Source organism: Venturia canescens, chromosome 5 (genome assembly GCF_019457755.1).
Source record: "Venturia canescens isolate UGA chromosome 5, ASM1945775v1, whole genome shotgun sequence".
Classification (NCBI taxonomy): Eukaryota; Metazoa; Arthropoda; class Insecta; order Hymenoptera; family Ichneumonidae; genus Venturia; species Venturia canescens.
The window spans coordinates 6,040,371-7,006,649 of NC_057425.1; the positions used below are offsets into that span (position 1 = coordinate 6,040,371).

The following is a 966,279-nucleotide window of genomic DNA, read 5'->3' on the forward strand; positions in this document are numbered from 1 at the left end:
TTCGTCCCTTCCGATAAAATCGAAATCATCGTCGAGGCATTTATTGGCAGGCCCTTTGGCGCGCTTCCCCGCTATCCATTTTCCCTCCCCCGCCCCGCGAGACTCTCCGCGCAGGACTCTCTCCAAATCCTTGAATCCCTGCGGCCCGGTTAATAGGAAAGTCCTGCAGAAGCGGCTCGAGACTCGAAAACTTCAATATTCGCCCTCATCGCTATCCTAAAGAGATAATGATCGTTTTTACGAGGGTACAGATCGACGTGGAATCTTCTATGTACAGCAGAGAACACGAGGAACATGATACGAGACCCGGTTCCCTTGGGATGGAGCGGTGACGAGAGAGCTTCTCTGTCCAATAATCTCCCTCAATCTCAGGAACAAAGAGATTTTTTCTTGCCTTTTTATTACTTTTCCTCACGCTCATCCGACGGAGAAACCATTTTTCTTGCCTCTATTTACTCTTTTAACAATTATGCTCGGGCGATCAGGGTCATCGATATTTTCGGACTGGTGCCACTGTCGAGGGTCCAACGATTTTGTATTTTATTTTTTCTCCCTCTTGCAGTTTAAGTTTGAAAATATTTGAGGCAGATCTTCGAGACAAAAGGCTTTTTAATGCATTTTCTTTAAATTTTCATTCGGTTTTACATTTCTTTGATTTTATGTTGGAAAAAGGATCGAGAACTCGAAATCATTTTGCCTCGTAACTCGTTTTTCATTTCGCAACGTTTTTCATCGACACTTTGACTAGACTGTGAGAATAAACTGAAAAATGGGACAGTTTTTGAGCCTCCGCACCCCTTTTTAAACTTTGGTCCCGATTGAATTGAGATTCGATGGAAAAAACATTCTCGACCCACCGACGGGTCATTTCGAGACATTTTGTTTTGTGGTCGTGCGCGGTCACGAGGAAACATTTGTATGAAAATCACAATGGAGCAGTGCATCGAATGATGAAGGATCGCGACGATCGGAGTGAAAGATAAAAAATGAGTGGCTCGCCTGCTGGTCTGCCGGGGCGCAGTGACTCGCTTTCCACGCGGCCTCATAAATGAGAAACAATCGTGCGCTCGCACAGACACTGAGCCCCGCATTTCATACATTTTTAATGCATGAATGCAGGGACGACGAGGATAAAGAGCGGATATAATGGTAATGGGAGTATCCTCGGCTAAACCGGGACGTAATGCATCAGATTAGAATCTTTTCGGTCATTGTACAAGCCCCACGGACACACGCGATCTTCAGTTTGGACTGCAAATCAACTTCGATACAATCACAGTTAACATTCGTGCTTTTGTCAGCTTTATTTTTTCGTGATAAAAGAGAAGTTACGAGCGTCGAATAATCGCACCTGCTATTTGAGTTTTTATTTACTTTTTGTTTTCGTTGAGAAACTTTTCGATGTAAAACGCCATTCGTGAATTCATTTCGAATCCAAAAGCATGACGCTCTTGTGATCGTCGTCAAAATTTTGACAGGATCGTCCGCTCTGTTTGTCAAGAAGATTATTTTATTGTACGATCCTGAAAATTCTTGATACTTTCGAATTTTTCCGTTCGTTCGCGTCAATGTGGAGCCTGAAATTCCGAAAGTGCTTAATTCTTTGTGGATTTGTATATCTTTACTGCTTTTTTCATCTCCTGTCATTCGTACTTGAAATCCTGATCTACCGATGGCCAAATCCAATATTTGAGGAGCGTACGACGCGTGTGTGTTCAGTGGCGAGGTAATTTCATCGAGAACGTGGCACAATTTTAGTCCAGTGGGGGTGGACCGAGCCGTTGGGAGGATCGACGGATATGGCCCGGGGCGTATCACGTGGTGGCAAACATTCGCCCTGATCCGTCAGCTCGTCGGACGAACTGCGGCCTCAAATATCCCGGGGCTGGAGCAGCCTTTCGATGGCCTTCACAAAAGAGATTCGCGCGCGGACCAGAGAAAATTAATTTCTTTGTGGATAAAGTTTGCGGAGGAAAAGTAAAACTTTGAATTTGATTATCTTTTGTCCAGCGTGCACCTGCGCGGGCATTTCGATTTCTCGCTTGCGCAAACCGGGACTCAAGCGCGCCCCGCGACTCGGTTTACTTTCTCTCGTCACGAGCATTGAAAATACCATTTTTATGAGCGTTCCACTCAATTTTATCGCTTCTAGGCTCCGTGCGAACGATCGAGGAGCAAAAAACCCACGCGAAATGCAACGCAAACGAAAAATTCTCCAAAAATGTACTCGCAGACGGTGCAAATTCAACGGAATTCAGTTAACGAGGAAAACCACGACCGTTGCGAAGCAGCTCAATCGAATTAACAAGCGATTTCGACGCCCAATGATATCTCAATTACCACCGAATCGTATCAAATAGAATCTCGCTGGTGTGAAGATCGCCGAACACGAGTTTGGTCGCGTGCAGCGAACAGATCGATTTCCCTGCTAGGGCGATACCGCCGCACGTGCCGAATCATTGCCAACACCATTATCGTGCACCAGACTCGCTCTTTCCCATACGACGATGATACCGGACCTCGGATCTCCGCGCACGTGTTTGCGGGTGTGATTCGTTAATTCGGTGCACGCGTTGCCTCGACGCCGCACTATAAAAAGCCAATGGAAAAACCATCCGAGCGAGTTGACCCAATGCACGATCCTCGGGCGTGAAATCCTCGAGCAAATCGCTTTATCTGATAACTCGGACACAATTTCATGGGAAATGGATACAAATTGAGCAGATAATGACAGTGGAAGTGACGTTTCAGGCTTTACATATGCCAGAATTTTCAAAAAATCGATTTTTTTACAGATTATTGTTCTCTATAGTTTTAGGGGTATTTTTGTGAAAGTCGATTGTAAAAGTTGCCTATAGATCGAAAGTTATTATAGAAAACGCGACTGCCCAAGGATGGGCACTTGAAACTTCAAATGCGTTTTCTCAAAACTACTTTTTCTGACACGGCCTGCGTGATAAGTCGTAAAATTTTTAATATTTTTGATGCTTTTTTTTAGTATTCGAAATTGTTTTTTCTGTAGTCTGCCGAATGGATTTTTCAAATTGCGATTAAAAAATGTTATGAACATAATTAAAGTGTGACGTTCACGACACAAAATGCACGCTTTTTCAAACTGCCGTAAATTCCTAGATTTGACGAATTTCAAAAATCCGGCTCGACAGACTATGACTACAACTTTATTTAACGAGAATTTTTTTACGTTTTGCTGATCTATCGACACTTCAAGAAGAAATTATGCAGACCGTGGAGCAACTTTTTTTTCATAGTGCTTCGGAAACGGCGATTTGTTATGTTGTAATGAAAAAAAATGAATTTTTTTTACAAAGTTTAAATACTAATAAACAATGAATATATGAAATATATTTGAATAGCTTTGAAATAGTTTTCGGTTCTCTAAATTTTGTTCAACGATCGACGCAGTAATCCAGAGAGCAATTTGAGGATTCTGGAAAACTCGAAATGCTCTTAAATGATCCGGTGGAAAAAATGTTCGTTTTTATCGTACTTTTGGTGGGAATTATTTCTGTTTTTCTTCGCTGGGAAAACTTCGATGGGAAAACGTACCGCACAAAACTCGGAGCCGTTTGACGTAATTGGAAACGTGAAACTAAACACGTTCCTCTCGCTCCCACGTGTGGTCGAAAAAATAGCGGGTGTTGGCTGAAGCGACAGCATTTACGTAGCTCAAGAGTATCTTTTTAGAGAGACAAAGTGATGAAAAAATTTCTTATCCTTGCGGCATTGTCGACGGATTTATTCGCAGCTCCGCATTCTCGAGATGGCACGCGACCAGGAAAAACCTTTTTTCTTATCGCGCCTATAATTGGATTATATTATTTTATGATATTTTTACTGTGCGGAAGAGCGAGTTAAAAGGGTTCTGAAAAAATGGAGGGTGGCAGAGCATTAAAGCTGTTATCGTTTCGTGGGTGAGTGCGATCCCGAGGACGGTGTTGCTCCCCCCGTTGAACCCCAAGCTATCGAATTTTGTTGACGCGTCTTGCTCCAGAAGATAAAAAATTCTCTGCGAACACACGACACGAAGCAACGAAAGTAAAAGAGGCTCGGAAATTCACACGATCTTTACGCGAACTCAACGACATCGACGCCCCTTCGATTGTCCGGAAAAAAGATACCAAGCCCCGTGCCAAAGTTACGCAAACTCGCGTGTCCCGCCACGTGGCCGACACGTGGCTCCGCAGCCGCCGAAGCATCATCGGGCGTATCGCGACGCCTGTCCACCACCGCATCTCGATTCACCGCTGCTCCATCCTCTCACTTTACTAACACTCAAATACAAGCAATTGGCGGTAAACGAGGATCATACGAAACTCCTCGAAGCGTGTAACCGCTACTTACATCTCCATCGACCAGGACTCGACGTCATCGATGATACCGCACGAATCCGACGATCCATCAAAATATAAATAAATATTCTTACGCGCCCTCGTTGAATGAATCGTCTGCTGGGAAAATAAATTTTTTGGTTCGAGTCATTTTCCAGTTGGATCAAATCCTGGGGAATTAAATGAAATTCTTTCGTATTAACATTTTTGGAAAACTCACGTTTTTCAACAGATTTCTTGTTTTGGAAAATTTACGTTTGAGGTAACAACGATGCTGCTACTTCAACGAGGTTTTTCCTCGGGATCCTATGGAATTTCGTTCAAATTTACTCTATTTAATCAATGAACAATATTCAATTGATGTGCTCACGGAGAAGCACCATGTCAATGTAACATAACGTCAAAGTAACGTCGGTAAAAAAACAAGTGTCAAGACAACACAAGAAAAAATGACACAGCACCAATATAACATATCAAAAATGATATGATGTCAAAATAACATTCATTTTATCACCATTATTGATATCATCGTAATCAATATTATAGCTCCATTTTCCTGTTCAACAATCGATGAAAATGAAATCGATACACACACTCGATCGCCCGTGTGTTTGCAACACTTTCGATGTATGTGCGCGGAATCGTTCGGAATTTGGAACACTATCGGATATTTTGCTCCGGTCTCCCCCATAAACGTGTTGTTATTGCTCCTTGTTAATTTTGTTCTAAAAAAATGTAGTTCTTCCCAAAAATGATTTTGTTCCCTCAAATAAACATTTCTCACTCCATCGAGAGGATCGATGGACCGAAAAATTTGAGTTGAATAAAGAAATTTCGCTTGTTCCCCATGATTTTTGAATCGAACCAAGAATTTCGGGGGCCCGGTAAATTTTTTTTCTCGGCTTAAATCAAACGATACAAGTTTCGGAACATTCTCGATGCAAGATTGCTTCGGTTTTGATAACAACGAACGTTCCTCGGCCATGCTCGTTGTCTTGGATAATCGATAAATACACAAATACAATGATAATCGTACGCGTAGCACGCGGGACATTTTTTTTCGTATTTCAGTGATTTATCACTTTTCGGTAGTCCGAAAATTGCTCCCATTATATGCAGATACGAACGTTGAATTCTCGTTGGACGGCTCACCGTCGCCCAACACGAACGGGGCGAGAATGAGTTCCCGGACGAAGAATGGGGGAAGCGCGTTTTTCCGGCTACAATTAGGCGAACATAATATTCCGTTAAATGGCTTAAGTAGCTTGAAATTGGAGAATCCGTGTGTGGTATTGCGGGAAAGCGGGACATCGAAGTAGCGAGAAAGGTGGAGGGTGCGAAGATCGAGGCCGACGAGTCCGATCGATTCGTCGCGCTGCTTCGGCGGCGGTGCTGCGAGTACACTTTTATCCCAGGGTGCCGAATCTAGTCAAACAGTTGGAGAGTCCTAGGAAAAAATTCTCACCCCTCGGCGTAATTTCTCGTGCACACAACGATCCTATCAATCTCACATAAGTGAGAACCGACTAATCGTCTGCGATAGGAAAAAATGGAAGATTCCAGGAGGCCGTCGCAAGCTGAGGGTTCTCGCTCCGAGCGATCGATGCGCCTTCGTTCCTTATCGACATCCGGATCCGGTGGAACGAAACTTTCGAGAGGGAAGCGAACTTCTCGGGGAGTTTCTCGGTGCTTTGTATCGACGGTACGCGCACGCGGTTCCCTCCGCGAGTCTCGCTCCTGCGTCGACACAATGTTATACTTTTTTCCATGAAATATTAACCTGGAACGAGGAAACGCGAGAGTTTCGAAAATTGGGGATTCGACAGCGGCGATTCACGGATGGGGAAAAACGTTGGGAGAATCTCAAAAGTCCGTGAATCCTTCGTTCAATAAAAATATCGAATCTTGGAACGAAGGCAAGAAAAAATCGCCCCGGAAACGAGCCCTCGAGCCTCCGCATCGGAAAGTTTCATCGGTGCACTTACAAAGATCGTTGCTCGAGAGTTCAAGAGCGCGAAAATCCTTGCCTCGAGTTCTCTCCTCCGATGCGGACGGACCACAAGCGGCCCGCAAGTGGCGAGTGGGACTCAAAGAAGCCGCGCTCGGAGGCGGCCCGCCCCCGCGCTCGCGATCCTCCCCCTCGCCCGTATCTCCCAGAGTCTTTTCCAGAGGCCCACCCGCCGCTTCTTCTTTTCCCCCTCCCCGTTAAAATACGAGTGTCAAACTAAGAGAGCGCGCAGTAAATCAAACGCAAGCACGTTCTCGGGGCTCGCGAAGCAGAATCTTCGTAGATTTTCCACGAGGGTGGTCCGCGGACAAATTCGGCGTGAAAATGTCCGAAAATTATAACCGCGCGCGTTCGCTCGCACTTTGTTCTCGAGAACTCGAAATCCGAGACTCGTGTGAAGTCTCCGAAGGGGATCGAAGAAACTTCGTTGATAAGCGAACATCTCAGACCCAAAAAACCGATCGAAATCCCATGAAATTTGCAACGGAAACGAGGCCGCTCTCGCGCGTCCTGCAAAAGTCCTGGGAGCTCGTAGACACGCGCGAGAGAGAGAATTGACAGGCATTCTCGGCGTATAAATGCACTGGCGAGTATATAATACACTGAGCATGTAGCATCGGCTGGTGTAAGCGGGTAAAACGAAACACGAAACACACACAGCATGAACAGATGGCAGGGGCTCGTGCCCCGATCCCCCGTCCGAGTCTATTCGCGCGACCACCGCGCTCCTGACAAACGTACGAAAATACACGGACGAGCGTCGTCGATTTGAGAAGCAGAAGGGCGGCGTTCCAGGATCTCGGGCCGAAAGGTCGCTCTTTTAAGGGCCTTTTCGGAGCTCGATTTTCACTCGAGTGCGAAATGTGTGTTCCGCGGCATAATAAGTGTGCCGCGGACTCGATCGTTTCCGAGCGACGAAGAGGCGCGACCGAAGCGACCCCAATCGCTCACGTTACGCCCTTCCGTCGCTCAGCTCCCATTTCTAGGACACGAACACACACTCACGAGTATTCGGCAGAGAAACGAGACAAAAAGCTGAAGGTACCAGCTCCCCCTTGTCCGTGTACGCACACACACGAGCTCAGAGTTCGAGCTCGCGAACGAGTCGACGTCGCTAAACAATAGTTAAATCAGGGTGTGTGGGTCGTTCGAGGGGTGCCGTGGGTGTTTAATGAGCTGCCTGTGCGCCACTGTGACTGAGGGAGCGCCCCCGATGATTTTTCCTTCGTGAAAGGCTCCCTGACATGCAGCTCCTGAGCAAGCCTCACGAGGCTTTGTGTACTCGCGGAGAGTATTGCTGACGAGCATAAAGGCGCGTGTCTCGCTCCCCGGACCGACGAACCGGCTCGTTCTTCGAGCCCGTGGGCCCTTTTCGGACTTCGCAGATGCCATCGCGCGCTGTGTGTGCGTAGGGAACAGCGAATTTGAAATAGCAGGGCACGCCATCAACGTCGCACCCACTTGACTGTTTGTCCAAGAACGTTCGTGCAGCGTGTAAAGTGTTGGAATAACACATTGCATATTCAGTGGTTAACGCTCTCTCGGCGACCGGGGCTTTCACATGGGCAAACGAAACTGATACCTGCTCGTTACTTCCTGACGCGGGATCGAACCAACTTTATTTCTTTCGATTCTTCACTTGTTTTCGTAATTTGAATATCTTCGGGTCGTCGAGACCCTCGGGGAGCACTTTGAGCTGAGGCGTTGTTTTTCCACGCGCCACTTTTGTTGGGACTCTCACGAATACGAGCTCGTACGCAAGACATTGAATCGTTCACGAAAGTAACGGGCCCGTGAAATGTCGAGACCGAACAATGCGCAGATAGTGCCGGATTCCCGTCGACCGTTATGCGCGCTCACTTGCATCCACGAATATATTGGGTTACAAGGAGGCCAATGAGGATTCGTCTTTTATTAAAATTCAGTTTTCTCCACTCACCTGCTTCCGTCAGTGGGGATCAAGCTCGGAGATAAATCGTTGCAAATCGAAGTGCACAACTCCCTGGGAAATCCGATCGTGCTCGTTGCTTCGTCCAATTTTACAATTGACTATATTGAAAATCGATATTTCTCTAAAACTGTTATTTTACGAAGCGAAATATCGATTTACCGTGTCTCGTTCCGTGCAACTCGAACGAACTTGTGAATCGAAAGTTTTTCTCCATGGAATTTCGAGATGTAGGACCGCACGAGCGAATCATCATTGCCCTAATGCCGTTTTACTTTGTTAGCTAAAATAACGTGGCCTCTGCAGTCCCGTTGTAGAATCGCGAGGGATCGCAATTCCGGGTCAAATCCACTCGTCCTACCCTAATCCCGGCTTAAGTTCTCGCCCCGACGCCCCACCAGCGCGCCGCTCTGCTGCGCCGATGAGAAAAAGCGCCCTGAAATACGAGCCGAATCAACGATTTGTACTTCGAGTCTTTTACTTCGCTATTCTCCACGTTTAATCCCAGTTTTACATGCGATTGTGACGTGTCGAGTCTTTAAATGCTCGGCGCGTTATTGCCAGCTGCTTATCGTTCGAACTTTCGAACGAGGTGGATCCACTTGCGATCTTGATCAGTTATTGTCCGGAAAAAAATTCGTTTTCATCCTATTGATCAGTGGCTCGTGTAGCGCTGGAACGAAAACTGCATAAAAAGCACCTTTTTCAATGAAAAATTTATTTTACCGATTAAAATTGTGCTGTTTTCCCAGCTGCGCAGAAGCGAACCCCTTAAGTTGGCCGAGGATTCGGATTAATGGCTCTTGACACTCAATTATTTTCTGTCTCTTCCTCGCAATTAGTTTTTCACCCACAATAATTAAATGTCAGAGCATCGAACGGTGGAAATTTGATACCGAGATGAAAATCTGAGTGCGCGGAGTGAGCTCCGATCCAATTGGGAGGCTGAACGTTTTGTAAGGAATTTCTGCATGAAGGAATCGAGGACGGAGTGCACTAAATGCACTTTAATAATGGAGGATCGCTCGGATTTCTGCGCGGATCGTTTCCGATCTGGAAGGCACGTCATTCCGGGTCGGCCCGATGAATGCACGAGGAGAGCATTCGGTCGGCAGAGCGCGCGGGGTTTCACCCCGCGCGCGGGCATTCTTCAAGTAAATTATAGTCTTGAATGGCGAACGCGACGGGGGGTTGGTGGCACGCTTATATACGAGGCTACACACACGCACCTGCCCCCCGTAGACATCTGTCCCAGCACCGAAGTCTCCGATCCTCGTCCTCGTTCTCCTCTTCGTCCTCGCATCCTCGGCAGGCTCATCGTCCGGGAGAAAGAGAGAGAGAGAAGGGACGGAAGCATCCTCGTGGTGATAGAGTCAAACCGGAGTGTTCCAAACAGCTCGGGAGAGACGCTGTCTGCACAAAGCCTCCAGGAAAAAAGAGCACCGGGGGATGATTTTCAATTGTTTCCCTACTTTTTCTCGTCCTCGCAGAAAAAATATGCTCATCGTTATTATTTTCGAATCGAATTCGAAAGCCTCGTATCGAAGGCTCAATATTTCGAAGGGATAAATGAGGTTTCAATCGTTTTTTTATTGTTCTCTCGCATTCGGATGCACGCGAATTGATTTTTTGCTCCGGATCTCCCGAAACCACTAAAAATCGCTTGATCGATTGGAGTCCTCGGGAAATTTGATTTTTACTATGAAAAAAGATGGTTTCCCATACAGGATTATTTGATAATCGATATTCGGGTAACGAGTCCCTTCCAAGGCAAACAACGAGGTTGATCCCTATTTGGTATTGCAATCGGACCGATCTTCGGGGTAAACAAGCTTTCCATATCGGAGCGAAGGGCCTGCTTTGAGGGCAAATACGAATTTGCGGAAGATCCACCGGTCGCGTTCGGGGGCGCAGGGAATGAAAATTCGTCTCGTTTATACACGCAGAAATGTACACCCCACGCGTAGCTTCTCCTAACAAGCCGAGTGTCTCTATTTATCCGACAGTTCGCATTGGCACATACGATCTTACAGTCTTGCCCGAAGCTTTTGTTCGCGGTTTACCACAAAGGCCTGCAAATGCCAACTTACAATGAGGAGCCGTCGAGCACCCCTGGCACATGGAGCGTAAAAGATATTTTGGGGACCTTCCGTGCGGCCAGCGCGTCGCTTACTCTTTTCCACTCTCGTTCTCTCTGCTTAAAGCAGATGCTGAAATACGAGGAAAAAGATGTTTGTAAGTTTCTCCTTCAGCTTTTCTCCTGCCAAACACGTTCTTTGGTTTCACAGACACTTGTTCCTCCCGCTTTTTATCCACTGGCTCAAATACGCTTTTCTTCCTGTCACCGTCTCCCTCGTTAGCCTTTTTACGAATCTTGACGCAAACAGACCCAGCGGGATCCCAACAATTTCTCCACTTCTCAGTTAAGATTTTATCTCCCTACATAACACACGATTTTACGCGAACCATCGATCGATCCCTCCGCGGACGTGAAATCCAACCTTCGATTTTCTGTTCGTCGTCACTCCTCAATTCCCAATCCACGAACGAGAAACAAAACGCAAAAACTATAGCGCTGCACCGATAGAAACTGGACAATCTTCGATGCACGGAGAAAACGAGAATTCTACAGTAATAAGAAACGTTCTATCTGTTCATAGTAAAAAGACCAATACTCATACCTTTTATTCAAAAGACTCAAGCCTGTTTTTCTCTGTAAGCATAGTCAAAAATCTTTTCGCAGTCACTTCGAATATTTATAGGGCAAAGTATGCTCGAACAACCCCGAAAAAAAACTATTTATATGGTAAAATGTCACACGTATTCGGTGCATATTCGTGTATTTATCATAGAATTTATTACTACGTTTTGACAGTGAAAATTTGTGATTTACGATAAATTTCCACTTATCAGCAAGTGTTAGTCTGACACGATGAATAAGACTCGAAAACAAAACGAAATATAGTTCTCGCGTGCATCACTTTTTGCCATGGACATAAAGCTGTTTAGAATTGAAGTAACGAAAAAATAGGAAAATTCAAAAAATACTGTGCCCTTTGTAATCGGTGCCTAATGAAAATTCTTGAAAAATCCTTACGAAAGTGTGACAAAACGTTTAATGAAAATTTAAAAAATTATAAAACGAAGCATTTTACTTTAGTTTTACAAAAATGTACGCTCTTCACTGTAAAAATTTTGAAGCTCGCGTACCAGATTTCACGCAACTGACATGAATTTCGTTTTTCCAATTTCCCTCCCCTCAAAAATCTATATTTGACAATCGCATGTAGCGAATATCGCAGCAGTGCTTACACAGAATTTAGAACCTCCGTTCCAAGGGCGAGGCAGCACGCCGATATATTTCGTATCGTCAAAAGTTTCGTACGAGCGTAATAGTCATTAATCATCGATTAAGTTCTCGACAATTGGTCACGGGTGATTTTCCGAATTTTCCTGAATTAGGGAAACTTTGAAAGAGTCGTACAGAGGCCCTTGCACACACACACACACACAGGGACACGCGCACGTACGTTTAGGGCACGCGGGAGCCCCTCGAGTACGATCCGAAGCCACCCTCTCCGTCGCAGAGCCCCGGAGAAAAAAGAGGGTGAATGCACCTATGTTTGTACGAATCGACGCTGCGTATGAGTCTCTCGCACTCGCTCCGCTTGTACGAGCACTGCCGAGCCACCAGTTTGTCACCGTTCAGACCAGCGCCCCAGCACAATGACAGAAAAACCGAGCGAGAGAGAGAGAGAGAGAGGGGCACGATGAAATTACGTTCGTCTGCAGTGTGTGCGCTATAAAATCGATATGTGCACTCGACGGAAACGAGTCGAACCGAGCGTCAGCGCGGGCAGACTTGAATCAAAGTTACCGCATTGTTGAATTCGTGTACTGAAATTTATGTGCCATTTTGAAAAATATTTCGATCTTTTGGCTAAAAGTTTCGTCCCGGATTACGAGCTCGAACGGTTAGAACAAGTTTTTACGTTTCGTTTTTCACGAGGGACATGGAACGAGTGAAAAAACTGTAGGGAAATTCGATTTTCGTTGGACTTTTCAAAAGGAGGGTCGACTTTTTTTCAGACTCGCGATTGGAATCCGATAGAGCGAAGAAAAAGTTTGTAGCGGTGATGCGGAAAGAAATTTTTTGTTTTATGGATACTTCCCTGTGAATAAATGATTTAAGGGAGCTTCCAGCCCCGAGAAAAACTGTCGAAAGACCCCAAAATCCAACACCTCCGTGCTCGATTGGGGTCCCCCCCGGCCATCTCATTGTGTACACGGTGATATAATGTACAGCTCGCCGGTACAATGCTTTCGGCGAGGCATTAACGTCATTGCCGAGATTTTGAGGAAAAAAATAGCGACGAGAGCCGTGCTAACGGATTCGTTGCAGCTTGCCATCGTTGTTTGCAAATAGGCTTCGTAGTATGCATTCGTGATCGGTGATTCGTGGGCTAAATCGACGTGGCGAATCGCTCCTGATCGATCTATCGGAAAATTAGTCGAAGCACATTGCCATTTTGGAAAAAAATATTTCCCTTATTTACCGAACTCCAGCAATTTATTTCACCGAATTTCAGCGAAGTTCGATAACGGAATCGCTGACGTCGATTCTCACAAAAATCATTAAAATTCTCGACGAATGGCCGCGCCACTTTTATCGCGTAGCTGACGTTGCAAGGGGACAAAAATATTTTCCACTCCCGAGTCGAGTTTCCCGATAATATTTGGATAGATCGAGTGGTTTTTCTCCGGGGGAGGAGCTCGTCGCTGAAACGCCGGATTGTTTATTGTTGCAGGCACTCACCGGCACAGGCCGCAGAGCGTTTTGTCACCGCGGAAAGAAAAAGGACGAGCGCAACCCCACAGAGAGCAGGGATGATCCTCGTTATGGAAATTCTCTTTTCCGCATTGAGCTCGCGCTGCTCAATTCATCGCTGCGATTCTTCACCTCGTAAATATTAAATGTAATATTGCTTTTCCCTTTTTTATGGTGAATCGGAGAGGAAATTGAAAAGAATGAAACACCGCCGATGTAAGCCGACGGATTAGGTCGAAACGATTTGTGATACATCTGTTCCGTTCGATGTACGAGAGACTGAGGCGCCTGCTTTTTCCACAATGGACACGTGCCGTGGGGCGCGTGCCTCGTACCTTTTCACCGAGCGATTCTCATTCCTGTAAAGTGGATCGAGCTCTCCGATTCCATGGACGAAAGCATCGACGCCGGGACCGAGCCACGTCGAGGAGGTTTTGGGGGTCGGCGCGATCTTTGGAAAAGAAAATAAATACGCTCGATTTCTTGCTCGTGTGTTTTTATAAAATATATTTTATTGGTTAATCTAGCATAAGTTCTGTACAATAATATTCACCGCTTGAACCTACGCGGCTTCGCAGGTCGAAGAGTTTCATTTGTTATTTATAAACAAAATCGTGGGAATACACAAAACATATGGGATTGCGGAATAAACTTAATCGTCCTCGTCGGGACGCTACGAAGTGAGATCGTTTCGTCGACCCTCCGGATCGACGCGCAGGCTAAATAAAAATTAATGAATCTCGTTGACTAGAATCGCGAGGAACACTGTCGTTGTCGAAAAGCAAATGAAAAACTCGCCAAATTACCTTCGAACATTGCTGCTGAGCTACATTATTATTGGTCTTCTACGATCGTCTCTCCAATCGCTTTCGCATTCGAATAAAACATTCTCTTACAAAGTAGATAACGATAAATTGCCGATTTTTTTTACAGGCGGTAGCCTTGACAGGCGAGAGTTACGCGCGGGGTCTCCCTGACCCGGACACCCTGGACCGGGGGTAAAGGCTTAATTTTAAGTCGATCGAAGCTTTAGATTTTGGATGATTTCTCGTTGCACTCCGTTTTAACGGCCCCGGAATTCCTCTCTTTCGAAATACTCGCCGAACGCTATTTTTGACGTCTCATGTTTATATTGCGTTTAATCAGAAAATATTGATTCTTCCAACAAGTGGCACGAACTCGATGAACTCGGGACACGAAATCGAGTTGAGGGGATCGAGTTTTTGGAACCTGGGTAAACATGCTTTTGGATTTTTCGACTTTGGTAACGAAGGTCGTCGCACCGACTCGCGGCCCGAAATCGCCTCGAGCAAAAGCGTCGATTCACGGTTCCGGAATTTTCACTCGAACACCAAAATGCGACACTCGATCCGGCGATCTCGGATCGAGATCGTGGCGTGGAAAAAAAATATCGAAAAACATTGAATTCACACCGGAAGAAATTCGTCGACGTTTTCGTCGTGGAATCCCGAGCCGTTGGATTATTCCCAGACGAAGAAAATTCGCGGTCTGATTGAAATCAGAGTTCAAGATCGAAAGAGTCAGAGACGAAGGACTCGCGCGATCGGTTCTCGAGATAATCACTGGAGGCACTGGTACATGTTGTTGTGATGTCCGAGAAGATGAGCCGGAGATGCGATCGGATGCTGGGACAAGGGATGCTGATGATGGTGATGATTGTGGTGGTGGTTCGCGTACATTCTTTGGTCGTAGCAGCTGATGGGGGAGGGAGTTTGATATTGTTGATGAATGGGTGGGCTGACGCTCTGGTCGCTGTAGCAATCGTACTCTTGCCATTCGGGCATGAATCGTTCCTGAGGATAAGGAAACGCGGAGTGAGCAGGCCCGAGTCTCTTTTGAGCTGCGACCGCGCAGCTTCCGGTCGACGACGTTATCATGTTTCCACTGTCGCTTATGCTGACGGTTACGTTACCAACGTTCACCGTTATTTCGCCACTTTCCTTGTTCCCAAGGGTTTGTGAAAGGGCCCAAATGTAGTTGTGGGCGAAACGGAGAGTCTCGATTTTCGTGAGTTTCGTGTCCTCCGGAAAGGTCGGCAGGGCCATCCGCAGCCGCTCGAGGGCGTCGTTCAGCGTGTGCATTCTGTGACGCTCACGATCGTTCGCTTTTATTCGTCGATTCCTTTTTATTTTCAGTACCTGAAACGCGATGTTTTTTTTTTTTTTTTATTTCGTCACGTTACACAAAAGACTGAGGAAATCGACGCCCCGATCGCTCGGGCTTTCAACCTTTTTTTACTACAACCAACAAATTCTCACCTGCGTCGGACTCTTGCATCGCGTGCTCCTCGATTTTTTACGCTTCTCTTCCTTCCCAACGGCGAAGAGCGTGTCCCCGCTCAAATCGTGCTTCGGCGACTCGAAACTCACGTCGAATCCCGAGTCCGACGAACTTGAGAGCTCGTCGAAACCGCCCTCGCTGCAGAACGAATACTCCGAGGACATTTCCGATTTCATCAGTGCCAAATTCCCTGCTGGAAACGATCTGAAGAAAGAGAAAACGGTTTGCTTCGTGCTGCTTCAAAACCACTCGAGTTAATCGACCTTCCGCAGACTTTGATAGCCAACGTTAAACCGGAATACAATAAATTCTCGACTCCGGTTCACGACCGACCGGAAACTCACCTCTTTCGAATTTACACGAAAATAAAATCCAACTAATGCACACAAAATTCAATCGCTTCGAAACGCTTCTCGCCACTCCACTGACTTTTCAATCCGAAATACAAATTTTCTACCAACTTTCTCCTTCCATTTTGGACTTGTGAATTTTCTTATTTTTTCGAATCGATCCCTCAAAATTCTACCGTTCAATTCGGGGTACGATTTCGTACTGTGCATACGAGAAGGGGCTCCCTGGGCATATATACCATCCTCGGGGTATTTTTCGAACCACCTCCTCCCCACTCCTCTCGCGTTTTTACACATATGACGAGTACTTGTGCACCAGACGGGGCACCCTCCAGAACTCACCCCGCAATCGGCAGCGTGCCGAGGGGTACGCGGAGGCCCCGCCTCCTACTATTTGATTTCTCTCTCTTTTGGCCTCTCTTTCTCTGGCCCTTCCCGGCTCCCTTTGCAGTCCGAAAGCACGTTGCCCTTCTGGAGGATCAACGACGACGCGTGCCGCCCGAGAGAATCTACTTTTGATGCCTCGTTTTCGGATTAGAGGTTTCTGGCACCATTGCACACGTTTCCGCGCAACGAGCGCGCCAATGTTTACGGAAATATTCCGCTCTCCGGATCCCGCAAATTGTATCGGAATTTTTTCTTCGCAATGAGAAAAGAAAATTTTTATCGAACACGATTCGTCCATCCGACAAAATATCTCTGTCATTTTTATCGTCAAATCAACGAATCGTGGCAACTTTGAGAGTAAAAGAACGCTCGATTAAACGAAACTTTTGTTAATGCAACGATGCAAACTCGAATTACGCTCGCGATTTGTTTGTTTTTCCTGACGAAAGTGTCGCCCAAACAACGATTTTCTATTCGAGCCTTCGCGAAAATTCAACAAATGCAAATAGCGATCGAATTTTCCCCTTTGCAAAATGATTTGAGGCATTCGGCAGAGTTTTCTACCATCAGAACCAAGAATATTTCGATATTGCCTAATCCCCGGTGTTCACAATCTCTAAAAATAGGACCGGAAAGTCCATGCAAGAGCTGAGAGTGCCCGCACTCTCCAGCAGCCCCTACGGGGAGCAGTTCGGCCCGGAAGAGGGACAGGACGCGTCGCTCGAGAGACGCAACCCTCGTGTGAGTTTTTTTACCATTCGTTGCTGCCTCGATCCTTCGGTGTAACGATTGCACGAGAGGAAACAGAAATTAGCGTTGCTTCTCGCGGCAAACGATTCGTCGTACCCTGAGGTGAGACTAATGAGCCAGCGACGTTATTAGAGGGCTCTGTGCACGCGTAAAACGGAGACAAAAAACGACCTTCTACGTCAACTTTCAAGAGGCACCGTCCCTCGATCGGATTTACATTCGCTTTGCGAGAATTTCAAAGAATCCACGCACCTTTTGTATTTTCTTTTCCAACCGTGTGAAGCTGCAACGATTGAAAAAATGCGCTCGAATTTAGTAAGAAAAAGAAAAACGTTATTTGACGCGATCACCGAGCAAAATATCAACGAAACTTATTCTCCCGCGCCTGTCGACACCGAAATGAGCCGCAATCGCGTCACCGCGACCAAATGAAAGCGGAATAAAATCCATAATCTAATAAAGCAAACGGTGGCCATATGTCACTCTTGCTAATCAACTGATAATACCACGAAATCTCTATAGAAACCGATCAATTCAACACCGCGCGTTGTGCAACAGAGAAGCGTCAAGAAAATTAGAAAAAACGTAGCCACGGCTCAAAATGCGCGCATGTCGATGACACCTGAAAAGATTTCGTAGCTGAAATGCACCGTAATCGAGGGGAACTGAAAATATCAGGGGCACGTGGCCGCTGTTTGCTCACCGATTCGTTATCGTCTTCGCTCGCGCACCTGCATTGTCAATAGTTTCTTCCTCAGAATCAAGAAAAATAAGCGCGCGCCATGGACTCTCAGTTACGTTCAAAAGTGTTTCAATTTTTTACTCACCTTTCCTCCGAAATCAATTACGGAGAAAAGATTTCTTTTTTTCGTAGTTTTACAAAGTTTTGAAAGTTTACAAAGAATTAGAAAAATCGACCCGCGAGTGAATTATTGTCAGATAAAACGTCGATGCTGCCCGGCACAATAGTTACGGAATCGAGACTTTTCCAACTCCCTCGCTCTCTTACTCTCGGTTGCGTTTCGTCTCGCGCTCCCTGACACACTTAGCAACGAAGCCCCGTTTCGAGGAGATCATCGCGGCATCGACGTGGCATACATCTTCGGTGTGGCGTCATTAGCATAACGGTATCTGCGATAGGATGAGAGAGGGAGAGGCGGCGACGCGTTTGCACTACGATTTGCTCTGCCTTCGGATCTGTGTAGGCTAATGGACCGCACGGTGGCCTCATAAATATCAAAACGCTCGCTGCTCTCGAGGACTAGAGACATGTGTACGGAGCGGTGTAAACAGAGCTTCGGTGCAAAAGTCTCCGTGACGAATTGGCTCGAGCTGATGAGCCGGAAAATAAAAAATGGTTTTATACGCGGCTCCGTGGAGGTGTTGCGACTTTTTGACGTGATTACGTCGAACGTGTGGTCCCACGGGGGGTTTGTGAGCTGTCACGCCCACTTATGACCTCGCGAGTCGCGCACGGTAAGCCGGGAAATTTAGCAATACTGGTAAAATCCTTTTGTTGCGTAATTGTTAACGCGCGGACAAGAATTTCGCGCGGTTGAGCTCGCGACTTTCTCTAGTTGAGGAAAAAAGGAACGGAAAAGTTGCGGGAGCCCGAATGCGGGCGCGCTTCGCCGCTGTGGTTCGGAACGCCGATTCGAATTTGCATGAAGGATTTTCGGGGCGAAAGCATCGGGATGAATCGCAACGGAGCTACGAGGATCGCGGACTGCCTCGAGGAATGGGACGGAAAGGGGGACCAACGCCGCGCGTCGCCAGGTTCCACCCTTCCGAACCCTTTTTTCACGCGAATTCGTGAAAAAGCAAGCGATAAATAAAACGGTCCGGCACATCCGTGAAATCGACGATGTTAACACATGTTCGAAGGACAACGAGCCCGTAGAACGGGCTCGAAAGAAAATATATATTGGAAATTACACGAAAGATTGGCTCCCGGGGCGTGAAAAATTGAAAATCAAATAGGAAAAAAGGGTGCTGTTTTGCGGGCTCGAAATGTGATTTTTTTCTATCGACAGCTCACGGGAATAGCTCCACGCTTCAAAGGGGTTCCCTCTCCAGCTCTTTCTCATTTTTTCATTCCTCCAACGATTCGCTCCGATCCGATAATGTATTGATAGCTTTTTGCACTGTGGCGATATCGGTTAATTGATTGGTAACACGGACAAATGTGTCGCGCAGATGCTCCTCCTAATTTTTACGCTGCCAAACATCAGACCAGGAAACGGGGCTCTAAAATGATCGAATCAGAAAACTTACATAATTTTTTACTCGAATTTCCCATTTTTCTTTCTCTTTTCAACAAAATAGTAAAAAAAAACGCATTTTCTTCGGATTTTTACAAGTTTTCTCCCTTAATTATTGACCGATCGACTCGTTTCGGCGCTCATTCTCACCGCATTTTCATTCTCTACATTTTATTCCTGAGACTAATTTCCATATCTCCATTACTTCCCGTTTTATAAGCAAAAAACCAAAAAAATGCGTTTTTTTCACTAATACGTATAAGTAAAAGTCAAGAAAATGCGAAACTCGAGTGAAAAACTGTACACCCGACGACAAAATTGCCATACGATTCCGCTAAAATCCGACTGAATTTCGTCTCGAGAAGTAACACTGCTCGGCGAAATGAACTGTAGTTTGTTAGTGTACTTTTCAGTTGGTATCTTTAGCTGAGAAAAAGAAAGGAATTCGAAGTTGTAAAAATGTGTATTATATCATGAAATTACGAGCGAAATAGCACATTACGCGATACAATGGACGCTTTTTAAATGATAGATCGAGGGAAAAGGCTCCTCGATGAAAAGAGAGTCGTACACATCGTGAGAAGTGGGTTACACATCGTTTATTACAGGTGCAGTGGAGTACAGTTCGTCCGGGCTGTTTTCTCGCTTACGTTAATGTTAGCATGTGCGCTGCATACGTGCGTGTGTTATTTACGGTTCTGCGAGGAGAGTTCTAGGCGAGAGCGCGCCTCTATTCTGGCTTATTTTATTTTTTTCTCAGACTCGCGGCGCGTTACGCCGGGGTGAACTTAAAGTCCGATGAGCTCCGCGAGCTCTTTCACGTGCGGATGGAAAAACTTGGAGTTTCGTCTCGAAAGCTGCTCGCGCTGGGATCTCTTCGGCTGTTTCAACCGCGCATGAATATTACACAATCCTTAAAACCGCACCGTCGATATTTAGGAAGTCTTCACGCGGAAGCGAGGGGAGAAAAATTCATCAAGTGTGAGCCCCAAAAATCGATGTCTTCGATCAACGAAAAAAAAGCCAAAAAACGCGCAAACATTTTGTTGCAAAGTTTTTTGAGTGACAGAATCGAGTGAATTCCCTCAAAACCTAATCGTCACCGTCCCCAATTAGGAGTACGATTTTCTCGCGAGCCCACAAGTTGCCTTCATAAATTCTCCGACTTGTGGCACTTCTGAGAAAAGTTCAAACTCGAACGGTCTTGCGCAGCACTATCGTTCGCCAACGTCGGTGGATTCGCGATGCAGCGGGGAACGCCGCGACCTTTATAGCGCGCCTGTGAGTGCACGTGTTAACGCCTCTCATTGGGTCAACAATCAAACGGGATTGTGCCAATGAAAGCCGCTTGTTTACCTTTTCATAGCTCAAACAGCTGTCATCGATCGATCGATTATTCCAACGTTTTTTAACGCGAATGATACAAAATTTTGTTTTTCGTGAAAGAATAAGGATTTTCCATTCTCAGTGCGGAATCCACGAAAGTGAGAATATAAAATAGTGAAAATAATTTTTCAACTTGCGCGTTTTATTCAGCAAACTTCTTTTCGCAGTTATGAAAAAACTCCGGAGTAAAATAGCTCCGTAAATTCTTACGCTTTGCATTCGTCGCTCTCGCTATGTATCATTTCATCTCGTAAGTGTTATTAAGGCGGAGAGCGCGTCTGGGGGCTCCGAAAGAGCCCATTGAGCCGGAGTTAGCGTGAATGTACCTTTCGAGTCGCTCCTTGCAGGAACAGTCGTCTCCTTCTCCTCTCTCTCTCTCTCTCTCTTTCTCTCCGTTCCTTCCAATCTCCGTGAGCGGAGGCCGCATACCTTCTTAGCGCGATGCAGTGTTCGTCTGGCCATTGCCTCGCCGACAGCATCGCTTTACTTTTCTAAGCTGCGTCAGGCTTCTTGAGTTATTCAACGACACGTCCTGGTGGCTCGAGTTAAATAAAAACTAGAAAAAAGAGAATTCATCGGACGGGGGGCGGCGCGGTGCTCGGGAGATTCTGTCCCGTGTGATGCTGGACCGAGTGAGGAGAAAACTTGCCATTTTTTAGTGCCAATAATGAGGTGATTTTTCTGCCTTCTTCGCATGTGTGTGTGTGCGCGCGCGCGTGTGCGTTGGTGCTCGAAAACTTAAAGGATTAAGGATTGACCTATGAGTTGGTGAGTCACCGAGATCAGACTTTTCACGTTTTTCTCGCCTCGAGCAACGAGTTTGTTTTAACAAAAACCCCTCGACGAACGTTGCTGTCAATAAAGTTGAGGGTCGAACGTAATTATGGAATTGCGATCAACAAATTTGAATCGTAGAAATGTGTCTTTTTCAATAGAGACTCGAAGACGGCAAGAGGGAAAGAAGGGAAACGAAAAAACGCTCGAAAAGGGGGCCATTCACCGTTGTCGGAGCGCGTATAGGAAATTCCATGCGCGTAACGTAACGCACGTAGAACTCGTGGCTGTAACGGTTTTTTTCTCATTTTTATTCCGTCGCGCGGCCGCGAGAGCCTTGTCCAATCGAACAGGGAGCCGAGATTGTTGTTGCTCGGATCGAGGATTTTTCTCGCCACGGATTTCTCCAGGTCGACTCTCTAGCCCCGGGCGACGACAGCCGTCATCGAGCAAACGATTGCAAATAAAATTTCTCGTCGTCCTCGCTATTTATTTTGTTATCGATCGCCGAAGAAAGAGCCCGCTTGTCTTCCTCCGGGGATCATACTCGGCGAGATGTTTTTGCGACGGGCAATAAACGCCGTGGCTCCGTCTACCTTTCTTATACCCCTCCGCGATCTGGCCGAAAAATCCCCGAGGAAAGCGAGACGCACTGAGAAACGAGAGAGACGCGCGCGGACTCGCTCTCGCGCACGAGCTCGGCGATTTCAATGCCCGACCGAGAAACGAGGAGGCTTCCGAGGGCCAACGTACGCTCGAACGCCCTCGCGATCCCTTGCTCACTTACCTACGACACTTCCTTATCGTCCGTTGCAATAATTCTCGCTTTTCCTGTACACCAATTTGGAGAATCGATCGAACCGGAAATTCATTTCGTCACGTTCGTTTTCATTTACACGAAAAGTGAAAATTACAACATTTCTTGCCCAAAAGTATCATTTCTTTACGAATTTTCAATCCTCCGAGTTTATATTCTCTGTGCGATTCGAAAGAGCGTAGCTGCAATGAAAGCACGAGCCTCCTCGCGTGAGCGAGTCCAACGGATGTCCCATTCAGCCGATCAAACATTTGAGAATCGTCGTCACGTATTAATCACAGGAAATTATGTGGAAATACGTGTGCGGCTTAGAGGACTCGATAAAAAACAAAAATTTCGAGAACTCTTGTCCCATTTGAAAACGTTTTTTTCAGTGCTGCTACTCAGAAACGTTTCGTTACTGATCTCCTTGCCCATTAATTTTCTACACGAGCATTGTATTCCAGCAGTTTTCGTCTTTGTTGCACGCCACTGAGGCTTTCAACTACCATTGAAACTGCAGTCGCCTCGTATATACTGAAATGCACACGCTCGATAACGAGAGAGCAAAATGTAGAAAGAGCCACCTCGTTTGGTCTTGAATTCTCAGTACCAGTTCTTCGAGCCAGAAAACAGGATGCAAATGCTGGTAGGGCACACACTCGAACTAGTGTACGGTCTTTACACTCGCATTCCGGCGTTCGACTCACGAGAGTCCGGTTGAACGTGACTCGAATTCCCTCTTTAAGAGTATCTATGAATAGGTGGAGAAAAGAATTTCGTGTGTGGAAGACGAGAGAAAAATGAAACTGAACTTTGACGGTTCAGTGACTCGAATCTCAATAAAGCACATAAATGGGCATTTTTAGTTATTGAAATTGGAGTATCGAAGTCGATTTTAGTGCTTTCCTCGATATATCTCGATGGAGCCAAATATTTGGAGGGAAACGATTCATTTTACGATCCTTAGCAGTTATCGAATGGAAAAATCCAACTTTCGTTGCTCTTCGCGATTCGTCACTATACTTGATTTAATTTTCGGCGATTGAATTTTTTCGAAATATCTAAAATTCGATTTCCAGCATCAAAACCTTTGAAATTCAGTTTTTTTCGGTATTTCGAAAACGCAATTTTATTCGAAACACCTGAAATCGTACGTCTTTGAAAACCTTTCGAAATCGATTCCTCCTTTAAAGTTCAATATTTTCAAACTTCCTATAATTCGATTCTTTCGAACTCCTTCAAATCCAAGTTTTTATCAGAAACTCCAAGATTTAATATTTTGGAGAAAATTTTCAATTCCTGTCATTCCATCCTTGTTCATTTTCACGGGTCCATTAAAATGACCAAATGCCTTGACCGATCACGCGTTTATCCAATTTTCTAAAAATCATCTCAAAGCAAACGAAGACGACTTGGGTTTCGGAATGCGGAAGTCCAGCTGATTGTAAAGCCTGAGCTTATGTACGTGCCGCCGTAATGTGTGGTTGCACGCACGAGAGATTTGTTAAAATGTTGGTACGTTAGCCCGCCCGACGATAGGCGATATTCTGCGGCCTCGTTAATTCGCGCTTAATCCCGATAGCGTTTATTCAAGAGCCGCCAGAGCGTGGCACTGTGTACAGAAAAAATGTGTGCAAATTAGTCGGTTTCGTATACCACGCTGCTCGCGCCGCTCTCGTTTCCTCGTCGCGCATATTCGTCCCATTTTGTTTCACTGATTCATTTCGTTGCGAATTTTGTACGCAATTTGCCAGCAAAAATCAAAAGCGTGTGGGAAAACGCGTGAGGAAACCCTCGACTAGGAACGGGACGAGAAATTTTTGCAAAAGCGTGAAAAAAATGTACGAAATTGAACGAAAACGATTTTCCGACGCGTACGAAAGTGCTGCTTCGAGTCAACCAATCGCGTGGTCGTCCGACGTATTCGCGAAGAGCGGGGTGGAGAGAACGAGATGAAGAAAATGAGGAGAATGTATTTTAGTTTACGAAAGTGCTGAGCGTCTTTTCCATTCTTACGAGCTTACACCGCCAACAGCGGGACAATTGAGTTACGCAATGCGGCGAGAGAGCTCGGCGTCGAGCGAGAAACCCCGGCCTGAGACTCGCTGTTCCCTTTTCGGTATTTCAGAGCCCGGCACAATGCGGTAGCGCCTTTTTATCTCTCGCCGAGAGCTCTGAATGTAGAAAGTCCTGCGCGCTTTTTATAGTATTCTTATACAAGAATCTCACTTCTGTTGTACGATAATCGACCAGTTTTGTTGTCGCCAGCGCTTTGGAGCTCTTAAATCCTCGCACGAGCATCGTGACGCTCAAGTTTGCAACGCTCGAGTCCAACGAAAGGATTTTAAAAACCCCTGCAATGATTCCAGTAATTCTCCAATTTCGTTTCCCGCTGCCACATTTGCGCTGTTTCCCTCCAACCCCAAGCTGTGATCGGCCAAATGAAGAGTGTTTGAAATTCGGAAGAAAATATGAAGGCGACGAGGCAGAGGAGGGAAAGCCTCTCGAGAGGTTCGTCACTGGGTCAGTAGACAATTCCGACTTGCCATCGACTCTTGCTCTCGACCGCGGCGTCATATTTCGCGGAGTTCAAAGTTCCCTGCTCGCTCGGAAACGAGCAGCAAGCGGAGGGAACAAAGATGTCCGAGGAGGCGCGCACCGTGAAAGAGCGAACGGTCAGCATCCTCTTCACCTTTCGCGTTCGTCCTCCCCCCGCGCCCCTTCGCCGCGATCCAGAAATGGAATCTGATTTCTAACGGCTTTTCACTGCGACCGTAAGGCTACCGTGTCATTAAAGACACACACATGCGGCCACGGATACCGGTAGCTCCGCACTCAACGCGCGCTCTCGCACTTCTTTTCCCCTCTTTTTACCTCGGCGATAAATCCGACCGCAGGATACCTCGGAGTGGCTCGAAGTACAACCGGCTATTATTGTCGTTATCGCGGTGTATCTTAAATTACCGGTTTCTATATATAAAACGTGAAGCAAGATCGTAAAATGCTGCCACCCGGAAGAGGAGCGACGTTAACCGTTTTTTATCTTCTCGCGCTCTCCTCGCTCAGGAGAAATTGCTACATTGTTATTGAATGAATGATCCGCGGCGCAAACGCAGCCGATCGTCGTTGTTTTTAATTATTGAAAGGGGAAATTCGATCCTGAGGAAAGTCAATGGCACACGGAAAAAACGAGCTCGAAACGATAGGTTTTGAAGAAAAATCGTAAAACGGAGCTCATTAAGGGTTTTCAAGTCCTCAAAATATTTGTAAATGCGCAGATGAAGATGCGGCTCGTGTTGCTGTTCCTGGTGACCACCTGCGCCCTGTCCCGGGCCCAGGTGATCAACAGAGCGCCGCATTTCATCCAGAACGGAGACATGGCGAGGCTGGCCGTCCCGGAGAGCACTCCGCCGGGTTCGCCGGTTTACACGCTCCGGGGGGAGGACCCCGAGGGTTCCCGGCTGCACTACTCGATCAGCGGTGAATATTTCACCGTTAACCGGGACACCGGATTAGTAGTTTTGCGGCGGCCGCTCGACCGAGAAACGCAGGATCTGATCGAGGTCATTATCAGTATAACCGGTAAGTTTGTTCATTTATATCGGTGGAAACGCAAGAATTCTGGTAGCCAGGAACGGCGGAGTGGAAAGAAAAGCGAGGGGATTAAAATTGAAAAATCTTTTGATGACAGACGAAGGAATCGCCGGTTCCGAGCCCAACACCGTTTCCCTGAGGAGAGAAATCGCTGTCCTCGACGAGAACGACAATCCTCCGGTTTATCACGGTCGTCCGTACGCCACCAGAGTCCCGGAAAGCGCCAAGATCGGAGGCCTCCTCTTGCCCGAGGGGACGATCGTCGTGACCGATCTCGATGGCGGCGTGAACGCCGACATCGACGTCAAATGCGTTTCCACCTCGCAGGACGACGACACTTGCTCGACTTTCGATGTTGCCACCGAACAGGTCAGTTGCCAGCGTCGTAAACGCGCTGCCACTTTCTTCCGCAGGCAGTAAATGAAGCGGTACGATTTATTGGGTTTTCTCGACAGATCGCCGAAGGAAAATACGACGTGAGAATCAGCATTGCTCAGCCTCTCAATTACGAGAGGAGAAACTCTTACTTGATCAGCCTGTTGGCCGTCGATGGAGCGATCGATCCGGGCAAGAGACTTCAGGCCCGGGCGACCGTCGCCGTCGACGTTCTCGACGTCCAGGTATTCGATTCGGAGCCCCCTTTTCGGCGAGCAAATTCGTTTGCTCCTTGGATTTTTGTCGATCAAAAAGGATGATTTTTTCAGGACCAGCCACCGAGTTTTTTGAACGCTCCGTACAGCGCGGCGATAGCAGAAAATACGCCGAAGGGTCACACGGTCCTGACGGTGAGAGCGCGCGACGGGGACACCGGTGAGTCGAGACCCCTGCTGTTGAGTCTCGAGGACGAGGATCTCGGGCATTTCGAGCTCGTCACGTCCCGCGACGGCGACATTGCGATCGGCACCCTGGTAACGAGCGACGTCCCGCTGGACCGCGAAAATTCTCGGATTCTTCGGGACGGTGGAATTTACAGTTTCCGGGTGCGGGCGACGGAGCTAATAAACGAGGAAATCCCAGCGGACACGGAAACTTCGATCGTGACGATCGTCATCACCGACGTCGACGACTTGTCCCCGAGGTTCAACGAGAAGTACTTCAACATCAAAGTCTTCGAGGACATCGGCGTCGACACTCCCCTCCCGGGACTCAACATGGTCGTCAGCGACGAGGACGTCGGCGAGAACGCCAGATTCGTTCTCGCCCTCAGAGACTCTCCAAACTACCCAGGAATCAGCGGAGCCTTCACCGTCAGCCCGGAAAACGGTCAAGGTCGCGTGCCCGTTGTCATCAGGGCCAAGGACACGAGCGTGTTGGATTACGACGTCGAGGACCCTGCCAAGAGGGAGCTGGAGTTCGACGTCGTGGCTCTCGTCGGTGGGAGAGAAGTGAGTAAACGTTTTTTTCGAAAGTACTTGAAAAAATTTGTAGCGGAAGGTAATTTTTTCTTTGTCAATCCACGCCAATAATTGTTTTCTCCAGGCTGCTTCCTCGAGAGTCCACGTCAAGTTGATGGACGCGAACGACCACGCCCCGGAGTTTTCACAAGCGGTTTACAAGCTGTCGATCCCCGAGGACGCGGAGCCGGGTACGAACTTCGGGAACATCGTCGCCGAGGACTCGGACAGCGGAGCCTTCGGTCGGCTGACGTACACGCTCCGAGGTTTCGGAGCCGACAAGTTCCGCACGGACGCGAAAAACGGGGGAATATCGTTGGCGAAGCGACTCGATTACGAGACCCAGAAATCCTACTCGCTGACGATGGAGGCGAAGGACGGCGGCGGCAGAGTTTCCACGGTCAACATCCTCATCGAGCTCGAGGACGTCAACGACAACGTGCCGATATTCGAGCAGCAAGAGTACTCGCGGACGGTGCGCGAAGGCAGCACGAGCTTCGACCCCCAAATGTTCGTGCGAGCCACCGACATTGACGGCCCGAGTCACGCAAACGGGAAAGTCACTTATTCGATCATTCGGCAAAACGGCCTGACCGACGACGTCTTCAAGGTCAATCCCGACAGCGGCGAAGTGACGATGCTCCGACCCGCGAGGTCCGGCGACACCGAACGGGGCCTCTACGAGCTCGAAATCCGCGCCACCGACGCTGGAGTACCGGCTCTCTACTCGGACGCCAAACTCATCATCCGCGTCGGCGTGCCCGGCAACCAGAAACCCGTTTTCAGGGGCAACTACAAAGCGACTTCACCCGGTCCGAACGCGTACCGAGCAAGACTCCTGGAAAACGCTACTCCCGGCACGGAGGTCATCAAGGTCGTCGCCAACGATCCCGACGGAAGGGACAGCCTCTTGCAGTACTACATCGCATCCGGCGCCAAGGACAACTTCGTCATCGACTCGAGGTCCGATTCCCCACGAAATCCCACGAATTTCATTCTATTTCACTGAAAATTCGAATCTCCGCTCTTGACGAACGATGAAAAAACATTTTTTTCAGTTCGGGAATCATGACCGTTTCCCCGGACGCCCGCCTCGACCTGGAGACCGGAGGCGACAAGTACGAGGTCATAGTTTACGCGGTCGACTCCGGGAGCCCCGTCAGAGAAACTGCGACGACCACGGTCACCGTCAGCATTCTCGACGTCAACAACAAACCGCCGGTCTTCAAGAAACCAACGTACCTCGTTTACGTTTCCGAAAGAGCAGCGATCGGTAAGCAGGCTTTCGAGTATTATTCACGCGAGCCAACGAGTCGAAGGGTGTGCGAGCCTAACGATTTTTCCTCAGGTGAATCCGTGCTGAAGGTCGCCGCAACGGATCCGGACTCGGATTCGAAAATCGAGTATTCCCTGATCGAGCCCATCAAAGCGGTCGACAAGACGGGCGTGGCCCTCAAGAGCACGACGCCGTACGACTACAAAACGGCCTTCCGGATCAACTCGACGACGGGAGCGATAACGGTGAACCGAGTGCTCGATTATCAGATCGCGGCGGTCGTCATACTGACGGTGCGAGCCAGGGACCTTAACGGGTTCGTCGAGGAGGAAAAGCAGTTTGCCGACGTCGAGGTAACGATTTACATCCAGGCGTACAGCGACGACAACCCGAGTTTCACGAATCCCGGTTGGTCGCCGAACAATCCAACGATCCGGGTGGTCGTGCCGGAGGAACAACCGCTCGGGACGACTCTGATAATGCTCGCCGCGAAAGAGCCCGTCACCGGGTGGCCCGTCCAACGATTCGAGCTCGTTCGGAGCCTCGAGGACGACGGGGACGGGGACGAGAGCTACGTCAACGTTGGAGTTCAGAGTGGCAACGTCGTGCTCAGCAAGAGACTCGATTACGAGACCTTGAACGAGAAGGTGAGCAAATTTTTTCCGCGTTCCAAAGTCCTCGAAGCGCTCGCGCGAGCCTTCAAAGTTTTTCCAATATTTCCCGCGAGTCCATTGACCGATTAACGAAAGACGACTCGACGATTGCAGTCCATCCGCTTCAAAGTCCGCGCCCTGGCGCGCGACTACGACATCACGCGAAAAATGTCCGAAGCGATTGTGATCGTCGAGGTTCAAGACGCGAACGACAACAGCCCGATCTTCGCTCATCCCGACTACAAAATATCGGTCCTCGAGTCATCGAAGCCTTCGAAAATAGTTTTGAACGTAAGAGCCACGGACGCTGACAGTTCGAACACGGAACATGAAATGAAGCGAGGCTACGGCATAGTGAGGTACTCGCTGACCGGTGAAAACGCGAATCTCTTCGAGATCGATCCGGTAAGCGGGAATATAGAGATCGGCGAGAACGTCACTCTCGATCGAGAGAGACAATCCGTGCTGAGGTTCTATGTCGTCGCTTCGGACATGCCGCAAGGCGGTGCCGAGCAGAGGACCACGAGGGCCCTCGTCACCGTCGACGTCCTCGACGTCAACGACAACGCGCCCAGCTTCCCACAGGATTCCTACACCGCCGTAATCCCGGAGAACGCGCCGAAAGGCGTGAGCGTGGTGAACATCACGGCTACCGATCCGGACGAGGGCAAAGGCGGGATCGTTCATTTCGACATAATCGACGAGGGCGAGGCCAACGGTAGAGCAAGCTCGCCATTTCTCGTCGTTCAAATTCACCCGGTAAACTTTTACAATTACAAAAGATTTTTTATCCTCAGGACTGTTCACGATAAACCACGAAACCGGGGAGATATCCTCGGCGAAGAAGCTCACCGGAAAGGGTCGCACGGAACCTTACAACATGAGGGTGAGAGCTCAGGATTCCGGGAGCCCGAGTCTCTACGAGGACGTGCTGCTGAGCCTGTACATCGGCGACGTGGTCAGCAACGACGGGGTGCCACTCTTCATCCGTCCGACGCTCGAGGAGATCGCTCACGTGTCGGAGAACTCGACGATCGGCAGCCCCGTCTTCCAGGTCGTTGCGTCCGACCCGGACGACCCGAACTTGCCCAACGGTCGTATCACCTTCAAGTTCCTTGAGGACGGTAACTTCGGAAACGACGCGAGCGCCTTTAGAATCAACGGGGAGACGGGTTTGATAACGACGAGGAAGCTGCTCGATCGCGAGGTCAAGGACAGCTACACGCTCGTCCTCGTGGCCCAAGACCTGGGCGAGCCGGCGCAGCAGGCGACCCGAGTCCTCCAGGTTATCGTCAACGACATCGACGACCACAAACCCCACTTCAAACGCAACTTGGACAGCGCTCCGATCGAGCTCAGCGTCCTCGAGGAAGTGCCGCTCGGCACCAAGGTCGGCGTCATCGAAGCCGTCGACGAGGACATCAACGAAAACGGGATGATCGATTACGCCATCATTTACGGCAGCGAGCCCGGCCTCTTCGCCATCGAACGCCTCGACAACAACTCAGCGATCGTCAGGACCGCCGGACGCTTGGATCGGGAAAGCAGCGATCGCCACTTGCTCACGGTCAAGTGCTTCAAGTATCCGATGAGCAAATCCGAAGTCGTACCGAAACCCTACAATCGGCAGGACCCTTCGGAGCGACAAGTCCTCGTGAGGGTCCTCGACATCGACGACAATAAGCCAAAGTTCCGCAAGGCCAACATCACCCTCGGCGTCAGGCTGAACGTCCCCATCGACACGAGCCTCATCACCCTCGAGGCTTACGACGAGGACGCCGATTCCCTGCCGATAAACTACCTCATGGGCAACGTCTCCTTCACCTCGCTCGGAGAGCCTTCGATGTCGAAACGAGAAATTCGATCTTATTTAGCCCTCAATCCCGAGACCGGAGAGCTCCGGACGACCGGATCGTTGGCCGCGTACGCCGACGGCTTCATGAAAATACCGATAACAGCCAACAATTCCAAAGACCCTGAGCGAAGGACGAACCTGACCCTCAGAATTTTCCTCCTCCGCGACAGGGACATGCTTAAATTTGTTTTCTCCAAACCCCCCGTCGAAGTTCGTAAAATTCTCGAGGACTTCGAGATCGCCCTCCAACAAGCTCTCTCCTTGCCCATTTCCGTCAACGTCTACGACACGCAATTCTACTCGAAGGACGACAACTCCCTCGACTTCTCATCCACGAGCTCCTGCTTCCAGATGGTCGGACGCGAAGCCTACGATCTCGAAGAAATGAAAGCTCTTTTGCGGGACCCGAAGAACGAGGAACTCAAAAAAGTCTATGACAAGTATCACGTCGAAAAGGTTCAACATTGCGCCGCCGTCGTCGCACGCGCCGATGCATCCGTCACCCAAATGTGGGTCCTCGCGATCGCTGCTCTCGTCGGCGTCGCCACGCTCGTCTCCAGTTGTGCATTGTGCTGCATGCACTCCAAGTTAAGATCTCTCCAAACTTTCGTCTCTCTCTCCCAGCCTCGTTTCACCTCCGTAAACTTTATTTTCACGATTCGTTTTCCAGGTACAAGAAACAAGTGAAGCACGCTCGTCTCCGAGAGCAAACGAGGCCCCCGCTGAGCTTCGTGTCTTCTGGCCCAGGCATGGTCAACGCCCAATCGCACACGACGCTCGGATCCCTCGGGCCTGGAACCATGGTGACCTTGGGACCTCACGAAGGCCCCTACGAATGGGGAGCCGACACGACGCTCTACCATCCGAGCACCCTGTCGAGAGGGTAAACCCGGAACAACCGGGCAATGATGCCCGGTTGTTCCGAGTGTCGAATGGCTGGAAGTGATTCTCCAAGAAAATCATTTCCAGTGATTTTTTCCCCGGGGCTCATAAGAGTAATAATTAGATTCCTAAAACTGGAATTCTTGGTGCTGAGTGTTGAAAGTTTTGTGTTATTCACGAACAGTGATTCCGGATCGAGTGAATTGCGCAATCGATATTCTTCTCTGGACGTTTCTCGATGTCAACGAGATCGTCATTGAACGCGGCTGCTCTTTCGAAACGGATAGTGAGCGAGCACACGATTCGATGGAACGAGGCTGGAGAGGGAGTGCTTTTGTATCATAAATTGTATTTAAGTATCGTGGAATAAAGACGCATGTACATTTTACAAGTGTTCGTATATTTAGAATAAAAGCAGCAAAAAAAAATCAGTCCACGAATGGAGGGGGAAGGACGAGGTTTCCCAAGATAAAAATTTTCGGTGAATTATTCATAGGACGATTCAATTTTATGCAATCGAAGAATCGTCGTCGAATCGCCACATTTTCAAATGTCAAGGCCACGCTCCTCCGAATTTCATATCTTTGGAATTCTCGGTTTTTCGAGCTCGACGCGGACGAGCCTGGCTGGGACTCGCGAGGGCGATAAAGAGGGGAAAGATTGAACGCATGCGCTCGTGGGACCATGAACCAGCTTTTGTGCTCATCGCTCGCGAGGCAATTACGATAATTGGAGGAGAGAAATTCTCATCGGGGATACTTTCACTTTTTTTAAATCAGTTGATTATTGATATGAGGAGAAAAAATACGAAAAAATCTCCGCACTTGCTTACGGTCGGCGCTTTCGACTCGTTGCAACATCGAAGTAATATTTTCTCTGTGATTTTAATTAATCGCTGGACAACAGCCCATCGGCGAAGGCCTGAAAACCCTCGGGCGTGTCGATCTCTGGACTCAAACTCGACCACTTTTTATTATTCTTCGTCTTTGGTGAGCTGCCACAATTCTTACATTCTGATTCATTCGGAAAATCAGTGTTGATGCTCGGAGTTGTTTCCTTCTCGGTGGTACTCAGTTCGGGGGAATTCTCCGGTTCTTCCTGGTGCCAAACGTCCGGAGTACTGGCCTCAGGACTCTTCTCGCTCCCGGTGCTCGACTGCAGTCTCTCGCTCTTCTCACTGCCGACTTCAGTCCAATCGGGAACGTTCTCGGTGATCGGGGGATCACTCGTTTCCGGGAGCTCGGATTCCTCGTACTTGGATTCCTCGATCGCCGAATGGTCGGTCAGGTGCTTCGCTATCGCGTCGAAGGGTGACATGACGCTGTGCATGAATTTTTCGTGATCCTCCGGCCTCATCGATTCTGATCTCTGAATTATGTCGTGTCTGAAAATATAATTTTACGATAAAATCCCAAAGTTGAATTTTAAAAAAAAGTAGAATTTTGAAGAAGCTCAAACGTTTCGTTAAAAACGACCGGATTATTTGGAATTCGGAAGATTTTTTTTACACGGATTCAACAAAAGTTTTGGTTCGAGCGACTGAATTTCTAGTATTTTAACGAAGCTTCTAGACTGGAAGAAAACTTCCCTGAGACTTCCAAAAACTTCGTTCCAGTGAAAAAAATCTTTATTCCTCAATTTTTCTCTCTAAAAATCTCAGTCGCTGTACCTTATTTAAAATTCAACGAACCTGCTGTGTTTATTTTTCTTCCTGGGATACAAATTGAGATGAAAAATCATCTGCTGTCTTTCTTCCTCCTCGGAGAGACCGGGCTGTCCGGCTGGGATAGCGACGAGCGGAATGGCGGGTCCCTTGTTGGCCGGTGGGAAGCGTTGTCCGCGTGTGTAAACGAGGGGTCTTCTGGGGTCGTATTCGTCGATCGATACCGGAGGGAGCCTCGGTCTGGAGACCTTGTTGGTTGGCTGATCGTTGAGATCGGTGATCGGATAGATATCGAGCATGACGCTGAACGGTTTTGGTTTTTTCTTTTTTCCATAATTTCCGCTCGAGTAGGCAGCCGCGGTGTCAACGTATTGCGGAGCTTCCGGCATCGGTTTTACGTAAGTCAACGGCGGTCTTTGGAAAAATGGATCGTGATAGGGATTGTACCGGTGGGTTCCCGATGGAGAAAATCTGCTCGTGGATCAAATCGTTAGTTGCCGAAGCGAATGTTATCCTTTAAGATAGTTCATGCACGAAACGATTTTATTAAAATAGACTGACACGCATATCAAATTTTAAAGGGTTCCTCTCATCGGTTATCGAGATAAACGTGCTTAAATATGAAGATAAACACACGGGGGTATAGGGACTCTGCGTAAAAAATCGTTTATCTTTCCATGCAACAACGAATGAACGCTTCTTAACGAAAAAGTACACAATAACGATTAAGCATATAATGAAGGTCTGGGAAAAAATTCGAGACGATTGTCTTACTAGTAAGAAAAGATCTATCGCGTTAAAGATTGAGCGAAACTGGTGATGAGCACTCGTATAACTTCACATTTGCTTACTTCCGAATTTTGCTTCTTCTTGGCTTGACCCATTTCTGTCCTTTGCTCTGCCTAGTGCGATTTTTTGCATAAAAAACTACAGCATTTTTGCCAGGGACGAATGAAATTTCGGGTTCATTTTTTCCGATTAATTAATGGCTTGTCATTATTAAATTCGCCAAAAGATGAGTTGAATAAATGTATATTTACAATTTCGAGTTAATAACTTTGACATTAATTCAAAGAGATGATACCTTCAATTAGGGAGTGAAATAGAGACCCATAAAATACGATCCTTCGGGCATGATCTACCTTGACTAGAACATTTGGCTCGAATAATCGCGGGGATAAAAAACTGACCTGACGTTCGACGGGGCGAGGAGATTGACGTCCGTCGGATGTTTTGGTTTGTAGAGGAAAAACGGATCTCCGTTGCTGCCAACGGTGGCGTATCTCGAGCTCTCCGAGAAATCGTCGTTCTCCGTGTCCTCGTACTCCTCTTCGTCCTGAGCTCCCCCGTCCGCCTGGTACTCGTTTCGATCGCTGTTCGCCACGAGCTCTCCAGCTTCCGGAAAAACGTCGTATTTCTTCGGGTTTACGTACACGCCCGTGAACTTGATCCCGCGATTTGGAAGGTTCGGATCGTTCGTCAGATATTTTATGATGTCTTGGATGTTTCGAGACGCGTGAGGATATCGGTACTGGCTGAGCTGAGGGAACTTCAAACGTTGCTTGTTGAACGAGGCCGGCTGGGGACCTTTGAACTCGAAGTGAAACGGCGCCGGACGCGATTCTTCCTCGTTCACTTCGTCCTCGGGATCCGGATATTGGAATCTAAACATTTTGTCGCACCGTTAACGAAATCCATTTCAATATTTTCGCTTTTCCTCATCAATCCCGCCCCGAGAATTGATTTTCGATTAAATCATTTTAAGGAATCGGGATCGTTACCTTTGCCTCACTCGATACACGACCGCGTGGTTGTTCAACAGTTGTTTTCCCTCGAGCCCTGGAATCTCATCGTTTTTGTCGACAGCCTCGACGAGCTTTTTCCGGTGCTTAAAATTCTCCAAGCTCTGACTCCTCGTCTCCGGCCTCCCGTCGACCGTTCTCGGGCTCCTCGGTTCCTTATTTATCTCAGAAACTTGGCCATTGGCGAGCACGTAAGCGAGCTCTCGGGGATCGGCGTCGTCCGAACGATCCTGTGCCGAGCCGCTTTTGTTCGCGTAGAACTCGGGCCCGAGCGTTGTACTCGTTGGTTGCCTTTTCGACACGCCACTCGTCGGCTTCTTCAATGAATTCTGCAGAATGTATATGCGCTTTGTCTCTTGACTTACTTTGCTCGTCGCCGAGGCACCCGAGGCGAAGTCGTAGATGAATATCGCCGCCTACAAACATTTCGAGGCTCATTCAGGCTTCGAACTACCTTAAAATCCGAAGACGTCAACTTTTCACGCGAATTTTCTTCAGTCCCGCAAACGTGACTCGCACTAATACCATGAAACTATCAATAATAAGACGAGAGCAGAGAGCCCAGAGGATAAATGAAAAACTAATTATCCCATAATAAACTTCGGAGCTTTGCTGCGCACTTGTCCATTGTTCCAGCGGATATACAAAAGCGCCGAGAAACGTTGAACCCTGTCACAGCAATTTGGCGAAGGTGACAATTACTCGAATCTCAGAGGCGTGAATAGCCGAGTTTTCTCATGCACGCCTCGATCAATTTCGACGCTGCAATTAGGCCTCTCTTTATGGCCTTTCTGCATAAAGGAGAGTAGAGTAGCTTAATCCGTGTCAAAGCACTGTTAACGCCCTATATGTGAAGACATGCAGAAATCTCTTTTACTCTCCCGCGAGTGCACGCGCGGGCGTGCGTGTCGTCACGCTTCCTCAATTTACGAACCTATATGCACGAGCGTATACGAATCCGATCGCACACACATGCCTCTCCGTTGTACGTGTCGGCTAACTCGACGACGGCTACATGCTCTGATGAATTTCTCGAGGAGAAAATAAATGCATAATTAACAATATTATTTGTATCTTTCTACTCGTCTCGCACCGAATAACTCGTGTTCTTCGTCCCTGCCAGCATCATTACAGTTGCTCAGATATCAACCGAGTGCCAAAAACGAGAGTGCTAATTGCGGAAAATCTGACAACTGGGAATAAAAGCGTTTGAGATTCTGGTCCGGATTTGAGGGGGCAAGATGCTCACAAAAATTGCAGAATATCTACGTGTGATTTTCGACGAAAGTTGCTCGACAATTGGGAGAAAGAAATGGCAGATATTTTGCTGCTTTAAAAATCGCTGGTTTTTCGGGAACTAGGACAATGTGATTTGCCGGAGTTCTCAATGCCTCGTCGCAAGAGCTGCAATGACAGAACTCATCTTTCGTAGGCCGATTCGATTGGAAGCGAGAACCGAGAACGCTTCGCTGCTAATTTTTCTACTTAATTAGCGTGACGAGATAGGCACGATGATTAATTTAAGATGCGCAAGAGTTTCGCGTATTTTTCTCCCATTCTCGTCGCAGTGAATGGCCATTGATGCGTTTGTTTTATTTTTATTCTAATTAGCCGAGCCGATCCATTGAGAAAGGCCGTTACGAAAGCGCGAGCCTACCAAGTCACGTGGCTGAAGAAAAATGATTTCATCGATTTTTTCGATGACTCTCGTTACTGAAAGAATCGCGGGCGATGATACTCACTAAAATGACTGCAACGACGGCCATCACGACGATTACGAACTTCCGGACGATCGGCCCGTACTTGCTTCGATTGTAACGATCCCCCCGATCAGAGTAAAGTCCGAGCTCCGAAGTGCTGATTGCGGATCTTCGACCGGTTTCAAACATTTCTCGCACCGAGTGCCCGAATTAAGATGCAGATTCGTCGCACGAGCACTCACAGTCTATCGCGTTTGGAGGAACGCATTCGAGGCCGATTATCCGTTGAATCTCGGTCCCCGTTCTTCCATGTTAGACTAAACCGGGACGCCGCTCACAGGTGCTTGAGTAAAGATCGAGCAAAAACTACACGCATTGAGGCAACAATGCGAGTTGAGTATTTTCGATCCTCTTCTCACGACGACTTCGCGCAGACTAGAAAAGCCCCGACGACATTCGCCACTTTTCACAAACAATCGCTCCGTTATACTCGTGCGCGGTGTAAAATGAAAAATTTCTTTCTCCTCGCTGAGAAGGGGCGCCTGCGAGAACTCCTACTCGCTGCTTTCTGGTAGAAACGAACGTTTTACGGGCTACTTACTTTCCGAGGCGGGAGGGACGGACCCTCGCACGAAACGCGAGCACGAAATCATCGACTGTTGAATCTCCGTGAATCTATGAATTGCAAATGTTACGTGCGAGGGAGAAAAGTCGCAACGGAGCCATCAGCATCGATTCCGATTCCAGTGAATATTTGTGAGGACGGCAAGGATTTATGGAAAAACCGTTTTTTTTATTATCAGTTTCTCATGCTAATTACATTGCATCTCCATTCGGTAAGTAGAAAAACGAAATGAAATAAAAAAGAAGAACTGTGTTGAAAATCAGTGGAGAACGAGAGCGAAGAGAAGAGTTGAAAATGCGAAAGCGAATTGGGTGAGAAAAAGTATTTTTGTCGTTTCAAAACGCCTGTGATTCATGACTGTACAAATGAAAGGCTTTTTTCTCAACTTTTATCTTCCCCGTCAACAACCTCCGATTCGTTTCCCGATGACGATGAAATCGGTATTTTTCGTAGCGCTTATTGGTTCTAAGTAAAAAAATGGAGGAACGAGACACACGCGGCCGGATCGTTCCAAATGCCACGTCGCATCGTTATATGCGTAGTACACAAAGTACTGCGGCAGGACTCGGACGAATGAGTCGATAAGTGTGTATCGCACTAAGAAAACGAGGTGTGTCCGATTCGGAGAGTTTAAGAGAGCAGACGTATGGGGGCGCCGATGAAAGAAAACGTGAAAAATCAACTGCGTAGTGCTCGTGACGCAAGCTTCGGGGATCAGCGCTTGCGGGTTTCGAATGAAATATCGGGAATTGGATAGTGGTAGCCTACGGGGACGTGGGTCGTCGTAGACGGAAGAGTCGGCACGGGCCCGGGTCTTCCGGTTGGCGGTGACCAAGTATAAGTGGATACAGTCGGGTCGTATTTTATCGTTGGATAAGGCGGTGGGGTAACCGTTACGTAAGTCGGTCTCTTGGTCGTCGGAGGAAGATAAGTGGGTGGATAAGTGGGTGGCAAATAAGTGCTTCCGAGAGTGGTTGTAGGTGTGGTGAGGCGTACCAGTTGAGTCGTTGTTCTTTGAGTTGTCGTCGTAGTTCGCGGGGGACGCGTGCTCGTTTCTGGGGGAATATAGGTAACCGGTGGTTTAGTTGGTCGTGGGGTTGTCGTTGTTCTTCGAGTTGTCGTCGTAGTTCGCGGGGGACGCGTGCTCGTTTCTGGGGGAATGTAGGTAACCGGTGGTTTAGTTGGTCGTGGGGTTGTCGTTGTTCTTCGAGTTGTCGTTGTAGTTTGCGGGGTACGCGTGTCTGGTGGAAGATACGTCGATGGTGGTCGAGTTGGCCGGTGCGTTGTTGTTGTTGTTGTTGTTGTCGTTGGTCTTCGTGTGGTTGTTGTCGTCGGTGGTGGAACGTACTTCGGTGCGGTTGGTTGCGGTGTTGTTCTGCGAGTTGTCGTTGTGTACGGTGTCGTTCTGCGAGTTGTCGTTGTGTACGGTGTTGTTCTGCGAGTTGTCGTTGTTGAGGGGGGTAATGTCGAGGAACGCGGTTCCGATGGTTGATCCGTGAGTGGTGGAAGGTACGTCGGCGGCGTTGCCCGTGTCGTTGTGTACGGTGTCGTTCTCCTAGTTGTCGGAGGCTCGTATCTTGTAGTGGGTTTGCTCGTTACTGGAGGAAGGTAACCCGTGCTCGGTCGCCTGGTGGTCGTTGTTGTTGGACGTGGATAATCGTAGCCTGTGCTCGGCGGAGTGTACGGTCTGAAAACAAATGGTGAAATAGAGTTGGTGGAGTAAAGATTTCTTCGTTCGGGGATGACGGTCGACTTTTTTTTACGACGGATATTATTAATAAATCTTACCGTCGAGTCACCGTTTGGGGAATGGTGTCCTGGGGTGTCCGCGGTGGAGGAGGCCTGGTTGGTGGCGGTGGAGGCCTGGTTGGCGGCGGCGGCGGTGGCGGTGGACGCCTGGTTGGCGGGGGCGGCGGTGGGGGTGGACGCCTGGTTGGCGGGGGCGGCGGTGGCGGTGGACGCCTGGTTGGCGGGGGCGGCGGCGGCGGTGGACGCCTGGTTGGCGGGGGCGGTGGTGGCGGTGGAGGCCTGGTTGGCGGGGGCGGTGGTGGCGGCGGACGCCTGGTTGGCGGTGGTGGCGGCCTGGTTGGTGGTGGCGGTGGAGGTGGGGGAGGAACCCTTCTTGGCGTTGGTAGCGTAAAAGGTGTGTTTGGAGTTGGGTAGTTGTAACCTTGGACCCCTGTAGTTGGGGGTCTTTAACCGACATTTCGAATTAGAATCAAGTTCTCGTTACATCGATTCCGTTTATCTACTATGATCAAAATAGAGTTTTACACGTACCGTATTGTCGTTGGTACATTCTTAGTATCTATGGGTGTATGCGGCGGCGGAGTCGGACGCGGCGGCGTCGGGCGCGGTGTCGTTGGACGCGGTGGAGTCTGACGCGGCGGCGTCGGGCGCGGTGTCGTTGGACGCGGTGGCGTCTGACGCGGCGGCGTCGGGCGCGGTGTCGTTGGACGCGGTGGAGTCTGACGCGGCGGCGTCGGGCGCGGTGTCGTTGGACGCGGTGGAGTCTGACGCGGCGGCGTCGTCGTCGTCGGGCTGTTTGGCAACAAAGTTAAGATTACACGATCGATTAAATTCGCCTGATACTTCATCGGGCAATCGGCCCATTATTCCTATTTTACGAGCCATCATTCTGTTTCAAAGGAAACTGACTTACCCTGGCGGGAAAGTCAACCGCGATACCGGAGGCGGATAATCGTAACCCTGGGTTTTTCTCGGCGGCGGAGGTGGTCTCGTCGTAGGCGGGGGAGGTGGTCTCGTTGTGGGCGGGGGAGGGGATCCCCTTGTCGCAGGCGGAGGGGTCGGTCTCCTTGTCGTGGCCGGTGGCACCGCAGTCCTGCAATTGAAAAGTTCAGTTCATATTTTTGCAAGGGGAAGCGCGTGGCATCCTGCAGGCAAGCCTAAAAACATCCGCATTGTCAGAACGTTTTCTGAATCGAGGATCATTGCGAGCGTTAAGGGTTCATACGGAGCTGGATGGAACGGAGTTGGAGAAATGCGGGCTCCTCTGGTTGGAGGGATGCAATAAAACCTTCTAAAATCGTTCATCTCAATTTTGAGCTCTCTAATGAAGTCTCCTTACGTGACTGGCCTATCTTCGAAAGGAATACGGGGCTTGTCGTAACGGTAGCCTTCGAATTGCTCCTGGCGTTGAGCATAATTGTCTATCGCCCTTTTGCTCTTAGCGTGGACATCGCTGGTGCAGATCACCGCCAACAGGGTGGCGGCCCATAAGAGCTTCAACTGAAATCACACCAAACGAATTTCATCATCAGCATATCAAGCTTTCAAATCAATAAATACTCGAAGGAAACAATCGTCGTAACGCGATGGTCAAGCGACATTGCACTGCACAGAATAAAACACTATCACACCACGATATAAAAGCTTTTACTTTCCGTGGGATATTCTCACGCCTCGCCCACAACCGAACGGGCGGCTGCGCTTCTCCTCTTATGTAAACTCGCACGGCGATTTATACTGTGATACACCGCACGGTGATCGTGAAAGGTTCCCGCTTTACCTCTGGCTCTCCCTCGCTCTCGGGCATTCTGCTATATCGAAGCAAATATCAGCGACGTCACTCTTCTCTTCATTCATCCCGAATCGCTCGCTAATCGTGGAGATAATTTAGCCTCGTTCTTAAAAATATATATGATCGATCATCTTCCAACGGAATTTTTCTGTTTTGTTCCACGACCTTTCTTCCCCGGCCCCTCTCGAGCCTCGTGCTCTTGAGTCCAAATTCATTTTGTTTTTATTGCTTTCAGGATCCACCGCGATCGATCCGAGTGGCCCCGACGCTTCTATCGCGAAGAAAACGTCCAGTGACCTTTAACTGGGCATTATTTATCTGGAAGATGTTCCCGTCTTTCCTCGACTCGGTGCACTACGGAGGAAAATATATCGTCTCATCCCCGCAGGTCGCTTTGCCCATGGACGCTTCTCTCTCTCTCTCTCTCTCGTTCTCTCCGGAGCACGTGAAAGGTTCGCTGTTTTTATAACGCGGAGCATATCCTATCTGCAAAATGTGCTTTACCACTTGGATGCAACCGCGCGAGCGCGGAGCCGAGGGTTCAACTTGGCTGCGACTCGACTCTCGAGGCTTGGGATTAAGGAGGTTCGTCGTTGCTGGTAAATCAGAGTTTTTGCGGGGCTGCGATGAACGAGATCTTTCTGTGAATAAAACTCTTAGAGTTGGACGGATCGCCAACAAACTCAAACATCGCGAGCCTCCTACGAAGAAAACTTTCATCGGTAATAACGTTCGATGTGTAACACGTCGCTGGAGATAACGAAAAGTCACGCGACCCTAGACAATTATGAGTCGCTCGAGTGTTGAAAGATATTCGAGCAGAACGAACATTTTCGATGGCCGTTGACATCCGCGACTCTTCCAACCTCGTTCGAAGTTGCCGAGTGTGTACGAGCGAGTCGTCCGGACCGAGAGGTCGGATCTCCCACGTAGCTCAGGATTCGTTTTACGCCTTTCTCGCTTCAATCCCGCCAAGACATTTAAGTCTTCGGCGCTCGTAGGCCCCGGCCGTCTCTCAACTCATCCTCTGATATATAAATCAGTAGGTTATTTCATAACATCGTGCATCATTCGGCCGCTCAACGTCGCTTCTCGACGTCGAAGGCCTCGGAGAGCGCTGAGGGGAAGAAAAATAATAAAAATTATTGCCAGCCGCGCGCGCCCGCACACACTCGAGACCGCTATTACCGCGAGTGAATTTTCTCAACGCGCCTTCCTCTCCCCGCTAAATTTCCCGGTTAATTGCAGTCCTGTCGAGTCCTCCGGACGCTCCCCTTCGGTTAATAAATACAAATATTTTTTTAATTCAGCCAACCTCCCCGAGAATAAGGCGGGGAAAACGGACTCGTTTTGTATAACGAAAAATACGTTATTTTTCAAGAATTTTCAAAGTATTTAGACACCGATTGCAAAGAGCACAGTATTTTTTTAATTGTCCTATTTCTCGACCCTTGAATTCTACACAGCAAAAAGTGATGCTCGTGAGAACTATATTTCGTTTTGTTTTCGAGTCTTATTCCTCGTGTCAGACCAGCATTTACTGATAAGTGAAAATGTAGCGTAAATTACAAATTTTCACTGTCGCAGCATAGTAAATTCCGCGATAAATACGCGAATATGCACCGAATACGTGTGACATTTTACCATAAATATAGTTTTTTTTAACAGTTGCCCGAGCGTACTTTGCAATATAAGCATTCGAAGTGAGTGAAAAGATTTTTTACCATGCTTGCAGAGAAAAACAGTCTTGAGTCTTTTGAATAAAAGCCATGGGCATTGGTCTTTTTACCATGGTGGATAGAACAATTCTTATTGCTGCTCTTCGAATTAATGCTGCAATCGGCGAGATACTAATAATCCCTACACTGAGAAAAAAAGTTATTGGAACAACGAAATGTGGCATTGCGGGGTGCCAATGAAATCATCAGAAGGTTAAACATAATTGAACGAATAAAATAGTTTGAGACGAAACTGCAGGTTCATTCTCTCCGAAAACAGTGCAGTTAAATGAATGAAACTCTTGCAATAACATCGATTGCTATATTGAATCAAAAGTTCTTTGTTCTCAGTGTAGTACTTTTCTCTAAAATGTTCGGCCTCGTTTTCTCCGTGTACGTGTTAAGGGTGCTGCTGTTGAACTGCAAGTTTTTCATCTCATCACCATTTTGATCGATCCGCAGTTTCGTTCCTCCTCTACGCTCGCTGCTTTGCGCTTGTCCGTGTTCTTCAACTCGAAGAAAATCGACGCGGTTATACAGATTATTAAATAATAATATTTATTGATCAATGATTCTCGACAGTCTCTTCCGAAATCTCCGTTAGATAACCGAATGTCAACAGCGCCGCCGTTCCAACGAGCTCGTTGGAAGACCGAGACGCTAAAATAGTGAGTTTTCGAGCGACAATTTTCCCGGAGTTTTCATCTCGGCCCCCGAGCCACTGGTCGCGCGTCGAGCGTCCGGCAATGCAATAATCGACGCTAGTGAAACGGCACTCATCAGCGTTACGTGAAAAATGGGACGAGAGTCGAGCTCGAGGGGAAGGGAAAAGGGAAGAGGAAAATGGAAAGAAAAGAGAAGAAGCTGCGGCGGGCCTCGTCGGTGGCATCTTCATCGCGGAGAAAGCGCGACGAAGTTGCGTGTGTCTGTGACCGGGCGCGCGATGAGAGAAGGGAGACGACGAGCGCGATGATTCTTGACGATAGTGGGCAAACGATACCTCTCTCGATGGCCTTTATAAAATCGCGCGCTTTGCCTGAGATTACACACGAGCCGGTGGCTGCTTCTGCTTTCGCAGATTGCGATTATGCCCGCTTGGACCGAGTTCGATCGTATAAGGCGAGATCGACACTTTGCGATCCTCGAAATTGCGTCATTTCACAGCGCGCCTCAGACCCTCGTCCCATCTTTCCTCCCACTTTCATACGTAACGATCATAAAGTCTGTTTAGATTTTGAAATAACGATCCGTCATCGGCAGCATCCCAATTCCATTTTAACGAGGATTTTTTTCCAGACTCCGCATCACGAGAGCTCTTGGAATTGTCTTTTTCTGACCGGCGTCCCGGATCGCTGGATCCAAAGTTCTCCGGAGAGAACTTCAACCAAGTGGGAAAATAATGTTCTTTCGACGGGAGCCGCGCACTTCTGACGACGCTTTCAGGGGTCAGGAGCCATCGAACGAGAATGAAACGGCACAGGGAACAGCGAATGAGGCTAAATTCGAGTCGACTTAACGACTCCGGAGAAAGTAGATCGCGAGTGTCGTTTAGCGAGCCACATGTTGCGCGACGATGAATTATTTCGCCGAGACTCGCTGCCTCGGCCGCACAAAGGGGTTCGATTCGCGCTTGCCTCGTCGTTTTTCGCTCCTTTTCATTCGATAACTCGAAGCGAATTGAGGAAAACGGCTTTGTAGCGAGGGTTCTTTGAAGTCGAGTCTGAAAAGCTCGGACCGTTGCGTTCTTGCGTAAGGAAAATGGATTCCTGCTGCTCTTTCGTCGCAAGGACTAAGGTTTTCGCTCAGAGTGCGAACGTCAATAAAAGCGAAACTTCCGAGGCGTCGCGCGACGCTTTTTCTAGTTTTATACTCGCGCCGGACACGCGACGAAGAGATGAGAGGCGCGCCGAAATCTCGAGTCCGAACGTCGCGACGAAAACTAATAAAGTTTGCTGCCACGAGGGAGCGAGAAGATACGAAAAAACGAAACGGAAGAAAATCGTTTTTCGATGGCGGAGGTTTACGACCCGGAGCACGGGATGGCTCCAGGCCACCGGGGGAAGTGGAACACACCGCGCGCCATACGAGACAATATTTGAGACGCGAGCATTTATCATTCGCGGTTGCGAAATACCCGATGGCCCTCGCGACCGGTCCTCCCGAATGGATCCACCGATTCAGCCGCCCGCCGGTGCTCCTGCTCACTACGAAATTATGCAATCGTTGAATAATCCGAGTTCTGTTGATCTTTTCGTGTACGTCTACCAAAAGGCTTGGATCTCTCGATACGCGGTTGCGACTTAATCCCGAAGGCGAAGATACCAAAACTCATCCTCGGCCTAGAATCTTCTCTGAATATATCAAACCGAGTTCCTCGTTTTTTTTTCTCCATTTTTCCTTCAGTCTACCCACGCGTGCGTGAGTACTCGAGTAAAGGCTGTCCGCGAATGGTTTCACGCGGCAAGAAACACGAGATGATCGATCGTGGGATTTCGTTCGATCGCGACGACACCTCGGGACGATAATCGACGTCGATAACGAGTGACAAATTTGTTCGTGAACCCTCGAGCTTGCTCACGAACCGTTGGATCTTATCGGAACGTTCCCCCCCGACTCCGTCCTCTAGCAACACGGTAGCATGCACCAAAAAGAGGGATTTTTATGCAAATTGGGAGATACGTTCGAATATGTGTAAAATATTTGCTCGCGAAATTTCAACGGATTCGACCATAGCGTTTCTGAGAAAATTGAATTACTTTTTTACCTTGGATCTTATGGAAAAGCGTAAAAGAGGGGGAAAAATATTGAAAAAATACTGCTGCGAAAGGCTCTTTTTGATGAAACGAACTCTAGCATATGAACCAACTGTCAAAATAATTCTCGCGAAATTTTCGCTGATTTTACCTTACCGTTTATCTGCAATGTGCAAAAGAAAATTAATAAACGAAGTTTGTCTCTCTTCCGAGTTCTCTCGAGCTTGAGCAGGGCAGCCAACAGTGAAAAACTGAAGCGGTCAGAGCAAATGTTCGATATTTTGAAATATAAAGCAAGAAGCTTTTTTCGCCAAGATTGGGAACATTGTGGTTGAAATAGTTATTTTTTCATCTAAAAGTAAACAATTATGATTTTTTCATGTTAATTGAAGAGCAGAAACTAAATTCACGTGCAGTTGGTAAGCCTCGTCACGAGACTTTCGTCTTTGCTGTTCACCGCTTCTTCGGACTCGGCAGTATTCAGATTCAACGATTTTTTGTGCTCCGTAGCAGCTCGTGGGTTCTCCATAAAAATTTGGAATTGTGAAATAATCGGATGATGGGCCAAACGACCTTGATCCTGCGTAGGGAAGCCGCGATTGGGCGCTCGTGGGACGAGAGCCAGCTGCGCGTCTCATCGCGACGTTAAATTTAATTTTGTTCGATTGACCTTTACCTTTTCGCATAAATTCACCGAGCTGCTGAATTAACATCGAAGAAGTATTTCCCCGGGACGATGGGAGCGAAAAAGGCGGTGGAATTTAGCGTTGCCGCATTAGAGAAAAAGACCAGACAAGTTTTGATTTATTCCTGTGGATGACGTCAGTAGTTTTGGCAATAAATTCCGTGTCCCGAAAACCTGTTGTTTTATAATACGCGCCTCGACGAACCGAAGAATTCGAAAACTGAAATAAAAAAACGAGTCGCAAGTTGCGCTCGGAGCTACGACATTCCGGGGGAAAACACACGCGCCGGGTCGGCCCTCGTGCCCGACTCCGCGAAGAGCCCGAGACAGCGGTGGCTGCAGCGAAAAGAGACTGCAAGCGACGTTCGATCCTCTTGCGCAATCGAGAGAGGTCAAAAAGCGAAAAGTAAACTGCGAGCCTCGAATCAACCGAACGAGGAACAGTGCTAAACTTTTGCCTTCTTCCCGGATTGTGCAACTTAATTCAATCACGTCGCGTTAGCGGGGTCTTTGTTAGCGTAGCGCAACTGCGAACCGGCGCTAATCACTGTCAATGGACCCTCGAGGGTAGGCTTTTGTAATCGAGCTCCGGTGCTCGCGGAGCGCCGAACATTGCGATCGCACTTACGCCTGTTTTCTCCACTGTGCAATTATCGAAAAACCGATATGAACTTTCCCCACCCTCCCCCCGTTCGCGAATATCATTATTATGCATTCCGATCGAAGTAACTCTCGAGATATTTGCACCTGTCGACGGACGATTCTCCTCGCCTCGATCGATCGACGCCTGATTATCACTCGTTCTTGTAACTTTCGTGAAAGTCACTAGAAAAGGGATCGAGTCGGAGATGGTCGATGGGAAAAAAAACATGAGATTTTCGTCAGTTTTACAAACATTTCGATTCGCGGCTTGCTTTGACTACTTTTTTAACGAAGTTGTCGCAAGCCGCGTACCAATCGGTGAGCGCCGGGGGCGCGGAATTTCGAGGAAAACGAGAAAATCGAGAGTCGCGTTGCCAGAGAAGGCGATTCTTCGGGTAGCGATTATTCATGCGGTTTTTATTTCTTCAACGATTCATACAAAGTCATTCCTGCGTGGTCGCCTCTAATGAATCGTCGATGGGAGACCGTTTCATTAACTCTCTTTCAGGCTCATCGGTAAAACGCCACGTTTCGCTGTCGATACGCGCACGTGGATGGTAAAAGTGTTGCGTTGCGTTCATTTACGCGAGAAATGCCGAGCGTAACGAGAAGGTTTTATTCGCGGCCTCCTCGCGATCCCGCCTCCTCCCCGCCGGCATGCCGCACGTCCACAAACGTCTCGGTTTTTTTTCCGCCGAGACTAACAACGAATGAGTATTCTCCCGGTCGGCCAGAGCCTACGGTAAATGTTAATGACAATTTTTCTCGAAGTTGCCGATCGTGCGAGAAGCGCAAAGTTTATGCAGCCATCGATTGAATTCCACGGCGGATACGCACTCCTCACAATCCCAGTGGAAGTTGAGCGCTCGGGGTTCGCAAATTTTGAAAAACCCGTTACAAAAAGCCGCAGAAATTCTCGAATTTGAGCCACCGAGGGCAGATTTTCATCGAAAAAACGCGGGAGACTCCCGAAAGTTCGACGACCGCGTTTAAAATTCAGCAACGAAACAAATTTTTCTTCATTATTCGTGATTTTAAAACGGGACGATCGTGAGCGTGAACGTTATTGGACGAAGGAGCATTCCATTGGCGTTACACCTGCACGCGGCACACGAGATTGAGCGGCTGTCGCGACTGCCAGGATTTTCCATCGTTCCCCACGATCTTTTTTATACAACCATAAAGCATTTATCGACCCCGTGACCGTCGCGATCCCCGAAAGCAAGCAGGAGGAAAGAGCCGATTCCACTTTTCCCAGAAGGGCTTTGTCCGCGGCTACCGGTGAAGCTTATCACAACGGAGTGCGCTCACAATCGTGATTGACGCGTCGTATACTTGAGGCGATTCGGGGATCGCGACACCCTCGCGGAGAAAACGAAAATCCCAGTGCTTTCGTCTGTCGCGCTGTACGCCGATTGTCCTCAGTCACTGGTCACACGTGGATCGACGATGAATGTTCTCAATTGAGGTTAAACGAAAGAGGAGAAAAAAAAACAAATACAAAATCACCGAGTGCACTCTCTACTTACCATTTTGGTATAAAAACGCGCTCAAGCGAGCGCTTCCCGATAAAATGAGTGGACGATATGGAATGGCAAATGCGTGTGTGTGTGTGTGTGTCCAACCGATCGGAGAATTCACTCAAACTCGACACATGTCTCAAGGGAGCCGGTGTCCCGAGAGTAAACTTCTTCCAGATGAAGTTACGTTGGCCATTTATAGAGGATTCACCGGTTGTTCCCAGTGGAAGGGGGAGCATCGGGTGCCACCGCCCCCGATATTTTCCCTCCTCGAGCCTCCGGTCCAGCACTCGATATTCTCGCAAACGACTGTTGCTCTCCCCAGTGGATGCTGCTCGATTCGTCGCTCTCTCTCGCTCCGTTTCCCTCGCTTTTTCTCCCGTTTGTCCTCATCTTCGGATGTCACAGAGTGGGAGAGCCTCGGTTATTACAGACCGAGCGAGCAGGCGAGGGGAGAGGAAAGACCGAGAGCGAGAGTGAAGGTGAGAGTGGTCCATGGTCTCGGGATGAAGAGAGAGGGAGAGAGAAGAATGCGAGATGAGTTTAAACGTGTGCCGAGGTTTGTCCACGAGTAAGACGAGCTGTAACGTCCGTTAATGACGTCGATGGTGGTTGGAGAGGGCCGTGGCGCTCGAGGTCTCAAAATATTCAAAAATATTCGATTATTTTAGTGAAATGTATCGCGCGACACTGTTCGCGACTTCGAAGAAACGAATGGAGTTTAAAAAATTGTATATTTTTGTGGAAAGTAGTTCCAGTCGTCCCTGGACGACTCAGCGACCTGCTCGGGAGCCAACAGCGAGGCGCACCGAAATGAGGAAATCGAAAAAAGATTGTCACTCCGGTGTTTCGTGACTCGAGCGTGCACACGAGACTTTCCCGCTCCTCGACGACGCCCAGCCCTTCGTTTCTTTCCTGCAACGAAATCCTCCGCCAGACGAAATCACACTTTTCTTTGACGCTCCTCCGCGGATTGAGACCCACGAGGACTCGAGCTACCGGGTCATGCTCTGCGGCACGACACGTCTCGTGCCACAGCTCCGCCACCGCGAGGTCTGTAGATCGCTAAATAAATAACGCGAGCCCGCGAGATGCTGCAGCCAGGGATCAGCATACGGTAGGAGCTACGCTAACACGCTCTCCGTGTACGTTGCCTGCGCTTAATGACGTCATTATTCCCACGGAAATCGAAATCTCTGTTATTATCAGCAGCGTTTATGCACCTTCGAGCTTCAACACTGTCGTTATAGTGTCACTATTAATGTTTTCCTCATTTTTCTATCAGCGACAGCGTTCTAATGGCGCTTTTAATGCAATTTTTATTTTAGTGCACGGAGAAAATGGATTTTCAAAGTTCAATGCTCTTCAAGAATTTTCAAAGTATTTAGACACCGATTACAAAAAGAGTACAGTATCTTTTGAATTTTCCTATTTTTCGACCCTCGAATTCTACACTTTATTTTCTACTTCTTATTATGATGGATAAAACAATTCTTATTACTGCTCTTCGAATTAAGGTAGATCATGCCCGCGAAGGATCGTATTTTATGGGTGTTAAAGTTATTAATTCGAAATTATAAATACATTTATTCAACTTATCTCTTGACGAATGAAATTGCAAGCCATTAATTAATCGGGAAAACTGAACCCGAAATTTCATTCGTCCCTGGCTAAAATACCACAGTTTTTATGCAAAAAATCGCTTTAGAGAGCGCAGAGGGAAAACACAAGGGAAAATGGATCAAGAAAAAGTATATTAATAAAAAGACAGAAGGCTATGATAGAAATTACCTAAGCCAAGAGGAAAGAAAATTCCGAAATAAGCAAATGCGAGGTTATACGAGTGCTCGTTACCAATTTCGTTCAATCTTTAATGTAATTCGTCTTTATTACTAGCAAGACAATCGTCTCGAATTGCACGAAGTGCACGTTTTTCACAAACTTCGTAAGAAGCGTTCATTCGTTATATGGAAAGATGAACGATTTTTTATCTGTATTTTTCTTCATATTTAATCACGTTTATCTCAATAACTGATAAAACGAACCCTTTAAAATTGAATATACGTGTCAATCGACCAGCCATTTAAACTCTGTGTAAATTTCAAAACTTTCTTAGAAATCCGCTAGAATTTTTGGCCTCGTTTATCTCCGAGTAGAAAAACGTAATTTTACAGAATTTCTAAAGGGCTCCTCTCGTCGGGAGGTTCATCGTCGTGCGATCGTTTCTACAACAGCATCGTCGATGCGTCAAGATTATTTACAATTTCGCACAATCTTTGTGCTCCCCCTTGCCAAAGAGCATTTGACGTTTGAATATATATTCAATTAAAGGCTAATTAATAAATATTATTCTTGCTCTTTTGCGATAAGGAGAGAGAGAGAGGCGAGCATCGTATCGAAGATCGTTGAAGTCGATGCGGTGAGCAGGCGGTTTCAGTCCCATGGAAAACATGGGTTGGGCGAGCATCGTCGACACTTGATTCTCCATAATCCGACGAGGGTATCTCGAGACGAGTGACCATGACTCGTTCGCTACACCAATCGTGTGTCGCTTCAATCGGCTCCATTATAAATTCATGGCGGAATGAATGCGGCGATCGTTAAAATGATGCGCGAAAAAATCACGTTTGAGAGTCTCGAGCGTTCGATATATTTCAGCGACTCCGCGAAGATCCGCTCGAGATCGAAAGTCTTCGGATCTCAGGATTCCGTTGGTTGGCCGAGAGGAACGAGGAAGGCGATCGGCAACGGTAAGAAAGAAGCTTCGAAGACGTGGGAAAATGCATCGGTCGTGTGCGATCGCAATGTCAATAGCATTCTGCCTCGATTTGCGAGGTGCGCGCGTCCTTGGAGCGTTTCCAGGTCGTTGGCAGCGGAGGTGCTCGCTCCGGGATTCCCAGGATATTTTTCATTGTGAAGTAATATTCGAATCGGTTAATTTATGCGAAAAGGTTGGAACGCCGGTAAAGGACGAGGGAGCGACCGCGCCACGTGGCCTCCTCATCTCGCCCGAGCAGAATGTTCCGTCAAAACGCGGATGTCACCGATGGAAAACAACATTTAACATTTCTCTCAATCATTCTCCTTCATAACGAAATTAATCGTCAAGATCGTCGGCCCATAAACGTGTCATTTGCCCTCGGTTTTTTGCTGTTTCTAACGACGTGGCCGGGCGATCCGGAGTCGAGGCTCGTAACGATCGCTTCTATAGTGAAAGCGGATCTCTTCGCGAAGACGAACACTGAGACGATATTTTCATAATTTCAAGGTGAGCCCCGAACAGAGGCCGACACATTAAAGCGGTCGAGTTTTTCTTCAGTATTTTAACAAACCTCCAGGTAGAATATCTCCAGGTACAAATTTTCATCGGTATTTATCTCTCGGAGAATTTCTTCGAGGATTTTTGCGGTTGAAGAGCTTCCAGAATCATCCTCCGTTAGATTCCAACCCTTTCTACGTTCTCTTCCGAATTCGGCATTGACATTTTGGCAAAGTTACGAAATCGAGAAGATCCGTGGAGCGAGCTGAAAAAAAGCCCCTCATTTCAGCCGCTCCGTTTGTCGCTTCTAACGCAACTTTGATCACAGCGAGATCTCAGGTCAAAAGATCCCCGAGGCGTTAAACTGCCGAGCAGATTCTCCTCTCGATCGCCCTCCGTTGCTTTCTCGCGCGCGCGCGCCTCTTCGTCGCGGCTCGATTCTGCTCCCGTCGACGACGCGATTATTCGACCAAGCGTTTCCGGCTCTGGACGCCTGTGAGCTCAAACTGCGTCCGAGGCGCCGCTCCAGGGCGCAATTTTTGGAGCAATTTTTCTCGGAGCAACGAGATCCGCTGACAACTGACGCTTCTCTCGACTCGAGCTCTTCGCCCATTCGGCGATTCACGCGAGTCGCTTCTCCCCCTTTTTTATCGCTCCCTCGGTATTTTTCTTTGAGTAACACACTTGTACCCGTGGAGGAAGCGAAGGTCGATGCGCGTCCCAGCCTTTTATCGTTTCACCGTTCACTCGACGTTTTACAAACACAGGCGCGCGCGCGCTCGCACACATACGTTCGAGCACTTTACTTGCTGGCTGCGTGTACGAACGAGCCTTTATCCTTTCATAAAAAAATAATCAATACAGTTATGACGATACAGGCGTTGTGACGGAGGATAAAGGTCGCGAGCAGATTTAATTTGGCTCGCAAATCTTTCGAGTTGCCGTGAAAAAAATGGCCGATTGCGGAGAGCGAAGCTTGTTATCTTGACCGGCGATTTATTTGACTAGGAATCAAGAAATTTGATCGGGCCCCGAGATAAGGGATTCGAATTGCGTCGAAAAGTGCGTGGATTTGTATTCAGGTGCTGCGCATTTGTGTCATCGGATTCCAGTTTTTTCGCATTAAAATCTCGCGACGAATAAATTTATCGATACTTTTCGGAGCCGTAGTTTCATTCGCCAGTCATTTCGTCATAGTTTTTACCATCAGACAGCGTCAGGTGTCATTCGAATTAGAAATCCTACGGGAATCCTCGGAGCTGAGTGCGTGTTTCAAAATTCGAGCCTCTCGTTCCTGCCGATTCCCGAGAACCGTTCGAATCGACTCGAATGTGACTCAATCTGTCAACAGCTCTTTTCTTCTCGCCAATTAATACCTCGTTCAATTAACGGATTATAAAAGTAAACAAACATCGCTCGACTCTTCGGAGTCGATCAGGAATCAATTTAACGAACTTCGACGCTCTTCTTTACGATCGAACGAGTCGCCGGCATTGAGACCGCGCCGTTTCGAACCTCCTTCAATCCTATCCGAACGCTCACTCGCACGTACGAAAACGCCCAAGGCGCTCTGGTGTAACATCTCTCCCATGGAATTTCGATCATCGTCCTCAAACGGTGCGCTTGGCTCAACGCTCGTGCCAGCAGGCTGCGAGGCCTGTTGAGTGCTCTTGTCTCAGCAGCAAGCTATTTTTATTCCCTCGCTGGCGTGTTTCACGTTCGACAAAGTAACATTTTGGGCTCCACAATTCGATGATTTTCGGAAAGAAAATTATCAGTTTCGTCGGGTCCAAAATTTATGAATACGAGCAATAAAAGTCCGAAGAAATTCGACTGCCTTTCGGCAGGCCCGGAACATATCGAACATCGAAATAATTCGAGTACAACGACCTCAGATGTGGGCTAATGCAGAGAGAACGTTTTGTTCTCGAGTCGACGTATTCGTTTCATTCAACTTAGCAGAGGAAAAGGGACCTTGATCTGACAGGAAATGGGGCAAGAAGTGATAAAAAAAAAAACAGAAAAACAGAGCGGGAGAGATTTTTTTAAATGTTGCGAATCAATCGATCTTTCTATCGCGTTTTATCCTACGATAAATGACGTATTTTGGAAAAGAATTTTTGTCACCCACCGACCAAGTAGCAATCCGGCAGCAGAGAGTATGGAGAAGCAATAAAAATGAAATCGCTCATGGGAGGAAAAAGTCAGAGTGTCCCGAGCACACCGTGTCCTTGGCTGTCGCACGAAAGGAAATACGAATAAAGTTTAAAGAGCAATAAAGGTTGCGAGCAGGTGTTTTGACGAATGGCGTACACGAATATTTCGGATGAATACATAGAAAAATTTGCTATCTTTTGTAGCAGCGCTGTCCTATGTCGCCACTCTGTTACATTTCACCAAAGTGCGTTGTAATTTTGATGCCGAAAGCAGCAGTTCTCTCAAATTTTTCTATGTACGACAGGCAATATTGAGGTCTGTAAAATTCTTACAACGAATTCTTTCGTTCTTACGAACGATCAATCGATATCCGAATGGCACTCGTGTCTTGGGGTGAAATATTAAAAATTGGTGAATTGGACTGGACAAATTGGCGAAATGTCGAAAATATTTGTATCGTCGAGTCGCACCGTCCGAAAAGAAGTAAATTTTCTTTTCGACAAAGATTCACTTGACAAAGTCCGCTTGTGAACGAAGCGATTGCTTGAAATTTTGATTTTCATGTTTATACTCGCAACGCCTCATGTATTTGGTGGGCGCATGAATTTGCTACGTTATTGAGCGAAATTTTACATTATTTGACACACTTTGTAGCGATTATTATTACAATATCGATACAAAGTGGTCCGACGTTACCATAAAAACATAGTAATTTTTGCTATAAAGTCTCTCCGTGTGCGTCATTATGGAAATTATGGAATCGGAGCCCGCAAGGTCAGAGGAGTTGAATTTTGATTTTTTCAGCACGAAAAAAGGGGCTCCGCCGAGTCGTCGGTGTCCCAGGATCGACGCTGGCAAGATTAATGTCGTTAAAATAGTGAATATCGAGTAGCCAGTCTCGATCTCGTTAATCTGAGATGGCCGCGTTGAAAAAATTTGCTTAATCACGGCAAGATAAGCGATGAAAAAAGATTTTTTGTGCCCCGCTGCGTCGAGACTCGGAAAAAAGAGTTCTCCGCTCTCCGAAGATTCTCTCTTCGTTATCCCGTAAAAAAAAGTATTATTTCATAATTTGGGAGTACGAGACGAGGGGGGAGAAAAAACCGCGTGCGCGAAAGTGACCGGCGTGGTCTGCGCCGGGACGACCTTGGATCCGGAGTTTCTATACACGAGCAAGGCCGGCGAGGATCTTCTCCGCGTGATGCAAATGTGTCGAAAACAGTGTGAAACTGCGCGCAGGAGGGAGAGATCGAGCTCTTCCCGAGGCGGTCGCGAAAAGGTTTCATCGATTCGGGTCCTCCGCGCGTGAAAAAACCACTTCGAGTCTTGGCTCCTTGCGAGTCTTTTTTTTATTGAGCTCTCCGATCGTGTGTGACATAAGATTCAACTAAAATCGTATAAAACTAGGAATGAAAATTAAAAAAAAAAAAAAGAAAAAAGAAAAAAAAAAGCAAAAGCAAAAACACACAAACACAACGGTCCGGTCGAGAAGCTGGGATAGAATGGAGAAATGCACTGCCGTCAACGCGTCTCCGTCCGTCTCACGTCACGAGATTCCCTCTCACTCCGTGTCCTGCTCTTCCTCTCCGATGAATCCTCGAGTCGCTTCGCCTCCGTTCATATTAAAGGTAGTGACCGTAGCCGAAACCGAAGCCGTGGCCGAAGTAGGGGTAACCTGTGTTTGCGATGCGGAATCAGGTCTTTGCGATAGAAATGAAATTCACATACGTTAACCGTATGCAAAGGGCGGATCTACGAGGACGAGGAAGCGAATGCGGAGTCTCACCGTAGTGGCCGTAGCCGCCGTAGCCGCCGTAGAGCCCGTAACCGCCGTAGCCGCCGTAGAGGCCGTAGCCGCCGTAGTAGGGATAGCCGTAACCGTACAGACCGTGGTGACCGTAGCCGTAGCCGAGTCCGTATCCGCCCAGGTATCCGGGACGGGCGAGGGCGGTGCCGATCATCGCGAAGAGGAGGACGAGAAACTGGGGAAAAAAAGCGCACGGCACCGGGGGTTTGAGCGACAAGGGAGGCGAAACATCCGGAAGGTGGGAATCGCAAACTTTTGCTCGAGTCTCTTAATCCGGGGGATATTTTTGAATTCTACTACTCCGGTATGTGCTTAAAGCGATGAAACTCACGATCTTTGAACTGGCCATACTGTCGATGGTTCGGATTCGGAAATGTTATCGCGTGCGCTGTCAACTCAGCTTACTCCTCAAAGACAGCTCTTCTTGTAATGTCGAGGTTGCTCCTGCGCGGAGCTTCTTTTATAATAAAATGCTTCCGGTGGAGCCTGCCCCACCCGCCATTATTTTGTATTCCTATCATCTTCGCCGTTCCTTTCGTCCACCCCTCCCCCCTCGTCAGTGTGTCTTCTTCTCTATTTTTATTTCATTCTTCATTTCTATTGCACATTCGTCATTCGGCGTCTCCTTGAGCTCTGGTTAAACGCGGCGACAACAAACCACACTTGCATACACGCGATAATAACAGTCTTCATTGTCCCGTGGCTCCCTGCCTCCCCCCCGTCCCGTGGGAGACCCGCTCGTGCCTGCCTCGCGCACGCTAACGTACTCTAATACGCAATAATCCGATCGCTCGTGCAACGCTTTTCCGTCGCGCGTGTTGACCGACAGGAAACTCGAGGTAAATATGCTCGCGCGCCGCAGTTCGATGCCTTGACATCGCCAAGACGAATCGTAAAAACAAAACTCTCTTCCCACAGAGCCCGAGATAACGGGGATTACAGGTGGAAATTAAATCGATTAGCCGTGCAAAAAATTGTATATTTCCCCCCCGCACCTCGCCGCGACTCTTCCTTTATTCTTATTTCAGGTCGTTATTAAAATGTAGTTAATTAGACACCGATCTCGATGGACAATGCTGCGTACCGAGTAACAACGATTCGTTACGTTGGGAACCTCGCAAAGGAAGAAAATAAGCAGGAAAAGTGTCCTCAATGGCTTGATTACGATACTTTGAAAAGAACGTTTTTGACTCTCCGCTTTTCGATGGAAATCCGGGGCCTTGGAATCCTCCAACACTCTTCGTGGGCTTCGCAAAATCTCTCGCGATTACAGTGATTCGACGATTGATTTGACGACGGAAGGAGCACCGAGAGAGAGAGAGAGAGAGAGAGGCGCGCATCGATTTAGCTTCGAACGTTCGCTGCGCAGAGTTCAACGACGCTCGTGATAAAGTGACATAACAATGGCGCGGGAATTACGAGTCGAGAATAAAGTTATCGAGGAACTCTGACGGCGTTATTCCACGGCGCATCCGCGCGACCTCTTACCTCGAGGCCACGAAATTTATTAGAATTTTAGCAGCGACATGCCGCGCCTCGCACACGACGTCGCCGTTCCCTCTGCTCGCGGTATTGCGCGGCGGCAATGGCTTCACTCATCTCGAATGTCGACGCGTGGAACGAATATTTCGAGGCGAGGATTCGGAGACCAACTCGGAGCGTGACCCGATGGATTTTCTCGAAAATCAAAGCCGATTTGAGATTCTGTCGAGAATCCGAGAAACGTTTTTTCCCAAGTTTTATAAATCTGGAAGAATATTCGCGAGCTTCCAACGAATGGATTTCTCGTTGCTGGGGAAACACGAAAAATCATTCTAGCGCGATGAAAGACGAAATTCGGGCGCCCTCAGCGGCGACTCGAGTTTATCTCTCCCCGGAGAATTGAAGGCTCGCATCTTCCTTTGAATTTCGGCCACATTTTCACGTCAGTCGTCGCGAAACGGAGGATCGAACCGTCGAGCGGATAGAAACGCGTTCAGGAAAGGGTGCTGGGAAACTCGGATATTTGAGGCTCGGAAGCATCGCTCGGTATCGTGTCGAAGAAAAAAGCTTTATTCAGCGTACAAAACGACAATATCTTACATGAATAAAAGTCTCGTTAGTTGTTAAGTAAGAATATTTGGTTATCGAGATTGTTAAAAAACGGGTATTGAACGGCGAGGCCTCAAGATCGAGCTAAACGTCGTTGGCGGTCGACTGGCCGGTGGTGCTCGGAGTGTCAGTATTGTTTTTGTCCTCAGCCGAGAACAAATACTCCCTGAAATCGTCAGGGCGGAATCTCAAGTCGTCGTAGTCGTCGAGGCTCGGTAAAAGCAGTCGGCCGAAGCGTACGCGGCCCTGGACGCTGAGAATTTCGGGCGGCTTCGAGGTCACGGGGGCAGCGGTGGAGTTGACGACGGTGGCGTCCTTGAGGAGGTCGGCTTTGGGGCTGATGCGGCTGGTCGAAGCTTCCCCTCGGCTTTTGGCCGGGCGGTCGGTGCTCGGGACCGAGGGAACCAAGTTTTCGGAGTCTCCGACCTCCGCGAGGAAGGGGGCGGCGGGATGGAAGAGGGGAAAGTTCGGGCCGCGCTGCAGGCTCCTCGGGAAGCCGTCGAAGGGGCTCTGGAAGCGCTGGCCGGAGAAGTCGAAGTTGTTCGAGCGGAATCCCTGCTGGCGGGGCCCGAACGAATCCCCGGAGGGCTGGAACCCGTTCCGGGGGTAGTTCCCGGCGACGAGGTTTTGGTAGCTCGGATTGTTGGCGAAGTTCGGGTTGGCTCGGAGGCTCGGAGCGAACCCGTCGGCCAGCGGCTGCCCGAAGCGGCCCTCTTGACGCTGCGACGAGAACGAAGGGCCCGGGAAATTAGGGAAGCCGCCCAAGTACTGACTGCCGAAAGGAAAACGGTCGAAGCTCCGGAAGCGCTCGGGGCTCGCCGACGGCTCGAGGGAGTCGGGCGAGCGCCCTGGCTGCCCGTCGCCGATCGTCTCCACCGGAGAAACCCCTCCGACGCTTTCACCCCGCTGCGAATTCCCCGGCTCCGGGGACGTTTGTCCTGGAAAGCCTCGATAAAAATCAGGATTGAAGTAGCCTGGGCCGCCGGGGCTCCCGGCGAACGGCCCCGAAGGGTACGCCTCCGGGCGAGCGGCCAGCCCTTGCCCGTTCAGCCCCGGATAGTTGTAGCGGTAATTGCTCTCCTCGAAATTGAACGGAAAGTTGCCGTTCCCCGGGCGGACCTCCGACTGGGTCTGCGCACTCCTGACCGTGTCGGCCTCGAGGCTCGACGACTTGGTCGGCTCCGTCGTCGCCTCCGACTCCTCCGCGGACTCCGTCCTCGTCGAAACGGGGAAAGCTATCGTCGCGTTCACCGCCGTGCGGTTCGGACGTCCGTCGTGGAGCTCGCCGACGAGGGTCGGCGACAGTACCGTTGCCACGTTCTTAGCCAGCACCGACAAGAATTCGCCTGCTAAAACATACGCGACGAAACGACATACCTTTAGCCAAATCATTCGAAACTCTCTCGATTTTAAAAGCACTCCTCCCGACCCGGCCGGGCTGCTCCGAGCAGCGAATCGTGGGGAACGAAACCGAGACTCCCGCGGGGAGCCCCGGCGAGCCGAGGGCCCGAGCGAAGCGAATTTTCGCTTCCTCCGCGTCCGCCGAAAAAATCGAGCTCGCTCGACCCCCGGTTCGCTGGGCCGAGAGAGTCGCGCCGAGCCTTCGTGACCTCCCCCGAAACGCTCCCGTCGACGAGCCTCCCTCGGGTCGACGAATCCTCCGGGCTGTGGGATTACTCACTGGCGATGGAGGGCTTGTTCTCGGCGCTCGTTGTCCCGAGGACTGCCAGCCCGGTGAGCAGAATCATCCGGAAAGTCTGTGAATGAGAAGAGAGTCGTGAGGAAACGAGAAAAAAAATTTTCCAGTCGAGCCGAGCGTGCGCCGCGAATATTTCGTCGGGCCAAAGTTCACCGGCGTGTCATTACGAGGGAGAGAGAAAAAAATAGAGAATACGCGGCGTCGAGTGTCTCGGGGGGTAGCGTGACTGACGCACTCTCGGGCGAGGCGTGTACGTCGATGCTTCTGTCATTGCTCAACGCGCACTGGCGCAATGCGCGATGCTGCCGGTGCATAATTATCCGCAAGTGCGTAATATCCGAGCGCGTGCGTACGCGGCGAATCGCGGGAGATCGTCGAACCCGTGGACGCGAGTGCGTCGCGTCACGTTGGAGCTTTGATTTTTTTTCGTCTCAATAATCCGGGGCATCGTCGTCGGCGCGATATCTGCGAGCGTTTGAACATTCGAGCGCGGAGACGCGGGGGAATGAGCTTGCTCGACGATCTCGAGAACTCTTGGCCGATAAATCCATCATATTTTACCCGAATCGCATTTTTAAGAGGTTTTATCCTGCGCGCTATTAAGGAGTTTCGGTACAAAGTCTAAATGTTAAGAAATTGATCAAATTTGGTGATAATGTTCTTCAACATCAAGTGCAAAAACACAAATTTTTTCAAAATTTTCTTCTACTTAGTTATCGAGTAATTACGCATTAAAGCAGATTTCTTATGCCCGGAATGTATACCTATATATATGGAAACGCTATGCTTACACACGTGAACTTTAGTGATCAATTACTCGATAACTGTGTAGAAGAAAAATGTTAAAAAATTTGTATAGTCAAATTTGGCACTAAAGAATATGTTCACCAAATTTTATAAAATTCTGAACTTTTTGAATTTTTAAATTTTTTTAGCATGGATTAGCATGGCAAGATTGTATCGCCTGTACCGAAACTCCTTAAGGAGGGTGGCTACGTTCGTCAAATTGATAATAAATTGATCAAATTTGGTGATAATGTTCTTCAACATCAAGCGCGAAGACACAATTTTTTTTCAAAATTTTCTTCTGCTTAGTTATCGAGTAATTACGGATTAAAGCAGATTTCTTATGCCCGGAATGTATACCTATATATATGGAAACGCTATGCTTATACACTTGAACTTTAGTGATCAATTACTCGATAACTGTACAGAAGAAAAATCTTAAAAAATGTGTACTGTCAAATTTGGCCCTAAAGAATATGTTAACCAAATTTTATTAAATTCTTATCATTTTGAAATTTTTAATGTATTTAACATGGTTTAGCATGGCAACATTGTATCGTCGGTAGCCACCCTCCTTAATACGAGGGATTATTCTCAATGAAAAGGTCCTACGGGAGGTGACGCGTCGATTTTTCACTCGCTACTACCGCACGGAAGCTTTTTACACGGAGAAACCCCGCGCGAAGCTCGTAGGAGTGACGCGAATCGCGGAATCCGTTGAATAAATTCACCAACCGGGGACGCATACTCACGTGCGTGGAGCGCTGCATCGTGCGTGTCTACCAGTGCCGACTAAAGGGTCCCACTCGACCACCTCGTCATATATACTTTCCCTGATCCTTACAAATGTGCACTCACTCCCGACTACATTTTGTCTAACGCCACGCAAGCCGCGTCGCCTTTTCTCCGGCTTTGGCCAACCCCCGACCGGACGTCAAGTTCCCATTGTTTCATATATCCGCGCCGCTGCGCACCCATCAATCGGAAAATCGAGCCTCTTGCGCGGCGAATAATCGATGATTTGCTGCGCGGGGAACACCTCATTATACAGGAGTCGACGATCATCGGCGTCTCAACATTCCCGATTATGTTGCTGGGGCCCGAAAACTTTTCGAGTCTGCCGAATATTCGCCGGGTCGTCGACCACTCAACTCCACTCGCGATCCAAAGATTTGAGCTGCTTCAAACGGCTTCGGGAACGCAGCTAAATGCGGGAGCGAATAATCGCTTTTTGTCTGACCGCAATTCGTTCGATTGCGACCGAACCGTATCGTGTTCGTTTTGCTCGACAGTATCTTCTTAGGGCCTCTTGCAATTGGCGAAATCGTGGAAAAAAGAATTTTTCTGTCAAAGATCTTGCAAAGAAAAAATCTTCTGGAAAGACCATTTTTACTATTTATTTTCGGCGAATGTTTTTTTTAAACTCGCTCTGAATTGATATTGTTTTTATAACAATTGTTGAATGTGTGAACAGTTTTTTGGATTGAAAAGAAAAAGAATCGTGCGCGTTGAAAAGTGAGGTTATGAGCTGTCATCGAGCAGATTCTGCTTTTTATTTCTGTGGCATTCTTAGGTCGTTCAATATGCTGAGAAATCGAGGAGTGTCGATGATTATTATTTGAGAAATCATTATAACTCTACGTTATTTTCCAGCTTCGAATAATCCTCGAAGAGTCAGATTTATGAAAATAAATGTCATGGACAAAAAATCAATTGGCGATGGGGACGGAAGAGGTTAGGAAAAAAAATGGATTCGAAGTCAAGAAATGCGAGGGCAAAGAGAAATTTGGGTAAAAAACGGCGTTGCGCGAATTATTCCCCGCTGAGTTTTATTAGACAACTTCACACTGCTTAATTCGGTTCTGTGTGGTTCTCGTGCCACCTGCAGATTTTATTCGATATTCAACTGGAAGTTTTGGACATCGAATATCGATAAATACGCTGTTTCCGCAATCTCAAAAACTCGTTTATTAATATTATTCGCAAAACCGGGCTCGGCCTCATATGGCGACCTCGATGCACAGAAAAATCCTTCAATCAAAAAACATTTTGGTTTGAGAGGCAAAAAAACGTCGTTGGATTGTACTCTTGAATCGGTATTTATCACGCACGAACGATGGAACGAATCCCACGCTCATTCGTCCGCGATCCCATGACGCCGCTGTACACTTGCCTCAAACATGCTATATACAAGCTAATTAATGAATTTATCAAGTTGAGTGTAGGTCGACAGGGAATACACAATAACGATATAAGAAAACGCTCGTCGCGTCGTATCCCGACGGACGTTTTCAGCCTGTCCGAAGAGCTATTTGCTCTTTGGATACATCGTAAATATACTTTACGATGATTCTTCTCCAATCGACGCGCTAGCGAAATTAAAATGGCTGTCGACTTACCCTTATAACAGATCTTACTATACCGAGGAGCAGATAAAAATGAAGAAACTTCAGAAACGACCACGGTTTATTAATAAACGAATCACATTTGCCACATTTCTACCATCTCGGAAGAATTATCATCATAAAATCACAAGAAAATGCCATAAAAGCGCCGCAGAATAACGTTGATAATCCAATACATAACCTCTAAACAAGAAAATGTCACAAAAGCGCTGCTGAAATACGTCGTGTCAAAAAACCTCTAAGTATGGCACGGGCGTTCGTCGCTATTGTCAAACAAAAATAGTCTCTGAATTATGATGATGAGTTTTTAGTTGGACTTTTACTCGTTTACAGCGCGCGAGAGCGTATTGGCTCAGCGTGTTTTCGAGAAAAAATTTGCCGTTTAAAAAAACATGCGTGTATATAATACATTTTGGGTTTAAGCGTAAATCATGAGTATTTTGAAATTGAGAAGACTTTACGTTGATAAATTAGCCAAAATTTCATTTCTTGTGTTATAGCATCGAAGTTATGTGCGTCACTCGATGCGACGGTGGTATTACGGCATAGCGTTTTTTTTCTTTCCTTTTTTTCTACATCTTCCATACATATTAATAGCCGATCTGACTGAATCGTCCAACAATCCCAGGTGCTACGACTCCGGGAAGATTATAAATTTGAACCGGACCTTGCTGGCGCTCGACTATCCCAGCTGCTCTCAGATTCGGCGTCACTATCACCCGCGAAGTTGCGTAGGAGGGACCCGCTTGAGGCTGCACTCCTCTGTAATATTGTTGAGGGCCTAAAGCCCCCTGATTCACACTTCTGGCCAACATTCCTGTCACACTGCCGTACGGAATTCCGCCTGAAAATGTTCGTCTCGTATTTAATAATTTATAAAAAATTTCACGCTCTATTAAAAACGTAATGGAGGTTAGGTAACGTTTGTTTCGTGATTCAATCGCTCTCTCAATATATTCACGGATTCGACCACGACACGCAAAACGAGAAATGATATGGAGAGCCTTTTCGTCATTACTTAATAGCTGTTACAGCGCTAATCAAATTACGACTGCACGATACAAAATTTAGAAAATTTTCGTACGACGACAGTTGTAATCGACCGATTATGTCATTACTGATTTCGTAATATTTGTTTACTAGTCGCGTTGCTTCATCCCATCTCATAATACATTAAAAATAAATAAAATGGTAAACGATCCCGTGTCCTAGTCCCCAGAGTGTTAGACTCGCCGAGGTTTCATTCGGGTCTGAAGTATCCGATCTGACCAATGCGAAAAAGTGAAAGGTACAACGTATTTTTATGTGGCTAAGAGCTTATAAAATCATTTTGCGAGAAGGAGGAAGTTGGTGGTGCTGCGATCTCTCGGAAAGGACTTGGAGTTTGACGGAAAAAATGTCGCTGCTCCTCATCCTATTTAACCGACGATCGATCTTTTTTTAACAGTTCGATACATACAGCGTTGAGATTTTTTTTCACAGTAGTTTTCTCCATTTTTTGAAAGCACATTCGCGCACTGTACATGAAATATCAAAGTCTAAAATCCGTCGTAAAAAAGCCACCGTCATTTGAAAAAAAATTGCGATTTTCAATGCTCACCGTACGCAAGTCCGTTAACCATCTCAACAATGCCAGCACTGTCGGGCGTCGCAGTTGACAGGTTCAAAAGAGCCGCCACACCGACAAGGGTTGCGATCTGGTCGTTGAAAGGAAAAGAATCTTCACGATCGTCGAAAAAATTTAAGATCGAGCAGCACGATTTTTCAATTTTATATCAGTTCCCATTACCAATAAAACCGTTGAAATTATTTATTTAATTCGTCAATTGATTCAACGTATAATTAGCCAAACTCACCTTCGCTGCGATCATGTCTCTTGAGGGAACGATGTTTCGCGACTATTAAGTCAATCGGAGGCCAGATCGCGAATGATCGAATTATATATCTGTATAGAACCCGTAGCCCGGCGTTAGGATTGTCCAATGAAAATCGAGTATTCCCTTTCGAGATCAACTATCCTGCTGCTGCGACTAGATATATTCTCACCTATGAGAAATCGATAATACATGCGAGCTAACAATCGCGTACGTGTCTAACGTATTACTCGAGATACCTTAACCTTGGGAGTGCACAATACCTTCACACAGCGTTGTGGTGTTTTTAGTGCGTAGTGTTTGTTTATGTCGCTGCCCGACCACCTCTCACGTACCCACATGACGTATGCTTTGTTCAATAACGACCAAGGATTTTATTCGTTCGTTTTTCTTCGCGATTTATCGTTCGTTTAGTTATTCTAAATTGAGTACAAATGTGATCTCTGTTATTGTAAACAAAGGACTTATTCGATCGAGTTGCGTTAACAAAGTTTGAGACGTCGCGATTCGTCGAGTCTTCTTAGGTGACAACATTTTTATTCCAGTGACAATTCTGCAAAGATCTAATCGAACTCGTACGCAGCTGGGAGAAACTTTCAATTTTTTACCTAATAAATATCATCTCAGTCCCACCGCAGTTTTCGAGTTGCGTAACAAAATTTATCAGATCGCGTGGGCTCATTTTTCGGTCGTTGCCACTTTTATGAAACTCGATCTGCATCTACGCTCGCGCGTACGAATAGCTCGACTCTATATCCTACGTAACGAGATACCTCGCTCAATATCCTCAATACTTTTTTTTGGTGTTGTCAAGCGATTCGACTGCCTGCGCCAGAGGCTGTGGGGGAGTGAGAGAGCAAGAGAAAGGAGGAGCAGTTGAGATATTCATGTGGGCTTCGTTGCACTTTTGTAAAAACTTGTAGGATTTGTTTTTCGAACAGTAATGAGGAGTCGTTTAACATTCGTTGACGATAATTCATCGATCTCCCGAACCTCGTCAACTCGTTAACGTCAGTGACCGCACAATGAAATTTTTTCCACACTTTTTTTACGAAGATTGTGCAAAAATTCATTCCACTGTATGAATAGAATTGAAATATTCACAAAAAGTGCCAAAAATATCCGTGACTGATTCTCTAAAAAATTCCGCGTGGAAGGAATCAATGTCAATTATCGAGTATACACAAATTCGTAATTATAATTATGAACATTATTATTGTGAAAAAAAAAAAATTTACAAAGATCGATCTAACTGTAAATCCTACGTAACGAAATACGTCTCGGAATATTCTCATGTTTGTTTTTTATCGAATGATCCAACTGCCGGAGACAGAGGTTATGGGGGAGTGAGGGTGAGAGCGAGAACGCCAAAGAGGGAAAAAACTTCACGATGGATTGTGTTTTGATTTTTCGAATACGAATAGGGAGGCTGCTTTGCCAATCGTGCTCATAAAAATAGGTCGAGGATGTCTGGTTTAGCAGATTATTGAATCTGCACAATTGTTTCCAGTTCAAGGGCAGCTTCGTCACTCTAGACACTTTTACTTTACGAGTTTAATAAGCTTTTTTGTTTTATTCATTTCAAGTAACTTGATCTTGAATAATAGCGATCTTGGAATAAGCATGGGAAGCATAAATCATGCACCATTTACAATGCTGAAAAAAGTGCTCAATTATCGTATTTAGCTCTTTATTAAGGAGGAAAAGTTCTTTACAGTGGTACTCTTGTTTCGAGTCGCAGGTGCCAATAATAAAATGAATAGACAAAGGTCGCTGGAAAAGTACCAGGTCAAGAATTTACACAGCAATTGTAACTGGTGAAACCTCAAAAATCTTTCTAAAAATCGTAAAAACAACGTTCCTATAACAGTTCCAGTTTGTAGTTCATAAAGGAACAAATTCCAGCAATAATTTTATGTCCCGGCCGGATATACCGAATCGAGTCCGATGACAGCGACGTCTCTCGACAACACCCATAACCTGCACCAATAATATAGAACTTTTCCTACTTCCCCGCCGCCGCCACTTACGCTGTTATTTTTCAGTTGGATGAATCAACCCAAATCGAGATTCACTCATTCGCACTAGTCAAAAAGTTATTTATTGTCAGTAGCGTTTAATCATAATTAAGATGCCGGCAACAGCAACGCATAAATTCATCACGTTTCTCGGATTCATATCAATATTACACGCGGCATATTCCGCAGCTCAACGTGAGTTCACAAAATAATGATATATACTTTGAAGTACTCGAAGTGACACTGGAAAATTATTTACTTGTCGTTAACGCATTCTTTTATTGACTGCAGTTTCGAAAAAACATGCGAATGAAATTTAAATACTTGCCCGATTCATAGTTCTCTGAATTCCATTTTTCGCACACTTGGTTTGTAAAATTCAAGAAACTTGATTTTCAAACATTGCTATACTACATAACCTTATCCTTTGATTAATTTGTTTATCCGAATACTTACTATAAATAAAATGCTCATACTTATGCGTATATGTAATAAATCCAAATTATTTGATAACAAACTCGATATTTGTTCACTCTGAGGACCAAGAATTCTTAATGAAAGATTTATTTTCAGATCGAGCATATCTTCGAATCACTGAGCAGGAGTTCACGACTCTCCCCATCGATGTGAGTGATTTTCTTCTACTTTTCTCATTTTCCTAAACAGTGTCGAGCTGTTTATTATATTTTATTGAAATTCAAAAAATTGCTTCAATTTCTTTGAAATTTTCTATTAAAGTTAAAAATAAATATATTTGAAAAGCTTTGTTTGAAGGTGCTTTCTCGAATGTTACCAATATTGGAAGTTTTGGACTAGTAAAATGAATTAGAAATATTTTGTTCCCAAGAATTCTTGAAATGATGAACATGGTTCAAAATATTTTAGTCTCATTTATTGTTTTTCAGATAATGATCCAAGGAGTCGTCAGTCTGTTCATCGTAATGTATGGAGCAATTTACATTGCTGGTGATTTCAAAGAAATCCGAGCAGTCGTTGACTTAGAAAATAAATCGTGGGAGACATTACGCAATTTGCCATCTTTCCAAATCTTCAACCATCGAGGACGATCTTTATCACCTGAATACTATCCTTCGCTTGAGATCAATGAATAATTTTTTCATAAGTTCACAGTTATGGATAAATGTCTTATACAATTAAATACACATGGATTTTATTTAATTCAGAAAAATCGTTATTCCCTCATTTTATACATAATAGTAGGTAAATGTTAATTTCGAATAAAAATTCAACCACAACACTGAATAAAAAATTGATTGGAAGATTTGCTAAAAAAAATGAGATTCTCAAAGGTTTTCAAATGTTGCATAAAAATCGAGAAAAAATATTGAAATCTGACATCTGTGGAGTATAAACTGAACACGATAGAAAAGGAAAAAATTATTCTGCAAATCAAAATCATTAGTGAATGAGCTTTCATAAATTTCAAATAATTTATTGAAACAGTTTATTAATCAGCAAAAAAACATTGTAGAATTAATATCTCTTGATCATCATTCACCAGTGATCTTGTTGTACCGCAGTGAACCTATTCTTAGGACGCAAAACACCTGTATTTTCATTATAATCGTTCGTTTATTTGATGCGAAACATTAAAAAAAGTCCTTTTTATCGCTAGATCACTTCTTTTGTTTCTTCTTCTCCGCCTCGACTTCCTTCTCCTTTTCAATTTCTGTTACGTATTCACCTATCGTGTCCGTATCGAGCATCTGAAAAAGGTCATTTGAAAATAAAATTACTGCTTATTATTTTGTCGCGTTGTTATCAAATATATGATCATCAATTATGCATTGGGTTTTGAGTCATGATTTGGCTGAAATAGTGAAACGAGCTTTTCGTTTGAATTCTCCTTCATCGCATGATCAAAGTGGACAGAGAACAATAAATCTGACAACCTGCACTACAAAAACGAGATTGGGTTTTCACCTGCAGTGGCTGACCACGACGCATCACTGCTATTTCTAAATTTTTCTGACCGGATTGCACCACTTCTAGTAACGCTCTTATAGCCAATTTGATAGAGCCTCGTTCTGTTGCCACTTCTTCCGGTGTGTAGTACTTTTCTAAAAACTCCCGAACTGTTTTGGCGCTGCGGCCTGTTGCGTTTGCCTATGGGAATGATATAAAAAGTCATTAAATTATTATTGGATTTTCGAAAAAATTGTAGTACCAAAAAAGGTGGATAATCGTTTTATAAATTCTACGAGAAGTTTGGAAAAATAATATTTTTGGAAAGCAAATGGAGTTGCTTTTTTCAGTAACTTACTTTCCACTCGTAATAAATGCCCGAAGGTTCAGTCTGATAAAGATGAGGTACCCCATCATAATCGAATCCAGCTAAAAGACAAGATATTCCGAAGGGTCTTCTGCCATTGCTTTGGGTGTATTTTTGCTTCAACCCTGATAATAAAATTATCCATGAAATCAAACTTATTTCACTAAAATTGAATAATGATGGAACTACAAAGCCTTCGATTACCTGCTATGTAGCGAGTTATGTACTCCAATGTAACTGGATCTTCAACGGTCAGTTTGTGACTTTGACATTCAATCTGAGCACGATTAATCAGAACTCTGGCATCAGCAGTCAATCCTGAAAAGAATTACCCAAAGTTACTAAAGTTCATTATAGAAATTATAGGAAATTATAGGAAATAATTTTGTAACTGTCGGATGAACAGTAGATACAAATTTGTAACACGGTGCAAGCAGAAAATGGTGGTTTAATTACCTGCAAATGCCATGACTACGTGATCGTCGAGAAGACAAATTTTTCGCACTGTACGCTCTTCTTGAAGTTTTGCAACAGATTTTTTTTCGACGCCAAGTACGACAACGTCATTGCCGCGAACGCCGACCTAAAAGGTTCAAAAATATACATGACTATATCGAGGAGGAAAAATAAAGTTTTCCGGAAGTCATGAAACGTTCGAAAAATGTGAAAATTCGATTGTGTTTAATAGAGCAACAAAATCTTGGAACTGTTGTGAATTATAGGTTAGAAAAATAGTGTGTTAAAAACGTACCGCTGTGGATCCTTTACGCACAGCTTCCTGGGCATATTCAACTTGGAGCAAGTGTCCGTCTGGTGAAAATACAGTGATCGCACGATCGTAACGGGCTGCCATTGTATATGTTTTTTAATGAAACAACGAAGAATGATGTACCGGAGTAAAGTAGCTAAATGACTTGACCGTTTCCCGGCGCGACGTCGATAACTTCACGTTAAACTGTGATGTCTACCAGCCATGTTAGCAAACTCCTCGTGATAAAACAACATTGCACGGTAATGACATTTCATTTTTATCAAGTTTACCAACCTGTTTGAATTTCGCTCAGTGGCTCAGTTCAGTTTTTTCTTTGAATCTCTGTACGTGCTCTGTACTATCCGTAGTGGAATGCAGGAGCTATTTTTCACCGTAAATACATTCGATCATTTACTACACAATTTCCTTATATGATATATGCGATTATTCATCATTCTTTTTCCTACTGTTGCTTTACAGAAAATGAGTAGAAATAGTCAAGGCTAAACGCGGTAATAAAGAATCGACGATTTCAATAGAAAAATAATGATATGTGATCAACGTTCGAACAACATTTATAATAATTGTGATTTCAAAAATGCCAGCGTACAAGACTTGGATATCGTTCTCTCTATCCTTGAGATGACTACAGGAGCTACCAGAAAATCGAAATTTTCTAAAGTTTAATTTCTTGAAGATTTATATTATATATATAGTTAGAAATATACATTTTTGGAATTGTATGTTTCTAACCACAGAAATCCTTCATCAAATTGTTCCATCATTTTTGAAGACTAAAGTGAATGTGTGTAGTCCTCTCTTATAACGATTATTCATAGGACTTTGAATTTCGCAAGAAAAAACTAGTTTTAGGCAAAATGTATACGTTCAAAAAAAAATAAATAGTCCTGACTAATAAAAAATAGTCGCATTTGTTCAATGGCTAACTTCGGATCCCTCGAAGATCCTTTTCCTCGAGTGGTGTGATGATGACAGTGCGACTCGCCTTATTTTGGCAAATGAAGAAACAATGAGAAGAAGAAGAAGACGACGGAGGATCGTGCTCCTACGAGCACGCATACGAGAGGAAGGATTTTTTGAAACTGTGAGAATACGGTATATAGTAACGAATTAAGAATGGCACGGTGCACACGAATGTTCGCACGTTTACACTTGCACATGTATACACAATCATCTGCTTATATAAGCGTGAACACAGTGATTCAGAAGCGAAATCTAATCGCCGTGAGGTTTACAAATTAATGGAAACAAATTTTTCTGTCTGAGCCACACGAGAGATTCAGACTGATAAAAAAAAAATCTTTCCGGATTAAAACACGCAACTCCATGAGCACTCAGGATTGAGATATCATACTTTGTATCAAATGGTTCAAACCACACACCATTATCTCTTATCAAGACCAACCAATTCATAGGATCAAACGAGGATGATGGTTACACGTGATACACGAATGAACATTTTTATAACGCTTTCGATCTTTATGTCACTTACTTAAACAACAATTTTCCAATTACACACGGAAATTAAAAGACTGTCAATCCTTTATCAGAAGGGATTTTAACGATGTGGGAAAATGACTGACAATCTGCTTTTTGTACGTGCGCGTATAGCGTGTCAAATTGTAGGTTACAAAAAGTTGAATTTGATATAATTTATTATCCGATTAGCAAACAAGTATAATTTTTACAACAGATTAACAAAAGATAAACATCAAAATCATCCGTAAGTACTGAAATAGGCAGAGCGCCCATTCTTGTTTTCGTGTTTTCGAGTTTTTTCGATCCCATCACACTTTCTTGTTCTATAGTCTCCCGTTCAACATATCGCTTACGCGAGCAGATATAGCTAATGCGGTCACCCATCCGAGTATCATCACTCAACCATTTGAAATGAATAACCGACTATTTTAAACAAAATAATTGATTGAACGCGGTCCAATACCGCGTCGATCATTTAGAATACTTTCGAATGAAAATTCGAAAGAAAAAATAGAATTTTCTTTGTACACGTGGAAGAATATGGAAAAACACCTTATAGACACGATGATCGATTCTTCCAAAACCGATAACTCGTCTACGACCAACGATATTTTCTAATGACCCAAACAACTGTGTTGTCACTGCCGCGATCGACGTTCCAACGACGAAGTAATATGCCGCAGAAGTTCTAACGACGATGAAATGAAAATTATAGGTTATTAGGAAGAGAACCCTCGATTTGAATAATGAGAAAAGTCTTCTCTTCAGACACTGAGAAAAATAAAACAAAATTGCACACGCCTCTTAGATTTCGAGAAAAAAAATGGTGTGTTGCTAAACGAGAGATATAAACATCGTCAAACCGTACGACGAAGGCTAGAAGCAGTGGTCAACGAGGAGGCGAGAAGGACACTCCTGATTGAACGGAGATATACTGTAAATTTGACGATTCTTCGAGAGAGCGAAAGAGCGAGATGGGCGGATAGAGGTGATTGGAGGGGGGTCCCGAGTATGGGAGATATATCATTTCAGCGAGAGTGTAGTCTCTGCAGTAACGTTACCAAAGTCAACCGATTGATTGTTGTGAAATGCTCAGTCGTGCGTAGACAGCAGCAGAGCACGAGTAAAGCCTGCCCGATAAATTCCTGTTGTTTACCGGTATTCTACTCTTGCAAAATGCTCACTTGGTATGTAATACAAACGCCATCGATGCCCTGCGTGCTCGTTTTCCTTCGTGAGCTTGAACATATCACTGGCATTATTACATTTTAATATATAGCCGATCGTTATCGTGTACTGTTCAACACCGACTATGTTAAAGCCTATTACTCTGGCACTAAAAACAAGACATTTTTATTCTCAATGGATCATAAAAATATTTTTTCGCGTTAACAAATCGACGCTGTAAATGAACGCGGACATTTATTTCCCAGTTAGTGTTAAAATCGACAAGTATTTTTCGTCGTTCGCGAAGTGAATTGGAAAGTAAGAAAAACATTTTTGCATCAACAAATTTTGTTGCTGGCTCGAACAAATACTGCTCGCTATTTTTTCTAGAGATTTTTCGCTAGAAACTTGACTCGAAATATTATTGTAACGTTCGAGTCTAAATTTTTGATCGCGGTGAATTCGATCAGGGAAAAATTGGACGAGAATGTGCTGTGAAAAAGTGCTAAAAATAAGCACGAAACTATTTTTGAAGGCTTATTTATTTAGGCATGAGGATAGGATTAGAAAATGAAAAATGGTGCGATGCGAGTGTGCAATTCGTGTTTTACGTAACGCCATTTCAAAAATACAAAACGTCCAAACGGTATCCTTCATATTTTCGGAAATTATTTCGTCCTCCGATAAGATCCGCGTAGGATTTCCGGTGGTTCAAAAAATGTTCTGCGGACGTTGTGATTGTTTCACTTAATTGTAAGTGCACCGACTAAAACGATGCTTCATTTACGTGAAATTGCGCGTGAAACGATGTGATTCGGCGCTTGATCCGCGTTATCATTAATTTCAACGTTGCGAAAGAGTGTCAAATTGTGCAAACATTGCTCAAGTTGTACCAATTGCAGGATGAGTCGTAGATATTTTTGATCATTCTCATGTTGACATTGAACGAATGTCAAGTTTGATAGAAAAATATTGACGATTTTATAAAACTGCTGGTCCTGACATTCCGGTATCTCCACCATTTTTTCGCTCGCCAATAAAGCACTTACTTCGATCCAGACGAAAATGAGCTCACTTTTCGAATTTATTTATTCCTTCGAAATAACGACCTGTGAAGAAAATCAAGAGCATTCGCTGTTCTCTCGTAGAATTATTAACGAACAACGCTTCAATCTCACCGGCCAATTTTATTTCTCCTTTACTCGAGACTCTGGCTCTCAGAGCTTGATAAATTTTAACGAGCCAGCACATCTCGTAGCGTGAGAATAAGAGGTGAGCATCATTTTTCGAAGCGTTTACGCAGCAATAAATTGTTAGCTAATCTCTCCCGTACACACTTCTCATGTTTCATGAAAGATCACACTTCAGATATTTTATTGAATTTTTTACGTCCTTGTTGGCTGTATTTTATTTTTTAATTCTATCGTGAAATCGCAGAGACTCGAGAGGTTTTTTTCAACAGTAGAAAATTTAGAGCGCTGGACCGTTCGACGATCTGGAGCTGCAATTCCAACGATTTTTCGCATCGATTTGCAACGACACTTGATTTTCGACTAGGCCGTCATAATTCGTGGAAAAAACTACGAATCGTATTGAAAAAATGAATTGTCGAATGGTATGAAATATCGAAAAGATCGTCGAAATAGATAAAGAAATGAATATTCACCTAACCTCTTTTGAATTTCGTAACATCTTCGTATCTTATTCAATTCCAAAACGATGAAAAGTAAAAAAAATCAGTTCGGTTTTTTTGAGTACGATAAAAGCTATATACTTCGAAGTTTCTAAACAAAACGTGCAATTGACACGAGGATTTAAGTCTCGCGAGGAGAATTACAATTTCTCTTTCGTTGACCTTCATTAAATAAGTGTGACAATAACAATAGTCATAATAATGGCGCGATTGAACAGCGGTCGGTGTGCTTTTGATCGCTCGCGAAGCCAGTTAACCCGTGAAAAAGGGTGCATCTAAATAACGCGGGAATACTAAAAAATAATTCTACAACAGATACGATCGCAATTACGATCGTAAGTGAGAACGGAACAATGACTTCTTGGAATGTTTTTTTTCTCTTCTAGTGTCCACAGGAAAAAAATTCTAATAGGAGGAGGAGTGACGGTGATATTATTGGCGATACTAATCACCGTCCTCGTTCTGACGATTCGACGAATCAGCGATCTCGACGTGACGGAATCGTGGGGCCCAAAATTCACGAGTCAGTCCCAATTAGGCGTTTACGAAAAGGTTTGTGAAACACTCAACTAATGTCGGTCCGAAAAAATATTCTTTTCGAATCCGAATATTAAAAAATTATTTTTCATCCCAGGCTGCTGTATCCTCGAACGGTGGACCATGCTCAAAAATAGGAGTAGACATGTTGAGGGACGGTGGATCTGCTGTCGATGCTGCGATCGCGGCGCTACTGTGCGAGGGCGTCGCATCGTTGCACAGGTTCGTCTTTTTTTTGCCATTTTTGCTGAGCACCAGTGTAGTGAAATGAAACATTTTTTTACAGAACATTTATTGTTATTGATAGAATTTTTTTGTCTAGAAATTTATTGATCCTCGAGCACATTTTTCATTTTTATTAAAAACTAGCAAATTTATATTCTCGCATTTTAAGTTCAGTGCAATTGAATCTGTCAGTAAACTGAATTCATCAACTTGAATGTCCAGCTTTTTTAGTTTCGTTCATTCGTCAACTTTCATTCATTTTAGTCAAACAAAATATCGTTCTTTATTTAATTTTATGGGTTTTTTACGATTTTTTTTTACTCGACTTTTTTAAAATAATTCAGCTGAAGAAACAACGTTGCTTGATTTGCGTGAAAAAAAAAAACTCAATCATCTTTCATGCAACGAAGTTGATCCAGACCCGGTTGAACTCGATATGAAATACTATTTTAATATTTTTTCGAACTTTCGTCAGTGCTGGACTCGGGGGAGGATTTCTAATGACTATATGGGATCCGAGTAACGGAGGTGAAGCAACGTTCCTCGATGCAAGGGAATCGGCGCCCTCGAAAGCTCACAGAGACATGTTCAATGGGGACGGAAGCGCAGCCATGTACGGTCAGTCTTTGGAACAAATTTCGAAATTGTCAATTTCCAATTATTTTCCATGCGGAGATATTGAAATGAAAAATTGATGAAAAAAACGTCAATAAATTAAAATTCGTGAGTTTAAAAAAATTTCATAGCAAACTGGATTCTGAAAACTGTTTATTCAACTGTCATTAAAATCGTTTCATGATTTCTCAAATCTTTTATTTTTATATTAAACACAAGGCAAAACATTTGCAGGTGGTAAAGCGATCGCCGTGCCTGGAGAGTTGTTGGGTTATTGGAAAGCTCACAAAAGGTACGGAAAACTGGAGTGGTCCAAGCTGTTCAAACCGACCATAAAACTGTGTAAAGAAGGAGTCGTGGTGAACGATTATTTGGCTGAATCACTCCTGAAGAAAGTGTCACTCATACGGAACGAGCCGAGCTTAGCAGAAATTCTCATTAATCCGATAACGAATTCAACTTGGGCTGTGGGTATTTTGACTTCAGCTCAATGTTTTTTTCCCCTTTTCTCTTGCGCGAATAAACACACGGAAAATGTTGGGTTTATTTGCTCCTGACATACTGACGAGGAATTTTTCACCCACAGGCTGGTGAAAAAATATTCAGGCCCGTCTTGGCACAGACTCTGCACGATCTCTCAGTCGCTACTGATCCGGTACGACTATTCTACAATGGCACGATGGGCGAAAAAATCATCGAGGAAATTCAAGGATTTGGAGGAATCATGGTCGTCGAAGATCTGCAGAAATACGAGTACACAGTCGCTCTTTCGTTTTTATTCTTTTCCTGGATCTGTGAACTCGTTATCAGCAGGAAATGTCGTGAATCTTTCATCAAGATAAATCAGTCCTTCAGACAGATAAATAAAGTAGAAATCTCCTCTTTCTTCGCCTTTGCATATTTTCTGACGTTTTCTCAAGGATTACGGGCTTTCGAGCCAATTTTATGCATTTTTCGTCAAAATTTTGATGAAATAACTGAAATTTACTTCACCTTTATGCAGTTGTTTTGGAATGTGGCGAAAATTACTATATTGTTTTTATTTTTCAGGGTCCATTGGCGAAAACCGATAGTGAGTAAGCGAAACAAGTTAACGATGTACACCGCACCTCCGCCGGGTTCAGGAGTCATTCTCAGTTTCATCATGAATCTTCTTCGCGAGCTTGTACCTACGACGAACGAGACGATATTCTGGCAGCGAATAACCGAAAGTTTCAAATGGGCATATGCCAGACGAACGGAACTCGGTGACCCGGATTTTGAAAATATAGGTCAGTGCTGAAGCTGACGTTGTCCAAGTTTCAGTTCAAGTGTCACGACCATTTTTGGAGTTTACTCTCACGATGTACTATCCTGAACGTGAATCTTACGACGCGGTCGGGAACGAGCTCAAACTTCTCTTCAGCCTAAAGTGTTCCTCGTGGATCGAAGTGACGTTAAATTATACAGCAGCTTCGTCGCTTCCTCCAAACGAAGAAAATGGTGGATAGAGAATTACGCACGATGAAGTTCCATTTAGTGAACTCTCGATGAAAGAAATCTCACAAAACCACGAAAGACCGAGAAATTGCGAAAAATTCCAAGTCCACGGACAACGATTATAAATTCGATTCGTATTTTTCGAAAACACGAGGAATTTTCAGATCTAATAGATTTTCGTTTCAGTGTGCGAACTTTAGATACCGATGATGCTATCAGTATAATCACTTTAAAATTAATCTGATTTTACTCTTCAGACAGTCTGTTGGCTAATCTAACATCGCCATCGTACGCCGATGAGATAAAGAAAATGATTGATGACAATTGGACGAGCGATGATCCAAAACACTACGGAGTAACGAGTGCCACTCCGACAGACTCAGGCACAGCGCACGTTTCTGTACTGGCTCCTGATGGCTCTGCAGTTTCCGTCACGTCTACTATCAATCAAGTGTAAGTGGCCAGAGATTATAATCGCAGATTCAAGCGGAGTAAATGATTAAATTTCAGAACGTCACGGCGATAAGAGATCAAAATTCACACGTCCGATTTCATTCCTAATTGTCATTTACAAATTTCCATCATTTTTTATCCGATTATTTGAATTTTAAGAAAAAAATCATTTCGTAAAATGAAAATTTCAGTTTTTCTTTTTAATTTATTTATGGAAAAAACCTTTTTTCATGCTTCGTTATTCATGCAGTTTAGGTTCAATGAGACGCTCGAGAAGTACAGGCATAATATTCAACGATGAGATGGACGACTTCAGTTCACCTAACATTACAAACGGTTTCGAGTTGCCACCGTCACCTTCGAACTTTATTAAACCTGGAAAACGACCACTGAGTTCAATGACCCCAACAATAATCGTAAGTAACTTCAGTCATTTTGTTTGTCCGTCTATAACTTTTGACAATCGTTGTCACCTAATCGATGTTCTTTGTCAAAAGGTTGATGAAAACAACAAAGTTCGTTTAGTAATTGGGGCGGCTGGTGGAACTAAAATAACCACGGCCATTGCTACGACAATGATTTTAAATTTGTGGTCAGGCTACAACATCAAACAAGCTGTGGACGCGCGAAGGCTTCACCATCAGGTAATTCACTGCAATTTTTTGACATTCGACATCGTTATGAACAAGATTTGTACTAACTTTTTTTTTTATTAAACTCGATCGTGCAAGATGAATCGGTGCCCCACCAAATAATGAAACGACGATTTTTGTGTTAGGATGAAAGAAATTTTTTAATCGTAGATACTAATAAACCACGTTCTTCCACAGTTGGTACCGATGACGATTCACTACGAGCCTCATTTCAATGAAACAATTCTGTCCAATTTGAGATCGATGGGACACGTAGCATCGCCTTATTCAGGAATCGGAAGTGCAATGACTGCCATAGAACAAAATAATGGAAAAGTATTAGCGAATTCGGATTATCGTCGGCAAGGAACCGTCGATGGTTTTTAATTGAAATGCTGGAGACAAAGATCGGTGAAGGATGCTTCACCATATTTTTCTACCCTCAGTATTGTATTTAGTATGCATTCGAACGAGAAAATGAAGAGTGTATGGGAATTGAAATTCCACTTCGTAGTTCGCCGAATAATTATGTTGTTTTGAGTGTTGTGCCCTCTGGGCTTTATGTTACATTTTTATATAAAGATTACTAAATAAAAACTTGCGCATTTTACGAGTTTACACAGCCAATTAAAAAGTTCTATATTTTGAGCACTTCATCCTTTCGGCATTTACGTGGCCTACAAACGTTCGTACTCCATATTTTCATTATCCAAAAGAATTTTTTCTACTCACACTTTTATTGTATAAAAATATACTAAAGTTCAGAAAAGAATGATTCAATCTACGAATCACCCGAAATCTTCAAAAGCTCAAACATCAACATGATAATTCGCTATTACAAATCTAAATTACAAATTTTTATACTTCTCACTGGACTCGAGTCAATTTTTCGATTAATCACCGACCTGCTATACATTATTGGATAACTAATCCAATTAAGGAATTAATAGAAAATTTTTTTCGCTACGACTGAGAATGACTAAAGGAATTTACGAGCTGTCACTACTCTCGGAGAGGTTCGCTTCTTTCGTAACAACCGTCGTCGATCGTCTCTGTTTTTTCGTTCGGCCTGATGTTTTCTTCGATTTTTTGAAAACCTCGATAGCACGAAGTTTTTTCTTCTGCGCAATAGCTCGATCCTTCTCACGCTGAGGAATAAATTCATCGACGTTTGCGCCGTTGGGTATCCTCGTGATTTTCGTTTTATCTTTAGCCTCGTTGACATTCTGCGTAACTTCGTCGTTGGCCGAAGCAGCTGTGGAATTTTTCGAATCATCAGCATCTTCGCTCTTTTTCGCACGTTTGCGTCGTGGTTTTTTTTCTTTAGTTCTTGTGGATGTTTCTGGCTCTTGAAAATCTTCTTCTACTTCATCCACGTTAGCCAGTCTTCGAACGGCTTTCTGAACCCTCTTGCTCATCGTCGTTTCGATCGATTTAGGCACCGTGTCTACTTTGAAGTACGATCCTATTCCGAGTTGACTTTTTACCTCGGTCAATTTTTTTACCACTGGACCAATCGTCTCCTCGAACTTGAGCTTCGTCCAGCCGAATTTTTGTCTCGTGTAATCTGCGAGAAGCGTCAAATTCGGCTTACTCCAAGTGAATTTTTCCTTCGACTCGTCCACAGTTGGGAATAGATAAGCCTGGACGACAGCTTGGCTTGGAAATCCTGAAAACCCAGGAAACAATACAATTAACATTTTCAGTGATCACCAAATTTTTATGATTTTGCACGAGCATAATCCACGAACCTTTTTCAATCTCTACATTGCGGAGTTTGTTACGCAGAGTAGCTCGGCGGGGGCCAACCGATCTTCCGGTTTTCAGCCACGTGCAAAAGTTCGCCAAACCCCGAAGTAAATCATCACCTTCGGTGGGAAAAGCGGCGAGTATTTCGAGGGCGGTTACCGGACCAATACCCGGAACTCCAACAGTATAATCGCTGCCGACCAAAAGAGCTAATTGAATCATTTGCTGCCTTGACAATTCTGTTGAAAATGAAAAAAAAACCGTCATTTGATATCCATTCTGAACTAGCAAAATAATAATTGAAAAGAAACCGTGTTTAGACCCTCTTACTGAAATGATGTTCTATGTCGCTCGATTTATATTGCATAACGCGTTTGTTGTTATTGAAAAAATTCTTGTAAACGCATCTCCCGCCAAACAGCCAAATATCAGAATCGTCCGTAACCGTGCCGTCTGTCAAATCTATACTTTCCAAGTAAGCACACTGTGCCTCAGCCTCCATGGGGGCAACTACATATGGGATTCCAAACAAACGTAAAAGATCCTAGAAGTAAAAGTAAAATTGAGTATTACAGTAATTTTAATATCTTATAATGAGCTCTTGGTGACTTTTAAAATGAAAATGCGAACCTGAGCTTCCATACGCATTTGATCGGTTACGGCTGTAGCTTGTCTCTCCAATTTTCCAATATTTCCTGCAAGGTCATTGTGTTCGCTCTCCAATTCGACCTGAACGAATGAAAATTTATCGAATTATCAAATTGGAATTTCTTCGTGTAATATAATTTTGTCCAAGTTTCTAACAGTGGCAAGTACCTGCATCGAGACAAGTTTATCATGATTAGCTTGTAACAGTTCAGGCTTAAATTTGGCGATTTGATCGGTCGACTCTTGAGTTCCCGAGGTTGAAGGAATCGATTGAACGTCCATTGATTCGGCCACCGGAGGATCAATCACTGGTTTACTGACTCCAGTTTCATCAATCTTGGATTCATCAACATCAGATTTATCAGGTTTCGCCTCAATGAACTTTTCTTCCGAGCTATTAGGTTCCGCTGACTTCACTAGTGGCGTCGTAACTTTCGTTTCTTGTGTCGAGATTTCTTCGATAATTTTCGAATCATTAAGAATGGAAACTTCCTCGTGAGAATTGCTCGCAACTTTCGTTTCTTGTGTCGAGATTTTTTCGATAATTTTCGAATCATTAAGAATGGAAACTTCCTCGTGAGTATTGCTCGTATCGTGTGAACTGACTTCGGAGACTTCCTGCGAATTGCTGTTGAATACATCTGCAAACAAATCATCATTGGGAATCTCATCGGATTTGACTAAAATTTCTAAACTGTTTCCTTTCTCTGGTATCGGAACATCAGGAATTTCAACGAGATCGGAATCCGTATCGGAATCGGATATCAGAGTTTTCGAAGTTCCAGCTACTTCCAGTGGCGAATTCTTCATTTTTTCTACGTCTGACGTCAAATCAACGGTTTTAATATCACAAATTTCTGGAATTCCGATAATGGCCTTATCAATGTCAGATTCGGAGGTTTTGACTTTCGTTTCCTCCGTTTCCTTGGGTTTCTTTTCCGGGTTATGAAAAACAGCTGATTTTTTAGCGGGAGTTTTGTTTTCTTCCTTTAACTCCTTTTCCACTTTAACAGAGAACTTTTTTTGGTCCTCGATAAGAGCGAAAATTTGTTCTTGCGGGAGTCCTACATGTTCGAGCATGTAAGCAAGAGCAGGATTTATGCTCCGTTTGCCAAAATACTTTTTCGGTAAATTCGGGGACGGTTGCACAACCTTCTTGGAAATCCAAGACTCGTCATCGGATTCCCAATCGCTATCGAGATCATACTCGTTGATATCAGCAATAAAAGATTCTTTCATTTCCTCATTCTCTACAACATTGTTTTCTGAATTAACTGAGAACTTGGGGTCGTTGGATTCACTCATTTGGCTCGAACTTCCTTCAACGGTTTCCTCGCTTTCAGAATTTTTTTTCATCTTCGCAGGATCGTTTATGTAAATCAATCGTGTTCTACTGTCCGCGGCGATTCGAAATGTTTTATCCTCTCGACCAGTTTCTATGCCCTGCTCGGACATAATACGTTCCAATTCTTCAAGAGTCAGCGTCTTTCCACCCATTTCTTTTTCTGCCGATTCCAACGACTCCTGAACTCGTCGCCTCTTCAATAAACGTTGCATCTGAAAACTGGAGAATTCGTGAGAAACTTCAGGCATTTCGTGTAAACGTCCCCAGGAATTCTGTTTTCTCGTTTCTTTGAGATCCGTAAGAACATCGTAACGCACGTCAGCCGGCAGAGCCTTGAAATCGTCGCTCGTTACATCCACATTGTGAATATTTCCTTTCCATCTAGATTGTTTTCGCGGACTCAATTCCACCGATGTCTCAGAGTCGTAATCTTCGTTATCATCCAGTTGATCGTCCGAAAAACTTTCATTTTGACTTGGAATACTCGGCAGTTTGAACATATCTGGAGCAGAATCCGAGCTTTTAGAAATTGAAGACCCTTGCGAGGAATTTGTTTGCTTATCTCCGTTTCCAAGAGCCAATACTCCTTTCACTGCTGCATGCTTTATCAGATTTTGGATCAAGTCGTGCTTCATCTGTTCGGCTTTTGTAGCTGCAATTGCTTTCTGTTTCTTGCGAGATGCCTATGAACAAAATTTGATTTGTTCAGTTGTAACAGATTGTAAATTCCCTCAACCTTGTCAATTTGAGCAATTAAAGTTCAATTCTCACATATCAAATATGAGTCGGAACAACTTAGAGATTATTTGGAATTTTGGGACTAGAAACACTAGAAAAAACAATTGCTTCACTTAGAAAAGATAAAAATGAATAAGCATTACAATGGTATTTTTCTTGAGCATGGGAACACCGCCATCAAAAACAAAAATGGGTTTTATTTTGAAGTACAGCAGTTTGCAGATCCTGTGGAAAAGACCAAGCAAATGAGCGTTTGGTATCGCACTTCCTTTGCGGTCTTGATAACCTTGCAACACCTGATGAATCCATATTGATACATCTATTATTATGTCTCAGGAAATCGATAGGTAAAAGTACAACATCAATAATAACTTTAGTTTAGACAGGGGACAACTGTGTAATGGAAAAACTCTTTATTGGATGCAGTTATTTTAGTAGCAGTAAAACCTCATTGTCAACGTGTGGAACAAACTAATATTATCAAATGGAAAAAATAAAAAATTCTGATCATTGTATTTCTGTGATTATAGTATTTTTTTATGTAGATGCAGCCCCGCGGTTTTTATAGGTTAAAAAAGGATACCGATAGCCAGAACTTTGCCTTCGAGAGTTTCCAGTGGCACTGGTTTGCCAGAAGCATCCAGCAATCTCCACAATCCATGCACTCCCATGGTTAAACGGGTATTCAATTGTTTTCAAATTTTTCCAGTGTTTGTTTATTGACGTTTACTTAACCTCAACTAATCGCCTTGGTGGACTGACAGCGGAAATCATATTGAATTTTCGACTGGCACGCATGCATAATATTACCAAAATATCTAAATATTGAAAATTTATTATCGGTATAATATTGTTTCACTAATTACAGAATTGTTATTAACCCAAATAGGAACTATTCAACAATAACAAAAAAAATGAAAGAGAACTGGAAGTTCGAAATTTGACGCAAGCGCAGGCGTGAATCAAAAGTTGACTCGCACGCCGTCTGTTGGTGGGAAGAAAAGCTTTGAGCGCGGAAACAACTCAAATTACAGTGTGTATACATAAATCATTATTTCATCTACCCGTTTGGGTTGGTTCCTCTTGAAAAAAAAAACTAAAAACTGTGAGACGAAAATTCTTATATCGAATGGCATTTATCAGTGAGTAAATTGAATTGTCATTATTTATAGATCTAATTTGCTCGGTATTCGGTTGAAATCGATCGAGATTCAAATAAAATACTACCATTTTTCCTTCCTTACATTCAAATAAACTAAAAGATCAATCGCACCCGTTGCGCGATTGAAGACGTTCCATATATGCGTGTTATTTTTATCAATTAACATCCACTAAGAAGGTTATAGGAGTTGAATAAGGTATTTCCTGAACAAAACACAACGTTGATTTCAATTCACTTATTTTCTTATAATTTTCAATAGGATTTTCTGAGCAGTAGGGGTGTGTACATCCATGTCGAATTGCGACGCGCGAGCGGAAAGGGGCACAATGATGAATTGATGAGAAGGCGAGGAATGACAAAAGGAAGTACATAGCCTAATAAAAGCTTGTACATAAAAAAATAGGCCCACGGCGATACGGTGTGTACATACACGAAGATATATACGTATAGGAAGCATCGTAGCATCGACGTAATTTCCCGTAAATAATCGATATAAAATAGAAAAAAATATGCTGGAATTTTGTTATTAATCGAAAACACTTTACGACTCTAACAATAAATAAATAAATGAAAGGGTAAACAGCACACAAAAAAAACTCAGTTGCCGTCCTTTTTAGCGTGGAGTCACTAATATTATGAACACGCATTCAGTAAGTGTGTAAAATGTTAGAAATAACGTAGAAAAAATATAGAGGGTATCACTGTCCTCTATTTTGCCCTGTGTGAACGCTGTGGGACTTCATGATAGTTGTATTGCGTGGCTAGCAGCAGTATACATAATATGATATGTATGACTGGGAATGGGGATATATTGCGTACACATGTACAGTCCCAACCTCGTACGTATTGTAGTAAGTTTGGACGCACACATATGCGAATGTATGCTTTATTAAATACAGACAGTAATAGTGTAGAGATTATTCAGTATGCATATATAATATATATATATATATATATGCATATAATACGCGAGCAGTATACATGTACGTCGTGATGATCGCGCGCGCAGAAGTGGAGTGAGGTAGAGGCCACCCACTCTTTCCCACAGCAGGTTTTTCCCACGCCCCCCATGGTAACCCCAACATCCTTTTGCGGCAGCAATTCCACGCGTCGCGAGGAAGAGAGAGGGAAGTCAAAGTGTACTGCTGTGGCCGTCGGCGTCGTGTGTACGAGAGGCAACGCTCGCGGTTCACAGTGAAGCAGGGCAATCTGCCGAGTACTCGGAGTCCCGAAGCGGGCTAGAGAAAAAAAGAGACAGAAAAAGAGATAGATGTAGAAGAACGAGAGGTTACGAGAGGGAGAAGGAGATTGAAACAGTGAGAAAACGCGGCGAGAGGGTGGAGGCGCTAGGGTCGAATCGCGGGGACCATTGTACAGCAGTAAAACAATAGAAACTGCAGCCACTTAACCGGCAGTAATAACTCCGACGTTGAGAGCGGTACATGCGGGAACATCGACGAACGACTTTTATTCCGTCAGGGAATCCGTGGAAGAAGCGTACTTTCGCATCGCTCATCTGTCAAGAAAAAAACGTGTTTCAACTCGATCTATTTCGATATAATTTGTGTTGGAAAGTTAAAAAACTCCGACGGTAACTTGTTGGTAGGAGAACATCGATGTCGTGAACGCGAAATTGTATCAAGTATTCACGTGTTTTATTCGAATCGAACATGATTAAACGATTAAACGGTGACGAAAAATGAACTGAAAGTTGCGCCGTTTTGCACGTTCGAATTTTCGCGGGCTATCAGATATCCTGAGTTTTGGGGTGCATATTTAAGTTGGCAAGATTGTTCGGAAAATTAGGAAAGTGAACAGGTGTTTTTTGAATGGTTTAGCGTGTCTATGTAGACGAAGGTTTTCTGATACGAAAGTTCTATGAGACTTCGGTATATCTTGTAGTTTTTGTTTTGTTTTGTTTTTTTTTGTTTTACGTTCAGAGCGTAATGCGGTGATCGCGGTGCGGCTGCTGCTGCTACTCAATTATCACGAAAAAGTATCGTGCGCGTGTTTGTTTTTCTTGTTGCTCTTCATCATGAGGACCGTGGGAAAATTTGACGCTCGAGCAGTGTGGTGAGTGCGCGTTATTTCATCACGACGCTTTTTTTTTAAATTGGGATGTATATTTTTCTACTGCTCACTTAACCCGTTTGAGCATCTCATATTGCATGTAAATATAAACACTTTTTATAAATTCGTTTTTCTTTAATTCAGAAATGACGTAAATATAATGATACTCCTGAAAACTCTCCCAGTCCAAAAATTTGTTCACCTCAAATGTTTCAAATCCTCACTTCGAACATCTATATTTGTCTCTTTGTATACACTCAAAAAAAACAAATTCCTAACCAACTCCGTTCTAATAACAAGGTTACTCGTATATTTCGCGAAATTGACAGCCCAGACGTTTTTAACTCGATACTCGTGTTTACGAACCACATTTCTGCAACGAGGTTAATTTTCATTCAGAAACTTGAGGTTGAATGTTATTGGAAAGATGCTCCATAACCTTCCACATAGATGGAGTGAAAATATTTTCATGACTCGTTATGTACGAGAACTTTTGAACTTTTGTAACTGAAACGCTTTGCTGTTAATTCAAGCTGCGGATTAAATTTTTTTGTTGCATAATAGTGATCATAAAAGTACACGGACGTGGAAAGAGTCAACTGTGTCACAGTAAAGTTAGAAGAACTATCTGCGACTAGCAATTAATTTATTAACATGAATATGCATTGGCTTTGACGTAGTTCGAAGCCTCCCGATGAACTTTGACATACCGGGTAATGCAATTGATACTCTCTGATTATTCTTGGTAAACTTTTAATTTCAACGCCAAAAGTATTTAATAATTAAAAAAAAACATGTTTTATGCTTCCTGTGACGAATAAGCCAATCTCTGAAGAATTTTCAAGATTTAACACAATTCTTTACAGTTGAAAGGAAAGACCTTAGCTCCATTCCCATAGCTCGGCATTTCCTCTTCCCTGAAATACAGTACAAACCATTCCCAGCCTGATGCAAGATTTCATGCATTAATTATCATTTGTGGAAGAAAAAAATTCCCACGGATTTGGAGCCTGATAGAACAAGCTTTTCAACATATAATTATACAAGATTATTAATTCCAGTATGTTTGAGGATCTTGAACGTGTGCATCTTGTTGTTGTCAAACTCATTCAATGTATAGCAACATTTATTTATTTGCAGAATTAATTTTGAACCCTTTTCAATGAAATTTGAAGAATTAATTCTACAATTGGAACACCAACTGAATCCCCACCTTAAACAAAACTTTTTCATTGATCTGTTCCTATTTTTTCTCAATATTAATAAATAATAGAAATAGAGAATAAAAACGATACTTTTATCCCTCTGAACTCATATAGTATTGTTGCACAAATTTCAGATGATAATGCGAGGGGCCTCGGAATAACTTGGAAGACCGGTGTTATGAAGCGGTGACACATAAAAATCGTTGCCGCTGGAAGTGATAGAAAAGAACAGAAGCCGAAAAGCAAGGAGTACGAGATAAAGAAGTACGGAGAGATTTTGAAAAACTGGAAAAATGCCTCATCAGTTTGGATTGCCAGCGATGGCGCATGGCATGCAATCGCCACCCTCACCGACCGGTGGTGTGATGTCGACTTATCCCAGATTCGCGACTGGAGTTTATCGATCGGATCATCAGGATCAACGATTAACGAGAGAAGCAATGGAGCGTTATTTACGAGACCGAAGTGACATGGTGATCGTAATATTGCACGCGAAAGTGGCGCAGAAATCTTATGGTAATGAGAAGCGTTTTTTCTGTCCTCCGCCATGTATATATCTCTTCGGAGATGGCTGGAGGATGCGACAGGAGCAAATGTTGCGCGAGGGTGAGTCGGAGCAATCGGCTCAACTGTGCGCTTTCATTGGTATCGGAAATTCGGATCAGGATATGCAACAATTGGATCTGAACAACGGTAAACAATATTGTGCGGCAAAAACGCTTTACATATCCGATTCGGACAAGAGAAAACACTTTATGCTCTCGGTTAAAATGTTTTACGGGAGTGGCCACGACATCGGGGTATTCCACAGTAAAAGAATAAAAGTTATCTCGAAGCCATCGAAGAAAAAGCAATCGTTGAAAAACGCCGATCTCTGTATAGCGAGCGGAACTAAAGTCGCCCTTTTCAATCGTTTGCGTTCCCAGACTGTGAGCACGCGTTATCTGCACGTTGAAAACGGCAATTTTCATGCAAGTTCGACACAGTGGGGAGCATTTACGATACATTTGTTGGACGACAACGAAAGCGAATCGGAAGAATTTCAAGTTCGAGACGGCTACGTTCACTACGGTAGCACCGTGAAGCTCGTGTGTTCGGTAACGGGTATGGCTTTGCCGAGATTGGTTATTCGAAAGGTTGACAAGCAAATGGCGAGCCTCGAGGCCGATGATCCTGTATCCCAATTGCATAAATGTGCATTTTACATGAAAGACACTGATCATATGTATTTGTGTTTGTCCCAGGAAAGAATAATACAGTTTCAAGCAACGCCTTGTCCCAAAGAGGCTAACAAAGAAATGATCAACGACGGTGCATGTTGGACGATAATAAGCACTGACAAAGCGGAGTATCAGTTCTTCGAAGGCATGGGACCCGTCAGGTCGCCCGTAACGCCTGTACCTTTGGTGCACAGTTTGCATCTAAACGGCGGTGGTGACGTTGCCATGCTCGAGCTCAAAGGCGACAATTTCACTCCCAATCTACAAGTCTGGTTCGGCGATGTCGAAGCTGAAACGATGTATCGATGTCAGGAAATAATGTTGTGCGTTGTTCCTGACATTTCACTATTCAGGGGCGAATGGCTTTGGGTACGACAACCGACTCAAGTGCCCGTTTCGCTGGTACGCAACGACGGTATTATTTACGCCACTGGTTTGACCTTCACTTACACACCCGAGCCAGGACCAAGACCTCATTGTCCTCCCGCTGACGAAGTCATGAGAGCTCCAAGATCCATACACAATCAAGCGAGTATGCCACCTTCGATAGCTGATGTACCATGGAACACGCATCAGCCGCCTCAATCAGGTCTATGATATTTCGCTGATCATCAGAATCCCAACCAAAGCTTCCGTGCTAACTTCCCACAACAGCAACATCAACAAGAGATCGTAGCCACCTCGAGCGTCTTACTATACGAGAGAAACAACGACAGCGGCTCCTACTTCGCCGATGACGAAAGGGCCTCCAACTGTCATCACGAAAACAGCTCGATCATTGATTCCGATTATTCCGATTCTTAACGTTAACGATCCAAACTCAACGCATACTCATTGTTGTACGTACCCGGTTCGTCCTACGTCAATTCCATTTTGTTGAATGGAATAATTCCAGTTATTTATCCCATGATAAATCAATATCATTTTCTTTCGAGGCTGTGTGAAATACCGGATCCAATAACGAAAGTCGACGCTACATTCGAAGTACGGATTTGGTGGTTATTAGATATCAAGATTTTCAAAATCATGTTCAACATTTTCAATATTTAAATCATTTTTTTTATCAGTATTTCCCGTAATTGCAACGACATAATATCTCCGATTGAGGTATGAAAAATCCGAGCAAAGTTAAGACAAGAAGAAAAATGAAACAACACAATTTTTTCGTTATTGTCAACGGTATTTCATGTTACCTACGCGTAGCTGAAGATAAAGCTGATCAAATGATTTTAAAATAATGAAAAAAAAAAAATTATTTTACTCACTGTTACACAAGTGGAAACCACAATACGATTCGAACAGCAGCTTTTTCCGTTTAGACAGCACCATTTGAGACGAATTCCTAGAGAAATGTCGAGGTCAAGAACACGCTGCAGTTCGGGCAGATTTTTATCCATCAATTGATAAAACATGAGAAAAACAATTTTGAAGATTGAGCAGTCGTTTAACTACCGTGGGACATTTGTGTAGCTATACAAATTACCATCTTGATCGTACTTCGAATGTTTGTGAGTCGTTATAAGAAGAAAAGAATAAGAGGAAGGAAAGAAAGAACACTAAAAACTTTATCTATATTATATTAATTTATGGCGGTGTGAAAAACGGTACCGTTGTTCCTCAACGATTATCGACATAATGTGCAACGACTAAATACGAGAAGCAAAAACAGAATTCTCATAACGAAAAGAACTATTGGAAGTGTGTATTTATCGCGTCATTTCCATTTTCATCCCCGCGATGTGGAAGAGAAGATATTTTATAAAAAAATATAAAGAAAAAACGAAAGAAAGAAAAAAGGGAGGGAATGGATAGTCTGTAAGATCACTGAATGATTTTATCGGCAACCTTCCTGGTGCCAGTGATTCGTATGTGTGTGCATGTTTATGTCGCGTGTGTGCGTTTGTTGAATGAGCGTGTGATTTAAAGGTAAATTTTAATGAAGAAAAATCTGCTATTACGAGAGACGAAACAATGGACTAAAATTGCACTATAAGAAATAATATTCATTGGCATAATTATATAGCGAGGGAAGATCATGATCCTCTTCCCTCATGATTGTTCTCAATTCTTATATATATTTTTTTTTCTCTAAAGAATGAGCTCAAACATTGACACGGAAAGTCCTGTGAAAAATGGAGTGTAAATAGCGTGGTAAATAGGTTTGATCAAGATTTTATGTCAATAGCTCTCGTATCGCGTGTAAGCTTTCAATTTAACGAACAAACAAATAATAAACAACAAAACAAAACCAGAATTATCAATTACGACGACTATAAATAGCGTAAAAGATCGCGTATTTGATCTTAATGAGCATAAGGGAATTTATATTTTCAAACAGAATTGTACATATATATAAAAAGAAAAAGAAAAAAAAAACAAGATTCAAACAGCGCAAGCCACGTGCAGTGAAAACGTATGGAAAAAAAAAAACGAAATAAAAATAATATTCCGAGTAACTTATCTTTTTTCAACAATTGCGTGTAAAATTGTGGAAAATAGTTTTTTTTGTACTCCGAGGTAAATAGTAAAAAACCCACGTACAAAGATGATAATAGAAAAAAAAGATGACTAATTGACTATAAAAGGAACGAAGGTACGAGCTTACCTTAAAATACGAATAATAAACGAAGACACAAACGAAAACTCTGTATATTCTCGCATAATTTCTAGTAGTAGATGAAAAGGTGAAAATATTCATAATAATCCTTCATCGAAGAAGGTATATCAATTCACGAGGGTCATAGAAATGTAACGCAGAATTTATTATCTCGAGATTAATCGAATATTCAACGATAATGAAAGGAACGTTTGTAACGAGCTTGGAAAAACGGATAAACGAAGAAAATTGACAGAATATCAGAGAAATAAAAGAATAGCGAATTTTTTGTTAAAATCATTCTGTTTTCATTCATTTAGTTGATTATTATTTGGAGTGCGAATAATAATTCGCATCGAGTGTTTCAATGACATCTGAAAAAGTGCAATTAAATCGAGCAACGCGAAAGAGCATCACAAGAGTTAATGAAAATATGTAAAATAATATATCAGAAACCGTTTGAAAATTGTAATTGGAAAATAAGATTTAGCCCATTTAAGGTGCGAGTTCTTCCAGGATGTCTGTGTGTCGCTAAATCTCGAGCACAACACCTTCATCCTCTGGAACCTCGGGGATGGGGGGAACATAAAAAAATCTCCGAGGCTCGGAAACATTCGTCCCAAGACGATGAGAGTCCGGGTACGTGATTGAAGAAAAAAAATATAGCACACACGCGTCTCAAGAGGAAACGAGATTACCATCGGCTCGTCGTTGAGTACCTCACTTCCCTAAGGAGGGGTAATATCTCCTTATTGTTACGATGGAATTCTTTCGAGTCGAGTGAAGAAGGAGGGGGCAAAGGGGAAAATGTTTCGTGGGAATTTACCCACAATTAACATTTCGTATTGTGTCGATGGTGACCATGGTTATCTTTATAATTCTCAACAGTAAAACAGTACCTCTAATAATAATTACATTCTTACGAAGAATTGGACGGATACAATGTTTGGACAATGGAAGATTTACCCACGGACTTGCTACTTGCATACAGAGACGTCTGTATATGATTCTCGCTCTTATTTATCTTGTTTTTTTCGTTCTCTATTTTTCAAATCTCGTCCATGCGTTTTGACAAGAACCCGCAGAGTTTTGAGATTCGACGATTGAAATTTAAGCAGCTTTAACATCGTAGATATATTATTTTACAGATTTTTTGTAGCAAAAAATATATAATCCTAATCGTTGAATTCATGTACAAGTTTTTGGGATTTACTAATCTCTCTCTCTCTCTCTCGCTCTCTTTCTCTCTTTTTTTACGTACGCATACGTGAATTATTACAAAAAAATCGCACATTTTAACGACGTATCATATTCACCAATTTCCAGACTGTTTATATATGTAGCAATTACATAACAATATGAGCAACTTTAACAAAAGCTTAGACTTGCCTCGAGTTTGATAAAAAAAAATTTTTTTCGCTGCAAAACTTGTTTTCTTCACAGCATAATAATAATAATAATGTTCTAATGCCTACGTTGTTTCGTTTCGCGCCTTCCAATTTCACTAAGCATCGTTTTTCTTATTTTATCCTTATCGTACGTTGTTTATTTAGATTCGTTAGCATCAACGATATGTATGACGTCAGTAGATCGTCCATTTTATAACCAAGAGAAGTTTCGCACAGGAGCTTCGAGCCACGCACCAGATTTCCTATCATCATATGAAAATACGTGTTGCCCGATGACCAATTTGAGATTCGAGTGAAGGGATGTGTCACCAATATATCCTGCAAATTATCATGAACAAAATTGTTTTAAATAATTTGGTTGAATCTCAAATACAAAAATTACTTCAAATTTTTTCATTATTCTCTTTTGATAATTGTCAAATTTCATTGCAATTAAAAACGCCGTACGATTTGAAATATTTATGTATGCATTACCGTGTATAGAATGTCAAAGAATATTTTATCGAAGAGAAATATATATTGAGAGAAAAAAAATATTATTTCCCTTAATGCTTGTTACGTGATAACAATTACAGTGTGAATTAAATTAGCGCACCGCTTCCTTATAATTGACGGAAGATCGACCGAGGTGATAACTCAATTTACACGCTTCTCACCTTGCTTTGGGGATGTATGAGGCTCACACCGTGTTTGTTAATGGCAATGAGTAACAATTCGGGATAATTCGGTTCAGTCGATTGTTTTATCTCAAAGAAAGCTGAACCGAAAGTTGGCCAGCGATAGACGATTTTGAGGAAAGTTATCTTAGCGTCTTCGGGACTCATTCCTGGAAACAATTGGAATGTATGGTTAAACAAAAAAGTAAAAAAAAGTAGGAATGAACGCGATAAAAAGAAGTAGAACAGTGAGGATTTTGTAGTCGAATAAAATTACCAGCGTCTTGATTATAGGCAGCGATAATGGATCTCTTCCAGTCATTAGCACTTTGTATCTTCATTAAATCACTGGGTATGAGTTCTCGGAGCATTTGCCTAGTAATGGTAAAAAAATACACATTTTTTGTACGAATATCGTGCACCGAGTAACAAACAAACGCGAAAAATTTGAATACTAACGGAATTGCTTGGAGTTCTTGTTTGCTTTCACCAAAACGAACTCGGTAAACAAGGGCGGCTAGTCTCGATGCTTCTTCTTTCGTGCATTTGTGATACCCTACGAAAAGAAACATATTTCTAAAAACTGTATGTTTTAAATAACCTTATCTGGCCGCAACAACGTAGTTTTTGAAAACCGAAGCGATCGAACTCACATTAAATCTATTAAATTTTCTCTCCCCGTTCGTAAACTCACCTCTTAAAAGTTTCGGTAGTTCCTGGTGGAAATGGAATATAAGATCGGCGTTTCTATCTTTTCCTGGTACGGTATTCGTCCACAATTTCTTCATGAAGAAAACCTGGTAAGTGAACTGCGGAGGTACACCTGTGCACAAAAAAACGTTCGTTATGGCACAAAGAAATTCCATACTTTTTATACAGAAGTTGCGCGTTTCAACGCAATCAGCTGACTCTAGAGAAGACCTGCAGGTGTAATTAAATGGATAATTGGCGTCATAACACGAATGGGGTTGATTATATTCAACTTGCCATCTCTGGATGGTCGAGCTTTTCGTATCCAATCAGTCAAATGCCTGACGAAATCGAAAAAGAAATCTCCCTCAGGAACGGATATAACTTTATCAGCAATTTTGACGAACAAACTGAATCCTTCGGCCGAACGTAAGTTCAATCTTTGAGCGATATTTTGACAGAAATCCTTCGCTCTCGTGGATGAATCGACTTCGAAGGCCTGTGCAACATTGAAATCACGACATTAATGAATGGACATTTGAGACTAATGATAGCGAGTTACGTCTACAAGAAGAGCAATCGATACTTCATTTTAAATAAATTTATGATAAACTTGAATTCTCACTAATGAAAAGAATGTTGTTTTCCCACCAATTAAAAGAATTGTGAATGAAATATTTTAATTTGTTTAATTCCATATTCGCAAGCGTTCTATTGCCACATACCTCGTCAGTGTCATCAGGGAAATAGACTTTGTGAAATATTTGTGTAGTTTTGTGCTGTATAGCTTCAACCTCGACTTGATGAGGTGGATACTTTCGTTGACCGTTGCGTAACGTTTTTTGTAGCCTCTGAAGCGAGTCTTGGGAAATCGGATGTCGGCGTGTGCGGAGAAAAAGCGTCAACTCCTACGAAATCACAAAAGAATTACCGGATAATCAAATTCTCGCGAGTGCAACAGAACGGGGTTAAAAATGATGGTAATGCAAAAAACATCGTGTGTGTGTACCTTGAGCAGACTTTGGCTGCAGGTGAACAGACCAGTCGCGAGCCACATGAGTTCCCAGCCGCGTTCTTCACTGAGTCGATTACGATTATCAGTGAGTTGTTTCATTATCTGACAGTAAATTTCATCCCGTAAGATTTCGTTTTTGAGCGGTCCGTCGAATATGAGATCCGTGTATTCATTGCCTGTACGTGGTCGTTTCGTCGGTAAGTCGCCCATGTACTTAAGGATTGCGTTGAAGGCGAAACAAGCTTCCTCGGCGAGTTCTTCTTTAGAGACGAGCTTTTTCAGCAAAGGTTGCTTTATGGGATCACGAGAATGACGCCATAATTCGTCGCTGTGACCCCTGCGAGCGGTCGTCAGGGTCAGGGCCTTCGACATTGTTCTTTTGGGCGGTGTGCGGAAATGATCGATGGCATATTCGAGAAGAGTATGAGGTTTGTCACGAGGCTCGACACCGTTCATTTGCTGGGGATACAATCTGCGACCATTTTCCGTTCCCTCGATGCTAAATAGTGCCAAAATATCGTTTGGCGGTTTCGACAGAGAGGGCAAAACGTAAACAGTCTCAGCCGGAAAATCTCCCTTGTCGTTAGTTCTCTCGCAAGTTCCAACACACCAGCCCGAATTTAATACAGTCTCGCCAGTACTCTCGTCCTCCAGTACGATCAGATCTCCCTTTTGAAAGTTTAAAAAAGACGAGCCTTCGCCCGGGGCCTTGTAATCTTGCAAGGCAATTACGAATTTACTTCTCTTCTTCAAACCCTCCAAAAAATAAACCACCAAATCTCTGATGTCCTCGGCGTTCGGGCTCTGAAACGTAAACTCTTCTCCACGCACCGTCGACAAACTGAACGTTTGCGTAAACATTTTGTTTGTTTTTTGACTAGACACGGTGGTTATCTCGGGGAAAGATAGTTCCAGTAGTACTTGTTCCTGATCGTCAACGACGTAAACCCCGGTCCAATTGACGGCTATGATAACATCGTTTTTGGGTAAATTCGGCCCGGAATTACGATAGGCCTCGTAAAAACGTGAAAACAGAAGAGGCCATTTAAACTTGGCGTATCCTACGATATCTTCTTTGACGCGTAGGGCTGGTACTTTTTCCTTGAGATAATAACTCTTTTTGTAAGCCTGAAGAACAAGATGTCCCCAACGATCTATAGCTTTGTCGATACCGGAGAAACAATAATCCGGTATATAATTTGGCAAAAGAGCGAAAAGTCTGTCGACGTTCATGTCGGTATGATACTCGATGTAATATTGCTGAGCGGCGATCATCGCCAAATCTTCTTCCTTGTCGCACCGATATTCACCGAATTTGACTCCCCGTACGACTTGTTGATAGATCAGATTAGTCGCAACTTGATCTTCGGTGGGTTCGTGCCATGGCGCGAATATTTCTTTTCTGAAGAACAAACGCCAAGGGGCGTTTCGTTCCTGAGCACCTTGTTCTTTCGCGTACTGTTCGCATTGCGAAATTGCGTCCATAACGTGATCTCCGCCACTTCCGAGAGATGAAACTTTGTCGAAGAGAGCGATGTAGAGGGAAAAACCGAATTGATCGCGGAGCGATATTTTGTCGGACAATTGATTGCACAATTCCCGGGCCGTCGTTGCTGAATCAGCTAGCAAAGTTTTCGTATTGCCGTCCATAAATGTAATCGGAAGCATTATCGGCTTTTTTGATTTTGTTGCTTGGAGCTCCAACCAACTGGGTGGTTGATTTCTCGTGCCGTTGTTGAACGTTCGCTTCAGACGATCCTCGCAGTATGGCGCGTATCCTGGCGGTCCTTCGCGGATAAAAGCACGAAGGTAATTGACGAATTTCTCCGATGGAGCGAAACAGCCGACGCACAGTGATAACAAAATCCAGCCACGTGCGTGCGACGATTTCGATGGATTGTTCGTCAACTGTTTGCAAATTTGACAATATATTTCGTCGCGCAATTCAGCTCGCAATATTCCATGACCGATTATAAAGTGCAATTTTTCCAGATTCGACGTTGGTCGCGCTTCCAGCCACGATTGATAACTGTCCGCCGTATATTCGTCCTCCTGGAGCTTTCTTCTGACATCTTCGCCCAATTTGTTCTTTCGCTTCAGAGTTAGCGAGACTAATTTGTGTCTTATCGAACGTGCCGGCTTAGGCTGCTTCAAAAATGTATCCTACAGTTCAAAAAATACACAGACGATCAAATATACGTGAAAGAATGTTTGAAAAATATGAATTTTTAGAGTCGCGATTACTTCTATCGTACGTACGGGATCCATTCCCATCAATTGGGCCTCTTGAAACTCTTTGCTACGAATGAAATTCCGACCCAGAGTCGCTGTCACTTTCGACATTACCGATGTCGTGTCTCTGTCCATCGTGTGATAACGCGGCTCCGGCAAATCACCGGTGAATCGAAGTATCGTTATCCAGAGCGCTTGAGCCGCCTGGAAATAGAATTTTCAAATTACGAACGGTGCTAGAAAAGCAATATATTTGATAGAACTTTCCCAAACAGAAGAATCGTAAAGTAGAACGAATCGCTAGCAAAGGAAAAATTCTACTTACCAATTGATCGCCTTGAGTGTGAAGAGGCAAAAGAGGATGTTTCAAGGGCTTCCTTGAATACTGATGTGTAATATTGCCCTGGAAATAAGTAGCAGCGAATTTTTGAAACTTGAATTCCGACAGATCTTCCTCGTCTTCCGATGCTGTCTGCATAGGACTTATGATTTCTTGTTGATCTGTTTTCGGTGCTGGTAAATCCTGAAATCATTATATAAACATGAATCATGAATCATTTTTTGAAAATGATCTCAACTTTAAATCCTTCAAAATTCAATATGAGCGCTATCATATTTACGTTGAAAACGGATGTTTCTCTCGCGGGAGTTGGAGCTTCGCTGCTAGAGTCTGGGAGAAAGTCGAACATCGCTTCAACGAGTTTGCTGTCATCGACCGGCTCGTCTTGCTTTTTAGCGGCATCGTTTATCAGATTCTTCTTTATTTCCATTCTGCGTCTATCCTCGATTTCCATTTCCATTTCTTTCCTTTCCAATTCTTGCATCCGTTCCTGTGTAAAGAAAAAAATTGTTTCAAACGAGTTAATCACCGCATGCAATTGAACAGAAATAACATGCAAATTTGATTTAAACGAAAAATCAATTACAAATTTGATAAACAACTATCATTATCTCGGAGCACAAATTTAGACGTACGATAAAGTGATGAAAAAAAATGAAATAGAAATATACTATTGAAGATAAAGCGGAAAGATTATTGGGCAATTACTCTGTAGTTTTGTTCAGCAATTTCCTTTGCACGCTTGTTGCCTTGATCTTTGAGTTCGCGTTCTTCTTTTTTTCGCAAGCGTAACGCCTCGACATGGAGCCTGTACTCGTATTGTATTTTTTTGTAACGCCTCTGAGCAATCAAACGTCTAACGTGAGCTTGAATTTTGACAATGGCCCACATTTTCTTTCGATACATTCGTCGAACGAGATGGCCGCGTGCTCGAGCTTGCAGGGCAACGATGTGACCTCGCAAATGTCTGAATCGATGTGACAAAACTCTCGATCGTATAAGAGCCTGAAGCCTCATGTAACCGATTCTCATGCTCTTGTACCGCTTTCGTTGAGCGTAACCACGCCAATTTTTCTGCATTATTATGGCCGCCGCTCGCATTCTCAAAAATCGTCGACGATAAACCCAACCGCGTATGTTACGTTGAAGTATGAGAATTTTCCGAGTCAAAACTCTGTCGCGTTCTTGCTCCAGAAACAGATCGTGTGCGTCCTTGAGAAAAACTTTTGTGTGACCCAACTGATAATCTGATCTGCCAAGTACGACGTGACAAATTCTTGCTGTAGCAGCTCTGCAATCAGTCTGGAAAAAAATCATCCCGTTTATTTACACAAGAGCTTCTCGAGGAACGAATTTTCAACAATTGAAATTTCACTGAAGCATGAGAATCTTTCTCTTTTTTCATAAAATCAAATTTACCTTGTGTGATGGCGGTATTCCCGAGATGAGGAAACGGTATCTTTCAACGAATTCGGGAAAGGAATGTCGAATCGGGTATCCTGCTCTACGAATCCTAATGGTCTCCATCATTCCCGAATATCTTAATTGGCGGCAACAAAGACCTCGATCGAACATCTGTATTGTCAGAAGTAAAATCAATTAGTGACTTGTCATTTGGTGATTCAAAGGGCATTGAAAAAATAAGTACCATCGGTTTTTTGTACTCGTTGGGCTTAATACACCTGATGAAAAAAGGTTGACAAGTGCTGAGTGTCCTCATCAAGCAATCTAACGATTTTTTAAATTGCGTCGATAGGGTCGGAGCTCTTTTCCGGGTTTCCGATCCCATACCAATATCCTCGGCGAAACATGTCTGAAGAAATTTGTTGGACGATATGTGAATCAGTTGTAGAAGATCAGCACTGAACGTATCTCGATTCTTTTCCAGGAAAGTCCTCGTATCGTAAAACACAACCCCCGCAAAATGATTCAGGCCGAACGATGTATTTATATCGGATTTCGGCTTCAAATAATTCCTGTGGGTTCCGTGAGTCTTGTGAATCTTGGCAAGCATGGTTTGGTCAGTACCCTGTTGAAACAAAAAGTTGCAATCAAATAAAAAGTTCAGTTTTCACAGGAATATGGGCTTTGAGTCGTGTGAATGAACAGACCTTTGGAAATTTGGATTCTTCGTCGATGAGAGCCATAATGTTAAGTTGCTTTATGGCGATGAGATCGAGAGCATCCTGATTATCGACAAACTCGATGTGTTGCCAATTTATACCCTCGTGATTATATTCCTCCTGTTCGAGTTTGAAAATATGTCGTACGAAAAACTGTTGAAGATTTTCATTGGCGTAATTGATGCAAAATTGTTCGAAACTATTGTGATTGAAATTTTCAAAGCCAAAAATGTCGAGAACACCGATGGCGCTTCGAGACACGTGTTTCGGTCGAAAAATCGCTTCGTTTATTTTTTTGACTATGTGAACGAACAATCGCCCGTAAATTCCCTTGACGAAGGCGTCTCTTATGTCGACCGATTGATCGCGGGAAAGGGTTGAAACGACTGTTTCTCCATGCGCGAAAATAGTTCTTCTCGTCAAAGCATCGATGAGCGATTGCACCGGGACTCCCAATAATTGTGCGACTCTTTTGACGTTCGTTTGCTCCGGAATTTCAGTCGCGTCTAAATTGTCGACTACAGTAGCTCTGTACTTGATATTTCCCATGTGCAAAAGAGCCGCTAGTAACCTGAGGATTTCCCAAATTTCTGGATCCGTAAACAACAAAACTTTCATCGCTGACCGAATGTCCGCGAATTCTGCAGCATCGTCACGACCCTCGCACGTTATACTGCCACCCTGGAAATCAAAATATTTTCTAATGAACTTGACTCTTGAACCGAAAAAAATCGAAGCACTCGATAAACCTTTGTATCAACATTTTTTCTGTTGTAACTGCTCTGGATGTGATTGACTTTTTAAACATATTTACCCCAGTAAGATATTTGTACGACGAGGCGTCCTCCAATTCCAATTTTTTCTTTTCCTCGCTCGATAAGCCAGCGAGCATACAATAGAAAACGTGATAATTTCTCTCGTCCAAATTCTGCGAAACTATACGAGATTTCTCCAAAAGATATTGTTCTATTTTCGCACCCTCGATGACTCCTTGATCGTTGAAATGGATATCGATGTATTTACCAAATCTCGAAGAATTGTCATTCCTCACAGTCTTTGCGTTTCCGAATGCTAGAAAAATGTAAATTTTTCTTTACATTTGAAGCATTTGATTATATCAAATATTTTAGAAAACAAAAATTACCTTCTAGAATTGGATTTGCTTCAAGAATTTGCTGTTCTATCCACGAGTGTTTACCACTGATGGCAGCGAGATACTGAAGTATTAATTTCGTGCTTTCGGTTTTACCAGCTCCACTTTCACCACTGAAAAAAAAAAAACCCAACATTGTCCACGTAAATCAGCAGCTTCAACCTTCTCATCGTGGATTGATCAATTTAATAGAAAAGCTTCAATTTTTTCTATTCCAGTCTAAATCATCATTGATGCTCTTCGTTTTCAAATTGTCTCCAGATTACTCAACATTCCATTGTATTTAACGACGTTATTTTTAATTTCCGGTGAATTTTTAAACTTCCTCGTAAAGAAACGATATTCAAAGTACGTTTTGTTTTTTTTTTCGTACAACTCGATAGGCTCACAGATTCGCATAGCAGGTTTTCCAAGCCTATTTCGAGAAAAATATATTTTTCAGCCCTCCGGGCGGAAAGTGGCAACTTTCGGCCCGCTGCGCGGGCCGAAGTTGCCGCATTCCGCCTGCGTCGGACAGAAAAATCGTATACACTCCACGGGAGTGAAATTAGACCACCTCAAACCGCGTGCTTATCACCCTCGCCTTCGGCTCGGGTGACAATTCTGCCCGCGGTTTGAAGTAGTCTATTTTCCCTCCCTAGGTGTGTAATATACTATTCTGATGTGAAATCTTATGAACCGACGTAACCGGAAATCTCGCTAGGAGTAATCTGTGGACTTTGAGTTGCACGCGATTCATTTCCAACAAATGATGAATTATTTTAAAAAATGATTTTTCATTGAATTACGTAACTGACCTTATAACAATACACTGATCCTGACCGTATCGATTCATGTGAGCATAGCTGTTGTCACCAATGGCGAAAATGTGGGGTGGCAATTCGCCGATTTTCCGATCCTTGTAAAGTTTTATTTGCTCGGCCGTGTAGATCGGTAAGATTTGATAAGGATTTACGGCGACGAGGATGGAGCCGGTGTACGTCTGTTGATCATTCATCGAGTCGATATCTCAGCACTTTTTTTTTCATTATATTTTCAAAATATTTTTTCCTCCATAAAAACAGGAATTGAGAGCGAGCATGAGTACTCACGTAGATGAGATTCTCGTTGTATCTTATTAGCAAATTCCGTAGGATGCCAGCCTCGTGGAGGTCGCCGAGGCTTATCATGTCTTCGACGCCCTGGACGGAGGTCGCGTGCATAGCTTTTATCCTTCTCTCGGGAGTCAGCCATTGTTCCTGCTCGAAAATCACCAAAAACGTCAGACCAAAAAAATAGAATCAATACAAAAGAGGAAAAAATTTTTAAAATCGAGGATCAAAGAAATCGTTAAAAAACCACGAAAACCAAAGTGAAAAATTCCAAACTAAAAAATTTATAAGCGACCCAACGAATTTATAGAATTCGAAGCAACAAAATTTCCAGGTTAATAAAAGAAAATCTTTCAACCAACCCCGTGTCCGATAAATTCCAAAAATACTCCAAAAAATGATTATCCATTTTTCAAATATCGAAAGAAAATCGTTACGGAACAGCGTTCTTAAAAATTACCTTGTTATCGTCGTCCTTAACTTGAATTCTTCTGCCCTCCGCCGAAATCACCCGTGCTCCGATAGCGACGTCGAATTCCCTCCCCGATATAGGTTCGATCCATATGTAATCGCCCTGAAAAAAAGAAACGTTTTAATGAGAATTAATCGAAGCGACATTTGTACTGCTCTACGTCAGAGGGAGGGGGGGGGGGGGGGGCGAAGATGAAAATCGATCGACTTCGTAGATCGTTTACCCACCGAATGTCTACTGTACATACAGACATAAGTGCTGCTGTAAGCCCAACTATAAAACATTGATATGAAAAGTGGTTAGAAGCACTTGGATATATATTTCGAGGGATTTTCGGTTGTTCGTATTCGAAGGCTCTGGATGAAGAATAGCCTTGGATAGGCGAGCAGGCGACGAAAAATAATGATGATGTTGGAGCACATAAGCTCGGGAGTTAACTGACGTGTTATTACTGCAAGGAGTGACCGTTTGCGGGTTCAAAGTAGCGAGAAAGAGGAAAAATTGAACGGGGCTGCTCGCTCTCGCGTACGGTCAAGTGCAAGCTTCCGCGCGCGCGGCAAGGAGCATCGTAGCTGTATATTTTTCAGGATCCGAGCTCTTTCTCTAGCTGCTTCGATGTATCAGTCCATAAAATGCGTTTTTATACGTATATACGCGCGTACGTGCACGCCGGTCTGTCTAAGCATTTGAAAATGTGTATAGAGACGAATAAAATCGCTTGCACACACGAGACAAAGAGAAAGATCGAAGTTAGGAGGGGGCGGGGGGCGCGACGCGAGGGGCATCTCTCAGGCGGTTTGCTCAACACGCAGACTCGACTGGCGCGCGGATATTTGTACGTCCTAATTGTTCACTTACCGGAACATATCGGGAGAGCTCTTCCGCTCTTTCCAACGCCGCAGCGAATCGCGGGAGGGCGCTCCTCCACTGTTTCCTACTATTTTAACCGCTCCCTCGTGCACGTATTACAAGAGTTATCGCGGCCTCATAACATTCCCGATAATCGTTTTCTTCGTTTTTTTTCTATCATCCGTTACGTCACCGATCGCTAGTGTTTTTAACGCTTCATCCATTGAAGGAACTATCCCCGGTGCTTCGCTGTTTTCGCTTCCGACTTCGCGATCCGGAACTTCGTTATTTGAGGTTATGAAAGCTCATGAAAATCGCTCGAATCGCAGTAGAAATTCGAATCTTATTTACACAAATTTTTTATTCTTGGACAATAAACACTCAGTTTTTGTTTAAACGTTTTCGTTACTCATCGCTCCTTCCTTCCTCAACTTTCTCGTTTTATATCGTAACATTATTTATTATGCGCAATTGACTCAAATACAAATTTAACCCTGTTCCATTGTTATTCTCCCTCGCATCGTACCACTCGACGACCACTTTATTCCACAAAACTCCATATAATCTCTCGCTTCCGCTCCCAGCGACGTATCCTAACCTATAAAAATGAAGGGTCTTTACAGGCTCGACCGGCAACCGTTTTGAAAAATTTGAAGTGCACGCCTCTCGATCGGTGACCCGTTTTTTCTCGAATGTGCGATGAATATTTCGAAGGTACTTTTTTCTAATTCAGACTAAAATGGCCACAATTTGCTTTCACTCGAAAATATAAAATTCAAGTAAAAATTGTTAATTTCCCGAAAAAATGACTTTTCAAGGGCATTTTTATCATTTTTTTTTCTTTTTCATTTTCACGTACGTGAACATATTCCGCTCGTTCGAAATTTCGGCCCATTCGAGTTCGTCGCATCGGACCAAAGTCCTTAAAAAAAAGAGTTTTTATCATTGGTGCAGCCGAAAGGAGCGGTTGCCGTTGGGAAAAAATGTTTTGCTTGAAAGGTAAAAGAAAAAAGTTTGAGAAATCTGAGTGAAGTATTACGAAAATTGGTGCCGATTTTTCTTCTGGATTTTGACACTTTCGAGCGGAGATTATTTCGAAGGGCAAAAGCTTCGGGCTCGTTTCGCTTTGTTTTCGCATTGGGACATCGCTCGTGCCATTTTTTCGAGGGTTTTTATGACGTACAAATACTCATTAGACTCGACGGGACTCCTCGCAAACGAATAACGAGACTCATCGTCTCCGAGCATTTTGTAGACATTTTCACTCCGTGTCACAGATTCCTACTGACCGAGTAAATTCGGGAAAGCGTCGAGCGCGGATCGAGACCGCTGAAGTATCGATACGAGCTGACGCCAGATGTCGTACAATTTCGTTCGCATCGACGTCGTTGAATCGCGAGAAAACCTCGTTCCACGCTTCCAAATATCCGAAATAACACGTTTATTGTGGGAAAAGAGTAAAAAAAAGCTGCGAAAAAAATCGATGAAATTCAACGCTTTTCGATAAAAACAAACGTAATTTCTCTTCCTTCCAATACCCACGTTATTCGAAGTGCTGACTCGTCACAAAAAAAAGGGTAAACATCGTTTCGAAATCGACGATAAAACTTACGAGAAAAGTTTTAAAAAATATTCTGTTCTCTGGCCAAATGTATTTGATTACAATGATGGAGGAATAGAAATTCGTTGCGTTTTACCAAACGTCAAATCGGTTCTATAAAGTGAAAGAAACCATTGGAAAAATATATCGACGAATAAAAATACTCACTCGGGTAACGATGACCATCTCTCAAAGCGCGGTCGCTGGCCCGCCACCTGTAAAAAACCAAGAAAACGATAAATTTTAAGTTCGCGTCACCGTGAACGTAGTTTTGTGCTCAGTCGCCTCAGATTTCAACAATTATCAAGAAAAAAAACTAAAAAACAAAATATTCCCATTTTGGAGAGTTTCGGAGACGTAAGTGTTAAGAAAACGAAAAAATCCGCTGATTATGAGTCCATTTTTATAAATCTCGAAGTCGAGATGAACCGAGAGCAATTCTGCAATGTTTGAGCCCAGATAAACGAGGTTTTCACAGGAATAAAATTGACTCGTGCGAATGGTAGCGTCCCTTAAAAATACGAGATTATTGCTGGTGTGAAAATTCGTAATAAATCGCGTTGTTTGGTAATTAATCATTTAATTACATTGAAATAAATCATTTCCGGTGGTGGGTGAGTATGAAACGTTGCGCACTTTCGAATAGCTGTTCCATTGTAGGCAGAGTGCGAGTTCTATTTATGTATGGAAATATGCGATAAACACACGTACGGGTATCGCACACGCCAGCTTCATTCCCAAGCGCCATTTTGCATATTTGCACACGCAGTTGAAAAGAATCGACGTCTGGAGAGCACGATCTATGGAACCTTCGTACGTAAATATATCCAATTAATTGACTGAGATAAACGATAACAAAGGCAGTTCACGGATAAGAGATTCGGGTAGATAAATTCGATGGAAGCAGGAATTCCGTTTGGGAAAATATTCGATTTAGCATCACAAATGTATACACATAGATATGAATATTTGTTTGAATAACGTGTATTGGTATGATGCAGGCCCCAATCACCGTTAGCGAGTAGAGAAGCTACAGCCCGTAAACCTGTTCGCAAAGTGGGTTAGCGACCACAGCATCAGAAGCAGCAACGAGGCAACCGAGACTCGTGGCAGAAGACTTCAACCTCCGGCCTCGTTCGGATATCTCATCGTCGATGATCATTCTCTCTGCCCATTTCTTTCTTCTCACACTTTTATTTCAAGACGATTTAAGGATTTTTTCGATTAAAATTCCGTTATTGTTTTTATTTATTTGCTTAATTTCACTTCTGAAGGCTTCACCGTTCGATGTTTCGTAATTATATTCTGCGAGGGTTATGAAGATTTTCGAAATTGAAAATCGAGTGTGAATTCTCGGGGTGGAATCAACCGATACACTTGTATCATGTTTTCTCGCCATTTTTCTGTTCGAAAATATGTTGGAAGTATCCACTTCAGTAGCGAACGTAGCCGAGACTCGGGAGCATGTACCGGAAAAAAACAAGCGCACGATACACGCGCCACATCTCGGATTCTCAGCGAAGACTCGGGGGGAAAAAAAGCACAAGAGACACAAAAATAGGCGGAAAGGAATCGACCGTTACGCAACACTCAACTTCGTCAATTATCCAATTATCGCAGTCGCGTTTTCGAAGCTAACACAAAGGGGACCTATGAGGAAAAAAAACTGTTTACGATTTTCACCTCGAGGCGTCGTTCACACTACGATATTGCAAAACGGTAACACAATTCTCCGTCCAATTATTCTTCATTTTTTTGAAAATTTATTCCTTTTGAGAACACGATAACGCGCTAATTTTTCTCGTCTTTTGGGACAATCACTTCGATAAAACTGCTCAAGTATACGAAAAATTTGACTAATTCGGTGCTCGAAAGGTTGTTACTGAGAAAAGTCGCCGCTCGATGGCGCTGCGGCATCGCATGATTTGAATTTGTTGTTCGCACTTCGTCCGCTCGGCCAACGAAGCGGGTTTCTCAGTTTCTACGAGTGTCAGCCACGGCCAACCGCCAAAAATTCCGTTAAATCTCGCAAAGAAGAGAGCAGTCAGTGCTTTTTTTCAAACGGAAAGTAAACAAAGTTTCAATTTCTTTTCACGCTTGGAAAAACTGAATAAAAACAAATGTCGAGGCAATTGTCAAAAATCCGAGGTCCAACCGCGTCTACGATGTTTTTTTGGATTTAATAATATTCACCTTTATAAATAATAATAACAGTGAAGTTCCTGGAAAATTGCTGAAAAACTGTGCTCGCGCATGAGCGTAGCGCGATTGCTCTCGAGAGACTTCAATGCATGGAACGTTTGTATAACTGACGAGCGGATGTTCGTGTGGGTGTAAATACGTGTGTGCATCTCGTTCATGAAATGGGGGACCTTGACGGTCGCGTAGTGTCCCTCTGGGTAAACACGAGAAATTCCGTTCCGATCTTAATCGAGCGTGGCCCCCTTAACGTTATTCTCCAAAAACAACACAGCGGATATACCGCTGTGTTCAGGCCCCTTTTTCGATTCAAAAGAATGTTGCTTTGAAGTTTCCGTTAGAATTTTATACGCACCATAAAAAATAGGCTTTTCGATACTCTATGAAAATGCACTAACGAATTCGAAAATATTGCACGATGAAATATTGTCACTTCCCCAAAAGTACTCATTTGAATCGAAAATTAATGAAATTAGTGACGAATCAAAATTCCGTTGTCCTTTCATTCATTTTATTTGAGCATAAATACCAGAAATCAATTTTTTCGGACTCTCTTCCAGTCAAACGAACAATTATCCAGAGTCAGCTGTTCGGATGACGCAGTAAAAGATCCTCGCGACATGAACAAAATTGGAGAGATTTAACGCTGCAGAATGTTCATAAATCACAAGACTTCGCACGATCTTCGGTAGGCAGGATATTCTTGCCTACAAATTCCTGTCCTTATGTTTTATTCAGAAATCCAGCCGGTGTACTAACGATCGATGCAAATGCGAGATTATTGGCTATGGAAATTCCTCATCGTTAATTATCCCACAAAATTACACGCGAACGTGGACGTACGACCTTAACTCAATATGGTAAAGGTCGAGGATGTTCAAGCTCGCATGGGAGAGAGCAGGCTTCGCGCTTGCAGATGTGTTTGTCCACAGATGCAAATAGCGAGGAATTCGAAAGACTCTTATACAAAACCGTTACATGTATGCAAGAGCTCGTAGTATTGGGCTGGTGTAACACAACATTTTTATTTCCTTTCCGTCATGCACGTGCTGGTCTCCTCTTACAGTACGAACACTGATTCCCGATCATTGACGGGCTGGGGGGAAACAATACTCGCTACGCGCTCGAAGAAAAACGTTTTTTTGAGGTTAGGGAATCGATTCGTGCTTTCCACTGTGTACGAGGATCAAAATTCTTTTCTATTTTGATGATCCTGAAGATACGCGACGTCGAGTGATTGTTCAGAGGCTCGTGAAGCGGGATAAGAAGTATATCGGAACCGTGGATAAGGTGTAGGGAAATAAAATGGTGGTGGTGAAACGTATGTGTCAACGGCGAAATCGAAAATATAGAAAAATTTGGTAATTTTTTTTCGACTTCGCACCGTCTGTGACTCGAACATCATCTGTATTGAAAGTTAACGAAAAGAAATTTTCTTCACCGCGAAGAAGACTCGGACGAAAAATCTAACGTGAAAAGTCTACGTAGGCGCCCCCTCTTGCGTCAGAGAGCAAGCCGCTGGAACAACGTCGCTCATCTGTAGATCCGCACCTGATACTTATCGCTCGAGTATATACACGAGTGCGCATATATACGTGTCCATACGGAGAAAATAGAAGGGAAAAAGACGTTCCTAAAGGGCTTCTTCCACTGGCAAATGGCTCGCGATGTCGTCCGCACGATAAACCGTTTCGTGTCAAAATGCCAACGTAATTGAAGAAAATCGGATTACGCGAGAACTCGCTCCGTCTCGCTCACTCATCCGGCAGAAGACGAGACTCGAGAGTTCTGGGAATATAACGCGCCTAACGTTTTGTATTTCAAATGTATGTTTATGTATATACGTTTGTGTACAGACACGAAAGAGGCAGAGAGAAAAAGAGAGAGAGAGAGAGAGAGAGAGAGAGAGAGCAACGGTGCTCGCGAGTTCGAAACGCGCCCCCGAGCGAACTTCGAAGATCTAACCGTGATATTTATGCATTGGGACCGAGAAGTGGGAGAAATTGAGGCGCGACGAACCCAGTGGCGAATCTCGGTACTACGAGTCGCCGTGAAAGCAAACGAGACAAAAAAACACTTCGCGACCTGTCGTCTGCTAACAAACTATAAATCTAAACTAATAAATTGGCAAATTCGCGATATAATCCTCAAGTCTGCACACCTCGATGGGTATAACGTGAGTGAAAAATCGCTGCATTTCACGATTAGCCTTGACTTTTGCCGATTCGAATACCGGTTTGTCGCCATTTTTTTTTCTAATGACATTATTATTAATTAGAACAATTATTTCACGCACACCGTAATTTCAATATTTTTGTGAACATTTTTTATTATTAGAATTACTTGAGGGTAAGTAAAATGCGTCATTAAGATTATGCTTGGAAAAATAGTAATCTGGTTTTGGTAAACAAGGAGTCAATGTGTTTTTCGAAATCATTTCCATCGCAAGATTTGTCTCAGGCTTTAAAATTTTCGATATCATTATCACGGAGAGATAAACTGTTGGATGTGATCGATTAGGAAAATTTGATCGAAAGATTGTATCGTTAGAAACCACTGCGGAGGAAAATATTCGTGGTAAATGCTAGGATTTGGAAATAGCAAGTAAAATTACGATAAAATCTCGAAATTTACCGGACGATTATTTTATTCTAAGACCCAACCGAGCGATAGTCATCACTCGTAATTTATTGTAATTGAAAGTTTAAAAAAATTATTCAACTCGAAATAAATGGATGCGAGAATGGAATTTTGACTCGATGTTCTCGTCGTTTTTGAAGATACTCTCGCTTGTCATTACGAGCGCGGAACGCTAACAGCCTTCATCAGAACAAACATTTTTCAGGTGCTAACTGGATAGCGAAGCACGCTTCGAGATGTGGAAAAGCGCTTATTCAGTAATTTTAAAAATTCCAATTCCACGTGTAATAATTCCAAAGACTCACACAAACGAAAAAAAAAGGGAAGGAAAAAAGTTCATGAACGAAAGCTGACAGAGCAGCGTTAATGTATCGACAGGTGGCTGGACGCTTTATTTTTCGTTTCTAACGTCAACTCACGTGTGTCATCATATTTCATAAATTTTTTGTCCTTTATTACTAATAACAAAGAATTTGGATAAGACATAATGAGAATAAAGAACTTGCCTTGTGCGAGTGAGGAGAAACAGGACTGCGAGGTTGTGAACTTTTGACACGTCGTCGCTATATTTATCTATATACACAGAAATTCCTATATATGTGTAACACTTTGATCCTTGTAGCACTGACACGCGCGTGTATACATACGAAGTAAAAAAAATGCACTTTAGAATTTAGTCGTTTGTATCGCCATTGATCGTTATTTATTTATCCTCGGACAGGACAAAAAACTCTTGGAGGCGACGTCAAAAACAGTGCGAGGACGCGACGACGTATCTCATAACGTAACTACACGTTTGATACACAATCGTATCTATATGTATAAATATACATATGTATATATCGATGTGTTATCGGGATGATTGGAAGTTGAGAAGTTGTCTTGATCGTCTCGCACGAATCAAGAGCGAAAAAGCTTGATGTGATTCGAATAAATATATTTCACGTGTTTAAAAAAACTGGAGGCGTTTGATTGGATTTGGAAGAAAGATAAAAAAGTTTCGGAGGGTAATCGTGAGGCTGTTGGTGAGCCGAGGCATGCCACGGTGACCGGCACATTAACACGTCCTCGCTCGGAAAGATTCGGCTCGGCTCGGGCGTGCCAGGTGTAAGAGGTGGAAAATACCGAGCGTTTGTCCGAAACCGCACGATATATAAGTTTGCACTATATCTTTCACGTTAGAAAAATACACATGGAGGAAGGAAAAATTGTCGACGAATAAATGTTTTAGCGGAACACTCGTTGGTTGTTTTCCATACGATTATTCTTTTTATGTCCCTCGAACGAATGCGGGTTTTTACACAAACCCGCGCGACCGATTCCTACGTGTTACACCGTTCTGATAAAGCGATGTCAGGCGACTGACCGAACGCGAAGAAGGAGTTTCCCGCGGCTGTCGTCGTGTCGCTGCGCACCTTGCTCGTACGCATACCTATATACACATGTATGTGTATATTTTTTTACGGTACTTTGTACTTATAACATTTTTTATGGCTTTGAAAAAAATTTGATGGTATTTACTTTTCGAAGAACAATGTTTCATTCCGAACCTGGGACATCGCATGAAGTATATATATTTGGTATTTTCGTTTAATGTGAATATAACAAAATGCATGCATTCGCGAGAATCTCTCTGATGTTTATCATTCAATAAAGAATTTTAACCCTTGATTTATTTTCCACGTTCCAAACCGCTGCATACGATAACCGACAGAAAACGAATGAACTCGGAACGTGAGCAGCGTTTTGAAAACTACATGCTGGGGAAAGCTATAATTTGAAAAGAAAAAAAACGTTACATCCTCGCGTAATTGGGAGCGCTACAATCGTCCTTAGAGTTCGCTTGGAAAGGTTTACTTCTCGAGGGTCGGAAAAAACAAGTGTACCTGTCAAGGTTGAATATCGGAATGCAGCTTGTGTATATAATATGTGACACATAGCAACTGTCATTAAAACGACCTTGAACCGCGGTTCACGAGTTGAAATCTGAAAATGTATAGATCCAAGTTTGTTGAAATGTCACAATAAATAACACTTCGTAAAATCGTTGCATAACCAAAAAACAAAGAATTTTTTCAACATTCTTTAATAAAATTTAGGTATAAATATTTTTGTAAATTCTGATGGTTGATTAGAATAAATTATTTAGTGAAATTTGTAATTTATTTATGGTCCCTTTTTTAAGGTGAAGAGATTTGAACAAAATCTTACTTTTCGTTCCTCGTGGATCGATTTTTGAAGAGTTTCATTTTGTTGTCTCTAACAAACCTGTTTTGGCGTTTCTCGTTCTCTATACGAATGTTCTTGTCCATCGACAATTGCATCGTCTGCTTCATTTCCGCCACGGTAAGAAATTCCACTGAGAGGTTTTTCTGCTCGCGTTCGATCGTCACGGTAAACTGGATCGGTAGATTTGTGTCAATTACTCAGTTGATCTGTAGACACAACCAACGACACGACACTGACCGTCCTGTAGTTGACCCAAAAAGGTCACGTATTTTTCTTCTCCACGCGGGCTACACGAAAGTCATCGATCTCTCGTGCTCAAAAATACACCACTTTCTGTAGACATATTTACCTACATATTTCACACACGTACAAGTGTTTCTGTGCCGAATCGACGAAATTTATATTTTATTCCTGATTTTATTGTTCATTCAACATGGTGCTATAACCGAAAAATTCTCAATTCTCATAAATTTGGGCTGTAAGAACCGGAAATTCAATTTTTTCCAACGAACTTTGACTCTGTGAGTGAAAATAAAAAAAAATCGACATTTTTTATCAAAAATATGTTCAGCCTTACAACTTTCCACCGGAAAACATGGATTGAGGTTAGGTCAACGAAAAATCTACGGAGGACTAATAAATTTTCTTGTTCCAACGAAATTTCATTATTAAATTAAACGAAAATTTGAATAAACCAAGAATAAAGGATAACATTTTGAATGATGCATGGTGAGAGTGTAACGCATGAAAACAACGTTGTAAGTGATAACGTGCTGTATATATATTTTGATCAGTTTTTATACATGACTGACTGCTTAGTTTACGATTAACGAGTACAGAGCTCGTTGTCCAGACTTCGTACACGATAATAAACAAATACATTAATGCTTATTCGGCAAATTTATCATTTCGTCGTACAATGAGTGAATGAATAAATCGGATGAAAACCGAATGATTAATTAAGCGTTGCGAAAGTTCATTATTATACTATTGTAATAAACATCGCAATAAAATAAACACTCGCGTTCATTCACTCTCGTATAATATTTTGTTACAGTGAAGCTTTGTTAATTTTTATATTCATGTTTTTGTATATTTAAAATTTTTTTTTCATATTCTCGTACTTACGGAAATATTTATTTCTATATGGAAGCGCGCGTTGTCACTATCAATTACGAAAAATGTGTTGACCAATTGAATAAAGAATAATCGTTCAACGAATCATGGTTTGATCATAATCCACATTTTTCGATTTTTATTCGTCAATTCATCGATTCTGAGAGCACCCCATTTTTTAATATTTGTTGACATTCAGCCAGCATTCCGCAAACGGTATAATGTAATTATTTTACTTTCGAATCTCACTCGCGAGCCACGTTTTGTTATTTTTCATTTTTTCCACACGTTTTTGACATACAACGATGAAAACCCAATAGATTTCGGCCTCGGAATCACGCACCAATTGATGATTTCTCCAAATCTAAGCGACGACTTGACGTTCTTATGTTTTTGAATTTATTTTTTAAGAAATTACGAACATTCGACAAAGTGACAGCGCCTAAAAGTGAGAAAAGCTTTTTTAGTTTTCTTTTTTTTAATGTTAGCAAGATAAATGATGAAATTTTGGTTTGCAGATCTTTGGAATGACTGACATAAAGAATGAATAACTTGCATCAATCGGTGCACGAATGAATTACGATTAATGGATTTTCGTGTAATTTAGTAAAAATTGCAATTTTCCAATGATATTTCTGTTATTTCGTTCAAGTTTGGGGAGAGTCAAAAATGTTTTTTGTCGACACGACACCACTATTGTTATCGAAAAGAATTATCGTTATTTCTCAAAACAATGAAAACAACTCGTGACGTCATGAAACTTCGGACACGAGCAGTCTTCAGGGCGAAAAATTATTTGAACGATGAAAAAATTTCGAAATAACTAGCCATTGAATCGCGACGGAAAACCGCAGTGGTAATAACAATTTTAATATCGAGTACACGTACGGGAATAAGATCCTTTGGAATTACGATGAAAAATGGACTCAAGAAGAATCGCTTCGATTCTAATTCGTTCGGTATCTAAATACAAAAACCGAAGAATTTTCAAATTTTCGCGTCTTTTTTTGTTGTTTCTTCAAGCAGTACAAACTTTGGAGTAATCCATCGAGGATTACGCTATGTATATACAGTGGAGATACATAATTACTTTAGCAAAGTAGGAATCGTTGGTAATTGTTGTTCGGCAGTCAGAGCCTGATTTGACAACGAAATAAAATATCTTCCATCGACTGTTTTCTTATTCGTTCATGTTGTTCTGACCCAGTTTTCACGTTCAAGTTTTGTCGTTTCAAAGTCTAAAAAAATACTCCAATCACACGAATGTTGTTTGAAAAACGAGGGAGCTGCGCTTTTTTCTATTTTTTTTTTTTTTTTAATCCGGGTACGAAGAAAATATGTGTAGAGTTCATATATCCCTTGACGATAACACCATTTACAAATATACACTTATGGCATAATACCCAATGAATGAGGAACAGTCTGTAGAGAATTCGATTCTGCGATAAACTACCTGAATTTTGCTAGCTACTACAATCGTACTTTTGCAATTTTCGTTTATCGCTTCGTCGCTTTATATCAGCGAATACTTTCTCACAGAATGTAGTTTTAGGATGTTACCAAGCGAATAATTAGCCTGCGATCCGATTTATTCGCGATCGCACGCGCATAGGCTCAAAGCCAGATGTGGCTTGTTTAAGTTACTCTCGATTTTTACGTAATTTTTATATCTTCGTTTTGTATCTTCCCATTTAGCGTTGTATTTGATTTGTCGTTGGTTCTGGTTCGTACTCGTTTCCTTCAACTCGGTTCTTACAATTTTGTGTATTCTCCATCACAAAATATAGCGATTTATATTCTTATTTATTGGAGAAGAGCTGTAATGTCCCAAATCTTAATGACTCTGTCCTGGCCCACTGTCAATAATTTTCGTTGCGATACGTCCAGATCCATCGCACTTACACTGTGCTTTGCATCGTGGAATGATGCCAGCGGTGCTTGTCTGTTGAGAAAACGAGAAAAGCATGAAATTCTTTGTTTTTTTTATAGCCTGCAATAAACTTACGTAATTCTATTGTAAATGCGTGTTTTTAAGCCTCAAAATTCAATGCTTTAAGTCGCATGTGTGTTAAAATATCTAGAACGATTCGTTGGTAGAAAAATATTGAAATTCCAAATAAAATACGAATTGCTGGATAAATAAGATTCAATGGAAACTCACTCGCTGGCTTTAAGTTGAATGTGACACTGATCGCAAACACGAACTTCAAATTCGAAGCCCATTGATGGTATAGGTAACCGCTGCGTCGTGCAACGACCACATAAAGCTCGGCCGCAATGACGACAGTGATGTTGCCTAAGTCCCATTTGACGCTGATCCATCATGGCTCTCATGTTCCAGAAAAATGGTCGTCCACAAGTCTAGAAAATACGACAAAATCCATATTGTTAATGAAATTGATCTTGTATCAATCCCTTAATCATCTCTAGCTTTTTAAAAGCTTTTTATTTGCTGTATCAATGAATGTTCGGTCGACTTCGAAAGGCGAGTTAAATTGTACGAAATTTCTAGAGTAGTAAGAAAAAAGTCATCACATTTGACTAATTTGTTAGCAGTTGACTAGTTTTTTTTACTAGCGTAAATAAGTTGTCTCACTTGACAAGTATCGGAATCATCCCAGACCGCAGCTTCTCGCCTAGGAGCGGCCATGTTCCAGCAGACTATGACCCCGTCCTCGCCACCGGACAGCAGAACTCGTTCGGCACTCGCGTAACAAAGTGCTGTCACTTTATTCCTGCAATTTTGAGAGTTTTTTTTAATGATTCTTAATCACAGAATGAACCAGGACTATTATGACAACTGTTGAAGATTTTTTTCGAATTCGATAATTTTACGTGAAAAAAAAACAAATTTCCAAGTTTTCAGATGCTACTAAATTCATCGTAGAAAGAAAATTCGCGGATATACAACGTCGATTCGCTGCTCCGATAGTCAACAATTGTTCATTGTTACTCTTGTAACTATTATGTTTAAGGTTTCCGTACTTGTTCACCACTTTTTGTATTGTTTGGAGAAAAAAAGCTCACCGGTGTCCATGAAGCTCATAAGCAACACCTTCGCGACCACCGATGTCCCAAACTCGAATGTTTTGATCAAAGCTTCCTGAAAACAAGAGTTGTTTCTCTGTGTCCCAGGCCAAAGTCCTTATGCTTCCGGTGTGAGCTGAGAGTAACGTGACTAAAGCGATCTTCGCAGCTTCGACTTTGAGCATCGTTATTTCCCCGCCGAAATCACCGATGAAAGCGTGTTTTGATTGCTCGTCAAATCTTTGAAAGTCAAGTTCGTTTATAGCGTATTATTTTCGAAACAAATGAAATTTAATGGAATTATAACTTGAAGAAAAAGGATACTGCAGAGCCGTGTACCAAACGCTGTCCAAATAGCCATAACGATTGCTCGCTTTACCGTAAGAACCGAGTTTGCGACCTGTCTCTGTACAATGGAGCTGAAATTGTTGATCACGACCAATGCTAAGAACCCATTCGTAACAGGGAGCGTATATTACACCCGACACACGTGCCTGATGAGCCGGATATTCTCGCATCGCTGTCATACGATTGTAATCTTGTTCCAGTAGAAATTCCTGTCAAACCAAAGTTAATTAGAATTCATTAACCAAAGATTAATCATCCTTGTGAACTTCATAAACGATAAACTACGAAGAATGAACAATTGATAAGAGCTGCATAAACATCATTTTCAAGCGGCATACAGAACAAATCTTTCTCATTCAATGGCTGTTTTTGTCAATATTCGGGGACTTTTGTAAGCCTTAAATTCTATGATGGATTTACCATACCTTATCATACTGAAAAAGCATTGTTTGTTCATGATTCATTGCAACAATCACATTAATTTATCGTCTTAATTGTCCTATCGACAAAGAAATTATACACGATTGCACAATTGACTAAAGAATGAAAATTATACACGGCTCACTGTATAAAGTCATTTCTTTTCTACGAATCTATAATTTCACATGGTTCATCCCGAATTTATAAACTAAAAAATAAACTCAAATGGGTAAGAGAAAATTCTATTCAGGACGAAAGAACAGATTGTTTCTGAAAATCGATCAAAATCTTATTACAAATTTGTAGTAATACGAATCAACGAAGTAGGTATATGGAAAATCTTACATTTATGCTCCCATTTTCAAGTCCGACAAATAGCTGCCTTGATTCGACATAATAATGCATTGCTGTGGCACCTGCCGGCATATATTGGCAGATGCTGGGCCAATATTGGCCGGATTCTCTTTTCAGCCATACTCTGACAGTTCTGTAAAAGAGAGAACGAAAAATGCGAAATTCCATTGTTCAGAGCAAAACCAGAAATGTTGATCCAACAATTCATCATTATCCATGACGTCGTATTATTAAACGTCATTGAAGTTATAAAACACGAAATATCGAGGGAAAAGCTTCACAATAACAATAGTTTTGTTTTGAAAAGTAATTCCATGAAACTAATGTGCTTTGTAATGGGAGTGGCTTTTTAATATATTGCGATTGAAATAAAAAAAGGGGAAAATTGAACTTACCTGTCATCGCAGACACTTATAACTCCGTCTTCCCGTGGGATTATTATCGCCGCGTTGACATCGTCGTGGCAGCCCTCAAATTTCGACAAAAGTATCGGCTTACGGCTTGTACTGAATTTGTCATTATTTACACCCGGTGCAGGTTTTATTTCCGCTGCCATTACAACGTTTCAGGCTCAACGATCCTTTCTTCGTAATTGTGTTCTCTATTGTCATTTGACAGTTGTCGGACTTCGATGTGTTCGTTCTGTTTCCTCCGGTTCTGGAGAACAAGTTAATTTTATATAGCTCCGATACATACTGATTATTTTTTGGCGGAGGTGAAAAGCGCCAACGGGAAAAGTTGGAACTAACGACAGAAATTGGCACACCTGTTTCTTTTAAATTACTACAATATTTATTTGGTGTCATGTTACACATCATGTTAAACTTCTGTTGCTCAAATATTTATTTCAATAAAATAATTTTCATGCTCAACTTGTAATTGAAAGTAAAATGTATATTCGGTATGTGTTCAAATACGTTGCTGTTTGCGTCTTTGCCTCTTTGCGCAGCAGTTCCATCAATACCACCTTAAAAAAAATATCAAGAAGAAATACTCCGTCGGTCAGTTTAGCAATTTCATAACTCAAATCACATCTGACTGATTGTTCTGTTTATACATTATACGCGCGTATATATTTTGTTGTTGTATAGCAGGGCGTAATAGTTCACACCGTTCACACACTCAAATTGTTCCCACTTCATATTTCAGTGATTCGATCAGTGATCGGCCCCATACAGAGCGACAGTGACATAGTGTTTGTACACCATTCGCGTGTGTGTTGTTATTTCGGGAGTGGTACGATACAAAAACACGGTAGTCCAGAACTGTCATCGGGAAAATTGCAGCTGTCGGAGTATATTAAAGAATCAACTTGCGCATTGTGCCCTGAAAAAACTCTACTAGTCAATAAATGTCAATGACATGTCTTCCAGAGGCACGACTTCAACTTCCAAGGTATAAACATTGAATAAATATACATGTCAAAGAAGTAAGAAGGCGATTTACATTTGATTTTAATTCGGAATCAAATAAGATAAGATAATCTGATAAGAACTGTTGGGATTTTACGAAGACCGTATCTTTTCATCAAGGTCGAAACTGACTTAGCTGAGGATGGCCTCAAAAGACAGGGCTCTTTTAGAAAACTTTTACCTGCGAGCTCGAACGGCGATTCTCAATTAAGTATGTCAATTAAAATGATCGACAGGCCAAACGTGCCACAGAACACCAAAGAATATATCGTTTTTCTACAAGAGTATAATATACTGTCTGAATAGTAAGTAAAATAAATACAAAAATCAAAACAACAATATTGTTTTATTATTTTGTCTCTGTAATTATTTTATTTTATTCAATTGTTCCCAATTATTTCAGCAATATATTGAGAACTCGTGACCTAAAAGGCATTTATGTTATTCCTTCGGCTCAAAATTCTTCTTGTAAGTCCGGTGTTGGCAGTCATTCAAGTCTTAATATTAAATTCTTTTTGCCACCAATTTGATTGGTGGCTTTTTGACGCCAATTTGATTTCCAGTATGGTTCGGAGTGCAATTCATTCGTCAGGGAATTTACCAAGGCGGAGTCTTCAGATTTACCATAACGTTGCCTCAGAATTTCCCAGATGGGGGATGTCCGGTAATTCGATATTAAATGTTAAATAGTTTCAACTATTTTCATCGAGCTGGGCAGCACTGAAGAGGAAAGTATAAAATTGTTGCAATTTTCAGAAAGTTGTGTTCCAAAGTAACGTATTCCATCCCCTGATTCATCCGGAAACTGGAGAATTGTTGAGCACTTGGGGTTTTCCGGAATGGAAAAAAACCAATAGAATTTGGCAACTTATACAATATATAACAAAAGTATTAACAAAAATTGATCCAAAAATGCCAGGAATCAACGAAGAAGCTTCCACGCTGTGAGTACACCAATGATTAAAAAGAGATTTTCAAATGAACCATTAATTTATTCATTTTGTTACAAATGGAGATTGAAATATATTAGAAAACCATTTGATTAAGCGGACTGAGTTTTAAATTCAGCAAAATAGATTATTATTTTCCCCTGCTTAATGACATTTTTGTAAGTAGATAATTAAAAATTTTAGATACGAAAATAATATGGATGGATTTCGAGAAAGAGCTAAAAAGTGTGTGAAAGAAAGTTTAAGCCAGGTTTACAATCCACCTCTAACAGAAGATCCACATTACATAACTTTTAGTCCATACAACAGTGAGATTCACGAGCCAGTCCGACAAAAAATTTATGAGCCTGAGGTAAAGGATGAAAAAATATTTATTGAGATCACAAAACATGGATAATTCAAAGTAAAAAACTAATTTGAACACATTTTCACAGACTTCGGAAGAGAAGAAAAAGGCAGGATTCTCATGGGTTCAACCAGGATCCCTTCAGCCTTTTTCCAAACCAGAAGCCAGATAACGTTTGGTCACTCGGAGCCTAAGAACAAAATCTTGCACTTGGCTGTAATTCGCATTCGAATAATAGCGTTTTTACTTTCGAGTGTCGACTGTTTTCCACACTGTTGCGCAGTCACATCGAACGAAACAAACACAAATATTTTTATATAGTAAAAAATGAGTCGAAAAGAAAACAAAATGTCGAACAAAAATCATAGTAATAATCATGGTAGTTTTTGCCACTGAAAATCGTTGAGATTGAACCATTAATGGTTGTCGTAAGTGTATATTCGAACGTATCAAAGTTCCAATAAACCATTTTTTGGACTTTTTTTTACAATGCAGTTTCTTGTGTAGTGAGCTGCTCTTATTATTTTAATCTTATCGATCTTTAATTTGTTACCTTTTAAATAATTTGATATTTGTCATACGCGCACAGTTCCTTTTTATATTGACGAGTGTTCCGATTGTATCATCGTCGATTTTCATTTTCTTTGCGGCATTTTTAGTTTACTTTTTGAAAAGCCTATGTCACATTGAAGCATTCTCAATTACCTAAAAACACTTCAAGAGGAAACCGAGTCCCCGGTCTCGGACCGCAAATTACGCGTTGTTTCCGTTTATTATTCCGTTGTTTCCGTTACATTCAAAGGGGGGCTATTCTACCCAGCCTCGACCGATACTTTGTCGACAATTTTATACTCGCATGCACTCGTATGGTAACCGATCTATTTGCGGTCGGAAATGAAGATATTTATAGCGTCAAGAGATTTAAAAGTCTGCAATACCGACTCTCACGAGTGCCAATCTCTGTGTCAGTTGATTAAAAATTTTCAAGCAGTACCTGTCTAACACAAATGATACTCGAGATGTCGCTGGAGTGTGAAATAAAATCCTTTTGTAGCTGACGAAAAAAACAGGTATTTCTATTGTAATTGTGTGATAATTATAATTCCGCTGGGAATGGGATACAGAGCATCGTAGTCAATTTTAAGAATTTGTACATGAGCAGTCGCTGCGACGTCGAGAAAACACTATTATTATAATTTTCGTGTAACTACGAAAAATTGGAAACAAACGTGCACACGTTCCGATCGCAATTTTTCAGGTTTAAGATAATTTTTGTACTGCTTTTCGTCGACTAAATTCCCCGTAAATCATAACCTTATCGATTTTATCACGATGAAAAGTACTTGAAAGGGAGGCAAAGGAGTAGAGCGAAAAAGAAGTGAAATAAAATCGTATATCTCCCGAGAAATTTGGATCTCAGTGTGGTGCTTTCCTTTCTATACGTATAGCTCGTAATTATGAGGTTGCAGCGTGTAAACGTTAGTTACAACTAATAAATAATAATTGCGATCCTTCGGATAGATCCGACAGATTGAAGTTTGCCGCGATCTATTGGGCCGATGGGTTATTAAGGGTAATTATAAAATACGAAATACGTATACACAGTACATATACGTTTGATTTTCGTGTGGAAAGGAGAGGATCGTATTAATTCCCGGAAAGAAAGGAGCTCCCACGAGGGGTTGCACTAAACACCATTGGCTCAATACTATTGTCAAGATCGATATCGTAATCGAATACGTGCGGTCGAGCAATAATTTTACCCGTGGACAGTTTCGTAAAACTTAGTAAGTACATGTATACAAATAATTGTATAAATTGAATTGCCAATGCTGTTAAAGCTGTGTTTTATTTTAATTGCTAAAATTTCGTACGAAAGATACAGAAATATCTTTTATCTTTTGAACCACGTTCGTTCTCATTGCCCTCGAACGACGGTGAAAAGAAAACAAACTTCGTGCTTCAGGCCGAAGCGCGGCGCAGCTGTGTACGAAGGTGACCGCGTAATGGAAGGGGCGAACGGTAGAAAACAACAGAAATAAAAGTTTTAAACGATAACGTACAGAAAAACCAAATAAGGCTTACAAGTCTCGCACCAACACGGAGAATAATTATTGGAATACAATTATAATAATTACGTCAATAACAATTGATAATGTTGTAATTTGTTAATAGAAAGAATAATAATAAAAATCGACATCTTGACATGACTTTTTCCAATTTTATTCGACTGACTTCATTAGCTTTGGTATCACACTTTGAAAGATTTACCATATATTATGAACATTTCTATCTTTATTCGACCGAGTCACTTAGTTCTTGAGAAAGTGTAATGATAATTTTAAAATTGACGGAAAAGATAAATGGAAGATTAATTGCACATATTTACCTGAACTACTGCACAGACAAGCAGTGCTCCAAACATCATTTTGAGGATCATCACGATACCGTCAAATAAACTCGACGATGCTGAAAAGTGGAGTGTTCAGGTTCAGAACACGAGTTACGAGAGACGTATCTTTGCCTACAGCGGATATCACATTTCGATCTATCTACGTATATTTTATCTAAAGTCACGTTTGCATTCCAAGACACGTATATCCGCATAAAAAAATAATATCGAAAAAATATCAGCGATATACTTTTATATAAAATTTCCCAAGAGCTTTGAAGTTCCCACGCTTTTTCTTCGTATATACTTTGATGATTGAGGTTCGAATGCATCACCTAAGTTCCAAAACGGGGCCACCGAGGACGATCGACAGACTCGACGCGTCTCTCAACAGCCTCGGTTTATATGACAATTGATAAAGAATTTAGAGAATGTATTTTGTATAAATCGTTCAAACTAATTTATTATCAATAAAATTATTTCGATCCGAACTTATCTTCGAGCCACTCGAAATGAATCTGCACAACGTTACTGACGAGAAATAATCGAATCATATAGCAGCTTTTATAGACCAACAAACGTCGCAGTTGGCGTCGAATATACTAAGGTGATACGCTATCGAATTCATATTTGTGCAAACATTTTTTAGCGGTTCAAACCACTTGTTCGTTAGAAATGCGTCTTGCCTGTTTACCACACGAATTTAAATTTTTGCTGGGAGAAACACTCTTTGAAACGAAGTAAGAACTTCTTGATCGACGTTATCTTTGCCTTGTTGACACAAATGTCTTACCTGTATTTTAGGCGATCTTCGATATCTTGTCGCGTAGTAAAGCTCGACATTCGATGGCACATTTTCTAGAATGTTGAAGAGCCATAGAGGAAAAAAGAAGAACAAAGCTGGATAAATTAAGAACTAATTATTTCGAAAATTTGAGAAAAATTGAAGAAACCATTTCGGTAATTTGACATTCGGTAACTTCGGTACATTGACAGCCCTGTCGTCTACTGGCCCGAGGCTCGCCGAGACTATGGTATCCGAGACGTTTTATTCAATTACCAAGCTCAGGAGATATTTTTCAACCTTACAAAACCGTACGTAATAATATCAGCGATTTCGTCGAAAATAAATAAGTATTATACCAAACACACGCACTAATATGGACAACTAATCATCCTAATTCGAATAACAATGTTTTGCAAAATTGGCTAATTGTGTTTGTGATGATGAATTTCCACTCTACATTTTTTCGTACTCTCGTTTTATATTTTTTCACAGTTTTACTACATTTGAATTATTATTCTTTAAGGAAGTTGAGGCTGTACAGTCATTTTTTTTTACCCAAACGTTATGACCTGTACCTTTCAAAAGTTAGGCCAGTTTACAGTTAGTCAATGTTGCATACACTTTAAAGAAGAGTTGGGGAAAAGAAGACGAAAAACTGGTGAAAGCTCAGTCGAAAACACGAACGGTGACGATCCTAGCCTCAAAAAACTGCACGGGAAACAGATTATTATTAATATAATCTCAGCAAATCTCCTAATAAATCTGAAAAAAATTGACATTATTCAGCAGGCCTTGCTCATGTTGCCCAAAAAATTTCATATTTTTAGCATCATTTTTAACGGAGATATCACCGAATGTGTTTTGACTTCCACAAGATTACAACATGTTATTTGGGCCGAATTGTTATCGATTTTTCTCAGCAACGACGCTCCTAAAGTGTCTGAAAATAACTGATTTTTTTCTACACTTCACTTTATAAGAAGATTTACAAACAGAAGTGCTCGACTGCTCCATGGTATTGTGTCATTAACGCCATTTTTCTTCGCTTTCGAACGTAACTCTCCGTTTAATCTGAACATAAGGAAAAAGAAGCTCAAGTATTAAAAGGTCGCGAACTTATCTCTAACGATATTTCTACTCGAAATAGTTGATATCATTTTTAAATAAAAATTACATTCATGCATAATTTTCAATTATTTCGTTTCGTTAAAAAATAAAAAAACCTCAACGAGGTTCGGGTGACGTTTTCTTCGAAAATTCATAATTAGCGTTTGTTCTTCTTAGAGTGTCGCATTAAATATTTATATCCATGGGATTTCCGTTGGCACAATAGACACCAAGGGCATTTGGAGATCGTGAGTAGAGAGATTCACGCGAGTCGATACAGAACGTGATTGATTATTGGTTTGTTGTGACACGTCACTTCGGGGAGACCTAAAACTATATAAAACTACTTTCTCGTCTAACGTCGAGCGCGTTACACGTGTCTCTTCCTTTTTTCTTGTTTTTTTTTTTTTTCTTTCCACCAGCCTTCTTGTCGTATCGAGAGTCGTTTTGCGTTTGCCATTCGTTGACTTTGTGCTTCGATATTTCTCGCGATATATTTTATTTTTGAAAGATTATCATTCATTTTTGATAATACGTTGTTTTTTTTGACTTATTCGAATAAATATTTTATTGAATCGATCCCCGATCGCGAGTGACATTTTAACCTATAACGACATGCCGAGTGACAAAGGAAACGGCTCGACCAAACATTGGACGCCGGCGGTTCCTGTGAAACATGCCGACAACATTATTTCCTCCGATTATGCTCGAACGAAACATATTTTTATTCCCTCGTACGAAAGGTACGCTCGAATGATTATTTTAAAATGTAACGCTTTGCTTCTCGCGGGGCTTTCACATTGTAAATAAAAATCTGTAACTTGAAAAAATGCAAATTTACAAATGTGTAATGTGAAAAATTTTACCGTAACTCGCGTAAAGGCTCTGCGATTAATTCTCAATCGGGTTAGCCTTCGATCGCACGATTTTTCGAAGCAAATCTTTTCTGTGGCATTAAATGCTCCTCGCGCACGCTAACAAGCTTTAATTGTATATCATTTTCTTCGTTTTTTCGTAACGAAGAGAAGGGTGAATGCTAAATAGCGTTTCGTGGGTTCACGAGGCTCGAGTAAAAAGTAATGCTTGAGGAAAATTGGTTCGAGAAAGACAATTGACATTTTCGTCGAGCATCGCGGAATGCTGAAATAATTTTTGCAACGAGATTAAATTCGTTAAATTCATTCGAATAATTTGGACTCGAACGAGCTGCTCAGACGCAATGATGAACTTGGCGTTTGACCAGGGAGTGCAGACCGTGCATGAACCAATTGATAGCGAACGAATACCAACGAATCTGGTTGGAGGAGAGAGACGCATGGGCGAAAAGTCATCCGGAGAAGAGCGCGACTAAAAAATCTCGCCGTAAATCGGAGAGGCACGGGCGAAAAGTTGGTTCATTTGTTGTTTAATATTTTACATAAAATTATTGAAAACAAATCGAGATATGAAGTGTCGTAAAAAGTTGCTCGTCGCCGCGGCATTTTTCTTTCGTTTTACCTCCATTTTGCAGAACACCGCAGAAAGGTCTGCAAAGTCTGGTGGGAAGAAAGAAAAGGGGAAAAAAGTCAAAGAAGTCTCGACGAAAGGAGAGAAAGATTCTGAGCCTGAGAAGAAGGTCAAGGCTTGAGATTGTTATCGATCTTTTTCTGCTTTTCAACATCCCAAAAAATGTTTTGTACCACAATAACTATTTTTTAACGGTTCTGCCTGTAAGGAAGTCATTACAGGTGCGTGATAAAAAATAAACAAAACTCGAGCAGCCACGCCTCGGTTTCGATACGCGGTAGAACGGCTCGCGATTAATCCAACAACTCGGAGCTGTCTCGTTCGCTGGAAGAGCCGAGAAGTTTACGAGACCATTTTCGCCGTTACGATGCCTGCGCGCGCGGGCACATTTTTTCTCAACCCTCGCATAATACGAAATGAAATGTACACGCGTCTATAAATATATGGAACGATGACAATGACTTCGATTAGCATAACGAAATCGAAACTGTCATTTAAATATTAAATTTCGGCTCGCACTCGAATGTGCATCGGCCCAGATCCGTATCGAAATTCGGGCGATCTTGATGGAGCCTAAAAAATTCACTTTTGTCTCTGACACTCGAGAGCGAGAAAGTCAAACGTCGAAGGATTTTAAAATCATTTAAATGCTAAACATTTCACGGAGCCAATTTATCAAAAATTTTGTACAGACGAGGAGGAAAAATGAGCTCTGTTAAGCTGCTCATTCTCATGTTTGCGTCGATGCTTTTTCGAGTTTTTTTTTTTTTTTTTTTTTGACAACGCGAAGGTCAGTCGAGGCTACAGGAAGTTTCGTAAGCATTTGCAGCGTCGAATGATTCCGCATCGACTTGGCTCTTCAGTCTGAAAATTCTGGTCAATTTTTTTCTATAAAATCGGAAAAATTGTCGAAAAAAATTCTTTTTTTTCTTCAGTTGAGCCTGCAACATCGAAATTGATCGACGTCGCTGCCCAGTGCTTCCTGAGACTTTTTGAATCGTTTCAAAGAGCGAAGGTTTTTCGTCGCTCTCTTATTCGAGTTTGAGTGGGCAAATCGAGATCGACGTCATTCTTCATAACCGAAATCGGCGTGGGCGTGAGGATTTCGCGAGCGTTGACAACGCTCGCAACTCCTGCGACGGGTTTCTGCGCGTCCGGAATTGGGATTGGGCGGGTTCGCGGCTCCTCTCAGCGCCCGAACTGATCTGACCGTTTTTACTCGGTGGTCACGTTTCTCTTCGAAATCGCGGAAAAAACGGTACTCGCGAGCGACAAAAAAACGATAATGTTTATCCGACAGCCGCGCAGCTCACGCACGTCGGCTGACCGAGCCTCATCGGACTCCGCCGGTTCTTCATTTCGCCAATAATCGTTAGAAAACGTGAGCTTTTTTTGCAGAAAAACTTGTGCATCCTAACAAAACTGTACGTCGGAAGAATGGAATAATTTTTTTCTCAAATTTCCTGAAATCCCTGAGAAACCGAACAAATTTGCGATCCCCAGAGTCTCTGACCTCAAAATCTCCGGTTCTTGCTGGGTCAACATTTAACGAATATTGTAACAATCGAAAAGCTTCCGAATACACGCTGAGAAAAAAGATTCAACAGCGTTAGATGCTAGCGGACACAATTTCATTGACGTAAACGCAGCTTTTCCACTCAGGACGCATCGGTGCAGGAAAACGTTAATATTTTTAATACCTTTCGATCTAAGAAGCGTCTTCCTGACTCGCAATCGAAGAAAACTTGAAACTTGCAAGTCTGAATAAAATTCGAGAACGCTGTCGCGTTTAAATTGAAAATAAAGAGTTGAAAAACCGGTGAAATCGGGAGCAGAATAAAACGCTTTGGAAATACGTTTCTGCTGAGCACATTTGTCCTACGAACAGAAAACTCGTGACGAGTCACCTTCCAAAATGTACAGTTGGTGTGAAATGAGCCCCGGGTGAATTTACGTGCTAATGGGGCTCGGTGATAACTGTATCCTCGGTGAGGTCGCGGTGGGAAACGAATTTCGTGCGTTTTGCGGCGTCCGCCACGCATGGAGAAGAGGCGAGTGTGCGAAGAGGTGACAAAAATGCAAATAAGAAAAGCTACTTGTTTAGAAAATAAAGAAAATGAGCCCGAAGAGAGAGAGAGCAAGAAAAAGGGAGAAGGAGCGCGGCTCAATGGCCACGTAATGGCCGTACGTGAAGTGAGTGAACAAGGAGAACGCCCGAAAGGAGAACGATTATGAATACTCGTCGCATTTAGGCGGAGTCCGAGGCGCGTGTGCGCTTATTAAAAACGAAGCTTTTAAACCTCGATGAATAAAATGAGCATCTTTTTCTTCGAGGCGGAGAACTGATGCGCGTTTGTGTACTCGTCGCTCAACACTTTACTCACCTCGTAATGTACTCGATACTGACTACCGTGTAATTTGCGTGCTCACAAACTCACGGGTGGTAAAATTCATCTCACGAAAGTGACAAATTTTGCTGTTCGTCTTAAAGCTCATTTCATGATTTTCCGGTTAATTATGCACAAAAACGAAGAAAAAAGTTTGCTTTGTATTTTCATGTTTTCATAAGAAATTTAATTCATTTTTGTACATTCAAAAATAACCCGGGATAAAAGTGGGGTTCTTGCATTGACACTGGTCTCCAGATGGCACTCGAGTGGTAAATAACAATCAGGTGTTTTGTATAAAGCAGAGAACACGGACAGGGTCGCAAGTTTGCGAGCTAATTTGACAGTTGAAATTAATAAAAATAGCATGCATTTATATTTGTGTGGTTTTGTACGATGCTGAAGTTTGCAACGTTGAAGTTGCAACGAATAATTGACGAAAATAATATTTGCAATTCACCTATTTTTTATTTCACGAATCGTTGATGAAGAATGGAAAACTACGAATTGCGAATTGGTCAGGTAACAGAATTAGATAATTACTGGAATTGTTGAGGAGTTCTTTCAGATCGTTTCGTTGGACAGGGACGTTGCAAACTTCGGTGTCATGGTTTTATTATAAAATAAACATTGAAGTGATTTTAAAAAATGTCGTTCAAACGTTCTCCTGAATACAAAAGCAAAAGTTTTTTATGCCAGGTCATTTATTTTCGTTCAAATATCATGCGATCTACCAAAATTTCATACTTAAATGTCAATGTCAAATTTCGTGTGGACCCGTAGGGTCGGCATTTTTCCTTCGTTTTATGCTTTTACCGAATGAGCGAAAAAAGCCGATTTGTATAAAAATGAGCGGATCTCAGTTCCCTCTGACTCTCCAGAAATCCTGTCAGTTTTCGATCAATCCCAAACGATTTTCGAACCGTTTCGTCAGTTTCAACTTCGCACTCGCAGCGAGCCAGAAGAAAGGAAAATTCCAGGGCAAGCATGGGAGATCGGCCGAGAGGGATTTTGACTCGCGCACAGTTACTCGCTTCCCGGGCAAAAGGTCCTGGTGCGGGAAGCAGGCTGCCGCTAAACTGTGACAGCAGAGCGATCCTATTGAAATGCCTCAAACCACAGGATCGTTCGAACAGGTTTTCGCGACGAGTGTTCGCGGATAAACAAACGAACGCGCAGACTGGAAGTGACCGCAGCACTCGGATTCGATTACATCGCAATTACGTTCGTGTCACATTCCCTGGGCCGTCGATTGATCGACGGCTCATAATTTATCGGACAAAAGAGGAAGCCTCGCCCGGGCAAGTAATTGGAAACATTGTCAGAGGCTGGATTGAGTTTTCCTCCGAGATCGTCGCGTCGAGGGTGCTCCAGAGGCGTCATCGCCTCGAAGATTCTTCGAGACGTTCGAATTGCATTAACGCGAGTTAACGTCGCCGGGAACTCCCGTTCGAATGTTGACTCTGCGACGATCGGCGTGGTCCTGACGGAGAGAGAAGAATCGAGTTGATACGAAATATGAGAGCCGGAGGAGGGCGGAAGAGAAAAACGGGAGGAAGCGGGCCGAAGGGTTACGTGTGCGTCTTCGGCGAGTGTGTATCGGCTCTGCGCTCCTCGACGCGGCACCGCCAGACAGCGAGAAGCGAGAGAGCCAGAGAGGGAGGGAGGCATTGAGAAAAGGAGACGGAGAACGGAGAGGAGCTATGCAAGGTGGCACAGCAGCCTTGCGGAGCACAGCGGAGAGGTTTGCTCTGATGAGGGAAGGTGTTCAGGTGGCAGTCGACCTGCGAGAGTCGTATACGGTCGAGCGGACGCAACCGGTCAGATCGTCGAGAGTTAAACGCCCGCGAGCACGATTGGGATCCAAATATTCTCGATCCCAACGGTACGAAACAAACGAAGACAAAATCATCGAGGTTAAAATTGCTCGAAAAACTCGAGCGCGCGGTGTGGAAAAACAAAACTTATTTCAACACATCGCGTTTTGCCGAATTCGCAATTCAGTGATTCACCTCAACCGCGAGCCTCGATCGAAAAGGTCCCCGCACGAACGCTGATAAAACTACTAAAAATTATTGATTCGCCGATCCGGAGAAATGTCGTAGCCAACAGAGATCGAGATGGGACCACGTGCATCCAGTGTACACGAGAATCGTCGCTCCTCGGACCCCCTCTCTGTTGACTCCGGGCTCAGTTAACCTGACGAAGAACATGCTAACTTGTAGACGCATACCGAGATCCGAATCGGTGTCGATAGATCGCGAATAATCGCGTGGCCAACCGCTCGTAGCATGCAGTGCTCCTCCAACGTCTATGTATATTTATGAATTGCATACATTATTTATGCGCGAGTGTCTCCATGTTCCTACGTATATATGCATATCCCAGTTTAATGATCGTGCAGTTAGCATGATGGGCGAAGTGATAAGAGTATCGGGACGAGCTCCGGATGTCGGTGACCTTCTCAGAGAGGCCATGCTCTCCCAGAGATTCGCAGACGTAGCTCTATGCTGCTCTGGCGGACAGAGGTTTTTGGCTCATCGACTCGTTCTCTCAGCCGCCAGTCCTTATTTACAGGTAAACTTATAAAGATCCTTTCCATTTGGTCGATTAAGGCGACGGGTTTTGTGCGACGGGGGCCTCCGGGGAACTCCATTTTTTCAGCGCTCGTTCCTCCGTTGGGATTTCTTGTTTAGAGGAAATGTTAAGAGGAGCAACTTTTGGGAGGGAAAATATGAACGTTTTGGTTAGAAACGGTGCAGGCCTTCGGGACTGGGGTCTCGGCATGGTTCGTTTGACGAAAATAAATATTAACGAAGTTCGATGAATCTCTGTGGGAAAGAAACATTAAAATGATGCTGGGAACGACTCGGCAACTTTTTTCTAAGCTTCTTCGTTCGGGTTTGAGCGACTGAAATTGGACGAACTTTTGGGAGGGGAAAAATACAAAGTTCACTGAGAGGCTTTGAGAGGTTTTTGGTAGAAATTAGGCCAAAGTATGGATTTTCGTCTGATGGAATTCCGCGTCTTCGACCGCTTCTAATTCAACGCAGTCAAAAAATGGCTCCGGAGCGAGACCCTCGACGGCTACTCGGGCCGTGTTTTCGCAGCTCCACGCAACGTGAGCCATAAAATAACTAACTCTTTTACTGCTACGGACTACACGACAAATGGAAATGCTTGAACGCGCGCCCCGATTCAGGATTTTCGGGAGCAGAGATCAAGACACGCCAAAATCGAAGGTTTTCTATTCGCGTTTCGAACCTACGATCGAATCTCCGTTCAGACGAACTGAATTCCTCGTTCGAGTCGTGAGAGATTTTCCCATCGACGGTTACTGCAGCGGACGAACTGCTCGGAAGCTCATGGGAACGCGCCCACGACATTAGCTGCAACGAATCAAAGTACTTGCGAGCTCTTACGCGAGTCTACGAGAATATGTACGCAAGAAAAACGAAGATTCAGCGAATGGAGAGAGCCGAGGGAAACCGATTTTATGAGATTCGTGAGGAAGTCGATGATCCGTGAGACGAGAAGAGATTCGATCGATCGGGAATCGTTTGTGGAGATTCGTGTCGTTTCGCGAAGAGCCATCGAGCTCGGGCAGCTTTTCAGTTGAAGGCGGTAACGGATGTGATAATGATAACGGTTTAGGAGAGCTCTGCAGATGCTATTATCGCAATGGGATTTCGCTACGAGCGTTCATCGGAATAAAAGCATCGTGCGATCGCACGAAGAATCATTCGGCTGCGTGTACGCTTCTAATTTGATATCGAACGAAATAATAATTGGAGAAAATCGTCCCTGGGGCGATGCGAAGTTAGTAGATTCAGCGGAGTTTTCCAGTCGGGAATTGTGAGCGTGGAATCGGGGGCGAGGCTCTCGTCGAAGCGCCTCTGAACCGATACTTTGCACATCTTCCAATACGATGACGAGTTGGTATTCGAGTATAACGTGCAAACGGAAAAAATGGGGATAAACAATCGTGCGCGGTGCCGCGGAGCTTGAACGTAAATTCTGCTTTCGATATCGCGTGTGCAGGCGTTTGAATCTCGCTCCAAACGCAGGCATGTACCCTCGCAGGAAACGCGTCCCCGCGGCTCCGAATCGAACGAGGAGCGAATGTAGCGTAGACACGCGATGAAAAAGCCTCTCAATCTCTCCCACTCACTCTCTCTCTCTCTTTCTCACGTTTCCACAGAAAAAAATACTCCGCAGGGCCAGAAAATGGGAGGAAACGGAATGAAGAAACTTTTGAGCTTTTACCAGGGCGATTAAGAAAGCCACTCCTTGACTAGTCATAAAAATATTAGACCATCGTTCATGTGTGTTCAAAAACAGATCTTATGTCACTGACAGTTCGTCAGCTGCGTGGAATACAATCTCAAGAAAAAGACTTTGCGTTTATACGAAAATGTGGATGGAAATAAAAGAGTGCTTCTCAATTTGTGTTTTAATTTATTAAGTCATTCTCACTCGTATCCTTTTATCAAAAAATGTTTTCGAACGCGTTTGCCAGTATACATAAATTCAAATTTCAAACTAGTGTTATGCCTTACTTTAGTAATTATTCCTGTCACGAGGGAACTTCGATAAGTTTGAAGGTATTCCTTCCGCACGAGCGTGTTTTTTGGTGGCCCGAACTAGGGCACTCGAGCTTTGGACTGACTCCAAACCTCTGACAAGTCGCAAAGCTTCTGCTTCTGCCGTTTTTCCAACTTTTATCGTACATTTTTTTCTATCAGTGAGACAGTTTGTGGCAGGTATTTAGAATTATTCAGTATATGAATTATTGAACAGAAATGTGGTGATGATGGAATTTCCATAAGCTCCCGTATAAATATCACGATTTTTGGAGTTTCAATTCCCCATCGAGTGTTCGATAACCTGAACTGAAATTTCGCCAATCTATTCGCGCGCACTTTTACTTTATTGTAACTTAAAATCAGTTGTTTGTAGAACGCTCGGTTTCGTGAGAGGAATACCTTGACGGATCAATAACGGAGATGCGGGGAAAAATGCACAGCAACTCCGTAATTTTTCACAAGAGACGACGTTAACGCGCGGCTTTTGTCGAAGCAGAAAACATTACAGATATTTCGCGTTACAACCCACGACGGAGCTTGAAAATTTGTACGTGCGACTTTTACATGAAATTTAAGATTCTGCAAAGTTTCATATTTTTCTGTCCATTAATACTAGTTCCTGCTCAACTTGCTTAAACGAAGAGCGACCGACTGGCAGCGAAGGGTCGCGAAGTTCCGAGACAAAACGTTCCGTTGCTCGCGACTCTGCGCCGCTTTCGTCGAGCGCGTACCTTGTTCGCGATCTCGTCGAGTTTTTCATTCGTTGTGCGCTGCGCGAACGAGATTTTGCTCTCGTTAGCATTGACGTTAGTGCGGGATGCTCGTTTTTCACCCTCGCCATCGCCGTTTCGTGTATCCTCCAACGTAATCGCATTAACGAGCGCTAATTTCCGCCTGGTTTTATGCTGCGAGCGGACTTTCTTGACACCGACAGCGATCGCGCTTCTTACATTCGGTAATTAACTTCTTGAGGAGCGCGAACTTTTTCCGGGCAAAATTCCTCTGATGTACGATCTTATCTTGCAGAAGAGGGTTTCGGGGTCGCGGTCAGCATCCGAACAAGAACTCGGGGGAGAAAATCCTCTCGCGGAAAAAGCGCTCGTAGCTTCACGCTGATATTTATTCGATCGCTGAATCGTGGCGAACGAAGTTCGTTTGTTCAGAAAAGCTTTTAGAATCGAATCGTGATGCAAAAACCGAAGCGAACGCGAATCATTTTGTTACCGCAGTATATTGAAGCTGCAGCGGAAAGCTCGAAGGATAATTATGGAATTCGGAGAGTGCTGAAAGGAGGCTGGAACTTGGGACACAAACATTAATAAACGTGCTGGCGAAAGATCGTGACTGAGAATCGACTGGGCGTGAAGAACGAAAGCTTCAAGCTCTTTTCTTTATCGCGGCAATTGATATGCAGAAAAAAATGTCCGAAGGGAGGTGCGCGGGAGAGGGAAAGAAACATGTTTGGCTTTTATGTTCGCCACACTTCATTTTGCACCTCGTCATTTTCATTGTTGGCGCGTACGACGCGATAATAGCTCGACCACGAAGTCTCTTAACTCGGCTCACGGCTGTTCTGTGTGCCTCGCGACGTCGGTGTATACACGCTGCTCGTGATTGTATGTGCAGCACTGGACGGAGTCACGAGTGGAGCGGAGTCGGGAGAAAAAAGAAAGAGCAATAACTGTGGCTTGTAGGACGACATTATACGGGCGGGATTGCGCGTTTAACGTTGGCAGAAAAAGAAAAAAAAACAATAACATCGAGGCTCAGTCCTCGGGAGGCAATAATTCGCGAAATGGAGCTCGAAGCACTGCTTCTTACCTGCTCCTTTTTCCTTTATTTTCGGACTTTCAATAGAGAATCGCTCGCGCCCGCAAATATTCACGATTTATAAATCCCGCTGGACTTTTAAACACGGAAGTTGTTTGCGAAGTGATTCATTAACACGATCGCGTGTGTTTCGCGCTCTCTTGAGATTGCTCTCCCGGAGAATCCGCAGCGCTCGAGCCCCGCAGCTGGCGAGCGAGTTTATAGAGTCGTTTTTGCGAGATTTATGATTCCTCAGCGCTCGTGTTCCCTAATTGATCGTCCGGTTTATTCGACCGTACGAATACTCCCGTTTTTTCAATTGCCCATCATTGAATGCGCGGGCTGCGCAAGTGTCACGCCTGATTAACGTTCCCCCCTTGCCGTCTTTTGTCGAGCGGGCCTCCGCGCGACGTTCTCGTTTCCCGGCGTTTTTCCACTTTTTCCCCTCGACAAACCTACTCGAGGTCAAGTTCAACTGGCCTTTTACGCGGCTCGCGTCGTCGCCTAAAGAGAATGCAATAAGTGCGCACGCATGTGCTGCGTATCGGCAACTTTTCATCATTCGCTCGTGTGTGCCACGAGCCCGAAGGTCAAGAGCGATAAATTACCTTCCATTGCTTCGGCGTCTCGTGGGCTCGTTCGTCTCCGAAGAAAATACTTTCGAGCCGCCACCACCGCGATCCGGACCTTCCTCGCACCGGCTTTCCCGACCACGAGCCAGAGAAAAGTCACTCTTCAAAGCTCACGGGAACGAGAAAAAATTCAAAGCAACAATTTGCCAACGGCGAACCGGTCCCCGCCACCGCCGCGCGAATCCCAATTAGACTAATGTCCCGACGTTCGCCGAGAGCCCGTCGAGTTCTCGCTGATCTATGGGACCATCCTTCACGCATATCCATTGCCCATTTCCCCATCGCGATTCATCTTATTAATTCAATAAGCTAAGCAGTTACGCCTCCGCCTGATAACGGTTATGATCACCTGTGCATGTGCACCTCGAATCCACGTTCCTTTCGATCTTGAGACCGATCGATCCTGCATTTTCGATTTAAATGATTTATCATCTCGAGAATGGTTGATTCGTGCCGCGATATCCACCGCGCGATCATTCGTCTCACGGGCAGTGAACGAGAATAACAAAACGGGGATCGCTCAATCGTTTCGTCGTGGCATCCGTCAACGGCTCGACCATAATCCAAAATGGATCGAAACTCTTCTGTCAAATAGCGGAGATTCCGAGTAAACGGAGCCACGAGCCAGCCACCACAGAGGAGTGAAAAAAATTGGGAAATTTGATTATTTCACTCGGCACGTCTGCTTGAGACTCATTGCGAAATAAAATCTCCAAATTTGGACACTCAGCGAAGCGTGAGCGTTAGGGAAGTGATATTTAGTGTGGATATTGTGTATTTTTAAGGGGAAAATAAAATAGTGTATTTTCTCGTTGAAAAGATGAAAAATTTGACCACGCATTTGGGGCGTGATTTAATTTTCATTAAATTTGCATTAAAGTTGTATTGACGGAGAAAAAAACAATTCAATTTCGAAGAAAATTGTTTGGTGCATCGAATACCGCGAGTGCCGAACGCGCACGTTCTCAGTCGATTGACAAAATTTGCAAATTTTCGGCGGAAAAAACGCAATAAATTTTCGCAAGGTTGTTGCGCTCCGCGCAGGTGCGTTCCGCTTTCCCCGCGATTCTCCCCCGACGAAATAATAAAAGAGAAAAAAGGTTCTCATGGTGCACAAGAATGCCGAGAACCGTTGAACCATCCGCGCGAATGTCAAAACTGCGGAGTTTGCGTTGGGAGAAAAGGAAGAATGAAAATAAACGGTGATTCTGGGATTTGTGTAGAAGCGTGAGCCGAAACGGCTCTGGAAAACATGAGCTTGAGCTTCTCCGACTAACGATCTATCGTTCGAGATAAACGAAACGAGATAAACACCGCGCGCGCTTGTCTTTATCGACTCGATGTGAAAGCAAATAGGTTTATCGAGCATTTGCAAGTTAATTGTATATTTTCGCACTGATTGAGGCTTGGACTCTAATGTCACGAGACAGTTGTTGGAAGGCGCAGATTAGATTTTCCCTCAGCTGGGATACCAGCAGCTCCCAGCAACATCTCTGTTTACTTCTCACACTTTTTACTATGCTCATCCATAAAACTCGGTCTATTCAAATATTACTCCGATGCGGGATCGAGCATCGGTGATCGTACGAGTCGATCGACTCATTGAAAATCTTCACGGTAAATAGTGCACTAAAATCTCGCGAATTAACCTCATTTGCATCTCATTCTCGTATCTCCGGGAGGCCAATTTATCGCTCCATCAAAAATACGTTAAAATTATCGCGCATATTATTTATGTGCGAAAAACTTGAGTGCTTTCGAAGGACTCCGATGTTCTTTTTTCATTTCGTAGTTGACGAGCTTCTCGTGGAAACTTTGCAACAGAGATTATTCGATCGATCACCGAGAACATAATGCTTTCAAAGCAAGTTATTCATAAAAGTGTTGCACCCACTCTGGCCTGGTCCAACGGAACACCATTTTTTTCTGCCAACAACATTTTATTCCCGATCGTTGCGTGAGCTTCGCTCAATTTTTTATGTTTCGGGGAATTTGGGGTAACCGACAATTTTACGGATTCGGGGGTTTTGTCTACTCTTTATTTTATGAGGACGAAATTAGATGAAAATGTACGAAATTTTATGATCGACTTTACTTCGGAGAAAATAAATTCACGTCTCGAACAATGCGAGTACACTAAACGTCGATATTGCGTCCGGAATTAGTCCACTCTCTCCTAGTGGGAGGAATTTTTATGCCGAATGAGAATGGAAATTGTTCGTTGGACCAGTAAGACTGGGCTGGAGCTCCAAAAAGTATGGTACCATCCTCGCAGAGCGTTGAGCAAAGTGTATTGGCTGTTTCAGGACGTTCTGTTGGCCCACGGAAAAGCAGCGGGTTGCGGCGAGCCGATAACGATTATTCTGGCGGAGGTTGAGGGTCCGGAGTTATCGGCGATCCTGGGCTTCGTGTACACGGGAAGTGCGACGATCCCGAAGTCTCGTTTGGAGGCGTTTACGCGTGCTGCCGAAACGCTGCACGTGAGGATACCGAGTTTCGGACCGTCGTTGAGGTTGGACGTGGGTGGCTACGAAGTTTTGTCGTCGTCGTGCGACCTCGAGGACGACTGCAAGTTCGAGGGTGTCAAAGTGGAGGAAACTACGAGACTGAAGGACGGAAGGTATCTTCGCTGTGAGCAGTATCCGTCCTGGGGAGGCTGGTTGAGTTCCTCGGATTGGGATCGTCCCAGGGGGTGTCCGAAGCGTGACTTCCGGGCTGAGGATTGGCTCCTGGGGAGGCGAGACGATGGAGGGCCCCGGAGACTGCGAGTCGGGGGCGAAGCATCTTTCCCCGAGAATTCCGAGGCGACGAGGAGGAAGGATTCGCCCGGAGGAAGCTTCGAGAAGTTTTGTTGCGCGGAGAGAACGTGCGAGAAGAATCTGCAGGACCTTGAGACTCCGAGGGGCGATCGTTGCCTCGCGAGACAAAAGTCCCCGTGGATCGAGCGCCATCGCTCGATCCCTCATCCCCTCCTCGATTCCTCGGCCATACCGGAAGCTCGTAAAGACTCCGAAAATTATGAGTTTCCCCCTCATCCTCACTCGCCGCTCGAAAACTTGGCCGCCTCGCAATCTAAGCCCCTCGATCTTTTCTGCACCACTGATAACTCCGGCTCGAGGACGAGCCTCGAATCCGCTTGCCGAGTCTACGAGCCGAGAATCGAGAAAATTCCCCGCGACACCGAAGATTTCCACCCTCGATCGCACCCCACCTTCCTCAAGTACGATTACGAAAACTCTGCGCAATTCTCACCGAGGATCCCAACCGCCCAGTCGCCCAGTTTCCACCTCGGGACGAGAACGCTCTCCGAAACTACCGTTTCGTCGAGCCTCGCCAACCCGACGATTCCATTGAAAAACTCGAACTTGTGCAGCAGCGACTACTGCTGCACGTGGAGAACACCCAAGAAACACGTGGCCAATCGCGTTCCGGCTTCACCTTGGTGCCAACTCGCTCGACCGGCTCATCATTCCCCGAAAACACGGGCCATCCTCCCACGCCATCCGGTAAATATTTCTTTCAACTACACATTACGAGCCATTGCAGATTAAGTAACGGAGCAACTTTTCTCGTTTCGCATGAAATTTTATTCCCTTCGACACTCCTTTTTTCCCTCGCCTTCGTCGATCTATTCTCATTCTAATTCGCCCCCCTCACAAGTAGCATTTTTCCCCTCGACATTTATTTTTGATTCCCCCCCCCCCCCTCCCCCCCGATTTTTTGCTCGCATGTTCCTGAAATTTGCTGACGCACACCGAGACCACGAGTGCGGGTTTTTTTCCAAGCTCCCGATTTTCTCTCGTGCCTTCCCCGCACTCTCCCATCATCTTTTCCATCATTTTTTAAAACTCGTCACATCAACACAAAAGGCAGAACAATGAGAATAAATCGCAGGGAGAATAAAGTTTAGGAAAGAATTCATTCGAATGCTTGTTCCTCGATAATCCAAGTGCATTCCTCGGATGCAAACGCTCATCCAAATCCCGTAAATCACATCGCATAATATTATCGTACGTCCTGTAGCTGCTTCGAGCTCGAGTACAATACCAGAAGTATTTACAGTCTCGGAGGCAGGTACATAATGGCGCACTCGTATCGAGCCACTACCTCGTCTGTTAATGCTCTTCGGTACACGGCTACGAGGATCGCTGAAAAGTGCGTGCACACAAATCAGATGAGCCAAGAGCGTGCGAAAGAATTAGCCAAAGTGACTCTCGAGCGTCCGAGCTATTGGACAAAGCTCTTCATGCTATTATTCATGAGCACTCAACACTAGCGATACTTCACACTAATTTTCCTATTTTATTATTTTCATTGATAAACACACTTGAAAAGAGAAACTTTGAGTTTGGAGGATTCGCTCGCGGCGAAGGAATGACGAGAACGTCGAATTTCGAAGCTTGAAGACTTTATGAAACAGTTTGACGCACCGATGGACAAGAATTTTTATAATTCTGCTCTAATCTCACGTTTTCAGATCTTTCCTCGTTCGAATCATCTTTACAGCGGTTTCAGCCTCAATCAGATTTAAGCTTCTCAATATCCCGCTCCCAAATGATTTTTCGCTTGACTTTCCATCTTCTCGAGGTTCGTTTGAATGGGTCATTTTTTTAAAAGTAGCAGAAATAAGAGAACGAAGCTCGGGACTTGAAGCTTCGTACTCGAACGGAGGCTTTTTCGTGAGAGTGTCAAAGCACACTTATCGAGACCTGATTTTTCCGATTGGATCGAATCGCTCAGGCGCTCGAGGCAGACTAATGGACGGTAAACAAGTTTTACGATGGGCTGGGCGGCAGATGGGTGAAAATCGAACACAGTAAATTGCAATCGAATTGGCATTTCGGGGAAATGAAGCGAGATGATGGTTCTCCGGATGCCGTAATCCGGAGAGTTTCCTCCGTTCGCAAATGGAGAGTGCGAGACGAAGGGAAAGTTTTTATCGGATGTTTCGACTGCAGCGGTAAATCGAGGGCTCGGAAGTGCCGCGACGAGTCGCAAATCATTCTGAATTTACGAGTGTTTGATGCACGATTTGTGATAATCGATTTTCAATTACTCGATTGACGGGAACTCAATCGAGCTCCGAGGTATTTCGCGATAAATGTTTGCATTCACTTTGAGGGGGGAAACCGCATCAGGAGGCTGTTTGAAACCGATTTTTTGGGATTTTTTTCAGGTGGGAAGAATTAATTAGAATCTAATCAAATTTTGACATCATTTCATTCATATTTCCAACGCAGTTTTTGTCCATTTTTTTTTAATAATTCCAGCCAAAAATAACAAAGTTGCGCTGTGATGTTCGCTGAAGGCTGCGAGTATAGTTCTCCGATCGCGTGCAGCATAGCCATTCCGATTTTCATCTGAAATCAAAAAGATTTTGATTTTACATTAATGACTTATTTTTTAAGAATACGAACCTCAATGCAGGTGAAAATAATGAAAATTATACATTTTTTCAAAGATTTTCACGATTTCTTTCTCTAATTGTGCAAAGAAAAATAGCCGCAAAATCATGACAATCATCTCGAAAGTTAGTTCATATAATTCGTAATTTTATAAAGAATCGTATCATCAATTTTCATAATCATCGGTTCCATAATTTTTCAGTTGACTACCCACGCAAATGTGAAAAAAGTCATTTCGAGATAAACGCGTTTGAAAAATAAATTATCGGAAACTAGAAATTTAAGGAAGTTAAAAATAACGTAAAATGCTTCTTCTTCCTGCGTACTCGATCTGCGTACTCGATGTGCCCTAGGTTCTGTGTTCAAAAATCAAAACGAATGCGAGTTTCACTCTGAAACTTTGACAGCGTTTTCGGCCAGTTAAGCCAACGATTTTCTGCATTTTAAAAAATCTCACTTTTTGAACCTCCTAACGTGCTTGCCTCATAAAATAAACTTAGTTTCACTCCCATTTCTTTAAGGGTTGACGCATTAGTAACGTTTCAGAAATGAATCCAGATGCCTGGGTAGGGTAGGAAGAAAAATTGGAAAATCGAGTAGAAATTGGTGTTTTCGAATCGCATCGATTAGCCTCGAATCGAGTAAAATTCAGTCGCCTTTCTCATTTTCATTCTAATCTCCGTCCTCCAAGTACTCGGACTCCGAGTCTAACAAGCTCGAGGAAAAGTTTGTTCCTCGCTTGATTGTTCAACTCAGTTACCGAGTCTCGAGTCGTCCCTTCACCAATTTACAGAGAGACACAGAATCGGAAGAGGAATAATCATTGTGCGATAAAATAAGGTGGAAAGCAAGTTTTTTCGGTGTCAGAGTCCGAACCGAGGCACGTAAAGTACGAATTTAAGGATTCGGAAAAACCGTGAATTGGGTCCCCGCTGATATTTTGCTGGGAGAGCAAGCAGCACCGTTCGAGCGCAACGCGAATCGTGCTGCGCGAAGGTACCAGAGTTATGGGACGTCAAGCTGCTGTGAGGCCTCACACGAGTATTTTCATTCTCGGTACTCGTTAAAAAAATTCGAATATTATGAAAAAAGGCCGACGAGCGGTGCGAGGCGTTAAAAAATATTTGGACTAAATGAATCCTTGTCATGCCGTGTGCGTTGATTTGTCATCGAGTTGTTTACGAAGAAGAAGGCTCGTTGACATTTTTCAGGGTATCCGGGCAACTGCATATTCGGCCTGTCAGCCAGCGGGGCAGGTTTCATTGAGCTTATAACTATGCAAAATATATGCGACGATGATCCCGGTTACGAGAGGAAAAGAGAGAGGGAGCTGGAAGGCGAGGAGCCCTCGCTCCGTTATTTCCACATTTTCGTTACTCCGGAGTTGCCCGCACGCTCGGGAAGGTCGAGAGAAAGAGAGTGGATGAGATTTCGGGCTCGAGATTTTAATCAGTTTATACGAACAAGTTGCCCGCACGCGGGAGACGGACGCGTTAATTTATTTTTACCGTTTCTCCATTATTCCAATCTCTTTTTCATTGGGAATTATTGGCACTCTTTCGTTCAATATGAGAGGGGAAAAAATCTCCGTTAAGAGTAGCAATTGAAGCTCTGTAGGTGGCGAGATCGCGCGCCTGCTTGCATTATTAATTCGCCACTTTTAGTGCCCGAGCGTCCGTTCGTGCGTCGAGGATATTTTTCAACATTGTTATCGAAACGAGCGAAGAACGGCCGGCTGAGAATAAACGGCGTCGATATGGAACTACGAATGTTCCTTAAAGTAGTTCGGCCGTTCAATAAAGTACGGCGAAGCTCCACTTTTCGTTGCGCCAAATGATAGTTTAAGGTCCACTGATAACGAAAGCACAGTTCCGGGGCCTCTTGCGGGCCAAAATTTCGAATTATGTCATTCACAATTCTGAGTTTTTAACACGGTACCTTATGGGAGAACTCACAATAATATTAATTGTGAAAAAATTGCACGGTGTTGGAGCTCCGGAAAAGTTTATGCCGCGAAGGAAATTTATCACAGATTCCGTTCCTTTGAAAAAAAAAAAAACATTACCTCACGGGACTTTTAAGAAAGAAAACATGAAAAAACTTGAGTTTTCGACGTGTCGAAAGCGGATGTCAGTCGTTACGTTGGACTGCCGGTAACAGCTGTTCGAACTTCGGTCAAATTCGTGAATCGTGGGAATTTCATCAAATTTATTTTTGAACCTGACTCACGTGCTTCGTCTACTAGCTTCGCTTTATTCGATGAACTGACCATTCCTTTTTCTCGGTGGCATTACACCGACATAAACTTTCTTTCGCACAATAAAAATGTTGCCTACGTTATGTGTATTTCAAGTGTCACCGCGCGGTATCGACTCAATCATCACCTGGTCAAGTTGGAGTATAAATTTGATCGTAAATGATATTTTAAAAGTATTTTATTACATTCTTGTGAAAAAAATATTCTCAATGCAAGTGTTTATCAATTTTATAAATAATTGAGACTTGAAACGAATAAACGGAAAGTCGTTGCGAACTCGACTAGCCATAGAACGGCCGAACTACTTTAATCACTCGCCCTTCAAACACTCCGAATGAATAATCAATCAAGAGATAATAAAAGTTGACTGCGAAAGAAAACAGTAGACACATTGATATAATGCCAGAGTTTATGCACACTCGCGCGCAGCCGTACCGTTGCAACAAAATGATAAAAGACCCGAGATTGCTTTCATTAAGAAGGGTACAATTATGGCTCCGGGGTTAGATATGTTATTCGTGCTCGGGAACGCGCGAGCAGAGAAAATCATACGAAGAGTAGACGAAGATGATTTACAAGAGAGCGAGAGAATGAAACCACGGAATAAGAGAAAAGGAAGGATACGGAGAGTTAGAGGATCTGATGCTGGTAACGGTGGCAGAGTGCAGCCCATAAATAAGCTACAGAGAGTCTCAAAAACCGTGCCCCTCGAGTGCGCATCGTTGGCGGAGCAGGACTCCAATCCTCTCGAGGAGAAATGCTTCCTCCTGCTACGATTTAGCGAGAAGCATTGTACGGTGAAAGCTGCTGATATGGAATCGCAGTGCGCAAAGTGCCTGACGAAATGGAACAAAAGTCCGTGGACGATGGAGCCGCCGGGGAGCATTTTCCTTCTTATCATTCGGGCATGTGATCGATAACGACTCATTTACCTCTGGCAAGTGCTTGAAGACTATTATCTTTGGAGGCACGCTATCCATTCGAGACTATTTGTGGCCGGGGTGACTCGCAGAATCGACGATCCAACGCTGATCTATGAATCAGCTAGTTTTTATCTTTCCGGATTTTCTCAGCGGCATGCTCCGCAATGAACTCTTGAACTTTAACTCGAAATTCGAGAAAGTTTGTGCGAATTTAAGAAAAAATTTCACATTCGAGGCTCTGAAAATAGAGAAAATTGAACGGTTCCTTTATCATTGGAATTATTTTACGATATACGAAACATTTTTCTACATTTCCAAATTCGAAGCCTCAAAATTGACATTTTGACTCAACTCCTTTCGCACCAAACGATTTTCTTAAGAAAGTCTTGAAATTTACAGAGTTCAAATGTCTAGTCGACTCACACGCATATCTAATTTTAAAGGGTTCGTCTTCCCGCTTATTGAGACAAACGTGTTTGAAGACGAAGAAAAATGCACAGGCTTACAGGGACTGTGCGTGAAAAATCGTTCATCTTTTCATTTAACGAAAACTTCTTGCGAAGTTTATGAAAAGTACACAATGACAATGAAGTGTGTAACGAAGGTTTGGGCAAAAATTCAAGGAGATTGTCTTACTAGTAATAAAAATATATGACGTTAAAGATTGAACGAAATTGGTAACGAGCACTCGTGTGACCTCACATTTGCTTACTTCATCATTTCGTTTCTTCTTGGCTTGGCCCATTTCTGTCATAGCCTTCTGTCTTTTTATCAATACTTTTTTCTTTATCCATTTCCCTTTGTATTTACCCTTTGCCCTCCCTAATGCGATTTTTCCATAAAAAACTATAGTATTTTCGCCAGGAACGAATGAAATTTCGGATTAAATAATGGCTTGTAATTTCATTGGCCATGCATGAGACAAGTTGAATAAATGTATTCACAATTTCAAATTAATAACTCTGACATGAATGTAAAGTGATTACATCTTTAATTAGGGAGTAAAAATCGATCCAATTTAGACCCCCATAAAATACAATTCCTCGGACACGATCTTTACCATTTTCCTACTATTTTGCACACTGGATTTCGATCGTCGTTGACCAACTTCCATTTTACGCGTCCAAGGAGCAACTCGAAGACTTTTGCCTTCGAAAGTGCCAGATCGACGCTGATTTTTAAATATTCGTAAAAATTCCAAGACTTTTGCGTCGGCCTGTAGCCTAAAATTCATAGAATAACATAACCGTTGTTATACGAGAATTTATAGTAGTGTATAACTTAAAGGGGGATCTCGGCGAGGAGAGCGGTATTTCATTTCGTAGAAGACGGGAACCGTTGAAGCGAGAGAGAGAGAGAGAGAGAGAGAGAGAGAGAGAGAGAGAGAGAGAGAGAGAGAGAGAGAGAGGGAGAGTGCAGCGAGAGGATCCACCTGCTCCGACGAGCTTCCATCCTGCTCGCAGACAATGTACAATACTTTTGATCTGTATGAATATTTGAGTATATATTCTCGAGAGGCCAGCGGGAATTACCACACGGAATCGCTCCCCGGGAAAAGGCTCTTGGAATCTCCGTTCTATATTCCCCATTCCTCTTTCTGTTGAGCTCGCTTCTCGCCATGTATATTTGTCTAATTGCCGCTCTTCGAGATTCTTTCATTAGAAAAAGGAATTGAAAGCGGCTTAGTACACCGGGACGCTGTTTCGAGGCTGGTAATCGCTACCGCCGACAATTTATTGCTGCGTTGAACATCGTCATCTTTCACTAAAGACGCGCGAGCGGCTCGCGCTCGTTTCACGATAAATTCGGTAGTTCGAAGCGTTTTCGCGAGGATTTTCCCTCGCGAAATGTGCGATTTTTCAGACTTTTTTCTGCGGCGGTCCGAGGATCTTTATTTTCGCGGGGATGGAAAAATGCTCCGTTATCGAGGGCACGATGCGGAAAATGCTCGAAGAATCGCGGAAGAATCAGAAACCGAATTCCGACGTGATGCGCTACGCGACCCAAGAGACACGGAGCGGAGAAAATGATCGCCGCGCGGTTTCGAAAGAAGCGTCGACTCCCTTTGTTCGGAGAGTGTCCGCTCGTAAAGTTTATATTCCGTATCATTATCTATAATTCGTTGTGAAGAGTTGAGTATTTATGCATCGAGCAATCACAGTATTTGCCCTCCAGCGGCATCTGCCCGAGTCCACGAAGTTTCCAGCTTTCGTTTGCGACGTCGAAAACTGGATCGCGCTCGCTCCAAGTTTTTTCTCCCGTTTCTCCTCTCTTTCTAAACCCTTTTTCTCTCTCTCAAAACTACACTCACGACGGCTCGGAAAGAGCCACAAAACCGTTATCTTCGCTCTGCTCCATTGTGTATCTTCGCGCCCGAGCGAAATACGACGATAGAACGAAAGAGTTTCCTCGAACGATCCTATTTCCAAAGAATGGTACATGCGCGGGCGCGCCGGATAAAACAACCGGCACTTTTGCACCGGAGAAACTTCGCCCGCGATCGCACAACAGAGGCGAATATTCGAGGTTCGAATTTGCGCGCGCACGCGTCGCCAAAAGTTTGCTTTTGCTTTGCACCCGCGTCGGGAAATCACGAGACTCGAAATAAAACCGATTAATTGGCATGCTCAATTTCATCGCTCGAAAGTAAATCAGCAAAAGCACTTTGGACGCTCGTGTTTCATCAAATTTCAAATAAACGAAAGAGAATTCCACCTCGTGGCGCAATATGTCAAAATAAATAATCCAACTCCAGAGTCACGTGTAGGCTAAATGACTCTCGGAGCTCCGAATTAGTAGCATCGCGGCTCGGTAATAATACCTCGACATTTGGCTCAATGGTTTCTCGTCACGCGACGAGAGGGCCCTCTGACCGGAGCGTCTAATAAACAACCACCTGCTGTCAATGCAGCCAGGAATTTCGATCACAGCCTCCGAGCAATTTCCGTTAGGAACGCCTCGCACTTTCCTCTTTTCATCTCTTCTCTAGCGGGCGCGAAATGTCGTGCTGAAAAAATGGTCCAACAAATAGAGATCGTACGGTGCTCGAGCACTTCTCAAACTCGGTTCGAAGGATAATTTTATTTTGCAGGGAATAGGGAGGGACCGCATCGCGAGATCCGAGCATCGAGCTGATGCTACCGTTACTTTCCACAGAGCTCATTAGCACCGAATATTTCGACACGAACAAGTGCTGCTCTCTGTCCATTTTGCCTCTGATAAGCCAACGCTGATTCTAACGTTAATAAAGCCCCAAATATTTAGAGAGCCTTAAAATTAGTGCTGGAAATCACGAATCCGATTCGGTTTCAGGCCGGTTTGCAGCTCGGGGGCAGGTTTTTCGTCGAATGAAATTTCGTCGTGACAAAAGTCAATTGTAGCGAGAACGTTGGAGGATATTTCATATGAAAACTTTTGACGTTCGTCTTGTTTCAGAACGAGAGGATCGAGCCTCCGCCTCGTCCAGAATGGGGCGACGCGATCCCGCCGAACGAAAGGCACTCTGGAACGTTTTCGCCGACGAGGCTAACTTACGCGGAGGACCGGCTCGAAGGTGGATCTTCGCATGGTCGTTCGGAGGGGCACGCAGGGGCGGATTGTGCAGGGGGAATTTATGGTTTTCAAGTTCCTAAAATAGCGCAAGTCTTTAGCTCGAGTCCCGACGAAAGTATCAACTGCTCGAAGCGAGGGCGCAGTCCGAGTTTCTACGATGAAAAGTCCTCGAGAAATTCGTCGATGGTTTCTCCAGCGACGAACTTCTCCGTGGAATCATTGACGTCGAGAGCGATTCCGAGCGAGGCTCCGCGACCGATCGAAAAGTCCCCGAGTACGCTCGTCGATATTCTTCAGGATCAAGCGCCTCCCCGTCCGAACAAGGAGGCTTCGAACGTCACCGGGAATCACGAACGCGTCGGAACAGCCCAGCACGCGATCTCACCCAAGGCTGCGAATCCTAGCAAGCAAATAATCAACGATCCTCCAACGCGCAATCTTCAAACGTCGAAGAGGATCGAGCTCTCTCACCCGATAAGTCGCCTCTGCGATTCCATCCGCAACGTCGACGATTCCATCCCCCGGGAAGCATTTTTCGCCGATAAAAACACTCCGGAATCTCCCTCACTGGGGCTCCGGGAAATCGAACCGAAACTCGAGCGCAAAACGATCTTCCCCGTTTCCTACCCAACGGCGCAAAGCGACGACAACAACAACGAGCCCGGAATCAATGACTCGCTCGCCGATAATCCAACGAACGTGGATCTTCGTCTCGGCAGAGACGGGACTGAAAGAAATTCCTTGGACGATGCGACCGGAGGCGGCGAGGACCACAAGTGCGATCAATGCGGAAAAACTTTTGTCACTCGAGCTTCCCTCAAGGTACACTTTCATCATTTGTTTTTACAACCCCCCCGAAATTGATGACGCGCAAAGTTACTTTTGCTCTTATTCGACAATAATTTCGACGAAATTTTATCCCCGGAATTATTTCAAACTCGCGGCTGCTGAGCTGATAATTGAATTCGCATTAAAAATTCGATTTTAATTCTCATTTACTACTCGCAGTTGCGAATGAAATTGCAAGTTTTTTCGTTATTTCCTTGAACTATTATCGGAGACGTTCCAAACTGCTTCGTCGAAATAAATAAAAAATGCGGATACCGGTAGAAAGTCGAGAGTACTCACGGAATGACAAAAGTAGTGAATCAACGATTTTTTGTAATTCAATGATTCGCTACCAGCATTCATCGAAGCTGCGACGATGCGGCGAGGAAAAAGATACAATTTCGTATTCCCAACCGCGTATGCACCTTAATAATAGTCGAAATGTGTTCGAACGCCAAACAGGTTTCGTGTAAAAGGTTTGAAAACACGAAAATTCCACAGGTCGAGCGTCCCATATTCAACGCTGGAGTTTACACGTCCAAAATGTTTAGAGCCAAAATACTGTACTTTTTCCATTCGCCGAGGGCAATGACGTCTCGAGGGTCACGCGTCGTACATTACGATCGCGTCGCGGCGTGCTCCGAGTTTTCAAACACTCCAGACTCTCCGGGAATTTAAAAAGACTCAAGATTCGACGATCCGCGCGCAGTAGAATCTCACATTTTATCTTCAAACGCGTACGATTCTTTTCCATTTTCAAGCCAATTTTCCGAGTTATCGAAGTACTCGAAGAACGAATTCGTAGCGAGCAAAAAAATCGGTTTCGTGCCCCCAGCGAGCCTCCGGCTCCCCCCACAATAATTACCGCGCGAATAAGGATATAATTTGTGTGTTTATTTGTTATGATCGAAAGGTCCACGGTCGTACACATTCGGGTGAGAAGCCATTTCGTTGTACGGACTGCGGGAAGGAATTTTCGCAGCTGCGGAATTACAAGTACCATCGGAGCGTGCACGAGGGGACGAGAGAATTTGCGGCAACATGTCCCGAATGCGGCAAGTACTTCAACGACCGTGGTTATTTGAGTTCTCACATGAAGATTCATCGTAATCGTAAAGAGTACGGGTGTTCGGAATGCGGCAAGAGTTTCAATCAGCGAGTCGCTTATAACATGCACGTGCGTATTCACACCGGTGTTAAGCCCCACCAGTGTGACCAGTGCGGCAAGGCATTTTCGCGGAAGATGTTATTGAAGCAGCATTTGCGGACGCACTCGGGTGAGCGTCCGTACCAATGTCAAATCTGTCACAAGGCGTTTGCCGACCGATCGAACATGACGCTGCACACGCGGCTGCATTCGGGTTTGAAGCCTTATCAGTGCACTTTGTGTTCCAAGGCGTTTACGAAGAAGCATCACTTGAAAACGCATTTGAATTACCACACTGGCACCAAACCGTATTCCTGTCCGAACTGTTCATTGAGGTTTTCCCAGAGCAGTAACATGAGAACGCATTACAAAAAGTGTTGCTCGGTCGCCGGTATCGAAGCGTTTGATCGGCAAGAGGCGACGACCGGGGCGAACGCCGAAAAGAGGAGACCCCCGGCGCTCCCGTCGACGGACGGTCCGCCGCTCGTCGCATCCGGACTCGAAGCGCCCTCTGTGCCTGGCCGAACGAGCGCTTTGACGCCACCGAATTCCGACCAGGAATTCACCAGTCAAACACCCACGAAAACCAACGAACCGGTTACTCTCCGCTCGAATTCTCGTCCCAAGAACATTAGCGTCGATTCCCTCATCGATACATGACCCATCCGTCCTCTAGACACACTTCCCCATGTGCTTTTACAGCTTTACCCTACTCCGTGGCTTCACGATTTCGGGACTGATCCTCGATACGAAGAAAAGCTCGACTCTCTTCGCAGTTACTACTATCATTTAATATATTCATGTCAGATTTTTTATCTCACAATAAAATTTATTACCGATACAAATCATGTGATTTTTCTTCCCTGTTAGATCCCTCCATTTTTACAAACTTTCCCTCCCGATCTAGCCTCCGAAAGAAACTGAGCTATCGACGATTTATGCTTCAACATCAAACGCCGTAACGAGCCATATTTTATCTGACCATGTTCTACTTATTCATTAGTCGAAACTAGATCTTCTCAGGATCTTTTTAAATCTCCTCCTTCATCCGCAAACATCGCGGGGCGAGCATCAGGGTCATTGAGATTTTTCATTTTTCACGTCCGGTTCAGCTGGAACGGCAGCACATTTAAAAAACGAGGGATTTTTACGCAAATTGGCTGATACGTTCGAATGTTTATAAATCGAATTACTTTTTTACCTTGGATCTTACGGAAAGGCGTAAAAAAAGGGAAAAATCGCGAAATTTTCACTCATTTCACCGTACCGTTTATCTGCAATGTGCAAAAGAAAATGAATAAACAAAGTTTGTCTCTCTCTCTTCCGAGTTCTCTCGAGCTCGAGCAGGGCAGCCAGCAGTGAAAAACCGAAGCCCTGCATCGCTGCGGTCGAAGCAAATGTTTGATATTTTGAAATATAAAGAAAGAAGCTTTTTTTCGCCAAAATTAGGAAGATTATCGTTGAAATAATGATTTTTCCATCTAAAAGTAAGCAATTATCATTTTATATGTAAATCGAAAATGAGAAACTCAATTCGCGTGCAATTAAGACGAGAGAGGCTTCCCATGTTGAAGCGAAGGAGTGCCCCCCTCTCATCGCCTCAATCCCGATTCACTTGATTTTCTGACTTCCTCGTTCAATCGATGACAAAAAGGCATTCCGAACGCTCTTATTTGCAGGCTTTTCTCGTGTCAGCGATTTTGGACCAAACCAAAAGCTCCAACTCCTCGTACAAACGTCAACTTTCACTAGCGTGATAAAAAAACGAGTTAAAGGATGATGTCGAGACGTTTTTGGCGCGTTCCCATTTCCCCATCGTTTGTACAATCGCCTAACGGCTGTTAACTTGCTATTATCAACGGCGTTTCGAAACGCTCGCTAAAATATTTCGTACGAGAAAGATCGAAGGGAAAGAAGAGCAGCGAGAAAGGCTCGCGTAGATTCCACTTTTTCATCTCTTTTTCCGTGCACAAGATTGTATATGAACTCGCCTGTGGTTATCTATACGTTGTTCAACAGATCTCGCGCGCGATGTACAATCTTTGATAATCGAGTGCGCTCTCTCTCTCTCTCTCTCTCGTAACGTCAGATTATATTGGTACTAGCGAGAGATCACCAGAGGGCAGCGTGTTTGTTATATACATTTATGTACCTACGCCGTATGCATTTGCTCTGTATAAAGCTCTCTCTTTGTCCGTGTACAACTCCGCCCATTTCTCATGGCTCAATATCGAATTACGGAAATGTTTCGTGAACGATGAGACGCTCGACTTTACACTGCTGTATTCCTCGGCTTCGAGAATCGCGTTGCAGCATCCGAACGAATATGTAGTTCGATTATTACGTAGGAAGGAGTAGAGAAATGGACAGGTACGCGGAGCTAGCTCCTTTCATTCATTCTTTTTATCGATTCCAACGAGATTGTACGATGCCGGGATTGAGGTACGACGGCGATCCTCCGAGTTCCCTCCATTCAGACTTTTCTGTAATTTTGCTATTTTTGCCATTGCTCTTCCGCAGTCCTTCGATAACGAACATTGTCGAATGTAATTACAATTTTTTATAATAAGTAGAAAACTTTCGACAAATTTTCGTAATCTGACGTCGGAGTCGCCGATCGAATCTGCTTCCGGAATCGAAACTTCCGCCTACCGTCGAATCTCGATCTGGCAGATTTGCATGTCATTCGAAAAGGCTCGAATTGAGCGAATTCAACTCCAGCAGCATCTGTAGTCAGGACGTTCTTCGGTGGTCCTGTTTTCACGAATTTTTTTGACCGGTATAAATTATAAATATGGATATTAAAAAGTGTTAGGCCTTAAAAATACACTCGTAAAATACAATTTTTTTTTAATACTTCTTTTACTCAACTTTGATCGGAGAAAAAATATAAAAATGGTTTTAGATTCAATAGGTAAATGGCTATAGGGCGTGTCATACGATTTTTGATTTTCTCAAAAACGACAAAATCCCGGCAATTTTTTAAAAAACCACGAAAAAGCACGCTTTTTTTCATCGTTAGTTAGCAAACGTCGCTCAAAAGTGCACTTGGACTGCTCAGATCTTTACAAACCTCTCAAAATGCAATAAAAAAATCGATATTTTGAAAATTCTAATGAGAGCTGGACCCCTTAATCCAGTCCATTGCAAAACGAGATAAACGAGCATTCCCTGAATCTGCAAGAATTTTCTTCTCCGTAAATTTTCACCCGCTTCATCGTACTCAAGAAATAAAAACCTTGATGATCGGGGCTGAAAATGCAAGAAATGTTTGGCTACTTCGAACGAACATAAACGGGGGAAAAGCTTCCTCGAAATGTTCCAGGTGACGACCCCTGGGGCTCTCCGGATCGCGACGAAATCCCTCCGCGAATAGACTGGAGAAAACGATCAGTGAGAATCTGCCCCGTGTGCTCCGCAGGTTCTCCTCAAACGCCGGGGGAAACCGCGCGCAATTACAGCGGCAGGATCCCGCGCGCGGTTCGCGTTGCTTTTGTACCAGAAAGAGCGGAACTGCGCGAGCTAATCAGTCGTATCTCACTCGAGTATCGTAATGTTCGTTGTTACGATTGACGCACGTACGTACGCTCGGTGTTTTTTGCAGGGATCCTTCAGCCACTTACAAAACCTCGCGGCACATTACAGAGAGATCGAGAGAGCGAATTACAGGCGCACCTCTCACTCGCGGCGAGAGTAATATAAGACGGCAATATAATATCGGAGACCCTTATCTCCGTAATGAACATTCGCGCGCTAATTGTCGGTCCCGATTGGCAATCGAGTGCGGCGACGTCTATCAGGATCGATTAACTGCACACGATGTTATACGACGTTCTAAGCACACATGTACGTCGACATCGGGAGCGATTTAACGTTCGCGATTCCACACTTTTGATTCATAACGTTCGCCAACCAGGCGAACGTTTCTCATGATTTATCCCATAAATCGAGGCGCGTGCACGCTTTATCGTGCGAATTGCTCCGGCCGATTATGAATTCTTTGGCTGACCGACGCCTCGTCCCCGCACTGTGGGATCGAATTCGTACTGGCTGGGATCGCGACGCAGGAACGTTGAATTAAATCATTAGCGTCAATCGTCAACGAGAATTGTTACTTTTTCAGATTGGAATTAAACGCGTCTGACGGAAAAGGCTGTCGAGGCGTTGCTTTCACGGTGGAAGATCGTTTTTTCGGATTCGCTTTGTTGCCTCGTTCCTCGGGATGCTAAGGTGGAAGTTAATTCGAGACTCTGCAGCTCCGAAATTGGTCGCCGAATGGAATCGATTGTTTATCGGGAACGAGAGGAAGCTGCGGAGCAGCCGCGCGACTTTCTATGTGTGCCAAAATTCTCGGTTAAGGAGAGGAAGTTGTTCGTGGAAAGTAGCCGAGGAAGGAGCAGCGACGGGTTGAATTCTCGGGTTCCTGCGAGCGCCGTTTCCATTCCCGGAGGTCAGGTGTCCCGCGCGGTCTCTCGGGACGCATTTACGCAAGTTCCCCCGAGCATTCGCGTTCTCTGTGACCCGAATTCGACGTGGATGTTGTTTCGTTCGGAGTCTCGCGGGGAATCTAATTCGCGTATCGCGCAGTAGGATCTTCCGAGCGTGCAGCGTGCCTCGGTATCTTCCGTTGCGACAGCCGCTCGCTCAACGCATTTTACGCGCAGTCCAATGAGAAGGGACTCTTTGCCCCCGAGCTCACCGGTAAACGCACGCGAGCTCAATGAACCTCTGCGACTTCTCGCAGCGACTCGAGCCCCTTGGAGCATCTCGATATCCGGTCCCGCGAGATCGCAAAGACGCTTGCCAACTTATCCGGGTCATGGCGATCTATGCGAAGTCACAGAAGGACGAGTGTTAATTAACGAGGACGAACGTCGAGTCTGCGGCAATGACTGGACGAAAGTCTTCTACTGGAACAACAGATAGTGTAACGGAAGACCAACTCGGGGTCAACATGTCCGGTGATTTCGCAAACGGTGATTTTCTTAGGAATCTCTCGAAATTTAGAGAGTTTAAGGAAGCTGAGGCTGTACAGTCATTTTTTTCCAAAAGTTATGATCTGTACCTTTCAAAAGTTGGGCCAGTTTACAGTTTGGCAATGTTGCATACACTTTAAAGAAAAGTTGGGGAAAAAAAGAGGAAAAACTGGTGAAAGCTCAGTCGAAAACACGAACGGTGACGATCCTAGCCTCAAAAAACTGCACGGGAAACAGATTATTATTAATATAAACTCAGCAAATCTCCTAATAAATCTGAAAAAAATTGACATTATTCGGCAAGCCTCGTTCATGTTGTCCAAAAAATTTCATATTTTCAGCATCATTTATAACGGAGATATCACCGAATGTGTCTTGACTTCCATAAGATTACATGTTATTTGGCTCAAATTGTTATTGATTTTTCTCAGCAACGACGCTCCTAAAGTGTCTGAAAATTTGACTGATTTTTTTTTACACTTCACTTTATAAGATGCACTCGGTTTAAAAGCGATGACATCATTTTCATTCTAATGCCTCAACTTCCTTAAATGCGTAGTCGACTGCTCACACGCATATCAAATTTTAAAGAACTCGTCTTGTTATTAAGACAAATGTGTTTGAAGATGAAGAAAAATACACAGGGTTATAGGGACTGTGCGTAAAAAATCGTTTATCTTTTCATTTAACGAATACTTCTTACAAAGTTTATGAAAAGTACACAATTACAATGAAGTATGTAACGAGAAGGTTTGGGAAAAAATTCTAGGAGATTGTCTTACTAGTAATAAAAATATATGACGTTAAAGATTGAACGAAATTGGTAATGAGCACTCGTATGACCGCACATTTGCTTATTTCGGCATTTTCTTTCCTCTTGGCTTGGCCCATCCCTGTCATGGCCTTCTGTCTTTTAATTAATACTTTTTTCTTCATCCTTTTCCCTTTGTATTTACTCTTTGCGCTCTCTTAATTAATTAATGGCTTGTAATTTCATTCGTCATGAGACGAGCTGAAAAAATGTATTTACAATTTGAAGTGATTGCATCGTTAAGGAAGTTGAGGCTGTACAGTCATTTTTTTTACCCAAAAGTTGTGACCTGTACCTTTCAAAAGTTAGGCCATTTTACAGTTTGGCAATGTTGCATACACTTTAAAGAAAAGTTGGGGAAAAAAGACGAAAAACATAGCCTCAAAAAACAGCACGGGAAACAGATTATTATTAATATAAGCTCAGCAAATCTATCAATAAATCTGAAAAAATTGACATTAGTCAGCAAGCCTTGCTCGTGTTGCCCAAAAAATTTCATATTTTTATCACCATTTTTAACGGAGATATCACCGAATGTGTCTTGACTTCCATAAGATTACATGTTATTTGGCCCAAATTGCTATTGATTTTTCTCAGCAACGACGCTCCTAAACTGTCTGAAAATTTAACTGATTTTTTTTTTACACTTCACTTTATAAGATGCAATCGGTTTAAAAGCGATGACATATAATTTTCATTCTAATGCCTCAACTTCCTTAATCATGGAGTAAAAATCGATCCAATTTAGACACCTGTAAAATACGATCCTTCGGGCATGCGATCTGCCTTGAGTGAGGTTTGAACGAGACTGCGAATCGAAGAGGCCTCAAACTTTCAGTCCTGAATTTCGCATTTTCAGTATTCAATATAAGATAAAACTTGGCACGAGAGAAAATAAATAAAATTGTTCTAGTTTCGGTCCGTTAGAAAGTCCCAAACGCCGGAACGGCTCGGTAACTCGCGCTACAAAAATTCAGCATTCGGTAAGTTCGATCGGGACTAGAATTGGCAGATCTGGAGCGCAGCTTGATGCCGAAGTTTCGTTATTTTCTCAACGTTCTAACCCCTTCCAGCTTAAGTGGTTTTAGGCCAAAGAAAATCGTCACATATTTTATTTGCCACATGAATTTCGTTACAGCGACGAATTGCGTTGCATTCGAGCAATAAATTGTTCATCCTTTCTCCACGAAATAAAGATCGTCAAAAGCGAGTACACGAATGAGAAAAGCTTTCGTGATCCTGACAGCGAGGCTCGTCCCAGTGTCCATCGATATCGAATATTCATTCCAAGAAATTCCACTCCCTCATTCAGCATGATAATTTAATTTTTATTGTTGACATTGCACAGAAGAAGCTGACTGCATTCGCGTTAAAATATTAGTTTTGCTACGAGACAACTCCCGGAGAAAAGTTGATCGTAAACTCCCATAAATATTGTCCCAAGCATTATTGTTGCAGTTGACATTAGGAGACGCGCATAAATAAGCATCTTACGGTATTTTCTCGACGCGGCGTTCGCAATCAGCGACATCGATCTTGAAAGTTTAGTATCGCGAGGTGTCCGATCTCGCGATGCTTATTAATAACCTTTCTCACGTTTGGATCGCATCTTTGGTGTAAAACACGGATCGATAATGAAGTGAGTAAAGGCGTGGACGTGAGGTTGACAGATAGCACGTGCACCTGTGTACAGACGCTGGGACAGAGAGCCCACCTGACGTTTATAGCAGCTTAGAGGCGAGTCTCTTTCCTTTTTCTTTGGGAATAATTTTTTTTTCTCCTGGGTGATCTCCCCCGTCGTGCTCTTTCTCATTTTTCCTCTCTTTCCCCCTCGCCTCATGAACGTTTCGTCTCCTTCGTCCTCCCCCCTTTTTCGAGATCCTTCCAAGAGCGAGGAGAGATTTATAAGCGGTTTGCGTTGCACACGGCGCGGAGATCCTGCCCGACCAGTATTTCCGGTTCGATGACAAGACGTACGAGCCAGATAAATTAGATTTCAATTACATTCCAGTGAAAAAGTAACTCGTCAACGATATTACGAAAAAACATGCGCGACGGCAAACTGAGCTCGGTACTTGGACAGATTATTCCATAGCTCCGAGAATATCATCGGTTTTACATGCTTGTTAAACCTTTTTTTCTCCCTCCGCGGAATCGTCGCTCAAATAATCGTCCGAACCGAATTTCGCGACTTTGTTACGATCCCGTTGGTTTGACAGGAGCGAGGGAATCCCTTGGAAATCCTTTCTCGACGAATCGTGCCCCGTTCCCATCCCAGGCAATGGCAGGGTCGCTTCGCAGCAAAAAAACGAGAATCGAATCGAAGAAAGACGCATCGCGAACCCAGCAAAAGTGTCTCCGTTGAATTCGGGTACGGAAGTGCGTGCTCGGATGTGCATGAATTTGGAGTTTTGTCGCCGGTCGAACGGCCCTGGACACCTCGTTAGCTCAATTCCTCGGCAGGGTACGCGAGCAGGTAGAGCGAGTGCTCGAATCGGGCGGTTGCTGGAACGTGTGCGAAAAAGGCAGGCTCGAAGCACCTGGGAATCTCGCTGGAGCACTTAATCTGAATTCTGGAGCGAGTGCGTCGAGGGGAGCCGAGTGTGCGAAAGTATTGTCAGCGATTGGCATTTTCTCGTGGACATAAATGTTATTTCCCATGGGAGGAAGATTGCGTTAACCTCCAGGAATCGAGTCCCAGCGCCCCCACGGAGTATTTTTCCAACGAGCGCGGATGCTGCGCTCCACCTCGCTCGATCGCGCGGCTGCTCCTTCGTGAGAAACGGGGCGAGGGGGGAGGCCAATTAATGAGAGCAATTATTACATTATTTCTGAGAAATAGCTCGGCTCTATACGGTCAAGTGTATGCGGCATTTGGATAGTAATACGAGGCACTCTCGATTTGGCATTGAGCGAGGAGAAAGAGCGAGAAGGAGAGAGTGTCGGAGTGGCTTATTTCTGGTGCTCGCGGGAGATCTCGACATCGCGCGGTAAAGAGAGTAAAACGAGCGAGAGGGGACTCGAGAGTTCTTCGCGCAAAAGTTACTGCCTCCTCGCGGCGTCGCTTGTTCCCCCGAGCGTCACGTGAGCATTTTTTTCACCGCGGCTGACATATTTGCAGCGGGTTTGGTCTCGAATTGTCCTTAACACTCGCGTGTCGCGACTGCTGCCTCGGAGAGAGCGAGAGGACCGAACGACGGTGAGGTTTAATTGGCATGCGAGTGCCCCGCAATTGTCCTTTTTTGCTCTCAATTCCAACGACGTAACTAATGAGACTGTACGAGGAACGAGCAGTTTTTAAAGAAACTTGTGCGCTTTTGGAGGCGAACCGCTTCGCCGGAAGGCGGCCGACTCCTCGGCCCGAGCTACTCTTTTCCTGGGCGAATCATCTCCACGAAAATCAGTCGAACGAGCCCCTGCACGCTGTCGCAAACGCCTCGCCCACGCGCCGCGGCTCTGACAGTTCTGACACACGTGGCAAACGTCGCGCAAACGTCGCGTGGCGCTCTGATCTCTGTCTGCTGCGACGAGCTGCAACTTTCGAAGGGTATTCACGAGGAAACTCGTGTCTTGCAGGCAAAAAATCGATTTTCGACTGATTTTCCGTACCTTCGACCCAGTCTTTCATCAATTTCGCCAACAAAATCTCAATTATGTTTGAGATCACGTTGAAATATCGAGAAAGTAGTGTAACGGAAGAGCCTTAACCCCTGGCACGATTTCTGCTTTCACAGAAGTCTGTCGGAGGGCTACGGATGAAGCGGTCTCGCCTCAGCGGCCTCACTAACAAATAATTTAAACTCATTATATTAATAATTCCGAGAATAAATTTTCATCGTTTCTTTGATCGTGAAAAAAAACGTTCAACTGCCTTTTCGAATGACAAGAATCGCACGATTTTCCTTAATTCGCGACGTGCGAATTAAGACGTTCGACTGTCTCGTGATTTCCTGAGAAAAGCCCGGAGTTTGATAGCAAAAGAGCGGATTTCGCGGCCATAAAGAGTATCGTAAAGCGTTTAACGTTGCCATAAGCGACTGCTCGGTGCGATTTGGCCGCGGAGACGCGCGAGATCGTTATTTCGTGAGCACACACACATGCACACACACAGTGGCGAATGCGTACTAACGAATAACACGAGGAATTGTGTGCACTGTTAAACGGTTATGAGCGTTGGTCATTAGCGAGAGCTTAATTAGAGGGAGCCTGAGGCTCGCTCGAGGTGCGTAGAAACGGTGGGACGCGCGCGTGTATCAAGCGCAAGAGAAATCATTTTCCGGACGGTTTGGTGACGCACGGATCAGAGGAGATTCTCCCATATGTTGGTAGCCCGAGACCCCGGGACGGGGTCGTCCAACCTCGCTCTCGCTCGCGAGATAAATGATCTCGGGAATGAGGCGGCTGCGAGCAAACTCCGACTAGGTGTGCGATATTTTTTCGACTCTTTTTATTCCCCTTCGCCGAGGACGTTTGCGCCTCGCCAAAAGTAACGCTCGTCCCGGGCTCAATTAAAACTCCGAGTTTATTTCATACTCGGGATAAGCGCGGATGCGGAGCGCGCCAACATCTGTTCCTCTTACACGAGAGCTACGCTCATTCCGCCACGGTAAACAACGAGCCACGAACGCGACTCGCAACCCTTTCCCATGATCCTTGGCTACATTTCTTCAAGTCCCATCTTATCTTACGACCAACACTTTTATCCGATTTCGCCTCTTTTTTATCCTCAATTAAACACGAACTCAATCCTCCGTCGGGTCCTTCCTCGCTTCACCTTTTCGACAAAATCTCTTTCGTAGCATCACATTTTTTTCTCAGTGTGCGACCTCGAACCTCTTCGATTATCTTTTTCGTTTTATGATCCGAGATTGGATATAATAAATTATCTGTTTTCAAATTCTAAACGATGAATAACAATATTTTTTTAAACTACTTCGTCCTTCGAAGTTCGCGAACAAAAACTGTCACTTCTCTTCATACTTTCTTCACTTTCGATCCACTCCGAATACGTCTTCTCATTCGTATTTCGTTCCCACAGAAGCAAACTCCATTTATTTCGTTCCAATACCAAACGATCTAGCTCGTAGCGAAACAAATTTTCGAATCCACGCAATCTCTCGTTCGATCGTGAACAAAAATTTCTTCAACGAACATTTATCTCAGTGCTGCAGAACGCGAAACGCTTGCAAAGCGATGGAATTCCGCAGTTTTCGAAGCTCTCCACAAGAAGGCGCTTCGATAAAAAAACTCATTTTTTTCGTCTCAGCCAAAGATCTTTAAAACTCCCTCAGCGAAGCAGCATCACAACGAAAGCTTGACATTTGTCCAAAGAGATTTGAGTCCCGTCTGGAGAATGCGAGAAAAGTTCAAATCAGATAATTTCTTTTGTTCGGGTGTGCATACAAAAGAGAGAGAGAGAGAGAGTGAGTGCACAAAAGTGGGGAATCGGCCACACGTATCGTCCATTATTTTCAATGGAATCCGCGTGGGTACCGGATTTCTAGTACCGGGGGCTTCGATACTAAAAAAAAGTCTTTTCCTCTCTCACTCTCCGCGGTTCTGCCACCTGGGGGCTCCTCCGTTTCTCCGGCATGCTCGCAATGCCGAGAAATAATAATTATTAATGCGTGCGCGAGTGCGCACGATATCGCCCATGTGTATATGCACCGACTCTGCAAATGATGGGCATAAAGGAGCCGAGGCGATGCTCTCGCAGTTTTGTTGCGTCTCCTTTCACTCGTGCACCGCGCGCGCGCGAGAGGGAGAGATGCCTTGACATTTCGCGATCGCACCAGACTCCAATATGCACAAACATTGTGTGTGCGCGTGCTTACACTGTACTTATAAATTCATACTTGTATGTGTTATTACTCATATATATTATGTTACGATAATACGATCCGTGGGTTATGTATTTATATACTCGGTGTCCGAGGAATGCGAGCCCGGAGGAAGGAGCTTCTGGAGTTCCAGAGAGAAAAGTTCTCGGTGGAACGTTCCATCGAATTTTTCTTCGAACTGTCAAAAGCGCGACGGAATACTCGAGCTGTGGAGTTTGGAAGGTTTTTCTTCGGGAGTGAAGACTCGAGCTTTCAGTATTTGGAGTAACAAAGTTTGATTCCGAGTTCGAAAAATTTGGGTATGGAAACACACCGAGGGATGGAGTTTCGGAGATTGGCGAGGATTCAGCTTGAGTTCGGATATGAATTTTTCCTGCTCGAAACTCCACTTCGATAAGGAAACCAATGAAAGAGGATGAGGAGGTTGGAAAAGATCGAGGAAAAGGATTGGAGGACGGGAAGGCCGAAGGATCAATGGAAATTGCTGGACACCGTGTATGCACGAGTCTCGCTTCGCGTGTGCCGATCATTTCGAAGGAAAGAGAGCGAGAGGGAATATAGTGGCACGCACGCAATCGTATTACTCTCGTAATAAAAGTCGACTTAACGTTAGGGAAACTGAGCTGAAAAGAGATAGTAAAGTTACCCGAGACGTGGAACAATGCATCGTGATCTCTTCTACGATGATGAGTCGTGTGCCCACGGGCTAAAACCATTTTATGAGTTTGCTCTTTTGTTGGTGTTTTTTTTATTTAATTAATCGTATTATAACTAATCGCACAACTAATAACGTCTGCATAGGTCACTCGTAATTGACACTCATTACACACGGTGGTCCTAACTCTGCCCCGAAGCTCCTGCGAATCTCATACGTAAAAATACATTATTAAACCTTTGTAACAACGAGACGCAAAGTAATCAAGTCTTCTGTCATGACCTTTTCTACGCTTTCGAACATTATTTAATGCCAGGTCGTTGCAACTCTTTCATCTTATTTTCAGTCCCGTTTCGTACACGTTTTTTTCACTTCGTTTCTGTAACGCAGCTTTGCCCGGTTGGCACGCGGGCCCGGGGAAGCTGCAAAAGTGTCCTCGGTTGCTCGTTCCGTAAGTTTTGTCGGAGAACTTAATTCTGTAATAGGAATAACGAAGATTGTCGGGTTTTTCGAGAGCAGCGATTATTCGATGAGAAAATGAGGATTCCCTGCTCGAAGTGGATCATTTGAATGAGAAAGTTCGACTTTTTAATTCGCTCCGAGTCCATCGTCGGCCGACCGAACCGGGGTTGCCTGCATTTTAACCGCCGGGAATCGCGATCTCGATTGAACGGCCGGTATCACCAGCAAAGCCGCGTTTCATCCCCGAGATGCGATTCCTTGCAACAGCTTCGGACGCTATTCCAGAGCTGGGTCTATGACTCGTGTTATTGCGAGTGTCGAGAAAGCCTGCTCGCGGAGCTATCGCGAGGAATCGCCTTCGCCGCTGACAATATCGCGATGCGGAGTATAATGATCGAGGCGCGACGCGATGATCGTGACATTCCTCGGGAAAGGCGATACGCCGGGGCGCGAGAGCTCCTCGCCGTAACTATACGAACGTCGAATTTTTATTGTGCTGAGAAAGAGAACGAGAGGCGAGAGAGAAACGCGGGATAACGATCGCTATCGCGAGCCTAATTTCTCGAGACGGTATCGCAACGATCGGACAATGTTACGCGACGGAATTCGCTCTCAGGGACTGACACAGGCTCGGGGTGATACACGGATGAGAATAGCCGCTCTTCCGTATCAGGGATCGCTGCGAATTAATAAGAGCCGAGGCACAGTCGACGGGTCAACGGAGCCCGATCATCTGACAACTTTTCAAATCCTCGGCTCTTCTCCGCGGCACGCGGTTCAACTCTTCTCAACGAATACGCCGCTCAACTTTCGGCCCAATATCTCGTCCGAGAGCAGCTCGAGAAGCCTCGCGACGAGGAGCCGGCGCGGCGGAGGTAAACGGGCATTAAAAAATGCTGGGAACTGAAATTCCCAAATTGCTTCCTCAAAGCTTACTCTACGAGGTGCTAGATTTTTCATTTTGGCTTCCTCAGAGAGGAAGCTTTGAGCATCGTGCATCTTGACCGTCTTGAGGGAGCAATTTGCAAATTTCAATTTGCAGCATTTTTTTTATACTAGGAAATAATGTATTTTCTCTACCTTCTTTTACGAACTTTAATTTATCTCTTTGTTCAAATCCATAATACAAAACTGAATGACGAGCCATCAGAAAAAACAGTTTTCAACTTTCAATTTTCATCAACTTTCTATTTACACTGAAATTGAATAATTCTGACAACTTTGCTGGAAAGTATAGAGGAAGTACAGACTTGTACACAGTATCTTAGAAAATTTCTAAAAATTAAAACGGTTAGACGATTTTTTCAAAAACTCATATTTTCGTAAAATTCAAAAAATCGTAAAACTTGAACCGCTCGATCGCGATATTCCCCAAATTCAATACCAACCTTCCTATTATGATAGTCTAATTATAAAAAAAAATGACTAATAAATCTTAAAATTTTCGAAAGTTAGAGCGTCGACATACTTTTTATTCAAAGGTTTTTTATTTCAAAAGGTCGTAGGATTCGTAATTTTTTACAAATTCTTACAAAATTGTCAGAGAATGAGGAGCTTGTATAGATTAAAATCTGTGCAAAACGGTAGCCCTGTATCTCAAACCGTTTCCGAGTTATAAGCGTTTTAATTTTGCAGTGCCATAACGCACACACACACACACACACACACACACACACACACACACACACACACACATCCATTTTTTCTAGATATGATTTTTCGATGTTTTGGGACATTTTGAGGACATTGACATTGAAAATTCGCTCCCTCGAAATCCGGTGAGCCGTTCACTTTATCTCGTACCCAAAATAGTTCCGTTTGGCTATTCCTGCGGATCCCGAATAAAAATATTTCGTCGCACGGAATCATCCGGATTTCAAAGCTTCGGGATTTCTCAAACCGAGAAATCTCCGAACTTCGCAATCCGTAGAAACGCGGGAGCGGCTCGATTTTTCCGAGTGCCCGACTCCCGCCACCAGAAAATACCCCGTGCCAAAGGAATGGCTCAATATTTCAGCCGAACAGTCGACAAAGCGTCTTGAGGTCTCACAGAAATAAATAAACCTCGAGCTCATGAGTCATCAAAAAATTGAACTCTAAGAACAGCCCTCGCGGCTGCGCATCCTCAAAAAAAAACTCATATAAAAATTCCACATACGAACGCGAGCCACAAGCAGTCCAAGTTAGAAACTCCAAAGAGAAGACTCGAAACAGCGCGTTTATGAACGAAGGAGTCTTATTATGTTGCGATTTCTTACGCACGCGACGATGCGAAGTTGTCCGTGAATTGATATATCGCGAGAAAATACAGCGCGACTGTAAAAAGCCTACTTTCCGAGAGGAGTTCATTTACGACGGGATTATTATTCACTTGGCCATATAAACATAGGGATACAGCGATCCGCGGAGCGCGCACGGTAACGTATGTATTTTCGTAATTTCCTTTGCCTCGGGGGACATCTGTATGCATATAAAATGCACGTGCCCCGTCGCAGGATATTTTCTTTCGTTCGTTCGGTTATTCATAGTTTTGTCGTTGGCCTTGTCCACTTCTCGTCATGAGTAATTCCATAACGGGGTTTTGCGGCGTCTAAGGTCGCGAGCGGAGTCGTTGCGAGTCTCGTTTAGCGAATTACTGGGGATCCTTGTCGTTTAGTCGTTGAAGTTTGTCAAATTGGGAGGTCAGTTATGATTTTTCTTGAGGGAATTCGTCGTGCCGAATTCGAGCGGAGTTGCGAGTGCAAAATCGCTATGAAATATTTATCTCGAACGAAAAGAAACGGGGGCATCGGATTGTTGGTCGAAAAACGTGACGGGACGGAAATTCTCCGCAGAGGGAACGAGGGAAAATGCGAGAATGGGAAGTGACTGGAGAGCTGAAAAAGCCTGAAAAAAGGAACGAAATGCGCGCGAGGCGAACGCATATAGACGCGTACATTATTAAAATCCGAACGTGTGTGCTCACCTCTTTAGCGATCCTCGAGATGGGCATTTTCTCTCGGAGCGTCGCGCATATTTCGTACCGAAACGGCCGGGGGGTCGGACGAAACGTTTGCTCAACGGTGCTGCCGGAGGCTCGTGTGTCTTATTAAACGCAGTAATAAGGAGCCCACTTTAAAGTCGTTCCTTCGAGGTCATCGCCGTCGAACGTTTGGTTCGTTAGGTTTGGCCTCTCATCAATTTTCGTCGTTGGAAAAAAGAACGAAGAGTCCGGGCGTTTGTGCTCGCATTTTGTGCGATCAGATCGAGCGTGACGAGAGTCACGACGAAAAAGCGTCGAGGCAAACTTCAGGGAGGCTCGGAACAGAAGTTTTTCCTCATTTTCCGCAACTCCGGAAGAACAAAAACGTTTCCACCTCGCAGAGTTCCCTTATCTCACGGGAGCCGGAGAATCGAGCTCACAGAATACGTAACACGGTCGAGGCATCTTTGATAAAGGGACTAGAGGTTATCTGAGCTAACAAATGACTGGAGTGATGGAAGCCTCCGCGAGAGGGCTGCGTGGATCTCTACAAGCCTCGCGGAACGTACGGAGGCGCATGCGCACACCTGGAGGTTATGTCTCGCGAGCCTCGCGCGCGATTGACGCATAGATATACAATTTCGCGTAAAGGACAAGCACTACAAGCAGTCTCTCTGCCTCCGTGTGCATCACGCGAGATTGAAACGAGCTACGGAAGTTTTCTCGTACAGAAGATAAAAAGGAGAAAATAGAGAAAGAGCAGAAGCAAAATAAAAGACGCGAGAGACGAGAGCGCGCGGCGAGCCGAGCTGTATCTCCAATCGGCACTCTATTATCTGCGCGCGCACCAGCTGCAGCAAAACTCTCCATCGATAAGTACAAAGTACAAAGCTACATAGTAAGCTTGATGGCTGCGAGTGAGGATGGACAGGCTCGTGTACAAACACGGGGACAAAACACCGGGATAATAGAGCTTCGATGTTCGTTAGTCGGTTGTCATTACAATCGAGATTATTTGTAGTGCCTTCTCATCGTTTTATCGGGGAAAGTCCTCGTTGACTTTGACAGGTTGATTCTCGAGGTAAAATCAAAGTGGCTGGGAGAACATTGTTTGAGAAGTCGGTGTACTTCCCGGTCGTATGCGGGAAAACACGGGACTACTTTATCGGCGAGAAAAATTCGCGGGGCTCATAAGCATCGCGGGACTCGAGCAGGAGAGCCAAGTCGGGCTCGAATAATCTCGTGAGAACGAGAGAAAAGCTTCTTCGATGTTCCTCCGCGCACGTGTGTCTCGTACGTGTGGATTTTAATATGGAATATTACTCGGGCCAACATCTTCGTTTTACTTGCTCGTGATAAATTCGCAGGCTGCTGCTCCGACTCGCGAGCCCTCCGGCGAGCCTGAGACCCCGTCGCTTCGTGCGCGGATTCGTTTTTGTCGAGTGTATATGTTACAATTTTTTGAAAAAATCCTCGGAACAGCGAAGTTCCATTCACCGCGCTCTATGCATCGAGTCCGCCGCGTGCTGGCCGCAGACGTCCAAAGATTAACTCCGCAGCGCTCTCTCGCTGCCTCTTTCTGCACTGTGTTCGCCTCATCGATTCTCGCGCCTCGCGGCGCGCTTCATTGTAGGTGACCGTGCCACTCTTCTGACGTCACTTCGCTTCAATTCGTTCTCATCGCAAACTCTCCGGTCGTACGACGCACGATCCCGCACCAGCCCGCACGCCTGATGACTGCCCGCTCGAGACTCATTTTCTCGTCATTCGAAGAGCTCTCTCTTATTTCTGTTTACCGTCATCATTAGATCTCATTATTTCCACAATATTACTTCTCTTTGAGCCAACACTTATGAGAGTTTGAGCGTCGTGCGAGTGACACGCAGGCTGAGATTGCGAAAGCGAATCTACTTTCCGGGGCTCGGTCAAACAAAATTCTTCAACGCTCAGCCATTTTTTCGAAGACTGCGAAAAACGTTGCGGTCGAAGCGACAAAAGTTGGCTCGAATCCCGCCGAAATTTTTTTCCCAAGTGCATTATTCTAGTGAGTTTCGACAGTGTTTCGACAAAACGTGCAAACTGCCAAGAAAAGTGACTTTTCATGATGCCCTCGCACCGCTCCTCCGTGCAAGTCTTCCGAATCCCGAGATTCGCAGGAAAACCGCGCTGAGCTCGAACACGAGGACGAGCCTCCCGAACCGTTGCTCCTCTTTCGGTCCGCGATTCGACAGCAGCCGAAGAGAAGAGCGAAACGCGATCGGTTCGAATCCTCGTTTTTTTTCACCGTTCGCCGGGTCCGCGGTGCACACCGCGGAGAGGAGATTGCCCTGACGGGGCATTACGTAACCGTGATGAGAGCTCCGCGAGAGCCCGGGCGCGATCGGACGTGAGTATTAGACACGGTAGAGTTCCAAACGATGCTCGCATACCGCGATATGCAACGGCCGAAGGCAGCAGGATTATTTAATAGTAGAGTATTCGCGCGAATAGACACGGGCGCATACACCTTCGTTGAAAAGCCTCAACGAGTGTGTGTTTGTGCACGCGTCTGTGTTTAGCGTCGATGCGCTCGACGTTTTAACAACCCCTCTGGCATGCCAGATACTCGGTTTCTGCGCTCCAGCATATTTTAACCGATGTACTAACACGGTATCGCATCGCCGAGACTCGCAGCGTTGTACATACTCATTGAAAATATGAATTGGTGGCTAATCGCATGAATAGTTGCGCCGGCTATTGGCAAATCGTTGGAGAAAATGGACGCTCGACTTAAACTTCGATGTTTTATCGTTCATTTTATTGCTGCTCTTCAAAAACGCTCGTTTTAATGTTCAAATGATAATTAAAATAATTAGGTTTCCGAGGAAAGGGAGGAGAAGAGCGAGCTTGAATAGTCGTTGTTCGAATCGCTCCTCGCTTTTTATTAATTCCAGTGGCTGCTGAGCCTCTCGAAGCTTTTCGGAGACAAAAATTTATTTTCCAACTCGCTGACTCGAGTTTTTACATTGTTGTCGATTTCACCGGGAATTATGACTGCGAGCTCGAGTCATCGGTGGTTTATCGAGTTGCGAGTTATTTTAATGGGTTCGCCCCCTCAAAGCGAGGCACCGAGTGCACGAAGGATTCGAATCCGCGGAGAGCGAGATTGCGTGCGCTTAATCACGACAGCGTACCAACTCCAGGCTTGTTTTCATGCCTTTTCCGCAGCTCTGCGGCGAGCCATAGGAAATTCGTCGAACGGGTGAACCCCGGGAGTCGCTACGCCGCTGACACGTCACATAGAGTTGTGGAATTCTTGAACGCTCGTAAATGTCGAGGTCGAGGGGCTACCGACAATAATATCGACCAAATTATCGTATTTTCGCAACTCTCGATGCCGCGTGCGCGCCTTTTCACGCAACGAGTAGAGCGGGAGTTCGCTTTTCGTAATTTTTCGAGTGCTGTTCGGAGTGAGCTCTGCCCCCGGGCTTCTGATTCGAGTTTTCGGGCTTTCCGAAGACGGGCTCAAAGCTCGAAGGGAACTGAGATCATTTTTCGGGATAGCTCGAAGCATCGAATCTTTTTAAGGTACATCACGCCCGAAGGATCGTATTTTACACGGAGAGAAAAAAAAATAGTAAGAATTTACTATGCTGCCTTCTTTATTTGGGCTTCTATATCGCCCATTTTCGAGGTTTTTACCAAAAACATTTTCTAATTTCTAAGTAAATTCTGAATGAAAATTTTTAAATTGCGCATTTTGCTGTGACAAAGATTTAAACTGTGCTATTTTTTCCTAACATTGTTCACCAAGGAAACGTTGTAAAATTAATGTTGACTCGATGATGAACTGTCAAGTAGAATTATTATGCCGTTTTGCTATACTTGGTACTGTTTTCACAATTGAAATTTACCGTTGAACATGGTAAAATTTGAGGAGCTCGAACACAAGCATCGATCATACGCCAAACTGTTTAGAAATTTACTACGGTAAATAAGAGAATTTCATTCGCGATTGTACGATAATATACCGATATACAACGACGCTGAAGTTTCCAACGTTGGAGTCCAACGAAATGAAGGAAAAAAACGTTTGTAATTCACCAATTTTTTATTTCACGAATCGTTGGTGCAGCTTGAAAAACTACGAATCGCAAATTTGGCAGGGAACAAAATCGGAGAATTACTGGAATTATTGGAGAGTTTTTTTCGATCATTTCGTTGGACTCCAACGTTGGGAACTTCAGCGTCATGATATACAAACGTACCGATGTATTTGTTTTCACATCACTCATCAATATCCATCGAGTCGCTTCGCAAACCCTACTGCTATGCCACCATAGTAGTTTTTAGTGAAATTTTCTCTCCGCGTGTAGGGTGTCTAAATTGGATCGATTTTAACTCCTTAATTAAAGATGTAATCACTTCAAATTAATGTCAGAGTTATTTATTCGAAATTGTAAGCAAATTTTTCCAACTTGTCTCATGGCGAATGAAATTACGAGCCATTAAGGAGGAACATCAGCTTGAGATAAATGGTGACAGCTTGATGAAACTTTTAGAATACATTTTTCGATTTATTTTTTATATCCTCTCTAGTTTTTAATCCATTTGATTAAGCCATTTTTTAGTAAATCATTTCGAAACTTGGAATATTCAACATCCACGCATAGGAAATAACTCAACAGGTCCCATCTCGTTCCGTACTCAAAAACAAACAAAAAATGGTGATAGGTTAGAAAAAAAAGTACTATTCCACAGTTTAAACTCTAAGAAACCTGTGTGCAAAATTGGAGGTCGTTTCATTCTACCATTTTATAATATTTCACATAAATTCCACCCAAAAATGACGTATTTTTGGGGTTTAATCCCTTACAAACAAAGCAAACAGTGTTTACCAAATCCGTATTTACATAACCTCACTTTACGCGAAGCTGATGTTCCTCCTTAATTGATCGGGGATCCATCACTGTGCGAACCCCAAATTTCATTCGTCCCTGCCGAAAGTACTATAGTTTTTTATGGAAAAAATCGCATTGGATGAAGAAAAATGAAAGCCATTTATTTAAGGAGGGTGGCTAGGGACGATACAATGTGTTACCATGCTAAACCATGTAAATTACATAAAAAATTTCAAAATTATAAGAATTTAATAAAATTTGGTGAACATATTCTTTAGAGTTAAATTTGAAAATACAAATTTTTAAAGATTTTTCTTCTGTACAGTTATCGAGTAATTGATCACTAAAGTTGACGTGTATAAGCATAACGTTTCCATGTATATTCCGGGCATAAGAAATCTGCTTTAATGCGTAATTACTCAATAACTAAGCAGAAGAAAATTTTGAAAAAAATTGTGTCTCCGCACTTGATGTTGAAGAACATTATCACCAAATTTGATCAAATTCTTATCAATTTGACGAACGTAGCCACACCCTCCTTAAATAACCATTGAGACGAAGCCTTGAAAATTGGATAAGCGCGTGAGTCGACTAGCGATTTAAACTTTGAGTTTATTTCAAGACTTTCTTAAGAAAATCGTTCCGTGCATAGTAAACTAGCTTAAATAGAAAGAAACCTCGAAAGTAATTCAGCAGCAAAATAAAAATTCGAAGCTCCTCGGAACGATCGTTCACTCCAAGTCGTCGACGAATTCATTTTTTCACGCGATCACTAAACATTTTTAAAAAGTAGGCTTCGAGCGGTTGATCGATGAATTTTATGGACTTGGATTCCGAGCTATAACTCAGCCCAAGAGCATAAAATTCGAAGCTTAAATAGTATAAATAATGCAGAAAAAGGGCACGAAAGTGACGGCGAGCCTTTCGGTCATAAGCGCTCATTATTATGAATATTTTTCATCACCGCGCAAAAAGGTCGGACCCCGGCTCGTCCGGTGGCGAGAGACTACTAATTAGCCTCCGGACATAAAGTCAACGACGCAGGGAACGAAGAGCACGCGCGCAGAGCTTCGGGAACGCCCAGATACCCAATGAAATGTTTAGCCGTAAAAAACGGATGAAAAATCCGTCATAAACGCGGTGTTACAAAGCACCGTTTTGTTGACAAGTTAATACTGAAGTTGAGAATTGACATTAGGAGAATAAAAAGCCACGAAGCCTCGTTGAACCGTTAGACTCTCCTCGCCTTTGTTTTTCCCAGCGAAATAAGTGCGAGACGTTTTTATATGAGCGTGCGCCATAACAAGGAATAAAAAAGGACAACGCGTGCTCGACCCCGGGCGTTAGAAGCGCCAAATTTGCTTCGCGATTCTCAAACGAATCGTCGGACCCTCGACGAGCGAAGAGCAGCGAAACGAGCTCAGGAATCGGTCCAGGAAGTGCGGAGAGAAGGAGCGAAAGGGACGAAGCGCGTTGGCCAACTCCGGAGAAGTCTCCGGCGAAAGTAACTCGGAGATCAGAGCCATCTCGGTCCCCCGAGCTGAGCAGTCGATCGACTCGTAATCTCGCACTCGTCGCTGTCCCAACGCAGCCGCGTTTCGACACGGCGAAGCTCGAGCTCCGCTCCGCTGGCAGGGAATGAAGACGCTCACCTCGCGCTCGCGGGGATCGAACGAAAGTGTAGCAACGACAACGGATGCGTAGCTCGGGTAACGAGCGTCGATATTATTCGCGGCGATGTCCACTTCGCGCTTCTCTCTCTCTCTTTCTCAATATCGAAACCGCCGGGATAGCTGAATGAGAAGAGCGCGCTCTCTCGCGCATCCGCAATCGGATTCCTCGCTCGTAAAACTGTCGCTCGGGTCAATCGCGAGGGAGACGAGGGAAAAGGCACGGCGAGAAACGACCTCGAGCAGAGGCGCAACGCGAGTCTTTCGAAGTCGAAAGTGAGAGATGAGTCGAGTCTGCGGTACACGGTGCTCCAAAAGTCGCGCCCGATTCACCGGAAGAACCTCGGACGCTAAAACTCCCACGAAAGCTTCCCTCCGATCCGGAGCTCTCGGGCTCCTCGATCTTTCCGAATTCCCAGTTCTCCACTCGAAATAAACTCATCGTTTTTCCCCCGAATCAACACTCGCTCCATTCCATTATCGAGGTGTTCACCGAGGCGAGTGAAGAGTCATCGAACACCGTCAAAACTCCGTTAGCGTTTCTCGTCGAAAGAAAAAAGCAGGAAATTTGTGCTCGACGCAGTCGTACGATGGGAGATCCCCGAGGGGAGCCAGTTTTTAAATAAACGACGCTCGAGTTTCCAACGTTGGAGTCCAACGAAATTAATGAAAATAAAATGATTTATCCATCAGTTTTTTAATTCACGAATCATAATTGTGTAGATTGAAAAACTACAAAGTACAAATTCGACAGGAAATAAATTGGAGAATTACTGGGGAATTATTGGACAGTTTTTTAGATCATTTCGTTGGACTCCAACGTTGGAAGCTTCGGCATCGTTTAAATAATCTGTAGGCTCGAACGAGTGGGAGTCTTCTGGACTCGCTCGTCTGTGCAAAATGTGTGCTCGTGCAATCTCGTTCCTTTCTAAACTGGATCGCATCGACGTAACTCGGATCCTCCGCAGCGCCATCTCATTATGATACGTGCCCGATGCCTGTGGACTGTGCTCGTGAGTTGTTGCCCCAACTGCGTGATGCGCTCAAACGATTTCGCTATCGCACGGCTGGTGAAACCGTCTCCGAGAGGATTCGCTCGTTCTCCTGTCTTTTCCTTTTCCCTTTTTTTCCACGGTACTCCGTCGCCTCGAGAACGGAACAGGTATTACGCCAGTGGAGCAGCGAAGCGCTCGGATCCACTCACAATTTCGTTCGATCATTCCCCATGATAAACCGCACATTTTCCATATTTTCGCGCAGTTCCCCTTCGCGCCGAATACTAATTATTTATCCGTTATGAAAGTCCTCGCGATTGCGCAATCGGCGCGAGAGATTATGACAGCCGATCCGGGATGCTCGCATCCGTTTCTCCTCGAATTTTCATAAACTCACGATCCACTTTGTGATTTCTCAATCGGCTGTCCTCGGACGAGGATTTTCAAAAGGGAGGCGTGAGCAAACGTGACAAGCTGAAAAAAAAACACACAAGTTCAATATTCCGTTTCGTTCGATTAGCGTAACATTTTATCGAAATCAGGCGAGAGACTCTGAGCACGAGTTACCTGCACGGAGAAAACGAGGCCGAAAATTCTAGAGAAAATTACTAAGAATATAGTATCTCGGGGACAGTATAGAACTGGATTCCAGCATTACTTCAAAGAGCAGTAATTAGAACTGTTCTATCCACCATAATAAAAAGACCAATACTCATCCCTTTTATTCAAAAGACTTAAGAGTGTTTTTCTCTATGAGCATAGTAAAAAATCTTTTCAGTCACTTCAAATGTTTATATTGTAAAGTATGCTCGGGCAAGCCTGAAAAAAAAAACGATATGTATGGTAAAATGTCACACGTATTCGATTTATATTCGTGTATTTATCATATAATTTACTATGCTGACAGTGAAAATTTGTGATTTACAATACATTTCCACTTATCGGTAAGTGCTAGTCTGACGTGATGAATAACACTCGAAAACAAAACGAAATATATAATTATCGCGCGTGCATCACTTTTTGCTATTCACATAAAGCTGTTTAGAATTGAAGGGATGAAAAATTGTAAAATTCAAAAAGTACTATGCTGTTTGTAACCGATGCCTAAATACTTTTAAAATTCTTTAAAAACCATGTATTCCTCACTATAGAAAACGAATTCGTTTTCTCCGTGTGGCGATGCTACCCTGCAATGCGCCATCCGCGCCACGTTTTTCCTCAACGTCGATCAAACTTGGTTCATCTTTTTCCATGTAGTTTCGACACGGACTCGCGAGTGAGCTCGAATCGGCCCGCAGGCACTCGGAGGAAGCCTGAACGTCGGTGACCTTAAAAACAGAATAGTGTTGAAGGATTATTCAATAATTTGGACGAATTTGTCATGGTCAATTGATCTTTGGTTATGAATTCAGTCGCAGCTGAATGCTCGGCGAACACACTCGGGCAGGTCGAACGGATTTTTCTGTCATTTATTTGATTTTTTTTCCTTCTTTATTTCTTTCTCTCTCTCTCTCTCTCTCGAGTTTCTTCACTCGAATCTCGCACCAAAGATCGTGTACTCGGTATTTACAATCGTAATAAGTTATAAGCTGGGGAGAGTGCGAGAAAATACGGGAATGATCTATGTTCCGATGGCGTGGTGAAACAGCCGTTGAATTATTATTATTATTATTATTATTATTATTATTATTATTATTATTATTAGAGGGATCGTTATTACAAGCGCAGCGCAAGCTTCGCCGCGATGTATTTAGCATCGATCCCATTTATTTACGAGCCATTTCAATCGCATCTTTCTGCCTACCGCGCGCCATCTTATTCGTAAGAAACTGGACCACGTTCCTCCGAAGGCGTGGCTCCGCGGTTACTTTTATTACTGCACGAAAACGAGCCCATGCAACGATGATCTAATCTCGCCACCGCTTTTCGCCTCCAGTTTATCGGAGTTCACTCCCAGCTCGACTAATAGGCTCGCATTTCGCTGCTTGTATCCTCCTGAAATCTCAATTTTTTTTATCATTTCTCACTCGCTCGAATACTCTCCGTGGAGCGCGAACGAAAAAACGGTACGCTCGGTTCGTCGAAATTGACTCGCGGCACTTGAATTTTCGCGAGGCCGCAAGGGAGGAAATAAACTTGGCTCCGAGACAGGAGAATTTTGCAGGAAATGATTTTTGAACGTTTCCGAAGTGCCTCCAACGAAAATTGGCTTATAAAAAAAAAGGAAATCAAATAATTCAATCGCCGCAGGTAAAAAGCGTGTTCGAATTATTGCGTACTGAAATGGAAATATTCTGGAAGCGGATAGCGGATGCAATGTGGAACGAAAGCATAAAGTTGGAAATTCGTTAAGATCGGAATAAAATGTAGGTCGAGTAGGCGTAAAACACATCGAGTTTACGAAGAGAAAAAAATTAAATAAACAACCGGTAAAATGCACTGAACAGTGCATTTGCATACGTGCACGTCTTATCCAGAGCATTATCTAGAAATCCGATTAGCCGCGATGCCACATATTAAATGGTGAGTGCGCAGTCGCACGGAGGACAAGAGAATCCAGCATTTCTTCTGCGAGCGCGTAACGTAAGTATATTCTACACAAGACTAATATTCGTAACGCTGCTGCTATAATTCACAGTCCTTTCCGCACCGTGATCTACGGCCTCTAGTCTCGAGCTCCGCACTGTAAGCTATTTTTGTAACAAAACTTCACTTCTTTCGTCTACCGATGCACTCACTTTAGCGGCGATTCGCGCAGTCATAATTCGGAATTTGTTCCGAAAACACTCGCGAGATTTTCATCAACTTTGTTTCACACGATAAATTTTACCGTAGGGATTTAAATAAGGGAAACATTTGCCGCGAGCTTCGAGCACCTGTCACTTTTTTTTATCGTTCATTGAAAAATATTATTATTTCCATGAATCCATCCAATTTGAACGAAAATAATGCATTTGTATATCTGTATGAAAGGCTATTAAAACGAAAACACGGAAAAAAATTTATACGAGTATTTTAATTACCATGTGAAATTACACCTGAACATGTTACTCTTCTCTTCTCGTCCTCAGTAAGATGTAATTTAACGTACATTTTATGTGACCGCAGCAACTATCTTATCACGGTTTGAAAAAGTTAATTAATAAGTTACGATAGGAATTTCAATGTACGCTCTTTGCTCTCGTCTCGCGTAGGTCAGGAAACTTCTAATTTACTGGGTATTAATAATAACGGAACATTTGCACTTATTAATAATCCGGTGAATAAATGCTGATGCGAAATGGCGATGAGGTTAGGAAACATAATCATTCTTCATTTTCATGCTTTTTTCTTTAGTTAAACAAACGAGTTTGCACGATAATGGCGCAGCTGCGCGTTTATTTGAGGTTATATTCACTTTTGTTTTCTCTTCGTGTTATTGTTCGATTTCTACTGTTCGATGGAACAACGTTTATTTTCCATCACTTTCGAATGTGGTAGGGGAAGAAGTCGCGAGAGAGGTCTGTATTCAATTTTGTGTTTACATTCGCGTAAGAAGAGTGGAGAAAGAGCGTGGGGAGAAAAAATATCTCATTTCTCATTTATTTGTTCGAACGGTTTCGTTCAGCAGCAGCAGCAGTCGACCTTCGTTTCTATCGTGGTATCTCACTCACCGTAAATGGATTCACAGTCAGGAAATTAGCATAATCTCCCATGAATACGGGCGAATCTGTCTCGAGGAATATTGTCCGGAACGAAACTGGGCCGAGAGCCGTCGAGGGATACAGTATCAAAATCGAGATTCTTTCGCGCGTTTACAATTCTTTTCGGACGCCCAAATGTCTTGTTCGTATTACGGGATCAAGCGTTCCGAAAAGCCGAGTTTCTTTATTTTTTTAACGTTGCTTTTAATTCCTTCAAGTTTTATCATGTTTATATCACGAGAAATTTACAACTTGATGAATGAGTGTTTTCGATCTTTTTCTAGTCAAAATTTTCCGTTTACATTCTTAACCTCAAAAAAATCTTGAATAGATATTTTTTTACAACCTGCTGCTTTATTCCATTAGACTATGGCGTTTTTTTTAATTGGCGAAAAAGTTGGAAAGTCCTGTAGTAAAAACGTAAAGCCGAGATCCGATATTGCGAGCTCGGAGAGTTGCTAAAACCGAGCAATTAAAAATTCGACCCCGAATCGCGTGCTCTCGAATCTGACAAGCCCGCAAACGATCAAAATCGAGAGTAATCGCCCCCTTGAAATATTTTTACGGAGGGAGTGAGCAAAAAAAAATAAACAGGAGTGGCGTTATTCTCACTTATGCAAATTTATTCGCTTGTCGATCGACCTGCGATACTCGAATTTCTCGACTGAACGCCATGGAAAGACATCGCGGAACAACAGTACGAAAATCGAACGCCGTTTTTACTAGCTCGCATTTTAAATGACGAATTGTGTGTCGCGCCGTTCAAAAATAGAACATAAAATAAATTTTTAACCTTCCATGCGAAAATCCCGGAGCGATTTAATCGATAGTGCGTGACAATACATACTACGAAACAGTTTTCATCCCGAGTTACATTTAGACATCTCTAAAAAAAAACCCATTCGAAACTCAAAGGAAAAGTATAGACACAATTATTTCGTCATCGATTCTAGACTGCCGGGAATTCAATATTACACGGTAGTGCGTCTAGTCTCGCTTCGCGATTATACTAATTTCCGATCGGCATGACGTGTGACATTTGATATTTTACAGCGTCCCCGCGTGTACGTAACATCCACGAACGTGTGTAGGACGAGAAATTGACGAGGGGACGGTGAATTCCGTTCGTATAATTAGATAAACAGTCGGTTAAATACAGACAATAAATTTCGATAAACCGAATTTCGAACTGGACTTTTGAGTTGTAAAAACCGTTACGAATCCACGCGGCATACAGGAATTAACCAAAAACACAATTCCAGCATCGAAAACTTGAAAAGTTTCAACGCCACGAGCATCAACTGCTGAAAAGAGTGGTTAAGTAATCCGATCTCTTTTGATGTATTTCAGGTGCGCGTTATTAGTGGTCCGACAAGCTCTCACACAAAATTCGTCCGATCATAAGTGAGCGAAATAGATCCTACGGACGAGAGATTTTAATCGAGATTCAATGTGGAACTTTCATTTTCGTGTAGCATTATTAAATGTCTAACAGAATATTAAACACATCGCAGAAACATGATGCGAGCAGAGCTTGTAACGTTCTAATGTAAAACCATTTAGAAGATAGAAAATACCTCATTGGATCCGCAACGGACGTTCGTAACTGCGAAACTGGGGAACTAAGTGAGACAGAAGAGAGGGCGAGAGGGCAAAAGGGAGAAGAGTGAGATAAAAAATTATTCTATCTACCAAACAACTTCATACGATATCCCTAGGATATGGAGATATAACGTTACGTATTAATGCTCCTGTATATCACTCGTTTCTATCTCACTTTGATTCGCGATTCGCGGAGAATATTCCATTTCTTTGATTCCAAGTTACAAAACTACGTACGGTGTTCCCTTACATGTGTAATGCTAGGCAGTGCGACGTGTTACGCCTGTTATTATCCGAAAGACAATATTTCGTTGAAGAATCGTCAGGTCTATTGGAAAATTTATGATTGTTTTTAAGAGAGCAATTTTACGTTGTTTTAAAGTTAGATATTTATCACGAGGGTCTAATAAAAATATTGAATCGGAATTCTCAAAAGTTATTAGCTCATCGAGATGCAAGCTTCGATTTTTCACGAGCGCCACTGTTGGTGTTTTGTTTTTCAACGTTTGTTTATACTTTAACGTCAGCGTCATGGCGTACAGCGTGAAAACTATCCGCGAAAATCTTCGAAAGAAAACTTCAAGCAAAGAAGTCAAAGGATGTTTTCGCGATTACAAGTTGGAGGATACAGTTGAGGCGTTAAAAAATTACTATGGCTTACGCGACCGCTTCGATCTGGTGGAAGAGAATCGTAGGTTACAACGCGAAAGGAAAAAAGTGGACACGAGTGGAGTGAGATTGATGAGTTGAAAGAAAAAAAACAGGCACAAAATGAATAATGTCGAATTACCAAGATTCCTCGTAACTTTGTTGCAAAGGTCAAGGAATGCTTGCGTCCACCAGTGCCATCAACTTTTCAAACTGTCATACACGATCTGAGGGACACTGTTAGAAGTGCTTACTGGAACAAGGAAATCGGCAAAACTATTTATCTGCCACCTCATCTCCCGGCTGGCTGCGATCCGGTCGAAACAACTTTCGGAAAAGTTCTCACTCGCGACGGTTTGTTTAATTATTCATTTTCGTTAGAATTTATTTTTGCAATGAAAATAAGTATTTTAATATGAAATATTGAAAAATTATTCATTTTTCGAAGGTAAGAGGTGTTTGTAGGATTGGCAATAAAATATTATTCTTGTTCTTGTTATCAACCACGATAAAATTCATCCAATCGTTTTATTATCCACCTGTATAAGGGAACGAATATTTTGCTATTCTTGTCATGAATATTATTATCTTTGTTTGTAGCATTTTCATCTAGTGCATGTATTTGAGGTTTGAGAATTCAGAGATTTTTGTAGAGTGTGGAGTTTCCGAGTTAATAAATCCAAAAGATGCAGTCAGCGAACATGATCCTGAAGTTCATAAATTGTACCGAAAGACTCACAATGATTATTATCCTTGCGAACAACTTGAAAGGAAGTATGCATAAAATATTAAAAAGTGACAAAATAACAATAAGATAGAGAATATGAATTAATTCAATGAAATGATAAATTGATTTTAATTAGTTAATTGGGATTGATCGATCCCCATCTTTTCAATTGTAAAAATTCTTTGTTATAATTTGAAAATTTGTACACATTTAGCTATGATCCACCTTTTTGCAAATATTCCTCATTTGGAGAGGCACAAAAGAGGTGTGATTCATCAGGGAAAAAAGTAGCAAATTGTTTGCAATGGTGTACTCAAAACCACATGACTGTGGTGGACTCAAGGCTCGCAGATTTTCTTCATCGTATTCAATCTCCAGTGGGAGAAATGAAAAATCGTGACGAGTCGCTCGTTCATCTAACGTTTGGGAAAAATGTTCATGGATCCTCGGAGAGCGTTGCAGATGTTTTGATCGAATCTGCCCTTTCACCCGATCATGCATACTGCTCCGATTATGCTGAAAATTATTCCAAGTCCTGTGTCTCGTCGGATGGTATTTTTTGGAAAAATGAGACAAACGCTGTAAATTGCTTTGTTTTCTGAAACAATTTTCGTTTAACAGCGGTTGTTAAACGCACGGCCGGAATTCCGAGTGAAAGAAAGGATTTGCCTTGGCCCGTTATACCCAAAAATGGTGCAAAAGCGGATAGAGAACATTTGGGTGACGAAACTTCTGTACCGGCGCTCGTATCTCCCAGCGTTTTTACGCAACTCGGGCTCAGTCATTATGATTTCTTTAAGGTACTCTTCCAATACACGATACTTTGAAAAAAAATTTCAACTCGTTCCGAAGGTTCGTTTTTCTTCTCCTATTTTCAATCTTTTGAAATTTTTGTGAATTTTTCATCCTAGATTCGCGAATACAACGAAATGCGATCTATATTTGAAAACATAGGAGTCGTGTTCCCGAACAATAGTTTCGATGTCATTTGGAACGAAGGCTTGAAAAAAGATGGCACTGGTGGTGTGTGCGTTGAAACGTTTCGAAATCTTCTCGCAAGACTCGCCTTTGAAAATTTCAACAACAAATTATTATAAAAACAATTCATTTCTGGTTCTTAGAAAGGCAGAGAAAACAGAACTTGAGCAATTTTATAGCGTAACTCGGTCGATAAAGTCGGAATTGTCTTATTTCGTTTACCAATTTTTTTTTTTCCAAATTTTCAAAATAAACAGACGAAACTTAGTTGACAGTCAAAATCGCTCGTGCAATTTTTTCGTGTTTGTGTGAAATGACAAATATTCACGAACATTTATAGAATTTATTTCGAAAAATGTGAATTCGAACGTCCGGCAGGAAACACAGATAATTCTTGTATTTGAGGGACGTGGAAAACTCTCGGAGCGAGATTCGTACACCGATTTGAAAATCCCATGGTCTTCCGATGGCACAAGTCGTTGGTCCTTTCAAATTTTTTCATTTGTCCTTCTATCACAGCGAAGTTTCGCAGATAGTTTTATTTGCTTTCTCCCATCTTTAGTATTCCATTAATCAATAACACTTGTGCTTTGGCGGTTAATCTATTTTTCTGGATCCTCTAGCTTTCCAGGCTACAAGGAGTTTCCAAGAGAATAGTAGCGAGAAAAAGTGGACCTGGAAAGCTAGCAGAATGAACCCGTACCACAAAAGACCGTATGGCATATTCTGTAAAAATGCAAAGTTTCAATTAAACCGAATACCTAGAATTCTTATAAAACTCCAATATCATACGGAAACAAAAAAAATATTCTCACCTGCCACATGTGGATGTCCTCCGTTACACCCACGCTCAAGTAAGTCCATACGTCACTCGCATAATAGATGGTAGAGTAAAACAGCGGCCCAAATCCCAAAACAACGATGCCGATCATGTATCGTTGCAAAGTCTTTATTTTGTTTTTTTTAATAGCTGATAAACCCAGAAAAGACAACAGCAAACTCACACACCATATGTATTCCCACCATAGTGGCTAAAATCATTCAAATAATTGATCTCATCAAAATCAAACATGCTTGATCAGTTGCATATTGCTATTCTTCAAATTGTTCAAATTAAAGTCATTGTTACCTGAGGTATCTGTAGTTCTTCAATTTCCAAAATAAATATATCCAAACGGTCCAATATATCCGCTGATAATTTTGCTAGCATTACGAAAAACAGTACGTAGTGAAAAAATATACAGCAATTCAGTCTTGACTTGTTCATTGCGCTGAAACAAAAGTAATGTTTTTTTAATGATTCTGCGATTTTCTAAAAAAGTGTAAAAAAGAAAATCTCAAAATTGTCACCCGATAAAACTAGATGACTGAAAAAAATCAGATTTTTGTTAATCAGAAAAATAAAATTTTAAAAACAAAGGTCTGTGAATAATGGCAAATTCTTTATTGATGAAAAAACAGATGCACGTAAAGTGTTAAACAACATTTGACAAGATAAGTAAACATCATTGCATTCCGATGCAGATTTCAACATTCTAAGGAATATGTAAGGTTTGTGTTATAAAACCGAGGTAGAAATCATTGAATCAGAGATAATTTGACAATGCGGTAATAACGTGAGAGGGGCAGACAAGAAGGGAAGATTGTCAAAAAAAACATATTGTAGAGTGAGACAAATAAAAAGGCTCATTCATCGTTTTGGCGCTGTTAGTTGGCAGCGTTGGCCAGTGTGACACACGTATAGTTATGATGGTCGAAAAAAGGATTGATTCGTGATGATTGATCAGTATGAACTACAAAGTGTAATTTTTTATTTGCTCACCTAATTTGATATTGCGTTGCGATTTTTTGTCTGTGATTATAATCGCTACCATCTGTACCTAAGGCTTGTGCCAAAGTCACTCTCGAAGCCATATTTTCCTCGTTTACTCGATTTTCTAATATTTTTACAGACACGAAAGTAAAAAAAAAGAAAAAAATTGGAAATAAATAAGTAAATCGTTTTGTTGACCACCCGCGTAACGGGCTAAATCGTCGAGGTTGTGCGGGTGCTGAAAACTCACTTATACGGAGACTACACAGACTACACTGAGAGAGCACGACACTCCAACGCACACAGCTCAATATGGGTTATCCACCTATTTTTAAACACGAGCTCTTTCGTTTGTGTGAAAGTCTCTCCTTTATATCTCGTTTTTTTCACATGTAGTATTCTTCATTTTTCAAACGACCCGATCAGATTTTAAGGATTATGATCATGACAGTATATATATTGAGTTTTACACACGACGAATGACAATGATTACTGATAATATCAAGAAATTCAAGTCCAATCGTTAGCCGGGGATTGTTTGGCATAGCAGAGACCTGTGGCGCTTCTTGTTTTCTTTTTTCATTTTTTTCTTGCACTTCGAGAGAAAGCCTCGTTCATTGGTCAATTTCTCATCTCCCTTTTTTTTACCTCGTCTCCACATCCATCAACCTATTGGCCACGATCGCTCGAAATTTCGAGCCACGTGGAGTTGATCGATGCCACGTGATTTTACTCAATTAACAAAAAGTTAGGTTAGGACCAATTGGAAAACTGTACGTTTTGAAAATTGTCTCTTTTCGATGAGACAAACAATGCATACATGGCATACATAAAAAATGTTGCAGATTGATTGTTTACGATGTAGAAATACCAATTAAAATTTCCCTGATTGATACAAATGTACGAAAATTCTTTTATAAGAATAAGGCTAAATGTTGGAATAGTAATAATAATGAACAATACAACATTTGATCTCTCCGCATCAACGTACTTCGAAATTTGATATTTAACAATTTTTTTATGTTAAAAGTGGAAGAAATGATCAAAATTAAAGAATACAAAACATCCGGGAGGAAATAAAATTCAATTTATTGAGACTATTATCATGGATCACTGATTTTAAAAAAATTTTCCTTGTAATACTGTAATTCCTTAATACTCTCTCTGATATCATCGATTGCCCGATGTTTGAAACTCTTTTTCGGAGCATTTTTGTAGACTTGATAATTCCATCGCCTGGAAAAAAGTAAAGGTTTGAATGAAGAAATTTGTCATTGTCAAAATTTGTGAATGAAGTTTGGAAGTCGAAAAAATTAGTAGGCTTTTTTTACCTGTTTAGTTCCTTTATACTTGAAATATCGATGATCCTATAATGTAAATATTGATCAACCGTGGGCATGTATTTGGCTAGAAACATCCGATCCATATAAACTGAATTTCCAGCTAGCGGACATTTTTTCTCCGGTACATAAGTTTTAACAAATTTGAGCAAATCTGTTTCTGCACTCTTGAGTGATATTTTGCTTTTTCTAGAAGCTTCGGTTAATCCAGCCTGTCACAAAAAAATGATACTTCATTTACATTGAAAGGAAAAAAGCAAGTCTTTTTTCTTTTTATAAAAAATCGACTGACGAAAAAAGGAACTTTTTTTACTTTGAACATTTTGTAATGAATTTGTGTTCCAGATGAATATTGGACTGTTAATTTACATAGGAACTAGAATGAGGCGTTAATGTTCTTGCTTTTAGATTCATTTGCCATTAAATAAATATCAAGAAATCTTTTTGGGTTTGAATAGTAATTAAGAAAATTGTATGGACTTATGATGATTTCGAGTAAAGTATATGTACTCAGATTTTGGTATACTTTTTCATGTTGTTCCCTGCACCATTTTCCCATACAGGCTAGCACATCGTCTGGTTGATGAATCACCGTGCTAAACTCATCGCTAATAACATTTAGCTTTGAGTCGGTAACCAAACAAGCGACTTCCAGAATATGACACGTGTCCAACTCTAATCCGGTCATCTGTTTGATACAAGGACAAGAGAATTATGAGTAAAAATTCCTATTGCAAAAAAAGTGTGTTGCATTAATGATTACTACATGAATTTGTACCTTGGAACACCACTTTCAATGAGGAATCTTATCTCGCTTAACAGTCACTGTTGTTTCAGCCCAATTTCAATCATCACATGCATTGTGAGTGTCATTATATTTGGAAATGTTTTTCAGTAAATTGTTTTGGGAATTCATGAAATTGGAAATTCATCTAAAGCTTAAGATGTAGAACAAGCTAGTGGAATATTCTAAATATGTTAATCGAAAGGGTAAACCGGAAAAATCAACCTTGAGATCCCATTGGGAAAGCCACAGTCAAGTGTGACATATTTGAGAAAACTGTGTCAGGATTCATGTAACGGTGAAGTGTGAATGTACGTTAGTCAATGTTTGTTTCAGTTGGCATAAATTTTTTCTGAAAAATAAGAAAAAACTTACTTCCATATCCATCCAAACAATTTTATCGTCAAAATGATCAGACATATTGTTAGCGACCGTTCCTGTAATCAGAGCAGAATCTTCTAGATCAACATTGCGAAAATTCTCGCATTTTAAAAATTCCACGTGATATCAAGAAGGCGTGGGAAAATTGAGCTTGATCGATCTTTCGATGGATTAATAAATCGTAAAATTCACCATAATTTAGAGGCTTTTTCCAACAAGGATTGAAAATCTTCTTAAATATCTTGGCACTCCGATGGATCATAGCCATCGCTTATTTTCATCACCCTATTATGTGCACGAAATTATATTGCAAACCTGTGATTTAGCAGACGAAACTTCAAAAAACATAACAACAATGAATACCTGATAACGTGGTCGTAAGAAGATGAGTGTTACAAGACTAAAACTCACATTTACAGATGATCACCCCAATGCCCAATGATTCGTCCGCACTTTTTTAGCTTGCTGTATGATACGTTTACGAATACAAACAATGTTTTCTATTGGTTCATTATTATCTCGAGTTCAATAAGCTATCTGAAGATTCATAAGATGTATCGAGCTCTAAAAATCAGGCAATTTGATTTGCTGAGAGGGCTGAGAGAATATTTTTCACGGGATCTGTTGATGAGGAAAAAAAATTGACCTGAATAATAATGAGTCCCTCAGTTTTCAATCTCAATGTGAAAAGGTCCCAGGTAAAAAATATTTAGAAACTAAGAACCTCCGGATACACAGTTCTTGCGAATCCTAACCTCACTTATCGTTGTTCGATTTCCTTAAATTCGACAAAAAATCAATAAATTCATAAAGAATGAGAAATATTGACAAAACTTTTTTCAATTTTTGACTCGGTTGTACCAAATTTTTTATAAAAAATATTTATAATCATTTCGTTTCGATTAATGCCATATTTCTGAACCGCCAAATTTCAAACGCGTTGTCCAGACATAGCCAGTAGCCAAGCGCCGTGAGGTTATATTCTCTGAGAAATTGCAACAACTCTTCCGTTAGTCGAAATTTATAAGTGAGCGTTTTGGATTGGTCGAAAATTCTCGAAATCTCAGAGATACGGAAGGACCAATGAGAACGTTGGGTAGGGAAGGAGACTGCGTCGTAGCATGGAAACTGGAGCCGTTGATATTTTTGCTTCACAAGTGTCCGCTGGTGAGCGGCGGAGCCTGTTGCCAGTTATTGATCTGGCACGATTAAACAACACTGCATTGCTGTCATCTCTACCAAAACAGGCTGTGCCAGAGCGGCGGAGTGAGCTTCGTATGTGCGGGAGAACTGAGTCGTGATTATTTGTCTCGTTACGGATTGGCGGGGGGCGCGAGGAGAGACGTTATAAAATATATTCTAATGTCACGTTCGCATGGCCATACGTTTTGTAACTGCGAGCTGACGTAAACACTTCGATAACAAGCAAAATGTAGACGGACGTTTATTATTTTTTTTGTTCGTCGATCGCCCGAGCGTGTTATTCTCGTTCTCTCTCTTCCTTCTACTTTGGCGCTTCATAATCATAAATAATACAGAAAAAAAAAATAGAGAGAAAAAGAGAGAGAGGAAGAAAAAAGTGACGTTTGTCACGATCGCGTGGGGCGCGGGGGGGTGGGGGGGCGGGCGGGGGAGGGGGAAGAAGAAATGTGCGAACATGTCAGCGGGAAATTTTTTCTGTGCGTGACAAACGCGTTTTTTCGTCGTACATCATCGTAAAACCAATACCGTACGTGTTACCGAACCGAATATATTACCTATAACAACACAAAAGAAAAAAACGTGTGCCCCACAAAAAGTATAGTCAGGTTCGGCGCGTACATTCGCTAGTCAAAAATTCTAGTTGAAAAAAACCTTTTTCGTGCGACACACACATCGCCTCGTTTGATTTGACTTGGCAGCAGAAGAAAAATAAATCGAATAATAGATAAAACAAAGGAATAAATAACTACTCGCAGGCGCGTATGCGGGAAAAAAGAAGCGCGCGCAGCGAGAAATAATATACTTAAAAAAATATTGTACGTTATATGTGAATTTTTCGAATAAAGTGCGATCAAATCGAGACATAAAGCGAGATGAAGAAGTTCACGATCAAGGGTGTTCTCGACGGTTTTCGATCCTCGGTCGCTCAACAGGTTAAACCCGACCAAGAGATCGTTGAGACACTGAGATCAGAAAATTTTCAAGTTAAAAAGGTCAGTATTTCGAAAAATTACGTTATCCCCCCTCCTTCATAGACACATACGTTTTCGCATCGTACTACAGTAATCTACGCTTAAATCGCGACCTAAAACGCAATGCCCTACTGAAAAAACTATGCTCGTGCCTCGATTAGCGATAACGAAAGGAAAATCGTTCTCTTTTCCCTTTGACAGTCGATGATTAATGTGCGTTTGTTTACCGCGTGTCGTCGAAAAGCGGCGAGAGTGAGGAAATACGAAAAATCAGATAAACGAATGCAGCAAGCGTGAAACGGATTTACTAGCTTCGCTCGTACGAACGCGGAACTCACATGCGCGCCGTAAACCGCATGAGAATATACTAATCGCGGCTAAATCACCCGCGTCAAAAGATCATCCCGAGAAAAAAATGAGCGCCTTTATTGATCTCATCCCCTTAACTCGAGCCAAATTATAGCTCCGAAGAAAAAAATCGACTCTGAATATTCGTCCGTACAAAACACTGAAATCTCGTCTTTTTCCATGTCCCTTTCGACCCAAATGTGTGCACTCGGACTACTAGCAAATGTTTTTGTGCCTCGATCCCAAAATAAATATAGTTCCATTTCACCAACTTTTATCCCGACACACGAACGCGTTTTGAAAGATTTTTTTTCACAATAAAAACTGAACTCGATCAAAAAAAAACATCGAAACTCGATCCATCGACGTTTCTACGAATTTTGAAGTCAATAGAAAAATACGAATAACCCAAGTAGCAAATTTCCTCAGATTTTTAACCGCTGATTCGACAACGGCCCCCCATTTTCGTGACGCTCGTCACAGAGCTCTTATTGCTCTAATGACGAATCATCGAAATTATTTAATCCGTCAAAAACAAAGCGGACGGGAATAATTGGAAAGGCCAATTTGTGAAACGTCCAAACGATGAAATATTGCATCGCAGAAAATGTCGTTTTACGAAGTGAACGCACACGGCCTCAAATTTTATATCTCGAGCGTGAATATAACAACCAACGAAATAAATGTCGCGCTCGCATACGCCGCTAACAATCACTGGTTACTATTAAATATAGCTTTGCAACTTTCCAATACGAGAAAGTAATTAAATATCTCGCGGAAATACTCGAATTAATTAAACTCCGTAACAAGCACACCAGTTTGTGACTCGCAGTTGTAGTACAATATTACGCACGAAAATAATAACAAGGAATACCGGAAACATACTCGTTCCAACGCTCGCTACCATTATCAATCATCCACAAAAGGAAGTCATCGATATTATTATCGCGAATAATATTTTCAATGTTAAATTAAACTTAAACTAAAGTTAAATCATTAAACGCCCTCGAACATGCCAGTTTTCATGGATTCTCATAACAATTGAATTTTTCTTCTATTTCTCGTGTTGCAGACATTTAGACATGGATTTCCACATCAACCCACCGCACTGGCTTTTGATCCGATTCAAAAACTCCTCGCTATCGGCACTAAGTCGGGGTCTCTCAGAATGTATCCTTTTAATCGACGAAAAATGTCATTTTCTTCCTTTTTTTTTACAGTTTTCTTGTTTTCCGTTATTTTTGGTGAATCTGTCATTCTCGCGATCGAGATTTTAAGGGGGTTTCTCGAGTTCTCGTAACTTCGTCGTTTGGGTTCGCAGAAATTCGGATTTTTTGGCAAATTCCTCAACTTTTTTCCTCCCAATTCGAAATTTATTATAAAATCGTTATTCTTTATAGAAATTTCGAGTTTCTCGTAAACCGATGACTCATCTTTGTCGAAGCGTGCAGTTTTTCGCAAGCCTATGTTATTTTTCTTGACGGTGAATTCGAATGAAAAAGTTTGGGAAGACCGGGCGTAGACGTGAACATAAAACACGACGGCGGCGCGGCTGTCATACAATTGCAATTTCTCATAAACGAGGGAGGATTGTTGTCAGCGACAGCGGACGATACTCTCCATCTCTGGAACTTTAGACAAAAAATACCGCAGGTTGTGCAGAGCCTCAAATTCCAACGCGAAAGGTTTGTAAATTTGGTCAAACGTTTGTTCGCGAGGCTCGAAAAAAGTGGAAATGTCCCGCTTCCAAAAACTTCATTTCCTGCCTCGTCGTTCGGGGTCCCGAGATTTTTCAGCCCCCCGAATTCCCATTTTTCGTTGCACCACTTTTACTTCTGGTCACGTTCGCGCGCACGATGAGTTGCCGAGAATGTTTTTCCCTCCCCAAATCCTGTAGCTCTCCGGTATTTTCGTTTCTCGATAATTCGTATCACAGGTCGTACATATCCCCGGAAGAACGGTAACGAATAAACCTCGAGAAAGCCAATATTACGAGCGGGGCTTGGCGATTTTTGTCTCCTGAGATTACACGGCTCGTTCCGCCTCGCAGACACGTTCCCCGCGGCGACATATTTTTCTCGTTCGATCAGCCAATTTCTGTATCAACACCGATCAGTGGAGACCGCGGCTTCGGAGGAAGCGTAGAAACTTTTTTGGTCCAACTTTTCTCGTGGTTCGCGAAAAATTCTTCATTTTTCCACCGGAGAGCGAGATTCCTGGGAGAAGATTCTCGGAGGGTTTCGACGACGAAAATCATTCGCGGAGCGACATTCCCATCGATTTGCGAGGCTGCACGCGAATCCTCGAAACATGCGAGAGGGAACGTTTTTCTTTGGAAATCCATGGGGAAGCTGATTCGGGAGCAATTGACTGAAAAATGTGAGAGCCGAGGCACGTGTTTGGCAAGCGAAGGTAGAAAAAAATGTGTCAAAACGCATAGCATCGAGGCGGTAAGCACAAAGTGAGAAGATGTCGAGTTCGTTGAAAATATTCGATGGGGAACGAAGCCAGAAGAATGTTAAAGCCGCGTCAGAATACACGACCCCGGGACGAATGCGAAATGAGAGAAAACGCGGAAACTTCGTCGTCAAAGTGCGCGATTCGGGATCGAGGAGAAGCACGATTACCGGGGAGGAAAATCCTCCGTGAAAATGGTGAAAAATCCGGGAAAAGGGGCTGCGGAACCCGGCAGGAGTGAAGCGTGCTCCCGAGCTCTGGAAAAGCCCGTGGGCACATAAATTCATTCGGTTTTAGGAGGTTACGGAAATGGGCAGCTCGCCGATACGTGCGGTTGCAGCGAAGTCTGAGCAATATCGGTTTTATCCACTGGCTGCGACAAGGGCCCGTGTGTACGAGCAGCGTCGACCGTAACTCCTGGCTGGTTGGCCCGCGGAGTGTCCTCCGCAGGCCCGTGCCCACTTCTCTCTGTCGCTGTCTCTCGCTTTCTCGTTCTCTCTGTACCGTTGACCCAGACCGCGAAACTGTCGTGGAATTCTCTCGGTCCACGTGTTACGTGTACTGCTCTTTGAGGCGCACACGCCCACGTGAACTAATGCACGAACACGAACGACCGTAATAGCTCATGGACGAAAGATATTTCGCGATGGTAAATGTGGTAAAAGCAAATTCCACGGGATTCTCGTGTTCGCTGCAAAGTCCGATGAACATTTCTTGAGAAATTAAATTCCTTTATTCTTGTAACATTGGTTTGAGGGGGACGATTTTTTGGAGGAAGCTGACGCGAATCTAGTGGGGAAATTGATAATCGCAAGTTTGGGAGTTTCAGTTTGAAAATATGCTGAATTGAGTATTACACATTTATTTGAAAACTCTTTTAAAATCATCCTGAGATCGTAATAAACCAGTAGAATTTTTATTTCTATTTTACAAGACCGATAAGTGTCTGGAAAACTGTTTTTTATTTATAATAATTTTGAATTTTCACGCGGAAAGGCTAGCCGCCGTGTTGTTTCGGTTTGTCAAGTCACTCCGTTAGTAAACAATTCGATTGCGAAATAGGGAGTGACGAGATTTGTGAAAATAATTAGTTGTGATGGTATGTCATTGGTGTCTCGTGTCTGTATGCAATAATACGAGTGTAAAAATGCCACTAAAATTGTGGATCCATCGGCACCATCGACGTATTTATCATTGGTAGATTTGTACTTTCTGCTTTCACAGAAGCCTCTTCGCGGTGATGCGATTTTAATAAAGTTAATGATAAAAGTCCACAAACGTGCATAATAACGTGTAAAATTTCAAAATAACGCAGAGCGCGCGATAAGAATCTAGATTGTTTACTATCGGAGTGACGTCGCGTTGGAATCCAGTATGGCCGATGGCGTTTTAGACATTTGAAAGGCAGATGAAAAAGGGCGATTTTTCAAATTGAATTGTAAAATTTACATCGCATTTTTATGAACGAATATTGACGTTTCTCGTTTACTTTTTACACGACGTTGAAGTTTGCAACGTTCGAGTTCAACGAAATGAACGAAAAAAAGATGTATAATTAATTATTTTTTTATTTCACGAATTATTGATGTGGCTTAAAAAATAACGAATTGGAAATTCGGCAGGGAAGAAAATTGGAGATTTACTGGAATTATTGGAGAGTTTTTTTAGATCATTTCGTTGGACTCCAACGTTGCAAACTTCAGCGTCGTCTTTTTACGAAATCTATCATAAACATGCATTTTTATATGTTTTTTTACATGCTGTAAAATACCCTATAAAATCACATTTTTTGAAGGGTTATACACCGGCTCTTGGGGCAGGCACACTCCCTGTGCGATGATTTGGATTTAATGAAAAATAGGGCCCTTCCAACTTTGGGGTCTACCCCAACTAGGCTGGCAAAAAAAATATTTTCACGAATTTTTTTGACCGGTATAAATCCTAAATATGGATACAAAAAGTGTTGAGCCTAAAAAATCGACTCTTGAAGTACACAAAAATTTTTTTTCTATATTCATTGTACTCGGTTTTCGTACAGAAAAATGGAGGAGAAGACAAGTCCTAAAAAAAGATGGGTGTGCGCTGTTGGTAAAATCTCCGGAATGGATGATCGGAGAAAAAAAACGTTGGTTTTAGATTCAATAAAATGGCATGTGATACGATTATTGATTTTTTCAAAAATGACAAAATGACGGCCATTTTTAAAAAAACTATGAAAAAGCACGTTTTTTTCATCGTTTTTTGCAACAAAAAAATAGTTCCGCCCAAAATTTCAAAACACACGTAGTAAAATTTTGGTAAGGTTGAATAGTTTTGAAGATTTTTATAAAATTTTACTGTTATGTATACTTTCGAAAAATACAATAAACAAAAGAATCGATTTTTTGAAATTTCTAATTAGGGCAGCCCCTTTGGAGAGTCAAAAAGGAGAATAAGAAAATAGAATGCTTTTTGACATCGATGATGGCTTGAGAAACCCCCTTCTCCCTCGTGAAAATCACCTGGGAATGGAAAAAGAAAAACACTTGTTTTAACGAGTAACAACGACGTAAACGGTGGAAGGTTTGACAACACCACGAGCCAGCTGGTTTAAAATGTAGATATGCATACGCATATAAATGGAAAATGGCTGTTGTCACATTTTGCTCGACGATTTTACTACACGGAGATAAAATTTCACTAAAAACTACTATGCTGCCATAGAAGTAGGGTTCTGTATCGTAATATCTATTAATTCTTACGAACATATTATTATCGTACAATCGCGAATGAAATTCTGTTATTCACCATAGTAAATTTCTAAACAGTTTGGCGTATGATCGATGCTTGTGTTCGAGCTCCTCAAATTTGACCATGTTCAACTGTAAATTTCAATTGTGAAAACAGTACCAAGCACAGCAAAACGGTATAATAATTCTACTTGACGCAATTCTAGTTGACGAGTCAACATAAATTTTACAACGTTTCCTTGGTCAACTATGTAGGAAATAAAAATAGCACAGTTTAAACCTTCGTCACAGAAAAATGCGCAATTTAAAAATTTTCGTTCACAATTTACTTGGAAATTAGAATGTTTTTGGTAAAAATCTCCAAAATGGGGGCGATATAGAAGCCCAAATAAAGAAGGCGGCATGGTAATTCTTACTATTTATTTCTCTCCGTGTACGAAAGTATTTCAACCGTTATCAAGACATTAAAAATAGATCAATCTCAACAAATGAGTTACACATCATTTTAATAATTGCGAGAATACATTTCCGTCCTTTCTTTCATCACGAGCAAAAAAGTTGACTTGCTTTTTCGAATCAGCACGACCTTTCTTAACCCCCTCGGAGCGGATGTTGCTCCTACGCAACACGCGCTTCCAAGCCCCACAAAACTGCACCGGTCAGTAAAGTCGGGGTTCTAGCCGCCTAGTTCCATCAAGCAAGGTTAGATTGCACCATAGGTACTCCTAAACCAGGAGACAAACTGCTTCAACCCATCGAAATATCAATACGAAGCCGGCGTTTCCTGTTGAGTTGGTACTGCTTTAGTTGTCGCAAAAAAAAAGTGAACAAGCCCTCGTTTTTCGTGCTCCAAACATTACATTATTTCAAAGAGAAGTTGGTACGATGTATTCGAGGTGTCGGGTGCTAGATTCGTTGAAAAATTTTCCTGATTTCACGCCCCAAAGTAGCCGAGCACAGTCAACATTAAAAAATTCTTATTTCCCAGTAAAAAACTAAAATGTCACAATAAAATCGTGAACAAGAAGTAGTTATTTTGTGACGAAATTACGAAGACAATAATTTCAAATATTTCGGAGCATCAATCGTCGCAGTTCGTTTGTCTCGTTCGTCGTCGATTTGTTCCCCGTTAGTCGTCTTTTTCATCGGATTTTAGAAGCTCGCTACGGTGTTTTTGATTATCGCTAAAAAAAGTAGCAGCAACGGAGTTTCATGCGTTCGAATTGAACAGCGAGCGCGCGATAAACGAGTCGTAAACCGAGAGAGCTTGATTATTGCGTAGAACGTTTACGATTGATCGGAGCTTTCAGCGGTTCGTGTAACCGTTTATACCGAATTCGAGCATAAAATTCGCGGACGTTTGCAACCCATCGTCGCTCGCGCATTTGCGTAGTTGGGGCGAATCAGTTAAGGTCAATGTTGCAGTTTAACCGTGATAGTATTCGATGTAGGCTTCGAGCCATTAATCCTCGCGGTTTTTGGCACAAGAGCTCGGCCCTCGAATGGGGAGTGAAAGAGGAATTGAGCGGTTGCGGGAAAGCTCGTTGGAAAAAATCGGCAAGGACTGCTGCATGCACGAGGCGAGGGTGGCGGGAAGCGGAGAGGGATGGGGGGAGGCGGGGGCGTGCGGAGGAAAAGTAACGAAGGGAGTTGGCCGAGTTGGAATAGTGCCGAAAATCACGAGAGGTTATAATCCAACGGGCAAACACACATCCGCGCACTCGGAGATATGCACACTTCTCAAATTCCCTTAGCAAACAAGCCAACCTCTCGGGACCGTAAAAAGCCCAAAATTTTCTACCCGGACCCGGAAATATCGGTCCCGCTAATTGGCGAAGCTTCGAGAGACCGGGACGAGGTTTAAGGAGGGACGAAATGACAATGGGTTCCAGCGTTTAACGGCGCGGAGCTTGATAGAATCAGGAGAGAGAGAGAGAGAGAGAGAGGAACAAGGAAAAGATAAGAAAGGGGGAAGCGGGGCCGAGGGGAGGAAGGTCCGGAGTTTACACAGTCGGGGCCGAGGGTGCTCGCCGGGCGATGCGATAATATCGGGTTCCATCGTCTGGCCAGTGCTCGACTCGGCCCCTCGCCTCCTCCGCAGTGTGTTTTCCTCCTCCTCCTCCCCCCCCCCCCCCCCCCCCTCGCTGCTTTTCATCCGCGCAAGCAACTTTGCTGCGTAAAAGTGAGACGTTAAATTCTCGGAGAAAACCGATGGACCGGGCTGGCGGGACCGGGGGGGGGGGGGGGGGGGAGGCGAACGGAAAAAAATGAAAGAGAGAGAAAGGAGAATTGACAGGGAAGGTGCACCGTGAGAAACGGCGATTGGACGAAACCGTCGAGGCGGCGGTCGAAGGGGCAGGAAGAAAATGTAGAGAGCGCGAGGACTGCAGGGGTGGGTGGGGCGAGGGAGCGTTACCACCGACGGTTGCTACAGAGCAAGGTTTCTCGTGGATGGACCAGTCCACATCTGCATTGATTGCAGCTACGCTCTCATCGGCAAGCAACTAGTAGTTGATACTGAAACGAATTTCGTTTCTGTTTGCCCCTCCCCCCCCCCGCCCCTCCCCCCTTGGACTCTTTTTTTTTACTCTTTCAGCCTCGCTTCAAGACTCTCTCCTCGGTCTCGCACTCGAAAAACCTCGGTGTCTATATTAAACCACAAGAAGAGCACTTTTCCTCTTCCGAGACACTTTTACCTCGCATTTTTCCATTTTTTTATTTCCCTCTACTTTTTCGGGACAGACGTTTTCAGGGACACAAAGCTCTCCGGATTTTTGTGAGGCGGTGTGAATATTTATCGTGGTGTAATTTCTTGCTTTTAGCCCATTTCCCACTTTCTCGCTTCCTCCTCTCTTTTATTTTTGTCTCTCGCCTTCCACCACCCTCGTACTCAGCTCCACTATAGTTATTTACTTTTCTTTATTTTTACAGGATAACGTGCATGCATCTACCTCTTCAAAGCAAATGGCTTTACGTTGGCACGGAGAGAGGTAACATCCACGTGCTTCACGTCGAGACCTTCGTCTTATCTGGCTACATAATCAACTGGAACAAAGCGATAGAAGTGTGAGTTTATAAACGTACGAATACACGGAGAGGGGGCGCTGCATCCACGTATATAACTTTATACGTACGATTATATGTAAATGTCTCTCTATATACGTCAACGTATGCATCAATAGCCCATTTCCGACAAGTACATACGCCGTTATATGTATATGCGAATATAAATCTAATATAACTATAGCTGAGTAGCCGTAGCTTCCGCCCGCGCGTGAACTAATCGTAAGTAGGACACGTTCGGAGCGGCGGCGGCGACGGCGACGGCGAGAGCTTCTTGATATTCGCAACTGGCAAATTTTCCGCTCGCCGCGATTAAATCGTGGGAAGAAAAATATCGTTCTCGTTTCTCCTTTATTTTTTCTCTTTCGACGAGCCGCCCTTCCCCGCAAGGAGTTCGAGCCTCCTCGCGAGGGAGCTTCGGCGGCGCGGAGGGTCGGCGGGGAGTAATGAATAAGAACTCTCGAAGCAGCGAGAAGCATTTTAATCGAGGAGATAAGCTCGAGGGAGGAATATTTAAATCGGAGGGAAGGGCGTGGAGACGGGGGCGACGACGGGATCGTCGCGCGGGCGAGGGACGCGCGAATATGCTCCTCTCGATCCGCTCCCCCAGCGTCGCGGGGCAAAATATTTTTTTGCCCCACTCGCTCTTCTCTCCTGCTTCGCTTTCTTTTTTCACGTTTCTCTGTTGTAGCGCTTTATCGAAGGCCGTGCCGTTTCGTGCGTGCGTCTCTGTGTGTCTGTGTGCTCGTGTGCACATTTAACTCGGAGATGAAGCGGCCAGGGGGACTCGTCGATGACCTCTCGGTCCCTCTCGACGGTCCATACGGATCTACAATGGGCTTTTCAACGCTATAAAATTCTGCGCAGGCTTTTTATGCCTCTATCGAGCCGATTTCGACGAACGAGCTTTCCTTCTGCCCCCATTTTTTTCCTATTTTTCTTTATTCTTATTTTTCCATCGTCTTCACGAGTTTTGCCACTTTCAATTGCAGATGCAGCATCTCCTCAGGGCCTCTTTCGCTTTGCCACTCAACTCCGCAGTTTCATTTTTGACACGAATACAAAGGAGTCTATATGTTTATATATTTATATGAATGGGGGAGCGAGAGTGGAACTAAATGAGAAACGCTTGTCGATCCTTTCTCGCACTCTCCGGTTACCGCTGCTGCTGCTGCTGCTGCAACATCCTTTGATGATTCACAGTTGATATCCGTGATGGAATTTGGTATCGCGCGCGTGGCTCTCGTGCGCCGAATGACAAGCAGCAACCTCGCTCTATTCAACCAGCGGGCTCATCTCCCTCGGCCTTGTACCTAACAAAGCACCAAAAGCAACAGAGACGAAGAGAGACAACGGAGGACCGCGGGGACGGAGACCGAGAGGGGGAGGATAGTTGTATGTCAACGGAGCGGTTATTTTCGTGCTTCAAGGGACATCCACTCATGGGCCACTGATCTCAAACAATCCTTTGCTGATTTGACGTGACTGCACTTTGGTAGCGGTGCCCTCGGCTTCCTCCTTCTCTTTCTCTCTCCACCACCCAGTTTTCCTCTCTGGCCAACTCGACAGCTCGCTTTTTCCTCGCACAACGAGAAAAATACAACAAAGAACGTCACGAATGATCTTTATCAAGGACTCCGAATAATGAAAAACTGGCTCTCGTGTTACGGACGTGTACGTGTATATTGCTTTTCACATGGAGGCGAACGGCAGTTTCATACAGGGGAGGAAAATGTGGGGAGCTGCGAGAGGAGAAATTTAAAAAATGATGCTCGCGCCCGCCTCGACTCACCGAGATAATAAACATCGCTGCGAGCTCCTGCTTCTGCTGCTACTACGCGAGGACGAAACGTCATAACAATTATTGAAACTGAACTCGCTCGGGCGAAAAGAGAAGAAAAATTGATGGAGACGGCCCCTCGCCCGAGAATAAATTCAATGAAAATTCCATCCGCTCGGTCAAACACCAAAAATTATCGGAAGAATTTCATCTACGGCAATTAACTCGAATTCCAAAGTCCTTGGCTAACGAGACGAACTAAATTAATGAGCAGGGGGAGAATATATAAAATAACGGAATTGGAAGTCCGTTCTTTGCTGGGAATTTCCATGGTATTCGTTCAAATACGAAGAATTTTACTGACGCATATTTTCGTCTCAATTTCAGGAGAAAAAAACACCTTCCAACAAAATAACCAATATTCATTATCGAATAACCACGGTTCGATACCTCGGCACGAGACAACTTTGGGCAGGAACTTCATTGTAAATACTCCATAAAGAGAAACAGAGAGAGAGAGAGAGGGATACGCGTCGCGGGAAATGGAGCACCGAAAAAGTACCAGCCTCGGTGAATCATCATTTGCAAACGCATAAATAACACTTTTCCCCGGAATAAATCACAAGAACAAAGCTCATAGTTACAGACTGGAAAAAGTTTGTAAAAGGGGGCGCATCCGCTTCATCGGAGTTACGGAGATAGTGAAAACAACGTTCGGGTACAAACACGCAAATAAATCATCGATGAAATCGATCCTGGCTAAAGGAGTAAAAAATTGTGGCGCGATCGGGAGCAGCCACGAATCCGCTACTTCGGAGCCGCCACAAATCTCGGCAAAAGTTTTCCAGGAATTCGAGCGTCCCGGATGAGAGAGCTGGCAACCTGCTTATCACAGAGAGCGATATATAAACTCAACAAATCGTGTATCGCACCGAGTTTCCACGACTGCGTCTGCTATAAGTTGAGCAAAGTATAGACCGTTTTTCCGTTCAACGATATCGCTCCAGTTTCTCTCTCTCTCTCTCTCTCTTCCTTTCTTCACTTCTCTCCTTCTTTCCACACCTTTCTCCTGCTCTATCGCTCCTTCCGTTGTTCTCCCTACGAGGCAGCAGCTATTTTCACCTCCTGGTGGTCTCGACACTTTTCGCGATTGCTTTACTTTTCGTTGGCGCGCTCGGCTATTCAATTTATTATCAATACGGGAAAGCGTTCCCACGCGCGGCTTCCAACCGCTCCCCTGGCTCTGCCTTCCCTTGCAGACGGCCCCCGAGTTCCGCACCCGGCTTTGTTCCCACACCTGATCTAGTTTACAACTCGGTTAGTTTCCTGCAAAGCGTCTCGCTCGCTTCCTTTCCACCTTTCCACCTTTTCTCTATTTATCTTGCCCCAAAGATTTCAACATTTTTGTGTGTACATCGTCGTCGTACGCGTGACGAGACACTTATTTCGGGCATGAAAAAATTCTCTAGATTTTATTCTCAACGAGTTCCCAGTTGGGGATAAAGCTTTTGTGTTTTCGTATCGAGAAAACAGCGTGGCAGCACCAACGGCGGAGCATAATCAGCAACCCTCTTGTCTCTTTACATAATAATGCTCGGATGAGAATTCCATTTTCCACCCAGCAGCCAATGAGACTCGTCGATAACCTTTTCATAAGAAAATAACACGCGTTTCCACCCCCCCCCCCCCCCCCCACGTTTGCCCGTTTGTTACACACTCGCCAGGCATCGAGACCATAATTCTTTTCGTTCCTCGTTGCACTTCCTCATTTTCTCTTATTTTCGTACCCCTTCGGATCTCTCGCCCTCGGGTTTCGATATTGGAAAGGGAATCGTTGATTGTGCTCCAGCTACGTTTCCACCCTAATGCATAGCCATCTAACTAGAAACCCAACCCTCGTTTTTCCTCCCCTCGTCACTCTCCTCTGCGCTCGCTCTTCCTCCGTGTCTTTCTTTATTGGGAGTTCTCGTTAGGTTTCGAGGTCACGAAAAAGCCCGAGCGTGCGGGGTCCTCCTGTTTCAAAGCGTTCGACCGGCAGCACACACACCGCAGCGAATTTTCCTCAACCACACGCGATACCGACACAATGAGTGGAGCAGCACGAAAAAAGGAGGCGCAAAAACGTCGTGCTCTTTGAAGCTCTCGGCTTGAATTTCCTCGCTCCCTCCTCGCACCCCCGAGGCTCGACCTTCTAATCATTGTTTCGGAAAAAAAGGCTCTATCAAAGCTTTCGATCGATGTGTAATTAATGATTAATAAATGAGACCGGAAAAGGATGAGGAGACAAAACTTACTGATGGAAGAGTATCGGAGATATTTCTCTTTTATTTAACCAGAAAATCTCGTCCTCCGCACAGGCGAGTCGCTGAAATTTTAGCCTTCCCCGCAGCTCTTCCACTCGTGATGAAAGAACTCTCGCCAAATGATCCATGTAAATAATATACCTCTGCGCAGTACACCACGAGAATATCTTACCTCGCGTATCCGTTCTTCTCTCTTTCTGTTTCTGCTCGGAACGGCGTGCTGCAATTTTACAGATTGCGCACCGTACCCAGCGGCGTATAACGCATACGATTCTCTCTCATTCACATTCTCTTGCTCTCTCTCTCTCTCTCTCCGTTGCTTTTTGTTTCGGACCCTTTTGTCCCAGAGTTGCACTTTCAGGTTGCATTATCGGTAACGGGTATACACACGTGCCTTTGAGAATATATAAAACGCGTGTGCGGACGCCCGCCGGGGTCATGCTCACCGTAATATCACCAACCTCCCGCCGCCCTTCTTCACCCCCGGATCAATAAACACTGGATATAGCGTGTACCGTAAGCTCGGAATATTTTGGCGGGGCTCATCATGCGTTAAACGTTAACCGATATTTCACACAGCGATTACAAAACTTTTGGGAAATTCTCCTCCCATCTTTTTCCCGATTCCCTAGCCCCTCGGACCTCGGAGAATCGACATTCTGCTGACTCTGATTAAGCCAACCGTAAGCTCGAGCACGTTGCAAATTTAGAGCTACTTTTATCAAATTACGTGGAATACGCTCTTTCGGGCACACTCAAATTTAATGTACTCCACGCTCCGTACGAGTTTTGTTCTCGGTATTCGATCCTCGGCGTTCAAATGTCAAACTCGATGGAATTTACGAAGAATCGGGCGCTTCGATTTTCATGGTTTTGGCCCACTCGACGTGATTTCGCTCCCAGTTTCCATGGTTCTCTCATTTTCAAAAAAATTCTTTTACATCCCCACATTTTTGTGTTTTCCATGGTCAAACATCGAGGGCTTTGGGCAAAAAACGTTGTTGGGAAAGTTGGAAGCAGGAGGATGACCGGACTTTGGAAGAGAATTTTTCGAATTTGTTTGTTCACGAAGTGAAAAATTTGTAAAAATCTTTGCGAACAATTGGGGTTTCACTGATTTTTATCAAGTTACCAAGAACGATAATTGATAAACAATAATCGAATGTTTCAGATCGAGGAAAACTCATCCCGGAGCAGTGATACATCTCAGCGACAACCCCTTAGATTTGAGCAAGGTGAGTGTCGAGAGCCGAACCAAAGCGTGGCGATACGCTCCAGTGACGAGAATTATGATAAAAAAAGTCAATCACAGACTTATACATACCCGCGGGAAATCAACGCGTTTAAATTCGTCGCTGAAACGCGCGGCGTTGCGGCTTGATTGCAATTCGTGCAGATACAATGACTCACTGTCTTTTATGTCGCCTCAAGTAATCTATTAATTTCCCCCGAGTAAACGAGAGAACACACCAAGAACCAAAGTTTATTCGACTCGCTTTGATCCACCGTCGAGTATTTTTTTCAATATATAAATGTCGATTCGACTCTTTTAATAGATTTTCAATTTTCTCTTAGATAAATCAATTTTCCTTATTCATCAATGTTGGGAAGCATTTTATAATTTATAAAAAAAAAAAGAAAATCATTTCGATGTGTGAGTGAAAAATGAACGAATTTAGGTCTGTGGAATCAACATCATTTATTTTTCACTCCGCAGTACCAATACGATGAAATTTCTTAAAATTTTTAAAAGTTTAATGTTGGGAAAGGTATAATGAAAAAAAAAGAATATTGAAATGTTCTAACATGTGATGTTTCCCTTTGAAAAATGATTGTTACAGATTCTGATTGGATACGAGTCCGGGCAGGTAGTTTTGTGGGATTTGAAATTGAAATGTGCCGAGTGGAGATGTCAGACCGACGAGCCATTACGCTCGATATCTTGGCATCACGAGGGCAAACAATTTATGTGCAGTCACACCGATGGATCACTCTCGACTTGGGTATTACGTACGGTCAAACCTCTTAACGTGAATCACCCGCATGGTAAGAAGTAGCTTTTTTTCAGCGAGTTTGAAATATCGTTTACCATCCATAAGACCGCGTTTGGGGGACATTCCCCGTAATTAATGCGAGCGACATAAATCCTTTCTCCCTCGTCCTGTGTATTCTTTTTACTATTCTTCATCAAGATAAAAAAGTTTTCCAGTCTATCTTGTGGCTCTAAGACACCTTGTGATTCATTGAACATGGGGCGGGGGGATCGTTTGAACGTTGCAGCTAAAACCACCAAGGATGGCGAACCTGAGCCTTGCAAACCCATCCAGAAAGTCGAGTGGAAGTTATCGAGGAACGGGTAAGTTTCATTCGGGATCGTTTCAACTCGAGTGGAACGTTTTTTCCCTCCTCCGGTCAGCGAATTTCCTCATTTTCGGCGAGTAAATAAAGCGTGAAAATTTTAGAGCTTCGACGGATTAAATTTATTGGTCAAAATTTAGGTCACGCTCCATTTTTTACTTCATTTTTCTCCATCATTAAACTCCGATGAACCATTGGATCCGAGTCGAAGGTTGCATCCATCACGAAAAATTTCACTGGATACGTTGATTCAGGAAATGATGCTTCGACGCTTCTTAACCCTGGAAATAAAAATTGTTCGTTCGAACAAAACCAGCGTCAACGCTCCAATATTTTTCTCATACGATTTCGAATAGTCAAGTTTTTTCTCACTCGCCCGACCAAATAAAATAATAGATTGGCGCCGAGAATCCTCGATGAAGCTCTTCCTATGGAGGATTTTAATATGAATAAAATATTGAATCCCCGGGCGCGTGGACTATCGGACAAAAAAAATCGTGCATAACTTTTTAATTGCTTCAACAGTTTGGAAGCCACTGGGGATTTCAATGAAATATCCATTTCCAATGAATTTGCTAGTCCATACTTTTTCCATTTCACTCATCGATATGTGAATAATTCTCATTATTTCTTTGGTAGAGTAAAGGTAAGGCACGAATTTCAATGAAATCACGAAGAATGAGATTCCTCAATTAGTGGTCACGGAATACGAGAAAAAAAGCATTTTTTTCGTTGCAGATAAAAGAAAGTGAAAAAAATCGTTCCACTCGACGTTCGATGCAGCGTACAACATTTTTTTTCACGTACAACTCGAGGGTGAGAAGAAAATGATAAAAAATGTGTGTTTGTTTGTTGGTGGCAGAGAGGCATACGTCATATTTTCCGGAGGTTTGGCTTACGACACCACAGGACGAACGCCAAGTATCACGGTTATTCAAGGAAAAACGACAACGGTCCTGGAAATGGAACACAACGTTGTTGACTTTATAACTCTGTGCGAGAGCCCGTGGACCAGCGGTACGTCGAAACACACGAGAAGAGAAAAACGAACGAGCGCGGTCTGCTGCCCTTTCCACGATTGATTTTTCCCACGATAGATTCCATTGGGAAATTGAATGTTTTGCTCCCTCGATCACCAGCAGCTTTGTTTTTCAATGGGCCACTTTTTTTCGCGCGGATTATTTATGCCAAAGTGCAAAACCTAGTCGTAAAATCCCATCGGAACTAAAATCCTTGAACGGCCGTTTCTATATTTGATGAGGCGTTATTTCGGGAACGATCTGTTTTCGTAACAAATAAAGCGAAAAAGAAATAGCAAACAGCATCTCTGAGATTCCGTTCAATCTCTGTTTTCGAGCTGAAGTACACGATAAAAGTGGGAATTCGAAATGTTGGTAAAGAACGACCTAGAAATGTTTCATCATTGAAATACATTCTCTAAACTCACGTTTTCATTTTGCAGTTTTATGAGTAATCGAGGGTTTTAAAAATGGGAATAAACAGTTTGAAATAATAGGCACGAGGAAATTGTTTTTCTAACGCGCTTTTTTCGAATTTTTCAGACTTTCAGGATCCTTACGCAGTCGTAGTTTTGCTACAGAATGATCTAGTGGTGATAGATTTATTAACAGCTGGTTTTCCATGCTTCGAGAATCCATACCCGATGGATTTGCACGAATCGGCGGTAACCTGCTGCGCGTATTTTGCCGACTGTCCGTCGGACCTCGTACCTGCGTTCTACTCGGTTGGCTCAAAATCCCAAAAGAAAACGGGCTTCAGTGAAAAAGAGTGGCCAATATCGGGCGGCGAGTGGAGTCCGAATTCGAGCAGTTACAATGAAATTATTCTTACTGGGTTCGTAGTGACTTTTTAAAGCTTTAAAAATCATTTGTTTCGTACGAAACTTTAAGGGTACGGAATTTGTCACAATTGGAAAGTGTAATTTACGTAGGCCAGTCGAACGGACCGTTTAATTGCTTATTTTCCAAAGTGACAAGAACTTTCAATTTTATTTGTCGGTTTATGGAGGAGCCTCAACAAAGTTGGATTAATTTGTACTACACTTTGGAAAATTCAAACAGCGTAAACGATGAAATTTCGCAGTTTAAACTTTGAAGCATCAAGCCTCATGTTTTCACAGACACGCCGACGGCAGTATTAAATTTTGGGACGCATCGGCTGGTTCACTCCAAGTTCTTTATAAATTAAAGACAGCAAAGTTGTTCGAGAAAAGCAGAACTCGTAGCATAGACACGGAAGAGGATCCTCTCGCCATACAGCTAATGTTCCTCTGCCCGGAAAGTCGGAAGTTAGCGATTGCCGGTGCTGGTCGACATGTTGTTTTATTCAAATTCAAGAAGGTCGAGAGCACATCGGAAGTTGTGGTGAGTCTCGCCAGAATCCGCTGCGCAGAGTACAAAATCCATCAGCTTTTCAAATCCTCTTTCTGTCCCTTTCTACTGCACTCTTCCCTCATTATTTATTCGGAATGGATATGAATCTGCGATTAAGCTGGCTATTCGAATATGGACTGCTCGATTGAGCGATAGTATTCCTGGCATTCAAATACATAAATAAGTGGCTTTGAAAAAAGCCAGGATTGAGTCGAGCGCCAACCATTGGTTTTCCATTCCAACGATTTCTCCATTTCTTTTTGCATCAATATTGGTTCAGTGAGCAAGAAAAAAATATTTCATTTTTTTCCGGACAACAGAAAAATTTGAATGACGACTGAGAGCTTTCCGCATCAATATTTTTGTCCGAAATTCTGCAATTCAATACGATACTTCGTTGAACAAGGAAAAACATTGTTTCGACACAATGGAAAAAATTCGAGGACGACAAACGGTAGTAAAAATGTAGAAAAATTCAAACTAGTAAACTCAATTTTTGCTTTCGTCCGTGGAGAAAAATGAGTTTCTCTAAAGAAAAAAACAAAAAAAGAAAAAAAACATCTTTCGCTGGCTGATTTCAACGTAAAAACGAAAGAGGAAAAGAAAGGAGTAAAAAACGATGCTCGTATATAAGAATAAAAGTGGTTGAACATGAATTTTTTCAGACTCTGGACATATCGATAACTTCAGACGGTGGAAAGGAGACCGATGCTTCACCCGATCGTGATTCTCAGCCATGTATTCCGGGTACGGAGGAATCGAAGAATCACCCAAACGAGAGTAACCATCCGTTGAAGGTCCGTGGGGGTTTGCAAAAGAGAGCGGCGGGCTTCCAAGCGACATTAATTTGTTTGACGTCAGGGGCGAACGGTGAACAGTGTGAGAATATAACGGCGCTCAGCTTAAATTCATCCTATGGCCTGTGAGTTTTATATTCCGTCGTACTCGTTGATGAAAAATATGAAGAATTTTGATGAGAATACCAGCGATTCGTTTCGTCATACTCGATGAGCAACCCTTTATTTTTATCTCTCTTCAGATTAGCTTATGGAAATGAATCCGGTCTAGTTATTGTGGATATTGTACAAAAAGTAACGCTGCTCGTAATGAGCTCCGGAGATCTCGGAGGCTCGGCCGATCCGTATCAACGTGCTCTGAGAAGTCCCAAAAAGCAGGAGGATTCCAAACGAGAGAACGACGACAAGGCGAGAAGTCCGAGCATAGATCAGGTAAATTTTTCATCATTCGACTCTGAGGGCTTTCACATATGTTAAATCCTATCTCTGTATTATCCCTTTTTGCTAGTCCGTGTTTGACCTTTCAATATTGATATATCGATATATACGTATACGTATATACATATTCCTCAAAGAAATATATGTATATATCAACCTACCTTGGATCAGTCGCTAATATTATTATTTTTTTTATTTTTTTATAGACATCTCGAAATATTTGTTATTATAGCATTGACCGTCGAGCTTTTCTCCTCACGATGTCAATAGGTTATTTAGGATTAACGTTCCGAATCCACAGAAATTCGGATGCGATATCACCACTTAGATCGATTGATTTCTAGAAGAGTTCCTTAGCTACGTTTTTTGTTTTTTTTTTTTTTTTATTTATTTATGATGATCCAAATGAACAAATAGCGTTTCTACACTTATCTAGGGACATTGTTGTCTCGTTAGATCGAATGTCAACGTGTCTGTAGATTCCACAGTCTGCATACTTCGGAGCTGTTATTACAAAATAATCAACAGACTAAACAAATGACAGAATACAAATATGAAAACTAAGCAGAATTACGGAAAAATGGTGAATGTCGTTGAACGTTTAAGGGGAATATGCTTTTCGAATATTGTACGAATATGTACGAAATATCGTAGGCACTCTCGTCGGTCCTATTTATATGCTGCATGAGAAAGTAATCGACAACAATTGGTTACACTTGTCATTTTCCATGTTCAAAGGGACTGCGGTTTTTCGATTGATTTATCTAATTTTTGCACTTTTCCCTGCGATATTCTCGATTGTTTTTTTAACGTCGCGCGCACTCGCTGTCGCTTTGGGATTCAAGGAATACTTGTGAATGAGGACGTGAGGTTATTGGGTATTATTCAAATTTGTTTTGGTTGTATTTTTTTTTTATTTTTTTTTTTTTTTATCAACGCATATAACTCCAGTTAATGAAACTGGCTTTGCATAACGATTCATGGTTTTGAGTGGAGGAAACTAATTGCGGAATTTGTCTGTGCTCACTTTGCTGCTTGAATTATGTGGTCACAGCTTTTTGTGTGCATGTCGCGGTGGGAATCTCGAATGAAGATCTCCGCCAATTTGCTTTGACTTGATAATCTGTTTTTTTTTTTTTCGCGGGGCCGTTCTGTATGATGCTCCGTTCTTAAAGTGTGTCAGAAACATTAATTTCTCTCTGTCAAATGGACTTTTTCATGACTCTTTTTTCTAACTTTAGAATAATCGAAATAACAACAGCTTCGTAGCTGAAAAATAAGTGAATCTCAAGATTTTCTAGGACTTTGGAAATCGTACTCGGAAGCCTCTGGAACGCAGGGAAAATAACCTGCTCCTTCGGTTTTCCACATTGGCGGAAAATATTGAAATTCGAACAAATCTCTCTCCGTTACTTTTCTCTTCCGATTAACTTTTCATGGTATAAAAACGTAATGATCTGCCGAGGCCGGACGAACGCGAACGACAAAATTTCCAGCGCTGTAATTTTTTGGGATTTTCGCTGCGGTTTGCTCGGAAAGTTTACTATTGTTTGGTACTGTGATACGAAATTTAGGGCGGTCACAAAAATTTTTTGTAAAATCAAACAATCAAGCGCTGTTTTTGAAATTTCATAAGAATTTATAAATCGGGCGATAAGGGAAGCTAATTAAAGCTGAAAAATTCTCTCCCCTGTGGTAATTGGAGCTTAAAAAAGCTCATTCTCTCCCGGAGTAAAAAGAGCTCGGGAAGAATTTTTTTTCATCGTATTCGAATTCTCGTTGAGCGAGCGTTTTCTCGTGTGTCCATTAATTTTTATCGATATTCTTCGGAGCTATGTAAAGTGTCCCAGAATATTTGCAGACTTGGTGTTCCCAATCCCAAAGACGTTGATTCAGTTAAGCAGAATGATAGCGATAGAGGAAAGCGTTTCCCCGTTCGGAATAGAACGGTAGTGCACCAAACGACAAAAGATGCGGGGACGTTTTTTTTTTTTTTTAGAAAAAGTAGAAGCAGCATCGTGTGTCAGAAGCAATGTTTCGCACAACAATAGAGATAAAACACATTCACGAGCTTGACTCAAATACAAAAAAGTAGAGGAAAAAAAAGAGTTTCGAAACCTCATGAAAATACCGCTTTACGAAAAAATATCTCGAGATATTGTCTCCACTCATGAGAACCGTATATTTTGTATGCCTTCCCATTTGCAACCTCGATGTATATCGATGAGCCACACCGAAACGTAATGTCTCGGAAATTTGCAAATAAGAAAAAATACACTTGTTCAGTCGTTCGAAAAGCTTTGTACGTTGCACTCGCATTGTTATTATTATTTTTATTACAAAGAGTACACGTATTTGAACACGTGCATGGCCGACATTCGAAAAATCTCGTTGAAAAACTTTTCATCAGGGGCTAAAGAAAGAAAAAAGAAAACGAGCTGCATTTATGAGATATTAAACTCACCGGCGGGAAATGCGGACTCGAGATGAGAACGGACCGATAACACCTTCGTTATATTCGCGAATACGAAAAAAAAAAAAAACACTCCCGACTGAAAACAAAATCCTCGATCTTACGAATGACGCGATTCTGTGTGGCATTTTTTCATCCCTTTAAACTTCAAAAAGAATGCTCTCTTTTAACGAGCATTCTCTTGTTTCTCCGCGCTACTCGTACGACTCAAATGGAAAAAAATACAAATAAATATAAAAACGTCATAACGAAGAAAACAAACTGTTTAACGGAAAATCCATTTTCTACGTTAGATAAATAAATTTACAGCGAGAACATCGACGATGGTAAAAGGTGACGACAACAGGCATTTTTTTAGCATCACTGCATGATCGTGGCTAAATATTATTTCCATTGCTCTTTATACATGTTCGTTGCTGCTTTCGATCGTCCATGAGAATTCATTGAATTTTCATTCTCCTCGTAAACCCACACACACACACACACACACACACAATCGAAAATTCATGCTTTCGTTCGGAAATTCGATTCGATTTTTAACCTTTTTTTGTTCCCCCAATATAATTTCTCAATCTACTCCACGTTGTAAGTCGTTTTTTCCGATAAAATTGACTACTGAAATGGGATGAGAGAAGCCCCCAAAATAAATGGGAACTCATTGAAGTACTTTTCGTCGATTCATCACAAAATTTTTCACGCCGGCTCGAATTGTAAAATAAATCAAAATCTTTGACAGCGAAGAAAGAAGCATGCATTTTCGAAAGGAGAATTTGACAAGTCGATGAATAATGGAAGTGCGTATCTCGAGTGCTCGATAAGTGTGTTAGAGCATGAATAATCTTAGTAAATGATTCGCTGTGTCCTGTTGATGTTGGTAGAAAATATTCGAGTGCGTGTATTATTTGGAGAAAGAAAGCTGAGCGCGTTGATAAAAGGGGAGCGAAGACCTCACGGGAAAGAGGAGCCGAATGGAGAGCTGGGGAGAAGTGTTTGATGCTTACCAAAGAAAATATATGAATATATAGCGTGGGAAAATTAGAGTCAGGTACGAAGTAGACACCCTCAAAAAATGCGTAGGTCGAAGAAGGTACAGACGAGTGAAACAATAAGATGAATTCGATAGCTTTATTTGTTTGTGTATTTTTATCGAAATGAATTTCCATAGAGTCTCGAAGAATCTTTATATTACCATGAACAAGAATTTCTATGAGCATCTTAGGTCAGTGAATTTCAATGGCTCTGGCACGCAAGAAAGAAGGAACGAAAAGATATGAACGTTTGTCATGACTCTGTTTACGACGAGTTGTCTGCACTCTTCTTGGAGCAATGTCGAGAGGGAAAAAGGAGGAAGAGGAGGAAAGAATGATATAGCGATTTTAAAGGTGAAATAATAATCGAGCAAAGACGTTTGGGAAGTGACAAGTGACCATGTGATTTCGATATTTCTCATAACAAGAGTAGTCGCGTAACGAAGAAATCTCAAGGGTGCGAATGCTTGAGGCTTCGTAGACGAAGGGATAGAAGCGTTTGTTGGCGAGAGAGAGAGAGAGAGAGAGAGAGAGAGAGAGAGAGAGAGAGCGAAAGAGAGAGAGAGAGCGAGACGATAAAGAAACGTAGTCGAACGAGAATAAATTAGGCAATTGACGAATCTATATTACTGACCTATGTCTTAGCCCCACTTTGAACTGATTGACTGTGCACACGTGTGTGTACTGTACATGCTAGATCAACCAGACCCAACGAGATACGACGTCAGAAAGCGAGTCTGTGTTAACGACGTTAGGGGATAAGCCAACGTCCAATCAGCAGAATCAGCAAGTTTGGTTAAATCAGCAAACAGCTTTAAACGAAGAGAGTCTATTTGGCACGAGCGATAATCGTGATAGCAACGAAGATTCTACCAGGGAAAATCGTAAAAGTCCTTATCAAATTACGAATAACGAAGAAACTGAGATAACACGTAAGACTTCACCGTGGAAGAGACAATTCAAGAGACAACTTAGCAGAGTCGATTTGAAAATCAAGCACACCTTCACACCTTCCGCATCCGCCGCCGCCGCAGCCGCAGCCGCAGCCGCAACGTCTTCGGCCAACAATGGGGTACTTGTATGATTTTATGTCAACAGCTTAAAAAAAAAAAACAAAACAAAACAAATAACAATAATCAAACAAATCCAGCACTACCAGCCTTACGATTTTATGTGTCGAGAGCTTATACCAAATCATTTGTCAATATTTCGGATTTCAATTTATCGAGACGATCACAGACGAACGAGCTTACGACGCGTTTCGCCTGTACTGACCACCACTTGACTCATCTCTTATTTGCGCGATACCATCGCTGCTGCTGTTGCTGCTGCTACAACGATAATAATGTCAAGCAAATACTAACACACACTGAGGGTGCACAAGAAAGTTTTTTTTTTTTTTTTTTTTTTTTTATTATTTTTTCCAGCATGAATCGGAAGCCGAGCTACGAATGCGTGCTTATAACTTCATTTACTTTTCATTCATTTACCTGCGAGGTTGTCCCAGCACACTGGTCGCGAGGGGGCTTTCATTTTTAAACGGTCTCTCGATTGATTTTCTTCAAGCTTTGTTAATGGAATTGCAGTAGAATTCATTCAAATGACAAATCCTCTGCAGCATTTTAACCCGAGAATTAACACTTGGATTTCGTTTTACATTGCAGCATGTCAGGCTAAAGACTATAATTATTCCACCCCTGCCAAGTTATTTCTTCAAATATTCCAGTGGAGGCATTCGTTTTCATTTATTTCCAATCACCAAATCTTCAATTATTTTCCTCCTCAATTACATCCCATTTCAATGAAACGAGTCTCTTTTCATCATTCTTATGACGCTGTTTCAAAATAACTCTTCAGAATACACGAAAGCCATTCGAGTCTTATGATCTTCGCAGCCCTTGAATATTCAGCCGATTGCTTTTATCTTTCAAATTATCATGTTAATTTCATATCTTCTAATTAGACTTTTTTTTTAAGGGTTAAATATGCATAAACGCTTTAGTGCTTCTTCCATTAGGGAGTTAATGTTCCGGTAGTTACTGACATACGGTATAGTAGACCTTTGAAGATGGCTTTGGAGATTCTCTCTGGAAGGGCTGTAGGAAAAATGTTTTTTTTTTCGTTGAGGTGCATGCGGAGTAAAGTTTAGTGAGAAGAGATAACCGAGGCAACTTGTCACGAAATTGTTCGGCTTTTGCAATGGTTATTTGATAGGAGAAAAAAATTTTCTCGACTTACCTTTTGTTTGTTCATCATATACTTTTCGTAGTTCAAACTTAGTGATTACGTTATAATTATAGTTTTCCATTGAAACACAAAAACCCGTAAATTCCACTCCAATAAATTGCTCAATTCTTCAGATATCGCGTATGAAAATGTTTATAAAAAAACGCGTATGATCAGCTATGTAAAAATAGACGAACGTCAGCCTCGGCTCTGTACTCGTTCGAACGAAGATTCATCAGCGTCAGGGACTCGTAGGAAAAGGGAGCGAAGTTTGAAGGAAAGATTGAAGGGTTTTGAAAATTTAGCCCTTAAACCTTAAACTCGGGAGCCGGAAAAGTATTTTTCTATAATTTTATCGAATTTTGATGTAAAACATAAAAATGTTAAAAAAAAAAATTAAAAACGTTGCACAAGTAAGTTGAAAAACGCCCCTTTTTTCGAGCCCCATTTTTAAGGTTTAATCGACGACTACGCGGTGCTGTAACGATCTCAATGAACTCGACGACAACCGCGAAAAGCTTTTGAGGATGTAATCGGGGCAGCGAGTGGCGAGGAAATGACGTATCACGGGGAGAGAGAAAAAAAGGGGGTTGAGGAAAAGGAGGAGGAGGAGGAGGAGGAGAAGGGCGGAGGGCAGAGGGAGAAAAGAAAGAAAAAAGTGGCACGAATGTGGGATGCTAGGGTAAACGTGAATTTAATTGAGATAAATAAGTAAGAATATACATAACGGGATTGCACAAAAAACAGGCGAGCAACAATCCCCAGCAGAAGCAAGCATCGTCGACGTTTTACTGCAACACATCGGAAGTACCGGAAACGTCGAGAGCGAACGAAGGAAGAGCGGAAACGGATACGTGCTCGTCGGCGGGACAGGCTTTTTCAGCGCAGCCGGAAAAAACGAGTCCCGAGAAGACTGGAACGGGAGCGACAGGGGGAGTCTCGTTGGTGGGATCGAGCGCAAACAGTAGTGGCGATAACGATAAGAGGAGAGCAGGAGGAGCAGGAGAAACGGAGGCTGTTTCGAGCCGATCGAACAGTAGCAATTACGACGTATCGGCAGTGCGACCGATCGATTTACCGTTGTTCGATGACGCCGACAAAATCACGGAAATGAAGAAAGTCGCTAAAGCCAAAGGCACCAAGACGCGTTTGTTGTCAGTGCCGAATATTAAGTATCAAAAGAACGAGGGACCTTTAAGTACGACGAGAAACGAGGATAACGCGGGGGTCGAGTCTTTTGCCGGAAATCTAATGAGGCGAATCAGTAAGTTTTTTCAAATCCAATGTAGCCAATTAGCAGAGTGTATTCAAACAAATGTACTTTTTCTTTTTCCATTTTTTTTTTACATGTTCTTTTTTCTTTACTTTTTCGTTTTTCGTTTTCGTTTTTTTTTTTTTTTTTTTTTTCAATTAGTAATATGCATAAATTACGTGTCATGTTAATCTTCCGTTGTTCTACTATTCTGCGCTCTTTTGTTCGTTCTGTTTTATCTGGATTAACATGCGAAAGTTTTAATGGAATAGAGCTCGTGTCTCTCGGAACTAAATAGACGTGGGATGTGTGCGAGTGAATATATACTAGTGCGTTATCGTTCTTATTAACAATGATGATGTTTTCGTTACTTTTCTTCTTCCTCTTCTTACTTCTGTCTGTCATAAGCATACGTGTATATGTACGTGTGGTATGTGAAATATTTAGTCTGATGTTTGCTCATTAAACTGACTCATTGATCGACCGGTAACGGTTTTTCGGGAGGGAAAGATCGAAGCTGCTACTCGCTGGTGTGTGTACCAGCGCGCGAGTATTTTCGAGCTCATTTTTTCTTTTTACCTTTCGTTTTAGTTTGCCTCAGGGGGGTGGGAGGGGTGGGAGGGGGCGAAAAATGTTGAGAAGAAAACTGTTGCGATGAGAGGGGAGGAAAAAATGACATTTACATTGCACAGCATCTCATCACTTGTTTGTCGTCGACAGAGCATGCGGCTGTGAAAATGTGTGTCTTTTTATTTAATCATCGTCACACTCGGCCCTTGGCCTCCCCCCGCCCACGTGGGAAGTACCTTAAACGCTCTCAGAAAATTCCGCTCCTCGGGGGGAAAGAACGGGGAGGGGGGGATTCGGAAGGGCGACTCGGATTGACAGCGGCCTCGGCTCGATATCCGACGAAAAAAGGGCCTAGGATGCTCGTAGATATTTTTCTTCGTGGAAAAATAAAAGCTCGAGATCCGGAGCGACGATTGGATGGCGAAAGAGAGGCGAAACGTGGAGAAGGAAAAATGTTGTGCGAGACGAGTGTGTAGAGTCTTAAATGAATAGTCAGTCAATCAGTTCGCTCGCCGGGAGTTCAACTGAAACGTGGGCCTCTCGAGTACTCGAACAAAAAGTATTTACGGGCCGGATTAAATCGATTTTAGTTCGAATCGTAAGATTAAGTTGCGAGTTAAATAACCGTGTTTGCCTGAGTTCCGAGCCGGCGAGGGCAGCCCGATTCTTGCTGCAGCTTCACTTTTTTTCTTCTCCGCTGGCGCAGCGAATAAGAGCAGCTCACAAATAATAGCGAAGCTGGACGAAGGCAAAGGTAAAACCGTATCGATTCGCCCGAGAGGCTTGGCCAAATCCTGTAATAACGAGGTCCGCCGAAGGAACGAAATTCTGATAAAGAGATGAAAGAGCGAGAGAGAGAGAGATAGAGAGAGAGAGAGAGAGAGAGAGAGAAACTGGGGGAGAGAAAGAAGCGCAGACGAGATGAAAGTCGATCGTGATTCTACAAATATCTTCTTTTTTACAGATATATGAAAAAATGGTCCGATTGTCTAGGAGAATCACGTTATGTTTGCAAAACTGGTACACGTTTATAAAGGTAAATTCGTAAAGAAGAATTACATTGAAAAGAGAAAAAAGCAGCAGGAAAAAAAAGCGCTAAAAACATAATAATAATTGAGCTCGTTACCAATTGATAATGCATCAGATTGCAGTGGTCGAAATTATCATGATAAACTATATGATTAATGAGCTAGGAGCTTTTACAAGTCTGCGTTTAGTTTAGCGTACCCTGTCCTGCCCCCTTAAAAAGCCTTTGATACACACGAACCCCACAGAGCCCCCTCACAATTTTCTGTGTTTTGCCAGGTTTGATGATGATGACCTTTTTGTTTGTTTTTTTTTTTTTTTTTTTTTTTTTTTCCTTAGGAGATGAACACACGATCTCGTTCATTTGATTGAATGTAACGCGAGTGGTCAATGATAGAGAAGAGTGCAGACATAATATGTGCGATCATGCGATTCAATATTATTCAATCTCGATTACGTACATATTTGTGTGACCGTTTTTTTGTTTTGTTTTTTTTTGTTTTTGTTTTTTTTTTTTAATTTATATTTTTTTCTCGATAGATCATGACCAAGATCAGAAGGCAAGAGTAGTGGATAGGCGATAATGCTAATAAGTGTGTAGAGGGTGCCTACTAACGTAGAAAAGTAGAAATTTGCTATGCAGCGTACGTAGTTTTTACATACTGATACATATACACCGTTACGACAAAGCTTTTGCTCCCCAAATATATCGACTGGATATATTCATTATTAACAATGAAATTATGAATCGCGATCTCCATTGTTTCTGTGAGGACGATACACTGAAAAAAAGGATTATATCTCGATAAGAATAACGAGAAATGAATCTGTCAAGTATCGCTTCTTTTCGACGAGATCATATAAATAAACATTCTGCATGCATTTACATACGTGAGTAGTTTTTTTATAATTCATTATTTTAGAGGTTTCATTTTTAATTATGCTCAAGTATTATCCACTTTTTCACATTATGACGTTCCAGTACACGTAGATTTATACTTTCATTGCTTTTGCAGCCTTCTCTCTTCTTTCATATCGTGTAAAGCCTTATCTCAGACTTTTATCGTTTTTTTACTTGAAAAATATAACTATTTTATATCTACGTAACATTGATAATATGCTGTGATTTTAATAACATTTATGATGGATAACGTTACACAGAGAACAGATTGTTTCAATATACCGACGGACAAAACTGTGTGATCTTCGTTTTTCTTGTGACCCCGCATCTTACATGATTGTTTTTCATTTTTTTTTTTTTTTGGAATTTTTCCTCTTTTTTTCTCCAACCACCAAATACAAGACCGTGAGGATATTGTACTAAAACACTTTTTCAGGTTCAAATCAATTTCGCGGTCTTCCCTGACAGCAAGTTTGATTCAGGTAAAATTAAGGTTTCACGAATTTTTCCGTTCACCGCCGAGAGAGAGAGAGAGAGAGAGAGAGAGAGAGAGAGCGAGTGTGTGAGAAAGAAATGAAGAGAGAGAATTTTTGGATAATTATACGTGGCAATGAGCGCTCTTTTCTGTTGATAAATTTAATTTTTTTCATTATTATTATTATTATTACTATTATTATTGGTATTATTCAATATTGAATAGGCCCGTGGAGCAAAAAACAAAAAAGCATCAGTGACGATACGAAAAATAATGGTGTGCTCGAGATTCCCCAGGTTTATCGAACTCCCAAATATTCGAAAGCATCACTGAGGCTTTTTGTATATTCCTGTCGCTGAATTGCATCAAGTTTCGATATACACATCGAACCAGTTACACAGCGCAATACCACGTTGCTTGTAGGATAATTTAGCTTAGAAATTTTGCTTACTCGATCTATTTTGTAATCCAGTTATATACTACCATCATGTTTATCGAAAAATTTATCACATTTTTATATTTCTTCGCCTTATTTTTTATATTTACATATATTCATTCGTACGTGTACTCCTGCATACCGAATAATCGTTGTGCTATTATGAAAAGCACTGTTGCACAGCAACGTTTTATTCGTTTTATCCAATGATCTATTAATTTCGTAAAACTTTTTATACATTTATCGTTATATTACTGTGTTTACAATACTGTTGGGTCTATGAAATTTCGAACTTTGGATACACGACACTCACACACATGGACACACTCTTATCGAGAGCTTGCTTCGGTATTAATTTATTAACGTTTGCCTCCTATGTATACACATATATGTACGAATGTAAATATACTAAATAATGCGTAGCTGGCAGTAAATGTTATCCATGGAATATGAAAATAAGCCAACACTCGTTACTCGTATTCGGTGTAGCATCATTGATGCGGCATACATATACGATGTGTATGTTAATGCATTTTACGTACATGTCCCAAGTTTATGGTGGGTAAAAGGTTGCCCTTCAAAGCTTTTTCGAATCGTTCCAAGTTGCTTGCACGTTATGACAATGCTAATGATAATAACAATAACAATAATGATAATAATAATAATAATAGTTGGAAGATTGTAATAGAGTTTCAAAGAAAATTGAGCAATCGGGTGGAATCGTTGATTTTTTTTTTCGAAGAGTCCATTCGCTTTTGTTTGTTTGTTTGTTTGTTTTTTTATCTCACGATCGATCACACACTTCAGTTACGAATGAAGATACTTTATTTTTCTACGTTGAAATTCGTCCCTTTCGCACCTCGGTATTGACTGACTGATATTCAAGACTCTGCAGCTCCATTATTTAGCGTAACTTTGGTGCAGGCAACGAAGATAATCGGTGAAAATCTCAAACTTTTCACCAAATGTACGAAGCCATTGTTATTACTGCTATCGGCCACTCGGACGTCGTGTAATTTACCCCTCGAAAGCACCTTTGGTTTAATAAGTTATTGCTATGACCCAGAACGAGATCGTGCGCCGCACGAGATCGATTATTCACGAGGCCCACTTTGCCTCTGTGCTTCGACCCTCAATTGTGTAATGAGATATTCGTCTCGTCGCTCTGCCATACAATTTATTAAATTCCGCTATATTTACTCGAATTTATCGTCGGGCCATCGATCAGGACGCGTATTTATTTCATGGAATTTTTCCTCCCTTTTAGGCAGCAATCCCGGCTCACTGCGGCACCACTTTTTACTCTTCGACCCCTTTTTACAGTCGTCTGGAGCAGTGAGGTTTTTACTTTTTACGATTCTCTCCGCTTCCGGGTTAATGGCTAAGCGATGCGCGAACTGCAGTCCTTGATCGTTACTCGGAAAAAAGGGAACAGCACTCTTGTTCGCTCCATTTTATATCGTGATCGTGCGATTCCTCGTTTACAGTTGTCTACCATTTTATTCGACTCCCTCTTACCGTGAATTCGCACAGTCGTATTTTTCTAAACGAGACAAATACTTTTCAGTCCATACGATCTATTCGTACCGCTTTCCAGGTGACTCTCCGTCTGAAACCCCAACGTGAAATAATCATTTAACAGATAAAAATAGCATCATGCAAAAAGACGTCCCGTGAAAGGAAATTTTCAACTCATCGACTCGTGAAAATAATATTGAAAAAAATCGCATTATCGGATCTTTGAAGTAGCAAAATTTCTCGTTTGAGATAAAAGTCCAAACGAAAAAAAAAAAAAACCAAACCAAAAACGTCAATTTCGATTCGAGAGAAAAATGACAACGAAAATAAAAATTCAAGAAAATTTGGTATTTTTTCATATTAAAAGATGTTCGATTTGAGGTTAAACGTGAAAAAAAAAAAAAACCCCGAAATGTGTAGAGAAAAGCGATGCTATATTTGACATTTGAAATGATTTGTAGATGAACGGGATGTGCGTATCGCCAACGGCCGGAAGGAGTGTGATGAGCGTTAGTGGTGGTGGTGGTATAGTTGGTGGTGGTGTTGGTGGTGAAAAAAGTGATGACGGGGATAGTAATGACGGGAATATAGTCGGGTCACGTGGGAGTGGCGACGGTGGTCTTTGCGGCGATGGTAGTGGTGGTGGTGGAGGAAACGTAATGCTGCGGCATGTGTCAAGAAATGCGAGTAACAATCAGAGCGATAACCATTACGTTGGGAATACATCGGGGAGCAATTACGATGATGGGATGACAGTTGGTGGTAGCGTATCTTACCGCAAGGCTGCCACGGATTCTGGACTGCGTCACTCGCGGCCTCACGGTATTCGAAAATTACAAAAATGCCTGAGCACCACAATCAGCAACTACGAAGGAGAAGGTTCGAGCTCTGGCAGCTTTTCGGCAAGCCACGTATTCCATCCCCAAAGCAGTCTCGATATTCGCAACCTCACTACGACCACTCCCCAGGCTTCTTTGACCTCCCAGTCGATCCTCACCAGCGTCAGACAGTATAGCAGCTTTGGTAGTACAACATGCCAAAATTACTTTCAAAAAGAACCACTCAATCTGCAACGAGGTCAAATTAACTTGAAAAAAAAAAAAAAAAAAAATCAAGAATTATACAAAAAAAAAATATTCTTCTGTGTGCTATCTCTACTTTCTCTATGAATCGTAGAAACTCTCTTCACCGGATGCGTCTTAGCTTTTTTTGCTCTCTTCAATCACCATCTTCTCCTCTCTTATCTATCGCCTTCCACTCTTTGACAGAGCAAATTCTCTATCACGAATAATAATACTGTTAAAACGTGTGTGTTCTCGAGTCAGCGAATCATCGTCGTCGTTTTTCTCTTCGTTTACATTATTTCGTAATTTTTTATTACTCGTCGCGACGACCTCATTTTTAACACTCTTTTCAGCAAATCTCTCCGCCGGGCAATGAGAAAAGACATCGATATTGCAATCTCAACTCGATTTTTTATCGGCTCGTTTTTTCATACAGTTTGGGACTACCGATCGAACGTGCATCTCATTTGACATCAATTTTTCGAAAACTTGCCTCCCGAACGCATTTTTTTGTGGTCACAACGAATTTTGAAGTTGCAGCAAACCAACGAGAATTATGACCTTTCAGTCACACTATTTTCGAGTTAAATTTTGAAAAAGAGAAAATTTGTTGTCATTGTGCCGGAATATATTTCAACTCGAAAGAATTTTTCAGTTTTGAAAAACTTCGAGTATCATTCGAATCTAATGTCGTTTTTTTTTTTTTTTTAAATCAAGTTTTCCACTGAAATGGAAATCAGTGTGAGATTTTCGTTTGAACATTTCGAGTTAAATCACACACGCAGCAGCACCACGAAATTACAAAAAATATGAGAAATCCGATGATGAATAGTAAAAAAACACGACAGTTCGCACTCGTTTATCTACATTGTTGACATTGTTCCTCTTTGTCTGTCTCTATCCTTCTCTCTCTTCTGTGACTTATTGCGTGGAAACTGGCACAATTTGAGGCTCGAAGTTCTAGTTGTAATATCAAAGCACAGCATTTGAGGTGATGATTTCTCGATATGTCTTCGTTTCTCTTCTCTATCTCTCTCTCTCTCTCTCTCACACACACCCATTTTCTTTCTCTCTCTCTCTCTATTTCTATCTTTGCTCTGCCTGTCTAATAGCAGCATATATTTCGCTCTCGCTATGAATCTCGATCGGATCCACAGCCACACTTTCACAATAGAACGAAATACAAAGCAGCAAACGCTCGCGTTAAAAACGAGTCCGACGCGAAATAGCGCGTGCCAGGAGCAATCCGTCGCAATGTCAACGAGCTTTTGTCCAAACAAAGAAAAAATACAACATGGTTAGGTTAACCCGCGTTTTTGTTCTCATTAAGATCTCCAACCTTCACAATTCTAGCTGCGCGACGTTGTACTTCTACAAATAACAAAAAAAAAGAAACTCGTCATACTCACGAACGAAAAAAACGACAAAACACGAACTCGAGAACAAATAAAAAATTGAGCATGTGCATGCACCAGTGTTCTAGAGTGACAACAATCGCCCTGACATATCACTGCGCATATATTTTTTAGTTCACCAAATACCCACCAAGCCACACTCGTTACAAGGGACGCTGCAAACATGGCTACGAGTCAACGTATATATTTTGTTCTCTCTTCGCGCATATATACAGCATTCAAGAAACAAAGCATCAGCATTGTTTGGAAAACAACACGATTAAACGTTTTAGGCCCTGACGGAGCGTCGAAGGACGAATAACAAAGATGCTTTACACCGTTCAAAGACGAATCAAAATTATATTCACCGCCACTGACAAACAAAAGAAAATACTTTCATATGTCAACCGTTTTTCACTATTCAAAGCACACACATCAAAGAATTCCAAAGACTTTTATATCTGATCGAGTGAATGCGAATGTTACGAAACGAAATAATTTTAAACAAGATAAAATCATAACACATTATTATTATTATTGTTGTTGTCGTTGTTGTTGTTATTTGTGTTTTTGATGTTCTTCTTTCTCCTCGTTCTTGTTGTGACTGTGCTATTTACTATACTAACTGTAATCGTACTGAAATTCTTGTCAAGCAATAATGATCTCTCTCTCTCCAAAAAAGTTTTGAAAAAAAGAAAAACGAAACAAAGAAAAAAAAAAAAACAACGGAATCATAATAAACTGTTGAGAGATGCATCTGAAATTGTCTCACGCATGCTTCGTAGACGAATACACTTTGGCGATGAATCGCACCACGATATTTAATCTTTTTTTATTACTTTCCAAAATGCTGGCCGGATAGACAAACTCGAGAGCTCGTTTCAACGATCTCGGAGCTCGAGTATGTCCTCACTCGAAAATATTGCCACTGAAACCATCAGCTGCCTTACATTTGCCGATTCCTACACGAAGAAAAGTGGTACTTTATTGTTTACGAATTTCACTCTATCATTCGAAATATTCGGAAATATCGTCAAATAATAATAATAATAATAATAATAATAATAATAATAACATCGCCTCTTCTTTCAGACGCCAACACTTTACCAACTCTGTGGATTGGCGGGTCTGTGGGTTCGATAAAAACTATCGTGTTTAACCCCCCTGCGCCTGAGGAACGTACCGTTCAGCCTGTGATTATTTCTACATGTAGTGAGTACTGAATTTATCGAAATTGTTTAATCCTCCACTCGAAAGGCTCGTTGGGATAATTGGCAAAAAAAATCGTTTTCACAGATGGATCATCGTTTAAGTTGAAAGGAAGCATTTTGACCATGTCTTTCTTGGATTGTAACGGAGCCCTCGTCCCATATTCTTACGAATCCTGGAAGGACGAGAATTCTGATAGTAAAGACCGTAGCCGTACGTTGGATTTTAAAACTTGTTATTACGATTGTTGACAATTGACAAACGCACGTCGATCGAAAGACGAGCTTTATCAAATTTCGAAATCTCAACGTTATTTTTATTGGAATTTCTTTTTCGGATTAACTGCGAACGAATTTGCTTCTTTTCACAATATCAATCGAGATGAAAAAAAAAACGTGAATTAATACAAGCACAGAAATAATATTTTTGACAAAACTTAATCATTTTCGCACGAAGCGTGTTTTTAACTGACGCTTAATGTGTGTCTGGTCGAAGGGAGCCAAGGAAAGATTGGAAACAGCAGAATGTCTCCGCTGCTGAACGCTCAGGTTTCAAGTGGCGATGGTTTTGAGGATCGCCAATTTGTTGTACTGACATCGGAAAAGCAGGCCAGAGTTGTCGCTCTACCTTCACAAAACTGTGTCTACAGGCAACAGCTGGCCGAGACACATATCGTGATTAAAGCTGAAATCACATCACTCAAAGGTAGCGCAGAAAAGGACGTCAATTTATCGACTCTCCGAACAACAGATGAGCCATCGAAAAAGTCGTTCGTTCGACCGACATTTTCATTTTCACACTCTCTGAGGGATTTCTTATTTCGTTTTAATTTCATTTCATTTTCTTCATCACTGTTAAAAGACACGAGAAAAAACGAGGATTGAACAGTTCGTTCAATTGGTCATTTTTTATATTTCAGATAGCGTTTGTCTCGTGTGCTATATTTCGAACGGTCATATAGCGATATACAGTCTACCTAGTCTCAGGCCATTGATAGACGTTGATTTTCTACCACTGTTAGATCTAAGGTAAGCAAAAGCTTCGTTCTCTCGATTCGTTACTTTTTATCTCTCGTTCAATAAACTTTAGCCTTATGTGTACATAAACATAACGAACTTCCATAGAGAAAAATAAATCTTTTAAGCGATTAAAACGTTATTCGCACTATATTGGTACGGAGTATATTGCACTTTGAAAATTTACGATTCATAGAACGCTTCGAATAAAATGAACATTATGTTTCTATTTATATAAATATATACATATATAAATAATACCAAGGTTAAACCATACATGAACAAATCATTTGTAAAATACATAAAACATTTGGCATAAGGCCTCGATACAATTAGTTATCTTTTTCTAATATTGCTGGCTTGTTATTATCGATTTTCAGCCAAAGCGATTTTAAGGGCATGTGAAACTTTATATTCTCTTCTCTACTACACATAATGCACACTACTCGTTAACCCTTAATACGCTCGCCAGGCATGCCGATCATGTAGAATATTTATTACTACTCGAGCACCGTTTATGTCGCACAGAATATTTTTCTGCGCTACTTTCATTCGTCTCTCATCAGAGATTAAAGTAATGAAAAATTGAATATTACTTTCATCGATTACCGTTCACGGTCGTTCTCAATTCTTACGCAAAACATTAACAATACTAAAAAACATGAACAAACATGGCTTCGCCTTCGGTTTAGCTTCGTTTCATAATTAATAACATTCTTTCTTGAATTGCGGTAGTTCCAACTTTACGTAATACTTGAATAAATCTATTTTTATTTTGAAGTTTTTTATCTTTGTGCAGTTAAATTGAGTCTTGTGTGAAAAAATTTTGACAATTTTCATCGTAGGGCGATAATAAAATGTAGTTGGCAGTTTAGAAAATTGTTGGTACGGAAATATACAAGGTAAAATGACAATTTTTCCATTTCGAATATATTTCTTCAACAAATCTTTCGTGTTTTTCTGGAAAAATGATTTTCTACTTTTCTGTTTATTGGAAAAAGTACGTTATATTAAAAACGACTTTAATTCGTATTACTTCGTTGATGATACAGTGCGAAATGACAATGCTGCTTCCACCGTGATGACTAAAGGGTCTTAAGGGTTAACACGAAGCTTAAATAATAGTGAAAAAAAAGAAAATTGAAAAATACTATCCAGTCTAAACCTTGCGAACGGGTAAATACGCTTCTTTCTACTTTTTCTGTGATTTCTAACAGTTTTCAGACTACAAAACACGGCATTGTAGACCCCATGTTGTCCATATGGGGTCATCAACTCTTTGTAAATGGCGATACCGATCAGTAAGTCATATGAATAAAAGCTCACTCGTTGTTCCTAAGCAACTCCTAATAATCACGATTTTACTCATTTTTTTATCATTTTTTTATCATCTTTTCGTCGCCGCAGCTTCAATCAAAACTGCTATTTACTGAGTGTCTTCTTTCCAACTGTTACAACTCTTTTTTCCTTTTTTTTCTCTCCACATACCTCGCTTTCATCTGTTTTTCTTCAATAAGATTTTTCTATCTCTTTTCTTCTTCTTCTTCTTCTGCTTCTAAATCTTCTAAATCTTTATTCTTATTCTTCTCAGTCTTATTTATCCAAAACCGATGCATTCGTTGACTCGAAATGGGAAAGACACTAACACCCAATTGACGAATAAATCATTGATAATTGATTGTAAATAAATGTTTTATTTGAAAATAATGTTGAAACGATCGAAAGGTGGATGTGACCGGAAGGTGAGTGTGTCCGCAAGAATAAAAGGTTTTATTCGCTCTCTTACATCGGGCAATCAACGACGTATAAAACGCTTCGAATTCGTGGAAATGAAAAAATAATACATTTATAGGGATTATCTTAGACGCACAACTTTTTAGGCAATAACTGAAGTTTTGCTCGGCACTGCAACCTGGACGAATGCATGGAAACGAAAAATTAAATCACCCACATCACAGCTCTCGTGACTCAATGATTGCACTCTGAAAAAAATTCGAATTTTTTATCCTTCCAATCTCGCAATTATCTCGTTACAGAGCTCAGCTGATTATGCTTAACTTTCTGCGTTTCTCAGCAAATTTAACACTGTACAAATAAAATCCACTTTTAACTTGAATCCACTCGACAACTGTACTCAGCGCGTTAATTCACATTTTTTTGATGTGCGCTGAGGAAGCAGTGAACCGAAGAATGGGTGTCAGGTCTATCCCGTTCTCGTGTACCGATTGTTTTGACGAATTTCGTTGATTAAATTAGCAAGCTAAAAATGTCTGCACAGGTATGAAACGGAGAATAATTGTTCTGGGAATAAATGAAAATATTTTTTTTTACAGAATCGCGAAGACGATTTGCTTGAGCAATCGAGGTCACGCTTTGTATCTCTCTTCGCCTACGGAGATCCAAAAATTCACGGTCTCCACAGAATTTTGGTGAGTGCTGCTGCTTCCCTGCAATTTTCCTCTTCGCGTTCCTCCCATTTTCCAGTGGCTTTTACTCCGGAAAGGAAAATGAAATTTTCACTCGATCTCTCACATTTCTATCGGATATTTCATTTCGTTATTATTTTAGCTCCGAACTGACGGAAATGATGGGAGATTTGTTCGTTGCTCATGACATGCCAGAACCCCCCAAAGAGAGTTTCTTCAAAGGGCTCTTTGGCGGTGGAGCTCGAAGTTTGGACAGAGAAGAATTGTGTAAGTACACGTCGAGTTTCATCGTCAACGGGAAATTCCGCTTTGGGAGCCCCGACTTCTATACAGTTGTTCTCGTGAATTCGTTTCAACCTAGCGATTTGCAACGAGCCTGTAAGAAATTTGCTCAACTTTCGAGTTTCCCGACTGTGCAACGTTAAAATAATACTAATCAAAAGTCAGTAGACTCAATTGTCAGAAATAATCGTGCGACGGATCGTCGGACGTCAACTTCCAGTGGTACGAAATAAATTCGTTTTGTCTTCAGAATTTTTTCAATTACAATGAATTTCATTATTTTATTTATCATTAAATTTCCAACTCGTTAGAGGCAAAATAGGAAGAAGAAAAACTGTTGATTCAATCAGTTATAACGAAGAGAATAATTATTTGCCAGCTTGTTGACCAATCGCAAATTCTAACATTGTGGAACAGGAAAATTAGTTCGATCGACTGAAATGTTTGTTCGCGGTTTCCATTACGATTCGCTGCTTTCGCGTGTCTCGTGTTTCGCCATTAGACTCTCAAATGGCGGCAACTAGGAAGGTGAATCAATAGCGCTATTAATCATTGACTAACAAATTGATGTAAATGAATGATGATGTTTCGCAGTCGGTGAATCGAGCGGTCGAGCTTCGCGTACGGTAGCGAAGCACATACCAGGACCGGATGCCCAAACGCAAGCGTTGCGTGAGCGAGTTTCAACGGCTACGGGTGACGTAGCGATGGCGCATCAGATGGTGATGGAAAGGGGTGACAAATTATCCCAGCTGGAGGAGAGAACGGCTCGTATGATGTCGGAAGCAGAGAATTTTTCGGGTTCTGCACACGGGCTCATGCTCAAATATAAGGATAAAAAGTGGTACCAGCTATGAGGATGTCATCCGTGCGATTATTATCAGTGGAATGATAATAGAATGAGAATTATTGTAACTTAGCATATTCGCGACGAACCCACACATACACACGCAATTACACATACACACATACACACACACACACACACACACACAAAACACAAACTCGTGAATAATATCGTATAAATTACAAATAGTTACGAAACCTCGAGGTTTCAACACGAACGTGCATTTTACCCGCGCAGACCCCAAGACTCTATAACTCTATACAACACTATACGCACATGAATTTAACGAAACGAAAAGCAAAAAAATTAACAAAACGAAAGAAACGATGGAAAAACGAAAAAAAAAAAACCCAAAAAAAGAAAAAAAAACAAATAAGCAAAAACAAAAAAAAATAATAAAAATGAAACAAAATTGCATCAGAGTAGAGTAAAACGAGATGAAAAACAAACAAAAATGTTGTATACTTCGATGAGAAACTCGGCGCGGGTGCTATCGTGGTTGTTATTAGTTATTGTCACTATTACAATGATGAAAGAATGCCGATGATGACTACTATTATTATTATTATCAATACTATCATTATCATTATTATAACTATGTTTACCGATTAATTATCATTGCTATGAAGATTCTATGATTATCATTGAATAATCTTACCAATATATATTATATATACATATGTATGTATATGAGTACATACATATTGTATATACACATATGTATATATGTATATAGTCGCACGCACACAGCTACGCAAAATGAAAGATGAAGATTAATTAGCGAACGAGAGAGAGAGAGAGAGAGTAAAAGGTGGAAAGAGCGAGGAGGGGAGGGGGGCAAGGAAACATACAAAACACACGATACACACGCGTAACCACGTTTGATTTGACGGTTTAACGAGCATACTATTACATATATACACGAGGTTAAGAAAAGGAAAAGAATTGGGTATGAAAAGATTTTTGAGGAGCGGGATAATGTAATTTCAATGTACGAGATGTAAAAGTCAATATAAGACGAGTTTGATGACTTTTTTTTCTTTCATCATTTCTAATGACGCTCGTCGTTGATTAATTCGGACGTCCTGTGACTCAAACACTAACTAATAGTATTAAAAGATGAGGAAGAAAAAATGAGGGAAGATAAATGAAGAAGAAAAAAAATTATTATTCGTCTTGCGGGTCTCAGCCGATTAGCGGCGTCGTGAGAAGGCGCGAAAAGATGAAGCGAAAAAGATAAAAAACAGAACAAAAAAAATTTTACAAAAAGGGAACTTTTATTCATTGTTATCTCAACTGGATTGAGATCAGAGTTTAATTGATTAACTTGGTTTTCCAATGACCAACTTAAATGATGAGAAAGAAAAACACAAAGCTGAAGAAGAGAAAGAGGGTGGAAACAAAGTTTTTAAATATAAACGAGAACGTAGGGGAAAAAACTGAGAGCACCTCTTCGTTTACTCGCAAATGGGGAAATAAATAAATAAATAAATTTAACAACAGAGAAGGGTGGAAACAAACAGGAAGCACAACAACCGCAAAGACGCTGTTCCGAATGCATTGACAATAAAAAATGTAGTCTTCGTAGTCGATGAAACACAAAATAATTGGCAATGATATACCAACTCTACATTTTAACAGCTCGTTTTGAAAAAAAAAAACTTGAAAATTTAACAAACTAAACAAACAAAAGCCGACGGCGCGTCAATGCAACAATACAGAAACAATTTTATGCGAATTGAGGGAGAGCAAACGGAGTATCGAAGAGAGTTGTAGTCTATAAGAAACGTAGTAATCGCTAGACGTGTTATGTATATAACAATGTCAAAATGGTAGTAAACAAAAAAAACTGTACGTTATGGGAAAAAGAAAGAAAAATATGAAAACGAGAACAAAAAAAACAAAAAAAAACCAAAAAAACCTTGAAAACAGCAACAGAACGTTAATTTGAGATGTCTTGTGAGCTAAACGCTAATCCTGGTATAAGTGACGAATTTAACTGAATTTATAGTGCACGCAATATAAAGGGCAAACTATTGTACTTGTACTATATGCATAAAATAGATTACGTAATGACAATATATAATAAATTCGATTGAATTAAATCGAGGCTCTGAATCATGGTACTTCTTCCATAGCAATAAATGTATAGTCGATGTTGATGATATAAAGAAGAAAAAAACAAGAGATTTACGCACCAACACACATACACATGAAAACACTGACACACGCAGAGACACGAAAAAACGTACCAAAACAGCACTCGTTGTAAACACGTGATCGAAATGGCAAAACATGCTTTTCCGAGCTGCAGTGGAAAAAGAAAAAAATTCAGATGGAAAAAAGCGTTTTCAAAGTTACTTAAAAAGATAGCATACATTTTTCTTGGACAATATTCAATTATTCAATATACTTAGTGTGTCAATTGTGTATAGTAGAGGATTTTTCAGTTCCAATAATAGTACAAACTTACAGCGTTAAAAAGAATAAAACAAAATTAATATTGAATCGTTGTAACGAGAAAAGGGGTATCGTGAAAAACAACATAAAAAAAACACTGAGCTTCATTCGTTAGTTTTTGTACGAGACAATGAAAAAAAGAATAATTGGCCAGCGCGATAACACAGAAAGCAAATGATAATTCTATGTTTTTTCGATTATTTGTTCGTCACGAGGATGTATACCTCATGGATAAGTGGAAAAAAAAGCAACATAATGATTAACTCAATATCAATTTATCTACGAATTAGCAGACATCGCTATAGTTATCGGTAGATGATAATGAAAAATAAAATGAAAACAATAAATGCTTCCTCAAAGTGCATTCGTAACGCTTTTTTTTCTTTACTTATTTCAATAATTTGATGGCGCCCAAATTCCTAAGGATTGAGAAAAAAGGAACGCTAGTACACGGAATTCATGAAAATATGATTTTTATGTCGAAACCCCTCGGGCGTTTATAAAAATACATAACTTATGAGCTACACGTAATCGGTGGTAAAAAATCGTTTTTTTTTTAATTTAAAATTCTTGACGATGTCAATCTGAACTACCGCGGTGTGTAACGCCTGACGCAATTTCCACAACAAAAGTACATATCGAAGTGTGTATATGACGAGTTTAGTGAAGAGGTAACAGCTGCTGCCACTTGGTGAACATTCATTTCCATCAATCGTCGTACGTATGATTCAAAACAGGCCTTTCCACACGGACAGAATTTTGCACCATCCAAATATTCTACCAGAGTCAAAGGAACGGTGCTACTGTCATAACTGATTCTGCACAGAAAATTTTTTTTATTTTTCACCAATATGCATGTTGAAATTCATGTGTTACGCAATTTCACCTCAGATTTACTACTGAACGCGCTGCAATTTCAGTCAATTTAGGAACACCCTCGATATGATTTTCGTTCAGCCGCGGTTGCCAACCAAAAGGGTTCGATGATAGGTTGAAGTCTTCCACATGTAAATTCAACATGCTCCCAGGCAAACAGTCCAACAAGTTCCTCTTGACATTCAAGAACTTCAAGGACATCAAATTTCCCATGCTTTGCGGTAAGGTTCTCAATAAATTATCAGTCATTTTTAGGGTCACCAGCGAACGCAATCGTCCTATTTGACTCGGCAGGTGAGATATCTATTGAAAATTCCAAAGAAATATAATATAGATTTTTTTCTAGGAACAATAGCACATTGTAGCTTGGTCATTTTATCATATTAAAAATTAAGATTCCTCTAGTCATCTTGCAACATTTTTTTTCCTTGGAATATTTTAGTTAATGTAAACTTGAACATTTCAACTCATGCAATCCAACTGATTTGAGAAGTAATAAAAGCTTGTTGGTCTGTTCATCAAAAGGTTTCTCCAATCTTTCGTTCATGTCATTGTACTGGCATCCCATAACTTCGAGTTGCGGAATGGCTTAAAATGGAAATTTTTTTTTAAACTGAACTTGATTTAATCCAAATTTGTATTTTTTTTCCAAAGGGTTCTGGTTTGCAAAATGATGAAAGACAATGAGTATGTCTTTAGAGAAAAAAACCATAGGATTGGATAGCTTACCTCGTTAGAACTGATGTCCAACAATTTTAAGTTTTTACGAATGTTTGTCCCATCCAGCCAAGTGGATTTGGATGACAAATCAAATTTCAAACGGTTAGAAGCAAGATGCAATTCTGTCAAGTTTGGTAGAGTGCCAAGTTCATTGGGTAGACTAGATAATTGATTTTCACTAAGATCCAATATCTTTAAGCTTTGTAACCTAAGAATTTGTCGGTCAAATGATTTTCTTTCCAATTTAGCCAAATGCAGAATTTCAGTTGTTCTAGGAAACCCTTCTAAAACAGGATAGTCTGCTTTTTTGGTTATTACTACTTTAGTCTTTTGGGTGGTAAAAGTTTTTGGATTCATGTTGGAGACGGAGAGAACAGCAGGATCAAGTTTTTTCAGTAAGCCAAGTTTGAGTACATGAAGAAAGCTTTTCAATTGTACAACGTCACTCTGAATAATTAAATCATGAGGCGGTTCTTTTAATCTGATTGTTGCTTTCCCATCATTGACGAATTTCGTAAAAATTTTTTCGATGTTGTCGTCGATCTGAAAGTTTAGCACTGCAATAAATACAAAATGTTTTCTTTGTATTTAAATAATCATTATTGGACCTTAATTTGTTTTTACCTTGTACTTTGTTCCTAATTTATTTGTCATTGTCTGCAAGAACAAAACAAGCTCATTGTTTTTTACAGTGGGTCTCGCAATTGTTAAACACCCACGTTGACCTTTTTTCCTCGAACGAATATTAATCGTAGTGAGCAGTCGACAATGAACCTCGACATTACACATAAGTTTCATTTTGAATTAGAAACTCTACACAATTACTGTAGAACACCATTAAATGTTTGAACAATTTTTACGTCTGTTTACATTTATTCACGAATCACCGAATACTGAAATGTTTGGTTTTGGACAACGAACATGGATCCTCATAGAAGTGTACTTCTTACGGACTGCTTGGCCCCACTTTTTTAGTGGCTAGCGCGGCCGAGTAATGTCGCTACTATCGACCGGTTTTAAGGGCGGGTTGTTCCAACTTCTAGGTAAGCCTATTTGACAGTTAAAGGTTTACAAGTCAATGCTTTTACCCGCCAGATAAACTACCTAGAAGTTGGAACAACCCGCCCTTAAATGATAAACCACGAGACAGGTAATACTTGCTAATTATATTTATTCTGTCGTTATTAATAGTTCTTAATTGCCAGAAGGTAAGAGACAAAAGAAAAGGTGGCTGGTGCGCGCCAAAACCGCACGCTAATTCCTTGCCACTGCTACAACTGTATAGCGGCTAAGAAAGGCGAGAAATTCTTCGTGGCGAAATGTCTTAGTTCTCCGCACTGCCGTGGCGGCGTGAGCGAGGCTACCGCCTCGCGCGCAAGCTGGGTGGTCTGGGTACATTCGACTTGGATGCTGACAGCGTTAGGCCTGCTACACACGGGGCGGGTTGTTCCAACTTCTAGGTAAGCCTATCTGACAGTTAAAGGTCTACAAGTCAATGCTTTTACTCGCCAGATAAGCTACCTAGAAGTTGGAACAACCCGCCCTTACGGTCAATAATATTGCGCAATATAGGTGATTGCACACTATTATTGAATGTGTAGATGTAGTATGGAAACATTGCGCAATCATTGAACAGAAGTTTGAGAATATTATTAACCGTGTGTAGCGGGCCTTAAAGCTCTAGGAGCGCAGATCCGAGCCAACCACAAACAGAAAAGAAGTTGAATTTCCTTGTCACATCATTTGGCCTCGAATGCGATCATTGTTGATCGGTTTTTGTATACAAAATGTTCATTGTTTTCGGTAGTTAAATTTTTTCACTACGTACGAAAAGCGTGTGTATGATGTAAAAAACGTTAAAGTAAAATTTTAATGCGTATAAAAGTTTGCCAAACAATTGAAACACCTGACGTGATATGAAGAATAAAAAAAATATATAAACAAAAATTAAAGACATGTGTGTTGTGTAAATAGTCACACGATGTCAGGTTCGTAATCGTTTGAAATAAAAATATATTCATTTCAAAATAATTATTCGTTGACTATGCAAAGTCAACGAACGAGGTTGGCTTTATAGAAGGAAAACTCATTGAAACTTATTTACTAAAATTCCAGGTATAAATTATTCAAAAGATCAAATAGAGCAAAAAAGGTTATTGGCCTTGCAGCGTAAAGCTGAGAAAGATGCAAAGAAGACTGCAACAAACAACTCATTCAACCAGTACAATTCAACCCCTGGTAAATCGGGTCTCAATTTAAATTCTCCTGAACATAATAAAGCACTGAGTTTAATTCAGTATGCATACAAAAAAGATTCATGCGGCGCTATGAGATCACCAAAAAGTTATAACAACAGACCAACTCCTATTGATGCTAAAAAATTTTTTGCTCCTGTCACTGTCCTAATGGGCACTTGTACTATGATTACCGAAAACCGCTTCATGGTTGATGTTGAATATCATCAAAAACTTATTGATGTGTTCAAAACAATTCCTAGCAAATTATATGGTAAGCAAAGTTTAAAAGAAATATGTGTTTTCTTAATCGATCAGATTTCCTGCAAATTTCATCCAAAATTTCATGCAGATACCATGGAGCATTTCTTTGCATATATTTTTTAAATCTATTAAGATAGCAAATTTAGTACCAAAGTTAATTGAAAAGTACTAAGCTTGGTCAAAAAAATCAATTATTTTATTTATTCAATTGTTATTACAGTAATTTTTCAGGTTGAAACTAAGGTTTTTTAGGACAACTTTGACAATGTTACGCAAAATGGAACTGCAACAATTTATGGAATGATAAAATTATTGACTCGAAAATTGTAATGGGAATTGAATTTGAATTTTAGATCAAAAAACTCGTCGTTGGAGTTTCCACATCTCGGACTATGAGAAATTGACTTCAAAGTGTAACGCACTAAGGCCAGAAGTGGTTTTAGCAGGAATCCCGAGTTATGTGATGAAAGTAAGACTTGATTCTTTTCAATTCTTGGTAAAGTATGAGAATATCTTTTATCTCCAATTTGTTTTTTTTTTTTTTTTCAGGTATTCAAGAAGAGCCTAACCAAACAGACTGAAGTAGAATTAATAGATCTGTCGCCGATTGACAGTAAACTAACCGAGAGCCTAATGCCTTTTCAACAAGAAGGAATTAGGTAACTGTTTGAAAAGATTATTTTACTTGCTGTTTTCAATACCGAAACTATATTATTTCTTTTATTCTTGCAGATATGGAATATCAAAAAGAGGTCGATGTTTTATAGCCGATGATATGGGACTTGGAAAAACCATACAAGCTCTAGGTTTGGCACATTATTATCGAGAAAATTGGCCTCTTTTGATAGTCACTCCTTCTTCAGTGAGGTAATAATTTCAGTGAAAAAAATGATACGAAAATTGGGTTTGATACTATCATAAACAATTGAAACTTTCTAATTTTTCATTGCGTTGTGTTTATTCCGGTGGAAATACGTAATTGAAAATCTAAAGGTCATTCGAATGCACAGTCTCGAGCTTTGACTTTAAAAAATCGATAACTCCAGTTAAAATTCGTTTTTCAACTTCTTCCAATCTATGCTATTTCAAATTTATAGGTACCAATGGTCTGAAGCAATTTTCACTTTCCTTCCGAGTGTGCCAGTTCAGAGCGTCCACCATTTTACCAGTGGTAAAGATTACATTGGAAATAGTCAAATAACGATAGTCTCGTACGATTTGCTGGTCAGATCGATCGAAGTGTTTAAACGCCGGACTTATGGATTCGTGATACTTGTAAGTAATCAAGATTCACGAGTTGAAATTGTAGAATGAAAAATCATGTTGTATTCATAATTTTATTCAGTATCATTACAATTCATTTTGCAAAATCATTCGCATTGTTATTCAAAATTTAGTTTTTTTTTCGTTTTAAAAACCTATTGTTTTTTATCCTGAAACTTACAAACGTAAGAAAAAAAAAATATCACTCATCACAATCATTGATGCAAACTTTAATATTGCTGAATGCACAAAGTTCCAAATAAATTTTACACGAAAAGTTATTCCTGTTACAATTTTAGGACGAATCTCATACGGTGAAAAGTGGAAAAACCGCGAGGTCGAAAGCGGTACAAGTAATAACAACGAACGCTTTTCACGTTGTGCTTCTTAGCGGAACACCAGCGTTGTCACGACCAGTGGAGCTTTACTCACAAATCAGTCTTATCATGGGGCACTCTTTTATGGGGTAAATTATTAGAAATTGAAATAATATACAAATATATTACTGGTTCAGAAGAGCATAGCCTTGTGCGAGTTTTCTTTTTTAATTTCATAATTTCTGTTAAGAATTCTTTCTGAATCTTCAAGCATATATAAAATCAATTTTGATCTCCACATCGGAACCGGAAAATGGATTATTCCCTCACATCAAAAATTTTTTGTATAAACAAAAACTGACAAAACATTGTAATTATGTATTGAATTTTCAGATTTCACGATTACGGAATTCGTTATTGCGCAGGGGAGAAGAAATCTTTTGGTTGGGATTATTCGGGCTCTTCGAACATGCAAGAGTTACAGTTGTTGTTGAGAGCATGTTGTTTAATCAGACGGTTGAAATCTGACGTACTGAAGCAATTACCCGATAAAATCAGGTAAATTTCATCTACTTACAATAAAATTGGAATACAAGTAAAATATTTGCACAAAGCATCATCATGGATAACACTATGATTGAATTTCAGGCAAGTTGTTATACTAGATCCGACACTGATTAAAAAAGCATCAGAAGAAGCAAAAAAGATCGCTGCAAAACTGGGAAGCTCGGGATTGGGACATCGAGACAGGGAAAACGCTATATTAGAATATTATCACGAATCGAGTGATCAGCGAGTCTTGGCCGTATGGTTAGTCTCATTTTTTTATATGTATATATTTTTGGAGTATATTAATGACCATAAATTACGTAATTACGTTTTTTTCAGCAATTACGTTGCCGATCTTCTCGAACGTGGACAAAAGTTCCTCATTTACGCTCATCATCAACTTGTTCTTGACTCAATCTGTCAGCTTTTACATTCCAAAGACGTCCAGTACGTTATTGAAACATTCAAATAATTGAATTAAAGTTTGCTTTGCTAGAATTCGACAAAATGTTGGCGGGCTCTTTTTTTTTCCGTAGAATGAAACATATTGTGACTTTCCTTGTTTTAAACTTTCAGATTTATACGAATCGACGGTAAAACTCTTCCGGATCAGAGAAAAGCCTCAGTTGATTTGTTTCAAGAGTCAGATTCATGTTTGGTTGCAGTTTTATCGATAACTGCAGCTAATGCCGGTATCACCTTGACCGCCGCTCAGCTTGTGGTGTTCGCTGAACTTTTCTGGAACCCTGGGGTAGGTGGACGAGCTCCTTGCTTTGACTCTCATTTTTTTCACTCTGCAGTTCTTGGGCGTAAAATTGCTGGCATGCAGATTGAATTAACAACTCTTCTGTGTTTCAAAAACGATTGAATTGCAGTTTAAGAAAAATTCCTATGAACGAGGAAACAGAAAACCGTCGAATACCTTTATTTTTGAAAAAATAGTTATGGCTTCAGACCTGAACAAATCTTTCATATTATGATGATGCATGTTTTAAGTTTTAACTATATGTGAACTTGAGAATAGTTTGAAATTTGAGAAATATTCTGTTATTTCATTCCACTCGAAATTATTCAATATTGTTTGATGAGAGAATTTCAATTTCTTTGTAACTTCAAGTTCACAAGATAGGAAAAATAGACCAATTTCGAGTAATGATATGCTGCACATCTTCCCCAGCCTCTTGAAACTTTATTTTTAACACTTGGCGTCAAGACGTCGCCATGTCTCTAGATATTGGAAACTTATACGATAAATCAAAATGTTATTTATCCAATTCCAGATTTTGTGTCAAGCTGAGGACAGAGTTCATAGAATCGGTCAGAGCGGGAGTGTGACAATTCAATATCTCGTAGGAAAGAACACAGTGGACGATTATCTGTGGCCTCTGATTCAACACAAAATTAGTGTTCTGACGAAGGTTGGCTTGGATCAGAACTTTTGCTTGAAAAATGCGGAGGTTTCGGAACAAAAGATGAACGAAGAAAACTCACTGTCGAAGTCTCCAATTGAAAAGCAGACTTCGATGGACTCGTTTGTAAGTAAATGCTCGCCGAACACGAGTCAAGAAAGTGGTCTCAGTATGAATAAAGAAAAAAGTACCGACGAGGCTTGTGAGAATTTCGGAAACTTATTAGATCTTGATGAAGCTGACTTTGCCGACATCGATTTCGACGATGTTTCGTGATAATTAAAAAAAATAAGAGAGACAATGGACAAAAGATTGTACAGTTGTGTCGAAGGAGTTGTTACCTCGAATTTCCACGTTAAAGATAGGAATTATTTTTATGTATTCAATATATTTTCGTCGCCATTATTTTGTGATACGAACGATCAATTTTGAGGCAATTAAAGGTCATTCTATATGCAATATCTTGTTTTACCTTAATACCTTGAGAAACCTCAAAAATTCCCCTAGGGAAAAAAAACTCGAAGAAAATTTCTCAAATTATGGAAAAACATATAAAAAACGTTCTGGTTGTATATATGTGTGCACGGTCGTATCAGTAGCAGCCGCTCTAGCCTCACGGATAAAAGTGAGTTTAGCCCAAAAATATGAAGAAGAAGAAGACAATTAGGTTGTCGTCGTCGCCACAGCAGCAGCAATAGCAGCGGCGCCGCCGGCCTTTTGGAGACAAGCAGCCTAGTTAAAAAAAAAATAATAAATAACATCTGTGGATTTGCGGCCTGTGCAGGGCCTGTTTTTTTCTTTGGTTATGTGTTTCTAATCGTTTCGTCGTAAAAAAAAAACAAATTGTGTGACAGTTAAACAAAGTTTTGAAATCGTTTCAACGAAAATGCGCGTACGTATAGTAATACGAAAAAAATAATAAATAAAACTCAAAGTTGAGAACGCGGCCGAATTAATTTTTTCTACGAATTACAGGTGTGAGCATATAAAAGATGGGTATCAGCCGCGTGCACGAGCAGAGTCTTCTGCTGGTCCATTGTCTATTCACTTGTGTTTATTTCCCTGGAATTCTGATACTCCTGAAATATAATGAGAGCCTTTACACCGTGGGATCTTTCAAATTTCTACCAATTTTGACAATTCTTATGTTTGCCGAAGTGGTGAAATTGGTATTTTCAACGACGCAGAAACAACAGCAGTTTTTCTTAGGGAGAGCAGACGTAAAGCCAAATGCTCGTTCAAAAAAATCATGGTTAAAAGCAATTAAAGATTTGTTTAAATTTTCTATAGTCATGTTAATATTGTTTGCAGTTTATTATATTATGGTAGTGTTGTTCGGTGCTGCTTTGTTCAGTCATTTAGAAGAGACGAGTGTGCTTAGTCTCACACTGGCAACCTTGACTTTTGTTCCAGGGGCTATACATTTAGGCATAGATATGGCACTTCTTGTTTTAACAAGCCCTAACACTTATGATATTGGTCCAATCGGACAAGCCATTAGCTTTCATATAAAAACTACTGTACTGGGAGCTTGGTTGGGGGCAATAGCGATCCCTCTAGATTGGGACAGACCCTGGCAGGTTTGGCCAATTCCCTGCGTCCTCGGTGCCCTTGTTGGATACATGCTTGGACACTTGTACACACTAATTAAAACCTTGACTTTTCTGCGGAGTAACCGAAAAGCTCAGAGATGATGCCTGCCTTCAAAAGATAGGTTTGACTCGGATAGTCAAATACTGCGAGTATTGGAATAAATTTTTACACTGTTTCTTTTTTGTACATTTTTTATCTAAAACTGTAATTTTGCATTAATTCAACGCGTTTTCCAAATGAACTATTATACACTTCGACTATGAAGGTTCCAGTATTTGAATTAAGAATAGATTCGTCAGCAATTGATTTTATGTACAAGCAACCCAAAGGCATAGCGACTGTACGGAGGAACAAATGATAATTGAAAAATGTTTTCCTTTTAAACACAAAATGTAAGTTTTGTTACACTAGAAGGACATTTTGAAATTATTTTAATTAAAAGAAAGTAGGACCTTATTTCAATCAATTTCTTACTTTTAATAGGAATCGAATTGAATAATTCAAATTGAATAATAGGAATAATTAGGTTTAATATGGAAAAGTAGAGGAAAATGTACGAAAAAACACGTTTTTTATGAAAATAAAAAGATCATCAAATAAACTGTTATTAAAAAAAATCTATGAAGACCATTCAATAAAACAAATTTGTTATATTTATTTTTCCAAAATTTGACTGAGATACCCAACAGAATTGATAATTTTCGGATATTGTCGCAAGTTGAAGCTAGAAATTTTCATGTCATTCAAAAATGTGCCTCTAATGACTTTTTGTTGCATTCTTTTCAATTCATGTTACCATATGCAAATTTTCAAAGTTTGCACATAGCTGACAAGATTCAACCGGAAAAAAAAAAGTATAAAGCTTGTCAAAATCAACAGACTTGTTTTTCAATGCATACTACATTGCATCCTGAAACCAGAAATTCTGATGCCATCAAAAAATGAGCCACCAACGACTTTTTGTAGCATTTTCTGAAATCCATATTACCATGATACCATGATAGGTAGTGTCTCGTATGGGTGCCATCGTTTTACGTATGCCGAGCTCATTTTTCTGAGTCCTTGAAAACCCATGATCGAACCTGCATGGCTTCAGAAAAAAAACAGGTTAGTCTGAGGGGTTGAAAAAAATAAAACTTTTGGCTGTGTCCTGAACACGAACGACACGGATGGCTGAGTCGGGCCGGTCTCGTCGTCACGACAACGCGAACCTAACACACGCCTTTTAATGGTACAAAAGAAATGTCGACCCTCGATGTTTTTACGTGCCCAGTAGTTTACAAATACAAAACAAGATTATTTTCTTGTAGTGTTTTTCTCGTAATTATTCTAATCATTGCTACAATAATTTGCCCGTTAATTATCGTTTATCAGACAGGAGGTAAAAAAAATTGATTTGCCTCAATTTTATGTTTTTTGGATACGTGATTCGTATTTTTTTTTCAAACAGGTTTTTGGCTTCGAAATCGAATTCACGTCGAAACTCCTCTAGTCAATTTTGCACACAAATATTTTCTTGTTGGTGACAAAGATTTTCGTGCCAATCCCATTGTTTGCTCGACTTTTTTGAATTATAAAGAAAATCCTATAAACGATGACTGTACAATCGTTAAAGTGAGTATTATGATGTTCATTTAACAAATATCACATAGATTGTGGAGTTTGAGTATTTATTTTTTTACAGGTGCATGAAATTGATGCTAACAAGGATAGGAGGACCGATGTTCTCAAGTTTGAGGCACAATTCTATAGTGAACAACCATTGAGAACTCTAAGGCTTCTATTATTCTTCCATATCGAATTACAGGTTTGTACTTTTTTCAAATATTGAAGTGAAAAATCAACTTAGAAAAATTTTTTTTACAGAATATCGATGCTCGCTAAAATTGATTAGAATTTTCCTTTAGCATGATGACAAAAACAAATGAATATAGTAGGTACTATAAATTTCATTTCTCAGATGTAATTTTTAATACGACATGTGAAAAAATGTTTCAGGAATTAATAGAGGCGTTAATTGGAACAATAGCAGTCTTTGATTACACTCTGGACGATAATGTACAGAAGGTCCATTTTATCAGTGATTTGAGATTACATCAGAAAAGTCTTTTGCGGATCGACAGTTTTCCTGAAGTCTATAATTCTAGTATTGATTTCGAAGACAAAACACTGGTTGATGTATTGTCAGAAAATGCAAGAAAAAAATGTGAGTAGAAAAAATCTATCGATTATTCTTAAAAACATTTTTTGATAATTTAATGCAATTAGAAAACATCTTTTTCAGTATCCGCGCAACTCATGAATACTCGAGTGACACAAGAAACAGGATTCTCTAGCGATGAGCCAATTATTGTTTCGGGAGAAATCCTTTATTCTGAAGAATTGATACATTATCAGCCCGGGTTGTGGGAAGAACTGAAATGGGCATGGATTCAATATTTGTCTATTTTTCTTATCTTTGCATATCTCAGCACAAAATTGTTGCAATTTTTGTTTAGTAATAGACATCTCAAGAGCTACATCATTGTACCTTGGAAAATTGAATAAAGTACTTTTCAAAAAATGGTGTTTTTATTTGATCAAAATAAAAGATAGAAGTTTAGGAAAACTTTCCGAGTGTTACTTCAGGAAACAAAAATCTTTTTATCGTTTTGTCTATGTATTCTATTTAAAGTGTTCTACTCTTTTTACAGAACAGTTTTTGATCAAAGAAACCCCTCACTATTAAAATAGAATGAACCCATACTCAATTTATAAATTCATTGATAAAGTAAAATAGTGAATCTTGTTCGAAAATATAGAAAAATGGTAGAATTATCCTCGATTCTTTACTCCGATTTGGGCTCGATGAATTATAGTGAGGTTATGTAACACGTTACTTCAATTTGAGGATCGATTAGAAAATTATTATATTTGCATGCAGTTAATATACAATCTTTTACTTTTTATAAACAGTGAAACAAGTTTGTACAGTCAATAGTGACGTTTTTTTAGTTTTTCGGTACTATTTATTTGAGGACCGGGGCCTGCGGACTCGTAACTCGATTTGTTCTAAGCCGACCGCGGCGCTGCGGATAAACTCGTCGTTACGATTCGTATCGCTGCGCTGACATTCCAGGAAATCACGTTCTCGGTCCTTATTACTCCAGTCTCCATGGTTTTGACATTAGTGTAAGATGGCGGTATGTTTCAGTGGACGTGCGTGAACGGGTTATCGCGATATTTCGTTGACTTTTGTTTTTTTCGTGAACATTTTTGTAAATAACGTGAGTGTTAAAAGGATAAATAATGGAGGCTGGTGCAAGTGCCGGTGCTCGCACCTCGCGTTTCATGATGGAGGGGGTCGGTGCTCGTGTTATTCGTGGGCCCGAATGGAAATGGGGCAAACAGGTTAGGAACATACACACAACATTGAGCAATGTCAAAATTTCACCGTGTTTTTTGTAACGAAAACATTTACTTTAACATTATACAAAAATTACAGCTTGCATATTACTAAACAGTATTAATTTTCGCAATGACAATGGCTTATAGAAAGAATGTTGACATTCCTTCAATCTCTGGGAAAAAATTGACATTTGTTTTTTTTTTTTCGAACGTCTATTAATTTTTTAGTACTGTCATTTTTTATTTCTTGACGATTTGACTAGTCGTCAATCTAGCAGCAAATTGATTCATAATTTCCTATTTCCAAAAATTTATGCAGCTTTTTGAAATCAAACGTTTGCATGATAGACGAATTATTAATAGCAGATGGTATCACTTAATATTTCTCTAGATAAACAATGAGAAAACTAGATTCAGATAGTTTAACATTCTTAGCATGTAATATTCAATTGTTAGGAACAATGAATCAGAATAAAAAGTTCAGTGAAGAGGCTGTAACAAAGACTCAGTATAAAATAAACATCATTGTATATACATAGATCATAGTGAAATTTGATACTCTTACAAGGGGTTCTCTTATTTAGAAGTCAATAGAAAAAAAATAATGACAGTTATGGAATAGAAATGATCATGAAAATTAGAATGAAACAAAATATAAAATAAAATATACAATCAATTCATTTATTATTTCCATTATAACTGCATGATAAAAATTATAAAAATATGATATACTTACTATTGTTTCCAAAAAACCATGAAAGATTATAAATTTTTAGAAAAAGAATATTAAAATTTTCTAGCCAGCCATTACATGAAATTTTTGTGCTTTGCCCAAGGGAATAGAAGCTTTGCTTTGTATACTAATGATATAAATATTAACGTGGTAAATATTATAGGCCACAAGTATCATTTGGTTCATGAAATATTCAAAAGTAGTATAGATATCGAGCCAGTGATTTATTTGAATCAGAATAGAATTAACATCATGTATCAACATTCATCCATCAACAAATATTAATAGTAATGATGAATTTTGTATAATAATTTGAACGTTCCCAACAGGATGGCGGAGAAGGACACGTTGGAACTGTGCGAAATTTTGAATCCCCTGAGGAAGTAGTTGTAGTGTGGGACAATGGAACCGCAGCTAATTATCGATGCTCTGGAGCATTCGACCTTCGTATCCTCGATTCAGCAACCACAGGTGTTAAACACGATGGCACAATGTGTGACACTTGCAGACAGCAGCCGATATTTGGTATTCGTTGGAAATGTGCAGAATGCAGCAATTATGATCTCTGTTCTATCTGTTATCATGGTGATAAACATCATTTGAGACATAGATTTTATCGTATTGCGACTCCTGGCAGTGAGCGGGTCATGCTGGAACCTAGAAGGAAAAGCAAAAAGGTATGCATACAAAGAATACATGGGAACAAGGTTCACATTACTGGGAGGCATGAGACGTCTTTTCTTTTTTAGCCCATGAATTTTCAATATTTTCTAAGAAAGTTTTATCTATGGGACTCTCATGTAATTAGTAGATAAATTTGGCTTTTCTAAAAAATTGTGATAATCAATTACTCCTATTCACAGATCGCGATCAGAGGCATTTTCCCTGGTGCCAGAGTCGTTCGTGGTGTTGATTGGCAGTGGGAAGATCAAGACGGAGGTAATGGTCGAAGAGGAAAAGTGAATGAGATACAGGATTGGTCAGCTGCTAGTCCGCGTTCTGCAGCTTATGTTATTTGGGACAATGGCTCAAAAAATTTGTATCGAGTCGGATTTGAGGGAATGGTAAGAGTTGTCGAAAGTTCATTTTATTTTTCAGTCGTTCAAAAACGTTGCACACTTACATTGTAAGTCTAGTCATGAAGTCTTAACGTTGTACTTATTCGCTACACCTGGGACAAAACATGATTTTTTTTTTCAAGTCAGTAACTATTTATATTTGGCTCAAAAGGGGATTTTAAATCGACGTTTTGGTGTGAAAAGTTTTTGAGAATTTTAGAATGAAAAATAACCAGGCTGTAAAATTAATAAATTTTTTTTTTCACAGGCTGATTTAAAAGTAGTGAGCGATGCAAAGGGGCAAACGGTTTATCGTGATCATTTGCCTCTGTTGGGTGAACAAGGCCCCGGGCGCACAGGGCCTCACGGTCTCCAGATCGGTGATCAAGTAAACGTTGATCTCGAGCTTGAAATAGTTCAGTCTCTTCAGCACGGTCATGGTAGCTGGACGGACGGAATGTTTGAATGCCTTGGAACGACCGGAATCGTCGTCAGCATCGACGAGGATCACGACATTGTAGTTTCGTATCCAAGTGGCAATCGTTGGACTTTCAATCCTGCTGTACTTTCCAAAGTTCAAGTTCCAGTCACGGTGACGAACTCGAGTTCTGACAATCAAAGATTCGCTGTTGGCGATTTAGTTCAGATATGCAATGATTTGGAGAAAATAAAATTGCTTCAGAGGGGCCATGGCGAGTGGGCCGAAGCTATGGCACCGGTACATTTTATGATTTTTAGATAATTCATTTGAGAATAGCTATCGATTAGTGGTTTTTCAATTGCAAAGAAAAATCGCAATGCAGTTTCCGATTTTGTGTTTCGATCCTATAAACTGATTAATTAAGAATTGGATGTGACAATCGATTGATTTATTCTCTTGACAAAATGGTTTTTCCCCATTTTTAAATCTGCTTAGCATGCTCATCAATGTACTTTTAGCACAAAATTTAGGATAGAATTTTTCTTTTGAGAAGACTTGTTAGATTAAGGTCTTCTTGGCTAGTAAATGGAATTATTCAAACTCAGAAATATTGTTGAAGCTCAAACTGATGCACATGCAAATATTGATTCAATGATATTGAATCTCTATATTCAAGTAACAAAGTATAAAGTAAACATCATTGCAACAAGAAGGATATTCAAGTGCAGGCCGGTAAATCCTTCATTTGCTTGTTTCCAGACTCTGGGAAAAATTGGTCGTGTTCAACAAATTTATCACGACGGTGACCTCAAGGTCGAAGTTTGTAGCACTTCTTGGACTTATAATCCTCAGGCTGTTATAAAAGTTGCGAGTAGCGATGGCAGTACTCCAGGCATTAGCAGCGGTGGTAAGATTCGTTCTTATTCTTAGTTCGATTACTACGATTAACATCGTCTCTATTGCGAACGATCTTAGCTTAAGGTTGTATTTAAAAAATATCGCGGCAATATTTTATAATCGGTTTCTTTTAGACTCTTTCTATTTTTTATAATTGGTTATTATACATTTTGATTCTGAATCCATCACTCTATGCATGCGAACATAAACTCTACAATGGATTCGTAAACTAGGCTGATCTTTTTATTATAAAATTTGACATCGTTTTCATTTCATTGCAGGCGTCTAGTATTAATTTCGGCAATGCTACATAAATTTGACAATGAATTGTCGAATTCATTATTCAAGGAAAAATTATTCATTTTATTTTCAGAACGATTGTCAGCAATGTTGAAAAAGTTATTTGAAACTCACGTGTCGAGTGACATAAACGAAGAACTTGTGAAAAATTCTGCCACCGGCGATGCTGCGAAGTGCGAGGAATGTCTGAAACGACCGGACGCCGATGTCAACGGCTCGTTTGCCGGTCACACAGCGCTACAAGCTGCCAGTCACAAGGGCCATCTTGAAGTGATCAAAATTTTATTGCGCTTTAAAGCAGATGTTGAAATTGAGGTATGAGAAATTTGAAAATCTTTTCGTAAATGACACCTCGTTGACGAATCTTTAGTGACCACTTAAAAACCGGCATAAATCTCTTTGTAAAACTGCGTAAAATGATTTGAAAATTAGATGATATTTTTATTCCGGCATTCTTTTCATTGAGACTCGATTTTCTAATCAGATTTTTCGCTCTGGTTGCATAGTTCATTTTTTAGATTCTACAAAAAATAACCAAAATTGAATAAATTCAAATAAAATCAATGGACAGTTGATAGTTATTATTCGACTTCAAGATTTGTCAAATATCGTCATCGCGATTATCATATTGAGTTTCGAAGTTCGAAGTTCCTTCATTTTAGTCCGTCAATATTCACACAGCTTAGTTTTTTTCTTACAAATATTTGACAAAAAATCGTTCATTTTTGCAGAGTTAAAAGAATTTATTGCATTCCAACGATGACGTAATTCTCATAATCGTGTTTGAACGACAAATATAAATTCGAAAACCATTCTGTTAGAAACGCGATCGATCTTTGACCGAAATCTTGAAACGATATTAAATGGCTGATATGTTCAACAGGATGAGGATGGCGATCGCGCTGTACATCATGCAGCATTTGGTGACGAGCCTGGAGTGATGGCGCTTGTCGCAGGTGCTGGAGCTGATTTGAACGCTCGCAATAAAAGACGTCAGACAGCTCTGCACATTGCGGTCAACAAAGGTCATGCTGGCGTGGTTCGTACTCTCCTCGAATTAGGCTGTCATCCGAGTCTGCAGGTAAGATCTTATTACATATTCCTGTTGCAAAATAATGGTCGTGTGGGAATCGAACGAAATTCCGTGTCTGAAATTCTCGCTCAGGAAATGAAGAAAATAAAAAATAATTGAAGTACATTTGACCATGGTACGAAATACATTCGTAGGAATTTGGGAATATTAAATAAGTGTCGATTCGTTGGTCGAAATGATAAAAAATATTGCTTTTGAGTTGCAATTCTTGTAAGTTGGATTTGAGAATTTCGGTAAAATTTACGTGTCAAATAACTTTTGAACATTTGAACAAGTAAAATTCTGAGTTTCAGTGAATATGATAATGCAAAGTTGGCACCCTGCAAGATTTTCTCGTGAATTTTTCGCGCAACGATGAGTCTTGCGTGAGAGTGACTTTCCCACGTTTCTTTTGCGTTCACGTATCCCAAAGAAGATTCGGATTCATGGATGCGAAGCGTGAGCTTCTTAAACCTTGTGAAATATAGCTTTCGTGTTGCGGTTAGATGAACGCCGGCTTGTCGAGGGGCAGCGAAATTTCGAATACGTATATTTATACGAATATTCGTTCATAATGTATCTGAGCTTGGAGAGAAATTCAAGGATGTTGGTTGCCTCGTTTATTTCATCCTCAATGCGTCCAGCTATGATCTACAACTTTGTGCCTTTGGAGCGTGATTTATTCAACGGAAATAAGGAAACTGACAATTTATTTCTATCATTCGTGCTTCGATTCGTCCTGGAAAATGATGAGATTTAAAAAATTTTCATTTTCTTTTCTTCTTAAACAAAATGAGATTCGTCCCGGAAGGAAAGTAGATAATTTTAGGGGTAAAACAGGGAAATTAATGAAGTTGCAAATACTCGAGAACGAGAAAACCCGAAATAACAGGGTTAATTTGATTTTCTCAGGAGGTCTCGTGCGCGGATAGCGATATCTCCTCATTTGCAGGAGTCTCAATTAATCCACTTATATGGACGAGGAAACCTCGAATTCCAGACTTGGCAACTCTCGAGAATTTCCTCGTTGCGGAGGCCTCCGGTGATTGTGTTGCGCGAATACGTGTCATGCATAATCGCCCATGCCGTCGAGCGAAATCCACGTATTTTCGTGTATATGAATTTAGACCCAAATTCGGTCAAATTTTCCCTCCAAAGTAACACGTGTGAATTCCATTTTCGTAAACGCCAACGATTCGTTCGCTGGTCTCAGCGCTCGTTTATTCATTTGTGGTAATTCAATCGCGGTTATAAATTTCCTTCCTCTGAAATTCAGTTCTCCGGAACTAGGACTCTGAAACCGTGCTCTCTTCAAATCCTTGTGTTTTCTGGAGCTTCCAATATCGTATGTGAGCTTAAAAACGTTGCCATTTTTACGAAAAGGAAAACTATCGGCCAAATTTTCCAAAAGAAATGAAGAATTATAGATGCAATCTCAACATCAATAGAAAAAAGTCCTAACTTATATGGCTTTAAGAATTCCTTTCGAAATATCGTTAAATCGATGCAATTTTTTTTCCTCGATTGAAACAAATTTCCTTTCTCTCAAACACAATATTTAGTCTGATAGGACAACTAAATATTTCTCGGCAAAAAAAAATTATTAAACGATTACCGTTTAGTTCATTTGACGATAAGAAGTCGGGTATTTGATTTCGCAGTTCGATAGTATAAAATTTGAAGTAAAAGCTTCGTGAATTTATATTATTGACTCACGGATACACGGATTGTTCAACCGAAATTTATTAGCATACATAAAATAAGCAGTGAACACCCGAGAAACGTCTACCTCCCTTAAAACCAACATTGATATATGTTTACTGTTAATTTATACAATTTTCACGGTTATTATGAAAATTCGAAGAACCACCCTCTTCCTTATGCCGTTGCTGGTATAGCCAACTTCCTTAATGACTTTTCCGTTGCATCCGAGAGCCCCCGATTCTTTCTTCTACTTTCTCGAACTCCCGGCTGACTCTCAAACTACTACCCTCGTAATTCCAATAATAATTCATAAGAATTGCTCCTTTTCCTTTACTTTCAATGGAATTTCTCGTTTCGAAACCGCGCTTTCATAGATCGAGAATGAAAAAAAGTCTCATCGCGTCGTCGGCACTTGAGCGTTATACGTTCGATAAGGAAATTCTACGAGAATGTTGACTAAACTTTCTTAAAATGAGTAGAGCATGATATCCAGCTTTTTGCTCCACCATCGATTTTAAAAGTTCACTACAAACTTTGGCTCAAAATAATGGCAAAAGAGATTTAAGACAGTCGACAAAGTGAGGGAGGGTAATTCTCAATGTTCCAAACACTTTTATTATTCCATTTCTAAAAGCTTCGACAAAGATACAACTACGCAGTAGTGCATTTCATCTTTTACAACCCACATTTTGGTTAGTTTCATCTTTCAAAAAATCCTCCGGAAATACAGTTTACGGTAAAATGCTTTAATCTTATTTTTTTCAGGTCGAATGAGAATAAAGCGATTAACACTCGAAAGAGGTTTTTCTAGTTTCACGCGTCGTCGAACCCTTCCGTCGTCGCTGACGTCGTGTTTTCTACAGAAAGCTGTGCAACACCCTTTCGCGAATATAGGTTTATTCTTCGAGGGGAGTCCCAGGCTATTTTTATCTCGGCCCTCAATTGTGGTTGCCCATCGTTCTGCAGTACTTAAACTTAGCTTAGCAAAACGGTGCTCCAGATCTTATTTATCATGTTTATCATCCATTTCGATCTTTTTCGTTCACTCGAAGCTTTCGTCGTTTCCGAGACGCTTGGAGTCCACAAACTCATTTCTTGTCATAGAGGTTTCAGTGACATCTAACACACTTGGAAGATACAAGTGACGAAACTGATTGAAGCAATTCGAACGGCTCTCGGATAAGGAATTTGAACGAATAAAACAATTCCACGAGCTTCTGAAATACTTTGAATAATTGTAGCTTGCCATTTTGAAGATGATTCAATGCTGACATTATTATTGAGAATAGAGGAGAAAAATTGCTGATCTTATTGGTTGACACTGAAAAATGTAGCCTCATCCATAAAATCTAAAAAGTTATCAGTTCGTAAAATTTGCGTTCGTTTTAGTATACGTGTAACCCTTGAAAAAGTTATCTCGCTGCTTGCTTGGATTGGCTGAAACGACGAGTATTCGAAGATCGCCGGTATAACAGGCACATTGGAAGTCTTTGTGAGCAAGGCATCACGCTCCTATAAAACATATTTGCTGACAGGGACAATATTCCCCTCGTTGGTTGTCGCGTTTGGCCTTTTCTTTCTCTCTCTCTCTCTCATCTGCAGACTCGACAAAAGAAACCTCCAACTTACCCTATCTTTTGCAAGAGTTTTTGGACCAAGGGATTGATGATATGTAAACTGATTTGGCGTACAATTTTTTCAAACATATATTACGTAAGAAGGTCGAAAGCTAGAAAAAATCCCATCATTCAGTAAAGTCAGTTTTTTTTTTCATATGATTTATTTAACAAAAAATTTCCACGATTTTGGACGAGTGGACGAATTTAAAAAAAAATACACCAATGCAATTACGATACTTAGAATAAATATTGAAATCGGAATCAAATAATCGTTTCCATTCACTCAGTTAACTTTTACGAGTTGTTATTTTAAGGAGTTTCACCGGGGCTACGAAACTTTTTGATCGTATGATGATAAATTCAAAAATTTTCAAGTAATACTGAAATTGTGAGCACCCGAAAAAATAGTGAGCATCGTGCACGAGAAGTTGGATAAATTTGTGTTCTATTTATAGTTTGACGAGTGTTCACGTCGAACGATGATTAAAAATCTTGCAACGAAAGGAACTTTGATCAAGGCGATGATTCGTTACGATTCTTTTTTATTCGGATTTTCGGATTTGTTTTTGCACATCAATATTTCGTTCACGGATAGGATTTTCTGCTGTCAATGTCTTTGGAAAATGTAATTTAGAAAGCAAATTTAAGCATAGAAAGCAAATTTAACAAAAAAATATTTATCCACGAAGGTTTTACTTTTACTTTTACAACATCGATGATCGACGATTAATCTATGAATATGAACGAGAAGTTCGCGACCAATCGTTTGACACAAGCGTCACAAGCTTCCTGTGAAACTTCCAAATTTTCGAATGGAACTTCGTATTGCAATAATCGATAAAGTATTTTCGATTTTCACCAAAGTGTGTTTAATGCTGGAGCACGGTTTGAGAGCCACAGTTTAGGCTACTGATAGATTTTCCTTCGAGCGCATCTAAGCTCTCGTTCAAAGTTAGGATTGAGTTGGAATTCTCGTCGTTGGAACTTCCGAGGTATTGCTTTGATACGTTTTTGACCTCGGATTTCGATCTCCACGAGCTCACTCACCTGGATCGAATGATTTGAACTTTGAGGACCCACGTTTTGTCAACTTTCGAACTTCCGATGCTTCTCTCGATACTGTTGCTCCTTTTCTCTCGCTTCCCTCCGCATTTTGGCCCCGGAGATTCGTGCGGAGTGAGTTAACTCAAGCGGATCGAACTTGAAGCCTCCACTCGCTGCTCTCGCTGTACGGCTGATCACTTATCGTGAGCGATCGATATTTGTGGCTACCGAGTTGCCATTTCGAGCATTCACCGATCGGATTCGTAACGTGTGCGTTTACGGTGTCCAATCTGAGAATCTTCATCCAGATAACATTTGCTCTCTGGTAGAAACGTCGGAAAAGCGCAACTCTCCGACTGTCGAAAATCAGAGCTGAACTTTACAACCGCATCTCGATGTCTCTGTGCGAAGCGAGCAAAGTCCTGCGCCGTTTGGAGCAAGCTTCATTCCGCGTTATCGCAAATGGGATCGTTCACTAAATTTCTTATCGAATCCGAGCAATCGAACGGAATTGAATCGAGAGTAGAAGAGCTTACTAAGTTTTGGCATTTTTAAATGCCAGCAGCTCTCTTCGGAACTCTCATTTATTCATATTTCACGAGAAAATGATGTAACCGAAATTGTTAAGAAAGAGAAACCTCCCTGTGGCCGGGAGAAACAAAAATATGTAATAACCGCAGTACCTCTCGTTGGATCCGAGCGTCGGTGGAGTAAATCTTTCAACGGAGCTTGAACGTACGTTTCGGAGTAATAAGCGGCTCGAAGTTATATCCGGGCTCCGGATTCGAGGCGCAATTCGTCCTATCTTTATCGCTCGTTTTCACAAGATTGTAAAACTTGATGCATAACTGGATGAACCCAAAGGGAGGAATAAACAAGTGGGTAAGTGGGGGGGATCGTATAACCGGAGACTAAAGCGAGAGAGAGAGAGCTTCGTTCGAGGATGGAGAAGTGCGAAGGAAAAAGGGGCAAACTTATCAGATGTGTACTCGCTGCTTTGTTCTCTCGATCGTTTTCGCTGTAAAGACTGGTAAAAAGTGTGTATTCGTTGAGTTCGTGTGTGGCTCGATGCAGGAGTACAAAGATGGGGGATCGTTTGGGAGAAGTATCTGTTCGGAATGTTCCAGAGGTTGCTGGTACCACAGTAAAGTGTTGTAATCTTCTATACGCCGTCGTATTTACCGAGGATCTCTTTGCGAGTACAGAAATGGGATGTAAGGGCACGTGAAGAGGGAATATCGTAAACCGGCGATGATATTACGTCGCTGCTAGTTGGAGCAGCGGCAAAGCAGCAGGTTCGCAGTATAATTTCAGGTTTAACAAACCCGACGAGGCCGGGGAGGGAAGAACACACGTTGATTATTTTTACAGTTACGATCCCGTTTGCTTTCCACGTATATACGACTGCCAGACAATGGGACGACGATCCATTCGTAAAGAAGCTTTAGTGCAGCTTCGGCTCCGCGAGATCAGACTCGCCTTTCGACGTTTTCGCAGAAACTCGCTCTCCCTCTTGGACTCGTACTTCGGGGAGTCGAAAAAGGGACTGCTTTCTGACCAGTTAAAAGCTTAAGAAGCTATTTTCCTTCGGTTGCAACTTTCCACCCTCTTTTCAGCGATGCGCGTCGCTCATGACTCGAATACATTATCCCTCGGCGTAGAAATACACTCGAGTGCGCTCTTATAAATAAAAAAGGATTCTCAATATCAACGCGGAATCTCGCGAGACAAGTTTTATGATTTTTACTCTATTGCTCCGTGGGCTTGAGCCGTGCGCTCAAGCCCACGAAATATGGGGGCTGGCTGCTGCGCTCGTACGTGTTTCTCAGAATATTTCAGCGTTTGGTTCGCCAATGAAAACGCCCGGACCGTCGATATCGGCCAGGAAAATACTCGCTTTTTATTCCACGTTATTTCTCAACGCGAGGTATCAAAGCTGTTTGGGCTTTTAAATTCGTGGCCATTAATTTTCTACTCCGGACGAATCCCTCCTCAGATTCCAATGAGCAGCATCGTCGCGCCGTCTCATCTTTTCTAATCGGTAGTGACGTGAATTGCGTCATTGAGATCCGCCCTGCTCGCCCTCCGCTACATGTCCTCAGGGTACTTCGTTGCAGAGCGACGTCCATGTGACCGTTATCGCGCGAGAGCACGTATCACTGGCTCACGTTTCGACACGTGCGCGTGACCAATATTCCAGCCGAATATTTCTTGTGGCAGCCTCGCGTGTGCCTTCCTTCCCACTCGATAACGATCCCTTTGCCCTTTGGCTTGGAAGCTCTCGGCAAATTGTATCGGTTCGATGGTTTTTGAAGGAGAGGTTTTGCAGTTCGGGCAAGTAATCGATTCGAGGCTCATCCTCTTCGGGAATGAGAATGGATTCAACAGAGCTACCGAAATCGGATGCCGGTTCCCGGTGTAAAAAGGGCGAAATCTGCTGACACTTAATTTTCGATTAGGGCGCTCGACGAGGTTTTTTGCTAGTGTTGCAAGTGCACGGCTGCAAGCACATCGCGTGGCCAACGTTTGCCAGACTCCGCCAGACTCTCAAACTTTTTGTTGCCCTCGCGTACAAGAACGAGCGCGAGGAACTTTCTCGAGTCTCAAGTCCCCGCGACGAAGGAACAATTAACGAGAAAAAGAATATGAAAAAGCTTGTCGCAGTTGGGGCTGTAACTAATATTGTCTGGGATGAGAAAACGAGCCTGGAATGTTGGCTGAAACGAGAGTAAACAAGAGCGGCTTTGCTCTCAAGTTAGAGCGGGATGAAACGCCGAGTTTAAAAGGGGAGGAGCACAGCGAAATGGAATTGCTGAAGAGGTTACCGTCTGGAAGTCACACCCGCGATTATGAGACGCCCGCGAACCATTCTCCGAGTGTAACTAAGTTTAGTTACGCAGGCAAACGAAGCTTTGCACGGTTACGGAAGTGGCGGGTGTGCGAAGTAAGAAAGAGCAACAAACTCGAGCGGACGTTTCTCGCCCGCGAGAATGTGAACTCCTCGCGCTCAACTACTTCCCAGCAGGCAGGATAAGAAATCGGCGCTTCAACGTTGTTCTTTCTTCCCGGGAACGCGATGGTATTCCCCGCTAGAATTAGGGATTCCGAGGCTTCCAACGATCTCTTCGCTTCGAAGGATCTCGTTCAAAAAGCATTCGATTGAACGAGGAGGTCACCGAGGTTGGCTAGCGACGAAGATTTGAAGGATCCTCGCTAATTTCCCGTTAAGAATACCAAGTTTTGGGAGAATCCATGACTCCGACCTCCTTCCCGCGACGCAGTTTGTGACTAGAATTATTACAAGTGCTTCCGCGGTAGAGAATAATTTATCGCATTATATATGGCCCCATGAACTGCCAAGAGTTGAGCGGCGAGGCCGGCGACCGCGAGTCTCATGGTCCCGGTGATTCGGTTCCCAGCTTCCGGCTTCTCGGGCAATTGAGATATTCTCTCTCGTTATTATTCGGATAATCAATATAAGAGAATGGGCGATGAAGAAGGAGACAACGAAGACGAACAAAGCTCGGCGTGCTCGTAGAGCTCGTTGGCGCGAAGCGAGTCGAAAGCTCGATCTTCTTCGCAAAGTGAGAACTTTTCGAGCTGTACGCCAAGGACGAAAGTTTCGTTGATGATGCTTCCGAGCTCTCGGCCTCTCGCAGGAATCAATGTTCGATATTCCGATAGTCGTAAATTCAACGTCAGCCCAATATACCCGCTATTTCCAAGTCCCAGCTCGAACTACCCGCAGTTCCCTCGAATCCTGTTACGCACACAAATGCTCTCTTACACGTAGACATTGAGTCCGGGTGTTCTGCCGATTATCCGCCCTCGTTTTAGGTGCGGCTGTGCTAGCGTGATTGTAACGTTGCTGATACTGCTGCTGCTGCTGCTGCTGCTGCTACTGCTTGACGCTAACTCAATGGTAGACGCGCAATAGTTGAACCAGGAGGCTGATAGAGACCGAGACAGAAGGGGGAGAGAGAAAGAGGAAACTTGGCCCGTAAATTCGCACCGCGCACTCCACCATGAAATTTATACACGGGATATTAGAAGCTAACACGATCGGGACACGTACCAGGGATTACGCTTATCTCTCTCCTTCTCCTCGGCCTTTTCTTAGAGCTATAATCGTCTTGGACTTCTTAGTTTTACCCAGAGCCAGTTAGCAGTTGCGTTCCAATTGGAAATTCATTCGGGCACGTAGAAAAGTTGTGGGTGATACTTGGCCATTTGGAATCGCAGCATCCTCCTTCTTTCTTTTGGATCAAAATAGAGTGATGAAAAAATGCTTTGCTCACTTTGATTCACTGTGAGATGTCAAAAAAAATATTGCCATCGAAGTCAAACTGATGATTCTACGTCACACCGTGCTTTTTTATATTTTGTATAGATATTGGTAATAATTACATATTTTTTTCATGTTCTCGTTATTACAAAGTTGATTTATATCATGCCCGTTCCATCAGGCTAGCCAATGAACTGTCCAGCGGTTAATGTTTCTACTTTATACTTAAAGCCGAACATTCCTCTGAAAGTAACGCTCTTACGATGTAGGAACTGTTGCCCCTGCGCTTCACTAAAGTCCCAAATGAACGAACGAACAAGAACCTGTGTAATTACTCTCAACCGGCGATTTAACGCATCAGCTTCTCCAGCCAGATCGCCATTCCTACGTGCATGGGACTTTCCACGCTAACGCATCGGATCAATAGACTCGAACACGTCGGTTGTGCTAAATGATTTTTAGAATATAGGCCACAATAAATGACGCTTTTTTTTATGGATTTCTTCGTCGTTTGCGATTTTTTTTTCAGCCGACAATGAAATATTTCATGCTGCACAGAACACGTTTTTATGTACGAATAATTATTAGAAACGTCATTTTTAGTCCCGAGAACGTTCGTTTGTTTTATCCAATCGTTTGCTGTCGATACTCATTTCGAAAGTGTGGAGGCTTTACAGAGAGTTTGATCCAGTGAAATAGTATAGAAAACATGGTAAAATAGTGAAATAAAACGAACAGAGTGGTTAGGAAACGTGTACATGGAATTGCCCGTGTAGACTGCTACGGTATTGCAGCATCATTTGTATCAGCATCGTCCGTATTCGATTTCGCGTTTTTCCTCGTTCTCGGAGTTTTTGCACGTATAGCAAGGTTGCACCTCCGGTTGATCGATGCTTCAACAAATTTGCGTAGATTCCTCACACTCGGGGCTCGCGGAGACACAGAGAGTAACTTTCGAATTTCCCTTGGGCTTTAGTCGCACTATGTGTGTTCACTGATGCAGTTTACTTTCCTCGTTTACTCCCTTCCGCTCTCTCGACTTTCCTGATCCTCGGACGGGCAAACGCGAATTTTTTTCTCATACTTCTTTTTCCATCATCGTCGTATCCCATCAAAGTATTGTTCTTTAGATGTTTACTTTTATCTTCCTCGTTCATTGTGCTTTCTTCTTTTTTACCGAAACTAATAAAATCTTGATTGTATAAACGGAAAAAAAAGAACAAATTTTGTAGATGAGTTCATTCCATTTCAATGCATCCAATGATTTTCTAACATTTATTAAGAAGGGTATGCTTATGCACGCTGGTCCAAGCTTATTACCAACTGCTGAGACCTCGATAAACATATTTTAATTCATTTGTATATGACTTGTGGAAACGCGGCAACGTCGAAATTCATTTTCTAATGTTGCTAGCACTGTTTTTATCAGCTGTGTGTCCTCCACATCTTAAGTATAGTACGCGACGAATTGAGAGATTTTTATCCAATTCAGATCCCGCGCGGCGTTGTCACATTTCTTACGACATGAAAATGCAGGCATCAAGTTTTGCATTTTATCGATAGTTTTATTTCCCAATAACTATGAGCTGGGGGAAGATAAATCGAGCATCAAATCATTTTTAAAAGTACATTCCTTCCTATGCTAAATTTTGAACGAACATCTTTTATTGTTTTTTTATTCCATTCTTCTGAAATATGAGCGATCGTGTTGCGGTTGCCATAAGAGCTAACACTTGATTGCGAAATTTCTACAATTTGTTACTGAAAAACTGCGAGGTCTAAAACGTCCGAAAATTTGCACAAGTCTTTTGCTATTATTCGTGAAGATATTTTTTTCAGCCCATTCTTATTATTTTTACCTCCGTTGCAACTTTCGGAGTTGAGCAATGGATTTTCAATTGTTTTTGAAAAAACGCACGTCAGGAAAAAACAATGTATAATTAAATATTTAAAATAACCATTAAAATATGAGCGATCGTCAATAAAATTTCGACACATTCATTATTTTTGTGTTTTTTAAAGGTGATTCAAAAAATAGTTAACGAAGTTCTACGTACGATTATTATTTTGCACGGACTGTAAGAAAACGAGCGAATTTGAGTGAAGATGTTTATACTATATTTAAATTTCCGGTCTCGATAAGCTATCTTTTCAGAACTGCATCAATTATCCAAACAAAAAAACGTAACAAATGTGTATTATGAGAATTGATCAACGCCTCGCATCACTATTACGTTCTACCTCGCGATTTAAATGTGTGCTCGAGAATGTTTGGAGGTAAAATTAGCTAGTGTCGAAATGGTATTCTGGAAAACAGGTGGTTAGAAGCAACGTCAATTATTTATAGAAAAACCCATACTGGGCGGTATTAAACACCCTGAATTGTACGAATACCGAAGGTATAGCGTTATCGAGAGAGCTCTTCGGAGCGGTGCTCGCGTCTCGCACAAATCGTAATCGAGGGTCGGTATAATGACTCTCCAATAGGAATTTGTACGATAATCCCGTTCTGGGAAACTCGTACACTCGCATACGGCATGAAAATAAAAGATTGGATGATGGAATTCGTTGTTGGAATATAATATGTTGCTATGAGGGATGAAGCCGGACCGTGTTTTCGAGAATTCTGTAGAGGAGGCTTACATCTGCAGTGGTTTACACGCTTGTGCGGATACATTATACGCACTTGATAAATGCAAACCGTAATGGGGATTCCTTCAGATTTCGAACTTTCTTCTCAAGCTTTCCTCATTGCTATATGGAAATATGCGAATGTAGGGGAACATTGATGCGTCTCTGCGAAGACGGGACTGCAGCGCGCGAGAAGGAAGGCTTGGAAAATCCAAATTTCACCGCTGAAAATTCAACGCTTCACGCTCGAGCTATTCTCGCGTTCTCGATTCTGGACCACTTCCCTCAGAATATACAGTTTGCAAATACCATTCGTTGGGATTTTCACTCCTCTCCCTCTCGCTCGCTCTTGCTCCCGCTCTCTTTCTTTCTTCCTCCCTTGTAGAGTACCGCTCTCGAATACCACACGAGAGCCAACGGCATTGCTATCAGGCTCTCAGTACGCGACATTTTTCCAACGATTTAAAACCGGATGTTCCGATCGATCGGATCTCGCCACCCTCTCCCTCCGCTTCCTCTCTCACGTTCGCCGATTTCATCGCCCGAGATATATGCTGTATTAATCATTCTGGCTTTTCTCCGATGCCTACACGCTCCGCTTGCGATATAAATACTCAACGGTACAATTTATTCGATGCTAGTCGCACCGTGTCCTTTTCTCCCTTCTCCACTTCTCTTTCCCTCCTTCTCTCTTTATATTTCGCTTCTGTTATCCGATTTCGTACTGTTTTTCCCCTTTTTTTCGCTGCGATCGTAATGTCGGACGGGCAATTTACATTTACGATGAAAATTCTCGGACTGAAATATTATCAGAAAGGTTGATGACGTTGTTGTTCAATACCGCAAAATAAAAACGACGTTTAAAATAACGAGCAATTTCACGGCGATACCAGCAAATGTGACGCGACGCAAATCTTTCTTTTTGCCACTTTCATTCACATACTCTGGTGAATGTTCCAAGTAAAACATCGATTTTTAATAATCGGTCTTTCCATTTTGGAGACCAAATACACGGGACGAGTGTGCAAATGAATACTCGCTGAATTGTTAAACTATGCACGTCGTAATCAATTGGGCGATATTCAGGGAATTTTACGATTCTAATTGTAATAATAATGGCGAAGTACGATTTATCCCCGCAATCGTGTTTTTGAATTCGAAATTCAGGTAGAAAATTCACCCTCGAACGGCGAATGGAACTTGAACATTATTTCAAATTTATTTACATTTGAATAAACCGATTTTCTTGCTCGTTATTATTTTCGACAAATTTCCATTTTCATTTTCTATGTGTACCAGAAAAGCTCGCTGTGCATGCTCGTTGTGCGGTTCTGTGTGCGAGTAAACCTTGAAAGATATCATGACAAAAGTGAAAAAGGAATAATGGATGATATAATTGTCGTCCGGGACAAAAGTACGTGAGTAGAAAGGGCGCCGGGGTAGAAGTGTTGGCGCAAGGGTTACCCCCTTTCAAATCTTTACAATACCATTCATATTATTACGTTTTCAAGAGCCTCGCTTGGCCAACCAATCTACAGCCCTTTTCCTTATTCTTCTCTCTATTGTGAGAAAACCGCAAAGGTTCGTGACAGACTGTCAGAGGCCGCGGCAGCTCTGGCTGACGCGAAGAGAAAATCTCGCTCGACGCTTCGAAGTGATGAAGTCGCGCCTCGACGTCATTTCCTCGTCGCGAAGATACTTCTTTTCGAATGTAAAAAGGATCATTTCAATGGCCTCTTCTCTAGTGCCAAACGGATTTTGGATCTTCGACAAATTAATATTGTGAGGCTTCACGAGGGAATTTCGTTGAAAGATTTTCTGAAAAATCTTATCTCCATAAATCTCGATTTTTCCCGATCCCAAAATCTACACACCGTCAACAATGAAACCTCGTTTCACTTCATTCATTTAATCCCCGAACCGCTGTTGACCGAGATTTTCTTCATTCCGGAGCGAATGTATAAGCAGCAAATTCCTATACCACAGAGTACAAGCGAGAAAAACAGAGATTTTTCGCCCGAAGTTAATTGCCGCGCGCCGTATTATTTTTCCTGTTTTGCAAAGCCGGCAGCGTTATCGGTCGGAGCTTTATCGCTAAACTTCGGTAAATTTAACGCGAATAGTGCCATAACTCTCGGAGCGCTCGACGTCGATGGAAAAAGCTCGGGGAGCGCAAAAATCGAGAAAAACTTTACCGCCCACGTCTCCTTCAAAGTATATACAGTCTCAGTTCTGTTTTGTCTCGGAGTTTGTCCCTTCTCTCCGCTATCTACGTACTCGATTTTTTTGCAGTGCGAGAACTAGCGAGACAAACCGCAAGACGCTTTTTCTTGTACGGCAAGTGTCGTCTCCCCAAGAGGCGTCGCAGCCGGGGAAGGGGAATTTTTAAATTACCTGGCTTCTCCGCTGGGAGTTGATACTGCATATTAAGAATCGACTGGGGAAAGAAAATGCCATTTTACATGTATATATATCTCTATCACTGTACTTTTCACTACACCTTTACTTTCTTATCCTCCTTGTTGAACCACCTATCGAAACTTCCATATTTTTCCTCAAGATGCTTCCCTGTTCCAACTACGATAAGTATGAGCCGATCCTGGACCAGAGTAACATCGACTTTACCAACTTTTTCCTCCCCGTCAACGAAGTTGAAAGATTATGAGACTTTGAGGATACTTCGTTATTTGTAGAGCTCCGTATATGACGTACACGTACGTGACAGCTACTCTGTACATATCCCAAAGTCCTCCGGAAAGATCGTCTCCAAGGGGAATATAGAAAAAAACGATCGGCAAGATTTTTATTACTTTGAGGATCGACGATTATCGTTCTGGTACAAAATTTGTCTGCTTCGAATCGATTCCCGCACGATTCTCGTCCAGTTTCTCGAACATTTGTTAGGAGGTTAATACTAGAAAAGTTACGAAAATCTTTCCTGGAGTATCTCGTTATTGAATGGGGACAGGTTTCTTTATATCGTGGGATACCGATGCGTCGAATAGTGGAATGAAGAATACTCGCGATGATGGAAAACTCTCGAAACTAGTTTTGCAGACATTAAAAAGAACTCGCGGGGGTAGCATTTAGTATAAAATAGTGGAAAAGTGACGTATGAATTTAGGAGCGAGTTGTATACAGTTCTTTTGAAACTAGATACAGAACAATGCAGCAGCGTGGTACTTTGGAAAGTGGCAGATCGGTGTGTAAAAAAAGGTCCATTCACGAATATGCATCGGGAAGAGAATAGGATGAAGAAAGACAATCGATATTCGAAAATGTACGAGTCACTAGAGCGACTGCACACGTCATATGGATATTTGAAATTTCAGGGGACGATTCACCAGGAAATGCTCATCGCAATATTTATAGCCCGACACATGCACGCGCAGTCTCGTGCAAAGGCACGCACACTCCCCGCCGGAGTACACACAAATATATTGCATTCTCTTTTCGCTTGGGTTATACTTCTGTCTCTGACGTTTCCTCCCTCTGTCCTAAATTCTGATATAAACTGCGCCAAAATCGTAGAACAAAAATTCGACTTTGCTGTATAGAATTGTGCATGTGTGTACACCACCATCGTGTCTGGCAACATACCATGTACACGAAAAATACTCGCCGATGTTACGAAAGGGAGAGGGCGAGAGGAAGTGAAATTTACGGTCAATCGCGGTGACGTTTTTGTCCTTCGCCGATCGTTTTGAAATATGCATTTTTCAAGCATCGACTGTACACCACCGGGTGCGAATAAAGCACAGTAGTCACTTTGCCGCGCGCACCTCCGACTTCCTGATCAATGATAATTCACTACTTTTTCCTTTCTCTCTTCCTCTTCTTTTTTTTCGTTCACCCGTTTATTTGAGACGGCTCAATATTTATGGGACAAAATACAGTGAGCGAAGTCAGGCTTAATAAATCACTGGGAATTTATGCGTTTTCGACGATATCGTTATGTCGATTGGGATAGAAAAATTGCTTGTGCTGTTCGTCAAAAAATAGGGTGACGTAATTAGTTTGGATTTCAATCGGCGAATCCGGGGAGAGCAATTTTAGAAAACGCCCTTCTTGCTTGGAAAAATCGTGGCTTCCAGAATATCCGAAAAAAAGCATTTTTTGTCTACGAACACAATTGAATTCGCTAACTGGACAAAGATTCACTCGATTGAAATACTCGATTTGTTCACTCGCATGAATATTTCTCACTGCGACAAGAACGTTGTTCGATCGACAAAGCTTCGTTGAATCAACAAAGTCATGACGTTCGCCATAATTTATTGATCCGATAAAAGGTTTGGAATGATTTAAAAATTTCTTTATTTCTCAGTGCACTTTGTCTAATTCCTTCGCGAATATTTGGCAGAGTTTTACCATAGAAAACACCGTAGCGCAGCCGTTCTTTTTTGAGCATTCTCCTCTCTCGCGAGTGTGAACAAAATAAATTTTATATCCGCACATAAGCAGAGTTCTTTTCAGCTACGAACGAGCTAACCGTGCCAGATTTGATGTCCGTATACGTATATGAATAGCCCGTTGTGTAGCGCTGAAAACTTAGTGCCATCGGAAAGAAGATAACGTTGAGGAGAGAACGTAAAACTGAGACAGTCGGAGATCTCACTGTCGAGTTGTTTAAATCCGTTTAAACACCCAGTCGAGGAAGAATTCTTCCTCTTTCGCATTTTACGAATGCAAAAATCTTCTTCGGAAACATAACAAAATAGTGAAAGAGTGGCACAAGAACAAATCAATTGACGCCCGTCATTTATCACCGATCACACTGAAAGGATAAAGCTCGTTAAATAAAACGTATTGAGCAGAAGACTTATTTGGAAGGAGAGTGGGCGCAGCTACTCATAACCATTCGGAATAGTGATGGAGAAGGAGTTTGCTGGAAGCAGGAGTATCTCAAAACTCCGGAGCTCCAGGGCTTGCCATTTAATCTGTTTCGTCCCAATTCTCTAACGTCTTTTGCTCGGTGGTTTCACAGGCATAATTTCCGAGCAATGCTTCTAGTCACACGTTGGAACTTGATGTTTTGCTGCGGTAATTGCATTTGTCCCAAACTCCTTACGGATGAGACAATCGTGAGACAAACGAGAGAGACAAGAAGTGACGAATCGGAGGACAAACGTATAAAGTTGCAGGAAGAAAGGGAGAAGCATTTAGATGTATATATATGGAGTAATTTTCAAGTCCACGAGCGGTTTCTCCTCAGGAGTGCAAGAAATATGGTCCACCCATTTGTCTACATGATGTATCCACCTGCGAACCCAAAGTCACCATCCTCTTCCACGAGTAATGTCTACCTTAGGGAAGCCTCTGGCCAGCTATCCTTTTTACCCGCACTCCTCTCGAAATCAGGACCCGACAAAAACTCATATACCTGAGCATTGGTAGTTATGTAAGGGTTGGAGGATACAAAAAGCTGAATCATGGGGGCCAAGCCTCGCGGGCCGAAATCCAACGGTTTTTTTCGTCTTCTGTTAGGAAAGAATGGTAGATGTGCACGCGTATGGGGAAAGAAGTGATATCACGATAGTTTCCCTTCTCTCGTGCTGTTTCAGTTAGGCACTTAGGAAAGTGAGTGCACGAATGGTAGTTGCATCGATTCGTCATGATTTTGGCTTCAATAAAATTTGGCATGACAATTCAATTTAAATGATAATTCTTATGCTGCCGCGTCGACATTTTGGACATCTTTTTGAGACGTTGGAAGTTTCGAATCGTGGCAGTGAGTGCAGAAATAATCTTCGAGTTCGTTACATCGATGAGCCTTGACCGAAGGGCTCGATGTAAAAGCTCCGGTCCGGGACGTCACGTTGGAGAATGAAGATATAGAGGATAAGTAGGAAACCAATAGTCCGCTGTTTGCCTACTCTCCTTCCCGCATTAAAACGTCGACAAATCTTGTTTATCTCTTGTTTCGACTGTGTTTATGCTGCGGGGAAGAAGCGAAGTGCCTAATGTTGTTTTACGCCCTGAATTCTGGAGTTACGAAAGAGAGAATGCGGAATGACGTTGAAACAGTGTCTCTTAACGTTGTTCCCGAGCGATGTATAGAGCACTTTACGAGACTTTGATGGCTGTAGCGTTTTAGGGTCCATTGACAAATGGTCGTAAGTGTAAGTAGGAGAATCTTTAACGAATTGCAGTTCCGTCCTAAATTTCGTGCCCTTTTTTGGCTGCCACGAGAGTCCTAACTTGACGATTTAGTATCATCAAAAGCATCGTCGTACCGCAAACGTTCCGATTTGAGCGTCTGGAAAATCCGAATCTTCGTCGCTCCACAGAATAGAGTCTTTCGTGCCAGGGCACTCGAAAATACGGTGCTGTTATGTTTGTACACGAAACCGTTTTCCGATCTGTGCTTGACACTTTTCCGTTGGCCAGGTGATGGTGCGGAAATGTCACAGCGTTCCTTCCCGTTTCTTCCTTCTCTCCTGCACCTTCTTTCTCGTATCTTCTGTGGAGGGTTACGTTCTACCTCGGATCGTTAGTTGCCAAGCGCACAGAAATATGGGAGTGCAAAATTTCTCGACTGCGAATTTCCGGATGCTCTACGAATTTTATTCGCGTGTCATGAACATGCGTCGAGTGGATTTTAAGGCGAGAGATCCGGAGCTCTGCGCGTATATTCAGAAGCCTCAGATCTGTTTTATACTCTCCCTTTTTATCTACACTAAGCACCGTCAATTCGCCAAGATTACGATATCTTCCGGGCTTCGATTTGACGCTTGATTCCGAATATTCAGAATCGTAATTATACTGAATTTCTCGCTATTTCAAACCTCTAACCAGATGCATTGAAACGTACTCATGATTTTTTGTAATCCACAATTGTGTCAATTGAACTTTTGGTTTTTGTCTTTCATTCCCGAATAAAAATGTCAATGTCATTTGAGGAGAAAAGCGAATAACAATATGCAAGAAATGCTCGAATTTTATTCAAGTGCGTTCCACTAAATTGGTTTCTCTATTAAAATTTTACGAAGACTGTTATAAACTTCTTGAAGAAATTCCTCGAATCGGTTTAGTGAGCCTCATCAGTTCACTCCAGAAATAAATGTAGTGCAATTTGCGTGCAATAACTCGATTTTCGTCTTTACCATGCAAAAGAGCTTCCTGTCAAAATCAATGATGAATTACGAATGATTGTGATTGAATCAGCATGTAAATAACTCACGTCTAATTTTGGCTAGGTTCGAGTTGTAGAATGAACTTATTTGTCTTTGTATTTTTTATTTCCGATTGGAATTGTCTCGATCGCGATATAATGTATGCAGTATTATACGAGTAAGGCATCCTCAATATTATTTAGTACACGAGCCAAGTGCTTCCCCGAAGCGGTACGAGATATTTGACTGTAGTTTATTGAAAATGTCTGCAACGTCGCGTTAATATTTCATTCGCTAATGGGAATCACCGGTCTCTCGTGGATACGGTTTCACGCCACTCTCTTCTCGTGCCAGGCTTCTACCAACACTGCGATGCTTTTCCCATCCACTTTCATTCCCACGAGCCCTCAAGCGGAAGCATTGAAGTTGATGGCTGGGTGACCCTTTCCGCATATTTCAGGGTTCGCTCCTCGCAGATTTTTCCATTCGTTGTGTCGTTATTTACTCAATATTTCCACCTATTACAGATTTTGAAACGGACCAAAGGTAACCATCAAAAGATTGTGCTCTCTCGGAGCGTACGTTGCTTCTACGCAGCACGCGCTTCCAGACCCCATAAAACTGCATCGGTCAGTAAAGTCGGGGTTCTAACTGCCTGGTTCCATCCAGCAAAGTTAGATTCCACGCTGGATGCTCCTAAACCAAGAGATAAACTGCTGCAACTCATCGAAATATCAATAAGAAGCCGGCGTTTCGCGTTGAGTCGGTGCTGTGTGAAAACATGCTTTAGTTATCGCAAGAGAAAAGTACACCCTTGTTTCTCGTACTCTAAACGTTATATCCTTTCGAATGGAAGCTGATATATGATGTATTTAAGGCGTTGGGTGCTAGATTCATTCGTAAATTTATCTCGTTTTACCCCCAAGTACCTGGTGCTGCACCCAACATTAAAAAATTCGTATTTCCCAAAAAATGAACTGAAATATCACAATGGAATCGTAAACTAGAAAGTATTTTGAGATGAAATAATGAAGGGCCCGATTTTCCTTGAACGTGAAATAGACCTCGGTCTGAGAGGCTTAATCGAAAGGTCAGAAGCGTAATTTCCAGTCAGAACAAAACTGAGTCCAGCTTTGAAAGTCCAGGTGCGAATAATAAAGGATTTTCCTAGGAAACGAGTTGAAAAATGTGTTTTTGTCCAATGATCATCAACAATGCGTGCTAATGTTGACGGATGTTTCGTTCAAGCGCGGGGTCTTTGTCGGGAGCGCGAAAGGATGTAACGCGCAAGTTAGCAGTTGGAAACTAGAGAACATTAAAAGTATATACGTAGGCAATATCTACAGGCATATCGTGAGCCGCAGACAATCATTTAACCGTGACTTAAGGTGGATTAATGCGTCTCTTATGGGAGTCGTAGCACGACGGCGTAAACGATTCCCTCGCGGCCTCTTATTCGCCAGGATTCGTAGTTACTCGTCTTTCCTTTCCTCCTGCGTGTTCGCTCTCCCTTGCACATTCCCTCTCGCCCTTCCTTACTTCCTTCCTCGTTTTCGGACTCGACTTCGTCTCGGGGGCGCCTCTCACGCGAACACACGCGTCGCACGGTGTAAATTTCGTAACTTTGTCCCAGTTGAGATTTACAGCACTGTTGGGACGCGTGTCCAGCAGCGTCGTATCCAACACACAGATAAAAAGAGATCTACCGATTTTTCGAGCAGTTACCAGAGTCGGACGTGTCGTTTACGAGCAAAGGGACGGGATCGGTATCCTTCCGAGCGTCAAATGGCATCACTTACGACCTTTCATTCCACCGGAATTCGATAAATTTGTATCGAGTGTATTGCGCTGGAAATTGAGGCTCTTTGCGAGAGCAAGAAGGGGAGCGGGGAAGGGAAAATGGACCCAGATACGCGAATATATATGCGATGTCATAGCTATATATTCGAAGTGCTCAAGGTTTCGGATGGTTCGATGTTTTTCGTCGAGCGAAGTTTTCTGTTCTCTTTCGTGGTTGTGTACTCTTAGCTCGTGTGCGAGACTTCCTTCTTGGATCTCGTTCGGGCGGAACTGATGCGAGTTTCATTTGGTGGACCATCCGAATGGTCACTCATACTGTTCTTTTTTGTCATCTCTTTCCATTGGTTTCTTCCTTCTTCTTTCCTTTGCCGTACCTCGTATCTTTCTATCTCTCGCAAGAATTTCTTCTTGTTCCTCTTCGGTATTTCACTCGGTTCATATCATTGTCTCGATGTCCATTGTCGGCTATTCGAAGCTTACAGCGCACTGCTCTCTGTAAAATACCAACCAACATTCTCATTGGCTCAACTCGAAATTGTCTCTGGTTAGTATTATTCTCCGACTTTCTTGTTTGCCTGGCCCGGCTTGTTTACTCTCCTCGTTTTTCCCCAAAAATAATAGATCGATCGAAATTTCGGGCACGTTCTACGTTTCCCCATTGAATAATGGGCTTAGCTTCTCCGTTCGATACTGAAGAATTAATCTTTTTCCTTCTTATCCCGGAAGCTTACCGGATGATCAATCATCTTCGAAAGTATAGATTTTCAGGAATTTGTTTTTGTAACAAAATGTACGAATCGTTTCGTCCAGTCGGTCGACGATCAAGTGGAATAAATGTTCAGCTTGAAAAGAGTCGAATTTCTGGTTCACGTGCTGCATTTCGGCTTCTGGCAAGAACGAGGAAACATTCTTGATTAGCCTATATCTAATGGTAATGATCGTAGTCATCATTTTGAAAAACATTCCAAGCGTGTATGCGCTCTTGCTTCCGAGGGCAACTCATTCGTAGCATTGTTCCCGGAAATAACACGAATTTTCGAGTCTAGTCGAGGGAATTTAAGCGCAATGTAATTAGCGCGGGAGTATGTGCCTGAAATCGAGAGAAAGCGATGATCAATGGGAAACAAGCATTGGGCTTGCGAAAGGAACTTACTGGGACAAATTCAAACCTCAAATTGAACGTGAATTTAATCGGTAATGGCTTAATCGTGCTGTGGCGATTACAAGCGAATCGGAAAAGCATTTTTTCAAAAAACGAGCTTGTAATCTTCTCGATCGATGCAGTACGAAAATAAAATCCCTAAATACGCTTTAAAACCAGATTTCGATTCAATTATATTATTATTCATGCTTGAATTTTATTTCTATTTTAATAATACGCACAACTATTTTATTTACATTGTTTATTTACCGTTAATGTAACGTTTTTTTCGACAAATGTAAATTCTGCCAAACTTTTGTTGTAACCCATGAAATTGCACAAGCTCGATCATATAATCGACGCGACACTGTAATAAAACCAACGCTGAATCACACTTTTCGAACGACCCTCTTCATACTCTCATTTGTAAACGAATTGTGTATGGAGAGACCACAGCGTTATATAATGGAAGAGTGGACAATGTACTGGAGTGGGTGCTTCGCTGACGTACTATTTTTATGACTTTTCACACTATCGAGAGAGAAATAAAAAACATCGGGGAAGTTCAGCTTTATGTTTTACGCTGTTTCGGGAGATCGTAAAATACATTTTTTTCCGATATAAACGGGCTTTAATACGGTTGCGCGTCAAACATATTCTAGTACAGTTTCGATCGAGATATTTATGCAGTTAAAATCTTGCAAGTGTTTCATCGTTGTTCCAATAATTACAATTTCGGGAAAAGATTTTTTTCACTCAAATTTTTCAAGTATTGTATTTTTTCAATAATCAAATTCCACGAGCTCAACTGCATCGGTCTTCCTCTTTTGTCTCCTGGTAGCCGTACATGTTAATATTTATTTCGGACGAGGGATTGTCAACGAAATAGAGAAGAAAATCCTAAGCTCTTGCCGATGCACCGTTCCATGAATCTCAACTTTTATTGCTTCTCTTTCTCTCCCTTCCTTCCCCCCCCATTTCGCAATCTTGATATCAAGTGTCCTGGGAAAATCGCCAGGGTCACGTCTGTCCATTGGAAATAGAAGAACATCATTTGCGGAGCGGTCTCAGATCCATTGGATATTTTCAACCGAGCTCATACCTCTGGCGATCAGCGAGTAACAAAGAGAAGACCATCGATGGTCTTCTCTTCCCTTCCTTTTGCCACTGCACTAATTCCCTCTGTAACTGCTTCTCTCATCTGATAAATAAAAGTAGATACAATGAGGAAAAGAGACTGAGAGCTCTGACAATCTTGATCTCAAACAATTGATCCCCTCGAGCGAGATTTTTTCTCGTGAAAAATACAGTTACACGTAACAAGAGAAATAAGGGATATCCATTGGAACCCACCGCTCATTCTTACGCTCGTAACGCATTGTTTTTTTACGATGGCTGTTTCGGATGTGACTATGAATATCAGAAAATTATACTTGCTCTTGCTTTTAAAAAAAGTTGGGTTATAATTGGCGCTTTTATAATTGGCTTGACACATAAAAAGTTAATGATTTTTCGGTCATCGTCCTGACGGTAACATGAATGGATATATTCGAAATAGAATATGCTCTTAAAGCACCTGAATCTAAAATAAATATCTATTTTTCCAATATGTCTTCCTTATTCTCGCATCCACCTTCAGGACAATTGCCCTAGACAGTATACATGTGTGCATTAAGAAAATGATTTTTCTCTCGAGACAAGATTATTTCTCGTTGTTATTGGGATAATGGAACAATACACATTTTTAGTACGATCTATTTTCTCCGGGAAACGACCTATTTTGTTGGCGAACGTACACACGTTCTTTTACGATCTCACGCGGAAGAGTGCAACCGGTATATAGACGAGGAGGAAGATAGCCCTCGTAATAACATCGAGAATATAATACACTCGTGTGGGCAAGTTGGAATTTTTGCTGACATCACTCTGTACCAAGGAATAATATGATGGCAGATGATACGACGGTGGATATTGTATGTATAAATTTGTCTTCGTATACAGTGAGGATTTTACAGGAAGCAGCCCTTGGCTCTCCAAAGCGAAGGTCCTTCGAGTCCTTTCCTGATTATGCGGTTCCTTCTTTCTTTTTCGCCTCTTTATTGAGCCCTCACTTTCGAGATGTACCGAAATAATTTGCTGTCTTTAATGATGTGGGTTTCATGCAATTTGGCAAAGGATACTGTTGGCAAGTAACTGTAGAAAAGCGTCAAGTTACTCTTGCGTTATATTGATTCTCATTTTATTTTTATTGTCAAAGTATTTATACTGAAAGCCTCACTTTTTTTGGAATTTAAAAAAGACGTGGGAAAATGTAGCTTGCTCTCGAATCCTTTTGTATTAAAATTATAAAAATGCATGGAGAATATGAAAGGGACAATGGAGGATCGTGGTCCTCTTGTAATAAGCGTGATAGTGTTCTACTGATAATACAGCGAGGACTTGTCATGCATATAGCGTATAAAATGTAAATGTATACATATATTTAATAACCCGTGCTGGACCAATCCTCTTCCGTTCTTCTACCACTGCTAAGCTCTCTCTCCCGTTTTTATATCCGAGAGAGGTTTATGCCGCCACTTATAATTCCACAAAAATTGAAATACTTTCGAATGCTAAGCCGCTCTCCCTACTGGTCTCTCTTCCTCTTGCGTGGCGAGGTGCTTTATTTCCATTTTTCGCTTATTATTATCTCATCTTCATGGAATTACGATAATACGTGCCGGGAGAGCTTGTTTTTTTTTGTTTACATTTATTTTTCCTTTTTTCTTCGAGATGTTAGCAATTTTTATGAAACATTTTCATTTCTTCGTGGGTTATATTTCTTGTTGCAATGATATACACCGTGCGTTTACTTTTAATCCCATGGTTCCTTTTCATTCTGTAGAATTTTTTTCGTCAACTTTGAATCTGTTCTAACGCGTATTGAACTTTTGTTTTCGTTTATTGTCGCCGTTTATAGCCGAGGAGATAAACTCACTGGGTGCACACTTGAACGTTTCCATCCCTCGACGGATTTCGTGAAGAAATATGTTCCTCGGGAATTAAACATAAGAAGTAAGAATACGTCGTAGAAGATTTTTATTCCGTCCGTTGTTTATCCACCCTTTTATAAGGGATACACCGTTTTTACAGTGAGGACAGAAAAATTATCTTCTACATTTTCTTGCATTTCTCCGATCATTCATTTTCTTCCTGCTTTGTTAACTTTAGCATTCACCTAGGCTTTCAACACTTCAGAAAATATTTTACTCTTATTTCTTCTTCCGTACACGTATTTACACTCGTCATTTTCTGTTTAATTTTATTTAGCTATCCCAGAGGAATAAGTATATGAAAAAATTACCATTCTTCCTTCATTGCATTTTATCTTTTCATTATTTCGTGAACTATTTTGCTAAATATGTCAAACGCGTTCAACTTTTTCAACGATCAGGTTAGTGTTTTTTGTAGTTTTATCGTGTCCCTTTTTCGAATGATATTACATCATTCCAAGTTTGAGAGTAAAGAAGTCCTCAGAAGCCGGTATTTCTTTGTCATAGGCGTACTAATTAACGAGAAAACTCTCAGGATGGTGTACGAGTGAAAGAACGAGAAGCAGGACCATTGAGTCTTTTGCTTTGTGGCGCTCTCTCTTAGCAATTAAGTGTTAGTAAGGACAGGAAATTGCCAACGCACTGGTAACTCGAAGCACTGGTAACTTATGCACGCTCGCTTATTATCCAGCACAAATTGCATTTATTCTAGACTTATTTTTGTTTGTTCTGCTTTGAGCTTTAATCCTCATATTATTTTTTTAAAGCCCCAGTGAAGTCCAGTGAAGTTCCAGTGAAGGATTATTGCAATCAGGATCATGATCGTAAAAATTCGTCGAGCCGTCCTGAAATAAAATGCGAGAATAGAAGATAGAATGCTTAATGCAATAAGACGAAAATCCATCTGCAATTGTTGACAATTTCACCATCTTCCACCGACGCACCGTGAATAAGTCTCGTTTTTCCTCTTTTATTTTCTCTCGGTCCTTCTTTATCATTTTGATGGAAATCATGTTACGAAACTTTCAATTGTGGCGTTAACGAGACCACAATAGCTACCTTACCCGTACTCTCCTCCCTAGTTGCGTCTTATTACACGTCTTATGCATACATACATACCCGTTCCATGTCTATACGGATGTACTATTGTGCTGAGTAAAGGTTAGCCGCGAGGGAACCAGAAGGAAATGAAGGTGCAGTTTCTCTGCACCTAATTTGGTCAGAAATTTGAGTTTGTTCCATTACAGACAATTTCAAGCCTTCAATAACTCATAGCGTAACAAAATCTACGGGATTCTTCTCTTAGTATCTCTTACATATTATGTAGATGAACTTGAATATTTCCTTTAATATTTCCAAATCGTGTTCACAATATATTTAGACAATTTGAATAGCTTTGTTTTGTCCGGGTAGTTTTAAGGACTGGATAATAAATCACCGACTCTCGTTGCGTTTGCGAGAATCGATCTATATATCCAGTGATGATACTGTGTCGAAAAGTCTTGAACGAATGCCGTGTTCACCTACGGAATTCACGTTCTTCTGCTTCTCGGCTTTTGCAGCGTCAGCATTGCTCCTTTTTTGGATGGTCAGAGCAGCAGAAGAACTCTTCCTCTTTTCCTGTTCACTCGTTTTTCTCAAGCATATCCGTTACGCGTAGGTTCAGCCAGAATAAATGAAAAATATAGAGAGAGCAGAGAATAAGGGAGCAAGGGAGAGAAGGAGAAAGGTAGAGAACGACGGTCAGAAAAGTAGTGAGAAATGAAACGTGGTCCGGTTCCGGTTCGTTGGTCAACTCGGCGAGCACAGAGTCACGTACGAGTCCACCAGCAGAAATGGGGCAAAGCTACTACCCCTCTGTCCTCTCGCCTAAAATAGTTTCTCCGTCCTACGTTTTGGATTATCCACGAAAGAACCCGATCGGTACTTGAGTACAGCGGTTACCCACTACGTAAATTATGATCGCGACGTTGTTGGACCAGCGGCCAACTTTTGCTTCGACTGCGAAGGGGAACAATCTTTCTCCTCCGAACTTGATTGTTGACCTGAGAAAACTTGGTTGCAAAGATGTTGAGCTCAGCATCTTGTGAAAATCACTTCAATAATATTTTCACTCTAATAAATAAAAACTAACGACAGTTGCATACTGACAATGAGTTCCCGTGCAAACGAACTGGGTCGCTCGTAGCAACATTGTATGTCCAAAAATTGAATGTTTCTCGTCTCCGAATACAAATCCTAAAGGGTCCTGTACCGATCTGTCATAGTACTTGTGACATCTAACAACGCTACTGCGCAGACACGTATTTCTGCAATTTTCACGGAGTGAGTCACTCTGAAAGACTATCCCACTTTCAGATACATAGTCGAAGGCAATAAAAAATATGGTAACCCAGCGAATTATGGGAGGGTATACGGAGATGTAGCATCAAGGTGGCCGCAGGCTGGTCAGGATTTGCTATCAGCGTCCCAGGCACATTTGTATGTAGTCCCAAGTCTCGCTGACCCATTCCATACTCAAGGTTCCCACCGGGTAGACTTTGATTTAGCGGGTGCTCTTGGGTCTTGCTCGCCGGTGTGTGGGGCGATTGGGAGTGCTTCTCTTTATCTTAATACTGGCGAAGCGTACAGTAGCTGCTTTCGGTACTGCTGATGTTACGCTGACTGCTTGCGGCTATATCTATGTGCGTCGTCAGATACCCCGGCGTACTATACTTTGCTATCCCATATTGCTCAGGACAGCGTACCGGACGGTAACGGGTAAAGGGCCGGGTAGTGTGTAGTACGAGCCTTTGGTCGTCCTGGGCAGGGAATCGTCCATTGTTGCGAGGGAACAAATAGCTGCCTGATGTTCCGATCCATTCAGCTTAGCCCAGATCGCCTCAATGGAGTACTCTCGACTCTCTCAATCCCGACGAACTTTCTACCTGTACCTTGTCCCGGTAGTTGACTATCTCTTTTCCGCTTGTCTTTTCGGTCTTCTGCTTCAACCAATCATGTCCTGTAACACCGGAATGTTCTCATTATACGAATTGCTTACTGCATTCACAGGAATTGAATGCCCACCTCTTATTGTTACCTCCATACGTACGTGTATATGGTAAAATCGAACTTTAGTAGCTGGGAAGTTACGCAGTAGTCGAACGTACTGAATGGGCAAAGCTCTGACAAAAGCTGGTGAGATCATCCGTTAACTGCCAGGGAGTTAACAATGACCTGTCCGGTAACCGTTTATTTGGATCAATCTCAGGATCATGCGATCAAGTGTAACGTTAATGATTAGTATTATCGAATTCTCGGAAACTTGAAGTTAGTTTGGGGTAGTTACAGAGAATAGAACATTTTTATGTGCTGTTGGCAAGTGTTCCATCAGATAATATATGTCCAAAGCTCCCTGATGGCTTAGCGAGATGGATCAACCGCTGGTTTTTTTTGTCTTCATCTCCGACGAAGTGTCAAGTCTGTATCAGTGGACGAGTAGGAGCTAGTTGGTCGCAACTGGACGGCCAGTGCTTCATCGTCCGCAATATACGTGGGCGAATTGATGGAAGCCACCAGAAAAGTGGTTAGGTTTTTACTAGTATAGAAAGTATGGCCGCGTGCTTCGGGGGCTGTATACGTATGTGGCTATTTCCTAACTGCCATCGTCTAACCCACCTGACTATAGTACAAAATGTACGTGCAGCCCAGAACCAGAGGTAGATTTTCCAGGTCTCCGAAGCTCCAGTCACGTGGAGGTTTAATCCCAGGCAATAAACTGCCCCGTCGCTTCTAACCTTCCAACTACACCCCGTGAACCCCGCTCGGTAACTGCGTCACTACCCGTTACGTTGGCCGTTCCATCAAGCAGTTTCTCCTCACAGTGCGAGAGACCTCTTCTTTTGCAATGAGGGACACAGAGCTCACGCTCCAGCACATGTCGGGAATCTTGCTTCCTATTTCCTTCCTTACGTTTGCTCCACCAGATCTCTACCATCTTTGGCTGTCTGCCTCGTAACAGAACCTACCTTCTGGTGTCCTCTTTGGCGACACTACTATGCCATGCTGCGTTGAGCAGGAAGTAACATTCCCTTTTTCCGTCATGAGTCTTGCACTTCGAGTACCAACGTGTTCCCACGAGTCAACGTCTTCTCGTAGGTGAATGGTCCGCTCTTTCCTCTCCCTCTTTTCTTCGCGCTTACTCTCTTCGAACGTTGCCCGCCACTTTACCACGACGCTCTCGTCACTTAACACTTTCTCGGGTGTGTGACAGTGTAAAAAGGGTCGGAGATTCGCTCTTTTCCTGTTTTTTCTTCGCTTCTCGCTTCCTTTCTCTCCTCAAGAGTGAGAAAAATTGGAGGGGACTTTTCTACGTGACACAAAGGCAAAGCTTTCGCGTTTCCTCGTATAATGCGCTATATAAACTCTACATGGTTTCAGTGCTTTTACGAGACTATGTAAGTCCTGTGGGATTCAAGTTGTCGAGTTTTAACACATCATCCTGTTGCGTTAGGTTTTTATTCTCCTTTCATCATAAGATTCATATACATTTACACAAGAGCCATTCTCGTAAGGACACTTGAAAATAGAATTGCAGTTGAAACAATATCAAAGATAAAATATCAAGTTATACTTATCAAGTATCTACTCACGTTTTCTCTCATGATGTCAGCATTGAATGATGTAAATCTCATAAAACCAATGTTGAATTTTCTTGCTCCACATAAAGTTAGATCTATCGGCAACTTTTGTAGATGGAACACACGATATCACTCTCATTTTTTGTCTCCTGTGCTTGGGTTTGTTGTCAAGCTCAAGGAGCTTGGGGCTGTTTATCAAGACGTGCTGGGACAATGAAAACGTTGTCATAAGAAGGGTAAGAAGGTACTGACACTTTCTCATCGCACCTGGCTTGGTTTCCCGTTTTGGGCTATCATCTCTCCGATTCCTCAGCAAGTCGTTCGTGTTAGTTCTGTTATCACTGTAGTTGTGGTTACACCAAATAAAATTCGTGTAGCGACAGCTCCACAACGTCATTGTAATGATACTTTAACAGAGCTTTTTTGTGGTCAATGCGCGTTTTTTATTTGCTTATCTGATATTGGTTTTCCAAATTTGTACTGTTTTCCAGCTCGTTCTTCCCCTTTTTTCTTGTTCTTTCGATCGATAGTCCCATTTTTCGAGCACACCCGCACGTTGTTTGTATATTCCAGAGTTTTTAGATTCAATACGATCGGTTCGTCATCCCGTCTCGAGCCTCACGTCCTTCCGTAGCTCAGAATCTGCGGGGTATCCTTGTGAAGCGACTCTGTGGGAGAAACGAGACGAACGTATCTAATTTCCAAGGAATGTCAGCGTCGCTATCGTTTGTCACGTCACCTTTCTCTCTGGCATGCCTTAATTCACCGGATACTGACGTGTCATCTCTTACCAGAGTCTCGCTAAAGTTCACACTACCCCTTGATCACTCTCGTCTTCGTGCTCCACCTTTCTAGCGCGCATTCTTTCTCTTTCTCTTCGTTTTCTTCCTCTTTTCCTCTCTTTTTCGTTTACCCTGTCCCTGTCCTAACGCAGAAGTAAAATAATGAAAGCTTTTATTTCATTTCATTTCTCTTGCCAGGCTTTCATTTCGCGGGATGCTGTTTTCGCGCGCAATGCTTACCGGATATTGCGACGAGAAGCTTAGTCGAGCATTATTAATATACGCCAATGCCTATACTTTTCACTATACTTTTTCCAATTTGATAGAATATGATACATCGCTTTAGCGGAGCACCTTACTCCGCGGTAATCGCTAAAAGTTATCGGGCTCTGTTCCTCGATTGGTGCTTCTTTGCAGAATGTAGCTTTTTTTTTTTTTCAGGCCAAGATAATTAGCAACAACGATCGAGTAAACAAAAATATTTCTACGCTCCTTCATAGTCGCATGGAGAATTATAATTTATGAATAATTTTCAAAATTTCCAAACGATTTCCAGCTTTTCCCAACGTACACAAAATTTGAAACTCGTCGAATTGTTGCACTCTGCGAAATATGATTTCTAATCGTATACATTTTATGCTCTCTGCTTGAAGAGCTCCAGAAGCGCTTCTTCTTTTTTGCATTCTCCGTTTATTGGCGACTCAGGACATGATTTTGTACGAGAGAGCTGAGCTACCTGGCTCAGCATATCCTTATATATGAGTGACAAAGTATGCATACTATATCTTCTTCACCTGGTGAACTCGTTGGATCGTATCCTCAAGATTTGCAAGACGTATATGTCCAGATGTATACATATATAATGCTCCATAGTTGAAAGACGTTGTCTGGACCACTTACGATCACGAGTTTATGCCCGTCGAAGAGCCGCGGGCCACCAAATTTTCCAGATAAGCGCCCATGGCTCTCAGCTTCTCTCTGTGCTCTCTTCTGTCTCCTTCCCTTCATCTCTAAGACCCTCTCGTAAAATTTCAATTTGCCAGAAATTTGAGATCCTCCTCGTACACTCGCCTCTTGCCTGCCTCACCCTCTTCGCCTCTCTCTTTGGATATGGTCCTCCAGAGTTTCATAGCGGTTACATACCTACGTTTGATTACATTTATATATATGTGTGTACTTAGGTACGTACGTTGTACATCTCTCTATTTCCTGTAGTATCGCGTCAGAAATTCCTTGCAGTTTGTCTATTCTGGCACAGAAGGTAGTTAAAGTCTCGTTACCGACTGTGAAAAGCCATTTGTACATCCCTGAACTTGCGTACGAGACAAATGTAAGCGGTGTTCATGTACTCGTGTTTATCCTTTGCACGATAATTCATGCGGATAATTTGATTCCTCGAGGTGGGTAATAATATGAGCGAGATTTTTAGCCTCTCTTTGATTTTTATATGTTTTTTGGCAATCTCGTTTGGACACTTTTCCACCAACTTTATGATGCACCAAAATAATTGACATTTTGTATTCGGAGCTCCCGGAACTTCGATCGGTTCAAAAACTACAAGTGCGTTCGCGTCTCTGTATCGTTTTTATTTCAAAGTTTATGGCTGTTTTGTAAAGTACCGAAGAATTTCACGACCGGAAGATTATCGGGTTCAGAGTGCACGAAAAAGTACAGGGTTACAGAGAATTCGTCCACGCACATAGAATTCCGGAAAAATAGCTGTAGCAAATGAGAAATAGAAAAATAAAAGACGAACAGAAATCGGGAGGAAGTTGAGGATCGTGTCGCTATTGGGTACCAAAAACTTTTCGACATGGTCGTTTTATTTGGATTTTATGGCCAGTTTTATATCCCTAATATACCCAGGGATTGGTTCCACTTTTTTATCTTCGTAGAGATAACAACGGTGTATAATAATTGTAGTCAAAACCTTTTCTATATCTGTATCTGTCTTTATATTAGAGACCCTATTACGTTTTTGGACTAGTCGACGACCGTTTGCCGGCCACTCTACGAAGTTACGATTCGACGTGCCGTAATTTGAACAGAAACAATTCTATGACTATCTGTCGATAAATTTTTCGAATTTCAATGACCGAGAATACATCTTTTTGATGCTTCCTCGTAAGTTGGAGCATTCTTCCTTCTCGTAATTCCGGCAACTCTTTTGGCATCGCTTCCAATTGGATCACAAGACGCAATCTTCAGTCGTAATCACTAAAATCTATCGTTCTCTTTACAAACTCGCCTTCCACATTTGCCATACTCACTCGCGCTCGTAAACACGGCTCCGTTCAATTCTTATACCTTAAGAATAATGATTTTATTCGTGAAATGTATCGGACGCACCAAATGCCATCGAATTATTAATTAATCACAGAACTGCCGAAAGCTCCTTCACCAAGTGATATCTCCAACGTAATTAGAGATAGGGTCACATGCTAATCACGATTCTCGATGTAATTTACATGTCTCTGACAGCACGTGTGTCGTCGTCATCAAGGCTACGTGTCACGCAGTCTTTGTGGTGTTATTTGGATCTCATTGTGTATACTGGATCTTTCGCAATTCGCGTTCTCAAGAAATTTTCAAGCAGAAGATCGCGGTATTCGAAAGCAGAAAGTTTTTCCTCGTTTTTCTTTCTCAGCACAGACATTTTTCTGTTCATTCATATTCTCGTATTCATATTTGAGATTGTAAAAAGCAAAGAAAATGGATAAGAGTTTTTCTCCGAAAAATTGTACTTTGTCTACACGAGGAAGCTCAGGTTCGATTGTCGGAGCACGCTGTGAAATTAAACGATATAGAACCATGCTGAGAGTTTGAACGTTATGAATCATAGGATCGAGTAATGCGGACGTGACGGGAGTGCTGCAGACCCCCGTTGAGACGTCACACTCTCTCACGCCTCCTTTGAGAAATCGATTGGTCTTCCAATTAGTACGTGGTGTGATTCGCCATAGTGGGATACCACACCTCGCATTCAACCACCGTGTATAAATGTAGAAAGCCATGAGTGCTCCGAAATACTTTTAGTTAAACTGATGTTCGATTGACGTATTCATAATTTTCTCCATCTCTTGAAGTTTCCATCCGACACATATATCCTGCATTCCGTCGAACTTTATCTTTAAACTTGATCATACTTCAGTACAATTGCATGGCGTTTTATTGAAACAAAATAAAATAATCGTTGATTAAACAGCAATCCATGATTTTGGAAGAATTTTCTTGATTCAGTGTTTCCACTCAGAACATATCCGCAGTTTGATCTGAGTCACGCTTATCTTTTCAATAAATAATTGATCATCTTCAGACGAACATTCATAGAAATGGAAAATTAGAAATACTAACGATGAACATTGCAGCTTTTTAAATGGAAAGTCTAATAAAATAAGGGTATGCGATCGTGGACGCGAACAAAGCGGAATGGTCGCTGCTTTAATTCGGTAACTCAATCTTTGTCAAGCAAATCAATTTATCGTATCGGTGTGTGGGGTCGCGTCAGTTTGCCGCACCATCGCACTTTGCCTTCCCTTTTACCCTTTCGATCGTTTGTACCGAGCGTAGCGCTCTTTCCCCGTGTGACCTCATCCTTGTCCGGTTGAACCTCCTCGCACCCTTAAAGCTTCGTCCCAATGGTTCCCTCATTCAACTCTTCAGGCTTTTCTCCTCTTCTTTCTCGCGCCGTTCGTCATTCTCTCTCGTGTATCCATGATCCCATCAGAGGCCCGGAAGACCACAACCACAGAAAGAGAGGCACGTGTAGTTTTCGAGCGGTATTAGCCATTGGTAATCCGCCTCTAATCAGACCTGGATCTATACATTGCACGAGACCCACCGTGTATTTCTTGATCATTCAATCCTTCACGTCCTCTCCATCTCTCTTGTCCGCATCGATCCTATAAATTTATAATTTTTTTAGTTATTTGAATTTGTAACATAAGCTTGAGCCATGTTTGAGGAATGGCAACAAACGCTGAAAATAAGCATCAATGATAACTTCTATCCGATTCCTATTCGTATTTTCAACGTAAAAAATGAATGAAATTATTAACTAGATTGATGAAGATAAGTCAATTCTAATAACTTGTAATATCGTTGTAGTTGCTTTAATTGTTTTTCATGGGAAAGAAGCTCAACATTTTTCAAGGAAGGAGGCAAGTTCTGAGACTTGTGGGATTCCCGATCTTTTTGCAGAAGATTGAGATCGTAGTTAAGGAGGCGGGCACTGGGCTGACAAGCTCTCCAGCGTCTATATGAAAAGGGCACTATATTATTGTACCATATTTGAGTTATAACCGTAGACTGAAGGGATATACAATTTATACAGGGTGTCTTACTCAACCTCACAAATAATATTAGTTAAGATTTGTCGATCTACCTTAAAAGTCGATTTGACAGCAGTGGTTTCTCTGGTAACTGAAAATTACGTTGATATCACATTTTTTCCTCGACTTTCTGGTTTCGAGAGACGAAAGTAGCGAGAAATCAAATTTCTAAGCACGATTCGAATAAGTATGTTGTTACGATTATTCGCAAAATATTATCTCGCCATTCTCGAACAAATATGAAAAACGTTTTCCTTGTGCACCGGAAATTTTGAGTTTTCTTATGTTTCATTGAAATCGGTACACCCTGTGAATTTAGCGAGTGCAGTGTATATCAGAGACGAGGATGAGGAAGCACGGAATGATTTACGAGGTTGAAAATTAACGAGGCAATCTTCGACGAAGGAAATGAAAGAAGGTGCTTTGCCTCTTCTCGTGTCTCGGTGAAGTAGTCAGGAAGCGGCTTGTAATCGTCGTGACGCAGCGTCTTTTAAAATTTTCAAGCTCTACCCAAGAACCTTTCACTGCTTAACGTAAATACATCGTATACTCGACATTTCATATTTTGCTTCTCAACGATGCATCATCGAACTGTTCTCAACGAGAAGCTTTCTTGCTTCAGCTTACAAGAAAACAACAAGAAGAGAAATAATGCGTGCAACGATCTATGGAACTCAAGATACGTACTCGTATGATTATTACCCACAGTAAACTTCTTGATTCTCACGCACTCCGAATAGAACGTTTTTTAAAAAAATTATTTACTAAAAAATGTAGAGGTTATACATTTCTGGGATACAGAGGCGTTGAAAGTCTCGAAAGACGTTGGCAGAGGTTTCTTCCATGGTAATAGATCAAGAAAAAGATTGGAGTTTATCATATGCGCTTCGAATAATGCTTCTTCAATTGAAAGAAAATTTGACGACTAATCCATTCATAATATTATAAATAATTAGATATAGATCCGAAAGAGACACTTCGATTTGAAAACTCAGCTTCGCATATATAAAAAGGAAGTTAAAACAAGATCACACTGAAAATTTCAACCTTGGCAAATCGATATTTGAATTTTAATCATCATTTTTGTGTGGTGGTAGCGAACTAGCGAAGACGCGCACAGAACGGAGATTAAATCGTGAAGGATTAAAAAAAAGAACGGTCATCGTAGCAACAAGGGGTGTGATTGTTTATGGAAACGAAAAATTGTTGGTAAATATTGAGTATCGCGGCATCAGCTGCAATCGCCTTGCAAGTTATTTTATGGCTTCTCTATGGCCTGAAAAACATAACTAATCATGTTACGTTGGCGCATGATCTTTTTTTGAATAAAATTTTTTTTTCTGAACAAAATTTTATAAATTTGGGAATATACTTCTTGGCGTTTACTGGACATCGAAACAGATGACTATGATGATAAAAACACTTTCTATTTGTGTGTGTGTGTGTGTGTGTGTGTGGGTGTGGAATGGTTGGGTAGGTTTGGAGCACCTTCGATGAAATTAATTATCTTGCTACGTTGATACATAAAGGTATGGAAATTCGCTCGGATAAACATTGTAAAAATGATTTGCCGCGGTTGAAATATTAGGTGTGATCTTGTTTTAACGACCTTTTCATATGTGCGAAAGCTGGTACTCGGATCGAAATGCCCCTTTCGAAACTACAGCCAAATAATAAATCAATCTCGTAGTCTAGAAAAAAAAACATATTTTACAGTTAACTTATTTAATGGGGCTCATATTGAAAATCGTCTGTCATAGAGTGCTGTGGAGAAATCGATTCCACGCAGGCTGTCGTTTCATTGCGATACAGAGTCGAATGAGGCTCTTCCTTGTTCTCTTTCTTCATCCCTCTCTCTCTCTCTCTCCTTCTCCCCTACTTGGTCACCCTTGTATGTGAGTTGACGCTAGGGGATAAGCCCCGGGCAATTACGACAGTTAACTCGCAAAAGCGGCCGAGACCGCCGCACCCCAATAAGCTCGTTGATTGTCTCGAGTTATCCCGGTTACTCCCGCAGGAGTTCCGCGGTGGGTACGCGACACAAGAGGGAGAAATATAGACAGAGGAAGAAAAAAGGAAGGAGCGAGAGGAGGGGGGAGTGGGAAGGCTTATCAATTTTTACGACTGGCCGAACATGTACGTAACGCTAACCGAACGTCCTTCGTTCGCTACCCCCGGAGAATTTCGTACAGCAGTCCGAAAACGCTCTTTTCTTTGATACGCTATTGTCTGCTATTGCGTAACAGGTTTGCCCAGGGGAACACCTGAGTTCACGTTTTCCGTTTATCCTCGGACGCTTCTCGTCCTCTTATCGTTTTTATGAAAAACAATATCTGTTGTGTACATGTAATGCAATAAAAAAAAAAAAAAAAAAAAAAACAATATAATACGGGAAAATTTTTGCGAGGCGCAATCCGGTACCACAATTCCCTTAAATCTATTTCCTTTATTGAATTCATTCAATTCAACATTATAGAATGTTATAAAAACAAAGTAATCTTCAACACAGCAATTGCATAATTCTTTATATTAATTGAAGATATTTTTCTATAAATCGTATCATATCAGGTTTCTTCCAGTGGAGAGTTCAATTCACATTGAGCTGCCCAGTTAGAAAAATTGCTGTAAATATACGAAGAACTAACCTTCTTTCATTGTTTCGTATAAACAATTAAAATTATTTGTGCGAAATCGTCTTTCATCAAGCTTCCCTTGCACTGAAACTTGAAGGAAGATGCGCGCCGCGACCTCTAGTGGTAGTGTGCAGTAGCTCCTAGCGAGTTCTGCAGTATCATGAAAACGGGGGGAGGGCGCCCGATCATTCCGTCAACTGATCCAGGTATGAAAGAAACGTGATGACGCGAAATTGAATTTTAGAAAATGTTGACGAGACAAATTTTCATCGCTCGTTTCAAAATGTGAATATTGAAAATTCAAAGAATATTTGGTGATCCAAGAGTGAATGAATTTTATACAAGAATGAATTTATTTGATAGATTATCGCGTTGTAGCCCAAAATTCGTCCCGCGGCCTTTCGATTATGAAAAATTAACACTAATTATAATTAACTCTGCTTTGGGCTTATTGCTTGCAAATTGAATTTAGAAATAACAACAAAAATTGTGTACAAAAAACTCCCCTGTTTCCGGCAAGCGTAGATAAGAAAAAATAATAATGAGAGCGTGTCAGGCTGCGGGCTCCAAACGTTGCCGAATTTCGGCGAACCCCTCCGCCGCGCAGGTAAGGAAGTAAACCCCAGGCTACGGGATCGAAATGCCGCCGAATCTCTTCAGTACCCTGAGCATTTACGAGGACAGGTAATTTATTGAGCACGGGCTACGAGATTGAAACGTCACCGAATCGCAGATCGGAGTAGGAAAGAATGGACCCTGAACTGCGGGATGAGAACGTCACCGAACCCCTCTAATATCCCAGAAATCTACGAAAAATTAGGATAGGTTATAAAGTTTGCTAGAAACCGAGAGTAAATTTGAGGTCAGTTTTATATTTGCTCCGAGTCAGGGAACAGGAAGAACTGGAGAGCGGTCGCTTGCCGCCTTTTTATACCCCTTATTTTCGGCGTTTGAGAGCCAAGCGCCTAAATTCAAACTTGAACTCCTTTCTGCGCACATTTCATTATTTCCTCGCTTCCGGTTGGCTCTGCGGTTACGTTCACGTTATCTCATTGGTTCCCCGTTTTTATGTAATTTCTCCCGAGAGATGCGGAAAAATCTATTTTCATGATTTTCCCAGTTTATAATGAAACAACCAAAATTAATTATCGTTAATTATTCATTTAATTAAAAAAAAAAGTTCAATTTTACAACAAAATTTTGCTTGCTCCTGGCCTCTGTAGATTTTCACGATATCTGGAGGTTCAAAAATCCGAACATCGAACAGAATTTCCCCCCCTATATCACAATCACGATAATCTCATTTCCGCCATCTTGTCTTACATTAACGATATCCCACAATATATTCTTGCAATATGCCGATAAAGCATGTTCAAAACATAATGTGTATCTGCAGAATTATTGTGCACGGGTGTGCGCATGTTGTATATAAGCACGGAGAATTTCGTGCTACAGAAAAGTAATTTTCGTCGCTTTAATGACCGCGTTACTTATACTCGACGCTTGATTGCCCCCTGGACCAGGATACGAGCAGCAATCCTAGTCTCAAATCTCTTCCTCTCTCTTGCTTCCTTTCGTTTCTCCTTCACTATTATCCTCCCTCGACTTTAGATTGCACCCCTCTAAGGCTAGGCGATCGACCGGAAGACATACAATTATTCTTTTCAGACGATTTCTCTTTTCCCTTTTTCTACGCTTCGCCTTTTGCGCTATCAAATCCGTTACGGCTATAATAGGTATTACCGACTGTATATACACACAATATATACTTTTCTTCTTTCAATACTCATGTTTCTATGTATTTATCAATATCGACATATATATGTAGAGGGAGAGGGAGAGAGAGAAGTATAATAGACCGCATTATGGTACGATTACCGTAAATCCAACGAGCTCATCGATTTACCAATAATACGATAACACACATCATTGTTTCGCTATGAACGTCTGTTTTCACATCGGAACGGGGAAATTATAACGGAATAGATTTTTTTCCGATGCTACGATCAACACTCGCTTCATTTCCTTTTATTTATTACGATGAAAGTCCTTAACGATGGGGGAACACTGGATATTCTGTTTCGAGTTTCTTTTCATTATTCTGTTTGGAAAAATATCTTCAATCACAGGTCAATGTTGGGTGATTATTTGTTTGTCGAATTAAATGAGAAGGAAGTTATTAAATTCGAGGTGAATTAATAAATCTTTATTTGTAGGATGTGAAACCGAGGGTAAAACACATCGATTTTGTTCCGGGTGACATAGATAAAAATAAATTCGAGAAGTGTGGAGTAATATATATGTCCATTACTTCAGTCGTATCGATAAGGATGTTAAAGTCCTGAGCCATTTTTTGTTCATTTAGAATTGGAAGATCGTGTAAAAACGAGAAACGACATTGTTCCGCGGTGGGGTCTCCCGCGTACACGCTCCTTTTCGTTTTGGTGCGATCAGCTACGAGACCGTTTTGTCGGGCTCTGCTTTCGTTTCTGGCATCCTCGCGTGCGGCTGTGGGGTCTCTCTTGGGTCTCAACGTGTCATAAATTACGCAAGCTGAAAACCGGGAATGCGGGAAAGAGAGTGGGAGCGAAAAAGAAAGAGAGAGCTCGCAGCAAAGAGGTAAAGTTATCCTCTCGCACAGGTTGCGAACGGGTCACAGGATTCGAGACATATATCGTATAGAGGAAGAGTGGAGGCGTTCCAGAAATTATTCAACTGTCTCTACGGGTTTACCCGCAAAAATACAAAGGCATGATTTATATTCGATCGGGTGCTTCTTATGCATTGAATGTTTGTGAGGCCGAGCACGTACTATACGCCATGAGTGTACGCTCTGCGAGCTCGGATAGAAATGAAAAGAGCTCGCCCGTCCCCCGCCCCTCGCATCTCCTCTTCTATTTCCCCCACGAGCGATTTTCTTTCTTTCTATATATACGCATTACGGCTGCTTTTGTACGTGCAATTCGACGACAATATCTCGTCTCAGCCCTTTTTCCCTTCCGCTCGTTCACATCGTCGAATTTCTTTTTTTTAACCTCCCTCCGACGATTTTTCTCTTATGAAGAATTTCACCGATGCTTATCGCCACTTTTGCCTCTTGGGAAGGTAGAGCAATCCAGAAGATCCGAAGGTTCCCTTCCAGGATCATCTCATGTTATGTCACGAACATTTTGGATCGATATCTATACGGATATTCCATTTTCAGCCGCAACTTTCAGCGGCTGACCGCTGTTATACATCCATCTCTTTTCTCGTTAATTTTATAACACGATGAGTTCATTAAAACGCACAGGCAGTTATGACATTCTGCAGCCTATTCGTAATAGCTCCAATCCTTTTTTTTTTCTTTTTTTTTTTTTCAAAATTCAGATATTCAATGTAAAATAACGAAGATAAAACAGTAGAGGATGAGACGATAATGATTTTTTGAATCGGGGAATTGGGTTAAATCGTGCGCCGGATGTAAGGATGTGCAAATAAGCCACGTGGGAGATTTACACTTTGTTGAGAGGGAAACAACCGGATAAGAGCCGTTGAGATGGGCACTAATCGAGCCAAGAGTCCCGGAATTACGAGAGCAAAGTGGTTCTCTTATTCTTCACTTTCGTTCCACTAGTTATCTCCTCTCTGTCTCTCTCTCTCTTTTCCACACTACATCCCTTATCCCAACGCAGACTTTCTGCAAGTGTACTCGTCTTACATTCAGATTTGTTGCATTTTATGCACTGTAATACTTTTGCTCGTCCATAAAATGTTCACCGTGCGGAAAGACAGTCGGGAAGATTGTCATGCTTATAATGTAGTTATTCTTCTTCGTTTTTTCGTTCTCCCATCTTCGCCCTTCTCTTTCTCGCTTTTTCCTTACTCGCTTCGTATAGGCATATATATATTTCTTTCTACTCTGCAAAACTCACTTTCTCTCGGTTTTTTTACTACCGGCCATTGTTCCGCCTCATGAAAGCTACATTCTGGAATCTCATTATTTACTTACACTGAACAACTTGCTTTTTACATTCTTATTCTCCCGTTTCCCCAACGCTTTGGCCCTCTCTCTCTCTCTCGATTTATTTCTGTAACAATTCTTACTTCCTTTCTATTTATTATAAATCGTTGGGAAAAAAAAATATGTCCTTGGCTACTGTAGTTTGGGATCATGACGAATCTTGCATTGACGATGCTATTTTCATCTGAAAATGAAGGGATTAGAAGTTTGAGGTTAAACATTTTTAAGGACGATTGTATCTAGTTTTTATTTGGTGAATCAATTTTTTGCCATTTCGTTTCAATGCGTTTTTACTTGCTCGGCTCTTCGATTGTATCTGCTCGTTCATTAACCGTTTGCCAGTTCTTCGTTGCTTCGCCAGAATTATCTCAGTCTCTTTTTCCTTTCGAACCTTTTTGAACCGCACTTGGAGGCTTTCGAAACCTCTTTTCTCAACGTCATGCTAAAAGCTACCGCTTCAATTAGTGAAATTAAAAGTTCCAGAGCCAGCGAAGGAAAAGCGGATGAACGGGGAATATATTTCTCGTTTCGATTTTTCCCACGAGATCTATATTTATATACGTACCGTTTTGGCTCAAAAGGGGGAAGAGGAAAACCTTCTTTTTCTCTCTTTCTTTGACACAACTCCAGCTGACAGTTTGCTCACTCACCCAGTGAACACGCTACACTTTTCTCTTTAGCAGCAGCCGTTGCTGCTTTAAAGTTCAACTCTCGTTGTACACTCGTCGCCTCTCCATCTCGTCGTTCTCGACGCTGCGACTCGTTAGTCGATATCCGATTTGTTCCCTTTTATTTCGAACTGCCAGCGCAAGTCCTGATTCTCCGCCACGATCTTCTTTCTCTTATCTATACAGGCGCGTTTAAAAACGTCAACTGACGTTTATTAAATGCTTTCCAGACGGTCAATATCGGTTTGAAACGTAGCCTGATAATTGTAGGTGTCTTTCCGCAGTTATCCATGAAACCTCGTTGCGTTATCAATGAAAAAACTTCAATATTTTTTACCTTCTATTAAGATTCATCTTGATTCCATCATTTCTGAATCAACCTGTACACGTACATATATGCTTTTCAATGACACGTACGGAACGAATGAGCGAACTGTGCGAACTCATCCGACTTCGCTCCGCGTTCGTGGCTCGAGCACGTCAAATGACCCTGAAGAATCGTTTCTGTAATTTCGAAAGGTTTTTACTGTGTAACAGCCGCCCCCGCCCCTGTTTTTTTTATTTTTTCCCGCTGTCATCCCTTTTGCTCTCTCATTGCTGCTCCATTTTACTCGCGATCGTTTCGTTCTTTAGATTTTTCGAACGGGGTATTAGTCGGGACTCTGAAAGCAAAACTTTCCGAGTTTTGCACGACATTTATTCTCCAAATTTCGAAACTTCCATGTTACCGGAACAAGTTTTTCAGTCTTTTTCACGATACACTTTTCGGGAATGGCCGAAATTTTATAGAAGACTTTCGACGGATGTTATGCGTCGGGGAATTTCGAACCCGAAGACCAATCCCTCCAACTGATTTATTTAAACGCATCGCCCTTGAATATGCTTCTCACTTTCTTCGTTCTTTTTATTTTCTATTTCTTGAAGATTCGACGGCGCAGAGCACCGGCTTACGTAACACGCTTTCTTTACCTTTCCTACTACTCGCCAGTCTGTGGTTATAACGAGCGACACGCGGTGTTTGTACAAACTAAGGATCGAAATCCTGCCAGGCAGGAGGTTTTCCACATTATAGTTTCGTCCTCGTGGAAATAGTAGATAGAAAAAGAAAACGCTGCGGGAGAAAAAAATTGGAAGTAACGGAAGAATTTCTGGAACGTCTCTGCAAATATCGCTTAACAGTGCGAGCACGCAGGCAGCACCGGTGCTTTTCTTCTGCGCTTCTTGACTTATATTAATCTTTTCCTTTCTTCTCGCCTCGTCTCCTCCCCCCACATCCACCCCTCAGATATTTTTTCACGGAGATTATTTGAAGCCTTCTCTGACGCCGAAGCAGCACATCACCGAACAGGGCATATGGAAACAATAATAAATATTGTGTTGAAAGCATTCAGAAATTGGAACTTCTTGCGTGTATCATACTAGCTGTCAACTGTCCATCGAGAGCTCTCCGACCCGCGATAAATAGAGAGCGTGGATTACTCTCATAATTCATCTACCTGTCATGACTCCGTTTTTTCTTCGCTTTTATCAATTTGTCTCGTTCTCCAATGTTTTTACCCTTTTTGTGGCTCTGCATGAAACAGGTTCTTCTAGGTACAGTAACTTTTGAGAAAATGATTCTGTTGGTTTGAAATTTAAGCGGGTTAGTAAATGGGAATAGAAGGAATTCAAGGCAAGATCAAAGAAAAAAGTCACTCTAGTAAAATGGAATGAAAAAGTTAGAACGATTCAACAAAGATCGAGAACTTTTCGTATGTGGAGTTGTGAGGAATTATCGGTGGGTAAATGATGGGGAATGTCTCGAGAAAAAACCAGTTTCATTATATGTTTCCATTATCTGATGTCTCGAAATGGATTTCGAGGCGGACGTCATCTCCCGGGTAGTAAAGAAACAAGTGAATATCTTCTGGAAAACATTTGTGCGTCGGTCAACGTGAGCTAACCAACAATCATTATTAACAGTAGGATGGGTTGTGGTCACAGGTTCTCTCCGACGTTGCAAGTTATTCCGAAAGCCAAGTATGAACGTGCAGATAAGGTTTTTGCTCGTATAAAATCGTTTAGCAAAGGTCCAAATACTGTGTTAGAGTATCGGAGCGTTAACGCTTCTCGCATAAGTTATCATAAACACAACCCCGGCAACCTGCTAACTCGGCTGGAACATTACTTCGTTCGCGCTTACTCGTATTATTAAGCAACGTCTGCGATACACAACTCCACCTGCATTTTCAACCCTTTTAACAAAATACACGTAGCCACAAGCATGAAGGCACAATGAATGTGGGCGTGCACGGAATTATCGTATACGTACATCACAGGAGCCACTAGAGGCCATGACGACCAAACTTTTCACCAACCGAGTTATAGTCGCTTTTAGTTTAACTATGCACGAGTATTAATGACAAATTATTCCCAACCGCATTACGAGATCGCGGATAAGCGTCTACCACGTGCGCATATTCGAGAACATTTACATTTGTCATGCTTACTTCTGTTTCGTATATTGTATTTATGCCATGGGAGATATTGCTGTAAGCTTGGTCATTCACACAACGATATTCGCGTTTACGCGGAGTCCTCTTGACAGTGCGGCGCGCTCATTGCTGCGAGCCTCGGTTAATTATCTAATGATAGACCTCCCGCGAGCCTCTATCTTGTACTAGTCGATTACTAGCTGTCCCCTAGGTGTGATATTTGCGAATTTCTGGTGATTGATGCAAATTTCGGAAGTAGAATTCTCCGATACGGTTCGACCGAGTGTAATATGAGGCAGAATTAAGGCCCTGTGAGTCGATTTTTACTACACGGAGATACTTTTATACGAATATTTCGGATGAATACATAGAAAAATTTGCTATGTTTTATAACAGCGCTGTTCTATATCGCCATTCTATTACATTTCACCAAAGTGCATAGTAATTTTTATACCGAAAGCAGGTGTCTCAAATTTTACTATGCACGACAGACGAAATTTAGGTCTGCGACATCTTACGTCGAACGATGTATCGATATCCGAACGTCACTCGTGTCTTTGGCGAAATGTTAAAAATTGGTGAATCGGACTGGACAAATTGCTTGAAATTTTACTGTGTGCCACTGGTTAATTTTCATGTTTATACGGAGCAACGCCTCGTATAATTGGGGGGCGTATGAATTTTGCTATGTTATTGAGCAAAATTCAGTGCGGTAAAAGGGAAAATACGAAACCAAGCAATTTTTCGTATAGCACAGAGAAACGACTGCTGTGTTATCTCCTAAATTTTCATCGAATCATTTCATTGTTTACTATGTTTTTGATCAAAATTCGCTCGGTGTTCGTTTTTGATATAGTACAGCGCGTTATTTACTATGAACTGTGGTAATCGTTCCCCAAACTTTTGCATTATTTGACACACTCTGTAGCGATTATTATTATAATATCGATGTGGTTCGACGTTACTATAAAAACAGTAATTTTTGCTATAAAAGTCTCTCCGTGTATCGTCTCGTGAATTGAAATATCTCGAGAATTCGAGGCAAGGTTAGGCTGCTGATAGGTACCGTGTTAATTTATAACGATTGAATTGTTACACATGTTCTGGCTTAGAATCTTTACAAGCTTTATCGAAAATTTGTACAGTTCAATGAGCACGCGGGTGTGCTTAATCGTAGTGGGTCTCGCGCTACTTGCAAACTCGATCGAGAACATTCGAATTGATGCTATTTAACTCAGTTGGCCGTAACGATGAGTTTGCCAATCGTCGAGCCATGTAAACCGTTTGGCCAGCTTACCGCGGCAGGATGATCCTTGTGCAAACTTTGCGGATTCTCTTGCTCTCTTGCTCCTTTTCGATTCATCTACACTCACCTTGGAAAGCCTTGTTCTATCGTGTCTAGCAGTGCCATTAGCATTGGGGGTCATCGTGTGTGGCGCGTTGGGTATATTATCGTTAACTGTAATTTCCGGGTGTGTATAAACGATCAATGTTGCCACTGATACGCTGATGCTAGTTCACCATCACCTCGGACCACTATTGTATCCGAAGCCGTTGAATAGCCATCAGCAAGATAATGTAGCCGACGATTCAGTTACGCGTTTAACCTCTCCACGCCGTTCAAACGTTGAACATTGTCAATTAGCCAGTCCAACAGAGCCGCCAACCGAGATGGAGAATTATACAAAGAGGAAGTGTGAAAAGGAGACAGAACAATGGAGTTGTTCTCGTCGAGATCAAAGGACTCGATGGATGTCCGAGTACAATTCTGTTTTCACGCGCACACATTCGCGCACTTACTCTCCTCGTGTTCCGAGCTTCTGCAGCGTCGCTTCGCCTTTTCGATTCGCCTTCCACGCTTTTCCTTTCCTCTCTTCGCATTTCCGAACACTTTTGTTTCTTCTCAACAGTAGATTCGTGCATTGTGAATGGGAAACTCAAAAAGTTTATTCAACACTGCGTATCTATTACGAATGCGAACTCTAATCCCTGTACGAGAAAAATTTAGTCATGTTGGAAGTTACAATTAATTGTCAGAACATTGAATATAGATCGGGTCGCACATTGTTTATTGCCTTCAGAAAGGGATCGTCTAATTCTATATTGACAGTCCGTTTCACTTTGACAACGTTACAAATGTATAAATTATGAGGTTTTTCGTTTTAACAATGTGTTCGGAAAAGTTGATCTAAACCTGTTCTTCACATGCGACTGACAAACTTTCTTGCATTTATCTCGTCGTGGCTTCGGCTCGAAACGTTTCATAGAACGAGGAATAGCTATATAAAGGAAATAAGAAAAAGCAGGCTCCTCAAAAGTACGTCATTTGGGAAGTTTAATAGTCTTATGCGAGCCAAACGCTCCGATTCCTTTAGCTTTACACAGGATATTCTACATAAAAAATCGATCCTCAGTTCTGGTCTAAATTTTAAGTTGACAATTGATATAAAAGAGAGAACTGTTTTTTTCCACGAATTGACTTATTGTTGGTGAAGTTAGAGGTGATTAAGTCGAATGATGTATTTGCCATTCGAAGCTGCAGTCTTATCAATCGTCGTTATTTTACCGAAAAAATACAAAATCCGTTGTCTGATTGTCAACTGACTATAACTACTCGAAGTTCTTTCTGGGGATGACCCGACACATCATTCTATTTGTACACTTATGCTCTGACGCCTATCACGTATTCGCAGCATCTTTTAATTCTTGACAACTTCCCAATGGTTAAAATAAAAATTTCGACGAAAAGATTAGTTTACGAATAATATTCGTATGATGCTTCGTGGACGAAAAACTTTCATTTGAATTAAAATTCTGCGCTTCCTTTCGAAGAGAAAGATGGATGAAAATGAAAAAAAAAACATCACATACTCGAATCGCATATAAGCATAGAGTTTACATATATACAGTTATACATCTCGTGCACAAAAAGTTCGATTTAACGCTCAATTATTCGATAACCATGTGGTAAAAAAATTTGAAAAAAATAGCATTTGTACACTCGATGTCAAAGAATGTTATGACAAAATTTGATCAAATTCTGATTATTTTGATTTCGTGATCCACCCTCCTCAAAATACGTACCGTATTAAAGTCGTCCGTGAGTGGAGAGCTGCCCTCGAATGTTCTGAGATACGGAAATATACTTAGGGAGTTGAAACGACAAATATTGCGAGCGGTATGAGAAAACGTGGGAGCGCTGTAAGATAGGGATTGGCGAGGGAGAAAAGGGAATGACAAAACTGTAAAATGGAGAGAAAGTAGAGACTACTGGAAGAAGGATAGCTACTAGGAAATATATAACAATTGCAAGATCTGCAATCTCCGTGAAAAGAAAGAGACGGAGAATGGGCGACGAGGAAGAAGAGGAGCTGACTCTATCGTGATCTTAGGAATTATAAGACACACGCGAGACTGAGATTGTCCCCGGTCTCATTTATCGTACAAGTAGCAGACGAGGACGCACGTGCAAGAGCAGTATCGAACTAAAGTAACTACGTCGTAAAAGCGTAAAGGGAAGTTATCATCGGTGCTTCTGGAATATTTAATGACTCTTCAGCGTAACATCTCTCTAACAATTTTCTGCGAACAGAGTAATTTCCTACATCTGAGATCCGAGGAACTTGAAAAACAAGAACAATCGATTTTCGAAAATGTTCAAACGCCATGAGTACCAACGTATAACGTTTGTTTTTGTTTTTGTTTTTTTTTTTTTTCATTTTCCATGACAATAAAATGGTCTGTATTTTCTGTCATTTTTATGCAAAATTTTCTACGTAGCTAAAAAATAGTATTAAAAAATTGTGCTGTAAACAATGATCATCAACAAGTGGAAGAAAATATCATTCTAGGCAAACAACATAGCGTTTATATAGAGAATAATAATAATAAATATACAAGAGTTTCAAGAACATATGTACAGTAAACGTTGTGTATATGCGACGAACGATACCAGAGTACCCTTAATCTTAGGTAATTTACAACAGCCACGAGAAGTTAATGCAATGAAATATTCATAAGTATCTTTTACGAGGGGAGGTTAGCGGGCTCACGTGGATGCGCTAGTGGCGTGTACGGTTTTATTACCTCGGAGTGGACGGTCACAGGGGTTGGTGTTTACGTTCAAATATACACATAGGCATCTATCGCCGTTCTTTGTTCTCTTCCCCTTTGTTTTCTCATATACTCGCTGTACCATTCTTACGATCGCATCTCGTTTGTTTTATATTCTAATTTGTCAATTCATCATCATCGCCATTCGCACTGTTCCCCATTTCCATATTGACATTCCAGAAATTCGTAAGAAAACGAGAGACTTTTTGTTTCCTGGGTTCCGTCATTGCCGAGTTTACGATTAGTGTCGAGCAGTGCAGAATTTTTCAATAGCATGATTGAATAAACGTTTTTAAGAATATTGACCAGTTGACGTTCTAAATTGACGTGAATCATTATTAATCATCATAAGCGAGTGAATAATATGAAACCTCTGTTATCGTCTAAACATTTTTATTCGACAACTCAATGGGGCCTTGTGACACTTTCGATTATAAATAGAATGATGATTAAATAGTGGAAAAAATGTTATGACTTTTAAAAAATCCAGTCGTCCTTGAGGATTATGCCGAAAGTTTGAAACAACTGTAGTCCGAAGGGAGAAGTAAAGAAGAAAAACATACAAGAGTGTATATAGTTTGATAGAAGCAAATGCTGTATAGCGAACGATAAAAGATCGAGTGATGTTGAGAACTGCGGTCGAGGGCGGGATACAGTACTATTCTTCAAGTAGTAGTAGCCTGGATGGTGTCAGACAGAGGAGAACGCGTACGTAGTCCGATGGTTGCTGCTCTCTGGCACCGGGCTTATATATTGGGCGAGGGTTCACAGATATAGAGGTTGATAAGCGGGGATGAGCAGGGACGTCAGTTGAGGCGAGGGAAAAGAGGAGGTTTCCGAGGATGAAACAGCGTGGTCCGACGTCAATGTAAAATAGTATTAGTGATGGTATAAGGGAACTGGTGTGTGCGAGAGGGTCCAGTTAGGTGCTACTTTACGGGCAGTTACTGCCGCCGTAAACATAGCGAGCACACGCCATGCAAGAGCGTTGTAACTATAGAGGTATGGCGAACCAGAGAAAGAGAAAATGCGCGCGCTCTCTCCTTCTCTCTCCGCCCTCACTTTTCCAAGTATTTTCTACTCCCTATTTTTCCACCACACCTCGAATGTGATCTCGTATAGTACACTCGTTCCAAACCTCTGCCACTTTTATTTTTATCGCCTCGTGCACCGCGAATTTCTAATCGCCATAGATATATGAACCACGTGATCTCGATATACGCGCTCATATGTATATACGGATGTAGATATACACGTAATAGGCGCACGCTTGTATATGGACTTGCGGAGGTAGAGCCATTTGCGAACGTACGTAGAGGGAGATTTCTCGTGCTACATGTGCTGTGCCTCGCATCGAATAAATTCAATGACTTAACGATCGAGTTGGCTTTTTTTTCGTTCCTTCTTTATTCCTGAGCTTCGACTCAAATTCTCGTTAATTCAAGATAAACCAATGGTTTTCTAGGATTCGAGTTATCTCGTGGACGATTATCGTTCGTAGTTGTTGAGTCGCGAGTGTATTGCGTTCGTGTGGAAAACCAGGTAATTAATGGAACTCAATTTTAATGGACTCAATTTATGTCAGGTTGGAACAATCGTGTTATGTTATCGCATTTCCTGTTATTCGTGGACTCGAGAGGATATAAATCTGTCGAAGGCAGCGAAGAGATTGTTCTTCCTATGCATTTCCTATGGGAAATAATAACAGGCCACCCAACATTGTATTATGTTGACAAATTTGTAGAGGATTCTTTATGTACCTTATACGATAGATTTCTTATTCGGATGACCTAAAGATGGCTTTACGACGTCGTTTGACCACTCGTGCAAACAGAGTCATATAACCTTAAAATTGTTGTTTTCGTTTTCTTGTCTCTTGAAACTGCTATGCTTAAACTTGCCTTTTTCATCTCGCCTTATCATAGGTGCTCCGGACTCGTTGTCCTTTAGGTAGGATGCCGTTTGAAGGAGGAATTCCGGATGGAATTATCCCTGAAGTATCTAGTGCATAAATCAGAAGGCGAGGATTACAAAGCTAAGGCGGTGGAAGTAAGAGGGATCAGGGCGCATAGAGAAATTGCGTCAGCGATGTTCTATACGCGGGTGGATCTCGTTCTGCAAATAGGAAAATGCTACCCTCTCCTGTAGAGACGCGTAATTTTCGCTTCGCGAAGCATAACGCTAACTTCCGGACTCGTATTTATATTCAGGTCGACCATCTGCGCCTCTTCATTCGTCATGATATCGGAACAAATTTTTGTTTGATAACCAAAATAACAGAAGAGAATCGTCGAAAAAATCGAAGCGTAAATCGCTGTTTTTAATCGGTAAATAATTACATGGTCGACACGAAGAATCAACACTATGGCAATTGCGTTCATAAATCGAAGCCAGGTGTCAATAACTTACCGGATTGTATTCCAAGCTCTTTGCGCTCTCGGGCTGAAACGATCGACAACGGCGAAACCTCCGTATAACTTTTAGACTCCCTTTTTCCTCCAATTGTCCTTTATTCTAACCATGTCGATCTTTGATGGCCCATTCTTTTTCGATCTCAGAAAAAGTAGTCGTCTCGGTAGCCGACGCAACGGGTTCGACGAAAAGTGGATTACGATTGTTTGGAAGAGCACCAAGAACGAGGATGAACATACATAACAGTGCTTCCTTCGCGTTGTGGTTGGCTACGCACCGAATGGTGCGGCGGTTCGGTAAATTCATCCCAAAGACCGTTTCTTTTATTCCTCCACCTCTTTTGAATCAGGAATAAAATGTTGCGTTGTCGACCCGTGCTCAGATTAGAGCTTGAATTTTAGTATCGCAACTTGTATGAAAAATATATTGCGTGGGGTGTGAGCACACCCCACGCGAACTTCAAACTACGCTCCCGTCCTAACAAGCGACATTATCGACTGATTATCGACGGTTTTTTTTATAAATAAATTCAATTGAAATTAGTTTTATCGTACATCATTCTTTTCGTTATAAAAAAACGAAGAAAATGGTGTAGGATAAAGTCAGTTTAGCATCGTAGGACCGGATTTATAAGCAGAAAAAGAGTGGGGTGCGTTCAAACCCCGGTCATGAGGTTGAGGGTATGAAAAAAGGCACATGATGTGTAGGGTTAATTCTTAGTCGACGGAACTAACCATCGGTTCCGCGACTAAACAGATTCAGACTTTTCCCACTGAGAAAGTGTCAATTTCATAGTTTTACATCGTTGCCTAGAATGAAGAGAAAAAAATCTTCAATACTGACGTTGCCAAATACTTTACTCGAGCGATCAACACACCTACCTTTTCCACCTCTCCTACTTCGACCAACCAACTGCTCATATCTTCCTTCTTTTCTCTTCCTTTCTTCTCGTACTTATCCTGCTACTCGCAGAGCTAGTACTTGGCTATACGTATACGTAAGTATATTTTCATATTCCTTTTCTGAGGCTTTCTCGCTCATTCTATTCTTCTCTCTTCCACTTTTGGAGTTGCTAGAGCTTCTGCTTTATGAATTGTCTGGGGGAAGTTATGGCTGCCTCAGGAACCGTAAACTGCTGGGAGCACCTTCGACGCCAGGCCAGAGAGCTCCTGGTTTTCCAAAGCAGGAGAGCACCTCGTGCATACTCGTGACTGTAGGTGACGTGGCATTACGTCCTCCACAAGATATCCTTTCTCTAACTCTCATACTCTCCGCTATTCTATCCGGTATATTATCGCGGGCGGCAACCATAAACGTTACTAACCCTCGAGAGCTTGGTTTCCAGTGGGCAACTCGTGGATTTTCCATCGTCCTCGTATCTCTTCTTGGTTTATACGTTTTCTACTCTCTCGCTCACTATAAAGCGACCAGAAGTTTTTTGTTTTTTTTTCCCCCACAAATTCTTCGATTCCTTCTGGTCTTCGATACTCTCCTCTTTTGGAAAAAATATCATTTCTCTTTTTTATTCCGTTAAAGTAATAGTCCACCTATAGGAGTTGTATCACATGCGCGTATACTTGCTGAGATCTTGACGGCGGTGTCCGATAGTCAAGAGGTCCGCGGTTCTTGGAAAACCCATTGTAACCTCGTATTTCACAAACACGCAACGAACCTTTACACGTCTGCTGCCTTGAGGAAAATGCTTTCGAGTGCCCTTCACTTTTCGATACTTGGATAGTTTTTGCCATTGTCAGCAACTTTAGTGATTGGATGTTGTTTTTTCACTACAGAGAATTCCAACGTAACTTCGAGAAGGCTTAAGAAAAATTGATTTTCTATTGTTGTCGGCAAGCTTGTCGTCTTTTAATGGCTTCCTCAGCCGTTAATTTTTCTTCGAATCAAGGTAATTTGTTTGCCTTGGGTAGCTTACCATTGTATAATCGGAGTCCACGTAATAGGCCGCATAAATTTGACGGTACCCATGCTCATTTGCAGTTCTGATCTCTGCTTACTCATGTACGGATCTCTTTCACACAACTGGTCTAAGTAGTATGGGAAATATTTGACAAATTTTTTACGCCAACGACGCTACAATTACTCCTGGAGGATGATTCATTTTCAATAAATCGCAATTATAACGTTTGATAGACAACGGGAGAATAGTCGGAGGCCCACCGAAAAAAAGCGTGAGACGAAAAGAGAAACAGTATCGCGAATCATATGCGCATGAGGGTTTGACGATGCTCCTTTGATGGATGATTATGCTTTGAGGCGATGGACCGCGGGCTGATACTCGACGACGATGCTGGTTTGATGACATGATCAACGTCGACGACCCGCCGACGTCAAGGACGCTGTCGAGGACGCTTCAAAGCGTTATTTCCATCCTGAAGCTATCCCCAATCGATCTGTTCTGTCCGTTCATGCAGTGGAAGACGCAACAGAGACATTACGATGCCGGAGAGAACGTTTTGGGTGAGGGTTTTCCTCACTATGTATCGTCGCGTCCATGGGATATTCCTTGATGGATGATCTCTCGCGTCGCTCCTGACGTTCCGACGATTTCATCCCACTCTGACCCCGCGAACATCCGTCGGTTCCTTTCGATTCCTCGTGATTGTCGCCCAATAAAAACCTCGAGAAAAGTTTTGATTGAACGTTTTACTGCGAGCATTCGGCGAACTTCCATTTACCCCTACTTCTTAATGCGCAAATAAAGTAAAAAGTTTTTTTATCTTTGCAGATCCATGAGTTCTCCGAGTTGATTTTTCTACTCGACATCACGAATTTTTCACAAGAACTCCAGAAGAAACAGAATTTTGTATAATTTATAACAATACGCGGATTTTTAGGTTAGTTTAAACGGTAGCGTCGCACCTCGTTCACTTGCACTCTTCGATATTAATCTGCATTCAAATCTCAGTAGATTTAAAAAATGTTGGCTCTTTAAAAGGCGGTTCAAGCGACTAACGGATAATGAGAAACGTTCTAGGTGATTGGCAGAAACGGTTCTGATTTCAGGGAGCATGTTTCACTCTTGAACGTTCTCAAACGTGTTCAGGTGCAAGACAATCCTTGTAAACGGCCATTTATATTAATTAACGTGGCCTCGGGCTCTTTGTATTCATCGTAAATTAGCATCGCTAATGATGAATGTCAGGTATAAATGCAACATTATGGCCTCACGTACATCGACGCTCCGGCGAAATTTAATGTGTGTACATGGTTAGGCAGAATGGTCGCGGGTATGTTCGTGGGGACAAACCCAGACAGAGAGAAACTCTCGAGCTTAACAGGGAACGGAGAAGTCGTCGGAAGAAGTTGGAGCGACCTGGAACGTCCTCGAGTTGGTGTGTACATGACTCGCTGTGTGTAATTCGAATGCATGTGACGCAGAAATATACCTATTTAAGTTCCTATACGTAAACACATACTCACATGTAGAGCTAACATGACGCGTGTCCGACCGTTGCAGTGGTTACCCAGACGCGTCAGAACTCGTAAAGTCCCTCAAGACCCACTCGGAACACTGTGTCCGATCGTAACGAACTCCTATCCTCGCCACTCATTCTCTTGCATTTCCGTTTATGTGTGTGGATTTTTGGTATGCGATAGTTAGTGATCTGTGAGCACTAGTTATTCGAGTACACGATGGCTTCGCCGTGAACGATCCTCTTTCCAATGGATGGCCGGTAGTGTTCTGTGTTCTGTGCATCGGCTTCCGTATTCAAAGTCATAAACTCGGTGGAGTTGTACTTTTCAATTTTATGTGCTGATTTCATTGTTGCTTATCAGCATTGACTTGATGAAGAGTTTAGATATATTGGATTGACGATCAATTCGTACAGTTGCGATCATGTAAATTTCTCTGGCTAGTGAATGTCATACGCTCCATGACATGATTTCCTAGATGTCTATGCACCGCATGCATCGAGTAAATAATTTTTCCGTTTCTCCTAACTCTACCAAAGTTTGAATAGTCATGAGATTTGGCCAACTACGAATGCATATGTGCTCTGGCACTGACCGTACGGATATTGGATTTAATGCGAATAGTTTCTATGTATATGCGGCTTTCAGTTTAGCTGGATGTTAATTGACATCAATTATTAATTTGCATGTTTATTTTGAGTGCGTGTCGTTTGGCCCGTCTGCTTCTACCAATGCCCACGTCAAATACATCGTTCCGTTACAGTGACTTGCTTACCGAATCACCCTGCCGTGATTATAGCGTTGCCTCGTCGCTCGCCAGTCAACACGATTTGTGACGTTAGCATGTACCGTTGCCGAGTAAAACGAAAGGGAAGAGAGGCCGACAATTCACTCGCTCCGGTTCCTCCTCATTTACGACATTCCTTCAGCGCGGAACTGCAATTATTTTAGGCTTCGCTTCATACATAAATTGTCGTAGCTTCGTATGATTGTCTCTATCCGATTTTGTTGACACAGTTTTTCCGATATAACGCAACATGTGAGTAATTTTAACAATCAATAAAACTCGACCCAATACATCGAACCATTTCAGCTTCGCATTCATTTCATTCATTTCAGCTCAAAACTGCATTCATCTTTAGTAGATAATTTTAATGCTCGGTAAAGATCGCGGTAACTACGAGATTCCACCAACACTTGAGTAACTCCATGAATCGCTTGATTTTCAATACTTGATCGGTTTTCGTTTGGCTTATTTGGAATTTGTCGGCCAATTTTGTTGACAGATGGATGCATGCGATGAAGAGAGCTTGGGGGGGATAAAAAATCCAGTGTGAAACACACGAAGTCACCCTCCCTATTTCCCCATCCGCTTTCTTCTATTTCCTGTTCTTTTGCTCTTTTTCGCCTTTTTCCTTTCTACGTCTTTGTGGAGTTCTACCGTTTTTACAGATCTTCTGACAACCCGTACCAAACGATTTTACAGAGCCGAGACGACTCCGTACACGACCCGCATACCGGTGGTGTACCTTTCTTTTGTAGCCCATCCATACCACTGTTCTCCAAAAGAGCAGTCTCTCGTTTCGATCCCGCAAGCAACCAAGATGTGTTTTCCTTTTCTTTCTTTCTCATACCCTTTTCCGGTGAGTGGAGACTCGTTATCCACCCGTACCTCGTGACCTCTACGGCACGTCAAGCAAAAGGTTTCTGATTCCAGTTCAACACTGTCGAGTCTTCCCTTCGGAATCGTGGAAACTCGAGACTTTCTTCTCTCTCGTCGCTTCTCCCTCGTTGCAACCCTCGCACTTATATAGCGTTACACTTGCAATAGAGAAAGCTTACAACCATGGACAGACACACTTTTACATTTATATTTATATACACCGATTTTTCTTCTGTTCTTTCTTATTTTTCATCTTGTTTCTTTTTTTAGATTCTCCAGTTGATCTAGACCCGCCCCGGCAATCTCTATCAGACGCATCTTTCGGCTCAAAAGGTTTTCATCCTCCTCTTTATTCGTTAGAACGGCGATGAAAATTTGTCGATCCCAATACTCGTGTACAGAGACAACCCCAGCGTTGAATATCTCTTAGTAAATCGCGTTGCTCCAACCGTCTTCGTGACGTCTTAAAGCCCTCATTAGTACGGAGTTCGTCACCTTGGATGGGCTTGTCTGAGTTCAACGAGAGCGAGTTGGGAGACCGAAGAGAGAATTAGCCACGTCAATATTTGCGGTGCAATCAGCAAGCTTTCGATCCCGTTGAGACTTCCTTTAAGCCCGCACGTCTCTTTACTTCGTCTGGTAGAGTCGTACAAGTCGTCACGGCTCTGCCGACTCTGCAGTATCCTAGCAGCATTAGACCCCATTCTAGATCCTATTCCAGGTATCGGCACTAAGTCTTATCTTCAAAAACCCTTTCGCTTCGCATTCCTTCACTCTTCCAAGACTGATTGTCTTTCACACTTTCAACGTGACTCATTCTTCGTTGGATTGTTGTTGTTGTTGTTGTTGCTTTTTCAGCTTTACTGATTTCTGTTCAGTGGAAATCTTTCACTTCATAACTTATCTGCTTAGCAATTTTGCTATCGTCTCTTCTCATTTCTATTTGCGCGTCCACTTGGAGTTACCTTTCGCTTGAATTATCCTCCAAGCTTCGCATCTTCGAGGTACCTTGTGCTATTGCCTTGTTGTCTTATTCAATTCATTGAATATACCGGTTGGATCAGCTATCATGGAATTTAATATTCGTGCCATATCAAATAATATTCGGTAAAAACAAACTTTCGTTGCCACTGTAACGACATAGTAGGAGTTGTAGACTTATAGATATAGATGAAGAAAATGTTATCAAAGTTCTCTCACAAGAGGATATTCAAGGGACGAGCTAAACGTAACGTCCGCGAAAAAGATGGTCATTCTCGGATGGTAGATTGCAAGTTTTGCGGCTACCGGAAAAGACCAACGGTGGAGTAACCGTCTGTAGAGGGAGATCAGTGACAGCCGCGTAATCTTTGTAGAGTACATGGGACAGCCATATTTGTCATTCTTCAATTGGTTTCAAAATGACATTTGGGGTTTTTGTAGTTTTTCCAATATTTTTCCATGGAAAATAAAAAAAATTTAAAACCTAAATGAAATGGTATATTTTAAAAAATCTAATCTAACTAAGTTGAAATATCTTAATTATTCGAGAAGCCATCAGAGTTTTAGTGTAGTTAGAATTTTTCTTAAACGACTTCATACTTTCGGCCAGCAGTGTATGCTCATCTGTATCACACTCTAGAAGTGTGCTGAGGAACTGCAGAAAACCTTGCCATTGTGACACTGATTGGATAACAGTGCTCGTCTGCAACGTCCATGCTGTAAATATTCTTCAGTTTCCAGTTGGTTCAATAAAATCCAATAATGATTTGATTGTCGAATCCTTGATGATGATATCGAAATGTTAGTTATCATTACATTTCTCCCTGGATCGTCTCCAGACTTTTTCTCGACCACGACTCTACTTCTCCAGTAATTCTCATTTATTCTATTACCGAATGCTTTGGATAACGTGCTTCGATGCTCCAAGCTCGGGCAATATCGTACCGCGCGAAAGCGAGTGACACATTGCCACCTTTTACAGCACGTGATAGGAGCCACCTGCCTTGGCCAGGCCTGAACCGAACTTCCATTTCGTGCTCCTTTCTCATTTAATACCTAGGCTCATAGGAAATGTACATATATACACATGTGTCCGTGTGGGTTTGTTAAAATCTTCACATACACGGGTCTAAAAGCTTTTGCTGGGCTCGCTGGGAGCCAAAGAGGTCCCTAGATTTATCTCCCACGGTTATTGGAGTTATACAAAGGATTTTTCGAACTGGACCCATAAAGTATCTGTGCTTGATGCCTCCATTATTTGTCCAGTTGGGTTGGAAAACTCTCGCCATTAGAGACCATTCGCTCGGTGATGTTGACTTGGATGGGTTTGCCGGAGGGCGGTGCGGCCGGGGAAGGGGACAGTTCTTGATTACTTCGCACTCGTTGCTTTCTGCATGCTTCTAGTCCATTACTGATGGTAATTGATCCATTTTCTATTCATCGCACTATGACAAAGAGCATTGATTGAATACTGATGGGGACAGTTGAGATAATAAATACTATAACGAATGCAACGTGGACATTAATACCGTCGATATTCACAACTCGTTATTTCCAATGAAACGAAGTGTAGATAACTCTAAGATATGTTTTTACGGTGTTTCCAAAATATTTTTAAGGCAGTTCTGTATGCACACGTACGAGCTAAAAGTTTGGGCCGCGGTGTACAATAAAATCCGATGCTTACGATGCTGCCGGTTACGCGGTTTTGTCAAAGCTTGTACATTCTGGCTGTTCTACACAATCACGCCTCATGCACAAGTAGGTCCTCTGCACATATGGAAAGTGGGGCTGTAATCGTGGCAACAATACCATTCTCCAGTATTACTATAGCGTCGAGCGTCAAAATGTCAGTGTTTCCTTAAAGCTTATTTATTCGTCGCAAAAGAAGTTGAAAAGTGTTCGAATGGCAATTCGATCGAGAAAAATCGTCGAACATTTGAGAAAAAAGCTTTCATATTGCTTTGTATTGCGCTCATCAGTTCGCTGCACCGTACACTGTTGCCACGTCGTCACGGCTGGTCATGCGCTCGTTCCGCGTCACGTAAAATTAACACAGTTCGTTAGTCGAAACTGGATTGTCAAAAATTTCCATTTTTTAAATACTCAAAATAGTACTGAATATACGATTCGTTTTATTTTAGTCGTAAGGTCCGTTTAGCGTCGGTAATAAAAAAAGTAATTCGATTTGGAATTTCGACAGTCGGTCCATGAAGGCTATTATTACACCATATTTAAATTTTAGTCGGCTCTTAAGGTTTCAACAAAAGTCAGCAAAGACTTAGGCAAAAACTTTTCCTAAGTCGGAAAAGTTAAGAAATAATTCTACTGCTAGTAGTTATTGCCTCTACTATTATTATATTTTTGCCCTGTATATCAGAAAAATCGATAATATGAAAAAAAAACAATGATTAAAATTACGATGATGTAAGGTTGTAAGAATCTGTTGTTTTTTCGGTTCGTAGGACGCCGAAGGAGACACTCCTCTTCACGATGCAATATCTAAGAAACGGGACGACATGCTGGCTCTTTTGTTGGACCATGGAGCAGACATCACCCGCACCAACAACACTGGCTTCAACGCTCTTCACCACGCAGCTCTACGTGGAAATCCAAGGTGAGTACTTTAACCACCCAACCAACATTTTGCTACGACCCTTTTAACGGGAATATTTTAGGCGCTTTTTTGCCTCTCATTTTCAGTGTAATTTTGAACATGCGTTTTATTATTTTTTTATTTATTTAATTTAATTCGTTTTATAGAGCGTAGCTGATTTGATAAGGCAGACTAGGGCTAAGGACGTTTGTACACGATAGATGTAGACACACGATATTTTTTATTTCAGTCAAAGTTACCTGGATGGAAGGAAAGTGATAAAAATAACAGTCCAAAAGAAGTGTGGTCGCAAAATGTTTTAATTAATTTTCAGTATAGTGGTTCTACACAAAAAGAAAAAAAATGGTAGACAAAAATCTCATACAAAGACAGCTTTGTTGGAAAAAAAACCGGGCAGCATATTTAGTGAATTCGCGACCATGAGCGATACTTCGTCCGGGCACTTCGTGCGAATTATATTTTCAACTAAATTTTTTCATCTTTACCAGAATTGTTTTTTTCATTCTTACCTTGTTGTTTAGAACAACTGTTTAAGGGTGATGAATGATGAAAATTTTGTTCTACAGCGTTTGTAGTGTTTTTAGTAGTTTTTTTTTCTCATGAAGATTAAACTAATTCATGCGTACGGAAAAAGTATCATGATTTTGTTGATCTGACTGTATTTGTCAATTTCATGGAAGATTGTTCGTGAACTTTTGTAGTGAGTGGTTTGTTTGAGAGTTTATAGAGTTTTGATTTTTCTGAGCGTTTTTTGTGAAGTTTTTTTTTTATATGAGATGACATTCGAGCGGATGAGAAAGGTTTTTCATCGCACGGAAGCATTTTAGAATATTTTCAACCGATACAAAAAACCATTTATGAACTTTCGAAGATGACGAAATCTAGGAACGGAAATATTTCATTTCAATTTAGCAGCTATTTATATTCACACAACTGTTGTGTATAGTCGAACGTTGAAAACAAATCACGATCGCTAAATGTTTTTAATCTCACATCACACCGCACTTTAAATTGCTCTTGAAATGACTTTGACACTGAACTGATACGGGCAAACTGGCTGTGGATTCGGATCAAGCGACCCCAAAACCCTATATTTCAAGATTCGGGTATTTTCAAGGTTCCATGGTTTTAGCAGGTCAGGCCTCAGCGGTTCGAAATACTTTGGGACATGACTGTATTATCCCCGAACCCGAAAATCGATTTTTATTCGTGTGGCTGGGTTATTAATCTCTGATTTTCTTAATTTCCAAAATTTGGGGTTTCCTATGAATGAATTGTACGAAATTGCCTAACATTTGACAATGTCAAAAGGGAATATGATCTCGGATTTTTTACAGTCGAATGATTATGCGAATTGGAGTATTTTACGTTATTTATCACTTTTGAATTTGTTAATTCATGATTACGTTCACACGTTCGTTTTTTCACTCGTTCCTTAACCCGCGTTTGTGTAATATTAGCAAAGTATAATAGTTGGGAACATCGACTATACGTTGAAACATTAAACAGTATCCCTCCAGAAATCTTAAACTTTTCAAACCACAATGGCTGTCAAAGTCCCAAAATTACTATGACAAAGTTGTTATTATTTTATACTTCGTCAGGCTCCTCGTCATTTGTTGCTTTTTCACTTCATATCCAGCATCGACCGAAATTTACTCCGTAGAAAGTGGCTTTGTACTGCGTCAGTCTCCTTTTCAGGCGACATAGTGAAAACTAGTAAGCGTTTATGGCTGATCGACCATACATTCGCTGGCATTCACTAAAAGTGGTCTTAACGTGTGGCTTCAGTTCAGCTATAATTTCGAATTGTATAGAAACGGTAGCTGAATCGTAGAGGCTCATTCATGAAATCGGAAATGGACAGCATCGCTATACTGCGCTCGTGTTTCTGCGGTAGTCAAGTCTTTCGCAGTATATATCAACTCTGTTGATACCCGAATCACTCTTTAGATTGCACCGGTTGAGTCCGGACTCAAGATAATTTCGATATTTTCATTCAATGACGATCATCTTGTGAGGAGGGAAAACGAGGATCGTTTTTAGACGATTTCTCTGTCAATAACCGCGATAAAAGTGCCAAATGTTCACATCTCCGGTACAATTTTCTCTTGATATCCTCATCGTCTCTCGCAGGTATCCCGGTTTACCGAATGACGAAATAGAAAATTTCACGAGCGCTCTTGTCGTTCTTCGAACCGTTTACCTTGCTTTCATTTCCAATTCTCGAAGAATGGTCCTCACCGTCGTTTGATGTATGTGTGCCCTGTGTGCGCGTGTGTGGGCTTCAAAATCGCCGGATTTAAACTCTGACGCTGAGGCTCTTGGAAAAAGGTGAATGAGAGTGACCCAACCACACATGAATTTAACCTAAAGAATCGAACGCGAGCTCGAGAAGCAATCTTCCTCATCGACCATCCATGAAGCGTCGCAGCTTCTCTCCTTCCATCCTACTGAAATTGGTTATTCTCGAGAGCTATACTGATTTCGAGTCAATTTTATGGGGATGCTTACTATCGGCGTGCTCCCATTGCCAGGGTAACCCTTGGGGAATCAAATAGGATGCCAGGAATGCCTGCGATCTCTTTGGATTTTTCTTATTGCTTTCTTCTCTCAAATACTCCCGGATTCTAGTAAGTACGAATTGCGTGATCCTCCGAAGGATTACCCCGAGAAAAAATGAAATTGCTCGATTGTAGAATAAAATCGGAAGAAGATCGATGATCGTTTCTATGTTAATTTTATGTTGCTTCGTTACTACGAGGCTGAAAAAATCATAATCCACCTTTTAAGAAAGCAGGCTAGAGGGCTAGGCCTTCAGTGCCTTGCAACTCATCAACAAAGGTTCAAAGATTCACTTTGCTTCGGAGGACTGTCAATCTAATTCTGTGATTCAGGCATCTAAATGAAAAAGTAAGAACTTTCGAATCTCTCGATACTTCAACGTTCGAATCATCGATACTTCATGGATTTTCAGAAGGATTGTATAAGACACGCCTTTCTCTGAATACGTCCTGGAAAAGGATTCTGAAAATTTGACCAGAGATAGTTTAGTTCGTCAATTGGTTTGGTACTTTAAGTAGATATATTTTACGTGCAAATTTATTACATTCAGACTGACTGATGTGAGTTATTTCAGTTCGAAAACGCTTTGTAACATTTAAAAAAAGTTAAGCCCTCCTTGTCTCCCGTCCGTTCCCTGTTTCTTGTACAAACTGTTGCGAAAGCACCTCACTAAAGCTTCTAACAATCGTTGTGTTCTGAAGCCGAACAAACGGATGTCCGGGGACGTAATTTCCTGCCTTTAGGCTCCGCACCATCATACTCGGATCCACCGCATGCCAGTTCTCCTTTAGATTTTCTCTTAACGCTTTGTCGCCAACGTTCCTCGGGGTGTGCGAGGTTAACGTTGATGTCGAAACTTCCTTTGTTTTCCAATGGTACAGTACCGTGTGCACACAGATCCAGGAGACAAAGTCGTGGCTATTTCCAAAATGAATCTCACATTAGACAAATGGACTCATTGCCAGAATTGCGAGTTAAACACGTCATCCCGGATTTCATCTCCTATTTTTTAAACCTGTCTATCAAGAGTGAAAAACATGATCTTGTAATGGTATTGTTTTGCAAAATAATCACGACGCCGCGGCACGTTGTCATGAAAAATTCAACAGTGGAAATTCAGCAGCGCAAATGAGTGGAGCCACAGGACATGGAATGAAGCTAAATAACTGACGTGAAAACAAAGTTGTCCGTGGCTGCAAACCTATTTTACCTCGGGCTCGTGGTTCTTGTGCATTAAGTTGGAACAGCATACGCCATAGTCGAGCTTTCCACAATGTTATAGATGTATACTCGTCGATGCTGCAAGCTCTCGGATGAGCAAAACTGACCACACATCTTCGTGTACAAAGTATCATTGTGTAGACCTTATCACTGCATGTGTACATATATAGACGCGGGGATAACCCAACTACTGGCAACGAGGTACGACGAGAGACTGGTGGTAGTCGACTCTCGCTTTGATCCCACCACGTAGAGACGACCACTCTGATTGTCACGCCAAGCGAGGCGTGCAGGACTGGAGAGTGAAAGAGCCCCTTGTCAGTTCTCTCTTCTCATCATCTTTCAGCTTTCATACGGTCCCTTCACTTCCGCTAACTCTCCCTTGAATCTCTCGAAGCTTCCCTCCCTCTTCCATCATTTCTTTGCCTCTGTTTCGCTTTATCTCTCAATCTCTTCCTCGCTCAATTTAGCCCTCTTCTCATTATCGTTATTCCTGACGCTTCCGTCTTCATTTTGTTCGAACCGACGACGCGGTCAACTTCTTGCGTTTCTGAAGCACCTATGGTACCGTGATCAATATTTAATTGTCACTTAGTGATTGGTCGAGCGGTCCATCGCACAAGAATGTTCCGTTGTTTTAGTAGACAATTTCTTGCTTCTTCAGATACATTGAAGTTGATGACGCATCGTTACGAATTGCCGTATTAACGTAGAAATAATTCGAAAAAAACTTGAGGTGAAAGGTTCTTACATTTATTTAGAAAATTTGGCGTTTCACTCAGCACCACGTCTTGAACTCGAATGGAACTTTTGATGAAAATTCGAAGTTCTCCAAGGAATTTCATTGACCCTACGTAGATCGACGAGTATAAACTTTTGCAATAATTTTGATTAATTAGCTTCGAGCTCCCAATGGGGATGCTTTTCATTCCATTGGAGAATAATTGTTTGAATGGACGAAGTATTGAAGGGTTATAGGAGGTTAAAACACGCTGACGTTTACCCGAGTTTCTCGTTCCACGTGGCGAGTTATCTAAAGAAATGGCAAACTCTTTGCCATCGATTGTGTCAATTTTGCGTCTGGCGGAACAATTCAAATTATTGAAATCCCTCTGATGTAGTTCCAACGGATAGGACGCTTTGAAAAATATCTATTTCAGATCACCTTGAAAAATGAACATTTCAAAATCACAATGAGGAAATATTCGTCATAACATTTTTTCATAGTATATGGCGGTAAAATAGTGTTTTGAATAACAGAAAAACATCTTTGCATCGGAAAACAAGATTAGTGCAAGCGTGGGAACCGACCGGAAGGGAGTGAAAAAAAAGAAGCGATGAAGACGAGAAGAAATAGAAACCGTGGAACGAATCTAAGTTATCGACCGTGATAAAAAAAATGATATAAAAATGAAAACGAATGAAAAGATGAAACCATTTCATGCCACGACGCGCACATATTTTAATGCTTGATTTGAATATGCTATGAGCAAGCGGGGCTCGTGGGTTCCTACTGCATGCGAAATGAAACAGAAATAATTGCGTGGTCTTGCGCTCCGTTTAGCGACAGTAAAGAAAGAAAGAACTATAGGGAATTCCTACAGGTGTGACGATGGGAAGATCTAAAAATCTACGTAATTCCATGCGTGGCTTATGTATTTTTCATTATACTATGCAGACTCCCCGTTGAATGTGTACAGTCTCCGTTCTTCGCTCGCCGAGGGAACGTGCAATGCAGAGTGCGAGATGCACTTTCTCAGTCGAGCCTCTCACACCACCAATCTCTGCTCGTGTGCCACTTTCCCATTTCTATCGCGTGAATATGCACGAGCCCTTAATACTTCAGACCTGGGTGTTCACTATTTTAAAGAATCGTGACGTCAGTGTAATATTTAAAAAAAAAAAACGTAACAGGCTTCATTGAGAATTCAAAATGACAAAAATAACAAACTTCTCAATACCCATTTTTATTCTATAATAAAAAATTCATTTTCATTAGACGAAAACAACAGTAGTAAAGCTTTCCCCAGAAGGTTTCGGTTGGCAGTGTCCTCACATATTGAACTGTCGAAACGAATGTACAAACATCTCACTTATTGTGATAATCGTGTTTCTTCTTGAGATATGTAAATCTTCCTGGACCTAAGGAATATGGACTTATTTTCACGTAGAGTTCGTCGTGGTTTCAATTTAATATTTTGAAATGTTTTCAAACAATAAATTCACAGTGAAGGAAAATTTTTATTATTTTCTTCCCCACGCTCTACGTCGTTTAAAAAATGGCTTTACATTGCTTCCAGGTTATCATACGTAACTCTATTCGTACGAGTCCCTTTTTCTCTCGGTCTCACGTGGTTTTAGCGGAAGACTCGAGGGAAAAGGAGCGGCAGGCTGGCGTTATCTAAAATGACGTCGGAAGCGGTAATGCCAATTCGATATTCACCGGGGTTGGCGCGAAAGGGCGGCCGTACCCTCTCTTCAGAGTTCTCTATGGCTTAAACTATATAATGGAGGGTGTTTTCATATAGATATATCCACGCATAGATTTCGAAGTAGTGTGCTACGCAGAGTTTCGCATCACATAATAACGCAGGAGCTGAATAGGAGTGGGGAAAAGGAGGCAAGTTTCGCCTGGTGGCAATGGCGATGGGAGATCTGTGAGGACCCTTGCCTAGAGGTGCTCACCGTCACTACCGAAGTCACATCTAAGCCCATACTCGTTTCATTATATATAAATATATGTATATAGAGTTATAATAGCTCTCGTGTTAAATCGCATGAGAGCGAAATCGCTTGGAACTAACACCGAACGCTAGAGTACCGCTAACACCACTAACACCCTTATATAACCAATGTACTTTAGGTTCTCTCTCTCTCTCGCTCCGTCACCCCTTCCCTTATGAAATAAAAAGTATTGAAACGTTAAATAGCTTTAAAAGAATTTTAAAAGAATATGTGAGAGCTAATGTGCATGCTCTTCCGATGAGTAAATAAAAATGAGTATAAATAAAAAGCAAGGGATGTTGAGAGTGTAAATTGGAATGTGGAAAAGAAACGTAAATTAATTGAGTAGATGTAAAGCTCTTGTGGTAAGGAAATGTAGTAGTTGAGCTATAAAAATGAACAACCAATGAATCAATCCCCCTCCCCCTCCTTGGACATTGCTCTCTGTAATGACGATATAAAGCTCAAGCCATTCGTTAGGCATTGTGAGCAATCGATTACTCGTGCGATTGATTCGAGATCACGGGTATAAAATTGTTTTGATTTTCATCAATATATTTTCAAGAAATTAATACTGAATCTTCACAATGATCTTGGTTTGCAGAGATGCTTATCACCATCGTTTCAATTGTTTACGAAGGACGCAGTTGCACCGACGAACAAATGTAATACGATAAAATTCCGTTGTGAATGAACTCCAAGTGAAAAAATTAAATTGCTTACCCTCATTGTAAAATTTCAATAAAGGGTTGCAAAAGTTATTAAAGTATGCAACGAACAGAATGGAGACCTTGAGAACAGTCCGATGAAGAAAATGATCGTAATTACAGTGAATTATAGTAATTTTGTTTGTAGTAGTTTTCTTCCAACCTCGCATGTTGATTGAACAAAGAAACTGCCAGAAAAAGTAGGATTGGTAGTTACTCCGTATTTTCATTGGACGGTGGGTACATAAATCTACGTCCAAAAAAGAACTTTTCCTCGGAGTCGGGTGAACGAGTGCTCCCTGAATAATTATTAGAGTTCTGTGTTCATTGTGAAAATACGTAGAAATAGGAACGATAGAGAAAGAGGTGCTACGAAAGAGGATTTAAGAATCGCTTGGTTCCAGTGTTAGGTCGGAAGAAACACTGTGGGCGTTCCACACGCCTTCATCCACTATGCCCGTTGGGAAGCACTTAAAATTGCCCAGGCACGTAGTTAGTTCGCACAGAGCAAACACCGAGCAGTTCACACGGTATGAAATATCCGGTACGAAACTACCACACTACCTCGAATGCAATCCACGTTTTTATGCATTGTGGAGAAGCTTCGCAAAAAACTCCAACGTCCGAAAGTACTTTTCTTTCGAACCTGAATTGACTCGTTTCTCGAATCAAAATAACAGTGCTAGCAATAAGAACAGAAAAAAAGAAACGTGCTCACTTCGAGAGTTGGTTTGTTAAATTTTTTCTTTACTTCGTTAAAGAAAGTCTTGATTTTTATTCCCACTGTTTCTATATACACCTTGTGAAGTTTGACGAACACATTCCCTTCTTTCACCTCAGCTTTTCTCTACTCAACTTATTTTTAAATGCTTAACTATCGTGTCACTGATAAACCTCCATGTGGGAATTTATTTACAAGAACTAGGTAGTCCTGAGTATTCTACATCTGTTGAAAATCCAGTCGATGCAGGCAGCTTTGTTTTGTCCGAATTTCAATTGATTAGCACTATTCGCAACTCGGATAAACTCCCAGTAAGGCGGACGTCAAGATCGAAGGGGAAGTTACGTCATAAAAATTCGTCAAATTTTATTTTCCAAAGTTTTTCATTGGACGATGGGACAGTTTCAGAAGACTTTCTATCGACCATATTGATGTAAAAGTCATGTAATCTGATCACTGTGTCACTGGGCTTTGTTTCAGATTTTCTAGTCAACTCTGTAGCAAGGTTGGTCCCCGAGATATCGGCTCTTGAATGAAAAGTTACATTTTCGCATCTTCTCGTACTGTTGCTTTCGATGATGTTGATGATGACCGTACAAAATCAATTTAAAAATATTTGAATTCAATATATTGATTAATAGATTTTTTTCCAGATTCCATGAGTATTTAATATATTAATATATTCGCGGAGTAAAAAAGTTTGACAAAAAACCACAATAAAGTTCATAGAGCAGGCAGATAAATGACGAAATTTTCCAAGACCGCGGAGAATTTGGAACAGAGAAAAAATATATTGAATGAATTTTTCTCTCGTAATTGCTGAATTGAATACAATAGTTTGGAGAGATAAACATCCACAGGGGTTCAGTGTTGAAAGAAGACTCCCACTAGCGAAAGGGAAAAAGGATTGACGCTATGTGGCTGGGCTACTACGAAGTGAGGAATATCCTTGCGTCCTTAAGGAGTTTCGGTACAGGCGATACAATGTTGCCATGCTAAACCATGCTAAAAGCATAAAAAATTTCAAAAAGTTCAGAATTTTATAAAATTTGGTCAACATATTCTTTAGTGACAAATTTGACAATACTAATTTTTTAAGATTTTTCTTCTACACAGTTATCGAGTAATTGATCACTAAAGTTGACGTGTATAAGCATAGCGTTTCCATATATATATGTATACATTCCGGGCATAAGAAATCTGCTTTAATGCATAATTACTCGATAACTAAGTAGAAGAAAATTTTGAAAAAATTTGTGTTTTCGCACTTGATGTTGAAGAACATTATCACCAAATTTGATCAATTTCTTAATATTTAGACTTTTTTACCGAAACTCCTTAATTTACTGACCCTTTACTATTCATAAATCCGTCAATACTTTCGACATAGTAGAAAAATGTTTCGTGGGTAAGAATTTAGTAATGGACAGGGGCATCGCGTTCTTAGCTGGTAATTCTAACATGCCTTCCCATACAAAGCTCACCTGGCTAACCACAAAAATTCATGGTGTTTCTGCCCGACGTTCCAGAATGATTGGTTCCGATGCAGGCTGGAATCCTCTTCGTGGTATCTCGATGGTTTCTTACGCGTTGTAACAGAATGAGAAACGCGTGGAGGGGAGTGTGCTCGATTCTGGATTTTCACGTCCATTCATCGATTCTATACGTCTACATAGAGTTTATACTACACGCCTTGTACGGTTGTACTTCGGCGCCCAGAAGATGTTACGGTACAAGAAGATCGTTCCAACTGGGGAATCGGGATTCTCTCTCGTTGGAATTCCTCGAGCTCGCTAGACTGCGACAAGAGCTTTGTCAGCTCTCGGTCTCTCGGCGTCTGAGATGAACGGTAGTAGTAGCATTAATACCACCCCTCCTACCCTCTATCTCATCGTTTTGCCCCTCATCACTCGAGAACATCTATTCTCTCTTCTTATGGAGTGCCTCCCCTATTCGACCAGCCCTTTACCTTTAGCAACGTTCACAACGTACCACCTCTGTTTTCTCTCCCCTTTCAACCTGTACGCTTTCTTACTTTTCCTCTCTTGCTCTTATCCGAGTACTCGTTCCCTCCGTTAATATCGAATTCTTCGGAGCAATTTACGACGGAACGCTGCGAATTCAACGTCGGACCTCGTTTAATCCCGAACCAACGAAGACGATGCCTCTTCTATCTTTTAGATACACGGGACATTCGCAGTTAAATCGATCACTATTCGATATTTTTTACCTGTTCAGAATCTTAGAGGCGACATCAAGTCGTGCACACGTATACTGATCTATGAATTTTTGTTTTTCCGGGATGAAAGAGTTAAGACAATATAGAAGGAAAATAACAATATTCCGGAGTTCGCCAATGTAGGGGGTAAAAATTTACATATGTGATAGATTTGTTGTACTGAAAAATTTGCAATTCGTGGGATATTGGATGCCTCGTTGCAGTGACACAGAAAATACGTTCCGATTAAACAACCCCTTCTCAGTCAAAATAGCGGAATGAATACGGCGGACTCAAATTTTAAAAATAGTTTTCTCCGACCATCCTAAGATTTCCAAAGTCTCTGAATTCAAATATGAAATTGGATTTTCAATATTCTAAATGGCAGATCCGACATGGTGGATACGGATTTGAAAAATAGTGTTTCCAATGAAACTACGTATTTTAAGATTTTCGGGGTCGCTGAATCCGAAGCAGAAATCGTATTCCAATAATTTGAAATAGCAGACCCACTCCGACAGAAGAGATTTTCATTTTTCATTCAATTAAGTTGATTTCAACTGGAGCGCCCGAATGCGGGAAATAATCTGACATAACATAAATGAATTCTTAACAATCTTAACCTGAACTTAAGTTTTATGCATGTAACAAAGTAATTAATAGACAAAAGGTACGGTTTTTTATGTTTCCGGATGTACTGAAACAAAATCTGGACTTAAAATAGCTGATTTTTGATCCTCAAATTAAATATGGCGGTTATTTTACAAAAACTTCGTTATTTACAATATTTATCATTCTTTTCCATTCTAAAATGTACCAAAGTATGGATTTATTTCAACCGTCGGTGCATGAAATTATTGAAGCTAAACAGTAAGTTCTTACATTTCCATATCGACAATTTTTTTTTTTTTTATTTCGTGGCTAAAATTCAAAAATCCACTGAAAATCTGCGGTTTTCATTATTCTTCTATGTCTATCCCATTGTCCGAAGATTATAATGACTTGTAATAATAAGTTTTTAGATTTTGAATCATTGTCAACCGATCGTTCAATTTTCAAAACGCTGCATCCAATATAACCCAAAAAAGCTAAAATTCGACTATTCTCTTCATTTTCAAAGGGCTGTTCACTCCTATGAACATATTTCACGAGTACGAATCATACTATTGAACGAAATTGGTATCCAAGATGACGCATTCAGTATGGCGATCATGATGCAGCAGGAATATATGCACTCTTTCTCAGGTTAATCATCAGGTACATTCTGATTCAACGTTTTTCAGTTTCAATTTTTCATTTTATAATTTGCCTTGTTGTGTGCAATGTCACGTTTCATTTTGACATAATTCTTTATAAGAAAGCACATTTTGACCAGAAAATCGATGTATGGGAATTTATGCGATGTCTGCTTATGGAAGCTTGATGCTAATCGAAGTGCAATGCTAGGGAAATACATGGAATGAAAAATGGCATGATGGCATGATGTCAGCATTTATCAAATCTTTTAAAGATTTAGCTCAATGGAAGTCAAGAACGAGCTAAAAATAGTGGAAGCAGAAAAGCGAGAGAAACAGAGTGAGGAAAAGAGGGCGAAAGATAAATGAGAGAGAGAGAGAGAGAGAAGGGTGAGTTCGAAGAGTTTCTGGTTCGCTGGACCACTAAGCTGAAATCCTCCGTTTCCCGTTTCTCCATCCTTCATCCCTTTCTCCTTCATTTTCTATTTTTTCATATATATATCCGTCCGCTTTCATCCTCGATTTTTCGTCTTCTTCTTTGTCTTTTCGCTTACATAGGCACACGGTCGCACTTACGTGAGTCTTGTCTATATATATAGACCGATCCACTCGGAACGTTCTCACGATTCATTCCATCTTGTCTCTCTCCTTTCTCGATCGTCCTGCGCACGTATATCCACCGAAGCGATCCTCCTCGTCGTTTCCTCGGAAATTGGATAGTTGCTTCCAATTCTTTGCCGAGAAGCATGGAAAGGGGGCAGCAGTGTCGTATATACTCACACATAGAGTATGTACAGGGACACGCACAGTGAACTATGTACAAAAATCGCTCTACAACCGCTTGCATTCCTTTGTTTCTTCTACTTTCGTCTTGTATCTCTCGTCGCCGAGTTGAAACTTTTACGTTCATTCCTGGGCGCAAGTTTCTTGCGTCTCTTTTTCTTTACTTTCTTTCTCTTCCCACCTGTCCCACGTTCTGCTTCACTACTCTCCCTGAACCTTGAGCGCACTTCTTCCCTTTTCTCTGTGTATTCTCCACCCCTGCGAACAGCAACGGGTATACACTGGGGGTGCAGAACAAAGTAGTATAGTCGTAGACAAACCGACCCCGTCAAGTATTTTCTTGACGGTGCGGAAAACCTTCACGAAATTGTTTTGCACCTTCTCTCTTTCTTCTTTTCTCTTCTTCGAGACTTGGCTGTAGCGGTGAATGCGCAGTGGAAATCTGATTGGATGGAATAAAAGCGAACGATTTTTAATCGTTTACTCCTTTCTTCGTTTTACCTCGAGATAAGAAAAAGGAATGTTTGGAAAATTGATCGATAGATTTTTAAAATGCCCCGGCACATCGCAAGGCAAATTCTCACACCGCAGCGATTTTTTAAATTTACTTTTACAATTGATCACTAAAGTAACGCTTTTTCCAGGTATAGCACGACGATAAATATAGCCGCATGAATAAAATAATATTCCAAATTCGGGCGATGAATAAATCACGCAATCTCGAGTACAGATTGCTGTATACACTTTCTGGGCTAGTCGAATTTTTTTTTTCATAATCCTCGGCGTCAAAATGCTGCCGCATCTTAGATAACGTCTGTGAGAAATTTCGCTCGTGCAAATGATTATGATTATTCAAACGTTATTCAATGTGGCGAGCCTTTAAAATGTTGAGCTCGACGTTTTAATGAAGTCGGAATGAAATTCACTCAGCACACATAAAATAGCGGAAGAACGGGATGATGTTATTATTTTATGGACAAATCTTCCGATTCTGATAGTTTTTTTGCACATTAATTGAGAATTCTTTCTTACCAGTAAACAAGCAGAGAGAATGAGGAAAATCATAAGAGATGAAAACGTGTTTTGTGGCTTAAATCCATCTCGTACATATACATATAACCTTCCCTCGAGGGCCTTTCGACGTATTACATGCCCTATGCTATACGAGTTCCTTCCGAAGTAAGACAGAGAGGGAGAAAGAGAGGAGGAAATAGCGAGAGAGAAAAAGAGATGCCAGGCTCTTATTTCACAAGGCCCGTTGGTACCGTAGTATGTTCGTCCGTTGGGGATCGTAACTCCCCTTCTACTTTCTTCGCTAACCTCTCCCTCGTCACCCCCGTTCTTTCTTTTTTCTCTCGTGGATAAGTGATTTCATTTAAAATTCTGCGACTGTACCGCTAATTAGTTTAACTCTACTCGGAAAATTTATTAAGAAAGGAAGGCGAGCACGGAATAAGGCACATCTCCTTGGACTCTCGTTGTTTCTCTTTCTCTTTTTCTCATCGTATTCGTCTTTTTTTGCGAATCCCTCTCAGTCTCTCTCTCTGCGTCATGAGCTCCGACTGCTTACGGCCTCTACTTTACTCTTCTCGTTTCTTTCCCTCACATCTTCCGCTTTAGTTGTTGTACGTGCTGGAAGATTTACTCCGATACATTCTTTTCCACTCTGCGACCACATTTTTTCTGCTTTAACCACAAGTCTTGACGATGAACCGTATAAAATATCAAGCCAGCGATGACAATCTATGGTTTTGAGGAAAATTACATTTTGATTTTATTTCCATCACCCACTTATGTCTTTTCGACTTGAAGAATAAGGTGAGCAATTTTATTGTTTAAACTACAGCAAGTAATATGGGAATCATTTGAAAGGACTTGAAGGTGCGATTGACCCAAATTTGGAACTTTTCCATACGGCGTCGAAGATAATAGAATGTCTTTTAAATAATCGGAGAGTTCATTTATGCGCTCTCGTTCACTGTTAAGGCGAAGAGCTTTACTGCTTTCAGCCCTCCATCTGTGATAGCGGGAATCCGAATGCTCCTATCGTTATTTCCTGACGCTCTAAAACGTGTATCTCCGTATTAAGTATTCGTATCACTGTATGGGGTGTTCGATGCCGAATCGGACAGTTTGGAAATTTTTTATTTTTCATTTCCTCAATATTTTGATATATTGGTACCCCTTAAAATAGTCCTCCCTGTTGAATTTTGCGTTATTTTTAATATCTTGTTCAAAAAAATATCGAATTTGTTAGCAAAATCTTTTTTTATTTAATTTTTTTTTTTTCATAACTGTCCTTCTAATGGTCCAAATTAAAGCTTTTTTCAAAATTTTTTGTTTTTAGATGGCCTTCACAGAAAAAAAATTCAAAAGGAATAGTCAGAGTGTTTTTGATTAAGATATTCAAGTTTAGTATATTAAATGCTTTTTCTGAAAGCGAGTGAATTGTGTTAATATCTGACCTATTTTCTCTCGAATGCCTCGATTTCGTTACTGTAGAGCCATCCAGTGATGATTGATAAAGTCGATCAAAAATTCATCGAAAAGTAATGGACTTGCCCATGTATAAATTAAGCAAATAAAAAATTTTCCAAATTGTCGAATTTGACGTGGAATGCCCCATATATTAGAGGACGAGATCTCGATTTATGGGATGGCGATAAAGAGTCTTCAATGGAAAGCGATTCTTTGAGCATTAACGACTGATTGCGAAATTGCAGATTATGCAGAAACTGCGTCTTTTCATGAGATTACTGGCTTTTCTGAAAAATGAGGCGCCTCTTCTTTCACAAGGGGTAAAATTTCTATTCCATCTACAAATCAAAATTGGAGATGAAACGAAATCAGTACTAAGGTAGGTCTCTCAAACGTTCCATCGCTTGATACTTCACATATACAGGGTATTCCATCTAACTTGACCACCTCAAATATCTCGGCAATTATCGACGCTACAAAAAATATTTCATACGAAAGTTGTACGGTGTAAAGAGGGTCATCAAATGTGACTATTTTTTTTTCATTTCAGTGGAGGCGTTGCCACACAATGAAGGTCACCTCCAATTTTTAATGGAACGGTACTTTTTTTTCAACCATCTTACAGAGCATCACAAACTCCATAAAAAATACTAGGGGTCAAAGTTTTCTAAGGTCATTTAAGATCAGTATCGATGAAAATCGTAACGATACGAAAAATATTTTTCAAATATACATTTGATTCTAATAGATTTTCAAAATGTGCACCATTAACCTCGATAAATTTCTGAAGGCGATCAATAAATTCTTGTTTTACATTTTTAAGTTGTCCTGTAGTAACTGATTTATATTCGCGTAGAATCTTTTGTCGTACATTTTCTGGTGTTGGGAGAACATTGATACTAATATTAAATGACCTTGAACAACTTTGACCCTTATATTGGTCACTGACGAGACAGTACTGAGGATTCTTATTATTTTTCATGTCATTTTCTCTTATTCTTGTAGAACATCGCTTTTTTTTTCTCAGGTGAATTGGCAGCGCCTTCCTCGTGCGTTAATTTAATGCTCGCACAAGCTCAAACTTCCATAGTAATTTCTTCGAGCAGTCTTAAATAATGCTTTCAACACCCTGTTCGGCAACTCACAAAAGTTTGTTCCCTCCATCTCTTCTTTACGAAATTATCTTTTCATATCGAAACGTTAAGAATGAGTCGCGGCTGTGTACCACGCAGAATATATATACGAAAAATGAGCGCTATCCACTACTTTATTCGTGAAGTGTCTCCTTTTGTATTTCTTCAAACGATGTTCCCCATGATATAAGCTCGGTTCCGATCGCTTTTCTACGATGTTTTAGCCTCTGGGAGTTTGGGAAGGGACTTTTCATAAGCGGGAAGGAATCTCTTGGAGCAGGGCTCGGCGGGGACTCTCGTTCGGGGAAAAGGTCATTACAGTCCGGTGCATTTAACGCGCGCCGACGGCGGCGAGCGTCGACAAAGTCGAAGCAAACTTACGGCTAGGAACAATAATAATAAAAACCGAATTGGGAAAATCATTCAAAAATGGTGTTGTGCGGAAAAATAAGAAAAATGTAACGATTTTGACGTTGCGAAAAGAGAGTGATCGGTGTCGTGTGTATCAAAAAATTCTACAATTAGTGTAGAATTTATTGAGTTTGGAGCTCCCGGTGAATTTCAACTCATTTTGGGCAACGCTCCGAATAAAATGTTCATACATGCATAATGAAGTTAGTTTTAGAGGGTCACGTCACGCTGCGTCGCATTCGCACGCTTTCTTACAATAGACAATAGATATTGAGGATGGCATCGATGATTTTGACTTTTGACAAAGGCATGTGTCAAGGAGTGTGAGAAATGAAACAAGGAGGTAAAGCGACGAAGGTGCCCGAGTTTAGAGGAGAATATAAATGAGATGTGCGGTGAGGGGTACAGTCCACGGACGAACTGGGTAGACGAGAGAGCTTTTGAGAAAATAGTGCATGTCGTGAACCTCGCTAGATGCAAAATGGAGCATTCTATCAAGAGCGTTCTTCAGGAAACTGAAATTTGTCTAACGTTTTGCTTTCACCTCTTTCCTCTGAATCATGCTCTATTCACTGGCAACCCAACGAATTCTACCCAGCAGAGCGCCAGTGACGATGGTGTTGCACCGAGCATGAAAAAAGTAACAAAGTGCTGCAATTTCAACTTGTGAGAAAAAAAATAGATCGTAAACAAAAGCCTTAGGGAGAGAGAAAGAAGGTGAGGAGGGATCGAATAAATGAATGATTTTTTATGTCTTGGAATGTATCTTCGAGAGAAATTGACAAAATACGATTTAGAAAATTCAAATAATTTATTTTCAAGGCGCAATATAAGATACTAATTCAGGATGATATTAAGGTGGTTCCTCCACGAGACAGTTAAATTAGGAAATTATTTAAATTTGGCATACGTATTGTTTAACATATGAACAACACCTCTATAAAATTTTAACAAGTTTCACCATCTCGAGCCCGAGATATATGTAATTGAAGTTGACTCAATTAACACGTAACATATGGATATGGACCATGCATAAGCAAACGGCACATTATGAATTCTGCCGCTAGTACTAAAATTAGGAAGTTTATAAAAAATGAGGAGGAGCTAGAGCAGGATATCACAGATATTGTGAAAAAAAATCAAGGTGATTGACCATCTAGTTTGACAGATATAGCCTCGGGAAGTACGAAGGTTTAGGCTGCATACGATATATTTTGCAAGCGAACAAGCGAATGTCGTCTGTATAGACAACCTTTTCTGTGTGTTGAAGCGTAACCTGGATAGTTCCGTCAAAAAATTTACTCACGATGTCGGATCAAAAATACTTTTAGAATAAATTTTACGAAAGCAAATGATATTTGTACTATATCTGCTGGCACCGAGTACGTATATAGGGTCTTTACAAAGTTATTGATTACGATCCGAACGAATTATCAAGCCTTTTAATATGCAGAAAGTACATAACTTTTGGTTGGGGCTGTCGCAGAGGATCAACCTTAACAATTGAATAATTTTCTCTAGAGAGAGGGGGGGGGGAAGAGAGAAACTAGTCGCGATAGCATTACCATTACACGTGCTTTTGGGTTATTTTTTTAAATCCCTGGTCAAAGTGAGAATTGTCAGAATCAAGGGAATACTAAGGGGATAGAGAAATGAAGGAGAGAGGAGAGTGGCTAGGACTTCAATTGAGGGGAGCTTAGGGGAATGCAAAAAAGTTTATGAAATCGCAGTTTTCAACTTTTTCCGGGAACTTTCGCAGTACTGAGAGAAGCTTGATATACGATTGACTACAACGTCACCGAAAAGTAGTCCTTCGCGTCTTTATGAAGTATAATCGGTTCGAATTTAAAAAATATTCGGTTTACGGAGTTGCCAATCAATCGCGTTGCCAATTTTTGTTTGGCTCTCAGCAGTCTCGTTCTTTTGAGTTAAAATTATCAATTTATCGTAGACAGATTATAACGGAAAATTTCTGCCGAGTTACTTCATACGATCCTATAATTTGTACAAATCGTTGAATATTGTTAGCTTTTGTACGATCAGCGCACTCGAATCTTCCTTCATTGGCAAAGTACGTATAGCGTGAAACGAAGAGCGGGTTTCAGGCGGATTCAGTACAAGTCTCTGCTTGAATAGGGATTTAGAGAATTTATCACTTGAATTCTCTGTAAAGGATTAGAGGAAATTCCCTCGTTCCTGAGTCGTCGCTTTCTCCTAGAAGGTTTCCGTTTTCTCTTGAAATTCATCGCTTCATAGGGAATCGTGCTTCATCGTACAGACTTCGTTGAGTTTCGTGAAGTGCAAGCCGCGGTCCTTTCGGCTTATACACGGAGCGTAGCAGTAATTTTCGCCATTTATTACGGGTTGAACAGAAGAAACCGAACGGTGAAATATGCTTTAAGATCAAAAAGTTCGAAAAACTCATCGCTCTTTTCTTCTCCCGGCGCTGTGATCACAGTTTTGAAGAGTGAAATTCTAGCGATTCATCTATTACGTACTGAATGTCATTGTAGTCTGTCACTGATGCGCAAAATCGGAATAGCAGAGCGTGTCCAACATCGACTTAATCTAAGAGTGATGCGCGACCATTTTGTTCCTTTTTTTCATCCGTTGTTAATAAATGAATTGTTTGAAAACAAAAATTAATCTAGTTCGCCAAAGGCAGGTGAGATTTCATCACAATTATACAAGCATCACAATCGAAGATGATTATCCTGCGAAAGTTTCGAGTGTAGTAAACTTTACGTATTTTTAGAAATTTGATTTTCATTTTTTCTACTAGCTACCGTGGCGCTACTCTCACGGCATATTTTTTTGTATGTTGGGTGAGATTGTAGTTATTTTCTATAGAGATGCTCGCATAATTTTGATCCAACGTCGTTGTGTTTTGCACTGTATGGCGCGAATTCGTTCGCATTTACTGCGACAGGTAACGAATTTTGTTTTATTTCGATAAAAAAGTCTGGTGCCCTAAAAAATCTACAGTTTTTATGTAATAAAATGAAAACTTTCCATTGAAAAATCTAACAGTTTTACCCTCAACTCTCGATTTCCACCTCTTTTAAGGTAAGCGAGGTACAAATTAAGTTCAGAAATGGAATCAGTGACCCTAAAGTCCGTTGTATACCAATTTTCTATTCACAATCGCAAATGCGGAGGTCTGACTACTTTGCTGTTTTACCAGCGTTAAGAAGTGTATTTTACTATTCGTTACATATATCCATCTGATATACATTTTTAACATTCGGAATCAATGTAACATGGAAAAAAGCAATGAAGCTTTATGATGTCAACCTCAACTTTTCGTTTGCCGCCAAAATAAAGACTGGAATGAAATAAATTAAGAACGAAAATAACTAAAGCATATAATACCATTTTATACTCTTCATTTTCATCCTCTAGAGACGCATAAATGTTTACTGCAGTGCGGAAAAGCTGCTAGCACGTGTGTTCCGTGGGGAAAAAATATTGAACCAATTTTTGTCGACGAACGTTCTGCCGATTGAAACTTTACTGCCGGTACGTTCGAAGAATCATATATCACATTGGAAGTCTTGATGAATGCCACCTAATTCGATGAGACAACCAGAATTTTACGACTGTAACATGCTCTGCAAATCCAAAACTTTCGTTCGCACATTCTGTGTATTAAAAATGCAAAGAACATTTTTTCTCATGTAGTTATACATTTTTATAGATGACTTGAAGTTTGTATATGAAAAAATTCGAATTCCTTCGAACCGTCAGTGATCAAAAAAGTTTACGGCGAGTGCTAACCACTGAGAATTAATTTGAAAATAGTTCGATTGGTTTGATACTATCTAATGTTGTGTTGACACTGTACTATTATTCTTCAACTCGACGAAATTCTTCCGTAACTACGATTAGCCTGAGATCAAATGCATAGAAATTTATCACTCGGAAATTTAATTTCAAATTTCTATCGGGCTGACGGTTGTCGTACATATTTTATATCATATACATACCGAAGATCAAATACAATGGGACAATGTTATAATAGACTTGGTACTCAGTAGCTGACAGGGTTTCCCTACTGGCACTTAAAAAAGTAATAGAGTATGCATTAAACATCGATTTCATTTCGAAAGACTTTCAAGCATTTTTAATATAAGTTAAAGCAACTACACTTGGATTACACCTTCGTAGAAGTCGTTTTTCATATGGAAAAGTCCTCAAAGCAGTTTGAGGTAGTTGCTTCTTTGAAATAATACCTAATCGTTCATAATTACTTGTTGTTTTCTCAAGCTCGAGACTTGCGTCAACGAATTTAGCATGTAGTAACACGAAACATTAATCTGATTGGACGACCTAAATGTGCTTCAACTTTTTAAAATAAACGGGCAGTTTCTTTTTTGTTAAATTAACCCCAACGATCGACAAATATTTCGAAATTTAATATTTCTTTTCTTGTCATTTTTTATTTCTCATAGACTGAGTATTTTCTGCAATCATATTTGGTTCGTGTGTAAACTTTACGTGTCTACCTTCAGTGGAGTCCTTAAAATGTCTTTTCTTTTTTCAAATGCCACGTTTCTATTCGCATTCTGAACAACCATTTCGCGTACCTACTATTTCAAGCTTTTGTCGTCATCAGATTTCCGAGAATTTCCATTGTGAGAAAACTTCTATTGCCAGTGTGAGGGAAAAAGTGGGAGATTTCAAGGTGTACCATGTTCTGGATGTTCCCAATGTCATTTTCTTCATGGCAGCACGTTCGTAGTCGAACAGACGTGTCACAATACGAGAAAGAGAGCAATGCTCCTTTCAACAAAGTTCCTGATTTAGTACAACTGCAACATGAGTATTTCGCACAGTGGAAAAGTGTCACTATTCAGAGGATTATGGAACAGTCAGGGGTATAGTAATAAAACAATTTAAAAAATCCAAGCCCATCATCAAATTTGAAATCTACGATTTGTTGCATACGTCATTGTCTATACACATGACACAGCCAGAGCCTCGGGCCAGCAGACGACAGAGCTGTTACTGTACTTGTCCCGAGACTCTACGGAACTTCTTGATAAATACGAAATACTTGGGCGTTCAGCTTGAAACTAGGAAAAAAAGCGTTTGGATTGGTATAACAGAGTGTAAAAGATAGACGTGCTTAATGAAAAAGCGTAAGAACGATACAAGATCCTTGAAATTTTATTCGAGTAAACCAGTATATATACAACCTGAGAAACCGATGTCGAAAGTTTGTAAAGCAAAGAGGCTCCAGTTTGAGCTCGCAGTTGAATCAAAAAACATTGGATAACACTCAACTTAACTATTTATAGAGCAACTACATTGCTTGAAGCAGATAGAGTGAGGAAGGCAGCATTGCAGACGAATTCCCAATGGCCTATAGATAGTTTAGTCAACAACTTTTTGAGTTTCGCTACTATGCTTACAGTCGTTCCTCAGTCCCAGTCGTATCTATTCTGTCAACAGAAATCGCATCTTCAGTATTGAAGTGATTAAACTTTTGTAGATTCGACTAGTTCTATATATTTGTTACTGAAGTTACTGTTGATATTATCAAAGTTGATCACGGGCATAGAATATATTTAAAACGACATTCTTTTACGTTGATTTATCTCTTTTGTTCCAGCAGCAATTACTGGAATATCATGTTTCTAAGTTACCAAAATATCAAGTCAAGGAAGAATGTTAAATGACTTTTGAAGTGAGTCATTATTTTAAAGACAAAGATTACTGTTTTAAAAAAACTGACCACAGTTTATTTGAAGTTGATATTTAAACGAGCGACAAAATTTTGACAGAAAATCTTGCCTTCTTCATAATGACGTCAATGTTTGCACCGCTAGAGTGTGCAATGATTCGTGAAAAAAATAATTGTACAAATACTAATGTTTTGTTTTGTTCATTCCATTGGACTCCAACGTTGCAAACTTCAGTGTCATTTCTCCACTAGCTATTACAGTTTTTTTTTTTTTTTTTCATTATTCCTTCTCAAGCTTGTCTCTTATCTTGGCTCTTTTTTCCCTATTTTTCATCTATCCATTCCCTCCGTATAATCGACGCTCCTCGCAGAGCCCTCACAGGCAAGGTTTTTCTGGTTCGTCAGTTCACAAGTCTGAAAGAGCTTGATGTTCCATGTACGGAGTTCTTGTATTACATAGCGCTAAGGGAAAGCATTTCCGTGCTTTGTCTTGACTACAACTGTTCTCTACTACATATCAAAATTCATATCCATATCGCTGTGCACATCACATAAGAATTCCTTGTGTGCGTCGAACTACGTATACGTTAGAGTTGAATAACTTTTTCGAACAACTTCGTTGCGACATGATCGTGTGAAAGAGAAGGCAAGAAGTTTTCGAGGAGACACAAGTGAGCCTGTATATATGTATATTTATGTACCCTAGAATTTTGTATGAAAAGTATTATTTTCTATTGCATGAGGTGGAATTACGCGAAAATGGTAAAACAGTATGAGGCAAGGACTCTGTCGATGATCGGTGATAAAGTTCATGAATCGATGAAAAGTCAATATCTCTTTCTTTCCTTATATTTCTCTAACTCTCAGACCCTATTCTTCTCTCTTTAATATTCTTGCATTAAAAGCTTTGGCAACGAATAGTTCCTACCTAAAAAAGCATTTTTTGCAAATTCAACTCGGGAACACGTTTACTGCAGATTTTAATGAGTATATTCTGACATTTGCAACGAGTTAGACTAGTTTCAAAGCAGCTCCACCTTCTGATGGAATATTTGCTGGAATCGGATGGAATATGTGTAATATTCTGACGGAATCGTGTCTATTCCTCATCAAAGCTTTTTCTGTTCCATTGTCTTTATATTTAGAAGCCTTTTATCCAGCTGATTGACCTTTCCGTGGACCCGAAGCTTAATTCGAACAAGCACGTAGTTAATATTTATACGTTTTGTAAGTTCCATCGAATGTGGTTGATGCCAACGTGGATGAGATTTCGCCCTGATTCATCTTCCTATTCCTCGTCTCTAATCTCGCAAGAGTCTACATACGCGAGGATGAAGATAAATAGAAATGTGCTGAGTGAGTGTGGCAAAGGGACCGGAAGCGTGGACTTAGATGTAAACAATTCGTGTGCTTGGGCGAGATCTACAGATAAATAAATGTACATGAGGAGTGAGATGTAGTCTACACGCTTTTGTATGAGATTTCTGTATACGTACATTCACATACATGTGTATCTTTCCTGCAGATGTATGTGTGCGTAAATATCGAGTTTACCCTCGAGGGGAAATGGAAATGTCGATTATTTATTGCGTCGCCTCTAAATCCGTGTCAGCGAATGTCGCTGTTTCAACCTCCGTTCGTTCGGAACTTGTATCAATGTCTGTCTAGCGTGTTCGGATTTAAACAGTATGAGGACCCTCTGTAATGGGATTGCTGTAGATCCGATTGCACTACGTTCGATTTTGTAGTATTTAAATTCTATTTCACTGTTACATTAACAATCGACACTTTTGAATATTAAAGAGTTATTCCACTAGATAACACAGTCACAGAAAAAAAAGTGGTGAGTACCTTGAAACGGACCTATCCGGAAAATTGCAATTAAAAGCATGATAAAAGTTGTCTTCGACCTTAATCGGATGTGTTTCCAGGGATTGTTTCCAGTATTTGGGAGAAATGTTTCCCGCGATGAGTGATGCAGGATACTGTTACGTGTGAAAAGTAACGGCTGCAAAACCCGGAGCGAATGAAATTGCCAGTGGTTTTCGGAAATTTATTGAGCTAATGTATGAAGAGGGAACTACCAAAATCATTTTTTATAACGACAATTGTGGAGACCAAAGCCAATCTTATGTGAGTTTGGAATAAAAGGCAACGGATTGAGTCTCCTGATCGGATCACTGACCATCTAGAGGGAAGTTGCTATTTGATAATAGGAAGTGAAGAAGCGTCGGTCAAATTAATGAAATGGATCGAAAGTTATTAGGATATGATGGACTCATAGATTGGCTGCAATGAATAACTAAAGTGGATGGGGTTAATGGAGTTCAATGAATCGATAGAATGAGTGCGATGGGTGAATGGGTACTTTCATTCGCTATGTTTGCATTTGAACAAAATGCTTCTTTCCTGAACTTTTTTTTAACCATGTACGCCTATGTTTGTATTGTATTGTTTTTGCAATCAACTAAAGTTGGAGTATACTGTAAGAATAAATACGTTCTTAACTATATTGAAGAATTGTGATTTAAATTCTTTTTTCAAAGTAAAGAAAGGTCCTGCTATCTGAAAACAGCGATATCTTTGGTTCGGATCGAAGGTCATTTATCCTAAAAATATAGTGATATGTACCAAATCGAATCGCAAAATTTGGGTTTTTTTAAATCTAGTTACTTTGGGAAAATTAGAGAGAAATTATGCAAGTTAGTGATAGATACTATTTTGAAAATCATTTTCAGGATGATTAAAAGTAGTCGGATCGTGGTTGAGCCAAACGGCGTACAATGGCTTGTATATTCATTGTCGGTATAGGAAGTGTGCAAAAGAATATGGTAACTTGGAGTTATGATACGATTTTTCGCTCGAATGAGAAAGATAAAGAGAAAGTTTGTTGATATTTACTTGTGGATCTTGGGTTATTAGGCATTCACGTGCCGAGTTTTAGATGAGATATCAAATTTCTGGTTTTTCTCAATTCAAAAAGCCAATCTGTGTTATAAATGCGTTGCTCAAGCCGATTTTTACATATCCGTTAAAAACTACATACAAGAATAAAAGCTCAAAGTTTCTCGAGTTTGCGGACATGGGAATGTTTACCGTCTAGTGTAGTCCTGGTTCTATCATGTCATAGTGCGTGGGAACCATGACTGGAAAACGTTAAAACGTGAATAGCCAGACCAGCCGTGAAATACACATATACAGTCGGTACAGTTGCGGTTGGGGGCATTAAGGGTTTAAGGGAGGAGGGTGAAGATTGAGAGTGCGGGGAGATACTGAAACGCTTCAGGCCTCCGAGAGTGTCTCTCCTCGGTGCTAGGGTTTGGCAAGTTCGTTGAACATCGGAAGCGGTATGGGATTTCGGTTGAACGAAGCTGGACTAAGCGAGAGGTAGCACTGTTCATGGCGATTAATTCATTGCCACTTACCGCATCCCACCACAAACCACCACCTCCACCATTGCTTTCGACGATGTTCCATGCAATTCTGTTTCGACATCGGCTCCTTCGCGTTATACGATTATGGTTGCACGGATACAGTTTCGTATTTCCTTTGGTTACTCTTGTCAAGAACGCAGGATGCCTTGAAGGTAGATTTGGTAACACAAGACGGCAAGTGAGGCTATTTTAAGTTTGTTCCTCAGTGCTATGGATCGTACTACATGATGAATGTCAAATGTGACTTGATGCTACGTATACTTGGACTGGCGTTACTGTTAATCTGGAAGAAACACCCTGTAAGTTCGCCGAACTATTTCATTGAAAGTAAAAGTTATTCTCGACCATTGACATAACTAGGAACTACCAATCGCACAGGAATGTGCAACTATTCACACGTACGCACGAAGAACAACATTGGGGTAATCTTAAAGTTCCAGGGCAAAATAAACACGGAGGTTACGTTTGATGTAAATTCCCTCGAGATTGAATGAAGGAGTAGGTAAGTCACAGTATTTTTACTGCGGTAACCCAAACATGCGTTTACTTGAAATCGACGAGTGATGGTCAGTAGATTGGAAGAAATTGAAAAGAGAGAAGGAGCTCTGAGGTTCTATATCCGGATAACTGTTTTCATAATAGTTGGTTGTCTTTCTAGAGAGTTGATTTTCGGCTTTCGGTGGAAGGATGGCATCTACTGTGAGTTGACTTCTGATTTGGCTCGTGTGAAAGGGATAAAGGGTTCAGTGGCTATATCGTTGTTGGCTGGTTGAGTTTCACGCGTCAAAGAAGCGCACCTCTCTCGCTCCCGTGGTAACTCGGGAATCAACGGGAATTAACCTTCCAGCCAATTTCGTGTCAGCTCGCCGTAAATTTGGTCGGCGTGACCGATTGCGCGGCAACGCCATTAATTACTTCTCTTGTTAGGGGATGAGGCTTCATTCACTCACATTCGTTAACTCGTACCGCGAGGCTACGCTCACAGCAAAATCATCTGATTTCCTGACTTTTAACTCCCGTAGAATACCGTACGGAAGCGATTCCAGAATTCAGCGACTTTCGAATGATATCTTCAGTTAAGTTATCGATAGATTCATATTCGTTTGGGATTGTCGATTGACGCTTATCAGTTCATCTAAACATTTCCATGAATGAACTTTCCATACATAAGTTGGATTTTTGTTGTTCATGGGTTTGAGTAATATCCTGGAATAGGACGCGATTGCTGCTATTTTACACTAGATACAACTCAGTTCAGGAGTTTGGGAATCGGAACGTATGAAAAGGGAAACACGCGTTGCAATAAAAGGGAAGGGTGTGTGATCAACCGAAACAACAATGAAAGCTCCGACTGTCCTATTCGCTGTAAACGATATTGCGTTGGGGACTTCAATCGCTGCAGACCCAGTATGAATACCGAAAGTCCGTGCTATTTGTGAACGTTGTATTGAGACCGCGCAGCGAAATCGGCCCGTGAAAGTTTTCCAAAGATGAGAATATGATTTTTTCCAAATTTATCATTTGACTTTCCGTTCCGATCGTTCCGTTTCGACCTTGCTCTGGATAAGAAGGAATGATAACATCCACCGATTATCGAAGCTACAAGAACGATTTAGAAAATCGTAGGTTCGACCTGTTTTATATGTTTACATGTGCGAATAAATTCACCTGTCTATGCTGCTTTTTTCGTTGTATTGTATTCCCATACGCTTCAATGCTCGTTATAATTGCGCCCTCAGTTTGTATTCCGCTTGGACGAGGCTATTCGATTAAACACTCTTATGTGAAAAGTTCAACGGGCAGCAACGTCGTAATCAGCTCGATAACGAAAAATAGATTATTCACGGTGCGGATAAGTGGGAGTGATGCGACCTGGGATAGTATGACTGGGATCAGGTTCAGCCACGTTAAAAATCGCTTTTCTCTATTACAAACCATTCGTTTGTTAACAACCATTCATGTCCCATGGTTTGTGACAACCATGTTTGACTGGATGGCGGTGATCGTGGCAGTCATCACCAAACATGTTTTCGAAACAATGAACATTTTTAACTCGTTTCTAATGTAATTATATTGTAACGAGATATTAAACGAGGTAAATTTAGGGATAGTATTTGGAGCTTGTCGTGAAAAAGTAAATAGGAATAAGAATCATTAACTAGTTGATGAAAAGCCACTTTTTCACTGATGCAGTCAAAGCGTAAATTGTTTTGTGGAACCAGTTGCGAGAATATTCAAAGTAGTACCTGCGTTATAAGGTGCCAGTTAACATTGATAAATAAATATGTGTATGTGTGTATCTGCATGCGCGTGCCAACGGTGTCGGATTGCAAAACTCGACACAAAGCGTACTACAGAATGACGCCCACTCTCTCGTTGCCCAGAGATAAGTTAATATTATAAATTATTCGGATCCATTTGGGGAGTCTGACGCGTTGCAGCAGCGGCAGACTCGGAGCCCTGGAACGAGCCGAGTATACGATGAAAGTAAGAGGAATGAATATTTGGAAAGGGTAAGCGAAAGCTGCAGATACATGAGAAAGAGAGAAAGCGGAACCGAAGAGTGCTAGGAAAACTGGGGAGGATAGGAGTTATGACGCGAAATGGTATAATAACTGGGAAACGACGGGAACCCTCCATCACATCTTGCCATCTCGAATTTGTTGAAAATTTATCTCGTCGTCGAGGACACTGTCATTTCATCTCGTATTACATATCCGCATGTGTACGATAGCGAGAATCCACCGAAGAGGGGAATACGAGAGTATTTTCGTCACTCTTTCCATACGAATATACATAGAAGAGACACGGTGGTAATACGGGGTACATAAGGAAATATTTAACTTTTCCGAAGTTTGAAGAGTCCTATCTATTTCTTATTCCTAAAAACCAAGAAATGTACTGAATTTTTTTCAATTCAAAAAACAAATCCAAAACGGGGTACCCCTCAAACTTTTGATAATTTTTTTTTCTACTACTACCTCAGATTAATGCACCTTAGATGCATTTTTCGCGTGTAATCGAGTGCGCTTGACTTGCATGCAAAAAATAAGAAAACAATCTAATAGAATAACAACTGTTACCGGTGTCTCATCTCCTTCCTGAAATTTGGTTATAGATAAAAAAACATTATGGTATTTGTTAAGCCTATTGCTCACTGCTCTAGTTCTGTCATTCCATCTTGGAGAATCAGCTTTTCGAGTATTTCAGACAATTCGTTAGACTCCTAAGACTCGTTAGAACCTTAGACTCCTAAGGTTCGATGAAAGATCTGGGTTGTTCCGGTTTAAAGCTTAATTTTATAGAATTGGTCTTAACAAAATGATCTCAAAACTATTTGTTTACCCCGATCCGTTTAGAATCACCACAGGAAACCGTCGAAAACGAATAGGCTGAGGAAAATGTTCCTTGAAAGAAGCATGACCGAACAACAGATCTTTCAAGCTCTCCTTATTATCAAGCATTGATAGAACAGCAAAATGAATTGAGAGAAAAACTGAACGACACAAAAGATATAAGTCGATAGAGAAAAAGAACGACTAGCTATACGGATAATGACGAAGATTGCCGATGTTTATTGTGTAACAATAAAATCCTTTTCCACTTTGGAAATTATATGAAAAATAAAATAAGACTTTAAAAAAGAAGTTTTGAAAAAATTCGTTTTTTGTTTATTTTTTGACAAATATAAAAATTGAAAAAGAGGAGACAAAAAGATTTCCCTAATTTTTCGAGTACTCTGCTTTCCTCTCGTACCCCGTTTTGCCCCAGTGTCTTCTGTTTAAATTGTGCAAATATTCGTGCTGAAATACTTCTTCACTTGTGTTCCGAATATCGTGCGAAGTTTTCCAATTTAGTGAACTTGACTATGAGCAATTAGTATGTGACGCGAAAAGAGATAAGAATCATACTTGGTAGTCGAATTATTTTAAGAGAACATAAGAGTCCGAATTATTTCTTATTTAATGTTTTTCTCACTTAAAAATTTTGCAGCATTTGACTTATTCTCTCTTATACTTCTCCAGTTAAATAAAAACTGACACTTTGACGTATTTGTTGAAGACGCGACTCGCTTATTGCTCTAATTGATAAGTAGTTCTGTCTATGGTTGAATGATGGCTGGATGCCACTGCGTCTTGTTGCCCAGTCAGACAAGTCCCTAAGGGTATTAGATTGTCGTTACAGCGTCGAGGCTAGATTCTGCGGTTGTGGCGCATTGAATGTTGCTCGATTAACCCTCGTGGCACCAAAACCGCCGTACCACCTCACATGCTTCCATAGGACATTCGAGAGCTATAGGGGATAAGTCCAACAAGATTTCGTGGAGTCAGTGGAGAGGAGAAGGGAGAGCTGGAGAGATTCTGTGCGGGATGGTCCTTAGACCAAAAGGGAACAGCCCACCACTACCGCAACACTATAGGGCTCAAGTTGGATCGGTCGCATGGGGATTTAAGGTTTAGCGTTGGTCAGGTTGCATCAACAAGCCTCGAGGTCTTATCTCGAGTATCACAGGGGTTTCCTCAACTAAGGGACTGAGTCCGAGACCTCTGGATACACATTGAGTCAGGACCAGTGCTCTTCCGCCTGTTTCCGTTTCGGTGAGTTTTGACATTGGGTTTGTAATTCCCAATTCTCTGAACTTGATTTCACCAACATTTCAAGATCTGTTATGCAGTCATTATTCTTTGCTATGGCGAGGACCAAAGTTTTATAACTGTAGCAATCAAACTTCAGTTTTGATTAGGAACGTTTGATGACATATCATTAACTTACGATATTTCAACGCAGGACTTTCTTATGGGAGCCAACAATTCAGAATGTTTCTCTACTTCGAAGTTACGGCATATTTGACATTTTAAATGAATGCTATAATCCTACCGTAGCCCAGTAAGTTTTTTCTAGTGGATTTGTACGATGTGGCAAACGGCTGATTAAGCACCACTATGTTCTTTCTGTTTGGGGTAATTAAAGACTCGAGCCAGGTATATACCGAAGAAAGTTGAGAAAAGAGAACGGTAAAGAGAGATTGTGGAATCTTTAACTGTCTGGCGGACGGCCCGAATAAACTTTCAAGTGAATACATATATTTCTGTGTGCGTCTTCCGTATCTTGGTATATACGTGCTAGTACGTATGTGTGAGAAGTTTGGCAAGAGAACCGAAGGTAGAAATCTAGCCATTGCTGTTGCTTGTGGTATCATCTACCCAAGAGAAACTCCTTCTCCTTTTTTGGCTATAGCTTTCACTCATTCACTTCCACCAATACCAACGGCAACAGAGAAGGTGCGCCGAAGTTGGATTAGATAAGTTTCCCGTTTAGCTGGCTCTGCGAATGGTCTCGGCTTAGCTGATTTCCAGTTGCAGTGAAGCAAAGCTCGGTTCAGTTTCAGTTTGGTTTTAGGTTTTCTCGGCACGCGCGCTCCAGCACTAGCAATTTCTCTGCTTGTTTCTCTCCATTTTTTTTCTCAGTCTCGGAGAATCGACGAGTCCGAGAAACATTCGGCATTAAGGGGTAGCTTGGATTGGATAAAGTGGCAACCAAGTGCCCCTGATACTTGTAACTGCGGGAGCACCCAAGTATGCACTTCATTCGGAGAGTCTTATTTTCGATTCATTCGTCCAACTTGTTTCTCAATCCGTGAGAAAGAGCCTTCTAACTAAGATTTCTTTATCAAAGTGTACAAACTGTTGTCCCTGTCAATATCGATGTTCGTTTCGTATCTCCTCCACGTCCTTGGATCAATAATATCGAAAGCTCCTATTCATTAAAATAATTCCACTTCAAAGCTATGTCGTACAATCTGTCTCGACTTATATTGCTTCTCAATTTTTCCCTTATTTTTTAAACTCTTCCCTTTCAGGTTCAACCCTTTTTTTATTCAAGCTCAAGAAATTAACGGATCTACAGATCCTATTGACTTCTTCATTTAACATCGACAGTGCCATACCGAAATTGCACGAACGAGAGAAGTCTTTTTTGGATACTGTCGGAATCAGATGACGGTATCACAAACGTTGGGAAGCATGGGAGCTTCTAAATGAATTGAGAAGTTATCCGTGAACATTCGTGTCCACGTATTTCGAAGAGTCTCCCTACTCCTTCTTGAATTGTAATTCCTCGAATCCTTTGAAAGGAATTACAAATTTTAATTTGACTCGGACTCGTTTGTTTCCAACTTTGAATTTAATAATTATTCCCAAGAAAATTTACAAAATTACGATTTAATTTACAAGAAAAATCTTTCCTGATTCTAGCAAGTGAAAAAGAAAAATAATTTTTTAAAATCCGTTAGGTTTAAGTAAATAAACTCCGGGTTATGGGATCAAAACATCGCCAAATTTTGCCGATACTATGGGATTGAAACGTCGCCGAATCGCTCCGATACCGCGTGCAACAAATGAATCGGAATTTTGAGGTTAAGTGTTGACTCTGGACTATGGGATGAGAACGTCGTCGAACCCCTCTGATACTCGAGGTATCCAGGAAAATTTAGGAAAGGTCATATTGTTTGCTAGTATCAGGGAAAAGGTTTGAGGTCAGCCTTATGAGTTCCGAGTCAAAAAATTAAGGAAGGACTGCCTCCCGAATCAGTCACGCACGGCCTTTTATATCTCTCTCGGTCGCGAGTTTCGGCGTTTGAGGAGTCGAGCGCCGAATTTTAATTTCTAACCCCGTCCTGTGCATGTTCCATTATTTTCTTAAATTTGACTGGTTTAGTGCCCGCGTTCACGCAATTTGATTTGTTCGCCGCTATTTTGTATTCTTGATAATAATAAATAATAAATTATATATGTGTTTCTACAGCTCTTATTTTTTTGTATCTGGAAACGCGACACTAAAAAAATTTAATTTATACTCCTTGTTCTTTCGACCTTGTGCATCCAGTTCATTCTCCATCGCATTCAGATTTCAAATCGGTTCTTGAACAGAAAAAAAGAGCAAAGATTGTTAAAATGTCTTAATTCAGAGAAAAGTTAGCGGTTCATTTCGCAAGTAAAAGAATTTTAATATTCCTAAGCCCGTTCGATTATACTTTGTGCACTTTTAAGTTTCCTCTACAATTTGAAAAAATTCACTGACCCGTCGATTCTAGAGATTGTGTGTTTGATGCATATTATAGTTTTATAGTCGTGCTTCTCTTTTTCCTCATCGTTTTTCTTTACAAGGAAAGTGCTACTAAAAAATAGCGTGATAAAGTACATCCACAATATATCCGAAACGTTTTCTCTTAGAGATTTTCACATTCGCGCCAAAGTATATTCGTGGTTTCACGTGTACGAAAGAACAGTTTGGCCTGATGCCCATTTGGCAGAAAACACATATTTCGCTCGTTGTTCAGGGGCATCGCACCATGGACGAAAGTTGCTCACTATCAGATACTTTATTTCGTATATCTACATTGTAGTGATTGCAAGGGTAACATGAAGAACACTACCCACACCAATGAGATACCCCCTCGCAGTGTGCTTGTGCAATATAAAATAAAATAATAAAAGTGTACAATTCAAGGCGTACAAATAGATGAAATTGTAAAATGTGCAAGAGACGTGGTAAAAAGCAATATGTTGATTGGCACGAGCAAATAATTGCAATAGTTGTCTGATATTGTATACGTTTGCGTTATCCCCGTTATCACCGCATATTCAGATTTTTTTTCGTATTTTTCTGCCTTTATATGTTTTAATCCACTGTGTTAACGAAAATAATAGTGTGTCGAAGTCACAGTGGACTTTGCGAAGATGTCGAGACTTAATTTCTCGGTCCCTTGTGTAATTTGTTCCGGATAGCGAGGGCATTAAGTAGATGTAGACCCATCTAGGCCCCCATGACGGTTCTCTGTCGGCAATCCGCTGTTATCCCCTTACCTCATCCCTGATCTCGAGGAATCCATCGTTTCTCATCCTCCTGCTTTCTTTTCCATCCGCGTTATTCTCTCCCTTAGCTCTTCACCGCGTGGCAGACCTTCTCGGAGCGAATGTCCTCCACGAGAACGGCCAGAAGTAATTTTACGGAGAGCGAGCAGCCCACCCCGCTGTGACCTCTTTCCACGTGCACACTTATTCCCCTCACCCTCTGGTAGCACGGCGTCTACCAGTTCTCTTCTTTTTCTCATCTGTATCTTTCCTTTTCCTTCACTCGCCCTCTCTATTTTCTCCTTTCACTTGATTTAATTCTTCTCCCTTCAGTCCACTCTCCGTCGTTCCCCGACTAAAGTACCAACTATACGTTCTTGCAGCATCACCACCTCTTGAGCCCTTTTTCTAGAATCCTGCATGCCAGACTTAAATGGTTATTTCTTCCTCAAAATATGAGACTTTCCCAGGGCAGAATACGATGACTGAAGTGAAGAGAATTTTTCTAACATTTCTCGTGTCTATTGTCCCTTTCTTTTTTTCGCAAGCTCTAAACACGTTACTGTAATGATCGAGAGCCATCAGTTCTTTCAAGTCCATGGGGTTTGTGAATTAAATATTTTTTATAGTTCACAGAATTCAAACGCTCGCTCAATATTATATTTGGCCTATATATTTTTCGTTTTTAATTCTGATAATTCATTATCTTAAAAGCATGACTAGTAGATACAGCGGATCTCTACATTTTTATGTCTATATTTATGGTTTTGTGTTAATGTATACATGGGAAGAAGTGGCTTATCGAAAACGTATATGTGAAATAAAGTTCTTATCGATGTTTTGCGATCGCGTATACATTAGTTCACGGCTTTACGATGGAAGATTATGGGTGTACAGAAAGGGCCTAAGGGAAAGAGTTTGTACTATCAAGTATGTGTATACCGAGTACTTGGCAGCTTTTATACAACTATATTATGAGAAGATTGTAGGAAGTTGCAGCTCTCATATTCAGCGAACTTTCAAAGCTCATTCCTTCGAGGTGCCTGTCCGAGTGACCCTTTTGCAATGGGTTGGTCAATTTCTAGAAACACGTCACTCGTGCTGACTTTAATGGCGCGAAAGGTAGCGCTCGGTTACGTTTCATAGCAATCTCGTGCACGCGGGAGAAAAAATTCACTCTTCTAGAGCTGTTAATAGTCAACGACACGCCAGACCTCTGGCTTTTTTTCAATAGTAGTATTCAAAGATTTCTGCCTCGGCATTTCAATCTCTCCATATTACGAGCTTACATTCTTTTCGTTTTTTTCCTCCCGTAATTTCTATTGGTTTTATTTCCCGAGTACATAACGAGGTTGTACACCTGCATGCAAGGTCCCAACTTTCATTGATTACTGTAACTGAATTCGATAAGGATAACGATTGCATAGAAAATATTTTTCTCGAAAACCGTCCCGACTTCACTCACGCAACAGATAAATGATGGATAATTCGGGGTCTACCAGTTGAAAAATAAAATTTTCATCTACAAGGGAGCATGAAAAAGAAAATTTAAATGACCCTCGTGCGTAACACAGACCGACAAAAAAATTCTTAAGTCCGGGTCTGACTCGCAGATACGCTGCCATTTTTCAAGGGTTCAAATATTCTCTTTCCTTCCCAGATACATGATGATGATGAAGTTACAATAAAAAAATGAATGGGGTAGGTATCAGAGGGTTGTGTACTTTGTCAAAATAACTCAGATTTTGGTAGAGGAAAAGATCCCTTGGTGGTTCTATGTTGAACATGTAATCTGATTTATTGTTCGTATAAATGTCTTCAGGAGTACTATTTTCTCATTTACGTAAGAACAACGCTGTGGTAAGACATGATATTGTTTGAATGGAAATTTTGACGTTTGAGTACTGATACAACTGAAAACAACACTCAATGCTATCTCGTAAGGCGAGAGGTTTTGGTGACGTCGTCACCAGCACTTGAGATGCCTGAGGACACATTGCCTCGTTCGGGGAGTACAATGAAGCCCTATGTCCAAGGGCAAGGGATTCGGATCTTGTCGAGAAGGGCTGGTGCAGATTTGGACGAGATGCGAAGTGAAACGCACCACTCCACTACACACTCCACTAATATCACTGTGCAATAGTTCTGTTAATAGAATAAAGTCAGAAACTTAATCAACTAGCTTTTCCAAGATTTCTTACACAAAGAAAGCATGATACCTGCCAGAATCACGAAAACAAACATTTTAAGGTAGTTCTGTACTTTTGTAGAAATCTTAAGTACTTTAATAGCCTTCATGGACCAACTGTCAAAATTTCAAATCGGATCATCATTTAGTTTTCGAGATATTCACGATTACAAATGGGTCATTTTGTACGCGATAATATACCTAATAATATATCACTGGATAGCACTTTGTTTACATTTTTTATTACCGACGCTAAACGGATCTTATGATATTGAAATAAAACCAGTTGTGTATTTAGTACTATTGTGGAATTGGTCTAAAAAAATGGGAATTTTTGACGTACCTCTTTGCGCGCAAAAACGTCCTAGTGTCAAAAAGTCCCCGCGTCAAAACGTCCCCGCGTCCAAACGGCCGCGTCAAAACGGTGGCTTCCTTAGTGGACAGTTTTCTTTAAGGTTGTTAGCTTATTCAGCTGTGAGTAAGGAGGTCATTTATTATGTACACAAAGAAAGGAAGTAGGTAATAGACGTGGATGTGGTGAGAGGAATTGCACCCAGAGGCGAGAGCCATGTCTAGACAAAATGCCTACGACTAAAATGCCGTCGAGAATCCAGCTTTACCCGGTCTTCCGTATTAACATGGCTTCGCAGGTGAACGTTAATAATTACTTAGCAGGCTTTAAACTTGCAATGTACAAGGTCGTAGGAGCTTAGTTTTGTTTTAGATTTATGGTTGTCGCACTGTGGGCGCTGGCTTTGGCACGAATGCTTCATATATTTTCCTGTTACGATATAGTATATTTGTAACCTTCTCGGAAAACGCATATCTGCGTATACCTTTCCTTGCTGGAGAATCACCATCAGCTCTTCATGCAACCATATCGACGCATATTAACTCACTGGTTTATGTAATTCTCGTTTGATGTTTCGATGAAATTTATAAAGCTTAAATATATTCTAATTACTAACTTTCGAAGATTTTTTATGGCAAGATGTGAAAACAACTCGGCATCCGTTTCGTGTTGTCAGTTTTCTTATTTCAGCCTGCAAACTTCTCTATATCTTCCAAATCTTTCGAATATGCTAAGAGAGAACGACATGATGCATTGTCGGACAGGTTGGAAGTACGATATGGAACATTATTGCATATCCGGACACCTTACTTTTATTTTTCCTCAATGGTGTAGCTATTCCTCCCTTACCTACATTTTTATTCTAGTCACCATCTTCTTTCTCATTTTTGTTTTTCATCACTTTCAACATTATGTTGTTCGGCTCATGTATATAGTGTTTGTCAGGTTTAATATTTTAATACATACTCAACTATTTTTTTTGCGTGAGAACGACACTTTCATGAAAATGTATAAGAAAAATAACCCTTTGTGGAAGAAAAATGTCGAAGCTTCGACAATCTAAATTCGATGGAAGAAATCAACGAAGATGGTTCCTCATAGAAGTGTAGCTCTTACAGACTGTTCGCCCCACATTGTTAGTAGTTGGTGTAGCTGACTGATGGCGCTACTATAGACTGATCGACATTTCCCCTCCGCCGAGCTCGGAGTGGGGAACACATTGTATTTTACTTTTTCTTCCTCGCAGATTCACGAGTTCAATTCTTTATGATGGCAGTTTTTTTTTTATTATGCTTATGGACTTTGTATATTTTTTTAAATATACAGCCGATATCAACGGGGAAAGAAATTTGTGAAAGAATTTTCAAAAAATTCAAATCGAAAAATAAATAATGTTCCTCCATTGAAATCTTACCGGGAACTTTTTAGCTCTCGAGTAAAAAGAAAAAACTCCGTTCCATTGGATTTGAATGTTGGACCTTTGATTTACGGATCAACATCGAACCCATCCAGCTATACTACAAGATGTCATCTTTGCCCCCATAATAGTATTTAAGTTGTGAGTCGTTTTTTTGGTTTTATATCATTTCACAATGTAGAAACAAAATAGTTATGTATCTTGGGTTAGACTTTAAGATAACAGACTAAAGTTTCGAATTCTAAAAGCATTAAGAAAACGTCTAATTTATCGGAAAAAAATGTAATATTGCCGGTACATGCGTCTTATGTTTTCCTCACCACGTGACCATTATTGGTCGAGCAAGCGAGGTCTGATCATAGAGCGAGAAAGACATAACGATCACCCTAGCTCAGTAGTGACACAGCTGATACCCCAACCCATGGACATTCTTGCTTGTGTAGCAGTATTGCGTACGTGAGCACACATGAGCAAAGACGACGCTGCGCTTTACTCTTCTATGAGGATACATCTTGGTTGAAAAAATTCGCTGTGACGCATGTATTTTTTTTCAAGTAATTGCAAGAAAAATGTATAATACATTGAGATGTATCACACAGTTTTATCAACACTTGATTTGGTGCGCGTGATTGTTGACATCGGTGCAGCCACGTTGAAATTGTCAAAAGAGATGCAGTGGCGCTAGTGCAGTAGCGCTGGTGAAACGCGTACGTCAGCGTCTATTGATTATTTTTCAAACTAAATAGATTCCGAAAGCAAACTCCTTATTTTAAACTGAAATATTCTTTTTCTGAATGGAATAATTAATAAGGTCAAGAGATAATTTGTTTACGAATAATTAGGTGGAAATTCCGATATGAATATTCAGGGAATTCAATTTATTTAAATACTTCAAAAAGGAGTAACATCGGCGCATGCGTGACAACGCGATCGACAAATCAGGGCTCTTAGAAACGAAGCACCAATGAACGGATTTAGACGGGGAATCCCGGGTGCGAGATTAAAACTGCGGAATAAACCGGAAATTAGATCGCTCCGAGTAGAATTATTATTGTTCTTTTTTTGTTTAAACGCGTATTAAAGACCGAGCGCGGAAGTTTCGCGAGGCAGTCTTGTCTCGAAATTCTAACACACAACTTACGTACGCAAAAACTACTCAGAAGGCAATTAACATAAAATAACAGCTTACCGATCCTTCTCACACTAGAAGGGCCTGCCTCATCCAAATTCGTTTGAGTCCAAAATTTTTGATGTGAGATCACATCTTTATGGTATTCAAGAGGGCTGTGGTCATTCGATTTCGTTTGGTCTCAAGTTTTTTGTTTAGAATTCCTTTTATTTCATATCAGGAGTTCGAGTTCGTTCTATTTCTAGATTCCTTGTGTAAATAATTTCCGTATCATTTTCTTATGATTTTCTGAGTGAGAATTTGATATTTCGTTTTAACGATTTCATTTGATAATTAAATTCACGATTGGTTCTTTTTATTTTCGAGACAAGAACGAAGAAAAGTCTCATTTATCATGAAATTCATCAAAGCTAGAAATTAATATCGAGTAAAAAAAAATGATTTATGTTTTTCAAATAAGTGATCGGGAAATTATTGAATAAGAAAAATACTTGAAAATTAGGAAATTTGAAAAGTAATGAAACTACGCGATTTATAGCAGAATTTTCTTTATAAAAGAATTTTCTTATTTAAAAACGCCGCGTTTTGGTTTTTCTCTCGTGCCCGCTTTGTATTTCATTGAAAAGCTCGAACTTACACGTTGTGGCGTGCTCACAAGTACAAACGTTTCATTATATCAACACGTAGGGAAAAAACTTTAGATGCAAGTATTACGCGATGCTTTTAACATTGTGCCGAAACTACTGTTATATGTAAAGAAGGCTCTGCTTGAATGACCCTCCATCACAGTCTGAACGGCCTCAGGAGGTGGTGCTGGTGGTGGTTAACGGTGGGAAAGTATGTGATCATTCCGGAATACTCTGCGAAGGTATATGCGCTCGTAGCCTACGGGATGGAAATACGTAAGTGAAGGAGGACACGAGAGCGATTTTGATAACGCGCTTAACTAAGCGACTAAATGGATGTAAATCTATGCAGATTGTCTGATGACAAAAATCTCGAGTCCCCGAGCAGTCTGCGTTCGCTGGTTGGGAGAGTTTTCCTGGATGGCTCTCGTTGGCGTTAACTTCACATTGATGGTACAATCGTTGGCAGTATAACAGTGAATGACCATTCTGAAACAATGAATACAGGTTTAGAATGAGTTCTCACAGTTAATCGGCCAATCATTGTAACCCGTACCACACTAGTCTGAACTTTGGTAAGAATAAGTTGACATTTCAAATTCGTGTAGAGAAGAAGTTTCTGTAAAGCACCCGGGGGATGGATTAGGCCTTTGATGGCGTGCTTCTAGCTCTCGCTCATCCACAAACGAGCCTTTTCGTTTTTCTTTTATACTTTCCTCTGTATAATCTATTTCAGTTTGCAGTGCGCTGCGAGGTTTAAGTTTTTCTGGAAAGCTGTCATTTGTCTCTGCCCCGAAGTACTTTTGGAAAATTATTATCCCCAGGACAATCGAATCTGCTTTATTATAAATCGAGATGCACTTTAACGTAAATAGAGGATAATCGTGAAAATAGGAAATGCCATGTGGGACCATACGGGTCTTCATAAAATTGACTAGAATTTGCACGGAATGTGGAATCTCCTCCACGTTGGATGACATGCCAATGAGCAAGAGTTAGCAATAGATTTTCTGGTATGTTGTTCTAAAAATGTGATAAAATGTGCGGTATTCAGTGATCTTAAAATAGAAATACGGCTTGTTGTAATTTAATTGTTTATCCGAATAGATCAATGACCAAAGAGTAAGAGATCTTCTATCCATAACTTGTACCATTGCCTCCTTGGTATTGTTTGTACTGAGCTCGAATATGCGTAATCCGACGACAAGTAATATGTGTAATATCCACATCCGTGAAAATCATCGCATTTCGTATCATCGCCAGAACTATATCTGGAACGTGTACACTGCGGATAATTGAAACGCGTTGGCCACGTATAATAGGCTGGATTGTTTAGTATCCGATAAACGTGTACGTAGATACGGCAACTAATAGATCATTGTAGGTATTCGTGTCACAATGAATGTAACGCACCAGCCAGAGATTCGAAATTTTCTCGCACATGCGTATCGAAGCATCGCTCTGAACATAAATTGTCCTTATATATACGTGTAATTTAGGTATAGGAATGGTACAGTGAGTGTTATTAGTGCTCGGGTCGTTACGACGTCAGTGAACAGGCAGTATAAATCAGGCTCCGGGTCACCGACAGGAGGGAAGTGTAATTACGCAAGGGGGTGATTATACCTTGCGAGAAAGGCAAAGGTAGCGTTGTTGGAGTATGAGAGAGGAGGTGTTGCTGAAGAACGAGAAAGACGAGTAAACGACCTAAAAGAGAGAAGGAACTTACCGGACGAGCTAGAAGGAAGAAGCGACGATGCTAGCGTCGTCGTCGCGGCCTGCAAAGATAAGTAGAAAGGTATGAGGCTTCCGTGATTAGTATGGACGCAGAAATTATTAGTGTAAAAGAGAGGGATGAAACTAGAAGCACGCTGATGCTCCTCTGCTCGAATGCGCACACAGTCGCCCTGGCAAAAAGACCGACCAATCTACATACATTTACATTACGCGGGTTTTGTTGCTGGCGAGCACCAATGTTCCGCGTTACTACTGTACCATCGACATCCTTTTTTCTTGCTCCTCAACCAACCATCGTTTTCTCTTTCCAGCCTATCAACCGGATCATTTGCACATCGTGTTTAATCTCACACTTCACAGCTTCAACTCCAAGTGTTACCTTCCTTTGAGTATTCAGTTGTATCAGTTGAGTATTTCTATATATTTGGTACTGGCGTTCCCGGAGTATATTTTACCGATGGCCATCCAAGAATACTATTCCATAAAATGCCAGGTTACTTTCTATCTTCACTGCATTCGATTTCCGAAAACGATGATTAGTATTTGAAAAAATATCGGAGATAACTGCTTAAAATGAACAGATTTTTTGAAGCTGATGACGGTAACATTGCCTGTTTATGCTCTCACTGGTGTTTCAAGAAAAATCAAATGGATTATATTGCACATTTTTTTTGAATGCGATGAAATTAAATGGAAAATAGTAAGGGATATTTGGCATTGATAGAGAATCGATTGAACGTTTGCAACTTCAGCAATGTTTTCAATTAAAGGCGTACTAATTCTGTGCTTCATCGAGTTAACGAGTGCCTCAATAGCGTCCAGGGTACAGAAATTGGTCGTCCGAAAATTGGAATATCCAAAGAAACGGAGAAGAAAGAGTACACGAGGTAGATAGAAATAACTAACCGAGGCAGAGTTCTCGAAGTACGCTGGGCTAACCAACGAATTACTTGCCTTTTTCGTTGCCTTCGTTCTACACTGGCTGGAGCAGCATGAAGTAGGCTGTATCGATTTTTTCGGAATGAAAGGACTAACGAGCATTGTACGTGACATGAAAATAAGTCAGATCTCCCAGTTTTATTCGGTGTTCATTTTTTTTGCTCCTCGTTTGAGAAACCAAATTGGAAAACGAACAAAACTTCATTTAAACAGACCACCAGTTGATTGTAAATTCGCACTCTTAAAAGGTAGATAACTTTTTTGATGGAACATGAAATTAAAGAGATGGTAGCGATACATTAATGAGAGCATAAATTACCATGCTTCCATAAGAAACGAATAAACAGGAGAGCTTACTAAATTGTCATTGAATAAATCGTCGACATCACTGGAACGCGTACTACCTTATCTAATGTTAAAGGCCAATGGCTTAATTTATCATTGATACCGGACGACGGTATATTAATGGGTCTGCTGGAAAACTGGGCTGGGACTATACGTGGCTATGGTTAAGCCAGCACATCACGAGAAAAACCGCTGCCGAAGAATCGAGCCATGTTCGTGCTATCGTGATAATAATGAAGTAAGTGGTTTGGCACACCATCGCCGCGACTTTTTTTTTGCTTTGTCCCATTCTCCCTCACCCTCTGTCTCTCTTTCTCTGCTCTCTTCGGTCGAATCATTAATCATGGATTACCCAGACTGGATGGAGATTTTCTCCTGTTAAGACTCCACGTTCCGCCGTCTTTCTACGATGGCTAACAAAAGTAGAAGAATGAGATAGATAATGAGCTTTCGTGACAACTTTGCCTGGCAAACTTCAACTTTTCTAAGCGTTCTCTGGCCCTTTTCACATTCCCAGAGAAAAAAATATGACTCAATTTATCGTAGTGGGTTATTTTAAAGTTTTACTAACAATTACAGGGTCGCAACTAATGAGAACACATTTTGCTATCAATTCTCGATGTTGAAGTTGATACAGTTTTCCTGGAGTGCCAAATAATCTTGATGGAATTTTTTTTGTGAGTAGGGTGGTCTCATGGTTCATCATGGTCGTCTTAGACTTTTCGTGTACTTCATTGAAGCTTCGTAAGTTGCTAAAAAAATCTTTAAAACAATAGAAAATCTGAAATATTAATGTTTTATCATTTTATCTCAAATGTACTACATTTATTCCATTTCCATTGTCTATTTATTCCAATCTTCAGTAAACTCTGTCGAGAAATGTTACTGCTAAAGAACAGTAAACAACATCATATTTCCATAATGGTTTTTTATTTTGATCCCCGCATGATCGCTAGAGGCAATTCCAATGTGCCCATTTGTCGTAAGGTGGTAGACACCAGAGACAGGTTCAAAATGAGAGTGGTGAGATACGTACGTGTTTGCGTAATGGCATTACCGCATCACCAACAGCTGGAACTCTCAAGCTCGCGAATCTTCCCGTAGTTCTATATGCTCATCTCTTCGCGTAGCAACGTCGCCCATTTCAGTCTGGGTTCTTGCACTCGGCACCTTCAACATAGCGCGTTTTCTACTCACAATATACCTCGTACGCGAGCTTCTAGAAATCTTGTGCTTCACTTCCACACGCCGTTTCCACATCACTCTACCAAGTCCCTCTCGTTCATTTCTCTTGCGAGTGCTCCTTCAGCTTCCTTATAGCTCTGCTATCCAGATGTACGACCTACAGAGATTACCAGCTCTTCTGTCACTTCTGATTTAACCTCAGAACAATCTACCAATGGCACGGAAATGCAATCTGGTTCAAGGAAACTCTATCAATCAAGTACAACCCAAACACCTCACGGATGTCGTCCATGGCATTCTCTTGTTTTATGTCGCACGTTTTTCTGGACTTGAAGATATAAAAGAAAAATGGTTTTTGGCCAAATGAATAACTCTTGTTACGGTATGTTGAGTGCTGGCTCTGGCCCTGTCATGTAGTAAGTTAGGTTCAATGCGATTCACTGAAGTATTTTACGTTCTGCCTTATGGTTGGGGAGCCCTCTTCAGAACTTTTTTTCTGCATTGTGTGTTAATTATGCACTCGTGTTTAGTTCTTCTTTTAGATGAATTGTGAGCGATTGTGTCCACGTAAAACATCACATTCATTTTTCGAGTCCTTTTTCGTTATGTCAAAGCATTTTTTTTAACCCAAGTTACGAGTCATCCCTTGCGTGACAGAAATGATGCGTATATGTCTGAAAAAGAAATATCTTCCTCACCGGGAGGACCACTTTTTCTTCAACCACATATTCCGGCTTATTCTACTTTTCCTCTTCGAAGTTATAAGCACGGAGAAACTTTGCTATCCGAATCCTAAAAGCTGTAAGTCATTTCTCCCTGTGAAAGCGGAGCAAGTGTTTGCCACTTTAAAGTGTACCGCGTTACATAAACGTACGATTAATGAAAGAACGTTTTGATGTTAAGTCAAAAATGGCGTTCATTTTGTCTCACGTAGTTTTAATCAATACCACGCTAGTCGTGTTATAACAACAGTGATAAACAGGAGGAAACTTGTTGGGACTTGAATCATAATAACCTTGGTGACGTTGAAAAACCAAGATTTTGAAAAAAGCTTCAATGTGGACCATTATTAAGAAAGTTATGAACAAAAAACCAAAAAAAGAGCGATTATTTTGAAAATTGGATATTCTTTGAACAAGTAATAAAAAAATCTCAAAATCCAATAGGGAAACTCTTTTGAGGGGTACTAAAATATATTTAAACAATTGCGGGACTCGAAAATAAAAATTTTTCAAACGGTCCGATTTGGCGTGAAACGTCCCATGTATATATTGGAATTTTTCATATCAAATATCGTTTTACTGAAAATTTTGTTGAAAGATTATTAATTCATTTGATTTTGTACTCAATTGGATAAGTTGAACGTTAGTGTTTGATGCAATCAGTAGATGGTAGATGAAAAATGACGATAACATGAAAACCACTATAATCTTTACAACAGAGCCATTTTCGAGCTTAATTTTCCTTGTTTTCTGATACTCAAGCATCGTAAATTCGAGACGGACGTTTTATAGCTTTGCAGTGAAAATGATGAGGACGATGTAGAGTCGGAGATTATAGTAGCGAAGCACGTACACTTCTTTTACCTATTTGCCAAGTTCTATTGTTCATATTCAGTAGAACCGCTTTCTGTGCTTCCTGAGATATAAGCCATGAGGTACTTTTCCAACCACCATCCACAAAAGTGACTCTCCACCAACGGATAAAGATTCTCAAATGTGTCTATACCACGTGCATGCACGTACGAATGTCGTTTTTAGCTTCAGGCTTCTGTGTCCTGTGGAATGAATATTACATGATGGGTAATGACAGTTTTAATTATCTTTGATAGGAAAGTGAAAGCGGTTTAAGCTATTTTTTTGTTAAAATTACATAGACTTGTCGATTGATTTACAAACCTTAAGATGCTCTTGAAAGTTGAGTGGAGACTTTCATTTTAGAAAGTAAACGAGCGAATAAAAGTTTCAATAGGATGAAAATAATTGAATGAGCTATGAAAGAAAATGAAATTGAATTCTGAAGTAGATACAATGAGGCTGACGGAGTAATATGAGAACAGGGACGAATCTCGTTAATTCAATCAAATAAATCATTCACTTGGTCCGCGCACTGACTTTATAATCTGCAAAGTCTTTCTTTGACACGATTTCCTCCTTAGCGACACTCGATTTAGCACAGAGATCCTCCTCTTTGTTTTCCTACCACCTCCTCACTCGAGCTTCTCCTTTCTTGCATTACTGTTTTCTTCGCTCCGGCTTTTTATCGTAGTCAAACCTTACGGTGGCTCGCCCTCGGGACACAAAATTATCCTTTGAGTCGTTTTCGAGAGCGGGCGCGACTTGCTAAGTACCGGTGCAAAGGGTGTGAGAAATGGATGAAGAAAAGCTGCCGCGTCAGAGGGAGGTAAGAAACAAAAAAATTGAGAGGATTCCCTCGAAAAATACACAATATCCATAAAAGTGAACGTTGCTAAAAATAGAAAAGAGGCCCGCGATTGGTAAATAAGAAAAAAGTCTTCAAAGTTCAGTTTCTTTCGATTTTTATTGAACATATCAAATCTCTCAATTGGAAAATGTTTTCATTGTTCTTAAAAAAGACAGTGTATATTAAACAAAAATATTACTAACCGACGAATGTCACAAAACATTATTTCCGTCGAAATTCCTACAAATTTTGATGATTGTTTGTTGGATTTATGGAAGAGTCTTGACTCTGATATTCAGGATTTTTTTTCCGTGAGAAATAAGCGTCTCTTCAATCTGATCTATTTTCTATGTGATAACAATCAAATACGTCGTGTTACTAGCGGAAAAAACCGAAGATTTTATATTCTCAAAAAATCCTGCTGTTTTTTCGTCGTTGATACGACCCAGACATGAAAAAACATGAAGCACTTGACAACAGACTCATTTGCCATCGAACGGAAGCGGATTTTTTCGAAACGAATAAACGGATGCTGAAAGTAAAAGAAAAAGACGAATCATGCATTTGTTAAAATTCTATAATGTCAGGTCATCCTCCATAAATTGATGGATTGAAATAAACAGAAGTTAAGAAATGATCGATGCTCTGTAGATTGCAATACAAGAAAAAAAAATGGGAACAACTTCAAAAAAGAGGGTTATTTCTAGTATTTTATAGCCACGTGCAAAACGTCACTGTTATGAACGTCGAACGCTCCATCTTGAATGGTTACGGCACGCGATAAAGGAAAACTGCTACACAATTTAAACTTGATTCGTTCACATCGAGCTTCTATTCCTCCCCTTTTCACACGACGCAATATAAGACAAACTTTTCTCTCGTCTCTAAGCTACTTTCGTGAAACTCTTATGGCAACGCATAAATATAGTACTTGACCGTGGTTACTTTATTCTTATGTTATATTTGCACATTTAATCGTTACGGCAGTCAGTATATTTTTCTTAACATTCATTCAATTTTTAAAGTTTATTTTTCCAATAAAACCTTTCCTCTTTCTTTTAATATTTTCCGAAAATATATTCGAAAAATCGTAAATACATATCTTTGTAGATTTATATAAAAATACACAACGATTTGGGGCAAACAAATTAATCTTCTAATGGTAGAAAGATCGTTTTACGAAAAATCACCGTTAATACTTGAACGAACTTCTGAACAACGATAGCAAATAAATCAATAGTAATTCTCTTCGAATTCGAAACCGGAACAATGGCGAACTAACACGGATTAAAACTATAGCAGCTATATGAATCTAAATCAGAAGAGTGAGAATATCAATGTTTATTAGGGTGATCCTTATTTGAGATTCAATTTTTTTTTTTTCAAATTTCCCCCTGATTCGATTCCAAATCACCAAAAAAGACATCGCGAAAAGGCTGGGGCCAGTGGGATGATGGGAAATGGTGTCGGCGAGCCCGATCATCGTTTCTACTTCAATGAAATTTGTGTTTTCTTTATCTTTGGCTGCTATTCTTTTTCTATCTACGAATCGCGTCGAGCCTTTCAAGTGGATTGGAAACCCTTGTTAATTGTCATTAAGAACAACCATTCAGGTATTTATGCAACATATAGTCGTTTAAAATTGAAACTACGTTATGCGCATTGCCAAATTCTCCAATTGTTTCAACTGATTGTCTTTGTCTGTGATGCATTATTTTATCGTATGTCCAGAAGTTAATCATCAAGTGATTTTTTATTCTTTGCTTGTGCATTTCGATAATAAACAACTTTTCTATTATTTTTCTATTTGTGGAGAAAATTATATTTTCTAAAATTTCTAGGTCATTACTTTCTCTGATATTTTCTTCATGACCTGGATGAAAAACGGTGCTATTACATGCCACTACTGAATTTATATGTTTGTCGTTTATTCCGGGATCCACTGCTAAACAATGGTCTTTTTCAGCGCCAATGAAATGAAATAATTTTGTTTCTTAGGCTTATGTCAGCTTGTCGAGAATAATGAAAGAGATATATCGAGGAAACAACAACCTCAAGAGCATATCTTTGCTCTTATTAAATACGGAACTCGACGTACTTTGTTATCATCATCGATTGAAGAGAGTTCGATGTATAGGTGTTTCGATGTGAATTTTTATATCTGAGGAATTCTTTGATAATGTGATAGTCAGACGCTATGTTGAGAGACACGGAATAAAATAATTGTTTTGAGAACTTGCTCAAAAGATAGTCAAACGCAATGCCAAAAGATTTTTGATGAATAATTCGCAATAACATGCAATTCCTGAACCATCGAGTGTTCTATGTCGGCATTTCATATGAAAGTTATTAAAGAATTAAGTTTATTTAAGGAGATTGATATTTGAAGATAGAATTTGTAATTAAGGGGGCTTGGGCTATGCCGAGGGAACTTATAAAATATTAGGTATCGTGTTAGTTGGACGCTGTGCCAGGAGACGCAATGTTCGGAACGGGGTGGGCTTTCCCAAGAAAGTGTGATACTTGAACTTTATGCCGCAGAGATTGTAATAGGAAAACATGCAGAAATTATAATAGGAAGAAGGGTTGTAATAAAATAATAGGTGACCGACCTTCAATATAAAATGCCTTTTTTAAATCCATTTAGAGTTGTAAAACAAAATTTCAACCTCAAATAAGGACCACCTTAATGTCTATATGCGAAACAGAACGCGACACGTGACTTATGCAAAGCTATTCGTCATTTTCATTCGTTTAAATAAGTTGTTGAGTTTGTTGTAACGTTTGTTTTAATTACGTTTTAATGATAATTTATCAAGTAATTGGTTAAATAGAAGGCTACAAGGTTATGTAAAATTCTCTACAATTTATAGTCGAGTTGTGAACAGGAGGGTGAATTAGCCAGTGATACAAGAATTCAAACTCTCACCGAGTACAAATGAACACGTAATACATTTTCACCCTTCTAATTCCATCCCTAATTTTCTGTCCCAATCTCTAATTTTTTCCTTCTTCAACCGTTTCGTCGTTCACGTTGCGAAATTCTGACATTACATTCACCAACAAAATATTCTGTGATTTTCAGATGGCTCACACATTTCGTTGAGTAAACAGAACTTTCGACGCTCGACTTTTCTTGGCGCTGCCGGATAAAGCATAGCTCTCACCATTTCCCGCGTTAATCCTCTCATTTTATTTAAGTTGTTTATTTCTATAATTCTTTAGAGCTCCGCTGCTTACATTTTCTTCTCACTGTTTGTACTCATTGTGAATCTGTCTAGATTTAATCTTCCAGAATTTGCGTAATACAGTTAAACAAAATGTCTGTTACCCATCGTATCGTATTGATTAGTTTAGTAACTGAGAAACGAAAACAGACAATAGAAAAAAAAACAAAAATTTGGAAGAGGAAGAGGAATCGTTTTGTCAATTAAAAAAAAAGTTAAGAGGCCCATCGAGAATGATTTGGAAGCATACATAAATGACGAATTTACAGTAAAACTTTCAAATGAAAAAAATTATTTTTGTGCGAGTTATCTGCACAGGGCACAAAAAAGTCCTTCACTGCTGCAGTGATTGCAGCTTTCCCCGTGACTGGAAAAAAACCAAGAAGACCCTTAAACTAGAAGTTATTGCTCGTACAATGACCCACGATTGTAATAAAAAATTTAAATTAGCCAAAATAGCAGAGTTTAAAAAGAAAATGTCGAATTTTGCTCGAAAATTGAATGGTTTTTGGCCCGCTAAATTTACATTTTTCATGCAATTGAAAAACTAGAGTGTCAATGTACAGAGGAACATATACCTACAAAAAAAGTTAGAAAAAATCGGATGATTTGTCTTTGAGTTACAACCGCAGCAAATTCGAAAAATATAGTTTTGAGAAAGAAGGAGTTGAAGATAACCGCTGAGCGACTACTCTTTAGAAGGCTGTAACTCATAAACTATTTGAAATATTCATTAGAAATTTTAATAACTCAGGTGGGCCCCGTAGCAGACGTAACTCTAACCGCTCAGCAGCTACTCTTTAAAAAGCCATAATTCAAAAACCATTTGAGATATTTATTTGAAACTTTAGTATGTTATTTTTGAGGGTATCGACTATCGAAACGTGCAAAAAAAAAATTTATTTTACTCCCAGTGGGTTCCTTGAATAACTTTTTCATCGTGTTTCGAAGTTTAATTTGTTGATTTTTGTATATAAACATACACTTATACAGTCTGCTAAATATTCAAATGAACAGAATACTTATTTACGTATCGATGTTCAAGATTGATGAAAGAGTAAATAAAATCTTTTATAAAGCAATAGGTTAGTATTTCGTAATTTCCTTCGCTTATTTCTCGAAATAAATTAAATAAATTAAGTTACTTCGTTAGCTCTTCGGGCTTTGAGAACCTTTCGGAATAAAAACAGATCTCTATTTACCGGTCCCTTCAACCATCTTCGACTCAAAATTTAATATATTTCTAAATTAGATGTCGAAGATTAAAAACATTACTTATATGATATATGAATCTGATGGTGCGTTAAAAAAGGGGGGTCAGTGGCCATCTGAATTAGAAACATTGAGTTGAAGGCGACAAATGGTTACAGAATCTTGAAATTTTGCAGGCCTATACGCCACTTATCATATATAGCACAACTTATATCATTGTCAATGAAAGTGACAGCTGTGCTTATAAGGATTATTTATGGTGTGATCTCTGGTCTGATCTGTCAATTGATTATGTTCAATGTTATCAAACTTTTCCTTTTTGCAATGTACTATCGAATCGTATGAAAAAATCGGAATGAAATATGTTTTGCAACGAACTCAACTTAAACATTATTTACGATGAACGACCGAGGTAGTTCCTTTAACAAAATATGGAAAGACTGTCAACTGACTAGTACGATGCACATCTACATCTTTAACCATCCCAGCCTCCTACGGTAGGAATGGAGTAATATGCGTGTTGCGTCTGAGGTTAAAAATATATTGAATATGTGAATTTTGCAGTACCTCTAGTTTGTGATTAAGCTGAGAGAGGGAGATAATCCAAATACAAATCTTCGTGGTAGGTTGAAGGCAGAACTCGGTAGACTTGGGTATTAAATTATGTCATAGTAGGGATTGGATACGAGGTACGGGAAGTTAAGTTGTTTATATTTATCCTTGGGCTCGGATATGCTCGCAACCTCTTCCATCTTTTTCCTCGCGATCTTGCAGCCGCGTTCTAACCCTGTTACAACACGAACTTGGCCACCTCGTTGCACTTGTGCGACGGATTTTCTTCTGTTGTACTCTCCTATTTCTTCTCCGCCGTTCCCCTTCTTTTCTTTCTCATTCTCCTCTTTTCTTTTTCTTTCCTTTTCTCGACTTTTCTATCTTTCTCGCTCAGTCTTCGGGGGTGAGTCGACGTACAACAACGAAGACTTTCCAAGTTGGCGATTTTTCCACTCCCCCACAGCGCGAAGCTTCGCCTCGTAGACGCTTACAAACTTTCTACTTAGTACTTTTTACCGAGTTGCAATTTTTAGTATTTGTCGCGAGCTTCCGTATATTATCCGGACATCAGAGTTACCTATATATGTATACACATAAATGTGCGGCACTATAGAAAAAGACGATCGTGGTTCTCACCGTTCCACTTACAGCGAGCGTTGCCCGAGTTTCGGTATAATACACCTACCCCTTTTTATTTCTTCCCCTCTCTTTTTTTCTGCTCTCTTTCCCACAACTTTTAATCTCATCCAGTTTCTTTACTCTGACGTTTTTCTTATTCTTCCAAGCGATATAAATAGATTATACTTTTTCATCGACGAATCAAACTGTATACACGATAAACCATGTAAGGAAAACATCATTTACAAGAACTCAGCGACGCGCGTCGACTATTCAAATATGTTCCGATGTAAATTGTCGACATTATATGTGAGGATCCATTTACTTTATTAGCGGTTGGCTAATCACTGGTTATAGAGATTAATAGAAAAAACCAACTCTCAAGTGAGGAGTAAATCGGGACGGTGGTCTTGGACTCGGAACATGAATCACTGAATTATCAATAAATGTGTATTTGGTCCCCATGGAAGAATCGTTACCGAAAGCCTGTATACAGCCGGACAAAACCACGATAACTGAAATTTTAACCTTTTGACCTATGATCTATTTTTCTATGTTAAGTCCGGAGTTGGTATCACATGATCGAATTTATCATCATATCTGATACGCAGTACGAGTAGCAATATATCAATTGGAAAGAATCAGTCAGTTATTTTTATTTTTCAGTTAAAGTCCAGTTAATATCAGTTTTTTTTTGACTGACAAATCGGAAGAAGGGTATGATATTTTCGAGACACAGATCGAACTCCAGTGCTTTAAAGAATCGGTGTTACATGGTTAAAATATGTGCATTAATCGACATCAATTAGTATTGTCGATGAATACGTGGAATGGAATGAAGAAAGAGTAAAAAATTTGTTTAAATTATTGGAAATTCGAGTGGCATACGTACTTGGTTATCAAAATGTTGGAATCTCGAAACTAGCTCCCTTAATGTTGAGTTTGCCAGTCAAAATACGGTTTTAACGGGGGGGAAATGTGAAACTCGAATATTGAGGGAAATATAAATCCAAAGTATTGAGACTGGGTTTCTACCGTTTGTGCGGAATTGCGACAATTTTGTTGTACAGCGCTGCCCTCCATATTTCCCCATTATTTTGCATTGTCGAGAACCTTCTTTATGAAGGCTCATCTGTATGCGCGTCGCCTCCATTGAACCTACACATAACAATGTGCACTGTGAAGGCTATTAAATCTTGTTTTTAGCGCAATTATTATTTGCTCCCAACGCTAGTCCTGCGTCGTTTGCCACCCATGTAATGGAAATTCGTTATTTTGGTTCAATATTTGCTCACTGCTTCGAGCGGATGAGAATTGAAGACAGAAAAAATATAATCAATCTCCACCCTCGCACTCTTTGTGTGAGTAACGTTGAAATTCTACCAGGAAATCTGACTTGTTTGCCAATCAGCCTTCGTCGGCATACCTGGTTACTCATTATCTCACGATTTATGCGTTTAATATCATTATATCCGCGCATTTAACCAAAATACTGAGTGAATTCGTCCAATACGATCCTCTCGTTCGATTGCGGTTTCATTTGCACCCAGATTTACATGGACCGTTCGTTTTCCACTCCCAGAGAGGATTGTCGTTTTCGTATTCTCTGTTTCCTTGTTATACCGACGTATCGCCAATTTTTCATTCTACAGGGTTACCCAAAGTCATTTTGTACTTTACTATCAACTAGTCCACTAAATTTGATTACAGTTTAGTTATATAGTTATTCAGACTTACATTAAATTGTATAAATCTTCGAAAATTTTTGACAAAGTTGTAATAAAAAAGTCTATTGTGTAAACTCGCTAAAAACAGCCTGCACATTTTTTTGTAGATCGATAGAACCTTAATTTTGAATCGACCAGTCCAAATGCCTCGCCAGTATGGCGATTTCTCACCGTGTGGGGAATAACTGGCTCCATGTGTGTTTGCGCAGTCCCCGAGAATAATGTACACACAGAGGCGTTAATGAGATTTAAAAATAATGTTGATTACCTGCATTACTCAAGCTCCTGTGGTCCTCTGGAAATATCCGCATCTGTGTGCCTTTATACATGTATCTTTCATCCGCGAAAATTCATGCTGCGTATTGCCATATTTGTCATTTCAAACTGTCCATATACTTTTGGATGACTTCGTACAAACACGCACAAATGATTACAGGTTTTTACATCCTATACGTTGATAAGATGATTTTCTATATGAACTATTATTAAAAAAACGTCGTGTGCCAAATGATTTGGTATTTCCATTGAAAATGGAAAATGGAAAATCAAATGAATGTTTTAAACGAATTCGTATGTAATCCTGTGAATGGATTAATTGTGTATTTATCTCTTCATGTATTCCTGAATTTCTCTCGCCCTACGAATTTTCATTGAATAATCAGTTGAATAAACGACGGAGGTGAAAAGTAGAAATTCAAAACTAGAACAGCTGTTTTTTATGGTTCACTTGAGCCACTCACAATTTGCCGAGAATTTTGCATCGTCTTGAGCTGCGTGAGCGAGGAAAGTGTTTGAGATGAGGTTAATAATTACTCAAAGTCGCTATAACGAGAAAATAAAGCATTCCTTGAAGTGGCCATGCTTTTCTCATACTTTGCGTTGACATTGGGCACGTACTCGGGTATAAGTAGTCTCATCCAGAACTCAACGAACTAGGGTCCGGCAGCGTCGAGTGTTCTTTTTTTACTCTCGCTCTTTCAAAAGACTTCAAGATGTTTACTCTAAAAAACAAAAAAAAGTATGTTCCAACAATTGTTCGTCCAGCAATGATATTAAAGCAGAACCTGCCTGTTTAAGTTCTGCCATTGTTCCAATGGAGATGCAGTTTTCTCTAAAATAATTTCTACTCTACAACAGTTCATATACAATCCCATCTTTTTTTTGGTCTGCTAATTCATCCATGTAGATCGGACTTAAAACTTTTGATTGTGATTATGGGAAAACTAATTGTCTGACGCCTAGTTTTCGCACACAAAAAATATCTACTGATATCTACTGTCTTGCAAAAAATCACCGTTGTAACTTTTTGAATAGCGACGATATGAATTTCTCAAAAAAGCGCAATTTGTTTAAGTTTTTTTAGCTTTCTCCCTTAAAAATTAATCGATTGGGAAACCATCACTGGATGAAACAATAATCGATCATTTTAAACGGGGAAAAAAATATGGGAACGTGTACGTGGTGAATTGCCTATATAAATTCACAAGTGCAAATGCATGTGACAGATAATAGCGTCTAAACTTTGTGCGAATTAGCGGTTGAGCTATTCAAGGTGTGCTCCTCTTATTTTGACGTCCTTCTGTTTATAACTAATGGGTCTCTTTGAAATTCCAATACCATGCGATATGTGTGAGGCGTAACACGTTGGCCATTTGCTTATTGTGTATCTCGGTGATGAGAGTTACGAAAGCGCACCCCGGTTGTGCTCGTAGTAGCTTTGCGATACACTCAGAAATTGAAACACGGATTTAGTAGTCGTCTTTCCTATTTCCTTTTCTTGTCCTCTCTGTGTAACCAAATCCGCATTTCCTTTGATATATGATCCTTGGGAACGAGAGAACTTGAACCCTGGTGTACGTTATTATGACCATAATTCATAGACTTTCGGACACTTCTTCAGAAAAATATTGATCCTTGTCTATATGAGGACAAATACAAACGGAGACAAGAGTGAGAAGTGGAGAAGAAAAAGAGGGAGAAAGCGAGGGAGAGAAAAGAGAACAGAAAATTCAAATGAACACTGAAGTCTCCCTTCGCTCGAAAGTAATTCAGCCGTACATCAAAAAATGAAAGAATGCGAAGCACGTATTTTTTCCAATTTAATATATCTGGATCTCGTTCCTGTGATAGTACATGAAATTCCAGTTACTCATGTATTTTGTCAACCCCATGCATCATACGGTTTAATACCTTTTAATGACAGATTTATTACCAAGAAAAAATATTTCATTTCCTCCATGTCGCTCTATTGTGATATTACAAGTCGGTAAATCAATGGGGAAAGTTATTTCCATTTGATACAATAACCTCTGGTACTTTTCCAAGTTTTAAAAAATTCGAACAATTTTGTCCTGCCAGACAAATTGATAGTGACAATATTGTATCGCATATTTTGATTATAAATGCCCACAATAATTATTGTTTCCACTGGAATTTTGGTAAACATCTTTTGCACGGAAAACCTCCATACGAAGTTGTGTCACGTGCACGAGCTTTTTTTTTGTTCTCGTTATCTTTCACTCCCCGAATAACGGAAGAAAATCTATAAAATAAGATTGAGATCGATTTTCCGTTTTAAATGTACAATGCGAAGGTTCAAATCCAGTGTATCCTTTAGGATCGGTAAATGACGCGCGTTGTTGGCCCCTGTTGCAATTCCAGAGCTGTATGAGATCGATTCAGTATTCAAATCGAAGGTTGGACCTCCGAAGTAGTATCCTCGAACGTCTTAGACGTTGAGTTGGTCTGAGTCCTCTTACATGTATGTAAAGATTTATATGAATATATATATATATATGACAAGGATAGGATTATACTTTGCTCTCCTTGCCCTCGACGGTATTCACGTTAAGTGTACACAGGAGCGCAAAAGGAGAGAGCGTGCGGAGGTGAAGGAAGTCTCTGCGTGATACACGGATACCAATATAACAAGGCTGGCGGGTGGGAAATGGGCTTTGGACGGCAAGCTTGGGAGAATAGAGAAGAATGTAAGAACGTAAGCAAGTGAGAGCGAAAGAGCGAGTCGGAGAGAAAGAGAACTTCAGCTTTCCATGTTCTCCGAGAGCACAGGCATGAAATGGGGCACGGGGAATAGGGGATATAGCCAGCAGTACCGTTTTATGCATACTGAATGCATACCAGCACATTCTGATGCATCGCATGCATGGACAATTGATTTATAGCCGAAATAAACCGTCCTCCTTTTCGATAAATAGAAAACTCTCCTGGTGCTCTCGACTTGAAACTCCACCCCTTTTCTCCTCTTTCCTGTACACGTTTTTTCCGAACGTTTGCGTGTACGTTGCTCTCCCTCTCCTTTGCTCTCTTCGTGCGTCCTCTTTGCAGAACCCATTCATCTACGTGAACGCAGCTGGAGACCTCGCTTCTCACCTCGGCCAACATAATTCTTTTCCCCTCGCGAATTGGCCGTGGGTCCAATCTTTCAACTGCAATCTCGTTACATTTGAACCACGATTTTACGTCTCCTTATATATTTTTGTTTCTTCTCGTTTCAGGTACGTCACTATCGTTTCATCGCCCAATCATCTTCAATTTAGTAAATGAGTGAGTTTCACCAAAATTGTGTTTGCATTGAAAGATTTATTAATTACGTTTCGGATATCTTTCTATTTCTTTCATCAGCACTTCACGTCTCATTTCACGGCGACTATTCCAAGCGGCATTACACCCGCTTGCGTGCATGATTCGAATGATTTTTCACTTTTTCTTCTCTCTCTCTTTCTCTCTCTTTTTTTTTTTTATCTTGTCAATAGATGAAGAGTTCTCAGGGAGTTGCTGGGCACAGGTCGAGGTTTAACTGGTAAATGGGTAGCTAAAGCTTCGAGAGCAAAAGTTGGTTCGATGGTGTAGGTGGCGCGGGGCAGCGATTGTAACGTATATTAAAATTCCAATATCCAGACTTTGCCGGATAACTTCTACCATATATCACGAGAGGGCTGCCGTGCTATACGCTTTTCTACTGCAACCTCTTCTACTAACTGCAGCTATATCTATCACTACATTATTCCCTGTACGTAGACCCTATGAGCTTCTCAGTGCAAACACCCTTCGACGTCCCTCGAGCTACTCTCGGCTTGGCAAGCTCTGTTCCTCTAACGTATACGCATAATATACAGGGTGCTCGATTTTATAAAATATCTCGATAATATTATGAAAGTTTCTCTAAAAACTTGAACGTTTCTAGCGCAAATGTCACGCGGTTAAACTTGTTTCTCCATGAGGAAAGTCGACGACGACGTTTAAGAACACAGTTAGGATTTGATCTCGTTGAAAAATAACAAAAGCTGAAAAAACAATGTCCTGTAAGTTCATGATTGGATGAACTGTAAGAAAATTATTTTATTACCAGTATTTTAAACTTGTTTTTTTGTGTTCGATTCAGACTCAATATTAACTCAAGCAGAGTTTTGTGGTATTGGAATGGTTTAATTTTTATAAAAACTGTTTTATTAAACTTATAAAAAACACTTCGTGGTTGGCATATTTCCTAATACATTATTGAGGCTGTCCAATTTTATTCATTTGTTGTACATAGTGAATTAGTCTCCATAAGGAAATTTTCAGCAAGGTGTCGTTATTCAACAATATGCTACAAATGTCTATTTATATATTGAAACATATACCTACACGTGTATATCACTGTAGCGGAGCTGATAGGATGCTCGATCTTTGTGAAGAAAGTGCTTTGTTTTGTCGATAAAGATTTTCCTTAGATCGAAATTGATTTTCTTCGCCTTCCTTTCTCGCTTTTTCGGCATCGCACACATATGTTACCTTTGAATAGCGTTGCTATCGTTTCTACCGTATTATTTCGACGAGATGCTGTTCTCATAAATCTTATTGGACTGCAATCGCTCGCTACGACGTTATTGAAAACGAGAATTCTCATCGACTCGATTTTTCATTTCTCTCTTTTCATCCTTCCTGTGTCTCGTTGATTAAACAACATTGTTAATTCAGAATTCAAAAAGGTTATATATATGTAGGCAATGATATAAAGAGAAGCGAGAAAGGAATCGATTGATGCAGTGTTCCAACTTACCCATTTGCTATCTCACTTCATCGGCAAACTCATCGTTTGGTCAGTGTTGAATTGAATTAAGGGCTAAGGGATAACAAAGGCGTCCGCGCTCATACCCCGAGAGATATTTATATATGTGTAGAGCATGGTGTGCGGTGAAAATCTACTGCTTCCTAGTCTCCTATGCCATTCCATTCGCTTGATACACAATTCGGATTTTCACAATAGATATTAGATAGCCAGAGCTCTTTCGCGTTCTTTCTTCAACGAATCCGCAAGAGTGTCTCGTCGGTAGATTTATCGTGGTCTATTCCCTTGGCCCTGCTCTAACAGAGTGTCTGCTTCGCCATATACTTGCGTTTTTCTCGATATCTGTCTAATCTGTACTGTACTCAACCTCTATTTCTCGATTTCTCTTATTCCTCGATGTTTTCCCCTCTTACCACTGGATTTTTCCGCTCAGCCCACGGTCAATCCCTTCCCTTTTGAAAATCTTCCACAAAAATTCGTCTCTCCCCTTCTCCGCATCTTGTTCTTTCTTTTCCTTCGCTTTTGGACTCCTCGATTCTGCAAATCCAAGAGCTTTCCTCCCCACGGTCAAGAACTCGCTGTAAAAGAAGAGACATCAATAGAATTGACAACTTGCAGCTTTTCTTAAGGTCCCTTTTTTCACCCTTCCCACTTATACGGACTTTAGTCGTGCTTTCTTAGCAACCCTTAAGGGCCAAATACTGACACAGAAAACGACAGAGAGAGGGGAGGGAGCGATAAATCGGAGCTAAACATGAAAGTGACTCAATTCTTGTCTGCTGCTTTGTACCATACTCGTCTTGATTTATTTCTAAAGTTCATCTCGTACGGATGAACACAGTCAAATCTGACGCAACGGTATCAAATTAGAATCTATTTGATATGAAATAGAGATAGGGCGAGAGGGAGAGAAAAAGAAATTAGGATTCTTTCCCGGGAGCTTTATTGTTTTTTTGTTCGATATCTGTACAAGTAACAGAGCTTTAAAAAAAAGTCATGAATGGAGAGATTGACTTGTTGACAATATTAACAAGTAATCATTGGTTCGATAACACAGATTCGCAGGGAAATAAAATATTTGCATGAACCAAGATCTGTAAGCACTTCTACGTAACCCATTTCGTAGTGCGTTTGATAAAATCTAACACACACACACACACATGGGTAGACTCAAGCCCATTCGAGCGTGTGTCATGCTGCACTATTCTAATACGAGCTACATTTTCATTTATTACATGCCACCAGTATTTTAATTGCTTATTAATTTAATGACGATGAGAATACGACGGAATAGACAGTCATAAGTGATATTTTGTTCATGGTATTTCATCCAAAACATCATAAAGTAATATGCATGTGGCGTTTTTGTGTGGGGGCTGGAATTTAATTGGCGTTTGTTGTTCTTGGAAAAAACATTAATAAAATAACTGAATACTTTTCCAGTGGATAACGCGCCCATTTTAAGCCTTGGTTTTATTACGCAGACGAATCTAGAAGGCGTGAACTCATGGTTTACAATTCAACACTGAAATTAATGAGACACTCGTGGCACCATACCTGCAGAGAGCACTCGTTCTCTCGTGTTTGTGTCCACGAGTCTGCGTTCGAATGTTTATGTGCAAAACTACTGATAGTAAAAAGCACAGTGATATGGATGCACATTATTTTTGCATCTTTCATTCCTATGTCAACAGGTGACTTGGCCAACTTTTCGAGTGGCTCCCACTTTTCTTGTACTCTTTTTTCCAACGCCTACCCCTCCAAATTCTTTTTTCACCAACATTGACGCTTTCAGCCTGCGTCTACGACCGCGAGAACCTTTTTGCGCCCTTAAAACTCTCCTGTTTTCCTCCCTCTCTCAAAGCGTTTCACCCTTAGCGGCTCGTCGTCTTTGACTTTCTCCATACTAGTATTTCTCTCTTCTCTTTTTCTCTCTCTCTCTCTCTCTCTCTCTCTCTCTCTCTCTCTCTCTCTCTCTCTCTCTCTTCCACTCTCATCTACCTGGCATAATATTCTTTACATTTTTTTAGCTCTCGTTTCCGCAATTAACATTTCACATAGCGTCGTCACGTCCAGAGACTCATAATTACTCGTACACGTTCATCTCCAAAATTAAGATGACCGTGGGTGTGACGCAATTTCGAAAGTGGAAAGAATAATTGGGCACCTACCAAAAAGTGCCCTTAGAATATGACGTGGATAACAATAAAATTGGTAAAATACTAATTGTTTTTTTCGTTCATTTGGTTGAACTCCAACGTTGCGCGTGAACTTTAACGTGATCCTATAATTATCGCTGTAATAACAAAGAACCGGATGAAAGCTCTCTCAAAAACTTGAAGTCATATACTGTTGAAAAATCAGGCACAAACCCCAAGAAAAATTCGAATCTACAATCTATTTTGAAAAAACTAAAAGGTTATTCAATTTTGTATTTGAATAACTAAAATCTACTTATAGCATTGGCAGCTTTGTAATAAAAAAAATTGTCTGCGCTTTCGAAATGATCGTACATACTTTATCCGTGATCCAAGTATCTGTCCGAGCTAAAAACTACGAATATACCATTCAAAATGATTAAAAAATGCACACAAAAAGCACCAACTAAAAATAGAACCGGAAGAAATGTCGACGTCATGTCGGAGTTGTGTAACACGCTGCGTTGGAAGCTTTGTGCGTGGCGAATTTTCCCTGCACGTCATCGTGTCCACCTGGAATTACTGAACGAGGACATTTATCATATTTACAAAAGGGAGTTTGACGGAAAAACCTCATTCTCGAGTAGCTCATCCCGTGCACCGCTACAACCTTACGTCTTGATGGACGATATCAGCATCCCATCTCACATTCCTTTGTCACTTTACACGCGAAAAAATACATATCACCGTTACCTACGCAAAAAAAATGTACAATGACTTTTTCTCTCACGCTACACGCTAAAAACGATTTTCCATGTCGGTGCTTTTCCCTTTCTCTCCACGCGTTTGACCACTCTTGTCTCGAGTAGTCTCAAATTTCCACAAAATTCATCGAAGCTCTGCCAGCTCAGTTGAGATAGCGCACCTTCGTCAAGTTTTGGGAATTCTCGTTGTCGTTGATTCACTCATAGTACCGCTTATAAACCCTTCAATTCGTCATTGTTTCCTTTCCATTGCCACCTATTTCCAGTGCTCCATTCCTTTGATCTTTCTCATTTCCTTGGTCACCATTTCAAGTTGATATTCCCGAGTGGAAGCTTCCGGTACACTAACTGTAGATGTATCTTACTCTCTTATGGGAAACTCCTTTCCGCGCTTCTTAATTACTCGTACGCCACATGCCACGGAAATATTGTTGGGGTACGTTGGACCTCTCAACAAATTTACAAAAAAATATATACTCACAAACACAGATACACATATACATTATTCATTGCAACAACAAGAACAGCAGCGTTCATTGTCTCGGGGCGAGAACGTCGTTTCCGATGCCTCATTCCGATCTTCCTCTTCATACGGTGCTCCTCTCATCTTATCATGAATGTGTGTTTACGTGTATTCCACCGAAGCAGTTCCGGCTGCGTTTAATCAACTGAGGATCCCATCCCCCAAATGTGCGGCTTTTGAACCTCTCTACTCGCTACGCTTTCAAAGGGTGGGCGCAACGTAAGGATAAGGATGAAACTATTCACTGTATAATAATATAATGCACAACACGTGTCAGTTATATCATTCTCCTCGTGTTTTCTTCACCGACTGTCCCACTACGAATACGCTCTCTGACTCTCTCAAGATGCCGCCGTTTTAACTGTATCGTAAAATGATCGTTTCGCCTGTTATACGCCGCCACCGCATTTTCCACCCTCGACCGAGATGGATTAATCTTTCAGCATGTGTACAGGCGAACATCCACACATCTCGATTGCTACACGAGCCAAAACTATATAAAGGAACCGTACAGTAATTCCAGAAAATACCTCTGCGTAGCTTGCTCCTATTGTCTAACAATCGATGCACTCGCTTTTTTCACTCACTGAATTTTCTGACGCATATATTTGGGCGTTCAAACAGAGCACTGTAATTACGTACGTGAATGAGAAATCCACGAATTAATTACGCGAGCGAAAACAGCCGTTTGTCGTCGGCACCATTGTTCAAAATACGTATTTGCTCGAATTCCTTTACAATACTGATGCTTGTCACAGTTAGTCTGCTTTGCGATATTGCGCATGGGAAGCTACCACAGTATTACTATGACTCTGCTCGTTGGATGTCTATTTTTTCAGAGGTTGTACTATTTAGCGAACGAAATGAAAAATTAGTTAGTTTCATAAATGGGAGAAACGGTTTTACAAATTTATATCTTTGGTAATGTCATCAATTCGTTCATCAAACCTCTCTGCTCCACATCTCTCACCTCCCACTCATGCATATACTTGATGAGTTATGATTTCAGTCGTACTGTTATATATACAATATTTCTCTACGAACTGTAAAATCAATAATTCTATGATATTCGGCTTTTTTCTTCAATAAAATACGAAATCTCCATCCAGGCTCTAGCTATTATTATAATAAATAAGTGGTATAAATCAGGTATGCATCGGATTGATAGTTTTTTAGTAATCGTGTCCACCGCAAAGGTACTTTAAAATAAACGTGATTCTGAGATAATCGCGTTTAACAATTCAAGTATTAGACGACCGCACGCACCGTGTGACCAGTTGAAATGCCCATAGATACGAATCTAATGCTCTGATCTTTATGAAATTTGGTGAGAATATTTTTCCGACATCGTACATGTAGAATATGTAATAAAAAAAAAATTCGATTTTTCGGCCCACGACAAGTGTCCCTGTGAAGCTCTTAAAGAAAAGTTGAGGCTCCAGCATTGACAGCGAATTTCAACGCAGCATGTTGATTTCAAAAGAGGAATTTTTTAGTTTGTTTTTTCGTTTGATTTCGGTGGTACTTTTATCGCGATCTCAAAACAAATGTACATTATTGGACTCTTTGTCTTGTACATTTTCCCTGGTTTTCTGATGGACGCGGCATGGCCATTTGCATTTTTAATTATTGGTCGTTCGAGACCCCGGGAACAATGGTGTCTGCTCAAAGTCAGGCCAATCTGCTTCCCACTTTTTGCTTCGACGTCCGGATTAGATATTTTTGTTGTTATTTTCGACTCTTATTCGAGAAAAAAAACAGTATTTGTCCTTTCAGTTCATTATTTCTTATGGGAAAGTACACGATGTACGTGGATTTCTTGACACGGTAAGGCTATTTTCACGTCACTTTTCAGGATGAGCATATCTAATCAGCGAGATCTCAAATCTCGATGCGAGTCTTATTCGATTTTTTTCAATCGATATATGTTTGGTGAATTTGAACTCCAGCTCATATTTAAGATACGATATTCGCATTTAACCAGTATGCAATGAATCGTTCAATTTTTAGTTTTTCGTATATTTTTAGTAGAAAAATTAATGGAAAATGAACAGACCTCAAATACCGAATCCGGGGATTGCGGGCGGACTTCGCAGCTATCGGATCCGCATCCCTGTGCTGGCTCGATGACACGATCATGCGAACTGGCATGGTCGCCACACCGAGTGATGTCCCTGAATATTAAGATGAATTTTTGGGTATTGTGCATTAAGGCCCTCGGATTGCGGGCGAGCTTCGCAGCTTCCGGACCCGAATCCCTGTGCTGAGTTGATGATAGCACAATTTTGGGAAGTAGGAAAAGGGAAATTCAAGGTGAGTCCTAGGAAGGACTGTGAAGGAACCTGTGGGATTCGCAGTCCGAAAGATTTTGCGCTGGTCGGAACGTCCCCCAGCGGTCTTAGAATGCTCGCTTGGAGAAGTCAAAAGTAACGATGAGGCGAAGTCGATACGACGGACGTTAGAAAGTAGATTTATTTAACAGAAGATGAGTTGGACAGCGGTTGGTTTCCGGAGGCACCTGCTCGATGCTCGCTCCGTCAAAAAATGACATTCCAGCTGTGCGAGAGGCCTCTACTTATACCCGGCCGTGAAACTGCAGTGAAACCTGATTGGTCGGTGGTCGCGTGGTGGGAAGCGCGAAACGGAGGTGATGCCTAAGTAGTGGGGCGTGTAGTGGGGGTACGAAGTGAAGGGGAAGCTCAATTGGCGCGCTCATGCTAACGCGTTAATGTTTTCTTAATACTACGTATTTTTTATGATTCGACTTATTAGTTTTGGGGGTTTCTCAGGTTTAGTTTTTGTATTTTATGAGAGAAAGACAGAAAATTAAATATTAGCGGCTAAAAGAGCACGCTGATAAAACATGCGTGTAACAAATTTATAAAATGAAAATTAAAATCATTTTCTTCAGTGCAATTGCAAAGAAACTTTTACCCAGCAGTTCTTGATATTTATCTATTTTGGTAAATTTTTACTCGTAGTTGATTTTTGAGCTTCTGAATCAGTTGATGAAATGTATAACAGATGTTAAATAGGTTCCTCTAATTGAAATAGGAGGATATCGTCCATATTTCCATTGAAATGAATAAAACATGATAGGATTCAAATTAAATCTGTTAATAAAATACTAGTCAGGAGATGGAATTAAGAAGATTGCATATCGTGGTAATTCTGTGGAGAAATGGGAGGGAATTTCTTGAGAATTAACTTCAATTCCATTTGAAGTGGAATAATAATTAGGTAGAGCTAAAGTTCGCATAACTTCGAATGTCAATCACAGCGCAATGCGTGACTAATCGATCGAGAAAAAAATGTTTATAGAGCTAGAGACCCCATTAGAAGGGTGCGATAACTTTGTTACCTCTTTCCTTGGTGCTGTCCCTATAGTCCGTCGCCATGGAACCTCTCCATTTTTTCATTCCGTTTAGCTCAGATGGAGTGAATAAGAACGTTGAGGAAGAGAAGAAGAGAGTGAGTAGTGATGGTCCACAAGTGGGATCACACAGGTGGTGGTCACAGAGGGATGGCGTGGCATCACTCAGCAGATCGTTGGCCTCCTTCATCTCTCCCCATTCCACTTCGCTTTTCTTTGACCCCTTGCTCGTTTTGACGGGAGCTGAAAGTAATGACTTCGTTCTCACGATATTATATCCACAAATTTTTATTCCTGTTAATAATTTTTTGATTCGAGTATATATTTGTAAAATGCACTTGTGCTTTTTTCACTGCCATAAATCGTTAAAGTTGGTAAGGAAGAAGAATTTTGGAAAGAAAAAGTAAATGAACACGGAAGACTGAAGATTGAGTTTTGTCAACATGAATTTTTTTCAATATTGGTTCTTTCTAGCAGCTCGTATTTGAATACAGAAAACCCGGAAATGTTTATCGTCTTTTTTGAAATATTCTTTCGTCATTGGCGTCGAAATTTTTAATGCTACGGTCATAGAGGCCGTGGAATCTCACACCCGCATTCAGCACACCACCAGCTCAGTCAGACTCTTGTTAACCCCAGCTGCTGTTACTGGGGATATTGAAGTATTGATTTTGTTCCTGTTCTCGCTTTGCCAGAAAGTTTATGTGCCCCTATAACGGATTCCATGCCTCACATTTTTTTCTTTCACTCTCCCCTCCTTCACTCTCTTTCTCTTCCTCGCTTTCCATTTTCCTCATTCTTTTTCGTTTTCTACTGTTCTTTTTTTTCAGTTCTCCTCTACTAACAGACACGTATATAGATTGGCTCTATCACTCGATACCCTTTTTCCCTCTTTCCCTATATTTTCCACTCTCCACTGTCAGGACTATATAACCATCCCTGTCTTGCTTCATTCTCTCAGTTTTTCATCCTCTCTACATACCTATATTACCTTTCTCGCTCTCGCTATTCCTACGAAAGTATTTGCATTTCACTCCGTTGATTAAAATCTATAATTATAGTTAAGGGCATTGGAGGAGCGAACTAAAAGCAAATCTAGAGTTTCGTTTCTCGACTTTTTTGTCTATGTTCCGATTTTTTCTTTTTTATTTATATAGAGTATAAATTAGTTCTAGGTTCAAACAATATGACATGATTCCGCAGAAAGTAATTAAAAAGTGAAGACAACAATGCCAAAATACTGATTATCAATCGTTTGAACAATTTGATGATTAAAGTTTATTTCTGAAAATATAATACCGAACGTATACACAAGAATGCAAAGGTTCAAAAACACAATCATACTGTGGAAGCATCTAAACAAGTAAACTTCATTTATGATTGTGAATACAGTTCAATTACCATGAAATCTTGGAGCGCACACTCTTTTATGAATATACTTGTCTCGAATAACAAGCGCGAATTTGCATAATCTTTTCCACGTCGTGTAATGAATGTTTTATACGACTCACTGAATGTTTCAGCTGATGAAAACACTATATCTGTGCGCAGATATCACGCTTGAATTCTTATCGAAATGGCATGACTTGGAAGGTCGACATTTGAATTTGAACTCGGACAGCATAACACATTCGTCGGTATCGATGAACTTAACGTGTACTCGACACCACACGATCATCAGCCGAAATAGCTCAGTTGGGAGAGCGTTAGACTGAAGATCTAAATGTCCCCGGTTCAATCCCGGGTTTCGGCAATTTTGCTCAAACTTTTTCCTGCATTTTTCGGATTGTTTCATGCAGATTGAATAATTGTATATTGAGTTGATGAGTATTTGTTTTCTAATATAATTCGTTGTATGAATTACGTCTCAAATTAGACAGATTTGTTCGGGGTATTCAAAATTTTTGAATACATCGATATTATTCTTGTACATTTCTTCGATGTATTGGAAAAGGGAAAAATTTAAGAAAAGCTCTCAACTCTAATTTGTCGATAAAACATAGAACCGTTTGGTTAGAGCACTATTATACCTGCACGATCTCTGAACCCGTGAAATAAAACTTGTTCATTTTGTTCCCAAATAGACGCTTCCATTTAGTGTAGAACTTTGAAGCATTTGATGCTGAAGATAAAGGACGCAAAAGATAACGGGCGTTGCGTAAAAAGAGTAAATGGATCGGGAACTGGTTAGAATCGAATTAAAATAATATAAATCATAAAAATGATAAAATTGTCGGTGTAAATGGTGACCAATAGTACAGACGGGGAATATGAAAGAGTCGCGAATGGCGGTACAAAAATTTCTGTCAAGGCTCTGGCTGTAATATTATGTTGAGTGTAGACACAGACAGTAGACCGAATGAATGAGCATCAATGCCGATTATCAGGAAGAAAATTCTACTTGAAGAAATTGAGAGAAAATGTCGATCGATCATTTTTATGTGGTGATCAAAAAGTGTCGATAAAATTTGTGGCATGCAGAGAAAAAAAGCGATAAAGTGGAATAAAGTGTTTAGCAATAAAATAAAAAAAAATATTTAAAAAATATAAAACGACAATAATAATTGAAAGAAAGTATTGGAATGAGTTGTCTTTCGAGTTTCTTCGATTTTCAAATCTTCCGAATAGCCATTTCGATTTAATCAAATGGAAAAATGTCAAGGACCCAAAACTCATTGCTTCCGATTGCTCTGTCGTCCAGTTAATGGATGTTTAATTTTTTGACAGTCTTAAGCATAAAAATGTTACACGAGTCGTCTGGACTTTTGCTCGTTTAATAGAAGACAAGCTTGTCTTGTACCAATTCTGGAAATATATTGAAATATACGAGGGTTGTGTCTTCGTCACCTTTTCTCTCGTACTCATCCGTACTTCTCTCTTTCAGCCCTCGGAAGATTTTCTCTTGAATTCATACGGATTGTATTAATACGAATGGGAAAGTTGGCGCAGAGATCTTCTGTCGTAGTGACGTCATTTGATTGTACATATATATGCATACACAGTAATACATGGAGTCTATATATAGACTATAATAGCGGTACTAAAAGAGGTTCGAAAAAGTGTGCAGCGGAGGATAAACGTAGCCTGCCCGAGGAAATTGCATTCCCCGCATCAATCTCTGTCGGGACGCGAATGGTGCGGAGAGTTGCGATGCCTTCCAGTAGGAAAGCTCCCTCGTCTTTGCTTTCCTTTTCCTTGGTGCCAATGTTCATAGCTATGGTTGGTTGCGTTCCCGCTTACGTTCGTTCGTGCTTTGGAATTTTTCAATATACCTATGCCACTCGCGCGTCCTTACGAACGAGATCGAAGTGAGAAAAAGAGAAGAAACGGGAAGGAAGACAAGATTTACAAATAACGCGCAATGCACGCTTCAGTAATTACGAGCGACGACGCAGACCTCTTTTTAAAAACGACAGAGAGAGACGGAGAGAGAAAGAGATGATGATGATGATGACAGTGTTTATTTGCCTTGGAAACCCATTTGACGATTTATTGTAATCGCGCCCGGTTACAATAAATCTGGGCTGAGGATTTTCGCGATACAATAAAACAATAAGTATAACAACTAAAACTAACTTAAAAACGAAGAATAAAATAATAATAAATTGAATCAATTATTATGATGAAGCAAAATTAAGAAGCATTGTAATAGTGCACAAACTTAGAGACGTAACAGTGGCATTACACTATAGCATAGTAGGCATTGGTTATGTGATTGGTTCAATATTGAAGCGTATGCCGAAAGTTTATGGTTGATAAGAGAAATGAATTCTCGAAGGTAGCAGTACGACGCACTGGTACCTGGAAAGTGTTAGGGTGCAATTGACGCGATGGACGATTCGATGACTGCACGTGAGAAAAGTTCGCATAGATAGAAATGATGGTATTTAAGTTGGACAAGCGCAAAATGGTCTCGAGCCGAAAGATGGTTGACACGCCACAATAAATTCGCAGACATAATCACTCTGAGGTTTCTAGCGTCCCTGACATAAGACATAGAGTAATGTCATTGACTGTAATAGTTGGGAGTGCATCGAAGTCAATTTAATTAATAAATGCGCCACTGCCCAATGGTAAGACGCTGGACTTCTTGAGATTCAGGTTGAGTCCATTTCGGGTAGCAAGCTCAGAGACGATGTTAACGTCAGTGGTGATATTAGCTAAGCCTTCTCCTAGATTAAAGGGTTTGCAGCTTAGATAAATTTGTAGATCATTGGCACAAATGAGATGTTGGGAGAATTCAAATTCATTAGAAACATCATTGACAAATAAAGAGAAAAGTAACGGACCAAGGACGCAGCCTTGAGAGACACCGAAAGTTATCGACCACCACTCGGGACGAGAGCCGTCTCCAGAAACTACAGCTTGAGTCCTTCCCGTTGAGTATGAATGAAATCATTAAAGCGCTGACCCTTCGATGCCACTGATAAACAGTTTTTCTAGTAATTGTTTGGGGGAATAGTATCGAAGGCTTTACTGAAATCAAAAAGCACCTGAATTGTCACTTTTCTTTGGTCAATTGCTTGGCATATATCGTCATTTACACGTAGTAATTCTTTTTGTATGCTGTAACCTTTTCGGTAGCCAGATTTACGAGAGTCTATTTATTTGTCGTTATGTATATAAAAGAATTCAGATCGGTGAGCACGTGTCGTTCTAGTATTTTCAAGAATTCGTACAAGTTGGAGATGAGTCGACAGTCAGAAGGAGAGCAACTGGGAAAAGTCCAGATTCAAGGGAACGATTGAAAAGATTGTAAGAGGTTGACGGATTTTGGGGAAAAAGAGGGGGAGGGAGAAAGAGAGAGCTTGAGTAAAGCAACGGATATAAATAATGAACGCTTTCTAGAAAGAAAAATCACGAATCACGATTTCGCTGATGCGTGATATCGAAAATATAATTTGTACTCCCAAGAGTTCCATACGATCTTTCCCTTGTCGTGTGAATTCATCCACGATCAATCAGTCATCGTTTGACTAGACACGCTCATCGTCTGAGATCACTGGGTTAAAGAATTCGTTAGCATTTTCACGAAATTGAAAGCAACATTTCTTTGTACTTATAAATTTCGATAGTCAAGCACCGTTGATCACTGGAAAACCGGATAAAAATTTTCTTACAATAAAACCACTCTCTACTGAAATGTGTAATACGAATCGGTTAAATTCCTGAAGCGTTCCACTAGAATAACAGGTAAAATAATAAAATTGATTAATGAAGTGGTACACAGGCGTACATGAACTACTTTATACAAATCTGTATACATCTATGCACATATGTGTGTAAACAAATACAGATACGTGCAAAGTTGGAATTATGGAGAAGAAGAACGGGGAAGGATGAAAAGAAGAAAAAAAAGGCAAAAGAATCTCGAGTGAGCGGGACAACGAAAGGTGGAAAAGTGAGGAAAAATAAAAAATTCGAATGCATTACGCGAAAAGCGATGAGGAATTAATTGTTGGGAAGGTTGCCTCACGCGAAGCGTGCTCGCAATATACAGGAACGAAAAGTGGGAAATTAAAACAGTATATACATCCGTGAATAGGAAAACGTGCATACGCGCACGATACATCGCCTTTCCATGGACGTTTCCGTGTCCTAATGAACAAAAATATAGGCCAGATAGGCTATCTGGCCTGTATCAGTCCTGAAAGAATTCGTATGCTTTTATTCATTAAGAAGGCTCGGTCGCGAACGTTCGCGCGCCAGAAAAAACTAATTTTTGAGTATCTTATAGTTGAATTACCAATATTCACGTATATTGACGATATTGACTGTTAAAATGTCCAGAAACTCTTAATTCCGGGAGACTTGTGGCTATGAGGACGATTTGAGAGTGTCACAAAAATCAGATGTTCAGAACAATGCTGAGGCGCATGCGCATCATTTGCAGCACTGTCAACTCAGGTGATTCGGGGCTTACGAATGCTATGGATCATGGTGCTTTGGAGTTCAACAATTCTCATGGCATCTAGAAATGCTTTTGCAAGTGTCTCATTTAAAGCTGGCCAACTCAACAGTGCTGGTTCCTTCCCGATATGTTATTTTTATTCGCAAATCTTAAGAGGATGGATCAGTTGGTATATCGCAACCGTGAGTGCGAGAGAGATACTTGCAAATTTCGAAATCGAAATTCTTTGACACAGTTTGAACGATTAAAAAAAGGCTCTGTCAGTCGATTTTTGCCATCGTTCTGCGTAGGCTGACAGAGCCTTTTTTAATCGATCAAACTGTATCAAAGAATTTCGATTTCGAAAATATCAAGTGAGGTTAGTCGACTGATCCATACTCTTAAATAGCAGACAGACTTCGTTCTGTTTGCCAACAAGATATCCAAGTAAACTTAGAATATGCCATACCCGTATTTACGTATATACCTGTAGATTTGGATGCATACGATAGGCCGCGTACACAAGTGCCCGCATTTTGTGTGAGTATGTATTGAGCGATAGAAAGTGTACAAACTCATCGTCGGCTGGAACGAAAGTGCGCTATGGAGTGGATTTTCACAATATGCCTTGTGGATTTTGTGCGCGTGTGTGTGACACGTAACCTAAACCGGTGGATATAAGTATTCATCGATGTATATGTTTACCTACGTATAAATCAAAGTGAGAAGCATGAATCTGTAAAATACAGGCGCAACAAAGATCGAGATGCATTAGCTGAAAAGGAAGAAAGCGAAATTAGAGGAGGAAAAAATATAAGGGCGAAAGACTGAGTTCAATATCGGCACATATACTACTTTGTTCTTGTCGTAAGGTGTCGCTACGTTTATTGAACAGCACTCGAAAGCCAAGGTCTGAGAGGGAAGAAATACTGCTTTTCTTCTTTTCTACTGACACGAATATAGAAAACATGGGAAAAAAGAGCGCAAAGGGGGAAAAGAGACGAAGACAGATAAGGCCGAGAGTACTGTAGAAATCTTCGAATGCTGAAATGAATGAGGGAAAAGAAAATTGTTTGGGGGTCCATAGTCTTTCCAATCTGTACATCCACGTTTATTTATAGATATACAGGAAGGAGGAGCAGACCGGGAGTTATTGCCTGTGTTTCTTCTTAACGCCATCCAATATCAAAGTTAATATTGCCGCCAACTACTTCTTGAGCCTGCTCCGTATGATTCGCGTGGTCAACATGCCCCTTTTTCCATCTGGCTTACAGGGATGTTTTCTCTGTTGTTTTTGCCATTTTTCTGTCTCTCCATTGGCATGGTATATCGTCGTCTAGATTACATTTCATCTCGTCATCTTGTCCATTTTCCTTATTTACCTGATCACAATTTTAACTCGTTTAATCACTCGCGTACACGCCGCATCTCCGTCAAATCCCGGGAAATACACGGGGGGTCTAATGGCCTCGTTCATTATCTTCAATATTGTCACTCTTTTATTTGCGACTCGAATGACAGGAATAAAGATAACTGTTTTATTTTTATTTATTTTTTCAATTCAATTCATGATTGTTTGATAACGCTCTCGACAAATTATGCTTTGAGCTTAAGCATCGTCGACCACAAAAACAGAGATGTAAACAGTCTCGATGTATGTGAGCTCAAAATACACCCAATTTCACTAATAACCGACAAACATTGAATGAAAAGCGTACTCACTGTACGGTATCCTCAAATTCCACAAACGGAATCTTGTAGTCTCGAAAAATATTTTTATAATATAAATACGTAAGTATGAGGAACGGTCTCGTAGATCTCGTTCGGTGTACATTTTGATGCTGAAGTCTCTTGCAGCTTCGTAGCTACGTACGTATGTAGTACCCTGAAACCGTCCCAGAAGAGAAAAGCCCGAAAGCTTCTTTTCAAAAGCTCTGCCTGCTGATTTTGCGAAAAGGTATCAGGATGCTTTCGTACGTGGAAGGTTACTCTACTCTATACTCTCCTCGGTGCAATTTTATATACATGAGTACATATATATATGGGCCTTTGAAACTAGGAACTTCCTGTTATATGATGTGCCACGTATACATATCAAGAAAAGTCTTTTCTCGTTTTTTTCTTTACCACGTACACGTATGTAAATTTTGCAATGTAAAATCAATACATAGATATTATGATCGTTTTATATCTATATACAAAATATATACGTTACTTAGATACAGAATGCGTCTCAAAGTTGCACGCTCGTAGACCGTGAAGCCTCGCACATTTCTCCAAAGTCGAGCCGGATGAGGGTTAGTTTCTTTTGGCCAAGCCGGAACTTCGTTACCTCTTGGACAACGTCCAACTGTTCGATCGACTTTTCACTCTTCTTTGCTCCATTCACTGGCCATACTTGAAACATTTTTGTATTTCCACTCGAATTGAATCTACTCAATTTATCTGTATTTTAATCAATTTTATAGTACGAATAACTAGTTTTCATCTAAAATGTAGTTGAAGAATCTTGTTTTTCCTTACGTGCACATAAGAATTCGATATATTTTATTTTTTTTTGTATTGCCCCTAATATTAAGCAGAACATTATTTATTATAATGAAGAGTGCTTGATGGAAGAGGAAACGGTAGCAATATAAGTATCGTCACCTGAACAAGGGAAAGGCTCGTTCGAAGGGTCGACATGCACAATTACCGATTTTCGACCACTGGGAATCCAGCTGTCGGACGTGGGCGAAGAATAGCCGATCGTCAATTCGATCTCGAAGAAAAACTTCAGTCTAACACTTTACTTCAGTTCAGTCTACCATTTTATAGACTGCGGTCTAAAATGTCGTAGAATCTGGTCCTTATTTTTGTACCATTATCTATTAATCAATTGAATTGTGATCTCGTCGGAAAAGATCGTTATTAGGCCACTGCTGTCTAGTGGAATTTTTTCAACCCTGGAGAAGTTTTAATAAATCTCTTTTCGTTGTTAGTAATATTTTATCGCAATTGTGTTTATCTATTGAATGAACCCTTATTTTGTCTTATATATCAAGTTTTATATACCAGACATACCTATACTAGGTGACTTCTATTCCATCCTTTCCTTCCTCGTTTCTGTGGTTCTCTCTCTCTCTCTCTCTCTCTCTCTCTCTTTCTCTCTTTCTCGCTTTCTCTCTACCTATCTAACCAATCCTTGTCGATCTTTCGATTGTACGAAAACAGGATATGTGTGGCGGGTTTTCTGGCGCCGTTGTACCGCGCTGACCTACTTCCTCCACCGCACCCCTGATTTACTTTGCCAGCTTTTACGAATTATGTACTCTTTTCTATTCGTAGTTTCATACGTATATATACGTGACCGTATTCGCAAAGCTTTCGATGTACGACGCACCCTCAAAACTCTTAACTTCTAGGAGATTAGTCGCAAGCTTACGTTTCAGACTCGTATGAGAGGTGGAGAGGGAGGGAGGGAGGGGGGGGGGGGTGGATTGTGAAAAAGTTTCGGGATATTATACGTTCTCGATTCTCAAGTGGTTTGGTTCTTGAAACTCCACTTTTTGTTTCGCGCCTCGTTCCGTGCATTAGCTCCGAAACTTCACCATATATTTTATATATCCTCTACTTCCAACCATTGCACGCGGGGAATCTTACTTCACTTTATTTTTCGCACGGGATTCTTCGGGAATAAAACGAAGAAATAGTTTGTTGTCAGAAAATAAAAGAGTCACAAATTTTCCAGTCAAATTGTCGTACCGGGAATATAAACTTTTCAACATTGGCACCTTATCGCATTCAAGTTTTTTTTGTTTAGACCGCAGAACTTCAAGTATTTAACAAGTACGTTAGTCCCTATTGTTAACAAGTATTATTAGTCCCTATTTTCTAGTGAAATAGATTCTTCTATGTTTCTTCTCCGTTGGTACATCCTTGTTGGAATAAACGTTCTAAATATCAGTGAATCATCTTCATCGTGGATCGATACGTAAAGAATAGAGAAAATGTTCAAAGCTGCTCAAGAGGAGGGGGAGGTAATGCCAATTCAGTGAAAAAACATAATTGACCCGGTATCTACGAGAGAATTTTTTTCAATTTTAAAAATTTTTTGTGATACTTAGAAGTGAAAACACCGATTTTTCGTTTAAAAAATAAGCCTATTCGTTATTATAAAATTATTAATTATGAAAAATTGAAAAAAATCTTACGTAAATATCTAGTCAATTATGTAAGGAACTGGTATGCCAAATTTCAAGAGAAACGGTGGAGTAGATTTCGATTTATGCTGTTCACCGGTAGGCAACTTTTTTCCGAAGTGCCTCTGCTACCATCGAGTTAATTATTGATATTTGAGTTTCGAAAATTCAGAAAATATTGTTCATATATTGTATTATGATGTCATAACCAACAAAATAAATTTGTATTATCTGTAGCATTGAAAAAAAATTCTCATCATTTTTTTCAATTAATCGACGTCCCCCCCCCCCTCCCTCCTTAAATTTTTAAAGAAAAATGATGTTATCAGGAATAAATGGAAAAAAAAGGCATTCCATTCGAACTGAATTCCCGTACGTTGAAGCCCATTCCTGTTTCTGCACAAATGTATGGCACTATTATTACTATATAGTAATTTGAGAAGAAAGTTGCAAGAAGATTCTTTGTCGGCATAACACCCTCACTGAGTTACTGGGCAATTATGCTGCTGCGCCGGTGTAATATTCGTAGATCAGCCGTTAACAGAGTGGGCAAGGAAAAATCCCTTCATAAGCTTCGTTATCATTTCTTCTCTGGTTTCTTTCATGAGTTTTTCCGTCTCGCTCTCCCCCCTTCCCTCATTTTTTTCCTTTCCGCGTAAGCCTTTCCTTCATTCAACAGCTCGAGTGTAATATTTATATTCCATTCTCGTTTTTTCATAATCTTTTCTCCTCTCCTTATTTCCGCTTCAGTATTTTCAGGTCTTCGAAATCCCTTCGAAGATCTTTTTTTTACTTTCCTTTATATTTCTGTTTTTTTATTTGTTGATTTCATTTCCGTTTTATCCCTTTCATTTTATACTGCATGGCAGTATCCGCATAGCTTGTTCACCCGTTAAAAGGGAAACTCAAAGTGATACGTCACGATCTTCGCCTAATGAATAAATCATCAGACCCCTCAGACTTTTCCTATCCGATGGATCAAAGAGCGGTGCGCTGCTTTTTGCCCAACGTCTTCGCGTCGAAAGCTCTTTGCAACATTTTTGTCTCAACTGAAAGGATATAATCGAGAGTAAATCTTACGTCCTGCCGGTTGCCCCCCCCCCCCCCCCACCCTCCCCGTTTCATTATAGAAACAATTGAATCACCGGCCAAAAACAAATTACAGTAATCAAAATTGAAAAAAAAATACCAAAGCTTTTGATTCATTGACTGTTTTCAATGAACCGCTCTGTCGTTCGAAACAGCATTCAAACAGGGCGAACAGCATTCCTTGAAAACGGAAAGAGAAACGTTTTCAATACTCCAGAGACGACCTACAGCATACCTAGAAGGATTTAGAACCAAAATTAAACGTATTTGTAGGTGAGCATACGTAAACAATCGTAAATATGTAAACTGAAATAGGTAAGTATGGAAGAAAAGAAACGTATTCTACTACCTCGATCCATTGTTTTCTTCGATAAGAAAGTTTCTCCGCATTCATTACTAGCTTATCAGCGGCTTTGTCTGTCTTCCGAGCGAGTTTTCTTGGATAGCAAAACCTGACATAAAAACTCCTCTCATTTTTCTCGAGATAGAAACAATTCTTGAGCTCGGAAAGACGATTTTGAAAAATTTCTTGCCAAGTCTTCCAAGCCATTTCTTTATTTTGTCGAAAAGAAATCTCCTGAACATATAATCAAGTAATTATCACGAGTCGAAATTTTCAGCCTATTTTAATGCTTTTCTGGTAGGAGCTAAAGACGCTTTAGTAGGGCATAAAATAATGTAAAATGAACTCTTACTTGAAGCCCAATACGGGGACAAATTTCCCTTTTCTCCTCTTCCAGGTGCTAAATAGGATGTGGATGTGCTGGTCTTATCGGATGTCGCGTTTACACGCACGCATTGATGTATGCATGCTCATAGACAGCACGCATCAATGGAGCCATTTATTACTAATTCTTTTTATGACGACCGTTGAATTTTAAAATATATAATCTCGAACTCGACCTCTAAGAACAGAAACTCTCGTCCGGTTTGTAAGCAACTAGTACTCAACATTTATTTATCGTAACGCAATCGGGCGAGGCTTCACAAAAGCGTACTTCGATAAAAGAAATATTTTTGATTTTTGAGGAGTAATTTATGTGCTCCTTCAAAAATAAGGAGAAAGAGATTAGAAACATTGAGAGGCTCATAGGCAGTACTGCGCTGGCGTGAAAGCGCTTCATCCGTAGCCCTCTGACTGATTTTTGCCACACCAAAAATCGTGCTAGGAAATAAACTTTAAATGTTGTGTATATAAGAGAACATACATGCGTTCTATAGATTTAAATGCAATCAAAATAGAACCTAGGGCTATTCAAACTGGGCCAGAGGAGAATGAGGTTTTGTACAGGAGGTAGGCCTTGCTGTAATATAGTCGAGGAGGAGGAGAAGTCGATTCAGGCGACACTTTTAAGCGCATAGAAAGACTAGTATCATCAACTGACCTCATATGAGGCTTAAATGAAGTAAAATGCCTTTAAAATAGCCTCAACATTTTGATTCAGGATCGGGATAGTCTCATCATCACAGAAGTTAAATGTTAATTCTGAGTTTTCTTTTCTCCATGATAATGTATTCTATAGAATGGCACTTTGGCCATTCGAGAACGAGATTATCTGACGACATACGAGTTTTGCTATAGGGAAGGATTTCAGGGTCCTCTAGAATCGCTCTTTTCACTCCCACTCTTTTTTCAGTGGCTCGGTCACATCTCAAGGGTATAGAAACCACCTGGAAAGATCACTCTTACGTATCGCGATCCTGATACTTGCTTTACCGTTGACTTACTATCTAAAACCTACTTGGGACTGTTCCGAGTAGGTTCCACGTGCACTTGTGTATGCGTATATGTTTGAATATATGTAGACGTGAATGTGTGCAAGGAGACTTGTAGAACGTTCACGTTCGTAAGTTGTTATCGTTATCAGACTCAGATAATTCGTTGGCAGTGCATTCGAGTGACATAGACGAAAAAGTCCAAGAAGGTTTTCCAAGTTAGTGACTTGAAGAACCAGTAGTGATTCATCACCCCAGTTCTGCTTCACTGTTTAGATAAACCTCTTATTCTTACACCTTTTCTTCTTCTTTCTTTCTTTCTTTCTTTCTTTCTTTCTTTCCTCCCTCTTTATCGCAATTATTTTCTCTTGCTCAGACGTTCCCCGGAATATGCTCTTTTTTTTTCTTCTAATACTTCCTTCCTTTTGCACTTTAGCAGTGAAGCATAGTATGCACGCTCGATCTTTTCTCTAGATTTTTATTTTTTTCTTTAACTTAAGTATTCACGATTTCTCGCGTTTTCTCCAACGGAAATCTAGCAACGAAAGGGTACGAGCTTCTTTCAGAACGTCATCAGTCCGCGACATCTCTTACAGCGTTTTTATCGCGTTTTGCATTTGACTTTTCTCCCTCCAACATCATCTCCCGTTTCTTTAGTTTGTTCTTTTTTTCTCGATTCTCCGTTACAACAAGCGCCTTCCCTTGTTCTTTTCACACCATCCACTTTTTCTCTTCCCTTCATCTCAAGAGATTCGTTGCTCAGCTTTTCAGCCAGATGACTCGAGAAACTTCTTGAAGTAAACGCGTTAACCACACTCTTATCGTTCTTGGGTACCAGAGACATTTCTACCAGCTCGTTTACCATTTTGGAATTCAGGCTTGTCTCACCTCTTGGCGTTCTGTGATTTTGAAAGATAAAACCGTGAAGACAGAGTTTCAAAAAATATGAATTATAAAGCTTCACACTTTATCATTTTATTTAAATAACATGTATATCTAATAAGCGTCAGAGCCCACATTATTTTGTTTGTTTCTCCATTTGAGAACTTATTATATTCAGTATCCATATGAAAAAAAAAAAACAGTGCTTTTTTATCTTTCTTTTCTGCTCTTCGGCCGCTTTTTAATCCTGACGATTGCGTATTAGACTTCACACTATTTCAGGCTTCCATCTTCCGCATTTTCATGACCTTTTTCATTTCGAAGTTCTTGATTCTTCGTCTCAGGTCGCTTTGTTACACTGCGCGACCGCTTCCTTGTATTTTTCTTAATCAACTTCTAGCGAGTCGGAGACTCAGCAGTATGACGTTTGAAAGGAGTCTTCCCATTCATGAAAGTTTTCTTGACGGAAAACCCGTACCGTGTTAACAAGACGTAATAAAAAAAGGATATTGAAAACAATGCACCAGATTCGACCGAACGACGGAAGATTCTTTCCACAGGCACCCGAAAAAAATACCTTATTGAGACGAGATGTTTAATCAGCCTCCGCTTTGCAGTATCGAGTCCTTCGATCTTAGCGATGGTGCCATGTCGAAGAGTCGAGGGATTAATTTAAAATTCTCAATCTAACTACTTCTCGTCCTGATGGAAATGCCACAGCATCTGCAGCTGCGCAGTAAAGAAAAAGTCACAGAGGCAAGAGAAAATGTAGAAAAAGCAGAAGGCTAAAAAATACAAGAAAAGTTTAGGGGCGTCTGATCGCCAAGTAATTAGTGATCCGAGTCTCGTAGACGAAATGCAGAGCAGAAATGAAAGGATAATCAGAAAAGAAAGTATGAGAGAAGGCTGTAAGAACGAGAAATCTTCCGGTTCCGCTTTCGAGAGGACGATAGATTTTCCTGTACCTCAGAAAAAGAGATAGGAAGAGAGAGAGAGAAGAAAGAGAGCGAAGGAGAGAGGGAGGAAGGGAGAGAGACAGAGGCTATCGCTCGAGAGGACGAAGAAAAAATTATCCTTGTAATGGGGTAAAACGGGCGCGACACCGGCAGATGCAGGAACGACTTCTCAAGGCAGAAGACAGATGTCAAGCCGTTACGTGAGGTTCCGCTAACTACGTAATTACATCATCCCGTTCGCTGGACCTCGTTGAATCAGACGCCTCTGTTTTAGGTCTTTGTCTCTCATATCTCACTAAACTCATTTTCTGGCTCGCTCTCTTTTTCTCTCTCTGTTTCTCTGATTGTGAGTATATAATTTACTGGCAGGCTTCTCTGTCCTCTTCTATTATTTATCTCTAAATCTGGCTTCCTCTATTCCGCACCCTCCTCCCCCCGCCCCGATCATTGTTTATCTGGCATGTGAAAATGATCGAATATCAGATACTGAATTGCTGATGTATCCGCTTGTTTCCGTGAGTTTTCATGTGAACTGACCAGTCTATGATCCATTCCCAGGACACCGAGCATCCTCGAATATCTGGCGAGGATACGAGTGTATTCGACTCTCTAGCTATCACTTGCAGCGAGGGACCCTGCTACTGTTGATTGTGTTCATTTGAAAGCTTGCATTGTTTGACAATTCAATAAAGGGCGCTTCGTAATAGTGGAAAGGAAAGAGGAACAGGGAACGAGAGAGAGAGAGAGAAAGAGCACGCTGCAATATTGCTTACTAGGAATTTTTAAGGACTTTTTAGTTGTTTAGAAGAAAAACTACACTGTTTGTACTTGCATTATCTGCAATGTGTGCTTTATTCTGATTCGCATTTCGATTAATCTCGGCCGGTATATTAATCGTATAGTTGAATCATAAAGTATAAAACAAATTATAGTCAATTGCCTTATGCATCGCATCTCCGTCGATATCATGCTAAGAGTGAAGAGGAGACTACTCATATCCGGATGAACTCTACATCCAATATACCTGACTACTGACCAGGCCACTTTGGCCAGCCCATTACCATAGATCATTAGCATAATTAGTGGGGACAGACGGTAGTTGACTGTGTTATCATCAATAATTATTGCTCGCATAATTATAACCAACATCAACAACTTGATACCAAAAACCTTTCGTTAATAAATGAATTGAAAATTAATAAAACTTTAAGAATTGAAAACGATTATTTTTGAATAAAAGAAACATACGTACGATGAACGAGAAACGCAATAAAGTACGACCCTGTGAATAATTTCGTTGACAACTGTAATTCATTGACAGGACGCACAGTCAATTCATCGAAATGGGAGAACAATTAGCATCCCACCGATATAGTTATGGAGAGATGAATGGTTGCGAGACTATTGGAGAACTGATAGAAACCATCCCTCACGTGAACCGTTTCCCGGAACATAGTAGAGCAAGTAAGCGAGGCAGAGTGACTTGTAAATTAATTAATTAGGAAATCTCAGTCGGATAACAGTTTGGTAGTGAGGACAGATAGAGCAAGAAAGAGGCATTCAGAGGAATATACGTCGGCGTTGCAAGAAGAGTCTCCTGACATATGCGGAAACCAACCTGACATTCCGCGTTATCACTCATTCGAAATCAATTACCGGAAATGCTCCTCTATATTTAATCGTTTATCTTCCTTTCTCATTTCAATCACTTCCCTATTGAAACTAAGCTCCTATTCCGATTGCGTCTTTTGTCCAATTATATCACTCTCGTTCGTTATCAATTCTCAATCGATTATATTATACATATATATCGATTGTTATATAGTTGATGAAAAAGCATTGAATATACATTTAGAATCAATATTCACCTTCAGTTCTGAGGAATTGAATCCCCATTAATATTATTTTGAGAGCTTCTCACCTTGCGATTCCCGTGGACTAGTCACGAAGGATAAACCTGCGCGACATCTGAGCGGTTGGAATAGTCACAGCTGAAACTAATTCCACGATGAGGAAGGTTTCATGTACAATCCTCGCACAGTTGACACGAGCGTGTATTATTGGTGTGGATTTTCGCAAGGACGCGATCACGACTTCGCGATGACTGTAAAGTTAGACACGAGGAAGTCCGTAAGCTGAACACTAAGGCTGTAACGGTACGACATTGGTGGAGAGAGAATGGAGAGTGTCTGTAGAGGAATGTAGCTAGAAGCGATGTAGGAGAGAATGGTTGCATGGGCATAGAGCGTTGGAACGTAGATTGAACTAGTATAGAGGGCGCATAAGGGGTCTCGGACGGGTGAGGAGTAATTAGGCAGGCTAATCATCCTCCGGCCACGTTATCTTAATGGCTCCCCGTTATACCGTGACACCACAACTACTGTCCTCTCCCGCCCTTCAGCTTCTCTCTGTCCTTGCTGTACGTTTAGGTTCTAGTCGTTTAATTGCTCCGATAGGTTCGTGCTCGATGGAACCATAGTGTTTACATCGAGAAGGTCGAAGGACTTGACTGGATGGCAATATTCAGGTTGGCCAATGTTGATAGTGAGAGTTTAGTGGAGCAGACACATGTGCGCAAGAGAATGCGTCTCGTCCGGCACTTGTATCGGCCAATCTGTAAAATACAACGTATACGTACAGAGGTTCACCTAATGAGCAATAAAATTTACGGAGAAGATTCTATGCTCATATCTTTGCAATACGGCCAACGGTTATAACGAGCAGAGGAAGCATGGGAGAAGCTGAACGAGAGATACCTGCTTATCGTGAACGCACGATATTTCCTTGGCCCAAAAGCATAGTGACAATAGTAAATGCGTGCCAAGGTGATGCCGAGTTAATCTGTCGAACGTAAACACGTCACCATCCATGTGTTGCCATCGTAATTGTTGCTGATTGTATTCTCGTGGATGAAAGAACGTTATGCTTAATCTTTCGTTCTACTGAGACTTGTACCCATCCAGAATGCACAATTTTCAATGTCGCAAGATTATTATGAAAAATGAACGCTGGGAAAGAATTGAAAATCTCACTGGCATCTTGAAGTCGTGAATGCGTCAAATGGACTCACAGACAGCAGAAGGTTCTCTCACTTCGATATCTGTTCACATTTATCTTCTGCTTTTTCTTTTTGCCCTTGCGGCGTGGGTCCCCAGAAAGCAAGGATGGCGGTGCCGTTAGGACCATAGAGCCCGCGGGACAGAAAAGCGATGCTTGGGTTTCTCCGGGTACCACCCGACAGTCTCGGCTCTGCATCCAATTCCATTTCCCATTTCAACTTTTCTCATCTCTAAGAGAGCGGGATAGGGAGAGGGACTCTTGGAGCAGCGGCGTAGTAGCAGCAGCTCTTGAAGTGTAGCGCTCAACGTCCGCTCTCCGAGGTAGAAGTTAAATACCGTTACCGTAATGTTCAATCATTATTTCAGCCATTAAAATAACTCAAAGGAGATCTCGGAAAAGGAAAAGCGCTGCAGAAAACGAACAAGACGGAAACGCGCAGACTCAGCACCCAGAAGCTTCCTCTTTTTCCCTCACTTTCTCGACTGTGCTCTCGACACAATCCTCCTCTCATGCTGGATTCATTTCGTTTCGTAAAAGAAAGAATAAGGTTCACTGGAGTGGTTAAAGGGCCTTTTCCATATATCAAGAGCTGCTGCAGGTGATTTCATTCAGCTTTTTGTATACACTTTGGATCAGCCAAAGCCCTATGTCAATTTTCATTGTGATTGCTAGAATTCACTTATCTCGTGCCAAAATTGCCATTTTTTTCCTGGACTTAGATACCTATTTTTGTAGGTAGTTAAGTAAAAGTTGAAATTAATTTATCAACCCGCGATATACGTTGGATTTAGGGGAATTTGGGCATGCTTTAGGGAACGAATGACTAGAAGAAAGGTTCGTAAACTCTCCAGTTGCCCGAACATAAAGTTTGCTACAGTCAATTGTACTGTGCAGATTGAAGTGCGCTCAGGAGAGATAGGCTCACGATAAGGGTGTAAATCGTGCTCGTGCCATGTCAAATGTAAGGCACAATCAGTGTACATACCTCAATTCTGCCTTAACCACGTATATTTATATATGTATGTATGTATAAATGTAACTTGACATGTTCGACGAAACTGCATGTGCAAGTCTGCCTCTCTGGTACTCGAAGAGATGGTAAAAGTGTGAACTCAACTCCTTTCTCGTGATTTTCTTACCTCCTCCTTCTCTCTTCCTTCTCTTTCCCTCTCTAACTCTTTTTTTTCTTCACTCTCACTCTCTGCTTTCACTTGCAGCTAGTAATCTATATATGTCTGTCGTTCCACCCTGGCAAAAGCTCGTATTTGCCAGCGACATAGAATAACAACTCTTAGGTCCCCGATGTGAGCCGGAGGGCCCAATCATTTTCCTTTCGTGATTTCAATTTTCTCGTCACTCCCAGTTACGTCAAAATATATCACATAAAAAAAATAACGAGAAAGAGAGAGAATCGGAAAGCAGAGAAGGAAAGAGAGAAAATATCAGGGGAGAATATTTTGTCAGCTTTCCATCAGCATCAACGTGCAACCGGGAGCCCCCAAAAGTTCATTGAATCGTTGGTACAGGGAAATATAAGTTCTGTATTATGGTCAACCCGCAACAAGCTGAAGTTGTTTGTTTCTATGTATATGAATTTGGCTGTGGAGATCGTTGCTGAATTGCAGAATCTCTGTACAACGGTCAACTTTCAACCAACTGCAGAGGTTTATGGATGTATTATTCACTAATATATACATATTTTAAAATGCAAAAAAGAACGGAAAAGGTAAAAGTTTTTCGTTCCTCTATGAAACATAGTTACAGCTAGGAAATTCCGATTTTTCACGGAGGTAAAACGAAACAAAAAATTTATAATGTACAAAGTAGAACGATGAGAAAGAGAAAAATAAATAGGCAACAAAAATCCAGTCTGAGTTTGTGGGTACGAGCTGCCGCGATCTAGACCCGCCTGTGGCCTCTGTTAATATTCATATGAAATGGCCTCTCCGGCACAAGCCATTACGCACACACACACACACACACACACACACACACATATGGAAACGAAATGCACATATTTTTAAATTATATACACAGCATTTGTAAGGTGCGTGTGATCCTATGGCGGCCGAGTTCCATGGAGCACAAAGTTGCAGATACTATGGAAATTAAACCGTTAGCTGTAAATTTCATAGAGTTATTGTAAGGCAACGGGAGCTCGCAAAAAAACTTGTCGTTTCTTCGTGTTTTCCCTCGAAATATTTGACCCTCTGATGAATAATATCCAATGTTGGATGATGCTTTAATGATTATGCTTAAAATACTTCAGAGTTTTTCGGATTCGCTAGAGTATATCAGAATAGTCGCATTAACAGATTTTCGCGTGCGACAATTTGACGTTTTAAATACGTCAAGCATATACGCTGACGATGTAGTTCAGATAAAACGGTATTTCGCCCCGCGACGATGAAGTTTAATTGAACTCCTACCGCGTGTAAAGGTTTTACTTGCTAGAGTTTTTATCAAATACAAATAAATTGAAGGCTTATATCGCACGGTTGTCCCAGAGCACACTTCACCGCAATATTAGAGAACACATTTTCCTCATTATTCAGAATGTCTTTTTGAGTTATCAAATATTACCTCGAATGCTTTGGACATGTGGTAGAATAATAATGAAACAAAATTCTTCATATAGTATTCGCAAACTCATTATAAACTCCGTGAGTTAAACGCTTTCATATATTGCTTCTGAATTACTGTACAACCACGAAAACGCTTGGATAAATGAGAATGAATGAAAATTCCACTTTTTCATAAGAAGAAAGTTTTTTGAATAGAATAAATTAAGAAAGTTCCGCTGTGGCGCAGGATACGGTCCCTGAAGTGTTATACAATGTCTACAAAAGAGTGACGAACCGCTTTTAATCTGAATGTTTCGCAACGTCACAATCGTGAAAGCTACAAAAATTGCAATTTTCCAACCATTCTTCAATTTTTTTAGTATCGAGTATAGATACACGGCCCGTCCTAACTTGCTTTGCCAAAATATTTCTTCATAATACTTGGCGTCAAGACGCGGCCGTATCTCTAAACTAATATCTCCGCCGTATTATTAATATCTCCGTCGAACATCCGTCCCGCCTAGAAATTTGTTAAGCACCCAACTTTTTGGTTAAGTATTTGAAAAATTGCAGGAAAAAACAAAAATGCTGTGAACAAAAACTGGAGCTTCGAAAGCATTAAACATCGAATACATTGAAGCCCACTATCGATAAATCTCTCAATTAACGATCGTTACATTTGCACTAAAGTATACTTGTTTTGACCAAAATGCAAACAAATCCCGAATCAGAAAAAGAATTCACACGGTAAATATTTAGTTCGCAAAAATATTTGGACAATATGCTTAGCGTGACCCATGAGTGATAGGTACGCATTCATAAAATTAAGCAAGTACTTTTACTAATAGTAATACTTTACTATTCTATAGCGTCGAGCGTCAAAATGTCAGTGTTTCCCGAAATCTTATTTTTTTGTCGCGAAAGAAGTTAAAAAGTGTTCAAATGGCAATTCAATCGAGAAAGGTGGTCGAACATTAAGAAAAAAGCTTTCATATTGAATTGTATTGAGCCTATCAGTTCGCCGCACCGTACAATGTTGTCACAGCTGGTCATACGCCAGTTCCGCGTCACGTAAAATTAACACAGTTCATTAGTCGATATCTTTGAAACTACATGGTCGAAAATTCCTATTTTTCTTAAATATTAGTCCCACGATAGTATTGAATACACGACTAGTTTTATTTTAATATGCTAAGATCCGTTTGGTGTCGTAATAAAAAATGTAAATAAAGTGCTATCCAGTAACGTGTTAAGTACAGACATCGCGTACAAAATGACCCATTTTTAATCTCGAATATCTCGAAAACTAAATGGTGATCTAATTTGAAGTTTTGACAGTCGGTCCATGAAGGCTATTATTACATAATATTTAAATTTCTTAAGATTAAATCATATTTAAAGTACTTGAGATTTCTACAAAAGTACAGAACTACCTTAAAATGTTTGTTTTCGTGATTCTTGGAGGTATCATGCTTTCTTTATGTAAGAAATCCTGGAAAAGCTAGTTGATTAAGTTTCTGACTTTATTCTATTAACAGAACTATTGCACAGTGATATTAGTGGAGTGGTGCGTTTCACTTCGCGAATGTCTCGAAAACTAGATAGAAATCGATTTGAAATTTTGACAGTCGACCCGTGAAGGCTATCTTTACACCATATTCAAATTTCAATCCATTCGTGAGATTTCAACAAAATTACAGAACTACCTTAAAAAAGACTTTGATTTTGAATAATTCAACGAGTACCCGTGACGAAATCCGTTGTAAACTTGGGCAGAGCTTCGTTTATTTCTGTTATTTGCATGTGACAGTGAAGTCCGAATACGGTAGATGAATGAGCCATCATGAAATCTTCGAGTTACACGGCCATTCGGAGATAGAAGCTGTGTCCGTTCTCGAATGAGCGCTCACAGTTATGTTGGTTCCAACCGAGAGAAGCTTAACGATCGTTCTTACGAGAGAACTTGGACACGAGAACGAAAGAGAACATGGAGAGGGCTAGAAGGGCCAGGAGAAAATGTGGGCTGTATTAGTGTTGCATGTGCAAGACCAAACGACACATAGCTGTACCAAGCTGCATTTCCTCCTCTCAGCCTTACACACAGCTATCCAGGCACTTTACTTACCAATACCATTTAATGTACTCTCTGGCACGTTGTGTTCGCCCTCCTTTCTATTTCCTTAGCACAACCTCTTCCCCCACCTCTTTCACTCGATTTCTGAAACTTAATTGCATTTACTTGTAAGCTCCCTCCGTATCCCCCGTTTCTCCACGACTCGAGACACAGTCGGGCAATATCAAGATTGTTTTTTGGTTGGAAGACAAATTATTAGAATGTTCTTATCGGCAAACCACATGAGATCAAGAATTATAGGTGATTCTAATTTGGCTTGGGTAAAGTACTTCCCCATCCTCGCATCGTCTCTTTGCTACGACTCTGTGTCAACTTTTGCCCAATCAAATTTCATAGTGAAATTCGAAAATGTGCACTAAGCACTAAACATTAGTACACTAAACGAGCATCACAAATGAAGTTGGAACAATCGAAACAATTGAAAATGCTTAAATTAATAGTTATATTTTTCATTTGATTAACTTTTCTGAAGTGAATTAGTTTTTTTTTTTAACATCCAACCTTATTAAGTTCGTTCAATAGTCTCATTAATAACTAAGTTGTCGACAAAATTAGAATAAAATCAATAAAATACGTGTTTACAGTCCTCAATTCTTCGTTGCGCAGTACAGTTTTTACCATCTTTTCGACTGCTTCAATTCCATATTTTAGGTTTTAATGCATTGTAAAATATACAAATATGAGTGTTTTACAATCATGTAATCGAGTATTGAGAGTATCTCAATATCTTGATTAACGCAGTAAAATCTATCAACAGTGAAAGTAAATCCAAAATTAGTAAAATCCAAAACTTTATTTGGATTCATCAGCCATGTCATCGCAGTTATTTATTTCCACACAATATCAGGTTTCAACATTAATTACTGGGAAACAGTTGACTTTGATGAGCGCTGACTCCGATGAAGACATTTTTTGACGGGAATTTAATTCTATTTAAAATCCTATCAAGAGTGAACCGTAAAATATTATTAGACTTAAGAGGATTTAAAATAATGGAAAAAAATTTAATCAAATAATCTTCGGTAATAAGTAAGATTGAAATTTTTAAAAATCGCCCCTAAACGACACACCCCGATATCTATACAGATATGTGGATGTGAAATCGAGTCAAGATTAACGAATTCCTCAGGTTTCCTGTAGATATTTCCAAGGGAAATCGGCGACTAAGTGAATTCACGGAATTGTTTTCATTCCAACGTCAAGTCTTGCGCTCGCGTTGGTGATACTTGAGCGTGAATTCGTGGTGATGTTATGTACGATGGCGTAATTGGATTTCACCATTTGACATACTCATTCTAATATACACAAAAATAAAGGGGTAGTCAGAGTCCTTATGCATACGAATTCTTCCAAGATCGAACGTCCAAATCCATAATAAACTCAAAAACGCCGCCAAAGATGGGTCACTTCAATCTCGTCTCAAGGTATACTCTTAATTATATTGAACTTCTTCGGATTCAATTTTTCTTTAATTTTTATCTCGCAATGGTAATTGTGATAGATACGTAAAGATTCGTGGTTGGGGCAAAGACTTTATGGTTATTTTAAAAGAATAGTAAAAGTGAAATTCTAACTATTCATGAATCTATTTCTTGATAAAAATCCGTTACATACATAAATCTCATTACAAAGCTGTTCATAAAATACGAAAGCGTGTATCAGCAGCTGATAGGGAAATTCTTTGGAAACTGCTCGCGTGCACCCCGCGTTGAACATATATAGAAGAACGATGAATACTTAATCCTTTACAACGAATCATTTTCCGCTCCCTCATCTTCTTTCTTTACCAAAAGGGTGACGTCGTCTAAGTAACTTCGAAATTCGTGAGAAACTTCTGTTCATTAAGTCCACCATTTGTGGGGAAGTCTTCGGGATTAAGATGGAACGAATTTCGCGAAATAGCGAGACTATTAAGCTCTCATCAGTTATACCGATAAGTATGCAAAATGTGTGCACGATACAACCGCGAAGGGTTGCGATATTTTAGCTGACTCCTCCATGAATTTATATCTAATAGTGAAAGTTGAACATCGGCGTGCGCTAAATTAACTTTATGCTCGGTACATTATACACGAAAATCGTTTAGAAGCTTGTATCGCGAACACCCTATACATATTAATTAAAGATCATTAGCTTCTCGTAGATCTTTACCCTCCAACGTTGACAAAATTTTCCAGGCTCTTGCCTTGTGTTTCTCATATTACATAACGATATCTATACGATATTTAGACCCCAAAGTTTAAATGTGCCCACAGTTGAGAACACCATCCTCGAGTCATCATCCAAGTCCAGTTAAGCGACGTTATGGAGTATTTAACGTGGAGCAATGGTATTCGTATTCAAGGCCTAATCTCAGCAACCCTAACCAAATGATCGCGTCAATCCCTTTTTAGTCTTAATCTATACGGTTGGATCGACCTTAAGTCCCGTTTTCATTATCATAGTCATGCTCTATTATCATTCTCTCTACAGTCTCAGATTAAGTGGATTTTCTCAGAAATGAAATCCAAATTTGTTACTCCTCAGTTATACTTAATTTTCGTCTCAAATTCATTCTTTTTTATCATACTGAATCGACTTTTTAGCTTCATTAGATTAAATCTTTGGCTTAAATACTCAAGAAGCTCATTTAGTGCTTCGACAATTAGAAATTTCTTATGAATACATTCATCTTCGAATAAAGAATAAGCTAAAACAACATTAAGCCCTGAATTATTGAGTAAAATTATCCATTATGAAATTTGCAGCGAAATTATGTTACAATTTTCATTTGGAAGCGCAAAAGTGAAGTTGTGCGATTCTACTCATTCCAACATTGCCTTATTTTAAGAGTACATAACCCGATAATATATACGAAATAGGAAATATTCAATTGGAGGTCTTCAGGTTGTTTAATTATAGAAAAGTATTGGAACATTAAGTCGAAAATTTCAACTAGCAGCGTTTTCATATTCTCGTTGATTTCCAATTATCTTCCGAGCTTGCTCATATTTTCCTATCGGCTTAATACCCTCCTAATGGAAAAGTCCTTTCGGTGAGAGAAACACTAATGCACACACTGCTGTTCACGTGTTACACCGAACTCTGCCATTCTCAACAGGAATATCCTTTCGTTTTCAATTTCTGTCTCTCCCAGAAAACAGGGGAGAGGTTTAGAACACCGACTGTAAATTTTCGGAAATTCAAGATATCCTTATATACAGAGAAACGTAAATATTCGACCTCCATAATCTATACAGTTATATTTACATATACGAAACACATATAAATGTTATTTTATACGCCAATAAAGTTGCGAGATGATAAATCCTATTGATGATGGATGTAAGCTGCACTTGGAAACCTCCTGACTTTTTCAAATTCCAGTGGAACAAAATATTTTCGCTTCTGATATTGTTTGTGATCGAGATACTCATTAGAGTCTTGGGACAGTGCACTAACATCCCTGTCGTCTGCTGGCCCAAGGCTTGCCGAGACTCTGATGGTATTATGTCCAGATAAAACGAGTGGGGCTACTAAAATTGGTGTGTCATTTCGTTCAATTACGGAGCTCAGGAGGAATTTTGGAACTTAAAATTTAACTTCTAGCCAACTACAAAATTTTCTTTTGATTGCACCCAAAATCAGCATGATCGGTGATGTACTCGCTGAGAAATAATCTTTGCACGGGCTTAAATTGTGCAAAAGTTACTAACACATCGAGGATTTGACATGTGTGTATAGGCGGGTGCGACAATACAAGCGATGGCGATTTTTTGTTTTTCAACATTCTGATTGGCTTCGAACCCGTCTCGCTTCATTTCAGACCGAAGTGAAGAAAAGTCCTCTGCCTACAAAATTTTTCATTTTAACACTCCGCCCAATCGATCACAGCGAAATTATGTGGGTTCGAGAGTTTTCTTGCCTTTTAGGGTGCATTTTTTAGTGTAAGTATCCAACCAAAAATATCGAGTTTTGATTGTTTTCTCACTAATATCTTGAACGGAAAATTATTATTATCATGCTGAAAAAACGAGTCGGATCATCTCGCATTAACGTAGAATCTGGCTGCCCCAGATTCTACGTTAATATGCGACCGAGAATAAACTTTTTATTTGTTTCAACAAAAAACGCAGTGTAGAAACGCTGAGAGAAAACGAAAGTAATAAAAGTATAAGCTAAAACATATTTCTCTATATTTGTGAAGGGGAACTGGGCATACGTTATTAACTAAGTATAAAAATTTATGCTTTACTTACTAGAAAATCGTAGGGTTTAAGCATAACTCCGATCGGGGCTCGCAAAAAAGAGAGTTTTGAGCACGAAAAGAATGCGAGAGATCCCCGGATATAACAATCTCAGGGGATAATGGACTTTTTCCACAAGGAAGTCATGTGCCACAGAACCGTGAACGCGTTTGTCGTCACTGTTATGGTGGCTTTGAGCCATAGCTTTTTTGTGCTGTAATCGGACAGCCTTACCCTCTGGCACGATTTCTGGTTTCACAGAAGTCTGTCAGAGGGCTACGGACGGAGCGCTCTTGCGTCAGCGGAGCACCGCCCGTATGACAATAAGGCTCCCAATTTTTCCTGCTTCCTCTTCTTTGTTCCTACCAAAATTGTATCAAACAAAGAAATAATGGGGCATATTATTCCTCGGTATGCGAGAAGATTACTTATCGTATTATGCTTTAGCGAGACTATGCCCGATCGCGTTCTTGAAGGTCGAGTTCGAGCAAAGCTCCTCGGATTGCGAGATGGAGAAAACGGACGGCTTCACCCACTCCAGGCAAAGTCCGCTGGCCAGTGCACGAATCTGCACATTGACACCTCACCTACGTGAGAGAAGAGGATCTAAAAAATTCTAGGTTCCGGGATTGGGGAAATTGACCATCTCCTGAATATCAAAAACGTTTTTTCAGTACATTATTATTCAATAGATGATTTCTGCAAATATTATGATTGGCCACTAGAATGAAAATATGAAGATTTTGATATTTTGGTTTTATAATTTCTCCCATTTTGGCTTATGTATATATCTTGGGAAACTGGTGAAATTTGAAAAAACGATGGACAATAATTTTAGTTTTGAAACGATAAAACGATGTTTCTGGCAGTTTAAAATTCATTGAGTCTCTATCCCACCCTTTTATCAGGGATACGAAGAGCGGCGTGAACTTCTGCGACATATTCCGTTGGTTTTCCGGTCTCAATGCTACTGTCGGTTGGCACATGTGAGACCTCCTTTTGTCCAAGCCTGAAGAAAAAAGTGAAAGTGGATGAAAGGTTACGTTAGGTGATCGAGTTTGGCGACGAAGAGAGTAATAAGAAATTCATAGTGTACAAGGAAGCGGGAGGAGAAAAAGTGTAGGAAATGGAAGAAAAAAACGAAACATCTCTTTCCTTCACCATAGTTGGGTTGTTTTCGCGTCAAGAAAAGACGATGGCTTTATACGCTTTTCCTAAACAACGAATATCTTTTTCGTCGTTTCTTTTTATCCCAGTGTTCCCCGTCGTCCAGCTTTCGTTCATACACCTCCTTCTCCTTGTGCTTCTTCCTCAGTCTTTTTTACTTTCAAGTTTCCGTATTGACCAAACTGCCACTATACGTGTACCCCATATACGTCCTCTACATGCGGACGCACTTTCCCGGAAGCCCATAAACCTTCGGCTTTAAGTACTTTGTGCTTGCTTTTCCATTTATGTACATCTATACATAGACATAGACTTATACATATTAGTGGATGGGTTTCTTGGTGAATTCGTGAAGAACTTCTCCGCGAGGGTGACCTTCGTATTTTCGACTTAGTGCAAGAGTACAGGCTTCAACTTTATCCGTCGACAATGGCAGGACAGCAAAAATGTATGTGTATCATCATTTTTTCCCTCTTATATATCTTACTCTCGTATACTCACACTTAAACTGTTCCTCTGGTGTAAACTCACTCGAGCTTGCTGTGCTGCAATTTTTCTTTTCTATTCCGAAAAAACAAAATCTCCGACCCCCTGAATCCTTCTTTCTCAGGTTATTATTTTCTCGTGTTTCTTGTGCATTAAAATTTTCCGCTTTTGTAGAACTTAAAGCGACGTGTCAGGTTATATGAGCAGGGATGCATTTGCAATTGTAAATTATGTCAAAGAGCAATAAATAAATGAACTTCGATAAAATTTCCGGCGAATTTCTGTATCGTGTCACCGCTTACAATAAGCTTGATATCTTTTCAGGCTGCATTAAACCATGAAGAAAATATTACAATAGCTAGCCATGTTCTGTTGGTCTTAAAAATTGCAGCGCATTTCCTCACTACAATTACTGAATGTTAAATTTCGAAGTTCGATTTTCGCCACGTTGTATACGGAGAAGAACAAAAAGAACGTACTTTTTGTTGATAATATTGAATTAACTACCAAATCGTTTCATCAAATCTCACGTCTGCTTTTCAGCAGCATTACCGGGTGAATATTTGCTAACAATCGAGTTAAAAACAACTTTGGCATTCGTACATTTTCTTGAGAAATCTGCAGAAAATTTTTTGCAAGAAAGTACGTAAGAACAAGATCTTACTCCCTGACTGACTTTTCCCCAGCACGACTGCTCTCAACAGAGTGAAGATACATAAATTCTTCTATCTTCACGCTCATTACAATTTTATCTATGCGCTGTTTGATTTATTTCAAAAGTTCAGCAACTTTGGGTACAACTCCGTTTTTCCGTCTTTCTTCATACTACTTTTTCTTTTTCTTGTACCATGAAAGATTGCATTAAACACGTCCCATAGGTATAAGGAATCCGCGTTCCTCGCAGGTAAAAGAAAAAAAACATGGAGACTTGGAAGAACAGCTTAGAGCTGAGGAATCATGGAGGGGCGAATATAAGGAACAATAGCATAGAACCAACTCCAAAGCCGAATCAAAATGCTTAAAATATTTTTAGCAAAAAAAAAAAAAAACAGTAAAAATAAAAAATAAAACACGACGAAAAATATGAAAGTAAAAAATCGAGATTATTGACGCGTGAATTTAAAAAGTTTCGTTTAACACACACACAAAATTTATACAGTTCAAGAGAATACTCATCCCACGGCGTAAATAATATTTATATACGGAGACCTGAAAAGCGAATTTCTCGCTGGATAGAAAGGCGGTGGAGGAGGAGGGCAATATGATTTCGTGCCTACGCAAAGTTTTCCAGTTAAAACTGTTCTGATTTCAACGTCGACGAGAGAGTGAAAAACTACGAGGGAGGAGAGATTGCCAGAGAAAACGAGAGGATGGAAGGGGAAGGGATAACAAAGAACTTTCCATCATGCACTGGAAATAACCGGCTAGTCCATTTATATAGCTCCACTTCCATTTCTCTTTTATATTCATTCGACGAATCGACCAGCAACTCGAACGATAAGAATGTGAACTCTGCTTCAAACGTAACATTTTGTATATTGTTTATATATTATCAGTGATTAGATTCAAACGTAAATTACAAAATAATTATCACATTTAAAATGGATCCTTTGAATTAATCATCGCATTTGATTGTATGCATTCCGTTAGTACCGTTACGTACATGGAACAGGTCATACCCATGTTTACTGAAAGAGGAAACTTGTCCATACCATAGATTGCCAATAGTTTAAAATCACGTTGAATGGGGATGGGAAGCATCGTGAAAATAGCTCTATTGTCACGGTTCCGTTACACGTAGATATCTGTTGATAAATCGATAGAGAGGCGATCGAAGGACGTAAAGACTGTGCCTGAGATTGATATCTATGCCTTTCTGATGCACTTGCGGTGTTCCCGTTCTTTCTCTCCCTCTCTCTCTCTCTTGCGTTCTATCTTTGGTTCCCTCTGTTCCATGGCATCGGCCAACGAAGTAAGCCCATTAACGAAATCCTCTAATACCCCAGCGTTATATCCCCGGGGATATGTTTCAGCTCCCCCGATAGAACCTTCAGACCTTTCTCTCTGTTTCACTTCTATTATCGCTCGATTCGAGGCAGAATCGGTCTAAATCATGCAACCGACTATTGCGACCCGTTAATAAACCCTCGTAATAGTAACCCACCTTGAGTACTAAATCATTTATATACAAAAAATGGAAGTTGACCTTCCAACCGGGGCAAAAACATAAGCCCCGATAGCATTTCTATCCAGATTCTATAATATTTCCTCCGTTGATAAATGTGCATGGTAATGAACACCTTAATTTTTTTCCCATGAGCAATTTAGAAATCAATTGAAGAGGAATATTTTGTTAATGAATCGTGGGTGCAGTAATAGAATTTTTGCGAATTTAGTATCTATTTTTATTGCAAAATTTAGATCGAGCATTTATTTCCTCATATATCTTCGTGCAGTAGTTTGATAAAAATCACAATATTATAGGGTAATGCGATCTGCCTAAGGATTGGTCAACGTTTTTCAGCGCCAGCTATCCCTGTCCCTTCTGATTTTTTTCCTACTATTCCCATTTCTTTTCATCTTTTTTTCGTTTCATTTCTCGTCTTCTCTTTACGTTTTCTCTCCCTGATGCGTTGTTTTGCCATTTCAGTGATTATTTTGCGCTCCGCCGTAGCGCTTCAGATAATTAACTCCGTCTGCCCTCGTAAATCTGACGTGCTTCCCCGAGCTCACTGTCTCTTTTCCTTGGTTCTTTCTGTCTTTCTTTTTCTCCTTATAACCGTTGCCTCGTTCTTCCCTTTCCGAAGGCTCTTTTTCTCTCCACGATTTGCCACTAGAAAAAATCCTTTTTTCTTACTTCTTGCGGAGGAGGGTCACTATTCGTCTTCTCATCTTGGTCTCTAACCCTCTCGATGAATTGCTCCGGTTACATGCCACGTGCACAACGTGCCACATGCCATTTAACTTCGCATTTTTAAGACGCACGAAAAATCAGTTAACGAGCCGTGCATCACCTTTGTCCTGTAACTCTGTCTATTGCGGGTAATTAGGCAGAATGAACTAAAAGGAATCGAAGTTAGTAGAAAAACGGAAATGTACCGACGCAGTAACAACCGAATTTCCGAGTAAAAAAAAAAAGGCAAAATGAACCGCATCATTCATTAAAAATGTCGTGATGATGAATCAATCCTTTCTTGGAATGCGACAACCCTTTACCACGAAATATCCATAATCTTCCGCAGTGAAAGAAGAAAAGAACCAAAAATGGAGTATGCATCTGCTGAGACATCAAGAAGTTTCTATTCGCACGCGGCATGACGCAGCTGAATTTTTATCACATCTTGAGTAAGATTCAGCACATATGTAGCAAAGATTCAAATGGCCATCGAAGGGCATGTTGGAGAGAAAGGGAAGGCAAAAGAGCTACTAGTACATCCGTGGACGCGAGTGTGAGAGAAAGAGAGAAAAATAAGTTTTCCGTCACATCGTAAAAGTGCACGAGACCACCAACCGGAAAAGAGGCAAAAGCGCTCAACGAGATGACACAGTCGGCTGATACCGATGGTCCACCTCACTTTCTGCTCTTCTCGTGTACACGCACACATATAAAGAAAGAGTGAATCTTCGCACAATAAAACTCGCGCCCCATTTCGCGGCTTTTTTCCCTCGCCGTACATCTTCAATCCACTATTTCAGCTCGCAAAGAAATCTGAGAGAATAAACAATAAGATTCGAAAGAAGAATTTCCCACTTGTAACGAATACGAAAAGACAAGCGATCAAAGACGATTCGTGCAGTGAGTCGAAATTTATAAAACGCTACTGCCCGAACTTGATTTCAGGCAAAACCATATACGTTTTATGAGACTAACACGTCGTTAGCATCTATACATGCCCGAAAAAACTACGTTTACCTCCTCGAACTTTCCAACTGGAAATCCCCATTCTGTGCAGGCTAAAACAAACTTTTCCCAAAATCAGGGTCCCTTGGTAACGACGCTCGTGGATAAATTTCTTTCGAGACTCACCCACTTATTCAATTATAAAGCAAAGACGTCACCGATTTACCCTCTAATCGAATATGGTTCCTAACAAAAATCTAGATAGACTTTTCTTTCGATGTATCATTGATCTACAGATCCTGAAAATGTTTCAAGCATTATTCGGCATATCCTGTATACATATATCTGTGTACAGATGGGTCCATTTGAATCCGTATATACAAGCGAGCACGCAGCAAAGAGCAGAACGAAGGTTTATCGTTAGCTCATACGTGTGAGCGTACACGCATGCATATGGGTGCGAACGAAAACGTATATAGAGACCTATGTAGCGACATGAGCACACGGGGATCAAATGTATCGGAACGATTTATGCACCTGGCTCGACGCCGTTCTCGTCCGACCACTTCACGCATGACCACCCCTGTAACCCGTTTCCTCTCTTCGGTTCACGCGTTCGACCAACGGTATGAGATCTTCGCGCGTATATACAATACACGAAGAATGTCTGAATTAGGAATGGACGTAACTCTCGGCTTGAAGAGAATAGCGATACGTCCTTGCAATTTTGAACGAGTGAACCGTGTATTCATATTTATCGATATTTCTGTATTTTTGTCTAGAAGGCAGGATGTACGAATATATGGGTTTATATAGGTTAAATCGTTTCAAACGTATACGCAGTCACTCGGGCCTATGCCTCCGAAAGCCATTTTCGCGGGACCCCTCGAAAACGACAAACAAAATTGTTACGGAGTATACAACGAACCGCTATGAAGTTAACGACGCGACGCGCTACCGCACCGAAAACGATCGTTTAGATGATTTGTCACCGAACGAAGAACTTTTTCTTTTATGCCTTCTGATCTCTTCATTCTTATATACTTTTTATAAGCTGAAGCGAATGTACTTTCCAGATCGAGTTGTAACGGTTACATTGATTTATCGACAATACATTGCGTCGCGTTTATAATGTTGTGTCCGCGAAGACCGTCGCGAAGGGACGAGTTATCAAGGACGAGTATTTAAGGGATTTAGGCCAAAAGAGCTGAACTCCAACTCGATACTTTTACAACAAGTTAACAATAAGTTTATTTAAGAAGTTACAAATTCGAGGTTTTATTGCCTCGAGACCAATCGTTACAATTCTCGTCAAAGACTGTCGAATTTTGGTTAGTTGGTAAATTTATAGACTTGGAGTTCAGCTCTTTTGGCCTAAATCCCTTAAATACTCGTCCTTGATAACTCGTCCCTTCGCGACGGTCTTCGCGGAGACAACATTGGTGGCAGCGGTGGGATCTTTCCAATCCTCCGTTTGATTGCGGATGATATGCGGTCGTTTGAATTTTCTTTTGATTTTCGTTTGATGCGTAATAATTTGCACGTTTCTTTAAAAACGTCGCTCAGAAAATTCGTTCCTTAACGGATTTAAATGTTTCAAAATCTGGAATAATTTTTTTTTTTTTTTTCGATTAAATTAGTAATTGATCGGAAAGAATGGTTTGGGGAGGTCCATGTTGTAAAAGTATCGAGTTGGAGTTCAGCTCTTTTGGCCTAAATCCCTTAAATACTCGTCCTTGATAACTCGTCCCTTCGCGACGGTCTTCGCTGACACAACATTGGTTAGGTTGCGTCCGCGAAGACCGTCGCGAAGGGACGAGTTATCAAGGACGCAACAATAATGTAAAATTAATATTTTCAAAAAATGTCATTACATTTACGACAGTTATCATTTATTTGACACTTTAATCGAAACGAGGATACTGTAATTTCGAAATTTTCGTTGAAACCAATTGTTTTTGAGAATATCATCTTGAAAGTGGGATAATAATTTTGAACTCAAAAGAAGAAATGAAGTGATTCATGAATTCGGGAAAGTTCTTGAATTGTGAGTTTTACACGAGTATTCTGGAGATACGATTCGATACGATTCGCTCCCGGTGAGATCGCAAATCACAGAGGATCTTCGAATAACGGGGAGTGCTAGATAGCGCCTAGCCTTTGCGAGACTCTCAATGCGCGTCCATCGAATGAAATTGGTCGAACAGCCATTGAGATAAGGAAGATGAACCGCCTTGACCGTAGTCCTCGAAAACGTGCGGGATTTTTTATCCTCCTCCCAGAGATTTCGTTCGTAAAAAAACTTACCTTCCTGAGAACTCTGGGTTGGACGTAGCCACTCTATATATAAATATGCATATGTATCTCTTTAAGACAAACGGGCGTATATTCCAACACTTCTCTGCGAGGAACGTGCTGTGATACACCTTGCTGGATCTCCGTGTTAATATATGTAGGCAGAGAGACGAAGGAGCTTTGAGAACTTGAGGCCCTTGCGGTCTCAGGAACTAACTCTTTCCCCAAAATTAGGGTCTCCACTTTCTTCCAGCCTTTTTCAACCACATCTCTTTTCCTGTACCAACTCCGTCTTATTTTTCCTTTCGAACTGTCTCTCTCTTTCCCCCTTCCAATCTCTGTCTCGTTCGGTCCCTTCCTCTCTTTCACTCTATCAACTCGAACCTTTCAACGCGAATTCCTTCTTTTGATCCGCCACCGAGACGCGCTTCACATTATCACCCAAATCGATCTCCCTCCACCTCCTCTCCTCGCTCTCTCTTTCTGTTTTTTTTTCCGCGAACATACCCCTCCGTAGTTTCTTTCGTGGCACGAACTTATCCGCGGTAGCATCTCAGCTAGGTGTGAATAAGACGAGGTGTGAAAATCCAGACGAAGAGATTCGAAGAAAAAAGAAGAAATGCAGCGTGAAAAAAAATGGCGACGGAAAAGCTTTTCGATATCTTTTAGTACACATCTCAGGGCTGTGTGACAAATTCATTCCATCTCGTGAAGAAGGATTTGACAGGTGGAATCGTAAATTCTCGAGCACCAGCTCGAGCCGTGCAATTATTCGTGATATCGAAATAGAACATGGTGTAAGAAGAGGAAGAAAAATTTATGCAGCAAATAATTGTTATTTGTGCATTCTCTATTAGCGTGGGGGATAAAACTTGAATTTTCCAACCGGAGACTTATTTTTAAATTAAGTAATACGTTTGCGTGTTGCACGGGAAAGTGAAGTTATGAGGATTAATCTAATTACTACTTAATTCGATGATTTGTCATGCATTAACTTTCAGAACACGAGTTTGTTAGTTTTGTATCGTCGAGTGTAATCACCATCAACGCGAAAACTGCAAGAGCCACGAAACTGAATTGTTGTACAATGAACTTTGTAACTCCGTCCTTTTATTGTAGAATAATCGTTTTGTCATATTTTTTTCCCAGTGTATGGAACATAATATGAACACGCGACCAGTTGAAACGAAAAGTTATTCAACTGCTCTGAATTTACACACCTTTTGCCTATTTATATTTCGCATTGTTACACTTTGCTATAGCGTATTGCCTTAAACCGTAATTCTACGTTGTAGTACACTTATTTGGCCTAAGAACCGTGACCCGTGCAACGTTGTTGCACGCTGCTATTGTTTTTTTATCATTTTTTTCTTGCACCGGGTTACACTCTCATTATTCCTTAACGACACGCTATACAACAAAACGACACTCAACCCTCGGCATAAACGAGCTCTGCTTCATATTTTTTCCTTCCCCACTTTAAACAGACTTTCTCGGGAGTGTATATTGCACGTTTTGAAAACTTTATTCACCGTGCGTGAAAAATCGTCCCATGCGTTATCCCTCCCCCACTAATATGGCCACTATAAACTTTTCAGGCATATTCAGACAATTGTATGGACATGCCTCACACGTATTTTTTATTTGATACCAAGCAAATATAACAGCTCTCATACAAAGTTTATTATTACGAATGTACAACTTTGCGCAATAACCCGACTGTTGTTACGAGATTTTGAGTTCGGCTTCCCCACTCCCATAACTCTCCCGTGGCTCTCGTCATAACGGCAGGAAGCTTGGCACAGTTTTTCAAATTACTTGGCCTCGACTCTTGGATTAGATTTAATGCTAGGCGTTCGGATCGATACGGCGCCTGGTAACTCGTGTCTGTCTAATTGTAACCGTATCCTACTACTTTAGGCCCTCTGACTTTTTTTCATATCACTTGAGACGAATCTTGACACGATTAACACTCGCGCGATGATGAATTTTCGGAGATTAATTCGGTTAAACGGGTGGATGGTGAGATTACGAAGTAATATCACGTTCTATTTTATGATTCGTATGAATCTGCTCAAATTTTGCAAAAAAATTACGTACGATGAACGTCATATAAATGGTCAACTGAATTTTACAGCAGGGTTGTCCTGAAAATATAATTGCCATGAAATCGTCGAATGGAAAATTTCAGCTCAGAATACATCAAAACAAAAACATTGATTACTCTCATTCGAATTCAGAGTTGGTTCACAACAAAAACCTACAAATGATCACTAGTCCTATGATAAACCCTTCGCATCTCGTACGAAGCGTATAATCGTTTAAAACCTACATCACATGCACAGCATTGCGGTTGTAAACTTAATCCTTTAGGAAAATAACTGTATAACGCTCAGAGCTTTTCTGCACTGGTGCACAATTACTCTCGTGGAAATTCGCTCGCTATATGGAACATGCGTATAAATCTCTCTCTCTCTTTCTCTGTCTCTCTCTTACACCCTCACTGTTTGTAAAGAGAGTCTAGTGAAGTTGGATGCGAATGCAGCACGTTGAAATCGATGGTGAGTACAGAAATGAGAAGCAGAGAGGTCAGAGAAGCGCTCTAATATAAGCAGACCCAGAGCCATGGCCTTCCGTCTCATCTATCATCCTAGAAATCTGAAAACCATGCACGTGAAAATTGCACTGCAATTACTCTATTCAAACAAATTTGAAGCGCTATGACGTCCATCGTGCTCTTACAGAAACGTACATGTCCAGCGCCCTTGCACATATATGCATATCAACGCGTTTATCAACACGTTCTTGATGAGCTTGAATTACTACGAGCTTCGAGTTAACAAGAGAATTCTGATCGATAGTACTGTTCTCTTTCTCAGAGCGATTAAAGTGTTCGAGACGCAAACACATCTACACGCCTAGGGACCTTTCAACTCTACCACGTTTCCAACGCTATTCACGCTGACACTAAAATAATTTTATTATGACGATTTCACAATTATAACTGGGCTTCCGGAATAATTTGTTCTTCCCCAGTTTGCGGACAAACGCTGCTCATGATAGGGGTTGAAACGTTTTCTCGGATAATCGCACCGAGATTTGCGATCCAACTCCCTTACTCGTGGCTCTCTTTCCCTTGTGCTTTCTCATTTTGTTCATGCTGCTTTCCTATCAGTAAGTCTCTTAGTCGTGTCGTTTCTCTTTTCTCGTTTCCCTCGTATCAGCAATTCGCCAAATTGTTATCTCTCGAAGCGCAGTTTCATACCACTGCGATATGACACGTACACCCTCGTATCCCTCATCCATCTTTATGTAATCCTATTTCGACTCTGCTATATACTTATTGCCACCGTTTCAGCTTCATACAGTTTTGTAATTGTCTTTGCGATCAGATCTAGCTCAGGATGAAACCCAATCAATTTTTCCTCACAACGTCTTCTACGATTTCTTCATTTTTTTATTATTTGATATCCAACCATTCTATAAATCTAGGAAGCACAATCACAAAAGATATAACGCGTGACTGTTACAGTCCTAACGTGTATTAATTAAGTTGTCAAATTTAAGAGTGCTGCAATATAATAAACGTGCGTAACAGGAGCGATTAGGTTGTCACAGAAAGTCGTTCCACTTCACGACAGATCGTGTGATCGGGATTGCTAGAATTTGTGGCTGCCCCAGTATTCGATGTCCTGCTTTCAGTCGTTGCAACCTTCATCGCTCGGTATGACCTCCTTGTGGTTCTACGTAAGGATTAATGCAATGAAATTGCTCATACTGTATCTGACTGCGAGCATTGGATCTATGTATGCCCGAGTATCCCTGGATATAACTATTCCATCCTCGGTGAACATATAACTGCAGTTGGACGGTAAGGTTCGGGCAGTTTCAACGTTACTACGGTTGTATATCAGAGAGCTCAACGCAGACCACGTTCTCGGCTGTTCCTCCAGCTCCGTACAATAAGGCATTGTTGTCCATCCGACGCGTTACCGTTTCCCCCAGTTAGTGTCCGTACCCAGCTCCGTCTCAACGTTGGAGACAAAGCTACTCTAGCGTGCGTGGCAACGAGCTTCTTGTTCGAACCAATGTGGATACACATGGACCAGCCATAAGAGCTGCTACATTCACCGACGATCTCTTGTATACCTACATCTCTGTACATACAACAAAGTAGATAGCTCATAATGCTTGTGTTCTGTAACGATGACGTCCTCAATGCTATCCTGGTATGTGTGGACGTGCTTCACAGATTCACCAAAATATCCATCCGCTTCATGGTCTTGCGTGATAATGGCCCTTGCGCTCCAAGAAGGTACACGTCTTGCCCAAATATCAGCTTCCTATTGTCCCGAAATCACACTTGTTGCAACCGCTCGTAATTTACTTCGACTACCTCAACATTCCTACTAGCTAGTTTTCACTGGTGACCCTTATTCTTGAACGCCTTTATATAAACTTTCATGGGGATGCTTTGTTTTCGACTTTCCATGCATAATCACTGAGACATGATAGTTTGATCTCGGTGAGTTATGAACGTTCTTGGAGAGGAGTGTATCCACGTTGAGGAAGTTGAATCAAAGGGTGTGTTTGGTGAATCTGGAGTGACAGCAAGCTGCACTTGCTTCGGTCAACGAATCCCTCGGCCTGTTAATAATTACAGCCACCACGGCTACGTCCGCGTTGATTCTCCGTTTACTCACGTTACTCACGTTACAAACGTTGATTTAAACAAGCGTTTACGTGACTGAAACCTCCTCTCTTCCTTTCTTAGTGGCTTTGTACTGACTGTTTTTATCAAAAAATGATGCCTTGGTTAACAGACTTTAATGCCATTAACAACAACGATGAGGCGTAACAGCTTTTCAATCATTATAGAAATCCTTTTTTGTGTTTCAGGTAAGAAGTTCGAAAAATGGGTCTTACGGTTAACAATAATGAATGACAGTAAATCCAGTTAGTGCGTAAGTGATTCATTTTATTCATTCCCACTCTTTGTAAGATAAATAATTTGGAGTTTGTCAAAAAAAAAAATATTAATTTAATGACTATCGGAAATATTAGTAGCCGATGAGTGAGATACGAAGTGATAAAAAGGAAAAGAATTTTTAATTAAAGCGAACGTGGGTTCGTATCGAATCGATTATATTTAAAAAAAAAAAAAATATTTCAGAGAACAATTCGCAGTGATCATCGCGCGCATTGATAGGCAAGAAGCATGGAATATAACAAAAAGAAAAAGATTTGTTTCCGATACATTTAAGTCATTCGCTACACATGCACTCATTCACACACATACCGTAATTTCGGCCCGAGAAATTCGAACCACGCGTCGGAAAAAGATAACTTTTCGTTGTCCAACGATTGTTGAGAAATAAGACGAGATTTGACTTAGCTGAATATTCTTCTAATCCCTCGGTGGCTCTGTGCTCCGGAACCTGAGAGGATTCGATGAATTGATTTAAAGCTGGACGTGCACAGATTCCAGATCGACTTTTGAGAAATATTGGGGTGGCCAGACCCAATGTACTTCGATCCTGACGAAATGGACGTGATAATTGACTTCGAGGTTACAATGCTTCTTCGCTGACGAAATATGAAAATAGTGTGGATGCCAACAACTGCAACACAGAGATTCTTTAGCACTTTTGGCTTCTGATCTTTTAGTAAATTTTATCCTACAGCCAAGTGTTCTATTTCACAATGATCTCGTGAAAATGGTATGCGCCTGAGGATTATTGCAATGGAGGAAAATAGGTATAAATATATGTCTTCCGGGAGGAGAGAAGATAGTACACTATCGAGGCAATGTGCACTGATGCTGCTGCGTTTTAGGAGACAAAGTTCAAACTATAAATGGCGAAAGTCTTTCACGAGCAGACTTATACAGAGTTTTTATAGCACTTCTTCGAACAAAACTCGGCATAACTTTTGACGTGGTGGATATGGCTAAAATTTTCTAAATAATAAAAAATTCTCATATTGTCTAAAATTATATACTTCTACTGATAATAACAATAAAAGTATAAAAGAAGAGAACTCGAGAATCCTATTTTTCTATTGCCCCGTTGCCTGACTCACTGAAATTCGGTTCAAGTGGGTAACGACTGTACGGAATAGAACATCACGACATTTCAACGATAACGTACACACATATGTCCACTTGTAGAAAATAAAACGTTATAACTTACACGCTTGAGTATTTACAATGCTGTGAATATCAAATTTTTTGAAACACGAAGTTATCCTTTTACCCCGATCTTCTTTCTTCCGGGACCAATTCCGATCAATTCGTAGCAAATACGCGAATCTATAATCAAGTAATACAGTAGTGCCGTAAATGCTATAGATTAGCTCATTAGTAAAGCACTTGTTTCGTAATGCAATTAATTCGTGGATTATATATATAGTTGTACGTGTTTATACGATGAGATGGTGCTGGGGTGTGGCACCACCTCTTGCGTGTACCCATTACTCGTCCTTTCCGTACTCTGGGTGAATAGTTGATCGGTTTGCCGATTCTCCAAGATGAAGAGATAGAGAAACACAGCTGGAAAGGTGAGCGACTGCACTGTGCTAAATATATATGTACGACCGAGTCACGACACATATAGGGGAGACCGGGACAAAATGAAAGTGATATTTGTTGCATTCTTGGAATTTCGTATATTTTTCCAGTAAAGTAAAAGTATATGAAAAGGAATCTTTTTTAAAGAAGTCATTTCGATATATCGACGTGTGAAGCCTCTATTCGTTGGGCTGGTTCTGTTTATTCGTTGCCAAGCATCATTATTAGCTAGTTTTTTGTCACCAAAGTGGACGCTACGCGCCCGCGCTGTTGCTAGAACTTTCGAAATATTCAAAAAAGGCTTCAAAATCGAAGAAAAAGAAGAGATTTTAAAAAAATGGAAACTGTAAAAGAGGTAAAATTTTGAAGCAATTTTAATTGCAAAAAGTAACAGCAGGTTTTTCGCTGTTTGAGAGTAAACAACGCTGAAGCTTCTCGAACTTATAAAAAGCAGGATTTTCCGGTCGGTATCCCGTTTTGTCCGAGTCACTCGTATATTAAATTATTTTTCTTTTACACTCTCGTTTTTTTTTTAATACTTGGCGTCGAGCCGCTACCGCGTCTCTTGATACGAGAGAAAAATTTTCGTTTTTCACCGAGCGTGTGAGAACTGGAGCGCGACAGAGGGTGGGAGTAAACTCGAGAAAAGAGGAAGAGGCTTCGGAAAGCCCACGAATTCTCGGCAATACTCGAAATCGGTTGCTCTAAAAGTCATCTACTAGTTCGAATAAGAGGAAGAATACGGTGATTGTCCATCTTAGACTTTTACGTACGTTGTAGACATTGGCACAATTGGATCGTTCTAGGCCCCAATGAGCGCTAAAATTGGCCATTCGATATACCTGTTGGGAAGAGGCTAACATCGCGAAACGGATTATGTCCTATATCCTTGCGTATGGAGTGGGAGAACCGAGCCGATGAAGTAGAATCGTCGCGGAGCGGTTAGTCGATAATCGCTTTAGCTAATCTATGGGAGATTTTGCTCCGTTCTCGACTACCCGAGCCCGCGTCGTTCTCTCCCATTGGGAATTGTGCCGTGTGCCTCCTCGTACACCCGAGCATTGAAAGAGCGAGAGACAGAGACGAGCTAAAACTAACTTCCTCTTCCCTCTCACGTTCGTATTCGCAACTCGAATCACCACCCCGTCGCCAGCCCTCTTCCTCCTCCCTCTGCACCCTTCTTCGCCATCATCCCTATTTCCAACTTCAAGGGGCCATGCGATGTGCTTTATCAACCCGATTTCCTCTCGAATGTTTTCCTGCGACTTCCACCAAGGATAATGGATAAAATAAATTTTCAGGGAAGGCAATCAGGGATCTATTCCTACTTTCTCTACCGAACTCTTTCTATACCGTACTCCCTATAGATATAAAGATGTTATTTATGTGTTGGTCCTTTAAAATTGCGAGAACCTTTTACGATCGCAATCTTTGTCGGTTCTCCGAAATACACACCATATTTTTTTTCTCAATCGGAAAAATGTTGCTATATACTTTTTATATTGTTTACTAATAAAAATAACGTTCATTCGACTGTCCATAGAAGCGGGAGAGGAATGAAATATACGCTATACTGAAATATAGAAATAGAAACTCTGGTATAAAAAAATACGAGGTAGTGTTTGCAGCTTCAATGAAATTATGCGCTATCCATCGAGCATTTGTTTTTTTTCGAGCCGCTTATTCCATCGCTATCCTTGTTGCATGAAATCCATGTTGGCACGGATGGGTCGTCCATGCTTTCCAATGTTGGACACAGAAAACTACTCTGATGCATGTTCTGCCGGACCTTCGGAAGTGTCAAAAATATCAGACAGTGTGAGTATACCTCGCCTGTCCACTTTGTAAGCTTTTAATACGTTTTTTCTATCACTTTGTACTTTTTTGATTCTCATAACTGTTATTGAAACTAAAACACGAGATAAAAAATATTATTAGCCTAGTTCATTTCTGCATAGGATAATGCAACCGTTCTGTCGAGGTTTCCAGAGTCTCGGAAGAAAATCAACGGAGAAAACGAGAGATTAGAGCGCGGGAAGAGGGAATGAAGGTTGGCCAGGAATGTAATTAAGTGCAGTCTAAGATTTAGTACCCTTTCTTCCACGTTGTAGCGGTAGAACTCAAGTGCAGGATGCAGCATGCCGTCCAACTCCACGTTTCCTACCCGCCAGTCTCAAAGTTTATGAAATATACAGCTGGGCCCAAATTACAGAGAAGCTTTTCGAAAGAGGGATACTAAAGATACGTGATGAGAAAACAAGCTGGAGGGTTGGATATTAAAATCGTTTGCATTATTAAAATTGCTCATCAAGTACCATTTGATCATGGTAAAGGCAAACATTAATGGAATTTGAAGAACGATAAGATAATTGTAAGTCATACAATTATCATAATGTTTATTGATCACACCAGCAGAAAACCATTTCGATTTTAAGGCGATAATTAACCAGTTCCCAAAATACAACGTTCATTTTAGACTCGCGTGCGAGATCATTTTCGTGACCCTCAGCGAAAAACATCCGAACATATCTCGTATGGGTTTTGGGCATTACCAGAGAAATTGACGCGGTCCTTTAACAAGTGAATACTTTTCTACTGGTAACAAAAGCACAAGAGGTGATAGTTCGGAACATTCGCGCCCTTCCAGGCGAGTTAAGAGGAAGGAACTGTGCAGCCTATAACCGTTACACCGTTATTGTTCACGGGTCTTCCGAGACCCGGTATAGAAAGTGAAAAGAAGAAAGAACATGCTCTCTCACCTTTGCTTCCTTTGTTTCAACGAGCCAGTCACGTGGCGAACTCCCCTGCTTTCCCATCTCCAGAATAATTTTCGCAATCCTATCCTTTAGGTCTCTCCAGGTAATGGCGCTATTCGCCATTAGTTGCCCTTGCGTTTCCTATGAACATCGGGGCTAAAACTATTCAACTCAGCTACCTTCTGAAAAGGAACTTTCGTACTGGATAATTTTCTCACTTCTCCGCTCATTGCCGCGTGCGATATCTGCACCACTCTATTCCTATATAGAAATTCGTTAGGGGTTTGTTAGCGCTCCACTGACTTCATGAATGAACAAAATATCCTTCCCGATGAAGGACAAGAATTTTCCTCTTGCGAGTCTTCCCTTAGGTGAGCCTTGAGCTTTCATTGCTGAAAGCTCCCGTAGGTATGATTCCATATTGATAAGATAATTTGACCGTTTTCTGGATATTATGAAGCTGGCAAACCTAGAGAAACGTGATTAGTAAGAGTCGATTGGAAACTCGCGGAACTAGTGCGTGCCTTGATCTGCCGCACGACCGTGCACTTCTCAAGTATAATGGAGCAAGATAATTTGTACAACTCGCCGCGGCAAATGCTTGAACGTCGCAGCGGAAAATGTGAGCATCGCCGGTTGAAGATTACTCAAGATTCGTAGTTCATTTTAGTTCTCTGGCCTTTTTCCTTTACCGCAGGGAAATCACCAGGTGCACCAAACGGCCATTTTACTTCAGATCATTTTGCTGCACCGACTATCAAACAATAGTTACCCAGGGAGAATATTCTCGCATAAAAAACGAAGCCGAATAGCATATACTGTTCCATACATAATCCAATGTCGTTATTGCACATGCAGTAGTATGAACAATGTTTAATAAAGAAATTGATTCCATGAAATATGGATAAATTCGAAATACATTTATAGTTGGATGTGTAACGGAACGTAGTTAATGGGTCGTAATCATGTTTTAAAATGTCTGGCACGGTTTGGAGCAAACTGTACATTTCACTGTGCGTTTCCGACTAGTTATATTATATGAACCGAGAAAAGTCCTGCTCTTCTAGTCATAACCGTCTGCACGCATAGCTCTATACGGAATATAATCCACGGATATTACTCGCAGGTGCCCTCCTCTTTCGTCGGCTTCGTTCTGAGCCACTCTCACCCAAACGAGAGCTCCAGGGCCCGGAGTATGTGCATCGCGGCACCATGAACCAGTCCCGGTGCTGCTACTCGTGCGCTGCACGAGAATGAACATTCGTAGTTAACTGCTTTTCCCGAAAGTTCTAATACATTTTCGTGGTTCTGTACTCACCGACTTCGTTCTCTCATCGTGTGCCTTCCCCATCTTTCTCATTCTCGGCGATGTGTGTCTAGAGGAACGGTGAAAACGAGCTCGCTGCCAAGCGCAGCGAGTTGAATTACTAACCGGCGGAGAGAACAACGCGTGTATGCTACAAACGGTGAGCTAGCTGACTGGCAAATGCACTTTTCCGTGTGGGATCTGACGACAAGAGCCCTGCGCTAGCTCAGTTGGGAATATAGTTCAGAGACCGACATTTGCAAATTATTAATTTGTTCACACGCGGTTAATGCCTCCAACAAACGATGATTCTGCTCTCTCGTCAAACAAAATGAACGACAGTGAGATTCAAACTTTATTGAAAGCACAGAAACCCTTACTCGGTTATCGCTTTCCCCTCCTTTTTATACTTTTCCCATCCGAGCTTAATAGCCTCAAACTTTTTCCCTGAACCTTCCACAATCGTCGTCTCTTCTTCTTACCAGACCCGGCAATATTCTCGCGTTTCTCTCGAACGATGTCGGCTTTTTCGCCATCCATATATCCACGATGCAGTTTCGCGCATCCGCGCGCCTACATATCATACAACTTCTCCCGCTATTTACCAGAGCTGCTACTGGCGCTCTACCGCCAACGTTCTACACCGCGTGCGCCCGTTACACTCTACCTCCATGTGTTCTCATGTAGAAGTAGCTATATTCCAACCTTCACTACTGCTATTTTCTACCAAATGACCTTTAAAGTGTTGGTGGGTCCCCGTGTTATTGTGCAATGGTGAATAAGGCACCAACGCCATGAACGACAGTTCCCATAGCTCTACGCAGCGACTACTACACGAACGCCTGAGAACGCATTCTTCCTGTTTTCCTTCCCTTCTCTTTATACTCGTCGCTTTTGTTCCCTTCCCCTTTCTCGCTATTGAAGATATCACTGTATAAGTATCTTAGGGCGTACAAGAGTTTGTGCATGTGAATGTGGAGCTGCTCTCTTGTACCCGGCTTCGACTTCTAGCCAGTGGGTTGGGCTGTTTTCACGACCCAGTTGCCACGATTTATGCAGACACTTTGCGAATTTCCGGATAACGTTGCTGCATGCGTTGCTGTATGTGTGCGCACACAGCGTACGCCGCCCACTTACCCTTCTGCTCAGAGAATTGTACTTTACTTTGTGTTTCCTTATATGGGCGCGAAGAATGCCAAGGTGGTAAATAGGTCTCTTCTTTATCTACCATTGTCCAACGTGCGTCATGAGAAATCACCCGACGACTCAAAAATAGACATTGCACTTTCATCTTTCGATATTCTCCACGCTTTAAGGATATGACAACGCGTTTACCAGAAGAAACCTACAATTTTGAAAACGTAATTCGATCAGTATGACAGATTGGAGAAGTCGGACACGGAAAACTTGAAGAAGATGGAAGTTCGTTGTCTGTATATCAAAAGGAATAATCTTTCATCGATGTGTCAATCTATTCCCTGCTTGCGATGTAATTTTCATTGAAAGCACTGGGTGATCGGTCATGCATTTTCATCGAATCGAAAAACTTTTTAATACTATTTCCATTATCGGAAAAATGTGTTTATGTTAATATATCATCCAGCGAGTAATACATTGGTAATTACGCCAGTCCGAGCCCTCGGGGAGCGCGATGTCAAAAGCTCATTCAGCAATTTATTAAACCCGCGTTAATAATGCCAGACATAAATATTTCAACGTCGTAAAATTCGTGAAACTTTAAAAAATAGGACGACGACACGTGACCGGCAATTCTCCAATAAAACCTGAAATCTACTGGTGCAAACCGGAAAATTTTTGATATAGTCCTCGCAAGGATTGGGTGGCCAATTCCAGTCGCATCTACCGCGGCGATTTTGTTCAGCCAGGCCGAGAAGTATGATATAAATGATGGCACTAAAAAGAGAGAAAAAACTGGAAGAACTGTTGGATGATAGCAATGTTTGCCGTCGAATAGGTTGTTTCATTGTGTCCACTCGATGGTTTTGTTTACTTCCTCTTTTTCTCTATCCCAGCCTTTCTCTTCTCGAATTGTTAAATTAATAAAATCGGCGCTAGTTTCATATCAAATATGGTGGAGTACACAGGATCATCAGTGCTGGTGAAGATTTGTTTTGGTTGATCCACAGCTCATATACCCCAGAGGATTATAGATTTCTGGCTGTCGCTATGCAAGCGATTTTATCAATATAGAGATCAGGTGGTTTCCAGATATACCGTCATTGCTCGCGTACAAGAGTACCGTTGCTTTTTAAACGACTCCGAACGATGTGTCACATTCTCGTATTTGACCACGGACATTTCTTTTTCACCCTTTTCAGATCTTCTTCTCACTCATTGTGCCTCTTTCGTTCTTTTGCATCCACCACCAGCACCTTTACTCATCCAAGCAAACCGTGTTATTTTCTGGGCTTTCGTCCTCATACTACCGCAAGCCGGGCGAAACGATAACATCGAATTGCGGCCTGAACTCGTTTGACCCCAGTTATATTCTTTTGCCAACATCCGCGCACTCGTTCTGTACGAACGAACCCACGTATTTCTACACCCTCGCCTCTCTCGCTTCGTGGCACATGGTTATAACTATTTTCTCTCCGGTATCCGAGTCACGTATTCACACATACACGCGGACAGACACGCTGACACATACATGCGTACATACACGTAGGAAGCCACGATGGACCGTTAATTTCTTTTTCCGAGCAAAACCACGATGACTGTATAGCCTTCGGGTGTATAACACCGAGGTGGATGATCACCCCTTTCCACCCAGTTCTCCCAGCTCCGTTGCTTTCGTTTTGTTAATTTATCGGCCGTGTAATCGAGTTCAACGAAGCAACACCGGCTATCCCGGTTAAAAAGCAAAACTTATGGACTATTTCGACCTATCAACTCGAGCAATTTAATTCTTTGTACAAGGAAAGAGAAACGAGGAGAGAGGAAACGACAAAGGCAATTTTGTTTTTCTTGATCGGTTATTAACGACGTAAAGTATTATGCGCACGATTGAAAAACTGTTATTACCTTCACTACTAAATTCTCTGTGGTCCAGGAAAGCAAATTGAACTCCGGTCTATTTTTGAACGACTTGGAAATTCTGCGTTTTTACTTCGCAAATATCCATTTAAATAAATATCATAATTCTAGTTTTTAAACCATTTCCTCGAGCTCTCGTAATATATTCAATTTTTTGTTTCATAGCGCGGTCATTACAGATATCAAAATTAACGCCTATCACGGTTACCGAAGTTACCACGTTATACCCATACTAAGAAGAACTTCGGGGTACCATTGGTTTGAAATGGCTGTGAGTTGAAAAGTTTTTACGTCCCTGACAGGTATTTTATCGCTGTTATAAATCTCCATTGTTCGTACGTCGAACGTGGCCTTAATGTCTCGCAAAAAAGGGTCTTAATGCATCACGAAGTTCGTCTCGGAGAACTCGCACTCTCACTTTTGAATGGTTCGCGTTTCACTAGTTGAAAATACAGCATCTGACGTTTTCTTTCGTCTTTCTCTTTGCTCCCTCCTTCGAGGATATTCCGTTCCGAGTATTTCGTTGGTTCTTTTTCTCTTTTCAAATCTCAATCTAAGATGTACTTGATCAGTACTTCAGCATACGTGTCACGAGTCTCTGCGATTTAGTGGTTCAACTCGAGATTTACGGATTGGAGGAAACTAATGAATTTTCTCACCCCGTAGCTTTTCAGCAGTGAATTAGACCGCATAAAAAGGGAAAGCTCGATGAGAACTCTCCGGGGAAATTAATTAATTCGCTAAATCGTTGTGGTATCCAGAACAACTATTTCCAAGTCAATCGCGATAAGTTTAGGAGCTTTCTTGCTTTTGTCTCGCTATTCTTTGTGTGTTTTTTTTTTCAGCACTAAAGATCGAGACGAGTTATAACCTAAAACTTTTATTGACTTTGCGGAAAGTCCTCAATTATCAAAGTTTAGCAGCAATCCGATGGAAACACGTGTACAACAATCGTCGTTTCCGAAATGTTCTCAGAGGTAACATTGGCCTCACGATCCTTGCCCGACATACATCGAGTAAGTTCGAGAATGTAGCGTTACGTACAAGCACTGCTAATGCCAGACACACGTCCGTACGTAAAAATAAAACAACCTTAGGTCGTTCTCGCGGGCGTGGACATAAACTTGGTCTTAGCATTGGCGAAGTTGCTAGAAAGTCGTTAGGCCAGCTGGAACGACGTGCCGGCTATACGGTTTGTGTACTTGGTTTGTATAGAGGAAGGAAAGGGAATGAGAACTTTTCTCTCGTTCTTCCTGCCGTCAGATCGACACTTTATCGCTCGAGTGGAATTCAACATCGCCCAAATGTCAAAGCTCTCCTCAAAACGACTCCTTTCTCTTCTTCTCGATCCCGCCCTTAAATCTTCTTTCTTCCTTTCCGTCCTTTCCGGGGAAGCTTTCAATTCCTTTATTATCTTTGAATCTCTACCAGATTCTAAAATAAAATCGTTCTGTTGCGTCGTGACAAGCCGATCTTGCCTTAGAATCTTCTAATATTTTACACGAGACTAAACAACTTCTTAGACAAAGGTGATTAAAAGCTCCGTGAGGTGACCAATGGGCAAATCACATAGGGAGAAAGAAAGTGTGCTGGAAGCCTACTAATAACTAAATCTCGTCACGGATTAGGTCAGCGACTCGCAATAAGTGAGTACACAAGTGTACCTCTGCACAGTAAAATTTAACATCGAATCTCTTCCCTCGAAAGTAGGAAAGTAGAAAGAACACGCCGCATGTGTCACGGAAGAAACGTACTTCCAAGCCATTAAAAAAATTTCGCGATCGTGAGGTGACGGGATTGAAACGTGACATTTTTCATTCGCACGAACTTAGTGCGTGCGAGTTGCGAGTACGATCACAAAAATGGCAGTATGAGAGAAAAAGAGTTTTGGAGCGAAAGAGAAATGAATCCGAAAAGCTTCGTCGCAGTCTCACTCTTCACTAGAATCATCCATTTTATTCAAGGGAGAAAGCACGAAGTGAAAATCCTCGTACGCCAAACTCAAGTATCGTATGCCATTATATCAATGTGATTATATACACATACATATGTATCGAAGACATGGTAGGACGTGAACGATCCGATATTCCATTTGCACGAAGCAATGAGATCGCTAAATGTAACTCCGCGTCTCTGTACTTCACATTCTAGTCTCACACTCTCGTCATCATTGCATCTCATCGTTGCAGACATACGGTGCTTCGAAAATATCAGACTTATCGTTCTTATCATTGTTATTATTACTTTTATCACTTTTGTTATTTTCATATTATAAATTTTTAACTCTCGACTACTCGCAGAGCAAAAAGACGGAAGTTATGCGTTTTACTACGATCAGCTGACAGGAGGGGAAAAAGTTGCTTTGAAGCAACTTTTTTCTGGCGCATATGGCGTATGGTGTACTCGTATATTTATTATAAAACTTACCGATCTTAATTAAAATCTTAATTCCAAATCTTATTATAAAACTTACCGATTTTGAATACATTTTTACTCATTACTAAGTTTTATTCGACATGGGAAGTAATATTCAAGGGAAACAAAATACCGTTTTTACGTGAATTATATAGTGTTTGCTATCCTCACAGAGTTGTTTAAATTCAAATTAAAAAAAATTCTTTCGATATTCTTTTTAAAGCAATTATTTTTGACTGATTAAAACGAAATTACTTACTCCGTATGTTTGAGTGGATCATAGATTCAGAAAAAAGTGAAATTCTTAGAAAATACGACACACGCGGAAGCGAAATGTTCAACAGTATTCGGTAGAAATGCTCACATTATAAATCTTCTTGTCTATATATTTATATGCTATAGATATATCGGATTGCACATCGAGCATCATAATGTGCACACATCTATAGTTAACAGAAGGGTAGCAGCTGCAACCGTTGTACAAAGCTCGGGAATTAATTATTTGCCTAGTAGAAATCTGTAGTACACGGTGCATGCATCATGTTTCAGTTTCTCAGAACATATGATGCAGGTAGAATAAATCCAGAGATACGATGATTCGTTTACGTTAATATGTGGAATTTCGCTTGAATATTTGGCGTATGTCTTGAATCCACATAAATTTTCCAAGGGATCGAATATTCGAACGAAACATCGCCTCCATCATGGAAAACATTGATTATGCACGAACAACAACTCTGGTGCTTCTTTCGATTAAATTTGTTGGCTTATATAATTCAATATGAGTAGTGGCGAGCAGAAGCCATTTTATTCATTGTAAATCAGCGATGAAAATCCGAGCCACATTTATACGGTTTGTTCATTTTTTTCAAACAATAGCATCCTCGTTGCAAGAATAATTACGGAGAACGATTTTCACGCGAGCGCGGTGGATTTTCTAATGAATGAATATATATGGATTGAGAACATTTCATACCATACCGTGTGGTGAGTTTCGTATTATATAAGCTCTGGGCTCCAAATTTATAGGTCAGCTAGGGCGGTTTACCTTCATTCTTATGAAAACTCGCTCCTCTCGTGTTCTCTCTTCCCGTGCTTCCCTTGGGTTCCCGAGCAAATTGCGCATCACGATTTAGATAAGCCTCAAATAGCTCACAAACCTCGTATGTATAGCGAGCTTGAATTTATTCGAATTTCCTTCGGGCTTACAAACATACACAGACTCACACATCCGTGTTCTAAAAAGCTCTCCTACTTAATGCCCTTTTTTGTTGAGATACGCACGCTTCGAGATACCCCAGCACTTGCATCCGCGTCTAGCTCCTAACTGTAGACACGGCGAACCTCTAGAAAAGGTTGAAAACAAAATGTGGGAACGAGCTCGAGATGACTCTTATTCTTTCTTATTTCATGCGAAATGTTCTATGCGAGGTACGAGCTGCTTTTAAAAAACGTTTTCTTCCCGGGGTATACCCGTAACTATTCATCCTTTAATGTTCCAACGACAATTCATTGCTCGAATCTAGCCGAAGGCACACTCCCCTCCCCTTGCTTTTACCAACTAAACGACTACTCTCTCGATCTCCGTTTTTCGTTTATCTCAGTCGGTCTCCCAGGCTGCCTTTATTTTACATTGTTTTTCGCACAGTTACCCGCGAAAAAATGCAGGCATCTCAAACATGTGCGGCTCTGCGTGTTATCATTAAAGTTTACAACACATTCCCTTAACGTTGTTATGTCAGGAAATAGCAGCCATTTTCATCTTTCTGTTTCGCTTCTATTGCGCAATCCTTTTTCTCAAACGTTTCAATTGGCTGCCTCAGTTTTTGGCCTAACAATAAGTAAAAAGTAACAGATTCGCTATATGCGATACTTTTATAACATATATCTTAACCCTAGAACGCATGACTGGGGTGTGAGCACACCCCACGCGAACTTCAAACTACGCTCCCGTCCTAACAAGCGACATTATCGAATGATTATCGACGGATTTTTTTATATATGAATTCAATTGAAATTAGTTTTATCGTACATCATTCTTTTCGTTATAAAAAAACGAAGAAAATGGTGTAGGATAAAGTCAGTTTAGCATCGTAGGACCGGATTTATAAGCAGAAAAAAAGTGGGGTGCGTTCGAACCCCGGTCATGAGGTTGAGGGTATGAAAAAAGGCACATGCGGTGTAGGGTTAAATTTTGGGTTACGTCAAATTTTCGAAAATAATCTCAACTGTGTTTGATGGACTGGTACGTGGTGAATGTATATTCGTAGTGAATGTTACCAACGTGATCGATGTTTTTGAAACCTTTAAATGAATCCAGAGTGGCCATATTCAATTGGAAAACAATTTTTAATTGCCGGAATGGAAATTCGCGTCGATGTCGTAGATCAAATAGCTTGTCCTCCCTCGATAACTTTTTTCGAAGAACCTACATGAGCTTTTCAGTTTGTATAACACTTATTGCCTGACGTAAGAAAGCTATATTTTCGACTTTTTTATCGTTCGCGTCCACGTTCAATTTCAAATAGAGTTATTTTTATGTCATAACAGTTTTTCATCGTTATAAAATCCACGGTCAGGGTAGAACGATATATCGAACAGCCGAGCGACGAGGCAATCTTGGGACGATGAAACTTTTTCGTCTGGTTTTCTTTATGATGGTAGCGTCGAGTTAAGTCTGCGCTAAGGAAACTCCCATAATGTATGACACAAGGCGTCTTTATATCTGTATATTGGCGTGTATATGATCTAGAAATGTCACTTCATTATTGGATGCTTGGTGAACTCAGCCTCGTACTAACCACCGACATGCAGGGCTCACCATTATCCGGAAATCCTGTAATACGAAAGCGCGTTAACTCGCTGCCTGTTGTCGTTAAGTTGATTATAAAATCAAATTACAAATAGAATCTCCAACGTCGAGGCTAATGATGCTGTGAAGCTTGGAAAAATTGATTGCATTACTCGTGATTTTGTTTTAGATTACTGTTTAGATTAACTAAAAAGGAAATGCTAGATATACATCGGATTATATCGAATTTGGTTGAAAAAAAAACTATTAAGCAATTTTGAATCTTCTGAAGAAGCAAAGGTTAGGCACGTCCAGAGACTATCAATTCGTTAACCTTTTAAAATATCCTTTGAGAACTTCTATTCCGAAGATTTTTGTTTTTATTGTATCGCGTTGAACTATATTGACACGACGGAGAGAGTGACTTGGGTTATTTTTCGACCAATCTAATGGGATGGAATTCAATCCTTTTTTACATCGTTTACATCAATTATTCCTATTACGTCGATTATTATCATTGTATAATGTCCAACGCTACATTGAAGTCATTTTTTTAATAAACGTCTTTTCGTTTATCAGAGTTCGAAAGCAGATCGAAATGTTCGTTAAATATGGCTTCGAAATGTGTTGTACGTCAAGATTTATTTCACGGGTTTAGCAGTAGCTTGGCAGATTTTATTTAATGCACGAGCAAACCATGACATATATATCAACGATAGTCGTGTACATTGAGGAGAATGAGCGAAGCTAACACACGATCGTGTTCTATCGCCATAATCCATTCTAACTTCTCGCAGCCCGTGTACCTAAATTTATACCCTTCTTTATCCTTATCATTTTTTTTCTCCTTCCTCCGTTCCTTGTCTTCTGGTTCCTCTCGACGCGGTGCCGTCATCTCTTGAGAAAATCCACGCGGCTGCTCCTCGCTATTCTCGCAATAACGGTAAAATCGTCACGGTAAGTTAACCCAGAGAAATTACTGCTCTCTTCCCACGCGATATTCCAAGGCCATTTTCCTTACGAAAAATTCCATCTGCGCGATAAAAATTGAAGTATCGCCGTCCTCGAGCTTTTTCCCCTGATATCTCCGTGCCGGCCGGCTTCCTTTCGATTTATTATACACTTATACATGCACTACATACTTGGCTCATATATATATTCATATTTTGCGCAATATATACTTATGTATTGCCAGTGTCTCGAGTTACGTTCTTCTTCTTCTTCTTCTTCTTTCTACGATCCGAACTATGCATTCTCATATATAAACGTTCTTTGCAGACGTAAATTTTTCTGTTTGAAGAATAAATTTAGTCTCTTCTCAAAAAATGAAGATTACCTCTGACCGCCAATATTGATAATATCAATCCTGTAGTATGGAAAATGATTAAGATTAGGAAATAATCATAGATATCTGATATATTATACCATTAAATAAGGAATGATTCCTCAAGTTAGCATTTAATAAAATATGTTTTCGTTGCAAAAATATTGAAACGAATACCTGAAGAATTTTCTGAAGCTCCGTTCAATTTTGATCTGTAAAAGTGAAAGAGAATAACCCTGAATTCGAGTTGGACCATATTAGCAGGAAATTATAGCATGAAATTCTTTCATTTTTGTTTGTCGACGGAATGGTAATAAAACCTTAATTATAAAACTACACTGATGTATTCGTTGAAAGTTGGTTTTTGATTTTAATTTATCAGTTATTTCATTGTATGTTATATATAACTTAATTATTCTTATATTATATGATTTATAATTAATAATTAAAATTTGTATTCTATAATTGAAATCTTTTTATATATAATTGATAATAATGTAACTAAATTATGAATTCAATTGGTAGTTGGATATAAGAAAAAACGTCATCGTTCTAATTTATCGTGCTTTTCCATTATTTTTCAAGTCCGTTGACGAAATTAAATATTACCTCAACTTCAGAAACGTTGATACACGCCTAGGCGCATCACGGAGAAATATTCCTAGCCGACTACGGAGGTAGACAAAACATTGTGAAGCAGAGAAAACACAGATAAAGGGGGAAATAGTAAGATGCGGGTAGGAGAGGGGCAAATTGTGAGGAAAGAGCGTACCAAAAAAGTATGCACACGTTATACTGTGAAAATCATAAGAGATTTCCCGTGAGGATGTAACATCGCCCGTCGGTTTCTGATTTCCACGATGCTTGAAAGAAGAAACTCAAAAAATAAAAAATAAGCTGGAAAGTCATCCTATGGAGAAAGAAAATTCATATATCCGAAGCGATGTTCGCAGAAAGAGAGAAAAAGTGAATAGAAAAATAAGAGTGTGAAAATACAAAAGTGGGGCTTACGTTGTCTGTCGTTGATGTTGCTTTACTCGTGAATTTTGTGAGTAAGCATATCTCGCTGTATTTCACCTCAAGTAAAAAATATCGACGTACATATATCGCATTGGCAAATGTATAAACATAGACATATATATCTCTATAGATTTAGACGCTTTTGGAGCGAAGAAGAAAACAGCGAACGGAGATCAGAAGAGGAGCAACAACGATGACTCGACCTCCCTTGGGAAAACCATTTACAATTCTCTCGTTTTACCAAGCACGTACTCGTAACAGAAGTCGCTTCACTTCAAACGAGTATCACTCTCACTCCTTGATCCTAGTACACTTCACCGATGCTTTTTTTCATTCTTTTTTTTGGCTTTTTTTTCTCCCGTTACTCCATTTCGTGTTGCATCGCAGCTGCCATCGTAATATAATTCAAGTAGAGGATTCGCGACTCCAAGTGAACGATCGTTATCGGCATGCAACTGAAAAAGAATTTTTTATATTTATTCACCAACAAATTCAATACCGAGCCAGCACACATTGCACTCGATACAGTTGACGTATCTGACATTTAAATTAAAGTATACCTCACAAATGCGTCCATGGAATTTATCTTCGTTTAGAAGAGGATTAATAGCTTTATATAACAAAAAAATTTGTTCATTTTACACAATTATCACCTCTGAGAATGTAAAGTTTAAACGCAAACGACACCAGCACCCATTCACTCAATGTATTACGTGTATATTACTGTATCTGACCGGATCTTCCATTGCCCGAGAGCCAGAAGTGCGTCGTACTTTACGCTTGACTATCATATTCTCAAAACATTCCAAATTCATAGGATTTTCTCTCATACACGACATCGTATATGAATATACGTCCTTTCGGAAGATTGGACACAAGCTCCTTCTTGTCGGCCCCATAACTTGTTCTCAATTTCTCTACTTGCCCCCTCCCTCATCCTTATTCCCTTTTTGCAAACCTCTCTCACCTGTATGAATATTTCAAAGGAGACAAACCAGAAATCTAACCAGTACCAACAGGACACATTTCCAGTTTCTGCTCTTTCGTATTCCACTTCGCATGATTTTATACGCATGTCAAAATTTCATGCTATAATTTTGTTCTCTTCAACCTCACGGAAGCACCAAATGTTCCCCTATTTTACCATTTTTTTTGCCAATTCATTCATTCATTTATTCTTATTCCGGGCAAAATGGGTTTAACATGAACACGATTCCTCTAAATGGATGAAGTTACAAGTTAATGTGTCATGCACGGAAAAGATAAAAAATATTAACTAACTTGATGCCGCATATTAAAATTAAAAAAAAATGTCATTTTGAGTAAGAAAGTCAACTCGAAAATCATGAAAATGCTTTCATCCATTTTCTGCTGGACATTCGTTGTGATGTTCAATGAAAAGGTTGCAATTCTTTAATAGGGATATCAAAATAATCACATACTACAAAATCCAGGGTGCTATAACGAGGTTGGATAGTAGCTTTTTAATTAAAGATTTACGATCTTCTTGTGGAAAACTTGTTATTGGGTAATTATTCCGGGGCAGGGGTTGAGAAAAGTCTACTTAGCTTGCACTTTGCCAGCGATGTATAAACATATATAGAACGTATACATATACATATTGCCCCATCCTCGCAATGTATACTTGAATAGATAAGTACGACAAGGACGAAGCGCAGGGTTGGAAGCTTCTGGTCTTGTTTCTTCTATAGTTGCCGGTGTACTAGAATAGGGAATTTCCTCACACTGTTATCAAAGAACTCCCAATGTTCGAGTTTCATTTCACACTACCTCACAAGCCCAAAATCGTTCCCTTATATTTATATATCTGTAGATCCACAGCGATAGGTCTATATTCGCTGCTCTATCCTTTGCGGCAGGCACACTGCTTAACATCTCTTGCTAAACTTTAAATTGGTATAGCGGGTTTAAGAGTGTTGATATCCTCTCTTCTCGTCTCTCTTACTTATCTTCATACTGCTTATATCACGGCGTCCTGGATGGCACGAGCGCGCCTCGACCAACTTCTTAACGCACTAGAACTTTTTACCTTTGTCTAACCAAATTTCACATAGAATCATTTTACAAAGTTGGAAGCGAATGAGAGCACATGCGTTCGACCATTCTCGAATATGAACCGAAGTCATCTTCTTTCAAGAAATAAATTTATTTTAAGATCAAATATGTTTTAGCCTGTGCTTTAATTTATACGGGAGAAGTCGAATTAGTACATTCTATTCCCATACGACCAGAGCGGAGAAAGATCGAGGCCGCGCTCGAGGGCGGGGAAGCAGGAAAAAGCTTGGCAGTAGAAAAATGGCGGGAGATTTTATCCGTTAATTGCACGCCCTAAATCCTCGCGCGAAGGACATTACGAGAACCCGTATAGTCCGATAACTCGCACACTTTTCCTTTCTTTCTTCTTCTCTTTCCTAGTAATGGGCGAAGCCAGCTACAAAAACTTCCTCGTCGCACATAAATAAGGCGACTATAATTACTTTTAAATCGGTATACGGCCATTGGACACCAGAAACTCGTTTGTTCTTTTTCATTTGGCCCATTTTATCCATAGACAGCGTTCTCCCTGTACCGGATACGACAAACTAGGAGGTTCCAAAAAACGTAAAGGAAACGAAAACACTAGGAGTACGTAATCCAAAAAACGTTTCGCAATTGCATTCTCTACAAGTATAATTTAATCGCAACTAAAATAGCGAGAAAAACACCCGATAACAAATGCGAAAATTGTAAATTTATGTAAAAAAAACATCGTTCCCTCTATGAGATCACATACACTGGAATTTAAATGAAGACTGCGCAACAACAGCAACGTAAAATATTTTCTCCATCGTCCCAAAAATGGGCTAGGAAGCTTGTAACGATTTCAACGGTGGTACTCTACACACATTTTTGTGTTAAACCTCGTAAATTTCTTTCAAACAAACTGTTAACACCCTTTCAACAATCCCAACGAAGTTTACAGTAATAATCGAAGTACAAAAAAAGGATAGTAAAAACGGCGTGAATGATTTCCTGGAACATTCTATTATTATGAGCACTTGATAAATTTTGTAAACTGACAGAATATGAATCGATCCATTAGCAGAGCTATGAACATTGGGAAAAAATATCTCGACAAATTTTGATTTAGAGGAGTTGGCGTCCGTTTTTTGGCTCGCACGTTCCGAGCAGAATTATAATAACAGCAAGTAGAACATTGGGCCAAATGAAGAGACTAAAGGCGAGAGAGAAAGTTTGCTTCTGTATGCTTTTCTCGAGTCTGCTCTGGCATGGCCTAAAATTAAATCGCCGTCCTTCAAGCCTCCCTCCTTCTCAAGGTTCGCAGGCGTAGCGCAAATCGTGACCGGAAATCCTGCACACGCGGCCCTCCCTGTGGTGCTCGTTTCTGATGGCGCTCTCGTGGTTGGGAATAGAAAGCGAAAGAGAAAGAGCGAGAGAGAGAGAGAGAGAAAAGGTAGTGCGAAGGCGAGGTCTGCGCCCAAACTTTAGCCGGAGGTCTCGACCTCGCCAACTCTCGCATTCGCCACCGCGTTAATATTCGCACGCCACAGCCCGACCGCGCCCGTACTCGTCCTTCCGCACCGTTTTCCCAACCAGTCTGCCCTCTATCTTGCGACTATACCACTGTCTCACCGTTTCTAGGAGTACCAACTACCCTTTTGGTGCTCTTAGAGTTTTGCCGTGACGCTGTAGTCTCTGTCAGTGAGCATTATACGAAAGTATGAGGAGAAGAATTTGCATCCGGTTTTAGGATTCTCTTTCTATTATCCTGCCTGGCCTTGTCTGTGTCATTGTACATGCATTAAAAAATGTGGTCCTTGCCCACGACACAAAATCGAGACAGCCTTTTACTCACGCTCGATACACACGATGGAAGTTTGTGGCACGTGGAAATTTTTTAAAATGTTACTCATGCGAATAGTACATTTTTCAACAGACTGCTGAAGAATATAGAGAGATTTTCTGCAAAACAGTAATCGTACCATAATATAATTCTCTCTTCCTGTGTGTCAAAATGGTGAATGTTCGATCAATTTCATCGCTGGGATTCGTACGTTGGGGTAGAGTTATCTATTTTCGTTTTCGTGTACCGTGGAGACTCGACAGGAGATCGTTCGCTACGGAAGAGATGAAAAACTCGCAACGGAAAGAGTCATACGAGAGCCGTTATGGGGTATCGAGAACAGGAAAAAGAAAAAGAGGGGAAGAGACATTAACGAATCGATAACGCGTCAATGGCACTCTTGTGGATTAGCTTGGTATGCGCTCTCAGCAACGCAACACTTTAGTCCCACATATATGTATACATTTGCATATATAGTGTGCTATAGATAACCGGACAATCTGTGTTACCCCATGGTATCAAATGATGTTGAAATAATAAGGCGCGAACCACATTATTTTGCGTTTGAAATCACTATGGTTACGCCCCTTTTGTTCTTAGTTTTTCAGTACGTAACGCACCAATGATACAGCGCTTCCCCTTTTCGTGTTCGCGCAGCTATGCATTGCGAACGCACCAGAAAGAGCGATATGCGGATGAGAGAAAGATTAAAAAACGAAGGGGAACAGAGAAAAGCATGACCGCTGGGGTGATTCAACTCTTTTTTTCGAATTACCATTTCGATTTATGGCACATGCCGGTGCCATTTCTGTTAGCCGCATTACCCCATTTACATATAGATGCGCCGCGGCAAATATACCACTTGCACCACACCAGAAGTGTCACCGTGCACACAGACTGTGTGGACACCCCCAATTCCCTCACTCTGCTCCTCTCTTTCTTCTCTGCGTTATCATCCACTCGCCAAACATATCTGCGTATCTGCCCACCAACTTGTGCACTTTGCATGATTGCTTTTTTCCAAAAATCCACCTACCATCGAAATTCCCCAAGGAAACTTCAAACTTCTCCCAATGGCTGGACACCATTTTGTGTGGGCTTCCGACGATAACCATCTACGACACTGTTTTATATGCATTTTCATTAATATGCGCATCATTTCGAACCGGAATTGTTACAGATGATTTAATGTTGGATCATTTTGTAAAATCGATGTCAGTACTGAATGTTCAGCTTTCTCTTGATAATTCGAAACTTTTCTTTGCGTATATTTTTAAATAAAGGGTTCGGCGCAATCAAATATAGTGCCGAACAGTGTTGCAAAACCTTGCTTACTTAAAAAAGGACACAAGTGTAGTGATAAGTTCATAATAAATAAAGATGGAAAATCCAGAAAGTACATAATCTTTATGGAACAAGAGAACGAGGGAGAGAAAGAGCGAAAAAACCCTGAGGATGTTCGACAATCTCTGAATATACATTTGGTATCTCGGGAAATTCCAAAAAACACCTTCATTTTTTTGCTTAATATTAAAAATTAACAAAAATTTGTTTAAAACTACACATTTTGTAGTTGGAGAGTCAACAATATTTCCCCGTAATAGATAACCCATCTATGGACATTTTTGAATCAATATGGAAAATGAGTTTTGCTGACGTAGATTGATATTGCTTCTATTTATAAAAGCTTGCCTTTCCGTTTTAACAATGTCGATAACGCTAAAGTGAGATTTTGTCTTCATAGGAGTGTACGTTATAATCGAAAGTTTTTAATCTCTGATTAATAGCAAACCCGCAGCTGCACACACTGGCATATACATGTATGCGTTTAACGGGAGATAAAATATATATTTCGGGGGAGAAATGAAAGGGGTGGCACGGTGTTTTGGAGCGAGAAAGCCGAAGAGAAAGAGACGAGATACAGGAGAGTATGCAATTTGCTAGGAACGCAGCTCGCACCAATGTACAGCCCGTGAGCGATATTTATTATCACCCACGCGTTTAATTAATGCACGAGCACGACAGTCATTCATAGATTATCCGTACAACGGCATGGAGAGACTGGGAAGTAATGAGAACGACGCGTTGTCGTCGCTCTTTGAGAGCAGCGAGAGAAAAAAATATTTGTTTTCATCGTACTCCTTTTTCTTCATCAAGCTGAATTGTGTACGACGCTTTTTCTGCCTTTATGAGGTTCTCATACACACGCATATATATATAACACTGCAATTACGAAGTTTTATGGTTAGATTGTTATGTGAGATACAAAGATTATTGCTGTACCGTTCAATTTCCTATAGCAGATTAAATTATATTTCCAAATAAAGTAAAATTGTACCTAATTACTTCAAGATTAATTGTGAGCTAATAAATACTTATGTCATCAGCGTCTTTCCAATGGCCCTCACATTATTCGGTCACTTTTCAAAATGTATATCATCCGAAGAAACGCCAAAGAATCACAAGCACGATGACACCATAAATAGAGAGCTAAAAATCGCAGGCGAAAAATCCACAACTTTTCATTATCGGAGCTTTAGAAAATCGGTAACGCTTCCTACGCTCCATGAACCACAGGACGTTGAAGAAAAATACTACGCTCGGAAGAGAAAAACAGAAAAAATATCTAGAGGGAATTCAGCGCACGTGTCTGAGTGCTGAATGCTCCTGTTGGATTAACAAATTTCCATTGAGGTTGAGCTTCCATTTTGGACTAGTCTAAACGTATTCATTCGGTTCGACTGGACTTGGTGCAAATAAAACAGTACAGAAATTAACTATCCACTCATCACCGTACGACAGAAAATGACGAACAGATACATCTCTTTCAGCTGCACCATGATCACACCACTTTAGGTTGTCGCCATCTGATGGAGTGACCCAAAATTACGAAAAGAGAACTCTACCGTTCAATTTACCAAGGACCGTAGGCTCTCTCGTTACGGTTTTGTTCATTCGTATTTAAAAGCTTATTATAATTATTAAAGATTTTATTCCATGTTATAATGGACGTGGAAAAATCAAAGATTTGTGCAATGTTGATTAGCCGACTGGTTTATTGGCAAAGTTGGCAAATGCTAGTTTTGTGCAATCCGAAAGCTGCCTTAAAACCGTCACGTATCCCTAAACAGGTGTATAGCTGCAACTGTGGCACCGAAATAATATCCAATAATGTGGTAAAGGCAATAGCAGTCGGGGAGAAAGCGCAAAGTTACTGAGCCTTTAACCACACCGAGAGTTCCACTGGTGTCAACACACGTTTTCGGGGCCGATCTATACCAGTCCTGAAATCTCGGTAAAACCAGCCAGTTGGAGTGCACGATAATAAGCAATAACACTAAATCACTCGAAACAACAAAACACACGAACGACCACTAACGCGCGATCTATATCAGATAACACAGGTGCATTTTCTGCCAGCAGCCTTTATAACGAAATGTACTGAGTCAGCGGAATTCGTTAGTGTGGAAAAATTTTATCCTATTACCCATTAAATATGTAGGAGGAAACTTTTGGCATTTGAAAACTTTTATTTCATACCGATGTAATTATTTTATAAATGCTGAAATTGCATGAGGAACAAAGTTTTTCATCAGAACTAATTTTTCGCGCATGGCAGCTCTCATTCCCTCGACAGAGAATCCGCTTTTACTGCACTGACTAATACAATTCGATTGAATAGTTGTTGATCGATAAAACTCGGAGGAAACATCTCGATTACGCCTTTGGCAAGTTGATACTCTCTCAGACATTAAAGCTTACCGGCAGCTGTGATTATTTCACGGGAATAGGTTGTGCAATGCAGAGCGGTGATTTTGTAGGTGGGCCCTGTTGGAAAGGGTGATTTGAGATGAACCATAAATCACGTGGGAGCCGTAAAATACAAGAAGCGATCGATCCTTGAAGTCTAGGGGGAAGGGCGCGAGCAGGATAAGGCCGGTGTGCGCGTTCGCACGAGCGATAAATCACTATCGATGCACTATACCCGATCGAATGAATCCTCATGGCTGACGCGTTGAAAGGTACTTCTCGCTCTTTCTTTCTCCACCGTGAGTAGATGTATGTGGATACAGAAGCGCAAACACGTCCTAACCCTTTCGTTGTAAATACGCGATTTCCAACACTATTTTACTCCGAGACTTTTACTTCGCGATAGCACGAATTCGGTGTGACGGTAATAAAGACGGGTTGCGAGACGATAAGTCAACCTCGTCGAAGCTCGTTCATTTCTTTAAAACCATATGCCGTACCCCCTGACAACATCGCCCTACATACGCTCCTTGCGATCTTATAACCTTGCGGAGATCTACTATACACGCGATTCTCATAACGAAATCGCTACAGGACAACCATATTTTCCAGGCTACCATATTACCCTAGTTCATTCCCTATCGTTTTGCTCCACCTCATCCAAACGATTTATCTACTTCCACACCTCTTTCGCTTCAACGCCCGGCCTTACTCGATCACTTAGCCATAAGCGAACGAGACGGTAGCGAAAGAATCTATCCATCCACCTGTCTAAAAAAACAAAACTTTCCAATGCCGCGATATCAACGCTTCGACAATAAAGACATTTTCGTAACGCGATTGACCTTGGCAGGCACAGATGTTTTGTGAAAAATTTCATGAACATAAATGCCTTGAACAAGGTTTCGACAAATACATTCATTCCCGTCAAATAGTAGTTGCGCATGACGAAATATTAAGTCTCGGTCTCACAAAAACTCATTAAATAAATGAACACTTCGAAAGCATCATTTTGAAAATTATCAGATTAATTATCTTTATCTCATAGTCACGAGCTCGCCAAATACTTCGGCTGAAATTTGTCTTTTTCGTCTCCGTTTATTTTGTTTGTTATTCCTAAATTATATCCATCTGCCAATGCTCTTGATGCTTTTATTAATTATTTTTTCGGAGACTTTTCTTTTTCTGGAGACTCGCGACTAGACGTGATCGAGATAAGAAAAAGAATTTTTTAATACTCGGACTCGCAACATCTTCCAAAATGCTGTAGTTTATTTTAGCATAGTATACAGATAAATGTGTACTTGTGTCGAAGCAAAGTACCTTCGCAGTAGCCGATCAAGTCACTGAGGACGAACACTGTTACAGCTTCGAGAGCAGTTATGCAGTGTGGCTCTCTGAAGGATCTCCTCTCAAAGTCTTTCATGAACAACTCCTGAACGTAAACATCCTTTGATTTCGATATCCGAGAGCGGTGATCAAAAATTGAGAGGGTGCAGAACCGATATGTTTGTTTTCGTCTACATAAATCGGAAATTCATTAGCCATCAGGTTTAGTTTATCCCACGTAAGGGTCGCATTGTTTGTAAACTCGCCGGGTTTTCTCATCACAAAAATAACGAAAAGCATCATACACGCTGTCCGAGTGAGCGAATCTCTGTCGATTTGTAGAAGCTATACGTGCGAAAGCCAGTGTGTTTCCTAATATTAACACGCCTTCTCGACGAAAGCCTACTTTTGCAAAGAGCAGAGACAATAGACAAGATTGTGTTGAATGCAGTAATCAGAGAACAGACTGCGAACCTCCCAAGAGACTTGACTAGTTCTCTCTGCTGTCCTGCTCCTCGGGTGCCTGCTCCACCTAATGTATTTCTGCTCCTAAAGCAACTGTATCCTCCAGCAATTCACCTCCACAGCTGTACTTCTCGGCCTCGCAACACGATATACCTCGTATGTCCTTAATCTGCAGCAGCTCCGATTCTCCAAGGAGATCTCTGTTGGGGCAGTGTCGGAGAGTGAACACAGGTAACTACAGAGGGATGCTCTTGGGGTATGCACACAAAGACAGCACGGTTTTCCTTGTGTACGTTGTAGACCTTCCAACGGATCCGGATAACACGACCGCAACAAGGCTCTTCTCTATTACTATTTCCGATTCTCCTTTTGAGCTGCAAGCAAATACCCGTCTGTACAGTCGTTATTAATCATGTATCGATTCGTCGAATAAAATTCGTTAACTTTGTCTTTGTCCTTAACGCCACTCGATTCAGCTTTTCTTTCTTCTTATTTTCAATTCCAGTCGCTATTTGTGACAAAGTTCTTACCTCCGGCGTGTTGTATTAGCCTAACAAGTGGTCTTCCAGACATGAATTTGGGTACTCATCATCCGTGGCCATGGCATTCATTCAACTGCATCAAACTTATCTCTCAGAGCGAAAATCTCATTCGGCTCGTAGTTCTCTTCGCATACCCATTTGCGAATTATATTACCTACCGAAATTCGCATCTAAACAACAATGCGAGTGGAATAATGGATCTAGGGCCACAGCTCCTCTGGGACTCAAGTGCAAAAGCCACATGTGTTGTAATAAGTGGAGCTCTTGATTGTTTAGTATCAACTAGGGAATAAGACTGATCTGCAGACTGGCCATCGCGACTGCAGTCAAACACTCTATGCCCTGTTTACCTTCATATCAGTCGGGGGCTGCCTTGGCACGTTTCGAAGAAAGTGGCCATCTTGAGACAATACCCCTACAAAATGTTATAAATTAAGTTACCTCCGAAGTGAAATCGATCAGCAAAAATTCCTTAATATACTCGATATATTCTCGATATGTTGGAAACAACAAAAAACTATTGAGCAAAAAAAACTAAAAACGATATTAGCCTCGGGTTCAGAAAGTGTTAATCAATTAACAGTTCGGTTGTCTTATTTGCACTTTTTTATACTTTTATCGACACTTCGTTCAGCGAACATTACCGAATATTGTCACAGTTCTTGCCGACATCACTAGGACCACTTGGCACCGACTATGAAAAATCTGCTTAGTATCGAAACGCTTGCAAAAACATGTGGAATATTTTCGGCAAAACGAATATTTAAAATAGTCAATATACGTTCGGTACGATTTAAAGTAAAAAATTAGCATTAGTTGAATTTCTCTTTCTTTAGACTCGTTTGGATCTCGTTTATAGTAAACAGGCTTAACTACATACCGATTTGAAATTGAAATAGAAATTCGAAAGATGAATCTCGTGACATTGACGAAACTGCGTTGAATAGTTGAGAACGAACGAGATTGTAGCTATTCAATTGAAAGCGAATTTTCCTCTCATCTCCTGCGCAATGGTACACTTAAATAAAGGCATGAAAACAAGTCCGTAGGTGAAAACTGGGCTGGTTTCCACTCGATTCGCACATGCACTATATACGCGATAACCGCATATCTTCCGCCCGGCAAATGGAAGTTGTGTGCACCAGTTCCGACGAAGCTCTCGTTGTGCTTTCATACCAGGAAGCAAGCAAATGCGAACTAGCGAACCATACTCAGGCGCAGTATCACCCAAAATTAATTATCGCTGAACTCGGCGTTAACCCTGTGCCACCCTCTCGTCCGTAGGAATGTTCCATCGAATTAATCAAGACTCAAGATTCTGAAAGCGAGGCCCGTGACGAGAACTCGGCCCTGCACTCGTTCATTTATCCCTGAAGCAGACGCGGCGACGACGACACCACCAACCATTCCGTTATTATACTCAGAATGAATTTCCTTCCTCATCGTTGGACTTTGCGTCCACTCTCTGCCTGCCTTACTCCGCGCTAATTAGACGATAGAGTGTTTCATTGAATTAATTAGAGCGGAGCCGGGAGTCCGATTCCTTTTCCGGTGCATTTCGTCCTTCTTCAATTTACGACACTGCCTTCTGATTTCATTCTGAACGAACAGTTCCTCATCAGGTATCCTACTTCCGTCGCTGCTATTCCTACGATAAGCGCTAAGACGCTGCTATTCTATATGAACATATATATATTAAGATGGAGCTCTTTCATTTTATCTGGTGTTATCATGATCACATGATTTACAATTAAAAATCAGCATATTGGGTTATTCACGGATTCAAAAGTGTTTTCATACTGTTCGCGTTTGATTAAGCGAACGCCAACAGTACGACTTGACGGGGCGTAGGAATTTTTGTTTGATAAATAAAATCTGGCTGTTCATATTTATTCTGATCTTAAAACAAGTCTTGACAAATCTTTAACATGAAAGAGTAGATTAGATGAACTTGTAAAGACCTGTAAAGTTCGAGTGACGCGAAGGAAGAAGGATATCACAAATTGGCGGAGTGTTGCGCGATGAGTTGTGTTCAAATATTCGTCAATTACTGACTGTTTCAACGGTGGAAAATGAACTCGGAGAAAAGTGTAAAAAGGGAAGGAGGTTTACAAAAAAACATGGGGAAAACCTAGAGAAATCCGCTACATAAGTTGACAAAGAGAGACTTTGAAAGTTTGAGCTGAACCAAATGCCGTGACTTAAAGTAGGAAAATATGTTTCGGCTTTTAAAGGTAATGCTTGAACGGCAAATTGAAGTGTCTAAAAATGATAAAACTTAAGAAGGGAGTTCGTAGGCACGTTTTTTACGAGTTCGGGCGCTTTATGGTTCGGGAGAATTCTCGACCCAAGGATTATCGCACGTACGAGCATTTTTTTTCTACCAGCGCTGGTCAACACATGCGGAGGCCGAACACATAGAATCGAAAGTTTAGTCTAGCAGTAGAAAAATCTTTTTTCGTTTTCTCTTCCAAAGATATCCGATAATCCAGGTCACGGAAAAGCTCGAAATTTCGTGATGACATTCAGAGCATTTGATACAAAATTCTGTAGCCACAGCCAAGTCGGCAAGAACGTGGTGAATTCAGTGTACCCGGTATATGAGCGAGAAACAACAAAGTGAAAGGAGCAGGAGAATTCAACGGTACGTAGGATTACGAGAGGATAGAAGAGGGTGCGGCAGGAGAAAACGGACGCGAGATAGTTGTCGTGTCCCTTGGGGAAGCTAGAGAAGCAGCGCGCGACTTTATTACAGCAATAAGAGTTATCACCCGGTGATAACTGGCCTCATAACTTTTTCGCTCGATGAATACATTATTAAGAGGGGCGGAAGTCCACGTCCGGACGATGCAGCAACAGCGGCAGGATCTAAGCAATATCCTCCGTCTCGTCCAGATGCAAATATATACTTTATGTTATGTATAAATGTTTCACGCTGAAAAAAAGACGACAGAGTTATTTGACGCGGTTTTCTGCCTTGAGAAAGAAGCCATAGTATCACCTTTGCGTTAAGATTCACGTACGATAGTCTGAGATACTATTCAGACATTGAATCTCACCAGTAAAAAATGAAATAGTCGTCGCAGACTTTTTTTAAATTCTATAGTTACGTTACGACCTTCTCCCTTTTTGCTAATCATCCACATTGATTATGTCGATAGATGGTGTACTTTGATGCAAATCAAATGACCAGTAAGTATTTTGTTTAATATCACAGTTTCCTTTGTCGTTAAAAATTAGTTTTAATTGACAGTCCGAAAAGGATGTGCGAATGAAGTAGAATCTGTTGTTATTATGAAGATTTGTTTGATGCAGTATGAAAACTGTCAATATCGTCGAGAGAAGCTGGAGACGAGAACATCCTCACTCGAACTCGTTAGCCAAAGTGAAAACAAGCACCGAAAATATTATATGGAGGGTCCACCATCGATGATCCGCGGTAGACGAGAGGATTTGTTCAGCATTTCAAGCCCTTAACGAAACACGCAGTATATTTCATCGGCCAGAGTTTGCATATACGTAGATATGGTCTGCGTAACGTGCAGGAAGCGTATATTCTGGCAAATTTTGCGGAGAAAAATGGACAATAACGTGACGATGATGGGCCATTGTTCTATTTTTTAAGTCTGTCAAGAACGCAATAGCTCGTTAGTCGTTGTGCGCGAGCAGTCAATCAAGTGTCTGTTATGTCCTCGCGGACCTCTTTCCGCTTCGCTTAAGCGTTTTATATGTAGAAAGCCATATTCATGGCTTCATTCTCGACGTACGTAAACGCGGACTAAAGCTCCGTTCGATCGTACTAAAATATATCTAAGCGAGCGTGTCAAAGTAGCCCAAAGTCTAAAATTACTCGAATAAATCTAAACGAAATTAAAATTCCGTCAAAGTGTTGCTCAGCAATCAGTTCTTCGGTCTTGCAAATTACAACGTAACAATGGTCGCCCTTTCGTTTATCGATTAATCGAATAATTAACAGCGTTCAATTTTCTATGCGGATAAGGGAGGAAAGGGAAGAGAAAGCTTGATGAATTATGAAGATCTTCGACTGTTCGAATTATACCGGCGGAGGGCGGCTTCCGCATCAGCATTCACTTTGTTTTCCGTTCGCCCGATCACATTTTAATCCTCTTTGTAAATTTGTGATTTATCGACGTGATTTTAGCTCCCTCTCGTGTTTTCACACCAGTGAATGGTGATTCCGTGGGTGCAGGTCCCTTTGTATGTGCGCGAAGGGACTACGTCACTGCTGCTGCTTCGCACATTTAATTGGGAAGGCCAAAATCTGAAAAGGGATTACAGTGCCAGGCGGAAAGAGGGATGAAGAATGGCGTTGAAGAAGCGCTAAGAGGATTTCGAAATACAAGGAGTATTTGGAAGGCCCTCATATACTATCGCGACTTTTTTTATTGTTTATCTACGTCATAAGTATTCAACCTGTGTGTACAATAACCGAGGCCTCAGAGCAAGATTCATTGACCCTGCTACAAATGCAAAGAGCTGGACAATTGATACCACAATCGTGTTTTTTCTTTCTGTTTCAGGTAAGCAAACGATCCGTCGTAACTTCATTATTTAGAAAGTTTTGGATGAGGATTATGAACTTTAAAAAGCGACTTTTCGATCGGTAAGTACTACACTATTGTAGCTCATAAAACTTACCTTGGTAATAGAACTTTGCGTTACGATGAACGTTCCAATTAATCGAAAAGGAGAATCAAATAAACGGCTTTGTTCATCCCCTCCTTAAATTTCTGAGCGCGTTCGCTCAACTGAACTTCGACTAATCTGGAAAGCATCGGACTCTGATCTTACCTTACTGCGAAATACTGTTCGTTCAAATAGTTTCGATGGTGTGTTCCCATCAGGCCAACCTACACACGAATCCCTTCTTTATCTGTATATATGTATATTTACTGCGCGGTATTTCAGTTTAGTCGATATCAAGTTCGACTCTCGCAGTTGTACTGCTTATTTCGGGATAGCCTTATATTGATAAAACTTTGGCGTGATATTGGTCGAAACGAACTTCCTTCAGTTTAACTTCACAACGTGTGGCACTTAAGAGGATGGATCAGTCGGTATATCGCAACCGTGAGTGCGAGAGAGAGCTGCAAATTTCTAAATCGAAATTCTTTGGCACAGTTAGACCGATTAAAAAAAGGCTCTGTCAGCCGATTTTTGCCATCGTCCTGCGTAGGCTGACAGAGCCTTTTTTTAATCGGTCAAACTGTGCCAAAGAATGTCGATTTCGAAAATTCCAAGTGAGGTTAGTCGACTGTTACTCTTCCTTTTTATATGAATTAAACCAAAAAGTACAGAGTTCATTAAAATTTGGGAGGCGTATCTCTTTTCATTTTTCTGGATTGTACCGATACTCCTTTTCACTGTCTACCAAAAAATAATGTTTTTAATAGTTTTGTTGTAACTGGGATAGAATTGTGCATCGAGTCGAAACACACAATACGGTTTTACATGACTCTGGACCAGTGAATTAGTCAAAATAATCGAATAAAAAATATTTCTCCCAGCACTCGTGCAAGAAAGGATTTCGAGCGGATCGTAATCACCATAAAAGTTGGTTCTTTTTCATTCTCGTAACTTTTTCCTCCATTCACGTGTACGTGCATGTACAGAGTTATTTGCATTGGAGTTTGCCACAATCCCCTTCGTCCAGAATACGCATTCACGCCGAGCTCTTTTTCGGTGCAGTACCACCTTTCGCTCTTCGTTTTTGTGAAAAATGGTAAAATGCAAATATTGGACTATAATTTATACCCTAACGCAGAGTCCACAGTGATCATCCTGCACGTGGGATACTGCAGTAACCGTCTAGTTTACCAAGATCTCGACAATGAGAAACAAAAAGATCATAATGTATGGGCACAAAAACCAGATAGGAGTCTTCAAGAACAAAGGTGTCCATTTTAACACAATTTCATTAGCAAACACGTTGGCTCGTCAAACAGAAAATTCCAGAGACGAAGGTACACATAGAAATTAGTCTTATAGTATTATAGAGTATTTTCATTCATACGGAATCTATAACTGAAATATATATGCGACCATTTAAAAACGACGAAGAATTTTTCATTTTCTACAAATTCGAAAGTACGCAGATATCACTATTTGGAAAAAAAACGTGAGATTTTTTATCAACGCGCGTATTTTTGGGAAGATTTTTCAAATTCTTTCAACGCAATAAATAACATCGAGGGACGAATTCCGATATTTTTGATTTTAGCTAGCCAAGCTGAAATAAATTTACCCTCCGTCAAAAGCACAATATAATAGTCGAGTAGAAGATCAGCTTTCCGGGCTTTTCAACCGCGTGTAATGTGTATATGTATATGGACATGTGTGTATACAAAGATATAAGAAGGGTGGTTCGTTTCTCGTATCTTCGCGATGCAGGTTGGTTTTGTCCGAAATATTTTCGCTGGAGTCTTTCAGAGTATATAACGAAAATCCCAGTAGAGTCATGCCAAATCCAACGCCCATTTTCTTCAAATGGTTTTCGATTCCATCAGGAATTCCTGTATCAACTGAGAGCTACTTTTATTGGGGAAAACGTCCGAATACACAAGGAAGAAGATTTGAATATGAAGCATCATTTCTGTGATGAAATAATGGTGCAAATCTGGAAGCATTTCTTGAAGGAAGGATCTATTCCAACGCGAGGGGAGCGGCTTCGGATTACGGAAAAAGAACAACCGAAATCAAGCAGCAATATATAGAGTAGCGGAGAATATCGAAAATGGTAAAAACTGCAATAATGCAGGATTAGGACTCGAATGAAAATGAGGGATGAAGTAGCATTTCGAGAATAAATGACAAAGGGTGACGGTGCTAGAGGGAACCTGACGACGGCGTTCTGAAGAAGTTCTGATCTAAAGAATGAAGGAACCTGCAATACCGACTGCGTTAAACTAGGCGAGCGTTGCGACGCACACAGGGTAGCTCGAGCCTAACGGAAGGTCGCTGCGGGGAGTTGGCCAGAGGCAGCACAGAGCAACGGGGGATGTTCTTCCCCTGCTCCGGGTACGGTTTCCAAGTGGAAAGAGAAGGAGCGAGGGAGCGAGAGAGCAGCGAGTGGTTGGTGCATTATTGATCCCAGTGTGTGCGGACTGGGCAAAAAGAGGAGAGCCTCCGGCTAGGCTCGCGAAAGAGAGGGACTGATAAAGCCCCGGACCAAAGCTACGGCTCCCGAGAGAAAGAGTGCGCGAGGGGGAGAGAGAGAGAGAGAGAGAGAGAAAGAGAAAGTGAGAGGAAAGGGGGACGACAGATGTGCCGAGCCCAACGGAGCAGACGTATTAGAAATGCGCGTTCACCTCTCTTACCAGACTACCTACAGTTCCAATGAACCTTCTGGGCTCGGCGAACTTAAGATCCTTCGACAACCGACGCAACTAAAGCAGCTTTTCTCTCTCCCCTCAACTTAATTCATACGATCTTCCAATCAATCGGCCTTTCTCCATTGAACCATCATCATTTATTCATAACATCGAATAATTTCACTGTTATCAATCCATGCGTAGCGTGCACAGAAAATATTTTCACACTTATTTCAGCGTACAAAAACTTAAAGCCTTCCTCGGTTATTCTCGCCCTACAAATAACGGTTGGAAGGTTAACAAATGTCTTTTATTTCAAACATTTATATAAAATTGCAGTCATAGGCAAAGATGTAATCTTTATCAGTGCGAGGAACAAGGATGTTCCATAAACATCGAGCAATATAGATGACGAGCTAATATTTCTGTTAATGTTAATTTACGATTTGACCAAGTCATCCGAGTTTGAGTGAACGGTCAAGAGAAAGAGAGCGAGAAAGATTAGAAAGATTAGAAGGCACATGCCGAGATTATCTTGTTCGTATTTCGCTTTATGACACATGCCAGGAGCGACGATAAGAATCAGAAAACCAATGAGATTTTTTTTCTTTTTTAGTCAAAGGCCGCACTGTTACGAGAGAACTGGAACCCCCTCGTTCTCTTTATTACCTACCCTTACGATCGTTCTGATAGACCCCTTTTACACCCTTCATGCTAATCCATGAGAAGTCTCCTCGTCTACACACATTCTCTATATTATTTTGTCGTTCGTGTAATTACGATTGACACGAAGGAGAAAAAAAACGTAAATTAAACCAATAAGGCCTCGGATGGTTTTCGAGCTTCGTGAGACATGTAAATTTTATGCAGTATTTTAGTGAGGATAAAGACCAAGAAAAATCGCCGGAGCAATTCTCATTCCTAAACAGAAAAAAAAACGTTTTTTTCCTCTCACACGTTTGCGATAAAATTTAACGAATCCACCGTTGAAACTCGGATTTCGGATGAACTTACGGCTGAAAATACTCATTTCTTTACAAGTGGAAAAACACAAATATTGTTACGGGATTGATATAGCAAAATAATATTGTTACAAGCTTCGTGAAAGAGGATAATCGAGCACCCTAAGCTTAATTTGAATCGAACGATAACGAGGTTGCTGCCGAGCGCTGGAGTTGAGCGTTTCTGAGAGCTTACTATAAAACCATCTCTTTTTAGTTTGACCACGAAGCTTTGACTGATGCGAGTTCTTTCAGCAAGGATTTTATTAGAGAATTTCTTTTTTCGTGTTTCTGCTTTATTTTTTGTTTATTTCTTACTGTACTCGCCAGCAAATCCCCGGACGTTTTAACTCCGACCATTTTCCGTTTTTTTCTTCTTCCTGAGGCATTAAGCCGGCAAGAAACAAGTTTCACAGTCATCTATTTTGTGAAGCACATTTGTTATTACGTTGCTATAACATATTCTCTCTGAAATTTCTGCACACTTATCGAGATATTAGAACCAAGCGTATTTTACGTGTATCTACTTGCGTAGTCAGGTGCATATATGGATACAAATGCATGCGTATCCTGTTAAGCATACAATCACGATTATACATGGACAGCGCAGATGCAAGAACTCGAGCATAAAAGAGAGAATGTGAAAAATTAACGAAGCTTTAGCTCACTGTTGTCTTTCACTTCACACACAATGCGTACTGTCTTTTTTCTTTTGCCAATTTCATGTTTCATGTACTTGTTCACGAAACAGGAGCTGAGTCCTCGCCAGCGTATAATATTTATACGCGAATTCGTATTGTGTGAGCTGGACAACTCTCACCAATTATTATAGCCTCTTTCATATGCCAGGCTTTCGATCGGTATTTTCCAATCTCTCCGTGTTGTTTGATCGATGAGTGAAATGAAATGAAAAAAGAGTATTTTTCATGAAAAGGCAACACGATGAGAAAATGAACGTAATTCCGGAACATGCGAAAATTCGTGGGGAACTGATTTTATTCGTTGGTTCCGGGACGTAAAAATCAGACGCAACGATAAACATTCGATCCATCAATAATTTATTGACAGATTGTTTGGTTTGGAAATGCAGCCATTGATCCACGGCCCAATAAAGAGAAAAAATATTTCAAATTTTCGAATTATATTGCGAAATTTATATTTTCTCCTGATTGTGAAACAGGCTTCATCCTTTTCTAAAGGTCGAAAGAATGTGCATATATCGTCGATTTATAGAAAACTGGTGCTTTGCCACGTTACTTTTTTTATAGGAAAATAACAAAGAAAAATCCGGCTCACGTTAATCCCTCGATTTCTGTTTTTTTCTTTTATCATTAAATGAGCATATTCTACCATGAAATGAAGAATTATTTTTCAAAATGACTTTTCGTTCTATCGAGTTACGTGGTCAGATTTTTCCGCGAATTCATTCGTCCGATATCCATCGGAATGAATGAATTGATCATTCATTCAGATAAATGCCCGGAATAATTTCTCGATTTACGTTATAAAGAAAGGCCCAATTATTGATCAATTCTAAATTGAACTGAAAAATAATCGAGAGCATTCCTGGGAGGTCATGCGGAAATATCTCTTATCCAGGCTCTGTCGGATTTCGTTATCTTTTCAATTACATTTTTTAGTGAGCTCGTTTAATTGCAATAAATATATCACGAGTGTACAACAGCAAACATAGAAACAGTTCACTTCCTCCCTCTCTTTCAATTTCGTGTTTGCAGCTAATGGGATTGATCCAATAATTAATCCGAAAAGAGCGAATATTTCGAGAGATAGGATACACTTTACATGTTTTTATTGTTCTCTTTGGATGAGCTCCAATCCTGAAACTTTTCTCGTTTGATCATAAAAAATAATGTAATATCCGCGAAAAATTTTTATTATGAAAATTTTCATGAATAACGATGAACAAGGACGTTAGCAAAAAAGTATGCTGAAAAAAACTAGCTGGATTTCTTAACTTCGATAAAATTCGATAAAATCGATAACCCCAGTCTACCTACATACGTATAATCTCTCATTTTCAACGATACCAATGAAGGAGCGTGACTTTACTGAGAAGAATTAAGTAAAACAATAAACTGGTGAGTTTCCTTTTTTTTTTGGTTCCCGAGGATTGTCAGTTACGCTACTCATGAATGCCTGCATCCGTCAAACGTTACAGACCAATCTGCAAACTTGTCACGCGTGTTTGCTCACATTGTTTGTAGCTATGAAGTGAAAAAAGGGGCGATAACGGGAGCAAAAAAGGACAGAGAGTTGGAGCAAGAGGAAGAGATAAAAAGAGAAGGGTAGAAAAAGGAAGATAGAGACGAGAGTGTGAAAAAGTACATGGATGAGACGCGTGGAAAGGGTAGACGACCGACTGCAAAATACGAGCGACAAAAGAGGGTGATGCCGTTACAGAGGTGGTGCATAGTGTGCAATGACGCCGGTGGCCGCACTCCGTGGCCTCTTGTGTCAAGAGCAAAGAGGCCTAATGAATGGGTCGACTCTCTCGTTGGGTTAAACGATGCTCTCCTGTTTCTGCTACAAGTTAGCATTTGTACTGCAAATGATACGAGTGAAGAAACTTTATTAAGGATTTCTTCATTATACTTATCATCAAAAGCCTTTTTTATGCAGAAACAATTGAATTTCTGCTCATCATCCCAAATGTAATAATCATTATTTCAATGAATTTTGTCCCGTTCTACAGATTTTCAATAGCTTTTAACAAATCTTTTGTAAATCAATACTCGCTGGGCTGATTTTCATTCCATTTTTCAGTTTTCAACGCAAAGGGCTCACGATTTCACGAGTCAACCTAACAATCATAACCACAATAAATAATTACTATTTATTGACAACGTGATTTATCATTTTCCCTGTGAATGATATTAACACCGATTATATAAAAAACTATCATGATCTTTCCAAATGACATTACTCGAGTTTCCAGAGGCCTCGCCTTCCAGGGCGGCCATTTAGTATTTACCATTCGCGAATGAGAGAAAAAAACTTGTAGTACAGCCTCCGTGTCTAAATTAAAAACAACAGCTGCTTCCTCTCGAGTGGGGCTACCGAAGAGAGACTTTTAGATATATACACGAGCAATGTAGATTGCAAAAAGAAACTCTTTGGAATGTGTAACTTCTACATGTGCCTGAAGGAATTATAGCGAAGTCACACCGCCCTCTCCGTGCTTTGCTCATTCCCTTCGCTGTCTCTATCTTGGACGGTACATTAAATAGTGGAGCACGGATACAGATGCCCTCCCGAGTAAAAACAACATTACCCTAAATCGGGGTAATTAGTGAAACAGAAGCCGGAGAGGAAGAGGGGCCCGGGGGAAGGGGGAGGGGGCGGGGGGGGGGGGGAGATATGATGGTCCGCCCGGGCCTGTGCAACAGTGGAAACGTGGATGAATTCCACGTCTATGTATATAGAGTTCGCATATGTTTTTCTCGAGGGGGGTAAAACTACTGTGCTGGTGGAGAGTTTTACCCCAAAGCCAGTGCCTCACGTTTATATACGAAATGTTTCGCAAACAAACTACACGAAACTCGACGTTCTCTCTTTTTTTCTCTTCCTCTTTCTAGTTCCCTTTTTCCCTCATTTTCTCTTTCTGAGACTCACTTCTACGAGACAGAAAGGCAACTGTATATTTATTTTTATGACTCTTTTGCGGCACGAGCTTGCTCTCTCCTGCTGGTGCAGCTCTTTTCGTGAATAACACGAGACCCCATCAGCACACCACAGTGGAAACCTCGCTTCGTGGCTCCCTTCAATGTTTCCCCGCACACTGGTTGAATCACAAGGCAAACCTCTTTCCTTTCCTCCCGAGGATTCCAACTCTATTCCTTTCTAGCTATTTTCCTCTCGCCCACCCCCCTCCCTCCCTCCCTCCCGCCCTCGCCCCTTCCTTTTGTCTCCTCTCTCTCCATCTCATTATTTTATTTAGCTCACTTTACTAATTGAATAATGACGCCATTTTTGTTTATACTGCTGTCAAGACTTAAGAACGTCGTCCCGACTACCAGTCTTTCTTTCCTTCTTATGCATTAACTTCTCTCTTCGATTCATTTTTTTTCTCTTTCATTCCTATTTTTCCCCCGTTTTTCTGACCTCGCTCTTAGCGAAGCAAGAGTGATTAAACGCTTGTCGAGGAAAATGCTGCAGCCTTAAATTAAAAGGATTTTCTCAACGTGCGGCTTTTAGCAGAGTTTCAGCACGGTTGAGTTTCCCTCTCGGTACCAGAATCGCCAAGCATCACCCGAAAAAGCCACAATGATGTCGTAAACTCTTTAAAGGCTCTCGATCCCCGAAATCCACTTGAGCTTTCACAATAGCCTCGCCAAAGTTTTCCTCAAATTTACTCGGATTAAATGGTATTTATGTAATTGGACTCGGACCGATTGATTTATGCTTGAAAATTTACCGAATGCACGAAATTTTTCAATTTCGCTCCCATTTCATGCTAATCACTTGAATCATGAGAATGAAATTCAACAAATACCACCTTTAAGTTAATCCAACATATGAATTCAATGATAAGACAACAAATGGGTCCATCACCATTTTTTTGCTTCGTGGAAATGATTTTTTAACACGAATTACATAATTGTCGGTCAATTCTATTGTAAGCTTGATCGTTCGAATAATCGGGCGTCGACCGAGTTGAGGTCGGTATAGTGGTGTCTATCTTTTGGAAAAATTTAACTTCATGGAAGGGGGATCGACCGCTTCCCTCGTATCGATTAGAATTGCTAGCTTCCTCTGCTCTGCGGGGCGTCATCGAGGCGGGACCTCATCATCCGAAGGGAGTCTCCATTCGCCCAAATTCGGTATACCGTCACCAAATCTACATGAGCCCGCGGGCAAGAGCCACCGGGGAAAGGAGCACATTTATTGAGATAAGTTTTCTCCTATTTTTTGTTGAATGAGATGCGATATCTCTATGAAAAGGAATGTTAGTGCGCTGCGCTGTCTCCGTGTGTGAATTCGAAATTATGCGACAACGAAACGCGAAAGACTGATAATGAAAATGGTAAAATTATGGAAGAAAATTGCTGTTTAATTATATATTGAGATTGACAGAAAACAATACTTCGTTAAAAAGTTAAAAATACAACATCAAACTCCTAATTTGAAGTGTCCTATGGGGACCGACTCATCAAGTCAAACCATCATTTGTTCAAACAGAATTTCATGAAGAACAATTATACAAAAGCAACACTGCGACCCAAGTTCAGGGAATAAATTATTTGATCGAAATGGTGATTTATTCTGCGAGATTGTGTATTGACATCAAATCGACGATGCCCGAAAGTTCGTGAATTTATCGAATGAAGCTGAACCATTGTAATCGTTGTTCAATTATGAAATTTTCTTTTAAATAAACAATGCAGTCAAAATGATGAAATTTGAATTTGCGACAATCGACTACGCTGTAACCACCCTCACTTTGGCGCCGCATTGGAAGAAATCGAATTGTCAAGAGCAAGATCAATAAATTGGAGTTGAAAAACTCAACTCATGATATTGACCTATATTACTACACATTATGGATCAATATCGATGCATTTATCGAGAGAATGTACCATTAAGTAAAGCGGAAAGTTTGTCGTTACGACGCCCAGAGGAAACTTGGACGAACTCATGCATCACGTCAATCTCGTCCTCTAGGTTATCGATGTAATAACAAATTTGAAATTACGTTACACCCAACTTGATGCGACGTTTGCTATTTCCAGAATTTCCAGATATTGGTTTTGCGAGTGGCCCAATTTTGATAACAATTCTCTTCAGGCAAAATAATTACTGATGTCAACGTCTAGTGCAATTTCAATTTCAATCAGTACTCGATATTTTTGAACCTTTTTATATATCGCTTTCATCAAAGCATTTGACATTTGATGTCTAATGCACAATAATTTATTCATGCTCAATGTTCACATTAACCGAATTTCTACGATGATGAACCTGCTATTTCACCGTAATTTACAAGCCACCTATCGCGATTAATCTCATCCCTTCGGTATCGTACGTCATCCTCAATTTATCCACGCATATACAAATGTATCAAATAGCAAACTCCACCTCCGCGTTCGCACAGAAACGCCGTCTATTTGTCAGAGAACACCTCGATTACATTTTCCGGTTATATTAAAATATGAAAATCCATCTACTCATGAAAAGTATAAATGAAAACGACAAAAATTTCGTCACGTTTGGATGATGAACGAGGATCGATTAAATACTAGTTTCTGAGATATCACAGAAAAATCCACTGCGAAACTCTTCTGATATTTATTCCCCATACTTTTTCTTCGCCATTCGATCGATCCAAATTGTCTCAGCTTACGAGGTATTTGAAGATGAACTGTAATGCGCTTTCATCGGTTTCCAATTGTGGGCTTACGATCTGAAAAATCGCTTCTCAATAGATCGCTAAACGTCGAGAGAACATCTGCGAACCACTTTTTCGGAGCGTGTCGCGGCAAATTTTGATGCAAACGAGAAACGGTTAATATCGGTATTGTTGATCGAAGTTGAAGACGGATACGCTCCGAAATTTCGTACTGTTTTAAACAGAGCCATACGGTCTTATTCCTGATGTTATTTTTGGCACGAGTATTAACGGGATATCATGAAAATTGGCTACGACTGCAGTTCATTAGCGGCTTTGGTAATTCACTCGATGCATCGTCGCATAACTGGATTCGACGTGAAACATGATTGTATATACAAAGCTTCGGCATTCGGCGTACGCGTGTATTGCGATCGGACTCGTATACAACGAACTTAAGCGAATCGCGAGCTCGGCTATATATAAACGCGACGTTCATCGTTCCGCAGCAATCAGGCGATTGATTACGAACGATTAGCTACAAGTCCATATAGGTTACTTCGCGTGTGTGGTATGTCGATCGTACTCGCCATGTCCGGAGATTACAATGTGCCAATTATTGTCGAGCCTGTATTTTATAGCTCTATTATTAAGGCCTCCTTACCCCTCCATCCCTCCCCTTTGGGCGTGATGGGATCAAAGGCTTAAATCGAAACGATCGCAAAAAATGCTCTAATGCTGTCAGATCGTTCGAAACTAATCATCACATTTGTTTTAAGGAAGTTGAGGGCTGTACAGTCATTTTTTTACCCAAAAGTTATGACCTGTAACTTTCAAAAGTTAGGCCAGTAAAGAAGAGTTGGGAAAAAAAAAAGACGAAAAACTGGAGAAAGCTCAGTCGAAAACGCGGACGGTGACGATCCTGGCCTCAAAAAGCTGCACGGGAAACGGATTATTATTAATATAATCTCAGCAATCTCTTAATAAATCTGAAAAAATTGACATTATTCAGCAAGCCTTGTTCCCCAAAAAATTTCATATTTTTACTAATTTTCATATTTAACTGATTTTTTTACATTTCACTTTATGAGATGCAATCAGTTTAAAAGCGATGACACCATTTTCTTTCTAATGCCTCAACTTTCTTAACCGAAATTAAAATGAAACAGTCCGACGATTTTCGACATTTTCATTTCAGTGTTATCGGGCATCAAACAAATTCATCGAATTTTTCATCAGAATAATTGATTAATTTAATAAACGACTGTTCTCGTTTACTTCGGATTTTAGAACCGCTTTCACGTGTCCGAGTTAATTTAAATTTAGTTCACCGAATGCGCAATAAAATTCGAAAAAGGGAGTTTTATATGAGAAATTTTACGATCTTGTTGTTGGTTGGTGGAGCATAAAAAATAAAGTGGAAAAGAAAATACAGCGCAAACAAGAGAAGTGTATGTCCAATATACACTGAAGTAGAAAAAAAAGTTCGAAAGTGCAACACGCTTTGTAACGTCGAGAGTGAAGAAGCGGGAAACTTGATTGGGCGATTGTGTCCCATGATACGTATTTAAGCGGAGCTCAAATTTAAGAGCTTGGGCTGAAATCCTGCCTAAAGTGTATTGCTCGATGCTCCACGACGACCATTTTTCTTTATCGGTCTTGTATATACGTGTACTACTCGTCGTCGTTTCGCCCGTCTTCTTTTCAACGCCGATACTTTCCCTTACCTATCTCAACGTCCATCACCTTTTTCTCGACGTATTCTATGCCACCAAGTCCCTTATTTTTTTACGACCATTTTCCTGCACGCGGCAAATGTACAACGAGTAAATATCGACTTCATTTTATTCTGGCTAATCACGCGGGGAACTTAATAAGACTCGTTTTAGGTAGTTTAAAAACTAAAAAAAATGTGCTCTTGGCATTGAAAATTGAGAGCATCGGAAACCACAGAAAGTCCTAAGACGAACGGAAAATCATCGAAACCAAGTTTTTCGGTTCTCCTATGAATTACTCTTTCTCGCGATTCTAGCATTGACACTTTCCGCTTCCGAGTGCAAGATCGAGTGGTTGTGTTAATTATTGAAAACGTGACGAATATGCATTTTTCTTATATACATGGTGACCTGGCTAATACGAGGCTTCGCAACAAAGCGTTTAGCTCGCAAACAGGTGCGCAGATAGAGAAATTGGATTAGCTAAGATAAAGGGGAATACAGGAAAGCCGCGGATCTAATCTGTCAAAAGCGATGTCTTATCGGTAGCTCTGAGCAAGAGAAATTGCGACAAAGCGTCTCATCGACCTTCACTCAATCGTGTTAGTGTCGTTCCATACTTGAATACATAAGCAGCGACATATAATAGCTTTGTCAAGGAACGCGCTAGTCCATAGTTTCTCCTAAACTGTAAAAAACTTATATCTAGAAACTCGCATGAAATATTTATGATACATTGCACTATTCTTCATGTAGAAAGTGGGAAAAAAAAAATAAAAGTTGGATAAAACATTAATAATTTGGCTGAAAATGAATAATTGCATTTTGACTGTGGCACATTTTGCTGAAAAATCAAATGAATAAAAGAACATAATTATGGATTAAGAAACACGATGAATTTCGTTAGTAAATCGAGTAACCGAGAGGTAGCAGAAATTCAGAAGAAAAAGGAAAGAGCGGTATGGTGGAGGATAAGTATATAATAAGGTAGAGAAGCGGATGCCTAAAGCCCTCCAATTCCCGTCTCATAAATTGCTGCTTATCTCGGAGCACAACGTGATCCACGCGGTCCCATTATCATGCTAATTCATGATTACCTGTTCTGCCTTTCTCCCTCTCTCTCTCTCTCTCTGTTTCTCCCTCGGTAACAACCCTTTTCGTCTCTCTCGTCTAGAGGACCCCATACTATCTCTGTATGTACTTCTGCTGCAAGCTCGCTGTACGCAGCTTACTCGCATATAGCTATTAGCGTTATATAGACACATATATATGAATACTGGTTATGTTAAATTGGGATTGATGCGAGAAGGGAAGCTGTGAGCTCGATGCAAGCGCCGAATGAATTAGTGGCTCGGAAGCCTTCGTCCAAGCAGACCTGCCGACTCTGCAGCACTAAATATTACTCCTTTCTCATGCAGGCTATAATTTAATATATAATCATTCTATGCTTATAACAACATCATTAGACTGAGGCATCGAGTCATTAAAATTCATTTTCATCCGTGTCCCTTGGAAATATCGAATGCTGCTTTCACCCGGAATATTAAAAGTAAATATTTACGGTTTTACGAGCCGTATCTTCCACATCTTTCCCGCCTGGGAAGGATATAGGAAAAAATATCCATTTTCAATGAGTATTAAACAAAAATCTAGACAAATATTATTCTGAAAATTATATGGATGTTTGAGCACCGTGATTGCAAGAGTACGAACTTGGCACAAAGCTTCTTCGTCCCCTTTTCCGTGTATATAGTTCGTCGTATGAAATTAAGGTATTTTAATTTAATTTAAAAACCCTCATTCCCCTCGACGCCGAAGAAACGACTAGAAGTGTTTCACTTGTAGTGACTACCTCTCTCCCATGGGGCTTTTTGATGGTGCAAACTGCACATTTCGCAGATTGTAAATTCGCGAAAAACAGGGAGTAGCTGGTGTGCCGGTATGTGCGTCTTTTTATATCATCCTCGTGGCTTTTTTCCCTATCGACCGGATTTACGTGCCTCGCTGCTTTTTATAATCATGTGTATCGGAGCATCGATGAAAACACGAGGAAGCACCTGGAATACTACTAGAGAAAATACAAGCGGGAGGAAGGGAAGCGTTTTTATACTTGCATATTAAAATAGCTTGTGTGTAAGGGGGAAGGAGAGAGAAAATGCCATTTATAGACCGGTTGGCACGTTGCCGCTTATCAATACTTCACGCGTGCACATATACATCTATTATGTCTCAATAGGAAAGGTTACAAATGACCGTAAAAGTATAATCGAGCCATCACACACATGTACTACTTGATACGGTTGTGCAAAAACTTCTTTGAAATACTAGCCAAATTACACAGCCAACTTTTCTTCATTTTTTTTATCCTTTTAGAGCGGCTCGTTATATTTAGTCACGACAACCAAATGTTACACGTTCGTTTCGCATGCACCTGTCATCAAAGGGTGTCGACCGATCCGAGCAAAAAAGGGGCAAAAATTCTCGCTGCATTTCACACCCCATTTCCCGTACCAATGCCGCGTTTCAAGCGCTCGATTCACCAGTCTGACCTTTCATTCTTTTTTTTTCACCATTTATGTACCCCGATGCTTTTGTCAGCGTAAAAAAGAGACAGGGAAATATTTAAAACTCGTCTCTCGGCTGGAGGACATTTTCCCTCAAGCTTCCTACGGTAACGAGCTTATGATTAATTGAAGTTACCTTTTAACAATATAATTATTTATGACTCTGAATCAAATACGTTTTTTTACAATGCGTCGGGGGACACTTTGAATTATTCTTGATTAGAGTTGGAGCCTTTCATTGTTTTCGGAGCGAGGCAATTTTTTACGTGTATACATTTATTTGCCAAAAGTATTTCATTATTCTCTCTAATTGGAATAATTTGAGAAGAGAATTTATGAAAGTCGAAGTATGTTGAAAACTCGAAAAATCTAATAGAATATCTTCTGCAACGATTCGCAAGCGTATTTTTCGTCCGTTTATCTCATAAATTATACGATTGATATTATTAGTTAGTCACCTTTGCTTTCATAAATTCATGAAAGCTTGGCCACGCTTTAAATGGATGTGAAAATGAATCGATTCGAATGAAAGTTATAAATGAGCACGGAAGATACGAGGGGAAGAGGAGCACAGAGAGGAAGCGAAAGATGATTATACTTGGTAGAAGCGCGCTGCCATATCCCCCTCGAATAAGAAAATATTTTATATCCGGGTCGAGTTCTCGCATTTGCAAGATCTATGAGCACGACTACGGAACCGAAAGAAACGCCGCCACGAGAAAACTGATTTAAATTTCTCACCCATTTCGCCCTCCGGGAAAGAGTCTGCATTTTCGAATTCTGTCTCGCGCTTACCGCCACATGCGAACTGCAATTTGAGGAAACGAGAGCGCGTGGATTTGCAATATATTCAAATGCAGAAAGGCCCTTCGCTTCTCCCCTCCATTCCCTGCTTTCACATCATTCTTGAGGCAAGACAGTGAGGCACATAAACCTGCGGAAAGGTGTCAAATCAAATCCTTCTCAATTTTCATCTGCAATTGTTGAAAAATTGTAAACACGTGCAAAACCCAGCGAATAAAGTTTAAACAATCAAGAAATGTCTAAAGAGAAAGAGAGAGAGAGAGAGAGAGAGAGAAAAAGAGGAATTTCGATTCAGAACAAAGAGATCTGCGCGGGCAAATAATAAAGAAAAGTAAAGTCATAAATTCAAATGAAAGGTTAAATGAACGGGAGCGTAAAAGAGAGAAAAAACACTACAATGACACTAGAAGCTAAAAAAAAACACGAGAAAGCTCTATTCTTTGGTGGGGATCAGTTGGGTAAAAAGTAGGATGCATAAAAACTAGGAAAAGCAGTGGTTGAAAAAAGAATGAAAGGATTGAAGATGAGTACAGATTCGAGAACGTAAAGTATTTTAAGCATAGGCACATACGAAGAAAGCTTATTTCTTCTGTATGCAGAGAGTAAAAACACAAGAGAATAACGAAAAACAGTGGTTCAGACGAGAGAGAGAGAGAGAGAGAGAGGGGAAGCGGAGGTTGCTGCTCCGAGTTTCTAGAAGAAACGACAAATCAAATTTTCACTCAGAGTGCCCGGGCACGGGAACGAGAGTGAAGAGAAATAGCGCTAACCCTTCGTTCCACACGAGAGTCGCTATGCTTTTGCGAAGCCACGTTGAAATAGCAACGACGAAGTGGGCCATTGTTGCTTTTTATATGCAAAGCAGGGTTAAATTATCACCAGAGAAAGGAGCAGCCGTAGAAGTAGTGGTAGTAGTAGCAACTACCTACCTGCTGGGTATGCATGTATAAACGCGTATAGTAAAATTACAGTAGGTATGAGAGAGGAGAGGATGGATTCTGCGGTCCAAACTGCTCTCTCATCCTGGATGGTTCAGCCATTGTGATACTTGCTGACCGGAAGCGTCCTTGTTCCATCTCTCTCTCTTTTTCTTTGTCTTTCTAGCTCTCCTTCTGTCTGTCTGTCTCTCTCTCTCTTTTGCAGTTTGAAATATATATGTGCATAGTCCGATCTCAAACTCTACTGTTATACTCTAATTTCCTTCTCTTTCTGCCTCTTCCTCTTCGTCACCGTCTCTTGAAACCTGCGGGCATGCCCTTATTCTTCATTCCTTTCGCTCTGTATTTCGTTTTCCTCTCAACGACCTCCGTGTCCGCCGGTTTCTACTTTCTATTTAAATGTATTTCGCTCGTGCCACGCGTGCGGTCTAGTCCTCTCGCTGCTTTTTCCAATGGAAAAATTTTTCCGCAGTTAGGGGATATCTCCGCTACCGGTGTGTAGGAGAGGAGACAAGAGAGCTTGAATTCTGTGACATTTCTATGCAGAACTCAAGCAAATATTTATTTCGCCCAATTCAGCTTACCGCAGACTGTCACTTAACTCATATCAAGTTATGCCAACGACTACGTTATTCGAGACCGTGTTTATTCTCTACTCAATTTCTCTCTTACATTTCTACCAGATTTTCCAAATAGTTCATACACACTCACCCCACAACGAACGAATCATAAAAACAATTAGTGCCTGCTCCAATAAAGAGCATCAGAGCGCGAGATAATTAATGTAAATATCATTATAAAGTATGCATATCAACTGGAAAGTGAAAAATTTTAACATCGTTCGGCAATGAAAGAATAAATAGTGCTTCGAGAGCTGTCACCACAACGTAAATCAGCCTCATCACATGGATATATGATGAAAGCTATAAATTTTTCATGAATCGATCGATCGGTCGAGTCACCTATATATTGAGAGTCACCCCCTCGCGGAGAGTTGGTGCATCTGTTGGAAAATATCTCTGTAACTCATGCTGCGTAGTGAGTAATGTATCGATCGAAATTCTACTTGGTCAATGCTCTCTCTCTCTCTCTCTCTCTCTACACACACTCCAGTGCTGGGCTTTCGTCATGTTTAACAAGTACGTACACTGAACCCTTAAATTCAAATGATCTTCTACCTCCTCGCTTATCTGTGTGAGTGTGTCTACATGTGTGCGTATTGCAAATATTAAACTAAGCAGACGAACCCTCGAAACATTGACATCGTGTGGTTGAGCGCATCAGCGTTCCGGGTGCTCTCATTTACTGTCGAATATTATAGTAAATTAATCGAATTTAGCATAATCTAGTATACCGCGTAGCGGTAGTGGCATAACCGACCGCACTATTCGCGGATTTTGTGCATGATCGAATTAAAACGTACGAGGCCACGTACACTCAACGCACCACGTAAATGACAGTCATAAAAATTAAATTTATATTGCCAACCGTCGATTCTCACTCAAATGAATATTATATTCTGACGGCAATCTCATTTACCAAATTTATCGTACAGCATCCAATACAATCACTAATTTATCTTCTCAGTTAAATACCAATGGAGCAGCTCCGAACGAAAGAAGCTGTTGAGTTTCGCATATCTTTTTCGTATCCAGAGAGCTTTACCATGGGAATAAACTCGCATTGCATCATAGTTGCTAAAAAGATTAATAAATTGACCAAACATTTCAAGTTGAAACAAAACGAACCGGGTCCATAGTTTGCCTGCAAGGCAAGAATAAACTAATAAAGATAACAAAAACGAATGTTAATATACCTCTCGTTCGAGCTCTATCGAGACCCTGATAGCCCCTAAATTCTGAGTTTACCTGATCCTCTTGCAATTTCTACCTTCATACGAGCATATATATCGAAATGTGTAACTATATAACTGTAGGTATATTCCAATCATGGTGAACCGAACACCAGAGTGTGCTGTATATACATTTCGCACACCTTTGATCATTGTAATTATTCTCGACGAAGTGGAATGCACCATGGACTGCTCCCTCGGTGCTGCTTCGCATCTGCGACGAATTGCCGATGAGAGCGACTAACCACGTTTGTAACCACGGTCGCGAGGATCTTGCTCTATCTTCCGTTATTTCATTCATCCACTTTCTCTCTCTCTTCTATTCTTTCTCTAACTCCCTTTCCATAGTCGACATTGGTATCGGAACAGGTGGAATAAAAGGGTGCGACGAAAGCGTAATATTTTGCGTGTAGAAAGATCATCATGAACGCTTTATCTATTCGACTAACGAATTACTAACCGATTGTAAAAAGCACTGTATTAATTCCCGGCTACTCCTCATTTTGTTTGGCTTTTATAGGAAAAATCTCCAAGCGGAACCGCGACGAAATTGAATCCAGCTTAAAAAGTAAACCGCATTTTAACTAACGCGAATAAAATTATGAATGTTTTTCGATGCTATCTCTCATATGCACGAGCTGAAGGAAATGCAACATCCGCCGTGAAATACGATGAAGGATGCTCGTAAACAAAGTGTGAGTTAATATCTTGATGTGCACATACACGTGTACATTTTTGTTGTAGCATAAATCAGTTAAGTCGTACTCCTCCTTCCGTTTTATTTGATTTTTTTTCCATCCCCGTACCTATCCTTTCTCCTTCCATCATTCCTGTAGTACGAGCCACTCCAGGATAATCGATGCACTCATTCTTGCGAAACTGGTAACTGGACGAACACCGCGTATGAACACGATTGCCCTGACCCACATGCACGTTAAATTTACGTACCACATTTGCGTTGCGGAAGAAGAGAGAGAGAGAATAAGAGACTGATGGTGCAAGAAAAAAAGAGAGGAGGATATTTTTTCAGGATTCATGCATCGTGTACGTATATGCACCCACGATCGGGGGTGGAGGTTGCTTTGGCATGTATATTACGACCCTGCTCGTAACTTTCCTTTTTGCCCTCCACCTCCCCCGTAGCATTACTGTGTCCCGCAGACAGAGAGCAAGGATACACGCAGGAATAGCGAAAAAGTGTATCTGACGATATCCATACTTGGGTGAATAAAAAATATAAGAAAAAGAAGAAGGGAAAGCGAGCCAGTGAGGAAAAACGTTGTTCACCGCGCAACATAATTTTACCACTCCGATCTCGTCTGTGGCCACTTTCATCCGATTGGAAATGAGAGAGTCAGAACTCATGGGCAATGAAAAAAGAGCCTAACGCGACGTTTGCATTATCTACGTGTCGTATGTTTTCAATTCTCTTTGATGTCATCAGGGGATGCTGATTCACAAAAGTATACAAATAATATTTGTCCTAGGTGTTTACAAATTCTGCATGGTTGTTGGATATTTTTTGATCCAGCAATTGGAAAGTTATTCAGGAATAAATATTGAATCGCGGATATGAGATTATGAGCTTTAAATGCATTTTAAGAGCAGGACACACAAATTTTCGTTCGCCAAGTTACTCAATGCGTATTGAATTATAGCTGTTTTACGTTGGAATGATTTTTTAAATTTGTCTATCCTCATTCATTCGAACGATGCATTCATTAATATCAACGTTGTTTGTATGGGAAACTCGTCGATTGCGCATGAGAGGATTTGTGCTCGAACAAATGTGCTATAGAAATCGATGTGTGGAGCGCGCGATTCGAGCCGAATCGTCAGATGATGCTTCTCGTTAATGGATTCCACTGATTATGTACACAACTCGAGGCAATGCGTTTTTAAGGCGAGAACGATGAAGAGCCGTTGGAAAAAAGGAATTGAAATGGTCGGACGTTATATCGAAAGCGTCGAATAAAAATAGAGAAAGACGTTCCTAAGGGATTGAACAAGATGGAGCGTCATTGCTGACGAACGAAACACCCGATCGAAGAGAAGAAACTAAACGTATATGTGTCCACATGTCTATGTGTGTTTGCGGGATTGGACGTCTGTGTGTTTGCGGATGAAGTTCGGGGCTGAGGAATTGAATCGAGGCGGATAGATTGCGTATTTGTAGAGCTCTCCATGACGTAGAACTGAAGAACATTCTGGAAAAGCGAGTTACGTATGTGTGGCCCTCGCGATAAGCATGAAAATCGTGCAAATGTGTGATGAGGAAGATGCTTTTAGATTTAGATAGCGCACCGCACAATGACGCTCGTTCGACCGGGTATATGAGAAAGTTAAATTCGTCTCTTGATATCTGATGAGAGTTTCGTTGCGTATACCTATACACAGAGTCTCTTTAATTCATTCACACACGTGCAGTCCTACTTCCTGAATGAATATAACGGCTAAACGTTACTGCACTCAGCTTCCTTTCTTGGATTAAGAGAATTTCAGACAACTTTCCACACTAGCTTACCCCCTTATAGACATTCCGGATTAGCGAACACGAAGAATCGCACGGTGAGTCACGAAAGCCTTGAGTTTTGTGGCTGACCAAAATCCTTCCGATATTCGAGAGCACAGATTCGCGCTCGTTTTCCCTCTCGCACACCAGCTTTCCGAACAATCGCCGTTCTATCGCTCTCGACGTTGGTAACGAGTACTTTGACGGTTCCCCAGTACTTTGGCCGAGCAATTTGTCCCTGTCGCATTTTATTATGGATAAACCGATATTTGCGCTTCAACTGACGTTTCATACGAGCGGAACACCCTGTTACATTCGCTGATGAAAATGGATTGACGGGACAGCACTCGCGTATTTCAAAATAATCGGCGATATACCAAAATTAACGTTTAATCTATCAGCGATTATGAAATTTCACAATCGATTCGTATTTCATAGATGTACCAATTGCCTCATGGAATTATTGTATACCGCGAAACTTTTGGATACACATGGCTTACGGCGAATCACCCCGGCCTGCTCTCGGTATCCACCGCATCATCCACCTCCGCAATGTGTACTTCTATCAAAATATTCTCCGTATTTATCAGCTTTACATGTACGTCTGTCTTTGTTCCATATAGTTTGCGGAATTGCGATACGAATAATGGAGAGGCGTTAGTCCGCCGATATCAGATAACTCTAACGAAAGCCCTCAAGGCTTGTACGTGTTGGCACAGCTAATGAGGAACGGGCTTTCGCATAGTCTTGATGCACAAAAGTACACGCGTTTATGTAACCTGTAACACGTCGCAATTTCATATTTACATTACTTGCTGGCATACGACTGAGCGGCCCGATATGACGATATCGTCGCAGTTCTGAGGCTGCCTCTTTCGTCATGTTCGCAGCTCATTAATATCACGCGGCTCTATGAACACAGATAAAAACCTTGAAACAGGAAAACCTGAATTCCTTCAGCTCCTACGCTAATCGCGCTTTGCGGGGATTATTATAGAAATCTTTCAAATAAATATTTTTATTGCATTTGCCCCATAAAGATTCGGTGATCGAAATTAGCATCAATATTTGTGTTGAATGTATATGATTAAAATAGTTTTTCACTCTCCCATTCCCTACACTTTTCCTTTCGTACTAAAACAGTAAGGGAGACCCGGATAAAATGGGGTATTTCAAAAATTGCAGAAATAATTAATTTTCTTCGTTCTTGCAATAATTTGGTATGTTTTTCTAGAAAATAAAAAGGGAAACAATACTTAAAAACTTTTCGAAAACTTTTATAAAATACAAAGAAAAATCTTTAAAAAAATGGAACTGTTAAAAAGGCGCAGTTTTAAAGAAATCCTATTTTTTTCGACTACTTCTTAAAAGAAGCACGGTGCACTGAATTGAAGTTGTAGTGAAAAAAACTTTCACCCATTTTCTCGAGGTGCCCCATTGTGCCCCATGAAAATGATTTTTTTTTCAATATTGCTAAAAATTATATACTCCAAATTGATGTATGTATTTTCTGCTTTTTTAATAAAAATGTCAAGCCAGAGTTCGGTACACCGGAATACATACCAGTGTCTATGTTGGACCTCTCAAATTTATCGTCGACATAGTTTCGTACCTGTGCACACGCCCTTAACTGTATCGCATCTATAAATCCACGCGTCCGATTTACCATCTGGAAAATGTGTGTAAAAGTACAGTTCTCTAAAATGTCCTCGGCTAGTCGGTTTTGGGGGGCGTTACGCACGACGCATGTGGTACGAATCAAATGTATACATTTTTTATCCACGAATACATGGAGTCTCGTTGAGAAAAATGCGGAAACCGAAGGTTTTAACGTACAAGAACTTATGCCCTTTTTGTTAGCGGTTAATAACAGATATATATGAGCGCATGTATCGCATTTGTAATCGCGATATATCCAAACGAATTTACATGCATGGAAAGCATCAGGCGCAAACGAAGCACCTTCTCGCTCTCGACTCACCAGTACAAATGCACAATCCGTGGGATTAGCGGGAGCATCATTATTCATGCAAGTGCTATCTACCGCGCGTCGAGTTCCCTTCACTCCGAATTAGATATGGCGTATCGCAACAATTGTAAGTGTTGATAAAATTTATTTAAAAAGCGGAAGAATGTGAAAAAATGTCAAACTCACGAAAAATATAATGTCACAGGTAAATTCGAGATAAATCTGGAGCGGTGAGTGCTCACAAAAATCCACCACGAGGGTAATCTGATCGACCAATATTAACGAACGTTCCTCTTTTTATTTCGTTATGAAATGGTAAAATACGCGAGAGATCCCGGTGGGCTGTGTGATTTAAATCGCTGAAAAATAAGGAATATTGGAGGAACAAATAAAAGTGGGAACCTCGAGATTTTTTTAAAACTCTGTACATGATACAAAGGTGTGGCTGATTTTTTGAGTACACGATGAACATAAAAAGAAGTGGAATAATATAGAAGTTTAGCGAGACGTGTCCGTCGTATATTCTCGTATACGTATATCGGATAATCGAGCCGACGCGAGTGTGAGGACTGAGACAGGCAGTTTTGATGTTGACTGAAATAATATATACATAGGTATATACGTAGGATGAGTGAAAGAGAGTAAAGTGAAAGGAAGGACCAAACATCGACAGTTTCAACGAGAAATCGAGAGCTCCGTCGGTGAACGGTGGTGGTTCCATCGGGCATCGAAGCGTAACCCACGCGATTGCTACGTGATGGTTTTTCCTGTTTATCGAAGGTAAACTGCACGATGTGCTGTGTGGCGCGTCGCGTTGTCGTCAAAGAGTAAAGAGCCGCTCATCCGCTCTATATCCTCTCGCTCTCTCTTTCTTTCTCGCCACCTCCTCTTTCCGCGTCTAGTTCTCTAACCCCTCCGCATCCCCTTTTCCAATTCCACCCCATTTTCTCTGCCCTCCATTTGCCATATACAAGTTCGACTCTTCTCTCTGTGTCCTTGTCCACGTCGACGTTTCCTCCTGCCAGCAGCGCACCCGGCCTCGTGGATTCTCAATTTTACCAGCGTCCTCACAATCCAATGTCACAGTGGTTCAAAGACAATCACACACGGCGCTGCTACATTTCGCTCTGATCACCGCAAATGAGTCTACCAACCAGGACACAGAGAACCATGAATTTGCTTCACCGTTTTCTCACTCCACGGTCCACAGCGCTTCGGATCATTGATTTTGGGACGTAGGAAACCCGAAGCAACCATCGAAATAAGACACATTTTCCAACAAACAACCAATTTAATAAGGAAAAGTTGAGTATATCGCAAACGCTCAGAATTTCCCGTGTGATCATTTGTCCGTGTGTGATTCAAGGTCATCCATCATTTACGGGGTCAGTGAAAATCCTAATTCCCAATATATTTAAGAATGTTTATAATATTTCAAGGGAAACACAAGCTGCGCGCTCCTCTCTCCCCGCGTCAAGATCGAGTTTTTCCGCAAGCGTCAAAGGCGCCCGGGAAAAAAGTGTACCAATTCTTGAGTCATCTCTTCGGTGCTCATCCTACTCAGTGATAACCTCAATGGCTACAAGGAGGAAAGGCGCGTTCGCATCGTGAATTCTCAAGAGCGAGAACAAACCCAAAGTTCATGAATTTACTTAATAATTAACGCATCGGCTATGCCGGTGGAAAGGAAGGAAGAAGGTAAGGATTTTGATCTACAGACACTCCTGTGTTCAGTTGACTTTCTAATGTTAATCTCAGACTCTGCAATCTCGACGATCTACGTACGAAAATCAAGAGGAATAAGGTGGAATATGAGAAGGTAGTACACAAACGAACCCTCTGTCAGCTCAAGTTCGAAGGCTGAACGTGTCCTGCGTGTACGACGCAATCAAAACCCCGTTCCGCAGATCACCGAAGTGATTAGTTGCCACCATTGCTGACGAGGACGTAGTATATACTACAAGTATATACCGTTTATATCTATCGATATATACATCAGCTGTCAGAAATTCTAGCGAGCAAACGAGCCCCACACGCGTATTGATTCCTCGATGAAACAATTTCCAGAGCAGACTTCGTCTTTGCCAGTACTTTCAGATGATTGTTTTATCATGAAGACGCAAGTCAGCGATCAACTGCCTTAGTATTTTTAGTGATAAAATGGTACGATGAATTGAGTGTAATTTTCAATATGAACTCTGGCAATCTTTGAAACGCGGGCCACACAAACCGCCCCAGAGATATGGAAACATACTTGAGATTTTTCCATCGGTTTACAGATGACATTCCACCTGACCAATTCTCGTTGACAACAATGCGAATAATTGCCTCGGTTGGATGACAAAATAAATTCGCTTTTATCAGCCTCCGCAATGGCCATTTATTATATCATACAATATAACGCATTCGATAGATTCGTTGTTAGATATCTTGATAAAGGTAACCTATGAATCGAGGGAGTGCACATTCCTGCACATATCCTCATTCCCTGAGGTGCTCTACGGAGATTACATCTTGAGTAACACTATCGTCAGTCCCGCCCCAGTATTTGCTCCTGCTCTTACGATTTCACGTACTTTTGTGTTGCCACACATCGTCTGCAAACAGACATTCACGCACGCACACACTCGCGGATACGTAGGACGTACATGCCTTCGATTACTTTGCCATAACCCTTATACAGCCGTATCATCGTCCCTTGAGGATCCATAGAAACGATATATCGTATAACTTGTGCGTTATAGCCACCGAACGATCAATCCTCCGGCGCAGCACCGCCAACTCTCTCAGAACGGATAAGAACCTTGTCACTGATACGATATTTCTTCGATTTGACACCTTCTCCGATTACACTCGATGTATTCATTATTCGAGCGGATACTTATCCACCATTCTCATGGTATTTTATTAGGATCTTTTAACAAAAAATAAAACGCTCTTGATGAGCGATGTCGTCAGTGAAACTTTCAGTCTTTATTTCGTAGTCAGCTTCAATCGTTACACAAAAGAAGCAGGGTCACATTAATTGGTATCTTCGCGTCAGTGTTTTATTTATCACGAGCGATTGACAAAAAAATAATATCTAAAAGATTTGGGAAAATGGGAGAAAATGGAAAATTGATATGAATAATAAATTGGCGTTACGAGAATCGCAGAGTGAGAAAAGCTAAACAAATTGAATTCGCAACCGCTCTATCAGGACCAGGAACGATATGCCTATAGAGTTTAGAGTTTCGATGGGTTTTCACCATGAAACGTAGGCATATACGAAAAGCCATAGGACGAAATATGCACAATATACATTGTATCACGTACGGCGTTGGTATTACGATGCATGCCCAATGTATAGGGCATACAATACAAAGTATACAGTCGGAAGACATAGTAGTAGCCCATGTTCGTAATGGTGGATGGACCGAACGTGTATAGAAGTGGCTCGCACGAGGAAGCTGAGAAGTTATACGAGGCTTGTCGTCGACACGCGCATCGATATTCGCAGCACGGCATAAATAAAGGCAGGTGGAGTGAGCAGCCCCCAGCTACGGATTCCACATCGAGGGAGCAACCGGTAGAACAAGCTCCGGTGTACGTGTGCACACAAATACCTATGCATACATGTGTGGCTATTGGTACGAAGGAGTGGAAGCTACGAGAGGAGAGATATTGTAACAGCGGGAGAGAGCTTTGGCATGAAAACGTACACCCTCGAGCGTCTACCAACTATATTTCGCCCAAACCCTTCATCTCGCTCATTCCCCTCCCCCTCCTATCGTACATACCTTCGGGATATCGAATTATATTTTATGTTTTATTGAACCACAGATGTTGAGGTATCGCTTTACTTCAATCTAATAATTGGGTCAGTTTATACGTTTCGATGTTTATTTCCCAATGTTTACCGTCCTCGTGATTATTCCAGTGAATTATTGGATTCTTAGCATTATTTGATACGTGGTGATGCGATGATGTTGATAAAAAAATAAAAATTGTGAAGGCAATTGAATAAATATTGAGACGGCTAGTAAAATGTTGTGGCAATATATGCTTTCTTTTGTCCTGCTTTTTTTAGAGAGAAAATGTTTCTCAGGGATTTCTCGAGATACTTGGTAGCGTATTTAATTTTCTCGTTTAAACGCGAATCAGCGTTTTTTATTCCGCAATTTTATCTCGGGTACCGGTTGATAAAAGGGTTGCTTCAAAGGATAAACAAAATTGTTCTCTCACGATCGCAACAAAGAAGTAAGGTGGTCTTTAAGTAAAGGGAAACATTAATCTAAGCGCGTGGGAGGGTTGAGCGACGTTGGACGACAGGGCTGGGGTGCGGCGAGACCAAGGATGCCGGCTGTGACTGACGCCCGTTGAACTCACACAAGTCCCTAACAAATACTTCTTTGGCAACAACGCGCCCTTCGGTCCTCCCCTCCCTTCGCCTCTTTCTTTTTTCACCTTCCTTCTCTCGTAACAATCCTGTCACCCCTTTATCACACCCACCCTTCTTCACTTCCTGACGTACTTTTCTCCCTATTTCAACGATCAACCTCTTCGCCATTATCAATGCACGAACCTCCTTGTCCGCTATCCCTCCATTATTTCCGTACTTTTCATCCCCTTGGGATGTTGCGCATTAAATTTGAAAAAAAAAAAAAAAAACACACACACACACACACTATACAGCGAAGTATGCCCGAGTAAATTGCCATAGAGATTCGAGAGATTAAACTTGGTTATGGGACATTTAAAAAATCACAAATTTTATCTGTCATTCGTAATATCGACTAATTTATTGGCTCGGAGAATAATGAAGTCGTTTGAACCTTGAAAAATATATGAGACAATTAAATATTTCCTCAGCAATACCCTCGTTCGTGACTCTAATCGCTCGAATGTTTATTTTCTCTTTTTTAGGTGAGTCCGATAAAAGCAATATCGACATTTTGACGCAGAATTGGTGAGTCTCGTAATAATTTATTAAATCGTACGCGTCATCCCTTTCATTAATGGATATTTGACAAGTCCGACAATAGGTTTTTCCTTTCGACATGTATCGTAGCTCCTCTCCTTCTTCTTTTCTCTCGTGATATCGATTGAGCATTTGCCAAATATTCATGAAGTTATATTTTCCGTCGTGGCTGCAATATGGAACCCGAGTCTGCGTTGTAATTCAAGCCTCACATTTCGACTCAATGCCCAATAACTATTGTGCTACACTCAAAAGTTTCATGTTCCTAGTTTTTTTTTTTTTTTAAGATCCTGAGTTTTCGCTTCCGGAACTATATTGATGCATTACGTGAGAATAGTTTTGGTGAGAGCATGACTGAAGGAAAACATACGCAATAATGTACCATCAGCAGGAAGAATAACAAGGAAGGAAGTTTCCAAGGGTTGAAGGACTGGGGGAGGGGGGGGGGGGGGGAGGATGAATTGTAGAAGCGAACCGTATTTAGGGAACCAGGTTCGACACTCAAGTCGTCGGGGCTTTCTGGTAACTCCCCCTCAACTAAATCCACGATCCTGACTTGCAGGCTTGATGGCAGGCAAGCTCGCGTGTCTAGACCGGAAGTGGTTCTCGTGCAAGGCGTGGCTTCTTGATATACAACTCCTGTTATATCTTACGCAGCTACCATGAGTAACTGCTCTCTAAATATATATATATATATATAAGCGAGGTCTAAAGTACATCGAAGAAATACATAAAATATTCTTTTATTTACTTCAGTATTTCGCTCACGTCATCCGAATGACGCAATACAGTTTTTGACGACTTTCGTTCACCTCCGATACCTTAAAACTGGGGGAATTAGAAAATTAAAAGAGACTCGCAATATCGTTTTTTGAATTGTATTTGAAATTTTCGATGCAGAACCATTTTAGAAGGTCTTTTGTTTATTCAAATCCAGTACTTTTATATGTCTGCCTGATCGAACCGTTGGCTTCTACTACTGGATATAGAATACCCACTGATCTCCTCCTTGTGCTGCCCTAAGTATTCTTTGAGACTCCCAAAATCCCTAGAGACTCGCAGAGCCTTTTGAATCTTCTCCTTTTTTCGTCCACGAAGTGTCCCATTGACGCTTTATAAAATTAGCATTTTCCTTCGAAACTCTGTAGCCCCTCGGGCCACGTCACTTTTTTCCTACCCTTTTTAAGTCTTCATTTATTTTTCTACTGACTGCTACCACTGACGAAAATAATACGTAAGTCTTTTCAAGGCTACGGCAAAGCCGTGATACGAAGGTGTAAATTTAATTTCGTCCTGCTTCAAAATCGTTCCTTCTGTTAACGACACTCGAATTTTTCCAAATCTCTTCAATCTTCCCAATGAATTTTAAAACAAGATTTGAAATTCTATACGATGGTTTAATCGTCTGTGGCTCGATAGATGCGCGTTTCCAAATGAAAAACGTTTACGAGCACACTTGAAATTTCGATTCTCAATAACACCCCCAGCCTCATTCGATCTTCATAAAAACACATAACAAATAAAAACTCAACTAGGAAACAACTTTGCGGCTCAGTTGTTGATGAGCACAATTTTGTAAGTACTTTATTCAAGAGCATACTTGACATGAGCCAGGCTGAAGAGTTACTACAGCTCTGCAGAAGATGTAATTGAACAGAGATGTACGCAAAAGCCTCATTTAGGCTTGCACAAATTTATATAGCTCTGCACCTATATTTACGTGCGCCAGGCCTATGTATATTTTATTGGCTCTCGAAATATGCCCCAGAATCGTGAATAAACCGCAGCGAGCCCATTTCTACTGAGATATGACAGTCGACCGGAACGTTCGATCATGAAATTTAATTAATTCGAAAAACGAGGTCAAGTGATCGCTCTCTTGATAATTAACAGCAGAAATAAAAAAGTAACAATAAATAAATCTTACAAACGTCGAGTGCAGCCGACTAACGTTGCATTCACGGTGCGAAATTGTTTGTTCTCGAATTATTAATCTTCGATATCTGCCACAGACATTCATAAAAGCCCCCGATACGAGCTATGTGCGCACGTGATCGTCCCTGGAACACGAAGGCTTCCTACTTACCACCGTTCTTTATATTTCCAGAGGTTTTATATAACCCTGTATCCAAGAATCAGATAGGCGTCTACTCGTTATCGTAGTTCCAGGCTAACCCTGATCTCCTTCGCGCGTCATTGTGTTTCGTGTGTTTCACCCGATTTGTTAAATAAATAGGTGACGTTGATGAAGCGAAAGAGCAAAAGAGGCATATACGCGGGCACGAGAATGCCAGCACGAGTGTATATAACGAGCGTTAATAATGCAATCTTCCAACGACGTATTATGTCGATAAAACGACCTACATACGCCATCATCTCCCTTTCCATTTCATCCATCGCTCGTATACCTTCTGGCATAATTATTTTTCTTATCATACATTTTGAAAGGCCACGCACTGTCTGAATCATACATTCGGTTCGGATTAAAAATGATGTGTAGGAATTATTACCTGCAAAATTTCGCCTCGAACTTCACAGACGTTTGAGGAGTGGGCATTCAGGAAAATTATTTTGCAATACTCATTTTGTGAGCCCAACAATGCCAATTGGCTCGATATCTGAAGTGTTAAGAAATTGAGAGCAGTTCGAACGTATTTTGCTCGTTTTTAAAAAAATCATCAACGAGAACACGCCGAAGAGAAAATCGTTCAACAGCCGGTAAGTGGATGAATTTTTCAAACGACTAGAATTATTTATCCAATAAGTTTATTAACGGATGTGATACCGAAAGAGATAGAAATAAATAAATATTGATATTTATTTAGGCGGAAAGTATTGAAATATTTCTGTATTAATTCTGAGGACACGATCCATACTCCAGTTCTATAACAACTCCCTTGTGGTTTGCTTTAGGCGTTTGCTCTCCATTTTTCCGTCCCTCTTTCTCATCCCCGGTCTTTTCGTATATACTCGGTATAGTCGTTATTCAAACGCGAATAACCTCGACGAACGCGATGCATATGCAGTTTCTCCGAAACGGAAGTCAAACACTGACCGTTATCAGTAGGGCGAGGGGCGAAGAGGAGAGAAAGGGGGCGCAAGGCCGATCCGCTTATTGGCCCACCGAATCGTTCGACTTTGCGACGAGAAGGGATTGAAAACATTCCAACTGCAACCTTATTCAACATGGAGGAATATAAACGCTATTCGCAAATACACACGAGAAGATTGTTCAGCTCTTGAATTCATGACGCGATAGAATTAAATGTTTGAACAAAATTTTGACGAGTTTCGTCGTGTTTTCAGACCCCTTTATCAATTACCACATATTTGCGTTGAGAATTTCATGAATGTGGCTAAATACGATGAAATTCAGCGCAAGATTCCAACTCGTTATAAACCCTTTCTGTATTGTCTAAAAGAGCAAAAATATGTCAAATCAATATTCCAGGGAACAAGAATTCTTGAACAAAAATACGCTTCTGCATTTCCCTATAATTGGTACGTTTGCTTTAGAGCTACCAAAAAAGACGTTTAAAGTATAATCGTTTTTGAAAATCAGGTCACCTGGAGAAGCTCTCTTCGCCAAAGTGGCCAAAATAGAAAATCGCTGTCTGCAACCGTTGTCTTAAAAAATTAATTCTCTACAAAAATAAAACCTCTTCAAGACTGGCCCTGTGCGTTTGCACTCCAACTCTGACGGCCCAGTATAAAAGCGCCACAGTGAAAGCTTCCACAACGAACAACTTACCAAGAGAAAGGATCGAATAACTACGTAACTCTTTTGATCCGGAATTTGATCCTCGCATTGTGTAGCGAGGGATAATCGTCTCTTACATCGAGTAAATCCATGTAGTACGTGAATTTTATGAATAAGGAAGTGAAACGTTGTCGGGGGTGGCACCCTCACCCACTTACCACTGCCACGAGGAGAAAACAACATCACCACTGGAACATTTACCCTAAGCATCGACCGAGTGACTCGCTTCAAAATCCACAGGGCAGACAAACAGCGAGCATAGCATCGTCGACGAGATTACATTACCTCTCAGGATACCCCGCTTTGTGGGGATGTTGAAATGCACTCAAACTAATTTCTGTCTCAAAATTTAGTCTCCTTTTTATCATCGTATTTTCCCCTCTGTCTTTCCCTGCTTCTCAGAAACACACGATCTTTCGCGGTCCGTTTTTAGCCTCGTTTTTTTCTTCTGTTTTCCAGCTCTCACTAACTCACGAGCTCTCTAACCCCTATTTAGATCACTTTCTGTTCCATCCCCCCAGAGAAAAATCTCAACTGAACAACTGAATATGTGTACAAATGGCACACATATTCGTACACATACCCGAGAGCTGCAACGTCTCTTTTATCTCTTCAAGCAAATGCGATATATTTGTCCGTGTACATACGTATTATATATCCGCGACGTTATTTCGCAGAGAGCAACCTCCTTTGACGCCTCAATCTGCTTTTGTCTCACCACACGCTCAAACTCTTTCTCTTTGTTCAGATATTCAACTTATCGTGGCACGTTAAAGTTGCACCATCGGAATTTTTATTCAAAGGACAACGATTTTTATATAATTGAAATGGCGCGTTTCGTATAAACAAAATGACTTGTACGGAGTCGATTGCTCTTTTTGCAGATGCCATTTTTTCAAAGTAATTTTCGGGCACGAGGAGACTTCGATTATAAGAACGATTACGATGAAAATAATAATAAAAATTGAAGTGAACGTATCGTCGTTGGAGTGAGTAGGCTTCTGCCTCAAAGTCAGCTTTTGAAGAAATGATAGAGGCATTGCAGCAGCCGGTGGCCAACTCGTTTGCTCCTGATAAAAGGTTATCCGATTTGCAAACATTGCGTGCCAGAAGGAGGTCTTCAGCGAGGGCAAAGTCTTCGGCTAAATTTCAATATATTACTACGTCATCGTGGATCGGTACAAGGGGATGAAAGCAGATGGGGGAAAGGTTTGCGAAAGGGCAAACTTGACTTCTTGTTCGTCGAAGACAGCAGCAGCTGCGGTGGTGGCCAGAGCTTGGCTCGTAGAAATCGATCTCTGCATAATGTTTCTTTCAAACGTCGCCATAGACGAGGCACCGACATTATTGCCGCTCCCGGCATTTCATTTTCAACTCTGTACCTCCCTCTAACTTTCTCATTCTCTCTCGCGCATCGCTGGCTTCCCGCAATTTGAAGCTTGTACTGCATTTGCAATGCAAAGATGAATTTTTTTCCATCCACCTCTATCGCCTCGTCGTCGCTCCGTGAAGTTGGCTCCTCATTTCGACGGCATCTTCGGCTCCTTGAATATCGGTGCTGCACCTTTTTTCGAGTACCATTCATTAGAAATTTGACGATAAATTAATTTTGTGCTAAAGTTGCGGAGTAGCGAGCGAACTTGTGTTACAGTATTTTCAATTATTACGACCATCTTTTTTACAGCTTTTAATTCCATCGAAAATGAATCACCAGCGACGTATCTCGTTAATCACGTCATTTATCTCGCGGAACAATTAAAATTAGCAAGTGGCTGGCGGAGCACGAAAAAATGAACACGTCGGCGAATGGGATCACAAATTTAATTACGAGAATATACCGCTTCCAGTGTCGCCTGCAATAACTACAATTTTCTCGCGTTATTTTGAAACAGAAAAATTGTATATTTCGAAATAGTACTCGTAAGTGTCAATCTTTTAATCTATGAAAAATGAAAAAATGTTGAAATTGCAGGAGCTGTAGAAGAGAAAATGCAATGCATATAAAATTGGGATAGAAATTTAAAGTGGAGTTCGGAATTGTTCTGACGAACGGACACCGCTTTTTGACACAATACGCACCGCACGAAGTACGATTTCCCTCGACCACTCTGCAGCGTTAAATTTATACAATTAAATTCTCCCGTCCGACCCGCGCTTCTGCCGAGTTCTTCAAATAATTCGAGTAATAATTGTCATTGGACTGAATAATTTAAAAATAATGGTGCTTCTCGCTGAGAGAAGTGCGAAAGTGTGCTCTCTTGTGTTATCCCTTTTTCCTCCCCTCCCTATAGAAAATTTTGGTCCATGGCATTAACTCAACGAAACTCACTCTAATTCAAGACAACGTTTTTTTTTATCTTCTATTTAACAATTTTTTTGCTCCACGCCTCGAAACGATGCAAGCGCAGCACTCTCATTTCGTACTCGCGCGAGAGTGCGCTCTGATTATAGAGCTGCTAATTTGTGAGGAAGAGCCTCGTCGTGATTTTCCTACCGTGCAATGTAATTTCCCACTCTCTCTCTCTCTCTCTTTCTCTTTTTTCCTCTGTGTATGTGGAACCCTCTAAACGAGTACCATTTGTGAGACTGACGCTGAAGCCGCGCTCGACCCACAAAAAAAGTTCATACAGAAGGAACCCTGCAACGCCAACTTTATGCACGGTACGAATTAATTCTGCGCTTCCTCGTTGATGCTGTCCTCCAAAAGTAAAAAAAAAAGTAAAAAAAAAAAAATACATGTGTAAAAGGCTTTAAAAACAGCGTATCATCATTCAACTCTTTTTTCAGTGATTTTTTTTTGTTTTTATTTCACTAAAACTCGCGTAGTTGGAAGTAATTTAACGCTTCGAAATTTTTAATCTCGAAAAAATCCTTTTATCCGTGCATTTCTCTTACGAAACAGCAAAAGGGAAATTTTGATGCATATTACATCTTCTATTCATGGAATGGGGTTGACAACAATTTCCAAAAGTTGATTACATTTTTGAACCCTTTCAAATCGTTGAACCTATGGGATTGAGAAATTCACAGAATAACAGGAATCACTTCGGAATTTTGAAATAACAAAAATTGCTAGCTGACTTTTGCAGATTTTTAAACGAGTTATTTTCCCATCCGTGACCCTAAAAATATGTTTCGTAACTCATTCAACATTCCGATAGTATTGAAAATCAATCACACACAAAACGGAATGTTGTGCAACTGTATGAAATCTAAAGTATTTCCATGCATCAGGATTATCCAAGATTTCTAAAAAATTGAAAATAGTGCAATTTTCCCATTCATGACAGTTGAAGTATTCTTTATGAATGATTCGTCACTTTGATAGCACACAATTTCCAAGTACATATAGATCACTCACTAAAAAATATACTTCGAAAAATGAAATCTTCCATAATGACATTGAGTCCATCTAGTTTATTGCACGAATAAAAATGAATATTATTCATTTGTTCATATAAAGTTGTACAACATTAAAAATATATTCTAATGACAAGACGATTAAAGATGGCCCGGTGACTATAATAGCTGCGTCGTTTTCTTCGAGTTGTGAAATGATGTTTTTTGTAATGTCAACTAAAGCTGGTTGAAGGGGACCAAATGCGTCAATCGTGCGATATATTTGACCCGGGTTCAACCAGCTAAGCTTAACATTAATGTATCCTCATCCTTGCGAGGATTCCATAAGGACGTCACGTTTTCTTCCGGAAGTGAAGGTCAACGACGCGTGTTTCTTCTCGTATCCTTTCGAGCTGATTTTCGTTGAGGCACGTATAAAAAATGGTGTACGATCATCAGTAGGATTCTCTCGGTTGATCCAACAAGCCATTTTCGTCGTTAATACGAAACCGACGACCGGAAACGTCGGCCGCAGCAATCCACCAGGCGCATCAGCCACCACCCACTAATGCCATCACCGATATATAGTTATATATACGTATCACTTTATCACCATGAATCATCCCTCACCATCCTCTGAGCTACTCCCTGCCGACGACATTCCCACTAAAGCATAATACACACAATCATTTCCACTTCGGTTCTCCTTCAATCGCAAACTCTGTCTTTTGACATCTGATCCGTTATGAAAAGACGAATGTCGATCTATTGTTTCTATACCAAAGGCATCAGAATCGTATCGTTTTTATTTTATTTTTTTGCTGTTGTGCATTTCGAGACCAATTCCAGTCTAACCATTTTCTATCAATCATTTAAAGTGACAGATAAATTGAACTCCGTCGATGGGCAATAAATGGAAAAAACAGCATTTTTAATATCGTCAGCTTCCAAGTACTCTTTCGTCAACAATTATGCTATTGAAATAAAATAAAAATCTCATCGATAGTAGCTACAGTTTCGTACAGTATGTTTGCCATAGTTGCTAGCTCTTTTGTGCGTTCTCTATTGATATTTTCCGAGCATCATGAACGTCATTGTCGAGGTATATTGGCTGGAAAAGTGGCATTAAGGAGCTAACAATGGTCCAACATTCTTCCTTTCTCGACGTATATAATACCCGGGATATATATCCGGTGAAAAGAGCTTACGGATGCCCTGAATTCCGATCTTGCACGGGTTTGCAGCTTCGCTAGTAAAGCTTTCAGCCATTAAACAGACGAATGTTTTACGATTTATTCTCGAACGTGTGAAAAGTCGTTACAATTACGAAACTGTTTCATCAGTCGTTCTACCGTCGTTATTTTCTCGTACGTTAATCGACCTTTTTCCAAATATTCATGGGCTCGTTCTCACCGTTGAGGTTGCCTACCAACATTTTAGCCACACCCTAAAACATAATCCGTATAAAAAAACGCGAATTTTGAAGAAAAAGTCGTTCCTCTCGACGACAAATAATCCCCAAACTGTTTCTACTCTTCGCACACTTTTTCCGGTCCCGTCAACCCGATCCTTGGCAGGTTCCTCGTCTCTAATTCCGTCCAATAATCGAGGTTACGATTTGTCGCTAAACACATATGAAATAAAAAAAAAAGTTAATCTCCCGGAATCCGCGAGTCGAACGATGAAATGTTGGAGCAGCGGAGAGAGAACACGCGCGCGCTTTAAGTCCGGAATGAAGTCTATTTCGAGAGCGACCGCACAGATATGCCGAGTAACATGAGACGAGTAAAGTGTTAAATATATCCAGCACAAGAGTGCAGAGAGTTGCCGGTATCGCGCCGAATGAGAAGGGAACACACTGCCACACCATTTATATACATGTGCATAAGCACGCAGATACACGGACGTCGTACGGACGGACACTGATAAACGAAAAAGCTCGGAGGAACCATCGTGCCTGACACTCTATGCGGATATGGCTCTACTGTGAATCTCCTCATCGCGCGATATACTCGAGAGTTCCCGCGTCCGTTCCGATGGACGGTTATGGATGCTGGGCTGCGCGAACAGAACGCATACGCGAGATAACTTGTCACAAACGTGTATATATGTATATGAATGCGCGTTTGAAGATATATACACATAGGTACTTGTGAGCACGTAGCACAACGAAATAATGAAAACCATGATCGTTAGAGTGGTGAAACGAATGCTGCAAATATAGAAAAACACTTTCGATATCGATCGACAAAGTTTTCTGGCTCGTGTCACAATGCTCGGTTCCGTGTCGTCCGAACAGTACTTTCTGCATTATGAATTATACTGCAAAGATTATTCACGAAATTGTCCTATTCCAGTGGCGAGACACTATGGAATTTCATACTGTTTGATCGTACCTCGATAATGTGATGGTAGTTGTCGCCGCACGATGCGATGACAAAAGTGCAGACTCGACGTCTCGATATCTGCAGACGCACGTCAAAGATGATTTCCAAGAGAGTGGAGAAAAAAATGGCGGTCCAATCACTGAGACATCACTGTTTTGAGACTTGCACTTGTGGCATTTAATCGTGATCGAATGTCACTACGTTCACGATCAATGATGCTGACGGTTTCGTTCGGTAATGGTGTTTAGATATCGTGAGTTAATGTATGATGTTAAAATCGAGTTTGCAAAAGATGCGTGTACATTATTTAAGTAGTCGTTTGATTGGGATGATTTTTAATTTATGAGTATGAATGGACATCGTCGACACTGAAGAACAACGACCCTGAGGCGACAATTCCGCCGCTCTTTCGAGCTCCTACTCCCTCCGGTCTTCGCCAGCAACTCTCTGTTTCGCGATTTCGAATTTTTCCTCATTTTATTTCCCTTTATTTTCTCTTCTTTTCGCGCTCCCTTAAAGCTTCCCTCTTTCACTCGCATGGCTATAAAAAAAGTGTAAAGAAAAAAGAGATAGAAAAAAACAAATGCCAAGCTCCGAGTCTCTGTCAGACAGCTCCGGAGTGAAGGCAGAAGACGTTGGAGTTTATTTCCGTACAACGCACTCTTGGAGCGGCGTCGCAAAAGAGAGAGAGAATCAAAGAGGAACGCGCGCGTTTTGACGATGACGGCTCCGAAAAAGTTGTTGCTTCTTGAATAATTTCATGCTAGCAATAAAATAAAAGCCAAAATATTACGATACGCTTCTTGAAAGCCCTTCAAACATTTTTCCTCAATTTCATCCACAAATACTCGCACACGATCAAAAATTAATTACATTTATATTTCCGCACACCTTCACCTCCCATTGAACGGACCTCACAATGTGAAGAGACTTTTACTATTATAACCCGCAAAAATAGAAAGAGAATGAGATAAAGAAAGAGGCAGAGAGAGAGAGAGAGAAAGAGAGAGGGAAAGAAAGAGAGTTGAAGAATGAGGGTAAGTGAGAAAGACAGAGAGAGAGAGAGAGAGAGAGTTTCGTCTCGTCTCTCGTGTCCCGAAGTATACTAACCGATACGATATTTTCGAGGCTCGCGCAATCCTCACAGCGAGCTCCCGTTTATCGCGTATTTTTAGTCAAAATTATGCAACCTCTCCTCCGTGACCCCCCCCCCCCCCTCCGCTCTTCCCCTCTTCATCTGAGTCTTTTACGCACCCCCTCTTTAGCGGCCCTGACGACAACGATGATGACGATCGACCTTAACATCGGTAGCACAGAATTTCGCGGTCTCCGTAAAAAAATAACTTTTTCATTCTCCGTCCTCTAGGAAAGCTGAACAATGCGATATTTTTTCGGACAAATGGGAACGTTACTTTTTTGAGCGAAAGGAAATGCGGAAGGCTGGCGGTGTGTTTTGTCGTAAAATGAAAAAGTCTGAGGAAAAAGCAATCGAGCAAAAGATTATTGCCGAAAAGTCCATTGTCAAAGTCGCTCGAGTTCAAGCAATCTGCCACATTGAAAAATCGATCGAAACGAAAGACGTGCATACAAACGACAAATACTCTCCGTTTGCATTGGATTTCTGGTGAACGGAAATGGAAAAAAATTGTACGCGGAATTGATGAAGAACAAAAAGTACGAGAATGAATGAGAAAAGAGAAAAGTAAAGTGATTCTTTTCCCTCGGGGTAACAGCGGCTCGTAACTTTTTGCGCTCGTCGATTATGCCTCAGATAAGAGACTCGAACAAAGTTTTTCCCTCTCGACTTCTCAACAATCTTTCTTCCAAGTAAGCAAGAAATAATGAAAACAATTTTCCCCTTTCCGACCTCCATCGTACTACATGACCAGAGACAAATTTTCACGGCTAGATTCGTTTGGACGATCCGAACTTTCGTCACGAGTTTTGCTTTTCTCACATGCCTACAACGATACTTTTATCATTAAAGATGACTCCGGAACACTACCGAAACGATTAATGTTTCGTAAAAGAGGAAGAACGAAAATTTCCATGGAGACTAATCACTCTTTTTCGTCCGTTTTTATTTGATATTCTCATCGCTGCAACTTGAAGATGAAAATTTGAGCGTCAAGAAAATCGAAAAGATTTTAACTTTTTCCCTCAACTGAAGTACTTGAATTTGAACGAAATTGTACTTTTATAGACCTTTTCGTGAAACGAATGAAAACAAGAGACGACATTGCTGCTGCCATAAGTGGCGAAAATTTGAACGAAAATGAATGTAGTACGCGGAGACAAAAATTTGAGATATGAGAAGAAAAATGAAGAGTCAGAAGATGGCGTTTCCTTTCGAGTCTCATTCAGCTTCTCATCCTTAATAAGAAAAGTTAACGCAGGTTAATGAGGTTAATTGGCAAATTAGATTCGCAGTAAATCAAACCGGCTTGCATTAAGAATTTAGACGAGGGTTCTCTTCGCTTTCAAGGGTTTCCGACGAGTGCTCTTACGAGACTATGAGTTTGCCAAGGGTGGAACGAGAGAATGAAACAAAGAAGAACGAGCAAAAAGTGAGAGATGGAGCGAAGTCTTTATAAATGCGGGACATCGAAATATGTTTCCTTTAACTTGTTGGCAAAGGAGCGAAGCAATATTGCTTCGTAGACTCAATTATCCGGGCTATAAAATACATGTCTGATGCTTCATGAAAGCGGGGAGAATTGCCACACCTCTATTTATAGTACTTTTTAATTTCTGACTCGCATTTTTTATCGTCGAATAATTCTGTCCTTCCACATATGTTTGACAGCTTTACAGCACTTTTCTTGTTTTTTCCCCCTTAATATCCCGAATTCCCCGGGCTGCATTACTTCGTGTGCCACGAGATCGTAAAACGAACGAAGCGAGAAAATAAAATGAAAAAGACTCAAAGAGAGAGAGAAGGAAATGCGAGGAAGTTCTCACATTTCCCAAGATCTCCTTCGGGATGTTCTGTTCACCGTTCTCTCGTTTACGGAACGGTGTGCAAGAGCCCCCGGAGCGGTGTAATACTCGAGACTCTCTCGTGTCGTTGAGATAACCGCGAAGAGAGCTTCGCGAGAAACGAGTGTTCAGAACGATCCACTAGAGGATTTTTTTCCTTTTTTTCATCTTAAGCACATAACCTGCATGTTCTATTTAGCTGTGGATAGGTAGCTGTGTTGACAGAATAATAAAATCGTTGTCGCAAACCGGGTGCACAACGATCTCTAGATAAATTTATAATAAAATTGCATTCGTATCGAAATACTTGCAACTTTAACGAACTAGAAGAAAAAACAATGAGTTCGTTTCTCGAAGTACTTGAAATATTGGTTCGTGAATTATAGTTAAAAAATGTACATCCCAATAACTTATCTCTACGTTCCATTGCTGTTGAACTTTCTTCGAGTTGGAAAATGAATGGTAATACCGTATTTTAACCGTTCTCAGTCTCCCTTTTGTACATTTTTCTCCACCCTCCTGAGTCTTCCGATCAGATGAAGAGGTATTGAGAGGGGAGATTTATCTGCTGTGTAAAAAGGATCTTGAGAGTGTACTCTGACCACTCGATGGAATTTTATCAGTGAACCCGACATTCCCGAGAGCTCACTGCGCTGTTACTTTTATAGAAGGGATTTCGACCTAACGGTAAAAAAAAATCAACTCCGATATCAGTGACACGAAATATTGGTCCGGACCAAAAAAAATCGTATCCTTCCCAATACACACGAAAATTTTCAAATTTATAACTTTCCCAAATGTTGAAATAAGTGCTCCAACCCTCTTTTTATACAATTCGAAAGAAGATTTGAACTGACTATTTGAAATTTGACTGCTCCTATTTCGACAAGTCCCTTTCCTAGTTTTGATGAAACTCGGTGAATTTCTCTTCGAGATATAGATCGATAGTTTTTTCCCTGCCTGTTTCTCTGACTTTAGTTGACGTACTGAAAAAGTCAACTGGAATAAAAAAGCCTAGGAACTTTGTCCGAATGTCTGGTTATTACAGCGGAGACTCCTAGCCGAGCTGTCGCGCGTGAGACGCGAGGCTACTACAGTTGGAGGTAGTAGCCAGAATACGTTATCGGAGCCAACAGTATTACGAGGTCAGACACGCGATGCACTTCTGTCCGTTGGCGAAAAACCAAAATCAACGCGTTTCCAGTTAAAATCGATACCGCGCTGATGTAATTCCAATAAAGATAACCGCAGATATTCCTTCCGAATATAGTAAACGAGAGGGGACTTGCGAGAGAAGCGAAGTCGAAACTTTATGAGTGAAGTGAGAAAAACGAGAAATCTGCAGAGAAAGATAGTCGCAGAGTGTGTGTGTGTGAGAGAGAGAGAGAGAGAGAGAGAGAGAAGATAGAGCGGAAGGGTTAGTGAAAAAAGAGGAACGAGTGAAGAGTGAGAGAGAGAGAGAGAAAGAAAAAGAGAGAGAATACAATACGCAGAGTGAGAAAGAGAACGAGTGTGGAAGAAAGAGAGAGAGAGAGAGAGAAAGTGAGAAAGAGTGAGTGAGAGCAAAGAGGTTCCGCGCTCCGACCGTCCGACTTAAACGTGAACGTACTACTGGATGGGCGTCCGGGCCCGCACTGTGCAGCCGACAGCGGGCGTCGCGGCGCTTCCCCGCGCGGCAGGGACTCTGTGCATCATCCCTCCACCGCACAACGTCCCTCGTCGTTCGAGGGTGGGAGATTTTCGTTCTCGCGTACCCCCGACGCCTGCGCCGGGTGTTGTACCCGAACCCTTACCGAACGCACCAACCCTGTCCTATCTCCGAAAATCCACCGAGCAACACACCACCAGCACCATCCCCCTTTCAACCCTGTTGCCCTATCTCGCTCGTGCTCGGAACTTCGTAAGGTTGCGGGTAGTACAACGTTCTCTTTCTTATCCTCGGCGTCGAGACTGAATCCCAGAGCCGACCCGTACCTTTCATCCCTTCTCGGAGGCCCCCTCCCTCTCTCCCTCCCTCGTCTGACTGTGCCATACCCTGGTGATGCTCCTCCGGGTCTTTTCCTTCCCCTTCATCCCCGCGTCGGTTCTAGCGCGCGACTCCCACCCCCTTAAATCTCCCTCTCCCTGCCATGTGCCTGGTATACGTAACCCTCTGGCATCAGCGTAGCCACCGTCGACGCCGCTACACACCACCCTTTGCTCTGCTCTGCTGCCACCACCGCCACCACCACCATCGCCACCAGTCAGAGCTAACGCCGCGACGCCGACGCCGTCACTATGGAAAATATGAATTTGGGTCAGATACCAGCCGTCGTGCCCTAATGAACCTTTAATGTGACCCATTTTTTATTTTTCCTTTTTTTTCTTTATGGGGCATGTGGTCGACGAGACCGCGACAAAACGGGCATTCTGCTTTCTTTCTTTCCTTCATTTATGCGCTCAGAATGGGAGCTTTTTTCACTCACGCCTTTCTCTCCCAAGCTTTTCTTTCGAGGCATGATTTTTATCAATAGAAACTGCATCCGGTGCATCCTTTCATCGATGCTGCATATATGTGTACTTTGCACTCGAAAATTTTTCTTACTTTTCCTTTAACGGAGCTTGCGATCCGGTCACTTTTGACGACCTTGCGATGTTTAACGATCAACGATTAAATAGCTGTTTCAACCAACACCCTCCTCTCCTCTTTCAATCGTTTTTTCCCTGTACACCGTGTGTTTAATCTCTCGAAGCTTCCCCTTCCGTCTACGTGAATCCCTTACGTATACAACGAGAATTAAAATACTATGTAAATCACGTGCAATTATGTTGCGAGCGTGTATTACGCGGAGGGATGCCGATAAGCATCCCTTGACACGCCACCTCTCTGGACACAACGCGCGGTTAAAATGCTTACATATGAAACGTGAAAGAACGAGCGAGAAAGAGGGACGAAGAGAGCTGGCTGAAGGGTGGAAAGCATCACCTGTCACGCTCGATTACGCGATAAGAATTTCAGCAATCCATAAAAGTATCAACTTCCTCGACCCTTGTCATTGGTTATGCAATCGCGACGATTAATTACGATCAGGGGCTAAATAAACGAGCGCTCCTTTACGCGTATATATATTTCTGATACATCGCTCTCGTATTTCCTTGATTAATTATATCGCGCTAATTGACAGGCTATGGAAGTTTGTGATTAATTATGGTTATTTTTTTCTCCTCCTTCTGCGTCTTCTTCTTCTTCTTCTCCTTCTCAAACCTTCTTACTCCTATTACGACTCATCCTAGAAAGAACATCGGGACTGAACTTCGCACTCGAAATTTTGCCTCGAAGCTCTTCGAAAACCCGAAAATCCGTACACATGCCGTTAATGATAAATAATGAGTGTGTTAAATTCGATGTTGCGAAATTTTGTGAGAGAAATTTTCATTCCGTTTGCCAACTGGTGTAGCCAAACTCCGTCGAAATTCATGCGGGATTTCTGCACCCTCGTTTTTTCTCGTTTCCACAGTAAAGCTGACAAAATTTCATGAGAAAAAAATGTTGCTTGTGCAGCAAAAAAATCGTGAGCACCGAAGTGCTCAGAAAAAGATGTTTCAGGAGAAGAATAATTAAATCCCCGATCGTACACCGTGCTCGGGTTCCGAGTTAGCCCTCCGTTCATCTCTTTCTCTGTCTCCTTCGCCCCCTTGACCGCCCCTCATCGCAATCGCTGCCGCCTAACGAGTCGATTCAATTGTTCGTTCGTGGAAAAGTACTCGACGAAAAAGTTCGAGCTTCGCGGCAAAAGCACCCTTAGTTTTCGTTCACACAGTGCAGCTTAAATCGTTGCATGCATCGAATTCGTTTTGCGAAACAGCACCCTTTTTTCCGTCCTCGTTCTCGTTCGTACCCTCACGCATACACACATCCATAACTTTTAACTTGCTCTCGCTCTAGCCCTCTTTATATCGAGGAGAAATAATAGTTCGAGGCAACCAAAATGAATCGGTTGTCGGCGTAACTGCTGCTGGGCTACGGTAAAACTGTGCTTGAACACGTTTCAAACCGAAATCGTAATATCCACAGCTTGAAAATTTAGTATTCGAATGAAAAAAGAGCTTTTCAACTTCGAATAATTACGCGCGCTCGGACAGCCAGGAAATGAGGAAGAAAAGAGGCTTCAATGTGGGCGAGAGATTAAATATTTAGCACGGTTCAACCTCCGAAATAATTGACTTGCAACATACATTTTTTTAAACACACGAATTAGCGCGCTCGCTAAAAATAGCGTTTGAACACGTATCCTTTAACAAGGATCAAGAAGAAATCTATTTTTTTATATTTTTCTGTTCAAAATCGTGGCTACAGAAGAGATTCGAGTCCCGTGATTCGCAGAGCTGCTGCCCTACGTTGTTACATAAACACGTATATATATATGGCTCGTTTATGTATACATAAAAAATGGCAACTCGAGAAATCTGTTGAGCACATAACCCAGAAGGAAGCGGAAAGCCCAGAGCCCGATGCGGAGAACTACCCTTTAACTCAGGTCGATAAGGTATTACTTGGCAACGCACACTTCTAGCAGCATTTCTCGCTTCCCATCCTTCAATCTCTCCATCTTTCTCTCTCTCTCTCTCTCTCTCGTTCCCTCTTCTCGCTTCGTCCTATTACGATAGAGTGTATATTGGTAAAGCGGAGCGAGCACCGAGCGGCATTTACGAACGTGATACGCGACGCTCTAGGTATGGATTTAGAGGTGGCCGCAAGCCCGCGGGTTAAACGGGAGAAGGAAACTTGTAAGGGGTTGAAAGAGACCTAGCCAGAGCTTTATAACAGCGAGAACCGACCAACACGTCAGACTGTCGTTGCACTTGGCTCCGAAGTATACACGCCCTTGCACGAAATCAGGTGCGAGCTTCCGTCTCGTCACGTTAGTGTGTGTGTGTGTGCTTGTGTACTTTCTTCCATCTGATACAAGAATAAACTGCATTGGTACTGTATGTATGTACATACAGATCGCTGGGTATTTTATGCAGGTCGTTCCTCGCTGATATGACCTGCACTTTTTCCAAATAATTTTCTAGCTTATTTTTCCCTCCTGCTTCTTCTTTATACATTTCCCATTTAAAATATTCATCAATGACATTTTTAGTTCGAATTTTAGTCTGGATTTTGAATTATAGTTTCACATCTTCAGCGAAAATAAAAATTCTTCTTGAAAAAATTTAAAAAAAAAAAAAAAAAAAATTCATTTCTTGTGAAGTAAGCCTGAACCTGGGACAAATGAGGATCCAAAATTTTTCAAATTCAGCGACCGTGGAATAAATTACGTGTGATAATGATATTTTCTTCTGTTGGAAGCCTCTAATGAGCAAATAGGCAGCTCTAGAATAATCAGTATCACATGCTACCTTTGACGACGTATAATCAGCAATGTGATATGAAATAGGCACACGTACAGCGTATCTCCAACGGATAGGATGGTTCAAATAGGTGCGCTGCGAAGAACTAGAAAGCTTTCCTTCTGTCTTTGCGTTCTCGTCTCAGTTGCCTGACTAGTAGCATGATTAGCTAAGTGATTGGAACTCCACCCTGCTCCGAGTGTGATCTTCACCCATATATTCATGTGTTTATGACTGCACTGATATGTACATTTGCAGGAAATGTTTGTACTGATTACAAGAACAGTAAAACAGCTTTGCGATAAATTGCGGAGTTGTTTATGCTGTACTCAAATGCATTTTTAATGTCCTGGATATATTTTTATTGCCGATAAAAAATTCAAAAGATAACATTCGTTATAACGAATTATACTAAAATATAATTTCGAATAATATTTTGTAATTCCATGGTGAACAATCCGCTTTCAAGTGCCATGCCTTCAGTTACGTTATCTCTTTTTTCCAAAAGCACACACACACATCTCAAAAACTGTTACCAACGGTTTTGTTATTTCAGCGATTTTATATTGAACGAATTTATTCTTCTGTTTCATTTCTGGAGGGGAATTGAATACCAAATCAGATTCCAGTTATTTTGCGAACCCATTGAAATTTCGTGTTGATAAATATCGATATGAAATTTATTCATTTTTTCATAACCACAAACATTCTCCCGCTCAGGAAATAAAAGCGCGTACGCTTGCGTGCCGAATAGCGCTTTTTTAGTTTGTTTCCCGTATGTTATAAATCAGGTTACTCGATTATCGAGTCGAAGTCTGAGTACAACTCCCGCGTACGTGCCACATCCGTATGGAGAAACAGCCCGTTAGAATGTTGTTTATATTCGCACAGAATATCGATATGTTTTGTTAGTCCGTTGTACAAGCAGCGCTAGATAAATAGAGAAAGAGAGAAAGAGGGGGGAACGGAGATGGTATAACTTTTCAAATTTCAAGAATAAATTTTGTCGTTTCGACATGAAAAAACGCCGAATTTGCATGACACCCGCGACCGGAACTGCGTATCATTTTATCGAGAGTAAAAAAAAACTTATACTCGTATTTTCATTCTCGACTTTTTGTTCAAAGCTATTAATCCTCATAACGCTATATTTATGGCATTCCACGCCCGAAAATTGGACTAAAAATATGCTTTTGACATCAAGAGAACGAAACAGTGACGTATGTTCAAACTGACACACGACTCCAAACGAAAATAATAAAAATATATTTTTTCGGAGAATGAAAACGAATTGTTGTAATAATTTTCAAGTCGTGAAGAAAAATTTATGTATTTTTCGCACGTATAGAAACATTCCATTTTTCCACACATCCGAGCAATCTCTACATTATTTTCCCTGACAAATGCTAACGAAAATAGTGTAACATTGTCAAATAAGTTTTTGTTTAATTGGAACCGAAATGTATGCTTATTAGACCTCTCGTCAATCCTTCTTCCACGAGTCCATCAAGACTCGATGCGAGCGCAAATACTACGGTTTTGTATGCTAATTGGCTCATACATAAATATATACAGTGCTCCAAAAGTAGGGACAAGAAGGGTAACATCGCGAGTTCATGTTCCCTAAAATAGATGATCACACTCGTTGACTAAATATACATACGAATATACGTATATATGAGAGTGGGGATACACGAATGTTGTCGAGTTTTGCTCGGGAGGAGATGGAGGAAGATTGACACAGTCAGATGAGCAAGATGGTTGGCGGATGGAATTTCGATGAAGAGAAAACAAGACAGACGTTCTGTGAGCGAGGGATGAAAACTCGCTCGATTGAAACACGTGTCATTTAGTAAGATTTTCCCCGTGACAGTTCATTTCTTTGCTACTCACTGTTCTTCACTTCTATGCTGATACGACTTGTAACAAGCATTCCGCAATGGCTTGCGAACGTAGAAAAGTAACAAAAAAGAAACGTAACAGTGTGGAGAGAAAATGCGATGAAAATTTTCAAGATTCATACCATTTTTCAGGTTTATTTCGTTACGAAAACCTTCTCAGCCTAATTCTGAGTTTTCATCAACTCGATGACTCGGAGATCCATCGCGGACCACAAATTTTGACTGCGTCAACATAAACATAATGCTCAGAAATGTTATTCTTCTTTATATAAATTATGGAGTTATGTATTTATGTATACCTCCGTGTTATAATTCCATATTTCTGAATAGAATGTTTGTTGCCCTCTTTTTCAATGCACGATCATAATCCGGGATGTTCAATGAATATATTGAAGCTTTTGCCCTAGAATATTTCATACTGAGATCTTCGGCTACTGAGATTTTTCGGTTCCATCGTGACCAGAAAGTCATTCTCGTCATATATGCGATGGGTAAACTTGTTCGTTAATAATATCTCGATTGGAAAGCCGTTAAGTCATTCTGAAATTTCACGGGCGTATAATATCAATATTTCACTACAGTATTATAGAAAATCGAAATGAAATGTCAACCTTCTTTCGAAGGATGTCATCAGTTTTTTTTTTTAATCAGGTCGAATTTGGAGGAATAAATTATTCGATAATATTTTTAGAAGAATTCGTTGATAGATTAATCATCAAAGGGTCAAATAAGTAGGATTTGAAAGTCTGTGAACATCGCTATTTTATAACGTCGTTCGAGCGTTAATTTCTGGGCAATTAAAACGTGAAGTTCGGTGTTTACGTGGCCAGGCTGCTCGCGAAATTGTTGGATATTCGTACGTAAGTGGTTCGCCATGCAATCGACCCGTAAAATTGTAACGGGTGCCATTTTACCCCGCGTCTATCGTAATACGGTCGCAAGTAAAGCGAAGAGCAAGCGTCAGCGTAAAATCGTCTCATTTTACATCCCAATAAAACGGTATTAGCAACGACGAAATAAATACTACACGGGTCGCGTGGGATTTTGTTTGCGTCGACGATACTCCCGGAGCTTTATCCCTCCAGCCGTGCTGGGCTCTCTTTCTCTCTCCCTCTTACAAGTCTGGCTTGTATGTGTGTACGTTGCGATTAAAGCAGACGTGGCACGGGGACCTCTAACTCTTGCCCTGGAAAAACGAACCGGTGGCAAACAACATGCCATCTCGAATCGCAGTTCTCGTGAATTCCACCGGATAAACTTGTATTCTAAATCTCTTTGGCAATCTGGACTCGCAATGGGGGGGGAGGGGAAAAAAAACAAACAAACAAACAAACAAACAATGGAAACGAAACACTGTCAATTTGATTTACGACACGAAAATACATGCTGACACCAAATACGAGGATTTTCGAGGGTTTAATGTAAACCATTTTGTGAAAGAAAAGTATATGAATACAAAACTGATATGCTGGAGCTCCAAGCAAATGTATGATTCGACTTCGCGAGGATGTGTCGTGTTAAATCAGTGCACAAATTCTTTAATGCATTTGGGTCAGCGCGCTACATTGGAAAATCCAATGAAAAGATTGATTCTGTATAACGGAGAGTCTCTAAATAATTGAAAAAATCTCTGGCAACCGTTGAGAATTGGAGGAAAAAACATCTTAATTATCCTCGTAATTGGTTATAAATCTTTGGAACGTTCAATAAATCAAGATGTTACCAAGTCCCGTTAAATACTCGTGATTCCTCGAATTTCTGAAAGAAAGGCGGGGTCTATTATTTTCTTTTCTATATACGGGACTATAACGAAGGGAAACACACGACGAAGGATTTAACGAGGGTACGGAATAGTTACTGCTAGTGAACTTACGACGATTCTAATTTATAGAATGGCAATTCGCTTCGGTAAGAGATGGTCAGTAACCGCCGCCGGTGCAGTTGTTCTTTCTCTCCCTCCCTCCCCCCTCTCGCTCTCTCTCTCTCTCTCTCTCTCGCTCTCTTCCTCCCGCTCAATTCCTCCCTCCTTTTCTCGTTGTCACGATACACACACACACACACGGAGAGACACACGTACACTTCGCGAGCGCTGCACGTCTGACCGCACAGTGCCCTTACTACTTGCTCCTGTTCTACTGCAGCTACTCAACGTCGTCGTTACTGCTTAGTCGTGCGAATTTTTTCTCGATCCTTTTCCGTATAAGCCAGTGTTTATCTCACTCCTTCTCTCTGTCCCCCGTGTTTTTTCCTTGTATATATTGTCCTCGAACCGGTATTCTCGGTGAATGGTCAGTGGACTGACGAAAGTGCCGATAAAATTCGTTCCATACCGGCCGTAACTAACTTGGCGAGTTTTCTCTTCGAAAGCTACTAACTACTCTCCTCCAATTTATTTCTTATCCTTTGATCCTTTCGTTCTCTTTGCCGTCAACACTTCTACCTGCTCTCTCATAAAGCATAACTGGTCAAAGTTATAACGAAAGAAAAGCTGCTTTTCAAAGCGATTGAGACACGGAAAAAGGGACTGATTGAAAGCTCGATGTAAAAGCAGTGACGTTACCATTCGCGGACTCTTGCCTTCTCCGATCTCGATTCGATGCACCGAGGCTTTGTGATTTCAGTGTTTTTTAATTAGTGCAACTGTCGATTTCCGAGGGAAAAAATACTCTGGCATCATTTTACTTTGATTTGTTAAAATTTGAAAAACAAATAACAGGCGTTCATTCGGAATTAGCAAAATCTACGACGCCTGCCACTACGCGATTATTCGTAATTCGAATTTTCGTTTTCTAACTTTCGGTCCACGCATACTTGCATCCGAGTCACGGGAAGTGATTTTTCCCAAATTTTTTCAAGCTTTCTTTTATCGCTGTACGGATTTTGATCCCCCCTTAAAACCCAGCACTCCTCGATATCTCTCTTTCCCCAAGACTCGCTTGTTAAAACAGGATTGAAAAAGTCTTCTGATAGTTCGTGAGGAAGGTGAGACTCGTTGGAGGATAAATTGAAATAAAATATCGAATACAAGCGCTGTACGAGATGCTGTTCCCGGCGACATGAGATGGATTTCAAGCAACTTCCTTCTCTTCCGCATCACTGTGACGTGACGAACCGTACGGAATAAGGGTAACAGAAAAAATACCGCGAAGGAGGAGCGATTCTTGATGTCCTGGAACAAGGTAAGAGAGCGGGGGAGGGGAGACCAATGGGGTGAAAAATCAGCAGTGCGGAAGGCGAGCTGGCGAACGTCGACAAAAGTAACGTTATGCAAGGTAAAAGAAAGGGGAAAAAAATTGAGAGGGACGGAGTGAGAAGCTCGTAAAATGATGTCGGAGGATGTTGCTTCAAGAGCGGGCGAAAAAACTTGTGTGATGCACGCTCGGCGAACTAGCGAGGCGGAGAAAAATCTTCCAAGTAACATAAAGTACCGAAGGAACAAAGACGAGCGAGGGCAAAAAATCGTGAAAGATGTACGCGAGAATAATGACAAGACGTTCCACAGTAGAGAGAAAATCGCTGAGTATATGTATAAATATATAAACGTATGCATATTCGTGGAAAATATTACGAGTCTGAGGCCTTTACGCATGCAACGTTAGAGCCCTGAAGGTGGAAAAGGAATAATACGTTTTCTTGGGACTGTGAGACGAGAGAGATGGATATTGAAAAAAGAGATATTTTTTATTCCCAGTTATCTCAATGTCAATATAAGAAAATGGAAAGCTAACGTTTTACATTACGGAAATGTGGAGAAAAAAGAATCAACAAAAAAAACCAAGTATCGACGCAATTTATGCGTCTGCAGCGACGGACGGTGTCGCACTGAGAGGTGATCGAGGCTCCCACGGTGCACCCTCTTTCGTCCTTCCCGTTTATCCTCCACCCCCAGCCGACGCCTACTCGCATCTGCGCAAGCTCCGATTGTTCTCTTCCTCTTTTTCTCTCGTTCGTCACTTTGTTCTCTCGCCCTCTCACTCTCGTTTATTCATCCATTCGATATTACCAGGACGATGCTTTGCCGTGACCATCGCTTCCTGGAGCCCCGGAGCTTTTCCACTTGGGAAAACTCTGAAAAAAGGACTCTCATGAGCTGGAGTTTCTGGAAATTGTTCCGCCAAGTCCCATTTGATGTTCTTCTTTAATTTCGCATCCGCCTGTATATTTCCATCCCTTTCGAACAGCCCGTCACGAGAAAATAACTCAAATCTCTTGGGTTCTGGGCCCCTCCCATCGTTAAATAATCGAGCATTCTATCGGGAAAAAAATCATACCAATAACATTTAGATTCAAACCTTATTACACAAATTTATAAATCAATTGGATTTCATTGAATTGCGCAGTGCTCATCTCGACTCCCGTCCTTCGGCCTGCCTCGCTCAAATACCTTCCGCGATCTGTTTTCGTCCCTCTTCCCCGTTTTTGCCTCAATTCCAAAAGTGCTCGGATCCTCGTGCGTCACTCGCGACCAAGACGGAAGGATCAGTTTCTCCGAAAGAAAGTGCTCATCTTGTTTTGTTTTTTGTAGCGTTGTGGAATATGTCCGTTCGGAAGAGTCGCCATGCTCCGCTGACCCCGGCGACTGTGTTTTCATTCCGCGACAGCGTTCCGTCCGCCCTGGCCTCCTTTGTCCTCCGGGCGCCCGGACCAGGCGCACACGGATGTACGGTTTTTTCGATCTTTCATCTTTTTTGTGCCCCTTTTATACGTTATGACAAACCCACAGACTCCGTCACGCCACTCGCGCGTATGGATCTCTCATGTAGCATCCTAAAAGGATGACGAGCGACAAAAACGTGGCTAGTTCGTCGACGTGAAACTAGTTTTTGGACGCTCGGCTCAGCTCCTCGTGTTTCGCGCCGCGTACGCGAATACAGTTCAAAACACAAGGCTTCGTTTACTGCAACGAAGCGAATCTTCCGAAACGACTGTCAGAACGTGTGCGATCACGTTGACAAGCGAGCGAGGATCGTCGTTGACACACGCGCCATGTCGAGTTCTATAAATTCCCATCAGCACACGCTTTAAATCCGATCCACTTATCGTTAGTTTATTTTTTAACCCGCATCGGATTTCGATCTAAATTCCAATAACTCATTACGGTTAATCTCTCGAAGGGAAGCTCTCTGAAAAATGTGATGCAAACGAGCCAATATATTAATGAAAAATAATTTTAACATTCTCGCGAGTTAGTCACGTTCGCTTGTCGCTTATATAGGACCTAGTTCGCCTAGTTTGGTAAATAGATTATCGTCATAACGACGAACTTTTATTCGAGGCTCTTCGTGGCAGTATAAATATGGATTTCCAGCGGTATTCCCGTAGCTGTATCTTCCGTTTCGTTTTTAATCGTCGTTTCCATAAATGTAGAACAAAACGTTCGATTGATTTTTCACAAACAAGTTTTTCCTTCGTACCTCGATTTTATTAACCGCAGAGAATACGTCAAAGCAATATAAAGAAAGAAAAACGAAGGGGTGTGGTGGAAAGAAACAAGAGGGGAAAGAATCGGTGAGAACCCGGCTGTAAATACTGAGAAACTCATCCTCTCAGATATTCTCAGTCGTGATCCATTTGTCTGTGGTTCACTCGCCTTGCGAGCTATCCCTCACCTCCCTCGGTTGGCGAGGGGTCCGGCGCGTGCAATAACCAGTCCCGTTATTTCTTTTTTTACTCTTGCTCCTTTCTACTTTCCGCTTCATATCGGGTTCGAGACACGCTAAAAGGATAACGTGTTGCAAGAAACAAAGTTCGAAAGAAACTGAGGTTGAACGAGGAACTGGAGACGTCTTTTGTATACATACATACAAGAATGTACATCCCTTTATTTCTTTAAGCACACAGGCGCGCGCGCTCACGCACACACATTTACATGTACAGGGGAAACTGGGCGGACGGGGCACTTCAAAAATAGCGGAAATTATTTCTCTTAATTCTTACAATTTGATAGATTTTTTCGGAAAAGGGGATAAAAGAGTAGTTTCCAAATTTGAAATAAACTTCGAAAGGAAGAAACGGAAGAAATTTCAAAACAAGTCTTCTATTTCTTCGACTGCTTTTTAAGAAGAGCATTCAAGGTGCGTTGGATTGAAATTGCAGTAAGAAATCATATTCAGCTGTTTTTCAGGGGTCCCCGCAGGAGCCCCGAAAAAAATTTTTTTTCACGAAAACTGTAAAAAATTGCAGTAGGTTTTTTAGTCTTTGAACTACTTTGGAGAGAAAACTTTCAGAAGAATCAAGAGATACACTCACTTCCGGAAACAGCATTTCATATTTCAAACTTAAAAATCTTTAATCAACCCTTCGACACTTCTTCTGTGTTTTTTTCTCTGTAAAGGCCATTAAACAAAAAAAAAGATTTTGAAAAACAAGCTTCAATTTGGACTACTATTAAAAAAGTTATCAAAGAAAAACCAAAAAAGAGCGAGTTTTCTGAAAATTCCACATTATTTGAACAGGTGATAAAAAAACTCTTGAAATTTGACATGAAGGCTCTATAAAGAGATGCTAAAGATATAAAAATATTGAGAAAATCAAAAATGAAAATTTTACAAACCATCCGATTCGACGTAGAACGTCCCACATACATATTTATACATCGTCCATCATGAGCAATAAACGAGATGAGCCCGAGATGCCCTCTGCGTTGTGACGATGAAAAGTCATGCCCCGATGGGCTGAATAATTAAATCATAAAATGGTCTGTTAAACTTTGCACTTTCAATCGTCACGCACTGTCCCTGAAACGAAGAAATACTTTAGCCAATATTCTTACTCGTTTTTATTATCACGAGGTATTGATCCCCCAAGTATTATTCCGAGAATCAATTTATCGAAAGATATGAGATGATGATTTATTTTTCTTTCAAATAAATCAAACAGAGCCAGTATCGTTCCAATGGATTAATTATCGTTGATACTTATAATAAAAATAGCGGAGCATAATCGAGCGCATTTAGTGGATATTTTAATGACGAGGCAAATGGTGTTTGAAATTGGAAAACGAGCTCTCATCTTTTATGTCTGAACGTACATTAACCGTTTTCACTAAGGGTTTTATTCACTTTTGTTCGTTAGGCTGTTTCGAGATTTTCCAGAACAATTGCGAGAGTGCTCGTATATCGGTACGATACGATACGTTAATGACGGTATAACTTGACAGATAAAAGCACATACAGCAACGTAACTTAAGTTATAAATGAGTACGTTTATTGTCTGTTTGCTTCGTCGAGACCATTATCTCCCAATCTTCCATCTCGTTTTCTCTTTTCGTTCCATTTTCGTCTCTTCTCTTTTTCTCCTTCTCTGCTTGAAAGCAGAGATTCCATATTCGTATGCACAACGCATTCATGTCGCGTTTCTCTCGCATCCCCATGAAGACTTTATGTGACAGTAAAAAAAAATAAATTAAAGTAAAAGTTTACGACATAAATTCTCAGCCGAGGGAACAACGTTCTCTGCAATGTTCCAACCGATGGAAAAATAAAAACCGTTGGACAACTTTTTATTTCCTACCCGTGTGAAAATGGAGGAGAACAAACATGTTACAATTTTTACCTATCTTTCTTCGCGCTTAACAATAATGCGTTTCCGCTTCAAATCGTTAACACTTCGATTCATTTCATTGTTATTGAAGCCTTGGAAAAAATCACAGGAAGGAACATTTTTTTCAGATTGGCTAATAATGTTATTTCTATGAATTTTTTACCAATACATATAATTTTAACTCTTTGTCCAGAAAATTGGATCTTTCGTATCTGAGCCAAAATGATTTCGGTTTATAAATTGTTTCATTCACTGAACGAAAAATATATGAACAAATATATTTGCGTAAAATTTTTTCATCGAAATATAAAGTTTTTGCAAAACAGCATGACTTTTTTCAGAATCTTTCGCGTATATCGGTAGAGCAAAAAAACGCTCGGACGTGGAAGACCCGAGCTTACAAACAACTCGGGCTGGAAAAACCTTTCGAGACGAGCAGTTGAATATTCAGATATGTTGGACTTTTTTTCTGAAACTGTATATTCGTTTAGTGTTATCCTATTATCTTCCTATTGTGCAATTATTATTACTGCAATGCTTATTTTAATTAACAATAAATATCAAGGGACCACTCGTTCCAGTACCTTTAACGATCTCATTACAAAAACAAATGAAAAATATCGCTTTCCAAACGACTGCCCTCGCTATTTCGAGCAGCACGTGAATTTCCATGGGACATTCATTCGAATATTCCATCTATTTATTTTATCTTAATTCAATCGTAACGATTGTATTGTACATGCAGAACGAAACTGGCGTATACAATCGGTAGGAATGAAAGCTTTTCGAGTATGCGGAAAAATCAGCTGGTTCGTTAGTGTCGAGCATCGAGCTAATATAGCATGCACCGTCCGAATTTAACAACCCCGTTACGCTGCATGCCGATGCGCTTGTTTTGATAAATCGGAACTGACTCAACGGCTTTTTTCGGATCCTCTGTATAAATACGAGAGCGATCTCCGCATGTGTAACGAGTAACGAAATCGTCAGGGTTTCCGTGAAAATTTCTGAAATTCGAGGCATTTTTTGTGTCGAAATAAAAGCAGCGTCAGCAAGTGATGTATATTTTTTTCACGCATACTCTATCGTACACAGCCTTGGAAAAAGCTTGATTCACATCGACAACACATGGGCAAAATCCTACTTGGTCCCTAGTCGGAATGAATGCCGTTAATGAAAGTAATTTTTCAGGTAATCGACAACGCCAACGAGCAAGCGCTGGAAAAGGGGGATGAAATGCCCTATCGATTAATTATACTTTTTTCATTTTCCATCGTCGTTCTGGATTCTGTTACACATGCGAGTTATCGAGGGGGGATAGAAAAAGAAAGGAGTAGAAAGGGCAATAGAGAAAATGTGAAAATGAGGAGAAAAAAAAGAAACTGCGAAGGAGCGAGAGCGAGTGGGCACCCGTACTTTCTCTCTCTCCTCCTCTCGCTCTTTTTCTCTTTCGGAAAATGAGGGTAGAAGAGAGACGAAAGCCGAGAGGGAATAACATAAAAATGTTGGCGATTCTCCAAAGAGCTTGCCAACTCTCGAACGACTACTAAATCAAAATACCCCTAGCTTGAACTCTGTTGTGTGTATGTGTGGCAGCCTCCCTCTGTCTCTCTCTCTCTCTCTCTTCCTGGGGTGGCTCGCGTATACTAACACCGACAACTAAATTTTATTCCGAATCCTTTTATCGGAAAACCTATTTTCGTGGAAAAATGTAAATCATGGTTACTAGAGGACCGCACACTGTGTGCCCCAACATCGCACACGATAGCCAGAAACGAAGTTCTCTTTCTCGTCCCGTCGCTTTCGAGTCCACGCGATATCCCGTGCAAAGCTCCAACGATTTTTTCCCTTTCGCTTTATTATATTTATACGTTGTGACGCCAACGATTGTCGATTCGCCTTCGACTTGAAGCGTGCTTCATAATCGCTCAATTACTACTTCACTTGTTCATTTGATCCCGCGTTTACGAATGATCACACATAATTAAAAATGGAAATACGTGATTAATCAGGAAAACAGTGACCACCAAGTATTTTCGAGAAAAAATTGAATGGTATTGGAATGAAAAAAAAAAATCGATTGTGCAACACAATTATCTTAACTGAGAGTATAAATCAGTCGACTAAGCTCACTTGGAATTTTCGAAATCAAACTGCGTCAAAGGATTTCGATTTCGAAAAATCCAAGCCAAGTTAGTCGACTGACCCATATACTTTTAATGGCAGATAATTAATGGTAGATCATGGAATTAGATCGATTTTCAATTATACACGGAAGGCATCTAAATTTTTGTGCGATGTTCATTGACGGTGGTATTCACATGACAATCCATTATGTTTCCGAGACTCAAAATGAGAAGTAAAACCATACGAAATGAACTTTTGCAGGTGTGTTGTGTCGAAAGATAAGAAAGCGTGCAAGTCGGGGCGTATGCAATTTTCCCCGTTCCATTTGTGAATCGAAAGTGAGTATTATTATATCGTGGACTAACAGCATCACTTATTGAGACTTTTACTAACGATTGACTTGTGTCTGTTGGTGCAGATTGCCTTAGAGACGCGGACGGAATGTAGACGAGTAGATCCCCGGATCTTTCGTGCTGCATACTTTTTCTCTTTCCCCTTTTCCCTCTCTATACCTTCGGTTAATTAACTTCCGTTTGTATATTCCCTCTGTCTCTCTGGCTCTTTCGTACTATCTTTACGTAAACTCTACATATATAGACACGGAGTCTTCTCGCTTGCTCTCTGCGAAGGCAAAGTTTCGCTAAGTCCTTCGTTAGGACGAAACTCCTTGAATTGTGAGACCCGCGCGCGAATACGCCAGGAGAAAGAGAAAGGAAATTATCGCTCGTTGGCGGAGACGCGGACAGGAAACTCATTGCGAAAGCACTTTGCAGGTTACGAGAAAAAAATTATACTGCATTTGCATCAGGCATTTTCTCGAAACTTCCGGCTCATTTCATTCATAACCATCCTTTTATTTATCTTTAGTGAATATCTTATGATCCAGGCATTCCAAATCATTAGAATTTCCCTCGTCAACTCGAGGACGACAAAATCTGGTAGAAGAAATATTTGATAAAATGTTCTGCATTCCTTTAAATACGTGGCAATCGTAAATGATTTTTCATATCGCACACGACACTGCCATATTGTATACATTCAGGTTTGCAGATAGATTTTATGCACCCTTATATGTGGCTCTGTATGCTGCGTTCGTGCGCAATGGCAGTATGTCCTGTGGAAAATTCCACTGGTTTTGTTAGGCAAACTGCACGTACGTTTTCCTCCTTGTCTCTCCTCGCCTCTCGCCACCTTGCTCTCTCATTCTCTCGCAACTTATTGTATGGAAGGAGGACGAGAAAAGGGATGAAGAAGACGCTGGAGCGTCGAGCACGTTCGTGGAAATGTAAATTCCTGTGGTAAAGTTCTTGGCTCTTTCTCAGTACAGCACAGCAAAATTCGTGAGCATGGAATGAAAGCTTTTCGTCAGTTTCTCTTCGTACATAAAAGTATATACATACATATACAAATGCGTTGGCGATATAGTGATGAAGCGCTCAGACTGTGTAAAAAGAGACGGAACGAACGAGTATCGAGCAGTGATGAATTTTTAATAAATAATTCATCAGGTCGAGATGGTGAGTGGCCCAGAGATGGGAGATGAGAAAATTAACCATGGAATCCGTCCCATCTCTCTCTCTCTCTCTCTCACTCTCTCTCTCTCTCTTTCTTCCATGCCCTTTCCTTCTTGGTGAAAGGATGGAGAAAAGACTCATTAATCGCAGAATATTACGCGTTGAACCGACACTCAAACGAATATACCGCCACCCAAGAATGAGAAACATGAAAAGGAATACGCTAAGTCGTTGGAATTATTTATTTCCATGAGCTTTTTTTATTCCAACGTTCTTACCAAATGATTAATTCTTTGCTACATCTCACGTGTGCTCGATAGCAACTAACGATGTTTGGCAACAACTCGGAATGGAGGTTTCACATTTCGATAAAAGCGAAACGTCTTTTTTAACCCTACACCTCATGTGCCTTTTTTCATACCCTCAACCTCATGACCGGGGTTTGAACGCACCCCACTCTTTTTCTGCTTATAAATCCGGTCCTACGATGCTAAACTGACTTTATCCTACACCATTTTCTTCGTTTTTTTTATAACGAAAAGAATGATGTACGATAAAACTAATTTCAATTGAATTTATATATAAAAAAATCCGTCGATAATCAGTCGATAATGTCGCTTGTTAGGACGGGAGCGTAGTTTGAAGTTCGCATGGGGTGTGCTCACACCCCAGTCATGCGTTCTAGGGTTAAGAAAGGACTAGCTAACCCGGCCACGCTTCGGTGTGACTCATCAGTCTAATCATAATAATCGTTAAGGAAATAAATACAAAATTTATATTAATAGGTGATTTTCTGATAAAAAAAACATCATTCAATTTAATACCCTACTTTCACGTTGCTGTGGCTATGCTGTTAAATGACATGAAAGAAAGAAAGACTGTTATTTACTCAAAATGATTGGTAAATAAAAATCCCTCACTAAAATTAATCGTGGTCAAAAAATTTGCAAAAAATATTTTTTTTTTCAATTTTTTCTTTCGAAAAATCCATGTGCCAACATAATATGACTAGTCTCGTTGTTTACAGGTCACAGGGAAGTCATAAAAAATTGACAAGAATGGTACTCAACATTGGAATTTTTGTTTGATAATTCTCATGACCCTCCGATCATTGAGACTCTTCATAAATTCTCTTGACTTTTCGTTTCAGTAGGAAAGTATACAAAAACACTTTCCTAATAAAATGTGTTATGTAAAAATTGCCAACTAAATCCAAATTAATATTTATAGATAGATTATGATCATTGATAAACTCCAAACAAAATGCATTTTAATGATTTTCGAAATCAGTTTTTCTTATTCATGATCTTTATCGCATCATTATTTGTTTTGTATCATTGCAAATATCTTGATCTTATCGTCAGTGCATTTCAACGACGTTGCTCTCTCATGTACGTGACAACTTATTGTGTCGCCGAAATGGAGAGCTCAAGTTCGAGACGAACAGAGCCTGAAACTTCGAAGATGAAAAACACACTTCTTTTCCCTCAGACGAAAAGACGCCAAAATAGAAAGAGAAGTGCATAGAAAGAATAGGAGAGAGATGGCTTTTCCATTTCGTTGCACAATGTCCAACGTTTTTTTCGCTGTTGATGCACACCATGTACAGATGCGATGGCATAAAGTAAAACAAAAGTGCTGGCACACTCTGGCAGATCAACAAGATGAGAGGCTGCTGGCTGAGTGTGAGGATACACGCCACGAGAGTAGTCCTGAAATGAATTGAAAAAGTTAGCAGCTCCGTTGGCAAATCGTTTTTTCGTGTTATAAATAAAAAGTGTGAAGAAATATATAAATTCGTTCAACAGCAGTGTAAGCTTTTGTATATAGATTCGAGATCGATTTATCAACGTATGAGGAAAATAAACTTGTCTGGATTAGGAATATATGATGAAAATGTTGGAGATAAAGAAAATAAGGCAAAATAGTTGAAACGAATTTTTCGATGGAACTCGGATCAATTCACTTATCGACTTTCCCCCTTGTCGATGCTCGTGTCGTAAAGGACTCGCGGTTACCTCAAAGTTCACCATATTTTTCTATATTCCATTAAGGGACCACCTGCGTCTTCTGTTAAGACAACCTACATGTATAAAATATTCACGTGTGCATATAGTTCATCGGCTTAATGGGCTCGAAGCTTCCACTGCCCTTCCAGCCAATCAATAGAGCAAGGTTTTATGACCATTTTTTCATTATCAATTCAGTTTTCTTCCAAGTTCATTTCGAAAACGTGTGACTTAACAAGGTTTCACTTCGAAAATGTAATTATTATTGGACTAATTGAGAACAGTTCGAACGTAAGTGTTTGACTCTTGCATCGTTCATTTTCATTTCCGTTGAATTTTCAATATATCAGAAAATGAGCACATAAAGTGAGATTAAATTTCCTCCACTACACGGCCGACAACTTTCCTAAAACTATATAAAGTAAACTCAATTAGATGCATCGGTTTCGAACTTCCTTCGATCATCGACTGGTTATTAAAAAAACATCGTTTTTCATACATGTGATCAAAGATGACTGGTAATCGATTAAAGAAGGCAAGAGAGAAGTGCCAAAATTAATTGCCCCTCGACAACAAGGGAAGATGATCACTCACTTTACTCCCTTAAAACGTGTGTAAAAAGTAAGCGACGAGAGGAACGTGATTACATAAAGGTTCGGCTGAGCTGATAGATGAGGCGGTACTTTGGTCGAGAAGAAGAAAAAGAAATTGCGGAAACTGGCAAGGTGTTCTATATACATGCTTGATGGCTATGTATACGGGAGAGGAAGAACGAGAAGAGAGAGAAGAGAAGGCGCTTGGAAGCTCATATAAGGGCTAGAGACCTGCCAGAACCCCTGGCATCTATTCGCATGTGATTGTGTTCGTGTGTATATGCGTTATAGAACACAGTAGTTGTAGAATTCTGCAGCCCTTACGCTCGAGCCTGCGGGCGAAAGAAAGAGAGAGAGAGAGAGAAGCGACGAGGAAGGAGAAGAGAAGAGGCGAATGAAGAAGAATAAGATTGATGCACCTGGGTAAATTGCCAGGGAAAGAGGCAACACGTGCGAGCACCGTACGCTCAACTCGGCTCGAGAAATTGCATAAATCTATCAAGTTTTTCGTGACAAACAAACAAAACAAATAATCGGGTCGCAGCAGTTGCGATAAGAAGGAGAGAACTGTAGAAAATGAGCTTTTCTTCTATTTATACGATGAACGCGCCCTCAAGACGTGCCGCTTTCCAACGTCTTGATAATTTTCAGATTTTTTCTTGTTCCTTTGCCCATGTACGAGTTAAAGTTGCATGGTTACCGGTGCTCCTTTATTAAGACTAAAAAAACTTGTCGTTACGGATAACGAATAAAATTTCCACATTTTCTCCCACGCTCCGTGAGTTTTACCACGACTTCATAATTCTTGCTGTGAATGAGTTTGTCAACCAGCGCGCTCCGAGAGTCTCTGTGTAAATGAAGCAAAGCATATTGTCTTCGCGTATACGCATAAGCGGAGTCTAAAGAAACCTGGAAAATGGGAGAAAGTAGGAGTGCTGGGAGAAGAGCAAAATGCTTCGAGTGTTGTGGATCAGATTAGCGCGGCTAGGAAAACCGAAGAAAGGGAGGAAAAGAGAGGGAGACGAAAAGTAAGAGAGCAAATGTGCATTTTCGAAGAAAAATAAGATCATTTCGTCGCTCGCGTTATCGCGGTAGTCCCGTGAACCGCATCGCGAACCGTGCGCGGTTCTCCACCTCGGCACGTCTTCCTTACTCGAGCTCAGCCTCGCTGGCTCCCTCGTGAAGGGTTAAAAAGAAAAGAAGGGGCTACGTGAACAGGAAACGAGGGAAAACCCGGAAAGGGAAAGCGAAAAAAGACAGTGAAGAGGAGAAAAGAGAGAGAGAGAGAGAGAGCAAAAAAGTCGCAAGAGATAACTGCTGTATTAAGATTCTTAATCTAAATGAACGTTCTCGTTTCGGTTCTCTCACTCTCTCCATTCTTCTCCCTTTTTTCTCACTCACTCCTCCGACCTGCCAACGGCGAGGCCATGCAATGTACGCGGTTTATCCGGCTCTTGGCTTCTTTTTAAACGGCTTTAAGACATTCTCGCAAAGTGAGTTTCTTCCGTGGAAAAGAATACTCCTCTTTCACCCAAATAGTCATCTATAGATGCATATACACACGCCACACGCGCGCGCACGCCTACACGCACACACCGAAACTTTCGTAAGGGGATAAAAATGCACGAAAATAAGTATAAGAAAACCCACGTGTTCTGGCTGATCCTGCAAAGACAATCTTGTTCGTACCCTATCTACCGATGCGAAAAAGTTGGAGCAAAAACCAATTCTCGCAATTCGTCGAAGAGTTCAACCAACTCCATTTTCTTTTCCGGTAATTTTAATTTTCCTGGAATTTGTTATTTCAGTGTTTTATGATTATTTTTTCCACGTATTTCAAACCAAGGTTGAATCTACTCTGTACGAACAATATTAAACGTTGGTATAGCGATTCGATCGAAAATTCTGTATAATAAAAAAAAAAAAAATTGTTCTCCATTACAGTCTTGGATTCGTAATGGATGATGCATATTCAAAGTAAAATTCATTTTTCAACTTGACACTTACACCACCGGCGAAAAGTTTCCGGAAAAAACTTCACGAAAGTACGGTCACGTTTTTTCGTGTCATCCCGCTGATAGTAAACACGAACTAAATTAGTAAGCGGCATTTCAAAAAAGAGGAATTGAGGTTTCATTTTTTGAAATTTTCTTGCCATTTCTTTTCACGCCAGTACTCTCATCGTCCATTGACTCCGTTGCGTCTAAAGCATCGTAATAAAAAAAAACCTCTTTTACAATTTTCTTCAGAGTCCCATTGTTTTAGCGTCGTCGTTCCAAAAATCCGAGTATCACACCGATAATGCGAAACACCAATTGCCGAAATTGCGTTAAAAGTCGTGACGCAAAAACTTTTTGGCACCTTTGTCCAGCAACTTCTACCAGTAGTCCGTATCAAGAGCAATGAATTTCCTATTCTACACGGAGAAAATGGATTTGTTTTGCATAACGAGGAATATATTATTTTTCAAAAATTTTAAAAGTATTTAGGCACCGATTACAAACAGCATAGTATTTTTTGAATTTTCCAATTTTTCATCCCTTCAATTCTAAACAGCTTTATGTGCATAACAAAAAGTGATGCACGTGCGAGAACTATATTTCGTTTTGTTTTCGAGTGTTATTCATCGTGTCAGACTAGTACTTACTGATAAGACGAAATGAATTGTAAATCACAAATTTGGACTGTCAGCATAGTAAATTCTATGTGATAAATACACGAATATACATCGAATACGTGTGACATTTTACCATACACATCGTTTTTTTTCAGGCTTGCCCGAGAATACTTTACGACATAAACAATTTGAAATGACTGAAAAGGTTTTTTACTATGCTTGTAGAGAAAAACGCTCTTTTGAATAAAAGAGATGAGTATTGGTCTTTTTATTATGGTGGATAGAAAAATTGCTATAACTGCTCTTCGAATTAATGCTGCAACCCAGTTATATACTGTCCCCGAGATACTACATTCTTCGTACTTCCCTCTAGAATATTCGGCCTCGTTTTCTCCGTGTATGACGAATCCAAAACACGTATACGTATTCATCAGAGCGCGGCTGGAGCACAATTGAGTGTCTATGTCGGATTAATCATTTGTCGCGAATACACAAAACGCAAATGATAGAGAACTTATATATTTATGGATATTCGATTGGGCAGTGAAGTACGCACGTATTCACACGGAAATGATATACGTCCATGCACACAATCACTATGAATGAGCTGGTCACTTGCAGCGAATAGTAATCGCTTTGTCCGGGCTGTCATGCAACAATCCCCAACCACCAATTTATGCAGACATATAAATATACAAATTTTCGTATCTCTATATATATTTGTTTATACATTTATAACTTCTGATGTCCAAAGCTTTTTTGTGCTACGCCCTCCATCCCCATTGGACAGTTCAACTATTGCATGGAACAATTGCAATGCGGAGAACGAGAGAGCATTTCGCAATTCATTGGTAAAGCTTTCGCTCATCCCCTACGAAACACCGTTGCATACTCCCACGTCGGTAGTTACAGTAAACACGTGAGAGCGACTGTATGTAAATCTCGGGTGGCGTAATTCTCATTTTTTTTGCCACAACGCTCAGGCACATTACGCTTGTGCATTTCCAATTCTTCTTCTCTCAGAGTATTCATTTTTAAAGATACTATTCGCGACGGACATTTTATTCTGTTTTTATTGTCATTGGAACTGAAAAGAAATGGGAATTCAGGCTTATACCGCGTGCTGCGATATTTGTTTGTATCTGAATTCGGGAATTTAATGGCCTTACGAAAAGTGTGAATCGTTAAATAGAGGACCCGTTGTCGACCGTGCGGTACTTTACGATCGATATCAACGCAATTTCGTTTCGGAATCAAACCACCGTTGTGCTCCCGCTTTGAACAATACCGATTCGTCCGAGCATCGCTACCATCCAATAGTGAGTAAATAAAACTTGCGTGACGAAATTAATTACTTTTTTACAAAATGAAATAGTTGACGGTTTCGCACGCTCGCAGCCCTCGTCCAGGCAAAGGAAAAATACAGTCATGCCTTTCGCGAACAAACAACGAACAAACATCCATGAATCATGTGCTCTAATATTTGCATCATATCTGTCACGGATTGGAATCTTCCACGAGTTTGCGTCCGTAACGTTGGAAAAAAAAATAAAATGCTTTAATCGGTTTACAAATTTCGTAGAAGCTGATATTTTCAAATACGCGGCTCATTAATTTGTAAAAAACTGAAATAATGCAAAGCTTCGATGAATTATAAATACTTTCTTTTGAGAATGTCCAAAAGTGAGATTTATTCTCGAACCCAAATTCATAGGTGTCAATATTCACTCTGCGAAGCGTAAACATTGAATTCTCGTCGCAGTTTATTTCCTTCTACCATTTTTGGTACGTGACAAAAGGACATAAAATTTGCCAATTATCCATCGGACCTTGAGAGCGTAATGCGTAGTGCATAAACTACGTTCTCAAGCAGAGTGTAATTTCAAGTTTCAAAGGATTGTTCGTACAATGACAATAAAGCTGTTTTCCGAAGTTGAAGTATCGGAGATAATTGGAATTTGTAAACAATAATGGATATGCTCATAGTGCGAAATGAATTTATTTGTTCTTGTGCAACGAAGCCCATGTATATACACGACTAATCATTAGCCGACGTAGGAAATAAACTCATTAATTATTATAAGTTATATTCTCAATAAATAACATGGTCATTTGCGCAAGTTGGCTATTTTTAATTACGACTATTTATCAACGTGAAATTTCGTGCTTTTCCCGCATTCCGCGATTATTAAATTTCACCGTTGTCCGTTATGCGATCTCCACGGTTGGCCGTTTCACCAAAATGGATTTTCATCCGCCAAATGGCCGATTTTCCGGCGAAGATACGATCTCCATGCTTGGTCCAACTTATCGGTGGATGCTGATTTTATTTTATAGAGTCTGCATGTGTAGCACTAATCGTTGAAAAAACACCGCTGGGAATCGTGCGGTCCGCAGAGATTTTCATTAGAAAGGGACAAGAGACTAAAGTTTTCATGCAAAAAAACTTATCAAATAAATTCGTTCGATTCGATCAGCGGATAGAAAATCAATGCAAAAACGTAATAATGGTGCCGAATAATTTCTTTTTTACTTTTCTCGTCGAGTATAACTAAATTTTATTTTTAACCCTAGAACGCATGACTGGGGTGTGAGCACACCCCATGCGAACTTCAAACTACGCTCCCGTCCTAACAAGCGACATTATCGACTGATTATCGACGGATTTTTTAATATATAAATTCAATTGAAATTAGTTTTATCGTACATCATTCTTTTCGTTATAAAAAAACGAAGAAAATGGTGTAGGATAAAGTCAGTTTAGCATCGTAGGACCGGATTTATAAGCAGAAAGAGAGTGGGGTGCGTTCAAACCCCGGTCATGAGGTTGAGGATATGAAAAAAGGCACATGAGGTGTAAGGTTAATTAAATTAAAACAAGAAAAAATGTTCATCCTTCCACGAACGTATTTTCGTCTAATGAAATTTGTTCATTGACTGTCGTCCCATCTCAAATTTACTCCTGTAAATCAACCTCTTATGCTCTTAGAATTATGTACATAAAACAGAGCCACGAGTGAAGTTTCGAATTACATAAAAGAGAAAATAATGTTCCCTCTCACTGCAAATGGAATTGAAATCAAGGCATCGTTGAAATTCTGTAACAACGGAGATAGGAAAAAGAAAAGTCCCTATTCGTAGATGCTCCGCAATGGAGAAGTAACGAGCAGCAGTTGTGGCCGTTATATTTCTGTCTACACAGACATAAAGTGTATTTAATCGTCAATATCTTTCGATGCATAATGATCTCAAAATAATATAAGTTTCTAAAAACAAAAAGCAGTATCAATACGATAGCATATAAATTGTTTTACGTTTTAATAAAAGTAACATTGTAACCAAAATGGAATAATGTAATGGAGAACCCACAGTCCCAGATTCTATGAAATATCAAATCGAATTAGCCAAATCCGGATTGATAACAAAATATGATTTCTTTCATAATTTTGTCCCTATCCAAACAAGATTCGTTAGCCGAAGAAGGGAAGGAGAGAAAGAGAGTGGCGAAAGTACGAAACGAGTACGAACTGCTGCCAGACCACCACTACCACCGCAACACCAACTCCACCAGTTTAATTATGAGAAACGAGGCATTGGGGAAAACGCTCTTTAATTGGCAGCCTTGGAAACAGGGCCCTATAGTTTTGTGTATATGCGCGTCTATGTATGTTTCTCTATCTCTCGGTCCTTTTGCCAAACAACCCCGATGCTGGAAACTGCGAAAACAGACTGTGTGTAACCCTCTTCCCTCTTTATTCTCTTTTCTGCCTTCTCCAACACCCACAATTTTGCCCAATTCTGCTTCGTTCCCTTTCTGTCGTTTTTCTATTCAATATGTCTCTCACCAAATTACTATTGATACTGGATGTTTATACAAACACGTAAATCGTCGAAATCGCATACGAGTGTATCATTCAATGGACAATGGAGATCCTCACAGCTTAATTAACGTAACAATTGATAAGCTAACTTTTAACAGCGCGGTATGAAAAGCTATGGAAGTATCGACTGTGTCGTATTCAGCGATTGAAGTTTTTTAAAACGCACATGAAATATTATTTGGAACAATCTACCCTCCATTATTCCAAGCTCGATCGTTTGTCTGCTTTTCAGTATTTTTCTAGAGCTTCTATACTACGTCGACATTGAATGCACCATTTCTCTTGTCGGTCCTATTTTATTTTTTTTCTTTTTTGCAATTTAATGAAGATTATGTTCCTCTAATGGGGAAGGATTTCATCGTAAGAGCACGACTCGTACTCCGATATGAGTAAAAATAATTGATGCACTCGGCAAAAAATGAAAACCCACGATCATTTTCCGGCTGAACTAAAACCTCACTTTTTCATTTGAAAATATTATTCTGAACATATTTTTTTAGTACTGGACTTGGCAGACAAATAAGTGAGGGTATAAATTCAAGCGGTTTCGAAAAACAAAATCGTTAACCAAAAACTGTTAGGCTTGAAATCAAATAACTGAGACAGAGCTTAAAAAGTGAAAGAAAATGGAGAAGCGATCGATGCTGTAAAGATACTCACCATCGAGCTATTATGTTCTGTATTATCAATAAAACGATGATACAGTGGCACATATATATTTATAGATTCGAAGTATTTCGACGATGTAAAAGTATTACGATGCCGGAGGCAACTCGCGAGAGTTTCGCACCGTGTGCTCGTTGGCAATAAAAAAAATAAAATGTTAAAAGAAACTCGCGTTGAATGCAGGAAAATAGAATGGCAGAGGAAGCCCGATGCTGCCTACGCAGCATATCGGAGAAGCATCTTTTTCCACACTTGCAAAACACTGGTATACAGGGCAGTTCACAATTCATTCAAATGACAAATTAAAATATTCAATAAAAAATGTCATCAATATAAAATTAAATCAAGTCGTTAATATCAAATAAAATAGTCAATATAAAATTTTGCGAAAACGAACAATTTGAAGAAAAAAAAAATTGGCATAATATTTTGATTATGTACTGAGATATGAACATTTTTACGTTTTTTTCACTTTTCTGTAGTAGGTAAGGTTTTTGATTATTGAAATAATAAAATTTGTTAGCCCCCAGAAATTTCCAGACATCTTTGTCACTTTGGTCAGAACTGCTATTTGTTTAGAAGTAAAAATTTTAAATCGTCAAAAACAATATTTATTATCAACGAAAACGATTTTTTTCCCATGTAGTTTGTGTCTCTCTATTCAATATCTACGTATTTCCAAAATCGCAGATTGTTGCTTAACTGCATCTTGCAGATCGATAAATCTTGCTCGATTCTCTTCGCGTTCGGTTCTTCTACATCATAAATGATCTTGAAACCGATATCTTGATAAACTGATGGCGGTTGCGAAAGCGAAGTTGCGAATTTTTTTCTCCATTTACATTAAACTGCTTAATTAACGATGCTAGCCCATTTTTTCATAGGAAGTTTTTCATAAAGGATGTTGTGATGAACAACTTTAATTCGAAACTTTTTTCGACAGGATGCCCTGCTCCGAAGGTACGAACTCAAAAAATCGATTTTTTAAAATAATAATTTTTATAGTAAAACTGACGGTTTGATTTTTACGAAAACTTCTATAGCTCCAAACAACATATAAAAAAATGAGCTAACCTCTACCTTCCGCGTGGATAGAACTTATGCTAAGGTGACTATTCGAAATTGCGGCATTTCTCCCTCGCTTTTTGCTTCCGCGCTAAGCTCCATTCGATCGCTGTGTCTGAAAAACTCAAGAGTTACTCGATCACGTGCTTACGTGAGTAGACATTGCTGAAATTGCGATGGTACTAGTGTGCTTGAAAAATAGCCGAAAGAAAAATTGACAGAAATCGCCCCTGTGCCAAAGGTATTAATTAATATGACAGGCGAGGAAAAACGTAGAAAAAGGAGAGAGCAAGATTGCAGGAGGGTGGAACAGGGGACGAGGGTGGTTCGTTATACGTGTTCCATTCCCTACAACCTCCGACTACTCTACAGGCCCGAGTCCGGATGAATTATGGTCGATAATTATTTGAAGCCTGAGAGCAAAGCGGTAGTTGGTGGTTATGTGTGAGGGTGAATTGGGGCTCGCCAGCAACATGAGTGTGTGTGTGTGTGTGTGTGCGGAGGCTAGAAGAGCGGGAAGAAAGAGACGGAGGAGGGATTGCCAGTTTAGAAATCTCCTGAGAGGGTAACGAGAAAGTAGAACAAGCAGAGAACCAGCAACGAGAGCAGATCGAGAGCCTTCTCCAGTGTGTAAGCCCCGCGTAAATGATAACGGAGAACATCGTCTGCGGTACCGTACGATAAGACTCTTAATTGCCCCCTTGTTGCTTCCAACGACCCCCTTCCCCCGCTGTCCGCCTTCTCACTTACTGCCTCACTCTTTTCTCGCGTAACACACGCCACTCCCTTATTGCTATACACTCCTGTCTTTTATCATCGTGCTGCCTTTTCGTCGTTAGTTCTTCAAAGTCTTCCCCTTCCTGTAAGCTTCCTTCCTGCATGACAGCATGCGCTGCTTTGAATCGGTGACAGGAATCGTTTAAATGAGGAACACGAGAAATTTATCGTTACGCAATTAAAATCCCATTGCGAATCAACATTATTGTTAAGTATTGCGCAGTATAAAGACTCTTATTAAATCTAGTATGTTGCAAGAACAAATTCCAAACGCTTATAAACGGCCCCAGTCCCGCGTGCTACTAGGGAATTAACCGGCAAGACTCACCGTTGGGCCTGAACAATAACCAACACTTTTGCTTAGGTTCAACCAATTCTAAGGTGAATCATCGGCGTGTGACGGCTCGTCCAACCTTGACCAGCATAGGGTTGAACCGTTGATAATCGGCATTGCAGCACATTTGATTTATGTTGCTGGTCGTTGCTTAGCCTGAATGCTGTGAGAGCATGAAATGAACTGTCAACTCTGTGCCAGTCTTGATTTTCGAATATAAGGTCTTCTGGCTTCCAATCAGCATGTTCTCAATCTCGATTGATGATTCTGTGTATACGCTGAGAAGTGTATCGTTGGCGTGAAACGGAGTGCCGATTCTGGGCCGGTATAACCTTCTTAATAACAACCTACCTACGATGACGTGCTCGTCATCATCGACTGGATGCACGTTTCTATACTTTTATTTATTTAAGCACAGAGTATCGTCGTACAAAGAATCACATGGCTGAGTTACAAGGTTGTTGATAGCGTAATACTCAACAGAAAATATAAAACCGTAGTAAAGGGAAGGTATTTTTTTTTTTAAACATACAACGTTTTGTGTCAATAAATAATTTTGTGTTGCCAAGGGGAGAGAGGAGCTTGAGGATTATCAAAGGAAATTGATGATAAAATAAAAAATCAGACATCACCATCACCAAATCAGACTGCTGAGGTTGGCATTGGGCTGGTATCGGAAGCCAATGCTGTGGACGTCAGAAAATCATACGTCACTAGAAAAACTATACGAGTACATGACCAGAGAAAATGTTCGGTAACATACGAATTTGATAAACTAGGAATAAAACTCGAAATAAAATTTGGAAAAATCATTTTAAAGAAACCAAAGGAACTTCCATTTTTCCATCATAAGAAGCACTCGTTCTTCCTCTTATCCATTTTTATCCATTAACTTTTTTGTTCAAGTAATGATTATTTTTTATGCTGAGAAATTTACGACTAATGGGATAAAGTCTAATTCTTCATATATTTGGTCGAATGTCAAAGCGAAATGAAAATAAAGTTTCAGGAATGGAAGAAATATGTATATCCTTATATGCAGGAAATTGCAGATGTACCTGGCTCTCCGCTGGGCTCTGGAGCTTTTACGTTGCTGCGCTCTCAGTTCTCCCCGTTACAAACTTTCGTGGTCTTCGGAAATGTATAGGATTATGCACCGCTTCCGTTTTGTGCGATGTCGGTCCGTGGCGAGTTCTCGCTCGTATGTATATGATCCGGAATACGTGAGAGTTCTCACACGAGAGATACCGGATTTCGCATCCATAGGCAGCGACACCCGCGAGTGCTCACAGTGTGTGCTTTGAATTGCAAAATAATCCAGTTCAAAGGCGCAAAGTGTGCTCCTGCAGCAAAATGGTAAAACAGAGAGACGGAAAGAGATGGCCCATTCGGGAGGCACGGGTTTACGATATACGTAGGATAAAGTCAAAAAAAGTCATTTAATATTAACCGGAAGTCCCGCGAAGTTACGGACTCCTGGAATCTTAATCAAACGGCATAACATTAACGAAAAGTTAATGAATAATGCGACCAACTTTGGCGAAGCAATGAGATGTGAAAAAATAATATTCCCTAGCGAGAATATTCGAAGGAAATAGCACAAATCGTAGAGATTTTGTCATAAATTATCTACAGCACCAAAGTGGCTTACTAAATGATCCCATCTCTGTCACCGTCAAGAAATCTCATAAGCATTTCATGCGGTTATGAATAAATATTCAATATCAAATCACATCAACTACCAACAATTCATGAGAATCGTGACAAAAAGTGAAACACGTTTCACCAGCTTTTTGATGACCCAAGGAAATCCTTTGGTTAAGTCTACTTAGAAATTCTACCTTCAATTACTGACACAAGTAATACACGTCCAGAAATGTTGAAACGTCGATCAAACTTAATGCATTTTGCTAGCTATGCACGAGCCCAGCAATCGTGGTAGATCCTTTTAGATTTGGCCCTTCCTCCCTCCACTTTGTCAGCCCCCTTACGTTGGACTATTAAATTGCTTTCATTAATCGCATATAGGTACATGGTTACGGTTTATGGAGCTTCGTATAAGGTATATATATTAATAACGCAAACCCAAATGGTCCGCTCGTTCTCGACATCGCAATTCGCGGCTATGTAGAACGTTAACGTTTATATACATCGTATATATAATATTGGGTGCAACCAGTATCGATTGTAACGGGATTTCGAGTGGGATATTACGCTGTCTACGACTGTCGATTGAGGATTACTAAACGATAAGCTGATCAGTACCGGTATGATTGGAAATGTCTGGCTAAATCCTGTGCTCGTTGGTCCATACGATTCTCTCCAACCTACCTCTGAAGCTTGTCGTTCTGCCTCTTTCTCTCCCCCCGGTCTCACGTCATTCCTAATTCCACAGAGCAACAGTATTCAACTTATATCTTGATGTCCAAAACAGTATATTCGACACGTCGATGTGTACAATAGAAAGTTCAGAGGCCATTGGATTGGGAAGCTGTGCTAAAAGATTTTTTAACCTCCCTTCAAAACTTTTTTAATTATTCAAATGATTTATCAATATTGGTTTTAAATATTTATCTTGAATGTGAGCGATGCGGAAAACCGCGTAAGCCAATCATTATAAATTTTTTCAGAATTGTATATATTATGGTCTACTTCAGAAAAATGAGAGAGCATAAAAATGTGACTCCGAATCGAAACATCGGATGTAGAAGATTTGTCTTTCTTTACTGATATTGTCTCTAGGTCTGGGAATAAAATATTTGTATTCCTGACGATTTTTAGCTCGAATCTTTCAAACTGTCGTTCAAATTTTTTATCGTGCTGTCTTCTGTGACGTATTCTCCCATCAACTTGTGCTATACTTTTTGCTACATCGTTACCAAAAAATACTTAGGCGGGTGGGACTCAAAAGTTCGAAGGCCTAAAATAGCGAACTTTTGAGTCCCATTCACTTAGGCAACATACTTAGTCCTAACAAACTGAATACTCAAATAACAAAATGAATGTTGAATCAGACATTTGGAATATATTATTTACAGCAGGAATATGAGCATTGTTGGAGTTGAGAATCACTGCACGTATATGAAGCTTACGTATGTGGCTCACGTTTTATCCGGTCTCTTTTTGCCCCATGTCACCTTATCCTTCGTTGGGAGGGCCTTATTCCTTCAGTCTACCCGAACGAGTCCACGACAGGAGGAGAGACGCCAGACTGACAGTGTACTGGGGCGAACCAACTCTAGAGCCAGCACCGTACACGAGGAGAGTCCGTCTTCGAGTTAGCTCGAAAAAAAGTCTTTCTATTCCTCTCCCTTCTTACCTCTCTAGCTTTCTCTTTTTGCCAAAGAAGCCATAGTTTCTCTGCTTTTTTTTCTTCTTCTACACAGACATGTCTTATCATCCGAGGACCACTGAAAATTCTCTACGTCTCGTTTTCCTCGAGACTTCTTAAACGTTTCATCCCAAGGAACGAGGCACATCGTGTATCTAAAATCCCTTCTCTTTGTGTCTTTATTGTCTGTCTATTTTTACCTAAGAATTCTAAAACCGCGGCTGAAATTTTTTACACGGAATCAAAGAATCGCTTACTTATTCGTGACAGCGAAAGAATAAACGATAATAATCGACGATCCTTACAATTTAAACTAAAACTCAACCGTATATATTTTCAGCTATGAAATGAGCCATATAATGTTTATGATTTGAACGAACAAAATATTCAACATTGAAACGTGATGAATTTTCCAATCAACATTTCACTTGTGAGGCAGCTTTCATTGATATCGTGACACAGAAATATTTCACAATCAAGAATAAATGAGAAAAATGTAGGACAAGTAGTCAAGAAGCGAGACGAGAACGTTTCTGCAACAGAAAGACTTTATTTCTTTTTTACTTTCTCGAGGCTGCGCCAAATGTGCGATCTTTTTCACGTACACACTTTTTTCATTCGTACACTCTTTTCAGTTATTTTTATTCCGTTATTTCTTCGGCGAGTTTCGTGTTAACTCTTATGCTGCGAGAGACTAAAGTTTTTCTATTTCATCTGCAAGTGTCACATTCACGAAAAAAAAGTTGGTCGCCGATGTGCGCGAGTAAAGATTTTTTAATATCGTATATTTTAATGTCAACAAAAAGAAAGAAATACGATGGTAAATCTGATGGAATACGGTAAAAGCAATCGCGTTTAAACTATTTTCGTTATATTTTCGATCTAGGATTATTTCATTTGACGTCATTTCAAGTTTCTTTGAATATTTGAAAACTTTATTGTGAATACAATACAATAATGCTGTAAAAAACTGAAGACAAATACATTTATGCCCTTTGGGCAGTCATCCCAGTAAAACCCGACTTCAATTGCCCTCTGCACAATGAACCTGTAAAACAATGAAAATCTATAGTTGTATGCTTCCAATTAAAAAAAAAAAAAAGTTGTTTAGTAAATACAAAGTTGCCAAGCACGGTTTACGAACGAAAAAAATTACAAAAGAAAATGAATACGGACGCAAAAAATTACAACCCTATCAAATACAAACACAAAACATAACAAAAACAAACTGAGACCAAAAAAATAGGATCACGAAAATTCTACAGGCATTCGTGCCGTAGTCGAGGTTTATTTAACTTTTTGTGCGTCTGAAATTTTTCAAGAATCTTTAAAAAATTGAAATAGTGATCGCGGGGACTCTTCGTAATGTTACGAGCACGTGAAGCAACCACTGTCAAACAAAAGCGGTTTACACATTCGTCTCTCCATGTATTTTGACGCGCTAAACTCGAACCCGGGTTCAGATCGACTAACATAGCTCCGCAGAACACCATAAAAATGGACGAAAATTGTGCAAAATCGCATTCGATTTAAATTTTCTTGATCCAGATTAAGTATGTTTTTGTGTGGTTTTCTCCGCGAATTCTTAATCGATCAAGACGTTTCCGCGTTAATTCTTTCCGCGAAACAAAACAAATGCGTTCTTTCACTATTATTAAAAAATAAAGTTCGAATTTTCAGTTCAACAGCAGCTCACATCACAATCACGATACGGAAAGAAAAATACACAGGTCTCTAGTCGTGTACAACGGACACATGCTGAAATGTGCTGAAAAGTGCAAAATTTTTTATTGAAATGAAAAAATAAATAATTAATATCTTTTCAATCCGTCAGCTGCGCAGTTCCAAGAGTTCGCGATCCACATAGGAAAAAAAACATAAACTTGCAATGACCTCTGAACTTCTGTAATTATTTTATTACTAAAAAAAAGTATTTGATAAACAATTGGAAATGGCTACTGCAAAGGGTCTCTGGCAGCGAACTCTCTTTCACAGCATGCATAGATACTTGTCTCCGATTCGCTAGCACGACTTCAGATAAAAAAATAACAATTCTCCACTTTTTTGAATTCTGTTTCAATGCAGTATGAAACAAAGTGCCCGAGCCATGGTGACTTGGGACTCCACACATATACGCCTGCTTCATATATTTTTCTACATACGTGTGCATGCTGCAGTGCGAGATGTGTAGCGTCGTAAACATGTTTATAGTACGGCGACGTGCGCCAGTACTTAGGTATATCCCGACTTATTACTCACACGTATAGACCTAGGATGAGGGTACATATTTATTTGTATATATTGAGTTCACGTGTGTGGGCTGTCATATTAATATTCAAGAGCCACTGGATCAGATTTTATACAGCCCTGTAACTCGTAAACCCCGAAACTGATACCTCTGGGGAGTGTTATACAGATGCGCTCAAGGGGTTCCGAATGTACAAATACAGAGCGAAGGGACGCATGAACGACAACGAAAACACGGGATTCCACATGTCGGGATGTTGCACGCTTTTTGCTGTGTGTTAGCAGACGATTTTTCCTGTTTATCGTGCTGCAGATTCACTGGGATACAAGCCGCTAATATATTCTTGGTGTAGACAAATCGTTCGTCAGCACTTTTCGTGCGGGATAAACAAAATGTCGAAGAATAAAATATATTTGATGAGCTATTAGAACCTGATTCATGATTCTGCAATAAATAAGCAAATGTTGAAAGACTCGTATTAAAATGTCGACGTGAAATTTCGTCGCATCGATTTTTGCACCAAGGAAAGGCATCACATTAAGAAGGCTACAACGTCGTCCTCATTTTTGCCTCGTCTCGAGCCATTGTTCGTTCCTGCAGCTATTCCTCTCTCTTTTCTTCTCATTGACCTGGAGGAGAAATAGAAAATCTAGAGAGGAAGAGTGGATGAAAGAACAAGCGTGAGCGCTCCATGCACGTTGGGATCAAAGGGAAGGTGCATCGTCTCCTACATACCTTACATTATATATACACGTATACGCCTTACATGGCTGGTCGAGAAAAAGAGGCATTCTTCCGGCAAGAGCAGGGCGGAGGCTCAAGTAGCAAACCTTAGGTGCGGGCTGACACTGAACTCGTGGAGTAGACAAAGCAAGGCAAGATGCCTGTAGTACGTACGAGCACGAAAGCGGAGATGAAAACAAGCATCAGTATACTGGAACGAATTCCCTATTTTTGTCATTCGGCCCGTCCCTCCGTTCTTTTGCAGCATCCGCATTTCTCTTAGCATCAGCCACAGATAACTCTCTCCTCTTTCTTCTTATCTCTGTTTTCTCTTTTTCCCGTCCATCCGCAAAGTGTCCCCATCGTTTTTGTCCTTCTCCAATCTCTCCGCAAACCCTTTATCCCAGCCCTAGAGCTCGATATGCTTCTTCTCCCACCCCATCACCTTTCGCTCTCCGCTTTTTCGGCGTACTTTTCTTCTTCCTCCCACTCGTTCGCATCCCTCCATCCCCCTCGCACTTCATAGGCCACCCAGTTTGTGAGGGAGAGAGCCTCGCGCTATAACCCCGACATAGCTATGCATATTCCACATCCCGCAATAGCATTGGCGGAAGATTCAATTTGAGATAGCCTCGAACTCACAGAGCGTGCTTGCCTGCGTACGTATCGCTTCTCGAGAATATATATACCTCTTGCTCCATGTATATATATAAAAACATTCTAATACCACGTTGCAAATCCCCGTGGCCCAAAACATCCTCTTTCCTTTGCAGATGCATTCCTATATATTTATTTATTAGAGTAGTTTAACCGCAGTGTAGACCAGTCTTGATGAATTCGACACTCGCACCGCTTCAATATAACTTAGCAATTTCCCTAACGGTTATTTCCTCAATTTGGTTTATTATTTTCCTAATATCTCAAGGAGGACTCGCGAGCTCTTTTTTACTGAGGAATAAAAAAATACATCGCCGCTGACCTTCATTTTTTTATGAAAACGTATATGTTTGGAACAATTTGTGATTTCATGTTGAAAATGGCCAACCCATCTACCTGCCTCGTACTTAATTAACGAACATAAAAACAGTATGCATAGCAGCGAAGTAAAGCTTTTCAAGAGAATAAACAGGAGCAACCGGTAGCAAAAAAAACCGGTGGAAGCGCCATTATCCCGGAATTTTTAACCATGTGAGCGCTCAACTCGATTCTCCTCGGTAATTTCACCCTCGGTTCGTCGCGTGCCACCCTTAAAACCCTCAAGATCGCATATCTCACGGTCTACGGACGTAACAGCCCCTCCGGTTTACTCCTTTTTATATCCCACTCTTCGTCGACATTCTCCCACGTCGAATCACATATGCACGAGTATATGTACACATATTTAATATTTACGTAGAACACTTGAAGTACAGTTGTCGCATATCGAGAAATAGCTCGCATGGGCAAATACTGAACGTCATCGTCAGAGACTTTTCGACAAAATGACGGTGCTTCGGAGGGATCAATGTGAGCGAATGAAATATCTGGATTAACCATAGATTTTGGACTCTCGATGTAACGGACGAAGTTCTCTTATCAGCCAAGATAAAACGTTTCTAAGACTCGCAATCGACATATCTCTGTTTCCACTACACCGAATCGTTGGCTCAGTCGTCTGAATAGATCGGACCGAAAATGCTCGCCGAAAAGATCGATCCACAATCCCTTCAGTCAATTTCACTCATGACTGTTTCATTAATAGAGATGCCCTTTCGAATTGACACTGAAGACCATGACGTGTCATCCGGTCTGATACAACATTTGCAACCACACGGAGAAAACGAAGCCGAAAATTCTAGAGGAAAGTACTAAGAATATAATATCTCGGGGACAGTATATAATTGGATTGTAGCATTAATCCAAAGAGCAGTAATAAGAACTGTTCTATCTACCATAGTGAAAAGACCAATAGTCATACTTTTTATTCAAAAGAGTTTTTCTCTATAAGCATAGTAAAAAATATTTTCAGCCACTTGAAATGTTTATATTGTTAAGTATGTTCGGGCAAACCTGAAAAAAAACTATATGTATGGTAAAATGTCACACGTATTCGATGTATATTCGTGTATTTATCACATAGAATTTACTATGCTGACAGTCCAAATTTGTGATTTACAATTCATTTCGTATTTTGTCTTATCAATAAGTACTAGTCTGACACGATGAATAACACTCGAAAACAAAACGAAATATAGTTCTCGCACGTGCATCACTTTTTGCTATTCACATAAAGCTGTTTAGAATCGAAGGGTTGAAAAATTGGAAAATTCAAAAAGTACTACGCTGTTTGTAATCGGTGCTTAAATACTTTTAAAATTCTTTAAAAACCATATATTCCTCACTATTAACTGTACAAAACGAATTCGTTTTCTTCGTGGAGGTTTATCTACTTTCTTGAAAGAAGCTCCTTCCTCAACACCAAATAGAAAAAAGTAAGAAAATTTCTTGTTCTTATTTGGAAGCATAATAGCGATTCTTTCTTATCTTGGTAGTGGTCGAATCAATCAATGACATCGCAAACAAGCCTCTATTGTTGTTCAATCGATGGAACTCGATAGCTATTTTGTGTGGTTCTACCGCGTCAATTTTCAACGCTACGAGAGAAGCTTCGATGTCTTATCTCGCGATGTATACCCAATGCTTTTTCTTTCCAGATTCATCTTCCAAGACGACTAAAGATTTAATCTCCGGTATTAAACAGAACGGAGGTCGATCGCGAAACCACAGTTTCCCGCTTCATCCCTTTCTCTCTCTCTCTCTCTCTCTCTCTCTCTCGCTTACCTGAACCCCTCAACCGGTAGTTAGTCGTGAGTCATAAATTTGACATAGTGTCCATATATGGGCGTCAATTTATCGGATACGAGATCTGCTCTACGTGCCATTAATGCTTTATAGGCTCTGATAGTGTATTGTCCAATTTGCTGGCTAGTGTTATATTCGAGGTTGGCATTCGTTAATATTTTCATTCTACGCTCGTGAAACCAGTAGCCTTCAAATTCAATGTTTTCAACAACATGGGCGATGGTACTTTTTTTCTGTAACTAGAAATAAAACGCTTGTCGATTTTAATCGCAAATTTATATAACGAAAACAAACCGCCCAACCCACGTTTTCGTATCTTCAACAACGTGACGTGAATAATTCGTTCAAATGCGACTTTAAGCGGTAACCCCGCTTGTCTCTTTCTCGCACTTTTTTCCACGTTTTCATTCCTCCGCCACTAGCAAACATCGTTTTTGGCCTGAGATTTTCTCCTATCCCATTCCCCGACATCTTTCTCGCTTTTATTTACTTTTTTATCTCGACTTTTCTACACCCTTGACGCGAGTGAAATTCGTAGTACTCTCGAAAAAGCTTCGGTCCAGGCGACGAGTGCCTGCCTTCTCGTCCTCCTTCGTACACAGCAGACTCGAGGAGCGCGGACCGGAGGGAAAAAACGGACGAGGGCTGGATGAGAGAAGCGCGAAAATATCTGGCATTGCAATAAATGTCAGTCTTGATGCTCGTTGCCGAAACTTGCCACGTCGTCAAAATTGCTGCAAACTCAAATGTGCCTCTTCGGATATCTTTCTTTTTTAGCTTCTCTGATACTTGTAGAAGAACAAAAAAGGATCTGTAGCTGTAATATAATACATGACTGGAAATTCGAGTACCAGCACGTAACATTTATTTATTTTAAAAAAAATGGCTCTACCTCTCAACAAAAGCCCAAGTAAAACGCGAATTTGTGACTGAAATATTGGACATTGGAATAGAATGACAGTTTCCATGCATAAATTTCTTTACAGTTTAAAATAATCCTTCAAATAAAATACTCGAAAAGGGTAATTAAAGAAAGTGATTGATCATTTTTAACAAGAAACAATTCATTATTTCGTATATAAAGTATTATTTTTTGACACCGTGCACCATCATGAAACTGGTTTTGTTCATGTTTTATTTATTTTTTTATGTTTTCAAGTGTCTCTTGAAAACTCGTGAAAGAACGAAGCTAATATGCTGGAAATTGAAAACCAAAAACTTCTCTTGATCGTATTCTCAGCCCCGTTCAATTCTCTTATCGCTAGAAGCTCTCTCGCTTGAATAATGTCGAGGGGCGTTTGATGACGGATCGATATGCCCATTCCATCAGAGAGACGATGGAAGAAGAAGAAGAAGAAGAATAAGACGAGAAATAGAAAGCTGCCTTTCCCCCTGATCGCGTCTTTCCCCCTTTTCTTCCATTCCTTACGCCCGTTCTTTTTCCTTCGCCCCTTCTTCCCAGCAGGCTTTCTCAGTCTTCCAAGCTTTCGCAGTTTGACGATTCCTCCACCCAGTCGAGTTCAACGCTTTGCTATATTATACAATGTTCACCACCCCTCAATCTTCGCGAGCACAGAGAAAAAGCAGGAGGAGCGAGAGAGCAAAAGAAATAAGAGGAGAGTGCTAAAGATAAAGAGAAGAAATAGCAAAAGAGAAAACCCTCTTGCGTAGTTTCTTCCTTACGTACGTACGACTGATCCTTTTATATGATAATTGCAACGTATTTGCCATGAAGCATTTCCCCCTCCTCACCCAGTGTACAAACAGACTACGAGCTTTATTGAGGAGGCACAGAATAATTGAAAACCCGGTACGGTTATTTGTCATCTCTAGAGTCATTGGCAGTCGTTAGGACAAAAGTTCTTGGCCGGAAAGAGATGTTGATGTGTCAGTAACCGTACTGTGCCATAGACTCGGATGGACGATCACTCAGTACTCTTGCAACGATACCGGTAACATTGCAGGAAAACTCATGGATTCCCAATTTTTCCCTTGAGAACAGAAAAGTTTGATTGGTATTGTATACGTGTGTGTCTGTGACGAGACTCGAAGATTCTTTCATTTCACCATTGACGGTGGCCATCGTCCCATCTACGATTCCTCGTTCTTTTTACTCTCATTTCCGTTCTTCCTCTTACCATCTCTTCTTTCTATTCAATCCGTATCTTGCCATGTTGTAGCATCGTTATACGATATGTTTCTTTCGTATGTGTGCAACGAAACACCTCCGTACGCCTCTGCAGTATTGTTTTCTTCTTACCGAATAAATTTCAAGCTTTTTAAATTTGTATAGCTTTTCACGGCAACCCAGACCTTTCTTCTATTGCTCTGTTCAAACGATACACTGGTGATCGTTTTTTTTTTGTTAAAATACAATTTTACATGACACATTTGATTTCTTTCGAGACCTGTCTTGTAACACGTCGAAAAACTTTTCTTTTTCAGGTGAGCCTCAAACCGGTCTTTCCCAATGTTTGTGTTTCATGAGCGGTTGGTAAGTGTGTCGATAAAAGTTATTCTACACAAGTGCCTCAGCAGGGGCGTGGTACAATCATTCGATTCCTTGTTCAAAATAATGCACTCTGCGTTCACATGCTACATTCGAATACGTGTAGAACCCCAATTTTATCTCATCATCTAATCATAATCTAATCTAATCTAATCGTATTCGAGTACAAATTGAACGGCGTCTAAGCAAACCGGTCAACATCAGTCGCGCGTCCTTAATAACTAGTCTCTACCCACAATAATAAGCACAGTAAAAGTCAGCCCAAAAATGGCCTAACTTTGACTCAGGTTTCACTAACAATTTTCTGAACGGATTTGAAGAATTACTGATCAGTCAAACTTCAACACACGACAGAGATTTAAATTTAGGGCGTTCCGGGAACTATTGCTAATATTCGAGGATACGTATAAGTAATAACAGGGTTTATAAGTGACGTGTATCAGGAAAGACATTCAAAAAATTCAGCAAAAGATAGATGAGGAGACTTTGAAACAACTAAGTCGTGAACTAATCGATCCACACATGAAGAAATAAAAAGACTCAAGCGCGTAAAGCCCCCTCGATTGGAGCAGCGGTAAAAATGTCCACCTGAATATTCTAGGTGGAGTGTGCTCGTGTAAAATCGAAACCAACAAAAAAAAATACATCAGGGACCGTTGTAAATTTGTCAAGAATTGATGGCCGTTCTAAAAATTCGATTACAGTAAGAGTAACAAAAAACGCGATTTCGCCGGAGAAACTGGTCGTTTTATAAATATTCCTGGTGCGTCTGGACGGTCACTTACGTATCATTCGCGCTTCATGTTACGCATAATGTATAAACCGCGAAGCTCAAACGGCCGTAGAGGTGGATGACGATAAAGCGGGATGAAAATATTCATGGAGCGTGTGGGCTTTATTCATGGCGCGTTATGGCTATATAAATGGTTTGTGTAAGTAGTCCCGGGTGCGTGAATGTTGCAAGCCGAAAGAGAGGGAAACCTCGGCCTCTCGTTCGCTTGCCCAAGCTCAAAAGCTCTTCTGCCCCTTACACCTCAGCCAACACCCATACAGACATTTATATATTCACAAATGTGTATAGACACTTTTATACGTGGACTAACCTGTACGTAGATATACGCACACAACTATGGACCACTTTCACAGTCACTTAGTTTTCAAGTACAGGAGAGAGAGAGAGAGAGAGAGAGAAAGAGAGAGAGAGCACTTAAGCTTCTCTGACAGTTAAATTCAAAGTGCTCTCTGGAGCTCAAAGTCCCATGTTTTCTCTCTCCCTTCCACCCCAGCTCTTTATCTCTGTACACATGCGTTTGAAGCACAGATATATCTTCGTACTGCACATATATATGTATATGATTCTCTCGCCTCTATCATCCCCCAAATACTGATCTACGGTAACCTTATCCCCTGTAAAAGCTCACGAACTACCCCCAATCCCCTTAAAATAGTCCCCCACTCGTTCCAAACCCTTTCTCGGCGACTCACCGTTGTTCAATTTACATACAATTGTGCGGGTTCATTAACCCATACATATTTACGCTCGTTTGAGACCAACGCCCTGCTCCTCTTGACTCGAGCGAACTTTTCCACGTGTGCTCCTGGACCTCGACTTCCCTTGATCCTTCTGTTTGCTTCACTTATAGTTCCCAGTCCAAAGTTACAGAAAAACGGGCTTGTACGGGAAGCTTCTCGAGTTCGATGAATTTATACTTTTCCAAAATGCCCAGTTGTTACTTATTTTTCGCTCTGGAAAGAAGATTCATGATCGAAGGAAAAACTTGATCGATTGGGAACAATTTTTTCGTACAAATCCAGCGGCAATAATGTGAATTCTGAAGCACTCTGTGTGTGGAAGGTGAATTCGACATATTAACAGAAGAGCCTTTTGAAATTACTTTGTACCCTCCTGAACGCAGTGCGATATGGCAGCTCTGCTCTCGCCGAGCGGTTACGACACTTGGAAAATACCAAACCCTGCGATTGCTAGCTCGGGGACTGTTTCCAGAGTTGGTTTCATTATATAACTATGTAGCCTCATCTTCAGTAGTGAAACTGTATGACGCGTGAATACGAGGGTGGAAGCCCGTAAAAGGGAAGGAATTTCAACATCCTCGTCTCCGATACTGCTTACATATATACGCGGCAATTAAGGTGAATTATAACGTAGTCTTGTCCTGAAATTAAAGTTTACGGATGAAAATACATGCGGGGGGCTACAAACAAGTTTCTATTTTAAATCCGCTCGTAAAAAGGGATGAATTTTTTTATCAGCTGTGAATAAAAAACTCACGTTAAAAACGGGAAATTGTCGGTAGTGTTTTTCAGTGCTTGCAAAAAATTTTGTAATTGGTTCTCGACGAGGCGCGCTCCCCGTTGCTCCGATATCCTATGAATCGATTTTCTACAAAAACATTCACATCCGCTCCCGATCCTTCTATATATTCTGCTTACTGCAGGAAATAGTTCTCGCTGATCTTCATTCCAGTGATACTCTCTTGTACATGTGTATCGCGGGCCATTCAAACTCTTGCAAATACCATCCTACTATTCCTCTTCTCACTCATTTCTCCCTCGCTACACATCCACCGAAAATATGGCTGCGATCCACGAGGAACCGTGGAATAAACGAGAAGGGAAGGCGGAGAACACTGCTCGAGTTTTTCACCAATCTCTCTATACGGCGACCTTTAAAAAACAAGACAAAGAGACGCAGAAAAAGGAATGGAGGAGGGATGCAATGAAACTACGAACGCAATGTGCGGATAGAGAAAACCGGTAAAATATTCAACAAAACAACAAAGCATCGACTAAACACAAATATATCGAGCTTCTCAAGTTTTCATCTACATGTCTGACAATGAACTTGCAACGCATAAATATTCTTCCAAAGCATTCTATCATTTTGATAAAAATTTATGAAATACCGAGTATTGCTTTTGCTTCAAGAATTTCGGTACGATTCCATTGTTTTCAAGCAAAGTCAATTTGTGGACGCCGAAATTGCAAAAGTATACTCAGCAATTTTATGGTTTTGCCACTTCTGTTGAAACTCTTCAGATAAATATAATGTATCAGCCGCATAATTTATTGTATTTTCAGTCTTTACTTGATATGTTTCATAAATGAAAACACACAAACAACAACAAAACACATTTCAAAAATCGAAAAAATGACCTCCAATGATGGGTTCGAAACATGTTTCGTGCGATTCTGAGTCGAATGAAACAAAGTTGTAATGACCGGAAAAAAAAAAATTTCGAAGGCAATAGACTTCGAAAAAATTCCAAGGTTCGAAAATTTTCAAAAATTTCAAAAATCAAAAAATTAACTCCAACGATGGGTTCGAAACATGTTTCACGCGATTCTGAGTCGAATGAAACAAAGTTGTAATAACCGAAAAAAAAAAAAATTTTCGAAGGCAATAGACTTCGAAAAAATTTCAAAATTCGAAAATTTTCGGAAATTTCAAAAATCAAAAAATTAACTCCAACGATGGGTTCGAAACATGTTTCACGCGATTCTGGGTCGAAAGAAACAAAGTTGTAATAATCGAAAAAAAAAAAAATTTTCGAAGGCAATAGACTTCGAAAAAATTTCAAAATTGGAAAATTTTGAAAATTTTCGGAAATTTCAAAACCAAAAATGACCTCCCACTATCGGTTCAAAGCATGTTTCACGCGATTCTGAGTCTCATGAGACAAAGTTGTAATGACCGAAAAAAAAAAATTTTTCGAAGGCAGTAGACTATGAAAAAACACACAAAAATGCTGTCTGAAAAGTTAACGCTTTTTTACAAGCGTGACAGCTCTACCCAAATTAACTAAAATAATTAATACTCCCACCACGTTAAAAATTCATGTAATTTATGTGATTTGAAATTTCTACTAACAGGTCTGATATGATAGAGCATATATATGTATGCCATAACATTCGCTCTGGTCCGCAACGTATCGGTATTTAATCTAAAGCCCCGACTTTGTATTCGAAGCAGGTTTCCGCTTGCACGACATATCGAGCCAGCTCCTCTTTACTCTCTATCCCATTCCTGTGCGTGTCCACGTCTTATACTCGAGGATATCGATTTTTCTTTCGTCCTCTTCTTCTGCTTCTTCTTCCTCATCGAGTCACTACTCTCATCTCACGACCCTCGTCTAATATACAGGGTGTCCTAAGATCAGTAGGTGATAAAGCGAAGTTTATATCGAGATTGAACTTTGATTCGAAAAGTCTGGCAGCATTGTTTTGGAATTCGATCCAGAAACATTCAAATCTGGGTTTGTCTTTCTGTAGTCTTTATATTTTGAGTCTTTATATGAAACCACGTTTCAAGTATTGTTCGAAGATCGTCCGAATACTTGTAAGGGAATCCAATTTCTGAGAAATTCCTTGAAAAGTGAATGAAAAATTCGGAAAAATTGTAAAAAGCTATTTTACCGTCTTCAAAACGATTGTGTAATGGAACTGATAGAACGTAGCAAAGGACAGTGCTAGCACTACAAAAACATATACAACAATCCTTCCCACTGTCGATACTCTTCGAGCAAATACGCTTGGGGACAAACTAACGCAATCCCATTTGTACGTCGATCAAGGTTGCTCCACTCTTGCCTTGATCCTGCACGGCTACGCGGATGTCCATGGCTTTTGGAAATTGTTGGGAGTGATGTCTACTGATAGATAACGCAACAACCACCCACCTAACGAGAAAATTTATCAGTTCATAACCATTCTCCAAAAACGTTTTACACGTGCTTTCATCGACAGATCAATTAAGTGTTGTCATATTTGTATTGGAAATTTTCTCGCGAATAACGAAATTCGAGACAACGAAAAGTGGAAATTTGGGGGTTAAAAGTCGAAAATGCTTTCGTATATACGAAATAAAAAAAGAACGACATTTATACGACATTATTGGAATAACGTTGCGAAATTTCGATCATCGAAAATGTTCGAATCACACTACCTTTAGGATCCCAAGATATTTTTCAAGACAACTTTTTAAATTCAATACTACTGAGCGTTCTCTTGGCTTAATAATTCTCTTTTGTTTTCTCATGGCACACCGCGTTTTACCCATTCTCCTTGTTCCTTGAGATCGAGCATGCACGTACAAAACTTTCTCACGCTTTTCAAGAAAATTAAGTGAGGAAAGAAACATTGTGAAGAAAAATACAGCGAATGGTAAAAAAGAGTTGAAAATATATAGTCTTGATCTTCGTGTGTCACTCAATCATTCTAAATTACCCTTGAGACGACGTGTTTCTCATACATGGAACTGTCAAGAAGGGTGCCATTTTTTCTGAGGCTGAAAAAATTGAAAACTCGAAAACTGACGAAACGGTGGGTTGCACTTTTCGAAGCCGAACATCCGAATTGAAGTAATGATTTATCAAAAAGCTTCTCTTTTGCGTGCAAACATTTTTCGTGAGGATGAAAAAACATTTTTTCCATCCATCCAAACGGAGTTTGTCGTCTTTTTATCTGCACAACGAATGGAGCAAAATCGTTGGTGGACAGATCGGTCGTCAATCCCTTCCCTCTTCATCTCCACTTCGATTCTCCCTCTCGATCTCGCGTGATTCGAATGTTCAAGTAACGACGTTTCTCTCGACGCCGAGAGGCAATTGATTTCACGTGGCAAAGTTCCAGGCGTGGGCGCCTGAAGAGACCTCTCGCAAGCTTAGCGCATGCCGTGGTATCCCCCCTCTCTTCCCCTTTCCCTCGACTTCGACCCCATTCCTCTTTGTTCCCTCCTCGCTTCTCCCCGGCCGTCTCCCCTCGACAGGATTTGTTCCTTGAGTGCACGGACCGAAAATTTCCGTCGTTCGCCTTTGCACACAGTCGACGAAAGCAAATTTGTCATCGCCACGCAAAGCACCCTATCCCGCCCTCTCCAAGCTCCGGACAATTTCTCCCTGACGTTATGACTCTTCCCTGTTGTCGCAGACCACTTCTCTCCTTCTCTCTCACTCAGAAATCTTTCCAAACACTTCTCTGGTCCCCGTCCAAGCCCTGTTCTATTTTCGGTATACCCAGGACAAACAACCCTGCGAAAAACACGGAATCAAGAATCAGGACAACCGTATATCGATCCCTGGTGATGGCAAAATCGTTTGCTATCACCATTCAATACATGGAAAGGAGAGCCTGCGAATAAGTTATCCGTAAACCGTAGTGGCCCTTTGCATGATGATTAGGACATAAATTCCTTTCGATTTGAACTATTATGCAATTCTACTTATCCTATGACCAACAATGACGTTTTGCACCAGTGTTTTGGACCAACAAAAATGATAGGTTTAAAAATTACGTTTTTTATGCGTGGATAAATATAACCAGCCCCAATCGTTGTACACCGGTAGTGGGGGACGTGAAACTTTTTCCCCAATTGAATAATAGAATAAATAAGACAGTAAAATGGAACCAGCAGAAGCTCGGCAAGTAGATACTATCATGCCTTTGAGCTAACATTTAATTCTCGCTCAGCTTAATGTTTTTACACTTAATCTTAATGATAAACATTTTTTCCAAGCCGTTGGGGATTTGCATATTTAAGTGAAAGGGAATTTAGTAACGCACCTAAAAGTTTTAAAAAGTTCCCGTCGAGTTTATACAACAGAAATGATTATTTTCCCTCCGTCTGAATATTCCACTTTATAATCCGGTGAACGGGACCTCGCACCTTGGTTAATAATCCACGCAACACCAATTATAATAAATATCATCATTTAACCGTCAACCCACGTCTCTGTGACCTCAGGGACGAAAGTTCGTAATAGTGGTCACACGTTTTACTCAACGTTGTTATAACGGCGCACGTCGACGGCAATTAGCATCGCCACTACTGCACGGGCTCGGTTGCGGCCAAAGTTCGAATTCACCGACATTCAAGAAGGGAAGAGTAGGGCGTTGACATTTCTCAGGCACAGGGGCGATTATCCTCGACCAGAGCACGTAACGCTTGTTAATTGTTGAGACAAACGGGCTTTATAAATCAAATATAAACTGTACATAAGAGGAATTTCGGTTAAAGCTATTTTGCTAATAATTCTTTGAAGCAATAATAATAAAAAAGCGTCGTATAAATAATTCATACTCGTTGGTCAAGTTATAGCTTCTCACATTTCGAGAATACTTGGAATCAAGAGTTTATTAAGATTGATTATCATGAAGATATTTATTACTCTGATACTGCGTCGTGATAAGTCGTACGTCGTTCACCGTCATTTCACTGACAAGTGATTCAGTGAGATCTTGGCACAAGTTTGAGTATATACTTGCTAAGTTTTTGCATGAAAAGTGAGTCTTCATTTTCATAGACCACGAAGAGCTCTGTCTAAGAGAGAAGAGAAAGCAAAGTTGCAAATTGATGCATTTTCTTTTGACTAGAATTACCAGTTTGAGGTCTCTTCCACTCTCTTCTTCTCGCTCTTCGGAAAATCTACTATCGTTCTCCTCAAGACTCGACTAAAATGCCAGTGGCTAAAGGAAATTCATTCTCGAATGAATCGCGTCTTGTAGAGGTGTGGGACCTCCGGAGTCGAGAGCAAGCTGTGGTCCCGTGACGCCACCGTCAGAGGGCAGGAGCTATATGTATGGTTAGAGGTCGAGCTTTTCCACGAGAATTCCGGGATTCTCGTACCTATAACGGAGAGGTGGGTTGCCGAGCGCCATCTTATCACGATTACCACTGCCCGTAACAATATTAATCTAAAACTTTGAACGAACTTTTGCCTCCGGTCATTTAATTTTCTCCGTGAGGTTTTCTCGAAAAAGTAAGTAAACGTGAGTTCGAGAGAGAAAGATAAACGAAGAGAAGGGAGGGTGTTGAGAAGTAGTATACTGCACCGCTCGAAAGGATCTATACATTGAAGAAATGAGAGAACGTAAAAGCAAATGGGTGGATGAGAGAAAGCGAAGAGCCGCCATGATACGCCAGGTAGGCGCTTCTTCTTATTCCTCTTGCGTGAGACGCGCTTCCTCCAAGAATTTGTTTGAAATTTTAACGTTACTGTGAACTTGTAGTTTATTTTTATACCATTCAGTCGATACCATGCCCCTGATGACGAGCACATTTCACCCTGCCGACCTTTCGGAAGACAATTTATCAATTGCTTTTTTTTAAATACCAAGCGAGAAGGAGATGAAAAGAATTCTATACATTGGAAAGTTTAAAATACTGAGGGGGAAGATAACTAAGCCAGGATAAACACTTTTCATCGAGAAAAATTCCTCCGCCACAGTGAAGCCCGTTCCACTCGTTTCACCCGTGGAAAACACTTTCGTTCTGCCTCGTAGAAGCTGCCTGCAGTCAAACCCTCGATATTTCCCTACCATGCTCGCCCAAAAATATCCACAGCATGGTCCTCGCGGCCACGAAAAAAACAAAATTACGTGTTTTTGTAACTCTCGAACTGTCAATAACTCCAAGACGAACATTTTCCGAGGAACCAATTTTGCTAATTAATGTTTACAGAGAAAAAGCACTTTCTCAGTTTCTGGACTACCGGAAACTTTCTCCCGAACGTTCGCCAAGGGCTAAGCTAGGTTTTCATATCCCGCGCACTCTAGCTATCGCGTCCTATTTATATTCCTGCTTTAACCGCACCCTCCGTCCCGACACTTTTTCACCCACGAAAACTTCACTCCCCCAACCTCATGATTAATCCTGCCACGTCGCATTTTCCGAAAAAATAAATGAGCGAACAAGAAAACAAACGAATGTTCGTAGTTTTTTTTTATATTTTTCAGGTCCTTTAAATTTAAAAAATCGATATTTTTTTTCTCGGAGCTCCAATAGAAATTATTAGTATATTTTCCAAAAGATTCAGATTAAAAAAAAAAAATTTTCCACACGTTTTTTAATCTCATGATTTAATACGAAAAAAAGAGATAAATGCGAGGTAGCCTTTAAATTTGTTTAAGAGTGACAAAATTTTATTAGATTTATGGAGTACTTTCTGCTATGAGAGCAAAAAAAATGTTCGCTTCGCAATTAAAAAAAAAAAAAAAAAAACACAAAAATATCAAAAGTGGCTTGAGCACTATCTAAATTTTTTTTTAATTCTAAAATTTTGGGAAAACTACTTTTTTATCTCGTCTCTACGGTGTCTGTAGTATTAAAGTCTCTTCACGGATACTCGTTTTGCGGGCACACTTGATACTCCAATGGAACTTTACCTGAATGATTATCGTGTCATTTTGTAATCCCCAAAGTCATAAAACTGTAAAGTTCTATTAACAGTGTATTTTTTAACTGAATAAATTATTTTGTATGAATATTCTCGGGAATACAAACTACAAAATATTCCATCTACGCTTTGCATAAAGTTATGTATAGTTTTGCAAGCATTTCCTTTTTGTTCTTCAGCTTATCCCAATTGGGGTCCAATTCTATTAAACGATAAAAAGATCCACGTTTTATACGCCCTAGTAATTATTTTTACGTGTACGTATCGCGCCACCAATATCCCTGCAGGCTGAATTTCATTTAGCTTTCACCCTCTCGACTGAAAATGTTCCTGGCTGGGATGAAAAGCATTTTTTTCATTTAGTTTTTTCTCTATCATCCCTAATGGTACAGATATGAAAAGATAATTGGGGTCAAAACAATTCGATCCACATCCGGTTATTCACTAAAAATATACACACGAGAACAACAACATACGTTCGATGAACTTCTGCTTTAACCGAAAAGCACCTGAAATACATCGAAGCTCGTGCTTTTCATTATTTCGCACAAATCAAACAAAAATAATTGAAAGTATCATTGAAACGTTGTAACGATGAGTTCTTCATTAGACTCTGCAGTAATGTTCTTACTATTGGCAGTATTATCGTAATAATAATACCGCAAAAGCTACCACTGTTGATAACTTAAGAACAATGTTCGTTATCGTATTTTATTCAAACCACAAATCAACATTGGAAATCAACTACATTAACAGAAACATAAGCCGCGAATTGGTTACCGGAAACCCCTACTATGCAGTACATCCAAATGCATTTCCTCATGACTCGGATAGAGATGCATATACTTCGAGATCATACATATATACGTGGGCGGTTCGCATATCCTTGGACACTCGAACACATCAGCCAGTTTCCTGTGGAGATCGACGTAGCCCGCAATCATGACCCTCATACCAGAAATTCTCTTAATCCCCTTCCTCTTTCCGTCTCCCCCTCGCTCTCTCTCTCTCTCTCTCCCTCTTTCTCCACAAACCCGGAAATCATAGTGACATCTCTTGTTATATCGATGAGCCATTGCGTGGTACTGATCCGTCCGCTCCTCCAGGCCGTTCGATGTTCTGCCCACGATTTCTAAACCAGCTGAGATTGCGGAGACAATTTCGGGTATTAATAGAATGCATGCTCAGTTATAGCTATTGTACGATCATCTGCGTGCTGGGTCGTCTTCAAGCAAGGTGGAACGCCCAAGCGTAAAAGCGCTTCACAGGTAAATCAAACACTCTGATTAATTTACTTGAGATGGAAAGTAAGAGTGGTTCATTTTCTATAAAGAGACGTTTAGTAATGAATGGAGCGACTGTTGAAAGAGGGATAAATTTGATTCCATAATTTCATGGACCGATCATGCCGTTGCTTCATCGCGACACGTACGCAGCAATTGTTCCGCTCATTCCCGAGCAGGCGAATCCATTGAATAGTTTTGCTAATCGGTTAACGTTAGATCGTCAGCGTAACACAACAAAGCAAGCAGGCCATTTTCGAGCCCGATGCAAAGGTTTGCACATCAGCTTTCAACGACGGTGTACATCATCCTGGTATTTCCTACATATACCGTGGGCTACGTACTATAGATTAGTCCAGATACGCCCTGTGAAGGAACAACAGGTTGCCATTAATTATCCACGTCCGTCAATTAGGTCTCGGCTGCCCAGCCAGCACACCCGATATTCTCTCTCTCTCTCCCTCCCGACTCCTTCCATTTGCTCTGCTCTATCCTTTGCCCAGCGAGGACTATGCTGGTCTTCCATCTTCTATTCTCTCTCTCTCTCTCTCTCTCTCTCTCTCTCTTTCCACGTTGTGTTGTCGTTTCGGGGTCATCGTCGACGAATTGGTTGGACGCGTGTCAGGCATTGACAAATTAATCACGGAAGGAAACTTTCGGGCCGGAGGGAGGAACGGAAAAAGAAGGGAAACAGTCATTGAAAAACGATAATGGAGAGAATCCACAAAGATACGGAAAGAGAGAGAGAGAGAGAGAGTTTAGTATTTTTTGGCCAGTAACGAGACGGGCTAGAAGGAGGGAAGAGCGATAGTGAAAAAGACGCGAAAAACCTTCCCGGCCGGCGATCTTCGAACGTCGTCTTTCTGAGCTGAGACCATTTGCAAAGTTTATCGAACCGCGCACATTTACCCTCGCAGCTTTTTCCCCCGCAACTCGGTGTGCCCGCTCGTGGCTTTAGATTTAAAGCGAAACGCGTCGATAGGAGGAGATACACGAAAATGTATACTCATCCCTCTTTTATTCCCCGGGCTGCGTAATCGTGACCGCGAGCAATTTTTTATGACGACGCTTAAAGAAACATAACGGAACGTAGGATTTGGCTCTTCTCGTCGTACAGGGGTGAAAAACAAAAGTAATTTATTTCTACGCATAACAGATAGGATGATTCGCCACTGGCGAAGAGGATTCTGTTTTATTTATGTTTTTTCAATCTCACTCAAACTATATTCCGAATGAAATGAAACGAACTCCTACACACTCTCGGTGTTCTATCTGCCGTATATATTGCATCTACAGCGAAATAGGCGATCGAGCTTGATAATTCAGGAGGTTGATATACACATATATGCACGCAACCGTGACGCTATATGTTCTCGGTCCACAGAAATCGTAAATCCTCGGGTGTCGATCGATGATGTATAGCCTACGACCCCAGCAGGCACACAATTTTTATCTCTCCGACGTCTGTATTTTCCTCCCGCTCTCAATCCCAGCCATCTTCTGTCTCACGAGAGGAGCTTCGTCCATTTGCTCTAATTTTACGCTGAGTTATCATAAACTCTATTATTTTAATCCATCTGCAGCTCTTGATCCATACTGAACAAAAGAGATATGGGCTTATTAAGATTTTATCATTGAATCGGCCAGAAATTTATTCAGCACGATGCAAAGAGTGTTTGATCTGTGAAAATAATTACAAATCGCTTGCAATCAGATCTCATGTCTTCGCACTATCCCAGGTAGTCCGTCAATGTCTTCGTCTGCCGAAACTCACGACCACCATCAACCGCGTTACTCCGTCGCTCTCGTAGCTGAGACACACAAAACATTGATTCGCTAAACTCATGATGTATAATACGTCCATTTGAAATGAGTTTGGCGATGGGCCAAAATCCTCATCACAAAACACTGTGTAGGCAGCTCGCAAACACACGAGCTCTCTTCTGACAGAGGAAATAGGTCTGGCCGGTTGAGCGGTATATTCTGATGCTTTTCCTGGTGGTCGTGGAGCGCGCTGCGGCGTCCTGAGCCCACTGGCTTTATTCGCCGATCGATATGACTCGCTTTTGCCTCTGCCTCTGCCTCCCCCCTCCTCCGGCCCTTCTATCCCTTTATCCCACTAGTCCGCTGGGCCAAAGTACTACTATCATAACCCTTCGTATCTGTCGCTTTTTCCACTTTCTCCCCTTATTGCATACACCCAGGAAGATGTATGTATGCGCATATAAAAAGGTCATTCTGGCCTCTTTGGCTGTGCATTCTCGTTCCGGTGACGTGAAATGATTTTAGCATTCTTTTTTGTTATCTTTCACAGTCCCTAACATTGTAGGAGATGAAAAATTGAATGGGTCTTGGTCGGCAGGTACGTGGAGCTACCGCGTATCACAATTCGGATAATAAACGCAAAATAGGAAATTCGGAATAGACGTTCATTTCTGGAATCCACAAATTGGTATGTAGATTTCGTAATTGCAAAAAGAAAGGATGAAACCGCTTCGACTTTATTCCAGCGGGATCTATTTCCGCATATATGCATTTGTAAATGACTCTCGTAGTTGTTGCAAATAAATGAAATAGATTCCGGCTCGTTTCATCTCCAGCCGGGCTCGCATAACAGTGACGTCCTATTTTGCCTCAATCGTTCTGTATGTACAAACAGGGGGCACAGCAAATACTATATACGGATGCATGCGTGCCAGAGGGTTACGGTATGTCGCCCGTCATATCGATTCTCCTTGGCATCAGCAGTAGAGCCGCATCCCATCCTTACGCTGAGTCTAGTCTGATCTGACGGGTCTTCAGGTCGCGCCAACAAGAGTGGATATGTACCGGCCGTGCGGTCCACAGCAAGCTGACCAGCAAACACGTATAGATAGAGCAAAGGTAACGCTGATCTACGTGATCATGTAGCCGCACATACAGACATTAGCTGCTGATGTAATGCGAATAGTTGTGTGGGACGAAGAGACACGGACACAACCGAGGACGATATCTACAACGGGTGCATGGATATAGAGATATGCAATCATACGTACAAGCTTGGCATTGAGTTTCCTGGTAATATGTACGGGTGTGCCACACACGTAAGTTTAAATTTGGCATACCGTGTATACCACGTGCAGGGCATACACACAAACGGCCATTTACAAGGGAGGTAGAGGCTTCAGTGCCAACTGACCTACGTGGCTAGCCCAGCAAACCTGGAGTACCGATGACACTGGCAGTCGCCGTATAGGCTGTCGGATACATGTGTCTATGGACACGTTATGTATATCCGATGCGAGCAAAAGTAGAAGGCTAGACGAGCCGACGGACTCGCGCTAGTGATCCGCATCCCGCTTATGAATCTAGGACGCGGATCCCTTTACCGGGGTCCGCGTCTAGCTGAACTCTCTGAGCTTTCCCAAACAGTATTTTCTCTATATATATTCGATTGCTCGTTGCTTCTACCAGCGGGTCATCACCGGTACGCGCTACAGTTGTGGAAAAGGAGCTGCCCGATCACACGGGAAATACCGCCAGGATTTCCAGTTCACTGTATCTGCTCACGTGTACATGCCATGTAAATGGTTCAATCCCAGTCATTCCTGAATAATGAACCGTATACGTTTCGAGGAACGAGCAGACAGATGAATGCGTCGTATGTGGAATTGGGCGACGCACAGTCCTCGGTATATCTCATTCCATCGATAAACGTTTGCAGCCTGTTCAATTCACAATTCCACCGTGTTTCGAGGTTCCCTCGACTCAATTTCGTTTACACAGAGCGCAATGGCTAGTTTTGCCATTCGACCCAGGTAATATCAGAATGTTACGCGTAAACGCTTCGTCCTATCAAATTCAGTGTCCTATTTCCGAGCCTGGAAGAGTATTGAAAAATATTTTTACGAAATAAACAATCGTTCGATAAATCGAATAATTTAAATGCGTTATTTGAGGATAAAAGTATTTTCATTCTTCAGCTCACTTTGTTTTTTATTGATGAGACATCAGATGTCATCCTAACTTGACGAAAAACACCCGTGCACCAACTGTATACAGACAGAAACCTCTGCATAGACGCCAAATTACTCCTTCGTTATACTCCTGCTACATTCATGTCACTCTCCATGAAATGTATGCATTAGTGATTACTGCTCGTCGCGATGCTCTCGTTATATGTATATCCTCTCATTCAGTTTTGGATATACTGTAGTCACACCATCGTAACAGGCGACGACAAATACGATCAAAAGGAACATTTGTGTCTCTGACAAACCCAGACTCTGTTATAACGAATTCACAAATCTCAAATTGTTTCCCTAAGCTTGATGATTATATTCACTGGCAACACCTGATCCTATGTTCGGAATTGCGTTACACAAAACATTATATACAGCTGTATATACGTATGTACGTATTATGGCGTAGGATATTTTATAGAATCGCTAGGGTATTCGCCAACAATTGGAGACTTCCACACGGAGAAATGTTTCAAACTATCGTTCGACCTCACCATCATCCTAATCCATTTCCAATGTCCCGAAAGGGCCAGTGGTAGGTAAACCTCACAAAATTACGTATTCGATACTATTAACGATGCTCCGTTGCATTCAGGCTTTATATTGGAATTGGGAACGTTGAAAATATCCTAACTCCATAAAACGTGGTGGGGGGGATGCGGTGAACGGGCTAGGAATCAGTTATACTAGCCGTAGATTAGAAATCCAATGAAATCGAAACGGGTTGACCGAATTATTCGCTACATCGGCCACAAAGAGAAAGGGATCAATTGATTGATGGATGGCTGTAAATTTAAGCGAAACACCGAATTGAGGAATTGTGTACGTATGTATAGAAAATAGCCCAGCTCATATCTGTATGCGCGCATAGATATTTAAAAGATAGACAGGATAGGATGGAGTTTCGATTGAGAGAATTGTCGAATCGATACGAATTCGATCCCATTATCCTTGGCGTTTCGATGCTCGTGCGACGTGCATACAGTACCGACGAACGGATCTCGATTCCGTATTCGGAATCCACCACGACGGGGGTATTCCGCAACGTCACGTCCATAGTATTGTACTCTGACCACGAATTCCTCGCGTTCCCCGCACGTACGGTGCGGGAATAACTTCCGCGTTTGAAATTAGGCGTTTCTGTCGGACGCGCTAGCACGAGGACGAGTTGCTTACGGATATTGCTTAGGGTGCGATCTATAAGTGCCAACAAGGCTCCAGGGTTGTACGACATTGTCATAATCTCCATGGAACACAGAATTCGCCTGACGGTAGAATATCAAAGTTCATGCTAACATTTGAAAATGAGTCTTCTATAGCATCGGATTTGTCAATAACTTTAATATTTCCAGCCCTTTTTTAAACTTCCAATATAAAAAATTATGAGAGAGTTTGAAATATCAACGTTGATAATAATTTACGGAAATTCTTATTTAATTCTTAAACTTCATTTTCACCATTTCTTCCTCGATCCATCATGCCATTTGTTTGTAACGCGGGTCAAAGGAGCCGTGAGCACCCAGAAATAAGAAGATCGTCCGCAAGCATCTCTCGGTAATCTCATTTTTTTCGACAATTCTGTATTTCACGAGTGCTACCTCCCTCCCCCCTCATGATACATTCAAAACAAATTTCTCCGGCACTCACGGTGGAGCGAAATTATACGTTCACATGTTATGACGAGGCAGCGGCGCGGTAGAGAAAAGTTATAGCACGTAACGACGAGCAACGAGTGGATAGTCGAGATCCCAGTCCGAAGAGAGAGGCAACGGAAGAATGCGGAACGAGGCAAGGATAGTGATACCGCGTACGGAGCAGGAGCCACCGGACTTTGCGTTCGTTTGTTCGTCGGATCTCGCAGGAGGAGATCTACATATATTGTATACGTGTATACACACACATGATCCCATGAGCCTCACGAGCGCGCGATGCATGTCGGCGTACTGTTTGTTTCGTTGATTTATGAAGCATGCCAGGGACACAAAACACAACAGAACTCGCCTCGCGGCCGCACACAGTGCGAACGGTTCTCACTCGTTCCCAGTTCCATTCACTCTTTTCTCTTTCCGTCTCTCGTTTCTCTCAGCCGTGTATACTGTCCCCATTCTCTCGCGAACGCCCCAGCCATCCGCTCTGCCGCACAGCATGCCACCGGGCCACCCTCAACAAAATAGAACAACGATGGTTGTGACTGCGGGGCTCTGACGTCACGTGTAACCACGCCTCTCTCGCGGCCTCACCGCGATCCTTTCGTTTCACATACAACCTTCTCTTTCTCTCTCTCTCTCTCTCTCACACACACACACACACACACACACTTTTATTCGCCCTTCCTTCCCTCCCTCTCTTTATGCTTCTCCTATACCCCTCACTAGGTGTTCGCTAGCTCATCCTCCAGTATTCACAACCCTGCGCTAGTGCAATGAGGGAAGGTACCGAACTACCATATTCCGCCCTCCCTCCCTCCCTGCCGCGAGGACTCCGAGCACCCCTCTAGTTTTCCTGGTCATGTGCGGGGCAACCGAAGCACTGTACCGAAACCACCCACCAATTCACTTTGTGCAGTTTTATGCATATTCATTCGGCGTCTCCCGTAATAGCCGTGGCCTTCCCATTAATTTGAACGAACTGGCGAAACATGTAAATCTGATACCAATTCAGCGTACCCTATGTCGAGAGAGTATCTGAACGGGTAGGTATAACGTGTCCAAGAGTGTATTAGTGCAAGGGGTATTATTCGTGGCGTTTAAGTGGCTTGGTTGCCCGGACCGATTGAACGAGACGACAACGGCTCTGGTACCTGTTAGGCCGCTGGCTGGCTGGCTGGCTGGCTGCCTGGCCCAAGTTCCTCTCGTGGGCTTAACGCTCTTCGCTTAAATGTGCAAGTTCTCACTAGAATTTCCTATTGTTATACGTATGAGCTTGCTCGTTTGCTTCAAGGTCTTTACACTGGCGATCGGCAATTATCCATTTCTTCCTGTTCTGCCTACGATCTTCGTTCGAAAAGAGCCAACTGCATCGCGTTGATCTGATGAATATTACTTCGTGATTCCGATGCCTCCGTGACTCTATCACATTCGGCAATGTGTTCTTGTTATTCGTGGACTTTATCGACCTTCCGGAAATGCGACTTTTCTCAAGGCTTCCAGATCATAATCAAAAATGGATTCCACGTTGCCGCAAAGGGCAAAGCCGTTGAGTCCTCGAAAAGTCACGTGTATCACAAAATCTTTTCGAATAAAATACACATGTTGTAGGGGTATCTGGTTATGCGCTAACAAACTTATTGTTCGGAAGCTTCCGCAACGCGAAAAGTGCCAAGAGGAATATCAATGTTGGATACCGAAGATAACATCGATCGTATTTACGTTTCCACAGGAAAAGCATATGTATATTGAGATAATCTTGAAAGTCACGTCCCTGCACGCATTTGCGCACGTATCGGTGGTCCATACGTGAAATCGTCGTCTCAAACATGACTCGTAGCTCGCCGCTGAGAAGCAATTGGCTGATGAAAAAAACTCCAACTTTCGTTCGAGTCTGACCTGGTTCAGTCGAATGATCCGGTAGTTGAGGTTAAATCTCTCCTGCAAAATTGTAGGGCCAACACGAAAAGCAAAATAACTTATCGATTCGGTCATGGAAAACCTGGCCAGCTACAAAACCAATCACGAGTCACAAGAAGAAGGTATATATTGAAGCTACCTCGCCTCGTCCTTGAGTTTTCCACGGTTGCTTAGCTCCCATTCGGAGCTATAGGGATACAGGGATATATGGGATTTCGGAACCGTCACTGGGGCTGGGAGCATATGACGAAAATCGAAATGAGGACGGATAGTGAAGTGAGCTGTGGAGAAAAGAAGACCGGAAAAAAATGATAAAATAAAGTAGTATTTGAAAAGTTCAAGAAGAGCAATAATAGGGTTTTTAAATCGCGAAAAGTGTCGATGTCGCACATTCCTCTCGAGATAATTATGGATGCGAAATTTTTTTTGTTTATTCAAATTTATGTAGATTTATTGTATTTGACAAGTGCAATTTTGCTTTTGAAAAAGAGCCCTTATTTTTAAGGAAACTATCGTGACGTAGAGCCTGACTCTTAAAATCTGATGATTTGTCGATGAACTGGCGATATTAACTCTTAATTAAATGAGAATTCGGAATCGGTTGAAAGATAATTGTAAATGAAATCAATGCTATTATTATCAAGATTTTTATTATTGCCAAAGAAACGCCAATAGATTCAAAAAATGGCCGGAAGACACTCAAAGCTTCATTAATCAAGTTGTGTCGTATTTTATTCCAAATGAAGCCACGAGCAAAAGCACGGACTCCGTAAAAAATGATTTCAAGCTAAATCAAGCGGAATTGCAGAGCTGTAAAGCAAATGATGGTGCACAAGCCTGGTAGCGTCTTCGAGAAGCATGGCCAAGCTCTAGAAGGGAAGCTTCTGAGCTTCGTTTCAATGGGTCGGTTTAACTTGCACTATTTGAGATAATTGATGGCCAAAATGTTCTCTCATCCCTTGCTCCTGTCTCGTTCCGCTATATAGCCGTACTACCATTGTACATTCTATACCCAACGCCCTTCCATGACCATAACCACAAGAAGATCTAGAGACGAGAATCCCAGAGTCACGAGAGATGAAGCGCAAGGAGGACAGAGAGACGAGAAGAAGGTGGAACGTTTTGAGCAGAGGGGATTCCACGCCAGAGCCCGCTCCTATTCCTACCGACCGCCGGACCTGCGATGCAATTTCCTTCCAACTGGACAGAGGACTGCATTAGTGATACGCCCCACATCCTTGCCTCGAGAGAGATTCGCGTGAGAAACTATTGACGCCCCTGAGTTTGTGCCATTCAGGACCCACGAAATGGTCACGCGGACCATGGATACCATTCAGCCAGGGATGGAAATGAGACTGGGCAAAATGGGAGCTGCGTTGTAGAGGACAGCAGTAATAGCAGTCAGCGTGGTACAGTCGGTCCTACAAGTGTGGCAAGAGAAGCTAGCCAGAACGATCCGTATGGGTTGGCATGACCCCTCGAATCGTCTTCCAGCCAATGTTGGTAAATTGGGATTCTCTTCCATACCATTCCATTCCCAGCTCGTTCTTATCAAACCCTGTACAATTGATCGATTCACTGGATTGTTGAAAAATAATTTGCATATTCTGGCCTTCGTGCTCGCGTTTACGGATTAACCGTTCAAACAATGAAGAACAAAAATCTGTATTGTCGTGAATGTTTTTTTTTTTCTCGTGAGTTTGAACACAAAAACGAAACTCAAGAAACGCGCGAATCGAGCTAAAAAGAAAAAGAGTTAAAAAGTAGCGTACAAGAGAACAATGGTCGCAAAGTTTCAACGTTTCTTATAACTGTTTTTACTCGTCCTGTATACACGGGTGTTAAAATCAAGCCCTGGATATACTCAGGAGATAAGAGATGCTGAGCTTTTTCCTGTCTTCTGTCTATCTCGCTTATCTCTCGGCAAGGACCTCGCGCACAATCGTCGAGAAAAACGAAACGTCTCTCGCTCTCAACTTTTAGCGCGTTAAGTTTCGTGATAACCGAACCATCCGAGAGCTTCTACATGGTCATATATGCGTGCGCGTGTACACTCGTAAATGGCATGTACTGTCGGATGTGCAATTTTGCTAGGTGCTTGAATTTTGGTCTCGAATGAGGAAAGCATCGACGCGATCGACGCGCTTAATAATCTCCAACGAATGTTCCGAATTATTAAAAAATATATATTTCCTTTGTAATAGATTTTTTTCATGAACTTTTATTGAATCGCGAGTTTGATGAAAAAATCGTTTTAGCGGTGACCAAAAGTTTAACACTTTTCCTCACGTTTTCGTACTAAATTCAAGCCTTCACAGGGAGGTTGAGGTATCGTTATAGATTGTTTACCAGGACACCATACGCAGTTGTATATAGTGCAAGTGTTCGAACGCTGAAGCTTTGCTCGGTCAGACCCGCGGTAAACGACAAATTGGATTACGCCATCGACACCGGGAACAGCGGAGCGGCGTGCTCCTGGTTCTGTCGGTGATGCTGGCTCTCCTTCGCAGCCATTAGATTATTCCCTGCGTATATCTATACCATTGTATACACACAGACATAAATACACGTTAGTACACTATAATAAAAATAATAATAAGAGTATCGAAAAAGTCGATACTTCTCATTTCTCTTATTTTTCACGTTTTTACTGCCATAAACCGATATTTCAGCTTTGAGCGCTATATCGCTCGCTGCAAATTGCTGCGACATAAAAAAACAGAAAAAACGATTTCATCCCAGTCTCAATCTACCGCGGAGTCTGCTTGTTACTGATATTCAATATCCCCGATTATTTATTCCAGAAACTTTCAACAGGAAAACATTAAAACTCGGATCTTGTCTTTGCTCTATCTCGTGCACACTATTCTCACGTATTTTATCTGAATTCTATTGCGGAAGGTAGGTTATAAATTTGCTGACAATATATCGTTCTCTGCCTTTATGCTTATTATTTCTCCTACTTCCTCTTTCTCTCTCTCTCTCTTTCTTTGCCTCGTCTTATATTTACGTCGGTCGTTATCCCAAAGCCCCACGGTCCGATTAATATTAGCTACCGCGCCATATAGCACACATTCAATATGTGTATATTTACCTTAAATCCCTTTCTATCCGTGTCATATAAGTGTATATTACAGTCATATGAACTGAAAGGATGACTGGGTTCCCAAAGTTATTTGGCCGTATTAACGTTTGCGCGTTTCAACCGCGTTCTCGCGAAATGGTTATGACTTGCACCGCAAAATATTGAGGCATGGGGAAAATGGGTAGGATGTACCAGGCCCCGTTTATACGCATGCGAATATCCGTGAGTGTTGGAATATATGTGCACACATTTGTAAAGGAGCAGAAGGCATCATTTCGCGTACGCTCAAATATGACTCTTTCGCCCTTCTGCCGGACAGCACTCACACGTACACATATAAATGGTAAATTCATCCAGTGAGGGTGAGAGTTTAATTCCGAAGCGTTTCTCCACGTGCTCTCGCCTATTTCTATCGCTTCCTCTCTTTCTATGCGCCAATTTATGTGTCTCTCTATCTTTCACCGTGTCTCTTTCTACCTTTTGCTAAAACGAGCATTTACGCGTTTACGACGATTTTACGAGGACGAAAAATTGAATGGAATATTTGCATCAGCGGTTTCGTGCTCTTCCTTTTTACAGTCCACATATAGACGAGTATATATAAGGAACTTTGACTCTAACCGGTGATCGCTGCGCACGTCGCTCCATCCCCGAATATAGGAAAAAATGGAGAGTCCTCGCGAAGGATTCACTCGTTATTATTGCAGAAACGGGGATGTAAAAAATTCAATCATATCCTAATCGGATTTCACTCCGCAATCGTTTTATCCTGATTGTTCAAATCGCTCCTTTTGTATAGGAACAGTATAAACCAATGACGGAATTCATACTTTTTGTCGTATGTATATAAGTTATATCCATTTTCCGGCGATTTATCATCGGTGCGAAACTTCATTCAGATAAATTCGTATTGCACGAGACGAGGATGAACAAAAACAAATTATTCCTCAAGACGACCACTTCTCCCTTCAAATATTTCACTACGAAATGTTAAATTATGATTAAGCATTGCATTAAACGTTGCATTGAACAAAAAAATTCATAACGTTGCACGAACATTTTGTAATTTCATTGAACTAATAACTAATCGTATTTTCATACTTCTTTAACTTGAGATACGAGAGAAAATATCTGATTTTCTTTATATTACAACAAAACAAGGTGGTTATGGGAAAAGTTTTTCCAAGATGCGTTAATCTTTCGTGAACGCAGGCTATACTTCGTCGTTCAATTCGTTTCTAAAACATTTGCTAACCTTCCAAATTTGAGGGAGCGATATTCACGAAATAGAGCAACCTGAGACGCGAGAACGATTGAAATTCCTCTGTCGTCAGCCGGGGAATGGCAATGAAAGGTCAACTATCTGCGGTCGTTTTGGACAATACTCAATATCTCAATAGTATATCTTGAACTAAATAGATTGAGTGAAACTATAAATTCCGTATTGAAATTCCTTGGAATTGAAAGAGCCCGATTTCTATTCGACGACAAAAACGTCGTCACACGATGCTTTATAATTGTAAAAACGGGTATTTTCACGTATACAAGACAAACGGACAAGGTTGTTTCTAGAAAAAGAATGGCCAAAAGTTTTTTGTGTCAGAAGCAGGTTCTCTTCTGTCGGTATAAGGAACGTAAATCCAAGAAGAATTCACGATATAAATCTTGCCCTTTTTGCACGTTAGTTTCTCGTGAAATGAGCCACTCAGTATGTACCATCGTCCGGAGCTTTTTGTCGAGGAAATGGTTTTTTCTACTGAGAGAATAAAGACCGGGGTTGATTGCCGATGAATCGTATGCGTTGCCTAGAATACGAGAGCGAAAGGGAGGTGGAACGATAAAGCGAGGACAATCTCTGCAGTCCATAGATTGCGGATGAGTACAGTTCGTACCTTATAGCGTTACATCGAAAATAAGAGAGAAAGAGAAAGAAAGGAAGGAGGAAGATAGAGATAAGCTGCACACACAAAAGGAGGCGTAAGGTACAGCCTTGTGTGTTGGTTCGCTTTGCGTGAAATGGGTTAGTAAGCCTCGGATAACGTGCCTTTCCACAGTGAATCTGGTAGGCCGGATGTGCTCATAGCTCGTAGTTTCATACAATATAAAACTTACACCCGTATATAGACATGGATATAAGTCGTTTGAAAAATGATTGGAGCGACTGACACAATTGACCCGAAACAATGAATGATTGAAAAATGTTCGTGTTTAAAAATGGAATATCTCGACAAGAAACAACCGCAAGTCACAATTCGACAAATGAATTTTCGAAGCGGACAATTCGAGATCCCTTTTGCTTTTCTGCGTGCGTGTTTCTGCGATTCTTTTTGTGCCTAGTTGATCATTTTCTAAATGCCGATTTTTCACTTCCGAAACTGATTTTCTCGCTTCCCGAAAACACTAATCTTACATTTTATTAGTGAATTTTTTAAAAGGAACTTTCCTGCCATTTTTTTTGTGCATGAATCTGAAATTATTTGCTCCTTAAATTGTCAATTTAAGTTGCGCTCGTGAGCGTGTGACCGAAAATAATGCACATAAAATAAATGAGGTAATCGGTAGCCTATATTCACAGTTAGGTAAAGCTATTACCTTGTTCCCTCGTTAGGTATATCCGCAGGGCTTTCACTCTGGACACTCCAAAGACGTATAGGAGTTGGTGCATATCCTCCCATAAACGGGCTTTAATGGAATAGATCGAGGAGAGTGAAAGCTTTTGCTCTATCCTATTATAAAGAGGATTGACGATAAAGCAAGATACAAGAGACGATAGTTAATGACACTTTAGTAGATAACAACCAAGCACACTGTACAGCTCTCGGAGGCGATGCACCAGGCTGGAAAGCAGTTTTCGAGTAAACGCGGAGGATCTGTTAGAGTTTCATACCCAATATCCTAAACTGACCTTCCTGTGTCCTCAACCTTCGTTCTGAGGGTTTTAATTTGACTATTGATTGAGCACACACGATCGTTGGCGTCCCGAACTTTGTATGAAAAAAAAAACCCCAAAAAAATTGGTATTTTAGGGAAAATTGGCATCGAGTACTGAAAATATCAATTTGATTCCGTTGCTGGCTGAAGACCAGGCGATTCGATAACCTTAAATTCCACTATACGATCTATATATCGAGCCGGAATTTGACGAGGGTTCTGGAACATTGTAAAAAGCGAAGTTGCAAGTAAAAGGATAATTTATGGCTTCGCGAGTTTGCACAACGCGGCCATACGCACCTATTTATAAGCCGAGCTCAAATTCACCCCCGCGAAGGTACATCGTGGCGGATTTTAGCGTTGGGTCAAAGTGAGAAAGACGAGGAAGGCAAAAGGGAAGAGCTTTAGAAGAGCGTTAGTGATAGAAAAAGATAAAGAAGGCAATGGGGAAAGGGGAGGGAGAAAGATAGAGCGATATCATCCCGTCGTAAAGGGACCATATCGCTGCATACCGCACTGACGTTGAACTCGTAAAGATACATTTATACCCTGGGCGCATCACTCGGGAAGGCACTCGCCGAGAACGTCAGCATAATCTTTTGCAGAGATCCTTTTACGATCCCGCACGACTTAGTGCTTGGGCCACCAACGCAAGTTGAAGCTCCATGGAAACACTGAGAAATTCTATGTGCAACGAGAGAAAAACGTGTCCTCGAGACCGCTTAATTTTGTCTCGTATTATTCAGTTATTCAGAAAAAAACGATCGACGAAGAATCGACTGCGCGTCTCATCTTCGAGAGACGCTTCAACGCTAAGCTACACGTTTCGTTCAACACTGCCTTAAATTCATTTCCACCACAAATTTCTACATCTTCCCTCGAGTTTACCAAATATAAGAAGAATTTCCTACACGAACGTACGATACAAATCCCACATTGTTTTTCCTTCCCCCTCTGAATAGGAGCGACGTTTGACTTAACTCTCAAGCCCGCTCGTTGCCATTAATCCTACGATTTCTGCTACGGTTTGAGGACAAACAGAACAAACATGAATCAGGAAATGGATGCAGATGGTTACGAGCATCTCCTATTGGCCCTGTTCCCCTGTAAGGTAAATCTCCTCGAAATCTTCTCCCTTGTATTATACCTATCCGCACAGCTATAGATCAAACACACGCGTATATCTATGCATATAAGACTACTCGGATGACCAAATCGGAAACTACGGACGTGGCTAGCTTGGCGAGAAGATCGAGGAGGCACGAATACACTATATGCGTGACCACGGAGGAGTCAACATTGACGCAAGCCGCTTGGCATACGTTACGGTGATTATGGTTGTAACAACACTAGATCCGTTCCCTCTCTCTCTCTCTCTCTCTCTCTCTCTCTCTCCCTCCCTCCTCGTTGTCTTTATCCCTTGATCCTGGAAGTCTGCAGAATCTCGTTACACGCACTTAGCCGTTTACGAACCGTTTCCCTTTCCCGAGCCTTGGCGCTCCTTCGAATCTCGATTCTTCGTGACGAAACGGCGTAATTAATGCAAACGAACCTTCCGACTTCTGTGAATCGTGCCCTTGTGCATTTTTCGTGAAAAAGGACACTACTTTGCGCACGAAAGCTCTGCCCATTCTTGACTGCGTGTACCTACTGTTCGATTCCAAACAACTTTCGTACTCCAATGACCAGAAAGATTTGGAGAAATGGTAAATACTCTGTTAATATAAATGACGAAAAATAAATGATCTGCAATCGGTTCCCCACTGAAACGAAGCTTCGATTGGAAAGCAGCCACTAACTCACTCCTCCCTCATTCTCAATCCATTTTACGTCGTACAGACGTGACATGCCTGAGCTTATTATACTGTGGTATCCTTGCATGTGCTCGCCTATCCAATTGAACTTGCACACGTGTTATATCAAAAGGCGAGGACGAGTAAACTCGAGGACGATGAGGAATAATCCGACCCTGTTTCTCCTTGTTGCTTGTTCCACGGAACCCAGCCGTCTCGTAACACAATCTCAATCTGACGTGACGAGCGAAACGCACACACTCGCCAGGTTCACGTGATAATTACTTTGGTGGTAGTTATCGTCGAGCATGTTCAACTAATTATGCGCCAACTGCTCATCCTTTTCTATTAATTTCCTTGCCCTTTTGGTTGTTTATACGTTTGCATTGGACGACGTACTCGATCGAACAATCTTATCTGGTTGAAAATTTTGAACTCTTCAAACACACGGACAGAAAAATATTGCGGAAGACCGAAGCACGAAAGCAAGATCCAAATTCGTTATTATTTGCAATAGCGGAGTATTTTCAACGTAGATAAAAATACTCAGCCTGACGTAAGATCACGGGGCCCTTTCCATGAAGAACGTAGATTTAAACGGCGATAAAATGCCGATTAAGTGTCCCGGAGCTCGAGTTCGCGCATAGGTCGGAAGGTATATCCTCGAACGAAGGGATTTTCCTCGCGTGAGTCTTGTAAAAGCGGGGCCGCAAAACGTTGCCAGTTCGCGAGGAACGCTTCGGTCAGGGTCGAGCTGTTCCAGTTCCGTTAGAGCAGCTCTATAGAACGTATTTGGGCGGAAGCACAAGAGCCAGAAGCATCTGGACTATAAGCTGCGTCGTTTGTGAAAGCGTGTAGAAAAAAAGAGGAAGTTTAGCCTCGATTCGAAACGAGAAAAAATATATGGACTGATCGAGAATCGCCTCGAGTTGAATTCCTCCAAAACGATCGATGTCAATAACTCGCGCCACATTTTCACCGCGCTTCCAGACCGGAGCACCCGCTGCACAAGAGGACGTGTAACGAATTGGCTTTCCTTCTGATCCTTCCTATATATTTTTCCCCTCGTGTATTTATATTTATAGGTGGAAATTCTGCTAACATAGGCACGTATGCCATTCTGTCGTGAATTATTCATCCTCGCATTTTCCAGGGGTTTCTCTCAACCTTTTAAAACATAAATGTCAATGTCAGCAATAAAGGATAATCCCGGAGGGGCAGAAAAGTTTCCCAGGCGAGAATTTACTGACGAGTGACTGATGTCTTACTAATAGCGAACGAAAATATAAGATTTGTTGACGACGAGTTTTTTTCCCACCGATTTGGATTACTCCGGAGCTCCAATCTTCCGTGAGCTCCGATGATGAATCTTAAATCCCTAGAAAAAAAATTGAATATACTTTTTCGATGAATCGATCGATTTTACGATATGTCTCTTTCGGTACAAACTGACTACGCTTTTTCTAACGTCGCAGAAAACGAGCATCGACGGAAGAGTTAACGTCAAAAAGTAAATGCGCCAGGTTTCTACCCGAGTAAGCACCCCACGAATTCATATCTCGAGCATTAAATAAGCTACGAGTTGTAATATAAAAATGAAAAATCGGTAAGAAAGATTCGATCGGAGTTCCGAAGACGTACACATATACGTCATCGGTTTTCTCGCTTTGATCTCGTTTCCAGAAGAGTTGCAGCATACATATATACAAGAATGAAGAGTTCGTAAATAATTCACTGAAAATAAGATCGGAATAAGGTCGAGCGTCTGTTCGATATCGGAGCCTCGAGACATCGGCGGCCCTAATACTGGCACCGGCGAATGCGAGCCAGAGAAGGACAGAGTTCGACGTCGTCTCCGTGGGATTATACCCGAGATCGAGATAGTCACTCGCGTCGAGGCACATGAGACTGCTATTTTTTTCTTCAGCCTCCGAACGTATGCTCCGTTCATCCGTGCATTGCCGTAGAGCAACGCTCGAAACGGCCAAGGCGAGAGAGTAGATACCCTCGCTCGCGAAAGGCCCCAGAGAGCCTGGGACACTCTGAGTGCTCTCTACCGTCCCGAGAGCTCAGGGATAAGCCGGGGAAACGCCGATTTTGTAGCGCACTCCAACGATCTCGCAGAAGCTAGAAAGTTCCTCCGAATGTAAGGGACGTTCTGTACCCGTTCGTATCGATTTCCATCTGCAGATGTTTGCCTTTCGAATCAAATCCCTGATTGCATTGTTTTATTTTTATTTTCCAATCTCCCTGATTTAATCAAATGTACAACTATTTTGCACGAATTCAAACAGCTGAAGAACGGACAGTTGATCGAGCTCTTGCGTCATAAACTAATTTGTAAAAACTGAAGGCCAGTTGCACATTCGTGCCTGCTTAGGATTTTTTTTCAACCTAGAAATCACAGAATTTAACTTCATCGATATCTTCGTACTCACATTTGGTTGAATGATTTTTTATGTAGAGTGAAGATAAATAGCAGTACGCGAGAGCCAATTGAATAATAACTACTTGAATAAGAGCTTGTCGAGAGTAAAGAATTAAATATTCGACGACGCTCCAATTAATATCATGAACTTTTAATAAAATATTGACCGAAATTCGACGAAGGTCAGGATTTGCTCGACCTGAGAGAGAATACCTCGTGGAGATACGAAACAAATACCAAATTCCTTCGGGTACGTATGCATTTTATACTGGCTCTACTATCGTACGAAGCGACCTGAGCTGCGCCGCAAGAGAGCGGAAGAGAGAGAAAGAGAAAGAGAGAGAGAGAAGGCCACCTTTTTGTACGAGCGTCTTCGGGCGGTCGTAGCCTTCGATGTGGGCCATCTCGAGTGTCTACTTTGGCACACGGTCTCCTCCCGTAGTGTCGTCAAGTGGCAACTCTCCATTTCCCTATGCTTTATCATCGAACACTCGCGGCTGCGAATGCCGTACGTGAGTGTTGAGTAAAAAGGAAAAAAGTGTTGGAGCGCGGTGTGTTGTAAACTCTTGGATTTTACACCTTCAGTGTACGAGTCCAGAAGTTCTAAAGTTCGTGACTAATATGTATGAGAGCGCTGAAGGTAAAAAGAAGTCGCGCGGATGCAAAGTAGTGTCGACCCATTATAGTCAGACCACGCTTTTGTGGTCGAAAACTCGTTTCGTTCGAGACACACCCGCACGGTAAGAAGTTGGGTAAAACGTGATTACGCTCGGGTCGCAACGACGGCATGTGATGATGAAATAATCGCTCATCTCGCTAAATATTTTCGTGTCGCTAAATGTATATAGAGAAATCCTTTTATTAATTGTCGCATATTTAATAAAGTTTTTTGTTAAGAAGATCCGCTGCTTTCGTTATAATCGCAAGGCGAATCGCCTCGTTTTTATTTTATTTTCGTCTCCATCGTCATTTTCGCAAGAGGCATTTTTCTCAAAGCGTCATCTTAATAAAGTGGCAAGACTTATCGCGCTCGTTGAAACCCCACGGTGTGCTGTTTAGGATGAAGCTTCGTCGACTATTGTTTTCGTCTCACTTTTCTCTCACATTTCTGGCGAGGGAGGCGAGACTCCGAGGAAGAATAAACGAGAATAAAGAGCGCGCGAGAGAGTGAGAGGAAAAATGAGGAAGAAAGGGACAAGAAAATAAGCGAGAGGGTGAGAAAAAAGGTGGTGTCGCAGAGTAGCCGCGAGCGAAAGAGAATAGAAGATAATTCTTCGCGTAAAGAAGCACAACAATGCTGGGACAATGCCGCCTCGTTATTGCATTCATTTGTTTCTGTACTCTATGTCCACGGGCTCTTCTTCCTCCTCCGCGCATCTCACCTCCTTACTTTCTCTATTTTTCTCTTTCTCTCCATTCTCCCTCTCGTTCTTTTTCATTTGCCGCTCATGCCCGCGACGTTTTCACCGCTTTACTCTCGAGGATTTTCCCTTTCACCCTCTCCCGTCATCCCGCGTGGCTACATTTCTCAGCCTCTAGGACTTTTTCTCGTAACCAAGTCTCTCTTCGCGCGTTAACAAGTTTTTGCAACAAACATCACGTGGCACACGTGGCACATACCTCTGATTATAGTTTCTTGTTTTGCAACAAAATGTAACTCAATTAGAATCATTCACTGTAGAAAGAACAACACTTTCTTCACACTCCTTCTCGGACCAGCTTTCATTTATCTTTAAAAAATAATCTTCTCTGCATCCGTATCAACCTTTGGAGAAAAACAACTTGGTTCCTCTATTCTTTTTATTCAGGATTTTAGTTCGGGCGATAGCCACTGCTTTACGAATCAAAACGCTCTTTGGTTTTTTCATCTCAGGGGAAACGCATGGGTTCCTGTGGAGTAGTTTTACATCGAATCTACCCGAGATATAAAAGTTTAAAAATTCTATCATAGAGTTGAAATGCCAATAAGTGAATCCTTTAAATTTTAAAAGTCTATGTTTTTTTTACTCGTCGCGAAAAAGCCCCAAAAAATCCGGCTGCCACACACGGAGTGAGCCCCTCAATATGCAAAGCACCCAGGTCACTGACCAATTGTTTCGAACAATTTCACTCCCGTTTAAATCGAATTCATCAAAAGTTATCAAATAATTAATCGAAAGTAATCGAATGCATTCATATACGTTTTTCCCCTCGCGATTATCATTTCCCCAATCTTGGATTCCACAGGGAGAGATCGCGATGAGAAGAATATTTAAAAGCGTCGAATCAGCAAAAAATAAGGGTGTGTTTGAAAAGTACACGAAATAGAGTTTCATCCGATCGTGAAATGAGAAAATTCAAGTAAAACATTCGAGGGTCGGGGAGCGACGTATCGATGTACTTTTCCTTCCGGTTTGTCGCTCACCCCGAAACGTTTTATATTTCGTCAAGAAAGATTTTTACCTCGTTCCCGAATTTTCTATAGCACACGCTAGTAGGCGGTATAAAAAAGGAGTGAGAAGGAAGCTACGATTGCATATAGTCGAGAGATCTTTCGTCGTACAGCGTGCCAAATACCGCATGAGGGAAACAAAAACGCAATGAATTTTTCGCGCATGTTTCAAATTTATTTTGCCGTTTTTTTCTCCTTTCATTTTCTCTTCGAGTGCGCTATTCTTTTTCGTACGTTTAACTTTTTGTACTCTCTATTCGTTGGCTCTATCACACGATATAAAACAGCGTTCTTTTTACAGCGTCATTTGAAGATCCTCGCGTTACACTATCGTCACTTCTTTACGCGTACACTTTGGATTTTCTCTCACTCTCTCGCTCCCTCTCTCGGTCTCTCCCTCTTTTTTGAAGATCACCCCGTCGAAAAAACAGCGGGGAGATGCGAATATGATGGCGAGACGTGTGGCAAAGTAGGATTTGAAGCAAGTTTCATCGTAAAAGCTTCGTTCTCAAGCATTCGCAAATGACAAAAGAAAATGTGTTCGGAAAGGAGAGACCGAGCGAATGACAGAGATGACGATATAACGCGTGAAAGATTCTCGTGCTGAGATCCGTTCGCTTTAACACTTGGTCGAATTCCCGAGCGGAACACCAAACCCTCGCGTACGATTCTCCTTCGCGTTTTTCATATAAAAACACAAATTCAGCCTCATTCGTGCCTGCTTATGGTGGCTGCCGAGGGATGAAAAATATATATCGCTCGAATTTTACACCTTGTTTAGAGCCCTTTTTCCGCTTTTGACCCTGCACACAAATGTCGCGAGTAAGGCTCGTAATTTGGGAACGCGTACCCTTCCGTTTAAACCGGAGACAAAACTTGGAAATTTTACATCCGTGCATATGTTATGAAAACAAAAACTTCGCGTAAAAGTTCTTTTCGGCAACAAAAGTTTTTATTTGTGATCATTTTTTCGCATATTGGGTAATATGGGGCAAAATGGACACTTAAGGATTTAAGCAAGTTTCATTGATGAGCATATGGTCTTTCAACTATTTTTGAGACCCAAAATTGATGCCCAGTCCTTGTTTCCCGAATTAAAAAAAAAAAAAAAAATTCGGGGCAAAACGGACCAGCCCCTCAGAAGCATAAAAATCGAAAAACCGACATTTTTCGAAATACAGCCGTTCCAAGCGACTCTTATCGAACAGAATGTCAACTCGGTAATACGGGAAAAGAAATGGAACCGCTCAGGCTCCATTCCTTGAATGTAAATGAAAAAAAATGAGTCAAATCTTATATCCCATTTCTGTCAAGTTTTTGGGGAATGCAAAAAATCAACTTTGGGTCCATCGTGCTATTTCGTGTTCGCACTATATCGGAGTCCCACCATTGATTCATGGTCCTAGTTTCCGGAATTTCTTCAAAAAAATTTTTCGGGGCACAACGGACACAACCTTCAAGCGAGGCATAAAAATCGAAATACCGAAATTTTTCGAAATGTAGCAGTTTAGCAGACAGAAAAAAAAGCTCACCAAGACAGCTAAGTCCTCGTCTTTTGAAGACGTTTCTTGCATGTTTTGCGAAGGGTTATATATTCGTCGTCCTTCGAAGATTGGATTGACTGTGTAACATGGAAAAAATGGGCACAAACCTTGTGTACAATCGTTGGAGACGAAGATGTCAGCTATGAGTAATAAAAAACCTTTTTTTCCTTATTCGTACTTTGATTACTATTGTGGTTTTTAAAAATAAGTCTAAAAAGCGAATAGATAGTGAGAAAGTAGTTTGGGATCTATTTTGCTCTGAAACATGATTTTTTTGGGGATGTCACCGTGGAATTCAACAATTTACCATAATTTATGGTCAGGACATAATTTGGAACCAAAAAAAAATTTTATGCATTTTATGAAATTTCAGTTTCGGGAAAGTCCGTTTTGCCCCGGAATTCAATTTTCCATGTGTCCATTTTTCCTCATATTACCCTATACATAAAAATATAACCATAAAATGGTTGAATTAGAAGTTGTAAATTTCCAGGAGGTTGTTCGAGTTCATACACATGCAAATATGCACCTGAATAGCCGGAGGCTTAAAATTCTCGGTTGATTGTTAAAGTTAAACAAAAATGAATCTTCGCTCGATCTGATTTCCAATTAACGTATTACCACTGCGGATGGGCTTGATGGATCGAAACCTATCGATTCCGGATGAGATCACATTTCATAAATGAAGGATAAAATAATTCTTCCTCGAGATTTGTGCGTCAGGGCATACGAAGAATATTTTTGGATTTTCGGTAAACTGGGCTCGGACGCTCAAAGTGAAAACTCAGCGATTCTACCGCGTAGAAATTTTATTTCGAGCGAGATTGGAAGAGAGACGGCGATAAATCAAAAACTGAAACTCTGTTTTATCACATGATCCAAATATAATCATAGCGCGTTCTGAGACACGCGCGCTGTTAGAGTGGTTTTTTCAAAAAAATTATTCAGAGACACAAGTCCATAGATACGAATTCGCATGTTTCAACGTGCATTTCTGCTCGGATCCCGCGTTACTTGTAATTCAAAGAAGCAACCAAACTTTTTTGCTCTTTTCATGATCGAAGAAACGATCAAAATTTATTCTCGCAATTATTAAAATTGTCTTATTTGTTGCGATTGATCAATTTTTAATATAATGCTAGCGGTTAAAATATTTTCGTAGTAAAATCGTCAAGCAAAATGTGACAGCAGCCATTTTCTATTCATACGCGAATGCATATCTATATTTTAAACCAGCTGTTTCATGGTGTTGTCAAACTTTCCACCGTTTATCTCCTTATTACTCGTCAACCTCAAATAAGTGTTTTTTTTCCATTCCCAAGTGATTTTCACCGATAACAAGGCTTTCTCAAAGCATAATTGATATAGAAAAACATTATATTTTCTTATTTTCGTTTTTGGTTCTTCAAAGTTGGGAAGATACTATTTCCATTTAAAAAAATGTGATTTTCGTTAATTGTTTTCTCGACAAGTAGACGGTAGATCCTATAATAATTCCGGGAATAGATGAACGCTGTATATTTCTAGCATATTTCCGAATTTCAACTCTTAAAGTTGGAATTTTCGATTTCCATTAGTTTCATGTGAACTTCCTTAAGAAGAGATGAAAAATGTACTATTACCATATTCAGTTCAATATGTCTTTAAAATCGAAAAAACTTATCCAGAGATAAAACAAGATTGAAACTTACGCGCGCGCTCCATTGACTAAACAAAAAAAAAACGAATAAAAAATGAGGGAGAAAAAAATCTTCACGGAAATTCCATGTCCTCGGATGAGGCAACGGAGCGATGCACGAGCGCATCGCGAGATTGAAATGTCGCGCTCGGAAAAGATGGCACCGATAATCGGCCCAAGATAGTAATAACTTTCGGATGTGAGATTGAGCGACTGAATGGAGGATGGAATGAAAATATAAAATAGACTCAACACAGAAAGACAGAGTAAGGAAAATATAATTTTTCTTAAACACCTATAAAACAAATGAACAAAACAAAATCCATCTTCACTCAACAACATTAAGGAAGTTGAGGCCGTACAGTCATTTTTTTTACCCAAAAGTTATGACCTGTACCTTTCAAAAGTTAGGCCAGTTTACAGTTTGGCAATGTTGCATACACTTTGAAGAAGAGTTGGGAAAAAAAAGAGGAAAAACTGGTGAAAGCTCAGTCGAAAACACGGACGGTGACGATCCTAGCCTCAAAAAACTGCACGGGAAACGGATTATTATTAATATAATCTCAGCAAATCTCCTAACAAAACTGAAAAAATTGACATTATTCGGCAAGCCTTGCTCAAGTTGCCCAAAAAATTTCATATTTTCAGCATCATTTTTAACGGAGCTATCACTAAATGTGTCTCGACTTCGATAAGGTTACACGTTATTTGGCCGAAATTGTTATTGATATTTCTCCTCAACGACGCTCCAAAACTGTCTGAAAATTGAACCCGATTTTTTTTACACTTCCCTTTACAAGATGCAATCGGTTTAAAAGCGATGACATAATTGTCGTTTCAATGGCTTAACTTCCTCAAAAAGAATCGCACATGCAAAAACAACCTACGAGATTAAACTTTTGAAAGGACTAAAAACCGCTCGTCCCACCTTCAGAGAAATCTCAGCATTTCCTGTTTATTCCAAATTATCGGAAAACAATCTCATGATAAATTCAATTAGGAGAATAAAAAAGCCATCTCGAACGCCGCCCCGAAAGACTCGCCGTTTTCTCGCGGTTCAATTAAGACTTTAATTCAACAGTTCCGAGAATGAAGGAAGCGTGGAGAGAGCGAGAGAAAGATGCTGAGCGACGGAGAAGATCTTACTGCAGGAATAAGTATAGAGATATATATTTCTCACCGGCAGTAACAGAAGCTCGATGAATAATTTATACAACGTACCTTTCCTTTCCTCATTTGTAACAACCTTCATATATACGTTGTACATGCCACAGTTTTTAGCTATATACGATATATACGTATATACACGTACACATATATAATATCGGAAAGACGTGAAGGGTGGTAAAGGGCATACGAGTGTGAGAACATGCCACGGGAACGCTAAGTAGCAGGTGTTGTAGAGTGAATTTACGCTGTTTACCCAGTCTCGAGCCAACCTCGTTTTATTCAACATTCTACATATACAAAGCGTGCATATTTCTCTATGTATATTTATGCATATATATTTATAACTAAAGAGTGATGAATTACTCGAAAATATGAATACATTTTCGAGCTCATACAGGGTGAACATTTCATTTTTCTCTGCGCGTATTGTAAAAACGCGTTAACCCGAGTGCAGGATACGGAAAGATTCAACGTCAATGAGAATCAATGGAAAGAGATGAGAAAAAAACGATCGTTTTAATGTAATTGAATGAAAATAATTTTCCCTGATTCATTCGTTACTCGTGAACAACGCTCAATCTTTTTTTGTTCTATTGTATAAAATATTTAATACGAAATTTCTTTTGTGAAATAACATTGACGGCGTGTGGCAAAATGAAGCGAATCAGCATTAGTTTTGATGGGAATATTTACATGTGACACCCTTTAGAAATTCGAGGCTGATATTCGTATACAGAGAAGATTTTCGCGCACGTACCAATGTTGATGTAAATATACGAAAGCAGTGGTGTGCATCGAGTTTTCGTCTACCTGGCATAGCTGCGCAGTATGCTAATGAACTCCTCATCCACGACGTCATCCTCCAGCGTCTTTCTCTTCCGTCGTGTCGTCATTTCGTCTAGCCCTAGAGGAAAACGTCATCGCGACCTCAGCGCTCCAGCGACGCCCACACAGCTCGAAGGAAATATGTGTGAGTGTGTGTATAAACATTGTTCTGGTGATAGTGACATATCTCGGTTCCCTCTCCCTATCTCCGAGCTTTGACATACTCCTGCATCTAGTTTCTCTTCGTTATATAATAGAGATCCTTGTTTCGTGAGCATCCGTTTGAAAGTGTGTTGGCTTCGCAACTCTCGAGACGAGGCAATCAGTGTTCACTCCCGTCATAAATAGTGCTCGTACGTTTTACACTGTAACAACGAAACGTCCAATTGCAACAGTGAAAAACCCCTCGAAAATATAAAACTTGGCCGGAATTGAAGCTTTATAAAATGGAATCGATTTACAAGACATTTGCGAGTAACGGCAAGGACTTTTGCACCGGAGGACATTGTTTTGAAATAATTACGCATCGGACCCGAGAAGAAAAACGTATAGAAATAGTATTAAACGAAAAATGACGAGACGGTGCGTTGCTGGCGAAGACGAAAACAAAAATCATTCAACAGTGTCGCAATAAAAGTTTTCATTCATCCGCGTTAAATATCTCGTGGACAATCGATCCGAGTTGTACCATGCAAAATCGTGATAACTATCGATATATGGAGGAGGGGAACACGCGTAGAGAAGGACCGTTCGTCATGGCCATAAAATGTGAAGTACAAACTGGGAGGGCCGCCCTCTTCGCGCCCTATATATCGGCCAGAAACGAAATGAGCCAGTGGTACGCTCTCGAATGGAGCACAGCCGTAACCATTACCGAGAGACAATGGTGTTTTTAACAATGCACGAAAGCATCCTCCGTGCATGGACTCTGCTACCAAAACAAGAGGAGCCGAGGGGGGCGTTGGTGTCGGTTATGTCTGCGGAGTGCTTCGCTCCTCTTGTATTTTGCCATCCTCTGCGGAGGCGCGAAATAATCCTGTGATTGGCCACTCAATCTTGTGCAGAAGAAACGGCTATTGGCAGCTTTAAATCCTCTCCCTATATTCCCGGTTTTCCTCGTGTGTAGAGAGCCTGTGAATCACCACGGGTTGGTCAATAACTGTACGGTTTTGCACTGCGAATTCTGCATATGAAACGCTCCTATCTGCTCCTCTCTGTCCCTCTTTCCTTGTAATATATTCCTAGCTTTGGGGTGTGAATCAAACGAACAAGGGAACCTACGAAAGGCAGAAGAGATGGAAAATGTATGGAAAAGTACGATCCTACTAGGACGTATATTTCAATGCATATGGGCTATTCTGCATGAGAAAACCCATTTTTCATGAGACTTTTGTTTTGCGAAACGGAGTCTCGAGTATTTTAATAAAAAACAATAATGTTTTTCTTTTTCGTAAAAAAATGAAATCGTATCCTTTCCCTACGAAGACTGCACAAGAATGTGCACTTTTTAACGCGGGCCTGCAACGTCGAACTGAACGTTCGCGGAGTTATCAATACTCGCGTGTTTTTACAGTCTGGTTATTATTTTTGACGCCTTTACTGGGATACGATTGCTTGAAAAAACGTTCAGTCTCGTTTTTTCGAACGACTCCCCATGCCTGGAGATATTTGATGGACGAACGGAAGATACAGTTCAGTTGAGAGCGTGCCGCACAACAATGACGCGCAAGTATGATTTATCGCTGTCCGGTTACAGATGCAATATCCGCAACACACAATTTAATCGATGCCTCCAAAACCGTTAGTTATACAAATTCGAATTTATGCACCGTACAGTTATGAAGTATCGAGAAGTACATTGAATCAAACATTTCACGTTTCCCATCAACGTTTGGGCGCACGCAAAAAATATCGTCGCATCAGTTACGCGACACTTTTGTTTTAATCAAAATTTTATCGAGGCGTTGGAATATCGTCGAGATATATTTTTTTTCGCTCGCACAATTCGATTGTATATTTCGCTGAAAATTACAGTTACGGAGAAATGTACGCTCGAGGGTACGCAAAACAAATGAAAACCCATCGGAGCACCACTTGGAGAAATGAAAAACATTGAAGTCATACTTAACTCCAGATGCGAATTTGTTTTTAATCGAATTTTCGTTTACTCGTCGCTCGTTATCGGCCACCGAATTCGGATTTTTTCTGATGACCTCGAAATTGCTTTTTCCATGGAAATTTGTATTCCCGTTACAATCAGAGAACGCTAATGCATCTGAAATTACGGAGGAGAATCGGAGCATAGAGCCCCTTCATAACTCTTAGACGCACCGTTGCCACTGGAAGAGGGTTATTCGGCAAGCAACAATAAGCACGAGAAGAGCAAAAGACGGACGTAATTTGGGAGAGTTGCGGTCGCTTTGCCGACCATTGTTCCAGCAAATCTGCCTCTCGTCCTCTCTCTCACTCTTTCTCTCGCGCTCTTTCACACACACACACAAAATCCTCTCTCAAAGCGCGACCGTACTACGCTACCTCGGTCCTAATTTCTCGAGCTTTCTGACCTTAATTGCTCGACCAATTACGAAGATCCATTGGCGGCTCTTAGCGGTTTATTTCATATTACATACCTGTACTTTCACGTGCATAAGGAGCATTCCACACCGATTCGACCTGAGTCTGCAAATCAATGAGGCAAAACTCTCATTTCGCCTCTAATTTTTGATGGGTTTGTACTATTTCGAAATAGCGTTCATTCACTGACAATTTTATAAAAAATTATAGCGTTGGTCCAAACTGGAAAATTAAAAAAAAAATCTACGAAAATCTCGTTTATATGAAAAATTCTGAGCGTTCAGCCGAAGCGGCCGGTTTTTTCTAACCAAAGTTTTTGGGTTAGAAAAAAATATTTTCAACGGGAATAAAAAATCAAAAGAAAATAAAAGGAACTGGGCGGGAGTGTTGCCCAAACATTTGCGCATCGACTAAAGGTGTTTTTAAAATATCCTTAATTCAGCGACTAGAAGTAACGAGTTATTTATAAAACTTACAAGTATACGTTTAGGAATAAAGCTCAAGTTGAACCGCGGTGTTAGCTACTCGTGTATTCTCCTGTAAGTGACACACTTGAGCTTCATATTCGATTCGACGCCGTCATCTCTCTTGAAAACTATCTTTTACAAAGGTTCGATAGAAAATTTGTTTTTTTCTTTTTTTTTTTTTTCAAAGGATACTCGAATTGCACGAACGACTTTTAAAAAATCGAACTCTTCCGCTGACTCGTTGATTTGACAGGTAAAAATTGAAAAATCGGAAGATATTTTAAGATGAAATTCCGCTAGGAGAAATCTATCAATCTTTTCGACTGGATCGAATCAATAAATTCAGTAAACGTCGCAGTTGCAAGAACTCCAATCGCGATGTATTGGCGACACGCGGCTCCTTCCAGCACCATCTCGTTTGCTTTCCGTTTTACCCCGTCTTTTTACTCTTTTGCCTTCTTTTCTCAAATCAATATAGAAGCTCACGTATATACCCGAGGAGTGGAAAAGGGCCAGGAAAAGAATAGATGGCGAAGAGAGATGGCTGGGACGCTGTGGAGAAAGCAACGGGAAAATATATCGCTGCTGGAAAACGTGTGCGACACGCGCACCCAGCAAGACGGAAGGGAACACATTGGAACAACAGAAAAACAAATCACACTCTCTAACTGAAAACTCTCCAACGTGGCGTTGCCGGAAAAGCCTTTTCTGCTTTTCTAGAAAAACGTGCTTCCATACAGGGCGATCGCGCATGATTGAAGGGAGCTCATGAACTTTCTTTCAACTTTATCTAAATCGTTAACACAATTAAGTCGATTTTATAACGAAAAACCTCTCCTTTCACTGCGAACTTGAATCAATTATTTTTCTATGAAGCTATCCATAAAACAACGTTCGAACGTCTTTGTTAAGCGAGAAAGAAGATGGGAAAGTCTGATATAAACAATATTGATTCTTTTCCATCCCGAAGAAACCAGTTGGATTGGAAAATTCAACTTAAGAATATGGATCGGTCGACTAACCTCACTTGGAATTTTCGATATTTAAATTCTTTGACACAATTTGAACGATTAAAAAAAGGCTCTGTCAGCCTACGCAGGACGATGGCAAAAATCGGCTGACAGAGCCTTTTTTTATCTGTCAAATCGTGTCAAAGGATTTCGATTTCGATATTTGCAGCTGGCGCTCTCGCACTCACCCTGCTAATCATAATTATTGTAATCAATATTATTGACATACGAAAAAAAATTATTTCTAATAAATAAAATTTTCCATATGTAATCTTTTAAATGAATGTTCGCACTGAATTATAGAAATGACAAAGATTTCATTTTTATTATTCGACCAACTTTATTCGACCAACTTTTCTTGGGAGTATTAGATTACTACAAGTGTTAAGTATACGAGTTGCAGTTTTTTCCAGAATTTCATGGATTTCTATGCAAATATACCCTATTATAGAAACCGGAAGTTAGGTTTCTGTACACCGTTTTGAAGTTCCTTCACGATTTTAATAATTAATTTCTCTGAAATCAGGTCGATAACCGACCCAGAAATATTGCACAGCCTTTTATTAAAAGTTTAACTACAGCATATAAAATTTTTTTTTAACCCTTTTGCTAGCGACAGAGTTACCTTAAATGAACAAAATGAACAAAATAATGAAATTTAACAAAATAATTTAAATTTTTTTACCTAATTTGATCCTCCATAGAAACGCAACGAAAAAAAATGAAAACAAATACCTGACAACTGCCATAACCGTGCGACTACAAGAGTGCAACGAGGCTCGACGCTCACGCTGTCCGAAACTCAAAAAGCTATGCGAAAACAAAGCTAAAAAATTTTTTGTCATACCGATCAATAGGATCAGTTCGGTTCGATCGCGTTCTTGGAAAATGCTATCGCCAACTGCCCCCTTCCCCATCGCAGTTTCATTCAACGCTCCGTTAGCCTCTTTGTTTTTTTATTTTTTTTTTTTTTTTAGAGAGCTCTGAAATTTTCTCGACATCCGAGCGTCAGAGGCTTTGCGAATTTGGATATGAAATCTCGTACATCATTCATTCATGTTGTTTATGCTGTTTCACACTTCACAATAAATTGATAAATTATATTATCGCTAACGTAAATCATTGTCGGATTTTGATGGTTTTTATTTTTTTATGTTTCAGGTGAGTCTTCATACAGAGTTATAATGAGGGATAAAACAAGAAATGGGAATCGAGGAATTCGTAAGTAATTGGAATAGTTGGGAATAGTCGGAGCAGGAGCAAACATTATCAAATCCAAAAATACTTCGTTCCTCGATTTATGGACTTTAACTGCTCGCATGGAAACATCGACGATAAAGCGGAAGCCTTCCGTGATGAATCATTGGAGAAAAATAAAACCGAAGACCGTGACGAGATCACTCTCACAATTGAATTATTGTTCAATCACAATAGTGAAAGCCGCATTGTCATAAATATGCGTTTCGATAATCAAAAAATAATTGATCAATAATTCAAGGTTGATATTTTCTGTTAAGCTGGAAAGCTACGAGGATTTATTTCTCACAGTTATTTCCGATAAAAATATACACATATATGAGGTCGAAGGATTATACTTTCGAAACACGATATCCCTTCGGAGCTTTCCCGTCACTAACTTGTACGGTTCGAAGCGGCTGCGGTGACACTCGATTCCGAAAGTCTCGGACCAGCACCGAGGCCAGCGAAAGTTCTCGCTGAAACGGGCTTTCGTTCTATATACCGATCAAAGGGATAACTTTTGTCACTGTTTGCAGTGTAGCGCAGAGTGTCGCTTGGAAAGAGACTTTCGTTGGATGTTACGGCTGCTCGGCCAGCCAAATCTCCGGATGCTGCGTCCGTTATTTGTGTCTCTCTCGTTTCGTCTTTCTTTCTGTCCTCGTTGCTCCAACTTCGCGTGTGTTATTCTCTGCCCGAAAAACATTTTCCATTGTTTCGTATCTCACAAAACCACGCAAACTTAACATTTACTTTCGTCCTGACTTTAACTTGGATCCTTTGAAATTTTTTCTTCGCCTTTCGAACAATGAAATAGGTCGAAATAAATGACCCTGTTGACGTCAGAGTCAAGCTTTCGAATCAGCCAGCCACGCTTCGCGTTATTCAAGTCAGATTTTCAGCGGCAAATTCGTTTGAAAGATCCTCGTTTATTTTCAATGTTTAGTTACAGCAGACGAGACAGCACTTACAAAATTGAAGAAGAACGTTCTCATTCGTTACACAGTTTTCATTTCATCAATTCGATTTTAGGATAATCGTTAATGAATTTCGTCCGTTGAAACGAACCTTTCCTCACGGAATTGTGCTGATTTTCACACGGAAGTTGGCGCTCCATTTTCGATGGCGCATTATCGCGATTGGAAACTCCGAAGTTGTGAAGTTCGTTAAAAGCATAAATGTGAAGTGCACACGGGGCTCGCGCATTTGCTCCGGCAACTTTGTGGTTCCGGTGGAGCGAGAGAGCGAGAGAGCAAAAGGAAGCGAGAATGCTCGAGAGATACTAAATCTCTAAACGTATAAATTTATTACAGCCCGGTGCACTCGGTAGCGAAAAAAACGTTTTGGGAGCGAGCGAACAAATTTTTATCGACGAATAATAGAAAAAGCAATCAGCGAGTGACCACGAGAAAAATAATAAAATTCATTCGTAACGTAACAAGTACGTGAAAGCACAAAAAATTTCAAAATTACTATAAAAAAAAAGTCAAGGAAATGCAGGAAAAGGAGAGAAAGACAGCGCCCGTGGAATTCTCTGTCTCCTTTTATCGAATAAGAGTACGAAGATTCGAATTCGACGTTGGGGATACTGCAGTGTATCCTGCGCTGCAGAATCCACTGACCTTTTCGGTTCGTCTCGCCTCTCCCTTCTTCACTCGGCTCCCTCTCCCTCCGCCCTTCGTGATCGTTGTTCCATGAAATTGGACGTCATTCGCGTATACCGAATATAACTCCAATATTGCGTATAGCGATTTCGCAATTCGGTCCAGCGAAAGCATATTACCCGAGCTCATATATACACTGTGTTAGCTTATTTCGTTCCACTACCAGGAATATCCTGCACCAACTGCGTGGAGATCGTCCTTCGCCTCTTTCAACGGCACAAGAACTCATTGAGAAAACTAAAGGACACAGCTATGATCGTTCGCGTGTAATAAACTGAGCATTAAGGAGATTCGGTACAGAAGTCTAAATATTAAGAAATTGATCAAATTTGGTGATAATGTTTTTCAACATCAAGTGCGAAAACACAAATTTTTTCAAAATTTTCTTCTACCTAGTTATCGAGTAATTATGCATTAAAGCAGATTTCTTATGCCCGGAATCTATATCTATATGTATGGAAACGCGAAAATTATACACGTGAACTTTAGTGATCAATTACTCGATAACTGTGTAAAAGAAAAATCTTAAAAAATTTTTATTGTCAAATTTGGCACTAAAGAATATGTTCACCATATTTTATAAAATTCTGAGCTTTTTGAAATTTTTTATGTTTTTAGCATGGTTTAGCATGGCAACATTGTATCGTCTGTACCGAAACTCCTTAACGTCTCAAAAGACGAGGCGACATTTGAAATTGTATTTTTGGGAGGACTCTGGTGTGTGGTCGGATTGAAAAATACTAGTGCGCCGTCAAAATTATGAAAAATATGAACAGTTTATTCATTTGGCAATTGAGAAAATTCAGTACGAATGATCGAGCCGATGTCCCGAAACCCGAAATCCCCGCATAATTCACAGAATCGCTCCTGAAAAGTATCGACAGTAATTTGGAAAATATTTCCGACCAATTTAGAGTCAGTATTTTTCAGTGGGACCCATGTAATTTAGGATGGTTTGGGATGAAGAATTCGGAGACGAATATAATTAGGGGAGGCGGAGAGAAACGTCCCGAAATTTGCGCAGTCCAGGAGGATCCGAAATCACGCTCCCGCCGAAGCCTCGCTAAATCCTGCACATGTAAAATCGTATTAGTCCTAGAGAAGATGTTTCATTCCAATTTTTCAAACATTGAGAAAATCTTCCGCGACATTATTCTGGAACCGTTTCGACTCGACATTTCCCACCTTGTTTCAGATTTTCGGGGGTTTATGAAGCTTTTTTTGGAAAATTTCCTCCAGTTTTGCATATCGAAACGACGAATAATTGCACACTCGTAGATACCCAGCTACAAATATTTATAAACGCAGATCTATGTATTTATCGAAGAGCGACTGTAGTTCGCATAGTTACATCCTCGACTCAGTCGCTGAGCAGTTCGATTTCATCTCGAGGCTGCTCGCTCTTTCCCTCCTGTGCCCCAGTGTCGGCGACGTCGTTCCTCGTAGTCGCAGCTGTTGCTTCCCGCTTCGTTGTCGTCAAGGAAAGTACACGGAAACACAGACGTACACATAGTGTCTGATATAAAGGATTTTTCACATAAAGTGAAACGAGATTTTGCGAAGGTGTTTTTGGCCAATGGGATTCCGACTTTTTCGAAAGTTCTATCGCCGACCTAACATTTCGAAAGGACCCACCTACGGCCTTGTGTTTCCGATTGTTAAAAAACTTTCAAGTCAATATGCTGACTAAAAACTCTACTGGAATGAGAGTATAGAAAATCTTGAAGGAATATTGAAATTTAAGAAAATCCGGACTCTCGGCGAAGTGAAAAAGTACAGTGAATATGAATGTTTGCGTTAAAAAAAGTTTCGTCGAAGGTATTATTGAACAATATCCAACCGCGTCGTCCATTACAACGTCGTCGCTGGGCGAGCTAAGGTTTCCTGTTATTGCTGCAACTTCTCTATACCTACAATCGAGAGATGGACGATTCGTTGCGTTGGAGAAATTACGAGTTTGCAAGGACGATGAATTCTCACCCTCTCGGAACTCTCTCTCTCTCTCTCTCCTTTCAAGAGTCTTACTCCGCGTTTATAACGTTCACATAAATGCAGTAACGAAGCAGCCCAGTGTATCGATAAAAGTCTTTCTATATCTCTCCATTTTCTTTTTATTCATGTCAATTCGAAAAGAAAGACTGTTTTCCATTGGTCCCACTCCTTCCCTCTTTATCGTTAGTGATTCGAGTTGCAGAACTGTATTCAGAACCGCTTCTATCGTTAAATTATTCGCTCGTTATTATCCCACGATGATAATAACATCGCATGACGAGATGTGAGAGCGAGAGGAGAAAGAGAAAAAGGAAACCGATGAGTGAGCACACCGGACTATTTTTGTCCAGTTGTCCAATGAGAGCGACTCACCGAGTTGCCTCGTTTCTAGTTTCCGACTTTTCTCTCATTGTCCCTCCTGTTTACGCATTGTTCGACAAGCTATCTCTCCGAGTCATCGACACACTTTCGTTCTAATTGAGAACGATAGAAGCCCCATTCGAGTACGCATACTTGTACATGGAGATCTTGTATTTTGTATTGTCAATACGCTGCTTTGTAGGTAAAAACCTTTGGACAGTTTCAACTGCGATTCCACTACCTAATGAAAAAGACTCTTTGCTCGTGTTATAAATTTCACTTTTTTTTCTCTCAATCTCAATATATATTTTAAAAACAATCTTCTTTCATGATTTTACATCTTCTTTATCATTTTTTCGCGTCTCGTTGTCGCATTATTTCGAATTCATCAAGACTGTTGCTTTTCAACAGAGATTTGGCATCCCATTTAACAAAAATTAGGAGGAAACTCATCTCAATAAACGGGCTCCTTCGCCCGGTGGCACTTGCCCCGAGGCTCGGGTGGACTCGGATTCGATGACGTTCGATTTTTAATGACGAGATCCCACCTCGACGAGGCTCCGGGCCCGCCATTATTCGGATGATCAATCGTCGAGCTTACAGTGTTTTACAAGTGGATTGAGATTTTATTTCTTCCGCGTATGGATATTCTTCTCTCCCCGACTAACCTCCTGATTTGCAGTGGACTTGCAGTTTTAATACGAAACTGGGAATGATCGATGAAGCCTCTCGAAATAAGGCGCACTTAAGCCCGCATCGCATTTTGTTTCTTTGAAAACTGCAGTACGGAAAGGACATTCGGTAGGCTACTATCAACGCTACTTTGTCATTCCATCTCTGCTCTTCGTTCTTGCGCTCGGTGACAGAGCCAACTTCGTTTTTCCCGTAAAGTTTTTCTCCTCTTTTCCTCTTTTTTCTGCTCTCCTCTCCTCGATCTCGTTTTTTTCTTCTGTTAACCTTCGTTTCCTCGTTCCTTTGCGTCCTACGAGAAGAAGAGCAATGCCCGTCTCTTCTATCTACTTGGTTGAACCTGGAAATTTTAAACGAGAGAGGGAGATAAGATCTTGCGAGGACGAGTGAAAACGGGTCCTTCTAGTACTTTGAGTTTCCTTTCTCGTTATCCCGAAGCTCAGACCGGTTTCCTTTGCTCACTCTCTCTCCTCTCCTTTCTTCCTCTCTCCAGTTTTCTTTCTTCCTTCCTCTATATCATTTACTCCGCGTGATTACCGACTTTACGGTACAACCTCTTCGCCTTTACAAAGATGCTGGATGAATGGTATACATAGTGACACCTTTGCAAGGGAAGGCTGAGTGGGAGCTGAAGATGAGCCGAACAACGCCGGCGTCGCGGCCATACTGTTTGCTGCAAATTCGAGTTTCAAAATTTTCCTCAATTCGCGGCAATGCGTGATTGCCTTAAGCCCTGGCAGAATGGACGGCGGAGGTATCGTGTCTCTGAAGAATCTAATAACACAAACGACATAATATCCTTTGACGTTGTGTTCCTAGTCGAGCAGAAAAAGTATACAAAATAGAAAAACTTTCAGCCCCCGAAACTCGTTTGAGCTCCGCGGCGCCGAGTCATGCCAGTTTCCACGTAACGAAATGAATCAAAAAATGTAGCAGCAATCAAAGGTCAAAGAAAATGAAAAGGAAAAGTAAGAAGGCTGAAGCGAAATACCGCACGATTCAGCAGAGAGTAGCACACGGAATGGTCGATAGATACAATACGATCATTAGGGACCTATAAATAGCCTTTATCTCTCTTTGGTTGTGCACGATGGCCGACGCCAGGACTTTGCTGGTTTTACGTTGTCGAGGGAATGGGTTCGACTCCCTCTCTCTCTCTCTCTCTCTCTCGTTCCAGCATCTCTCTCACTCACCCTCGTGTCTACAATAATACACATGCAATTCAATGTATACAGCTATACGAGGTGACGATGGAAAAGTAAAAGGGCTCAACTCGCAGAGTTTCGCGTACGGCGTGTGCCACCGACGAGGCCTTTTTTCCTTTTTATCTGCTCATATATTCACAAGTACACAACGAGTCTCCCAGCGAGGATAACGCGAGTGTGTGCTCCACCGGGTCATGTATACATAGGACAGCGTCCATGTAACGACGGCCACGGTGAAACGTTGGCTGCACACGTATATACGGGCGCGGTTTTGCGAATGTTACGAGCGTACTTGTAGTGTATGCGCTACACTTGGTACGTGCGGTACCAGCTTGTGCTGTTGTAACGCTCCGTCTCCCTTCCTCCATCCCTCTCTCTCTCTCTAGCCCTCGTTGAGTATCGAGCGTAGTATTTACGCTAGTATATCTGTATTCGTACGTATAGATATATCGCAAAAGATTGTAGTGGTTCGGACGAAGGGGTTGCTCGGCGAAAGAGAGCTTCGTGGGGTTCTCCACGATCGAGAGTGGCTTGGGGTGCCGCTCGTTGTCCTGGCACGCCAACAACCCCCATTCCCCACGGCCAGCCCCGCACTCCATTCGGGAATCGGCGTAGCAGCCTTCGTTTGCCATTTTAGCCCGAGCACCTCTAGACTCCTTATTCCTTCTTCGTCCTCTTGGACTCGCATTTATATCACCAGAAGTACACCCTAACGACGTAAACACACAGCGAGCCAGCCGGGCGTGCAACGAGCTGGAACGAGATTCTACGACGCTGCACCGCGCCCCTTCGAGCTCACGCTGGCCGAAAGCATTCCTCTGATAACTGTACGGAAGCTTATCGGACTACAGATAGACAAGTTTTCCTCCGTTCTCCTTTCTCTCTCCCGGCCGCCCCGCCTCGCTGCACCCTCGATAGAAATCTTCTTAAAGCATGGACAGGTAGGATACACATTTGTAGCTTCAACTCCCCGGAGCTTTTGCATTTTCCAATGCTATTACCGCTGCTTTCCGCGAACACAACTTTCATCCCGACTAATGCGGTCAGTGGTGGTTTGCGAAGCTCTTTCTATCTCTATCTCCATTTACGGATCCCTCGCATCGTTCATATACGATGTTTTCGTTGCTACGGGCTTTCTCGCTCTCGAACTCTCTCTCTGACCTGCTACGAGCACGGATAAAATATGTAAAAAGTTGCAGAGAATATAATCGCGATTGGAACATTTCTCATGCATTTATTTCGACAATGTTTTGTTTTTCGGCGGTCATTCGTTAAGAACATTGAATTCATCAATGTTTTTAGGGCTCGTCAATTGATGTATTGCAGTCCTATAAATAACTCGTAAAACAGGTATGAACGAAAATATGGAACACGCTGATGAATAATTGATGCGAAATCGTTAGCTGGTTCACGATACCGCGATGAAATAAAATATATATCTTTTGCCATAAAGCAGTTGTGCCGTACGGATCGGAGCTTCGCTCACGTTTGCTTTCGAAAGGTTTCTCCGAAAAAGAAAGAGTTTTGTGGAGAAAAGAGGAAATAAAGAAGCACATAATGCTTACCGTGTCTTGGTATTTGAAATTATCGTGACAGTAAAGGCGTATGCCGTATATAGCTTCGGGGAACACTTCCGGCAGCTATTTTCTTCCTTTTCGTCCTCTCTCCCACTCTTACTCCCTCGCTTTTTTCCCTTTCGCTGAGAATTTCTGTATGAAAAACGACTCTATAACCAAGAGGAAGAACGAGGGGGGGAGGAAAAAACACTAAAGGATAGAGACGAAGATGAAGGAAGAGTCTTAACTCATGAGGTCAACATCCTCGTTTTCCTCCCACCCGATTTCCCTCTATGTATATGTGTTTCGTCTGCGTGTATATACCTCCAGACACTAACTAGTCATACCGAGTCCCCGGTGACCTTCTCCATCGTGAAACGCAGATGGAAAGTCCAAAGAGGTCCAGCAACTTTATTCCTCGTATACCAAAAAGCACTTTTTCATCTCCCGTGCTTTTCCTCTTCTTCCTTTTCCATCCTTCCCTCCACTCCGTTCTCTTCGACTACTTTCCCCATGTTCCCGTCACGAGTACAAGAATTGTCACGGGAGGGAAAGAAGAAAGCACTATCGCAAGAACGAGAACTACTCTTGGAGGCACAGTTTGCGGCATGAGAGGCCCAACAATGTTAGCCCCCCGAGAACCACAACTCAATTCTCAAGCATTTCGCTTGATTTACGGAACCGCGACCGCGAGCATAACTTCGAGTTTCTCCCCACTTTCTTGCCTCTCCGTCTTTTCAACCTTCCCGTCCCCTTTCTTACTCCCTCTTTCAGCTATGTTCGTCGGCAACAACAACTATCTCGTGGAGAAAATTAAATATATTACGAAACTCTTTGATTTAATATCAGCTGATACATGCAAGAAAAATCACCCTTAAAATCACTTTTTTCAATACTCTTATCGCCTTTTAAGGAAGTTGAGGCATTAGAATGAAAATTATGTCATCGCTTTTAAACCGATTGCATCTTATAAAGTGAAGTGTAATACAAAAAATTAGTTAAATTTTCAGACAGTTTAGGAGCGTCGTTGCTGAGAAAAATCCATAACAATTTGGGCCAAACCGCATGTAACCTTATCGAAGTCAAGACACATTCGGTGATATCTCCGTTAAAAATGATGCTAAAAATATGAAATTTTTCGGGCAACTTGAGCAAGGCTTGCCGAATAATGTCAATTTTTTCAGTTTTATTAGGAGATTTGCTGAGGTTATATTAATAGTAATCTGTTTCCCGTGCAGTTTTTTGAGGCTAGGATCGTCACCGTCCGTGTTTCGACTGAGCTTTCACCAGTTTTTCCTCTTTTTTTTCCCAACTCTGTTACGCAACATTGTCAAACTGTAAACTGGCCTAACTTCTGAAAGGTACAGGTCATAATTTTTGGGTAAAAAGAATGACTGTACAACTTCCTTAAAACAAATGTATCTCCCTCCATTAAATAATCGAAGAAATTTTGCTCACTTGCCATTTTCAACGATGCATTTACAACTGGCCCAACACAATCTCCTCCCCAGAAGCAACGAGAAAAAACTAATCGTTTATTCGAAAAATAGTCTCTCAAAGGTCCGTCAAGATCAACGAGTCCCTCTCGAGAATGCAGCAAACTTATGACGAGTCTTCGAACTCGTCGTATATCGGGTTACTGCCTTATATGCCCTTCTATAATGCTACTCGCAACTGCATACAAGCCGAGTACTCGAGTTTTCTGACATGTATACATTCCGGACAGATGCTCGGAACATGCGACATGTTCTGCCCCAGAATATGGGAGCGTTGAATATCTTGCCTCGATATTTACTCGGTGTAGCTACTTATGTTTCGATATATCGATAACCATTCGACGTCAATAATATGCTCGCGAAGCTTCATGTTCAGAGTAGCCGTTGCACGAAAGTAACTCCAAATCGACGAGAGTATATTCATTTTTATGTGTTGTTCTTCGTGCGGCTCTCTCGTCTGGCGATTATTCGAGGATCATTCACAACTGAATATCGATTGGTATCAAGATTCCGGTCGATGTCACTCATGACCTGGACGAATGTCTAAACGTAAGAAGAGCGATGGCCTGCTACGACCTTCAGGAGAAATCGATCATTGTCATCATTCGACTCGATCTCATAATACACGAAGGAGCCTCGCAGTCAGCGTATAATAATAAAAATGCACAAGGAATTCTTGATCTTTTCGGTTTTCATTCGTCTAAAAGAATTTTGACAAATGTGAAGTAATTTTTGGAGATAGCTCTCGTCATTTGTACGACGCAGTGACGAGACTCGTGAAGAGACTTTCTCCTTCGACTTTTTCATACGCACATCCACGTATGCACACGGAACCGAAAAATATTTGTACACGAGTCCGGAAGAATAATAAATTGATACGAATGAGAATAGCGATCGACCTTTCAGCACTCTCCCGGAGCTTTCCGACTTTGGGGTATTTCAGTGTTTTCTTCTCTCCACGTGTGCCAGGGTAATCGAGGTGATTCACCCTCGCACTTTGCCCTGAGCACAAAAAAAACGTAGTCCGTTGATTCGTTCATAGATACGTCGCTGCGAAATCGATGGTCGTATACTTGAGTGATGAACTATATTTACTCGAATGAAATCCTCGAGCCGGAAAATCGCTCAATTTCTAAGATTATTAAATGCCTTATGGAAATTATAAGGGTGTGTTGTAGAACGTGTTTTTAGTTGTTGGAAAATTTCTAAACGACTCAAAAGACTGAAGTTATTTGTCCAATCTTTTTCCTCCATTAATCGTTGACAAGTTTGAAAGGAGAAACTATTTTATATTGACCAGAGCATAACTGGCATGGCTCCTACTTGACGAATACTCGAACCCCATAAAACAGTACAAAACGAAGAAACTTGGATGGTTTTTGTGCCAGAGAAATTTCATTGTATCTGCATTAATTTGGCCTTGTTACAAAAGAGGTAAACAGCCTAATTGGAATAATACACACGAATATGTTTGGCGAAAATTGGTGAGAGAACATGCTGGAAAAGCTCACGAATCCCAGCGAAAGTGGGCCACACAGAAGGCTTCCTCTTCGACATCGAAAATATACAAAACTTGATTGGCTGCTGCTATTATTATCCTCTTTATTATTCTTGTTGTTGTTATTACCGCCGTTATTATTATCATAGCGAGCATTATTATTTTTATTGCTGCACGAGCAAGTTCGGAGCGCAAGAATCGTAGGCACGGAATGATACAAGTTTACTTTGTTTTACGCGGAGCTAGCGATGCATGAATTTTTTACTACGTTTCATAATATAGTATAAAGTTTCATAAACCCTGTAATTCTCGAGTATTCGAAAAAATGAGTTTTCACGTCTCCACATGCGCCTGAAACAAAATCTTTTTGACTTCGACAATATTAGATCAGTAAAATTGAAAAAAATGACGAAATTTATTCGCCTACAGAATATTGCATATTTGTGACTATGAAATAATAGCGAAATTAGTGAAAAATCTTTACATTTTTTCAATACACGTGCCATTAAAATCCATACGCGACGTATTTATATTCGTAACACAAAAAACCATCTTCATGAACTATTGACACTGTACCCACGCTGAAAATATTGTAACGTACCACGCGACCGTGAAGTCAAGAGAATTTCGACTGTACATGCATTTTGCATATAATTTAGTGAAACGACGAGGGTCATTCCCGTTTCAATTTGCGTTGAATATCGATCAAACGAGTAAGGAGAATTTTTGCATAATTTCGCAGAAGAAGCTCGCTGTCCCCGTTCGAGCGCTGGCCACCGAGTCCGGCCTTTCGATACGAGTACACAAATGTTCATCGCTATCAGTATCGATGACGTGGCTCCGGTGCAAATATCACTTGTCGACCTAATACATGTACAATGTGCAGCCAGATCGTGCACAATGAATGTTCCAATTAGTCTCTAACAGAGGCTGTGGTTAGCCGTGCGAGCTTCGTGTATCGATTACTCGCAGGTGTCTGACCAATTACTGGCCGTGACTACTTGCTCGCTGCCTTTCCTTTCTTCGAGGAATATCCAGCACGCAACGCTCCAAAGAAATACAATTTCCTTGCGCTCGAGGATGCCGCTCTCTCCATAAATTGAGAGGCATCTGCTGGCGCATATTTTCATAAGTCGTTACGCATTCCAACCTGGAAGACGCGGCCTCTGGAACGGCTCATTCTACACCACATTCCCAAGCAACACAATTATTCAGTAAAATCAAAGGTCCGTGTGTTCTGTTCCTCGGACGAGGGCGAGGCCCAACCTCCATATTTTCGGACCAAACATTCCATCTTTGCTCAATAAATTGAACCTTCTTATTTTTCTCCTTCCAACGCTGATATTCGTGTATATATATACGTAAAGCAGCACTCACATCAAACGCTCATGCATAATGGATGAAGGGGATGACGTAAAGTATGGATATGCGACTGAACGCATACCAAGAGCCAATATTATTATGCCTCTGTATCCGACTCTCGTCTGGTCCTCTCCGCTAACTATTATGTCGCATCTCATTGTCTCTCTGGCTAATATTGATAACAAACCTCTGAGGCGATAAACTATCGTGACGCGATGCAAACCATCGCGACCAGCATATCCTGGCTCTGGGTGATTCCCAGCTGTGCGCACACGTCCACGCGTAAATGTCTCTGAGCAGAAAATCACGTGTGCAGTTATGCACTATCTCCGAGTAGCGTTTGACGAATCGCTGAACTTTGGACCACTCGAGCCCAGCCTCGATTCTCAACTCTGAAACTACTTACTAATGCGACTGAATATCCGGGCCAGTACCAGCAGTATGATCCAGCAGGCGATGATGACCGAGCAGGGTGTGCGTGCCTGTGACAATCGATTTTGCCAGCATCACCAGAAACTTCGATTAATTCGTTCGCAAAGGTCATTCTTTTCTACGCCCCTTAATGAAATAATCGTAAACGTTCATGGGGGAGTAGGAAATCCCCGATTACTCGGTCGAGGGAGTCGGTATACTAAGAAAAATGATGACAGGATTTCCATCCTCTGTGAAACGACGACATCGTGGAATTCGCTCGGCTGCCATGAAACAATAATTTGAAGATAATGAAACGGGAGCTCAACGTTTTCCACCTTTCTTATCGGATTACATTCGAGCCTGACGTCAAAAATACTCGATATGAAGCAAGTAAGTGTATGAAAGTTACTATAACGTGAATATAAATGAGCGTCAATTCTTTATACTCGAGTTCGATTCGCGAGCAGTTCAGGTAGAGTCGGAGAGAGAGTGAGGGGTACAGAGGCTCGGGAAGAGCGCGAGGTTCCGTTTCGCTCGCACCAGTGGAAGCATCGTTACAAGTTATCTGTGAAATGTGCCTTGTTAACTTTGACGTGTCCGGGAGGTAAAGTCGCTGCGTCAGACACGCCGGTAACTACCTCCTCCTGGTTTTTCAGGCCATTCAGTGTGAGCGAGAGAGTCTCGCGCGCGCGAGCGCGCGCGCGGCAATTCTTCTCTTTCTGATTCACCTCTGCCTCATTACTTTTCCGTCGGGTCCGTGGGTTCGTTCGTTCTCTTCGTTTTTGGTGCATAGCCCGGGCGCGTGTGGTGGTTCGGTATTGTGCGCGGAGCCAAAACGTTGTTGGAATAAAAAAATTTTTTTTTTTTTTTTTTTTAATTGAAAAAAAAAACAGCAGTAACGATAAAAAGACGACTGTGAAACACGTAGGAAGGAACGGTGAAAGGTTGGGAGCTTTTTATATCCAAATCAGGCGTCTTGTGCAAAGGAGAATTTGCCGAAACCGAGACATATCCGAGTAAAATGAATAAATAATCATTACAATAACAATAAAACATAAAAGAATCACGGTATCAGCTGGGCGCAATCGATCCTGTTTCGTCTAGACTATTCGACACTAATGCCGCTCCGGAGCTTTCACTGTAATTTCGTCTTTATGCCGCCATATAATTCGGAATAAGCCGCGGCTCTGTGTGTGCGTCAACGAATCCGGTCTGCCGCGGTAGTGATTATGATACGAGACGTGACTACCGATTCGGACGCACGTATCCACGAATTTCGGAGTAAAAAACAAATAATAGGAGGAGAAACGCCGTGGAAGGAATCACTGTCGAAAAAGAACCGAAGTACGGATAAAAAAAGGGCAAAGGAATAAATTGGCGGTGGAATGAGGAACGAAACAAATATGCGGTGTCGAAGAACATTACTTTTACAGGATGTTTTCAGCCTCTATCTAAACTGCTCGGTACGACAGAGCTCGTGTCAGCAGTTAACCGAACAAATTGCAAATCGAAATGTTTTACGCTCTCCAGCAATGAAGAAGCGCATGCTACGAAGCTCGGATGCATGTGCGAGACGGTTCCAACGACACGGACACGAACCGAACAATCGAGCGTGGACTATCGACTCAGTTACGCCCTTCTCGCTCTCCATTCTCGATAGCACATTCTCCAACGGTAGACACCAGTTCGATTACGCTCCTGGTCATAAATTCGCTCCGGGTGCAAAGCCGTGTATGTATATCCTCTAATACGAATAACGATATATACCTGGACCGAATAAGATCGAGAATGAAGGACGAGATGAAACTTCCGAATCATCCTAAGCCGTGACCACTGTTAAATGTATTTTCTCGATTACTCGGATTTGTGACCGGAACAAAAAGCTTGTCGAACGGAAAAACGACGGTGCGAGTCGGAGTACTTGCGACTGAGATTGGTTTTCCTGTTGAAAAATCAGGCTGATCGATCTTAGTGTTATTGGAAATGGTCGAAAAATAAATGAACCGGCGATACATCGATTTGAAAACGATCTCAAAGCAACACTGCTGTTGACAAGTCATTTTTTCAGTAGAATTTATTTCGAGACGATTACTTCGAGCCACGCAATTAACTCGATTGTTGAATCACCAGCACATTTTTTATCAATATTTTCCTTTTTCCTCAACATTTGCATTTTGTGCAGCTGCGAATTATCGAGATAGACGCAGACACGCACATTCAAATAAATATACATGCACGAACTTATCGTGCCGCGCTTCCGCTTTCCGTTTGCTCAGCCAACTGGCAGAGTCACGGGGGTTAGAAATGAGAGATGGGTAAAGCGGTGGAAAAGGTTGGGGTATGTGTTATACCTCAGGCTTTATTGGTTATTTCAATGCATTGATGACGCTTCGGCTATGGCACACGGACCGAGAGAAATCCTTTCAGGGTTTTAGCACTGTATCGATACGGAGGAGAAAGAAGGAGAGAAATAGAGTAGTCCTGACGTGATGGCCTCGGAGGACATCGCGGATGACGACTCCTCTGCTGAGACAGCGAAACGCCATGAAACCGAGAACGAATTACTGCGGAAAGGAAGAATCGAGAGAGCGAACAAAAAGTTTGCGGAAAGGGGGAGAGAACGAGTGAGAGAGTAAATGGAAATAGAAACGAATAAAACGAACTCTGCAACGTCAATTTCGAAGCTGCAAGCATCATTACCATTGCGAGCGGATATATTGATGCCTTTCTTATCCGAGACACGATCCTCGGATACTGCTTCTTCGTCGCATATATAGAATGGAAACTGTTCACTGAATATACATACCGTCTTCGCCTTTTTATCAGAGGACGTTAAAATTTTTTACGCTACATTAAGTGAACAAACATCGCGGAAAATTGGTAAACCTTAAACGCAATAAATTTGATTTAGATTGAGAAAACTGAGAGTTCCTCATCACGATTCGTCGAAATTATTATTCCTTTTCTCGATTTAATATAAATTTGATTGAAGAACTTGTTACTTTAGTCTTTGAGTGCTTATTCATTAAGGTAGTTCATGCACGAAACGATTTTCTTAATAAAGTTTCGGAATTTACGCAATGTTTAAATGGGTAATCGACTGAAACGCGTATCAAATTTTGAAGGGTTCGTCTCATTGGTTATTTAGATAAACGTGTTTAAATATGAATAAATATACACAGGAACTATGCCCAAAAAATCGTTCATCTTTCCATATAACGAGTGAACGCTTCTTACGAAGTTTATGAAAAAGTGTAACGAAGATATATCACCTTAAAGATTTAACGAAATTGGTACTCGTATAACCTCACATTTGCTTATCTCGGCATTTTCTTTCCTCTCGGCTTGGGCCATTCCTGTCACAGCTTTCTGTCTTTTTATCAATACTTTTCTCTTGATCCGTTTCTCGTTGTGTCCTCCCTTTGCGCCCTCTAATGCAATTTTTACCATAAAAAACTATAGTTTTTAGCCAGGGACGAATAAAATTTCGGGTTCGTTCAGTGATGGCGATCCTCGTTTAATAAATGGCTTGTTATTTCATTCGCCAAAAGATAAGTTGACCAAATTTGTTTGCAATTTCAAATGAATAGCTCTGAAATTAATTTAAAGTTATTGTACCTTTACTTAGGGAGTAAAAATCGATCCAATTTAGACACCCTTGAAATTTTGCTTTCGAGCTCCTCTAAATTCTCTTGTTTTCTCAGTTCTATCTCTTACTAAACTGAAATACAATTTTCATGTACCCAATCAAAGGTCCGTCGATCAATCACGAGCTTTCAAAAAGAATGAAAAAATGGTTTCTCGGTCAAATATTATTTATTTCGTTTTAATAAATCAAGGAGAATTGTTTATTTTCAATCCATTTATCTGCTGCTTCTCTTTCCTATCCTTCAGCTATGTTGGAAGATTTCCCCGGACGCGAAAGTATAAGGTATATACGGCTATACGCGATGGTTTATACGAATAGCAGAGAGCTTTGTTCCCAGGAGGCTTAATTATCCCATTTATATAAATGATATATATCTCCATCTTTATCCTCCACTCCCCTCTGTTCTTATATTTGTCTTCGGCCTGTAATAATTTTTCTTGCTTCCTGTAATATCGATTTACCAAACTGACAACTTTGTGTCACGTACGGAGAAGCATTTATGATTCTTGGCGAAATATAGTACAGAAAACAATCGTGAGGGAATTAGAAGTGCCTTGCACAGGGCACGGAAAAATTTTCTTACACAGACTTCCGGGCGCCCTATTTTTGCTATCCCGTTATGGGAAGTAACGCCCTGGCTCTCAGAAGAAAGCGGCAAAATGGATAAAGCCAAGTAATAAAGGGATTTCGTTGGTTAAGTCCTAAAAGCTGTCTCTCTCATTTCTGGTTCGTTTCTCTTCTACGCTTTTGACATTCTCGTTTGTCTCAACCGGCTTCTCTTCCCCCTCTCTGCGTCGTTCTTTCTCATCTCCTTCATCTACTCCCGTGCCAGCTGACTTGTCTTCTCTTCCGTTTTATGACTTCTAAATCGGATCTGGAATACACGAGAGTTAGCTACATATATGTTTTCAATTAATACATCGCAATCCCTCAAATCCCTTGAATCGAGCATCTTCATATGGCGAAGGAATCATACACTAAATACTATTCGGCAAAGTTATATACGAGAACGTGAATACAGTTGGGCAATACTTACGCAAATATACGTATATACGTGAAGAAGGCTTGAGTGAATGCTTGGATGAAGACCACAAGGGAGAAGACGTCTTTGCACGTTATGCTCTACCCTTTCCTCTGCTATTTCCGTTCCTCTCTCTCTTTCTCTCTCTCTCTCCCTCCCTCTCCTTGCCTTGCCTCGAGTTCCATAAAACGTATGTCTTGACTTTGTGATCAACATCCCGAAGTTTCGTCTTGCTTTCTATATCGCGTACGTAGCAAGACGAGACCAGTGTATGTATGGGGTATTCCACACCGATTCGACCGGGCTCTGACTTTTCAGTGGGTTCGTACTGCTTCTGAAAAGCGTTTAGAATTTTTTATAGATTTTTCTGGCCCCGTTTCATTTACCGATAATTTTATTTTTAAATATGGAATTTTATATTTGAAAATACGAAGTCCAAGTTTAAGAATCTTAAAAAAAACACGAAAATCTAATTTTTCATGTGAAAAAGTTTCAAGCGTTGAGCCACGGTGCTGGGCGCAGGTGTCTTTCTATTGAGGAAGGAATATCGAGTGAAATAGAAGGATCTGGGCTGGACCGTTGGCCAACTATTTGCGTAACGATTAAAGGTAGTGCTGAAATAAATACCAACTCGGTAAATGAAAGGAACGAGTTATTTTGCAAAACTTACAAGTCGGGTATTCCAAACCGATGCCCATAATACAAAATGTACACCAAACCTAAAATTAAATATCTGAAAATATTGACGCAGATCTTTCGTATTGCGATGGATTTGGTAGATCGAATATGGGTTAAAACATCTTATCACCAAGCTGTTGCATTTTATTTTTTTCAATTTTTTTTAAAAAAGCTTTATATAAATAAAGCGCCTACTTTAGCTCAACTTTTGAAATTTTCAAGATTTTTAAATTTCGACTCGCCATATATTTTTTAATAAAATTATCGGTAAATGAAATCGCGCCGAAAAAGATCTATTAAAAAATCCTGAGAGCTCTCCGGAACTGGTACAAAACCGTGGAAAATTGCGGGCAAAATCCAAGAAGTGAAAAGTCAGACTCCGGTCAAATCGGTGTGGAATGCCCCGTGTATATGTGTACGATAAAACGACAAACAGAGCCCTGAGGGGTGAATTTCGAGCAAGCCAACTGAAATACCAGAGGCTCATTCTCTCTTTCTCTCTCAGTTGAAAATCTCCACGAAAGTTGAGCAAGCCCTCGTGTCCTTTCGAGTGAAAATTTTATTCTCTGATTCCACGAGTGTAACTTTTAATGCTCGAGTATTTCATCTATGCTTTAAGAAATATTGAGGCGGAAAATTTGATTGGATCTTTGCACTACCGAAAGGAGATTCATAGTTCCGTATACAATTGCAGGATCCTCAGATCCTAGTCCCAGATAATTAAATCCGTATTTTTACTTATAGAATTTCGACATAATTATTCCACAATTGAAGGGGGATCGTTTCAATTTCGCAACCTTTTCCCCTCCAGCGAATCTTTTTACAAGAAAATAAAATCCCGTACTTATTTATATACGCGGATAATGCACGTGATATATTTATACGACGCAGTAATGACACTTGGGAAAGCTCGGAGGAAGTTCCTCCGAGTAACTGGACGAGGGGCTCTTTATAATAATAAGCACGACACTAAGGGACAAAACGAGCAATGTTGCGGGCAAGGAGCGACGGGAGAAGGAAGGCCTACGAGAAAAGCTCCGCAGGAATAATGAGATCTTGCACGACGGGTGGCTCTCTCCTGTCAGCGCCTTCATCATCCTCATCATTATCAATGCGAGCACGACACCGGGGCGTTGAAACACGGACATCATCCATCACGAGTAAATTAGAAGGGAGTTTAAATATATAGGCCAAAACTGTGCATACGTTATACAAACATATCTGTCGAGATTCGTACCAGCTTTAAAAATCGGATTTGCAATCTTCGCAAATTCAAATAACGTGAAACGAAGATTCAGCCCAAATGAGAACGGAATAAACGAGACGAGGCGGAAGAAAATGTCTCGAGAAAATTGACGAAGCTATTTTCATGTTCCAAAACGTTGGACTGAGATGTCCCGCAAATATGTATTAAAGTGCGTATTAAATCTGAACTAACGGAAAGTTCATTTTTCCTGGACACGAATGACCCACTTTGCGCGGCGATAAGAACGAATTGAGCGCGCATTCGCAAACAAAAGTGCATGATCGAATGGTCCACGAACTTTGCACCACTCTTCGAGCAGGTCTGCCGCATCGTTACGTAATTAATTAATTACGAGTTTGCTCGCGATGGAAATGTTCCATCAGCCGAATATTACGGGAGAAGAATTTCCGTCGAGATTCTACAGAGCATAAACATGAAGATAAATATATTCGTATATAAGAGGCGAAAGAATTCAAGTGATCCAAATTTGCCGGATGGCTCAAATTCGCACTAACTTTGGCCACAGGAAAATATATATAGGAGCAGAGGATCGGTTGGAAGCTCGAGCGAGTCTTCCGCCTCGTTCGTCTTCAGTCATGCGATCGCAACATCGCGAGAAGCGCTTCTTTCGAAAATCGAAAACATTGCTGGAAGGCCTGGGACTTTTGGAGCTCGTTCGCTTTCTCTCTCGCTCGGTAAACGTGCATCATTCCTCATATATAAGTGCATCCACGTATGGATAAACATAAATTTATATACATAGGTATAAAAAGGTCGCACACATTTTGCCGGCTGAGGAGAGAGAGAGAGAGAGAAAGAGGGAGGAAGAGGAAGAGCTGTGATTTCTCGACGCCAAAAACTTTGGCCAACTATTCCCATATCCGGCCACGATGTGGAGAGCTCGCCCGTGAGGGACGTGTTTAATCATTCGAATTTCCGGCTTACCGATTGCGAGAAACGATGCAAAGTATGTGACTCCGATGCTCGATGTGTTTTCGTGGAATCCGACCCGAGATCCGACCGGAACATTCTTATACATATATACTTACATGCATTTATGACTGTGGAAATAAATATTCGGCGGACAAAGTCGTTGCCGTTTGATATTTCGCGGTTTTGTTACTGCGCGCCAACAAACCTCAGGAAAAAAATCTGTACGACCTAGTACGGTTCATTATACGAGTTAGCAGAATTTCTCGTGCGAAACGTCGTGCGAAGCTCACCGGAGAGGCTCTCGCCACCGAACGGATGGCAAGGTGTCGACTCTCCATCGTTAAGGAGGGTGGATCACAGAATCAAAATAATCAGAATTTTTATAAAATTTGGTGATAACATTCTTTGGCATCAAGTATACAAATACAATTATTTTCACATTTTTTTACCACATGGTTATCGAATAATTAAGCGTTAAATCGAACTTCTTATGCACGAAATGTATAACTGTATATATGTTATAACTCTATGCTTATACACGCGAACTTTAGTGTTCAATTACTCGAGAGCTATGTGGTAAAAAAATCTAAAAAAATTCATATCGTCTCATATATTTTTAAAGAATACATTTACCAAATTTTATTAAATTCTTATTATTTTGAAATTCTTTATATTTTTAACATGGTTTAGCATGGCAACATTGTATCATCGCGAGCCATCCTCCTTAAAACGGTGCTATCAAAAAAATTTCGTCAAATTGTACCGTCTGGCAGTACCGGATAGGCTGACATTCGCCTAATGATCTCTTCGGGCTCGTTCGAGCTCGTTTGATTTTGGCTTTGGTTATGTTCGGGCCGGACGGATCTTCGACTAAGGTTATCGAATGAGGAACCAAATTTGAGCATTCATGATAACAACGAAAGAAACGAAACAGGTTCGAAATGATTAGTGCAAGTGAGCTTTTCAAAAGAGTTTCATTTTTTTTTAATACAATAGCTCAAGAAACGTGCATCACCAATTAATTCTGAATTCGAGATCCCCTTTGTCCAAAAAATAGATAAACGTGCAAATAATAACGTAATCCGCCTTTTTAGCTGTGACATTTATTGTTGCCGAGCATCCCTAATTTGACGCAACGGTTTCGCGATGAAAAAAAAGCACACAAAATGTCTGCAGGAAGGAAATTTGGTCAGGACGGTTAAATAAAAGTTGGGGCTAAAAAGCTTCGTATCACGAGTCCGAGGTAATCGTATATTGCATGTAAACTCTATCTGTCCAGGCATTGACATGAATGGAAGTTGAACAAAACGAGGAGTGGTTTCGCACGATAGAGAAAGACAAAAGTGGAGTTTTACAACGAGAAAGAGCGAGCCCCCCTTCCAACAGTCCCCTTAAAACCTTCACAGCTCATTCCCCATGCAAAGCCGTAAATAACGTTATTTATTCGCGAATTTGTTTTTGCACGCTCGCCTCTGTCCAGCAATTCAGTCTCGACGTATGCGGAGAAACGCGGTCGGAATGTGTGAGCATTAAAGCACGCGGTTCAGGTATTTCAACAGCACACAGCATGCCTTCAACCATATCCGTATGCGGATGCACAAACTCAGTGATATTCGTCTGCGTCACTCGTTATTACGGGAGTGGAGTTTTAGAATTTTCTCGTCACAGCGGGGTCTTGCCGTAAGGTCGCGAAATTTTGAACTAATCTCTGGAATTTCGGCGAATTTTAAACCACCGCGAAAGTTTACCAGCATTATGATTGACGCACACAATCGCAGTCGCGTCCACAGCTTCGTTCCGTCCGATTTCCTGTAAACTCATTTTCCCCGATTTCATTTGATTTTTATTCCTTTTGGTATAATGTTTCCACTGGACCGAAATAAAATTCTTCTCCACTGGCTTCCCAGCGCGCGAGTACTTCCAAGCGTGAAAATTCACTCGTCAATTACTCGTGCGCCGTTGAACAAAGAATCGAAGATTTTTTAAATCGCTCACCCACGAAGCTCCATTGTTGGCCGACTTTTGGCCAAATTTTTGATGAATCCCAATTACAATTCGCGCATGATTGATCATTTGAATTTTCAAATTTCCGGGATAAATACCAACTTTCAATTTTTCCAGCAATTCGTGCCCCGTTTAATTTTTCATGCTTGCTCTTCCACATCGATTTTCAATATCTCTATGTGTTTTCCCGTATGCACCGAACGCACCTAAAGAGCATCAGCATCAACGCTATATAGAAGTTTCTCTCCGCGCACACAGATATACAAGCTTCCTGTATAAAGTGATTCGAGGACGAAATCGTTCAGCACCGCATTGCATCGCATATCAATCTCGAGCATGCATGCATGCACGCTGCTCTAGCGTTTATATGTTCCGTCGCGTATTCCGCGGAATTGATGCGCTTTCAGTTGCACGAGCAATTTTGTCCCGACGTTTGAAGCGGAGAAGGAGAGCCATAGACACGAAGGAATATGTGTACGAGTGGTGGTGCGGTGCACCCTGCCGTCAGCGCTCGAGCGCTGCTCGCCGAACGTGGAATATCAATCTTAAGCCAAGCGAGGAGAGATAATCACGAGGAGAGTAATTGTAAATCATCGCGTCACGCAGTTTCGCATTATTGTGATTGAAACGTTCAACTATTCGATCAGAATTATTCCAAAATTTCTCATCGCCTGCTCGATCGGAGCGATTGGAAAGCGAAGTCGAAGTCATGCTGACGCGCTGGGATTCGATAATTTATTCAATCAAATCAGCGGAATAAAATTTGTATTTTTTTAACAAATGGGACAGAATTTGAGAGCAACTCGAGAAGCTCGCAATTCGATTTTTAAATTTTCATTTTCTTCATTTCAGTTTTTGACAATACTTTCAAAATTATATTTTTCAGTGAAATACGTATGAAATGTTCGATGAGTTGTTAAAACATTGTTTACCAACGAATTATTACCACTTGTTTCTATTGGAAATTGAAATTGGAAGTTTCTGTGGAACACTCACCAATAATACAAAAATTAATATTTAATATCGTGCCTTTTTTATTTCACATCTACAATTGCACCAGTTACATGGCTTGCCGAAAAGTGCCTCGAATTGAACACGCCTCGTGGGGCAATGGCTCTGATGTCGCCATTTTAAAATAATTTTTAATCATAATTTTTTGTTCAACAGACAAATAAAGAAGCCTCCCCCGAATATGCAAAAAAATACTTGAAAAAAGGCATTTTTTGAGGCCCTTAAGGTAGTTTTACGACTGAAGTCGTTGTTTCATTCAAAAACCTTACGTCTGAAAACATCGATGAAAACAGGGAAAGCACGTGCACCAATATACTTGAAAATTTGGAAACTTTATTTTTTTTCCGAGCACTTCCCAGCTATGTTCCGTCTCGCGGTTGAATTAAAAAATTTCAAAAAAGGCAATATTCGCCTGTGAATAACGAATCCGTATGGAACAAAAATCAATTAATCGAAAAACCAGTAGAACGAAGAGATAAAAAAATGCTGTAAAAAGAATGCAATATTGAGGGAAAAGTCTGTTCGAGCCGATTCGAATCTAGAGATTAGGGTTATGCAGCGATGAGGGCTGGAGACGTCAAATGAGGGATTGGTGCCTCTCGAATTCGTAATTGCCTAGATTTATGTATGCCATCATCATCGAGCTGATGCACGCGTCTAGGCGTTATAATCCGTTTCCATACGAACTCGATAGATTCGTTGATTTTGATGATTCGTGAGAATCCGAAAGGAGGAGGGACGAGCGAGCAAGAGAGAGAGAGAGAGAGAGAAATGGCGCGTGGATACAGCAAGGCCTGTGTTCAGTCGCGTCGAGAAGACATTTGAAACACTATGGAAGCATCAATAGTGGCGCGTCGTGTGCAAAATCAGTTGAATCAATTAGCGTTTCGACGTTCGGCCATGACTCAGGAGCGCTACGTGCTCGAGCGAAATGTATCGCCGGTCTTGTACAACACAAGCTGCTCCCATTTCTCTCTTTCTCATTTAACCTCGAATACATCAAGCATTTCTCTCATATCAATCTCGATTCTCGATGTTCTACATCGTGGAAACTCCCATTCATGCACATCAGGTAGCCCATTCGCATTGGGACGACTGTCGATGCTCCTCCGCACGCGGGGCTGCAGATAAATTACTGCTATCTGGAGCACGCGGCCATGATGGAACTCGTCCATTCGAACGTCTCACACCGAGCTCGTCATTTTCATTTTTCCTCCCGTTTCCATTCACTTCACAGGAAACCTGATACGTGTCTCGTCTTATTTTTTTAACCTTTTGAGGACGGGGATTTGGAGGTTGAAATCGAGCTCTGTTTTGCACGAAATTAGTGCACAATATTGATGAATCTTTCGAGTAGAGTGCCCGGCCAAACTATAGTGGTCGATACTTCGATCAGATCCTTCAATAAATGCTGCTGAAAAATATTAAAATGGATGACACTGTTGAGGATGTAATTTTTTTTCATTTGCCTTGGAGACCCGTTGGGCAAATTAAGCAGAAATTAATCCAGCTCTAACATAAACTAATCCAAAACTAACTTGAAATGGAATGAAAAATAAAAAGAAATGTATAAACATACAGAAATGATGAACGAAATAGCAATCGATATTTGTTCACGTGTGCGTACAAAAACGTGTTGTGGGCTCAGCAGCAGTTATACGAGAGAATATATAAACGTTTTAATTGAAAACAAAATATACGGTGGACCTCGGACGACTAATGTATCGTCATGTGGGCCCGAAGGTGCACACTCGTTTGGCTCTCTCTCTCTCTCTCTTTAAATTGTTTTCATTGCCAAAGGAAATAATATCCGGAAACGAAGTGAGTTTGTAAATGCTCGAGAAATGTTTTCCATGCGTATTGTGGCTGTGCCAATAGCATTGTAGCACTTGTTAAGGTATGCGGAGCTCAACCCTGAAGAGACCAGTCTGCCTGTGACCGCATCTTCTGTTTCCCGAAGCCCCGGCACTCGGGGCTTCGTGGCACGAAGGTCCATGCTTACCGAGCACTCGGTCTATGTACTCGAGCAAATGCAGCTCGCGCTCCTTCGCCACCCGGCGTACGGCTCCGCGCCAAGGAGTCGTGGTTCCACAACCATCTTTGCTTCTTGCTTTTACAAGCGTGCAACAGACTCCTCCGCGTTTGTCGGCTAGCGCGTGATCCTATTGGAAGTCTGTAGGGGTTTACTTGAGAAAGGTCAATGAAGAACTCGAGAGCCTTTGCAAGAACAATATTTCGCGAGCAGGTGCGCGCGATTGTCGGTTGGACTGGCGTAACCAGCTCGAAAGTGTCGAGAAACATTGAATTTAGAATCTTGTCGCTGCTCGAAGAGCTTGTTACGCCATCGAAGGAATCCATTCCCATCCGTATTGCTGCGAACTCGCGCCCAGCTGTATAACGGTCAGAAAGCCTCCCAGCCTCGGACAAAAGCGCCAGGGTACGCGCCAGATATTTCTCAAGATTGTGCAACGCTCTTTTGCTACCGGTTGCGCTCGAAAAGTTGATTGAACTGTCCCACGAGTCATGCATTTTTAATGAGAACGAGCGGCTCCGGCGGCGGTTGCGCTTTGGCCAATATTTACTTCGAATTCGCCTCTTTTTACGGTCTCGTCTATTACCGGGTAATCAAGGAAACTCGATTCTAGTCTCGCATCGAAACATGTACAGAGCGCCCTGCGGAACAATTGGAATTGGAGAACGAGGGAGAGAAAGAAAGGGGAAGAGGAGGAGGTGTGTGTACGTCAAGAGGAAAAGCGAGTTTGGGATATACCGGTACGCGGAACAGATGCAAGTGCGAAACCGAAACACGGAGCTCGCGAGGGTGTACACGTAGCACACGTTTCGTGGCTATACCGGATGACCGAACGTTATGGTGGCTGGGCTTGTGGCGAAGAGCGCAAGCGAGATGGGACCGAGAGGATAAAGAGGGAGGCTGCGTCAGCCGAAGTTAACGTCGTTACCCTTTTCGGCTATCGTCGTAATCATATTTCGCCGTGCAAGAGACCACCGCCCCGACGGGCCACGCCGAATGAGATTATGTTGTAGGAGCGCCCAGAAGGGATGAAAAAATTCGCCGTCGAGATGAATACGTGGAATGTGCGCAGTTCGCATCCACGTGGCTATAGATTCCAGGGGATTCGGGATGAAAAAAGCTGCTGAACTCGATGTAAGGTAGGATAAAAGTGGTTAGAATACATACATGTATATCGCCGAAGAATATAAAACGGAAACACAACATTTTGCCAACCAACACATCGCGATCGGAACGCGTTGCAACACCACGAAAGCTGCGACCAACGCTCCTCTCTATCTTCGCTTTGACTCTCATTTACATCGGGTATGGCTAGACATTATGTATTCAGTCCTCATGTGCGTTAACCTGTGGCCCCTTCACCCTTGATCCAATCTTGTGAAACGACCCCATGTAAAGACTATGAGAAGAAACCCTCTGGAAGTTTCCATAAGAAAAAAAATACAAAAAATACAACTTTGAAGAAAAATAAGAGGCGAGAGGAGATGAAAAAAAATGAAAATACTTGCTGAACCAAAACACAACGTCGTTATTTTTAAATACAGACAATCGCATTGTTCGATTAATCAGATTAGATCGAGGAGATTGACGAAAGCTATTCACCTGGTGAACATTACAATTAAGGCGATTATTTAAAAAATTCACTTTCCTTCACTCATCCAATAGGATTTCTTAAAAAATATTATCTTCATTGTCCATCGTTTACAAACGTTTGTACAATCGTAATATATAAACTTGGACTAAACGCGATCGTTTCTTTTGATCTGTTGCAGGTACGTCTTTGCAAACAATAACGTGTGACTTTTGGTGAGTAAACACTAATGGAACAATAAATTTTCATGCAAACCGTGAACTAATATTGTTGTACGGAATACAGAAACGAAGTTGGCTGAATTAGCATTAAATTTATGGCACATCCCCGGTGTGCCATACATATGCGCATATACACGGCTATTAGTATAACTGCAATATCGCAGAACGAACGTGAATGCGCATTCCCTGAACCAATCAGCGAATATATCAGATTCGAATGTACAGTTATAGAGAAAAGCTCGTAGCCCTTCCCTCTTCTGAGCCTTTCCCTTTCGTTCTCCGGCATAACCCTCGTATTCCTGGGATAAGTGCGTAACTTTCTCAATGTTGAAAAAGCCTTAATCCATTAGTGGTTCTCTGCAGTATAGATTTTATACCAATCTATAGACATACAGGTATAAATCGTTGAAGAATACGTGCGAACCCGCGAGCTTGCGAGCTCATTCTTTCCGGGTACGCGAGAGGTCTCACTCGTACCGATCTATTTACACATTTTCCTCGTAAAAAGTGAGACCCCATTCGCTGGAAAATCCATACCTATTCCTAGCCTATCCGTGTAGAATTCTCGACTTACATACTTCGCGTGTCTCAGTCTGTGTGCCCGTGTGCGCGTATGCAAAGAGTGGTCGTTGCGGGGAAAGCTGTCTCTGCTAAAATAGTAGAGAAAAGAACAAGAGCAGCAGGGGAACGAAGGGAAAATACTAAGACTCCTGCGATATTGTTGAAAGTCGTTTAGGAATTCTTTCGCCCTTTCTTCGTTTTCATAAAAGCCATGAATTATTCAGAGTTTTAGTGGATCAACGCGTTCTCAATAATTTCGAAAGCTCCTATTTTAAAATCGTCGAATTGCCGTACTGTTGGCCAATTTTCTTTGTCGATTCTCCATTGTAACTAACGAAAAAAGTTCCATCGATTTCCATCTCGCTGCATCTATCTGCGGTTAGACAAAATTAAGATGACAAACATCGCAAGGAATTCCTGTGCTTCCCTCCACCGCGCGAGCCCCCATGCGAGAACCCTTGCGCCGCTCTGCCACGATTACTTTTCGAAATTACCCCCGAGAAGAAACAATTTCGAATGGCCTGGGCATGCGGCATTTCCCAATTCAAGATAGCGCTCTCGCTCAACCGACTTTTCGGTCTTATACGCTTTCCTAATCGCGAGGTATAAATGCATGGGTGGAAAAGACTGGGACAAGTTTTCATAACGCGCCCTCAATCCGTATGAGAATTGCTGAAGCTTTGGCTTCCCCTACGGGCATGGTAAATGCGAGCAACCGGAGCGCGTTATGTTCACTTTGCTTATTGAGAATCGTGGCAATGAATATCGTTGGCTTTGCCAAGTGGAAAAATCGCTCCACCCATTTGGGGCGAAAATCTAGGATTCTCCGAAGTAAGGCATCACTCGATTACTCTCGTTGGCAGGATTATTTTTTCCTCAGCTCACGGTGCACTTCTGTTTGAGTATCGCTCGCCTAAATTTCTCTTGAATCGTCACGTTGAAATGAATGAAATAGCATCGAGCACTCTTTCATTCCCAATTACTTTTTCCTCAGTATTTCGTCACAACGCACTGCTCTTGCCATCCGTTGTGTGAAAAATAATGTGTGGCTGTTTAAAATGCATTGCCACGTGGATGAAAATATACTGTCTTCGAAGCAGCAACTACGACGAGAGAGGATAAAAGCAAGAGGCTATGTAGATACATAATGTATAGGCTTCGAGGGTTCGGAGACTCGAAAAGAGATTTTCACAAGGGAGTGCAGGGAAAATACACCAACCTCGTGAAAACATTGGCTTTGCATACTATTAGTAAACTCTCAGGGAAATTAAGTAGCTCTTATTGATCGAATAGAGAGTCCATTATTATCGAAATCTTGAGTGATCGAGGGGGACTTTACAGCCTGTTTCGAAAGGAAACAAAACAATTGGTTTGCTTTTTTTTTACTAATGGCTTTTTCGAATCTGCATCTTTTGCAATCGGTCCGTCAAATTTCAATGAAATGAGTCAAAAAATAGCATTCTCTGTCTGCAAAACTGTGCAATTCCTTAAAGTGCAATATTTTCTGTCTCGCCCTTTCATCCCTCGAAATTCAATTCCATTGTCGAATCCTTGGCACATGCAAAATCCAAAGAGTTTCCTACCCGCATTTTATACTCTAAATCCCCCTTTGGGTGTTTGATAAATTCGGCTTGAACTTTGAAAATCTGGTCCTGCACACCCCGTCCCGAAATCTATTACGTTTTATTGCACTCCTTCTGATACATAAATTTTTATTCAATTTGATTTTCGACCGTCTGTATGGTAAATAGGGAAAGAAAGAGAGAAAAATAAAATGTTTAAACGAAAACGAGACAGGGGCTGAACGGTGCGGGGATGATAAATGCAAGTGCTGGCGTGATTGAAAGCTAACGTTACGTTTTTATATTTCCACTCCACGCAGACCAGTGCAATCTTCGTGTCTTATCATTTCACCGTGAATTTGACGATTTTTACTTTTCTCCTCGAATAAATCGATAGGTTTACAAACTTTTGGTGACATTCGAGTCCGCGAAAACGTCGGTTGGACCGACGGCGTACACAATTTTATTCCAGAAGCTAGAAAAAGGTTGCCAAACGCATAAATTCGTTTGTCATCGTGTTTTTCAAAACACAGCTGAAAGAAGCTTTCCCTTGATTTTGTATGAATTATTTTTGTATAAAAAACAGACCAAAAATGTTCTCGAATGTCCCTGCCAAAATGACCACAAGTTTCACGACATTGTTTCAAGACATTATTCTTTTTTTAACAACTAACCAAACTAAAAATTAAACAAACAAATTTCCATAAATTCTTTAACCTTTGATCCCGAGAGTAAATGGTCGCGTTTACGAAAAAAGTGTAGAGGCCTTTTTCGTAGAGCGTTCGATTTCCCACAAAAATAATTAAACAAGATTGGCTTAACAACCGATTAAACATGAAATATGATCATTTTTATATGGCGCCCTTTCTAGAAGTGTCTCAAAACTAATTTTTCTGTACCGGATCAAAAAAAAAACAAAGTTGATTTGTTTGACCCACCCCGATGCCTATACGTGTAAAAAATCAAAATGCTCACGTACATCTGTCCCATTCTTTATGTTCGTGTTCTCGTTTTTTAGTATGCATCGAGCACGGGAACGCATGCATAAGGTATTGCAAGAGTACGCACGGTAACGCACACATGCACACATACATAAAGTGAATTCACGACTCGGAGCGATTCAGCCTTCCTTCCGTAACTCATGTATCGTCATCCCCTTTGCAGACGCGGAGGCGCGCGTCGTGGAAACTCAGCGCGTATATATACGTACGAGCATGAACAGTAAAGAGAAATCGGGAAGGGTAGGGAAACGGGTTGGAAACAGAGAGAGAGAGAGAGAGAGAGAGAGGAAAGGAGAGAGGGAGATCGTTGACTGTGGAACGAGGAAGCTTGCCGTGTGCGACTTTATTGCCACTTCCCGAAGTACCCGGATTACTATACAAGTTTGTTTGCCGACGGCACTTTTACGAAAGTTAACGCTCCCGCATGCCCCTCTTCGCTTTATGTACGCCGTGCGCCTTCGTATCCATAAGACATTCAAACGGGACTCTTCAACTACTCCATTTTGCCACTTCGTCAAAAAGAAATTCTCTTTTTTAAAGCTGTCAAAAGGAAGTAGCGCGAGGCTGCGACAACCGGAGATCGTTCGAGTCCACGCGCCCCGTTTCATTCGAAAGTTCAAAGAAATATTTCGTCCGAACAACAAAAGCCGGACGATTCTGATTGGAATTAATGCGAAGAGCCAAACTTTTGTGCGTCCCTGCTTCCTCGAAAGAAAGCGCTCTTCTCGTCCCGATAGTTGTCAATTAAACTTTGTATTCTTTTTAGCCAACTTCCTTTTGAGAGCCGCGTTTGCGCTTCGAAGTTCGTTTTCTCCAGGACTTGAGCGCTCGTAAATTTCGCAGTGATTCGACGAGTTGTATGACAAAACTGAAAGTCCAACGAAAGATCGTGTTTGCGCGTCGCAAACACACGCGCTCGAGTAAAAATGTTCCGAAACCGCGATTCGACTGTGAAGCACAAATTTATAACCCCTTCGGCTATCCGAGGTTCGAGAGATGACACAATATTTCGGTTGGACCGTTGCCCACGCGTACCCGAGCGATTATTCGTAAAGCGCGGCCGTTCTCTCCGCGCCGGAGGGTTTATCGATGGAGTAGGAAAAAATGCGAGAAAGCCTGGCCGAGAGAGCAGCAGGAGCGCGAAAGAAGAGGAAGAAAAAACGTTGAAAGAGAGTAGGAGCTGGTCGCATAAACTGAAAAAAAGTATTTTCCAAGAAAACTCCAAGTTTTCCAGCCCTGTGGAAGTCTACGTGACGGAGTCTTGCAGCCGATTTCTAGAGTGCAATACTCGTCGTTCCCGCGATACATGTATAGCACCTACGGAGTGTTTATCAGTTGGAAGAGTCCTTGGCTATGCGGTACACGCAGCACAGTTTCATCCCGCGTTCCCCCAGCCCAGCAAGCCCATTCCACGTCTACCCTTCTTTTGGCGACCTCGCAGTGGCTTCTCTTTAACTCTCTTCAATGGTAGCTCGGATATAGTGCACCAGACGGAGCTGCTTCCCCTGGTGGTAAAAGCTGGGCTAGCCAGAATTGAGAGTCAGACGCGCGATTCGACCCCCGCGCTCTGCCCTCCCCCTGCGGGAGGGGGAGAATCGTTGACAGAGCCTCAAACACGTGACTCCCTTGTGCAACTTCGCCTCTGGCCCAAATCCCTTACCGTAAGAATGACTTCTATACCTGTAACAAAACGACCAGGAATCTAAAGTGCGAAAGGGCGTATTTGCCACTCCTTTCGAGAGGAGATTCAATCCTTCCGCACAATCGGATTGCACGTATGTGCCAAGTGCATCGAAAGCTCCGAAACGAAACGACCTTACTCTCCCCGGAGTGCATGTCCGGATTTCTCACTTACGACCTTCCCTTGCCTCGTTATAAGTGTGTTAAATGTCCTACACAGATGCTCGCAGCCTCTTATTGATGCTTCATACCTATATTATTGAGAGCATCCACTGAGGAAGCCAACCAGTCGAGTAACTTCCGGCTCTCTCTCTCTCTCTCTCTCTCTCCTTGCCTCCCCCCGATTTCACTTGATCCCCGCACCTTTTTAGCACGTGACACACATATTACGTACCGTTCACAGTCTCGGGCCAAAAACAGCGAGCTTCTCGCTTTATACCGGACCAATGGACTCGGTGGAAAGAGCCTGCTGACTTTCTTATTTTTCTTAAATAAATACGCTCTTAGGATCCAAGAGGGAGCAGATTTTTTATTTTTTATTCTTATTCTTAAATAGTGCGGATCAATAGTGCACGAGTCGTGTAGCGAAAGGGCAAACTCATATTTTTCGAGTTAAGTAATGATCCGTTTTTTCCATAAATTTTCATACGAAAATAACTTGGCTGAAGGTTTTTGAAGAATTCATTACCGTTTAAAATTTAACTCGGCATGCAGTAAAAAATAAAGGGGATCGTTAAACGTGAAATATATTTGGGATCTTGGGAGAAAATAAATTGCTGGCTTTATGGAAGTAGTCCCTTGTATTATATTACGAGATAAATGTATATGCGTATTCTCGTGAAAAATATCTCGGACACGAATGTCACACGACAGGTGCGATATAAGATTTTTTTAAATGCAACGAGAGCACTCCCCGTAGACGATACGGTGCCCTGTATGAATAAAGACGTCACGGAAAGAGCCTACACACGAACGCTGTAGAGTATAAACTCCCGAAAGTCGCAAAAATTTCGTTAAAAAATTCGTTTTAGTATAAAAACAAAATGACATCAATCGAAAAAAATAAAACATTCGAACAATCAGCTTTGACTGGGTTTTTCTATTCCTTCAACCCTCGGAGAGCTTTTCAGCCTGAACTTTCGAATCCTCAAAATACTCAAATCAAAATCCTTTTGCTGCAATACCAAAAATGTGTTGCTCTTTTAAGGAGGTTGGATCACGAAATCAAAGTAATCAGATTGTAACAAAATTTGGCGATAAAATTCCTCTGGCATCAAGTGTACGAATACAATTTTTTTCCAATTTTTTTATCACACGGCTATCGAATATAGTTGAGCGTTAAATCGAAGTTCTTATGCACGAGATGTATAACTGTAAATATGTAAACTCCATGCTTACGTGAACTTTAGTGTTCAATTACTCGAGAGCTATGTAGTAGAAGAATCTAAAAAAACGTACATTCTCGTATATACTTTTGGAGAATGAATTGACCAAATTTGACTAAATTCTTATAATTTTGAAATTTTCAATGTTTTTAACATCTTTTAGCGTGGCAACATCGTATCGTCGCGATCCACCAACCTCCTTAATAAAACGTGTCGAACCCATACGAGAGGTCTAAATACAGAAGCTGGCATGCTTTCCCAGGGATTCTACTGTACCGAAAGTTAAAACTCGAGTCGAGGTTCGAAGCCCGTCCCCTCGCGTCCTTCCTGGTCAGAGGTCTCCAGCCAAGTGGTGTCAAATCGACAATACGAATCTGGCAACGGAAACGAGAGGGAGGAAGAAGTGTGCGAGAATGGGGGACGTTAGGACGAAAAGCTCGGGACGAAGAGAGAAAGAGAGAATAGTGAGGAGCACTCGCACACGTATAATGTAATATATAGAAAAAGGGAGGTCTCGGTTCACGAGTGCGAAGGGGTATTAGATGGCTGGAAGCCAGCGGTTCCTTACCATTCCGTAACCCTCTTTACCCTCCCCAAGCCCCTCGTCGGTGTCCCTCTTCATCCTCGTCGTATACCTCAACTCTGTACCGCACTGACGATCTTCCTCTCTGGGAATTCTCTCCTCTTGCTCCTTGAGTCCCCGGCACGAACGCGAGCCAGAGGATATCCAACACAGCACACGCTCTCGTTCCACCCTCGACGTTACAGCCACTCTCACATTGCTCTTCAACCCTTCCGCATTCCCCTTTACCTCTTCGAGAGATTGTACACTGCAGAAGCGAGAACTCGGGCTCTCGTAGCACGCGAATATTATACTCGCTCGCGCGTTACGTATTTAACGTCGGTCTCTATTTCGGAGAGAGAAAGAGAGGTGGCGGCGCAGGGAGATGGCGAGATGACGAGAAAGAGCGAGGCCAAAAGAGCCTGCCTCTCTCTCTCTCTCGTCCTCTTCACTTTTCGCGTAATTTCATACTTTATTATACTACGTACTATCCGCACCGGGTTAGGTAATAGCGACGTGAATTTTTGCCCAACATTCACGACCCCGGGAGACGAATAGACGCTGGAACGAAAAAAATGGCGACGGTGCTGAAGCAGGGGGGGAGGAGAGGGAAGCTCGAGGTAGGAGAGAGATTGCCCCCGGCCGTTGAGTCCTCCCCGGAATTTTCCTCGACGCTCCCATTCCTTTTATTTTTCAGGTCCTCTCGCTCCGACTATTAAAAGTTTTCACCATGATTCACAAAAATGGTATTCATTTTTCTGAATTCTTCGTCGTCCTCCTACTCGTGTCCCTCTCGCTCTGAAACTTTGCCTCATTCTCTCATGGCTCGATTGCCAACGAGTGGAGCTCGTGTACTTGCTTTTCCCAGTCGAATAAAAAGCTTCGCGTGCGTCTAATTTACCGTTGCTTACTTTTTACTTTCGGGGATTCGCATTCGCGCGAACAGCTTCGGTTCACTACTCGTTGATGCGTGAAAATTAATTTGGGGCTTGAAGCAAATCCGCTTTTGGACGACGCAAATATTCATCGTTTTGAAAAAATATAAATTCTCATCGATCGCGACGAAGCCATCCATGGATGTGGAACAGCTTCGTAAAATCCGACCCAGCTAATATTGAATCGTTCTCCACCCTTCCACCCGTTTAAATTAGCCTTCCAGGAAAGCAGGACCTCGTCCTGTACATCCCTCGCTTAATATATGTGCCTCGACACAACGTTCCTATGCCCGCCAAAATTGGGTGTAATTAAAAAGGTAATATTCAACTTGCAGATAATGTCTTCACAAGCTCGCGAGCATGAGTTGTGAAGTGTGAGCGCGGGTATATGAGTCGAGAACACTGAAATTTTTAACCCACCGAATACGACGAAAACTCCGAACCGGACGATAATAATATCGAGTTCTCATTTATAAGAGAGCTTCCTGTTTTCGCGTGTGTAATAACGTTTAATTTACCGTTTAATAGGATCATTCATAAGCTTCCTTCTGTACACATTTCCTAATTAAAAGTAACGATACTACGAAAATATTTGTCCTTCATTTTTACATAATTATATTCCGCAGCTTAACTGGAAAACTTAAGCAGCAAAATCACCGTTTTTAAATATTCAACAAACTTGTTTCATCGCACTTTTAGTTTTATAAAAAAGGAAACTCGACAAATATTTCAATTTGAGCTTTATAATTTAATTGCGCAGTTGAAAAAATGAAATTCCGAAATTTGTATAATTGTGAAATGCTGCCAGACTACATTCGCGGATGCAGACACGGCCAACTTTGCCTGCCTGTTTAACTCAACTCTTCATTGGTTTCGATCGGTCCGTTTGCATTAAAATATGAAGCCGGAATGGCGTTTCGTTCAACAGCGGCAAATCCAAGTTTTGAAGAATGAATTTAAATATGGAAATGCTAAAAAAGCGAAGGGAGAAAAACATTTGCATGACTGTGCAGGATCGATATATAAATTCGATAAGCATCGACGTGCGGGGGAGTGAATTATCGAGTGCAATATTTATCGAGTCTGGATGAACGTGAGCGCGGTTTATAGAGCAATCACAAAGTTCTAAGGTAGCGTCAGAAGCGCGAAATGTTTTTTCCTCCTTCATCATCCCAGCGCACATCCATCGCTTCTTTTCTTCTCCCCATCAATAGGTTTTTTCTACTCCTCAATCGTGTACAAGCCGGAAGGGAGATCCTGGAAGAGACTACCGCACCACGAGCGCACCTTCTTCACCCCGGGCGCATCACCGTCGACAATTCAATAAGCTCGGTGGAGTGTGGATTTTTCTGATTAGCCGGCAAAGTTGGACGGGTCGGTGGCGCGTGACCGTCGTCCCGAATAGGCTTTCATATACATCCTTAGAGCAGAGACGAGTACACATGCACGTAAAACAGTACACAGCTTTACGGGGAGACAGAAAGTGAGGGGCCGGGGGGAGGGGGGGGCGGGCTTTGTCTTATTTTCAAAGTTTAAGCAAGAAGACGGGAAGAGCAGGAAGAAAAGGGAGGGCGGAAAGGGTGGGGCAAAGGAGAAAAGAAGGGAAAGAAATTGCGGGAATTGCGTGAGATTGCTACGATGGATTTTGCTCCTTACACTGGTCCGCTGCTTGCTCACCCATTCACGTTTCGTCTGTATAAAAAGACTTCCGCAAAGAAGAAATTGTGGATAAAGAATAAGAAGAAGAAGAAGAAGAAGAAGAAGAGGAAGAAGAAGAGAACGCGTAGTATGCGAGATAAAATGAAAAAAAGAAGGATGAGAGAAAAAGTGAGAAAGAGAGAGGCAGGTAAGAAGAGGAGAAGAAGGATGTAAAAAAAGACGTGAAAGATGCACTTCAACACTTTCGCACACACGAGAGGCCAAGTTTCAATCGGCGTGGAAGCGATGCTCCGTGAGCTGCTTACGACCAACCACGGGGGGTTGTTCTCCGTTAAGTCGACGGGGGATCGACGACTTTCGAACATATATAAGACACTGGGGAACGTCTTGGGGATGCTTGCCCCGGAAATAAAGCTTCGACGGCTATAAAAAGTACTATAAGACGGAGAAGAAAACGTGCAAGTGTAAAAGAGGATAGAAGTAGACGCGGAAGCAGGCCGAGGAAGAAAGACCGATGGAAATATCCGCAGAGATACGAGAGATGGAGATCTCTTGAGCATCCGGTAAATTCGAGTATCGAATAAGATACAGGAGGGGATAAAAGTGAGACGAAGTGTTCTGTTGTTTAGAGCGAGGAAAGAAATGACGAATGCCAGAATCGAGCTTTTCAAGAGCAAACGAGCGAATCCCAGGCATCGAAATTCACAGCTACACACTCACGTACACGTACACGTACGTCTTTTACGCTCTCGGCAACTCATCGTAACAATAGTACATCCTCGAAGCGTAAGAAGAGAAGCTGCATCGTGGATGAACCTCTATCCGAGGAACTCGAAAAGCTGACGTTTCGCTTACGTGAGAAAACTGGCAAGCCTTCCCGCTACCTTACCAATATATTTATATATATCCTCCTCTATACACGTATACATGTAATGATAAAAATTTCTATATATACATATAATACATTCTCATAAAGATGGATTTATCAAGTGAACATCGAGGGCCCATTGAAAACTGGTGAAAATTGGTTGAGCTCGAAGATGAAGCAAGATCGAACGAGATACCAAGCCAAAAGGGGCTCTCCGAGTACCGCCGTCATGAGACTCTACTGACGCCGGAAACTTGTAGGGGTTGTAAAAAAGGTTTCCGTCTTCGCAGTCCAATTTTATAGACCGAGACAAAAGCGAAGCGACGAAGAGAGAGAGAGAGAGAGAGAGAGAGAGAGAGAGAGAGAGAGAGAGAGCGAGACGGAAAGAAAGAAGAAAAAGAGCCGAAATAATAATACCGAAAAGGACTGCACATGCTACGTAAGGTCCATATCTTGAGTTTATCTCGTTTGCAAGCTTACTTCCAGTCTTCGTTGAATTGTTCATCTCGACATCCCATAAAAGACATGTTTGAAGAAGCTGAGCCAGGATCGTACAAGCATTCGTAACCGCTCGGTTACGCAACACATGTGCGACGATACGCAATGACAGAAATGATGAAAGAATAAAGAGAATTGGAGAGCCTCGTGTTGAGGAGCCTGCATGAACTATTTATTCATTTTGAGACTTTTTATCTCCTCCTTTTTGATCATTTGGCTCTCGAATTTTCAACTAAATGGAAACGTGGCAAAAATCTCATTTGAGTTCGATACAAATAAATTTGATTAATAAACAACAGTTTTGTGTTGAGCTCTCGGAGTGTCGGGATTGACGCTGCTAATTGTTGGTTCCGTCCAAATTGTTGGTCGATCGGATTTATCAACACAAGGACACACATGCACGAATATGTGTTTTCACAGCATCCCGATCGAGCGATCCTGTTTTCATTAGACTGTCTCACTCGCAGATACGGAAATTGCCTCTTTCGTTGTCCATTGACTGAGACCAAAGCGCCGCGTGTGTGTATCTTTTCTCCCTTGTATGCGTTCTCTCTTCTTCACTCTCTTCTTCCTCGTGGGCTCGAGATATTGCGGATATTAAAACGAGAACAGCCGGTGAAGCAATTTCGTGGAACTATTTCGGAATGGAATAACCATTCGATCGGTTATAATGATCGGAATCTAACGAGGCATTGAATTTCTCTCAACGACGACCTATTTTTTTCATCTTTTTGTATACATACAAAATTAATAATCATTTCATTGATCCCACGGCAACGGCGTTTGTATAAATGATCTTTGAATCGACTGATGTGCTGCCATACGAGGGACACGCGTCAGCAAAAATCATTCGTCGTTTAAGGCGATTAGAAACTCGATTTTCCCAACAGAATTAAGAAATCTCGTATCATTTTCACTCAAGTAGACATCGAGATTGAAAAAACGAGTTTCGATACCCACTTCGACTAATTGCAACGCAACAACGATACACGTTTTGCCGCTAAGGATACGATACCGAACTAGAGCAAACGCTGACTAAACAGCGACGAGAGAAACAGGAGAAGGCCGCTCCGGTCGCTCACGATTAATGGGATGCGGGACTTAATTAGTACAATCTCAACGATGTGCTCGTTGTTCCGCGCAGATTGCGACAAGAGGAGCATCCAAAGGCAAGAGGAAAAGATAGAAAGCTCCGAGTGAGCAGAGCACAATGGAAGAGGCTTTGCGGTTGAGGATTGATAGGCCTTCGCAATATTGAACAGGGGGTTCAACGACTTCCAACCTATGATTCTCTTGCTCGATGAGTTCTTTTTTCATTTGTGCGATATGTAAGACAATTTCCTACGGTCCAAAAGGCTAGGATCGATGAGCGAATAGTAATGACCTTTTCTCGGTTGTTTATAAACATTTTTATAACTTGTAACATCTCTGAGAATGTCTAACAGATCATTTGTGCTGGTCGAGCTTGCCAACTTCACCGTTTTTCCTATATTTTCACCAATCTTTCTACCTCACCGATGTTTATTCACAACAATATTATTTTTCTTTCGAAACATCATTGATTTTGCAAGTCTCACTATCGGTGTGACGCTTTTTAACACACGGTGCCTGGCATGGGTTCTTGAAATCAATAATTTTATTCGCTAAAATATTTTTCCCTCCACACTGTTAGTGGAGAATCGTGCAACGTAGTCGTAACAATCTGACGCGAGAGTCGGAGGAGCCATATTGATATGCTCGTCGAGCTTGGTCCTTCGGACAATGTTTCGATGCGGTTGGAAATTCAACTCATGCAAATCGTGCTTCTTCCCATCTTTCTGTTTTTTCATTTCCTTTTTGCACTCTTACCCACGCGCCCATTCCATTGGCCATCTTCTTTTTTCTCCATCGCCGGCTCCCTGTGGAGAATCGAGCACTAGTTCTGCACGTACATTGAAGTACCTGGCGAGAGGCTTAATGACAAACTCGATCCTTTCGCGACTCGCATACCAAACCCATTATTAGCAAGCCGGAGCTCCGGAACACAGAGCACTGCTCTCACACTCTCTCGTGTCCTTTCCTCCTTCTCCTCCTCCTCGTGTCATGGAATCTACCCTCGGCATTGACGATGTGCCCTCTCGATAATCATCGCCCTACGTCGTGAGGCCTCAAATTAATTATCTTATTTAGTCCTCTCGCGCCTCTTTCCTGTCCGGATAGTACCACGCGCTCCGCACACTTCACTCATTAACATGAAATTTTTGAAACAAACGTCATCCGTAGTTTTAACATTTGACTGAATCGTCTGCAAGAAATTTGAACAATGCGAATTATCGATTCTACTCGTAATTGGAGCCTCGTCGTTCGTAATATTTTTAAACGTTCTTCCCCAGAAAAAAAAGACTCGGCCAATTCTTAGCTCGATTCCAATATCGTGAGGCTACAAAATTTTTTTGAAAATTCATCAATATCCTCGAGACCATAAAATACAATGACTATCACTTGCGTTTTTTTATAGTGCCGTATAAAATCGACGAACCGAAATAAACCCTAATGAAATTTCTTCCGAAGTAGCAGCGATACGAAAAAACGGTCACTTGCTTATCCGAGAGTGTCAGATAGCTCGTGACACACGATCGTGCTCAGCGTACATTCGAGCGAAACAGCTGACACAATTCGGAAGTGATTTAACCCGTTTAACCGAATCACTCGGATCCACTGACAGTTCCGGACGTGCATCCGAGTGCCTCCGCACATACACCTGCGCATTTACATCAGGCGTACCGAAAAATATTGAAAAAAGGAACTGACGCAGAGAATAAGCGGATGTTCGGACTACGATATCGGTGCCTAGATATGATTTTACGGCAACAGATATACGTGTTTTGCAGTGTTCCCTGTTTGTACAGGATGCTCCATGACAAATAATCGATCCAATAATATCATCGCCAAAAACAAATTTCGAGTAGAAAATACCTCTTCAAATCGCGTGTTCAATAACCAATGACCAATCGAATTAAGAGGCGATGTCGAGTGCTCGATGACCGGTTCCAGTCGACACCTGCTTCGCGAGATCAAATTACCATTGACAGTTGAACGAAAAACAGCGTCAATCCGATTTTGTTTGATCATGATGAAACGAACGCTTAATATTTACCCAGTCGAATAAAATAATCGAAAGAAAAGAAAATCCGTTATCGGATTGGCCTAAATCAAAGGGGGAGTTTTTCGTCAAGGAATAATTCCGTATTTCAATTCGGGCAGAATGAAATTGAAGATTTTCTGCGTCATTAATGTCCCCGTGGCCACGAACCACTTTAGTTACCCTCACATAAGATGAACCTCTTGGACCTCCTTGAGTTTGCGGCGTCGGCCATCAGCGGTGGATCAGCCTGTACAGAGGGAAGCGAGAGGAGGGAGCCCAGAGATGGCTGCATAGGCAGAAAGCGTTTCATCTCGTACACGTCTCTCCGTCTCGCTCTTAATGGCTGCTGTCGTTGCCCAAAATGACACGGGAGCTATTGGCTGTTCTGTACAATCGTCACGTACAGCCAGCGACAATTTATGACGATTGGAATAGCGGCCAGTTCAGCCGTTATACGCCCGCGCAACGACGTTGGACTACTAAGGCAGAGCTCAGGGTGTGCAGAGGGAGGAGAGAGCGAGGGAGATGGCGGATGAAGGGGCCAAACGATCGGATAATACGGCGACGAGGAAAAGAGAGTGGAGAAACGAAGCTTGGATCCAAACTGGTTCAATTAGTGAAGAACTGTGAAAAAGGATTCATGCTTGCAGCGAGGAGGCGGAAGGTGCGCGCGTAAGACGGTAATGAAGTTCCCCTCGGGTCAGTACAGGAATTATCGATGAATTTCGCTCGGCCATTGGTAAAAAAATCATTGAGCCGCAACCTCATTGAGAGTTGGCTCGTTCGAGGACCCTCATCTCTGTTCTTTCCGCCATTTATTCTCCCACACTTTATCAGTGTTTCCTCTCGGCCAATGTGGAAGAGGAATACAAGAGGAAATTTTTCCTCTTCCTCTCTGCCGAGGTTTTGCTATCGACGCCTGAATTGCTTCATCACTTTCGACGCGAATTTTTCCTTCTCATAAAGCCTCTTCCGTCGTACTTTCCTATTAGTGTGCAATCGTTGGAACATTGTTCAACGCTAATGGATCACGATGCAAAGCTCGAAGCATTGAACAATTCGGTTTAGTTACGCGTCTATATAAGTACTTCATAAAATCCCCTTGCACCAGTTTATACGTCAATTAACGCTTTCTCATTATCGGGCAAAGCGTATTATAATGATAAACATTTGATTTAAGGCATCTTGGGATTCGACTGCCGCTTCGAAACACAATGGCATTGTCTTATTGGCGCAAATCGATTTCCGAATACCCTCCCCTGTGTATACCTTGCTTCGTCACAGTACCCTCGCTATTGTCAAATTAATCAGAAAATTCTTGTCATTCTTCAAGCCCTGTTCTCATACTTTACCGCTTCTCCGCTCTTTTTTCGCGATTCTTTGTATTCGCTGATCGATCAGTCGTATCCTCCCTGCTCGTGCTTTTCGCCTAACAAAACGCCTGTTTCACGCACACGCACACTCCGCGTGGAAGAGCCCTCACACGTTCACACAGCATCGAGTCCTACACGAGTGAATTATTAGGGCTGCACCGTCCACGAATCCCATTGCTCGACAAGCCCCGAAATGGCATTCGTTAACGTTACCGCGAACTAGCGACAGCTTGCTAGAGTGAGAGCGACGATCTCGTGCTGGATGAACGCGTGTACGTGATATATAGAGTTGTATCGAATTCGTCTGTATATAGAAACATTTATAGATGTTCAGGGGGTACCGAGTGTTCCGAAAGCGACCTATCAGCATCCAAAGAATCATGCGATCTGAAAATTTTTCCACCGGCGTTGTTATCATTCTCACGTTTCTTCACATTGAACCGTTGGAGGAACAGTTCAATCAATCGGCACCGTGGCCAACACGGTTGCTGCTCTTTGCGCTGTTTCCTGACAGTGCAAAGTGAGTAATTCATCTCGACGTCGATCAGTCTGAGGAACAATGATTAAAGAAAGGTTTCCTGAGGAGTTAAGAATTCCCGGATGCTCCGCGATCTTGAGGTGCTTTTTTCCATCGATGCCGATTTTTGTACCATCCTGTACCGCTCGCTTTCGCTTCTGTGTGTATACTTGTCCACGCGTAAACGCATCGAGCCCGCTGGAAAGTGCATACACGCCTCGCAATATAGCAGCATTGTACCGATACCAACATTGACCTGTAACAAAATTGACGAAGTCACGACGAGCTTCGGATGAAACCGCTTATTTTATGACTATATCGGTGAAAGGGGAGACACGTCTATACGTCAATCTAAACAAAATTTCAGGGGTTTGGCATCGATGCGGAAAAGCCAAAACCCTGCAAGCCCTCTACGAATTTCCGTCGGTGTGCTCACTCGCGCCTCTCTTCATTTAACCATTGAACCCTTTTGAAATATCCGCGAGACTCGGTTCGCCCACCATGGACGCGCGGAATCGTATATATCGGCAGCGTGTACACGCTGCCATTATGAAGCAGCGGACCGCTCTGTGCACATGTGCACGAATGCATTCCCGTGAATGCATTCGCCATCGGTAGAATCGACGATAAGTTTTCAGGCGAACACGGAACGATGCCCAAAAGGGCACCAAAAAATACAACGTCGAGTTCGATCGCTTTTACATTTTTTGAACGAACGATCAACTGGAGATGAAGAAAATAAAAATTATGTGAACGGGGGATCGCGGGAGTACGAGCTTTGCCTTCGCGAGGGCAGAAAAAAGGTGGTACAATATAATATTGAACGATCCCTCGCGATATATGTTCACAAAGGACGGTGCATTCGTTGCATCGGAATGAATCGCTTTTTCGGAGTGCAGCATTGCCCCACGAGGTTAAATAGAGCCCCAAGCACATTCCCCTCTCATACGTGAAAGAACGTCTGCCCCCGTGCGAAAGATAGCGAGTAACCAAAATGGCCGAAAGTGAATCAGCCGAAGGAATATCGAATTTGGAAATTTCGAAAATCGAATTTCCTTCCGGGCTCGCGGTCGCGTACCCGTAACGTTGATTGAATGTGACGAAGAAACGTAATTAATCATTTAGACGATTATAATGCGTCACTTGTATAAATCAGCTCGTTTGCATCTGCTCTTTTCCCCTCGAGTGGCCCCTCGATTTTTAATACGTTCATAAATATATATGGAAACGCGATTAGCTATTGAAATAACGAGCGGGTCCGCGGGCTGCGTCGATCGACGTAACGTGTGCGTGGCGTAGAAAAACCGGTCGGAGTTACGGGAAACGCAAATTAATGAGGTAACTCAATCGGTATATATTATAGAGCGTAATTGCAGTGAAAAGGGGCGATAAATAAATATTGTCGGCATGTCCAGTCAATTGGATCGAGAGACACGGAGAGCGAGGAGTGAGAATGAGGAAACTATGAAATATCCTACACCGCGCGGTGGCTCTCGCTGGCCTCGCCGAATGGAAATTCGGTGCGCATCGGCCGATAATACGAGAAGCTAACAATATTACTTGAAGGGAATAATGTCAGAGTAATTTATTCGGCTTAATCAAGCGAATTAACCGGAACCACGACGCAAACCTATTTTAGTGAGGGAATGACAAATTTAATAGCCACTCGACGCGGGCCCGCTGTCAACGCGCGGACCGCCTCTTTTTCATTCGTCTCATATATACGTTATTTAACGTAACCAAAACGAATTCGGAACGAATCGTGCAAGCTCAATGTTTCTACGTTGCCTGTAACAGCTGGCGTGAAAAAATAAACCGTAAATAGACGAGTCGGTAAAAGACGAGGCTGCGGCTATCGAATCAAATGCGACTTTGAGGCGCATACCAATAGCGAATTTTTTTCGTATATAACAGTCGCCGAATAACGCATTTGGACTGGATATAGTGTATAGAAATTGGATTTTTGATATAGTGCGAGGCGAAAAGCAATCACGAGGTAAAATGTCCTTTTGTTGAAAATGACATGATACTTGGTGAATCGCGGTGTTGGAGTATAGTCGAAATACCTTAACCGTTAGCGCTGAAGGCGCATTACCCAATGGAAATTATTCGCGACAATGGGATTTCACCGAGAACGCGTGCTGATGCTTACTGCTGGTTTGCCAACAACGAGAGGCACGTACGAATTCGAATGACGGTGACAACAATGCGAACCCAAGAGATGAGCGAGCGCGAGGGGGGGGAGGAGGAGACCTCAGAGAGTTTTCGCATCGTGTGCATACAGCAACGCCCCACACCAGGTTCATTCGAGCTTTGAATGCAGCAGGGAAAACGGTTTTCTCAGTCCCGGACCTCGTTTGCAGAATCTCGCATTTCCACAGAATATCGTCCGGATGAAAATGTGGACGGGAGATCATCTCCCTCTCTTCCCTGCTTGCCCGGTCTTTCTCTTCGGCGCTTCTCCTCGCTCCGTGCTCTATCCCGGCGCCGGTTAGCTCGGATCTCCGGCCCATTATTTATTGGGGAGAAGAACTGTAGGCGGCGGTAGTGTTCTCCGCAGTTGCTCCGCGTGCACAACTACTCCGTGTCTCGATCTCATAAATCGAGTGTTTAGCTAGAGTTTTATCCTAGCGAGCACGCGGAGAGCTTCCTCGTGATGTATAGTGGACCCAAGAGTGCTAAAGCTCAGCCTCGGATCCGGTTCACGCCTCGGGCGGAGCGTGAGCTTCCCGGGAGCAAAGCTCCGTTTCGTGCGGTTCCCACCGTCGCATTAACCAATGTTATCTCATGAGCCAGCTACGAGTCTGATTCAATTGAACAGAGGCGACCCGCAACATCGCGCGAGTCCTTCCTTCTCGAGGTCGACGAATCCTTGACAAAAATAAAAAAGTGCATGTATCAGTCAGCCGCCGATCCATCTCGTCGCTGTTCCTTATTTTCAGACATTTTTATAAAACGCGATCCGAAATTTTCCATTCGTCCCGGTCGGGGACACACGGCACTCGATGCTCGCGGCAATTGCTATTTTATCACCATCGAAACCATTTATTCCCGAGTTACTCACCTCGCGAACACCTCGCATCTGCGGATTTCGCATTGATCTCGCTGAAATGTAAAATCCTCGTGAGATCTCGAGCTCCTTCCAAGCGGTGATCGCTCCCTAGAGGCAGCTGAACAAGCCCGGAAATAGATCTCGGTAACCGGAGAACTTATTTCTGGAAATATGGCGGCGAGTGTGCGGCTAAACTATTTTTGACTTGGCTGGCTCGGTCGCCCAGCATTTCTGGCCAGTGCGCGCGTTCTTATGTACTCTCACTTTAGCTCCCCGAGTCCGCCGTCCCCGTCGCTTCCATCTCTCCTTCTCCCTTCCCTCCTTCCCTTTCGTTCCCCTGTTTTTAACGTCGTTTTCTCTTTCCGTTATTTCCCTGCGAAAGAAACGGACTCGGTGCCTTTCCACGGGCCGTGAACACACAAGGCTCCCATGTGCTCGGCGTCGCGTACCCGCCGGGGTGAAAACGGATACCAGATGGATCCGTGTGTGCCCGCGCTCTGCTGGAGTGCCGTAAGACGGTGCCTGTCTGGGCCGCTGCGCAGGCACGCGTACTTCGGTACGCAGAAAACTCCGTGCTATTTATGGCCCATCCGACCTCGCCGCTGTTCCTTCTCCTAACCGCGAGGGAATTAAGAACTGCGAGTGTGGTGCACGCTCGAGCGTTGGTAGGCAACCAAAATTTTTCGACTTCCTTTTCCTCGGCTTAGTGCGACGTCGCAACGGACGATGGAGCACTTACAAACTATGCTTCCCGATGAGACAGTGCCTGGAAGCAAAAACAATGTAAATCGAGAAAACATTCGCTGGTTATTGCACACATGGAGAGCACGACGATTGCAACGTCTGCCTGGACCGAGGTCGAAACTTCGGTGCTGATTGCGGCGCGGTTATGTCCTCGGGTCTCGAGGCATCTGTAAACGGTATTGTGAAAAGTATTTTCTAGCAATGATCCGGCTAGAACAACACTCGGATCACTCGTCGAGTGGGAAGGATGGTTTCGACGTTGCTCGTCTTCTCGATTCGTGCCCGACCGATCAGAAGCGCGAATAGTTTTGGTTGGAGTTGATAAACCTGAGCGCAGCTCCATACTTCTTTACATTCCATACGTCGTAATTACTATGGGAAGTAAGGAAGCACGGAACAGTCGCCCGGCCCCGTAAACACCTCGATATGCCGATCCGAAAGCGTCAGAACAAAAGGGTTTCACCGCACGATCATTCTTACCGGATGATGGAGTCGAAGCACCGATCGATCGTTACCTACTTGCGCACAACAAGTTACCCAAATGATGTTCGATTACGTAAGTCACTTAAAGTCCGAAATCATCTCATTGGAGGCTCTTCCGAGTCGCCATTCGGTGATGATGAATAGGCACGTTCCATGCTCTCTCCGACTGTGCCTCGACGCGAGTTCGTCCCCGAAGGCTCTTGTCGGTTCTCCGAAGGGACTTTCATCGTCATCAAAGTGTTGACCATCCAATGTATAATCCACCGTTTTGAGACGTCTTAAATCTTCGACTGCGACTTCCGTCCACACGAGCGAGGCCATCGGGTCGATCCAAGTGCTCGGTCCCACGATAATGCAAGAAGGAAAACCGTCCGATGGCCGTTGCCGATGACGATTCGGTTTGGAATGATGCATCCTCCGGCTGGCTGGCTCCGGCTCGGTCCAAACTCTCTTGCGCTTCTGGCTCTTCTCCGGGCTTCTTTTTCATGACTACGGTCCTCAGTGTCTCGACTTCTTACTGAATGCTCGCCGAGATATCGGGCTATACGGGAACTCCTTCATCGCGAGCCCTCTAAAAATGGCCGCACAAATCCCATTGGCCTCCTTGTCACAGCCAACAGCCCCTCCTCACTCCCGCCGCGGCTGAAGAAAGAGCGAGCGAGAAAGAAAGCGAGTGAAAGAGAATGAGAGAATCTTCGAGATCGGAGGCATGTAAGCTTACACTTGACTAGCAGTCGGCGGCTCATACGCTATGCCCCAACTCTACGCGCACAGCGTGGCTCGCGCCAAATTTGTCTTTACCCGAAAATAGGCGTCCCACGGCTGCCGCCACATGGCGACTATTCCTGGTTCAGCCCATCCCTCCTGCCTCTCTCTCTCCCTCTGCAACTGATAACTCACACGAACATAGCCCACCAACACCTAACTCAGCTGCTCTCTCTCTTTATTCTAAACTTTTGCTTTCGTCTGCGTGTTTCTTATTCCCGATCGCCTTCCCCGCTGCTGCTGTTGTTGCCTTTCCACGGACACCAATCGGACAACCTCGTCGCAGAGGAAAACCGCTTCTTTTCCCACCTCTTTTCCCCACTCGGGCCCCATCAACCGCGGTGACATCTTTAAATAGGCTTTCTCCAAGCCTCCCACTATCCGAACTCACCTTTTTCATTCAATATTTACCCACGCCCGACCGAACCTTTTTATAATGTGGACACTTTCCGTCGTCAAATTTCATCCCCTGCGAGATAAATCCCCACTGAATTTCCTCCTCGATATGTACACAGCCTCGTTCAGATATCGAGAGTCATAATCAACCTTCCAAATTGGCAGAGTCGGTTCACGAACCGTCACGGTACGAGGGCCCTCCCCGAGGATAATGCAGGAAAATCAGATATGATAATGACACTCGATTGTCCTCTCCATTTTGTGGAAAATACCGACTAAATCGAACGATCGTTTCTGGAAGAGCGCCATTATTTGCGCGCACTCCATATAATAACTGTATTATATATAAAACCGTATTCATCCTGTGTGTATACGGGTTTATGTATTTTCCCGGGTGACGAGAGCACATCGTAGCCGTTGGATAACGCTCAACGCGTTTTCTAATATCCCTATGTATATATGTTTTATTTTGATGACGTGTGTTATGAAGCTCGACGCGATAGTCGACGCACGCGATTCGAATCACCGGGACACACGTCAGCCCATCATTATACGCTCGCGTAGATTTTCCGGGCTCACTGAAAACGCGATTCTACCAAATATTCGCCTCGCCAACCTTGGGACGTAACTCCGAACGCTTGGAACCTCGCGGACAACGCAGTTGCGTCCTTCTACTTGCCAACCGCCAAAAATCTACAGACCCCTATAAATAATGGTATTTATGAGCTTGCATGTGTATTATTTATATTCATGACGTATCGTGAAACGATAGTCCGCCCAGTAACGAACTCGGCTTAAGTGTTCGTGCTGCAGAATTTCAACGAGTTTCATTACCGTTTTAATCAATCTTTTATTCAAAGTCAAACTGGAGTTCTTTCAATAAACGCATATTTTTATCGTATCGCTCCTCCCGCGAATTGACTAATTTTTCTATAATAATTCATGAGCGATTTTAGACTCATTTTATGTCTCCGTAATCTCGGTCTCACCGAACGTTTGTCCCTTGCTTAAATAAACAAGTATATTCGTCTTGATCCGACACTTTCTCAAGTGTTTTCCGTCATTCATTTGCTCCGATTCTCCGTTTCTCCGCTTTCGTGTATTCACCATTTTCTTTGAGTCTTTGCCAAAAAATCTTGAGGAATGTGACGGCATTAATCGAGCAATGAGAAACACCCGGCAGGTGATTTTCGGCGATACGGAATAAGCACGGTGCGATCTTACATTGTTGTGCGTGTGAGTCGCGTCCTGTGTACAAGAATATTGTACTCAATTAAAGTTTCCGGCGAACACAACTTCGACCCTCGTACTCTTCGTTTTTTCTCATCGTCGACGATGCAGCGAGATTGTCAGATGAAAAAGGAAGAGCGGACGCAAGCTTTGCAGAAGATTTTTAAAAAAAGTCTCATCAAGATGACGAAAAAAAATGAAAATGTTTGTGCATTCTCAAGTCGCAGTGAGTTCTCGTTCTTCTTTATTGTTGCTTCGTTTTCCCAGCAACCGAATTCGATATAGCAAATCAAATGCTGAGAATCAGAGCGGCGTAAATGCGTGGCTTTGTGTCTCCACGAGTACGAGGCTAAAGTCCTTTTTTTGAATCTGCTAGTCGATATGTGAGGCTACCCATTCTAAAATTACTTCGGACGAGTGACGCTTGCGCGTTGTTCAACTCTCATCTCGAATCTCTCTCGCTCTCGAATAGACTGCACGAGGCCTCTCGTCGCACCCCAACTGCAAAATAAGTCGCATCTTCGCCTCATCGTTGCATCGTCCAAACTGCTGTGCTGCACTACTTTCAGACAAATTATGACCCGAACTCCCTTCTCGCCGATACCATTTCTACGATCCGTTACGACTTCAGACCCATGCGAAGATCATTCTGATCAAATGTTTCATACTGTTTTTCATCATACATGTAATTGCACTGAATTTGTTTTTACAATTGGAAAATCCTCGGTTCGACTGCTAATTCGATTAAAAAACAAATCAATAATTAATAATTACTGGCTGACCGTTAATTTTGTTACTCAAACATTTATGCAGTTTAATTGCATCAGCTACTAAATTACCTTCGTCAAATATTGAACCGTAAATAACTGTTACATTACTGTATTCAGTAAATTTTGTAAATATTTGTTCATTGACCTTAATGAAACTGAAGATTTAAAAAAAAAAATTGAAAATCTAAATAATATTTTGTTTTGCAATGTTTTCCATTCTCCTAAGAAGAGTTTCTTCCGGAAATGAGTAGGATTTGATCATTTGATAATTTTACAATGATTAATGTAAAACAGGAAAGAACAGATGCGAAATACCTAACCGTCAGTTGCTTTGAATATAAAATGTTTCGTCCAAATTTTCGGCAATTTTCAATCCGTATGAGAGGCACGAGCTGAACAGTGTGAAAACAGGTGATAAATCGGTACTTCTCGACTTTATAGCTTAACCCTATTGGCACCGAATGAATCTCAATCCAGGTGAATGACTACACCATTGAATGAATATCAGAACATCACTGAATGAATACTTCTCCACCAACTAATCGTTCGCATTCTTACAGCAAGAATTCTCATTGAAGTTATTCGAAGTGTTTCATTATGATTTTCACCAATGAACTTTTCAACGTACTTTCTTTTTCCATAAGGTTTCTTTAAAATAGTCTATTTGTAAAGAACACCAAAAATATTCCGATTCGAAAATTGCTGAATCGTTAGGCACTAAAAAAAGTGATTTTTGAGGTATTTCTGTCACGAACTCGAATATTATAAAAATAACTGATTTTTAATTTCAGTAAGTCAAAGTACATGCGAATAGATTCGCGAAATTTAAGGTCAGGTTATCGAACATTTAACGAAGAATTGAAACTTCAAAAGTCGTAAAATTTATACGAGAGCTCGCGGAGATTCCCTCATCACCACATTTCCATTCAATAATTCATATACCGAATAATTCTAAATTCCGTCGATAAAAATAAAAGCTTACCAAATATTAAAGAGATACGACAGAAATTGGAAAAATGGCAGGAGCAGAAGCTTTTCGTGTACAACCGCAACTTCTCAGAGCTTAGGAATCAGTCAAATTTCGAGTGCCCCATATTTGCATAAAAAGAATCAGAAGTCTTTTAAGGAGGTTGGATCGCGACGATACAATGTTGGCACGCCAAGCGACGTCAAAAACATAAAAAATTTCAAAATGATAAGAATTTAATAAAATTTGGTAAATATATTCTTTAAAAAACATACGAAAATACAAATTTTTTAGATTTTTCTACCCCATGGCTCTCGAGTAATTGAACACTAAAGTTCACATGTACATACATAGAGTTTACATAACTGCATACAGTTATAAATCTTGTGCATAAGAACTTCAATTTGACGCTCAATTATTCGATAACGACGTGATAAAAAATTTTGAAAAAAATTGTATTCCTATACTCGATGCCAGAGAATCGCCAAATTTAATAACTTTCTCATTATTTTGATTTCGTGATCCAGCCTCCTTATTAGACTGAACAGTGCGAGTTGCCGCAAGTGATCGAGAAACCAGGGACACCCTATAGATGAAAAAATGAGTGTCCATCACTATTTTGGGTGGCGTGACGCGTGTCGCCTTCTCGGAGAGATCCACGAGAGAAAATGTTCGTCTTGGATGCACTCACGACGAGGAGAGGAGAAGAAGCGACGCGCAGAAGCGAGAGGCATTTATGTAGTAATGTTTTCTACTTTTTGTCGCGTTATTTTATTTTATTTTTATCCTCAGACTACCCGACTCTTCCTTCTCTCCCATGTCGGGATTCGTATCGCTTTCACTCTGCTCCGTGGCACATACCCCATCGTGCTTCTCCCTCTGGCATTCCCTGTCTCTTTCTTATCCCCTTACTCGCTCCAGTATTTCGGGACAGCCGGGGGTACGACCAACGGGGCCTCCGAACGACGAGACGCATCGGGAGACACACCAGAAATAAGGATAGCTCGCACGGTGGATGGCGCGCTGACACTCCAGGGGAGTAACCCTTTTTATAGGGCAACAAACCCAAAGATAGCTTTCACGTTCGATCAACTTTGGCTTTTGACCGGCGGAGAAGACTAGATCAAATTTTACGGGCGAATCACTTTTTCCTTCTCAATCCTTCCGTGGAGCATTCATATTTACCGATTGTAATAATTCGTCCCTCAAAGAGGACGAGATCCCTCCTATATTTTCGTCATAATTTAACGAAATTTATCTCAAATTATATATTCTCCAACGTTTGGGATTCATTATACTGCGATAGCAATAGCAACAGCAAAATGGAATATTTACGCACAGAGCCGAAAACCGTTTTCAAATATCTTCGTACATTCGTATTTACATACGTTATTGCCAAACGTAGAGCTGAAACGGTAATCATCGATGCGTTTATCGTCAAATAGTTCGCTTACTTATTTTTCACGCTTTTTCAAGTTCAAATATATTGAAAGTGTTCGTACTCGGTTTCCATTTGCTCTAGCATACGCACAGGAATACATGTTTCGAAATATGTAATGATGACGTGTGTGTGTGTACAGCAAGAGCTGAAACATCAATTCCCTCTGCGCCTCCCGTAGCTTGGATCGGGTTACGAAAAGGTCTTCGAGTTCTCCCTGTTGAAAATAGCCTCGCGAGTACATCAGGCAGCAAAGACTCCCAGTAACCCCGACTCTACGAAAGGGACGAATGACAAAAAGAAAAGGGAAGCGGAGGAGAGAACAAGAGAGAGAGAGAGTCGAGGCTGTGAAAAGTCAAGCGTAGCGTTGAGAGACGAAAGATAGAGAGAGAGAGAGAGTTTTGGAGAGGAAGAGAAGGCGAAGGGTCTCTTCGCCATTGAATATTTAAAGCGAGAGAACCGAGTACTCCCTTGATCATTTTTTCCTCGAGACTTGACGCACACGTGCGCGCCCAAACGTCAGCTCTCGTACTCTGTGACTTTTCCTCGTCTCATTTCCTTCCTTTTCTCCTTTTTCCATCGTTAACACGCATCGACCTTCGTTAACGAATAGCACGAAATCGAGAAAATTCAATTAACGAGGAAAACATTTGAGATGAGAAATCGCGTCCCAAATATTATTTCGTCTGTACGAAAGTGAACCTCGTTACTCAACCACAAACAAAAACAACATTTCTCAAAAATTATCAAATCATTAAACACAAGCATTTAGAAAAAGAAAATGTATTGGTAAAAATACTATGAGAAACGATGAAAAAATAATCACAGCAGCTGATATCTTCTTTCATTAGTTTCCATTCAAAAATTAATAAAAAAAAAAATTTTTTTACTACAGTTTCATGATCAATGTACTTGATTTGTTATAATTTTGGTGATGAATCCGATCGTCGGAAGAGCATTATCCCAAATATTCGAAAATATTTCTCTCAGAAAAAAAGTCTTTTGGCGACTCGAAAAATCGAAAAAAAATAGGTTTTTGGCGATGATCCAAACGCATCGTATCTCCACGAACTGGAAAATTTTATCGTGAAAAATTTGTCCTGATTCATACGGAAAAACCTATAGAGTTACGTTTATACAGAGTTGTTTGTACAAAGAAGACTGCCGGAGGGGGAATACGAATGGGAGCGAATAAAAACAGGGTCGAATGGTGAAGAGCGTCCCGCGTGCGTGAAAGCGCCCTAATATTTTGACAGTAAAACTTTGAACCTCGTCCGAGGGACTCAGGACAGTTATATTGCACCCCTACGATTCTCCTTCCGTGCATTTTTCACCCTCTTGCATCTTCGCTCCCCTCGATGCATGCACCCGAATGTATATAAGTCTATGCAAAAATATACTCACGGTGTATCGAGCTACGGTGCATGTCTCGGTTAGAAATAACGTTCACAAACTTCAGCGAACGTGAAGCTCTGACAAAAAAGCGAGGAAGAAAAAACAAGGTGCGCTGATAGCGCCCAGACTCGTGATTCGAGTCCGAGGATCGAGCATTACTCTCAAAATAGTTGGAGCTTCGAAAAAATAGAATGCAGTGCCAACATTATTATTTAAAAGGGACGAAAAACGAATGGAGGCTTCACGACTTTCCCCATTTCGTCTTCTAGCTTCGTCGATATTTTCAATACGTTTATAAAGCCATTATGTTCCCTGCGGATTTTCCATTCGTATAATAATCATAAACCATTAATCTTCCGGTGGGAATTCATTCGGTCGAGCATGAAGTTATTTGCGAAAGGGCGGGCGAGCACGCTTCTGAAATGTGATCACTTTTATACGATACTCGCGCGTATCCCTCTGGCGTATTGGAAAGAATTTGTTATTCTTCTGGAGAGGAATGGAAAGAGTTTAATCAAATGATCAACGAAAATGGAAAGTTAATCGATTATTCGGAAAGCCCGGAGGAAATGGTGGAAGGGTTTATTCAACATCGACCCTCCTTGGAAGTTCTGCTTTCACGAAACAAGACTGAAGGACTGATAACGGTGAGAAGATCACCGTCTGCTCTTCGAAAAGAAACAACGGGGAGCGAAGGGGCAAAGCGTTCCGAGACTTTTCCCCCGACTCGCTCATATATATCTGTACGCGAGGCTGGAGCTCGGAGAGGTGCTCGCTTTTTTCCGAAAAGCCTGAGCAACCCGCCGGAGTAATCCTTTTCGCGTTACACTTGAGCGACTTTGCCGATTCCGTGCCAGAACTTTGTGCACATTTTACACCTTCATTTATTTATTCTCTTGGCAGCGTGGGCGCGAAAAAACATGGCGATTATCGACCCAAGAAGCCTCTTCGTTGGGACAGAAAAGTGAATTTTCAACAAATTCAACGCCACGAGTTTCGTCGCCGCGAACAACCGGCCTCTGCCCCCGAGAAATTCAAGGCCAACGATGCAAACGAGGACACCCCACTGCGTTGAAATCCCTGGGAAGATTTTTCTCGAGATTACCGATGTGGCGCACATGTGCGTGCGATCCTGAGACAAACAAAATTGAAGCGCGCCCCTCCTCGTGGAAACAATTTCGTAGGGAAACTCGATGTTGAGTTTGCCGAGGCGTTCGAACTCTGTGATTTCGAATGCTGAAACGTCAAATCGCCTCGATACGATGCAGTTTTTAATCAACTTTACAATTCGACGAGAGATTTAATTACGTAATTGAAAATGGAAAAATTCAAATGACTGGTTGATCTGGTGTGTTATTCGGAATCTCCGATACGATCTTTCAGCATGATGTTCAAATATTATCATTCTTGTATCAATTAGCAAAATCCAATTACATCGTTCTCACCGGCGATATTTCAAGCTCCGATTAATAAAGATTTCATTATTCTCGAAACGAAGGATCGCACTGTGACGGATCATTGATAGCCCACATTAAAAATCCGTACTCAGTGGCCCACCAAAACGCAATATTTTCGCCTGTAATTATACATGATCGAAAATCGATTTAACGAAAGTGCTAATTATAATGGAATGGTAGTGCAATTACGTTGATGCGATCAACATCCAGGTAGTATATAATCAATGTTGATTACGCTCTCTTTCCGATAGTATTTACGTTACCAAATCCGAATATTCCGGAATACGAGGGCGGCCTCCGGAAAATATAAATATTTATACGCTCATCGGGTCAACAGAGAAGGACGCGGACAAATGAGGGAATCTCTCTCTCCCTCGTTCAGCATTATTTGTGAAACGAGATTGATAAGAGTTTTAATACACGTATAACCGAAACGAAACCATTAATTTTCCGCGAGCTCAATATAATGACGAAAAGAGAAGAATTCTTTATATTTGCATTATAATTTATCTTGAATTTTTCTACATTCCGAGGATAGAGTTGATACTTTGCGCGCAGGTCGTTCCTCCTTCGCGCTTTTTCATATATTCTCTCTTCCTCGTCACGTGTCACGCTGTCTCTTTTCTTCTCATATATCTCTGGTATTTCCTTTAAAAAGACCTTTTGCTCGGCAAACCGCGAACCAGCCCCGATTCTCGCTTTCTCTTTTTTATTTTACTTTATTTTTTTTCCTCTCTTACTTTTCTTTTTTCTTACAAGCCACCCGCATCCACAGAATTCGCACGAGTAGGCAGAGGCAAAATGCGGGAGAAATGCCCGGAGCTATCGTCATATTTTATTGAAGTCATTTCCATCGCCGCGGCACGGAAACTTCCTCGACTTTTTGCAATAACTTTAAAAGAGCGAGAGAGAGAGAGAGAAATCGCTGGTTCTCGCGCGTAGAATTAATATATATATTTTCTTTTTTTCACCCTGAGCTCGGCTTGGCCGAGATAGTGCACGAGAAAAGAAGCGAAGGGAAAACGCGGAATACGCGCGGCGCTTGCGGTATTGAACGCATAAATTACACGCGCCGGGCCTCCTCGACCCAAGAAGTGCTGCGATTGAAGTGTCCTTCTTCTTCTTCTTCTTCTTCTCCTCCTCCTTTTTCTCATTCTTCTTTTTTCCTCTCCACTCTCTTCTTCTTCTTCTTCTGCTTCTTCTTCTTATTCTCATTCTTATTCTTCATCTTCCTGCTTTCTATCTGATTTCTATTTCACTCTTGGCTACCTCACACTCCCTCACACTCTCCGCACCTATACACGCTAGAGATTCTCTCTTCATACTTGCGCAAACCCTCAATTCAAACTGTTCGACCCCTCCTTTTCATCACATATATTCACCGGCAATCTTCTACTCTCTCGTTCCGTCACCCTCGCTTTCTTGCCCTCTTCCTCGAGTCGCGGCTCTCGTCTCGATAGAATTAGTTTGTAGTTGTGATTTAGTTTACCAACTGCTTCCAACGGAGAATTTCAATTTCACCACGCATCTTCTTTTCGATCACGTTTTATTTCTCCCTCCCAGCTCCTCCCACTTTTTTCACCTCCTTCGACAACGCTAAGACTCACGGGACGTATTTAGTCCAGGCTTATCAGAATCGAGGATATATTTTCTTTACCACCGATCCAAAACCGATTTAAACGCGAGAATGAAAACTCAAAAAGACGTTACATCGACACCGATGCCGAATTCCCTTAAAATCAGACTACACGTTAGTTGAGACATTTTCTTCAACGGAGGCTGGATCGCGAAATCACAATAATCAGAATTCGATGAAATTTCGTGACAACATTCTTTGGCATCAAGTATACAAATACAATTTTTTTACACCACTAAATCGTGTGACCAAATTTTCTTAAACTCGCTTATTATTTTGAAATTCTTAATATTTTCAACATGGCTTGGCATGGCAACGTTGCATCGTCGCGATCCACCCTCCTTAACGAGTTTCTAAACGCAAGTCTGTCATTTTCAAGCCAAAAGTACCAAATTTACATGACAATATTTTATCGAAAACAAACAAATTAGGCCTTGTACTTTGGTCACTCGGAGGAAAATTTATCGCTGTCGTCGATGAATGAGTGAACAGCTAGATAAAATATTTGATTTTTGACACTGGTATTGAAGTGGTTTCGCAGTTTTTCAACGAGTTTTCAATAATATCGTAGAAACCTCATCGAGACATACTTGATTGCACCGAACGGTGGAAACGATCATTTCAAAATTGGAGCATTACATCCAGCACTCGCCAATGATTATCGTTCGTTTTTATTGATATTTTTTATTTTTCCAACGGCCTCAATTCTTCGTGAAAGCGATTAACTGTCGGGTACGATTTTTCATCGAGTGATTTCCTTTAAGCAAATATTGGCCGCGTTCAACCTGCCATCGGGCTTGTCCTGTTCGGCCGATCTAAAGGTTACGCCAATTACGATTGCACCGATCGGTCATAGTACCGAGAACTTGGGTGTGCCACGCAATTCCAATGAGAAATTGTGCACCGGAAGTTACGGTGTATTTACCTACGGCAGCGTCTGCGCCGTCTCGGCGCGTTCAATCCGCACTGTCGTATGAAATCATACAGAAAAATACAACATCGATGGCAAAACCAGCAACGAAATAAACATTTGTTTTCTCGCTTCTCGCAAAGAAACACGCAACGACTTTTTAAACAGTTTTTCCCATTCCGTCCTGAAAAATTTCAATGAAAGTAAAGTTAATGGAAACTCGACCTTAAAAGCAACGAAATTTTCAATCGTTTCGATGCATTTTTGCATCGAGATAAACGCCAAAAGTTCATAAGAATTGACATTAATTTGGCTCCCCTGAAAAATCCATGACTCGACTCAAGTGTGACTAAAAATATAATTTTTACGATAAGCGCACATCCTATTAAAATGATGATTTTTGTCAAAGATATATTTCGAGATCCTGGACAATCGTATTCCAAATCTCCAGCTTTATTCGCCCGTAGAAAATGAGATATGACGGCGAAATTTCACAACCGCTTCCGTACTCGTATTTAATCAAAAGTTTTCTGGCGTACGTGATAACTAATTTTCCTACGTGCAAAAAAACAGCTGAGCTTGTGTCCCCGGAAGCGATGAAAGTGAATTGAAAGATCGCAAATATATGCGCACACTAAAAGCGTTTACGCTCGCCTCACTAAAATACATTTTACGTAACTATCCTACATGTCGAGCACTTTAATTTATCATCACGGTTCCTCAGTACGAATTGTTTCGCGAGAAGAATGCGCCCCACAAAGCTCTCTTTGCCGGCCCTCGTGCGAGGGACGAGAAAAGAATTTTCCCATTCTTCCAAAAGTGCACTACGAATGTCAAGAATAAATCACGGAATTGAGCAGACACGGCGAATGTGAATGAACGAAATTTCCGTATGCTCAAAACTATAACAAAGGACAGTCGCCCAAGTTCCAAACGCCCACGAAGCGCCCATGAAATCCCAATTATTCGTTACGACAAACAGCTAAAAATGAGCGCTGATGTGTTACCTACCGTATGAGAAAAAAGAGAACGGAGATTATTGCTCCCGCGAAAATCGTCTTTCGCACGGAGCACAAAACATTTTTTCAAATTTTCCGTGTCACGCTTGCGCACACGAATCGCACATCCCGATATTTATATTGCAAACAAACTATGCTTCTCGCCTGAGTTTGGAATTCGGGCACACGCACTCGTGCTATTAAGCGTTCGTGTAAATGAAGACATGCGGAGAAGCCGAGAAAGTCTTGAACACTGCAAACATTCTGACGTGAAAATCCGCGTGTGTTTGTAGAGAGCTTGGGCGGGGAAGAACCGAAAAAACTACATGAAATTTCGTCTCGGTGTAATAAGCGAATCGCCTTATAGTAAGCTTTTTAGGTCTCGACAGTTGGCAGTTGGATAAGCAGTGCTGACGGCTCGCTGTCACTGAGTCACTAAAATCCTCGTACCGTGAACGTGATACCGAGAGCCGAGAGCTGTCCGAGGTTCGAACGATCCCATTAATGTGTGTATCTGCATTAAAGTATGACTGTGTACGGGGAGTACGAGCGGTACGATGATGCACGAAGATCGTGTACAGGGTGTTCGAATCATCGAGCTCGCTCGAAGCCTCGATTCGAATGATTCGTTTGTGGAGCTAGCTTCGTTCGATAATTACTCGCCTTTTCGAGTATCACGAGTCTCAATGAATGTGTCCGAAGCTCGCTCTGTGTCTTCGTTGCACAGAGATACGATTATTTGTGTATAACAAATATTTCCAAAGATCGGAGGAAAAGGAGTGGAGACGAGAGACGATTGAAAGCGCTTTGGAGAAGGGCGTGAATGAAAGAAGAAAGGAAATGAGACGAAGTGGGATTCATCGTTGGGAAGATCGAACCGAGAGAAAACTGCGATTTGTAACTGCAGCCGAATTGGAAGTGAGCAGGACGAAAATGAAAAGTTCCTGTCGGAGGGAGGGAGCGAAAGAGGACTTTTAAGGGGAAGAGAAGAGAGAAAAATCGGGCCGAAACGAACACTCGGCTGGCTCTTTCCCTTTTTTCTTTATTTCCCTCGCCCCCCTCCGCAGCTTTTATTCCCTCGGTGCCATCAATATGCAAATGCAGCCGAATGCTGGCATTATTGCATTAATAACAATAAATTGATTACCCATGGCAACCAATTATTACGTTGGATTTGGGAAATGCCAAGAGTTGGCAACGCTCGTTTATATCTATAGATTCAAACGCATAGATACATATAAAGGAACGAAGAAGAGAAGGAGGACAACGACGACGTTATTACACGTCATTACGCTCTCCCCGTATATATATATCTCCATTAAAAATCTTTTCTACCCACGAGACGATGCGGTTCTCTCACGCTATATACGCAACACTCCCGCAGAATCCGGCGCCGCGACGAGCCAGGCCTCGTTATTGCATAAAAGACACGCACACGTTCCTACATTCCCGCATACATCCTCCCGCGTGTATGGACCGATTCGTTCAAACTTCATTCACAGTACCTCCCAAACTCATTTTTTCTCAAATGATCCGAGGAATTCCTCCAAAATTTCATCCATCATTTTCGTATCTGGGAATTTATACTTTCTGCATACTGATCGATACTCTTTGACCTTGATCCTCTGGGAAAACGCGAGGGATCGAGTATTTCGGGAATTCGTCGATGAAAATATTTGTATATTCTTCAAGAACGCAGCTGCAGTACTTACCAAATTATTGACGCCGTTAGTGAGTTGAATTCGACGTTAAGGAGGGTGGATCGCGACGATACAATGTTGCCATGCTAAACCGTGTTAAAAATATAAAGAATTTCATAAAATTTGGTAAATGTATTCTTTCAAAATATATAAGACAATATACATTTTTTTAGATTTTTCTACCACACGGCTCTCGAGTAATGAACACTAAAGTTCACGTGTAAGCATACAGTTTACATATATATACAGTTATACAACTCGTGCGTAAGAACTTTGATTTAACGCTCAATTATGCGATAACCGCGTGGTAAAAAAATTTGAAAAAAAATTGTATTTGTATACTCGATGCCAAAGAATGTTGTCACGAAATTTTATCAAATTCTGATTATTTTGATTTCGTGATCCACCCTCCTTAAATAGCCTGTAGACTCGTGTACGTATGGAGTATTTGATACTGTGTCGCACCCGATGCCATCGCGCTTCCATTTCACGAGAAACTCCTCAGGGTAAGGGTGTACAAAGTGCAATAACGAGTTGCAATTGCAGTTGGAATGGCACATCTCTCTCTCCGTTCTCTGTCGCTGTGTGCGCGTGCACCTCTCCTTCGCTCTTTCTCTCTTTCTCTCTCTGTTTGCGAATGTGCTTTACGTTATGCGAAATCGACGATTTATGTTATACACTTTGCGCACTCTGAATTGTCTACGCTTCGAGAATAGACGATCGATACATTTATCAACAATGTCCGACAGTTTTATTCCGATGTAAACAATGCCTTAAACTCGATATCGTTTCGTTTCATTCGTGTTTACGTCAAATTGATTAATCTGTTTTCGTAGGATCAAATGATTTTTATGTCGAATTACCAAAGCACCCTTTACTTCCCTACTGTCACTATCCCCACCAATATTGGGGGAGAACGGGGCTAAATGGCCGACGAGGCAAAGTGACTAGTAAACAATAATAATTATTCATGTGTCTTAACCCGTCGGAGGGACACGTCGTTTAGAAACAGTCAAGGATTTTCATAAATCCAGGTACAAAAACAAATTTTTACGTCAATCTTATCTACCCCTTGGAGCCTCGAATTTTTTTCCAATTATTAGAATAATCCTCTACATGAATGCTCGCATATTGAAATATAATTGTGCATAGTATTTTTCTCAATTATCGCTGTAATTTGGTGGTAAAACGTTTTGTTACTAAAAAAAGCAGTGTGGGGTAAGTAGGCCAACGGTGGTATGGGGTTGGCTAGCACATGTGTCGACGTACATGTGTGCTCTGATGGACCTACCGAAGGTGCGAAAACACGATATTCCATGTGTGTAGAAACTGTAATTCTGATTGTGATAACGAGGATGAGGATAAAATATTCTTTTTCTCACACGTATGGACAAAAATGATCTTTACATTGACTTATGTCAAAATTTTGTATAAGTTGGTCGAATCATCGAATAAATGATATTGATAACTATCCGTTTTTATTAATTTCACTACTACGTAGTTGATTATCAGGTTAAAATAGTAGCACAGTCAACTTGCCCCGACCGTGGACGATAATTCATATTGTTTAACATTTAAAAATTCGAATTTTTATCCAAGATAGAGGAAGGTTGCTTCTATTCGAAAGGACCATTTGATATTTGAAATCGTCTTCGGTTCCTTGTTTACAATAGTGTGAGAAGTTGGCCAACCAGCCCCGGTATTGAGCCGATTTGAATGAAATTTCGTATCGAGGTAGTTGGAGTCCCGAGGAAGGGCGGGGGATAGTTTTCACAGAAATGGTCCCTTAAGGGTGTGAAAAAGGGGCGGAAGTTTGTATGGGAGCAGCTCTAATTTTCGCGGATGAAATCGCGTGTAGAACTTAGTTACAAACAACTCAGCATGAATGAATGTTCGAATTATAAAAAATTGAAACGAGCAATTGATTATATTATTTTTCGAATGGAAAACTCATCGGTTGGGTCATCACAGCGGAAGCGAAACGCGAGAACCGAAACGTTGCTGGAGGCTTTTTCTCTTTGGCTGATGGACTGAAACATGTGCCCTGTTGATAAAACATGTGTGGCATGTCTGACGAGCTCAAATACAATATGTATGTATAGGATCGACAGGGACACGAGAGTTGGTCGTCTTCGTAGTTGTTCTCGAAGGCATGAGGGCCTCCTTCGACTGGCAAGGAAAAGACCTCCTCTGACGACAGCTGCAGAACTCGGAGTTATAATATATTTATACGCACGTCGTATGTGCTGTTCACTTTCCTCCTTCTCGTCTTTATAATCCTCCATCTTTCTCCATCTCATTCTCTTTCTATCTCGCTGACGAGCAGAATCGATCTCTCATTTCGAGACAGCTTCGCGGTCCATGGGGTCCATAATTCCTGCAACGTCGAGGTTCCTGCTTCGAAAGTCCCTGCAGCATTGCACTGAGCTCTATGCTCTTTGCCCTGTGGCTCACACATGCTATGAACGTGTCATGATTAATTACTCATGAGAATAAGAAAGAAAAATGATCGGCAAGGCTACGTCACTTGTATGCAAATTCGACCATTTTTCGCACCAAACAGGACGAAAATCGAAGTTTTTTATTCCCCCTTTTCAATTGAATATTCAGAATCCATTCGTCTTTCTGCTGTGTCAAATTTTTTCAATCCAATATTCAAAATGATTTTTCTTCCTGCCTCGGAATTCAAAATCTAATTTAAACCAGAATTTCGATCCACGTTCGAATACTTGCCTCGTGCCTAACGAAGCTGAACGAAACGACGATTTTTCTTCTAGCAGTCTCAAAATATGACAGTGAATTTTGCAACGTTGGAGTCCAACGAAATGACCTGAAAAAACTCTCCAACAAGTCCAGTAATTCTTCAATTATGTTACCTGCCTAATTTGCAATTCGTAGTTTTTTAATCTGCATCAATAATTACAAATGTTATTGCAAACTTCAGCATCATTTCAAACTTACATTTTCCTCGATCCAATATCACAATACAAAATATTCTTTAGTTTGTCTACTTTAATTATAATTCTCGTTTTTCTCTAGCATTTTGATAAAATACAATTGAATTATTGTAACGAAACCTGCTCGTTTTATGAGCTTGCATATTATTCGATTCCGTCTCATCCTCTCGCTGTACACGGGATCGTCATACATTTGAATTGCGGCGAGCAAGTAGGAATAATCCTAGTTCGCATAACTGTAATTTAGCATCGCTTCATAGAGGTATTAAATGCAATTCAACTTGTACGATCGCGGTTAAAACACTCGGTGGAAAGCGAACTTCTGCATGGACATAATTATTAGTGTTCCCGTGTATGAAGCCACTGGGAAAATTTATTGATATTCGATGAATGAACTAATACGTAATACGAGTGGAAATAGGCTGCGTTGGTAATTCCATCATTTAATTGCACAATGGAAAGTACACGGGAAGCAACGAATGCCGCGTAAAAGAGTGAATTCGAGTTCAATTGAGGCGAGAAAAAAGAACAATTAATGTGGACTCGACAAAGCGCGCTTTGTGCGCCGATATATTGCAGCGAAAAATCAGTGAGAGAGCAATCGAATGTCACCACACCGCGACTGATTTAAGGACGCTTCTTGTTGCAGTGCGATGAGAATTTTGTTGTCGAAGCTTCCTCGACCGTGGATCGTTGACGAGAAAAAGGACGACGGTTACACGGCTCTCCATCTCGCAGCTCTGAACAACCACGTCGAAGTCGCCGAACTTCTGGCGGGCATCGGTAAAGCTGATTTGGATTTGCAAAACGTTAATCTGCAAACTGCTCTTCATCTGGCGGTCGAACGTCAGCACACGCAAATCGTCAGGGTGAGATAATTTTCTGCTCCTTTAATTTCCATCGAGGTCCGAATGCTCCGGCCCCCGTTTAATAATCGTTTCGAAAAATTCTGCGACTCGATCCCAACTCGGAAATACGTTTTTGAAAAATACAAAAAATCGGGGTTCGCGCCCTATAAATAAAACGATGGAGTTAGCACCGATCGGTAAACTGTCGTCGAGCTCGCCTTTCGCCAGGTCCTGGCCTGATTGTGTCTCCCGAGAATAAACGGACTAGTTTATTTTTACGAAATTCTATTTCCCGTGTCACCCGCCTCCGCCGTAACTGTTTTCTCGAAGCAACTAAGGCGATCCATCATGTTCGGCAATCCTGCGTCTCCGCTTGCTCCGGTCCATCTGCTGTCCATCGCGCTTCGGCCCGATAAACCATATTTAGATACGCTGCCATATTTCTCGTTATCCAAAACTCGTTTATCCTCGGTTTCGAATAGTTCTTGGACAACGCTCTGCTATTTCAAAAATCTCGTTCGTTTCTGGCTGTTCAATATTCGAGCAGCATTCGAGTTTTTTTTGCTCGAGTTCGTCCAACTATTTTGTCTTACAATTTATTCGCTGCACAACAGTTTTCCACAATTCGTCGAATGGGATCAATTTTCTTCGGCATTTGTCGCACATTTTTCCATCCCTAAGACTCTTCAAATATATTTCAATCCAACGTCCGCTCGAAGTGGATTCAAGACTGCGCGCATCATTGCTTCGCCTCGGTTGAACGCGAACGATTTTTCGCCCCGTCGTCGCGTTTCAAACTCAATATTTCCGAGCCGCGATTTCTTATTGCAACGTGAAATTACAGCTGCTCGTGCGCGAAGGCGCCAACGTAAACGTTGCGGACAAAGACGGCGACACTCCCCTTCACGAGGCGCTTCGACACCACACGCTCTCGCAGCTGCGACAACTCCAGGATGTCCAGGACGTCGGCCGCCTTCTCATGGGCCTGGGAGCGCAGGGCCAGGACAAAAAGAGCAGCTCCTTCATCGCCTGCTTCCTGGCGGCCCACGGCGCCGATTTGGAACTCAAAAATAAGAAGGGACAGACTCCGCTGAACCTTTGTCCGGATCCGAACCTGTGCAAGACCCTGACGACTTGTCACAAGAACAAAGAATCGTTAGTTCGAACCACGAAACTTTTCAATATTTCATTTCTTTGACGCTTACTTGTTTCACCGTCGAAAAACTCACCGACGATCCCAACGTTGCTCCAACGCTCAATAAAAATACCGTTTTCTCTCGTTTTCTTTACAGACACGACATCGAGGCCCCCGCACCTTCCGCCGCGATGGACGAGTGCCTCGTTTGCTCGGATGGAAAACGGGAAATGCTTTTCAGCCCATGCGGACACGTCGCTTGTTGCAACCCGTGCGGACCCAGAGTCAAAAAATGTCTCATTTGTCGTGAAAATGTAGTCTCGCGGGTGAAGGTAAACGAGAAATATTTGAAAACCAAGCGCTAATCATTTTCAACATTATTTTCAATTTTTTTCATAAAGAACGCGTTACAAAGGACTTTTAACTCCTGGAGTTAAAACACTGATACCAGACCCTGCATACGCGCTCGAAAAGCGAGAAAAACGAGATGAACGCAAATGAATTTCCCCGCAACAAACTGTCGTCGTATTGAAAACGCGAATACTTTCACGCTCGATTGCTCCTAAATGAAAATAGAAAAATAATCAATTTCTCCACTTTTTGCGTGCGCCTGTACCGAGTCGTTACGTTCGACAAATAAAGCTAATTCAAATGACGGAATCAATGTTTCAACGTGCTCGAAAATGCTGTGACGATGAATAGTCGGTACTCTGGAATATTTGAATATTTTTGCAGATCGAGGAGTGCGTGGTCTGTTCAGATCGCAAAGCTGGAGTGCTCTTCCGTCCATGCGGTCACATGTGTGCATGTGAGAGTTGCGCGACTCTGATGAAGAAGTGTGTCCAATGTCGTACCCAGATTCAGCACATGGTACCGATGTCCATCTGCTGCGGCGGAGGAGGTGATGTTACTTACGTTAAGGGGTGTGATGCCTCAGGTACAATTACAGATCGCTCCACTCTTCGTTTCTTCGTTACGTAAAGGGTGATAAACGAGCGTGGAAAAGTTGGCAAAAGTCGTAGTTCGTGCCGATGAAAATTAGGATGACTTTGGCGTATCCAATTTTTTCTTTCTTCCCGTCTCGTCAAGAATAGTACAGGAATAGCATTTAAAAAGTCACATTATTGCGAATGCAACGCTCTCGGCTCGTGTAGATTTATCAGTAGGATTTTTAATGTGGAACTTTCCTTTTTTTATTCCAACCGAATTTCGATAGTATTTTTTTGTGAAAGTTTGGCATTTTTCGAGTGCATGGGGAGCGAACATGGAGTAGATAATTAAAAAAATTGAACAGAAATACTTGCGGTTCTTGCAGAATGTCCAGGACCATTTTCAAAATAGAACTTAAAATGAACTTTTTATAGAAGTTTGACATTTTTCAAATCCCTCAGAAGCAGGCCTCTCGTGTTTTACTTTTTCGTATTCCAACGCGTAAAATTAGTTGTACAGAGCTGAATGTAACTGCGAGCATATAAATTCAGGAAAAATATGAAAACCTCATTTTTCCGGACGTTAATCTGGAGTCGAAATCGTCCCCGCTCAAGAGACCCGTTCGAAAAAAACGAGTTTCGCAAACGGACGCGTGATAAAAATTGGACGCGGCGATGGGTCGCTTTTTGGCGAATTCGAAAATGACCGCGGTCTCAAAATAACAATCTTCGTTGCTGATTCATTTTTTCTTTCATTGCTTTAGGTACGATTTCCGAAGTGAAGGCTGATCCCGAGGAAGAACCGGCTCCCGTGAATACGGGAACTGGCGAAGCAGCTTTAATGAACAACGGTAGCCGCGACACTTCGCACAGTGACATACAAAAGTTACAGCAACAATTGCAGGACATCAAAGAACAGGTAAAAATGAAAGAATTAATTAAACTTACTTAGAATTCTCACGACGAAGTACTCGAAATTTTTTACTATTTCCACCAAAAATGTCCGAGCTTTTGAGTACGAAACATGAATTCATATCGTACCAAATTAACTTTTATGAGAACAACGAGTTAATATAATTACCGTAAAAAAAAAAAACAAATGAAATAAAACGAGCTGTTCTCAAAATTGTTCGAAATTAATTCTATTCCCATGGACTGAATAAATCATGAAAATTACAGACGAAATGATGGACTAAATTTTTTCCAGACAATGTGCCCCGTTTGTTTGGATCGACTGAAGAACATGATATTTTTATGCGGCCACGGTACGTGTCAGATGTGCGGAGACCGGATGTCCGAATGTCCGATATGCCGAAAAGCAGTAGACAAGCGAATTCTGCTCTACTAAAAAAAAAAAAGAAATACAAAAAAAAATTAAAAAATTGAAAAACCAAGAAACAAAAAAGCGTGAAAAAATAATGAACGATACAAAAATGAAAGACTGCTTGCAATTGACGAATCCTAATGATATTTCAGATTTTTTGTCCCAAGGATTTAAATAGTACTGAGATATTTTTTTTTTTTTTTTTTTTTTTTTGTATTATTTCGATGAATCGAATCATTTCGAGTAATGTTTAATGGACAAAAGAGACGTGGATCGTACGATGACTTACTAAGTGCACGCACAGACTAAAGTCAAAAGACTCTTGGTCATCGATAACTTATTATTTGTACAAGTACTATCGTTAGTACGATAATAATAATCATTATTGTTGTTATTATTATTATGATTAATATTATTATAACATTATGTAATATAGTGTCTTTAGTTTGGAATTTTGAGTCGTAGGCGTAACAACACTTTGGTACGATCATTTTCGAAGGTTGATATATTTCGTCGCCACGTCAAATGATCGTCGCCTTATGTTTGCATTCGACTTGTTGCAATAAAATATCATCTAATAATAACCAAACATTTCGTCTCTTACGAGAAAAATACAAGTGAATGCGAATTACGAACGAGAAATGAATTTTCCATGGTTTTTTACTGTTTTTCTAAGACCTCAGCATCTTCTGTAAATTTAATAATTTAACGTGAAAATGATGAGATAAGTGATAGATTATTTGAACAACTGATCGCTTCATTGAAAAAGATAAATTTCGGTTTTAATCCGTTCCGAAATGCGGAATGTATCTTCCCAATATCTTCGTTAAGTACTCGATTGTTTCTTATTTTTGTATAGTTTATGTCAATTCGAATTGCCATTCTCGAATTTGGAAATGCTTGAAATAGGATTCGAGATTAAAATAATTGTATCGCTGTGTATTAGGCCTGTCGCTCGTTTAGAACTTATGACCCTGACAGTCGTCCTCGTAAATTGAAAATCATTCCCATCGATCCAGCCACGAATTTGCTCCGATTATTTGTGGTTTCTTCATTTTTATCCACTTGCCATTTAGCTTGGTAAATTGATAGTTCATCTTTTGAAAATATCCTTCAAATAAAATGTTCTCTATACGATTTTGGCTTGCGAATATTCTCATCGGATACGTAAAGTTTTGTGGAGCTTCAAAAAAAAACCTTTCGAAAAATTCTACATCAATTGACTTGTTGTAAATTTGTTTGCAATATGTAAAATTGGAACGTTACAGAAAAATGATTTGTGAGTCGGGAATATATGGCTGGTTTATGATGGAGCAACGGCAATTAAGCGCTAGTGATTTAATCAACACTCTCGACAGATTCTCGTGCAACGCGGTTTGTAAGCTGAACGTATAATAAAAAGAGGAATCACTAGAGAGTTATCAGTGTCGACGTATCGCGTATTTTGATACAAAATTATGTCAGCGCTTGTGCAGGAAAAACTTGGCATACCTTCGTTATATTTACGTCCTCACATTTGTTATTTTTTTTTTTTCAAATTGTATTAGGATTGGAAGGAGTTATTTTCACAACTGTCAATCGACGTTGAGGAACTCATGAATTCTGCATATCGATGCATACCGAAAAAAGTGGAAAAATCGATGTTCTAACAATAATTCAATCGACGATTTTTTCACCTGAGATTCACCGATAATAATAGTGGGAGTTTTTTCTCAAGAGGCATCGTCAAATTTGCCTGGAATTTGCGATCCGCGTGAGAAAAGTTAATCCGACTGGGCAAGCTCATTTTATCATCACCACACGCTTATCGTAAACTGCTACAAAAAGTTAGGGTAAACATTTAAAAGTGCGGCTTTTTCAAAAGTCGGTGCAAGAATTTTTTCTTCTTCTCGAAGTTTCCTATCCCAATGTGAACTCCAAAATATTCAAATATACCTTATTTCATCACTTTTTTCCAACAACTTAAAAACCCCATAATTCATGGTTTTTATGGAAAATGTCAGCCTCCCCCGACGAAATTTTATTAGTTGTGACTGATCGAGCAGTTCGTGTCAAAAAAAAAAATTCTTGCATCGATTTTCGGAAAAGCCGCACTTCTGAATATTTACCAAAGTTAGTTTTAAGGTGAGAGAACTTATAGAAACGCGACTTGAACACGCCTCAATGTCTGTCCAAGATAACACGAAGGTTGTGAGTCCATTACAGCGCAAGATGAATTGAAATTTTATAAAAGCGTTAACACCCGTTGTCTGTGCTGCTCCCAATAGCGTATTCTTCATGAATGTTTAGCTATAATGAAAAATGAGAAAAAACACAAAAACAAAATCTGCGAATTTTGTTCCGTTGCGAGCAACCATTGATTGTTTTCCTGTCAAAATAAAACTGTTAGCCAAGCGCTGTAATAATTAACGAATAAATAAAAAATACACCTGCAAAAATAGAAAAACCTGACTTATTGAATCGACGAATGAAAAAACGACAAATCATTGAATCAGGTAAAAATAAAATCGTGCAATGAAGAGAACAATGACTGTATGAAAAATTATTTATTTAATTATTATTTATTTTGTATCGTTACGAAATCGATTTAATAATCAGACTCCATGGCAGCTCGCCTGTCATCATGCAAAGACACAACGCTCGCAGTGCACACGTTGTTGTTTTCTTTTGTTTCCGAAAGTTTCATGCGAAATAAGGATTATACAATTCGGTTTCTCACACACACATTGTTTTCATTTGCTTTCTTCGCTCCTTTTTTAATTCTCGTACTCATTACTTTTCATTTTATTTGTTCCTTTCAAACTAGTGTTTTGAAAATCACCTTTCAATTTCTTCATAAGCGTTTAATATCTAAAGCTACGAAAAAAAAAAAAATTAAATCTCACGTAAATATACAGCTCTTATAAAATTCTTTCTCGCTCATTTTACAGGACTTTCTCACGTGTATTCAACCGTGTTCTATTTATATATTTCCTAAATTAGACCGCTTCAATAATATCAAGCTACGCTTTGACCCTTCGGGGCTTTCCATATAAAAAGGAAGAAATAAAAATTAATCGCAAAGTTCAGGCACACATGCACGCACACACGAGAGTTTAAATACGCTTGAGATAAGTGTGGTCTACAATATTGGTTCTTTCCATATATTTTCTTATGATATTCAAAACGAAAACTAAAGGAAGGATTTCCAATCTTCAATTACTCTCAGCTCAGTTTCGGGAACAGAAAAACGGGAAACGTCTTGAAACACGATGACTAAATAATTTACTATGATGTGACGCGCAAGGACAATGTGTGCGTAAGATAATTCAAATTTATTTTTTATATTATATATTTAATTACATTAATTTAATATTTGTTTTGTTTTTTATTTAATTTTTTTTATTTTTTTCATATTTTTTTCTTTCTATTCATCATCGTTTCATATCGTTAGTGTATACGTCGTAGTCAAACACAACAATTAAGGCTGTTATTTAGTTGCAGCGTATTGTGTATCTTCGTTTCGATCTCGCAGTTTTGTTTCCTTTTCTTTTTATTTTTTCTCTCCTTTGTTTTCTTCTCTCACTCGCAGTTACTCCGTAAATTTTTTTGGAAACTATTACAATTTTGTTCCTTTAGTAGCATTATCAGCAGAGCTTTCTTTATTTTGAAAAAAAAATCGAGCGTTTCGTATTTCAATTGTTTTATAATAAATTTTGGGTCACCGTATCCAATTGGGAGTTTTTTCCATCATAAAGTTTATATAAGAAATCTCACGAATTCCTGCATCGAAATAAATCATTATTGTAGAAAAGTATGAGCAAATGAGACTTTGAGGTGAGACACTCGACGAAGCCCCCCGAGGATTTCAAACACAGTTAAAAACTCAAGCCAGCCATAGTCTTTGAATGTATATATATATATTTATATATATGCGTGATTGAAGTAAAAAAAAAGTGCTTTGCGTCGTATTGCACATGATGCTTTCGTGCGAAAGCTCAGTTTCGTCAACGTCCACCATCGACACTGAGCCAACGTTTGAGCCACCGCCAATCGCACTGATATTTTCACTCTCGGCCAAATTAATGATTACCGAATAACGACGGACGCAACTACAGAAATAATCATCCATCATGTAAGCCGATGACAGGAAGGATAGAGAAACAGACACGTATGATTTTTTGAATGAAGAACATTTCGCGTGTGCGAGTCCACCAATTTGGGGGGAAAATACATTTTTTTACAAATTGAGTATTCATTTCATTTCGAAGGTAAACGGGGAAAATATAGGAGCTCGTACATTATCGATTTCTAAGTAAAATTCGACCGTACGACGTCTTTTTTCGCATTTCCGATACTTTTTGCCTATGCATGCAAAAAATAGTATTATAAATAGGGACCTCATACATTATCAATTTTTAAGTAGAATTTGATAGTGCGACGTATTTTTTCGCATTTCCGTTACTTTTTGCCCATGCATGCAAAAAATAGTGTTTCCTCTCTCGTTTCTTCGTGCTCTTTTCCTTGATTCGTTTCCCGTGTGTTTATGGATGTGTATAAGTGTGTTCAACAGCAAAATTACATTGTGGAGATAAATGTTTGGTATGAAAAGCGCGAAACCTTGCGTCGCTGGGAAATCGAAGAAACGACGAACAATATTATTGTACGAAGACTTGCAGGCGTTTCCGACAGCTACAGTCATCTCGAGGCTTTCCATTATTTTCTTCGAAGTATTTTTCAACAAAAAGAAAGAGGTGAGGACTCTTTCACATCGATTTTTCGGATCGATCGCTGCCGTCGTATAGAAGATCTTTTTTCGTCCTTTTACTAACCCACTTGCAATTTTTCGGATGCCTTGCAAAACGCTCGCGCCCTTCCAAGTCACCGAAAAACCAGCTAAGCCCATTTACGTTTTCTAACACTCTGAAGAAGAATTGAGGTCGGGGGGTGGATCTTTCGTCGTTCGAGTTATGCGATCTAACTCAGCAGCCGCATCGTTTCGCATCGCTGCTTTATCGACTGGCCCAGCATCTGCAAGTAACGAGTCTCCTTGAAAAACAAACAATTGTCATTTCCATCATCCCTTTTATTCATATCGAATAAATGCAAAAGGAAAATCCCGTTTTCGTGACTCAAGGACTAAACATTTTTTAAATGACTCGACGAGACCATAGAAACCATTTCGTTTTAGTGGTATAAAGTTTGTCTGAAACTATTTCTCATCTCAAAAATAGTACTCTCAACCTCAGAATAGTAGTCTTATCGGTCCAGACAACTTCGCACGTTCATTACTCCAAAGTAAACAACAAGTACATTTCGGGACACGTTTTGATCTTAATTTCAACAAACAAAGATTTCCACTTTCGTCGAATCAAAATGAGCCAGAGTTGAGACCAATGGTTTAAGAAAAATGAGACTCACCGATTCGCACAGGGCTAGCGCCAATACTTCCTGGTGAACCCGGCGAACCCGGGGCGCCCGGTGAGGCGCCGGTTTTCTTATATAGAAGAGAATTGAAGAAGTTGGCTAGTACACCTTCACCAGATGGCGTCGTACCGGCTCCTTTAGGATCCAACTTTTTGTTCGGGGAGAGCACCTAATACGAGATCATTTAGCTCGGGACAGTTCGTGAACAACAACAACAACAAACAAAAAATTAACAAAAACGAACATTCAATTACCAGATCATACCACATATATTAGAACATGCTGTCACGTGTTATAAAACAAACAAACAAAACGAAAAACACAAATTTAACGAAATGTAACGAAATGCTATGGGATTCTTTCATTTGTTTTCTGAATCAAAACTAAAAACTTGAAAATTTATCACGATTGTCGATCCATACAACTAAATTAACGATCATTACACCCCAACATGTCAAACTCAACGATTTCAGGCGTTTATTTTAAATATCAATTCTTTCCATTTGATCAAACAAATCAAGGATGTTTGGTTGTGTCCAAAGAATCGTATATTCGAAAAATATTCTTTTTCTCTATTCGTTTGATCAATTTGGAGCTATTATTCTTTGACTTGTAATGCAATTTTTCATCAAAGCATGTTAGAACGATAAATATCAATCATGGAAATAGGAAACGGAAAATTTCCGAAAATTCATTTTGGACACGACTGCACGATGGACGATAATAAAAAATATTTGTAGCAAACTCGGGGCATCACATAAACTTTCAACACCACTGCAATTGAAAAATGTTTTCGAAAAAATAATTATGAGTCTTTCTTTTCTTATCAGAAAATATAGTTAGTTCTAAATATCAATAAGTGTTAAAAAAAATTTTGATAAATTATGTGAATAAGTTAGAATATTCCACAATTTGATAGCAATATTGACTGAACTTCAACAAAGGTTTTAATTGCTTGTCAATTCGTACAACACAGTTTCCTTGTGAAAGTTACCGTTAGGTACATTCTTTAAACAGAGGAAATTTAGATGTTGTTTAGATTATAATTTTGCTACAAATATCCCAATAAGTTTAAAGTCTCGTTGGAAATAGTTAATAACACACGATTAATGTTCCAATAGCTTGGCTCCTATTAGTTACACGTACGCAACATTGGGAGCATGCTCTGAATATAAATGGTACAACCTGCATAATCGGCCCCGTGCTTGCCTGATTTCTTGTCGTAGGCGAGCGCGAGGGGTCTCTGAGGCCCGACAACGCTGCTTGTTGCCGGGCGAGAAATGCTTGCTCCTCTTCCGCTTGTACTTCGACTTCTCGTGCGACGCACTGGAATGGCCAAATTTCAATTTGTATATAAAATGCTTATGAATATTTTACTGAAACTGTGAAAAAAAATTAAAAAAAAAAAGCATAAATCGAACATACAGTTCGAAACTATTTTAAAAAATGAACAATAAATTACTTTTCTATTCGTCGTAGGTTGAGCTATAACATAACGATAGTAATCGTCCGGTTTCATCGACTGCAAGTTCTCGTGAAGTATGCTGATTTTCTTCATGTTATCCCAGCCAGCAGGTCTGCGAACAAATAAGACATAGCAAAAAAACGAAAAATAAAGTGAAATTGAAAAAAAAATTGTAATTAAGGAATTTGAATTTACTCACATAAGTACAGCATCCTTTTCAACGACGAGAGCCGGTGTTCTAAACGGTAAACTATAGATTCTATGGGTAAGGTACTTGTACAATAAATCACAATTCTTATCCTCTTTTGCTGATGTGTAAAACAATCCGGCACCATACTGTAAACAAAACCGCCGGATCCATTGTTGCATGAAATCGAAATGTTCGTCCCTGAAAACACAAACATGTTTTTTGTGAAAAATGTTCGTTCAAAATATTCATAAATTGGTGAGAAAGTAATAATAATTTCCTTTGCAGTGAATGTGAAATTTCATAAAATTGTGTAAAATTAGATCAATCGTCAGGTTTATAATAAACTTGATGATTGGAGAATACAAAACTTACAATATAATAAATTTTTCAACATACTTATAATCGTGCTCTTTTTCAAGAGCCGACATATAATCCGTTTTTGTGATAACGACTACGACATCTAGCCCCAAATTCGTCGTAAGTACACCCTCGGGTAATGGCAGACTGCCATTAGTATCGTCATCTAAATTACGACTCGTGCGTCTTAACGGACTGCCTGGATCCAATTCATCCCCTGGTTCCGTATAATCTTGCCATTTTTTTACATCTAATGATGAGAAAAAATAGAAGATTTAAAAACCGCGTTATTCATAAATGTACTAAATGAAACGAGTTGTTTCGTGATGGATATTGTTTTACGTTTTATATTTAAATTAGCATCGTTTAAATGCGAAAACTCTAAATATCAAATCAACGTTGTATGAAAAAATTATCTATAATTTTCTCCTCTTCTCAGCAGTTTTATTCAAAACTAGACAAAAGAAAAAAACGTCAATATTTGAATGACGATCAATAATACTTTAAATTGCAAAAAAAACAGTATCGCAATTTCGAGTTTTTAATTCACATAACTGGAAATTAGCTGAATATCTAGTCAAACTATTTTTCTATTGTTCTGAAATAATTAAGTGCTTTTTGTCAGCTAAAACTGCAGCTGATTGTTCTGAGCAGTAGAAGAATGTTGGATATTTTAGTTTCTGAAACATTCACAACTCTATGTATTTTAATTAAATTATTTACTGAGTTGCCTGCATTTCTGCCTTGTGTCGTTATCTAAGCCAAGTTTGTCGATATGATCACCGAGAAGAGCTGCCCAAGCTTGAAGCTGATCAAGAATGGCCCAAGGTGTGGTCATAGCAGCAACAAGCATCACTAATGTGTGGGGATATCGTTCCTGGCTCAGGGCAAATCGCAGAAGATTTGCATGACCAGGATCTCCGTCTAGCACCCATACTGATAATCTCGTTTGATCTGAAGTAAAACGTTGATGTGAAAGAAACAGAAAAATATAATATTAAAGCTATATTTAATTGTAAAGAATAAAACCTGGTTGCCAGAAAGAAAGAAACCACAATCAAATAAATTTTAAACAGGGATGATAAAAATAAACGTGATTGTCTGGAGTTGCTGCCGCGACTCTAGATTTCAACTCCAACCAAAAGATTTTATCAGCTCTTTGGGAAACTCACCGTCTCTGTAATCGTCACGAACATCGATGTATGCAAATTCGAGTCCCGAACCTTTTTTTGGATCTTCAACGCCTTGGAGCTTGGCGATAAGAGTTGTTTTGCCACTTTCGTTATCGCCTTAAAATATATGATAATTTTATTGAATCCTTTGGCAGATATTTTTCAATCATTTCAAAATCAGAATTTGACAGTAGGCTGATTTTTATGTCACAGTTCCATCAGTTCAATTTATTTTCCTTTTGTTGATTTATGATGATGAAAAAAACCATCAAAGGATATCAATTTCATTTATGGATATTTTTTAATAATACCAGCATTTTATTAGCTGAAATGTAATATTCATCATTTTTTTTTCATTTTCTAACCAGAAATTATTTAATAACGAAAACTATCCAGTTGTAATAATCGTCATGACTTTTCCAGCAGTCATAAAAAAATGAAAAAGTGGAATGACAGAATGAACAAAAAAATTAAAATTTGTTTTCAGAAGAAAAAAATTAATAATATAGGAATATTTTGAAAAAATTTTGTTAAATTTGGCCAATGACGTCACTCTCGAGTACAATCAAAGAGATGACACATAAGGTGTTGAACGGAACGATCAAGCAATGATAAATTAATATGCAATTCACGGATACTCTTCGAATATATGTGGGTGTAAAGAGGTTGACGTTACGAGAATAGGATTTACCTAGAACGAGGACATTCTTGTTGGATGGTAATTTGTTGTTTCCACTGTTCTGTACCTCGGCCAAAATCGACGACCTGTAAATTGGACAATACTTGTTCGTTTTTTTTTAAATTATCAATGAAAACGAAAAACATTCCAAACGATATGCACTTTGTGAATTCGCACGAGTACGACCGGAAGAAAATGCGAATATGCTTTATGTATGCTTGTGTGTATCATCGCAAAATCGAGGTTCGGATTTTTTTTCTCGCTAATTCTTATTTCAAAAGACACGACACATGGATTTAGGGAAAATGAAAATTCCAAAACGTTCGTAAACCCCGAGTTCCGAGCTGTTAACTCCAACGTACCAAAGATTGTCTTTATTGTCGACATCCTCTTTCTTTTTCCCTTGAAACCCATTGCTCTGCGACATCGCCATTATCCATTTGACAGCAGCGCAAACGGAATATATAAAATGCTGCTGCTGGCCGTGCTGCTTATATGCTCTGCTGCTATTGCGTTAAATCGATCTCACGATAATATCGATTTATCGCCGACCGAGAACTTTTGTAGCGCACGATGCGCGAAACACCGCACGATGACTAATGAACGACAAAGATGCAAAATTTGTGTGCCACGAGCAACGAGCCCACGGACAAAACGAGAGTGAGAGAGCAAACGTGGTTCTACGTGCACACGGTGTTACCAAAACTATGTGAAAACGGAAAGTTTATTGAGACTTTTACATTTTTTTAATAACCAATTTTGTTTGTTGGTTCTTTGTCTCTAATGATTTGATTAAGCAGAATAATTATTCAACCATAATTGCGTCAAACAAACGAAACAAAAAAGAGCGTCGAGAAAGCAAAAATATATTTTCCATATTCTTCGATTCGTTTTTCAATGTCAATCGATTCAGAATTTTTTGTACATTATCAATAATCTTATCAAAACATTTGTTGGAATTATTATTATTCTTAAATGAATAAAAATGAGGCGAGTGGTCTCTGGAATGGTAATATGACCGCCGGAACTGGCCTCCTCGAACCAGTCGGCCACACACGCTTCCCGAGAGCGAGAGCAAGAGGGCACTAGTGCTCGAGTGGAATTGACGAGCTCGTCCGCGGCTCTTTCAAAATCTCTAAACACCATTCATTCATTTACACTGAACGGTGCTGAAAATTTAAATGATTTCAATTTAAATACGAATAAAAATGAACGTATGACAGGTGTGCATGGAAATTAAATAATCAACAAATTATTTTAGCTGTATATATCTTTATTACCGATAATAAAAACACGGCGCACGAATACAACGCCCAAATGTGAATAAGGTTTCAACACGCACGTCTGAGTGCGTAATAATTATACGATGAATTTTATCTCGATAATTTCTATCACCGTGTTTATTCTCATTTCATGTATATATAATATGTATTTCTTACAGCAGTAGCGCTTATGATTGACGAAAACATTATCTGCTCGTTACTCTCTCTCCCTGTCTTTCTTCCTTTGACCGATCGCGCAGACTCATCTGTCACAATTGTACAAATGATTCAAATTATCTGCGTTTTTTTTTTCATCTATTCTCTTCTGTCGAGATTTCGCGTTCAAATTTGTCGTGAGACGCATTACAGTTTGACGATTATGCTGCACGTTGTCTGACGAATTTGCAAAAGACGTAAGCAAGCTCGAATTTCATTACTTTCTTGGTACACTATTATATATTATGATATACAATAAAAATATTGAATAAAAAAACAAATGACAAAATCAATGAACGGTAAGTATTGGTACAATTTAATTGAAAATGTAGAGAAACGAAATAATGGAAGTCACGCATAAAAATGATACGAACTTATCATCGCCTAGGGAATGTTAATATAAAGTACAAGTCGACAGCAACGTTTCAGCGTTTTAACTTTATTTCGGTGTTTTTCATTATTTCGGGCGAATTACATATGACCAATTCGCTTGTATTACCGATCGAGCCGTTTTGCCAATTTGTGGTCGAACAGTATATTCGTATAAAATAAATGAAGGGAGGGGAGGGGGAGGAACAATAGACAATTGGCGAAATATATAATCCAATAATACATTATGAGGTTTTTCGTTTAAATTCTCCATGAAACAAAAAATAAAAATGCTCCTCAAAGGAAACAATGATAAATTCAGGCACGAGTGCGGAATATTGACAACGAGGATACGGAAAACAATGTTCAATGATCGTTTTTACGATTCATTATTCCCGTACTTTTCTTTCTTTCTTTGAACCCGACTCTATGCTCTTGGTTTTTTATTTTCATCATTTCTTTTCTTTTCTCTTTGCAATATATTTCCGTTCCCTGTATCTGCCGAATTAATAATCAATTCGAGCCACTTCCGAAGTTTATAAACTAAGTTTGGCCGAAACAAAAGCGCAAAAACTTTTTAGCGTTTCTCGTATAATTATTTTTCAAATTCACTTCACAAGAAGCTTTGAATTTCCCAATAAAAATCTGTTCGAAGATATAAAATTTAGAAACTACCCTACGACGATGTTTTTCCATTCTTCTTATTTACTTTCGAAATCAATTGAAAGTCTCATTTTTGGATTTTTATTCATCTATCAAATTCCAATATTATCGATGAAATCACGATCGCATCGTCGTCAACAGATTCGGGATAATGAAGACCTTTATACGCGAGAAATGATTACTTTTAATAATATATAAAAATCCGTTCAGAGCATAATCGGCTTGTGATGAGAGCACATCACTGAAAAAAAAATGTAAAAAAAAAACGAATTACATACTAAGATAGCCGCCGGCGTGACTGCGTCTGCGACCAATGAGGTACGCGAGCAATACGATTATTACGAGAGCTGTGAGAGCGCAACCCACTGCTATCGGCACCGCGTCCGGTACATCCACTGCGCAATCTTCGGCTGTACAAAACATACATTTTCATTGAATCACAATTCCTTTATCCCAACTCTTAAATGTTTATACATTGAATCACTTAGCAATCGAAAAATTAGTCACGTGCAATCAGCAACCGAGAAACGATCTTCCGAAACATTCTTTTCATCGAGTATTGACTCATTTTGGAACAGAAATATTTATAGAGGCACGATTTGTCGAGTAAGATTAAGTAATCATAAGGAAGTCACAAATAGTCGTTTAACGTTCGGTAAAACTCGCTTTTTCGAGTAATTCTGTACGAGATCTTTCAATCGAGATTGGATCGTTGATTTTCGGAAACAATTAAATACGGACTTTGATACTTTTTCATATTGATAATTGAATCGTTAAGAATCTAGTGTTCTTTTTCCATGAAAGTATTAGGGCAAAAGTTATTGTGCAAGAAAATCGAATTCGAGGGTGGCTTTATATCATGAAAAGAAGTGCTTTCATCCGAGAATTTCTTCAATTTATTACTTACCAGATCCGAATGTCGTATCTCTGTCGGATTTGAATGCCTGGAATTGGAGATTTGAAATCTCGACGAATCCTAGAGTTTGGTTGCTATTAGTTTGCTCCAAATTCAGTTTCTGCAGCCTCATACACCTGTAAGAGTTCTTCAAAGTCGTTGAGAATTGATCAGCTTCGTGAAGTAATTGCACGGTGGTGTCTGTGCAACAAGAAAATAAATTGCATTATAAACATGTAAATAATATTGTAAAACAATTCGATTGATGGATTGATTGCCTTACTAGATTTTATATTCGGAAATTCGTGCGAGCCGAGGGAAACTTCGACGTGGTGCATCGCATATTTTTTAGTTGTTGTGTTCTTTATGAAATGTATAGACAGAGAATCTGCTGCATCGTGCCATGTGATATTCAGCGTTTGTTCCATATCACCGCAGCTGCCGGAAGATTCTGTCACATTTTTGTCGGTTGGTAGAGTTAGTACTTGCCACATTGTCTGCAAATTGAGATATTTTCACTATTAGTTTTTCGAATTACAATCATATGCTGCCAGCGATAAATTTTGTAAAAATTTTAACAATTTCATCCACAGCGAACGAAAAAATTTGAGAACTATAGAATTCTGAAAAGTATTCATTTCCAAGACGCTTGAGATGCTACAAATCGTTGCTTGATAGATTTCTCTTGTACCGTTTTAAGAAGGTCAATTAATTAATGACAACGTGATAATAGTATGCATGAAAGTTGTAGTTCTATGACCTCGAGGTGCTTGAACATGCATTGAGTAAGCAAAAGCAACTTTTTACTATTTAAAATTCTTTTCCAGACAGTCAATTATTTGTTACCTAGTATATTTTGCTACCTATTTCAGAAAATCATGGAGAAACACTTTTCAGTTCCTTCTGAGTAGTTGTGAAAATTCACAGAAAAATCTTCAACATTTTTTCCGAATATAATAAAAGAAAAAACTAATTACAAACCTTGTTGTCTGTGGTTTCATAGCTAATGTTGAATTGTACTGCCATTTTAACAATGATACAAGTCTCGTTTGTTCCATTGACCATCCACTGGCCAACCTGCGGAGCTGGTGCTGGAGTTGGAGGACTTGGGGTAGTTGTCGGAGCTGTGGTTGTTGTATTCGGTGGAGCCTGTGTGGTGGTTGTTGTGGTGGTGGTGGTGGTAGTAGTAGTGGTAGTTGTAGAAGTGGTCGTTGTCGACGTTGTTGTGGTGTTTGTAGGAGCCGGTGTTGGAGGTGAGGGCTTAGGCGGTTCAGTAGGCTGAATTGGTATTTCAGGTGGAGGGCTCTTTGTAACGACTGGTTCTACTGATTTTGGTGCGATGGTTGATGGCACAATTTGGCTCGTGCCATTTCCGTCACCTGGAGCAAATAAGTGAGATTTTTCATTCTAATGTATTCTGAATAATTGATATCTGTTGAAAGACTTGATTCATTTTATTTCAACAGAGTGAACACTTTAATTCGTTGTGTATTTTATCAAGTCACAATTTTCAAAAGTTTTCTTACACATTGGGAGCTCAAATTTGTTAATTTGTCACAATGTAAGTGCCTGAAGAGATTTACAAAAAATGACAAGGTGATTCCAATATTTTTTTGCAAAACTGATGCCCAACGATGACAAAAAATGTTCAACAAATTGAGGAATTGATTGCACGATCTTGAAGCATAACTGTCTGTAATAAGTTATTACAATACATTTTTATTGATTGGAATAAAAGGAAGAGTCTGTTGAGTCTCTGAATCAGAATCTGAGCTCACAGACAATGTCATCGCTCAGTTATCAAGACTTTATATTTTTTTTTTCACATCTGTACAATTTTGTGGGTAGAAAACTCTTTGTTTTAGTTAATTTCTGTTTGCACTAATGCAACAATTGTCAAGTCATTTAATGACCATGATTAGCCAGCAAGTTCAAGCATTTCTGTGCTTATCAAATGCAAAGGTCACTGGATAGGGTGTCAATAATTCTCTCAGGGGAGCAGAACTTTGTGTTGTGTTATTTTTATAAACAAAAGTTCCCAAGCTCGAGTTTTCAACTTAGGTGCAATTGGAATATCTTAAAATTTCTAAGAGCTTGTTGAATGTATTTAAATTAATTATTTTAAATAACACAATACATCCAGATAATAAGTAAGATTGCAAATTCTATAGACTCGACACAACCAACACTGCTATGAAAAGCCTGTCCAGTGAGATGACAAAGCTCACTTAGCAGAGTCCAATTTTCTTGATAAGCCTACATACGAGTCACCGCATCTCAAATAACAAAATAATAACATGCTTTTTCTTGCCACTGTTCATTTATAATATTCGTACTGGTCAAATGATTTTTCTACATTCAATTTAATAAATCATATAAATACTTGATTCTAAAAAAATATGATATTAGGAACTGTTTATTATAGGCTTCAAGGAACTTCCGTAATTCATTCAAAAATATAATTCTAGGCAGAAAATTCGATCGTTCCAAATAAAGTATACAAAGACTCTGTTGTATTTTATCAGCGGTGGGAGACTGTTTTCCAGGAAAAAACAGGGTGTATGCTGATTGTATTCATAGTCCATGAGATGATAAGATAACCAGGGGTTTCAGCAAACGTAATTCAATACGAATATTTCCATGAAATACTTTGATGCTTAACAGTAACGCATAATTATCTCATAGGTAATAAAATTAACAAAATAAAATCAAGATAGAGTGATATAAAGTTGAAAACTGGACTGGATTTTCGTTCAGATCAACAAAAAAATGCTTCATCCAGTACTCCGCATCTCATTGATTTTGAAAATGAAGATTTATGCAGAATCTAACAATGAAAGATCCATACAATTTTGAATATATTTATATTATGGCATTTCTATGATAGCCACATGAAGTATGTCGTCTCTCAATCTGTGCTATCCTACTCCGCAGTGTGTTATGTCAATCATGTATTTTTTTACAATAATGTTGCCGAAAAAATGAACTATCCAACTATTGTAGATATACATCTATAAATACGTGTATATAAATCGGCAATCATATCGAGTGCAGCTAAACCGAGAGTCTACACAAAGAAAAAACTCAAAATTCCCACTATTTCCAACAGATAACACGTTTGACCAGTGATAATAGATTTACATGAAACAGGGATCCACGGGAGGGTAAACTTTGTGAACATACGAAAAATAGCCGTCCATAATCGTTCAATTCAATGTTCACTACGATGGGGAAAATAAAGTTATGTTCGCCATGTTTCTCCAGCCGCGGAATGACGTCTGTCGAAATGGCATTTCGACTGTTCCAATCGCAAACACCTTCCATCTCCATCCATTTGCTTTTCAACCGTCCACTATCTACTTCTCTGTCTCCCTCCTTCGCCGTCCCTCTCACTCGCTCTCTTCCGCAGATACATTTTTCACGTCTCATTTAAGAACACATGTTTAATGCGTACTTTATGCTGAATTCAATCATGGAGCTGATGCTTAACAGCAATTTCGCGATATTTTATTACGAAAATATTGCAAACGGGTGTATTATCATGAAATTTTGAAAAAACGATTGAGAAGCTACGAGAAAGGGGACGAGGAGCGACAAATATCCTGAAAAGACAAGTTTTACAATCGACAACTAAGATTTTTTATCGTTGACGCGGTTGTAAAACTGAAATTGACATCGTCAATCGTTAAACGGTTTTTGGCCTTTCTTGTCGGTCTCCGTATATTTTGATTTTTTTCTGGATATATGTTCATGTAAATATATCATGAGAAAATGAGAAAAAGTTCGATCCAGCAGAGTCACGTATACATTTTGTGAATTTGTCATTCCACTGAGATTCCAAAGAAATAGCACACATTAAATCACACGAGTCATGTAGATGAGATTTTCACGTCCAGCTCGCAGTGCCAGACATGCCAAATCAAAACGACATAATAGATTTTTCAATAATCTTTTTTTTTTCAAATCGTTCGACTTACCTGAGACTAGAAAGACCGTCAAGCAGAAAAACAGAGCCACGTTTTTCAACATGTTCAAACGAAATACGTACGTAAATTGCACAAAAGTCTTGATCAAAAAATAAAATAATGTTATTTCAACGGAGCACTTGGGGAGAGCGACGAAGATAATACGTAGGATACGTAGCACGGCAGCGCACACGAACGTTTCGAGAAGACCGTGGATGCCTGTGTACGCTATAATGGTAACTGTACGTTACAATACATATGTAATAGGCAGAGAGCGAAAAAATACTGAAAAGCACACACCGACGGATTCAGCAAGATTGACAAAGAGCAGAGAGAGAGAGAGAAAGATATCGAGCGATGAGACAAGCAGCGACAAGTTAGGAGTTCCGAAAATTCTAGAGTTTCTTTTCGAAATTATGAAAATAGCCCTATTTTCGATGATTTTACGAATACTCAATATTGGAACGCGTACTCCAATCCTATTTCCTATTGGACCATTTGCGCTCCAACAGAGACAGAGAGCGAGGTGAATCCATTCTTCTCTTTACGATCTGCGCCCGCGCATCTGTTAATGCACAGTCTGACTAGAAAATGGCGTTCAAATTTTGATTGATGTCATGTGTCATATTGGTACTAGAGTGGCTCGCTGTCACCTCGCTGTCCAGCTAACTTTTTGGTGGACTGTACCGACAGAGACAGCTTCACCGCTTATAGACTATCTTTCTCGGAATACGAAGTACACGTTCCAATAGCAGTAGAAGCCGGAGTTCAGTGAAATATCATATTCCAGAGGGGGGTAATATTAGGGAGTACAAAGGTACGTGCCGATGCAGCAGCAGCACCAAGCAGCACTAATACTTTATCATGAAGTCACCAAATTGTAGAATCACTCAATACTCAAATCGCAGACAAAGTTTAACCGGCAGCGTATCGAAGCTTTGGTCATTGACTACGCTTACACGGACCTCTTATTCCGGTTTAGTTATATCAATATAGATATATAAAATGCATATCTGTCGATATATATAAATATACCCGTCTGTATATACAAAACCGGAATAAGAGGGCGTGTATACGTAGTCATATTCGAACCATCCGAACTAAGCAATAGCGCCAAGCGCCACTATGTGTCATGTCTGAGAACTAATTTTGCTTTGTTTTTTCAATGCTCATTTTCACATGTTCGATACCAACACAGACCTCCGCTATACTCAAGCAAACATTGCACGGATTTCATTTGTCGGATACTATCACATGTGTATGTCCAATAATTAGTGTCAAATTATTAAAATAAAAAAAAGTTCAAAAACTCTATATTATTAAATATATAAACTACATGGGAATGACGTATAGATCTCGAAGTTTTCTGAACAAACAAGCGTCGAAAAAATATTGCTTCAAATTTGCATACAATTTTTTTTTCATTCATCCACATCGACGTACGTTGTTTTGTGAGAAACGAGCATTATTCAATTAAAATTTAACCAGAAAAGCTTTTTTTCGATGAAACTATGCAAAGACGAACTTTTTTTTTATTCAAGAATTCGAAGCGTTCTAAATATAACTGTTCGCAAAGTCGTGACAAGTTCGGAACTGTTAGCAGTAACAAAAGCGTCTTGTTGATCTTTATTATTTCCTAAGCGTCTATTATTACGATGCCGGTTGTATTTGATAAGTGATAATACGACACGTCAGCGATTACGTTCACGTGGTATACGTACGAAACTTCGAACATCAGTTCTTCGTAAAATTTGTGGCACTTGAATTTTTATGGTTCAACGAATGGAAAAAGAATTATCCAAGTTTTATTATTTTCGTTGACAAATAACTTATAATGGCTGTTTCCCTTTTCCATGATACTTCGCCGGTCCGATACTTCGTGCTGTTTTTCATTCTTAATGGATTTGTATACAAATGTTATTGTCACAATGGTCACGACCAGAAAGATATTTTTCGTTCGGATCTTGAAAAAGGTACCGTTTCTCTTGTTTTTTCTAAAGTTCTCGATTATACAGAATTTCCATGATTTTTTTATGTAGAAACGATATCGTTCAATTCGTAATGGAACTTTTAGTGAAATTTTCGTACCTAACCCCATTTATATTCAATAAAATTTTCTTCTCTAATTTCAATGATAAGTTGGCCATTGAGAAAAATAATTGCATCCAAAGATGCAGTAGAGGTTTTTCCTTTAAAAACCTAACATTAGCGAGAGGTTTGGCAATTTGTTTTATTTTTCAGATACAAGTCCTGTAAAGGATTTTGTATTGTGCAGAAATTGTGGGGCTGACATTGCCAGTGCTGGATTTATTATCAACAAAATCAGTCCAGAGGCTGTTATAACTGGGAATCAAACGATTTTTGAGACCCCAGGAGTCAGCATTCAACAGCTAGTGAATCTATGGGGCATAAAATTCCATACAATAACACTTTCGAAGGCTAGTTGTTTCGGAGCAGCTGAGCATGTACGTTTGGCAATAAAAAACGTTTAATGACAGATTCCTTTATTCAGCGTCTCTGATATTCTAGTGGACCAAATTCTACTCGTGGTATCCGGGATATGCTTGGAAACCTTGTCTTTGCCGGCATTGCAGTCAACAACTTGGATGGTAAATACGACTTAGTTGCGTTAGCTATTTACTAACCACATTAAAAAATCTACTTCATAGCGAATAAAAAATTGATTGTACCATTGATTATTTATTTGAAAGCTATTTTTGTAAATTCAGAATTACAATGAATATTCAGAAAACGGTACTCGCTTCTAATTTCAAGCACTTTGAAACTCAATATGTTGGGCATCCTCCAAGCAATTTTATACATAATTATATGGAGTGCTCTCCGATAATACAGGAAATATGAGGATCAGGGGATCATAAAGAAAAAATCAAAATAACATTATTTGAAACAAGTCGTCTCGTATCAGCATCCACGGCAGTTCGAGAATAATTAATACAAATATAATTTTATTTCTTCAGGATGTTTGAACCCATAGAAACTGCTACTCCCACCAGGCTTGTGCCCTCGGAAAATGGTTTTTACGTGTTGATCCTGGACAGTCTACTCAGCGAAAAATGTACGAAATACATCCATTTGAGTATATGATCGGCTTGTCATTTTCAATTGAAAATGGCCTAGAAGAAACAAATACTTGATCTTCCCAATCGATCCGAAATCCGATATCATAATGTTACGTTTTATTTATAGTCACGAATTCTCTGGTATTAAAATAATTTAATAAATAAAGTAACACTCAATAAAGTTTTTTATGCTCACTACAAAATCAGAAAAACCACATTTTATAGACTCACTTCTAACAGTTGCAGATTCCCTGATAGTTATTCCAAAATCATACAGAAGCTAGCATCGCAAGAATAATGGGAGAAACAGGACTGAACGAGGACCAACAAGAGTTTTTAGCTCAGTGCGAGGAAGAGTTTGCAGAGCGATTCACGGAAAACGACAAGGAATTTATGAAACTGAAGAATGAAACGCCAAGAACTCCACCGATCGTAGATCCATGGTACAACAAACCTCGTCGACCTCATTACGACTGGTCGCGTCAGAATCGTGAACAAGGTCGTAACGAGCGCAGGAATCATCATTCGGATCGTCGTAACAACGATAGGAATGATCGATACGATCGTCATGCTGGAAAACATCACCTTTATCAACGTAATTCGAGGCCATATTGAGCAGAGGCTTATTTTTCGATAAAAAAAAAAAAAAAACAAAAAGTTCCATACGAAAATACAATTTATATTTTACGAAACTCTTGGTTTTCAATAATTCTGTTATTTTTATTTCTCCCCTACGAAAAATATCATATAATTAGTGATAATTTATTGTGAAAATGGAGAAATAAGTGAAAACTGAATTTTAAAAATAACTATATAACTGGTGTATTTTGTTTTGTTTTGTTTTGTTTTTTTTTACCAAGCAGCATCTTTTACAACAATCGATATTATATACAAACTTAACGATCGACCATGTAATAGTACAAAAAAAAACAAATACTTTTAACGCAAAATCGTAAAAAATCTTATCCTTTTTTTTTCGATTCGTACAATACTACAATTCAAAAGCTATATATTTGTATAATATTTATGTGGTCGCTTTTGTTTTATTTTAAATAAGAATCGCATACGTCTCTGACAAATAGTTCAATAACGTTTAATTTGTTCATTTTGCAACGTATCTTATTGCCTGCGTTTTCTGCGTGGATTATCTATTTTATATAAATTTTTTCTTTGCATATATGCATATATACAGGTGGACAATATTGCTGTAGTTTTGTTTATCATAAATCACACACTCATCTCAAAGCTTTCGTATCGATCACTCTTCTTAAGTCTAGAACAGTCTCGACGTATTAGAACTAGAAGATTAAGGCAAAACAAAGAAAAATAAAATAAAAATAATAATCAAATTGATAATAAAAACGGATATTTACACGAATGTACAGAGTCAATAAAAACTGAGGGTTGCCTAATGACAATTGGTAGTTTTCGCCGTTTGAACTTTTGGTGTTCCAGTGCATTTTTAAATATTAATACAGAATAATCGACAAATGCAAATATTCTCTTGATTTCAAAGTTTTGCCATTTTTAAATCGCCTCGATTCCGGCTGCCGCTTAAATACTCTGGTAAATCGACAGTAAAACATTTGAATGGCGAAATGAGATAGGCATACATGATTTCTTGGAAATCATTTTAACATAGAAACCCTTAGCGAGAGAATACCGGTGGATTTATCGATCATTTGGAGAGTTCTGACGAGAGTCGGTGGAAATTTTTTCCACTCGTCAGCCCTATCACAGCTTTCGCATATTTTATTTTCTGTATTTTTACACGTACCAGGAAAATCATGACTTTCGAAGACTTTCATCGGAGACTAACGCAATTACGTTTCACGGGCTTTCACAGTAATTCTTCATGAGGAAGACACCGCTGCTATCTTTCTCCCTTGCCTTCCGTCTCTCTCTCTCCTCTCTCTCTCTCTCGGCTAGAGACACAAGTGACCGATGCGAATTCGAATGGCTTCATGCCATTAAAAGTTAAAAATTCAATGTCCCGCCAGAGGTTTTGAGAACCGAGTCAGAAACCGGAGCCGATATTAAAACCGAGCGAAAGATCGAGAGAGACTTTTGTCACCGTACAACAATTCAATCTCCAGTACGAACAAAATGGAAATATTTATATACATTGAGTCTTCGTGGTTTGCGCAGCGCCTTTCTTTCGCATTTTATCATGAAAATCATCCTGAGAAGAAGAAATTTCCGAATTGCGATGGTCCCATAGGTGGATTTCAAAACGGCGGGCAATTTACACCCGGATGAAGGTACTGGCATTTATCTCCGACGCGGCAAAAGCCATTTTTCGTGAATTGCCGACAGATCGGTGGTTGTTTACCGTTTCCTCGCCATCCGCCTCTCCAGCCGCCACCGCCCATGCGAGGGCCCATGGGTCCACCACCGGGGCCGCCGCCCCTGAACCAGCCGGGACCCGAGCCTCGACCTCTGTTTCCGTGCATCGGGCCCCCGCCTCTCGGTGGCCCTCCTGGGAAGTTTGGCCCCGGGGGACCGTACATCCCCGGGGGACCAGGTGGCCCTTGAAAATTACCGTAACCCATATCATCCGGGCCCATCATCCCGTATCCTTCCGGTTGATTGAACATCGGTGGTCCCATCATGCCTGGCGGGCCCATCGGACCATCCATTCCTGGAGGAAAACCTCCCGGCATGTTTGGCATCGGTTGCTGCATAGGATTCATTCCAACATCGGGAACAACTACTTTTCCGTCTCCTGTTCTCCATCCACCGCCTCCACCCCCGCCCCCACCGCCTCCGCCTCCACCTCCGCTGCTCATCGGCCCTGCCATCGGTCCACCGCTCATATCCGGCGGTCCCATGTGATTCATGGGACCCATCATCGGCCCCGGCGGCATCGGAGGCATCGGTCCCATCGGCCCCGGTGGTCCCATCGGGGGCATCATCGGCGGCTGACTGTGCGGATAACCCGGTGGGAAATGATAACCAGGCGCCTGCATTACCGGCGCGGGGGGCGGCAACGTTGGTTTTGGCTCCGGCCATGGCACTCCCGTGAAATCCTTCTCGCTGTCTTTGTTTCCCGTCAAATCTTCCAACGGTATTATCTTCGGGTCGGTCATTATGTGGTGACGCTCTTCGTCCGGTTCAGCCGGCGAATCAGGGATCCTTCAATCAGAAATAAAATCAGACACAATAATTTTAATAAAATGCTCAAAAATTAAAAAAAATAAAAAAAAAAAAAACAGTAACGCTATCAACGATCCTAGGTGGGGAACTTGAAATTTGGAAAATAAGTAAATCGTTCACTTACATGCTTCGGTTGAAGTAAAGAGCTTGGAGAATTCCTTTTTCTCGAGCATACTGAATTTCTTTTTCTCTGCTGTCTTTTCCAGGCTCAACCAGAGGAGCTTGTAGGTCGATTGGAATCAAAGGTTTCCACGTTGTTTTTTCCTCCATAACATCCTCCGAGCTGAGCTTTCTCGCCATTTGGAAAGCCTCGCGTTCGTTTTGTTTTTCCATCTGTTTCATATCCGTAAATGTTTTGGTAACGTTGACTCGTTCGGTTTCGTCCAACTCGAAGTAACGGATCGATTCTAAATCCGTCTTCCACTTGAGATTCTTTTTGGGACCTTTGCGCTTTTGTAACAACAAAACGCTTCGCAAACCGTCGACGTACCGAATTTCTGGTTGCGGGCTCAGACTCCTGTCTTCTTTTTTAACGAAATTGCTACCATCCCCGCCCGTTTCTTCGCCCTCTGGGGACGCCAACGTTTTTGATTCCTCCGAATCTTCTTCCGAGTCTTTCGCATCAGCTTTGACAGCTAACGCTGCCATTTCCGTTTTAACCAGATTAGAAACGCTCGTTTCATAATCCTCATTCCCATCAGCGTCCAACTTCATCTCCTCGGCGTCTTCTTCTTTGATCTTTTTTACAAGATCTTCCTTGTCTTCTTTGTCCTCGTCTGTTTCAAGAGTATCCTGATAAAACTGCAAATGCAACATGAATTAACGAATGTTCTTGGCAAGCATGTTTCGTCGATTGATTATTGTCTCAGGGAAAATAAAAAAAACTTACTTTGAAATTAGGCTTCACCGCAATTGGTGATCTGTCTTCGGCTGTCTGTGGCGAAGACGGATTCTGGGATGGAGACTCGTGACCGTCAGAATTCGTATGATCCGATTTCTTCGAGTCGGCGGTCCCACTGTCCTTCGATATCGAAGCTTTTCTCTTATTCCGTTTTCTCGGCTCTTTGCTCTTCGTTGACGCCGTCATCAACGCGTCCATAAACATGTCGCTTTCTTGCAAAACCATTGCTGTGAACAAAATTTGACCGAACATGAGAAAATGCAAGATTGTTTTAATTTTTTTCAAATATTTCACCAATTTAACAGAACATTCCTCGTGGAACAAAGTCTCTCAATTTATCGAGCTTATTGTACAGAAATATATGTTATTTGACACAGGAATAATGTTATTATAAAATAATCGTTGAACCATCGCATCATTGGACACGGGCTTCACAGTGGTCCAAAATATCTACTGAAAAATCAATCTGCAAATAAAAAACATTGGAATTTGGAAGATCCGAAGCTCTTATCACATGCGACCCTGAATATATATTTCACCACTTATTATTTTCTATGTAGTTAAAAATTGTTGTATAATATTTGACGGCACGGCGGTACGACCAGCTCGGTAAAACCGAAACGAATGTTTCGAGATCTCAAATAGATATTATGTAAAAATACAAAAACATGAAAATTTTGTAAATCAGTCGATTTGTGCACGCTAAAATGCAAAAAACGATTCACGCGATTAGAAGATAAATGTATTTCGTTCATTTATTCGTACGTTGTGACAAAAAAATGATAAAGCAACAGGTGAAATTCAAGAGGATGAAGAAAGGATAAGGATGCGTGACGAGCATGCGTTCAGAGTTGAGGTTTTTAACTCTAACATCGAGAATCATCCTTATTGGCTAATTTGAAGATTCAACTACATTCTGTTTGACGCATTCATTTTTCCACGAAAGCGTACAAAAAAATTCGATTAAAGTTATTCGACATATGACGTGTACTGTGTTATTTATTTATCCATATAAAATTTGCCTGAAATCCAAGAGTTTGAATTAAACATTTCTTAGATTGCTACGGTGTGCTAAGACAATCAACATTATTAGTTTGTAATAAAAAGGTTTCAACGCCTCCTCATTAATGCGAATGGATTCAAGACTTCCGCAAAGTCGTTACGCAAAATCCTCGAATCAAATAGTCCAATAATACGTCGCACGAATCTCCTATTCATGAAACAATCAAAGCGCTGAAAAAAGTCTAACTGAATAAATATCGACTATTGTTCTACGAGAAAAAGGTTTCTACGAAAAATTGTCGATTGTGACATGTTGAGGGTCCCCGTTCGATTTATTTTAGTTTGAGATTCGATCAAATCATAATGTACGAATATTTAAATACCCCAAGAACAGAAATCAGCATAAATTGCTTCATCGAATATCTGAAGAAAATTCTTATTCCATTGCAATTTATAAAATCTGGCTTATAACTGTATCAAAGTTAAGTTATAGCTCAAAAGTGTTTAATTCGAAATGCAATAGTAAAATAAATCATTAAAATTATAAATCGTAAATAATCTCCGATTCAATTAGACTTTTATTCGAAGCTTCAAAATTTTAAATGGAAGATCATTTCAATAAACGAAGATTCCGTTTCCCACCATTTCCTGATACAAAATAACAATACGAAAAATAATTTATTCTTGTTGAAATTCTAAAATGTTAAAGGAATAAAATGCTTCCATATTCCTCATCGATCGTGCATCAGTATCAAGAAAAATGATTCGGTGAAGATCAAAACGAATGATCAATAATAAATGAGGCATTTCATAGCGATATAGCGAAATCGCGGGTAGAATTAAATTCGATCCACCGACAACTGGTGTCCGAAAGCCACAGGCAGGTGGTGTGTTTCGTGACTCTATACCCATCGCTAGAATGGGTCGATATCACACAAATGGTTAGTATGCGAATGGGAAACTCGCACCCAAGATACCTCGTTATCACCGTTGCAAAAACATCGGTCTCTCTCTTTTTCCTCCTTACATATTCAATTGAAACAGAGCTGAAATGCATCTGAGCGATGTTGCACAATGTACGAGTAGCAGGAAGCATTTTTTGTGAACGATATTTAGAAAGAATAATATTGAGAATATCGATATCGTTGACACATTTAACAAATGATTGCAAGATTTTTCCAAAAACGAAAATCTTCGCTTACATTTTTGCGCACAAGCTCGGAAGCGCTTTTCAATCAATGAAAAAATTCTTCGATATCGTTGAATTGAAAGTATTTGAGTACGAAAAAAAAGAGAGATACGGATTTCGAGACGAATTTTTGTAGCTTTAAAAATTTCTTCCACACCGGAGGTATCTTAAAGACTCTGGATTGTTTGTTTTTGTGAAGAAAAAAGCCCGGTCAAGTTCGCTGGTTATCGATACCAACACGCGCCTCGTACTTTAATCGACTATTTTTCGACTATGTTCATATAGTTATATGTATGTTTTATTCTCTCCAGTTTTGAGAGGCGACCATCGTGGCACGGATTTCCCTCTCATCTCGACGATGTCGTAATCGATGAACTCCTTCCAACGTTAAATTGTCCGCTGATCCGAAAACGGCGCCACCGCTCTTGCGAAATGCCCTGATTCGCGTAATCCAACTCATTGTTAAAAGTTTCTCTCTCTCTCTCTCTCTCTCTCTCATTTTCTCCGCTCTCTGATTTTCCGTGCATGACTCGCTGCATGTTTCTCCGAGCCGAGTGCAGACGCAGAAACGAGAGAAAGAGACAGAGCCTTTCTTCGAAGATTCTCTCAAAACCCCTTAATCATCTTTTCCACCCCCATTTGCGAGAAAATGATAAACAACCTCGCGCGCTCGGTTGCCGCCGTAACTCTCGTCGAGAAAATTCTACTTCTTCCTGTCGTGCATACTCGATCGCTTCGGATTACTACGCAGAGAAGATTGTCATCTGGAGAATGAAACAGAATTGCGTAAAAAAAATATCAATTTTCCTTCTTTATCTCCCGCTTTCCCTTGTCGTTCGCCTCTCGTCACGTGTGCAAATCGTGGAATTCAATTAAAATCGCATGATTTTTCGATCCGAATGAAAATATGAGAAACGCCGAGTAAAGGAGAAACAATTGGCTCATCAAATTATCCACGTTCTTCGAATTTAAAAAACTTTTAATCCTTTTAAAAGAATTTTTTTACAGAATAAAGGCGAAAAGATATTTTTATGAATCTTTCGTTAATTTAGTTTGATTCTACGTTCTTGATCATCATCAATAGAAAATTAGTTTCCCAACATTTTTTTCCAACTTTCTAATCCTCAAACTATACCAAACTTTGTCGGGATTGAACGAGTGGATGAAAATATGAACAAGGCCGTCTAGCTTTCAGCCGGATAATCTAATGTCGCATGTTTCGCTGTACGAGTCTAATTAGATTGGAAGAGCAAGAGTTAATATAGCAGAAAAGCCAAGAGTTGAATACTTCCACACTGCGGATCAATTTATTTGAATACTCCTCAGTTTTTTTTCGTATTTTCCAATATATTTAAATAATAGTATATATATATACACATTTTCATGGATATATATACATGTATTTATGTAGATATATTGGATTTACATATACAAGGAAAGAAATGTGAACAGACAAAAGTTTGTTGCCTTACCTAAGTAGCAATAGGTACACTATCTCTCCGTGTGAAGGCTCACGTATTTGGGCGTAAATTCACTGTTTTTTTTTGCATTTTCGTCGACGAACGTTCCGTCTTCGTTTCACAATCGCGAAACCGAATTATTTCGCGATAAATTTGTATATTTTAACGGTAAAAAGAGCACGTCGCTGTTTTTTTTTTGCTCGTCTCGTTGTTCTCTTTTTTTTCTCTCGAGCGTTTTGTTTGTTTTCCTTCGCGCAACACACAAAAACATGGTTTTCCAAATTTTCTCGTTGTGTTACGGCTGACTGACGCTGTACGGGATATTTTGTTTGGTAGAATGAGCATTTTTGTTCCAAGCATTTTTTTTACCTGTCGGATCTTCTTAATTTAGGAATATATACGAAGGCTCGGATTCCGCTCCGTAAAACCTGCTCTTCTCTCTTCTTTCCCTTTTCGACTCGCTTTGCATCCTTCTAGAACCTGACGATCAGGGCGCGGAGAAGTTACACGCACGCACACACGCAGGGGGAGAAGAGCAACCGAGAATCCCAGCGATCCACGAAAAAGACGAGCGAGGAAAGCCGCTGATGGCAACGCGCTTCTTCTCCGTTTCTTGGTCTCTTGCCTAAGTCTTGATAAACATCTCTAATAATTATAACTTTACAGTGGGTCGAGGTTTATAACTATTTAAACATGTCACATCGAGGAGAGAGTACTCGAAGTTACAGCGATGCTAAGATTCTCCTGAAAGAATTAGCCCTGTTAGTAGATCATTTTTATAAAACACGAAAAAAACGTATGCTGAAATTGAGAGCAAACTCATGGAAACACAATCGCAAATCGAGCTCCAATTTATTGGCGGCGATTTTTAGCCGTATTCCCTTTTGCGATTCACAAATTTGAAACACCTATGCTCTTTGTTCCTCCGTAACGTACCACCTGCAAACTCAATACTTAAGAATTAGTTTTCGTAGATAAACGCTGCATGTATGCTCGATAGTTCGGGGCGATCGACCGTCCAAACGACATTTAAATATATTATTTGCGGTATACACATTCCGCGATGAACTCTACACCGATCAGCCTGAAATATGAGCATCAAGTTGCTCGCTAAATTGAGATAATGATTAGGCTAAACTATTGACTTTGTTCCACGTCGAGAGCCTGCAAATAATTCAAGACAGTATCCCCGAAATCGATCGATTGATAGATTCTTTAGACATTACAGGTGAAAAAAGTGAGTCCTCAAGGAAGCACACAATATTTATGAGAAATTAAACGCGCGAGCATAAAAATGTGAATATTTCAATGAAATTCGACAAGGGAGGTAATGAGGAATAAAAAATTGAAAATTTTAATGTGGAATGCATTTAAAAAATCGAGTTCAAGGATTCGAGATGACGAGAAAAGATTAGCCACGTTATGAAACGTTGTACCGTTCGATAACGCATACTTACGTTTAGGTTTTGGTGATATGAGTTTGATAGCGCCTTTTTTCTCCTCGGTGGGTTCAGCGGGTGGATCGAGCGACAGTTTAGCTCTTTTGTCAGCGGGGGTAGAAGTTTCGCGTAGCGGTGAAGTTCTTTTGAGCGTGGTCAACGGTTTGGGCGGAATAATTTTTTTCTCGACGATATTTCCGGTTGCTTTTTTTGCTACTGATCGGGGCGGTGGAGGTTTGACCTCTTCCTCGAGACCTGTGGATCTAAACTTGGAGTTGAAAGTTTTAACGGTTTTAGGTCGCGCGGAGTCGAGTGAATTTTTTCGATTTTCTATAGAAATAGAAATATTTTTCTTCTCCAAAATGGTTGTATTTCCGCTGACGATGTTCTTCTTCGCCTCGGTTTTGTCTTTGTTTTCTTTGGAGCTGTCCTTCGAATCGGTCGACGATTTTCTCAGCCCGGATTCACCGGTCGAGCTCTGTTTCTCGTCCTCGGCTTTTTTCTTCGGTATTTTACCCAATTTCGAGCTCAAAGCTTGAGCCTGAACTTTCTCGAGAGTAGCTTTGTCCTTGTCGGCTTGATCTTTTTTCAACTTTTCTTTTTCTTTCTCGCGTTCCTTGTCCCGATCGGATTTGCTCTTAGTGGTCGACGTCGACGACGACGAGGAAGAGCCGTGTCTGCTGCTCGACGACGAGGAATGATGTCTGTCCTTGTCCTTGGAAGACTTAGAGCTCGAACTTCTCGTGCTGCTGGAACTAGAGCGATGTGACGAACGGTGAGAGCTCGAAGAGCTTGAACGATGAGAGCTCGAGCCGTGTTTCGACGAGCTGCTCTTTGAGCTTGAGCTGCTGCTCTTTTTATCTGCACTACTGCTAATGCTCGATTTTTTATCGTCAGTCTTATGAGAATCACGATTTTCTTTGTCGCTCGATTTGTTTGAATCGCTGCTAGCGTTTTCCTTCGTCTCTTTATTTTTCGTGCTCGACTCAGCGTGTTTCGGTAAATTCGGCGATGCTTTGGTTTCATAGGACAATTCCTCGGACGCGGCTTCGTACGTCTCGTCGTCCAGTCGCTCGACCGTCATTTCCTCCTCGTTCCCACCATTTTGCTGCTGCTCCATCGGCCCCGTCTCATTCTCCGTTTCTCCGTTCATCTCGTGACACGAATTCATCGCGTTGTTTATATTCGCCGCGTCGGTCTCGACCTTAACGAGCACATGATTGCCGTCGCGAATCGTTATTTTGCAAACAGGACCGGAGGGCATTACGGAAGTTCCGTTGCCCACTACAACGTAAGATTGCTTCGTGATGTGCTGGACTTGCTGCTGTTGGTGCGTCTGTGTCGTCGGTACAGCCGACGGATTCAAAATGTGCAGTTGCATCGGCTGCGAAGGCAACGGGTTCGTTTCTATCGTATAGTTGTTCGTCGTTGGCTCAAGATCTTGCACCTTGACCGTCGTCGTCGTCGTCTCGCCCGTTTCCTCCCCCGCGTTGTTCCCTCCGTCTACTATCGTATAATGTTCTGCCTGCATCACAGAATTCGGGTTCTGCGAATTGTTCGTTCCTATTATTTGCGCCGGTACCGAATTCGGCGCCGCCTCCCCCTTGACAATCTTCAACCATTGCTCGACCAAGCGACTCGCTAATAATCTGACACCCTGGTGCGACACTTCCTTCGATAAACCCTTTATCAACTTTGGACAATTGTTGCTTTTCAATCGCTCGATCTTCACCGGGCACAGATGCAACAGTTCCAATAATTCTTGTATCAGGGCCCAATTTTTCGCTACTATACCGTCCGTTAGCCACATGTGAACGAGACTCCAACCTCCTGCGTCCATGAATCTAGAAGTCAAGCCAAGACGAGCGTATTTTCCCCAATCTCTTTTCCACCTCTCGTTGACTACTTATTTATAATAAAGAAATATTTATTTCTTTACGTCACCGAATGAGGATTGTTTTTTATTTTCAAACGTTTTTATCAGTTATATACGAGAGCTAGAGTACTAGAAAAATTTGTATTCGATTTGTTGGACACATATCAGTAAGTACGGCACATTAAAGACAACCGCCCAATGGTTCAGAGTCCAAATATCAGTTAATATTGCATGCTTCATTTGTTTCATCACGCCAGTATTTTATGGAAAAATACACGCGTGTCTCACATGCCCTGAAAATGTTTGCTTTACAAATTTCTCGAGGAATGGCTCCTCCGCGTCGAAAAATCGTACGAAATCTCATAAATTTGAGAACAAAAAGGAGAAAATAGATCGAAAAATCGTAGCGAATGGGAAAATTATGATTATACTCACTGGCTCAGAAGTTCGGTGTTCGTTGTCTTGAGAATTTGTATGTAGATGCATTTTGAGACGAGCTTCTTGGAGAACTTGGTCATTAAATTGGCCAAACGATGCACCTCTTCTTTGCTCTTTATCCCGCCCGTAGGTCCCAGCAAAACGCTCAGACATTTGAGCAGTTGAAACGGATCTATTCGCGGCTGGAATACGAACAGATAAATTAATTAAGACGAAAATCTATACAATTTCGGCTTTCGAGAGTGTAGCTGTTTTAGTAAGCTGTAGGACACATATCAGAAAGTTCGGCTCATTGAATACAACCGCCCAATGGTTCAGAGTCCTCAAACTTTTGCTTTAGCATGTTCATAAACATTATAATCGTACAAAAATGTCGAATCGAATAAGTTTGTACGTCTCAACATGCTGATGAATATTTCTTTCATTCATGAAAGCTACAAAATATGTTCGTGAATAAAATATTGAAAATTAATCATTATCAATATCATCCTAACTTTTCGTTATTAATATTCTATCGTCTTCAGAACGATTTCTTTCATAGAAAGTGTTCAGAGTCCTTAAAAATTTATTACTTTATCAAAATCAAGAGAAAAATGTGTTAACGAAATTTTGCATAAATCAATGTTTCCCATTGTTTTTTTTTGAACTTAAAAATGAGTTTAAAGAACCCTTCAACTAAGAGAAACATTGTAATATCAAGAAAAAATAGTAAAATTTTATAATTTTTTATAAATAAAAAAAATTATAGTAAACTTGATAATAATTATTGAAGTATAATCGTGTTTGATATTACGAAGGCGTAGTCGTGTTCGGAGAAAAAAAAATAAACAAAATGTACCATAGAATGTTCGCGGAATGTAAATAAATAGTAATTTCAATGGTCTTGCGAGACGCTGGAGATTTTGCTGTGGGACAATCTCTCGTACGTCGCTCACTCGGCGAACCGTGCCTAAAGTGGCTACAGTACACAGTGCGATCCCTACACACTATGCGCTTCAGACGTGTCTCCGTTTGTAAAATCACGTGAACACAAGCTGTACCGTCTCAAGTCTACCGGAAAGGGACCGAAAGTGATGGGGGGAGGTGAAGCACGTAGGCACGATAGAGAGGGGGGTGAGGGGAGGGGAGGGGGATTTCTAAAATTTTAATGAATCGTTGAACGATTGGAAAATGTAAGAAAAACGATTTTTCAATAAAACATTTGTCGAGAAAGGTTATTTTTCAATATTTTCCGGTTTTTTTTTTTGCTTTTTGGGTCAAATCTATAAACGTATGGTCAATTACAAATTGAAGAAAAATGCTTCCATTAATTCTCGTTCGTTGTAATGAGCAATTGAGAAATCAACATTATTTCGTAATAAAAACAGAGCTATCGAACGAGGCAACACTCGATTGAAGTCCAGCCGAAAAAATGGGGCACGTGAGAGAAACGATTCACCCAAGGTTATTGATCTCAGCACCTCGTTGACGGCCATCTTGTCTTTTATTTTGGCTTTCTTGCACACAAAAGGATGACGAGAGCGTGCGACTGAAGCGCTATCTTTCGTTGAAGAAAAACAACGTGAAAATTTTCCAACATGTCGAGATAAATGATATTTTATTTTGTCATTTTTTCAATTTGTTTCGTTTTATCATCCAAGAAAACTCACCATTTTGACGATTTTTGCACGTAATCCTTGTGGTTAAAACTCTAGCCGACGAAACTTCCCGATAACAGTATCATAGTACGAAAATCTGCAACGAGACGGAAAAAAATGGTTTTGCACTCAACATTTACCACTTTTCGTGTATAAGCATCTTATCCTTCTTCGCCAAATATTTTAATCGATATTTCAACGAAAAACAGTAATCAATTAAACAGAATGAGAAAGAGATTGGAGAAAATGCGAAGATCGTTGAAAAATCATTGGCCTCTTTCAAGAAATATCTAACAGCCCCTCGTTAGATTAGCTGAAAAGTCTCACTTTGCAAATGAAAGAAAAAAAAAATGGAAACGAAAAACCAAAATACGCGAATCTAAGTGTAGATCACACAAACAAAGGAAAGATAGCGAGGCGTGGCCTTGCCTAGTAACACCGATCCATATGGAGACGCAAATGCCCGCTGCCGTCACGAGTCATCGAAATAAAAAAAAAGTCCAATGCAAAATAATACCCTACCAGTCAAATTCTCTACAATTTCAAGTTTTGTTCTTCCTCCTACGTGCCCTCTGCATAAATATTCTTGTAAGATGAGCTCTTTGGATTAACGCTATTAGTCAAGCAAAGTGAATGATGTATATGAAATTTCGTGAAAATATTATTCGTTCGTACGCTAAAGATATTGGCAAAAATGCGAATGCTAAAATTCAATCCTGCGTGGCAACACGGTCTGTGCTCACGAATAGCTCCGACTGGCGACAAGTTCGTTTGCGCACCGTACTTCGCGCATGTAGCCTCGATTTTGTTTCAGTCTTTTTTTTCAGCATTCACCCCACCACTAACCACTAAAAACCTGGAGTTTCCGATCTTCCCGACCAATCGAAAGCTCTCAACTTCTCCCATTCTGTAGCCACAAATTCCCCTTCCGGCCCTCCGCGCAAAATCACAATGATGTCACGATTGGCTCGTTCTATTTATATTCTAATAATAATAATAATAATAATCACGATTTGCATATCTCCAATGATTGACCTCTGTACTCGTTTTACTTGCTCATTAATCAAATTATATCACACTCCCTAACACTGAATCATTTTTGGAATGCGGGGGGCAAGGAATGGGACAAAATACGATATTTTCGACACTCAACGCCCGAATAGCCCTCACACAATCTCTTGCGATCAAAATGGCTCTTTTCCGGATTTCTATCAACGCGGATTTATCGTTATTCATGTCAAACGTTAAAACGAAGCATCGTTAATCGATCTTGCCCGTGATTTTTCGGAAATCAAATTTTATAACGGTCAGCAATTTTGTTCATACGCGTCGCGCGATCGATTATTTTCTCGGAAGGTAGAATGAAGCGAACCCCACCCTTTCCCCCGCTCCTCTTTCAACTCTGACCATACCCTCGTTCTCTCACTCTAACTTGGTTTTTTTTCTTTTTTTTTCGTTTTCTTGTTCTCTCTCGCTCTCAAAAATGAGGTAAAAAGTTTGTATGCTCTTTTATAACGGCCAGTTACTCGAGCCAATCCACTCACATTAGTTTTTTTGTCAACAATTAAAATCCTTTTTATGGATAACAAATGTTCACAGCAATGTATAAGAAAGCAATCATTTCCTATACACGATTTTTTTTCAACAAAGCGTCCTCTCGATCGTTTTTGGGACGAGCGTCTCTCGATCCACAGCAACTGTGGACTTTCTATTTAGCTCCCGAAAAATATGGCTTCCTAGCACGATGAACGACGACTTTAGCGATGAGAGAGAGAGCTTTGAAAATCCGCATAAATCTTCGCGATGATCTTCCCATCTGAAAGAAAAAATTCGTTATATCACAAATCAGTTACCTTTTTAGTAGAGTTTCTCGATTTATCCACGACTTTTAGCACTAACAAACCCGCATTTTATCAAGAATATTAAAAAAATATTGTGTTCTCACCTAACTACGTAGCACGAGCTGCTGTGTCCGAACAGGAAATAAGCGTAGCGTCGATACACGAGTCAAGCCATAGTCTATATTTCTCTTCTCCCACTACACGAATTTTTTCATTGAATTGAAAACTGTCAGTAATCTCACGATAATTCTTTATTTATTAATACTCTTCAAACAAAAGTAAAATTAACACGAAATTGTACAACGAACGCAGCTTTAACTTGAATTATAATTGAATAATAAGACCTGATTTGACTTTAGACGTCGAAGGTTGGATTATTCGAAGTCAGCTTGACTTACGCTTTTCCGGGAGGCAATAATATAAAGATTATTCTTTCACTCGAAAACATAAAAAAATATTATAGACACTTTTTTAATAATAAAATTATTTTTGTTCATGGTCTCCATTGAAATTCATATCAGGTTCTTTTTTCTTTATTCTCATTTCCGAGCCACTGAATCCAGCGGTATACGACGTCATACAGTAGTTCTCAATTAGCCGAAAAGCATGGATTCCTGAATATGCAAACATAACCTATGAAATCGTGAGGTTCTCAATTCACGGAAAAATACTAACAAGTGCATTTTCGATTTTTATTCAACTAAACATTTGTTGCTTAAAAGCATTATGTCACTGATCCATAGCCTTCAGGCTGCATCTGCAACCGCGTTGTCGATTGTCCGAGCAAACTTCGCCAATAGGGTAATTTAGTACCGTAAGTTTTATAGTTCACTATTGAGTACCGGTTTCCATACAGCTTTGAAAAATTGTTCTCAGGCTGCATCAGTTCGATACATTTGCAAAGGCACTCCTCTCTATAACGAGGAAAACGAAGATATCGTTGAATCTGGTAACCAGGAAAACGAGCCGTACATTGATCCTGCAAAAGATAGACGCAAACCAGTGCCCGTTGAAACCAGCATAAAATACCTTGCCAGTGACGGTTTGTGTGGTTTATTATTCTTGTTTATTGTTTTATATTTTACTACATTTCGAACTGTTTGATAACTTACAAGTGATAGTCATTCTGTACATTTTCTCAGTATCTTTTCGATAACTTTTTGGGAATTGCCGTCAGATTTTCTCATTGTTCTCAAATTTTTTTTATATATTAATAGATTACATCGATATTAGCCCTTCAAACCTCGATATACAGGATCTGCTTTTACTTAAATATTTTATTGCATATGAAGTAATGATAAAAGTTCTTGGATTTACTAAAGATCCTCAAATGATTGTTAAAGCTATTGTTGTTTTAAAAGATGTACCGTTACGACAATGGTTCCACAAGGAAAATGAATACTTCTAGAAATTTTCTAGAAATAACTTGGGAACTTTCAACTTGGAAGGATTTTGTAAATCCATTGAGACTTTGATCAGCAAGTAATAGTTTTATATAATAAGAGTTTGATTTTTCAAATCGTTAATGGGATTCAATCGTTTTGTTTTTATCTTCAGTCCAATTAAAATTTTGGAGAAAATGAAAGTTTGAGATTTTTTTTTGCATTCACAGAAAGTTATATTTATTTGTATCAACATTGATTTTCAGCTTATAAGGAAACTTATGGCAATAATCTGGTCTGGAAATTATACCGAAGGAATCACAAGGGAATGTACCCACCTAAAAAAACCCGGAAAACTTGTGTGGTAATATTTTACTTATGGGCAAAAATTATTAACTAACGCGAAATTAAATTGTAGAGATTTTTAATCATTAACTTTGAGCATGGTACCGACTAAATATGTGTTTTTCTATATTACAGCGCCAGGGTATAATTTCAACTGGAAATCCTTGTCCAATCTGCCGCGATGAATATTTGGTGTTTGATCACAGAAATACCGCTCTACTGAAGCAATTTATTTCTGAATACAACGGAGCAGTAGTTAGTTACAAGTAAACATTTTTCAGAATTCGACATTGGAGAAAATTCATCTGTTTTTCTAAATAATCCTGCATTTATTCATGATTACTTTGCATGATTTGATTCCAGGCAATCAGGAATCTGTCAGAAACAACACAAAAATCTTTTGATCGCTATCTACCGGGCGAAAGATTTCGGCACGATAACATTCGACGTACCGTTCAGAGAATATAATTATTCAGATTGGTACAATCCTGAAACCGAGATTACAAATAAATCCGTTCAATCGGAGTAAACCAAGAAAACAGTTGATTCTATAATTCATAATAAATTTGTAAATAGATGGTTAGAACAAAAAACTTGAAAATAATGAGTTCAGAAAGCTTGAGAGGAAAATTTGTGATCGTTGGTGGTGGAATAGCCGGAGTATCATGTGCTGAAAGTTTAGCGTTTCTTGCACCCGAGGCACGTGTTATTTTGATAACTGCAAGTTCTCTAATAAAGGCAGTCACGAATGTTGTTCCCCTCGGTACAACCGTAATGAAGTTTGACGTCAAAGAAGAAAATAACAAAGTACTCAGCGATAAACACCCGTCGATAAAAGTAATTCACGACACTGTCATAAAGGTAAATACGAGTGATAAAACGCTTGAAACTTCAAACGGTGAAATAATTGGGTACGAAAAGTTATGTGTTTGTACCGGAGCAAAACCACGATTAATTTGCGAAGATAATGAACATGTAATTGGTATTAGAGATATGGAATCTGTAGAAACTTTGTCCCAGAAAATACGTGCTGCTCGAAGAATCCTTGTTGTAGGAAATGGTGGAATAGCCACTGAAGTTGTTCACGAAATAGAAGGTCTCGAAGTAATTTGGGTCATAAAAGATAAACACATTTCAGCGACTTTCGTGGACCCTGGAGCAGCCGAATTCTTTCAAGATAAATTGCTCAAAAATGTCAATGAAACAACTACCGAGAAAACTCGTGAAATGAAGAGAATCAAATACACGATTGTTGACGGAAATACTAGCAAAAATGGACCGGCTCTCGGTCCTGATTGGCATAGCAAATTTATGATTAAAGGGAACTCCACTTTGCCTACCAAAGTAAAAGTCGAATACGAAACCGAAGTTGCTGAAATCCTGAAATCTTCAGAACTTGTAGATCAGAGTTCTAACGAGAATTGGCCAGTGTGGGCAAAACTGACGAACGGAAAAACAATTGGTTGCGATTTTATAATATCTGCAACGGGAGTTTCTCCGAATTCGAATTTACCGGGATTGGAAAATCTCGTTAAATCTGAGGATGGTGGATATTCTGTTGACTGGGAGATGAAAACATCGGAAAACGAAATTTACGCAGCCGGTGACGTTTGTACAGTGAATTGGCAATTGGCCAAACACTGGTTTCAGATGAGGCTCTGGACTCAAGCGCACCAAATGGGTCGTTACGCTGCCAAATCAATGTATTCATCTTCCGCGAACGAAACGTTTCATCAAGATTTTTGCTTCGAGTTATTCACTCACGTGACTAATTTCTTCGGCTACAAAGTAGTTCTCCTCGGTCTTTTCAATGGACAAAAATTGGCAGGAAATTATGAAATACTGCTGCGAATGACGAGAGGCCTCGAGTACATTAAACTCGTAATGAAAAACGGCAAAATGGAAGGAGCTGTTTTGATCGGTGAAACGGATTTGGAAGAAATGTGTGAAAATTTAATCCTCAATCAATTAGATCTCAGTATTTATGGCAAACATTTACTCGACCCCAACATTGACATTGAAGATTATTTTGATTGAACGTTTTCATTGAATACAAGAGAAATTGGACATTTGCCAAATAAAACATGCAACCATACTTTTCCGACTTACATGAATATTTTTTCTTATATAATACGAAATTGAGCTTTCACGTATCTTATTACTACTTTGTTAGTATTGTCACTTTCAATCTTATGGCACTAGACAATAAAAAATATAAGTCTGTTTCTCGACAGTGTATTAAAATAGGTTGAATCCAGAGATTGGCTTCGGTCAGATAAGAAGTCGTTTAAATTTGAAACGAATAATTGCAAAATTTAGCCACTTATTATGAACTTTCACATAATAATTAGTCGTAGGAATATAGGGACTTAATTTTGTTATGAAAAAATTGTTTTTTTTTTTCCCAATCATTCTAAACGACTTTTCCGACAAGCGCCAGTTACCTCTGCCTCTCACGAAGGTAAGCTCGAAAACACTCCGAAACGTCAGTAAATAATTTAACTGTGGTCAGTCAATACCTACGAAATTTCGTTTATATCACAGGCTCATTATGCGAAGTGTTGTTCCGCGGCATTAAGGTGATACATAAGAAAATCAAAGGAAATAAGAATTAATGTAAAGAGGGCAACGACGCTCGGTAAATTTTTCGGACGAATATTGCAAATTTATCGTTACACTAAGCAATATTTGTTGCATAAAGTAAAATGGAATGGATAAAATACGTATTTTAAAAAAGGACTAATGCTAAATAAATAAAATACTTTGGTTAAAAATTGGTCAATCTTATATAACCATAAAATCAGCAAAAATAACGAGATAAGCAGTATTTGTTTGTAAAACTATTAGATAAAGAAATTGAACTTAACATTTTTACTTCACATCAAACCTAACGCTTTTAGAGTTCGGTGGATCTTTGAAAAACGGACATACGTCGCGGTTATTCGATTTGATTGGAGAATATTTATTGATCGGTACCCTTTCCGAGTTGGCGTTCTTTTCGCTAACTACCGATTCGGAATTCTCGATAACGGTGTTGTTGATTTCGCTTATGTCTGAACCGTCATTTTCGTTATTAGTCTCGTTATTTTTTACATTAAGAATATTTTTCAAATCGTCGATAATGTTATAGACTTTGTCCATAGATTTGGTCACTCGACCACTCGTTTCTCTCGTTTCGTACTCGTGGCACAGACGGCTCAACGATTTAGCAGCGTTTTCCATCTCTTCGAGGTACTTGGCTATGTCGCTCCGACGCTTTTCTAATGTCGATTCCGTCGTTTCGTTCGCTTCCGTTCTCTCCAACATTGAATTGTCCAATGACAAATGATGGAGGCTTTCGTTCAATTGCTTTTTCATCGGAGCCATGTTTATCGATATTCTGCTGTTGTTCAATGAATCTTCGATGATATCACTGTCCTCGTACGCCTCCCAATTATCCTCGCTGTTTCGCAACTCTCTTATCGAATCCTCGATATCGTGGTCTCTCAAACGATGCACCCAATCGAGAAAATGCAGCGGTTCCCAGTGCGTCTCCAGTCCGGAATCCCGGTCACGTACGCGCACCACCGACCGCAACTCTTTATCTATCACCATTTGTTGCTGATAGAATTCCTGTAACGAAAAATAAAAATGATGACACGTTTTTCCAATTATTTCTATAACGAGCAAAAAAAACTGGGCTCGTCCGGGATTTGAACCCGGGACCTCTCGCACCCTAAGCGAGAATCATACCCCTAGACCAACGAGCCGATTTATAATAAATAATGTAATTTTTGTTTACGGCTTAAGTAAACAATCTTTTTCAAGATTTATCAATTGGACGATTCCGGGAAAGATAAACGAAAATGTCGACCGACGGTTTTCTCAACCACGCCTGAAGTCACGAGAAAAAGGAACTTTGCTCGTGGTTCTCTCTCAATCACAAAACAGAGTGTGTGTGAAGCTCCTTTCTCTTGAAATATTGGGATGTCCATGGAACCAATGATGTTTCTACTTTTTTACCGACCGAACGACTGATTAGCTCAAGTTAATGTCTCACCAATTCCTCTACGCTTATTTTATACATCATAAATAGTAACGAGCATTCAATTATGCGGCCTTTTCAATTTTTTGCTACGCCCAACAACTTATTCATTACAAATATAAGTCGCAGAATTGTGAAATTTCCACCATTTACAGTTGATTGTGTTACTCTTTACAAAAAAGAGATCGAGTACACACTGAACCATTTGAGAAAATATAAGAAAACTAAACAAATGATTGAACATTGGACCAGAAAACGTGACAACTAAACGTACGATATGAAAAAAAAAGGTCTTTTGGGCAAATAAATATTGAGGGAACGTTATTGACTGTAAGAAATATTTGTTATTTCCTGTATTGGATTGAATTCTTTCCATGAAAAATAAGAAATTTTTTATCCGATATATTGCAACAAATAATTGCCTAGGCAGATAATAAACGGTGAATTGAGATAGTATCGTGATCGGAAATTTGAGGACATACGATTTTTCATACGTGGAATGTGTCTCAGTTATCTGACACAGAGAAGTGCTGATAACTTAAGGAAATAATACAGCGAAAAAATCGTTGAGAAAAATTCTGGAACAGATACACCTGGCCTTGTTTGGATGTTATTGAAGTTTTAGTATCAAATGAAAAAGGGTATCGTTTGAGTTGTAATATGGAATTGGTGTTACAAAATACTAACGTAATTGACGCCAACATCTCGGCATCTTTCTGTGGCTTCTCTGACTAGCAATTGCATCTCATGCAAACTGACACCACCGGCCTTGATCGCTTCGTTGCTTGATTTCATTCGAAGGGCCGACTCCACCTCCGTGCTTTCGCACAACACCGCTTCGAGTTCTTCAAGGAAATTTGATTTGTAAGGCGTCACTTGTATTCTAGAGTTGTTGGTAATTAATTCTTTCATGCGATTGTTCCTCTCGACTTCGCTGGCCAACAAATCTTTTTCGATTTCGAGCTCTCTCTTCTGTCGATTGGTTTTCTCAAGAGCTCGTTTCTGTTTTTCCAGGCTTGTGCCCAGGGCTTGGATTTCTTGTTCATACGAACATTTTTGGGCATTGAGTTGCGCTTCGATCTCACGCTTCGCGTTCTCCAGCTCCTTGATCGCTTTTTGCTTCGACTCCTCCAGCTCGGCTCTCAATCTGCAGATTTACCGAAAAAATTTACACTTGGACGCGTTTTTTTGACTTGTGAGGCTAGGAATCCTCGGTGTCAAGTTTTTGATTGAATTATTCTCGAAATAAAGTGAAGCAATTTTTTTACGCTTCGAAAGATTAATTGCCGTGACACAACGAATTTGAAAAACAACCAACTTTTCTTCTTGTATTGTTGATATTTCCTGATGCGCGAACTCAAAATCCACCGGTTGGGCTGTTATCTGTTTGTTATTCTGGTCTCCATGGGGAAGGCATACCTTGAAATAATGATTGCCCCCAATAACCAAACGGTCTCCGTGGTTCAAGCGAACTCGACCGTTGACCATCTAGAAAAAAATTAAAATTTTTGTTATATTTCCGCGAAAGCATCTTCCAACTTGACGAATGAGTGAAAAAAGTCAATAAATTTTTGTAGCAAAAAAACAGAATGCGATCAAGAAATCGTGGGTAAATACCGAATGAGTGACATCTTCCATAATCGTATCGATTATCAAATAAATATAAATAAAATTGAAAAAACTTAAATCTCCTGATTGACATTTATTTATCATATCCGGAGAGAAACAACGTACCTGCCCATTGAGATAAGTATCAGCCTCGGCTTCCGGTGTGAGCGTCAAACTTCCATTATTATTTTCGATGGTACTGTGCGAAACGGAATCGAAAGATTAGATAAATGAGCGAGATTGTGTGTTGGTGCGTCAGTATGGCCACGCAATGAATATGAATATAGAAATAGAAGTCAACACCGCACACACAAAAATCCCTGTTTAGTGTGATTTATCGTGCAATTGTCAGTCAGCACGCTCAAGCAGGAAGCAAACAATGAAACGAGTAATATTCAGCGGGTTTTCGTCGACCCTGGTATGGAAAATGGATGCGCAAAAACAGAAAGATAAACGAATACTTCATTTTTTGAATGTTCGTGCATGGAAAAAAATACGTTTATTCGCACGGATGTGCGATAAGAAAATCGAGGAAGGAACGAAACTGCAAAACAGCCAGGCCAGTGCGATTATCCGACGATTATAAGCAAGTTGTGAAAGAAACGTGACGAGCAAAAAACATATCCTCTTCTTTGGTATCCTCTTTCCTTGCCCGTTTATCGGCTTTCTTTACGGATCACACTAACCAGTGCAACTGCCTCACGAGAGGCCCATCCAAAATAATGTCCAATCCTTCCGGCGGATTGCTCTTTCGAGACGTACTACGCTTTCCAATGCGTACTCGACCGTTTGGAATCAGGTACAAAAGAGCTCCGGACAACATCGGATCCGCAGCGAGATTAACCAGACACGGTTGTTTCGCCTTATCACGAAAATCAATCTCAACAGCTATACCGCAACACCGTAGAAATTTTAATTCCTTGTCCTTCCTCTCCTCAGCTTCCCGCAACTTTTCCAGCCACGATCTGTGGAGCCCAATTGTATGCCTCGATTCATTAAGGAGATATTCTCATCGTTGGATCCAAAAAACGATTTTTTTCACATCGGCTTTTCCATTATTTTTTTTTCTTTCTAATATCAACGTTGATGGAGCGTTTCAGAATGTACAAAAACGTGAGACTTGTCGAAATTTACTATTGGTCCTTCAACGCAGCTCTTTGAATTAAAAATCTCTTGTCGTTTACAGTTATTTATGACCTTTTGCTTATTGTTTTTTTTTTTTTTGCAAAATTATTTGTCTTTTGGATAAAGCTTCTCAAAAGTTGCTTCCAGTTGCGAATTTTTGGAAAATACCAAATGAGAATACAACCTCAATGTCTCATTGAAACTTGAGCAAAGTTTTAGCACCCAAATTTGTTTTGGTGCCATTCTTTCGCTGCGGATGAAATGTTATTGATCTTTGTTTTTTTAAACGGTCAAAAAACGCACTTTTGAGTCGAAGAAAGTTGTTGTTCTGCTCGTCTCAGTTGATCCTTGAGTTCGTCAATTTCCCGCTGTTTTTTCTGGACTTCTTCGGCATTGTCGTTAGCCATTTTTTCCGAATTCAAAATTCTTCGTGGTTGAGGACCCAACTGTTTCTCGTAGACTTCTCGAACTCCCCGCAAACGTAGAACTTCGGCTTTCAGTTCTCTGTGCATAAGGGAAAGCGTGAAAAGTTAAAACCGGATTCTAGAAATCTGTCAATCCAATGAATATGATTTGTTATTGATTTCACGAGCTACGAGCAACGTTTACGGTTCATTGCGGCGGGAATAAGTGGAACCGATTGATGGAGGTACTAATGAAGAATTATACAGAGATAAGACGTCCGACGAGCTCGCCATTTGCGTCACATTTTTAATGCAAATTCTCAGGACGATAAATTCGATTTTAAACACCAGGCGATCGCTTATCTTTTTTCAATGGGTCTCCTCAACACTTCACGACGAATGTTCCATAAAAAAGAACATTGTTTACGTATATTTTCAGGGTTTTATTGACCTTGGGGGAGTTGAAGGAGAACCGTGAATAAAAAAAATCGTGATGTAACAATAGATTTGCCTTTGTTATTGCGTCGTTGCAATAAAAAAGCAAGAGTTTAATAGTTGCATTCAGCTTTATTACCGCGCAAAATTATCTTGAGCTTAACGAGTTATATTTTGAATAACAATTCAACAGTTTTCGAATATTCAAACAGCTATAAAAATCTGAATTTTAGAATGTCTGCAAATACATTGTTTTTCAATGTGTATAAATAAGTCTGCTTTATAAAATTCAACGAGATACTGCGTTCGATAAGGGAAACTGATAATATATTTCCAACCGAAAGAAAAAAACGTTGTAGAACAATAGGTCATCCGTACATGGCTGTTTATTAATCGATAGCCATTTTTCTTTGCTTATTATTTTCCAATATTAATATTCCAGTCCCTCTGAGTAAGCATAATGACCGCGGTCTCCGTTGTTGGCTACGGAATTCGAATTTTTCCACACATTTATTTCAAGCCAGGAGCTTCGTGATTGCCAACTCACCTGATTAACTTATCGTGCGGATCCTCGTTAATGCGCACACGATTAACAATGGCTCGAGCTTGACAGGCGTATCGTAAAGTCGCCAGAGTCTCTTCCAAATGAATATTTCCAGGTGACACAGTTCCTAACATCGCAGTTCGCGAATTACCGCCAAGGCTTTCCTGAGAACAAACAATAAGGAGCGTCATTTATTGAGTGACAAAAAAATGGAAAAAATCATTTATACGATGATAAAGGTCGATCGTAATCGATCGAGTAATGCTTTTCTGCCTGATAACATTTAACTGACTTCCGTAAGATCACGAAGGCGGTAAGCGAGTGACCTTATCGCTCGGTTAGATACGAAATCTTGAAATCTACATTCCTCGTATCATTTGGAATTTGCACAGTCGATAAGAGGAAATTTGGAGTCAAGGATCCCGAATCTTCGATTTTTTCGATGAAGCTCGCATTAGAGGAATTTTGAACTCGTGTCGACCCTTGCACACGTCTATTTATCTGCCTTATTTTCAAACACTAAGAAACGAAAGTAACTGAAACAACGAAATGTGGGATTGCGGGGTGCCGATTAAATGTACCATCATCGCAAGGTTAAACATGATTGAACGAACAAAATAGTTTGAGATCAAACTGCAGATTCATTGCTATTTAATCAAAATTTTCTTTTCTCAGTCCAGATGATGTCGAAGCCTCCAAATATTTTCGAATAATTTTTCATTCTAGTGGAACAATGATTCTAACGAATTTTTGGTTCATCCAAATGGGATGAATCGTGTTTTACACAAAATTCGATAAAATGCACAACTGCTGGCGCAACCTCGCACCGAAGCGCAGTCCAAGAGATAATATTTTCACGAACGAAACGGGTGACGTAATTGATTAGAAAAAACATGGTGAAATGACAAAGTTCTCGGTCGTTGAAGCATATCGAAGTTTATTATTTTATTTTAATATTATTTTTAACGCGTTCCGGATTAATGGAGCGTAGAGTCGTGCTCTCTGTCAGGTACGAGCGAGGCGAGAGTTTCTGCAAAGTTCTTCGAACTTCGATGGACCGTGAAAGATTCTCCAGGTTTTTCTTCCTCATTAAAAATGTGAATAATTCGATAAGCAATGAAGAAAAAAATGCTGCTCGCTGAGAAACTTTCTGAGACGAAATAAATTCTAGGTTATTCGACCTTCCAATATTTTCAAGTACTCAAACGCACGATCAACTGCGATTATGTTCAACTTTGAGAAGAAAGGAAAATACGTGATCGTTGTCTTCTCGCGCTCCTTGCGGCGCGTTTCTTACCATTTATAAGATAACGACAAGTTGGCGAATCAGACAGCGTGTCATTGGTTTGTATTCACTTGTGTAAATAGTCATAAAGAAAGGAATTATTATTCATGTTCAATCAGCGTTATGATGTGCAAGAGCTCGGGCAAAAAAGCGAGCGAGCTTTATGAAGCAGCCTCCAAATTTCGAGGGAGCTGTCAAAAATTTGCTTTGAAAACTTCGCAAAGCCTGCAATCGATTATTCATTCATAATCTTCGAACAAAATGTACAGAGACGAGAACGTTTTACAGCCAGCATTATCGGGTCTCGCGATGGCCTCATTTTTGGCAAACTCTTCGCCCCAAACACGTGAACATACAAATACATCATAGCAAAAAACTGATATAACTACAAGTGTAGAAACTTCTTTTTTATTGCCGATGCGGTCTGTGTTTTTGCCACTTTTGCATTTCTCGTCGGCTCATTAATTTGCGATAGAGCTAGAGAATCGAACAGGTTTTTTCTCTTACTTTAATCGCCGCTGCCTGCGATACTGGCCCAACTTTAAGGGGGTCCGGCTTCAGGAAGTCAACAAAATCGATCGTTTTCGCGAATGTTTTTAGGATAGACGGGAATAATTCACCGAAGCGAACTTTTCGGTGTGGTTTCAATGATATTTCTGTGAAAAATCATTCTCACATGAAAAACATTTTTTTCGTGTGAGAAATTCTAATTTGTACGCATGGTTTATACGCAAAGTCGGAATTTGTCGGAATTTCTCAGCTGTGGACAATGCGGAGACCGCAATTATTGTCTGCAACGGAAATTCCAAATTTTTATCCATTTTTATATATTTTCTTTCCACATGAACCTATAAAAACCCGAAAAAATTGGGAAATTCTACATTCACAGGACGTTGAAGTGATATTCTTCTTCAGAATCGTTTTTTTTTTCAAATTTGCCAAAAATATAGAATTTCGCAATTTTTCCGGGTTTTTATAGGTTCGTGTGGAAGAAAATATATGAAAATGTGAAAAAAATTGGAATTTTCGTTCCAGACGATAATTACGATCTCCCCACATGTCACGACGCGTTTTCGATATTTTTACGAGTGCTCGCGGAATCACATTTACGAAAACTGGTGTGCAGAGCTCATTGAAAATCGAACGAAGTAATTTACGGTGTTGTGATCCCTCAATTGACACATTAACCCAAGACGGTCACATGGGGTGTGACACACTTTACATTTACGAGCTGAAATTTTCCCTGGAAAATCCCCAAATCAGACCCGGCCTGAATTTTGTTGATGTGTCAAAAAGCAAAAAAAATACAGCATTTTTTGTTAAAAAAGGGCTTTTTCGCGAATTTTTTTTTCAAGAATTTTTCAAACATACTTCAAACTAAAATTTTCGTTCCGTTCTTGGATAGGATAATAGAGAAACGTTTGAATTATGTTCTCAATTTTTGTTGAGCCCCCAAAATAATTCTACGAAATGCTACAGCGCTCTAAAGTGCTTGGGGTGTGACACATTAAACATTAGTGTGCACACTTTCACAGCGAGACATTTCGTGCACATGGGGTCACTTTGACCCCAGGTCATTTTTGACATCGAATATCTCGGTAACTATGCGCTTTTCGGAATAAAAGGTTTAGTCACTTTTTGCAGTGAATTGATTCAACTTTAAGGCTGCAAAGTCGGATTTCCAAAAAAATCTTTTTTCATTGTTTAAAAACGTGCTCAAAGTTGATAGTGCGCGTAAAAAGCACTTTTTCGGTTAAATCTCTCGTAAAAAATTAAACTTTGACTTTTGGAAAAAATCTTTACAGAGTTTTACAGACAAGGGTCGATGCTTTAAGGGAAAAATAGTCCACTTTGCAACCGTTCCAAAAAGTGTATTTATTTTGGAGTACGAAGTGGCTATGCTCCCTACTTTTAGAGAGGGGTTAACGATTTCTTAATATTGGGGGTTTTACTTATGAGATGCTCATCTGTAAATGCTATTCATGTGAGAAAAAAATTTTGGGGTCAACCTGACCCCAGATGCTCACTAAGGGTTAAGTTAAGATATTACTGGATGGATAGCCCAGCCGATAAATTGTACCTGATCGTAATTTCCGTACTTCGTGATGCAATAAAAATCTGAAAAAATTCAGCACCATTTGGAAAGTTATGAACTACAATTATCAATAATAGTATTGCCCGAAAGTTATTAATAAATTGTTTAAATAAATAATTTTTTAACAATTTTACAGTAAACCCTTGTTTTTTTTACGAATCGAATGTGCGCATTTTTCTGAATGGTCATGATTTTTTTCAGAATTTTCGTGGATTTGTGAAATTCCCTTTTTTAAATTTTTTAACCCTTACTAGTCACACCTCAAGTTTCCGACGTAATAGTCACACGGGGTCCAACGTACCCCACTCACTTTAGGGGACGATAAATAATTGAAAAACTGTAAAAAAATAAAATAAAATAAAATAAAAATACCACAATGTATTTTGAACCTTTAAGAATCGACCATAACGATTCTATTCTATTCGTATTATTTTTAACCCTAGAACGCATGACTGGGGTGTGAGCACACCCCACGCGAACTTCAAACTACGCTCCCGTCCTAACAAGCGACATTATCGACTGATTATCGACGGATTTTTTTATATATAAATTCAATTGAAATTAGTTTTATCGTACATCATTCTTTTCGTTATAAAAAAACGAAGAAAATGGTGTAGGATAAAGTCAGTTTAGCATCGTAGGACCGGATTTATACGCAGAAAAAGATTGGGGTGCGTTCAAACCCCGGTCATGAGGTTGAGGGTATGAAAAAAGGCACATGAGTTGTAGGGTTAATATTAAAAAAAAAAATGTCAAAGAAATCTCGAAATTTCTATTTGGTATCGTCGGTCGAAAAAAGGCTGGGGTCCAATATACCCCGTGTGACTATTAAGGGTTAAGTGGCTCCATTTGTACATTTTTGATCCAGTAACCTTGAGACTTTTCAAAACTGATGGTAAATATGTCTTCTAAAACATATCCAAAATTCAAATTAAAAAAAAATTTCTTAAGAAGTATGAAAAATCGACGAAAATTCGAAAAAAATTCATGAGCATTCGGAAAAATACACACATTTCATTCGTATAAATATTATTATTGATAATCGTTGTTCACAGCTTTCCAAATGTTGTTGAATTTTTTCAGATTTTTATTGCATCACGAAGTACGGAAATTCCAATCAGATTTAATCTTTGCTCGAGCTATCCATCCAGTTAAACCTTAAAGAAAAAAATGCAGTGAAAAAAGCTCATTTTTATAGCGTAATTATGACTGCGACCTCGCAGTAGGGAGCCGAAAAAATTGTTCGTGTGAAATGAAGCTTCCATGCTCGTGATCGGACGCCGAGCAATTTCGTTCGCGTTACTGTACCGCGGTTACCGAGGGGACAAACGTGGGACAAACGCAGCGAAGAAGGGAAGCCAGCCCCGAGTCCGTATTTTGGAATAAGTGTTTTTCCGCAGAACTCGAGAGTCAATACGACGAGTATATTTGCAGTTTCTTTCGATAGTAGTCGATAAAGAGCACAAATTTGAAAAGGGGTTCGCGAGCGGCAAATCGGTCGAAAGTTTATCGCGTTTCGTTGTCTCCGAAAGTAACTGCGGAGTTCGTTGCTACCGAAAGGGAAAATCTGAAGTAAACACGCTCGCGCTGAAAATAGTCGATCTTGGGATTATTCGGTGAAGCGAACTACGCAATTCCTTTTATAAAAGCGTTGCGTATCAAATGCGAGGTGTAGCGGAATATTGTTCTCGTCAATAACATCGGCCCACGCGAGGTTCCCTCGTCGCGGAGGACAAAGAGAACGAGCAACGGTACTGTACAGCGAAGTAGGAAAATACGCCATTCGAATAGAAAAAATAGCGATTCCTCGTGTGTTTTTTTATTTCAATATAGAACTGTGCGTAAAAAAGGAGACTGAAATTTTTCAATCGAATCGAAAAACATCGTGGAAGCTCGTCCGATGAAATATTCAAAAATGTTTTGCAACGAGCGTCCATCGCGCAACGTACGCTTCGGATTCAATAACCGAAGGGGAAAAACAAAAGAAAGAAAAAGAAAAAAAAAAACAAAATAAAAAATAAAAACAGGTACAATCGATTTGTGGCGCGAATGTAAGATTCATTCGAGCGGAACGTATTTCGGTCGATGAAACGACGAGGCTCGTACGAGAAAACCGGCTGGACCAAAATAGACGCGTTCGCGAGAGCGCTGAGAAATGCGTGTGAACGGAGAGGGAGGGAAAAAAATAAGAAGTAAACGTTGCAAAACAAGAGAGTACCGAGGAAGAATAATCGGAAGAGAAATTGTCAGGGTTGTGGCTTTAATGAGTGATTTTGTATAGAAAAAAAAGTGTACAGCTCTTTATTAAACTCGAGACTTCGTGGGTTCTCGCCCCGGTTGTTTTGTTCAGCATGGGAAATCATGTAGATATGTACGAATATATATTTAGAGAGAGAGGCGTTTATCAGTGGCTCAGTATTCACGAGAAGGGCGATGGTGACCGGGCGGGAGAGAAAAAAGACGAAGAAGGAACGAGCAGTGCTGAAAAGAGCGAGCAGGAGAGGCTAGAAATGGCGAAACGTAGGGATACGTTGGAAGGTCGCGAAAGTGGGGGGAGCTCGGCAGAGAATGGTGGGTAAACATAACGCGGCTTCTCGGGCACGCTTCAGTTTCAAGTAAAACACGACTCGGTTGTATTCGAGAAGGATCTTTCGTTATTTAACCCGTTAATAAATAAACAGAATCGTCTGAAAATATTCTACAAGTCGGACTTTCACTTGGGAACTTCTCGAGACTGGTTTTTTTACGGTTTTGTTGCTTTCGAGCGAGCATCCGCGGAGGGAACGTGGGGACATCTTTTCCAACGGTTTCGAATACCTCGCAATAATAAATTCGAATTTTGGATTTTTTCCTCGGGACTGCTTCTCGCAAGCTTATGCCAAAATCGGTCTCCGAGGACGCTATGTCCTTATTGAAATTGTATTTCAACGGAGAATTCTATATTCGCCCTTGGCAGAGAAAAATTTTCGAGAAGAGGTGATCGCTCTCGATATCTTCCTCTCGCTCGCTCGATCCTCGCTCATCAGCTGCCTGCGAAGAAGACAAAAATAGAAAGAACAAGCAAACTGATCGGAAAGTATCGATAACTCCTCCGCATTCGTCTTCCAGTAGCTTAAAAAGAGGCTGAATATTTTCTGTGGCGGAAGCTGACGGACCACTGTCATAATGGATCTCGTCTACATGCCCGAAGTGCTGACGTTTGGCTCATTCAGAGCACCGGTCTACCGCGATTACGAGCAGCCTTGGAATCGGGATTATTTTAATTATGGTACGTTTTTAATACCCACGTCTGACAGACGCTAGAGTTCGTCTTTTCGTTTGCAATTGCATCGATAAAACTGCTGGTCTGTTATCTCCATCTTATCGACTGTAATTATCGAAGTGTTTTCTCCAAGTATAATACACGGTCGATCAATTAATAAGAAAAGTTTACGGGTCGATATCGAATCTCCAGGTGTGTGTTTTATATTCAAAACGATTAAAAATTTTCTGTTCGAACGGTGAAATGACGTCAACAAGGTTGTCAAAATTTCCATGAAAAATCTTGGATTCTTTCGTTTTTCACGAATATTTGAGAAAAAATTATTTCTACTGGTAAACATTGACAAGTTGTCGCGAACGGGTCGCTGTATTCGCGCCTCGCACAGTGCGGTAAAGAGGAATTCATTTACATGTTTGGATAATTGAATTTTAAAAAGCACTAAGAAATATTCCGATTCCTGTCCAACACTGTGAGCTATTACTGAATTAATTTATCGAAGATTCTCGTACTGAATTGCACAAATAGAAAAAAAGTATGGACAGCTTTGAAAAAAATGGAAAACGCGTCACTGGTGGATCGAAGAAATAGCCCAAAGTATGAGCTTCGTATCAACCTCGCGTTCAAAAGAAAACTGGATCGTCTGGACGAGTTTCGGACCTGAAAGATTTTTCTCAAATTGTTATCCTGGAAAATGACCTGACAACTGATAAAAACGTCTTTTCCCCCACACCTTGGATGATAAAAGTTTCAGGATCGTGTATCGTTGCGATAGAAAGGCAAATGTTGACAACATGATAATAATCGGAGCAGTTTGAGGTATAATAATAATAATAAATAAATGAACAAAAGCGTTACGGTTTGAAAACCGTCAAGAAAAACCAAAAGAGCGTTGTTCCTTGCCGGCTTTTAATTCATTGTTTTCCATTCAGCTCCGGGCAAATATCCAGCATTCAATAACAGCTGAAAAAAGTAACGATAAGAGAGAACGGACGATAAACGCTCTACGCAAAGAGCTTACGATTTTGATAATTAAAAGCAAAACAGAGTTTAATGTGGTAATGATACCGGTTTCTAAATGTCAAAGTTTAAAATAGCATTTGAGACGAGACGAGAAATTGATACATTCGCAAAAAAACATTAATGACTTGGCTCGCTACGAGCATTGAATTTTTTGCGTTTTCTTCATTTCTTCTCTCATCCAAGCCTTGCCTCCCCTCCCCAGTTTTATCGGTGTTTTCTCCTTTTTCTGGTTTCTGGCTCTCCCAATCCTCCTACTGTTCGATAAAACACGCGGGTGCAGAGTAAAAGGGAGGACGCGAGGTCATCGTCGACTCGTTTAGGGACTCGGTTACTGCGTATATTCGATCAGCGTGCATTCTCGCACGTACGCACTTGTGCGTTGTTCGTGAGTGCAGTCACTCGTCCCTTTTATAGAGAACGTTGCTCGGGGACGAGTAAACATAGATAAAATTTCTTATTATTCTTCACAAGATTTTACAATCTTTTCGTCCCTCGAGAAAAATCATTCTGAAATGATAAAACTTCAGGCTGGAATACAAAACCTTTGCCTCACTAAAACATGAATTATTTTTGTCCAAGCTCCCGCGAATACTCAAAAAAAAACAAGAGATTCGTGTTTACCTTGACTATTATTTATGTTTTTGTACTTTTTCGTAACCAAATCCATCCCGTTCGAGCCTTTATCTTCTCCACAAATGCTTCGTTATCTCATCTCGGGCTCGATCTAAATTTCGATCTTATTTTCATTTGTAAATAAAACAAGCGACAATTAATCTAACCTCGATATCGATTGAGTCCGCAAGCTCGGTTGTTCGACTGATAAAAAGGGAGGATTCAGTCACAATTTCGTGGCTGCTGCTTCCACTAATTGTTTCTTCTTATCTCTGGGATTGCATAACCGAAAAATTATCAGGTGGAATGATTCGATGCGCACGGGAGATACAATTAGACATAAAGTTTCGCTCTGCCAATAACTCGGCAATCGAACACGTTAATTCGAACGATTTCATCCCAATTTTCTCTTCAAGCTCTCAATAGAAATTTCAGCATTAAGATGATGGATCAGTCGGTAATCACAACCGTGAGTGCGAGAGAGATGGCTGCAAATTTTGAAAAGGAAATTTTTCCACATCGTTCGTCTGATCGAAAAAATAAAAATGTCATCGGATTTTTGCGATCGTGCTGCGTACGATGACATTTTTATTATTTTAATCGGACGAACGATGTCAAAGAGTTTCAACTTCAAAAATTCGAGTTGCGATTACCGACTGATCCATCATCTTAAGACCCGAGCGACAAAGCGCACACACGAAATAAAAATAACTTTCATGAATAGCGGTGTTCCAGAATATTCTGACATGAGCACAGTAAATTCAGAAATGCTCCATTACAAAGTACAAAATAAGTGTCTGCGTGACTTCACTGTATCGTCGAACGTGTCAGGCAGTTCAGACTCGCCACCTGCGCGTCTACTGACCCGTTATTTGGTGATTGCGAATCAACGTTTTATTACAGGTCATACAATCGTCGTCATAGGCGACGCTGCGAGTTGAATCAAGGTCTCGTCCTCTTTGTAAATTAACCTGTTACACTTAGTACGTTCGTGACGACCTCCGAAGTGACACAAACAGTTTCATTCGATTCACCCTGAATTTAGTACTGGGAAACAGCGTTCAAAAAAATGACAAATCTTCGTATACGAAGCATCGAATCACTGGAACAGACTGAATTTTTTATGAAATTTGACACTAATTAAAAAGAGGAATTCGTGACTCATTCAATGACATAAAATTTTTGAGTGCAGTCGAGAAAGTCGAATGGATTTTCGAATTTTTTGAAATAAGTTAGCACAGAAGTGCATCGATGGAAAAAAGCTTTCGAGGCAAAAAGTTTCGTTGAAATATGATTTTTGGATCGCGCTGTACACGTCAAAGACTCCATGTGGGAGCCAATTGAGTGCAACAACTGTCGAAAGAGGTGAAAGTTTGCCGGAAGTGATAAATGTGCGAACGTAACGGATAGACGTGGAAGAAGAATCAACTTTACGTGCAATGAGAAATAAAATTTGCGGATACTTTGGTCAAGCTATTAGAATTTCGTATTTTTCGTGGAAGCCTCTTGGTAAAATTGAACAAATGTGATGATGGGAAAAGAGAGAAATGAATTTTATTAACGCGCTGTGTCCAAAACGTTGAGTTCGCGAACGCGAGACTCGTCAAGGCTGACGCATGATTTCTAAAAATAGTTTACGAGTGCAAAACCACTTGATAATTCGAAACGACGATATACCGAGCGAACTTGGAGCTCAATCCGTTTTACACGAGTCCCAAGATTTCCAGGCCGCTCAAATCTTACACGCAGACATTTTGTACAAGGAAATATCGTTTATTTTACAATCGATATTCACTTCTGCGGACTAGCCACAAAAAATTCTTCATCGAACGTGGAAACCAGTTTCTCCGACGGTTCATTTCGATTCGTAGTTCGACGCCTCTCCCACGACGCAATTTCACAGTAGCCAATCTTATTTATTCCTCTAGCGAATACAGCGATTTGCGCGCGAATCGATGTCACTTTTTGTAATACAAAATGGAGATGAAAATTGTTCTCGTCACCGTGTCAATTAGTGATATGTTTTTTGAAAGAGAAAATGCTGCTTCCAAACTTGGAAATAACGAGAATTTTGTTTTGCTCTTTTGCAGGCAAATCCTCATTGAACAATTGTTCTCGACAGCAACAAGCGCCAAAGACACCGTCCCAGTCGAAGCACAACTGCCAGTTGTGCAAAGAGAGCAAAAGGCGCACCTTGGGTGCTTACATCAGAGGCAAACCGCGCCTGAATTCGTGCAGCGAAATAAGCGAAGAGGAAGACGAGAACGTCAACAATTCGTCGGAAAGTACTGAGAAGAAGGAGACTGACACGTCGAAATCGTGCAAAACAGAAAAGTAGCTTTTCATCGAATCTACGTGCAGAATGCACGAGGGGAGCGAGAGAGAAAGAGAATGAGAAAGACAGGAAGAAACAATGCTTCGCCCATTATTCCACCTGAATATTCATATAGATCCAACGAGAAAAAAACAGCAATCATTCTACGAGCAGGAAAGTTTGCCTTGAGAAGGATCAAGACCTCTTCGATCTACGATCGCATTTTTTCTCCCGATCCAGAATTTTTTGCGTTTCGTTCAATGACGCATAATATAAACGCAAATGACTCGATGTGACGCTGACGAGTAATGATACTATTTATAAAGCACGTATTTTTACGTTTTAACATATCAATAAGCCTCGAATGAAAACGAGTTTTACTGCGGGAAATCTCAAACCCGGTAATAACAGGAGAAATTTCAACGTTCTTCGAAAACTCGTGAGGACCAATCGAAGTTTTCGAATCGTTTGACGGAATGGAAAATCGTTAGAAAGTAGTTTGATTCGTTGAGTTAGTCAAATCGATTTTTAAGCCCATGTAAATTTAAATATTATACTGCTGCATTTTTTTTATATAGATTAATCATGAATTATGATCGAATTATTACCATTTCATCGAAAAATACCATTCCTGTAAACGCTTCTGTTAATCTCTCTTTCGTGGACATTAACACTGTTCTTCATTTTCATTTTTCACTAAGAGTTTGAGGTGTTTTGTCGGTTTATAAATTTTTCATATCGATGACCTGTATTTTTCATAAGGAAACACGTCTTCTGCAACATAAATTTCGACTTTAATGATGACACGATTTGTAAAAGTTTGAAATTCGATTCGATTGATGGACTAATCGGAAAATTTGATCGATGACACACAAAAAGTAATTGTGGATCAGTCAAATTTGACACAATTCAGTAAAGTCGTATTTCAAGTTCTAAAATCTGCAGTAAAATGGTAAATCAAATGGGAAAAATGGAAAGTAACGTGCAAAAAATGAACGATTGTGTGATAAGTTTCTATCGAAATTGTCGTGATCCTTGAGTTTCTCTTTGCTTTGCTCAGGTATTGCTAATTATGTTCTGAGCTCATTGTTCGCACGGGGAATAATAAGCGTGTTAATTAATGGATTAAACAGGTGGCAGATGGAAACCGAGAGCTGGCATAGTACGAGGGCAACAGTGGGGGATTGAGCATGAAAAGTCGTCTTTGTTTTCAAGATTTTTCGAAGAATTTCTAAAGAAGCATCGCAGCAAAGCAGAATGTGTCTAAATTTTGATTCAAAAAAAAAAAAAAAAAAAAAAGAAAAGACAGCGAAACTTCTGCTCGAGAATGAAAAATTTAATTTTCAATCGCGTATACAAATCGACCAAAATAATCAAATCGCCAAAACGAGCCATGTTAATCATATCTGCCGCAAATATTGTGCAAATAAATATGAAGTTTGTTTCATGTTTCATGTTTGTAAAGCTGTGGGAGCGAGCAAGGTTTGCTTTTCGTTTTTAAGCTATAAATAAGACTGATGATTGAGAATTATTCATAACAGGATTAAAGATGTAAGAGACGATTAGCATAATTGATTCGAGTGATAATTAAGTTTAGATGATAAAACGAAAAGAATAATGAAAAATGCTTTATTGAAGTTTATGAATAAAAATGAATACTTTTGAAAGTGAAAGGTGTCTCGTTTCCGTATCGGCTCATTTTCCATTCCAACTCGCATTGTAATGAGAATTTATGATGCAAACTCGCTATCTACCTTTCAGTCCCATTTTTCATGCGTAATTGTTCCCAGTGTCTCGGAAATGTTCTCCACTATTGTTCTATTCCTTACGATAATACACGAAACACGAACCCGGGTACTAAAAAATCTCGAATGGACAGAGACACTAATCCTTTTTTTCTTCAATAAAGAGAAATTTTTTCGGTTAGAATTCTCTAGTTTTTTTGATCACTTGAATTTTTTCAAACTTTTATCGTCAATATCTTTTTTAAACATTCAGTAACCCTTTATTTTACGTTACTGAATGGAATTGTGGTGACGATGGAATCTTCGTAAGCTCCCGTATAAATTTTACGATTTTTGGAGTTTTCATTCTTTATGCACTTTTACTTTACTGAAAATTAAAATCGCTTATTTGTAGAATATTCGGGTTCGTGAAAGGAATACCTTGAAAATTGAAATGATGTTTCTTTACATTTTTTGACAGTAGTTTTTCTGACTTATCGACAACAGAAACCTACTAACTTGACTCCTTATAGGACAGGTTAATTCCGAAAATCGTCGGTATTCCGAGAATATTGCAGAAAGCGAAATTAAAAAATCGAAGAAAACGAAAAAAATAAAATAAAAAATTCAATCCTTGTTCGGACGAACGCGTCTTAAAAGGAACAAAAGTTGTGAACACGGCACTTCAGTACGAATGCGCGTGCGCTGTATTGCACACGGTACGCAACGCCGTTTGAATAATTCGAATCATTGAAGGATTCAAATCATGAAAGATAAATAAAAAAGAGAAAAAAGAATAAAAAGTTTGTAACGATCCGAGACAGATAATTCAACTTCGCAGTTCAAAAAATTGACTGTAATATCATTGCAAAAATTTCCTGTTTCACGATTCAAGGCTTTATTGTACGATAGTGTCGAACCGGGTGAAAGAAAGAGAGCCGTGGTGACGCGTGCAAAATATAGTGTGTGCTAACCGCAGACTCTATAAAACCAATCGCTCTCTCAGCCAGAGAGCACAAAACGGACAAAGCTGAGTACGAATTTCACGCGGCCGATCGCAACGCTCGGAAAACTCAAGTGGAGAGAAAGGTAGACTGGGAACGAACATCCGAAAGCTTCGAGAACTTTCGCGATAACTCGATCGACAAAGATGGTCTGGAAATCGTTAAAATCGAAGAACGAAGTCCAAGTCAAACCTGGTAAGCGCTGGATAAGAAAAAAAAGCATGAATATTAAGAACGAATAAGTTGGATAAAATCGTTAACTTATTAATCGAAATGAATAATGGCATTGTTGTTCAATCATTGAGAACCTTGGCGCTAACGAATTGAATTGCGTCATCACAGCTTTGAAATTAACGTCATCGGAAAGTAGGGAAACTTTTTTTTCAACGCGAGTCCTTCTTTCATTTTATATTCCGCTTCAATATTATTTTTCAATTGTATATTCTTAAGACGCACAATATTCGAGTTATGGGTAAAATTTTTCAAAACATTTGCAATGAATTCAAGAATGAATTTGAAATACAAAGCGTAGGAAACAGTAATGAATTACGCAATCGGATATTTTTAATGGATGAAAAAAAAATATTTGAAAAAATGATTTTGCCGCGTCACAGCGATGTGGAATCCATAACGATAAGAGATTAAATATTTAACATGATTTTCTTCATTTTCAGACACTAAGAAACCACCGCAAAATCTAAAACACAGCTGCCATTGTGGTGAACGTTGCAAAAAATGCGGGGATAACTGCAAATGTCGTGTTACACGATTGTACATCCGACCACCGATGTTCAATTATTTTACGGACATGATGCACTGAGTGCATCAGTTGCCGTTTTACGAACATGAAAAAATGCATTTTTTCATTTTCGAGGGAATGAAGTCTTCATCTCTTCGGTTTACGAACTTGCATCGCAACACCTCGTGACACCGATAAAGAAATTATGTCGTTCTATTATGTGGAAAATTACTAGACAAATATTTCCGTGCGCACAGTATTTTTTAAACAAAATTGAGTTATAATTACTAATGTATAAGTTTTTTTTACTTGGAAATTAATAAATTATTTTATTTTTATTTGAGAACACTGTAAAGACTCGACTCTCAGCTTTTTTGACTTACCTTCAAAAGCCACGTCAGAACAGACTCTCGATAGGGAATGAAACCACGCTTCTTGTTATTTGTACTTTCGGCCAGCGATGCGATAACCTTGCCCAGAATGAGCAGCGATTTGTTGATAGAAACTCCTTCCTGCAAGGTTCATTCAATAACGTTTAGAACATTTGTTTCATTTACAACTTTTATAAATTTACAAAAAAAAATAAATTACAAAAATCAGAATTTTTCGAATTAAATGATATAATTAAAAATTGATTGAGCATCTGAAACATGCAGATATTGAGAAATAAACTGTGAACGTTTTCATGAAACTTACTTTCAAACGTTCTCCACTAGCACAAGTGTGGCTCAATCTTTCACTTCCCGCAAGATCAACAAGATTAATTTTGCTTCGTCGGCTGAGTTCAACGATTTGTCTATCGTTTTTAGGGCCATTAGGTGTTTGTGTTAATATAATACTGAAAATACTGTGCGATCTTGAACTTTTTTCATTCATGCCTGTAGCTGCAGTTGCTCTCTGCGAATTTCCAACTTGGAGCCACGTTTGTAGGTCATTGTAGTTTTGCACGGAGTGTTGACTCAAATCAACGACGTAGGGGCCAAATTCGGGATGTTCTCGGACTTTGAGAGGCGCTCTTTTGGCCCCAGCCACCGAATTGCTTGCTAGAAGATCGTGGATTTTCTCGTTGTAAATTTCGAAATAACTAATTTCGACGCTCGTTGTGGAATCGCGATTTTTCGATGACCTCGAAAATATCTCGTGACAAAACCGCGGTATTATTCCTGCTTCGCCATTCAACTTGTTCGAGCTCGTCAAGGAACTCTCTGTTCCCATCATGCTGTGACTCTTCCCCGAGCCCGTTTGCCCATAAGCAAACAAACAAACGTTGTAGCCCTCGAATGCATTTTGCACCAACGGCAGCACCATCGTACGAAAAACTGTCTCTTGACTCGCATGGCCTGGTGTTTCCGGGTCTGCATACGAAACAAAACAGTGGTCGTACGCGAACGTATGCTCTGACGAGTCGCAATTTACCGACAAATTTTGACCTTTCACTTGGACTATCGACACCACTTTTGAGTCATTCAGCTCTCTGAAAATCATAAGTATATTATTCAGTGCTCAACAATTTTACCTTAGATTATTGTTTTTCAAGATTTAACCTGAGGTTGCCCTCGTTGGAGGCATAAAACGTCATTGGTGGCTCAATCAAAACTACTTTAATTTTATTATCTTCACTTTGGCGAACTAATTGTTCTTCAGAAATAGGTCTCGCTGTTGTTTACTTCAGCAAATGTTTCACGATTCAACAGTAACATACATAAAAATTATGCTGATTTCTTAACACTCATAAATACTTAAAGCTTGGTAGTAACCAATGACATAATTCCTCAGAAATTTTAAAATCTATGCATTAATTTATAACCTTACTTGAAACTGAGAGGCCTGACTCTGACTCCAACGGTGAGATTACTATTTTCTCCTTCGCAAACGGTCTGTTCTTCAACTCCGGTCGCATCCTGTTTGCCTTTGGGAGTTTCCATGTGAACAGCATTGAAACATTCCGGTGTAGCTTGAGAGAGAACGTGGTCGCTGAAGTATCTCTTTAGAGGTGTTCGTGAATTCCCATTTTGTCTAGAACTGCCAATTCCTCTTGGGGTACAGAAATGTGTCACAGGAGTTTTATCAACCGTCGAAGAACTTTTTGATCCGGATTTCAATGGCGTTTTCATACGATCGTCCGATTTGGAATACAGTCCGGAGTTTTCTCTCTGGAGGGTACTAGATGACTTTGATCTTGTCATGGGACTGCTTGAACCATGGGCTTGGGAATTCATAACTCTCTCAAAAGTATTTACTCGCTCTGCAAACCAGTTGGTCTCTTTCATAGGTCTCAAAGGTTCTTTGGACTTTCCATTGCTCTTCAACTCTGAATAACTCTCATGAATTCTGAAAAATTTGATTATCAAATTTGTAATATATTCAATCAAACTGTCGATTAATCATACGAGAAACAAAATTACACAAAAATTCACAATCATTCTCAAATACTGTGAAATTAAATCATTTGTCAAGTACTATAATCTCTCGTAGTCAATTGAACATGAGAAATTATATTGGAAACAACTTTGGAAAAATGGAAATGAGGTTCATTTTGTTTTTTAGTAACGAATCTTGCTCATTTGGATGGGAATTGAAATCATTTTAGTTTTCTGTTCACGATAAATTTGCTTTTGCATATGAATGAAAATCAAAAATTCATATTTACCCGCAAGAAAATTGGAATCATGAGTTGGTACAGAACCAAATCAATTTAATCTTTATAGCAATTGCTAAAAAATTCTGAACAAAGAATTAAAATTTTTTACCATGTTAACGAGCAATGAAAAAGGTATGCCAGACATTCAGGAGAAAAATTCTTTTTAGTTAAGCAAAGAAAAAGATAGAAATAAAATTTTTCGGTGTTGCAGTTCCTTTGAAACTGGAGGAAGTTATGTGTAGAAAAGTAAAAAAAAAAAGCAATATATTATCAAAAAAAGCTGAATCGTCGGAAAACTCACGATTTTTCAGCCGGCCGATTCTCTTTGTCGGAATGAAAGGGCGAGCTTGAAAATATAGCGTTCCAAGATCCATGAATATTGACGTGCGTTGTACCACGTTCCGACATTTTAACCAAAGAACCGGAATCCTTATAACGAAATTATTTTTCACGTAAAACCATGCACGAGCAGTTATTTGGAACAAAAGTGGTTAACCTTGACTTTTGGGAGGTTTATTTGTTTGCGATTGAATAGTGTACACGAACAACTATAATTACACTATTTGAAGCAATACATTACAATATGAAAAACAAAAATATTGAAACTTTTTGTAAATCTGACGCATCGATCATAAAAATTATTGAAATCGTTATAATCGGTGCGTGCATTGACAAAGCGTGTACGGACAAGCACAAACGTTTTTTTTGGCAGGTGCAAGTTTGATGCGTCAAATTTACCGAAACAAATCATTCGTGTCACAGGGTTCTGCAAATCACGAGGTTACCTGTTCCGATTTTGGAGATTCCAGTTACAATTTGGGTTCTTCTTAAGACGTTTTTACTGCAATATTATTTCTTTTGTCATTGGAAAAGACACTAACGTTTTCCCGCGATGCGCTTTTGTGCTCGTTAAATTTACCGAATGTTTTGTTTGAAATTATTCCAATTGCGATCGCCGCGCCATGTCGCTTTGTCTCTTATCTCCTCTATATTTACTCGCAGGAAATATCGGTAATCGGTATGCACCTCGAAATTGTTACCGACTGAGCGAATGGAATTTCCTCCATTGTAGTAGTTGCATTTCTTCGCCACCAATATATCATTGATACAAAAAAAACTAATGAATAAGGGCGACGTGAGCGTTCTGAAATTTGTTTGATTCTCGATCGACGATAGTGGAGATCGTGGAGATTTGTCATATTTATAAGCTTTCTAAGAGGCGGTATAACGAGTAAAATTTATTTATCGACAAAAATATGTCGAGACCCGGAACGAGACTCGATGCAAAAAAAGTGGTAAGTCGGTTTTAATCAAAGCTGATTGAAATCAAACGAAAAACTATTTTCCTCCAGTTTCCGATGCTTTATGAAACAAGAAAATGCATGTTCATTTGGAAATTTCAGAATTCCGAATTGTTCACTCTGACCTACGGTGCTTTGGTAGCCCAATTGTTGAAAGACTACGAAAACGTCGACGATGTTAACAAACAATTGGAAAGGATGGGTTATAACATGGGCGTACGTCTCATTGAAGACTTTCTAGCCAGAACAGGCTCAGGACGTTGTTATGACTTTAGAGACACCGCTGAAAAAATACAAACTGGTTTTAAAATATATTTGGGTATAACACCGACAATAACAAATTGGAGTGCAGCAGGAGATGAATTTTCTCTCTGCTTCGAGGCTAATCCGCTTACAGAGTTTGTAGAATTGCCGGATCATTGTTTGAATCTTAAATACTGCAATGTGTTGACAGGCGTTTTAAGAGGCGCTTGTGAAATGGTACAAATGGAAATTTCTTCCTGGTTTGTTCAAGACCAGCTCAAAAATGACAGCGTCACAGAGTTACGTGTCAAATTTATCAAAAGGTTAGAAGATGCCATTCCTGCAGGGGAAGACTAAATATTTGCATTATTTAAGAATAATTATGAATTATATTCCAATAGATATACAATGTAAATATAACTATTATTAAATATTACAGAGATTTTTTGGTTTCTATTTATTCCTTACAGCAAATCTCACATTTTCCAAAGAAATAGCAATTACGTTTGGACTTATTAGACTATAAATTTAAGCCAATAAATAAATGAGTAGATTTTTGGTAAAATGACATCAACAAAGATTGTAGGATGAAGTAGATTCGATATACAAATTGAAAATACTGTTTGTGAATGAGAAAAAATGAATTACTGTTTTAGTATCAAAATCAAGAAGAATTGACAATTGCATGAGCTGACGAATCTAATTCCATACCCAGATGAAGAGAGAAAATGAAAACTTAACTCAAAAGATTATTTTAAAGAATAATTGATTAGAGAGAGTTGTGAATTTTCAGTACAACGTTCAAATTAAGAAAAATGCGATTTATTATCGAAGAATTACCAAAACACTCGTACAAGTTACTAAAATAAATTCACTCAAAATCCTTAAATTAACTTGTATTCCTGGGAATTTTTGAAAAATTACTTCATCAATACTTTATTTTTGAGAGTTTTGTTGAAAAAAATAACGCAATAAATACTGTTTGAGGATTGGCACTAATGCGGAATGGATAATTTTTTGATATTTACAAATTTATGTACAAAACCACGGGACAGTGATCGCTACCATAAACTTGATCTCTTATGATTTGGTCACAAACGTTTTTCTTGATTCTTTCAGACACCAAGTAGTAGTCGAGTCGCCTGTAGGTGAAAAAGTAATGAAAATCAGGGCAAATAAAATAATTAACATGAAAAAAAATCTCTTTACCATCCAATATTCTTTGCTCTTGCATTTGCAAAGTATGACCAGAACGTGTAAGCTCCAGTTTTTTCTGGATACAAGTCTCTGAAAGTGTCGACAAAACCTGCTGCTAGAAGATCTGTCATTCCTTCTCGCTCTTCTGGTGTGAAACCAGCGTTCTTCGTGTTGGTTTTTGGATTTTTCAGATCTGCAGTAATTTAAAAGGAGTCGAATGAGAATTTTAAAAAATGTGCAACTCCAGGGCTATTCTAGATTCTTCTAGATAAAGACCTATCTCTTGATGAGCTACGTTTAAATCACCACAAATAATAACTGGTTTTTCTTTGTCCAATTTTAAAATGAACGCTTTGAATGCTTCATTCCATTTTAGTTTTTTGGGCATTGTAACCAATTTGTTTCCAGCATTTGGTACATCTGAAATTTAAAAATATATATCCATAAAATGAGGATCTGGTTAACACCAAAAACATTGTTTCATCTATAAAGAATGAGTTTTGAAGATGGCTCATTTTTCTTAAATTTTGATCCAATCATGAAGTTTATAAACTTAAATCAGCTGAAATGATTGACAAAGAAAGACAATAGAGAAACAACATTTATTTTCCCATTACTTTATTTTATCACTAATTTATTATTGATGGATTAGTATCTATTATTAGAATGAATTTCTGATGACCAAAGTCATATCAATATTGTGCCAAACTTTTTTTATACTCACAAACATTGACCAAGTAGAATTTCTCAAACTCTGCCATTATGCATCTACCTTCGTCATTGCATCCCGAGTTCGGGAGCCCATATTTCACTTCAATTGGTTTCACCTTTGAATACAAAGCCACTCCGCAATAACCTGCTTTTTTGCCTATTTAATAAAAAATAGTAATGAAAAAATTGAATTTAGAAATGATTATGGCTCAACAAAGAATTCCAATTTTATAAGTGACAATAATTTTAATAATTGATCCACATTCGAATCAGTGGTATTAAGGAAAACTGCATGATTGCATTTGTATAAATTTAGCTATTTCAAACGGTATTAAGGTTTTCACATGAAATAAACCAAATTTCAATGTGAATAAAATTTCCATATCATTTGATTAATTTCTAAAATTAAAAGGAAAAAAAATAGTTTGTACTTTCCAAGAAGTAACGCTCGTATCCTGGTAATTTTACTTCGTTGGGGAGTTTGTTGCTTTCACATTTTGTTTCTTGCAATGCAACAATATCTGCATCTTCTTTTATAATATAATCCATACCATTTTTCTGAAAAAAAAATCATGGGTAATTGATATTTTAAGAAAAACGTTGAGAGCTCCAAAATAAATAAATTAATTATTCTCTAATCACTTTTATGACAGCTCTAATTCCAGAAACGTTCCAAGTACTTATTTTTAAATTGTACTTGTCACCATTGGCGTTCAATTTTTCGCAACCAAAATCCATGGTGCTCAAGTCCGAATCAACTTTGTTCATCATTGTTTTTGGAGTATCAAGTTTAGGTTTTTTCGAAGTAGGTTCTTCGTCGTTTTCGTCGGCCCTTTTTGTCTTTTTCGCTGATGTTGGAGTCGGGCATTCTGACGATTCTTTCGGAGCTTTGGTCAGAACGGCCTTTGTGAAATAAACCAAAGGTTTTTTGCACGAAAATAAAAGAAATTTTAGTTTTATAAACTATAATTCTGTATGTAATTGGAAAGAGTAATTTTTAAACGAAAATTTCGTCAACTTCTAACCTTCGCTGGACGACTTCGTTTTGGCGGCATAATACTCAGATACGCAGGCTTTAATAACGACGAATAAATACTTGTGTTATATGATTGAAAAACTTTTGTAACTATAAATAATGGAATGTTAATATTTTTGAAAAAATACTCGAAATTTTTCCCCAAAAATTGTCGTAACATAAAAGCGCAACAGCAACACTCTCCGGCCGATTCTTTAAAACTCGCACTTCTCACGCGTGCCAAACCATTCTCTTTCTACGTTCGTGGAGTAGTATTCAAACGTCTGATGGCGGCAATTTCATGTGTTTTTGGAAAGACTTTTTTTGAAAGTACCCTTGGTTGATAAAAGTTTCATCAGGTGACGCCACCAGTGTAGTAGATGTGGGAACTTCAAGTACGACACAGGCAAGATGAGATATACAATATGATTATACCTTTATTTTTGTTGGATTAATATTTATATATCCTCGCATGGAGAATTTAGTACATGCACGCGTGAGAGACCGATGGATTGACTTGTCATTGTTTTACCTGCTTTACCTTTTTTTTTCGGTATAATTTCATGTCGGTGCGGTGGTAGTGCAGACAGCGATATCACACGACAGGAAACTTCAGTTTCTTACATATTGCCTGATAATACGTATGAAAATGTGGCACATGCTCTTTATGAGAGATATAGCCATAGCCAAAAAGGAGAAGAAGAAGAAGAAGAAGAAGAAGAAGAAGAAGAAGAAGAAGAAGAAGAATACGTGTGATACGTGTGCTCGGAACAAGAAAAAGAATTTAATTAAAAGTAATCAGCACATGATATGAGAAAAGATTATCATTTTTATATCGACATTTCGCACAGTTTTTAGGGAACTCACGTTTCGGGAAATCTAAATCGGATTTCTTCTTCAGTCTTGTCCATGTTTCCTGGGAATATTGTGTATAAAAATGTATTTATTCGAATTTCATCTGTTATACTTTTCAGTCATCTGGTCAGAGACGAGTCTGATTAGTCCCTTGATAGTTTAGTTAGGTTTTTATTAATTGATGTGAATTCAGTGTTATCGATCGACTCGTGCAGCATTACGCTTTTTATAAAATCGAAAAACATGAATTTTTAAGGAGGCTAAACTTGGAATGATGAATAAAATTTTGAACTTATTTATTTAAAATGATGATCTGCGAATTATTGCCAATCAAAATTTTATTTACGTTTCATTGAATATTCTGAGCGATGCTCACGAGCTACTATGAGATTAAGATGATGGATCAGTCGGTAATCACACCTCGAATTTTTGAAATTGAAACTCTTTGACATCGTTCGTCCGATTAAAATAATAAAAATGTCATCGTACGCAGCACGATCGCAAAAATCCGATGACATTTTTATTTTTTCGATCAGACGAACGATGTGGAAAAATTTCCTTTTCAAAATTTGCAGCTATCTCTCTCGCACCCACAAACTTCAAACTACGCTCCCGTCCTAACAAGCGACATTATCGACTGATTATCGACGGATTTTTTTATATATAAATTCAATTGAAATTAGTTTACCGTACATTATTCTTTTCGTTATAAAAAAACGAAGAAAATGGTGTAGGATAAAGTCAGTTTAGCATCGTAGCATCGGATTTATAAGCAGAAAAAGAGTGGGGTGCGTTCAAACCCCGGTCATGAGGTTGAGGGTATGAAAAAAGGAGGCACATGAGGGGTGTGTTCGACTTGGGCGCTTACACGCTTTCAGCGTCCGAACGTCCTATAGTACTGCATATAAACGTGAGCGCTGAAAGCGTGTAAGCGCTCAAGTCGAACGCACCCGAGGTGTAGGGTTAAACTAAAGTGACAACTGTGATTTTTTCAAATTAGTATTATTTTAAGTAATTTTGCATTATTAAACGATGCTCAAATTATCGATAGCACCAAAGATTTCTGTTGGTGAAAACACCAAAAATTGTTGTGATATAACAAAATCGTTTGATCCTAAGTTTAAGGCTAAGAAATAATAACTCAATTTGTCGAATTTTTTCAAACATTTTTCGAGAAGCTGAACAGCGTTCTCTACAACTTGAAAATTCTTTATTTTAATCAGATTAAAAATACAATGATCCATCTTATAATAATTGTTTCCAGACATTTTTGTGAAGAGCTTCAACAATTTCCTCCACTGTATATTTTATGTCAAAACATATTTAAAATATTTTAGAATCATTTTATTTTTTAGAATTCATTGTATTCAATTGAGTTGAATCCATGCAAAAATTAAAGATTCTGTTTGTAGTACTCGTGTTTACCACATGGATAAAGTTTTTCTTAATTATCAGGAACCTTAAGACGACAAAGGGGATCGTTCAGCCGTGTTGACGATCCCCTTTATCCACACTGGATCAAAAAAAATATTATTTTTTAGTGAATCACAGTTTACTGAAAATGTAAAAAAATTGCAGTAGAAAAATATATGTTCATATATAGTCATTCGCAATGAATATCTCATGTTATTGCGATATGGCACGACTTTACAACAATCAATCCGTGTAAACTTGTGATTCTTTGTTGTTGTTTGTTTTGATAATGGGCTAGAAGTATGAAAAAAAAAATAAAACCTGCAAATGAAGTGTGTATTTGCCAATAACATGATCTTGCTAACCTGTTCATAATTTCTTATTGCTATGAAGCCTCATTTCTTGTCTGTATTATCATCTTCGCACCTAGACATAACACGGATTTTTGTTGTCCAATGACAACGTATCAAATTGGTCACTCAATTTCTGTGTATGTGGGTTTTTCACAGTTGGAACACACGTCTCTGCAATGGCCTGAAATAATTCCGCTGTTCACAGCAACAATGAACAGTTACCAATAAAGCGCCAAGTGAGATATCAAATTTTTTATATAATCTAAGACATGAAATGTAAAAATTCAAAATTGACTGTTATAAGAAATTTAGATCAGACTCAATGTTTACGAAGGTTCAACTTACCAACATTTTGTCCAGTTTTACTAGATGTTATATAAAATTTTGCTGGCACTTCATCGGCATAATTCTCCATATGTTCAAGATGTCTCACCATATCGCGCTCAGTAAATCTCAATAAGTCTTTTTTCAAAGCACAAACGTAAATGCTACAGCCTTCTTCTACACTCTTCAATTCATTGATCCAATACTTGACTTTTTCCGAAGTTTTTTTTTTTTTTTTTTTTTCCGAAGCGTTTGCTCCTCTATAATAAAATTTTGTCATTGCATCGTACCTGAAATAAAAAAACTCAGTGAAAGTAGACAAAATATTTTAATAAGCCTTCAATTCTTTACTGCCAAACCATTTTTTGACAGTTTTTAGCTCATTATTCAAATTAGTAACTTTTATTCAAAGCTCAAAAGATTTTCAAAGAATAATTATTAACAATGTTGATTAGAATAGTTAAGAGAGATGAAAAAAAAGACAAATATGGCAGTGAGCGTTTGCACCAGTGTGCCAGTCCATGGATTAAATTACCTCTCATCGCCTGCTGTATCCCATACACCAAGTTTAATTTTTTTGTTGCTTACTCGAACTTCTTTTGACACAGACACCGCGCCAATTGTCTGTGGAAGTAGAAATAAAGCTCATTACCTTTGGTTCATAATCATTCTGAAATAATTTGGACAGTTTTTATCATCGTTGGTTGACATCACGTCACTCGATCTTTTTTTGGACAGCCATTTTTTGGTTGAACAAAATTCAAGTAATTGATTGAATTTGAAGGGTGAAAAAATCTTACAGTCTCTGATTCTGATGGCGATATAAAAGTATCCGTCACAAATCGATGTGCTAAGCATGTTTTTCCCACGCAATTGTCACCCAATAAAACAACTTTCAATTCGGGTGGAGGCGGCATTGTAACTACCTTGGAACTTCTGTCAATGCTTTTTTCCTCGTACTCTAATTTCACTGTGATTGTAACGTCATGGCATGGGGTCTAGCTTGTCGGGGGGGGGGGGGGGGAGGCAGGGTTGAGTAAATTGGCTCTGCGAGCACTTTCCTTTATTTGAATTTTTGTTTATGTCGGAAGAACACGTTAGGGAAAGAATTATTAAAAATTAAAACGATTCAATTACGCTTGAAATTAGAATAAACGAACGGTATATAAACGGTATAGGTGAGCTTTTGCATATGGTTGGTTTGCATTCTTGTGAAAATCATCAGTTTCAAATTGGTATATGATAGTTTGATGATATCAATTTCGAAAAAATACGGGAAGTAAGTGAATGGATCAACATTTTTTGTCACGTTTAAAATCTTAAGTTTTTGAATAATGCTGAGCCCAATGAGATCAGTATTTTTCAATATTGGGAAACCTGTGTTCATCTTGGAAATCATTTTTTTTCATGCATAAACAAATCCTGAAAGTTTGGCACGATACTACTCGATTATAACACGTTACGGTTTTTATGCAAGTGTATGTGTTGAGAAAAATCTTCGAAAGTCACTTGTAATAATAATGAACAAAAAAATATTGTGAGGTTTGCAAACTGTGCAAAATGATAACGTAACGACGCTGAAGTTTGCAACGTTGGAGTCCAACGAAATGAAGGAAAAAAAACACTTGTAATTCACCGATTTATTTCACGAAGCATCGGTGTTGGTTGAAAAACCACGAATTTGCAAATTCGGGAGGAAAGAAAATTGGAGAATTACTCGAATTATCGGAGAGTTTTTTTTTACACCATTTCGTTGGACTCCAACGTTGCAAACTTCAACGTCATATAACGTAGCAGTGCTTTGAACTCAGGCTGAAATAACAGTTGAGCTTTTGTTAACTTGATAGAAAACTAGAGCAAAATAAATGTTGTGTATCGTTGTGTATTTATTCTCCCACTCAATTTTCTTCCCAAGTACCTATAGAAGAAAAATTTTGATACTGCTAAAAGTTATTAACAAAAAAAAGATGACAAGCACTTAAATATTATTTAGTCTTATCCATTTATTTTTCTTTCTTGCCTCTCCATTTGCGAACGACTTATTTCAATGATTATATTTTACAGATGGGGTTCGACAGCTGGATTTAGGGAAATTTCTTTGGACATTGGTTAGTGGTACAAAGAAAATTTGACCAATTTCTCACTCTAAATAAATCAATAATCCACGCTTATTAATCATCTAGTGGTAAAAAGTTAAAAAAAAATTTAATCTATAGAAAGTTCTTTTTCTTCTCAAGTCACAGAGTCACTATGCTCCTTATGCGCAAAGACACCGGAGCTTCACAGCATATTAAAGCTAAAATGTTAAAATATTATGGACAGATACGCTGTAGGAGACAGCTGACAGTTGGCGGAGGAAAACGGCTGTGAAAACTTGTTAAAAGTATGCCAACTAGTCTTGAGAAACTAAATCGAAATTAATGACTCGTTTATCATCATTACTTTCTAAGAGAGAAAGATGTGACTTTTTTCAAGAGTAATAAAAATTGAAATTTGTTCTTTAAGAGGGTGAAACAGGGTTTTGAAGTTTCGAATAAATATTTTTTGGCAAATATCATATTTCTTGTCTGATTCTCTGAGATTCATTTTTTATACTCTTGAAAAAAGTATTGCTTCGGGTCAAATATAAAGACTGCAAAGTCAGACCTACGAATATCGTAATACTTTCAATTTTAATTTATTCGTTAAAACATAAAAATTTTTAGAGAAATAAGTTGAACTATTTAAAAAGGATAAAATTATTGAAGTTTTGACAGTAGTTTGAATGCAAAAGAGAGCGAAAATTATAATACGACTCGAACTTTGGCATTGTGACTCCATTTATTCTTCAATAGTTTACCTTTGACTGTGCCAAAATTTCTGGTATAAAAATACGTTTATGGAGGTTGTCTAAAATAAAAGGGAAAGAAAAACATTGGATACAATATTTAATCACCAAGGTTGCAATTGTTTCCAAATAATAAGAACCAATTTCTGGTGAGAAATTCAACGACGAAAGTCTAGAACTTATGGCCCCTCTGTTAAACCCTTAACCGAATCTGAGGCATGCATATAGCACAAACAACCACAAGCTCATTGGTCTCTGTCGACCACGCTATTTCGAGTCCAATGAAAAGACTAAAAATAGACACTTCAACTTGCGAATTCAATTAGCTAAACGCTGTGGTGGTAGTCATAACGAATGTATAAGGAGACATAAATTGCAGATAAAGTTCTCAATGAAAGGAATGAGCACTTTTCAGACTCCTATAAGAACTCGAAATTTTTAGGCTTTGCAAAACTTTATAAAATCCGACAAATACGACAACAGAAGTTCTTTGGGCGAAGCTTGATTAAAAATATTCCTTTAAATATCAAATGTTAAAGACAAACCGTTAAAAATTCCTGAATTAAATGAAATAGGTAAAAATTAGTAGAAGAATGTTAAACTGACAATGAGTGTAAAATAATGACATCGAAATTTTTCGCATTCTAGTTTGTTTTTCCGTCAATAAACTTTATTTTGTAAACACAAGCTCTATTTGAGCCTGGGCTTGAAACATTGCCAGAACAGCATCGCACTGTTTGCGAATTTTGTTTTTTTCTTATCAATGGTAATGTTCATCCAAGAACTCCAAAGTGACTATTAACCATTTTCCCAGAACTCTGGGATGAATTCAATTCCGAATCGAAAACTGTGTTTTTCCTTTTAATCCAATATCTTGTTATTTCAACTTGTTTTTTTTTCTTTTAGTATTTCTAGACAAAATTCCAGAATTTGATCAACGAGAGTCTTAAAAGATTATTAATTAAGGAAAAGAAAGTTAAGTATTTGAATAATAATAACATGAAGATCCTCTTTTTTTATAATACTTTTATTGCAATAAATATAATAAACAATAATTATTGTTTGGCGTTACAATTATTTTTTTTTCGTTTCAACAGTCAATTCTATACATATAATATTGGGGGGTTGGGGAAAAAGAGTGGGAGGATTACAATAATTTTTTTTCTTTAGCGGAAAATGAAGCAGAAATTGCTTATCTCAGTATACGTAATACATTTGCAGCGTGTAGAATAAAGTGAAATGTGTAGAAAAACAAAAACCGAGAGCGAGTAAAGCAGCTACAAAAAATTACGCGCACGTCAAAGAATCGCATCGAAAGTTGGACAATAGCAAAGGGGATAAGATCTCTCTTTTTTTTTTCTATTATCAGAATTGCCTTAATTGAGGCAACCTGCGTGGTCGCGTCGAGGCATTTGCGATGCGCCCATTCACGCCATACCGGAAATTACTTTTGCGGTTTAAAACCGTTTGACAAGCCTGTTGCTGTTGCTGTAATTACCGAAACAAGCAAAAACATCTCGAGTAGTGATTACGCTCAGGAGCTAAACCATCGTTATTCCATTTTTCAAATCGTTTTTACCTCTTTCAGCGATATTAATTGCCAATTTATTTATATATTCTCATGTTAGCCATCTAAGAATATACCACGAGCAGTTTAACAAACAAATAAAACGACGAAATATTGTAAAAACGATTTTAAAACTGTAGCGCCAATCCGGTTAGTCCGCAACGAAATGATTTGTAGTCACCCTGAGACACGGGAATAGAGACGCGAAGGGAATTTTACATACGTTACTTTTTGGAGCTGCCATACAGAGCGATTTTTATATAACCAATCGATTTCTCTTCTTTTCGCCATTTCTTTTCATCCACATTATTATTAGTTTTCTTGGTTGTAGAGTATTATAATGTTGTCTCAAGTCTGTTCTGTATGTTACAATAATAAATTGCGAATGTGAATTGTATTTACACAATTACTTTAAACGAAAAAAAAATTTTTTTTTTTTAAAGAAAGAAAAGGAAAAAAAATTAACTGAAACTAGAAACAGTTCTCCGTTCTAGTTCTCGTGCACAGACTTGAGCTCTTTGATCTGTTTGATGAGGTACGCCTTCTCGTCATTAAATTGCTCATCCTCCGATCGGTCTGTGTGGAAGCGCGTCAGGAACTCGATCAATTTTTCTTGATTGCGAAGCAATATGTCCAGTATTGGTTTTGGTTTGTTTGGATTAGCCACAAACACCTATATTTTACGATAAAGTCCATTAATCAATTTGCATTATTCAAGCGAAATCTTACGTTCATCTCACAGAGTCATTCTCACTATGAATTCTTTAATGAATTCAAGAAACTGAACCGAATCTCTTTTTTAGTGTAGCTTTGAAATTATTAGATTTTTTTCGTTCTCTTTATCAATATTGGCTGCAGGCAAATGTTTTCTCGAAAAAATGTTCAAAGTTTTTAGTTCTTCGATACCATAAAAAATGTTGTGAAAATGGAAGATAATATTCTATAAAATTATGTGCTTTTAAGATAAAATAATAATTTCAATGTTAGCTGAATTTCAGATTTTTGGTCAATTACGAAGTTTCGAGTTTCTGGTGAAATCAGATTTTTTAATGAGAAACATTTGTCTTTAGCAATATGCGCGTACGAAATAACGAAAAAAAATTATTCGGTACGTGGCATCATCAAAGTAATGCAATGAAAATTGGGGACAGGAAACACGTACCTTGAATACGTGGAAGGCCTCGAATTGAATGTTCCGTGATTTCTCTTTCAGCATGTTCATCATAAGTTTCAAATTATCGGGATTCGATATGTACCGGGTCATGACCTGGAAATATGCAGATTATAACCATTAATTAGGAACGTTCGATGATTAAATACAAAAAGTGAGCAAGTATGAGCTAATAAAGAAAACACTTGCGGTGAAATTGTGTCTATCGAGGAGAAGTTCACCCAGCAGCTTTAAACTTTGTCGTCGTGTAACGTAATTTTCGGAATTGAGTAACCTCTGATAGTGCGAAAATACCTTATCGTAATTGACTTCTAAAAATTCGGCACTCAGAATTTTGTGCCTTGTAAGCAATTCCTGTAATAAACAATAATAGTGAATAAGTTTCGACGAAGAATTTGAAAGATATGAAATTTGACAAAAAACACAGTTTTCTCGAAATGACGGATACCTTAAACGTAGAAAAGGCATCTGAAGCAATGTCGAACGTCGACACTTCGACGTATCTGAAGAAATTGTAAAAATCATCCGAGTAAATCATGATCTTAGCGAGTGCTTCGTATCTGGCACATTCGCGTAGCATTGTACCGCAGTTTAGAGCGATATCTTGATGCTCGTAGCTGAAAATTCAAAAATATCTTTAATACGATGAAAATATGTTGGAAGAACTCGAAATAATCGGTTATAGCGAATTGACGAGAAACATCTGAATTGTCAATATAAGCCTTACCCAGACATGAGTGTGAATAGTATTTCTGGTTTCGTGCAGATATACTCAACTGTCGGTGATCTTGTGCCAATTTGCCTTCGTAAAATATTGTTGAAAACTTGAGCAACATCTTTCTTACCCTGTTGTGGCAAAAAATATCCAAATATTCGTATATTTATCATTTTCGTTTCATTTTCTCTGATTGCTTATAAAGATTGAAAATTGTTGAAAACTTACCTCAAAATCGATACGACTGAGGTTCTGTACGAGTAAAAGTAATAAATTACTATTGTAAAGCTCCTGGGCAAGCTGGGCAACTACAATGTCAGTTTGCGGCTCTGATTCAGCTGTACCATAAAGCATATTTTTTATGTGCACGAGATTTTTGCTGACATCTTCTTGTGCCTGAAAAACAACAAAGTCAGTTACAACAAAGCCAGAGCTTCACATTCATTTTCTTATGGATTTCTCTGTATACCTTTTCTACTTTTTTGTCTCCGCGCTCCAGTGCATTGACGGCTTCTTTCAACGCTTTTACCACCTCCGCCGGACTTTTTTGTGACTTTCCGAACAGAGGCATGATTTTTTTTATGAGGAGTACACCTGTCACAATCGAGAAACAAGGGGTTAAAATTTTTTACTCAATCAAAATAATGTAATCTCTGATAAAAATGTTAGCACAGTCCCGTTCTACAAACTTCAACACCAAAATAAATAAACGTTTATTCGTTTCCAACAGAACAAAAATAAAACTCTCAGAGCTTCTTCTTCCGAAAAATCAAAACATTCAAATTTCCCTGTATATGGCGATTAACAAAGTCTCAATGCCATTCGGCTTTATGCTGGCCAGAACTTATTTCTATAAAATCGCTTGGATTTCAAACGTGTCGTTTTTGTAACTCGTTACATTTCCATATATTTCTGATAGAGGTTTAACATTTTATTTCAATTACAATAATTCTGGAACTTGTATGCAGAATTTTGTTTGAAAATTGCTCGTAATAAATGAAGATGAAAACTACATACTCTCTGGAGTTTATCAATGGAGTTTATATTGATTCAGTGAGGGAGCAATCTTTTGTTACACCTACAAGTTGACGGAGTCGAACAATATTACTCTACGGTAATTAACGCCCTCATAAGCTCATTCTGCATTCAAATTTTTTCTCTCATGTCAATAATAAATTGTTGAAAGTTTTTGCATTAAAGATTAGCAGTTGAGCATGAAGCAAATAAGAAAAACCATCCACCAATTAAAATAACAATTTGTTATCGTAAAAAAATTCAGAAGTCGTCGTCGATTATTAATTCCTCGTTTGAAAGTTATTTTTAATTATACTTCCGACAATGAAGATTAGATATTAAACAACCGTTGGGTTGATAAAAACAATTTTCATTCATAACCTAAAATATTATCAGTCGTGATGAATAAAAAAGATAAAAAATGCAATAAAAGGGGTTACAGAGGGGGCGAAATAACAAGTACCGAAGCACAACCACGACAATACTGCGTAAACGATGACACTGTATTGTTTATACCCGATCGGCGAAATTCACTTCAGTTCCTATTTTATTTCGAACCGCTAAGACCGGAAGTGTATAGAACTACCGAAATTAAGGATCGCATGAATTTCTTTAGTAGTAGAACAAAGAGTTAGAAAGAGAAAAGTAGCATGAACAATGTGGAATATAATGATAGAAGGCGACGAGGACGTGGACGAGGAGAGCGATGAGTGAGGGTGGGGGGAAGTTTGGAACGACGAGAGGGAGGAGGGAGGAATGAGATCGAACGTTAATTTCACATGAATTAAATGGTTCGACGAGCACGAAACATAATTTTCCTATAACCTAATTGCACTCCGATGATTGAGGGTTATGCAACAATAACACTTTTAAACTTGGAGAAACAAATGGTCTTACCATGAAAGCGTATATATCAGAAAAAAAATATTTTCTCTTTATAGTTCGTTGGCACTCAATGCTCGGAGATTTCGATTTACTGACTTTGTATATTCTCTCAACACATGATTTTGTGAAGACGATTTCCTTGTATACAAAAAATGCACCGATATAGGTACGTCGATATAATCTTCTACGTATTTCCACAGCGTGTACAGAAATCTGTGTTTGTGTGTGTATGTGTGTTGCGTGTGTGTGTCTATTGAGTATCGTATCTTGTGACGAATAAATGATTCGTTATACCGACAAAAAACTCTTTCCCTCTTTTTCTCTCGCTCATATACTTAGTAGGTAGACACCGTGGGTGCGCGCGAGACAATTGCGAGGAATAGGAAGCGAAGAACGAGGGGTAAAAGGTTGGGGAAGCGGGCAGGGAGACTTATATAGTTCCTTACAGGTAGAATAAAAAAATTATAAAATGAAATAATATTTACCCCTTTGATTTTTCTCTTAGTCTGGAAAATTCAAGATTCAATCTCCAAAAAATCCGCCAAATTTTCAGTTAGTTTATATTCCGGTTTCTACTGATATTTTTCCAGAAGGAAACAAAAAACAGCGTATTTCAATACATCGCATAAAACCGAGAGAAGTACAGTCCCTTTATCTTCTTATTTTTACTTTTTTTCAACCACAGAGAGGAGTTCGTCACCCGCAAGTCGCTCGCAACTGACTAACTGACATCCACTGATTCACTGATGACTATATGCTCCCGCACTGAATTCACTCTCTCGTATTCATCCATCCTTCTCTCTCTCTCTCTTTCTTCCTCTGTTGCCAATCGCGTGTCATTGGCTGCAGTTGATTCGTCATTCTCACCTCGTCCAATCGAAAACTTCGTACGAATTTCCTTCTCTCGGAGGGACCGTGCGCAGCGTCTACCGTGCCACTACGCGGCCAATTCCAAAACTTCCTAGGTACGCTCACGCGCTGTAAGCGTGGTAAGCTTCACGCTTTTCAGCGCTGTTTTCAAGCATTTCTTTTAAGATGATGAATCAGTCGGTAATCACAACCGTGAGTGCGAGAGAGATAGCTGTAAATTTTGAAAAGGAATTTTTTCCACATCGTTCGTCTGATCGAAAAAATAAAAATGTCATCGGATTTTTGCGATCGTGCTGCGTACGATGACATTTTTATTATTTTAATCGGACGAACGATGTCAAAGAGTTTCAATTTCAAAAATTCGAGGTGTGATTACCGACTGATCCATCATCTTAAGCGCTTTTACGCTACGTCCAAAAGAAACGCATCGTGCACTACCCTCAATAAAATAATAGTCCAGTCAAAATGCAGGAATAGAGCAACTTTCAAGGGGAAATCTTCAACTTGATCTAAGACTAATTTAATGACGCTGAATCGAAAGGTGTGAATTATTTTGAGATCAAGCTCCGGCATAACATTGAAAAATTAAGGGTTAAAAGTTTAAAACGCTTATAACTCGAAAACTACTAAATTGATTGAAAAAATACTTATACTATCGTTTTCAGACAACAAAAAGCACTCTATTAATTTCCGATAATTAAAAAAAAAAAAAAAAAGTAAAAACCAACGGTGAGCTCAGGGTGAAAACCTCGAAACTTCGAAGACTTCAAAACATATTAAATTTGTAGAAAACTCGGGTTCTTTCGATTCCACACGCTTCAGGAAGGTTCAATTGAACTTTGTAGAAAAAAATTGTTTTTTTAAACATTGTTTAAGTATGGAAAAAATGCAATTGAATATTGACAAAATACGCATTGAGAACCGCTTTTAGAAAGAAACGCACTGCGTGGCTTTGCCGTTCGCACCGTGGTTCGCACTTATAGAGGTCCTCTCTATCGTCCGACGCATGCGTCAAAATACGGTAGGCTCGCAGAAACACAAAGGCAGGGTGTCAGTACGTCACCGGTCATTTGGACCCCGCATTGTTCTCGTATATATATATATATGTATATAGATATATCCGAACAATACGGGGTCCAATTGCCCGGTTACGTACTGAGACCCTGCCAACACAAGTACGTAGCGTCTGTGCGAGTATGTGTGCGTTTGTTTTGGTTTTCTATAGCACTCAAAACTGAACGTCCGCACGCGAACAATTCGACGGCTCGTGAACGCACAGATATTCATACTCAGCATTATTTTCTGAAGTGTTGAAAAAAGACGTTCAAATGATTAAATGAATATTTTAAATCATTATACTTTATTTACTATCAATATAGAGTTATAACGAAATGAAAATTATTACAGATATATACGAAATAATTTCATGATTTGAACTAGTTACAACTCCGATATGCGAATACATTGCCCATGCGCAGATCCCTATATTTCTGTATACACATGTCAGGGTGTCGCGCAGGGGCTGCTAGACGATAGGCCAGAAACCCAAAAGACGGCTTGGGACCCTTGGGACCGATTTATGGAAATATTCCTTTCTCTATCTCTCTTACTTTCTACCTGCCGTGGTCGCATGACGCGGCTCAAGTCTCAACACGTTGTGCGAGCCACGCGTGCGCACAACGCACTCTAATGAATGTGACAGAGATGCACATATATCCATCCTTTTTTACGTCCCCAGTGGTGCTCGATATGCCAAATTTTGTCTTAAAAACCATTTTTCTCACTATTTTTTGATTATCGGGAATTAACAGGGTGCTTTCTTACGTATTTTTGTCATGCGAAAACGATGGTACAAGTATTTTTTTCAATCAATTCAATAGTTTTCGAGTTATAAAGGTTTTAAACTTTTAACCCTTATTTTTTCAACGTTGCCGTTGAAAACAATTTACACCATTCGATTCAGCGTCATCAAATATTAGTCTTAGATCAAGTTTGCAGATTTCCCCTTGAAAATTGCTTCATTCCTGTATTTTGACTGGACTATAAGCGTTTTGTGAGTGTTTAGAACACGGATTTGGAAGCACGAATTATGACGTCATCAATGAAGTCATGACAGCGATCGTGAGCGCTCGTATTGCCAAAAGAAACAGAAGTAAAGAAGATTTTATTACCTTTTCGGACTTGCAAGAATTTTTCGGCTTGCAGAAACTTGCAAGCGATTTTATGTTTAATCTCTCTATTAAACATGAATTCACTTGGAATATTTATTTTTAATTAATCAAATTCATATTTGCATACCCCCTTAAATATTATTTACTTACCCCCTTAAAGGACGTTCACGAGTAAATCGATTTTCTATAGATTTTCTTAAAATTTGGATGACACATTATTTATATCTTCCTTAATGTACTTGCAAAATTCTGAAGACCATGCCCGTACCAAAGTGGAGATATTCGTTGGTGAAGTTGGGAAATTTAACATGCAAGGTATAGGCAAATCATGAGTTTGAGAGACATTTTAATTCATAGCAGTCACAATTTTCTATAGTATTTGATAAAAAAAATGCATCATAATAGATATTGATATTAGGAATAAAATATAAAAAAATCGAGATGCTCAGCCGTGTCGTTCATACGTAGTAACGATTCAAAGCTATAAAATTGACGATTTTGCGAGCGTGCCACGGCATGAAAGGGATGACGCCGTTATGTAGCGACAACACTACCAGGCGACGGTACGTAACGGCAAGGGGGGAGGGGGACTACATGCGCATGCACACTGGCAGGAATTTATTTTCATGATATTCAACGATTTATTTCATAAAGAATTGTCAATTTAAACATTTATGGCTAGACATTTTGGCTCTCAATTTTGGAGACTTTTTGGGAATGACACTTTTTTATAAAAATAAGTTGTTCATACATATGAACGTTAAATTTAGCAATCGAGATTATAAATATTAAAATGAGATATGACAAATTATCAACAATAACAAATAAATTAATTTATACAAAATAGAATACTACTGATCGTGAGCTGAAAGTACGTGACAGGCAAGCAAGGTTGTCAGATTTCCGCATTAGTCCAGTCATCTTAGGAATAGTTTTATTCAAGAAACCTAGAGGTTAGTCAATTTTTTTGTAGGTTATTTGGACCCATTGGAATATAGCCCTGAGTTTTCGTAAAAACCCATCCTGCATTTTAGCAATAAAAAATTATTGAAAAAAAATTGATTTTTTTGAGTTAACACTTTTGGAACGCGTCCTACCGAAAAAAGTTATACATAAAAGTTGTTTATCATGATGTCCTCTATAAAAAAGGTCCTATGAAAAAATACGCTACCATTGTTATTTAAGCGGTTAATTGCAAATGAACAGAGAAATTCACAATTTTTGTTTTGCAACCGCATTCAATTGTTTATTATGATATCGATTTGAAATTCATATATGATGTAGGAAGAGGAAAACGAATCCCCAAGAGAATGGTCCAAGATTTTTTGATCTACGAGTTATAGTTTAGCAACAATTCGCGATTTCCGAAAAAACTTTGACCTTCCATAGAATTTATCCATGAAGGTCCACAGTGTGCAAAAAAATTGAGGAGCTTCGGGTCATCATACACAAAGTTTACAGAAAAAAGAAATCGTTTTGGTTATAATAACAAATACTGTTTTTCGACGATTTTCGTTTTTTGCTTATAAACAAATAGCTATTCCAACCAAAGTTACAAAAATAGCTAAACATTTTTTTCACCGTTCGATGCGTTTTTAAAAAACGAACAATTTAATTTAAGTTCTCTTCCTCCAACTGCTGAGGCTTGTAATGAACATTCGCTTCGCACTTTTTTACAAGTTTGTCAATGGCAAGGCGAATGTTCAAAGAATCCCATGCAGTGGGGGTGGAAAAAAACTAGAAATATGTTAGAGCCAATAGCGTGTAAAAAAGATCCCATTCCGCTCCTGAGGAAGCCTAAGGAAGGCTGTTGAATTTGATTTTTGCAAAAATCTTAATTACAACAAAAGAAAATTGAAAAAACGTTAAAATATTAATATCTCGGTGTGTAATCAAGATATCGAGATATCCAAAACTTCGTGAAATATGGCCTAAGGTGACTAACTACATCGCTCTAAGGAGTGCGTAGAGTCCGTGCTAAAAGTTTCGAAGTAGAGAGAGCGGTGCGCGCTACACATCGACAGTTGAACTAAGCCGGGAGAATACGGAACTTTTGTCTTCGATTTTCAGTCGTGAACGTCCTTAATTTTGACTTTTGCCCTTTTTTCGTTCATTATGATTGTTCGTCGTTAGTTTGTGAATTTTTATCAATTCAAACGTTTGTTCGATCCACATTATTTGATGAAAAGAACGAAACAAAAAATAGCATTGAAGTTAGCCGCTACTTTTTTTTTAATTTACAAGTTGGCAACATTGTAAAGCGCCCTCTTCTTCGATAAATCGTAATTATACGAGTCAGCCGATATTTCGGCTATTCGGCACCCTCTATTTCAACAGCACATCTTTTTTTCTCATTCGCTCAATACCCGTTGTCAATACCTCTCAATTGTCTCTTAGGTTAGGACGTTCAATTTATATGATTGGAAATTTGTTTTATTTTCATTTTTTTTTGGAATTAAATCCTTAACTCAATTCGGGGCAAGCGGGAGGTGAGAATAGTTCGGTGCGTGCGAAATTTATGACGAGCGCTCCAACTCAGAAACTCACTTTTTTCAATTCTTTTCTCTTCTGTCTATTGCTTTTTTGGGTTTTGAACAGTGAAACTCGGTATCGGGATATAAAGCATTTTGCATACCGCAGTTATGTGCTTCCATTGTCGTAATAAAATTGTTTTATGGTGATAATATGTCAAAACCAAACATAAGGAAAATAACAGTTGACCCTACGAAATGTAACACGGACTCACGAAGGCCAAGTGTGTTTGAAAGATTGGGTACTAAACCAGCTGCATCTACAGTCGTACCGAGTACAAACGATTATTGTAGAAACTGGGCGTTGAACGGCAATTGTTCCTACGGCAAAACTTGCAAGTAAGACTTCATCCAGCTCAATTATTCAATTACCCAAAATCCTATTTTCCTTTTTTTCATCCCTTTTGAACTATTTTATGTCATTATTTTGAAAACGATGTTTTTTTTATATTCCTTTACTATTTGCAGCTAGTTTTTAGCAAATTTGCTTATTTTTTCACATCTTTACGTATTTTTGAAGAAAATCAAGGGCTCGTGTCTCATTACAACAATAATAAAGTTTTTTTCCATGAAATGTTGCAATAACTGAATACTTTCATTGAATAGATAATTGAAAACTTAGAAAAAAATATTTTGTTTACAACAATGAAAATAAAGATAAGGCCATTTTCTAACGAGGGTATCTCAACATGATGTAAATTTCTAAACTTGGTTTTCTGAGAGTAGATCATTTCTCTTAACAAGTTTAGTGAACATTTTTCATACTCCGATTGTTCTGTTTTTTTAAGGGATATTTTTATTTCTAATGTGAAAATGACAAAATTCTTACTATATGCTTCTCAGGGGAATATTTTTTCAGAACATAATTTCAATACTTTCTAATCAAATGAAAATCTGGTGGACGGACCTGATTTTTGTTAGTGATCCAAACTGAAATCAATTTTCAATCATGAAATTGGAAGAAAAATTCATTTTAGGATAGAATCAAAGTAATCCGTGTCAAATCTAATATTAAAAGTTCATTTTTCAAATAAAAACTGCAAGACATTGAATCTGGTGTTCCGAGATGCCCTGTCAATGTGTCATGAACGTTTCGAATTTGATGTAAGTTGCAACAATGGTTTGCATGATATTTCAATTACTTCCTGTGACAATCAAGTTTGAAAAACAGGTTCTGTCGATTTAAATCTGTTCCCAATGATTGTTTAAAGCATTAGCTCCATACGGAAAAACTGGTGTTGTATCTTGTACTTTTCGAATGTTATGAAAGAATTTTACTAGCAGAATGTGTAAAAATTTGAAAGTTTTGAAATTGATGTTGCGACTACAATTTGACCAAACACGGGTCCTTGAAAACTTCTGAAATCCCACTGAAACCTTCCCCTTGCCCAAACTAGTCTTGACTGATTTCATAATTTTGTACCGTTAGATATGCAAACACGCACACTCTCATAAGTCCTTCCAAACGAGTGAAAAAGGATAATCCAAATGCCAATGCCGCAGGGGTAAGCCTAATACTTTTTAGTTTATCCAGACGTCACAAAGCGTGTTCTGTTCAAACGTTTTTTTCGCCTTTTACGGAGATAAAATTTAGATCGCAGCGTAGATGCGTAATTTATTTGCCAATTAGTAATTCCTTGCTCGAATTATTGATTTTCTTAAAGATGCAATCGTTCAATTGTGATCAATGAGAATATTTTGTAATGTTTTGTAGCCAAAAGAGGATCCTTCAAAGAGAATTACGTCGAAAATAGTAAAGAAAACAGCGACGTCTCATAGTCCTGATTTTAATTTGGAAGAGTGGAATCAGACGGATCTCGAGTACGAGGACGAAAAGGTTTTAGAGAGAAGAAGACAACTGTTGCAGAGAGAATTGGAAATACAAATGAAGAAAGACAAAGAAGTGCACAGCAAGGACAAAACAACAAAACAGAAGAAAAAAGCGATGAGCTCTTCATCGAGTTCGCACACTTCGAGCTCGTCGAGCAGCAGCAGTAGTTCGAGTAGCGATGACTCTTCGTCCAGTAGTTCGACAGGCTCAGATTCTCGAAGGAAAGTTAAAAAGATCAAATCCAAGAGACATCACAGCGCTGCGTCTTCGGACTACGACGAGGACAGAGAGAGAAAGAAGAAACTCAAGTTGAAACGTTTGGCTGGAAAAAATGACAAGGTGCTAACGAAGAAGAAACGAAAAATCGACATAATCAGTAAGAAAGAGGTGGCAACAAAAACATTGAAAAAATCAATGAGTTCAGCAGCGCCGGCAATTCGTAAACACAGTGTTGTAGCGAGTACGAGAACAAAATCACCTTTGCCTTCGGTCTCTCATGGTGGGACGAGCAAATCGGGCAAAGAGAGAACTCGAGGTAGCGAATCGCCTTCGAAAACGAAAATTCGGGAATCGGAAAAAGATCGACATTACAAAAAACAGATTCGGGACGGCGATGAGCCGATTCTGAAAGAAGTTTTGAAGAACAAGGCTAGCGAAAAAGCAAAGGAATTGGACAAGGCTCCGGGCGGTAGTAAAAACCGGGGAATCGAGGACAAGAGTAAAATCGATGAGAGAGCAAAATTACGAGTTAAAGAGAAGGAAAGAAGATCACGAACTCCACCGATCGATAGAACGAAGCATCAATTGCCGAAGGACATCGTCGCCTCGTCGAAAACGAATCGTCGAAGTCGTACGCCGGAGAAGCCCCCGAGAACGAAGCGGGATTTAACGCCACCTCGACATCAAGAAAAGCTAACGTCGAGCCGAGCTGTGCGGGAAATTGAGAAAAAAGAACGAGAGATTCACAAACCCGATCGGAGTAAGGACCGAGAGGACGGACGAAAAAACGAGACGAACAAATCGCGATCGATCAGCAATCAGGATGAGATTCAACATCGAAAAAATATTTCACGAGATTTGGAAGACAAGAGTTATGCCAACGAGAGAACCAGGCGAGGAGGGAGTAAAGAGCGACGACTGGATAAAGATCATGGAATCCGAGACGATCGTGGGCACTCGAGAATAACTCGTGAAGGTAGAGACGCACCGCGCGACAAAGACCGAGACGAGATACCCGAGCGTTTCCGCGATCGACAGCGGGACCGAGAACGAGACAAGGAAATCGGTAGCAAATTGCGCGAGCGTGATTTGCCACCAATGATGGGATCGTCCTCGACGTCCGGGGGAATTTCGTCGACGACGACGCCACCGCAAGGCTTGAGTTCTCGTTACAGTCGAGACAAGGAGCGTTTGAAAGAGGCGTCAAACATGATTGATAGAAATAATCCAAGAGATCGTCGGGGTGAACGTGAGCGCGAACCGCGAGGTTCTTCCGACGCGAAGCCAATGGAACGCGACAGAAGTTCTCTGCGGGCTTTCGACGCTCGTTACGACAGATCGGTCGACAAGGAAATGTCTTCGAGCCACAAAATTACCGATCGCGATAGAATCGAACGTTTTCCACCCCGAGAACGTTCTCTCGATAGATTGCCCGAAAAAAGCGTAGCATCGATCGTTCCCCGTGATCATCTTCTCGAGCGAGATCCAATTTACGAGCGAGATCCAATTTACGAGCGAGATCGACACGCACGAAGATTTAATCCACGTTTCGATCGACATCCCGTCGTCGAGCACGAGAGAAAAGAGACGTCGCATATTCCACCGATGAAAATTGACCGCATGGCGGATCGCCGAGATGCCAGTCCACCGCCGCGCCGCAGTATCGAGCTCGAGCGAAATTTCGATCGCGGTTACGGTCGCGTGCCGCACGAGCATTGGGAGGAGCACGAAGAAACGCAGCAATCTCATTTGGACTATCGAGACCAACATCATCATCACCATCATGCCCACGAGGACGAGAGACGAAAGCCCATCGACGCGCGGCGTTACAACAGCCCGTTTGGAGAAAGGCGTGGACGAGACGAGCGCGGCCCTCCATCGAGATACGCGGTGCAATCGGAACGCTCGTTCGACGATCATCATCACCATCCGATATACGCGGGTGAAAAAATTCGCGGTCCTCCGATGAGAGACGAGAGCAGTAATGACAATTGGGAAATGCATCACGAAGTCGAACCCCAACACAGTAGTCGAGAGAGAAATTATCCTCCGGCTGATTGGGAAGAACGGGAATGGCGGGCGCGCACTCATTGGGATCGTGAAAGCGTCCCTAGGTCCGAGGTCCACGAGGAAGACTGGACAGCCCAGAGATACGACAGTCCCATCGCCGAGTGGAAAATCAATGATAATCCACGAAAGTGGGAAAACCCACAGCTCCATCTTAGAGCACAATTTAGAAACGATAGGATCAAAGATATGGAAATTGGGGAGCCACCCCATGCGTAAGCATTTTTTCATTTTTTTACTTTTTATTTTTTATGTCCTTCCGCCGAGTCTTGAAATCTTTTATTCACTCCCGGAAACGTTCCGATCCATTGCATTTTCAAAGCAGCAATTCTCATTTGCCATTCCAGTAAACGCAGACCGTTTAATACTCCGGAATTAAGGGACGACTGTTCGACTCAAGGTTCGAAGCAGAGTTCCTTGCACGGAAGTATGAAAGAAGAGCCAATTAACAAAAAGTTGATGGAACTTGCGGAGGGGCGACCTCGAAGAAGTCGCGAAAAATCAGCCGACAGTTTCCAGAAAAAAGTCATACATCAACAGCTGCATCATCATCAACAACACCAGCAACATTTGCAACATCAACATCAGCAGCGTCAGGAACTGCAGCAGCAGCAGCAGCAACAACAACAACAACAACAGCAACAACAACAACAGCAACAACAACAACAACAGCAACAACAACAACAAAAGCAACAACAACAAGAGCAACAACAAAAGCAACAACAACAGGAGCAACAACAAAAGCAACAACAAGAACAGCAGCAGAAGCAAGAACAGGAACAGCAGCAGCAACAAGTCCAACAACAACAGACTACACAAAAAAAAGAAAAAGTAGATTTAGCTGCCACCGTTGAGGCCACAGAAACTCCTGTCGTTCCCGAAGCCAAACGACCATGCTTGGACGAATCCTTGCAGAGCCTTCACACCGAGAGCGATCTCAGTGACATAAGCGACGATCCTGACGATATTCTTAACATGGAGGACGAGGTTTGTTTGTACATTGACAAATGATCATTCTAGTACAAATTATTGTCATACACGACGTTAAAAATGTAGACCATTTCAATTTTCATTTCGATTCTCAATTTTCATTACGTCCATCGTCTTTTGTTTAGGAAATTGAAGAGGACAAAGACACGGCGAAGAAATCGAATGAAACGGAAAAAGATACTCATGGACCATCCTCTGAACGTCAAGAAGCAGCACAGGTCTCCACTCCTGTGGGAACCTCAGAGGAATTGCCGTTCACAAAAGACAAGGAAGATCACGAAGGGTAAGATGAACAGTTTTGAAAACATATCTGGGATCCAGCGTACAAATGTTCAAACTTTGGTTCACTTTAACCGGCTTTTTTGGGCTAACGATGTTTTTCATCAAAATTTTGATAAGCTGCAATTAGTTAAATTGTGAAAGAAGTTTGACATTTTTAAAAGTTCACTAGTTTCTTTCGACAGCGAATCAGACAACTCTCTTTTTTTATTGTCCAAAGACAAAATTATCCGTTCATTTGGTACACGATTACATTTTTACGCAATTCTTTACGCTACGGCCTAAATTTTTTATAGGGTGAAATAATAATTATTGCTATCTTCTTGCATTAGTATAAAAATACTGGAAAAAAGTGCTAATTTTTCAAACAAAAAAACAAAGACGAAAACCGAGTAAAACTTTGATTGAACATTGCAGAAATATGGAAGACGAAAATATGGAAACGATGGACTTTGAAGAGATTTCTGATGGTGAACTCGAAGAAGACATAAAAACAAGTGGCAAAGGATTGGGCGATGCTTTGGGAGTAGATTGGGAAAGTCTCGTTAAAGAGACACAACCGAGACGTGCTATTGCATCTAGTCAGGACACAGCCCAGCGACGGTGGCAGTGCAAAGCAATTTTCCAGAGAATTGGAATATCCGCTAAATACGCAGGTTCCGAATTACCGGCGAAACTAGCGAAAAAATACAGCGAGGATGGCGAGAGTTCTGGCCAGTTCTTCCTCAGTGACATTGCAATGATTCACTCCGCTCTCGTTCGTCAAAAATTGATGCAACAATCGAGCGAGGAGGTTTTTTCGGCTGATGACACCCTGTACAGGTAGTAATTTATATACTTGAAAAACGTACTTTTTCATCGAACAATTGGAGGAGAAAATCTAATGAGTGAATGAAAAATTTCAGAATCAACGACCCTGAAAAATACGAAATAGAAGACCCAGCGGACTTGGAACCCTTCACCAGTTTGTACGAGGAAGCGAAAAGCCTCGCGCAACTAGCTACTTGAAAAAAGTCCATGTACATGTAACGAGTCTTCCTCGTTAATTTAAGGTGAGGTGAAACGTCGTAAACGATAAAAAAAAAAAAACACCGTTTTCCTCTGTATCTCTCGCTCTCTTTCTCTCTCTCTCAGTCACCACTACAACTTAATTTAATTAATGTTGAACTGAGTGTGTGATCATAAGACAGAGGACAACAAAAATTACTCGAATTATGCTCGCAATGAGATTCCATCGGTATTTCATCCACATACGTATAATTGAGAAAAAAAAAACAGTTTTCTACGTTTACTTGGACATTCTGTGAATGTTCTGCTGTTGGTAACGAAGTATCAATCCATAAATATGTAAATTCGTATATACATACACGTTATTTTATTCTTTTTTTGGTGTGTAAAAGTTTCATGGGTACTGTGTTGTCTAGGACACTGTTTCTTCGATCGATTATTAATAACGAGTTATTCGTTGTAGTTTACAAATTTTATAGGGTATTGTGAATGAGTATAGTTAGTTGATTTATTTCGAAAATAATTATAAATAAATAGAAAATCATGGTATATCCCACCAATACCAATAGGCATACTTTCCTAGTTAAGTAAAAACCGCTGAGTAAATAACATTACTTTTGCTAATCGGAACAAATTTTTATCGCCAATAGAATTATTTATGGAAAAGGTTGCTGACTATTTGCGATTAAGGGACAATAATAATTGGAGCGTACGAGGAACAAATGTTTGATCGATACTCTTGCAATCAGTCCTGGCTAGTGGAAGATTCTTAATTTTCTTCCCCCTCGAGGCTCCTCTGCTTGATGATTCGTTGCTTCGGAATGTCGAGAAACTGTTCAATCCGCTGTTTTAATGAGAGAGAGATCGTCGGGTGCAGCAATGTCGTCTCGTAATATATCAACAGCCTTTTGCAAAATAAATGAATTGCTCCCATAATCCTGTAAAATATGCTGTTTTTTAAAATATCAAGAGAATTTCAATAAATTCAGCATTTTTATAGCTGTATGAATTTTCAAATTGATACCCGAGAGTCTGGCTGCTCCAACGTCGAGTCAGGGTCTTTGTCGCGACAGTTCCGCCTCTCAATTTCCACGTTTGTACAGTACCATTCGTATAAAATGAGACCTGTGCACACGTTTATGATCGAATGATAATCGGCGGGCCATTTTAAATTGTCATTATTTCAATCTTTTTTCGTATTCTGTTTTTTTTTTTTTTTTTAAGCGTATTCTCACCCTTTTTCTGACAATCTCCGCAACCGAGATTATCCAAAAGGTGTACCAGCTCTTCGCAATATTTTGTTTTGGTACGAAGCTCTGCGTCTGATAAATCTGTAATATAGTAAGAGTAATAATTAAGACTAAATATTAAATGAATAAATCGATTATTGAAGCAGCAACGACGACATCATTGAAAATCCATGAAAACCTTTCAGAGAGGAATTTATACATAGCTCTCATACCGCGCCAAGAAAGCCCGTCAGCTCTACCGAAGTACGAAACAATCCGGAATTTCATGTCCATCATCATCGAGCTGGTAGCCGGCACCAATATTGCCAATTCACCTTCGACGAATTCCAATATTTCTCTGGGTGCTTTGTACAACGTTTCTTTTACTATTGACGCGAGTCCGGAACGTATTGCTTTCACCTGCATGACAAAAATAATACACAGACGTCGAACACCGATCCCCGGGGGCGCTGATTCATCACGATCTTTTTGTACCTGCCTACCGGAAACTTTTTGCTCGCAGTCCTCGCACGTCCACGAACTTTCCGGCTTTAAAGGCTCGTTCGCAAACATGTTACCGAAACATTTGATATTCGCGCACCTCAGAGCGCTCAAATGAGTACCGAATTCCTGATAAAATCGGGTTCAACAAAAAAATGTATTTTAATACATTTCGAATGATAAAAAAATGAGTACAAATTTGAATTAGTCGGCGCCCAGTTACCGTACGATCTGAGCATCTTTCGCAGTAACAATCGAAATGTTTCGACATTTTTAAATACTGTTTTCTCATGCCTGTGTCCCAGATAAGATCGGTGTAAGTCATCGTCAGTTCCTCGCCTTTTTTTATCGGAAAAGCAGCTCTCGTGTACAAATATTGTCGTCGATCAAAATGATGTCTCGTGTTTGGAGTGCAACAGTGGTTTTGCAGCGCTCCCAGTGGATAAAGACCTCGCAAACTTATCGACATTTTTTCCTCGACGAGCGCAGCCGTCTCAAATGCACCGGTATCCAACACTTGACAAACTCGTAACATCAGTTTTTCATCCTCTCCGTTTATCTCATATTCGATATTTCTTTTCAGCAGCTCCAGCTAATTTGTAGTCGTCGGATAATTATTTATCAATTCATTCTTAAATTCGATTATTCTACTTTCTTCAAATAATAACAATATTTGTGCGTTCAAAAATTCAAACTCCGCCCAAATTTCCAATGAAATTTTAGCGAATATCGAGAAAAACACGCGGAGAGAATTAAACGGTAATATTCAGCGTGACATTCACTGTAAAATTTACCGGATGTTTACGAAAAAAATTAATTCCTCCAACGCACTGTAAAATTTCAAATATTTTACCGAATTTTCAGTTTTACAACAGTCAATTTTGCAGATGGTGAAATTTACGGTATGTACACTAATATTTACAAACCGTTTAGTCAATTTTACACTATAAATCGGTGATTTACACACCTCGACGAAGGGCTGAGCATATGAAAAGAACGGGCATAAAAATTCGTGCGTAAATTTTGACAGTGCAGCGCTGTAAAATTCACCGTCACGCTCATGTAACATTTCGAAGTAAATATTGAAATAATCTTCTAAAGTACGGCACCTTTAAGGTGATGGAGCAGTCGCTATCTCGCCACCGTGAGTGCGAGAGAGATAGCTGCAATTTTCCAAATTGAATATGTTCGACACGGTTTGATCAATAAAAGAAGCCCCTGTCAGCGTATTTTTGCCATTTTTCCGCGTCCGCCGACAGAGCCTTTTTTTGATTAGTCAAACGACAGCGGAGAATTTTCATTTCGAAAATTCGAGGTGAGGTTAGTCGACTGATCCATGCTCTTAAGGTAATCCGTCAGTCGTTCAGTCGGCAAAAATCCCGCTGTACGGTTTATTCCAGGTAGCTTGATATTTGAAAGAAAATATGAGTTACACGCTATTCTCATTTCATCAAACAAGGTTTGACGCGCATTTCTCTCAAAAAATCAAGGACGTTCGAGTAAAGCGTGCACCGATTTGGCACTTATCTCTCTCGCACTCGCCCAACTGATAGGCCACCTTAAGGAAGTTCAAGCGATACCATACGAAAAATGCGTTAGATTTTATTATTCCAAGAAGTAAAAGAATTAAAAATTAGCGTGAATCTCGTTGAGCAGCGCTGACGGATGGGCTCTTATGGAGGCTTTCAAAAACCTGCGAACTCCAACGATAAATATCTCAAATCCGAGACGCCGAATCATCGCGCCATGTTCCGCCAGAAGTTTAATACTCTCTTGAGTTTTCTGTTTAAAAAATATTATTGTGCAAAGTTGGAAAACATTTTTCCATGAGATACGCTTAAGCCTCCTTAAACGGATCTGTTTGAAAGATGCGAAAAGTTGCCACTTTGAGCAATGGATATGATTTAAGGAGTTTCGGTACAAAAGTCTAAATGTTAAGAAATTGATCAAATTTGGTGATAATGTTCTTCAACATCAAGTGCGAAAACACAAATTTTTTCAAAATTTTCTTCTACTTAGTTATCGAGTAATTACGCATTAAAGCAGATTTCTTATGCCCGGAATATATATGGAAACGCTATGCTTATACACGTGAACTTTAGTGATCAATTACTCGATAACTGTGTAGAAGAAAAATCTTAAAAAATTTGTATTCTCAAATTTGGCACTAAAGAATATGTTCACCAAATTTTATAAAATTCTGAACTTTTTGAATTTTAAAATTTTTTCAGCATGGATTAGCATGGCAACATTGTATCGCCTGTACCGAAACTCCTTAGTGTATACAGTAAAATTAAATTTTTTTCGCGTGTTTATATCGCGAATCGCAGCTCGTCGCGGCAGCATCGTTACTAGACGGTAATTTTTCAAATTTCATTCTCTCCGCGTGCAGAAGAAGAAGGGAGTGATTTACCTCGCGGGATTTGCGGGGATGGCACTCCAAGGCATTGACGAGGTTTCGTTGCTCGGTGCCCAAGGCCAAAGCTCTGATGGGTACAACAGCTTGCAACAGTTCCATCGACCACATCGAGCCACACTTCGGCTTCCAACTGCGAAGATATTCGCACTCGATTTCCGCGTGTTTCCAATTATCTTCACACTCGTTGGAGCACACTGGGAGTCCGCAGCCTCGCTCGCAAGGAAAGAGAGGACAATCGGACTTGTAACAGGTGATGCACATCGGAAGATACTTGTCGTAACATCGTGGGCCCACTACGAGGGGAGCGTCCACGTAGATGAGCTCGCCTTGCTCAATATCACGAGTGGCGAACATTCCACGTCCGCCCAATTTTGAGTTTCCAATAATCCAGCTCATGTCTTCTGGATTTTTTGGGAGGAGTCCGTGCTCGGATAAATGACGAAGCAACAGAGCGTTCACAGCTTCCGGCTGCAGCATTGTCGAGCCTGTTTTCGGAGGAAGAAAGAAAAACTACAGAAAAACGGTCGACGATTGTCTGTATTTTTGGTCAACTCTGTTTTGTTTTCTCCCCAATTCACAACTTCATTCGACCCCTTTTTGTTTATTTTAGGATCAGAAACGCCACCGCAAAGACGCATTTTTGTAATTCACTCGCAATATTTACAAATAAAAGAGCTACCTGGATGAAAAAACTCGATGAGACGACGCAGCAGTTGTCGATCGAAGAGAAGAATCAAGAGCAGCCGAATTACGCGCTTTCGCGTACACTTGAGAAAATGGACTGTCTTATTTCGAGTTGTATCGTGAACGTTCCTACTCAAGTGTTTCGCCCAATTATTTCGTAGGCGCTATACTGGGATTGGAGTTTAAAATAGATGACAGTCTCCGATATCGCGAGCTGCCTCGTCTTCCGAGTGGACATCTCTTCGCACCAGAGAAACCGAAGAGTTACAATTTTTCTTCACTCTCAGATTTCGCGAGTCTCGTTCCACACTAGAATGAAGAAATAAACATGAAAAAACGGCGTTTCCCCGTATTTTTTTAATTCTTTCAACTTTCCTACCGGCAAATGCATAAAAGAGTAGATGCGAAGGGCCAACGCGTTGCGGGAATTCGATCAATAAAAACGGAGCTCCACAACTTTTCGTATCAACATCAAATGCAACATAATCAATCGATCTCAGATAACAAACAAATTGAACAAATAACTAATTGGAGCTATTCTATGAGAGTTAAGAATACACATCAAGGGAATTTATGCTCGAAATTTTCAAGTCGATATATCGATACAAAAAAGACTCGCTAATATTAAAAAAAGCTGTAAAGCGACGATAAATGAAAACTTTTTCATAGAATTTCAGCTTCGATCTTCATTTTATCCTTATCTTCATTTTTTAATCATGAAGAATATTCAAGTCGAGCTCGTTGCAGAACACTTATTTTTCATTCCGAGTCTTTGGCATGATTCGATAATGCATTAATTGCGAAGAAGGCAAGGTTTGACAACGTTGAACGCGATCACTTGACAGATTAGATCAGAAATCGCCATTTATAATGCTAAAAAGTACAAAGCTGTCACACTTCCATTGACAATATGATAAAGTGACGCAGGGGCCTGCAAAATTTCGAGATTCTGTAACCATTTGTCGTTTTCAACTCAAGCAGTTTTAATCTTTGACGTAAAATTTAAAAATATATGAAATTTTGAGTTGAAGATGGTTGAATAAGGGACCAGACATTGTGGCCATAAGCGACACGTTAATTTCTGTACTTTTCGACTGTTAATATTCCAACGAAACAGTCGATAAGGGTTCTTGAAATTTCACAGTCATAGAAAAGAAATCTTGGATTGTAAGACATAAAAAAATTAGAGGGCTATCCAAAAACAGCCCTCGCGTCTGTACGCCCTTAAAGAAACGGTATGAAGCGACGAAACGATAGACGAAAAATGTTTCATAGAAATTTCGGCTTTTATCACATTTCACATCAAAGTTTAATCGGCTCGTCAGAGTTATTTGATTTATACAATCGATGTGAGCAGAGGTGCCAAGTTAATTAACATATCGAGCTATTTTTTTTCCTCAACGCAAGCGTGCAAGGAGGTACACAGCTGTGTTGTTTACACGTCGCTATGGAAACAATTCGAAAGAGCCATCGAAGAAAAATAGTATTGTGGGTGGCGTGTAACGTTGCGATAGCCGCTAAACACTTCGGTATAGGAACGAAATTGTTGTTTTTTTTGTCAGCTCGTTGTAAAACCGTTGACCATGATGAGGTAATTTCACAATTATCGAAAAGATTTATTCAAGGTTCCCCCATGAGAGATTACCGGTTAGATGAGAAAACACGCGGGTACAAAAGTGCAAATTCGAAAGTTCTGAAGATTTGGTGAAAATTGTATTTTTCTGTTTACGTGTTGTGGTCAATGAATGAGAATCGACGAAAAATTTATCAAAATCTTTGAAATCTTTGAATGTTTTTTCTTTTCGCCGCCAGATCGTACAAAATTTCATGCTGGCAACAAGGTTTCATTGTTATTGTGGTTACTGTCGCGATTCATCTGTCCTCCGGATTACAAAATTGTACCGGCGAACCGTGCATGTACGGGATTTGCATGGATAACGCTAATGGGTAATGTACTTTCATTATTACACACTTGAAGGGATGTATTCGGTGGTGAGAAACTGAAACCTTGGATATTTTCGAGTAGAATATAAAGATACTATATTTTCGAAGGAATACTTGGATCGATTATTAAAAGTTGACAATATCGTTTAAATATTGAATAATGTAGTTTTTTAAATTACTCGACAATTATGCTGATCGAACGAACGATCCAGCTTTTCAATCGAACATCGGACCTTTCAGAATTCCTGTTTCAATATTGAACTCGAAAATGAGTATTCGAATGAAAAATGAAATTTTCAAAAATAGTTAAAATAAAATACAAAATCATGAAACATACAAATATTTTCAACTTTTGATTGTTTTTAAGTAAAAGAATTGTGAAAGTAAAGTGAAAAAACTATCGATGTAGATTGGGGTGATGGAAAAAAATCGATTCATTTTTTTCTCGAAGCTCCAACGGAAATCGTTGGGACGCATCAAAAGAAAAGTAATTTTCCCAAAATTTCAGATTAAAAAGTATTTTGTAGATAGTGCTCAAGCCACTTTTCGATATTTCCTTGTTTTTTCTCGAAAATCGCAAAGCAAAGTTTTATTTTTTGCTCATTTTAAAGAACTACGTTTTTGCAAAGTACATTCGTCCCTTCATCTGGAAGGACGACAAAAATTGCCATTTTCGTAGCCTCGATTAACGTCGATTATGCGCGAGGTAGCCTTTAAATTTTTTTGAGAGTGACAAAATTTCATTAGATTTATGATTCCATGAACGAAAAAATGTATGCTTCGCGATTATTGCGAAAAATCGGAAAATATCGAAAAGTATAGCCTGGGCACAATCTAAAAATTTTTTTAAAGTCTCAAATTTTTAGGAAAATTACTTTTTTTTATAACTAACGATTTCCGTTGGAGCTCCGAGAAAAAAAAATTGATTTTTTGCATCACCCTAATATGAATATTGAAAAAATATTGTTATTCGAAAATCTGATTATCGTTCTCAAATGACAGTTCGTATGCGTGCTATTGCATCGACGGCTACACGGGAATAAATTGTGAGATAAATTGGGACGATTGTTGGTCAAATCCTTGTTACAATGGTGGCACATGCAACGATGCTGTTGCCTCGTACAATTGTACGTGTGCCGATAGTTTTATAGGTAAGAAATGAGTGGAATATTTTAAATTAATAAACACTCATTAATGATATATTATCGTTTCTGTTTATACTGCAGGAGTAAACTGCGAGCAAAAATATAGCGAATGTATGAATCAACCCTGTCTCAACAACGGGACTTGCATCGATTACAACGGGTTCATGTGCCAATGTCTCGAGGGCTACTCGGGTAACTAATCTTCGTTAGTTCATTAAAAAGTCCATAAAAATGTTTCGACAAAGCTTGAATTTTCTGATTTGTGAAAAATATTAATTCAGGGGATTATTGCGAAATCGACGCATCCGTGTGCAATAATACAATATGCAAAAATGCTGGAGAATGCGTGGAGGGTCCGGGCTATTCATTTTACTGTAAATGCACGGAAGGGTGGACCGGACTTTTTTGCGACGATGACATTGACGAGTGCGTCACATCGCCGTGCCAAAATGGTGGATTGTGTCTCAACGTTCCTGCCACTTATACCTGCGCTTGTTTGTTTGGTAATTTATTATTCTGCACTTGTAATTCAGCTCTCCAAATATTTATTCATGCATCACCAAAGGCTCTATCGACAGATTTTGCAAATGCAATCTTTCCCATCGGATATTTGTTAATCCGTTTTTTCGATTCGCCAAAAAAAGTACTCAGAAGACGTCCTTAATTTTGCTTTGTTTGAATAAAATGCAGGTTTCACCGGAAAGAATTGTGACAAGGCGATTGTTCCATGCGTGGAAAATCCCTGCGAGAACGAAGCGATGTGCCTGCTGGAGGATTCACAGCCGGTTTGCTATTGCGTGCCGGATTATCATGGACAATTGTGCGAGCAGCGCTACGACGATTGTGAGTCTAAATTTGCGAGATGTGAAAACGGCGGTACGTGCGTCGACGGAATAAACAATTTCACGTGTTCCTGTCCACTGGAGTATTCCGGAGAAATGTGCCACGAATACAATCCAACAACGACAATCATTGCGAGCACCGCAGCCGTTAATGCAACGATGAAGACTGTCCCACTGCCTACAATGATTTATTTAACTTCCCAAGAAACCCTGAAATCGTCACCGAGCACGAGATTCTATTCGGATATGACGACGAGCAGCAATGTTGATCCGGACGAAGAATTTTCTACGACGAAATCGATAGAACTCAAAAGCACAACACTTTCGCCTCCGAAAAACACGAGTTTCGTCGACGCTCGTTCGGACATCGATTCGATTCAGTCAGAAACACTTTCAACTGCGCCAATAATGGAGCATGCTCTTGATTCAACCACCGCGAGAGTGATTTATCTCACAGCCTTAACGAGCGTGACTTCCAGTTCTCCCACAGAGACGAGTCTCGAGCGAGACTCCACGAAATTTTCCGGGAGCAGCATTTCTCATGGAATCTCTGACTCCACAACCGAATTCGAGACTAAAAGTTCAATCACTCCGGAACCAATGGTCCCTCGCGATACTTCAACGGTCTTCCAACCAGAAACTCCGTTCGAGCCCTCGATCACCACAGAATTTCCAGCCACATCTTCGTCGCCAAAAATTTCGAGTAAAACATATTCACCGAGTGGTGAAACTCGAGACGATCGAGTATTCACTTTTCTTACGAGCGCAATGACAACCGAAGTCGATCGTGAAGATTCCGAGTCCGTCGACGTGCCTTGGAAAAGCTCTTCGAGTGCCACGACTTCCAGCGACGAATCCACAGGATTCGTTGACGAAAATATGGACGATGTTACGACGATGGAAGTAATCGATTTGTCCAATGACACAATGGACAATTTTTCAACGAGATTTTTCCTCGTCACTCCTTCAACCAAAGTTCCCAAAGACCTCGAACCCCGAGAAGAAACGAGTCACGATTCCAGAACGACTACTCAATCCTCTCGCTACGATTGCAGCCAAGAGGAATGCCTCATCGCCAATTGTCCTCAAAATTCGACGCAATGCGATTGTCAATCTCGGGACAAGTGCAAAGATGGTCCAAGCATTGAAAATGCTGCGTTCAATGGAAAATCGTATCTCAGACAACAAGTCAACATCGACGCTGATGGCTCTCTGCGGATTTTTATAAGGCTTAAAACAAAGTCGAAAAGCGGTGTTCTCGTTCACGCCTTTTTCGACGATGAAAGATACGTCCTTCTCTACATGGAAGGAGGACAGCTTAAATTTCAGTTTTCTTGTGGACTTCAAACTATGCTCCTCGGAGAGATCGACTCGCCCATCAATAACGGTTTTGACGTCGACGTTGAAATGAGGTCAATTTTATACTCCGCTTTGGCAATTTCTGAAACAAACAAAAATTTTTTTAAACAAACCCAAACGATCTAACCATTGAATGGAAATATTAATTGTACGGAATTTTGATTTTATAATTCAATTGCATGGATAGACGATTGAATTTAAAGGCAACTTCTAGTTTTGTTTATTACTTTATCTAGCAATTGAAAAATATATTTTTTTATCCACTTGTAGCTTCGTTAATTTAGTGAAAACAAAAGTAAATAAATTTTTACTGAATAACATTAAGGGCTATGAACAGTGTAAACGTTTGAATTTTAGGTGTTTTTTGTTTATTTTATAAATAAAAATTCGTTGGATGGATTTAAATAAAACCTTGTACACACTTAGAAGTACGGGAAAACATTTTTTTCTTAATTTTTATTGTATTACTTTTTTGTACAATGGTGTGTTGAAAATGGCACCCCTTGAATCGGCATTAAAAAAATAAAAAAATAAATTTTTTCCAGTACTTGTGAGCTTGTAAAAGATGTGCACAAGTATGTAAATTCATTCAACCAATTTTTATTTATAAAAGAAACAAAAAATACCTAAAATTCCAACGTTTACGCTCCTCGTAGTTCCTTAATAAATGAATTCGATAGATTTCAGTATCTTATTGGAACTGACGATATCGGAAAATGTTCAGCCCGATTGCTCGTTAACGATACAATGGCAATGAGTGGCGAACAAATACTGTCATCCCACGAAAGTACTCCTCGTCAAGTGAGAATTCACCTCGGTGGTATACCTCAAGCATTTTCCCATTATTTTCCTCGGATTGCAATGGGATTTATCGGTTGCATGAGTCTCTTGAAAGTGAACAACGCGCCTCGTCACTTCATTCACGATTCGACAGAAACTTTTCAAATTGAAGAATGCACCTCCTTTCTGTGTTTGCTCAATCCATGCCGAAATTTCGGATCCTGTCACGATATTAATGGGCAAGTTTATTGCAAATGCATCGCTGGGTGAGTTGAAATAAATTTCGTTGAAAATAAAATTATACGAAATCTCGACAGTCAATCAATATTTTGTGTCGAACTTTTGTCTATTTTTTTTTCGATCGTTTTGTCTTAATTTCGACTTTTTCCATTTCAGATACAGTGGAACAGTTTGTGAGAGATCAGCTTGCGATGATAATCCCTGTTATCTCGGTGCAACGTGCATAAGTTCACCAGGAACAGGTTTCATCTGCGTCTGTCCTTTGGGAATGCACGGTCTTCTCTGTGAAGAAGGTGAAAAAGAAGGTTTCGAGAAAACCGTTTTACAGCTTTTCAAAAACGTCCTTTTTCTGCAGAATCTGCGATCGTACAGCCATCTTTTTCCGTTTTTATTCCCGGCTTCTCGTCGTACGCTGCCTACGGTTTGACGAATGCGATAAAAGACGGGATGGAATTGAGAATGCGTCTGGTGCCTCATTCCCTTGACCAAATATCTCTCATAGCGTTCATAGGACAAACTGGAACGAATCGCGATGTTTCCGATCATTTTTCTCTCACTTACGTACGTGGGTACATTATGCTCACCTGGGATCTAGGTTCAGGTGAATAAATAACTTTGTATGCATCATTTTTAGAAATATCTCGAAACGTAGAATTTTCGAAATGTAGAATTCCGAAAAATAAGGGGAAGACATGAATTTTCAGACAACACGAATTTTCATTCCATTATTTTATTAATTTTCAATGAAACCAATTCGAAAAATCGATTAAATAATTCATAAAAAGCGTGAATACCGTGCGTGTCTATTTTTGAATTTATTTAATACCGCGTCTAAGGAATTTTTCAAGCATTGAACGGAATATCGAAAAAAATCATTTCCCACGAAGGAAAAAATGCTCAACAAACGAAACTGGGCTGTAGATATGAGAATTAAAGTTTCATATTATTTGGTTGAATCAACTGTAAAAAGATTTAGTGACAACGAAACATACGGTTCTCCAGGTGTCCGAAGAATCTTTACAAAAAGCCCGTTAAGGACACGAGCTCATCGGCCTCACACTCTTCGAGTTGGACGGCGAGGACGTGAAGCTTGGCTCTCGGTCGATGGACTCGGAAATATAACTGGTGAGGCTGCTGGGACGATGACACAACTGGACGTTTCTCCGATTCTCTATATCGGTGGGCACAAGTCGAGAAATTTCGAAACGCTCCCCCACGATTTGCCACTTCATACGGGATTTTACGGTTGTATATTCGACATCGAGTTACGAACCGACGATACGGTTTTCCCGATAACGAAATCAAGTCCGGCAACTGGACGAGGCGTCGGCGAGTGTCACCGGAACGAGTGTTCTCACAATGCTTGCAAAAATGGAGCTTTGTGCCTCAATCACGGACCTACGTACAGGTAATTCTATTTTTTTTGTCGTACGAAGATCGCTGCAAGATTAGATTTTAGGACAAATTATTTTAAAATTTCGTTGATCAGATGTATGAAAAAAAGAAAACGATTCGAGTTGATTTTTACTCCACTTGATGGAGAAATTTTATAATTATAACAGCGATTTTTCGCAAAATTTTTTGTACTTCAGTTGTGTCTGCATGAAAGAGTGGGAAGGCGCCGATTGTTCTGTGCCAGCGGTAACGTGTTCATCCTCAACACCGTACATGTGCCAGAAAGCTGATAGATCGCCATGATCATTAGTGTAAATTGAAGGGGCAGTACACTTGGAACGATTGGAAAGAAATAATTGAATCTACTCCCTTGGAGCGACGGGGCTTTAAGATTCAGAATTTCTTTCATTTAAAAAAATTGGTACACGTTTGTTAGCGAGCACTATGAAAAGAGAACATTCAAATAACTTTCGTATGGTGCCATTCGAGCTCGCCATCGAAAAAGTTACTGAATAACTGATTTTTGTTAAAAGAAAACCTAAGAATGTATAGGAAAATCAATTTTTTCGATTGTATTGTACGTCCCTCAACATCGTAGTGAAAATTGTATAACAAGACTTTATAAGTATCTAGTCAACGACTGTTCAATCTTCATGTTCTTCGTTCATCTCGTATAGTCTAAAATTTAGCTTTACGTATTGTTCAATCGAGTTTTATTTCATATGTATGAATTTTTATTAACTAAATTTGTGTTACCAGAATTCATGGGAGTTTTTTCTATGCGGTGTTAATACGTTCGTTCTTTGGTTGCGACGTAGTATTGTAAGAAGACAGATGAATAAATAATGTTGCCGCTGCTAAACGTCCTTGTAAGTCTTGTTTGCTTAAGTCGTGCGACCATTCTACGTTACCCCAGTGAGAAATCTGCAATAAATACCATTTGTAAATTCACTGACGCAGGTCAGTGAACACTGATTCAACATCATTTTCTCTACCTGGAATTCTTCCTCCAAACGCGAGAGACTGACCGCTTCCTCGACACTTATTTTTCTATCACATACGGCCATCGTCAAAATCACGGATTTGAGGGTGTCAACGCTGTATAAAAAACCTGCAAAGTAGAAAAATTTATCCGTTGAAATCGCTGATAATAATAAGAGTGGAAATTCCATGATTTCAAGCGGTACCGATGATGACTGATCAGTCGAAAATACCTTGGAGCGCAGCTTCGCTATAAGAGACCATGTGCCTTATTATTGTAGCTTTAGTTTCCATAGGGACATCTGGAGGGCTTATACTTTGCGTTTTGGTAATATCCACTTGGTAGCGATCACAAAACCATTGTATTATAGGGTCCCATTTTTGGGCTTGAACATTGAAGAGCTCATCCGTTTCCTGTAATATCAAAACTCTTCTATTTTATATTTGATGTAAAATAATGCGCTCATTCAGATTTTCTATCTCCTGGTTAAATTTATCCGATAAGTCAACCAAACATTTTCAAACCATTCTCCTCAATGATAGAACATGGCTTTTTAAATCATAAAATTGGTATTAATCATCAGAAAGTTTGAAGAAATGAATGTATTTCTTTTGATTGATTCTTACACTGGAATGGAAGAGCACCGTGTCGGTTTCCAGATAATTGGCTATGTAATTGGCTATGTCTATTCGGGTATGTTGATGCGGATTGTCCAAATAGGTGCTGCAAAGCGCTGTCTGAAAAAATGTTGTAATTGCAGTTTTTTCTCTCAGGGAATATAAACTTATATCCAAACTAAAGGTATTTTTCAAATTACTAATGAACTCAATGTGCATTTGAATTTTTTACCTGATTTCATGTTAAAATCAAATTAGAAATGTAAGAAAATCTGAAGCTTCTGAAATTTACCAAGTGCATATTACTCCTGTCAATAATATCTTCCTGACTATCCCATTCCAAAGCCACTGCCAAGGCGAGAGGCTTGCTGGAAACTTCAAAAACTTTGCCTTTTGGAGTTTTCAGTTTCCTTTGATCCAGTGTGATTTCAAATTTGTCGCCACTAGCGAGAATATTCGTTCTTCGATAAAATCTTTTTACAGTAGCTGAGAAAATATCAAAGAATCAAACACATTAAATTGAGGGCGTAATTTTTGAGGTTAAAAAAATAAAAATACTGCATATTTCAAGAATACTTTAACAGTTGTTGTATCGACAATTACCCATATTTCTGACTGCCATGGCTTTTGGTACAAACTGACGACACTTCGAATAAAACATTTTCGAATTCACTGTTTATTATCAACGTGACGAATCTTGCACACCACAAAAAGCGGTCCACCCGCAATCAAAACGCTCCGGTCAATAAAATTTGAATTCCGCGCGGAATCGTTTCAGATGATCCTAATAATTGCGTCATTTCCGGCTAATAATATAGGGTAGGGACGCCACACGCAGCAGCAAAAATTTCAATTTTATTTTGTGTTCAAAATTTGAAATATTAGGTTTGAGGAGAATTCGCACTTTTCTGCTGACAATACATTTAAATATTCGGTTCTAAAAGTTGTCCAAATATCAAACGAAACCACTTTTTCAGGGCTTATAAAAAAATTGAAATAGTTAAGAAAAAATAAAGAAAATTGAAGTCATAAATGTTCCATAACTCGTATTGCGATTGACGCAATTTCGTAAATTTTATTTCAACTCGAATAGCTTATAAATAAACATTTGACATCGTGGTTCATCTCTCATAATCTTCGTATCACGAGAGTGTCTAATTATTTTTGTACGATACAATATTTATACATTCTGAGTATGTTTTTTTTCAAGCTCTTTAAACATTTTAAAGAAACAAATGAAAATAAAACAAAGGAGAGAGACATTTTCCATTCGGAAGAAAATAATGACATTGTTTTATAATACGATCGCTACTCGAGTGAATTCAGCATTAGCAGTTGCTTGAGTACTTTGGTTTGGCTGGTTTCTCTGATTTCACCGGCCAGAAACATTTCATCAACTACCGTGTATACCTGAAACAGAAAAAGACCAAAAAAAACGTTCCATGGATCGTTCGAGGATGCTTTGTTTATACACTGACGCTCTAATGTTGAACTCAAGAAAAATTAAATTTTCTGGCAAATTTTGTGACACTCTAACTTTAAGATCATTGGACCTCTAAGAAAAATTTGTAATAAACTTATTCATCAAAACTTAGAAAAAATACGATAAAAAGAAAATACGATAAAAGAAGGAGTTTTTGAAATTTTCGAATTTTATAAAATGCTATGAGAGTTTTACTGATTTTAACACTCATTCAGTCTGGTATAATCAAAGCATCTTTTAGAACGGTCAATTAAAGTCGTATCAACATCTGGAATCCCGTTTCCAGTGGTGATTTTTAAGCAAAAATAAATTCGAGATTGTCGAAAAATATATACTTTCAATATTGTACACATGTTTATTGTTTGTTTAAAAACCCATATGAAATGTTGAGAAAGAACCAACAATATTGCATGGTAAAATTGTGTGCATTGAAAAAACTGTCTATCAATGGAAAGACTTCAAGTTCAGAAGTTAAGTTAAATCGACCAATATCGAGTGTATCGATACGCTGTACATCTTGCCTTGTCGTATTGAACATTTTTTAAGTTTACTTGACATTAAATCGTTGTCACGTCTCTAGATACATGTAGAAAGTTTCATATAGTGAACTGCGATAGTTTCAAATCATTCTGTCTTGAAAGTCATCACTGAAAACAGAATTCCAGACAATAATACGGTCTTAAGGGAGTTGTACAAAATAACGGGCAAAAGTTATTGAATTTAAGCATTCCACACCGTTGTACCATGTGCGATGATCATAACCATTTTTAATTTTTTCATGATATAAAATAAAACCCAACAAAAGATATATCCAAATAAATTTTTACTTTATATCACGTGTTCTAATAGTTACAATTTTTGGATAGACTTCCGAAAGTCTAAAACCAAATTTTGTGATGAAAATTGGCATACACCTTCTATTTAATAATACAAAAGTCCCCCTAAAAGGATTTTTGGCAACTCGTAGTATTTTCCCAAATATTGATTTTTTTCTGTATAATTGCAGCAAGCTCTGATATACCTATATATCGTTTGCTACAGTGATCTTTCGATCGTGTTATCAAAATTTCAACCACAGCAAATAATTTTTCCAATACGTTTATCCAAAGGTAGTTTCCAGGACATTTTACAATGTCCGTTCATATCTAGATTGTTTAGTCTCCCTGATGCTAAGCAGATTTATAGGAAAAAATCCTAAGAATAGGGGTTGCAGAATTTCAATTCTATACGAGTATAATTATAAAAACATACAATTTTATAAAATTGTACTCATATATAGAATTCAAACTCCTACTCTGAAGATACTAGCAGAGTGGGAATACCGACCAAGTGAGAGAAACAATATAGATGTACTCACTCGGGCAACATTAAAATTCATTATCACGGTAAATATTATGAGTCGTCAAAAATAATAAATTTCATCGCAAAATTTGGTTCTAAGCTTTCGGAAGTGCATCCCAATTTTTTGAAGATCCCAGAGGTTCGGAAAAGTTCCAACTTAGTCCTCACCAGAACTAAATTTAAAAAAAAAATTGTAACTCTGAATGCTGTGAGATAAACATCTAAGAATTGATTCGAATAGTTCACCCATTGGATACTATTGTGAAAAATATTTTGAGTATGGAGTGGAATAATCTTTCAAAATCACTTTCACTGAAAATTTTCAGTGACAAGGAAGTTGCTGGAATATGTACAGATCAACATTTGTATATAATTGGTAATGATAATTGTACATTATGATTTTTATTAAAAATTAGATTTTTTATTGAATTTGTAGAAGTGAAATGACATCTTGATTTAGGTAAATGAATGAGCTTTACAAAATTCAGTGAGTTTAACGAGTAAAAGCAAGGAATTCTGTAAAGCCCTGTACCCACCTTGTAAAAGTTAAAAACTAGATCCAGTTCACAGACATTATGGAAGTACTCGTTGAGCACTTCCACGAAGTTGTGAATTGCCTCTAGATAACATAGGTTATTGTCGTTTACATCCACGCAGATGCAGAAGTAGAGGCCGGCATATCGTCGATATACAATTTTGAAGTTCCGGAACTGTGAGTGCAGAAAAAAAAGTATTATCAACAATAGGGCTCAAAAACGTTCGTTCCAATGATAATCCGTATAATAATAGGTTGGAAATCGTACTGGCCGATGAATAAAATGAAACTTCGTAATGACTAACCTCAACGAAATTCGTGTGTTTGGCATCTCTGACGGTGACAACAGCGTGTACCTCCTCGATCAATTTTTGTTTCTCGTCGTCGTCGAAATTCATGTACCATTTCGCCAACCTCGTTTTGCCCGCTCGATTTTGTATGAGAATAAATCGAATCTAAAGAACAATTGATCAGATTCGAGAAGAGCACTCGATTATTATAGTTCTTACAGTGGTTAATGAGATGATAACGTGAAGCTAAAAGGTCAGATTCGAGTGATTGGTTTGGAACGATTTATTTCCATCACTACGGATCACACAATTATCGCATTTCCAGTCTTTTTGGATAACGAAAACAAATTCTAAAGTTTAATAACTGGCACACGAAGGACCGCGGTAGTTTTCTCTCCCACTTTATGGAAACATACGCTTCGCATTTGGTTTTTATTAGATTGCGTCTTTTTTATTTTTCCTGAATAACGACGAGAGTTTACAGAGATAAATATTCAATTATTGTCGTTTGTACTTGCCATTGTTTATTGATCAGACGTGATCGAGAGGTTGACAACCGTTTTGACACGACGACACCGTACCTGTGACGCCTGTGTGTCAAATTCTCTGGACCGCGAGAGCGTGGACTTATCCGCCCTCTCCTGATAGTGAGATTCTATAATCACTTTTTATGTCCATTTGCTCATGCGCAAAATACACCAATGACAATACACTGCCAAGTAAATCTAGCGAGACCCTTGTGTAGATCACAGTTTAAAAGTAAATATGAGTGAATAAAGTTTAACAGCTTTGCCAATAAAACATTATTTCTTTTTTCTCAGAAAAAAAAACAAGATTTGAGAAAGCATAACTGTTGACTATGCTCTGTTCAATAACAACGAAAACTTATTTTCGAAAAAATATTTTATTTCTTTCATAATCATCAGTGCTGCCAACTTTTATTTTCAATAAGCTCAATGAGTTACGTTTGAAGGTTAAGTACGTTGTTGATTTCCCATAATCAGTATTGGTATTTAGCTTTTTTTTTCTTTACGAGATCTTAGTTATGGTTTTAAAAATTTTACATTTCCATCCCGAAAAGAAACGACTATAATTCTTCGAACATTTATCAAAAGAATAAAGAAGTCAAATCAGCTGTTGAAATAAAAATTTCAATCGTTAAAATTATATTGAGATAATGATTTTTTAGACAAGCTTATCAACATTTTTTTTTTAAATCCTTAACCATTTAATTTTTATTCAATTGCCAATACTTATGCGATACAATGACATGTCAAAATTTAGTTATTTAGTTGCGCAACGACTCAACAGTACGACACACATCTCGCCGATGTAATAAAAAGAAAAACACGTTGCTGTATTGTCAAAATCAGCAGAAATCAATCAATCAAAATAATATATAATTGAAGTGGTGAAACGGCAGAGTGTAGACAAAAGACGGTCTCAATAAAAACATTAAATCACGAATACCATAAGGAAAATGAAGCCGCAATTGGCGGATACCAAAGTTAATTTACAAGTTGGTTCTGGTGAGGCTGACGAATGTCTGTTCGAATATTTACACGCTGAAATGGTTAACTATGTGCATTCAATGCCATCGAGTGATAATAACGTACGTCAAAAAATCAAGCCAACGAATATTGTTACTTTTGTTTTCCAAAGATTGCCAATAGTAAAACAAAAATTTGTTACTTAATCAATTGTTTAGCAAAAAGATGGGGAAGAGGATCTGTCGAAATTGGAGTGGATGGGATTCGGCGTGGGATACAGGGTGATTGAGCGTTTGACCAGAGAGTGGCCACGTTTTAAGGATGAGCTTGACATGATTAAATTTATATGCACCGACTTCTGGTCAAGTCTCTATCAAAAACAAATGGACAATCTGAAAACTAATCATCACGGCATTTATGTCCTTCAAGACTATGAATTCAGACTTTTGTCTAAGCTTGGTTCGGGCGAAAGCAATCAATATTTGCGAGAGGCGCCTAGATTATTAGCTTTCACTTGTGGCCTGCTGCGAGGGAGCCTCGCTAATTTGGGAATAATCAGCGAAGTCACAGCAGAAATATTTTCTCTTCCTGGCTGTAAATTTCATGTGAAAGTTCAGAGGGTCTGATCCTTTCGTCTTCTTCCACCTAATCTGTACTACTTTAACAAATGTATTATATTTATTATAAAAGAATTTTGATAACTGTTGGTTCATACTGCAATGCCAGTTTTTATTGAGTTTTTATATTTTTTCCTCTTAAAAAACAAATTTTACAAACGTGGTTTAGGAAAATTGTATAAAAATGGAGAAAAATCTTCAAAATTTACAATTGTTAGTGGGATCTTAATTCTAGGGAGCTGTAAAAAATTGCTACAAAAACATAAGAAAAAATTTTCATCGTTATCTTGTTAAATTACTTTTTTAAAGGAACATCAGTTCGGTTGCAACAAGCATGGAAATGGTTTTTCTTTTAATGTTTTTTACTTGTATTTTCAAAAAAGAAAATATTTAAGCAAAGAAAATTGAGAATTTACTGCAGTAAATTTTAGAGCTAGCATTAGTCGTGATGAAGTTGTTTAAAAAATTGACCCTTGGGATTAAAACCAATGATGTACATATAGTAAAAATTTTTGGTCACAATGATCCTGATATTCACATCAGTATACATCAACCAAAAGTCTTTTTTTTAACCCTATTGAAATTGCTACATTTTCTTTCATTTTCGTCCACAAAACATGTGTTTTTGCTGGGCTTTATCGTATATTGCACTTGATTATCTAAAATATTCGATCAGGGTTTTTTTTCAATTATTCAGATTTTATGATCATACATATTTAATCGTTTTTCATTATCGTGATTTTTCGCTTTCTTAATTGGATATCGTTGTATGATGAGATTTTTTGATATGCAACGGCACAAACAAGGCTCCGGAATAGTCGTGTATTAGTTTCTGTTTCTTTATGAAATTCAAGCGTTTCCATTGGTGCATGGTTGAGCGCCTTTGCTGATGAAATTAAAAAGGTCTTTCTGAGTAACGAGTCCAATGAAATGGCCATGATCATGTTCGTCAACAACGACTACAAAAGCGTCAGTTTCGAGAATCCTTGAAAGTCTGGCAAGAGTTGTCATTCGACAAACTTTCAGAAATTGTCTCTGTATCACCTCAGTAGCAGGATCACTTTTTTTCACCGACCCTGCTATTAGTCGGCTCATGAGAGTGTGCAAAGTTACAAGACCTTTTATGAAATTATCGCTCGTAATTGGGATTCTTTCCAGTTTTTCGCTTTCAAGAAGATTTAACGCTTCTTGGCAAGTTGCGCTTTGAGGAAGGCTCATCCCTTTTGTGATATTGAGATTTGAAATGTGTAAATTCCACCACCACTTGTTGGATTCCACTGGCTGTGGAACGTCCTGAAAACAATAATTATTTATCTTGTTATTTGTCCATTTTCAAAAAAAAATGACGGAGAAAGAAATTAAGTCATAAATTATTTACCGCAAATCCTCTCGCCTCCATCCAATGGTCGGAAACGAATTTGGTCATATAATTCCTTATGCCATCGGGCAAAAGGACCACAACGCGTTTTTCGGCTGGAAGATCTTTCGCTAGTTTCAGAGCTACTGAAAGAGCGGAACCGCTGCTTCCGCCGCATAACAGACCTTCGGTTTTTATGAGCTCTCGTACAATTGTGAACGCCTCGTGGTCGTTACTTTTCACCCAATTATCGATAACGTTTCGATCGAGCACCGTTGGAATAAAGTCGTACCTATGGGAATAATAAAAATGGTCATTTCTTCAGCATATACGATAACATTTAATGACAAGGGCGAATAATTTATACTCTTTCTTTTTGGGGGAAGTCAGTCGATTGCTGCGCTGGTGAAGATAAAGAATGTTTCATAGTAAAAAAACTACTCTTTAAACAGCGTATTTCAATTGATAACTGTGAAAAATTCATTCTATTCTAAATATTGTTTAAAATCTCACCCAATTCCCTCAACCTCATAAAATTTAATGGAACTCGCTTCGGCGTCAGATTCATCGATATCTGCTAAAATACTGCCTTCCGGATCGACAGCAATAATCTTTGTTTCAGGAGACATTTCCTTGAGTTTACGACCAATACCGCTTATCGTGCCACCTGTACCAGCACCTCCAACAAAATAGTCAATTTTTCCATCACACTGCTCTAAAATCTCAGTCGCTGTTCCGTCGTAATGAGCCAGAGGATTTCCAGGATTTGTATACTAAAAAAAATGAAAAATGATTGGTTTACGTTAATATTTTAGACCAAATATTGCACAAGAGGGATACAAATTTTTTCTTTCTCATATAGAAGACTGATTTTATTTAGTTTCCTTTTGCGTATTTTGTTTTGTTACCTGATCAAGTATAACACTGTTAGGAATTTGACTTCTCAATTTCTGCGAAGTCGCAATATGACCCTCCTCGCTGTCCCAGCTTGCCTCTGTTGGAGTTCTTATGATTTCAGCACCCAAAGCCTTGAGGGTGTAGAGCTTTTCATTGGACATTTTCTCAGGCATAACTATAATGCATCTGTACCCTCGAACAGCTGCTGCCATGGCCAGCCCTATACCAGTGTTTCCACTTGTTGGTTCTATTATTGTGCAGCCTGGTTTCAATATACCTTTGGCTTCTGCATCCAGCACCATTCTATAACCAATTCTGTCCTTGACCGAACCTCCTGGATTGAAATATTCACATTTTGCATCTGGAGAAAAAAAAATTGTTGAATCTTTTTTTTCAAAAACTATCGTCGTTTCAAACTCTACAGAATCAGTGCTTCCAATTATTATTATAATTATGAATTCTCCAAAACTTTTTCATTACAAAAGTTTGAAACAATTCTATTATCTCCCAATGTTAGAAATTCCATATAAACTGAAACAATGCAAAATAAAATACTCAATTCTTTGAAACTTAATTATCAATTATTAAAGGTCCAGAATATCCCAAAAAAAATTTCAAATCAACGTTAGAATACCTGCTGCTTTGATAATTGGGTTTTGTTATCATGTTACTTTATTCTTGCTTATGTGTCAATATATATTATGGTCTCTAATAGCACGAATAGCTGTCTTACTGATGAACTCTTGAAAATAATAAACAAATATTGTCAAGCCTCTATTTTCATATCTCGTGACTTGGGGAGTTCGAAGACTCTACGGATGAAGATTGAAAGTTTATCTAAATTATGAGACGGGTCGAACACTTACACATTTCACATTTGATGCCATGTAATTTTGTAATATTGTTGAGGCGTACCATGGGCGTTTGTCCAATGGCATGTAAAATATCTGGCAGTATTTTATTCCTGTTGCTAGTTCTGTAACACAGGAAGAAAAATTATTCATTGACATACTAGAACATTCGATTAACGATTCAATAAATTAGATTTAAAAGAATATACGAAATTGAAAGGTAATTTTTTGCGAATCAATAGAATATGCAAAAAATTTTTTTTAAATAACTCACTCGTCTCGTTTCGTATGTGGTGAATCCTTAGCATTTATGGACCATGTACAGGTTGACGGTCGGTTCGGTAGGTCCAGTTCCATGGTTATTTAAATAAGATAAACAACAAAACGAGAACTCGCAGTAATACTTTAGATGGTTAAAATACAAATTTTTCTATCGTTCGGGCTGACGAAATTTAAGGAAAAAGATTCTGTTATCTTGTTTATCGATCTAATGTGTGACTCACTATCGCACGCAAGCTTGTGAAATCTTCGAAAACTCCACGCGGTCACAAACTACATATACATATACTAACTCGTTATTAACCGACCGGTCCGTCTTCTACGATGTACACGGACGCACTGAGCTGCTGAACTTGCTGGAACTCGTCGCTTGTTCTATGTGCTGGAATAAGTACAAGCCGAGATCTTTCCCGGTTTACCGCTGAATAACACAGCGGTGGGGGACAACGGTTTCCTATTTTTCTTGTACAAAAACATGTAATTATCTATATGTAGTTCATTTATTCCCTGTCTATAATCTCACATATGAGTTGGCAGTATATCCTATAATATAGAGACTTCACGTCTTCTGCACAGAAGACGTGAAGTCTCTGCATCGCCAATCCAAATGTTCATTGTACATAATTATTTCAGTTTTCCGTTTTACGAAGAAAATAGTGTACATGATTATAGTTGATTCATTAGGTTTGGAACGATTTGTCGAAATCCGAAATGAAAAAAGGTTTGATCGATATGCCAAAATGTGTCGAATATTACCTATTATAATCGTTCATTTGAAACGCACGAACCAGATGTTTTCTTATATTATATCGAGTCCATGTAACGAATCACCAATTATAATATTCTATTGAAATATTTTTTCTATGACTATTAGCAATTGGTATGAATGATTTTTTTGTTATTGACATAAATCCGAAAACTCATTAAATTGGGTTAATTGAATTTTTATACGGTCTACATGTGCTTTTCACGTTATATAATGAATTGCAAAAGAAAATAATTCGTAAATATATGTATGTGTATTTGGTGCTTCTCCAGAGGTTCAAATCGCGGTGATGTATTTCGAAATTTTGCTAATCGAGTTCAGCGATATACACTGTTATTATTTTTTTTGAGTCGTACACTGCTCTGTGTACAATTTATACGTGTTGATTTTCCATCATGGTACCTTAAAATATATATCTTTTTTTTTCGTGGGTCAAACATACTGATAACCCGGAAATACCAGCAATTCTCGTGTATATAGCTCACAAAATCATGTCATATATAAAGTTATGATTTTTTTTTAATTATTCGAAACTTTTGTCATGCAGCTTTTCGTTCCAATTTTGTCTTACAGTATTGCTGTTTTTACGAAATAAATTTAGTCCTATATATCGGCGACTGCAAGCAGTCTTGATAGTGCCAAAATTTTACAAAACTTATTCCTATATATACCCAAATTCCATTGCAAGTTGAACCAAATTTTATAGGACTTGATTTTTTAAATAAAAAATATAGAGTTTTGAATTATGATAATTTCAGAATATTTATTAGTTTGACGCTTTTTTATTTTTTTCACGTTTTCCTACAGACTATTTTTTTCGTGTGATATTTTTATTAAGGATTGGGGAGGTCATTTTGGCCACAAAGTGCTGGGTTTATCAGTTCTACAGATGTCCAGTATATATATCGAGGGAGCTGCTTTATCTCCTATTAAATCGCTTATATTAGTCGCCGTGATAATGAGTTTCAAGTTCAGCGAGCAATTGTCGCCTACATATTCGCGTGAACACATCCATCATGGTTATTATTCTTTTTAGGTTAATTAAATAAAAGACCGTTACTATGCATACATTCGTACCATGTGTATATGCATGAATATTTATATACATTGTCGTCGTGTAGAATAAAAAGTCTTTCTTGTTATCGACGGTCAAGGTTCACGTCTCTCTGCATACCGATAAATCTAACTTGAAAATAAAGATCTTGAATACGTTTTGTATAATAACAACGATCATTTTATCGAAGTCAGGCATGACGTTTATTATAAAAGGTTTCAACATTGAAAAATCATAGAGATTATTTTTATGACACATATTGATAACCTTTATTCATGTACGATTTTTGATTATTATCGAGTTCCCGTCGTACACACCTCCATGGGTTTTCAATAGAATCATTACCTCCAAAAAAAGTGCATACTCACGTATTGTTTTTACAACTCATTATTTATACACGCGAAACAAAGTGAAACACTTGTGCAAAATGGATAAATCGCAAGAAAAAGAAGAAGATGAAAAAGGTAATAACATAATACTTTTTGCTGCCACATCAGTATTGTTAATAATGTATGACAGATGCATGATGGTAAAAGTTTTTATGCTTTTTATCATAATATGTCTGATTTTTTGGTTTTTAGTCAGTTTATTTGAAATTTTGTCTAATTCAGCGCTGAGAGATCTCGGAGACTCTCAGAGCGATAAAACAGCTGGTGCCTCTTCAGAAAAACCGGAGAATAAAGATTCTGGTATAGAAAAAATCCGCAAGTACTTCAGCGAAAAGCTCAAGATGTATGATTCAACAGACTCTGCAAAATCGGAGACAAAGGAGAAAAAAATTTTGGATACTCTGGATCTTGATGGCGTAGTGGAGTATATAAAACAAAAAAATTGTCGTAAAATCATAACAATGGCTGGTGCTGGAATATCAACGTGTAAGAAGCTACACAATCATTAATCGAGCAGAAAAATTGTTGGGCTAGAAAAACTCATTCGTAACTTGCATTTTCCAGCTGCTGGAATTCCTGATTTTCGGTCTCCATCAAGTGGCCTTTACCACAATCTTGGCAAATACAATTTGCCTCATCCACAAGCTATTTTCGAAATAGATTTTTTCATGGAAAATCCAGAACCCTTCTTTGTTCTGGCCAAAGAATTGTTACCCGAGGGTTTTAAACCAACGCCAAGTCACTATTTCATTCGTTTGTTGTGGGAAAAAGGTTTGTTGCTGAGACATTACACACAGAATGTTGATACCCTGGAAAGAGTTGCTGGACTTCCTGGAGAAAAACTTGTTGAAGCTCACGGCACATTCCACACTGGACACTGTCTTAAATGTCGAGCTCTGTACACTTTGGAATGGATGAAAGGTATTTTTGGGGGAAAACAATTGATTGTTGTCTTCGATGGAACGATGTGGGATAAAAATTGAAAAATCGTTCCTTATTACCAGATAAAATAAGTGCCAGTTTGGTCCCAAAATGTGACAAATGCAAAGAGGGAATCGTCAAACCTGACATTGTATTTTTTGGTGAAATGTTACCGGAACGTTTCCATACACTTATCGATCAAGATTTCCGTCAAGCTGATCTGCTGATAATCATGGGCTCCAGCCTTGTTGTCCAGCCTTTTGCTTCGCTCGTTGATCGGTAATGAAATTTTTTGAAACTATATTCATTTTAGTTATTTCCACTTGTTAATGATTTTTCCGAATTCTGTTTTCAAAGAGTAAGTTCCACTTGCCCGAGGCTTCTGATTAACAAAGAAAAAGTCGGAATTCAGGACAGACTTACAAGATTTTTGGGATTTGGACAAGGATTAGTTTTTGATCCCAAAAGCTCAGAAGTAGGACGTGACGTGGCATGGATTGGAGATTGTGACACTGGATGTCAGTTATTGGCTGACAAACTCAATTGGGGGGTAAGAATCTTTGGAATCCATTAATCGTAATGATGGAATTTCAATTTGAATATTTTTAAAATAAATGTCGGTTTGAATTCAACAAAAAAATGTTCAAAAATACGAGAACGTTTGAAACTGTGTTTCGATTCCTAACGTTATTTCGATTTGTGGAATATCTTCAATGTTTATTTACATTTTCTTTATATATTTTTCCAGGAGGAGTTGAGGGTGCTAATTAAGAAAGAACACGAAAGACTACAGGCCGAATATTCCGTTGATAATTAACGATTGTTAAGATCAATTATTATTATCTATAATTATAATTATAACTATAATTATCTATAAAAATCGTCTTTTATTAGTTCAAAGTATTTTTTTTTTTTTTAACAAAGAAGTTCAACTCGGGTCTTAGATTCCTTCAAATCCATATTATACAGAACATTGTTGTTATAAAGATGCATTTCTTTAGAGCTTATTGAAAATAAATTTAAAAAATCATCCGAAATAATTGTATAAAAGATTATAAGTGGTTTCAAAAAGGGAGCCAAGATTAAAATTTTTCTGAAATATATTTTTTTTTCTCTAATCAATCAATGAGAATGCTTTTTGTCGAATCATATCAATCAAATTAATATTTACACCAATTTACCGATTCAGACATTCCACTTACGTATATTTATTTCATCAAAAACGGTTTTACTATAACTTCCTGCGCTTCGCGTTGATGAACTCGACCGATGCCGACAGCTGGTGCAGGAAGAGCTTCTCGTCCGGAATATTTGAGCTGAAAAATACGAGCGAAACGTGATTTTCTACCGCTTGTTAACAAAGGTTACTACGCATAAGAAGAAAGGCGAAAATGGAGAAAAACAACGAAAACTACCGGACGTCCGCATAAATTTTCGAATCGTGGCTTGATGAAACTCCACGGTCCCATATTCCGGGGTTCTTCCTGACTCCATATGAAAGCTGGAAACAAAAATTCGATAAGTTAATCAGTAAAAAAAATGCTAGAAATAGGAAGTTCAGAAAGTCATAATAATCATACATGAAAATATTTTCTTACTTTTAGCACGGGGATATCGTTGAATTTCTTGATTTAAATCGGCGACCGGAAATGGGCACAGACTTTCCAATCGAACGATCGCTACATCTTTGGCGTTCGATATTTCTCTTTGTTTATCCAAAGCGTAATAATGCTTTCCGCTGACAAATATAACTTTGTTAACATCTGCATCAGAAACTCTGTTATCACCAATAACACTTTGGAAACTTGTTTTTGGTGCCATTTCCATAAGCGATGAAGTTGCCGATGCATGCCGTAAGAGAGTTTTTGGGGCAACGACTATCAAAGGTTTTCTGAAATTCCGTACCATCTGTACACAAGTGAAAATCTCTTATGAAACATAATTATAATAAAAATAAAGTAATAATGTAACTCAAATCGCCACATATGTAAATATTCCAATCGAAATACAAATAAAGCTCAACGATGAATGCCATTCGTTTTTTTTTCATTCGATCCTCACTACCGATGACCACTGTGTCCCAGGCAATTCTATACAACAACAATCTCACAGAAAATAATGTTTTTCTTTTCATTTCTTTAACCTATTTTGTTTGGTATTACAGAAAAGTGGACGATAACAACGTTTAAATAAATAGAAGAAGAATAATACTTGTCGTCTGAGTAAATGAAAATACTGTGCTGGTGTCGAAGGATTAACGACTTGGATATTAACGTCATCGCCATCCGGTTTGTCCTCTTGGCTGTCGGTCATTTGTAAGAATCTCTCCATTCTGCAAGAACTGTGTTCCGGACCTGCACCGTCATAACCGTGAGGCAAAAGCATCACCAGGCCACTACTCATCATCCACTTGGCTTCGCCACTCGTCACAAACGTGTCAATTATTATTTGGGCTCCGTTGAAAAAGTCGCCAAATTGAGCCTCCCAAATTGTCAAGGTCGATGGCGACGTTATACTGACACCGTACTCAAAACCCAGCACCGCTTCTTCCGAAAGAATACTGTTCGCAATCTCGATCTTTCCCGTTTGACCTTCGACCATGTGATTCAAGGGAATGTAAATTTCTGAAAGAAATCAAAGATCGAATGTCCATGAATTCATACCTGTCGTTCTTAATCCACTTTTGCCCAATTTGGAGCAACTTTTCTATATTAATCAATCAGATTCTTTGGAAGAAGTAACTTAAAAAAAGATTTTGCGCTGACAAAAATCCATTCTGTCTACTTTTGTCAAATAGATTTCGGATTCGAAGTATATTATTGTCGTTCAATTAATTGGGAATGTTGATCGATTAGACTAATGCCAGCTTTCCAATCGAATGAATAAACTTTTTAAGTTCTAATATCTCCTTCTGCGATTTGTGTATTTTAGTACTTCCGAAGTTTATCAATCAATCTAGTACTGTTTTGGATAGTAAATAAAATTGAACTATTTATATAATATGTTAAAAAATATATTAAAGATGTGGTAACGGAATCAAGGGTAAGATGACAACCATACGGCGGAAAAACTGGAATCTTGTAGTAGATAAAACGATTTGAAAAAGAAAACGAAATTACAGTTGTAGGGGCAGTACCCGCAGAGGATATCAATGTGAAGTTTGACAAGAGTATGCTATATATTTGAGAAGAAGAGATTGATCGTTCACCTCCGGATGGTTGATCGACCAGCATAGTGTGACGATGAGAAAAAGTTCCTCGCCCGACATCTTGACCGCTTATTCTTACATTGTAACCCTGATAGAGAAGAGTTCCAAAAGCTGCTGTTTCTGCGGTCGACCAATCCACGTTTTCGCCATCAGCTACTTTATTCAGTCTTGATTGAACATGATTTTTCAAAAGTTGCGGATGAATTGTCTGGCAAAAGAATCATTCGAAAGCGTTATGTTCTTCAAGATCAATTGTTTTTTCACCGGTTGTAGTTTTTATTTTTTCATTGAATTTTACTAACCAAATCATTTTTCAGATTCACACTTTTGTTGGTGACAAATCTAAGCAGATCGAGGTTGACTCCGGTGTCCCAAGTGGTGACCGCAGCCGGAGCTTGTTCTATGCCCATCCAACGATGAGTGAAGTACGAAGGCTGAGGAATGTAACCGTCTACTTGCCTCAAGGAATCCGCCAACCAACCAGTATGTTTTTCAACCAATAATTCGCTATCCTCTTTTTTAAGAACTCCAGATGATTCGAGATTCTCACGATAAACATCCGGAATCGATCTAACGTTTCGAAAGATTGTAAATCAGCAAATTCCCGTTATTCGTTACTAGTTGATAATGAACAAATAATCACTTTATGATACTTTATGATATTTGGCTCATATCGAAACTTTCAAAAAAAGATAAAAGTTGTTTGGTATTGCGAGAATTTATTAAAAGGGTTAAAGATATTTAGATATTTTATAAAGACACGATTTATCAAGAGAGTTTTTTAAACGATTCAGAAATACCGTACTTCTGAATTGAAAAAAGAAGCAAGATTTTGTACTAACTTTCTATTTTGAATAATGTTGTACATAACAGGGTTCGTGAAAGTAGGATCATCGAGTTCGTTGTGTCCCCATCGCCGAAAGCAATTCAAATCGATAAAAACATCTTTTCGGAATTTTCGTTGATACTCGAAAGCGATTCTGGTCGCGCGTACAACGTCTTCGGGTGCATCGGCATTCACGTGGAGTACAGGAGCCGCTATCGACTTCGCTATATCGGTACAGTATCTCGAAGATCTACCCCTCGACGATGGCGTCGTAAAACCCAATTGATTATTAACGACCAAATGAAGCGAACCACCGATTTCGAAATGGGGAGCAGAACTTATCGCCAAAGATTCTTGATTCACTCCTTGACCAGCGTAAGCTGCATCTCCGTGTACCTGTTATTAACAAGCGATTGTTTCGTCATAATTCATCCAATTGTTCTACTATAATGAACAGACAATTCATTTTTTCAAAATTGCGGTAACTTGAATTACGATTGAAAAGAAATTGGAGTCATTTTTGCACAAAATCAACAGTTTAATTTTGATTTATTTTTACCCCTGAATTATCTTGTACAGTAATTATTTAATAATTTCAATGAGAAACTTATATTCGTCAGAGTTGTTTTTTTTTATTTTTTATTTTTAAATCAGACTAGCATTTTCTTTCTATTTTGGCATGAATCGCTATGTATTATACCTGAACGTTGAGAACTTTGTCACTCCACTGTGAAATTTCTTTCTCGTCGTAGGCCCCATCTTTAACAATTTGCATAGTTCCACGAGTTTTTCCCATAGAAACTGGATTAACAGCTTCGAGATGAGAAGGATTGTAGAGCATGCTGACCCTCAGACATTTATTTTCGACGCCAAGATCGACGGAGGAAACGAAGTGACTGGGCACGTCTCCGATCGCTTTGGCATCTTCAGGAAATTCGGAAAGTCCTCGAAGTTTGCGGAACAATTTTTCCGGCGGAAATTTGAGCATTCCAGTGAGAAAATTTAAACGACCTCGATGGGGCATGCAGAGAACGATGTGTTTCAGATCGTCTGAAATATAATAATTCAACGTTTTACTTTATTCGTCAATAAATTAACGGACAAATCGGAGCTGTAGCCTCACCATTTTTCTGCTAATTTAACCAGTTGACTGGTATTGTATCATTTATTTAAAAAAAAAACGTCGGGCCCATTCTGGTAATGTATCAATGTGTACATATTAATATAACGGTTTTAATTTTCAACCGATTGTGACAAAAATTAGTATACGAAGGGTTTCTCGGGTCGCTGATTCCATTTCTGAACTTAATTTTTATCTTGCTACCCTTGAAATGGGTGAGAATTGAGGGTTGAGGATGAAATTTTTAGATTTTTCAATGGAAAGTTTTTATGCTATATTACATAAAAAATGTATATCTTTAAGGCACCAGACTCTTTTATCGAAATAAAACAAATTCACTACCCCCAGAGATGTGAAAAATAAGGGCTCGGGGAGAAATTGACAGATTTGTCGTTTATCAATTTTTGTCAAAATCGATCGACAATTGATAAAGCTTTTTGAATTTGTACATTATACAATACCGATTAACTGACTGATGAGGACGGGAATTGACTTATTTCTATGAATAAAAGCGTCTAGTAGTGTCCTAAAAAACGTAGAGTTTCTATGAAACATAGCATAAAACCTTCTCATTGAGAAAACAACCCACTTAGCCAATTTTAAATTTAATCATGAATCCTAATTTTTCAACTCTTTGGGAATAATAACGAATTTATTTTTTTCCGAAAAATGAGTCTAGTGTCTCATAAAAAACGTAGTTTTTATGAAAAATTGCATACATTCTTATTTTTCACTCCTTTGAGGATAGCCAATTTTGTTTTATTTGGACAAAAGAGTCTGGTGCTCTAAAAACGTAGTTTTCATGTAATTTAGCCTAAAAACTTGCCATTGAAAAATCAGCAAATTTCACCCTCAACCCATATTTTTCACCCCTTTGGTGATAGTGAATTTAGTTTGATTCCAATGAAAGACTATTATCTTAAAAAATCTGAAACTTTTGTGTAGTATGACATGAAAACATGGCATTGAAAAATCTGAAATTTTCACTTTCAGACTCTCACTAATTTTCACCCCTTTCCAGAGTCGTTAAGTGAAAACTAAGTTTGTAAATGGAATCAGCAACCTTCGAAAACGGCCAAAAACAAATTTTCGTTTATTGCGGTAACTTATTCGCTCATACCAGTTTTGTCACGAAACCGGTTAATGGATTTTTTTGTCAAACATCATTTTACCGTTTGCCGCGAGTTTGAAAAACTCGTGAAAGAATGCCAGCATCGTTTCTGCACCCTCGCAACCGTATCTCTTGACGCTTACGAATTTTAGTGCCATGAACTGATCGAATGTTTGGCTCTTCAACATTTCAGCAGCAATCGCTCGTTTCGTTTCATCGCTCACCGACTCGCTCCTCGTTCTTTCAAGCTTCTCAGCAAACCATTCTCGTTCTTCGAGACTCTGCGTGTCAAATACAATTTTCTCTTCATCATTCAATGTTTTTTGCACAAAAAGTTAACTCTTCAGTTTTCATCTTTATCTCACCTCGAGATGAGTAAATTCTGCTCCAATATTTCCACAGTAAATCGAGTTCAAAATAGCGAGAGCTTCTTTTATAGTACCCTCGGATTTTTCTGTCGCTAAAATTCCCTCAAAAGGAACAACCTCGTTCAAATCGAGTCCGTACATTCGTCGGTCGAGTTCAGGCACCGAGTCGGTCTTTTCAGTCGCCACTGGATTCACGTTTGCCTGTTTATGTGCATGTTCTCTGTACGCTGTTACGAGCCTGTAAAAATTACTGTACTTAGCTCGCAAACTGAGATGTTCTTTTGGCACTGAAAAGACGATTGTTTTGAAATTAAATGGAAGTTTGTAAAAACATAAAAGAAGAGAGACACAGTAAAATCGTTCGACGACGTACCATCGTACGTGCTCGGCTTTTTTTTCCTGTATCCATAAACTCCGTTTTCACAGTGATAAAATCTTCTGCTGGTCGGCTCGAATCTTCCCGATAAAGCTCCGAGCCAGTGGAGCTTTTGAATCTTCTCACTTTCCTTCAAAAACCTTCCCGCACTGCAATACATTTTTTATGGCGACTGATAACGAAAAATTTTTCTCGCGCTTCGAAAATTCGTCTGGACACACGAGTCGCCAAGACCAACTGGAGAACTCTTGGTTATTATGAAACACTCGATCCGCCTCAGAATCTCATCACACTCGCTTCCTCCCTTTCTCTCTTACGCTCTTTCTCATTCGCTCTAATAATCTTTATCGGAAATTTACGGAGATGGGATTCGTTCCCTCTTGTTGCTCGATCTCTTCTACTACACGAAAGACACTTCTCTCTTATCTGTTTGTTACGTGTAGATCAGTGGACTCTCGTGGTATCCGACAAACGAGAATGCGTTGTGTGTGCATTTAAGCTTTATTATCTTCGTTACTCACGTCCGTAGAATCGAGACCGAACACGTAAACATAATCAAAACTGTGCGGATACTTCAGTCGTAAATCTCGAACAAAAAGTTTTTCAAAATATAGGAATTTAAGGAAAACGTGGTGTTTTTTAAAAACTCAATTAGTTGTTTTCAAATGAACTTCTTTCGATAGTTGCTTAAACCGACTTTTTGAAAATGTTAATATCTGCTCTAGTTTTGATTTGTCCTTAAAAAAGTTTCAAAATTCAACGAATTGATGCTCGTCAAGCAGGACTTTTTTTACCCCCAACAAACAAAATTCATCGCTGTTTGACCATAAAAGCTCGTGCACATTGGTGAAGAGAGTGAACAGTGTTAAAAATGGTTAAAAAATGAGTCAAATCTTGGTTAAAAAATAGTCAAATCTCGTTAGATTTGATTAGAGCAATAAAAAAGTACAGTTCATCAGATGCTTCAAATATAAGAATTAAAAAGGTATTCTCAGTAATGAGCAAATTCAAACGATGCGAGGGAATCAAGACAAATCTCAAAAGTTTCAAATTTCGGTTCTTCATACGAATTATTTCGAATTTTGTTAGTTTGAGAGTTAACTTGGAGTGTTCCAGAATGAAAAGCAAGTTTAGATTCTTCAGCTATTCTAAGTTGAAAAGTATTAGCAACCCTTTGTTTTGCATCAGATCTTAGGAAGGCAACAAATCTAGGACACGGGAGCAGGAATTAAAATTATTATGTACAAAGTACTTTATTGAGTATTTTCATCGCTCATAATCTAGAATGCGAATATTCGTAACAACGAAAATAAAACGCACAGAATTACTAAGAAAACGATTCAAACTTTTTATCTCACTTTTAGGAATTCCTATGTCAAAGAGCAGAATTTTTCAATGACTAATCGTTAGTTTTCCATAATTCACATGTGGAATTTTGAACTTTTATAATATAAATAGGAAAAAATCATCAAGCAAAAAAGTCGGAGAGCACAAACTATTTTGTCTTTTTGAATAAGGCAATGTGCTGTTGTTTCTGTTCGCTGGTAGCAATCTACACATGGAATGAAAGAAAAAATGGAGAAATATTTAAATTTCGGGGTACGCAGAGCCGATGAGGTCGTTTCCTCGATATCGGAATTTGTGAGTTACGATATTGAACCTTTTGCCACCCAAGGAGACTCCGCACGGACGATCTTGTCTGGTCATGAAACAAACTGTGTAAAGAGCCATTTCTAGTTCAGGTGAAGTACCGATGAACATTGTCGTAACTGGTTTGTCGATGTTGTTGTGCTTCGCGTGGAACTTTACGATCGCTGCTTTCTGCAATGCAAAATAAAACGACATTGGAAGAAATTTTTATACGAAAAATGAAATAGCATACCGATAAAAACATTACTCGGTATAATTGCGCGAAAAAATGTTGTTTCAACATTTTTCTGTTTCACAATAACTGTAAAAAAAACTCTTCCGCATTGAATTCTGACAGAATATTAAAAAATTTGATTTGTCATGAAATTTAAATAATTTTGAAAGGTCGAAAACTAGATCTCCCAAATTTTCTCGAGAAAATCCTACAAATTTTATAAGACTCAAATGATTTTGAAAAATCTACAATTCGTGTCGATAAATTTAAATAATTGGAAACTCGCACATGCAACATTTTCTTGAAAACATTTCGCAAGTTCAGCATCGTATGAAAATAAAATAATTTTGAAAAATCGAAAACTCACGTTTCCCAAATCTTCTTTGGCAATGTATCCGAGATAATCGGCCCTCTTAGCGACCTCTTCGGCATTGAAGTAAATCCAATTGTGAAGTCCACTAACTTCGGTTCCCAATTTCAATTCGGTTAAGAAAACATGCTCAAATCCTGAGCTACCAATTTTTCCATCGCCTCCGCGCGAGTAGAGATTAAACCACAATCTCCTCAGCGTGTCTTTGTACTCGTAGTATTCTTTCCGTACGACTCCTTTGTCAGCGAGGAAACGCATCGCGGCGGACATGACATTTGTGCTTAGAAAAGTGTCGACGAGAAGACTCTCTTCGGCACGTTGAGCCGGACTTATGTACTCGCCGACGCGACTGTCGAGCTTGTAATTGTCGTAGATCGTCAAGACTTTTTCAATCGTTGGTATTCGCAGAGCTTGAGGATCCACTGTTAATAATCTGTTGAATTTACACATGAAGAAATGAAGAAAAAACAATCATCAATTTTCTCCTATAAAAATAAATGCACAAATCGTGAGCGAACTGGGGAAATGATCAAAAAGAAAAATGGGAAATCGAGATTCCACGAGGTAATAAAATTCTTTGAAAATTAATTTTCAATCAGAACTTCAATGGAACGAAATGAAAATTAATTTTACGCTTTTCGCCTACATCTTCAATCTTTGTACACGTTCACAGCCGGTTTTCTGAAGAGTTGTTTAAATAAATGAGTTATTGCGTTTATCAATTTCACATTTCAATGATTACTCGAATAAGCATTTTTTTTAGTAAAATTATTCGAAAGGTTCATCAAACCAATTGAAAGTAAAACATCGATCCATTGGAGTAATCCTGGAGACTCATTTTGTTGGACGAAAATTTGGTAGATTCAACAATTTTGTTATGGAACAGTAATAAAAAATCGTTCTCGTGCCCCCAAAACTTATGACTCGAACCGATATTTGTTTGTACTTGTGCGTACTTCTTAATGAATATTTTTTCAACATTCAGTAATCGAATGAGTTGAGTCATAATCGTTGAGACGTTAAAATGAACTGGTCCACAACGAGATATTCTGTTTACTGTAGAAATTGGTCTGCAGCACCGAAGCTTCGTTTGTTCGACCATCAACTTGATTCAGAATTAAAGAATCACTTTGTTTCATCTTAAAAATATTTGATTGCCCATATCGTTCAACGAAATATTCTCATCGGTAGGAAAACCCATGGAGTTTGTAAGCGATGCACGACGGCCAAAAATAAATGAACTAGTCGTAAGATAATGAAGCAGATAAATACAAAATAAACTCGATCGAGGACGAAACTTAATCACCAATATACCTTTTTTCTATATAAAAAAAAAAAGAAAAACACTGCGCCAAATTATATGTACGAACCAAAAGAAAAATGAATAAACTCCAAATTTTGAATTGATCTGAACATGAAATTTGTATAAATGAAGAGAAAAGTATTTATTTATTCATACGAACTAGACTTACGGTTGGGGCGCTTGATCGGTGGTATCCGAGCTCGTAGTTTTTTTTTGCAAATTCAAAGTGATATATCTGTACGCGTTGTTAGTATCCTTGATGAAAAGAGCCTCGGACAGTTTGATGAGATCGTCGTCGGTGACGGTTTTGCCTTTGCTGTAAATGGGGTTGCTGGAGTAAGTTGTTCCAGCAGCGCCAGCGGCGACAGCACCTGCAGCAGCGCCTCCAGCGACTGCTGCACCAGTTCGCAGTCCTGATCCGGATCCAGGCGATTGTCCGGGGTTCGGTTGTCCCGGCAGATTCGTCGGTCGTCCTTGAGGCTGTGTTTGTCCAGGTTGAAGGGAACCGGGACGCGGTGCGGGGCTCGGAGAATTTGGTTTAGCGTTTGTACCGCCTCCGGCAACGTCCGCCCAAGATTTTCCGCTCGTTGGTGAGCTCCCTGGAGCTGGTGAATTGCCTGGACTACCGTAACCGCTCGACGGGGAGCCAGATCGACTCTGGCCGGGGTTCAGAGAACCAACGTGCAAAGTTGACGTCTGAGTGCCACCGGAAACTCCTCCTGGCTGCGGACCGGAAGTCGCAACGGGTTTGCTCCCTTGACCTTGACCGGAAGCCTGTCCCGAAGGCAACGAAGGCTGAGGCGACGATGGAGAACCGGGACGGGGCCCCACGGCTGGAGGAGCTTGGCCGGGCTTGTTACTGGGGGAAGGCGCTGGGCTGCTTGGTCGAGATCCTAAAATTTTTCAATTTCGATAAAATCAACCTTCTTTACATTCGCTTTTCAAAAAGTCCAACTGAATATCTTTTCTTGAATAAAACATATGAAATATTCCTTCGAATCTTCCCCATATTTAGCTTCCGTACTTGAAACGTTGTCTATTAATTCAATATTTTTTCTTATTTACTTCCCCACTGAAACGGAAAATCCAAAGAATCGATGAAGCTATTAATTATGAGTTTAAAAATTATTAATTATGAGATTAAAAAACGTGTGGCTACAAATAACTACTCTTGTCGTCCTTCCAAAAGAAGGGGCGAAAGTACTTTGCAAAAAGAGTTTTTCGAAGTTTTGTCAAATTCAAATGCTCTATTTCGAAGTCTCGTATTCCACCGCAGAAGACATTATAATTTGAGAATTTTATAGTTTTCCCATTCTTATGAAAATTAATAAAATATTTTGACTGAATACAAGAGCAAAAGAAAAATGTTCGTTTCGCGATTTTTGAGAAAAAAAAACAGAAAAATATGGAAAATCAGTTTGAGCACTATCTTAAATTTTTTTTTAATTTGAAATTTTGAAAAAATTACTTTTTTTTTGTTGTAGCTTCGAGAAAAAAAACCCTAATGTTTATATAGAAAATGGACAAACGAAAAATCTCGTTCTTCCATGCATTACAAAAAAAAACTTTCTCAGTGAAGAACGTCGTTTTTTTCTTCATTTTATTCCGCAACCTAAATTGCCATGCAACGCAAAAAATAAGGTATTTGTGTGCTACTTCACCTGGAGCTGGTTGCTGTCCGCCATTTCCGGCGAGAGCCGGTCCCTGGCTCGGAACTTTAGGTCCCTGCCTCGTTCCATCGCCAGCTCCGGTCAAATCGATCGCAAAATCTCTGTAACCCTGACCGGAAGTGGCGCCGCCGGTTGCAGGATTTGCTGGTCGCGATCCGGGAATATCGCGGCCAACTTCCGTCCCGGGGTTCGGTCGCTGGGGCTGCGCGTTGTTTCGTATGTTCGCTCCCGAATTTGCAACGCCGATCGCCAGTCCCGGGTTGGCAGCTCCGGCGATCGCTCCTCTCGTTCCGATCGACGGCGAGCCCGGCGGTGATCCCGGAGGATTCGCGTTCCCGGTCCTGGGCCCTGGAGCCGGATTATTAGCGGCGCTTGCCGCATTCCCCGAAGCTCCGGGTTTCCCATTTCCGGTGTTTGGTCTCGCAGGCTCAGGATTCGCTGCAGCTCCGGCTTTCCCGTTTCCGGTGTTTGGATCCACGGCCTCCGGATTCACTGCGGCGCTCCCAGCAGCTCCCGGAGTCTCGGTCGTCGTCGAATCTTTCTTTTTCCAAAATTTCCATCCCGCTTCGGCGTCGTCTTTTCGTGTCAAGAACCAAACAAAAACGTTCCTTTTATCACAATTAATAAAAAAAAAAAAAAACGGGGTATTATTTATTAATCAATATTGCGAAACGTTAAGATATTCGTGAGGCGGCCATTTTCCGAATATCGGAACTTAGAAATTTTAAATCCGCTGATCAATGCAGGTTTTGCTATCCGAGGAGCTTTGCTCTCAAACTCGACCTTCGAAACGGATACTTTCGTTCGGTTTAGGAGCATCCCGAGCATCCAGTTATGGCTTTACCATGACGCGATCGAGGATAGCCGAAACGTACTGCGCGCAATTAGCAATTTTCTCGTTTATTGAGGTGCATGGAGTATGGAGTCCACTGCTCAATTATTTTTGTACAACTTTGGTAGGAAAAAAAGGATGAGGCAACAAGCGAGGTTGGGAGCTTTATTGGCGCACGGGTGGTGCTCCGCTGACGCGAGAGCGCTTCATCCGTAGCCCTCTGACGGCTTCTGTGAAACTAGAAATCGTGCCAGGGGGTCCCGTTACGTTATAGTTATACATTTGTGCAAATAAAATCTCGCACTTTTTCCGATTTTGTCGACCGATCGGAGAAAAAACTGAAATTTGGAGAGAAGCCGCGGTTCTTTAGCGATTTTCAATCAGCACACGTCCCTCAAAGAACTTCGTCAGTGATCTCGATTTTTTTCAAACTCCACGCTTGATTGTAATATATTGCGAATTGATAAGAGCGCCTCGTTAAATTCAAGGAACGAATCGGATGAAAATGTATTGGTGTTATTGAGCCAAGATTTTTATTTTATCGTACGGAGACTACGTAAAAAGGAAAATACTCGTGTAGGATATTTTATAGGTTATCGCGATACGCTGCTGCGCGACCCCGTCTCGTGATCTTTCGCAGGGTCTTGTTCTCGCTTTTATTGCGAAAATGAATTTTATCAGCGATATTACGACGAAAAAAAAATTTTCATATACGATCAGTTGTGACCCATTTCGTTTCTGAGAAACATACCAACAGTTCAATTCCCAATAACGACGATTGTTTACCATTTTTTTGAATCCTCAAACTCCGCATTTCCCCCTTCTTAATAAACATTAACAAAAGATCCTTGGACCGATTGTTATTCAGGATTGCGAAAACACGCTCGATCTCGAGTCTATTTTTAGAGACGACGTGTTTTCAGATCTCTTACAATACCGAACGCAAACGCAGTGCGAAAAAAGGTTTCACGGACGTCTGCGTTGATTCATTGTCACGCCAACGGTCACGTTCTCCTCGTTTCATTGGATGATTCGAAATTTCTATTTTTCTCGTTACTTTTTCAACGAAATTTTCAATAAACTTGGGTCAATTGATACCTCAATTAATGAAACAACCAAACCACATTTTTTCCCCTTGTTTCGCTTCGCGAAAATCATCATTATCAAAATAATTATGCACTCAATTTATTCAACCATAAAATGTCACTTTGTAACGACGCAAATGAAAATAAATCGAAAATGGAACTTGCAATCGATATCGATAGTCAAACCACTGTTTGCACCTGTGCAACTATTGTTCACGATTATCGTAACTAAAAGTAGCATCCCCAAATAAATTATAACCTTAAAAAATGCTGTTTTGATGAAAAAATGGTCTATGCCTAAACGAAAGGTTAAAAATGAAAAACAAATCGAATTTTCAGTCATCGTTTCAAGTGATTGATTTTCTTATTATGGAAAGCTCGAGAATTTGATTCTACGGTATGAAACGAAGTCAATTCTTTATTTCGTTATCGCTATAATTACTTACCGACCACAAGAGACAAAGCAACGACCAAAAGGACGACATAAATCGTTTTCGAACAGGCCATGGTGCTCGGTCAATAGAGATGAGAACGAATCCGAGATTTATCTCGAAACCGACTCGATCGTTGTCTTCAGATACACCGCCGACACTTCTCCGCTTCGAGGTTTTACCTATACAACGTCTTTCAACGGACTGAACACTCTCGAGAGTCTCGAGACATGAATTTCAACTGACCGTAGGAGGGCAGTTACACTTTCCCCTTCAAACTGCTCGCCGATTGGCCAGAAGAAACTCTCGGCTATCCACGTTTAACATCGTTCGATTTGTACGTACTGTAAACACGACCACATATTCATTGTGATCAAATCACAAACATACATTTTTTTTGTTAGTTTTAGATGTACGTGACAGAAAATATTTGTATTTTCTGTTATTTCTTTGGGAAATTATTATTTCGTTGATGAACAAATTGCATTTTCCTATTTTTCTCTTTTTCCTCCCAAATTTTGCAAATATTGAGATCGGATTTATGGCGGATCGAATGCAGGTTCACCTCGAGCAGTAAAAGCTTGAAAATATTAATTATTATAAATCGATGAATCGAAATAGTACACAAGTTTGATTCGAGTGAATTTAGTAAAATATTCCGCAATCTCTGCTTCTCCAAATCGACATCGACTATATTTTTCATTTTAATCGAACAGAACGAAGAAAAGAATAAGCGGCCTCTTGAAAATATTTTTTAGACAAAAATAGATAAAGGTGAGTACCCATAATAAGAAAATTACGAGCAGGAACGAGATGACTGAATAAAAAATTTCTATGGCTGTGAATTGCGTGTCATACTTTCTACGAGTTATTCGAGCCATTCAAATTCGTGCGCGATGCTCGGCTGGGAATTTCCGGTGCATGGAACGAGACAAAACTACGCTGCTAATCGTCCAGTTTATCTGTGCAAATTTCCGAGAATTTCCAAGTGAGAAAAATGAATAAATCCAAGTTACGGGAAAGATTGGAACTCGTTTATTTTATCCTGTTTACATTTTGCCTGAGGTTTCGTCACGTCTCTCTCAACTCCGCTTAGATTAGCCTCCAATTACCCAATGAATCAAGTTTGCGGGCTTTAAGGGGCTCGAAATGAAAATAGAGCTTCCGCTATAACGACTCAGTTGTTTTATTTATTAAAAAGTCATATTAATTCTATTTACATCGTATCTGTACATTGATATTTCAATTGTCACTTGAATTAAAGCATTTTTCGTGTTCACTGAACAATAAATGCTCTCAATAACCGACACGAAGGAGTGGAAAATATATGACGGCCCAAACAACGAAGAGGATCATCAAAATGACCATTGTCTTTGAACGAAACGTGTCCCATCCGACCAGCACGTATTTAGGTTGTGTTTGAACGTCTTCGGAATGTGTCGACGACTGGAATGAAAAGCAATCATCAATATTATAGGAAAATATTTATTTAACAACAATGCCTATTTTATGGTAAAAAGTTGCAATCGAGAGATCAAGGAAGACCACGCGAATCTAATGGAAATCGAAAATACCAAGCGAGTTGAAATTTGGAAATATGCTAGAAATATACAGCGTGCATCTATTCTCGGAATTATTACAGAATCTGGTGTCTAGACGTCGAGAAAAGGATTAACGAAAATCACATTTTTTGAACGGTTAGGCTCTCGGGGGGCACACTTCCCGTGCGACGATTTCGATTCAATGAAATAGGATCCTCACAACTTTAGAAAACCGAAAACGAAATGGAAAAAGAAGAGCCCTTGTTCGAGGTTAACGAGTAATAAGGACACAAACGGTGGAAGGTTTGACAGCAGCACGAGCCAGCTGGTTTAAGGAGTTTCGGTACAGGCGATACAATGTTGCCATGCTAACCCATGCTAAAAAAATTAAAAAATTCAAAAAGTTCAGAATTTTATAAAATTTGGTGAACATATTCTTTAGTGCCAAATTTGACTATACAAATTTTTTAAGATTTTTCTTCTACACAGTTATCGAGTAATTGATCACTAAAGTTCACGTGTATAAGCATAGCGTTTCCATATATATAGATATACATTCCGGGCATAAGAAATCTGCTTTAATGCGTAATTACTCGATAACTAAGTAGAAAAAAATTTTGAAAAAATTTGTGTTTTCGCACTTGATGTTGAAGAACATTATCACCAAATTTCATCAATTTCTTAACATTTAGACTTTTGTACCGAAACTCCTTAAAATACAGATATGCGTAGGCATTTTAATAGAAAATGGCTGCTGTCACATTTTGCTTGACGATTTAACTACGAGAGTGTTTTAACCGCTATCATAATATTGAAAATTTATCAATCTCAATAATCAAGTTACACATTATTTTAATAATTGCGAGAATAAATTTTCATCGTTTCTTTGATCATGGAAAGAGCAAAAAGTTCAATTGCTTTTTTTTCAATCACAAGTAACGCATGATCTTCCTTCAGGAAGGTGGATCACGAAATAAAAATAATCAGAATTTGATCAAATTTCGTGATAACATTCTTTGGCATCGAGTATACAAATACTATTTTTTTTCAAATTTTTTTACCACGTGGTTATCAAATAATTGAGCGTTAAATCGAACTTCTTATGCTCGAGATGTACAACCGTATGTATGCAAACTTTATGCTTGTACACGTGAAATTTAATGTTCAATTACTCGAGAGCTATGTGGTAGAAAAATCTAAAAAAATGTATAGTCTTATATATTTTTAAATAATACATTTACCAAATTTAATTAAATTCTTATAATTTTGAAATTCTCTTTATATTTTTAACACGGTTTAGGATGGCAATATTGTGAGATCGCGATCCACCCTCCTTAAGTAGTTTCGGTACAGAAGTCTAAATATTAATAAATTGATGAAATTTGGTGATAATGTTCTTCAACATAAAGTGCGAAAAGACAATTTTTGTTCAAAATTTTCTTCTACCTTGTTATCAAGTAATCGTAGAAGAAAAATCTTAAAAAATGTGTATCGTCAAATTTGGCACTAAAGAACACGTTCACCAAATTTTATAAAATTCTCAACTTTTTGAAATTTTTTATATGTTTTTAGGGTGGTTTAGCATGGCAAGTTTGTATCGCCTGTACCGAAGCTCCTTAAGTCAGACTGGAAGTAAATTGTGAATGCGTTGACGATTTATTCGAAAGGCGAGTGTATATTTCGTATCGAAAGTTCAAAATACAGATATTCAATTACATTAGGAATCCATGTCGAGCGTTGACAGTTTGCTTCTAGCAAAAATATGTTTTGGCTAAAGGTCTGAATCGAAGACTTCGTTGCATTAGAAAAGATTTATCGAAAAACCAGTTCAAATATTGACAGTCGTATCACAGCGAAGTCTAATAATAATTAAAAATAATTAAAAATAATTTGCCGTGCGAACACGCAAAAAAGCAGACCTCATTCGATAGTCAGCTTTTTCGACAATACGCACGAGGCTAAAAAAAAATTGAAAAATGAATGAAAACCAGAGTTTCTTTGTACTCCTTGATCGTACCTCGTCATAGAGTTCAACGTGAGTAAATTTATGACCGCTCGGATTTTGTCCCATCTCGATATCTTTTTGTTTACGTTCGAGAGATCTCGTGTCGGTAAATCGGTGAGCAAATTTGGTTATCGATCGAGAAAATACTGTAGAGGTTGACGGCCCGGGTTCCGAATGGCCGGGAGTTTCGGACTGTTGAAAGACAACTGTGGCGGCTTTTTCGCGTCGTTCACTCGTCGGTTTTTCATCGACCTTAGCAGCGTCCTCCTCGTGGCCAGCTTTGCGACGAGCCGCTCCACCCCCTGTAAACATAAGCATTGTTCATCACTATCCGCGTGCTCGAGAAATCTTTGACCTTTGTCCTTACGAACTACTCCCATCGTTCCCGTCCATGCAATCGTTTCAGCACTGACAACTTCATCAATCGCTCGTGCCTTCGTCGTTGCAAAACGACCAAACATTTTTGTTCTAACCAAATTTTCTTTATACGTTACGGACTTTAGCAAAAAATTAATATCACCAAAAAATCTTTTTTCCTCTCTCCACATTCACCGATCCGAGTACACGGAGAATACGAGGCAGAAAATTCTATAATTGCTCTCTCCATCGTAGTAAACAATAAATCATTGTATTCAAAAGACTCGAGAGCGTTATTCTCTACAAGCATAGTCGAAAATCTTTTCGCTCACTTCAAATGTTCATATCGTAAAGTATGCTCGAGCAACCCTTAAAAGACTATACGTATGGTAAAATGTGACACGTATTCGGTGTATATTCGTGTATTTATCATACACGGAGAGAAAAAAGTAAGAATTACCATGCCGCCATGCTATTGGGGTTCTACATCGCCCGTTTTGAAGGTTTTTACCAAAAACACTGTAATTTCCAAGTAAACTCTGAATGAAAACTTTCAAATTGCATATTTTGCTGTGACGAAGGTTCAAACTGCGCTATTTTTTCCTACGTAGTTCACCAAGGAAACGTTGTAAAATTTATGTTGACTCGATGATGAACTGCGTCAAGTAGAATTATTACCCCGTTTGAAATTTACAATTGAACATATAGTCAATTTTGAGGAGCTCCAACACAAGCACCGATCATACGCTGCAGTGTTTAGAAATTTACTACGGTAAATAACAGAATTTCATATGTATATACCGATGCATTTGTTTTGACGTCACAGATCAATTTTCATCGAGTCGCTTCACAAAAAATTACTATGCACGTTCGTAAGAATTAATAAATATTACGATACAGAACCCTACTTCGATGGGGCCATAGTAGTTTTTGTGATTTACAATACATTTCGACTTATCGGTAAGTGCTAGTCTGACGCGACGAATAACGCTCGAAAACAAAACGAAATATAGTTCTCGCGTGCATCAGCACTTTTTGCTATGGATACAAAGTTGTTAAGGAGTTTCGGTACAGGCGATACAATGTTGCCATGCTAATCCATGCTAAAAAAATTTTTAAATTCAAAAAGTTCAGAATTTTATAAAATTTGGTGAACATATTCTTTAGTGCCAAATTTGACTATACAAATTTTTTAACATTTTTCTTCTACACAGCTATCGAGTAATTGATCACTAAAGTTCGCGTGTATAAGCATAGCGTTTCCATCTATATAGGTATAATTCCGGGCATAAGAAATCTACTTTAATGCGTAATTACTCGATAACTAATTATAAGAAAATTTTGAAAAAATTACGACGCTGAAGTTTCCAACGTTGGAGTCCAACGAAATGAACGAAAAAAACGTTTGAAATTCACCAATTTTTTATTTCACGAATTGTTGGTGCAGCTTGAAAAACTACGAATCGCAAATTTAGCAGGGAACAAAATAGGAGAATTACTGGAATTATTGGAGAGTTTTTTTCGATCATTTCGTTGAACTCCAACGTTGCAAACTTGAGCGTCATGAAAAAATTTGTGTTTTCGCACTTGATGTTGAAGAACATTATCACCAAATTTCATCAATTTCTTAACATTTAGACTTTTGTACCGAAACTCCTTAAGAATTTAAAAAAATGGCAAAATTAAAAAAATACTGTGCTGTTTGTAATCGGTGGTTGGATACTTTGAAAATGTTTGAAAAATAATGTATTCCTCGCAAGAAAAAACGAGTCCGTTTCCCGGTGTAGAGAACTCGGGTTTGAAACCGCGTTAAAAAATCATTTATTCCGTGCCTGAATAACCGGGATTCGCAACTGTTGAGAGGAATAGAACGCGGTCCGATGGATTTTTGTTGGCTTGTTTCACAAAAAAGTATTTCAGTCGAAAAGTAAACGAGACATTTTACCCTGCTCGTTGTCCGTCGGTCCGTTAATTCTGCTTTCCGATAGATCGAATAACAGTGCACGGGAAACGGGCCCGAGGCGTGTCTCCTCTCGGGCAAATCCTCAGCCGGGTCCTTGGCTCGCCGCATGCAGTTCTCCGGTGTAGATTATCTCCGATTCCTTTTTTTCTCGCTACCTCCTAACAACCTTCGTTTCGGGCTCGGACGATTCGAAATAAATTTGACAGATGGACGCGTCCACAAATGTTCTCCGATCGCCTTTCATTTTTGTCCCCCTCCTTCGTTTATCGTCGCAGCCAACTCGATGACTCCCGATCGATAATTAAGTTTTTCTTCAACAAAACGTTAAAGTTCGTGCGACCCTCTCGAAAAAATGTCCAGGGTACCGTAACAACAAGAGTTTTCGAATAGTGAAAATAAAAGTACGATATATTCCCATGTACAAGTCACATTTTACAATCTTATTTACAATTTTTTTCGTTTCTCGTTCTTTGCCCTCTCGCTGAAAGATCAGGCGAGCGATATGTACGGGGACAAACCGACGTTTCTCGGCACGGAGATATCGACTAGATCCGCAAGCGTTGCTTCGTCACAACTAAAGTATCAAAAATAAATGAAAAGTTATCTAAAAAGTAATTGATTTTCAACTTATTTTAATGGATTCGATAAATTTGGTGGATAAACTTAAAGAGACGATAGAAAATACAATTTTTATCACAACCGAATCGCTCGTCTCGATTAAACGAATTTTGCACCGTGTCGTTCCAGTCCTACCGCACGGTGCCCCTGTTTTTAATGTCTTTACTTTCCAAAATAACGCTCACTCGTTTTTCTTCATCTTCCTTCCGCGCCCCTCTCGCTTTGCGCACCAATTTTTTCGACGCTGTTACCTCTCGAGGCTGTTAAATCTCACAGAATCTCATACTGCGCCAATAAAGTGTAAACAACGACCCACACGACGAAGGCGATGATAACGGAGACGAGGAATATTGTTTTTAGGACGTGCCAAGGACTCTCGGGTCGGGATTCCCCGTTATGGCGTCGGGAAGTCTTGCAACCGCCGCTACCGCAAGGTATCACTGCGGAGGATGCTTCGAGCGTTGTTGACGTCGCAATATCCGAGGAGGGTACGATTATCTTGACCTCTCCGAGTTCCGTGTCGTCGGGACGCAAGCCCGCCACGCCTCGCTTCGCCGGCTCTAATTTCGACGGATTTTCCATCTGAAAGTTTATTTTTTTCTTCTTAGATCAAAATTCAAGTCCGTGGAAGAAAAAGAGGACGCGATCTTCGGAATGGGAAAAAAAGAATTTCGTTCGATCGGATGTCAAAGGACTCGAAAACGTTTTGGATAGTTTCAAGGATAGTTTCAATCTCGAGTAATTTTTGAGCCCTTGTGAAAAATCCTTTTAAAACTGAAATTGCTCCTCGAAATAATGTCATACGAAGTTGTTCCTCGTATCGCGATCGGCGGGATTATTTCAAGGCGAAATTTCATTTGCATTCGAATTCCGTCGGACGAAACGAAAGTTTTGTTACAAAAGTGAATGAGTGACGTCAGCGAATAAACGGGGATGAGGAATTACGTGAGACGGTGGAATGTGGTTCTTCGCAGTGGGGAAAAATCCTCTCTTAGAATCCGGACCTGCTTCGTAGGTCAAACCCATTAAACACGTTAGCTGATCCAAGTGAGGATAATCCCATATCGAAGCTGGAGAAGGAACGACGATCATCTGTCCGTCATTTTAAAAACATTAGAACAATATTTTTTCTCGATTTTCTATTTTGTCCAACCGAAAAAAAAATACGCGGATGATTAAGAAGAAAAAAGAGGAATTTGAGATCGAAACAGAGTGAATAAAACATCGAAAAAAATAACGTTCGTTTGTTTCGAAGGGAGTTTCACCAATACCGATTGCTCTAACCTACGCTCTTCCTAAATATCGAACAATATTTGTCAGTCCACTTAATGCAGCGACAGGAAATAACTGTTTCGGAAACAAAACCACGAAGCAGTTCGGACCACAAGAACCTCGAACTAGCTCGCTCGTAGATAATCCCTTCTATCCGGAGTGTTCATTGGAAACGAAACACGAAAAAGAAATTGTTATCACAGAGTATAAATACCTGTTAACTATTCCCTCACTAGATTATCGAACACTTATCATTATGACGCAGCATTTAACAATGTGCATTGCGAAGGAGGGAAAACCTTGCGATTGGAATTTATAGAACAGAAAAACAACATTTTCATAGAAGCAAAAAGTAAAGAATTTTTTAAAATCATTATTTTCACCTCGAATGTCACAGTAGAATGGAAAACTGCTTGAGTCAAAAATCGCTTTACCATTGGATAAATATTTAATGAAAAAATTGTCTAAAAACAATAAAAAGCTTCGTTCGGAAAAAAATGACTCGGTCGTTAATGTCGCGTGAGCTTTTTTACCGACTGTCTTATTTTTGAATGGATGGGGTTATGGACGCCGCTAATACGATTGGTCGGTTACGAAAATTGTCGACTTACGCCATCGAGCCATCCTCGATAGTCGCCACTGCATTTAGTCCCATGTTCGTTCATCGTCGCACTCGATCGACGTGATCGGTTATATTTTGAAAACTCTCCTTCGCGGTGTATTATTATCCCTACGTTGTTTTTCTTAATAACCTTGCTCGCTTTCTAACGAGAATAACACGAAATTTCACACAACGGCACGTCCCGATTCGCGAGCAGTAGACACATGCTTATCGTTCTTTGAGTTCGAGAGTTATTTTTCCCTCGCGTTCTTACGTATTGAGCACCGAAGCACGCGTTATAGGATGCCTCGGCGTGTCCAACACCGAAGTAGGAACTGACCAGTTAAGTTTGCTTTGTAACAGTCGCTTGCGGTATTATACACACGGCACACGTTATCGTTCGGTCCGACCCCTGATCCTCATTATCTCGGTGTTCCCGCCATGTGTAAATCTCTCTCCCACATATACTTCGATACCTATACGTTTTTCGAGACTCGCACCTCGACGGTTTCTGTTCGCTTAATTTACTTGGGAAAATGTTGTTCCGTGACAGTCTCTGTGGTGCGTTGACGAATTTTCAAAAGATGACTCGCGAATGCAGTTTTTATTTTTCTATCTCGAAAATTAGAAAGAAAGGTTCGATACTAAAAAAATCGATCGTTCAAACTTTCGTTTATCGTGTCAAATAATTCTGAAAATAATCGTCTTCTGTTGCGAAAGTCGTTTGGCCAATCAATGATAAATGCGATTATTGTTAGCAAAATAATTTAACGAGGCCTATTAATAATAAAAAAGTAGCTAAATTTCAGAACGTAAACAATTCTTCTCTTTCCGATAATCCGTAGATTGTTCAAAGATAAACTGTGGGTTTGTTTTGCTTCGTGGTGAAAGGGAAGAGCGTCACAGTAACACACGAGTTATCCTTGGACCGAAGAGGCGTGTGCGTGTGTGTCGAGATCGAGAGACAGTGATGGAGAGGAAAAAGAAAGGAGAGGCTACCGTACCTTGCGTAATTTCGTAAAACTCATTTCAGCCAGATTATTAAATATTATAGTGAAATAAACGCCGATCTGACGCGTTTCTTAAGTGCGACATGTGCTTCTTTATTGCTTTACTTTTTTAATTAACGAACTGTCAAATCTCGAAATGGGTTTTCCTAACCTAACCTGCATCGCAGTTCGCTCGACTGACGATCGCGCTCGATCGACTAATTTTCAAGCCCACGATTCTCATCATCTGTTGTTTTTATAGTCGGTAGCACGAATCTTGCACATTGGAAATTTAATTTAAAAATAAATATTCAAGTGTTTATGTATTTTTAGACATTTGTCAGATTCTTATTGACAATGAGGAGAAAATATCACTTGACAACTTAATTCAGTGAAAAAACTATAATATAACGTGCAACAGGACTATTGAAGTGGGCAAATTTTTTCACACTTTGGAGAGTTCGACTGTCGATGTATCACGTGATGTCTTACATACTTTGAGTTACGATTCTGTGCAAAGAACCGGAGAAAGTGATTGGGATCCGAGTTTGTGTGTGTGTAAATTCGTTTGTGTCTGTCGTATTGGAAAGTTGAGAGTGAAAAAACGAAATATTGCTTCCTGTCAATTTGGAGACAGCGATCAAATGCTCTGAGAGTGAAAATTGTTTTTATTATCGTATTTTCACTGTCCGCGGAATAAAATATTAAAGACCGACGTTAATTTTGCCATGAATTTGAGTTTTTTGAGATATTTAAGAAAATATCATTTCGCGATGAAATAATCCCGGAGAAATAGGAGACAAAATCACTTTCGTTGTCGATTCGTAAAAAGAAAAGGTGAAAAGTGCATACTTGACGGTTTATTTGAAATTCCCTGGACAAAGCCTCAAGCGATCGAGAGTTCGCGCACTCCCCGACAACAATTCAAAGTATATATGCGGCGGTTAAAATCGATTTGTCCTTAGTCGAGAGATGTACAGCACTTGCAATTACGAATTATAATGTCCATGTGGCATAATTATCCTCTTATATATGAGCGCGTCAAATTTATCGTCAATAGTACAGCCGGTGACGATAAATTCACACAACTGTTTTCGTGTTGCGGTAAAAAACAGGAAGTGGTTTTTTCCAAATCACCGCCCCTCGTCGTTGTCCGTGTCACAGTTTTCTCAAAGTATTTTTAACCAGAAGAAAAGTATTGATGCAAATGAACAATCGACCGACAAATATTTCGAGTACAGAGCGACTTTGTCCCACGATAAATCTACAAAATTCAATTGCAAGTCTGATTTGAATTTAAAAAATTAATTTACCATCGCTCCAGAAAAAATCCCCCACCATGTTATTAAAAAATGGAATGAAGTTACGTCATTTGATCGTGCAATACATTTAGACATAGGAATAAACATGCTGACACTTTTTATGGTCAAATTCAGACTCTGCCTTAGCCAGTGGTCGATGAAATTATTAACGGATACACCGCGCGTCGCAGATCGAAAAATGTCACAGGTTTGGAAGCATCGTGCGGAAAAAATAACCGTTGTGTGTGCATGAAAAATTGTAAATCGGCGTGTCGTGTGAAGCATACAAAATGCACGAGAGCCGGTGCAGCGTGAAGAAGCTTTTTGTGTATTACGCAGTAAAAAATCCACGTGCCGTTCCGGATTATAAAAATGTAGAACGAAATGCAAAATAAAGTCATCGCGATCATACTCTCTCAGTCCATTTCTCTTTCGCCGCTATAATTTCGCTTCAGAAAATGTGAATTTTTCTGAGAAAATCCATTTTTATGCTCGTTTCGTTTCTACTTTTATGTATTTTGGCTGGAATCACGTTATTTTTCGAAATCAAAGTTTTAATCAACTAATAATAATTGACAAAAAGTCTCTGGAAAAATTACAACTAATCGTTTGGTTCAAAGGGGTTTTTTGTTTCTCATCTCGCGTTTCTAGAGCATTTCTTCATGACCAATCAACAATGATAACAGGTTTTTCGATTCAACTTATTGAGTTCGACTCAATTTTTGTAATAATCAGCGGCGAAAGTGTTGCTTAAAAGTCACTTACCTGTTGAGGATGCCACGTGTGTTTGAAGAACCTTTTGAAACACATCATACTCGAAGGCATCCTTAATCCTTTGTTTTTCGAGTTTCCGTTCGTAATGAAAATACTAGTGATTGCCAGTGCGTTGATGCAGGGCAACCTGTCTTTTGGTCACGAATACACTCGCGCGACCAATGTTTACATGTGTTCCGCCAAATGTTTTTTACACCGCACACACAAATAAGGGGACTCAAAATTTACGTTAAATATTTCTCACTTCTGATAATATTCGTCATCCAGCGCGCTCGCGGGCGACGTGTTTTGTAAACAAAGCTCAACGAATATCGAGACTTCCGAAAAAACACAAAAAAAACATCGACACGAAATTTGTTCAGTTGCTATATATTTCACTGCAGTATTGTGTGCAATAACAATTCAATGGAATCGACCGTTATTCTCGGAATTATTGTTCAAAAGTTTGTGTTACGGACGGTACGCGGCGTGTTTATGCGATGCTTACTCGGCGAACGGTGAGCGAAGACTGGCCAAGCCGCTCGAGTTGTTGAGATTCTCACGCGTCAATTCACATTTTAAGCGATATTAAAGCTACGCGCACACCAAGTTCTGGTGTATTATTATCTTAGCTACATAACGGTAGTGAAATACAATCATTGACCCTCCATGAAAATTCATTTGACCTAAAATGTGTTTTTTTAACCTTCGACGGCAACATGTAAGATCATTCGCATACTAGAATGATTACTGTGAGAACAGGATTATACGTTTTGACACTATTTCGAGACCGATTCTTGGAATATTTCGTAAAATTATTGGAAATCAAAGTTACGAACGCGCTTTTATTGCGATAGTGCAGTCAGTATCGAACAACGTTTCCTAACATTTTGATGAGACTATCTCTTTAAAAAAACCAGTCTTAGTGGTCGACCTCGAAACGAGAGTTGTGGTGTTTGGAATCTCGTTTTTAGGTGGCGAGATTTCGTCTCCACTCGTCTTTGGTAAGGAACGCACATTTTTTTGAAGATTTCAAGTGCGCTCGATCCAGGTGTGCAGCAGGTCGTTTGTGGCCAATGACTGTCCGATCCGGTTTGTATTTAGAATATGTAGCTCATAGAGACATTCGTCCTCACTGATAATGTTAGCTATGCATTCTACACCGATAAGTAACTCGGAGCGAACGAACGCAGGCGGATTTCACTCCGACCGTTCGAGAGCAAAAAGAGCAAATGAAAATGGCGTGTCGGAGAATCTTGTGCAACAAGTGCTGGTCGGATTCCATATGAAAAGATAATTTCGGAAAAAGAATGACAGCAATCTTTTCGAGGATGGAAAATAAAACCTGCAATCGAAGTAAAAATTACACGAGATACGTTGAAGTGGAGCGGTTTTTCTTTATTTTTAGGTTAAATACAGAACTCGGTGGGTTGAACTATTCACTTTCACAAACACGATGAATAACGCATGTACAAAAATCGCTGTAATAACTTTTTGTTCGACGTTGATGCACTATGACAGACACTCGTTCAATTTTTGATCGTATTCTTTTGGAATTTTATCACGAATTTCGATAAATACATGTCTCAAATAGATTTACATATGTATAATTTTTCTGACATACGATACGAGTGCGCACGAAAATCATGTGATGAAAAGTTATTTTTTAATAGAAAAATCTGCAAAAGTTAATTCGGAGATATCTCTCTCGTTGCGAAATTCAGCTTTATCGATGAGCGATTGAGGACTTCCGATCTTTTGAAGCCAGTGTTTCCTGTTAAAATAATAATGTAGAAGGTACAACGAGTGATGCTATATACAACTATTCACATTTCGGGTTGTAAAAAATTGAAACTAGTGTTATCGACTCACATGTCATCAACTTTGGATTTTTCACCTTCAATTCTTCCAACGACGCTCCCTCCCTTCGTATTCATGCACCAACCCTTCAAACCCAGTTCTTTACCACGCTGTTGCGTATACTGTAAAAAGAAAATATTGAAGTATGGAATTGTTGATAATTAAATTCTCGGGATTCGAGTCTATTTGACGTACAAACATGCATCGTAAATTCAAGTTATTTTGTCGTCTCAATACTCTGTCGGTAAGGTAAATGTGAAGCAGTAGAAAGGTTAGAATTTTCGTTAATTTTCATGTCAATCGCTTTTCGTACGTACAGTCGGGACAGAAGTTCGGTTCGTAACGCGAAAGTTTTCGATTAGTATCGTTCGGGATGAAAAAATGTCAGTTTCGCGTTCAAAACCTATACATTGACTGTTAAGTTACTTACCTTCCTGAAGAACACGCCTGAAAATCATCAGTAAAAAGGAACGGTTTAAAGTTTGTTAATTAATGATTAATACGATCAGAAAATTCAAGCGTGCACGGAACGCTGTCGAATTCATGGCTCGAAAATACTAACCTTGAACTCTTCCGAATACTTCGAAATCTAATCCAACAAGATTCGACATTTCTGAAACGTTGCCGCACACCGTGATCGTGACGCAAACTAAACAAAGGACAGACTAATAGAAACAGACAAAACAGAAATCAGCAGATGTTTTAGCTGACATCCTGAAGATCTGCTGATCCACAATAACATTTTTTTCGTCCACTGAAATAAATAAAAAGCAAAGATAAAAAATTATTGTGTGTTTAATGTTATTGACAAGTTGACGCATTCAGAATATTTTTTAGGGTTTTTGTTTAATAATTTTTGCTCTTTCCGTTCTCTTTAGTATACTGTGAAAACTGCAATAGTGCTGCGATGATAAATGTCAATTTGGAAAAGCAATCGATAAAATGGCGCCCTTGATTATCATTCGCCGCATTTTTATTTTTGTCTCAAAGATGGCGTTCGAAACGCTCGAGAACTTTGCTGAGAAAAATGTTCCTGTATTATCTCCAGTATTCTAAAAGTTCGAGTTCTGGTGGTTCTGGTTCTGATAAATAAGGAAGTAATCAGATTTCACACAGATGGAGATGTCGTTAGCTTCTTAAATTCTAGGCATACATGTAAAAGAGTACCTTAAAAAAAACCTTAGGATCGCGCCGACATGAGTGATTGGTGATCGTGTAAGAAATATAAACACATAAAAAGAGAGTTATAGCAGAACTCGCAGTGCTGTGTGGAATCCACACCCCTACTTCGCGACGTTCGCGACGATGCTTTTGCAGAAACGAGCAGCGCGCGCAGAGGGCATCACTCGTTGAGAGTGTGCTCGATCGCGCGCTGCGCGCAGTATCATATCGTAAGTAACACGAGTCAGATGTCTGCTTCAAGACGCGAGTGTGTTAGAGCCGAGTGAGGGAGACAGAGGAACAAGGAGAAACGAAAAAAACAGAAACGAACGGGAAGACAGAACGATTGAATTGCGATAGCCGGAGTTGAACAATAATTCAAGGTTCCACACAATACTCGAAGACTGCTAAGAAAACGGATAAGAAAAAAGATTACAACAATTCGGACTCAACCGTATGACAGTATAATAATAAATATCGACATTTATGCTCACCGTAATCGCGTATTCGTTCGAGACTGACGAGAAAGAAAAAAACGAATCGATCGCAGAGAATAGTCCGTGTGTGTTTTCACTGACACATTTTTGTCCCCTTCAGTGCATTTTTTTCTTGCGTCATTTCATATTATTTATTTATCCGAGTGTCTAAGAGAATCTTCTCGCCATGTTACCGGACGACGAGAGAGAAACGTCAGTGACACTCCGCGTGTTGTATTTCAACTAAAAATAGAGCACGAGTGAGAGAGAGAAAGAGCAGAGTGAGTGAGACGGGTAACGGAAAGAAAAAAAACAGCGTGGCACTATCGCCAATTGTTGCCGGAGTGTAGTGGGAAAAATACAGCTAAAAAACACCTGGAATTGGTTAAAATTGTGATAAAGTACAAGTTTGCAGGGTTGTTGAACAACGCGGTAAATCAACCCCGTTGCCTCCTTGGGTTTCTTAAAAAAACACACATAAAAATAAACAATAAAACAGACTCGTTGAAATTTAATGGAAACATTATAAAAACCGATCGTAATTGCCACGTTAACTTGTTCCATAACCAAATGTTGTATCTTATATTATTTCTTCTGAAAAATAATAATCGAAATAAAAATTCGTCACCGATTCTCTTTCGAGTGGGAACACAAAGCACGTCTATGCGAGTTCCGGTGTCAACGTACGTATCTTGATGTGTGTGCGCACGTACGGGAGAGAAAAAAGTGAATAAAGACGTCGCAGTGTGGTGAAGAAAAAAAACTAAAGAAAATAATAAGTATATTTATCTACGCGGAACGACACGTGCGGAGAGGGGAAGAAAAAAATATATCCTCAATAATCGAGTTTAAACAATGTCCGATTCGAGAGCAACGTCACTGGCGAGACCAGAGAAACCTCAGACTCCGTGTATATAAACAAAAACGAAAAGACCGACAACCAAATCCGTAAATCACGCACTTTGGGCAGCTCTTTTCGTTATCTTTTTTGTTTTCATTCTTGTGTGCCCATTCGAGGCTCCGGGTCATTGAAATAACGAGGAAATAATGAATCGTGTGTTTTTGCACTTTTGAATTGCAAGGAACAAAAATAAGGAAGAGAAAAGTTGAACGAGACGGCAAAGGATACGTCGCTAACTCGTACGAATATAAAAATATACACCGGCTCAAAGATGACCGCTATTCTTGTATCCGTGGCAGAATTGTCCAACATTTTCTCCGTGCTCGCCGTTCTCATATGCTTTTGCGGTGTCGTGCTCTTCATCATGAGGTATTTTTTAAATTCCATCATTTTTATCATGCTTCGCCGTCACTCGTATCGAATTCCATTCATTTGCCGAAATGTATAACCTCAAATTTGTGCGAGGATCGTTCAAACTTCGTTTTCGAATCCTGCAATCTCATTCATAGTAAGAAAATATATCGATTTTTCGAACGCAATCTTTCGACTCTTTGAAATATGCTCTGAGCCTGAAAACCCTTGAAGTTCGAGCTGAAATTTGAACGTTTGAAAAATTCGACATTTTCCTGCGCCGACGATACTGATTTTGAATTTTACACCGTTCGTGCTGATGCAAAATTTTTGAAGATAGCAGATTGTATTTCGAAACCCTTCGAGAATATTCGACGATAAACTGCGAGATTCGTCGCCGTATTTACGTTGCTTCGCATTCGTGCAAAATATTCTGAGACCTTCATGGCGATTTTGAGAAAAAAAAACCCATTTCTCACAATCCTTTGTACGTCACTGGATGAGTTCTTGAAAAAAGAATATGCCTCGCGTACAGCAGGTCATTCCAAACAGGGTGATCGACCTTTTCTTCTATTTTGTGAAAAAAATCATATTTTATCACTTCAAGCAGCTTGAAATATCTCATTTAACGGAATGTCAACGAAATCAAATGTCAGTGACTCAATGCATTAGAAAACGTCGTCACAAATGCATTACGGCATCACCACCGGTATTCCAATCGTACACGCAAATGATGAAGAACGAAAAACTGATTGTGCTCAGTTTCTACCTTTCGAAAAAATGTAAACGCTGCTTTGTTTTTCGACTGTATACACAAATCAACTTCCTCGTATAACAAATGATAATGTGAGGAAAAAAAATGAGAAAAGAAAATTGTGTAACACGCAGACGACACGACGAATGTGGATGCCGAAACTTTTGCGCATATTTCCACGAAACGTGTACAGTTTTCGCGCGCACACAACTCGCTTCCTCTTCCGCCTTGAATTTTAATTCAGTGCATCGAGACATTTTGAGTCGCTCTCATTATTTTTCAACTTGGATCGAGTTTTGCATCTTATTGTTTAACGAAGACTGCAACGTGTGGAAATTTTTAGTGCGCTTTATTTCGTCGAGGTGTATATTGTTCTCGAAGTTCTGGACTTTTCGAGCATCGTAGTATCTCGCGTTCCGGTCACTGATGAGGTGAACGGAAACCTCTGCTTTTCTCCTTCCCTCGACTCTCCTGAAACGACGTGTGCTGGTGGGGCCTCGCGTAACTCCTCATATTCGATTTTGTAACTATGTTATAACTTGCTCCCTCTCGCTTGCCACAACTAAGTGCGCGAGGTGGCCGTGAAATTCCACGTCCGTTTCACTCCTTTCTCCCCCTCTCTTTTTCACCTCGATTATTCGCACGCTTATTTTTTCGAGTACCACTAAAAACCAGCGACTTCAATTTAATTTAAGTCATTTAAAAATCTTGCTATTCTTCATTGTCGATTAAGTTCGACTAAATCTTATTTGTTCCGCGCGCCTCATTAGTTGCGGTGGCTCGTTCTGAATCGGCGAATTTTCCATTCTCTTTTTTCACATTCTCGAAGGTTTTTCAAGTCTTGCTTTTTTCATCGTTTATCGTGAGTTATTTGTATTTTTTCGGTTTGGTCAATGAGACGAACTCTTTCAAAAACACTCGCATTGGAGTCACGTGGTTGAAGAAAATATATCGAACATTATTCTGGGGGGGAAAAAAAAACCGGAAAGGATGAGCCTGTTTTTTGGATTTTTCCATCCACCACAGTATCTGCTTCAAGTGACTTTTCTCATATCAGTTTATTTGAGACTGAGGCGAGAACGAAAGAATAATAAAAGAGAATAAAAATACAGATTAAAAAGAAGAACACAAAACTACGAGAAACGTGTTTCGAAGATACAATGAAACAGTTGGTCGTTTGGAGAGGATGATTCACTGGGGTCATGGCCTCAGCGAGAAAAAGAAAAACGGAGCATTCGAAGTCCTCTGATTCGAAGCAAATAAACTTTGTCGCTTCTCCCCTCCCCCCCCCCGCTCTTTCTCGGGGCCGCTCTCTCATTATAGCGATAGTGAAAAATCGGGTTTCCCATAAATTCTTCGAAATACGTTCGCCATCGTAAAGTGGCATGAAAAAATGGCACTTTCGAGAGGATAAAAAGTCATTGTACAATTCTGAAGCGAATTTTGAAGGACCCATGAATCATTGAAGTTCTTTCATATCGAAATTGAAATATTCGTTGTTCTTTAAGGATATTTGGTACAGGCTTACAATGTTGCCGTCCTAAACCATGCCAAAAACATAAAAAATTTCAAAATGATCAGATAAAATTTGGTGAACATATTCTTTAGTGCCAAATTTGACAATGCAAATTTTTTAAGATTTTTCTTCTGTACAGTTATCGAGTAATTGATCACGAAAGTTCGAGTGAACGAAAAAAATATTGGTAATTCACCAATTGTTCATTTCACGAATAATTGGTGTAGGCTGAAAAACTAAAAATTTCAAATTTGACAGGAAAACAATGTTGAAGGTTTACTGGAATTATTTGAGAGATTTTTTTAAAATCATTTCGTTGGACTCCAACGTTGCAAACTTGAGTGTGATAAATTTCTAATTGCTTAGACTTTTCTGTCATACATCGTTAAGTTGATATTAGAACGAGAAAACTTTGATGAAATAGCTGAAATAGTTTTATTCGATGGTGCAGAAATATGATGGTTCTCCGAGTCCATGGCGACGATTTGATGTTCGGTGGCAGCGGTGGCGTCATGGCCCACTCACCGCGGATACCGCAGATGAAGATGATGAAGGTCCACATACCGTTCACTTTCAAGCTTCACGAGAGTTCCAAAAGTACATACTCCGGTGAGTCAATCAGTTTTTCTTTATGCAACCTTAATAAACGGTCTCGTAAGTTAGTCTCGTTCGTAAATATTTGATAATTGTGTTGATAAAGTTGTCTTTGGCGCGAGCTGCTCTCTCGAGAACTTGCGAAAAATTAAACATTGGCAATAATTGTTTGGTCTTTTTTGTCCAGCAAGACTTGGCAAATGAACCAGAAGGAAGTATCAAAAATACACGACCTTTCAAATAATTGAGTGAAGAAAGAGTTTCGCAAAATGACGACGCTGAAGTTGGCAACGTTCGAGTCCAACGAAATGTGGAAAAAAAAAAAACATTTTTCATTCGCCAATTTTTTATTTCCCGAAGCATCGGTGCACGTTGAAAAGCTACGAATTGCAAATTCGGCAGGAAACGAAATTGTAGAATTACTCGAATTATTGGAGGCTTTTTATTTTACATCAGTTCGTTGGACTCCTCGCAAACTTCAGCGTCATCGAAAACTGTTGCAAAATAACGAATTTTTCATCCACACTATTTTCTTTTGGTTTTGATTTTCGAAGTGTTTTATTCCACATTGAGAACTCTGCAAATATTGCCAAAATTTTTGTCACTATTTACTTTATTTGTACCCACATATTTTTCCGTGATAAAATAAAAGAAAAACTAGAGATCGTAGATGATAAATATTCCCAGCACGATTTGCTTGTGCGATAAATCATCGTCAATTTTAATAAACAGTCGATAAACTGAATAGCTGTTGAAGCAATTGAAAAAAATTCAACGATATTTGTAGCTTAAGAACTCGAGACTTTCGTGTTTTCCGAGGTTCAGTCAGGAAAGAAAAATATTATCATAACAATGAAAATAATTACGAAGAATCTCTGTAAACCACGAAGAGTAATGCATGCGTTGAAAGTCCGCGTGTCACGCACGAAGGACGTTCGTAACTATCGAGAGAGAAATTCCAAAAAGAACAAGAATCGAGACGCGATCTCTCGTTTATTTATCTACGCGAAAGGCAAATTTCACAATAATCTGTCTTTGTTTCTGCTGCTTCTCTGTTGAGTTATAAGGACCGGAGAGTATTTTGTAATGTCGTATATAATTCGTTGACAGCCGCGTCGAGCCAACGTACAAACGTTTGTCGCAAAAATGACTTTGTTTCATCGCTTTTTTCAAACATCATTTTTCGTATATTTCATTAACGAAAATGTCTGTCACTCGCGGAGGCTGTTTGACGAGGGGCGGCCACTTTAGGAAACCAAAAATTAGATGATTTTGTAAATGTTTTCAAATTGTCAAAAAATAAAGAAGAAATTCCTACAGCTCTGATAATGATTTATTTATATCGTCGTACATCTCTGCTAACTTTATCAAACTATTTCATTGATAAAAGTTGTAATCCGCTGTGTTCCCTGGCGTGTATTCGCAATCGACGTCGGTGGAGTTTTTGTAAACGACGAAACGACAAGAAAAAAATTGCCGCTAGTACCACTGAGAGATGCAAAACTCACGATCAGAGGACCAGCAACGAACGATCCCAGGCACTGCGAATTCGAGACACTGAAAGCACTGAATTCGGTGGTCGTATTTGTGACCGGAGTCACAATCATTTTATTTAAAATCATTTTATTAATCAAGACCGATGCCTTTTCGAAGCAATGAGATTTGCCATTACCCATGAAGATAACGGTAGTGAAGAAGGACGAACAACAATAAAAATAAAGGGTTACCGAATGCTTAAGAGAGATATTAACGATAGAAGTTGGAAAAATGACAGAAGCAGAACTTTTTCTATATAACCGTGACTTCTCAGAGGTTAGGAATCGGTCCGAATTTCGAGTGCCGCCAAAGAATACGCTCATGCAAAAGGAATACCTTGTGATTCAACTTTCTCGGCTGGATGCAAAGGAATAAAAAAATATCGCCCGTTTGACTGTTCAAACTCCTTAAGTAAATAAGTGAAAATTTAAATTCACAATTTTTAGGTAATTTAGTTGATTTTACCATTCGAGATAAAAGTAGACATGGGCGTATGCGTGACAACGCAATCGGCTAATCACGATCGTGCATTCCGACGTATAAAACTAATTCATAACTATAAAAAAACATTATTTTTATTAGGAAAAATGTAAAATTCTTGCGCATGTCCTACGTGAACGCGAACAGAGCGGAGTAATCAGGACTCGTTTATTAAAACGTTTTTTTAAAACTCTCTCGTAGAAGAGCAATAGCCGAGAATCTGTGATTCAAATACATACACGGATGATTCCATATTTTCAAAAATCTCCGACGAATGAAACTACGAACAAATTCTGTATTGATCATCATTGTCATTGCGGTTATTTTTGTTGCTATAAAATGGACTTAAAAATCAAGAGTTATTCTCGTGTGTGACAGTGAATCGGGCAGCTACATGAAAGTACTCGATTGAATTAGTCACTCGAGTTAAATGATATGAGGTTGACCTGGCCAAGTGGTCAAGGTGGTGTCGTTTCGTAACTACGAGCCGGCCAGCCTCACCCGCATACAGATTACTTTAACAGCGTCGAATCGTGAAGAATAAGCATCGTGAAGCTCGAAACCGACGACCGTTGTGCAGAATTACCTTACGCTTTGCGCTATTTCGATGTAACACGAGTTGGAAGGCTGTTTATTATATTTTTTATTTTTCTCTCACCGAGTCTTCATTGCCGACGAGTTCCCGTGTCGATAACCCACTTTTAATATATTCTGGTGACGCACCTGAGGGCCTCAACCTCGAGAGAAACGTCTCAGAGTCCCCTCGAAAAAAAGACCTCGAGGGCACTGTTTTTCGTTCTTTGTACGTTGACATATTTATATTTATTCGACGGATGTTGCATCGCATTGTTTCACGACACGAATCATTCTAGTCGAGGGCTCTGTGACATTGCGCAACGTCAGTATTCTACTTTTATCACGTGAAACAGAATTTTGACGAGGGACTACGTTATTTTCTCGCTTTTTTTTGGTTAACCGCAATCGAGAGCTCGTAACAACGAACAAAATCGCTCCTAGAGACGCGACTCTGAGACAAGTACATTTATGTTATGACGACTCGCTGCCAGGAATCTTTGCCGGAGCGATAGCGTTTCCAATTGTTTTCGAAAATTTTCAAAATTTGTTTTTTCACATTCTACATTCATCCGTTGCAATGGAAAACAATAAAAAAATGAATTTGAAAAAAAAAAAAATTTTTGCATCGGCCGGGAATCGAACCCGGGCCGCCCGCGTGGCAGGCGAGCATTCTACCACTGAACCACCGATGCTGCGTGACAAAATTTACCATAGACTTGTGTCTTATCTTTTCTTACATTAATTGTTTTGATTATCAATCAATTATAGACTTCGTCACCAATCGTTTCTGCCACGGGCCCCTTGAACTCCAATAATTTTAGGAATTCTTGAAATAATAACTGTTAAGAAGGTTTTGCCCTACTGGAGTCAAAAAGTCGGACCAAATCGGTTTTGAACCACGCGGTTATTATGATAGATTAAATATTTGGAGAATAATTAATATTTTCGAGGCATACGAGTGTTCGAAGTTCATAGAACTGAATCATGGAATTTTTTTCGTAAATTTATCCACTGAACCTCTGTAGCTGAAGAATTATGAATCATTGACTTAGTAGCTGACCTTCTATCATATATTTTAACGACACGCCAATTTGGGCGTCAAGAGACTCGATATGAATTCTTCAGCTATGAATTCTTGTTTTTCTTTATAAAATATTAAAAATTAAAATCTCTCAACATAGCTGAGAAACGTACGTGCGTACTCGAAATGTGCAACGGGACAAGCTTAGACTGTAAAAACCATGGAAAACTCGCCATGTCGACCTCTTCGTCTTAATATTTCGATTCCACAACTTTAATTTGTGATCGCAATTCTTCAACGATCTCAATTTCTCTCATTTATTTAAAGAATCAATAACCCGACGACGCTTCGATTATACATTATTTCAGAGTTTACTCGTTACGAACATTTATTTTCTACGTGCATGTCTATACTTTGTGCAAACTCGGACGAGAATGACGACGATAATTTCAATGTGTCGATCTGTCAAAAAATTCGGACTCAAGGCCATTCCTTTCAGGAGCATTTATTGACAAATTATTTATTGAAACTTTGTTCGCCAGAATTAAAGACAAAAGTCATTTTGCAAAGGTCCGTCGATCGACTAATTCGGTCGCATCGAACCAACTTTTTCCTGTTCATTTCGGATTCGCTTGTATTGCTGTCGCTATGGTCAAGCTTCGTGAAGTTTCTGTCAAGCATAATACGCTTTTGCAATCTCGGTAATAGTGCAAAAACAATAATAATTTACAAGACACTTGTCGTCACGTGCTTTGACGATTGAGAAGTCATTCTCAAGTTTCCATTTGCCTTTAATGGATATACGAACTCGATTCTGAAAATATATACGTTCTTGTGAGGAAACAATCATTCCATTCAAACAACCCTTGCAATCCTCAAAAAATCCTGTTAAAACCAACGATTTTCCTAGTCGTTTAATTCCAAGAGCAGTGTTGCTCAGTCTCGAGATTCTTTGAGCTGTTTTTTAATTCAACATCATAAATAATACATTCGAGATTAGTCCGGCTTGAACTCGTGCCGACTGAACGAAATCTCCATAATTGGTAATTAGAATGCGGAAGATTGAGTATTCCAAAGCAATTACTTACTTATGAGACGAGTTTTTACGGCAATTTTCAATCGGTTCGTGATTTTAAGTGTTTCAAACATCTCCGATCAAAATGATGACCTTTTCATCATTCATTCGTCAATTTACACCACAAATCGTTTGTAATTTCTTTTTAATTGCTGTCTCGACGAGAATGAGACTTCGAGTCGAAATGGCAGCAGTTTACTATGAATATGCGACAAAGCCATTCAGCTGCTGCGCGTGAACCAATCGACTGGTTTATGCATAAGTGTACTTCTCGATGCACTATTATTTCCGAATTGATCAGAGAACATTGTAGTCTCCGATAGCACAGCTGATTTATTCCTTCATTCGTAATGTAGCGGAAAAAAATTAATTAGCGACTACGCGACAAGCAAAATTATATTTTTTCCTTCGAGATCAGTATAATTCATTACACGAATAGATTTCGTTGACAAAAAACAAACTCTTATAATGCAACAGCCTTAGTTCGATTTATGTACATATTTTGACTCAACTCGTTGTAATATAATCCGGATGAACTAGATGCACCGAAAGTGAAGAAAGAACAATGCTTAATAGGTGTCGAAATCTCTTCGCAGTCCATTTGTTCGTGCGTGTTAAGTCACCCGCACATCTTCGGGTCAAATGATGCAAATTCACACGGGGCACCACGCCGTATTTCATCACACTTGGTGCATCCATTCAACGCGTTGATCGCTCGGGATTTTCAATCGTCAATTAATTACTCATCGCCATGTTTTGGTTATGATTCTATTTTTTAACGTGTATGAACATTTTGTTGCTAAACCGTTCAGCGTTCCATCTAATTTAATAACGTAACGGAAAACTCATCGCGCATTGGCTCACCAGAGTTTTTTCTGTGTCACCGATAATTGGGTACTTTCGAAAGGTAAATTGGAGCAAGTCAATATTAATCGGGTATAATACGAGCGATTCTAATTTCATAGGATTTTGACAGAAATAAATAGTTGGAATGTTTAAAACGCCGGTTCGTTGCTTGCATTTTTTTTCAATATTTCCGCGAATTTTTCACCATTTTTCAATGTAGTGGATTCAACGTTCAGGGAATTTTTATGGTCAAAGGAATTTTGCAAACGATTGCCCAAGCTTGAATTTCTCTTCGACGTTTCATCGAATTATTCTCCGTTTCTCTATAATTCCTGATTGCAAATCATCTTTCCACGCGTCAGCGGGAATAATCGCTTATTTTTATGAGCCGGGAGAACAAATTTGTACGATCAACTCCCTTGTGATTCTGCTGGCCAACGACATTTACACACGGCTTGTATTTGGAGCATCCAATAAAAATTTTCCTCTCTCGCAACACACGGATTAACACAGTTGATTTACGCCGCTGCAATTTAGTCAGTGAATTTATCCCAAGAGATCGGGTACGTTGGAAAGGCATGAGTTGGGATCGTAACGTTGGAAAGGTTGAATTGTTGACTTTTTCGAAATTTCATTAGAGCCGAAATACTTTACGACTGTCAAGTCTGCTTGGCCGAATTGGGAGTTTAACGACGCGGGATAATGTTCGAGATAATGGCAACAGGAACTGGCACGGGAAACAGCAAAAATTACGTAAAACCCAAGAATTCCTTGGGTCGTTAATCGCTTTCGAACTCGTCAAATTTTCGACCCCGTCAGACTCGATTTGCGTGCAATTATGACGGAGAGCTCGCCCATCGTCCTTCGTTATTTGAGACTGCGATTCGTTTAATTCGAGGGGCAGAGAATATTTATGCTGCGCTTTTCGACTTGACGGTCAAGCACTCGATAACCTTATCGCGGCTTTTTCAGTCTCGTTTTCATCGCGATATTCGGGTGTTCGGTTGCTCGAAGATACTTAAATTCCAGTTCTGTACTCACCTTGAAAAATAATCAAAATGCGATTCAATCAGGACGGGTTTTTTGAGAGACGGATTTTTTTTAAATTCTTCCGCTTCTTCGATTTTCTTGCGGTGATGACGATAAGGTCTTTCATGTTTATTGCAACAAATGTCCAATGTGTATTTTTAATACACCAAAAATTCATGGAAACATTGCAATAAAAGATTTCCTTACTCGTGCAGGGTCTCTCTCTCTCTCTTTAAAGGCTCCTTAAATGTCAATAAATAGCAAAAAAGAATCTCGAAAAGTGAAACAATATCGACAACCATCGACAATTGGCTATAAAAATTTATTATAACGATGTTTCCAGAAATTCGACAATCTCGAAAGCAAAATCTTCATTTGCACGAGAAATCGTTGAGTTCTAACGAAATTATTGGAAAATTGCTTAATCTTCAAATGTGTCTAGATTCGAACGAAAAACTCATTTCCCAACGTGATTGGTCGACATATTTGAGGGAAAGCGAGCAAAAAAGGAGAGCCAATGAGAGCTGCTCGTATAATTCACTAGAGCAACTTCTTTCTCGATCTGGTCGCACGTACGCATTGTCCTTGGCATATTTCAGAGCGAGTCTCTTTTCAAAGATTAAAAGTGAGTCCTGCTACTTACGCTCCTCTCCCTTTCTCTCTTTGACGTTTATTTTCACTGCTCAAATAACTGTTCTTATTTGTTTGTTTACTTAGCACGAGATTAATTAATAGTATTTGTCGTGAGCAATCATTATTCCAGAATATTTTCAGTCCTCTCGTTTCGTAGATGCATGTGAACTGCAGTGGAACCACTGGACGACCTTGCAGATCGTTTCTCTCCTTGTTACTTATTTCTCCTTCTGCGGTGTTCTGTTCCTGCGTCATAATATTTTTTTTTTCATTGAACCTAAAAATAAATTCACCTTTTATTCACACGAAGCGTGTCAACTCAGCTCAAATCATCTTCAGTTTTGATGTGAAAAAAAAACAAACAGATTTGTTTTACATCACAGTTTTGTTTTCGATTCTTTGATCCCCTTCGATAAGAGAGAGAGAGAGAGAGTAAGAGAATTCATTCGCATTTTCCATAATTAAAAACACCCGAGTGGCCTAACGAATTAACTCTGGTCGAATAAATCTGCTGCTGTGGAGGTGACACGCCTTTCGGGTTGAAGCAAAACGATCGAAAAGAAAATTCTTTTGGAACAGTCTAATCGAAATAAAAATGGTCAGATTGAGATTCAGCTTGAATTAAAATATAAATTTGAGGCGATGGAGTTTGAATTATTGCGAAAAACACTTCTCCGAGCTGGGGCAAAGTTTTGTTGAAATTATAACGATTTTGATAACTTGGAGGCCCGTCAAAACATTCGAATGTTTCAACATTCAAATCAAGCTCCATTCTCAGTGTATTTTTTCAACTATTTGTCAAAGTTCCAACACTCCCCTGCTTTCGAATGCTCAAAATATTACGTCAGACGATTTCGACTCCGTTCTTAATCTTTAAGGACGGCTCCGGTCGAAATATCGACCACGAGTTTGGTCGGGCATTCCACCTGAAAGATTCATCGATATCATGCACAAATTTGATGAAAAAAAAGGTCGATTTCGACGTAAAAACCTGACGTCAATAATGTTTTGAAAATTTCAAATGAATTTGATACCGATAAAGCATTCACAAAAGTTCATTCATAACGGAAAATGAGCTCGCTGCTGCGAGCTCTGGCCCCTTCCTTGCTTATTAACCACGCAGAGTTGAACGCGCAACCTCGTTTTTAACGAGACATACGACAAGAGGACCCGTTCCCGTGTGGTTCAGACTATTAAATCGCTGTACTTGCAGTACAGTCTCGTGTCTTTGTGCTCCATGGCGATGTTGAGTAATTTTAATGGCTCTGGAACAACGAATGATTTTAGTAATCTTGCAATCGCGATGATTTTCCTTTGCAATATCAATTTTTTTTATCATTCTATTTTATGCTGCTCTTCGGTGGATTGAAATACTTTTTCATTGTTTCAATTGTTTTTTCTCTCGTATCTCGACTTTCATTGGCATCTCCCATTTTCAAAACGCAATGAAACGTCTGAAAAAATGTTCGCGCCGTTTGCAGCGTTGGAGTCCAACGAAATGAAGGAAAAAGAGATTTGCTACTCGCCAATTTTCAATTCCACGGTTCATTGGCGTGGGTTGAAAAACTACGAGTTGCTAATTCGGGGGGGGGGGGGGGGGGAAACGAAATTGGAGATTTACTGGAATTATTCGAGAGTTTCTTTATAACGTTTCGTGGGGCTCCGACGTTGCGAACTTCAGCGTAAATCTTCAGTATTTCAAATATTCGAAAAAAAAAAAAAAATATAGATCGAATTTCCAGAAATGTTAGCCACTCTTGATATTTTTTCGCCAAAAGTCTTGTTCAGGTGCACGTAAACGACGCTCAAGTTCGCGCAACGTCCAAGTCCTACCAAATAAACGGAACAAAATTGAGCAATTCTTGAATTTTCTTCCCCTCCATAATTTTTAATTCGTAGCTTTTTAACCCGCACAAATGATTCGTGAGTTAAGGATCTCAGTCGAGATGTACAGAACATTTTAAACGACGCTGAAGTTTGCAACGTTGGAGTTCAACGAAATGAACGAAAAAAATATTAATAATTAATTATTTTTTTATTTCACGAATTATTGATGTGGCTTGAAATATGACGAATTGGAAATTCGGCAGGGAAGAAAATTGGAGATTTACTGGAATTATTTGAGAGTTTTTTTAGACCATTTCGTTGGACTCCAACGTTGGAAACTTCAGCGCCATCATTTTAAACCGTTACAGGAAAAATACTATTCCAATGTGAGATACGAATAATCGATTTGATTTTCCTATCCGGAGTTTTATTCTTCTTCTGCTCTTTCTTCGTCCTCCATCGTTTTTTGCCGATTCTCCCTAGCGTCGTTTAGCTATGGCGAGTTGGCGTAACTCAGGGAGAGACAGAGAGACCACAAGAGCACGCAACCAGTCGCCGGTTCTCCATTACGCAATGAACGATTTGATAATCAGTGTTTCTGTGTACGTCGTCCAGACTGAGCTTACTCCGTATAACCCCGTGTATTTTAACGTTGTATATTTCTGTGGTACAGTCCGTGCAGTCGGTGATTGAACGAGGCACGGAGAAAAGATTTTGCAGCCGGTGTCCACCTCTTTCTCGTGGCGTCGTCGTCAGAAAATGCCATTTTTTTACAATACTTTCAGAAATGGCTTTTCCTTGCTCGTTTAATTTAGCACAATTTTATCGCCTGTTTAACGAATTGGCGACAAAAAATAAGAAATTATGATGAATACTCATTTCTCGTTATAATTGAGTCGCAGATTTTATCGTCTCGTTAACAACTTTTGTGTTTCATCACAGAAAATGTAAAATCGCGCTTGAAAGGTGGCTTTTCTTCGCTGCACAACGAGTGCCTTATTTCGTCGTACGATTCTCTGAATTTGTTACAAAAATCGAGTTCGTTGTTGGAGTCTTTTTCAATACTTTTAACATCATCGAACGAAAAATTTGGGTTCTTTTCTATCGAGTGGACTATTTTTTCGTAAATTTAAGAGTTCTTTAAATTCTTTACGGTTAACGACGAATTGGGCTGGAAAAAGTCGAGTTCGTTTCACATAAACGGAGTTTTTCATGAGGCGCTTGAAAAATGGCTCTAATGCCCGACGTTCGTTGCACGGATTGTGCGCTCCCTGGATCGCGTCAACGAGGACGAATAATAATGACTGGAGTCGAGATCGCGGCCCGTGCGTGAAAGATGAAAAAGAGGGAGAACCAAAACGGCCTTTCACCGGACAACGCGATGCACGATCGACTAAAAATCGTGCTCGCACCTTGACGAGCCCGTTGTCTATCATCGTCGATGTTTGTCGAAGAAGGTCGTAGCGCGAGGGGTCCCAGATTAGAAATTTTTTTTAAATTAACCACAATTTTCAGCAGGATTGAAAATTTCTTCACTTCCCAGTCGTAAATAAACTGCCAACGATTCGAGAAAAACAACGTCCGTGCTGGCGAGGAGTAGCTGCAGAATTTAAAGTCAAAGTTGAAGAAATGAGAATAACCTCGAAGGAGAGCTCGCGTGATTCGCGCTATAAAGCTTCTGCGAGAACCTCGCATAATGTTGCATGTTCGTGTGAGCACGCAGCGTTGAGTAGCAACGAACGCATATCGCTTCATTAAATCTACCAAAATTGACAGCTCTTGGAACAACGACGATGGACGACAATGGACGACAATGGACAGCGTCAATGGGATCAATTGTGAGCGTGTAATTCGTTGTTTATTGCGTATCCCGTGCGGGATATCGCTGCAATTTTATCAGCAGCTCGTAAAAGGAATGTGCGCTCCTGCAAGCGCGTCGTCTATAGCTACTCGGAATAATTTTCGATGCGCGCCTAAAACACGAGTTTTCGAGTATCCGATGATTTCGATAAATGGAAAATAAAAGCGAGCAATTTTGTTCGATAAATTCTATAAATTCGATTGAGGAAGACTATTTTCTGATAATTATTATTTGCTCAAAGATAGTGCTGCGATGTGAGCGTGAGAGGGAAGAAAAGATAAAAGTTAGAAGTATAAAGGCGCTGCATCCACACAGCGAGCATCAGCTTTCACTTATTTCACGTTGGTATCGCCATCAGGAGGAAAACTTCAGGAGGAAAAAAGACGACACTCCCCTCCACTCGGTTATGCAACCTGAAGGATTCATCTGCGTTTTTCGATCGTAGTGAGAAAATCTACACGGAGAAAACGAGGCCGAAAATTCTATAGGAAAGTACTAAAAATATAGTATCTCGGGGACAGTATAGAACTGGATTCCAGCATTTCTTCAAAGAGCAGTAATAAGAACTGTTCTATCCACCATAATAAAAAGACCAATATACTCATGCCTTTTATTCAAAAGACTTAAGAGCGTTTTTCTCTATGAGCATAGTAAAGAATCTTTTCAGTCACTTCAAATGTTTATACTGTAAAGTGTGCTTGGGCAACCCTGAAAAAAAACACGATATGTATGGTGAAATGTGACACGTATTCGGTCTATATTCGTGTATTTATCATAGAATTTACTATGCTGACAGTGAAAATTTACGACGTTGAAGTTTGCAACGTTGGAGTTCAACGAAATGAACGAAAAGAAGATTTATAATTCATTATTTTTTTATTTCACTAATTATTCATGTGGCTTAAAAAAATAACGAATTGGAAATTCGGCAGGGAAGAAAATTGGACATTTACTGGGATTATTGGAGAGTTGTTTTAGATCGTTTCGTTGGACTCCAACGTTGCAAACTTCAGCGTCGTGAAAATTTATGATTTACAATACATTTCCACTTATCGGTAAGTGCTAGTCTGACGCGATGAATAACACTCGAAAACAAAACGAAATATAGTTCTCGCACGTGCATCACTTTTTGCTATGCTCATGAAGCTGTTTAGAAATGAAGGGATGAAAAATTGGAAAATTCAAAAAATACAATGCTGTTTGTAATCGATGCCTAAATACTTTTAAAATTCTTGAAAAAAAAAAATATATTCCTCACTGTACAAAACGAATCCGTGTTCTCCGTGTATTTCTTAAAAACGTGTCAAATGTGTGCTCGTAAAAATGAGAAACTCCGAACGTCGATGCGCGATTAACTTTCTGTCATGTTTCAGTTTGAACAAAATATTGACAGCTGTTCTATTTTTGTCCTTTTCGAATGTTCTAATAATTATTTGTTTCATTCGTCGAACCATTGTGGCACTCGATTTGCGACGTTTTCAAACTTTCCAGGTCAAAATGATTTTTCTCATTACGGTCGGAGTTAGCCTTAGCAATAATTCATCGTTGCAAACTCGCAAGAACATCTGGAAACGCGACGTTTATATACGCGGACCGCACGAGTGACTAAACTTTTCTCTCGTTGCTCGTGTATTCTTACGGAGAACTCGATAAAAATGGCAAAGTCAACACTCTATTAGTCCAGTGAGGATTGCGAGAAGATTGTGCGTCGAGAGTGATGACCCCCGCGTCCGATTGTTGGCTCTGGCACTTGGGAACACTTGGACAAAGTTTGTCCAAGCAAACTTGAAGCAGTCGTCTCTATTATAGTTGAAGAACGAAATAAGAAGTGAGAAGACCGAGAAAAGTGCAACTCAAGATTCCTCGGGACCTTCTTCTTCGCGACTCATTCTTAGGTCGTTAGTTCGACCGTATTCGACAATGGAACAAGCTCGTAAGCAATGCCATTAAACTCTTCATTGCTCCTCCCAACAATCCTTCATTCGTGGGTACGCTCGTCGTCTGTTTCCCCCTTAAAGTTATCAACACTTTTAAGCACAGGAATTTTTACGTTGTAATCGATCTCTTTTTACACGAAATTTGGGCCCAGTAACGATGAATTTTTCAAGCAGAGTGCCCGACCAAACTAGCGGTCGGTATTTCGACCAGACCCGGCCTTCAAGGAGGCTGGAACACGAAATCAAAGTAATCAGAATTCGATCAAATTTGGTCATAACATACTTTGGCATCAAGTATACAAATACAATTTTTTTACAAATTTTTTACCACACGGTTATCGAATAATTGAGCGTTCGATCGAAGTTCTACATTTTTTTTCAGTTACTTCAAGTTTCCGAGATATATTCATTTGAAAAAAAAAACGATATTTTCTAAAATTATGAATTTGAAAATCTGAAAAAATTCACATAGAGTACTTTAGTAGTATTTTGATATAATCAGTTGTGGGGTAGATCTGAGACGGTCGAAAAAAAAGTGGCCGGTTCGACAGAGAATCCCTCATATGTATGCTGAAAGAATACATTTACCAAATTTTATTGAATTCTTATCATTTTGAAATTTTGAATGTTTTTAATGAGGAACATCAGCTTGAGAAAAGATAGCTTAATGAAACTTTTAGAATACATTTTTCGATGTATTTTCTATAGCCTCTCCAATTTTTAATGCATTTTATTCAGCCATTTTTTAGTAAATCATTTCCAAACTTGGAATATTTAACAGCTACGCATAGAATAACTCCACAGACCCCATCTTTTCATACTCAAAAACAAATAAAAAATGATGATGTTTAGAAAAAAAATGCAAAATTTGAGGTCGTTTAATTCTGCCATTTTTTTATGTCACACAAATTCAACCCAAAAAAGACGTATTTTTGGGGGTTAATCCCGTATAAATAAAGCAAACAGCAGGGTTTACATAACCTGGAAAATTTCGATAAAAACAATGAAATTTCCTATTTACAAACCTCACTTTATGTGAAGCTGATGTTCCTCCTTAACATGGTTCAGCATGGCAACATCGTATCGTCGCGATCCAACCTCCTTAAGGGTCAAAAGTCTCGAGAATATTCGAGGTTTAATCGTCCTCTTGCTCGCTGTAATTATCTCGGAAAAGCGAGATGAGGCCTGGTCCTCGCGAAGCACAGCGAAAAATAAAACAAAAAAGGAGAATAAGAATTCTTCGCTGGCCTCGAAAACATTGAATCGCTAATTTATTATTCTTCCTTTTTGGCACCATGACCGCAAAAACTTTGGAGCTCCGTTACCGAAGTAGAATTTTATATTTATAACCGTTTATTGTTTGTTTTCTTTGTTTCTCTGGAATATTTTTTTCCGGATTTTCTCGATCGTTTGATTTTTCTGTTAGTCCGTCGGCGGATAAAAATAAAATATAAAGACACAAATATTTTCAAGGCAAACGTGACGCGTCGTCAAAGCCTCCGAATATCTTAAAACTACTGAATCACAACAAAAATGTTTTTCTCCGTGATTGGACGAGGATCTCAAAAATCCAAAGCAAGTTGACTTCAAGTCGTGTATCCCTCGAATACACTGTTTACTAACACCGCAACGCGTTGCGTCGTCACAGCTCGTGTGCATTTGATAAATTTGTGTTACAGAGAAAGGTAAAACCGAGAGCGTCGCCTCACAATTTTCTTCGTTATTTGCAGATAAAGGAACTGAAATGACTAAGCCAATTGTAAGCTTCCTGCGCACTTATTCGTGATTCAATTTTTTAAAAACATCAATTACTGACACGAGAGCAGTGATCGAGCAAAAATGACGCGGAAGTAAGGCCGTAAAAATATATAAATTTGCATATTTAACCAATAATTCTGATTTCATTGTTCTTCGAGCTTCGAAAGGAGAAAAACTGAGTCTGAGAAACTGACTCATGATAAAATCTAAAAAGATTGTTCTTATTGGTTTGAAGAATGAGAACAATAAAGAAAAAAGGTCGAGTAGCAAGGTCACCGGTCCCGTTCTCCAGAGCCGTGTGATTTTTGTCTCTCGAATCTTCGATTCAGCCTCGTAACGGTCCCCGACCTCCTTTTCGACCTGCGGAAAATTATTTCGCACTTGACTTTTAGGCTCCTCTCGCTCTCTTTCTCCTCCCCCCTTCGAGTAGTCTCTCAGTAAGATTCCGGTCGTGGCACCAAACTGGATGATTGGAATATCATCGCGGCGCTTCAAAATTCTTCATATTCCACCGAGCCTCGAATTACCATTTGGCCGCAGGCCATAAAAGAATAAAAGAGCTGAAAAATCGAGAGTCAGAAGCCGCAGAATCGTCCGCTCGTTAGCTTCATTAGCAAACTGTTACAACTCCCGTTAGGCTTAACTTTTCCAAGCGAACACAAAACGCAATTTCGTTGCACAGTTACCCTTTGTGCCCTGGCAATCACCTTGCTCTGTGATATTTTCACTTCCTTTTGTGTTCTGAAAATTCCATCAATGTTTCACTGGCATTCGAGCTTAACAACAACATTATCAACATTTCAAAATACTCGTGTAAATGAATCCTTTGACATCTTGTTGGGACATTTGCCTCTCGAAATGTAACATTAATCCACGAATGAGAGATGTAAACGCTAATAAAAGTCACTATATATTGGATGAAAATCAGATAAATTATTGTATTTTGCGAGTGCCACGAATTTTCGAATTCCTACGATTTATAACGTTCGTTACTTGTTCCCACATTAAATAATGCTTTATACCTGAACACTGAGACGAATCAATGAACATATAGATACATTTTTTAATAAGTAGATGTACGTTCAACCGTTGTTCACCTCGTTGTCCTTGGTACGTTCGTCGAACGTGTCTTCGAGTATCGAAGATTTGCCCAGCAGTCGCAGTAGCAGCAGCGCCGAGACAAGGAGTTGAGACACGTTTCGAGAATCGAGAACTCTCTTCGGTTTATTTCTTTTATTTAATCGCAAGGTCCTCCAGTGCCACGGACAATGAGGAGAAGAGAGAAACGTCGAAACCCGGTTTTTCTTCTCGAGCTAAGAATTATCCACTCCGCTCGAGTGACTGAAAGTATATATGTACTCACACAAATTGATCTTATGTCTATTTCAAACGGTACTTTTATCTCTTGTGGGTCATACGCTATGTAGCACCGTTGTGTCAACGCGTTATAAACATGCCTTCGGGCAGCAGCCTCCACGGATGAGGCTGAAGCCTGTAGCGATGGAACATTTTAATGATACTGTTATATAAACTGATTCTACAAAAAATAACTACTCGGGTCTTGTAAAGACTCGAAAAAAAAAATGTAACCTTCGGTGTCTCCAAATTCAGCAGTTTTCGTCACGCTTCGTCTTTTCATCTACGACAAATTTTACTTTCGATTTCCCTTTATTTTGTATTTCGTGTAGCCGGCTCCGTTTAACTTTTTTCCCATTCTACGGCGTTCGAGCAACATATCTGGATTCGAGAAAATTTCAGTTTTCCTTAAGCCAGTTTATTGATCCATTTTTACAATTTTTATTCGAAAGCTTGTTTCAGTTTACTCGGATACGTCACAAGAAGTGATGTTTCAACAACTTCTAACAATCAAGTTAGCATTGTTCTACTTTTTTTTTTCATTTGCAGAAGTCGAGTGCGAAATTTCGAGCCAAGTGGAGTACTCGCTGCAGGCCATTTGGGGAGTCAGTATAAGGGAACTCCATCTCGCACTCTGGAAGCCATGGAACGCTCTCAGAGACGCCTCGCTTAATGGAACTCTGCTTCAGGGTCATGCACAGTGTATGACACCGCCTCAAACGTATCCTTTACCGCCGCGTAGTTATTCTATCAAATTATATTTATTTCGTTTCCTTTGAATATTTTCTATTTCCTCAAATCTGAGCTGAAATGAGTGAGCATTAAAAGCGAATTACCGAAATGATGGAAACTCTTTGGACGATCGTTCTAATTAGCCATGCTATAATATAAGCATTCGATAATGTATCTAATTTGAAATTCGGAATAGCAGCAACCCGGCTAAGAATTCAGCGAGACTCTTGGCTGGGCGCTAATTACTCTTCCCTTATTCCGTTACGGCTCCGACATGAAAACCAGGTCGCTCTTCGTAAACGAACTTTCATTTAATTTTTTTTGACTTGTTTTGAACAAGTCATAAAAAATTTGAGAAGATTTATTTATTGATATCCTTTACTAACAGGAGTTAATCTTCATAAAAAACGAACCAAAATTTAATTTTACTCTATATTTTTTGGAGTAAATTCAACATTTTTTCCTCAATATTTTTTAGGACTAAGTGGAATACCTCGGCGATATTCTGATTATCCTGATTCTTAACATGAAATATTATTTCTTCTATAGGATCAATTATTTCTTTAAATACAATTATTTATTTTATTTTTTGTAATCTGAGAAAGACTTTCAACTCAACGAATAAATATTTTTTCATTTTATATAAATACTTCAATTGAATGGATACAAATTTATCCACCTTATAACCGCAGTTATGATGAAATTTCAATAATCATTCGTATAAAAAATTTTAATTTTTTAAATATTAATATTTGATGTAAAATAAATTTACAAGATGTTTACAACGTTTTGTTCCTTTGAACGTTTTCCACATACATTGCCAAGATTTAGCAGATTCGTTTTTTTTATTCATTACCTTTAAAATTTTATAACCTTTAGTGATGTATTGCTCATTTGAAGCAAGTTTCGAGAGAATAGATCGAACAACTTCTTATAAATCATCGTGTATTTGTTTCTTGGAGTACACGAGTGTCCATAGGATTTCACTGTGACTACTGTCCACGTGACGTAAAACATAAATGTACTTGTATCCAATTTTTTGAATATTTTACATCAGAATTTAAAATTCTTCTGAAAACCAATTTGTCTGGAAATATTTCGCACAATCATTCACACCATCCACTTAATATCTAATGGATCGATGAATGGGAGAGCTCTCTCAAAAATCGATATGGAAACAGTCATAATAAGCTTAAAGGCTGTAGCAGTGGGAACACCAATGTTTTTGGTCGATTTTCGGGAATTTTTTAAATGAAAAGTACTCGATGAAATATTTTGAAAATTTATTGAGGCAAATGTGGTATATTGAGGTATATTCCATATTTTTTTAATCGAAATATATTCATACTAAAAAAAGTTATGACCTAAAAAGGTTCTCCACTGCGTTCATGATTCAGCCCTATTGAGTGACTGAAATAAAAAACAAAAGAAAACGAAAAATAAAAAACAAAGGTATCCAAAAGTATCGAAATTTCAAAAAATTACGCATGAATATCAAAGCTCGGATTTTCGCCGACAAAAAACGGTCATCCTTCGAATGCCAAATCATTGATTTTGAAGCGATAAAAAATCCGGTAGTTCGCGGTAGAAAGAGTACTCTTCGGTCCATTATTTTAAGGAGTATTCAGTCCAAATTTGAAGTCGATCGGGTGATTTTTCTCTCCTGGTTATCATGGTCGGGAATTTGAAAAATCGCGTTCCCAGAAAAGCACGTTTAAAAATGCCACTATCGATTTTTCCAAAATAAATTGATATTCGCTATAAAAATTGTTGATCAGCTGTACTCGGTGCACACAACGGACTCTCCTCTTTCTCGAATAGTGTCTGAGGCCGAAGCTTTTCTCCGAGCCGTTCGTCCCTCCTTTAAAGATGCTCCTCACTGTGGCAAATTATTTCGCCATCGGTGAGATTCGTTACTCGCAATATTTTTAGAATATCGCAAAAACCATCGTCAAATATTGAGACTGCAGGGAAATTGGGGAGCTCTCGATCGTTTTCAATCCATTGTGAAGGTGCCTTGGAGCAAAGGACGTTGAACATGGCTTTGTGTCCGACTGAGCTCTAATTGAAAAACACTCATTGTAGACCGTTTGCGACGCCGAAAGATTCAGACAAGCACACGTCAACTCTGAGCTCCGGCTCCGGGCAGACGGACTATTTCGTACCTGCGAACTCTTTGGAAGGTTCAGGGAGTATTGGTGACAGGGCCTTGAAATTTTTTCAGGATATTCTTGAAAGTCGACCGGAAGAGGCGAAAAAATCGAGTACAAACGATAACGAGTCGAATTGTTATTAGATGTGACGATCTCGTAATTCATTAAATATTGCAAGAGAAAGAGTTTCCAGTCGTTTTAAGGGGCTTTTCAATGTTTGACGCGGGTTCCTCGCTGATGTCTTCATCTCCAGCCTGCATACGTCACACAAATAGAAAACATCACTAAACTGTAAATTTTGAAATGTCACTACTGAGATATAATATCAACGAAACAATCTCTGGCACAATTTCTCGTGTGGCAGAACGCTCTTGCGTCAGCGAAGCACCATTCGTACGCCTACAGGCCTCCTAACCTTTCCATTCCCGTCTCCCCGAATCTTACCAAAAAAACGAATCGATCGTAAGAAATAGTGGAGCGAAACCCTTCGGTGGGCACTGCAGAATGTTTGAAATCGAAAAAAAACCTTCACCAATTTTCCCATTTTTTAATGAAGTTGTTTGTCCGAGAGAACCGTTTGAAAACTCTGTGACGACGTCATAAAACCGGCATATTCGCGCGTACAAGAGTGCGTCAGGGCTCGCGCGGTAGTTTTTTCTTTTGAGGAGGGTGGCTAGCGACGATACAATGTTGCCATGCTAAACCGTGTTAAATACATAAAAAATTTCAAAATGATAAGAATTTAAATTCGGTGAACATATTCTTTAGTGCCAAATTTGACAATACAAATTTTTTAAGATTTTTCTTCTGTACAGTTATCGAGTAATTGATCACTAAAGTTCACGTGTATATGCACAGCTTTTCCATATATATTCCGCGGGCATAATAAATCTGCTTTAATGCGTAATTACTCGATAACTGAGCAGAAGAAAATTTTGAAAAAATTGTGTCTTCGTACTTGATGTTGAAGAACATTATCACAAAATTTCATCAATTTCTTACAATTTTGATGAATGTAGCCACCCTCCTTAATACTTGGCGTCGAGCCGCTACCGCGTCTCTTCATAGTCCTGATCCAGATGAGAGTATCCGGCCTTAAAGGCCGAGTCGAGTTACTTTATCAGCTTGCTAGTGGCGAGAACGCTTCGATGTATTGTTAGCACGTCGGAGCCGTGGAAATCCTTAGGAAGACTCCCGTTCATTTTTCACGCTGTGGTCTTCCCGAAATAAACAATTGCTAATAGTGCAGAAACGGGGCACCGCCTTAAAACGACTCCAGTTTTTAAAATAATGCATCTTGTGAATCAGTGACGATGAATCGTGCAATATTATGGCTCGGGAGAACCTCCTCAAACACCATGAACAAACATTTTTTAAGTCACAATATTTAACGGCAGGAATTTGTGGCAGGCAGGGTTGAAATTGAAGCCAATTTTGCAGAAAAAAAATGGACGAAAGTAAGCGGCAGGAAATCAAAGCACATGGTAGCGTGTCAATTGGCGAAAAAAGACATGAGTTTCCTTAATTTTGGGCAACAGTAGGCAACCGCATGGGGAAGAGACCTTGAGGCTTTGTTTGCCGGCCCCAGGACTCGAGCTCGGAACGCCACCGCGACTCTGTTATCCTCTCGTTATATTTTTAACTCGCAGAGACAACAGAGATCTTCATCCCGACGAGACCGTGAGTTCTGAGCGATTATAATTTATTTAGCAAAGGAATATCAAGTGTGAATGAAACGGGTGTTAAATATACGTATGTCTGACAGTTGACATTTAAAAGCGCTGTTCTCGTTCGTGATTTTTTATTTTTTCTCAAGAAATATTCCCTTTATGTGATTTTTAAAGGTCGCTCTGGTGAATGTCGTCCACATTAAGGACAGCGTGTGCACGTTGCCGACCTCGATACTCGCGCAATATTTGAAACAGGCGAACGGCCAGCTCTCCTGCCTTAAGGTGAGTTAAAAGTACAAAGTATTTTTATTTCTGCAGATTATGACGCTGCAGTTTGCAACGTTAGAGTCCGTTGCTCTAGTGATACGAAGAAACTCGAATAATTCTAAAAAATTTTTCAATTACGAACCTTTTTTCGTTCATTTCGGTTGGACGTTGCAAACTTCGGCTTCGTCTACAGATTTCATGGAGGAATTGCATTTGGCCTGGTTCGAATGGAAGAAATGCGAAATGTCACGCTCGTGATTGTTTCAAATATTATTCTTTACCTTAAAGCGATGGGAAATAATCACTCATCATTTATAACAGTTATAATTTTAATGAATTTACCTTAATTTTGAATATTCTTGTTCGCCAACCGTTCCACTGGCAAATTTAACATTGCTAATTTCTCGGTCGCCTTATCTCTCGTTCAATCACAAAAGCTAATTCACCGTTTTATCGAACGCATAAATTTAACCGTGTAGAAGCAAACCCACCTGAGATTGGCCTCTGCGGGGAGAAAAATATCCAAACGCCATAAAACCGCGATCATATTTCAATTACTAAGATATTTTTAATCGCGGGCATTAGTTGCGAGTTGTTGCGAAACTTGAAACACTTCGGTTACCAGTTTCATTTCTTTCCAATAGTTTCGTAATCTTCTTCATTAATTATTCATTCAATAATTCGAGCCAGAAAAAAAAACCAAACCAGTGCCAATTTCAATATTTGTTTTCTTACTTTGTTGTTAAGGAAGTTGAGGCTGTACAGTCATTTTTTTTACCCAAAAGTTATGACCTGTACCTTTCAAAAGTTAGGCATACACTTTAAAGAAGAGTTGGGGAAAAGAAGACGATAAACTTGTGAAAGCTCAGTCGAAAAGACGGACGGTGACGATCCTAGCCTGAAAAAACTCCACGGGAAACAGATTATTATTAATATAATCTCAGCAAATCTCCTAATAAATCTGAAAAAATTGACATTATTCAGCAAGCCTTGCTCGTGTTGCCCAAAAAATTTCATATTTTCAGCATCATTTTTAACGGAGCTATCACCGAATGTGTCTTGACTTCCATAAGGTTACATGTTATTTGGCCCAAATTGTGATTAATTTGTCTCAGCAACGACGCTCCTAAACTGTCCTGAAAATTGAACTGATTTGTTTTTACACTTCACTTTTATAAAGATGCAATCGGTTTAAGGAGGTTGGCTACATTCGTCAAAATGATAAGAAATTGATGAAATTTTGTGATAATATTCTTCAACATCAAGTGCGAGGACACAATTTTTTTCAAAATTTTCTTCTCCTTAGTTATCGAGGAATTACGCATTAAAGCAGATTTATTATGCCCGCGGAATATATATGGAAAAGCTATGCTTATACACGTGAACTTTAGTGATCAATTACTCGATAACTGTACAGAAGAAAAATCTTAAAAAATTTGTATTGTCAAATTTGGCACTAAAGAATATGTTCACCAAATTTTATAAAATTCTTATAATTTTGAAAATTTTAATGTATTTAACATGGTTTAGCATGGGAACATTGTATCGTCGCTATCCACCCTCCTTAAAAGCGATGACATCATTTTCATTCTAATGCCTCAGCTTCCTAAGCAGCGATGAAAATTTTGCTTGTAGCAAGAAATCGCTCATTTGCACGCGACAGTCGTCGATGTTGAATTGTAAATTGGAACAAAAGACGAGTAATTATTTTGACACTTCAATTAAAATCGGTCCGGTTTGTGTAGAGTCTGCAAAAAAGCGCAAATGTATATCGACAGATTAGAAAATTCGTATAGTTTTAGAAAGCAACAGAATTCCCTATTTTATCGACACCTCAAAATCGAATGATTTTAACCTGTTTGTTTTATCGTTTTTCAGCAACTCTATCTGGCGACTGGAAATTCCACGAATTATGAAGAAAGCGACGTGTCTTCGGGGCTCGGACCAGCTCTCGCGCTGGCAGAACCCTGCAACAACAACGGCAGCGGGTCGAGAGGCGCGCTCGTTGCTTCTGGTACCGGTGATTCGGAAGGATCGCTGTGGAACACAGCCGGTGAACAATTGTGCGTCGTTTGTCAATATTTCCCTCTCTCAAGAGCTTTGTTGCCGTGCAGGCACACGTGCATATGTGCTTCTTGCTTCGGGAAGCTTGACAGGTGTCCGATGTGTCGCAGCCCGATAAAGAGTTACTTTTGTATTCGCGGTGAGGAGTACATGCCACCGGAGAAAGAAATAAATCCTTGTAAGCAGCGACAAGCGACGCACGGTCCGTCCCACTGGCTCCACGATTGGAACGATCGACTAACCGATTTCCTTGGATTCGCGCGATAAAAAAGCCGCGAAACGAGAGTGCGGGAACAAACTGATTTTTAATAATTATTATAATACACTTACGATATCATTATTATTCTGTTTGTCTTTCTCAAATCGAATACGTCCAGTTGTTGATTCTTGTAATCACGCGACTAATTTTTAGGCAATCATTTCTCGCGAGACGCAATCGCAAACGCTGAAAGCTCGGATGCGTGTTTTAAACATTCAAACGAGTCAGCATTGATCGTTTAACTGAAAAAAAAATGTATTTATACAACCTTGGGATCATGATATTTTCGAATTTTCAGATTATTCTCGTTGAAGAATTCGAGAAAAGTCTTCCCTTCCTCAGTATCTATCGGCTACACGCGCGATCGTCCAACTATTATTAAGGTATTCCTTTCGCGAACCCGAATATTCTACAAATAACTCATTTTAAATGACAGTAAGTAAAAGTTCATGCTAATAGATTGGCGAAATTTCAGGTCAGGTTATCGAACATTTAATCCAGAATTAAATCTTCAAAAATCGTAAAATTTATATGGGAGCTCATGGAGATTCCATCGCCACATTTCTATTTAATAATTCATGTACTAAATCATTCTAAATTCCTCATACAAACTGTCTCACAGATAGAAAAAAATCTAGGAAGTCCATAGCGACGATAAAAATAAAGAGTTATCAAATCTTTAAAAGACATATTAACGATAGAGGTTGGAAAAATGGCAGAAATAGAAGCTTTTCCCATATAACCGCGACTTCTCAGAAGTTAGGAATCAGTCCAAATTTCGAGTGCCCTAGTTTGCGCCACCAAAAAATAGGTTTTTGCGAAAGGAATACCTTAGCCGACCGCAAAATCTATATTTTTACGATTCGTCTTCGACTCGGAACGAATGACAGAAATGCTCATATTTCTTTGTTTTTATCTTCAAAACTTCGTTCGTTGTCCATTGACAGGCTCGTTTGATCGCGAGTTCTCGACGTCCTTTTCCAAATAATTCTCCTTTTTCACTCACAAACGATGGTAAATAAAACACAAAAGAATATTAATAAATTCCAATGAGACGAGGGTACGGCCTTACGAGGAAACGAAAAAAAAAAAAAAAAAAAAGAGAGAAGGAATGAGAGGAACTGAGTATTTTCATCGAGTATTCCCATAAGTGTCCGTTAAATTATGTTTAAGCGAGTAATTATCTCTTACTTAGCGGACTTTTGATGATTTCGTGTCTGTTGATAAATCTCACTGATCATGCTTACAGAGAAGCGGAAGAAAAGAAGATATTAATTGTACACAATGACACGATTAAGTGTGAATGTATAAATAAGCACAACAACAAAAGAAAGAAAAACGTTAGAGAAAAAGATGATAAACAAAGACAAGGAAATATGCAAGTGCAGGGATGAAGAAATAACAATAATAACATTAATTTATAAAGTCGATCGTCTTTAGATTTGTAAGTTGTAAATACACAGACTGTGATAATCCTGATAATATGCATATGTAGATGCGTTTCTCACGCCTACGATCGGGGTAAAGAAACAAATGTATGAGAAGCGGTGCTTGAAGGAAAAAGCTACGAGAGAATGATGAAATGAGGAAACATTCGCGAAACGGTGTTATAATTTCTGTGTGCTGGCAATTCGTTACGAAATCCGTTTTTGAAATTCAAACGTAAGTTTATAACCGACGAACTCATATTTATTTGCAGTCCGATGATAAAAATTTGTCAAATAGAAATAGTAACGCGAATGAGGAAAAACGATTGAATATTATCGTCTAGCGAAACAGATAATATAGTGTATGTATATTATATGAAATATAAATGTATATCGAGGAGAATATAAAGCTGCGAGAGACGGTGATTTTGTGTACATATTAATTATTCTTACTAATAATAATGTAGATTTAATGAGATATGAATAGATGCGAAGGCCTATGGAGTCAATGTATTTCAGTAGGATTCATTCGATTCACTGTATTCGTTTGTGCGACGAATCGTAACAATTCCACTCGCGATTGGGAAAGTATGATGAAAAAACTTTAAAACGCGTTAAAAAAACGCGATGCTTGCGGATGCGAGAATGAAACAAAGTTGTACATAATTTATTTAAATAAATAGCGTTGCTCATACGATAGACGACAGTTTAACATCGGATCAAACCTCGACACAGTTTTTAATAGATTCCAATATTTTTCGCAATTCTGTCGTTAATGTGGTCATTTTGGACTCTATGTCAAGCTCCATGCTGTACAATTGATGGGATGTTTTTTCTATCCAGATTTTAGTCTCCGTTGGTTCTTGTACACTCCTCGTAAAGCGCGATACGCAAGGTTCTTTAAATATTCCAGTTTCGCTCGGCTCTGTCTCGCGGTTTTTTAAAGAATGCAACTTTTTCTTCGTCACGTGGCGCAAGAGCGTTACGAAGTCTGATAATTCGTCACATCGATTCGGTACGCTCGGTTTCACCGAATCTTTTTTACTCTCCTCGATAACCGTCACCTGTAATTTCATAAGCATTTTCATTCGATTTATTCACAGTTATTTGGCTAGTCTCGTTCTTTCTGACCCGGATTGAAATTAGACGAAAAGTATTAGACGAAAAGTGGCACTTTTCGTCGATTGGAACACGATCAGTTTCCGGGGTCAAAAATATTATTTTTACGTGGCTCAACATTGCAGCTTTCTTCTTTACCATCCAGTCGTGAAAAACGTGTTGTTTTTTAATCCAACGCATATGAGTCTCCAGCATCGTTGCCGTCGAATTCAAGTCTTTGAGTGATTTCTCGTCAGACTTGCTGTAATCGGGAGTACTTTTGCCAAACGATTTTTTCGCCAATGCTACTTCGTGAACGCTCAGATGAGGAAGACCACAAGTGTTCAAACTTGCAGCGTGAATCTTTGTCATCAATTCGATCTTTTCTTGCGCCGACTCTGATATCGCCTTGATGTTGTGATTTATGCGACCACATTTTTCAATTATTCTGTTTGCCTCTGCTTTTGATTCTCGAAGTGGGGATTCGTGCTTCTCGTTTTTTTCCTGAAACAATTCTTGTGTACAGAGATATTGGAAAACTCTCTTTCATTCGAGTCTATACGTATAAATATCACACTTAGATTTCCCAAAGTGTATTTAAAAATCATTCGTTCGTTGGAAATTTCGTCAACGCTCTGAAGACGTCTGAAAATTGCGTGGCCTTAACCTCAAATAAAACTCAGCTTGTCAAAAACACAAATTTTCAACTATTCATTCCCAAGCCTCGTTTCCAAACCTTCCCAATTATGACAGCTCAGTTGAAAAACAAAAATCCATCGCAGAAATATGTTTATCATCGCATTTTGTTTTTATTATGAATAATTAAGCAGCATTTCGTCGGAGTACGATCGAAAAGTAAAATCTTACCGGTGAAAAATCTTGCGAGAATTCATGACTAAAAGCACTCGTTAATAGTTTAGATTTTACAGCGATATTCATGACGTTCTTCGTTGCTAATAGCCAGCCAAAGGCTATCAACAATTCTCGACAATTACTTCCCTTGTTTTCGGCTGGAAGGGCGTAAAATTCTGTGGTTGGATATTGCATATACGCGAAGAATAGTTTCGTAGCGTAAACATCGTCTGAAATGGAAATAAAAACAATAATTTGAATAGCGTGTGCTCGCGAAAAATATACAAAAATTTCGAATAGTTTCACTTTCATTGTTTTATTCTAATTTCGTACCATAACGATTAACGTCATCGATTCCCATATCGTTAACAACAGCATGACGACCGAGAATGTGTAAAATTGTCCAGAAAATTTGAGCCTAAAATGGAATTTTTCATTCACACACGTTTCCAGGACGCGTATTTTATTCTGTATATTTGTACGAATAATAAAATTGTTTCGTATACTCGCCGCTTCATCGTTTTCCTTATTGTATTTCGCTGCTCCGAAATATTCCGGTTTTATCGAAATACCAGTTGAGAGATACAAATGCTTGCAAAGTAGGGCGATAACATCTTTTATATCAGACATAATGATGTAGCCACAAACAAAATGATGGAAATACCTTTAGACAAAAGTTTTTAAAAGTAACTACGACGCCCGCTGTGCCTTGAACTTCTGCTCGCTCTGCTTGAACGCAAGAACTTTATGTAGACCAACCTAACCTATATTCAATGTTCAATCGCTGTATGTTTGTCCGCATCTGTTCTCGAATTTTCGCGATTGCTAGAACTTTATGGGAATATAAGCAGAAATAATCCATCAGTGTAGAAATAAAATTAAATACTATACGAAAAAGGGTGCTCGCAGTTCTTTAAGTTTATCAAATGATCATAATACACGAATCAAGAAGTCGATTTATTTCGACCATTGCAACGCACAGTTATATATTAGTTATTGATAAAGTAAAAATCATCGATAAAGTTATGTTGATTCTGCGAAACTTTGTTATCAATTTCTTTGCCTTCGAACCCTACATCGTGATAAATTTAATTTAACTTGAATAATTTCTTTTGGTGCAAGAACGTCCTGATCAGTCCTGGTAAAAGTGAGTTTTTTTGTATCGTTTCTCGTTGTTATCTTTTCAAATGGTGAAGAAAATGGTGTACGGCGGAATCATATTACGAAAATATTTCGTAAATTAATTAAAAACTTGCGTGATAATTGCTCTCATAGGTCCAAATGTTTCGTGAAATTTTGCGATTTCGAAGCTAATTTTCAAAATAATAATATAATACGAATATAACGATTTCGAATATGATGCAAAATGACAAAGGATGGAAGAGCTTCTTGAATTCTGTACTGGATAATCGCGACGGATTGCTGGTTTTTTTATCAACGTCTGACGTGTCGCCGAATTTATTGACAGTAAAAAAGAACAAAAATGCATGGAAATCCAATAAAACATGGAAAAGCCAAGCGCAACGCAATGATTTTGATTTTACGAGATTAGAATGGAAGAAAGTAAAATTCTCACGAATAGAATAGAAAAATAGTTTATTTCCGTAAGGTTGTAGAAAATCTTGGATAATCTTTTTATTACAACAGGCTTAATGATCGAAATGATACTCCGTCGAGGTCACACACACGCACAAATACAAATACACACGCGCGCGCGCGCACACGCGAACGAAATGCTCATCGTTGGAGATAAAAAATGTCGACTCTTGAATTCATCAAGAATTGAATTCCTAAGCACCACTAATTATTCTTTAATGCGTGGCTACTTTCAGCCGCGGCTTCTTCCCTAGCTTTGAAATTTCCGCTGTAAGGTTCGGCGACGCCGAAAGAGGTTATAAAAACGTTAAGTATCGTTACGAGAAATATTCCAATAATGGTCAAATTGTTGATTTTGTTTGCCGGTAAAACGTGTGTGTCTTTTTTGACGTTGTATGTGCTGTTCCAAATAAGGCCGATCCCAACGAAGATTTGTAAGAATAAACTGGTTCCGATCATTACCAGGGAAGTCATGTAATAGGGATGAGTGGAGGACTGTAAAACGTAACGAAACTGATTCGCGTTCGCGGATATTAAAGCGAGATCCATCATTCCTTGTGCCAAAGTCTTTTTTTGTTGATAAATATTGACGTCGAATGGGAAACGACGTCGTGGATATTGCGATGTCGGGGTCCCGTCGTCGGTGCGACGATCATCGAGATTATTTCCACCCTCGTCGAACCTTCCGCGGCCAAGAAGATCGTCAACTTCGCCGCCCCGTACCGGCCCGAAGTTGTTCCTTCGCGGATTAGTACTGCTAGCATCCGCAAGTGTCGCTGGATTGTTGCCGGGCAATCGCGGACCCGGCAGCCCGCCCCCTGCTGCCAATCGCGGTTCATTCGATTTTCCAGCGCCGTGCCCTCTCATTGGCTGCAAAACTACATTGGTGCCCGTCAAATCGTCCATGTAAAGGACCACATCCTCCTCGTTGTTGTATGGAAGCAAATCCATTCTGTTGTTCATTGCCCATTCGCCCTGTTCCATTAATATTCAGTCCCACTCCCGGCATAAAGCTTCTTCAAACTCGAGCAATCCGAATAGTGTCAATTTATTCTTACCACCAAGGAACCTTTTTTGGGACAGAAATATAACGTTGTTTTCACAAATATTTCAAGGCTTTACGAGAGAATATGTTAAATTCTATATTTCCGTCGAGTTTCAAGTGAAATATTCATTTCGTAGTTGCTTTTTGACGAAGCAGTGGGAGAAAAGGATAGTAATATATTTCGTGTGTGACATTTGTCATAAGTCTGATTTTCTTTCGATCTTTTGAAGAATTTTTCGAGGTATAAACCCATACATTATTTTTCATAGCATTTTTTATGATTGTTTCTCTAAACGAATAACCTCTCCGGCAGAAGTTCGACTTGTCAAGAGGTATCAAAAAAAAACCTGTTTTCTGGATAACCTTGAAATTCCTTGAGTACTTGACAAGAAATATCAGCCAATTAAATGCAAAGGAGGTGAAGTTTTTATTCCTTAAGTCTGGAAAACATACGGAAGAAAATATGTTTCTGAGAAAATGTTGCAAAGGATAACCTAAAAATCTTTCTTTCGCTAATAATAAAAGCATGTAAAAAATGTTGATAATTGAAAAAACGACTGACGCTCCGCGGTAGATCAAGGAAAAAGGAAAATGAGTTTTTCACCACACATTTCCCTCCCTAGGTGTGTAATATACTATATTCATTCGGCTCCCCGACAGTTTCTCAGAATTATTTATTCTCCAATGATCAAGCGTTTATTTATTGCTACGTGTAAATTCTCTCGTATGTAAATTCATCGAGATCTGTTTTTTTTGCTCTATGAATACTCACACGTGTCGTCCGAAATTTCGGAAGTTTTCGATCTCTTCCGAAATAATTCCCACAAAATGTTCCTCAACGTTGCCTTTGTTTTTATTCCGCACCACATAAATTTTATCACGAATGTAAAAAAAAAACGGTTAATTCTCCCGAAAAATGATCATTTCGTAATATTCGTTCGCGAATGCACGTTTGACCGTTGAAACTATAAGAACATTTTAAAGGATGATCGAATCAACGAGAACGACTGTCCTCGATGTTGCTCGTGAACGTTCTAAACTCGGGTGTGCTTGTAACAGACCGTTCTTCTAGCTGACGTCTCGCGTACGTGCGCGCACACAAATAAACAATAACGATGTGTTTCTTTGTATTCAATTAAAAATGCTACTACGGAGGAGAGCTATCCCAGAGACTGAATCATGCGACACAGTTCACGAGATTCCGAGGTTAGGGCAGCAGCTTGACCACAAAAGCTTTTTACGGGGAAATAACGGCGCGCGTTAATTCTGCCGCGCGATTATAGTGAATTATTTTTCTTTCGCGATTTTCACTTTGAAGTCGACGCGGGACCATTCGCTGTCGATCCTTAAGAAACTCTCTGCCCGTTACGTCACATACTTGACTGCGATAGAGAAAATCAACGTGAAAAATAATTTCGATGGCAATTTTATTGACGCGCGTATCCTGCTCATTTGTTTTGGATCGAATCATCTTCGAAATTATTTATCCAGCCCGTGTCCGGTAGTGAAATATTTTCTCATTTCATTGAAAATTATTCATTTTTATTTGAACTGACAACTTTGAAGAGTCGATTAATAACTTTAGTAATCTTTGAATAAATTTGAATTTCTTCGAGCATAAAGTCTCAAATATGCGGGTAAACATTTGCTGGAAATGCGCGTGAGGTTATGTTCGATAAAAATCGATGCCATCAAGCCCGATAAAAAAAAACTATAAAATTTAAGGGGAACAAAAGGGAAAACGTACTTATGATTTTTTCATTGTGTTTTTGCTCGGCCGCATCACGCACGAGTGGCCTCCTGTCCTACATTTCATAATGATTTCAATATTTTTCGACGTATCTCCTTCTCTACGTATACTTTGACGAAGGCCCGACTTGGATTCATTATCAAATATATTGGTTTCGTTGGCACAAAGAACTCTCGAAAGAAATATTTACTTTTTGGTATTTGTCCTAATTCGTTTTCGCTTTGTCTCGGTTACTTTTGTTCGTGCCGGGGATGAATCTTAAATAGAATAATCATCGAAGCACGACATATTGACAAAGCTAAGAAAAATTATTTACCAAAACAACACTTTTTCGACATCTATTATCTATATTATCTACGCTGAGCAAAAAAAAGTCATTGGAACCACGAAAATGACGTGATCATCACAATGTTAAACATGATTAAGGGTGAATGATACAAAAGTCGAAATAATTAGAAATTGATCAAATTTGGTGATAATGTTCTTCAACATCAAGTGCGAAGACACCATTTTTTTCAAAATTTTCTTCTGCTCAGTTATCGAGTAATTACGCATTAAAGCAAATTTCTTATGCCCGGAATGTATACCTACATATATGGAAACGCTATGCTTAAACACTTGAACTTTAGTGATCAATTACTCGATAAGTGTGCAGAAGAAAAATCTTAAAAAATTTGTATTGTCAAATTTGGCACTAAAGAATATGTTCACCAAATTTTATAAAATTCTGATCATTTTGAATTTTTTTATGTTTTTAGCATGGTTTAGCATGGCAACATTGTATCGCCTGTGCAATATATCCTTAAACGAATAAAATAGTTTTAGATCAAACTGCAGATTCATTCTCTCCGAAAATATTGCAGTTAAGATGATGGATCAGTCGGTAATCACAACCGTGAGTGCGAGAGAGATAGCTGCAAATTTTGAAAATGAAATTTTTCCACATCGTTCGTCTCATCGAAAAAATAAAAATGTCATCGGATTTTTGCGATCGTGCTGCGTAAGATGGCATTTTTATTATTTTAATCGCGGACGAACGATGTCAAAGAGTTTCAATTTACCGAGTGATCCATCATCTTAAGTCGGTTATACCACGAAATCAAAATAATCAGAATTTGATCAAATTTCGTGATAACATTCTTTGTCACCAAGTACACAAATACAATTTTTTCAAATTTTTTTACCACGTGGTTACCGCATAATTGAGAGTTAAGGAGTTTCGGTACAGATGTCTAAATATTAAGAAATTATTGATCAAATTTGGTGATAATTTTCTGCAACATCAAGTGCGAAAACACAAATTTTTACAAAATTTTCTTCTACCTAGTTATCGAGTAATTACGCATTAAAGCAGATTTCTTATGCCCGGAATGTGTACCGGAAAGGCTATGCTTATACACGTGAACTTTAGTGATCAATAGCTCGTTAACTGTGTAAAAGAAAAATCTTAAAAAATTTGTATCGTCAAATTTGGCAGGAAATAATATGTTGACGAAATTTTATAAAATTCTCAGCTTTTTGAAATTTTTCATGTCTTTAGCATGGTTTAGCATGGCAACATTGTATCGCCTGTACCGAAGTTCCTTAAACCGAACTTTTTATGCACGAGATTCATTTTTTAAAGAATGCATTTACGAAGTTTTATGAAAATTCTTATCATTTTAACCCTTAGAGTGGACACCTTGACAGCGAGACATTTCGTGCGCGTGGGGTCTATAAAAATGGGGTAGAATAAAATAAAATCATCGTGCTTGTTTCTCAAAGGTTAAAAATACGTCGTAGTATTTTTATTCGATTGTTTTTACAGCTTTTTAAACCATTTATCGCCCTCCGAAGTGACCCCCAATGACCGTGACGTCAATCCGGAGTATTTCTCGAAAATGTGAAAAATGCGAAACTTTGTTTTTGATGAATGGTTTAAGGAGGGTGGCTACCGACGATACAACGTTGCCATGCTAAACCATGTTAAATACATAAAAAATTTCAAAATGATAAGAATTTCATAAAATTTGGTGAACATATTCTTTAGTGCCAAATTTGACAATGCAAATTTTTAAAGATTTTTCTTCTGTACAGTTATCGAGTAATTGATCACTAAAGTTCAAGTGTTTAAGCATAGCGTTCCCATATACGTAGGTATACATTCCGGGCATAAGAAATTTGCTTTAATGCGTAATTACTCGATAACTAAGCAGAAGAAAATTTTGAAAAAAATGGTGTCTTCGCACTTGATGTTGAAGAACATTATCACCAAATTTGATAAATTTCTTATCATTTTGACGAGTGTAGCCACCCTCCTTAAAGTTATGTGTCAAAAAAAAATAGTTTGAAGAACGAGTGTGTGCGCGCCACACGAGTGTGCCAAAGTGACGTAACTCTTTTCCACTCGCGTTCCTCAGGGGGCTGCACAATAATTTGTGCTATAGTCGTGGGTATTGAACTATCTCGTTGTCAAGCAAAACAACTGTGCACGAGAGGTAGAAATTTCTATCTCCACGTGAAGCTCAAATAATGGGCATTGGAAAGCACAAAAATTGCTTCAGTTCGGTGCCAGCGACCGAATTGGGTCGTGCACCCGCGCGTTCCTACACGCACGCACAATCGACATATCGATTGGATTTATCGTCGTTTTTAGTTCGCTCGTGAACGTGGACTTGCCTTAATAGGAAGCATGGTGAATATAATAAAAGCACGAAATTTATTGTGCCTCCAGTGTTCGGGGATAAAGTGACTGCTGGTCGAATGGAGCTTGCTCGTCGGGATAATTAGTGCTGGTGAAAAATGGTCGAAGCGAGCCCCAGATTTCAGTGCTGGTTTTGCAGAAGCATTCGAGGACGAAGCCAACAGCATGAATTCCCTCGGAGAAAGCTCACTTCTTTTTCGTCCCTCCAACTCGTCTTCGTTTTTCTCGTTTTTCCGTACAAATTTTGTGCCTTTTTGACAAACCTGTGCAACTCTCCGCGTTGAATAAATCACGGAAGATATGCAACGTGGAAAATGTTGCGCGCACTGTCCAGGAAATTGGGGCTCGAACGCCGGGGAAGCGAGAGAAAATCATTCGTGTTGTCTGCCCGCGTACGTTCGAGGGAATTTGAAAGTATCGGGACTGAGGGAAACGTCGAGGCCCGAGGATGCGGAAAGATCGGAGAGGCTCCGAGGGAAAGTTTGCCCCAGGAAATGCGACGATGAAAGGCCTTCTTCGTGCTACGATAGGTTTGCAATTGCTAGAAAGTTTCACGCCGAAAATCTGCAGCACCAGCCCCTCCCCGACCGAGTGGACGACTCGATTTTCAAAAATGTACGGACGAGGATGACGCACCTGGAGAATTCCGGGGGCGACGTTGAGCAACGTCCTCCTCCCGGGCTCGGCGCGAACGGGGGCGGCCCTCGGGGCTCGAAATACTTGAAAAAAATCCGAGCCGGCCTCCAGTGCGGAGCAACTCTCGGGTGCAAAACTCCGACGACGAACATGGACCTCGCCATCTGTTGGGAAGCGCCGTTGGATCCGACGTACGAGCCCTCGCGGGCGGTCCGCATCGATGGGACCGACGGCGGGCCGGCTCCGGCGATATTCACGCTGGTCGAGCGCGAAGTGGCGCGCCGCGAGGGTCACCAAAACGACGGAGAATGCTCCAAGAATCCTCTCGACATTTACGAGGCGAAATTCAGCAATTTGCGGAATCGTTGTCGGTGCAATTTCGCCCGGGTTCGCGAGGCCTCCGAACCGAACGGGACTCCGAATCGGGGCTTAACTTTGGGCGAGAAGATCGAAGCCGACGAAGGGTCTCCGGGCGCCTCGGATAAACGGCTCTGCGACGACCTCCGCTCTCTTTCCATCAGCGACGACCACCGCGATCGAGCCCTCCGAGGTGACCCGAAACGCGATAAAATCCAACCCCTCCATTTGAGAAATTGCTCTCCGTGCGAATGCAGAGGCGACCGAGCCGCCCGGAAGCCTCGACAGAGACTCACCCAATCCGCTAATGTGGCCTCGAGAAACGTCCGCAGAAACGGCTTGCCCGGCAAACTTAACGTTCCCAGGCCCAGAACACCTTACGCCAAAAGATCTTTCTGCATCGACACTCTTGCACCGCCCTTCAGCATCGTCCACGGCTGCCGAGACTCCGATTACCCCGAGCACTGGCGGCTCACTTCGGTCTATCAACAATCTTACAGAAATCCGGTTAAACAGAGGGGCACCATATTAAACTGGGATTGACGGGAATGGGGGGAGCAAAGAGGCCGAAAAACAAGCATTTCTTACCTGCCCGGATCGTTGATACAACAAAATCTTGAGTCCAATGAGAAATAACATTTTTCACTTCAATTTTTAGTCCACGCTTTCGTACTGATGGAAATGATCGATATGTTGAAAAAGTATTGTTACTTTGGAGCTCTTTAGTGTCTCGGAATACCTTCAAAAAAGTATTAACCTTTGAGATTCAAACACTTTTTTGAGTGTTGAAATATTTTTTAGCGTATATGCTCTAAGAACTTTGGAGTTTGAAGATTTCATTCGTCGCGCTTCCGAGTGATGAACGTCCAGTCGTGTTGCTTAGAAAAATCGCTACTTTCCACTGTAGAAGTTACCAAGTTCCTAGAAACGTAGTGACATTAAAACGAATTAGTGAAGATAAAGAAATTGTTAGGAAATTTTCCGCTCGTCCTCGTTCCTCAATTCTTTTATACGTTATCCTCGTAGTAGCTGTATTAAGGTAGATGGGTGACAGCTACGTGATATTTGCGCCAACGATATTTTTCGAAAATTTCCAAAGACGAAACTTACTTTGAAATAATAATTTTATTTACAAATATCATCGGTAGAGAGCCAACATTTTTATGCAATTTTATTATTAAAAAAACGTTTGAAGAGCTCACTTTGACTAGCGTGGTGCAACAGATGCCGTTGTTGAAAAATCAGCAATAAAAAAGTTTACCGAGATAAAAATGGTAGTTTTGTAAAAACTGAGAAAAAATTTGGCGAAGCGAACGAATGACAAAATATAACCAAAAGGTCGAACTGACGTCACACGTGAACATAAATTGAATGGGACGTTGCCAAACGTTGCCAATTCACATGTCGCCTAATCTGAATGATTATTCCTCATCAGATATTTTTTAATATTTCTACTAAAATACATGTGGGTTCTTGAATATCCACGAAATACGATCGATTTTTTTGCAAAATCTTGGATATAACTAATGAAAAAATTCAACAACTTTTCATGCGTGAAAATTTTGCAAATCTATCCAGTACATATTCATTTTTATTGCTTACAAAAAATGTCATCGTGTAATCTTGGATAGCGAATATTCGCCCATCTACCTTGGAAAAATAAAAAAAAATAAACATATTGAACAAGTGTATGCGGAAAAAATCGTTTTCAACATTGGTAGTTGAGTTTTTTTCTTCGTGCTGCTGCTGTGGTTATTAGAAAATTTTTGAATATTTTTATTCGTCCAGAACTGAAATAATAAAATTTAAAAAAAAGTAGAGAGTTTAGACGGTTATAAAAACACGTGAAACATTTATAAAGTTTGCTGGTTATGACTTTTACTTATATATTTGTTATGAACGATTGTATAACTGTTTGATTAAAAATAAAGAAAAATTAACGATTTAGGAGCGTTTGAATATTTTTAAAGTGAAAAATGTGCGACATCAAATTCTCATAACCACGGTAAGATAATGAGATAGATTCATACTTTTTCTTCATCCTAGACTTCCAGTTTCACGAGTATTCTTCGAATTAATTAAACGGGACTTGTCGTATTTATAAATACGGCCCAATAGATTTTTCTCCAAACGATCGACGGCGATTCTTTGCAAATGATTTAGTAAATTCGGATAAGGTGATATGCACACCAAAAAATCGCTTCTCTTGAGAGCCCAAATTTGACAGATTTCTACAGCGACCACAGTCGCCGTTCTTTGCTCGTTCTCCATTACCAGCGAAACTTCTCCAAAGTGGGAACCATCGTCGAGATGACAAACCTGAAAAAATGTTCATCAAATTATCGTGAATTCGAAAAAAAAGTGTAGAAATATTGATGAAATCTTCGGTAAAATAAGAAAAAAAATTGTTTCACTAATTATTCTCATCCTCGAAAAATGTGAGGGAAATATAATAAAAATATAACTTGAACGATTTTTGGTCTTTTTTCCCTTCAAAAAAGAAAGAGAAGGAAAAAATGATTTTTCTTGGTTCTTGAGGAGTATGCGAGCCCCTCAAATATTCGGTTCGCTCCGACCTCGTTATACGAGTCGAGGACCTTGCTGTAATTTCACCTCTTTGCCACTGTTGTTGTAGACAGCGACGGTCCCAGAAGCAATGAAGTAGAGAGCATCGCCAGGTGTTCCAGCCTTAACGATGACATCGTTAATCAAGTAAACTTGAATCTTCAAGAATCGCAATATTTGAGCGACGACGGTCTTGGGCAAGTGTCGAAAATAATCAACGCTGTCGACCAATCTGGAGTAATTGTGGAGCAGCAATTCTTCACGTAGATAAGGAGAGACTTGCTCGATTATATATTTGTCTCGATCGGACTTCTTTTTGTTGCAATATTTGTAGTAATCAAGAAGTCTTCGTTGAATCGAAAAAGGCAATTCTTTGTACTGCATGTATTCTTGCAATTGTCTCAGTAGTTTTAACGCTCTTTTGCTCGTAGACTGAAAAGTCGTCATCAACTGAAGAAATTGAGCTTTGAAAAGAGAATCATTTCGAATTTCACAGAAACTTGCATTTTTTTTTCATTTTTCATCTTTTCGACTGTGCAATATATGGTCCATATCGAGTGGACCACCCCAATTTTTTACAATCTCAAAATGACTTTATACGTTTTTGCTGTGTCGTTTGAAGTGTCAGAAACATCTACAAATAATTTCAACACTTTAACTGCTCGATTTTATCCACAGTTTTTATTTTTTCGTTTTTTTTGGTTCTCTGTGCATTGAAAACTAATAATTACTTTTTAAAAAATGTAAAGAAACGTATTTTCGATTTTTGCAGATACTTTCTAACAAAACGACTTCCTTAAGGGGGGAGATACCTTCCGCAATGGTAAGAAATCGTTGATTTTGCCTAATGCTTTTCGGGAGGTAAACAATTATCCCACAATTTGCCAACTCTGTTACTTATCGAAGTGTACTTCAATGTACCACAGCGTATTTTTAAACTTTTACATGTCGACTCGAAAGTTCCAGAATGACCGCAAAATCAAAAGCTTCTCAAATTTTCAGCTTTCTAAAAAGGGTCCCTCTCTCAATGAAATTGGAGTGGTCCACTTGATATGGATTACCCCATATATTGGAAAATCAATAAACTATTAATTTATTTACCAATCATGTAGATAAAGCCTATTCTTCCAACTATAGTCAACACGAGATTCAGCAAAATATCCTCCGTTGTTTTCATGTCGAGATAATGGGAAGACGATACTAGAGAAACCGTCGCACGGTTGGCACACGCTAAATAAATCTTCAAACTTGTATCTTTGTCCATCATTATTTCTGACATCAGCCACGACCTGCGCCATATCGTCGCTCAAATCGATTCAATTTTCCACATTTTATCTCAACTTTACCCTCGATCGATGCTTTCCGAATCTATTTGACGTCCGACAAGTGCTACGTAAAGCTCGAGACACGTCGCCCAATGGATGCAGATTACTATTATCGTCGACATCTCGTAAATTTTGTACTTTTGGAATGAGATCTTGTACAACTGTCGTGGAAAAAGAAATTCGGTTTCCTTAGGGCGCAGAGTTCGAGTCGATCGATTATGGAGGTTTTTTAACGATTCTAGAAGTGGTGAACTCAACCGATGGAACGCGCCAAGTTCTCAAAAGATTACCAATTTTACTTCGACCGTGGCAATGGATCTTGCTCGACAAAAAAAAGTCGACAAGATTTCGTCCAGTTCGATATTGAAATGATGCAAATGAAAATTTCCAATACTTTCCATTTGGACGTGGTTTGCTTTGAGAATAAATGAAATTCCGGAGGATTTTTGAATACTAACGTAACAAAGATTTCTTGAATACAACACAATTGTTCTAAGGCGGTATATTTTCACCAGATTCCAAGCTGAGCAATACCACTTTTTGCCAATCACAGGTACACACAAAACTTCGAAGGGGAAGGTCGACAAAAAGTCCAACACGAAGAATCCCTTCAAATATTTACTGAAAAAATAATAGAACAAGTCATCCAAAGTGCCAAAAAAATTCAGCCATACTTTTCAGTTACTGCAACTTTTTTGTTTTTTTGTTTTTTTTTTATAGAAAGTTCCATCGTCATTTTATGGCAATGTTTTGAGGTTTTTTATTTATACTCATCCGATCGATGTTGGAACATCATAAAAAAAAGTAGTCAACAATATGTTAAAAGTCATATTCGTAGAAAGAAGTATTAATTGAAAAATAAAATTGACATGGTACAAACTGTACGAACCTTGCAATAACTTTCTGATCGAGTATTATGATCCTCGTGCTATTATCGTAGTGTCCAGTATAAAACCAGAGAATAACATCGATAGCAAAGACAAAATCGATGAAAAGAATAACGTGCAGGGATTTACTGCTGATATGAAAATCAAAAGCAAGAATGAGAGGGATTACAAGAAGAGCTGAAATAGTAAAAATAGTCATGAAGTTTTCCCAAAAACTTCGTATGTCACTGAACGGATATATCGTCCATTGATAAGCTCTTATGTGTCGGCCAATTTCATAATTTATCGCCGCAGAACTTTTGATATAAAACTTCGTTGCGGGGTGATTTTTCGATAATATACGTTTGCGAATGAACCACCGTTTTATTTTGTCAGCAATTCGATTGCCGGTGATAAGCAGATCAATTTCGTCCTCTTCTCGTGGCTCTTGACAATTGTGAACTATACGTGGAGCCGCTTTCTGTTGGAAATATGAAGGAAAACAATTTTTTGGAAGAACAAACGAAATACGTTTGTTGATGCAACTTATTGAAATAATTGAAGTTTCGATCCACTATTCGTATAGAGAAATTCAATGGATATTTTCAACATATTCATCATCTTGCTTTTAAAAAATTACTTATTTTTGCAAACCACTTCATGTTTCGGCGATAAGCAAACTCTCAATGTGGAACAGTCTTGATTTCACGGTTTAACCTCTATACGAATGTTGCATCGTATTTTGCAATAGATCACGAGTGTAAAATAATACGCGTACGAGATCGTCGTCTCCGAAAGGAAATTCGCTAGGTACGAGTGACATTAGATCCATAATATTTAAAACATTAAGAACGTGAATAATGCGTTACAGGAGTTTATGTTTTCGCATTTTGCTCATAAAAATAGTGCCGATGGTGCCGATCTCGACGCATGACCATAAAAAAAACAAATACTATGTGGCGGGCGCATGCCTACTTTTCTTTTCTCTCGTATGACGAACCTGGTGTCGCGAACTTGTACTAATGTATAAAACTGTGTTTGGGGTATGGCGCATAGTACCCACCGTGCATTATTCCCATTGAAATTTTGCATTGGCATCACTGGGCTTGAATACGAAGATTCATAGAGAGGCATGATACTAATAGAAAATATTTTTCTGTTTTATCATTCGTTATAAGTATTAATGAATATATGTAGTATACAGATAGAGCGTCGGGTTGTATTTTTTGGAGTCAGCAGCGCTGATCACTCGCTAATTCAAATATTGAAGTGCTGCATGAGCACTTGAAGAAAAAAGATAGGACGACAGAGATTCTCAACTTTGTTGACAGTCGAGTAAAGATACATTTACATTTTTACCAGAAACATTTCAACAAAAATTTGCACAACTACCACCATATATCAACTCTGCAAAACATTCTATTCGTAAATCTATAAATCGCAACGACTGTATCATGAAAATAAATAATATGAAAATATTATATCTAACGGTTCATTATTTGAAAAAAATACTTCCATGAAATATCCAAACGTCATCCTGACGTTCACGTGTTTTGATCATTCAATCGGCAGAATGTCTACATTTTTGTAACATGAAAATCATTTTTCATATTTCGCGCACTCGTATTTAAAAAAAAATCGTTGGTGTCGTTACTCACGGTTACAGGAACGGGCCTCGATCTTCTTCCTACCTTTTTCTCCCGCGATCCTTGCGATCTCCGTTTTCCTCGACGATCCTCTCCCGCCGCGCTCTCCGTCTTCCTCCACGATCCTTTCGCTTTCCCTCTGCCTCTACGATTCTCTTATCCTGCTCCATGGTTCTGATCATAAAAAACTTTCCACATATTTTCAACACACTTTTCTTCCAATATTTTTTCGTCCTCCCATGTTTGGAATTTATCATTTCACCTTTAACTTTTGTTATCACTTCACCGTATCGCAGAAAATCGTAATCGCGATTCATTATCACAAAGTTATATTTCCGCTGGTCTTTTTTTCGAGAACGAACTTGGGTTTTTATTCACCAAAAATTTAACTTTATACCGACGCGAGAGAAAAAATTCGTTATTTAATTGTACGACCGATTGAATACGAAAATTAACATAAACGAAAAAAAATATCCCCATTTTCAGGGAGGGCTCTTCTTTACCTACTCTTCCCTAGGTTTTTTTCCCCAGAAAACCGTTTTTGCGCAAATGGATAAGCCAATATGTCGAGTAACAGAAACAATTGTAGTGACAAAACCTGTACCACCGTTTCATAGAGAATCGAGTGTGCCCGCGTGCGTGCACGCGTGGTCGGTTGCTCGCGTCCTATTGTTAGCATTTGACTAGTAAAAACTATTCGTAATGCTGTACATAGCTGCGGTTATACGCGTTGCGTGCATTGCTTAGCGTGCAGCGTTTGCAACTCCGACTTATCTGCATGGAATCTTGCCTGCGCGACTTCAAAATGATACAGAAACTGTATCGAGCTCGGAACTGTGTCAAACTATCCGCTATGGAGTAGATTTACTGACCGTCCGTCTTCGCTTGCCGACAACCCCATGGCTTTAGGACCGTGCGTTAGGTGCTTTGCTTTGCGTTGCGTTGCTCGGGGTATGCTTGCATCTTAGCTCGCTAGCGGACACGCGCGCGTGCGAGCATACACAAGACTCTCGAAGCTATGTTACAGGCGTCACAAAACTCTTTCTGTTACTGGCCCTTGCCTCGATACTATTTTTCACGAATTACCAAAATTTTATAAATACTCATTCATGTGCAAATTTTGTAATAATAATAATAACATCGAGTGCGAGGACTTCCCTATCGGCTTATCTATATAGTTGCGTCAAAAAAAAGAATCTCAGAAATTAAAGAAAAAAAATGTATATTGACAAGGAGCGAATCATTATTTTTTATTAAATTTCAACTTTAATATTCGTTACGTTGTGTTTTCGTGTCTTTTATCGATTCGCATGATCTTAAGTTCTTTTATTTTGTAATTTAGATGACCGATCAGTTGCTTCAGCGAGATTGAATTTACTGTTAAAATTATAAAATAACTGTTAAAGCTACAATAATTGATAAAATTATGACCGCTACCAATTTTTATTGGTTTCTATTTTATTTGTTTATCGATTGATTGAAAAAAATTAAATCGTAAAAAAAGATCATTTTAGTCATTCAGGATTAAGTAGGATTCCACGTGTCGTATTTCGTGCCCCGTTTTCTCAATGCACTGGAATGTACAATGCGTAGCGATAACGGCACGCTCACGTTCCGCGCCAGTCCTCACCCTACGCCCGCCGGGCGGTGAGTGAAGCGAACGAAAAGCGAAACGTGTTCTCCCCCTCCTTGTGCGCGCCGAGCGGGCCGAGCGACGTGAGTGAAGCGAATCATGTTGCGCCTGCGCCTCTCCCCTGTCTCGAGCTCCGCCCGGTGTCCGCCCGCCCGTCTCCCCTCTCTCCCGCTGGATGACCGAACGCCTCTATCCCCACTCTGCTCTGCTACTACGCTATAGCGAATAGTCCAAACACGACCAAGCGTAAACGCGTGAAAACGTAAACACGTGAAGAACGAAAACAAACTGAACGAATTATCCAAAATCCATTCGTAAATATTCACCGATTAATTGCCATAATTATCAATACACAAAATTGTATGTACCGAACCGTTGAATAAATTATGATCATCCATTAAAATTATACATTATTTGTGGCGCTCTAATATTTATATATTAAGGTATTTTTATCAAATTTTAATTAATATTTTTTTATTTGTGACACGGCGATTAGGAATTTGCGCCGTGCAAATTCCCCATCGCCATGTCTATATTATTTTGACGATTGTTTTTCCATTGATTTCTATATATTTTTTTGTCGATTAGGAATTTGGACGGCACACATTCGTTGAATAAAGAGACGCGTTATCATATAGTTAAACGCAAAATTCGTGCTTCGCTAGACAAAAATTCCGACAGATATACATATAATGTTATATTATATATATGGATGTACATATATTCAAAAATGTTTCTTGGTAAACAAAAGTGAATGTTAAATAAATATATTCGATTCATCAAGTCACATGTGTATATACAAACTGTTAGTGCATGACTGATGTACATATATGTGAATATTTATTATTCCCGTTATAAAAATCCAACGTGATTTTCTTTAATCGTACTAATTCATATTCAAGTGCTCATGCAGCACTTCAATATTTGAACTAGCGAGTGATCAGCACTGCTGACTCCAAAAAATACAACCCGACGCTCTATCTGTATACTACAATAACGAATGATAAAACAGAAAAATATTTTCTATTAGTATCATGCCTCTCTATGAATCTTCGTGTTCAAGCCCAGTGATGCCAATGTAAAACTTCAATGGGGAATATGCACGGTGGGTAATATGCAGTAATATGCGTCATACCCGTGTTGTGTATGCGTCGATATAACAACGACTGATGCAGGCCGAAAGCTCACATATAATCCAGGGGCGTCGGATGATACGAGCGCTGCCAAACTGCCAAGGGAGTTTGGCAGCGCCAGCGCAACGAAGAAATGTCAAAAGAATAGCCTGTCGAAATCGTTAAATTATCGATTATTTACTCAGATGAAAATTAAAGTACGCAATTCGACATTTTTTTAAATTACGATTTCAAATCTTTTGAATGTATTCCAAACAATACTGTTAACTTTTCATTAGTTTTTATTTTTTACATGAAATGCTTGACGACTCCGCTGCAACAGCTCGAAAACGATCGTAGCGCTATCTACCGGTTGAAATAGTAATCATGCGCACAAGCACTGTGTCAACGGTGTCAACTGTGCAAGCACTTTTGTACCAGCTCTTTTCGTTTTTCTCATATAGGAGAATAAAATTTTTTTTTGGAAATAAACATGTCGAGAGCTTTGTGCTTTTCACTAAATGGGACCCGAGTGCTCATCAAATAATTCTCATGATTTCAAGCGTGAAGACGTGATAAAAAGAAGAATTACTTTTTTTTCATTGACACCAATTGTTATTGGAAGATAAGACAAAGGAGGAGGAAAAATGCAGTGTGAAATAGACGATTTGCCGGATGAAATACTGGAATATATTCTTAATTTAATTCCACCCTATAAGGATCTACAGGAATGCATGCTCGTTTGTAAAAGATGGTGTCGTGTTGCGAGGAGTAAGTTTTCCTAACAATCTATTCGAAAATCTAATTATTTAAATAAATTTTAACATTTTCACTGATTTGGTATTTTTATTCTATTCGGGTAGATATGTTGGAGCACAAAGAAGCTCATTTTCAGAAGTTCGTTGCTTACGGTTCCCTCTACTGGAACTCTTGTCCGCTCATTCATCAACATCATCATCCCATAAGCAAAAGACACTCGCATTCTGCTTGTGCTCATGAAAACTCTATGTGGGTTTTCGGTGGTTGTACCGCAACCTGTACAACTTTCAATGACTTGTGGAGGTTGGATTTACACTCGAGAGAATGGATTAGGCCTGTACCATTGGGAAGCTATCCGTCGCCTAAAGCTTGTGCTACTATGTTGTTTCATAACAACAAACTTATCTTATTTGGGGGATGGTCACATCCGTCTCCTTTTCCTCATCATCAGGTTTGTTTAATGGTTTTAATGGGAAACAGTTTTATCCATAAGTTGCATAAGGTTTTTCTGATTTACAGTTGAATTTTGCATTAGTGAAACATTTGTAGAATATATTACATACTATTTTATTGAATATTCTATGAATTCATTAAAAACACTGATAGTTGGATATTTGTCCAGAAACTATTTCAATACCAATTCATGATTTTCAAGCTGGAAGATCCATCAAAGTTTTTCTAATTCGACCGTTTTTGTGTTCTTTCAGCAAGTGAATCTTTTCGATGAGCTCCACAAATATTGTACAAAATCTAATACATGGGCTGCAATTAACACTCTAGGAGGTCCACCACCAATGTCAGCACACTCTGCAACAATCCATGGCAATCTGATGGTAGTTTTTGGAGGTGTTTGCAAAACGAATGTGTAAGACAACAAATATTTGAAAAATAACGAAATCTAAATAGTGCAAAAAAAGAACAAGTTGGAATCCCCTTTTTTCATTGTGTATTCATGCAAATTCATTCTGACATAGCTCCAACGACATTTGGTGTTTGAACTTGGACACGTATTGCTGGCACAAACAAACAACGTCTGATACAAAGCCTCATCCACGATATGGTCAATCACAAATAAAAATCAGCGAAAAGCACCTACTGGTTTTGGGAGGCTGCGCTGGTCCCAACGATGCCATGAATGACGTTTGGTTACTAACGATGGAGGGCATCAGCTGGACGTGGAAGAAAGTCAATATTCGTAACGCCCAATGGGCACCGACAATTATATGGTGTCATCAATCCTGCAAAGTAATATCACATTCGCTCTTCCTCCCCTTTCAAGAGATCGTGTATTTTTTCTATAATTTTCTTGTTTTTCTTCGTTAGGTAGGAAATTACGTGATAGTTCTCGGTATTAAAAAACGACAAATCCGAGCCAGTGACATGAGTATATCAACAAAAATGGCTTGTCAAAGACCCGTTACAGCTCAAGCACAAGTTCCTGTGCCCCGAAAAGAACGGTTCGTATATTTCAAGTAATTCGGTTCATTCGCGACCGTCGTCTGTCTCAAAATTCGTCTACTAAAATTATTGAATTTTCCGAATATTGCTTTCAGGCAAAATCATCAACCGCTGATAGATCGTGACGAAAACGTGAACGGTCGTCAAGGTCTTTTCAGAAGATATTCACCGATTGTTCCGGAAGCGAATGTTCCAGTATCAAGACCTCCTCCCGCACCAACGGAGTCTCATGTTCCCCTAATGAGATCACTCTCTTCCCCAGCGGAGCGTAGCGTTTCGATAATGCGAGCTCCGAATTTTCCTACTGAGCCGAGTGGTCAGCATTTACGAACTTTAACTTCACCGTCTTCACCAACAGAACCATTTTTTCAATCTTATCCACCGATATTGCGTTTGCCCTGCATAGACAATCATTTTAGCATGGCGGCGTTTCGTGACGAGCCCGTCCGAAACGATCCATCGTTAAATCGCCAACGACAATTGGAATCATTACGTCGAATGGAGGAAAGAATACAAAGCCGTAGAAATAACCACCAAAGAGTAGCGAAAAAGCGTGAAAATACGTTGGCGATCTTCGTGCTTGATATTACAAAAGTCTTGTACGAGGAGCGCATCGCGTCGTGGGTTAAATTGAAGCAAAACGATCGTACAGCACCCGATGAAAGAATACTCTATTCCCTGGTCCTTGGACGTGGTGAACTCATAGTTTTCGGTGGTATAAGGAAAGAACAAGCTACTATTCAAGGCCAGACTGATACTGACGATTCCGAGGTTTTCAACGAGCTTTATTTTCTCAATCCTCCGCGTTATATTATATAAAAATCAAAATGAAAGTTTTAAACATAAGAAAAGAGAAAACGAAGAAAGCACACAAAACGAATATTTCGAAGTACCGTAAGCCTTAAATTTATGAAAATCAATTTCCTTCGTCAGCTATCCTTGATCGCTTTTTCCAATTTTGTTAAATTGTATAAATAGTATTTATCAATCGAGCAGCTGTTCATATATATATATATATAAAAATCAACGTAATGACAAAAATAAATTATAAACATTAACGAACAGGATTTGTTTTAGGACGAGAGTAATTTCATCATTTAACATGATTCAACTGGATTTTATAGAGATTTTGTGAACTTTACTTCCAAATCAGCTTCAAGTTTGAACGTTAATGATAACTAAAAGATGAAAAATAAGATGACGCGCGAGATGCACAAGATATTTGAATTGTGATTAGGGTATACACAACGTTAATAGTTAGCAAAAGGTGTTTTTTTACTCTGCTAACAATTGCTGTGTACGAGTACGACTTTCCTGAACGAGAAAATTTCTTCAGACGATTTTTGTAGGAACCTCGTTTTCAGTGGATTTCTTACTTTCTCAAGAATCAATATTCCGGGCAGTACTTTTGAAAACGAAACATCATTCCAGGTTTGGAAGACTTCATGACTTTTTTGGATGTTGAATCAATATTGTTTTCTCATTTCGATGATAAAATAAACATCTCTCCGTCTTTTCATACCGAAACAAAACCACATTCGTTTTTTGAGGTTGCTAGTCGAAGACATTCGTGTGAAGTTGATCATTTTTTTTTTAAGAGTATGGATCAGTCGACTAACCTCACTTGAAATTTTCGAAATCGAAATTCTTTGACCATCTTTGACACAGTTTGACCGATTAAAAAAAGGCTCTGTCAGCCTAAGCAGGACGATGGCAAAAATCGACTGACAGAGTCGTCTTTTTGTAGTTGGTCAAACTGTGTCAGAGAATTTCAATTTCAAAAATTCCAAGTGAGGTTAGTCGACTGATCCATACTCTTATAATAAAACCAGACAACTCCAGACGGATTTTCGTTTTTGTTTTTTTCAATTGACTGATTTTTGACAAGCGTCGATTTATTCGATCCGACAATCACCACATGTACGATATTTAAATTTATATATTAAAAACTAATATTTTTTTAAGTATTGAAATTGAGATGGGCATAAATTTTGCATACAGTCATTAGCTAGTATGATAGGATTAATTGAAATGTATGCAATTGCGGAACTGCTAATTAATTTGAATTGACAGGTTGGAAAAGCGACACCTGGTGGCTACGGGAACCAATAATCCTATTTCGTTGTGATTGCAATCATTAATTCTCCCCACTAGTAAAATTTCATGTTTTTAAGCATGTGTGCAACAGTGACCTCACGATTACATCAAAAACCTCCGTAACTCCTTCTTCCTCACAACCTGATTGGTACTGGCTGTACCAACCTACCATTCAGTACTGCAGAGAGTGTATTCCCATTTTTTTACGGTATACGTCAGACGTCAGTGTGTACGGGATGTTACGGTCTCGCGGTGGTGATGTCTCCTGGTCCGACGACCAACACGTACAACAAAAACGCACGAACTTTGGTGAATAACGAATCTCAATGAATGTGTCAAAAAAATGAGAGTTTTATGAGAACAATAAAAAACGTCGCATTCCGCGATTTTTTTTCTCGAAGTGCTTGTTACGTGCGAACCCCGGAGCTGAGCACTGAGGAGCAAGGTGGGTGTCTCGCCTTTTCTTTCTCTCTTCTTTCTCGCTCTCCATCGGTCCATCTGTCTCTTTCTCCCCTGATGGGATCGAGAAAAGATAACTGTAAAATGTCATCAACGACGAATTAAATGTGTGTCATCACACTGAGCGGGTCTTGAGGATCGCGTTTCCGAACAATCCTTTCACCCAAGTCTTCTTCATTTTTTTCTTGTCGATCGTTCCAAATCCCTCCTTTGTCTTAGTCTTAAAAATCCAGTTTTTTTAACTCACATATTTTTGCCTTTCGCATGAACGCGTTTACTCACGCCGGCAGGTAGTACGCATATGTCCGGTAACAAATACCACAATCGATTCCTCAATTATTGGAATTTTTCCACTTTATTTTTTGTTGTAGAAATGTGCACATTGCTCAAATTATGATTAAAAAATGTTCTATCCAATGTTTTTCATTGCAAAATTTACGAATTATTTCTATCATCGTTATTGCTGTTATTAATGAATGTTTCGTTCATAGTGCTTTATTTATTGAACTAGTTTACATAGTTATTGGGACTATTGAAAATTCTATTTTTCATTTTTTTTTACTTTCTCCTTATTCTTTAGATTTTATTATTATTTGATTATATTCTATTTCAGGATTTTAGATAGTTGAAAAAGAAAACATGGAGGGACCAGAAGTAACGTTTCTCTTTCAATTTGGTCTCCTTCGAGACACAGTTAGCGTGGAGGCTAGTGCCTTAACGTTAAAAACCCTCAAGGAATATGCCTGTGATTTCATAAACACCAAATGTCCGGACCACGGCTTGACTCAGCTGTTTGAAAGACTGCTGTTGTTCAAACATGATTACAGTTCAACTAATATACTTCAGCTTATAACAAATGCCACGGAAGTCGTTGACGAGACGCTGGTTGAAATTGTTTTGACCGGTGAGTGACCAAAATTCTCACAGTTTTTTTCAATTGCTCAGCTTTCAATCAATATATAATCCACAATCAGTAGAGCACAAAAATATATAAGGAAAAACTGGAAAATTCAAGTTCAGAAAAAAAAATTAAAAAAGTTCAAATATTGTTGTTACACTCGTTAGTTAATATGAAAATTGACATGAACTTTCAACTCAAATATTGTCACCAACAATTGAGAAGATTTTAGAATGCATAAGTTGGATGCTGGATTGACATTTAACAGGATTTCAAATTGTAAATTACTAAAATCACACGGTTCAGAACAAACAAAAATTATTTATTAAGTCAATTAACACTTACACATCAGCTTTCATGGTTCATGTTATTGAGAGGTGTGATTAAAATTTTTAATGTGTAATTAATATTTTATTTATAAAATGTAATTTTGGAAATTTTTTCTTGGAATGAAATATTATATTTCCTGAAAACTCGTTTTATTTGAATGTGTCAATATTATCCCTTTCTTATTGAAAATTAATGAGATTTTGATTTTGTTGTTCAGCCCAAGTGCCAAGCGAAGAAGTAGTAATACGTCCCCACGCTCTGACGGTGCATTCCTATAAGGTGCCAACATTTTGTGACTTTTGCGGTGAGATGCTTTTCGGGCTTGTGCGACAAGGTCTTAAGTGTGAAGGATGCGGAATGAACTATCACAAAAGATGCGTTATTAAGATACCGAACAACTGTTTGCAAGATGCAAACCAAAGAAGACGGAGCTCAACGCTATTGAACGTGCCACGTTCACCGAGTCAGGGTTCCACAAGCAGTTTGATAAGCGCTAGCGACGACAATCAGAGTGTGAGCACAACGAATACTACGAGCCAGAACAACAGCACATTGGTACGAAACAATATTTGGAGAAAAATGACAAAAAAAAATTGAGCTACGCTTTCGAAATGGTTTTTCTTTCTAAGGACCGGTGTTCCAACATCATACGGATAAATAATTTTCTTTTAAATATCCGCAAAATAATATAAGACGAAAAATATCGACGAATTAATTAAGTTAGTAGACATCTTATACATTCCGGTTATACAAATTAGATAAATATTCTTTTCCAATTCAAAGTTTATACTCATAAACTTTGAAACAGATCTGAAAAATCTATCATAGATCATTCGATTAGTTTAAATGGAGTTATTAATAAAAAATTATTTTTATTTATAAACTTTGCTCTACACAATAAATTATACGCATTTATACGCAAACAGTGAAATTCTTTTCCTTCACTTCGAGCTCTCACGACTATTCCAAAAACTAATCATTAACATTTTACTAACAAAATATTTATTGAGTCGTCGAATACGATTAATTGTACTGTTCTCTCGTCTGAGAAAATTGAATTAAAAGTTCGAGTACTTCCGAGAATATATTTAAGAGGTTCTACTGAAGGTATTCAATTCCGGGATGACGTCATGAAACATTGTAGGAGTCTGGAGTAAAAAATGTTTTCAAAATTAATTTCAATTGCATATTTCACGTTTCTGGAATGTTTTGCAGCTCATTCCGGCGATCGTAACACCGAAACAGTCCCGATCTCCGTCACTGGGTGGCCGGCCAGTTTGGGTCGAGCGCGAGCTTGCAACGCGGATTAAGATTCCTCACACATTTGTTGTTCATACTTACACGAGACCAACGGTTTGTGGACTGTGCAAAAAGCTCCTACGTGGTCTGTTCAAACAGGGATTGCAGTGCAAAGATTGTCAGTATAACGCACACAAAAAATGCGTTGAAAAGATACCGAAGGATTGCACGGGAGAGAATCCCAAGGACGCGGGCGGTAATTATTGTATTTCGATTTGGGAATGTTCATCCTACATTTGTGAAATGCTTTCATGAGATATTTTCCATCTGCGTACGACCAGGAGCCGAGTACCCTGACAGCGATGTGGGAAGCGAGCACGAAGGGAGATTCGACGGTAGAAATGAGGACGGCGATGGCGACAGTGACGCAGAATCCCCACCGCGACCTTCCCAACTTTCCTACGCGTGTGAAGAAAATAAAATTAACGGGGAAACGGTCTGTTTATTTTTCGTAAAGATCCTCCGAATCATGATACTCTCATTCTGAATTTCTGACTGAAAACTTTTTTTCATGCATCAATATCGTTACGTATAAAACAGTTTCGAATCGCGAACCCTCCAATTTCAGATTTTGGCTCAATGCTCGTTTTCAATAATGCACTTTTTTCCCAAACAGGATTTAGTGCCAATCCGGGACGACGCATCGTCCGACGATTCTCGCAAATCCCGCCCATCCAGGTAAATGTCGAAACTAACTCCATCCATTTATCCTTCAATTTTTCAACTTTATGGTATCTTTCTTCACGATTATCAGTTGCAGCTCGAGTCCAAGCAACAACATTCCACTTATGCGAATCGTTCAGAGTGTCAAGCACACAAAAAGACGCGGCTCAAAAGTTCTCAAGGAAGGATGGATGGTCCATTTCACTAATCGCGATCGCACGGTACAAATTATCATTGGAAATAACAAAAAAAATATAATCCGAGAGCTTTGAAAAACTATGATTATTCATTGGTTTCGAGAAGCTTTTTTCTTCCGTGGCATGTTTTTTTGAAATCATTGTCCGGAAGAAAACGTGGATTATCGATATACTCTTTTGTTCAATAAAATGAAAAATTTTAGAAGCGGAGACATTACTGGCGTTTGGATTCGAAATCGATAACGCTCTTCCAAAGTGATAGCGGATCAAAGTATTACAGAGAAATACCTCTCGCTGAAATATTGGGTATCGAAACCGCGAGGTCACCGCTCACTCGTAAGTTTCTGACGAAATTCAAGACGCACCAAGGATTTTTTATCGTGAACCGAAATGTCAATGATTGGCATTGAATTTCAGCGGAGTCAACGCACTGTTTTGAGCTACGAACTGCAAATGTTGATTACTACGTTGGGGAAGAAGGTGGGGCTGGAGTCGGTGGCCAAATTCCTGCCCCTGAGAGCGGAGTTGGCGCTCATTTGGCGAGAACGTGGGAAACGAGCATTCGGCAAGCTCTCATGCCGGTCACCAACGCACTTGCCAGTGAGTTCGATATCCTCTCCGATTTTCATTCGATCATTATAAATCCATTAAATTCATGTACAGAAAATCTCCTTGTGAACCAGCGAACACTACTAAAATTTGAGTTGTCGCTCTTTGATTGATTGAACGAAAAGAATTATTGAGTTTTTGACTTTATTGCTGATTTTTCCACAGATCAAGAACAATCGACCGAGCCGGAAGAGAACGTCACGGACATGTCGCAGTTGTATCAAATATTTCCCGACGAAGTATTGGGTTCCGGTCAGTTCGGCATCGTGTATGGAGGAGCGCACCGTAAAACCGGGCGCGCGGTAGCGATCAAGGTGATCGATAAGTTGCGTTTTCCTACGAAGCAAGAGGCACAATTGAAGAACGAAGTGGCGATATTGCAGAATCTCTCGCACAGTGGAGTAGTGAATCTCGAAAGAATGTTCGAGACACCGGAAAGAATATTCGTCGTAATGGAGAAGTTGAAAGGCGACATGTTGGAGATGATATTGAATTCGGAGCGGGGAAGATTGAGTGAGCGAATAACGAAATTTCTCATAACACAAATTCTTGTAGCGTTGAAACATTTGCACAGCAAAAACATCGTGCACTGTGATCTGAAGCCGGAGAATGTGCTGCTGAGCAGTAACAGCGATTTCACGCAAGTGAAGCTGTGCGATTTTGGCTTCGCAAGGATAATTGGTGAGAAAAGTTTTCGCCGAAGCGTCGTCGGCACACCGGCTTATTTGGCGCCTGAAGTTTTACGCAACAAAGGATACAACCGTTCGCTCGATATGTGGAGCGTCGGCGTAATCGTTTACGTCTCGCTCAGTGGAACTTTTCCATTCAACGAGGACGAGGACATTAACGAACAAATACAAAACGCCGGCTTCATGTATCCCCCGAATCCGTGGAAAGAAATATCCTCCGATGCTATCGATCTGATAAACAATTTGCTTCAAGTTAAACAGAGAAAACGTTACACCGTTGACAAAAGTTTGCAGCACGTTTGGCTCCAGGATTATCAAACTTGGTGCGATTTGAGACAACTCGAGGTACAAGTTGGCACGCGCTATTTGACCCACGAAAGCGATGATCCCCGATGGATGGCTTACGCCGGTCAGCGTACATGACACAACTATTTGCCTAACGTGAACATCGAATCACCGACGAATCCTCAACCGCTGCAAAAAGGATGGGCTCGCAGCGCTCGGGCCACGTTACGCCGCTTCATTCGTGCCTGATAAAGAATAAAATAAAACGAACAATCTTAGAAGAATACGGCCACGATTCACGAGAATCTCGGACTTGAGAAAAATATCTCCTTCCGAAAAGCCGTATCACCGTTATCGAGTGAAAACAAATCTTTTTATTAGATAACCAAGATTATATGAGAGATAGTACAGTTGAATCGGCAAATTAATTTATTTCGCGCGCGATAAACACTTTTAGATCTGAAAATAACAGTATCTTATAGCTAGACGGTGATTGGTGGCTCGTGCAACGTGACAAAAAATATTTTCACTTCTATTCATTCGTCACAAGCGGCCTCTAAACTTCTTCACTTGAAAATTAATCATCTTTGAAGCTTCTTTTGCCTCTAGGAAAACAAAAAAATGGGAAAAAATGCATCAGGCAACAATATTTCAATGATATTACGAGTTAATCTCTTTGCCCTAGTTATTGTAGACGATTTTTATGATCTCTAGAGATTAACAAGGGCCTTGGGCCTTGAATAATGTATAAATTTTCGAGGTTTCACGACCCATGCGGCGTTGAATTGCATTTTCAGAGATTAAAGAAGTTCGGATATCAAAAAAATCATTGAAAATTACGATTTACAACGAAATAATAATTTTAAGGAATTTCAAAATCACGGGCTTACGAGCATCATCTCAATGAGAGAATTGAAAAATCTTTGATAATAATTAATAATAATCTCATTGAAAATAAGATTAATTTAGATTAAAAGATGCATTGAAAAATCAATTTGGAAATTTTTTAAAATTCATTTTATTGGCAAAACAAGCGCCCATTTCTGTTGAATTTTTTCTCACGATGAGCCGCGATCACTCTTTGGCTTCTTAGTCTTCCGATAATCGAGTATAAAACTTACGAATTATCCAATTATTGAAAGGGTTTGTGCATTCCGCGTTAATCTTCATTCCAGACATTTCCTGTTTGTAGGAAGAATTGCGTAATAATTATTCGGCGAGCCGGATCGAAAAACCTCAAAAAATGAATATAAAATTTCAGAATTCAGTTCATTTTGAATATTTCGTATAAGAAATCGAGGCTTTTAATTTTCGTATTTGTCATTGGTTCACTGCCAAGTTTTAACGAACCTGTGGAATTATTTTTCCTCTAGAATTTAACCGTCGTGCCAATTTTCGTCGACTGGAAGTAACGTTTTTCGCTAGATCTTAAAATATGAATTTTATTTCATCTGCCAGTTCGTCTCAAAGCACAAAGCTCGTAATTTTTAAGAACCCACTCACAGCAGTGACGATTCAAAGGAACGTTTCACTTAGGGATGCTTTCTCTAATACGTACGAGAGGCAAATTATGTTCAAATAAATGAACATAACATCACTTTTTATGAGAAAAGATTTGACGATAAACATTCTCGATTAGGGAGTACGAAAAATCTGCAATACACTGTTTGTCCTGTAATTAAAATCAAAGATCTGCGATGCTTGGCTGTTAAATACTGAAAAGCTTCGGACTGCTAGAAAAAATATTGAGTGTATTGCCATCAAATAATTTTCAACAGAAAAATTGAATATTTTTCAACGATTTTTCACTCAATCGTTGTCGATTGTGCTTAATGAGTGTATCGTTGAAAATGATCGAAGGAATTTTCCCAAATTACTTTTGCATTGAGCGCGTAGAATAAGGAGAAAAGAAAAATGTGAGCTCAAATTTTATACGAGCAGAGACGAGAAATTTTAACGATTTTCATCATTCGTGATGAATGAAAATATTTTTCGATTAGGCAAACTCGTTTCGTGAGCGATCACCGCTTGCTTGACAAAACGAGGATCGCACAGACTGGAACAGCCAATTTATTCGTTAAAAAAGTTAAAATAACGTGAAATAATGTAATGAAAAGAAGGAAGCGAAGGAAAACCAGTAACAATACGAACAAAAATTGCGTAGGTTAAGAATTTTCTGTTGAAAATCATGATATATTTCAATCGATTGAAAACGAAACGTACAATACGTGACCTGGTTGTGGGATCTGACTAATTTTAATACTCTCCGTTACGTGTCGCAATTTATTTAGTGCTTTTTTATATAATGAATTTTTATTTAAAAGTTTGTTACCACGAAACAAATCAAACATTTACATAAATAATTTAGGAAATTGAGCTTTAAGCTTTTTTTTTGTTACGTCGAAATAAGCGACACCTTTTATTGGATTCAAGTGCGTTGCTTTATAGAAGGGATATATGCTAACGTTGAACATTGTAAATCCCTCGAATAGAGAGTAACTATTGCAAACAACGGTGTTTCTCCCGTGTCTGATATTTACCGCGACGAATCATTCCAAATAACTTTTTATTCTCATTCAATCTGAAAAAGCAAACATTCCACCCAGTACATTTTTTATTATTATTAATGTCACACTCGAAGCGATTGCATCGTTTGTAGAACGAGAGATCTGAATTGAAATTAGCACAGACTATTATATATATAAACGAAAAGAAAAATAAAAAATCTAAGAACGGGTAATATTCGAGCTCGAAATATTCTTCGACTCGTCACGAATCGTCTGAACATGCTACTTCGGACACGGATTAGTTTTAAAGTAAATTATAAATTTTACGAGATTATTCGACTGTATTGAAATACACGAAACGTAAATGTTATTTACCAATTTAAATGCGTTGTTAAAATGCATTATTTTTATAATCCAAAATATGAAAAAAGGAAAAAGGAGGAAAAGAAGAAAACAAAATAACACAAATCCGTTGTGCTTTATCGTTTAAGATGAAAAAAATTAAGGCAATTCACAACGGAGACAGTACCGTTTGACGAAGGGGCTACGAAAAATGGGAAAGATCGTTCTGTGACACTTTAACGGCAGAACTTCTGCTTGAAATAATGGCGTTCAACAAAGCGTGTCACAAGTCACACCTAAAATACGGTCAGTAGCTAAAATCGGACCTGACAGCCAACACCTTGCGTTTTTATAATTTTCGTGTTCTCTTCGGTCGCAGTGTGAAAATCAAAACGAAAATGTTTCATAAAATTGTATTAATATATTTGGTTTTTGTAATCGTGCAGAAAACAACGATCGCCGAGTGGGTCGAAGTTCCTCAGTTTTCGGACAACAACAGAGTCTACCGAATCCCATTCACCAAGTACGATCGTGGACACAAACACTCTTTGGACAATCGCGATGGACCTAAAATCAACGGATATGGAAACGCGAGCGGTGCGGATGAGCATTTTCGAGAAAAGTTCAAACAGCCGCATGGAGTTTTAGCGACGACTGTGTCCGCTTTGAACGTCATTGAAACTTCGGAAATATTTACGACGCCAAAAAGTCTTTTTGCGGCGGACAGCACTCGGGTTATAATAACGAATGCTCGTGTCAAAGGGGACCAATCCGGAGGTGTCGAAACTGAAGAGGAACCGAGTGTTACGGTTCCAACGACTTATTCCAACGACAAAATCATCCTCGAAGGTGACCAACCCTTCGAAGCCTCTTTCGACAAAACCGAGGAAAATATCTCCGAACCGGAAGTTGACGATACTGAGAAAAAGCACAGTTTCATGACCTTCATACCCATTGAATTGTTCCGAAAAGTTCACGCCATTCTTCAATCTCAATCCACTAGCGTCGAGGGGAAAATTCATTTTCTACAAAATTTTGAAAAAACTCTTCTCAGTGAAATCGGTGAGAACACTGATTTTCAATTAATTGTTTGCGGTGTGAATTGCTGCGAATTGTGTACTCTCGTTCTGTAGGAACGACTGAAAATTCGATATTGAGAGCGCGACGAGTCGAAGTACAATCGTTTCATGGTTTTTACATTCTGAACTGGAAGTAGAGTTAAGTGGCACGATTCTTACGGCGTTGCTCAGTTTTCTGTCAAAATTTTATCGAAGAGGATGGAAGACGTCTTTCAAAAGTCAATAATTTTTTCGGATGTGTCGAGAAGTTTTTTTGTACATTTTTTTCCTATTTTTTCGCAAAATAAAAGCTTCGATACAGGCGGGTAAAATTTTATTTTAGAGAGATTTGGTCGTTGTCGATTTCGTTGTAGGGCTCGCGTTTGCAAAAGTGGAATTGTGATAGGTTAGTCTGGAGCCCGTGTAAACTTTTTGCTTTTAAAAGCTGGCGGGAGCGAAAAATGGAAATTTTTGTTCGAACGAATGAGTAAATTAATTTTGTTTTTTTTTTTTTTAGAAAACCGACTCGTACCGGTTTTTAATCCTGTAAGAAAAAAGCGCGAATCTCGAGGCGATCACGGATGGGACGATCACGAGAAGGGCGTTGCCTTCCCCTCACTCGAGGGTGCCTTAATGACGATTGCTTTCTTAACCTTTGCTGTCTATCTCGTCCAATTAGTTATGGTAATTGGAGATGTTTTTTTTTTTCACTCATTTTTCCTATCAGACGACAACAATCGGAATATTTTTGTTTCAAAGTTGCTGTTCCGTAATTTGGGCAACAATGGGACGAATACGGGAACGGCGACGGTTTTGTTCAACAGAAACAGAAGATCGACTGACCAATTGACGGAGGATACCGCGAGAATACTCGAATATCTTGAGGAATTTGCTAAAAAAAAAAATTCACAATAATTTATTCAATGCTCGCATTTAAGTAAAAAAAACTGCTCAATAAATGAACACGAAATCATAAATCTACGCGCTTTTTCATTTCAAATATTTGAATTACAGCTTTTTATAGTTCAATCGGTTCAATCATACTTCGAGATGGCAGCGCCGCCACTGATGGTGAGGTGTCCAAATAACACGATCACAAGACTGCCAGGTGGGGGGAATATATCGCAAAGAAAAGTGGGAGAAGTGGTGGAGTGTGGAGTGATTTCTTTGGTTATGGAATTGCTTCAAAATCGCGGGAAACGGCGTTCCGTTGATGCGTGAGGTTTGCTCCAAATCGGCGGCTCGGAATAAATAAATCAATTATACAATAGTCAAATAATGAATCACGCTTTTTCTATGTTGTTGGATTATAAAAAGGTTCACAAAAATGAGTATACAGTGAATAAATGAGGCATTTTGTTTTTCTTATTTTCTCTTTGATACCCGAACAAATTTTTTACCAAGTGTTTTGTCGTTCGACGCGGGGACGTTTGATCGAAGCGTCTGTTGTGTGGAATTCTATGAAAAAGGTAAATTTTTCATGATATTTTCATGTTAATCGCATCGCGTATGCTCATTTTTCTTCCATTCGAATAAATACACGAGAGAAATATTTTTTTGTACCCTAGAAAACGAGTCCATTCGTTGGTTAGGAAAGAAATTTGGATTTTTTATTTGGAGCCACGTTTCACTACGTTCGACATCTTTGGATGCTTCACATTTGTCTAAATTGGGAATTATGAATTAACGAATCGCAAGCCATGAGCCCCTCCGTCGTTAGGAATAACGAAAGTCCCAGGAAAAAGTTTTCCAAAACCGAACCCGATGGAACTTTACTCGATCTTGATAACGAGAACATCTCCAAGGATCACACGGACAACACTGATAATTCTACACATACCGGCCGCCCCGGCAGACCTCGGAAAAATAAATCACACAAAAAACCCGATGCTGATACCACACAGGCATGTTGCATAAATATTTAATTGATATTTTTAACCAAAGTCCACTTATGATTTCTATTTAACTACTTTCGGGACGGATCTCCAATTGTTACAACTTATCAGAATGTTTTTTATGTATTGACGCGATGTTTGAAAAATTTCTACATAATCATAAATTTATGGAAATCACTAAGAGATTTTGGATAAGCAAAAACACAATTTAAATTAATTTAAATTTAAATTCTTGTTTTTGTTTATTCATAAACAAATTGTTTTTCTTTATACAACTTACCAAGTCACCATGGAATTTCTTGCGCATCCAAAGGAAATACAAATATCTGAGCAATCAAGCTTTCTATTTCTTTGAGCTGAATTAATAATAAAAACATTGATATAATTATTTCCTTTGCATTTGTCAAATCTATTGTAGCTGATAATTTTTTTAAGTATTTCTACTTTGCATTTTTAATATTGAATCGGTTATAACCAAGTATTCCATTCTGCAGTCTCCGAAAATGTTCAAACTACAAAAATCCAACGAAAGATCACCAATCGCAGCGGATAAAACTAATGGAGCAATAAAGAAAGAAAGTCCAACGACAAAGCAAGAACCCATTTCGGATTCACAGCACCCATCTATCGATGAAACACTTGCAAATGATAAAACATTGTTGGAAAAAAAAAATACGATTGACTGTCGTTTTTCTGTGGGTCAATTGGCATGGGCTCAGGTTAGCAGTTATCCGTTTTGGCCCTGTGTAGTGACGATTGATGGAACAATAAAATCACACCTTAAACAAAGAGGTAAGATGAAAAGAAGTACACAGAGCTCAGAAGTCATGAAATATGAACTTAACCATGAACGATCCCATAATTTTTTAATTTGCAGCGTTTGGAAAATCCACATTAGCCACTTTTGTGCACGTTCAGTACTTTGGGGACAGTTGTCGACACGGTTGGGTCTATGAAATGTCGATGTTACCATTCACCGGCATCGCTGATTTCCTCAAACTCGCAGAAGACGCGAAATATCAAGTAAAGAAACGACATAGAAACATTATTTCCCTCTATACAGCCAAAAAAACGATGAAAAGAAAATGGGACACCGCGATCGAGGAAGCGACTGAAGTACTGCCAATGACGAACGAGGAAAGAGCCGAACTCTTCATGCCAAGGGAGGAGGTCAAATCGAAGTATGAAGAATTACTGGAATTGGCAACCAGGGGAAGGGGTTATAAGAGGGAACGCTGGAGCGATTCGAACAACCCGAATCCGAAACGTGTTAAACAGGAAGACGTGAGTTTGCACTAGAGAATTTTATTTCTTACAAACATTATTTTATGCGATATGGGCAAAATTAACGACCAGGCAGCATCTTTGTTACACGGCAATTTTTTTCTAAGTTCGAAAACTATTCTTTATCAACGTTTTCCGTTGGATAGCTCTAATAAGAAATTTAAAAAATTTATCGCGCAGGTAAGCGACAAAGGAGAGACGGAAACATCAAAGAAAAAATCCCACAAAGGACAATCGGAAGATGATGAAAAAAGTAGCACTAATTTGAACGCGGAAACTCCACCGACGCCGCCATCCAGCCACAAGGATTCGAGCGATGAGTGTACGATAATAAAAAAGGATAAAGTGAAAAAACGTAAGAAAGATTTAGACGGTGATTTTGAATTCTATTACGAGCGTAATCGTGACATGATAGAGGACGCGCAGCCAGACGCAACGGAGGATGAAATTCGAACGTACCTCGAAAAAACTTGGGCGAATATGAGTTTAACACTCAGAAGTAAATATCGATCGAGAATAAAGCCAGCAAATGGTGAACCAACGAAAGAAGATTCGATCGATCAGGAAGATGTTTCCTCGATCGAGTCAGATTCTAGATATAACGCGAATTCGAAATCAGCGAAAAAGAAAAAATCTACGGATGCCGTACAAGCGAAAGAGCCGTCGACTGACCAAGAAGACGAATCTTCAGTCGAATCTGACTCTAGATACAATAAAAAATCAAAGTCTACCAGAAAGAAAAAATCAAAGAACAGTGTGAGAACGAAGGAAAGTTCAACCGACCAGGAAGAAGAATCCTCGGTAGATTTGGAACCGAAATATCACAAAAAACCAAAGTCCAATGAGTCAGAAAAGGAGGAATCGCGTGTTAATGAGACTGTCAAAAGACGTCGACCTTATAATTTATTTCGTGGAACGAAACAAGAGAGAGTTTGTCAAATATGTGAAAAAACAGGTGACCTCACCAGGTGCAAGGGACCCTGTTATTCTTATTTCCATTTGTCTTGCGTAAAACCTGGTGAATCCAGCTCCGAATGCAGTATGGATGAGGATACGATGGAAAATGGACTTTTTAGCGATTTGAAAGAAACCAAAAAGAGCTTGATTGGTGAAGAGGACGGTAAGATTTGGAACATATTTGAAAAAAAAAATTCCACAGCTTTCCAAAGCTTTGGCCCTCCCTATTCATTGTGATTCACAACGATGTAAATAATTCTCAAAATTTTTCCCCAGCTAAAAGCGACGAAGTATTGGAAGACGAAACTTTCAAATGTATCGACTGTCTATCGGGTGTCGCGCCCGCTTGTTTCATCTGTAACGAGCGAGAAGATGACAGATTACGATGTTCAGTGGCTGCTTGTGGAAAACATTATCACAGAGTATGCTTGAAAACTTGGCCACAGGCGCACTGGCGAGGCGGCGGCCGATTGACCTGTCCCTACCATATGTGTCACACTTGCAATTCTGACAATCCACAAAACGGTATATCTTGGTCGCTAAACGAAAAACTTGTTCGTTGTGTCCGATGTCCTTCGGCTTATCATCCTGCAACATCGTGCTTACCTGCTGGAACGGAAATTCTTACCGGGAGCCAAATCGTTTGTCCGAAACACTATATAGCTCCTGGTCCACCGATCAATGCAACTTGGTGTTTTCTGTGCACCACAGGCGGAAGTCTTATTTGTTGCGATACATGTCCGACTTCATTTCATCCAGAATGTCTTGGTATGTCTTGAAACTTTATTGCGTTTTTAACGTTCATGAAAAAACAACTGAAATTCCACCTTGGCTTAGTATTCGTAGTATTGTTGTGTCCGTTTTACGGGATTTAAAAAAATCATTTTTTCTAGAAAAATCATACATATCCGCGAATATTTTGAATTTATTTTCAAATTATTGAAGATATCTAAATGAAATTCATGTTAGAAATTCATGAAGAAATTGATCCAAATTGATCATTATTTTTGGTATGAAAAAATTTTTCATGGTTTGAACAGGTATCGATGCACCCGATGGCGCATTTATATGCGAAGATTGTGAGACTGGCCGAATGCCATTGTATGGGGAAGTGGTATGGGTAAAACTCGGCTTATATCGCTGGTGGCCATCCAGAGTATGTTTCCCTCATGAAATACCTAGTAATTTAGAAGCAATTCAGCATCATCCTGGCGAGTTTTGCGTAATGTTTCTAGGAACGAACAATTATTACTGGGTCCACAGGTAAAATAGAAAAACGAAATTTCTAGTTATTAATTATTTGATATTTTTGAAAATTGTTTATATATTTTCACCGGCGTATTGATTTGATATGCGAAACTCTACATTTGCAGGGGTCGTGCTTTTCTTTATCAGGACGGAGATGCGAGCGCTAAAGTTTCTAAAGCTAAAAAAAACGTTGATGATGCTTACCAAAAGGCCCTGGAGGAGGCAAATGAGATTCATGAGCGTTTAAAAACTGAACGCGCCGCTGCAAAAGGAACGGAATTGCGATTTTTGAGACCGCCACCTTACGTCAAATTGAAAGTACGTTTTCGAGGCCTTCATCTTTCACTTCACGAAATTTCCATTTTCTTACGAAAATTTCCAACACTTTTATCCACGGCGTTTTTCATTAATTTGAAGTTAATTTTCAATTCAGATCAACAAACCTGTAGGAAATGTAAAACCCGCTGAAGTAGAAAGCATCGGCGCTTGCGATTGTGATCCAAAGTGGGACCATCCGTGTGCCCCGGATTCGGATTGCCTCAATCGTATACTATCGGTCGAATGCAGTCCGGCAATATGTCCTGCTGGGCCGAAGTGCAATAATCAGGCATTTGTACGCCGAGAATATCCAGCCATGGAACCTTTTCATACGGTCGGCCGAGGCTGGGGTCTCCGGACACTTGAACCTATAAAGGAAGGTAAATTCGTCGTGGAATACGTCGGGGAAGTTATCGACGAGGCCGAGTACAAGAGAAGACTTCATCATAAAAAGGAGCTTAAAAATGAAAACTTTTATTTCTTAACGATCGATCAATCGAGAATGATCGATGCTGAGCCCAAAGGAAATCTCAGTCGATTTATGAGTGAGTTTTAGCTAGATATATCGTGATTATACAGTGTCCATTATGAAAATATTTCAATCATAACTTATGTGGAATGTTTGAAGCGAATTCTCGCTGATATTTTATTTAAGGTACAATCTTTTAACTTTTTATTATGTTTCTAGATCATTCTTGCATGCCGAATTGCGAGACCCAAAAATGGACTGTAAACGGTGACACGAGGATCGGGCTTTTTGCATTGCGTGACATTGAAGTCGGGGAAGAGTTGACATTCAATTATAATTTAGCATGTGACGGTGAAACCCGGAAACCGTGTTTGTGCGGTGCGCCAAATTGCAGCGGCTTCATAGGGTTGAAGGCTCAAAAGCAAAAAGTCGAGGAGGAGAAAAAGACATCGAAGAGTGACGGTGGAAACGAGAAATTGAACAAGTTAGATAAATCATCGAAGAGTGAAAAATTAGAAAAAGGTTCAAAATCGGAAAAAGTCGATAGAAGTTTGAAACACGAGAAAATTGATAAAACTCCAAAGTCTGAGAGAGTTGACAGAATTTCTAGGTCTGACAGAACACCGAAGTTTGAAAAAATCGATCGAACTCCAAGGTCTGAGCGTCTCGATAAAACTCCCAGGTCTGAAAGGATTGAAAGAACCCCAAGATCTGAGAGAAGTGAAAAAACTCTTAGATCAGAAAAGGGCGGGAGGCTTGCAAGAAATGAGAGAAGCCCGTCGAAGAAGTAAGTCTGCGATAATTATACAATTTTATATTTGCAGTTATTATTTTAATAGCTATTCAATATTTGATCCAATATATTTCGTTCCGATGAAAAGATCCTTGATGAAGATTCCTGAATGTTGGAGCTGTGGTGAAATTTTGGCCAAAACCGACGATTACGTAGAGTGCAATCGAAGAACCTGTTTCAAGAGATATCACAGAAGTTGCGTTACCCTGGAGAAGGAGGATTCCCAGTTCAATTGTCCGTGGCATCGTTGTAAAGAATGCGGACGAAGGACAGGGGCTCATTGTACGTTTTGTAGTGCAGCATATTGCCAAGGTAAATTATAGCGACCCAAATTTCCATCGTAGCGTTGTATCATTTTGGCTAAATTATCTCAATCGATGAACATTTCTCTGTCAGGTCACCTGGACGGTAATTTAGTAGAGAACAGAGACAAGATTGGTTACGTTTGCAAAATTCACGAGGGCATGGAATCCCGTAAATCATTTATCGACGAGGAAGGAAAAGAAGAAACGGACAACGAAGCGGAAACCGACAAAGAACTCTCTTCGTTGAGTTCGGATAGTTTGATATGTAACGAAAAGTCAACGTTATCACGCGAAACGTCGCCACGAGTAGCGATCGTCGAGGTAAGAAAAAACTCGTAACAGATTGCTCGTCGAGATCGAAATCAACACATAGGCTCGAATCAATAATAAATATCGTCTTATAAAAATTTTTGTTTTATCGCGAATTTCAAATCGGAATGTGTGAGTTTCAGAAAGCGCTTTCGCTCTCTTCCCTTCTATTTTTTCGACGGTCGTTTGCGAGTACGACGTACAGTGAATTATGTCAAATTTAATGAAATTCATTTCATTATTCCAGTACTGTCTTTGGTGGTGGATGAGCATGAAGTTAATAGCGACTCTGTTTTTCGTTGCTTTTTATAATACTTTTTTTTCGAACGTAAGACGAAAAAACCGGTTACGTTTCCGCGGAATATTGATTTTTTCACAACATCACGACAAATTGTGCATTTCTCTATCGTGATATAAATAATGGAATAATGTTGCACGTGAGTCAACTCAATGGGGGGAAAAAAAAACGACTACACGATATTTCAAATGTGTACAGATTTTTTTGAATGATTTACCAATCAATTATATGTTTATATCATCATCGCATTTATTCTTCAACAAATTTTCACCAAGGGCGTTGAACGATCAGTCACGATTTTAATTATCCAGGAGGAAAAATGAAAATGTTTCTTTATATTATTTAAATAATATAGATGAATATTATCGATGTAATCCTCCAATGTCAAATGGATTCAAACAATATAAAGTAAATTATTGTAGTTTTTTTCTTTCTTTTCTTTTCATTATCAATACGAATTAGTACCTACTCCTCATAGTTTTAATGGTATGCAATGGTCATTTATACGTTTATATATCCAAGCAATGTTTTATTATGATTTATCAAGTGTACAATAGTACTGCTATTTGTATCATTCTGTAGTTAGAGGGCAAAACTTGTAAAGAATTCGTATGACGTTCTTCTCTTTTTCTTATTTTTTTAATTATGATTTCAGTTTCGTTTGTGTTCATAGTGGCTGGGCTATTTTTGGCGATTGCTTATTAATTATTGTTTCATAGGAATTCTTACTCTCGACATGGATGTAAAGAGTTTTGGTGATTTTTCGTTTTGTATGTTACGACATCTGAGTACACCCATATACGCACGCATACGGAAGAAAATATAACCTCGGGGAGTGACAGGACTTTTTGCAATCGTAAATACATTCCGAGTCAAACTTTCTAGAACACAGAAACAATCAACATGAAAGACTGCATGATTATAGGAAAATGATGCATCTTTTGTTGCGCGCTTGGATCTGTAGTTTCAAAATCGTTGATCCTTCAAAAGAAACAAGTTGTGCATAGAAGAAATGTGCCTCGCAGGTTCAATTCAGCAGCGAGGAGGGCGAAGAATCACAGAAGGAAGATGATTCGTTCATATTCAACGAGAATTCCAACAATTCGGCTAGTCCAAAAAAAAAACGTTTACGCGTTGCGCAAATGAACAAAATCGAAAGATCGTCTGCTAAGCGTAACAAACGCCACAAGGAGAGTATTAAAACGCTCAGGTCGTTGACACCGAGTCAATTGGAATCGATCATTGGTGGTAGTTTGACCATCGAGCCTGATGATGTTCATGAACAATAATGAAAATTAAACGAAAAAAAAACAAACAAACATTACCAGATATTTTAGTTCCGGTTATTGAACAATTTGATTGTACATCTTTTAATTAGTTAAACGCATCGTAGAAGACATTTTTTATCATGAATTTTAGGTTTTTTTTCTTTTCGCGTTTGTGAACGATACGATGCAATTATTAGAACGACGATCACGCTGCAGTGAGATAGCGAGAACAGAAACGTTGGAAGTATATGATAAAAAACTGACCAAAATATAGAAGAAATTGTAAGTCGATGAACATACACTGACATATTGTTGTCAATGCGAGAGAGACTAATTTTGGCAACGCGGATATTGTCGCTATAACGTATTCTTTATAAGAAAAGTATGCCGAACAAAGGAATCGTGTATTAAATTGTAAAAAAGGTTCATTTATAGATGAACGCAATTAGGCAAACAGAAAAAAATAAATATATCGATGTTATTTGGAACTACATTTCTATGTTAACCCAACGATGTCACTCCATCATTATTATCAATGATGTGAGGCGAGAGAAATACAACAAAATCTTATTCAATATGCTGAATATCAAACGACTCCACTCAAAGCTAAACGACAAAATCATTTTTTATTTCGTACTCATAAGTTTTAACGAGCAAACTTAATAATTGTATAAATCGATGAAAATTTAATGGTGAGAAGGTTAATTTGACCGTGACAAAAAGTGTTTGTTATCGAAAAATAGGCTTGCTTTATTTATAATGACCGATTTAGTTCTGGACTTTGACGAATAATTCGTCAAATTTTGTTTAAGGCTCATTGATATTGGGATATTTCATTTCCAACGATGAAATAAATACAGCGTTGTAATAGTGGTCGAATCGAATATTTTGTTTATCCTTTATACACACGAAATAATACAACAGCCAAATAAGTTGGCCGATAAGTTTTCTTTCTTTTTTTCACACATTCATTTACAACAATAGATAAAGAAAAAATTGACGTGTCATCGAATATTTAACGCAAGATATATATATATATTACTTAAAAAATACATTGGCGGCATTTACTGTACAAAGGAATCACTCGTGCATACAATAATCGACGATCTCACGATATCGATGGGTAAGCTCGTGCTGTTGTAAAACCATTTTGCTCCTCGGATTCATAATTACAAGTATACTATGACATAGTATCTAACGTTACACTTATTTCACATATTCATAGAGTACCAAATGTATTTATACAGGAAAAATCACATAGGACTAAGCCAAAAAACACTTTGTTTCAAACGTACCATCTTTTTCTCTGTTCATTGAAATTTAAAACTGTAAGAACGTAACAGCCATGTAGAAGATCTTCAATTTCATAAAGCAAAACCCACACAAAAATTCGAATGTATTTTATCGGATTATTGTTAGTGCAGCGAGAATCCTTCAATCGAGAATAATCAATTGATGTTATCGTATTCTCATTGTGAATGAATCTCTCGCTTGTATTTCGACAATTAAGTGTGAACGTCTCGTCCATAGTCTTGGTACAACTTTGGGCTGTCGTGAACAGATGGACTTCTGCTGAGAGCTTGTGTCGTCGTGGTTGTCGTTGACGGAGTGTTTGAGTTGATCGATATTGTTTCTTCGGTCGGCAAAGTGCCTATTTTTTTTCTCAATACTGGAGCTATAAAGTTTTGACTGGTGGTTAAATCTCGTCGAGGCACTTGACCCTGAAAATGAAAAATTGTTTTAGAAAAAACATCACTTTGCGAGACATGCATCTTCCGTCAATAGATAAACGAGATGATTTTTTATACTTTAGGCTTCGAAGCTGGTAGAGTTGCTCCAGTTACGAGGCCTAAAATGCTAGCTGCAAAACCACTGAGCTGGAGAGCTGCTAATGGCGATAAACCTTTTCTAACAAGACCAAGAGCTAAAAATGCAGCTTGTCCGAGTACTGGAGCTGCTCCTGCTGCATTCGCAGCAGCTCCTGCTAACTGCCCACCACCCACGCTCGGTCCATAAGCGAAACACAAATTGTGGCGATCAACCTAAGGTGGAACAAACATTCTTTCACCATCGAGAGGAAAAAATTAATTTATCGATAGAAACACCTTCGCTGGAACTCACCAAATGCTTCACCGATAGATACAGCAGTCCAAAAGGCGTGATCAAAGGGCACGCAAGACTGTAAACCGTTGTCATCGTGAACACGAGAAGCAACCAAGCGTAATGAGCACCCAATGGAAATTCCCATAAAACAGCTTTTCTCACATGCACACGTTCAGCTCGACTTCGAGCTATGCAAAGCCGAAAAGTGTACAGTGCCAGTTCCGAAAATCTCATTAATTCTAATCCGCTTCCTAACAACGACGCAGTTATAACGTAATTCACGAAAAGAGCGCCCTGGAAATGAAAACACAAAGTCTTTCAAGCAATCGAATAACGAGAATATTCAACAATTCAATTTCGGTCCTAAATTTTCCTCGCAATTTTTTCACCATGGTTGAGCTTTGCATCGATGAATCTTTCAAGGAGCGACTTACTGTCACTGTTTTCCTTTAATAATTCATGCTACAGAGTCAAAAAAAGTCCAAATCAAATTTCAATTCTTCACAGTTGCGACTCACAGTAACGTACACAAAATTTTGCAAAAACTTTGGCGATTCAATTACCTTATCAGCCAAAAAGACGCATTCCCATCTCCCAGTTTTGTTCCCGGGAGTGACGGTCCATTCGAAAAATGCTTGAGCACTGGTCAGACCAAGACTCGGAAGTATAAGAACCATGAGAAGCAGCAGGAGCAAAGTTTTTCTCATTACAGCCCGATTCAGGCCGCTTCTTGTCCAGTGCCTTACAAGAGCTTCGCTTCTCCCAACAAGAGCGGGCATGAGTGCCGCGATAGTGACGAGTTGTAAGGTCGGCAAAAAGGTGAACAGAACGCTGTTGTGATTCACGACGTCACCGGTACTTATTGGTATTTTATTCATTGTCGCCACAATAACTGCCGGAGTTGTCAGGAAAAACAGAGTTATTCCAAGTGCTAAATTAATAAATATAGCATTGAAATACCAGCAAGGACGTGGTACGTTTAAATTTTCCCAAAATATGTCAGAAGGCGCCGGTGCGTAATCGACGGTCCACTTTATGGTTGGCGCCGACCGCAATTGTCGTCGCATTGTTCTCGCTGCGCCTGGAGTGCCTGAGATTTAATGAAAGTAACATTTTATATTGCTGTAATAAATAAGAACATTGGAAAAATATTTCCAAGGATTTCCATGACTTCGACCGCTTTAACTGTAAAAGTAACACTTTGAAAATGACTAGCAGAGTGTTCAAATTACCGAGTGTGACGAATGCAACTCCCAAAGGTCGACTTAGAGCAGCGGCTCGTTCTTCCTTGACCATTGCCGTTAACCGAATTTCCTCAGCCGTGTAAAATTCTTCAGCATCGACCTAAATATTCACGATCACCGTCAAACGGGGTTATTAATTTGTTTGAATAATTTTATCGGCAAATGTTCTCCTTGAAATTACTAACCGTTTTGCAACAGCAACCTATGACTTGGCCGCAAGGGTACGGATACATCTGTAATCGTTCTTTTCTCTTATTGTAACTTTCGCAATAAAGTCTCGCCTGTTCAGCGCAATCCCTCTGTGCGTCTAGCGCTGATAATCTTTTAATGTCGTGAGCCAGTGTGACATCTTCGACCGAGAGTGTAGGAAAAGCTTCTCTAAAATCAAGAAAAGATTAAAAACTATTCGACTTGGAAAATATAGATTTTTCCATTGTTTTTTTTTTTTTAGTACTTGAAGTATTCCATGAGGCTGTTCGCATCGCATTGATGCTTCGGAATTTCCGTTATTAACAACGTTCTTGCTGCTAATTCACCAGCTGGTCTGGCGTCTCGGACCTGAATCGGGAAAAAACATTTTTGCTTCATAAACTCGAATGAAAATGATTTTGCATAAAGAAAAATAAATTGCCAAACACTGGCTCTGTTTCTTTTCTTCGAAAAAGTCGCATAACCCATTACACAACCTTTAGTAGTTCAGTCCAGAAAGTCATTCGATAAACAACGTTCGAGGTTTCTCAATGTCGAAAAGTCATGTCACATGATGGTTAATAACTCATCTAAAGTAAGTCTGTCTGCTGTATTGATAAAAAATAAATCTACAAACCTGTTTCAGAAATCGTCGCATGACAAAAGCACCAGCAGGTAAATATAATAATATCAAAACAGAATAGACCCAGATCCAGGAAGACGAGGGATCTAAATTGGAGAGAGTCGTGTGACTGAAGGTTGCATTTGCACCCTGCATCTGGCCGCTTAAATTAATGGGTAAGGCAACGCACAGTGAAACCAATGTCATCATAGCTGTTAGCAGAATCAGATGACGTTCAAAAGAAATGTACAGCAAGCCATCTGGTCCGGCTCGTCTCAGTAGTTCAGCGTCACTGTGGAAAATTGAATATTTGAAAACATGAGGAATCATGATGCAATTCTCATTTCAAAAATGTGCAAAATGAAATAAACCTTCTCTCGTGATCTATTTCAATCATAAAAAATGAAAATACTTACGTGACTTTAAAGGCAGTTACTATCCAAGTTAAAAAACCTCTATCTATGTGAGCCAATTGAGCATTGGCAGAGGCCTCAATAGCAGAAACATCCGCTTCTTTTTCCTCATTGTCCCCATAGAACAATTCCATCCATCTGTTGTCAGTTTTATGCAAGAGAGCGAGTCTTCCATAATTCCAAGCTTTTTTACGCAGCAAACCAAACAAAATTACCAAAAACTGTAAAAGTTTAAGATTCAATTTGAGAATCAAAAGACCGTCGCATTGTAGCAGAAAATTTTAAGACAAATCTGTAATATGAATCGCTCACCATAAAACCTATGAAATTTAACAATAAATTGGCTGGTATGCCAGCATAAAAATCTGGTATTATTGTTACATTGAACTTTCGGGCCGGAACACATGTTTCCGATGGTAGATCGTAAAAATTATCCCTGTAAATGAAAAAAAAAAGTTAATTTATTAGTAACAATTAGCAAAATGCATGAACAATTTTTTTATTTTGCATATTTTATCACTCAAAATTTTGTACACTTATTCAAAGAGCTAATACGAAGAAAAATCGAAATTCAAACCAAAAGAATATAAATAATGATATAAACAAAAATGAATTGGATAGAAATCTAGAGAATATTCAAGTCTTTTATTCCGGACATTAAATGAAAAAAAAAAAAAAACGTACAATGTGAAAAATTTTTGATTATTATCTCCAGTAAAACAAAGATTTGAAAAATTTAAGAATTATTCAAACATAAATAGAAATATAATTCCATATTATTGTCAAAGTTCACGAACAATTCCATGAACTAAAAACCAACCGACTTAATATAAAAACAATGAGACAAGATAAAAAGCGAATCGCTCAATCATTACGAACAATAAACAGATTGTTGGTTTATCATGTCTTGTGTGTCAAGAAAACGAAAAAGTGAAAGTTTATTTCAACGGATGGCAACAAAGGAACAAGGTTTTTCCAACGAATATATTGCCATTTCCCTGTATATGAAGTTTGTTATATATATATGAACATATGACGATGCACGGAAATAAACATGGCAAATAAAATTGTTGCATCTTCGATGTCCTGTCCTGACAGTCAGATGAGTTACGGAACAAAAGAACGATATATGATGATTGAAACACGTTCGGATATCTACGATCTACTCTGTTGTAAATTTTCGTACTAATAAAACGATCCGTACACATTGAAATTTTTGTATACTTACGTGTTATTATAATAATCCATACCGACTAAAGAATTTTCATCACCAAATTATCACAACGATATTAGGTAGATATGATAATTCATTTTAAGAAACATGTGTCAACTTGACACATCGCACACGCGAAAGAGCCGAGAAGTCCAGAATCACCCAGCGTAACCTGAAAGTTCAACCCGATGTATACACGTCGCACACATTGAAGAAAATAATACAAGTGTGACTGCGTGTTGCGTATCCGCACTCACCAACACATTCATCTGATCCACACGACCGTGTGCCGTGCAGATTCGTCATCATTATTTTTTTTCTATATCTACTACAGAGTATTCGTTCAATAATTACTCCGGACTCCACAGTAGCGTTTGCGAGAAATTCTCTTGTCTCAGTGCAAATAACTCCAAAAATATACGATTTTCTGATAAGATAAAACAAGCAATTTAATTTATGTTTTTGAACATATTCACGTTGTATCATGAACAAATTCTAGAAAAGTATGAAGGTCGCACCGAACCAACCACATCAATAAAAGTACGAAAGTATGTTAGGAATTTTATAAAAAAAAGTACTTACTAACCATAATTATAGGCTAACTACAATGAGACTATATAGTAAAAGTGTATAAAAAAATCATATATATGGCACAAAATAAATTGCTCACCTGTCACATACTATACCAGCAAAGAGCTGTTTTTTTTTTTAATGATAAAATTTGGTAAATAATACGTTTTTTGAATTTCCATGGTATTTTGCAACATGTGTTTAACAAAGAATTAAAGACTGTAGTCTTAGAAGGTATATTTGAAGGGTCAACAAGATTGAAATTTTTCACTTTTTGTATCGATTTACCTTTCAAAAAATTCGTATTTTTATGGTCTTTGATTTGCTTAATCAAATATAAATGTAATTTGCAACAAATTCTCATATTTCAAAAAGGTAAAAATAATGCAAGGTATACGATATCAAAATAAATTTATATTTTCTGTCTAACGACACTGCAAATAAATAAATAAATCGTACTTTTTTCCACATTCGTATTTTGTATACCTTGAAAATATATACATTTGCCTCTTTCGTTGATAGTTTTATTCCATATTTCTATAGCTATAGCATCATTTTCGTTGATATTCTTCCACTGGCTGTAAATCTCCGGTCGTGATGGAATCCAAAATCCAGATTTCTCGCAGACCGTTTGCCCCGATGGTCAGTTTCGATTCACTCACATTCTCGGCTATTCTTCCTCCCGCCGTTTTGACCAATTCCTTGAGAATATTGGGAGGTGGAGAAGTTCCGTGTTCAATGTGAATGGGTCCGCAGGTCGTAAATAATTCGGGAACGTAAGCTTTACCAAAAATCTGTCGATCTCGACGATTTTCCTAAAATTCAAAATAGTTATGAATATTTTGAAGCACTTCAACGACCGCAATTTTCATGAAATTTGATGTTTTTAACGAATCGTAGTTTCACAAGTGACGATAGAACTGAAATATTGAAGGCTTGTCGATTTACCTGCACAGCTTTTGAAAAATGAACCATTTCATAAGTTTCTGCATTGAGCCATTGCCTTTTTTCTAATGACTGTAAAACCCAATCCAGATTGACCAGCCAGCATCCTCGAATTATTCCTCGCAAAAGATTGATCGTCCTTACACCTGTACTGACTACATGGGTCGTTCGACTATTAACTGTCGAATTTATCTCCGCACCGCCGAGTTCCTTGATCACACTCTTTACTAAATCCACATCCCTTTGAAAATAATTATCATGATCATTCGCGTTAAAGGAATTACTGATAAGGACAAAACAATTATAATGAGGACAAAAAATTTAATTGACACATGACTACTCGCCGATCGTAAAAGGTTTTCATCCAACTTCCCATCATTCTTTGGTAACTTAAATCACGTGAAATTAAAATGATTTCAATTACCCTTTCGAAAATCCGGTTGCGACTATAATGAGTTTTTGCGACTTAGAAATTCGTCCGGCCACGGATAATTTCTTTTTTTCCAAAAACTCATTCACAGAACTTCGCGAGTCATTCGTGGTGGATTGACTGTTTTTTTTTTTATTTAAACGTTCCATCAGTTCTCGATCAGCAATTTTTTCCACGACGATTTTTTTGCTGATTACTTTGCGTGGTTTTCTCATCCTTGACTTTCCCTTCTGTGTTTGGGTATCACGAACGTTTGAACACGTTGGCTCGTCGTCCTCGTCCTCGTTCTCTCTAATTAAAGATTCTATTCGTTTTTCCGCAACGGCGCGAGCATCCTTCCGATTTCGAAAACGCTTCCGCGGCTTCCAGACCACCGGTTTTTTTGGAGACGGCTCTGCAGGTGACACGGGACTGAAGGAAACGATCGCGAAATTGTCTTGAAGCGGTAGTAATTTTTTTTTTTTCATCACTGAATTTCCTTGCGTCGCGTTATTCGAATTGTTGAGAACTGTTTCGTTTGGACCGGGGACGGTTGAAGCTACACTCGCGTTTGGCCCCTTTGATCTTTCGTTGGTGTTTGATCTCTCCGACGTTTCGTCTTCTCCGGACGAGTCCTCGATTATTCGAGGGTTTTCCGTATTGCAAGTTACCCTGCATGGCGAATCACCGAGACCGAGGATTATGGTATTGGTCGGTGCCGTTTGGTACTCAGGACTGCTATCCGATGAGTCAAAATCTCTGGAATATTGAACGTTTGTAAGAAATGTTATAAACATGAAATACATGCAGTCAAAATTCTGTCACTCAAATTATGAATCCATCAAACACTTTGAAAACCTGAACAATTTATTTTAGTAAACATTTTTTGGTATCGTTGTTTTTGAGAATCTTTTTAAATTTTCCTCTTTTCGTCAAGTAAAGAAAATCTGTTCAATCATTAATTTGTTTATGTATTCTTTCTGATTTTTTTTTTTCAATTCAGGAGAAAATTCAATTATACCACTGCTATGGTACTTACGAAGATTTTTTGGTACATTCTGCTATCGTTTTCGTGAACTGTTCCCTCAACCAAGCCCCATTTTTCTTCCTTATAGTTTTTGATCTGATTTGAGTTTTCCACAAAATCGATCTACTGGGTGGATAAGGAGTACCTTCAACAAAACTAGGGCCTTCTTCGTGCGATCGATTATTTAGTGAATTTTTGCTGGAGATATTTCTCAATCTAGCAGCCAGCGACATATTTTCGGTCGAATTAGAATCACTGTCACTGATGATCGTTCTTTTTCTTCCCTTATTTTCTGGATTCGAAGCATCGGACTCCTCGCACGAAGAATTCGTTTCTTTGGTCGATGACGTTTGTTCATGAGATTCCAGAGACGTGTTGACCTTCAACGAAACTTCAGCAACATGATCATTTGGTGAATCTCTTTCAATTTCTTTAGTTTCAAGTGAAGCTTCCTTAGATATTCTTGGAGATTCTTCCGATCCTTTGGTTTCTGGTTCATGAGACAATAAACTCGTAGACGGACTCACATTCAAGGAAGTACGAATACTTCGATTGGTTCTTGACAATTGATTAAGAGGAATGTGACCCTGTACATCTGTTAATTCCATAGGAATCACCTCAAAGAAGCTACGATCTTCTAAACCTTTCTCCTGCTTCTTTGAAACATTACTTCGAGCCTTCAAGCTCAATGACGTTCGCTTCGACGTGGAAGCAACAGGAACCTGAAATGCGGTTATTTCCATCGGCGTGAACGAAGAATTGCCGATATATCGAGTAGTTTCTTCTCTACTGGTGTTTGCTTTCATCGCCGTTGATTCTTTTTCATTTGGTTGAGACAACTGATTGTCAAAATTTCCATGACCTGACATGAAGGAAGAACACATGACAGGTGGTCCTATGTCTGAAATAGTGGAATCTATTGATACGTCTAACCTCGGATCTGTCATCCGAGTTAATTGGACCTTCAAAACTTTTTCCTTTATTTTTGACAGAATATTCTCACAGGATTTAACATTTCCTCCAAGTATAGAGCTCTCATTGATTTTTGAGATATTCGATTGAAAATTCTTTCTATTTGAATCTTCCACAAAGTGTCTCTTGGAGCCAGAACTGTGGATTTTGCACAATGAGTTTATTTTTTTTTCCATACCAGTTGTCCTTGAATTTTTATTTATTTCCTTCAATGCGTGTCTCTTTCCCTTCAGTACCGTTGCAGTCTTCACAGCCAATTCTGTTTTGCCATCAAAGATTTCTTGAGTTTTGCTCATTATCGCATCTCGCAACTGCCTGCAGCTTTCGTTTAGAGCAATCTCTTTTTCATTTATGTCATGCATGATCAGAATCTTTGAGCTAACTTCGCAGTTTGATTTTTCAACTATTTTTGGCAGTGCCGACCTTCGCAAACTTATTCTGCTCTTTTTACCCATCGAGATGTCAGTCTCTGGCTGAGTACTCCTGAAAGATCCATGTCCAGAATCTGACAAGTTAGATACGAAGCTCAGATTTACTTGCAAAGAACTTCGACGTGAAGATGGAATTTTGTTTTGAGAACTTTGTAAGGCTGGATGTTTTTTTCTCCTAGGAGCCATGATCCTGTTCAATAATCATTGCATATTTATTGACAAGACTTGGTTGAAAAAGTAAATTATGCATAAGAATTTTTCAGTGAATTGTGAGAGGATGGGAAATGTCATTTATTCAAGGAATATATTTATACAAATTTAGCTTTTCTGAAAAGATCAGAATTCAGGAAAAAATTCAGAAAAATTCTCAAATATGAATTTTCTATGAAAAAAATCGTTTCCGATGCGGAAATGATAATGTCGAAACACGATGAGATCTCAACACAAAAGTACTCACGTGTATGCATTTATTGTGAATCAATTACGATGATTACGGATAAACAGAACGTGTTCAAACTTGTCTTTATTACGTTGAACGCAATAAACCGTGTTTTCGTAAAAATGATGTATTTTTCCCATGCTAATTTCCGTCACGAGGTCGAAAAACAATGAAGAGACAGTATTCAAGTGGAATGTTTTGATTGATTGTTACTACATTGACCGTAGTTGTTTTGATTTTTTGCTTTGAACTTTGAATGTAACGTAAACTTTTCGTGGGAGATTCACGAGAGGGGGGATGGAGGAAAAAAATACGCAGCCGGCAAATCGACCATGATTTCGTAATCATAAATATAAAATACACAATATAAATATCATCTGTCACATGAATAAACACTGAAGCGGAAAGAATAATTTTCGGAACTGATACATTTTAGTTTAAATTATTGAATATATATTTATTAAGATAAAGCTCTTAACACCGTTGAAAATTATTCTGAAAGGCAGGTTATGCGACTCGAGTGGTCACGCGAGAGTCTTAAAAAAAAAAATTCAAATGTTCAGATCGATGAATTTTTACCAAATATTTAAATAATACTTGAGATATCGATCTGCGAAAAATAGCCAAGTTATTGACTTTCAACGTTCTTGATAAACAAAGATATTTTGAAAAATGTATAAAATAGTGCTTCATTTGTCTGGAAGTTGCGCGGTAATTATGCTTTCTCGATTGAGTCGCACTTCCGGTGGAGGGCAGCACAAGTCTTCCGGAAGGCGGATGTCGTCAGCGTCCCTTGGTCATCACTTCTCTGGTCTTCTCTAGCGTCAGTCGTGCTTCTGAAGTCGGTGAGTTGTTATCCGTAATATTAATGTATTTACTCTAGCAATCTTCGTTTTATTTATCGTAAATGTTGAAGAGTAAATCTTAGTATCAATTGAGACGATAATAGTTTTGTGTGTATGTTGTGTTTGAATGTATATACATTGCCAAGAGATTCGACGCCGAAAAAATGTTGTGTGCCGGGTAGACGACGCGTTATTATTCGTAAATGAATGTTCAATCTGTATCTTCTCATACTATACCAATAACTTCTTAAAGTTCGATTATTGCCGTTTCAAATAGACTCAATTAAACAAAATTCTGTTGCCAAAAACTATTGTTCGATATTCGACTGTATGTTTGGTAGGTTACGAGTGTAGTTATTAAAATGGCCGCCCGACTACATGCTAACTGGTTAATTGCATTGTCTCAAACCCCGGATTCGAAAGGCCTTGGTCGAGCTCGCCAGTCTGAAAATTTCCAATCGATATCTATTTCTTCTCTTTGTCACAATTACGCCAGTAGCGCGATAATAATTTGAGTGCACTGTGAATGAAACTAACGCGCTTTTTTTCAAAATGGTCGTCCCAGCGCGTACTAAAAAATTGTATTTTTTTTTATTTTATTATTTTTTTTCAAACGAAAAAGTAATAGGAATGCCGACAAGATTGAACATACATACGTAGCTAGTTTTATACTTAGAAATCATAAACAATGGCTTCATTTCACTACTTTTCAAATTTGTGGCACAAATGTTTTATGGAAACTCGAGCATGGGACGAATTTATCCACTTTTTATGGTGTCGAATATCCTTATCTTCCCTTATTTGGATCGCAAAAAGATCAATTTGTATATTGCTGCAATTCGGATTTTGAATATTGAATCCTCTATTTTTTGACAAACTCAACAAAGATTCAACAATTTTTTACAACTACATAAAATTAAATTTATTGAAAATATTTAAAATACTCGAAAATAATTCGTATTCGTTGTTATTGTTTAAATAAATGTTAAAGAGAAGAGCAAAAATTTAAAAACTGAAAACTGTATAGGACGAAATTCATCAACTTTTTTCGTTGCCATTAGATTAATTCAGCATTCTCTATTTTTTCATTTAAGCTTCCTCGTGCTGATATAAACCAAAAATAAAAAATGGCAGACAACGACGATCTTTTGGATTACGAAGATGAGGAACAGACGGAGGCAGTTGTAGATGGATCCGGAGATGTTCCAGCCAAGAAGGAAGTCAAGGGAACTTATGTTTCCATACACAGTAGTGGTTTCAGAGATTTCCTCTTAAAACCTGAAATACTTCGTGCCATTGTCGATTGTGGTTTCGAGCATCCCTCTGAAGGTAACTTTGAAAATTTAATGCTCATCACATAAATTTGAGACTTGAGTGAACTTTTAATTACACTGATATACACAAAAGTGAATTTTCCACACGGATACGTGTGATAATAAAATGATGAATGCAATAGATAGGGACAACCGATTGTTTGTGACGAATTCTATCTATCCTGAATGTTGAATGAAAAAATTGAGTATTTTAAATGAAATCGATGGCTCATATGATTGACGCTTGTGAACATTGACATATTTTACAGTGCAACACGAATGCATCCCTCAAGCTGTTCTTGGCATGGACATATTGTGCCAAGCGAAATCTGGTATGGGAAAAACGGCGGTATTCGTATTGGCGACACTTCAGCAGCTCGAGCTCACCGAAAATCAAGTTTACGTCCTCGTTATGTGTCATACGCGAGAACTCGCCTTCCAAATAAGCAAGGAATACGAACGTTTCAGCAAATACATGCCAGCCGTAAAGGTAAATAATGTTTTGAGTGTTGTCATTGAAAAAACAATTGTGCAAACGAGGAATAAAATTAATCGAGCAAAACAAAAATTGTTCAAACAAGAAATCATTCAAGACATTGCACGCGCATAACCTTTCGAAATAATCCTCGTATGATGTGAAGAAAGTCTTAGCCTAAGATGATGACTCATATTATACCACTACCCAACACTGACGATGATTATAAAATTCCATTGGAAAAATATTCTGCATATTACGAAATGACTTAGCCCTAACTCTGTTTTGTTTATTTTTATCACAGGTTGGTGTATTTTTCGGTGGTTTGCCCATTCAAAAAGATGAGGAAGTACTGAAGAGCACTTGTCCACACATCGTCGTTGGAACACCCGGGCGAATTCTCGCCCTTGTACGAAGCAAAAAACTCAACCTGAAACACCTCAAGCATTTCGTGCTCGACGAATGCGATAAAATGCTGGAATTACTAGGTAAATTCATTACATTTTCTCAACAACGTTTCTGTTCATTGAAAATCAGAATTCTTACGGATGATGTATGAACTATCTTAGCCTCAGATGATGACGCTCATATTTACCACTACCCACTACTGACAATAAGCTCCGAAACTCTGAATATTCCATACAACAAATATTTATACATCTCTAATCAACTTTCGTTTGCGTTTTTTGGTTTTCAGACATGAGAAGAGACGTACAAGAAATATTCCGTAGTACGCCGCACGGCAAGCAAGTCATGATGTTCAGCGCAACATTGTCCAAGGAAATTCGGCCAGTTGCGAAGAAATTTATGCAAGACGTAATTAGCCAAACTTCCTCTACACTTCGAACTACGATTGTTACGACTTCGTACGGCCCCACGTGTTTGCCACTGCTACCACACCCGGGACAGAGCTCAGGCCACCCTCTATATTTCGATCGTCATGTTAACCGCGGCGTAGGCTAGTTAGACGAACGGAAAAACAAAAGCACGTACACGTTACGAAGACCTATGAATAAGGATCGTCGGAATATCCCAAGAACCAAACGAAACAACTTCCCAATGGGAAATCCTCGAATTCCATCTTTCTCCCGAGCCAGCTCCCTCGGAATTAAGTTCCTCAATCCCGTATCCTGCATCCACATCGCGTAAATCTTTTGTTCAATCCTGACCAGTCCTTGTTCGTCACAAAAATTCCTTATAAAAATATCATAAAACGATCCTAAAGATATTCCTGAAATTCCTGAAGCCGCGTCCTCGAGTTCTCACGAACGAATTCCTCTCATCGTTTTGTAAATCCAACAAGCCCAAATCTTGATCCCGTTTAGTTGAAATTGTCTCTCCTAAAAATCATAAAACTACCAGTTTCCTCCGAGTCCACTACGTAAATCTTCCTAAAATGATGACAATTTGAAAACTACGTACCAAAGTTAAAAATTGATTGAAATGTTTAAATCGCGTTACGATAAGGGGAGGGTGCTCAGGGAGGGACGTTGATAAAAAAAAAAACGGTATACGACGCGTAAAGGGTGAATCGTGATGGAGTTTGCAATGATATAATTCAAAAGGGGAGGTTGGGCGAATGGGAGTAACGAGAAGAAGAAACATCAAGACAGCCTGAAGACAGAAGAACGCAAGAAAGAAGAATTCAAGAGGACGTCCGTTAATGGGGGAAAGAGCGACGTTTAGTTAGGGCTACTTTCATTAGATCCGTTTAACGTAAAAGAGAAAAATCATCGATTTAAAAAATCCTGGAATATCCTAAGTCGTTGAGGAGTTCCAGAAAATGTGTTCGCCACTAACGAGATCTGTGTGCTCTCTCACGCTCGAGCCATCAACCTTCGACAAATAATTATTCACAATTTCAATAACGCACGAGTGAAATGAGCCAGATGGATTATCCTGACTCGCATTTCCAGCGAGATTTTTCATTCGCTAAGAGAGCATGTTATTTCACGGCTTTGTGAAACGAAACAAAATACCCGGGGCTAGATGATTCGCGGTGTTAGAGAGAATCTCAGTGAGTGCCCCTTAAATCTCTCATCCACGAGATCTAAATCGTGATGAAAGGGAAAGAGATAAAGAATGAGAGTGAAAGGGACGAATAAAAGTCCTGCTCTTCTATCACACCCCCCCGACCGCGCACGTGCATCGAGAGGATTATTCGGTCAGAAGGAGTTTTGGCACACAACAATGTCAATGGAGATGTGGTGGCTGAGCAATTCCCAGGGGTGCTCCACAACTTAGTTCTGACACTCTGTGGTGTGTGTGTGGGTGGCAGCCTGTCGTTTTCGTTGTTGGCACTACCCAGAGGTGGAAGTCGCCGGACCGTATGTTATCAGTATGACTCAAAAATAACGATCGGCATTACGGGAGCAGTTCTAACGTTGTCACAAGTCCTTTTAACCGTCGCACTAAAAAATCTTTCGAGTTCAAACATACTGCAGCTCTCGCGATATTTTTTTTTACTTTTTATACGGTCGATTAACTTTTTTCTTTAATTTTCATTCATTTTTGAGCTCTATGTTTTTTCTTTTTATATGAGACTGCTCATAACTGCTCGACAGCCTCGCTCATAGACGAAAAAGAAAACAACAATACTGAAAGATGCGAAAGAGACCTAAGGGAACACCGTAACGTTTCAGAAAAAAAAAACGAATTACCCAGACTTCGTCAATATCTCAGTTTTCGTAGAATAAATTCTCATTATAATATTTTTCTCTGTTACACAGCCTATGGAAATCTACGTTGACGACGAGGCTAAACTCACTCTCCACGGTCTTCAGCAACATTACGTTAAACTCAAGGAAAATGAAAAGAACAAGAAACTGTTCGAACTTCTGGATGTTTTGGAATTCAACCAGGTTTGTTGGGCGAAAATTTTACATACGAAAAGCATGGAGACACGTTTCGATTGAACGAAGTTCTATTCATTTTCCTTACACATTCCAGGTCGTTATTTTTGTTAAATCCGTACAAAGATGTATGGCACTTGCTCAATTGTTAACGGAGCAAAATTTCCCTGCTATTGGAATTCACAGAGGTATGACTCAGGAGGAACGTTTGTCGAGGTACCAACAGTTCAAAGATTTTCAGAAGGTACGTTTAGTCCTATTTGTAAATAAAAAATTGAGAAAAAAATCAAAAAACAATGTATACAATGAGGATACTTTCAAAACTCATGATCACACCGTGATTGTTTACTCTTGAACTCTCTACTGAGTGTACGATAACAACAACGATTATTTTTCCACCTTAACGAAGCGACGATCTTGCTTATCCGATGTTTATTTTGATTTCAGCGTATCCTGGTCGCGACTAATTTATTCGGTCGAGGTATGGACATTGAACGTGTTAATATCGTATTTAATTACGATATGCCCGAGGATTCTGACACGTATTTACACAGAGTTGCCCGAGCTGGACGTTTTGGTACCAAAGTAAGTTTTTGTTTTCTCGTCAAAACCTTGGCTTAATGACTTTGGCTATTTGATTGCGATTTTAATAATTTTCTTCAAATTACAGGGTCTCGCCATAACACTGGTGAGCGACGAGAGTGATGCTAAAATTCTCAACGATGTACAAGAAAGATTTGACGTTAACATTACGGAATTACCTGACGAAATTGATCTCGCTTCCTACAGTAAGTTTTTCTTCCCAAATATCAGCGAATAATTTCTCATACATTATTTTCCATTCAATGTAAGTTATAAATCTTATTCTCTTCTTACAGTTGAAGGACGATAAAGACCCAGCGCAGCTGCCTAAAATTCAGCAGCTATGAATTAATCCTGTAAGTGAAAAATTTCGATTGTAAAATAAAATGATTCAACCATTCGTAATATTCTTAGTAATTGAGACTGAACATTGAGTAATTATACTTTGTACCTAATAAAATCTAAATAATCAACTTGCGAAAAAACATTCGTCAATTTTCTTTCACTGTAAATTCTTCATCCTTCGTCATATTTGTTTCAGCTGCCCAAGAAGCAACCCCGGGATATGTTCCATACGAGTAAACATGGGATTAAGCAACCGGTCGATAGAAGAGACGAATAAAGTTCTGTCATTCCGAAAATCTCGTCTCCGCCTCAACCAACAATTCAAAAGTCGAATTTAATTAAGTTGTTTTTTGAAACAACCATATCACCGGAGCGATGAATTAATAAAGAACTTAAAATGAAAAGACTAAAATCACGACAGAATACGCTGGAGGGGAGACTTGATAATACATACTCCAGTCAACGATAATAATAAATAACCATATAGTCTTACACGAATATTTATCTTTTACTTCTCACCATTAGTATTAAATTTAAAGATATGACAAACGAAAAACGATTACGTATGTGTGTGGGTGGGTGGGTGTGTGTGCACCGACGTATGTATTAGTGAGAATAATTGAAGAATAATAATTTTTTATAGTACGTAAATCATGCCCAAAATTCTTCAATTCCGTGTCCTTTTTTATTTTACTACCTCAAAGTCATTTTATTTATCTGTATCCTTCAATTTAGTTTCTTCGAATATCAATCAAACTGGCCGTTACTAGTTATTGGCTTTTATACTGGAATTTTGATTTCGTTTTGTGTTTGCAACAGGCTTTCAAATTTTTAACGTTTTATCATCAATGAAAAAACTCATCATAGCTGTGCTGTGGGAAGAATCAAATCCATAAAGCTCATTTAAAACTGATGTCAATACTACGCATAATTGCTTGTCAATACTACGCATTGACTTCGAGAAACAAGCAAATACTTGCTTGTTTCTCGAAGTCAATGTCTAGAAATTGGAAAGTGCTTAGCTCTAAAATGAACGTTCAAAATATTCTTTACTGAACAATATTTATACTTGGTCATGTGCACCAACTTTTTTTTGTAGCGAAGCTGATGCTTCATCGTGGACCTGATTTGCGATTTGGAAAATCTCATATATAAATTTGTTAATAAATTACTTTGGACTTGAGAGTGACTGAGGTTCTACGTACTCATAATTACTGGAATATGAAAATTCTCGCACTTGACGATAAAATTCTTTCCCGTGGAATTTGTATTTTTATTAACCCTTAGTGTGCACACACCTTCACAGCGAGACATTTCGTGCACATGGGGTCACTTTGAGCTCAGGTCATTTTTGACATCGAATATCTCGGTAACTATGCGCTTTTCGGAATAAAGGGTTTAGTCACTTTTTGCAGTCAATTGATCCAACTTTAAGGCTGCAAAGTCGGATTTCTAAAAAAATCTTTTTTCATTGTTCGAAAACGTGCTCAAAGTTGATAGTGCGGGTAAAAAGCACTTTTTCGGTTAAATCTCTCATGAAAAATTAAATTTTGAGTTTCGAAAAAAATCTTTACAGAGTTTTACAGACAAGGATCCATGCTTTAAGGGAAAAATAGTCCATTTTGAACCGTTCCAAAAAGTGTATTTATTTTGGAGTATGAACTGGCTATGCTCCCTACTTTTAGAGAGGGGATAACAATTTCTTAATATTGGGGGGTTTACTTATGAGATGCTCATCTGTAAATGCTATTCATGTGAGAAAAAAATTTTGGGGTCAATCTGATCCCAGATGCACACTAAGGGTTAATATTACAAAACATCAAGTCTGTCATTCCATTGTTCCATTGAAGATGGTGCTCGAATTTTTCTATCGTTTTGCCTAGAGAAATAAATTTGCTTGATTTTAATCGATTCAAATACAATTTGAAGTATTAAGGAGGGTGGCTAGCGACGATACAATGTTGCCGTGCTAAACCATGTTAAATACATTTAAAATTTCAAAATGATAAGAATTAATAAAATTTGGTGAACATATTCTTTAGTGCCAAATTTCACAATACAAAATTTTTAAGATTTTTCTTCTGTACAGTTTTCGAGTAAATGATCACTAAAGTTCACGTGTATAAGCATAGCGTTTCCATATATATAGGTATACATTCCGGGCATAAGAAATTGCTTTAATGCGTAATTACTCGATAACTAAGCAGAAGAGAATTTTGAAAAAAATTGTGTCTTCGCACTTGATGCTGAAGAACATTATCACCAAATTTGATCAATTTCTTATGATTTTGACGTATGTAGCCACCCTCCTTAAAGCGTATCATGATTTTTCTTTACGTTTGGTCTTCTAAATAATCTATAAAAGCCATTCGGGTTGTTATAGAAACTTTGTATTTTATCTGAGCGAAATTGTTTTTCATTGGAGTCCATTCAATGGACGATCATCGTTTGGAATACATTCACACCTTACCCTAATCATTTCTTAAATATATCAAAAAAAAACTAAGATAATTAGAAAACTATTTGGGTCTTGGTTTGTTGGGTAATTTGTTGCCTCCTTGACTGCCACCACCTCGGCCAAGCGGTGCAGGACCCCGACCACCACGTCCTCCAAATGTGCCTATTAAAAAAATTACAAAATTACGATAATCAATATAGTCTATGACAAAACAAACATAAAATTAGTCAGATTTTGCAAAGGTGTGTGTAAAAATTGATTAACATAAAATTATTCAGACCTCTTCCGCCTCCTCTTCCTCCTCGCTGATTTTGTCCACCCCTGCCTTTCATTTCCCCTCGGCCTCGTGACTTCATTTGAACATCTTCCTTCACCATATCAATAACTTCATCCGGTATACGAAGATATTTGATAGTACTGCCTCGAATGTAACATTCCGGCATCCTCCAGAATTTGTCACCATCCTATTACAAAATGTACATTAATCAAATGAAATAAATAACATTTATTCACTGTTTTTTTCTCTTTCAATAAAGAAAAAGAATCATTTACAAAGAAACTGATTTAAAAAAGTTCACAAACAAGAGGATTGAAAGTTGAAGAAACTCACTCTTGATGTGCAGATAACCTCCCTAAGATTGATGTTCATCCAATTGTCGCAACTGACTAAATGTCCGTTGTACGTTTCACCATTTTTGAGCTCAACGAGCTAAAATAAAAAGAAAAACTAGATATTATTCAATTTTTACGAAATTTTCAAAGAAACGTTTTATAGACGTTTTGAGGTTATAAACTTACCATAGGATGATTCTGTGCTGTTCTGAGTAGTGAAAGTGGCAACTGCAAGTATATTAAAAAGACTTTATTAATTACGACCTCAAATATTATATTGTTGCTCTATAAAGAGGTTTTTACCATTTTTAAACGGTTGGAAACACTTTGAACCCGGTGAAATATCGTAAATTAACGACGCGTGTAAGTGTCCAAACGCACAGTTGGCACAGTACACAAACGACGCTACTGAAAAATCAGCTGGTTTCTAGTTTGTGTTCCAGACTCAAACGTGATTCTAACCTCTCCGGCTTATTTTTTAAGGCCAAATAATTTGTAATATATCAATGTAACGATAATGTTGCATAACAGCAGAAGAGCGACCCGTTCTTTGTTGTCGAAATACGTTATTTTATCGTCCTACGACTCAACAAATTGTGTCAATAATTTTCGAGTATGTAACGGTGAAATTGTGAGGTTATGTTCGCAAACATGAAACTCTCATGATTATTTTTTTTAGGTCGAGACAATCGCCAAAAAAATTTCCAAGTTTTACAGTCAAGATGCTGCACAAGCAAAATTTGAGGCCACCAACGATGTATTGCCAGTTAACAAGTTTGTCAAAAGAAGTCACACTTGTGGTGAACTCTGCGCATCAAATGTGGGAATGGAAGTGCAACTGTGTGGCTGGATGGAATATCAGAGAATGGGAAAATTTATTACTCTAAGAGACGCTTATGGGTCTACCCAGTTAATTATCCCAATAGAAGTAAGTGAAATAACATTTGTTTGACACAAAAGTATTCATCATTTTTTTTTATTTGTATATCTAATTTTCCACTTGCAATAACAGCCCATCACACGCAAGTGTAGTATACGTTTTAACCAGCTTTTCTTCACTAAGTGTATTTATTTTTAAATAAACGTATACTTCTCTTCAGCATTTTTTTATCATATTAGTTACTGTCTGATATTTTAATTTTGAATGATGAAAAATTATTGTTCCAAGGAATTCTGTAGGTTAATGGGAGACAAAGAGAGCTTAACTACTCAGTTCATAGTTATAAAAATCTCATATACGCTTTCATGAAACATGATTGTCATTAATCACAGTAGCCTTCTTAGAAGATATTGCATTCCTCACCTTCTAGGAAGAAAACATAAATAATAAATTTTACTGGATCCTATTTGTTGGCAATTCTAAGAATGTTTTCATTACTTTATCCAGAAACAAGAAATTACAGATGTGATAAAAAAACTCACATTTGAAAGTGTGTTGTGTGTCACTGGCCGTGTTGTACCAAGACCTCCAGGCATGGAAAATAAAAATATGAAAACTGGATCAATTGAAGTACAGGTCGAATCACTCGAAGTTCTGAACAAGTCCTTGCCTCAGCTTCCTTTCAACATAAGACATTTCAATGTCGCAAAAGAATCCCTACAGATGCAATATCGTTATCTCACTCTACGTTTTCCAGACATGCAAAGAAATCTACGAATGAGATCTCGAGTTACAAACAAAATGCGAGAATATCTGGTGGATCATTGTGGTTTTATTGATGTAGAAACACCAACGCTCTTCCGAAGAACTCCTGGAGTAAGTTTGCCAAGAATATTCCCATGTAAACATTCACAAAATAAAAAAATAGAAGTGATAAACATTGAGAAGAATGAATATTCACCAGGGAGCCCAAGAGTTTATTGTTCCCACTCAGCATCGTGGGAAATTTTATTCGCTGGTGCAGAGTCCTCAGCAGTTCAAACAATTATTGATGATCGGCGGTATTGACAAATATTTCCAAATTGCACGCTGCTACAGAGACGAAGGCGCGAGAAATGACCGTCAACCTGAATTCACACAACTTGATATAGAAATGTCTTTTTGTGATCGTGAAAGTATTATGAGCCTCGTTGAAGGGTTAGTATCATATTGTTGGCCTTCAGATGAATTCGAACCAGTTAAATTACCAATTCCCCAAATCACCTTCGAAGAAGCATACGAAATTTATGGCTCTGAACAACCGGACCTGAGAATACCTTATAGAGTAAGTCATGTTTTTACTTAAGGGAGGTCATTTTTTCATCTTTGAAAGTAGGGATTGTTACGATTTGGTATTTTTTCAATCTCGTTTTGCATTCGTTGAACTATTTCTATACCTTTTAACACAGATTCACAATGTCACAGAATTTTTCAATGATACTGCAAACGACCCTGATTACCAAACTTATGCCATGTCATTTCCATCTGCTAAGGTAAGTTTAATCAACACAAAAGTGAAACTTTGTGCATCACCCTGAAATACTCAATTGTTTATTTCTTCTAATTGCGCTACCAAATCTTGTTTTATTTGTTAATTTTTGCAATGTTTTTTTTCATAAGATGACATAAGAGAACATGGAAACTGATTCAAGTATTCGATGCCCCTAATTTTGCTGTTTGCGACAGGCTCATTTAACAACTTCGACGAAAAAGAAACTGTGTCAGATCAGAGACCAAAATTTCACCAAAGTTAATCTCATAGACATGAAAATCGTGGGTGATACGTGGAAAACGAAACTGGATAAATTAATGTCGAACGAGGGAGTCCTGCAACTGGAAAAAACATTAAATATAAAAAATGATGATGTTCTGTTCATTACAAGAGGGAAGAAACAGGATGCGGTGAGCTTAAAAAGTGAAAATGAAATAACTTTTCCATGTTTTGTGAACATAATTTTCTCTCCTGATTCAGAGAACTTTATTAGGAAAAATTCGTCACGAATTTGCCAATGTAATGGAAAGCAACGGTCACGAAGTACGTTCGAAAAGTTTCGAATTTTTGTGGGTTCTCGATTTTCCATTATTTTACAAAGATGACGATGGAAATCTTGGATCTACGCATCATCCATTCACACAACCGCATCCTGAAGATTTCCACCTTCTCGAAACTGATCCTCTGAAGGTAATTAACATAGGAATAATAAACACTCTGTATCATTCATTTTCATTCGTTACACGAGGTTAAGTTCCCCACTCAAGTCGAATCGTTTGACATTTGTCGACATTTGATTGGAGATTGAGAAAAAAACTCTTTTCAGGTTCGTGGTTTGCATTACGATTTAGTTTTGAATGGTTCTGAAATCGCAGGAGGTTCGATAAGAATCCATAACGCCGATTTTCAAAAGCGTATATTGGAAATGTTGCAAATCGATCAATCACAGATGAAGCATTTGACAGATGCATTGGCGAGTGGAGCGCCCCCTCACGGCGGAATAGCTTTCGGTTTGTTTGTTTTTCGAAGAAACGTTTATTAATTGAAAAAAAGTACGTATAAGTGAAAAAAATACGATTTTAGGATTGGACCGCCTGATTTCGCTAATCTGTGGTACACCGAGCATACGAAACGTAATCGCGTTTCCAAAAACGATGGAAGGACGTGATTTGATGTCGGGAGCCCCGGTCGAGATATCCAACGAAGAGAAACGTTTATACCATTTGTAAACGTTATAACTGAAAATGTAAAATCTTAGTGACGAAAAGAAAAAAAAATAATTTGATATCGGTTCGCAAATTTTGCTTCGTAGTCCAAAAATTTTCATTCCCGTACGATGAATTTTCAGTAAATGCCCAAGTCCGCGACGAAGGAAGAAGAATCGAGAGACGTATCGTCAAAATATTTGCTCCGAGAGTCCGTCACATTGAAGAGTTGAAAAAACAGGTACGTAAAAAAAGTTATAAACGCAAATGTATATAAAAATGGTGTGTGTGTTTTATTCGAACAGTAAACATTCCTTGGAATTTTATTTTCTTCCTCTCATTCGTTTGCATCACTGTTTGCTTTGTTACCAAAATTTACAAAAAAAAAAAAAAAATGATGAAAATTACAATATTTAGATTGAATCACTCGGATTCAATCGTTTCGGTGTGCGCGTGACAAATTTTTGGTTTTCGTCTTTTGTTGTCCCGTTTAACTTTGCGCGCGCATGTTGTGTTCCGTTTCACATTTACACGGCCACAAAATCGTGTGAACTGTGTTGTGGTTACGTGACCACACAAGAAAAACATTGAAATCACATGCACAGACTCGCTCGCATCTCGTACAATATTTAACGGATTTCTGTATAGTCAAAAATATCGCGTTCGGATCGTAGTCCTAACTGACCGAGAGATGAGTTAGAGTGAAGGGCAGGAAATCGTCCATAACCGCGTTATGCATAATGCACGAGGCTCGAGATGACGAAAAAAACTTGAAGATCCGAATTTCACAGTTTTGGATTAGTGTAACGACAAAATTCGACGAGTTATATAAACACAAAGGCGAGACTTTTTACAAAACATTAATTTACAAACTCATTTTATTTTCATTATTTTTCAATATCGCAATTATAACCTCCACGTATATTGGAAGAACTCGACAAATTATTAACGAGGGTACGAGACGTGCCTCGTTTGAGCGATAAAAAAGACAAAACACTGAAACCTCCTCCAATTTGACACTACCAGTAAAAAAAAACCCATTTAAATAATTACAGCACTGTTTTTGAATAAATATGAGAAAAAAGACTGAAGTTTTCGGAAAATAATGTTGAAAAATGAGGGAGGTAAAATTGTCAAAATATTGTCAATAATGCGAGATTTAACGGCTAATGCGAACACGCCCCAGCGTAATCCTAGCATGGCTTGGGAGGAAAAAACTTGTTGTATCTTCGTCATTAGGTAAACTTCCGGTCAGAAAAACGTATCTGACAACCGCAAAACTCGAATATGAGAGAGAAAGAAAAATGCAAACGCATCACACACTGTTTCTTTTCGTTATCATCGTGTTGTTTTTTTTTCTTTATATTTTATAAAAAATACTATTTTACAGAAACACATTCATTCTCACCACTCGCTCATACATACAGGCGCACGCATATCTCAGTATAACTACATTTTTTCATTTTTTTTTCCCACCAATTTTTTTCTTTTTCGTGCCTCACAGACACGCGCGTACGCACACACGGACATAGATATGCTGTGGCATCTAAAACATCCACGTGGAGCATACACCTTCACAAATACCACATAATTTATATTTATATATAAATACATATATATTAATGTGAAATATATATATAAATATATATAAATATAAAAATATATATAAATTACAGTATTCTCTCGTATACAATAATGCACACGTGAATCCATTAACCGTCCATACAAACGCGCTTTTTTTCTCCACGAATCACAAAAACGTTCAAGCGTTAGTGAACGAACGACAAAAGATTAAATTTCGTACTCGTAGTCATTTACCTAACAGCAATGACAATTTTTGTTGTTATCGTGGTTTCTTTTTCTTCTTTCCAATATTAATATATAGTAATGGTGTGTGTGCCGTATTTTATTTACAAAATGGGAGAGAGTTCGGATACGAGAGCAGAGTTTCGCTTATCGTGTTCAATGTACATAGGTGGATTATTGAAAAAAAGAAGAAACCAAGGAAAAAAAATTCAACTAAAAAATAAAGGTAAGAAGCATGCTCTCCATTTCGCCGCGGGGAAGCATCCGAGAAAGCGTGTTGTATTACGAGTTTTATGAAGTTTTTACGCTAAATATGCACATCGCATAGACAATTATACATATATTTGTGGGTGTTGTCATTCGAAGAATCAAGGAAGCATAAATTCGTGTCCCGAATTTGTATGTATGTATGTATGTATGGGTGTGTGTGTGTGTGTGTGGATGTTTTTAGGTTATAGAGGATGCGTAATACGACAAGCTCATCAAGGATTTTATGTTCGGTGGGTCCTCCTTGAGGAATATATTTCTTTTGCTGCTTCTACCTTTGTTTTATCTCGTTTCTTTACGATCGAGCGGTTATAACCTCCCTGCCATTTGCGCGAACGTGTTGGTCTGGCGTTGAAAATAAAAAATAAAATAATATAGAAAACGGTAATAGCGATAAATCGTATGTCTCGTAGTGGCGATGGGTTTTCATGGATCCAAATATGTCAAGAATAAAAAATGTCAACATGTTTGAAATCTCGGAGATTCTAACCGATCCTCGGCCAAATGTTGATACATTTTTTTTTCCACATATTTGTATACATTAACCTGTGAACACGTTATTATTTCGTAAGTAATATTAGAATCATAGGAGTTACAGTACTTGGAAATTATACCATACAATGCTAAACGCAGGTACGACAAGGATGAAGAGAAAAAAAAACGTACTATGTACACGGTTGTGATACGACACATCTGAATACTAACGGTATTTTAGAGAAACAAAACAAAATGGAAAAAAGTACGAACGTAACCTCGAACGTGACAAAATTACGCGCTAGCAAATTGTGACGCGATGGAGGAACAAGATTTTTACACTGTCGTGTGTCCTTGTGAGAGTGCTTTTTTTTTCTTTGAGACGAATAACAATAGTCACGTTCATCGTGGCTATAAAACAAAACCATGATAAGTCACAAACGAGGGTGATACCGTGCGAATTTGTATAAACAGTTTGGAAGTCATGTTGAGAGAAAAACCTGTCAGTTTGAAAAACAAAGAGACGATGCATTGTCAGTCCATTTTGATTTTTTTTCCATTCATTTTGCAAATGCAAAATCGTGGAAATTGTTGATCATTCGGTATTTTATATTCGTGTTATAGAATTTTCTTTCTACTACGATTGGTAAACGAGAATTGTTTTGGAAATACACAATCGTGAAAAGTGAGACGATCTTTCAATATTTTGTATTCCATTTATAATAGAATTTTTCTTTCTACTACGATAAGCTAATGAATTTTCTAATGCGCGAATTCTTCGCACAAATAGTCGTCTGACTTTGTCGATTATTCTCAACGAATCATCTCTATTTGTATCGTTATTTTTTTTCTCCATTTTTCTCGCATATCACCACCCTCGTTAGCGGCCCGTAATAACCGAGACAGAAAACAGGAAAGAGAAGACAAATTCAGACACGTAACAACGTCTGAATACTTTCCTGTTTTCTTATCTCGGGTCTTCGGTCCTTTGGACTACTGCCGATAATTCTCGATGGAAACACCGCGAGGCAAAGTAGAAAGAAAAAAAAGGAAAATATACAAACGCGCTGTTCGAACAGCGATTTAACGAGTTTTCAAATACAGTCGCGGGTCATCACTGTTTCAACGATCGCTCACGTCGTTAGTGTCCTCGCCCTTTTTGTTTGTTTTTCGTTTTATTTTCTTTCTTCTACTTCTTCTTCTTCTTCTTCTTCTTCTTCTAGCCGCGTTGCTTTTTTCTTTTATTCTCTTATCTCTTTCCGGTCGAGTTGAGAGGTGGTGCCGTTGTCCCGTAAAATCATAAGGGCGCTCTTCAATGGAGCGCGAATTGTGTGTCGATGGTTAGGAAGCCCTCTCGTTGTCTGGATAAAATAGTTTCGTACAGTTTCACACGCACATATATTATGTATCGACGTATATTAATGTGTTTTGACACGTGTGATATAATTTATACGTGAAATTGTATGCAGTATATTGGTAAATGCAATTTGTAAAGGGTATTTAATTTTTTCCCTGTGGATTAGTCACTTTGGTAGAAATTTCTCTACCTCGTAAATTAGAATCCTTCGTTTATTGTGTAGCGTTTTATGTTGGAGCCTCGTAATTTCACTTCCAATATTTTCTCTTCCGTTATCATGTAGCTCAAATTGCAAAAACACGCGAGCTGTGCGACGACGAGCTAAGATTTTTCAGTTCTCGTTGTTTTGCAGCAGTTTTAGTGTTTTCCGACTATGATGCTGGAAATGAATTCGAGTTGTATTGTTTGCCTCGAGCTAGCTTTTCCTTTTTCTTATGATGACTACAGGAAACTAACCCACGGTTGGTCGATAATTCCAGTATTTTATTTCTCCGCTGACACTGTTTAGTTTTCATTAATTTTATTTAGGAATTTCGTATTCTTTCCCCATGTCTGGGATTAACATCAAAAACTCCGCTATCCGCTGTATCAGCCTCGTTATTCGAGTTTCTGAGTACACGATAACGTTCCAATGATTTTCCCATCGCTGTGGCGACGCATTGTCAATTAGCGGTGGTCAGGAATTTACGCAGTGTCCTCAACGGTCGGCAGCCAAAATGCCATATTTGTGCATGCGGATGCGAGCATCATATATTTTGGATTGAATTGTATACACTGAACCGGGGCCGGATGGTCCCCGTTGAGAACACAAACTTTGTAGCCAGTATCCGCGTTCCAAATGTGTACTCGACCATCGGTGGAGCCACTGAAGACAAATTGGGAGTCCGGACTGAAACTTGCTTCTATCGCTATGCCCTTGTTATTGAGGTAACCGGTGAACGTTTGTAACGGCGTGCCATGGAAAGCATCAATGAGACGAATTATACTGCCATTGGTGGAGATGAGAATGGTCTTTCCGTCCTTGCTGAATTTCAAGCCTGTCCAATCGCATTCTTTTTCTTGTGACAGCGCGAAAGTGACAAAAGGGCCCTTGTCAAAGCTGCGCAAGTCGTAGAGTTTTATACATTCGGAATTGACACCGGCAGCAAAAATGAGTCCTTCCGGATCATAAGCAGCGACAGGACGTCCGGAAACGTTCATAACACCATGACAATTGGGTGATCTGAGGTCCCAAAGTCTCAGGGTTTTGTCCATTGAGCCGGACAAAAATGTGTCTTCCACAGGACTTATGCATAGGGAAACAACCTTTTTCGTGTGTCCAGGAAAATATCTAATGTACTTGTTGTCGTGTAAACTCAAATATCTAATCGTATCGTCGACCTTGGTGCTGCTGTGTATAGCAGTGTTTTTAGCATGGGTAAAGTGTATGAGATCGACTCCGTATTTCTTCGAATTGACCGTTCTCATTTGCGTGCCCTTCTCACAATCGTATATCACTATTTGATCGTCCTCCGAGCATGATATTAACGTATCGCCACTCGTTGAAAAATCGATGCTGTTTATGCGGTCGGAATTCTCCCGAAATACTTTCGCCACTTTGAAACTCCGCACCACGTGGTCTACGAGCTTCATGATGAATGGAGAGGTGGTAGAGGATTGAGGAAAAAAAATTCGCGATTGTCGCGAAATTTTTCTTCCTTTTCCCGCCCTCGAGTTTCCTCTCCCGCGGTACTTGTGCTGTCTTTACTGTGTGACGTTGACCCGTCTTTTGTTTGAACTTATTCGTGCCGGTTAACAGTAACGTATTTCGAGGCGTGTTAGAGGCTCGAATGTTTCTTGAGAAAACGTATATATATGTATAATATATTGCGAAGACTTCCCGTTCAAGAGGATCTCGTAATTATTTGTCTCTCTCTTTCTCTGTCTCTGTATATATGTCTCTGCCTCTCTTTCTCGCGTTCTATCACTCTACAAATCCATCCGTCTCCGGCAGCCTGCGGACACGCTAGGCTCACGGAAAGACGAGAGTTCTCACTCTCGCGCTAATAAACAGACCGATAAATAACCCTCGCGATCTCCTTCCAATTGTCCTGAGTTTATTGTCCTTGATGAATCAACGAATCAAGGAAAATGGAGGGAGAAAATAATAATGCGAGGGTGAAAAAACCCTTGGGTTTAGCGTCGAGGGCCCACCCCCTCCCTCCGCGGATCGTTGTTATACCGGCCTTGTATATCCAACGCTATTTTCCCCCCTCCGTGTATATACTTTGGTAATAATCCTCGCGCGTTTCCAGTCGAATATGCCGAACGATATTTATTCTCGATTAATTCTCCGAACTTACTCAACACCGGATACGATCCTTATTTTCGATGTAATGCAAAAAAACAATCGTTTTCTCTCTCTGCCTCGAGGCCAAAACGCGATGCCGTCTGCAAAATTGTCTGATCGAAACCCGGACCACGCACACGAATGTCTCTCTCGTCGTCCACCGCCAATTCTGCCAACTGCTCTCAATTTTTAAACTACCTTCACGTATTGGACGTGGCTACAGACGCCATTGCATTTTTTACAATCCGTGACTCAAGGTAGCAATCTACATTAACGATATTCGTTAAAATTACGTCAAAACGAAATGTAGCGGGAACGGATCATTCCATTTCAAAATTCGCGCCAAATTCAAACTCAATTTTCATATTGATACGCAAAAAGAATTCTTGCTTCAACACATTTTTCCTTTATATTGCATTTTTGAAAGAAAGCCACATTGACAAAAACGTCATTTAAAAATTGAATTTCAACGAGACTAATTTCAATATAAATTATTCGATTGTCATTATAATCAATTAGTTGGTCTACAAATAAATGTCACTCCGATTGTAGGGCACTGATTTTATTGACAATATTTTTTGCACTGTTCTATATATAATAATTACACTTTTCTGTTCATTCCTTTTTTTCTGAACCATTCGCACATGAAGAAATCAACACTTGCGTCCACAATAATTTCTCCGTTCACTCTCATTCCACTGCGAGCATCAAAATATTAAAATCTTTTTTAGGTTTATCTCAAATCTTCATTACTTTTATCTCCACACTACGAAACATAAACGAAAATATGCGCAGTGTAGATAATACACAATGGTAGGTATATCGTTGAATATTATCTTATAGCATAATAGGCATAAAACATCATTGTATAAATTAGACATATATAAAATCTGCAGTATCACAAGACAAAGTTTTTCATCTACGTTATGTTCTCATTTTGCTATACAATATCCATTCCTGTAGAATGATATAAATTGTAGGCCTGTTGAGGACAAATTTAACCATTTATTCACACTAACTATTTATTCCATTTGAATTTCAGTGCTCGCACCGATTTAAAAGAAAATTTTGGAAAACCTCTCGTAAAGCTTACAGACGTTGATGTGCAGCTGTAAAGATATGGAAAAATTAACGTGGCTGAAAGAAATTTTGACGAGAAAATTAATTTTTTGTTGCAATATGCATGCTGAGATTTCCATCATCAATTTTTTCTGAAAGAAACATAAAAATGTTGACGTTCGTTTATGATTGTAGTTGAATATTTCATGTAAATAATTTTTTTACCATTTTTTTATAAACCACGTTTACCGACAGTCAATATTCGTTGAGTTTCATGTAGATTAAAAAGTTGGATTTATTGCAAAATTCTCATGGAATAAAATGTTTCGTTGAGAAAAAAACGTTCTCGAATAAACGCACAGCACCATTTGACCACTCGTGTGCGTTACTGTTTCGAAATGATATTCTGTCTTTTTTCCTTACTCGTGCTGTTAAAGCGTAGACCGTAACAATTTATATTTTGCATATTTTTTTACTTCAACCGCCTTTCTCAACAATATTTTTGTTCGAATACGATTCTATCGATCGATATTATATATTAATAAGCGTTTTCCAGTTCTTCTACATTTAAATGATTGCGTCAATTTAATAGAGCTATAAATTCTTCTATTATTCGTTAAAACTATAGTCTATTCGTTCAACAAACCTCGCACGCTTACATTTTCAATTTATTTTTCTTTCATCATTTGGATTTTAGCACAGGCTTCGAATATTTGTTTTTCTTGTGAAAAAGGCGTTGTACATTGTCCTTGGTATTGTGTAATTATAAATTTTAATTCTTCCCTCTCCCTGTCTTTCTCTGTACTCTTAATAAAAATTTTATTTGGTAAAGTAGAATCTCCAGTCGTTTCGATGATCAACCATGGAAATTCCACAATTTATTGCATTCGACGCATTCGCATTTACACGGATGAATGATTCTTTTGCTCGGTGACTAGTAATTTTCACACACACGCACACACACACACACAACAAGTACAATGGGTTTTTCATTCTCACAAACCTTTCATTCCTTCGTACACAGTCTTGCATCAAGAATTCCTTGTAACAAACAACAACACGTTTAATAACGATAATACTTTATGATAACGCGCGTGTTACGTATGTATATAATATATATATATATTTAAAATCTATTTGCCCTCGAAATCACCAAAAGAACTTAATGACGAATCTGACTATTCATTCGGTTTTTTCTTTGACCATTCGCCCCAGTTGTATCAACGGCTCAGTGATCCTCGCACCATTTGTACTCCGAAGATCCGTCATTCTCGTGATACAAGCTCAAGCCGATTTAGCACGAAGATAAAAACGATAGTACAATGAATAATTATATAAAATGATCGTAAAAACGATTTACAATGTTCGTTGATCGTTGCACTTCGAGTTTCGTCGATTTTTAATTATCTTTCACCACCGCCGAGAGAAAGAGAGAGGGAGAGTAAAGAAGAAAATAAAGGACAAAAAGTTGCGCTGGACGCGTGACCCCGTGTGCGTAAGCGTTTTTCGTTCGGCTAACACGTGTGTACAATGTTATTATTCATGTGGTGAACTGGACGGCGTCGTCAATGTGAACAATTAAAATTGGCTTTCCTGGATAAAGTGAATTTTTACTTACAATTACCAGCGACATACGAGCGAATCTGTGTGAACTTGGAAAACAAAAAAAACGCGGATTCGAACGTGTCGCTTGAATTGCACCGGGACAACTTTATCCAGAGTTAAGATCGTCCGACAAATCTTCACTGGCTATCATCGTGGCTTCTCAGAAAGCCTCGCAAGTTTTATGTACCAACTGTAGAAACCTTCGTGGCAGATAAACATTGCCCTTAAAGTTTCCTTCCTCGTCAATTATCGTTGATCATTATTTCTCTTGGTACAGAGTTGCATGTGGTGGAAATTGATCAGCTGAAATGTCTACATTGAAATTAAATTCCCAACGGAAAATTTGCTCTGGCAGTGATTTGTCTGACGAACTTAATTTCGCATAGATTTGTCGCAGCGCTGGGTCGAATCCTTAAGCTTTTGGTAACTCGATTCTACAGTCTTTGAATTTAAATGGATCGAGGAGTGTAAAATCCCGGATTTAAATGATTATTGCCTACGGATTCGAATCGTAAAAATTTTTTAGCGATATCCGCTGTCTTGCAGACGCTCCAGTTTGACAATCGTACGTGTAAGTTTTTATAAATATATTCAGCAGTGCAAATTCGTTTTTTCAATAATCACAACAAAGCGGTAACTGGCGAGACGACCGTTTTCTTTTTTCACTTTGTTTTATCTTCAGCCAAGTCCGTTCACGCACGATTAGGCTCGTTTTTTCTTGGTCCCTGAACCCAACATTGTTTAAGAAATATTTAGTATACAACTTATCGCCGATGCAGCATAACAAGAAGCGTAGTACAATTATTTCTCAATAGTTTTTCTTTCATTCGGAATTATAAATATTATTTGAATTCGCAGAGCTTTCGTGGAGCGTGGTTTTTGCGTGAGAGCGATTATTTCAAAGCGCTGATACTTTGAACACCTTTTATTTAGTCACGTTATAAAAATCAACGTCTCGAGATCTTTCGGTTTTATTTCTCTTCGGCAAATTGTTACCACACGTCGTATCGATCTTGTTATATACTTTTCGTTGTTTTCGTGGTTGCTGTTCTTTCGCGCGTGTGTTTTCGTTAAAAAGTCCAAAAGGTTCAGGGATTTCTCGAGCATCTCGATCGATCTTTCGTCGGAGTACATTGTATAAACGCATTTTTTTTTTTTTACTTTTCTGTTTTCTTCCGATTATTTGTGCATTCAGTGTAAAATATTAACCGTGTTTCTGCGAGTGTAAATTCCTTCGTTTAGCTCAGTTGAGGTGGAACGATCTGAGCAACGGGTTTGTTCGCTTCCTTGTTTCATAAATTTAACATAAAATTATAAAAGCCCTGCGATTGTACAAACTACGAAGTTGAATTTTCTCAGGCAACTCGAAGCTTCGTACCGCTTTCCAGCCATCGCCTCTCTCACGTTTTATCCAATGTCTTTGCAACGTATTTACGCAGGTAATAAAAATAGTCGAAAAATTTGTTGGGCTCTACGTCTCATGGTAATGTAATAAAATGACAAAAAATATTTTCGCCAGGCATATGCTTCGCTCGTAATTCGTGGAGAACGATTATTGCCCGATTAGTTATCGTGGTTGAAACCATTGTGAATTTGTAAATTTAATAATTCGCCTTCTCCCGTTATTAATTAGCACTCTGCTATTTTTTGTTTCTCATTTATCCACCAGCTCGAATAAGCTCTTTGGAAAATGAGCCAAAGGTGCCTGCCTGTCCTCTTTATTACGCTTCACGCAATCGTAGCCAGCTCGTGAACGTTCGATATTCGTCAACTCGAGGATCGAGTTGGAAAAAAGGTGAAAGGAGTGTTGTTCTTGAAGCGCTCGGACTAGCAGCACGCAGCTCGTCTCAATAAGAGGATTATTAATTTTCAAGATCTCTTCTGCGCCCACTTGAGATCATCGACTCGTGGCTTATAGCCCGTCAATTTTTCAATTATGTTCTCGAGAACGTACCAAAAACGAAGCTTCTCCAAGGGCCAATTTAACCAGCCCGTTGTTATGCAAAAATACGTCTCGTGCGGTGCTACGTGGTGCACGCGATGATGTCGTCGCGGTAATATTATACGGTGATCTTGCAGCCACACGACCCAACCGGGCAGCCCGAAATACGTGTGCGACCACTTGTGAATCTGGATGAAACGAACAAAAATTTATCGTTAGTATTCAGAAAATCATGAACTCTTCATTCTTTTTTTTCTTCTGTTTTGATTTCGACGACGAATTTTCGATCAATGAAATTGAGAAAATTGAAAAAATTGGTGTTCGACAAATCTGAGAGGTTTCTGAGCTTCTTTAAGATTTTTTAGACACCACTGCGCGTCCTTGAAATCACGGAATAGGTGGGGATCAAATGTTAGAATGACTAAAATATCGAACAGCTAAAATCTCGAGTTTATAAACTTCGAATGATAATACGGAGACAGATAGATTCGACTAGAGCTTTCAATGCCGAAAATAAATAAAGCAGAAACTGCAAGGTTTGAATCACATCAAAAATAGAATGTACCAAATCGCCCATAGGACGATGACTAAAACATCGATTTTTCGAAAATTCGACTATCACTCTTTCGATTCATAAATTACTAGAGTCAGCGATACTGTGAAAATTCACAATTTTGAAAATATAATAACGAAAGACGAAATATTACTGAGGCTGAAATAATGAAACACCAAAAAAAGTCGAACAGTCAAAATAGCGAAACGTTAGAAAGTCGATCGATCAAAATAAAGAAATGCAGTGGATCTCCAAATACTCGCGTCTCACTCACTCGCTTACTCAGACCGGTGATCTCCAATTTTAAACATCGCCATTTTGACTTTCGCCTTTTCACTTTCGATTTTTTGCTACTCTATATTCTGGTCCGTCTGTAAAACAATTACTCTCCATTTTGAATTCGAAAATATGAACTTTTTACATTCGGATGGTCTGTTAAAATTGCACTCGAAATGAAAACTATTGAAATATATATTTTCGGGTAAATACGAATTCAAAGAAGGAATTTTTTATTAAACGCCCACTCTGCTGAATAGTCGATCGGGAACAACAATTTCGAATTACTTATTTTTCTCCAAAAATCTTTTATCACAACTTTTAAGTAGTTTCGGTACAGAAGTCTAAATATTAAGAAATTTATCAAATTTGGTGACAATGTTCTTCAACATCAAGTGCGAAGACACAAATTTTTTCAAAATTTTCTTCTACTTAGTTATCGAGTAATTACGCATTAAAGCAGATTTCTTATGCCCGGAATATATATGGAAACGCTATGCTTATACGCGTGAACTTTAGTGATCAATTACTCGATAACGGTGTAGAAAAAAAATCTTAAAAAATTTGTATTGTCAAATTTGGCACTAAAAAATATGTTGACCAAATTTTATAAAATTCTGAGCTTTTTGAAATTTTTTATGTTTTTAGCATGGTCTAGCATGGCAACATTGTATCGCCTGTACCGAAACCCCTTAAAATTTCGAAATATCGACCGTTCTAAAATTCAGTTATTCGACATATTGAATCCCACCCGGAATAGTGTATTCTCAACAGCAAATATAGAGGATTTTAAAAAATCGGTACCTGGTTGGTGAATGCGACAAAAATTGCCAGCTGGAACCAGTAGCAAGACCATACGAACTTCCTCTGCACCTCGACTTCCGGCAAGGTCAGAAAGTCCCAAGTCATCTTGCTCAAAAACGGTATCGTAACCATAAAATTGTCGCCATTCGTCTCGATGAAATCGTGACGAGTTATGCTCGTCGGATCGATGTGATGCTCCCGAAACGGCCTGAGAAAATTCTTCGAAAAAAAAAAAAAAAACAAGAAAACAAAAAAAAAACAAATGAAACAAGATGATTAAAAAAAGAAAAACGTTCGGTTTTTTTGTTCGGTACGTCGAAAAATCATTGAACGGCCAGACATGCTTTGCGAATAAATAAAAAGAGCTTTGAAAAGTGGAATGAGAATTTAGGATTAAAATACCTTTCCAAGAATCGGCAGTTCTATCGATCCCCACGTGTCAGCGGCCCAATGAACGAAGCCGGATCCAAAGTCGGCAGTCACGATACCGCACAATGCAGCAAATGCTATTGAACTGAGATTCTCGAGTCTCAGACGTACGACGATAAAAATCGAGTTCACTGCCATCAGAGTTATGCAAATGCCGACGCAGACGCATTCCTGTGTTCTCTTGCCTGTTTCGCGTTTGTCAGAGGAAAAAACACTTGTTAAAACACGAAGGAGCAACGAATAAATCGCAACGAGTATCTTGGGCGATCGAAAATAAAAAAGTATTCGTGGGAATACAAATAAGCTGAACGGAAAAGAGAGAGTGAGAAAGAGAAAAGGAGACGAAGCGGAAGAACGAAAAAACTGTTGCGGAACGCGACTATCTCGCGACAGTAATTCGATCGCGTTTGATATCATTAGCTTTGACAGCTCGTGAAACGAACACGAGGCTCAACCGTCGCTAACACGAGATTGCCCGCGACGGAGAATGTCGAAACAAAAAAAACGACTCGTAATACGCTATCAAAGAGAATACACATTTTTCAACTCGATTATCACTGCGAGTCTCTTCAATGGACGTAAGAAACACGCCCGTTCCGTTTATGTAACTATATAATTGTGCATCGTCGCGTGTCGTTCGATATAAGGGAACACAAAATAATATTCGTCGAATACGAAAAACGCTAGGACACGGCTTCTCTTTATTTTCTCATTATTTACGTATTTTCTCTCCGTCCTTCCGCTACACACTCTAACTGGGTTTGCTCAAGATGATCTCGCGCTCGGAAAGGTGGGCGGAATGTGTGTTTTGTCGTGACAAAGAGAACGCTGCGAGAGGGAAGGACGACGAATTCAAACTGGCACACTGTTCTCTTTTCTTATCTCGTAATTATTTGATGGGAATGTTTAATGGAGAAAAAAACGTGTATTTATTTATAAATTGTGCTTTTATCGCGGTTTTCGCGGTTTTTTTCGAGAATTTCTCGTCCGACATCTTCAGAAGCCGCCATTTTGTTGACGTTAAAGCGCGAACGTTTTGACTCGAGTAGTCGATCGGAAGTTTATTGAATTTCATTTTATTTCGATACGTTTTAGTTGGAAACCGGCGTTTTTCTTTGAAAAATAAGTACGAAAAAGGCTCGATTGCCGAGAAACGAAAATAAATTGCCGTACCGAATGTCTCCGAGAAGTTGGCTCGAGTTCGGGGAAAAACGGATAAACAATAATCGAGAACGCAGACCGCGGCTGAATAGATAAACGCGAGAGAATATTTGCACTTTCATTTCTACGGTAATAATGTTAATTATTAATTAACGGGGTCGACTTACCGGTGCTGTAAAGATTGGCGAGTTCCTGTGCGCCTCTGTGATTGGGTCCCCACCTCGGCACGGTACGATCTTGAGTGGGGGTTTTTAGAACGACGGAATTGGCGTTGGGATCATCTTCGAGCATGGAGTTCTCGTAAATCTGCCGCTCGGTTTTGACCGGTGCCAAAAAATTGGTTGCCATTGTGCAGGCCGCGGAAGCAGCTTGTTCGAGGTGAGGCACAGCCGAGCCTTCCATGTCGGTCTTACCTTTTTATTTTATCAATTAGTTTTCGCGAAAAATTACTTTCCCTCGACAAAATAGTGAATAAAAATAAGAACCAAGCGATAGAGACGCTCGGTCGAGAATTCGATGAGCTCAGGCGCGAGATCGCGGCATGACTGTCTTGACACTCCAATGAGTTCCCGCTCACGCGGTCCCTTCGGGATTATAAACGAAGAACGCGTGACAATGCGAACCAGAATCGGCAACGCTCGCAGGCGGTTTGTTTTCTTCGCCTTCGCTGCCTTCAGTGTTATTTCGAATGATTGTTTTAATGGAATTTATAAATAGCACAAACGTTCTTTAGCTCGTATATGGAATATTTTTTTTTTATTTTCCCACCACCAATCACGTACGGTTTGAGAATATTTTTTTCACACTGCGCAGCAGATAAGCATAACCACGAAAACGGTTACGTCAATCGTCGCGCTTCACACTCGCTCCGCACCGGCTACGCGAAAGTTTATGGCACATTTTAATTTTAAGACATTCATTATGTCTGCTCCCGTTCTTGAGAATCGATTTTTTAAATCAAAGACTGCGCTTATTTCCTCCTCTTAGACGACTCCGAGGGATTTGTAAGAAAGACGCGCGCTTCTCTCTCCCAGCCAAAAAATCAGTCTCGTTTTTTTATCTACTTCGTTTTAAGGCCCTTTGTTTATAGTGTAATCTTTTGGAGAGAATTTCTCAGACTTAGGATATCAGCCTGACGGATTGATAAGACACGTGTAAAAGCTTTCGTAATTATCGTCGAGTTGCAAGCAGCAGGAGCGAGCCCCGAAAGGTCCGTTTTGCTTCGCGACTCGATTATTTTCAGGTTAGCAAATTTTTTAAATTCTTTTTCTCTTGCTTTTTTTTAGCGCGGCTATCGAAGAGGAGCGCGATTATTCGTTGAGTTTTGCGTCGATTGTTCATCGACGTAGGAACCATTTGTTTTTGCTTAAGACACGATGCTCATTTTCTTCATTGTTCTTTGGCTTCTTCCTCACATCTTTCCAAGACAATCTTGCTTTTCATTTTTCGCCCTCGATCCCCCGACACTGAAAAGAATAAAATTGAACAATTTCGTTACGGCTGTTTTATCGCGGTTCGTCGATTTCTCTTCAAAACTAAACACTGCGATATGATGGATCGTGTCATCGTTTTAAACCGCTTCGCTTACGTCGGATGACAATGAACAAAAAAACCCTCTTTTTTGCTGCTACTCGGAACGGAATTGTTATTGCATTTCGAACGAACTCTTCGACGAATTTTCAAAAAATAATCCTGCTTCATTATACACGACACTCGCACTTTCTTGTCCCCACGCTTTTTCTAAGAATTTTTGAATTTATTCTCAGAACTACTCAAGGCGGTTATCTGAACGCGCGGTCAGTTTTCAAGCACACGGAACGGCCTAAAATCCAAATTCCAATAAAATCATCATTTTAAGAAATCCACTACACGAAAAATATTCATCCGGAATTTTCTACCAGCGTAAATAATGTTCGTACAACCGTTTATCAGTTCGTACTTTACACATGAACATAAAAAACGTTTCAGTCGTATCAATTGTTTTTATCTATTCCTCCGCTTCGCTCAACGTAAATCGTAAAATACGGGACGAATTTGTCAAAGTTTATGTGGAATAAAGTTCATTTTTATTCTCTTCAGATAATATTTCTCTTTTCTTATGATAATTTATTTCAAAATGTATTTATTTTGAATTGGAATTGAAATTGTCGCGATAAAATGGAAAATACAAATTTTGCGTGCGCCACGACGGAGAAAGAGAACATTTTTTTTCGATTTCATGACACGAGCTCAAACGGTCGTCACCGGGCGGCTCAAACTGTCACACTTTTTAACGATAATTTACTTGAGTTTCGGGTAACGAATTTGAGCGAAAGAAGTCGACGAACTCACCGATTCAATATTTCGGAAGCGATCCGCGAACTATTTTTCACTGCGCGTCGTTCGTCCATAATTGTGCAGTGAATAATATTCGCAATCAGTCACCACGCATTCGGTGGATGCGTGCGAGTTGCGAATAATAAAACACGCACACGCGACACACGAGAACATGAGACGCGAGAGGAAAAGTTCGATCAACTTCGAAAAAGCACGATGCTCGCGTGCCGGCGTGCGTGTCGCCAGAGCACGCAACGGCTACCCAAACGGCGGACTGGTGGAGCAACATTGCAAAAATTGAACAATTCACTAGTCTACAGTTGAGTCGAAGCTACACTGCGCGCAGTACGAGGGAACGTCGATAGGGTGACATGTGAGCAAGAGATTGAGGGAAAATGCTCAACTGAATAAAACAACGGACGAGTTTCCTGCAAGATCTTCGAATAATAATTGTTTATTAACTCTTGAGTTTGCTGTTTATCTTTGAGCGGAATTTCAGAAGCGAATGGCAGGTTGATGCGATAAAATCGATGCTCAAGCTTGTGGGGAGGAAAATTCAATCGGAGAATTTAAGACGTCGCTGGAGCAACGCAAGTTTTTCCTCTCGTCGGCGAGTATTTTTTACGGAAATTCACGGAGTTTGAAAACGACGGATTTCGAAGTGTTTTAATCTACCGAGTTACGAAAGGCAATTGTCTTTCAATCATGACCATTTTTTCAAGCAAAATTCGATTGAACATATTCGACAGATTTGGCTGCGGTGTTTCTAACGATTATTCGATATTTTCTCAAGTTTCGAGTCCACGGAACAATCGATTGTTTCCATTTTTTCCATTGATGCATTTCAAACAACTTGTCAAACTCAATTTCAATGTTTTTCAAAGCTTAAGTGTTCTCGTCGTCGCTATGAAAAATTCCGTTACGGATAAGCCTCGCTCGCGGCACTCGCATTCGTCTAGTGAATTATTTTGAAAAAAGTTGTCATCCACCAGAAAACAAACATCGATTCGAAACTAAATCGAGTTGGAATAAATATCTAGTGATTGAGGAAGATCATTGATTTTTGAAATAGAATTGAAATAAAAAAAAATAAAATAATTGAAAAGTGTTGTGAAAATGTTTTCTTTTGTACAAAGAGATCAACCGAGACGAGGGAAGGAAAGAAGGGAGAGAGAGAAGCGTGAGCGTGAAAATAACTGTCGCAGTGTGAAGAAGCTCTTCTCGCGTGAATACACGGATGAGTAAGTCAAAGAAAGAGAGAGATAGAAAAAGCGCGATATAAGATCGGGAGAGGACGGGCAGATAGATAAAGATAGATAAAAGGAAGTATAGAGATAGATTTAGTATTCGAAGACGAGAAAAAGAGAGGAATAGGAATAGCGAGAAGGCGGACGAGGTCGAGTGAGTAAATTCCTACACATCCGCGTTAAGCTCGTCGTCGAAATACCAAAAAAAAACTTTGAAAAAACATGGGCACCTGAAAACAGTGATCTTCAAAAAAATACATAATATCTATTTAATGAAAGTTAAAATACCTTTTTATCTTGAAATATCATAGGTTCGAAGAAAAAAAACGTCGTTATATCACATTAGTTTATTTTATTTCGAATCTCATCGTCGCTGATTATTTAACGTGAAATGAAAAGATGTCATCTTTTTAGATCTCACGATTCGATAGCACCGAAACATTTCATAGTATTTTCACACGCCGAAAAGGCCGAGTTATTATTTAACCGCAGTGAAAATTGACTTTTAGTATAAGATAGAAAAAAAAGCTGCGTTTTTGTATGTCACATACGCACACTCACACTTTTCAACCCACACGCACACTCAAAACACGATTTTTCACGTTTGTCGCGAGAGCACTGCCGGCCCGAGAGTCGTCGACGACGTGCTGTCTTCAACTACCACAAGTCCTCTCTCTTTCTCCCTTCTTCGTTCTCTCCTCTCGCTTTCTCTCTCACACCGCTTCTGTTACGTTTTTTTGTCTTGTTTTTTTTCCTCGTAACTTAGGAGCGCCGCGCGTCTCGCTCACTACTACTCGGGCTCTCTTTACGGACGAACCGAAGAGCTCTCTCCACTTTGTTATATATTACTCATCTATAGAATGCTACACATAGATATATCATGTGCCCCTAAATCATCTATATTGTATCGTGAAAACTCGCGCAAGCATTTGTATATATACAAACAGATATGTGTATATTCGAGCCGTGAGAAATACACACGTTGAGAACGCGTGTGCAGAATCGACGCCGCGACGACGCCCAGCAGCGTCGACGTTCGCAGCGCCGTCTTACGTCTGTTATGACACTTTCGACTTTTCGTCCGCTCGCGTACTGACACCCTCCACTTGTCGCACACCGTTTTCTTTTCATTCCAGTAATCAACACGCATCAGATTTTATCGAATAATTTCACGCCTTAACGAAGCTTTCTGCTTCTGGTTTCGTCGTACATCAGTTTTTTTGACAGCCCCCCCTGATCGTGGCGAATGAATAGTAATCATTGCGCAATTTGTATTTCGGACATTTTATTTAGAAACAAGGAAAACCAACCCCTCGAATCGCTTCGAAATGAACACGTTTATTTCATTAGGTAACGGATTGGTGCAAAATTTTTTTCGAAATCTCGAAATTGTTGAACGAATAATCGAATTTTTTTTAATACTTTGTTGATTTTCTAGGATACTTTCGATGGTAGCAAAATTTTCTTGGTCTTGAAATGCACCTTTTTTGCTGCTGACGATCTTGGTCGAGGGATTGTTGAAAATTTTCGATATTCAGTATTTTCATTACGTAAAAAGCGGACTATAGTCTCCAGAAATATTTATTATTAAAAAATTCATACAGGCGAGCTTGAAATATGGCAGATTTTTTTCAAATCGATTTCTAAAGCTTCGATATATGCAGCATCATATTTTAGCTAACAATTGTGAGTGTTCTTATTATTCTTCGAAATAAATGAAAATTCGATGACTTTTTGACTATTGATCAATACTTTAACAAAGGAATTGGCGGTTTTCGACTCTAACCGAGTTCGTTGAGTAGCGCACCGCAGCAGAGCTTGATAGTTCAAAAACATCCGGTAGGGTGACATAACCGCACAATCGCGACGGCATCGGCCTCTTTATTTTCGTCCTTTTTTTGTAAATCTAGAGTAAATGGTATATTCTGTGTACGGAAACGAATTTCCGAGAATATTTCTGTTCTTTTTTGGTTGTTTCGTTGGTAATAGACTCGCCGACACACTTTGGACGATTCTCACACACGCGATTTGTCGGGAACGACATTACAGTTTAACGATCCCTAACGCACGAGCGCGGAGAGCGAGAAAGAAACGAACCGGCCGATTGTGAAAAATTTATTGGGCGCGTGCGTGTTGTCTATCGCACATCTTCTGCCACACACAAAATGCTGCTTCGAGGCTTTGGTTACGTCGCCCCGTGAACCCTTGTTAAATAAAGCGAGCGTGAAAATTGCGCAATTACGTATCGGAAACAATATTTCGCGTTTATCTCAGGTCAACATAACGAATTTGTTTATTATCGTCCTATCAACAAATAAACTGAAGGTGTACACATTGAAGGGTTTTTTTCTACGCTATTCATTTGGCCACTGTAAACGTCGTTACATCCAAGTTCCAAGGTCGTGACCCTTCAGGAAGCCGTACGCAACGACTAAATAAACTTCAAGTTCAAATATGCCACCGAGATATCTCGATCATTATTTTATTCCCACATCAATAGGTTCAAAAAACTGAACAATTTCGCGTAGCGTATTTTCAATTATATATGGGTTCGTCAGAAACTCTACCGTAGTCGTGACAACCAAACAACAATTGAGTTTTTTCACGTCCAAAGTTCGAAACAAAAAACGCTAGTGCGACGGCCTCGCAACGTGTGCGTAGAAATCAGTTGCTCCAACGATTTGGAACGGGATTGCTCTTGTACAAAACAAACATTTCCACGGAGATGGGGGCGCTGCCCAAAAGCCTGAAAAACGTGACAACGGCTCAACTTTTTTCTTAGGAAACGCTCGCTTTTAATCGATTGTTTATTTTCAAATTTACAGATGAAGAATATTTGAAAGTCGCTGATGAACTCCATCATTTAAAAATCTCTTTCCGTACCAAATAAATCCGAGTATTTGAGATGAGAACTCGTCAAGCTCCATTTCAATTTCTTTCAAACCTCACTCGTTTAGCATCGCGACAAAAAAAGATAAGCTTTTTGCCACTATTCGACCACATTTTTCGTTCGATTATTTTCGAAAAAGTTCCCACCGTTTACAAAGCTACCAAGAACAAAATAAAAAATCTGGGATTGAATCCAACCGTAAATATTACTGATTTTTTTCATTCAAATTGATCTTCGTTTTCGACGATTGAAGCCAACATGGGGATTTTTCCCAGAATTTTTGGTGTTGATAAAAGTTGTTTGAAATTTACAATAAAGAAAAAAAAATTATAATGAAAAATAAGGGTTTGAACTCCTGATATAGAATAATTTATTCCTTCACATTGAAACGTACATAAATTTTGGACTGAAGATCGGTGACTGACAATTTTGAAAGCTCGGTACGAAAAGTCGTCTGAAGTTGATAAAATTGCATGCCTCGCGGGGGGTACGTAGAGTTCGTTAACCTTTAACAGCTCTTAAAAGAGTCGTTGTTATGAACACACGTATAACCCGACGACTATAACGTCCGGTCTCGTCTGGTTTCAATGAAGATTCCACTTGATTAAAAAATTAGTTCTCTCTCTTTCTCTTTTTCGTTCCAAGCTTCATATCCATCCGTAGTCTTCTCCGAGAAAGATTGGGCTTTCAATAAAAAGCCGGTTCGATCTGCTTTCAATAAAAAATTATTCGTTCGTCCGCTTGTCATTTACTTTGTTTCGTCAGCGTATATTAAGCACGAAAATTAAACAGAGAGAAAGCAAAATGACGAAAGATTGAAAAGTGACGCGTGATAACAAAAGCGCTCTCGTATAGTAGCTTTCGAAGAAATCAAAAATCGTATTTTTGAACCGATCATAGCCTTGAAGCAGAACATCAATTTCTCATTATTTCATGAATTCGTTGCGTCCGAACTCGGGAGCTTTGCACTGAAACACCGACACACAACTCCGTTGTTAACCCCCTTTCGGCCTCCTGCGTTCGGCTGTCGTTCCATGAATTTATTCGACAACTTTTTCACGTCGCCCGTGTTCAAGGACTTTTCCAAGCAGTTGCTATCTTTCTCACACGTCGCGTTTAATCGGGAGTTGAATTGAGGTTATTTTCCACCGTAAAGTGTACGTTCGAAAAATTAAATTTAAGAAGCCCAGAATATTCAGTAACTCGAAATTCAGAAAGTCTTCGGAAGATAAAATCGAAAATTTATCTCTCATCACCAATGAATGTTCTGGTATGCGGTGATTCGGATCGAATTTCACAGCAACAGACGTCGGAAAAATTTGGAAAACATCAACAAGCTTAATGAAAGCAGACACCGGGGCATCCGATCGTTTTTGTTGCCATTGTTATTCATACATAGCGACAGCGACCGATCAGTACATCGAACTGTTTGTATAATGAATGCGATGTTGCTGCGATAGAGCAACAGCGTTTCAATTATCATGAAACTTGTTTGATTTCAATGACAGGAATGGATTGAAGTTTGTGATCGAGTCGGAGCTTCGATTACAGAGCAGAGCGAATGCTTGAGGCCACGTAGCTCGAGGACAGGTGCACAAAATCGTTGGCGACACGAATATTTCATGTTCTCGACTCATGTATGTACTTAAAATGGGTGGAAGGGTAGAAAAAGGGAGGAAGCGAATATGAGTATGACGAAGGAAAAAAGTATGTAGCAATAACTCGTAAATTCAAAGGTCTCGTGCACCGCTTGCTTCGTTGCCTATGCTTTATAGTACACACATATGTCGTTAGTATTCGTAGTGGTTTCGCCACTGCGTTATGATTTTCACCTTTGCGTGATCGTCGAATAGAAAAGAGAATAACAGAGAGACTACACACGCTTTAACAGCGACCAAAGCTTCGTGTGTAGTCAGTAAATTGGACGACTGCACACAAAAATACAGGCGTAGTCATGATTGGTCATGACTTGAAATCTATATTATGTGAGGTTATAAAACTGTTAAAGCGAATTGGAATCGTCGTGTGGCGCAGTCTGGCGTCGTTTCGTAAAACTCCATCTTTCGTATAAGTTTTGTTTTTCTCCGTCATCAATAAGTTTGAGAAACATCGCTGTGGACCGTACACCGTTTTTCGAATAAAACAAGAATTACTGTTGAAACTAATTACTTGAAGGAAAAATCATTTATTTTTGAAGATTCGTGACTGTACGTACGATCGAATTCGATGTCGGCTAGGGACTAGGGACAACCGTAATTCAATCTGCGCGTGTTTTATTATTTGTCGATATATTGAGCTCGATCGAGCACGTTATCGTAATTATTTTATCTTACGAAGTGCGCGTCTCGGCAGTCCCAAAATACTTTTTCAACGCGATCGACCCGGAGTAGAATTTTGTCGACTCCATCATTACTTGAAACTCCAAACTTCATAATTTTCGATTTTTGCGCTGTGCAGAATCGTCGAACATTCCCGGTCCTGTGCCCTCGAGCTTGCAAACAAATGAAAATTTTCCGCCGATATTTTTGTGGAATTCGTCGCAAAAAACTTACTCGATGCATGAATATAGTGTAGGCGCAGCGTTTATATTTGTGAAGTGAAATTCCCAAGGCCCCACATGAACCGAAGATGACCCCGGAATATGGCTTTGTCCTTTTATATCGATCTGGCTAATCTATATACACATTTATAAACGTATATATGTATGTAAACACACTTTCTTGACGAACAAAGTTAGGGTATTGAGTGAAAAAGGCGTGTGTGAACTGAAAATGCGCATGTTAAAAACCGCACCTTCTGCTAATCGGGGAAACGTCGTTAGGGGAGAGTGAACTTGAACTTTGAACTCTACACACGACGCTTCGAGGTGTATCATATTTTGCCTCGAGAACTAGGTGTGATGTAGGATGTGAGAAAAAAAGAGAGCAAGGCTGACACATCAAGGACAAGAATAGTTCGCTCGTTTCATACTAATTACAGTTTTTTTTCTGACAAACCTAAGTGTTTTGTACATTTATTGTTTTTTTAGGACAAATAAAAATTTTCTTATCAAAAAATCTTTTGACATCGATATGTACAAGTATCTATAAATAAAGGACTAATTCGAAGGAAATAAATTTCCTCTTTACAGGCACTAAGACGTGATTTTGCCTCCTCTGTAGCATCGATTTTTTTTCGTCTGATCTCTGGCCGTATTCTAATTCCGAATTGAATACATTCGTATAAAGCGTTTTTTGTTTCGATTTGTTGCATCGATTAATCAATAAAAATGCGTCCTGAAACGTGTTCGAAAAATATTGGTAATTTAGTTGATTTTTCTCGATTTTATTATTTTGGAAAAATGGTTATAATTATGAAAAATTAACCGTGAAATTTAAGTTGAATTATCCCGTTAATGTTGAAATTGAACTTTTATTACATTCGTGAGAAACACGAGACGGTTATTGGTCGCTAATATTTTGATACGAGTTTGCTTGCTCAACCTGCACGACCTTCCATCACTGAAATATTTATTATAGGTCGATCGAAATTTCTATACTTCATTCGTGATGAACTACAATCCACGTACACCCGAATAACTATTTGCGAACAAATTAGACGATTGTAGCTTTCATAACAGCCGTACGTATCATCGCATATTTATACGTAATAATTTACTGTACTGACTGTACACATCACGAGTCGAAATCGCACTTCATCCTCCATTGTTCCGATCGTCACGAGGCAGGATTGCCAAATTTCGAAAAACAGCGCCTGGCTATAGGCAACACACTGAACTTTGATGATGTATGTAAATATATGGGAAATGGGAAGGTATTGTATGCAGCTATTTGCTAGAAAACTGAACGGATTCGGTGAAATAGATTTATGTGAAAAATTACCTGAACTCACTTTTCCGATGGGAAATAAAACGTAATAAAGTTATTTTTTATGTTTTTTGTCGTGAATATTCTTTATTTATGGTTGGTGTCTTAGATTGCATTTAGTATTAATTGTTTCATTTGTGAGATTGGCCGGTGTTCCACCTTCGGGTAAATTTTACCCAACGCGGTACCTAACCTTTGCTACCAGATAAAGTTCACGAGAAAGTGGAAAAAAAGCGAAGGCTTACGAGAAAAAATCGCCGAGGTTAATCTTTTTTTTATGATCATTTGTCACAGGAGAGTATATAATATATTTAACGTCAATAGCAAGAAAAGTTCTTACGATACACCGGAAATGACGCAAATTTTTTGTATTTATATACGGTACCAAAATAATTTTGGCTAATTAAACATGCAGGCTATATATATAACGTTTCGTTATGAATCGGTCATTTCATTCATACTTACACGGTTCAACATATATATGTACATAATAATATAGGTAAAATGAATAATGTCCTTTGTGTATATAGAAGCACGTGCGCACGACTCGCCGCCAGTTCGTAATTTCGATGTCTAATGTCACGGAGAAAAAAGACGTACTTGAAAATTCGTTTTGTTCCGTTTCGTGCTTGATGACAACGATTTCGGGCAATGTTTCGATGTTTAAATAGCAAGAGCGAATATTAACGTAAATGTGAAGGTAAATCACCTCATTCAATTGTGGTGTGGCCAATGAAATATTTGTGTGCCCTGTGTATTTAATACAATCATAGGATTATTTAATGGAAAGGAAAAAAAAATTTTGCATTGTTTTCACTGTCTGCCCGTGCATCGCGTATTGTAAATAATTTGAGGTACACGATGAAGCTCTCGAATTTTCGTGAGAACGATAAAGTTTTGTTGTTAGGAGAAGGCAATTTTTCGTTCGCGGTCTCATTGATGGAACATAACCTACCAATAACAATAACAGCGTCATGTTACGAGACCTCAATTCTTCACGATAGCACAAGGAAAAATGTAGATTCTCTACAAAATAATGGTCAGTATCGAGGAACAAAATCAGATTAACGAGAAAAAATGAAATTTATCTTCACCCAGAGAAATTTAGACTTTTTCGTTTTTAGGACTACGAGTTTTGTTAGGAGTCGACGCGACCAGTATTGCGGATCATCCTGCCTTGAGAAACGAAACTTTTGACAAGATTTTATTTAATTTTCCCCATGTCGGGGGTAAAATGCGTATAGATAAAAATCGCGAATTGATCAGAAAATTTTTTACCACCGTGGGATTATTCCTCAATGCGGACGGCTTGATTTTAATGACACTTTGCAATGGCCAGGGTGGAACTCTAGCGGATAGAACTCAAAGACGCTGGGACGACTCTTGGAAAGTTAAAGAAATGGCTGCTCATGGAAATTTTATTCTCAATCGAGTAGAGCCCTTTGATATTTCAAATTTTCCAAATTACAACTCAACCGGCTATCGAGGATTAGAGAAAAAGTTCCATGTTGAAAACTCTTTGACACACTTTTTCAGTAAAACCGAAGCTCCGGCGCTTGAGCACTTTGCCGCAGGAATTCCATTAGATTACGACGTTCCAATTCATCTTCAGGACAATATTCATTATCTAGATTTAGTACCTCAAGGAGATCAGGACTTTGGCAATTTGAATCCACCCATGTTTCAATTCAATATTACTTTCTCAATAGACGAAGATTTTCGGGAATTCAAATTGTTTGTCATTTTGTATAATTTTGCTGGGAAAATCGTGCGCAATGTCGAATTTGTTAGGTCTTACAAATTTCCTAGTGGAAAAATCACTAACACTTATAAGATAAGTTATCAATCGGACGTTATACCATTGTACAGGCAGAGAGTCATAGATATTCATCGACGAATCATAGCTGAATTGTTATTCGATAATCTTGATGTTATAGTGACAAGATGAAAGTAATTTTGTCTTAGGTAGAAATGTACAGAGCTGTTAATATGTATCTATAATATAGTTAAAAAATTGCTCTACCGATAAAGAAAAATGCATAGGTCTTTGAATTCGTCTAATCGTCAAAATGATTTTGTAATTTTTATGAAATTATAAATTAAGAAATAAAATGTTGACAACTTTTTAATCGTATTTGCGTGAAAATTAGACTGCGAACTGGCACTTGTTATTTTACCATGAAATTGTATCCTAATTCTCTAATATGGAAGATTTAATTTTCTTTAGCGATTGTTCAAACTGTAGTTACCTCAATTCAAATAAATTCATGGAAGACTATGAAATCTACTACCTATCACATTAGATTTATATTCGTAACAAGTAGCTTTAAGAAAAAAAAACAATTTTTTATGTAAATGAATAAATTTTTCGCTAACAAATAATTAACTTTGCATTTTAATTAATTACAGATGAATTGCTTGAATCGCCTCCGACTTTCGACGACATGCAGCCGGATTCGAGAGCAATATTTATTAGCACTAAACCCAAGAGATTCATTAAAACAGAATTTGAATAGCGATTATAAATTCCAAAGGACAATAAGTTTAACAGTGTTTCGTGAAAAATGGATGCCAACGGCTCTGAGAAATTTGAAACCGAAATCACGTCAACACACCGAACAATGTTTCGTCGATGTTAAACAGGTGAAAGCATTCGGAGGAGTTGGAGGTGACGGAGCTATTAGTTTTCTCCAGTTATGGGTCAACGATAAGGCAGGACCGGATGGTGGCGATGGAGGTCATGGTGGACACGTCCTTTTTGAGGTAAACAATATAAATACAATCATTTTCTTTTATCACAAATATAACGCACAATGGTTTCTCCTATTCATTATTGTAATTCTCAATTTAACTCGTGTTTTTCTGTGATAATTAAAATATTTCAATTCTAAATTCAGTTTGATTCTAGAAAAGTAGTTATTAAAATGTTCATTTCATAGAAAGATTCTAGACGAAGTTTTTGCCATATGGTCCAAAGTTTTCGTTCATCAATTACTTCAAGATGAACCGATTGGAATTTACAGTTTTTCGCAACTTTACTAAATTCATTATATTTTTATGTTGTTTCAGGTCTCTCCGGATGTTAAAGATCTCAAAGGGGTCAAAAATATTGTCCAAGCAGAAAACGGTGAAAAAGGGTATTCGAAAGACTGTTGCGGTAAAAATGCTGAACACAAAGTAATAAAAGTACCAATTGGTACGATAGTACGTAACACGAACGGTGACATATTGGCCGATCTTGATGAACCAGGAATGATGTTCATCGCTGCCCGAGGCGGTGCCGGTGGCCACGGAAATGCGTTTTTCACATCACCGACTCAGCAATGCCCACAGATTTGTGAATATGGAGCAGTTGGAGAGGAAAAAGAATATGTACTAGAAGTACGAAGTATGGCACACATTGGATTGGTAATTAATTCCATTTTCTTATTTTTCTTCATACGAACAAAACATTTCTTCAATTAAGGCAACCTTTCAGTACAGAGTCTTTAGAAAATGATTCTTCAGCTTTTGCTTACAGTACGAAATTCAAAGTATACAGAACATTGAACAAAATTTTAAGAGTCAGTGATGATAATTGTCGATGAACTGTTACTCCGAAACAACTTTTTTAATTCATAAACAATGATCATTGTATAAAAAAAAATAAGCATTCAATAGAAAATGTTTGTATTTTTTTCTTGAAAGATCGGGCTTCCAAATGCCGGAAAAAGTACATTGTTGAGGGCGATTTCACGTGCGAGACCGAAAGTGGCTTCGTATCCATTCACGACGTTGAGGCCACATTTGGGAATGGTTCTTTACGACGATTACGAACAAATCGCAGGTGAATTGTTATTTGGAAAAAACACTGAACAAACAAAACTCAGAAAAATTTCTGAATTTATCTAAACTACATATTTTTTGAATAAACTTTTTTCAGTGGCCGATCTACCCGGTCTAATCGAAGATTCGCACAAAAATCGAGGTCTCGGTATAACTTTTCTGAAGCACATCGAACGCTGCGCCGCACTATTGTTCATCGTAGACTTGAGTCTAGAGAAGCCTTGGACGCAATACGAAACATTGAGAAACGAAATCGAACAATTCAACAGGAAGCTTTTACGAAGGCCTACGCTTCTCATAGCAAATAAAATTGACTTGCCAGAATCGAGGGTATTTTCAACTACAAAAATGTTCTCATTAGAAGGCTTTCATTATTGGAAACAGAGAAAAAAAACATAAAAACTGTTTGACATTTCAGGAAAACCTGACGGAGCTAAAAGCAAGAGTGGCCCTGCCGATCGTGCCAATATCTGCGAAAATGGGCGAAAATGTATCGCACCTGTTGAAAGAGATGAGACTTCTATACGATCGTGACTTGAAAGCAAGAAGTGAAGATCGCAAGGAATAGGTTTCGTAATTATTGGATCGTCCGTGTAAATCGATGTTCTTTGTAATATATTTCTTAGAAAATTTATCGCTGTGTCGTAGAAAAAAGTGAATAATCTCAAAAGTTGTAGTTGCTGTCAGCCTTCACCGACTCCCCCATCACATCGCATCTATTAATATAATTTCACATAGAAACCACCGACTACACCGACAACAAAGAACGCAGAAAAAGATGACTAGCAGGGAGGCGATTTTTTCTGGCGATTAGAATTCCGGTTTCGTTTACGTTTCGGTTGGGGAGTCTGCGAGGTTTTATTTTGATCGTTTGTCTCACAATATTGAAAAGTTTTAACAACCGCGAGCACAACTGACTGATTGAGAATCGTTTCAAACCATCTCGTGAGATTTCCGTACGTTTTCCGGCTTTCCGGGCTCAAAACGTGCTCGTAAAGGGGGAGAAAAGCACTGAACACTGCCAGGTCAGCGAGACTCGCACGGTCTTGAATGAGGTAAGTTTTTTCGAGTAAAATCTCGTTGAGGGCGGTGAGTGTTTGCGTTAATTGATCTTCCGACTGTTTTCGACTCGTCGACGAAATTTTCGAGTCCAGGCCCAGTGTGGATAATACGAGGGTGAGTACTTGCGGTGTTATGTGATTTTCCGCATAACTCATCCACTGAATAACTTGACTCATTGCGAACGAATCGTCGTCTCGTCGTAGCTGTGAATTTGCCAGGAAAAAAGCAATGGCAGATCCGTCACGTAAATCAACGTTCTTGCCCTTCAGTAAAAGAGCGTTTGAAGATTCACCGGTCTTCACATTTTCTTCCTTGATTATCAATTTTCTATTGCTCCACTTCGCGACGATTTGAACGTAATTGCCTCTCATACTACCGGGCACCGTGTGGAGGATCAAATCCTCCGAGTTTTTTTCACTCGACGAATCGTTCTTAACTCCTTTCGAAGATTCGACGCGCTCTACACAAACGAAGAGTAGAAATTCTCGTCTTTAAAATTTCTGCAGCTAAACACAAAAGCTCTGGATTTTTCGAACATTTTTTTATTATCAAATTGCAAATATTCATTCACGTGCAACAACAACAATAATAAGACATTGAAAAGAGAATTATTGTAAACCGAATTGCTGCAACATTCCTACGTGATTTTCATGCTCCTTTACCTGCTGCATCCAAACCAAGCTTCGACGACGCAAATTCATGAGCGAGCTTCAGACATTCCTTGAGACTTTCGTAATTCGTACCAGAGGCTTGCGCGGACTCGGGCGTTCCACCGCCTTTGCCGTTCATCAACGTCGCGATTGTCTTGATCCATTCATTTGCTTTCAATCCTTTTTCTACAGCGCTCTGAAAAATCCAATTTCACATTTCGTACATCTTTAAACAACTATTGGACCAAGAAGACATGCTGTTTTATTTTAATTGATTTGCGTTATTCAATCGAATTTTTTTACAACGTTCAAAGTGACAAATCCACTAAAATTACAAACCTTGGGAACGGCACAGAGTGCGAAAACTTTTTTACTCTCAGGATCAACGCTGAGAAACATTGCACTCGTTTCGGGCGATACTGCCTTGACTTTTTTAAGCGCAAGATCCAGAGCTTTGGTGTTACTAAAAGCTTGAAGTTCTTCAACAAGCACAGGCGTTCCAACTTGGGTTTGAATGAGTTGGGAAGCTGCTTCAGCGACGTTATTAGCGATCGCAGCTTTCGCAGCGCGTTCTTTGTCGTCGAGAGATTTTTTCAAATTTTTCAACATCGTTCTCATCTCGTCTTTCTTCCAGTAAGGAATCGTGGCGTGAGAAACGTCTTCGGTCATTTCAACGATTCGCTTTATATGTTCTTTAGAGTCGGTACACGTTGTATCGGCTTCGACGTCGGCTTTGATTTTGTTCAAACGATTTTGTAAAAGCTCCGCCTTTTTCAACGCTTTGCTTGCCTCCGGCCCGGTTAGAGCTACGATTCTTCGGATTCCGCGAGAAATCGCGTCTTCGCTCGTTATCACGAAATCGCCGATGTGACTGGTGTAGTGCAAGTGCCTGCAAAACGAATGATAAAATATTTCGAAATGATTCCGTACTGTTGTGTGTTTAAAAGAAAAGTTTCATTGAAACTTACGTTCCACCGCAAAATTCAACGCTCGTGTGAGTTCCACGATCGCCCAGAGGATTTTTCTCCAATTCTTCAACGGGAACGCCAACGCTGACGATTCTGACGGGATCTGGGTAAGCTTCTTCGAACATGGCGCGCAGACCGAGAATAGTTTTGGCGACAGCCAAGTTGCTCTCTTTAGCATAAATTTGTTTGTTTTTCTCAACGATTTCCGTGATTATATCTTCAGTCTTTTTCACTTGGACGGGGCTCATGGCGCTTTTGTTAGTAAAATCGAAGCGCAGTCGGTTGGGAGCGACGAGAGAACCTTTTTGATCGGTTTCCGTACCGAGAACGCTCCTCAAGGCGTAATTAAGAGCGTGCGTCGCACTGTGATTGTTCATAACTAAACGTCGTCGGGAAGTGTCAACGTTCAAATTGACACGGTCGCCGACCTTCAAACTTCCGATTCCCACAGTTCCAACGTGTAAAACGTATCCACCACGAACTTGTACATTGGTCACACGAATTTCCGTGTTTTCGTCGTTACTGTCGTCCGTTATTTTGACGAGGAATCCCTCGTCATAAATTTGGCCACCTTGTTCGGCGTAGAAATTAGTACGGTCGAGAAGTATGCCCACTTCTTCGCCTGACGATGCTGCATCAACGAACGTTTTATCGCGACGAATCGCTATCACTTTGCCGTCGCAGGCCTCGAATATGTATTCAGCGTTCCTGTCCGACGAAGCAGCCTTGTAATTGTACTTGAAGGAATCATCGGTTGGAGGAACTCCTTTGTTTTGCAGCTCCGTTATTGCGTGCACGTCCAAATTTATTTGCTCGTCAGCGCCACCTGATTTGGCTTGGGATGCGATCTGTCAGCAAAAATCCTCAATATTAATAATCAAGAATTCCACGGAATGAAAGAATCAAAATTTGAGTCAGGAAATTCTAAAAGGAGTGGAAAGCGACTTGAGATACGGATCTGTAAGTGGAGATGAAAGTCTTTATTCTACAGCGTTTCTTTACCTGTGCCAATTTTTTAGCTTCCTCGTAAGCGGCCATATCGACCGACAGACCTTTTTCCTCGCTCATAAGTTGCGTGAGATCAACCGGAAATCCGTAAGTATCATACAATCGCCAAGCTACTTCGCCGGGCAAAATATTCAGATTTTCAAGTTTGGCGATCGTACGATCGAGAAGATTTCTACCGCGAGACAAAGTTTTGAGAAATTGGGTTTCTTCTTCGTTGATTACGTCCATTATCGATTGAGGATCTTTCGTTAACTCAGGGAATGTCTCGCCGAGTAATTCGACTACGACATTCACCAATGATGCGAAAAACCCGGGTTTTGCGTTCAATTTTTCGGTCGCGTAACGCACCGCTCTTCGCAAAATTCTTCTCAATACATAGCTGCAAGAAAATTGTTTTCTTTTAAATATTGAGTGAATTAACAGTTTGAATTTTCAATATTTCCCTCACCTAAAGCAGTTCAGAATTTCGTGAAAAAAAGTGTAAACAGAAGGATTACTTTTACCCTATCATTTAATTGTTCGTGGAGTAAGTAAATCGTGAAAAATTGTCATCACGATATAAAAATTTTATAAACCGTAATAATGGGTACAATAATTTACCCTCGGCCAGTATTGTCCGGCATTCCACCATCGGCGAGAGCAATTGTGATCGTACGAGCGTGATCGGCCAATACTCTGTATGCCATATCGATGCCATTGACATCGTCGTCTCCGACTCTTCCTTGATATTCTGGAGCACCGGTACCCTTTTGAATAGCATCGAACAGTGGCATGAACAAATCAGTATCGTAGTTGGCACGCTTATTCTGTATCACAGAGATCAAACGTTCCAATCCGAGACCACAATCGATGTGTTTTTTGGGTAAACTTCGGAGCGATCCATCCGATTCACTGTATTCAATGGAAAACGGTGAAGAAACACGAGTTCATTTCTATCCGCTCTGTATTGCTGTTCAGTTGAAAATTGAAGTTTCAGCACTTTTTACCGATTAAATTGTATAAATACGAGATTCCATATTTCGAGGACGTCAGGATCATCCTCGTTCACCAAGTGAGCAGCTTCTCGACCTCCGATTCGATCGTAATGCAATTCACTGCAAGGACCGCATGGACCAGTTTCACCCATTTCCCAAAAATTGTCTTTCATACTTCCTGGCAAAACGTGCGTCGGTGGTACACTGTAAAGCATAACGCAAACGTATTTCGTGACAAATTACAAGAGAGCCAAAATGGTTGCATATTTTTCTGAAGCTCGTTCCAATGTATAAATGAATATATAAATTCTACGACCCCGTGATGAAATTAATAAAATCTTAGGGTGACAAAGTTTTTACCCTAAAGAGAGCCAAATGTCCTTGCACTCGTTGTCTGGCTCCAGTCCAGCTTTTTCGTCACCACCAAAGTAAGTAACGTACAATCGATCAGCAGGTAATTTCAGAATAGTCGTCAAATATTCCCAGGCCCAGGTGCAAATTTCTTTCTAGTGAAAAAGAAGAGGTATTATTCGTTTTTCAGAGATCCTAAGAAGATAAAATCATTTAAATGTTGTTATAGTTTACTTTGAAATAATCTCCGAACGACCAGTTGCCCATCATTTCAAAGAAAGTATGGTGATAAACATCCTTGCCAACGTCATCCAAGTCATTGTGCTTTCCTCCTGCTCTTATGCACTTCTGGGTATTGACAACTCTTATCCACTTGGCCATATCACTGTTCGGGTCAACAGTGCCAAGGAAAATGGGCTTGAACTATGGTTGCAAATGTAATAAAAAATCACAGTACAAGAGTTGAAGAAAATGAAACTTTTAATTGTCGATAATTCAAATTTCAAATCACTGTAGTAAAAACAATCATTTTCTATTTCTTTTAGATTGTTTTGGATGCTGAAGGAGTTCAGCAATCTCTGAAATCATCAAGAGTGGTCATTCTCGTGTGTAATTTAAAAACAAATGGTTATTTCAAGTTTTTAAATTTTATCCATGCAAAAATATTCCTAAATATTTCATATAGATTTATCTAATTTCGTACTGAGCTGCAAATTTAATTTTTCATAAAAGTCTTCTATTGGAGTGAAAAAAGTCAATTTAAAGAAGTCTAGAAAAAATAGAAAATCCATACGTCAATTTACTGATCATTTTTGTTGAATTAAGAAGAAGTATTACCTGATTCATTCCAGCATTGGTAAACAGCAATGTAGGATCGTCGTGGGGTATAGTAGAGCTGGAATGCACATATTCATGACCTTTGCTCTTGAAAAAATCTATGTACGATTGGCGTACTTCTTTAGCCGTCATTGATTCAGGCATCTTGATGTCTGGCTGTGAGAAAATACTGTAATTAGTATTAAAAATAGTTAAAAGTAATAAATTAGTTGAAATAAAATGAATTAAAATAGGTGTCAGATATGTGAGGCAATTTAAAGATTCCTTTACAGTATAGAAGCTTGACAAAACTCAGACAATTGAAAACAACTAAAATACAGCGATTTTTAAAATCATTGCTACATATTCTAATGTTTGGATGGAAAATTTTTATCTGCTCGAGGTTATAAACAAATGTAATGAATGATTGATTGAAAGTGATGATAAAAAAATTGAAACGTTCAGCAAATTTTTCACCATATGGCAAAAGTCACTGCACCAAGTGATGATAAAAATTCTTCGTGAATCGAATTCTACTAGATCATTGTAATATTGCTGTCCATAAATAATAACTTACTTCGTTTACCGGTCACGAGTTGATTGATCCCTACGAAAAACAAGCAGTTGACCACGAGGTCAGTGATAACTCGAACACCAAGATATCTTACGGAAGAATTGAACGTCAATGTCCAATAATGTAAGCAGACCAAGTTGAAAGTCTGGAAAGTACTGCACGGATTGCAGGTAAACGTGACGCAACCTGAATCTGTTATTTTTTTGACTGGGACAACAGCAGTGAGGGAGGGTAAAAAAAACAGTTTTATTATCTCCAAATCACATATACGCCGGTTACCAACCAGACCCGAAGCAGTTTTTTTGGAGCGGCGTGCAGTTTATCATTTTGTCTCAATTCACGGATATGTAAATATAGCCGGCGGTGACCAAGTTGTTCGTCAAGAATCACGGTGAAATCAAAATTAATTAAAAAACTTATCGTAACAACAATTAAATAACACCGACAAAATGCCTTTTATGATCGGCAGAGCTCCTGTCAGGAGAACTCTTAAATATCTTGAGGCTGGGAAACTTGTGCTAAAGGATACCATTCAAATATTTTCCATGAATTATAATATAGCTGGTCAAAATCATGTCGGAGCAAAGTGGGTTTGAGGTTATGTTATCATTTTGTCACTATTTCTGGTTAATCACATTGATAATCGTAAACGTTTTTCTTTCCTTGTCTTCAGAGATTTCGCATTTTGGCACATACCGCAAATTCAATATAAAAATCCTGATGTACAAGTTATAACCTTCAAGAAGATGACTCCCTCACCTTTCGTCCGATGTTTTTATAGTAAGTTTTTTTATAATTGATTGTTCATAATTCAATTTTAATTGCTGACATTGAAAATATTAATCAACGATAGCTTGAGCAAATCAATTTTTAAGTATATCACAGCATAGTATTTTAAGTACTTTGCAATTATTCTGGAGATCCATTTTGTTATCTCTTACGTAAAAGTGCTATTCCTCAAGCATTCGGTCGGAGTATAAAATTTCATGGTCTAAATTTGGTCTTGACTGTTACCCAGGGTATTTCAGAACCTGAGTATACTTCAAGGATTTATTCTTTATATTTCCAAATTTTACAATTTTTTTTGACAAAGCTTTCAGGTAAACTTTTCAAGACTGTTTAAATCTTTTTATAGAGGATGGAAAACAATTGCTGATTGATGTCGATGGGAAGAATAAAGATGAAATACTAGAACATCTGATAAAAGTAGTTGGAAAATCAGAGGAAGTTTTGCACAGAGAAGCCTTGGCTGCTGAGAAAAAAGATAATCCTGCAAATTTTGGAATAGGCTGCGAACACGGGTGCATGTGCGACATAGAGGGACAATTGGTGTGTCCAGGAATAGTGCCATTGCCAAATCACATGAGAGGAAAATTCAAATACGCTCAGAACTAGAAATTCTGTTAGCATTGTGTATCGATCATTTAAAACTCTTTTATTTGTAAATAAAATCTATAAAACAAGGATTTGTTGGAATGCCGAGGCACGAGTCTTTATTTTATTACAAACGTTAGTACAATGAATTACCAAAATACGCGCAACTCGCTGTACTTATAGGTACATTAGAGAAATAAATAAGATTTTTTCGTATTTATTCTTAGGTAGAAGTAGGTGGAAATTCTACCATTATCATACGAATAGAAGAGAGCCAGTTAGGGGTTAATGGAGACAGTAACTTTTGCAAAAATTTCCTATTCAAGCTCTGACTATGAAAGCAAGAATACATAAGCTTTTTGTCAAGAGATTCTCAGATAGATTATATTAAAATGAGGAACAGGTAGAAGAAAATGAAAATGCGAGGTGAAGATTCAACAATGGGCGGTATTATCTCCTCGGCCTGGAGCGATTGTAAGGTCTGCTGCTGTGATAATGGCGATTATTTCTTAGGTGATTGTGGCGAGCAGACGAGGACGGTATTTGAGTTTCTGGCCTTTGGTACTGATATATTAATGGAGGTGCGTCATCCAATGGTTTGTTCAACTCAAACTCTTCTTCCGATTCATTCATCATTTTAAGCTTTGCTTCTATCGCTTGTATTGCAGTTTGGCGGCTGTTTTGACATTAATTTTATTCAATAATGGTTAATTTCATAATTAAGCATAGCCTAACTTCATTTTTTCGATACATAGTTCCAAAAAGACACCCAATGACAAAGATAATTATTTTTCAATGACTTGAAGGAAAATGTCAAATATTTTTATTCGTACCTAATTTTTTTGTCTTCCTTTTTTGCACCAGCTAAAGCTGGTATCTCCAGCTTTGCTTTAGGTTTGTCTAATTCACCCTGAAAAAATGGAATAAATTCACAGTTTTTAGAAAGCCAGTTCAACAAGTCAACCACAAAAGTAGGAATAAACTTTTTTCTGAATCGGAAATTTAATTGAGAACAAAGATTTAATGGCTCACTTTTTTTCTATTCGTTCAATTCTATGTGTAATCATTAGAATAAAATAGAAAAAATATGAATATTGAAGAAAAGAAAAGTTATAAAATAGTACATTATAACACTAAGACGAAAAAGTTTTTCGTACGCGTGTTATACGAAATTTTATATTACGAGGTGCGGAAATGGGGGTTTTGTGTACGCGAAACGTATGCAAAAGCGTCCATTTACGTACCGCGTGATATAAAAATATTTAATGTCTGTTTCAGTAAAGTTCATGAATACTTTTAAATCCTTCCAATAACAGGTACAAACATCAGAGACATTTACCTCACTAACGCTGTGTGCCCATCTCACCACAATATTTTTGGTTCCTAGTCTGACATTGTGCAAAACATCTTTAGCTCTTTCTGCGTCACGAGCATCTCTATACGTTACAAAAGCATAACCTCTGGGTTGTCCGGCCTGAGGGCCTGACCGGTGGAACAGTAGGTCAAACTTTTCTATCGTTCCATATTTTTGTACGATTTTGAGGAGTTGGTACCGGTTGACAGACAACAAATTCAGTGTTTTCAGGATGTACAGAAAAAGTTGTAATCTTAGGACTTTAAAAAATATTTAAGTTCATTCAATGGCTTCAAATAAATACTTACTCATTAATTCGTAAATCCAAATTGCCCACCCACAATCTACGATCTTCAATAGCGTTTGATTTAATTGGTTCTAATGGCAAAGGAATCTGGGGGTTGGCCTAAAATTTCAAATTTTCCGATAACAATAATGAAATATGGAATCTTTATGGTTTTAAATTTCAAGAAAACACAGTTTATAACCTTCTATATACTCAAAAGATGACAACGAATGGAAGCACTTACCTCCATTGCTGCTGACTGTTAATCGAAATACTCGATCTATTTATAAAAATCGTACATAGGAACCTTATCGACTGGAACACTGATATGATTTCGCGGGTCTTCTCGACCAACCTGATTAAAATCTGCTTAAAATTTTTATATTTATTTACAAGAAACCCTACGAATCTACCGTCTGAAACTACGAGGCTAAAATCAATTTTATGTCGAATATCGTCCTATATTGATTGTTTGGGCTTGGGCACTATTTACAAAAATTACGACAGATGACTACTAGCGCACCCCACCGACAAAATTCTCAGTTAACACTGATACCGAGAAGAGAGAGAGACTTTATTATAGATATTTTTATATATTCGTTAAATTATTTCTTTCCACTACCTATAGACATTTCGGAATGCAATTTTTTTTTTTGATCGTATCAATTCAGAATCTGTATAAAAATATAGGTTCTGCCTGACAGAAAATTTCACTCTATTTTTTTTAAATATGACAACTAGCGCACCCCTTTGACTAATTTTCGCTAACGTTTCTTGCTTGTACGAATTTCTAACAAATTCGGTTTTCCCAATGCGAGAGAAGTTCTCTGTTGCTCTTTCTATAAAAAAAAAGTATTTTTGACTATCAGCTGTAGATTATGACCCGAATGACAGCGATAAAAGTTCCAAGGGGGTGAGGTGACGACGATACGAAACAAAAACCTACAATTTACAAGTTATAAAAAGATCGACTGTAAAAAGAAAAAATACTGTTTTTGACATCTTATTGATATTAGTGTGTAAAATCTTAGTGAAGGTTCGACGTTTTTTTTTCGTTATATTTATGGAAAGAACAACGATGGCTGGACAATCAACGTCGCAATCACAAACAGAGACGATACTGGAGGGGGATGTGGCCGACAACGCATCGCAGGTAGGGAACTCGTGATTTACATTTCCACTTGTTTATTTTGACGACCTTCTTTTCGGAGTATATGTTTATATTTTACATTTAATATCCGTAGATGGCTTATAAAACCATCTAAATTTGCGCGTAGTACAGTATCTTATTTTCGTTCTCGAAATATTCAAAAATTGGAGTGAGGGTCATTTACATACAGTTTGATATTTTATCAACAAACGGGCCTGACAATTATCATTCTTCAAATATTATTTTGGAGTGTGAAATGATATTTGTCAAGTGATTAAACTGAAGGAGCATTTATAAAATTAGTTACAAAAAAATTACAACTATTTCATATTGAATTTGTTTAATTATTGAACCTGTTGTAAATTACAACGAATATCATTTCACAAGAATAAAAAACTTAGTGCTGCGTTACAAGACTGTCTAAATTGAGTTGAATCTATTGAACGCATTCTGAAAACGTCAGTTATTTGTGGAAGATTTTACCAATTTGAAAAAACAGCTACACTACGAATGGAGTAATAAGTTGGAAACACTTTTCTTCCTTTGGAATGAAAAATGGAAAGAATTCTCTTCCATTCGTGTGTACCATATGGCCTGAAAAAGTTATTGCCATGTGTTCGTTCATGCTCCTTGCGACAATTGAGCAAAGATGCTCCAGAGGATCGTTCACCTCTTGACGGAGTGCGCGTATTAGATCTAACCCGGATAGTTGCAGGACCTTATTGTACTATGATACTGGGTGATCTTGGAGCAGAAATTTTGAAAATTGAGAGACCAGGGACAGGAGATGAAAGCCGTCACTGGGGACCTCCATTTTTTGAAGGCACACAAGAATCCACATATTTTGCTAGTGTCAATAGAAACAAGAAAAGCATTTGTATTGATCTCAAGAGAGGAAGAGACATAATATATGAATTGGCTAAAAAATCTGATGTTTTGGTGGAAAATTATGTACCAGGAAAGCTTTCAAAAATGGGTTTAGGCTGGGAAGAAATGAAAAGAGTAGCACCTCAATTGGTATATTGTTCCTTGACTGGATACGGAACGAGTGGACCTTACTCTCAGAGACCTGGATACGACGTTATCGCAGCTTCCATCGGAGGACTTCTCCATATTACCGGGCCAAAGGATGGAAATCCTTGTAAAGTTGGAGTTGCCATGACCGATCTAGCCACAGGCCTCTATGCTCACGGAGCCATAATGGCAGCTCTTTTACAAAGATCAAAGACTCAACAAGGTCAATGGATCCAGTGCAATTTGCTGTCGACTCAAGTAGCCTCTCTTATAAACGTCGCATCCAATTATTTAAATGCAGGCAAAGAAGCTACTCGGTGGGGCTCTGAACACGAAAGTATTGTGCCCTATGAAGCATTTCCCACAAAAGATGGTTTTATGACTGTTGGCACCGGAAGTGATGCCCAATTTCTTGCTCTCCTCGAACGAATGGGATTACAAGAGTTGGCAGAGAATCCAAAGTTTTTCAACAATACGCTCAGAGTCAAATATCGAGAAGAGCTGTTGGCTATTTTGAGGGAAAAATTCAAGACTAAAACCAACGAGGAGTGGTCTGAAATTTTTTTAAACGCTCCTTATCCTTACGGACCCATTAATACCATAGGACAGGTAATTTTTCTCTCCTTTTATCCCTGATGTTAATTTTGAAAATAAAATCATCTTGATTGTTCATGAACTGATGAATTTTTTTCTTCCAGGTATTTGAAGATCCTCACATCAAACATATTGGATTAGTCGAAGAACTGCCACATTCAACTGTTGGAAGCGTCAGAGTCGTTGGACCACCCGTTAAATACAGCTATGCAAAAAATGCAGCAAGATCCGCACCTCCGACTCTGGGACAACATACTCACGAAGTTTTGAAAAATTTGTTGAATTATAATGACGAGACCATCAATGGTCTCATTAAATACAAAATTGTACAATAAGCAGGCATTCCTTTAAGGAACGAAATAAATATCGTTTTATAACTCATCGACAATAATTCCTTCCTAACTTTCCTCGACTTTCTGCTAAATTGAAGCAACCACTTTTTATCTACGCTCTCTCAAATATTTCAGGATGTTCCAACCGTCAGATTACGTCTACGTAAACCGAGGTCGAGTAAAAAAGTTCAATGGACCCAAGGGACGGTGGACAACGAGCATATGAACAAAAAGAAATCAAAATGTGAGTAAATTTAAAAATGATATGATTTCTCATCACTAAATTTTTTCAATAAAATGTAAAATCAGTCTTGGCTGATTTCAAGTATGAAATTTGGTGAAACAAAGAAAATTATTGTTTCCATACTTTTGAAACTAGTGATCTGTGAATGATTCATTAACAAATGCTTTAAGACATTTTTTTGAAGTTTTTTTCTGAAGAAAAAATATCTGAGAACCATCAACTCTTTTAAGCGCCTGAGCAACGCAACCCCTTAATATTATTTAGAAATACAAATTGGTTTAAACCCTTACACGAATCTTCTGACAGTTCAAACATGATAACTAACATTTTCAATTTCCAAGGTTGCTGTATCTACGAAAAGCCGAAAAATTTCGGCGAGAGTAGTTCGGACGACAGTGACGACGAGTGCAAGCATTGTCATGGTCACAAAGACGCCCACAAAAAAGTTTTGCGTAAGTAAAAAACGCAGAATCCTCGAGATAGCATATCACCGCAACCAGGTAAAGATTTTTCAAGCGAGCTTCCATGGCAGCGAAAAACAAAACCGAAAAATCTGAGCCCAAGAAAACTCACATTTCTATTTCGTATTGTTACAGAACCACCTTTGGTGACCGATTTGAATTGAGGCAGTCTGAGCATCCGAAGTCCAACGTCGTGAGATCTTCCTCTTTTTCTATATATATGCAAATCGTTCTCGCTCTTCACCTCTTTCTCTCTTTGTCTATGAAGCGACGAAGAAAAAAGATAATCAATGATTCCTGCACGAGATAATCCTCGGCAACCAAGGTTTTTATTAATTATGTAAGTTCTCAGTCTTCAAAGTACAATCTTATTTGTAAATATACTATCTTCTTCCTCTTGTTCTCATAATAGAGTCGAACAGAAAAAAAGAAATCCACAAACTGGAGTGTAGTTTAAATATCCCATCAAGGCCCAAGATTTTAGGGAGTCTTCAAAAGTTCTCTCCCTAAGGGTGATCGATCATTATTATTCGTCGTTCATTCAATTTTAACTTGTAACGTTTTAAAAACTTTCAAGTTCAAAAACTCATTACTATTACCATATATAATGAATGTATATACCTAAACATACTGTATGAATATATACACATATGGATTATGCGGAGGGGCGCTGAAACACCTAAATATTGTGTAACAATACCGTCAGATACAGTATCTAGATTCGCTCGTATTTATGGTAAGGATACACTTACTTTCATTTTTCCGTCCAAACGATAGAGAGAAGAAAAAATGAATGATAAAATCTCACATGATTCCTACTTTATAATTATCTCACAGTAAATATGCATAAAAGATAGTTTTTAATTTAGAAGTACGTTATAGAAGCGTTCATTCATACGCGAGTGATTTTTTCCCCTTCATATTGAATTTTCCAATGTGCTCAGATATCGGACGAATGCTATTTCCAATTTTTGACGTGTGTTATTAGTCGTTGAGAGGAACATCAACAAACAATTTTCTGTGGAAATACTCGAGTACGTGTGGGTATGTTCGTGTGTGTGTGTGTGTGTATTTAGATCGCGAGTGGCCGGCTCGCTCGCATTCGTTGCCATAATTATAATATATTTACAAAATATCATTTTCAAAAAAAAAGGAACAATTATTAAAAATGGTATGTAAAAAATATAATCGTAGCCTTAATAAGAAAATGTCTTATAAAGGATTAACACTCATTGCATTACATTAGCAATTATTGTTGAATTGCGATATTTGCGTTGACGAATATTTGAGTAAAGTTGAAATTTTATTCTTCCTCTCATTTTTATTCTTCTTTGATTCATCGGTTTCATCATTCAGTCCCCAATTTTAAAGAGATCGTTTTGTTCACGACATTTTAACAAAAATCCTGACGGAAAACATGTCACAATGTTATTCTCCCGTTTTGAAAAAATGTCCTGGACATTTTTTTTGCTTTTTTCGATATTTTATACCCAATTTATCATTTTTTTAGCCCAACAGGATTTCCGGCACTTTTTAAAAGTATGATTTAAAATCGTTTATCCGTCAGGACGCCGTAGATGTCTCTTTAAATCGGAAACTGAATGGTCTTCAATCAGTCAACGTTACAACTGCTTCGATGATATCTGCGCCTCTTACGCACCTCCATTCCACGACGGTAGTCATCTTCGTCGAGACCAAGAGATTTAACCATTGCCCGACTACGCCAAACTTTAACTGTGAAATCGTCGCTCGTTGTAACCAGCATTTCCGGATCTCTTGGATTAAATGCTACCGAATTAACCACGTCGGAGTGTGGAAATTTAGTCAAGCATATTCCGTAGTGACGGTCCCAGAGATATCCGTGTTTGTCTTCGGCACCACTGCAAATAATCAGTTCGATTTTTGTTTATTTTGTGTCTAGAGAAGTTTCTTTTCATCTAATATTGCATTGAAACGACTTATTTTATCTTCTCTGTTATTACCTCGCTACGTATTCGTCGCAAACGTCCAGAAATATGAAAAAACACTCGTTGTTCGGAGTGTATGCTTTGTGTGCTCTCAGCATCGTTCCAACTTGTTTCAAAGTCAACAAATCGATCACGTGAATGTCAATCTCCTGAGCTATCGGCGGAGGCTGCAGAGGATTCGTTATCACGTAGCCTCGAGGCCACGGCCTCGTGTTCACGTAGAGATACCTTTCGTTTAAAAAGTTTTTTTTTATTATTTAAACCACTTTTTAGTTATTTAAAAGTGAAAAATTTAGTGGGATAATTTTCAAAATTTCGGACAAATGGGGGAAAAAGTTTCAAGAAACTAGAGCTTTTCTTATAATAAATATCTCACGTTCTTTCTTACACCGCTCATCTTTATTAAGTAAAAATTGAAGCAAGTTATTCCAGCATTTTAATGAGAATCAACAGAAGAGCTTTCTGAATGGGATTAATTCATGCTGGAGATACTTGAAGTTTTATTCTATGACGCGAAACGTGAAGCGAGTTTTTGTGTTATTCCGAACGGAAATACGCTCGAATCAATGTTGAAAAAAATGTTTATAATTGAAGTGCTAATGCAGATAAATATTTTTGACGTATGACAGTAATAAAAATTACCTGTGATCCGGTGAAAGTCCCATTCCAATAATATGCCCATGAAGGTCAATAAAATGATCGACTTTATCGAATTTTTCAGCTACGGAATCATAGTCCGACCAATTTGGCTCTAATCTCGATCCCGCGATCTGACGCTCTCGTTCTCTTTCACGCTGTGCCAATCTTTCACGCAACGACGGTCCAGGCTCCAATCTTCTCGGGAAATTAACAGCTTTTATTCTCTTGAATCCTACCTGATGAGGCGTGTACGTTTTGGAACCGGTTGTGAAAATAAGGAGTTTCTCTGGGTTGTCAGCTAAATCGTCGGAATCGCAATCCTCGGCCGCGGACGATTCTGAAAATGAATTTTATTTTAATTCACTATTTTTTCACAAAACAAAAACCTGTGCAGTTCGATTATTTATAGCTCAACATATTTGAGGATAAGATGTGAAATATCCATCAATTAAAAATCTTAATCCATCGTAACTAATTAATTGACTGAAGTTTTACAAAATTAAGAAACAACGCAATATTGCCAATGAACTTTGTAACTAATATTTTGAAATGATTCACCGGAAGATTCGCTCTCTTCTTCCCACTGATTGTTCTCAGTTTCAGTATCACTTTCCGCAGTCTCTTTTTCCATTTCCGCTTGACGATATTCCTGATTGTACGTTATTGGACTCGCGTATTCGAAACCATCGCCCAGTTTTCTCCAATTCATAAACCCTCCCTCGAGAGTGCTGTATCTGGAAATGCACAAACATATTTTGTCCTTCTTTTTGTGGAAAATAGTGCAGATACGAGTAAAAAACGAAACAAAAATTGTGCCAGACTATTTTGTTGTTTTACTAGTAAAGAAATGGTAGCCGTACTGTAATCTAGACGAGGCGTAGTGCAATATTTCGGGTTCTTCCTCGGGCTGTTGTTGAATTTTATCGGACGAATTTGAACACAAATCTCTGTGACTTGGAGGATTTCCACGCTCTTCTTTATTAATCTTTGAACACGAAGGTTGAGGTTTCGGTGATTCAGCTTCGTCCGGCGTCGGAGATAGACAATTTGCTACCATGACTGCTCTTATCGAAGCTGCATTTCCATTGTAAAATCTGTAAACATTATGAAAGCCATTATGAAAGCAAATTTGATGATTTTTTAAAGTTTATAGAACGTTGAATTTCCCTCGGCAAATCTGTGACCTTGTGAACTGACCAACTAATGTGAATTTTTCTGTCTTATTGTTTCAAAACTGTAAGGACACGAATGAGTCAACTTTTTCAAAATGGTCGTTGTTCTTTAAAGTTCAACAGAAAATAGGAATTTTTCATTTTTCGTTGATGAGATTGAATTTTTTACCTGTAAAGTTGATTCATTATCGGTACGTGCTCGCTTTCCGATTCTTGATTCGCCTTATTGAGCCAAAGGACACTGGCACTTACCAGCTGTGCCAGCCATTGTAAATCACCGCTGAGAAGATGACGTTCACTGTACCACGTTCCGAATATGTCGTACGGCTTATTCACAACCCGGCATTGTAGATCGAAACCGGCTGCAATTAATTAAACAAAAACGAGTGTCATTCAAAGAAACAGAGAAGACATTTCAGAGAGCATTAAAATATGGTGTTGGGAGAATTATCGTATACCAATGAAAACATTAAAAATATTCGTGGCTTTGTCTGTTACTGGGAACTAATAAACATTGGCGTATTTTTCTATCTCAGTGTTCTAGAGCTTTTGTTAAAACGACAAGAAAACGATGCAGTATTGAGATCAAATTATGGATATGCTCCGTGATCTCATTATTTTAAATTAATATTTAAGCAATTATTGAAGTTAGGAATTTTTGATTTAGTAATCCCAAGAGATTTTTGGTTAAGGAAAATTACGTATTAAATAGTCTTTGAGAATGAACAACAAGTTACTTCCAACTAACTCGTAACAAACAAAAGTTTCGAGAAAAAAAAATTGACGTTTCTCTAGTCATAACATGGGAAATAAAGCGATTGACTAACTTGATTTCTACGATGAAATTTTAAGGATCGTGTGTCTGACACATCGATTGTTTTCACCGTTAATTTGCGTTGCGCGTTTCTTTCGTACCTATTGTTCTATTTTTCTTGGCACTCGACAATCGGAATTCAAGTACATGAACCTTAAGCTAAAAATAGCTTTCCTCGTGCCAGAGCGCGTTGAAAAGTTTCGTCATTCCTTTTGGATGTCTCAAAGCCACTTGCATTTTGCCCTCTTTGAACAAAGACTTTATATTTGTCACTGGTGTAATTTTCTTTCCTTTTGTTCCACCATTTAGCTCGTTCATTCGGTCTCTTTCTATTCACCCGAGATCAAACTTTCGCGAAACTCGCTCGGGAGTGGTGAGGTAAATATGTCAAATGTGTGGCTTATTTTATGGGTAAAATATTACCAAGAGCTCGAAAATTTCTTCAAGAGGATCGTCACTCACCAAAGAGGAGAAGAGAGGCATATCTTTGTGAGCGAATGATAAAATAAAATTGAAAAAAGAACCACAAACTTATACTATTTTTGAACTCACGGGCCACTCGGAATACCGCTATTTCGCCAGACGTACTGTGGGGGGCACCAAAATGAACTCCAGACACAAGGAGCAGCGTGTCAGACGAATTAAATTGCGAAAACTGCGTGTATTTCCAGCTGAACGCCTTCATATCGTGGTGATACTTTATCGAAACCGGATATTGACTGTCCCACACCTGCGTCGAGATATTTTATTCAATAGTTAATATTATTGTCATAAACAATTTTTGAAATAGCAAATAGCGATGATAGATATTAGTTTTACCAAAATATAACCATCCTTTGAGCACGTGGCAAACATTTTTCCATTGTGGGAAAAACTGACGTGCAATACTTGATGACAATGCTCTTTTTGAACTTCCGTCTCTAGTAGCGGAGTGTGATAAGTCAATCTTTTGAATTCGCTCAGCCAAGATGTTTTTCCTGGAATTATAAAGTCAACAATTTATTCATTATTTTCAACATTGTCATTGAGTTTTGTTCAGTTTTAATCTATGTGGAATTTTATTTCATTCTTCGAATGAAAATATTTTTCTATAGCTACCAACATAAGTTAATGGATGAACGAGTTCGATAGTGAAAAAAAAAATCATTGTCTATTCTAGTTCCTCAAAGTGGCAATAACATCAAAATAGCAAATTTTCAATTATTGGCAGACAGGGAATCGAAAGTAAATTACTTCAACATAAAATGACTAAACAAAACTCTATTATTTGATATTTCACTTCAAATTGTGTTTTTATATAAAAAATTTGACTAAGCGGAATACTTTTGCACTTTTCTTAATTGACAAATCCTATACAAATCAGAATTTGTACTGTTCAGAAATGAGTACAAGAGTTTCTTGAAAATTGAATGTTATTAAAATAAAATACTCAACATCGGTACAAGAAATTCTGAATAAATTTGTTCAAGCACAGAGCATGACATTCCTCATATGTATTAGCATTAGAAAATATTTACACACAAGTACTGGAAAAAACATCAAACACAATTTTTTTTGTTATCCCACCATTGTGTTGACCTAATTACAAAAAAATGTATTGAAAAAATATCATTCCTTCATGAATCACAAATAAAACCCGTATTAAAATGTTGTAAGAGAATACTTAAATGTTGGTGGAACTATTTATGTGTATTCTGTACACAACAATATATGAAGCACGAGCTTTTTTTTTCATTACATATTAACGAACGAAACCAAAATTGGAGGTCCAAAGCACTATAGAACAAATAAAACGTCTTATTTCTTACCTGGTATTATTCCCACGGTTGGCTCGATTTTGTAAGTCCTGTAGAACAGATCTTTCCATAAGAACTCATCTTTCGAAACCCTGTTCCATTGTTTGCAAACAGTTCCCGCTGTTAGGAGTGATTTTGGTGTCAAAAACTTGAAAATCGTGAGAAGAATCGAATCTGGCATGTAATACCAATTATCGTTTTCGTCCCCGTTCTCGGAGGATGAGCTAGAAGGCTCAACATCCGGAACGCTTTGTTCGTCATTCTTACTCGTACTTTCGATCGCGGACTCACGGTCACCACCGACGTCCATCTCTAAACGCGGCTCTTTGTTTACTGAAAACAGCTGATATCTGTCAGCGCAGCACGAAATTGCTTAGGAAAATAAGGGGAGGGATCCTTTCACGCGCCGCCAATTTGCTCAAGGACACGCGCGGTAAGAAAACGCAATTTTGAACTGCGCGCGCATCTAGACTAATGCGCATCTATAAAAATGATGATTGATTTCGTTTTGTTGAATGTGCTTCCTTTTGATGTCGAATATCGGCTGCAGGAATAATATTGTATACTTCTGGCTTTTTTAAGAGATCAAAAACAGCAAACGACACATTATGGATTTTTTATAATCGATAAATGGGCGGATTTGCCACCAACGTCGGTAAAACTTACCGAGCATCAGCGCCAACGGCGAAAACAAGTAATAATCCCGCGGACCGAATAGCTCAACCGTCGGGACCAGTCGGGACAAACAGGAAGCGCGATATATACTTCGAGACCGTGTTCGACCAACCCCCACACCTGTGGCGTCGGATGAAGCAAGAAACCTCGTGTACACGTCGTATGAAATTTGATTTGAATAATTTAATTCTTTTTTGTGATATCTTCAATAAATATTAATTAAGTGGAGTTTTTGGTGTCATTATACATAGTTTCCGGCCCCACAGTACTTCTTTACCAATTCGAATGCGAGAAACGCAAAAAGATCAAAAATTGCTATACTTTTATAAAATTTGTAAAAATTCACAAATTACAATTTACAAAGTACAATTTTTTGTAATATATTGGTAAATTGAGTATGTAATATCGTAATATATTGATAGTAAAAATTTGTAATCAGTACAAAATACACTATCTAACGAATTATATTTTCTGTGAGAACCTTTGAATGGAGGACACAATATTTCACAAAACCAAGTGGGAAATAGATTTTTAGACATGCAGTATTTAGTTAAAGCAAATTTTTTTTCCATATAATTCCTCTATTGCTGCTCTGTTTGATGTTCGGAGAACAAAAGGAATAAAATTTTTTGTTTGAAAAGTTCTGGAATTGACCGCTCCAAACAGTGGCACTCCGAGGAGAAGAGGGAAAAACTCGTGTTAAATAGGGAATAATAGTTGACGATCTGGTTTAGCTTTTGATAATCAGTGGAGGATTGAGCTTGGCTGTCGCGTGTACTTCGAAAATGTTTTTAACGCGATATTGATATACTTTGAATTATACTATTATATTAAATCGCATCGAATAATAGCTGATTCAACAGAACGAACGAACGATTTACGCTAGAGTTAACAGCTAAATCGCTTTTCCAGAAAATCTCGTGCTATACGACTGATTTCGTATAGCGCGTGGTTAGCGTTCTGGTTTTGCGAACATTCGATTCTGTCACAATGAATATGTGGTAAACAACCAAATGGACTGATTAAATTCTTACGTTGCAACGACTATTGTTATCAGATACAGCAGCGATCATAGCTTTCCTAAACTTTGTTCCGCTTTGAACCTGCAATTTGTAATACGAGCTGTATAAAGCCGGATTTACATAACCTCAAAAGAGTAACTTAATTTCGGACGTTCGAAAAGCGATTGTAAAGATCTCAAGGAAAAGATGGTACCCCTTGGTCCTTTACCTGGTCATCATTCAACCATGAATAATAGTAGCTCTATGTCCTCCAGTGGCTCGAAAGGGAGCTCTGCTCTGGTAAGCTTCTCCATCTATTTTTTCTAAAGATATTCATATCAGTTCAAGTGCACCAAGCGTGCTATCAAATTTTGAATTTTTTTCAGAAACCGAATTACACACTTAAATACACGCTTGCTGGACACACAAAAGCTGTGTCTTCGATTAAATTTAGTCCCAATGGCGAATGGTTGGCAAGCTCGGGTGAGTTTTTAATAAAATCTATATTAGCGACTTGCCTAAATGAATAATCCCTCAACGAATATTCGAGAATGTTATAAAAAGTCGAGTCAGTTGAGCTTTTGCTCAAAAAAATTTGATAAAAAATTTTATTTCCAACTCATTTGATCAAATTTACATGCTGTTTATGTCTTCTCTAGATATATTTTCAAGACATTTTATGGGCAATAATTTATTTGGGATCAAAAAAGTTGAGTGATTTGCTACCCACGTGTAGTCAGATTGCAAAGTAATAGAACAATTAAATGTTGCGTTAGAATGAGTTTCTAAGAAATGATATGTTTTCATAAATCTATTTGAATGTTTTATAAGCAAAGATTCATTAGTACAACAAAAAGACCAAATTAACTGCTGACATGAGATGAAACAGCAGAGCACTAGCTTTAAAAGAAAAGACTCAAAAATATCAAGCAAATTAATTAAGTAGTTTTTAACATTTTTTCGTGCCTATTTTGGAAAGGATAGTGTACATAACATTATGAAGTGAAAGGTAATACTCTGAAAACAATGATAACAAAAATGTATAATGACCAATTTTTCTGCAGCTGCGGATAAACTCATAAAAATCTGGGGTTCTTACGATGGGAAGTTTGAAAAAACTATAGCTGGTCATAAACTAGGAATTTCTGATGTAGCATGGTCGAGCGACAGCAGACTTCTGGTTTCCGCATCAGATGATAAAACTCTTAAAATATGGGAGTTGAGTTCGGTAAGTTTTGTTCTTAATAATGAAAAAAAATTTGGTGATTCTTTTTCACTGAAATATCCCAATTGTGTAATTTCAGGGTAAATGTTTGAAGACTTTGAAAGGGCATAGTAATTACGTATTCTGCTGCAACTTCAATCCTCAATCAAATCTCATTGTTTCCGGATCGGTAAGTTGAATGAAAACGTAAAACGATGAAATCGTTTCTGGGAAATACAATTTGAAAGTCTTATATTATTTGTTTTTATAGTTTGACGAAAGCGTCAGAATTTGGGACGTCAGATCAGGCAAATGTTTGAAAACGCTACCAGCGCACTCGGATCCTGTTAGTGCGGTTCATTTCAACAGGGATGGCTCTCTCATAGTTTCCAGTAGTTACGACGGTTTGTGGTAAGCCAAATGACGACCAAACAAATCCTATTTTCAGTAAATTACCATTTAATAAATAAATTCTATTCCGCCTTTTTTCTTCAGTCGAATTTGGGACACTGCTTCCGGTCAATGTCTCAAAACTCTCATAGATGATGACAATCCACCCGTTTCTTTTGTTAAGTTTTCGCCCAATGGAAAATACATACTAGCAGCAACACTCGATAATACCCTTAAATTGTGGGATTATAGTAAAGGAAAATGTTTGAAAACTTATACAGGACATCGTAATGAGAAATATTGCATATTTGCAAATTTCTCTGTGACCGGTGGAAAGGTATGAATTTTTCTTGCTAGACCTTTCGCTTTCTTATCTTTTTCTTTAAAAACGGTGACGATTGAACTGAAAATATTCTTTGTAGTGGATCGTTTCGGGCTCTGAAGACAATATGGTTTACATTTGGAATCTCCAAACTAAAGAAATCGTTCAAAAATTACAAGGACACACGGGTAAGTGATTCAATTCGATAGTTTGAAATATTCGATCATCGTTTATCACATAACTGTGGTTCTTTAACGAAGACATGACAGATCATTCTAAACCATGAATTTGATAAACAGAATGAATTTTACAATTCAAGTATTTGAGTAGCAAATTTTCTGTATAAAATATCTTAGTCATCAAAACAAATAGCCTCCAATTACTTTCCAAAATGAGTTTTTTATCAACTTCTTCTTTCTTAATTTCCAGATGTTGTTTTGTGCACCACTTGCCATCCTACAGACAATATAATTGCTTCAGCTGCTCTCGAAAACGACAAAACAATAAAATTATGGAAAAGCGACACATAGAGAAAATACGATATATAAGTTTGTTCCGACGGCTGTCATATGTTTCCTGTACAAATTATTGATATCCTAAAAAAACGAGAGAGAAAAGAAGAAAAAAATATGACGAATGACACAGCAATGCCCGAATGTAAAGATGTGGAGATTTTATTTTCGTATAAGAAATAAATAGCATCTGTTTTTTAGAGGCAGATGCAAAGATGGTATGCGTTTGAGTTTTGAAATGATCTAAAGAGAAAAAAGGCAATGAAAATGGAAAAAAAGAGCAGACAGATCACGAGAGTCAACATTTCCTGATAACTAGTACGGCGAAAAACGAAAGAAAATTGAAGAATTCTCATCAACAGTTCTTTCCAATCTCCGACCTTCATAAAAGTTCATCTCTATGATATAAAATTAGTTACAAAATTACGAATAATTTGAAATAATAAAGAATTTTCATTACATATCAACGCTTTTTTGTTTGTTTTCGTTCCTGAATTTTGTTGGGTTCAGCACAGGATGAAGAAAAACACGAGTTGACGAATCGATTCGCGTATTAACATTTGCAAACATTTTATTATAATCGAATAAATATTTGTATTGTTTTTATCATTTTTGTTAAAGCATAAATTTGTTTTTTTTTGTTTGTTTTTTTATCGCTATTTATATGCACAAACAAGAAAGCGATACACCGTAAGATTTTTATGTTTTTTTTTTATACATAAAGTTTTGCAACGAAACATGTAAATAATACGCGGAAAGAAAGAGTAGGTGAATCGTAATTACGCAGCGGCAGACTCCTGATTTAAAATCACTTTCATACTAATCGTACGTGACAGAAATCTTGTTTCTTTTTCTTCTTCCTTCGTACTCAAGCGAGACTCTGCAAAAGCTCACTTATGTACGCCTCTGGGTCCAGACGAACATCGCCGAAAAGACCTGAAATGCGAAGGATTAAATAACAGTTTTTTTCAATGAGCAAACGAAACTCTGTGACCGTAAAAAAATTGAAAACTTACCCACGACGTCGAAATATTCCTCGAAAAATACACAAGGCAAGAGTTCATCTCGGTACGACGCTAGCACGCGCTCCGACGCCTTAAGCATTGCCTCATCGTTGTGTCGAATGTATTCGGCCAAAATCGTTGGCCATTGATCATCGGACAAAACGATTACTTTCTGCTCATAGAAATTGAACAAAAAATTAATTTATTTCGTATAATAATGGTGGAAAAAGTTCATTATAATTTGAGAATATTTTATTCAGGCATTTCTAATCGAATTTTTGCGTTCTGAATTTCAGTATTTGATAGTTTAACAAAATCTACAGTAGATGACATTCTATTTGATTATAATAGAAAATATTTTTCTGAGTATAAAAATATTATTTTGGTTAGAGTTATAACACAGAAGCGGCTTACCTTGAAAAAATGTTGATAAATGCAATCGATGAGACCGAAGAATACTAAGGCGCTCTTGTAGACTGAATAATCCTTGACTGTAACGTCAGTTAGAGTTTTCGAGGATGCCGAAGGCGATACGTAACGTTGATGAGCTAGTACGATCAGCCTACGTAAATGTGCTAGTCTCAGTTGGCTCCATTGTGCTGGAGTTAGCAATAGAAGCGAAAGTGTACATTGATAGAAAGGACCATCCGCTTCGTAACAACTGTCCAGCCATGCCGAAGATGGAGGTGCCTCCAGGTAGCTCAAAAGTTGTTTTTCTTCCCGAGCTGCTGATCTGGTGCTGTAAAACATAAAAAATGTTGTACAACCTCTTACGAAAAGTATCGGAGGTCCGCTATTTTAATTTATTCTCGAATGAAAGTAAATTTTATCAAATTTTCTGACTAATTATTCTATTCAATATAAAGTGATTTGAAAAATAGTAAATAACAATCGAATTGTAAGTTAGCTCGAGGTGGTTGGCTAATGTATGAATTTTTAGGATTAATTTATAAAAAGTTTGCCGGAATCAATTTTCGAAAAGAGAGTGAAGCCGCATATTTGATAAGTGTAAATAAATGTAAAAAATATCAGGAAATTCATTAAAAAATTCGAGATTTCGAAAGAACTTCGGAATCTTAAAAATTTGAATGAAAACGAAAAAATAGTGCGACTTACGTATTGATAACGTAAAGTGCCATGTGTATAAGATAAGGAATCATGTGCATATTTGACTGAGGTCCACCGCCACCAGTATCATCGTGGAAGTTCTTCTCCTGTGCGAATCGCAGAAGCAAGAGTTTAAGATCGTGTATGGTGGAGGAATACGAGATGTCTCGATGGCCGGTGCACTCTTGCAAATATGTGTTGTGTCGTACGAGGCAGCTCGCAAACGTTGATTCCGGTACTTGCGGCCCCCACAGTGGTAAAAGTCCGTTGCATTTCGTATTCGCGTTTTGCAGAGCTGCGCTCTCCCATTCGTCGCGGGCGCGTGCTAAACGGACCGCTGACATGTGACAGTCAACGTGAACGACGTTAAAATGTGTCACAGTTGTGTACCCCACTGTTTTTCTTTGCTTTGTCTCGAACTCCTCAACGTTGCAGCGTTTTGTAAAAGTGTAAATACCTAAAACCTGAAATAAAAAGAGAACAAAAATATTGAATATTAACCGTCTTGAAGTTTTTACTTTTGGAATAAGAAAAATTTGGGGTATTTTTTCATTGCTGAATAAAAATTCGCAATGGCACTTTTTGATTGGTTTCCGCTGCGAGCTCCGAAAAAATAATTGAACGACACATGGCAAATTGTGTTGGATTTCAACGATTTAGAGCTCAAATACAAAAACGTGGTTCAGGCTCGATTTTGTGAGCTTACCATACTGGGTTTGAATTTGTATCCCTCCCGACAAATGACGCAAACCAAGCCTGATTCATCGCCGAGATCTTCCATCTGTTGCAGAATGGTACCGCTGGCCGTGACTTGACCTTTGTCATTGGTTCTCATACCCAGTGCTCCTAATTGACGTTCTCGCATGGCCATAGCCAGTCGCTTCTTTTCGCTACGCGTATGCTGACGAGCTTCTTCGATCAATTCAGCGACTTGCTTGTTCGTGCAGAGTGCTTCTAGTAAATTTTCGGCTAAGGAACCAACGTGCTCGTCCGAGGAAACTTGCTCAAGTCGGTGAATAATGCTGATGGTGACTTGAGAGACAGCGAGCTGGGAAATACGAATGAAAAATTAAATCGAATTATTTCGAATGAATGACAAAAGTCGAAGAGAAGAAATTTTTCAAATATGCAACGAAATTTATTTACTTGGGTAAGTTCATGATCGGTCGCCAGTCCAGTGAGGAATCGCAGGATATATTTGAGAGCGGGTTTCGAGATGAATTCTTTAAGCTCGTCGCTATCGGTTCTGAGCAAAGTTGGCTTGACGCAGGGCGCGTGAACCTGAAAAGAAAAAAGATGAGAAACTATTGCAAAAAATGTATGTAACGGGTGCAAATATTGATTGAAGTTTTAGAATATTACCGTTATATATTCGAAGGCGTCCTTAACGATATTCATATCAATAATATGATCCTTGAGGGTATTTCCAATTGCATTTCTCTCAATGCCTTGAGTCAGTATACAAAAGAGTTCAAGTTTCTGTTCATCTTCGGGCGTGTGTTCAAAATCAAATTTATAAAAATTCAAAACAGGTTTGAAGTAGTCGCAGAGGAGGGCCATTTTTTCTTGATTTCCATAAGTGAGAGCAGCGACGACTCGTGCGAGATGTACCAAAACCCCGTTGCTCTGTCGAACAGCGGCGGATTGTGTGCAGGACAAAAGTGCTTTAACGTGTTCCGGGCCACCGAGTGTCCTCGAGAATTCTTCGAATGATTCGAGAGATTGAGAGGTGGCATTGGACAGTATCGTTTCCATGATGTCCAACAGTTGTTCGGTAACTTTAGCTTGTGTATTGTCGGGCTCGGTGGCAAGGCATCGCTGAAGAACGTCGAGCAAAACGGTAACGGCTCCGAGTTCGGGTCTGCTGAGAACTTGTTGATTTTTCTTGACTTTAACCGAGAGCCGGAACAATTTGAGTAAAACTTGAAGCAACGGTTTTGCTCTGCCGACGTCCTGTATGGCGGCCAATCGATCGAGCATCACTTGAAGTCCTCCGCATTCGGCAAGTACATTAGCCATTTTATAAACCTCCTCGTTGTTGACTTCTTGTTCGCTCGCGGCGTTGAGAGTTTCGACAAATTCTTCGGTCGCATCGCCGAGCAAGCCTCGCATACGGTAGACGACTCTCATCGCGTCGCACTCGCCTCCCTCGAGGACCCAAATTTTCTTGTATACCTCCTTAACCGGAAGATCGAGACTGATGATTTTGTTGTTGACTAAAAGTTCCATTCCGTTGTCGTCTTCGAGGAGAGCTACGAGCTCGCAATCCTGACATATTTTGTTCTTGACGTCCCGCATCAGAGGCCCGAGCCCCGGCTCCAAACTGCTGTAAGGATTGCCCAACATTCGCCCTTGCAAAAAGTCTTCCTGCTGGGGATCTTTCTCCAGGGTGAGGAAAAACTCTCCGACGTCATTTTCCTCGGGATAAATGATGGAGCAGAGCCTCTCGAACACGAAGACCGGTGTTCTGACATCCTGGGGACTGTACTTTTGTACGGTTTCTACGCATACGGCCATGAAAGCTTTGGTCTCTTCCTCGGTGCCAGAAGTCATTTCCTCCAGGAGTTCGAGCAATTTTTCTTGTGTATCGTCGATCAAGCGTGTACGTTGAACGACCAATCTTCTGAGGGAAAGATAACCGTTGAGAACGGCTCCTACAAGTCGACCTTTGTACTGTTGTTTTATGTTCTCCTGTTCGAGGAACGTTGCCAGAAGTTCTGTGAGCATTTTGAGGGAGTAGCCCTGCGCGAGGTCGCTCGTCAAGGTGGTTTCTTCCAATCGATGGAGTTCCTCGATTTCTCGTATCAACAAATCAGCCAACAAGGTCATAACGCCACGTACAGCTAAAAATTGTTTCCACGGTGGTTGACGTATGAGGCTTTGATAGAGGGCCAAAAATTCCGCGCTGCTTTCACCCGCGCTTCTCAGTTGTTCCAAATAGCCGGTGAGAAGTACGAGAACTTCTTTTTTACGCTCGGTTCCCTGACACAGGCTTTCGACCATGTTGCAGGCGACTTGTCGCGCTAGTCGTGAGCTCGGATTGAAGAGAACTTCTTTCAGCCAAGCTCCATCGGCCAGTTTGAGTATTTGAATAACTCGCAATCTCATGCACCGATTGTGCCACCGATGTCCGTATTTTTCCATCAAATACAAAACACGAGCTTCCTCCTTTTTCAACGGTTTACTTGGCGGCGGTGAAGACTTTTTAGCCGGCATGCGCTGTATCCACTCGGAATACGAGTGTTTCGGATCGCTGCTCAGCCACTTGGCGACATCGATGCTGACGCCTTCGGGAGGTTGTATCGTCGCGAGGGTCTCGATGCTCTTGTCCTTGTTCTTCTTCGACGAAGGTTGATCGGGTTTTATCAAGCCTTGAAGTATTTTCAAGCAGGGCAATATCAAACTCTCCATAACGACGGGGCTCTTGGAGTCTTTGCAAGCCATGAGGAATAGCTGCATGACACAACGGAGCTTTTGTTCCCAGCAGGCGTCTTCCTTCTGTACGAGAGCGGCCAAAAGTGCCATTTCGTGTCTAACGGCCATAGCGAGATCGGAGGTAGCGACCCTTCCACGAAGCGTCATCGTCACTCTGTTCATCAATAGAGTGCAAAGTTCTTTCGTTGATTGTTGATTGTCCCTGGTTACGAGACACAACAATTGTCTCACTTCTTCCTGAACCTGGACAGTTCCTTTTCTCAAATTGTGCTCGACGAGTTCCGAGATCAAACCTTGTTTGCAGAGGACCTCACGCGCCGCTGTATTCGTCGCAAGAGCTCGAAGGAGAGTGAGACAATGCTCGGTGGCTGATGATGCGCAGCCGTAACACCGACCCGGAAGTGGAACGATTGTTTCTTCCTTTTGGCTTTTATCGCTGGTCGAAGCGCCCACGTGAATGGTGCCCTGGCCCCGTTGATTTCTGTCGTAAGCAACGAGCTCGCGTCGCCAGGCCAAAACACGTTGAATTATTTTGCTCAGCTCTTCGAACGAGGTTTTGCACTCGTTGCAATATCTCTGTGCGAGCAGCTGTATCGCCCGATTTACCTGCGTGCTTCCGGACACTTGGACGCCATCGTCGAGCCCGCGATCCAAACGATGCTCCGATATTTTGATGAGCAACATCTCCAGCGTTGGCTTATTCGATATCAAAGTTTTGTAAACTCGGTCAGCTTTCTCCAGCCAAGTGTTTATCGTTGCTACCGTTTTTTTACGATCCTCGTCGTTTTCTATAGGATCAACGGCGCAACACGGTCGGCCTGTTAAAGTGTAATCGAATTTAGCGTATTTGCAAAAACCACAAGCGTGACACAAGAAAGGATCTTTCTCGTCGTAATTGATTGCTCGACATTTGTGACACTGGAAAACATTCTCCCCACAATTCGCGCAGACACCAGGAGTCGCTGGGACACTCGCCGAGCAACGTGGACATTGCAAAGTCTCCGAGGAGGCTTGAATATTTTCATAGAAATCGGCGTATTCGATCATGAGATTGCAGGCGACGATGGGCAGGGGAAACTCCATTTTTACCTCCGTCTGACCCTGGGCCAGAGTGATTTTCTTCGCTTTGTGCCAGAGAGCCGGTTTGTTCTTCAATTCGACGACCGCTTGGACAGAACGATTGTTGTAAAAGACGTTGATCGTGCGTACCATTTTCGTTCGTTTGAGATCACCGATGCGCAGAATAATTCGGCTTATCGTGTGGCTCGAAACGAGTTTCACTATTTGAGTGGTTGTTGTGAATTTCGAATCTACTTTGATCGATGAAAGTTTTATCGTTGCCATGGGAACTTCGGGATTGTTGCATACGAGGCAAGGCTCGCTTTCGAGGTAATAGCCATCGAGCTCAACGAACTGGGCCAAATTTGCGTAAAGATTCGCGTTCGGATGTCGAGCGAGCAATTGATTTTGAGCGTGTAACACAGCCACCGCTTGCTCCATGTAAGTATGCATTTTCTTTCCAGTGTGTGGTGTTTTCAGAGAAAAGTAGCCGAGCAGATCAACAAATTGTGCAGCTTTCCGTCCGTATACGGGGAGCAAAGGCCACAATCGCCACAAGAGATCCAACAACGCTTCCTGATCGATGGGCGTGCAGTTTTTGTAAATTGCTAATACGAGAGAATGGGCTTGCCAGCGTACGTTCGTGTTGTTGGTCTCGAGCAAGAAAGTTTTGATGAATTTCGTCAGCAAAGCAGGCGAGACTTGTTTCTGTATTTGTTCGACCAAGGTAACGCATTGAGCCTCTTCGAATTTAGCCTCGATATCAGAATCTTCAGATTTTTCTCGATCCCGTCGCTCTTTCACGTTTGCCGATGTTTTCGACTCTTTCACCTTAGAATCTTTGCTCTTGGTGCTGGAGCAAATGGCGCATTGAAGCAGCTGTAATACTGTCGGACTCACGCCTTCGTCGATGAGCGTTGAAATCGTGAAGAGATACGAAAGCACGGTGTTTTGTTTCAAGCAAAACCGCTGCCAATTTCCCGTGCGACAAGTCGCTACTTCGACGCACGATTTCAGATGCTCGATGAGTTCAACGAGAGAATCATAAGGGAGATTTATAGCGTGATGAAGAGATTGCATTGGATCGTAACCTCCGGTGTTGCAACATTTTCGCACGGATTGTACGTGCGAGACGAGAGCGTGAAGGTCTCGGAGCTGTCGATATTTTTCCCGGTTGCCACAGATGAATTGTAAAAGTTTTCGAACTTGGCGTCTGACGAACGGTGTTTGATAAAGCATCATGTATTCGCAAAGGTAAAAGTACCAGGCTTGCTGATCGAAGGACGGTTGGATCGCGCTGCTTTCCGCGTATTTGTGCACTTGGTAAGTAAAACGTAAGGCCATTTCCGTGAGGAGCTGTGGATAAGGCTCGAAGACATCACTTGCGTGTCCTTTGACGTATTGCCTCAGGAAAAATGGCGACATGTCCGGTGGCGACGTTGTCAAATGTTCCTTCAGCAATTCACCGCCTATAACGTTGCTCGAATCTTCGGTCGTCGTGGTTTTCCAGTACTCCAAAAGTGCCTTTAGCAGCGTCAAGCAATACTCAATTACTCCGGCTTTACTCAATATACCAGCTGTTGTTTGCGACACGAAATTCGGATTGTCTGCCTGCGTTTTCGTGTTGTATTTCGAACGCGACATGTGCACGCTCAACAAACGCATTATTACCAAATGAACTTCTCTCTTGTTGTTTCGCTTGCAGATATCGGTCGTGTCCGGCTTATTCATTTCAAGCTCTTTCACCAATATATGAAGCAAACGCTCCACGCAGGCACGGTCTCTTTCTTCTTGGCCATCAAGGTCCGAAGTCAACATCAACACCACTTGCATGAATGGTATCGATAATACTCCCGAAACGTTTGTCAAATTTGGGATGAATTGCATCAATCGTTCTAGCAACAACAGTCGCACCGAGTGGAGCTTCGATGTACTCTCCACAACAGTTTCGCTTTCTTGCTCGACTCCCTGCTCCTGTTCCGTACATTCATCCTGCTCCGTGACCTGAAATATTTACCAAAATATTTGCTCAGTGTCATTGATATTTCGAGCAATTACTGAAACGGCCAAAGTTTTTTTATGACTGCAGTCGATAATGGATTTTTTTCCGGACTGAAAAGTTCTCGAACTAGCTCAAAAAACGCTTTTGAGCGGAGTCTCTTTCTACGATCTATTGGTGGTTCGAATGGAAATCCGCAAACGTTCTTCAGTGGGATTCCGTAAGCGTTCCTCCTCCATTCTTCTGATTTTCAAATGCAATTCTATTCGTATGAAATTCAAATGCGTCAAAGTACTCACGGTAAATGTAGTTGGGGCCCCCAACGAACTAGTCTCAGATCGGGATGGTTGAGTAACTCCGCTTGTGCTGGCCTGCGGTATCGAGTCCTGAGGATTGTACCCGTAGGCGGAACTCCTTCCGGAAACGTTATGCTCACCAGTAATGCTGTCAACTGCGCTACCTCCACTATCACTCCCACCGCTTTCGCTACCTTTGCTACCACCACTACCACCCTGACAGAAACGAGACCAAAAAAGCGTTACTACGATACTCACGGAAAAAGTAGAATTCGAAAGCGACTTTTGTCTATGAAAATCCGGGTGTAGAAGAGCGATTTTCTGTCTTATTTGTGAGAGGTTCCCTTTGTATGCAATGCAAAACTTACTTGTTCGGCGGGCGACGTTCTCAACGTGCTTCCGTCGGTTGCTGCTGTTGAGCCTTCGTCGTCCGAACCGCCGGCCGATGCAGTCGTGTCGGAATAGTGACCAGCTCCTTCTTGTACCTGAACGAGAATTAATTTCATAAAAATTGAAATCCTGAAGAATATCAATGTCAAAATATCAACTCACCGGTACTCCGGGGTTCTGTACGCGAGGGATTCTCTCAGCTTCCAACCCTTGATAATGTAGTAAAGGCTCAGCGGGACCGGCAAGGTTTCTGAGTCCCTGGAGGTTGGCCAAGCCCTGCTGAATGCCTTGCTGAAGCGCTTGGAGATCTGCGTCGCCCTCGTGATCCTGAAGACTCAGAGCTATAGCGAGCTGCACCATTGCTTCGTCGTCAGCGTCGGGTGGTAAATCGAGCAGTTGTGGCGCGACCTCGGGACGGAGTAAAACTTCGAGAGGATGTTGGACTCGAGCGACAGCGCCGGCTTGATTTCCATCAGCGCCCAGTAACACCATGGGCTCAACAGCGTCCACATCGAAGTGCTGATCTTCTTGTTCTTGTTGTTCGGGAACCAGTGGAGCTGGCACTGGTTCCAATTTTTCTTCAGATTCAGCTGCTACACCTGTGATGATGTTACAATGGTAAGCAAACATTTTGTTCTACAACTACGCCAAGGTTTACAGTCAGAGGTTGAATAAATCCCAAAAATGTACGTTATCCCATAAAATAAATTGACGTGAAACGGAGCAGCAATCGTGGAAACGTTAGAGCTGAAGATATTGACTTACCTGGGGTACTGCAATGCGGAGGACTTGGTATATAGACTCGCCTTCGTTTGAATCGTGGTCGCAGAACTCGAATGATGGCTTGTTTCGCACTAAAGCTGACCGCGGTGTCGGAACACAACAAAAGTTGCAAGTACAACTTCGCTGCGAGAGGTGTATTATTCTCGACGTCACAAGCCGTAAAAGCGTGAATGATTTCAACCATCGCTTGTATCGTAGCTTCAGTGTGGGTCAAACCTGGAACTACGACCGGGGCCAACGCCATGTTCTTCGGATACGCTTTGTGAAGCGACCACAAAACCTCCATCAATTGCAGGACCAAATGGTCGTTGATGTCGTCGGCGATTCGACTCGAACTCATGCGGTCCTTCTCGAAGACGGGAACTGTTCATTGAAAAAAATAAAGTAAAGAAAAAATATAAATAAATTATTGGAAAAATAAGTGGAAGTTTTTTTTTTACGAAGCTCAAACTTACTACTGGCTTCGTCGACGGTTTTAGAGGAATGTTGTTCCGCAAATTTCGCAAGATTGTGTGGCCTAACGATGGCAATGCTCCGTACAATGAGCACGAGACGATAAAAGTTTTCAGCGTCTATATCTCGAGGGTCGCTCAGTTCCCTCATAGCTTTCAGCGAATCAAGGACGTGAGTTAGCAATACTTGGTCCTGAAAATTTATGAAAAATTGGATAAAAATCTCATGACATAAAGAATAAAAGTATACGAGTATGAGTGGATAAAAAATAACGCAGATTGAAATTGTAATTTCTACCTTGTGAGAGTGATACGCGACTTTCGAATTGTGGAGTGCAGCTAAAAGTGCGGTCGTGTGCATTTGAACCGATGGCGGTGTGGGAAGCGTCAAAATACCAGACGCAACTTCGATCGCGGTGTTTTTTAAAGCAGCTTTACTGTCGTCGTTTGAAGAGAGAGTAAACGAAGATTCCAGGACCTCGAGGATGCTCGAAACCATTCTGAAAAACACACGTACAGATGGAATAAAAATCGTATTACTGTTGCGTATTAACTCGTACGTGTGGATTCATGAAAGGGAATCAACGAGTACTCGGATGCCGAAATGGAAAATTTCTACGCGTGTTTTGAACCATGCCCCGGGTCTTGCGAGTCGTGAAAAACACACCGACCGCTATTCCTCCTCCTCCTCGTCCCTCCTCTATTTTTTTTTAAATCAGGGAACTCAAATTAATCAGGATGCGAGAAATAAAGATAAAGGAGAAAGATGAGAGGGCGCGAAAAACATTCACCATCTTACCTCTCGACATTGACACAGTCCTTCGTTGGTCTGATGCATTACAATGATACAAGTCAATTGAGATATCGACGGGATAAATGCTCACACAAAATATAGGGGTTGAGAAACATCGAATAGTAAACATTTAAAAAAGTGGCAAAATATTCAAAATAATGAAGGGAGTTGTTGAATTTTATAAACTGGGCAGAGTCAACATTCTTTACAATATCGTAAGATGCGTGAACAGTACTCACTTGTCAACCGATGAGAGCGGAGCTGGCGACACTAGAGTACTTTCATTTTCATTGTTCACCGACGAACCGGCCGTCGCAGGTGCCGGTGTTGATTGACCCGCTGGTATTTCTTCGGGTTCTTCTGGCCATCCAAATGCATCTTTCGTCTTTCCGTAACTGTGGAATATATATATATATATATTTTAACAATACAATAACAATGAACGACTAATTTGTCACAGTAGTGAAATTATTCATATTCTGAAGTGAAAGAAGTTTCGCAAATTAGTCAGTCTTCGCGTGCCTTTTTCTTGAATTCGGTAAAATTGAGTCACTTGAAAATAATATTTAGTTTAGTAAATGAGTTACTAACACGATACACGTCTCAGTGGCATGGTTCAAAAATATTTTCTTTGTTGATAAACTCTGGAATTTTTTCATAGTCTACTGCCTTTGATATTTTTTTTTTTTCGGTCATTACAACCTTGTCTCATTCGACTCAGAATCGCGTGAAACATGTTTCGAACCCATCGTGGGAGGTCATTTTTTCGATTTTTGCCATTTTCGAATCTCGGAATTTTTTCAAAGTCTACTGCCTTCCAAATTTTTTTTTTTCGGTCGTTACAACTTTGTCTCATTCGACTCAGAACCGCGTGAAACATGTTTCGAACCCATCGTGGGAGGTAATTTTTTCGATTTTTGCGATTTTCGAAAATTTTCGAACTCTGGAATTTTTCATAGTCTACTGCCTTTGAAAAAAATTTGTTTTTTCAGTCATTACAACTTTGTCTCGGAGACGAACTAAGTCTACTTCATAAAGAAACAATAAAATACTTACACTTTGATCGAATCGACCATAATTACACCTTCGGGATCTTGTGAAAGTCCAAAACTGATGGTGAGTTTTTTGTCAGCCTGTAAGCTTTCTTCTCTCGTTAATGGGATATCGAACCATCGACTGCGAGTCAAAGTTGTGCGGATACTTCTTCCAAAGACCTGTGGATTTGATAAAAATTTTTTATTACTTTCTCAATCATGGGAGTGTTAAATTAATGACTGATGTTTGAATATATTTATTGATAGAGAAACCTCAGGAATAATGGAATATTGAATTGAAAAAACTCACTTCAATGTACAGCGGAGCTCTTTGAGCATCTTGATTTCCGAGCTGCACCCTAATACCGGTCATGACGAGGGTAGGGTCGTTGTTAGCGACTTCGACACTGAAGCCAATGGCTTTGGTGGAAACGACGTACATTCCGGTGGTGTTCAAGCGATGTTTTATTTGAGCGACGTTGTAAATTTGTAGAAGATCATTTCCGCCGAATTCGACGTCGTTCATGACTTGACAGTGTTCGAAGAAATCGATGGGGAAGGAAACGCAGCCGGTTGGTTTGCCAGTTTTCGGTATTTTCTTCTTCCTCGTTTGTTTCATTCCGCTCATAGTGCCGATTGGTTGGACACTCGAGGACATCCAAAATCCTGTTTGTTCCATCGCTGCCATATAAATTCGGAGGCTGCCATCTTCGCAGAGCAAAATAAGAGTGGTGCGGTGTTCGGAGTTGGGACTCAAGTGTCTTATCGCGACCATATCCATGATTTTAGCTTTGGGAACGACTTTGATTTCTTGAATGAGCATAACATCGGGCTTTATCATGAGAATCACAGGATTGTTGCTGGTTTGTAAAACAGAGCAGACTAAGCCGGGATGATTGGCGACTTCGCTCCACTGGCAGAGTGGTTGGGGTTGATTGTTGTTGGATTTGTTGCCGTTTGACTTGTTATTGGCGAGATTAATCATGAAAACTGTGGTAATTTCTGTGTTCATGTTTTTCAACGGTGCAATGAAGCTCTTGCCGCATGCGTAACTGAAGAACAATAGTTGGAGAGCGTGAGAGTAATAAATGGAGACTCCACCACCGCCGACTTGTCCGTTGTCTTTGATTTCAGGGTGGAAAACATCGAGGGTCGTGGTGACGTAAAAAGCTCCGTGTTTAGCGAGGCTCTCCTCGTCCATTGCTTGGCAATAAATGTATCCAGCTGAGGACATTAACAGAAGATGAAAAACTCCGTCTTCGGCGTGGACGAAAGTACAATCCCTTATTTTGCCCTGAGCAACGAGGAAGTAGTACTGAGGACTCAGAGCGTCTTTGGCGAGATCGTAAATCTTAACGAAATCGGCAGTGACGAGAGCTAGTTGAGTTTGCGAGCCGGGGAGCCACATGGCTTTGATGATGAAATTGCCAGGCTCGCGTTGAGGATGTAAGACCAAGTGATCGGAGACGGTACCGGAGCTGTTGAAGGTCAAAACGTGACAGTCTTTGAGACCGCAAACAGCCAGAAAGTCTTCGTTCCATGGATTGCCAGTGATCGATAAAACGGTGAAGGGAATCGGAGCGGAAGCTAATCTCGTCAAAGTTAATTTCCGCTTCGACGAATCAGCCTGTTTCAGAAGAGCGCTCAATTGAAGCACAGTAATTTTTCCTTTTTCGTGCGACACCGCGAGATGCTGTCGCTTGCCATGAGGAGACGAAAGGCAGCACATCGCCACGCGGCGAATCATGTGAGCCGACAAAAGTTGTCTAATCGTTTGTCCCTGATCGCCCGAGTAGTTCATCCGCACGTTTTCAAAGGCTCCTTCTTGCGAGCCGAGAGTTGACATCATCAGCTGATCGGTGTGCTCGAATTTTTTATCCAAAAAGTGAAGCTGGCGCAACGCTATTTGCGCGCGGGTGTGACAGCCAACCGGGGAATTTTTTTGGCAAGATATGTTCACCGCTGGCAAGAGAGTCCTCGTCAATTTAACGAGCGAAGTCACCAGGCCGCTGGACCACAACTGCGAGAGGACCCAGTCGCGCGAACCTTCGAGCTGCTTCGCGAGCGCAGCTTGCTTCTGCTTGTCGCGTCCAGTTCGTTCAATCTTGTCGTGAAAGTGAACGGGGCTCGACGCTCGTCGACGAAGTCTGCTGGACATCGGGACGTTCGCATTTTCTGCGCTACCCGGGGCACCGTAACCTTGAGAATTCGGAGCTTGGTGCTCCGAGCTCTGGGGACTTCGTTTCGTAAGAGCCTGACAAGAGCCGTCCTCTTTGGAGCCGCAATCGCAGAAGAAATTTCCATATTTCGCGTAAGTTACATCGTGGCCGCGGTGACAAACGCGAGCACAAACTGTGCAAACTCCGGCCCCATCGACCATGCTGCAAGTGTGACAATGATACCAATGCTGATTAGTAAATTCTTTTTGCGTTACCGTGAACGTGCAGAGCTTGTTGCTGAGGCTGTCTTCATCAGAATCCTCCGCTGCACTATCGTCGTCGTCGTGAGCTAGCTCGTCGATCCAATCACTGTCGTTAACGTCGTTTATGGGTGTTGCACCTTCCCACGGCGGGCTGGTCGCGCGGTCCTGAATCTGCACTTGTTGAGGACAAACAGCTGTGACTATGTCGGCGATGTAATTCAATACGCAACAGCCAGCTTCTATGTAAGAAAATGGTTTGTCGAGGATTTGCGCGTCTTTGCTCATAAGCTGCTGTTTGCAAAGTTCCACCCAATCGGTCGCAGCTTTGAATAATATCACGTGCCCTTTGTCGGATCCGGCGTCAGCAAGGGTTGACATGACTTGCATGAGTTCAGGGAAACCGGCGCCCTCGATTGCGGGCGATAAAATATGGTATCCGAGGGGCACGAGAGCTTGTAGAATCGTAACGGATACGTTCTCCCCGACGTTACTGTTTGACTTGACGATATAATTCGTCAGAGCTTTCAAAAGTTGATTATTTTCTTGCATCGATTGGTGATCGTCGTTCGAGCTGGAAGGCTGAATCGTGCTTGCCGAATCGAGATGGAGAGTTTGCCATTGGCCCTGCTCGTTCGAGGCCTGGCCGTTGGATTCTTCGGCTTTTGGTACTTCTTCGGAACTTCCGGAGGCCGTTGCCGGCGCGTTGTCCTTCGCGGTCGTCGGTGTCGGCGCGTTCGTTGGTGAGACACTGGACGAAAGACCCCCAGCTCCGAGGACGACGTGGCGCAACCAAAGCTGCAGTTTTTCTGGCTCGACGTTCGCCAGGTTTGAAACAGAGCTGCAGAGACGGTCAAGAGATCCATCGGTCGTTTTCTCAACTGTCTTGAAAAGCATGTTGAAGAAATGTAGAACGTGAGTGCCGAACTGCTGGGAAGCCTGGGGCGAAGCGATGGAGAGGAGAACCGAAACGAGTGTTCGGTTGCTCGTCGGTGCGAAAAACTGATCGAGAGCCTTGCAACCGACTGGCTTTTTCAACAGTTGTTCCCAATACTTGATGCATTGTTTCAATATTTTCTCGTCTACCGAGACATTTATCGAATCCTCGGTATTTGTTGTATAATCGACGATTACGTTGTACGTGTAGTGAAGAACGAAAAGATGCTCCCGCAGCTGACGCGTCTCGCTCTCAGGATCGCCGATCAGTTTGCCAAGCGTCTTGGAGGCCAGTTCTTGAAGATAATCAGTTCGAGCGTCCATCGTCAGGGGAATCAGAATTTCTATGGCTTGTGCACGAATTTCTGAATTTTCGGGAGCGGTCGTCGGTGTCACGTATTCGAGCATAAACGCCACAAGCGAATAGAGGAGATTTTTCAGCGAGGGATTTATAGAAAATGATCCGTATTCCGAGAGCGAACTTATGTGATGGTTCACCGTTGCAAGGATGTAACTTTCCGCTGGTATTATGTCGTTTGCGTAAGTGTTCCAAGGCACGTGAGATACATTTATAGCTTTCCACTTGTCGAGCACTGACCTCACGCTGTTCGGTAACAATGCAACGATCAAACCTTCAACAGTGAGATTCGCACCAGCGACGCATATTATGCCATCCAAAACAAGGTAATCGCGAAGCGTGTACTTGCCCGAGGGCTCCGGAGACTCGTGCATTTGGTAGAGAACGCTCGATCTACAAGAGGCCAATATCGCTTCGGTCAACGACAATATGTGAGGCAGAATGTCGACTATCATTTTGTTCGTATTTGATGTTATCGTTTCAGGGGACTGAGAACTCTTGGAAGCTTCAATATTGTCCGTCGGACTCTTCGATATGCTCTCGTCCAGGAGAACTTGAAGTTTGCCGATAACCGCGGCGAGGATACAGAGAGAACTCAGCTTCGGCAAAGTTGATTTCGGCATTATCTTGTCGTTCGGATTCAATTCCGGTTTCAATGTTTTAATACAATTTTTGGTTAGGGTTACGTCGTATTTGAGAGAATTCACGGTCGATGATACCGTTTTTAAGAGATTCTCAGCGTAATGAGTGTACATTCCTTGCTTGACGAGACAATCCTTCATCCAGCCATTGAAAGCTTTGTAAGCGGCTCTTGGACCCCAAATCAGAGAATGTAACAACATAGGGCCCGCCGGAATCTCCTCACCGAGCGCCAATTTGTCCATGTACGGCGTTGACGGTGGTAACATTAACAGAAGTCTCCAACATATCGAAAAACAATACTGCGTTGCACACAATCCTGTAAACGTTATTTTGTCTTTGCTCTCCGAGCCTGGTTTCCTCGGCATGCTCGTCTGGTTCAAAACGTTCAGAATATCGATCAACGCGTCGACGAGCAGAGGATACTTCATTTTGTCGGGCGTACCAAGCACAAAGTTACAAGCTAAACCGTCCAATTTTGGTGTATCTTGATTGTTGAAATCTGTGTTTGTTAGATTGTAAAATCGTGGCTTCATCGAGAATTCGTCCGGTGGACCAAACTTCCTATAATTATCTTCGATGTCTTTCCAAGGAGTGTAAATCCTTGAGGCTTGCTTGTTTCCCTCCTTCGCATCCGCTATCATGCTCGTCGCTGAGAGCAAATTCCATTGTACCTGTTCACAAAATATATCGTCAATCGATTTCGTCTGCTGGTTTTTACATCGTGATGCTCAATTTAGAGTTTGGATGTACGAGACTTCTACTACCACACAGTCGGCACTTTCGACCCGGTGGCCCTGTTACCTCGCACCAGCTTTTTACAGCTTGATTTTATTTCGCATTTGAATTATTTTCACTCTGGGCTAAGGAGATCGCGCCAGCGAAATTGGATAATGACGAATTTCGAATCGTTCGAAAATAAATATTTATGGGATGAACGGGAAGGTGGGAAACAGAAACATGATTTACGTTTCCGAATAAATTTCAAATGCATATTAACCTAATACCATATTTTTTGATATTTTTTTTTTACCGAACAAGAATGAATATCATAAAAACTCAGAAGCAAGACAAGATTGTCTCAATTAACGTTGACTATTATTAATGAATAAAATGTTTTTCAAAAACTTGTTTTTAGGTTTTACGATATTCTAGTGATTTTACAATTTTATCCGAATTACTGAGCAATTCAATTATTAAAAATCATTTGAATAATTCGAGTTACGGAAATGCGCGTAACTTGAAGTAATTAAAATTCTGTAAAATACTTACCTGCTCGAGAAGCGTAGGAGGTGCATCGTAAAGATGTTTCATCATGTATTCGAGAAGAAGTAAGAGTCGAGAGAGATGAAGTAATTGAGAATCTTTCATCGGGGCTTTAACAGCTTCGCTGCAACGAACGGCTCCACTGCCGGTGACCAAAAGCACGGATTTCTTCTGCATGAGGTTGAGAGAGTGGAAAAGAAACAGGACGAGCTGTGCATGCTCGACATTCAAATCTATAGGAGAATCGAAATTTAACAAAAAAGGGGAAAGAATTAATTTTAACTGAAGTTGATTATTCAACGATTTGTTTGAAATACGAAAGATTTTACCTTCGTTTTCTGCTTCGAACGTCAATGGAGGATTGCAAACATTTTCCACCATGACCGTTACGAGTCTGTGCCAAATACTTATGCACGCAGCTTCTTTTTCCAATTGCGGTTTGAGCAATAAAATCTAAGAACAGAATCAACATGAGAATTCGATTTAATCTTTTTTTTTCAACCATTTTATCCCGATTTTTTTGACACAAATCAGAAAAATATTTACCTGAGCCAAAACACTGAGCGTTCTCGGATACACTTGAAGTGGCCAAGAGGATGGACTCGTATTTTCGGTCGACCAAGGGCTCACACCGAGATGATGCAGCAAAGTGTTCTGAAGAGCTTCGCTTAGAGTATTCCTTGCGAGCAAATTGTGCGTGTAGCGACTTAGAGCTTGTGAGAATTCAGAATACATTGCTCCGAGTGTCGCGCCATAAAACACCGATATGGTTCCTAGAGAATTGCGAATAAATTATCGTTAAATTAGGATATTCTTGTATTTTCTCAAATAAAATTCTCCAACAAGCTTGAACGCAACGTTACTTTTCTCAAACTTACCAGTTTCGGTTCTGGCAGTTTCGTGATCAAGATCCCTGATGATTGCAGCGAGTATGACCATTTGTTGTTCCACCAGACCGTTTATCACGTATTCTCGAACGTAACTACTTCGGCTGCCGATTAAGTGTTGATTCATAAATTGAAATATCTGAGTCGCAAGAGAGATGTACTGGAACGGAAGTAAAAAAATTCACCATCATTCACCTAAAGTTATCGAATTAACATCCGATAAATCGGTACCACTTATAATAATTTAATTGTCCATCAACATTTGTGTCGATAAATAAAAAAAAATTATTTCTGTGTATAGCATTCTGAACCAATTGATGTTTGAGGGTTGAAATAAGAAATAAGACACTCCCATTTTCAAAAACAAAAAAATAATAAAAACACGATACTACAAATCGGTTTTGCCGTTCGATAGCTCCTCGCTTTTATCGAATCGAAGCGTGATTGAATTTTCGTAAATGAACGTACGCCATGGGGTTCTCGATTGTCAGGAACAATGGTAGTTGCGGCTCGCTCCGGCTTGGGCTCGTTGTTGGTCTCCTTGGTGGTATTAGTCGGTGATCCTTCGGACGGTGAGAGTGTTTCTTCGAACCAAAGGCCTAAAATAGGCTCGCTGTCCTCCTCTACCGACATAACAGTTTGTTCTACATGGTGAACATACACCAGAGCGTTAGTAAAAATGGATAGAATGACGCTAATGAGATTTGGTTTGTTTGTTTTTACAAGTCCGAGAGAAAAGATAGAAGAGATACAACACGAGACCGTCCACAAGAAATCTAAAACCATAAATTTTATCATGCAACGTACTCCTACGAATAAGATAACGGAAAAAAAACTTACGTGAAAACGAATGAAATCAATATTCGCGATATGTGAAAATAATGATAAAAAAAACAACGATGAAGATGAAAAATGGGATGCGAACGATTATCAATGCTCTCTCATACCTTCGTCGGTCGAACTCTCAGAATAACTTAAGAGATCTTCGTAGTAAGTTGTTGAATCTGATTGACTAAGGGTGTCTCCTTCTAAAGGATGCTTTTGCACTCTTTTCAAGGTGCATGCCTGCGATCGAGATTAATCGTCATTATTACAATCAAGAAAGCGTTACTCCTGACTCGAATATTGCCTGTTTACGGGTATTTTTTCCGGAATTCATACTTTCCATGCTTTTCGGTATTCTTATATCTCTACCTTTCTGTAACTAATCGTGGCCAGATAAAATAACAGATGATTCAAAGGAGCAGCCTGGAAAAACGTCATTGCCCTTTGAAGAGCAGTCGCTGTGGCGTGAATATCGAGAGGCGCTGGTTCCGGTGGAGGTGGACGATCTCGACAAGTCTCTACCGAAACGTCTTCTAAAAGAGCGCTCATCAATGTCAGAGCATGTGAGGCTAAAGCTACTGACAACACTCCAAAACCTTGTTGCCTAAAACAAAATAATGTTCATCATCTGACAATGTTTGAAAAAATTGAAATTTTGCTTCGCTAATTACTCGATCGTGGCGTCAGAAAAATGTTTACGGATGAAAACATTCCGTCGCGTTGTCCTTTACTTCTCACGATTTTCATATTTTTTCTCTCCCATGAAAATTTCAGTAAGAAAAGAACACAAAAACGGAGTAATTCTTGAGTGAACAAAATTCGTCGTAAACAGTGATCGAAAAAGTTTAATTACACTTTCATGAGATTCACACGAGCAGTCCCGTCTCGGGCCTTGCTGGGCGATTTTCCTTTTTCATCTTTGCCTTTGTCAGTAGTACTGAAGCTGCTGACGGTGAGTTGAGCCTGAAGGCCGGCGACGAGCAGCCAGACGCCGATCAAAAGGTGATTTTGTAGTATCTGGAAACGTACGAAAAAAGGATTAAAAAATAAATCGTTGAGTCGGACTAATGATAAAGTTTGGAAATCCGAATCTCACATGTCCTCCGGCTCGGGTGCTATGTTTGATGATATTCGAAACGAGTCCAAAAATCTCGAGACTTTTTTCGACCACCGTGATGGCCAAAGAGTCGTATTCTTCTTCGGTACTTTTTGTGCTTTGGCTGCCTTGAGTCGTGTTAGCTGTGTTGGTGCTGCATTTCGGCGACACAGCGTTCGAAACTCCTACGATACTCGAGGCCGTTGCGTTTGCAATTGAACAATACAAACACGACATTGTCAGAAGTGACAATTTCTCGAGTTTTGCCGGTGTCAATGGCTCAAGAACGGGAAGCGATACTACGCTGTGCACGATATTTATATCGTTTACCACAAAATGTAAACTATGACGAATTATATGCGCCTCTGCGTGATTCGCGGGTAGTACGAAACCCTTTCGGTTCATATATGCCTGGTATTTTCGCATGTAACGCGACAGGTGAGGCAAGTTCGAACACATGTCTAGGAGTGTATCACCGGCTCCCATACTCTGGAGGGTGCTTATATTGTTCGCTATGAACATCATCTGAAAACATTTCATTAATTCTTGCGATAATCCGTAATGTTGACATGTCTTCGGTCGTAGTCTTGCCAAAGTATTTTTCTATAGATTTTGAAAATCATTGACTTTGAGAATTTTTGACAAAATTATTTTTCAGAGCTTACGTATGATTAGAGCTTCAACTTTGGAATACTTTGAATTTCAATATTCATGCCTTCAGCAATTTTGCATGTGTGGAAATTATAATTTCCATAAATTTTTTTCAATGGATTGTTATTACATGATAATAACATTAATAAATAAATGATAATGGAATTCATCTAGCACGTCTATGAATTTTGAATGGAATTTGAGTATAACATACTTTTGTTTCTGAGTTTTCACTGCTCGCTGCATTCTCCGAAGTTGTCTTGTTTCCTTCCGGAGCATTTTCTCCACTGAGTGTAAAAGAAGGAGCAAAATCTTGGAGAGGCATAGTCAATTGTTCCAAAATAGAGCTTGACAAATCACTTCTAGCTCTTTTTGGTTCTTTTATTGGTTGTGGCGGTGAATCTTTCTCCCCGCTTGTCTGCGATGCTTTGATGCACGTCGGTACATTGGCATTTTTCAATATTGCGATCAGCGCTACCTCCTCTGTTGCCGTGAGCAAAAATTGCCCTGTGCAAAGTGCTCTTATAGGAAGGAGCAACTGTTTCATAGTCAGAATTGTTGAACTCCCTTCCGCTGGCTGTTTGCCTACCAGGTATGTCAATAATACCCTGCAAGCTTGCCATACTGTCGGTATTTGGTTTTTCGATACTAAAAAATAAAAGGAATTTAGGAAATCTCAAGAAAAATACTGAAAGAAGGGCAAATTCATGGATTACGTAGAAAACTATTTTGTTTTAGAAGAAAAACATTGAATAGAAATCATAAATGTTGCATAAATATATGCAACTACTTCTTTAGTGCTATTAGTAGTTATGTGATGTTGAAAAAATTTGAAATTTTTGATATTAAAATATGAATATTTGATATAGATTCACAATATCTGTCAGAATCGCTGAACTAAAATCTCGCAGATTTTACTAGGTCTACCGGAAAGTTCTGTCTGTTTTTGGATAAAACAAAATACAATGAAGAGGACAGAACTTTGCGGTAAACCTAATATTTTTTTTCAAATAATTGAATTTCTGTTGAAAATAGATGGTTCAATGTGTTTACAAACAAAGTTTAAAGCTTTCTGGCATGAGGCCATCATCGCGATCTATATCGACGAGCTTTTTTTTATTTTGAAGATCTGTTAAGATACTGGGTAGGTCATTGAGAGAAACTCACGAGTATTGGCACAACCACTGATGTAATCGGCAGCTAGGGCCGCGAATGACACATAAAAAGCTTCGTACTGTTCTTCGTGGGAAACAAACTCAGCTTCGCTGAAATAGAAAAGAAATTTTTTTTTTTCGTTATAATCAATGAAATCTAATAAACTGCGTTTGAACTCGGGACTATAACGTCGCGCGAGCATCCATTTCTGTACTGTCACCCAATGCCCCCCCTGGGTGAATCGGCATCTGTCTTTTGTCGCGTTTTAAAATCATATATTTTTCTCATTTATCACATAGCTCACCTTTTTATGATCGCCTTGACCAGCTCTATTATTTCATTTTTGTTGTATGAACCGTAGGATGCTGCTAATATTGGTTTTATTATTGACTGCCAATCGACAGTACCACCACTCTTCGCTGCCATTTTGGAAACTGAATAAAAAGTTTCAACACTTCGTTTCAAATTTAACCGCAATATGGCGAAATCGCGCTCGCCCCGCGCAAGCGCACTTCAGAAAATTTTTGTAACAATCCCTGATGTAGACGTCGCTGTCATTAGCGGTAAATTACGATTTATGTATTTCGATCACTTCGATCATTTACATTCTGAGCATCTGTTTACGGAGAAATTGTTCCCCAGGGACTATCCCATTATATATTATTAATTGATGTTTTTTACGAAATCCAAAAAGATGATATTTTTCCCGTCAATTACACGAAATTAGGGGGTTCTCCGTGAAGTTTATTGTCCGAGTGAAATAGAAGTCAGATTAATACTTTAAACGACTCAATATAAATTAACTACGAAGCACTACTATGAGCATATAAGCGAGTAACCGAGAACCGGATATCATTGAAAATAATTCAACTAAAGAACCGGAAATAGAATGAAATAATGCAACAAGATACCGAAAGTAGCATAAAATAATGCAACGCAAGTAACATTAACGAAAGAATTTTAATGTTGAAGTGCAAGAAGAAGATTATTATAAAAAAATTTGATTTTATCATATCGGTAAAACAGATCTGGGATCAGGATTGCTCACCCAAGCACGCTCTAAAATCATGTAAAGTATGCCACCTAGGTATTTTTGTAAGAATTGGGTGTGCCATGATTGACCGAACGTAATAAACGACGGGGGTGCAGTTTTTCGAAGGCATTCATTCCTGGGTGAATGTGGTAGTACAAAACACGGTGTACCGTGGGGTGGCGCGACAGTAGCCCTCTCGGCAAGTCCGTGTTTACAGATTTTGCAGTGAGTTCGTAACGTCACGTCAAAAAAAAACTGCAACACGGGTACTACACCACGATTTACTATGTAAAGGTGCGTTTATCCGATAAAATATAACTCTTTTGGATGACGGGTGTAACGATAAGGTGAAATATGTGAACAATCCAGTCCAAAGTAACGACAAATAATAAACGTCTATCGTGAGGCTTCTTATAACGCTCTCGGCAGTGCTAATCGTTAGGTGGGTCGCCATTTTGTTCCGCGAAGGATAGAGCCCGGTCGGGTGAACAAATAAAAAAAACAGAATATAAAAAAAAACGGGGCGAACAAAATAGTTTGTCTAAGTTCTCGTCACCCCCTCGAAGATTGTTGAATTTGGTATGGATACGATCTGTGGCCGGTGCATCGTTGTGCAGTTTTCCTATGGAACTAAGTTTCACGGAAAAATGTATATATATATGTGTGTGCATAGCTATGTGTGTGACATATATACATCATTCACATAAGCATACACACATATATATATATATATATTTCTATATATACATATAAATGTCGAAAAGTTGGAAAAACCTCGAAAAGATCCATCGGCCGTTTTTTTCTTAATCTCCATCGAGTCTAATCGTCGCGCGCGTCTTATACTCCCTCGATTTTTACGCTGCGACCATTATCCCTTTATCAAACCTACCAAAGTTTCGGCCAGTCTCGCGCAACTCGGTTTTAGACGGTGAAACAAAAAAAAACGATTGTAAAAAAACCACCCGTGATATCCTCCTGACTGTTCGCGTTGCGAACAAAGAGTTCGCGACATTTCACAGTTTTTGAATCGTCATTGCGCCGAATAAATGGCCAAATGCCCGGTCCCTCTTTTCCCGGCTTTACGATTCTCGTTCTTCTCAGGTGGGGGGCCCTGTCAAATTCAACGTTTTTTTCCATTGCTCTCTTGCCCTCTCTCTCTCTTTTTTTTTGACAATTGTGCGACCACGCTGTGTACGGACAACGTTGAGACGGGTCGTTGCACGACATTGTCTTCTCGTATACATAGTTATATATTTCCTTTTTCCCTCTGTCTCGCTCCCTCTCTGAACACCCGCCCCTCTGTAACGAGACCTACTACGAAATCATCCCCTCTAATCTAATTTGCGAACCGTTTTCCTGTTCACCGAATTTCTCGACTTTGCTCGTCCGGTTTTTTAATACTTTATTAATATTTATCTGTTTTCGATGTTCTGAACATCCACCTTTTGAGTCTGTGAGAAATGTAATCGTTTCTTGATGCAACTTTGCATGTTGAACTTGGGCCTATTGGATTTGTTTTTTGGGCGATTATCGAAAGTTTTTTTTTTAAATTTCAATGCAGAACTTTTGTAATTCGATCTTTGGCCCAATTATCATTTCTCCAGACATTTTTTGAAGTACGATTTTGTGAAATGGTCAACCTGTTTTTAATATTTCATAGATTTTTTTTTTCACTGGCTCTGTTAATTGTTCCTTTTCATCGTTTACTGTGGTATATCCAACATGAATGTTTATTTTCTTATGAACAGCCTTGAAGTCTTTCTTTGAACAATTCGTTTCGTTCTGTGATGTCAAATATTTTTTTTTATTACAGTTTTTTCATTTAAGAAAAAAATTTGTAATGTCCGAATATTCAGAATAGCCTCACTGCAAAAAAATTCTGGAAAATTAGAGAAAAATCAACCATTATTAAGAAATAATCGAAGATTGTGTTCTCGGATCCAGTATGTAAAAATATAAAATTTGTGATTTTATAATAGTTGCTCCCTTTTTTCATATTACTTTTCATGACAGACTGAATAATATATACCGAAAATCATTGAGTCGATTACTTTTTTTTCAATGTTAAAGTCCATAGTATCAAAACATTTCTTTCCCATAGTTCTGAAATTTTATTTGAATTCTAGGAACACAAATGTGTTCACAATTATCCTTCAGCGTCAATTATTAATCCCATAAGTGAATATTAATAGACCAACCTTTTGAGGACTGGCCTGGTCAATGTACAAAGTACTCCATGTGAAAAATTCATTGACATTGGGTACAAATTTTGTGTGAAATGAAAGGCCGATTCGACGTAAAAGTCCCTCTCCTGCAAAGGTTAATTAATAGTGAAATCGGATGAGAAATTAAGCTTTGCTACACTTCAGGGATGAAAATTATGGTATTCCAAATATTTGTGCACCGTTCTAAACATTTTGAGTTACAAGAAAATGAGGAATGCTAGAATTTTATGGAAATGTCTGTTACATTAGGTTAGAAATAAAAGCATTCTAAGATACTTGGGAAGCGTAGCAAAGCTAATAAAGAAGAACCTTGGGCAATCGTAAGAAGTAACATAAAAATACAGTTTGTGAATAATTGAGCTAAATGGAATAAAAATATCTGATGATTTTGAAATAACATAATTTTGAAAAATTTCGATACTTTCTATGTTTCAGATAATGTAGTTATAGATTAATGGAACAAGGCCTTTAGGATATATCTGTATTTAATGTCAGTGGATGAGCTGGATGGTCGTTGTTGGTGGAGCAAAATTGTCAGAATCGGAATTTTTGCGGATATCAGTGTATACTGATTCGCTCGCAGAATGACGATTGCCACTAGAGGTCAGGGAGTTGGGATAGACCCTCCTGAAAGTCAGCAGACCACCCAGGTAAAGAATTGTTCGCTATTCGACAACAGAAGATGAAAACCATGTTGACATGATAAATCCTTGTTTTCACTTGTTTATTTTTTTTCCTCTATTTTTGACAGATGCACAGCCCTCAAGGTCCGCAACAATTGACAGATGCTATATCAGGCCTTCAATTGACTGAAAATGTGGTCCAAAACGAGTGTAACGAGTCGGGGAATTCTGTGGAAGACAGTAACTCACAACAACGTACTACTGAGCCAAATTTTCCTCATGCAAAGTTGGCCGTGTTGGATGAAAAAATATCTAGTCCGAGATGGGTCGTACCGGTTCTGCCTGAACAGGAGTTAGAGTGTCTTCTGCAAGCCAGTATAGAGCTTTGCAGAAAAGGTGATAAAACAAAACTATGCAGTATATGTTGAATTGGAGCTTAGTACAAAGAGAAATAAAAATTATTTTGTTGTTAAAAAATCTCTTCCGTTGTGCGTAGTTGATAATTATCAATAAAAACAGTTGATAATTATCAACTGTTTTATCAAATTTCCAATGTTTTACAAGTGTAATTTCTTCAATCAACCGATAGGAAAAAATTCAATGAATTTGATGAATCAAAGTTCACGAACACTTGAAATTGAACCATTGAAATTCTGAAAAGAAAAGTCATTAAAATGATGAAATGAAATGTTTCGTTTCAGGAATTGATGTACAGAGTGAGGCATGTCAGCGCTTTTTTCGAGAAGGCCTCACTATATCTTTTACCAAGATTCTCACCGATGACGCAGTCAACAGTTGGAAAGTCAACATTCACAACTGCATAAACGCAAATTGCGAACGTTTGATTGAATTAATTGTTCTTAAGCTGGACGAGGATTGGTTCCCTCTTCTCGACTTGTTGGCGATGGTTTTTAATCCGAACAATAAGTGAGTTTTAGTATTTTGATACGCCATTCACACAGTTAAGTTTGATCGAATATCAAACATCCTTGAGGGAATCATTGACGTGATACAAATTATTTTCCTTTTAAGATTTCATACTTTTAATGCTGCGAGAGTTTCGGAAACCGTTCCTCCTGGTAGTAATATAAGTGACGAAGAGATTTACGCAAGACCGCCCCAAGATTCACGGAGTCCAAGGGGCTGGCTTGTCGACCTCATAAATGGGTGAGTTTCTCACAACATTTATTCCTATTTTATATAGCGATGACTTCGAACTCCTTAGAGGAAAAAATTAAAAAATGTGTTAACACGCTTTTACCGAATGAACGATCATTTACGTGAGACTTTTCTTTCTAAATATTCATTCAATTATTTTCGTACAGATTCGGTATGCGTAATGGTTTCAACATATTGCTAGCAAGATTTCAAAGCGGTAGAAATTTAACAATACCAGTTATGCACGCACTGCTCAGACCTTTTGGTTTGTGTTACGAGCTCCTTACGGTTCACACGATAGTTAAATACCTCATGCCCATTGTGGTAAGTATTTTATGATTTTTATTGCGTTCACAAATAATGGGAAGCGAAAAACATTGAATTTTTATCAAAAAACAAAAAATATTCAACTTGGAACTCGTGTTCTTTTGTGATAAACATAATTTTGCCTAGTCATCGTAGCTTTGCACATTGATGAAGCCGGACTAACAACAAAAATATTAATGACTCCTTAAACTAGGAAATGGTGCCTGTTATATTGGATAATTTGACGGACGAAGAATTGAAAAAAGAGGCTAAAAATGAATCGAAAAATGACGCAATATCGGCCATTATAAAAGCAATGAAATGCCTTGTTTCGCGTGTACCATGTCAGGAAGATATGATAAAAAATTTGGAAATATTGAAACTGAAAATGATTCTGAGGCTTTTACAAATATCCTCGTTTAATGGTAAAATGAACGCTCTCAACGAAGTTAACAAAGTTATTGGCGGAGTGAGTTATTACCCGCATCGCAATCCGAGTTTGGAGGAAGAAGAATGGCTCACCGCTGAACGAATGGCTGTGAGTAAAAGCACACATTGATATGAGATTGAAAGTTTTCAGTACAGCGAGATACTAAATTTCGCAAAATAATCCTTTTGGTATAATTACAGAAATGGATAAAAGAAAATGGCGTCTTGGAAATCGTGTTGAGGGACTCTTTGCATCAGCCTCAGTACGTTGAGAAGTTAGAAAAAATTTTGCGTTTCATAATAAAAGAAAGGACATTGACCCTCGAAGATCTCGACGCTGTTTGGGCTGCACAGGCTGGAAAACATGAGGCCATCGTAAAAAACGTTCACGATTTATTGGCCAAACTAGCCTGGGATTTCAGTCCCGAACAACTCGATCATTTGTTTGAATGTTTTCAGGTATGCCTTGCCATATTTGTCGAAGTTCTATAACAGAGTTGTGTATCCTCCTTTTTTTTTTGCGAATGCAGTCTTTTTCGGGAGATGATCGCTCGTGTCATGTTTTCTTTTTAATTTTTCTATAACTGTATCTTTTCAGACGAGCTGGAAAACTGCCAATAAAAAGCAACGCGAGAAACTGTTGGAACTGATACGGAGACTCGCGGAGGATGACAAAGATGGTGTTATGGCGCACAAGGTTCGTTTCCTGTAGAATAACCTTTTTTTCCCCCCAAACAACAAAAACGTCATGTTTCTTTGACGTATTTTTTGTTGTCCTTTTTCGCGATATTTTATCTTCAATGTAAACTCGAGAGGAATCATGAATCATCAGTTTATTTTGACTTCGCAAAGTTTCGCATAAAATTCATAATCTTATCGATTTATCGCAGGTGTTGACACTCTTTTGGAACTTGGCCCATTCGGACGAGGTGCCCACGGAAATAATGGATCAAGCGTTGAACGCTCATGTCAAAATCCTCGATTATTCGTGCTCTCAGGAACGAGACGCTCAGAAAACCGTTTGGCTTGATAAGTGCGTTGAAGAACTTAAAACTAACGACAAATGGGCTTTGCCAGCGTTAAAGCAAATTCGCGAAATCTGTTGCCTTTATGAACCCAACCCGAATATTGGTAATAATCAACGTAGTCATCATGCATATTATAGGTGAGCTAAAACAAATCTAATTGCGAAAGATCAATAGAAAAAATTTGATCTTAACAAACACTACGGAACGGAGAAATTTGAATTATGTCTTTTTTCCCAATCCTATGAATAATTTCAGGCAAGAGGTTATAGAACGTTTACAGAGTCACCACTCTGTCGTGATTCTCGTGACGAACAGTTTAACAAATTATATGGATACTGTACGTAACCTCGTTAAACCAGTTCCCGAACTCGATGACACGACGCTCATGCCAGATGGCCGGTACAATCATATTATGCAAGTACAGGAGAGACTCAATTTCTTAAGGTTCCTATTAAAGGTGAGTTTGGAAGATTCGTGTTAATATGGTTTTTCGAAATTTTGTACGTTCACGGAAGCGTAAAGTTTTCTGCTGAAGATTCAGCTAAAAAGTGTTCAAAATCTCTAATAAATTTTAAACAAACTATTTTTGTATTCGTCGATAACCTGGAGTCGTTAAGCTTATAAACAATTGAATTTTTAAAAGGATGGACAATTGTGGCTCTGTGCGGAGCAAGCGAAGCAAATATGGCAATGTTTAGCTGAACAAGCGGTCTTCGTATCGGACCGTGAGGCTTGCTTCAAGTGGTTTTCAAAGTTGATGGGAGAAGAGCCGGATTTGGATCCTGCGATAAACAAAGATTTCTTTGAGAACAACATTCTGCAATTCGACCCCACTTTATTGACAGAAAGTGGTATCAAGTGTTTCGAGAGATTTTTCAAAGCTGTCAATTCTAAGGAGGGCAAGCTCAAGTTCAAGAGGCGAACGTTTCTGATGGATGACGTTGATTTGTTCGGTACAGATTACCTCTGGAGGGTAAGTAATTTGAGGAAAAAAACATTTAAAATACAATATTTTCCTCCCGTTCACTAATTGAATTATCTTTTTTTTCTTTAAATCGTCATTTTTTTCTCATTTACAAACAATATTCGCCAGGTCGTAACAAACAGTCCAGAGGAAATAGCTAGTCGAGGCATCGAACTTTTGAAAGAAGTCAATACGAATTTAGGACCACGTTTGCAATCGTCCGTTCTTGATTTCCATGAGACTTTCATAGCCGAGTGTATGGATCGTTTGAAGGCACATTACGATACTGTTTCCGTACTAAACACCGAATACAATCATGAAAAAGCGGAAGAAGAAGATGTTGAGATGGCAAACACAATACGCTCGGAAGCTTTGAAAATGTGTCGTGTTATGAAAGTGTTACAAGAATATATAAACGAGTGCGACAATGGATTTCCCGGAGAGCGCAGAGTTTTACCTCTTCACAGGTGGATTATGATTGAACAAATATTTCAAATATTGCTACTTGCAATGTCAAAAAATGGAAAATAACACCATCAAATAATCTGAGTCAACTATTTGTTTTTAATCGTTTACTAATCGACTTCCTTATTTTTTTTTTTTTTTTTTTTTTTTACAGAGCTGCGCGTGGCAAACATTTGTCTCTTGTTATACGCTTTGCTACTCCTGCACGTACCGTTGAAGATATCGACATTTTTACGCATAGCAATGATACATTAGCATCCTTGAGGCGTCAGATTCTCCGCCGCATCAAAGCTGGCGGTACGAATGTCAAGCTCGATTTGTTAATAAACGGTGAACCACTCGAACAGCCGGACGATAGGAAACTCTTGTCTCAAATACCGTTGAGAGACAAAATGGTTAGTAAAGTCGAGACAATGCTGTTCTAAATTATTCGATGCTTACACTAAAAGAAGAACGATTAATTTAGTAAAAGATTGTACATCATAGTGTTTAACCATCTACTTGTCTTCAGAATAAGGATCAAATCTCAATCTTTTTTCGTCAATATATCGCAATCACATTATTTAAAGTAATCATTCGTCTTGAATTTACGTTCAAACGTACGGAGTTGTCTATTTGATATGTAAACCTAACTTTTAGGAAACCTAACACGACTATTCGCTTAAACTTTTTTGCAGGTCGTGTCTGCAAAGTTAAGTCAAGTTAACAGTAATATGCCAAGTTCGCCGGACAGCAGTTCTGACAGTTCAACAAGTTCACCTCATCATACGTACGATAGACCGAATTTGGCAGCTGAGAATCGTTTACCCGGCGTGGTCAGTGAATTTTGCTATCTTTTTTTTCAAATGTTTTGTATCCATTAAGTGTCAATAACTGTGTTTTATCGTACTATGCTCAGGTGATGTCCCAACGCGCCCAGTACGCTCAGTTTTTCTTTCAATTGGCCGATCTCGGGTGCACTCTCAAACTGGAACAGCTGCGCGATGGTGCACGTAATCTTCTGCAATTAGTGCCACCTGATGTACTTACGGTGATGCGACTAGAGTGGGTTTTCGGTGTACACAAGAGCGAGGAGAACGCGCCAAATCCGCCATGCGACGAACTCAATACATCCGTCGAAAGTCTCTTTTTTGCTGCGAGTCCTAGCCAAGTTTTGTATAATTTAGAGGTGAGTAAATTTTGATGTTTTTTATACTCACGTGCAGAAGGAAGAATAAGTTTCATTCCTTTTTTAATCATGACCAATAAGAAGTTTGTGCGCCTTCGGATATTGCCTCAATAATGAACGGCATTCAGGAAGATGCGAATAATGAGTTGAAAATTAAAATGTATTATATTTCAGGTATTGTACACACTCTTGATGCCGGCACTGGATCCGATGTCAGAGAAGGCGTACGACATGCAATACAACTTTATAAAGAGCGAGGAGGCGGTCGTTGTTTTGGATATGTTAACGAAAGGCAAATTTCGTATGAAGAATATCGACGAATCGACGAAAAGATCTGCGTATCTGACGATATTGAAGCTGTGTAAATTGTTATTAACGATTGTTGGTAACGTGATGGCATGCGTAATGGATGATGCTAAACAGCCAGTTGTAAATCCGGAAAATCACGAAGCACACGCGAATAATCGTAGCCTCGTGGCTGTGCTGAAGCAAGCGTTGCACAGTGTGCCAAATCAGAGTACGGAGTACATGTTACGAAGCGTAGCGGCTAAATTGGCTCAACATTTGAGTATTCAAATACTGATGGGTAAAGCGGACTCGGACGGATGTCGTTTATTGTATGTCCATCGTCAAGCATTCTCGTGGGGCTTACCGGACACGAGCACCATATTAGCGATAATAAAGGTAGCATGGGCCGCTTCGACCGGGAATTTGTCGAACGTCGACGAATCTGTGGACGTAATACACATGATGCATGAGGCCAATCAGACTAATCAACGTAATTTGGACCCTAACGATATTCTCGTATGCAAAGAAGCACTCGAAGTTCTAACGATAGCTCTCGTACTGAATCCAAACGCTCTCGTTACCCTGACTCGCGACAAAATGTGGCGTACTTTTCTCATCGATCTCGTTTTATTGAGCACTTCAAAGGCCGTCAGAATAGCCGCCTCCGAACAATTTTTACTCATCTCGACGTGGTGCAGCAGCGGCCATCAAGCTATACAACAATCTATATCTCTACTAATGAGCGTTCTCTATACAACGGTTGTAGAAAATGCTAAACAGTGTCACGAGTATTTCCAAGTATGTTTTCACATCAATCCTTTTTCCAGATTTCTTCTCATCTCTTTTTCCATAACTTTTCATTATCTCTATTTTCAGCTCTTGTGTCGGTTACTCAACTACGCTCCCATGTCCGGTTATCCTTTATCGAGCGCTGAAACCTTTTTGGCTATGGAAATATCGTGGCTTAAAGAAGTGCGAGACACTGTAAAGAAAACCGGTGAATGCCAAGTCGAGGATGCCCTTCTCGAAGGCTACCTCAGCCTCACCAAAGAATTACTTGCATTTGTACCACCTTCGATTAAATATGGGATCGGTAGTGACGAGAAACGAGGCTTACACATGATCAAGGTTAGAGATTGTCATCGAGTTTGAACAAAGACTGAAGAATATTCTCATGAAGCTCACATCAAAGATCGATTGAAAATCAATAGTTTCTATTTACAGGAATTTTGCATTTAACTTTTGTGTCAAACCATGAATATGGTAATTAGTTATCGAACGCAGAATTTTCAAATTATTTTACATTATTATATCGTAAAGAATTTCAAAATTTTAGAATCATTTTTGAGGATGAATACTTGGTAAACAAGTAATTTTGCAACTAATGTTGATTATGCAGTCTGAATTGGTTTTTTTTTGTGTTTTAACATTATTCAGGAACTCGTAGAAGATTTTGTCTTTCCTGCATCATGCATGATGTTGCAATTGCGATCAACGGGCGAGTTGACATCGACGCAGGCATCACCGGTATGCACGACACCCCAATCGATCAGCGCAGCATTCGATTTGCTCGTTGGTCTGTGCACCGGTTGTGTACCAAACATGAAACTTCTAGTCACGATGCTTACAAAAATGTTTTATTCGGACAAAGACGAGCCTCTCGTAGATTGGGATTACACGCCACCCGTCGGTCCGAGACCGTTGAAGGGTTTCGTCGGTTTGAAGAACGCCGGTGCAACGTGTTATATGAATTCGGTATTGCAACAATTGTACATGGTCGAAAGTATCAGAGTCGGGCTTTTGGCAGCTGAGGGTGCCGCGGTTGATCTTAACGAGGATTTCTCCGGTGAAGAACGTCTTGAAGTTGAACAAACGATAGAAGCTAACGACAACGATACGAACGAAGAAAAATGTGGAATTGACGAATCCAGGAAGGAATACAATATTGGCATTTTGAAACAAGTCCAAGCAATTTTTGGACACTTGGCTTACAGCAAATTGCAGTATTACATACCGCGTGGTCTGTGGAAACATTTCAAGTGAGTTGAGCCTGAACAACTAGCAAATATGATTTTTTGAGAATTTTCAATTGATTATTCTTATTTTATTTTGTAACAGACTGCAAGGAGAACCCGTAAATCTGCGAGAGCAACAAGATGCTGTTGAATTTTTCATGAGTCTGGTCGAGAGCCTGGACGAGGCGTTGAAAGCTCTCGGGCATGAACAAATCATGGGAAAAATCCTCGGTGGTTCTTACAGCGATCAAAAAATTTGTAAAGGTTGTCCTCACAGGTAATTAAGAGTTTCTTAAAACGTTGTCCCGAATCTAGCGAAACGTCGACTGATAATCTCGTCCTTTTTGTGGTCAAGATACTCGAAGGAAGAACCGTTCAGTGTCATAAGCGTCGACATCAGAAATCACAGTAATCTTCTCGATTCGTTAGAACAATACGTAAAAGGTGAAATTCTTGAAGGTGCTGACGCTTATCATTGCGACAAGTGTGACAAAAAGGTGAGCGAAATATTTTCATAATGAAATATGAATTTTTTCTTCTCAATCATTTTAATTAAATTGAAAATATTGTAAACATCGATCGTTCGTTGTGTCCACAGGTCGTTACTGTCAAAAGATTATGCGTCAAAAAACTACCACCGATATTGGCCATACAATTAAAACGTTTCGAGTACGACTACGATCGTGTTTGCGCCATAAAATTCAACGATTATTTCGAATTTCCCCGCAATTTGGACATGGAACCTTACACCGTTTCTGGACTAGCCAAACTCGAGGGTGAAGTTATAGATTGTGACTACGAGGAAGTTTGCAAACAAACCTGTACAAAATATCGGTTGAGTGGGATCGTTGTACATAGCGGACAAGCCAGTGGTGGCCATTACTATTCTTTCATTTTACATAGGTAATTATCATTCAAAATAAGCATTTTTTTCTCTCTGGAAACTACTGCGCGTGCTTCCTGGAGTTCCAGTTTTCCATGATTTATTGTACATACAAAATTACTCGTGATTCTTGAAAAATCTGAAAACAAAACCATTCATTTGCTCTTAATGATTTGGCGGCAACATATTTTTTATACCACAGGCAAAACGATGGCACTGTAAAATGGTACAAATTCGACGACGGTGACGTAACAGAGTGTAAAATGCAAGAAGAGGAAGAAATGAAGGCCCATTGTTTTGGTGGCGAATACTTGGGTGAAGTTTTCGATCATATGCTAAAACGCATGAATTTCCGTCGACAGAAACGATGGTGGAACGCTTACATGTTGTTTTACACGCGACTCGACGTTGAAGCCGAATCTTTAACGAAAAGTGTCACCGAGTTATCGCTTTGTGAGTTAACTAACAACAGATATTTTTTATTTGCAGTAATGTTCGTACACATTTCTCTGACAAACAAGTGATGCAAATTTTTGTGCTGATACAGATACGAAATTGGGTGTTATGAAAATGCCACCGGCGATAGAAAACAGTGTGAGGAAGCAGAACATCAAGTTTATGCACAATCGAAACCAATTCAACCCCGAATATTTTCAGTTCATTCGAAAGCTCGTGTCATGCAATCCGGTGCACACAGCGAATCGTCAGAACTTGAATGATAAACTTGTAAGTCATAGAACTTTTTAATGCTCCCGTTCGTTTATTTATTGTACTAATGTACGTTGTACGAAACGAATTTTTCCGTCGAAGAAATTGATTTCCGTGGACGTCGAGCTATTTCTTATTATATTTTTAGTATCAAAATACGAATCAATAAAACTACAAAGTAGTGAAGTAACTTTTTCATTGCGTTTTCTTAGATCGTCAAGGATTCAATTAATTTTTGATATTTTGTTGACTTTCAGAGTCCGGAAGCCGAAGAGTTGGCGATGCTTTCCGTACAACTAGCCTCTAGGTTTCTCTTCTATACCGGATTCCACACAAAAAAAACCCTCCGAGGAACCGCAACGGACTGGTACGACATCCTGTGTCATCACCTAAGGAGCAGCAAAGCTGTTCGGTCCTGGTTTGCTCACAACGTCCTGTTCAATCATCCACACAGGTATAATACAAAGTTTCATGTTTCGATATCGATGATTACATGTGCGTGCCGAAAGTTTTTTTTTATTAATTGCTTACAAATATTGGATAATTGCTTAAAATTTTGAGCGAATTGGCTGCTTCTTTTTAAAAAGCACTCGAAAAAAATTAGAATTGCTTTAAAACTTCTCTTTTCCATTTTTCCTTTTTTTCCTTTTTTCTGGTAAAAAATACCAAATTGTAAAAATAAAAAATAATAATTGGCACAATTTTTGAAGTACCCCGCGTTTTGCCCCGGTCTCCCTCTTAGAAGCTTCAAAATCTTTAGAATTTAACCAATGTTTTATTTGATTTTTTCAGATTTTGTGAATATTTGCTAAGTTGTCCAAGTACAGAAGTACGATCGGCATTTTTGAAGATTCTCGTGTGTTTGGCACACTTTTCGCTGCAGGATGGTCCTTGTGGTCCGCCTAGTATCAACGCGCCGAGTGAGTTTCTTTTTTATTGACTTTTTACAATCTTCGATTCGTTGCATCAATTAAAACGATGAATAACATTATTTCATATTCGTTCGACGAATGAAGCAATTCTTTTAGATCCGACTGCGACTCTCAGCGATCAATTACTGCACGCTGTGTTGTCACTACTTCATCACGAAATAGCCGACCATGGGCGACATTTGCCTCACTATTTTACGCTTTTTCACACGTATGCCTCACTCGGGCTTGCTGCAAAAGCTCAGCTGCTCAAGGTAAAGCCAACGTTCAATCGCTTTGGAATGTTCTAGGAAAGCACCAAATTCGACTTGCAATTTTCAAAATTTCACATCTAAAAAAACCTTTTCTCTTGCAGTTAAACGTTCCAGTGACATTTATTCTAGTAGCGATTGACGAGGGTCCAGGTCCAACGATCAAGTATCAATATCCGGAATTGACGAAACTCCATCAAGTCGTCAGCATGTTGATACGATGTTGCGATGTATCGCAAAAAACCCAATCGAGTCACGGAACACCAGGAACGTTGCCACTACCGAATCCTTATGGGGACCCGGCGTGTCAGTCGGAATATTTAATGCCGATACAGCGAGAAGCCGCCGATTTAATTTTTATGGGAACAAGTTATATTAAAAAATTGATTGAAGACGCAAACGTCACAGAGGACACAGTCAAATTGCTGCAGTATTGCTGCTGGGAAAATCCGCATTTATCGAGAACCGTTCTCAGCGAATTATTGTGGCAAATCGGTCTCGCGTATACACACGAACTCCGACATCATACCGATCTTTTGCTCGCGATGCTCCTCATGGAAGATTCCTGGCAGACGCATCGAGTTCATAATGCACTCAAAGGTATACTCACACGATTATACTTGGACCTTATACCCATGAACGAGGTCGATTCTGGCCAGTGGCAGAGGTCAAAACAGAGAGATTTTTGTCAATCTTCAAAATTCATAATATGTTTATTGATGTAAAATGATAAACCTTAATTGTCTGCGAGTCTGAGTTGTGAGTATTCATTTGAATGATCGTACGTATTTTTTTTTTACAGGGGTACCAGACGAGAGAGAAGGTCTTTTCGACACGATCAACAGGAGCAAGAATCACTATCAGAAACGCGCTTACCAATGCATCAAGTGTATCGTTCAATTATTTAGTAAATGCAAACCTGCTTATCAGTTACTTTACCACAATTCTGATCTCAAGAAAAAATGGCTTCACGCGGTCGAATGGTTGCAAGAGGAGCTGGACAAGGTAATCAGATGGAATTTTTCTATTGTCGAATTATTAAGATCTACATCGATTTTTTAAAATTATCTCTGCCTATTGTTTTAGTTTTTCCATAAAATAATATTCTTTTTGTAATTTTTCATGCAAAATCTTTAGCGACCTTATCCTTCGACCGCGCCCTACACTCATCCGTACAACAATTGGTCACCACCCGCTCAGTCGAACGAATCAACAACCGGCTATTTCCTCGAGCGTAGTAACAGCGCGAAAAAAACTTTGGAAAGAGCCATCGAATTGTGTCAGGATGAAGAACGCTCTTCCGAACTCTGTCAAGATGAGGAACGAGCTATCGAACTCTGTCAGGATGAGGAGCAAGAAATCGAGGACACGAACGAAGAATGCGTCGAAGAAGTTGAAGATGGTCCGGATAAAGAGGTCGTCTCTGGTCCTGCTCTGCCTGTTATCATTACAGGCAGTATCAGGAGACGCAATCAGCTGGGAACGCAACCGATAGGGTATGCGATTAACTCACGTCCAATGTCAGTGAAATTCGAATGTTATCAAAGCTTTTTGTGAAAGGGTGCCATAATCATGGCTTGATATTTCTGATAAAATATCAGGTACACCCTATTTTCCTTTCGTCAGAGAAAAAACTAACTTTTATTGTTCTCGAAACATCAAGGATGTCCGAATGGATCGTGTATCTGTTTTTCAATTATTTCTCTCGCATTAAAAATACTGATGGATTACCTTAGGGGTGCCAAGGCTCTGATAAAATTATCATGATCGAAGTAGCAAATTTCTGTTCTGAATCGATTCTTTCTACGTACTGGTGCAGTAATTAACCGTCTTATTGGACAAAATATTTTGATCGGTCGAGGCTGCAGTAGTTGGTGATGGATAACGTCAATTTCTTTGAAAATCTACTATCAGTTAGGCTCATTGAACAAGGTCAAAAATATTATAATACAGAAAATTAATTTTTTTGCTCGCATTGGCATAATCTGATCAATTGTTTGTGCAGAGACCCAATATTAGATGAGCTGAGGCATATCGTGGAGCGCCGAAAACTCCAGAAGCGAGACCCAGAGCAAAGTCGGCCCCAGGGTGAACCTCAACCCCAGCCGTTGCAACAGGAGCATCAACAGCAGTCTGAAGTTGTGTCGCCGGTGCAATCATCGGCTCATGTAACACAGCCAGAGCAGCAGCAGCAGCAGCAGCACTCACAAAGTCCACAGAGTAGCGAATCGCCAGAGCAAGGAATAAGCCAGGATCCATAATGAACGCTTAAAAGCAGTTACGCTTATGGGCGTGCAGCCTTCGTTGCTCCAGTATGAAGGATAAATACCTACAGCAACGTTATCGTACGCTCAAGATTGAGGAATTCCGATGAAAAAGAAGCGTTAATAAGATATTAAAGAAAAAACCAAACGACGAAGAAACGCCAACGTCTTCAACCCGGTCGCTTATACGTGAGTAAAAAACCGCATTATTTATTTCGTTTGTTACTTACGATATGGCAACGACCGAACGAGAGAAACGAAAAAAGAGCCTGGATGTGCATAACGGTTGATGAATTTATGAAGAAAGAAATCGAGACTGCTATGCAATAATCGGTCTTTACTGCGTTTTATGCTTGATCAAAAACAGAAAAACAAAACACAAAAAAAAAGCGAATTACGAGTTTGAACGGGAAAAAAACGAAGAGGAAAAAACAACGGAGGAATAACAAGCGAAAGGAAAAATGAAATAATGGAAAATTGTGAGAACCCGTGAGAGAACGTTTAAAAGGTTGTATAAATGTATAGTGTGTAGTGTTTATTGGAATCCAAGTATCTGTCGAATGGAGAATAAACCGTGACTCGAGCGCAATTTTTTCCGTAAAAATAACAAAAAGTAAATAAAAAAGAAAAAACCATGTAAATTTGAACATATTGTTATTAAAAGAATAAAAAAATGAAATAGAGAACTCTCGATAGACGCAAGGTTATAAATAAATCAGGAAAATTAATTGAACAACAAAAAATTAACAAATCGAAAAAATCATTTTTAAAAATGGCCAGGAAACACACTCACTTGGCACGGACATTGTAGAAATAAATTGAGATAAAAAAAACAATAGACACACACGAAAATCCCCGTGTCAACGTACAGAACAAAAAAGGTAAAGAGCGAAAGAGCGAGAGAGAGAGAGAGAGAAGAAAGTAAGAAATGTAATGAAGTACTGAAATTATGAATTCACTCACTACATTGTAATGGTCGTTAGCCGACGTTATAAAGAGAATAAAGATTTTGTACTTAATCTCGAAGAATTATGACAAAACATGAAAGTGAGCGAAATTTTCTTCTTTTTTCTGATTTCTGTTTTTTTGTAACTTTATTTTTAAATATTAGACCGAGCGTAAAGTGTATTCTGGCCCTTCATCGCGAGTTGCGTAGTTTCAGCTATATTGTTCACTAGGTACGCGATTTTTCAATTGAGCGAGAGAGAAAGAGAGAACGAGCGAGAGAGAGAGAGAGAGATTGGGAGGGAGGGAATAAGAGTAAGAAAAAGAGAGCGAGAGAGAGAGGATGAGTGAGAGTGAATGAAAGAATCCTCCCTCGAGATGAGGAGTCGTGCCTTTCTTTTGCACCCCCTTTGCCATCGTTGTTGAACGATGTTTCTGTATTTTGATGCCATTTAGAAAAAGCAGAATATCGGGTTTCTTGTTCCTCGGTCACGAGGACAGTTGCGCGTAATGGACGAAATTTTCGATCGTACAAAATAACAACGTACATCTTCGATGTGTTTCAAATACAGATAATGCTTTTAACATTTTTTTATACTACATTCATCAATAACGTGAGTAGGAAGGAATTGCAAAAAAAAAGAAGAAAAGTGGACGCAACGAATTTCTTTAGAAAACGTAATGTTCCCGCTACTTCCAAATGGTTTGGTTCATCCGCGTTGAGCATTCACGGGCGACTGAAAATCTTCGTTGTTCCTCCGAGAACAATACCCGTAAACCAATGAGGGAAAACATTAAAGAAGACATGTCGATTATATTGGCATGATAAAATGATTTTCCTGATAAATGAAAAAGAGCATGAAAAAAGGAGAAAAAAAAAAGTAAAACCAATTTGAAAGGAGCCATTCGAGAGAGCAAGAGAGAACGAGGGAGACGGGCTTATAAAACGGAACGTGAAACACCAGTTTAAACGCTGTTTAAACGTAATTAAGAAAAAACGTTATAACAATAAAAAGGAAAAAGAGAAAAAGAAAGAAAAAAATCAAGCCATCGTTGTTGGAGCTGTGGTTGTTTTCAGTAAAAAATGAAACATCGCTTAGCTGTGCTGCTCTTCACGGGCTGGCTCTTGAAGTTTCAATGACAAAGTGAAGTTGAGAAACAAGAAAATAATACGAAAATGGATATATTTCTTCGGAGAATCGTCTATATTTTTTCGCTCATCACACTGTCTCAGCTCTGGAAAAGCATAAGTAGGGGATAAAAAAAAAAGAAAAGAAAAGAAAAACAAACAAAAAACAAACATCTTATTTTTCACACACAAATCCAATTAGAAGTGCATGCAGAGATAACGAGAGGACAAAGATAAGAAGATCTCTCGAACCGTTCGTAGCAGCTCCGAACTTACTAAAAAAAACGTGCGTTATTTAGCTATTATACGGATAATAATGAGCGAAGAAAGAAAATGAGTCACTTGTATAAATGATAGCGAGAATGTATGTGCGTTGAGCGTTGAGCGTGTGTATACACTATCGTGGAAAAAATTCATGGATATAATGACGAAGATAAAATAAAACGATAGAAAATGAACGAAAGCGATTAAGAGAAATGAGAAAACCAACGACTGCCCCCCCCCCCCCCCCGCCCCCCACCTGAAGATACCGCAAATTAATAACTTCGTAAAAAAAAAAAAAAAAAGAAAAGGAAAAAGCGATCGTAATTCTGTATTTTATAAGCAAAGTTAAGAGTAACGTTGCGAATAATATAACCGAGACTATAACAATAGCGTAAAAAAATAAAACGAAAAAATAATAACAAGAAGAAAATATTCAATGAAATAACAGGTGCAGCATGAAAATTCGACGTATAGCTTCTACTACAACTGAAAGAGAATATTAATAAAAAAAAAAAAGAATGCAAAACATTGAGCAAAGAATAATAATAATAGTAACAATGAAATAATAAGTGAATGGTACCTAATATTATTCTGACATCGTGTACATATAATAACTGCTTTTTATATGTGATAAAAAGGAAAAAGAGAGAAAGAAAACAAAAAAAATTATTATATTCCTATTATACATTGAGAAGGCAGAAAGCTGTTGTAAATCCTGGTTTTTGTACACAGATTCGTACGCTAAGTTTTTTTTTTTTTTTTTTTTTTTTTCATTTTTTCGTTATATCCGAAGTGGGTAGATAATAATAATTTAATATTTAATAATATCATTTAATTGAGTGTAAACGTATATTATTTTTGATCGATTATATTACACGCCTAGAGTCGAGTTCAAGACACGCCTGTGTTTCGTTAATTCATCATCGTACGCTCGCGATGTACAGCTTTGACTACGAAAAGAGAAGAAAATAAAAAAAATATATATATGAAAGGAACAAGACAAATGCCATTGTGTCGTATACGATACACAGAAAAAAAGTAATCGAAATGAAAGAAGGACTTAAAAATATATGAAGAAGACCTGGACACACAGCGTCGCTCTAATCGTTGCTGTTCGCGTATCTGGATAACCAGAAAACACGTGCGTCTTCGTTATAGGAGAATCACGTAAATACGAGGGTCGAATAATAGGCTGCAAAGAGAGAAGGAGCGAGAGAAAAAAGGCTCGAAGGAACGAACAAGATCTACGGAAGTAGAAGCGACGAGGGCGCGAGTCCACTCGACAATTTATTATCGGAATAAAGTAGCAAGATAAAATCGTCACCCTGGACGCTGAGCCGAATTGATAAAAAAAAAATGAAAAAAATAATTAAAAAAACCGGAAAAGGGCGGAAGCAAATGGCAAGCAAAATCTTGAATATTTATGATGACTATCGCCGCTGGTTGGCGATACGAGGTGTATCGATTTTGAAACGAGGAGAAGCGAGTTTTAAGCGATACGAAGTTATTGATGAGAAGATTCGGAAGTGAGCGACGTATACAAAGGACATAAAATGAAAAACAACTTTTTTTCGTTCATGTGTGTTTGTGTGTGTGCGTGTGCGCGTGCGTGCGTGTGTTTTCAAACCCTTATAACGAATGAACAAGAAACAAAAATGAATACTAATAAGTGGTGAGAGTAACGAGAGTGCGCGTCGACAAAATCTTGAGATTCGGAAAGGAATGAGAAGAAGGGGCGCCTGCGAACGCGGAATGTATAACGGATTAAAATATTTCGAAGAACATGAACAACAGCAACAATCGATTCGCTATAAAAACCTTAACGAAGATTTATTATAAGGTATGCGTGGATGGTGGACGATTTCGAAGAAAGTTATTATATTGCGAACCACAGCGATGACAGATTAAAGTATGCGATTGATAAAAGAAAGCTAATTTATATAACGCCTCGTCGCGTAATTCCGGAACATCGTTGAAATAATGAACAAAAAACTAATGTAAAAAATTGCAGGAAACGAAAAAAAAAAAAAAAATACAAAAAAACGTGCTGCATGATTTTCTGACAGAAACAGTATTTGCTTATTGTCAGTGCCACTTGTCGAATAAAGAAAAACAAAAACAAAAGCTGATGGCAATCGTCGTGCATTTGGTTTGGGGTTAATCGGCATTCTAGTCAATGGGGACCGTGTGACAGCGCTCAAAAGGGCCAAACTTTATCAAACTTTTCTTTGCTGCTTTTTTTTCCTTTCCTTTTATAAACACTGTTGAAGATACATTCCCGTAGGATTTGCTTCTTATACGCGAAATAATATCAACCGCGTTGCCAATCCTTTGAGCAGATTGAAGAATGCACACTTTCACATAAAAACTCAACACACGCACATACACACACGATATATGAAATAAATGGAAAACTGATACTAAAATTCTAAACTCTATGAGAAATAAATTTTGGCTATCACGTCCACGCTTTTTCGCTTTTACAAGTTTCACCGAGTCTTGTTGTTATCATCATCATTGTCATCATCATCATCATCATCATCATCATTATTATTATTATTATTATTATTATTATTATTCATTGAATTATTGATAAGAAAATTGTAACGCGGTTAAAAAAATGCTGTGTGACGAAAAACATGACTGTTTCGAATCATGGCGTAGACTCACCAAAATTATGATGAATCTGAACTGTGTAGACGGACAAGATATTCGCATAATTCGCATTCATGCTGCGATGAGATCGAAGCGAAGTGTCATCATGTATTTTAGCGAATCGAATTTTCGTGGTATTCAATCACGATTGGAAAAAATACAGACGAACGTTTGAAAAATAAAAATAAACAAACAAAAAAACAGAGAAAACCAAGAAAAAAATAAAACAAACAATTTTGCTATTACATGATTCTTACCAAAGCCAAAATAATTTACGCGATTTATAACGTTAAATTTATTATTATTATTATTATTATTATTATTATTATTATTATTATTATTATCATCATCATCACTACTACGAAACTAACATGCTTTGAGAGTTAAGAATTGTACGAAAATGGCTGTATGCTCCGTTTCAGAATTAAAGAAAAAAATATATATTTTTTTCTTTCCTCAATATTGTTGATAGTTTTCAGCTGACGAAAGAGAAATGGAGAGAGAGAGAGAGTACCAGGCCTTATTTTAAGATCTCATCATTCGCAATGAGAGGAGAAACGTAGAAAAAAAATGCGAACAACCCAGGAACATTTGAGTGGCAGCGAAAATTTCTTTTATTGCGATAACGAATAAATAAAAAAGTTGAGAAAAAAAGATGGAAGATAAAAAATGGCTGCGTTAGATCAAGAATTGCGCGGAAATGGTTGACATTTATATACGACAGATCGGATAAATGATAATCAATCACAATAAACGAAAATACGATAAAATAAAGAAAATAAACTACATTTACCATAAAACAAATGAAACGAAAGAAAAAAAAACCCGGACGATATGAAGCGTCGTTATACTGTAAGAAATCAAATACACTTTGTACATAAACTCTATAAATGATACGAGAGAACGTAAGAGAAACTCTGAAGGACTAAAAACAATGAATAAAACACTAATAGATATTAATACACGTGATTATGTCTTTACAAATGTAAGAGAGAGAAAGAGAGAGAGAGCGTTTGATTTTTCTTTTTTACTTTGATCGTAAGTTGCGCTCCTTTTTTAAAAATGATTTATCTGTAATTCTGAATGCAATATATATGAAAGATCAAATGATACGATACGCGTATGACATTTCGCAAAGCTCGGCAAAGATATTCGAGATCGTGCACGTTTTCTGCGATTCATCATTGCGAATCTCATGACTATTTGCTTCGTGAACAAAAAAAAAGTAAGAGAGTGAGAGAGAGAGAAAGGGAATAGTGTGAGAATTTGAACGTGAGACTGCTGCAAATATAACCTCATTTCTCGTCGCACGCAATCATACTTATTAATATCACTATATTTTGTCCTCGTCTCGAGAAGAGGTTTGACAAAACGAACAGGACGAAAGCTCTGAACTATTCGTCTGAACGATAGCCGAACGCTCGGAACACAAACGTAACGACGTTTCAGTAATATTTATTATATTGATAATGTAATACCTTTTCTACCTAAAGTCCTATTCTGTGAGATAAGCAGACGATTTCTTCTCGTAGCGAGTGAACAGATAAATTATAAAATAATAATAATAATAAAGTGAAAAATAAAAATATTAGAGAAAAGTGAGAAAAAAATACGAAGACAATTATAAGGTGTGCGCGTGTGTGTGTGTATGTGTGTGTGCCATGGTTATTAACGAGAATTCGAGTGCTGGATTCAGCGGACACGATGGCGAGAACGAAAAAATGGTGCGGAAACAAAAGAATACCTTACCGAGTACGACACTCTCACTGTGCATTACACATTTTTATGAAGAACGGAAAGAAATAATAATCGCCTGTGTACTTTTTGACCGACGCTCTGTGTAAATATAATAACGAACGTTTTCGTAGACTACTTGCGTATCGCTTGTTTATCGATACTCAACGGATATATTCGAGGCTCGTGTAGGAGCCACGAGGACTAAACAGTTCCGATAAAATCATCTTTCCTTTCGGTTATTTTCTCACTTTCGCGATTCGATCAACGACAAACTGAAGAATTTTTTTTCCACGTTAAAAGATTTGATATCTGCATGTGTATCTTTTTGAACGCGACGCTCTGTGTAAATAAGGAAATTTTCGTGGACGCACCTCGC

At 40.1% G+C, this 966,279-nt stretch overlaps 76 protein-coding genes, 8 long non-coding RNA genes and 3 other non-coding genes across 171 annotated transcripts; 41 read left to right on the forward strand and 46 right to left on the reverse strand.

Moving 5' to 3' along the window:
- Positions 1 to 14,713: 14,713 nt before the first annotated feature.
- On the reverse strand, positions 14,714 to 15,863 carry tap (Basic helix-loop-helix neural transcription factor tap). Its single transcript, XM_043419301.1, has 3 exons — positions 15,779 to 15,863; positions 15,413 to 15,638; positions 14,714 to 15,292 (listed from the first exon to the last, which is right to left on the reverse strand). Exons 2-3 carry the CDS (start codon positions 15,608 to 15,610, stop codon positions 14,714 to 14,716), a joined length of 777 nt encoding a protein of 258 aa, XP_043275236.1. The 5' UTR covers positions 15,611 to 15,638; positions 15,779 to 15,863.
- Positions 15,864 to 21,034: 5,171 nt separating this feature from the next.
- On the forward strand, positions 21,035 to 32,186 carry Cad74A (cadherin-74A). Of its 2 annotated transcripts, none has more exons than XM_043419597.1 (11): positions 21,035 to 21,336; positions 25,420 to 25,723; positions 25,833 to 26,104; positions 26,191 to 26,355; positions 26,440 to 27,120; positions 27,215 to 28,092; positions 28,188 to 28,402; positions 28,478 to 29,052; positions 29,173 to 29,776; positions 29,856 to 31,500; positions 31,584 to 32,186. In XM_043419597.1, exons 2-11 carry the CDS (start codon positions 25,420 to 25,422, stop codon positions 31,798 to 31,800), a joined length of 5,556 nt encoding a protein of 1,851 aa, XP_043275532.1. In that variant the 5' UTR covers positions 21,035 to 21,336; the 3' UTR covers positions 31,801 to 32,186. The 2 variants fall into 2 exon arrangements, with proteins under 2 accessions (XP_043275532.1, XP_043275533.1); XM_043419598.1 differs by having other exon boundaries at positions 21,035 to 21,240.
- A 146-nt stretch (positions 32,187 to 32,332) lies between these two features.
- LOC122411074 (uncharacterized) lies at positions 32,333 to 37,383 on the reverse strand. The gene is made up of 5 exons (XM_043419599.1): positions 37,003 to 37,383; positions 35,240 to 35,676; positions 34,649 to 35,122; positions 33,486 to 33,929; positions 32,333 to 33,179 (listed from the first exon to the last, which is right to left on the reverse strand). The coding sequence occupies exons 1-5, from the start codon at positions 37,147 to 37,149 to the stop codon at positions 32,684 to 32,686; spliced, it is 1,998 nt and encodes a 665-aa protein (XP_043275534.1). The 5' UTR covers positions 37,150 to 37,383; the 3' UTR covers positions 32,333 to 32,683.
- Positions 37,384 to 38,299: 916 nt separating this feature from the next.
- LOC122410855 (extensin) lies at positions 38,300 to 41,141 on the reverse strand. Its single transcript, XM_043419302.1, has 6 exons — positions 41,115 to 41,141; positions 40,674 to 40,834; positions 40,248 to 40,427; positions 39,866 to 40,126; positions 39,374 to 39,778; positions 38,300 to 39,272 (listed from the first exon to the last, which is right to left on the reverse strand). The coding sequence occupies exons 1-6, from the start codon at positions 41,139 to 41,141 to the stop codon at positions 38,300 to 38,302; spliced, it is 2,007 nt and encodes a 668-aa protein (XP_043275237.1).
- A 14,053-nt stretch (positions 41,142 to 55,194) lies between these two features.
- LOC122410848 (shematrin-like protein 1) lies at positions 55,195 to 56,093 on the reverse strand. The gene is made up of 3 exons (XM_043419295.1): positions 55,999 to 56,093; positions 55,647 to 55,842; positions 55,195 to 55,535 (listed from the first exon to the last, which is right to left on the reverse strand). Exons 1-3 carry the CDS (start codon positions 56,014 to 56,016, stop codon positions 55,483 to 55,485), a joined length of 267 nt encoding a protein of 88 aa, XP_043275230.1. The 5' UTR covers positions 56,017 to 56,093; the 3' UTR covers positions 55,195 to 55,482.
- A 1,644-nt stretch (positions 56,094 to 57,737) lies between these two features.
- On the reverse strand, positions 57,738 to 61,091 carry LOC122410671 (uncharacterized). The gene is made up of 3 exons (XM_043419011.1): positions 60,996 to 61,091; positions 59,440 to 59,515; positions 57,738 to 59,107 (listed from the first exon to the last, which is right to left on the reverse strand). Exons 1-3 carry the CDS (start codon positions 61,011 to 61,013, stop codon positions 57,843 to 57,845), a joined length of 1,359 nt encoding a protein of 452 aa, XP_043274946.1. The 5' UTR covers positions 61,014 to 61,091; the 3' UTR covers positions 57,738 to 57,842.
- Positions 61,092 to 62,691: 1,600 nt separating this feature from the next.
- Positions 62,692 to 64,679, reverse strand: LOC122410468 (uncharacterized). Its single transcript, XM_043418616.1, has 3 exons — positions 64,505 to 64,679; positions 64,249 to 64,345; positions 62,692 to 63,492 (listed from the first exon to the last, which is right to left on the reverse strand). Exons 1-3 carry the CDS (start codon positions 64,517 to 64,519, stop codon positions 63,239 to 63,241), a joined length of 366 nt encoding a protein of 121 aa, XP_043274551.1. The 5' UTR covers positions 64,520 to 64,679; the 3' UTR covers positions 62,692 to 63,238.
- Positions 64,680 to 66,120: 1,441 nt separating this feature from the next.
- Positions 66,121 to 68,175, forward strand: EMC5 (ER membrane protein complex subunit 5). The gene is made up of 3 exons (XM_043418617.1): positions 66,121 to 66,735; positions 67,114 to 67,166; positions 67,446 to 68,175. The coding sequence occupies exons 1-3, from the start codon at positions 66,654 to 66,656 to the stop codon at positions 67,650 to 67,652; spliced, it is 342 nt and encodes a 113-aa protein (XP_043274552.1). The 5' UTR covers positions 66,121 to 66,653; the 3' UTR covers positions 67,653 to 68,175.
- Positions 67,978 to 69,790, reverse strand: Prosalpha4 (proteasome alpha4 subunit). The gene is made up of 6 exons (XM_043418614.1): positions 69,585 to 69,790; positions 69,290 to 69,416; positions 69,038 to 69,151; positions 68,825 to 68,958; positions 68,485 to 68,667; positions 67,978 to 68,267 (listed from the first exon to the last, which is right to left on the reverse strand). Exons 1-6 carry the CDS (start codon positions 69,684 to 69,686, stop codon positions 68,178 to 68,180), a joined length of 750 nt encoding a protein of 249 aa, XP_043274549.1. The 5' UTR covers positions 69,687 to 69,790; the 3' UTR covers positions 67,978 to 68,177.
- A 2,326-nt stretch (positions 69,791 to 72,116) lies between these two features.
- LOC122410465 (scoloptoxin SSD14) lies at positions 72,117 to 78,503 on the forward strand. Its single transcript, XM_043418613.1, has 11 exons — positions 72,117 to 72,271; positions 74,331 to 74,496; positions 74,579 to 74,703; positions 75,182 to 75,324; positions 75,556 to 75,788; positions 75,908 to 76,074; positions 76,372 to 76,592; positions 77,058 to 77,253; positions 77,504 to 77,669; positions 77,751 to 77,897; positions 78,084 to 78,503. Exons 1-11 carry the CDS (start codon positions 72,261 to 72,263, stop codon positions 78,270 to 78,272), a joined length of 1,764 nt encoding a protein of 587 aa, XP_043274548.1. The 5' UTR covers positions 72,117 to 72,260; the 3' UTR covers positions 78,273 to 78,503.
- On the reverse strand, positions 78,491 to 83,294 carry mus201 (rad2 superfamily protein mus201). Of its 2 annotated transcripts, XM_043418612.1 has the most exons (8): positions 82,949 to 83,294; positions 82,509 to 82,684; positions 80,856 to 82,310; positions 80,451 to 80,774; positions 80,265 to 80,363; positions 79,965 to 80,178; positions 79,637 to 79,873; positions 78,491 to 79,554 (listed from the first exon to the last, which is right to left on the reverse strand). In XM_043418612.1, exons 1-8 carry the CDS (start codon positions 83,034 to 83,036, stop codon positions 78,875 to 78,877), a joined length of 3,273 nt encoding a protein of 1,090 aa, XP_043274547.1. In that variant the 5' UTR covers positions 83,037 to 83,294; the 3' UTR covers positions 78,491 to 78,874. The 2 variants fall into 2 exon arrangements, with proteins under 2 accessions (XP_043274547.1, XP_043274546.1); XM_043418611.1 differs by having other exon boundaries at positions 80,451 to 82,310.
- A 75-nt stretch (positions 83,295 to 83,369) lies between these two features.
- Su(H) (recombining binding protein suppressor of hairless) lies at positions 83,370 to 90,918 on the forward strand. Of its 4 annotated transcripts, none has more exons than XM_043420689.1 (3): positions 83,370 to 83,507; positions 83,787 to 83,945; positions 86,937 to 90,918. In XM_043420689.1, exon 3 carries the CDS (start codon positions 87,096 to 87,098, stop codon positions 88,617 to 88,619), a length of 1,524 nt encoding a protein of 507 aa, XP_043276624.1. In that variant the 5' UTR covers positions 83,370 to 83,507; positions 83,787 to 83,945; positions 86,937 to 87,095; the 3' UTR covers positions 88,620 to 90,918. The 4 variants fall into 4 exon arrangements, with proteins under 4 accessions (XP_043276624.1, XP_043276627.1, XP_043276626.1 ...); XM_043420692.1 differs by lacking the exon at positions 83,370 to 83,507 and adding an exon at positions 83,591 to 83,723; XM_043420691.1 differs by lacking the exons at positions 83,370 to 83,507; positions 83,787 to 83,945 and adding an exon at positions 84,752 to 85,697.
- Positions 90,919 to 91,468: 550 nt separating this feature from the next.
- ck (myosin-VIIa ck) lies at positions 91,469 to 109,810 on the reverse strand. 3 transcript variants are annotated; one of them, XM_043420688.1, is made up of 22 exons: positions 109,594 to 109,810; positions 104,417 to 104,463; positions 101,788 to 101,901; positions 101,328 to 101,474; positions 101,034 to 101,218; positions 100,228 to 100,349; positions 99,898 to 100,154; positions 99,072 to 99,764; positions 98,609 to 98,989; positions 98,380 to 98,535; positions 97,669 to 98,262; positions 97,241 to 97,450; positions 96,946 to 97,143; positions 96,648 to 96,824; positions 94,383 to 96,551; positions 94,099 to 94,281; positions 93,671 to 93,872; positions 93,378 to 93,506; positions 93,143 to 93,239; positions 92,961 to 93,058; positions 92,684 to 92,853; positions 91,469 to 92,345 (listed from the first exon to the last, which is right to left on the reverse strand). In XM_043420688.1, exons 2-22 carry the CDS (start codon positions 104,432 to 104,434, stop codon positions 92,139 to 92,141), a joined length of 6,507 nt encoding a protein of 2,168 aa, XP_043276623.1. In that variant the 5' UTR covers positions 104,435 to 104,463; positions 109,594 to 109,810; the 3' UTR covers positions 91,469 to 92,138. The 3 variants fall into 3 exon arrangements, with proteins under 3 accessions (XP_043276623.1, XP_043276621.1, XP_043276622.1); XM_043420686.1 differs by having other exon boundaries at positions 96,633 to 96,824; XM_043420687.1 differs by lacking the exon at positions 109,594 to 109,810 and adding an exon at positions 104,836 to 104,920 and having other exon boundaries at positions 96,633 to 96,824.
- Positions 107,973 to 109,935, forward strand: LOC122411694 (uncharacterized). 2 transcript variants are annotated; one of them, XR_006261195.1, is made up of 3 exons: positions 107,973 to 108,682; positions 109,293 to 109,465; positions 109,809 to 109,935. It is a non-coding gene; the product is annotated as an uncharacterized lncRNA (long non-coding RNA). The 2 variants fall into 2 exon arrangements; XR_006261194.1 differs by having other exon boundaries at positions 107,973 to 108,623.
- Positions 109,936 to 112,075: 2,140 nt separating this feature from the next.
- On the reverse strand, positions 112,076 to 117,255 carry Wdfy2 (WD repeat and FYVE domain containing 2). The gene is made up of 7 exons (XM_043420693.1): positions 116,977 to 117,255; positions 116,573 to 116,714; positions 115,784 to 116,016; positions 115,460 to 115,699; positions 115,029 to 115,167; positions 114,594 to 114,793; positions 112,076 to 114,374 (listed from the first exon to the last, which is right to left on the reverse strand). Exons 1-7 carry the CDS (start codon positions 117,135 to 117,137, stop codon positions 114,236 to 114,238), a joined length of 1,254 nt encoding a protein of 417 aa, XP_043276628.1. The 5' UTR covers positions 117,138 to 117,255; the 3' UTR covers positions 112,076 to 114,235.
- A 348-nt stretch (positions 117,256 to 117,603) lies between these two features.
- On the forward strand, positions 117,604 to 119,783 carry LOC122410960 (protein crossbronx homolog). 2 transcript variants are annotated; one of them, XM_043419466.1, is made up of 7 exons: positions 117,604 to 117,976; positions 118,095 to 118,298; positions 118,397 to 118,461; positions 118,557 to 118,657; positions 118,750 to 118,937; positions 119,127 to 119,295; positions 119,378 to 119,783. In XM_043419466.1, the coding sequence occupies exons 1-7, from the start codon at positions 117,933 to 117,935 to the stop codon at positions 119,459 to 119,461; spliced, it is 855 nt and encodes a 284-aa protein (XP_043275401.1). In that variant the 5' UTR covers positions 117,604 to 117,932; the 3' UTR covers positions 119,462 to 119,783. The 2 variants fall into 2 exon arrangements, with proteins under 2 accessions (XP_043275401.1, XP_043275402.1); XM_043419467.1 differs by having other exon boundaries at positions 117,609 to 117,976; positions 118,114 to 118,298.
- Positions 119,784 to 129,282: 9,499 nt separating this feature from the next.
- LOC122410959 (uncharacterized) lies at positions 129,283 to 149,452 on the forward strand. The gene is made up of 4 exons (XM_043419465.1): positions 129,283 to 130,045; positions 136,802 to 138,001; positions 146,516 to 147,454; positions 148,374 to 149,452. The coding sequence occupies exons 1-4, from the start codon at positions 129,782 to 129,784 to the stop codon at positions 149,265 to 149,267; spliced, it is 3,297 nt and encodes a 1,098-aa protein (XP_043275400.1). The 5' UTR covers positions 129,283 to 129,781; the 3' UTR covers positions 149,268 to 149,452.
- Positions 139,698 to 165,750, reverse strand: LOC122410961 (uncharacterized). The gene is made up of 2 exons (XR_006261039.1): positions 164,317 to 165,750; positions 139,698 to 139,855 (listed from the first exon to the last, which is right to left on the reverse strand). It is a non-coding gene; the product is annotated as an uncharacterized lncRNA (long non-coding RNA).
- An 8,535-nt stretch (positions 165,751 to 174,285) lies between these two features.
- Positions 174,286 to 179,689, forward strand: LOC122411294 (EF-hand domain-containing family member B-like). Its single transcript, XM_043420026.1, is given in 6 exon segments — positions 174,286 to 175,052; positions 176,892 to 177,834; positions 177,962 to 178,145; positions 178,445 to 178,565; positions 178,733 to 179,318; positions 179,430 to 179,689. Coding segments are annotated over 5 exon segments (1,116 nt in total). The 5' UTR covers positions 174,286 to 175,052; positions 176,892 to 177,795; the 3' UTR covers positions 179,616 to 179,689.
- Positions 179,690 to 179,825: 136 nt separating this feature from the next.
- jagn (jagunal) lies at positions 179,826 to 181,862 on the reverse strand. Its single transcript, XM_043420025.1, has 5 exons — positions 181,560 to 181,862; positions 181,319 to 181,433; positions 180,626 to 180,767; positions 180,312 to 180,527; positions 179,826 to 180,222 (listed from the first exon to the last, which is right to left on the reverse strand). Exons 2-5 carry the CDS (start codon positions 181,408 to 181,410, stop codon positions 180,094 to 180,096), a joined length of 579 nt encoding a protein of 192 aa, XP_043275960.1. The 5' UTR covers positions 181,411 to 181,433; positions 181,560 to 181,862; the 3' UTR covers positions 179,826 to 180,093.
- Positions 181,863 to 182,374: 512 nt separating this feature from the next.
- On the reverse strand, positions 182,375 to 184,621 carry LOC122411292 (oligoribonuclease, mitochondrial). 5 transcript variants are annotated; one of them, XM_043420021.1, is made up of 6 exons: positions 184,178 to 184,215; positions 184,007 to 184,099; positions 183,809 to 183,870; positions 183,176 to 183,337; positions 182,641 to 182,861; positions 182,375 to 182,545 (listed from the first exon to the last, which is right to left on the reverse strand). In XM_043420021.1, the coding sequence occupies exons 2-6, from the start codon at positions 184,080 to 184,082 to the stop codon at positions 182,413 to 182,415; spliced, it is 654 nt and encodes a 217-aa protein (XP_043275956.1). In that variant the 5' UTR covers positions 184,083 to 184,099; positions 184,178 to 184,215; the 3' UTR covers positions 182,375 to 182,412. The 5 variants fall into 5 exon arrangements, with proteins under 5 accessions (XP_043275956.1, XP_043275958.1, XP_043275957.1 ...); XM_043420023.1 differs by lacking the exons at positions 184,007 to 184,099; positions 184,178 to 184,215 and adding an exon at positions 184,226 to 184,621; XM_043420022.1 differs by lacking the exon at positions 184,007 to 184,099 and having other exon boundaries at positions 184,178 to 184,233.
- Positions 184,622 to 185,444: 823 nt separating this feature from the next.
- Tomosyn (syntaxin-binding protein tomosyn) lies at positions 185,445 to 226,902 on the forward strand. 13 transcript variants are annotated; one of them, XM_043420004.1, is made up of 23 exons: positions 185,445 to 186,009; positions 187,409 to 187,506; positions 187,839 to 188,021; positions 194,454 to 194,588; positions 199,840 to 199,903; positions 200,510 to 200,714; positions 200,949 to 201,024; positions 201,889 to 202,043; positions 202,589 to 202,880; positions 203,167 to 203,410; positions 204,085 to 204,341; positions 204,459 to 204,648; positions 208,853 to 209,227; positions 211,129 to 211,645; positions 219,871 to 219,996; positions 220,110 to 220,229; positions 220,314 to 220,439; positions 220,722 to 220,931; positions 221,146 to 221,254; positions 222,460 to 222,543; positions 223,576 to 223,671; positions 223,811 to 223,935; positions 224,545 to 226,902. In XM_043420004.1, exons 1-23 carry the CDS (start codon positions 185,890 to 185,892, stop codon positions 224,805 to 224,807), a joined length of 4,170 nt encoding a protein of 1,389 aa, XP_043275939.1. In that variant the 5' UTR covers positions 185,445 to 185,889; the 3' UTR covers positions 224,808 to 226,902. The 13 variants fall into 13 exon arrangements, with proteins under 13 accessions (XP_043275939.1, XP_043275940.1, XP_043275941.1 ...); XM_043420005.1 differs by having other exon boundaries at positions 219,880 to 219,996; XM_043420010.1 differs by lacking the exon at positions 211,129 to 211,645 and adding an exon at positions 214,567 to 214,612 and having other exon boundaries at positions 185,446 to 186,009.
- On the reverse strand, positions 214,445 to 219,107 carry LOC122411295 (uncharacterized). Its single transcript, XR_006261140.1, has 3 exons — positions 217,718 to 219,107; positions 217,336 to 217,626; positions 214,445 to 216,650 (listed from the first exon to the last, which is right to left on the reverse strand). It is a non-coding gene; the product is annotated as an uncharacterized lncRNA (long non-coding RNA).
- Positions 226,903 to 227,713: 811 nt separating the features above from the next.
- On the reverse strand, positions 227,714 to 229,782 carry Lrr47 (Leucine-rich repeat 47). The gene is made up of 4 exons (XM_043420019.1): positions 229,478 to 229,782; positions 228,863 to 229,396; positions 228,144 to 228,436; positions 227,714 to 228,075 (listed from the first exon to the last, which is right to left on the reverse strand). The coding sequence occupies exons 1-4, from the start codon at positions 229,649 to 229,651 to the stop codon at positions 227,847 to 227,849; spliced, it is 1,230 nt and encodes a 409-aa protein (XP_043275954.1). The 5' UTR covers positions 229,652 to 229,782; the 3' UTR covers positions 227,714 to 227,846.
- A 708-nt stretch (positions 229,783 to 230,490) lies between these two features.
- Positions 230,491 to 235,348, forward strand: Marcal1 (SWI/SNF-related matrix-associated actin-dependent regulator of chromatin subfamily A-like protein 1). The gene is made up of 12 exons (XM_043420467.1): positions 230,491 to 230,841; positions 230,969 to 231,361; positions 231,705 to 231,820; positions 231,901 to 232,010; positions 232,084 to 232,218; positions 232,449 to 232,626; positions 232,914 to 233,080; positions 233,325 to 233,489; positions 233,580 to 233,741; positions 233,820 to 233,927; positions 234,057 to 234,231; positions 234,761 to 235,348. The coding sequence occupies exons 1-12, from the start codon at positions 230,835 to 230,837 to the stop codon at positions 235,163 to 235,165; spliced, it is 2,121 nt and encodes a 706-aa protein (XP_043276402.1). The 5' UTR covers positions 230,491 to 230,834; the 3' UTR covers positions 235,166 to 235,348.
- Positions 235,349 to 235,494: 146 nt separating this feature from the next.
- On the forward strand, positions 235,495 to 237,083 carry PIG-F (phosphatidylinositol glycan anchor biosynthesis class F). Its single transcript, XM_043420473.1, has 2 exons — positions 235,495 to 235,781; positions 235,865 to 237,083. The coding sequence occupies exon 2, from the start codon at positions 235,882 to 235,884 to the stop codon at positions 236,581 to 236,583; it is 702 nt and encodes a 233-aa protein (XP_043276408.1). The 5' UTR covers positions 235,495 to 235,781; positions 235,865 to 235,881; the 3' UTR covers positions 236,584 to 237,083.
- Positions 237,084 to 237,649: 566 nt separating this feature from the next.
- LOC122411569 (transmembrane protein 231) lies at positions 237,650 to 239,045 on the forward strand. Its single transcript, XM_043420472.1, has 5 exons — positions 237,650 to 237,863; positions 237,933 to 238,096; positions 238,167 to 238,289; positions 238,481 to 238,688; positions 238,767 to 239,045. Exons 1-5 carry the CDS (start codon positions 237,725 to 237,727, stop codon positions 239,027 to 239,029), a joined length of 897 nt encoding a protein of 298 aa, XP_043276407.1. The 5' UTR covers positions 237,650 to 237,724; the 3' UTR covers positions 239,030 to 239,045.
- Positions 239,046 to 239,632: 587 nt separating this feature from the next.
- mib1 (mind bomb 1) lies at positions 239,633 to 631,486 on the forward strand. Of its 2 annotated transcripts, none has more exons than XM_043420465.1 (14): positions 239,633 to 239,872; positions 240,932 to 241,279; positions 241,466 to 241,666; positions 241,929 to 242,378; positions 242,841 to 242,988; positions 243,352 to 243,593; positions 244,162 to 244,359; positions 303,298 to 303,449; positions 625,454 to 625,673; positions 626,497 to 626,807; positions 626,945 to 627,119; positions 627,523 to 627,724; positions 628,481 to 628,635; positions 628,924 to 631,486. In XM_043420465.1, the coding sequence occupies exons 1-14, from the start codon at positions 239,771 to 239,773 to the stop codon at positions 629,062 to 629,064; spliced, it is 3,045 nt and encodes a 1,014-aa protein (XP_043276400.1). In that variant the 5' UTR covers positions 239,633 to 239,770; the 3' UTR covers positions 629,065 to 631,486. The 2 variants fall into 2 exon arrangements, with proteins under 2 accessions (XP_043276400.1, XP_043276401.1); XM_043420466.1 differs by having other exon boundaries at positions 239,634 to 239,872; positions 627,523 to 627,688.
- Positions 369,846 to 369,918, forward strand: TRNAF-GAA (transfer RNA phenylalanine (anticodon GAA)). The gene has a single exon. It is a non-coding gene; the product is annotated as a tRNA-Phe (tRNA).
- LOC122411572 (uncharacterized) lies at positions 531,977 to 532,830 on the reverse strand. The gene is made up of 2 exons (XR_006261176.1): positions 532,517 to 532,830; positions 531,977 to 532,415 (listed from the first exon to the last, which is right to left on the reverse strand). It is a non-coding gene; the product is annotated as an uncharacterized lncRNA (long non-coding RNA).
- An 81-nt stretch (positions 631,487 to 631,567) lies between the features above and the next one.
- On the reverse strand, positions 631,568 to 638,921 carry Dlic (dynein light intermediate chain). 3 transcript variants are annotated; one of them, XM_043420470.1, is made up of 10 exons: positions 638,672 to 638,921; positions 638,322 to 638,395; positions 637,631 to 637,747; positions 637,182 to 637,412; positions 636,498 to 636,708; positions 636,111 to 636,299; positions 635,909 to 636,023; positions 635,656 to 635,772; positions 634,441 to 634,615; positions 631,568 to 634,068 (listed from the first exon to the last, which is right to left on the reverse strand). In XM_043420470.1, the coding sequence occupies exons 1-10, from the start codon at positions 638,740 to 638,742 to the stop codon at positions 633,935 to 633,937; spliced, it is 1,434 nt and encodes a 477-aa protein (XP_043276405.1). In that variant the 5' UTR covers positions 638,743 to 638,921; the 3' UTR covers positions 631,568 to 633,934. The 3 variants fall into 3 exon arrangements, with proteins under 3 accessions (XP_043276405.1, XP_043276403.1, XP_043276404.1); XM_043420468.1 differs by having other exon boundaries at positions 635,632 to 635,772; XM_043420469.1 differs by having other exon boundaries at positions 631,568 to 634,050; positions 635,632 to 635,772; positions 638,672 to 638,920.
- A 759-nt stretch (positions 638,922 to 639,680) lies between these two features.
- LOC122411568 (lysosome-associated membrane glycoprotein 1-like) lies at positions 639,681 to 645,977 on the reverse strand. Its single transcript, XM_043420471.1, has 6 exons — positions 645,692 to 645,977; positions 642,696 to 643,093; positions 641,998 to 642,211; positions 641,727 to 641,915; positions 641,098 to 641,229; positions 639,681 to 640,978 (listed from the first exon to the last, which is right to left on the reverse strand). The coding sequence occupies exons 1-6, from the start codon at positions 645,741 to 645,743 to the stop codon at positions 640,905 to 640,907; spliced, it is 1,059 nt and encodes a 352-aa protein (XP_043276406.1). The 5' UTR covers positions 645,744 to 645,977; the 3' UTR covers positions 639,681 to 640,904.
- An 889-nt stretch (positions 645,978 to 646,866) lies between these two features.
- Positions 646,867 to 649,189, forward strand: LOC122410471 (protein cereblon-like). 5 transcript variants are annotated; one of them, XM_043418626.1, is made up of 6 exons: positions 646,875 to 646,937; positions 647,626 to 647,652; positions 647,921 to 648,144; positions 648,209 to 648,288; positions 648,658 to 648,755; positions 649,000 to 649,189. In XM_043418626.1, exons 1-6 carry the CDS (start codon positions 646,934 to 646,936, stop codon positions 649,041 to 649,043), a joined length of 477 nt encoding a protein of 158 aa, XP_043274561.1. In that variant the 5' UTR covers positions 646,875 to 646,933; the 3' UTR covers positions 649,044 to 649,189. The 5 variants fall into 5 exon arrangements, with proteins under 5 accessions (XP_043274562.1, XP_043274561.1, XP_043274560.1 ...); XM_043418625.1 differs by lacking the exon at positions 646,875 to 646,937 and adding an exon at positions 646,948 to 647,118; XM_043418627.1 differs by lacking the exon at positions 647,626 to 647,652 and having other exon boundaries at positions 646,867 to 646,937.
- On the forward strand, positions 649,057 to 649,374 carry LOC122410856 (RNA guanine-N7 methyltransferase activating subunit). Its single transcript, XM_043419303.1, has one exon. It carries the CDS (start codon positions 649,057 to 649,059, stop codon positions 649,372 to 649,374), a length of 318 nt encoding a protein of 105 aa, XP_043275238.1.
- Positions 649,375 to 649,454: 80 nt separating this feature from the next.
- On the reverse strand, positions 649,455 to 663,918 carry PNUTS (Phosphatase 1 nuclear targeting subunit). Of its 5 annotated transcripts, XM_043418618.1 has the most exons (8): positions 663,803 to 663,918; positions 663,402 to 663,673; positions 661,870 to 661,954; positions 660,218 to 660,402; positions 657,925 to 659,750; positions 652,805 to 653,043; positions 652,040 to 652,716; positions 649,455 to 651,894 (listed from the first exon to the last, which is right to left on the reverse strand). In XM_043418618.1, the coding sequence occupies exons 3-8, from the start codon at positions 661,870 to 661,872 to the stop codon at positions 650,988 to 650,990; spliced, it is 3,837 nt and encodes a 1,278-aa protein (XP_043274553.1). In that variant the 5' UTR covers positions 661,873 to 661,954; positions 663,402 to 663,673; positions 663,803 to 663,918; the 3' UTR covers positions 649,455 to 650,987. The 5 variants fall into 5 exon arrangements, 4 of the variants coding, with proteins under 4 accessions (XP_043274553.1, XP_043274556.1, XP_043274557.1 ...); XM_043418621.1 differs by lacking the exon at positions 663,402 to 663,673 and having other exon boundaries at positions 663,711 to 663,809; XM_043418622.1 differs by lacking the exons at positions 663,402 to 663,673; positions 663,803 to 663,918 and adding an exon at positions 662,533 to 663,395.
- Positions 663,919 to 664,207: 289 nt separating this feature from the next.
- On the forward strand, positions 664,208 to 665,964 carry mRpS18B (mitochondrial ribosomal protein S18B). 2 transcript variants are annotated; one of them, XM_043418520.1, is made up of 5 exons: positions 664,208 to 664,499; positions 664,575 to 664,740; positions 665,347 to 665,444; positions 665,561 to 665,680; positions 665,789 to 665,964. In XM_043418520.1, the coding sequence occupies exons 1-5, from the start codon at positions 664,425 to 664,427 to the stop codon at positions 665,891 to 665,893; spliced, it is 564 nt and encodes a 187-aa protein (XP_043274455.1). In that variant the 5' UTR covers positions 664,208 to 664,424; the 3' UTR covers positions 665,894 to 665,964. The 2 variants fall into 2 exon arrangements, with proteins under 2 accessions (XP_043274455.1, XP_043274453.1); XM_043418518.1 differs by having other exon boundaries at positions 664,232 to 664,499; positions 665,561 to 665,691.
- A 37-nt stretch (positions 665,965 to 666,001) lies between these two features.
- Positions 666,002 to 667,520, forward strand: Pyroxd1 (pyridine nucleotide-disulfide oxidoreductase domain 1). Its single transcript, XM_043418502.1, has one exon. It carries the CDS (start codon positions 666,002 to 666,004, stop codon positions 667,460 to 667,462), a length of 1,461 nt encoding a protein of 486 aa, XP_043274437.1. The 3' UTR covers positions 667,463 to 667,520.
- neb (nebbish) lies at positions 667,394 to 691,192 on the reverse strand. 3 transcript variants are annotated; one of them, XM_043418491.1, is made up of 12 exons: positions 691,047 to 691,192; positions 690,563 to 690,690; positions 689,433 to 689,951; positions 688,317 to 689,094; positions 688,004 to 688,132; positions 673,569 to 673,729; positions 672,486 to 672,686; positions 671,744 to 672,022; positions 671,184 to 671,256; positions 670,768 to 670,937; positions 670,137 to 670,596; positions 667,394 to 669,037 (listed from the first exon to the last, which is right to left on the reverse strand). In XM_043418491.1, exons 2-12 carry the CDS (start codon positions 690,667 to 690,669, stop codon positions 668,297 to 668,299), a joined length of 3,618 nt encoding a protein of 1,205 aa, XP_043274426.1. In that variant the 5' UTR covers positions 690,670 to 690,690; positions 691,047 to 691,192; the 3' UTR covers positions 667,394 to 668,296. The 3 variants fall into 3 exon arrangements, with proteins under 3 accessions (XP_043274426.1, XP_043274427.1, XP_043274428.1); XM_043418492.1 differs by lacking the exon at positions 690,563 to 690,690; XM_043418493.1 differs by lacking the exon at positions 671,744 to 672,022.
- TRNAP-AGG (transfer RNA proline (anticodon AGG)) lies at positions 669,103 to 669,174 on the reverse strand. The gene has a single exon. It is a non-coding gene; the product is annotated as a tRNA-Pro (tRNA).
- Positions 679,531 to 685,826, forward strand: fok (fledgling of Klp38B). The gene is made up of 2 exons (XM_043418527.1): positions 679,531 to 680,213; positions 683,930 to 685,826. The coding sequence occupies exons 1-2, from the start codon at positions 680,111 to 680,113 to the stop codon at positions 684,175 to 684,177; spliced, it is 351 nt and encodes a 116-aa protein (XP_043274462.1). The 5' UTR covers positions 679,531 to 680,110; the 3' UTR covers positions 684,178 to 685,826.
- Positions 691,193 to 691,395: 203 nt separating the features above from the next.
- On the forward strand, positions 691,396 to 692,250 carry Bet3 (blocked early in transport 3). The gene is made up of 2 exons (XM_043418525.1): positions 691,396 to 691,556; positions 691,665 to 692,250. Exons 1-2 carry the CDS (start codon positions 691,518 to 691,520, stop codon positions 692,160 to 692,162), a joined length of 537 nt encoding a protein of 178 aa, XP_043274460.1. The 5' UTR covers positions 691,396 to 691,517; the 3' UTR covers positions 692,163 to 692,250.
- A 361-nt stretch (positions 692,251 to 692,611) lies between these two features.
- On the reverse strand, positions 692,612 to 695,007 carry LOC122410408 (Recombination repair protein 1). 2 transcript variants are annotated; one of them, XM_043418510.1, is made up of 8 exons: positions 694,878 to 694,955; positions 694,739 to 694,786; positions 694,356 to 694,616; positions 694,145 to 694,271; positions 693,727 to 693,870; positions 693,279 to 693,422; positions 693,015 to 693,195; positions 692,612 to 692,947 (listed from the first exon to the last, which is right to left on the reverse strand). In XM_043418510.1, exons 2-8 carry the CDS (start codon positions 694,766 to 694,768, stop codon positions 692,830 to 692,832), a joined length of 1,005 nt encoding a protein of 334 aa, XP_043274445.1. In that variant the 5' UTR covers positions 694,769 to 694,786; positions 694,878 to 694,955; the 3' UTR covers positions 692,612 to 692,829. The 2 variants fall into 2 exon arrangements, with proteins under 2 accessions (XP_043274445.1, XP_043274443.1); XM_043418508.1 differs by having other exon boundaries at positions 694,739 to 695,007.
- A 1,721-nt stretch (positions 695,008 to 696,728) lies between these two features.
- LOC122410412 (ras-related protein Rab-24-like) lies at positions 696,729 to 698,677 on the reverse strand. Of its 3 annotated transcripts, none has more exons than XM_043418523.1 (4): positions 698,474 to 698,677; positions 698,209 to 698,297; positions 697,695 to 697,963; positions 696,729 to 697,530 (listed from the first exon to the last, which is right to left on the reverse strand). In XM_043418523.1, the coding sequence occupies exons 1-4, from the start codon at positions 698,588 to 698,590 to the stop codon at positions 697,472 to 697,474; spliced, it is 534 nt and encodes a 177-aa protein (XP_043274458.1). In that variant the 5' UTR covers positions 698,591 to 698,677; the 3' UTR covers positions 696,729 to 697,471. The 3 variants fall into 3 exon arrangements, with proteins under 3 accessions (XP_043274458.1, XP_043274457.1, XP_043274456.1); XM_043418522.1 differs by having other exon boundaries at positions 696,729 to 697,541; positions 698,474 to 698,676; XM_043418521.1 differs by having other exon boundaries at positions 696,729 to 697,544; positions 698,474 to 698,669.
- On the forward strand, positions 697,466 to 702,532 carry LOC122410418 (uncharacterized). Of its 5 annotated transcripts, none has more exons than XR_006260935.1 (2): positions 697,466 to 697,585; positions 699,738 to 702,532. It is a non-coding gene; the product is annotated as an uncharacterized lncRNA (long non-coding RNA). The 5 variants fall into 5 exon arrangements; XR_006260939.1 differs by lacking the exon at positions 697,466 to 697,585 and adding an exon at positions 697,928 to 698,437; XR_006260936.1 differs by lacking the exon at positions 697,466 to 697,585 and adding an exon at positions 698,680 to 698,952.
- On the reverse strand, positions 701,509 to 706,607 carry Mo25 (calcium binding protein Mo25). 2 transcript variants are annotated; one of them, XM_043418511.1, is made up of 8 exons: positions 706,338 to 706,607; positions 704,423 to 704,547; positions 704,182 to 704,349; positions 703,966 to 704,084; positions 703,687 to 703,855; positions 703,428 to 703,592; positions 703,230 to 703,334; positions 701,509 to 702,740 (listed from the first exon to the last, which is right to left on the reverse strand). In XM_043418511.1, the coding sequence occupies exons 2-8, from the start codon at positions 704,522 to 704,524 to the stop codon at positions 702,558 to 702,560; spliced, it is 1,011 nt and encodes a 336-aa protein (XP_043274446.1). In that variant the 5' UTR covers positions 704,525 to 704,547; positions 706,338 to 706,607; the 3' UTR covers positions 701,509 to 702,557. The 2 variants fall into 2 exon arrangements, with proteins under 2 accessions (XP_043274446.1, XP_043274447.1); XM_043418512.1 differs by lacking the exon at positions 706,338 to 706,607 and adding an exon at positions 705,865 to 706,015.
- Positions 706,608 to 711,230: 4,623 nt separating this feature from the next.
- On the forward strand, positions 711,231 to 719,213 carry LOC122410398 (trichohyalin-like). The gene is made up of 7 exons (XM_043418490.1): positions 711,231 to 711,763; positions 712,854 to 712,929; positions 713,139 to 715,756; positions 715,889 to 716,528; positions 716,657 to 716,814; positions 717,228 to 717,632; positions 717,716 to 719,213. Exons 1-7 carry the CDS (start codon positions 711,579 to 711,581, stop codon positions 717,816 to 717,818), a joined length of 4,185 nt encoding a protein of 1,394 aa, XP_043274425.1. The 5' UTR covers positions 711,231 to 711,578; the 3' UTR covers positions 717,819 to 719,213.
- LOC122410405 (SET domain-containing protein SmydA-8-like) lies at positions 718,163 to 722,773 on the reverse strand. Its single transcript, XM_043418501.1, has 8 exons — positions 722,647 to 722,773; positions 721,962 to 722,452; positions 719,772 to 720,140; positions 719,543 to 719,677; positions 719,281 to 719,467; positions 719,054 to 719,149; positions 718,843 to 718,943; positions 718,163 to 718,756 (listed from the first exon to the last, which is right to left on the reverse strand). The coding sequence occupies exons 2-8, from the start codon at positions 722,442 to 722,444 to the stop codon at positions 718,655 to 718,657; spliced, it is 1,473 nt and encodes a 490-aa protein (XP_043274436.1). The 5' UTR covers positions 722,445 to 722,452; positions 722,647 to 722,773; the 3' UTR covers positions 718,163 to 718,654.
- Positions 722,774 to 723,680: 907 nt separating this feature from the next.
- On the forward strand, positions 723,681 to 731,114 carry eys (eyes shut). Of its 2 annotated transcripts, XM_043418495.1 has the most exons (11): positions 723,681 to 724,242; positions 724,464 to 724,598; positions 725,598 to 725,746; positions 725,822 to 725,932; positions 726,022 to 726,243; positions 726,431 to 727,994; positions 728,622 to 728,987; positions 729,118 to 729,254; positions 729,317 to 729,562; positions 729,964 to 730,369; positions 730,554 to 731,114. In XM_043418495.1, the coding sequence occupies exons 1-11, from the start codon at positions 724,235 to 724,237 to the stop codon at positions 730,657 to 730,659; spliced, it is 3,450 nt and encodes a 1,149-aa protein (XP_043274430.1). In that variant the 5' UTR covers positions 723,681 to 724,234; the 3' UTR covers positions 730,660 to 731,114. The 2 variants fall into 2 exon arrangements, with proteins under 2 accessions (XP_043274430.1, XP_043274429.1); XM_043418494.1 differs by lacking the exon at positions 723,681 to 724,242 and having other exon boundaries at positions 724,441 to 724,598.
- On the reverse strand, positions 727,935 to 732,710 carry l(2)k14505 (ATP synthase mitochondrial F1 complex assembly factor 2 homolog l(2)k14505). Of its 5 annotated transcripts, none has more exons than XM_043418517.1 (7): positions 732,559 to 732,710; positions 732,248 to 732,441; positions 731,965 to 732,075; positions 731,571 to 731,751; positions 731,352 to 731,467; positions 731,113 to 731,280; positions 727,935 to 728,023 (listed from the first exon to the last, which is right to left on the reverse strand). In XM_043418517.1, exons 1-6 carry the CDS (start codon positions 732,614 to 732,616, stop codon positions 731,134 to 731,136), a joined length of 807 nt encoding a protein of 268 aa, XP_043274452.1. In that variant the 5' UTR covers positions 732,617 to 732,710; the 3' UTR covers positions 727,935 to 728,023; positions 731,113 to 731,133. The 5 variants fall into 5 exon arrangements, with proteins under 5 accessions (XP_043274452.1, XP_043274449.1, XP_043274450.1 ...); XM_043418514.1 differs by lacking the exon at positions 727,935 to 728,023 and adding an exon at positions 730,267 to 730,359; XM_043418515.1 differs by lacking the exon at positions 727,935 to 728,023 and adding an exon at positions 730,384 to 730,401.
- Positions 732,711 to 732,990: 280 nt separating this feature from the next.
- On the reverse strand, positions 732,991 to 736,275 carry AP-2sigma (adaptor protein complex 2, sigma subunit). Its single transcript, XM_043418526.1, has 4 exons — positions 736,123 to 736,275; positions 735,620 to 735,769; positions 735,316 to 735,489; positions 732,991 to 733,365 (listed from the first exon to the last, which is right to left on the reverse strand). The coding sequence occupies exons 1-4, from the start codon at positions 736,123 to 736,125 to the stop codon at positions 733,264 to 733,266; spliced, it is 429 nt and encodes a 142-aa protein (XP_043274461.1). The 5' UTR covers positions 736,126 to 736,275; the 3' UTR covers positions 732,991 to 733,263.
- A 112-nt stretch (positions 736,276 to 736,387) lies between these two features.
- Positions 736,388 to 737,795, forward strand: Trs33 (trafficking protein particle complex subunit Trs33). Its single transcript, XM_043418524.1, has 3 exons — positions 736,388 to 736,582; positions 736,889 to 737,216; positions 737,313 to 737,795. The coding sequence occupies exons 2-3, from the start codon at positions 737,085 to 737,087 to the stop codon at positions 737,718 to 737,720; spliced, it is 540 nt and encodes a 179-aa protein (XP_043274459.1). The 5' UTR covers positions 736,388 to 736,582; positions 736,889 to 737,084; the 3' UTR covers positions 737,721 to 737,795.
- Positions 737,796 to 737,981: 186 nt separating this feature from the next.
- On the reverse strand, positions 737,982 to 741,494 carry Cbs (Cystathionine beta-synthase). Its single transcript, XM_043418499.1, has 6 exons — positions 741,091 to 741,494; positions 740,832 to 740,941; positions 739,977 to 740,326; positions 739,582 to 739,841; positions 739,090 to 739,360; positions 737,982 to 739,004 (listed from the first exon to the last, which is right to left on the reverse strand). Exons 1-6 carry the CDS (start codon positions 741,171 to 741,173, stop codon positions 738,561 to 738,563), a joined length of 1,518 nt encoding a protein of 505 aa, XP_043274434.1. The 5' UTR covers positions 741,174 to 741,494; the 3' UTR covers positions 737,982 to 738,560.
- Positions 741,495 to 741,699: 205 nt separating this feature from the next.
- Sirt2 (Sirtuin 2) lies at positions 741,700 to 745,328 on the forward strand. Of its 5 annotated transcripts, none has more exons than XM_043418503.1 (7): positions 741,700 to 741,816; positions 743,252 to 743,379; positions 743,497 to 743,790; positions 743,869 to 744,225; positions 744,309 to 744,504; positions 744,583 to 744,775; positions 744,974 to 745,328. In XM_043418503.1, the coding sequence occupies exons 1-7, from the start codon at positions 741,758 to 741,760 to the stop codon at positions 745,040 to 745,042; spliced, it is 1,296 nt and encodes a 431-aa protein (XP_043274438.1). In that variant the 5' UTR covers positions 741,700 to 741,757; the 3' UTR covers positions 745,043 to 745,328. The 5 variants fall into 5 exon arrangements, with proteins under 5 accessions (XP_043274438.1, XP_043274439.1, XP_043274440.1 ...); XM_043418504.1 differs by having other exon boundaries at positions 743,527 to 743,790; XM_043418505.1 differs by lacking the exon at positions 741,700 to 741,816 and having other exon boundaries at positions 742,618 to 743,379.
- LOC122410401 (probable 2-oxoglutarate dehydrogenase E1 component DHKTD1, mitochondrial) lies at positions 745,027 to 751,601 on the reverse strand. Of its 2 annotated transcripts, none has more exons than XM_043418496.1 (11): positions 751,232 to 751,601; positions 750,856 to 751,145; positions 750,552 to 750,771; positions 748,960 to 749,309; positions 748,276 to 748,655; positions 747,736 to 748,003; positions 747,434 to 747,641; positions 746,437 to 746,849; positions 745,824 to 746,133; positions 745,641 to 745,726; positions 745,027 to 745,541 (listed from the first exon to the last, which is right to left on the reverse strand). In XM_043418496.1, the coding sequence occupies exons 1-11, from the start codon at positions 751,392 to 751,394 to the stop codon at positions 745,434 to 745,436; spliced, it is 2,796 nt and encodes a 931-aa protein (XP_043274431.1). In that variant the 5' UTR covers positions 751,395 to 751,601; the 3' UTR covers positions 745,027 to 745,433. The 2 variants fall into 2 exon arrangements, with proteins under 2 accessions (XP_043274431.1, XP_043274432.1); XM_043418497.1 differs by having other exon boundaries at positions 750,856 to 751,096; positions 751,232 to 751,351.
- An 861-nt stretch (positions 751,602 to 752,462) lies between these two features.
- LOC122410403 (poly(U)-specific endoribonuclease homolog) lies at positions 752,463 to 759,006 on the reverse strand. Its single transcript, XM_043418498.1, has 5 exons — positions 758,805 to 759,006; positions 756,433 to 757,017; positions 754,941 to 755,664; positions 753,466 to 753,901; positions 752,463 to 753,055 (listed from the first exon to the last, which is right to left on the reverse strand). The coding sequence occupies exons 1-5, from the start codon at positions 758,863 to 758,865 to the stop codon at positions 752,822 to 752,824; spliced, it is 2,040 nt and encodes a 679-aa protein (XP_043274433.1). The 5' UTR covers positions 758,866 to 759,006; the 3' UTR covers positions 752,463 to 752,821.
- Positions 759,007 to 765,042: 6,036 nt separating this feature from the next.
- LOC122411723 (uncharacterized) lies at positions 765,043 to 770,725 on the reverse strand. 5 transcript variants are annotated; one of them, XR_006261200.1, is made up of 4 exons: positions 768,151 to 768,411; positions 766,219 to 766,365; positions 765,459 to 765,855; positions 765,043 to 765,229 (listed from the first exon to the last, which is right to left on the reverse strand). XR_006261200.1 is itself a non-coding variant. In XM_043420744.1 (3 exons), the coding sequence occupies exons 1-3, from the start codon at positions 768,172 to 768,174 to the stop codon at positions 765,544 to 765,546; spliced, it is 483 nt and encodes a 160-aa protein (XP_043276679.1). In that variant the 5' UTR covers positions 768,175 to 768,408; the 3' UTR covers positions 765,043 to 765,543. The 5 variants fall into 5 exon arrangements, 4 of the variants coding, with proteins under 4 accessions (XP_043276679.1, XP_043276680.1, XP_043276683.1 ...); XM_043420744.1 differs by having other exon boundaries at positions 765,043 to 765,855; positions 768,151 to 768,408; XM_043420745.1 differs by lacking the exons at positions 766,219 to 766,365; positions 768,151 to 768,411 and adding an exon at positions 770,202 to 770,725 and having other exon boundaries at positions 765,043 to 765,855.
- LOC122411725 (uncharacterized) lies at positions 767,395 to 769,847 on the forward strand. Its single transcript, XR_006261201.1, has 2 exons — positions 767,395 to 767,488; positions 767,992 to 769,847. It is a non-coding gene; the product is annotated as an uncharacterized lncRNA (long non-coding RNA).
- An 837-nt stretch (positions 770,726 to 771,562) lies between the features above and the next one.
- On the reverse strand, positions 771,563 to 773,822 carry LOC122411724 (acylphosphatase-1-like). The gene is made up of 5 exons (XM_043420749.1): positions 773,705 to 773,822; positions 772,612 to 772,803; positions 772,480 to 772,496; positions 772,062 to 772,171; positions 771,563 to 771,963 (listed from the first exon to the last, which is right to left on the reverse strand). The coding sequence occupies exons 2-5, from the start codon at positions 772,658 to 772,660 to the stop codon at positions 771,849 to 771,851; spliced, it is 291 nt and encodes a 96-aa protein (XP_043276684.1). The 5' UTR covers positions 772,661 to 772,803; positions 773,705 to 773,822; the 3' UTR covers positions 771,563 to 771,848.
- Positions 773,823 to 773,909: 87 nt separating this feature from the next.
- Positions 773,910 to 802,735, forward strand: LOC122411720 (cell growth regulator with RING finger domain protein 1-like). 3 transcript variants are annotated; one of them, XM_043420737.1, is made up of 6 exons: positions 773,910 to 774,956; positions 777,642 to 777,817; positions 794,287 to 794,458; positions 798,161 to 798,302; positions 798,467 to 798,574; positions 800,438 to 802,735. In XM_043420737.1, the coding sequence occupies exons 1-6, from the start codon at positions 774,859 to 774,861 to the stop codon at positions 800,888 to 800,890; spliced, it is 1,149 nt and encodes a 382-aa protein (XP_043276672.1). In that variant the 5' UTR covers positions 773,910 to 774,858; the 3' UTR covers positions 800,891 to 802,735. The 3 variants fall into 3 exon arrangements, with proteins under 3 accessions (XP_043276672.1, XP_043276674.1, XP_043276675.1); XM_043420739.1 differs by having other exon boundaries at positions 798,164 to 798,302; XM_043420740.1 differs by having other exon boundaries at positions 777,660 to 777,817.
- On the reverse strand, positions 781,016 to 781,086 carry TRNAG-GCC (transfer RNA glycine (anticodon GCC)). Its single transcript has one exon. It is a non-coding gene; the product is annotated as a tRNA-Gly (tRNA).
- Positions 802,736 to 802,947: 212 nt separating the features above from the next.
- On the reverse strand, positions 802,948 to 805,707 carry LOC122411721 (uncharacterized). Of its 2 annotated transcripts, XM_043420742.1 has the most exons (6): positions 804,924 to 805,707; positions 804,770 to 804,850; positions 804,593 to 804,677; positions 804,275 to 804,489; positions 803,567 to 803,911; positions 802,948 to 803,373 (listed from the first exon to the last, which is right to left on the reverse strand). In XM_043420742.1, the coding sequence occupies exons 3-6, from the start codon at positions 804,618 to 804,620 to the stop codon at positions 803,029 to 803,031; spliced, it is 933 nt and encodes a 310-aa protein (XP_043276677.1). In that variant the 5' UTR covers positions 804,621 to 804,677; positions 804,770 to 804,850; positions 804,924 to 805,707; the 3' UTR covers positions 802,948 to 803,028. The 2 variants fall into 2 exon arrangements, with proteins under 2 accessions (XP_043276677.1, XP_043276676.1); XM_043420741.1 differs by having other exon boundaries at positions 804,770 to 805,707.
- A 131-nt stretch (positions 805,708 to 805,838) lies between these two features.
- On the reverse strand, positions 805,839 to 808,249 carry LOC122411722 (ninjurin-1-like). The gene is made up of 2 exons (XM_043420743.1): positions 807,673 to 808,249; positions 805,839 to 806,924 (listed from the first exon to the last, which is right to left on the reverse strand). The coding sequence occupies exon 2, from the start codon at positions 806,837 to 806,839 to the stop codon at positions 806,060 to 806,062; it is 780 nt and encodes a 259-aa protein (XP_043276678.1). The 5' UTR covers positions 806,840 to 806,924; positions 807,673 to 808,249; the 3' UTR covers positions 805,839 to 806,059.
- Positions 808,250 to 810,895: 2,646 nt separating this feature from the next.
- On the forward strand, positions 810,896 to 813,843 carry LOC122411051 (uncharacterized). Its single transcript, XM_043419566.1, has one exon. It carries the CDS (start codon positions 811,634 to 811,636, stop codon positions 812,867 to 812,869), a length of 1,236 nt encoding a protein of 411 aa, XP_043275501.1. The 5' UTR covers positions 810,896 to 811,633; the 3' UTR covers positions 812,870 to 813,843.
- A 201-nt stretch (positions 813,844 to 814,044) lies between these two features.
- LOC122411052 (potassium/sodium hyperpolarization-activated cyclic nucleotide-gated channel 4-like) lies at positions 814,045 to 818,052 on the reverse strand. Its single transcript, XM_043419567.1, is given in 6 exon segments — positions 814,045 to 814,645; positions 814,940 to 815,355; positions 815,993 to 816,196; positions 816,269 to 816,837; positions 817,106 to 817,563; positions 817,861 to 818,052. Coding segments are annotated over 6 exon segments (1,983 nt in total). The 5' UTR covers positions 817,915 to 818,052; the 3' UTR covers positions 814,045 to 814,363.
- A 3,793-nt stretch (positions 818,053 to 821,845) lies between these two features.
- On the forward strand, positions 821,846 to 824,757 carry Fbxo42 (F-box protein 42). The gene is made up of 6 exons (XM_043419554.1): positions 821,846 to 822,244; positions 822,337 to 822,683; positions 822,940 to 823,097; positions 823,207 to 823,477; positions 823,556 to 823,689; positions 823,786 to 824,757. Exons 1-6 carry the CDS (start codon positions 822,121 to 822,123, stop codon positions 824,507 to 824,509), a joined length of 1,758 nt encoding a protein of 585 aa, XP_043275489.1. The 5' UTR covers positions 821,846 to 822,120; the 3' UTR covers positions 824,510 to 824,757.
- A 658-nt stretch (positions 824,758 to 825,415) lies between these two features.
- On the forward strand, positions 825,416 to 834,107 carry PKD (serine/threonine-protein kinase D3). Of its 2 annotated transcripts, none has more exons than XM_043420351.1 (10): positions 825,416 to 826,232; positions 826,860 to 827,150; positions 827,692 to 828,029; positions 828,690 to 828,969; positions 829,055 to 829,209; positions 829,390 to 829,451; positions 829,528 to 829,657; positions 829,837 to 829,969; positions 830,051 to 830,233; positions 830,408 to 834,107. In XM_043420351.1, the coding sequence occupies exons 2-10, from the start codon at positions 826,886 to 826,888 to the stop codon at positions 831,352 to 831,354; spliced, it is 2,493 nt and encodes an 830-aa protein (XP_043276286.1). In that variant the 5' UTR covers positions 825,416 to 826,232; positions 826,860 to 826,885; the 3' UTR covers positions 831,355 to 834,107. The 2 variants fall into 2 exon arrangements, with proteins under 2 accessions (XP_043276286.1, XP_043276288.1); XM_043420353.1 differs by having other exon boundaries at positions 829,534 to 829,657.
- Positions 834,108 to 834,377: 270 nt separating this feature from the next.
- Positions 834,378 to 836,100, forward strand: LOC122411512 (uncharacterized). 2 transcript variants are annotated; one of them, XM_043420357.1, is made up of 3 exons: positions 834,378 to 835,127; positions 835,641 to 835,807; positions 835,883 to 836,100. In XM_043420357.1, the coding sequence occupies exons 1-3, from the start codon at positions 834,464 to 834,466 to the stop codon at positions 836,036 to 836,038; spliced, it is 987 nt and encodes a 328-aa protein (XP_043276292.1). In that variant the 5' UTR covers positions 834,378 to 834,463; the 3' UTR covers positions 836,039 to 836,100. The 2 variants fall into 2 exon arrangements, with proteins under 2 accessions (XP_043276292.1, XP_043276291.1); XM_043420356.1 differs by having other exon boundaries at positions 835,641 to 836,100.
- A 723-nt stretch (positions 836,101 to 836,823) lies between these two features.
- NSD (Nuclear receptor binding SET domain protein) lies at positions 836,824 to 845,140 on the forward strand. The gene is made up of 12 exons (XM_043420349.1): positions 836,824 to 837,027; positions 837,513 to 837,810; positions 837,896 to 838,302; positions 838,483 to 839,422; positions 839,536 to 840,027; positions 840,300 to 840,522; positions 840,633 to 840,825; positions 840,941 to 841,370; positions 841,514 to 842,081; positions 842,176 to 842,399; positions 842,484 to 842,713; positions 844,025 to 845,140. The coding sequence occupies exons 1-12, from the start codon at positions 836,824 to 836,826 to the stop codon at positions 844,286 to 844,288; spliced, it is 4,473 nt and encodes a 1,490-aa protein (XP_043276284.1). The 3' UTR covers positions 844,289 to 845,140.
- Positions 845,136 to 850,223, reverse strand: Tmem63 (transmembrane protein 63). Its single transcript, XM_043420354.1, has 11 exons — positions 850,067 to 850,223; positions 849,151 to 849,274; positions 848,842 to 849,059; positions 848,441 to 848,717; positions 848,069 to 848,172; positions 847,800 to 847,992; positions 847,603 to 847,714; positions 846,934 to 847,460; positions 846,389 to 846,664; positions 846,076 to 846,309; positions 845,136 to 845,988 (listed from the first exon to the last, which is right to left on the reverse strand). The coding sequence occupies exons 1-11, from the start codon at positions 850,084 to 850,086 to the stop codon at positions 845,773 to 845,775; spliced, it is 2,301 nt and encodes a 766-aa protein (XP_043276289.1). The 5' UTR covers positions 850,087 to 850,223; the 3' UTR covers positions 845,136 to 845,772.
- Positions 850,224 to 851,015: 792 nt separating this feature from the next.
- LOC122411508 (uncharacterized) lies at positions 851,016 to 855,332 on the reverse strand. The gene is made up of 5 exons (XM_043420350.1): positions 854,863 to 855,332; positions 853,015 to 854,595; positions 851,991 to 852,734; positions 851,570 to 851,807; positions 851,016 to 851,436 (listed from the first exon to the last, which is right to left on the reverse strand). The coding sequence occupies exons 2-5, from the start codon at positions 854,589 to 854,591 to the stop codon at positions 851,173 to 851,175; spliced, it is 2,823 nt and encodes a 940-aa protein (XP_043276285.1). The 5' UTR covers positions 854,592 to 854,595; positions 854,863 to 855,332; the 3' UTR covers positions 851,016 to 851,172.
- A 215-nt stretch (positions 855,333 to 855,547) lies between these two features.
- Hel25E (ATP-dependent RNA helicase 25E) lies at positions 855,548 to 861,754 on the forward strand. The gene is made up of 11 exons (XM_043420355.1): positions 855,548 to 855,689; positions 856,784 to 857,018; positions 857,272 to 857,492; positions 857,782 to 857,965; positions 858,175 to 858,293; positions 860,207 to 860,338; positions 860,427 to 860,573; positions 860,777 to 860,914; positions 861,000 to 861,117; positions 861,208 to 861,267; positions 861,453 to 861,754. The coding sequence occupies exons 2-10, from the start codon at positions 856,817 to 856,819 to the stop codon at positions 861,219 to 861,221; spliced, it is 1,275 nt and encodes a 424-aa protein (XP_043276290.1). The 5' UTR covers positions 855,548 to 855,689; positions 856,784 to 856,816; the 3' UTR covers positions 861,222 to 861,267; positions 861,453 to 861,754.
- A 1,870-nt stretch (positions 861,755 to 863,624) lies between these two features.
- On the reverse strand, positions 863,625 to 864,767 carry LOC122410843 (U6 snRNA-associated Sm-like protein LSm4). Its single transcript, XM_043419290.1, has 5 exons — positions 864,630 to 864,767; positions 864,513 to 864,554; positions 864,325 to 864,423; positions 863,995 to 864,178; positions 863,625 to 863,876 (listed from the first exon to the last, which is right to left on the reverse strand). Exons 1-5 carry the CDS (start codon positions 864,630 to 864,632, stop codon positions 863,776 to 863,778), a joined length of 429 nt encoding a protein of 142 aa, XP_043275225.1. The 5' UTR covers positions 864,633 to 864,767; the 3' UTR covers positions 863,625 to 863,775.
- AspRS-m (aspartyl-tRNA synthetase, mitochondrial) lies at positions 864,717 to 868,188 on the forward strand. 2 transcript variants are annotated; one of them, XM_043419277.1, is made up of 10 exons: positions 864,717 to 864,939; positions 865,006 to 865,254; positions 865,714 to 866,082; positions 866,171 to 866,530; positions 866,655 to 866,738; positions 866,932 to 867,147; positions 867,218 to 867,427; positions 867,564 to 867,747; positions 867,821 to 867,983; positions 868,086 to 868,188. In XM_043419277.1, exons 1-9 carry the CDS (start codon positions 864,844 to 864,846, stop codon positions 867,964 to 867,966), a joined length of 1,914 nt encoding a protein of 637 aa, XP_043275212.1. In that variant the 5' UTR covers positions 864,717 to 864,843; the 3' UTR covers positions 867,967 to 867,983; positions 868,086 to 868,188. The 2 variants fall into 2 exon arrangements, with proteins under 2 accessions (XP_043275212.1, XP_043275211.1); XM_043419276.1 differs by lacking the exon at positions 868,086 to 868,188 and having other exon boundaries at positions 867,821 to 868,036.
- LOC122410837 (mitochondrial ribosome-associated GTPase 2) lies at positions 868,006 to 896,782 on the forward strand. 6 transcript variants are annotated; one of them, XM_043419284.1, is made up of 6 exons: positions 868,006 to 868,183; positions 894,733 to 895,086; positions 895,393 to 895,731; positions 896,011 to 896,149; positions 896,246 to 896,478; positions 896,567 to 896,782. In XM_043419284.1, the coding sequence occupies exons 2-6, from the start codon at positions 894,733 to 894,735 to the stop codon at positions 896,714 to 896,716; spliced, it is 1,215 nt and encodes a 404-aa protein (XP_043275219.1). In that variant the 5' UTR covers positions 868,006 to 868,183; the 3' UTR covers positions 896,717 to 896,782. The 6 variants fall into 6 exon arrangements, with proteins under 6 accessions (XP_043275219.1, XP_043275216.1, XP_043275217.1 ...); XM_043419281.1 differs by lacking the exon at positions 868,006 to 868,183 and adding an exon at positions 892,263 to 892,369; XM_043419282.1 differs by lacking the exon at positions 868,006 to 868,183 and adding an exon at positions 892,565 to 892,585.
- On the reverse strand, positions 868,213 to 874,360 carry Wdr82 (WD repeat domain 82). Its single transcript, XM_043419285.1, has 2 exons — positions 872,037 to 874,360; positions 868,213 to 871,850 (listed from the first exon to the last, which is right to left on the reverse strand). Exon 1 carries the CDS (start codon positions 873,476 to 873,478, stop codon positions 872,531 to 872,533), a length of 948 nt encoding a protein of 315 aa, XP_043275220.1. The 5' UTR covers positions 873,479 to 874,360; the 3' UTR covers positions 868,213 to 871,850; positions 872,037 to 872,530.
- Kua (Plasmanylethanolamine desaturase Kua) lies at positions 874,722 to 886,422 on the reverse strand. The gene is made up of 5 exons (XM_043419287.1): positions 885,856 to 886,422; positions 882,172 to 883,470; positions 880,817 to 881,028; positions 880,415 to 880,633; positions 874,722 to 878,969 (listed from the first exon to the last, which is right to left on the reverse strand). The coding sequence occupies exons 2-5, from the start codon at positions 882,404 to 882,406 to the stop codon at positions 878,709 to 878,711; spliced, it is 927 nt and encodes a 308-aa protein (XP_043275222.1). The 5' UTR covers positions 882,407 to 883,470; positions 885,856 to 886,422; the 3' UTR covers positions 874,722 to 878,708.
- Positions 891,431 to 892,215, reverse strand: LOC122410845 (uncharacterized). Its single transcript, XR_006261024.1, has 2 exons — positions 891,823 to 892,215; positions 891,431 to 891,732 (listed from the first exon to the last, which is right to left on the reverse strand). It is a non-coding gene; the product is annotated as an uncharacterized lncRNA (long non-coding RNA).
- Positions 896,743 to 902,762, reverse strand: AlaRS (alanine--tRNA ligase, cytoplasmic). Of its 2 annotated transcripts, none has more exons than XM_043419273.1 (11): positions 902,555 to 902,762; positions 901,999 to 902,167; positions 901,396 to 901,584; positions 901,171 to 901,316; positions 900,823 to 901,014; positions 900,437 to 900,727; positions 899,831 to 900,215; positions 898,829 to 899,676; positions 898,200 to 898,749; positions 897,873 to 898,056; positions 896,743 to 897,670 (listed from the first exon to the last, which is right to left on the reverse strand). In XM_043419273.1, exons 2-11 carry the CDS (start codon positions 902,140 to 902,142, stop codon positions 896,931 to 896,933), a joined length of 3,669 nt encoding a protein of 1,222 aa, XP_043275208.1. In that variant the 5' UTR covers positions 902,143 to 902,167; positions 902,555 to 902,762; the 3' UTR covers positions 896,743 to 896,930. The 2 variants fall into 2 exon arrangements, with proteins under 2 accessions (XP_043275208.1, XP_043275206.1); XM_043419271.1 differs by having other exon boundaries at positions 901,999 to 902,154; positions 902,555 to 902,761.
- Positions 902,763 to 902,830: 68 nt separating this feature from the next.
- mRpS25 (mitochondrial ribosomal protein S25) lies at positions 902,831 to 904,017 on the forward strand. Its single transcript, XM_043419289.1, has 3 exons — positions 902,831 to 903,137; positions 903,225 to 903,331; positions 903,687 to 904,017. Exons 1-3 carry the CDS (start codon positions 903,001 to 903,003, stop codon positions 903,944 to 903,946), a joined length of 504 nt encoding a protein of 167 aa, XP_043275224.1. The 5' UTR covers positions 902,831 to 903,000; the 3' UTR covers positions 903,947 to 904,017.
- LOC122410841 (probable RNA-binding protein 18) lies at positions 904,018 to 906,025 on the reverse strand. The gene is made up of 5 exons (XM_043419288.1): positions 905,810 to 906,025; positions 905,588 to 905,685; positions 905,265 to 905,478; positions 904,759 to 904,835; positions 904,018 to 904,601 (listed from the first exon to the last, which is right to left on the reverse strand). The coding sequence occupies exons 1-5, from the start codon at positions 905,813 to 905,815 to the stop codon at positions 904,376 to 904,378; spliced, it is 621 nt and encodes a 206-aa protein (XP_043275223.1). The 5' UTR covers positions 905,816 to 906,025; the 3' UTR covers positions 904,018 to 904,375.
- A 156-nt stretch (positions 906,026 to 906,181) lies between these two features.
- On the forward strand, positions 906,182 to 911,002 carry LOC122410844 (E3 ubiquitin-protein ligase PPP1R11-like). 4 transcript variants are annotated; one of them, XR_006261022.1, is made up of 6 exons: positions 906,182 to 906,478; positions 906,637 to 906,718; positions 908,791 to 908,899; positions 909,241 to 909,351; positions 909,496 to 909,700; positions 910,928 to 911,002. XR_006261022.1 is itself a non-coding variant. In XM_043419291.1 (5 exons), the coding sequence occupies exons 1-5, from the start codon at positions 906,444 to 906,446 to the stop codon at positions 909,522 to 909,524; spliced, it is 366 nt and encodes a 121-aa protein (XP_043275226.1). In that variant the 5' UTR covers positions 906,182 to 906,443; the 3' UTR covers positions 909,525 to 910,678. The 4 variants fall into 4 exon arrangements, 2 of the variants coding, with proteins under 2 accessions (XP_043275226.1, XP_043275227.1); XR_006261023.1 differs by lacking the exon at positions 910,928 to 911,002 and adding an exon at positions 909,773 to 910,678; XM_043419291.1 differs by lacking the exon at positions 910,928 to 911,002 and having other exon boundaries at positions 909,496 to 910,678.
- Positions 906,725 to 908,704, forward strand: LOC122410836 (succinate--hydroxymethylglutarate CoA-transferase). Its single transcript, XM_043419278.1, has 2 exons — positions 906,725 to 908,338; positions 908,428 to 908,704. The coding sequence occupies exons 1-2, from the start codon at positions 907,271 to 907,273 to the stop codon at positions 908,656 to 908,658; spliced, it is 1,299 nt and encodes a 432-aa protein (XP_043275213.1). The 5' UTR covers positions 906,725 to 907,270; the 3' UTR covers positions 908,659 to 908,704.
- Fbw5 (F-box and WD repeat domain containing 5) lies at positions 909,655 to 916,436 on the reverse strand. 2 transcript variants are annotated; one of them, XM_043419274.1, is made up of 10 exons: positions 916,415 to 916,436; positions 915,761 to 916,081; positions 914,772 to 914,929; positions 914,505 to 914,682; positions 913,308 to 913,500; positions 912,827 to 913,060; positions 912,525 to 912,700; positions 911,970 to 912,303; positions 911,343 to 911,555; positions 909,655 to 911,240 (listed from the first exon to the last, which is right to left on the reverse strand). In XM_043419274.1, the coding sequence occupies exons 1-10, from the start codon at positions 916,419 to 916,421 to the stop codon at positions 910,973 to 910,975; spliced, it is 2,082 nt and encodes a 693-aa protein (XP_043275209.1). In that variant the 5' UTR covers positions 916,422 to 916,436; the 3' UTR covers positions 909,655 to 910,972. The 2 variants fall into 2 exon arrangements, with proteins under 2 accessions (XP_043275209.1, XP_043275210.1); XM_043419275.1 differs by lacking the exon at positions 916,415 to 916,436 and having other exon boundaries at positions 915,761 to 915,868; positions 915,937 to 916,093.
- On the forward strand, positions 913,494 to 915,400 carry LOC122410846 (uncharacterized). The gene is made up of 2 exons (XR_006261025.1): positions 913,494 to 914,330; positions 914,400 to 915,400. It is a non-coding gene; the product is annotated as an uncharacterized lncRNA (long non-coding RNA).
- A 719-nt stretch (positions 916,437 to 917,155) lies between the features above and the next one.
- wds (WD repeat-containing protein wds) lies at positions 917,156 to 920,073 on the forward strand. The gene is made up of 8 exons (XM_043420605.1): positions 917,156 to 917,724; positions 917,811 to 917,907; positions 918,489 to 918,652; positions 918,729 to 918,818; positions 918,900 to 919,039; positions 919,124 to 919,355; positions 919,441 to 919,528; positions 919,770 to 920,073. The coding sequence occupies exons 1-8, from the start codon at positions 917,632 to 917,634 to the stop codon at positions 919,868 to 919,870; spliced, it is 1,005 nt and encodes a 334-aa protein (XP_043276540.1). The 5' UTR covers positions 917,156 to 917,631; the 3' UTR covers positions 919,871 to 920,073.
- A 324-nt stretch (positions 920,074 to 920,397) lies between these two features.
- Positions 920,398 to 942,886, reverse strand: poe (E3 ubiquitin-protein ligase-like protein poe). Of its 5 annotated transcripts, none has more exons than XM_043420601.1 (29): positions 942,741 to 942,886; positions 942,449 to 942,546; positions 941,496 to 941,929; positions 940,631 to 941,155; positions 940,388 to 940,551; positions 939,904 to 940,138; positions 939,657 to 939,774; positions 939,178 to 939,332; positions 938,701 to 938,869; positions 938,369 to 938,595; positions 938,152 to 938,275; positions 937,829 to 938,055; positions 932,515 to 937,230; positions 932,227 to 932,384; positions 931,410 to 931,565; positions 931,177 to 931,206; positions 930,676 to 930,877; positions 930,381 to 930,570; positions 929,908 to 930,288; positions 929,305 to 929,741; positions 929,121 to 929,237; positions 928,756 to 928,968; positions 923,326 to 928,461; positions 923,110 to 923,244; positions 922,670 to 923,011; positions 921,973 to 922,427; positions 921,271 to 921,595; positions 920,869 to 921,028; positions 920,398 to 920,788 (listed from the first exon to the last, which is right to left on the reverse strand). In XM_043420601.1, exons 1-29 carry the CDS (start codon positions 942,860 to 942,862, stop codon positions 920,721 to 920,723), a joined length of 15,819 nt encoding a protein of 5,272 aa, XP_043276536.1. In that variant the 5' UTR covers positions 942,863 to 942,886; the 3' UTR covers positions 920,398 to 920,720. The 5 variants fall into 5 exon arrangements, with proteins under 5 accessions (XP_043276536.1, XP_043276534.1, XP_043276539.1 ...); XM_043420599.1 differs by having other exon boundaries at positions 939,178 to 939,353; XM_043420604.1 differs by lacking the exon at positions 931,177 to 931,206.
- Positions 942,887 to 943,624: 738 nt separating this feature from the next.
- Positions 943,625 to 961,705, forward strand: faf (ubiquitin carboxyl-terminal hydrolase-like faf). 4 transcript variants are annotated; one of them, XM_043419961.1, is made up of 31 exons: positions 943,625 to 943,763; positions 946,130 to 946,344; positions 946,446 to 946,713; positions 947,019 to 947,244; positions 947,350 to 947,484; positions 947,643 to 947,799; positions 947,996 to 948,319; positions 948,412 to 948,669; positions 948,809 to 948,907; positions 949,101 to 949,375; positions 949,494 to 949,695; positions 949,882 to 950,211; positions 950,332 to 950,669; positions 950,822 to 951,062; positions 951,345 to 951,482; positions 951,566 to 951,835; positions 952,010 to 952,921; positions 953,000 to 953,251; positions 953,561 to 954,162; positions 954,242 to 954,415; positions 954,494 to 954,635; positions 954,737 to 955,041; positions 955,224 to 955,474; positions 955,569 to 955,747; positions 955,987 to 956,183; positions 956,522 to 956,649; positions 956,746 to 956,912; positions 957,014 to 957,509; positions 957,712 to 957,914; positions 958,047 to 958,405; positions 958,915 to 961,705. In XM_043419961.1, the coding sequence occupies exons 2-31, from the start codon at positions 946,279 to 946,281 to the stop codon at positions 959,168 to 959,170; spliced, it is 7,950 nt and encodes a 2,649-aa protein (XP_043275896.1). In that variant the 5' UTR covers positions 943,625 to 943,763; positions 946,130 to 946,278; the 3' UTR covers positions 959,171 to 961,705. The 4 variants fall into 4 exon arrangements, with proteins under 4 accessions (XP_043275896.1, XP_043275897.1, XP_043275899.1 ...); XM_043419962.1 differs by lacking the exon at positions 943,625 to 943,763 and adding an exon at positions 943,798 to 943,911; XM_043419964.1 differs by lacking the exon at positions 943,625 to 943,763 and adding an exon at positions 944,026 to 944,048.
- Positions 961,706 to 966,279: the final 4,574 nt, after the last annotated feature.

Excerpts from the sequence above, each read along its gene's own strand:
- LOC122410960 (XM_043419466.1), top strand. The coding sequence starts at position 117,933 with ATGTCAATGACATGTCTTCCAGAGGCACGACTTCAACTTCCAAG. Across the intron at positions 118,462-118,556 it reads TTCGGCTCAAAATTCTTCTT|TATGGTTCGGAGTGCAATTC; the intron begins GTAAGTCCGGTG and ends TTTGATTTCCAG. Across the intron at positions 118,938-119,126 it reads AACGAAGAAGCTTCCACGCT|ATACGAAAATAATATGGATG; the intron begins GTGAGTACACCA and ends TAAAAATTTTAG.
- LOC122410848 (XM_043419295.1), bottom strand. Across the intron at positions 55,536-55,646 it reads CGGCGGCTACGGCCACTACG|GTTACCCCTACTTCGGCCAC; the intron begins GTGAGACTCCGC and ends TCGCAAACACAG.
- Dlic (XM_043420468.1), bottom strand. The coding sequence starts at position 638,742 with ATGGCGATGTCGCAGAGCAATGGGTTTCAAGGGAAAAAGAAAGAGGAT. Across the intron at positions 637,413-637,630 it reads TCGTGACGATTACAGAGACG|ATCAAACGAGATTATCAGTA; the intron begins GTGAGTTTCCCA and ends GTTTTACTTCAG. Across the intron at positions 636,300-636,497 it reads GAAAAAGAGCACGATTATAA|GGACGAACATTTCGATTTCA; the intron begins GTATGTTGAAAA and ends TTGTGTTTTCAG.
- Kua (XM_043419287.1), bottom strand. The coding sequence starts at position 882,406 with ATGGAAGGCTCGGCTGTGCCTCACCTCGAACAAGCTGCTTCCGCGGCC. Across the intron at positions 880,634-880,816 it reads AACTGCCGATTCTTGGAAAG|AATTTTCTCAGGCCGTTTCG; the intron begins GTATTTTAATCC and ends TTTTTTTCGAAG. Across the intron at positions 878,970-880,414 it reads TTGTCGCATTCACCAACCAG|ATTCACAAGTGGTCGCACAC; the intron begins GTACCGATTTTT and ends CGTTTCATCCAG.
- PIG-F (XM_043420473.1), top strand. The coding sequence starts at position 235,882 with ATGGGTATCAGCCGCGTGCACGAGCAGAGTCTTCTGCTGGTCCATTGT.
- LOC122410836 (XM_043419278.1), top strand. The coding sequence starts at position 907,271 with ATGGAAAGAATTCTCTTCCATTCGTGTGTACCATATGGCCTGAAAAAG. Across the intron at positions 908,339-908,427 it reads CCATTAATACCATAGGACAG|GTATTTGAAGATCCTCACAT; the intron begins GTAATTTTTCTC and ends TTTTTCTTCCAG.
- AP-2sigma (XM_043418526.1), bottom strand. Across the intron at positions 735,490-735,619 it reads AACACACGAATTTCGTTGAG|TTCCGGAACTTCAAAATTGT; the intron begins GTTAGTCATTAC and ends CTGCACTCACAG. Across the intron at positions 733,366-735,315 it reads TAGTTTTTAACTTTTACAAG|GTATACACGGTAGTTGATGA; the intron begins GTGGGTACAGGG and ends TTTCTGTTTCAG.
- LOC122410837 (XM_043419279.1), top strand. Across the intron at positions 895,732-896,010 it reads GTATGGCACACATTGGATTG|ATCGGGCTTCCAAATGCCGG; the intron begins GTAATTAATTCC and ends TTTTCTTGAAAG. Across the intron at positions 896,479-896,566 it reads TTGACTTGCCAGAATCGAGG|GAAAACCTGACGGAGCTAAA; the intron begins GTATTTTCAACT and ends TTGACATTTCAG.
- Hel25E (XM_043420355.1), top strand. The coding sequence starts at position 856,817 with ATGGCAGACAACGACGATCTTTTGGATTACGAAGATGAGGAACAGACG. Across the intron at positions 860,339-860,426 it reads ATGTTTTGGAATTCAACCAG|GTCGTTATTTTTGTTAAATC; the intron begins GTTTGTTGGGCG and ends TACACATTCCAG. Across the intron at positions 860,915-860,999 it reads CTGGACGTTTTGGTACCAAA|GGTCTCGCCATAACACTGGT; the intron begins GTAAGTTTTTGT and ends TTCAAATTACAG.
- ck (XM_043420686.1), bottom strand. Across the intron at positions 97,451-97,668 it reads TTGCTGAACAAAACTACAGA|GAACGGATGCAAGAATTGGA; the intron begins GTAATTGCCCAA and ends TTCTTTACACAG. Across the intron at positions 93,240-93,377 it reads ACTACCGAAACTTTTAAGAG|GGTATCACAAATGCACGAAA; the intron begins GTGAGTTTACGA and ends TTCTTTTCGTAG.
- Bet3 (XM_043418525.1), top strand. The coding sequence starts at position 691,518 with ATGTCGAGACCCGGAACGAGACTCGATGCAAAAAAAGTG. Across the intron at positions 691,557-691,664 it reads GACTCGATGCAAAAAAAGTG|AATTCCGAATTGTTCACTCT; the intron begins GTAAGTCGGTTT and ends TGGAAATTTCAG.
- tap (XM_043419301.1), bottom strand. The coding sequence starts at position 15,610 with ATGAAATCGGAAATGTCCTCGGAGTATTCGTTCTGCAGCGAGGGCGGT. Across the intron at positions 15,293-15,412 it reads GATGCAAGAGTCCGACGCAG|GTACTGAAAATAAAAAGGAA; the intron begins GTGAGAATTTGT and ends ATCGCGTTTCAG.
- LOC122410841 (XM_043419288.1), bottom strand. Across the intron at positions 905,479-905,587 it reads TTGGATTTACGAATTAATGA|GTACCAACTCCTCAAAATCG; the intron begins GTAAGTATTTAT and ends GTCTGTCAACCG. Across the intron at positions 904,602-904,758 it reads AAGGAAGACAAAAAAATTAG|CCGCCAAACTGCAATACAAG; the intron begins GTACGAATAAAA and ends ATGTCAAAACAG.
- LOC122411723 (XM_043420744.1), bottom strand. The coding sequence starts at position 768,174 with ATGAGTTTTACGAAATTACGCAAG. Across the intron at positions 766,366-768,150 it reads GTTTTACGAAATTACGCAAG|ATGATCGTCGTTCCTTCTCC; the intron begins GTACGGTAGCCT and ends AATGACGGACAG. Across the intron at positions 765,856-766,218 it reads ACCACATTCCACCGTCTCAC|ATGGAAAATCCGTCGAAATT; the intron begins GTAATTCCTCAT and ends ATAAACTTTCAG.
- Fbw5 (XM_043419274.1), bottom strand. Across the intron at positions 914,930-915,760 it reads AACCGTGGGAATAATACCAG|GAAAAACATCTTGGCTGAGC; the intron begins GTAAGAAATAAG and ends TTATAATTCCAG. Across the intron at positions 913,061-913,307 it reads ATAATGAATCAACTTTACAG|ATTTTACAATGGAAATGCAG; the intron begins GTAAAAAATTCA and ends TAATGTTTACAG.
- LOC122410471 (XM_043418623.1), top strand. The coding sequence starts at position 647,514 with ATGGCTGTTTCCCTTTTCCATGATACTTCGCCGGTCCGATACTTCGTG. Across the intron at positions 648,145-648,208 it reads GTTTCGGAGCAGCTGAGCAT|TGGACCAAATTCTACTCGTG; the intron begins GTACGTTTGGCA and ends CTGATATTCTAG. Across the intron at positions 648,289-648,657 it reads TGCAGTCAACAACTTGGATG|GATGTTTGAACCCATAGAAA; the intron begins GTAAATACGACT and ends TTATTTCTTCAG.
- Cad74A (XM_043419597.1), top strand. The coding sequence starts at position 25,420 with ATGAAGATGCGGCTCGTGTTGCTGTTCCTGGTGACCACCTGCGCCCTG. Across the intron at positions 26,356-26,439 it reads TCGACGTTCTCGACGTCCAG|GACCAGCCACCGAGTTTTTT; the intron begins GTATTCGATTCG and ends TGATTTTTTCAG. Across the intron at positions 28,093-28,187 it reads AACTTCGTCATCGACTCGAG|TTCGGGAATCATGACCGTTT; the intron begins GTCCGATTCCCC and ends CATTTTTTTCAG.
- Wdr82 (XM_043419285.1), bottom strand. The coding sequence starts at position 873,478 with ATGAAGCTCGTAGACCACGTGGTGCGGAGTTTCAAAGTGGCGAAAGTA.
- Fbxo42 (XM_043419554.1), top strand. The coding sequence starts at position 822,121 with ATGCAGTGTGAAATAGACGATTTGCCGGATGAAATACTGGAATATATT. Across the intron at positions 822,684-822,939 it reads CTCCTTTTCCTCATCATCAG|CAAGTGAATCTTTTCGATGA; the intron begins GTTTGTTTAATG and ends GTGTTCTTTCAG. Across the intron at positions 823,690-823,785 it reads CCTGTGCCCCGAAAAGAACG|GCAAAATCATCAACCGCTGA; the intron begins GTTCGTATATTT and ends TATTGCTTTCAG.
- LOC122410671 (XM_043419011.1), bottom strand. Across the intron at positions 59,108-59,439 it reads GAACAAGCCCTCCATCGCCA|CAGGCGAATTCTTGTCGGTG; the intron begins GTGAGTAATCCC and ends CGTATGTTTTAG.
- EMC5 (XM_043418617.1), top strand. The coding sequence starts at position 66,654 with ATGCCGGCAACAGCAACGCATAAATTCATCACGTTTCTCGGATTCATA. Across the intron at positions 66,736-67,113 it reads GGCATATTCCGCAGCTCAAC|ATCGAGCATATCTTCGAATC; the intron begins GTGAGTTCACAA and ends ATTTATTTTCAG. Across the intron at positions 67,167-67,445 it reads TCACGACTCTCCCCATCGAT|ATAATGATCCAAGGAGTCGT; the intron begins GTGAGTGATTTT and ends ATTGTTTTTCAG.
- jagn (XM_043420025.1), bottom strand. The coding sequence starts at position 181,410 with ATGGCTTCGAGAGTGACTTTGGCACAAGCCTTAGGTACAGATGGTAGC. Across the intron at positions 180,528-180,625 it reads AAGAACTACAGATACCTCAG|CCACTATGGTGGGAATACAT; the intron begins GTAACAATGACT and ends GAATGATTTTAG. Across the intron at positions 180,223-180,311 it reads AGGACATCCACATGTGGCAG|AATATGCCATACGGTCTTTT; the intron begins GTGAGAATATTT and ends GCATTTTTACAG.
- LOC122410468 (XM_043418616.1), bottom strand. Across the intron at positions 63,493-64,248 it reads GGTTAACGGACTTGCGTACG|GCGGAATTCCGTACGGCAGT; the intron begins GTGAGCATTGAA and ends GAACATTTTCAG.
- PNUTS (XM_043418618.1), bottom strand. Across the intron at positions 652,717-652,804 it reads CGGTGAAGCCTAATTTCAAA|TTTTATCAGGATACTCTTGA; the intron begins GTAAGTTTTTTT and ends TTGCATTTGCAG. Across the intron at positions 651,895-652,039 it reads CTTTACTTCAACCGAAGCAT|GATCCCTGATTCGCCGGCTG; the intron begins GTAAGTGAACGA and ends TTCTGATTGAAG.
- LOC122411722 (XM_043420743.1), bottom strand. The coding sequence starts at position 806,839 with ATGGAACAGGGCGAATGGGCAATGAACAACAGAATGGATTTGCTTCCA.
- LOC122411292 (XM_043420021.1), bottom strand. The coding sequence starts at position 184,082 with ATGGCTATGATCCATCGGAGTGCCAAGATATTTAAGAAGATTTTCAAT. Across the intron at positions 182,862-183,175 it reads GCAGGGAACAACATGAAAAA|GCTGGATTAACCGAAGCTTC; the intron begins GTATACCAAAAT and ends TTTTTGTGACAG. Across the intron at positions 182,546-182,640 it reads AGTATAAAGGAACTAAACAG|GCGATGGAATTATCAAGTCT; the intron begins GTAAAAAAAGCC and ends ACTTTTTTCCAG.
- NSD (XM_043420349.1), top strand. The coding sequence starts at position 836,824 with ATGAGCCCCTCCGTCGTTAGGAATAACGAAAGTCCCAGGAAAAAGTTT. Across the intron at positions 841,371-841,513 it reads AAATCTCAGTCGATTTATGA|ATCATTCTTGCATGCCGAAT; the intron begins GTGAGTTTTAGC and ends TTATGTTTCTAG. Across the intron at positions 842,082-842,175 it reads GAGAGAAGCCCGTCGAAGAA|ATCCTTGATGAAGATTCCTG; the intron begins GTAAGTCTGCGA and ends TCCGATGAAAAG.
- LOC122411724 (XM_043420749.1), bottom strand. The coding sequence starts at position 772,660 with ATGTCGAATCTTGTTGGATTAGATTTCGAAGTATTCGGAAGAGTTCAA. Across the intron at positions 771,964-772,061 it reads AAATCCAAAGTTGATGACAT|GAAACACTGGCTTCAAAAGA; the intron begins GTGAGTCGATAA and ends TTATTTTAACAG.
- Cbs (XM_043418499.1), bottom strand. The coding sequence starts at position 741,173 with ATGGAACTGGACCTACCGAACCGACCGTCAACCTGTACATGGTCCATA. Across the intron at positions 739,361-739,581 it reads TATGAGGTTGAGGGAATTGG|GTACGACTTTATTCCAACGG; the intron begins GTGAGATTTTAA and ends TTATTCCCATAG. Across the intron at positions 739,005-739,089 it reads TGGAGGCGAGAGGATTTGCG|GACGTTCCACAGCCAGTGGA; the intron begins GTAAATAATTTA and ends TATTGTTTTCAG.
- PKD (XM_043420351.1), top strand. The coding sequence starts at position 826,886 with ATGGAGGGACCAGAAGTAACGTTTCTCTTTCAATTTGGTCTCCTTCGA. Across the intron at positions 827,151-827,691 it reads GGTTGAAATTGTTTTGACCG|CCCAAGTGCCAAGCGAAGAA; the intron begins GTGAGTGACCAA and ends TTTGTTGTTCAG. Across the intron at positions 830,234-830,407 it reads GGTCACCAACGCACTTGCCA|ATCAAGAACAATCGACCGAG; the intron begins GTGAGTTCGATA and ends ATTTTTCCACAG.
- LOC122411512 (XM_043420356.1), top strand. The coding sequence starts at position 834,464 with ATGTTTCATAAAATTGTATTAATATATTTGGTTTTTGTAATCGTGCAG. Across the intron at positions 835,128-835,640 it reads AACTCTTCTCAGTGAAATCG|AAAACCGACTCGTACCGGTT; the intron begins GTGAGAACACTG and ends TTTTTTTTTTAG.
- Mo25 (XM_043418511.1), bottom strand. The coding sequence starts at position 704,524 with ATGCCTCTGTTCGGAAAGTCACAAAAAAGTCCGGCGGAGGTGGTAAAA. Across the intron at positions 704,350-704,422 it reads GAGACAAAAAAGTAGAAAAG|GCACAAGAAGATGTCAGCAA; the intron begins GTATACAGAGAA and ends GTTGTTTTTCAG. Across the intron at positions 704,085-704,181 it reads TCAGTCGTATCGATTTTGAG|GGTAAGAAAGATGTTGCTCA; the intron begins GTAAGTTTTCAA and ends TTGCCACAACAG.
- LOC122410855 (XM_043419302.1), bottom strand. The coding sequence starts at position 41,141 with ATGCCCGAGAGCGAGGGAGAGCCAGAG. Across the intron at positions 40,835-41,114 it reads AGAGCGAGGGAGAGCCAGAG|TTGAAGCTCTTATGGGCCGC; the intron begins GTAAAGCGGGAA and ends GTGTGATTTCAG. Across the intron at positions 39,779-39,865 it reads AATGTACCAACGACAATACG|ACCCCCAACTACAGGGGTCC; the intron begins GTACGTGTAAAA and ends TGTCGGTTAAAG.
- Sirt2 (XM_043418503.1), top strand. The coding sequence starts at position 741,758 with ATGATTATAGTTGATTCATTAGGTTTGGAACGATTTGTCGAAATCCGA. Across the intron at positions 741,817-743,251 it reads GAAATCCGAAATGAAAAAAG|AATCATTACCTCCAAAAAAA; the intron begins GTTTGATCGATA and ends GGTTTTCAATAG. Across the intron at positions 743,791-743,868 it reads TGGTGCTGGAATATCAACGT|CTGCTGGAATTCCTGATTTT; the intron begins GTAAGAAGCTAC and ends TGCATTTTCCAG.
- AspRS-m (XM_043419277.1), top strand. The coding sequence starts at position 864,844 with ATGTTGCATAACAGCAGAAGAGCGACCCGTTCTTTGTTGTCGAAATAC. Across the intron at positions 866,083-866,170 it reads TCTTCCGAAGAACTCCTGGA|GGAGCCCAAGAGTTTATTGT; the intron begins GTAAGTTTGCCA and ends AATATTCACCAG. Across the intron at positions 867,148-867,217 it reads GAGGGAAGAAACAGGATGCG|AGAACTTTATTAGGAAAAAT; the intron begins GTGAGCTTAAAA and ends CTCCTGATTCAG.
- Trs33 (XM_043418524.1), top strand. The coding sequence starts at position 737,085 with ATGAAGCCGCAATTGGCGGATACCAAAGTTAATTTACAAGTTGGTTCT. Across the intron at positions 737,217-737,312 it reads TGCCATCGAGTGATAATAAC|CAAAAAGATGGGGAAGAGGA; the intron begins GTACGTCAAAAA and ends TCAATTGTTTAG.
- mib1 (XM_043420465.1), top strand. The coding sequence starts at position 239,771 with ATGGAGGCTGGTGCAAGTGCCGGTGCTCGCACCTCGCGTTTCATGATG. Across the intron at positions 241,280-241,465 it reads CTAGAAGGAAAAGCAAAAAG|ATCGCGATCAGAGGCATTTT; the intron begins GTATGCATACAA and ends TCCTATTCACAG. Across the intron at positions 242,989-243,351 it reads TCCAGGCATTAGCAGCGGTG|AACGATTGTCAGCAATGTTG; the intron begins GTAAGATTCGTT and ends TTTTATTTTCAG.
- LOC122410843 (XM_043419290.1), bottom strand. Across the intron at positions 864,424-864,512 it reads CAGCACAGAATCATCCTATG|CTCGTTGAGCTCAAAAATGG; the intron begins GTAAGTTTATAA and ends TTTTTATTTTAG. Across the intron at positions 864,179-864,324 it reads AGGTTATCTGCACATCAAGA|GATGGTGACAAATTCTGGAG; the intron begins GTGAGTTTCTTC and ends ATTTTGTAATAG.
- LOC122411074 (XM_043419599.1), bottom strand. The coding sequence starts at position 37,149 with ATGTTTGAAACCGGTCGAAGATCCGCAATCAGCACTTCGGAGCTCGGA. Across the intron at positions 35,677-37,002 it reads CCGTCGTTGCAGTCATTTTA|GCGGCGATATTCATCTACGA; the intron begins GTGAGTATCATC and ends AAATGTTTGTAG. Across the intron at positions 35,123-35,239 it reads GTGTATCGAGTGAGGCAAAG|ATTCCAATATCCGGATCCCG; the intron begins GTAACGATCCCG and ends CAAAATGTTTAG.
- LOC122410465 (XM_043418613.1), top strand. Across the intron at positions 74,497-74,578 it reads AATTAGGCGTTTACGAAAAG|GCTGCTGTATCCTCGAACGG; the intron begins GTTTGTGAAACA and ends TTTTCATCCCAG. Across the intron at positions 77,254-77,503 it reads ACGTCTACTATCAATCAAGT|TTTAGGTTCAATGAGACGCT; the intron begins GTAAGTGGCCAG and ends TTATTCATGCAG.
- Tmem63 (XM_043420354.1), bottom strand. The coding sequence starts at position 850,086 with ATGGATTATTATAATAACAC. Across the intron at positions 847,715-847,799 it reads TAGGTTGCTGTTGCAAAACG|GTCGATGCTGAAGAATTTTA; the intron begins GTTAGTAATTTC and ends GTGAATATTTAG. Across the intron at positions 845,989-846,075 it reads TACCAGCTTCGAAGCCTAAA|GGTCAAGTGCCTCGACGAGA; the intron begins GTATAAAAAATC and ends TTTCATTTTCAG.
- LOC122411051 (XM_043419566.1), top strand. The coding sequence starts at position 811,634 with ATGCAACGTGGAAAATGTTGCGCGCACTGTCCAGGAAATTGGGGCTCG.
- LOC122411721 (XM_043420741.1), bottom strand. The coding sequence starts at position 804,889 with ATGTCTGATATAAAAGATGTTATCGCCCTACTTTGCAAGCATTTGTAT. Across the intron at positions 804,678-804,769 it reads ATAAGGAAAACGATGAAGCG|GCTCAAATTTTCTGGACAAT; the intron begins GCGAGTATACGA and ends ATTCCATTTTAG. Across the intron at positions 803,912-804,274 it reads TCTCGCAAGATTTTTCACCG|GAAAAAAACGAGAAGCACGA; the intron begins GTAAGATTTTAC and ends GAATTGTTTCAG.
- Pyroxd1 (XM_043418502.1), top strand. The coding sequence starts at position 666,002 with ATGGTTAGAACAAAAAACTTGAAAATAATGAGTTCAGAAAGCTTGAGA.
- LOC122410398 (XM_043418490.1), top strand. The coding sequence starts at position 711,579 with ATGTCAAAACCAAACATAAGGAAAATAACAGTTGACCCTACGAAATGT. Across the intron at positions 711,764-712,853 it reads TCCTACGGCAAAACTTGCAA|ATATGCAAACACGCACACTC; the intron begins GTAAGACTTCAT and ends TTGTACCGTTAG. Across the intron at positions 717,633-717,715 it reads GCTGATGACACCCTGTACAG|AATCAACGACCCTGAAAAAT; the intron begins GTAGTAATTTAT and ends GAAAAATTTCAG.
- Lrr47 (XM_043420019.1), bottom strand. The coding sequence starts at position 229,651 with ATGAAACTTATGTGTAATGTCGAGGTTCATTGTCGACTGCTCACTACG. Across the intron at positions 229,397-229,477 it reads AATTAGGAACAAAGTACAAG|ATCGACGACAACATCGAAAA; the intron begins GTAAAAACAAAT and ends CTAAACTTTCAG. Across the intron at positions 228,076-228,143 it reads CGTTCAGTAGTAAATCTGAG|AATCAGTTATGACAGTAGCA; the intron begins GTGAAATTGCGT and ends TTTTCTGTGCAG.
- eys (XM_043418494.1), top strand. The coding sequence starts at position 724,441 with ATGTTTTTTCTTTTCGCCGCCAGATCGTACAAAATTTCATGCTGGCAA. Across the intron at positions 726,244-726,430 it reads TACCTGCGCTTGTTTGTTTG|GTTTCACCGGAAAGAATTGT; the intron begins GTAATTTATTAT and ends AATAAAATGCAG. Across the intron at positions 728,988-729,117 it reads TATTGCAAATGCATCGCTGG|ATACAGTGGAACAGTTTGTG; the intron begins GTGAGTTGAAAT and ends TTTCCATTTCAG.
- LOC122410412 (XM_043418521.1), bottom strand. The coding sequence starts at position 698,590 with ATGCCGCCTCCACCCGAATTGAAAGTTGTTTTATTGGGTGACAATTGC. Across the intron at positions 697,964-698,208 it reads GATACAGCAGGCGATGAGAG|GTACGATGCAATGACAAAAT; the intron begins GTAATTTAATCC and ends TTTTTATTTCAG. Across the intron at positions 697,545-697,694 it reads TAAAACTGGACAAAATGTTG|CGGAATTATTTCAGGCCATT; the intron begins GTAAGTTGAACC and ends TGCTGTGAACAG.
- LOC122410959 (XM_043419465.1), top strand. The coding sequence starts at position 129,782 with ATGTATATTTATGAATTGCATACATTATTTATGCGCGAGTGTCTCCAT. Across the intron at positions 130,046-136,801 it reads CCGCCAGTCCTTATTTACAG|GACGTTCTGTTGGCCCACGG; the intron begins GTAAACTTATAA and ends TGGCTGTTTCAG. Across the intron at positions 138,002-146,515 it reads CCATCCTCCCACGCCATCCG|AACGAGAGGATCGAGCCTCC; the intron begins GTAAATATTTCT and ends GTCTTGTTTCAG.
- LOC122410405 (XM_043418501.1), bottom strand. The coding sequence starts at position 722,444 with ATGCTGCAGCCGGAAGCTGTGAACGCTCTGTTGCTTCGTCATTTATCC. Across the intron at positions 719,678-719,771 it reads AAAGATGCTCAGATCGTACG|GAATTCGGTACTCATTTGAG; the intron begins GTAACTGGGCGC and ends CGATTTTATCAG. Across the intron at positions 718,757-718,842 it reads TGGAGCAGCCAGACTCTCGG|GATTATGGGAGCAATTCATT; the intron begins GTATCAATTTGA and ends CATATTTTACAG.
- Wdfy2 (XM_043420693.1), bottom strand. The coding sequence starts at position 117,137 with ATGGCAGCGGAAATAAAACCTGCACCGGGTGTAAATAATGACAAATTC. Across the intron at positions 116,715-116,976 it reads ATAAGTGTCTGCGATGACAG|AACTGTCAGAGTATGGCTGA; the intron begins GTAAGTTCAATT and ends TCTCTTTTACAG. Across the intron at positions 116,017-116,572 it reads TTGAAAATGGGAGCATAAAT|GAATTTCTACTGGAACAAGA; the intron begins GTAAGATTTTCC and ends TTGGTTTGACAG.
- faf (XM_043419961.1), top strand. The coding sequence starts at position 946,279 with ATGACGATTGCCACTAGAGGTCAGGGAGTTGGGATAGACCCTCCTGAA. Across the intron at positions 953,252-953,560 it reads GAGGCTTACACATGATCAAG|GAACTCGTAGAAGATTTTGT; the intron begins GTTAGAGATTGT and ends AACATTATTCAG. Across the intron at positions 954,416-954,493 it reads TGTAAAGGTTGTCCTCACAG|ATACTCGAAGGAAGAACCGT; the intron begins GTAATTAAGAGT and ends TTTGTGGTCAAG.
- mRpS25 (XM_043419289.1), top strand. The coding sequence starts at position 903,001 with ATGCCTTTTATGATCGGCAGAGCTCCTGTCAGGAGAACTCTTAAATAT. Across the intron at positions 903,138-903,224 it reads CAAAATCATGTCGGAGCAAA|AGATTTCGCATTTTGGCACA; the intron begins GTGGGTTTGAGG and ends CCTTGTCTTCAG. Across the intron at positions 903,332-903,686 it reads TTTCGTCCGATGTTTTTATA|AGGATGGAAAACAATTGCTG; the intron begins GTAAGTTTTTTT and ends ATCTTTTTATAG.
- Marcal1 (XM_043420467.1), top strand. Across the intron at positions 232,219-232,448 it reads GTCACTCCTTCTTCAGTGAG|GTACCAATGGTCTGAAGCAA; the intron begins GTAATAATTTCA and ends TCAAATTTATAG. Across the intron at positions 233,742-233,819 it reads CAGCGAGTCTTGGCCGTATG|CAATTACGTTGCCGATCTTC; the intron begins GTTAGTCTCATT and ends CGTTTTTTTCAG.
- AlaRS (XM_043419273.1), bottom strand. The coding sequence starts at position 902,142 with ATGCCTGAATCAATGACGGCTAAAGAAGTACGCCAATCGTACATAGAT. Across the intron at positions 900,728-900,822 it reads GTATTTATACAATTTAATCG|TGAATCGGATGGATCGCTCC; the intron begins GTAAAAAGTGCT and ends CATTGAATACAG. Across the intron at positions 899,677-899,830 it reads AAGCTAAAAAATTGGCACAG|ATCGCATCCCAAGCCAAATC; the intron begins GTAAAGAAACGC and ends TTTTGCTGACAG.
- LOC122411508 (XM_043420350.1), bottom strand. The coding sequence starts at position 854,591 with ATGGCTCCTAGGAGAAAAAAACATCCAGCCTTACAAAGTTCTCAAAAC. Across the intron at positions 851,808-851,990 it reads GCAACCGGATTTTCGAAAGG|GGATGTGGATTTAGTAAAGA; the intron begins GTAATTGAAATC and ends TTATTTTCAAAG. Across the intron at positions 851,437-851,569 it reads ATTTTTCAAAAGCTGTGCAG|GAAAATCGTCGAGATCGACA; the intron begins GTAAATCGACAA and ends TTTGAATTTTAG.
- Prosalpha4 (XM_043418614.1), bottom strand. The coding sequence starts at position 69,686 with ATGGCAGCCCGTTACGATCGTGCGATCACTGTATTTTCACCAGACGGA. Across the intron at positions 69,152-69,289 it reads CGTAGTCATGGCATTTGCAG|GATTGACTGCTGATGCCAGA; the intron begins GTAATTAAACCA and ends AATTCTTTTCAG. Across the intron at positions 68,268-68,484 it reads GTCGTGGTCAGCCACTGCAG|ATGCTCGATACGGACACGAT; the intron begins GTGAAAACCCAA and ends GACCTTTTTCAG.
- poe (XM_043420599.1), bottom strand. The coding sequence starts at position 942,862 with ATGGCAGCGAAGAGTGGTGGTACTGTCGATTGGCAGTCAATAATAAAA. Across the intron at positions 939,775-939,903 it reads CCACGATTAGTTACAGAAAG|GCATGCACCTTGAAAAGAGT; the intron begins GTAGAGATATAA and ends TCTCGATCGCAG. Across the intron at positions 922,428-922,669 it reads ACAAATTCAAACCCAGTATG|GTTTTAGGTATTTACACTTT; the intron begins GTAAGCTCACAA and ends TTTTTATTTCAG.
- LOC122410408 (XM_043418508.1), bottom strand. The coding sequence starts at position 694,909 with ATGTTACGACAATTTTTGGGGAAAAATTTCGAGTATTTTTTCAAAAAT. Across the intron at positions 693,871-694,144 it reads CGAGCGTTACTTCTTGGAAA|GCAAAAAAGCAGGTTATTGC; the intron begins GTACAAACTATT and ends TTTATTAAATAG. Across the intron at positions 693,196-693,278 it reads CGTAGCTCATCAAGAGATAG|ATCTGAAAAATCCAAAAACC; the intron begins GTCTTTATCTAG and ends AAATTACTGCAG.
- LOC122410856 (XM_043419303.1), top strand. The coding sequence starts at position 649,057 with ATGGGAGAAACAGGACTGAACGAGGACCAACAAGAGTTTTTAGCTCAG.
- LOC122410403 (XM_043418498.1), bottom strand. The coding sequence starts at position 758,865 with ATGGCCTGTTCGAAAACGATTTATGTCGTCCTTTTGGTCGTTGCTTTG. Across the intron at positions 755,665-756,432 it reads CGGACAGCAACCAGCTCCAG|GATCTCGACCAAGCAGCCCA; the intron begins GTGAAGTAGCAC and ends GAAAAATTTTAG. Across the intron at positions 753,902-754,940 it reads ACCGATCAAGCGCCCCAACC|ATTATTAACAGTGGATCCTC; the intron begins GTAAGTCTAGTT and ends TAAATTCAACAG.
- fok (XM_043418527.1), top strand. The coding sequence starts at position 680,111 with ATGGATCTCGTCTACATGCCCGAAGTGCTGACGTTTGGCTCATTCAGA. Across the intron at positions 680,214-683,929 it reads TCGGGATTATTTTAATTATG|GCAAATCCTCATTGAACAAT; the intron begins GTACGTTTTTAA and ends GCTCTTTTGCAG.
- neb (XM_043418491.1), bottom strand. The coding sequence starts at position 690,669 with ATGTCGGAACGTGGTACAACGCACGTCAATATTCATGGATCTTGGAAC. Across the intron at positions 673,730-688,003 it reads TTCTGACGTGGCTTTTGAAG|GAAAGCCTTGGCGGTAATTC; the intron begins GTAAGTCAAAAA and ends GTTTGTTCTCAG. Across the intron at positions 671,257-671,743 it reads CTCGTGAGGCAGTTGCACTG|TACCATCGAAAATAATAATG; the intron begins GTTAGTGTGATC and ends CGTTTCGCACAG.
- wds (XM_043420605.1), top strand. The coding sequence starts at position 917,632 with ATGGTACCCCTTGGTCCTTTACCTGGTCATCATTCAACCATGAATAAT. Across the intron at positions 918,653-918,728 it reads AAATATGGGAGTTGAGTTCG|GGTAAATGTTTGAAGACTTT; the intron begins GTAAGTTTTGTT and ends GTGTAATTTCAG. Across the intron at positions 918,819-918,899 it reads ATCTCATTGTTTCCGGATCG|TTTGACGAAAGCGTCAGAAT; the intron begins GTAAGTTGAATG and ends TTGTTTTTATAG.
- LOC122410844 (XM_043419291.1), top strand. The coding sequence starts at position 906,444 with ATGACCCGAATGACAGCGATAAAAGTTCCAAGGGG. Across the intron at positions 906,479-906,636 it reads GCGATAAAAGTTCCAAGGGG|AACAACGATGGCTGGACAAT; the intron begins GTGAGGTGACGA and ends ATTTATGGAAAG. Across the intron at positions 908,900-909,240 it reads GAACAAAAAGAAATCAAAAT|GTTGCTGTATCTACGAAAAG; the intron begins GTGAGTAAATTT and ends TCAATTTCCAAG.
- mRpS18B (XM_043418518.1), top strand. The coding sequence starts at position 664,425 with ATGTCACTGATCCATAGCCTTCAGGCTGCATCTGCAACCGCGTTGTCG. Across the intron at positions 664,741-665,346 it reads AAAATACCTTGCCAGTGACG|CTTATAAGGAAACTTATGGC; the intron begins GTTTGTGTGGTT and ends ATTGATTTTCAG. Across the intron at positions 665,692-665,788 it reads GGAGCAGTAGTTAGTTACAA|GCAATCAGGAATCTGTCAGA; the intron begins GTAAACATTTTT and ends ATTTGATTCCAG.
- LOC122411568 (XM_043420471.1), bottom strand. The coding sequence starts at position 645,743 with ATGTTGAAAAACGTGGCTCTGTTTTTCTGCTTGACGGTCTTTCTAGTC. Across the intron at positions 642,212-642,695 it reads ATGAAACCACAGACAACAAG|ACAATGTGGCAAGTACTAAC; the intron begins GTTTGTAATTAG and ends CTCAATTTGCAG. Across the intron at positions 641,230-641,726 it reads AGATACGACATTCGGATCTG|CCGAAGATTGCGCAGTGGAT; the intron begins GTAAGTAATAAA and ends TGTTTTGTACAG.
- LOC122411569 (XM_043420472.1), top strand. The coding sequence starts at position 237,725 with ATGTCGACCCTCGATGTTTTTACGTGCCCAGTAGTTTACAAATACAAA. Across the intron at positions 238,097-238,166 it reads ATGACTGTACAATCGTTAAA|GTGCATGAAATTGATGCTAA; the intron begins GTGAGTATTATG and ends ATTTTTTTACAG. Across the intron at positions 238,689-238,766 it reads AGAAAATGCAAGAAAAAAAT|TATCCGCGCAACTCATGAAT; the intron begins GTGAGTAGAAAA and ends CATCTTTTTCAG.
- LOC122410401 (XM_043418496.1), bottom strand. The coding sequence starts at position 751,394 with ATGTATTGCAGTGCGGGAAGGTTTTTGAAGGAAAGTGAGAAGATTCAA. Across the intron at positions 748,656-748,959 it reads ACAAAGTTCTCAACGTTCAG|GTACACGGAGATGCAGCTTA; the intron begins GTATAATACATA and ends TGTTAATAACAG. Across the intron at positions 746,134-746,436 it reads TTCATTTACTCAGACGACAA|ATGGTACGGAATTTCAGAAA; the intron begins GTATTATTCTTC and ends ACTTGTGTACAG.
- LOC122411720 (XM_043420737.1), top strand. The coding sequence starts at position 774,859 with ATGACCGCTATTCTTGTATCCGTGGCAGAATTGTCCAACATTTTCTCC. Across the intron at positions 777,818-794,286 it reads TTCCAAAAGTACATACTCCG|AAGTCGAGTGCGAAATTTCG; the intron begins GTGAGTCAATCA and ends TTTCATTTGCAG. Across the intron at positions 794,459-798,160 it reads TGTATGACACCGCCTCAAAC|TAGGCAACCGCATGGGGAAG; the intron begins GTATCCTTTACC and ends TTTGGGCAACAG.
- Tomosyn (XM_043420004.1), top strand. The coding sequence starts at position 185,890 with ATGAAGAAGTTCACGATCAAGGGTGTTCTCGACGGTTTTCGATCCTCG. Across the intron at positions 209,228-211,128 it reads CGTCTTCGGCCAACAATGGG|GCGAGCAACAATCCCCAGCA; the intron begins GTACTTGTATGA and ends CACAAAAAACAG. Across the intron at positions 223,936-224,544 it reads TTTGGACAGAGAAGAATTGT|TCGGTGAATCGAGCGGTCGA; the intron begins GTAAGTACACGT and ends GATGTTTCGCAG.
- mus201 (XM_043418611.1), bottom strand. The coding sequence starts at position 83,036 with ATGGGAGTGCATGGATTGTGGAGATTGCTGGATGCTTCTGGCAAACCA. Across the intron at positions 80,179-80,264 it reads AAATGCGTATGGAAGCTCAG|GATCTTTTACGTTTGTTTGG; the intron begins GTTCGCATTTTC and ends TTTTACTTCTAG. Across the intron at positions 79,874-79,964 it reads CGACATAGAACATCATTTCA|AATTGTCAAGGCAGCAAATG; the intron begins GTAAGAGGGTCT and ends CATTTTCAACAG.